The sequence below is a fragment of the Cygnus atratus genome, chromosome Z (assembly GCF_013377495.2).
Source record: "Cygnus atratus isolate AKBS03 ecotype Queensland, Australia chromosome Z, CAtr_DNAZoo_HiC_assembly, whole genome shotgun sequence".
Classification (NCBI taxonomy): domain Eukaryota; kingdom Metazoa; phylum Chordata; class Aves; order Anseriformes; family Anatidae; genus Cygnus; species Cygnus atratus.
This window is the reverse complement of record NC_066396.1, coordinates 82,547,326-83,639,346: the sequence shown is the minus strand read 5'-3', so window position 1 is coordinate 83,639,346 and position 1,092,021 is coordinate 82,547,326. Positions and strand designations below refer to the sequence as shown.

The window sequence follows — 1,092,021 nt, the reverse complement described above, 5'->3', positions numbered from 1 at the left end:
TAATTATTCCTTCACAGCATCTCCACTTGTTATGTGCAAGTGAGCAAACTCACGGATGCCTGCCAAGATTTTATATGGCACTGGTAGTTCTGCACAGGACTGATCAGAAACAGTTAAAAGAGGTGATGGATAGCCCAGACATATGGTTTGTTCGATGTATCTTAGCTGGAGCAAGAGCAGGCAGCTCCATCAGGAACACGGGTTCTTTACTGCAACAATGTGTAATGTAAACAAGTGTTTAAAAAACCCTGGTTTTATGTTTTCAACAGTCATTGAGATATGCATTATATGGGCACATTTACATTAAAATCAAGGTATTGGAAGACTAAAATTGGAATTCAGAATCACAGATTCATGTTTCCCTACCATATCCAAACAAAGGGCTGCAGTTAATGTTAAATGCCTATGAACAAAAAGGTGCTCAAATTTCTGTGAGGATCTGATGATTTTTTTTACCAAGTATATGTATAATATTAACGTAACTTGCATAATAGTAGTGCTGCAAGTTTACTAGTCATTCAACAAATTTACAAATGAAATACATAATCTCACATATAATTGGATATTAATCTGTGACAGTTTAAAAAAGGTACAGAAATCAGTATAAAAAACAGACAAACAAGTCTTAGCCAACACTTAGCCTCTTTCCTCCTCTTCTTCTGGTTGACCAAGAAACTCTTCTCACAAGTTCTCTTTCTGTTCTCTTCTTCCAAAAGCCAGAATATCGCTTTCTTATGGCCATTGCAGGATTTACTTTTTTTTTTTTTTTTCCCCCCCACTGGATGCATGTAGTCCCACCCTGCTCTCACACACTAACAGTAACAAGGATGGACAATGTACATTTCATTTCTTCTACTGCTTTTGTTCACAAAATGTTTGGTATATGGAAATTGGAACTTTCAGTTACAGACATCCTATCTGTTGATACGGGCAAATAGTTCGCACTGTAAAGTAATCCTTGCATTGTAAAGCAATATTTCAAACTTTTATTACTGAAAAATGAGTATTTATTTTTGTATATTTGATGCCCATATGTTTGTACACATCATAAATGTTCTCTTTTACCATATAAATTCTATGGCCTCTGTTCATTTAGTTTGTCTTGAAGATTTCCCGCTGGACTCCATCCCTCTGCTGAATGGGAATTTGCTTTGCACAGACAGAAGTCTTAAACCCTTACACCAACCAAAATAACTATTAATTCCATAGTCTCCCTTGAGTTTTATTGTTTCACAAAATGCTAATCTGGTCTTTAATTAAAAAAAAAAAAAGGAAATTAATTTTCAATAATCATCGGAACTGAATTTGGTTGATAGGCACAAATGCTTTTTATTTATTCAGTGGTTTGAAGCACATTACACTGAAATAGAGAAAATTGCAAAGCTTCAGCAGAATGCATCACATTGTCAATGAAAAAAAGTGTATGTTGTAAGCTTCATCACATAAGACTATTCCACTGCCATGTGTTAAGTCCTTTCTTTCTAGCACAGCCACTTTCTGGTGCGGAAACCAAACAGTGCAGTCAGTTTTGGGAATCAGCAGAGATGCCAGGCAAGTAAGATAAGACCACCATATTCCCCAAATACTTCTAGCCATTGAATGGGAAACAGTTTGGGAATGCATGTTTCAAGCCATTGATTTGTTTCAGTATAAATACAGCTTTCACTAAATTGCAGGCATTTCTTTGGGTTGAATATAGATATGAACTGTACAAGGTTATGACTCTAAAGTGAGGTCCAAAAGGAAGTACGATGAGCGAGGCGTTACCCTAATGAATGTCAAACATTGCAACTATGCAGGAGTGGCTAACCTGCAGTTCATTTGTCTGCTAGTTTTGTCTAAAAAGACCTTTACTGAGATGAATTATATTCTCTCAAGTGTAAAGTAAATTATACAATTATAGCAAATGTATGTCTTTGATGTTTCTGATCTTTTATAATCCTAGAGGAACTTTGCTGAATGCTGTTATTTGTACATATCAAAATGACCATAGTCTCAGATTCTCGAATCATAGGCTTTGATTACTTTATAACTAGAAACTACTCATAAGGAAGTCTGAGAGCACCATGTAACCTGAGATGAAAAAATTCCATGTGTTTAGAGCTAAATTTTAAAGTATTTGTAGACTAATCAATATAAAACTATGCTAGTGAAATCAAATACATACCTTTTAAGCACAGTGCACATTTTCACCATGCAGAATTTAACAAACTGTTTTTATTTGTGCCAATGCCTTACCTTGCAAATCATAAAATCCATGTGAGAGTTTAAAGCTTTCATATACTTCCTGGGCATTTTCTATCTTAATCTCCATTTGCCATTGAAACAATGTTTTGGAGGGAGAGGAACTGACATTTAATTCCACTGTGGACACAGTGTTGCCATCTTTGTAAGAAAAAATACTCACCTCTAGATGAAATTCATCCTGAGGTTCTCTGTATTATAAGAGAGTTAACAGAGGAAGGGTTGTGAAAACCAGCAGATTTCTGAAAACACATCCTGTAAAACAAGTTGAAACGTTGTTTGCAATGGTTTGTAATGATGCGGTAAATCATTTCTGTGGCTGACTTGCCTTGGGCCATCCCAGGGTAACAAAGATAAGCTTTTAAGTGTCACCACATCATGATATATTTTGCCTCTTTTTCTATCTATTTTGTTTTATGTTTTCCTTTTCTCACCTGCCTATGCACAGATCTATATGCAATTACTGCTCAAGAAGCCCAAGACAGATGCAAGTATAGTTTATAACTAATCCAAAAGCAAAAACAAAACCAACAGAGGAATGTTTTGTATGTTGAATTTATAAATAGTGTATTTATACATATTATATATTTTTTATATCTATGGTATATTTATATATATATGTGTGTGTATGTATGTATGTGTGTCTGCCTTGCAATGATTTTGCACAATTCTGTGATATACTGCACTAGAACACTAACCACGAATCCCAGGTAAAATAAAAGACTAAGGACTGAATATGAAATAATAATCATTTACAGAAAAACAGCAGCGAAAGTTATAAGTAATTTACACTAACTTACATAACAGAATATTAACCTTGATACCCAATTTTGACAGAAATCTTAGAGAATCTCTAAGGCCATGCAGTGATCAGAAAAGGGAGAAAAACAGCTTTTCCACCTGCCTCTGCTCTGCGTTCATAAGGGACAGCCAGAGCCTGACCCCTTAGTTTGGTTTTGACTTGTAGCTACCAGTGGTAGCAGCAGTTCAAGGTGGCCCTGACTCTTTCAGCACCACAAAAGGTGATCATTTTTGTGACTGGCCCTTGGGGCCTTGCAGGAGCATGCTGGTAGGAGGGCAGCCCTGCATGCACTGCACACAAGAATATATATATATATATTCTTCCTACTATCATTTTGAAAACTCTTCCCCAGTGCTGTGATGGCTGGGAGCTGATGCTCATTCTTACTTATTTTCAGCAGCTGACTGCGAAACAAGATGTCAGTAATTGCAAAAGTAACTCCATAATGCTTCCCTCTGCACTTGTGGCAGGCTATATAAAATCCTTGGGCAAACAAGAAAATCCTGTTGAGAAGGAAGGAAATTATAATTTTGTGCTCTGTCTGTTCTTGTGAGTTGCAGCACACCTGTCCTTGCAGGGATGCTGCACCTGCCATGGCAGGTTGTGCATCCCACAGGCTTTCATCTGTTCACAAGCATTCCTGGGGAAGGGGAAGGCTTTTGCCTTTGCTATTGCTAAACAGAGGCTCAGGAGGAGTGAGGAAGGTCCAAGGTCACACAGGGTGCTTGTAGTGGATAAAGGCATTGACCCTGAATTTTGTTTATGCACAGCACTTTATATCACACCATATTTCTGTTCTGATTATCAAGCTTAAAAACAGGGTTATATCAACAACGAAGAAAAATGTTGTTATATAAGTTGCCCTCTCTGGCATGCAGACCGTGAGAAATCTGTCATTTTCATCTAAGTGTACACTCTTTCATACGGGCATAGTTATCTGTGCAAAATGAATTAATATGCAGACACAGTCATGCAAACATATACACATTTTACACACATGCACAAATAATCTATGTGTTACATTCTAGAGCAAGAAAAAACAAACAAACAAACCTTGTCAATTACATTTCTAATCACAGTTGCACGGTACTCCTGAAAACAGGAATGAAAGAAGACAATGCCACCTCTTAGGTGAGCACCACACTGCTGAATCACCTCCTGCTGGCTGTACTGGGGTTAGTGCATGTTGTCACGCATTTAACAGCCTTGTTACTGTCTGGTTTGTCTTGCATAAACTTGGATCTGGAAGTGAGATTAACATGCTACAAGCTGCATTAATATTAATCATCATGTCTCCAAAAGAGAGGTCTGCTTGCAGCGTGACATTCCTGAATCCGTTACGGCTATCTGACACGTTGCCATTACTGCCCTGCTCTGATGTTCGCTGGGTTGCATAGTTTAAGCTCTTCTTCACTGGAGACTCTACACTCTGTGCAGGACAGAATCTCTCCTGTCCCAGTCTTTTTTCTTCAGTTGTTACTATTCTTTGTGTCTTTCAAAAAAAAACAAAAACAAAAACAAAAAAAACACAGCTTCCAGTCAAAGCCACAGATAGGAAGTCAAAGTAAGTACAGGCTATTAAAACACATTTTATGGAAAACTGCAACAATGTTTTGCAGGATTTTTTTCCTGTTTCGAAAGTGTGGGAAACAAGAAACCGGTATTGGTCTGAACAGAAATATGGGTAACATGACAAATATTTCACAGGTGTATGCTGTTTTGAAGGTGGTAAACATCTTTCACAATAGGAAAAAAAAAAAGAGAGAGAGACAGAGAGAGAGAAAGGAAAAGGAAAAGGAAAAGGAAAAGGAAAAGGAAAAGGAAAAGGAAAAGGAAAAGGAAAAGGAAAAGAAAAAGAAAAAGAAAAAGAAAAAGAAAGAAAAAGAAAAAGAAAAAGAAAAAGAAAAAGAAAAAGAAAAAGAAAAAGAAAAAGAAAAAGAAAAAGAAAAAGAAAAAGAAAAAGAAAAAGAAAAAGAAAAAGAAAAAGAAAAAGAAAAAGAAAAAGAAAAAGAAAAAGAAAAAAGAAAGAAAGGGAAAGGGAAAGGGAAAGGGAAAGGGAAAGGGAAAGGGAAAGGGAAAGGGAAAGGGAAAGGGAAAGGGAAAGGAAAAGGAAAAGGAAAAGGAAAAGGAAAAGGAAAAGGAAAAGGAAAAGGAAAAGGAAAAGGAAAAGGAAAAGGAAGCACTAATGCTAAACACAATAAGAGATAAGTGAGCACCTGGAAATAGGACCATGGTGCTCAGTGCAGGGAAAAGAAGCCCTCACCTTTTGCTGCATCCCTAACCCTAGTTTTACTGTGTTTCAGTCACTAAAGAAGTCACTCCCCCCTTGGTAACTGATGGCAGATGTTCTGTAGCTGTAGAATAGCACAATAACAAACCACTGATTTCCTTGAGTGGCCAAGCAGTGGTGACTGGGCAACAGCCTCTGCAGCACGTTGCTGTAGGGTAGCCCTGCCTGCAGCGGCAACCCTTCCAGCTCACGCTCCTGAGAGCAAATGTGGCACTAACGGTGCTGGAGTGTGGAAAACTTCCTCACACAGTGCACCACTCCCTCTTGGGAGTACTTCTCCTTTCTAAGCCGTGCATTAGTTTCATGTTTGTGCTGCAATGTGCTGTGGGTGGCTGTGTCTTGCAGTGAGACCTGTTGCCGTGCATGCTCAGGACCAGACTTCACTACAGGAATGCAAAGGACTTGTTTTGCCATGAAACTGCTTAGTGCAGAAGTCCAGCATGAGTTAATTCCAGCTGATCTGCAAAACATTACAAAGGTAACAGAGCCCTGAACACATCACAGAACCACAAATCCACATTTTCTACCCAGAATAATGTGTTGCATCTCTGAGCCAGGCTGCAGGAGACCAGAAGCCCAGCTGTCCAAGGTGCCGCTGCGATTCCCTCCAGGTAGTGTCCATTCGGAAAGCTGCATGCAGATATTCGGATGCCCTTTGCTGCACAGCAGAGGCTGCCCCAAGCCTCCCGTGTGCATGTGACATGAGCTCCACTTGCAAATACACAGCAACTGCAGCAATGTGGTGGCTAGCACAGGCACAGGGTTTCTGATCTGAGACAGGCAGGAACTTATATTTTGTTCTCATCAATGCTGGCACATCTGGGACACAGATAGCCCCAGAGGCTGCAAAAAGAAAGCTGTTTCAATTAACTGCAGGGTAGAAGAGCAGTAAAATCTGAGCAAAGTACTCTGCTTGAGGAAATGCATTTGTTTGGTCTTGCACTACTTGAGATTACTTGGCCCAGGACAGCTGCACCCTGCCCAGCCTTGTTCTGCAGAAACCCGCCTGGCTGCCCCAGCCACCTCCCTGGCACAAGCGGTCCATTCCTGTGCCTTTTCCACACCCCAGGGTGCCCAGTTTACATGCCAATTTCCAGAGCAAGCAGCAGAGAAAACCCCTCGCAGCGGAGCTGTGCCAGACTGTGGGCTTGGGTTGGGAAGCAAATCTCTCCCTCAGCCTTGTGTCTGCTGGGTGGCAGAGTGAGAACTTCTCCACTGGCTTCATACCTCTGCTGTGATTCAGAGTCTGCAGATGTCGGGTGACAAATCTGCTCTGCTTTGTTCTTGTGAGGCAGTAGGCCAGCTGCAGAGCAGTGTAGGGGGTGGAGCAATAAGCTAGAGAATAACTGTGTGATTAGTAAATGTGGCAAAAACAATGGCCTCAAGTGAGAAAGTAAATGTTCCCTGCCATAAGACCCTTAAAACTGACAATAGTTTTGCACTTTAAAAAACAAACAAACATACTCTTTGAGTGCAAGTGCACACCTCCTATTCCAGGCTCCAGGGAAAATGGGAATTTTCCTCCACCACTTAAAATTTGGCATAACCAGAGGAAGTGCAGTCACTTTTGATTGCCAGGAACCTGCTTCAAAGCTTGCTGCAATAATGGTTTCCAACTGCCCCTGGTGAGTTTTAGATTAAGTTCAAAAAAACATTATTTCTGCAACAACAATGCTTTCAATGAGCTAGTTCCAGACATCAGCACAAGTAAATTTTCCAAGGGAGAAGGCCTCAGGTAGGTGAAGAAATGCAAGGAACAGTTTAAGTTAAGACATCCAAGTCCTGATAATCCCCCCTCCTTAGGGAATCAGGATGTTGGGAAACCCTAAGCAAAGCACAACAGCATGTTTGGGCAAGTTTGGGGCTGTTCTGCTTCCCACTCTCCTCCCAGCCACGTGCACCCAGACACACGAAAAGCCACCGGCTACACCACAGCTCATCCAGCAAATCCTCACCAGAGGTACCAGCTTTTATTGCTGTCACAATTGCAGCTAAGCCCCTTCTAGATTTTGCCATATAAACTTCACCGCAGTGCTTTTCTTCTGTTTTTGGATTATAGGGTGCTTAAAAATGTCCTAGAAGCAATGCAGGCCCTTCCAAGGTAGCGCACAGCTCTGTTAATGTTTGGCATATATGGGCTTGCTTTTCCTCATCCCCTAAATGGTTTGGAAATAGCCCCTGATTAGTAGCCTGGTCTCAGCCACTCCCAGTTGAAACCCACTAGGAATCAGAACAGGATAAACTAGTTGTCACGAAGTAGTTTGGTTAAATAATATTATTCAGTGCTTTTTTTTCTGATGTCATGATGCTATCTGGGAGTCTCAAGCACCCCCTTGTACTGAGAAATATTCAAAGATGGGAAGAATGATGGAATCTGAGATATTGCTGTAAGATCTACACAGTCCTTTCCAGTGCTTAAAATGGCTCCATATATCAGCTGCAAGATGACACTGTGTTTTGCTTGTCCCGTGGCACATTTGGCCTCAGCTCCTAGCTCCATCTCTTTAGGATGCCCCAGTCAGTGGGCAGGCTTTGATTTTTGCTGCCTCTTCTCTCGGGAACTCCCTTCTCCTCCCCTTGGGGCTGTGACTCATTTCCTTGTACTGCTCATCTCATCCTGTCTGCTGCCTGAGCTTATGGTTCATGTTCCCCTCCACAGCAGCAAAACTTAAAACTTGTTAGAAAAACAAGTGAAGCTATCACGTTGTAGGAAAATTTCTTTTTTTTTTTTTTTTCCCTTAGCCCACAGTCAGCCCTCTGTAAGTGCCTCAGTAAAGCTTCATAAACAGATTGGTAAATAAGGAAAGGTTGGGGAAAAATCCTGTTATATCCATACAATCACATTTAATGTTACTGTATTGTGAGCGTGCAAAGAGGCACCAGCGACAGTAACTCAAAAAGTAAAGTAGTCTCAAACTTCAATCTCCTGAAACGTTAGTATAGATTAAAACAAAGTGAAGGTGAAAAGTTGCCAGGTTTGCACTGCCACCTTCTGGGGACGGCATGACGAGAGGCACTTTTCCCAGAAACTAGCACTGAATTCGGTGCATTTTCCCGCCCTGTGCGAAGCTGTTTGCCTGCACGTGCGTCATACAGCAGAAGTTCGATCTTTATATTTTTCCAAGATATGCGATTCTTTCTTGCCAAGGAAACCGATCCTTTCTGTGTTTGACAGAGAGAAAATTTTAATTATTGTACCTGCTCTTCTTAAATTAGTTTGCACCCGTCACTCAGACACAGTTTGTGTCATTATTTATATCAATTTTAAGAAAAAAGACAATGAAAACTGAAGGGTAGGAATCTTAAAATTATGCTGTGTTATCTCCATTTAGCATAACTAAACACTGGCATCTGGCTTTCTACCACTATGGGGGAAAATAAGGATTTGAGGGTGGCTTTTTTTTTTTTTTTTTTTTTCTCCATCTATTTGAACATCTATTTGCCCGCTCATTAAGTGCCAATAAGTTTTTGTGCTTCTGTGAAAAGTTATGAGATCTTATTATATGCAAAGATGTGCACTCCTGGATACTGAGGCTGAAAGTAGAAGGAATGCCATGATTTTGTGCCTAAGGCACAGCACAGCAGTATTGTGAAAAGGAACAGCAGATAAAGACAAACTGGAAAGTCAGTGTTCAGGCCAAGCTCAAGTCATGAGGAGAGAGCACTACCTGTGCTAAAGATCTGCAGTCCTTGGAACCAAGAAACAACATCTGACTCTGTCAGATGCATCCCAATTACATACAGTTTTCAATTAACTTTTAATAGACAAAACATAGCAATGTAACAGTGATGATTCACACCACAGATGTGATCAGAAGTTAAACTGAAATATGAGCTTCCATGTTGTCGTTCAATGTGTGTGCTTTTAGAAAGATACTTCATAAAAGTCTCTTGTGCATTTGTGAATTTTTGTGCTGCCTGGGAGAAATATAACTTTTCAAATATAAAACAGGGCACTGTGTACCTCTTTCCTTTAGAAATAGTCCAGATGAATTGATCACACTTGCAGGGTGCCTCAGAAGTAAATAAATTAATAAATAAATAAATAAATAAATAAAATCTGACCAAAACCAGAAGAGTAGTTTCCAAGGTTGAAAACTCTTTTGAGAGGATGTTTTGTGCTAGCATATTTATCTGCAGGGCTCTAACTTCAGCACTGATTGCACTTGAAATTTGATGCAGAGGGAGGCACTTCTCCCAGTATACAAAAAAGACCATAAGAAAACAACTGAAATACCAGTAATGCGTAGCCCGTTTAATATTTTAAAATGCATTTAGTACTAATTATAAACAGGATGTGAACTGGCAAGAGAGAGATTCTGGCATAATCTGTTCGTTCAACCCATATTTTCTCCTGAAATGCTGAAAAAAACGTGTGCCATCTGATGAGGTCATGGGTTTGTTTACTCTTTTTCTTTCTTTTTCTTTTCTTCTTCTTCCCTTCTGTTTTCTCTCTTGTTCCCTCTATTTTTTTATTTTATTTTATTTTTATTTTTTCCCCAGGAAGGGCAAACAGCTAAAAACTAATCCATGGCCAGGAGATTCCTAAGTGCAGCTGTGTAGCTGTGTATGCACACTTATTTCACTCTGGACACAGTCCTGAGGAACCTGCTCTAGGCATCTCTGCTTGAGCCTGGGGTTGGACCTAGCCACCAACCTCAACCATTTTATGATTCTGTGATCCCTAATGTGATGCTTCCAGTTTCTCACAGGAGTGTGGCAAGAAAAAACTTTCAGGAAGAGGTGAACTTTGGAGTGAAGGAAATACTGAGCCTGCCAGGTAGTTCTGAAGAGTGAGACCAAGCTCTATCAAGTCTCAGAGGGCCCCAGGAAATCCTTGCTGTATTTATGCTTTTGTGATGCTCAGGTTTATCAAGCTGGTAAAGACAGGCACCACTCTTTCATGGCCAGGTGTTGGACAGGGAACAGATCATTTTAATGACTACGAGACAAGAGACCTCTGAAGAGAGCTCTGGGGGTGTTGGTTGATGCTCACCTGACCATGAGCTGGTAGTGTGCCCAGGTGGCCAAGAAGGCCAACAGCATCCTGGCTTGTATCAGGAATAGTGCATCCAGAAGGACCAGGGAGGTGATCATCCCCTTGTACTCAGCTCTGGTAAGGCTGCACCTCGAGTACTGTGTTCAGTTTTGGACCCCTCACTACAAGAAGGGCATCGAGGCCCTGGAGCGTGTCCAGAGAAGGGCTATGAAGGTGGGGAAGGGCCTGGAACACAAGTCCTGTGAGGAGCGGCTGAGGGCACTGGGGTGGTTTAGTTTGGAGAAGAGGAGGCTCAGGGGAGATGTTATTGCTCTCCACAGCTACCTGAAAGGAAGGTGTGGGGAGCTGGGGGTCAGCCTCTTCTCACAGGAATCTAGTGGTAGGGAATCACTATCCCTCTAGGGAATGGCCTTAAGTTGTGCCAGAGGAGGTTCAGGTGGAAAATTAGCAGAAATTTCTTGTCAGAAAGAGTAGTCAGACATTGGAACGGGTTGCCCAGGAACACCACCGTCTCTGGGAGTGTTCAAGGAAAGGTTGGACGTGGTGCTTAGGGACATGGTTTAGTGGGTGACATTGGTAGTAGGGTGATGGTTAGACAAGATGAACTTGAAGGTCTTTTCCAACCATAATGAATCTATGATTCCATGAAAACACACCTCCATCCCAAAAGCTACCCACCTCCAAGGTGTACCCATGCCTCACTGAGCTTGTACAATAAATTTTTCTATTCTATACCTTTAAAAGTAAAGCAAGAAAACTTCATACTAATAATAACAAGGTTGTGTATGACTAGAGTCACTCAAGCTCCACCTCATAGATAGAAGATGATATAAATAAGCTTAAGGGAGAGAGGATGTTAGGAAAGATGCCATCATATATGGGAAGATATCATTGCATAAGGTATCTTCTGACTTGCGCAATCGGTTGACGGGCTGATCCTCTCTTTCTCCCCATTGGGATGCCTTTGGGTAAGATTTGAACACTTGGTTATACCAAGTGCCCCTGCGGGAAACTTAGAAATCTCTATAGAGTCGCTTCATATATTTTAAACACATTTGTAGCCAGTCTGTGTTACTCATACTTTTGGTATTTGCATGTGCTTTGCAGACAGTGAATTTATCACTGGCAATCCAAAGAACCTGTGTACCTGTTGCTTTAATAAGTTGTACTACTCATAAAATATAACCGTGATAGTTCTCAGTGAACGCAATCAAACACTATAAATGTAGCTGTGGTAGTTCATGGAACGTTACTAGATTCAGGGTGTATTAGGATATTTGTGAATCCGTAAACGTGATAGTTCAGTACCCTGAACGTGACCGGATTATAAGAGTTAATTGGGCATCAACTCCATTTACTTAAACCTTTAATGCAAAAAGTCCCAATGGCTTTGGTCCTCCTCAGGACACCACTGGGCCCAAAAGTGGTGGTGGGGCTGTGGCAGGGCCCCAGAAAAGAGGGGCAGGCTCCCATGCCCCCCGCCAGCCTGCTGGCCTTGGCCATGGGGTAGGGCTGGCTTGACGCCAGCCCCAGGACATCGGACGGCAAGTCTTGGAGGACCCTGTGCAAAGGGCACAAGAGGCCAAGAGACAAGGACTGGAGCCTGAAGCAGCCTGCTGGAGATTCTCTGCTCCACTTGCAGCTGCCAGCAGGGCACTACCCTGCGAGGACTGAAAGCCTGCTGTGGCCTTTGGGAAATGGCCAGAATCATTTGGTAAGATGAGAAGGTCCCCAGCCACCCCAGGGAGGGGCCTAAGGCCCTCCGGCCTTTTCAGCTGGTTAGCCTTGGCAAAGGGTGGGCTTGGTGGCCTGCAAAGCTTGGAGCTAGGGGAGCAGAGGTGGCCATCGTCATTCCCCCTCTGTAGCCAGTGGAAGCAGCTGTAAGAAAGGGGCTGCAAAGTACCTTTGCAGGCAGTAGCAGTGTCAGTGCCCTGCCGCAAAGCCTCAGAGCCCCCTCCTGGTGTCCTTCCACCCGCAGAGGATTCTTTCCTCCTGCAGCCATCAGGCCAGAGGCATTTTGTGACTTGCAGGAGCCCCTCAGATGGCTCCACCTGGAGGGAAGCAAGGGATGAGGTAGGGCTCTTGTCCGCAGGAGTACATGGGGCCCACAGGCAGGTCTTGCTCCGTGCTCAGGGAACAGCCTGTCGCCAGCTCTCTGGGGTCAGGAAGGAATTTTCCCCGTGGCATACTGGCACAGTTCCCCAGGATTTTTTTGCCTTCCTCTGTAGCATGGAGCGCAGCCCCTTACCAGGGCTTTGGGTGGGCACTTTCCACTAGGCCACTGCCAGCTGCTCTTGCAGCACCCAGGTGCCAGCAGGAGCTGCCCCTTCCCAGCTGCCTATGCATCCAATAAAGACACAGTGCTCTACCTTGTCTGTTCTTCGCTGTTTCTGTATGTCCTGTGTCTGGGAGAGTAGGGATAGGACAACAAGTTAGGGCTTGAAACTAAAAACGGGTAGATTTATGTGGGCTAGAAAGAAGAACTCTGCTCTGAGGGGGGTGTGGTACCAGCAGAGGCTACCCAGAGAAGCTGTGGATGCTCTGTCCCTGTAAGTGCTCAGGTCCAGGCTGTGTGGGGCTTTGGGCAACCTGGTCTAGAGGCAGGTGTCCCTGCTGATGGCAGGAGTTTGGAACTCGGTGCTCTGTAATGTCCCTTCCAAACCAAACCTCTCCCTGATGCCTCCTCTGATTCTTGGATTCTCTAATTACGCAGTACTTTTCTCTCTGGACTATGTTTCAGAGCAGGAAATTTGGGTATTTTCCACCTAACCTGCCATTCTTGTACCTTCCTGAACATAAATTTCTGGTCCGCCCCAGAGAGAGCCCAGGCTGCAGGGTCTCAAGGACTATCTGGGTATATCTATTGATACTCACCCTTTAGGGCTGTTAATGATTGACAAGGGAGGACTGATGTCTGAGGAGTTCCTGGTGAACTACAACTAAGCTGGGGAAAAAGCTGCTACACCACGTCTCTCTCCAGCTGCTCTCTCTCTAAGATAAAATTTTTGACTCCTAGTCAGACTCAGATTCTTTACCGCGCTGTTCTTAGAATCTGCTGTGATCCATCCTTTCCCCAGGAGGCATTTCCAGGGGTACCTGCTTGAAGGCAGTACCTCCCTTTGTTAATGGGAGCAGTCCAGGTGAAGGAACGGTAACCTCCAGGCCTCGCGTGGCTCCTCAACCTGAGCAAGACTTAGGGCAATTGCAGGAGGAGAGCATACCCACTGTTGTACATGGAAGTCCAGTAATAATAAAAAAAAATTAGCTGTATTCCTTCAAGTGTGATTTGCTGCTCAGCTTGAGTGTTTGTCCAAATTTACTTGAAGCACTGGAAAACCCCCTCTGAACATGTTGTCCTTTCTGTCTGCATGTCTTGAGGTCTTTTGGGGTTACATTCCCCAGGGAATCCAATGTAATGCACTTGCAATGCAATAAGCAGAGCTTCTTTGTAGTTCTTTATCAATAGACTGGGGGAAAACTGGCCAGGATCTTCCTTCCCCAGGTAGGATTTTCAGGTAAACAGAGATAAACTGCATAACCTGCAGTGAAGGCATCATCAAAGTTTTTTTAGAAGCAAATAAGATTGCATACAGATACATTATTTGTCATCTAGTGCAAGCCAAGCCAAAACAAAACAAAACAAAAACAAAAACAAACAAGATACCACACAAAGCCTTAGTATTTTGTTCAGATGTTCTGTCAACAGTTGCAGACTGCTGCAGTCCTAACCTTCTTCAGCCTGACTGTTACAGGAGATGTGACAGAGACTGTATACATGACATAAGCACAAGTTCACATTAGAAAAAACCTGTAGAAAAATGTCTGCTTGATTTAGCAGAAAAATCTTCTTGTCCTAGCTTACTGTCAGATCTCTATGCTTCACCCACCTTTTCCATTTTTGGGACTTTTTCTGTTTGTTGGTACACAGGGAAACATCTACCCTGTGTTAATTATTGCACTTGCATCAATGCTCTGGAGTCAGCAGGTCCGGAGGAAGAGAAGCATGGGGAAGCACAGAATGAGAGACAGATGTGCACCAATTCCCAGCAGCTCTGGCCCTGGGGAAACTGGCAGCCAGGGCAGGAGAGAGCCAGCTGTGGCAAACCTGCCTTCATCCTGGGCAGTGCTCCCTGTATATTGCTGAGGATCTCTGTGATTTCAGCTAAAAGACATTCTGACAAGTTTCACCTACAGATTGGCATCCAACTGGATGGTGTGTCTTGCAGCCTGCAGAAATTGTGTGCTTGTGTGAGAAATGCAAGTTTTATGTTGTTTCCCATTCTCCCTTCTAACACAGCAATGTGTCCATCACCTGACCTCTCTGTACTCAGCATTAATTTCCATTAAAATGAAAATTAAACACATATTATGGAAAAATTTGTGTGTGAGACTAATCCACGTAGACTTTAATTTGACACATTGTAAATTTTCTCAGGCAAGACCAGGAAGACAGCATGTGATTAATCTAGTACGCAAATTTAAGCCTGTTAGCAATTCGTGCTATCAAATATGAATAAGACAGTGACAAAGCTGAGGTTTATTCCTGGGTGATATGGAGTAGTCCATCTCGGGACTACTCGCCTCAGGACGAGTCGCTGTCGGGCAGAGGGAGGCGACCTAGGAGTTGAGGAGGAATGGAGACAGGCCCCTGCTCGACCTCGCAGGCAACGCCCCCCCCCACCGGCCCCACAGGTGCCCTTACATAACAGATTTGAGGCCCTGGAGCTTGAGAGACCGGTGGGTGAGGACGAGGTAGAAAGTCTACCCAGGAGGATGCCTAGGGCGAGGAAGACAACTCCACGCCTCAAGACTGCCTCCACCAAGAAAGACAGAAGGGTGATCATTGTAGGTGACTCCCTTCTCAGGGGAACAGAGGGCCCTATTTGTCAACCTGACCCTACCCATAGGGAAGTCTGCTGCCTCCCTGGGGCCAGGGTCAGGGATGTTGCCAGAAAGCTTCCCAACCTGGTTCGCCCCTCTGACTACTACCCTCTTTTGATAGTCCAGGCTGGCAGTGATGATATTGAAGAGAGAAGCCTGAAGGCTATCAAACGGGACTTTAGGGGACTGGGACGTTTAGTGGATGGAGCGGGAGTACAGGTGGTGTTTTCGTCCATCCCTGCAGTGGCAGGGAGGGGTGCCGAGAGGACACGGAAAGCCCACCTGATTAACACGTGGCTCAGAGGCTGGTGCCAACACAGAAATTTTGGGTTTTTTGACCATGGGGCGCTTTACTCGGCACCTGGCCTGGTGACCGGAGACAGGTCCCTATCTCTAAGGGGAAAACAGATACTAGCTCAGGAGCTGGCAGGGCTCGTTGAGAAGGCTTTAAACTAGGAAAGAAGGGGGATGGGGCTGAAATTAGGCTTGTTGGAACTGTACCAGGGGGAACAATGGCAAAGCCGGGGAAGAAGGCAATGGCCCAACTGAAGTGCATCTACACTAATGCATGCAGCATGGGTAACAAACAAGAGGATCTGGAAGCCATCGTGCAGCAGGAAGGCTATGACTTGATTGCCATCACGGAAACGTGGTGGGACCACTCTCATGACTGGAGTGCTGCAATGTCTGGCTATAGGCTCTTCAGAAGGGACAGGCAGCACAGAAGGGGTGGTGGTGTAGCTCTCTATATTAGAGAGTGTTTTGATGTTGAGGAACTTGAGGCTGGGAATGATAAGGTTGAGTCTCTATGGGTTAGGATCAGAGAGAAGGCCAACAAGGCAAGCATCCTGGTGGGGGTCTGTTATAGACCACCGAACCAGGATGAGGAGATAGATGAGGAGTTCTATAGGCAGCTGGCAGAAGCCGCGAAATCATCAGCGCTTGTTCTCGTGGGGGACTTCAACTTCCCGGACATATCCTGGAAGCACAACACAGCCCAGAGAAAGCAGTCTAGGAGGTTTCTGGAGAGCGTGGAAGATAGCTTCCTGACGCAGCTGGTTAGAGAGCCTACCAGGGGAGGTGCCCCGCTAGACCTTCTGTTCACAAACAGTGACGGACTGGTGGGAGATGTGGTGGTCGAGAGCTGTCTTGGGCAGAGTGACCACGAAATGGTTCAGTTCTCTATTCTTGGCGAAGTCAGGAAGGGGACCAGTAAAACCGCTGTCTTGGACTTCCGGAGGGCTGACTTTGAGCTGTTCAGGATGCTGGTTGGCAGAGTCCCTTGGGAGGAGATTCTGAAGGGCAGAGGAGTCCAGGAAGGCTGGGCACTCTTCAAGAAGGAAATCTTAATGGCTCAGGAGCGGTCTGTCCCCACGTGCCCAAAGACGAGCCGGCGCGGAACTAGACCGGCCTGGCTGAACAGAGAGTTGTGGCTCGAGCTTAGGAGAAAAAGGAGGGTTTATAATCTTTGGAAAAGAGGGCGGGCTACTCAAGAGGACTATAAGGATGTTGCGAGGCTGTGCAGGGACAAAATTAGAAAGGCCAAAGCTCATCTGATGCTCAATCTGGCTACTGTCATTAAAGATAACAAAAAAAGTTTTTACAAATACATCAACACAAAAAGGAGGACTAAGGAGAATCTCCATCTTTTTCTGGATGTGGGGGGAAACTTAGTTACAAAAGATGAGGAAAAGGCTGAGGTACTCAATGCCTTCTTTGCCTCAGTCTTTAGCGGCAAGACCAGTTGTTCTCTGGATACCCGGTACCCTGAGCTGGTGGAAGGGGATGGGGAACAGGATGTGGCCCTCACTGTCCACGAGGAAATGGTTGGCAACCTGCTACAGCACTTGGATGTACGCAAGTCGATGGGGCTGGATGGGATCCACCCGAGGGTACTGATCGAACTGGCAGAGGAGCTGGCCAAGCCGCTTTCCATCATTTATCGGCAGTCCTGGCTATCAGGGGAGGTCCCAGTTGACTGGCGGCTAGCAAATGTGACGCCCATCTACAAGAAGGGCCGGAGGGTAGACCCGGGGAACTATAGGCCTGATAGTTTGACATCAGTGCCAGGGAAGCTCATGGAGCAGATTATCTTGAATGTCATCATGTGGCACTTGAAGGGCAAGCAGGCGATCAGGCCCAGTCAGCATGGGTTTATGAAAGGTAGGTCCTGCTTGACGAACCTGATCTCCTTCTATGACAAAGTGACGCGCTTGGTGGATGAGGGGAAGGCTGTGGATGTGATCTACTTTGACTTCAGTAAGGCTTTTGACACCGTTCCCCACAACATTCTCCTCAAGAAACTGGCTGCTCGTGGCTTGGACTGGTGTACGCTTTGTTGGGTTAAAAACTGGCTGGATGGCCGGGCCCAAAGAGTTGTGGTGAATGGAGCCAAATCCAGTTGGAGGCCGGTCACTAGTGGAGTCCCCCAGGGCTCAGTGCTGGGGCCAGTCCTCTTTAATATCTTTATCGATGATCTGGATGAGGGGATCGAGTGCACCCTCAGTAAGTTTGCAGATGATACCAAGTTAGGTGCGTGTGTCGATCTGCTCAAGGGAAGGAAGGCTCTGCAGGAGGGTCTGGACAGGCTGGACCGATGGGCTGAGGTCAACTGTATGAAGTTCAACAAGGCCAAGTGCCGGGTCCTGCACCTGGGGCGCAACAACCCCAAGCAGCGCTACAGGCTGGGAGATGAGTGGTTGGAAAGCTGCCTGGCCGAGAAGGACCTGGGAATACTGGTTGATAGGCAGCTGAATATGAGCCAGCAGTGTGCTCAGGTGGCCAAGAAGGCCAACAGCATCCTGGCTTGTATAAGAAGCAGTGTGGCCAGCAGGTCTATGGAAGTGATTGTGCCCCTGTACTCGGCTCTGGTGAGGCCGCACCTCGAGTACTGTGTTCAGTTTTGGGCCCCTCGCTACAAGAAGGACATGGACGTGCTCGAGAGAGTCCAGAGAAGGGCAACGAAGCTGGTGTGGGGTCTGGAGAACAAGTCTTATGAGGACCGGCTGAGGGAGCTGGGGTTGTTTAGCCTGGAGAAGAGGAGGCTCAGGGGAGACCTCATTGCTCTCTATAGGTACCTTAAAGGAGGCTGTAGAGAGGTGGGGGTTGGTCTATTCTCCCACATGCCTGGTGACAGGACGAGGGGGAATGGGCTAAAGTTGCGCCAGGGGAGGTGTAGGTTGGATATTAGGAAGAACTTCTTTACTGAAAGGGTTGTTAGGCATTGGAATGGGCTGCCCAGGGAAGTGGTTGAGTCACCATCCCTGGAGGTCTTTGAAAGACGTTTAGATGTAGTCCTTAGTGATATGGTTTAGTGGAGGTCTTGTTAGTGTTAGGACAGAGGTTGGACTAGATGATCTTGGAGGTCTCTTCCAACCTAGACGATTCTGTGATTCTGTGATTCTGTGATTCTGATCTCAGTCCTCGTAAGATATTCTGGGAGACAATGGCTCCAGCAAAGAAAAACTTTGAGAGGGGTTTTCAGAGGGAAACTAAAAGTTTACAGGGAGACTATTTAAAGGTGACATAGCTGCTGGGCAAGTCACTGCATCCTGTTCCTCTCACTCATGAAGGGAGAGAAGCAGGGCAAGAAAATATGTAGCTGTGCAGTTAACACGGATCTTTGCTGCCAGCCTGAAGGGAGGTGGATACTCTTGGAGAACCAGGGTCCAGTTAGCTTCTGCTTAGAAAAAAAAAAAAAAAAAGAGGGTAAAAGGAAAAATAGATTAAAGAGCTCATGGCTTTTTCCACTGCATTTTCCTTCTTCAGACAAAAATATTTCCTGAAGTTTTACCTCTTTTGTTTTTGCTTATGGACAGACGTTAGTTTTGAAATCTTTCCCACAAACACTTGAATCCCCACTGCTGCCACTGACACTCTGGCATAAAATATGGGTAATCTTGGGATCTTCATGCCCCTCTGAATTCTGTCACTCGCCAGTAGCACAGCTGTATCATTGCTGCACTCTGTCAGGGGTTGAAATTCCTGCCAGAAGTTCTGGGTCAATTTGTGCTGCTTCTCAGGGGCTCAGGGCTCTTCAGCCCTGTAGCAAAATGGGCTCAATGTGGGAAATTGAAGTGTACCAGAAAGGGTCCAACAGTGAAATACTGCATGATTTTCAGTCCAGGTAACTCAGAGTGATTTTACTTCTTTTACGCAGAGTGATTCTCTTTCACTAAGAGTAAGAAACATGGCATTTTTCATCCGCTGTTTGTTGGCACCAGTGGTGTTTCGCAGTCAGACCCAGTCTCACACACTTGATTTCCCCATCCTATACTGAAAGACTCCACATGAGTGCAATGGCAGTTTTTGTGGCCTTCAAACCAGTTATAAAAATCAATATTAAAAAAGAAAGCAAACATGACAATGTCAAACATATCCGTTGCTGAAGAGCCAGTAGCAAACATGGCTTAGAAATCCAACTTGGGGAAGGAACAGGCTCTTTGCTGCCTTGCTGGGAGAGACACAGGGGCTGCATTTGTAACAATAGATTCTGTAATGCTTACTGTGAAAAAATTCTGTGGGCTCTCATTGGCACTGTAACCTTTCTTCCTCTATTTTTAACCAAGTTCCAAAGGCTAAACAGTGTGTGTGAGGGAAAGAGAAAATGAACTCATCAGCTACGAATCAATCATTTTTCCTAGAGCTTCATCTGCATGCAGAAACAGACATTGGGTCAACAAAAGCTGGACACCCTACAGTGCTCAGCGGCTTCCAAAGGGGCTGGAGCATCTCCTTCCCTTGCCCGCCCTGTGCAAGCCCACACCATGGCTTTGGTTTGTAATAATGGTGGGTTGCTGACTGGCAGCCCCACCAGTGTTCATCTTTCCATTTTCTCCCCAAAGTGCTCACCTTGTAGCTATGGCAACTCGCTGCCTGGTGCGGGCAGACCCTGTGCTGGCTCTTGCCACCCGCTGTGAGCTTCAGCATCCCCTTGCAGGCTGCTGCTTGGTGCTGGTGCCCAGGCCATGGAGTAGGCAGAGAGGCTGGAGGAGATACCTGATTATGTCTGGGCATGGAAAAGGTGCCATTCTGCTCGGAATGGCGATTAGCAAAACTTGGTGTTGGTGCTGTCACACACAGCCTTCTGCCACAGTATGTATTCTGTCTCAATAAATCTCCCGTTAAGATGTATACGCTGGGGTGAAAAAGGGATTTAATCCTGCTTTAATATGCTTTCTTGCTGTCTTACTAGCCTACCTCACTGAAAATGCCATAATAATGGTTTCTTAAAGAAAATCATTAGTTAAGATTTTCTGTAGGTTCCTATTCATTTGCACATATAGCCAAAACATTTTCCTTTCATTACCTTGAATACATGCTGTCCTTCTAAAGATACTAGGGAACAAATTCACATGCTCTCCTTGCCCAGACAGCATTTTCTTTGGGCTGCATCTTTTTTGGGACCAGCTTCTGCAAGAAGACTTGAGATGACAGGTGGATGCCACAGGGGCATCTCATTGGAGCAGCCTGGTGAGAGGCATGGCTCCTTCCATCTCCAGCATGCACCTTCTTCAGTTCATCTCTTGCTACCTGAAAGCATCTCTGTAAGCAGGAGCTGTGGCTCCAGAAGTCTCTGGGGAGTCTCTGGGCTCCCTGGGGAGCCATTTTGGCTTTGCTGAAAGAGATATCGCTGCAGCCGCAGAGCGACAATTTCCAAAGGCTGGCTAAAAGTCTTCACGAGCATCTCAGATCTCCCAGGCCTCAGTGTCTGTAGCACTTTATGTCTATGTTCTTAAGTACCCACCTTTGGCAGGCATACCAAGCGTTTCTGTAGATATAATGACATTCCTGTCATTATAACAATTCTCCAGATTCACATATCCATTACTGCAGTCGAGATGGGAAAATGAGGCTGGACTGGCTGAAAAGGTGATGACACTGGTAACACAGAGTAATCCATAGAATAATTTTATATTATCCAAAGAGAGAGGTCTGTGGGCAGATTTTTGATGCTGCCATGTGGAGCAGAAGAGGCTCGTACTTTCTGCCATGGCTCTGTTTGTCTCTTGTGGAGGTGAACAAATGAACTGCATATATCTGTAGTTGTAGTGACCAGAGCCATGCAGTAGAGTGAAAATATTTTGTAACTATATCTCACCAGGAAATTAAGTTTAGTCTTGACTTTGTGTAGAATAATGTGGTTCTTAGAAAAATCAACAACCAAGATCCTTATCATATATTATCAGCAATTTCCTTTAGACTCCTAGACTTTCTGTGGCATTATTTCTATTTAGTGACCATAAAGAGATGTATCTGTTCACTGCTATGCAATAACAATAGGGAGGAAATGACCACCATTTATCCAGTGCAAATTTATTGATTCAATTTCATAAACCAGTTTTCAAAACTCGAAGTAAAACTGTCATTTTCCCTCAGATGAGTCTGAACTCAGTGGGTAAAAGCACTATGCCAACCAACATTTTTCCTTAATATAAAAATTGAATTATCTCCTAAAGCAAAATGTAACAAGGTGCCTATTTTGCAAACAGTTCAAAATAATTTAAATGGGACTATTTTCAAGCATTTTTTTCTTCGTGAATGAAACAGAAAACATCTGCAGTGAGGGAGAGCTATATATAGTGTCAGTACTAGGTGAAAACAACACGTTTGTACCACACAGGTTGTTCCCCCAGAATGACTATAACTCTGGCTGTCATCACAATTGCTCCTCATTGCACTTGCAAATGCATTGAAACTAAATTTACATTTATCTTGTGTGGAACCATTTGCATATAATGAAGAATCTGATTCATTCTGCTTGGTTTTTGTTTGTTTGTTTGTTTTCATGGTTACACCGGAAGCTCAAATGTCCTGCGAGTAAGACACACGGAATCTGATAGATGCATGGTAGCCGTACTGGATCATGGCTATATGCCAGTATTTTCAGTGTTTTTACCTTTCTTGGAATTTTTAACAATATCCTATTGTTAACACATGCTTCAGACTTTTATTGCAGCTATTTGTATGCTTAGAGAACAAGGAGTTGTTGATATACATATGTAAGAACTTTTGAGCACTTTTCCAGTGTTTGCATATTCTCCTGGAGAGAAGAACAGACAAACAAAAGCAAACAAGCCACTGATAAAGAAGGTCAAATTCCAAAATGAAAACTATTCTGCTGTGCAGATGGTTTATTCACCTTTCCAGCTCCTTACATATGCTACCTAGAAGAGTAACACATGGAGCAAGGGTGACACACTCTGATAATCTAGGAGAAATACAGGATTTTTATTTTTTCAGTTGGATGTTATCTCCTAGTAGGTCAGATTCATCACAGATCCACGATAAATGAATTTTTCTCATTGCGAGTTCAGGGCCAGGCAAATGTGCTCCTCCACGGTGTCTGTGACTATCCAGTGACATCATTTCATCAAGAACAAGCTGCTGGAGTCCCACAGGAAAATGAGGAGAGAATGAGCTGTCTGACACACAAGCTCTGTTCATCTCAACAAAACTATGTGCTCTCTTAGGGAACAAAAAAAGCAATTCTAAAATTTAAGAAAAAAAGTAAAAAAAAGTCACAGGTTAAATCCAGTAAAACAAGTTGCTCCATTATCCTATGAATTATTTTTCGGTAGTGTTGTGCCTTCTATTTGATTTTTTTTTATTGACTTACATTAAGATTGAAGCAAGATATCATGAGAGACATCTGGAGAAGATTCAGCCTTTTATATGTCAAAATGCCCTTCTGGACATCAAAACATACAGATAGGAGAGAAATTTAGCAGTACATTCTCTGGAACCTTATAAAATCATGAACCCTGAAATTTTTACTTTCAACTAATACCAGTTATAACGGCAACTGATAGCAGCTAGGAGATATACCTACCATGGATAGTTCGTATGGCTTTCTTTCTCTCAGTCTGTTGTCCTTCTCATATACCTAGACAAAAAACTCAAAACAGACTTTCAAAAGGGTTCAAAGGTCTTTCAGAAACCAGGCTAAAATAATGAGATAGAGTTTGCTTTATGAGAATAGTATTCAGAAAAATAAATGCACTTAGCAACAGTTAACATCTCAGACAAGATTTACCTGTTCTCTAGTGGTGCTTTGGGTTTTGGCTGCCTTTTAGACAAGGCTTAATCTTGCATTTCTGTCATATGTGAACTCTCTGCCAACAGCAGGTCATGAACTGCGGCTTCTGTGAAGGAAAGTTGTTGCTGTTAACCTGATAATTCAGAGTACAGACAGCCTATGCCATCCTCAAAGAGGACACACTACCAAAAGTAGGTGAGTAGTATCCTTGCTGAGGAAGAGCCTCCAAGGTGCTTGACAATGATGAAGTAGAGCTGCTCATCTCTCAGAAGCACACGAGTCTGACCTTCATCCTGGAACTACAGTTTAATGGCATTCCTTGATTTCTAACACTTGCAGTAATACAGGTGTTTCTGACAGAAAGAAAAAAAAAAGAAAAAAAAAAAAAGGGCATACCAATGTGGGAACTACTTCTCTTGCATAAACTAATTTTTGAGAGGTGTTGCTCAAATTAAGATGAGAAACCTCGTATCAGTTCTCATTATGCCTTCCTGTCAAAAGCAGAGGTTTTCCCATGTTATGTGACATTAACACCAATTGCATAAATACCTGCTGCATCTTTACTTTGCATCAGCTTTGCATTATTAACCACTACAGGTTTTATTGTGAAGCTTCATTTATCATTTGCATCCTACAGAAGCAACAAAACTAGAGAGCAAAGGAATTTCACCACTATATCTGCAAATGATCTGCATTTTTCAGGTATGGGGACTATAATCCAGAACAAATTTTATTCTGAAAATCTTTTCTGAGGAATCTCCACTGTTAATGGTACCTGTATCTCTTTCTGCACCAAGTATTTTATTGAACAATACCAGCTGATCTTACAATGTATATCCTTTCCAACTTCTCCACTTTTAAAATTTCCCTTTATATATTGATATTTTGAGTGGCTAATAACAAGCTATAATTTTTTTCCTGGATCTTTGCAAACACTCCAGCCTGTTGGTGGAAATACACCTATAACTATTCATGTGGGTTTGTGCTGGTGGTGTTGGTGGTGGTAGGAGGGGGTACATTGTTTGTTTTGTTTTGGTTTGGTTTGGTTTGATTTCATTTAGTTTTATATAAAAATGATATTTTGGAAGAGTGAAGCTATTACCTCCCTGCTGTCACATCTTTGGAAAGATGATCATTTTGCTAAGTAGGAGCAAGAATAATCTGTTCTACTCACCAGCCTATTTTAATCAGGGTGTACATTCTTGGCTTGTTAGCAGAACACCAACTGTCTTTCTGTAAGCTGCCACAGTGGTTTCTTCCCTAACCCTCTCCTGTAAAACACCGTGGGAGAGTTTCTAATTATATTGTCCAGCTACCCTGGAGGGTCTGTGGTGAGCAACCCTGTTTTGTGCATGTGAAAGGACGTGGCTGTTTCACAGTCATAGCAACAGCCTTGAATTCAGATGGGATGATGTGCAAACAGCAATTCTGTTAAAAATGGGCAGTTGTATTTACTTCCCTCCCATTATATCGGCAGCCAAACATCTGAAAATAATCAGGTGGATCAGAGGAATGTCAACAACTGGCACAGATGGTTTACACTCTCCGTACAGCCATAGTTGTAGTCAAACGCTAAGGGCCAGGCTCACCTGGGTGTGTAGCAGGCACAGTGCTACTGAGGGTCAGTAGGGATCACTGGCACCACAGGTGGACTTGGAGCAGACCAGTATACAGAGGTTTTGATCCTGCCATCTTGTGTGTGCGCACATGAGCACCCAGCAGTCCTGCTGGTTACAGTTGCATCCAGCCTTGACAAAAATGGCATGAAACGTGGTTTCTCCATACTGAACATAACATAGCAAGCCTGGTTCACTTCAGGAAAAGACTGGTTCAAAAAGGAAGTCCTGGCTTGACCAAGTCAACAAAATACTTTCTTGTGAACTTTGTGGAGACAGGGTTTCAAATCTATCTTTCATGCCACCGAGATGTTCCTTCCTGCACTGCCTATCATCTCTGCTGCCATTCTGTTAACATGCCTTTTGCACCAGTTTCATTTAAGAACTGTTTCTGTCTGTGCAGAAAATGTTTCTGTTCAATAATCCTGTTTCCTGATCTCTTACATGCTAGTGTGATTTTTATTGTCTTGAATCTCCCATGGTCTTCTGCAAAGCTGCAGTCAGATGTCTGCCTGTTTGTCCAACCCTATTCTGTGTTCTGTCAAGCTGCATACATCTAAAAAACATCTGTGGCCTTTTCTACCCTTTCCAGGTACAGTTCAGACAGAGCTATGCACTCTTAGAGAGTACAGTAAAATTGTACTTGTGCCATGAAAAAGCTGCGGCATCCTGGCTTGTATCAGGAATGGTGTAGACAGAAGGACCAGGGAGGTAATTGTCCCTTTGTACTCTGCTCTGGTGAGGCTGCACCTCGAATACTGTGTTCAGTTTTGGGCCCCTCACTACAAGAAGGACACCGAGGCCCCGGAGCATGTCCAGAGAAGGGCTATGAAGGTGGGGAAGGGCCTGGAACAAGTTCTTTGGGGAGTGGCTGAGGGCACTGGGGTTGTTTAGTCTGGAAAAGAGGAGGTTCAGGGCTTATTGCTCTCCACAACTGCCTGAAAGGAAGGTATGGGGAGGTTTGGGTTGGTCTCTTCTCACAGGTAATGAGTGATAGGACTGGAGGGAATGAGCTAAAGTTGCACCAGTGGAGGTTTAGGTTGGAAATTAGGAGACATTTCTTCTCAGAAAGAGTGGTCAGGCATTGGAACAGGTTGCCCAGGGAAGTGGCGGAGTCACCATCCCTGAGCATGTTCAAGGAAAGGTTGGACCTGGTGCTTAGTGACATGCTTTAATGGGTGACATTGGTAGTAGGGTGGTGGTTGGACCAGATGATCTTGAAGGTCTTTTCCAACCTTTATGATTCTATGATTCTTCTGGGACCAAATGGAAACTTGCTGTATAAGTGAAGGAAAACATATTAAGGGTGCAAGCAAATTTCTTTCTAGTCCAAACAGTGTTTCTTCACATGAAAACAACTTTGATCAGAGTCATTAACAAGCTAAACTACAGAAGAGCAGAAGAGACCTCACTGAATTAGTGCACAAATTAAAACTGACTAATTCAATCTGAGAACACATGTGCGCTGCCTCTGGGCATCACTGCAAGTGCAGTGCCTGTAGGCAACGCAGGAGCCCCCATGGGCTCCTCCTCAACTCCCTTGGCAGTGAAGGCTCCTTCCCTGCATTAGGACAGGGAAGCCCCTGCAAGGCAGGGCACAAACAGGAGGAGCACAGGGCAGAGGTCTGACTAGCAAAAGACTCCTCTTCACATCACGCAGATGAGTATTTGTTTGGCTCTAGTAAGCAATGCCAGGAGCACCTCTACTAGGGTGAATACCATTCATTCAGTATAAAAGCTACATACTCAGCAGCTGTGTGCAAGTTATTTGGTGTGCTGCCAGTGCAACATCACCAGGATTTGTGAGATCCAGATATGAGGAAAAGAGAAAGTGCTGGAAATTGATTGCCTATAAGGGTCTCTTGAACCAAAGCCAAAGCCTATCCACTTGCAAAAAGAAAGCATATAAGGCTCTCCAATCACCTGGTTTTAAGCCAAAACCTGAAAATCTGAAGTTAATTTTCTTTGCTAGTCTACCTATGACATTGTAATGGAACAGAAGCACTTTGCAAAAATGTCCCAGCACCATTTATTAAAACATTTTGCCCTTGAGCAGGCAAGTAACAGCAACATCTAGGGCCAAGATATAAATTACCCATGTTCCCAGCTGCCCCATGATATTTTATCATCCTTGCTTTAGCATCTGATTATGACGTTTGTGATTCCTTTTGTGTCGAGGCTATATAATATGCAAATTATCCAGGAAGTTTGTCATAAGAGCAGATGTCCACTGGTAGAAAGATAAGCATATCTAAATATTTTCTATCAGCTTTCTTCTTTATTCATTCCATTTAGGGGTGGTCTTATAAACCCATTCATGCATTCACAGCTGCAGCCATGCTTACCATGCTTATATGGACAATAGTTACAGCAGGAAGGAATAGAAACAGTGGGGAAACCTCTTGGTCTACCATCTGGACAGAAATGAATTTTCCAGAAGACAAGACTGCTCAGGCTTTATGGCTCCCTTCTTTCCTATCTTTGTCATGACTGCCAGAATTGCTAACCTTGTACAAAGCAGCATCTGCTGCAATGCTGGGTTGTGTGTGGTGGGACTCTGGGCTGACAGCATACACAAATTTGGAGGCATAATAATATTAATAAGAAAAAGAGATGCGGAAATACGTCAGTCATTCAACCCACTTAACACGGGGTTTGTAACATATGAATGATCTCAGGCAAAAACACTTCCATTACCTTGAAAACCCTGCATTGTCAGTTTGAGGCATAATTCCTTGTTTGCAGAGATAATGTCAATGATTGGAATAATCATCAGCCTGATCCAGCTGGAAAAGTAAACACTTTATTTTCATGCTAGATTCATGTTTGCTTAGCAGTAGCACCTGTGACACACTGAAGGATGAGCTAACACCCACAAAGTATTTCTGTTCCCACTTCTATTGTCCTTTGCAACGGAAGCTCTCACCTTTGTTTTTACTATAAATCCCTTGTAGGAGAGAGATCATCTGCAGTCCTGACTCAGACCATTAAAAGCATATTGAGAAATAACTTAGGTTTCCCAGAAGGCTAATTTACGTCAGCAAGCAGAAAGATAATCACAGTCATAAATCTTTGTCCATGTCTGTATCTCCTGATTGTTTCAAAAATATCAGGACAATACCTTCTATACCTTAACCGAATGCAGTAATTCAACTTGTTTTTCTTAACATCTGCAGTGCATAGTAGCTATGCCGCTAAAACCAGACTATTTTCCAGCATGCTGGAATTAAAAATGCTCTGTAAACTGTGCATGACTTTTTAACATTCATGAATCTCATAATTTTATTTTATTGATCAGTTCTTTCCAATAATTGGCAACAACCCGTGAGGAAATGAATGTTCTACATTGGGCAAATGGGAATTTCATTGGTGTAATACTGGGAAAACAAGAGACGTGCTTAGCAAGCTAAAACATTACTGTCCTTTACATTTGTCTGAGAGCAGTGTCACTGTCCTCCTGCCTGAATTTACCTGGGGGTTTCACGGGATTAAAAAATCTGTTCTATTTATTATTTAAAGGAAACGTAAGATATCCAGTAAACCCTCCATTGCTGTTAATACTAATGAAGGTAACCATGTACATACCTTAATTTCTATTCTTATTGATGAAAATTAAAACACATCAGGGTAGGGATTCTAAAGGTTTTCATTGCACCTTATTTTCTTAGGACTGGCAGTCAGCCTTAGCCTTCTCTGTTCCCAATCACCGTGCCTCCATTTCACACACATAACAATTAGGCACTCAGGGCACACAAGGCTCTCTGCTGGCCCTCCATGGCCAAGGCACAGCAATTCTTCTTGCTTTAGTGTAAGCAAACCTACTGTGAATAATCTGGTCAGTCAAGGCCATGTACTGAAGAAGAGCATTTGCCCTTGAGCCAGTTATAAAACACATGATCTAAGAAACATCAACAGAAGCAAAACTCAATAGCTGGGCAGGATCCACAGCCATACCTCTGCAATCCTACTACCAACTTACTTTCAGATCATGGGAGAAGAGAAACAAATTCATGTTTATGAAAGACAAATCTAGTCCTCAATGAAATAAAAATGATTTCATATAGAAATGGTTACTGGTTGGATGTGATGGCTCTGAATACATTACTGTGAGGGCAGCCAGCCTTCCTGGTGGGCCACATAGCAGACACTTTCAGATGGTCCCACAAGGCTGCCAAAGAATAGTCATGATAGCAAAGAAAAAAAAAAAAAAAAGGAATTCCAATATTGATTATGGCCTCTCATGACTCAGTATGCTTATGCCTGGTGATAGAGACTTATAATCCGAGGGCAGTTAAAGGAATTTTAATTGTCTACATTCAGCTGCTAAATCTTGCAAATATGTGATTTGGGTTCATAGCATTCTGCTTTGGGAAAATGCCTGCTTCTCTTGTATACTTGGTTAAAATTGATTAGTACAACAAAGTAGATTCTGCATCAGTTATTGGGTGTACATAATGAGATTGATTCACTTGTTTGATTTCCTGCTCACCAAGGAACTTTATGTTTGTTGAGTGTTACTGAATTTGTGTTCACCAGGAAAAAGAGGAGATTTAGATTTATTCTAATAAAATTTTGTATCAAGGCAAAATTAAACTGTAGAGAAGAATGAGTAATGCTTTAAAACATGGTGTTAATTTCAAGTGTACATATAGCAAAAGCACTTTAACAAAAAGCACAACTTGCCTTTCACTTTTCTTCATTTTATTTTCTCCAGAGTACAAAGTAAAAGAAATATATTGACCTCAGGTTTGTTTGTTTGTTTGTTTGTTTTGTTTGTTTTTAATAGTTCTAAATAGTTGGGAAAAAAAAATGTGTTCCTAGAAGTTTCTGAATTTTTTCACTTATGCCTCATGAGAAGTAGAAGTCTCAGTAGTCCATACTAAAATAACAAAAAAGTTACTAGGAAGAAAGCTATACCCTCTCCTAAAAGGAAAGTACAGGGTATATCTGGTAGCCATGCTGACAGAGAAAGCAGATCTTACATATTAGAAAAATGAAGCATTTCCCCCAAAATCTTAGAAACCCACAATATAGCAGATCATCTGAAAGCCTAGCAATAAAGTAGAATGACAAAGAGGTCTTTAAGAGGCGTAAAAAACCTCCGTACTCTAAAATATTTTGGCAAATAAAATTTATAATTCAGAAATAGAAAAGGGCTGCACAGAAAACAGTACAAAAGTCCACCATTGAACTTTGAAATTTGCAAGTATTCTAAGTAGTTTCATTTGGCAACCCGTCCCCAGGCTGTGTGTGTGTGCAGTACTAGACATGAGCCCTACATCAGCAATCCTTAGGCGAAAACAATATTCACAGGTGGGTTTTGGGGGGAGTCAAATCAAATACAACTTTGGCTTACAAGAGAAAAAAATTCCTTATTACATATCATGTGTGGAAACATATGTCTTGATCTTTTATTTTTTTGGGTAGCCAGGGAATGCAATGACCGTCTAAATGAACTACTTATTGATCATTCTCCTGGATATGGGGAATTACATCAATTTATTCTTTAAGAATAATGCTTTTTCTGACATTATATAACCACAACAGAGTGTCCTAAGCTTAACACTTTTTCCAATGTATTTAATCTTTATAATAACTTTGCGACTATGCATAGCTCTTCATAAATATTTAATCCAAATTATTCTGCAGACAAAAGCACCAGAGAAGAGTCAGAAAGTGACTCACAGTTTCTTAATCAGAGATGAGTGACTAGGCAGCTCTGATGTCGCAGTGGGAGCAGGTTATTGGTGTTGATTAAATCATCTGAGAATGAATCCCATCTGCAGTTGTGGGCCAAATCCTGGCTTGAGCAGGTGGCAAGCCATGCCGAGGCAGTGTGCACTGAGGATCTGCTGTTCTTCTGCGGCAAAATGCAGAATAACAGTGCTGTCCTTGGACATGGGGCTTTGTGATTATTAAAACTTTTCCCTCCAGAGCAACAGAAAAAAAAAATCAATTCTGGCACAGAAGAACAGCAAGAAGGTGTGATTTCTTTCTAGTGTTTAATTTGTACTATATAAATGCATGTATTTCAGAGCAACATGGATACAATAGGCCTTTATAATTGATGTATGGCTCTGTTAGACACTTTGCAGTAGATGCTCAAGCATTAGACAACCTAATTTGGGAAACCAAGTGCAATCTACAGATTTAAACTAGAATCCTCATCCATGCTGGACAGAGAGTGTGCTCATATCCATTCAGGAGACAGAAGTATTTTTAATTTAAAAAGCCTTGCGGGTTAGGAAAAAAAGTATTTCCTATGCTGTTGGATGAAGTTTTTGTAAGAAAACAAGAACAATTTCTGTAAAAGAAAATTGTATACTTTAAACTAGTACACATCACTCTAGCAGTAAAATAATGGTAAAAATAAGTAAGATTAATTTATTTCAGCTCTCGGGAGCTTTTATCATGATATTATGGATGGAAATAAGAAAGAAAAAGTGATCACATAAAAATCAGGTATTGCTCATTAAACACTGTGTGAGGTACAGCTGTTCCTGTGTTCTTCTGGTAGAATTTAATTGACTTTTTTTTTATGCTCACATTTTCTGGTTGTTTTTTTTTTTCATTGATTTGGTAGCCTACAGTAAATTCATCATATGTGTCTAATTGCAGGAAGGTTTTAAAATAACATCAAGCATTAGTCTTACCTTTTGATCTTACCTGGTTAAATGAGAGCGGATACACCAACAGCTCTGAGGATCCTGCAAGAAAAATTGGGGAAATAACATTTTTCTGAATTTGTGCAATGACATTTTCAGTGACAGCTCCTTTGTAGTCTAGGTCTCCGCCACTGCCTCCCAGCCTAGAGGAAGCCAGCTCATCCAGAGATTGGCTGTGCACATGGGTGTAAAAGGACCATTTTTATCCTGCTCTTTCTCTGGCTGCCCAAACATACAGACTCTGGTTTGTTCCTGCTGGGCAAAAAGTGGGCTGAGCTGCAGCTGGCATTAACCTACAGTGATGGTGCCTCCGCTTCTTCACTGACATCAACTGCGTTCATTCTTTTTCACACATGAAATCCATTTATTTACTTATTTATTTTTGTCTTGAGGTCTGGCTCTGCAAATGGCAGCAGGTCAGGAAGTGCTGCAGGAGATGGTCTGCTGCTGCAGTGACCGCCATCCATCCCTGTTCGAGGCTCTGTCTCATGAATCTTTGTTTAAAGTGGCTTTAAGAGGCTTTTGGCCATCTGAACTGCCACAGTTTATGAAAGTTTCTGCTGTGTGACACAATACAAGATTTTACTGAAAGAAATGGCAATGCAAAGGATAGCTGAAAAGCAACTAATCACCGTTATGTCAGTTTCACTGACTTATCCTTACTACATGACCCTTTCTTTTCTGGATATGTAGATATTCTCTACTTTATTTACTCTTTTGTTTTACGTTCTGTCTTCAAGCAAAAGTTTGAGCAACAGCCTTGGAAATGAATGCAGGTCACATGTACCTTACTAAATGAAACATATACTTCTATTTTGGGATAAACTACATTTTGAGTTGCAACACTGCCCTGGACACTGCCCTGGACTCCCCTGGCTGTTCAGTGACAGTTATTGCTACGAAATGCTTTCTCAGATCTTTCAGGACTGCAGGATCCTATCAATTATCAGGGAAAGTGCTGAAGTTTAAATTCAAAATTACTTTGCACTTACAGTTTAAATTAAATGTGTCTTCATTATGCTGAATGATACGCAAACAAGCCCCCGTAATTTCATATTAAAAATCTTTTTGTTTCTGCTTCTCCTTTTATAGAATAGTAGAATGGTTTGGATTGGAAGGAACCTTAACGATCACCTACTCTAACCCTCCTGGCATGGGCAGGGACACCTCCCACTAGAAATTTATTTTATTCATGCCTACCATCACTTGTCCTGCATCTGAATCAAGAGATAACCACGTTCAGTGGCAAATATTTGATATGTCCCCTGCGAGATCTGCTGCATGCAGCTTGGCGTGATGCAAATGCTGAACAAGGTGTGCCCAGGGCTCCAGGTGAACAGAGCAGGCAGTTCTGCCTTGGTGGTTCCTACACTTCACAGAAAGGCTCCCCGCATGCCAGCTTTTGACAGTAGGCTGCTCTGAAATGAGTCCAATGCTTGCAGCTGCTGGAGGGCCAGGTCTGTCATCCCTGCATTAGTGCCACTGATAAAATCAGCTGAGCAGTACATGGGAGATGCTTCACCACGATGGTCTTGCTGTGCAAACAGCAACCAGCAGGTAGGAGGGAGCGACCACTGGTTTCTGATTGCGCTCCATTAGCAATAAGAGCCTCACCAGACTCTTCTGGTAATGATGCAGCCCTGCACTTCTATGGCACTATTTACCTGAAAATCCTCCAGCATTTTAAGGAGGAAGCCTCTTATGTTAGGCTTACAGTGTTTCTGTTGAGTTAAGCTTACTGGTAGCCCTTCCCCTCTCCCCCCTTTATTTTTTTTCAGCCCCACTGGACCACTAACGAGCTTTTATCTCCCCACCAAAACATGTCTAAAAACGTGGTGTTATGATTTATGCATGTAACAAATACATTACGACCCTGCCATTAATATTTATGACTAATGTGTCTTCAGGCTACCATAACAACTCATATGGTGCATAAGGAGAAGTGGAAACCCTTCAACATGAAGTAATCCTTCCTGTTTTATATCTACTAAAACCCTCGTTTAGATCAATGCTGTAGTTTCACCAAGACTTGTAATATACTGCTGTGTAACCTTGATGAAATTGCCACAGAAATCAAAAGAACATTATTAGTTTGGGATGTACAGAAAATATAAACATTTAATTTTTCTGTAGGCAAAGGAAACTGAGTGGCAAAAAAAAAAAAAAAAAAAAAAAAAAAAAAAAACATGATTGCCTGAGCTGTTTTACCAGCCAAATTTGTGGCAACTTTGAAGGCAGATCAGTGCATTAGCTTCTGCACAGAGGGTTACTGACACCAGGACCAGGAAGGATGGGAGGTCTGCATCCCATCTGTGAAATTCATGGTTGGTGCTGTAAGGTAAAGTGGAAGCCCCGACAGGGCAGGTGGAGTTGGACAGGTGACTTTGCTCCTGTGTGGCCTGAAACCTGAAAGAGCCTTTCTTACACAGAAGACATGACATCCTTCTTGTCCACCCACGTTTTGCTTCTGTCCAAGGCACTGACGTGGCTTTTATTGTCGCTCGGCAAAGAACGCTATGTGTTTCTCTGCCTCACACGTACACAGGTTTCCAAAACTCTGCAAGATCCAAAGCAAGAAAGTACAATATAAAGGCACAATAGTGCTGTTTTATTCCCTGTGTCATACTAAAGGGGAAAAAAGGCATTATAAATTGCTGCAGGCAGAAGAGAAGACTGTTGTGTTCAATGCTAGTTTTATGATGCTGAGGTGAAGTTAATATGACTCACTCCTATAACTTACATGGGCATGACACAGACTTTTGACATTTAATATTTTCTTTTTTACTTACCAAAAGTTATAATTACCTCTTGAAAGCTTGGATCCACTTTCTTTTCCTAACATTTAGTCCCTTTATGCTTGGCATTTTGCCACTTTTCCAATGTACGTATTCCACCTGGGTACTTTTCTGGCCCTTAGTGCTGTAGTAGCTAAGTGCTTACAGGATTTATAGATTTTATTTCATTGGTATCTCGTATTGTACGTGGCAATTAGAGACCCATGAGTCATTGCACCAGGTCACAGTCACACAGACGTTGTATGGCACAACAAGGAACAGGACCAGTTTAGGTGTACATTGTATTTCAGTTATGGGATCTGGTCTGCGCTTAAGCTCAAATTCCTTTTTAATCTGGACTGTTTGGAAAGAAATGATGTTTAAGAGGTCTGAAAAATAGGGTGGAGGAGAAAAGCCAGGCTGACTTTATGCATAAAGTGAATCCCATCCAGTGTCTATTGCTGGCTAACTTTTCTAAGCAGGATGTTGTGTCTTAAAAACAATACTACCTAATTCTCTTATAATGGCCAGTTCAAACAAATTGAAGTGCAAGTTAAAAAAATATTTTTCACTCCCCCCCCCCTTTTTTTTTTTTTACTTTACCTTGCTTTTTAGAAAAACCTGTATGAAAAATATTTGTATTTAAACATATATATATTATGTTTAGTCTTTCCATGAAGATTCAACCTTTCTGAGCCCAGAGTTATTTTTCTACTGCCTGTTTTGAGAGATGAAAGGTATCTTTACCAGGCCAGAACATCTAGCTGCTGCTGTCTTTCACAAGGTAATAGTAAAAAAAAAAGGCAACTGAAGAGGATAGCTACTTTTTACTGCACACAGAAATACAAAATATTTCATTTGTCTTGTCAGCCTTGAAGACTAAGCAATCCAACAAGAAAATATTACTGGTCATGAGGCAGTGCTTGATCAGCAACAAATCACATGTATGTAGCTCATGCCTGGACTGTGTATTGCCCTAAATAATTGCTAAACTTCATTTCTTAATCTCTTGAGGAAGGGGTGTTCTCACCGAGAGAAATGCATCTTGTGTACCTATCAAGCCAGTTTCATTTCCTTCTTAAGAGTCTTGCCCTCTGTGCTGTTTCTATTGTTAGACATGGACTGGAAAGACAGACGTAGACAGGACAGCCATTTGCAGCTGCTGGAGGAATCCTTGGCCCACACCAGCAGCAGCAGTAAGGGGTCTCTGAGAACTTCAGTTTTTATTTTTCTAAAAAAGTAGGTGCAGGTGGGTGGGAATAATGCAGAGCACCCACTGGGCTCTGGCAAGGAGCTGTCGAGTGCTGCACTAGGAGCAGATGTGTGCTTATAGCTGCTCTGCAAAGACACTGAACATGCTGTGCATACACTGATGCTTTTGCAGTCCAGGCAAGGATGGAATTAATAAATGATGAAGAAGCAAATTTCAGGTGCATCCCGGTGGGCAAAATCTGCAAGATGGACAGCTTGTGAGATGGACTTGGGCAAACTGGTTCAATTTTCTGCGCCTCTTGATCCAAGAATGGTAGAAAAAATAAATAAAATGGAGTTCTTTTGCAATAAGCGTTGTAATAACCATTACTAGTGATATCTTGCTACAAAATGCTCTATGAGAAGCATGGTGTATTGCTATCTACAGTCCTTTTTATTTTATTTTATTTTTTTTCACCTAGGACATTCTCCATAATTTTGCATGCCAAATAATTTTGCCTAATTTAAAGCTTTTCCTCATTGTGTATAAAATTATTATTTTAAAACGCTTCTTTCCTTTCAACAGGGTATTAGAGTGCTGTGTGCATCAAGGATATTATTGACATATTCAGTGAGATATTTTTAGCCTAGTGGAAAAAAATAAAATCTTGAGAAAGGTCAGTTCTTTCATTGTGCTAATTAAATTGCTTTGGAAGGAGATTATATCACGATGGTGACCAGCAAGCTAGCCAGAACAAACACCATTCTGTAGTAGGTAGCTTTTGTGACCATGTTGGTGTAAGAATGGCTGCAGAGATAGGCAAATATGCTAATAGATTGCCCGTGAGTCATTCAACGGATTTCTTTGATGTTTTCATTTCACAAATGTAGGGAAAACAGCCGTATCTCTCAAAAAGAGATCTTTTTCATCCAGTTTCTATTACATTTCTTGTTAACTAAGTGCAGCATTGTATATGTCCTTTTTTAGTAACAGAATGTAGTGTTAAATGGAAGCCTGCATGGTGATGCCTGTTAATCACAGTCATCAACAAGTCTGAATTTAAGGAATGTATGTCTCTATTGCAACTTTTGAAACATGAGGATACTCTGAACAAATCAGGAGGTGCAAAGCAAACAAACTAATGCAGAGCTACCACAAGGTGGGGTTAGGTCATTTACGATCTGACCAGTCCACAGGGTGAGTTAGTAGTCATGTCAGTCTTCACTTTCTTCTCTGAATCCTCTACACTTCTCTAATATGTATTTTCTCTTTACAAAATTGTCTCCTTTGTTAGAAAGGAGAATTCTGTTCATCCACCTTCTTATTCTGTGTCCACCGATGATTATTGCAACACCCGTCCTCCAGTCCTGTTTTCTGGGCTGCGTGCTGCGTACGCCAGCACAAGCCTCTGCTCTCTGATTTCTGACTGGGGAGAGATGAGCAACTAATTTTTCCAAAAGCTTCTGCCGATCCCCTACAGAGCGCTTTGGTAGTTTAGCAAAGACATTGGCTGCTAAAAACAAGTTTGGTTGCTGCTTAATTAATGGTGTAAGGACTGTGTAATCCACTCAACCAGGTGACTGTTACATTCAGATCACTCTAAATACGTCTGAACACTTCTCTGAGCAGACAGCACAAGTTGTCAAGGATATGTGTCTTGCGGTAGGGGAATTTGACCTCTTGCATGAGACTCTCACTGCCTTTTGAGACCCAGATTTTAATAAATATCTGCACAAAGCAAGTTGTTAACTCTAAACTAAGTTATTGCTTTAAATACAGCAACTAAGAAGATGAAATTGAGGGAGGCTAGCCTGCGTATAACGTACCCAATGACAGTTCCCAGAGTGGGTGTGATGAACCCAGGAACAAATGATTTTGTAGGAAAAGACCAAGAGTCGAGTCCAGGTGCCAAATTCAGGGACCTAGAAAAAAGAGGCTGTGGTTGCAGATCCAAAAGGGATTGGCTGGGATTTCATTTGGGAAGATCAGATTTATGATCTTACATTACTTGTGAAATATTGAAAATACCATCTTTAAATTCAAATTAATTGCCAAAGTCTGGTGTCAGTTTTCAGACTTGCTGAAAATGTATCTTCACCCACCTGGACACAGACGTGTAGGAGGTTTCTAAAGGAAATCTCTATGGATGAGCTGTCCCTGCCGCAGACCATGGGGTCCTGCTCCCAGCATCACATGCCAGTGATGACTGGCCACTCCAGGGTGTCTTCCCAAAGGTGTCTTGGTTGGGTGTGCAGAATGGCAGCCCAGCATTTCTAAGAACATTTTACAGCAGCTATAATTACATGGTAAAGCATAAACTAACAAGCTGCATCTACTCAGTATTAAGGATTAATGATCTGAGCTTTTAGTACTTACTTCCCCACAGGGTAGCAAATTCACCAAAATCATGCTTCAATAAATGCAAGAAGTGTGATACATAGCGTATGTAGAATGTATGTATAGAAAGAAGGTTCTTATCCTTCTTGTCCCACTATCTGACACAGGACATGGCTTAAATGGTCTGTAGCTTCAACCACCTGAGCCAAAACTAAGATACAGATTTACTGACCATTGTGATACAAACCTTACTGTGTGCTCCCCAGGGGCATTTATTCCCCTCTTTTATGCTGTCCTCACCACCTCTCTCTCACCATCCACCTCATCTTTTTCTTATGGGTGACACAGTGTTTCCTGTACACCTGAGCCCCATCACAAAATGGGCTCCCCACCTATGCTTCCCTGTTGACGCTGCTCTGTCATGCTTTTTTTGGCAAAGCTGTAGTGTTTCTCATACCTTGGACTTTGACCATCTGTCTGTGCTTGGGCCTTGCTTCTGAATTATAAAAGACTGGGATGTGCTGTGGTCCTGTCTGCCTACTGCTTTGATCTCTTTGGCGTACACCTGGTGCTCGTGGATGGACCGCAGGCTCCTCGCAAGCTCCCTGGTTCCAGTTGGCTGGGACTTGGTTGGCCAGTCTGCTTCAGTTTGTCCTTGTGTGCTGGTTTTTGAGCCTTGGTAAACTGGTAAAAATTAAATAAAAAAATAATAAATTTATCAGAGTGTGGGTTGTTATAAAAAACAGCTTCCAGCTTTTTGGAGCTTCTGGTAGAATCACGTCTTTCCCATCACGTCTCTGGCTAGGCAGTGCTTGCTTTGATGCTGGCTCAGTTCACCGCTGTGATGAATCAGAGTGGAAGGAGATTCTGCCCCCTCATTGAGGTGGACTTCAGTCTAAAGAGACTTGCCACTTCAAAGTGAGCCCCAATCTCTGCTTTGGGTCACTTGAGCAGGACATTGACCAGCAACAGCAAATCCTCAGACACCCTGTAGCTCCTCAGCAAGCCTATGAGCTTGTAAAACACTTAAAAACAGGGTACAAATTCTGACCATGAATGTGAATGCACTTTTCAGCTAGGGTTTTGGTGTCTAGTTTTAGTGAAAGCTGCTTGAAAACACTGTTCTTCCTTACCTGTTTAGCTGCTACCTCAAGGAGTGTTTTTATTTGCATGCTGGCAGGACTGAAATGCTCCAGAGCTGCCCTGGTCCCCAGCTGCCAGAGTCCACCTGGCATCTAAACAAGCAGTGGGCTTCTCCTCTCCTGGAGACAAACCCAGCTGTCAGGCTCGCTCCCCAGTTAAGACATCTGTATTCTGAAAATAGGCTGAAGATTTCTTATTATGTTGTTTCTCTGGCTGTTTGTGTGAGTAGATCTTGTAGTCAGGCAACGCATGAACAGTTTGGCACGTATAATTTTCTCAATGTATTCAGATGTAGTGCCCTGGATACTAAGCATTGTGCTCTCATCAGTCGAAACATCTGATTGTGAATGTTATGTTGCTTTTTTTTTTTTCTCTTGGCAGTTGGGGTTATATGTAAATTGTGCACTTATGTGTACATTTCAAATATATTGGTGTTTTTTTAATAAATAAATAAATAAATTACTTAGCCAGACTTGCCACGAGACAGCTGGCCTGTCAAGTCAGACTACAAAGGGAAATGTGGGAGGGAGAGAAAAGGCAGCTCTGGACTGAAATGATAGTGTTACCTCTTGCCTGAAGGCCCAAAGAAATGTTGTCTGTGTGCCCTGCCCCAACAGCATTTGGAGCCAGAATATTCAAGCCATTTTCATCTCCTGGAAGACAGTGCCAAACCGCTATCACTGACATCGAGCTCTGTCAACCATCAGCAGCAATATTTGCACTGGACACCTTTGGCTCAGCCTTCTTCCAAGGCCCTAGCCTGCCATCCTTGTTTAGGGAAAGCCTCTTGCTGTCCCACTTGCACCTGCGGTTGTGCCGGTGTCATCGCAGGGAGAGCCCTGCGCGCTGCGGGCACCAGCAGCACAGGCTCTCGGTGCCTTTTGCCTTTGGGGTGGCTCTGCTCCCGTGGCTGTGTCCGGCTGTGGTTCTGCCTCACCACTCTCGGGAAACAGATGGAAATGCTGAGAAATGGAGCGTGTTTAGTATGCGGAAAGCTTCCCTTCTCCTCCTCCTCCTTCTTTTTTTTTTTATTATTATTATTTATTTTTTTTAATTGGAGAGCCAGAGAGAATTGTAACACTGAGAAGCTATTATGCCACAGCCTGTCAGCTGTAATGCTGGCAGGCGGGTGTCTGCAGGTTGTGCCTTCAGTTTGCTGATAGGAGCCTTGCACAAAGAATATCTTCAGTGTTAATCAGGCCCTCTGAACCAGCCTGCCATCTCAGGAGAAAGGAAACAAAATTCAAGCCGTGATTGCAAGCCTTCCAGCTCCTGCCAGGGAGCAAGGAGGATAGGAATCAAACCCTGGGGCTGATTTCTAATTAGGAAGACAATAAGACATTTGAAACAAGATAGCTGCAATTAGGATGAGAGGCACTACAGAGATCAAGAGAAATACTTCTTCATAAGAACAAGCTGGTGCTTCTCTCTACAGGAACATGTGGGGCGGGGAGGGGATGGGGGAAGGTAGCCTGCTTGAAATAGACTGGCTGTATAAATTGAACAGAAAACTCAGCAGAGAAAAATCTTCTCCACTAAGCTTGCAACTGATTTCAATGGAATCAGGGCTTCACTGAAAAAATAAATTAATATTACCAATCTGGCATCTTGGTTAGCAATACACTGTTGTTATTTTCCCCTTATCTTCATCTTGGGAACATCATATAAGACTACTCTTATATGAGGGAACCCTATTCCAGGGTTCATAGAGGAACACAGGGCTGCTGTGATATTTGAGAAAGATGAGACAATACGTAAAAATCCAGGCAACAAAAAATTTAGTGGTCCTTCAGCCAACTGTTCTCCCAGGTCAGCAGCCGAGCTGGACCATTCATGGCGATGGGGAGAAGCTGGCAGTGACTCCGTGTGATGCAGATGATTGCCATCACGGCCGGGTTGCTTCACTCCTACCTTTCTTCTCAAATAGCAGTCCACTAAACTTGGAAATAAAAAAGGGCTCAAAGTTCTGACCACTCACATGTTCTCATCTAGCAGTGGGGGAAGAGGACAAGCGCTAAATATTTAGTCATGGCAAATGACTAAATGATTTTCTTTGCCTCAGTCTTCACTGGCAAGACCCCCAGCCACATGGCCCAGGTTCCAGAAGGCAAAGACAGGGACTGGGAGAATGAAGAACTGCCCACTGTAAAAGAAGATAAGGCTGTAGACCAGCTAAGGAATTAGAAGGTGCACAAATCCATGGGATATCATGAGATACATCCATGGGTCCTGAGGAAATGGGCCACTGTCCTTTGTATTTGAGAAATCGTGGCAGTCTGGTGAAGTTTCCACCATCTGGAAGAGGAGAAGCATAGCCCCAAAGTTTCAAAAAGACACAGGGAACTACAGGCCAATCAGTCTCACATTTGCACCCAGCAAGATCATGGAGCAGATCCTCCTGGAAACTATTCTAAGGCACATGGAAAATAAGGAGGTGAGTGGTGACGGATAACATGGCTTCACTAAGGGCAGATTGCGCCTGGCAAATCTGGTGGCCTTCTACAGTGAGGTTAAAGAGCTGGTGGATAGGAGAAGAGCAACTGTCCTCTACCTGGATTTTTGCAAGGCATTTGACACGGTCCTGCACTATATCCATGTCTCTAAGTTGCAGATTAGGTGAGCTAGAAAGAAGAACCTCTCTACTCTGAGAGTGGTGAGGCCCAGGCCCAGGGTGCCCAGAGGAGCTGTGGCTGCCCCATCCCTGGCAGTGCCCAAGTCTGGGCTGGATGGGGCTGGGGGCAGCCTGGGCTGCTGGGAGGTGTCCCTGCCCATGGCAGTGTGTTGGGACTGTGTGGTCCGTAAGGTCCCTTCCAACCCAAACCATTCTGTGATTCTATGATTTCTTAAAAACAATCTTCCCTGTACAATCTTTCTCATGCCAAATAATCTTAGATACTTATTTCTCCTTTGAACAAAAAGACGTGATTTCCTTAGCTGCCACTGATGAGCCCAGAGAAGAGCAATCTTTGAGACTGTTCCCCAAGAAAACACAACAACAAAAAAAAGAATCAGAGCAGTATGTGATGGGATGGTTTTGTGGAGACAGGAGAGAGAGCCATGCAGAGCAAAAGAGGCTGATCATATTTGCAAAGGGTATTTAACTCCCAACAAGCTAAACTTAATTCCAGTGACAGCTGAAAACATTAAGCATCTTCCAGGATGATGGTGTCTATCCACAGGTAAAATCATGCTTTCTGGGGAGCACACTCCAGAGAGTATCATTAGAAAGGGAGATAAAAAAGGTTACCAAAATAAAATAAATACTTGTTTCATCTTGAAAATGTAGATAGTGTTTACTAAACCCTCTTCTCTGAAAGAGACCATTATGGATTGCCCATTTTTCTAAGCTGTTTCTCATCTCCCCATTTTCTTTTTCTTCTGTCTTCTGTTGTCTGTGGTGTATTTGAATAGGACTCTGAAGATTTATTTAAGCAAACTATAGACAAAGACATTTCAACCACAAGAACGTGTTTCCACTTAGATTCCTACTGATCCAGTTGCTTTGGTTTTGTATTTTGCCACTTGAATCTTTCTGTTTAGTAACACTTCCACCCAAGACTGATATTAGTGTTCTTTCTAGATGAAGTTATCCCAAAGAATTTTGCATTTTTTTATCTCTTTAGTTTTTTTTGTTTGTTTGTTTGTTTTTAACAACAGCAAGAGGTTTCTCTGTATTTTTTTTATATAACTGCCATGAAGTCCTGTTGCTAAGCAGGAAACAAAATCAATATAGAAGGCAAGCCATACCAGCTCACCTTTGAATTGCTGTACACTTTTCACTTTTCTCTTTTCATTTAACAGTTTTCTTCAGTTAATTTCTGATATGACCTTGTGACTAGTCTTTTGTATTTCAACATATTTCTAGATCGCAGGTCACCTCAACAGGAGAGGCACTTGGCTCTCCAGAAAACTTGTGAGGAAGCAGGCTGGTTTGTTCAAACAGGGCAAATTCCTCTCTGGCCTTTCTTGTTTCTGACTAAAACACTTAACTCGGGCTTGGATTAGGTCAATGAAGAATAAATGTAAATCTAACCATTCTTGGAGTGAAATCAAAATGCCCACGTGTTGCTTTGACCAACTTAGCCAAAGCAGCACCAGGCTGCGGATAGGCGAGGCTTGTGCCTGCCCTCTGCTCCTCCTCAGGGCAGCCTTCAGATGCCTGTGCTATCTAACCGTATTGCCGAGCGACATTAAGCCACACAGACTGCTTCTGGATGCTTTCAAAGGCTACCTGTCTAATAGGTCAAATGCTGATTTATATCAAATGAATAGCTGGAAAGGTACTGCAGTGTGAGTTACTAGAACAGCACTCGCAGCTGGAAAAGAGTTTTAGAACATTCTTTGAGCTGAGGGTCTGCTATGATAAAGCAATGGCATTTCAAAGCACATTAATCACCCGTGACCAAAGGGACAGTGGGGGCCAGCAGGGCACGGGGACGGCACCAGGAAAGGGGAGGGAAGGCAGCAGCACGCACGGGGCTGTGCCAGCTCTGGTTTGAATCACACCGAGACTTTTTCTGCTGTATATCCAATCTATTTTATTGTTCTTTATTTCACCACCTGCAGGAACCCTGCTAGAGGCGCCGGGGGGGCGGCCTCTTGCAGGGCTGGGGAGAGTCTTGGGCACTGCCCGCGCGGGTGCGCTTCCTGGGGCGCCGGGACCCCCGAGTCGAGCGGTGAGGAGTGGAGGGGCTGCGCCTGCAGGCCCGGGCAGAGGGACCTGCTGCTGCCTCCTGCCCCAGCTCTTCACGGGGCTCTTCCTGCTCCCTGGGGCTGTCTGCAGCTGGGACTTCGCCAGGACCCCCAGGCTGGAGCATGCTGGATGTGCCGGGGATCTCCTCCGTGTCAGGGTCTGCAGAGCTGCTGGAGGGCGCGGGGCTGGTACTGAAGGCTCCCTGTGCTGGAGCAGCGTGCCCAGAAGCAGCTGCAGGTCTGGCCTCCTGAGCCCTGGCAGCGCGGCTGCTCTCGAGGCCCAGCAGCCTCCGTGCCTCCTGGCCGCAGAGACCCACGATGGTGCCGACGAGCCCGTCGATGAGCGGCACGGTGAGGGGCCCCAAGCCGGGCTGTGTGTGATGAATCATGGCGTCCCTGTCCAGCCCCATCACACACAGGGAGTGCAGGAGGAAGCTCTCTGCAGCTCTCGCCTGCCACCAGCGTGTCCCATAGATGGCTGAGAGCTCCCGGCGAAGCCAGGGCAGCACAGGGTTGAGGATGTCCCTGCGCTCCCTGAACAGCATGGCCCAGTCCTCGGGCAGGAGGCCGCCCACAGCAGCCCGGCTATCGGGCTCCGCAACCCTCTCCTCGGCTGGCACAGAGGACGGAGCCAGCGCTGCAGGGCTGTGGGGGGCGGTGGCGCTGCCTGCCTGGAAGCCAATAGGTACGGGCACTGCGGGAGGGGAGACGATGCATTCTAGGTAGTCTTCCTCTCCGCGCACGGAAACCTTGATGGTCCTCATGCCCGTCCTGCAGAGTGGGCAGCTCGCCTTCAGTTTTGCCCAGCGCTGGATGCAGCCCAGGCAGAACTGGTGGTTACATGGTGTCGCGTACGCCACGTCCTTTCGCCCCTCGCGGCAGACGGGACACGTCCACGCCTCCTCTGTGGCCATGATCTTCACGCTAAGGTGCGCTGGGGAGAGCTGATGGTGATGAGCTGCTCCCCTGCACCGGCACTGCAGAAGCAGGTATCGCGCACCCTGCGAGGAAGAGAGAAGGTCACTGGCTGTGCCCCGGCCCCTCGGCAGGAAAGCCCCCAGCCCCAGCCCCACGGCTGGGTCGTCCCATGCCCCCCGCGGGCCGCCCCGGGGCACGTGTCCCCACACAGCTCACCTGCGCTGCTGCAAGTGCTCCTCACAGGGCCCCGGCTGCCTGAGCCAGGCAGGGCCGGGGAAACACAGGCACTGGCTGCGGGGACGGGCACTGAGAACAGCTGCCGACGGCCCCACAGCACAGCTCCACCAAATCCTTGCTCGGCGCTCCAAGCCTCGCACAAACGCTCAGCAGGAATCCAGGCACGAGCCAGGCTGGGGCAGGCTCTGCCGGCGCCCCAATATGAGCAGCGAGGGCCGTGAGGTCACAGTCCGTTGCTGGGTGACCTCAGAGCCCATCGCTGGGTGAAGTCACAACCTGCTGCGTTGTCCAGGCCCGCAGCGCTCAGCCCAGCAGGGCCATGGCCAGCGCCAGCACCGTGCCTCTGCATGCCCACTGGCTCTGCCACAAAGCTGCTGCCTACTCCCTCCCCTCACCTTTTGTCTTCTGCTCCATGTTGGTGCCTCCCAGCAGCCACCAAGGCCTCAAAACACCATCTGAACTTCCAAAAAAATTTTCCAGAGTTTCAGGACACAACAGACACGGTCCTTTCTGACTCAGAAAAAACCCTATGTTGGTCAAATAAAAGAAAACTGTACATACAGGGCATATTAACAAGCGTCAGGTAGGGATGCCTACTATTGCAATTACAAGTAAAAATGCTTCTTCTCTGAGATCCTCTGTACTTATCCAGCAATTAACACAGCTGAGGTTTTTGGATTATACACTGCTTGGATAGGAGTTATATCATCCTCCATGGCCAGCAGTATATATTGTGTGCCAGAAACAACTCGCCTGATTAAGTGAATAAAACAAGGGATTATACATGGAAGAAACATTAATGCAATGATTACACAGAAAAGATAAAACACGTTTGATCCAGGGCCACAACGGGAGCTGAGAAAACCCGTTGAATTCCCAGCCTTTCCACATTTGTGTAGGCATGTGGACCCATTTTCGCATTTCTTTTATTTGTTTCACTACTTTTTCATTGTCATCAATTTGCAAATGACAGTTGGACTCGTTTAATTTTCCACATACCCCTCCTTATTCAGCCAACAAGTAATCTAGGACCACGTGATGTTGGAAAATTGCATTCCTCGTTCGGTTGGATTGATCAGCCAAGAGATAAAGAGCTGCAGCGATCTGATTAGAAATTATTTCTAAAACAGCCTGCAATCTAATTACATGATTTACATTCTAAGTTGGTTCTCTTGCCCTGTAAACCCATTCAGTGGGGTTTCATGTTGTCGGGCCATAATGCTGTATAATTCTTTCCGGAAGCCATTTGTCTTTTCTCCATTTCTGGGAGCTGCCTCTGATGATGGAGGTACCAATTGATGGTTTTCCCCTAATTAAATCACCATATACTCTGATTCCCAGGGTCTTGTCTTGGGGTTGGAACAGCAGAAAAAATAATGGTCTACTACACCCTACGTATCAACCCCCTGAGCAATTTGGAGGCAACTGTCGGTTTGCTTGCTGTCCCCAGAGCCAGTAATGTCCTTTGAAGTCCCAAGTGCCATTTGGAAAGGGGCTGGGCCAGGTCTCATTATCTCTTGGTGATCATAATGCAGAGCTTTCTCTATACCTCCAGGCCCTCCTAGGATATGGACCTCCATGTTCATACCATCGTAACAGTAGGCACGTTTCCAAGCTCCAGTGCTCTCTTCCAAGTACAGCTGTATCCCGATCACATTCCCCTGCTGATAGACTCTTTGGTCTTTGACCAAAATTCCTTGAAGAAGGTCCCGGTACCATTCTGATGTTGCCGTGCCCATTGGAAATTTCTCATCACACGTCTCTCATCAGTGGTATTATCTCCACGGCACCTACAACTTGTACTAACCCCTACAGGGAGGCAACCTCTCTCATTCGAGTCGTTACACTTAATCCAAGTGCCGTTTGTGTGATGGACATGGGTGGCGTTCCACTTATTGGAATCACTTTTCAGACTATAGTCTCTGAGGAAACAGTCTTCCGGGGGACAGCATCTAATTACAAACACTTTTCCTACAAACAGTCCGTCCTTGCTAGTTCAATTTAGATTTTAGTAATCCCCTTTCTCTGGGAAATGAATTCGCCAAGGATGAGCTTTGGACTTCCAGAACTCCACCCCATTCTGTACCTCACTTTTGTTGCTAATTCACCACTAGGGCTGGACAGGTTTAGTGGTCCGGGGCCATCCTTCAAACCCTTTTGGTCCACCACACACCCAACGATTGCTTTACTGCCTCAGCATTGCATGCAGGGATCAAAAACTGATCCCTGCAGGCACTCTAGGACCAGCAGATGTCCAAAGAGGAATGGGCTGTGCTGTTGGGGCATGTGGGGAGAGTGCATTCTTTAAACGGACAGGAAAACTACTCCCATGTCACATGCGTCAGGATTACTGAACTGAGCACGTAACCTGAGCCCAGTTATATGACTTTTTAATATTAAATGCCAGGGGGTGAGTACAAGTTATCTGAAGAACTATTTCTTTTACGAATTATGAGAATAACACCTTAAATCTCACTGTAAAATTTATTCTCATCCTGTATTTGAGGGAAGCCACCAAAGAAGGAGAAGGATACATTCTGGCGTGACATTCCTGTCTCAGAATTGGAGAGACATGGATTTGATGGATGAACCACTCAGCAGGTAAGGAATTGGCTGGATGGTCATGCTCAAAAAGTTGTGGTCAACAGTGCAATGTCCAGGTGGAAATCAGTGATGAGTGGTGTTCCTCAGGGGTCAGTATTGGGACCAGAACTATTTAACATCTTTGTCAGTGACATGGACAGTGAGATTGAATGCACTCTCACCAAGTTTGCTGATGACACCAAGCTGTGAGGCACAGTTGACATGCTGGAGGGAAGGGATGCCATCCAGAGGGACCTGGGCAGGCCTGAGAGGTGGGCCTGTGTGAACCTCATGAGGTTCAACAAGGCCAAGTGCAAGGTCCTGCATCTGGGCTGGGGCAATCCCAAGCACAAAAACAGGCTGGGCAGAGAATGGATTGAGAGCAGCCCTGAGGAGAAGGACCACGGGGGTGGAGGTTGATGAGAAGCTCACCATGAGCCATCAATGTGTGCTTGCAGCTCAGAAAGCCACCTGTAACCTGGGCTGCATCAAAAGCAGTGTTGGCAGCAGGGCAAGGGAGGGGATTGTCCCCCTCTGCTCTGCTCTCATGAGACCCCACCTGGAGCCTCGCATTCAGCTCTGGGGCCCCCAACACAAGGAGGACACAGAAGTATTAGAATGAGTCCAGAGGAGGCCATGAAGATGATCAAAGAACTGGAGAACCTATGAACCTTCTATGGAGACAGGCTGAGGGAGTTGGGGTTGTTCAGCCTGGAGAGGAGAAGGCTCTGAGGAGACCTTACAGTGGACTTCCAGTGCCTCAAGGGGGCTACAGGAAGGCTGGGGAGGGACTCTGCGGCGGGGGGAGTAGGGATAGACCAATGGTTAAGGGCTTGAAACTAAAAGTGGGTAGATTAGGTGATCTAGAAAGAAGAACTTCTCTACTCTGAGGCACCAGCACAGGCTGCCCCGAGGAGCTGTGGCTGCCCCATCCCTGGCAGTGCCCAAGTCTGGGCTGGATGGGGCTGGGGGCAGCCTGGGCTGCTGGGAGGTGTCCCTGCCCATGGCAGTGTGTTGGGACTGTGTCGTCCGTAAGGTCCCTTCCAATCCAAACCATTCTGTGATTCTATGATTTCTTAAGAACAATCTTCCCTGTACGATCTTTCTCATGCCAAATAATCTTAGATACTTATTTCTCCTTTGGACAAAAAGACATGTGATTTCCTTAGCTGCCACTGATGAGCCCAGAGAAGAGCAATCTTTGAGACTGTTCCCCAAGAAAACACAACAACAAAAAAAAGAATCAGAGCAGTATGTGATGGGATGGTTTTGTGGAGACAGGAGAGAGAGCCATGCAGAGCAAAAGAGGCTGATCATATTTGCAAAGGGTATTTAACTCCCAACAAGCTAAACTTAATTCCAGTGACAGCTGAAAACATTAAGCATTTTCCAGGATGATGGTGTCTATCCACAAGTAAAATCATGCTTTCTGGGGAGCACACTCCAGAGAGTATCATTAGAAAGGGAGATAAAAAAGGTTACCAAAATAAAATAAATACTTGTTTCATCTTGAAAATGTAGATAGTGTTTACTAAACCCTCTTCTCTGAAAGAGACCATTATGGATTGCCCATTTTTCTAAGCTGTTTCTCATCTCCCCATTTTCTTTTTCTTCTGTCTTCTGTTGTCTGTGGTGTATTTGAATAGGACTCTGAAGATTTATTTAAGCAAACTATAGACAAAGACATTTCAACCACAAGAACGTGTTTCCACTTAGATTCCTACTGATCCAGTTGCTTTGGTTTTGTATTTTGCCACTTGAATCTTCCTGTTTAGTAACACTTCCACCTAAAACTGATATTAGTGTTCTTTCTAGATGAAGTTATCCCAAAGAATTTTGCATTTTTTTATCTCTTTAGTTTTTGTTTGTTTGTTTGTTTGTTTTTAACAACAGCAAGAGGTTTCTCTGTATTTTTTTTATATAACTGCCATGAAGTCCTGTTGCTAAGCAGGAAACAAAATCAATATAGAAGGCAAGCCATACCAGCTCACCTTTGAAATGATGTACACTTTTCACTTTTTTTCTAAACTCTTTTCATTTAACAGTTTTCTTCAGTTAATTTCTGATATGACCTTGTGACTAGTATTTTGTATTTCAACATTTTGTCTTTCTATACTGTAACACATAAAATATCATGCTATTTGAATAAAAGGTGCTATTGTGGTGAAAATACTAAGACAGCCTCCAATATTAAGTGAGCACTTCTGAATGAAGTAGGATGAATTTAATGTAGAGATTTCTTTCACTATCTGCCAGTACGTGTATGGGTCTTTCTCTTCCACTCAAATCACAAAAATGAAACCTTTTTTTTTTGAGATCTGCTAACATCCAGATGACATCACTGACTCCTCTCTGGCAGCAAGGTGAGCCACTTGAACTTCCCAGCACAGAGAAGTGCCTGCTCCCAGGCAGCCCCAAGGTGCAGCTGGTTTATGGAAGGGGAGTATAGTGTGTGGTCTCTCTTGCCACCCTCTGTCAGCTTTTTAAACATATTTCCATTCACCCGTTAAGTGGGGATGTGCTGTTTCCCCATTTACAGGTATGCAGCAGTGACCTGGGCAGACTATAGCCCTCTCAGATGCACAGGCACAGTTCAGGAGCAGGAACCAAAGGGACATGTTCACACTGTGCTCAGAAAACCTGTTGAAAAGGGATGTAACAACTGCTCGTGGTTAGGGATGGGATGATCAGATGGCACTGAACAGCAACATGTGTGCCTGCATGGGTCATATTTACCCACAGAACTCTGCACTGCACTCTAAATTGTAGACCCTGTTTTAAACGACCTGCCAAAATTCATAGTCAAAAGGCTAACTACATGGTCTAGCGCAGCCAATGGCATGACCAGAAGAGTCAAATGCATCCCAGTGCCTGGGATGGTGCCTGTGTGGCTGTGGTGGTTGCTCTCAGCAGCACCAGAAGGAGGTACCATAATGGAGCAATGTTCCTATCTGGTATGCACATCCAGGCTCTGAACTGTGGAGTACTCGTGCTGTTGTGCCTGTGTGCCCCGGTTGTGTTAAGGTCTGGAATAGCCCATCCGAACAGAAACAGCCCCACTCTTCCCACTCCATAGTGTGGACAACTATTCTGCTAAACCTCCTCTGCACTGCTGTCTGCCAAATCTGCACAGAACTTAACAGCCTTACTTCTTAAAGCTGGAAACTCCTCTTGACAAAAAAAGAAAATTCAAAAATATTCCATTCTACTCAGCATCCTGAATACCCAGGATAGAAATAAGTATCTCGTGATTGAGCAGATATAGCACAGCTTTTGCAGGATTAAAAGGATGATTAATTCATACACATTATACTTAAAAGTTATTTTGGAGAAAGCATGAGCAATATATGCCTGGAAATTCCCAATTAGATTCAAGAGTATGCTGGAGTGAGTAAGCACACACCCACTGAAACAGATGTTTGTTTGCACTGTCGCAGTGCGTGTATCACCTACCCAACTGACTTCAGAGATGTGAGGGGGTGGGTACAAGATGCTGCTGAATTCAAAGTGACCATATCGTTTGTTTTACTATTACACTTCTCAGAATGAACAGTTCTTGGAGAAAATTTCAAAACAAAATTCAGGCAAGAGAGAGAAGACAACCCTTAAGCCATCTCCCTGAGCAGAGGATTCTGGTCTGACACCTTTCTCTGAGATAAAAAGAAAAAGCTTCTGATTATCCCCAACAGCAGGGTATAGTGTTAGAGACATTCAGGCAGCTGAGCAGGGTGTCAGCCACCTGGCGTTTTTCTAATGAGCTCTATGGGACTCTTTGCACTGCTGCTTTATCAGCTTGGAGATGTCTCTGCTGAAATTCCGCAGCCTTGTTGTCTTTCTGCTGCTTACTTCCCCTTCTAGTTTTTGGGGCACTTGTGCAGCTCATTTGTGCTCCCTTCCCTTCCCTTCCCTTCCCTTCCCTTCCCTTCCCTTCCCTTCCCTTCCCTTCCCTTCCCTTCCCTTCCCTTCCCTTCCCTTCCCTTCCCTTCCCTTCCCTTCCCTTCCCTTCCCTTCCCTTCCCTTCCCTTCCCTTCCCTTCCCTTCCCTTCCCTTCCCTTCCCTTCCCTTCCCTTCCCGTCCCTTCCCGTCCCTTCCCGTCCCTTCCCTTCCTTTCCCTTCAAAATTTAAAACTTTACCAGGTTGCTTCCTTCTACAAAAATCAGTCCTGTTCCCAGAGTAATAAATGTTTACAGACAGGCAGATTGGGAGCTTATTTATCTTTGTGATGCTCATCAAGCACTCACATGTCAATGCCAAATTTGCAGATGTCCTGGTTTCAGTTAGGACAGAGTTAATTTTCCTCCTAGTAGATGGCAGGGTGCTATGTTTTGGATTAGGATGAGAAGAGCGCTGATAACATGCTGATGTTTTAATTGTTGTAGAGCAGTGCTTACACCAAGCCAAGGACTTTTCAGCTTCTCGCTCTGTCCTGCTAGCGAGCAGGCTGGGGGTGCAGCAGGAGCTGGGAGGGGACAGACCCAGGACAGCTGACCCAAACTGGCCAAAGGGGCATTCCATACCATCTGACGTCATGCTGAACAATATATAGGGGTGGCTAGCCGGGGGGGGGGGGGGGGCCAGCTGCTCGGGGATAGGCTGGGCATTGGTCAACGGGTGGTGAGCAATTGCATTGTGCAACACTTGTGTCATACACATTATTATTAGTAATACTATTATCATTATTATTATTATTATTATTATTGTTATTATTATTTTCCTGTCTTAATAAACTGTCTCTATCTCAACTCACAGGCTTCACTTTCCCATTTCTCTCCCCCATCCCAGAGAGGGAGGGGGGAGGGTGAGCGAACGGCTATGTGGTGTTTGGCTGTGGCCGGGTTAAACCACAACACAGAGATTGGTATCATGTCCCATTCTCTGTCTGTCTGTGTGTCCAAACACCTTCTCAACAGTGGTAAAAGGCAGAAAGACAGTGGTGAGAGAGTTGTCAATACCCATTTCTGAAAGGAGATTCCTACCTCTCCTTTTGACTTAGGCAAAAAATTAAATGGGACTAAGAGAAGTAAACCAGAAAGCTGCCCTGCAGATGTGGGGATAAGAAGTCTCGCAGTGCTGTACAGGTTAAAATAAATAAATAAATAAATAAAAGAATTCAGACCTGAGATTCCAACATCATTCTCAAAACCAGTCTGTCACCAACTAAATCTCAAAAAAATTATAAAAAAAGGCAAAAAAAATCATGAATCTAAATAACCCTAAGAAAATAGACACATGTTCTGATTTTACAGATGCAAAGAAAATCATGAGAAGAAATTCCAATTAAGTACTGTGACACTCTCGCATGATTTCCTTAGGGAGAATGATAAGTTGAAAGATCTAGCATTAATACGCAGTATGATTCATCAGCTTACTCTTTACAATAAAGATCCAGAATTGCTATTCATTCTTATGAACAGGGAGAGATAGGGAGATCTTGTGACTTGCCAAAGATCATGTAGCAAGATGGACAATGTGTAGGCATCCCAAAATTTGGGCCTTGGTTCTATCTAGACAATGAGTTAAAATGAAAAGTCAGAGTGGTTTGCATTCCTCTTACCCATTTTAAGTCAGCTTTCAAGCACTGAAATAGCTTACTTAAATTGTTCTTATTGTTTCCTCTTAAAGCAAACTATCTCTGCCCTCCAACAGGAGGACAAGGTGGATGAGATATAAACTGATAAGGACAGTCACCATTGTTGAGAGCTTTTAAATCTCATTCTCCACAGTGCACTTTGCCAACACTGAACAAAAGTGAACATATGTCTGTGAAACAGCAGCAGTAAATTCCATCTGGGGTTTGGAAAAAAGGATTGGTACCTACTAAAAGTGTTAAGGGACAATTTTGTTTGCAGAAAGGCATGGACATGTCATTAGCATAAATTCCACCACTCCATTGCATTTACCCTGAGGTTCACTTCTGATTGAGGTAAATAATTGGCAAAGACCTTGCAAACCTTGCTGTTGCAGTTTTAGGCATTGTGGCTTGCTATCCATCTGCCCTGGTCTCCCTGTCACAGAGCTGGCACCAGGGAATGTGTACTGCTCCAGGGCCAGGCTGAACGTCTTGGATTAAATGTCCAGTAAAATTGTGTCTCAATGAAATGCTGGACTTTGCATGTACATGGACAAGAATCCCTGTAAATTTCCCCTGCTGATTATGCAGTCAAAGCCATGGAGAAGAGGCAGGATAACATGTTCTAAGTCTATTAATATATCTTACTGCTACGGCTCTTTGTAAAGGGAGAGCGAGTCAGAGATCCAGCTTTTGAGACGACCGTGATAACCTAGGTCACTAAAGCTCGTTCTTCCTTGTGTCACAATAAACAGATGCACACCAGAACCACAGAAAATAGATGTCTGGTTGCATACATAGGCTATTAATATAGAGATTGCTTTGCCAAAACACCAGTTCAGTTTTGATCCTATTTAAGTACATGTCCATTGTAACGTATAGGATCCTTTAAAAGTCTTCTTTAAGCTGTAATGAAGGCAAGAGAAAAAATGTTTTACAGAGGTTGCCTCATCTCTGTCTTTGATCATGTAGGCATCATTTCATGGAAAAAGATGAGTGTAGTTTTGGTTTGTTCTTCTAAATGTGTATGTGCCCTAAACAAAGGAAAATGGTAATCTAAAACCAGGGAAATTTGCAATTGTGTCACTTCGATAGCAGTCATGCTCTTTTATTTCTCGGGTGGCCTCAGGAGCAGCTGCTTGTATGGGTCTACGCTCCAGAGGAGAGAACAGGGACACCTGAGCCAGACCCCCCCCGCCTAGCTTCTGGGGGACGTGGCTGGCTCCAGGTGCAGCAGGGAGGTGGGCAGGTTTTGAGGGGGGTGTGTGGTCCTTCACCTCGCTGAGCTGTGCTCGTTTCTCATTTCTGGGCTATGCTGCAGGGGCTGCCATGGAGTTATTTGTTACTCATTACCAGCGTTGGTGTTGTGGGGATAGGTCAATTCCATGTTAGAGGTCTCCTGCAGTTCCTTCTTGAGGCAGTTGCGTAATTGCCATCCTGTTTTGTATCTGCTGCACTCCTCTAACAAAAGGAGGTGCTTGACCCCACTCTTTGTTTCTCATTTTAAACTTCCCATTGTGCTCTCTCTGAGCTGTTCTCCTATTTCTTCTTTTTCTCTTTCCTTTGATCTGAAACAGATAAGAATCAAGATTGCACTCTGGCTCTTTCTGAGAGGACTCAACACTTCTATATTTATAAGAGCTTGAAAACAACACAGAAGTAGGAAAGAAGATAAAAAAATGTGAAGAAGCAGAACCCCTTAAGGCAAGATTTATATGTCAAAACACTTGTTGGCTGCTTGTTCTGAGGCTTTCAATTTAAACAATATATGAAAGGCAGTGGCCTGAATCTTTCCAGTTGAAATTTTAGGGAGATCAAGGAAAGTGCCATGGCTGTTGCTGAACTGTGTGCTCATGATGCTCTTTTTGAATTTATTTTTAGAGTTGGAAACCTCTTCTCTTCTATGATACTCAGCATTGTTGCACCAGGAAGACTGTCAGAAGGAATTTAGCTTATATGCTCCCTTTTTCTGTGACCCTAACTTCTACAGCTCTTAGCTCTGTTTGGCATTTCCAGCAAAACCTTCTTATCCAGATTGTCTTAATTTTTTTATTTGCATTGATGCCACTCATACAATTTCAGAAAAATATGATAATTAGTGCTGCTTGTAAGTAACTTTTAGGGAAATGTCAGCTGCTCTGCACTCAGCATATGCTGAAGCAGTATTCTTCAGATGCTTGAAATTTCATCTCCAGATTCCTGTGGATGAACAGGTCACTTCAAAGCTCTATTATGAATGAAAGTGGCATTAGAAAATTACAGATGCCAGCTAACTTCAGAATGTGTTAGGTGTGAAAAATAAAATTACTACTGAAGGGAATAAGAAAAGTGAAGTGAGACTTCTGATTAAAAAAAAAAAAGGGTTAGTGGAGCATATCTCCTAACAATATTTTGGAAATAATTTATTTATAAAAAATTTTGGTAACAGAAGCTATCATCTCATTTCTCATGACACCTCCCAGCAGCCCAGGCTGCCCCCAGCCCCATCCAGCCTGGCCTCGGGCACTGCCAGGGATGGGGCAGCCACAGCGCCTCTGGGCACCCTGGGCCTGGGCCTCACCCTCCATCAGAGTAGAGGGGTTCTTCTTTCTAGCTCACCTAATCTCCAACTTAGAGGCATGGATATAGTGCAGAACCGTGTCAAATGCCTTGCAAAAATCCAGGTAGAGGACAGTTGCTCTTCCCCTATCCACCAGCTCTGTAACCTCACTGTAGAAGGCCACCAGATTTGTCAGGTATGATCTGCCAAAAACATCAGCTGTGTCAATTGCTGGATAAGTACAGAAGATCTCAGAGAAGAAGCATTTTTAACTTGCGATTGCAGTGGTAGGCGTCCCTACTCGACGCTTCTTAGTATGCCCTGTATGTACAGTTTTGTTTTATTTGACCACCATAGTTTTTTGTTTGGTTGGTTTTTGTTTTTTGAGCCAGAAGGGCCCGTGATTTTGTAGCATCCTCTTCTTGGTGATTCTATAACTGCTTGTTTTTCATGGCCACCGTCCTTGTTTTGGGACTGTGGGATCTTCCCCTGTGCCCTTATCTGTGTAACGTACCCCCCACTGTTATGACTGTGCAATCACTCCTGAATACGCAAGGTTAGTGGAGTTTTCCATTGCAAACACATAACACTAATTCCTACAATTCCCCCCTCTTCTTTTCTTACTCCTATGGCTGTTTTTGCACCTCTTCACATCCCCCACACTCGAGGTTTTCCAACATTAAGGCACAATATTTTTCTTCTGATGTCAAGGGGGATGACAGATACGCAGTGCTGATATTACTACAATACTAACAAATCATTGCTTGAGCCAGTCCCACCCTGGCAACCACGAGGTAAAGGTGTGAGGTCACCTGCTGGAGTGCTGTCCCACAATATACAAAAAACATATATGTGGAGAGGAAATTGTTTGTTGTGTCTTGAAACTTTGGAAACTCTTTTTGGAAGTTCAGATGGTGTTTTGGACTGGACAGTGGGAGGTACGAGGGCACCTGCTGGAGCACTGGCAAGACAGGGCCCAGGCCAGGGTGGCTGCTGGGAAGCGTCAACACAGAGCAGAAGACAAAAGGTGAGGGGAGGGAGTAGGCAGCAGCTTTGTGGCAGAGCCAGTGGGCATGCAGAGGCACGGTGCTGGCGCTGGCCATGGCCCTGCTGGGCTGAGCGCTGCGGGCCTGGACAACGCAGCAGGTTGTGACTTCACCCAGCGATGGGCTCTGAGGTCACCCAGCAACGGACTGTGACCTCACGGCCCTCGCTGCTCATCTTGGGGCGCCGGCAGAGCCTGCCCCAGCCTGGCTCGTGCCTGGATTCCTGCTGAGCGTTTGTGCGAGGCTTGGAGCGCCGAGCAAGGATTTGTTGGAGCTGTGCTGTGGGGCCGTCGGCAGCTGTTCTCAGTGCCCGTCCCCGCAGCCAGTGCCTGTGTTTCCCCGGCCCTGCCTGGCTCAGGCAGCCGGGGCCCTGTGAGGAGCACTTGCAGCAGCGCAGGTGAGCTGTGTGGGGACACGTGCCCCGGGGCGGCCCGCGGGGGGCATGGGACGACCCAGCCGTGGGGCTGGGGCTGGGGGCTTTCCTGCCGAGGGGCCGGGGCACAGCCAGTGACCTTCTCTCTTCCTCGCAGGGTGCGCGATACCTGCTTCTGCAGTGCCGGTGCAGGGGAGCAGCTCATCACCATCAGCTCTCCCCAGCGCACCTTGGCGTGAAGATCATGGCCACAGAGGAGGCGTGGACGTGTCCCGTCTGCCGGGAGGGGCGAAAGGACGTGGCGTACGCGACACCATGTAACCACCAGTTCTGCCTGGGCTGCATCCAGCGCTGGGCAAAACTGAAGGCGAGCTGCCCACTCTGCAGGACGGGCATGAGGACCATCAAGGTTTCCGTGCGGGGAGAGGAAGACTACCTAGAATGCATCGTCTCCCCTCCCGCAGTGCCCGTACCTATTGGCTTCCAGGCAGGCAGCGCCACCGCCCCCCACAGCCCTGCAGCGCTGGCTCCGTCCTCTGTGCCAGCCGAGGAGAGGGTTGCGGAGCCCGATAGCCGGGCTGCTGTGGGCGGCCTCCTGCCCGAGGACTGGGCCATGCTGTTCAGGGAGCGCAGGGACATCCTCAACCCTGTGCTGCCCTGGCTTCGCCGGGAGCTCTCAGCCATCTATGGGACACACTGGTGGCAGGCGAGAGCTGCAGAGAGCTTCCTCCTGCACTCCCTGTGTGTGATGGGGCTGGACAGGGACGCCATGATTCATCACACACAGCCCGGCTTGGGGCCCCTCACCGTGCCGCTCATCGACGGGCTCGTCGGCACCATCGTGGGTCTCTGCGGCCAGGAGGCATGGAGGCTGCTGGGCCTCGAGAGCAGCCGCGCTGCCAGGGCGCAGGAGGCCAGACCTGCAGCTGCTTCTGGGCACGCTGCTCCAGCACAGGGAGCCTTCAGTACCAGCCCCGCGCCCTCCAGCAGCTCTGCAGACCCTGACACGGAGGAGATCCCCGGCACATCCAGCATGCTCCAGCCTGGGGGTCCTGGCGAAGTCCCAGCTGCAGACAGCCCCAGGGAGCAGGAAGAGCCCCGTGAAGAGCTGGGGCAGGAGGCAGCAGCAGGTCCCTCTGCCCGGGCCTGCAGGCGCAGCCCCTCCACTCCTCACCGCTCGACTCGGGGGTCCCGGCGCCCCAGGAAGCGCACCCGCACGGGCAGTGCCCAAGACTCTCCCCAGCCCTGCAAGAGGCCGCCCCCCCGGCGCCTCTAGCAGGGCTCCTGCGGGTGGTGTAATAAAGAACAATAAAATAGATTGGATATACCACAGAAAAAGTCTCGGTGTGATTCAAACCAGAGCTGGCACAGCCCCGTGCGTGCTGCTGCCTTCCCTCCCCTTTCCTGGTGCCGTCCCCGTGCCCTGCTGGCCCCCACTGTCCCTTTGGTCATGGGTGATTAATGCACTTTGAAATGCCATTGCTTTATCATAGCAGAACCTCAGCTCAAAGAATGTTCTAAAACTCTTTTCCAGCTGCGAGTGCTGTTCTAGTAACTCACACTGCAGTACCTTTCCAGCTATTCATTTGATATAAATCAGCATTTGACCTATTAGACAGGTAGCCTTTGAAAGCATCCAGAAGCAGTCTGTGTGGCTTAATGTCGCTCGGCAATACGGTTAGATAGCACAGGCATCTGAAGGCTGCCCTGAGGAGGAGCAGAGGGCAGGCACAAGCCTCGCCTATCTGCAGTCTGGTGCTGCTTTGGCTAAGTTGGTCAAAGCAACACGTGGGCATTTTGATTTCACTCCAAGAATGGTTAGATTTACATTTATTCTTCATTGACCTAATCTAAGCCCGAGTTAAGTGTTTTAGTCAGAAACAAGAAAGGCCAGAGAGGAATTTCCCTGTTTGAACAAACCAGCCTGATTCTTTGCAAGTTTTCTGGAGAGCCAAGTGCCTCTCCTGTTAGGGTGACCTCGGGCACTGGCGTGGCCTCCACAGGACAGTCAGGTGCGAAGACAAGCGGGGCTGGCATCAGGGCCTGGGTGGGTGGGACACACAGCGATGTGGTGGGATCAAAGTGGTGAGAGTGGCTTGCTTCCACACCCCTGGCATTCAGCTGCTCCATGTTAATAACAAACAGGCGTGAGCAGGTAGGTAATGGGCACTGCCCTCCCTCTCTGGAATAGCTGGCCATGTAACAGCAGCTCTTACTTGCTGCCGAAACATCGTAGGAAGTGTGTCTAAAAGATATCTTATTTTCCCTTTTTTGGGTACACTCTGGGCCTAGTACTGATTTTGACAAGAAGAACTTGTAAGTTAGTTTCTCATAGTTCATTTCAGTGAGACTAGCTTTTCTCACACACGAAAACTTTTTTGAATTTTTAACCTAAAATCATTGCTTGTTGTCACTTATTGATACTTACTCAAATGTCATATATGAAATAGCTTACAAATTAAGTTACCAAGAGAGAAGAAACTGATAGGCCTTTTCTCTATTTAGCTTCTAAATCCTGAATGTGCTTTAATCAGCTTACCTATGTATTTGTTCTCTTATCTCATGCTTTCATGCTCTTTTCTTTCCTGTCTTTTCCCTTTTACAGCACATTTGAAATGGAACATGAAGAACCCTGTATAACAGCCATTTTAAATTAATTAATCAATGTAGTTAGTCTTCCAACAAGACTTCTACAGAACTGGCCCCTTTAAATTACATGTGCAGTGAAAATAATGATTTAGAGTTCTCAGCAATGTTTTTATCAACACTAAATATTATTTATACTGTTATCAAAACATCTCAACAACGTATGAATGTGTTGGCCTTCACTTAGGGATTTATTGCAGATCTTGCAAGTGAGGACAATTAAGTCCCTTACTGGAAGTAAAACATCGTTAAAAGTATACCTCCCCCAAAAGTAGAATTTAAAAATGAAGGGATTTATATCCATTTAGGTGAAATTAATAAAATATTTTCCTAAAATATTTCCCTTTTTCTGATCATCTCTGTTATCTGGATTACTAACAGGGTATGAACTTGCAACTGCTTCTTTCTATTGCCAGAAGAATAATTTGGGGTTTTCTTTGTCTCTTTCAAATATTCATATTATTGCTGTTTTTCTGGGCTTTTCTGTGTCTCCTACAGGTCTGCCTGTGCATTTTCCAGGCTTTTTGCTTGGATTAGTTAGAGACATAGAGTAAACAAAATTAGCCAGGTTTCTACAAATGGACGGTTGTTCACCAACTGCTTCCTGCTTGCATAAGTGCACGCAGCAGGTAATGTGTGGTGTCATTAGTCCCCTGTTTAACTGCACGTATGGCTGGGAGGGCATGTTTGCATTTCATTTGAACAGATATGATTAGCTGTTCTCAGTGTTCGTCTGCAGTAAAACTGAAAATGTGTCATGCGCTATTACCCAAGCAAATGTAATGCCCCCAAAATAAACATGCCCCACTAGTTTGCAGGCAGTAATTGAAGGAAAAACAGGTGTTTCTCATATTCTTTGTGATTGCCTACCAATATGGCTTCTTTTATGTTATCCTTCAATTACTTTGTAGCATTGGCTTCTGCAGAAAAAGAAATAGTGTTACCGAAAAAGAGTGTGGTTCAAGAGTATTCTTTGGTCTAGAGCCAAGTTGAATACGAGTGGCACAGCCCTCTTTAGTATTTAAATAATTAAGCTACACCAGCTACCACATCCACTTTGGCCATCAAACTGTGTTTCCAGCAATTGTCATTTTCAAATATGGTCCTCTGACTTAGCAAGTTAAAGCTAAATATAACACAAAATGCCACTGAATGTTGTTAAACTCCTCAGATTGGATCTTTCAAATATTCAATAGAATAATATGGACACTTGCATGATGGATTGTTTTTATACTTTACAGCCTGAAGTTTTATTTTGCAGAACTGTTCAGCTCCCAATAGCTGTCTGAGGTCTAGTGATCTTGCAGCATTAACAACAGACAGGATTTTCTAATGAGATGCAGGTAGAAATACCAGCAGCCACTTTCTACAGAACGCATTTTACAAGGGATTGTTCTTCTAGGTTAATGCACTTGAATGAGAAACAGAAGGAGGTAGAAGGCATTGTTCCTAACGGATGATATCACAGAGCAGTTCCTCAGCGGTCAGGGTGAAAGTCAGAGGAATTCTGCAAATTTGGCAGCAAGCCTGGCCCTGGAGCCACTCAATGGCAGCCTGAAAAGCCACTCTTAGATGACGAAAGCTTGTAATACATGGAGCAGTCAAAACACTTTAACTCAAATTGGGATGATCTTTGATCCTTATGCATTAACCTCTTCCCTCCAAACAAGCGTCTCTGCATTTGCATCACGATTTCCGTCAGAACAAGGCTTGCTGTGGACAGCCCACTGTTTGGGCTGTTGGTCACTGTAGGTCTCTCTAGTAGTGAGCTGTGGTCCTGTATTTCATTCTCAACTCAGCAGCAGAATGCAGAGAAGCAGAAACACCTTCAGGACATGTTCCTCCTGTTTCTTAAACATGACTTTTCTAACTTACTGCATTGAAGGTTTACAGTTTACCCATGAAGAACTACTAATATTTTAACCTAGTTAAGTTTACATGTTGAAAGAAAATTATATAAGTAGCCAAAATCTCCAAGAATACTAGAATGGCTGAGGTTGGCAATGCCCTCTGGGTCTATCTGGTCCCACCCCTGCTCCAGCAGGGCCACCCACAGCACGGTGCTCAGCACCACGTCCAGGAGGCTTTTGAAGATCTCCAAGGAGACTCCACAACCTCTCTGGGCAGCCTGTGCCACTGCTCCATCACCTGCACAGCACAGAAGTGCTGCCTGGTGTTCAGGGGGAACCTCCTGCGCTCCAGTTTGTGCCCTCTGCCTCTCGTCCTGGCACTGGACACCACTCAGAAGACCCTGGCTCCGTCCTCTTTGCACCCTCCATTCAGGTACACATGAATATGATCGCCCCAGAGCCTTCTCTTCTTCAGGCTGAACAGCCCCAGCTCTCTCAGCCTTTCCTCACAGAAGAGGTGCTTCAGCCCACTGAGCATTTTGGTTGCCCTACATCGGACTCTCTCCAGTATGTCCATGTCTCTTATGTACTGGGGAGACCAGAACAGGTCCCAGCACTTGAGGTGCAGCCTCTCCTGCACTGAGCAGAGGAACAGGATAGCCTCCCTTGATCTGCTGGCAATTTCATTGCCTACTGCAGCCCAGCGCACCATCAGCCTTCTGTGCTGCACATTGCTGGCTTGTGTTCAGCTTGGTGTCCACCAGGAACGCAGGTCATTTTCTGCCAGGCTGCTCTCCAGCTGGGTGGCTCCCAGCATGTCGTCGTTCTTAGCTTCATCCTGCAAAATCAAATGGGTCAGCTTTGTGAAGTGACATCAGAAATGACTTTGCTTTCTGGCTTTATCATGTAACTGATTCAAAATGAAAAGTGATTGCATAACACCATCCTTCATCAAAAATATTCTTTTGAAATATTAAGATGATAAAATGATGCAGTTCCCCTGAAGCTTCATGATTATCACTTTTTCTGCAGAAAAAATAGAAAACTAAAGGTGTTTTACCCACCTTTAGCTTTCATTATGGTCTGTTCCTTTTTATCTTTGTTATTTAATTATTTGTCTCACCAAGAAAGACAATTGCTCCTCTTCTACAAGGTGCACAAAAATGGAGGCTACATCTTTATCTCTTTAAAGTTTCCCAGGGTGCTTTCGTTTCATTGACAGCTTTCTCACTTCATGAGTTTCAGGGCTTCATGCCTGTGCTTCATACCTTGTAATAAGTATATTTCTTTGGATACTAGTTGCCATTCAGAGATGGTGAAGATTTTGAGCTTTCCAACCTTACCCCGTGGGGCAGAATCTGCCTGTCTGCATGGTTCTGACTGATCTCTCATGTCGAAAATTTGATTGGGTGGATTTGTTGCCACTGTGAAAAGGGTAAAGCCAAGCAGTACTGTCTGGAACAGAGAGAGCAAATCCCACATCTGCCCAGCCCCTGCTCCTCCAGTTTCCAGCACTAGCCCTTTCTCCCCAGCATGTGCTGCAGCAAATGCAAATGGGTGTCCTGAATGATGCCACGACAGTTAAGCAGCAAGCTGGGCTCAAAAACATGGTCTTGAAGCTTGAATATGAACTACCAGTTTTAAATATTTCAGCCCTACTAACAAGCAAGGGAATAGGATGTTGTGTGTAAGCGCTTGGCTTTTCAAAACCAGTCTGTCTCCCTTTTTTGTGCATGTATATTTGAAGGATCAGAAATCTGAGTACAAAAAATACAGCTATAACTTAAAACTTATACAAGCATCTTGACAAGGAGGAAGAAAAACAAAAAAACAGTTAAGTTCCTAGGCACAAGAGAGTTGAAACAGTATCTGTGGTTATAATGGGGCTAACTTTTCATGTGGGGTGTATGAGGACACTTCCAATAACACCTTCTCCAAACACCCTGGAGGAAGCTACAAAACCTCAATGGAAGTTCTTCAAAATATCCCTGTGAGGTAAGTGTGCTGAAGGGGAGGAATCTGGAACATAAACAGATGAAGATTTGTATTTATAATTGCTGAAGCAATTCAAGACTTCAGAACACTTGCCTTTGGGTCCTGCTTTTGAGTTAATTTACACTGCTGTCATATAATTAAAAATAAAAATAAAAATAGAATAACTGCTGATTTACACTCATGTTATATGAAAATCAGGACTGGGGGGATTTATTGCTTGTCCTTCAACTGATAGGTACAACTCTTCATGGACTAGCATAATACAGACATTGTATCTTTGCTCAGGTGAACGTTTTGCACTTGGGCCATAACAAGACACTTCCAGTTGGGAAATTTAATGATTCCCGATCAAATATCACACACTAAAAACAAACCCAAACATTTCTTTACCAACCTTTCTCCACAAGAAGAAGAAAAATCCTCCTCAGAACCTATTTCCCCTAGTTAGGAGGAAGTCTGTGTTGAATACCATACTAAACTGAAGTTATACAGTAGAAATCATCTTTTTATAGTTGGTCTTGTGTTTGCTTCTGAGCTTACACTTAGGCAGAATACCACTAGGTGCACTAAATAAATCTTTCACTGATAAACAACAAATGTGAAGTGCTTATGGACCATGAAACAATTATCATTGACTCCACCTGATGCTGCTGAGCAAGCTGTTCTTTTCCATTGTGCTATTATTAGATGGGAATGCAGTGGGTTGGACAGCATCCTTCATTAACGGATAGGATAACCAAGTTTGTATAGCGCATAGATCATTTTCTACCAGAGCTCAGGACCTTGTACACAGGCCATCTAACTGAAATCCTGAACAAAATGTTATCCCCATAAATAAACACATTGGAATAAACTAAGACTTTAGAAAACAGAATGGAGATCTGCAAGACAGTCTTATGGATGTAAATGTTCTACGCACCTCTTAAGACTTGGGAATATAAACTGTCACTATACATATATATGTCTTTTGTTTCATTTCTGCATGGAGATGTTTCTGCAGAGTTGCTCAATACCGAATGTAAAATGTAAACCAAAGTACAATCTCCATGACATGAATTGAGAGGTAAAAAGCCGTTTGTGTTCTGAGCAGAACAGTACTGATAAAACCAACAGAGGAAAAATCTGCATGGACCCAGAAACTGTTTGCCGAAACAACCACATTGAAAGGAAACCTCAGAAACACAGTGCTAAAAATGGAACAGAGGGATCTTTAAGGCATCTGTCCAGGAAAGTGAAGAAAATACATTTTTGGCAGTAAACACTGAAGAAATCATTCATCGAATACAATAAATTAAATAGAACAGAAAACACACCCTAGCCCCTGGCTTGCCTTTGACAAGCCCTGGAGTGTCCTCACCATGTCTCTGAAAGTTAGCATTGGTGAATATCAGGATAGTGTTGTAGTGTCATTTTATTGCTAGCTAGGTTGTATACTGATATTCATCAAAATATTACAGGTGCTTCTGGTATACCTAAGACACTCATCCTTCTCCCCCCTCCCTCGATCCATTCAAACTCTTGTTCTTTTGAGCCCCTGTAAATGTAATGCCCAATACTTGAGCTGCAATGGTAACAACCCCCTGATGACTATGGGAACACAGGAGTCCTCACAAGGCTCTCGGATCTGTACCTGTCCTGGTACAACGATTTCCAAGGCTGAGTTTTCATCTATTTCCTCAAATGCTGGCTTTCTACAATTGCCATATTTTCCACTCCTCATTGCTTTACATTTATGTTTTCCATCATCTTCCTATGTTAAAAGCTAATGAAGAGTAGGCAGGCATGTTGGCCACACTATAACAAAGAGAGAGCACAACACTGACATTTAAAATGTCCAGTTTAAAAGCTGGAATAAGGAAGCATTTAAATAGAGTTAACTATAAACTGAAACTGCTAAAAGGTTCAGTTTCAGAGGTAGAAGCAAGAACATTCAGGGAATACTAGGAAATCTTTAGAGAACTTTTCTGACATGAGGAGAGAAAAGACAACGAGAGGGCAGTAGGAAAGATAAATAAAACAGAAGGATCTGGGTAGTCACCCATGGAAAATGAAATTACAGAATTAAATGAGTATTTAGCAAAGCCCGGAATTTGCCGAGAAACAGCAACACGAAGACCTCCGGGTGCGACAAAAAGTTTGGTTAATAATTATTTTCGAGCGATAGCATTTTGGGGTGAGGGCACCTGCTACGTCAGGGCAGCGGGCAGCAGCGCCCGGCTGGAGGTGTCGGGCGACGGTGCGCGTTAATCAGGCGTTACCGCGCGGCGGGTCCGGCTAATTAGTTAACTGAAAGAAGAAAAAGGATGAGAAATGTTTTATACTCCCAGCTTGCACCGACGCCGCGGCTCCTCCCAGCGACACCCGAGGGCCCGGCGGAGGGGTGTCGCCGACGGGGGACGGCGCGACCTTCGCTCCCACCACCCCGGGGGCGAGCCGCGGGGGCGAGCCGCGGGCACGGTGCGCGGGCACGACGCCGGCAGCGGCCCCGCGCCCCTCGCCTCCCTCCGCGGGAGGGGGCGGGAGCCCCGACGGAGCCGCCCGCCCCCCGCCCTCCCCCCGGGGAAGCACCCTCCCGGCCCGGGGGCCAGGTAGACTTTGACGTCAGGATGTCTGTCGTCGTTTTGACGTGCAAAACGCTCATTTCCATTCCGGAGACCGAGGGGTCTGGGCGGCCGCGCGGAGCCGGGCAGCCGCGCAGCACCGATCCGTGCCGCGCCGAGCCGAGCCGTGCCAAGCCGTGCCGATCCGAGCCGTGCCAAGCCGTGCCGATCCGAGCCGACCCGAGCCCCGCCGCCCCTCCTAGGCGCTCGCCTAGCAACGCCGGCCCGCTGCGGCCATGGACGGGCTCCGTTGGTGCGGGCGCTGCGCGGCCCTGGCGCTGCTGGCCGCCTGCTGCCTGCCCCGCGGCGGCGGCGCCGGGCGGCAATTCCTCAACGAGTGGGCGGCCGAGGTCCCGGCGGGCCCCGACGCCGCCAGGGACATCGCCGAGGAGCTGGGCTACGACCTCGTGGGGCAGGTACGGGCGGCGGAGCGGGCGCGGGGCGCGCATCCCATGCGCACACATCCCTTTGCATGCACACGCACCCCTTTACCCCGTACACACACTCGCAACCCTTTACCCCGTACAGACACCCCTTTACCCCATACACACCCCTTAACCCCATACACACACACACGCACCCTTTTACCCTGTACACACCCCCATACCCCTTTACCCCATACACACACCGCCTTTACCCCATTTCGGGGAGTTGCCCCGCCGAAGACCCCCGACCCGCGCACGGAGCGGGGCTGCGGGCGGCTCCCCCGCCCCACCCCAGCACGAGGGGCTCCGGGCGCGGGGCTCCTTGCCCCCACCCCCCGTCGCTTGTATTTTTTTTTTTGGGATGCCGTGACGTCAGCGTTGTCAGGGATGAGTAACCGCGTAGAGGTGGCGGCTCCGTCCCGGCGCCGGGCGGGGGTCCGCAGGCAGCGTCTGTTCCCACCGCGGCATCCCGGGGCCGGCTGCGAGCGGGGGGGGTGGCGCCGGCGACCCCCTCCCCAACTCCCCTCCTCGCCCCGTCCTCGCCCCCTCCTCGCCCACTCGTGGCCCCTCGCCGTGCTCACCCCTGTGGCGGTCGCGCCCTCCGCACGGCCGGCTCCGGGCGAGACCCCCGGTCCGGGCTCCCCAAGCCCTCGGTTCCCCGGTGCCGACCGCAAGCAGTCCCCGCGGAGTGAAGGGCACCGGGGCTGGCCCGGCCCCTGCGCGCTGCCAGCCAAAATGCCCGCGGGGTGCCAGCTCCAAGCGCCGCGACCCCTCGTCAGATCCCCGAGGCACAAAGCCCCCGGGCACAGCAAAGGGGCCAAAATCGGGGAATGCGGCTAAATGCATAACCTGACCTCCGGCCGGGACGTGGCTCTGCCAGGACACTTCTGTTTGCTCCGGTTGCTGCTACAGGAGTAGCGCTACTTTGCTGAGTACTGTCGTAGTAATGAGTGCGATTTAACGAGGTTAAATGAAATGATTCCCCCCAACCCTTCCAGTAGCATGCAGGCTGTGACAAGCACTTCTTACTTGAAGAGTGTTCCAGTTCAGATTAACATATTTAAACGTAGTTTCTTGCTCTTTGATTTCAAGCAGAAAACATTCCATCAGGTTGTGACTGTTGATATTTGTTTGCAGTAGGGAGATACCTCTCCGTACTTACAGCACACCTCTGTCTTATAGATTGGATCACTCAAAAATCACTACCTATTCAGACATAAAAGCCATCCTAGACGATCTCGAAGAAGTGCCATTCATATCACTAAAAGACTTTCTGATGATGAGCGGGTGAGTGTTACATTTTTTTTTTATGCACTCTGTTTATTCTGACTGCTTATTGATTGCCAGCCTCCTAACGAGGTCACAGGCAGACTTTGCTCGTTTTGCAAGTCTAATGTATTCAGCCATCCATACTTGTGTTGAATAATACTTTATTATTCCGTCATTAACAGGCAGACTCTGACCCTCTCTTACCATATTTCTTGCAAGTGCTTTCCAAATTAAGATTTAAAATATGCAGCATTGCAGAGGTTTGGAATTTCATATGTCGATGTGTTGCTGGTGAAAACATAAATGATGAACAACAGAGCTCGATTCAAAGCAAAAATCCATAGATGCAATAAGTTTAATCAGGCCATGTGTATGCGATTGCCATGGAAATTAGGTTCCATTTAAAGTGATTCAATATTACCAAAAAAAAACAAAAGACTGAGGTTTTGCTAGATTTATCTTTTCCATGGCAAGCGAAGACCCCCGCCTAAGGGATTCATCACATGACCTAGACTTGCAGTCTTTTGGTACGCTGGGATCCCCCAGAAATCAGGGATGGGCACCGTTCAGAGCCATGGGTTATACAGTCTAATGCACAATCCTGTAGCGAGGCAGACTCTCCATTTATTTGACTTTACTTGGGAGAGAAGGATCCGTATTTGTAAACATACTGAGGAAATGTGGTGGGCGGCAAATTTAAGGAACAGAGCAGAATGCTGTCAGCCCCTCTTAAAAACAGCATCTGACACACATCAGAATGATGACATTTGAATTTCAAATCAGCATTATTGCAGCAGCAGTCCAAAACGTCAAGTAACTTCATTGTGAAAGCCAGCGTTTTGTCATGTAAGGATGAATCACTTGAGAAGAAGTAATTGGTTATCTGAGTGAAGTTTTTGGATGCAAATGTCAGTTAGGAGGAAACATTTTATGAAGAATTAAAGGAGGGGGTGAGACAGTGTATTTGTTTTACATGTTCTGTTTCAAAACTGTCCATTCCTGTCTGTCTCCTTGCAAGCATCAGATTAGCAGTTGAAGTCTTCTGGGTGAAATCTTTCTAAACTGGGGATGCTCAAAGCCACAGCTTTAGTGTAAAAACCACCACAAATAAAGGTTCCATGCTATATTTTATGTCCATACCTACGTTCTGATGCTGTCATAGTACAGCGTTCAGGAACAGAGATCTGGCTGCAGTTCCTCACTTTTCTCTCCCTCCCTCTCTGGGGACAGCAACAGGACCTGAGGGAACAGCATGGAGCTGGGACAGGGGAGGGTCAGGCTGGGTGTTAGGGAAAGGTTCTGCACCCAGAGGTGGTCGGGCACTGGGACAGGCTGCCCAGGGACGTGGTCATGGCATCAAGCCTGATGGAGTTTAAGAAGAGTTTGGACAACGCTCTCAGACACATGGTCTGGTTTTTGGGTGGTCCTGCGTAGACCCAGGAGTTGGACTCTGATCCTTGCGGGTCCCTTCCAACCTGGGATATTCTGTGATTCTTTTTTGTACTTAATACATCAAATGTCTGTTACACGGGAAAACACGACCATGTTTAATATACCAAATTCTTGTGTCATGAGCAGAGTGGAAGTCAGTGCATTACATGCATTACCACTAAACATTACCGCATACTCATGTACTTAGACCCCCAAACCAGCTTCAAAGTGCTGCAGGTGATTTGCTAAATCTGCTCCAATTTTCCTTTTATTTACCCTCTAGTATGCAAATTAACTATGTGAATGAACGAGGTGTAATTATGTCATTAGGTAAGTATATAAACACGAGGCAATCATGTAATGCTTTGTGGTTAAGCATGGACCTCTACTTCGAAGAGCTAATTCTGTTAAGCAACAGCCTATTTAAAAGGGTTTAAATTCATTCTTATAAAAAAGGAAAGAGAAGAGAATCCTGCCTTGGTTTGTGTATTGCCTTGATGAATTTTACAATATGTTAGCCATGAAAGTTGGGGCAAAACTTGGCTCTACTCTGAATATTTATCTCCTTCCTGTGGCTGTCCAAGTGTTTGTAGTAAAATGCGTAACGCCTGTGAATATTTTGAAAGGACACAAATATTTGGCTCCCCAACGTCTTCCAGTATTTGCACTAGCTTCCAAGTCCACTTTCTTGCAAGGGACCTGAATCAAAATCATTTCCAGTGCTTTGTAGATCTGGCATAGGGCCTTCAGCTTTTGCTGTAGATGGATAGCATGAACCTTACCCAGCTGCTGAGTGACAAATATTTGGCTTGTATGTCTGACATATGTGCTTTGTAGTTTCAGCTCATTTCCCTCAGAGCAGTTGTCCGCATCAGAAAACAACAAGCATGGAAACTGTCAATTCTTAATTACCATTGGGTGATGCAGAGGCCAAGCTTTGCTGTGGGCAGGGAAGAGAATCATGGTAATTGCTCTAACCTGTGCAGAAGTATATATGGCCTTGCCTATCAGTAGTGCAGTTTAAAACACTCGTACTTCATGGGTATATTCATCTCCTGAGACTAATCGTGCTTTGTAGGGGTTTCAGTACTAAGTACGAAGCAAAGTGAGCTGCATTAGCTTTCAGTATATGCGCTTGCTGTAGCTTCCATCTTTAAGGGTTAATGTTCTTGCAGTGAATTTTCATTGTTCTCCTTAGAAAAGATGTATTTTAATCAAATCAGTACATTTCTTTATTATAATAATTTCTAACTCACTCTTATGATTTTTTCATATATGGTTATATGTGTAAGGACCATAAGGTCATCAAACGACAGTAGGGAAAAGTACTAAAGTCTGTTCAGATGCATAAAGCAAAAGGTTTAAATCCCAGGCATTCTTAAATGGATTCTTAGAATGTCCTTAAAGCAGGACCTTGGCAACCTCCTGAATCTGAGCTTTCTTTGCCTGTTTGGAAATTGGGATGAAAAGCAACACCTTGGTCTGTGTCAGAGTGACTGCCCAGGTGCCTGCAGCACCATTTTTTTTCCCATTTCCAAAAGGAGCACACAGCACAGATGGGTGTCACACAGCAGAGTCAGGATTGGATTTGAAGTGGATTTAATAAAGCATTCAAAGGACCAAGGGTGGGAAATATTGTTAAAACATAACCCTGTGACTTAGGGAATGCTGTGTTTGTGCACAAATGCCAGGCATTTCAGTGTACAGATGCATTAGCAAAACACACTGAAGCATTTTGGCTCTCAGTAGCCTCAAGTGGAATTATGCCAGTGAGGAATTTAGTCCAATATTCCTGGTTTACTAACAGATCACACTTCAAAAGACCGGTGGGAAGGAGACTTGAAGGTCCATCTGGGCTATGAGTAACATCATCGTTATGACTGCTAGTCAGAGATAAAGCCAGAGATAATCTTTCTTCTTTTCTTGCAACTCGAAGTATAAATCAATAGGCATTAAAATGAAAGTATGAAAAAGAAGCAAAGTGTAGTTTTGTTTGTTTCAGTAAACATCACTACTTAAATAACCTTCTAACCATACTACACATTTGATACAGAAGTCTGCATTGTGTGGCATTCACAGGATTTCCACTGTTAACTTGTACTTTACATGAACTAATTGTATGGCATAGTGATTTCACTGAATCCTCTTTCCTAAAGTACACCGTAGTACGGAATAAATAATCCTCCTCTCTGCATCAAATGTTGTTCGTCTAGCCCTAGGCATGAAAGTCTAGCTGGGTGAGGAAAACCCTTGTCCTCTAGGCTAATGAGTCCCAATGTATACTGGCTTACATATCACATTTTTACAAATAATTTTAGGTGTCATGGGCAGAGCAGCAATACGAGAAAAAGCGAACTAAGCGTGCCACCATGACAGACTCAGCAGAGAATCTTTTCAATGATCCTATGTGGAATCAGCAGTGGTATCTGGTAAGAATTTGTCTCATTGTGGGACCAGGGAAGATGAATTTTGCTTGTAGTATCAGCTGTACTATTCTACTAGTATCACAGCGATTGCACTGGAGGGAAAAAATGAAGAGTCCCTCTCATTAGCATAGGTTATAAAAATCTCTGTGCATAATATTTCCAGGCAACCGTATGTCTTTTGTGATGTGTAGTTCATGCAGAGATTCCAAAAACTTATCTAGGCTGCTGCTCAAGCTGGGGGGTGATATTAGAACATGGTACAATAGATAATACCTACCTGTATTATAACTTTAAAATATTTACTGTCAACATGTAAGAATTCCTTTAACATGTCTGAAGCTGGCCATGTGTTTCTTCATTAAAATTGGTACTGTGGAGTGCATACTCCAGAAGAACATAAAAGCATATGCACGCATACAGCAGTCGCCTTTGGCGTCTCGGCCTAGGGTGCAAGTAGAAGAGATTCTTTACAGCTCACATGTTGAAAACCTCAAGGAAAAGAAGTTTCCTAACCTCTCTAGTTTTCGCCTGAATATGACAAGACAGAAATACAGTTCATCACCTACGTTTCAGCTGTATTTCCACCATGCATCTAGGTTTACCTTCAGTCTAGATGTCATGGATTTCCCTCAGAAGACGAGTGGGATTAAAAATGGTATAACAAGAAAAATGGTCAAGTACAAACATGATCCTAGTGGCTAGAGATACTTCCTTTTCTTCAGTTCAGCTTAGAGAAAGCAGACCAAACTGTAGGCTGTTTGTACAATGCTTTTGCTTCTCTTTCCTTTTAGTTAGAAAAAGTAAATTGCAAAACACATAGGATAAAATATTTCCACAAAAATTCCTACAGATTATTTGTCAACATAAAAATAGTTATCTTTGAGAATTTAACATTTCTTTGAAGCTGTGTGTGTATATGCTTGTTTGCCTGCTTTCAGTAGGAAGCACAAAATATCTAAGGTCTCTGCTTTGGACAAATACATAAACACACAGTTCAGAAAAAAAGTGTTTTTGTTTTTTTTTTTTGGTGTGTGTGTATGAAAAAAGCAGTGCCATGTTCTCCAGAAGACGCTGTTCCTCTTTCCACCTTCCTGTGATTTTTCACTCCTTTTGCCTCCAGTTTACACACATGAGAAACAGAAAACATGATGCTTACTCTTGTTTCCAATGCACATTGATTATATATATTTTTAATTGAATATACGTGTGTTAGACAGTTTCTTCCAAAATGTTATCCTTGCCTTGTAGCAAATAACCTATTATCTGATTTAGTGTCAATGGTTTTTAACTTTTGTTCAGTGTGTCTTCACAAATCACCAAAAAAAATTGTAATGGATTCTAGAAAACGAAGCTGGAAACCTCAAAACCTTCCTGATCTGCAGCAGTCAGAAAAGAAAGCAAAAAGTGAAATAAATGTTATTCCTATAACACACTTCTGTACCTAATCCTCATATGCTGTCTGACATTCTTTTGGAAACAAATAAGTGAAAAACCTGTGATCAACTAATGTAATTATGCACTGAGAAACACAAAATGCTGAGGTTTATATCTCTGTTTTTATGGGGTAGTAAGCAAGGATTCTAAATTAGATGTATGTGCTGCATATTTAATATTAGAGAGGAAAAATGACCCACTTAGAACTTACTTTTCAAAGAACTTGCTGTGGAAGAGAAGGCTATAAATGACTCATACTTCCAGTTGATTTACCACAGGAAAAGTAATGAGGGTAGCAAACAGAAAGTTGTGATTCAGCACAGTTGTTCCTAGCCAAACAACTACCTTAATTGTTTTAGCCATTAATTGTTCTGTTCTGGCTAAGTTGAACGTCAAAGGAGAAAACAAGTTTGGAGAAAACACAGCGTACTGTACTGTGGGCTACTTACTGTCTTGGCTCCTCAAAAGGTGAAAATAACAGACATTAGTAGGTCTGGTTATTAACTCAGCTTTGCAAGGTTCATTGGTACGTTCCTACCCCTCTTGTATTTATTTCTGTTGTCTAGCTCTAATAAATCAAAGATGGTCCTTATTCAGAGGTGGTTTTCTGGAAACATCAAGTGATGGGGGAAATCTTTCAGCGCTACAACTATTTGAACAAATTCATTTTTGTTATATGTTTGCAAAGTTTGAGAGAAATATACTAATTCAGGCTGGGATGATTTAGAGCATTTCTAAAATGTGACTTTGGATCTGTGTGGTATAAATGGATACGAAATACTGACACATTTGTAATCCTTTCTGTCCCTCAGCAAGATACAAGGATAACTCCATCCCTTCCCAAACTGGATCTCCATGTTATTCCTGTATGGCAAAAAGGGATTACAGGCAAGGGTGTTGTCATCACAGTATTAGATGATGGCTTGGAGTGGAATCACACTGACATCTACACTAACTATGTAAGTTTGTGCATTATATTGCTGTGGAATAAATTAATCAGTTGTAAATTTCATATACAGACACATTGTCTGTTCCATAAGGCAGCTCCTACATTGCAGAGTCTGAACTATTTGCCTCAGACCTAATTTGGAACCTGGTCTATGTCACAGGAAGTTGAACGTTACTTAGCAAAGATAATTTATTATTATTTTTTTTTAATCTCAGTGGATTTAGTTCCCAGGCATGTTTGTATACCATGGTTTAATGCTGAATTATTAAAGCTCCCTGAAAAATTTATGGAATTGTGAACGCCTGTCAAATTCTATGCACTTGATTGCTGTCAACATGAGGCACACCAAATCAATAAATACCGACTCTAGAACCCATTTTGTTGCACATTTAAAAATGCATTTCCTAGTTGTCCCAATTATTTCTGTTCTTTTAAATGTAGGACCCAAAGGCAAGTTATGATTTCAATGACAACGATCACGATCCCTTTCCTAGATATGACCCAACAAACGAAAACAAGTGAGTAGCCTCCCAATTGTGTGAAGAGAGTAAAATAGTACTCTATTACTTCGTGTGTTACAACATGCAAATGAGGAAATATCCATGTCCCCTATGGTAATTATGTATGAAAGGAAAAATTTGTGTCACAAAACCACAGAAAGGTTGAGGTTGGAAGGGACCTCAGGAGCTCTTCTGGCCCAAACCCCTGCTTAAGCAGGGCCACCCAGAGCAGGGTGCACAGGACTATGTCCAGAGGGCTTCTGAATATCGCCAAGGAGGAGACTTCACAGCCTCTCTGGGCAGCCTGCACCAGTGTTCAGGTAAGCCTCCCAGTAAAAAAAGTGTTTCCCGGTGTTCATGCAGAATCTCCTGTGTTTTCATTGGCAGAAACACTTTCACAGACACTGGATATTAGGGAAATTAAATTTTGACGTCTTCAGTTTCTCCATATCTTAGTATGTGTAAAGTCTGACACATTTCTGTAAGCTGAATGGAACAATCTGTCCATGTCACCATATACATTTGTAGAACAATACCTACCTAAGCAAATTTTAAGTTCTCTGCTTTGCCCTGGGAATTTTAGAAGAATGCATCTGCTGTGAAGGGCTCTGAAACAGCCTGTTTCTTAGAGAAACCTACCAACCTACCAAAAAAAAAGATCCCTTTAGACCAACTTTTTTATTTAAGGACACTGTATTCTGGTTTTGGCAGTACCTTCTGGACCAATACAATATTTTGGACAAACGTTTTCTAGCTCAGTACAGATAAGCAAAGGTGAAACAATGCTTCTGACCTCCTCCTCTGATATTGCTGTGACACTGGAGGAGGCTACATTCCTTTTCTGGAAAATCTTTCTGTCTCTTCTGAGGAAAAAGGTGTCTGGAAACGTTATATAGACCAGATTTGGCCTGGACATCTTCAAAGTGGAAACACAGGAAGTCTCAAAAGGCTCGAACACAGACAACCAGCCGGTTTGCTTAGTGGACTTGTGTGTCTTGGAAGGAGTGGGGAATTTTCCCCAATGCCCTCTCTAGAGCTGTCAGTCAGGTACTCAGTGGAACATCAGGACAGATCTGTCACACCTGGGAGTATTCATGTAGTTCAGTGAGGGATTTTGTCTGGCACAAGAGAAGAGAGTGGACCTCTTTAAAAGCTGGTGCACAGAAGTCAATTTCTTAAACCAATTAGGATGTCAGTACTCAATAAATACACAGGAAGATACTGATGCACTGGTTCCCTATTGTCTATCAAACCATATGGCAGCATTCATAACATAAATCAGTGGGGGGGGGGGGGGGGGAAACACAACAGTCAATCAACAGATAAATATCCCATGAATAAGACATTTGAAAAATGACATTTCTACTTTACTACAGCATTATTTAAGAGCAAAAGTCCATTATCCTCTTGTTCTGATGACATTATCTCTTAAATTTACCTGTATTATTTCTAATCTTTATTAATAAATAAATGGAATTCAGCCCAGAAGCATTAAAACACTTCATTGAATAACAATCTATAGTATTAAATAATACAACTCTTCTACAATTACAGTTACTTGAAGGTTTTCTTTATTGAAGAGTAAAGAATCACCCATGGCAAAAAAAATTGCATAAAAAGTAGCTAGTTACAAGAAAAATTCAGCAATGATGAAGATACTTTAAAGGCTAACTTTCTGAAATCCTAATAAAGGCAATCATTAAAAAAAAGAATATCTGAATGTGTGATTACAGAAAGACTCGTTTGCATTTCTTTCTGAAGAAGTTTAGTAGCTTATTAGCCTTATAATTTTACACTACTCTGTAAAATACAGATGCACTCTGCTAAAATACAGATAACGGATAGTTTTATGGACCTCAGTGTGGCTTGGATTAGGTATTTACCATCTCATCTTGATGATCATTTGATCACTAAATAGGTAAAATTACATTGACTGAAGCCTAAGGGAAACAAGTATTTTTGTGTCACGTAGATACAACTCAGAATTATTCAACAGCTGCATTACATTCAGTTCAAGACATCCACCAAATCCAGAAAGTCACTGATGAGTCTTTGTGTACATTACACAGAATTGTGTAGGTTATGAGACATCATTTATTCTTACTGTATTTATTCAGGCATGGAACACGGTGTGCAGGAGAAATTGCAATGCAAGCCAACAATAGAAAATGTGGAGTTGGAGTAGCCTACAATTCCAAAGTTGGAGGTAAGAGAATGAAGATAGCTAGATGTCTGATGTGAAGGAAAACTAGAAAAATTCTGTGAAATGCTGAATGTTTTCAGATACCATTAATCTGAAGTATAAATTACTGTTCCTTCACAGGAATCATCACTCTTGCAGTATTAGTCTACGAAATCCTGACTGGCCACAGGGCAGAGTGATAGATTTTTGTGACATCATTTCTTAAATGCCATCATGTTCTCTGGAATTTGTCACTTGAATATAAGTAGATGGTGTAATACGTAACAACAAAGTAATAATATAGGTTAATAATAATCTATTTTGTACACAGAAATCTTTTAAGGAATGATGGATTCACTTGTTGTAGCTGGTTATCTTGGAAGGAGATGGCATGGAGGAGGAGAGGGGATTGAGCAGATTAGAAGAGAGAATATCCAAATTAATCCATTAGAAGTTTATGAAATAGTTATGATCAAAGTATTAGTTGCAAATGGTTATTTAGCTCACAGGAAGATACTTGTTGCAGTCTAGTTTTTCCATTACTTCTTTTTTCCTTTTAAACAAAAGGATGATGAGTGGCAGTTGACACCCATAACTGCCATTCCCACCATTTTGGTCTTACGTTTGTAGGTTCCCATTTACTCTACTCAGCTGTCATAGATGTCAGCTTTGCAGTCTGCCTTTGCCATAATGCATTATGCTGTCATGCTCTGTTTAAATAAAATATCTCGCTCATGAGATGAAGATGCCAAATTTTCAAAGCAGGGCAAAATGGATGAAGCTGCAATGATGTCTGAATTCCTGCTGTGCCCATGTTTTAAGGCACTTGCATCTATAGAGAAGGTTCTTCCACAGATTTCATTTGCAAATGCAAACTAGAAATCTGTACTGTGTGACTTGTCTAGAAAAGGAAAATAACAGGAGGAAAAGCAATCCAGTGCTTCAGATTACCCAGAAAGCTCCTAATAACTGGGTGGCAGATAAGAAAAATATACATGAGTTGAAATAAATTGTAAGCCAGTATATATGGCCAGCATGATTGAGATAGGGGTGTAACAAAAACATGTCCAAAGAGCAACGGAAAATAGGAGAATTCATCAAAAGATTTAGCTAAATTTGGTCTGGGTAGACACTGGAAGAGTTTTTTTTACGTACAAAGCTATGTAGGATTCATTTCTCCACAGACATTCTTTCTTTTTTTTCTTCCTTTTTTTTTTTTTTTTTAAATCCTTGGAATGATGCATTACACACTTCTGTTTGACATTAGTTCAGGGTGACTTCTTTAAGCGGCTGTTTGCTTGCATCAGTTGCCATACTGGATAAATCCAGTGGTCCATAGCCAATGCATTCTCTCTGATAGTCAGCAATATATGCTTTGAGAAAGACGGAAAGAAACCCTGACATTTGGAATATGCTGTTCTCTGACCTTCAACATTAGAGACTGGTTTAACTTTGCCTTGAAGTAAAACATTCAATTCAAAATTTTTCATTTTCCATGAAAATAGTAACTTTAATAATCTCGAGCATTTCTATTAGTATATTAATGTCTGGCCCTGTTCTGAAATCTGTGTAAATCTTTTCAACAGCTTGTGGCCATGAATCCCACAGGCCATCCCTATGTGCTGTGTGAAACAAATACTTCTTAATGTCAATTTTAAAAGTGACACCTTTCAGTTTCATTTAACATTAACCTCTTGTTTCGTATAGAGCTAAGAAATGTGTGTATTTATCACCTTTGGAGTAAAGCAGAGTGTGTATATCTTTGTGCATATCTAACCGCTGCACTATGCTACGATATTTCTCTGGTGCTGCCATGGAAATCAAATGATTAAGAAGTTCCATTTCACAAAGGACTGGGCTGAGAGTTCCCACATAGTGATGTGCTGCTAAAAATAGCCTTCTGCCATGCAGATACATGTATGTGTCTGAAATTACCTTGGGCTTTGCCTGCTTTTGAATTTGTGGGACTGATGATGAGAGAAAGCATGTGGAAGAATTTATGCAAGAGCAGATAATTGGAATCTGCTTAGGGAAATATCACTGCAGTCATCAAATCCCCAAGTTGACTTAAACACGCAGTATTTTTGGAGGTCATAAAGACATGACAGTATTGGTGGTTTTTGTTTGTTTGTTTGTTTGTTTGTTTTCTACTGAGCTGTTTTTTTATCAATGCATTGCCAGTGTGCATGTTTTCTTCCTCACTACATTATTTATCAGTGGAATTGGCTTTGTCTTCTTGTTTGGGAAATGTCTCTCTGCATTTCCAGTATCTCATGATATGTTACAACCCAGTGTCCAGAGTGTTGCAGTCATTTCCACACAGGCAGATCTTTGCTTACAGCACACATGTATGACAGAAACTCACAATTCTGAGCTAGTTGAAAAAGGAATATTCAAAATGTTATGAGTTTAAGCCTATTCAGGGCAAGAGGTGTTTGTAGAACCTGATGCACAGGATGCACCTTGATTCTTTTCCCAGCTTTATGAGTGATAGTGGAGTACCAGTGGTTGAACAGATTAATTCCTTTGTCTCTTTTTTGCCACTAATTAATATGAAATAATAAAGCTCAGCTTTCTTTCAGAGGTGTGAAGAGTCTTAGAGGGCAGCCATTTGGGGAAAGAATTACGCCCTTTCTCCTGCTTAACTATAAAAAAGAATAAAACAGAGAGCTGCAAGGGGAAGGTGTTTTTTTTTCTTTTTTTTTTCCTTTCTTTTTTTTTTTTCTTTTTGTATAGCACTGTCACATTCTTCCTGGCATGCTTTGGAAATACCCCCATGTTGTGGAAAATGCCAGAAAATCAGTCCTCACAATTCACCAGCTGCCAGTAACGGTGCAGCTGCTGTCATACAAACTTGCCAAGTTTGGGAGAACCCTGACATTTTCATCGCTTGAAAACACAGGCTGAATCCCGACTGCACTAACCGTTACATTACTGCTCTTGCTGGGAGAGCCATGCCGTAGCAGGGGTTTCTGTCCTCACGCAGCGCCGGATGGTGGTAGCAATCCCACTGCAGAGCTAGGGGCTTGCAGAGCAGGGGGGCCAGTGCAGGCGAGCCACTGCCTGCCACTGAATTTTAAGTACCACTGTGATTAGGCTTGATCTGGAGAAGATTAGATAATGCAGTTGCTAATAAAACATTAATGGCTAGATATCACTAGCATCCCTGGATTTCTCACAGTAGGAAGAATACGGTAGTAAAGCAACAGTGAACGTTTTTTGTGGTGAAGACTGAAGAGCTTGTGAAATAGCATCACAAAGACAGCAAAATGGCTTAATGACAGAGAGGACAGTGCTTTAGTCAGAACAGTCAGAATTACATCTTTGAACTAAAACTCTTAAAAATAATGTTGACAAAACCTATTTAATTTTAGTGATATGATAGCAATTTGAGAAAAGAATTCTGTTATGGTTTTAAAAGAAGAAGAAGAAGGTCATTACAATGAGAAAGCTCATTGTAATGAAAAGAAAGCAGGAACAGTAAACAGAACATCATCTTCCTGGTCTTCTGCAAAAAACAGAGAAAGAGGTAAATAAGGTGCAACCAAATTTTAGGATTTATTATTTTTTTAATGTTTGTAGAGAGCACAGAGCTCTACAAATAAAGGGTAAGTGTAGTATTTTACACTGACATTAACTGTCCTGAGTATTATTCAAATGAACAGCAGTAGTCTGTAGTACAATATTTATAGATTAATTTTGCTATAAAATTTACAATCAGGTAACAAAGATGAAGAAGAGGAAACAGACAGTAAATACAGTCTGCTTGTTTTTCTCTGTTAAGGTATACGTATGCTGGATGGAATAGTCACTGATGCTATTGAAGCCAGTTCAATTGGTTTCAATCCAGAACACGTGGATATTTACAGTGCAAGCTGGGGACCTAATGATGATGGTAAAACTGTTGAGGGACCTGGGAGACTGGCACAGAAGGCTTTTGAGTATGGGATAAAACAGGTATGATACTTAAGAAAAAAATGCAATGAAATGTGGCAGAGAACAGGATTTTAAAATAGTTCATATCAGGCAGGAAATGAAAATGGTTTGCACTCTATTCATTTAAACATATTTAAAAAGGAAAAAAGATATTTTAATAGTACTGGTCAGAGAAATTACTAGCTAGAACAGGACTTTTAAAAAAGCATTATTAGAGCCTAAGCTGGTTTTAGCTGCTATTCTCTACAGATAAGCTTTCTTTTTCTGTTGCTACTTTAGCTGCCTTTGTCTTGCCCTACCCCCACTCTTCTCTGCTGCTTGTTTTGCACTGAACAGTAATTGGATTTCTGCACTGAAAGCCTATAAAAATTTAATACAAAATTTCTGCTTTGTGAATATTTTGCTGTGTGAAATAACTATGCATTTTAGCACCCTGTGGATGGGCTTGTATTGTGTTTATAAATTGGTGCATATCATGATCCAATTAAATTCAAGATAGTAAAAATGCATGATGAAGAGTATTGGAAACAGTGGTTTTACAGTTCTGTTTTACGTTATCCTCTTTTGATCTCGTTGGATGATCAGTAGCGTACAAAGAGAAAGCTGCTGGGGATGTATTAAAAAGCTGCTCTTGCTATTGCCAGTGAAAAGATATCTAAAGAAGGACAGGTACTAATACAGAGAGGAAGTCTGTATTAGTCAGAGACAAGAAAGGAGAGAAAGAGAGAAAGCTTGAAGGACAGGAGCAAACCAAGGGAGGGTATTGAAAATAGAGCAGTTAACATTAGCAGATAAGGGAGAAGAAGAAAGGAGTCTGACAACTGACAAGCATACTCTGAGGGAAGAATGGAGGCTGGGAGGGATGGGTTGGTGATAAACAGGGATCTAAGTCCATAGGTAGGCAGTTAGTGAAAAGAGATAATTAAAGGCAATAATTAGGAACCAAAGTTCGGTGGTCATACTCTGAAAAATCAGGTTATTTTGTGAAGAATGTACCTGTTTTTACAACTTGTTTTATTTACTGAGGGGAACAAATTTACCCACGAATTTGTCAGGCTCCCTTATGCATGGATCTGGATGCTCTCCATCCCTTTTAGTCAGTCAGTGATGGAGCTGCCAATGAGTCTCATCCCTGACTCGTTTATTGCTGGTCCAGTAAAACACTTTAAGCATATGCTTAGCCTTAAGCATCTGAGAGGCGTTGGTAGCACTCCAAGAGAAATCAAATCATCTGTTTACATATACCATTGCTTTTCTGGACTGCAGCCTTTATTTTCAAAAGAAGATATTATCTCATTTTCTGTAATTCACGTGGGTTGTCCTTCCCATTTTAGCAATTGTATCTCAAAGAGTACAGCCTATTTTTCTGTTTTCTTTATTTCTAATGTTTTAAGTGCTGCAAATGTTGCTTAGGCCATGCATGAATAACTTTAAATCTTATCTGAGGGGTGAGGGTGATAAAAACCTGTATTTCAACTGCAGTTTCCAGTGAATATACATATATTAATAATGAATAAAAAATGAACTTTTGCTTTTGACATGAAACATATTTTCTCCTCTGAAGGATGAGCACAGCTGAAGGCTGAATAGCTGCTATACACTTCCTCTGTGATAGCTGTGATGGTTTACGTGTTGCTGCAGCATTCTCTTGTCAGCTGTCAGCATCAGTTGTTAGCTGCTGCTACCTCATTACTCTCTGGGGGCCAGAGCAGGGAATGAAAATGGTTATGTCCTGAGCCTGCTGGTGCTGGCCCACAGATTTGTAAGAGAAGGGAGGCTTTTCAACCAGATGTGCTTACTGTTGCTGTTTTTCAGCGAGTGCCACCAGTGAAAGGCTTCATTACAAAAAAAGAAATTGGTGGAAAAGTCATATTGTGTACATCATTTATACCGTTTACCATACCTCTGTGATTACAAGAAATGCAGGTGAAATAACTCCTGATGAACTAGCTATTTCTTTAAATTAAAAAAAAAAAAAAGGCGTTTTTCCTAGAAGTGTTCAGGACTGAAACACTGTTATTTGGGAAAACTGTCCTGCTGATCATAGACTCTGTTTTTAACACTAAAACCTATTTTAAAGAAACTTACTGTCCATGGACAGTAAATGTAGACTAGTCAAGCTAAAAGATACAAACAAGCTAAAAGATTGTACTATAGGGTCTGAGGTAGAAAACCACGAGTAGCTGTTTTCTTCTGTCTCTGTCTTCTATGGTGGAAAATTATCCTTTTGTACCTGAAAATATTTGACGTATTAGGCTTTCATGTTGGGGGGAGAGGAGGGGACAGGAGGAGTTGCTAAGAATATATTACAAAATCTCTTTTATAACCACCCGTTTCATTTCCTCTAGGGCCGAAATGGAAAAGGCTCCATTTTTGTATGGGCTTCTGGGAATGGAGGTCGTCAGGGTGACAACTGTGACTGTGATGGTTACACTGATAGTATCTACACTATCTCCATTAGCAGTGCTTCTCAGCAAGGCCTTTCTCCCTGGTATGCAGAGAAGTGCTCTTCAACTCTGGCCACAGCATACAGCAGTGGGGATTATACTGACCAAAGAATTGTAGGTTGTTTTTACCAGATTCAGAACAAAACATAGAAATGTGTTATATATGCAAATAACAAGTGAGAGCTCTTAAACGCTTAGTTTTGACCACCTGTTTTACATGTGTTTTGCATGCTTAGTGCTTTCATTTTGAAACAGTGAGGGATTTGTACTCCAGGATGTGGTTGTATTCTCAGAACATCTACTGTAGAGCAATGGCTAAACAATATCGTTGTATCAAAGAAATTAAATCCACACACTTGAAATCTTCTGATATCTGTGTATGATGGAGGCCTCTCGATGGAGATGGTCCCATTCTTCATGAGGAGAGATTGAGACTATAAGCAAAAAGCTTGTGGAGTTAGTGTACCCATATCAGTCAGCACCTCTGGTATACATTGTCACTCCAACACTTACCTTTTGTAAGATTTTTAGCCCCTCAGTTTCCACTGGTGACAGCAACAATGATGGTTTGAAACCTGTGAAAGATACTCAGCAAGTGGACAGATCAGTCTGTGTCTTCGTTAATGGTGCAAGAAATAACTTATACTAAAGAACTTTGCTGTGATAAAATAATGTTGAAGGACCTATAATTTCTGTTCAGCTCTGGTTGATGGTAATTTTACAGTAAACTACATGGATGGGGATTAAAACAATGTCATTCCAAATTAGCTATGGATCAGTACTTCCTAGCTGACTAGTCTTCATAGCCGAGATGTGAAGGTCTTGGTGTTGCCTCTTTGCATATCTAGAGATTTGTGGACAGATGAGTTTGGTATTTAATTGCCAAATAAAGCGTGTTTCATTGCAAATTATAGTTCTTCTGCTGAAGAGGGAGCAGAACACTAATACTAATCCTATGAGTAATTTTCCAGCAAGCAGTAATTTTAAATGTTCTAGGCCCAACACAATGATCTGTTTTTATGATTCACCAGTAAGCCTGAAACACTTATTGTGAAACCTTAGAATAAAATAAGATATTCAGTGTGGGAGTATTTTGTTCCAACACAAAGCATTTTGATACAAAAATTATAGTTGAAGTAAAAAGAGAGGATTGAAATATGAACAGATTTAAACATCGATCACTTTGCTGGTGAGGAATGTATTAATACGCACCAAGTAAAGGATACGTAGTTATGTTTGTGAGCATGGATTGACTGTATTTACAACTGTTTATTCATGCAATCTTAATATTTTCAGACAATTTTTTGTTGTTTTTCTGTCAGACAAGTGCTGATCTTCACAACGAGTGTACAGAGACTCACACTGGGACCTCTGCGTCTGCACCACTGGCAGCAGGAATTTTTGCTCTGGCTCTGGAGGCAAAGTAAGATGTCACAAAATTACTGTTGAAACTCCTCTTCTTCAGCCGCCCCACTATCTTCCCTCAAACATTGCCTCAAACATTGCCTTCCTGAAAGTTACACCATCTCATGCTGCTGCTCCACTTTTTGTCAGTCGGACTTGCTCAGCCTGATGACAGAAATAAGCAGCTACTTGCCTCAACACCTTCCTAGCAAGTCAGAACCAACGCAAATAAAACGTGATGACCAAGTAATTTTAGTCCATTTAGTGCGCTGGCAACAATTGTTTGCCCAGCCGGTCAATTGCGCTTAAAGGCAGTGAGGGTGTGCTTCTGTCAAGAGAGCGTAATTTGAAGACAATAGGTTGCGGGAGTTTAAGTGAAGTGCTTAGTCAATTTGCAGAACCTTTCCTGCCGGTGATGAGACATAAAATGGAAGGTACCGAAGCTCAGCTTTCAGAGCAGGCAGGGAGCAGGCAGGTTCACACCCTGCAGGGCTGGTAGCCAGAACTATGACTTAGAGGTGGAGGTGAAGAACAGGGCAGGACAAGACAATGTTGGCACATTGTTGACAAGACAATGGCCTTTTCACTTAGACATGGTGTAGGCTTAGCACTTGAATGGTGTGTGTTCGACTCCCTATTCTATTGCATACTCCTTTAATGACATAAGCCAAGGGCCATATTTTAAAGGGTAGAGTTAATCACAGATGACTCAAATGCCCGGTGAATTTTCAAAGTTCCCACCAGTTTCCATAAGGACTGGTGGGAAATACTATTTTTGCTAGATAAATTTAAATGCCTAAATAGTTTGGACTCTGATCTTGCTAGATATCAGTTCTTCATTTACATAGCAATCCTGTTTACCTGAAGAAGTATTGGAAGAATACGCATGCAATGTGCTCTATATTTTAAAATAATAGGGTACCATGTACATTTAAAACACTTTCTGTTGCAAACTAATATTGCAAACTAAAGAGAAATATGATAGATAGTCTCGAAACAATTAACCGGGCACATTTTCTCAACAGTCCAAATCTAACATGGAGGGATATGCAGCACCTGGTAGTCTGGACCTCAGAATATGATCCACTGGCTGGCAATCCAGGATGGAAAAAGAATGGAGCGGGACTGATGGTAAACAGCCGATTTGGGTTTGGACTACTCAATGCCAATGCGTTGGTGGATTTAGCTGATCCCAAAAGATGGAAAGGTGTACCAGAAAAGAGAGAGTGTATTGTGAAGGACAAAAGCTTTGAACCAAGGTAAGAATGTGTGTTAGTAGTAGCTAGGTTTACATCTATTTTAGTAATACCTGAAGAATAGTATTGTGCATGGATCGCTCGAAAGCAGACTAAGAGATTTCTTTTGATTCATTTGGTTTTGTCCTACTGTATTCCCCCAGGGACAGACAAGCAGCATTTGCTTGCTTGCTATTTTTTAGTGTAAGACTGATGAACATTGCTAGCATGAACTCTCACAAAAATGAGATTATCTCTGCTTTTACAGACAATGCGTGTATGAACGATACTGTGAAACTGAACCTGATCAGATAAGAATGTTTAGGCTGCTATCAGCAGATGAGCAAAAAGATGCCAAAGTTTTTCAGAGATTTTTTTTAAAGGAACATCTGTAGTAGTCTTAGCAACTCTTCTCCTGTGACATGCATAGGGTATGTTGAAATCAGGGTGGTATACTAAGCTTTAGTCACATCCATAGCACTGCTCTTACGAAACCCGTGTTTCAAAGGTTCACTGAAAAGAGTTACAAGCCATATTCACAAGTGTTCATAGTACAGTGAGCCTAAACTGAGCTCAACATACAAGCTTTAATCACAAATCACTAACCTGATTAATGAGTAAGGATATCTAGAATGTTTTTGTCTCTACTTGTTCATTTGTGTGTTTGTTCTTTAGAATAAATACAGATATTTCAAAGATAGAAATTATACCATGTGAGTGCACTAAAAGTCTGTCTGTAAAAACATATTATGGTGTTTTGGAGTGTCACTGCTTGGTAACCTTACAATTTATGCTGTTTTACTGTCAATTTGTTTTTATGAGCCCTCTCCTTTCCATCGAGTGTTGATCTAGTTCTGGTATATGCAATACTTGCTGCTTATGTATTTTTATTGCAGTCTTCTGTGTGACATAATAAAAACAAAGATCCCAATATTTTGAGTTCTGAATGATTTCTGTGGAGATTTAGATACCCTATTCATTAGATCATTTAGATACCTTTCTCATTAGAAGTAATGGAAATTGTGCAGAGAAAACTATGCATGAGCATGTATGGAGGATGTAAACCTTTTTTTCTAGAGATGGCATTAATCACAAAAGATAAAAAGCACTATGCCTGATGCAATGTTTTAACTTTATGATAACAGCTCTATTGCATATTTCTATGAGGAAGCTAAGTCTAAGTCTGATAGAGTCATGTGATGTAGCTGACTGCAAAGACTTTTTTTTTGTAGTCTCTGTGGAACAGTGAAGTGCTGACAGAAACTCAATTACCCAGACTTGCTTGCTTCCAGGGTGGGTTGCACAACTGTAACTTCTACAGTGCACACAACTTGATCCACTTCAGTATTTTCTGTACATTCAGAACTCCCAGGGTTTTCATGGGGACATTCAAAAAAAATTTTTTTTTCCTTACTTCTTTTCCCATCATTCTTAAATGATTGTTATTGTCTCTACGCTTCACATAATGATCCAGAATCTAAAGCTTCTGTCAATAATATTTACTGTAATTTTGCCAGATTATTAAGAGCAAATGAGGAAGTCATCATTGAAATTCCCACAAAAGCCTGTGAGGGTCAAGAAAACTCAATTGCATCCCTGGAGCATGTGCAGCTTGAGGCAACTATTGAATATTCCCGTAGAGGTGATCTTCATGTCACCCTGGTGTCTCCATCAGGTATGGGAAGCTAAGACATCCTTAGTTTCTGTCGCTGTAGTGTGTAACATTTCATTAAAACTACTTGTATGTTTCTCAGTGGATTAAAAAATAGTTAAGTACATCATTGGACAAATCTAGGCACAACCAACAGGTGAATGTGAGGACATTCTGAATGTGAAGCATCCTGGGAACGAGAACTAGTTCTTTGAATGCCTTTTTCATTCTTCTTGCATTTTGGATTATTTTTGTAAGAAGATGTTTACTTCAGAAATGAAGGCACTGTTTCTAATGTGTCGCATTCTAGCACCAGGACCTGTGAAAACTGAGAGTTCCTGGAGGTATCAAATTGTAATGCTTATCAGCCTTCCTGTGATTTAATGACCTAATGGAAAACTCAAGAAATCTGACTCCCTAGATTTCACCTGTTTCCCCATTGGTGAATGTAAAAAAAAGTCTGTATTTGGCACCATAATTCAACTATAATAGGTATGCTACAACATAGCAAGTGATCTTGACAGTGCCCTGAAATAAGGAGAACGAAAAGAAAGAAGAAAGAGTATAAATAACTTTGTAGAGAGTAAGATCTTCTGTCAGATCTGCCGATATTATTAAAAAGCAAAACAAAACAAAACACAGATAAACTTTCAGATTTGAATTTAAACATTGCTCTAACCTAATTTACTGATATTAAAGCGTAATCTAAGAATTTGCATATAATAAACTACTAATGCCTTGTTGATGTGATCGTTGCATGACCTCACTTCAAAGCAGGCTTAGATACTGTACATACAGTATTCTTCCAAAGCCTACCTGGTCTGGGATTCGTTTTAACCCTATCATTAATTCTTCATTTTCTGAGTTTAGCTTTTGTCCTATGGGACCAATGTTGCTGTAATCTGTTTTACCCTTGATTGTTGGTGGTGTTTTCTAATTTAATTCCATCTTTGATAAGTTTTGGGTTGGGACCATATAGATGGACTGTCTTGAGGCATTTCATGGAGCTCTTTCTACTTTTACAGAGATATTTTCCTCCCTCTATTGCTAAAACATAGGAAGCCTGGCTTCATCTCAGTAAAACACCCCTTTTTGAAAGACCGATGGCAGTAATTTGTTCCTCATCTGCATATGTATATCTGTGGGTTTAGTTGAGGTAGCAATAGTCAAGTATTGCTGCCCCCACAATACCACCATGTTGCTATTATGACTGAACTATCCTTTAGTTATTGCTGCTGTTGTTTTTTTTTTTTTTTTTTTACTTTCCTGTAAAACATTCCTACTAAATATATGTCATCCCTTTTCTTTATTTACAGTGTTACCTTTAAAGGTATTTATAGCTTGCGATCAGTCTCCCTGGGGCTTCTCTTGTTCCATATTACATAAATTTAGCTTCCATGCTCTCTCCTTATATGCAAATAAACATAAAAAAGCTTCTGTGCTGCATTAGAGTCTCTTCTGCTGCAGAAATGCTTTTTGAACTGTAGCATTTTGTAATAATAATAACAATACAAATAGTTTTTGCCCTGTTGGAGTTCTGGGCTGTAACATTTTACATTCACTCCCCCCCAAAAAATACAATGATGAATTCAGGATAAGGCTTTGGTTTTCAATTCTGTGTGAGCTGGTTTTGATAAAGCACCCGGTGACCAGAGATAGCATGTTTCCCATTCCCCAAGCCATGGCTAAATGCTGTTTTTCCAGGTTACCTTTGCACTACATTGTTTGCAAACCAAGCTAAGTGACAAACAGAAGCGTACACATATGAACACTCACTGCTGTTGATCTTGCACTAACACAGGGACCAGCACTGTCTTACTGGCTGAGAGAGAGAGAGATAAATCTCCCAATGGCTTTAAGAACTGGGACTTCATGTCTGTTCACACATGGGGAGAGAATCCAACAGGCACCTGGGTATTAAGAATTACTGATGTGGTAAGTATGTTTGTTAAGTTTGAGAGCTAACACAGAATATGATTGCTAGCCACTATCAAGTATGTTGAATAGTGAATCTTCTCATTAAGGAAGCTACAGCAAGAGTTTATTTAAATGGAGCATCCATCTGGATTGAAGATTAAAGACTGGCTCATCTGAAGAAAAAGCATAAAAAAAAAGATAAAGTCAGATTTTCTTGTTCTAACATGAATGCAAAGCACTGCACACATTCCACTGACATGTACCTGTCAAAAGGAGTTTCATGCCTATGTTTTTCTCACATCATATGTCACTGAAAGAAGTCACTTCTTAATATAATTTTTTTGTGATTCATGAAGTATGTAATCAAATTTACATATGATTAACTGCAAATTAGGTTTTTTTTTCTGCAGAAAAGAGCACATGACAGACGATAGTCTCCTCTTGGTACATGTGCATAATTTTCATTAACTCAAACCCCTTGGAATTAATGAATTTCTGGTGACCTTATAGAGCTATTCTGATATATATCTTTCCCTAACCTCTTTCTCAGAGTAATTACCACTGAACAACCTTTAAGAATTAAAGCCAAGAAATCTACAGATATAAAATAAATAAGTTTACTAAAAGCACTTGGGAGTATGGATTGCGACAGTGAGACAGAAGAAATCTGTTTGAGAGGCAACTGAAAAATCATTCTCTTCAGAGTGAGAGTGATCAGGCTCAGTCATCTCTGGAGAATTTCATTGAAGCTGTCTGTTAATCAGCTTGTCATTAAGGATCAGATCCTGCAAGAAACCGAGTGCTTCCTACCAGACACTGAGTCTCCAACCCTTACTGGCCTTGAATTGTAATCAGGAGGATGATGCTGAATACTGAGCAGATGGACAAGGCAGTTGAAGTAAATATTATTATCAACAGTGTAGTGTTAATACTGTAGGCTTATAGATAACCCCATGGTTACAGATATCCTGCTCTTAGTAACTAAAATAATGCCTTTTTTCTATTATTTTTTGGGGGGGAAGGAAGGAAGCTAAGAAGGGCATTACGTATGTAACTATCTTTTAGTTTTCATTGTCAAGATAGCAGTTCCTGAGATCTACAATAAACCAAGTTTTTGTCTGCAAGAAACAATGGATTTTTTCCTTAGTTTATAGGGTTTTGTGATTCCAGAAATAGGTTTTCACATTAGTGCCTTCACCTGAAATCAGGGATTGGCATGCAGAGTTACTGATAATTTAGTTGCCACATAAATTACATATGTAAACTTTGGCATAAACTTAGTAAGGAGCTTCAGCAGCCCTCTTCAGTCAATAAACGACCACGCAAAAATTCTGGAAGAATCTTTGGAAAAATAAAGTTTCACTGTCCTCTGTACCCTTCTCTTCCACTTTCTTCTATTTAAATACCATTGACAAAACTAATGGACAAAACATTTGTAGCTCACCTCCACAGACTGTGTTTTAGATGGCTATTGTACACTACCACAGAATATTATTCCAAACTACTGTTTCAATGGTAACTCTTGTGAGAAAATTGCAAAGGAATGGCTTAGTGATCTAATACCAATAACACAAACTTATACTTCAGTAATTTTGTGTCGTGTTTTGAAATTCCATCGATGATTACATGATCAATTAATAATTACATTACCTCAAAATATGAATACTTGGAGTAGTCAAGCCATTGCATTAAATCCCACCTTCTGATATGTTCTGTCTCTAATGTATTAGTCTTTTGGTGCTTACAAATCATGCTCTAAATTTAGATATTGAAAGCTTTATTGTTTATTTTACTGAATTCTCTCTGCTTTTAGAGCAAGTGTCCTCTGTTTTTTCTTCTTATATCCTGAGAACCTATGCTAATGCCGTGCTTGTCCTTTAGTCCAGAAGAATACAAAATGAAGGAAGGATTGTAAATTGGAAATTGATTTTGCATGGCACTACTACCCAGCCTGAACATATGAAGCAGCCACGTGTATACACATCCTACAATGCTGTGCAAAATGACAGAAGAGGAGTGGAGAAGATGACAGACCTCATAGAGGTAGCGGCACAGTAATTGTTTTCTGTATGTATTTTTAAATTTGTAGGAGCATTCTGGCTTTTTCCCTAATAAGAAGACACATACTTGTTCTGTATTCATTTCCTCTAGCCCCTGAACACTTGTGAGTTTTGCAAGTGTTCTAATTTTCTCAGAGTCAGCAACTGATATTTTTATTAGTCTCTGTTTTCATGTGCCAACACCTAACAGTTTTAGGATTGAAAGAAAGTATTGATACTAACTCTATGAACTCAACAGCTAATGCAGTTGAGTGGTACAAGGAGGGAGGAATGCACCACTGACAGACACACTAAATTCATGTAATTCTAGTGAGAACAAGTGTTCAATCCCAAAGGAGCCTGCTGGAGTGCTTCAAGGGAGTTTGGAAGCAGGTTTGTAACAAAGAAGCATCACAAAAGTGAGGAACTCACTGATTGAGATAGTTCAGTTAAACGGACCTGTTGCTGCCAGCTCCTTTTTCATCCTTTCCTTACCTTTAATTAGAGTGCTGTATGGAAAACAAATGTATTCTAGGCTCCCAAGAATAGCAGCTATTTTCTGGATGCTCATGATGATAATATTGTATATTTTCAAAATGCTTGATTATGTTATTGTCTTCAGCATACTTAATCACATCACATCTATTCATCTCCCCATCAGGTAATTAGGATGTCTGTAAATAATAGAGAGACTAACCTTCTTCAGCAAGGTTACAGAGGAGAATATTGAGGGAGACATAATTATGGTTTTCACATGCATAAAATTAAGTGTCCACAGTTGTGGCAGCTATGTGCAGTAAAATAAAGTTGGAAGAAAATAAAATTGGATTCAGGAGGTGCTATAGGAGAAGGTTGGTAGACACATACTAAAAAACAGCTCAAGTTCCTTTAGAAAGACAGACCCAGTGTAAATGAGGACGATATGCAGCCATATATTGCTGCATGGGAGGCATAACAGTGTTGAAATGAGGTTGTGCCTCAGCAATTTCTCTGTACATCTGTATTTGGCAATAGTCTTCCAGAGTTTGCTAAGATACATGTCATGTCCATGGGTTAGCCGTACATTACTCATCATTTCCCAGGTAAAATGATTACTACAGAGCAGGTAATCCAGAGGCATTAGTTCAGTCCTTTCCACAAGGGTATGTGGCACATTCAGAGTTGCCATCGCCACTGCAGGTGCTTGCTCCAGACAGCTGAGGAGCTGTCTCCCACAGTACAACCAGGAGTATTTGTGAGACTGGGACAAATCTTGCTGTAAAATGACAAGTTGTATCCTGCTGCTGTGGGATCTGAATTTGTAACTTCCAAAGTTATCTTCCTGAGTTATCTTATCCTAAGTTAACTTCCTAATCTTCCTAAGGGAGATTTCATACTATATGCAATGCAGTCTGTTTGAATATGAATAATGACAGTCTGAAGGAATAATGACAGTCTGCTTTGGAATAAAATGATCTAGTTCTTTTCTAGATGTTAGTGGCTCCTAAGTGAAAAAAATTATATCTACACACACATACATGAAAATCACTAATCAGAGCAAATCTGAATCCAGACAGTTTTGCTTTGACACTTAACCTCTCTTATGCCAATCTGCATTCTAGGACCACACCACACAGGAGAACCTGAGTGAAAAAAACAAAGTCACAGAAGATACTAGTAGTAACAGTGACAAAGCAGAAGATAAAATCCCATCAGAGGCTATGCTACACTTACTGCAAAGTGCTTTTAGCAGACAGATGGCTGAGAAGCGACTGCCAAAGAAGACTGCAAGTGAGAAGTTAAATATTCCATTTGAACATTTCTATCAGGCCCTCGAAAAATTAAACAAGCCCTCCCAGCTAAAAGACTCAGAAGAAAGCCTGTACAGTGACTACGTTGATCTTTTTTACAATGCCAAACCATACAAGCATAGAGATGATAGACTGCTGCAAGCCTTGGTTGATATCATAAATGAAGGAAACTAAACTATAGGGTATGGCGCTGAGTTGGAAATATTCATTCTCCCCACCCCACCTCCATTTTTATTTTTTTTCAGAAGTCTATTGTATGCTCTAGTTGTGTAATTGCTGCTTTGATTGCTTCATATTTAACACAAATATCAAGGAAGGAAAAAAACAGGTGTGGGAGGATAAGGCAGTAAACTCGTGCTTTTTAGTAATAGCTTTTTTCAAAGACTTTCTACATTACCATCAGAGTAGATTTGCCCCCTCAGGCATGAAATGCAACAGTATTCCCCTGAAAATACTAATGCTCTATTTTAAACAATTTTCACGTTACTTATTCTTCCACCCTATTTCCTTAGCATGAAGTAGGATTCAAAACCTGAATTACTAAGCAGTTTTGAACTGAACTGCCAAAGCTTTGGGGATATACTCTCATCCCTGGAATTGTAATGAATAGTGTAGTCTTTCTTATATTTGGCATTTATTCAAGATTTAATACTTGCAGCAAGTACCTCTTCCCTCACAGTTGTTTTTATTTTTTATTTCATTTTTTGTTCCTTTTCCAAACAACAATGCACTCTTACCCTTCTGTTCTCCTGCAAAGGAGCAGCTGGGAAACTGGAATTGGATTGGAGCATCAGTGAACACTGATGAGGTTATTAATGATTTAGACTACAGACAGACATACTCTAACGTAAAAGAGCTCCAAACAACACATTCCAGACCATGGGGATTCTCACCACCGAACTTAAACTGCCTAAATGAAGTGCCTGAATTATGAGCTTAGTTTTTCTAGGCTGTATGTAGCTAATGAAGACAGATAGCACTTAAGAGCACTTGACTAGTTTTTGCACTGGTTCTGAATTACCTGCTGGAGTACTCATTTATTTTTATTGACTGGATGAACTTTGGGGAAACAACCTCTTACCTTTGGAGCCTCGGTTAGATTTCTAAAGTTGAGTAATATAAATGCCTCCTAAGATGTCTACATCTGCAGCAATCAGGGCAACAAAGCTAGGATCATTTTGCCCCTTCCTTAAACTGTGACCAAAGCAGTGTAGAAAGGGAAATTATACCAGCAGAGAACATCTAATGAGTGCATTTTGGAGTATCTGTGGTGAATTGTAACATTTCCCAAATATCTAGGAAGGTAAGGCAAAATGAATGGGGGGGAGGGGGAAGGAGGTGTATGAATGAAAAAATACCCAGGAGAAGGGAGTCAGAAATGGAGGAAAAAACTGCATGGGTTGTGAAGGAGGGAGAGGAAAAGAAGGAAGGGGAAAGTGAAAGAGGAGGAAACGGAGTAGCTTCGGAGAGCAGGAAGGGCAGGTTGCTGCCTACCTTTAGCAGTCATAAGAGACTAAAGATGAAAAGTGAGATGACAGAGAAGAATGCAACATGGTGAGAACATGGTGAGACCCTTTCAGAATATAATAAAAGTAGTGAAGGGAGAAGCAGTGTGGCCAGAAAGGTCTATCACCCTATCCCAAGTGGAAAAAATTATACATGGTATCATATACAGTAGAATGATATGAATGGCATCATATGGCATCTAATGACAGTTTTCCACACATACCTCTTTAAAGTTGGAGTCAAGATTGACTTATTGTTTTGCTGTTCATAATTAAAAACAAACAAACAAAAACAGCAATGCATGGCTGGGTGCTCAGAAATAGGAGAGATCTACTACAAGGAAATGAAGTGTCTCATTGCAGTGCTAAAGATAATCCAAGCAAGTGCTGACTAGGTTTTACTTTTCTCCCTCTTTCTCATCTACCGTTCAAATGTAGAAATGTAGAAATGTAGACTAGACATTTTCCAGACATTCTAGAAAAAAATGTTCCTTCTTCACTGTCTATTCCTTAAAATGATCCAACTTTCTCTTAAAAAAGAAATTGAACATTTTGTTCATAATTCATCAGTTTGGATAGAGATTTTTCAAACTTCACACTAAATTCTGTAATTTCTGCTTGAAGGCAACTTTGAAAATTATCTTACCAAACTTAAGATTTAAAAATCTTTGCATATTCATTTGATTTTAGTAGGTTCATGTCTACCTGGGGCTCAGTCTGTGTTTTTGCCAGCTTTAGATAGATATGGCTTAGTTGATTTGAAAAATTCTTCCATATTTATACTCCATGCTACAACAATAACAACTGCAAGAGTGAATGTCTCTTAAACTTAAACTGCTTGCTCTCTGCTAAGAAATTTACTTAGAACAAGAAGTGAAAAAAAAAAGTTACTGAAATTAGAAAACATTTTTTTTTATGTTGTCCCTTCAACACACAAGCTTTCTGGCAATACATAACTACTGAACAAGCAGAATGTTAAATTGCTGCTACTGGAGCAGTTAGTGAGAGCACTAACTTATTTCCACTAAAATGTAATTGTCAGAATTGGGAGTTTGTCTCTACAATAAATATTCCCATTTGGTGAGAAAGGACCACTGTTAGTCCTGTGCAGTGAAATTCAGGGGCTGGTTCTGTCAGATAGTGGTGGTTTTTGCCAGTTGTCAATCCAGTACGTTAAAGTGAGGAAAGTACTACAAACACTCAAATCAGCCTTTGAAAGAAGTTTTCAGATATAGATGGGTGGAATACATAGGACTTTGTTTTAAGATCGGTTCCTATGTTGTAGCCAAAGTTTCATAAGAGGACAACTTTAAAGTCTCTCTTTTGAATGTTTCCAACCCAGAGTAGACTGTACAGGAGTAAATTAAATTATTTTTATTGTTAGTCTTTCCTTGGTGCCTGTGTGGGTTCTGTGAAAAATGTAAAAGGAAAATAATGTTTTCTCTCAGAATTTTAAATTATATTTTCTTTACAGGTATTTATAATGTAGCAAAGATTTTACTGAACAGACAGAATTTTAAAAGGTATAATAAATTATATTGAAGAACCAGATTTTTCTTGGGGAAGAGACAATTTCATCCAATAAAGGTATTTTTTAAAAGGCATGTTCCAACAGCAACTGCAATATGTATGTGATGTGATGTTAAAATTTGTCTACTAGTAGCATAATACAGTGTGTTAGCAGAGCTCAGATTGTGTGGTCTTAACATTTGTAAAGAAAACAATAAGATAATGTCAAACCACTGCCTTAAAACAACAGGGAAATACAGTTTAGAATTGAAAGCAAGAGCTTGAGAAAGTAATGAGGGGCTGGGTGAAGAAAATGTGCAATTATTGAATAAGAAGAACCGCAAAGGATTTCTCCACAAGGAGGAACACTGCACCTTGCACAACTGCAGCTGAAGTGAGGTTTGCTGCTGACAGCAGTGGTATCAGTGTTTGTCTCCCTGGGCCTGAAACACAGAATTGTGCATGTTTCACATACAGACGTGTCTGAAGCACTACAATGACATAGCAGAGAAGAATCAGTCATGGGGGCAAATTAAATATACAGGTCTTCATTTTCTTGCATCGAAGTCTTACTAGCTAAAAATGCCATTTTTTCCCCACTGCTCACATTTCAACACAATAAAAAAGAAGCCCCCATGTGCTGGCAGTGCCTGTGGAGAATGGCATTTCAGGGGGAGATGTTAGCTGCTCCACACCACATTGTGCCTCCTGCTCTGTCTGCCCCTCTGTGCCCCGCAGTGGGTGCTCGTGGTCCAGGGACGAGCCATGCCATGTTCAGCATGCAGGTCTGTGGGGACCACCTGGCCTCTGTGCACAGCCTGCAGTGTTGGGTGGGCTGCTCTGGTCAATGATGATGCCCAGAGAGATGAAGCCACCCCTGCAAAACCCCCTTCTCCCTCTGTTAAGTGTGGTGCCAGGGAGAACACTGCGCAGAGAGGGATGAGTCTCTGCCTCCCAAAGCCTTACCCTCATAGGGACTTAGGAATCGTTCTTATACTCGCACTGAGTTCACTTCTCAAGTCTTGGGTAACTACTGCTTGCCAAGCAAAACCTGATTTTTCTGGATTGTCAAAGTACTACTTGTGCTTTCAATAATCTATGTTTGCATAGCAGAAATATTTTTAGTAAATGTGAACAGAAAATACATTTGTAAGGTAGCATTAAAGAATCATGGAATCATAGAATATCCTGAGTTGGAAGGGACCCACAAGGATCATCGAGTCCAACTCCTGGGTCTCCAAATGACCACCCAAAAAGTCAGACCATGTTTCTGAGAGTGTTGACGAAATGCTTCTCAAACTCTGGCAGGCTCGGTGCCATGACCACTGCCCTGGGGAGCCTGTTCCAGTGCCCGACCAACTCTTAGTGAAAACAAAGAAATCTAAAGCCTATATTCATGTAATATTAACCTATTTCCACACTAAACAATGTGTTTTCTCTTAATTTGGCTTGATTTTTAAATGTCATGTTGCATTTGAACTTTCCAATGTTAGCTGTTTTGAGTTACCAAAGCAGGTATGTCACAGCCCCAAACTCAGAGAATAAGGAGTCAAAGACTGCATCCTCTTTCTTACTTCTCCTGAAGTCATTTGAAAACAATCATAAGCATTTTCAGTGTAAATAAAACTATTTTAAAAGAGAAAAGGCTTCTTTACAAATATATTACTGACTTTGGAATTATGTTAATATTAGAAAAGATTGGATATAGTCTATTTATGAAAAGAATATAATCATAGGAAGGGGAAACATCTGAACACTGCTGTTGAGCTATTACACATCTTACATACAGAACTAATCCTGCAGGAGTGACAGCCATGTTTATCATCACAGTAGCAGAATGATCAGTGCTGTACCTGCAAAAGCAAACTGACCTCTACCACTGCACTTTTTCAAACGTTACAAACTCAAGGGAAGTTGGCTTCCAATTAGTTCAGTTCTGAAAACAGCTATAGTTTAAAACTTACAGGGGAAAAAAAAAAAAAACACCTTTCTGCTCATTATTAGGCAACACCACTTTTGTGTTCCTGCAGATATATAGAATGTCTGCACAGCCTGAAACCTTTCTATTTGATCAAATCCTTTCTTTCACAAAGTCTATTTCTAAAGCTCCCACCACAGAGGCATTTTAGAAGGGGACAACTCTACAAATAAGCTTTTTGCTCTGAATCAGTTACTCAGCTAGCTAGCATTGCTGACTGCAGACTGAAAAGGTTCAAACTCCAACTCTGCTAGGCACTAATAGAAATCATTTCAGTAAATATTTTTCTAGTTAATGACACAAACACTCATTAAAAATATTGTTACTCTCATTGCTATTTATGGAGATAATATAACCAGAAAGAACAAGAAATTTTGCTTCCAACAACACAGTAAATGCACAGTGGAAAATAATATGTCAAATACATTCCACGTTTCATGAAGATACCAGAGAAAAATAAATAGGTAATATCTGAATATGGGTAGTTATCAGGAAAATATATCTTACCGGTTATATCGTTTCAGCTATTTGACTACTCCAATCAAACTTAGCTGAGCTATATATTTCTTTCTGATATCGTATTCTTTCCCCAAAACAAATGAATTGGTTGCTGATATATGTACCGTTTTGTTTGAGTATGCCTGTGTTATCAGTCAGTGTTTCAAATCAAAAACATGCAGCATAATGTAGTGCCATATATTCTGATAAGGAAATGAACTTAGAGCTAAGGACGTGCAGCTTTGCATATGCTGATCCGTGAAGTGCTCATGTGAAATGGAGCTATAAAGGTTAGACAAATAGCAAAGTCATATGTCAGCTCCATTAGACGTAGTGAATTAGTCGTACATTTAAGAATAGCTACAGTGCAATGCAGAGCATCGCAAACATCCAGGAAGTAAAGGCAATGTTCAATACCATGGTTCGATAGGTAACTCAGTTACGTGCATGAAAATTCACAGTCTGTAGGGGACATATTAAAAACTGGGCATCTAGGAAAAAATATGTAGCTACCAGTTTTTCTTCCTTTACCCTGTATTTCAGTTACTCTGCCCCAACCTTGAATGAAACTTGTCCGAAAATACCTGTAGATATTACTCTGCCTCAACCTTGAATGAAACTTGTCTGAAAATACCTATAGATACTGAAAACACCTTTTAACCAGTGACTACATCAGACTCTGAAATCAATGCAATTCATTGCTTTTTCCTTTCCATGATAAATTTTTATTTTTATTATGTGAAATACCTGTTCACATGGTTGTGTGTAAGCACTTATTAGTGGCAGAACAGAAATTCTTAGCAGAAACAGGAAGAAAGACAAAGATGCAGATTGCAAATGCTAGAACAGAGCTTAAAGTTAAACTTCTACTCAGATTTTGCGTCGAAGTAGTATTAAGTAGGCTCCTTTTGACAGTGGCAGAGGAGGAAGGAAGACTGAGTTATCTGATGATCCTTTTAAAAGCTGGAGTACAGTTTTCCAGAGAATCCTGTATTCCTGTATTTGCACTGAAAGAAAAATAAACCTAGTCTTATGCAAAAAAATAGACATAATGGTATAGGGAGTTTTGAACAATTCAGACAGTTAAGTAATACTGGCTTTGAAAGACAATAGGTAAGTATTGTGTCAAGTGCTATAAAAGATGGATTTTCATAGAATCAGAGAACATTTTGGGCTGGAGTGGACCTTAAAGCCCACCCAGTTCCAACCCCCCTACCATGGGCAGGGACACCTCCCACCAGCCCAGGCTGCCCCCAGCCCCATCCAGCCTGGCCTTGGGCACTGCCAGGGATGGGGCAGCCACAGCTCCTCTGGGCAGCCTGGGCCTGGGCCTCACTGCCCTGAGTAGAGAGGTTCTTCTTTCTAGCTGACCTAAATCTACCCACTTTTAGATTAAAGTCATTACTCCTTGTCCCATCACTACACCCCCTGACACAGGGTCCCTCCCCAGCTTTCCTGTAGTCCCCTTGAGGCACTGGCAGGTTGCTGTGAGGTCTCCTCGGGGCCTTCTCTTCTCCAGACTGAACAATCCCAGCTCCCTCAGCCTGTCTCCACAGGAGAGACACTGCAGCCCTCTGTTCATCCTCATGGCCTCCTCTGGACTCATGCTAACACTTCTGTGTCCTTGTGGAGGGGCCCCAGAGCTGAGCGCAGGGCTCCACGTGGGGCATCACAAGAGCAGAGCAGAGGGGAACAATCCCCTCCCTCGCCCTACTGGCCACACTGCTGTTGGTGCAGCTCAGGGTATGGGTGGCTTTCTGAGCTGCAAGCACACATTGCCAGCTCATGTCGAGCTTCTCATCAACCAGAACCCCCAGGTCCTTCTCCTCAGGACTGCTCTCAGTCCATTCTCTGCCCAGCCTGTATTTGTGCGTGGGATTGCTCTAATTCAGATGCAGGACTTTGCACTTGGCCTTGTTGAACCTCATGAGGTTCACACAGGCCCACCTCTCAGGCCTGCCCAGGTCCCTCTGGATGGCATCCCTTCCCTCCAGCGTGTCAACTGCACCTCACAGCTTGTGCCATTGGCAAACATGGTGAGAGTGCACCCAGTCCACTGTGCATGTTCATGACAAAGATGTTAAACAGTGCCGGTCCCAATACTGACCCCTGGGAACACCACTCGTCACTGGTCTCCACCTGGATATTTAGCCAAGGACAGCAACTCTTCGAGCGTGACCCTCCAGCCAATACTTTACCCAATGAGTGGTCCATCTGTCAAATCTATGTCTCTCCAATTTAGAGACAAGGATATCATGGCGTACATTGTCAAATGCCTTGCAAAAATCCAGGCAGATCATAGAGTCATAGCACTTGACAATAAATAAATAAATAAATAAATAAATTGTACATGATTTCTTTCTTTAGCTGGTCTTGAACCTGATCTTCTCCTACACTGGGTGGTTCTTCATTTTCCCAATCCCTACCTTTGCCTTCTGAGACTTGAACTATGTGGTTGGAGCTCTTATCAGTGAAGACTGACGCTAAAAAGTTGTTGAGTACCTCAGCCTTAGCTATATCCCAGGTAACCAGGTCTCCCGTTTCCGTTAGCAAAAGGATCACTTTTCCCTTGTTTTACTTTTACCACTGTCCCACTGGTGTACCTATAGGAGCCTTTCTTGCCCTTGATGTCCCTTTCCAGATTTAATTCTGTCAGTGCTTTGGCTTTGCCCAATTTATCCCTGGCTGCTCACACAGTGTGTCTGTATCCCTCTCAGGCTACCTGTCCTTGCTTCCACCCACTGTAGGCCTCCTTTTTCTGCTTGAGTTTGGCCAGGGGCTCCTTGTTCCTCCATGGAGGCCTCCTGGTGTTTTTGCCCGACTTCCTCTATGTTGGGATGCATCGCTCCTGAGTGTGGAGGAGGTGATCCTTGAATATCAACCAGCTTTCTTGGGCTTTTCTTCCCTCCAGGGCTTTGTCCGAGAGCAGATCCCTGAAGAGAGCGCAGTCTGCTCTCCCAAAGTCCAGGGTAGCAAGCTTGTTGTGCTCCCGTCCTCCCTCCTTGCTTCCCTCAATATCCTAAACTGCACCATTTCATGATTACTGCTGCCAAGGCTGCCCTTGATTTTCTCATTCCCCACCTTGTTGGTGAGAATGAAGTCCAGCATAACACCTCTCCGCTGTCACTTGGAGAAGGACGTTATAGGACATAGAGGGCTACAGACTCTCCCCTTCCTGTCCTTCCTAAAGAGCCTGTGTCCTTCCATCCTAACGCTCCAGTCATGGGACGCATCCCACCATGCTATATATGCATATATAATGCCATACGTAATGCCATACATAATGCAATACATAATGCCAGTGCCAAAGCCCTGCAGGTGTGTGTATAGCTCTAACTCGTGTTTATTCCCCATGCTGCGTGTGTTCGCATAGAGACATTTGAGTTGGGCCCCTGATGAAGCTGACTTACTGGCTGCAGTGGCTGGACTTCCTTTGCACTGCTCTTCAGATGCTCTCCTGCTGACCCATGACCCTTCTCCAGGCTCTGGGCATCTGTCACTGACACTGGCATCAAGCTGGGAGGGGCGGGTTGGATTGAGGTTCCCCTCCCTTGGCAACTCCAGTTTAAAGCCCACTTCACCAACTTGGCAAGCCCATGGCTGAAGATGTACTTGCCTTTCTCTGACAGGTGGACCCCCTCAGTCCCCAGCAGACCAGGTTTCTCGACGTGAGTCCCATGGTCTAAGTAGCCAAACCCCTGCCTGTGGCACCCATCTGTTGATTTGCCAGATTCAACTGGCCCTTTCAATTCCCTTTCTATCAATTTTATGTATCTTATGAAGACACTGCAGTGAAAAATCCTTCAAGGCTTTTAAAACTGAAATAGTTTAGGGAAAGTTATTCATAGTACTCTGAGTATTCTTTTAGATTTCCTCCAAAACCTAATAGAAATAGCCTCCTTTAGAGCTTCTGTAAGAGTAAACTCTGAATCACACCACAGAGCCAACTGTCTTGCGAGTATGTAAGCAGCTCAATTCTGATTCACAGGCCTAATTCAGGCACTGCAGTTACACATCTAAACTTAGACATGGTGAATGTTGTTCTCATCTCTCTCCATCTTTTGCTCCCAAGTCTGGTACTGGGTCGTGCTGAGCACATCTCAGTGCATCTGCTCAGCACTTTTGAAAAGCTAGGCTGAAGCTCTGCCAGACTGAGCATCCGTTCAGACAACAGGGCTCTCCAATCCAGTGACAGCTACAGAAAATGTTACAAGGATCTCAGATTTCAGCCGAATGTTTTTCTCTATAAATACCCTATGTGACACTCAGACTCGAGTAAAATTTATGGGGGGAAGACAATGGCCTTTCATGTCTTCAGTTTAGAAACTCATTTAAATACATGTTGCAGGTGATGTAAAACCATTGAGGAAATGCTAAATCTTGCTCACTTCCTTAAATCACTTTCCTGTCCTGCGTTAACATATACATAGGATTAAGCACTTGATTGAGCGCTTGGCTGAATCCAAAAGGATTGCTCCTCCAGGGTCCCTTTGCATGGAGCAAGGGGATGTGATTTTAAAATTCTGCTTAGTTATCGCAAATGTCTGCTTGCAATTCTATATTGAGTGTCGTGAGTCATGCCTGGATTTCCATACAGCATGCAACTGAGTTGCACGAGTTGCTTGCGTTGCAGTGTACTGTGTCTCAAACTAATATGGTGAATCACTTTCCATTAGGAAAGTGCATGTGGGTCCTTCTTTGTCAAAGAAATTGCATTGACAAAGCCCCAGGCAAGGCCTGTGTACTTGGACGTTTTACTTCTATGCAGATCAATTTCATGGTGCTACTAAATATTTCAGGTGTTTGGAAATTTAGAACCTATGTGACCTCAGCATTCTTATGAAGTTGAGAGAATTCCATCCCTTTAAGAAGAAGCTAGTTCATAATGTATTACAATAATTAATTAGTTTCATTTTACAATGCAGTTCAAATGCGTCGGGGCTGAAGAACTGTCTGAAGACAGACACTGTTACTTACTTAAACATAAATGTTTAATGACTCCACTGTCTTTATAGGCTTGTTCCAAATGTTCTTACGTACATGAGAAATGAAGTCATCTGAAAATAACTTGAGTCAGGTGTTATCCCACAGCAAGGGAAAGGAAGAGAAAAGAAAGTGATGGTAGATTGAAAACAGACCCAGACAGGAAAGAGTGAATTTTGTGCTTTTCTATTCTCTTTATTCAAGCAATTTTCAATTGCATTACCCTGGCTTAAAGGGACAAATTATAAAGATCTTTCTGCTGCTCATGCTGATGAGTCAGATTTGGTTTGTTTTGTAACAAAATTCATTGCTTTCTTGATCTCTCATATCTCCCTTTCCTCCCAGAATTCCAATTATAAAATCAAAAGGACAGCATTTCCAGCTATTCAGGGTTCATCAGCTCTGCAGTTTGTGTTACTCATCTCAGTTCCTTGATTTCATGCCTGTAATTTCATACCAACTGAGGGTCTAAGTCATTACCCATTTTCAGGAACACTCATCAACATTTTCTTACCTTTAGAGATGCTCGGTATTTACTTCTCTCAGCAAGGCTAATGGCAGGTGTGTCAGCTTTACATGTTGCACTGTTCAAAAGGCCTATACACACCTATCTGAAGCATGACCACAACACACTATTCTTAAAAAGTGTGTTGACGGAGGAGTGTGTCATGGCTTAAAATTTAAAAGCAGACACAAGGAAGTAGGGGCCCAACTTCCTTCACCTTTCAGTGGCACCTGGGTGCCTAAATGCCTTGGGATTTTTTTTTCAAACTCCACCCCATATTGCATTTCTCTAGAACAAAATATCCCTGCACAGATTGTGAAGTGTGGCTAGGGGATTATGCACTAATATGAGCATAATTGTTTTTCTGTTAACGCAAGGATGATGCTCAGCCTGCAAATATCTTCTATTTGCCTACTTTTGCAGCATGCAGAGTCATACAATTAGTTTCTTTGTGTGGGTGGAAGTGCATGAAGAAGAGATTTAATTTACTGCATTGCACCTTGCACATAAAAAAACCCTGATGTTTAGCTCTCCCTGTCTCCCCACAGGGACCAATCAGCTTGTCCTTTCCAGAGTCACAAATGGAACTGATCTGTTCATACTCCTCATTTTCATTAGGCAGTACTGTTGTCACGCAGTCTGTTCAAAGAACCAAATCAAGGAAAAGAGTTAACAAAGTGTTAGGTTTCATAACTTTAAATAAGAACCATCTTTTCACTTCAGGGAGGAATCCTCCTTGACCTCAAGCTTCCAGCAGCTGATTTAAGGTAATTTTTCCATTAGAGGCTACCTCTGTGGCACTAATCACACGAAGTACAAGAACCTGGAAAAGCTTGGATAACCTGTGAAACCTGAAGTGATTCTTGTGGTGTTAACAGAATCAGGCTGGTATTTTAAATGGGTCCAGCCACAGGCCCAGCCCTGTCCAGCCTAAAGCCTTCTGCCCAGACAAAAATGATTTCTTTCTGCTGATCTCCATCCTACCCTCTATGATAAAACAGCTGAGATTTCACCTGTGCTGGACAGTGTTTTTATGGTATGGCATTTCCAGGTGCACTTATTGTTATGAAACAGCGATTCTGTCAGTATGGTTTATACTGATTCCTCAAAAAGAACAAATTATACAACAAAAGCCTTTGATTTAGAGGTCTATGTTTTCACCAAGACATTTTAGCATCTCAAACATTTCTCATCTCTTATACATTTAAACAGAAATGTTGTGTTTTGGATGCTAGTACATTTTTTGATGCAGTAAACATAATTGCAAAAATCAGCATCTCATGCAGTAACTCCCATTGCTGTCAATCGGATTTACACATTGTGTGGAAGCTTTGCAGATCCCATAACATGTGGGAATTTATTGATTTCAGAGGAAGACCCTCATGGGTACCAAAGCAGATACCAGATGGTAACCAGCCTGAACTAAGGGCATCCTTAGAACTGGAAAACTACAAATTAGCCAAGAACTGTGAGAAGTAAAACAGAACTACCCAACTATCCACCCTGAAGATAATTACTTGTGATAGTGGCCATTCTCCTCTAGAATCATTGGATCATATATAAACGTACATGTATCTATACATAAAACAATACAAACTTTATAAATTTAAGCATCACTAACTTCTCTCATGGGTGGCATTGGTTTTCCTTCAGGGACAGTGCTTTACACTTGATTTTAGACAACACCTGGAGAGCAGAGTGCTGCGGCTCCCTTTTTCTACCAGCCATCTTAGGTCTTAATTCTTTCGAGTCTGCAGATGGCCAGGAGAAAGATGAGCACTACTAGCACTTCAACTAGCTGGAAAAGTAATGCAGGAGAGCCAAGATCACCTTTTGTTTACCCTGCAAGAGGGGAAGGCTGAGTCATCTTCATACACATCTCATGCTTAGTACCTTGCTGTGCCATCTGTGTGACCACTGCTCAAAAAACTTCCGATTCTGGGTTATTCTTAACATGCTGTAACTATTATTGTCAACAAACGGGTCGCTTAGAAGCCCCTCAACCAGGTTATGATGTGTCTGTGATATTTTTAGGTTTAGCTAATATGTGAATCCATGGCAGTTATTTCCTGTGCTTAATAACACTCTGGGTTCATCAGGATAAATACAGTGTGATGAAGATAAAGATGTATTGTGTGAGACAGCTGGCAGATATGTAGCACAGTACAGTCCCTCGTCAAGTGGATTGCGGTCAGAAGCAAAATGCAGCAAGATGAAGGGTGAAGGGAAGATATGGGTGTCAGAAATCAGTGGGATGTTTTGGCATAGATTTCTCTGTGCAGATAGGTCCCAGTCAGCCTGGCAATAGTCACAACAATCACAACTCGCCGTGTCTGGCTCATTAACCAACAGCTGTTCTTTACAATTTGGAGTGGCAAAGACCACATCTGTGATTATGGCATTCACATTTGGTGCTCTTGTCATGATCCTTCACGTGCAAAGAAAATGTTTTTCTTTTCTGAAGAATCACAGTCAGCCCAAGGAACCTCATTGACCAAAATGGTTTGCTTTCTTCTGCCCTGAACAGAGAGCCTCCATGGTTTGCAGGGAGCTGCTCCTGGTCCCTGGATGCTGCTCAGCACCTTCCTCTGTACAGCTGCTTGATGCTCAGGACAGGTGGAAGAACAGATAACCCACTCTGGTGTCCAGATCCGGAGAGGTGCTCACCTCCTAGCGAAGGGGCAGGGTTGCTCAGGTACTGCCTTCTCTCCATGGAAGGAGTGACAAGGGACACATGGGAACAGCTGCAGGTTCCTGATGACCTGTAAGCAGCACTTCTTGCAAACATTGTGCAGGGCCCATTGCTGTGCTCTGGTCAAAGTGGCTCCAGCGTGCCCTGCAGGCAGAGTGGGAAGGAGAAGCAGGAGAAGGCAGCACAGCATGGCATTTGCTTCCCCAGAGCTCAATGGAGCTGTAGCTTTGCCCCCAGCCAGGTGCCCATGAGGACGTGGCTTGAGCAGAGTCCTGGACTTGACATCAGTGCTGGAGAAGCTCTGCCATGGCCGGTCTGCCTGATGACAGGGGCTCAGCCTGCTCCACACAGAGGAAGCCAGGAGAGGGTCGGGCTCCTTGCTGGCACTGTCCCACACCTCCTGATTGCCACTGTGCAGCACATGAGCCCGCCTAGAGATGAGCTGTGGGACAGGCAGCTGTTAGATGTGTATCTCCGGCATTGCAAAGAACCCTCTGCACCGAGGTATTCTTCCTTGGCCAGGGTGTATGGAGGAATTACCTCTCTGCATTGCCTATTTTTTTCCTGCCAACATCAATGAATTATTTTCTATAGGCTTCAGTTTCATTTCTGCATGTTTCTTGTTGAGTTAAAAAGTTCCCCGTGGGTTTTCTGCCTTCTTTTCTGAGATTCTAAGAATTTTATGTCTTTTTGCAGGTGAATGGGCATGAGGAACATCTGCTGAGGTACTCCTTTCACATTGCTGTATTGCTATGACCCCGCTGAAATTAAGAGCTGAGTCAGTTTAGGTGGGCATATGAAAAATGAACTTGTGATACACCCTAATTATCTAATAATGCTGTCAGGAAGAAATTACTGAATTTGCCTAGATTTATTTTTTTCTTTACATTTTTTACAAGGGGGATAACACTAATAAAATGGGATAGCAACATCTAATTCTTGTTTCAGCTCAAATTCTGGCCCTGCTGAACCAGCAAATTGCCCATGATGTCTCAGATGCTCTGTGCCTGCAGTCTGCTCTTCCCAGTGCAGTCCTGTGTGTTTGTGGGTGCTGCTCGGTGGCATTTTCAAAACCACTCATCCAGTAGGGTTTTACAGGGCTGTGATGGAGAGCTGCAGGATGTGCTGCAGCACACAGAGAGGAAATACATCTTAGCTGAAATCCACAGCTCCTCAAAGGATTTAACATGCCCTGTTTCATAACAGCAGCTAAGGCAATGCTCGCAAGGCATCTGAAGGCATTTACTATGCCTTTTGCACTACTGGAGCTCTATAGTCAGACTCTAAGCACCTGTAATTGCTTATAAATTCCCCTTCCATTCCATATGGCTCCACCTTTCCGAGCTCAGACATATTATAAGTCTTACCTGCATAAGGCTGATTACTTTCAAGTAGGTATTAATGTTGCATTATTACCCTCTCATTGACTACATGAGATTTTATAGGGTTTTGCCTTAATTAGAATTCACTGAAATTGCTCTTGCTTTCTGGAACATAGGAATTTCCATGCACGGTACAGCCCAAATCATTTGGAAAGATTCACACTGCATTTTGCTAGGCTGGCAGCCGAGGCTGTGATTTCAGCCCTCCAGGCTGCACTTCGCCTTTCTAAACCTGCTCTGATGTCAGTGGCAGCCCGGGCTGTGCCAAGCAGCAGCAGCAGCCCAGCTGCAGCAGTGCCAGGCTTCCCCCAGGACCAGTCTGTGCGTCCTTCCCTCCCACCTCCATCGCTCCTCTGCGCACTCCGGTAGCAGCGGGGATGCGAGGGATGGATCCGGCGGTGGTGGCGGGGTGCCCAGTGTGCTGCCCGCCTGCTGCTGACCTCGCTTTGCCCTTGCCCAAGTGACATTTCCTCTGGCTTTGGTTTTCTCACGTTTCTCTTTATTAGATTTATTTCCCGCACACGTGCTTTGTGGCTTTTGTTCTTTTCTGCCCGTGATTCCGACGTCTGCTTCTCCGCATCAATTTGCAGCTCTCACCAGTGCTTACTAATCCTCCCAGGTATCAACCCTCATTACACGCCATTTGATTCTTCTTCTGCATCATTAATGAGGATGTTAAACGGAACAAGTCCTGACACCTACACCTTTGCTATTGTATTGAAGAAACCCTCCCCGGTTTGCTATATTGTCACTTATAATTCTGTTTATGGTCTTTCAGCCAACTTTAAAATGAGAGTGTTCCTTCCAAGCCCGATTTACATTAATTTATCAAACAGAAATTTCATTAGTATGACAAGTGTTTTACTGCAGTCCAAATCTGGTTGTTTTTAGCTCTCTTCCAACCTTGCCCTCTAGTGCTTATTTGGTGATTCTTGCAAAATAAGAAAATCAATAATATTGTCAGGCAACACTTGTTTCTCGCTGCTCGGGGGGGTTTGGCTGTCTGAATTACTGGTGGTACAAATCACGGAGCAAAATCTGTGTTTCATTTCTGTGCTGAGATTCAGCCAGTCTTTCCGGTGACAAAGACTATCAGGTACAACCTATTATTGCCTAACCACAGCCTGGCACAGGTGTAATATTTTCACAGCTGCATGGCAGTAGAGGACAGCATGCATCTTGAACGGCTGTTCATTTCTCAGTGCATTCAGCTGCAAACCCTAAAACATGTCCCTTGCCATCCAGGTCCTCTCCTTTGCTGCTGTACCCGTGACCAGCAGATGTAGCTGCTGTGGGCAGGGTACCCATCATCTTCCTCCCTCTCCAGAAGAACACCAGACTTCCCAGGCACAGATGTCTCTACCACCACCTTGTGTATTTAGATTAGGATCACTTCATGCTTTATTTTCAGGTTAGTTAAGGTTTTCATTCTGCAGTCAGCATGCCGTAAATCCTGAGTAACCTGGGTAACATGGAGCTCTCGTGCTATTTGGACTTGAGGTCAGAGCCCTTCTCTCCACCGAGACTGTATTGCTTCTCTGCTCCTGTGAGAACAGGCTGTGGGTTTGAAAGGAGAGGGGGTCTCCCAGGGTTCCCCCAGTGCTGAGCACTGTCCCTTTTCTTCTGCACTGCACAAGAGCCGAGCATTGCCTCTCCCCATCCTGCTCCTTGCATCCAGTGGTTTACCCAGGCAGGGTGTGCTGCGCGTCCACCTCGGCTTTGTCCAGCTTTGTGTGACTGTGGTGTTGGTGGTGGCTGTTCCTGCTGAGTCATGCAGGGCTGCTTTCATTGGGTTTCATCCAGCGTTGTAATCAGCACTTAATAACTAACATGGTTTCTGAGTGGAAAGTGACTTGAATAATGTTTGTTTTGTGTTGTGGTGCGTGAAAACAGTGATGTCTTTTTTTACAGCCAGCAAGATAAAATGTGCTCAACTCTTATTTTCCTAGTTAACAAGAAGACCAAGTAAAATTAAAAGGCTGGCAGGTGCCTTCCTATTTAGCATGCTTATAAACCACACAGTGTGTTCAGACTGCCTTGAAACTCACTGAGCTTGTTAAAATGTAAAAATTGTACGAAATAATTGGACAATTACCTGTATTGAGAACATCCTTCATTTTAGCACTAGAAAATTACACCCTTTACTGAGAAGGTAATTTTGATAAAAATCAACACTTCGGGATAAGAATTTATTAAACAAGTAAAGGTTGATTATCACTACTCAATAAAAGCTTGAAATAATCAATGGTAAAGTAGCAATAACATGAAAACCTCTTGCTAATTTTATTTACCAAATCATCTTATCTGTTGATGTAATAATTACATCATGCAAGTTCAACAGTAGTGCCTATTCTGTCACCAGTTAAATAGCTAAAAAAGCAATATTACTGTGAAGAATTACAATGTATATTTTTTTAATTTTCCTATCTTCTTGTGACCTTTGGAAGGGATTTCTCTGTAGCATTGCCTGTTTTTCCTCAGCTCTTTGAGATATTTTGTTCCTAGTTAAAACCTGACCTTGCAATGAGGATGACAGTCTTCTTGCCATTAGCTACATGAACTGTTCTTCCTGATTTCCACAGGTGCAGGACTGTCATAACCCATTTAATTAATCCATAACTCTCTAAGACCAACAAGCCTCCAGACAGATGAAACTTTTTTCTCTTTTTGTTCAGCTGCACTGATCCATTTCTAAGAACATGCTCTTTAAATTCCCGTATCACATTATAGTAAAACATACTTAAACTTGCAGGCTGGGGTCTTAGAGGCTTTTTTTTTTGGCATTACTTTGTAAAAAATCAAAAGCAAATTAAATTTGTTTCAATACCATAATTCCATATTTACTTGCAAATAGTTTATAGTTGTGCTGGGTTTTCAGATCATTTAACAGTTTGGACTGGCACTTACAATAAAACTGTATTTGCATGAGAAAGAGGAAAATTTTGATAGGATAATGGGGTATGAAGGAACTACTCTGTGTGTTCCATTCACAGCGTGCTCATCCTGTGAGCAGGATTTTACAATTGGCAAAAGGTTTTGTCCCTGGTTGTCTTAACACACAAAGTAAACACTTCCTTTTATAGGATCAAAACTTTTGTTTAATGGGCTAATATGGCAGGTATGAAGATGGTACTAATGACTTCTTACCTCAGCCCTGTAGTCCATTCTTCCTGAACAGGTAATCTCTTCAACTATTATTAGATTATTTTCTCAAAACTTCATGTTGGTATATTTAAAACAGGTTCATAAGTAAGGATAGTCAGGAGTTTAAGGTTTAGCTTTTAGTTGTTGTGGTGGTTTTGTTTTGTTTTTTACTTTATGGAGTAAAGTAAAAAAATGCCGTTATGAAAACCAAATGCAAACAACCAGGAACAAACAACCAGAAAATTGATAGCCACTGTTTTATACAAAATGCATGAGATTTTGTTTCCACAGGAAGACCTAGTCATTGGTCCATGAATTGGCATTAACAGGTCTGTAGCAGCTCACCTTTAGGCTGGAGATCAGCGATGACATGGCATGAATATCACAGTGAATACATTCTTCAAAAAACTATGCCAAGAAAAAAAAAAAAAGCATGTCAGGAAAAGAATATCTTTTTCCAGAGGGCTGTGCTGCCTACATCCTGTAGGAAAAATAATGATTGGTTTTGTTCTTAGTTAGCTAGTAGGAGGAAAAATCCTTGTGAAAACAAGGTAGCTATACATTGGACTAATTAGGGCTGGATCCTAGGAATCTGCATGTTGACATGCTCAGCAGTTTACTCTTCATCAACCAGCTCCCAAGGCAGAAATCACACAGAAATCACAGCTTTGGATGAGACACAGGAGGAGAATGAGGGCAGGGAGGTGAGATGTCTCAGAGTCATCATGCTGAGCAGAAAATCACGGGGAGGGTTCATCTGTAGATCCTGCCATCTGGGAGCAAAGCCACTTAATCCTGGTCTAGAGGGAGGTGTCCAATGTTGGCCAGAAACTCTGGGATTTGGCATCAAGAAATTCCCAGACCAGAGTACAAGCCCTCCTGGCAAAACACAAGTTAATTCAAAGCAATAAGTAAAGCACCCCCCGAAGATCAGGCAACCTCCTGCCCTGTCATTAGGCTCGCAGCCCAGAACTGCTGCTGTTCCTGCCATGCTCTTATGGTCACCCGAGTGGAACACATCTGGGGGTCCCAATGCACAGGCTGAGCAGCAGGAGGGCCTGTAACAGACCCTGGCCCCTGCCCACTGACCCGTGCTGCATTGGACGCGGCGAGCAGGATGAGAGCTAACGTCTACATGGCCTGATGCTGCACAGCCACAGAGGGCAGCACGCCTTCCTCCTCACAGGCAGAGCGGGCTGCCTGCATTTTTGGCAGCCAGAGAGGGAGCCAGGAGTTGCAGGGCTACCCAGGACCTGGCTCTGAGGGGAGGGCGAGACCCCCTGCTGGGGGGTCAGCTGCACCCTCTGGCTTGCAACACGGACATGGACCTGAGTAGAAAGCCCGATCTGTGGAACTGTTTGTGTTAGAGTGCACATTAATATATAACTTCAACAACCTGCTCCATGAATGAACCACCTTGGGGGAAGCTCAGCCCTGCAGTGGAGAGGGGTCGAGCCTGCGCTTCCCCTAGTGCTGTTTGCCCAGCTCCCCCAACAACACCCTTGGTTGTACTTGCAGGCATGAAATCTCCATCACGGCTGCAGGTCTCAGTCCTTGGCTTCATTCATAGTCAGCAACTGGAAAAGATGCTTTTCTGCCTCCTGACCTCACCTGTGTGCGACCACCTGCATTACTTAGAAGTTGCTTACCGGTACTGACATTCAAGGGATTTTTTTCTGTTATAAACACACAATGTAGCTGTTTAATTAGAAAATGTTTGTTCTGTCTTAATCTTGAGATACATACCTTATGTAATGCAGGATACAAGTATAAGCATAAGAGATACAGGGATCTTTTGGGCTCATGCTTTTATATTTCGCCTTCTGTATTTGATTTCTGACTGAGCCAAGTTTCAGTGGTGTTTTTTAAGCACTTAGGTAAGTTTTGTGGTCATGCCCTCAGTAACTCCAGGAGGTCAGAGAAACAAGTTTCCAGTGCTTTGCTTCATGAAATACTCGATCTGACAGCTGCTGTACTGGGTAAGCTTCCTCCGCTAGGCTACATGAACATCTCCTGATGAGTAAAACCATAAGAGCTCCACGTGGCTGTCCAGCAAAATGCAGTGCACCAAGGGCCAGCAGTGGATGAAGCTGGTCTCTGAGGATCAGCAATGCAGGAGTGCACCCATGCAGCTGGTGGGCTTCAATGGAGCTGCCAGGTACAATTCTGCAGCTATGAGCCAAACCCAAGAGCAAAGACACTGGGGTCAGGGATGATGGAGTCCAAATGTCTGCCATGAGAGATGACTGGATTTGGGGTAACTGGTGGGCAGTGAGGCTGTCTGGGCCATGAGGCAGGACTCATGGCGAGAGCTGAGGCACTGGTCGGAAAGGGGAGTTCATCAGCTGGGACAAGGAGCCGAGGTGGGAAAGGTCTTGTCCAGAGGGCAAAGCCTGCCTTTCTGCAGAGGCTGCAGTAAATTTTAATGTTTCTCAGCCATTGAAAATGGAAGCAAATTGGCACCCAAATTAACAAGCTCTGGTGGGAATGTTACCCTGATGAGGCACCATGTACTAGATGAGGCGCTGAGGCACCATGTACTAGAACTCTGCTTCCCTTCAGTGAGTCACTGCTCTCATAACAGGAGGTCAAAGCCAGATGACGAAAACACAGTTCCTGTTTTAGCTGAAGGAGTCACTCATCAAAAAGCAATAGGAAAATCATCACTCTGGTCCAAACAGCAGCAGAGGAATTTAGGTACATCTAAATGGGCAGCGAGTCAGAGTGCAGGCCACTGCAACAAGCAGAGGTCCTGCTTCGACACGTCCCCAGCATGAACCCCATCTATCGCCGTGCCAAGGAGTGGGGTCTGTGTGTGTTTGGGTGCTGGTGCTGTGCAGGACAGTGGTTTGCCACTGCATTGCAAACAAACTTCAGTCAAACTAGCTCCTACTTTGATGCTATCTCTAGTTACCAGAAGGAAAAAGCAATGAGCTAAGAGTTGAGGATCTTGCTTCTGTGGTGGTTTACCGAGAAATATGTTGCTTTAGTAGCAACCTATGCCTAAAATGCTGCTGTTCGGGGTACAGCCTGTTGGGGTGGAGCATCTGAGCCAAAACTCCCCTGGGTCTGGGCTCAGTGTGCGTACACAGACCCCTGTCCAAACTGAGCCGCTCTCAAAGCCCCTCTGCCAGGGGCAGTAAGAAAAAAAATCACAAGTAGCGCATCTGACTCAGGCAGGGCTGAGTCTTAAAGGCTGAGCAGGGACAGAGAGCACTCGTAATACTGCTCTCGAAAACACTTGAATTTTTATGTAACTGTCAGTAAGAAAGGTACCTTTTTTGCCTGCCTCAGGTGACACCAGAACTGCTTCTATTGACCATATGAGAAAAACAAGCAAAAATCTCCTGAACAAACAGTCCCTTTTAAGGGTGGGTAAGATTACCCTAATTGCTATTTTTTTTCCTTTCTTCTAAAGTTACCATAACCTCTTTGTGCCAGAACTGAAGGAAAGATGTTTAAATTCCTCCCACAGTTACAGAAAAAAAGGTTAGTTGAAACTACTTCAAAAATTTCAAAGAAACACTTAGAATTCTTAAACATGGTTCTGCCCCTGTCAATTGCCAATAACTGTCATTATCTACCACCTGACTTTGCTTATAATCTCTGCCATCTGGAGCTCTCAATGTGAGAGTCAAGTGAAGCTGACCTAACGTGGTTTGTTCATAAGTATGCCCTATTTTCCTAATAAGAAAACTTGTTCTTTCTTTCGTACTAAGAGGTTCTGTGCTTGAACAGGAGAGCAAACAGCTATAAGATAAAGTCAGAGAAACAGATAGAAAAGAAAAATCACAAGATGACTCTTTAAATAAGCACTCATTTCATAAGAAAAATGGACTACTGAGCCGTAGTTCAGCAGTCCTGTGCCAGGAAAGAGCAATAAATGAGTGTCATGCAAGACGTAGTGTCCTAACAGGGCTCATCTTAATGTTTGGAGCTCCACCTCGTGGACATTAGCCACCAGCAGTGGTCACTGGCCTGGGATGCTGAGATCTGTCAGACCTCTCAGGTAAATCTGGAGCCTAACCAGGTTGTCAGAGACATGGGTGCTTTTCCTTGATCTTCTTACTGTTGTTTTTTAAAGCAGATCAATGTAGTGCAGACGCTATTAAATCCGTCTTAACTATCCACATAAGAGATACTGGTAGACCTACTTCACAGAATCACAGAATCACCTAGGTTGGAAGAGACCTCCAAGATCACCCAGTCCAACCTCTGACCTAACACTAACAAGTCCTCCACGAAACCATACCACTAAGCTCTACATCTAAACTTCTTTTAAAGACCTCCAGAGATAGTGACTCAAACACTTCCCTGGGCAGAATAAGGGTTCAAATCCCCTCAAGCAAAGGAACAACCCAACAGTACAGACGGGATTCCTTCCACAGTCTCTCTGACTTAGTTGTCACAGAAAGGCTTGTCTGTTAATTCTTTCTGCTCTGGCATGACACAGCTGGACTAAAAATGATTGCTTTGTTTAATTAAAATAGTTAATATACAAGAATTTGTCATCTTTATGAAGAGATACTTCTCAGGTCCTTCAAAATGCATGTTCATCAGCCTGAGGTCTTTTAAAGATGTTCAGTGTTAACAAGTCAGCCATGGAACACGCTCCAGTATACACATCACAGTGTTGTAATATATGCTAGTATAATCTACAGCATCATGCTTCAGAGGACAAGGTCATTGTAAGGAGTGAGGTAGTCTCCACCAGCTGTGTGTGCAGCAGTGAGCATGGGGGAAGAAGTCAGCAGTAGGCCGTCAGATGAACCCAGCCTATGATGATAATGAGCATCTTCTGCTGTCCATCTTGTGGAGCATGGGCAATCCTGGCACAGCTGTCTGCATCTTTGCTAACAGCCAACGTTGGTGGCCACTGGGAAGTAGCACTGGGGAGATACTGGGAAGCTTTGCCACTGGAAATGGCTGGGAAGCTAAAGAAGAATGTTTATGGTGTTGGTGCTCCTCAAGGTGAGGAGAGAACACCTGCAAAAAGAGTGCATGTATGTGCTGTGTTTGCACCAGGAAATGTGGGAAGTGTGACAGTGGAAATCTGTAGAAAATAAGGAATCTTTTGGTGAAATGAAATATAAATATCTGAGTAGATATTCAAGACAGAAACACAAAACTAGTGGTGAGTGATGTTGACTTTGGGGCTCTGTGGCTGCAGTGAAGAAACCCTGCACTGGAGACAATATATCATTTAGTCCTCTGGACAGGTGAGTACTCATTGTTAAGGCACAGTCAAGCTAAACTTGTCATAGTGCTTTTACAGAACCTTTAAACTGAACCATAATAAATATTTAGAGAAAGAAAAAGGAAAATATCCCTCCTCCTAGAGCACAGTCAAGGATACAGAAGCTAAGATTTTAATAAGAGATAATGAATTCATGGCAAGTGCATAGGACAGATCTGGCTTGCAATTTCTGGCTGCTGTTCCCTGCCTTTCAGACAACAGTTTTTGGAGAAGATGCTGGAGCAAAGTTCACACACAAAAGCCATTGTGCTCTCTGAAAACCAAGATCTTGTTTTGCCATGTCCTTGACTCTACCAACCAAGCACTAGATAAAACCTTCGTTGAAGCCACCTGGACACTTTCCAAGATGCTCTCCACAATCAACTGATACAAGAATATCCAGTTAAATGCCCTATCTGAATGCCCCCCAGGTTTGGTAGCCCTGAGCTGCACTTTCCAAGGTCTGCAGAGCTGATGGTCCCTGCATGGAGCCCCAGAGTGCAGTACATCCAGATTACAGCTGTCAGCTTTGCTCAGTCAGTTATACTGCAACCTTTCTCCTGAAAACAAAACAAAACAAAACAAAGCAAAAAAGAGGAAAAAAATGCTACAAGGTGCTAGAGCTGGAAAAGACATTCAAATGTCACAGGGCACTTTGTCTCACTGACTTTTCTCCATTGGAAATTGCAATGATGGATGTGCAAAATCCTCTGTGAAGGGGACAATTCTTAACAGCCCTGTTCACAGCCACAGAAGGTAGTGGGTGAGTTGGCTTGCCATACAGGGAGCTGATGAACCAGTCCACCTTGCTGGTTTCTGTGAGGTTTTCATGGTCTGGATGTGATCTCTGCTTCAACTCCATTGAGTCAGCTGGGCAGGGAGACTATCTGTACCTGACAGCTGCAATAGCAGAGGCCATGAACTCAACTGAAACAAAACCTGGTGCTGATAAGCAAGCTCCAGAACGAACTGGTGCAGCAGCACGCTGTGGCTGACGTGTAGAAACCCCAGATACATGTCCATCATTCACTGACTTTTTAACTTCAATCTTATGCTCAGTATTTATTCACACGGTCAGTGAGGGATGCCTGCCATCTCTAAGTGACGCTGTTGATCTGAATCAAATGCCTATTGCAGCCCAAATGCTCTAGAGGGCATCCTGCTCTCAGAATACCTTGACATTTGTCCCGTCTGTGAGAGCTGGCTGACTGGCAGACTCCTCATTTAACATGTCACTTCTTCATTCGCGTTGTGTGGGGAGATTCACCACTGCTGAGACAGCATTAGTCCTTCCTCTTGAAAGATTTCAGCTCCTGTTGGGCAACCTAAAAACAGACTATTACAGCAAAAGCTGTATTTGCACTTATGATTTTTATCTCTAAAGCAGATTTAGCTTTAGTTCAAAGTGTGTCAAGGCACTGCAAGGGCCAGCCACAAAGCAGAGCAGCAGGGGAGCAGCCAGGGGCAGCCCCAGACCCGGGCATCAGGCATCTGTCTGGGGATGGAGGTGGTCTGGAGATGGGCCAGGGCATCAGTCTGCTGGTGAGGATCAGGATCAGGCCCAGGGAAGGGAGTTGGTGTTACGGCAAAAGGAGATGAGGATGACTGAAGTAGATATCAGCACTGATTGTATAGCTAAAAGCAAGTAGGAAAAGTGGTACATAAACCTTAAGTTCCATGTTGTGTAAGTATCCTATAGACCAGATTTTTTTTTTAACACATATAAACATTTTCTTGATATCAATCTTGTTAATAGAGTTTGCTAGGAGTTTTCCTGTTTGTTTGCTTGTTCATTTTCATGTAAGTAGCCTCAGTTCAGGCTAGCAGCATTTACTTCTATGATGTCCTTAAAGCAGAGATTTCTGTATGAGCAGGGTTTATCAAAGTTCAATTGAAAAATGAAATGTTGGCTTCTTCACTGTTCAGCAGACCTTCTTCTCTTTAGACAACCTCCGCCTCCCACCCCCCATTTTCTGTTCCTACCTGGAAGCACTAACAGGTTTTAGTACAGTGCCATCATGAAGACAAGTAATTTCATTACAAGTAGTCTGTGCAGTTTCTCTCTGATATAGATATGAGTTTTGCTTTCTGCATGTCACAGAAGGTAATGAGGAGGTGAAGAGGTGTTCTCTTGTTTCTAAATTTCAGAGGAGCAAGATATCCAGGGAGTAAAATAAGCTTCCAGCTAGTACCAGGTTTATTCAGACAAATGTCTTAAATCAGAACATTTGAAAGTTTGAGAGTGGGATTATCGATTGAAAAAGAAACATATTATGAAAACTTCTCTGATATTAGTGGAGACCTTTTCTTTAATTTTTCCCATAGTTGAGCCATCGACTCGTAAAGCTGCCATTTTCAATTGATTCTTTAAGTACTCACATCAGGTGCTTTGTTAATCATAGCTATGTTCTGACACCATTAAAAGCTGCTTTCCTTGTCTTCAATGCAATTTGAAGTGATGCAGTGGTTACCTTGGGCTGAATATTCTTTTTAGTTCCTCTCACTTATTCCCTGAAGAGTTTATTTCTTTCTCTGGTAACATCTGAAAAAACAATAATGAACAGGAGAGAGGTACAGTGGTTAGATGTAATGCCAGGTCAGTCAAATAGCAGATGAAACTCACTGAGTCTTGAGAGATATTGGACTTTACAGTGTAAGAGCTTCTTAACACAGGAAGAGGAACAGAGCACTGGATGGTGCTTTTACCTCTCAGAAAATTACAGTAAAGCTTCCAAGTTTCATAGAAAAAGGATGCAGGTTGAAAATCTATTTTTCCTCCTCAGCTATCGGGATTGAAGAGCTGCCTAGGGAGAAAGGAAGTGCTCCAAAGGAAAGAAACAGAAAGAGGAGATGGAAGAGGGGATCCCAGAAAAGCTCATGCATCTCCAAATGATAGATGGCAAGATTTGTAGTTCTGATAGACTTCCTTTTCTTTGAAAGTTTCTTGTTCCATGCCCAGTGGCCCATGCAGGGAGTGTGCCCCAGGGAGCACAACACACAAGGCTCTGGGTGAGCTGTCACGACACTCGTCATCGCCTAACTCCCATTAACAAGAACTCAGGTCAAATAAGCACTCACTAAACCTCCAGAAAAGGACTTTTACCAGGGTGGGGGACAAAGTCTGGCAGGGTAGAAGGCCACCTAAGTGCCAGTCCCCTGCCCCGACCCTCCAAGGAAACTTCCTTCCCCAGCAGTGTGCCCATCACCCTGCTCAGGTAATGTTTGGTTGGCCTCAGTCCTGTGAAAGCTTGCACAGTGCCAAGGGACATAATTCAGGAGGTCTGTATTTGGCCTTTGCATTGTGGTTCATGGCTGGCAGCAAGGAATTCAGGTTCAATCAGGTCAGTGGAGTATTAGCATTTTTGTGCTAAGAGACGGTTTTATTACTTGTAGTTAGGTAACAGCTGGATATTTGCTCGCACTTGTTGACTGTCGGGAAGAGATGAGGCCTGGAGGCAAAGCCAAGTGAAATGAATAACAGGCAAATGCGAATTCGACTATTTATCCACAAAGCATGGGTTTCATCTCGAGGCTTATCACTTAAAGTTTAAACAGTGCCTATAAATACAGTGAAGCTAGAATCCATAGTACTGTTGTGTTTAAAACCAATTTGCTGGGAGGGATTCATATCATTTGCTGGGCAAGACAAAGCTTTAAAGTGACTTTGATTTTTTCTTGGAATAGCAGAACAGAAGCTCAGCAATGATCAATAATTAAGAATTTCCTAGACACTAGGGGAATATGAAATGCAAAATTCCAAGTCAGCAATACTCAGGTCTGGGAAGAGCCACAAGGACAGACAAGGCTGTGCTGGGGAAGATGCTGGCCATATCAGCAGCAGAGAAGAGTTTTGGGTGTCATGGTGGAAGTATCACAGTATGCTGCTGTCGAGACAAGGGACACTGTGATCCTTAGCAGTATAGACTGAGGAAAGACAAAAATACAGTGGATAAGCGGTTTTGCTCCTATATATGGCATATGTTAGACTCAGCACCTGTCGGTTGTGTGTGCAGATGCAAAAGTCACCAAAACTGTTTTGTGTGCTGGTGGAGGTGGGTGATGGATGAAGTGGGGGTCAGCTGAGCTGCAGGAGGGTGAGGCTGTGTCAGCAGCTGCAGGCACATGAGGGTCTGTGCCTGCATGCTGAACTTGTGCCCATAGCTCACCCACACGTTGGCCGGAGCTTAGTGGAAGAGAGAATTTGTCTGCCCCTGAAACTCAGCAGTGTTCCTGAGTTCTGCTCAGTGTGATAATGGCTTGTCAGGGAGAAGATAAACAGGTGCCTCAAGTATAAACAGAAAGTATTGATGCAGGAGGAAAACAGCTGTCCTGAAGGATTCTTTAATGTGATGAACAGAAAAATAACATGAGGCTACATGTTCTAGACAGATAAATGATGAGGCAAAGAATCACAGAAATAAAACGTCCAGAAGATGAGGTATTCCGCTGAAGTCCTCAAGTAAAGCTGAGATCTCTCTCTCTTTTTTTTTCTTTTTTTTTCTTTTTTTTTCTTTTTTTGGAAGACAAGTAACTCAGAATAAATATACAATATACTTCTCTCCCTCAGCAGAGGAGTAACTGGATGCAACACGGCAACATGAAAGTCAGACCAGATAACCTCATTCTCCTTTACCTTTGAGCTGGATGAGTGCATTAATCCAGCAGTAATCCAAGTAACATCAGAATCCCTGGGAAAAGGAAACCTAACCCTGGCCAGGCAGAACTCAGGATGGTAACCCTCAGTTCAGCTTTTTCTTCCACGCTTTGACAAACAACACACAGAAGCACTAAGCCTGTTATACTGGAAAGTCACCCCATAGGTCAGATAATAGGCAGCTGTATGAAGAACTCTGGGGGAAGATAGTGATCTTGTTTGTATCTGTATAGGAGTGCAGAAAAGTTGCAGGTGCTGAACTATCCAACAGGAAACAAAGCTCATGCATGGGCGGAGAAGGATCACATATGTCGAGATCCCAGCACAACTGCCATGTCCCTTAGCCAGATGCAGTTACAGGAAGGTTAATAAGCTCCTGCAAGACGCATGTGAGCAGCCAAGCAGAGAAGACTTTCAGAGCTGCATTTACTGAAAAAGTTATAACACATTTAATTTTCTAATATCTTGGAGAATTCATTTCTAAAAAAGACAAATTTTCTAATGACAGGGTAAATTTCAAATGCGGCTCTTGCTTCCTTTCAACATCAAAGTCAATCAAGCAAGAGATGCAAATCTGTGGGCAACCTGGCTATGTCAGTTCTGGGGCTCATGAAACTACTTTTTATCTTCAAACAAATTTCACCTAACACACAATGTATTATGTGGGTGGGGATATATTGTAGCAAAGTACTTATCCCTTTAAGAAAAAGGAATTTGCGCTGAGCCTTTCCATTGTTTTTTTTTTTATGAAGATTTTAAAGCAAATAGTTTTGAGAGAGGGATTTTCTTCACTATATTCGCCCAAGTGCATGAACGGTTCTCTGCAGTGACCTGTGAGCAGATGTGTCTTCCTAGCAGAAGCGCCCAGCAGAAGTCTTGGGTCAGCAGGTATTCAGGGTACATCTATAACTTGAAGCCCGAGTAAAATTAGTGAACAGGTTCCAGATCTGACGTAAATCCAGGTGGGTTTGGCAAAGACAGTGGGTCATAATCCAGGTGGAGAGGGCTTCCTGGGCACTTACAGTGACTAAGAGGAGGTTTCTGAGGGTTTTGTGGGCAAGGAACCCTGTGAGATGCCAGAGCTTGAACATAAAATTTCCAGGAGCTCCAGTTTTTGTTTTCAAAACTGATTTAGGCACGTTTTGACGGTTTGGAGTTCATTTTCATACTCAGCTCACATTCCTACCACCCCCTTTAGTACCAACAATAACTCTTTTGACTCTGAATTTGGTTGTATACAACTGGAGTCTGACTTTCTCCAGTTTCAAAGTAGGATGACCACCACCATTGCACCTCATCGACATTAACTGATTTTGTAAGTGTTTTCCTAATTTTGCAACTGTGGAGCTGAGAGAGCTTCACCCTGTTCTTAAATTGATTCATTCAGGAGAAAAGTCCTTCACTTAAGTGCTTCTTTGTTATTCTTTGTCTGACTGGCTTCTTGTGAAGAGGAAAATAGAAAGCTGAACATTGTAAGTTTTGTAGCCTGTGAACTTGTGAATTTTTTTTACAAACAGTTTACGAACTGTGTCATAAAACGGCCATGAATCCTTACATTTTAACATGGTCTGATCTCAGTGGGTCTTTAAAACCAGAGCAATAACTTCTAACAGGAAAAGTCTCAGAGGCAAAGTGCTAATATGGACCTGCTGTTGCCATGAGTGCTTCCTCTGCAGTAGCAAGGAGATTGGGCGATGTCACTTTCTCCTTCTCTCTCAATGCTCCTGCTCCTCTGCTCCTCCTGTTTCCTGGGGCAGCAGCTGCATGAGGCTTGACATTTCCTGGACTTTACACCCCCTCCTTGCAGGGCATCTGTGAGGAAGCAGAGAGCCTTGCAGTAAGACTTCCTGATGGTCAGAGAGAGAAATGGGTGCGTCCAGTGGGCTGCAAAGCAGAGTGTCAGCACCAGCATGGAAAGCAATCCCTCAGCTTTCTCCAGAGGCTCACAGAGCTGGCCTGACTGCACCCTGCAATGTGCATGCAAAATCCACAGTGACACCAGCCAGGCTGGCGTGCGCCTGCTGAGGACCTCCTCCAGCTCCACTGATCTGCATCCCATTCAGCATCAGCCCTATGGGCTCCGTGGCATGCCTCGTATCAGTCTCCAGGCATTGCACTGTGGCAGGAGCATCCTTTTTGTCCATACCTTATTTCAGGTGCCTCACTTGCATGTGCTCCTGTAGGAATTTGGCATTCGGTTCAGGGGTGACTGGATGCTAACACAATGAAGCTCTACACTCTGTCCTCTATCTTTTATTTCGGCTTTCCCACTCCACTTCAGTTTACATTACAGAATTACTTCCATTCCAGACTGTACCAGCAACTTTTCTGAAACTAGTTATGAACCAAATAACAACAACAACAATGAAAATGCGTCCTCAAGAAGATGGACTCTAACCAGCTTCAAATATTGCAATGAAAGTAAGCCATGTTCCATTAGGTGGAAATGCAGACAGTAACACTTTTACCAGCTTTGGTGTAAGTACAACACCAGCTTCCATCTGTAGATAGAAAACCAAATGCATAATAACTTCATTGGTGTCCAGCACTTGACCACATATACCCCAGTCTTCAGCGAAAACCATGTGAAATAATGTAAGGAGCAAGAAGAAGAAAATAAAGAGAAACTTAAGTTTGTGGCCTTGCAAGTGTTATTTTTAAAGACTGCACTTGTACACCTAAAATGTCTGTATTACAAGCAGCCGTGATTTATTATGTTAACAGTGTATTCTCTGTCTTCTTTTCTGGAGGATTTTTGCTTTGCAATCAGTTTTACAGGTCTATAGCCAGTCTGCATTATTGCTAGTCTGCTTTGACTGCACAAAACACTGGTTCCAGAAGAGACAGTGCACTATATACTGCCCATAAAGAGTAATGCAGATAACGCACAAGTATCAATAAGCTTCTCTCTATGTGTATAATAGTTCCTTATTATAATCACAGAATCATCTAGGTTAGAAAAGACCATCAAGACTAAGCCAGGTCTCCTACTGCCACATCCACACCCCTCTTAAACACCCCTCGTGACAGGGACTCCACCACTTCCCTGGGCAGCCTGTTGTAGTGACCACCCACTCCGTGAAGAAATTCTTCTTAACACCCGACCCAAATCTTCCCTTGCACCACTTGAGACCGTTTCTGTGCAGGGAAATTACTGTTTTGCAAGGTATCTTCATATGTCTTCTGGTTAGAGCAAAGGTCCTTTGAGAGGGGGAAGAGCACAGAGACATGACTTAATTCCTGCTCCCGCCTGCTATCATTCAAACCAGCTCATCTCTTTTAGTGTTAATATTAGAAGGCAGAGTAACAGCCAGCAGCCTGAAAGCGCCGCCTTGAATGAATCCTGCTGAGGACAAGCCTAATTACACAGTGTTTAAACTGGAGTCACAGCATCCTGCCAATATCAGGGCTCCTAAACTTGCTGACAGCAGGATTTTAGTTTTTAATATCCCTTCTGTAGACATGGCCCCTGAATCCTGGATATGTTATTACTCCTAACATGGCACACATTCTGGTGTCATCTCATTAGGATAAATCATTTCAACTATTACAAATTATGTTCCTAACATATATTTTTTTTAAAGTTTCTTATTAAGGAAACTTTCTAGCTTTTAAAGACATCAGTGGATAGTTAAATACTTGGTAAAGCAATTTCAATGCAGCCACTTTTTCTTTTAACCCCTAAACAAAGAATAAAATTAATGCAATGCCAAAGCAGTCATTGATACAGTTAATTGTAGGGTAATATAAATAGTAAACTGGTGATATTTTTTTTCTCTTTATCTTATCTTATAGATAAATATATCTATATCTATATAGATATAGATATGGATGTGGGTATACATATATAGATGTACAGATGTTTTCTGAATTTGTATTTAGTGCCACATTCTTTAATAATAGCCACATGACATAGTAGATGTAACTACAATTTGTTTTCACTTGGGCTGCATCTCTTTTCTCAAGAAAAGTGATTTTAAAATAAAGTAGGAGGCAAACAAAACTTGTTTGACTGCACCTTTCAAAACTGCAGCAATGATGTTCATCTGCAGATCATTCTGATTCAGTTGAATTAGTAGGTGTAAATGCAATTTCATATGAAAACAAATTTATCAGGATCGTTTCCAGCCTGTCATCCAGCTCTCGTCCTGAGCTCTAACACTGGAGCAGGCATTGCAGCTGACTTCCAGTGCTCCCCAGGCAATACCAAGCTTGCTATAGGTCATGCAGAGAAAAGATTTACTGCATGGCATTGCTCCAGGATCCTTTAATCTCCTGTAGCTTTTATTTGAATCTGTCTGCTCCAGGCAATTTCCAAATTCTGCATTCTTGATCTAACGATCCTTTAATGACAAGTAAGTGTGTTTTCACAGGCCTTTGCATGTGGACGCTCTCTTGCAAGCAGACAGAGATGCTGCTGTAATGCTGAAGAGCTGATGTCCCTGCAATGTGGGAGAGAGAAGTGCAGCATCCCTGCCCACGTTCATCACTGTAGAGTTAGGCAGCTCATTTACAGATAACTGCGGTGGGTGGTTTTAGGAGCTACCTTTTCTGTTTGCTCCGAGGTGGAGACCCTCACAGCCAAAAGGGTCAGCATAATGCTTCCAACAGCCAGACATTTCTTTATGATCACATCTGACCTAAACACACAGCTCATTCATTCTATATGATTTAGTTGAACTGTAAAAGCCCCTGAATGAAGACTCTCTATGCAGTTTAACCCTCTTTATCAGTTTAGTTTGTATCACTACTTTCTGTTTACAAGTACAAGCCAAACTCTCCTGGCCAATTTTAGCCTAAACATGTATGTATTCACACTGAAATTTATATTTTTTGACTAAATAAATTTAGTTTTTAACAACAAAGTAAAGCTTCATGACCCTTTTAATCATCTCTGGCAATGCCAAACAAACAGATTGAGGACCATGTTCTTAAGTCTTGATTGAGTTTAATTAGCATTAAAACAATCTAAAGGAATGCAAATTGGAATACCTTTTTTTTTCTTCTCCTTCTTTTTTTTTTTTTTTTTTTTTTTCCCATTCTGTCATGTTGCATGTCTGGTTTAGCTGAGTTTGCTGTTTGCTGCCTGCTCTTCAGGGATTTGATCTTTCAGCAGTTTCATCTAAACAGCTTTCTCTTTCCCAAGAGTTCAATAAAATCCTTCTCCATGGGGAACAGGAATCAATAGGGTCTTCAAGGAAACAAAACAAAGAAGTGACCATGAAATGAATTTTCTGCATGGACATCTGACACATCTGAGGAGCCATCTGGCATTGAGTCTGCACCTAAAGCTATTTGATGGGGATGGTGGTGAAATGAAGCTAGAAATCCTGTAATTTATATTCACAAACCTAATCCAACCATTAGTTCCTTTGAGTAGCAGCGTGAGAGTGACATTCAGCCTATTTAAAATACCTTCTTTGGCCAACTCTGAGAACAGGCAAAATTAGCATTCATGTCTCTTTGTTACTGGTGACTCCTGTAAGGCACCAGCAATCCTCCCCCAGTGCAGCAAAGGGAGAGAAGGGCAGGAAATTAAATCTACCTCAAAAAAAAAAAAAAAAAAAAAAGTACAAAAATGTCCCCAGGCAGAGGATTGAAAAGTCAACACAGCTTTGAATGGCTCCTTCAAAAGCAATTTTCAGTTGCTTCAAAACTACAAAGTAACTATGTTGCCTTCCCCCACCCAGGTGGTCTGTGGAACAGTAATATACAGCAATTCATGAGATTCGCCATTTGTTGCTAGAACAATTGTAAAGCTGTGTGTAAACATGCTTACTGTGCAGAAACGCAGTGCTACAGCTAGTCTGCGCATGGCAATTACACTGCCTCCATTGCAGAGGAGTCAGTTACAGTTTCAAAATTCAGTCTCATAAATGCAAAGGTTGAACAAAACTAAAACTTCAGCCATCACACGCCATGAAGTGGGGATTAAAATTGCATGAATGATGGCTGAAGAGCTGTAGCTGGACCCTTGGATATAATGTCAAGTACCAGCATGGTCCTAGAACTCCCAAAATGTCCCAAATCTTTGCATTCCTCAAAGCATGATTTCCCATCCTAGCACATCCCAGTAGAGGGATGTCCACCAGTTAGGTAAATTTTAGTTTTTCAGGGCCCTCAGGTAGAGTCATGGGTGGATTCCCTTCCCATCTCTGACAGAGATTTTTTTTTGTGACCCTTGGTAAATAGGGAACTGCTGGATCTAAGCTGTCACCATTCATTAAAAAAAAAAAAAGAAAAGGGAGAGAGAACACCTTTTAATCCTTTAAATACTCAGCTCATGTTCATTAATACTAGCAGGTCATCACAGAATGTACAGACTGCCACAGAATGCCTTGTAAGTGCTGGGCAACAAGTATTTGTGTGTGCATGCTAGCTAATGAGTACTGCTACTTGTTAAAAGCCTGACTTTGAGCTTCATTTTCTCCTTCCCTAACTTTGATTTATAATAACAAGCAGGAACTTCAGGTCCAAATCCTGGCAACTAAAGCACTTTTTTAGTTGCTTGTTGTCATTCATCCTTAAATTTATGCTCTGGGTGACACTAAAGCTCTGCCTTTAGTTGGATATAATTGACAAAGTATTTGCCGCTTTATTAGCAGGTTTGTGCAACAAACAGGATGGAAATGCAAAAAAAGTAAAATCAAAGAATGTGCACGAATGTACGAGCTATCCTATTTACTTATTAGCCTCAGTAGAATTAATTCCGTGGCAGTCATGCAAGAGGCTCAGTTGTATCCTTGCACCAAGATTGCAGAAACAGACTTTCTCCAAGTAACTAAAAGAAGAGCGTACATTCAAGGAGCAATTACTATTTACGGATGACAGACTTTTGTTATTATTATTATTATTTTAATTGCTACCCCGTGCTGCGTCCATGTTAAATACTTGTTTGTATAAGGGGGGTGAAAATAGTGTGCATGATGCCACGCAGACACTAAGGTGCTGAGAAGAGATAAAAAACTGTTTCTTCTTGTAACTAAATCCTAACCTATAAGGGTTTTCTATTCTATTTTCTACAGACCAAACTAGATCTATAGGATAATGTATACAGCGCTTCTCTTTTCTGTGAGTTGTTCTACATGTTTCATCCTGTATTAACACCAGCTACTACCTTTATTAGAGGGAAGATAGCAATCAGTGATACTCAACACGTGCTTGCCCAGACTTCTGTGGTGTAGAAGCCTGATCTTATGAGATTCTGGGTATATTTTGGATTACTCCCACTAGCCTTGTAGCAGGTGATCTTATTTTGCTGACTTTAACGCTCTTTACAGCATGGAGTAAAATGGAGTAGGATAAAATTATAAGAATTAACAAAAGGTTTTGGTTGATCTTCCAAACCTAAAAACTATGGTTTCATGTAAGCTTTGGATGAATTTTAGGAGAAAGATCTGTGTTGCAAATTGCTGCATTTTGTTTATACTAAGATCTTAGAACAGTTGTTGTAGCCACAGAATTCTTGTAGAGTATTTCTAACAACTGATGTCATTTTATTATTATTTTTGTCAACATCTCTCTCTAAATGTGTAACTGTGTACAACTTTCTGTTCATTTAGTGTATTCTTGGGTCTGAATTACTGCATGGGGATGTGAAACAAATTGCACAGAACCAGCTTGAAGCTTTTGTGGCTCTTCCTATAAGGCCTTTAGGAAGAGGGCTTCTTCTCCAAACCCTCTTGTTTCAGAGGCCAAGCTATCACTGAACCATGAAGCACGGCGGTGGCACTCCAGTTTCTATTTCTTGCTCTTCCTATGACTTGCTCACAATGCTGGCCTAATTGTGACTCTAAGTTGAACTTATTTATGATGTGGTCCTGCTGAAATATACAGTCCATTTGACACTCAGTGCCTCAGTTTCCCCAGCTGGAAAAATAATTACCATCTCTCTCAGCTCCCAAATGTTCATTATTGTAATTCTGGTTATAATGACAGGCTCCACAGAAGAACAAAGGGGGGAAATACTTAGCTCTGCAAATAAGTCTTCATGCACTTGTCTCACAGTAACATACTCTAGAGCTCTACTGGCCTTCACTGTACAAGAGTGTCTAAATGGTTTAATTTTTTTTGTTCCCAACATGCAAAGTGATAGCCTGAAAGACTGCACTCATGCAAATACAGTTCTGCTTGTCATGATTGTAGGACAGACACTGTGCTGGCTTGCTCTTATCCCCATCATAAATATCTTCCAGTATTACATATGCTTGAAAGACCTATCCCTGTATGTGTCAGTCCGCTTGATCTGGTTATAAGCTTTTGTGGCTCTTCCTAAAAGATCTTCACAGATTTTTTAATTTCTGGAGTGAAGTGACTATTTGTCTGCTGAAAGAGGAATGGCAGGAGGTGAGAAGAGAGCAGTTCCCTCCGTGTAACTTCACTGCTTCAGATGTGGCTGGGGGTCCGTCAGCGTGGTTTGGTGTAACAAAAAAAAAAAAAAAAAGCTGTTTGTGCTTTGGGCCAAGTTCATCACTGGAGGAAGGAAAAGGCAAGAGCTTGAAGCTTGGTGCAGAGGTAGGTGCTGCTTCCTGAGGGGACCTTGACTGCAAAGCACTGAAGCGATTGCTCACCTCTCCCAACACCCTACAGCTACACCCGTGCTCTGCAGTAACTCTGCACCAAAGGACACCCCAGACAGAGGCCCAAGCACAATTCAGCTATTTTTGGTTGCTTATGCCTGCCTATACAGCCCATGGAAACAAACAATGTACATGCTATACATTTAAATTCAAGTTGGTTGAATTGTTTTGTGATTAACAAAATGGCTTTGTATGCTTCTGGCAGGGCTTTCCGAAAAACGTCTGTAGGCCTTTCAGCACACAGTACGTGCCTTTAGAAGAGGCAGATAGCATTCTAGCTCTGGGCATGGTCCTCGATGATGCAGTGCCTTCAGTCGATACAGTGCCCGACACTGGTGCAGGAAGATGAAATGAACAGAAACACACTTAAATTGGACACATCACTTCTGTGTGGGTGGGTCTCACTTTTATTCACCCTGTATGAAGTTACTAATCCTTCCTGTATTATTAAATTGTATATTTTGCAAATAGGCCAAATAAATATCTTACAACCCCCCTAATAATAAATAATATTAAGTGCATATTTTTTCTTCTGTAGGGTAAAAATGGATGCTGACTTACCCACACTTGCCAGAGACAGAAGCAAGGCTCTTAGAGGATTGTATGATGGAGGAAGCTTCTCATGGCCCTTCTCTTTAGACTGTAAATCAAAAATGAATAAATAACAGCAAGATGTTAGCCAGGTAGAGCTCGGTCATCCCAGCCCAATTATTTTCCAAGTGTCTTCCCAGAGTATCTGAACTCACAACAAATACCAAGGAATTTCACCCCAGTTCTGCAACATGCAGAAGGCAATAAGAAACATCCCGATTCATAGACAGGGAAGCTAAGTCAGTGAGACAGCAAATAATGTGGTAGACTGAATATGTGGTATGTTTCAGAGCTGACACCAGAGCATCAATTTCCCTTGTACCGGTCACACAATCACTCTTCCTCTTGAGCCTTGACCTACTGAGGAAGGGACATCCCACCCTGATGCCTAAGGAGGCCACCTCTTTGATGGACATGGGATGGGCAGTCCTTCTTCCAGAAGCTTTTTCTGTTTTTGTAAATTTGGAAATAGTGCCTTACCGATGCAGTAGTTTTTTCCTCTCACCTGGAATGGGGGCTTTCGAGTTTCCAAAACCAGATACCACCCAGCGATAATGCAGACCTCATTATTTATCCATATACAAAGTGAATGCTCAGCTGGTGTGCCTTAGACAAGGAGTTCTGGTGAATTTTGCAGGTTTGGTTTATTTGATTAGTTATTTATTTATTTTCTTCTTGATGTTTTGTAACCAAAGAAAAGAACAACTGTATTTTCCTTGAGAGAAGAAAGAGTTTAGCTTGGACTGATTCTGTGAAGAAAGCAAGTTACAAAGGAGAACTTGATGAAAAGAAGCATTCTTGCAGCTCCAGCATGTAAAACATGCCTAAGTTAATGGTAAGTCTTTCATTTTCACCTTGCTCAATTCATTATGCAAATAAGAGAATTTCTAAGGACTGCGATCTATTGTATCTATCTTTTTGTTTGAATAAATTGAATGAGAAGAAGGGATTTAACATTTTATTTTTCTGGGCACTGAAGATCTCTCCAGCAAAAGTACTAAATATCTTGTGATTAAATTAGCTGATTTTTTTACTTGTGTTTTTCTTTTGTTGGCATTTTTATGTAAACATTTTGGCAATCTAATAATCTATTGTGGAGATGTTTTCTTTTCTTTCTCCCTCTTCTCCCCATTTTTTTTTCCTACCTAAAGATGTCAAGAACAAGACTGGAAAATATGAGGAGAGGTGTTTTTAAGAAAGTGGTTTTCAAGGAAATCTCCTAAGAATTTACTATTTAAATTTTATTTTTTTTAAAGGTAACTTCGGTGATATGGAGCTTAAAAGAAAAAAATATGGAGTAAGTTAGGATTCCTTTTCCTATGTATATTTAGATGTTTAGATTTTCTATTTTGAAGAAAAATGAGTGATGAGAACAATTAGAACTAAGATGCTGAGAGCTGAAAAATTGTGAAAGAACAACATAAGAAATATTTTAAATTCATTTATTTTGTGGAAATGTTTTCAACATCTATTTAGCTCCACTGAGCATGATGAAGAAAGGATTTCTTTAAAAAACTTGTAAATTAAAAGGCTCATATTCTTAAATAGAGGTTCAAAATAATGTCTCCAAGAAATCTTCGAGATATTAACCTTGCACTCAGTATATATATATATATATATATATATATATATATATATATATATTTTTTTAACAGAAAGACATATTTATTTATTGGCATATAAGTGTAAATGCTATGTGTTATTTCTTAATATGATTTCTGATTATTTCTTTCACCAACCTAATACTGATTGTAATCTGATCTTTCTTCCAGATGTTGGTGATGGAGTTTGGAAAGGTTTTGAACAAAACTTGAAACTACCACCCTGTGTTCTGGATTTTAACTTTTATTCTCCTCTTCATTTCAGTGTAAGGATATAGTATTTAGACTTTCATTTCATACCATAATCAACTGCATTGAGATACTTCATTTCCATCAAATCACTATTAGATGGCCTTCCCCCTGCTTCCTACTTGAGAGTCCCAGCACAGGTATTGTGTTAGCATGGCACACATTTCTTCCTATGAACTAATTCCCAGGGTGATTACTTCTTTCATGCCACCTAGAAAGGCATGTGAATCCTACTCGTTCCTGTGAGGGAGGGAATGAGGCAATGCCTCCGCTAGCTGTGTTGCTTGGAAAGGACCGTAACATTGCAGAGTGCGGTCTGATTTCGAAATGATGTGAAGTTTTTGAATCCGAATTGCTCCAACTTCTGCACTGAATTGCTGAGTTCTGGTTTATGTAGAATAGTGATGTAAAGAAAAAGCAGATGGGGATTTTCCAAACAGAAAACTACATGTAAAGTTAGATAATTTTTTCCACCAAAGCTGTCAGTTTAGAGCAGTTTGCTTCCAAGTCAGAAATCTCATGACTGGCCATGACCCGGTTTTGAACTTTTTTTTTTTTCCCATATCTGTACTATCCAACATAAATGCTAGTATCCACGAGCTTATGCATTGATTTCTAGCAGATGTAACTTTTCTTCTGTGCACATTCTCATACAAGTCACTTGCACAAATAATAGTGAACCACACAGGGCCATGAGGCAGTAGCTGTAGAATTTGTGTTTGGTTTGTATTGTCAAAAATTCAAATGAAGATTGGCTTCTTGAGGATAAGTGGGTTTTGTTGCTGTTCATGTTGATAAACAATATATATTATCTGGCAGTTTCCTTAGAGTAAAAAATAGATATATTGATACACAGAAAATGGATGCCTATTAAAACAACACATATGTTGCTGATAACATTTTGACCCCAAGATATAAAAATGGTGTGCATTGCCTTATGAATTTTACAGGGATATGCTTATACTACACAAAAAAAGGATATTTCTCTCTTATTTTTTCCTTTTACCTTGTCAGTCATAAGCAAGAGAGATAACTACCCTTTGAAAAGACATGAGTCTCACCAGCCAGGTGGGTCTCACAGTGGAGAGGTGGGTCTCACCATTAAACTCCAGTGTGGGTGTCAGCAACACTCACAGGAAATGAAAAGGAAAGAACATGTTTTACTGTGGCAAACTTCCCAAATGAAAAAATTTAATATCTAGATTTTGTAAGTATTTTTGGAAATAAATACTGCTGACTTAAATCTAAATGCCATAAATTAATTTACTAAGGATCTGGGAGTTCAATCAAACTGTTGTGTAAGCAAAATATTATATGTTGCAACACGTTTTCCATGATCAGCAAATAACATCAACACTTGTTACTAAAGACTGTCACGTATTAGTATTCGGTAAACCATAACATGGTCAAATTCCCAAAGCAAGATAAAAATCTGAAAATATTGACATTTTTAATGTTCGTACTATCTTAAGATAAAAACACAAATTATTTCAGAAGACTAATCACAAAATGAGGAAAAACGTGCAAGAAAGCCACCAGAGCACTTAGAGCATTGCAGCACTCAAGGCAAAAAAGGCTCTGTTTTCACTCTGTGTGGAAAGTAGTGGAATGCAGAGATACAGACAGTTCTGCATAGAACATAAAGTATTTCCGTCATGAAAAGGTACAGAAAGGAGATCTAAAGAAACCGCTGGACTTCTAGTAGCTCATATGAGGTGTAGAAAGCTCAACTCATGTGAAGAATTCCTATAAGAGCGTCTCCTAATCTGCTCTTGTGAATTTTATTTATAGACTGTCATAAAAGAGTCAGGGGCAACATTTGAGCAATGTGTGTGTTCACAGGCCTAGAATTTGCACTAAAACAATTTTTATTTAGAAATCAAATAGGGGCTTTCCCACAGACCATACCGAGGCCACACATTGCACAACGCTTGCCAGCAGACATCAGTGATGCATCACACATTCTGCCTCTGCAGTTCTCCAAAACTCTTTACAAGTAAGCCATTCATCCTCTATGCTATTAAAAAAATAATAAAAATAGATAAATAAATAAAAAAGATTGATGGGTTAGAGAAGATGCTTACGCTTACTTGGTCCCTTCCCAGCAACTTGTCTATGCCCCATATACACAATTTACTACTGAATTATTGCTCTGCAGTGTTCTTCAGCTATGTCTGCATACAAACTGTCCTCTGATAAACCAGGGAGAGACTATCCAGCACATCTCCCCTTCTCCAAAATCAGCTGTGCATGTGCTTTCAGTACTCGCTAGATGTAATACGGTGGGGAAAGTTTCCTTGTGTTTCTCTGAGATGGAAAGCACAGGCAGTCACTGCAGGAGAGCTAATATACTGGGAGTTTACAGTTTATACTGCGTTTTAGCGGTTAGTTTGCATTGCCTTTCATTCCAGAAGACTGGATTTAGTTTAAACCCATTGCAAAGCAGATTGAATAAAATGGGAATAAGGCAGAATCATAGAGTCATAGAGTCATAGAATCATTAAGGTTGTAAAAGACCTCCAACATCATTTGGTCCAACCACCCCCCTAACACCAGTATCATGTAGATTAAGGTATCCAGAGACAGCAGTTGAATCATTTTCCAAGGACATACAAGTACTTCAACTTCAGCTGCCCTGCAGTGCGTGCCCTGGGCCCCATCCCAGCCCTCCTAAAAAAGTGTACCATTTTCAGTACTTTGCATTATCTGATGTGATGATATTCTCACTTGCACATAACTTGTGAATGTGTTACCTAGCTGCACCAGAACACACTAGGCTGAAATAAGCCCACGTCAAACAGGTTAAGGCCATGAGCTTTCTTACATAAAATCTTCTAGAAAGCCTGTGTTCTGTGGAAGCAATTAAACTGCTGTAAATGTATTACCCGAAGTACTTCATTATACAGAGTGAGCATAAAGAGAGAGAAAGCAAAACACACAATAGCATAACAAGGGAAGTTTTGATTATGACGGGTCTGGCATCTTATTACTTTTCATTATTAGCTTTGTAGAATATTGCTTAACTTAAAATGCTTTACAAATTTTAAAAAGCATACACATGAGAATGTGCCCCTGGCAGACACTACACCAGTTTCATCACTGCATATTAGAAATAGGAAAGAAGAAAATGAGCGCTGTATCAGTGGTTCATGTTTCTTTTTTTTTTTCCTTCTCCATCAGTATTCTGATTACGCAGCCAACAGGATGCATTTCCACGAGGCACTTTGCGTTTATCAATATTAATTGTAGCTGCGCAGAGGAGAATGCCATGCTGGCATTAGCAGCTGTTTTCCACATCATTAGCTGTGTTATCGGCCCGTGCTCAGAACTCTAGCTGCACCTTGATCAGTCTGTGACTAATATTTGCTCTTTAGCAAGGCATCTGTTTTTAATGAAACTTTAAAGGCAATTAGTGAGTCAGTGTGTCATTGCATTGGCTTTGCACATCTGAAGAGGAGTTAAAAATCTTGCCTATGGTGTAGTAAATGAAAAGGGTTTAATGGTCCCAGAACAGCCATCAATTACCTCTATTATCCCATGAATTATCTCTTGCAAATTTCTTTGCAAGTTTAGTGATCTGGTTCCTTAAAAAAAAAAAAAAAAAAAAAAAAAAAAAAAAAAAACAACGCAGACGAGAACATTTTCCAGGCAGCAACATCTGCTTCAGGATCGGCTCCTGTAGCGGCGTGCTGCAGCACGCCCCGTCACAGCATGCAGCTTATCAGAGCTGCTGCAAGGCTTTCAGGCAGGCTCAGCGGCAGTGCGAGAGGATTAGGAAAGGTGGTAGATCAGCATGACCTGCCTCTCACCTGAGAAACTAAAATGTCAGAAAATGTTTTGGTGCAGTAGGTGTTGTTTTCAGGCAGACCAGTAGTGTCTTCTGTTCTTCCTCTACACAGACATAAGTTGCCCATAGGGAAAATGGACATATATGGATGTGTGAGATCACAGAATTAATTCGGGGCCTGGCCTTTTGGTGTGTATCTTGCAGTGCCAGATTTAGCCATTTCAAGTGGAAATGAATACCTCTAGAAAACTAAACATTCATATGTCTATCCCATATGTATAGGTTCAGTGTGAGTATTGCAAGCACTGGAAGTGAAACTGCATAGAAATCTATTCATTTCCGTGCGACAGTCCTTGCAGGAATATTACGATATCTCATATGATTATCCCTCTTTCAGAAAACCTGTTTGGGTTTCCAAATATGCCATTTCTTCCTTTTTTTTTTTTTTTTTTTCCAGGAACGCTGGGGAAAAAGAAGGGGTAATTATTTTGGATCCCTAGCACTTCAGTGGGAGATAAGAGAACTGTGCTTCTGACGTAGAAATCCCTTATTAGCACCATTTGCTTGTGTGCTTTTTGAAAAGATATTTCAGAAAAGCAAATCAGATACAAACCTGCACTTTTAACTAAAACTCCTTTTTCTAGGTTTTGACTTTTCTCTCTTGCACTATCACTGTTGTAATGCTGCTAGAGAAGTGATATAATATAATGTAATACAATACAAGAAATGATAATTAAGAGTCTGCATTTCCAACACAAGCCAAAAAAAAAAAAAAAGACTACTTAGATTTTCTTTATAAAAAGAGAGAAGGGCACTGATCCAATTATTCCTATTCTCCTTTTTTTTTTTTTTTTTTTTTTTAGTGTAGTTTTGAGTTGTTGCCAACAGGAAATGGAGTGGCTGTGAATCTTGTTCTCCAGCTGTGCAAAATGCAGACTTGTCACCAATTTCTAGCTCTTTCTGGTTTGTCAAAATGGAATCTGTGGAATTATTAGGAATTATTAGAGGAAAAAAAATTACTGTTGTTACACATGGAGGCACGCATGCAGGCAACATTCTGAGACACATATTTGTTGTTCTCCTTCTAGCTAAGCTTTTGTTTTGACTTTCCAAGTCACAATACTCCCACATAGAGCAGGATTAGCATAAAAAACTTATTGTTAGCAAGCCTGGAGAATGCCACACAGAACTGTGTGAGCACATTTAATAATTTTCAGTATGAATTCAGCCAGGGTTATTTCAGAAGTGATTTAAATCAGGAGCCAAGTTGCACACAGAGTTCACGCAGTACAGCAAAGTGATTCATCTGACAAGGTAATTTTTTTGCGGGGGTTGTGGTGGGGCTGTTATTCAACCAGCTGCCCCATGAAACAACCACAATTATTAACAAGGGGAAGACACAGAGGTAGAAACATGAAGCTGAGGGATAGAAAAGGATGTTATTTGCTTAGTCTGGTCCTGGCACCGGGCATGGGCAAGCACGCCATAACCTGGTGACTTTCGACTAATGTGGAGTGCTCTCGGCAGCAGTAACAGCTTGTACCCGAGCAGAGAGGCACAGGAACTGTACAAGCCAGGCTGCACACCGAACAATTGCATAATGATGGCCCAGTGCATCCAACAAGTTACTAGGGCACACGTGGTCTGCTTTTTTCTATCCCTTCACATGTTCTGAAATTGCACATAGCCTTTTAAAGAACACCTGTATGCTACCGCGTGTGAGGTACTTACAAATGGAGGGTACAGAATGAAAACACTGTGAGTATGTATTGGAGCAAGAGGAATATGGCACAGAAATCAAAGTAATAAAAATTAACACAAAAATATCAGAAGAATGACAAAATAAAAATAACAACCATGAAAACAAAGCAAAATAAAATTGACTCTTTGATTTTAAAGAGTCAGTTTGACTCTTTGATTTTAAAAAGCATGCTTTCCTTGCTGATTCCACCCAGAATATATCAATAATATCTTGGCACAGGAAAACATCTAAGAGCAGGGTTGCACGTGAGGCCGTGCTGAAGCGTCACTCTGCACAGGGCAAGGTGTAAACACATGAATTAATGCTTCCCTGCTCCGGGGTCTGGCATCATGCTCTGACTGCACTCGACCACCCCGATCCAGTTCTCTGTCAAAAACCTATACAAAAATGCAAAGCCCACGCTGCAGGGCTGATGTTCTGAGATGTTCAAGAGTGGTCTGCAAGGACAGATGAGATGGCCACCCATGATGGAGTATTCTGTGATGGCAGTGGTGTGCCGCACAACAACCCTGTGCTGAACTCTGCCTCACCAGGACGGTTTACTCAAAATTTTGGGATGGGGAGAGAGCAGCTCCTGATTGCTTTACCGAAGCTGCTGGAGCATCCACCAGGCTGCAGACGGAACACCACCATGCCTCCAGCCTGCTCGTGCAGGTCTCCTCGCTCTGTGAGCCCCTCTGTTGGCTGCAGCAAGCCGGGCGTCTTGATGCGCTTGGACACAAAGTGACAGGGAAATTGCTCCAGATAAATACCTAGCCCTCTTCTCTCTACATGCCCAAGCTCAGTCAAGGATCAGGCCCTTAAGGTTTTAAATCTCACCTGTCTTTTACATTTTTAGTTTCCACGTGTTTCTGGGATGCTCAGTCCCAACCAGATGTGATCTGTTGCAGCACTGCACCGAAAGCTGCTGTCTCTGGTATGTGGAGCTTGGTCTTCCCAGCTCAGGTCTCCTGAACAAAGCGTTGTCCTCCACAAACTCTCAGAAGCAAAAAGCCAGGTGTCACGGTCAACGTGTTGTGTGAAAAACAAGCATTCCTCCCTATCTTTGCTTTTCCTTTCTTTCCTTGAAAATATGAATTCTTTTGTGTATCTTCTCCTATCACATTTTCCAGCGGACTTCTTTGAAATTATGAGGGCAAATAAAAAATATTCAGGATAGAAAGAATATATATATATATACTTACCTAATCACATTAATCCAGAATATACATATACATATATGTGTGTGTGTGTGTGTGTATATATATATATATATATATATATAAAATGAGTTTAGAAATAAAACTTACAGAGTTGGTGACAGCCTTGGTTTTATAAGGCCCATGCCATTGTAGTCCTTTTGTTCTGATACAGAGCAAACCACAACATACTAAGAAAATTACCCTGTTACAAATACTATCTCCAGGCAAGTAAAAGACAGGACAGATGGAAAGTGACTGTGCTAAAGTCTCTCAGCAGCTCTCTCAGATGGAAAAAGAAGCCAAGTATCCCGATACCCGGGCCTCTGCCTTCCCACAGCACCACAGCAGATCACCACAATGCCCTTCATCAAAGAGATCTTTAGTTTTTATTTAGAAGAGGCTAGCTGTCTCCCCAAGGCTTGGTTTGGTTGGGTTTGGTTTCCCACACTTCGCAGGGTGATAAACGTCACTTCTCCAGCTTGCTAAACTCTGGAGTTTGTGCTGCCATGCTGGGCTATTGCTCCAAGATGTCCTGAGGTGCCTTGCCTATGTACAGCCCTTCTGTTTGCCTTTAAAAAAGGTATGAGAAAACAAAGAAAAATACTAATTTTTGAAGGTGCAAGATGTATGTATGCAGCCATGGTTCTTGAGCATTGTGTCTGCATTTCCTGTGCAAAGCGCGTGCAGGAGGTGTGGGCAGAGCACAGCCTGCTTGCCGTAGGTCACATCAGCACCCAAAAACCCGTGTACAGAGAAGCCGAAATAGGAGAAAGGGGACGGCAGTCTGGTGCCCTGGCAGACAAAACTACGCCAACACCAGTGACCACAGGCAGGACTCGGGACGTCTGTTGAGAGCAGGGCTGGAAGGCGACGGCAGACGGTGAGTCTGCTGGGCAAAGCCCCCGCTGCACCCGCTGGGGTGCTGAGTCGTGCTCTGCTGGGGAGGGTTTGCTGAGTCACCGTGCTGCTGCTGCGCTGCGATGTGCTGCACGGGGCTCCACCTCTGACGGCTTTTTTTGGTCTTTTTTTTTTTTTTTCTTTCTCTCACTTCTGCTCCAAAGTCAAGTCATTCCCTAGGCAGAACAGCTGGTGTTGCACCATCACCATACAGCGTCACTGCACCTCTCCTGTTGGCTGCTCACCAGCACATCAGGGGCAGAGAGCTGCTGAAGGCGAGACCTGGGTCCCATGTCACGCAGCACAAGGTCAGGGAGGGTGTCTGTGTCATACATACCTGGCTTCTAACTCAGGGCTTCACAAAAGCTCCAGCCATCAGAGACCAGAGATACCGTGCCGGAAATCAGAAGTGCTCTCCCCTCGCCTACAACACCAAGCCAGAGCCCAGGCTGAACTAGGAGGGATGTGCCTGGAGGGGGGCTACAGCTCCTCTGCCTCTGCAGTGCCCACACCTCCGTTGCACATTGGCAAGTTGGCCAAGGATCAAGCTCCCCTCGCCAAGTGCAGCATTGCAGCGGAGCATATCTCCATCCAGAGGAGTGACCTTCGATTCCCAGGGGTCTTTGTCTTAATGAGGACTGTGCATGGAGGCAGCTGAAGCCAACTATAATCTCCTCTTTCAATACAGCATGCAAATGGAAATAAAGCTAGTAGAATAGCACATAAAATGGTGTTTTATGTTTCTTGTCATGCTACAGGTGCTTTACATGGCTGCAGCACTCACATTTAGTTAATATTTTTCAGCAGACGTACATCAGCCTATTTAGTTCAATATGCTGGCACCCATCCCTGAGGTGGTGACCCATGCATGAGAGGCATTGCCTCCCACCGCCAGTCCCTGCAGCTACTCAGACTAACCTACCTGAGCATCTAAGCTGCACCGTTCCCTCAGGCACTAATATTTATGACCCTATGCCATTTATAGAAGTCTTTTCAAAAGGAGCCACCTGGGAAACCCACAATGCCAGGAATTCTGCAGTGGTGATTTAAAGGAGGTATGCAACCAGCACCAGAAAACAAGTTCAAAACTGGAATATGAAGGGAATTTATGGTAAATTTATGGAGGAATGTTGCAACTGGAAGAGCTGAGAGATAAAAAAATGCTTTTCCACCTCTACCAGTGGTGTTTGCATTCAAGTGTTGCAGCAGGATAGTAAAGGAGAGGAAGGGAGAAATCTATGGCCAAATTCTCCTTTGAACTTCAGGATGCTATCTGCTATAACATTCCTCTCTGTGTGTTCATCATGTGAGCTGTGATGGCATCAATCAACCAAAAGGAGAATATTTCTGTGTGCTGGAGCTCTGTGGCCAACACTGTCAAGCTGCTCGACTCACTGCTGGTTTGTTTTCAGCCAGTGCAAGTAGCTGCCCCCAAACAGATCCAGAGCAGCTCGTTGGCCCAGGGTGGGAGCTTTGCTTCTGCTGGTGTCATGGCCTGGGAACTGTCCTCTCTGTTTTAATTTAAAGATAAGGATGCCATCGTCAGGTCCACTTTATTGCTACTTTACGTGCTTTGCTGGGGAGGTGTTTTTAAACACTAGTAATGTCAGTACTTTGGAAAACACTTCTTTGACTATTCTGCGTATAATAATCCTCTGCTTCTCTGACCCAATAGATGGTTTCAGTGAAAACTTCAAAAAATAGAGCAGTAACCAGAAATTGCCTGCTTGCAGGCCATAGCCCCCACCCACAATATATCGTTATCAAATACGGAACAGCTGGCCCAAGATAAGAGCCACTTTCTCCTTTTAAAACCACAACTAGTCTGATACAACCAGAATCATAATCCGCATGGTGGCTCCACAAAGATACTTGTTTGACCTTTTTAAACTTTCCTTATTATCAACAGCATGCACCTCTGTGTTTTCATTCCCTTCTCCTTGAGACAATGAATATTCACTAAATGCTTCATCAGCAGCTGTCAGATCACACGAGTACATTAGAATAACAATAGGCAATGGGGAGAAAAACAACACTGCAGTCTCAGAAAGGCATAGGCAATGCTAGTCATCCTGATGCTGGGAGGGAATCTTATATGATATGGTTTATAGGAGTATCTCCCAGAAATAAATGCTTCACAAGGAAAATAAGAACTTGCCTTTAGTAAATGGAACCACAGCTTATTACATTTTTCTTTTTGGAACTTTGGCTTAACCAAGATGTTCTGAGCCTGAGTATTCCCCTGATGACCATGGGCATAAGGGACGTGCAAAACCCTCTGGGATCAGACCCTGTGTTTCACAGCAGGAAAGTGCCATCAGAACTGGAAAATTCAGCCTATTGTTCATATAGGCTCAGAAATATGCTGCTTGAAGGAGTTAGCATTTCATTTCCGTACCAACCCTGGACTTTGCATTTTTGTTGGCTGGAATAAAGCTGCCATTAACATGGCTCTGTGTTTCTCTACTAACAACTGCTGCTTTGGTGTTTTAGTGTAGATAGTGGGTCATTGTTAAATCGCACTAATTGCTTGATTATGAAAGCAAACATTCTTAAAATAAAAGCTGCCAAGGCTTTAACTTTGTTCTCTGTTTGCCTAAGATCTTTTTGTTTGAATATGCTTTCCTCTGCAAAAAGCAACGCATGTTTGCCAAGAGCTGAGGTAGAGAACACCATTTGTTCTTTCCATTAGTTTTACACATTGTTGTCTGTTTTCATAAAGTGTACATGGCAGGTAGTCTCCAGCCAATTAGTAATATTGAGCATTTGTATGTGACCACTTTCTAAGCTCTATGACACACACTACAGTCTGACAATATACTTCTGAAAGGCACTGTCTTGTCTACTGACTGCCTCAACCACAAAGACTGGAAAAAAAAAAGATCATTATGTTAAAGCCAACCCAATTTATTCCGCAGTCAGAGCTTTTAAAGCAGCTGGATCACCTAAGGATAACTAGTGCAGTCCCTAACCAAGAGTAACTTGTCTAAACTTAAATCAATATTAAGCTTCACAGGGGCTTTGTTCAAGAATTATATCTTTTGACCTGGTTTAGTCTTTGTTTTGACCTTAACCAGCCAACCTGACCATGCTAAACTCTCCTAAATTGAGCCACGTGTGAAGAAGTTTGTCTTCTTCCTGGCACGAAATACCAGCTGTTGCAACAGTCCTTCTTTAGATGCCTGTTTTTTCCATTACATGTAAAGTAAATGGTGGTATCTTTGAGTACACACACAATTTCTTCCTCATGTGCTGAACAAATACTGCTTTTAAGGGATCGAGAAGCAAGGATCCTGAGCTGCTGTTTTTCTCCTCTGCATGTCCTGTGTCAGAGAATACAGTAGGAAAAAAAGTCCTCTTTTAAATAACAGCTTAAGGTGACATAGGCTTGATGTCTTTATGGGCATACTGAGGATAAAACAGCAATATGAGAAACCTTGATACAACCTCCCAGCTGAAAAGAAGTACCTACAGCTTACATGCAGAACGTATTAAGCTGTGAATGCTAAATGGGCACACCAGGAAATAACCCCTTACCCACCCAGTGCACAGAGCAGTTCCACTGTGAATGGTGGGCAGTTGTGAATGTCTGCAGATGCTGCTGCTTCTGCAAGAGTGCCAGTCCTACCAGGGCTTCTCCTGCTTCATGCTGGCCAGCTTTAGACACACTGGACCTCCTCCAGACATTGAAAACTCACTACATCAGGATGTCCTGTACAGCAGAGTGGGTCTGCAGCTCAGCTTTCTCATGTTTCACGTTCAGATGATTTTTTTACCTGACTTTTACTTGAAGCTTTAGCTCTCACAAGTCAGATACCTAGCTGCTCTGGTCATTGACAACACTCACATTCTGAACTGCGTTCTACAAAACAGCCCAAAAGAGCGAGAGAAAAAAATAGTTTTAAAGGATAGTGCACAAATGAGTAACCATGTTGTTCAAGGATCTCAGCACAAGCCAGTTAAGCCATATATTTGGTGTGGGACAGTGAGACTTTTGCTTAATGATAGACAACTGGAAGAGTTTGGGGGACCCCACAAGAGGATGCGCTCAGGATGTACAAGCTCCTTGGCAGGATCTTGGTACTTTTATTTGAGTTTGGCCAGCAGTAACCAATACGCTGAATCCAAAGCAGTCTAGCTGAACAGAAGCTCACCAAATGCAGGGAGACATCCTGCACACCCTGTGGTCCTTGCTGTCACTTCTGGAGTCATCCCAGAGGTAGACTACTGCTACATGCCTCCTGGCTGATGCTGAGGTTTGGGCACTAACCTGTGATCCCTGCAGATTACCCACAGCTAGTGCTGCCGGGAGGGTGAGCCCATCCTCCCTCCTGATGCGCTGGGCTGGGCAGGTGGGAGGAGGAGGGAAGAGAAAGAAAAGCATCGGGATTGTTTGTGGCTTCTTTCCTGGTGTCTACCCACTGCCCTGGAAAAGAGGCACTTTGTGAGTGCCAGGCTTAGGAAGGAATGAAAGGGCAAAAGATTGGAACAGTGTCCTGTATTTCATGATTCCCCTCAGCAAACAGGGTCTCTACAGACCAGGGTTTCCCACAGGATGGACCACCCAAGACCTGTCACCATAGCCATCTGCCCCTGAGAAGACATCTCCTCCTCCTCGCTTTCCTCCCCAAGACAAGCAGCCCAGGCTGTCCTGCAACAGAATTTACACTTCTTTAAGTACCAGCAAGAATTGTAAGCAACTTCGAGGTCATTTTTTGCCTCAGGAATGAATAAATAAATGAAGATGCTTAACATAATTAATGCGGCCTCAAGCCAACACAAATATTAGAAGGGAGTTGCAAACCCACAAAGCCACAAAGTGTGGGCGGCGTGAGCCTTTCAGCTCTACCCTCGCTGCAAAGCCCTCTCTGCTCATGCTGGGCCATTTCTACACCTGCTATTTTTTGACAGCTCTCCTTTATCTATAGGCTTTTGGAAATCGCTGTTTTGTGCTCCACTCCAGGTTTTCCATTCCCTTTGCAATGGCTCCCTCCTCTCTGAGACAAAGCAAGCTGAAGCAAACTGCCTTCAAAGCAGCAGGGAGCAAGCCATTTGATTGCAGCAGGAAGCATGCCATAATTTCACATACATCTCCCAGGTGTGATCCATCAAAAACATTTACAACGGTAGAAGTAGACACTCACGTGTGTATAGAAGTAGCACAGTACTCATTCTTTTCCTCCAAATGTTAAATAATGTCCCCCTGGTACAATGTAAAATACAGTTCTTACCCCAAGTGTATGTTGCATGATGATGTAAATTATCTAAGTGTTTATTTTCAAAGATCAATGTCTTTACACCGATGAAAAGCCTTTAGGAGGCAAGTTGGTAGCAATACAGATGTGCCTTTGAACTATTTTGGCTTGTCTATATAGTGAAGCTTTGAAGCCAAAATTGGTTTTTCCAATTGTCTTGTTTATTCATTATTAGCATAATACTTACTTAGGCATTAGCTATTAAAGGCTCACTGATATTTTAAAGTATTATTTTTGAAATCTGTTTAATAACTTTTTTTTTTCCTATAAATACCCAGAAGATTTATTTGGGATTTAGGGTGCCATGTCAGGCAATTCAAGCAAGAGAAGAAAATGACAACCTTTTTTAATGATTTAATAGTCAATTTTTATTCCCTCTTCAGGAATTGGAGGTGTTAGGTACCTGGAGGGACTATTTCATTACCTGAAATCATTCACTAGATAGCCTATAATGCAGGTGTCTGGAAGTCGCATTACCTGCGTATGAGGGACCTGCAAAAGCGGAGGCATGCACGGACGAATACAATCTTCCACTCAGCAGAGAAAATCTCCTGCTTCTGAAGCATTTGCTCATGCTTTGCACAGGAAGAAATGACTTACTTTCTTATGCAAACAACACTTCGGGATCAGTCCCTAAAGTGCACTGGTTGTAGCCATCATGAAATTTTTGATAAATGAAGAAAAAATGGGATTTGGATAGCAAATGATTTTAGCCTGATATTTGTCCACATATTTTGGGTCTGAAACTCTGTGTTTTACTTGGCTTTATCCTAGAACTACATCCATTTTGGGAGAAGTAGGTAATATTGAGAGAAAAAAAAAAAAAAGATTTTTGATGGATGAATTATTTGGGAGTAATGGTATTTATATATATTTAATTTTTATCACCATCTTACACTCTTTGTATAAAACTAGAAGAGTTTCATTCTTTTTTTACTGTACATCCTCACTGTGTAAACCTAGTACTCAGCAGGCTGAGGGCAGCTTATTACAATTCTAATGCTATAGCAACCATAACAAAAACAATTATTTCCTGGGGACTGCTGCAGTTCAGGGGCTGAACCTGTAGAAAAGGCAAATAAGGTGGTACTCTTTATGTTGTTCTGTATTTCAAAACCAAGAGATTTGGTTTGCAAACAAAGGAACAATAAATGCTAGAAGTAAACACCTTTTAAAGTAATTGATAAATAAACTATGATGCATATGACCAGAATTTATCAATCAAGAAAAAAATCTGCTAAAAGAAGTAAAATATTATATGTTTAATATCAATTTAGCATTTATATTATGATAAAAACATGCAGATGACACAAATCCTGAAAGGCATGAAGACAGGATTTACCTAAGTTTAGGCTGATGCTCCTGATGTTGGGTTTCTAATCCCTGTGCTAAAACATGGGTTACTCTTTTCTGTCAGAAAAAAAGAGGCCTCACTAAATGTGTGAGCCGGTCTGAATTGCAGCCATTCATTCTTTTTTAAAACGTTGTTACTTTCACTTTCAAAACTATCATATGAACCAGACATTTAAGTGGTTTGTTGATAAAACTCCCATTCAACCAAGGCTGCCAAAGAGCTTACGTGGGTCATTCCATATCATAGCACTGAAATCCCGCCTCATAAAAAGTTTTCATATCTTTTGATTTCCATCTTCATAATCCTGGATGCTGTTTATTTTGCCTAAATGAATAATGCATTACAACTTTAGCTACAAAAAAGCCTACAAGATGCCCACCTACAAAAATGCACAAGTTTAACATTACGTGTGAGAGAAGTCTGGCAAAAGCTCATGCTGTGCAGAAGAGCATATCAACTTAAACTAGTGTGTTAACAGCAACAAATAAAGACAGCAGTTTTATGTAGCCAGCAACTGCTCAGGTCCTCTATGACTGTGAATACACATCTATTCTTCCACACACAAGTCAAAATAAATAAATAAATAAATAAACAAACAAACAAATAAATAAATAAATATCTAGCAAGCTTTTCTTTGTATTGCCTTCCCCTAATCCTACCCTTTATCTTCTTAAACCTGCTGCATCATGCCTGAGCTTTGGGTCAGGAGTGCATTTTGCAGTTGTTCAGTGAAGGGGTGGTACGTGCTGGGTGTTGCCTGGATAAAGATACTCATGGATTTTTTTTTTTTTTCTGTCTTCTCCAGCATTTGGAGTTGAGTGAAAGGACTGTGGCCCCGTGTGTCATCCAGGCAAGGTGTCCTGAGTGGGGCAGCTCCCTCCCTTCCCTGCCAACTTGCTGGGATGAGATTCTGCTGGTTGAGAACCCACACCATGCTGTACATATTCCAGCAGGGACCGATGGAGATGGTCCAGTGCCACCCTTGACCAAGGCAGGGCTGCCTCCAGCAGCTTGCTTCAGGCCATGGCCATCAGCGTTTGAATGTCTCTGAAGGTGGAGATTTGCCTTCCTGCCTTGGGCTGACCTCTGGGCTGCCAGCAGCCAGAGCACTGAGTAAGCCAGGGTGATGCCCACCACAAACACATAGGCTTTTCTTACTGCTGGCAGGTCCTGTGAAGAACTGACATCAGGGATCCCTCTGTCCATGCAGGAATATGGTTTGGCAAGAGCCTGGGGGTGGATACAGCAGCTACCAGGCAATTTGAGGATTGTTGCCTGACCAGGTGGCTGTCCTTACTAAACCCTATAGGTAGGGATATAAGCTGCGAGGTGCCTTGAGTGATCCTTCCTCCATGGTCTTTCATTTTATGTTCCTCATCTCGAGAAAATCGTGAGCCAGCTGAAGAGGCCCCACAATAAAACCACAATCACTGTCAGAAATCTAGAAAACATGACTTACAAGGAAAAGACTGGAAGAAACAGGACAGCGCAGCCTGGAGAAAAGAGGAGGGGAAGACAGATGGTTAAAAGTGTCCAAAATCTCAAGGACTGTTGCAAAGGAGAGGACAGCAATTTGTTTCCTCCATCTGAGGTGAATAGGGTGAGAAGCAGTGAATTTAAGGAACAGGGAGATTCAGGTTAAACATTAGAAAAAGCCTTCCAGCAGCAAGGCATGCTGTGAGATCTCTTCAAGAGCAGGTCGGACAGGACTGACATGTTTTGCTGATCCTGCTACCTGCTGCAAGTCCCCTTTCAACCTGGGAGCTCTCCTATTTCCCCAGATGAGAGACGTCCCTGCAGTAGGAATACATCAGGTTCATTATTCCTCATCCAGGACATGTAATCAGGCATTGATAAGGGTGCATGGGGACACCCACCACATGTACAGCAGGGGGTTGTGCAGACCTGACCAAGCAGCCACGGCCACCACGGTGTGCCAGCACCTGCGTCTATACTGGAGGCAATACAAAGAAAAACCTCATCCCCTGGCCACTTTTCCTGCTTCATCTATCAATATCCCAGTCAGTTAGGAGCAAGCAGCTTTAATGATTTTGCTCAATTTGCTTAAAACAATAAATTAATTTCTTGATATCTAGTCAAATAAATTATTCAGCCTAATTTTCATTTCTACTGTGAGTAGCCCTGAATTATTTTTATCAAGTTGCTGATTAACCTGTTTTAACTGTTGCAGAAGATGCTTTGAAGTGACTTATGTGATTATCTTTTTAGAGAACCATTGGTCTAGCACTATATTTGTCAAATACTGTGTGGTAAACTTTAACGCAAGTAAGGAGAAAGATTCCTTTAAGACTTTTGTGTTTTATTATCACTTATAGTGCAAAGTGTGTGGAAGAAAGCATCTGAGAAGTTAGTTTTTTTGTCTGCAAGTTTTACTGAAGAGCCTATGAAATACTGTAACTCTGGACTCAAGACTGTTTTCCAATTTTCTATTAGGTTTGTATTGATTTTTTCTCTTTTCATTTGCTATTTGCAAGTCCTCTGATGTTTGCTTCTTATATAAGCAGTGTTCTCTTTAAAAAGGAAAAAGAAAAAAAAAGAAAGAAAAACTACACACGAAAAAACATTGTATTCTCTTTCTCTCAAGCAACAATTTAGATAAAGGCCAAGCAAGCATACCAAAGGAAAAGGGGAATGTTCTAACACAGCTTGACTGCCATTGTAAATGAGTGCAGGTGTACTTCAGAAATAAGGACAAAGAATTTTCCACCATCTGTTGCATATGTTAAAAAAAAAAAAAAAAAAAAGCCCACAAGAGTTTAAATCAGTATATTATGGAAAATAACATGCACATCGCTGTTATCCCAGGTAATTAAAAATATATTGATGTGAATGCACACTCATATGGCTCTTTGACACCTACTTGTTTCAAGTAGGGGTTCATACTTACATACTTGAATCTTCACATACATATTCTTACATATTAGAATTTTGTAAACTCTCTCTTGAGCATAAGCCTGGTTTAATTAATGTGTGAAAACACACCTGAACAGAAAAATGGTGCATAAGTACTTTATACCGCATTCCATCAATTTCGTACACTTTGCTATATTAAGATATGTTAACAAACAGGTTGATGCCTGATATTATGAGCTTATAACTGTGCAATGTGGTTATTAAAATGCTTATTATGAAGAAGGCATTTTGAATCGTGTGTGGAGTATCATCCTTTAGTACTTTTGTTAGGGAGTGATAGGGAATGTACTCTAAGGGAGTCGAAGCAACCTGAGCCATCCTAGAAACTACCCCAGCCTTTTCCTCTGATTCCGTGTATTTGGCTGACCACCCCCTATCATTCTTTACTAATCTCCTTCCTGCAAACTCCTCAGGGAACATTCAGTCCTCTTCAGCAGAGAAGTGTGATTATTGTTATTCACAGGCTTGAAAAGGAAGAATAAAAGGAATGTTACAGACTGTTAGGGCTCAGAAGGTAACTCTTTTCTTTCCAGAGCAGAAAGCTCTCTGACACCCGCCACCCTGCTTTTTGCCTGAAGGCAATAAAACAAAATGGATGTTTACTGGCACATCAACAGTAACGTTTGTATACGTGTACAGTATTAATGTTATATTCAGAATACATAGTTCTGTGAAGTGCTTTATGGCAAACTCTAAGAAGGGTATGTCAATCCATAGTTACAATGCCTAAAATTCAGCAATGTCCCATGTCATGAAACAGCCACTAATTAGCAGCGGGAAGAAACCACTTTTAGGGGATGCTTTTTCCCACAACAGTCTTTGTGTAAATTCTTGCACCTTCTGAGGGGCTCCTTTGGGTGCAGGGGCAGGGACAGGGTGCACTCCTGGGTGCCCTCTCCAGCCTGCCCTGGTGGCAGCTCTCCCTCTCTCAGGGTCTCCTAAACCCAACTCAATCGCTTTGATGCCTCACAGTATTGAATTATAATGCATTTACCATGAGACGAGCAGCTTTTAAAAACTGTCAGGGTTCTTTTAACCCCACTTATCCAGGTTTAAGAGAGACTACAAATCCTGCACAGATGCATTGGTGTGATAAAAAACACAGGAGAGAGCAACCTCCTTAAATATAACATTGCAATGAGTTCTGATGAAACAGAAAAATAAAATGGGAGTACGCCAACATATACAAAACCAGTTAACATATGCAGGAAAAATATTTAATATTTGTTCAAAACTTTTGATGCTATCCATAGGCAGTAGAATTCTGGATGTGATCACAAAACTTCAAAAATGGAAAGAAACACATGCATCCTAATTTTTAGCACAGGTTACAAGTTCACTTCATCATAGGCAAAATTACTCTAATCATTGTCAGCATAGGATGACAGGATGAAAAAAGGGCAGAGGCATGGCTTCATTCAAAAACTTTGGAAGTCAAGGGGATGTTTTTAATGATTAGCGTAGCCTGCCAGCTAAAGGTGATGTGTTGCCTTGTCAACGGCTATGTAATTTCCTGGAACTGTGCGAAACTGTTCAGGAGATGAACTAGGGTTTGGAAATACTCAGACATGCATTGCTACTCATGTCATGTTGTCTTGAAAGTGACTTAGGAGAATGGGAATAAGAGTGTTGCCTTGTCTAGCCCAATAATCACATGTGATACTCATTACTATTTTTCTTACCGTAGCCCATATGCAAGGAACTTTACCCTGATTTTTCCAGAGAGGACCACAATGCCATTAAACCCTTGCCCCAAATAATTTAAAGTCAAAACTCCCACATGTTAAAACAAGCATTATTTCTAAAAGAGGTGTAATGAACATATTTGCCGTCAGCTGTATTTGAAAATATTTCTCTTTCATTTTGAATGGTTTCATTCACGTATGCCAGTAGCAAAACCACAAAAATCATTTTTATCTGAGCTTTCAGAAATAGAGTTTTTGTCTTTTCCTGGAGATCCATGAGGGGTTATGTTATCACCTTGTGTGTGCCTCTGAGAATCAGTTGGAGAAAATAGTGAGGAAGAAATGTTTGGTGGGGCACTGCACAATTTTATGCAATTTTAGTGAAATTTTACATACCTGTTGGAGTTGATGGTGTTTTGGAGTGAAGGCTTGGGTCAGCAGGCCTCTAGCAACATCAAAAGCAAACTGCAGCTCATTTAAGTGCCCAAAAGGGTTTCAGACTAGCCTGTCTGTGCCCAAGTGCAGCACGCACGGGTGGGCTGCCCAGGAGATCCATAAACCCCAGGGGCCACTAGCACATGGAGAGGGGTGGGCTTGGCAGCCGCTGTCCTCACCTGGGCCCTGTGCTCAGCAAAAGGTCTGGTTGTGTCCACAGCTGTGCTCCTGGCTACTGGCAAGACTGGTCAGCTAGTGCTTTTGTCAATTCTAATTAGATTTCTTCCATTTTTTGATAGTATTGCTTTCAATAATTTTTACTCCAAACCTGAAAAAAAAGAAATGTTGCCAGAACTGCAAATTGAAAACAACAAAGAAAACCTCTACCTGTATTAGGTCCACACCTAGAAGAGATTGTGTAAAGTAGCTGATTAAGGGAAAGGGTTTTTCAAAGGGTATTTCCCCGGTATTCACTTTTCAGTTTGTCAATGACTAGCAGTATTCAACAAACTCTTCATGTGGCTAAGTCACACAATTAAATTATTATTACTGAATCTGTACAAACAGAAGCTAGATGCTCAAATGTCTTTGCCACAAGGTCAGAGTGTTACCAACTCAGTGACACTTTCCCGAGTACTCTGGTTCCTGTTATAATCTCCCCTCGTTATGTTTTACTCATCACGTGGAAGTTGTGGTAGGCTTTTATGCCCTTTAGCAGTGAATTCTGAGAAGCCTGTAAGCCAAGGAAGTGTAGGGCTCTGGTCTTCCAGGTAACTGTCAGATGTAGAAGAAAAGAGGTCAGTTTTCCAGACCCCCCTCTAGTCATACACATTATTTTCTTTGGGGCTTATTACTGGGTAGCATAGTAATAAATTTGGCTGTGAAAAGGCAAAGACAAGAGCTGTTATTTAAAAAAACAGACTCTAAACCACAGAAAAATCAAACCCAGCAAGGACTGAAGCTGCAACTGAACAACTCTTATAGAAAAGCATTCTCTTCGTGTTATATAAAATGACAGAAAAAACTGCAGAGAAACACTCGTGATGAATACATGGGTGAGTGATTGTTTGTGGAACATTTCAGAGGTTTGGTAATAGGCCTGGAGCTTTGCATGCCCATATCCCCAGGTAAAACCTATTTTAAAACTGACTGCCAGGGAAAGGGGGTTTTGGCATCTGTGAAGTAAGATGGTGATAGTCATCCCTTCTTAACAAAAAACATGCATATATCTAAGAACAAAATGTTGTAAGTAGGTAAACTGTAAGCCTTTTTCTCCTTCCTCTCCTTCCACAACCTGTCTTCCCCTCCTAGAGCCAAGATTGTCAGATTTGGAAGAGAAACTTTCTGCAGGCAATAGCCTCTTTTGGAAATGTGCTGTAATTGTGTGTCACGTGGCAGTGCAGGCCAAGAAAGTATTCAGGGTCTGGTCTGGAGAATATGGAAGTCACCGGAAGAATCCTACTGATTTTAAGCAGCATACTGTCAAAGCCTCAGCGAGACAGAGTCTACAGATAGAGTGGTGCTGTCAGGCCAGCTGGCTCTTTTCCAGAAGTTGAAATCCTCAGAGCACTGGTATAACAGCAGCAGAAATAGAATAAATAGCAGAACTATTTGTTTGACAAGGACAGGCATTATGAAAGAATTCAAGTCAATATCGTTTTGAAAGCTGGATGTTGCTACAACAGACTATTGGCACAGCAAGTTCCCACTGTGCACTTAATACTAACTTATCATCTTCTATCTCATACGCATTTCGGCATGACATCACATGTGTTGTTTTCTGAAAACAAGTTTGAATTTTCTACTATGCAATTGCAACACTGAGCTGAGATCGGTCTCTCTATCAATGCCCATTTCTCAGACAAGAAAATGGTGTCTATGATGTGAAGTACATCTATACTTTTCACAGAATCACAGAATCGTCTAGGTTGGAAGAGACCTCCAAGATCACCCAGTCCAACCTCTGACCTAACAGTAACAAGTCCTCCACTAAACCATATCACTAAGCTCTACATCTAAACGTCTTTTAAAGACCTCCAGGGATGGTGACTCAACCACTTCCTTGGGCAGCCTATTCCAATGCCTAACAACCCTTTCAGTAAAGACGTTCTTCCTAATATCCAACCTAAACCTCTCCTGGCGCAACTTTAGCCCATTCCCCCTCGTCCTGTCACCAGGCATGTGGGAGAATAGACCAACCCCCACCTCGCTACACACTCCTTTAAGGTATCTATAGAGTGCGATAAGGTCGCCCCTGAGCCTCCTCTTCTCCAGACTGAACAATCCCAGCTCCCTCAGCCACTCCTCACAAGACTTGTTCTCCAGACCCCTCGCCAGCTTTGTTGCCTTTCTTTTTTGTAACAGAAAATAAAATATACACCTGTTCTCTCATGCTACAAAACAGGAGTCATTATTCCAGAGACAATTACCAGCCCGTGGGTCATACACATTCACCGGAGCAGTGTGAGGTGGTTCTCAGTCACCAATAAGCATATTTAAATGGAGCCTAGAGCGTGCACTTCATACCACTATGAGTTGACCAAGGCTTTGAAAGATAAAATCCAAACTAAATCAGGTATTTCACTGTAAAAGCAGAGCTAATCTGAGCACCTGCATTCTTTGCACGTATTGATCTCAGCAATTTCCTGTGTCTCTCTTTCAACGTCACTTAACTTCTCCTCTGTTGCAGTCACTGTGTTTTCTCTGACAAGAGAGAGAAGAGAAGGAGAAAGTAATCAGAAAAGATGAGAAGTTAATGCAATGTTTCAGAAAGTGTTTTAGAAGCTTTAGGGTTCATTTCCTTCTCTGTCTGGGACAACCTAGGAAGATGGTCATAAAGTACTAGAAGAGTCAATTATGTTGAAAGAGTTAGACTGTTCTATAGATGCCTGTTGCACAATTGTAATTGTACGATATTAGATGGTGGGTGTAGAGTTAGGTTCTTGTCATTTTATGTTTACTGGTTTGTGCTGTCTCCATTACCAACTGTAATCTCAACAGAACTTGGAACTGGTTCAACTTGTCCAGTCTGGGGACCACTGAATCTTAAGCAATGCAAAGTGCAAAATTTTTCATGCATAAGTTGCTAAAAGCATCTGTTATCTTCACACTGTTTTCTAACTCACTTTGCCCGCTCACCTTCTGTACATCTTGTAGAAATGCTCAAAGGCTTTTACATGTTTATAAACAAAAATCTTAAAACCACTTTTCTGTAACTTTGCCTGACTTAAGATTGCAGTGTAAATTATCTTACACATATTTCTCAGGAGCTCTGCAAAATGTTGGTGTGATGGACATACATGTGGGCATATCCAAGTCAGCTCTACTTTTGTTAGTATGGGAAAGAATAGCAATGAAAGTCACACAAAAGACAACTGTAGTGTGTGCCCCAGACAGGCACATTGTTCATTGCTCTGTTTTGATGACAATGTTCAACTGTATTTGTCTGGACAAGAGAAGATGCCATGCTGCAATTTCATCACCATTGGCCATGCAAACACAGCTTCAGATAATGCAGTGGATAAGGGTGACTCTTATAAAATTCACCAAAGCCCTTCCATTAAAGCTTTACAGGAATCTAGGAAAACACTTTGCAGGCCAGCACGGGACCATCTTTGTGTTCTCTGAAGCCTTCTCAATGATGGAATTTTAAAACACGTCCTTTAGTAGATGTAAAGACAGAATTATCATTCCACTTAGGAAGAAATGGAAAGCAAAACTTTATCTGTCTAAAATATTAGCAGGCAAAATGGTTATTTTAACTCTGGCATGGTTAGTATAGGTAGCTAGCTAAGCGAGGTACAATACTTTGGCAATGACACTGCAGTGAAAGTCATTTCTGTCTCGCCTGTTTAATATTTTATACCGACTCATTTAATGCTCACGTATACCTATTAGTATTTTTTTTTTCCATTTTGCATCCTACTAAGTCAGAAGGAACCAAAACATTGCTTGTGTTAACTGACAACGCTCACTTTTAAGCCACATCAACTAATAGATGTAATAGATACAGTCTTTTGGGTACTAACCATTTAAAAATATGGTGACTGAAGATATTTCTGAATGAGTCCAAGCACTTCTCTTTGTGAAACAAGGAGTAGCTATGTCACGAGCACTGAGTCTGTTATTGAAACACATTTTTGCCTGGTTGTGTCAGGAGATCCGAGGCGTCCCTGCTCCGCTGTGGGGAGGAGCACACTCAGCTCCATCGCATCTCTGTTGAGGCTAGAGAAAAGCTTGGCAACAAAGCCTTCCAAAAGGGACGTCTCCAGTTGTGTCATACCTCTTCTACATGAAATGCTCCTCTTGGATGTCTGCCATGGGTTAACCCTATGGGTGGGCAGCTGAGCCCCACAGAGCTGCTGCTTTCCCCCTCCACACAGCAGGATGGGGGCAAGAATAGAAGGGGTCAAAGTGAGAAAAACAGTGGGTTGAGATAAAAACAGCTTAATAGGTAAAGGAAAAGCTGTGTGCATGAGCAAAGAAAAAGAGGGAATTCCTTCACTCCTTCCCATCAGCAGGCAGATGTTCGGCCATTTCCAGGAGAGCAAGGCTCATCACACCTAATGGGGACCTGGGCAGACAATGCCATAACTCAGAACATCCCCCAGTCCTCCTGCTTTCCTCTTGAAAGCAGGCACAGGATTTTACTTCTGGTATAAGTGCAGGGTGAAATACCTTGGGGCAGAAAACATTGCTTTTACCCCCCCTAACTTTTTAGCCTTACTGAGCTGGAAAAAAGGAACGGAAAAAAGAGATGCCTGGAAGGGGACAAGAGCCTTCCAATACAGCGATACAAAGCTAACACTCAAAACAAGGTATCTGCATGTATCTGATGTATCTGCATCCCGTAACAAGGATCTGCAGTGAGACTCAAACAGAGAGAGCCAACTATAACATGACACGTGCACTGCCCAGGGGACACGTTGCTTCTCTCAGTCTGTGCCTGCCTCAGGTGGTGTCTCTGGCTGCCTGGAAACAACGCTCTCCTTTCGGGCCATCCTATGAAAATTCCTCTTGGAATTCCAGGTCCCCAGATGGCCTTTGTCCTTTCCAAAAACTGCCCGTGCCCTAGCACTACCTGCTGCCCTGGGACAGAATTGGAGGTCAGCCCCTTCCTGGCTGCCTGTGCATGGGGAGGAGGGCCCAGCACGTTCAGAGGTTTTGCAAGAAGAGATGTGTATCTTAGGACTATCGCTTCAGCCTTTAGTTTAGGCACAAAGGGACAGAGATATTCCAGTGACTGAGCATCCATCTGCCCCAACATTTTCCAGGGCTGTGTTGCTAGAAAGCAGAATAATGAGAAAAACAGGAGAACTGGATAACTTGACTTTTTTAACTACCATCTCTGCCATACGTAAATATAGTAGTACAAGTCCTTTTCTGCTTGCTTTTCTTTTAATTTGAAAGAATTAGTGACAAAACAAAACAGAAAACAGATATAGTGGCATTAGTCATGATATTTTTTATTTCTTTTAATTTTGAAATCCTACAACAAAACACAGTGATTTTGCTTCTTGTACTCATTGTTCATAGATTTTTATGAGATAATGTGGACAAATAATTTTCTATTTCTGGGTTACTTATGAAGTATTTATTTTAATCACTTTTTATTTCCTTATTATCAACTATTCAATACACTTTACTGCTTCTGTTCTCTTACTTAACAACTGATAATGTTTAGGCAAAAAAGATAGCATGTTGCTCTTTTCCCATCTGCATCACAATGAATTAATTTGTGAGATGTACATGTATTACTCTCTGAAAAGTTTAATATAGTTTCCTAAAATACTTGAGAATTAAGCTAGTAGGTAATTTTCCTGTCCTGAAGAAAGTGCAGATTCTTTCAAAAAAATTGCAGAAACATAACAACTTCAGGAAGACCTGTTTTGGGGAGAGGTCATTCGATACAAGTGTTTTGTACATTTTGGGAAGAGAAGGAGGGAAAAAAGGTTCCCTGAAATAATCAGTAACTTGTTAGGAGGGCATTCATTTGGGGCGTGGGAGGATCAGGTCTGAGTGGCTGCACTCCCTCATTAAGAAGAAATTTTCTTTGTGATTCCAGGCAAGATGGAGACACCAAACAACTTATAAGAGATCATTAACTGTGTGTTTGTCATTTTCTGGGTGCCCAAACTGAGATAATTAATAAACATCTTTCCCAGCCTCTTCTGTCATCCTGTGAAGCACTCATCTCTAGCAATGTGAGCTTTATACATAAATCAAGTAGGAAAAAAAATAAAAATTAGCAAATCACACAGTGAAAGCTTATATCATAACGCAATGCCATTTTCTCATGCTCCTCAAAAAAATGAAAACAGGATTTACTTAATGGTGTCATAGAAGTTAAGCAGCTTTCCCAGGAGAAAATCACCCACCTGTGTGTTTAATACCATCTACAATACTAACAGCATTGGTGATATTTCCTTTTACATGATGACTTATACCATTGAACTCATTTTCAAACACAGGAGTTTTAAAGTGAATTCTTAAATTCATATCTATTCAGACACAAACTAGTATATCAAATTAAATATAAAGTCTGGTCTGAAAAAGTAACCGTCAGCCTCTACTTCTTTTGTAAATTTTCATTGTCATTCATGAGGAGCATGTGTGACATGGAACTTGTCTTTTATATGAATATTAGGTATGTTCAACACATGAACTTAACTATGGCCACCGTTTTCTCTGTATTTAAAAGGAAGATGGGGATTCTCATGAGAAAAAGTGTTTACCCCTGAAGTAAAGGACAGACTGTTTAGAAATACAGCTGAGAATCTTTTAATTAAAGAGTTTCCCCAATATGGAATGATTTCAACAAAAACAGTGAGAATCTTTTCCATCTCTTAAGGACCTGGCAAACCAGAAATAGTACAGGTGTGTATGTTACACACATTTATAACCAGGATTCTTCATATATGACTTCTTTTAACTGACAACCATTTTTTCAGAAAATACAATGTGCAGTGTAATCTCTATTTTAATGCAGTGTTCAGATCTATAATGGGGGGTGGGGGGGAGAAAAAATGAAAAAAAAGAAAGAAAAAAAAGGAAAAGGGAAAAAGGGAAAAAGGAAAAGGGAAAAAGGAAAAAGGAAAAAGGGAAAAAAGAAAAAAGAAAGAAAGAAAAGAAAACCACACAGAAGGGTGGGAAATTCAGAAATGAGCTGTCTTGATAACAAAAACCAGCCCACACTGTGCGTATGTAGGAGGTACAAGTCAAGGGACAGGAGCAGAGGACCTTTTTTGCACTAGATCCATTTGCACTGCATCTCAAGTGAACTCCCGAGTGTGCCTTTGAATCCATTGAATGTATTTCAAGTCAAGCACATCTAGCTTGCTGGAGATGTGCTGAAAACACATTGCTGTTTATTTTTTAGATTTTCATGCCTTCTGCAGGTGCCAGAAAATAATTTAATTTTCCCTTCTCCTTGTTTACTGCTTTGTCTCCCTCCCTCTCGAGGGCAGGGGGTTCTCCTCAGGGGGAGGTGCAGTGATGCTCCCAGTCAGCGTGTGCACCCAAGCAACCAGCACTGCTCGACAGCCGCACTGTCTGAAATGAGCATCTGCTCCCTGCATGCTGGGTGAGGGGAGGCTGGACACGGGCAGCCCCCTTTGCAGGTGTGTAACGCAGCAGGCTGCATCACCATGGGGAACGTAACTTACACTCACCTGGCTGACTTCACCAGATTTTCACTCTTGCTTTCTGAAATGGTCAGAGATCTTGATTTGACAGCAGTCTTCACCGCTTATTTTGAGCACAGTTTGCTGTTCCAATGGATACTGAACAAAAGCAGAGCTGTCATAGCAACTGAACAATTCATTTCACTTGACCCATTTAAAATTTGAAATGACTTGTTTAAATACATCCTGACAGTCCTGTCAACCTACTAAAGTGTCGTACACTTTCGATACCTATCGAGCAATAGCTATCTTAGAGACATTAAAGGAAGGTAGATGTAGGCACAGTGAGACACAGTTAGGGTGACTGTGAGACTGATGAATGGGCTTTTAACTTCTTTGCAGCACAAAAGTGTCAGATGATAGTGCAAAACCCTCCTGGTTCCTTAATTGGCCAGCTGACATAACGAGAATTTGGCTAGTACATATTCTGTGTTTTCCTTGTTGTGGCAGTGTTTTCTCAGATGAAGATGCTCCATTTGCTTCTTAGCCTTCTCTTCTGAGTATTGGTGCATCATTAGCAGTAGCTTTTCAGAGGACAGGTGAAAAACGGAAATTAATGTATTATGCAGTTTCTCCCAGCTTGCTGTAGGATCTCTTCATTGCTACTGAGTAACTTAACAATGATAAGGTGTTACTCCCCCATTTAAGCTACAAATTGTTAATCTTATTAATCTTCGCAGGGCTGGTTGTAGAGACAACCACAGTAACACTGGATGGAAAACAAGTGTATTCTACCAAGCCAGAATACATGTCAAGTTGTACTCTTCTGCTCCTTGTCATCTTACTTCACGTGGCAATTTTTGTCGTCTTGGAAAAGTACATTAGGAGTCTTGTACTACTCATCTTTTCTTTTAGACTTCATTTTGTGGGATCTTAACTTACCTGCTTCCAGAAGAGTATCCTCAAAGAAAGCCACCCGTGCCCGGGGCTGCACCAACAGCAGCATGGCCAACAGGGCAAGGGAGGGGATTGCCCCCCTCTGCTCTGCTCTCGAGAGACCCCACCTGGAGCCCTCCGCTCAGCTCTGCGGCCCACAGCACAAGGAAGACACAGATTTGTTGGAGTGAGTCCAGAGGAGGCCACAGAGATGATCAAGGTTTGGAGCACCTCTCCTATGGAGCCAGACTGAGGGAGTTGGGGTTGTTCAGCCTGGAGAAGAGAAGGATCCTGCAGTGGCCTTCCCATGTCTAAAGAGGGCTACAGGAAAACTGGGGAGGTTTCTTCAGTGATGACTGCTGAAGGTTTTGGCAGAAGCTCAGGACTGCTGTCTGTGATTATTTCTTGTGGGTGCCAGCCACTGGCCACCAGCAGACATCCTGCACAGTGCAGGCATCCTGATTAGTTTCACAGAGAGCCTCCACTGGCTCTAGGCACTACTGCTTTAGGACCCTCATTTTCATGCTTTTTTAGCCTGTAGATCACAAAAAACCTTCTGCTGGTACCAAGGATCCTTCCACATCAACCTAAAGTAATTGAGAACAGCCTTTCTTACTTAGTCGTGTTTTACACATCCATTGAAAGTAGCCCATCAGTTTAGAAAAAAAAATATCTTTTGCACCTTGTCTATTTTTTTTTGATTGTGATTTGTGAATGGCATTTGGTAAGTGGTTGCCAGATCTGAAAGTAAGAGATGACTGCTTGTCATGTGCTCATGTGCTCCTTCCTGATTCCTAGGGATGCAGATGGTCCACACCTGTCTCAGAGATGGGACTTCCCAGCACCATCTTCACCACTTCTTCCCAATGCACACATTAGTCCTCTGGTGAGGCGTGGTCTCTGATGAGACCAGAGAGGGAAGCAGAGACTCCTGGAGATTTGTTTGCAGAGGTGTGTGAGCCAACACAGACGTGAGGTGGGAACATCTCACTGCAGTTCCTTTTCCTGTGCCCTCTCGGCTCCCAGGACGCTGCTCAGGGCAGTTGCCTCTCTGCAAGGCCAGCCTCATCCGGGTTTAGTGTTTTCCGAACCACAAGTTGCTTCGTGCAGCCTGCAGGCACTCACAAATCTGTGCTGATTGAGCTTTGCAGGTTGCTTTCCCCAGGAAATAAAGGCACCTCGTCATTTGAAGAACAAGCTTAGTTTGCTCAGACACCCCACGAGACCACTGCCGTGTTGCAAAAGTGCAGTGAGGCCACTCTGTGCAGGTGTGTGACTGCCTGCAGAGCTGTGGGCATGTCCCCCCAGCATGAGCCCCATCAGCAGCCCCAGCTGCTGCTGGCTCCCCAGGACATAGGCAGGAGGAAGCACCAGCAAAAGCTAGTGGTTTTTTATCTGTAAGGTGTAAGCTGTACTTCTCATTCCAAAAAAACTCTACCTCCTCTGTTTTACTAGCCTTAAATATAAGGATATAAGGGGACACCATTTGTAGGGGTGCAACCCCAGGGTACCAAACATCCTGCTCCCCACCAGCAGTGTGGGAGGGCTGTTTTGTACCCTCCATCAAAAAAATAAAAAAAAATAAAAAATAAAATTAAAAATCCCCAGTTCAGTCCAGTCAGTACAGATTTAACCCTAGTCCTCCCTGATCCAAACCTCTGAGTGTTTTTTCCCATTATCTTTATCTTCTTTTTTTTTTTTTTTTTTTTTTTTTTTTCAGTAGCAGCTGAAAAGCAGCTTTTTTCACTTTTTTTTCAACTGGACTGGAGAAGAAATTTAGTTCAGTCCCTCCTCACCTCTGCCTTCTCTGTGCATGGACTCAGAGCTTCTCAGGCAGGCAGAGAGTGCTTGTTCCCAAAGGTTATGAAGCGTGGATCTGGAATATAGCACATAGTGCTAGTGCAGGCTAAGAACAATGAGCTATTTTCCAAATGGGATGTCTCTTGTGTCAAGCAGTGAAGTGATTAATTAAGAATTGCGTTCATTTCTCGTTTTCAAAGTAGGGCGGGTATGCATTGTACTCGAAGTGTTTAAGTTTCAAATGTTGTATACATAATCTCATTCAGGTCCCTGCAGCTCTCCATATCATAAATCTAAGAGGCAGGCTTTGTTTTAAGGTTGTGAGAAGGATTTTGAAATCTCAAAATTAAGAACAGCAAGGGCAATAGAAGATAGGTACAGAGAGCCACAAAAACATAATAGTTGAGCAGTCTGTATTTCCTGCATTCCATCATAATCATCTGAACTCAGTCTAAGAGAAAATATATATATATATCTATCCTTTCAGAAAAAAATTACTATTTTTTTTCCAAAGAGCTTCAAATTCTTGTATGGTGTTTACTGAGTCTGTCTCAATGACATAAAGGAGAGCTTTCGTGTTTCAGAAATAATGCAAAAATAATTTCACTTACTTTTTTAAACAGTGTTTTCCTCCAGACTTATGGTTTAATTTTAGACTGTTGCTGAAACTGAACAACAAAGTATTAAAGCTACTCTGCTTCCTTTGTTTCCCCACTCTCTTGTACTAGAGGTGAAATCTTGATTTTACCCACACAAGTGACAAGAGAATGTGGTTTGTCCTACAACAAGTGATTCTCTCCACTTCCTTCAGTGTAACTCACTTGGGTTACACTTGCAGATGTTCAGATTCAACCTACAATAAATGGAGAGATGTTGGGAGGGAAAATCGGTGTACGTGAATTAGGTTCAAACAGCTTTAGTTAATATTCCCTTGAAAGTTTATCACATACCAAAATTATCTTTTCTTCTTAGAAAAAGTACTTGCTGCTTTCACAAGGAAACACTATTACAATTCCAGTTCTGCTAATAAAGGATGGCACAAAGACAGAAGAATGAAAGAATGCCAATACCAAGTTTTCTGAAGCCAAGCAGATGCAACACTTCAGGGGGCCGAAATTATTTTCTTGACAATTACATCTCTGATAGGCCAAGGATGGGGTGAAACAGCAAGACTTCAACACTGTCGTATGACTAATGGTTTTGTCTGAGGATCTCACACATGGCTCACTTGGAGGCAGACCACAGGCTGCTGTGATAGAGCCTGTCAAATATTTTCACTGCAGTAGCCAAAATGTAAGCCACGGTTACTTAAAAGATGGTTTAGTAACAAAAGGAGGCATGCAGATGTTACTTATCACAGATTAATGTATTTTCTGCCTTGCTTAACTCCTTTGACGCTTGTGTACAGTGGTGTAAAACAAGTACTTCCAGGCTTAATTATGAGGAAGGATGCATACTTGGTGGTAGGACAGAGAGAACCCAGCTATGCCTGAGCCTCACCTCACTATCTGCAGATGGGGCAGGTCTTAAAGGACCCTCCGCATCCCTGTTTCAATGCATAGTCCTGCAGCCTGTACTTCTGAAAGGGTCCGCTGTGGGGCAGGGGCACGAGTCTGAAGCTCACAGCGCCTCTCATCTTCCATTGCTTTTGATGGAAATCATCAAATGAATGCTCACAAACCACACACACTGAGGGGAAGGAGATTTTGTACCACGTCCTCGGAGCGGGCTCACAGCTGCAGACCATCTTCAGCCCCATGCTGGCTGGCGAGAACAGCTGTCTTAAAAATGCTCACATGGAGCCAAATCACAGCGTAGTTTTGCAATGGGCAGATAGGCCAAGCCCAGATGAAACGAGCCCTGGAGTGCAGGGTCAGTTCTGCTCCAAGCCAGCTGCTGGGAGAGCTGCAGCACCCTGCCAGGGCACCTCTCTGGGGCACGAAAGCCACCAGCATGGGCAGGAGTGGGTTCAGGGGCATCAGTGGGAGGTGGTACAAGAAATGGTGTGGGCACACCTGAACTTGAACCCTGCAGAAGTGACAGACCAGCACCGAGGTTCGGATGTCTCCACACTTGCAAGCTTTTCCTGTTTCAAAGGTAAAAACCCAGAGTCCCCTTGGAGAAAATCAGCTGAAGTACATTTCCCAGGCTTGCCCTGGGGCTGGTGACAATTGCTGTCTTTCTGCCCATCCTCAGGCTCCTGGCCAAAGCCTTCCTCCCCGTGATCTGTCACTTCAACAAGGAGCTGACTGTGGAGGACAGCCGGGTGGGTGACCCGACATCCCCCCAGCTGCTGTTCTTCTGGGGAGTGCAGACATTCAGCTGTGTTCAAAGTATATTTTATTAATCCCCGTGGAGGCTGCTTGGATTACAAATGATGACGAATATGATTTGGATCCTTTACAGTCTTAGAAGCACTGCTTTATGAATGAGAATTAAAATTAGATTCTTTGATATTTCTTCTGCATGATGACACACTTGTTTTTTATTATTAATCTTGCCTCTGGTTGTTTATTTTGTGGGTTCAGTGAGTCTGACATCTCTGACACAGTGTCACTGCTTGTAGGTACTGGAGGTAAGTTGCTCATCAGGCAGCTCCACCTCTAACCTTTCTTTGTTTCCTCTCAAAAGAAGTGCCAAGGAAGGTGCACAATTAAGTGTTGGCTGAGTAATTTACTTTGAGAGATCAGTTCAACTAAATAAAGAATAAAAATGTGCACAGATTTATGCCTGAGAGGAAGACATGCTGAAGAGTTGCTAAGCCCTGCTTATATCTAATTTGAACTCACTACCAAAGTGTGCACCATTCTGGCATAAGATTTATTCTTGTAATTTCTGGTCCAAAGGCCTGCCTAGATAAAACCTGGAGGTACTTTTGACTGTCTCCAGCTAACATTTCTTCATGCAAGTTCCCAGTTGTGTCCACTTGCAATGGCTGTAGTGGTGAGGACCATAACACCCCCAAACTTTTTACTGGAGACAGCACAGGTTGTTTCCTTCTCCTAAAGGGATTGTTTCAGTCCTTCCCTATAAACTGAGTGGGTCAGTTCTCTCCTGAAATGTCCTTTTGCTAAGGTGTGCTGATCAACTATTTAATATGAGCAGCACATACAATGTCTATAGCACTGACTGTGAGAATGCACATGGAAAAGAAACCTCAATACATCCAAAACATGTAATGGCGTGATGGGAAAAAGATGAAGAGATGTCTCCTCACCATTTCATTTTGAAATGAACAGCAAAAAAATTCTCTGCAGACTGGCAGTAACACAATACTTTATCTCTTTTTATGGCTGGAAATCTGCTGACCTATCCCTTTTTTGCACAGTGAACACTCAGCAGAGGTGCCACCTGCTCAGCAGGTTCAGAGGTCCAGATCAGATAAATCTACCAGCTCAGATGCTTGTCAATAACTTGTCCAAATTTAGCAACACCATTTAGATTAAAAAAAAAAAAGAAGAAGAAAAAGAAAGAAAAAAAGCAGGAGGAACGCCTGTGAGAACAAGTTCTTCAGCAAATTTCCAGCAGTTGCCAGTTGCAGACAAGTCGGGGCACCCATGAAATAAAGCACGGTCTAACAATCAAACGAGAGGGCCAGCATTCAATACCACTGTGTTATATATATTTGTCACAGAACTGCTTGCTTGCCTGCAATTCATGGACCTGTGCAAAGCCCTGCCCTGCCCTGGCGTCTCCTAACGTGGTGACTAAGGAACGTAAATAAAAAGGCTGCTGAGACTATGCAGGTCTGACACAGGCCAGGCCCACAGGATGGCCTCACCCTGGGCCTGTGACGGTGAGGTCGAGGGCTCCAAGTTGTGCTGCACCAGCCTGCCCACACACCACTGGGTTCCTCCCATTCCCCATGTACTTCTGCCGTGGTCAGGCACAGCCTGGGAGGAGCCCCCTGAAAAGAGTTCATCCAGGTGTTATTCCCAGCCAGGTTAGGGATGGAGGTGTTACCTCCAGATACTGAATTTTCTGAATCAAGCAAGCTCAGATAGATAGGGGAAAATAACCAAATAAAAGCCAAGAAGAAACAAGCATGCCCGCATACCAGGTTCAGCTGCAAAGCCTCTCCCTGACGGGACTGGAGCACACCTCTGATGGATGGGTCCTGTCCTCTCCTCTGACAAAGGATGGAAATGGACCTGAGGCAAGAAAAATCCCTACGCGCCTGTCTGCCAGCAGCCTGCAAACATGTGTGCTCCTGTTAGAGAGCACTGTGCTGAAATACAAACCACAGCAGCCATCTCCATGCATTGCACAGCCCGCAACACCACGCACAGCCCTGACCCTACAGAAAGCAACCCGGGGCCGTGCTTGACGCAGGGCTGCCTGGATAATTTAAACAAGCACTGTGCACCATCAGCTTCTGTGCTTTAGCTGACTCACGTCTATATAAACATCAGGCAAACAAAATGATTTCTGCCTCATGGGGACAAGCAGGCGCCGGTGGGCTTGACACACAACACGTGGGGAAGGCATCACAAGAAGGCATCACAGGCACGCAGACGTGTACATCTATGTCCCTGCTCCTCATCAGGGGAAGCCCTGTGTTCCCTATCATTAGACACTTGTTTAAGCCTGAGCATATCTTTGTTTCCCTTGTGGGAAGGAAACACCCGTGAGCGGGGAATAACCGTTAGAGCAGAGCTCACCTGCTAAAAAATGAGACTTCACGTCCAGTGCTCCGTCCAGTGCTCCATGAATAAAAGTGGGCAACATGTGAACTGCAGCCTAAGCCGTGCTCTGGTGGTTTTTGCTGTGCACACTGCTGGTATGTGCGATGGTCCAGCGCACAGAGCTGAGATCAGAACAACGTGCTGGAAGCTGCACCTTGCCTATGTGCACCCTTGCCTCAAAGAGCTCATTAGTTTCATAAGCAGAAGAGTACATGTATTTGACAGGCAGATGATTGAGAGACACAGATATCAAAATACTTGTACAGGATCAGGGTGGGCATCGAGCGATGTGCCCATCTGATGAGTCTAAATCAGCACTTGTGCTGCTCCTGTCTCTCCTCCCGTGCAGTCTGGTCCCATCTCGAGCACAGTAGGAGGCTTTCTACTATGCACAACATGCGCAGCTGCACCTCTGCAAAATTTCTGTCAGCTGATCACAGCAGGCCATAGCCTTTAGAAATGCTGCTAACTGTATGCAAGCATTCAGATGTACACTGTGAAGAGAAAACGCAGCAGGCAAGGCAGCATGCTGCTGGAGGCAAAGTGTGCACCATTTCTGAAGCAGAGCTAGAAGGTAATCCAGCCACCAGCTGGGTCTGGAGGAGGATTCCCACTCTTCCCAGTGACTTCAGCAAGAGTGAGACAGGGCTCAAAGGCAAGTAGGAAGAGAAATTTATCATATTTAAACTGTTCAAGAGAGGAGGTAGAAGAATTGCTCTGCTCTTCTCTCTCCTCTTGGGAATTTTCTCAGCTGTTACATGAAGAAATAGTGAAAGTTCCTGTCTTGCTTTCAAGCAAGCCCAAGATTCCTATCAAAAATTCTGCATGTTCCTGTCCCACAAATGCTGCTGACAAACCAATCCCAGCATCAGTTATAAGGACAGCAGTCTTCCTGGGTGGTTCCTGCCATGCTGTTCCTTGCACCCTTAGAAGCAGCTAACGCTAGGTCATAAACCGAGACAGGAGACTGAATTTAGCAGATTATTGCTTTATCCATCCTAGAAGTTCCTGTGTTCCTCTGCAGACAACCTGTGGACATGCCAAATAGAACTCAATGCACATTGCAGGTGTCCAGCTATACAAGGCAGTTAGGTTGGTCTGCTGACCAGCAGCATGGTCCTGACCGCTCAGACCCCTACGAGCATTTCAGCCACCCAACTCGTCCACCAGCTGATACTGCATGGACTGTGACCAGCACAGCACATGCATGACGCTCTGCTTAATATAACCTTGTTAACACTCAGCTCCAACATCAGCTGCCACCATTTGTTACTGAAAAGACAAGAAAGAAAACACCAACAGGCATACATATGTGCAGAGGAGATAGAGGAGAGAGTAGGCTTGGGCAGGGGAAGAAATATGTTTGTATGTATACACGTATTACTCTCCTAACTAAGGTAGGAAGAGGGACAAGGAGATGGAGAAGGACGTGTCTTGCAGCTCCTTGTTTGGAGAACAAGATCCTGAAATACTGCCACAGAGTTATAGGAGTCCTGAGCCTGAGACACCACCTTTTATCACCTCTCCCTGCCTGCTGGTTGTTTTCTGGTGTACCACACACAGGACAACGCAGGGACAAGACTGTCACACTCTGCGAGATGTCTTTCGATAAGCACAAAAATGACTCCTTCAGGTTCCTATTAAACTTGGCTGCAGCTCTTGCTCTTCCTATCAGACTGTGCAGACAGGCAGAAGAAGAGGAAAGTCGATATTCCTAAGCTCTTGGGAAACTGGTTCCTCCTAGATGATTTATTTTCCCAAGATTTCAGTAGGGCACAAGGAGATTCTTTAGTAGGAAGGGAAGCAGCTTTGGAAGGAGCAACTTGAAGCCAGCATGCTCTAGCTGTTTCTGCGTTCATTTGCAAATGGCTTAAAAAAAAAAAAAAAAAAGGCATTCTTTTTCTGCCATACAAATGCGAGAGCAATTACAATTATTTTTATTTTAAGAACTGTAATACTCCCAGAACATTGATCTGCACCAGCAATCTATTTCCATGTTCATCTCAGCTTAAAAAATTGGTGCTGTTGACAAGACATTGTGTCAGGTGTGTTACTACCAATCCAGATGTGACTTCAAATAACAAATTAATTAAAAAATATTTTGAGCTAAATACTTACTCAAGAAAAGTAGGAGCAGTTGGTGGTATCTGTTCTTCCCAGAAGACTTGTTGCAGGTGTTTATGTCACTGGATACAAAGTGCTCCCAGGGTTTTGAGTCCAACTGCACTCCTTACCACAGACCAAGCTGATGCCCATGCATGGGTTAGAAGCCCACGTGTTAAACCCTGGCTTAAACTCTCTGGAAGACAATCATCCTCAGTGTGAATGTTATTGTTCAGGAGCCACAGATCGTTATTTCACAACAACAATGACAAATGTAACACTCAGCATAGAAGTACTGACACCTAAATCAAGGTCAAAGCAGATGGCAGGGTGATTTCCAAGCAGCTTGCTCTTGCCAGGTGAACAGTGGTATGCATCGCAACCCACCTTCTTTAACTTATTTTTCATCTGCATATTTCCCCACTCTTGCACATTTTGTTCTCCCTGGCCAGTGCTGTTGCTTACAGATGTAACACCAGCTAGCTTATCCTTGCTTTCCTGATGGCTCTTCTGCAGAGGAAACCAAGATAATTGTTAAGGAAAGCCCAGAAGCCAACACGAGGGCGCAAGGACGTATTTCTTCAAGGAGTACTGCTTTATCTCAGGGTCACTTCCCAGAGGGCCACAGCTCCAGGAGCTCACATGTAGGACTGCTGTTACAAGCTATGCATTCTGATCAGATCCTGAGTGATGGCTTCAGATGAGGAAGAGGACAGTCAGAGGACATCTGGACAGAGGTTCAGGTGGAGAGAGGGCAGAGGATACCTGGTCAGAGGTCGCTTGGACACCTGGCTGGGGATGGCCCTGCAGAAGCAGTAGGGTGTGTGGGCCACAGCTGCTTGCAGGCTCTCTCTCCATGGCACCCCAGAAGCAGGACGGTCTGGATGTGTGCCCTGTGAGCCCTGTGCTCTCCAGAAAGGTGCTGCCACCACAGCACTGCCGTCGGCCCTGAACCCAGAGCCATGGAGGTTTGCTCCCACAGCTGCGCTGTGTGTGCAGCTTTTTCTGACCAGCTTTAAAACCACAGAGCTGCTTTATTGATCTGCATGTCATTTCCAGCTCACCAGCATTTCATGGCTGTCAAGCAGAGCGTGAAGCATGGTGTGAAGAAGTTTGAGGTTTTCTTTCATGCTTCAATGATCAGTCTCGTACAAGTGGTAATAATGCACAAATACTAACTTTCAGGAAACAAGTGAGATAGGATGGGCCCTGTGTCAAACGCTTTTTGATTTTTGGTCTTCTATGTTTCCAGATAAAAACCTGTCCTCTTAGGATGATGAAGAGACTTTTTTTTTTTTTTTTTCAGCCAACTACTCTTAAAGCTGTGTGTGGAGGCTAAATCTTCCTTGGTTCCTGTTCTTTATGCATTTTTGAAGTTTTACAGCATTTGTGGCACAGTCTCCTGACTTTGAACTGGAGGGCACTGGAGCTTCACATCTTGCTCAGTCTTGCATGATCTTCAACCAACAGAGTAGTATTCTGTGGTGGCAGAACCTTCTAGCAAACACCCTGAAGTGGGTACTCCCAGAATATACTGCTATGCCCCTCAAAGACTGACTGTGCTTCTATTCTTTTTATGAAAACACCAGAAATAGTATTTTATTACTTACAAAAAAGAGGAAGCTACCACTGCTCCACAAGGCAAAGGTGGAACCATTTTGCCACCTTTTATGACTTTATGTCAGAATCAGCTATTAAAAGCCCCAAGTCTGGTGAGGTTTAGATGTCAGCTGTATTTTGATGTGTACTAGCAAGTACCCAAGAGCCTGCCCCTGAAATTACAATCATTCCTATATTCTCACAAGTGTTTAGGCTTCCAAATAAGTTCATTTCTAAGGGAATTAAAAGTAAATATATAGGTAAATGAATACCCCATATGGAAAAACAACCAAGTTGAGGAAAACCCATTTAACAACCAAGTCAGCGAACATTTGGGACAACTTTGGAGGCTGTGGGAAGATGTTGGGAAGTCGCTGATTCTAGGCAGAAGCCCAGAAATAAAATCTGCTATGTTCAGGGGAGGCCATATTCACCATCCCCAGGGGTTGGTGCTGGGTCCCAACCTCTTTAATATCTTTATTGATGATTTGGATGAGGGAATTGAGTGCACCTTCAGTAAGTTTGCAGATGACACCAATTTGGGGGGAAGTGTCGATCTGCTGGAGGGTAGGAAGGCCCTGCAGAGGAACCTGGACAGGTTGGGTTGATGTGCAGAGGCCAAGGGGATGAGGTTCAACATGGCTAAGTGCCGGGTCCTGCACTTGGGGCACAACAACCCCATGCAGCGCTACAGACTGGGGGCAGAGTGGCTGGAAAGCTGTGCAGAGGAGAAGGATCTGGGGGTGTTGGTCGATGCTTGCCTGAACATGAGCTGGCAGTGTGCCCAGGTAGCCAAGAAGGCCAACGGCATCCTGGCTTGTATCAGGAATAGTGCAGCCAGCAGGAGCAGGGAGGTGATCGTCCCCCTGTACTCAGTTCTGGTGAGGCTGCACCTCAAGTACTGCATTCAGCTTTGGGCCCCTCACTACAAGAAGGACATCGAGGCCCTGGAGCGTGTCCAGAGCAGGGCTACGAAGCTGGTGAAGGGCCTGGAACACAAGTCCTGTGAGGAGCGGCTAAGGGAGCTGGGGTTGTTTAGTCTGGAGAAGAGAAGGCTCAGCGGAGACCTTATGGCTCGCTACAACTACCTGAAAGGAAGGTGTGGGGAGGTGGGAGTCAGCCTCTTCTCACAGATAACTAGTGATAGGGCTAGAGGGAATGGCCTCAAGTTGTGCCAGGGGAGGTTCAGGTTGGAAATGAGGAGACATTTCTTCTCAGAAAGAGCAGTCAGGCATTGGGACGGGTTGCCCAGGGAGGTGGTGGGGTCACTGTCCATGGGGGTGTTCAAGGAATGGTTGGATGTGGTGTGTAGGGACATGGTTTAGTGGGTTATAGTGCTGGTAGGTGGATGGTTGGACCAGATGATCTCGAAGGTCTTTTCCAAGCCTAATGATTCTATGATTCAGAAGAGCCATGATATCCTACAGCACAGCTCATCTTGAGTGACAGTTTCACCATCCCAGCTCACCCTCTGGAGAGCCATTGTCCATGTCCTGCCAGTAGCAGGATGCATCTCCTTTGTGGGACCTCACTGGATGCAGCTCCTCATGGAGGCAGCCCCAGGAGCTGCACAGTGCCCAGGACATACAGCCACTTGACAGGGCAAGTGTGCCTTTTGGACACAAGGTGTAAATTAGCTTGTGGTCTAAGCACAAAGGAAAGACCCACCGCAGCTTTCTGCAGGATACCTTTGCTCATCGAACTGCTTTAAGTCAGACGTGATATTTCATAAGAAGTGATGAATAAGTGCTTTCTTTGCAAAAAATCAATGAAAGGGCAACATTTGGACATGCAGCTTCCCTCTGGCAGTGGCCAAAGAGCACTCTTCAACTGGGGGAAGTGTCAAGAACAATGAAATAAAACATTCTCTTGAAAAAAGAGTGGCATAATGCCACTAACTTTGGACTATTCTCAGCAATGTTTTGCAGATTCTGTGCCCATCCTGTAAGTACTACCATCCCCCAAAATTTAAGCTGATGTGACAAAGAAATTCCAGAGCAAGCACTGGCACTTGTTGACTGCTCTTGCTGAAAGCAACTGTCTTTGCAGCAGGGTGAGCACCTGAATCTGAGGGTCCTCTCCTTGCTGGAGCCCTTTCCTCGGCATGCTGAGGAGTGACTGCACGTCGTAACCAGCTCCGAATAATTATTTCAAAAGGAATATTATTTTGAGGCTAAGTATTTAAATCAGTAATATTTTTTTTTGTAATCTTGCTTATTCGGTTCTGTGGAAGTCAACCCAAAGTGGAGTTTCACTTTGGCAGCACTAAATCCACAATCTGCCAGTTTGGGCTTTGGCAAGAGTTCATGGCCAGTTGCAAAATATTAAAAAAACAAGCTGTTCTCTCTGTCACATATTCTGCATGCAATAAACTTAACAATTTAATGGCATTTCTATGAGAATTGTTTTTGTTTAAAAAAAAACACAACAACTTCAGAGACAAAACATGTCTGAGAGTGACAAGGGATAAACAGGAACTTTGCAGAAAAAATGCAGAGTGCAACAGAGTTACTACAGAGCTGAGGAGTGCTTTATAATTTTTGGAAAAAAAAATAAATAAAACAATAAAAAAATGTTGCCAGCAGCTGAATTTTTGGAAGATTAAAAAGAATGATCATACCCCTCAATTGCTCTCTTCTTGATCCTCATACTCATTTGGAGGAAAACGACGGACAAGACAGCGCATGTGAGGTCATTTCTTTTTCATCACAGCAACCAGCAGGGCAAGGAGGGCATGGACAAGGTTTCTGTCCTTGCAGTCCCAGGCAGCTCCGTGTAGGAGAGAGGACCTGATGGACCACCTTGCACCTCGCCAAGAGAGCATCGATGGCCCTGACGGAGCTGAGCAAGGCCGGTGGGCATGCAGAGGCAGATGTGAGACCTGCAGGGGCTGGGTTAATGCAGTGAGTGCTGGACTGAGCCCACCTCCGGCCAGAAGGTGTTATTCATGCTCCCTCTGTGGCTTATTTTCTCCAGACAGACAAACAGAGTTGTTGTTAGTGTTTTGAGATAAGAAGGCGACGTCTCTTATCACTGTACAAGCTCCATTGTGAGCTGCAGTCTTGGATAAACTGGAACAATGTAAGGAAAAAAATAACAGCAGAAGAGGTTTCTGCTGCCTAAGAGCTATCCAAGTAATTGTATGATTATTTCTGAGTGAATACACCAGAAAAGGTTTGAGGCTATGTATGAACAGGCAATACCCTACAGAGAACACCCTGTCCTCCCTCCAAAACTGTTTGAACATTTTGCATTAATTCCACCTTAGCTTTTTCTGCCTTCTTGAAAAACAAAATGTGTTGCAACAGAGTCCACTAACGTGGCAAAAGGAGAGAATGGGAGCAGTTGTTTTCTGCTTTCATGTATCACAACATTTCTGCTGAATTCCAAAGAGCAAATTGAAATTGCACATCTTTCTAATGCATCTCATAAGTAATACTTTTTCAAGTAATATAAAACATGCAGCGTTAAAATAAGTGAGTATACAAAAAGCAAGTTTTTATGAAGCCATCATACTGTGGTGGGAAAGGAAAGGAAAGGCAGCAGACAGATTGGAGCATGCCCTGCAATTCCTTTGGCCTGCATATTGCAGAACAGGAGAGCACTTTTCAAAGCGTTTGTTGCAGCAGTCAGGCTCCCTCCAAGAGGAGGTGGGCAGAGCAGGGGCGAGCTGTCCCAAGTCCCTCGCTGCAGCATGGGTCCTGTCCCATGCTGCCAGGATGGGGGCTTCCTCCTCGGGCACCTGCCAGCCCAGCCATGGTCAGCTGCCGAAACAAGCCCCATGATACAGACTTGACATTTTCTCCTTATTCCACTCCTGACAGCTCTCCAATGACAACATGCATTTCAGGCTGTGCTAACACCATTTTTATGTGGTTCACTGAAAAGCTGCGGAATTGTGCTTATGACACATTTATCATCAGTGCCTTGAAACACCTCATCAGAGGGGTTATTGCAGCAACAGCTGCGAAGAAGCCCAGATTTGGACTTGTGTCTAAGAGAGCCACTGGAACAAAAGGACACCTAATCCTTGCTGGGCAAAGGAGCTCTTGCAGCAGGAAAGAAAGTTTCGCAGTTACAAATACAAAGCATGTGCACTTCACTTCTCCTAACCAGTGAGTGGGAGCTCCTGGAAGAGATGGATATCTTTCTGAGCAGAATTTAAATTACTGTGGCTGTGTATTTTCCCTCAGATCCTTGTTCTTGCTTCAGTTGCACACTCGCTAACAAATGATGAAACCCCATTGGTAAATCTGCTGCAGGCATGTAACACTAATAGCTCGCAGGCATTTTTTACATTGTAGGAGTTTCAGCTGCACTGACTCATGCCTCATGCAGTTCAGTGTCCAGACCAAATAAATTTGAAACGTTCAGTGGTGCAGGCTCAGCCAAAAGAAAAAAAAAAAAAAAAGAGAGAGAGAGAAGAAAAAAAGAGAGAAGAAAAAAATGTCTGAAGTATTGTAGTGGATGAAAGCAGCAGAAAGTTTAAAACAATTTTAGAGGAAAGCGTAATCTCACTAAGCCTATGTAACTCACAGAGAAGGCAAACCAGCATCACCATTGTCCTTGCAGATCCCTGGTGTTTTACCAGCTGTGCTTTTGAGGAGTACAGATGACGGCTGTGCAGTGTTGCCTGCAGTGCTGGCAGAGTGCAAACTTCTGGTAGGTGAGGACCAGAGTCCTGTGTGCCCTCATGCCCAAACTTCAATGAAAGGAGTTGACAGCCTCAAATTATTATTATTTTTTTTTTCAGATGCCCAAGAGGGAACCAAGGCTGGAGGCTCAGTGGTAGGGCAGTATCCATCCCTTGCGCATGACCAGCACTGCCACAGGATGTGGACCTGGACACGGGTCCATCAGATGGGTTTCTGCCATCAGAGGAGTGATAACAGTTTATCACACAGTGCTAGGACCCTAGGATGGGCAAGGGATCTCAATCAGAGGCCCCTTGGCAGCAGGTCCCATGGACAATGTTGAGGAGGAAGGTGATACAACACCAGAACTTCTGGCTGTGCTCTATAGATGCCCAGGAAGGATTACCGACTTATTAAATAGATGTTTTCTATATACCTTGCATTACACATGTAAAAAGACTGAGCCACATGGCTGGGCACATGTACAGCCTGTACATTTGTGTGCTCCCCTCACTGCTTTCCCCATGCTTTGCCCCTCATTTCTTACCGCTTTACTTCATTTCCAGTGATGCCCCACTACCCTGCCTGGCTCCTGCAGGGCCAGCACAGGAACAGGCTGCCAGAGCACAGCCAGGAAAAATACTCTTAAACTCTGATACCTCTGCAGCAAACGTCGCACAGCAGGGCTGCGTTCCTCTGCGGGACTGCTGAATCCCCTCCAGCTACGGCTGGTTGGTTTCAGCTTTTAAAAGCTGCATTTTCACTTCCTCAAACCAGAGAAACTTTTGCATAGCCTGCTCTTTAGTTATTTTCTTAGGAAAATCATTGTTACCAGCTTCTTTTCAGCCTGCGACTGTTTGTTATTGATAGCTTCAGTAGGCATGGCGACTTCCCGGCATCCCGTGGTAGCCTCACAATCCTTCAGACCCCCAGCTTCCTTTTTCACCTATTTTTAAACTGGCTGGCTCACAGTTAGGGGAAGAACTCAGCAGGAGCTTTAATAAACATTTATGAGCATAAAATATTTTCCCATCTGTCCGCACACCACCTTCAGGGTGTGCATGCCACCATCAGCAGCTCAGGCACGCCACAGAAGATCTGGTTCTCTCCCATTTTGCGCTTTCTGTGGGTATTTGATCAGCAAGCGTGGAGTCTGACACTTCTTTTGGGGAGCTGCTGCCTCCTTGTTCCCACACCTGTGCTCCCATCTTACCTGTGTCAGTGCAGCCAGGTGCATGGTCATGCAATTAGCTGATTGAGACTAAAAATTATGCTTTTACCAGTGACCTGACCTAATTACTTGACCTATTCCGACATGCAGCCCATGAGCAATTGAGGCAGCAAAGCTGAAATGCTGGCACGGGGCAGGAACAACCAAAAGGAGAAGGGTGAAGGAGGAAAGCATCTCTTTACACCGATTCTCTGCATAAAGAAACACTCCTCCACATGTGAGCAGAGCCATTTTGATGCAGCCACATCACCCTGAGGGTGAAGAGGTGTAAATGAGAGCACGCCTTCTGTGTGTGCATTATGTGGCTCTGTGCATCGAGAGGCTCCTGGTGCCACAACTACTGTGGACAGGAGCACACCAGGGTTAGGTGAGGGATAAGCTGATGCAAAGCAGTGCTGTGGCGGCTTCTCCTCTACATGCTCTTGCAGGGCAATGCTCCCTGGTGGGAAGAGGGGATGCACGGCCTTGTAAGTAGTGGCAGGTGGAGGAGAGTGCCATGGCAGCTGCTGGAGCAGCTAACTAAGTGGGAACTAGCACCCCAACTTTTGTGTCAGCCTCCCGTTCCCCTGGCCATATCCCAGTGGAGCATCAGACAGTGCAGCTTATGGGTATCTCTGCTCTTGGAGTTCATTTCAGGATGTGGCAGTGTATGGAAGTAAAGTAGAATAACTGCATCAAATCGATCCCATGGGCTCTTCTTAGTTCCCACAGAAGTGCAGCTGGCATCGCTCACAGAAATGCCTTGAGGTGGTTTGCAGCAGGGCGTTCTTTTCTCAAATCAGAATACTAAAGCCATTGCTTTTCTAAATTGTTATGCAAACTTTTTGTGTGTGTGTGAAATAACGTAAGCTTCAGGAGCTGCCATGGTTTCCAAACCTGTGAGCACACTGCAACATCACTGTGCAAAAGCTGAGTGAATCAGAACCGCCTGATAGCTGTCCAAGAATGTTTAGAGGAAAGGAAGAATGAGAATGGATCTAGCCCCACAAATCTGTACTCTTCCCTGGTTCCGTATCAGCTGACTATAAATTGAGCGAGGCACTGAAAAAGTTAAGGGACTGCTGAAGGTTAAGGTAGACATAACCCATAAACCTTTGGATGCAACAGTGGTTAAACTTGAAATTCAAGACAGCTTTCGTTTTGTCTGTGGGTGACCACAGCTCTCATTTCAGCTTTCTTTAAGCAGATAGCTAAACAAACACTCTCTCCCTTTTAGCTATTTAAAATCAACAGTTTAATTGCTGTTCAGCCATATCTGCTAATTCCGCTGAGAAGCAGCACAAAGTTTTGTTCAGACATGCTGTTTACATTGCTTCCCAGCTAGAAGGTAGAAAAAACTTTTAAAATATCTAGCCCATGTGCTAATTAAGAGCAAACAATCATCAAGAAGCCAGTGTTTAAATGCAAGCCTCACAGTGACATAATCACAGATAACGAATCTGCTGTTACAGAAAGACAGCATTTTCAGCATATCCTTTCCCTGCTAAGAACCTCGTGTCCTGCACTTCTGCTCTTTGAATTTAAAAGGTGATGGGAATAGACTTCGCTGCAATTATGTCATGGGTTTCTTGGGAATAAGTTGTTAAATATCTTATATTCTTTGTTTAAAGAGTGGCTCTTCTACACCCTTCAATAGCAACTGTTCAAGATGTGTTCCACACTTAGCAAAAGCATGTAAATAGAAACAAACAGCCCAAAATCAAAACCTAAACTGAAGTGGGAGCACGTTCTGATGGTAAGCAACAAGACTCCTCTGGATGGTTAATCTTTTTTCATGCGGGACTCACTTTCACCAGAAAAATCACCTCCCTTAGGAGAAGTGCATTAATGCGCTTTTGATTGCAGCCTGTCATTCAGAGCAGAAATGGGCAGGGGATTTAATTGATCTTGGCTAAACTCTACCTGCAGATTTTGTCACAGCCTGCTAATTAGTAAAGTCCATGATCGTTATCTGCCGCTTCGGCTTCACCCAGGGATTTACCTCTGTCTGAGTCATGACATTTGATGCTAATTAGCACCAGGCCACCCATTCATTTTGGCACCCGCTGGAGCTTGAGGTGACCCGTGTGCCACTGTCCCTGCAGCAGCAGTGGGCTCCAGCCAGGCAGGGGCAGCACACATGGGTGTGTGCCTGCTCCAAGGCACGCATGGGACTCCCAGCACCTGCGGACACCCCAGGCACACACCAGGGCAGTGACCCCCGAAGGCAGCCAGCCTTCAGCTGCACGCGATGCCAGACGGCCCCTTCCGGTCATAAATATGTCTCAGTTAAAATGTAATTTAGAGGATAGTTTAAAATGGATGAATGTACTTCAGGCCACCTAGTTAATGTGTGAGCGATCTCTTTGTTTCTCAAGCTTTCTGCCTGTGAGCCTGTATGTAGCACTTCGTCTCCAAGCGTGTCTCCACTGTCCCAGTTTCACAGCTCAGTTCTGTCTGCCAGGCAGTGAAACAAACTGCAAAAGTATCATGGCCACAAATCTCATTTACTCCTGCAAAGCATATTCATCTTATCACAACAGTGTCTGATGTATCACTGTATCTACCTGTGTCCTTGTGCCATGAAATAAAGTTCTGATGTTACAGCGGCTGCACTGAAAAGAAAAATGTGCGACATTCCATACAGTGCTTCTGGAGGATTTGATATAAATCCCTGACTGGGCCAGCTTTGGGAATTTTCTTGAGCCAACTGACCAAGAAATTGGCATCAGAAAGTCAGTAGAATTAGTAGACTCATATGGGCCTGGCCAGCAAGCCTTTGGCTTTAGAAGCTGTTTACTGAGTGTGCTTCCCTGTAGTCAGAGAAATTAACTGCAAAAGTTTGTCCCTACTCACAGTGAAAATTGCCTTTTAGTTTTCCCTCAGTCTTTGCTAATAAAGCTCGGTCAGTAACTGCAGAGCTGCAGGGGAATGTCTTCGTGGTGTCTGCAAGTCCAATGCAAATCGGAGAAAGAAGTAACAGTTTCAGACTGGGATTCACAGAGCCCTCAGAGAATACGTGGAGCTTCTGATGCACATGGCATTTCCACAGATACTCCTATCTGGGACAACAGAGTGATTTCTTAAAATTGCAACACATGTACTTAGTACAACATCTCTTTTGGTGTGTACAAATACTTGAATTCAAACTGGTATTTACCCATATTGTGGGAAAAAACATACCATCACGGGAAAAAACTATGGTACCTGCTTGCAAAAAACAACCTGATACTTAGAATCACTTGGTAATTAGAGTAATCTGTCCTCAGAGCTTGGCTGTGGTATTGCAGCTAGCTGTACACACGGGGCTCACCTACAGGATGTGTGGCCATGTGTTTAAACCAGATGTCTGAAGTGGAAATGCCCCGCTGCCTAGCTCCACCAACAGCTCTAGCCCAGAAGGGAGGGTGACGGTAACCTGGCCTCCTGTCTGAAGCCCTGTCTCAGCTTTCAGACCACCTTGTCATTTCTCATCACTGGTTTTAATAACGTACCCTAACTTTCAAATGTTATAATTCAGGCTGTGTATGTTTACCATGGTTGCTGGACTTGTAATCTCCTGTCAGAGCAACAGATCCTGCTGTGATAGCAAATGAAAAAGGTTTCCAGTGATATCGCTGAGAATCTTCACATATTCAGATATTGCAGACATCAGAGAAAAGCTACCTGTTTCTTCAGGTTGGTGGCTGAAGTGCCACAGCATCTATTTAGTTTAACCTATAAATATTAGGGCTACTCTTGTTCTCTGTGTCATTGTAGCATGAAAAAATAAAAATCTAGTCCATAAGGCTGGAACACTTGTTTTTTTTGGTGTAATAACATTCTTGCGAGATTAAGTCAGAGGGTTTTGTTTTGTTTTGTTTGTTGTTTTTCTTGTTTTTGTTTGTTTTGTTTTTTACTCTATTCAAGGTATGTTTCACAAATTTTACAAAATGCAGTGACCAAGGCCAAACGTAGAAATTAACATGGATAGAAGAACAGAGCATGAGGTTTCCTTGCATTGTCTTTAGTGGAGCACATATGGCTTAAACTGTGGAGTCTGAACTCCTCACCCACAATTGTAGCAGCTGCTTTAGAAAATAACAAGTGCAATATGAATGCAAAATGCAGCATGAAAATCTGAGCCCAGATTTATTTTTAATATCTGGTCTTTTTTTTGTGCTTTTTTTTTTTTGTGTGTGTGTGTTCTTACAGTTCAAGTTTTCAAGTTGACCCAAAAGAAGATGTGAGGTTTTTTACTCTCTCCTCATTTCCAGATTCATCACAGCTAACATAAAGCCATTTGTTCTTTTGCCAACAATACCAATTAGCTTAAATGGCTCCTTTGCCTCCTAGACACTGACATGGATGAATTTACAGGCCATGATCCCCTCACACTTCACATTGTGCTCAGCTAACCCAGCGATGGTTTCTCTCATAAGGTACCCACTCTGCTTCACAGAAGTAGTTGTCATTCTACACTTGCCCTTTCCATGCATCTTTTCCAACGTGACATTTTTGTCCTTTTATCTTTGTCAACCATATTTGTGGTCCCGTTATTAACCAGCTTAATGTGTAATGCTTTTTATTATGCCTGTATTTCAAAGTACCACAAGCCGGCATTTCATTTAGGTCAAAATAGATTAGACCAATTGCAAATCTTTTACCATAAACATGCACGTTTCTATCAATGAAGGCTGACAAATAAGTCTGGAGCAATCAACCTGAGATTGAAACTATGCTGCTTATATCATTTTTCATTTAATTCCATGCCTTACTACTCTTTCCCTCTATTTTTCTTCTAGGGTCCAGTGTACAGCTGGGACAGTGTGACTGCAGCTGCTTGGATAACTGGACAGAAGCACTGTTTTTGCAGTCACAACACACTGCAGCACGGCTTACTGGTCCTGCACCTTTCTGTGCTAAGCCCTCCAGTGGCCTGGAGACTGGGGGGGGATGAGTATACTGCAATCTTTAACTTCCAGCATCGGCATGGAGATCTTTTTATGCACTTTTTGGATATGTATGAGGTCACAAGCCTTCTCATCCTCCAATTATTTGTATATATTCAGACAAAACAGACAAGGCTTGAGTCTCCAGCTTAAGAACTTAAGCTAAGGAGCCAAATTCACAAATATTTTAATGTCGTCTTAGCAAAACAAGTATGGCTTTTTAGCTCTTTCTTTTCTTTTATTGTTCTTATTACCCCCACATTTACTGAATCTGCAGGCTCAGTAGGGACTGAACAGTAGGGACCAATGGTATCTGACTCTGCTGAAGGTGCACTCTGTTATTGATATGAGTACCCATCACTGGAGACATCATCACTACATGGCCCTGTTGCTTCAGTTTTCCTGCAGCACCACAAGGTTCCTTCATCCTTTTTTTAAAAATCTCACTTTTTTCTTATTTTTTTTCCAACAAATAACATTGTTACATAGTTAACTTTTGAGGAAGGTTTTGCATATTTAAAAGCATAGCTGAATATTTTAAGTCTAGAAACAGGTCCAGACACAATTCTCGTATCTGACTATTCGGAAACTTAGAGTCATCTGAGGTTCAAACAACATTTTTCAAGTCTGTTTAAATTACCACAGAGAGCTGGGCAATATTCCTAAAAAATGTTTTTTCAAATGTAGGGTAAGATGATGATTATATGCATTATAAAAAATATAGCATAAAAGAATAGTGTTATTTAACACAGAGGTGAACATTCAGCATGCAAACCAACATTTAGAAACGCTAAACAAAACTGGCCAATAGTGCAGGCATTGCTACAGTTCGAGCCTTGACCATGGGATGTGCTCAGGCAAGTCTGATTTCTTCACCAGTATTTGTATGAATGGATTTGAAGGGAGAAAAAAAAAATAAAAAATTGAAAATAAGATGCTTTCCATTGGCGGGGGTTGGGGGGGGGGAGACACCATTTGCAATGAAAAAGAAAATATTGCAATTTAAATTAGTTGAATTTGAAACAGTGCCATCATGAGTCACCCTAAGTACAGCCTCATGTCTATTGATCCTAGTCTCTCGGGCAGAGTCCCTAATGTGTCTACCTTGCCTATAATATACTATGATCTTACTGCAGGAAATTTGGAAGCCCTTGGCCTGGTACATCAGGGCAGCTAGCTCCACCTAAAAATGGAGACGATGTATCTAGGAGCATATATCAAACCAAAATACTTCGAGGGCTGTGTATTCTGTGCTTTTTCCAGACTGTTGAAAAAAAAATAACTAGTATTTCCCCTGGACAAGTCAATTTTGATGGAAAACTTTCAATTAGATCTTCTCTGAGGATAACATTTCTCTTACAACATCTAAGTCTGGATTCCAACAAAATAACTAAAGCCTCAGCTTAAGAATATCATTTGCCTCACAGAAAAACACTGCAGACAAGTGTTAGTACTCAGCCCTGACAGATTCTGAGAAACTCTCCCGCCTCCTTCCAGACAAGGAAATGCAAAACTAATAAAGACAGTAAGCCACCAGCAAACAGAATAATCCTGACCCTAACTTAGTGGTTACTGTACTAACAAAAGTCAAGGAAAAAACAAGCCTCCTAAGCAGGAATAACACTGGTGAAGCATTCCTTCCATGGACTAGAACATGGTGGCTTCCAAGTATTGCAGCTTTTATTGTTGTAATTTTTCTCCTCTGCGTGAGGATCCTTCCCCACCCTTATATGCAAATACACGATTATAAGATTGTTTTAATATTTATTCAGGCTTTCCTAGTAGTGTTCGTGTACAAGACCAGCACCATCTGAGGCCAGAAGGTGCCCAGGGAGCCACACAATCACACAAACCACCATCAGAGCATCCTGGTTCACAGACCTTTGTGTTGATTAGACCATAAAAATATACAACATATGACAGTAATTGATTAAAAATTGTGTCCAAGCTTGACTTAACTCTCCACACCTGTACTAGAAGTGCTTGTTACGGCAAACCAGCATCAGCTGAGTGCTTAATAAAGTGACGTATTAGAACGAAGCCACCTATGCCATATTAAAGACCAACCAATTTTGTACATGAATAATCCAATGTTTTATCTTCCCAGCTTGCATACGACATACCACGCAGCTATGGCAGAATTACTGTGCAGCAAAGGCCTCCTGGTGACAATGTGGCTCAGCCAAACCACTGTTCCCGTGTTATCAAGGCACATGAAAAAGCAAAAAGGGACAAATAGGAGGTTCTCTTACCAACAAGTCCTACCAATTCCTTTTGAAGCCTTCAGATTTTGCTGATAAACCTGTTCTTCTACCTCATCATCTCCAAGGCTCAGCACAGCTCACATGCACAGGAAGGGCAAGGCATTTTGATCATACAGTTCTTGGGAAAGTCCTGCCCATCAGTAAGGGTGTAGAGTCCCCTTATTTACAGCAAAATTTTAAGTTAAAGGTGCCTGAGATTATGGTGCAGAGAGCACAGGTGAGCATCTGCTTAATCTTTGAATGATGGGTTTGAATAAGGCAGCACACACCTCATACATTAATAAAATAAAATAAAATAACATAACATAACATAACAAAACATAATAAAATAAAATAAAATAAAATAAAATAAAATAAAATAAAATAAAATAAAATAAAATAAAATAAAATAAGTTTAGGACCCCACCTTAAAACCTTAAAGGTTAAAATCTTAGAAAGAGAAAACAGAATGACTGGGCTGAGCATACACATACACAACACTTCTGAGGCTTCGGTGCTCACATACGTTTTCATGTGTATAAGTTAATATGAAAAGATGCCCTTATTGGAGCCCAGACTCTTGATAAGCAGTGAAAAAAATGCAGTTTTTCTATGGCAAAAAGGCTGGCTAGGATGGAGAAAAAAATCTTAAAAAGAGTACCATCTTATGAAGTAATTGGTAGAAACTCCACTAACCCACTCTCCACTTGCTGGCCATCACAGAAAGAACTAGATGGGGCTGCAGATGTAGAACATCCCCAGAGATGGTCAATAAAAGTCAGTTAGATAACAGGAAAAAGACCTTCATTTGCTGTTTTAACCTCACCTTTACTTTCTAGCACAAACAAATTATTTGGAGAAAATTTGAGAAAGAATAATGAGGAGAAAAATCCAGAGTTATTTTTTATTTGCAGACCTCACCATTTGCCAGCTGGGGTGTGAAAGCCATGGGGCAGCTCTCGGATCTGCCCTACCCTTGCCCCGAGCAATTCAGCAACAAAAGGCAGGACCAAAACTGGTGTTCTTCAGAGATTTAAGGTGGAAAATAAGACAAGAATCCTTTTGAAAATTATATAGCACTGAAAAGGAAAAGAGGAGAGTTAAGCCTTAGCAGGATAGTGGAGAGGGGCCGCTGGCACCCCTCCGAGCCCTGCCTGCCTGTAGGCCAAGAAGCAGCAGCAGGGCCAGCCTGGTGTAACCCAAGCCCTTCTTCAGCCAACGCAGGCGCTCTTACCTCCATAGAAGACCACACCAAGGAAATAGACAGGTTTAAATGCATATCTTGGCAATGCAGAACAAACTTTCCCAGGCAGCCAGCAATAGACGCTCCATTCCCATTTTCAAGCTTTTCTTCTTGGTGGCTGAAAACACAGGCTCTGTTCTCTGTCACTCAGGAGACTCATGGTATGGCCACCAGGCTCTGGAGACGTAGATACCACTTCAAGCAGATAGTCTTTTCCTGCTGTGGTCACATATAATATATATAAGACAAGCTTTCAAAAAATTCATCGCAAGTGTGTGCAGGTGGTTTCTGCTAAGACAGGAAAAGCACTTAAAAATTAATAAACAATATAAGTCAGAGCTTTCCAGAGGCAGGCAGGCATTCTCATCTGAACACATACGATGTGACAGTCCAAATGCCACCGCACAGCTATCTGTGCGACCTGCCCCAACAGAAGCGACCACACAGTAATGAAAGCACAAGCAGAAGGATTAACACAAACCAAAAAAAAAACCTTTCAGTTAGCCCAATGAGAACATGAGAAGTACTACGTGCCGTTATGTTTCCCAGTTTTCTTCTAGCATGGGAACCACCCTGGATCCTTCGCTGAGTGTGAACGTGCTGATGACCCACCAGCACCGCTGGGATGTTCCCCCTCCACCAGCATCTCCCCAGTGCTGCGGTGCCAGATGCCACAGACAGGTAAGCGGGCGGACAGAGACAAGGAAAGTCATTAATCTTTGGTCCTGGCTGCTGCAAATTCCCAGGCTGGTGTTTCGCAGTGATCAAATGGCATCTAGCTGCTATATTTTTTCAGCTGGCAAACCAGCGCGGCAGACTAACACCAGCTTGCCAGCTCAAGACAAGTCCCACGTTCCACTTTACAGGATCAGCAGGAAGCCCAATGTTAGTCTTTAGGATCTGTTGTTTTGTTGGGTGGTGGAAGAGAGCCTAACACCACAATTGGCCTGAAAAATCAAAATTAACTTTGAATAGCTTATGTGCTTGTCAGAAGCTGAAAACCAGACATAAATTCCTCTAGCAGCTTCTGACAGTTTCAGCCAAAAAAATAAAGGTGGGTGCAAAGGAATAAAAAAAGTTCATTTGCACCGAGTGTGAACCACAGCGATTTTTGTTTTTCCTTTCTCTCCCCATCCCTCACCGCCATCCCCACAAGGTTTCTGGGATCTCAGATACACATCATTGTAGCCAACTACTGCTCCCACCCTGTCGCTCTGTCCAAGAGCTGATCTTACAGCCTCAGAAACAAGACCATGGAAGGATGGGCTGGGATACCTGGTTCCAGCACAACACAAAAAATTCTTACAACTCTTACAGGCTTTTAAAAGAGACATAAAGATAGAGGCTTTGCTGTTGCTGGGGCAGGGCGGCAATGGCAGCACCAGGCGCAGCTCTTTGTGAACCTGTGTGTGGTGCCGACACACTCAGGTGTGTAAAGATCCAGGCAAGAATTGACATCAACACAAACATCCCCTCAGCAAGGCCGTCACCAGTTTCCTTGCTGAAAGGCATAAACATACAAATAATGTTACTTCTTTGACTTAGAAATGATTTCTTCCCATGTGCTGTTGTCTGTTTTTTTATCAGCCTGCAACACAATGCTCGCTACCTCTTGTGCACGCTGTGACACAAACTGAATGAAGATTTCTGAAGTGTGAGTCTTAACAGCAGCTATGTATACTGCAACCTAAACCCTCATGAGCAGCTGGAATAAATTCCTGTACACGGTATGTTTTACAAAGTTGATCTGAAAAATGTTTTAAAGCAACACAAGCCTTTATAATACAAATCAAAACCTTAGCAGAGCTAGCAGGCTGTCCAAGATAATATCTTAAACTCCTTCCAAATGAACCATAAATCACAGTTATCATGAAGAATCAGACTAGCACAATGGGAATAATTGCAAAAGCCATACTGTTTCATTAAAAGTGTAAAAAGTCAGGTGTTTTTTTTTGTCTTTTTTTTGTGTTTTTTTTTTTTTCATTCAGAGGCTGGAATTCCATCTTTAGCTCTGTGTCTCCAATTTGCAGCACGAATGAAATATGTGGTATGTGAGATTGCCTGCTGTTTGGAGACTACTGAAATCTCTAGGCAAAACAAAGTGAGTTAATCTTAATTCCCTGTTTCCTGGCTTTTGTTGATCTAGAATAATCTGCTGAAATTATTTTAGCAAGCTTTTTGTGTACATTTTCTTTATTTTTTTTTTCAGTTTTAATTTCTAAAACACATTCTAAACCAACGTTGCTGACGAATAAGCCCTAACATGCTCCCTTTAGCCCTGAAGTACAGTTTACTTGAACACCTAACTTTTCTGCACCACTAAATATTTCAATTAATTTTCTCTTGCTTTGCCACGCTGCCTGCTCCTCCAAATGCCAAAGCTACTTGTGATGTGTGGGTTTGCTCTGCACGGAGGGCTGCAGACCCCACTCACACACCCACAGCCCACGCACACCATCCGCAGGGTGACTTTTAAAGGGGTGCGGCACCTGATGGCACCGAGACAGACAGACGGACAGACAGACAGACGGACAGACAGACAGACAGACAGATGTCTGTCTCGGCGTGTCCGAGCAGAGGGCAGCCTCTCAAGGGCTGCACCCACCTGGGTGCCCGAATCCACAGCACTGTGGACATCAGCCCCCACTTCACATCGGCCCCGTTGAGGAACTTCCTGAATTGCTCATCACAGCTAACTTCATGGGAGAAGTAGCAGCACAGTTGCAAAATATTTTGCTATCCTTCCCATTCAAAGAAAAAATAAGTTATTACATCTTGCATTTAGGGAGCAAAAATCACAAGCGATGGTCCATCACCTGTTGGAAGACTGTTAGTTCCATAATCCCTCAGCCTAGAGATGCTAATGCAACAGCCCTCAGCTATCTCCAGTAGTAAGCCATAAAAATTCTCCCATAACTCAAACCATGCCCTAATAATGTGACATGTTACTGGACAGCATGCTGGACTGGCCACTGGGAAAACTGGCTTTGTCTGTCAGCTCTGCCACAGATATTTGGGCAACATTTTTTGGAAGTCCTTCGCCTCTCTACGCCTGAGTCTGCCCTTGATGGCAATGCAAATTGAAGCACTGTTATCTTTTGATCTGGCAATCAAATGTGTTGAAACAACAGCAGTAAATTGTGTGAATTTCTCCCATACAAGGGACTGAAGCTTTGAAGTCTAACCCTGACCACTTAACTGGCAATGATGTTAACTGTTTCACAGCTCAACTTAATTCCAGAACAAGTATGCATTTGTTGGTGCTAGACGCACCTGAGTAAACAAGCTGCTCTTTTTGTTCGAAAACGTACAAATACATGGTTGCATGTTTTAGTCCAGGCCATGGGGAAAACACAGATAAAAGGGTTGTAAATTGAGGTATTCACTACACATCTCTCTAAAGAGATTCCAGAATTCAGGATTCAAATCACAGTATGGTTTGGGTTGGAAGGGACCTTAAAGCCCACCCAGTGCCACCCCCTGCCATGGGCAGGGCCCCCTGCCCCCAGCCCAGGCTGCCCCCAGCCCCATCCAGCCTGGCCTTGGGCACTGCCAGGGATGGGGCAGCCACAGCTCCTCTGGGCAGCCTGGGCCTGGGCCTCACTGCCCTCTGAGGAAAAAAGTTCTTCCTTCTAGCTCACCTAAATCTACCTGCTTTTAGTATCAAGCCATTCCCCCTTGTCCTATCCCTACACCCCCGGACACTGAGTCCCTCTCCAGCTCTCCTGTAACCCCCTTTAGGCACTGGAAAGTTGCTATAATGTCTCCTCAGAGTACAATCTCTTCTCTAAGCCCACTAATCCCAACTTTCTCAGCCTGTCTTCACAAGAGAGTTGTTCCAGCCCCCAGGGGCTCCTCTCAACCCCTCTGAAAGATCTGTGTCTCTCTTCATTCAAGATTCAAGAAATGTGTTGAGCATTGTAGGTTACTGTGGGTTTGTCCACACATGGCTTAGTGGGGCAGAACAGACAGATTCCTCTTCTGCATGGAGCAGATGAGTCGAGTGGCTGTGCTCCAGCTCCTAACAGGAGATAATGACATTTCCTATGATGTATATACATTCAGAAGTATTGCCATTTTGCTTCACTGCTCATTTCCACGCCTGGTAACTAATGTGTTATTTGAATTTACATAAAACATTAATAAATTAAAGCCTTAACTTTCAGCCTACTAGCTGGAACATAATTAACTAGTCTATAATTTTATGAAGCAATCTGTAATCTAGAGGCCAAAATTGAAAGAAAGATTTTGTCAAACGCTCATATGTTTTCAGGCTCAAACAAAGGCTCATCCTACAAATAATCGCGCATTTATTTAATTTTAATATACATCCTGTAAGCTCACTTGAAGAGCATTCACAAAAAACTGTGGAAGCTATCTAATTATATCTTCATGAAGGTTAAGACTACTGTTTGGGTCATGCTTCTCACCTTTGTTGGTTTTCACCATGCAACACTGTTTAAACCAGCAGTTGAGCTTGGGGCCTGCTGTCAACAGGATTTAATATGGATGTTGAATGGTTTTCTGATTTGTTTCTGATTTGTTTCCCATCCTCCCAGGTAAGTACACCCGGAGGAGCCCCTTGCTCCCTTCACATGCTCACATTTCATTTATCATCTGCTACTGAAGATTTCCAAGGAACAGCCCTTTTGACTTCAGCTATGGTTATGCATCAGATCCCAAAAGGAGGACTTTACAGTTGAAAGGTTCATAATCATACTTCTTGATATTATTTCCTCTGTTTGCAAATGACAGCCATCTTTTTAATTGAGCCTATATTTATTGTTATCATGATTTCACAATGTACTGAATGCTCTCTCTTTCTTACGGAAGAAAGGTTCCATTATGCCAAAGAGTTTAGTCATTAAAAATACTAATAAATAGTTGGCAATTTTGAGAGTCTGATTGAATTTTCTAGAGAAAGACCACTGTCCTCATTAAAAAGATTTCCAAGTATTGCTGGATCACTTTGCACTTCAACCCTACCCTGACAGAATTTTGCTGCAAATAATCCTACAAAGACCAAGCCAAATGAAAGAAATTTCCTACAGCTGCAAAATCCAATAGTAACCATCTGCAAGTACTGCAAGCAGTGAAATGGGTTGCTCTTCAGAGGTGGGCTAGCAAGAATCTAACTTTATTGTCATCACAGCTGCATTTGAGGTTGTTTTTTTTACTGGCAGAGACACCGAGGTGTTTCCAGAGGTTTGCTTAGAAACCCAGACATAGACGTAGGCACTTGGGCTCCATGCAGCTGATTACAGTCCAAACTGGGTCAAGCCATGAGATCAGCAGGTACTGTTGTGCAAAGCACACTTCGGCTGTGGGAGGGAAGTGAGGCAGCAGCAACAGCTCGTTTCACCACCAGCTGAAATCACCAGGAGACCCAGGTGCACCGTCAGCACAGTTCCAGCATGGAGCAGGAACTGATTTTGTCTCTGTTTTGTGAGCTGCTCCCTCATAAAAGCAGATTTCCAGAGTGCATCATCGGTGTCTTGTGGCTTGCAACCCTGCACAAAAACCCAGTGCAAACTGTAAGGATGGTGTTCCAAAATGACTGTCGCTCTTTGGCTGCAGTCAGCCATTTGCCAGACTTTCTCATACAACCTCTGAAACTGGTTGCACCAGCTCTTTTACGGGCATCTCGCAGAGTGACCAGCTGAAAAGATAATCATTGTCTACCGGCTTGGTTCCAAATGCGCGCCTCTGGGCAGCAACTGTGAAGTTTGGGGCTTCTTTGCTGTTCGGCCCCCATTGATGCAATAGTTGTCAGCGATTACCTGGACATGGGCTTGCCAGAGCGTCACAGAAGGCTTTGGCTGATAAGCTGCTCTGATTCGGCAAGTGTATTTTACCCAGATGCTGCCCTCTCTGCAATCAATGTAGGACGTGCACGTTGCTGTCTCTATAACACTTACCATAACTTCGTCATGAAAATGTACCTGTCCCTATTTTTAGGCTTACTAAGCTCCCACAGATTCTCAGACTGATTATTTTGTATACAAAGATCCACAGGATTCTGCAAAAGCACTTGTGTTGGACTGCAAATGCATTAAGCCGGGAAGCTCATGTTTGTGGCACAGAGTAACAACATAAGGAAGAGAAGTGGAGAGACTTCATGGAAAAGCACAAATCCTCAATACAGTCGGTACTGACTTCATTTTAAGTGTCATGGTTAGTGTTGTTTGTAGGCTTCTTTCTGTGGCTGGGATTTGTCAGTTTCCTCAGTCCAGCCTCAGTAAGGACTATTAGTAGAAGGCTTGGATGCCTTTTTCTGCGCAGCCTCCTGTTGCATATTCTATTCCTTCTGCTTTTGATTGCACCAGCAATCATTTTCCTGCACAGTTACCCAACTCAGCTTCCTGATATAAGCGAAAACTAGTATTTTGGCAAAGGTTTGTTTCAGCAGCATTGGTGCACTGGTCTGTATGATCCCATGGTTGCACTGCCACTGAAGCAGGAGCAATGTGCTGTTCCAGGGAGGGGAGCACCAGCAGTGCTGTGGCTGATCTAACCACAGCAGTGCGTTTCCCTTAAAAGAACCAGATGGAAGTGGCTGAAGAACAGATGGTGACTGATAATTCATATTTCCACCACGTTTTTCAGGGAAAACTTAGGTAAATACATATAGATTCTGTTGCTGTGCACAACACTGACAGCATGGGGGCTGCATATGTGTCGTCATTCTGGTGACTAAGAACATGAGACAAATAGCTGTAGGAGAACTGAGCCATGTGAAAGGTGGAGGTGGGGACAAGAGCACCCAAGTAGCACCACAGGTGCCCCTGGCCATCACGAAGCTGGTTGGCAGGTGACAGAAGCTCCATGCCCTCAGAGGTGGGGAAACTGCATTTCTGCCACTGCAGTATTTGGACAAGGTCTGCACTGCAGCCAGCAAGGAGGCATAGCCACGCCAGGTTCGTCACAAGAACAGAGGGGACACCAGAGCTGAGCATCCTCGCAGGGCTCGTCCCCATGGAGGAGCAACCATGCAGTACTAAGGGAGGAGGCTGCATTATGGGGACTTTATGTGGTGCTAGGAGCACTGTCGTGCTACTCAGAGGGAAAAATAAGTATAGAAAAGATAAATAAATTAAGAAAAATACCATTTCCTGGAGTCTGAATGCTTGCCTCCCCTGGACAATGGGCTGGAAGGAGATTTGTCACACATCTGCAGGCACTGAGGGGATGGCTGAGCAACCCATAAACGGACTGTTCTACACAAGAAACTTTTAAATTGGAAAATGAGGCCGTGAATGCCTGGAGGAAGCACTGAGATCTGCAGGGGGAACCCCCCCAGGAATTACAGCTTTCTTTGCAAGGATCCCTTCAGGACAGAGCCTCATGTCCCCTACAAGCCAGGTGTCCTTGAAAGGTGAAGACATTAATTTTATCTTGTCAGTGAAGTTTTTGGTCCAGAGAAAGAGCTACAGGGTCCTTCTGGTTAACACCAAGAAGCTAATTAGATTTGCTCCTAACTTAATGAAATCCCGAGCAAACTCATTAAGGATTTTGATGACAATAAGTGACTTAGAGAAATGCTAATGAGTTGCCACAGGGACCTACTATGAAAGTGAAGCTGTAAGATTTATTCCATGGGTGTCCTGGAAATAGACGCATATGTGTGTATACATGGTGGGTCTTAAGAAAGAGCCTGCAAGATTGGCATTTCCATAGGAGGCCTTTCCATGCAAGCGGTTCCCAAGTTTGGGAACAGTGTCAGTCTGATGAAGATATACTTCAGGATACTAAAGCAGGGCTAGCAGAATGTCTCTGTGTCATTTGCTATTAATTTTTCTTTATGGTTCACTTCGGCGTTTGGACAGCACGGCCGCTCCTGCGGCGCTGCAGCAGGGCAGCCAGCAGTGCCGGCCACAGGGCAACCCACGAGGGATGCCAGCTGCCATGGCAGAGGGTTCCTGCTCCTCCTTTTGCGGGATCCCGAGCAGAAAAAAGCTCGTGGATGTATGGGTCCTTCCTTGGGACGAAAGCAGCCCCTGCCCCCAGCACAGGCACCTCTGCAGTGAGGTTCTGCAGGAATAACACTGCCAGCAGGGCCCTTTGTGGAGGTTGGCACCCTCTTCGTGATCACCTCATGGCACCCAGAGAACTAATTAGTAATTAATCCTAGGCTGGACTTCACAGTCGGTGGCTTTCTACCAATGAAACTACTCTCAGGAATGATAATTCACTCAGAAAAAGGTTTTCTGGGTTAGGGATAAATTAATTAGTCAGTGCACAACACAGTTAATCCCAAGCTCTCGTTCTCCAGTTTAGTAAGGCAGATATTTTATAATAATCATATTTTCGCGTGTGCAGCATAACTTCCATTAGAGCAATTCAAGGCACTACAAAGGCAGGTAAATGATTATTATGTGCCAAGAAATTATGTTCTCTGTAAGTCACTGCCAAAAGCAAGAACAAAGTTCCACTGTCTTGGCTTTTATATACTCGCATGACTGTGGTATGCACCAGCTCCCCATCATAAGTCAGTTTTCCTTCATATGAAGCACCCTTGAAACTCTAGCCCCAAGTCTGGTATTGGGATTTTGTATGCATTCATCATGAAATTAAATTGGTTTTGACTCTGCTTCAGTCATAAAGCATTCTTATGCTGGGTCAGGGCTGGGAGGAGAAAGGATCAGACAGAGCCAAGACAGCTGGCTTTGTTTTATTTTGCCTCGTCCTAAGGGTCCTTAGAATGACATCTGCATTCCTCCGCAGTCATCAGCTGCTTCTCCAGCAATTTAACTGGAATCAGAATTTCACCCCTAACACCAGAGGATAAAGTTGTTGGTATATGACAACTTTTCCTTTCTTGATCATTTCTGAGTGCATTTATTTATTTATAATCCAACACAGTGTAATCAACTGTCTAATGCTGTAGATCACTTGCAGTACCTGATTTTTCCAACAAAACTTCTGTCTTCATTTCAAATGTATAACACAAATTTAAAGTCTGGAAACTAATGTGGAAGGCAAACATTCCAAGTCATACTTAACTGTTCTGGGTGAATGAATAAGCTTTACAGAGCAAATGTAAACAAGAACCAACTGAACATAAATAAGCTGGTTTCAGCAGTTCCAGCCTATGTCTAAATTTAAACTACCCTTCTACAAAGTAGAAAAGCTTCAAGCTTACAATTAAAAGAAGACAAAAAAAAAAAAAAAAAAAAAAAAAAAAGAAAAAGAAAAGGGGAGCGGGGGAGGAACAGAGAAGAAAAGTTGCTTTAAAACACAAGAAAGAAAGAAAAAAGAGAAAAAAGTAATATTTTTAAAAGTGCTATGTAAAATAGGAAGGGGTGACTAGCCAACAATTACCCAATGGTATAAACAATAGCAAAGTGGGATGTACAATTCTAATTGTCAAAATTACAGTAACTGTGGTATTTTGACAGAGCTGAGGGCGTCTGAATGGTGACTATTTCTAGCAAGTAGGGTAAACAAATATTGTTCCTACAGCAGTAACTGCTACTTTGTAAGAAACCGAGAGCTGCACGTCCCTATTTCAAGAACTGTATCTAACCATCTGGGACAATTTTATTTTTAAGAGTGATGCAGGGAAAGAGGAAAAAAAAACCACAAATGTCTTGCTACATACCGAGTTACATATAAATTACAGACTGCAAGTCTCAGAGAAATTATAGTCAGGAAAAACATGCTTCTAATTGGCTTAATGATTCTCCAGCATAACATAGACATATAAGACATGCATCATATGGCAAAAAGGTCGTGGTTCTATTTATGGAATGAAATTACAATAAGGACTCAACAATGTGTTTTAACAAGGAGTAAGTTTAGCTGCTGAACTCTTCCATAAGCAAGCACAAGGCTGGTATGTTTAGAATTAAGCAAAAGTGGTGCAGAGTGAAAAAAAATCCTTCGGAATTTTTTTTCTTTCTATATTTTATTTAAGCAATGAAACTAAAGTTACTTGACTTGAGATATGATAAAAAGTGGTATTAAAAGAGATTCCAGGGGATCTGGAAGCTGTTAGTGATTCCATGCTCTCAAAATGAAGAGAAAAAAATGAAAATCAGGTAGCCTTCTTATGAGAAAAAAAGTTTTACTTCTTACAGTGCATTATCACAGTACTGTTTTCCCAGTTTTGGGAAAATTACCCAATTACAGACTCCTTTCATCTCTAAAAACCAAAAGCAAAGAGTGGAAAGCAAAAGTTATGTATATTTTCTTCTAATAACATTTCGCTTGTACGTGGCTATTTCCAGAAAGTGTAATCACAAAGAGTTCATTCATGAGAGAAACCACGAATATTACAGATTATTACTCATATTTGTAAAGTGAATGGAAACCAGAGTTTAGGTCTGTCTCCTCTACTGCTTTTCACAGGATAGCAAGACTGCTTCTGACTTAATTTTATGTCTATTTTTAAGTCTGGAAGCGCTAGACAGAATCAAAGACACTGGGAAGACGACTGGAGCCTTGTCATAGGTTCATATAGTCATAGGGATTTCATATGGGTTTACAGCATTTCATCATGGGAGGGAGGTGCTGGTGGTCCGGTGTGAGCCTCCCTAGAACGGGACTTAATATTTCACAGCTTGGTAAACTGCTGCAAACCTCTAGGACTGTGTCCACCATTTATCCAAACAGCAATTAACGTACTAAATCAAATCAATTCCCACTGGAGCTCAGTGCCCGAGGGAGCTCTTCTTGCCACGGGTGGGAGGCTCAAGCTTCTAGCCTCCCTCAACCAGGGTCAGCTGCTCGTGGAGGCATTCAGACAGGGTATGGAGACCGTGAAGAAAAGCATCAAGCTGCAACATCTTCCCAGTAAAAACACCTCCGTGTTTCACCAAGGGTAACACCTGATGCCTGTGTGACTGACAAGGAAAATGAACGAGGCTGGGAGAGAAACAGTGTGGCAAAATTAAGAGTACCAGATGAATTAAACTACGTTCTTAGGGCAAAGAGAGAATATCGGACAACATTTCTACTTTATATGTACATGACTTTAGTTTACCATTTGTCCTGCAAACAGTTGCATTCAGACTGAGCTATCAACAGAACTGGCCTCCTGGAATCAGGGCCTAAAATACAGAAGAGTAAAGTAAAACAGAGCAGCAGCAACAACAACAAATTCCCACGAACTACCATCTCATTCTACTCAACTTTTTGAACATTAATATTAACTTAAATCATAATGTCTTCCTGTCTCAACCCTACACAAAACAAATTCCCCTCTGTCTACTATTTAGCTGTAATTTGGTAACAAATCACTAGATAATTTCAGGCAACTCCACAAATCTGTTCTTTTGCATCTGAAGCTACTCCTAATCAAAATTACAAGATTTGCTTCAAAAATGTCAAATTGCCTTGACATGATTACGTTAGTATATAATTGATTACAGAAGTGTATAATGTCTGATTGGTTTTCCGATTTCTTCATCCAAATCTTGGTTACCTTAGCAACCCCACGTTATCCAGCAGAATTTAAAACATATCACGGCTGTGGGACTTCCGCTACAACAAAGAGGGCACTGAATGCAGTAGGTGTTTTATACTTTTCGTGCAACATTGTTTGTATATAAGACAGTGTTTAACCAACTAATTCTTTGTCTGGATTGTTTCATTATTTCCTTTAAGATGAAGTTTATTTCTTAAAGTCTATTTCTTATAGTCTATATTTCTTATAGTCTTATTTCCATATTTCTTATAGTCTTTATTTCTTATAGTTTATTTCTTATAGTCTATTTCCTTTAAGATTAAGTTTCACTCAGCCAGTGAGTAGCAGCAAAAACAATCCATGAACCACAAATTTTGGCAAGTCCAACATGTAGCATCACACAGATTGACATGGAAGCTCTACAGATGACTGGGAATGCACAGGAATTGTGTGTTTGGAGGCTGTGTGTTATGGGCTGTGGTGCTAACAAAGGACGGGAAGGCATCACTTTTTGCTAGTGATGAGCAACCCCGTGTAGGGTCTTCAGGGAATACAGTGATAGCTAGGAAAACACAGGTTGTATAGAACGTAATGTGGCATAGCTTGTATGGCAGATGGCATTTTTATGAGTGGAATGCAAGAAATAGACAAGTGGTGAAGGAGATTAGAAAGTCAACACTGCAAATCAATCCAACTGAAATATTGAACTTTAAGGCAACACATTGGGACTCTTGTAGCTATATTACTACCGAAGACTACCAAAATCTAAGCAATCACTTCTTATGTACCTGTAAAGATTTTGTTCCCACTGTCTGTGGAAGTATATTTTTAACCCGTATAATGAGGAAATGGAGACTTTTCTTGACAGACCACAAAATATGCCCACATCATTCACCACTCCTCCAGCAGCATGAATTATCGCTGCAGCCTCCACTGCTCTGTAAACTACAAAGAGCTTGGAGAACATTAAAGAAGGAGCAAGCAATGCAAGTGGCTGCTTTTTTAACAGTAATTGGCTGTTTCTCCCAAACACTGGCCATATTAATTTTTGAAGCATGTTCATTAGAGTAAGTGCAAGCCAAAAGAACTTCAGGAATCCTGTTTATCCAAGCAGGCCACATATTTCAGTGGGTTTTGAATTTGATGTCATCACATAGCCATGAAAAACAAATTACAAAAACTATTAGAAGGAGAAGAAGAAAAAAAAAGAAGAACAAGAAGCAAGGCAGCAAATGTTGCTGGTGATACAGGGAGCACAACAGAAGCAATTTCCAATACTTGTCTGGTTTTTGTCCCACATTCCCCCAGACTCGGCTGTTATGATTACACCCCACAGTAGGAGTGTGCAGCCTTGAACCCATTGATCTGTGGTTGCAGCAGCTATCACTACCAGACTGAGGAAGGACAACCCAAAAAAAAACACAAGCTGGGCCTTCGAGCTCTGACCTTGCTGGAGGAGGCGAGCAGCAGACATCCACCTCTGCCCCACTTCTCAACACCAGGCAAAACCTTACCTGCTTTCGGCAACGGCATCACTGCAACTACGGCCATATCCCCACCACCTGTCAAGGAAAACAAGTGCCGTAGTAGCACGGGAGCTGAAATGCCATATGCCTTAGCCCTGCTGCTAACGCTTGCTCGTTAATTGTGTGCGCGCATAAATGTGCCACAGCGCTGAAACACTGAAAAGTGTTTTGGCTCATTTCAGTGCTGGATGAAACATAGGAAAAGCACTAGAAGGAATGAAAATAGCCTGCTTTTATCTGTCATTTCCCCTTGGTTGTTATATTTTCTGTGAGCATAATTGTGCACCTCTGAATCACATCTGTTTTTTTCCATATCCCCCCCCGTCCTGCAACCCTTCCGCAGATGCCAGCCTGTTACACCTCGATATGCAGTGGATGAATTACTCTGTTGCTCAGCTACCAAGCTTCTTATTTTACTGCTCCTTTCTCCAAACAGCTCTTCTAGAGTAAAACAGTCCATGGGAGAGGAAATAATATACAAAGCGAGCAGCATAATCACCTCCTTTCCTTCATACATCCTCCTTTTCCACTTCAAACAACAACAAAACGTAAGCGAACCTTGCCTGCATGTATTGGCCTCTATTTACGAAAAGCAACCATCAGAAAGAAACAGTAGTTATGCTTTTGAAAATGAAATTAGATTTCTCACCCCGTCACATTCAAAATGCAGTTTGAAATAAATAGTTATCAGATGATCTAGAAACTGCAGAAATCTTAAAGCTCATCTGAACATGGAATTGGCACTTTAAACAAGTGGGAAAAAAAAAATGCCTCCATCCATATCTCCCTGTGCCAGTGGAAGAAATTATTTCACTTATCATCCGCCACTAAAGCAGTTTGGGCCAATGCTTCTTAATTCATGTTTGCAAGATAAGCTGAAACAATTTGCTGTGAAGGAAAACCTCTGTCATTAGCCTGGAGGTGTCAATTTACAAAGCTGCACCAGTTTAAGCAGCTCAGCACACAGTCACACCTCTAATTACGCAGGTGCAGCTTCATGCACTGGCAGGACCACAGCTTCTTCCCTATATAGGGAAGCTGTAAAGACCCCAAAACCTGCAGCGCAGTGAATGTGAGGCTGTTGACTTAACTGGGCCACACACAGGGTTTTCTTCTGGGGACTGTTTTTGAGAATAGGGCTGTTGGGAAGCTGACAGAAAAGCCTTGGAGCCGTGACCTGGGGCAGGCTGCTCTGTTCTCAGATCTCTGAGGAAGCCATGACCGGTGCCCCCTCAAACCTACCAAACCAAACCAAACCTCTGCCAACCAAATACTAAAGCGGAAGGAAAACGAACGAGCAGTCCCTGAAGGGCCGGGATGTCACGCTGTTCTTCCTTCTGCCTCCTGAACGCCTGTACGGGCCCCACAGTCCCCTCAGTGAGGGACGCCTTGGGCACAGCTCCGGGACCAGCTCCGCGCTGCGCAGGCCCTGCAGTGCTGCTGGCTGTGTGATGGCGCGTGGTGCTGAGGGATGTCCACGCACCTGAGAGCCTGTCCCGCATACACGGGCAGCCTCAGTGTTGGCGGGAACGTACCTGTACCTGTACCCGTACAGCCCACGGGGCTGCTGCGGACATCCCCGAACAAGGAGCAGCCGCGTGGATAGAGCCGGGCATTATAGGGTCAGGGGCTGCACTGCCATTGGATTTCTCATTATTACTTTACATTGTTTGCTCTGCGTGGCCAGGAAACAATCCGCAGTATAAATGGAAGCTAAAGGGCGTATGCGTGAAGAACGAGGGTGGCAGAAGGGGGTTGCGAGGCATAAATCTCTGAGAGGTACAGTGGTACAGCGTGGGGCAGACGGGACTGCGTGACAAGTGGGGAATGAAAAAAAGATGTAGTAAATAGCAACAGTAAATTTACGAATAGTATATTAAACTGAAACAGTGAACAGCAATAGTAAATTTACTAACGGTGTATTAAACACACACAGCAAATAGCAATAGTAACTTTACAAACGGCATATTAAACACGAATAGTAAGTACCAACAGAGAGTTTACAAACAGCAAAATAAGCACAAACGAAGGCGCATTTCCAGGCGACACATTACAGACACACAGCACCACCGCCCCCCCGCACCCGGCCGCCCCCCCGCCCGTGACGTCACGCGCCCGGCGACCGGTGACGTCAGACACGTCCCTGGCCCAGTGGGCGTGGCCGGGGCGGGAGGGGGGCGTGCCGGGGCGTGACGTCACGGCGCCGGCGATGGCGGCGGCGGGCGGCGGCGGCGGCGGGCCCGGTCCCGGCATTAGGGGCGCGGGCGGGCGGCGCACGGGCGGGCGGCGCGGCGCGTAAGATGGCGGCGCTGCGGGAGGGCGGCCGCTACGCCGTGCGCTGCGGCCGGGCGGCGGGCAACGTGACGGTGCTGCACGTCAAGCTCACCGAGACCGCCGTGCGCGCGCTCGAGAGCTACCAGGGCCGGCAGGTGAGCCGGGGCCGGCGGGCGGGGGCCGGGAGCGGGGCGAGCCCCCGGGCACGGAGCCCCCGGCCGGGGCTCGGCGTCCGTCCCTGGGCTTCCTCCCGGCTCGGCTTGGGTCGCTCAAGCTCGCTTGGGCTCGCTTTATCTTGTCTTGTTTCGCTGCGGGCTTTTTGCTCCGTTTTATTCCATTTTACTTTACTTTACCGTATTTTATTTTACTGTACTCTATTTTATTTTACTTTGCTGTATTTTATATTGCTCTGTTTTATCGCTTACTCTACCTCACCTACCCTGCCTTACTCTATTTTATTTTACTTTCCTTTACCGTATCTTACTTTACTAATGTTTTACCTTGCCTTACTCTGTTTTACCCATTTTTTTCCCCCAAAGCGCTCCCTTGCATCAGCCCTTCCTTGACACAGCAGCAGCCCCCCAGGGCTCGCTAGGCAGTGCTGGCCGCTGCCAGCCTGTCCCCTCCGCGCACAGCTTTCGTCCTAGTTTTCCCCCTTTTCCCCCACGGCACAGGCTTCCTGAAGCCTCCCCCTGCGCCCAGTGGGCACCTATGGGTGCCAGGCGGTGTCAGGCAGGTGCCGCACGCCTCCCGCACTGGAGGGGACCCCCGGACCCACCGCCCCGGCGCTCAGCCCCTCGCGGGGGGAGCAGGACAGAGCCAGGCGCTCGGGGTGCTGCGGCGCGTGGTGAGGGGGGAGCTTCCTCGCTGCAGGTAGCGCGTCTGGGAAGGCTGATTAATTATTTCTAATTTGTGAAACAGCGCTGGTAAATTATTTACCTGATTTTTTTTTTTTCTGAAGCAGAATCAACCTCCAACTTAGTATAATTTTCCAGCAAATTTTAGCAAATGCCTAATCCTCACGATGTTGTGAACTGAATAAAGAACTATTTATAGCGATTATGATCAGGAAAAAAACTGAAATGCTTCCTGTTTCACTATTTCTTCATCTCTCTAACTTTAGTAAATGGAACTCCAACTCTTCCTGCAGATCTGCGTTCCCTAATTTGATCCTGTAGGAGTCAGTACATGCCATTGGAATAGTGGCAACTGAAAGAATAGCAGACCAGAAAACTTTGAGCTTCAATATTGCAGACTCTGGAGTTTCTGCCTTTAAAAATGGCCATCTTCTAAACTAGCAAGCCAAATCGCACTATTCCACACTTTGCACTCACCCTTCATGTGACACTGCTGGGGAGGTGGTCCTCAGACTTACCTTATTTGAGATGCTTTTTATTTTTTTTTAATATTTAATAGCAATATCTATGTTGGGCAGAGGGAATGAGGAAGAGAAAAGAAGTTACCAGCCTCTGTTGTCTCTATTTTAAAGAGGTCAGCTTGTGAATTTCGAGTGCACATGTCCCTCCATTGCCCCAGGAGGGCAGAACTATGGTCTGTAGCTGGCAATACTGTTCCTCTCTCTAGCTTTGTGCTGGGTTGTATCCCTGACCTGTTTCACTTCTTACCATGCAACTGGAAAAGTTGTAGCAAAGGCTTAAAATCAGTGTTGCTGAGAACTTGAGAAAGTTATTAAGTGAATGCAGGGAAGCTGACCTATAGCTCTGTAATCGCCTCTGCTCTGTGCAGAAGAATCTTATCTGTGTAACACAAGTAATATCTCAAACAGCATGTAGATGTGCAGAATCATGATAACCCTCAAATGACCTACTTAGCCATCACTTGTAGAACTTAGGCAGGCTGTGTATGCTTAATTGCTTAACACTCAAATTTAAATAGTTTCTGTAAAGGCTGGAGCACTTACTCTGTCTTGCTTTCTTTGCTGAAGATTTTCTTAGCTTGCATAACAATCAGCTCTTAAATTCTTGAATTCAGCTTCCCCTTCCACTCCACGTGCAGAATTGGGATTGTGTCTGCAGCAGACCAGCTCTGTGTAGCTTTTTGTAGGTGAGGGCAGGTCCTGGTTCCCTGCTCACCTTTGTGCTTCCTGACGCATGGAGTGGGCTGGATGCAGGTGGTGCAGGACGTTCTTCTTATTTGGGTTTGCCTCACTAGTGCTGATCAGCATGGCTTAAAGCACTTGAGCATCATCTACGGTGGTATCAATATAAAGGATGACCACTTATTTTTTTAACCAAGTTCTGCTCAGCTACCTGATTAGATGAGCTCAAGTTATATAGCATGCAGGTCTACCCTCCATGCAGAAACTAGCCCAGCAAAATCACTTTTTGATGGCTTTGCTGGAAGGTTGGATTACCATGTGAAGATCAGAAGCAGTGTAAGAGAACAGGTGAAGAAGGAACAGAATGCACAATGGAGCCTCTCACTGTTTGACGACAGCACGTAATATCACTCTCGTTGCTGGTGGCCTCTCCTAATCTGCCAGCTGCTCGTGAAGCAGGCTAGGGAACACTGCTCTGAGCAGTCCCTGCAGGGCAATGGGGACTGTAGTGTCTTCAGCCGATAGAGCTTTTAGCAGAACAAAAATATGTCTGCAGTAATGTCCCAGCTGTGGTTCTCCAGGTGAAAGGAACTGTAAATCTCGAAGTTGTTCTGAATGCTGTTAAAGCATTTTTTTTTCTGGCCTCTAAAATCTCAGCCTCCTAAACCCAGGGATAATTCTGGCTCTTAGGAATCTGTCTCGCATCTAAGTGTTTATTCTTTGAATAATCATTTGGACGTTCCAGCTGCAGAGGTTGTAGAGTCAATAAGCATATGAAATGCGTGCTTATCTGATGTTCCCCCCACTCGGAGCAATTGAAGTGGTGTCATGGGAGTCTGCTGTATTTCACTTACCAGGGTTGAAATTCCCTGTGACTCATGTCTGCCTCAAACAGCTAGGGTTTGGGCTGGGGGTTAGGAAACTTTCTGTTGCAAGGCTTCATCTTCTTAGAGATCTGCAGGAGTGAGGATGCGCTTCTCCTTGTAGATGGGGCAAATATCTTTGGTGTTGGTTTTTGCTTGTCTGTCAGTCAGATTGAAGGTGGACTTAGCGTGAGTCTCATCCAGGCTGCAGTTTGCATGTGCCAGCAGCTGTGCTGCAGTTAGATTCAGGCTGTGTTGGTGGTGGCTGCCCCCAGTGGTGCAGCTGGGGTGCTAATGGGATCGGGGGGACTGACCTGGAGCCGGATCTCTGGAGGCGGAATGGGAGACTGCAAGACCTAGGAAAAGAGAAAATCAAAATGGGAGCTGTGGTCGATTGGTAAGGATGGAGAAAACTGGGGACAAGAATTAATAGGAGCTCTGAGTAGGGAGCTGGGGCTGAGGTCTGCTGGTTCTTGTCCCTTAAATCTCAAAGGGAAAGGGAAGAGGATGGGGGTGAAGTGAGCTGGCAGCGAACCAAAGCGTGACTGTGAGAGGTTAAGGGAAGAAACTCTAAATCCTGTTGGGAGTGGGAGTGTGCGGAAGAGTCTGGCGCCTGCAGTGGAGCTGGGAATGCCCCTGGTCATTCCCTCCTGCTGTTGCCGAAAAAGTAAAAATCTGCTACTGATACTCTTGCTACCAGAGTGCAAGCTGCAGGAGAGCTCCCTGGAAAAGAGGGGATATGCCTAACTGAGGTCTCTGTTTTTGTCTCTAAGTTGCCCACTTAGATACACTGAGTGCTGATGATACATTCAGTATTTGTTTTGGTTTGATTTCTTCAAATCTAAGATTGTATCTCTCTTAAGATGATGCACTTGATAATGCAGAGTTAATTGATTTAAGCAATACAAGTATTCATAATAAATGTATTTTCATCATTGGTTGATTGCAGGGTTTTTTTCCCCTGGTTTCTTATGGTAGCAAGAACTGGGTGATCTTACTCTGCATGTTTTTGCTGTGTCATCAAGTTGTGAGTCTGATTTGGGACAAATCTCTTAGTGGCGGGGAAAAAAAATCGTAATCCCTACAATTTCTATGGATGAGTAGAAGAGAGAGACCACGTAACAGCTGAGTTAAGAACACAGTGGCAGCAAGGGCTTGTGCCTCCATTGCAGACAACTGGCTCCACATGGTAGGGAGAGAATGGAGATAACCTGGTCTGTTAAATCGGTGCCACCCCAGCTCATACCTCAGCCTCAGTTGGATGTGTGCTGCGCTGCTGCCCTGTTGGCTGGCTGGAAAATACTGCTGTCTTTTGGCAAGTGTGTAAGCCAGCTCTGCTGCTAAAGAAAACCAGAAGCCCTTCTTGCTGTCCTTGTCCTTTGCTTGGCTCCCCTTCCTGCGCAGGCTTCGTGGTGTTGGTGCAAGGACTCATGTCGTCAGCGGGAAACCAAACTGGGTAGAAGGGCAGCTGCTGTGCCGAGCGTGAGCAGTGCTGTAGCCAAACCGGCGCATCTACTCTCAGATGAAAGAAATGCATTTTTTTCCCCCTTCCATTCCTATTGCTGCACTATCTTCCTACACAATCCATGTCTCTAATGCACAGGACAGACTGCTCTGGATAAATCAGAGATCTGGTATGAAGGTGACTAGGATGCATATCCTGTTTCAGGTGTCAGAAGATTGTGGTTGATGAGACATGGGACTGCAGGAAAAACTTAGGGCAGTTAAATGCTGTCTGAACGAACGAGATTGTTCCTGCTATAGAGTTGATTTAAGGCTAGCGCCTTGCTGGCACCCAGTGCATCTACTCAGTGAAGACAAAGTGGAGCTGAATATCTGCAGTGAAATTGAGATGACTTGAGCTGATCTGAGGTTTCGTGGCCCCTGAAACGAGGAAAAAAAAATCCAAATCCGTTTCTTTTCATTCGGAAAAACTACCCGTTTAACTTTTTTTTCCCCATAGTGTCTTGTTCTGGGTTAGTGAGCTGAGTTTATGGAAGAGATCCACAAGTGCTGGAGGGAACAGATTCCTGGGAAGAGAAAGCAGGGAAGAGGAAGGAAACCTTCCTGTTTCAGGAGCCATGAGCTCTGCAACAGTAGATGGCCATGTAGCTAGAATAGAACTTTATTTTCCAAGACAACTAATTGGATCTGTTTGCCAGCTTCCCTAGGAAGGGCAGTTCCATTTTGTGAGCCAGTACATCCACTGCTTTACTTGTGCTGGGGCTGCTTCTGCCTAAGCCTGGGGGTGCTGCACTGGCCATGAGCACCCAGGAGAGGTGCTGAGCTGAGGAATCTCTCTCTTGCTGAAACCAAGATGGTTCGTTCCCCCTGCAAATCTGCAGGCTCCTTCTGCTCGTCTTGCCCCAGCGTGGTTCTGGTTACAGCACCGGGCAGTGGAAGCGCTGGCTTGGGCAGCAGGCTCTGCTCAGGCTGGTGTGTACTGTAAGCTGGTCTGTTGCTGTGAAAGAAGCCAGGAGCTATCGGTGTCAGTTGAATCTGAACCAGGATTTTTCACATATGACACGCTGAACTACCATATAATGCTGACTGTAATCTTTCCTGTATGTTAGTGTTAATAAAACAACAGCCCCCTATGGCAAATACGAGGATAAATGCACTGGTACTTGAGAAGTACTCTTGATATGACTATGGGTGCTGTGTCTCTGTTTTTTTGTAGTAACCAAGTCCTTACTGTATGTTATTATGTCATGTGTCAGCTTTCGTCAGCATTTTACGTTCTTCTGCCTACTAAATACTCTCCAGGTCATGTGAAGATGTGTATTTAAAGCAAACTACAACAACAAAAAAAACATAATCTCACCATGTAAATTTAAGAGTAATCAGGGTGGGTATGCCAAAGGAGTCTAAGTTAAGGTTGCATATCCATATCCGTGCATTAAAATGGCTTTGCCAACTCACAGCATGATTGTTTCAATATATTAAATGCTTGGAGATGAGAGTTAGCTCTCTTAACTTCATTAAAAGGAAGCCTAGCTGGCTACTTCAGTTTATCGATCCTTGTAGTAGTTGGGAAGTGTGACGTGACAGATCTGATGCCTGGAATGTGTAGGTAAGGAATAATCCTCAGTGGCAGTGAAACTGTGTAATACTATAATAGACTTTTTCAGGCCCTACAGTCTTTTCTGTCCAAATACTTTTTCTTCTCTTGTGAGGAGACCTCTGATTCCTCAGTCTAAGCTATGCTGATGTATAGCCATGCTGTGAATTAACAAGTAAATTTTTACAGGCTCAGTGGGCAGTTGTAAGCCCTGAGGTAGGAGAGAGAAGCTGCTGAAGGATTGTGGAGCGGAGAAGGGAAAATCCTTAGGCTGACACTGTCATCCTGCAACTATATCATGTCCTAGCCTTTCTGCATGGTAACTCTTTTAAAATCATCAAAATGTATACAAAGCTATTACACATCACAATCTCTAATGTGTTGATATAATTGCATCTTCTGTTCACTGTAAGTCAACATGCCTGAAAAACACTAGATAATTAACCTTGTATACAAGGGTGGTGCCGTATAAATATCCGAGTTATTTGCCAAGCACCATATGTGTGCGCAGATCTTGTGTCTTGCAAGCAGACATAGTCCCTGCCCAAAAACTATTAAGCAAAACTGCAAACCTGGAGAAAATAAGATGGGTAGCTCTCAAATTTTTCACGCCCCCCCCACCCCATTTAGAGATTTATGATCTGATTGAAGCAGCTCTAGGTATTTTTTTTAACCAGTTCTTTGTAGGAGAATTTATCTTAATTTTTTTCAGATGGAAATAGTGACATGTGGCTGAAGCTGTAGCTCTTTTTTTAACTGAGCTGATGTTTGATTATTACTACTTCACTGAGGCAATGTGCACATCGCTTCAGCTGTTTTGGGTACTGACAGTTTCTCCAGGATCGCTTGCTTTGATGACTGTGGTGGGATTCTGGGCCTGCCCCCTGGACTCAGGACCATGAGGTTTCTAGGACTACACTCTGAGAAATTTGGGCTGGACTGGCCAAATAGACAAATAGAGGTGTGCTGATTTCATGGGCAGGGAGCAGGAGGAGAAACTGATGCTGAGGAGCTCCAGAAAGATGTCATTATTCTTCACTGGTGGCAAAAAAAAAAAAAAGAAAAAAAAAAAAGGTGCCATATGATTTCCCCCTAACTAATGAAGAGAGAAAGTAAACTGTGCATGGTATTAGGCTTAAAATGGGCAGCTGCAACTACAGAAGGAGATCTTGGAGTTGTCCTTTTCAGTCCTCTGAAATCAAAGTGCATTAGCAGCCAGGAAACCCAGCAGAAAGTTGGGCGTTGTCTGGGAGGGCATATAGAGCGGTGCAGAGGTGTCCCTGAGCTGCTGTTTAAAGCTCTTGGGCACCCATGTTTCAAGTCCCCTGTAAGAATTTGATCTCTGCATTTGCAGAAGGATGTGAGGGAGGAGAGCTGGCCTCTGCTCTTCCTCTGGAGTGATCAAGGGAGTGTAGTAGTGGCCTACGCCCTCCTGAGAGTCCAGAAAGGCTGGGGCTTCATTTTGGAGCGAAAGATAAGGGGCTGAAGCTTGAGAAATGGTAGGTAATGTGAAGGTAGAGCTGATAATGCTCATATCATGCAGTGCCAGAACAAGAGGGCACTTGATAAAACTGGTAGATAAAATTAAAGCCAGTGAGTCCGTTCACCTGGAGGATGGTGAACTTCTCTGCCTTGCTGTCAGAGGAGACTGGAGGCAGACAGTATCAGCAGGTTCATAAAAGGATTAGGCAAATTCATGGACAGCAAGTGCATAAACGGATTTAAAAAGTACTAATTGGGGATGTGCCCTCTAATGTAGGTGGGTGTGAGGAAGTACGAGGTGGATGGCACAGGAAAGAGGCAGGGCCCCTGTGCTCCCTACAGAGAGCATGCTGCTGTGCTTTCTCCAACGATTTGTATTCCTTGCTGAAATACAGAGGAGATTGAGTAACTTTGGGGTACAGGACATGAAATAAAGTGAATGATGACTTGGCAAGAGATGAGAAGTAGAAAAGCCATTTGTCTGGTCCTACAACTGTGCCTGGTGTGAGCTTGCTGTGGGGCTTGTGCCGAGATGTTTGTTCAAGCGTCAGGCTCGTCGGCAGCAGAAGGTTTGGCTGCAAGGCCGTCTCGTTCCCTGCTCCCCACCAGGGTAGTCTGGTGCTCCAGATAACGTGCCACTGAGGACGTGAGAGCCTTCTGATACTCTGCTAAATTTAGATTCTCAGTGGTATTTTCTCTCACTGAAGTAGAGCAGGTTTCTGGCTAAGCCAGCGCACTTTCTCTGGATCCGAAACTAGCTGATGTTGAGCTCTGTGAGCCTGTGTAAGAAGGTGACGTCTGTTGCGTTTGCCTGCGTGACCACTGCATTGCCATGTCTGACTCAGCGTGTGGGGAAGTGCTCTCATACGTCACTTTCTGTGTGGAACACAATTTCCTTCCAGAAAGCTGACGCCTGGGACATAAGTCAGGATTTATAGCAGTGTCAGACTTCATATATGTACCCCCATTGCATTTTTAAATGAGTTTATTTGTACATGCTGGACAAGCAGATCCATTCATAATTCGACTTGTCTGGCTTCTGGCACTTTCCAGCTTTGACTTGCAAGATCTGTAGAGCAAACTAGTTCTTAGCAATCCATTTAAAGGCTTAAGTTTGTATGTGTTGCGGGCTGCTATGCAACTTGAGGTGCTGTGTAAGCCTCCTGTCATGAACAGTAAGCACAGACGTTGTTAAAGAGCTGGGGGTGAAGTTATGAGGTGGCCTGCACCCGTGTTGGCTTGTCGCTGCTGGCAGGGTGGTGCCTGGCTCTTTGCTGTGCACGCCTGACTCCTGCCTCTGCTGCCGCCTGGCACGAGCAGGTTCAGTTCATCACCAAACTCGGGAATCTGCTGCTGGATGAGCGTGGTGAATTTTATTGTGAGAAGTGAGACAAGTGCAAGGGAGGGAGGAGGAACCTGTGGCTGGAAGCAGGAGGGGACAGGAGTTGGGCCTAGCTTGCTTTTCCAGTGATGCCGAGCTGTGTCGTCTGCTGACACAGCTTTGTGATCCTGAATGGCACCTCAATTTGCAGTCTATAAGCACTTGCTTTTCTGGAGCAAAATGTTTATTAATGAGAATTTCATCCTTTGGTGCAGCTCTTTCAGTGTAAGCGTTTGCAGGAGGCTGACTATCTCACTGTAAAATCCTATGGACAAAGCCTAGTAAGTCAAGCCAGTCAGCACAGAGGCCATATGTTGTTCTGTCCAGCGGCATAATTTCAGGATTCAGTAAAGCTGAGCACAGTCAGCACTGCTGCTGAAATGGGATATTCTTATCAGCGTGCTCCTGCTGGCAGTGGTGTTTTCGCTGTTGTGCGGTGAGCTATGTCAAGGAATAGATCTGGCCAGAACCTAGCCTGTGACAAAGAAAAGTTGTTTTCAACTAACAGTCTCCTTGGCCCCCTGCCCCAAAACATCTGCAAGTCCTCATGGACTGTGGTGCAGGATGCTTCCATCCTTGCATCCTGTTCAGGAGCAGGCTGCACTTACTGACGTGAAATTATAGAGACAAGTGAGAGGTGGCTACTATTATTTCTGGCCCTGTTGCATATGTCTCTTGGTAGATTCCTTGCTGAAGGAATGAGGATTGTGTGGGGGAGACCTAAATTACTTGGCTTGGTTATGTTCAATCTCTTCTAATTTCTGCAGTGAAATCTACCTCATTAGCTGAGCTGAAGAGTGGAAAAGCACCAAAGGGTGCCCAGCACTCAAGAACATGTAAAAATGGTATCATCAAACAAAGGCTCTTCAGAAACTAAGCACATCCAAAACTGTAAGCGACCAGGATGTGAAGGCAGAGTTTGGGACGGGGGGAAAAAGCACTCCTTTTGGAACTGTTTTCATGCATAGGGGAAAGTTCTATCAATATCAGCAATACTACTCAACAATTCAGAGCATTAATTTTCTTGCCCACCCCTTTACCCCATGATAGCCAGGCATCCTTGCCGAGCGTGATAAAACATCCACTCTAAAGCTTCTTGGTGCCATGCGGAAGACCACTGGCAGGAGCCCTGGGCATGCGTGTGTGGAGGCACTGAGCCATGGTATGGCCACTGAGAAGGAGGCTGGTTGTCAACGGATCCACTGTGTGTTCTTTGTGCAGAAAAATACGTTCTGCAGGTGCAGGGAGACTTGCACTTTGCTTACATTTTACTTGTTTTCTTTTTCTTGCAGGATCTTATTTCTTCTCAACCTTCAATTCAGTTTCAAGGACTCCAAGGGGTGAGTATTTTGTACTTCTGTTATATCAGGAAAACAAATCCAGCATAGATTATCTACTATTAGTTACTTAAAAAAAGCATTCTACAGGTATTTTCAAGATACATTTAACACCACGTTTCATTTTATTTACTGAAGAATTTTAGTTAAAAGTGGAAAAGAGTCATGCTATTGGCATACCTATTTTTTTTTTGTCTTTTATCACCTGCTAGCCTAAATTTGAAAGGAAAGGGTGAAACTTGTAAGTCATCAACTAAGCAGTGTAGGTGTAATATTGCAAAACTGACTTGGAGTGTTTGGTTTCAAGGTATAAAGCAGATGTATAATTTTTGGGGGTGAGAGGGTTGTTTTTAATAACATGGACTATTGGTGGTTCTTGTACCTTTTTTGAAACTAATATAGAGTGGAATATTTCAAGCCTGTTGATAGAGTTGAAGGAAAAAGAATGAGGAAATGTAGCCTAAAGGGCATATGTCCTGTTAAGCAGTCAGCAAGTGCAAATTGGAGAGCTAAAGCTGAATATAAAATTAAATGCAGGTTGTGATCTGTGAGTATCTTAAGATACTAGGTTTAATATTTGAACTTCAAGGGGTTGTGAAAGACTCATTGTGAAAGACCAACATGGATTGTGCCTCTTAACCTTGCTTCAGATCATGTAATTGATTCAGTTTTCTATCTACACATGCAGTGCTTGTGTGGATACACCAAGGAAGGGATGAGAGAAGGATGGGTAAAGCCTTTATTCTGATGTAAAGTAGTAATCCTGCTCAAAGTATTTGAAACTACAGTCTCGGTCCAGCGTAAGTTGGGCCGAGTGGCAATTGGAATCAGTGTAAGGGATGTGGTTCTGCTGGCAGGGTCACCTTTCCCTCACATAGCCCACAGAGTCTGCCCAAATCATAGAATGAGGGGGTGGTTTGGGTTGGAAGGGACCTTGTAGAGCACCCAGGTCCAACTCCTCTGACACAGGCAAGGATGCTTCCCACCAGCCCAGGCTGCCCCCAGCCCCATCCAGCCTGTGTCCTTCTTATGCTGGGAGCCCCAGAGCTGAGCACAGGGCTCTAGGTGGGGCCTCACGAGAGCAGAGCAGAGGGGGGCAATCCCCTCCCTCGCCCTGCTGGCCACGCTGCTGTTGGTGCAGCCCAGGGTATGGTTGGCTTTCTGAGCTGCAAGCGCACATTGCTGGCTCATGTCGAGCCATCAACCATTGCTCACAAGCAGGGAGGCAGTGGAGAGAAATGCAGCACCATCCCCTTTTGGCACTCCACTGCATTTTTTCCTGTGTTCCTGTGTGTGACCACGTAACTGTTCAGCAGAGTGTGTTTTGTTCTTGTTTACAAAACCTGGAGAAAGTTATGGTTTTGCTTAGTTCAAAATAAGTTCTGGGGTTATAAATAATTAACCTAACTATTGGCGCAAAGTTTAGAAAGTGGTACGCTGCAAAACAAAACTTACCAGTGCACTTTATCTAGCCTGCACTCTCTCTTTCTCTGCAAAAGTTCATGTCCTTATTTCTCCCGTGTTCTTTAGTAACAGCCTTACAGGAGCCCTATATGCAGTTTTAGATACTACTAGGCTGGAGGAGATCTTGTTTCTCATCTGTGAAGATCTGTTTGTTGTTGTTGCTGTTGTGGTGCACCAGGCACCTACATCACCACCATATGTGATGTACATACATCCCCACAGCAGCACTCCGTATTCTGCTATATGTCAGTGCAGCAAAGCATTGCGGAAGCCCAGGACAACACTGAAAGCAGGAGGGGATGCTGGAGTTACGTATAGGATGTCCGTATGGTTTGTTAACTGATGCTGACAACCTGTGCCAGCAGTGTGAGCACATGGGGTCTGGGCTGGGGTGGTATAGGGGTGCCCACGCTCCTTTGCCAGGAAACTGGGGCTGCAGGGATTAATGCTCCCGTGTTTTCCTTCCTTGTTTTTTTCTCAGCTCCTGCTGCAGTGTGGTGATGCTGCATCCCTCCGCTGTCTGCTGTAGGTCAGGGCCAGGGAGGGATGGAGGCTCTCCATGTCCTATTCTCTTCCCACTTCTCCTCCTGCTTCTGCCAGGTAGAAAACAGGAGGGGAGGACACTGCCAGCCACCCATGAGTGTAGGATGCTGTGGGGTCAGGCAGAAACAGAAAAACCTGTTCTTCTGTCCACCTCCATGGTTGCACGCGTACATATGAACTCATATACATGTTTAACAAAAATGCATGATTCACAGAACACTGTAGTTGCCCCAGCTCCCTGAATCCTCTTTCAGGAGAGAGGCAACACAGCTGTCTGTAACTTGGTACCCTATCAGCGTGGGTTTAAGTCACTACAAAACAATTGCTTTATCAGTTACCAAACGTCTAACAGTGCAAAAACACTTCTGAAGATGGCTAAAGAGCCGAGTGTTACTGAGTTACAATGGCATCATCTTTGTTTCTCTAGAACAGTTAACCTGGGCCAGCAAGTTTTGATTGTAGAACTCGACAGCAAGGTCTGTTCCCACACTCCAGGAGATGGAAACGTCTGACAGGACTTTGCTGTGTGCTACAGAAGCAAAAATCTCCTATGGTGCTTCTCAGATCTACGCCTAATTAGGGAAATGCAAACTAAGGAACTTACTCCAGGACATTCTTAGCTCCTAAGTATCTAAAGTAGGGGCAGTATTTTAAATTCGTTAATGGAGATGATGAGACTCCTTTTCGTGTATATTTTGAGTGCTTCCAGAAGTTGCGGAGTTGCAGGCCAGGCCACCCTGAGAGGCGTTTTCCTTCCTAGAGCATGATCCTCAGTGCCCATACACCACACAGCATCACCTTGGACATTTGTGGAAATTGGCAACTGCGTAGATCCAGGATACAATGCTGGATTTGTCCTAAAAATCTGTTTTCTGAAGTGCTTCATCTCTAGTTGCAGGCATCCTACTCGCCTTCTTCCATGGGTAATGGGAAGGGCTCAAGTGGCGAAACAAGGAGTGCTCTGGCTTGGGGTGTCTGGAACCATGTTAGGTGAAGGAGTTGAGAAGCTGGGGCTTGGACAGGAGCCTTAGGTTGGAAGGGGCAAGGTAGGAGCTTTTAGGTTGTGTGTATGTTCTAACAGGGAGCTCGGATTTCTGCCAGAGCAAGCTTAGCTTTTTTCTGTTGTAAGGTGGTGTTGCCCTGAGGGCGTCTGAAAAGCATTGGATGTGTATTGGCCGTCTCAGAGGTGCCCTAGAAAATCTGTGGACACAGTAAGACGGTGTACATTTGAAACAATAATAAATCACCTGTGCATGCTGTGTAATTCGCCTCTAGACACTTTTAGTACAATAACCACTGAAACAGTGTTCGTACAGTTTGCACCGAGCTAAGACTGTCATTGATAAAATATACATGAGTGTCGAAATGAACACACCAGAGCACAAATCAGCCCCTGAGGAGGACTTTCCTCCTGGAGCATCTCACCCCTGAACTGTCTGGACCATAATGTGTGGTACTCTGAGTTAAGTGGAGAATGCAGAGGGGAAGGCAAGACGTGGGTCATTCTGATGGCAGAGATTAGCTTTCAGGAAATACTTTGTAATTAAACATTTTGGTTTACGTGTTGTCAGTCTGGGTAATGTAGAAGCTATGTTGTTCTATATGCAATATCCCTGGGGAATTCCAGTAGTGCCAACTGACTTTTCACTGTGATGCAGTAGGGATAAGTTTAAAAACAAAAGAAAATACAACTCTGCTGTTTCTAGTCCAGTATACAGTCCACATTAAGCTTTAAACAGGCATGCCTTGCTCATGTGGTTTCACTCCTGCATCTTTAACTTTCTCTGCCATGTCTTGTAACGTGCTAATTTGCCTCTTAGACACAAAATTTGTGGCAAGCACACTGTATAAAAAACTGACAGCTTGCCCAGTTTCTTGCAGCAGTGCACGTGCCTTCAGCGCGTCTGTGCTTCAGCTTCTGTCTGCTGAGGGGTAGGCACAGCGATGCTTGTCCTTTCCCACGGAGTTTACAAAACCAGTTGTCCGGTTTGGGGAGCTGAGCAGTATGCTGAAGTTGGCTTGTAACTGGATCAACTGCTTCATATGCTCTGCAGAGTAAAATTATTTTTTTTCTGTGGAGCTCAGTCCTTTAGCTTATAGCATTAGTGGCTCTTGAGAAATTAATGCCTTTGTCTGAAAAGACCTGATTATGTTCATTCATATATCTTTCTAGACTAACATTTTCAGTGTTTTTGTCAAACGATACTTTATTTCATATGTATCCCTGCCACTCTGATGATTTCCAGAAGACTTAATAATAAGGGAAATACTCTTGCTGTGGTATCATCTAACTAAACCAAAGCACTCCTTTCCATCTAAATGCTGAAGTGCTGCTCAGCTCCCAGTCTGCTTGTTGTGTTTTACAGCGAGCAAGAGACACCAGCTAGGTCTCTGAGAATGTCCGGGGTACAACTTTTGGGGACCGATGCATCCAGTTAATGAACCAACCTCTAGCTGTGCAAGAGCCTTTGTTTTGGTGGGAGCGGGACCGTGTGTGGAAACAACAGTGCTAAACTTTGGGGTGGGAAGAGAGGGATGCATTTTTTGGGGAAGCTACAGGCAGCCAGATGCAGAACAGGATTAGTATAACATGCAGCAAAAATAATGCTGTTTTCGTCACCTTCTTGGAAATTTAAGTTGGAAACAAAACAGCTGTGCAGTGTCTGCTAAAAATTTACCAAAAGGTATCTTAGACCTGTTTAGTTTCAACTATCCATTGCAGTTTAAAATGAATCTTTTATACTCTTCTGTATGTTGCAGGAATTGTGGTTTATTCTTTTGCATAAAAACACGTTTCTAAAAACAATATAAAATGCCTGCTCTTCTACAAGTTTTTACAGTGTATTACTTCTGTGGTGTCCTTACAGATGAGTCAGCGTGGTGGTACTCTTACTTGCTTGTTTTTCCCTGAAATGTGTCCTCTGGCCCTAGTCTGGGGACAGTAGTTACCTGCCTTGGTGTTTGGTCCTGTGCAAACTTTTGGTCCTCTCTCCAACTGTAATTACTTTGTGTTATCCCCCTTCACACTGCTTGTCCACCTTGCCCTGGCCAAGAAAGCCCAAAATGTGTCAGTGAGTGCTTGTTACTGCTCTTTCCTGCAGAACTGCCTCCTATTGTACTGCTAGCCAGAAGCATATATCCTTCTGGGAAGAGATGCGCGGCTGTCAGAGGGGAGGAAGGGCTGTAGGCATCCCTGTCAACAGCACAGAAAGGTCACAGAGCTAAAGCGTGCCGTTCCACAGCTGCAGCACTCTGCCAGCAGCCCGCGGTGGTTTGCAGTCCCCCATTGGAGGAGAACTATCCCGTAGCTGGTTGGTGTCATGATCTGTCTGGGTGAAAACAGCACTGTCCGTAGTGCCGAGACCTGTACAGGCAAACTGCAGGCACCTTGGGGAGTGAACACTATGCTTTTAGAAAAAAGGCCAGAGCATTGGGAAGGAAGAGAGTAGACAAGGCTGAAACTAGAAGGAAGTTTTCTCCCTGTAGGTTACTCCATTGTCTACAGATCAGTGTAATTGGTGAAATGCATTTCAAATGGAGCGTTTTTACAAATTTTATGTAGTAAGACACTTAAATTTGTTTGCAAGGCAGCCATGCCTAATTAAGTTATTTGAGAGAGGCTTAGGCATCTTAATCTCCCTTTAGAAAGGGGCATTGATCAGGGATGTTCTCTAGTCTGGCTCTAACAAAGGAGGAGGATGAGGTTTGGTCCTTGAAGGACACAGCATTTGGCAAAAAGAAGGATTCTGAATATTAAAACAAAAGCAATAGAAGCCAATGCTAAAATAGTTTTCATGTTTAGGAGGAGTTTTTGAGGCTTCAACATTGTCAAGCAGGTTTCTGGAATGCCTTCGTCTCCTTGGAGGTTCAGGCTGGACACCTGTATTAACACAATTGAACGAGCAATGTTGTCAGTGTGGGGCAGGGATGCCTGGGCAAAAGCTGCTGTAGTCAAGAGCCAGACAATGCCATAGCAAAATCCATCCCTTGCGGGATTTGTAAAACAGGAATTGTTACAGTCTAGAAGAGCATCCCTGCTGAACAGAAGCGCATCACCGCATGTGCCGCCTCCCAGCAAATGAAGTGTCAGTCAAGAAGAGCTGTGGGTAACTTTCAGCTGGGCGGGCAGCTAAGGAAATGCATTTACCCAAATGCACTACCTGTCACACAGAGTAGGAACCTGGCTTCTGCAGCCGCTGCTCGTTGAATGCCACGACCCTGTCGTGGATCTGGGAGAGGCTCTCGGGCTGAGCTGAGCGTGGGTGCGTGGGACAGGGAGCACATCTCAGTCCAGGCTCGTGGGCTGCAAAACGTTACCGTGAAAGTAGGTGATGACTTGGGGGAGCAGAGCTGGTCAGAGTGGTCGGGTTGGGATGGTTTTGAGAAGGAACAGAGGGAAGAGGGGACTTGAACATCTGCTGAGCAGCGGCATCCAAAAATAGAGGCGCTGCGAATGCCCTCAACCAGTATGACATGATGCCGGCTGTGGGAGAACAAGAGGGAGAGAGTGGGTAGATGTATTCAGGAGCAAATGAGATGAAATGAGTCAGGCTTGGAGAGCACAATATGCCTGCCCGGAATTCAGGGTACTCTCAAGTGTGCGGCATTGTCAGGAATGATGCAAAAGAGGACTGAAATTAAGAAAAGCTATGAGCTAAAAAAATTTGCAGTCCTTTTTGGAAAGAGGGAGCCTGCGCAGGAGTGTTCAGAGAAAGTTCTGAAAACTGCTCTTACATTAGAGACCCAATGAGGATGATGTCTCGGAGCGAGAGAGGATAATGATAGATCCAGAAATCAATTATGAAGAGGAAGGGATTAAAGTCAAGGGTATGAGTTGTTCTAGTGGATGTCCTCTATTACTAAACCCATTGAATGGTACGAAGTTGCAAGCCAATTTGAGGGCACAGACATTTTAAAATAATTTTTTAAAGTAGGCTGCAGAGGGTCAAGAGCTCTTGACACTGGTGTTGAGTGCTCCAGCCTGGTAGGCGATGACAGTGGGGCCGGGATGGCGCACACAAGCCTCCCCAGGTACACTTGAGACCAGTGTGGGGATGCGTGAGATTTTGCAGATGTGGGCTTTGAGCTCCAGCAGTGGGGTAAAGGAAGGAGATGGAAACAGGGTGTCCGCTGTGTGCCACAGAGCGCCCTTCTGGTGACAGCCGTCTGCATGGCTTTTTTCAGGTCACGCAGGCTAGTGGGTTGACATTGTCAGAGTTGGCTTTGATTCCTGATTTTTGTCTCTTGGACACGGAAGCTTATTTTCATTTTAGAAGACTTAAAAGTGCTCTTTACCTCCCTTTTTGCTTCCAAACTGCTTGCATCAAGAAAGCCTCAACACTTTACGATAAAATCTCAAATTTCAGCAGCGTAACAATGTTGGGAATAAACCTCTACAGAATGTCTGTTCTTCCATTTTTGTTTTCTCTGTCCCGTGCTGAAAGTGTGAGGGGTGTTGTTTTGTTTTCATTTTAAGAGAGCCCTGTACCAACTCAGATCTTCCTTACTGGAATTTCCTCTAGCATATCCAAGCTGGCATCTTGGTAACTCCCACTGTGTAGAGATGAATAGGTTTGGTCTTACTGTTTTATGCACTACTGTACTTAGCGGCACTTCTCTTTGCCCTCTGATGCAGCAGTTGTTTTGTGTTGTAGCTACTGATGCTCTAGGAAAGGAAGGCCCTTCTGCAAGTTCTGTTGCTGCAGTGGGGTGGTTCATAAAGCTAGCCTAGAAGAAAACTTTTGTTTTTATCTGTCTGTAGGTTTCTGCAGGGCTGTGTCTCTGCATCTGTGCAGGACTAGCACAGGTACGATACCAGGGCTGTCCCAAGGGAGGCAGGAGGAATGTGTGATGGTGGGGCTGTGCTTCTCGGTGACAGCACATTTATCTGGCTTCTCATCATTATAAGAGTACACCTTACTGCATTAAATGGGCACGAACAGTGTTACAGTCTTTCCTCATATGAATATCCTAAGAGATCACATCAGCACTGGAGGTTCAGGCACCAGTAACAATCTTTATTTTCTTTCCTTTTGGTGATAGAACCAAGGCATCTGATGTGTTCAGGTTAGGTGCAATGCCCCCCGTGACTTGTCCATGCTGCAGTACTTGAAAGCACTAGCATAACTCATTTGAAAAATCTATGAGTGAGAGAAATTCTGTGAGATAATTAAATTTGTCTGTGAATTGTATGCTAACAGATGAAATAATTTTCTTTATGTAAACTTAGTGCGGGGCACTAAGTAGTACACTTTCCTGTAGCTGCCATCAGTTAAGAATGATCTGCTCAGCCACTCCTGTCTCTTCAGTGTGGATCTAGAAAAGGATCTAGAAAACTGAGGCTTTTTGCATCTCTGTTAGCCTAGAGAGATGAGTTTGACGCTAATACTTAGACTTCTATGTGCTTCTGTTGAAGTAATACAAATTCTGTAGGCTAAACAAGAAATTACTCGGTTCCCAGAACTGGGTAATAATTCTTTTGTGATGGCTTATGGCCACCTTTTTTCACGTGTTACCTTCCACAAAGCCTGTTAATCATTGCATTCATTAAAGACTTTTTCTTCTTTAACCAGGAAGAATGGGGGTGATGGCACAGGTGATAAAACGGTGTGAGGAGACAGCTCCGAAGTAAAGCAGAATGGAAGCATGAGAAGGGAAGGGTTTGAAACATACAGCTGATCATTAGAGAGCAGGAAAATTCAGTCAAACCTGGTGGGAAAAACTATTAAGTATTGGCCTCCCTATACAGAAGCTGCATAAGGGCCCAGAGCGTCTCCTGTACGGGGAGAGGCTGAAAGACCTGAGTCCATTCAGCCTGGAGAAGAGAAGGCTGAGAGAGGATCTGATCAATGTTTATAAATATCTAAAGTACGGGAGGCAAATGGACGGGCCCAAGCTCCTTTCAGTGGTGTGCAGCCATGGGACAAGGGGTAATAGCCAAAAAAAACCACAATGTTCCACACAAACACAGGTAAAACCTATTTACAGTGAGGGTGACAGAGTGCTGGAGCAGACTGCCCAGAGGTTGTGGAGCCTCCTTCTCTGGAGATACTCAAGACCTGCCTGAGGGCTTTCCTGCCCAACCTATTGTAGGGAACCTGCTTTTAGCAGGGGGCTGGACTTGATGATCTCCAGAGATTCCTTCCAACCCCTGCAATTCTGTGATGTTAGCTTCTTGTTTTCCTGCAGTGTCTGCATGCTCCCAGTGTTGTCTACTGGCCATGCAGGAGAAGCAACGTGTGGGTGAAACTCTTAGCGTCACGGGTGTGCTGGGAATTTTAGGCAGGAATAGGTGTTATGCAGGAAAGGATTTATAAAGCATAAGTTACCTTCTGAAATAGACCAGTGCTGGTCTTAGCTACATCCACAACTGATAAATAGTCTATGAGAGAGCAGCTGAGGCAACTTTTAAGCCAGACCTGAGCTGGATGTCAGCCAGAAATGAGCCGGTGCCTTAAGGCTGTGCAGGGTGTTGAGGTTTAACCAGGCAGGCAGCTGAGCACCACGCAGCTACTTGCTTGCTCCCCAGCAGTGGGATGGGGGTGAGAACTGTGGGGGGGGAGTAAAATTTGTGGGCTGAGATGAAGACAGTTTAATAGGAAAGAAAAATAGTTTTTCCTATTAAACTGTCTATTCTTTCCTAAAGAACTGGGAGGGGGAATAAATACACAAAACAAGAGGTGCACAATGCAATTGCTCATCACCAGCCAAGCAATGCCCAACCAGACCCCGAGCAGCAGCAGCCCCCTGGCCAGCCCTCACATATAATCATCCCGCACAATGCCCCATGGTACGGGACATCCCTCTGGCAGCTGGGGGCAGCTGTCCTGGCTCTGTCCTCCCCAGCCCCTCGCTGGCAGAGCAGTGTGAGAAGCTGGGAAGTCGTTGGCTTAGTGCAAGCACTGCTCTGCAACAGCTAAAGATCGGTGTGTTACCAGCATTGTTCTCATCTTAAATACAAAACACTGCACCAGACCATCCACCAGGAGGAAAATTAACTCTATCCCAGCCAAAACCAGGACACAGGGACGTGAGTTGTGTGCTAGATGTGAAATGACATGTGGGAGAAATGGAGTAGTGTTATCGTAGCTGGCTGTATTGATGCACCGTCTGGTTGTGGAGATGTTCTGCACAATGGGCTTCCCATGTGAAATAGGGAAAGGTGTGTGAACGAGGATAAATGTGCTTGGGTGCATGAGAAATCTGCTAGGAGAAAAATGATTCTCTGTCTTCACGTGCTGGTACGTATCCTGGGAAGTATACAGACTACAGACATGGCAATTCAGATGAGTTTGTTAACATGCCTGAAACTGGGGCAATGTTCGGGGGAAGACACATGGTTCATTTCACTAGGTTAGTGCCTAAGTGAGGGGGAGAAGTTGTTTTGAACAGCGCTCGTATGCACCTGTTTTCAAGGTGACCTTGTTTCCTTGTCTAGACACAACCAGAGTGATTCTTTGGTTAAGGTGTGCATATATGCAGCTTCTCTTCAGGGCTTTCTCATCGTCTTTCATTGCTCCATCTGTCTGTCTGCTGGCAGGGATAAACTAGGTCTGCAGCAAGGACTTACCCCCTTCTAGGGGAAGAGCACAGATCAGCTATGAGTAATGCATTGTGCCAGGGTGGGTGTTTGCTGTTAGAAATACTCTTCTTTGCCGTGGGAGGATATAGCAAATTGCCTTCAAGGTGGTGCCTGCCACCTACAAGCTGGGAGGCTCTGTATGTGTGGAAGGTGGAATACAAATATAAAGCAGCTTTTCTGAATAAAAGCACTAACAACTGGCTTGCAGTGCAGCTTCCTGATATGAATAAAAGTTTATTTTCTGTCACGGATTAATGCAGTTGCAATATGTGCTTTATTAATAAAGGATCCTTGACCTGCTTCTACAAGTATAGCTCAAATAGGAAAAACAAACTTGTGGCTACTCTGCTTATCGGAAGCTGAATGCAGTATCTTAATTCTGATTAAACCAAAAAGTCTTGAACAGCCTATTGAAATTTTCAGAACTATATGGTATAAATTTATAGTGTAAAAGCTGGCTGGTTTGTTCAAAACAGGGGGCTTATTTGCAGAAACTGATGAGTCAAACTAATTTAAAGTGTTATTTTGTCTTGCAAGATACAGAAGGAAATGGCAAATATGCCAACAGCAATAAAACTTGATCTTAAGCATTTGGGGTGACAGTAGTTTTTGAAAACCTAGAAGTTGTCAGCAAGTTAATGGAGTAATTGCAGAAGCAGCAGCAATCTCTGAAGAGCCGGAAAGAGGATCAAGAGAGGCAGCTCCTGTGTGCAGGGCTCAGGCCACTGTGCTGCAGTTCGAGCTGCTGCTTCCTCTTGCAGTTTTTGTGTTTGCACGTTTTCTGTGGAGCTGCTCCTGCAGCTGGCTGGTCCCCATGTTTCTGCTCTAAAATGAGGTTCCTTGCACAGCTGCTTTTGAATGGCAGCATGCTCCCATTTTCAGAGTCGCTGTCCTGTTTTTTAAGACTACTTTGACTCCATCCTCATGTATTTTGTCCCTGCCAGCTTTGTATTACCTGCAGATTCAATACTTATACTTTGTTCTGTTTCCTAAATTTTTGGGCTTTCACTTTTGAAGCATAATATGGAAAATCGGCTTATCTGATTTATTTGCATTTAATGTAACTTAAAATGCATTTTTTTTCCCTCAGAGCTTTTTCAAAGTTTATTGAACTGGCTTATCTGAAATACAACAGACTTTCTGTAGTAATTTCCCTTGTTTAAGGGACAAAGCTTTTGACTTTGTGGATACTCTGAATGAGTCCTTTTCAGAGGCTGCTAAAGCATCTGCTGGGTCCTTCAGTTTCCTGGATTCAGCTGCAAATAGTAAGAAACACGGCATTGAACTGAATTAGCAGCCCCTCTCACCACTAACTGTTGTTCTGAGTTCTTTGAAAATGCCTCCTATTTGTAACTAGTAAGAACTTCTTAAGGAAAACGACAAAAATGAGAGCTTTATATCCGCTGCATTACAAATTCAATAATTTTGGAACTGAAGATGAAACAATTTTTTATTCTCAGATTAGTTGCACTGCCATTTTTTGAAATATCCAAGCACAGAAGTATTCTCCCACAATGCTTAATTCCTCTATCTTAACTCAGGGCATGCCTGAGGAGTGATCACCTAGTTCTTGCAAAGTTTTTGAAAAACCTATTTTGAAAATGTGAGGATGAAAGTTAACTTCTAGGTCTTTTACTTTCTGGTGAGAAGACACCTGTCACAGTGGTGTTGGCAGCTGGTTCCCTCATCATCATTGGTGCCTTTCTTACAAAGCTGGGCAGGATGGGGAGCTGCAGGAAGCCTTGATAAGTTCAGGATGTGTATTTAATTTTGCTCAAATGGTAAAACATTTTTGGTGATCAGCCTGTTATGTTTCTGCCTGCAAGGAGGCAGATTTGTATGTTTCTCCATACCTTGTCAATGTCTTTTTTCATTAGGAGAAATAAGGCTTCACTGAAGGGAGTGGAAGAGCAACAAACAGTGTTTTTAAACGTACTCTTAGGCCAACTTCCATCTTCACATTATCACATCAAAACATTTGACTGTTCTATGACTTAATATCCACAGTAATTCATCCAGCCTTTTAAAGAAAAATATTCTGGTTATAGATATTATTAATTGTTAAGGCGATTGCATGGATATACATTCTTTCAGCTGATCAACATAAAAATAAGATCCCCAAAGCTTCGAGAATTAATTGAAAGCATACACAGCAACAATTATCTACTTCAATATGTGTGGTTGTATTTCTTGACTGGCAGCCTTAGATTGATATTTGCTGTTTTTCCAGAAACTACATCGGGCTACAAAACATCCTCTTCTTCGATGGGTTGAATCCTCAGTCTGCTGCTTACAGTCCTATCAATTCCATGCATACACACCTGCTGTATATATTGTAAAATCATTAAGCTGAAACTGTTCAATCAGTGGTGGTTAGTTTTAGAGAATGTAGGTGAATCTTAGTGTCACTGGCATCCCTGTGATCTTTTCAGACTGATGGTTACATCTCTAGTAACCTTTGTAATAGCTGAAAGGTAAGGTAGCACGCATGACCCATGATGATGGATCTGGTAACTTACTGTATTTTTATTCTTATTGCAAATGCATAAATTGCTCTTTTAAGAATACAGCTACTTGAGGCTTAAGTAAAAGAATAATGTTCGGGTAAATTGTCCTTCTCCTTATCCAGCAATTCGCCGCGAGCTGTTGCTAAACTCTCCCAATGTTAATGATTAAAATATAAATACTATTGGAGTCTTCTAGTTTTATATTAGTACTTTGTGCAAAATGACATTGATTTTTACAAAGACTAGCCAAATTCACAAGCAAAATGATAAGAGAAAGATTTAAGACTGTCGAATATCACTTCTAAATACCTTTTCTTGTCACTTTACTTAATATTCCATTAAAAATTCAAGCAAATTTCAGAACAGCTTTTTAGACATTATGCAGCCTAATTTTACCCTCAGAACAAAGTATTTGGATGGCTGGTCTTTTTTTGTGCTTCAGGGTTTTGTTTGTAAAGCAGCACATTTTTCAAATGTGCTTATGCCAATAAACATTTTAGTGATTCCTCACACTTATATTTTTCAGCTCTGGTACAGTGCGTCACATCCTGTGCTAAGTGATTAGCTCAGCCAAGGAAATCAAGTTTTATTATATCTGACTGAGTTTACCAACAACTATTTACATTTCGTATTTATACAAATGTTCTAGAACTGAGCAAAAGAGCTTTTAGTGTCTGTTGGAGTTGAAATTCACCTTTGATATCCGTAGAAGTTTTACAATTCATGTGTCGCTGTTTCTTGTAGCTGAATGCTGTATGTGCTTCGTGAGGACCAGGTAAATCACAGAGCTGGGCTGTGCACATTGCTTTGCTCTGTTGAGTTAGCCGAGCTTCAGCCTGTTTGGCTGTGCTCAGGCACTTGCATTTAAAGCTAAGTACATGCGTAGTAATTCCACTTAATTGGAAAGGACTACTTGCTGCTTGTATGCCTTGCTGAATTAGGTGCCAAACGACTGACTGTAGCTTTTCTGGTACAGTTACAACAGCAGCACATAGCCTGTGCTACTTTTGGAGGGAGAATTATGCCAGATCAGACTTTCTAGTGATGTCACTGACGTCATACTAAAATTTTTGAAATGCGTTTTCTCATTGAGAAGTAAATCCTATGAAGACTCTTATGACTGTAGCTAATCACAAGCAAAGGAGTGTAGATTGAAGTCTTTACATAAACTTTTTTTTTTCCTTTTAGCTTGTTAAAATTCCCAAAGTTGATCTCCCAAATGAAGTGCATACATTTAACTTCTACTTGTCAAATGTTGGCAAAGATAACCCTCAGGGAAGCTTTGACTGTGTCCAGCAAACTGTCTCAAGGTAAGTTTTACTTAACATTTTCTTTCATGGCAAATTTAAGTAGATTCTGTGGCTTTGAGCATATAGTAAAAACCTTTAACAGAGGCACGCTCTTAGTGATGAGCTGCAGTAAAAAAAAAAAGATTTCTAGCAGTAGCATGATTTTTTGCTCATTATAAATACTTGCTTTTACATAGAATTCTTTAGGTCTTGCTTTTAAAAAGAGTAGCCTTTTGAGTGCTTTCTCACCCCTTAGAGCTATTTTTAAAAGCATTTGGAGTTCAGTATCATCCAAGCTAGACCAGGTCCATTCTCCAACCATATGTAAATATGATTATAGCTGGCAGCCTGCTAGGAGGCCAGCCATGATGGATAGTTGTCTTATTTTAAGAACCACATAACTCAGTGACCTACCCGTAGCTGCATGACCACCACATTTCAGAACCCAAATGTAATACAGCAGCGCCTTGTCCTGGTTCGTTTGAGTCAAAGTGAACAGTGTTAGGGTCTAGCTAACAGCCCAGCAAGCACCGTGTTCTCACACCAGGCTAGCCTCAGGCCCTAGAAGAAGGCATTCAGTGTGGTGCTGGTGGGGTCGGTGGTGCAGAACCACTGCCTGTCCCCACGCATTCGTAGGAAGCTGCCGGCAGAGCCTGTGCTGAGCTGGGAAGCTGATAGCAGACAGCCCTGTGTGCATCTCCGAAAGGGGCTGATCCTGTTCTGGTCGCAGAAAGGCTTCTGCACTCACCTTGGAAATTGGGGTTTGTCTAGGTGGAGAATTTACCAGCAGTATGAACATGAGCTGACTGAATAGCGCTCTGCCTAGCAGGAGATCTCCGAACATTTTCACTTACTGTGCTAGTTCTCTCCTACTGCAGTGCAGCCTTTCTGTGAACTCATGCAGCTGGTAGGACTGCTGAGAGCTGAATGCTTCAGTGGCAGACCTGGGGTGCCTGGGGTGGTGCCTTTTGGTGGATTTCCCCCCCTCCCCCATTTAGGCTGTGTCTGAAAGGGGCCAGACAGTGGCTGAGGCTGGCACAAAGTAAGCAGCAGGGGTGAGTCCTGCTTCCTCTCCCCTCTTCTGTCCGATAAAAGTTCTGTGTGCCTGGTGCGCTGAGGCTGCTGCCAGCTCCTGATTAGAAAACCTGCAAGTGGCCTTCAAGAGGGCCATTGTGGAAGACAGCTCATGCTCCTGATAGAAATTGCTTCGGGGTCCTCGTGCAGGCAAGCCTAATGTGTAGCGGTCCTCAAGGCTGACTCAAGTGTTTCACTGAGCATCTCTGTGGCCCCTTTGTTCGGGAAGGAGCAGCTTCTGTTAAATTGAACTGAAATTCATTTTATAGGAAAGATTAAATTTAAGCTGCTTTAGGTCTGAATAACATGCCTAAGTAGTTTTAATGTGGTTCTGCCAATCTATTTTGAAAGGTTGTTTGAATTAGGTTTTGTGAGTTCTTTTGTAGTCAGCTCTCAGTTAGTTGGAGTATTTTATGTAGAATCATTTAAAAATAATACAGAAGGGACCTTCTGCTCAAGGCAGGTCTGGCTTCAAAACTTGCTCAAATTCAGAAAATCTGTAGTCCGAGGAGGGGAATTGCATGGTGTCTTGGTCAGTGCTTAGCTGCTCCCATAGTATAAGCCTTTTCTCTGAGGTCTAAGCTGTGCCCCATCTCTTTGTCTTTGGAATATTTTGGGGCGAGCTGCTATGGGAGCTGTTCCGTGCAGATGACTTGCCCAGTGGGGCCCTTTCTCTTCTTGAACTTTGTGTGGCTGCTGCAGTCCTGGGAAGTGACAGCAAGCCACATGCACTGGGCAGCGCACGATGCTTCGGTGCTCATGCTGATCCTTCTTAGATCGCTGAGTCCCTGTGATGGATAAAGGAAATGTGCAATGGGTAGAGCTTGCGCTCTGGACGGCAAGAACAATCTCTTTCTGTTGTACGTGTGCTGTTTTTGGGAGCAAGAAATAATTCCAATAGCTCTGGGCTCCAGTTGGACGAAACTGTAGCTGTATTATTCTGAAACAGTTTTCAGTGGCTTGGCTTTGTCCAGTCTTGTGACTGTCAGAAACGACCTGGTAAGCTAAGAAGCTAGATGCTGAATGTTGCTCAACCTCTCTTTTTGGAACCTTAACTGGGGTGTTTTAGGGTTGTTCAAAGTGTTTCGGGCTAGGTTAGTCTGTCGGCCTCTTTCTGGTCAGAATGAGTGCTCTGCTGCACAAAATACTTGTTCACAGCAGTAGTCACTAAGGTTAAATTAAGTTTTTGTTAGGCCATGGACATGCTCATCTGGATGAGCGTGAGTGCATTTAAACTGATCCAGGGGAAACAAGAAGACGGTTCTAGGGAAACGCTGCTCTTCGCCTATTTTGCAACTTCTGCCAGCAGCTCCGTCAGTGAGCCTGCTGCCGATGTCTGCAGCCAGTACAAACACAAGGCACTTGCATCTCAGAGGACCGGGCCCCTTCAGAAACCTGATGCCCATCTGAGCTTTACTGAGCATGCCTGCCCTCCCATTTGTTCTGTTGTGCAGGGCTTTGTTTTAAGTGTCCCTTATAAAATACAAATCCTCAGAGTTAAACCAACAGCACTGCTCATTGCTGTCAAATACACGGGGTCGGCAAAAAAGGAGGAGAACCTCGGAAGGAAGCAGTTTGGGGTGGCAGCTAGCATACAGGCTTTGAGGGGAGGTCTGGCTTTGCTTTCTTGAACCTCAGGGACACTTGGGCAGTCACGAGCAAGGTGTTGGACTTGGGCAGGCAGAGGAAGCTGGCGACTTTCAAATTTGTGCTTAACTAGGTGCTGAGCATTACTCAGAAGGCCTGCAAGGCATAATGTGCACGTAGCTTTTAAGATGCCCGTGTAACTACTTCAGCTCACATAGTAATTTGAGTACTTTGCTGTCGTTTTTAGTACAGCCACTCATACTATCGTGAGTTTGCCCCTCAAATGTGGTTATATGAGAACATTGTGATTATATTGACAGGTAACATGGATAAAATTTGGGTGTTGGGTGTGCAGAGATTATTTGAAACATGTATCAGCTAGCTGTCAGAAGTGAAAAACATTTTTCTCTGCCTGTTAACACAGGTTTTTAAGTTTCTAATACAACCATACTTCTGGACTTGAAATAGTGCTTGGGCTCATTTTTTTTCAATGTTTTTGTAGTTCTGGAGCCTTGCAACTGAGTTGCCTGGGATTTGTACAGAATAAAATTACAGTATGTGCAACAAATGATTCCTATCAGATGACCAGAGAGCGCATGACCCAAGCAGAAGAGGAATCACGCAATCGAAGTGCAAAGGTTATTAAGCCTGGTGGACCATATTTAGGTATGGTTGTATTTTGTTTTCTACTAGATGTCTGTAAGTTTTCCAATTCAGTAACTATTTCTTTTGGCATGCTGTTGGCAAGTCTTAGTTCTAGGTGGCTCGCTCTCACATCACAGATTTAAAATCTCCTGTTGCTGCATTCAGAAGTTAGCTTTTTATTTTTAACCTCCCAAAAACCTGCCAGCCTTTCCTTCCTTGTTCCCATATTGCTGGGCTGGTTGAAATTTTGACTGTTGATCTGAGGGTTTTTAACTTCCCATGCACTTACATTCTCTGTTTTAGTAACTAACGTTTTTGTTTTGTAACAGCAATCTTGAATATCTAAATACTGCACTAAACCATCACCTGAATTTGTAACATAAAAAAAGCAACACTGCGGAAGCCTCTTGTACAAATTCATAAGCTTACTTTGGAAAAAATTGCTTTTCACACATGCTGATGCTATTTAGATTTAATTTATTTTGTCTTCACCATGATTGAGCAACTGTTACCATAAGACTGTTTTTCCATTAAAAAAAAAAAAAACCTCTCAAGTCAAATAATGTTGGCATCTGCCTGTGGATTTTGTAGTTGTGCACAGAACAAAAAGCTCTCAGGTGGCACTGTGTGTTACTGCACTGCACTGAGCACAGTTTCCCCAAGAAGAGTGAAGACGATTGACTCCTGTGCCTGCAGAGCGTTCCTAGAAGTGCAAAACGAAGCACTGGCAGCCTGCCACGCTGTGGGTGTCGGGCAGGGCACGGGTTCCCACTGGGACAGGGGCGCGCCGGGTGGGTTGTCCATACTGCAGGGTGAGAGCTGCAACACCTTCTGCTTGGAGAAGCACCTGTTCTACCTGCACATCATCCGTGTGACTCTGGCTGCTTAAACAGACCCCGAGCGAACGCTTTAAGTTAAGTAAATGGGGCCTGAGGATGGGCAGCAGCAGAATGACAGGGTTTGGGGGTGCTCCTGTTTCAGGCTGGCACAGGTGAAGCCCAGGTAGGACAGGCTGGGTGCTGCTAGAGCAGTGAGGGTGGCTTTCAGCACGCTGCATACAGTACAGCTAGGGAGCTGGGGTTGTCACTCATGGTAATGGGTGGTTATGTTTCTGGCTGATTGTTTTTAAGTGATTCAGAGATGTGACTTAAGCAGGTGCTTGTCTGAATGCAACTTCCACTATCTGCTGTGCTAGGAGGCACGCATCTAAATTGGTTTTACCTTGTCACAACACTTGTAATGCATTCAGTAGACAACTGGCAAGTTCATGCTGCTCTGAAAATGTAACCACGTGCGTTTGTGTGGTTAGGTTTGTTATTGACAACCAAAAGGGCAAAGTCCAAGGGCAGAAAGATCATAAAGGTTTGGCCTGCACTGGAAATACATTTTTACAGTTCCTGGGGATAGCAGTAATAAGCACAGCTATGTACTGGTCTCTCCCCTGTGACTCCAGAAATTTCTTGAATTCCAAGCATGTCTGATGGAGGAGAGGTGGAGCTTCAGATGTTCTGACACATACTCATTAGCCTCCCTCATGTACCAAACATGACTTGTTAGCTTCAGAAAAATGCCTCACATCCTTTGGTGGATCACAACATTTTTTACTACAATAATTTTATGTTTTATATTTTCTCTCTGTTCTATAGCAGGTGTTATTTGAAAACTGAGTAGAGAAGTTCAGGGCTTTTTCTGGAAAGCTCAGATCCAGGTTGGGCGCTGTTACTTTTACATTCTGGATGCACTGTTTGCAAGCACTCGCGTTGTTCCTCCAGTTGAGAAACGTGCCTCTTTGTAGTTTGATCCAAAATGCTGAGCAGGCTTTCTCTTTAAACTTCTCTGGCATGGTCCCAAGAACTGTTAGGTTCTTGATATATTGTTTTCTGCCAAACTTGGTGACATGCATATTGGCTTACATAATAAGAGGGGGGGAAGATTTCTGTTTAGAATGAGTAACTCAGGTGATGAACACCAAGTGCTGGTAGTTTCTTTAATCAGTGGTGCAATTGTTTCTCTAGACTTGTCTTCCTAGGCACTCTTCAGAGCTTAAGCTATAAAACTGAAAAAATAATAAAAGCAGCACCTATATAAATAAATCTATAAATTTTCCTATGACTCATTTACCTGATTTTTATTGTATTGAATAATATTTTAATTCTGAACCTGGTGCATCTTTACTCTCTGAATATACCAGTAGATCTTAAAATGCTAAGTAAATACATTTTTTGAAATCTCTTTAAAATCAATTTCCTTGGCTACTTTGAAACATCCCTGGTAACACTTTTTTTCGTTTTATCCTTAATTTAGGGAAAAAGAGTACAGATCAGAAAAGCACCACAAAGTGTTCCAGATGCTGCGCCTGAGAGGAAGAGGTCGACACCCATAAACCCAGCAAATACAATACGGAAGACTCATGCAAACAATACTGTTTCTCAGCGACCGTACAGGGACAGGGTGATTCACTTACTGGCACTGAAGGCTTACAAGAAACCAGAGTTACTTGCTCGCTTGCAGAGAGATGGTGTCAACCAGAAGGACAAGAATTCCCTTGCAGCTATTCTGCAGCAGGTCAGATTATGGTTGCCAGCATTTTTTTCCTCCTGCTGTTCTTTTAATCATGATTTAGGGATACGTTACTCCCATATTTAAATGAGAAAAATAATAAACACCTTAAATAATCTTCTCATCATTTAAGTGTTTCAAAAGGCACTATGGAGGGTGCTCAAAATGCAAGCCAAGGTGATGGAAGGAAAGACTGAAAGATCTGGGGGGTAGTTTTGTTTTTCTAGGATGGCAGGCAGCAATTCACTTTTTTTAGCTTTGTTGCTACTACTGCCTTTTTTCCCTGTGCTTCTATGTTGCTTGGGCTGCTGAACCAGCTAATTGAGAGTAACGGACTTTACTTTCTCTCAGTTGCTTGAAATAGATCATCATAGTACTTAATATTTGTTGTGATGAGTTTATGGGGAGAAGTCAGTAATCAAGTAGGTTAGTGTTTCATGTGCATGTAGTTGGTGGCCTGTACATAGTATGTTGGCTCCTCTTGTGGCCTGTTAGAACTGCTGTCCGTTGAGGGGTGTCTCAGCCATCAGTAAATGGGAAAGGTAGTGGTCCTCATTGGAGCAAAGGTTTTCTTTGCTATCATATGAATTCTGCTTTTATCATTCTTGCAGGCTTTTTTCTTATGCAGTAGCTTTTCCAGTGCTCCTCTGAGTTAAGTTCTGCTTGTGTTTCTTCATCATGTTCATCAAAATCACCAGTAAGCCTACAGTGTTTTACAAGGTGAAACTTGTAAATTCTGTGGTCAAGAGTGACACATTTTCTACTCAAACAGTTCAGAGAAGGCTCATTAGGATATAATAATACGCAGTGGATGCTGACTTTATTTTTTTAATACTACTGGTGCCCATAGACTGTGACTGAGTTATGCAAAGTGTAAGCTAGGAGCATTTTCTGTCTATCTAGGATAGTTTTGAAAACTACTACAGTGAGGAAAGTTTAATATTTATGCAGTTTTGGTTGTTCCTACACTGAATTTTAAACACTGGTTGCTCAAATACGTAAAGTATTGTTGCTTTGTTTGCCCAAAGCAGTGGTAGTTTTTCACCTTGAAGATGTGCAATTTAACAAAAGCTGCATTCTTACATACGAATTTAAATAGTTAATTTTATATTTTAAGTTGATTTTAAAAGTCCAGAAGCTCAGCTCTCTAGACTTAAAAAAAAAAAAAAAAAAAAAAAAAAAGTTCTGCTATCCCATTATTTTTGGCAACATTTACAAGAGACTTTTAGAGTCTCTTTCCTATATGTAGTGTGAATTGCCTGAAGGTACTAGTTTGCATTCAAAAATGATCATCTTAGCAGCACTACGCCATGAAAAACCTTGCTCAAATTTTTCTTATCTTTGTAATCAGTTTTAGAGGAATCTAATATCTGGAGCCTAAACTTGCTAAGATCTAACATTCACAGATTTCATTCTCTGAGAATATAGCTTTAATTCAATTTTTAACAAATGGTTTAGTTTCTGGGTGTCTTGGATACTTTTACTTATTTTTAAGCAGGGGACACTCGAACACAGACACAAATTAGTAGTATTTATTTATAGTGTATTAAAGAATAAAAAAAATAAACTTAGGTCTGAGAATATATCAAAGTACATCAGAAAATAAAGCATGCTTAATCCACTAACACATTTAAATCCTTTTTCTTTGAGCATCAGCATTTACGTATTTTAGTGAACACCGGGCTGAAGAAAATAGTGAAAGCTGCAGAAACTGGTGATGGTTTTTCACAGAGCGATTGAACATTTTGTATCAGGCAAATGGACCAATGCTGTTTCTCTTTGATGTTTTCTCAGAAATTTGGAGCAGGTGTCAGAGGAGGAAGTCTGAAACAGCAATTTGGGTGGCAGTGGTCCTGAAGTTTTGCTAGTTAACTTGAACTTTTTGAGTATACTTTGCGTTTTTCTTAGGGAAGATATCTTAACACCTTATTTGCAGGGGGCACGTGACTTTCTCGCGACAGTGACTTGCTGTGATGAATCACGTGCCTGCAAGAGGAAGAGTACATCTGTACATCTCTCCTTTAGCACTAAATCTTGGTTTTAAAATAGAACTTGTTAGATATGTTACCACATACCACAACTGTTACCACAGTTACCTTTTTTCATCTGTAAGCCTTTTGTGTGGCAGAATAATCCATCTTTGTAGTAAAAGAAAAAGTGCGGTTATCCTGTAAGCCTCTTCAACAGAAAGCTGTAGTTCCTTGCAGCGCAGTCACTGGGGAAAAGAAACGCCATTCTGTTTACCAGGCAAGTGATGACACACAAGCTGCTCTTGCTCGTGCTGCGGTCGTTGAGGTGGTGATGGAGATGCTTGCCCAGGAACAGCCGTGCTCCGCAACTGCAGTGCAGTGGTGTCAGACACAGGAACAGCCTGTGTCCTCCTGAAGTGGAACAGCTCTGAATCTGCACCTGGGGATGTGCGTTCTCTGCTCCTTAACAGAAAACAATATTACAAATCAGGCCTGTCCACATACTGTACCAGTGAAGACTGGGCAGTTTTGACACAGCTTGCCGTGGTTCTTAGTGCTGTATTAAATTCAAACAGGGTTATGTGGCGCAGAGAGATTTTCATGAGCATGTTTCATGTATCCAAAATTGACCATGTTTTTGAGGATCAGACACAGACACAGATTTCTAGGTTGGAAGAGACCTCAAGATCATCGAGTCCAACCTCCGACCTAACACTAAGTACTCCACTAAACCATATCGCTAAGCTCTACATCTAAACGTCTTTTAAAGACCTCCAGGGATGGTGACTCCACCACCTCCCTGGGCAGCCTGTTCCAATGCTTAATAACCCTTTCGGTAAAGAAGTACTTCCTAACATCCAACCTAAAACTCCCCTGTCGCAACTTTCGCCCATTCCCCCTCGTCCTGTCACCAGGAACGTGGGAGAACAGACCAACCCCCACCTCGCTACAGCCTCCTTTAAGGTAACTGTAGAGAGCGATAAGGTCGCCCCTGAGCCTCCTCTTCTCCAGGCTGAACAAGCCCAGCTCCCTCAGCCGCTCCTCGTAAGACTTGTTCTCCAGACCCCTCACCAGCTTGGTCGCCCTTCTCTGGACTCGCGTGCTCATTACATGAGATCGGTGCTCATTACATGAGAACGACTTTGATCTTCACCTCTAAAACCTAGAAGACTCGTGCTTGATTTTGTTTTCAGTGATGATTTAGCTCTGCTGTACTACTGTGGTTTGTGTTTAAGTATAATGAACTTTTCTTTTATTAACGTCTGCCTGTAGGTAGCCAACTTGAATCCCAAGGATAACTCTTACACTCTGAAGGATTATGTATTTAAAGACATTCAAAAAGACTGGCCTGGATACAATGAAGTTGATAAACAGTCATTGGAATTAATACTTTCTAGGTAAGTTCAGTCTCTAGGGGAAGGAAAATAAGTTTTAGAAACTTTAATCTGGGAAATGAGGAGTGTGTGCTTTCCCAGTGATGAAACAATTATGGCATGGATGTGTTTGCCTTGTAACCTGAAATATGGGTAAATCTTACAGAAGAGTAAATTCATCGCAGAATACCACCAGCACCAGTCATTTGGAATCTCCTGTAACTTCTAATAAAGATGCTGCATCAGCTTCTCCTTCCCAGGTATTTTGTAGCTTTTTAACATTATTTACAATGTATTATGATTTAACTGGCTTTTATGTTGGAGTAAAAGCTGTAATGCAAAGCACTAGTATTGTCTTTATCATATGAAAAACTGAAGCACTTATTTCTACTTGGGCAATTACATTTTTTTTAAGATGGTTGCACTGTCAAAGACTTTAAACCTTATGCTCACATAGCTCACGAGCTGCTATGTTTATTAAAATCTTCAGGGAAAAAAACAGTTTCTGAATACACGTTATCTTGTAAATAAGCCTAGATCTCACAGAAGCTATCCATGTAGTGTTTGAATAGTTGAGGCATCAGCCTAGCATGTCGTTGTCAATAGCATGTTGACCTTGCAGGAGCTAAGCTTGCCTGTAGAGGCTGAACTTCTTGGCTACCCATTATTGTTACAGTCGCATACTTTCTGATTAAATACTTAATAATTTTGTATTGACACACAACTTGGTTATCTTGGTGTGTGGGAAGGTCTTCTGAAAATCATACATACATTGTTTATATATATTTGTATAAATATTTGTTACACAATTGCATGCATTTGGGGTTCTTTGTGGTATGGTACTTACAATACATCAAACCCGCACGAACATCCTTGTGCTGCTCTTTAAATATAATGCTCAGAAAAGTCTAGAATAAGGACAAATTACAATAGCGATCTACTGTTTGAGGGAATGTTTTTCTTCTTCCTGGCATCGTTTAAATACTTGTTGTGGTTCAGGGTAAAGGGCAGGTCTGGATCAGCGGGAGGTACATCAGCCTTCTCCCAGCCTTTTCAAACTTAACATACTTACGTCCTGTTTCTCTAAAAAGTAAAACAGGACAATACAAACTCTTTAGAAAGTGCTTAAAAAAAACTCCATACAAAACACATCGCTTTATGGAAAAGCGCAACTCTTTTTGTGACTGAAACTGCATGTTAGTAAGTGCAATCAAAACTTGAAGGAATTTGGTTACGTGAGCTTGTGTGTGCATAACGATAAATGGGAGAGGACTTGAAGTCTCTCTTGGTTAAGATATTTTAGTGCTGCTCAGAGCTGCCGTGGTCAGCCAGGAGGTGTGGCAGCTGCAGGAGACCCTCGGCCTCAGTGCACGGGGACCTGACCTCCTCATCTGGCTGCAGCCTTCTACAGCCTTAGCTGTAGGCTTGGACGAAGTCTTGCAAAGCCGTAAGATTAAAAGCTAAGTGTAAACAAGCTACGTGTTTAGCTGCATCAATTTCTTGCTTGGCAGTCGTTGTTTTAGGTGTGGGATGCGTGTTCAAGATCTGCCTGTTCTGAGATGCTTTTGTCTGGACCGGCAGCAAAACTGAATTCTGATAACCCATTTTATTTTTCAGAAACGCCTCTTGGATTCTGATTTCATCGACCCCCTGATGAACAAGAAGCCGAGGATCTCTCACCTCACCAACCGAGTCCAGCCGTCCTTTGGCACCCAACCTCCTGGCCCCAGCGAGAAGGCAGCCCCGGCCCCACCACCGGCAGCCCCGGCCCCACCACCAGCTGCCGCGGCGCCCGCCCCACTGCCCCTGCCCGCCGCGCACCTGCCTGCCTCCAACCCACCCCAGACCGCCAGCTCCAGTTCCCCCACCACCCCTGAGGGGCGCGGGACCCAAGATCTGCCCGTAGACAGCATCAGCCAAAACAGCAGTAGCATCTTTGAGGACCAGCAAGAAAAATATACCTCTCGGACTCCCTCAGGAACCCCAGCGCCTGCTGACGGTCCGTTGGAGCATCATACCGTGCCGGCAGGCGAGAACGGCACGGCATTGTACAAAAAATCCAAGAAGAAGGCCAAAAAGCATAAGGAGAAGGACCAAATCAAAAAGCAGGACACTAGGAGTGCAGGCGAAAAGGAGAAGGACCTTAGAAAAGAAGAAACTGCCAAGCTGAAAAACGCCTCCAGTTTGGAGTCAGGTGAAGGTATCCATACACTGCTTTTCGTAAACATTACATGGGTAACTGTTGTGAAAAGGTGCTGGTAAAAACGGGGTCTGGAAAGGTGAACGGTCTGTTTCCTTCACTTGCTCTATATTAGGTCCCTTCCCGTTAACCCGAACTTATGATCATGAATTAGGAAATCATATTTTTTTGTCCACCATTGCATTACACTTTATCTTTTAGCTTTAAAAAAAAGAAAAGCCCCAAAACAGATGCTGAGGTTGTTCTGCTGGAACCTTACCTAAAGTTAGGCATATTTTTAAGAATTCTCACTCTGCATTACTGAAATGGTTAGAACAAAGAAATATTATATGGATTCCTGTTGAACTGTAACCCTTTAAAAGGAAGGGCTAGGTGCTAGAAAAACACAATAATTTTTTTAACTTGAATTCCATGAAACTGACAGTTCATTGAAATTTACTTTACTTTTTTAATCAGCAGGTTTTAAAGCCTGTGCTCTAATAACATATGATTAGAGAAGCTTGTCACATGTACGTATTGCATACTATTTACTGAAATACGTATTTACTGAAAGACATGGATCAGAAATAAATGTATTTAATCAGGTATTACAAGACAAAGTTCAAGGTACTCTACCTTTTGTTGGGTTGTCTAAAACCTATGTAAACTGGAAAATGGTTTACTAGAATTTTGGTTTGAACAGTGCTGTAAGCTCTTCTCCATTTTAGCCACAGAACCTACTACTTCAGCAAATTAGAAGTCGGGTTTGGCCCTTGCCTATCGCAGCCCAAAGGAATCTTCAGAGCATGCAGGGTGCTCCTCTGAAGGATTGTGTGTGTAGATAAGTGTGCTTTGAGACAGTCTTTTCACATTTACCCTGGACATACTGCCCAGTTGCCCACGTGTGACATGGAATTGCCTTGAAAATAATTCATGCTTGACTTTACAGACATGTGAACATCTTTCTTCAGGTACCAGAAACATAATTCTGAATGACTAGGGAAGTAAGGATCCATATTAACCTTCAAGTTGATGGTTATGTTGAAACTTTCAGATGGGTCTAGCCATTTAAACAAATAATGCTTGAGCTTTTGGAAGTGAAATGCTCACAGCCAAATTGCTCACAGAAATAGTATTTTATATGCTGAGGTTATTAATATTACTGTTTGCATTTTTCTCAAATTTTTTTCTTATACTATTTTTTACCACACTTCCTGCTTATACCCTGTGATAATTTTAATATTAAAACTAATCCAGTAGAACCCATGTAAGTTGTCTTTTCCTGTGACTTTGTTCAGATAGCTTACAGCTTGGTAAAAATGGCTGAGCTTTGGCAGAAATACTGTACTTAAACAGCAGTGATGTAAGATAGTGAATACCATAAAGGATTGTATGTTTTTTAAGCTTCCCAACAAACCCCAAATGAAGAGAAGGCAGATTACAAAGATACTGAACCTTACTTTCTGTTCCAGCTATTTTTCTTATTTGTCAAAAAGACAAATGTGTCTTGAAACATTTCTTTGAAAAGAAGTACTGGAGGTTGAATGTGCTATGTTTTCACAATGCCATCTAAAAGAGCAAAAGAGCAATTTACAAGTGCAAATAACTTTCAACCCTGGTATTGCCACGTTAATTGATGAACAAGTCTTTGTTGCAGGTTACTGAAGCCTGAATGCCAGTAACCCATATACAATGCTCTTGACTTTCCTGTCTAGAAGAGTGCTGAAATTTAATCCAACTTTGGATATCCAAAATGGGTAGGGAAGGAGGGACAAAAACGTGGCATGAAAAGAACTTCAGCTTTCTGCTCTCTTTACTGCCATCCTTAGAAGCCTGGATGTTGGTATATATCAAACTCTGTTCTATTGTGCGACTACATCTGTTGCTGCCTAATTTGAATTGCTGTGCAGATGCTACATCACGTCTTGAAATAAGAAAAGTTGACCTCTGAGTAATAGTTTGGTCATGCAGACCCTGTGGAATAAAGTAGCCATGCCCTTTTTGTAAACTCCGGGGCTGCCTACTGTGGAGAAGGTCGTGTGAGCACTATTATTAACGCGTAGAGCTTATTGCCAGTAATTCACTGTGAGAATAAAACCCTAAAGGATTTTTTTTCCAGTCCATCAGGTTGGTACTGTTTAGCTCTATTAAAAAGCTGTTTATCATGAGCATCAAAATTCTGCTTTTCCACAGGAGTTAAAGAAAATTCCACTGCCTCCACAGATCCTCCTTCATCGACAAGTGAACTACCAGACTATTTCATGTGAGTAAAATAATAGTAGAGTCATACCACTTACAGGTGATTTTTCAACTACTTCAGTAAAAACTCTAGTTTAGCTACAAAACTGAAAAATTACCAAAATGTAATTTTACAGTAATGACAAATTCCTTTAAAATGACAATTTCCTCTAAAGGAACATGCGATTACTCTAAAATTACATTTTGATTTAAGTCAACCAGCTGCCCTATTTGCATACCTGTAAGTTTCGAAATGTAAGGCTGTCCCTTAACTGTTTTGAGGGGGAAGAAGTATTAAGAACAATTTTAATATGGTTTAGCAGACTAAAAAAAAAATATAATAATTTCACTCTTCCTGAAGACCAAAATGAAAAGGCATATGAACATGTGCTGCTTTCTGTTTAGGAGTGAGGCAATCCAGAAGGAAGTTTGAATGCTAAATTACTCAGTACGTGAAGTTTGAACATGTTTCCTGTATTTTCACTACTTAGGACATCTAAAGTACATCTAAGCTGGGAAGGTGGGGAGGGAAAACTAGCAAATTTAAAGTCCAGCATTGCAAAGTAAATTGTATACACACACCAACAAATGCGAACTAGCAGAATTAACTATCAAAGTTATTGCTTAAGCTTACATGTAAATGACCACTGATTATTTGGAAGCTACAGCAAAATATCCAATTTCACCACAAAATTATAAAACGGGGGTCTAGAGATGGTCAAGAAACCTCCATTCAAATTCAAATTCTAGCTTCTTAATTATGACTACAAAAAAAAAGTACGAAGTCGCTAAACTTGTATATGAAATGTTGGGTATCTGCAATGATTGGGGTACTGCAGTCTTTACAAATGAAGAAAGACTTCCCAATTGAGTTTACTTTTAGCTCCGTAGCAGATTGTCACGTCAGATGCCCAAAAATTAAAATTTACTTGCTATATAGTGAAAATTTTTGTACCTCATTGCAATAAGAAGTACTGAAGAACTTGCTTTGAAATGGCATAATAGCAGAATCAGTAGGTCGCCTAAATGCTTTATTAAAATATTAAAAATAATTTTCTATAAGAGGATTATTCTTTACATTGTAACACAGAAATAGCTTCTGCATATTTGATGCAGTGATGCATTGTGGGCAGTCTGAGGGTAGCTCTGGCACTGTGGGGCAGCAGTTTAATGCTTCCTGTGCTGGACTGAGAATTCAAACACTTAGCCAGCTAGGAGGGGGGTGTCCTTATAGATCTGTTGAGAATAGAGAAGGCCCTGTGGAGCAGGTGAGGGTAGGTGTTTGTCTTGGCCGCAGTGATGAGGAATTAGTTGCTTAAAATTTTTGATATAAGCAGAAAAAGGTCAGCAGAGTTGCCAGCCTGGATTATAGGAGAGCAAACTTTAAACTACTCAGGGAACTAGTCAGCAGCATCCCTGGAAATCAGCTCTAGAGGGTTTAGGAGTCCATCAGAGCTGGTTGCTTTTGAAGAACCACCTTTTAAAAGCCCAGTTGCAGGCAATCCCGGTGTGTGGCAAGTCAAACAAGTGGGGCAGAAAACCAATCTGGCTGAACAGGGAGCTCCTTGAACGAGGGCAGAAAAAGAAAATACATGTCCTCTGTAAACAAAGTCAGGCTTCACAGGGAGAGTGGAGAGCAGCAGCTCACATCTGCAGGGAGAAAACAAGAAAAGCCAAAGCTTGACTTGAATTGACACTTGCCATTCAGTTAGTCCTGAAGTGGTCAGGCAGTGGGACTTAATGGTCTCTGAATTCTGTTCTGTTCTTTCCAAACACATCCAGTCACATCGTTACACCAGTCCTGAGTCCGCTGATCATTCTCTGTTATTGCCAGGCACAGCAGGACAGGTGTGAGCCTTAGGTTTGCTCCAGTCCTTTGTTGTTGTCTCCCTGAGACCTTGCTCTTTTCTGGAATTGAAGTTTCTCAAAACAGCACTTCTGGTGTTTTGTCATATAATCAGCTTGTTGCTCCTAGTACATCCTGCAGAAGTGCCCAGGTCTGTGTTTGCAGCTCTAGGCAGGCACAAAGCAATCAGTTCCTAGCTTCTAGGAGAACAGTTAAGTCTTTCCTCGCAGAGGAGGTAAAGAAGGGCAGAGTGCAGCAGTTAATCCTTTCCTCACAACGTCTGTCTGATACTATGAAATGGCTTTGGTGTACACTTATACACACGCTTGTTTTTTTCCATTAGAAAATACATAGCTATAGTCTCGTATGAGCAACGCCAGAGTTACAAGGATGACTTCAATGCCGAGTATGATGAATACAGGAATTTGCATGCTCGGATGGAGAATATCACCAGGAGATTCATGAAGCTTGATGCACAAAGGAAACAGCTTTCTCCAGGGTCTAAGGAATATCAGGTAAATAAAAAAATAAAAAATAAAAAAATAAAAAAAAATAAAAATATTAAATAGTAATAAAAGGTAATAGGTAAATAAAAAAAAATAAAAAACCACACACGTTTGTTTCTCTTTTCTCTCATCTCTTCCAAAAGTCCACATTCTCAGCACAGGCAGATGCTTCAGCATAGTAATCCATTAAATTGTATTGACAAGGTTTTAAAAGTTCAGTATTCAGGAGAGACCAAGTGACTGGTCGTATAGCTGGAGTTACCGGATCGGCAGTGGCTTTGCTAACTGCCCCACAGTGTCCCAGTGACATGCTGCTACATTGATGAGGGAGAAGCACAAAAATACAGAGAACAGCAGCTATAATCCCTGGGCTTTGCTGACCAGCTGTTTTCTGTTATTTGAAGGAATATGTATTTAACTACATGTACGTAAAAGGACCTACAGCGACAAACATATTCAGCTTCTAGGTGGTTGGCCCAAACCCTAGTTGAAAGTTTTAGCAAAGAAGGGTACTAAAAACACAGCATTCCAGTTTTTGAGCCTGGGATGACATTATTTGGACATGCAAATTTCAGCTGTTCAGTACCAGTATTCTTTAATTCTGTGTGTATGCTGAGGGTTCTTGGTAGTATCAGGCTACCTTTTATAAGCTTTTTTGACAGATTGCAAATGTATTTGTGAGTAGGAGGAGTGTTTTAAAATAGTTGGTACTGCTCGGTCAGACAAATGAGAGAAACCTTGCAGAACTCACATACGTGGTCTGACTCCGTGTGGACAAGCTCTTGACTTTTGTAGCTTCACAAAACCCTGGAAGGAGTTGTGTAGTCCTTAATTGAAGACTCCACCCAACTGAGCTGTCTGTGAACACAAGTATTTTCCAGTGGCATGAATGACTTCACAAAGGGAATCTTCAAACACATTCTCTTCTTGTTGCTTATTTACAGGTTTAATTGCAGATCTGGGCTGTTTCCTAGGTTTGTTGGTCTGGTTGGTTTTTTGCAGTACAGGGGAGGGATGGCTCTTGGATAAGAAAATATCTTGAATAAAACCGCATTTTTACTGCTTTACGTAGTTGCATTTTCTAATAGCAGTGAAAAGTTCTTCATTATTGTCTTTGCTTTTTTTTCTTGAAGATCCTTCACGAGGAAGTCCTAGAAGAGTATCGAAAGATACAACAGGTATGTATAACAAGGTCTGTGGGAGTTAGAAATTGCTGAGATTGGCTTGAGGCCATTTTTAAGCAAAGGATGTGAAATACTAAACTCAGAAATATTTTCATGCCCTAATTTTCTTTTTATATTTGCAGTCTAGTCCCAACTACCATGAAGAGAAATATAGATGTGAATATCTACATAACAAGCTGTCTCATATTAAAAGACTTATAGGTGAATTTGACCAACGGCAAGCAGAGTCATGGCACTAGTCTTCTGCTTGGACCAGAACATGTGAATGAACAGAAGCTTATTTATTTAAAGTTCCAGATGAGTTGCTCTAAGATTCTAAGAGGCTAGAACTTTTGCATTACAAAAGTTTCAGTATTAGTATACTTGAGTTGACTACTTCTGTTGTTGTTGGTGTTGCTTATATGCATATTTGAAGCTGCTTTTTCTGGTCCCTTCTTTTCTTCAAGACTTACGTTTGTCCATTGAAATCCATCTTATTAGTAGGTGCTGGGATCCCAGCACAACATCTACTATGAAGTTGTGCACATTTTAAGAAAATATTGTAGCAAACTGAAGTACTTTTGGATAAATATAAGGCTATTTTTCTGACCTTTCTTGTTAATGCAAACTCTTTGCCTTAAATGGTAGAAGGTTTAGAAATTTGCACAAAAAAATTAAAAAAAAAATCACATTGTTTTGGAGGGTTAAAGAGGCATGTATATAAGTGCTATATACAGCCCATACTTGTTACAACAGAAACTCATCACTGCAACTCAAACCCCCATTGCAATGGTTGCCTTAAGGTGTTTGCTTGTGTGTATTTAGTGTAGTTAAATTATTAGCTACACTGCTTCCCACTTCGCTGCAGCACCTGGGAAGCACTACGTGGCCTACCAGTGTCTGAAAGTGTGTGCCTGTACTGTGTGCGTGCAAGAATGTGTGGGTGTGAGCATGCGTGATGGGGAATAAAAATTAAAAAAAAAAAAAAAGCTGCTACTCTAAGTAGGCCAAACGCTCAGGTTAAAACAACTGACGAGTGTTGCTGTAGGTTTTTTCCTATAAAATTGCTACTTCTATTATGGAAGATGAAAACATTTTCATTTCAATAGTTCGCCAGCTTTATTAATGTTGGGAAAATTGATACTTTACAAAAATTAAACAGATATATAGTTTTGGGGCAAGAATATAAGATTAAGCATGTAGGTTACCTATTTATATACTGCTATAAAGTATTTTTTGAAGAGAGATATGCAAAGAAGCTATTGCCTACATGAAATGTATATTTAAAGATTTTTGTCCTGGGTGCCAGGAATGTAACAAACAGATGTATTTAACTATGAAATACTGTGATCACCAAACAGCACAAACTTTCATTTCATGCAGTTTTTGGTTTATTTTGATTTAAACTATTGCTTGCTTTGTCATGTGAAAACACAGGTTATCTGGTCAAAATAGAGCAAAATCTTTGTTTTATTGTTTTTGTCTTTTCAAAATGCTGCCAATTGAAAAGGGAAGCATTATGTTTACAAATCTGGTTTTGGAATATTTGCCAAAATTGTGGTAGTATCTTCAATAAACTTTATCTCCAGCATAAAAAATAAATAAATAAAAATGTTGTGTGTCACTGTAAACCAGAAAATGTTTGATATTTGTCAGAAAATATGCATTCAGGTAAATGGGGATATGAATTTTTGCCTTAAATTTGTGGGTTCAGATACCTTCCATTTGTGAAGATGAAATAGTGTGCAAGAGGCATCCTCCCTTCTCTTGCATGAACACTATACTTCTGTTACGTATTTTGAGACCAAGTTGGCTCTGAGTCCCTTGGCTTATACTGCACATTTCAAATGGCAAAGTGAAGGGGAGACCTCTTGCTTCCCGTCAAGAGCTGCATTCCTCTGGGCCCAAAGATGGAGCTTGATCTTGAGCATGCACACAGCAGTGCCCAGGTCTGAGTGCAGGGGCTGCTAACTGCACTGTAGCTGCACCGGATGGCTCCATTTCAACCCAGAAACAAAGCAACTGCTCAGATTAAAGTAAGGGGAAGCTTCTGGTATCGGGACCCACCCTGGCAGTGCTCTTTATATAAACTGTATGCACAGATCTGACTTTAGCCGCCACTGTGGTACGTGCAGTGCTGCTCTACAGCTGTGTTGTTACCATTTGTAGTGCTACCACTGTGTAACTGAGACCCAGTGTCGTTAACTATTTTTTCTCCTTTTATGAGAAAAAGATTGATCTGTATTTGCATGCATCTTCTGGTTTACAGCCTGTGTATCTGTTGCTGGGGATTAATGTACTTGAGAGGTCCACCGTGTATAATCATGAGACCTGACAAGCTACTGTAAAGACCTTAATTGAAGGTTTTGCCCATTTGCATTGAGCATTTCTTAAGCCTTGCAAGTATACCCAACAGCCTATGCAGATTTACAGCACTGTTTTGCAATACATATCTCTTGTTTCCCTTGAGCTGTTGTTCCTGTTCGTCAGATACAGAGAACCCACTGAAGCTGGGCCTGTGACTGTATTGCCTGTCCCATGCAAGTGTCCAGCTCGTTCTGAGGAACAAGCACTGCAGATGGTGTCATCCTGGCTGGGGTTACAGCAAGCCCAGAGCAAACAGTTGATGTAGAGAAGGGGCAGCTGTATGTGCTCCTGCTTGGAAGCTGGATCTCACCGCAGCTTGAAAAAACGTGTAGTCAAGAGGGAGGCATCAGCCTGTCCAGATGACTGAAAAAAATCCGAGGACGACTGTGTTCCAGTCTTGCTATGGTTTGGGGGAGGGAATCTATGCCCAAAGAAAACTGTCTCAAAACAGTATCTCCAAACTATCACAGGAAGCAGATCACTGTTGACTGCTTCCGAGCCTTCATTTGACCTTGTCAGTCACCAAAAAGTAATAATAAAATATTTTGCAAGTGTTTTGTGAAACACATGGGTAAGTCATAGAGGCAAAGTTGCTTCAACAGGTTTTAAACAGAATTCAGGTTAAGGTGTCGATATTGTAACTTTGCTCATATGTTAGTTTTTTTAAAATAGTGATGTTACAACCAGTCTTTCTGGATATGTAAATGTTGATTCATGTGAAGATCTATGGCTGCTTTGAAGTATGATTCTTTTCATAAGTTTTGCTTCCCTCTGTTTGTGTACCTGAGGGGAGAGGGATGTGGGCAGCAATTCCATAGCTGCCTTCTGGGCAAGGATGTAGAATTGTCCAAGGGAGGACAGCATCTGGGAACATGAAGGCTTACAGCAGGGCTGTGAATCCCCCTTGCTGAATTGGAGAGTATTCTAAAACTTTTTCAATCGTTTCTGTACCAACTGTATTAAAACTGTACATGAAAGACCCTGGGGCGTTCTGTCAATGAACACTTGAGCCATTGTTGCCCCTCTGTTCTGCATCAACTTAGGTTCAATAAAATGTTGACTTTGCAACACTGAGGTGTGGGCCTGTCCTTGTCTGGGGGTGGCTCTCCTGGGGTGTGGGTGGCCCGTCACCTTGCCACCATGTCCTGCTGCTGAGGGGCATGGAAGTGAGAAAAATGGTGGTGGAGAGCAGGAGCTGCATTGTGCCAGCCTCAACTGAGCGCACTGCTCCAGTTGTCTTCTGCTTCTAGCTAGTCTCTTTTCTTTCACCCAAGCTTAACATCTGGCCTCTTTCTCTTCCCTTTCCTCAGCTGGAGATGACCCTTGATCCTTATTTTGTGATGCTGAGAGCAATTCCTAACCTGAAAGAGCAAAATGTTCACATGCCGAATTGCAGTGGCTGTTATTCCTACTCCTGTCTCTGCTTCTGCATTACAAAGCACAGTACACCATCCTCACAAAACACTCGTGTCCAGAAAAACAGAGCATCTGGAAAACTGTCAAAGGCCACAGGGCTTTTTTCCCAGCACTGCATGGCCACAGGTGAGGTGGCAGCGTTCTCCCAGGTCTCCTCACTGTTGGCTGAATTTCAGGCTCTAGAGCTTGCTTGCCTGTTGGTCAGTAACTGTTAGTACTGGATGCTTGTGTTGCTCCCCACAGGTAATTGTTGGTTACAAATGCAAAACTGATGCATAAATGAAGGGTTTAGAAGCAGATATCTTTACTCTGGCTCACGTTTCACTGTGCCCTTAAACTGCTTTATGAATGTGTAAATTCTGCACGTGTAGTAGTCCTGTGCATTTCTGGCTGTCATTTTGACACCGAACCAAAAACAAGACAACACCCCTCCAGAAACCACACACTCTTTGAAACCCTAAAACCTAAACACTTCTGAAGTTCTCGCTTTGAAAAGTTACCAACCCAGTAAGTTACATTTACCGTGTGTAAAAGCTTAAATTTTGATGACACATACAGACGTAGTCATGTTTTCCATGCGGATGGAGCCTTATGCAGGAGGACCTCTGATGCAGTGGTAAGCCTAGGAGCATCACCAGGGCTGTGCCTTGGCTTGGCACTCAGTAATGCATCGGGGAGCTGGGATTCGTGCTCTGGATCTGTCACTGATGGGATGCTGAGCTGGGGCCTGCGGATCAGTTGGCATCAGCTTTAAGATGCTGAAGGCATCTCCGTTAATAACCCTGACACCAGGTTAAAAATGCAATGTTAAGAAAAGATGAAATTGCTCTCTGGGCATCATACTGCAGGTGTCAGCACCTCTCTGACCCACACCGACCCCAGCCGGGGTGCTCCGAGGTGCAGAGCAGAGCTTTCCCCGCAGAGTGTGGTCAGGGTGTGCGTGTCGCACGTTGGGCTGGCAGAAAAGCAGTGGATTTTCTGGCAGCTTGATAAACACAGCCTGTGCCAGCTCCGGCTTTCTTTGGTGCTCCAACTGCCTCAATTCATTGCTTGGAGAATAATTGTAGTGTCAGAAAACAGCTAGATCGTAAGACACTGATAAGGCCTTCATCACAGGAAGCAGCATGTACGTACGTAAAAAGACACCACGGTCTTTATAAATATCTCATGTACGAAATTGAGCTTCTCTGCCTTGCACAGATAATTGGGCTGCCATGGTTCAGCCTCTTTCAGCTATTTTTGCTAGTTACCTGAGCATGACTGGATGTTTAAAAGAATCGATGTGATTGCTGGTTACACACACTGCCTGCAGCCAGCACTCCAGCCTTCATCCTGAACAAAGACCGCTGACAACTTTGTGTGTTCGTCTTCACCTCGACTTCCCTAGGTAAATGTCCAGATTGCATGAAAAGTCTTTCCGATTAAGAAGCACCTGGCCTTCTTCCCCCAGTCACAAACCCCAAACCCAGGCAGATCCACCTTCCCCGTGCTGCTCGCACATGGTGGAGTCCCCCGGTGTGCATGAAGCTGAGTCCCAAGCCCCCTGCAAGCCCCTGGCAGTGCCGAGGTGCACCCAGACCAGCAGCCTGCCGGTTTCTCAGCAGGGATGGGGTGAGGTTAACAGACCCTACACACTTTCCCTGGCCTTTGCAGCAGGGTATGGGGAGAAGAGGAGGGTCTCTATGTTTTAGGAATGTGTTTTCCTCCACTACTATGCCTGAGCCTCCTCCTCCTTTCTAAACACTTTAGCCATGTGCACAGGCTAAGAACACCTTGAAGACAACGAAGTGCATGCTTTTAACATACCCGTTTTATTAGTAACAATATTGGATACTACACACACCTGGAAAAAAAGCCCAGAGAACATCTCTTCACAGGAGAGCCAAAAATGCTGATACAGACCAGAAAAAAATAACTACAAGCCTGTAAAACTTTGACCAGAAGCCTGTCTTTCAGCCCAAAAAAAGGACAGCAAACACTATGCCACTTGCCCTCTGCTATCAGCCCTTCCCCTGCTACCATTGCTGTGACACAGGCACGAACCAGCCCCGGGCAGCACTGATGGCTGCAGCACACAGCTGGCTCAGTACCATGCCGCAGCCTCCAAACCAAGGCTACCTCCCTCCGAAGCATCCTGTCACCTGCAAGACTTCTGACCATCCATCCAGCTCTTCCCACAGGAAACCACTTGCAGCCGCACATTTTTGTCAGAACGCAGTCAAAATTTCACCATGCAGGCTTTTAGGGAAAAGAAGGTGAGCAGGTTCTCATGGGATTACAGGTGTGACAGCAAAGATAAAATAAAGCAGACTTAACAGGATCCTGGGCTGAAATGCCACTCACTCTCAGAACAAGTGGAAAAGGCTGACAGGCAAAGAAAAATGCAGTGAGACTGGTGTTGATAAAGCTCCTCTGGATCCAGGGCAGTGCCAGAACAGCATAGGATGAGAAGGGCACAGCAGGGGGCTGGAGACTGCTGGCGGTCCTGCAGCTCAGCAGAAAAGGGACAAAGGGCTTCCGAAGAAGCAAGAGGAAGGTGGCCCCTGGAATATCTTGCAGCATTGTAAGCAGCAAATACAGGTAATGCAGAAAATTGTGGAGCATTGTGCACTGAGTTGTCCTTCCTAGCTTCTTGTAACGTTGACTCGTGAACAATGGCATGGTGTGGGCAAACAATGGCAGTGTTTCAGAGCACATGCTGTGTTTTTCCAGCAAAAGCACCCAGGAAAGGCCAACAGTGGCATCCAGACCTGTACTTCCTGACTCGGGAGCTTTGTGCACACCCCAGGTCACCATCGTCGCACTGCCTGAGCAGCCTGCTGCTCACGTCCCACGCTCACCACTGCCACACCACTGCACACAGCTAATGAGCAGGGCGTTGCAGGCACCTGCTCCCATGCGTGATATGTTCGACTGCTCATATCAGGCACACGCTGTTGCCAGAGCCACTCTCCTGCTGGGGTTGTGAAATTCTTTCATGTTTGCCAAGCCAGAATGAGACCAAAGTATTGTGCAGTCACCGGTCGCCCAATAAGACATTCAGCATCCATGCCAGAGATCTGAGCTGTGGGAATCTTCATGGTATAAAATAAGGGAAACAGAGGAGCTACAGAGAGAGAAACACCAAAGTGTAGGATGTTGACCTCCAAAGCCTTGAGTAAGGCAGCACTCCGCAGAGGATCCCCGTCACGGCACCAGAAAGTGGCACGCAGGACAGGCCCCTGATAGCACCAGCCTACATGAACAGAGGAGAGCACCCACAGGAGATGCTCAGGCTCAGACATCTAAGGAGGTGCCTATTTGCTTACAGGATGCCACTAACAGTGGCACGGGGCGCTGCCCAGTGTTGTTCTCTTCCCATAAAAGCCTTGCTCTAGGGGGCAAGCAGACCAAGGCTGTCTCATCTCCCTTTCGTGGGAAACCCTCTGCAAGCTGTGTACAGGGCATCCAACGCACCAACACTCACAGGACACCGGCCGAAAAGCACAAGAGAAGCTGCCACCTCCATGTTGTGACACAGGGAAGCGAGGCGGCCCCGAGGAGCCAGCGATGCCTCTCTGGGAGCTCCTCGCTCAGCACATCCCAGCGAAGAGGCCAGGAGCCACATGGGTGTGGGGAGCAGACATCTCCTCATCTTTTATCTCGGTCTTTCTGAAAGGCTTGGAGTCCTGCTGGCAAGTGCTGTGGGCAAGCAGGCTGATTACTGCATGGAAGATCTCCATCCTCAGCCACTATCAGCCAGCATCTTGCATAAACAGGTTCTTCAGATTATCTGAAAAGATGCACAGTCCTTCTATTTGGTGCAGTTGCCCATGAGCAGAGTATCACAAGTGCCTTCCAGAAACACAGCATTTTTTCTTCAGTTTTAGCGAACTGCTGTTGACAAAAAGGAATTTTTACTGACCATCAGTTCACATTTTAAATAACCAGTTTACTCAGAATCTACTCTTCTGTTTTTCCTGATGCTCTCCTAAACCACCTCTTATATCAGTGTCAAAAGCACACCTAACATAGGGTATATTTGCTTTCTTTTTTTTTTGTGGCTACAGGTGTTTCCTCCTCTTTTCTCTTTTTTTCCTACTTCCACTACAAACCAAAAAATTGCACTAACAACATAAAAAAAAGTAATGTGTCCTTGCTGTTTGCAAGCATTTTAGCTGAAATGCTGCTGAGAGAAAAGTTAAAACAGGAGGACAGTGATCCCGATAGCCAATACCACACTTGTATGTGATTCAAAGAGGGCTTATGTTGATTGTCTTTTGCTGCAACCAGCTGGAAGTCTGCTTGTTCATTGATCTCCTTGTGACCACATTAATTAATAGAATTAGCTGAGGGCCAGAATTAGAGGCCACGGTTGTGATGAAGCACACAGAGACGTGCTTTTACACTGTGAATTTTCTCTGGTTGACAAAACAACACACCTCTGTTGTTGGGTGTTTCTGCTATGAAGGCATCTTGAGATAGAGCAACCAGGAAGCAGACCGAGAGCACCGGTCCTTTCTGGCCAGGGCTCTGGATCTCTCCAGGCCCCGTCTCCTGAGGACGCCCATGTGCTTCAGGCTGAGGTGTAACTGGAAGAGCGATGTCTGAACAAAAAAATGCACAGAAGTTTCCTGGACTGGCCAACAAAAGCTAGCAGCCCTCCTTCCCATGGGGCCACGACCTGCATGTCGACAGCTCACGCTCGTGTTCTGGGGCAGAAAAAGCTGTTTTATGTAAACTCCGAGAGGGGCCCCCAGCTGCACCTGCCACCAGCAGCCTTCTCAGTAATGATGTTCCTCGGAGCAAGTGCACACCGGGGTGTTTGTTTTCCTCCTGGGCCTGGCAGCTGAGGGAAGGTACAGGTTGTGTTCACACTGCTTTCAATAGTGACTATCTCTGATTCCCTCACAGTCTTATATGGGGTATTGCCACGAGAAATAATCTCAGGAGCAACTACAAGAGTCACAAGGATATGCCTGCCACGGACAGCGAACAGGATCGTGTGACAGGAAGAGGCATTCCTGAGTACGTACATGATTTTATTTAAACCTGATCCCCTCCATCCCCAACTAATTATGGAAAACATGAAATTGGATTTTTCTTCCCTAATATTTCAAAGAAATATAGGGTGTTTTTTCTTCCTAAAGAGAAGCTCCATCTATCTTTCCAGGTTGATTTTATAGGATTTCTTCATTAACTCATTAAGTCCCCACAGTAGTGTTGATAACAAAGCATTAATAATTACATTTTGGGCATAATTACACGTGGGCAGTAATCCACAGACCTTCTGAGCACCTTTATGCAAGATGCCTCTTCCCAATGTCTTTTCTCCTCTGGTTTCCACACTTGTGCTTTCTGAAGGGGAATTAGTTACAAGTGTCCCCCTCCCCTCCAGAGGGCGTCACTTTCAAAAATTATTTTCTTCTTACAAATCACCTGGGGCATTCACAGCACTGATACCATCTGTGCTGACAGCGTTGTCAGCTGCTGACTTCAGCAGAGCAAACTCATGCCCTGCTGCATTTCAGAGGGAAAACCTGGTGGGAAGGAAAAAAAAAAAATTCCTTCAGCAGCAGGAAAAAAATTAATCAGATCATTCATCCCTCTTAGATGCCCCAGTGATAACCAGCCACAAAAGATGAACCTGTAGGAAGTTGGACTTCATTAATTCTGGTACCCACACAGCCAAATTTTTCAACCCAAATTGCCTGATATGGTCAAAAGTGGCTAACAATGCTTTTCCTTCCTTCCCTCCTACCTCAGCTGTAGAAGACAAATAATGAAAAAGAAGTTGTGAGAAGGTACTTTCGATGGCATACCAGGGAGAATCCAGGCATCTACTCAGAGAGACACCCTCTATCACGGAGCCCCTGACACTGTTAGACTCCCTTTTCCCTCCGCAACAAAACCTCCAGCTCGCTGTAGTATCTATCACAGGGCATTCGAGCAGATGTCAAGGTTCTTTCCTCACTGGATGAAGCACTTTGAGAAGCACACAGCAAGGGATGAGAATACCAGAGGAGAAAGGAGATGAGAGCAATGAAACAAAGATGGTCACAAGAAGACTTCTAAAAAGTCACAGCCCCTGCTGCCATGAGTGGAAGCGGGTTAGCTTGCCTTTCTGAGCCACATTGCCAAAAACTGGCAGGCTCCCTGCTAGGATTTACCCTTTTCCTGTGTTTGCTCAGTGCAGCCAGGCACAGGGTTGCATGTTTTACCAGGGTACAGTGGCAAACTACCATAAGGATACTTACAGCTGTTCGTAATGGGGGACGAGCTGAGCACTGCCTATCAAAAGGTTCAGTTTTCCCCAGGTGTCCCAAAGCTCAGCCTGCTCCTACCCGAAGACCCACGGGCAGGACCAGCCTTGTGTCAGGACCCTGTGGCGTGTTCAGGCTGTGGCTGAGCCGGGCGTGTTACAAATCACACCGAGGTGAGGACAAAAACACCTTCAGCAGAAAATGTGATGCATTTTTCTAGATCCTATAAGCAGCCCAGGCCCATTTTGGCCCGGATGGGTAGCCAGCTCAGGCACACCACACGAAGCAGCGGCCCCGTCCCTTTGCACAAGGCCATTCCTGCCAAGCACGGGTGCGCGAGCACCTGGCCTCTTCGCTTTGCCCACACAGAGCAGGATCCTGCTTCTGTCTGACCACGCTGGGGCTGCCTTTTGCCCGTAGCAGGGGTAAAGTTTCTCCTTTTCAAAAGGGGGAGCTGGACCCACAGCCCTGGGATCTCGGGGTCTGTGTGGAAGCTGCCTCAGGCCTACCCACGGAAAGCTCCCTCCCAGACCACAGATGTTGTGAGGCGGTGACCCAGCACTTGCTGGAAGGGACTGCCAGACCTTTTCAGAGGCGTAACGTTGTGTAAAGAAAGCAGGCCAGGCTGCCTCAGAGAGGGACAACACGGTTTGTTGGTTGGAGGTCAAGAGCTGAATTTCTTTCTGTCTCCCTGGGCTCCGTGTGCTCGGATCTCAAAGCTGTGTGGCAGCTTTGCTGTGTCGCACCCAGGCACAGGGAGCACAGATCCCCAGCTGCCCGCTGCGCACAGCAAGGTCCACTGCCAGCAACTGCTGGGACTGAAAATAGAAAAAGTAGAAATAAAAAAAAAAAAAAGAAAATAGAAAATTAAATAATGGCCACCTGGGGAACTGCGAGTGCAACTGTCTTGCATGAAAATCCTGGGCCTTAGAAAATCTTTGGCAAAATCTTGGGGAAAAAAAAAATCCTAATGAGACACAAACCAGGGTGCATACCGTGGAAACAGCTCAGCATATGGAAGTGGCTGGGGAGGAAGGAGCAGCAAAAAGAGCATCCTCAGGTAGTTTGGCAGGGTGCTTTTTCCATGATTATTTATCATTATTTATCCCTGTCAACAGCTCCTGAACAGAAAAGTCACATTGATAAATATTTGCACACCTTGCTCTGCCTCCCTCGCATCATGACCTAACAGCACTTCCCGGCGTGATGCAGCTCCGCCGTAAACAAAGGGGAAGAGCTGAATCACCTAATAAATTAATTGCGCTTGGTTCTCGTAATCAGAAAACTCTTCCTGTTTGTGCATGAACAAACCAGATAGCTATGCCACCCGTGGCAGGAGCACTTCAAATCGTTGCAGCACAACATGCCAGCTTTAGGAAGGTGCTCCAGCCCTAGCAATGCAGGCGGCAATGGGCTGCACACAACCACCTTTGCCCTTCTGTTTTGCCACTTACAGCTTACACGCTGCTTGAGAGGAGATATGGAACTACCCAATGGTCCTGTAAATTCCCAATGGCTTCAAGTATGAAGCAGACTTTGATAAAGTAAAAAGCACATTGCCTCTCATGTTTTCTGGGGTACAAACTTTGGAAGAGCCTTTACACAGTGTAAGAGGAGAATTTCAGGGGCACTGGTCCTTATTTCTTCTTTCTGAGCCACCTGCTACTGTGTGCATTAAACGAATTAGACACTTTGGTTTTCTACACCTTCACTGAAATGTAAACTCACCCGTACAAAACACACTGCTCAACCCTTGCCTTCTCTGCTACCTCACACCTCACCCCCAGTCTTGTGTGTCTGCAAAAAGTCAGATTACTACTGGGAGTACCTGGCAAAGTGTAAATCCAAAGGACAACTCATTTTAAAGATTATTTTAGAAGTTCCACGGCAATTTTAGGCACAGATTCATTCTGAAAACAAGAAATAAACCCGGACTGGAATTTTCTGCTTCCACCTCCTGCAAAGAGCAGAACCAGATCCCTCGGGGGCTGAGTCAGGAGGTGAGGGCTGGCCCAGAGGGAGACGAGCCCCCCAACGCCCCCCAGCACCCCTCGGGGCAGCGGAGACCGGTGAGCCTGGGGAAAGCAGGGCTTCGCTTCTTCACTTTTCAGGAACGCCAGGAGGAAGCAGGGGAGGAACACGGACACACGCTGTGGCAATTGCTGGCAGCAACCAGCCCCAAGGCGCCTGCAAACCAGGAGCTTTGGCGCACGGAAGGCTGGAAAGCCCATTTGTAATTAGCCACTGGGTTATTGTCCCTTGTGCAATTATGAGTACCCTGCTGCTCAAGGATGATTGCAGATCGAGTCCCAGATCTCGGTGACTATTTACATGAACATCTGCTGCAAAACCAAACTGAGGCCAGGCTGATGTCCTCCGTGCAGGCTGCCAAGGGGTATTGTCTACCATGTCAGACTGTGGACATGTCCACCAACTGGGGCAAGCAGTAATGTAATTAAGTCCCTTCAACCTTCATCATTTATTGTACAAAATATTTTTTTTCCTGCTGATTCCAGCCAAGAGTGAAAGGTAGGCGCAGCCACTGATCGTGCCCCATAATTATCTCCATGTTAAAGATGTTTATTGCTGTGATACTGTGACACAGCATCTCTTTACATCAGTTCCAGACTTTACGCAACAGTGCAGTCTGAAATGCTTCTAATTTCTGTGTGTGCAAAACGCTTGTCACCCTAGTAAGGTACAGCATTTTCCTTCTGATACATTTAAAAATAAGTCATTTTCTCTGTAATACTAGAAGCACTACAAGAGAAGCCCTCTGTAATAACCAAACAACAACAACAACCAAACAACAACAAAATAAATAAATAAGGAAAGAAAGAAAGACACACAAAAAAAGGTGAGACAGAAATCCTCAGTGTGACTATCTCTAGTATATACGGCATGTTTTCTTCTTCCCTTTTGAGGATGCAAAATCATTTTAAAGTAGGACACCCTGTGCCTCATTGCTGTTAAGGACTATTACACTTAAAAACAAAGAGCACAAACATCAAAAGGCACAGTCCAGGGAAGGATTCTCATCCAACTTCAGCACAAAGGATTTCCCAGGTGTGACTTTGGGTGGACAAAGCTTCCTCTCCATGTGAACAGCAGCCCTCTGCAGGCAGCGTGGAGGCTGGGAGGCAGTACACTGTGCTGGGGATGGGGATGTGAGCAGCACCCCAGCTTTCACGCCCCATGAGGGGCAGGGTGCATTTGACATGCTGAAGGAGCCCCTTCCACTAGCATCGCACCCTGGTTCGACAGGAGGACAAGAGCAACCTGAAGTTGTGGAATCGTAGAATGATCTAGGTTGGAAAAGGACTTCAAGATCATCAGGTTTACTGAGTCCCACCACCAACCATGTCCCTTAGTGCCACGTCCACACGTCTCTTAAATAGCTGCAGGGACTGGGACTCCACCACTTAACTGGGCAGCCTGTTTAAATCCTTGACCACGGCCTGCATGGAGAAAATCTTCCTAATGCCTGACCCAAGCCTCCCCAGCACCATTTGAGACTGTTATGTCCCTATCACATCCCCACTTCACTGTGACTTTCTTCTGTCATTAGGAAACCTGAATTACTGAACCTCTCTCACCACCCCTGGGCTCCCAGCCCAGCTCTCACAGCCCAAATGTTTGCCTCAGGTTTTTATGGGTGGGTTCAGGCACATGGTGCTGGTAGCTCCTTGCACCCAAGCCAGCAACTTCCAACAGTCTCACTGCCTTTTAGAACACCCAACCTGTGAAGCCAGTTTGGGGAATTTTTGTTTTTAGAGAGCAAGGGGGAAGCCTTCAGGGGCATGGGAAGAAGCTGCTGGAGGAAGCAAAGGCTGAGCTCTGAGTAACTTGTGCTGTTCAGCAGGAGAGGGTGGGACACCTTGTTGCACAAGGACAGGCTGTCTCTCCAGGGACGGCTTCCCCAAAACCATGGTTTGCTTCCTTCTCCTCCCCACTGATAATGTCTCAGACACAGCTCATTCCTGAAACTGAGATTAAAGTTAAAAAAAAAAAAAAAAAAAAAAATAAAAGGAAAGGTCACAGTCTGTATGCAGAAAGCCTGCTGTGAGCAACGCAGCAATGACGCAATGGGATCTCTCTGACATGTACAGCAGATTTTGCTGGTCTTGGCTGTTTTCCTGATGCCCCACTGAGCTCTGGGGCACGTCCCTTTGGGACGTGCAGCTGTGGGCAAGGTGGGCATGAGGGACAGGAGGGGCAGGAGCACAGCTTCAGTGCAGCTGGGAGCTGAGCACTGGGCCCATGAGAGGTGGGACCTGAGGGTGCTGCGCTGTGACCACCTCATGGCCACTGGCCTAGGGCACCCCTGCAGACCTCTCTCCCATTGCAGGAAAACACAAAAATTCTGCAAAAGCTCCATTTTGGCAAAGTTCAGACTACCTGAGGAGACAGTGAAATGAATTGGCATCTATGTCCACTGAGTTTTCATGAGTGAGATCTAACCTCCTCATTTCTGTTTGGGAAGGGGCAACAGCCACCTCACAGACCTCACGTCTCCCCTCTGCAGGAGGCGCCAGGAATGCCCATCTGCGTCCCATCCCACCACAGCACCACCTTCTGCTCAGAGGTTTGAGTATCTGGGGGGAGGCCCAAACACTTCCCCCTTGAACCATTCTTCTGGTGTTTCAATAATGAAGAACCAGAAACAAACAAACAAAGAAGCAAAACGAACAAAGAACCATCAAAAACAAATCCAGGAAAAAAAAAAAAAAAAAAGGAAACCCGTAGAAAGGAAAATGGCATTTCACATCTAGTTATTTGGTATTTGGGGTGTTTGATGATTTTCCAAACTGCTCTACTTGTTTAACACATTCAGGAATACATTTGTATGTAAGGATCATTTTTAGCTCTGATGTCCCAGCTGCAACTATAAACTGTGGAAGACAGACTGCTGTGAAAACAACTTGACTATGCCCAGAACAAGGTACGAGGGGACCACGTCTCCTTGCTTCTTCTCAGAAAACACCGGGGTAAGCAAGGTAGCTCTTCACGACAGAAAATAAATAAATAAATAAATAAATAAAAGTTAAACGATCATTCAGCAAGAATACTCAGAAACTTATATTCATAATAGCATTATGTATAAATGTGGCACCCTCAGATACAAAGATCTGGATAAAGATTGTGTATAAATGTGACACAAATACAAAATTGAGATTTATTGAGATTTATTGGCAGAGAAGTAAAAATAAATACTCGTATGTGTATTTCTTTTCTCTTTCTCACAGCATTTTCCTTCCTCCCACCATGCTCAATTCAATTTTCCTTTTACAAAATTTATGGCCCTGATTCTTATTCCACACTGAAACAGCTGGCCCCATGATTGATGTGTATCAACAGCAGCAAAAGGAAAATCTGTGGATGCAAAATGTCTGCAAGGTAACATAGCGACAGAGGCTCACAGAGCACGCTGACATACTGCTGAGCAGTAGCATTTTCACTAGGAAATTGCTTTGAATTTTCTAATAGAATTACAAAAGCAAGAGGAAATATACTAAATTCCAGTGCGTTGGTAGTCCAGCATGATAAATGACTCCAAGCACTTCTCAGCTGTAATAGTATTCAATTAAACAGATACTCCATCACCCAGGGAACATTATTACACTTAGGGAAACATAAAGACGGGAAATGTAATTCACAAGACAAACACGGACTAGGAACAGAAGACGGGAAATTACTAACCAAAGCCAAGCAAAGCAGGAGGTGCCTGACCAAAATGATTCCCAATGCCCCTACACTGAAACTCATGTACGTACACAAAAGATGAATTTGGTGTGCTCTCTTTAACAGTGTAGCCAAACAAAAACACTGCCTTTTGCCCAATAAGCAAATATGAACACAAAGGGCTTATATATATATATATATGTATACATGTATATATATACATATGTATGAGGATTACTCACCATAAATTATGAAACTACTCTGCACAAACAAAGCAAACCTTCAAGTGCATTGGAAGGAAGGCCTTTTATCTGGTGTCAAGAGGGCAGAGTTTGGGGATGTCCAGAGGATTACTTGTGTATTCTGTAATAAATGCCCTTAACCTTGCTGCATCTCAGTTTGGGTTTTCTGATAGAAACTCACAGAGCCACTGCAAATGCTATTAAATAACTCTATATAAATATAACACCTAAATGATACAAATTCTCCCAATTTTCATGATGATGCTTAACACATGTAAGATCAATGAAAATATCTAACATTATTACTAGAAAGAGTTTATTTCTTTAAAAATACAAATCATGCTTTTAACCACCCTATGCCAGGATATGTTAAATTCCTTCAGATAATAATTCTTCAAAGGGACAGGACCAAACCAGCACGCCTTTTGCTTCACATACCAGCCTTGTTACTCAGCACTTAAGAGCAGCTGCACAGGAAAACAAGAACAGGTTGGGCATGTGCCCACTTTTTCTTTTTTCTTTTTCTTTTTCTTTTTCTTTTTCTTTTTCTTTTTCTTTTTCTTTTTCTTTTTCTTTTTCTTTTTCTTTTTCTTTTTCTTTTTCTTTTTCTTTTTCTTTTTCTTTTTCTTTTTCTTTCTTTTTCTTTCTTTTTCTTTTTCTTTTTCTTTCTTTTTTTTCTTTTTCTTTTTCTTTTTCTTCTTCTTCTTCTTCTTCTTCTTCTTTTTCTTTTTCTTTTTTTTCTTTTTCTTTTTCTTTTTCCTTCTTTTTCTTTTCTTTTTCTTTTCCTTTTCCTTTTTCTTTTCCTTTTCCTCTTCCTTTTTCTCTTCTTTTTCTTTTTCTTTTCTTTTTTCCTTTTTCTTTCTTTTGCTTTCTCTCTTTCCTTCTTTTTCCTATTTCTTTTTGCCTTTTCTTTCTTTTTCTTTCTCTTTCTCTCTTCCTTTCTGTTTCTCCATTTCTTTTTCTTCCTTTCTTTTTCTTTTTCTTTCTTTCTCTTTCTTTCTTTCTTTCTTTCTTTCTTTCTTTCTTTCTTTCTTTCTTTCTTTCTTTCTTTCTTTCTTTCTTTCTTTCTTTCTTTCTTTCTTTCTTTCTTTCTTTCTTTCTTTCTTTCTTTCTTTCTTTCTTTCTTTCTTTCTTCTCCCTTCCTTCCGTCCCACCCCGAGGCCGGCCGTACGGGGACACCCCGCGGCGCGCTGCTGCCTCCCGGCGGAGGCTGCGCGGGGCGAGGCCGCGGCCTCCCTCGGCACGAGGCACAGCCCCGCGGCGGCTCCTCGCCCAGCCCAGGCCGTGGGGCACAGCGAGAGGAGCCCCCGCGCCCTGCCGCCGGCTCGAGTCCTCCAGGGGAGCGGGGGGACCCAGAAACCTTTCAGATTTAGCCGTTCCTCGGCCTCCTTCTTAAAAAATTGGTTGCTGGGGCTTTCGTGAGGGATGCAGAAGGCTCTTGTACGGAAAAAACATTCTAATATTTGTGCAGAGCAAATGCACAAGTATTTTTTGTGCTTTTTTTTTTAGGAAATGGACAGCTACACAAAGTTATTCAAATTATTGTTATTCTCTACTATATCCAATTCAAGGACAAAACTGTGCGTAAGGATTGGGCTAATACTTAAAGGAATCAAAACTAACCTAGCCACCCAGCATTAATGTCTGGCCAGGACATGGTATTCCAGCAGGAAACATGAGGGTGCAGGTGCAAAACCCTGTATCTCTTTCAAAGCACAAGGCCAGGTTTGATTTGATTTTCAGTTGTCCTTGCTGGCCCAGAACTGTAAATTTTGCCATTTTGCGTGTTGTGTGATCTTTTCCATCTGCAGCCTCACATAACAATCTATACAGCGTCTTAAACACCCCTGCTGGGGTGGTGCCAGTCAGCGCAATCACAAAGAACTGAAGCATTAACGAGGGCACTTCCGAGACCCCCGGGATAAGAGACTGAAAGAGGTCAGCAGGAAAGGAGGTGAAGTCCTAGCAGAAGGCTATGACCAGCTCGGCGGCTCCACTGGCACGTGGTCCCAAGGCTTCTCTCCATCCCCTGATGTGAGTGGGAGCAATGCACCCGCTTACACTGTGATCGTACTTAAGTCTCACGTAGAAATATGCTGAGACTCAACTCGCCTGACCCAGACATTCTTCTCTCGGTGGAGAAGAGGCAGCCACGGGCTCCTAGGTAGTTGTAGCTTGAATGCAGGCAATAGTTTTCTGGCATCTACCCTCCATTTCTACTGCATCCCATAGGATCCAACTCCATCAGTCACACCAGACCATAGCCACATTCATCTGCATGAAAAGGAGCTAAAACAGCCACCCTGACTGGGTGACCCCTAATATTCACTATCAACAGGTATCAGGAGGGACACAGGAGGCAAGACAGTCAGCAAATGCTGTAAGAGGTGCATGGCATCCCCAAGGTCCCCCCATGCCTTTTCCTCAGCCACCACTGTCCCCCTAACCGCAAGAGACCCTCCTGATCCTGGCAGAAACACAGAACTTACTGCATTTCCCACATCTGAGCAATTGTTGCACTGTATTTCTGGAAGAACAATAATAATTAAAAAATCTGTTTCTAACCGGAGGAAGAGAGAGTCTGAGGACAGCTGTGTCCATGCTGTCCCTGTGTAAAGTGGCAGAAATACTACACTCCTGACTAAAAGGTATGTTTTCATTGATATACACAGCTATTTACACCTGCCACATCAGTGGGATGTCCACATAATGGTAATTTTTCTGCCAACTGTTTATCAAAGAAGCCAGGACAAAAAAAGAGCTGCAAAGCACGGGGCCTACCTGGATTTCTAATGCATTACTTTCAACTACACAAGATTTCCCAAACGCTTCATATTCATCTACTGCCAATCACCACAAACCACATTTCCCTCAAAATCTTAGGAAGCTTAACCTTTTATCCTGCAAATAGAACAGTGCAGGAAAACATGAGGAGTTGTGCCTTCTCCTAATCTCCTAAACGATTCAAATCAGTGTGCTGTCCTGAAACAACTCCTACAGATATGCAGATTGTCTCTCCGTGTGGGCCCTGTGTTCAGCTGGGATCCCAGATGTGCTCTCCCCTTTGGTGTAAAGCCAACTTTAAGGGAAACAATTTTGGAACCGTGGCAGCATTACTGGTTTTGGACAATCATTGATCCCTGACTGGCTGCTAAAAATAGCTTCCCTCTGCACACGCGGCTGTTTCGCTGGAATTGGCTGAGTTCGCTGGAATTTGCAAAATCCATTTTCCCTGCACTATTTCCCCACCTATCTTCCCCAGCTTGAGATTGTAACTCTCCTTCTGCTGGGAGGAAAATAAAAACGTTTCTTACCATCATCACCCATTCTGTGCCTTCCGTCAGGCGGAAAGGGCTTAGGAAGACCAATGCTTTGTTCATGTTTTACAGGGTATTTGGGTATTGCTTTGCTCAGCGGTGCAAGGTGGAGCTGTTTGGGCCCATTTTCAGGGCTGACCTGGAGTAACACCAGGCCAGCGGTGCAGGACCTAAATCCCCAAAGCTTTTTGCGTCCGTCTTGACCTGCCATAAAATACTGACTGAGTAGCACCCAAGCCTCCCGTTCCCACTCCGATTTTACTCTTCCTACATTAACGGCCTGTAAGACTTCTTAAGTTCAGTCACAGTTCTCTGTGCACAGGGTAAAAACCCAGGCTATCAGCCCTCCCATTCAGCTACAAAAGACTCCAAATTTCATCCATTTCACTAAAAACAGAAGTTAAAAATTAATCATTCTCATACACAGAAATATGTGTGGACATTTTTACGCAACCTGATAGAAATGTTTAGCTATTAGGTTTCCAGAGTTACTTTCATGCCTCTGAACTGTATGTAAATATTCAATATGCCAGCCTGCCACTTGGAAATATAGACTGCGATCTAAATGTGTGTGGGCACCATGTACGAGGAAGAACAAACATTTTACTGCAAACATACCTATATAAATATTAAACTGAATGTAAATTTTCAGTTCAGATGTTCTCAGTCTGGAGATAACTTGCACATATTTCATTTTTAAATGATTCATAAAAAGGCTTACCAGATTCATAATCTGGTAGTTACCAGAAAATAATATTATGGACACTTTTCAAGCTTGTATAGGATCAAGACTCAGGCATATATCTATATGCCTGAGTGCCATTAATATTTTTACACACTTCATTGCACAGGACTAACACTACACTTATCCTTCCCTTTTTCCTTACATTAGTGATGCATTTTTAGCCGTTCTCACAGCAGAGGTTTTCCCTAAAGGAAGTGTACCTAAACATTTTTAGATTTTCCCAGGCGAATATCTAACATTAGTGAGCTTTTCTGGGATTTTCACACTTTCATTGCAGTAACATCCAGAATAAGTAAGTGCTGTCGAACCTGGGTGGCACTGGAAAAGTGAGAGATTATCCTTTCACAACCCCATCAATTACAGGCCCTTGGCACACCCAGTGAAGCCTGTGTTTATCACAGAACTTATAGCTCCAGGACACAGGGCACCAAATAACCCCACAAGTAACGATCGCAATCCACACCCCATGGTGTGGATTGAAATATCTTAAACCAACATCCACAGGTTTTGCTCAGGAACTTAATGCAGCCGTCATACAATGTGTTCAGGAAAGTGCAGCCTTGCAGACCGACACCACGCATGTAGCATCACAACCAGAACCTTTTACAGGAGGAACTCTCCTGCACCCTGACCTTCTCTGCTGTGCCTACAGACTATAAATCTGGTGAAGAGCAGCTCAAACCTCTCTCCCTTCTGTATTTCAGGTCTCTCTTCCTTGTGGACTAATAGCCCTATCATATTTCTTCAACTCCATGCCTATCTGATGTTATTTAGTAGTCATCACAGCAGGCAGACCTGCAGAACATTATTCAGGGGAGTTTTTTAACCCTAAAGGTGCCTGTACTTTGAGTAAAGCCTTCCCAGGGCAATCCACAAAGAACGAGGTGCCACCCTGTAATTTGGAAATACAGACGATGATTTAAAGCTGTGTGGGCACCACTCACAAGGAAGAACAAACCTTTTAGTGACTTATAATTCTTATTTTATTGTTGTAAGGCTCCACACTGCAGGATTTACACGTGAATCCGGAGGATCAGAGCTTCAGTTAACCCCATGTTAACCGTGGCATTTGGTTCTTCAGGTTTAGTAGCATTTTTCTCCTTGTTCATGTAGTTTGCACCTGGTGTTGTCAAGCATCCAGCCAGGATCCACGTGCCTTTCCTACGTATGAAAACTAAACAAATAACACAATAAGTAATGATAATGACAGCAGTGTTGTCTGGAAGGTGAGGAAATCTCTCGAGGGGAAGAATCCCAAGCCAGGTGTAGCTGGATGCCCCAAAGTGGCACCAGGAGCTGGCCTCTGCATCAGCCAGGGGACTGTGCCCCAACGGGCATCACAAAACCTCCAGGTAGGCTGGCTGGGCTTTTCCTAGGTTTCCTTTGAGGATATTTTTAAAGGATGATAAAAAGGGCTGAGTTTTAAGACTTCTCTTCTCATACCCAGACCTGAGCAAATTGCAGGAAATCTTCCTTTGGCGATCTTATCACTGTGGATGAACTGAACACTGGGAGTGTTCAGCCCCAGGCTCAGTAAAACAGTCTCCCAGGAGCTTTTTGTCACACTGAGTCTAACCACACATCTTTTTGACAGGTACAGGGGAGTGGGATTTTAGCCAGTCCTGGGCTGCCACATAAGCAGAGAGCAGCCAGGAACTGTAGGGTTTGGGGTGTCTCCCAAAGGGTGGCTGGATCTCACCATGCTGTCCCCCAGGCTCCAGCAAAGATATTATCAGAGCTCCCAAAAAATGACCAAGCAAGTATCTTCTGTCAAAACAGGCTTCAAAAATGCCTCAAGCATCCACCATGCTTTCCTAAAACCCATCAACTTTTAAATCTATTAATCTGGTATATGCAGTCCACAAACACACACATATATAGTGCCTAATTTTGCTGTAGCTTCAAGGTGAGAGATCAGGTACTTAACCAGGTGAAGGCTATCATGAAGGCTGAGGCACACGTACCAGATAAAATAATTTGGGAAGAGCAGTGGGTCTCAGAAGTCTTCTGTTTTCTTATTACTAGGAAAGTCAACTGAAAGCTGAAAGCAGGAGAAGTTAATCTAGAGATTTTATGTGGTGTACCAAGCACACAACCGATGCCTGGCAAGCATGGTGTGCCAGATGTGGCATGGTGTACAAAGAGGATACAGAGCCTGATTTTTCCTTTCTCAGCTCTGAACAAGAGTGGGTAGAGCTCAGAATACACATTTTTTCTGTACACAATAGTGCATTTTTCCCTCTACAATGCTGATGATACAGCAAACAGAATTTGGGAAGCTGTGTTTTGGGTAGGGGAAGAGCTCTCATGTCTACCTATCCTGTACAAGGTTGATTGACAGAAAAAAAAAGAAAAAAGTAGAATGGACCTGGTGCTACTTTTTCCCCTCACACTCATGAAAATAACAAGTTGAATTTATCTATTCTCTTGTTCTTTTAAGCCTTGATGTTTTAAATAGCTAAAATGTGCACAGGGTGCTTACACTCAGTGAGTGGCCAAGTTACTGCAGGGGATTTCCTACATGTGCAGATCAGTTCTGGGCCCCCCAGTACAAGAGAGAGATGGGCATACTGGAGAGAGTCCATGAAGGGCCCTGAAGGTGGGAAGGGACCACTGCATCTCTCATGCAAGGAGGCCATCCAGCCTGGCAAAGAGAGGCTCAGGCAGGTCTCACCCACGTGTTTAGCACCAGATGGGGGATGAAGGCAGGGCCAGGCTCTTCCCAGCGGTGAGCGGTGCCATGACCAGAGGCAATGTGGACAGACTGAAATGCAGGAGGCTCCATTTAATTGGAAGGAGGAAAACATTTTGTTTTTTATTTCTGGAGACATCCAAGCCCTGATGGACACAAGGCTGAGCAACCTGCTCAAGGTGAACTGCCCCGGGCAGGGTCTGGCAGGGCGGTCCGCAGAGGTTCCTGCCGACCCCAGCCACTCTGTCATTCCCTGCAAATTAAATGTGTGGGAAGTGCTGGGGGCTCAGAGGTTTAGTTCAAGAAACAGTGAAGCATCAGGCTGAGCAGTAAGGACTATTATGCCTGATCTGACTTAGAGCAAGACCTTTATCTTTTGCATCATAGGTTTTCTCAGCTAGAGAGGTGGGAAAAATCATCCAGGGAGCTGAATGTTGGAGGACTGCCCAGTGTCTTTGCCCCGTGCCTTCCGCGAGGCAGAATCCCCCTCCAACAGCACGGGGAAATGAAAAGTTGCAGCTTTGTGCGGGGGGCAGGTGGTGTAGGACGCCCTCTGCCTGGAGGACCGATCCTGCGGTGCCGGGCACGGCCGTGCCCCAGACGAGTTCCTCCCTGCAGGTGAGATGGTGCCCCCCACGGGCAAATCCAGCCCCCCGAGGGATTTCAGTCTTAGCACTTTTCCCTGTGCCAGGCGTATAAAACCACACTACTTGTTTCGTGCAATGTGTGTTGAATTGTGCTGAGGCAGTTAGTAGCTTCCCCAAGATGATTTTTCAGCAGTGGTCTGCTAAAATAACATTTGGGGACTTTTTTTCAGTTCTGGAGCTGGTTCTTCAAACACTTCCAGTTCTCTCTTCATGTCTGGGGTAAAACACAGACACTTTGAAAACTGAAGCAAGTCTGACAAGTCATCAAGGAATTTTGGGAACTGCAGGCGGGGAATCCCACCCATTATGGAAAGTTTGCAGGTAAAAATACATACACACAAAATCTTTTTTTTTTTTTAGCTTGTAGAATAGGAAGTCTGCATAGCAAAACTATCTGCAGTTTTCCTGTTGTCTGTGCAACTCAGGGTGAGTGCTGTGTCATGCAGCGTATGAGGTGAGAGGCAGGAAAGGCACAACAAAACCCGTGAAATAGGAGAAAGGCAATGGAGAAAACGCAGCTTCAGCAAGAACATTTATTAATGAGAAACTACTGCAGACCTTGTACATGCATAAAACAGCACTTGATACTTCTCCGCCTGCTTTTACTCCACTAGGTATCTCACCAGCTTGTGGCTTCTGGCAAAATATATAGAAAGTGGAAGTATTGTTGCTTTAAAGCATGTGATTGGGTCTGTAAGAGATTACATCCTCCTGGGGAGGAGTTTTCCAGGAGGAAGGCACGGTGCAGCCCATAAATATCTGGGACTGGGACTGCTGCTGTCCCACTTGCTGCGAGTGTGCTGCTGAGGGGCACTGCTCCTGCTCCTGCCCAGCAACATGGTTGATGCCTTTGTGAAGAGCAAAATCCGAGATGACAAAGTCACCCTTTTCATAAAGGGATCCTGCCCTTACTGCAGGAATGCAGTGGCATTGCTCCAGAAATTTAACTTTCTGCCAGGACACCTGGAGGTGGTGGACATCACCGGGATGGACGACATGCAGGACTACTTCCAGCAAACGACAGGGCAGCGAACCGTAAGTGTTGGCTCTCCTGTTGCAGAATTTTGTCTCCTGTGCCAGCTGGCAGCCGGGCCCGCTGCTGCGGAGGGTGAGGCAAGGTCTCCTCACTGGGTACTTCCCAGTGAGACTGGCCAGGTCGTGGGGAGAAGCACCACCCCACCCCACCCCACCCTATCCTACCCCGTTTTTTTAAATCGCTCACCTCCTGCCCCGACTGCTGTGCTGCTGCTCTCCAGCAGTGCTGCCCCGCAGCCCACTCCCCCTGTGGACCTCCACCCTGTGCTGCCTGGGGCTGCAAGACCCCCAGGAACACCTTGTGCCTCCTTCACATCCACCTGCCATTGCAGCATGGGAAAACCTGACACTTGCTCTGGCTGCAGAAGGACTTGTGCAGGGAGCACCCACACATTTTGGGAACTGTGACCCGAATACCTCCAGTGATTGTGCTCTGAATCTGCCTGAGTCCGCACGGTGCACTTGCAGAGGAGGGAGAGCCACAAGTTTGTCGGAAATTGGGCAACTGTTTTCCCCTCTGATGTCAAGCAGAAAAAACATTTCAAATTGACTCATTTTTGCCAGCAGTAGAGTAGGCACTGTGCTTGCAAAATGTAGTGGCCACTTATTCAGAAGCTTAATTAAATAATTAGATTTGTATGAGGGAGCAACGTTACGTGCTTGGATTGCACAAGTAACTTCCTCAGAAACACTGCCACGCAGATCGGGCAGTTCATGCCCCAGTGTTAGCCCCACCTTTGTGTAACCAACACACCTTCTTCTCCTCCCCAGTGCCTTTCTGCCAGCAACAGCCCGGGCTACTCCTCACAAGTCACACAGGCCCATGCGAAGCACCTCGCTCGGCTTCTTCGGAAGGGCACACGACACCCAAGCATCCTACAGCTCACCCTCGGGGCTGCTGGAGCACCCTGGTGCACTTTTTCTATGCTGACTGCCAATAAATATCTTGAATGTTTCTTCCCACAGCCCCAGCCTGCTGTAGCACTTGAACCATCGGACCTTTTGGAGTGTAGTTAATATTTCATCCCTGTATCCTCTGCCTTTTGTGAGCTGTGTGAGACACTGCCATGTGCTGGTGGCGGTCCCTGCAGACCTCAGGAAACCTCATGGCCTTACACCTGGGCTCAGACACAGCCCCGGCATTGAGTGGTGCTGGAAATGGCAACACCACCATAAAAGCAGAAGTGTTTTCCCAGCAGCAAGGGAATCTAGGAGGGAGAGGATGGATATCTTAGTGAAGCCACATATTGAAAGCAGCAGATGATTTCACAGCAGGAGAGGAACTGACAGCATGAGTAGCAAGAGAAGCCACACACAGGAAGTGGAAGCAAATTCCCTGGCTGATAAGGCATGGTGTGAGGTTTGACAGCGAGAGAAGTCAGCTGCTCAAAGCAGAAAGCAAATTCACAGCATGGGAGGGATGGAGAGAGAGGGTTTGCTCACGTTGTGCTTTGCCGAGTGAGGATGGGGGTGTCAGGCCCGGGTCACAGAGTAAAGCTTGTCTTGTCTGGTGCTGCAGGTTAGAATCAGAATCAGGGAGTGGTTTGGGTTGGAAGGGACCTGACAGAAAGTTCTGTAATTGTTCCTGGCCTTCAGGAGAACCTTTTTTTTTCTTCCCTTAAATTTGACACTGGGCTGGCTGCCCATCCCTCTCACTCGGGTGACAATCATCAGACAGTTGTCCCTCTGCCGGCACAGCCTTGAGGAACTTGCTGGCTGCTGCAGGCAGGGAGGCAGCCCCAGTGCATGCTCTGCAGGTCTGCAGGCTCTGCACCGTGCACCGCGAGGAGAGATGCTCAGTCTGCATGGAACGGAGACACAAGGCTTGCTGAAAAGGGAACAGCAGGGGTGGGGGAAGAACAGGGACATTTTGTAAATCGTGGTCCCTTTATCATGAAGTCTGCTTTCCCGACAAGTCCTCTCCCTGCTCTGCTCTTTTAGTGATCCAGTCGTTGCCCTCTTTACTGATTAATCTGTATCGCTGTTTCTGTCCAGGTCCCTCGTGTGTTTATTGGGAGAACCTGCATTGGAGGATTTTCTGATCTGCAGAATTTGTATCAGGAGCTCCCCGGTACGCTACAGAAGATTGGTGCCCTGCAGTAGCTGAAGGGTAGGTAGCAGGGAGGGCTCTTTGGACAACAGCAATGCTTTCCAGTGCCATAGACGGAATTTGAGTATAGCTGTGAGCAATCCAGCACAGGCATCCATGGCAAGAGCAATGCTGGACTGTATACCTGGGTAATGTGCACACTGCAGCCTTGCAGAGGACAAGGTACAGCTAATATCAATACACAGCCCCAGGCCTGTGCCCTTTGGCTTCCCTTGTGAAAGGCTTACTGATCAGCAGGTCAGCTGTGGCTACAGGACTAAAGATGTTGCAGGACAGTCTCCTGCCTAAAATCCTGAACGGAGTTTCTCTTTGATTATCTTTTTTTGGAAATTAGGAAATTATTGAAGCTAATTTGTTTTCCCTTTCCCTTTCCCTTTTTATTACTAAAGCATGACTTGATGGAGCAGTACTGTGTCCTGTTACATGACAGTGAAGTGCCCATTCCCTTCTGGTATTCCTAGCTGCAGCATATGCTTTGTTTGACAGCACGCATTTCAGTTGCTAGCCTTTGCCTAGGACCTAACCAAAAATGATTTTCCCAGGGACAGAAGGGAGGCCCTTTTGTTCTCTTTTGGCCCCACCAACAGTCCTGCATATCCTTGTTCACCCATGTCCTACTAATATAGCATTAGAAGCTGTCTTTGTTGTCCATTGACATCCCTTGCAAGTCACATTTTGAAGTGAGGACTGGCTTTCCTAGCATCATTCCTACATGCCTGGGCAATGTTTCCAAATTCCTCCTTTCTAACTCATCCCTGCTTCCAGCTCCCTGTGCTGCCCGTTCACACTAGGGCCCTGCTGCGAGCTGCTTGTTCAGCCAGGCTGCTCTCCTGCTGTACCTACCCGCTCCCTGGAGCACCGGGCTTTGGGCTGGCCACTTCTGTACTCAGGAGGCTAGGGGACAGGGGAGTAGGGCCTACCATCTGTGCCTGTGGGGTGCACAGAACGGTGGAGAGGACACCGAGCAGTAGCAGCAGGTGAAGAACTGGAGCAAATACTGCAGTGGACTGTCCCCGGTCCTCAGCTGCACAAAGGAGCTCATGCAGGAGGCAGCAGCGTGGCTGGGAACCCCGACCCCTCTCAAGTGCAACATGGAAGAAAAAGTCAGCCAGATGAGAGTTGTGCCCTTTAATAAGCCCCAGGCACTTGACTTTCTAGAGAAGAGGGGACGGAGGTGCACAAGTAGCCAGCTCTGCTGGAGGCCAGGTCCAGCTTCAGCGAGCAGTGCGGGACACTACGGTGCTAGGCACTGTGCAACAAGAGCACACCCGTCTCCTGCTCTAAAGGGTGCTGGTGAGATGGGCACAAAACCCTGCCTGTTGCTGCTGCTCGTTAAGCATCCCTTAACAACCTGTTGTAGCATGCACCCAGAGGGAGATTTAACCTAGGATCTGCTTATCCACAAGTTAAGATGCAACTAACTGTAAAAACGGACAAGGGTGTGTTTGTGGGTGTGGGTGCACACAACTCCAATACTGTGCTGTCTGCACAATAAATAGTGCCTGATCATTACAGCACCCTGAATTAAGCTTAAAAGTGGGCATGTCTTCTCAGAAAGAGCAGTCAGGCATTGGGACGGGTTGCCCAGGGAGGTGGTGGAGTCACCATCCCTGGGGGTGTTAAGGAAAGGTTGGACATGGTGATAAAGACAACGTTTAGTGGGTGATATCAGTCATAGGGGTATGGTTGGACCAGATGATCTTGGAGGTCTTTTCCAACCTTTATGATTCTATGTTTCTATGTGGCTGAATTCCTTGCTTGATGAAGTTAGAAGTGCTCATTTCCCTCACTTGGATGAAACCTGTTGGTTTGGTGTGATGATTTTTAGCAAAGAAGACTGGAGTTAGGTATATGTGTATGAAATACATATAACCTGTGTATTGTACACAAAGTGTGTGTATGTACAGACATGGACTTATGTATATGACTTAAATTTATACATATGTATACACACACTTAAATCTGTACTTAAAAGGTCTCCAAAGTCTGTTCCATACAGGTGTTTGTTTATAAAGTAATCTCTCACTGGAGTGATCTCTACCATTTATGTCCACTATTTCTGCTTCCAGGACAAAGATGACCACGAACTGTGACCTCCCCATCTTAACATGTGCACTTCTTGGAGCAGATTCCTTCCAGCTGCTCTCTGTGGGATCAAATACATCTTTTTAGGGGAATGCAACATCTTTTCATTTCATTTATATGTGCTTCAGCGTGTCACATCTCTTCATCCTTTCTGTAGTTACAGAAAGAAGTCCAGAATGTGAAACAAATCAGCCTAATAAAATACACTTGCACTAAATGGCTCTGCTCACCATTGTGTTTCTTTTCTTACATAGATCGTACACTCATTCTAAGTGCCTCTTTTCTCTCTACAATCTTTTTCTATCTGTCTCTCCCAGAGGACCTTCTTGAAATCCTCAGCACTTTCCATGCCTTGTAAAACATGTCATTAAAATGGATCAAGCTGGAGCTGCACAGAGTAACACCGGCTTGCTGTAATGCAGCCCCGAAAGCAAGCACTTGCAGCCTGTAAATACTGGCCCTTGCCTTATGACCCATCATCCTTCAGCTGATGTCTCATGGTAGGGTCATGAAGGCTGGAGCAGCCTTTTTTTCTGTAAATGTTTTGTTACAACACAGCTGCTGGCAAGAAGGGTTATGGATTCTTCATTTCTGGCTGTAATCTAAGAGCTGCTTTGAACAGAAAATGCCTGGGGCTGTCGGACAAATCCTTGATTGAGGAGGCTGCTAACTGAAGAATACTGCACTGTGACAGCACTGGTCAAATTAAGACTCCAACTAAATAGTGTTGTGCAGGGAAACCAGACTTATGGGAAATGGATCGTGCAGCTACTACCAGACAAAAAAAAAAAAAAAAAAAAAAAAAAAAAGAGCCTCTCTAAAATCTTGGCATTAAAATAACAAAATTTTGTTTCCAAAATAGAAAGTTTAAAGATTGCTTTATCTTGTATTTAGTTGATGAAGAGGCAAAATAAATAAATAAGTAAGTAAGTAAGTAAATAAATAAAAGCCTTCTAAATTCTTCCCACTTTTATTTCTCTCATCTTTTAGGCTCTGCTTTGTCTGCTGAGCAGACAAAGACCTAACGTGAAGAATCTAGAACAATTCTGGGGCCACCATGTCAGCATGGCCCCAGCGGTCACATCCTTGACAAAGCTTCATCCTGAGCACAGCCTCTCACCCTGTGGTGAGCTCTCATGAGACAGCACGAGCTTGTCCTCACAGCCACCAGCTCAGCAAGAAGCCATGCAACCTGTCCTCGCTGTAAAATTTCCTAGGTGAGCCAGCTCTGGTTGCTGACCTTCAATAAACTCATCAGAAGAGAAAGAGAAGATATCACGGACTTTTTTCCATGCTTGGGAAGCAAAGGAAAAGACAAAAACTTAATTCTGGGCAAGTTTAAATCCATAACTTCTTGGCAGAAGAGCAATCATATTTCATAGAATGATAAGATCATGGAATAATGGAGTGGTTTGGGTTGGAAGGGACCTTAAAGCCCACCCAGTGCCACCCCCTGCCACGGGCAGGGACACCTCCCACCAGCCCAGGCTGCCCCCAGCCCCATCCAGCCTGGCCTTGGGCACTACCAGGGGTGGGGGAGCCCCAGCTCCTCAGGGCAGCCTGTGCTGGTGCCTCACCCCCCTCAGAGTAGAGAAGTTTTTCTTTCTAGCTCACCTAATCTCCAACTTAGAGACATGGATATAGTGCAGGACAATGTCAAATGCCTTGCAAAAATCCAGGTAGAGGACAGTTGCTCTTCCTCTATCCACCAGTGCTGTAACCCCATTGTAGAAGGCCACCAGATTTGTCAGACGTGATCTGCCAAAAACCTCAGCTGTATTAATTGCTGGATAAGTACAGAGGATCTCAGAGAAGAAGCATTTTTATTTGCGATAGCAATGGTGGGTGTCCCTACCCAACGCTTGTTAATATGCCCTGTATGTACAGTTTTGTTTTATTTGACCAATGTAGGGTTTTTACACTCAGAAAGGCCCGTGTCTGTTGTATCTTGAAACTTTGGAAACTCTTTTTGGAAGTTCAGTTGGTGTTTTGGAATGGACAGTGAGAAGTACGAGGGCACCTGCTGGAGCACTGGCAAGACAGATCCCAGGCCAGGGTGGCTCCTGGGAAGCATCAACACAGAGCAGAAGACAAAAGGTGAGGGGAGGGAGTAGGCAGCAGCTTCGTGGCAGAGCCAGTGGGCATGCAGAGGCACGGTGCTGGCGCTGGCCATGGCCCTGCTGGGCTGAGCGCTGCGGGCCTGGACAACGCAGCAGGTTGTGACTTCACCCAGCGATGGGCTCTGAGGTCACCCAGCAACGGACTGTGACCTCACGGCCCTCGCTGCTCATATTGGGGCGCCGGCAGAGCCTGCCCCAGCCTGGCTCGTGCCTGGATTCCTGCTGAGCGTTTGTGCGAGGCTTGGAGCGCCGAGCAAGGATTTGTTGGAGCTGTGCTGTGGGGCCGTCGGCAGCTGTTCTCAGTGCCCGTCCCCGCAGCCAGTGCCTGTGTTTCCCCGGCCCTGCCTGGCTCAGGCAGCCGGGGCCCTGTGAGGAGCACTTGCAGCAGCGCAGGTGAGCTGTGTGGGGACACGTGCCCCGGGGCGGCCCGCGGGGGGCATGGGACGACCCAGCCGTGGGGCTGGGGCTGGGGGCTTTCCTGCCGAGGGGCCGGGGCACAGCCAGTGACCTTCTCTCTTCCTCGCAGGGTGCGCGATACCTGCTTCTGCAGTGCCGGTGCAGGGGAGCAGCTCATCACCATCAGCTCTCCCCAGCGCACCTTAGCGTGAAGATCATGGCCACAGAGGAGGCGTGGACGTGTCCCGTCTGCCGGGAGGGGCGAAAGGACGTGGCGTACGCAACACCATGTAACCACCAGTTCTGCCTGGGCTGCATCCAGCGCTGGGCAAAACTGAAGGCGAGCTGCCCACTCTGCAGGACGGGCATGAGGACCATCAAGGTTTCCGTGCGGGGAGAGGAAGACTACCTAGAATGCATCGTCTCCCCTCCCGCAGTGCCCGTACCTATTGGCTTCCAGGCAGGCAGCGCCACCGCCCCCCACAGCCCTGCAGCGCTGGCTCCGTCCTCTGTGCCAGCCGAGGAGAGGGTTGCGGAGCCCGATAGCCGGGCTGCTGTGGGCGGCCTCCTGCCCGAGGACTGGGCCATGCTGTTCAGGGAGCGCAGGGACATCCTCAACCCTGTGCTGCCCTGGCTTCGCCGGGAGCTCTCAGCCATCTATGGGACACGCTGGTGGCAGGCGAGAGCTGCAGAGAGCTTCCTCCTGCACTCCCTGTGTGTGATGGGGCTGGACAGGGACGCCATGATTCATCACACACAGCCCGGCTTGGGGCCCCTCACCGTGCCGCTCATCGACGGGCTCGTCGGCACCATCGTGGGTCTCTGCGGCCAGGAGGCACGGAGGCTGCTGGGCCTCGAGAGCAGCCGCGCTGCCAGGGCGCAGGAGGCCAGACCTGCAGCTGCTTCTGGGCACGCTGCTCCAGCGCAGGGAGCCTTCAGTACCAGCCCTGCGCCCTCCAGCAGCTCTGCAGACCCTGACACGGAGGAGATCCCCGGCACATCCAGCATGCTCCAGCCTGGGGGTCCTGGCGAAGTCCCAGCTGCAGACAGCCCCAGGGAGCAGGAAGAGCCCCGTGAAGAGCTGGGGCAGGAGGCAGCAGCAGGTCCCTCTGCCCGGGCCTGCAGGCGCAGCCCCTCCACTCCTCACCGCTCGACTCGGGGGTCCCGGCGCCCCAGGAAGCGCACCCACGCGGGCAGTGCCCAAGACTCTCCCCAGCCCTGCAAGAGGCCGCCCCCCCGGCACCTCTAGCAGGGTTCCTGCGGGTGGTGTAATAAAGAACAATAAAATAGATTGGATATACAGCAGAAAAAGTCTCGGTGTGATTCAAACCAGAGCTGGCACAGCCCCGTGCATGCTGCTGCCTTCCCTCCCTTTTCCTGGTGCCGTCCCCGTGCCCTGCTGGCCCCCACTGTCCCTTTGGTCACGGGTGATTAATGTGCTTTGAAATGCCATCGCTTTATCATAGCAGACCCTCAGCTCAAAGAATGTTCTAAAACTCTTCCAGCTGCGAGTGCTGTTCTAGTAACTCACACTGCAGTACCTTTCCAGCTATTCATTTGACATAAATCAGCATTTGACCTATTAGACAGGTAGCCTTTGAAAGCATCCAGAAGCAGTCTGTGTGGCTTAATGTCGCTCGGCAATACGGTTAGATAGCACAGGCATCTGAAGGCTGCCCTGAGGAGGAGCAGAGGGCAGGCACAAGCCTCGCCTATCCACAGCCTGGTGCTGCTTTGGCTAAGTTGGTCAAAGCAACACGTGGGCATTTTGATTTCACTCCAAGAATGGTTAGATTTAGATTTATTCTTCATTGACCTAATCCAAGCCCGAGTTAAGTGTTTTAGTCAGAAACAAGAAAGGCCAGAGAGGAATTTGCCCTGTTTGAACAAACCAGCCTGCTTCCTCACAAGTTTTCTGGAGAGCCAAGTGCCTCTCCTGTTGAGGTGACCTGCGATCTAGAAATATGTTGAAATACAAAATACTAGTCACAAGGTCATATCAGAAATTAACTGAAGAAAACTGTTAAATGAAAAGAGAAAAGTGAAAAGTGTACAGCAATTCAAAGGTGAGCTGGTATGGCTTGCCTTCTATATTGATTTTGTTTCCTGCTTCGCAACAGGACTTCATGGCAGTTATATAAAAAAAATACAGAGAAACCTCTTGCTGTTGTAGAAAACAAAACAAAACAAAACCTAAAGAGGTAAAAAAAATGCAAAATTCTTTGGGATAACTTCATCTAGAAAGAACACTAATATCAGTCTTAGGTGGAAGTGTTACTAAACAGAAAGATTCAAGTGGCTAAATACAAAACCAAAGCACCTGGATCGGTAGGAATCTAAGTGGAAACACATTGTTGTGGTTGAAATGTCTTTGTCTATAGTTTGTTTAAGTAAACCTTCATACAGAGTCCAGTTCAAATACATCACAGACAACAAAAGACAGAAGGAAAAGAAGATGGGGAGATGGGAAACAGCTTAGAAAAATGGGCAATCCATAATGGTCTCTTTCAGAGAAGAGGGTTTAGTAAACATTATCTACATTTTCAGGATGAAACAAGTGTTTATTTTATTTTGGTAACCTTTTTTATCTCCCTTTCTAATGATACTCTCTGGAGTGTGCTCCCCAGAAAGCATGATTTTACCTGTGGATAGACACCATCATCCTGGAAGCTGCTTAATGAGCCATGCTCTGCATGGCTCTCTCTCCTGTCTCGACAAAACCATCCCATCATGTTCTGCTCTGCTTGTTTTGTTTTTTGTTGTGTTTTCCTGGGGAACAGTCTCAAAGATTGCTCTTCTCTGGACTCATCAGTGGCAGCTAAGGAAATCACGTCTTTTGTCCAAAGGAGAAATAAATATCTAAGATTATTTGGCATGAGAAAGATCGTACAGGGAAGATTGTTCTTAAGAAATCATAGAACGGTTTGGGTTGGAAGAGACCTTATAGACCACCCACTTCCAACCCCCCTTCCATGGGCAGGGACACCTCCCAGCAGCCCAGGCTGCCCCCAGCCCCATCCAGCCTGGCCTTGGGCACTGCCAGGGATGGGGCAGCCCCAGCTCCTCGGGGCAGCCTGTGCTGGTGCCTCAGAGTAGAGAAGTTCTTCTTTCTAGATCACCTAATCTACCCACTTTTAGTTTCAAGCCTTTAACCATTGTCCTATCCCTACTCCCCCTGACGTAGAGTCCCTCCCCAGCCTTCCTGTAGCCCCCTTGAGGCACTGGCAGGCTGCTGTGAGGTCTCCCTGGAGCTTTCTCCAGGCTGAACAGCCCCAGTTCCCTCAGCCTGTCTTTGTAAGAGAAGTGCTCCAGCCCTCTGATTCAGAGTGGAACTTGAACAGCTTAAGATGACTTATGCAAGTTTGTGCACATTTGTTCAGCAAACTTTAATATTCTCCCAAGCAACGAATAGTCCGTGAACATGAGAAGTTCAACACAGACATTTCCTAGATTACATGACAGTTTTGTTTTTTAGAAGTGTGCTCATATTCACTGTTCCCAGTCCTTTTATGCAGCTAGAATTTCCATTGGATGAAAAGTTTAAAACCTAATAACAGAGTTTAGATCTATTATCATCCTCTGTGTCATACACAACGTAATGGAAGCAGCTGTAGGAATTTTTTCTCTGTGTTCACACACGTCCACAGGTACGTCAGAGCCACTGCTGGAGGGTGCATTTTACAGAATCATAGGTGATGGTCAATTGCAAATGCTGCTGCTGAGGGCAGCTGCTGAAAAGGTGTTAAAGTTACAGCTATGATTTCCTATTTTTAGTGCTTGAGAAAGTCGCATTGCTTCCCTTCTTGCTTAACACTTCTGAGGAGAGTTATTTTGGGGCACATTTGCAGTAGTGAAATTACATGCTGTAAATTGAGTACTTTGGTACTGATGGACATCAGCAAAGAGCATTTGGTCAACAATGGCACCTTCTGTGTTTTTTGATTGGTCTTGTTTTTTTATTTTTTATTTTTTAATTTAAAAACTAGGAAAGAACAGAGCTTATTCATGCAGCTCTGTAACCACATCATTATTGCAAGCTGAACTGTGAGAGGAATTCAGAAATAGCTAAATATAGAATTTGAGCAATTTTACCTCCCCCAAAGCTCCCCAGTGGTGGTGCACAGCAACACGCTGCCTAATGCCCAGCTCTTCTTTTCAAGAAAAGCATGTTCAAAATGATCAATGAAGAGATGAAATAGGACGACTCATCTGAATAATCAGATGGATATTAACAGTTTCTGGCTAAGACACCCATCCACCTTCCGAGAACCACAGGGTTCGACTTGGACACAATTCTGGTTTTCACCATTTTTACATGTAATTAACAAATTCACACTGATAGGATTCACGTTATCAGCTGGGGTTTCTCAGAGGAGCTGGAATGTGAGGTTTACTCAGGTGCACGACAAATGCACACAGATTATGTTAAGCTGTAACTGTCAAAACATCCATCTGTCTTTCCTGGATATTCAGTCAGTTTCTAGAGCATTTATTGCAAATGGGGCAACCAAGACATTAATCAGAATTCCTAATAGACAGGAAAGAACAAAACAGTGGTGAATGTGCAGATAAAACTAAACATAAATCTGCACTTGTTTCATCCTCTTTCCAGAAAGGTCAAAGATACATTTAAGTAGTTTGCCAGATCTTAGGATGCATTATCTGATATGGATTTCATGCTAGGATTAGAGTGTGTTGAGACATATACCTATTTTAAAACCTTTTGCTGTACTATATAGGCAAAACTCCTAACATAACAAATAAGGTAGAGAGGGAAAGCTGAACTACGATTTTTAAAGAAGTTCTTGAAATTTTGCAAAGTTCAAATGCAAAGCTGAAACAGCACTTCAAATGATAAAAGTATGCAGAGAATATAAGCCAGGAAAGGAGAATGTCATGACATGAATTGCAGGGTGTGGAGAGTTTTGTGTTAAACCTACCAAATGGGTGTATTCAAACCTGCAGAGCTGTTGGAAAAGTACAGTCTCTCCCATTTTCCAGGCCCATCTATCTCCATTTTACAAGAAATCCTAAAAAATCAACTAGCAGGGCATGCTAAGTGTCAGAAAACCAACCGCAATCCTTGCTGGAGCAGCTGGGGCAGACCACCACTGGAGGGCAGAGGTGCCCAGTGACCACCCAGATGCCTCCCGTGAGTGCCGGTCAGCACAGTGCCCACCCGAGCAAAACGTCCCACCAGCAACCTGTCCGAGGAGATTACACGGGACATGGTGCTATTTTGCCCGTGGTGCAGGGCTCCAGTCATCGTTTTCCTTGTTGTGCGGTGCCCTGCTGTACTTCGTGGTAAGCAAATACGTGCTGCACCGACATCAGCCTTCCTCACTGGCTGGAAAAGCATGACATATTGCTGCTAGTTCTCTCTTATAATTAGTCAGCTTCGTCTTGCCTCATTATCTGTGAATAATAAGCATTGTTGGGAGCTGACAAGACACAGATTAGCTGTTCTTTGCTGCATCACCAACAAGAAAAACTATTTGAAGTACCTTACACATTTCTTCTACCCTTTGTATGATTCAATGAAGACTTTGCCTGGGCTTGTTAAAGGACAGCTAACAACCCAGATGACAACGCGGTTCTAATTTCAGATATGAATAAGCAGCTAAATCCCCTTCGTTTGACACAGGACCATTCACTAAAATTTTCAGACTTTTTCATCTCGCAACCATGTGAAGAAAGCAAAAAATGTTAAAATGCCATCGAATGCAGCGCATCTTAATTTAAGGTCTGGGGATACATTGCGGTACAAATAATTCCATATCTGTTCCCTCACTTATCACATTGCACATAAATGATAAGTTAATAAGCTACAAAAATACTTCCACTGTAATGCTCAAATATTCTAATACAAATGGGAAAATAACCACAAGGCCAACTAGAGAAAATCTGTTTATTTTGTAACAAAAAAATTAAATATTAAATCTAATAACATGTACATTTAATCACAGTATGTTAAAAGAAAAAACATAGGAAATGGTGAGTTCCAGTACATGCCTAATAAAATAACTTCTCTTCCTTCTAATTATTATTTTTTTATTTTTATTTTTTTGAAAACAAATGCACCAAGACCTATAGCAGAGATTCTTAACTATAATAAGGACTATAATACGGAAAACTGTTAGTGCAGAAACTTTCCATGTTAGTCTCTGTAGAGCTCCGTGCTAGCTTGGAAGAAGCCTACACATGTACCAATACAGCAAGAATGATACGGTGCAAGCTCTTACTCAACAAATTGTCTTCTAAAAGTGGATTTTTAGACTTAGCTCTAATGAGGGACTCTGAAGTCAAATTTCCACTTAAATGTCAGTCCAAAAATGTCGTACCAAACCCTCTAAAACCTGCTAAGCTCCTGCCTAAGTACCCAAATTCACCATCTGCCCCCTCCTTTGAGCCCAAGGTGCCCGATGCTCTTGGAGTCAGGAGATGCTGGGACCTGTGCAAGCCCCATGGCTTGGCACCATGACGTTTGGGTCTCCCCACCAGGGGCACTGGGGGCTCTCTGCTGCCCTGGGGGCTATGTAAGAAATGTAGGTTTGAATCCCATCAGACCAAGGCCACCACTGGTTCTCCGGACTCTATTTAGAGGCAAATCCTAATTCTCACAGAGCAAAAATGCTCTTGTGGGCGGTTATGAGAACTGAAAACTGGATCTGTCAACAATACATTAAACCGTTTTTCAGAACGTGGCAAGTCTGTTTTAAAGTGAAGTGGATGTTGCTAGCAAGATAACTCTGTGCATTGCGAGTGGATGTTACTAGCAAGATAACTCTATGTAAAACATCTGAAAGAGTACATTTCCTACTCTAGCACATAAATTTTCCTCCTCCCACATTTTACTCTTTTCAAAGCCACTAGTTTGAATAATTCTTTTCAGCTTCTTCATAATTTTTACTTTATACTATAGCAAAGATCCTAACATGTTATGCAAAGTTATTCACAAATATCAAACTCAGTAGTGCCTTAATTCCTGACTATCCATGATCTATATGTTCCTACAGGTATCAAAATACTAAAAAAATTTGCCGACAGCAACTAACCAAGCATCATGACCTACTCTCAGTTGTATTTTAGAATGTTAAACTATCAGGTTTAAAAATAGCTTTAAGATAAATACATTTCTACAGAAAATCATCATACGGAATAAAAATAAGAATTTATAATTACACTTCTTCTAAGAATTTAAATTTATCAGATGCTCTATGTCTGCAAAGTTAGCATATCTCCACCTGATACAGGTGGCATTATGGGGATACTCTATAAGATGAAAAACTGTTTTAATGTCTGAAGAGTAATATGCAGTATATGTATGAATACATAATAAATACTTTCACACTGCCTGGCTTCTCAGTATAAAATGTGTAATTAACACTGACCGTAACACATAATACCAAAATATTTCTCTTGGTTGGATACAAAGTTCATATTTCCATTAAGCCTATTTTAAATGTCTATAAAACATTTACATAAAGTTAAAATAGCATTTTGTTATATCTTATCTACTTACGTTATCGGCAACATATTATCTTTTAACAGAAAAAAAAAACTGGGAAAGCTTTCAAGACATTGAAAATTTAGGACTGCATGCAACACAAACATTCACACAACTTTTGTCTCAGTTTTGTACAAGAAGTCCATGTGAGGCATATAAACCTATCTTCTGTCAGTGGCGACTGACGGAAGCACATTTGTGACCAAGCATGTCTCAGCTACCCAGGAAAGCTATGGTTCAGCTGTGTGCTCATTTTTGCTCATGGCTTTATTGTCCAAGAAAATGTAAGTTCTACTCTTACCTATTAATCTATGCCTAGAATTTCTATTTTCTACTAAAATGATACCATAATTTTAGGGAGGAAAAAACTTCTTTAAACTTCAATTCAATACATACTACTTTTCTAATCATTTTTCTTTGCTATTTTCAGTTTTATTTAGTGATCTTGAAAAAGTGATTTAATGTTCTGCATTTCTAACTGCTTATATGCAACACGTCGATTGTTATATTTCATCTTTAAAGAACTTTAAGATCTCCAGTTGACAAGTTAAAAATAAAAATGATTTACCATTCTTATCTAATATAAAACTAACTTTAGAATTTTGAGCCTGCAGCAGCCAGCGGAGTCATAATTTCTCTCTCTTTTATTTTATTTTTTTGTCCCAGAATAGGACAAAAAAAAAAAAACCTCTGCAAAATATCACCAGAAAAAAAAATGATTCTAGGAATATAAAAAAACAATTTACCTATGAAATTTTATTGAAATATAAAAATAATCCATATAAGCAAAAAGATTCATCTCCAGTAATTTGCAGTTCCATCTTCCTCAGGTTTAGTTAATTTCCAAGTACTTTTGAGATAATCTGCTGTGAAAGTTAGAGAAACACTAAATATTTTTTTCAGTGTCCTTTTTTGGTCTTTCTGGGCTCAGAAAACACATAACAAAATTAAAGGCAGCTGGCAACCCAGAATTGAAATAAAAGTACAAGAAGACTGATAACGAAGAGTTTACCTCCTTGCTAAGATTTCACTTAGAGAAACTATCCTCTGACAGGTACCCTCAACATAAATGTTGTGTTAATTCTGTCATTAGTATTAATACATACATATAACTTAATGGCAAGAGAAATGAATAATTTTGGCCTCTGACCTGAAGAATATTTTTAAAGACTGTCTGCTATTGAAGGGTCATCCTATGCATAGCATTCAGGATTTACCTCCTATATCTGAGAAAGAATCCATGCATTCAGAAAATACAATCAGATTTCTATCATACATAGTAGCTTATGAACACACTGTGATAATCCCATTTTAAACTGACTCCCCACTGGAGAGGGTCAAGCTGAACATCGCATTACAACAGATGATGTTCCTCATAGGACCAGTGTACCTAGCTGTAGGCCACCTCCCTCCACCATCAGGACATCAATTTCAAACATTGATGCTATCAGCTACCACTGGGGACTTCTGACTATGAGACCCACTTTTCCCAAAAAAAGTCACTACTGCCAGTGAGTTTTCTCCCACAAAACATTTGAATGACTGTTGGCTCCCTGCCTATAAGAGTTCCACTGAAAAGAAAAACAAATCTGAAGCAGAAAATGAATGCTTACTAAAATATGAATTAAGCTTACCCTTTATTTTGCAAACCAATAAATGCTGCAGTAAATTTTTGTGTTTTGAGATATTTAAAGAATGTAAGAGTTGGCTTCCTAGCTTCCTTTCTCTGCTACTGTACTCTTATTGTATACAGACTTGGAAAAAAAGATTTTTTTTCAACAACTTTACAGCTGAAAATAACCATGAAAACCACTAAAAATAAACAATAAAGAACTTAAAAGGGGGAACAGATGTCAGTCATGACATGGCCTGGTTTAATTCCCATGAACGTGAAATCCTTATGCTTGAAATAATTATTCATGATACAGTTCTTACAGCTTTAAGGAAGAAGGTAGAATCATTTATTATCAAAGCAAATAACTTTAGTAAGTGCACTATAGTATTGCATACAATGTTCTAGGGAACATCAGTGTTTATTTTTTGCTGTTAATATGACTTTTATGCTCCATATAATCCCCACTCAGAGATTTCCCAGTCAAGCTGCACTTCGACTGTGTCCAGTCTCCTTACATTACTGCGCAATGACATTTCTGAGAGTGGATGTAATTCCTGTATTCGGCAAGTTGCTTCAGGTACATGTTGGATGGCCATCTGTGCATCTCTACAAAATTGCGCTCCTCCACTAAACAAAGCAATAAATGAATTAAATGTAATATACGTACACATATGAGTGTACAGGCTGCACCAAGTTTCTTAAAATTGGTTTAAAAACATCACGGATATAAATACAATATAAAAAGTAAAGTTGGAATGAATGACTGCATACATTTTGTCTAGATCTTAGTCTAGTACCCATGATACAAAACTTTGCACATGACATTCCATGTTAATAAGTCAGCAGTAAATATGTTACTTAATAAAATGGATACAACACTCATTCAGAGAGCAGAGAGATCATCCTAAAGATGGATACTCTTTATTCTTAGAAGACAAACTAAACTGCAAGAGCTTTTCCATACCATAACATTGCAAGAGAGGGTATTTCAATCCTTATGCCAATTGTTTATTTTGAGATTACAAAAAGCAAGGTAAAGAGGGCAACTAAGAATTTATCAAGATTTTTGTCTTTTATGCCATGTTTTCTGTCACTGACAATATAAAATCACATAACAGATACTAGTCACGTTGCTTAGGTGAATTTGCTTTGCCTTTGCAGAACAATGCCTTTTCACCCCTGAAGCCCACCCCTATAGCTCCTGGATTGCCCTGCAGCAGCAGCTGCCCAGCCAGGCAGGACAGAGACCCAAGCACAGCAGGTACCCGAAGAGCAGCAAGGCCAGGCAAGTTATGTTGGTAATGGGCAACGGGCAGCGCCTTTCATTTGTCTTCAGCAAAATGCAGAGCTGCTTTTGACGATTTCAAGGTTTCAGCTGTAGGAAAGCAACTAGAAATCAGCTACTCCGCGGTCAATTGTTCTTGAAACCGGAGGTGATGCTACATTGTGATGTTCTGAACAATACAGGTCAACTACCAGTAACTGCTGCTTTCTGAGGAGTGAGCTCCCCACCAGAGCTGTACCTGTGAGAGCACTTGTGCCCTGGCAGGTCAGAACAAGACATTTTCACCCGATCCACCTGTATTTACTTTTGCACTTTTCTTTCTTTCCCCCACCTTGCCCAGTACAAGTTCAACGGAGCGGAGCGTGTCAATCCCTCAACAAATCATATGGTAGAGACTGGGAGGAAACAGAACAGCAAAGGGCAGACTACCAAACCTCAAAGAATACCAGTCTGGCACCCTTTTCCCTTGAGTGAATATGAGTGCTTTCCACCAGGGGCTCGCCCCAAAACTGGGTGTCCATCACTGCTGAGATTTCAGACACCTCGTCAAACAGCCAACAGCCGCATCGGCCCCGGGTGCTTCACGAGGGATGAGGGCACAGAGGACACTCCAGGTGATAGCACAGCAAACATCTGGTGTGGTAATATCGTACAGCTTATCCCTGAGCTACTCGGGCACTGTCAGAGCATGTCCTGACCGTTAGCAGAAGTCTCCTAAGTTTCACTTGCACAAGTCTCACAGCAGGCTTGTACACAGACTGACATCCACCTGTGTAACTGCAGATGCAGGCAGAAGCACACTTACAACTTCCCACAGCAGAAAAACATCACTTAATAAACAAATTTCTTAGAAATTCTGCATCCATACAGGTAAAGTAAGATATCTCCTGCTGACATTGACAGTGAGAAGCAGCATCAGACCTTAAAGCTTTAGCATAGCTATCCGGAGCTCAGCCTCTTGACGGAGCTCTTGCAGCACTAAGAAATAATTTATGGTGAGTGTGAAGAGACCTGCTGTGCTCAAGGAAAGTGGACTACCTCAGGGGCTGCCTGTGAAAGCCTGAGTCTCAGACGGTGTCCTGAATGCGGTGGTAGCACCCTTCCAGACAGGAGGAGAAGCTCAGGAAGGCTGAAGCCCCGCAGCAAGGGAGGTTCAGACATGCACACTCTGCCACCCCAACCAGCAGGAAGGAGAGCAAACCAAGCCTGCTGAGGATGAACCCCCAGGTGGATGACACCCACCAGCACAGGTGTCCTGCTCCCAGACATGATCCATCTCTGCCTGCACAAAATGGGTCTTTCGAAGGTGGGCGGATGGCCCGATGGAGGACAAAGTCCACGTTCAAACAAAGCAGTGAGGACCCAGCCCTCCTTCCTTTGTTCATAACAATCACAAGTCATCTGTCATCACACATACAGATACAAGCCATACAAATGAGGAAATAAGACTTTTAAACAATTTAGGGCCAAAGAGAGCTTCAGTGCACTAAGAAGAATTCCCTTCTGAAGACACTAACCCCCTACAAACAGCCTGAATATGATCCCCAGGCCTAAGAGCTGCACCTGCCAAGACCACCTTCACCTGAGTGACAAACAGTCCCATAGGCAACAGAGAAAACTTTCTGGAATTACATGTCAGGAAACAAATATAGTCAGGGTTGCAAAATTAATCTCAATTCCCTGGAAGAACCTGGATTTAATTACTTGAAAGGATGTTAGTTAGCTACTTGATTTCAAAAGATCTGCTGGAGAGTACGACAGGAGTCCTATTTTCCACCGACAAAAATCCCCACCCTTAAACAGCAGGTACTGGAAGTGACTCATTACAAACCAAACAAACTTACAGGCATAAGCGTGTGCAAGGGCTGAGATGTGATGACCACATTGCCCTCGTCAGTTCAGCTCTGGGTAGGACCAGCTGTGCTAATCATCAGCACAGGGATCAAAGACAAGGGTGTGGGGTGCTGGCTGTGCTGCCCTCCATGTGCCTCGTGCTTGTTCCACACCAGGGTGGTGAACCAAAAGGGTCCCACAGGCTTCAGATTGCTCTAGATTATACAGCTAGAGAAGTCCTAATCTTCCTATGCAGAAGTAGCATTCTTCAACATCACACTTCTAATCTAAAAAGAACGGAAAAACATTTATTTTTTTCAAAATAATTGTTAAGGGCTACCTGAAAGATCTTGAAATTCAGGCTTTTGACTGAAGATGAGGTAGTTAGTGGCGATAAAATGAAGAAGCCAAGTTGAAAGGCAATTGGAATTGTGAAACTGCAAGAAGAAAGGAGATACAAGCAACGCTTTTAATACTACCAGGTCTAAAAGTATAGGAGAAAAACAACCACACCTTCCATGCCAAAATATATGAGATTGCCACTGTCAACATAGCAGCATATTAGATGAATTTTTTACAGGAGGAGATAAAAGAGTCACTTGCAGAAATACTTAAACAGATGTTGACCCTTGAATGAATGATAAATCTGCCCTCTTCAAGCTGTGTGACCTAATCCATGGGTCTTTTGGTCATGAATCTTGAAACTTTTGGCTTCTGCATATTAGCAGAACTTCAGAAAAAGTCATAAAGGAGCATCCTCTGCCTCCTCTGTGCCTCAGTGAGTGGGGTACTCTCATAGCTCCTGTGGCTGGAGCCCCCTGGGGGACAGAAGTAAATCTGGATGTGTGAGAAGTTCACCATCCGTCCTGGTTGCAGCTGGGTCGATTTTGAAACAGCAGCAAAGCCCACTAGCATAACATGCAGAGCTGAAAATCCAGTGAGACATTTCAGGTGCTGACAGTGAAGGAAATGCCATGGAAATCCCTACTAGTTTTCTGAAATATTGGCACAAAAGGAGAATAACTTTTAAAAAACAATTTTTAAAAAATGCAGTTGAGAAGATGTATTATTAATAACACGTACATCATTACATGCATTCACAAAGACAGAAAGCCTGTAAGTATATAAACTGGTGTCCTATCTCCTGTGGCAACTCAGAAACAGGAGGAGGGCAGCTATGTCGCTTCTTTTACTAATCGTAACATTTCAGAATTGAGTTCACCTTTAAAGAAAAAAATGTTTCATTACTGTAAATCAACAGGCTGCTTCTTTATGTACCTCCCAATATATAATAAATGTAATTTGCCTTATTCTCTTTTTATGATCATGGCATTTTGCTCTCTCTTCTTTCTCCATAAAATCCTTCTTTGGATTTTGTCACAGAGATTTTCTGTGACAGTTAGATATAATACAATTTTCTTTTTGACTAAAAAAGGAGGTACTGCATCTTCAGTTGCCTTAAACACACCTTTTTGGCAGGAATAACAATAAAGCTGAATTACTGCAGTGTGTCATTGATGAAGAAAATTGCACAAAATATGATATGACTGTACTTTCTGCAATAAAAGGTTGATGAAGGCCTTATTTGAGCCACCCTTGTGCCACTAAAAATCTTTAAGCACCAGATTATATCAATGCTTATCCTTGAAAGTGAAATTATTAAGATCTTAAAAATCATAAGTTAGGATTAAAAAAAAAAAAATCCACTCTAACTATGGTGACCATATACATTCTTCTTTAATTTATAAAATTCATACCTTAGCTTTTTTGAGCAAGCTAACAATACTGAGACTTGTCGTCGCCAGTTCTCTACTAGGCATGCTCTGAAGCTGTGTGATAATGTACAGCTCACAGATATGCTGGAGTCTCATTACTTGGTACATCTCTGCACAGATCAAGAGGGACATAGCTTGGAGAATACTAGCTGAAAAACAACAGAATGTCAGTTACAAGTACTATACTTTTTTGAGAAGATGCTCAAAGCTGCTTTTCACAGAATGATCTTTCAAACATTTAATGCTGAACACAAAATCAAGATGCTGTTACCTTTTATCTTTCTTTATTATTATTATTATTATGTTTTCTATATCACTTTCTTTTTCCTGATAAACTATTTAATTACCAAAAAAAAAGTAGTTAGTAAATTTTTAGAAGGCAAGTGTAATAAACTGTAATCAGTATCCCATATCTTGAAGATGCTAAGTCAAATGCTACTGATCTCTTTAAATTGAATGATGAACAATAACAGGATTTAGCTTTCTAACTTCTCTTTTGAAAAAGAACATCTGTAATACTTGTAAGAGTAAATACAATGAAAAGGCCAAAGAAGGGAGCTTTTGAAGGGAGCTTTTTTTTTTTTTTAAATGTGATATAGAGGTTAAATATTTAAACCAATGGACAGTGAAATATTAGAAGGATTGAGAAGAGAAAAGTAAAAAAAATAACAACAAAGTAGAATTATTTAAGAACAACAAAAAAACAAAATTAAGTATAACACCATAATTCATTCTATGAAAGGAAGATTATCTGTATATAAATCACATTTCATTTTTGCGACTGCTTTTTTTCTCATTAAAAAAGACAAAAGATAAGAAGCAAAGAATATTTTAGTTCTTTTTTTCTTGACAAACACTCCAATGTACATGTACATTAGGAGGGCTTTATACACAAATAAGATAGTGTATATACATAAGGTATTCTTGCAGTTTAATTTTAGTTACATTAAGCTTAGCAAAATGTAAGCCAACCAAAATGACAATTTTGAAATAAAACGCTGAAGTAAGATTCAAAGCAATACTCCTTAGATGCAGAAAGAAAATGGCAAATGCTGTAGTGGACCAGAAATAAAATTTTACTTTTAGTCTTGCTATATAAGCATAAAACTACTACAGCATTTTATTAGTGATAATCACTCTATTTGCATATTGATTTTACTTGAATAAGATGGATTTCTTTTTTTTAGTGCAAGATATTAACAATTTTTCTTTCTTGAGAAATTGTAGAGAAAAATACTGGCATTTTCTGACTAAATAAATGCTGCTACATTGCTCCCTATCCCTTCATTCTCAGTGTGGAAAAATATGTGTATTTTTAAATATTCTTACCTGGACAGCAGGAGTCGGTATAGAGATATTCTAGAAAGGAGAGGAAAGTGTCTTTGGAAACCCCATACACTGGAACCAGAATACTATTTGCTTCTAGATAATTACCATTAAACATAGCTGCCATTACCTCACAGCGAGCTACCAGAACTGCTCTGTGTGCTGGTACAGTTGCACCTGCAGGACGCAAGAGAAAAATTGATGATGAATTTATATACACAGTAAGATCTTAATGTTAAAGCTTACATTATCTTGGAATGCTTACACGTCACTTAGCATGATTAAAAGCAATTTTAGAGTGTTTAAAATTAACAATAGCCAATAGATAAGTAATACTGAACAGATACGCACGTGCATGCAGTTGTAGATTTGGGTACTGATTAAGAGGTTCAATCACACTATGAGTTTTTACACAAACATAATGGGCTCCCATGGTGCCAAAGCATGTTTGTAAGCTAGAAAACTTAGAGCAACTTTCAGTATTCAAGGATTAGTTTCAGAATAAAAATCTGTGTGCCTGAAAAAGACTAGAGCCCTCGTTTCCCTTAGTAATTACTAAATTGTAATAAAATTATCGTGGTTGATGAATTAGGAAAAAAATTGTGGAAGATTCAGCAACCATTAAAAATAGGTCCACATTTTGTTAGTGGATAAGTATGTGTTTTTTTTAAATACAGGTTGACTCATTTGCTGGTAACTTTTGTTCTGTGTAATACACAGTGGCGGTATGGTCTCACCAGCTTCCCACAGGGCCTCTCTCACGAATGGGATACTGAGCTGAATTGTTTGTGTCGTTAAACTCAACATGAGGATTTTGTTCTCATTTTCAAAGATTTTTTTGTTTTTACTGCATATTAAACAGAACATCTAGAAAGAATCTGCTTGTCCACGCGTGCTTATTTTTGAGGGATTAATGTTTCATATTTGGCTCAGAGACTTAAAGCTAAAATAATTAAACAATTGTCTAACCCTAAAAGGCCATTTCTGTATGAAGGGTGGGTGTGGACAAATTGCGAAAATCATTAGCATTTAAAAACAATCTCATTCTTATTCTCACAAAAGTATGCAACTTTTTTTTTTATTCTTTTTTGTTTTTAAGGGTGAAGGCATTTCATTTCCAGAACAAGTCATGAATGCTACTCCAGAATATTGTGCATCTGAGTACATTGTTCACAGACAAAAGGAGAGCTGGCTGAGCATGGACACTGCCCTAAAGCATCCATACAGACAAGCTGAGCAAAAAACTGCTTTCCACCATGACAGGAAAGTGTATACATTTACTTAGTTCTGACTTCCATGCGGATGCACTGGAAAATACAGTCACCTCCCCTTTCCATTATTCTTTCAGGGAGGATAATTGCTGGAGACGCGGTGGAGCAGAGGTGCTGTACCTTGTATTGTGAAGATGACATCCGCCAGGACAGGCGTATTAAAGAACAGCCTGAGAGAAGTATTGTACAACTGTTTTATCTGGTGAGAGCTGCCATCCCTCAAATTGTTTAGCTGCAAAATAAACTATTAATAAAAATCTGACAAGTATAGCTGGCCACAGAATAAATGACTACAAGACATGATTTATGGGGGGAGACTAAGCAGCAGCCTGTCGCTCTCAGCATTATGTTTTCCTGCTAATCCCACCCAATGGCATCCCCTGCATCTGCAACTCCGCAAACCTCCATATCTTTCCAGTCCCTGTTCCAATTCATTTCTAGCCCTCATGCTTTTGAAGAAACGTGAAATAGAAGTAGCCTGACATCATGATGAAAGCCCCAAACGAAAACAAACAAACAACCCTCCCCCCAACAAATAAACAAACAAACAAAAAACAGCAGCTCAGGCTTATTACATTAAAAGCTTTCCAGACTTTTAAAATCCAACCCTACTTAGCTAGTTTAGCTGTGGACATGTGTGACTGGCAAGCTACGACTGAGAAATCAGAAGCTTAAAACACTAGGTAACTTTTTGATCTGTACATTATGCTATCTCAAGATGGTGCAAGATGATTTCCCATTTACACATCACAGAAATATTTTATGCAAGTGCTGTAGTATCAGGGAATCTATAAGCACTACGTGTAAATGGCTGTTAAAACTAATTCTATACTGTAAATTTTTATTGACACAAGTAATGTGACATAGATAACATTTTACTGTGAAGCCAATTACTGAATTACATACATTAAGCAATAGACAGATTTCCACATCACATCATTTATAAGGGAAATCAACTCTCCCAATCTCGTCCAGAAGCATAACTTTTGGCACATTTTCAGGAGAGCAAAGCTTTCCTGGGCAGCCTCTATTACATGAGAATTAGGAACACAATCATATTGTTAGACAACGTGTGAAGCTGTAAATATGAGTAATCCTGTTATGAGACCTGCTTATGTGCTTTCTACTGATTACATTCATCCAGCACAGTACATCAGCATCTCTGTCTTTCTAAACACAGAGATAAATAGGTAAACGTATATGAAAAACCTACTGACAAAACAGTAAAAGAAAACATAAGCTAAAACAAATATAGAACAAAGCTGACTATGAAATCTTGTCTATAGAAGAATTTTCTAAGAACGTAAGTAACTAATACTACCAGTTACCCCAAGAGGGTTAGGTGTACCTTCCCTGGAGTTTTCAGGATACATTTAACTTTCTCAAGCACATGTTCAGTTTTTTCAGAATCCTTCAACTTCTTTTTTATATCCTCTTCTAGTCGTTCCCACTGGCAAGCACCTGTCACAAAACCAGGCAAAGTTGGCTTATAAATAGTTAAGGCCCAGGACTCATCAGGCAGAGAAAAGTTGTTATCAATACCAAACACATCCTGCAGAAATTATATTTTTGGCCAAGATGTGCTCAGAAATTGGAAGACGTGGTTCTGCTACAATCAAGCTTTCATGGTAAGCTGGAGATGGCTTTTACAACGATGCGACCAGGCACAGACAGCATGGGTTAGGCAGCACTCTTGCTTTCAGAATGAATTTCTGTGATTCCCCTCAGCTCAACCATTATGTATTGAAAGTACATATTCGGAAAAAAATATGGAATGCTTCGCTATTTATTAGGATTCTATAGCGTCTGATGAACCAGCGTCACTGTTTGCATTGGTTTGTAGGTGTCTGAACCAGAAAAGCTCCATGCCCAGTTATGCTCTGAATACCGGTAACTGAAAACAGAGCGAGGTTTGCAGTGGAACTTCTTTCTTTCTTGTTTTCAGAGTCAAAACCACAATACGCTCTTAAGTCTCTCAATAGTTTTCTTTCAAAAACTAAAACTGTTGGACAGAGATAAAAAAAGCGTTTCTTGTGATGACCTGTGAAGGCTCATAGTTAGTTGGCTTAGGCACAGATTCTGGCCCCAACTGTCAAAAATTTCTTTATGGTAAAGAAATAATATACATTATTGCCAAATTGTAAATGCAGATCAGGTGACAGTAGCCAGATTGGAAAAAACAAAACAAAACAACAACAACAAAAAAAACAACACAAAACCACACTTTATCCTCAAACACTTTCCTGGGGTAAGCCTCAAAGACAAGAGGCACTTTTTGGGTATCTCCCATCTGTGATCCACAGGGCCCTGCAGCAGGGAAGGTCCAGAGACAGAAAAAAGCTCAGGATAAAGAACAGGTCAGCACTGCCCTCACAGCACTCTGCTTCACCGAAGGTGGAAAGAGCACTCAGAAGCTGAAAGGGCGTCGAGCATCTGCAGCTCTAACAGCTCCTGCATAAGGACAGTAAGTGCCTGTAATCTTGTGAGCATGATGCCATGGTCCTAACGGGCTGAAATGATGACACTGTCTCATGGCCTGATCTCTTCTCAGCCTATGCCTTAAAAGTCTTCAGAAGTCATTGCCATTGCCCAAATGTACCGAACTGTGCAAAGACTTAAGGCAATTCCCTTCAGGTTGTGAGCTGTGACGTCGAGCAGAGTTTCACCCACCTCGGTCCAAAGCTGCTCACCCCTTTGGTTCCCATAAACAAAAATAAAAAAATACACAGACATCAGCAAATGCTAATGGTAAATTAACAACTCAAACAGATAAAGACACTGTACTTATCTTTCATGTGTTGAAATTCCAAGTATTATCCTCTACTCATGCCACCAATCAATAAAATAATGAATCTATTCACACCAAAAAACAACTGCATCTGTTCTCCATGCTCAACACTCTGTTTGAAAGCACTAATGGGGAGATTTTCCAGGTTGAAAGCTGAATGAGCCTCCCTTGTATCTTTGTAAGCCTGTACTCATGTCTCAGTCACTGAGGAAAAATCCTTTCCATGTGTTAAGCAGGTATGGATCTACATACATCGACTAAGCTTCCTTATACATAGACACAGACACAGACACAGATTTCTAGGTTGGAAGAGACCTCAAGATCATCGAGTCCAACCTCCGACCTAACACTAAGTACTCCACTAAACCATATCGCTAAGCTCTACATCTAAACGTCTTTTAAAGACCTCCAGGGATGGTGACTCCACCACCTCCCTGGGCAGCACATTCCAATGCCTAACAACCCTTTCGGTAAAGAAGTTCTTCCTAACATCCAACCTAAAACTCCCCTGTCGCAACTTTCGCCCATTCCCCCTCGTCCTGTCACCAGGCACGTGGGAGAACAGACCAACCCCCACCTCACTACAGCTTCCTTTAAGGTAACTGTAGAGAGCGATAAGGTCGCCCCTGAGCCTCCTCTTCTCCGGGCTGAACAAGCCCAGCTCCCTCAGCCGCTCCTCGTAAGACTTGTTCTCCAGACCCCTCACCAGCTTGGTCGCCCTTCTGAAGTAGAGTTCTAACAGAACTCTAGAGTTCTAACAATATAATTATTTAGGTCTTTTTTATTACCATTAACATCAGAATGCATCACTAAAAAGCCTGCTAACTCTTTCCACAGATAAAAAAATCTATATTCTTATGTACTGACAGCTTGCAGAATATTTTATAAAGGATAACAGGTACCTCTGGAAAAAAAAAAGAAAAAAAGAAAAAAAAAGAAAAAAAAAGAATTCTCTTTCATCTGACTATTCCTAAGCAATATTTTTAAAGATAAAAAAATATTAGTTCCATTTTAATAAATAGCTAGGGTTAATTTTGTTTAGATGAGATCACTGCCTTGATTTCATTAGCAGCAAAGCATATGCAATATACAGAAGTTCTCTGCACCAAAACCAGACGCCACTACTTTCTTTTGAACAGCACCATATCCAGAAGAGAAAGAGCATGTAAGATTTACTTCTGTAACACTGCATTCTCTTCAATGTGTTTGGAGCATGCGGACATTTAAAGTACTTTCAAAGGCTGAACCCTGCAGCTGTCATGAGTTCTATATTTTGTTGGCAAAGCTTTGAAACATCACTGATCTTAGCTTATGGCTGTAGATAAGTAAAATATCATGCTGAATAGATCTGGAGTGACAGACAATTTAATTTTTAATGGAAATATGCGGAGGGCTTCTCTCCCACAGGCGTTGCTCCTCGGAGCCAAGCAGGTGTAGCGATGTGGCACAGAGCGTGCACACCAAACGCAGCCTAAGGATGGCCCTTGCTTTAGCGCACGTGCTCCCAAGCAAGACGTGTGCTGCGGCAAAAATAGGCAGCCAGGTACCTGAGTAGATGAAGTGCAGGATGTCCAACAGACAGGAGCAGAAGACAGAGTCCTTAACAATCACCCTGGCTGGGGGGCTGGGTTCTGTGGCGCCGCAAGGAACCAGCAGCCTGGCCCCAGTGTCTACCGCAAAGAGGCTCTGTGCTGTCCGCACGATGGAGGAGTCGTGGATGTCCGCAGGGCTCTTCACGTTGAAGAGCAGCATGAAGACCTGGCTCACGGAGCACAGGATGACCTTGTGAGCCTCCATCACCTTGCTGAAGTCTTCTGAGTAAAAGGCCACGTCCGCACACTGGCAGCAGAACAGCAAGTTGTGCATGTCAGAGTCATAATGCGAGGCCTCGCCTTTTAAGATCGGCAATTTTTCTGCAAAAGTTAAGGAGCTGGTCTGTAAAATTGAAGCAGTTATTAACTGTAGAACACTTATTTTCCCAGAAATCTGATCAAATCAAGGACAGCTTTTGGAAAAAAAAAAAAAGATAATATTTGATGCTGTTTGCATACGCCTAGTGAAATACTCCTAAAATGGAAATATTTAGTAGACCTTGTTTAGCAAAGCATGTCTCTACCAACTTACAAAACCTTTTAAGGCACTTACGACTGAAATAAATCTTGGCTGTGAGTCCCAAAGCTACAGGATCCGAGTGCATTTTCTAGTACATGCAAGACAAGACAGCTACATATTTAGAAGCAAAATCTTTTCAATAATCCTTTCTCTGGATATGTGCATCCAATGCTTGGAAATCACATGCAGGAGGAACTCAAGTATTTTTCCTTGTTTTATTTAAGGCAAATAGAAATATTACTTGTTGATATTGTAGAACAATAAAGCATTATGTAATGACTTCCTTTTATAATTTGTATGTTAATCTTTTACATAAATCTTTTATTAGTTTGTACACCGGCCTTTTTTCATCAAGTGCACCAGAAAATGACTCTTATTATTTGTGTCTGAAATAAATTAGAAGCCCATTGCTTTGTTACATGTTGCTACACAATTAGTGGTAGTTTAATTAGTATAGGGAGAAGAGACAATGCAACCACAGCATCATAACCAGTATAGCTGATGACTGATAGCATCGTTCAGAACAATTATGACAAAGCATTAATTGCATAAAGAACACCACACACATAGCAGACAATACAGCAGAGACCAGACATCAGCGAGCACCTGGCTGTTCAAGCTGAGGGGGTTGCACTCGATGGCACTTCTGGGTCTTTTTTCTTTTCTTCATTTTTTCAGATGACTTCTGATTCAAACTTTGGATCATAAAATATTCCAGCTAAAATATGAAATGCAATTTAACAAATCCTATTAATTTAAGAACAATCTAGCCATGAAACTAAGGACAATGAGTGGACCTGACATGCTGGACTGAAGTTACTGCCATTAGGAAGGGCCACCCAGGTTATCACAGTCCTGGCACTTCCTTATCAGGAGAAGATACCAAAGGTGGTTGAAATCAGCATAATTTAAAAGACTATTTATTCACATGGTGATGGTTATTTCTCTTGTGTTTCAACTTCTCAAAAATGACAGGCACAAAGATATTCAGTTTATCATCTTTACTAGATGCTAATTACACAATTACAGAGAAGAATAAGACTCAGTGTCTAATGATCAGGTGCTAGTGATGGAAACAACAAACCCTATACGAGCTCTTCAGCTTACAATGCTATAGTGCCTTCTGGAGAAGCCATGTTAAAATATGACCTGTGTGAGCACAGTGTTTTACTACAAGAGACAGCAAGCATGCTCACTGCAATAAAAATGTACCTCAGGTGAAATGATCCATTTAAAAAGAGCAAAGAGGCATAAACGGTGGTATGGTTCTAGGTAATGGATGTGTTAAACACTTTTAGCACCCAATGCATTCCAGTAGCATGCACAGTGCTTTATGAAAACTAGAAGAATATTCTGCTTGGATGAGATGTGAGGATTCCTTGGTTTTAGTTGGGAATGAATGGATCCAATAAAAACTGGCTAACTTGTGCCAGATATTTCAAGTTGCTATCAAATCCCATGGAAGCACACTGCATTTATACGTCAGGGACAACTGTCAAACCATGTGAAATTACTGGGCTAAAGGAACTACATTTTTTTCTTCAAATCCAAATGCTACCAGGGAAGTAAATAAAAGGTTCAAAAAAAACCTGAGCTTAAAATGTCTCATAAGGTTGAAAATTAAATGCAAATGTGAAACCATTTTATGGAGAAGTCTGAAAGACTGTGGTTTGAAACTGTTCTGTGGACCTCCCTGCATTCAGGAGAGAGGAAAAATAAAATGCTAATTAAAGGTGAAATATTTTTAACAAGCTTTTGAGCTTCTGCCTTGTTTGACTTTACTGCAACTGACCCCAGGTTCTGCTCAGGATTACTGACAGTGCCATGACTGTTTGCTGAGAGACCACAAGAATATGCTAAAAAATCTGTCACTTTAGCAATCTTATTGTCCTCATTTTATGAGCACTGCAACAGAGGGATTGAGCAATTACAGTAAAACTTAAAAAAGAGATGAGAACATGACAGAATAACAGTTGGAAGGGACCTGTGGAGGTCACCCGCTCAAACCACCAGCTCCAAGCAGGTCTCCTCTTTCAAACCCACACATCTGGTTGTCAAAGGTGCCTTGTCGAGCTGGGGTCTATCACACTCGAGCAGGAAAAAAGCACCAGAAGGGTATGGGGAGTCCCTGCAGCATGCACCACGGCTTCCCTCGTTTCTCCAGGAGGCAGTTACAGCTGGCCCGTCAGGCCCATTAGGCCTATCAGGCCCACACCACGCCACGCTGGGAGCCCTGCGGCCCCTCACTTACCACACCCCCAAAATACTTCTGGATATAGAAGTCGTTAAGAGTGTGCAGCTCAAGGTAAGTAGCTCCGAACTCCTTAGCAAGCTGGAGCCCCTCGGAGGTGGTAACACAGCTCCCACGGTCCGAGGTGCATAGCGGGCAGGTACAGGGCACTGCGGAGAAAACAGGGGTGCGTGTAAGGCATTTTGGTCCAACCACCTGGACTACTCGTCTCCCTAAACAGTTGTAAGGATGTTCTGCTCAGAAAATAAAAAACAGTCAAACACAGCAATTTTCTGGTAAGAAATCTGTAATCACAGTGACATGAACAATTTCTTGCAGTCCGTTCAAAATACCAGCTACTATGCAAAACTCAGTTTATCCTACACTAGCATTACTTTAAATACCATTTGGATTCTATTTAAATTCAATTCAAGGCAGAAAAGTTGAGCAGGACTTTCAGGACGCTGGTTTGGGGTTGGCACGTGCTGTGCCAGCCTGCAGGCCTCACCACGGGTTGCTGCCACCCTCCAGCCTGTCGCACTGCGGCCTCTCGGTGCACTCCAGACACGGAAAGGAAAAATTTCCACCAACAGTCCTGGCTGCTATGAGCACACACATACAGTAGAGTATGATTTATTTTCAGGTTTTACATAAATCTTTATGCCAAAGTAGCTATTTTTGAAGATTGTGCTGTTTAACTGATAAAAATCTGTTAGCCACCCGCGCTCAACTTTGTTTAACTCCAGCAAGAACTGCCTGCAAAAACACGCTCCCAGATACGCCGCACATGCTCTACACTTGTTCCCACTGCTCTGTCCCATGGGCAACGTGTGTTAACATCGCCGTTTTTATTTCTGTTGGCAGCAGCACTTGCTACTACAAAGGATTAAAATCTTAGTAATGAGTATGAGCAAGCCACTGGGCCTGCGCATACCTCCCCCAAACAAAGGGGCTCAGTGCGAGCCCCAGTGGCCAGGTCGCGCCCCAGGCTGCGGCTGAGAGCCCTGGCCTCTCCCCTGGCCTCTCCCAAGGGGAGGCAGGCAGAGGGAGGCTGGGGAAGAACAACGCCAGCAGCGGGGTCTGGCCAGCAGTGCCGTGCTTCCGACAGCAAGCGCAGGGAAGGGAAAGAAACGGGGAAGCCCAGCATTAGTTCAACGGGACCTTACCTCTAGAACGGCAGATTTATTGCTTTTTTGTAGATCACAGCTTAAAAGTATTTTATTGCTGTTAGTGACTTACTAAAGGAAATAAAACAAAACAAAACAAAATAAAACAAAATAAAATAAAACAAAATAAAATGGGAAAGAAGGGAAAGGGAAAGTAGGGAAAGATTTAACTCTTATAGAGTTCTTTAACAATCCCACCTCAATCGCTGAGTAAAATGGTACATAAATAGATGCTGGCAAAACTAAGCATTATGTCCACAGAAGATATAAATAAATATTAAGCAATATGACATATATTTCACAAAGTAAATTACTATAGATATGTTCATAAATCATATCCCTTACTCTTAGCCAGAGAGATGCTCATAAACATTGCTTTTAGTCAAACTCATAAAGTAAAACCAAGTCACAAGTTTGGTACTCATTGTCTTGGAAAGAAAACATGTAAGAAAATCAGACCCCATGACTAAGCAGACTGTATGAAAACCAGCAAAAGCACAATGCAAAACACCTGGAAATCGAGAATGAAGTTTGTGTGGTTATTCTGTCAGTATCTGTGCTATTTTTTTTCCACTTTACTTCAGGATATAAGCAGACAAAAGCTACCCATGTCTACCCAAACTGTAAACATCTCACCAGCGCTGCCCCAGTCTGCTGTGGGACACCGAGGTGTCAATCCACACCTGTGTGACTGTGGTTTCCTTAAGTGTGAAACAGCAGCACCTCCCTGCTAGCTACACATCCAGGGTACAGTCAGTGTGCTCTGCCCTTATTGTGGGCCTCCTGCTCAGCCAGTGTGGTACCAAAGGGCTGTGTCTCTGCTCCTCTGACAACACCCTAGAGGATGCAGAGGATTTTTCCACCACCTCAGCAGTGGCTGCAGGCTGATGTGCTGAGTTTTAATGCTGGAGATATGTGGTACCTGCAATAGGGCTAGAGAGAGCTCACAACTACAGAGCTCGTCTCGTACACTCAAATTTATCTCTCTTTAATCCTAAACACTAGATTTAATCCCCACCTCTGACGACTCCACAAGAAGAGTCATTGAAGAGGTCAAAGCAGGATAGGATGCCAGTTGTCGTTGGGGTTAATTAACCATAAGGGTTCTTGCCCACATGCCAGCCTACAGAACCACAATACATGAGCACATTACCATCATTCTGACAGATTAATTGTTCTGTTAGCAACCTGGAAAAACAATCAGCTTCTACTGAAATTACTACATGTCTAACTTCCAAGTGGCATTTTAACTATTGCTTCAGAAGATCGGATACTTACAGTTTTTTCTTGCACCAATAGCAGAAATTATTACTGGAATTGAACAGTGGTTTAATGCCTTTTTTATCATTGGGACATAACTGTCTTTTATTTCTTGAAACAAAGTCTTGTCGTTGACAGAGTATTTAATCACAATAATATCAGCTCCTCCAATAAGACTGCGAGAGGTGTACCAGTCGCTGTCAAATATATCCTAAACAGGAAAAAAAAAAAAAAAGTCAAGAATCTCTTGTCTATAAATGAAAAGATGAACTATTCAATATAATTTAATGCAAAAGCTACAGGAGTGCTTTTAACTGATAGTCTAATATCTCATTTGAAGACATGCAACAAAGACCAGAATTGATGCTCTGTAATTCTGTTGTTTGCAAAACAAGTTATTCAGATAGTATTTATCTAGGGATATAATTTGCATGAAGAAACATTACTGTTTAAAATACTTAACTTTCAGATGTTTCTATTAAGGAAATAAAAGAAACTTCAGTGGTAAAAATTTGTAGCAATTCATGTAAAACCATTAATTAAAATAATATTTTAGGTAGAGGGTTACACAGAACAATACTATGTACTTATGAACCTTTAGATACAGCTTTCATCATTTGAGTGTAATTTTTATCTGCTTCACAAAAGCTTCTGAGCAAAAACAAGTGCTGATGTCTTCAGTACAAGGACTTATGTTACATAACTAACCTTCCTTTTTCAATTTCTCATTCAATTTCTCAATACTCTGGGCTGTAAAAGTAAGATTTACACTCTAAAATTATTTTGTACCCAATTAAATCACAACTGTGCTGCATCTACACATAATATTAGTTATTACTCATATAGTCATTTGCATGGCATCTCCAATTTCAGAATTTCTGCTTTACCAAACAGTAGCTCAGAAATAGCAATGGCTTTTGCACAACTGCTCAATTGAAAACTCTTGACAGAAATCTGGAAATTTTCCAGAGAACTAAAAATCAATTTAAAAATCTAAAATAGTATGACCTTTCAGAACAGTACTATACAGCATGAAGCAAAACTAACAGAAAATCTGATCTTGAGAAAAAAAAAATGGAAACGAGCAATGATGAAATGCAGAAGACGTGGAAGAGAGGAGGAATGGACATAAAAGAAGAGACAAAAGAACAGGACTCAAAGTTTGGGTTGGGTGAGGGGAAATCAGTGGGATCACTCCAAGAGAATCATTGTTTCAAATCTGTGCTGAATGAGCTGCAGTACTCTTAAGTACAAGAGGTAGTATGAACTTGCTGGAAGTCTATCAATTGGCAAATATTTGCCTAGACTGTCAGCGCACATCCTACACAATTCAGAGCTTTTCTCTACACATAATTAAGCTGAGAAATAAACTCGAAGCTTAATAGACATTCCCATTAATTTCTTTAGTAGGTGTCCTTGTTCTGGAATAAGAGAACCATAGACAATTAACAAGTTATAAAGAATAGCTATAGTATAATGATTCACTGTGCTGACATGAGCTTTAAAAGTGTTGCTATTGGTGGATTTTTCTTAAATCAACTGTTAGAGATTGTTATAATCCCAGGCTAAGGAAAACTTTCACCATGGTTTAACAAAATTCTGCTCTATTCTATTCTATTCTGTTCCGTTCTGTTCCATTCTAAAATAACTTGGCTGTGCTAATCCAGCTTTGTATCAGCTTCAATCCTGATTCAGTTCACAGAATGGTTTGGGTTGGAAGGGACCTTAAAGCCCACCCAGTGCCACCCCCTGCCATGGGCAGGGACACCTCCCAGCAGCCCAGGCTGCCCCCAGCCCCATCCAGCCTGGCCTTGGGCACTGCCAGGGATGGGGCAGCCACAGCTCCTCTGGGCAGCCTGGGCCTGGGCCTCACTGCCCTCTGAGGGAAAAATTTCCTCCTTATAGCTAATTTAAATCTACCCTCTTTCAATTGATGATGGTTAGCTTCCTTACATGACTATTTCATAGTGTAGTCTCATCAAAGGGCTCAAACTATGTGTTTCAGCTTCTGTCTGCCTCCCGGTTCACAACGAATAGATACCTATTTCCCCTAGAAACTGCAGAGTGTTCTAGAACCTCTTGTTTGACATTTAACCCACGCCTTTTTCTCACAGGCTACTCCCAGGCACCCGCAAAACCTCGAACATCAGCCAAGCCAAACCAAAAACATTCAAATCAGTAGCCAGAACGCACTTGCTTCATAGTGAATACATAAAGTTTACATAGTAACACAAGTTTAGTACCTGCAGCAGTAAGACTACCAGGTACAGTGCTTCGAGACAGCCAGCTAGATGGGCATTCACAGCACCTCATCATCACACTGCCAGGAAAAAATCAAGAACATTCAAGGGGCAGCTCTAATACTTTTCAGCTGATGAAAATCTCAGCATAAACATTTTGGTAGGGTTGCATACGTTTACCACATGAAAGGTTTAATGAAAAATAAAATTCAATCCAAAATAAATACGTTTAGTTGTCGTATGAGAGAAGATGGAAAGCATGCCCATTGCTTTGCAATTTCCTTCTGTCTGCTTGTGTTCAAACTCAGCCCAGGTTTGCACATTTCTATCACTAAGATCTTGGGGATCAATAACACCACCGGCAACTACAGCAAGGGTGCACAATTATACAAAAACTCTGCAACAAGCGAATGCATTCATAATAAAAAATATTTGTGGAAACATCATACTGGATGTAATATGTAATATTTACATGTTTTCACATGTCTGTATATGGTTTGTACAGCTGCCTCCATTATAGAGCTAAACCTCCAATGCACTTTGACACCATTTCATGTCACACAGAAAGATTTTGGAAAGATTGAAGAGGTTTTGGTGAATATGAATTCAGCATGGCCCAAGGAAGAACCATCTCTAACCCTAGCACTTAACTGGGCATCAGCCCTGCCGGCAGCTCTGGACACAACACAATCTAACACACAGGGACACACTGCTCCAGCCTCAGCTCTCATCCCAGCTCTCCAAAGAGAGCATCATCCAGTAAAAGACCATCCTGGAACACCCTCCAAGACCTAACCCCAACTAGTGGCATCTCTAGGGCTCTTCCCATTGATGAGAATCTCATCAGTCCACTTTGTAGAAGACTTGTGTTTGACTGCAAACTTGTGCAGGTCACACAACAGTGGTGAAGAGGTCAGTATGGTACAGCAAGAAAATACATATGCTTTTCCTGTTGAAAATGATACTAAAAAGAAAAACGTTATTTTTGACATCAAAACAACAATGACAAGAAAGCTTAATCATTAGCTTATAGGTAATGCACTAGGTGCCCTTTTTGTACCCTGCCACATCTCCAGCTCTGCAGGTGTGTGGAAACCTGGTGAAACCCTTACTGAAAACAACTGCACGGGTGCATAAATACACGTCTTTGTTGAACTGCTAGGGAAAAAAGTCTTATGGGCTCTCAGAGCAGGCTGCAGCAGGTTCTTAGGTGTGCACAGCTGCATCTTGCAGCAGGTTTGTGGGAGTCTGCGGTTTCCTCCACTAACCCCTGCCACCACTGTGTGTCTCTGCTAATCCTAAAAAGGATTTTGGCAATGTTGACAGAGTTGTGGGGATGGAGTGCACCTTCCCAGGATGAGATCCTGTGTGGAGCATATCAAAGAAGCTAGAACAATGCTGGATGCACCAACCCAAAGCATCACAACAACCCATCTGTATTACCCTCCTGCAGTTTCCCTAAGCTCTCCCACACACCCAAAGTCCGTTCTTCAGGATGGATGTTACTTTTACAAACACAGAGCAAAAAGACATGTTCCCAGAGGTCTCGTGGCAATTATTTTCATTTTGCATCAAAGGTAGAGTAGACCATTCAGATTACTGCTCCCATGGTGGGAAAATTCTTCAAAAACATCTCTGACAAAATGTTGCTCTCCCAATACATCACTGAGACAGAGCATCTCTGGCGCCTTAGCCATGTTAAGCACTCCTTGATTATCGCTTTTAGGAAAGTTTTCCTACAGAAATGGCAGAAGAATTCACTCAGATGATGGACAACTGTTCAGATGCAGGAATGACCTCAATTCCAGGCTCCATCTATGACATTCGCATAGCAGCATCATGCTTCCTGCTCTTGGCACGGTCCACTTCCCAAGACAGCCACTGACAAAAGGAGTAAGTGCATAGCTAGTGTTATGATAATATGACCTTTTTAGTTATAATCATAGTTCTGTTGCTGTTCCTCTCAGGACTTCCAAGAAAAGAAGCTGTATTCTCCCCTTACCTGTCTCTGCTATGTACCTCTCTCATAAGGTACCCTTTCCACTAGTAAATCGTACTTGTCAAGCAGCAAAGTCAAAAACCAAGCCTTCATGGGAAACGAAGATGTGATTTTCCTACGGACCATCACATGGGCCCCTTAGAGGACAATAGCTGCTTTGTCAAAAAACAATGTATGAATGCCTTTAGGGAACCAGCAGCGCCCCCCTGCCCGCCGAGCCCAGCACCCTCCCTACTGCAGCACCAGCACCAGCAGGACCAAGCGCTCGGTGCTGGCGCAGGGCAGCCCAGCTCCCTCTGAGCACCCCAGCACGCGCTGGGTGCACCATGGCTGTCGGGAGGATCGCCCTGGGGCAGGATCTGTCCCAGGACTTGGTCCCCATAACCTCTGTGACGCGCCAGGACCACAGCCAGCAGGTGACTCTGCAGGTGTCAGCTGCACGGCTAGCGACAGACCCGAGCTCAGCGAAGTCACAAAGTTCACGAAGTTCACACCACAGCCTGGAATGCCACTGCTGCTTTCCACTCAGGGACTTCCAAAACAGCTTCAACTGATTGAGCCTATCCCTGTTCCCCACCAGCCCACCAAAAAAAAGAGAAAACACAAAGACTAGCATTGCTCTGTGTGGTTCTCTCACAAAATAATGCACGAATATTTGTAAAAAGCAAAAATAAAGACCACAGCAATGAAAAATAACTTACCAGTATACAATCACATATTATAAACTGACAACTAATTCAAGGAATTAGTATAGTTGGTGGAGTAAAACAAAAAAAAAAAAAGTGTCAGAAAAATGTGATTAGATTCATGGAAAGAGACTGTGGAAAAGCAGAAGTTCTTAAAAAAATATCACTGAAGACCTTTTCAAAACTGCAGTTGATATATTTGAGCACCATCGATCCCCACGAAGGTCTGCAGCTCAGCTGTAGGTCGGCAGACACAAAAAAAGCGCATCCTACTGCGCTTTTGATGATGCCCTGTGAGAGCATCATCAAGCACAAGGCACTCCTCAGCCTCCAGCTGCTCTTTTTTTGACATACTTGCTACTAGGAACATGATGTTGTCAGAGATCCTTCAGAAACTGGACAGACTATAAATATGGGGGAAACAACAAATTTCTGGAGGTATTGTTCCCTAGGAAAAAAAGCAACGACAGGTGGCTTATGGAGGGAAAAAAAAATAAAAAAGAGAGTAAGACCCCGGCCTAGGACTGAATCACTCTAATATCCATACAGCACTGCTCAAGGCGAGAGAGGAAAGTACAGCAGAGGTAACACAGCTAGGTGGTAGACTCACAGTGCCATTCGTCCTGCCATTTATTTTCCAACATCACAATTAAATGAATCAAAATATGAATTGCTGTTTCTATGCTATGCTTCATTCTGAAGTTGAAGATGTACTGGCCATCAGATATTACAGACTTGGTCTGCACTTTTTCTGCAGTTTTTACCTGTACACATGCAGAAGAACAACAAAATTCAGCATAAAGTGACTGAAGTTACAAAGTGCACACAAGCCAATAAAATGGCAACTCACTTCCCAGGACTGTCAAATCTGATACAGTCATAGCTTGCCAGATAAAGGAACCTTTTCTAGAGCAAACCTTAAACTTCTCTTGCAAATTACTCCTTTCAAGTCACTAGCTCCCATACTCAGTTGTAGGAAAAAAAAAAAAAAAAGTTAGAAAAAGTGTGACTTACTAGCTCAGTATGCTTTATGAGATCACAACTTGAGCATGCATTAGCAACCAAGTGCACATTGAAGTCACAAGGTGTAACTTGGATGTTAGCACACTTCTGTTTTCCCTGGTTCTTCATACCTCCTCTCATGTCAGGTCTGGTTTTTTTTTTGTCAAAGTGCGTTCCAGCCATGTGAACCACCAGGGAATTGGTCCTGTGTATCTGTCCCCTGCACGTGGCAGGTATCAGCATGCAGCTCCCCAAACACAGCGTGGGACACAGCAGGCCACAGTGATAAATACACAGGGTTTGCTGCATGAAGGTCGGTGTGGTTTCGGAAACAGCGGCACTTCGCTCCCAGATTTCAACAAGAATGCTCCACCGCTATCTCCAAAGCCCCGCGTCACCCGCCTGGCTGATGGACATCCTCCCCAGGGCCCACACCGCTCCCCTGCACCCTGCAGCTGCCACCAGCAGAGAGATCTCACAGCACTCGGCTGCTCCTCTTAAAGCTGGTAGTGATGACTCCATCCTCATCATTTCCAGAGCACAGCAACATCAAAGACCATAGTACCCAGCACAGGCAGTGAACACGCTTACAGCCCTGGTATAGAGCAAACACCTTGGGCTGGAAATGGCATTCCTCAGGATCTGTCTGTACCACTGGACAAATTGTTCGTATGGGCAGCATTGCCCAAAAACAGCTCGAACTTGCTCAGCAGTCTGGTGGCCACCTCCAGCCACCAAATACCAGGACCCCAGGGTAGCGTTGATGCCACTGCACAGAAGGATGCCACTGCAGCGGTGTTCATCATGCAGACCAGACTTTTCACATTTCTCCAGCCCATCACGGCAAAAGCACGTTGGGAGCTGCTGGAAAACCCTGACACAACCTGTTCAGAGAGACTTAGGGAATGCAGCAAGGTGTTGAGGGTTCAGCCAAACCCACCCGAGCGGCTGACCCCCTCCTGCAGACAGAAGACACTGGCCAGGACACGTGCACTAAGACAGCAAACACACCCTGTGCCATGATCTGTCTCACAACAGCGCCCACCCGTGCCATGGGACCCAGGTAAATTTGCCCCCATGGTGCCGGCACATCACGACAGCTGAAGGGAGGCGTGCACGGGGCGAAGAGCAGCCTGCCACCCTGCAGCAACCAGTGTGCTCACTTGCCAGGCTTATGTGCAGCGCTGGCTTGCTTTGATCGTGTGGGTTTGATCTAGATAAGATACAAACCGTAGCTGAAATGGAAGTTATGCTTAGATGAAACAATGCAAAGCCCACTACGCCACTGCCTCTAGGATTCAGTACCCTGCATGAAATATGAATCCTTTCCCGTGAGGAATATGATACATTAGCGACAACCACACTTGAGGCACCTCCAGTCATTGTTTTGAGCTGTAACGTGGTATTTCCCTGGGCTAGCAAAGAATAGTCCTGCAAGGACCACAACGACCTAACAAACCTCAAGAATGCAGCCTACCAACAACAGTCCTGTCCTGCTTCCTCCTAGCAAGCAGCCAGCTTCACTCTGAACAAAAAACCTTCCGAGGAGTCCAGTCCAACTCTCCGAGATGCCTTCTGCTGAGCAAAAAATGCTCATTGTTCCTCATTATTCCCAGTAATAGGCCCTCTGCCTCCTTTAGCTGAGAATGGGAACAACAAGAGGCCAATGCTAAAAAACATAATGCCATAGACAATAACAAGATAGTCTTTCAAGGCCAAAAGTTATAAGGGGTCCAGAAATGAAGAGTCTTGTTCTCTACAAGGTCAAATGGACATAAAACAACGTAAGAACATGAAAAATGCATCTCTAATCTAGGTCTGCACACTTTTCTCCTCCTACCATTCTCCAGCTATCGCTGCCTGCCTTCCAACCCCCCTTGCCAAGCTCCAGTCCTTTGAACCATCCTTTGAAGTCCTACAGCTTTAATTTACATTCAGTGGCTTCTACTCATTGCTGTGCGCCAATGAATTGAACAAAGTACACACGCAGATGAAATGCAGATTTAAAGATTTAAAAAAAAGTCAGACATCCCATTAAAAAAAAAAAAAAGGAAAAGCAGTGAGAAATAGAGAACAGAATGATAGCTAAATTGGATGATGAAGTCTAAAGATTACAGGCTCCTGATCATGTATTGCTGCACTGGTAGGATTAAAAAAAAAAAAAAAAAAAAAGCTTTCCATTACAGGGCTGCAAAAATCACTGTCAGGATAAAATTATTAAGTTCAAACCAATTACTGTCTCAGAGTTTTATTTTGTTAAAGCTTTTTTTTTTTTTTTGGAAGGCAGTCAGGTGTTATTAAATATGTCTTATTCTAAAGTGTCAGTGTCATTTCTTGCATAATCAAAAATAATTAACCTGCTCGTACTCCTAATTAAGTTATCCCACCCGTTAGCAAAAGTTCCAGCAACACGGTAGAGTGTCAGGACCCTCATTATTTACTTTCCGATATGAGAAATCACGTTAGGACGTGATAATCCATCACAGCAGAAGTAAAAGGACTTTATACAGCGCGTTTAGCCAGAGGACAGATAACAGAACCTGTCATTTCTCGGAGCCGGACGACTGATTGCCTTTCAGCCTCACAGAGAAAAAAAATTCTCTGCGGGGCTGCTGCATTGTTTCTGACATTTTGAGATTTGCTTTCGGGTATTCTGCGCTACGCCTTGCGTCACAGCGCCAGCACAAGTGCTCCCGTTTGTCTTTCATCGGCCGGGACACCCATGCAGACCGCAGCACGGCATCGCCTTCCCGGGGAGACCCGCGGGCAGAGCGGAGACCTCCCCGGCGGGACGCCCCGCGGGATGCCGCGCGCTTCAGGGCGACGACACCCGAAGGTGGGGGGGGGGGGGGGGGGGGGGGGGGGGGGGGCCGTACCCATCGCGGACACTCGTGGACCTCCAGCGGCACGCCGCCCAGGATGCGCGCCCGGAGCCGGCTGGGCGCGGGGCTGCCCAGCTCGGCCACCAGGCCGCTGCCCCGCAGGTAGCTCCGCACCAGCCCCGGCTGCCCCGCGCTGCCCGCCGCCGCCTCCCGCTCCGTGCCCAGCGCCACGATGCTCACCGACCTGCAACGGCACCGCGCGTCCACACCTGCGCCGACATCGCCCGGCATCACCCCCGGCACCGCCCCGGTACCCCCCGGCAACCCCACTGGCCCCCCTGATCCCCCCCGGCACCCCCCGGACCCCCCCCCCCGGCATCTCCCCGGGTACCCCCCGGACCCCCCCCGGCCCCGCGTCGGCCCCTACATGCTCCCGGCTCCGCCTCCCTCCCTCCCGCACTACGTCACGGGCACCGCACGCTGACGTCACGCCCAGCACGCGGCGGGGGGGCGAGGTGAGGGCCCCGCGCATGCGGCTGCGGGAGCGGGTCCGGGGCTGTGGCGGGGCCCGAGGGGGAGGGCGGGGTGGTCGGCAGGGAGCGCTGCTTCCTCCGCTTCTTAGCGCAGGTTTTTAGCCTAAAATGGAAGATGACAACGCAAAGTGCCCTCTCGTCCTGTCCCGAAGGGGCTGCGGGAGGGCTGGGGAGGGTCTCTGTGTCGGGGGTGTAGGGATAGGGCAAGGGGTGAGGGCTGGAAACTAAAGGTGGGGAGATTTAGATTAGGTATAGGGAAGAAATTTTTCTCTCTGAGGGTGGTGAGGCACCAGCACAGGCTGCCCCGAGGAGCTGTGGCTGCCCCATCCCTGGCAGTGCCCAAGGCCAGGCTGGATGGGGCTGGGGGCAGCCTGGGCTGCTGGGAGGTGTCCCTGCCCATGGCAGGGGGTGGCACTGGGTGGGCTTTAAGGTCCCTTCCAACCCAAACCATTCTGTGGTTCTTCTCACTCCTTCCTCAAACCACTTGGGAAAGGAAAAGAAAAAGAAAAAAAAAGAAAAAGAAAAAGAGAAGAGAAGAGAAAGAGAAAGGGAAAGAGAAAGAGAAAGGGAAAGAGAAAGAGAAAGGGAAAGAGAAAGAGAAAGAGAAGAGAAAGAGAAGAGAGAAGAGGAGAGGAGAGGAGGAGAGGAGAGAGAGAAAAGAAAAGGAGGAAGAAAACGAAAAGGAAAGAAAAGAGGAAAAAAGAAAAGGAAAGAAAAAAGAAAAGGAAAGAAAAGAAGAAAAGGAATACGACTTAAATTTTACATGGTAGAAAACTCCATGGACTGAGAATTTGCTTGACATCTCCACCTCAGATGCATTCTGCAAGTTATGTGGGCAAGTGAAAGCAATAAAAGATTGCCTAACTGAAAGAAGAGGATTATAAAGGATTGCTTGACTGTTCCCTGTTTGGCAGTCTGGAAGCTGAATATCCTATGATCAGCAAACACTTCAGCCAGCAGGCGTTTGCTGCTGCTGCAGACACACAAAGACAAAATTGCAGAAAAGAGAGCGCGTGTTTGACAAGACTCAGAAAACAATAGCATATTTGATCTTGTGCATTTTAGACTGGGATGTTATTATTCTATTTCAAATTATTTCTGTTGAAGCTTTGCAGTGAATACCTCAGAAAAAGCAATGAAGACAAATATGCAGTCTTTCCCAACAAAAGGGCAATGATATTTTCCATGGCAAGGAGATAAGCACAGCCAAGTCAAGGGGGAAGACTTTTTCCTTCTGGAGGCTGTAGTCTCACTTGCACAGTTCAAGACATGACCAACTGTCCCATATTTTCACATCAGTGGAATGATTTAATGCATTTGGATTCAGCGTTGTCCTATTCATTAGCTGATTCTGCACACTGCCCGGAGCTTCTGCTCACTTTTTAGCAGCTTTCAGTACGTGACAAACTACGTTGTTCTCAGAGAGGTAAATTTCCATTTTTTTTTTCCCCCAAAGAACATAGAAAGTGACTCCAGGTAACAGCAATCTTTTTTGGTTAATGGGGGTGTGTTGCAAAATACAAACTTTGTCAGCCCTGATTTCATTGGTGCCCATCCACGCTGCTGTACAGTCTGGCAGCCGAGATTCTTACACAGACAAAGCACAAACCAACAAAAGGAGTTTTTCTGTTGCTGTAGCCATCTGCTAAATCCAAGCCAACAAAAGCAGCCTGTATGTGGGAAAGCAAGGAATGAATGGTGGGGCAGTGTTAAGGACTATGAATATTTTTCAGTACAACTATGCCAGAAAAAAAATATAATTGTGGAGTTGCTCTGGCTTGGAAGCACACAAATACTTGTGCAGCAATGCCAGTTGTATCGATGGCACAACCACCCCCTGCCAGAGCCTGCTGCCCCTCCAGCCCTCGGCCTCGCAGTGCGACAGGCAGCACGAATCCCAGAACATTGCGTTGCATCCACCTCCATAAGTGATGCAATGCCGTGACCTTTGAAAAATCGCCTTCCATGCAAATCACCTTTGAAAAACTCATTGTGCTTTTATAAAGGTGATTTATGCCTCCACTTTTACGTCTACTACATTTACAGGCTTGTAAACATCACTCATAACTCCCTCAGCCATCCCCTCTCCAAAATGAAGGGTCAAATGAAGGCGGCTCTTCAGCCCCTTCAGTCTCCTGATCATTTCATCTCGTGGTTATCTACTCCAGAGATCATCTCCCACTCCTTCAGTTGTGTGGGTTCCTTCTGGAGTTTCTCAGCATTCAGCATCTGACCACCTGTAAGAGGTTTAAGTATCACCTGCAGACTTGGAGGTTTCACAGGTCCCCAGTGAACATCAATCATCAAGGACAACCCGAGGCTTCTGTTCTGACCTGGGGAATTCCCGTCCTTGCAAGCATGCAAGGTTTGACTGGAAAAGTCTCTGAGCAATTTGATGCAATTTGACCTGCTCGGAGAAGGAGGTTGGTTAGATGACCTCCAGGAGGTCACTTCCTACCTGAATTATTATTATTATTATTATTACTGACTCTTTGGATCTTCTTCTTCCTGAAGACTGACCACTAAGCCCTGTCCTTCACTTCCTCTTCTTACACCAGCTTTCAATCCAAAACCAAATCTCTCATCCAATCTTGTGGTAACTTAGTTTCTTTACAACATTTAATAAGCTTTACAAAAAGCTTCTCAAAGGCTTTTTGAAAACGCAGGAGGATTATTGTACTCGCACAACTCTCTTTATCCACATACTTTCTGCCCTTCCTCCAAATTCCGGTGACGCAGGACTTCCCTCCACAGAAGCCACTCCTTCCAAGCAGACACTGTTTGTCCATGTGTCCCTTCATCATTTTTGTTACAGACTCTCTCATCTTTTCAGGAATGAAGGCCGGTCCCATTGATTCCACATTCCCCGGAGCCCCTCTCAAGCAGTTTTTGCCTGCCAGGCCCACAGCATGGGGCCACCTGTAAAGATTTAGCACAAGCCTCAGACCCCAGGTCGGGGGGTTCCTGTCTGAGTTTCTGAGGAATGGTCTAGCAAATATTATCTAGTACTTATTAATGTCTAGCTACTTATTAGTGTCTACTCTATCTATTTGGTCTAGTGCTGCTATATCAAAACAAGAAACGTAACATCAGCCCCATACTGAATCCAAGGTGTGAAGGGAGTTGAAAATGATCTAATAGGAGGAGAAGGAGAAGTAAAAAGGCCTCTTTCTAAATTTAAACCAGATCCAGTTTATAGTATTTATAGCAGAAGAGAGCTGCGAAAGCCACTACTGAGTTGTGAAAACCTGCTAACATGGTGTGGGTAAGCAGTGGACTATTGGAAGCCAGCTCTGCTGCTGCAGGAGTCCAGACTGCCCTCCTGGGTCGTTGACTTCAACAGTAAAAGACTCCAGTTCCCAAGTCACAAGGAGGAGCCTCATCACCACGGTGCCTGCATGCCTGCAACCTGCAGCACCGTTCTAAAATTCAGAGATGAAGGGCCGAAACAACACTAAAATGCTGCACAATAAAACACCCCCATGTAGCAAATGCCGTAGAGCCGCACCATGTAATTCTCCTGTCTTCGTTTAACAAGAGTTACTGATTGCATTAGCACGCCTATCAAAGAATAAATAAATAAATAAATAGTTTGCACATTATTGTTGTTTCAGAAAACAAGCCTCCCAGGTAGACACAGACCACCCCTACACACACAGGAGCAGTGTGCCCACCCTGTACCACCTGCCCACTTCCCCTGCAGCCCCCCATGCCCTCACGCTGGGGTTCTCCCATCCAAGACTGGTCTGTGGGGAGAGGTGGGCATGGGGGAACACGGACGGAGCAGGTGCTGGCCACCAGGGAGCTGGGGAAGCTCTCCCCAGCACGTCCCTGCTGTGCAGGTGGCCCCGTCCACAGGGCACTCGGAGGGGCATGGGACCACCTCACTAGAAGATGCTGCTGTAGGTTGGGGGCAGGGAAGAGATGGCATACCCTGAGTGTATCTTGAAACTTCTGGGCTATTTTAATCCACTTTATGATCCCCTGGATAAGCACTTAAGACCGAGTGACCCAGCACATGAATTGTACAGGGAGACGTGCCTCAAGGTTATTTAATGTGCTCTGCCCTATGCTTGTGCACAGTTTTGTTCATTACATGAGTAAAGATTCTAGTTTTGGTCACTAAAAATACACTATATGGGTGCAGATAACATTCATGACATCAAGTGAATGAAGAGTTAATGTGAGTTTTAAGAAAATAAAATTAAGGAAGAATGATTAGAGCTGTATATATAAATAGCCACCATAAAGCCTATGCGTAACAGAATTATTTATTCACCTATGAGTGTCAAAAGTTCATAATGACTCATAAATGAAACCTCATTGGGAGTAGGCTTTCTGTTTAAAGTTACCTTTAAATTATTTTTATACAACTGCACTTCTCCAGAATTAAAAGAAACAGTAGATTATTAATTAGCTGTCCTTATGTGGATATTAAACAACTTTCAGGTCATTACTGGATGGGCATTTTCATGTTTAAAAATTTGGTTCTGGTTTCTCCTGCACTTTTAGACTACTTATTCCGAAACTGGAGCACTCTCTTGAGGAGTATTTGGCTGCTCAGGAACCTTTGCTGAATGCTAAACTGTATATTTGCTGTGAGAAATGGCACACGATGAAAGAGTAGAAATGAAAACGTCTTTATAAGTGGATTTACTTTGATGAGCAGAAGCCAATGAATGACTATTTTCCTGCCTCAAATCCTGGATATACAGTGTGCAGTCCAAGAAGTGTTCCTGCTTTGGCTGTTGTCTCCATAGTTGTGTTAATTAAGTCTCAGTACTGAGCAGCCTATTTTTACAAAACTAATAGCAATTTAGTATCTTCAAGGCTTTTCTTCCTTTGGTTGACTGTAGTCAAAGTTTACTGCTAAAGGCAGATAGAGGGGCAGATATGGACAATGTTACTCTCTAAGCGTTACTTCTGCTGAAAATCAGGCTAGCAATATACATTTAATTTGAAATGCATATCTGCATAAATAAATCACCACTGAAATCACTAAAGAGGACCAGGTCAAAGTTGGTATGGTTTCAAGTAAAAAGTTTTCAAGTAAAAGCTGACATTTCTGAATGCCAGCTCTGCAAACTGAAAATAAAAACTTGACTTGATCCATAAATCAGTATAGTGCTTTTATTTTTTACTTTCTCTAAGTAGAGGTAAATACAAGTAACACAACTTACCTTTGTTGCTGGTCTAGAGGTTGCACAGATGTAAATTGACTGATTAGAACCTGACATTTTGTCATAACTAGCTTCAGTGTCTATTGCGTTATTAATTGTACCGTAGTTGCAAGGAAAACAAGGCCAAAGGACTGGACTGGTCAACATGAAAGAAGCAATCAAATTTCATTAGCTCTGAAGCTCTAAATTTTTCATATTGAAGAAAAACAAACAACAACTCTAACAGCAACATGAACAAAGGGAGAAGATCGAGAAGAGGAATTTTCTTATATTATAGTAATACACTGTTCTTGTGTGCAAAACTCAAGTTGCATATCAGATCTGTTTTCTACCTTCTAAGATATACCAAACACTGGAATCAATAATTTGTATTAACTTGCTTTTTTATTGCTGGTATTTTCTTATTCAAAGCTGTGGTGCTTTTCTAATGAAAGTATACACACTATAAATATCACTTTCCTACCCTTCTAGTAACCTCATAGCAAAGCCATATGCTTTGTTAATTTAAAAGAATGTTATTTTGTCTGAATTTCATAAATCCTTTATCCTTCTTTCTTAATGTTACCTTTTCTCTACTAAATTTAAAAAAAAAAGAAGAAAGAAAAAAAAGTACTGTTTTCATAAACCATCTTCATAGCCCATTAAGTAAAAACTGTGCTCTGCACCTCTCCTGAAAATCAGTTTCCGAGAGATGAAGCATCACTTTGCAATTTAAAACTGAAGATTAAAACAGCATATGATACATAGCATCGATTTGTTATGTCAAAGGACCTATTTTTGCCTTATTTTCTATTTGGAGTCACTGGATAAAGCTCCAAATAATCAAGATGTTCTGATATTCCTACAATCTAAGGAAGAGATACTACTAAATAATAATAAGAAGAAGAAACACTAGCAAAAGGTAACATTTGCAGCATGTATTTGACATGTTTATGTCTTCTCTGAAAACATTTACAAGGAAAAATAGATTCAGGCTTCTTCTGCATCAAAAGATATGATGGTTCTTGGTGGTGATTTTTTTTTCACTTTTGTTTTCTTCTTATTTGTTATATTTGAATCGTCAGTAATATTCACTTAGTTCTCTACAGTAAAGAGTCTTAAATTACATCAGGATTTTCAATTACATATTTGGCAGTAACTTAAGCTACAGCCTGGATTGTAGATTTGTATCTACAGAAATCTTGCCAGAGTTGCCTAACAATGCTTCTCCATATAACAAAAATAGGAAAGCAAAGGGCATGATGTCTGAAAAAAAACAAGCAGTGCAAAATGCTTGGGAGCAAGGTGAAAATGGAAAACAAGTAATAAAGAAGTCTGTATGCAGTGATATTTGCAGTTTGTACTTCATAACAAAAGTGAAAAATAAACAAACAACAACAAAACCACTCCTGCTTGAAGTCCAGAAGTGAGAACAGGAAAATTTAAAAGAAAAAAAATATATATAAATGGAAGTTATTTGAAAAGCTTCAGTCTTTAAGAATATTTTACTTTCTCTCTGTATCAGTCAAAACATTTGTACTAATTTAAAACTGTGCTGTCAGCAAAGAGATGTTTTAGTAGATAGAGTATTTTATATAGCATATTTCTAGAGATTCCTAGATGGGATTTAATTAACTTAGTTTTAATCTTTTAGACAGGTAGATAGATAGATAGATCGATCGATCGATCGATCGATCGATCCGTGGTTTAATATATGTTTCTCTGCTAGAGAATTGTTTTAACATCCAGTCCTTTTATGAGTTTAATTCCTGACCAAGAGAATCTTGCAACAACTAGTCAGTGAGAGCAACAAATCTGATAATGTCATCAATAACATTTCTAAACTTTCTAAAAATTAGTTAGCCTGATATAGACTACATAGACCTCAGGCAGTGTGAGAGCAGGTTCTTCAGAAGTCTTATCTACCTTCGTCCAACTTCTGTGTTGTAGTATGGGGCATATATGGTAAATGCCTATCCATTAGGTATGTCGCAGTAAAAACTTCTCTTCATAAGCTGCAGAATTTCTAAACTAAGTGAAGTGTTTATATGCTGATATTTGAGACATTTTTTAGTGATGAGTAATGGTTTGATGATCATTTTACAGTGCTCTCTCATCACTAAAGTGATGAGAAACCATTCTATGGTTTTGATGTTTTGAATTCTGTTGATAGTATTCTGCACCCATCTCAAATCATGACTCACCATTTATTTTAAAAAAGAAACAGATCATTTACCTGAATTTGCACTTTCATACTTGACCACTGCAGACAGGAAAACCTCAAAAACATAAAAACATCCAAGTGTAGGATGCTATCTTTCAACTCACACATCAGATTACTTTTATTAACAGCCTGGAAAAGCTCTAACTTCTTATGAAAAAGCTTTATGAAAAGCTTTTAAACATGGATGAGCAGAAAATGTTTGACCCACACCTATGCTTATGAAGCAGGGGGCATGAGCATTTGCTAAATGAAGAGGGAAACAAAGTGTAGCAGAACTGAGACATAAAACTGATGAATGTTCCACATATTGTAGGTGACTGCAAATGCAAGCTGCCTTTGGTTAGCTCCATGCCAATGAAGTCTTAGAAATTTTACCAGTGCTACCTAATTCTCTGTGTTTGAAATCCTCCTGAATTTCACTGTAATTGGAAGGGGGTAGCTGGATCTCAGTCCTTGCTGTGGCAAATAAGTTGTAGAAGGTGTTTTAAAACTCCATGTTCTTTCCTGCTGGCTGCTTTATGACTGCACAGAAATTTTGAAGCTGTGTTTTATGAAGTATGAATTTTACCAAAGAAGCATCAGAATGCTTATTCCCTTATTCCTTAGAAAATACTAAATTGCCAAGCTTTTAGTTCTTTGCCCTCTGTCTCATTTCACTTTCCATGTGCATTTTGTTGGCAAGACTTACTTTCATTTATCAATAAAAGAAATTCTTTCCAGTTGCCTATAAAATTTGGACCCATTTTTAACATTTTGAGACACTTAACTGAGAAACGATGTCAGTTTCTGTACGGATCTCCATTTAATGGTTCTTTTTATGATGCTATGTGAGGATTAGAATGAAGTCATCTCTGCCTGCACAGAATATGATGAACTGCCATCACAGCAAAAAAGCAGTGATGCATGAGAAAAAAATAAATAAATAAAAAAAGAAAGGAATAGAGTAAAGATTGATGAGATAGTAAGATCGCTTCAAAATCATCACTTTAGAAGGTAGGAAAACTGGCGTAAAAGATTGAGAGATTGTTAAAATCAAGTTCATAAAGTTATTTCTTAATAGAATATTAATGGAGGATGGTTTGAGGATACACCAATTCATATTTACTTTTGTAATTTTAAGATACTATCTTTAAAGTAGCAAAATAAATAACATGTTTACAACGTTATTTTTTTTCTGATCTCAACCAGCAGAAGTTTTGCTTTTCCTCTTTTTTTTTTTTTTTTTTTTTTTGTGATAAGCCACTCATACTGGATGTGCTTTTAACTGAAGCAGATGCTCACAGGTAATCTAGGATAAAGGCATGCCCAAACAGTGATACACTTTGAAAAATCCTTTTCTTTCACAAACTGGTTCTTAATAAACACTACAGCTTAAAGAGAAAAACAGCGCAGAATAGATTATTTATCTCTCTTAGCCAGATGCCCACATGGAATGAAAATAGAAGATTTGTGTCTTTTCAGAAGATCTATTCAGAAGTCTGTTTGACTTCTATTAATTAAAAAAAGTTTACATTTTTTGCCTTTATGTCAAATTAAAAGTTTGTTTTAATTTGTTGCCTTCATATGGAGGGGAGGAGGAAAAGACTTCATGTTAGGAAAATTGCCAAGAGGAGGGATTACAGAGATGTATGTTCCCATTACATAGTCTTGGCTCTCAGAACTGGACATCTAAATTAGACACCTAAATGAACAACACATATCTGAGACTAAACAAGTAAATCTTGTTGATGTCAGCTGAAAATTCTTGCTCACGAAATTAAAGAATGTAAGATGACAAATATCAGTTTATTTTGGTACAAGTAATGAGGATGCTCAAAATTATAAAGGTATTTTATTAATCTAGTATACTGAAAGAAAATACTAGAATGTAAAAATACCTTCCTAGCTGTTTTAGCTTCAGTATTCTGTTTTAACAAATTTAAAGAAAATTGATGAGTTATACTGCAGTGTAACTAACGAAATTCAAATTCTCATACCTTCAGACAGATTCTGCATTCTTACTTTTTTTTAGGTAAGTTATTTCAGTTCCAATTCTTTACAGTGAAACATCTTGTGCATCTAGAGGTGAACTTATGCTTGACTTCTTTCTTGATACCAGAAAATAAAACATAATACTATTTCAACTATTAAGACAATATGAAGTCCTGCAGCTAATCTCAACGGGACAATAGTATCAGATGACTTTGGAAGTGGAAATTGCATCAGACACCTGGTTACACTATAATGCAAACAGTTAGTTAAAAGAAGTACAAGAATATCTTAGATGACTGAATATACTTTAAATTACGTTTGATGTTTTAGAAGGAAGCCCACTTAGGTAACAGTGTAAATGACAGCAAAAATTTGCTTCTAAACTCCAGATAATTAAACATAATGGCAAAATGAACATTAAAATACAATAATGAACATTATTACTGGGAGATAGAAATGGAAAAGTTAGTTATAAAAAAGGAAGCACCAGTAGACTGTTGTTAAAATGATACCTCTGTTTTAAATGGAGCTTGTGCTTTTATTTCTTTTTTATTTATTTTCAACTGTAATTTAAGCTTTCCCAGTCCTAGTAGAATCATCTAATGCAAATGTGTCTGGTTTGTTTATTTATTTATTTATTTTTGCTACACTATCTTTTATCTTCATAACTCTACACTTTTAAGTAACTTTTTTTACAATTAAAATTGAATTAAATAGAATATGTAAATAAATTTAGGCAAGTCACTTGAAAAAAATTCTAATGGGCAATAACTGACTGCACATTTCTCCATTTCTTGACCCCCTGTGTCATTATTCATCCGAGTACAAAGTGGTTACTAGAAATCAACACTGAAGAAAGATGTCATTTCACATAAAAGATCTGTATGTTCTTATGTACTCAGAAAAACAACAACAACAACAATAAAAACAACAACAAAAAACACCACAGGTTCTCAGTACGTCAGTTTAGATATGGGACTTTACCTAAAGTTAACATACACTGTTTATGTTAATTTTTGACTCATTTGCCAGGAATAATGGTGATCATTATGATTTGATCCTGCTAGAAAATTGTGATAAGCTTTTCAATAAAAACTTCCATATTATAGTGTTACAGTTTGAGACATACACAGAGCAATTAAGGTAAAACAAAGCTCAATTTAACACATAAAAAGCAAACTACAGGACATCAGGTCTTTCATCCTGTAAAACAGTATACGTGCTCAAGTATTCATTTACCTTGCCTTCAACTTGACTTTTTATCAGCAAGCACCAACTAGCAAGCAGTATGTGATTCCTAAGTCTTGCCATAAGGATGTTCTGTAAAAATCTTAGTCCTCTTGCTGCAGAAGTTTTGCCCCTAACTTCAAGGCTGCCATGGTTAGGTGTTTTGTACAAAGTTGGTATGGAACACTACTACTATGCTCCATAATGCCAGAGACAATGAGCTGTGCATATTAATACGATGGAATATGAAAATAGTTAAGATTGTGCTTCACAGCCAAATGAAGGCATGAGAACAAGAAAGCATTAGTAAGTTATGCCCTCATAAAAAGGCACTTATTTTAATCTGCTACATTACTCGTAAATTTTAAGGGTTAGGTTTATGTGTTAGAACCTGGATTTTCAAACTCTTTAAAGGATCAGTATGTGAATGAAACAGTTATCTTGCAGTTTCCTCATTTGTTATACACCATGCATTATGGCCTAGCAGCTAGAGCTTTGTTGACAGAAATGTATGTGTATGTATGTATGTTTGTGTATTAGGCATATGTATGTATAACCATGTATCTTATGGTACCTCCTCTTAATCTGAAGAAAAGAAAGCCATCTTCTGAGACTAAAGTAGTAAACCAGGTACCATGAAGTGTTCTACAAAGATCCCGGCTCAGCTGAGTAAGCAGCGTGCCTGACTTTCAGAAGGATGCAGCTGCAGTTAATGCTCAGAAGCGTGTGCTCTGAAATTTCGCTGGTTTAAAAAAGATCTTGCAAAGAATGAGTACTGCTTGTTTTGGAAACTCAGTTCCTCCACTTTGAAATTAACCACCTTAAGCTGGTTGGCTGCCTGGCATGCTGCCACCTATTGTTCCATATTGCTGGCTGAAAAGAAACTCGGAGATGGGTGGTGTGTGAAAGACCTTGGTATTGACTTTGTTCGTGGTATTCACTCTTTACTAATAATTATATTGTTCCTGATGCATAGAAATGAAGCTGCAGAAGCCTGTTTTACGTTAAATACTAGGAGTTTGTCAAGGGTTCCAGGCTGATGCTGTAGGAATTCAACTGGAATGCATCTGACTAAATAAGCACCCTAATATTCTCACTGTCAGTCTTCCCACCTACAAAAAAATGCTTGAAAAAGGGAACTAGAGGGACCAGAGAGAACACTGTCCTCTCCAATGATCTACCTGGTAACTAATTACCCAGCAACCCTCCAGCAGGTCCATTAGCAATTACAGCAGGAACCATGTGAATGTAAACTTTTCACCAATTTATGGATTTCAATGGTAGGCAGTGCTTGGTCTGTGAAGGCACATACATTCCCCCCAGGGTGCTGACTACACTGCGCAGGGGGGAATGCTGAAGAGCCAGGTGCAAGGCAAGCCCAGCAGCTTTCTGGCAACCAGCCTTGTGCATGCAAGAGGTCACTAAAAATGTCATTGCTTAAGTAATGGAAAAGCTAATCATTACAGTGAAAGATCATAAACTGCTGCCCTTTGGGAAAGGCAGCAACTACGTGTTGTTTTCTTTATCAAAATCTCAGGAGAGGGATTTAGGACAGCTCTTGCTTTGTCTCTTTTGAACATAAAAGAAGAAAATAGGTTTATTTTGTTTGGCTTGAAGGACCTTTTGATTCTTTCTTGTTTCCATTTTGTAATGAGGAGATAGAGGAACACTGGGTAAATGCCAAAATGACACTTTGTATTATTTTGTTTCCTTTTCAATACTTACACTTTTTTTTTTTCCCTAAAGGAATACTCATCCAGACCAAAATTAAGCAACATTCAAAATGTCAATTTCTGTTTCAGTTGCACAGCTATAAAATATGGATAGCACTATTCACCGAGGAATTGACAGCTAAAATTTGAAAAATGCAGAATTATTATTGCAGACAAGTTTGATACATGGAAAAGCTTAATTGTCCAGATTAACAACCTCATAACCAAATCTTCACTAATTAAATATATGTGCTGTATGAAAATGCTAAAACGTCAATGAATTGTGAGAAATGCAAACAGTTACCTGATTTTTTATTTTTATTTATTTTTCTCTCTGGGATCATACAGTGGACAAAACAATTGCTACTTCAAATGTTAAGTAGATAAGAGATGTACCATGTTGCTGTAATGATCCCTTAATGGATAAGTTAATAATTCACCTGAGTTTAGACAACTCATCTTGTTTAGAAAACAAGAGTTAGGAGCAGCTGAGGAGACTGGGGTGTTTAGTCTGGAGAAGAGGAGGCTGAGGGGAGACCTCATTGCACTCTACAACTTCCTGCAAGGAGGCTGCAGCGCGGAGGCAGTCGGTCACTTTTCTCAGGTGACAAGAGATAGGCCGTGAGGCAAGGGTCTCAATTTGGGGCAGGTTGTGCTTGGGTCTGGTATTAGGAAAAATTTCTTCATGGAGGGTGTGGTCGAGCGTTGGAACAGCCTGCCCAGGTAAGTGATGGAGTCCCAGTCCCTGCAGCTATTTAAAAGATGCGTGAACATGGCACTAAGGTACATGGTTTAGTGATGGGGACTCAGTAGGCCGGGTGGATGGCCGCACTTGATGATCTTGAAGGCCTTTTCCAATCTTGAAGGCCTTTTCCAACCTAGATCATTCTAGAACCCTGTGAGTGACAGGGTTTAAGAAGGTACCTGTATCTGAGGAGGGAAGGGACATTACTGCAGATACAACACGCCCATGAAACTTAATGTCTTACTATGTGGGGAACTGGTAGACTTCCTGGACAAGGATCTGTAGTCCTGAACCCAAACCTTCTCTGTCGTACCCATTCTTGCACATTACTGTTGTGTTTATGAGATTCTGAACTGTGTCCAAGGTACTTCACTTTACATCATCTTACTAATGGTCATGGGCACATGAGGCAAAGTTCGAGGAATAGTAAAACAGAAACAGCCAAATGAGGCAAAATTATTGACTTACTGTATTTTACTGTTATGACTGTTCTCAAAAACAATTTTTCCATTCTGGACTTAAATTATTAAAAAATACATTCTATCCACCATTCATTGAAAAGACATAAAAAAAAAAAAAAGCTACCCCATCACCAATCTTCTTGGCAAATCCCTTTTTTGATTCTTTTTGGATCCAACACTATCCCTCTGTGCTTTTCGTCTACCTCAGAGGAGAACTGTGTAAGATTTATTAATTGGATTTGCTTTAGTATGTTGGAATACCATTTGTCCCTTAGGACAAGAAGCCAGGCTTCTACATAACAACTGAAAATATATGAGAAATTAAATTTCCTGTGAAAAACTAAAAGTTGTTTAAGTTATTTGCATGAAAAGCAGTAACATACAAGAACCACCTCCTTCCCCTTTCCTAGATAGAATACGAATATAAAGTTAAAAAAAAAATCTGTATGCAAAGCAGGTAATACATGGAGAAATGGAAATCCCTCAGCCTGCATAATCCACCAGTAAGTGCAGGAATTTGTCAGGTTATCCTGAAAGAAAAGGTTTGGGCTAGGAGGAAGGTATCGGAGGGAATAAGAGTATCCTTACAAATCAGCAAAGAAGAATCTTATAAAAGACATTCACAGAAATAGATAACTGCTGTCAAAGCTCACATTGTCCAAGTTACAGAAGTGAAACCCAGTGTGATTAGAGATAAAGACAGAGAAGTACACATTTTTAATTTTTTAATTACCAGTATTTTTTCTCTATTGTTAAAATATCTCTAATATGTATGTCCTTACATTGATCAGCAATCAGTTATTTAAAAAGCAACAGAAAGAAATAAAAAAGAATCGAATATTACATTATTTTAGTTAACATCAGGCATTGTTTCAGCTTAGCACCTGCTAGAGTGTCTAAACTGGCAATGAAAACTCATACAAACACCTGCATCTCGTAACAGATAGTGAGCTTCAGGTTTTCTTTGCATGCTGAGTCTCATTAAAAATATGGTGAGCGGTGCAAGGTGACACAGCCTCCTGGGGTGTGCGCTGCATCTCGAGCATCTACAGCTTTTTAACTTCAGATGCAGGTGGCTTTCTCCTGGGTGCTGAGACTGCAGTGCTAGGAACACTGGGAGATGTACAACCAGGATGGGGAAGGCAACCACTGCACTGCTCCTCTGTGCTTTTCTGGGCCAAACTGCAGCTGTAAAAGTATGTCATTTTCCCTGCAGCAATTTGCACTAAATAAGCATGCTGTTTTTTCAGGATGTTCAGAATACACTATGGTAAAAATACACTTCTTACTCTAACGCAGAGAGAATGTACCTATGTGTCTTGAATATTACCAGCAAGCAAGGCAGAAGTAATAACTTCTATTAAACAATATATATATATATATGTGTGTGCATATATAAAGCATCGCACTCCCTGATGCCTCTCATACTCTTTATCCCCTCACCCTGAGTGCAGTGCCATTTTAACCACTGGCTGAGCTGACTGAACTTGCTGACCCAGCAGAAAACCATTTGCTGTTTTTTTGCCAAGGACCCTCACTGGTACCATAGCTAGGGGTGGATCAGAGACCTCACCCCACCAGCTGCTCAGTCTCCCCCTCCTTTTTGCCTCGGCCACTCTGTCCCTCACACTGACTCCAGTCTTCACTGAAACCTTGGCACTGAGAGCAAAAGGCGATCTCGGCACACGTCCCCTTTTCCTACACAAAACAAAAGGCTCAGGCACCTCTTCATCAATATTATTTCCATTCCCTGCCTCCAATAACCTTCAAAAACACTTACCAAGCCAAGTGGGAGGGCAGATGGGATGCTTGGGAACTGGTGAGAGCTGACTCTTTAAACCTATGTCTCTACGATATCAGAGCTAACAACATGAATTACTTTTCCTGAACAGAGCAGAAACTACAGCTGTAAACTTGAGAGTGCATTTCATTCCAAAACTGAGCACGAAAAGAGGGAACTGTGCAATGCTATTAAAAGGGCTTTGGCAGTGAAAACGGTTTTAAAATTGTTGTTCCTCCTAGACATTTTTCTTGTGTGTTCTCCAGTCCTGCAAAGACTGCTCTCACCAGTGTATGCACTTCACGAGCTGCACTTAATTAAGGAGTACATTCATAAGCTTCTTAATCCTAACTTTACTATCAATTATTACATTGAAAAAGTACCTTATTTAATGTACAGTGCCAAATGAAGTCAACAGGACATGACATAACAAGGTATTACATGTAGAAAGGAAAACTTAAGCCACCTATCCTTACAGGTACTACTGTCTAATTAAGGTTTATGGTACATCAGGTTGAGGCTCAAGCTACTATGACTGCTGTCATAGTAGTGTGAACATCAAAACCCTGCTTTTTCAAAAAGATGGATCCATGATAGAATAAATATAACTTGTTTATTCCATTCAAGCTGCTTTTGAAAGTAGCTTACAGAGCTGGAGCATCTCACAGAGTCGTCATGAAAATTTTCAAGCCAAAGCACAAAATATATTTCTCTTTTCTTTGTGAGACAGATTAATGATAGGAAATTAATGCAGGCCTGCACTTTTAAACAATGCTCAGGAAAGACTGTGAGCTACTTGCTGTTGCATCTGAACATTTAATTTAAGGTCTATGCATTCTTAGTCTTTGTTAATACCATAAATGTTGTTATCATTAATATCACCATAATTTCTTTCTACTGGAAAAAAAAATGTAAAAATAATATCTAAGCAATCACATGAGTCAGTGAAAGTGTATCTGAAGGTCTTAACATATTTTTCTTTTACCTGATGTGTGTCTTTCAATAGTACATGATACCAATGCTTAAGTTTCATCACAGGTGAAACTAGTTGGGTGAAAATGAAGGAAAGGGAAGAAAAATTCTGTCCCCTCTTAATGTGGCCAAGCCAGTGTACAGTGATGTATCTTCTGTGTCCTTTGGCATAGCAGCTGTATCGCTTTACCACCAACCTCACCTTCCTACTACCTACACTTCAAGAAGAGTAAGAAGAGAAGTTTATGTGTTCCTTTAAAACAGAAAGAAGAAAACACGCATACACACAAAAACCCAACAACAAATACAACAACAAGAACAAGAACAACAGAACCAACACCGAAGAACTGGTCAGTAAATAACAGCAGTTTCTAGCAGTTGATCAACTCTGATTCATCTGACAGAAGGCAAGCATTTACATCTGATCTAGTCAGCACAGCCTGATTTAATGGTCAGTGAGAGGAGGAGGAAGAACATATCTCAGTGCTGCACTCCTTCTAAAACACAAAACTAAAACAGGTCAGATCAACAGCACCTTGAAGGTGCTCCCCTATTGACCACGTGAACAACATAAGGAGAAATGACCAGAAGCAGATGGCTAAGTTTAAATAGGATGAATCCATCACACCGTGACATAAATGAGAATGTGTTCTGCTTTTTTCATTGTGATCAATCAGGCACAGATGTCTTTCTTTGACAGTTCTCTACACCTCCCTAATTTTAAATACATTGACATGAACAATGATGTTGACACAGACCTCCTTATCCTCCCCATACATTAAAAGCAAGATAACCTACTGCACACGAGAGAAACTTACAGCAAAGACCAAATAGCTTGAAACTGAACCCATGTAAGACAGAACTTCTGCAAACAGCCAACAAATCAACAGAAAACACATGCTGAAAAATTACAGGCAGGTTGCAGTCACATTACTAGACAGACTGACAGGTCAGGAGTCTGGGGCTGATGTTAACCTTCATGCAGTATTCCTGTAACTGAAGAGAAGGTCTCTGGGCTCTGTGCTCTGGGTGGGAAAATCCACCGTGTCCCAGAACACAGACTGCCCTTCATGCAACACAACGCAGGGTGTCCTGGGAGCAGGGTTATCAGGGCAGATCTAATGTTATACAAGGAACTCAAATGCAGAAACCTAACTTTTGCCTCTAAATAAAAAGCATACCCTTTATAGTGAATATATAATGATGTTACTTAAAATAAATAAAAACAAACAAACAAGAACTATGAGTAAGTTTTTTTATTTATTTATTTTTTTACCTGACAGTTTCTTTCTCATCCAACAACAGAATCAGGAAGAATAAGTTACACATGACAAATATACATCACATTATTTGATGAACTACCAGAAGAGTTCAATGAGGAGTAGGAGAATAAATGCTACTATGGCATCTGGTAGCAATACACAAATGGGCATAAAAAAGCACATTAAAATATTCTCAAGTGTTGTACTTCTCCTTGTGAAAATGTAGCCCTTTGGATTTATAAACATCCACAGATTGCTCAGATATCTAAAACGTTAAAATTTTCTCTGTCATTTGTACAGAAGGCATAAACTGTTAAATATATAAACATAACCTTTACACCAGACTATTTACCTTAAACAATGTTTCATAAATGTTTCATAAGTAATAATATATTATACTATATCCCCTCTTGAAAATTAAAATAATTCTAGCAATACAGAATTTATAAGATATAAAGTATGATATGCACTCTGCTGTAAGTAAGTCCTTTTGAAATTCAAGAGAAAAAAAAAATCAATGGCGCAGGCCTAGTCATATCCCCAACTAAGTAGAGCTTCTTATCTTACTAATTTCTACATTATTGAATGCATAATATAAACATCAGAATTTAATCTGAAAACAGTCTTTACAGCCATGTTACTTTTTCATTTAATGATTCTTCATAGGGACGTTCACCAGCATTTTGCTTTCTAGCCACAATTTACTCTGCTGCCTGTGAGTTGCTCTTTTTTTTCACAGCTAAATCACCATTATTTTTGTACTTGTCAGCAAAATAATCAGAGTCAAAGCTTACAGACAAATCTGGAGGACTCACATAAACGTTGCCATTGTTTACTGTAACTTTGTGAATCCTTTGTTTTACTCCTTTTGACTGCCACCGAGGTGTTGGTGATGGCTCCAAAGGGTTTATTCCTTCATATAATCCTTCTCCTGTTTCCAAAGTAATTACATACTTATGCCAAGGACAAACAATACATGGTTGACCATCGATATCCTGAAAAGAGGAAAAAATAAAGAAAAATTAAGTAATCATATTCTGACTCTTCTCCTTTAAGAATCTCCAGGCTAAAAAATATGTCTGGTGATTCAGCTGCATGTCTGTTGTGGCAGGAACAAAAATTCCTGCTCCTAAGAGCACCATATTACAGTAGCAAACTGGACCAGCCATCTGTGTGGTGCTGGAGCCCTTTACACAACAGTGAACAACACCAGGTTTTCCTTGCAACTTTTGTAATACAGCTGCTAACCATAATATTCTACCATTATGGGATGCATCCACACAGCAAAGGGAATCAGATTCTCACTCTATTTCTCATCTCACCATTTCAGTCTCCCAAGATTAAAACAACAACAACAACAAAAAAACTATGCCAAAAAAACATAATAATAATGTAAAAAGTGTGATAGGAAGCATTATTTTTACTTAAATATCCATTTCTTTCAATGTTATATTCAGTCAAAAGTGTTCAGAGAAAATGCATTTGAGATTTCAAAAGACTCTATGCACATGCATATTACTTTGCTTACATACCTCTATTTCTCCAAGATTTAAAGGGCCTCCTTCATCTGAAACATGGCAGAATAAAATATTAGTTCATTCAGCATATGTTATGCTTAATTGTAGCAACATTAAGACCGAACGAGCAAATATCTTACGGTAGCAGCGAGAGTCCAAAGCATGAAATTTCCCTTCATGGTAGAAAACAACAACTTCTCTGCCATTGACTTTGGCAGTTATTCTTTGGGAGTTTTTTATGTCATCTTCTTTTCCAACTAGTACAAGACCATCTGGCTCCATTTCAACTGTTCCCTTGCTTGAGCTATGCAAAACCACATCCTTAAAACACACAAAAAATAATTCAAAAAGGCAGCTTATGAAGCAGTCCATGTTTGGATTTCTACATCTGGAATGGATGTCCCAGTCCCAGAGAAAGCCACAGCTCATTTAACACATGAAAGGAAAGGAACAGAAGTTTTAGCAAAAGATTAACAATATGCACATGAAGCAAAGCACAGGAGTTTGGTGATAATGTTTCACCAACATGTTCACTACCAGAAGCAGAACTGTGAACACCAACTGTTGCAAACCTCATACCTGAGGCTGAGACAAGATAAATTCCAAATCATTGCTTATTTACTCTACACTTTAGTCACTATCTCCCCTAATGCAAACAAATCCAGTGACGCTGATTTTAAAATATTTAATTATTTAGCTATGCAATCAGTAAGCTGTAGCATTTACAAGTAAATCTAATACTCTTTAAATAATACAATGGCTAGAAATACAAACCTATCTATGTTGACAAAAAAGTAAAAATATCATCTGCAAAAGGAAGAAAACAAAAACAAACAGTTTATTTGAGAAGCTATAATAAAATGGGCTTTTTAGCAGATGTGTTCTGCCTTTCCCTTTTTCTCTTTACGTATTTCAGATGTCTAAGAGCATCTCCCTCTCTCAGCAGAGGACATGAGGCAGTTTTCCTCTTTTGTCACAAAACCTTTCCTCCTATTAAATTTGCTTACAATTAGCTACTGTGTTCCAGTCACCTCAGAAGTCCTAGTGCCACAATATTACCCTCAATTCCACAGAAGATCAGTCTAAAAAAAGCCGTTGCACACACTGAGAACAAAGAGGAACCACATACATACAGATTCCAGTTGCAAAGAGGTTTAAGAGCTGCTAAGAGCAGTGCAACTTATCAGGCACGCAGCAAGCTGTACGGTACCTTAGATCCACACCAGATTACAACAGAGATGAGAAAGCAGATGAAGAAATGAATGCTCAGAATAATGAGGTCCAACATTGTCTCTCTTCAGTGTTCCTATCACAACTAGGCCTGCTTTGTTCGCATAGGTAACAGCATTTATCAAAGTGCTTCTTTACATAAAAACGTAAGCCAGTGGGACTGGCCCCAATAGCACAAAAAGGCAGGCTTTATGAAGGCTCAGCATGGCAGAGGAGAGCTCTGCGAGGACTGATAAGGAGTGGGGATGAGCTGGGGCTGTCCTGATAACAGAAGATCAGAGCTCAGAGTTCCTCTTGCTGCATTTCCCCTTATAAGCAATGCTCCACCACTGCCTGCTCCAAGTGGGACACATCAAACTGAAACCCTGCGCAGAAGTCACGTTTTATGTCACGTAGTGTGTTCTGTGTGTACGCAGCCTCAGCAACTGCATGTTTCCTAATAACCGCTATGCTGGGAAGACTGGTATAAATAACAGTGTGGCACTTGCAAGGCCAGTTATTATTTGCTTTGTGCATAATGAAATACAACTACCAATTCGTTGCATTCCAGTCACAGGAATTTCTACCAAGTCTTTCCTGGAAAGAGAAATATCACAGTTGTCAGACTCACAGGAGCATCCAATAAGGCATTCACATTTATCTTATTTTCTTTAGAAAACGGTGTGTAGCAACTTAACCATGTGAACTAGAATAGGATATTCTCAATTTTTACTATCAGGATTTTTTGGGGCTGACTGCATATAAACTTCCCAAACTGACCAAAACCTTAAAATTCAGGTGCATGTAGTTAAGCACACTCTTGTGAGGACACTTATAAAAATACACACATGGACACACACTTATACATAAACACGCACATATATATCCATGTCCAGACCTGTATTAAAGTAACACATAGTAGTTCATTTAGTGGTGACATTTCTACAGCCATCCTGGATTTCAAACACAAAAAACAGCCAGCCAAAAAAGTGGGAAACTTGTCTCAGAGTGCCAGCATCTTGTAGACCCTATGCTAAATGCCCAGAGTCAGTAATCGGCAGCCAACTGCTCTGCTCCACAGGCCGGCTCAGACGTAAACCCCTCCGTGCTTATCTGCAGCCACCTGTGGACCAGGGACTGCCTGGTGGGACTGAGCCCTCGGGGCAGTGTACAGCCGGTGATGCAGTACAGAGCTTGCTAAACACGTGGTGACAGACAATTTTCTCCCCTCTGAAAAGCCACGCAGAAAAGGCCTCTGCAGCTCGACCCACTCAGAAGCCTTCCGTTGGCCATGAAGCGGGGACGTGCCTGCAGAGCACCGACAGAAGGTGGCAGATTTCAGCCTAAAGCACACAGAAAGCCTGCGTGGAGGCAGCTTCTTGCCTACAGGAGCCTGCCTGGCCTGTGTCCCCTGGCCTGATCCCAGCCCCAGGCCTAGCTGCAGGGCGGTGTGCCAGCCAGCAGGACTGCAGCTCCTGGCAGCGCCCCGAGTGTGACGCTGGCTTCTCGCTGGGCCCCATGCCAGCACTCAGAGGGCTGGCTGAGGCGTTCAGGGGAATAACGCTGTCTCTGGGATCAACAAGCTTGTGGGTACAGGAAGGATGCACCTCATAATCCAGCAGTTTAATCATAGACTCATGGGATCAGAGAATGGTTGGGGTTGGAGGGGACCTTAAAGCCCACCCAGTTCCAACCTCCTGCCATGGGCAGGGACATCTTCCACTAGATCAGGTTGCCCAGGGCCCCATCCAACCCAGTCTAGCATTAATGAGTTAGGGATTGACACCCCATCAGAAAAACAACTGGGCTCCAGTAAGGAGATAAAATTCCTAGTAATCAGGTGGCTAGGAGCAAGTTAAAAGTACCCTGGGATGTCCTAGTGGACATTTGCGACCTGCCCAACCCAGCAGCAGACAGCAGGTGCATGGGGATTCGGGAGGTTCTGGTGCAGTAGCTCAAACCTGCACAACATGCTAAAGACATCAGTACAGCAGGAGTGGTGTGACCAGGCTGGAGAGGCTCTCAGCAGCTTAAAGAAGTAACGGCCTATGAGTTGTTAGGACCCCTACACGCTTGAGACCCCTTTGCACTGCCAGTAATGGTAGGGGATTCAGGAACATGGTGGGGACTGTCGCAGCAGGCAAGTCAGGGTCAAGGAGAATGGCCCATACAGTGCAGTTCAAAGTCACGGCAGGCAGCACACGGTATTTGAAAAGTGCTGCTTAGGGCATATCTAGCCTTAATGGATACAGAGAACCTCACCCACAACAGGAATGAACATTTAAAACTACCCCTCTCTATGAAAGCCCACCCCTTCCTGCTGGTTGGTGCACAAATGTCCATGCAGACATGAGCTTTACCCCAGGGCAGAGGGTAAGGGAAGTCTGAAAGAAGGGAAACTCACTGAAGATGTCCAGGAGATTGGGATGCCTCCACAACCCTGGGAGGATCCTAACTCTCCAATACAGGAAGCCCCCAAATTTAATACTTAGCAACACAAGAGAGTGTCGTTCACAGATAAGTGGCTGGAACACATGCTGCCATATCAGTCAAGGATTGAAAAGTCCTATCACATGAACTGAGGGATCTGCTCAATTAGTCGAGTTGCAAGCTGTTTAAATGGCTCTGGAAGCAGAAGCTAAGGTTATTTACAGCAATTCCTGCGAAGCCTGGTCAGGAGCCACTGAAGAAATGGAAGAAAAATAATTGGCAAGTTAATAACTGAGATGTTTGGGGGAAAGGAATATGGCAACAAATACTGAAGCATGCGGAAATCAGACCCACTGCAACGGGAGATGTGGATCAGAGGAATTCTGATCCGGTGCATGTCTGGAATAACAAAGCTGATAAGCATGCCAGGGATATGCCCCTCATAGAGGGATTTTTCTGGAGCTCTGAGCACTGACCATGGGACACTGGAGAATATGATGTGTTTAAACCAGCTAGTAGATGAGGTTGGCCTAGTAGCTGGATTAATGCTAAATACATAACTAGGAACTCTGATTTCTGCAAAATAAATAAATAAATAGATAAAATGAAAAAGCACATAGCAGGACAATTAAATGCCAATTTACCTGAAGGAAAAGGATTATGGGAAGTGTGGCAAATAAATTATGTAGGCCCTTAGTCTGGAACATCTGTAGGGTAGATTTAACATGTTAACTGGAGTAGGAGTCATAAGTGGAATAGAATCATAGAATCATGAAAAGAGGAAAAGACCTCTATGAACATCAAGTTAGGCAGACAACAGGATTCGCTACTGTTGCAGGTCTGGATTGCTGGTTTCCCACCTTACCATTACCACTAGAAATGCTAGATAATGGTTTTCCCTTCAAGAACAAATAAGATTGGTGTAAACAACGAGGGGTTAAACAGACTTTCTACTTACTTCACCATCCTCCAAGCAATGGATGTTAGAAGGGTGGGATGGTTTATTAGAAAAACAAGTAAGGAGAATGGAAACACTACAATGGGGACAGACACTGTGGCCAGCAGTCCATGCCCTAAACAATCAGCAAACCTCCGTGGGAAGTCCAAAAGGCAAAGCTTTTGACCTAAGATACTTGTGAGGGCCAGAAGGTTCCAAAACTTGATTAACCAGACTTTATAGAGCTGGAGATCAAGTCTGGATTAAGCATCCCTGTAAAGGGAAGGTGTGCGTAACATTATTGGAACCTCAAATGGGAAATATTTAGGAAGCTGTGACCACTGAGGGACCATCACTCTACATACCTGAGAAGTGGATTCTGCCCTGGGCATAAAAATTGTACAATTGTAATCTTCCTGGCTTGGGCCCAATACCCAAGACCTGTCTCTTTGTTTTGTTTTCCAGGTTCATGAACTCTATGTGGGAACACTCCCAAGTGCCTACACTGTACTGGACTGCACCTAAGGCATTATTATTTTTTCGTAATAATTTCACTTTTCTTTGTATTTATAATTTTACATGTGTCTTGCTTTTAGAACAGAAGAACCCTCAACTTATACTATCTCTTTTTGTTAATATGAAATATTTATTTTAAAATTTAAAATCTTTTGCTTGTATTATCTTGAATCAAGAAAATTGTCTATTTTACAGTTATATGTGTCTTTCTGCTGTTTCCTGTAACAAAAGCAGGCTGGAAGGAAAAAATATTAAATTGTCATAGAATCATTGAATCATAGAATGGTTTGGGTTGGAAGGAACCTTACAGACCACCCAGTTCCAAGCCCCTGCCATGACAGGAACACCTCCCACCAGACCAGGTTGCTCAATGCCTGGCCTTGAGCTCCTCAAATGCTGGTTATGTACCCACTTACCCTCTCAAGGAGTGACAGGATTACCTCTCTTAGGTGTCCCACTGGAAGCACCTCCTAACACTTCTCAGAGAGAGAATTCGACCAGTTGATGCATAGGCTTCCTGTGAAGCCCTGAATGTGCCCACTATGTGTTGCTGACTTTCTCCATACTCACATTCCCAGTAGACTAAATGCCTCAACTTGCTTGAATGTTTCAAGGAAAGGACAGGAGCTAGGAAAGGAATACATGTGTGAAAAAATGCTCAGTTGTGTGTGGAACTCCAGTATTATGCATGTCACTAAAGACACTTGGTCCAGATGGGAATATGCATTTAAATTTTCTCTTGTGTTATACTGCAAATTATTCGATACCTTATAATAAAATTAAGGACTGCTCACCCCCAAATCACCATCCTTGTCATATGCTGCTGAAAGGTACAGTGAATTTGCAGGATTGAGTAATCAATTGTGCTTATAAGAGCCTGTCATTAGACAGCACAGACACCTACCTGTACAGTGGGATGGTTACTTACCCATTCAGAAGTACATTATACTCTATGGCAGGGGCTGGCCCGTTATTTACCCAGGCACATTCAATCTCCAAACCCTCTAGTGGAAAGATCAAAACACGTATGGAAAGTATCTTGAATCCTATTTTTGAATCTCAGTGTAATTGTACTTGAATCTGCCATCACAAATCAATGGGCAATGCCACCACCAATGCAGTTTTGGTCTTGCAAGAAGAGGTATCAGGAATATCAAAAGTAGTGCTCCAAAATCAGATGGCATTGGATATGCCATCTCTCAAGGTAGTGTGTATGTACTGATAAATACAACCCGCTGTAATTATGCTGCTCAATCTGGTCATATCTCCATTGACATTTCTGTTACAAGAGAATATTTAAAAACCTCCCATGAAATGGGAGAAAACAGACAGAACGCAGACATATGGGGACAGTTACTTGATGTTGGAGGTTGGTTCAGGAGTATTCTGAGGCCAATTTTGAACTGGATCATTTTGGTCTTACTGGTGATACAGTTTATACATTAGCAAAACTGTCTTTATGTCATCCGACATTGAGCTGCAAACACATATTACTAACCACCAACAAACCTTTGGCAATGCATAGCATAGAAGCTGCAGGTTTTTGAAGATAATAACCCTTGAACATGTGCATGTGTGATGGTGTCAAGGGGTGGAGTGACAGGTGCTGCACATGCAAGAGTTGGATGTCATAGACCACCAAGAAGGAGCTACTGAAGGGGCAGAATTCCTGGGTATGGCATGGCTTGGTTCACAGCATGGAGTAGGCTGGCCAAAGACCTACCATGGCAAGCTGCAGCCCCATGGCCTCCTCCACCCTGTGAGTCTCTGGTGACACCATACACTCACACAAGCAGAGATAAAGGGAATGAAGGAATGTAAGTGTTGAATAAACACAAGGACAAGGAGGTGCAAGACAGCACCTGGAGCATGAGCTGGGCAGAGCTCATGACCAGAGTGGCATTTAGTTGGTTTGAGAGGACTGAGCATGGGGCTAAGTGAAGGTCTAAAAGAAGGAACCCCCTACTAGCTGTGGTGCCAACAGCCAGGGAAGGCAAGATTCAACCCAGCACATCTTGAGCATGGTGAGAACACTCCAGGGAAACCTGAACTGGAGGGGAAGCTCAGGGGACATGGGTGAGAGTGATAATGCATGCATCTGTGTTGCTTGCAGAAAGGCCTTAAAGAATCGGCCAGCTGTATCTACCTGTGTAGCTGCAGTAGAGAAGAACTAAGTAAACTTTTTTTTCCCCCTCCCTGTTCTTACATTTCCCATGAGTAATCGTTTAATTAATCCTAGAATCAGAAAGTAATCGCAGACACCCCTCTACTGGTGTGTCAGTCACAGTCTGCTTTCGTGGGAAGTTTTTCAGTTCTTAAGGTCTGCTGCAGTATGCATACATTTGTGCTCTCAGTAATGTTACCAACATGTGCAATGAGGAAGGTCAGTTTAGGGCATGGCTCCTTCCTACTTGTGCAGGGCCTCACTGGGTCTTCAGCCAGGGCTTTTTCTTGATTATTTTAGGTTACAAACCAGCACTATTTCAGTGACACAGCATTTGAGGCTCCTTATATCCACACTCTGTCACTGGCCGTCACCAACCTATCCAACAATATTGAGCATTTTTTTTCCTATATGTTTCTCTCTTTTCTATGGGTATCTTGTCTTGTTTCAAAAAATGTCTCCTGGTAGGTATTTGTGTTGAACCACATTTACTTGTAAAGGTACCAGATTCTGACAGGTAGTGGCAGCAGCTGAAACTCAAGCTTCCTCTAATGAAGTTAGACTTAATGTGACTTTTCCTAGAAAAAGACATCATTCTGAAAACAGGTACTTTGTATGGTATTTTTACAAAACATCATTACAATAATTCCTGTTAACTTGTAATTACTGTTGATGGCAAAGAGTTATTATAAAGGTTGTAAAGCTGGAAGGATGGTACGTAAATGGGACTGAACTTTGTTCACTGAAAGAAAAAAAGAAAAAAAAAAGAACAGCAAATCACCACCCAGCATGCAGAAAAGAAGGGCTGTAAAGAGTGTCAAGGGGGCATTTGGTCGAGCTCTCTTACCTAGCACAGGATCACACGTACCTTGCCCATTCTTGACAAGTATTTTCAACTTACTTGTAATAAATTCCAGTGTCAGTTTCGATAGCCTCTCTAGACAGTCTGTTTTTATGTTTAACCGCCCTTATATTATTTTTTCCCCAAATACCACATCAGAACAGCCATGCCTGAAAAACAAAGGCATCTTTTTCTATTCTTGGTGACAGCAGTTTGTTGTGCTTTTAAGTGAGCCCTATTATTATCTGGGGACGTATCAAGGCTTCTCTGAAGTCTGAAACAAACCTAGCATGACTCACAGTCCCTTGCTTATATTATATACCTTTGAATGCTCTCATCTGGTTACATCTTTCTTAAAATACAAAGCCACAAACTGGGGATATCTTGAGGATTCACTAGTATTAAGAAGAATAAAATAATTACCTTGTGTCTTGTATATAACACTGTTTTAAATCATCCAAGAATGTCCTTTGTTTCTTTTGTCATCACGTTATACTGCTGATTCTTACTACGCTCCTTGTTCATTCCACTCTTTTTTTTTTGTTCCTGAAAAAATTGCACCCTAGACAGGTTGCAACCTAGACAACACCTAGTTTATCTAGAATCTATTTCTACACCTTGCTTAAAAAGAAATAATAAACATGTCATTGCCTACTTGCATGCATTTTTTCTCACTGATTAGGCAAGCTATCCTGACAAAGAAGACAGATGATTATTTTCATGACTTGATGGCATATCCAACATTGGCAGCCTCCTACCTCTGCAGTGTCTTCTAGGAACTTGTAGTTAAAAAAATAATACCCATTGTTATTCTTCAGAACACTGGTACCTCACCCGCTTTCTTTTGTTTGTTTGTTTGTTTGTTTTCAGGATTTCATGATGCTCTGTTGACCTGAGTTAATCTGAAAACATGCTTGACTGCATTGTTATTCCAGCCCTTCTTCTCCCTTTCACTCCCCAGTTTCTCTTTATTTATTACCAATATTATACCTTATTATCTCTATTTTTATGTATCTATCTTCTTTACATTGTACAACTTGTTTAGAGCGATTGAAAAAGGTGTTTTTCCAGTGAGTTTGCCACGCTTGCATGTTGCAAACATCATTTGATTTGTTGTAGTAATGCAGATGCATTAGCATAATTAAGACAGCAAAGCTGAATATGACCAATTGCAAATATATCTATTTTATAGTTAAATTAGTTCAGTTCTCCACCAAAACAGGCAGATTGTTTATCGCAAATTGAGGCAGTTAAGTATTAGGGGGCTTTTGCCTTCTTTCTTTCTAAAAACTTGTGGAAGACAAAGTTTTGCTTTTAACAAATAAATAAGTGTTTCCTGGTTAAATAAGCTTTTCAAGAAGACCAAATACAAAAATAAATACTTGACTGTCACAGAATACCAGAATGGTTGAGGTTAGCAGCCCTTCTCCCTGCTAAAGAAGGGCCACCTACAGCAGGTTGCCCAGCACCATGTCCTAGACTGGATAGGCCAACTTGGGATCTGACCACAATCCTCACCACATTACATGCCACAGAATAACTCAGAGATCATCCCTACCTACTGAAATTCTACTTCAGGTTTGTGAGCTAACACATTACTGGGTTTCCCTCAATTATCTGGGAAGCTGCCCCTATGAACTGGACTCTTCTGCAGTCTGTTATTCAGCAAGTTGTTGCAAGGATTTAAGGTAGGAACTTTGTTTTTCCATTTCACACATTAATACAAACTGCGTTTTTGTTAGCCTAACAGTTACAAATAAGTGCATCTTTATAGGCTTTCATCTTCAGAGAAATGTAACACTGTGTTCACAGAATTGACAGAACACAATTTTCCCTAGTGATACAGTTAAACATTAAAGAAAGCACTGACAAAAAAAAAAAAAGTTCACTATCATTTTATTTTGCTGTGTTCTGTACAATTTATTTCATTCCGTCCAGAACTCTGGAAAGTGATCAATTTATTTATTATTTTCCTTGTTCAATGAGCCTTCATAGGGACATTTTTACATTTTTTCCCTGTACTTATGCAGCTGGTTTATAATAGAATGCTAAGATGTATTTTTTGTTGAAATGATTTCATCGCTATCTGAATTCATTTTTGCAAGAATTGCAAAGGCACATGCTACAGGGTTTAAAGGTTTATTTGAACTTAATATATACCTAATAATAGTGTAGTAAGCAGTTTACAAAATGCATGTAGAGTACTTAACCATCAGAAAATACTTTTTTTGTCATTTTATTATTAATATTTTCTTTAACAAGCTTACTGTTACTGCTGAATATTGCATTAAAAATTCCAGAGGGCATTTAGGTATGAACTATAGTATCATCCTCAATTGCTACTATAGCTGCAACAACCATGCTTGAAAATAAGCACGTGTAAGTGCTGCTATGAGGGTATTCTTCATTAAGCAAAAGTTAAGACTTACTAGCTAAATCTTATCTCCTTCCAAAACTGCTTTGCTTTTTGTCACATTCCTGGTAAAATGACAAATAGTATTTTTATGTTAATTTTTTCTGCAAGCTTCAACAGCATCTCCTCTGTATACATTTCATATTCCAGTTTTGCACATTAAAACATTTACCTGCAGAATCTAACTCCATAATGGGGAATCTACTCAATCAGTTTTCACTGTATGTTGTGCAAATAGCATTACCCCTTTTCACAGAACAGCTGTAGTAACAAGTTTGGTCTGAGGGTCTTATTATTTTTTTTCCCCCTTTAATTTCCAACAGTGACCAAAGGCCAAATTCCTCTTCATAGGAAACATGTTCAATGCGTAGCCTATGCATATAGTGAAATTATTTTGAACAGTGAAGCATGATAAGTTCAGATCCAAAAGCCAGAGATTAGAAGGCTGATCCTCAAAGGATGGAGATTCAATGATGTACAAATAGCGAATGCTGAAAATATTAAGTACTTGAATAAACTGCATTTATGTCCAGACCAGTACTGGTTGATATCTTTTTGATGAAATTTGAACCTCTATGGCATCTCCAAACTGGATGACTGAGATTTTATTATGAGCTTAAAGTTCACCTTGATGGAAAACCGGCTCTAGCACATTTCTCTGTGACTGGAATCCCACCATACTAGGTACTATAATCTAATCAGTCTGTCCTTAGAAATGCAAATTCCTGTTAAGTTCTGACACTTAATACTTGGCATTTCAGCAACCAGCTAAACATTCCATACACATAATCAATACTTACGTGCTATCCTTCCTATGAATACTTAAGCGATATGGAATTATAACACGTAGAACCTAAATCTGTTGTGCTGGCTAGTTATATAAAATGTTTTTGGTTTTTTAACAAAAACCAGTAATTCTCTGAGCATCTTTGCTTTAAATAGGTTGTATAAGATAGCAGTTCTAACACTTGAAACACAACAGAATATCACAAATGTAGAATGTTTCCACATCATCAGTCATAAGAAATCTGCATTGTTTTTATTTATTTATGTATTTATTTTATTAATTCTCTCTGACTCAGCCACTCGTCAATTGCGTTCTCATATTTTTTTGGTTCCTTTAACCAGTCTTGATGCCATCTAAGGTTGGCAATAACAGCGGAGTAATTCTGGCCCAAACTTTGTTTCCAGCTGATAAACTGTTTTTTGTTATAGTCCTGAACATAAGAAGAAACCTTTGGGTAGTTTACTACAGAGCGAAGTATTTTGTCCAAGGAATTTACAATTACTGGGAATTTTACAGCAACATTTGTCAGCTCATCTGGATCAGCAGAAAGGTCTGGAACAAACAAAAAGGCAGTTAAGAGCCAACGTGCATTTAAGTAAGTTTATCAATCAGTTAGGACACAAGAGTTGTAACATACCGAACAGTTGTGGAAGTACTGAATGGCCATCTGAGTACGCGATATACTTCCATTTATCAGTTCGAAGCATGTATGTGGAAGCATTCACATTGCACCCATGGAACTCACTCAACACCCACGAGGGCCGAGGCCCTCTGGGTGACACTTCATCTTCAGCCTTTCCCTGTAGCAGCGGTATAAGAGAATATCCACTGATGTTCTGTGGGACAGGAATTCCTGCTATATCTAAGCAAAGATACATATAATCAAGACACTACTGCAGTTAAAACAATATAGAAAACAATTCTTCACTAGCTTTTACCGCCAGAAGTACAGTTTTATCTATTGCCCTACATTTTCTCAAGCAATTGTAGCATGCATGTGATGCTTCTTAAATAAAGAGTTTTGCAGACTGCTTTGAAAAGAACAGTTTTCTGATCAGCAGCCTAAAAGATCGTAGATAAAGCCTGGAATGGTGACTTCACCTAATATATAATTCCAAAGAGATCTTGTGTGATTTGTCACACGAAAACTGTTTGAAAATACACTCTTATAAGCACCTTCTATTTATTTGTAAGTAATTTGATGCAAGTCCTTTTCATTTGTTTCTCTGCTCCGTAAAGGATATTTCCATATCCAAGAAGATAAGAATGGATATGGATTATCACATTTTATTACGCTTGCTCAAATCAATTGTACCTTTCCTACACAAACACCTTTATTAAGTTTCTTCCACATGACACTTCATAAAGGAAATTCCTTTGATAAGATAATGAAGCTGCCATCCTTTCAGATAAAATCACATCTCTGGATGCATTTACATTGTAATTTCTATAGTGAATTATTAGATATGCATGCTAGCAAGGATTATTCAGATCTAAACTATGTCTGATTGGTTTGTATCTCATAATACATTTTTAAACAAATAATCCCAAATAAAATCATTCTCTGTAATTGTGAGAATGATGGTAAGAGTAATAAAGAACAACACCAACTCCTTTACTCAGTTTTAATATGCTCTTCTTGCATTTTGTATTAAGTCCGTACCTATGCTTCCCACATAAATTGTTACCTCCTGTTGTGTTTACTACAATGTTTCACAAAGTGGAGACATCATTCTGTCTATAATGCATATATACAATAATAATTAAGTGAAAAAAAATAATTTGAAGTGACTTAACTCACCAAGCATAGTAGGATATATATCCACAAGAGACACCATGTTTGATATTTGCTGCTGTTCTTTGATGCCTGGCCCCATAACTAAAAGAGGAACATGGGAACTTCCTTCATACATGCTCATTTTGTAGAACTGCCGGTGCTCCATAGCAAGTTCTCCATGATCAGAAGTGAATATAACAATTGTTTCTTTAAGAAGCCCAGTATCTCTCAGAGCTGAAATAATCTCACCTGCAACAAGAAAAAGGTATTCAGAAAGATACATTCAAAATATTCCTTTAAACTCCTGTATCGGCAGAGTGGCACACAAACCCTGAGTAATCCTATTCAAAGGCTTGGGAAATCCTCCCTCTGCCACAGAAGGCTGAGCCCAAAGCATGCATCCCAGAACAATATACAGTATTATATTGTAGTAAATTAGTTGCAGCAGTCTGCTTCCCAATGAAGCCTGGAGGGCACTGAACAACAACCATAAAAATTATGAAGGGCAGAGATGCACCACAGGATGAGGTGCATTTTTGCTACTATAACTAATAATAGTTATTGCAACAGAAGCAAAACACAGCACCAGAAGCTCTAACACTATGTCTAGAGCGGACTCCTCACAGTATCCACCTTACACGTAACCATGGGTGTCTTTTCTTCCTGTGCTTATGTCCCACAGGGACCCCTTACACAGACATTTGTTCAAGGAAGACAAGGCCGAGGTCAATGAAATCAGTAACTAAGCAAAGCATCTGCATACCTTTAACATTAAAACACTAACATAATTCTTGACTAAACAGAATAGTTAAAAACTTAAATTACTGCATTAAACCCCAGTGCAGTTACTTAGCAACACCCTTATTTCCTAACGTCCCCACTGATCTCTTTTATTTTATAAAATGTGGAAGAATAATTCTATGCCTTTTAAATTAATCATTCTAAAATTGCAAAAAGATTAGATTATTTATTCATGAATTTCAAATTAGAATGCAAGAAAATTCTTGTTCTTTCACTGCCGCTTTTAAAATTAAGAATTAGAATACCCTAAATGAAGTCCATTTTGCATTATAATTTTTATGCATGTAGACCTTATCACAGATTAGGAAGTATTCTGATTGCTTAATTAATTTTCTTCTTCTTCATTTTCAATAATATGCTGCTAAGGAAGACTTCAAAGGTAGCTTCATTGTTTAAGCCATGGCTAGTTGTTATCATTGTATCTATGCATTTGAAATCAATCTCCAGGGGAACTGCTTCTGCTCCCAAATTTCTGTTCCTTTGCAGCTTTGCTTTGCTGATCTTTCCTCTTTGCACCTATTTCTATTTTTCAGTTATTACCTAATGAAAAAATATTTAATTCCTCTGATGCATGTCAAACAAAGCTTTACTGTACTTACTTAGCTTTTATCTACTCTTTGATAGTTTATCCTAGTATTTTTCAGAGTGAATTCACTTTGCAATTGCCTTAAAAGCTATCCAGTTATTCATCATACAGGTTGATTAAGCAACATCTATGTGACTTACTCCTAGGTCTGAATTGTGTGGCTTTGTTTTGTTTTTCCAAAAGACCAGCCCTAACTGCATTTTCTTTTAAATTTCTTAAGAAAAAATCAGAATAAGAAAACCCACTGTGTTATGAAACTTTACGTACCAAGCATAGCATCTGTCTCTGCACACATAGCATAATAAAATGCTCTAATATTTTTCACTTCTTGCTTTGTAAACTGTCCTGTGCAATTCTTGGTGTAGGACGAATAATAGTCTACTGGATGCATCTCTGAAAGAGAAGACCACTTGGGAATTTTAATAGCTTCATACATTACCTAAAAATAAAGAGGATATTGACATTACTTTAGCAACTGAATTAAACAAATTTAAAAAGAAAAAAAAAAACATTTAAATTAAAACTTCTAGCATAATTTCACAGTTCTCAGTTTGTGGTCCAGGAGACAACAGCTGTCTATCTGTTACGTGGTGCTGCTACTTTCTCCATAGTTCCCCTCTGTTTCCACAGGTATTAAGTCATTTACTTATAAAAGAGAGCTATAAAAATCAGCTAGAAACTAAGGAAAGAAGCCAGAAATATGTGCTTTTCTAGCTGATATCTTTTTAAACAGGAAGTGATAGTGTGGAACAATTTTCTAAATCTGTAATCTAGAGGAATTACGGAAGGATTGGCATAGTGTCTCGTTAAGTGTAAAATACCTCTAAACCATATGTATGTATGGGTGTCATGTGTGTCTATAAAGCAATACAGAAGTACTTAGTCTGGGAAGGTCTACAGAAAACTGGACGACAAGTCCATGTCGATAAAAATATTTCAACGTTAGTCCAATTTTCTAACACATTTCTATTTATTTCTACAAATGTTAAGCCATTTAGTTATAAAGAAGCACAAAATCAGTTTGGAGCTAAAAGTAGGAGCCAATCAATTACTACAATGCTAGATCTGCATATTCAGACTGGCATTCTCACAGATTTTGTATGCTTAAGCATGAGCCTTAGTGCCTGAAAGTTTGACACATACATTTGCCTAGGCAGTCACACTTGTAAGCATGCTCCTAAGCAAGTGCTGCATTTACCAAAGTTAATTACTTCTGTATCACAGATTTAAAACACAAATTACCATAAAGCAGAGAACTATAGTCTCAGTATGGAAAAAATAAGTTTATTAAGCAATAAAAACACATGCTGTTCTCATTTACGTCTGAAAATCTTCTCTAATAATCAGAGCTGAGGCCTAGATTATGATGGTGAAGAAGCAAGTTTCAATAAGCAAGCAGATCAAAGACACTAGGATTTGCACCATAAGGAACTAAGAACCTCAGAAGTTTCAAGACATGTACAAAAGAGTATATTTTACAGTGTGCAGCATAATACAAAAAAAAAGCTCACTACTTTTTCCTGTATTTCAATGACTGTAATTACTGTAGGAAAAGTAGTTATTTCATGAGGTCTAATAATATTAATTGCTAACATGATTTGCACTGCACTGACAGATACACTGATTGAATTTATAAACCTAATACAGATGAAGTGATTTCATGGATCCCCAACTCTATCTGCTTCATGCCAATGAGAAAGCTGTCATTTCACATGTCAGAACTCAGGAGAAAGAGCCGTCGACACTCTGGTCCAGCAGCTATTGACATAGCTCCCCCTTCTGACTTTACTACCTATCTCATGCACCCTGTAAAACAGATTTTCACCCAAATGAGGGAAAGATAGCACCACCTCCTGTTCACAGGGTGATAGCCAATTTCACTATCCCTGAGAAATGAGATGAGAGCATACTTTGTGCAGTAGACAATACAGAATAATCTATTCAGTGCTCAGATGGAGATTCTTGTGTTACGGAGTCATTGTGGTCTGAAATTCTGCAGTCCTCAGGTAACCAAAACGAAGTTGGACCTAGAAGTATTACATCCCTCATTTATTGGTGCAGACTTCAGAATACCGATGCCAGCTGAACACAATTTGATTTTGCCCAAAGGTGTGGTATTGACAACTAGCAAGTGGCTGGACAACCATGTGCATAGCATGCCTCTCCCTGTCATATATCACACCATTGACAGTCAGTGCTATTACAGCTGTATGTTCCAAAACCTACAAAGTTCTGCCTCCCACAACAGCCAATATTCTCTCCTGAGTTATCCAGGAGACATATGAAGTCATCTTAACAGCCAGTAAAACAAGAGTTAAAGTGTTCAAAACGTAGTGATAATACCCAGCTTTGTAACAGTCAAAACAGACATATCAAAACCTAAGCTTCCTTTGGACCTACAGAAAATAGGTGGCAAGAAGAAATCATGGAAGATAAAATAATAACAGACAACTGCTTCAGTCATCTTCCCATCACTGAGGATCCTTGCCTACATAAAGTCACATTTTAGACTCCTCAAATGGTATTTATTAGCTGTATGAGATATAATGGAAGCAAAAACTTTCCATCCCCATGATTCATCAGAAGACTGAATCCTTTTGTACAAGATTAGAACCTACTTTAAGAATTCATAGTCATAATCTCTATGTCTGCCCGTCATAACTTGTAACTAGAAAAGATGCCACATGCCCCGAAAAAGAGCCAGCTAGTGCAAATTACAGTGGACCATCTGCTCAGCAGCACAGGGTTTCATAAACATACCATGCTGATACTCCATTCTGTACTAGCTCCGCAGTACGCATGTAATTTAATTCACATTCTTCATCTACACACTCAAATTTCCTCACAAGATTGATCTTTTGTCATTTTCACAGTCTGCTTTTGCCATGGCCAAAACAAATACATTCCAGAAGAATCAGGAAATAGTCAGTAGGTGGTAGCATGTGGTTCACATAACCGAACACAAATACACAGTCGGTGAAAGGACCTCAACAAACTATGGAGTTTAAATAGTCTAACTGGATTAAGTTTGCAAAAATGTGTTTGAGATGTTATAAATTTGAGATGTTATGCTGTGACATGAAAGAAGATACATACCACCACTTGATGTGATACAAGGTATATAACACCACTTTCCAAGAAATGTCTGTTGTAGCAATTAGCACCTAGGAAGTTTCCCTAATATCTAAACTGGATCTTGCTTTTTCACAGGAAGGATTGTGTTTTTTTTTTTCCCCTGCTCTTCCTTTCCCCATAAACTTCTCAGCATTCTTAATAAAGAATATCTATTATAGATATTAGACCGATATCTACCAATGTCACTCAACCTTAATTTGTATATCTCTTTTTCTAAGTCTTTGTATTTTTGTTGCACCTAAACAAATTTTGCATCTCCCCAGTAGAAAAGGCAAAATTCAGTTATATGAACTGCATCTGTTTTTTTCTGAAGCAAGAATAAAGTCCTTTAAAACGTGACTCTCACTTCTTCAGCTGAAGGAACTCCTAATGCCTTTAAGCAGTGGAAGCTGTTGTAACCCATTTATAGATTTATGATAGGTAAGGGCACCTGGGGACTACATGAGAGAGAAAAAAATATTTACTCTGTCTTTATGATGGAGTGCTATCTGCTCACTCTGCACATACAGACATAGCAGGACATTTTGGGACACTAAAAACAAATGATGCTACAGTATGTTGTGGTTTAGCCCGGCTGGCAGCCAAACACCACACAGCCGTTCGCTCACCCTCCCACTCCCTCTCCGGGATGGGGGAGAGAAACGGGAAAGTGAAGCCTGTGAGTTGAGATAAAGACAGTTTATTAAGACAGGGAAAAGAATAACAATAACAACAACAATAATAATAATAATAATAATAGTATTAATAGTAATAATGTGTACGAAATAAGTGATGCACAATGCAATTGCTCACCACCCGTTGACCGATGCCCAGCCTATCCCCGAGCAGCCGCCCCCCCACCCCGGCTAGCCACCCCTATATATTGTTCAGCATGACGTCAGATGGTATGGAATACCCCTTTGGCCAGTTTGGGTCAGCTGTCCTGGGTCTGTCCCCTCCCAGCTCCTGCTGCGCCCCCAGCCTGCTCGCTAGCAGGACAGAGCGAGAAGCTGAAAAGTCCTTGGCTTGGTGTAAGCACTGCTCTACAACAATTAAAACATCAGCATGTTATCAGCGCTCTTCTCATCCTAATCCAAAACATAGCACCCTGCCAGCTACTAGGAGGAAAATTAACTCTGTCCTACCTGAAACCAGGACACAGTAGCATTGAAAGCAGCTAAGAGAAAAGAGACTTCTGCTCAGAAAATCTCTCACTAAAACTTAGGTCTCATTATATCAATTTAATGTGTTTCTAGCCATTGAACTCCAAATTTCTAACAGTTAGCAGTTTATAACAGTTAGCAATTTAAAACAGGTAGTGGTGATAACTGCTAACAAACCTTTTCCTTTCCTACAACAGAACAAAATTCTTTTCTTCTATTTGCTTAATCTTAAATCATAAGGCTAACATCTCATCCAAGTACTATTTACTGTGTACTGAACTATCAAAACTGTGTCTGATCTGAAAACTTACAAGTAATAAAATACTTAAATTCCATCTTCACATACCTTTTCAAGCCAATAGGGAGATGTTAAAAATGTAGAGGAACCAAAATTTTCTCCTGCATAAGGTGATGGATAGGGATGTGGTAAATTTAGTCCCAAATAAAGAGCAAATGGCTGAGTAAGGTTAACGGCCTCTTCCCGTATCCAAGCCACTGCTTTGTCAGTATTCCGCCAATCTGCTTCCATCACTCTCACGTGCCTCCTATCGCCAGTAAGATTTACCACAGGTCTCCCTTCTTGCCGTAGCAGGAAGTCAACATCCCTAGTCCAGGCCTCCACACGGTTACTGAAAATACATACACAAGACACATACTCGGTGGTAACTGCTTTCTTCATTTTTCTTCCAAGTCAAAAGAATTTAGAACTCCCGATGAACTTCTCCTACATTTGTAGCTGTAATCTACCTGTAATTTCTACATAAAGGAGAATTGTTATAAACTTAATCTACAGCTATCGCATATCTATTTTATGCTCATAGCTTTACTCATTCTTTGCTGCTTCCGAAACTTTTTTCTGTTTTATTATAACTTCATGTCAGAATGGTTCTTCTTACCACATCTACACAATAACGTTTAGAAATAGCATCTCTACCTTGTTGACCCTGTTCCATATTCTACTATGGATTCATATTTATCTATCTGTCTTATATTCACATTTATCTATCTATTTATCTAACTATTTATCTGGTAAACAGGGCCTTGGAATTTTGTTATTTAAAAAAACTTAAGACACAGCCTTCAAAAAAAAACATCTCCAGTGTTTGTGATGGTAGCTTTAGTATACAAGTATTATCAAATATGTTTCTCTGTTTTGGTTTTCCTATGCTGATACTATATATACAATCAACACAAGAAGTCTTAAAGCAATAAAATATGAAATAACCATTCACTTTTAGCAAAGCCACAATCTTGACATTCACCTTCCAGCTAAAAGAAACAGACAAAATGAGATATGCTTATGGCTGCATAAAATTACAGGACAGACCTCTACTAGGTTCCTAACACAATTTCTTTCAAATAAAAGCTCCTACCATTTCAGTCAGAGACAGAAACCACTTGCCAGGCTATTCATTCCTGTCTATGTCATACCGGGAGCATCTCTCTGATTACCTCACTGAATGATGTCCAGAAGTGTAATCCAGTTTCCCATACTTCTGTGTCTGGTAGCCATGCTTCTGCATGAGATCCATCCATGTTACATAATCTGGATCTAGACCTTTGAAGTTATTCCAAGACTCTGTTAAATGAGTGAAAAGACCGCTCCACATAGCTGGGGAACAAATGAGATACGGTTTGTGAAGAGTAAGTAGTACTTCCTGTCTAAAACTAAGTTGAATATACTTCAGAATGGATCCATCTTTTCATTATTTTAAAGGCAAAAAGTTCACATTAAGAATCAGAAAAATGGCATTTTATATTCCCCACTCAAGTGGATCACATTTTTGTCATCATTATGAGCAACAATTATTAAAATAATCCCTAGAATCACAGATAAAGGTCCCACCTTTCCATGCACTATAAAGTCAGTAAGTCAAGCTTTTCTGTAAATCAGGAAAAAATCCACAGCATTGCAGATCCTGATGAAACATGCACACGTGCTCCAAAGCATTACCTCCCCTCACTTCAATTAGATTTTAGTGTTAAAGTATGTTTGTGAAGAGAATTAGAGTCTTTTACTTTTTTAAAAACTAAATGCCTCAGTTTTATCCTTTCCATATATTCTACTTCACTACCAGCTGTAGAAACAAAGCAAGATTATTAATGAAGTGGTCAAAAACAAACGAAACCAAGGAAAGGTTGAGAAGGAATTACAATAAACATTTTTATTATCCAGTCCCTGTTTCTTTGCAGCCTGTCATCTTCCCAATGGTACTTTAAAGTCAAAGGTGAATCCAAAAGCAGAACTAAACTCTTCTGTACACAGTGGAAAAGCCAGTAACACTAGAAAATGCTAACACCATACCATGGTGGTACCCCTACTCTCCCCACCGACAGCGATGCCTCAGATCACCCCCAGCTCCTCCCTTCCCTTCTAGTATTGTCTCTGACTCCTCCACGATGGATGCACCCTCAGTTCCTACTGGTTAAACAAGAGATGCCTTGCTGGTTCACAGCTACACCTGTCTGCTGCACTTAGGATAGGCTGCTTCCTCCAATTCATGTATGACAGAAAGGGGGATCTCACCTTCAGCTATAGATGAAATTTCATTTACATCACCACCGGAGGATCTTTGCAACAACTGAGAAGGCTAGGAACACTTTAAGATGTAACCTTTTATTCAAGAATACAGCTTCCTTCTAACTTTCCAAGTTCTAAACTCTGCAAATGTGAAGATGCACATGGGACACTCATAACCGTGAGTAAAGATGAATACTTAAGTATATAAAGACACTGAAGGATGCACTATGTATTTAACACAGTGTTTAGAATAAGTGTAATCTGGAGGCAAGGCTAGCAGCAACCAATGTATTCAACTGGTTTTATTTAGTATTTTTTCCTGAAGTAGGCAAGAGATTTATTGCATTTGTACAGGAAGGGACAAGAGTAGCTCTGAATGCAGTTTCAACACTGCAGCACACAAACTGACAATTTATTTACAAATCCTCAAGATTTTTAAAAGTTACTGATGCTTCAGTGAAATTTGGAAAAAGACCTGGAACCTTGGACGTAATTTCACAAAAAATAAAAAAAAGAAAAGAAAAAAAGAGAGAGAACAAAAACCTGAAAGGAAGAAGCGTGAGCCACGGAAAAGAGAAATGGATGGAACATCAGAATACTGTAGGAACTTCAGACACAAATCAAAAATAGATTGGTTTTACTGAAAAAAAAAGCGAAAGCCCACAAATTTAAGCCTTTGAAGTTTCTAATAATTACTGTATGTTTAAATTGACGTGTGCAAGTATTTATCATTTTCTTTAATCTGATGTTTTGCTTGGTCTTACCTGCACGGGATGGACAACAAATTGGAGAATTGGTATAAGCATTGAGAAAGACAGTGCCATGTCTTTTCATAAAGTTTATGAAAGGCAATTCCACAGTCTGATTTCCTGGATAAAATGTCAAACGTCCATCCTGCAATGAAACAGACAAAAACATTACGTAAACACCGTTATCCCAAATTATTGTCAGCAACTGTTCTTAACTTGTGATCTTGAAATCGAAATCTTGAAACACTGCTGATTCTACTCAGGTATGGAAAATAAGGAATTGAGAAGCTCTTGTTAGATCAATATAAAATGGATTACTCAAAAAAAAAAAAAAAAAGCCATGCATAAGACAACTGCAATTCTTCATAAAACTACCTCCTTTCTATTGCTCAACACATTCTAAGCTCCAATTCTTCCAGAGTTATTTCTCCCTCAGGGTCCTAACATGAAGCACTCTACAGGATAAGGTAAAAGATGAAAAGGAGTTGGTCAGAATACTGATGCAGACTTGTGCAATGACTGGTTTTGAACCAGCCGTATTTTGAACTAGCCTCCTTTGGCAGAATGGGGTCTTGGTAGCTGCTGGAGTCAGCAGGCATCATTGTATGACATTAAGTATGGAATTGCACTGTGAGTTTTACTGTAATTCTTCTGTTTCAGATGAGAAAAGGATTGTTTAGTGAGATACTACGTCTTCAACAGAAAACATTTAACTGAACAACCATTTTGTTCCTGCTGACTCATAATCAAAAATCACCAGATATGGCCAACAAGGGAGATATGGCCATCAAAGGAGTTGCTGTCTTTTATTACTGAATGGGTACTTTTATTCAAGTAAGCAAACTGCCGTGATTGCTTCACTGGAGCTGCTGCACAAAAACAGATGGAGACCTCTGACCACCTACTTCAAAACACAAAGAACGCGTACAGTCTCCAGGAATGCAAGATCAATGCCTTACTTCATATGAAATCTCACCTTTCAAACAGTTTTAAGTTTAAAATGGGTATAAACACTCTTCCGGCATCTGTGTCACAGTGAAAACTCGAAAGGATAAGAGAAAATGCTTTAACTTAGAACAAAACAGGTAGATGGATGTAAGAGTTCCAAGAAAAACCGTTGTTTTCTATTTTTGAAGATGGCGTTTGTTTTGAAAATAACTACTGGAAACAAACGTATATATTTTCCTATATGAAGCATTAAGCAAACTTACATAGAAACAATACTTTCTTTCTGTCTTCAGATTTTCATTAGAGTTCAAAGAACAGAGATCAGACAATGTAAGACTTATTATTATCTATTTCAAACTGTGCTGTTTCTGCATGTTAGCAGATATATTTTTTAATTTTTGACTACAGTTTCACTAACGTCATTGTTTTGAATAGTATGTGGGAGAAAAAAAAATCAGCAAAAAAAGTGAGAACAAGCCTCAAGAATTTAGTCTGTGTTCTACTGCTTCCAGGATTCCCCAGGGTAAGCACTGATCATCCATGTGAAAATTTACAAAGAATTAAGACAAAGAAATAAGACAAATGGTAAGGCTGCAATCTGCAATATCACAGAACTCTGGGCGGAGAGCAGTCTTCAGAGAGTACGTGATTGATCTCTCACCCATCAGCAAGATATTCATAAGGCCCTCCAGTGAAGATGTTTGAACAGCTGGAGCTAACAGTCTTTTCTTTGATAGTGGACAGGAAGGTGACATGTCTATTCTATGAAAGAAATACATTTCTTCAGCAGGCTGAGAAGATGAAAGCTCTACAGCTCTTTTCTGGAAAACCATTCTCTAATGTTTCTGTAGCACTTGTGGATTTTGAAGTACCTGAAGTAGTACAATCATTCTGAGTTACACAGGGAAGCACATTTCATCCAGGAACTCGAGCTGCACCGCATGAAGAGTGAGGAGATGGCTGCCGGTCATCACTCTGTTCATCTCAAGTAGCAATTCAGGAGCTGAATTACCTACAGCTGCTATGTTCCACCAGCAAGCCTCATAAGCACAGTGCTTGATGTGACACCTAACAGCAAAAAGCTGGCTGCTCAAGCGACTGGTCACTCCCTTGGAGGCCAAACATGGTCCTGAACTACCAAGACGAGAATTTTTGTCATGCTTGGCAAAACAAGCGTGGATTTCGTAGACAGCAGTATCCATCACAAAGGTAGGCATAATTTAAAATTAAATCCTGTACTTTTTCACAGCTTGCAGGACACACGCTTTTCTTTCAGAAAAAAAATGTTGGTTTCAAATTCATCCAACTCTGCCTTGTGCTGCACTAGAAATGTGATCAAAAAGGTTAACGTATTTCTGCTTTCAGACCTATCTCATAAAGACTTACACAAAACAATGACTATTTAACATTTTCGTCTTTGTACACACTAAGCGGGTACATATTGTGAAACAGATACCTTTCACAAACAGCACCTTCTTAACTGTTTTTGTAGGAAATATCACAGAAAAACGTCTGTCTTTTTGCTTTTCCTTCTTCCAGGGGTACCTCACTAATTCCTCAAAGTCAGTTACGAGAATCTTCCCCTTGACAGGACGATATACTTAGATTTGTCTATAGCTTCAGCATCTGAAGAGAAAAAGGCCACTGACAAACTCCCTAAATGTTAAATTTGACATTTTCTTGGTAAATAATAGGTTCAGTAAAAGCTGAAAACTTGGAGAAAAAATTTCATCTACAAAAAACACATTATTTTTGAATATTAAGAGAGCTGATGTTCTCACAATAATAACAAGAAGCAAAATATAATCAGGGGAACTAAACTGAATATGGAGCTATTGCATTATCTTTGAAATCACAACAAACAAGTGTTTTAACAAGGGTTTTAAGGACAGATAACACGTTTTATAAATACTTAGGAAGAATTTGTCCCACAAATGACAGACAACATGTAAAACGTCAAGAACTCTGAACTATGCAATCAAGTGGTGTATTTTGAGATGACTGGGAGTCAAATGTTGGTTTCTCAACAGGGAATGATAAGGGATCAGATATTAAAAGTCCTTGAAAGTAAAGCCATGGAGCTTATATTTGATTTACAAGAAAGCATAGATCAGATGAGACACAGAAACCAAGGTTTTCCTCAAAGTAAAACTGTGATAAAAACTTTCCCAGTATTCTGGACAGACAGATAGAAGCATTGTGAGAAAAGGCAAAAAAAAAAAAAAAAGTGCTGTCTTTAGCTAGGAACATATTCTGTACAAGGAAATATATTCTGTGTTTGTAAATGAAATAAAATAAAAAAAAAAATCTTCTACCCCTCCGGGAGTTAAAACAAATGTATCGGTAACTCGGTGTAATAAAGCCTTCAGAAAGTTATAAGAACATACCTAACGGTTCCTTTGTCCTTTTAACTGTAGAAACTCACTTGACAAGTTTATATTATTTGTTATGCCTAATAAAAGTCTGCGTAAGTCAATATATGACGCCCAACACTTTATCTCAGTCATTTCATGTATGTCTACAAATTCTCCATCCCATCTGTTGTGAGACCTAAAGTCCTTCAGATTTCCAATGGTACAGGGTCCAGTGACCTTCATCTCCTTTCTGCTTTTCAAGTCAGAGGGAAAGCATTTATTTAACTTATCAGGCCTACTCTGCTATTGAGAAATATCAACTCTGACAAGAAGAACACGTATGAAAATAATGAAAAACAAATAATCAGCCTGAAAATAAAAGAAAGTACATCCTGATGATAGAAGGCCAAGTGACCACATCTGCTGACCAACTGGTTTGTCCTGGACAAACGAGGAAAGACAGTAACATGCCATAGGGTTAGTACTACGCAGAGATGTCATGACATGTATAACTTAAGCAAAAGTTAGTTGTTAAATGTGACCGGCAATTAAATGTATCATGAATATGTGCATGAATACATTACTATGTCTGACTGCATAAGTTTGTGCAAAAATAGCTCTACAAAGTGCTTACATAGTTGTGAGTGATTGGTGAATAAAAAGCTATAAAACATCTATATAACAATGTTTTTGGGGGGTGCTTTCTTTTCTGGGAGAGTTGCCAGTAAAATTCTGACTCAGCTGATGACTCTGTTGCCACCTTAAATGAATATGAACAAGATGAACATGAGCTGGCAGTGCGCCCTGGTGGCCAAGAAGACCCATGGCATCCTGGCTTGTATCAGGAATACTGAAGCCAGCAGGAGCAGGGAGGTGACTGTCCCCCAGCACTCAGCTTTGGTGAGGCCGCACCTCGAGTGCTGTGTTCGGCCCCTCACTACAAGAAGGGCATCGAGGCCCTGGAGCGTGTCCAGGGAACGGCTACGAAGCTGGTGAAGGGCCTGGAACACAAGTCCTGTGAGGAGCGGCTGAGGGCACTGGGGGTGTTTGGTCTGGAGAAGAGGAGGCTCAGGGGAGACCTCATTGCTCTCCACAGCTACCTGAAAGGAAGGTGTGGGGAGCTGGGGGTCGGCCTCTCCTCACAGATGACTGGTGATAGGACTAGAGGGAATGGCCTCAAGTTGTGCCAGGGGAGGCTGAGGCTGGAAATTAGGAGACATTTCTTCACTGAGAGGGCTGTGGGGCATTGGGACGGGCTGCTCAGGGAGCTGGCTGGGCCGCCACCCCGGAGGCATTCAGATGCGGTGCATGGGGACGTGGCTTAGCACGAGTCCAAGCGGGAGCCTGAGGCTGGACGTGACGGTGCCGGAGGCCTTCTCCAACCAGCACGGCTGCGTGACCCCACTGTGTGACCCCTATTTCTGCAGCGCCGCCCCCGAGAACCGAGGCAACCATTCCCACCGCCCCACCTCGCAGCCCTGCCTGTACCGCCGGGGGGCTCGGCAGCGACCTCTCCTCCCGCTCACGGCCGCCCAGCCCTCACCTCAGCACCCCCCGCACCCTGAGCGCGCTACCGGGACACGGTACTACAGCGGCCCCGCAGCGGTACCGCAGCGGCCCCGGGCACGCACTCACCAGCGAGTCGCAGGCCACCAGCACCACGCTGTGCCGCGGCCGGCGCCCCGAGGCGGCGGGCCGCGGCCTGGCAGCCGCCCAAGGCACGGCGGCTGCGAGCAGCAGCGTCAGCCCGGCCCAGAGCAGGGCCCCCCCGGCCCCGCCGCCCCGCATGGCCGCGGAACGGGCCGGCGACGCCCAGCTGGGCCCGGCTGGGCGGACTACATCTCCCAGCGTGCCCCGGGCTCGCCGCCGGAGGCGGGCGCAATGGCGGCCGAGCGGAACGCGTCCCCGCGGTGGCGTCACGGGGGGAGTGCGCCTGCGCGGTTGCGGCTCTGAGGGGAGGTGAGGGGGCTGAGGGGTGGTAAGATGGCGGCCGAGGGGACGCGGGGGGGTTGGGGGCGACACGCGAACCGCCCGTGGGAGGTCTGGGCTCGGCGGGCCGGGCGGGTGCAGAGCCAGGCCTCGCCGGGCCGGACCGGACCGGGCCGAGCCGAGCCGAGCCGAGCCGAGCCGCGCCGCGCCGGCGCTTCGGGCTGAGTTTGTCTTCTCTCCGCAGGCGGAGATGGAGCCCGGGCTCGGGAGGTGCGCGGGGCGCTGGGTCTGCGGTGACTGAGAAGCCTGAGGAGCCTGAGGAGCCTGTGCCCGCTCGGAAGGACAGCGTTTGTCTTCGGCAGCTGGTAAAACGCGTGCGTTTGGGGGTTTTAAAAATCATATATATATATATATATATATATTTAGATTCTGAGGGAATCTTAGACATCAGCCATCTTCCTTCACTCCTTCGCTATTAGTTTCTCCCTAAGCCCTTATTCCCTTCTTCAACTTTAGCTCTTCAGCTTCTAAAAGCTGCTCTGTCATGTTTCCAGCGTACTTCTTTGGCCGCACCATCAGAGTCATTCCTCAGCCACGTCCCATTTTGCCAGTTTTGATTATGATGTTTTAAAGTTTTGTTTTAGGCAAAATATTTAACGTGAAACAACAGTGTATGATTATCGCAGACATCACAAACGTGAACATCTCTTATGCTTGTACTTTAATGCTTCCATGCAGCTGTAGTTATTGGCGGATCAGTCATTTATGTCAGAAGGCAGACCACACCTGAGTGTTGGTGTCCTGCTGAGCATCGTCCCGATATACACACAAAAATGAAACTCTGATCTCAGGAACCCCTTCAGAACATGTCTAGTGCTCGCTGTTTAGTAATTCCTGCTTTAAGAGAAACTGTATGCAGTGTCTTTCATGTGCTGATATTCTAGAACTCTGTGGTAACTGTCATACAACAACTCTCATCCCATTGAAGATTATCCCAGAATGAAATTCAGGGTAAGGCTTAGGATAAGTACTATGTATCATTTAACTGTTTGGAACATAGACTTAGTCCTGCGTTAGGACTAAGCTTGACCAATTGATCTTAACTATATTACTTGTTTCAGCAAGTTTTAGGGAATTATCATTCAATGTGCATTTTTGGCATGTTGCAGTAACTAAAGTGTTCAGGATGCTTTCTTTATGCTATTACAGTAGGACATTAGCAATGTTCTGAGTTCTGTTTGTATGGTTGGACTTGATGACCTTAAAGATCTTTTCCAACCTAAATTATTTTACAATTCTTCTATACTAACTAAGTATGTGTTGGTTTTATTTAGCAGCCACAATGTCAAATAAGGAGGTGAAAGCAGCATTAAAGAGTGCTAGAGAAGCCATAAGAAATAAAGAATATAAGGAAGCCTTAAAACATTGCAAGGTAAATTATTTACTTGGAAAGTAGTGATTTCTGTACTTTTTGTTTGCTGTTCCCATAAACCTAGAACTGTGTAGTTATGTGGAGTGTGGTGTACCTCACAGATGTAATAGTTAAGATTAATCGCACAGCTTAATTTCTATTCCACTCTCCTTTTGCCTTTGCTTACGTATGGAAATAAGAACATTAAGTCTAGAATGCTGGCATTCAAAATTAGTTTCTAACCCCCCACTTCAACAGGAAAGTTTTAATTGTAGAGCTGCAGATATGCTTACTGGCAAAACAGTTCCAATGTGAAGCATTTTGTGGCATAAAAATCTCAAGTTATTAATCTTAACCTTTCCCTAAAAATGAGTTAACTTTTAATATTATAAAGAAGATTTCACCAAACCTTAATGAGAAAACTTAGTGCATGAATCTGTAAGATGCATTGCATTCATCCTTTTCACCTAAAATTGCATGTTTCTAGGCAGTCTTAAAGCAAGAAAAAAATAACTACAATGCCTGGGTATTTATTGGCCTGGCAGCTGCTGAGCTAGAACAGCCTGATCAGGCCAAAGGAGCATATAAGAAGGCTATTGAACTTGAACCAAACCAGCTGCTGGCGTGGCAGGTAAGTGTATGCCCAGATTCACGTTTTCTTTCCATGAGAAGTATTCCTGTGGAGCTAAGCATGGGAACAAAGCTGAGTTAAGACTTACGTTGAATTTTCTTCAGGCGTTAAGTTGTACGGAGCTTTTCAGTAGCAGAAGTTAATGTTATGTATGTCCAAACTAAAGCCATGGGTGGTTGCGTTTGTGTAGCAGCATGCATTTTAGTTCCATAGTACTTAACTGTATTTCTTCTCTGGACAAGATAGCAGTGAAATGTGCTAGGAAGAACATGAACTGAAGGACATACAGTAAATTTGTCTGTGCTCAGAATTGCCATGCTCATAGCTTAACAAACATTTGAGAGTTCTTCTCTCATATAAAATAACATGTTTTATCTAGAAACTTTTTTTTCCAGCATCCAGCATGAAATGGATTGTTATTAATTTTTGATGTTACTTAAAAAATAACAACATACATTTAAAATAGATGTGTACTGCTGGTGTTGTGACATCCTAAGAGTATATGGTTATAGCATACAGTTGAGTTATTTGGAAACTTGTGAAGCATAAGGTTGCACAATAGGTCTCTCACAGATGTCAGCATCCGATATTTTTTAATGTAGTAAGGTTTGTTGAGTTTTCAATATAAATAGCTTTTTAAAGCATAAATACTGGTGCCTGATTTCAAGGTATATTGAAATTTCCACAGCCATCAGATTCTGGCTTTCTGTTATCATACAAGGTGGTATGGTACTTAGATATAAAGCTTCTGTCTTGTGAGGTGCTATTTGTCTAGATTTATATATACTCTAGTTTGCAGACAAGATTATGTAACATCTACAAGTTTCAAATAGTTGTATTAGTTAATAAAGCGAGGAAAGCTATTTTAAAATAGATATGGAAATATCAATGTAGATTCTGCTCAGAGATTACTGCATTAACATGTGAAGGCAATGTATTTTTTTAGGCGGAACTTGCAATGTGAATTTAAGTCATAACTGCAGACAACGAATGTTACTTATTTTCTGATCTTATTTTTTTAAAGGGATTGGCAAATTTATATGAGAAATCCAGCCAAACAGATGTCAAAGGAGACTTAGCAGATGTTTATAAAAAGCTCTTGGAACTCTATGGAAGGTAAAGAATACTGTACCATAATTCAGTCTAAGGTTTTTAGCTCAGTAAAGTTCAGTAAATGCCATAGCTGATATGATTGCCAGGATAGATTGCCAATTGGTTTTTTTAAGCCACTGGATAAGCGCAGGTTACCTGCATTATACAGGTACAAAAAAGCTATGTTATTTCTGTCCCTTTTAATAGAGCAAAAACTTTTGGAATAGTTGTAGTTGAGGTTAGCATTTCAGAACATTCTTATATTGGCCTTTGTCGTCTGTCTAACCTCACCGCCTTGAAGCATTTAGCTCTGATGGTACCAAGCCTTTATTAATAAGGGGACTTAATTTTCCCTCCTTTACAGGGAAGGTACCTCAGGCACCTCATACAGATACAGTTCTAAACAAAAGTAACTCTCAGCTGTCAGTGTAGCGGACTGGAGGGTTGCATTTGTTTCCTTAATCTGAAAGCAGATCAAACAGAAAAGCCCAATCCCTTAAAGAAATTGTTTACTCAGTTACAGCAGCAATTTTTAAGGTAATCCGCAATGTTCTAAATATTTTTTTGTTAACTGAATTACAACTTTATTTGTCAGAATTTGAAAACTGTATTGCTGTTTTATGGAAAGCTTAGCTTGTTTGATTTTCTTCTTTCCAGTGGAGACAAGCAGAAATGGTGTGATGTATGTAACAAGCTTGTGGAACTATATCATCAAGAAAAGAAATATTTAGAGGTAGGTGACTAATGTTATTTCTCTGTTCTGATCAAAAGGAAATTTCTTGCTAGAATTAACTAGTCTTCATCAAGGAATCCATAGGAGTTTTGGGCCACAGATCACTTGAAATCTCCTTTTGGATCACAGCTAGGCAGCACAGATTTTTAACTATATTCTTTTTTTTTCCTCCCTCTGCATAACAGAATTGGATGGGATCTGTTAAACTGATAAAACTTGACAAAAATGTTAGTGTATAGGCTGGAAGGGTACAACATAATTCTTCTGTTTGATTTCTAGAAGTCCAGCATGATACCAAATGCACATTTACCCACAGCATGTGAGAGGAACTTACCCTTTCCCTAGTTTGGCCAGTTCTCAGTACCTGATTAGCTCTTCACTGATGGGATGATCTTTTCCTAGGCTGTTTCATGCCAGTGGGTGAGGTGGAATTTACATAAACAACCGAAGCCTATGGATTAGGTACCACATTTTATGAGCAACAATAAGGACGTGAAAATCCGCTCTGGTGCACCACAAGCTTTAGCCCTCCTTGCGCTCCTAAAGACCCTGTCAGCATGAGCACTGCAGGGATGGCTCTTGTCAGGTTACCACCAGGTGCAGCTGTTAAACACCTGTACGGTTCAACAGTAGCTTTATCTACAGTCTAGTGTTATTACAGAATACTTTTGCTGCTACTCTGTTCACTTTTGTGGTGTGTGCTTATACACGACACCATCTTCCCCCTTTTCCTCTGACAATGGGAAATGAGAGATTTTACTTCTCTCTTAGCATCAGGCTGAAGACTGTTTGTTAGCCTCAAAGCTTCTTTGCATAGCACTTTCTGAAACTAAATTTAGTGATAAGTTTAATTTGTGGTTTCCTTCCTATGTTAGGCCTGAGCATCCTTTTTATTCTTAGTCTTGCTGAGTTTTCCACGCTGTAATTTCAGCACATATTGCTACTGTTCCTGTATTTCTGTTTGTAGTGCTGTAGATCTGACGGATATTCTGTTTGTTCTTCAGAGTTTGTAGGAGGACTGTTTGTCTGGTTTTTCTGTTGTTTCCTCAAGGAACCAGAGTCAGAATTCATGCTCTTGGTACCACCTTTAAGTAACTTGGAAGGTAGACAAGTCCCCATGCAATGTTTTGGGAGGTGTTACTGCTTTTGTCAGAAGGCAGGTAAATCTGGGTAGTTACTTTAAACATTACTCTGTTGTCTACCCTAGCACGCTAGGAAGCAAGCTCCTGCCTTGCTCCTAGTCAGGATCTGCTAGTTCATTTTTGTCTAATTCTGTTCGCAGTGTACTGCCTGCCAGCGTGTGTTGTGGATAATGTAGGAAGGGCTTCACCAACACCCTTATTTCGAGGTGTACTGTTATTCTTTAACTTAAGGCTTACTTAATGTAGCCAGTTATGTATACTGTTCTCGTTTTGTGTTATAATTTAGTGTTCACTTACCCTCCTACAATGTCTCTAACTCTCTATATTGAAAGCATTCATTTTTCTCCATGTGGTCCTTAATTACTCAGTCTGGCTGGCACTGGGCTTTCTGTCCAATAACAAGGCAGGTCAGGATAGCTTTAAATCTTCCGTTTAAATTTTTCAAAAAATGATGCAAGCATTTCTTTGCAATAGTGTGTTATGCAAATGTAAGTAGGTATAGAAATGGAAGTACTCTAGTAATATAGCGGTTTAGTTTAAATTAGGTTATCTTTTAACTGTTTGAAAGAATGTCATTGTCTTGTACAGCAGTGTGCCATTTTAAGAGAGGAAAGTGAAATGCGTGTTTCTTGGAGTTGACAGTACTTGAAAATTTTGTTGAATTTAAAGAGTTACAGCATAGTTTGTTTCCTATTGACAGGTGGCTGAAACATGGCAGAAACTAATAACTATAAAACGGGAGGAAGGTGCAGAAAAAGCAGACCTTCATCAGCTTTGGAAAAGGATGATCCAGTTATTGGCAGACGGTGCACAGAACCAGGACAATAAGACTCTGCAAATGGTAATGTTTTCCCATTTCCATTCATCATCAGATGCATATATATACACAGAGCAGCCAGATTCAAATTAAACCTTAAAAAAGTACCCATCGTGTGACTTTTTCTTATTAGTGTTCAGTGGTACCCAGCTTCTCAGGAAAAAGGTAGGTGAGTGCACCATCTGACAGAAACAGTGAAACTTCAGAGGAATCAGGCATCTAAACCCAAACAGTTGTCCTGGAGCTTTGTCATTAACTGCCTCCTAAGTTCTGTGGGAGACCAGGTTTCCCCTGTAACCTGGTGATGTATTATTCTGCCCCTGCATGTTACAAGAAGTGTCAGTGTATTAACACACCTGAACAGAATAGCTTCTTGCATATTTGAAAGTTCTGATAGAGTCTAGAGTATAGGAATTCTCCAAAACAAGTGACTCCTTCCCATCCCCTCCTGCAAACTGGAAGAGGTTGCTTTGTGCTGTTTTTCCATTTCTTCATACCTAGTGCTCATCTTAGGTGTCAATGTTTGGGTTCCAAATTTCCTTTCTCCTGCAAATTTTAAGCTTTTGTGTTTTAGGAGAATGTCAAAGTTCTTTGGAGCATTACAGAAAGATCATGAGTTATACTGATTCTGTGCTCTCTATGGCCAAAGTTAATTTTATTTTATCTGTTTTATTCGTTCTTGCAAGATGAACCTCCTTCGCAAGGAAGGGTGGAAATTTCTTTTCACCAGTCTGGTTGATAGTAATGGTCCAGAAAGGTAGCAAATACGTGTTCAAGTACTTTGACAGAGGGAAACTGAATCTAGATCCATTAGTTCTGAGAAGGCAAATGCTCTGCCTTAAGGGCTATTATAAAAAAGAGGTGCTGAAGTCAGTACTTGCTGTCTGGTTTTTTTGTTTTGTGTGTGGGGTGGAGTAGGAGGTGAGCAGGGGTACAGTGGTACATAAAGATTAGGAATGGATTTCATCTGCAAATCTACAATTTACTGCAGTTCTGAACCTGTAAGGTTGTGGTATTGAAGGCTATTCATCATTTCGGGTGTGGGAAACATTATATAAAATTTAATAGTGGGAGAGGGGAAGAGTGTCAAGAAATTAAGGACTTGAGGTTTCTTCAGAGCTTGGGGGAAGGGCTGACAAATAGTAACCTTGGTTTTGTTGTGCCAAGTCCTTCCTCGAATTGGAATTGGGCACAAGGAAGAATCTGTACTCCCACAAATTTTGCATTCCTTGTACTTCTTTTATAAAACTTTTTTCTTGTTTTGGAAAACTAATGTGCTTTGGGTCCTTTACGAGTTGATAAAGGACCCAAGGAATATCAAGGACACCAGGATAAGGAATTTTCTTTGTCATTTTCCTCTGCTTTTGGTACTAGGATAAATTTAAGGAGTAGGGTCCAGGTTTAAGTATGCACTTAACTAGGATGGTAACGTTTTCTTAGAGTCATTGTTTGCTGTACTCCTAATTATTTCTTATTTCAGCTTTTGAATGCATTTGAGGAGGCAGTGAACTCTGCTGACCCTGTTCCCAGTGAAGACCACCAAAATCTTTACAAAGACTTTATTCAGTGCCTGTCAAAGGTAAGGTATTGTTAGTCTGTCTTCTTCAGTGAGTCATAGAATCATAGCACGGCTCGGGTTGGAAGGGACCTTAAAGATCATCTAACTCCAACCCCCGTGCCATAGGCAGGAATGCCACCCACTAGATCATGTTGCCCAAAGCCCCATCCAGCCTGGCCTTGGGCACTGCCAGGGATGGGGCAGCCACAACTTCTCTGGGCAACCTGTGCTGGTTGCCTCACTACCCTTAAAGTGAAGAATTTTCTCTTTATGTCTAGTCTGAATCTCTCCTCTTTTAGTTTAAGACCATTCCCCCTTATCCTATCATTATCTACCCAAGTAAAGAGTCCTTCTCCATCTTTTTTATAAGGCCCCTTTTTTATAAGGCCCCCAGAGCCTTCTCTTCTCCAAGCTGAACATCCCCAGCTCTCTCAGCCTTTCTTCATAGGAGAGGTGCTCCAGCCCCTTAATCAACTTTATGGCCTTCCTCTGGACCTGCTCTTAACAGCTCCACATCTTTATTGTTCTGGGGGCCCCAAACCTGGATTCAATACTCCAAGTGGGGCCTCACAAGGGCAGAAAAGAGGAGGACAATCATCTCCCTCCCCTGCTGGTCACACTTCTTTTGATGCAGCCCAGGACACAGTTGACCTTACGGGCTGCAAGCACACACTGCTGGCTCACATTGAGCTTTTTGTCCACCAGAACCCCCAAGTCCTTCTCTGCAGAGCTGCTCTCAATGAGTTCTTCTCCCAGTCTGTGCTTACGTCTGGGATTGCCCTGACCCAGGTGCAGCACTCTGCACTTGGACTTGTTGAACCTCATTGGGTTCACTTGGGCCCACCTCTCTAGCTTGTCCAGGTCCCTTTGGAAGGCATCTCTTCTGTCTTTGCTATCAACTGCACCGCTCAGCTTGGTGTCGTCTGCAAACTTGCTGAAGGTGCACGTGATCCCACTGTCTACATGGACCAATCCTGTATGATAATTCACACAAATAGCTCTTTGTTTTCTTTTCCTTACAAGTTTCCTCATGAAACAACTAAGTTGGAAAAGGCCTGTGATGACATGATGGCTTTATATCCTACTGTGAGCTATCCTTTGGAAGTACTTTGCTTGCACTTTATTGAGTCAGGTGAGTAGAATGGGTTTAGACACTTTGAGGGGCTTAAAATATTTCTTTTTGTAATTGATTTTGTGACAGTCTTTTTGACAAGTTTTTACCCTTCACACCTAAATACAAGCATGCTGTTTACTTTGTCATGTTTTACTGCTCTGGAAGTGAAAAGTGTTCACTTGTACGCTGTTGTGGTTTAACCTGGCAGGCAGTGAAGCACCATGCATTCATTACCTCACTCCCCACCAGTGGGATGGGGGCGAGAAATGGATAAAACTCGTTGGATGAGACAAAACAGTTTAATAAGAAAAGGAAGGAAATAAATAAAAGAATACACGAAGTGATGCACAATGCTCACCAGTAGCCAACTGGTGCTCAGCCAGTCTGAAACAAGGCAGCTCCCCTGGCCAGTTTAACTGTTTAACCCAGTTTTACTGTTCAGCGTGACTCTGTATGGTTTGGGATATTTGTTCAGCAAGTTCAGGCCAGCTGTCCTGGCTGCGTCCCAACCTAGCTCCTTGTGTACCCCCAGCCCCTCACTGGCAGGGCGGTGTGAGAAGCTGAAAAGTCCTTGGCTTGGTGTAAGCACTGCTCAGCAGCAACAACAACATTGGTGTGTTATCAGGATTATTCTCATCCTAAGTCCAAAACACAGCACTGTACCAACAACTATGAAGGAAATTAACTGCATCCCAGCTGAAACTAAGACATATGCTTTATAATTACTTGGTTTTGTAACAGAATGATAACTGTAAATGGGAAAAAAGAAAGAAAAAAGTCTAACTCTTGCAATGTATTTGCCTTACAAAAGTCAAAAACAGCTTTTCCAGATAAATGAATCTAAGCTTTGCATTCAGTATGAAGCCTGAAATTCATAGGCACTAAGCCTAGAGGAGTGAATGGAGAAGCTAACTAGTGCTCTAAGGTTGAGGCTATGTGTAGGTTACTCTTCAGCAATAAAATCCTTCCTGCCTAAAAAGAAAGATTTGTGAAATTGTTAGCAAGAATGTCTGGTGAATAGAGAATACATAGAACTGTTCAGATATTTGTTCTTGGTAGAGAAAAATGATCTTTGAGCATAAAATTATGGTGTCTTCAGTATTGCAAGGATCTGAAACTGCAATTGCTATAATCAGTAGTTTTGTGAACAATGTTGCTTTAATGTTAGACATCTCAGCATTTTCAAAGATTACTAAATTTTGGCCTCTCCTTTGATTAAAGCATCAGAAGTTGAAGTTAGCTACTTCAAAATGTGTTTTTTTAAAACAAGGAAGAGAATCAGGAAAAAGAACCCTCTCATTTATATAACAAGAAATAACTTTAGGCTTACGTAGAAGAATGCCTTTTCCAATTTTGAAGGTACACTTCATGGAAAAACAAGAAAAAATTTCATTTTAACTTGAAAGTGTGAAGACAAACAAGGCCTGAACTTACAATTCCACATGAGAATGCTTCATAGTTGGGAGAAATATGCAGAGACTAATTTCCAGAGGGGCATCTTGTTGTTGTAGTCCCTAGATACTGATGCTCTGACAACATCCCACCATCATCTTGGGGTGGGAAGGATGCTTAGGTTTTAGTAAGGCTCTTTGTTTACATATGAGTCATTCCAACCATATCATACTGCTTGATGCCCCAAATTTGTGGGCTTGTAACTTAGTTGCAATATTAGTAAATTTTACCAAATTTGAATCAAAGGCATCCTGTATCTTAAATGAGTCCATAATTTAAAGCAAAACAAAACAGAAAAACAGTTCAAAGACTGTTGCTTAAGTTATGAAGTTTACAAGTTAACTTTGTCAATAAAATGTAATGCTGACACACTAAGTTATGTGGTTTCACAGCAAGACTGTTTCAGCAAGCCCATCATAACAAATGTGTAGTTACACAGGCCTACTCTGGAAGGAAATTATTTTGATTTATTTTTGGTAGATTTTGACATTCACCTCAGCTTAGATGAAAAGCATATGAACAAATTAGTTCCTATTAATAAAGGAAGCATACCTGTAATCGTTTAATATGAGTTGTTAAAGAATTCAGATTTCAGATTGGCAGCTTATTTTGTTTGGCGATACTGAGTATATTGATAACTACTTGATTTTTATTTATTTATATATAGGGAGTATAAGCATATAGTATAATTGGAAAAAATGTTTAGTGAATAAACTCATTACCTTGAGCTTAAAGGATAAGTGTCGTATAAGTATATATGTTTATGTAAATAATTTTAGTTTTCTTGTTGCATTTTTAAATCTACAGCTCAAGAAAGTGTCTTTTTTTTTCTGAAACTAGGTGTTGTGTCAGAAGAGGCCCTGCACTATTTTTCTAAGCTTTTGGAGATGGACTCAAGTAGTGGTCCAGGCATCATTGGTTTTGGTATAAAATGCCTCCAAGAAAAGAAATATGAGGAGGCTGTTAAGAGTCTTACTGAAGGTAAATGTATAATGTGAGGTGTAGGTACTCTGTCTTGACAGCAGCTACAATTAATGTTTTGGGTATCTTAGACTTTTGTATTACTTTGCCAGTTCTATTGCAAGTAGTAGAAAGACCAGCTAGCTTTTAAAATAATACTCAATGCTTTGTCTGTTTGAAGGATATTTTTTTAAAAATCTCTTTAAGTATAACATGTCTGAAGGTCTAAGCAATAAAGCTATGCTGTGATACCCTGCATTCCTTTCACCTGGGGTTAGAATAAGACTGTTTCTTTAATTTAGATTTTGGAATATGCTATGTCACAGCAGCATACCCATGCTGAAATAAGGTGACTTGCCCAAATAATGAATTAGAAATTTCAATTGCTTAAGAGGAAAGTCCTCCATGGAACAAATTCCTCTCTTAAATGGCAGTTTGACGTTTTGATAAAACATATATGCGATTAAGGAATGCAATTGAAATTTGCTTATATTGCTGAACTACTCTCTCCCAAAACATATTATCAGTTTTTTACTTCTAGATGTAATACTCATAAAGGGGAGAATACCAAGAGCCTTGCACTCTGCATCAGCAGAAATGTTTGGAGTTGGAAATAATGTCTTTCCTAGTAAGCCAAGTGTTTACATTTTAGGCTCTGAAACTTCAAGGAATTATTTAATAGTAATATATTTCTCAGAAGAATCAAATTCTGTTTTATGACTGAATCTCTAATTAAGGCAAGTTTCTCAGGAAGTTCCAGTGAAATGCTTTTGCGGTCTTTTTTTCTTTTTGCTGTCTTGAAGTTCTGTAGCTGTTCTATAGAGCCAGCCTTTTCTGGTCTCTAAGGAAAATTTTATAAAGCAGTCTACAGGCTGTTGGTGTTAATTTATGATCAAACTGAAGGACTTTTTGCTTTCTGAAACAAAAGTGCACCTTAATCCAATGTTGTATATTTCCTCACATTTTCCCCTTTTTCTCTTTTATATATATAACATTATAGGCAAAAGTAAGCCTAAGAGAGGTTTACATCCTCCGTAGTCTTTCCCTTACAGTTTGGAGGTATCTAAGGTAATTTTTTCTTTGAGTCTTAGTTTAAACTAACTGTAAGTCTTTTGCAGATTGTTCGATGTTAGTGTTTTGATGGTGGTGTACGGCAATACAGCATCTGTCAGCCACAGCATCTTTGCAGCCCTAAGCAATGTTTTTTTTTTTTGCTTAAACTTTCTTTTACTAGGTTTGAAGAAGGCTAGCCAGTGTCTGGGAGCATGGCATTATTTGGCAGAGGCACAGATAAAGATTCACAAGCACAGGAATGCTGTTCTGTCCTGTAATCAAGGTAACTGCCTGCTAATTGAAAGGGCATCTGCAGTGTTACACCTCTTTATGCAGTCTAGTCAATGTGGCCTTTGCACAGTAGGTCTGTGTTGGCAGCAGCCGTACTCCTTTGCATTTCTCAGTCTCACTGCTTGCGCTGGGGTCTCTTGCTGCTTTTGGTTTATGACAGCTGAAAATCACCTTGTGCGGCTTAGTCTCAGGAAGAGAGGAAATATTTGGTTAATGAGAACCAGAAAGCTGTCTCGTGGTTAGTATTTAGATGTTTTGCGCATTTTCATATACTCCTTCAGCTGGTGATTGACCAAGTCAGCCAAACAGCAGTTAACTGCCAGGGACTACAGAGGTGGGTGAAACACAGTGGACTTCATCAGAATCTCACCTTTTCAGTCTTTATATAAAGAGTAAAAAGTTAAAGTGCAGAAGAATGTTGGATAGTACAGCTGCATCTTGAGAAACATTACTTTGAGTGCAACTCTTCATCTGTGCTAGCTGGGAATGAGGGCAGTTGTTACGATCTAGTGATACATATCTAATCTGAACAGAACCATTATTTGATGGTTATAAATGAAGGCGCATCCAAAGCAGACTTCTTCTGACAGGGACTAATATAACAAAAAACTACTCAGGAAAGACTCAGAGAGATAAAAGTAATCAGACTTGGCTAAACAGTCACAGGAAATTATTAGAAGTAAGGGGAATACTTCAAATGGTGAAGTAGTTGCCATTGAAGAAGATACAAAAGGGCTATAAAGATGGGTAGAGGAAATGTGAGAACAGAACGAAGTAGGTCAAAAGAGTTCAGGAAACGTATTGCAGACAGAATGAACATGAGGCAATTATTTTCCCATCTGTTTTCACTGTGTAAGAGCTCAGGGAGACTTCTACACCATGACCCTTTTTTCAGGGGTCTCATCAAAGAACTTGTGATTATAGCATTGATAGAAGTTACTATAAACCAAAACAGGAAAAATGAGCATTACGAAACTAAGAGATACTGACCTAGGAATTGAACAGGGCACATTAAGATGAAATTGCTGAAGTTTAACTGTTAAATCATAGAAGCACAACATGGTTTGGGTTGGAGGGGACCTCACAGAGCACACAATTCCAACCCTCCTGCCATGGGCAGGGACACCTCCCCCTAGATCAGGCTGCCCAAAGCCCCACCCAGCCTGGCCTTGGGCGCTTCCAGGGATGGGGCATCCACAGCTCCTCTGGGCAACCTGTGCCAGTGCCTCAACCCCCTCAGAGAAGAGAAGTTTTTCCTAATATCTAATCTAAACCTACCGTCTTTAAGTTTCAAGCCATAACCCCTTTTCCTACTACTAAGCTAACTGATGAAGATTCTCTTTATAGTGGTATGTAATCACTTGCTTAAACTGTCTTTGCACCCAAATACTTAGACATAGTTAGTGTGACTCCAACTTACAGGAAGGATTGTAGGAAAGATCTGAAAAACCACAGGCAAGTCTAATGTTTAATGGTGAAACTACTTGAAAACTGAAAGAAGAGAGTAATGGAGTTAATGTAGAAAAAATGAATTCTATGGGAATAGACAGCATGGCTTCAATAAAGTGAAATTGTTTTCACGTGGCTCTTCATTGGAGAGATTCATAGAGAGATTAAAATAATTTATTGCCAACAGAGTAGAGCAGTGAGAATTAAAAGCAAACTAAAACCACTTCCCCCTTCACCCACCCTCTTCTACCTCCCCCCGCAGAGCAGTGCAGGGGAACAGGGAATGGGGGCTGTGGTCAGTCCCTGATGCTTCGTCTCCGCCACTCCCTCAGTCTCCGCTCCCTCACGGTCCATCTCTGCCCCTGCTCCACGTGGGGTCCCTCCCATGGGATGCCGTCCTTCCCGAACTGAGCCTGCGGGGGCTGCCCACAGGCAGCAGCTCTTCAGGAACTGCTCCCACACGGCTCCGTACCACGGGGTCCATCCATCCCCCAGGAGCAAACTGCTCCAGCACAGGTCCCCCACGGGTGGGCGGCAGCTCCCCCCAGACCCCCTGCTCCTGCTGCGGGGGCTCCTCTCCACGGGCTGCAGCTCCGGCCCGGGGCCTGCTCCTGCGGGGGCTCTCCATGGGCCGCAGCCTCCTCCAGGCCACATCCACCTGCTCCAGCGGGGGCTCGTCCACAGGTTGCAGCGTGGAGATCTGCTCCAGGTGGGACCCATGGGCTGCAGGGGGACAGCCTGCTCCACCAGGGGCCTCTCCACAGGCCGCAGGGGAACTGCTGCTGCCTGCCTGGAGCACCTCCTGCCCTCCTGCTGCACTCACCTGGGGGGCTGCAGGGCTGCTTCTCGTTCCTTGTTCTCCCAGCTGCTGTAGCACAGCAGTTTTTTTCCCTTCCTTAACTCTGCTCTCCCAGAGCCCAACCAGCGTCACTCACGGCCCAGCTCTGGCCAGCGGCGGGTCCCTTTTGGAGCAGATGGAGCTGGCTCTGATCTGACATGGGGCAGCTGCTGGGCTCTGCTCACAGAGGCCGCCCCCTCATTACCAAAACCTTGCCACATAAACCCACTACACTGATAAAATTCCATAGTCATAAAAGCGAAGTCATGCAGTTGTTAGAAGAAACATTCTCATGAAGCTATCCTATAGTCTTACTGCAGTAAAACACAGAAAGGTATTCATTTTGTATGAAGAAAGTGGGACTGTTTCTTTTCCCCTTCTGTGCTTTACAGGAGAACTTCAAAGTCAGGAATTACAGTGAAGGGAATGTTTAGTGAAACAGCACCAACAGGCAGTTGCATGAAGAACTTGGGCAGTGTGGTGAATTCTTTGTGCAGTTTTAGTACCCACCCACTCTCTAAGAGAAGAGATGATTTTGAAATCCATGAAGTTACAAATTACTTGGAAAATAAGTAAAGATCATATGCTTTCTTCTTCCATGCAAGATCTAGTTAGTAACAAATGAAACTAAAGGCTGTCAGGCTCAGAACAAACAAAGGAGGCTTTGTTTTTTATGACAAAGTATAAGTTAAGGTATTGAGCCTTGCTAAAAGATGCTGTGGATACTGAAAATTTCCTTGAGTCCAGAACTGGGAGAGAAATCTAGGGAAGCACTGCTCTGTGCTCGGCCTGTTTTTATGTTTTTCCTGTACATCTGCAGCTAGAGGCAGGATGCTAGGACAGACTGACTCTATCAGGTCAGACAGAAGATTGTCATGTGTGCAAGTAGAGATAACTGACTAGTTGAGAAAGTATTTGTCTTTGGAGAATACTGAAACTCAACAGAGATTCTCTGAGGTGAGATTATACTGTCTATTGAAGAAGTAACCAATACTGCTTACAATAGTATCGAGCTAGCTTTGCACATGTACAGAGTTAAATCCTTGATTTAATAGCAATATTTTTCCCCTTCTGACACTGAAGTATAGAACAACAAATTTGGTTAGTGAAAGGTCATTGTTTTCTCAGAGCATGGATCAGGAAAATATAGCATTCCAATTATTAGGCTAGCATCTAGGAGACAGTTTCTTACGTGTCTGACATCACCTTTCTAAAATTGATCAAACTTTTGAACTTGGCATAGGTAGAGATTTTATGTAATAGCTTCTTCAACACAGGAGAGTACAGTCTAATAATTAGCTTTATTAAGTGGTGTTCTTTGTAGTTCCTTTTTTATTTCCATTTGATTACACTTCTGTCTTGTCAACAGCTCTCAAGAATCTTGGAAGTCCTGAGAGTCCTACTCTTCAGCAGAAGAAGGACCGTATTCTTCAGTTGAAAGCAGAGGCTTTGATTAAAATAGGTGATGCCGATGCTGCAGAAGAAGCCATTAATGCACTTGAGCAGGTATTTTCATTGACTAAAATGTAGTTTAAGGAAAAAAAAAATGCTCTCATCTTTATGCACTAAAAATTCAAGCTGTGTATTTTTCCCCTTGGCTCGTTTTTGTATTCTGTATGGTTTAGACAGCTCCTACCAACAGTGGTATAATTAAAACTTGCCTTGCTCCCTTGCTTTTAGGCTTTGCTATGACTTCTTTTAAGTCACAATTCTAATTTTAAAAGCCGTTGCTCTTCACCTTATCTGGTCTTGCTTAGTGAAGCTGGGTTCTTGCTAGTTCTGAGGCTATTGTTCATCTTTATTTGAATTACGGTTATAATCCTACACCCTCTGTCCTCAATTCACTAGTTATTACACGTAAACACATTTCTTTAAGATTGAATGGTGAAGCTTTAAGTGGAAATTGCTTCCCCTCTGTTATGCATCACAGTTTCATGTATACTACTTTTTTACTGTTTAAACTTCTGTAGATTTCTCCTTTCTGTTTACAGTCTGCCACCTCTTCAGCAAAATTCTATCTAAGGCTCCTCAAGGGTGGTCTCCTCTCAATGTTTTCTTGTCTTCATGTAGAGTACCTGGTTTTGACACCTTTGATTTCTTAGTGTGTGAAAAGAATAACTTGTTTGTATCTATTACCTGATCTTCTAGATTGTGGGCGCAAGCAGCGATCCAGTGGTTTTAGCTTTCAGAGGTCGGGCTTATCTAAACAAAGGTTTAGTGGATCAAGCTTCAAAGGTTAGTGCTCTATAGTCCTTACTGTAAGCTAAGTAGAACTCTTATTTTCATAAAGAAATGACTAGGGAAGGATGACATATTTTTGCAGATTTCACAAGAGCTTCTGTTGTCACACCCTGATCTGGCTGAGGCCCATGCTCTTGAGGGTTTCATCCATTATTCTCAAAAGAAGTATGAACAGGCAGAAAGAAGGTAAACCTTTTTTTCTTTTTTTTAACAGGGAAATGTGGGGGAAAATAGAATATAATGTTGTTCAGCTTCTGAGGGTTTGCTTGGTCTAATCTGTTCTGTTTATTTAGTTTTCAAAACGCCATTGAAAGAAGGGCTGGAACTGCAGAATATCATCAGTACCTGGGGCTCACCTATTGGTTCATGAGTGATGAGACAAAAAAAGACAAAGGAAAAACACTCACTCACTTCTTGAAGGTAAAAGCTTCTTTAACTATTCGTGTAGATTAGCATTTTCCTATATGGGAAATGAAATACAGAAATTATTCTTGACTGGAATTAGACACTTGAATATTCTGTTTGTTACTATTTACAGGCCTCCAGAGCCTGTAAACCACATTCAGCTGTGAAGAAATGCATCAAAGGGAGCTGTGCAATTACTTAGAATCTCCCTGTTTTTGTTTTCTTCTGTTCACCTAAATCTTGACGTCTTTGGTGTAGCCAAAAGTAGTAGTGGTTCTCTCAATCCCCTTTCCTTGAGGGCTGTTAAGTTGAGGCCTATAGGTGAACAGTGTAGAACTTTGAAGACATTTTGAAATGTACAGGGCGAAACATTTGAAAATGTAGAGGAGGGGGGAAAAAAAGGAAGGGGGGAGGGGAAAAAGAGAATGGTGTTAAAGTTTCAGTGTGTATCCACGGGAGTAAGCCTGCAAAGCCCAGCTAGTTTATATGCTTTTCCTGATCGTTTGTTTTTTGCTGGTTGTGGCTTTTTCCCTGCACATAGATAAGAATGTAATCCAAAAGATTGTCTGGCATCATTACTGAGAATTTAGAGGTTACAAAATAGGAATCTAGATACTGTAAAGTCACTATAAGTTAATAGCAGGTATGGGCAACTCATATCATCGCCTACTGTTTACAATTCATTAGCAGCAGAGTATAGTGGGCAATGAATTTGAAGTGGACAACAGTCTTAATTCTAAATTATTTTATATGAGCTTTTTTTTATTATTGTCATAGCTGTTGTTATGCTGCTTGGGGGCTGTGGTTTCTTAAGTATAAACAAATCTGCCAAATGTGCTTAAAAAGGGAACTCAAACTTTAGAAAATGCTGGAGTTAACTGTGATATGATATGGTATGACTATGAGTATAATGACTGAAACTGAGTGGAATATGAAAATGATGGGATGCAGTATGCAATTGTTTGTTCCCAACACATCTAGCTTGTTAGTACTCATGGCACAAAACATTTTGTACAGAAGGTTTGTGGCAGATTCTTCAAATATTTAAAGCTCAAGTAATCTTTTAAATACTCAGATGTATCACAGAAGATGCTTAAATAAGTTGATAAGCAGAGATTGTACAAGTAGTTATCACTGGACCTGCCCATTTGTTAATCCTTCAAAAGGTGCTCTTATATTGTGTTCATATTTCTTTATAGGCTGCAAAATTGGACAGCTACTTGGGAAGTGTCTTTTGTTATTTAGGTAACTACTACAGAGACATTGCTGGAGACAAAAGTAGAGCTCGTGGTTGCTATAAAAAGGCTTTTGAACTGGATGGAACTGATGAAGAGTCTGGAACAGCAGCTGTAGACTTAAGTGTGGAACTTGGAGACATGGTATTGCATACTCAGGGCCTTGGCTAATGGGTGTCTTGCTTTTCTGTTAATCCTGCTCTTTGAGCAACCACTTCAGGTTTCTTCAGTATTTGAGAATAAGATCTCAAAAAAACCAGATGTTCTGTCATTGCTTAGCAGTTTTCATAGCTGGCTCTGCTTCAACTCTGTGCTTCAATTCCGATTTAAACCTATCTGGGGAGAAAGGTGGGGGAAGCAAGCATAACGTTGTAGTCATCACATATGTGATTCAGATGTGAGGATTTTTTTCGGTAGGTTACATGAAGAGAAAGTAAGTTTTCTCTTCATATTTAACTTGTGCCATTTCTTTTTCCATCCTCCCCCTTGCTCCTTTCAGAAAAAGCATACAAAGTCATCAGAACATTTTAAACAAATATTTCTTACATAGCATTGTGTAAAAAGTTCTTAGTCTGATATTACAGCAAGAAAGCAGCCCACACTTTGACAGACTATTGGAATATCTAGAGAAACAGACTGAGTATCTGACTTATTGCAAAGACGTGTAACCTTATCTGGTTAAAAAATCAAGTCGCCTATTTGCGAAGGCATATACATAAGAAATAATCACATCTTCAGATGTGATAATTTCCTCCTTTACTCTGCCACTCAGCCTGCCAGCTTTAAAAAGCCCATGTAATGTTTCTTCATTACAGTAACTAACAAGTTAGACAGTTTAATGGTTTGCTGGATTTGGGAGTATTCTTCTTAAACAATAACTTTCTTCTTTAGATACAGCTGTTTACTAATGTGGCATTTTTGGTGCTTTGTTAGGATACCGCTCTGTCAATCTTGAATGAAGTAACTGGAAAAGCAAATGCTGGTACAGTAAAATGGGCCTGGCTTCATCGTGGACTTTACTACCTCAGAACTGGTCAGCCGTCACAAGCAGTGGCTGAGTAAGATAACTCGTGGTTGTTTTAAACTGTTTTCTGTAAATCGCTGTAAAACAGTCTTTGATCTTCATGATTTTTGAAATTAAGTTAGCTAATCACAAGATGGCCTGTACTAAACAGTGGGAAATGGGTCTGAGCAAGCTGCATCTATCTCCAGTTCTGGAATTAGCACAATGCAGTCTTATGATAGCAGTGATCCATGCTAACAAGCCTAGTGACAGGCTTGTCGTAGACACGATAGCACTGAATAATGAGCCAAAATTAGGTACAATGCCTAAACTTTTATAATGTGTTCTATGAAGATTAAAACACTATTATGCAATTTCTAAAAGTTCTGTATAATTGTGTGGTTGTGTTCTGATAGTATATAATGCAAGGAAATAATTTGTTTTTGTTAACTTGTATCAGATTTGATTTAAATAAGTTAAATCTTGATATCTTCAGTTTGCAGGCAGCTCTCAGGGCTGATCCAAAGGATTCCAACTGCTGGGAGTCTCTAGGGGAGGCTTACTTTGGCAGAGGTAGCTATGCAACGGCTCTAAAAGCCTTCAAGAAGGCCAGTGAACTGAACCCAGAGCTTGTATACAGCATTTACAGAGCTGCAGCAGTTGAGCAAATTCTAGGCAAATATGAAAATGCTATAGCTACCTATCAAGAAATCTTAGAGAAGACTGAAGAGTATGTGCCTGCGTTGAAAGGTAATGTGTCTGAATCTGAAAATTTTAGGTCTTTTCCCCTCTAGTGCTTGAATCTCATGAAGAGGCTCTGATGTAGTTAGGTCTGCCTACATAAAGGATAGTATTGCTTGTGTAGAATGCTGTGATTCACATGTATGAAAGACAGTGTGTAATAGTTTGTAAACATACAAAGACCGTTAAACCACGATGCACAGAAGCGATTATTACTGTTGCAAGTAGGTAAAAAAAGGTAACTATTCCTATGTAACTACCAAGCCAAATGGGTAAAGGCATTGAAAATTTTTGTAGTGGATGCCAGCTGATGATGCTCAGCTTCACCTAAGCAGTCAAATACTGTGTATGGCTGAACGGGCAGTGGAGTTGGGCTTCTGTGTCAAAAAGGTGGACTATATTTATTTTCTGCTGATGCTCCTCCTGACTGTTTGTTTCTCACCTTTTGTGTTAACCCTGGTGATTCTGACCCGTGTGAGCTTCTTCAACTGATTAAAAATAGTAGTGAGGTATCCAGAGAGGTCTCACAAGTGTTAGATGTGGCAGTCGGTAGGTTTCTGTAGTATGTAGTTGGGAACGGAGTAGAATGGTAGAGCATGGAGTCCTGGTGATAGTGAAAGTGAACTGTTGTTCTCAGGTTATATAACATGGGGAGTATATAAAATTTTGATAGCCAATTAATAACTGTTTTGTTCACGTTCTCAATGCCTCTTAGTCTTCAGGCATTCTCACCCTATACGTCCATCTGAAATCAAGCTTTTTGCTGCTTGGTGTTGGTATGAATTTTTAAGTTAGTGTTCCTTGTGTAAAAGGCCTTTGATGTTTGGGTGAGTGTAAGCTGATACACAAAATATACACAAGTGTACTTGTCTACAGTTTGGATCAAAAAATTAACAGTTTCTGAATTGAGCTGTTAGAAGCGTAGTCTTAAGGCAGACAAGAGAATATACTGATGTTGCTTGAATGCGTCTTTTCTGTGCATTTTTTATTTGTGTTGTTGAATAATAAGTTTATTCACCTCTGCTCCTGCATATCTCTTCATTTATAACTTCAGGGAATAAAATCAGTTTTGCTTTTAGATTGCAGCTTCTTGACAGCTGAAGAGCTTATGTCCTTGGGACTTCTGTGTGGTCAAAACAAATACTTAGTGAGGGCACAATAAGAATCTCACAGAATGGCTGCATCTGGTTCATATGGTCTGCGTTTGTCACGATGTTATTGATGTTAATTGTTTGTCAAAATCTGCAAAGAGAGATGGTACCTACTTTGATTATTAGTTTGATATAAATAGAGGGGACTAAAGCATGAGGAACGTAGGTTCAGAACTGTGAAAAAAATACTGAGAATTAATGAGGCTCAAATCCAGTGACTTATTGCCAGACAGAATCACTGCAGATATGAGCAGTGTAAAGAATATAATTCAGGCAGTATCTTGCTGTTTCTGAAATAATAAAAATGGTGGTATTAGATGCGGTTTCTTTAATTGCATTTATTTCCATATGAAGTAAATTCTTAAATAGGATTAAATCATTGTGGTTTCACCCAGTTCTAAAAAAAACTTCCCATTTTTCGTACCTTGATATTATTTCTTCTTTTTGTATTCGGCAATGATTTGATAATGTTTTTGACTAAAGTGTGAACTGAATATAGCTGTATTTGTCAGACTTGCCAGTGCAGAGCACCTCTCACGTGAGTGCTCTAGTTAATTCTTGAAAACAAACCCAAAGTTTCAATGCTATATTTTTTTATAATTACACAAGTTTATTTTAATATTCAGATTATTCTACAGTTCATGCTATTGAGGAAGGGGTAAAAGCAAAGTCTCTCTTGTGAGCCACAGAGTGAGTTTGGTTGTGGATCTTTTTGATTAGGCATAGTATATGTAGGGCATAAAGCATAACATGGAGCAGTCTTTCTTCATACCACCCCACCTCCTTTATCAAGCAGTAACATGGAAGCATCTGTTTTCATAGAGGATATTTTGTCTTTCTTTCAGGACTTGGTGAGTGCTATCTCATGCTGGCAAAATCAGCCCTTGATAAGTATCTTGATAGGAAGGCTGTGGATTACATAGAGCAGGCTCTTGAATTTTTTACAAGGTTAGTACTAAACATTCTGTTATTTTATTTCCGCTGGGCTTGTGGTTTGAAGAAGTTAAGTGTTTGAGGACTTCCAGTTACACTAAATCAAGTGGACTGGGCTTCTAATGTAGAAGAAAGTGTTTAGTGAAAATGGTTTGAATAATGCATTGTGGACTTAAGCTGCCGGAGTGAATGGTAATTAGTTTTCTTTTTTTGTGTTTAAAGATACAGAGTCCTTTGATTATAACACAAGTGTGAAGTCGCACACAGTTCACTCCAGCTGTCATCCTGTGTATATGGGTAGAAGGAAGGAAACTTCTACCAAAAATGGTGGATGAGAGGCAGTTGTAGCTTACCTTCCACAATCTTACTGTTTTGCTTATCAGACAGAATGCTTTAGAGGCCCAAATTGAACCTTGGGATAATTGTTGGTATAGGAGAAGGTCCGCCAGGTTTCTGCGGATGTCTCATGTCTTGCAATATAAATGATAGTGTTCTGAAATGCAAAAGTTAGTGTTGTCAGCTGATGTTTTGACAGATAACAGGTAATTTTCAGAACAGACTCTTAGTCTCCACAAAATTGGAATACGTTAGCATTTTGTACTTTCTCTTTTTATGATTATTTCTAGCTTTTTAAAACTACAGATTGAGTAGCAAGAAAACAGAATAATAAAAAAAAAATAAAGCAGTCCATCGATTAATTAGAGTTTGTGCCACTATTCAAAGCAGTGAACTTTCTTTCAGGAAAGAGTATTGCAGTGTCTGAACAGATATTTTGTGGGTTTTCTTAAATATCAATTTACAGGGCAACAAAGCACCGTCCTGATATATCTTCCCTTTGGAAACTGCTTGGAGATACCTGTACTAGTGTGCATGTTATTTCACCAGCCAAAGTGAATGTTCAGGTTCTAGGATTGCTTCTGGGTAGAAACGAAGGCAAACAGATGCTGAAGAAAAATGAGCTGCTCAGACTGGGAGGAAGGTAATAAATTCTTTTTTTAATGTCAAGTTCTTCTACATATCTGTGCACACTATAGTCTCAAATGTTCTAGACTATATTATTTCTAGAAAATGAAACAAATGCTGATCTTTATCACCTGGATATTTAGTGAAGATTAATGAGGAGGTAAAGAAGGTCTCATGCTTCTTTCAAATTATACCACTCATTTCAGGGTATGATCCCTGGATTGCCTCAGTGGCTCTCAACACTTAATTTAGGACCTGCTCTTCTCCTTGGTTCTGTCTCCAGAGCACAGCTATATCCTGTCTGTCATTCAACAAATTGTACTACTTTAAACAGAGTGGTTGCAGTAGTAGTTAGCCCATTCTCCCAGGATTATTAAAGTCCAAGATAATACTGTAAGCTTTATGTCTGTATTTTTTTGGACAAAACTGTCATCAATTTGAGCCCTAGTTATGGGATCTAAATTACATTGGAAGACGCAACTCCTTTTTCCTGGCCCTGGAAGCTCATGATAATAGAGCTAGAAATAACAGAAATACTTAAAGTTTTCTTGTAGCCTCTTCTGTGGCTTCTTACGAGCTTTGTGCAGCTGGATGCGTTAGTTAAGACAGTCTGGAAATGTACCTCCTTAGAAAATCTCAACAATGATATGTGTAGTCAAAATACTTCCTAGGGAAAGTCTGATTAACTCTGAAAATGGCTGATGTTTGTTTTAATTAAAAATGTGCATATTGCACCTGACATAACTTTGCTATATTGCACATCTGTAGTTTCACTAGTGGTGGGTAATACAGACCAGGATGGATTCTGTGAAGATAGCTGTCTGAATGAAGATTAGTTGTCATAGGATTTCCGTTCTTGTCTGGTTTTGTTTGTATTTATGCATATTTGTTTGGTTTGGGTTTTTAAGCACTCGAGTGTTTTTCAGTTTTCTGTTCTTCATGTTAGGGAGGCTCGGAATAATACTTGTGTGATTCATGTTTCCGTAGGTGTTACGGCAGAGCTTTAAAATTGATGCCTTTGCCTAACATATGGTGTGATCTTGGAATAAATTATTATCGACAAGCAGAGCACCTCACAGCAGTGGATGCTGACATGAATGAGATCAGTGAATTGCTAGAGAAATCTTTACAGGTACCGCCTGTTTTTCTGTTGCATTCTTTAAAGTTTAAATCAACTTTGGTGTTTCTCTGCCTCACCTCTCTGTCCTCAATAAAACCTAAATCTCCGGATAAGTTAAGTGCATAAAATCTTAATTTGTGATAATATAGTAATTCAGTTCACATTTGATTTTCTTCCAGTGTCTCAAAAAAGCTGTGAGGCTTGACAGCAAAAATCATCTTTATTGGAATGCACTTGGTGTAGTTGCTTCCTGTAGTGGTAAGTCTTCAGTGAGACCCCTAGCTGCATAATATTCTAAATTAGAAGGCAACTTGACTAATGGTGTTTATGAAATTCAGTTAGATGTAGCTCTCCTTTTTTTTCCCCCCAGCTATTGGGAATTATGCTCTTGCTCAACATTCGTTCATCAAATCTGTTCAAGCTGAGCAAATCGTAAGTGCTGTAGGCAGCTGCCATCTGTTTCAAGTGGGCATTTGAAACTTTTCTTCCCCTGATGCTGTGTCATTTTTTTTAGAATATAGCAATAACACATCGGTTTTAACTTGTATTTGTTCTCCCTAGAATGTTGTTGCCTGGACCAACTTGGGGGTTTTGTATCTAGCAACTGGAAACATTGAGGTACATTTTTTTTTCCCATTTCTCAAATGCAGTTTCCCTTTCCACTTTTTTTTTTTTTTTAGGGGAGTATAGTAGAGTGAGAGTATGGGCTAACAGTGGAGAGCGTACCTCTCAGATTCAAAAAACGTACTTGCATTGAATGAAATAAAATCAGCATCTTTCTTGAGTCACAGGAATTAAGTATTTGTTCTGGAGTGGATACAGTTAAGTGAACTTACTCTAAATTGCTGAAGTTTCTCTCCAAATGCGTAAGTGGAATAGCAACTGTTCAGAAGGACTGAGAAGGACTGAATCAAACCAACTCACAGCAAGTTTGACTGGGAACTCTTTTAGTCACAAACTGAAACTTTGAGTTTCTGAGTTTCCTGTAGGTAGCTACTTTCTGCTCATTAATATGGTACATGACTTGCCATAGTTCTGTATAACCTTTAGAGCTTCTCTGAATAAAAATTGGAATACCTGTTAAGTGAAGTCCAGGCTTTTCATGCACCTAAAACTACATGCTATCCTATTTGCTGGTCAGAATTTCAGCAATTTAATTTAGTTTCTGTAATGTGATGGTCAAGCTTTATTTTTAGTAAAAAATAATTTAATAGTACAAACTCCTTACTGCTAAGACTACTCAGGCTAGGACTTTGTTCACCTTGTGCCACATTAAGGGAAGAACAATGAACATGTGCAATCTTGAGGGAAAATTATGACTTGTGGATGGTAATCAGTTTAACAATTTTCAGAATGTGTCAAACTGTTTACATGAAAGAAATGCAAATTCCAAAATCTGGATCCTCTCAAAGGCTGATTTTAAGATAATAATTGTTCCAACAGTTAATCTAGCTTCTTCCTCAGAACAAGGAGGAGGAGTTGTATTTGGAAGGGAGAGGAACTTTGATCTCGTAAATATTTTTGATTTTATATTTTACTTTTGAGAAGACTAAATTGCTTTATTTTTGTGGGTGATATGTTGTTCTGTATAGCACAGTAGATATTTTTTAGTAGTGACCTAATTTCATTCATGAAAATCTCTTTTAATACTACTGCATGTTAACTATGAATACTCAAAAGTGATCTGTCACCATGCCAGACAGTTGAATAGCATCATTATCTTTGGTTCTGCAGCAAGCTCATGAAGCCTTCAAGGTAGCCCAGTCTCTGGAGCCCTCTTACCTACTGTGTTGGATTGGGCAGGTAAGATGTGAAAAAATCTTAACTGTGTGCCAAAACCAGTTGTTAGTGCAAGAGAGGTTTTACACTCCATCCTAAGAATTGGCACTTAAGCATGTTCTCATAGGATTTTAAGCACAGGGAGCAGCTGCTTCCCCTGGGGGTGGGTGGGACCCCTTGCTTCTGTATTGGTATATAATGGAAGCTACATTAATCATGTATCTTTATATACATGTTTTTGTGGCTAATGTAATTGTGAGTTGTATAAGAAATTATCTATTAAAAAAAAAATCATTTTTGTGCTCTGAAGTTTATTATTAAGTGTTCGTAACACTTAAAGTACCGTCTTTGTAAGATGCTAGCTATTTTGGCTTCTGCTGTATGACTATCTCATTAAATGGCACTGTTTAGCGCACTTCTCAGTGCCCCCCTTTCTATCATCGCTGTTAAAAACAGTAAGTCTCTAATGTACCTGGTGCAAAAGCAGCTCTTACATCCTGGGAGGTGCCTTCCTCCACCTACCACTGCGGATTGGATATGCTCCCACTGGTATCTAGGCCATCTGTGAATAGTAGAAGTACTCATGACTCATTTGTGATTGCTGTAGGTGCACTCAATAATCCCATGCTGTTGACCTGCTAATAATATCTAGTTGAAACCGGATTCTAAGGAAGGACTAGTGACATCATGTCAAAATTCAGCTCCCGTCATATGTTGTTATAAGTGGAACTAACATGCACAAGGATGTCTTTGTCTTGAAAAATGTAAAGTAGCTGCCTGACACCTTAAGTGTCAAGGGCTGATGCAGCGGAGACTGCTTATGCCCTCTTTGTAGTGTTCATTTTATTCTTAGTATTAGGGAATGGTTTGGGTTGGAAGGGATCTTAAAGCTCATTTAGTTCCAGCTCCCTGCTGTGGTCAGGGACACTTCTCACTAGACCAGGTTTCCCAGAGCCCCATCAAACCTGGCCTTAAAAACTTCCAAGGATGGTGCATCAGCAGCTTCTCTGGGAAACCCAGTCCAGTGCATCACCACTCTGATTAAAGAATTTCTTCCTTACATCTAATTTAAATCTACCTTCTTTTAGTTTCATGCCATTACCCTTTGTCTTATCCCTACACCCCCTGACACAGAGTCCCTCCCCAGCTTTCCTGTAGACCTCTTTAGGTACTGGCAGGCTGCTGTAAGCTCTCCCTGGAGCCTTCTCTTCTCCAGGCTGAACAACCCCTACTCTCTCAGTCTCTCTTCGTAGGAGAGGTGCTCCAGCCCTTTGGTTGTTGCCATGGCCTCCTCTGGGCCCTCTTCAACAGGTACACGTCCTTATCCTGGGGCCCTAGAGCTGGATGCAGTATTTCAGGTGGAGTCTCAAGAGAGCAGCGTAGAATTTCTTTGAGAGCATGAGAACATAAATTATTTTCATGTTAATTACCTAAGATGTGCCTGAAGTAATGTGTGCTGAGCCTCTTGTCAATGTCATAATTTTTAAAGTACCTGACCACAGGAACCTTTGCTTCTCTGTAGGCTCTTATTGCGGAAACGGTTGGCAGCTATGATACTATGGATCTCTTCAGGCATACAACTGAACTTAGTATGCATGTAAGTGTAACAGTTATACTGTATTGAAGATTCTTCATATCTAATCTCTCTAGTTAGGTGATGTATTTTTTAAAGAAATAGGTGTCTTTAATGATGGGACAGCTAGAGTTCCAAATGGGATTGTCTGACTTCCATGTTGGTGTGCCTGGCCTGTGCTGGCACTGAATGGCAAGCAGTTATTTTGTTAAGTGCTTTAGTCCCAGTGGTCCAAGAACTCTGCTCTGTAAGTTGTGAAAAAAAATACCTTGATGTTGCACAGAACTGGACAGAGATCAAAGGCATAAATTGGAGACATAAACAGGAAAGAGCGAGGATACTGCCAGTACCCTGGGTTCTAAGAAAGTGGAAGACTTTACATTCTCTTAGCCTTTTCTCATTTGTCATCCCTCCAGTATGTCATAAGTGATACGTAAATATGAGAGTTCTTTAATTGTCCAAAGGACAATTTTTTGTTTGCAGCAATCCGGTTTAGTGTTTTATTCTACTGCTTAACAGTTATGCAGACCTTTAGCCAAGATTGTGTTAAAACAAAGAATTATTATGGTCTTTAAGAATTTATGTGTTACTTAAGCAGGTTCGATGACTCTCAATTTGTGTGTTTTTTATTTCCTGAGACTGAGGGAGCAAAAGGCTATGCCCACTGGGTTTGTTCAACGCTGCAGGATAAAGGCAACAGAAATACTGAGGTATATCTGTACAACATTGTTCAAATGAATGCTATTCCAGCAGCTCAGGTGGTCATGACCAAATATACAGGTAGGTAACTTAGATGCCTCTCGGAATTGGTAAGCCTGACTAAAAGATGCGTTAAATGTCTACTTCTGTACAAGGTCTGGCAGAGAGTGATTTGGCTGGACTAGGCTTTTGTATTGTAAATTAAGCAGACAAAGTGGGGTTAATTGGTTACTTATTAATGCACTGGAACAAAATAGGTATGAGTTCTATCATTCCACCAGACTTCGTTTCAGAAACTGAGCACAGTGAGGACCTTGTTATACTTGCCATCAGGTGTCTGGTTATCTGACTTCACTTGAGTATATCTGTATGTCTGTGCAGATAGCTGCTAGCTTTTCTGCCCATGTGCCATACGTTAGGCTGTTTCTGGATACTGTAAAACTTTATAACCTGAAGCACACAATAGTGTTAAACTTCAGTAAGAGACAGAAGACTTTCTTGGGTTTGGTTTCAAGCCAGCGTGGCCTCCATGTTGTGGTGAGCGTGTGTATATTTAGCCCAGGAGGTGGATAGAGCAAGTGTGGATTTTCTTTAATCTGCATCTCTTACTGTAAATATATCCTTGGACTAAATATATCCACTGCTGATATTTTTAGAGCTACAAACTAAGTTACAAGCACTTAAAATGAGGTAAGTGTGAGAAGGCATTTGTAAAATCCCTAAGCAAATTTCAGTAAAGGCCTATGTTCCCCTTTCTGGTCTAGGGGAAAAGCATTAGGATTGAGATGGCAGCTAATAACTTCAGCTACTGACAAGCCTTTCAACATTGTAGTAGTGAAAATAAATAAAATAAACCATAAGGTTCTACTACTATCTTACTGAAGTCAGTACAAGCTGAGTAATTTAATATTTCATTACCAAAAAAAAAGACACCACAAACCAAAACAAAACACTGTGGGCTGAAAAAAAATATATATTGGGCACATCAATACTGTGTCATAAGAGTTGAAACACTTTTGAGCTAGCCTGATGTCATGTTGTGGTCTTAGTATCTCTTCTTTATTTCCTTGCAGCTTGTCAAATAATTCCAGTGAGCAACTGACAGAAGCACTTGGCAAAGTGCTTTTTATATATATATGTGTACTGTTACATCAATATAGCAGTGTTTTTTCTAATACTTTTCACAGCTCTTTCTGATTACATTCTACTATATTGTCTATACTGATTTTCTAGAAAGAAATCCAGATGATGCATCTGCTTTCACAATGCTTGGTTACTTGAATGAGTATATGGATCTAAAAAGGCAGGCAAAAGATGCTTATGAGAGGTGAGTTATACATACTGGAATGTTTACTGATAGAAGCTCCTTGTCCTCTTTTTCTGTGAAGGTTTTTCTTTTCTTGCAGTAAAACTTATTTTCAATAACTCAACAGTACATTTCAACTAACTGTACTGTAAGGGGGATGTGGGGATGTTCTTATATCAAGTTTGGAAATGTAGAACACAAATAACAAGGAGAAGTAAAGTCATTCCAAGGCTGAGTGTCTTACTAGAACATTTAGCTAATTCGATGTATGGCATCTCTTTTTTTTTTTCTTTTTGTCTCTATTCTATACTGATTAATGTCAGGGCTTTTTTTCTTTTCAAATGGTAGAGGAGGGTGGCGAAAGAAGCCACGTTTGGAGAGCATGCTTGGTGATGCATTAAACTTTGTAAGATTGGCTCTGTGTTTTCTGTGCTTATGTGTAAGAAGATTTCTGTGTAAAACACTTGTCCATTCTGCTCTGAAAACTAACGTCAGAATACTTGTGTTATAGTCCCATGATAACTACTCTTAATTGTGGTTATTTTAAGGGCCGCTTCATTACTGAAAAACTCTGAGGATACTGAGAAATATAATATAGCTATGCAAAACTATGGCAGATCACTGTGGTAAGTGTTTGTTGACGTACTTATCCCAGCCCCTAGCTTCAGCTTTGGATGTAGTGAATGCAGTGGTGAAAAACTTGTGTGATGCCAAATGGTGGAAGGTCGACAGAGAAAATAATTTATTAAACATCATTCTTAATTTTAGACCAGTCTGACTGAACTCTTTATGTGCTCCAGAAATGGGTACGATATCAAAACCAAATGAAAGGAATTGCTTTACCTCTTGGCAGTTTATAACATATCAGTGATTCCCCTGCACTCAATTTGATCCTTAAAAAAAGTCTAAACAATGTAGCTGTACAGTCTCCAGGGTAAATTGTTTTTTTTAGGATCTCCACACTCTGGATTCAGGTATGCTTAGTTTGAATAAGATAGCTGCTTTAAGATTTATTAGAAGTCCTTTCTACCTGCCCTTTGAATTTGTATTCACTTGTATGACCTGAAGCATGCGTGGTTAGGATGTTCTATGCACGTGACCTTTCTGCTGCTGACCCTTTCTGCTGCAACCCTCCACACAATTGAGTTCCCTTAATGGAATCACAGAATCATTAAGGTTGGAAAAGACCTCATGATTCGCTTTGAGTTCTGATGGAAGGCAGGGCACCAGGTTTAACAGATGAAGACTTTCAAACTGTTCTTTGATGCGAGATGGCTCAAGTTTTGCTTATTAGATTTTGTCAATGCTATAGGGAAACTTAATGTATTCTTAATTTTCTGTGCATGTAACTGGAATACCTAGGCTGTGATAATGCAATAATTCATTCTTAAATTTCAGAGAAGATTTCTGAAGCAGCTCTTTGGTTTTCCGTAGTCTCAGATCCACACTGTATGCATGGTGATTCCTGTGTGCAACTTACACAACACTAACAGTTCAGTAACTAATAACTAGTTCTAATAATATATTCCTGCATAATTTCTTCCATACTGGCCTTAGAACAAGAATTCTATATCTATTTGTGTATGTACACTTGCCTGTGTGTGCATGTGCATGCTTTGATTTGATTTCTCATTTTTTCACCTTTGCGGTTTTCCTACTCTCCCTCCCTATTCCTTTGTGCTGACAGTTAAGCTACATCTTTACATATAGCTATCCTGCACATTTTCCCCACCAACAATTTTTCATGCAACAGGTAGTTGGAGAGAGTAACTGCTGTAACAGGAGGAGGGTAAGAAATATTGCACGTTCTTGTCCTAGTCCTGCAGTTTTCCAGGTGTGTGCTTAGAACTGCTGTTGAAAACAGGATACTCAGCTGCATGGACAGCTTTTCTGGATTATAACAGCTCTTGCTACATCCTTCATACTAATGATAGTTTTTTTTTTTTTTTTCCTTCACAGTGCCATTGGTGAATGTGATAAAGCCATTGAGGTTTATACATCAATACCTCTAACTGATTTTGATGGCATTGTGGGGATAGCATTAGCCTACTTCAAGAAAGGACTCTTACAAGAAAGTATTAACGGTAAACATCTGCCTAAGTCAAAGCACTATAGGGCATTTCTTAGAATGAATCTTACCAAAGTTTATTCATCTAACCAACCTAGCTGTAGTTGAGATTATTTCACTCTTTCAGTCCCAATGTATAAGTACAAATTCTGTAGCTATTTTAATCATTTAGCTGTTGAGTGCCAGAGCTATTCAAATGTACTAAGGAAAACTACATTTTTATAACTGTTTAATTCTTGTCCAGTAACCTCTTGTGCTCTTAGCTTCTCTCACTGTCATGAAATGGCTTTCCTGGGAAAATCAGTTCTGGGTAGGAGATTAATGTGGTGTACAAAACACTTTGCCTTTAGGAATAAATGTAAGGGCCATATTGTCATGTTCTACACTGCCGAGATGTGAGACTTCACAAAAAGGTGTACTGAATTATCAGTGCAGAAGTGTAAGCATTCACAGTAGAGCAGCCAGCTCAGCATTTTAAAGAACTATGTTTTTGATTGGAGTTGTCTGCCCATCTCAAATACTATTTCATAAATATACTGTCATAAGGGAATCTTTAAACTGCACTCATTAAGTCTTTTTGTAGATATCCCTGCACTGCTTCTCAGATTTATTTCCATTTGCTGCATATTAAACAGGTTGTAAACAACCCTGGCACTTTCCAACCTATGGTTGCTTTATAATGTAATAGTTGTGTGTTCTGCAATATGATGTGAGGCATGGAAATGTAGTGAACCTGAAACCAAAGTGCCTTGTGTGTATGTATTAATATCGTGCCTTTCCAGAGGCTTTATGAGCAAGGTATTTTTTTCCCTTCTTCTTCAATTCTAAGTCTTTTTTCTTTTTTAACCAGCCTATGAGAGAGCATTGTCTGTTGCCGAGTCTGAACAAGATAAAGCACATATCCTGACTGCCTTGGCAATAATAGAGTATAAGCGGAACAAAGTGGATGCTGCAAAGACACTACTGTTTAAATGGTGAGTGGAGGGAATAACAATCAGTATATGATGCTTTATTGTAATGCTAAAACCGAAAAGTCACTTTTGTTGGGGGCCTCAGGTTCGACTCCTGTCAACAGAGAATTCCAGTAATGGCTGTACAGTCGCCATCTTGCCAGAAGACTCATGAAGTTACTGAAATAGTGAAGATTCATGACTACACTAAAGCCTGAGTAACTGATGAGTTAGCGAACTAATTAGCTAGGGAGCTGGTACATCCTATTAATCACTGCAGAGTTCTATTTTTGTCCTTGACATCGACAGTGAGAATTTCCTAAATGATGGTAGTCATTTGTTTAAAATAATAATAAAAAAGTAGTAAATGCTTTAGAAAAGTAACACTACAGTGAATACGTTCAGATCTAAATCTGAAGCACAATGGTGCAGAGTTATACAGTGGATTTTAATACGAAGAAAAGAGAACTGTACATTCTAATCATAGGTCTTTGTTAATGGGAATTTGTGCAGGGGAACTTGAAGGGCCTAAGTAGGGCACTGAGGAAGAAGATTCCTTTTTCCTCTTTCCTCATGGACAGCTTAGCACAGAGATTTTGGTAATGAGTATGTCTCTGTAGCTGGTGTGATAGAGTAACTCTTCTTACTCATGGGAGAGCTATACCCTTCCACTAGCTGACGTGCTTGATGTTGGCTATTCAAGGTTGCATGTAACAGCTGGTGGGATTTCTTTTTTGCCAGGGACTGAAAACAAAATATAGAATAGGATGTTCACATTCTTGTGTATCTTTCAAATGCAGAAATTATGTAAGATTATGTAAGATTATGTAAGATAATATGTAAATTATGTAAGATTAATTATTAGTTAAAGATTATTTATCTAAGGATTATTATTTATAAAAATGATTCTAAAAAAGCTTGGTTAGGAACCTTATTGTAGTCACCTGATAAGTGAAAGTAGGCAGCATTTCATTCTGCAGTTGTGTATAGGACATGACAATTAAGTAACTCCAAATTACTGTTGCCATGCCCTCTTTTTTTTTTTGCCTCCTTCTAATTTGTATTGTCATTTGTTGAATTCCTTTGTTGTAAGAATAACTTCAATTAGTACATTAGTTAACATCTTTGATTTTGGTTGTTTGTAATGAGCTCTCTGTATTATGCAAAGTCAAAGTTCAGGGGATTAATTCGAGTTGAGAGTTCTCCACCTATACTGTATAATTTGCAGAAAAAAGTCATTCACTGTGGCTAGTAGGTCTCCAATAAAGATGGGAGTACTGTTGAGATGAGGTTAAACTCTCATAATGAACAGAATAGCATAACTTAGTACTGATACTAAAACTAATCGATGGTGGAAAGCATGCTCGAAGTACACTGAGTTGGAAGAAACCTTGACGTAAACAAGGTTTAATTTCTCAGAACAGCCAAATTGAAAGAGCAGTTCTATGCAGCAGGCTCATTTCTGCCTTTTTCCTTCCTGGATTTCTGTTGCAAAGTTGGAAACAGGCACACTGCAGCTCACTTATGACATGAGTTAGAAGTACAGCTGTCTTCAGGAAAAGTAAATAGGTTTCAGTGTTAGACATTCTTTTGCCATTCCTTTTATGGGTGCTACTGAAGGATAGCTAATATGTTGGAGCCTTGCCAAGTAGTTATAACTACTGAGTGTAGCGTACTACCTGAAATGGCACACAACCACTTTCTGTATCTTGATATCTCAAATTTACTGATCTAGCTTGTTCCAGCATCTCATAGTGTTAATTCAGCATATCATAGGTGATATATGGGAGCAAGAGGACTCAAAGCCATCAAGTACTGTAGTATTGACAGTAAGTTTAATTTCTGCTCCAAAATAATGTCTCCTTTCCCTCTGATTCAACAGCTCATTAAAGGAACCTAGTACGGAAAGTCTGAAGGTTTTGTGCACGCTAGGACTGGTAAAGCAGGACGTTACACTTGCGACAGCAGCCTTAAAAGAATTACTGAAGCACGAGAAAGGAAAAGATGGGATTTATGAGAGGTGCCTTATTGCATCTGTTGTTTATGCATTACAAGGTAGAAATGTGGCAGTCCAGAGAGAAGTCTCAAAAGCAATACATAGGTATGTATTTTGTTAATATTTAGATTGCCTTGTAAATGTGTTTCTTTATTGATATTGATTAGTAATCAAAACTCTTTTGCAGCGTTTTTCTCTTATTAAAGAATTTTTTTCAAACATGAAAGTGGCTCATTTAAGATTGTAGAATCAGCAGACAGAAGTTTGCTTTATTCTGCCTGACTTAAGGTATCAAGTGGCAAAAACTTCATGGCTTGTATGTTTTTTTTCTGTGTTTTGTTTTGGTGGCTTCTTTGGTAGTTACATCAGTTCACTATGCTATAAAAGCATTCTTCATCTTGCTTACCAGAACTTTCAACTAAGAAAATCTTTAGGGCTTTTATTTAATATTTAACAGCAGCTGAAGCAGTTCATTCCCTTAAGTAGAAGTCTGAGTTTAAAAGTGTTTTGAGTAACGTAGGCATTACAGGAAGGGGGAATTTTAATTATTGCCTTTAAACAAGTCACACCTTACACTCTATCCAGGTGATTTCATAAGTTATGCTTCAAACAATGTTTTTCCCCAAAACTGCTGTTAAAATTCCTTGTTCCTCAGACTATGAAGACCAAACCTGTAGTCTTCGAGTTTGCCCATTTTCTTCCCATGAATATTAATATACATATTATACACTTTATTTCTTTAGCCAGTACTATAATACCAGTGTTGTTTCTTTGTTTTAAATTACTAGACACATCTATTTACAACTGCACTTAGTCTTCTTTCTAAAAACAAAAGATCTACTTGGTATTTACAGCAGCTGCCTACAAAGTCACAGAAGACCGGATTCATTTTCAAACCAGAAAAATCTAATATGCTTGGGTTTTTTTCTTTTTTTTTTTTCCCAGTAACCCTGATAATCCTGCTCTTTGGTCTCTTTTGTCTCGACTAGTTCCACTGTATACGTTACAGAAGGCAAAAGTAAGTGCATTGTAGTGCACTGTAATAAGTCTGTACTGTTTATAACCTGGGTGTACTACATATTGTTTCTTAACTGAAGAAAAAAGCAGAAACACACCATGCTTCAGTCACATGCATTCACTAGTTAACATGAAAACTTTAAATATAAATACATTTTGATCAATGCACAGGTACACCCTTAACAAATTACTTATCCATTTGTGTCCTTAATGGCGTAGTGAACCTTTATCTTCTTGAAATAGACTAAATCTGCTAGAAGTATTTCATCAAGAAAAGATTGTACTTAATGTATTTAATTTATATAAAAGGATTTTTATATATGTATACAATATACATTTTAAAGAAAGGTGTTATATATGTTGAATTTGGTTACTGTACTCAACTTTACTTATTTCATTACCCAGTATTTCTTTGCTGCTTCTGTACTTACTGGTAGCTCTTCTCCAAATAAACATTCGTTCCCTTAATGTATGTCAAATATCTAAAAAGAAATAGCACCTGAAAACAAATCCCTATCTATATGAAACTTTAATTTACAAACACAAGTTGTGGATAAGTTCTGATCTTGAATATCTCTTCATAATTCTCTACAAAGACATTTGTCTGTAGGAAAGGAAAATATTTCATTATGCAAACTTTATATTTCTGATTAATACAGACAAAAAGATCTTGCCTTACAGATATTGTAATGTTTCTTAACCATATAACCTTTTTTTTTTTTTTTAATCTTGCAGGGTGGAGCCGTGGCAGGAAACATTGCACATGCACTTGATTCAAGCTATGGGAAGGTTTGTCTCTCTTAAAATGCAGACTTTATAATTCCATTATACAATCCTAAAATGAACTCCATCTGATCACTTACATGTAGTGTTAAGTCACTCTTATGTTGTATTTTATAGGAAGTCCTACTAAATGTTGCAGTTAATCAGCTGGCAGCAGGATGTCACATGTTAAAAGATCAGAGGGAAAATCCTCTGAAAAATATTCAGAAGGCAATCCACCTCTGTCCAGGTGACTGTGTTCTCAAATATGCTAGTGATTTTTTTACTAATCAGAAACAAAATTGTTGTGCTAACAAAGTATTTGCTTTTCTTGGGTCGTTCTGTTATTTTGTTTTGCCTGTGTATGTTTTGGGGAGAACGCCTTGAATGGAAATTTTAACTATCATTGCAAGTTTAGGCTTGGTGATTTCAACCAGATGGGGAAGAATCCCTGAGTTTCATGGCTTGTTCTGAAAACATGAGCAATTTGTTACTTTCTCAGCAGGAGAAGAGATAAGTATTATTTTGTACGTAAGAAAAAAGAAAAACACTTGTTCCCTCAGGGTCAGTATGCCACACCAAGCAGCGGAGACTTACTCATCTATCTTGTGAATTAGGACTGGAAATTTTCTATTACAGTATGCTTGTTATAAACTATAGGCAGCTGTTCACCTATTTCTAAATGGTGATCGTCATTAAATGTATAGTGTAAATCTGGTAGGGTTTTTAAGGGCTTTAAAAAGTAAGTCTTGAAAACGAAGTACTAAACCATTGTTTGTTCTGCATTATTTTTGCTTGGCTGCATCAGGTCAGTGTGGTTGAAAGTGAAAAAAAATTTACTTACTTTCCCCCAGATACACACAAGACTGACTGCTATTCATAAGCAGTATAGTTTACATTCTGCTTTATTAGATTGTCAAGCTGTCTTTTATTTTCTTGACAAACAAAAAACTATGTTTGGACTGAAAATTTTCATAGCTGAAATTTTTAATTGAGCTCTGTCTGATTCAGGACAGAGACCAGACTCTTACAGTTATAGGTGTTCTTGACTGGACTAATTCAAGCTAATGCTGAGCTTGATTTAGCTGACACTAGAAGTAGGCACCTATCTGTGATCACCGTAACTTGCATGCTGCTGCTTGAACTAGAATGAGCCGGTGTGACTGGAAGCTGTGGATGGCATCTTGGGATTTTTTCTGTCTCTCTTATGTGGTACTAAATGATAGTCAAGGTTAGTCTGTGTCACTGGAATTAAACACACCAGTGTCCATGTGAAAAATACATTTATTGGCTTTAGAAACGGCATTTTTACCTTAAGATTTGAAGAAGTTTACTTGTTAGAGGCAAACACTTGTCTGCTGCCTTGGGCTGAGCTGATGTGTGTGTCTGATTGGATTACTTGCCTTGCTCTTGTTACCTTTATTTACTGTACGTAGTTCCATTGATGGCTATGTTTTTATGCTTAAATGAACTACCAGACTATTTAGAATGGGCACGAGTTGCCTTTAACCGTTATTTTCTCCTAGATAACCCTGCTGCATGGGCAGTGCTAATGGCAGCCTGTCATGCTGAGAACACTGTTGTCTGTCTAAACAACACTCAGCCAAAGCGAACAGGTCTAGAGATGACACTTGTATCTACAATTTCAGCCAAAAGTAAGATACAAAACTTTTTAATTAAAAAAAAAAAAGAAAAGAAATATAATTGAAGTGTTCTAAGCTTGCAATACTATCCTAAATTTCAGAAGCGTGCATATACAATGTGAATTGCATAGTAGTAATTTGAGTTGCAACTGTATTTTTTCCCATAAAAATACTAAATCCTAATGTAGAGCTAGCATTAATTAATTAATTGTAGCTTGCATTTCCATCCAGAGCCTCAAATGTGTGTGTTTGTTTTTTAAATAGTACTTCTGAACTCTGAGGTGCATATTACAGCAAAGGAACACTGTTCACAAGAAAAGGCTGAAGTTACAATGAGCTTTGTAACTTTTCCAGTAGAGTGATAACCTCAGTTAATAGGCCTGCCTTGCTTAATATCCATAGCATTTTGAAAACTGGAATTAAATCAATTATTTTCAAACCACTAACTCAAAGGGTGGATTTGTTGTTCCATCGTCTTGCTTTCAATTTTATCATCTCTTAATGTTCCTACTAATGAAGGAAGTGATGTCAGACCAATACTCCTAGAAATTCTCCCTTACTAGGTCAATATCCCTTACATGTGACATGGTAGGGCACTATAGAGTGTACAATAACTCAGTTTAGTGTTTTATGTGCTTTTGCAGCTGGAGAAAATAACCTTCCACGTAATTATATCCAGACTCTTGAAGATTGGTCTCTATGTCAAGCTATCACCAGTCTAGAGGAGACTGGTAGAATCTCAGAAGCTGAAGCACTTTGTACCAAGGTATGACAGCAGCATACTGGCAAAATGTGAAAAGAGTTGTATAGAAATCATTGCATGATGAATGTATTCGGTGATGAAACTTGTTCTGCCCTTCCTGCCTTTAAATACTAACTTAGAGTTAAGCAAAGCAGTAGAGAAATTCAAGACAAGAAATCCAATCAGGAGACTTTCAGGGGACTTAACTGTCTTCTGATCTGTGGTTAAGTTACATTGGTAGTCAATTTCAGATCCACAAGTGGACGCCGCAAGTTTAATTATTAAAAGGAAAAATCTTGAGGCAACACAATTGGAGAAGGGGACTGTTGTGTTAACAGCCTTCAAGTGTGTATATAAGAAGTTTGCAAAAGTTTAACAAAATAATAATTGGACTCAGCAGCAGACATCCTTGACTTTCACTTAGAAAAATGGCTAATCCCTTGCAGATGTGTTCCTTGCTTACAGCACTTCTATACTGGTGGGGAAGGGAGTTAATTCCTAAAAATGAGATTCAGTGAACATGCTGGGGTTTTTAAGAGACAGGAAAGTATTTTCCCCTAAATGTGCTTGGGGTGGAGGTGTTTTCCTCTTCTGCACATCATGTATACGGACCTTGCTTATATTAAAAAGGGTTGGATATTGCCACAAATACTACATGGTATCTGGGGAAGGAATAGGAAGAGATTATAGTGATTTTTGCTGATTTTTGTTAGTTAACTAATTTAGGGAAAAGAGAGTCAGTGCTTGCAGTTTCTGTAGGAACCAGAGTAAGACTCTCTGGTATCATTAGCTCTCACTGAGTGTTTTGGATCTTAGGTTTCCAGAAGGGGATATAACTGGGAATGACGAGTCTGGCACTGCACTCTGAATTTGAGACAGGCAACTTAATTCCACACTTGCTGTTGGGTAGAAAAATTGAAGCAAATACTACCAGCTTCTACTTTGTTTCATAAAGTCTCTGCAATCTGGGCATTCTTCAAAGATGGAACTTGTTAAGGCAGGAAATGTTTAGTAAAGTGCTTCTGTTCCAATGAGAATAAAGAACCCTATCTGGGAGAACCAAAACCGAACAAAAAATTGAACATTCTTGAGGTCACTTCAGTCGTGGGATAGACTTTTTCCCCCATCAGCCCAAAACTTGTAGTGATTGTCAAGCCAAACTGGAGCTGGAGGTCTGCCACTTATCTGTCTATCTTTCAGAAACCTCTAATAGTAAGACAGGTGCAAAATTTAGATTTCAAATGTATTTTAAGGGGAAAAGGAAAATAAGTTCCTATTCCCATGTGTCAATTCCTGGAACACTTCTTTCTGCAGAGTAGAGGAAAATGCCATCTTGCAAGGATCTTGAGAATGTTTTCAATGCTCTTTTCTGTAAAAGACTCACATGGCAAAAAAGAAAGTATCTTCTGATATTTGTAATTGATCATTCTGATTCCATTTGGTTTTAGGGTTTAAAGAGCTGTCCTGAGCACCCAGCTCTATTTTTGCTTTTGAGACAAGTTCAGTGTAAGCAGCTGTTGCAAACTCACAAAGAGCTTCCAGATACCATCCTGGAGGAGCTTCGCAAAACAGTCATGACCAGTTCTTCAGTTGCAGCCTGGCAAGTAAGTGTGTATTGTCTCCCTGATTTTGGTATGCTGCTTGTTACAGTGAGCTCTGAGAGTATCCATGATAAGTGTGTGAGAGTTTGTTTCACTGTTTGCTTTTTCTTTGTCCACTGACAGTAAGTAACAAAGAAAATAGCTAGTATTCAGTTCTTTATAAGGCTGTATCTTTGTTAATTTTCTCTAATAGTTGAAATAATGACAAGTGTTAGAAAGAACAAGCAGACATGGGGGCAGAATTAAAAACCTAGAGGTTAAGCACCTGACACCTGTGTCTTTGGGGTCATATGACTTAGCAATGTGAGAAAACAGTAAAATATTTCATAGCCTGTAAGAGTAGATGGAGGTAAATTGTTTGCACTTCTTTATTCTCGCTTGAGTTCCATAATTTTCTGACATCAAGTGTCACCGTACTTTCAAGTCATTTGAGACTGGGAGGAATAGGAATCACTCACAGGAACAGTGTTTGCTCACTTCCTTTCGTGGAATTGCAGGAGGTCATTTTTAGTTAATATGAAGGTGCTGTACCTTAGTTCATATGCTGCTTCTATGAGACAATCTGAGGAGACTCTGACACATGCCAAAAGGTCTTCCGGGCAATGCAATATATTTGTGTATATATATGTGTGTATATATATTTTTTTCTAACTGTTGCTGTTGATTACAGTTACTCTCTTCCTTCACTGATATTAGGAGCATGTTTAGCAAAATTCCATGAACTTTCAGAGGTTTTCATGTAGATGCAGGAAGTACGGTGCTCCCTCTGCCTATTAAACACGCAAAACCTTCTTACCAGAAAGTTTCACTAAAGGTGATTTCAATCCTAGAAGAAGAGACCAAGGCTGCTATAGAGATCATTATGTCCCTTGTCACAAGGCTGCAGGTCATCTTCCCTTCTGGAACATAAGAGTAGCATTTGTGGAAAGGTGCTTTTTTTGATATGTTTTCCTTAGACTTGTAAGACTTTGTCTTCCTGAACTGCAGAACTCATTCAGATGGGATTTGTAAAATACATGGTTATGTAAGACACGATTATGTTCTCTATTATTTTAGTAATAATATTGAAAATGGAGTTCTTCAGGCATCTCTTGCATAGCGAAGTATTGTCTTGCGTATAAGCAGGGAAAGGAAGTGAACTAAACATGTATGTGGTTTTTGTTTTGTTTTGTTTTAATCCAGGTCATAGAATACATAAAATACATCTGGATAAGATCTTTTCAGTCTTCAATTAAAGAAAATATTTCTCAGGGCTAGGACAGAGTTCTCAAGAAGCTTGCCTGACTGCTACAGCTGCTCCTAGTGGATAGCTATGCTTTCATGTTTTCTGGCTCTAGACTTCCTAAGAGTTTGATAAATGTTTTGTCGTACTCAAAAGTATACATCGCAATGTCCTACAGTTTTACTAAATTAGAGTGGCCATTAGCCTAGATTTTTGCTTAAGTTTTTGGTATATGTCTAAATGGTTGTTCTGGGATTTAGGAGAGCTGCTGAACTACTGTTCTGATGGCTGTTCTTCTGCTGTGGCTTACCAGGGAGAGAGTGAAAAAGCTGGTCTTGCATGTCTGCCATGGTGCACTTGCATGAGCGTTCTCTTCTCCTTCATATCTTGTGTTCTAGCTATCTTCAGCTGCGAAGCAGTGAGCCCAAGGAAAGGTTTTAGGGGGAAGGTGGAGCACCCTGTTACTTAACACTTAGCACCTGCTTTATTTAACAGAGTCATCCTGCAGCTTGATGGCAAAGGTTCATAATCTCACTAGTGCTAATAAGAAGGGACACACTAGAAAATCTTTGTTGACAAATGACTTCTGTGCATCAGAAAGGGTTAAGAATTTTTCCCCTTTTTATACTAGGCAGTCATCAGCTAGCAGAAGTCCTTTACTTAAAAGCAGGAGAATTCTCTCTTCAAAAAAGAAGTTGCTTTGGTTGCTTGGTTATCCAGCAAATAATACTTCTAAATGTGCCTTATGCATTTTGATGTATATTATGCGTATGTCAGGGATTTGCAAACTTGTGGCTGTCTCTCCTTGGAAAAATATGACATGGTTATGCAATTAACGAGGGAGAAGTTAGAATCTTTTTCCTTCTATTTGTGAGTGAATCCAGAGCTGGTGAAGCTCACAGGAGCGTGAAACTCTGCACACAGGTCCTATTTCCTACTTTCTTTGTCCCATGTAGTGCCTCCAGGATGACTGCGGTAGGCACAGAAGCTGTGTAGTGCAAGTTGTACACCCCTTATCTGAGCTCAGACTCACATTCTAATATCTTTCATGTTCCTGAAATTACTCAGTTGTGCTGGAATCTCTGTTAACCTCTACAGAATTTTTAGAAACAAGTGAGGCACAACACAATTCTCTTTTTCTCTTTTACCCTTTCTAGATTTTCACAAAGCCAGTCAAGTTATTTGTTCATCTGTGAGCAATCTCCAGATGAAGACAGCTATCAGTTGGACATAGATGTCTGGCATAAGTTACTATAGTGAGATGTACTGCTGGCTCTGCAATCAGGAAACTACATTTTCCTGCAGGATAGTGTGCAGTATGTTGGAATGAGGGTGGGGTGAGTGGTGGTGTTTTAGCTAATGCTATAGTGTGGCACTCTTAAAAAAAAAAAAAAAAAAAAAAAAAAAAAACAAAAAAAACACAAAACTAAATTGTATAAATTGTATTGCCTAATGGGATGCATGTTTTGTTGGCTCCTTAAATGATTTTTTGTCTGTTTATTTTCAGTGGCTGGCAAAAGTATATCAGTCCCAAGGAATGATGGTTGGAGCAGAGATGTGTTACAGAAAGAGTCTGCAGTTGGCGTCACAGCAGGGCAGCTGGAGTGGGAAGTTATCCAGTCTGCTCAGGCTGGCTATGCTAGCACTGGAAATCTGCATGGTAGGATAATTAAAATTATATAACTGCATGATGTAACAGGAGTTGATGTAATGTTGGGCTTCTGTAGTCTTTAAATGAAACTCCTGTTTAAATGACTTTGCATTTTATGAGTGACAACTTGACTAAAGAATAAAATAAAACTTCAAGGGGCAGTGGGCTGTTTATAGAGTGTTCCTTTGTAAGAGAGGTTGCTGTGAAATAATCAAGTAGAATCACTTGGTACGTAAGAGGCTAACTTGTTCAATAAGGCTTAGTACTCTAATAGATTCAGTTCTATCATCAAAATTGCCATACCCTTCAAATCTCTGTCTTAATGCTCAGATAACTAGCTTTAATAAATGTTTTTGTTTTTTTTTTTTTTAATAAATGCTCTTCCTGTACTGGTGCCTGGTGCTCGGTGGTCATTTCTAGATATGGTGCCTTGCCTTGAAGTATAAAGACAATCTAAGGGAAGTGTACCTTGCGATATAAAGAAAATTGTTCTACTTATCCTTGCACCGATGGGCCAGGTGAACATAAGTCAATTCCTTGGAGAGTGTCCATTCTCTTTAGGCATTGTCACTCTAGAAACTTGCAGTGTACTGTCAGATTTCTTTCAAACTGGTATAACAGGTAGATACCGTTGTGATCTTGGCTAATGCTTTCTGATGTATTTTAACAGATAATTAAGCTAACAGCCTTATCCAAAATCAGGCAAAGGTACCCCATAGCACCCTGAGTGCTTATATAAAAGACAGGCACCTTTACTGAGGATAAACCTGCAAAGCTGATGCTTCTGGTGGGAAAAGAGAATCCCCATCAGAGTAGACAAATTCCTTTCTCACAAACCATCTGCTTCAAAAGCAGAATTTGTCAGGTGACGAAATTTTTTCTTACCGTGATTTTTCTGCCCTTTTTCTAGTATACTGTTTCCTATTTCCTAAATCTCCCAAATATCTGCGTAGGTCACAAGGTACTCTTTAATTGAATTAACACTACTTCTTCAGATATTGGCCTAAATTGCATGATACTATATGACTTTATTTAAAAATGTAATTAGAGTGAAACTGATCATCTCATCTCTACTTTTGCATGAGCAGAGCAGTTGATGCATGGATTCCTATTAGGCCCCTCTAATCTGCACTGGCTTAATGAAATGTGCAAGAGCCTGGTCAAAACCTAGGCACCCCTTCAAGCACAGCAGTATGAATTCTATCCGGTCAATAGTAAGGTTTTCTTAAGCCAAAAGATACAGTAACTTTCTCAATAGTTGCTTTATTAGGTAATTCCCATCTTGGAGCTGTTTTTTACTTCTAGTAAAACATGTTATGTTCTCCAGTCTTCTCTGGGAATGAATTCTACATTCTAACATAGTTTATTTAACGGGATGAAGGTTTACAAGATGAAGAGCAAACAAAGGGTTTGTGATTGAAACAGTCATTACTAACACATGTATATAAAAACAAAACAACAGAAAGATTCTTCATATAAATAAGCAAGTGGAATGTAGGTTTGTCCAAGACAACTTAATTTGACTTTTCCAGGCTCTTCTAATCAGTGTTTTTATGAAGTTTCGTACTAACTTGCCAAACATTTTATGTAACTCAGAACGATTTGATTTAAACCTTGTCTGTAGAGGGCTGCAAACAAACACTGACTTATATTACACACTACAATGAAGCACTTTCTCTCTTTTTTTTTTTTTTTTTTTTTTTTTTTTTTTTTAAATCATAGGCTAATGTCCCAAATGAGCATTGGCCATCCTTGGTTCAAGAGGCTACAACTGAGGCTTTGAAACTCTCATCCTGCCCCTTGGCATCTCTCCTGCAAGCACTACTGCAGTATAATCGCAAAATGGGAGCAAGGTATTTGTGATCTGTTAAGCTTAAATGGAATACACTGTCTAGAAGTATAAGTGGTCGTTATGCCTAGATCTAACTCCAAGACCTAAAAGAAAATTGAAAACGTGAATTAATTCTTGAAGTGACTTTAAAAGGGAGAGCGGAGGGAGGGAGTATAGTAGTGTGGGGAACTGAAAGCAGCAGAATCTTCCTTCTCTTCTCAAAAAACTGTAGATGACCTTCACACAAAGAGAAAAACAGGTCTAAGCTTTTTTTAATAGCGTTTAATCCGAATAAATTAATCAGAAGAACTATAAAGTCCTCTAAGATCTTGTTAAATAGCATGGCAGATAGAGATATCACTATGCTATCACTATTGCTGGGATCCATTTTGCTTTCATTTAAGTCTAAGTCAAGGTTCCTGTCCATTTCTGAACAGACAGGTGCTCATTTTCCCATTGAGGAATGGGAGGAAGACTGAGGTTTGAAGTGGAGACATTGAATCCCCTACTTTATGAGCCTGGCTATTAAGTCAAGGTTTTTCTTACAGATTTCTTGGTTAAGCTATGGAAAACTGGAAAATTCTAGATGTTTTTCATAGATAATTCTAATGAACTAGATTCTCCAGGCTCTGAGATGTCTTACTTTCTCTGAGCTTTTAAGAAGGTAACAGTCTAATGTGATTGTTACAGTTGTTGTTTATAATAAAATTGGGCTGGAAACTTGTATAGTCAATTAAAATCCATTGTATTTTAATTTCAAATATTCACTTAGTTGAACAATTGATTAGATCTTGTGATATATCTATGAGGCAATATGTTTCAAAATCCTGTAACAAGAAATTCATCTTAACTACAAATAACAAAACAGAAACAGATGTAACCTCTAATCAGTCTGTTAAATCACATCGTAATGATATAAAGGACAACGTTTGATATAAAGGACAGAATTCTCAAAACAAAAACCAAATCTGATTGCGTACCACTGAGTGAATACTGTATCCTTAAACTTAACTGCAAGTTTTTGCCACATTTCTAATAATGTGATGAATTTAGAAAACATCTTTTTTAGCTACAAGCTGGCAGTTTTAGAAGGTAGTATCAGCCAAATAAGGCTTAAAACTCTTTGTGGTACTCTGTAAGAAAAAAAAAAAAAAAAATCCATCTCCTGCAATTTCACATCTTGCCCCTGTGTTTTACAGGAACTGTAGTATGTTTTGAAAGTGCCTGGATTAAATGTTTGTGTATAATATTAAATTTCATTGGGATTATTAAGACTCATCATAATAGCTGCTTCTCACAGGAGCATCTATCTTCCAAAAGATCTGTTCTGTAGCTCTTAAACAAGAGAGTGTCTGCTGTACTGAAGTCATTTTCAGCAGATACTGAAATCAGAAGTTTTGCTGAGTTCACAGAGACAGCATGTTTATCTTGTTACTGTAGCAGTTATAAAATCTGCTATTTCAGTTTAGTTCAGGTTAGTCACTAGTTAAAGCACTATCCTGAATGTAATTTATTAAATATAATAACCGTGGCAGTATTCCTTAGCATTCCAGCTGAAAACTGGCTTTCCAGATGCAACTACATAGCAAACAAAGGAACACACAACTTAGCTTCCTCTCTTTTTTGGGTGGTGTGGGTACAAGGACCTTCCCTTACATAACTTCTGGTTATTGTTGCTTACCGTCGGATATTGGTGTGTTACATGCAATCTAGTCAGTGAAATTTGCAGTTGATTTGGATTGTGTTTTGATTGTGCTTCCAGGGAGACTCGTCGAATGTTGGAAAGAGTGGTCTACCAACCAGGGAATCCAGAATCCATAGTGTCAGTGGCACGCTGGTACCTCCTGCAGCATCTGTATGCCAAAGATGATTATGAATTAATAGATGTAAGACAGTCCATTTCATATAGAAATTCAATCAATTCCCGTTGAGTATTGTGCTTTTAGCTTGTAAGTGGGGTAGAGAGAAGCTAGGGAAGTGGTGGCTCTCCTGTGCTACAGGTTGCAGTGTTTAGGAATTCCATGCTGACGAAACACAGCTCAATTTGTATTCAGTTTGCTTGAAAAGTCTTCTCTTCCTCCCTGCAATACTAATGAAAAACAAACAGTAAAATCTCTCTCTAAACCAAATTAGAAAGTTCTACGAGTGACTCCTCAGTAGATATGAGGACCATTTTAACAGAATTTTACCTGAATGTGATAATGCAATCAGGAATGTTAATTTCCTCTAGCCCATCTGGTATGCCTTAACCCAAAAGATCTGAGCAGTAGCAGGCTATACTTTCTGTACTTACAATTTTTATTATATCTGTGATAGTACCTTTTTTTTTTGCTCATAGTAAATGGTACATTATTTTTTATTCAGAGTGCTCTGCAAATTGATTTGGTCAAATTCACAAATTTGCAAAGTGATGTAAAAGGAGGTGGTTAAATTTGGCTTGTAATTGGAGTCACTTTGCTTACTCAAACTCAGAACATTCTCTTAGTAATCTGAACACTCCTTCCACTGTGATGATGGGCTCTTTTGTTCTGGATAACAGTGAAATGTTGAATCATTAACAAGATCAAACATTAAGTAGGCTTGGCATTGGTAAAAATCCATACACAGACACAGAGCTTCATTTAAAAAATAAATAAATAAATAATTCTTGTGTTGGGTTGATCCTGATATGATCTCCTTATACTTGCTTCTGCAAAGTCATCTGTACTCTCTACCAGTGAGTAAAATACAAATAATGACTAGAGTTAATATTTACTTGATTCTACTTAATGTTTATCATTTTAAATATGTATAATGTAACTAGATTACAAGAGAAGTGCCAGAAGCTTATAAAGATCTGTGAACGTTACGCTGTCAGGGGAGATATTTTAACTAGTAGAAAAGTTTGCAAATATGACGTGGAAAGTAAATGGTAAAAGGTTAAATTTAAGAGGCAAAGGGAAACCTTGGCAGTTTTATTTAAGTAGGTGCACAGAAAGCTTCTTTTTGACAAATTTAGATTTATACTAATGCTCTAGCAGGGAACAAGTGTGCATTGGCAGGGAGATGGGTCTCAACCAGCTCTGCTTGTTTCATTGCCAGCAGGGAACTTACCAAACTCACTTTCAGCCTCAAGTAACAAATGATGCTACTGTAGTGCATTGCAAGTCACTACATGTTTAGCGGGTGACTAGAGAGTGGATTGGTTTTTTTGTTTGTTTTTAAATGAATAATGTTTTAAGCAAGCTGATGTGTAATGTTCATGTTTCCTATCTGGACTTAAGGGTTACTTAAATCTCTCAGGGAAGCTAGGTAGCAGAAATTAAAATGTATTTGAGATTTCCAGTAAAATATATCAACACTAAACTTACAAATTTCTCAAATTTTCATTGTTTGATTTCCTTGTAGGTACTTGTAGAAAATGCCAAAGCTAATGGAGATGTTAGAGCTCTGGAACTAAACAAGAAATTGTCATCAAGTGCCTAGTATGTACTATCTGAAGTGGAAAATCTTCTACTCAAGCAACTTAAACAGGCCATCCTTCAGGAGTATATGTGGTTTGGGCTTTTTTATTTGTTTGTATCTGGTTTTGTTACTTGTTGCCTCAGCTGCAGCTTTATCCTTAGTTTCACTTTTTCTTGAACTCAAGATTTTTGTTATTTTTTATTTTTTTGACATGGGTCTCACCATAAAATACATTTGGCTTGAAGGGAAAACCCTGAATTTTGTTTTTGTTTCCTTCCTCACTAAAATGTCAGTACTGCTTGCAATGGGGTCTACTTGTTTTCTATTTACCCCTTGGCCACACACAAAGAAGTACAATATTAACTGCATTGGCAGTGGTGCAAGGTTGTAAAGGTTTCTACTTTTTCTTTTTTTGTGGAACGGAGTGTCACTAGCTAATTAACAGCAAACTTCTCTTCCCTCACAAGTATTATGAAACATACAGAAATTTAAAATGCCTCTATTCCTTCAATATATTTTGTTTTGATGTCAAGACCCAAATCCACTTGGAATTTGACATATGGTGTCCGTTTATATGCTTTTTTTTATGTTTTTTGTTAGCTAACCTTAATTGCAGCAGTGTATCCTTGACTGCAGGCTTCAGTAAATGCTCTCATCAAGAAAAGCTTGTGATCATCAGGGACAGGGTCGTATTTATAACTGTGTGTAACAGGCTCTATTTATGTCTTGTTAATTCTGCTGCTGGCTGCTTAATAGGATGAATCATGACAGTGGTTCTTAATACGTGATGTTATTTTGCCTTGATGTACATCAAAATAAAAAAAAAAATAAAGCAGTGATTCTAATCTGTTAGTGTTACCATTAGGAATTTTCAAGCTGTTGACAAGAGAGTCACGATAGCTGTCCATTCCTGGTTTATAATTTGTGTGACATGTCTAGAAAAGTCTTAGAATGGTGAATATCCCATATTAGAGGAGAGCAGACACTTCCAAGACATGCAGCGTGCTGCTGCAATAGTGGGATTAGATTGAATTCACAGCTGGTTTCACTACTACTTGCATCTGGCTTAAAGAAAGTGGGATGCTGAGCTGGGGTGAGGGATGACTGAGGCCCCCACCCAGAACATCTTGGCTACCACTCAGGCGCAGTGATGCATGGAAAGGAGGCGGGAGCCACAGGCTTGCCACTGTCATTTTTAAGCCAGAAAACTAAGCTCAGTAGGCTGGATTTTCTACTCTGGAGGTGAGCTCTCTGAATGGCAAGAATCCCTCCTCGTCTCCCACACTTTCGTTCTCCCACCCATCTCATTGCAAAATACCTTACTCTAAAAAGATTTTTTTGATAAATTTAGATTGTGGTTGCCTTCACAGCCTACTCACATAGTCTAGAATTATCATTAACTGCGAATATTAAAAGGGAATGTTGGAAAAGCCAGACTCGTGACTCTCAAAACTGGCTGTAACTTTTTTTTAGCTCTCTGCTATTAATAGCCTTAAGGGTTACAGCCTGTAGTTCATATCCCTGTGTATGGTTTTGGTATTTATGCCTCCTACTGTAGTGGTGGGAGAGCCATCATATCCAGCCTGATGACAGTGCGGTAAGTGGCTGCGTTCCCTTGTTTTTAATGCGTTAGACAGAAATGCTTCCACTTGAGCCTATGCTCAGCACCAACTCTTTCTAACACCTAGGAGAACAAAAAACAGCAGGCCAGAGAAACTGGCTTAAGTAACCATCAACTGAGTATTCTGTGTATTTAAAATAAGAAGAAGAAAAAAAATCAGTGTTTTCTTTCTTCAGAAGACCATGAAGTCAATAACTTTTGCAGTGATCAATGATGAACTCTTTGAACAAGAAAATTAAACAGCCCAAAAGCATATTACATGCCCTGTAGGAAAAAAACAGCACATATCTCTACCACCTACTCAGTGAAAAGCATTCAGGGAACTTGAGTTTAAAATTAAGTTTCTGTAAAACCAAACAATATGAGGTAAAAATCTTGCTCTCCTCAATAATGTGCAGCCTCTACAAAATCAGTACTCATAGAAGGCGTGCTGTACCACTGAAAAAATGGGTGAATGCATGGGGGTTGAGACAGCCCCATATTTTATACTATTGTAGAGCTCAGCTTTAGAATTCAAAGTACTATACAAAGGCACATAAGCATTGTTGAAATGAAGAACTGAGAGCTGGTTATGAATTTCACTGACTGGAACGCCATACATTTGGCTGCTACTAATGTAAAGGAAAAAAAACCATACCCGAATTATACTTTGTTTTATTATGTTGTCTTATGCTGAAGGCAGAATGGAATGAGATCTACTGAATCTCAAGGTAGAACTTCTGATTACGTCAGTTATGAAGAATTTTGTATGCTTACATTTCTTTTTACATAAATGTGAGAGAAAAAAGCTTGCTTCTGAGAGTTTTGCTTACTTGGGTCACTCATTTGTTTCATTCTCTGTACTTCTTTTGCTAATTTGGATTTCTTTTCAACTCTTGAGTTTCTCTTAAAATGGTATTGTGAAGTACAGTGGGTAATTACATTAATTTAAAGTAGTCTTGCCTAACCTGAGAGTTTTAACACAGCCACAGATGTTTACTTCTGTCTTTCAGATAGTTTTGTGTGATAGGAAAGTTTTGCTTTGATGAGCATCTTTCATATCTAAGAACACTTAATCAATTTAATATGTAAACATAAAACTGGAGAACTGTTTTAAAGATGCACAAATGCAACTTTACAATGAAAAGTTGCATCCACAGTCTTGCAGTCCAGTTGAATGTGGTCATGGATGTCTGGAATTTAGCTATCCTTTTCTCCCAATTAATTTGCTATCTATTGAATTCACAGCTGACAGTTGAATAACTTTTTACTGTTCTCAGGGATCATTCTGAGTTTGGTCACAGTAAGCTGTAATAAGTACTGAGATAATTCCTTTACGTCACTCAAACAATAGCAATGCTCTGAATATATATTCCCGTATGAACTTAATTTATAAGTGCACCCCCAAGTCCTTCTAGTAGAATCACATAATTCGGTATTTAGGTAAAGCAACATTTGATTGTGGCATATTCCCACATGAAGGAATAGGTAATTAGGAAACGTGCATTAATAGTTCTGTCCTTTTGTCTGTTCCAGGGTTAGACTCCGAAGGTTGTCTTTTTTTTTTGTTGTTGTTGTTTTTTTTGTGTGTGTGTGTGTTTTGGTTTTTTTCTGGGTGATTTTTGACACCACTTGCTTTCAGAAACACATTCATCAGTAACCTTGCATTTCCTCCTTTTGCTGCTGCTCAGCAGCCAATGTACATGGTGTGGAGGCAATACACCAAGCCACACCGACTGCTGCTTCTCTGGCAGACAAGTACACGGGTGAAAAATTGCAAGAGTGGCTAGAACAAAGTCGAGGATGGTTGTGAGGCTGCCCTGTACCAAATGTCTTGCTGTGCTGTGACTGCATTGAAAGACTTTAAGACCCCATACATAGTCTACAGTGAAGGCAAAGCACCCTTTAATGGACAGAATATGAAGTGACACTAAAATATGAATTCACAATAGCTCAATCTGCTGCTTATTATTAGGAGTTTGATGTTGCTGATTTCCTACTGCATGTAGAAAATGTGACAAATGCAGATCAACCCAAAACTCTGCTCAGAAAAGTCTGGCCTCAGTGAAAATGCAGAAATATTGTGACTTTGGTTGCTGGTTTGTGTGTTTGTTCGCTTTGTTTTTTCAAGAAGGGATCATTTTCCAGGATTTTTTAGTTACTGGAGAAACTTTTAACACACCAAAGTTTCTCCCAGCAGGGGCGAACATGATTAATTGCTGAAGTAGAGTTCCCTACTGACTGCATCAATTCAGTTTCAGAAACCATGCTGTGCAGGTTTGGCTTCTTAAGAGAAGCCACCTGGAATCTGTGGTTTTGAGAAGCCTCTTTTTCTGTAGAGCAAGAAGCACAAGAGCCTTGAGAAAGGAGGTTATCTCAGTCTTCTTCAGTTTTCTTCTCTTAGAGACGGATGGTGTTAGGCCTTCGGGAAACAAATGTTACAGTGCAAAAATTCATTTTTCTATTGCAGTTGCACCATGACTGCCTTATTTCGCTTCCTTGCTAAAGAACTCCTACTAGCCTCTGTTGGGAAATTACACTGGTATGTTCCTTCTGCTCTACTCCCATTTTTTTTCCTTATTTACAGATTTCTTTTCTTGTGTTTTTGTTTTTGCTTGGTTTTTAAGTAAAGCAAAATTCATGATGTCAGTTACATTTTTGAGTACTATACTACTAACCACCACTTCATTTAGTAAAACAGAAGAGATGAGAAATAAGCCTTCTTAATAATGCATCTGCTAACAATTAACTTGCATTTTAACACACTTGTACCTGATTTATTAGCTACTTTTAATGATCCAGTAAGTTCTTAGAGTCAGTCCAAGTCATGCATCAGTACATATTCTGATGCCACGTTTCAGGATGTTATTACTACCTACACACTGGAGCTGGAGGAATGTGCTAGGGCTGATTTTAGTGTTTACACCAATCTAAAACCAATATAGCTTATGGCAGGACTGGGCTAACACTGCTTAGGGACTGAGTAGTACGTTTCTTAAAGTCTTTTAAACAGCATGAATAGCAGAATTCTAAAGTCAATCCTTAAAAAATCATGTACTTTTTATTGTGAAATTGATATGAAATGACTGTTAGTTTTACAGAGCTGTTATTTTTGTGTCTGCGCAATGTGATAAGTCACAAGAACACCCTGCAGGGACAGGGGAAAACAAAGGTGGGTGTGTCTAAAGACTGCTTCTTTTAATCCAGCTATGCTTCTCACTGGAGAGAGCACCTGCAAGTGTTGATAAGGATTTGCTTTTGGAGTTCATTCTTGTGGGAGGTCACTTGCTTTGTATCTTCGAGTGTCTTTCTGAATCTTCTTTTTTTCAAGCTTCAGCTTTGTGTTCTGTATTTGTTTGAGCAGCTCCAGAGACTCATGAATAGATTGAAATCCTGGTAGAAGAATAGGAACAATTAATTAAATAGCTTGTGCCAAGCACTGATTTTTATTTTATTTATGTATTTGAGTTTGCAGTCCTTATTTTGAATCAGACACTTCCGTCAATGTGCTTGGTAGCAGTGCCTTTAAGTACAGGTATGTATGAGTGACCACATTTCTGCAGCACCCTTGGAGTCTGCAGACTGGGTTTAGGTGCTTGCCCAGCACATCTTACCCATCTTGTCCATCTTACAGTCTCACAGCTTGTAGCCAGCTGTGCAATTTCTGCTGGCCTGGCATCTTACTGAGAGAAACTCAGCATCTGCAATCAGATAACCAGCTGATATGTCGAAGGCAATAAAATGGCAAGGTGACCAATTTCAGGAAAACAGACATAGGCACGGCTGATCTGCAGTCTGCCCACCTGCAGGTAGCAACGTTTGTGCCATGGATCTCCAAGAGTTGTAGCCACTATGAATAAAAATTATGTTTCATCTGAGATGGGCACTGTTTTTTCATACACAGCTGGGAGAGTGGGAGCTTAGCTTCACTTGCAATGTGTGCTTTGTATATAGCTATAGAAAAGAAATGGGAGTGTGCAGACTGTTTTTTTCTAAAAACAGAAGTACAGAGCACTTGTATTGAGCCATAGTACAATTAAACATTGTTGGTAAAGAATGGAAAATTAAGCTGTTGTTAGATAGCTGTTTCCATTTTGCAGTAACTTTCAAGTTACAACACAGTAATGCTTTGCATTTGTCCAGCATGTCATATAGGTGTTTACTTCTTAGCAAGAAAACTGACTAACAGTGGATTAAAATTAATTCTTGTCCTCTTTTTTTTTTAAAGTGCTTATAGTAACATGATAGTTCATTACTTTTTTTTTGGAACACTTGTTTATCATGGATTAATTTTGACACTGCTACACACTAGATAGCGTTCAATGAAATCACTGCATAGGTTTAGAATTTTATAAATTCTGAGCATGTCTGATTTCCAAGATGCTGATCTGTGCTAAAGCCCAAGAAGCTGTTGAGGCCATTTATAAACTGCTTCTGTGCCCTTCATGCTGCTCTGCACCTCTTCAGAGGCCTTTTCTTCCCCTTTTGGGGGATCAACCCCTGCTAGACTGCTGTGGGAAGGAGGAATCCTCGGACTTGAGTTTAGGGCAAATAAGGCCAAAGTTCTGTGTAAACAGATCTCTTCTGTGGCCGATTTCTACAGGCAAGAGTCTGAAGTTAAGAACTCTTGCTAACACACCAGAATATTATATTCTCAAATTTCTTATCCACAGCATTCTTTGGGATGCTGTCTTGTGCTTACTGGGGTGAACTTGGGCAGTCAATCCTTCCTGTGCCAAGCTCCACAAAGACCTCAAGGCTTGGTTTGTTACAGCTTTGGAGCCAGGCTCGTAGGTGGGCTGCGGAAAATGAAGGAATTGGAACTGAACGGAGGAGCTGGGGTCCTAGATCACAGACAGCTCTGGAGATGAGAACCAGATGCTTGAGTTTCAAGTGAGAACACGTAAGATGTGAAGCACTTGTGTAATGACTTTCAGCCATCTGTTCCCTTGGAGAGATGGGCTGAGTGATTTTTCGGATAACCTGACATTTCCATTTTGTTTCCATTATCAGCTGCAAGTAGATGGTATTGCAATGGACTGAGTGACGCAGGGTAATTTATGGCAGGCAGAATCGTCCTTTTGAAAGCCTTGTGCTTTGTGCCAGGTAAAGGACTTCTAATTGCTGCTGAAGGTTGAACAGCCAGAATCAGCTCAGATTGGTACAGTGCTCATGTTCTCAGAATTACGTTTGAGATGACTGTACCTATAAGAAGCAGCCACCGTGCACTTAGCAGTGTTATCCAAATGCTTCCCCGTTCATTTGTGTAAAGTGTGGCCCATGGAGGGTATTTGTTACATATCCAGGGGCCTCTTCCTCCAGCTATTGTTAGCTGAGAGTGGGGCGTAAAGGATGGAAATGATAGAGACCACCAAACACATTCACGGGAGCAGGACCTGTGGGAGAAGGCGAGACTTGCACCTCCCAACTAAGGTTAGTGACCCCATGAGTGGAAGAAATAAGTACTCTAAAATATTTGGAAAGCAGGTTGTGAAATTGTCTTTTAAGTGTTCTTGCCATCAGACCCCTAGGAAAAGAAAGCAGCCATGTGTGAATGTCGTGCTGGCTGCTGGCGCTGCAGGTAGGCTGACCCAGACACGTAGAAATGACACCTCGTTAATTGGGGCTCAGGAGAGAGAAAGTCCTGTTAAGGTCTTTCTCCCTTTACTGGAAAGTATTTTCTGTAGCAGTAAGTTACTGTACAAATTTATTTAAAAAATGAACTACATTAAAGACCATTCTCACCTGATCTGTATTCATTTTGGATTTCCTCAAGCTCCTTCCAGATCTGTCTTTCAAATCTGGTGATTCTTGTGTGCAGGTTGTTTTCATCACTTCTCATCTGGTTCAACTGTTGTTTGTATTTCTCTGGTTTCTCTGTTTGTTCTAGCTTTAGTGACAGAAGCAGAAGCTTTTCCTCTATTTTCTTTTCTGCCGCTTCCTTTAAATGCATAGAACAAGTTCACGGTAAGACGCTTTAAGTATGCCCACCATTAACCTGACACCTGGCATCCTTGAATTCAGTCAGTTTTGCTGCTTCATCCCAAGAGTAACAGCACTGCAGGAGTGCAGGTGAGTTCTGATACCCCGGAGGGAACGTCAGTCCTCTCCTCCCCAACAAACTGGAACTGGGGAACAGGCTGGGCCAGGACAGAGGTGATTTTATTATTTATTCATTTATTTTAAATCCAGGGATGCACTTCGCAGCACCAGACTGGGGGTTCAGACGAGCCATTTCAGGTTGCTTTCAGGCACTAAGCTCTGACGCCAGTTTCCCAGGCTGGAGGCACATACCCTGCTCAGACACCTGGAGTAAGGAGAGCGAGCCCCAAGCAGCTGGCTCAGGAGGTGACCAGCAGTCCTCTCCCTTTGGAGCCCAGCATGGCTCTTGAAGGCCACTGCACCTCCCCAGAGACAAGCTGATACTTGAGCTGTGCAGTTGCCCACCCCTTTCCTGCCCATCAAGTTGCACTGAGTCCTCTGGCCAACTCCTGATTTGACCATCACTGGTCAAAACGGTCAAAACCCTCGGGTCTTCTGTGGCCCTTGTGGCTCAGAGACTCCTGTAGGCCCAGGGCAATGCCAGGCTCTGCCTCTCAGGGAAGATATCTGCAAACCTGGCAGGCTTGTTAGAACCTGAACAGGGCTTAGGGTGGTGCTGAAAACATACTCTGAGCACCCAGGGGCTGAGCTGTGTTTTTTTCAGGGAGGAGATGCCCAGAAGACCACTGGCTGCTCCACAGCACTGCATTCACACAACAGTAAATGCTCTACTTATTATTCAGTCTGTCAGGAGGTGGTTTTGAGAGCTTTAAGTCCTCTTAACACCACGTTGCTTGGCACTATGGTCTCCCAGAGGAAAGAGTAACCATGTATAATGGGTGTGTTTTATCAAAAGCAATCACAAAAACTGTATTGGTGGAGGAAGTGGATTCTACCAGTAGCTGTGAGACAGTGCCTGAAAGGTCAGAAACATTTCGAGTATGTGCCTGCACCAAGTGTTGGTTGTATGGAGTACTAGACATCATCAAGCAGAATAAATGGAGATTAAAGTTCAAGGGTGTTTTAGTTCTCTTTTGCTTCTCGATGTGGTCTTTGATCAGCAATCTTAATCCTGGCACTGAGACATGGTGGTCATATTTTAATCAGTTTTGAACTCTGAAGCTAAGCGAACTGCATATATCAAAGGAGGGAAAGGTTTTAAAGCTGTGGAGGAATTAATTAAAAGGCATTGGTCCTGTGCCAAGCACTAACTGCTGCTGTGGAATCCAAACTCACTGCATTTTAATATACCAACTGCAGTATGGCGATGGGGTGTCTCTATTTAAAACCAGGCAGAATTTGCATAGAAGATCCCTTACTATTCTCAGCTTGTCAATGAATGGAAAGCCTGATGTTCAGTGGTGGCACTGATGCTCATTCTGAGGCAGGAAACCACCGCTATGGGGTACATTGGTATTACATGAATGTGAAGAGTCACCATAACCAAGGAAAAGTGCATTTCCCAGGTTGCTGGGAGTTTTATCAGAGATACTAAAAAGCCACTTGGACAAGCCCCAAGCCCTGCCTTTGCTACTGGCCCTGTTTGAGAGAGGAGTTGAACCTCATGGTTTCCTGATACCCCTTTGAAATAAATTATTCCTCAACTACATGATTTCCATAGTTCATCATTTTGCTGGCCATGTCCTGAGGCACCAGGGCAATTCCATTTTTTCCACTTGATCTCATTTCTTCTGTGTGTGATTCGGTTTTGTTGGGATCAAGGTTTTGGGAGAGGTGCTTCGTGCTCTCCATCTTGGGAGCCCCATGAGCCAGCACCATGCCCAGGAGATGGTGTGGAGGAAAGCCTTACCAGCCTGTCCTTCATCGCATTCAGCAGCTGGTGCCTGTGCTGGGCTTGGTCTTCAGAGCGTGTCAGCTGCGCTTCTGTCCACTTCTGCTGATGCTGCATCTGATCTTTGAAGTCACTTAGAATGCTTGTCAACCTGAAATTATATATATATTTTTTTTTTAGCAATGAAACCTTTAGCAAGGTTTAGTCAGTAATATGGGGGAGTCTTGAGTCATTTGAGTAAATTAAGTTACTCCAAACCTCCTCGGTAGTTTCCCAAGAAGGCCTAAGCTCAATTATTTTATTAATCCTTAACTTGGAGGTTGTGCATACATGCCAAAATGTGATTTCTCCAGTGCGGTCTAATTTAGGAAAATACCCAAGGTCTGAAAAATGTTTCCAACTTGAATGATCTTTATTTGAACTTGATGAAGAAACTACACTATCCCACTGGACACCAGCTGTGTAGCTGAGCATCAGGGTGAGCAGCCAAACCCCTTGTGGTTTGAAAATCAAGTTCATAAGGATCAAAGAAGTTTGTGAGTAAAAGTTTACAAATACAGTGCGGTCGCCTTTGAACCAGCAGCTGGACAGAAATGTGAAGGCCCCCCCAGCGCAGGCGGCACCTGGAGACATGGCAGGCCAGAGAGACCAACAAATGTCACTTGGACCAAATATACAAACTCTCAGGCTAGAGAACTGTATGTTTTAGACTTTGCTTTTCTCATGCTGCTGCTTGTAATTTATAACATGAGCCATGACAAAACATGAATTTAGGTCCAAGTTTAGTCACAGATCTAAATTTTCATGCTTATGCAGGTGACCTGAGTTCACAGAAAAAAATAATGTGGTTGTATTAATTTCTAACACATACTTTCATGCAAACTGTGACCACTTGAAATTTACTTGGGCTGAATTACAGATCAACTGCTTGGCAACACTGTAGAAACCAACAGTAAAGAGCAGGATTTTATAACCAGACTTCATGCTTAAAGTATTTGTAATACTTAATAGCACTTTTCAAAAGGGTGTTACAGTGAAATAGTTTTTTTATACCAAGGGATTGATAACAATTTTGCATCAGTCTAATGAAGTGATAATTACCATCAGCAGCCAGTGTAAATGTGCGAAACAAATTAATGATAACAGAATTTCCCTAAGTGATACGTGTCTGCAGTTTGTTTGCTATGGATAGTGTCTTACCAAGATCATGTACACAAACAGCTGTTAGGCCAGTTTATTACTCATTTTAATAATTCTAAGTTTTTTTTTTTTTTTTTAACAATAGAAATTTGAAATATTGATTTTGTCATTTATATTATATTTATATATATCACTTTACTTCCTGGAGTACTAGCCTTTGTTTTTGAGAAAATAAAATGATACTGTGATATGATGCTGGTGATATAGACCACTGTTCGATCTATGTAGTTTATGGTGGGTAGGAGAGGTACAATGAGCCTTCCTCAGACCTAACAGAGTGAGCCACCCGGCTGGAATAGTACAAGTTGCCATCTGAACCCTGCTTTGGAGAGGGCTGGTAGGGATGGAGTTAGGGCTCTGTTGAAGCCACTACTACCTGCTCTGAGGTTATTGACAGCAAACTTGAGGTCAGTAAGCAAGCTGATAATTGCAAGAGTTGTAGTTCTGCTCAACCAGTGGATCAGGCAATAACAGGGCTGGTACCTCGTCAGATAGACCTTTCGTGTAGTTAATCATAGATTTTCATCCTTGAGGCATAAAATGAGGTACGATGATGCTGTTTTTGTTAGCATTATTAAAAAAATGTGATCAATATCATTTTAATGGTTAAAGTGGAGTTAAGCATGTATGACTATTGATGGTCAGCTTTGTTCAAAGGTTCAAAATGAAATTCTGTGTGGGGAGTAATATATGCAGTTGGCATGTGACTTTGCTCTGCATGCTCTGAACTTGGGAAAGAAGGAATTAAAAGGATTTAAACTTAAAAATTAATTATTTGAGAGCAGTGTTTAGGCAAGTTGGAAAGCGTGGCAAAAACGTGATGGTTAAGCAGCACCCCGTTTTGCTCCACTGGAACGCTTCTTAAATTGCCATCCCTCCCACGTGGAGCTCACACAACTACATCTCAGGGGAGCGAGAGAGACCGCAGATTTGCCATAGTCTCTGGTCCAGCAAATCCCTGAAATATTAATAAGGGGATGTTTGTGGGTATTTAGTAAGAGCATACTCCAGCAGTGCTACAATAAATTTTCATGCATGAGACTAAATCTATTGACGAGCGAGCTGGCTTTGTACAGCTATTCCTAAGATAACTGGCCTGGAGAGATAAGCATCCAGTCCCCTGATGGCGAAGGTCCACATTACCTAGGGAGTCCTGAAACACTTTAAAAATTCATCAGGTTTTCAATAGCAGTATCAGTTTGCACTTCCACAATACAACTGCCAGACTGCAAAAACTGGTTGGGGACAGCTGCGTGTCAGTTGAAGAGGCAACTCCGGGCTTCAAAGCTGATCTAAACATGCCAGCTTGTAAGTGGAAGCTCCAGTCTGTTCCAGCAAAAGAGGTTAAATTTAATTTCAGCTCTTTAAAAAGTAAGCATAAATCTGGTAGAGTTTTAAGGGTGCAATATTGGAGAAGACAGACATATTTCCCAAAGAGCATGCTATTTTAATTAAATATGATATTAACTGGAATAGAATCTCAGCATTTTGATAAATAAGCCTTTTGGATTTCACGTTAAAAGATAGACTGCCAGTACATCTCAGGGCCTTGAAAGCCATCCCTTTCAAGCTTCCTATTTCTGTTGACAGTTTCAGTAATCTCTAATTAACTTTTGAGAAACTCAGCATTTACTTCAATTCAGTTTTCCAGTTTCCTCCTTTTCTGGCATTGTTCCCTTTTTCTTTCCGTCTTATTTTGTTTTTATTTCCCATTCCTCTCACTTTGTCTTGATTCTCATTCTCTGTTCTCCATCACTCTGTAATTCTTCTTTTTTTATTTCCCCACTTTAATTCATTCCCCATTTTAGCTGTTATTTCCCCATTGATCCCTATTTCTTTTCCTGTCCTCTTGACAGGAACATTTTTGTGTTTAAAGCTCTAGCATATTTTTAACTCTGAATGCAGTTCAGATAAATCATCATTCAAATACCTCAACATTTTAAGGAGTGGGTCTGTTCCCTCTGAAATACTGTTATTGCAGTATTATTATAATTAGATTTTCACCTACTTGTGCTGGTTCTGCTTTTGAATGCTGGGCTGTTCTGCATTGTTCTGAATATGGATGCTGCATACTTTCATTCATTGCATCCCTCAATGGAGCTCCCTCCTCTCTAAAACTCATCAAGTTTAAAATGACACTCTAAAAGTACTTTTGCAGCTAGAATAGGAGAAATATCCCTCATAAGAAAGAAACAGTAAATTACAAATCCAAGGGCACATGAAGCTGTGCAGCTGCTTCAGCCCTTGGCTCCATCCCTGGCTTGTCCCTGCCACCTCCCTCCGTCAGCAGAACCCCCGCCCCTGGCTGCTCTCTCAGAAATGGGCAGACTGAGCAAATGCATTAAGAAAATGTCTTCTGCACATTAGGTAAGTCACAAATTAGCCGCAATTATAATGGTAAATAGCGTCTTTGTATTTGGTGCCTTTCTTTTAAGCGTGGAAAGGTAATTGGTTTCATACCTTTCTTCTTACAAGGTGGCATTTAGTGCCTCATTGTAACAATTAGCTTGCAAGACAATGTACTTTCATTATGTATTTTCATTATTTTATAGCATAGATGTTCATTAACCTTCTCTTAGTGTTTTGAATGGATGTTAATTAATGGTTTGTTTTGCTGTTTCATAGCAACCTGTTCATCATACTAAAGAATCCAGGGTGAATTATCATAATGAAAAACCCTCCATCACCTACTTGAAATCCAGAAGTTGCAATTTGTGATGTTGATCTCCCTGGACTGTCTTTAAATTTGAGCTTTGATCAGAGTTGGAAGTCTCCATCTTGCCTAACAGCTGCGTTACCTAATGAGAGTTCAACAGAGAATACCTTTATGAGCCAGACTATAAGCACTTATATTTAAATATGTATTATGATTGCAAGAGTGGAAAAAAACCAACCAACCAAACAAACAAACAAACAAACAAAAAAAAAAAACAGCTAACATGAAGAGCTCTGAACTCTCTCACAAATAATTACACTCAGCAAAGACAGACTTGAGCTCAAAGTCACCAAAGCTGCAAGACCAACCGAAGTCAAAGTCTTTGTGGAGACAGGCTTTGCAATTAAATTCAGGGATATTCACTTATTTATTGTTTCTGCACATTTGTCTCCAACATTAATTGGGCTCCTTCTCACCCGGAGCAGAGAAGGGAGGAGAATCAGCATCTGTGGGTGACACAGAGGCCGTGCCCACTATGTAAAGGGACGCTGGATGCACAGATGTTTTTGGAAGGTGTAGGGCAGAGTGATGCAGGAGGCTGGGATCCACCAGAAACCCATTTCTTGCATGCCCTCACCCTCCATGAGCTTCAGCAGCATAGCCTGGGCCAAGGCACTTGCTGCCGCATGCAGATGCTTGATCCCAAAGGGCAGTCTGACCTGACGGGCTTATGACTCAGCCTGCCTTTCCCCAATTTATTAATAATTTAGAGGGGATGCTAAATCCCAGCGGTGTTCCTCAGTGATTTTACACTAAATGAGGCCAGAAAACACCCTGGTGAGAAGATGCCCTCCACTCTTTGGTAGCTGTGGCACATCCATGTCAAAAGATTGCCACCAAAGACTCATTACGCTGTCTTGGTACCTTATTTCTTTGCAACAGAATATGGCTCTTTTTCAGTTCTTTCCTTTGCTTCTGTCCTGCAGTCACATGAGAATAACTTTTCCCACTTCACCTGTGAAAGCATCATGCCTCGTGTCTATGCTGCTTTGTGTACCATTGCACATGACTCTGACATGCACATGCTTCATTCCCCATTCCCAGGAAAGAAGAACATTTTTACATGTATTCAGGGAGACAGATGTCCAAATAGTGTCTTATATTAGAATTCCAGGTAAAATACTTTCATTTAAACTGTCACGGGCATTTTTCCTTGTAGAATAGGATGCATGGATAGGCAAGGTACAAAATGACTGGAACTTGTCTTGTGCAGCAGAAGATGAAGTCAAAATATGATAATGACTTTACACTGGATACCAAGTGCATGAGACTCTGAATGTCCCATACCTGCTCCCAGGCTCAGTCCCAGTGGGCACAGACAACATTTAGTTTGGGGCAGGAGCAGAAGAGTGTGTCATGCTGCATGCTCAGAAAGCCAAACTTCCCAGTGAAGTTGGACTCTTGTGAGATTTTATTGCTAATGCTCCTGATTCTGTCAGAGGATCTAAAACTGCTACTGGGTGCAGAGAACCTGTCACAAGAAGAGACCAGTTCAGAGGAATTGTATGCAGTAACAACTGTTATTTGTTGTTGGCTTATGCTTTCTATGGAGAAAAAAATAAAAAATAAAAAAAATTCAGCGTTGTATTTTCAAAAGCTTCTGTGATACTGCCAACATTCACATGGAATTGGAGATGCTGTTAGATGCCTTCCTGCCACCACCTTAAAACTGAAGGAAAACCAACTGAACTTTCCAGGTGCACTTAAAACAGAGTTGTGCTTTTTTTCAAGGGTCTTGTAAATTATGTTGAGAAACTGTAAAGGGTCATTAATAATCTGAGTATCCCAAGTCCTATAATATTTGTATTATCTGTTATTAGTCTACATCTATTAAAAAGGCTACTTAATTTGTATTTTAAAAAAATAATAATCCTGTCATATAAACACTGTATCCATTGTTAATGTTGGTCAGCAGAGGAGGAGAGGAAGCTCTCTATATACCAATAGTCACCACTCCTCAGGTATTTCACTGTGGGCTTCTGCACTCACCATCTTCTCAAAGCCACTCACAGAATACTTGAGGGTAGAGTGAAGGCTGTAAATCTCCTTATCGATCTTCTGGACCTCACGCCTGATAATGCTGATGTCTCCTGATAGCTTTGCAATACTTGCCTCACATCTGTAATCAGAGACAAGAGATCTGCATGGAGACACGTGAGAACAGGCAGTGTTGGGGAAGATCAGTTTTGGAGCCACTACAGGCAAAAACGTTTCTGTTTTATAGGAAGCATTTGTCACTTTGTATTTAAACTCCTCCAGGTGCATTCACCAAAATATCTTGTCACATGTGAAGTGGACAAATAAAGGATTTGAGAGTGACAGCATTGGTTAATAACCAAGTGACTAAAATTCAATGATCTTCCCTTTTCAGCTTCTGTCTTCATTGCACCTGTACACATTGCATATGTACAATGTATACATATATATTTACATATATACTTTTTTTTTTTTTCCACAGGAGGAAGATTATTTTTGTTAGCTTATTTGTAAATATTCACATAACATTGTAAAAATATTCAAATTGAGCAAGAAGATGCAGTCTTGTGCTTCTGCACCACTCCTCTGGGAGAAGAGGAGTGACAGAGGCCCCCCCTGCACATCTGCCCCCCAGGAGCAAGCTCCAGTGTGAGCAGCATTAAAAACAAGATTATGTCAACAAATATCCTAATCGATTCAGTGTGTGCACTACATGAAGCGCTGCACCTCTTAACATTAAAAAAAAAAAAAAAAAAAAAAAAAAAGGAATAGAAATTGAATAACAAAAACAACTAAGTTTTAAAATGCCAGAAAAATTATCCTCCAAAGAGGATAATTCACAGAATAAAGCCAGTGCTGTTGACAGGTAAAGGATGTCAAGAGAAATTGTGGCAGTTCAAATAAGACCAGCTTTCTGTCATTTCCTGATGATGCTGAGATATTGTGATACTTCTACAGTGCCTTCACATCAAGCAAATCGAAGAAGCTTCTGCAGACAACAGAGGCTTTGTACACGCACAGACGGAACGAGGCTGCCCTGGAGGTGCAGTGTGGGATTAATGTGCCGGGGTCGGAGCAGCGGGGACCCTGTTGGAGGTGTGGCCACCAGACCTCATCTCCCTATGCACTGTGTCCGTGCTGTGCGTGGCATAGCTCTGTGCCTTGCTGTGGTTTGGTGGATTGAGTCCTGCAGTGAATGGGGTTCCCTGGGACTTGCTTAAATCCTGCTCTAATCCATGGTTCATGTCGGAGATGTGCAGCAGCTTGCAGTGAGGTCCCTGTTTTCCAGGCACAGAAATGGAAGCTGGGAAGTGTGCGAGGAGGAGCTGGACAGATTGGGAAAGGTGTAGAAAAGTGCTCCTATGAGATTTGCATACAAATTAAAAAGAATAAAGTCTTAAAAGCCTCTAATGGTTGTACCAAAGGATTTAATTATAGGCAGGAATACAGCTGCCTGCTATAGATTCAAGGAGCTTTACTCTTCACAGTCATGGAAGGAGCAGTATATGTTGGAGTATTTTATTTGGCAAAGTATTGCGTATTCTGAAGGGTCAACTAACTTCATGGGAACGCACCAATCTAGCAGTAAGCTGGACTTTTCCTTTGAGCAACAGAAAAGTCCACAAGAAACAGGAAGTATAATGTAAATGTCTGTGTAAAATGCAATGTTTATTCAGTCATTTGTTGGTGAGACTGAAGAGAGGAGCCAGTGTTCCAGTGTTTTTAAGCAGTCAATATTTATAAGAAGTGGTGCTTTCTTTTTTCAGCTGATTACCTTATTTTTGTTGCTCTAATACATGATCCCATTCCCAAAGGAATTATTGTTTCAATATATTTTACGAATTTAAACACAAATAAAAAATATAGCTGGTGTGAGATGTTAGCTGATGATGTTGAAGGCTGTTTTTTTCAGTCACAGCTATTTGACACATCAGTCTTTACATGGTGTAGAAATGTAGTCAGAATGTCTCAGAGTCAATGGACAACTGCCCTAGTATTTGGCAAGAGGTCTTTGTCTGCCTTTCAGGGAAAGACAGAGAGGGAGAAAAGAGTCACACTAATTGAATTATAAGAGCTAATCCACATTAATCCTTTACATGTGGCAGAAAACGGGGAAGAATCATCTGCCATGAGAAAGAGCATCGGTCCACCAAGCTTTATTTCATCCCAGATACTCTTAGATTAAGGTTAGGCTGCAAATCAATAGGAAAACAGTCATGGCAAGTTTGCATTGGGAAGATTTCTATTAATTCAAAAAATGTGAAATATGCACCTTATGTCTCCAGCCACTCTGGGATCTACTTGCTATACACAGAAATTGCTTATCCTGACTGAAGATCGAAGAAACATGAAGAACCCACATGTACCATATAAACATAAATGAAACCTTAAGACTTAGCTTCCATACTAAAAAGATGATGATGCTGTTGATTTCATGCTAATCTTAACACGTGGTTCCATCTGTGCCTTTTGGGATCCTGCCCCACACCAAGCAGTAGTCCAAAACCGGTGCCCACATAGCAGCAGCTCCTGTCCTGTGGTGAGGGCTGCATGCAGACAGGAAGGGCCAAGGAAGGCAGCTCATGGAGGGCGATGCTGTGGGTCCCCAGAGGAGATCCACCTCCTTGTTATTCTGCTTGGATTTTTTATTTGTGCAAGTGGAAGTGGGCCAACCTTTTTTTTTTTTTTTTTTTTCCTCCAGATTTTTTTTTCATTTTTTTTTCCTGCTCTCCGTTCATGTGTTTGTTTTTTCTGCTGCAGGCCAGTGATCCAGCACAGAAAATGGGAGTGAGCCTCAGTGCACCTGGCAAGAGCAATAGGGAAATGCTGGGAAAGAGTAGTGAGATACATCACTCACTGAATATTACGACTGTGCCGAAAGCATATCATCTGCCTGCCCATCCGAATCTGAGAACAGCAAGAGAAAGAAAATCTTACAGGATCTCCTCCTACTTCCTTCCAATGCTAATCAGCCACAAGGTTAAAAAAAACATATTTTTTAAAAATTTTTTTTCCTGCCAACTGTGGATGTATTGGCTTCAGCTTCTAGTTTTGGATTCTTGAGACTTTCTTCATCAGTTTTGGAGTCCTTCAGCACCCTATGATTTTTTTCTCTTTCTCCCAGTAGCTATACATGGAAATGAAGACATCTCTGGATTTCGTTTTTAGAAACTATACATAGATGTGTACTTCTGTTGGCTAGAAATTTTGCTCATCCCACCAACATTCCTGGTTCTTCTTTACACCACATCAAGTTTTTACTTCAGAAAGAGAAGCCTGGACCCAGCACAGTATTCTAGTACCAATCTCTGTGCCAAGCACAGAGCTATCAAAATCTCCCTATTGATCTCTGGTCCAAGACCATATTCCTGGCATTTCTGATACTGCATCATTGTGAGAACTCACAGTCAGTTATATACCTACCACATTCCCCAAACTTTTCAGGGAGCATTCAGGAGTGGAGCACTCCCTCAATGGGTTTATAAAACACATTTTTTATAAACCAGCCGCCATGGTCCCTAATCCAGGAAATTCTCTGATAACTGATGATTTGGTGTTATCTACAAATATCAGCAGTAGTGATTTTATATGAAAAGCATGTCACTGGCCTCTGGAGAAACAAACAAACAAACATTAGAAACATGCTGGTTCAAGGGGCTTTCTTCCTTAAAGGCAACTTTTTCCAATATATTAGTTTAGAGAGCTCCTAACCCATGTATTCCCTTGACGTGACACAGCAGAGTTTTGTTTTCTCATTGTTTTAATCATATTATTTAAATGCCCCATGGAAGTCCACCTTCAAAGGAAGAAATCAAGTTTGCTCACAAAGCCCCACGTTCCAAGAGAGGAAGTGAAGAACCCTACACCACATCCTAGTGAAACAACAGGAAGTCTTCAACTACAACAACTGAAGTCTAGCCAGACTGGGGAAGGATAAATTCTACACAGTGTTAAGTGTGTGATGAAGAATGAGACAGGACAACATAGTTATTTTCCCTCCCGGGCTTGATAATTTTACTAACATGGAGAGTGCACAGCACAGATCTGGCCCTAAAATGGAGATATAATATGAGTGCAAAGTACATTCATGCCTGCTCTGAACTTACTTTGCAGAAGCTGACTAACAGAGATGAAAAAGGGGGCTGTTGTTTATTCCTTACCTTACCACTCTTCCACGCAGGTCTCCAAGACTCTGGATGTATTTATGGTCCAGGTTTTGAACAGCAAAATTAGTTTGCACTGTGGCACCATCCCTTGTTCTTATTTGCCTCTCCAAAACCTGTAAATTCAAGATCTTTAATGCACTATGGGTTTTCTACATTAGTTTTTTATTTACCTATTTTTTAAATAAGGGTCAGACATGAAACAGAGTGTCAAACAGAGCACTCCCACCCATGCCACAGATGCGCAAATGCTCCCCTGAGAGATGCGCTCTCCTCCCTGACGCTCCTCATTCGGCTTGCCTGAGGAAACATCCCCAAACACACTGTCCAGCACAGAACAGTGCCTATAGGACATTGGCCTGCTGTAAAAAACACTGAAAACACACCCGTCTAGCCCCAAATGTGCACACAGGCCAGCTGCTGCTCAGTGTCTCATCCAGGCCTGTCTTGCGGCCTGGTGTCAGATTTACTGCACAGCGATAAAGCCTGGTCTGAAGGCAGAAGGAGCGACCGCCCTGAAGGATCTGTGTGTGCCACAAGAACTAACTTTAGACGGCCTTTGTGAGCTACCATCACCTTCTTCAGGCAGAAAGCTGAGGGAGTGAGCAATGCTCCAAATGCCCTGGTTTTACCTCTCGGGTCGAGAGGAGAGGCCTGGAGCTCACGTTTTGGCGTAGCACAGCAGCCTGCTGCTCACAGCAGAGCTGCCACCCCACATCCTACCATCACGTCCAGTCAGAGGATCATGAACACCAAATTCATTAAGGTTGTGGCCATTTTCCACTAATTACTTTGATGCAGCAGCAGCGTCTTCCAGCTGTGGCAGAGGGATGCGTTTCCCCATCTTCAGCTTCACTCCTATGGCAGCAGCATGCCAGAGTCTTCCCCAGAGCAGAATATCATTTTCTGAAGGATATTCTTCCTGCTTTCAGGAAGACTTGGAGTATGCCAGTCACGTTTCCTGTTGGATCCCCTTGTTTTTTTACAATGCTTGAGAAATGGTCATTGCTCAACCGCTCTAATTTGCTATATGCCAGGAGCAGTTCTCCCAAATTGTACTGAACCTCTGGTGGCTTTGACTGACAGGTCTCACCGTGCTGCTTTCTGTGCTTTACACTCAACAGATCCTCACAGCCTCACAACAAATCTTCACATACAAAGCAAACACACACCTGAGATTAGGACCTAAAGAAGAGTGATTTACAACCAAGGAAAATGATTAGACTTAGAAAGCTGATGGCATCTTGGGTGATTTTCTCATAAAACAGTCCTGATCTCAGGTGAGCCAAGATTTCATATTTGATAAGACAAATGCACTACATTTCAAATAGTTCTGCAAGTACATGAAAAACAAAATTTTGAATTTACTGGCATTTGGAGGACATTTAACACTTCAAAGGATAAAAAAAATCTCTTGAGAAGTCTATTTCATTATATTTTTGTCCTGTACACCTTTGTCCAAGAAGAAAAGCCAAAAAGTGTTGGTAAATTTCATATATAAATTTGTCAAATAACAACAAATAATCAAAGATCTTTAGTCAGAATAAATAAACAAATAAATAAATAAATCATCCCATGCATTTCCAGTACAGAATTGTGAGTCAGTTCGAAGTGTGACCTGATCCTTCACCTCAGTTTTAACTGAGCTTTGTGAAAAGTTTCAACATCTGATTTTGTTTGCATACATAATTTATGTAAAGTAGAACATCTAGAAAACTAAGTAAAATGAAATTTGAGCCTTCATATTATATGTTAGATGAAAATGTAGTTTACTCATTTCTCTTGAATTCAATCGCCCACACTCAGACAAAACAGAAAGCAAATGGAATCTGAACCTTTCTGTTAGAAGAAAGCAACCCCAAAACTCATTAATCTGCTCATTATTTTGCTTTACTTTCCAATTATGTTTTTTTATTTTCCCTACTCCCCTACCTTCTGTTTTCACCACGAACTGTAAGTGCCACTGTGTGAAAAAAAATCAGAATTTCCCTAAAACACAGTGCTCATGTTAACGACTTTTCTGCCCATGAAGCCAGCATTAGAGATGAGCAGAAGCTAGCATTTTCCCTAGCATTAGCAGGGGAATTGTCCTCAGCATGTGTTACCTCTATGTCCTGGCTGAGCTTCTGAACCATGCCTGCAATGGTCTGGACGTGGTTTTCCAACAGCTGCCGGGCAGCAGTCTCCCTGTGCTGATAACCCGAGCTCTCCTGGAGGTACGAGACGATGTTGTCCTTGACTCGGAAGACCTGGTGGAGGAGGAAGGCTGTGGTCCTCTCCTGGCTGGAGAGCCGCTCCTCCAGCCGCCACGTCTTGTCTCCGGGGCCAGGAGCAGGGGACACGTCTCTCCTGCGAACACCAGAAACCCCATGTTTGGCAGCTTTTATGTAAAAAACATACAGCCCAAGGACCTGGATTCATTTTTTTTCAGTGAGGACAGTGGCACAGCCTTCATAAAGCTAGATTAGAAGAGAAAGTTCCTGGTGAGAAGTTAGTGGCTGGGATATGTTGTGCAAGGTAGGGGAAGGAAGGTTGACTGAGAGGTCCCATGAGCTTGAGGATTCACAGTGCTTCCATAGCATATCATCATTGAGATCCTCATTTTAACCTCTTCTTCCTCCATTTTAAACTAAGGCAAAAACGAACACAACCAGTGGCTACCCTTGGAAGCAGCCCGGCAGACTCAGCTGGAGCAGAGCAGTCTCCAAAACGTGCGCCGGCCGGGAGCGGGCAGGCAGAGCTTGCACCAAGTGCCTGGGTTTTGTTTTCCCTTGCATTGCTGACACCTACCCGCTGGAAAGAAGTCTGCATGCCTAATGGTTTTCTTGCAGCTATCTGCTCCCCATCCACCCACCAGAACCCAGGGGAATGAGTCCTGGGCTCAAATATACCCAGTGAAACTGCATATAAATATAGAAGAGAGGGGGAGAGGAAGGATGTTGCGTGGATCTGGAACTGGCAGGCACAGAATGAAGCTTCATGCAGATAGGAACAGTCTGGAGCCTGAGGGAAACTTGAGCCACTGGCTACTCCTGTGTAAAAAGCCAGAGAAATTTAATTACTGTAGAACCTCAGGTTTGCATGTTATACAGAAAGTGAAGTTTGTTTTATGTCTAAATTTAACCCAATGGTATATTTTTTATGCTTTCAATGTTGTGTGAAATACTCCTATCTCATAAAATTTAGCTAAAACCCTTAGCTTAATGATAAAGAAAAAATACCCAGTTAGCCAGCTGGGAAAGAAATCACAGAATCAGAGGATGGTTTGGGTTGGAAGGGACCTCACAGAGCTCATAGATCGCACACCCACACACACACCCCCCCACGCACCCCCACACCCACACACAAACACACACACACACCCGCCACTGGAATAATCCTACAGATTTTCTGTTGATCACTGCTTTTAGACTGACATAAATAAAAATTCCAATGTAAAAGTAATCTTTAAAAGGGAAGGGGAAAAGAGTTCACCTGCCTTACTCAATCAATAAACAAAATGCAAAGATGACAGTTTAATGACTGAAGTGTGCCCAAGGATACTCTGCAAAATATTTTACAGCCATATGGGCTGCAATGATGCTCTGCAGCTGGCTTATGTCTCTGTGTACCAGGAGCTGCTTTACATTTGTCTGCACAATTAAGACTTTAAAATACACATAACCATTGGCAACCATGAAGCACAAAACAGATCTAAACACTTAACTTATATCTCCTCTTGATAAAAGCTCTAAAAAACAAAATGTCCAGTTGAAGCTGTGTGTGTTCTCTTCTACTATGACAGCAGAAGTCACTGGGTGAAAATAAAAAGTGTACATAAGCTGTTTTTCCCTTCGTTTTTGAAAAGTATCATGTTTGTTACAAAACGTCAAAGGGAAAGGGAAAGGGAAAGGGAAAGGGAAAGGGAAAGGGAAAGGGAAAGGGAAAGGGAAAGGGAAAGGGAAAGGGAAAGGGAAAGGGAAAGGGAAAGGGAAAGGGAAAGGGAAAGGGAAAGGGAAAGGGAAAGGGTCGCTCTGTCCCACCCCAAGCAGGCTGGCACCAGCTTCAAGTGCTTCTGTCATCTGGGTGCACAGGGGCAGCTATGTCATGTCACCATCCATAAATACCTTCCTTGTTGTTATGAGACTTCAACCATCATATGTCATCGCATGATTCAAATGCTCGTACACATAACAAGGGCAATAAAACACCCTCAATGCTCTGTCAGTGTGGCCAGATTGACCAGAGATTTAGATCCATAATTTACAAAAGTTAACTTCTGCTAAGAACTTTGTTGGCCTTGTAACTTAAAATTTTTAGCTCTGCTTTTGTTTTGCTTTAGTAGAGCTAGCATGGATTTAGGAGGCCCAAGGCACTTTGATTTATTAACGATCTCCCTCAGGAGAGCTGTGTGCTGTAAAGGAGCCCTCTGAGCTACTGCTCCGAACATATCAATTATTATTATCAATCCTAATTAACACCTGAGTGGAGAAGCCAAGGTTCTCAGATCCCAAGGACTGCATACCCTAGAAGTACTTGCACCGGTTGCTCCCACAGGTGTCAGGACACTTTCTGCAGGCAGAGAACATCCCCTGGAGCTAAGGAAAAAGGACAGTATTGCACTTTAGGTGAAGCGCGAAAGCATAAGGCTAGTGGCCGTAAGCACCCAGGTATTGCCAGCAGTGGCAATTATTTGCAGCTCTACATGTCTACTGATTCTCTTGCTGGAAATTCTGATCTCTAAGCCACCTCAAATCTGTCTGAAATGTCCAAGGAATTCAAAAATTATTAAAGGAAGGAAGACAGGCTGGGAGGTGGAGCAACTTCTCATCCTTCATTTTTATCAGAAAGCAAAGGCAGTGCAGAGGCACTTTTTTTTAGGCACATCAGGAAGGAAATTATTCAAGTAAGGCAAATACTTCTCCATGCTATATTTCCTGGATTTTCTTTGTTTCTTCTTGTTACTACTGAGAGTATTAAGAAAAAATAAATAAAGGAGAGTATTGTGCTGCTAGCATAAATTCATTGTTTTTTTAGTGAGACAATGAACATTACCTAACAGACTTGTCTGATGGCACAGCTGCAGATTTAACTCTGGGAAGCCAAGTTTAAGCCAGTGGCCTTCAGAGTGAAAGAGGAAGCAAGAAAATACCATGAAAATTCAGAGGAGGAACATTATAAATGTGACATCATGGGCAGTTAATCAATTTGCCATTGCTTAAAGTAATCTCCTCAGTTCTGGAAAAAAAAAATATAAAAAAAAATCAATCTGCCACAATGGCACTTCATGGCCGCAACTCATCAACATGCGCCTTCAAGTCACATGAACCTGCAACGTTCTTGGTAGGAGCCAATCCATCCTCATTTCTCTCACATTCATCAGAGAGCTACGAAGGCTGTGGCTCAGAGAGAATTGACACTTTCTGTCTGACAGGGGCTTCGGAGAAAATATGTCTGGATCTGAACAAAAAATCCACAGTGAGTGCATCCTCCCCAGCGAGCCAAAATGCAGCATGATGCTAGCCGATGGAAGGGGAGCCTCAGGACAGGAATGAGGAAGCAAAGGCGTTCTGCACAGCTGAAAAATGGCTCCTTTCCAACTGGGGTTGTTGCATGCAGGCGGGTATTTCATAAATTATCTCTTCTGTTTGGCTTTTGGAAACCGGTATCCAAGCAGGAGTTTCAATAATAGCTGATGGGCTCTTTGCCATTGGCCATGAATCCTGAAAATTTTCACCTGCTGAGGGTAAGAGCAGCATGTACTTTTGGTTTAGGTCACTCTGCCCTCCGTGCGGTGTCACAGGGACCCCTTCCCTCCCACCAACCCAGCAGTGCATTTTTCCATCCCCTCTGACAATCAGGGATAGTACCTGTTGTGCAAAACCTCTGCTAGAAAACACCAAGGCCAGATTTAAGAACTGTCTGAAACACACAATAAATCTGGCCAGACATAACTCTTTTTTTTTTTTTCTGAGACTTTTTTTAACACAGCTCTTGAAAGAGCCTTCCAAAGCCTGCAGAAATTTACTGTGTAACATCACAAATTATATGCAGCTGCTGTTGCAGTACACTGATCTGAATCTTTACTAGTTCCCTGCTAGCTCAGTTAATATAAACATTTCCCATTCTTCTGCATGGGAGAAAATTTATATGCCAAAAAGCTCAATGCTGGTCCTGTGTCTCTGAGTGTCTGTCTTCTCCTACCAGCAGGAATTAGCCACAGCATCTTCTGTGCTTGCAGCGGCTCCAGACAGAGTCCAGTGGCAGGGAGCCCAGTGAGCTGTGCGATCCCACTGCCCTGAGATGGATGACCTGATGGAAGAGTCATTAAAGCTAATAGCTTACAGCATCATGCATTGGCCAAGCAAGGAGGAAGAAAAAAAAAAATGTGTCAAAATCTTAAGAATAATTCTTACCAGCTTTATGTCCCACATTTTGAGATATGGGCTTGTGTTATTTCTTATGCAGAAGCCACATGGTGCCAAACAAAGAGAGGATGTGTCAGTCTAACCACAACTGATCCCTGCTCTCTGGGGACAATGACAGGACCCGAGGGCACGGCATGGAGCTGGGACAGGGGAGGGTCAGGTTGAGTGTTAGGGAAAGGTTCTGTACCCAGAGGCTACTCCCAGCCACTTCCAGCCAGGAGCAGAGCAGGGCCTGGAGGCGGGCAGGATGGGCAGCTCAGAAAGGAGCACTGCTTCAGGACAGGGACTGAAACCCATCTGTAGCCACAAGGGTGTGGAGAGGCTGCTGCCATCCCTAACCACAATGTGGAGCTCCAGGGGAGCCTCAGAGGTCCTGAGGAAGCACATTACTAGGCTGCAGAGGCTGATAATACTCAGCACGAATCACTCAGCTCTTAATAGCAGTTGTCTTCCTTGCCATCAGCTGCCTGACACAAATGCTCTTCTGCGCTGAGCGGCACTCCTTCCCACACTCCTTCCCTGCGCAAGGCAGTGTGGCCTCGTATTTCATAATTATGGTGTGAAAACCAAGGTTACCCTGCAAGGGACTCTAACCTGGGAGTCAATGAACACTGCGAGATGGTGAGTTGAATTTATTTGTGTTGTCCTCTGAGTAACCTGCTGAACGAAATGATCGGTGATGTGACTCATCTCCTGGTATCTCTATAAGTATGGATGTAATTAGTGATGTATGTCCCAGAATGCTGAATTTAAGGTCCCTCTTCTAAAATTATTATCCCTTGTAGCTACAGACAAGCTGAGGACAAATTTGTCAAGTAGTTTATTTTTAATTATTATATATTTATAAACCCCATGAATTATTATATGATTTGTATTTTATGTATTACAGAGCACTTACCTCATTGCTACTGTAGATCAAATAAATCATTGTTAAACCTTCTGCACGAAGAGAAATGAGACTATAAAACAGGCATGTAATTGCATAGCTGTTGAATAGGCAGCCTCTTAAATAACCAACGTGCAACCGAGATGCCTACAATTCCTCACAAAATAAAAAGTACAGCGAAATAATGTGGAATGTATTATTATGAAGGCAGCTCAATGTGGCTATAATTTGGGTAACGCACACGGCTGTACTGATGGCTTTCCAGCTCACAAGGCTGTAGCACTAGCAGACGGGTTGCAGCAGCAGCAGAGCAAAGGTGTGAGACCCCCCCAGGGAACCCATCCACCCCTCACCATAGTGCTCCCAAAGGCTTCTGGCCACCCCAAAATACGACTGGTGGCTCTGGGGTCAGTCACCAGCTCCTCAACATTGCTTCTCGAGAGGCACTGTCTGGGAAACAGGGAGAAGAGGCTGCGGGCAAAGGGTGGGCAGCCAGAAATGCAGGTGAGTGTGAAGTATTTGATGAAATTAACCCCAGGCATGTTCCTCGGCAAAGCCAATAACGAATGTTTTGCAGAACATCACCAGCAATGATTTGTCAGCATTGCCTAATTGCTTCTGTCAGGAATGAAATAATCCTGATGCTCTTATTAGCAGTTCCTTGATAACATCTGTTGGACAGGAGGTTTTTAAGCCATGACAAAGATCTAAGGAGTTCAGCAAATGGCTCCTTCAGACCACTGCTGTGCCCAGATCTGTCTCCTGAATATTTATGTAAACCAGGCTGAAACAACAGCTGCTTTTTCCCATATCCGAGACAGCGGTCAGGCTGTCAAGCCTCATGGAGCTCCGTGTGGACTTGTTGAGCGTGCTGCCCGGCACTGTTCAGTGCACACTATGTAGCAGCAGGGAAAGCTAGCATTAGTGGGTACTTTCTGGGAAAATCACCCACGTTGTGACCAATGCCATGGGGCTGAAAGCTGTGCTCTGGCCGTGCAGGTAGCGGTGTGGTGGTGTGGTGCTTCCCATGGCCCAGCAAAGCTAGTGGGAGGACACAGAGGATGTTGGGGGTAGCACTCTGTAAGACCGTGTGGTGCTCCACTTTCTGCAGGCAGCACAGGTGCTGGAGATGTGCTGGACGTGAGCATCCAGATGGGAGGATTCAGCTCTGCCTCCTCGGCTGCTCTCTGGGTTCATTCCTTAGCTTGATTACTTCAGCCTCCCTGGGTTGTAAAACCCCGAGGGCTTTCATCTGGCTGGACTTTCCATACGACATGTGTCATCAAGTAGTCTTCCAGGAGCTAAACGTAGGACACAACTTTCAGGAGTCGGTCCCGACCTACATTTTGGCATGGGATCAAATCTCAAAAGCTGGAGCCAGAACCTTGCCTCTCCACACAGGCAAAATCTGACTGTTAGTGGTTCCCCTCATGGTCTTATCACCACAGCAGGCTGGTGACACATACATACATAACTCTCTAGAAGTAAAGATATCAAATGGATACACGGCATTTCAAAACCTTAAGTCCTTTGGGAAAAATTGGTCTGCAATATGGTGCAGTACGTGGATTCAGCTAGCACAAAACTCTGTAACTGCAAGTACTTTCCCCATTTTTCAGTCTTGTTTGCAAAGGCAAAGGTAGAAATATAACTAATATTTGCAAGCACTTTGACTGGCTGGCTCTGCCAGTCAGAAGAAGCTGCATGGCTCTGCCTGATCTTGAGGACGGCATAGTTTGCAAATACTTTGAATCACCTCCTCTAAGAAATGTGACTGCAGGTCTTATTTTCTGTGTCACAACTGCACTCACAAATCCCCTTCCCATCACCCAGCTGCGACAGTTTTAGCACTGAGTGAGAGATGCTTGCAGAAAGGTCTGCGTTTAGCGCTCTGCAGGACATCTCTCTTCCCTCGTGGAGCATCCTCCTGGGTGCTCTGAAGGCAGAGACTCCCTTACTCTGGCTGCAGGCATGCTCAGAAGGTACAGACGTGCTCAGAGGAGCCACCAAATCTTTGAAAAGCCTCTCAAAATGAAGATGCAAATAAGGATAACCAAAAAGGATAGGCAAAGCAAAGGCTCAGAGTATGTTTAGTGTCTGGATTTGGGCAATCATGTACAGAGAGCACCAGGAGATGTTCGTGCCATGGGCTGGCATACCAGCTGCTCTGCACCTCTGCCCACCTCCTGGAGCACCAAGACCTTCCTTTGGCCAAAGGCTGGCGCTCAAGTGGCGGGTTCAGCAGTTTTGGGTGGGCTTTCAGCAGGCCCACGACCCATTCTGGACATTTCTCAGAGCAGGACACTGTTTGTGTTGATGTTTTTTCCTAAGCCTTAATGAGCACTGCCCAACCCACTGTTGTGTGGAACTGGGGCTGATTTCCCATGGAAATTTCAAATCCAGTAGAAAAAAACTTTGCTTTTGGCTGGCTGAGGACGCCAGCAGGGATGATCACCCAGCGAGGAACAAGTGCAGCTTTCCAGGCAGTACCCATTGTGAAAATAAACAGAGAGGCCCCTGCATCCCAGGGCTGCCAATCCAGCTGAAACATTTGCTTTTGAAGAGCACCAGTGGAAGGTTTTATTAGGCAGTGTAAACATGGCAAAACATGCTGGCTGACATCCAGTAAGTCACGTCAAAGAGGAGAATGTCCAGACTGGCAAAGCTGATAAATAATCATAGCCAAAAATCACATATACCGGGAAGAAATCTCGTTCTCAGAGATGCAGACACAACCTTCTCAAAATCACCATGCTTGCATTGGTGTTATCAAAACCAACATTTTGGTCCAAAAATGTCTAACAGTGTTGTCGATACTGTAACAACTTATATAACTGTATAATAAGAGTTAGATTGAATAATAAACATTTTCCCGATGTTGCTAATGAGAAATCCAAGCAAATAACAGTAACATACTCTGTCTATCTGTAGGGCACTATTTGCGCTGTGTCATGAATTATGAATGCATAAATTAAGGTTGATAGCGTGCACTGTTACAGCTTCATATGAAAAGAAGTTGTAAAAGGCTTCTGTAATTCTGAAGTCTGAGTCAGTACTGCATGTGTAGTACCTGCTTAGGCAGCAGCACTTTAGTGTGCAAGTTCTCACTTCCAAAAAGGGTTTTAAATGTACAGACACCCACAGAGCTGCAGAGTGGGTCTTCCTGCATACATACACAGCAGCACCGAGTTCTCCCCTCTGGCAGCAGCGACCAAGAGTCTCAGGAAAAGCATTGACTGAACACTACTGAGGGATCACCCTGTAGGATGAAACTGGTATTTTTTTCTCCCTTTTTCTTTTGAAGCTTCACAGTTGGTCATACAAATCCTAATCCCGCATGGCAGACTTCCAGCAGCAATGGCCAAGGAAACCAGAGTGCTACAAACACCCAAACACCCAAATGCCTCCGAACAACCTCCCCCGACAGCCAGCAGCCGGTTTGCAACTTCACGGGGCAGCTCAGGAGAGCAGAAAGCAAACCACAGACAGGCCCGCCACCACGTCCTCAGGGCACCTGTCCCCTGGGAGTGGGCAGAGTGCTCTACACTGAAATTAGACCTGTATGGCGCACAAACTTGCCTGCGTAGCATGTTGCTGCTGGGCAGAGGGGTCAGCAGCTCCCTCCCGGCCGGCGGTGGCTGTGCTGTGTTTGCCCTTGTCTCCAGGAAACCCCGGTTCCTGTTCCGAGGAGGCGGCGAGCTGAGGGTTGGCAGCTGGGTGTTTCCTGTATGCCCACCCACATCCCCCTGTTCGAGCGACGGTCTCTTGGTCTTGCCCAGGAAGCGTGGTGGGGCTGAGGGGCTGCAGCTCTCCAGCCTGGTGGGAGAGGAGCCACAGCGGGGCACGCTGGTGGTGAATCCTCCCGTGCTGTCCTCCCACCCTGCCCCTCCACGGGGGGCTTGGCCCCATTTCTGTCAGTCCTTGTGGCTCTGTCTGAGGCCTCTGGTAAGTGCTGTGTTTGACCTCTGCCCAGGAAAACTCCGTTGGAGTGGGGTGTCCTTCGAGGGAAACACGTGAGTCATTTCTCCAAGTGAAACATGCGACCACAGGTGAATGATTTGAGTGACTCAGGGAGCACGCTGGCACAACTGCAGATAGCTTCCCTAAAGAAACATCACAGAGGGCTCTGCAAGATGCCACAGGCACCTCTGCCAGCGACATTTCTGTTCTGCCGGTCATCGTGGTGCCAAAAGCATGCCCACCATCACCTGCATTTCCAGGTGGGCCAGGGAAATGCAGGCCACAGCCAGCGTGAGTGAGGTGGGTGTCCAAGAACCAGAAAAGGCTGCTGTTTCTGTGTGAAGTGTTGCACGTGGCGATGCTGGTGGGGTGTAAGGGACAGGCTGTGCATACACGGCTCCTTGTAAGCACCAGGAGGTGCAGGGCAAGATTAGGTGCAAACAGGGCTCAGCATCGGTGATTGGATTTGACAGCCCTCTGTATCAGTGAAATCATCTGGTGTTTCGCTTGTGTTACGCAGCGTGGATGTGCAGGGTACAACACAGAACGGATCATGTCAAGGTGCAAAACACAAAACGCAGTCCTCTCCTTTTTGCTGATGCTTCTGCAAATAGAAAATGACTGAGATTTTTTACAAACATATGTCAAAAGCAAGTGCTGAATATGTAAGAGGCTAAAAGGCCCTTAAGGAAATATCTCTGTGCATAGGCAGTATTTTAGCCTGAGAACACAGACTACAAATGAATTTAAGTCCTTCTGTGACACTGCAAAGAATCATGCAGCGCCAGCTGGGTGGCTCCAGCAGGGCAGCCAAAACAACTTCACAGCTCCTGAAAGGCTGGCATCCCTCCGCAGCTCTGCTCCAACCCACGAAATCAGCTTGCCGGGATGTCTGGAGGCTTCCTCACACTGAATTCGGGAAGAGGCGAGGGTCCTATCTCACTGCACACGTTGTGGGAAAGGCAGTGTGAAAAAGCATCCTCTTCGCTGAAATAAAACCGTGCTGTGACTCCGCCAGGGCAGTTTCATAGCACCTGTTTCTGCCCAGAGGAAATTAATGGCATTTTGCCTTTAATTTGGATACAAGGAAACAAAATCCGAAATCAACCACAACCAATTAATCACTTCAAATCTGTCCTGTCCTGTCTCTATGGTGCTCCTTTCTTCCATACAAAATATACCCTTCTAGAACACCCAGAGGAAGAACTCCATACACCCTGTATCAGTTGCTGATGGAAAGGAACAGCTAGAGGTGAGGATATTGCTTGTTTTACCAACCAAACAGAAGGATTGCTATTATTACAAACCTCGGTTCATTGAATACCAGAGCTTGTGAACAGAAAATATGACAGAAAACTGAATTAATTGCCAGAGAAAAGAAAGAAAGAGAGAAAGAGAGAAAGAAAGAGAGAAAGAGAGAAAGAGAGAAAAAGAGAAAGAAAGAGAGAAAGAGAGAAAGAGTGAAAGAGAGAAAGAAGAAAAGAAAGGAAGAAAGGAAGAAAGGAAGAAAGGAAGGAAGGAAGGAAGAAAGGAAGGAAGGAAGGAAAGAAGGAAGGATGGAAGAAAGAAAGAAAGAAAGAAAGGAACATCATGTTTAAAAGAAGGATTTAAAATGCACGTTTCCAGAATCTCTGTGCACCTCTACAGTTAACAGGAGGTTCAATCCACTTCTCAGGCAGGAAATACTTAAGTATATAATAGGCCCCTTTCACAGTGACAACACCTTGCAGAAGTGTAAGAAATAATGGCCAGCAGATGTGGTTGACATGAGAAACATGTGAATTGACAGTGAGATGTGGTTGACGTGAGAAAGACCCTTAGAGCAATCATCTCAAAAACTAAGAGCCAGAGCAGAAGCTCTCAATTTCAGCCAGTGGCTTACTCTTAATTTCTTAACACACTTAATTTCTTTCTTTGACTATCAGAAAAGGAGGAATTTTATTTTATTTTATTTTATTTTTTGTTCCTGGTTCTCTACATGTGGAATAAATCTGAGCTTTATTGCCAACCCAACTATATCTTGGTGACAAAGCAAACAAAGAAAGAAGCAAACAAACAAAAAACACCATAAAGAGTACTGAACACAGAAAACTATCCAAAATATTATAAATATATACATATATATATATTTTTTTGAGGAGAATAGAGGAGAAGGAGTAACTGAAAATAGTTGTAAAATACAGCAATAGCTTATTGGCAATATTGTTTTCTGAATTTTTGTCAGGGAATGACCTTGATAAGTATTAGGTGATCCGGAAACATCTGAGCTTTCTGGAATGTGCCCTTACCTTGTGACTCTGAATGGATCCCGTGGCTTTGGAGAACATTCGCCACAGCATACAGAGAGAAGTGATGATCAGGAAATCCTGACTGCCTGAACAAAATAAAAAAATTGAAGTAAGTTATTATGATAAGAAATTATCTTATTTATAGAGCTGGTCTCTCTTTCATGCCAAAGTTTTAATTGCTCAAATCAAGTGGTGGAAAATCTTTTCCTAAGCAAAAGAACTGAGAAAAGAAATGAATCACAAAGATATTAAACTGAAAAGACGGTAAGTTACACTGGAAAATGTAGATAAACATCTTCCTTATGTTACTTCTAAAAAGTTGCATTAAGAGCTTAAATATACCATTCACATGAGTTATTGTAATACATGTAATATATTGTAAAAATGAAGAAAAATCCAAACTCTTGCTGGATTCCATAAGCAGATTTTTATAGCCCTTCGCAAGAGGTGAAGGAATGTAACAAATACCACCGAGGACTTACTTTAAATTTACATGCATTGGAAAACATTTAAATTCTGCAGTGTTAAACTATCAATATCCTGATATTAGGATAAATACTATTGAAATAAGATAAATCAGTCTATTCTAAAGCAGGCAGGATAAAAGACAAAGGGGTAGAGTCCTTGATATCTTAATTTAGCTACTGAAACACGCAGTTTTTGGACACCTGGCTGGCACAGTGGCACCCAAACTGCTGGGCTGGGCAGGTAGCTCTCCATGCTCCCTACACACCATCCTGCGGTGCCAACCTCTAAAAGATGGAATTAGAGATCACTGCAAGTGTCAGCACTTATGGAGCTGGTGCAGTGCACTGTCTCACAGCATAACCCTCCACTGAGGCATTCAGGGCTTTTTGAAGGTCTTGCCTTCAGTCCTTTGCTGTGTCTGAGGCACTTCTGCTCACGCCTTCCCAGTTGGTGGGAAGGAGCAGCAGGGCGATCACAGCTTGCCACTGCTAGTTTCAGCGGCGCTGGGTGACACTAAAGCTGGCAGATCGTTTTGTGAAGGACTGCCCCCAGGTTTGGGCTTGTTGTCACTCCATGGAGAGCGTGAGGGACGGGCTCCCTGTGCCTGGCACTGCCCCGCAGCAGCACAGACATCGCTCCCTCACAGCACGACGTGGAGATGAAGGCTGATCGTGGTGCGTGTGACAGGCTGTGTTTTCAGACAGATGGACTCCCACGGATCGTGTACCTTGAGGAGCTCTCGGGGGGCCTGGCAGAGCTGTGCAATCACCATGTGCTTGTGAAGGCAGCCCTGCGCGCCCAGCACGGCAGGCGCGGCACGATATATTTAGTTTGGGGATGAACAGATGGGCTGTTTGCTCTGCGCTCGGACGTGCTGGGTTCCCGCGATGGGAAAAGAAGGCATGTCTTGTCTAGACGGGGTTTAAATGGGGGCAGGGAGGATTCTCCTGAAAGAGCTGCTTGGCTTTTCCCATTCCATATTTTCACTGGTGGCATATTTCTCACAGAAAGGTAGGCTGCTCTTAAATCAGGCTTTTGGATGTTTTCTGTTGACTGCAACTTTTCTCAATCATATCATTGTGTTCTGTATAATTAGATAGTCTACTGCCATGTATGACATCCTTGCATCTTTTTTTCTACTCTTTCCAGTAATTTGGACTTCCTTCATTATGTTATTCTATGCTGTTTTTCTCAGTATGTGAACTATGTGCAATTCCTTCACTGTAGATGGTTCAATACTCCATAAGGTCAGTAAGAAGCCCAAAAGTATGGTTAGTACAGCTAACTTGGAGGTGGAAGCGAGTTTTGTGCCAAATGTGACACAAAGAAGAGAATGCTGCAGAAAGGTATGGAAGGATCGACTTAAAATTGATGGCTAGTTTAATTTTGTGACTTTTTTATCACATCTCTGCACAGGAGTAGCTAGCCATCAGACAAGAAGAAAGAAAGAAAGAGGCAAGAGTGGTATAGAAGAGAAGAGGGACTTTTGGTGGCAACTGTGGTGGGGCTGGTCTAGGATCCATCATCTGTTTCAGCCCCAAACACCCCAAAGCCATCAGGAGCCACCAACACCAGTGGTGGCAGTGGTGATAAGGATCCTGGAGAAGCCCTTGGGAGGAAAGATCAGGGAGAATCACTCACATGAGAATCATTAGCATGCAGCTTGTGATCACTTAAGAGATTGGGGTGGGAGCTACAGAAACTTACAGATCCTCTTTTTTTTTTTTTTTTTTTAAATCAAATGTACTACTTACATCAGAATACCATCAGGCTTTCAGCTGTTCCAAAGGAAGAGACTGCTTTTGGCTTCAGCAAGAAGCGGACCATTACTGCAGACCTGCTTTATGAACTCAAACTTAATTATTTTTTTCACGTTCTGAATGCAATTAAAATAATTGCTGTTTTTATCTCAGTGTAAAATATGGTAATTCTTGCTTCTGTAAGCAAAAACCAAGACAGTCTCTTATAATTGAATGTGCTGAGCTAAAAAGATTTATGTACCAAAAATACAAATATGGAGTGTGTCAGTGGGAGCAAAGATGATACCATAGCAGATTGTAAATGTGCACATATAGTCAAACGGTGTAAAATGCAAAATCTTGGCATGTTAAGCACTTAATAATCCAGGTCACTGTATGTTAAAACCTTTACAAGACAAAGATAGCATGATAATACCAATATTCTCACGCACAAGATTATAGGTTTACTGTGATGTGCTGTTTTACTGTTTTTTATTTGTCAAATGACTAGACTGTTATTCCAATTCAATTTTATGGCTTCCTATCTGAAGGGTATTAGCTCCGCATAAGTAGGATATGTTGCTTCAATTGTCTTTGAAGGACATATGGTCATGATATTTTTCAATGATGAACACTACAGGAGTATTTATTAAATTCAGTGAATTAAACTAAATACAGATATAACTGTTTTATCCCATGATTAAATTATGTACAGACTTATACTGCATATAAAATGTAGTAAAGCCCAGGTTTAACTACACACAGTATAATGTAACAAGCAATTCAAATTTAATTTTGCTAATGCTTCTCTTTATTTAGTAGGATTAACATGCACTTTGTAAGCAACTTAAGCCACCTGACTTCATAACTTTTTATTTATTTATTTGTCACCTACCTGACTCCTCTGAAGGGATAGCTTGCCTGAGGTAGGTTACATGTTATTGTCAGGGAAATATCTTTATGCTTTTGCATTAATGCAACCTGTACCTATATAGCACAGAATTTCCTTGGACTCCGGTCTTTTGCAAATATCAGTAATTTATTCTACTCTGTTTCTCTGAGTATATTTTTTCACCTCTTGACTTTTTTTCACCATAAAGGTGTTGTAAACTCTCCTTCGAAATATAAAAGACGAGCAAGACCTGTTTCTTTATAGAATGAGAAGGACTGCAAATGTTTAAATTTTTTTTTAGAAATATGAAATTACTAAGTAATTAATTAAGGTTCCACCTATTTTTAGCATTTTTATTCTAATGACAGGATAATTTTTGAAAGATAATATTGCAAAACAACTTTTGGGAAAGATCTTAAACAAAAAAAAAGAAGAAGAGCATGTATATTTTGGGGTATGTGACAAGCCACTAGAGCACCTACAGTCTTCAGTTGCTCTCTGGTCAACAGTCTTGGGTCTGAAGTAAGCGGGAAGAAAAATAATTTCTGCACCATGAGCTCTCGGAAGCGAAATCTCTTCTGATTGTCATTTGAGACAAAGAGATTGACAAAGAAAATACATTTTGTAGAAAGAAAACTAAACGTGTTTATATTTTTTAGTCTCACTTCAATTTGGATTCTTTCTAAGTTTGCTCTTCCAGCAGCACAGGCTGCTGTTTCTGCATTTCTTTTCTTACAGAAATGGTTTCACTTTCCTAGCTTCATATATCTCTTAAAAAAAAAAAAAAAGATGAAAGCTGCTCAGTATTAGCAGCTGTAATGCTGATGACATAGAAAAAAACATAGCTGCCAACTTGGGTTACTCCTACAAGAATAACTACTGCAGCTATTCCTGGGATCGCATGTGTGCAGCAGGGAGGATATATTTGGTAGAGTGCCACAAAAGACCTCATGACAGATAAATTCACACATCATCAGTGGAAGCACTCTGTCATGAGTATATTAGAATTGCATTTAAGATGTAATAAAGGTGTTATCCCACATTAGTGATGCAGTAATGTTGTTTAACAGACTGTTTAAAACCCAAAAACTATTCGAATATGCTATTTTGTTGCCAGTCCTACAAGCTTAACTATTCCAGCAGAATATTTTAGCAATGATTTATCAATCTTTATTTGCATGAGTATGATCAACACTGAACATATCAGCCTGAAGGTCTGAAAATTATCAAAGCAGTTAAGCATATAACAGGAATGTCCTAGAAGCTCTAAAATAAGCCACCTTTCCCATGGTCCCCATTCCTGTACAAAATTGCTTGCTGTTCCAGTCTCCCCTCAGCAGTGGAAGATGCTCTTTGTAATGCCACCGTGCAGAGGAGTTTGGGTCCCTTTCACAAAACCTGGTCCCTCACCACCTCTGCCGGGTCCTCGCGGCTCGTGGTGGCCAGGGAGAGCACAGCAGGACTGGACGAGTGCTCAGCAGACACCCCTGGCGATGAGAGAGGGAGGGATGTGAGACCCTGGCAGGGTGAGGATATCTTTCCTTCAAGGTGATGCCTGTGTGTTTTAGCTAAGATGCTGTTTACTTCAACAGCTGAGTATTTTAGCCCTACTGTTTAGTGTGGGACTGGTGTCTCGATTATTTTAGAAACGTGTGGCTTACAGTGATGGAGGCAAGATTGGCTTAAGGGTGATCCCCTCTTTGGTCAAAACTCATCTTTATCTCCATTATTTCTTGGAGAAATTCAGTGGAAGCATGAGGCAGCTGAATATAAACTCCAATGACAAATGACTGTCTTGAGAGCCATGGAGAAGAGCAATTAACACAATTTAAAGGTTGGAATAATAAAAGTATGAAAATGTCTCCACAGAATGAGAGAAAGGACATGGAGTCATGTTCCTCTGAAGTGTCTCGAGACACAAAACATCTTAAAATGAAAGAGCCCTTTTTGATTAGTGGAAAAACAGCAGGACTTGGCTCAGAGAAAACTATCTTGCAATGCAATTGAAGAAAGCAATTTGGCTGAGAGCTGAGGGTAAAAATCAAATATACTTGGCTCAAATATTTTTCAGTCAAAAAATATAGAATGTTTTGTTGCCAATAGAGTAAAACAAATTTGATGAAAACTGGCACAGAGTACAGGATGAAAAAGAGCTCAAAGAAAGATGAAAGACAGTCGAACTTAGGAGCATTGCCTAGACCTCAGCAACGTGAAAAGAGTGAAAGCTGCCAAAGTAAAGGGGAACTTGCCCATTGTCATCATGCTGGATGGAAACAGAAGCAAAAGGACCTCTAAAACCCATTCCTGCTCCTGATAAATAAAATACCTGAGTTAGACATGGGTATTTTTTAGACGGGGGTATCAAACTTATCAGCCTTTCTCACACCTCAGTAATGGCAGAGACTTTTAGGAGACACCTCTGAGTGTGTTGATTTCACACCTTTCTCCCACTTACAGTTCGCTTCTTTTGGCTGAACGTGGTGACACCTAACAAGCATTACAATATTACAAGTAATATTGCCCAGAGGAAGGAAAAGTTGTTGCGAAAATCGTACAAGGCTTTGCTGCACTGCACGTACAAATACTGCTCCAGAAAACCTTGTCTTTTTAAACTGATTTCTATTGAAATTAGTGAAATGCTCTGTAGATGTAAATTAATATTGTCTGTTATACTAAAACTATACCTAAGTGTATATGATACACAGTATAACAATAGTGATATTTAATTCTTCTAATGACATGATATTTCTATTACTTTGAACAGTTAAGTGCCATTTGATGACAGATCATCAGCTTACAAAGATCAGAAGGACATATGTATTAAAATTTTTATAGTCAATTCAGACAGAAGTGTTTATTACTAATCCTCTCTGCTCTTTTTTTAGACATTACTAGTAAATATCTCTCCGACACATTTTCCATAAATGTGAAGAAGTTTGTCGAGGATTCCTTCATACTTTTGAAGGCCACTGTTCTGCTGTCCCGTTCCATCTGTTCTTTTTTTCCTTTTTTTTCTTTTTTTTTCTTTTTTTTTCTTTTTTTCTTTTCATGAGGTCAAATTAGACATAGCCAAAGGGAGTCAGAAGCTTCCTCTGCTGTTCAGGAAGAACAGATGTATTCCCATCACAGCTCCTCTGACCTTACTTTTCACTTAAGCAGTGCTGGGACAGCTGGAGTAGCCTTAGTTCCTGACGCAGAGTACAACAGAGAGAGAGAGACATTATTTTTTCCTACCTGATAGTGACTTCCCAAAGCTATGATAACGGCAAACATTTTTATTTTTTAAACCAAATATTGATGTATTCCAGGCATGAAATGACTCATAATGCCCTTTTTATTATTTTAGCACTTCTTTGTCATTAGAGCAATATTTTATATAGGGGATTTGTAAAAGATTGGATTTGCTCTTTTTATGGCTTCTTTATGCAGTTGCCAGCCACACAGTGTCAGACAGTGGTCCACACATTTATACAGATGCTGAATATGATTATGTTTCTGTATGTAACAAGATGGTGAGTACTACTGTGCATATTCACTAGGGAAAACAGTTCCTGCATCAAAATGTCATTTATCATATTATTAATTCAGATGAATGCTTGAAGATGTCTAAAAAGGTTTCATCAGCTGCAAGAAGAGAGAAGGCACAGAAAAGCTCATGAGAAATTCCTCCAGAATATTGCTACTTATATTGTCCTCCAGCTTGGCTTAACCCTGAAGTGCAGGCTGACCTGAATTCAGCTAAGAGAAATGTCATTTTGACTTAGTCCAAACAGATGTCATCCTGCCTGCTACCCACTTCCAGCTGGGCTGCGCAGTGTGGAGGTCTGGGTGGGTGGCATGTTATGTAAGGAAGTAGGTAGTCCCCTGAGAATTCTAATTACATGAGCTGGGAAATGGTGGTAATGATGGATGTTGACAGTGGGTTTTCTCAGCATGTGACAGTCCACCTTTATGAAGCGATCCAAAGCTGCCGCCTTGTCCACACATATTGCTGCTGGTCTGCACTGGGTGTTGCTTACTAATATACAGAATTGCCTCCTTTTACAATATGAAGTACTCACATAATATTTCTCATAAAATGCTGCCAGTTTCCCAACAGACAGAGCCATCAACTTCTGGACAAAATAACAGTTAGCAATATTTTGTGATTACTCATTGTTTTCCACCTGACTCTGAAGAATTGGATTAGTTAAGCCTTTTGACATCCAAATGAAGTAAGTGCTACGTTAATAAAAACATGGATGGCACTGGAAAACCTACTGTACATCCAAGAACCCATATTTTAACAGAACAAAATGCAGGTCAGCTTCCTGGTACATTAATGAAACCAAATAAGAAACGGATCTGTATACCAGATTGATACAGTGCTCGAAGTGAAAGGCAGATAAATGCATTTTATGGGCTCTATTCCACAGTCATTTTCCATTGGAAATCCATACCAATAACAAGAGCAAGCTAGAATGAGCTACCATAAGCCTCAGAACAAATATGAAGAATATGGGCTTTTAAATCCACTTATGGTTCTATTTTTTTTTTTTGTGAAACTAATTGATCTGTCTTTCATAATTTAGAAATAAAAATGATGCATGTCACAGAGAGTACGAATTTTACAAGGCATCATTTTATTCTTTGTGCTTACATTTATGAGGGAATGACTGTCCCTGCAATAGGTGGACTAATTAGTCTTGCAGACTATCAGATGAGGGTCATGACAGAGTAGAAGCACTTAAGTATCCCAATCCTTGTGACCAGGGATAGAGTATCTTATCTTTATTTATTTGTATTGCAACTCTCCTAAACAGTTTTCAGGCCAGCTGAACAACCTGCCAAATGAATTTCTCAGGGAGGAAAGACGCCATTTTCCTCAGTTGTTTTAGGTTGGTAGTAATGCAATGGAGTAACAAACCCAAAACATCTGATGTGGAAGATGCTATATACTTAAGGCCCTATGCTGTGACAGCATTAGCAAGAATACACAATCAACCTGTACTGCAGCACCAAGAAAGGAGAAGCAACCAACATGGAGTGTTCCTGTGTCCTGCAGGTACTTTGGGGCTTCACGAAGATGCTGTTGGATAGATGGGGTATTTGGGGGGCATATGTACATGATTTTCTTCACAAACACGGACTTTAGAAATTTGATTGCTCTTAACCTCTGAACTGGGACTGCCATGACATTCGGGGCATCCAGGTTGTTGGAGGTGGAGCAGGGGCTCCTCAACCCTGAGAGCTACCTTGCAGATCTCTGCAGCTTGAGTTTCTTGGTGCAAGGTCACTTTCTTTTTCTATTTTTCTAAAATTCTTCTGGATCTTTTCTGTATTTGCTCATGTGTAGTTGAATGTCTCAAGGTCAAATAATTGGGCATGCATACTATGATATACCTCTGCATACCATTATGTGTATGTCAACCACCCTTCCAGAGTGCAAAGTCTAAAAAATGAACATTGCAGTATTTGCATGTGATCCTCACTTGTAGTTACTCATACATGTATTTTAGATACAGTTGGATGTTTTCTTAACAATTTTGTTTCATGCACTATCGTCTCCATTTCAGGAATGCCTGAATCAGATTTCCAGCAATATTCAGTCACTTATTAGTCCTTCTTATTTGTTCACACTAATTTCATTGGAAAAACTTTTTTTTATTATTTATGTGTAATTAACAAAATAACTAGGTATTGTCAGTACTTCTTTGAAGAAAAATTTGTATATACAGATCACTACAAATGAGAAATCATTAAACCTGATTCTTTACTTGATACTAATGACTAGGATTCTCATGGACACTTTCAAATCCAAAGAAAAAATAAGCAAGGAAAAATAACACATTCTGTCACAAGGAAGAAACAAATGAAATATCTTTTGGAAACTTGTCTTTAATTATCTATGTAAAATAAGTGAGCAAGGAAATGTGCAAGTGTTGCTTAGGTGGATTTTACTTTTTTAATTTTCATCATCATATTCCCCACAGTGTTCTAACACATCGAACTTCCTAAATCTGCCAGTCACAGTTAAAATTTGGTATGACAGACTTTGGGAGTGGATCCGAAAGGATTTTTTATTTCACTTGAAATGAAAAGGCAAAGACAACTGGAAAAAGCAAACAAGTCAAAAGAAGAGTGAATGAATAAGATGAAACAACATCAAGAAAGGAACACACAGGGAAAGGCAGAGAGCAATCACAGTGCTTGAAGAGATTAGTGGCTGTGAAATGATGGAGAAGGCACAAGGCTGCCCCTCAGCCACAAGGACTGTCCTGCACCTCCCACCCTGTGCCCTGGGGTTATTTTTAACACTGGTTTTTAGGTAATTTCATTCTATTCTTATGGAAAAGAAGAGAAGCAAGGTGCATCTTCAGCCCTAATTCTCATGTGTGCTTTGTGCTGCGAGTGAAGAATTTCTTCCTCACGTCACACCTAATCTAAATCTCCCCTCCACTTGTTCAAAGCCATTATTCCTGGTCCCATGGCTACACTCCCTAATAGAGTCTCTCTCCAGCTTTCTTCTAGGCCACTTTTATGGGTAAGGTTAGGTGGCAAAAATGCAGGACCTAGCAGATTGCAGCCTTATCTACCTTGTTCCACATGTTCCACATGACATTTTCCAGCTCAGGCTCTAGCCTCTGATCAGTGTAACATAGAATCATAGAAATATTAAGGTTGGAAAAGACCTCCAAGATCATCTGGTCCAACCACCACCCTCCTAGCAATGTCACCCACTAAACCATGTCCCTACGCACGGTCCAACCTTTCCTTGAACAACCCAAGGGACGGTGACTCCACCACCTCCCTGGGCAACCTGTCCCAATACCTGACCGCTCTTCCTGAGAAGAAATGTCTCCTAATTTACAACCTAAGACTCCCCTGGTGCATCTTTAGGCCATTCCCTCTAGTCTTATCACTAGTTATCTGCAAGAAGAGGCCGACCCCCAGCTCCCCACACTTTTCTTTCAGGAAATTTTGGAAAGCAATAAGGTCTCCCCTGAGCCTCCTCTTCTCCAGACTAAACAACCCCAGCTCCCTCAGCCGCTCCTCACAGGACTTGTGCTCCAGGCCCTTCACCCGCTTCATAGCCCTTCTCTGGACATGCTCCAGGTTCTCTGTGGTCCTTGCTCAGTTGCTTGTTTCATGCAGTTAATACCACAAGTGGCCTTACCCAAAAAACAAATCTGAGTTTTTTTTTTTTTTCTTTTCCTGAGATTATTTGTATTACAGATATTATAGACAAGCAGACTATCCTGCACAACAATATATTTTTTCCTTCTCACTCATTGGTTTTCATTGCAAAATTTTGCCTTTCCAACTGAAGTTTGCTGATCATAACTTTTGCCTAGAAAGATATTTCTTGAAATATTTTATCCAAATAAGAGGTCAGAAGACAAGGGTTGGGATTACTTATTTTGCTGATTAATTACCCATAAGAATTTAACTCCTCAATAGCTTTACAAGTGAAGTAACTTTTATGTTCTGCAGAAAAGGACTTTATTGGCCTTGAACTATAAGACTGCTGCCAGACTAGAGGTATAGTTGACCTCCTCCTTGCGGGCTACCCCCAGTCCTTCAGTATTGTCCTCCCAGGATCAAGAAAATGAGTGAAGTGTTCTGGCATCCCCTCATGACCTCTGAGTCAATAGGCAATAAACTTGAGAGCCAAATTATTTCTCATTTACAATACTCTGGCTGTATCTCATGCAGGACAAATCTTGGCAGCACCATCTTTACATCTTTGTTTCTTTTGCTGAAAAGATATCATAATAAAATATAGGGAAAAATTACGTGTATTTAATAGTTTTATTTGCCATATATCAGCTCTACAGAGATTCTCATCCCGTTTACTTCCAAAGGCTGTAAGAATCCTGAAGTTCTGAAGCAGTAAAGGGTTTTGGTTTTGTACGTGCTGTGTTTAAATACCTAAAATCTCTGAGGAAAATGTCAGGCAGGGCTGCCTTTATTCATTCTGTCATATTGTAAAAATATTGTGCCGCTTCCAGTGAACAACCAGAGGCAGCCCTGAGTTACTGCAGCAGCAATGCGCCCCAGCCATCCCCCGCCATGCATCCACCCAGCCCAGTGATGCTTCACGGTTTAGTGGATGTCAGCGGGACAGAATTCATCAGCAATGCCTGTGCACCGCTTTCTGATATTTTATAGTATTTCCAGAATTATCCAGCTAGAAGTTAATTTTTTAATAATAAGATTTTTTTTCATATTTATCTTCATTTTCACAAGCAGTCTGTTTCATATTTATTCACAGCTGTAAAAATCCTTCCCTCTTATTTGTATATGAAACAACCTATAGTTACTACAACAGTTGCTTAAACATAGAGAAAGTACTTTGTTTTTGTCTTTTATTGGTTACTTTTTGTACAAAACAAGGTTTGCACTGTCTGACTATGGGCCATCTGTGATCATGAGATGGGTAAGATGCAGTCTTCCTGAAGGAAAGGAAAACGTCAGGGAAAACAGGTGCTGAATAATTGCAGGTGTGCCTGGCCTTGGCTAAGACAAAACTGGGGGCTAACAACTCTTTTTGGGAGCGATTACTTACAGTTACCTGCGTGTTATGAAAGAAGCTCACGTCAGAACTGAACAAGGAAAAACAATGCGCACACTTTTCATGTTAGACTGCCTGGGTATAACAAAGGTATCAACTCTATTGCTCGCAGGCCACTTCCATGCCACAGATCAGCTTCCAGAACAGCTTTGCTTGGTGGGAAAATGCCAAAAGTCATGCCTAATCTCAGTGAGCAGGTAACAAGGGTTTGAGAGTAATGGTTATGATTTCTCAGGGTGAACAGAAGTTAATTTGTTGTGATTTGCTGTGGTTTGAAAGGACTTGTGTTAGCTTCATGCTGCCAAAAAAGGGAATTCCCTGGTCATAAGGACACAGATTCTTTCCAGCATATAACCTGAAGAACAGGTACTAAATACAACATAATTTTAACATTCAGGGGTATTGAATACTGAAAAAAATACATTTCAAGTGAACCGTATAAATAATCAAACCCCAGCTGATAAACAGATGGCTAATGGGATTAATAACAGGCAGCAAAGTCTCCCCTTTCTATTGAGAAGTCATTTTAGAAAGTGCAGGAACTCAGAGAAATTAAGATTGCCATTGCCTGAACCACAGAAATTTGGTCCTTCAGCAGTGGCTTCATTTTTCAGACTTGTACTTTTTGGCCCCAATTCTCAATGTGGCCTATAATTTGGAAATTTAAACACAAAAATAATTGCATGTGAAGTTAAAGTGTGTGCAAATATTAGTTGGTAGACATCTGGTCTGAGATTTTCAATGCTCAATTCAAACTGTAAAAAATATTAAAATATCCAAGTTTCATATATTTCTGTAGAGGTTGTCATGTGTACGCAGGTAATTAGATAACGAGTTACTACCACTTGCATCTGTCATCTAAAAATGCAAAAGAGTACCCTGAAAATATGACATTGTGCTCACAGCTCTGAAAATCTGTCTGCTGATGAACACTACACTCGCCATCTGGCTTCTGCACTGTAGATGACTTTGCAAGCCCTGAAAAATCAGTATTGCTTGGGCTTGTGCTGGATCTCATGCACCAGATGGCACTTCCACTGAACTTGGCTCTCAAGTAGCTGGCCACAAACTGCTGTGCATTTTATCCGTGTTGTAATAATGTTTGTCATTTAGAGAAACTCGAGTTTACCTGCACAGTTCCTTTCTCCCTCTTGATATGCCAAAGTTCTCTCTGTCATGCACATTGAATACACGTGCACTTACAAACTTTGAAAAAGCTGCCATCAAGAAATATGCCATAAAAGCAAATGAAAAAATCAAGCCTATAAACATGTTAGTCATAAATTTCATATTGAAGTTACAAATGAAGAGAAGAGAAAAAGAAAACAAGGTCAAAAAATATTAGGTAATATTAAAAATGAGGGAAACATCTATCATTTTTTAAGTGTCTTTGACCACTAAAAGTATACTGAAAGTATAATCAGTTGTTTTAAACTTCATATGGTCTAAATTAGAGTTAGGGAATACAAACACCAGCCAAAGGAAAAACCTAGCATTGATTTGGTCCAGCAGGATTGTAAAACCTTGGCTTTCTAGGATTCTAGGTAATTATTGGGAATCATTTTCAGGTTGTTGTTGTCTATATCAGTTTCCCTTTATGAGAAACTCTAAGTGCATTTTATGTTGGCTATTTTGCATTGTCTGTAAAATGACAGATGCAGGCAGTAGCAGTTAGATATTTAATTACCAATCTGCACATCTGAGTTCTGTCAGGATAATACAGACCTTTAATCAATCAAAGCAGAATGAACATAGGAATATATTTTTAAATCCGTCCCCACAGAATTTACATCTCCATCAGGTGTTTTATTTCTGTCTGCTACCACGTGCTGTGTCCCCAGTGAGTACTGTGGATATAGACTGTTGGACATATCCAACACAAGCAAACAAATTCCATCACATTAAGTATCTGTAACTCAAGAGAGGAATAGGCAAGCTTGTGGAATATCATACTAAATGGCACTCAGGGCAAAAGCAGCTACCCGTGGCTGCAGTTCTTTTTCCCATGGTAGCTCTGGTGTTTTAGACATACCTTGATTTTATACTACCTACTCCTACAAATGCACTCTGGAAATTATCTGGTCTCTTCCTTCTTTCCCTGTCCTTTCAATTTCTTATTATCATATTACCATAGATGCTGTGCGTTACTTTCTAGTCTTGTTGCTCTCCACCCCTTTCCACTGCATTCTGCCTCACAAACACTGACAGTTCTGTTTCTTCTTCCATTTTCTCTTCCTCATCTAGAGTCAGTGAAGACTAATGCCATCTGAGCTACTCTCTTAAATCCCATCCGACTGAATCTCAAATTCAGGCAAAAGGCATTTGCCTAATTCTTAGTGCGTTGTAATAGGATTTTTTTCTTTTAAATCTTTTATTAAAAAAAAAAAAACACACAAATCACTTCTTGAGATGATTATCTGTCAACCCCATGCTAATTCAGAAAGTGTCTCCTCCTTTCTTTTTTTTTTTTGTCTGTTAAATGTTCCTGAAGGAGCAATGAGCAATGTCCAAAGACAACATAGAGGAACAGCCAATGATGAATAAAGTCACTCTTTTTCATCTTTCTTGTGATGAAAAGTGGGCTGTCTCTGACTTTGTTTCAAATAGTGATAAAACAATCTTTAGACCATAATGTTTCTCGTATTGTTGATTCGTGTAGGCTAGTTTTGAAATGCAGAACTTGATGATTTTCAGTGTCATGCCTGTAATCCCCCAAATAATAATTCATCAATAGTCAATTCAGGAATAATCAACAATCAATATTCATCTAAGCATACAGTTTAGCTGTGGAGTTGACAGCATGCGTTGCCCTAAACATATTTCTCACCTTTGCATAAGTAACTCCTAGATAAGGCTATGTCAGATTTCTGTGAGGACTGTGACTCTGAAAAATAATTGATTTATTGGTGAAATATATATGTTTATCTGCTATCTTTTCTAATCTCTTTATCTAATCTTATATTTAAAGGAAAAAAGAATAAAAAGAAAGTATTTTTCTTCTACTCTGGAGCACCAAGATGCTGTCATGTTTCAGACAAGTAAATATGACTCTTTTTAAAGCCATTCATATATTATTAGAATAGTCAAATGAAATACTGTCATGGCTTACACAAAAAATCATTAAGGAAACGTGATGAAAACCTTCATATCCAACCTCAGACATTTAATGAGTCAGTAACTGTTCTCCTTTTTCAGATCAAATGCCATCCACATGGAGACAGAGAAATATAAATTATAGGGAAACTTCAAAATGAGAAAGATCCAACATAAGAAAGCTTATTCAAATGCCAAAATACAAAGGCAAAAAATCCAAAATGATCAAGTCCCACAGCAGACAAAAACTCCAAAAATCATACCATAGTCATTTTAAAGGAACCCAAAACATAGTTTTGTATCAATTACTTCCCAAAGAAAACAAACAAACAAACAAACACAAACAACAAGATAAAAACATTGTTAGTACTTAAATTTACTTATGATCTTAATACAGATCTTAATTGCAGTTTTACTAAATACACTTTTTTCCATTGGAATATATTGGAGTATTTATTCATTTTTAGTTGCATTTCTGTTCTTGTGGATGCTTATTGACAATATTACTTCCAATTTTACCTTGTCCAAGCTATAACAGCAAGAAACATGTAGCAGCAAGCTGAATAATCACTGGGTTCCCAGAAGGCAGGCTCATGGAATGCATTTTAGCAGGTTCAGAATATGCAGAAGTGTGACCTAAGCAAAGAGTAGAAGCAGCACCATCCTGTCACACCGGCACACACCACCAAAGGTTTGTCTGCCTGAACTTGTTGCTGTCTGAACTCCCAACACGCTGTTCGTCATCAGGTATGTTCTGCACTGCGTTAGCTCCCCTCTGAATGCCCTGCAGCAGCTGAGGAAGCAGCTTCATTGCCTCACAACTTGTCATATTCCTGGCTAGAGCTGGGGGGACCCAGGGGTGAGGGAGTAGGTAAAAAAATGTGATAGAAGGACCATGGGGGGCAGGCATGAGGGGATGGAAGTGCTCCGAAATCCTCCATCACAACCTACAAGTGTTCACTGAGAAACAAAGAGGCTGAGCTCCCCCAGTACTGGTGTATGTGAAGGGAAGGGAGAGCTGCTCAGGACTTTATCTCAGGACTAAGGGCTCTGACTTCTGCTGGCATTCAGCCACAGTGTTAGCACAGCTGGGGGAGACGGCTTTCTGGTTACTGCTTGGGAGCTAAGGAAAGGGATGAGGATATACCATTTATTTTCTCTGGTCTCAGAGAAAAGACAGGCTCAGAGCTATTTCTCCCTTCCTCCTCCTGAAGTCCCTGGTTATGTGGTAGTAGGGGAGCACTGTGGTTGCAGGGCACCAGTCAATATGATGGCCACAAAGATTTAGCTAGTGGCAATAGGTTTTCCCTTCCTGGCCCCATTTGCAGAAGTGCTTTAAGTTTTGGTTAATTTAGTCACAAGGAAAGTGGATCACGGATGCAGCACAAAGAGGAGCAGCAGATGGCCTTGTAGTTAGCATGATTATCCCCAATGTAGGTGATTAGCAGCTCCGAAATATGCAAAGAGCATGGAGAGCAGAAAAGGAGGAAGCAAACTCAGAAACTGTACTCAGTGGAGTCTCTGTAGCTGTGGGGTGGCCAGTATGAGAGTGGCACCAGTAGCTCCCAGTGAGGTGGAGGTTGTTTTGGGAACCAGAACAAAAGGCAAACAGACAAAGCTCACAGAAGTGGATGCTCAGATGTACATACTACTAATGACAGCTATAAATACAGGTCCTCATACTGAGGAGGACTTTGGAGGCTGGTAAAGATTGTTATAGCTCTGGAGCATCAGAGACAAATATTGGAACCTCAGGGCTGTGTTGAAAATTTCATTTTTCTAGAACTGCTGAAAAGGACCAAAAGCAAATTGTCAATAGTGTAGCTCAAAGCATGGGCACACAAAGCCTGGAAGGCGGCTGTTGAATAAAATTGCAACTGAAAGGATACATCAGAACTAAACTTTATATTAGAGTACAGTTACATGGTTACAGAAAACTCTTTTGGTTCTCAGTGCAACCAGAAAATAAATTTAAAAAAATTATTGAGACAGCCAAATTGAAAAAAAAAAAAAAAAAAAAGTACAGAGACAGTCGAGTATCCTTTTATTTAGGTAACTTGATAGGCAGTTATATGAAAAAGACCGAATTTACAGACAACCCAGGCACTAAAACTCCCAGTAAAAAATAAGAATCAAGCATTTTTTAACTTCACACCAAATATCTTTCTATGTCCTTAGACAACAAAAACAAACAGCTTAAAAAATATGACCCAGAGGAAAACTCAGGCAGCTGTATACAGCCAGATTTATAGTTTGCGCAAGCAGTATAACACAGCTACTAAACTCAATCTTGCTCCAAGAAGTTCAAGATATGTCCACAACAGTAGAAATACAGAGAACAATTTTTTTAGAACAAAGGTTTTGCAAATGAAGGGGGAAAATATGTGGAATACTAATTGCTGTGTTAGGAAACACTGGATAGCCTTGAAGAAGTAATAAGGTAACTTGGGGAAAAAAATAATGAAGAAAACCAAAACAGTAATTAAACATTTGATGAAATATGGAGCAGGAAGTTAGATAGTTAGATAGACAAAGAAAGTGCAGGGCAAGTATACTGTCAGATCATACTGTGTTCAGACTGAAATGTAATAAAGAAAAACACATTAGAAGGCTAGGACAGACGTGTGCTTAAGATTGATGCAATTGTGTCTCAGACTGGTACTCCAAAAGTCCAACAGTCATGAAGTATTGCTAATTACTTAAAATGCACTGCTTGACTAGGCTTATATAAAGTATAACATAAGACCCAACAAAAAGATCTGGAGACTGGAACACAAAGTATTTACATTCTGTGCCAGAAATCACTGTGGTCTGTGGAGGAATTCATTCAGGAAAAGACAATCTGTAAAATAGATGTAAGTCATATGTTCAAAACCAGTGATAGTATGAGTTTATATAGATTTCCCTTATTAACAATAATTTGATAATAGAAGGGAATTAAATAAACTATTTGTATGAGAAATTATAGTGAAAGGAACTTGACATTTTGGTGACTGAAATAACAGAAAAAGGCAGTATGATTCATATTATATATATATATATACACATATTTATGTGTAAGCTCCAAATGATTTTTCAGTCAGCCTTCTTCTTTTCCATTCCTCCTAATGCTGGTGTTACAGGATGGAGGAGGAAACAGAGGAGACAACATGAGTCTTCCACAACCCCTGCTTTCAAATGGGCTTGTAATTGCTCATTGAGTTGCAGAACCACAGTGACATTTCAGGTATTGAGAAGCAGTTCTAAACCTGAGTAATATTAACCTTGGGGAAAAAAAATAGAACAACAACAACAAGAACAACAACAAAAACCACAAATCTCGTGTCCTCTCAAGATATTGAGAGGTTACAAAACATGAAGGCTGTTTGGAGGGGAGATGGCTTTAAGCAGAGTTGACCTGCAAATAAGTAAAACTCTAAGAGAGAAAAATAATCATTAGACTCTCTAAAGTTGTTCAAAAGTAGTTGATGTAGGTGATGTGTGTTGACTATAAAGACCAGTAAATTTTGAGGGTGTTGTGGTATTTGGAATGCTAATTTATGAGCATGGGAGTGTTCCCCATATAACTACACAGGGTTAACAGACAACGTCTGGAAGAACACGCAGGAATTGAAGAAAGGGCTAACCACTGGTGATGCTTCAGCAGAGACTTGACAGCTGTCAAGAACTACTGCCAGGAAAGGTTCACTCTGAAAATCTGAGATGCTTAACATTCACATGAACCTACAGAGACGCTTTCTGGACCAGCAAAATGCAGTAAAAGTACAGAAGAATGAAAAAGAATAAAACTGTTGTAAGAAGATTTAAAAGGCACCACGTTAAGGCTAAGGAACCAGGCAGGCTCTGAAGGATGAGATGCTTAGCAACAGGAGAAGCTATAACAGGATGAATATAGAGGGTATCTGCCATATTAAAACTGATTTTTTATTTTATTTTGTTTCTAATGCTAAAATAAATGTTTTCTGGTTCTAAGAAGACTCAGTGTCTAATAAAGAAGCCTGAACATCATACCTGCAGAGAAACAGAAGCTATGGAGACACAGGTCCCAGCCTAAGGGAGAATTGTGCAATTTCACTGAAGGCTAGGAAAAGCCTAAAAGCATCCCTCTTAAAAAGTGCTCTCAGAGAGACTGGGAAGGGCAAGGAGCTGAACCACTAACCCTTGCTGATGCTGAAGGCGCACTAGAACCTGTACTAAAGAAAACATTGAGGAGAACTTGAAAACTGTCAGTGTTTGCCCATTGCTCTAACAGATAATGAAGTTGGAATTTTGTGATGAGAAAAAACTCTTGGATCAATCAGCAAAGATAACTGTAACTGTCAGTATGACTATTATTTGTCAGTCCTAAGCACTGATGAGTTTCACAATACAGGAATAAAAAAATGAGGCTGGAGCTGAGATGCATCACAGAACAAAAAGGAAAAACTGATGAACTCATTCTGTTGTGCAAAAATACTTGTCATGCAAGCAAATAAAGATAAGTAGTGGAAGAGGCCAAATAGCTAACCTAATACCACCAATTACTGAAGATCCTACAAGCTTTTAAGTATATATATAATGTATATAACATACTTTTAAAAAATATTATATTATTATCTCTATATATTTGTTCATGTTAAAAAAACAGCACAGGTACAGTATGAAGCAGGCAGGTAGTAGATGGTACTTTGAAAAGCTAGTATTAAATGTAGACATGCTTGTTAATATTTGCACATTAACTGGAGAAAACCTGAAGTTGTCAGCCAACAAATATAGAAGAAAATAGGGGCTGCATAAAATTTCTAAATTAATATTACAATTTAACACTAGCACTAATACAATTTGGTACTAACAATAATTACCAAAAAGTGAGCCAGAACTCACTAAAAAAAGAGTTTTGTATTCAGTGGTGGAGACTTGAAGGGGAAAAAGCCTGCTAACAGCAGAGAGATTGCTCTGCTCAGTCCTATAGGAGGGGTGACATGCTTCTACCCATTTGCAAGGCCATCTTGTTGGACCTCTCTCTGCTGTGGGATTTCCCTCCCAGACGGGTATACGGTCTGATCACATGGCTGGGAGTGCTGTGCATGTTTTACGGTGCATCACTGTGGCTTTGCACCAACATGTGCCTCTGCCCCTGCCTTCCCTGGCCACACAGGTTGTTGGAGGAACCATGTCAAGTGTAAACAGCAGTGATTAAAGAAATAGCTAAGTAACATTAGCAGAAGGCCAGCAAGCAGTATTCTTGAAATATTAGAGACAAAGATACATATAGAAGGAATGGAAATCAATCTCCAGTAAATTGACTCAGCTTCTCATAACATCCTATAATACTCACAGTACTTTGCTAATATAGAAAACATTTTGAAGCTTGCAATGCCATACAGTAATGGCTGAATCTGTATTTTAATTGCTACACCCAAAAAACTCAATAGCTGGTTAAAAATATTCAAAACTGCAGTAAAGAGATGAAAAATTTTCCAGTTCTTAGCTGTGATTGGCTTTGTGAGATGCTATGTTACGTCAAATTAGAAGGGCCATATGTAGTAGGAGCATACTTGTATAAAATCCAGGAAGAAATGTACTCTTTACTGTGTATTCTTGGGTGAAGAGAGGACTTGTAGTACTGCCTATAGCTAAGGTTGCCTGAAGTTTCAAATCATATCACATGGTTTCAATGTTTTTTAAATTTTATTTATTTGTTTTAATTTCAAAGCCTTTATTTTGGCTACAACTTTCCGCAGAGGATTTTTGTCTCATGCTGAATCCCAATTAGAAAGTTTCAGGTAAAAATACTTTTAGCCATGGCCTAAAATGAGTAAAACAATGTCGTTGCCTGCATAATACAAAAGGTCTTACAACAAGTTGTAGAGAAATTTAAATGACTACTGTTTGTCAGATATCACAGATATCACATGGCAAGACCTGAAATATGCCAGTGGGTTGTCTGTGTCCCAATGTTACTGTGAGAGAAAAACAAACAATAACAAACTTTCAAAGCTGTACTTAAGAAATGCATTATAGAAAAAAACTTTGTCATTTAAAATATCACTTAGATGAAAAAAGGAGACACAAATTCATAATAATTCACAGAGGAAACAAAGAAGATGACTAAATGGCAGCACTGAGCATGTGCAAATGAGGTTAAAATGCAGTTCCAGGATGAGAAAGACCAAAATCTTGTTCAGTCTTTGAGCCTAAGGCCATCTCCAGTCAAATATTGCCTCCGTAGCTGTCTTGTGTATATTTCACAATACGACCACCTTTGCTGCATTTTAGATTCCGAATAATGGGAGAAAAGAGGCTGTTTCAAAAGTAGGAGTTAACTGAGAACTTAGGTATATTTCCAAATGTAAATACATATGGGTAATGATGTGAATATCAGAATCTACAGGGTAACAATTTATTTTCCCAAGAAATAACCAAAAAAAAAAAAGAGAGAGAGAGATGTTTATTTAATCTAAACCAGTGGAGAGAGATTGATTTTGGAGCCAGTCATTAAAAGTGTTAGAAAATAGATTTTATAAAAATCACAGTGGTTAGCACTGAGTGCTACATTTGTTTTATCAGTTTAAATTAAACTGATTAGTGTAATGACATACATAGAGAGAGCAAATACAGTTCTGAGAAGATTGTAGTCACTTTCCTCACAAAATGTTCTTCCCTTTTTGACATTTATAATTGATATGTTGGGGAAAAAAAAAAAAAAAAGAAATCTCTACTATGAATCTCCTCAGTTTCAGAAACTCCATGTTTGAAATACCAGATCTCTCTTTTGTGTGTGTGCGTTTTGTTTTAGCTTATGGAACATCGTTGCAATGGGGTGTAAATAAATGTTTTCAGATACCCTTTTTTATTTCCAGGGCTAATAAAGGCTTATTTGTTCATTTGGAAAAGTGTCATTCCCCGCTGTTACAGGTGTTACAACCATATTCTTTTTAAATGTTGAGATTTCCATCTGAATGTTGCTTGATGTCTTGCTGTGATCTTTCTGCCAGGTTCAGATTCAACTTTAATAAATGAATGTAGCTCAGAGAATTCAGTGTGCAGAATGACTCATTTTATTATAGAACTGTTTATGGTGACTTGATTTGAATTAATGCTAGAACAATCCCACTCTGCCTGTTAGAGTGCTGCCATATACTGCCTCCTGGTCCCAGCTCCACTTTGCCCCCAGGAAAATGGGCATTTCTGCAACTAAACAGCCTAAGCTACTTTGACTTTTTTCTGTTATATGCAAATCCACTCTCTGTTTGGATAAAATGGACGTGACTTCAACAGGTTTGGAAACTGTGACATAATGACACAATTTTAATGTTAGGAGAGATAATGCTGGGTCTGGTGGCAGCCAAATCAAGAGGCTTGCCTGCACAGTATTTGGGAACACTCAGTGCAGAGGTTGTAGCCATGCAGCAAGAGCTGGACTGCAAATGCCAGGCTGCTGCACGGCGCCTTGTACCCATTTCTCCTTCCAGCCAGTGACTTCCAGGCAACATCGCGCTTACCAGATCAGCTGATGTAGGAATAATGCTTACACAAGTAACAAACTTCCCATATTTCCTGTATTTGAGACAGTTTGATCACCGGTGAAAAAGAGTGCCATTTAAAGGCATATTAAGCTGAGGCTGTTTCAGTATTTTGGTGAATAAGCAGTTATTTTAAACAAAATGTTGTATTCTTTCTATAGCTATTGTCTTTCTGAAAAGAATATTTACTTTTCCATGCCTTCACAGAAATTACAATCTATTTGAAAACCTGCTTATTTTACAGCTGCTTGACTCTAATGTGAAAATAAAAAGAGTAAAAGACAAGGCAGATAGAAGTATTCAAATGCTTTTCTAAATAGGCGTTTTTTCCCTCCCCAAGCATAGGCACAGAACCAAATTTATCTTTACTTTTACTTGATTCCTGCTTTTTGAGCCAATCCTTCTTTTCACAGGAAAGTAAGCCATATAACGAGGTTCCATTTCAGCACGTTTCCGTGTGGTACCTACCACATCAGACAGATATTGCACATTAAGTTACAAAGGCCAAGAAAACATCTGTTTTCTCCTGTTTCTGTTTGGCAAAAGTCGTATAGTCAAATGCCTGGCTGCAACCTTCTTTGGGAAAGCTGAATCAGAATACAGTTGCCCTAATCACCAGCTGGTATGACGAAGTGACTTGGATTGAAATGCAATGCAAAATCCAGACAAAGGTATGGCTCACTTTATGCAATAAATATTTATTTACTTCAATTTGTTTTGAAATCATCCCACTGCTGTTACTTTAATTAAAACAAGAAACTTCAGACAGCATTCAGCATCCAAAATGGAGTGATGGAGCCACTGGTCTGGCGCACTGTGCTGAGGAAACAGACAATATAATTATTTACAACTGTCTGCTTTTTAGAAAAAGCGTAAGTCAAGATAAACTGATTTTTTTTTCCCGCTGCATACTTACAGGAAACAGTGAGGCTGAGCTATAAATCCGCGTGTACAGCTACAGAAGGGCAGATGTGCCTTGAGACACCTTCGGAGGCAAACCCAGTGCTTTCTGTAGCACCCACTGTGCTGGCAGGAGCAATTTTAGGCACACCTTTCCCCACCATCGTGCCCACAAAGTGACTCCGGCAAGCGGACGGCCTGCACCCTGCCACCTCTCAGGGAAGGTGGGTGCCCTGTGCCCCCTCCCCAAAAATTGCCCTGGTGGGCACCTCCCCACAGCACTGCCCGTGGAAACCCCTCTCCCAGAGGAGGTTTTTAATTTTTTAATTTTTTTTTCCTTGCCCCATGGAAACCCCTCTCTCCCAGACGTGCTTTTTATTTTTATTTTTTTTATTTTTTCCCCCTTCTCCTCCCCCCCCTACCCCAGTCTAAATAAAGATGCCGCTGCTTATTTTTATTTTTTATTTATTTTATTTCTCCCGCTCCCGGGAGCTGCCTGCGGGTAAAATGCAGCATCACGGCGCTGCCGGGCAGAGCACGCTGCCCTCCGCGCGGCTGTGCTCAACGCAAAAGTACACACAGATATATATATATATATATATATATATATATATAAAGAAAAGAAATCGGCGTGGAGGGGGGGCAGGCTAAGCCCACTGTGTCCTCGCAGCATATATAGGCGAGCCCGGCGGTAACTTTGGCTGCCTCCTGCCTTCGCTGCGGGGCAGGGGCTGGTGCGGGGGCCGTCGGTGGCTGTTGGTGGCAGTGTTGGTGGTGGCAGTGTTGGTGGTGGCCGTGTTGTTGGTGGTGGCAGTGGTGGCAGCAGCGGCGGCAGCAGCAGCAGCAGCAGCAGCAGCAGCAGGCGGCGCCGCTCCGTCCCGGCCCGCCGGGGGCTGAGGGCGCCGGGCCGGCCGGGCTGTGCCGCCGGGGCCACCGCCGGAGGACGATGGAGCCGGGCAAGGAGGGTAAGCCCGGCGAGGCCGAGCCGGCCGCGTCCTTCCAGGCCCGGCTGTGGCGGAACCTGCAGCTGGGGGGCAAGCGCCGCACTGCGGAGCCCCCGGCCCCGCCGAGCGCCAAGGGGGAGCCGGCGGCCGCGGGGCGCTGGGGGGGCCTCAGGCGGCGGCGGCAGGCGCTGGACCGCGTCTTCTCGTCCTCCCAGCCCAACCTGTGCTGCTCGGCCGCCGAGCCCCCCGAGCAGGGCGGCGAGGCCGGCTCCGCCCTGCGCCGCCCGCCCGAGCACCGGCTGCCCCCCGGCAAGGCCCCGCCGGCCGCCCGCTCGACCCCCGCCGCCCCCTCCGCCCGGCCGGGGGGCGACCAGGGGCCGGGGGGCGGCCCCGAGCCGTGCCGGCGTCCCGGGGCGCACCTGTCCCACCAGAAGAGCTCCTCGCTGCCCAGCACCGCCTGCTTGGAGCAGCTGCTGCAGGGCTCGCCCTCCGCCGGCACCAGGAACCAGGCGGTGAGTCCCTCGGGTGGGGCACGGCGGGGGCACCGGGACCCCTGGCACTGAGGGGCGGACTGGGGTGGGTGGCGGGGTCGGGGCGCGGGGGGACAGGGCTGCGCCAGGGCTGACCTCCTCCCCTGTCCCCTGCTTCCTCTGCCTGTCACTTTCTATTTTTTTCCCGGGTCAGCCCAAAGTCTGTGTCTCGGCAGTACAAGAGGGACTTGTAGAGGGGTCCAGCACGGAGCGACGAAGGTGATTAAGGGATTGGAGCATCTGTCCTGTGAGGAAAGACTGAGGCTTGTTTAGCCTAGAGGGGACCGAGGGGGGATCTTACCAACCTCTACAAACACGTGAGGGGACAGTGTAAAGAGGATGAGGCCAAACTCTCATCGGTAGTGGCTAGTGATAGGACGAGGGGTAACGGGTATAAATTGAACCACAGGAGCTTTCATCGCCATGTGAGGAGGAAGAACTCTTTGGTTCGGGTGACAGAGCTCTGGGACAGGCTGCCCAGAGAGGTTGTGGGGTCTCCTTTGGAGATACTCAACACCCACCTGCATGCCATCCTGTGTGACATGCTCCTGCTGGGCAGGGGTTTGGACCAGATCATCTCTGGAGGTCCCTTCCAACCTTGGCCATTCTGTGGTTCAGCAGCCCCGCTGTCACACACCTAATAAATGACAGTAATTAGCCTATCCGTGCACTGCCGCTGCTGCACGTCACTGGCACAGAGTCCCCTCAGTGCCCAGGGAGGGGCAGCAGCTCCAGTGGGTGTCACGTTGGGGTGAGGTGACGAACCCAAGGTTGGTAGGACTGCAACAAACCTGCCTTCAGGCCTGCCGTCTGTCCTGTCCTGCCACCACTCTGTCTGTCCCCTCAACGCCCAAACCCCAAAACACTGTGGGCTGTCGGCGTGGCATCGGCCTGACTGCACTGGCGAGGCGGGCTTTGCTCCTCAGCAGCCCTTATATTTCTGACCACGCTCACAAAAGTGTATGGCACATTTCAAGCTGATGTCTTTGGGTTTGGGTTGCGGGAATTACGGGATTTTTACTCTTCTGGGTATTACAGGGCATTTTAAAGGCTACCACACCTAGCAGTCAATAAATATGAAAAGCGTCTTTACTTTTTTTCAGTGCTGTTACACTGTTGCATTCAGCAAAGAAACAGACTGTTTATTTACAAAACATGTCAATTGTTATTTACTTGCAATGGAATCACTCTCATTTTGAGCAAGGTACAGTCACAACATTTGGAAAGAACGCTGCTAATCCAAACAAAGTGGTACCCAAGCTTTCCAACAGTTGTCTTTAATGAGCAGGATTATGGCCAATTTCTCCAGGCAATTTCTAGCATTAACTCGGGCTGTGCCTGCATATCAAAACTGCTGTTTTTGATGTTAAGTAAAGCTTTTCATGTCCCTGGCTTGTTGGTGGAGCTTAGAGCCGCTGATCGTGATGTTTATTCCGAAGAGATGATTTGAAGCAGCTGTTTTGTGGTCCCGTACTCAGCACGTCCTCTGTCCTTCTCATCGCTGGACGTAGAGTCTCACTCAGGTTATTTAACCTGGTTTAATCCACCATCTTCATTGGGCTATAGGATGGGAGGGGGAACACAACTCGAAATATAAAGCGCTGCTGGACGCTCTCCATTGGTGTCTGGTACTCCTCAGAAGTCTGTGCGCAGCAAGTAACGAATTCTGTGACTGTTTCGGGTTTCCAGTTCAGTGTATTTCAGGAGTGAGGTCTCGTATGCTTCTGTGCTGTACTCACAGTTCAGTAAGGTTCCTGCCCAACTTTGGTCTTGGCTGATGAAATCAATACTAATAAAGTTCTGTATGATTTAAGTATCTTATTTCATCAGCAATCAGGTGAGAAAATGTTGCATTCAAATTAAATTAGATGGATATCCACAATGATCCAGAAATTGAACAGTTGTGATCCTCAGTATGAAGCAGGCAGCAGCATTTCCTTGCATCTGTATTCCAGTCAAATCTCGAATAAATTTTAAAGCAAGGTTTAAATCTAGCAGTATCTTAGTGTGTTTTTTCTTTTTTTTTTCTTTCTAAGTATTTTTAACATAGTCATATGGAAAGGCAGTATTTTGAAGAATGGAATTAAATGAGGCTCCTTCAGGCTTTGTACATGTTTATTCTGTTGATTTTCTTTTCTTCAGTAACTATGTACTAGATATTTTGAGGAAGGAAAATGCTTCCTCGATGGGGGAAAATACTGCAGCTGTAATCAGTGAAAAGGATCATGAGTTAGTGTGGTGAATGGGAAGACTTGCATGTTAGGTTGCATTACTATGTGCAGATTTAATCTTGGGATTGTAATTCTTGGCACAGTCACACCATTTAAAAATAATTTGATCTAAGTACAAAGTCTAAACTCTGCGCTATAGTGAGATCACAGTGAACATGGACAATATAGCAAATGCTTTGCTTTTTTGGCATTGGATGAAGTTTCCTTTTCAGTGAATAGGACTAGCACTGTGCTTCAAGAAGACGGACTCTCAAGCATGGAGTCTTCAGCAAAGAACTATTACAGTTGAGCACTGAATCCTGACCTGGTTCTCCTCGGAAGACTGAGCGCCTCACGAAGCTGCCCTTGGATTGCTTTGGGGAGAGGTGGACTCTACAACCACTCTGCAGGAAACTCAGGTTTCTTTCACAGGGTAGGCAGAATGTAAATGCTGTTTACATTATTGTAAACATACATTACAAATAAATCTGTGCGTGATAAAACATCATCCTTCTTCCTGCTTCAGAAGGCTGTGCAACACGTTGCTTGGCCAAACCTTTCCTGAACCTGGACGTGGCATCCGTCCTCCTTCATCCATCTGGGAGATGCACACCTGAGGGAGCCACAGGTGGTGGTGGCTCTGTGGAGGTTTCATGGGCAGGAGATGCCAGCAGCCCTCAGGGGGTTCTGCAGCTCCACAGGGGCTTCGGACGTGCCCAGCACTGTCTGTGCCAGTGTGGCTTTTCTCCTGACTGTGCGCAGAGCTGCATGCCACCTGCAGCTTGTCGTAATCAGATAGCAAAAAAACCCTGGAGGGTGGAAATACCGCCATTTCTGAATGTTTGCAGTCAGAAGAAAGCCACAAGTGTTTCATCATCCTGATCAGAGAACACGGGTGTGGGCAAGTGTCATCTCGAATCAGCAGTGAATGTTAGCAGCATTCCCAGCTGGAAGAGTTCCCTGGCCTTGGCCGTGAGAAGTGCTGTGTGCCGCTTCCCCGGCAGGTTTGCAGGATAGTGACCTGGGAGTCACAGGTTGATCCATGAAGCTGAAGGGGGGTGCGGCTTTCCTCTCTGCCTGTCTAAGGAGATGAGGGAGGGCTGCAGGGTGCCTGCAGTGGAGGGGAGGGGGCAAGGATGGGACTGCAGCTCTGCCTCTGGATGCGTAGCCATAAGAAAGCAAGCTTCATTAGTTCTGCTGCATGCAGAACCATTTGTTTAATTAAGATGGCATCCTTCAGACTTACAGTTATAGGACTTAAGGGCCAAAAAATGGTTGTTAAGTTATATAATGCAGCATAGTGCAAGGGAGAGATGAGGCAGTGAGAAAAAACCTGGAGGGATGTTTCCAGACAGCCTGTCTGTCTGACTCTCCGTAATATATAAATAGTTAGTAACAGAGTTGGTGTAAAAGGGGGAACTTGGCGGCACCTGGGAGGGAACTGCAGAAATGGGAGAGCGTAGCGTAGGGTCAGGTGAAGGAAGGTTGCACATTCAGGTTAAGAAGCACAGCATCGTACTGAGGTGTCTGGAAGATGAAAACAGAAGCGGTGGTTAAATAGAAATAAGGGCAGAGATGACTGTGAGGGAGCCAGAAGAGAGCAGAACTCTGAACTGGGTGTGGAAGGGGATGCGGGCCAGCGAAAAGCTGAGAGGCAGCGCTTCTCTCTCTACCAGAATACGTCTACACCTGGCAGAGCGCCATTGGGGTCAATGCAGTTACATTAGCAAAACTCTCGCCTTGTTGGGTCTAGTTTGTGTATCTTACGGGTCATCTTCCTGTAATTGATCCAGCCAGGGAAGGTGAAAGAACAAAGTAGAAGGTAGAGGCAAAAGACGTCGGAGAAAATCTACACAGATAATGCTACACAAGAATCTTAATTGCTACTTTGGATTTCTAAGAAATTGCACTGGGGAAGGAGGGTGACGAGGAAAACCAAACACTTATGATGTGCAAGGGTTACCTTTTTTCTGAGATAATGTTCATACAAAAGAAGACGGGTTGGAGACAGTTCATTTGCGCAGATATTTAGAGCTTGATTTGAGGGTGACAGTCTTCTGAGAATAAAAGGGCAAAATTCTGGGCAACAGGAAAAAGCTTTCTTTTGGGAATCTGGCCACCGACACGTAGGGAAGCAGTAGATGAGTGAATTTTAAAGCTGGGCCGGAAGAGCCTTGAGCTCATTAATAGAAATTAAATAAAAGCAGAAATAGCAAGCAGGGAGGAAAAGTTGTTGCTAAAGTTCATTTCTTTCTTAAGAAAGGCTGTTGCTGTTTCTCCGGGCTGTTTGCTTCTCCACGAGTTTAACTACATATCCAGTTCTATCAAGGCATGTTGTGCATTGCCCTGTTTCCTCGTTGTATTGATTTCTGGTAAACTGTTTACCTCCGAGTGACTGGAGATGCACAAGTCTGTTTTCTGTTGTGTTGGACTCTGGCCCGTCTGTTAACTTGCAGTACATTAATACAATGTGTGTATATTGCTAACATGAAAATCAAGCGATAGCACAACAAAATTGTATTTAATTATATCCTCTGCTTAACTAACTGAAGATTCTCTCCAGAGTTTTCAAAGTGAACTGCAACTTTTCTCAAAGTTGGCCAGTTAGCATTTCTTCTCATGTAAAGTACTTAGGACAGGTATTTTAAAGTGAAGTAGTAGCAGCTGTAGATTTACCGTTCATCTGTGACCTCGTTCAAGGTTTAGTTTCTCTCTTTTTTTGCTTTTTTTTCCTGCCATGTTTTTACTGGTTGTATGTAAAGCTCTCTATAATAAAATAATGGCACTGAGAATAATGGATGGATGGTACATAGGAATTGCAACAGCCATTACACTAAAGGAACCCCCAAAATACTAATTTTCTCCCCAGTGACTCTGCTGTAAGGTAGTAACTTTTGCTGTAGGATTCGTAACTACTTTAACTGGATTTCAGATGAGTGTCAAAGCTCTGCTACTTCAGTGTATTTCATAAATTATGTAAAGACGTTGAACTTGCTACATATGAAAAGCCAAACACCTAAATTCAGCCATATTACTAAAGTTTTGCTCAAGAAATGCTGAAAAGTGTTTTTTTCTCTTCTGTGGTGCTGGACACAGAAAATTATTAGACAGCAGTAAGACTGACCATCGGTTGCTATATTGATGCAAAGAGAAGCACTTTTTAGTGTTTTAGAAAACACGGCTAAAGCAGTTTTAGAGCCGCCAGCATGTCATTCACATTCCTTCTCTGTAGGTAGTTCTAATTTAACTGTTTTGTTGTGATGTGGTGCTAACTTATTAATAGACTTAAGCGTCATCTTTATTTTTTGTCTTGGATGAATTGCTGGTCTTTGGCAAGATGACTGAGGACTCTGCATTGATCTGAAGACTGAGGTTTGGCCTTTCCTCTCTTGTTTTGTTATTGATCCTAGAGCTTTCTGATTATAAGTGTTATCTTCTAGGGAATTTTAAGAAGGTAGCTATAATGTAAACCTAAAGCTGTAAGTTTAAATGAGGAAAGAAATTGAAAAAAAAAGTTTTCTTCATACCTTGTAAAACAGGGAAAGATCCCTCAATCTTTACCTGTAGACTTAGTATATCTAATATATAAATTAAATCATGTTTAATTCAGTATGGAGTGTTCTTTAGAGTTGGTGTCTGTGCATGGAAGTAGCAGCGCACAGTCCATGTATTTCTGTACTGGTGAAATGATGACAAACCACACGAAGCGTACAGAAAAAGCCACCTGGAATCAGTGGATCCTCCACATGGGCCAGTCCAGGCACTCAACTTGGAATTTGTCTATGGCCCATCGATAAAGCCTGTTTGTTACCAGGTGATGTAATATTTTGAAATTATCAAAGTTAAGATTGTACAATTCTGATACCATAGCTGAAGGATTTTTTCCTAATATTCGCTAATTCTTTGTATTATTCAGCATCCTTTTGTTTTAGAAGTTATTAAATTTGTTGTACTATGAAGTAACTTCCCATGGATCTCAACTCTGAGTCTTGAAAGAACAGAATAAAAAAATGACAGACCTTATTAAAAATCCTAATTCCCGTGGCAGTACCTTTGGTTCAGCTTTCTGAAACGAACAAAAACTTGTCAGCTACTATAATGCACTCTAATGCTTCCCTCTGTGTCTTTGTCATAAAGCTACTTGGAGAAATTGGATGTCTTTGAAGAAAAGAGTTTTTAAGCTTTACGAAGAGAAAATAGCTTTTACTCTTTATCATGTTTTACACTTTATCAAGAGTAAAACCAATATTTTTTACTTCATTTATATTGGACGTCAAAGATATCAAATTATTAACTAATAGGTTAATAATTAAAATGTTTTTCTAATGTGTAGAAGTGGGACTACCCAACCTAACTAATGCAATATGATTTTCAACTTGTTTTAGTAAATAAATAAGTAAATTAGACTAAATATACTTAATGTTTTCTTTAGTTTCCCTGAAGGATGACTGAGAATCTTCTAGTGTTGCTCTGTCAACAAGTTCTTCCGTGGATGCTCATATTTGTTGCCAGTCATTAGCACTGGTAGCAGCCTGGTGATTACTTGGCATGTTATCTTTAGAAATGAGAGTATATGTTTAGAGCTTATTTATTTATTTATTTATTTTTCCATTGAGACCAGTTCTTGCTCTGGTGCCTTTAAGGCTCGGTGTCACTGATGCTAAATGCAGAATTTGTTGTGTTGTTGGATGTGGTTCAGTGTTTGTGTCCCTCTTGCTGCAGCAGGGGAAGCCTTTGGCTGCTAAGCTGGGCCGCAAGCCTTACAGCTTGGTGCCAGGCAATGGCTGCCGAGCTCTTAATCAACTGATTTGTTTTTTTTTTATTGTGGACCAGTGCCTTTTACCCTGGAAAATACAGGCTAACTAACACAAGAGAAGAGCGGGAGATCATGTGTAAATATTGCCACAGAGAGATCCCGTTGCAACGGTTCAGATCCCTAGTGAAGTTTTTCTAACCTGCACGTGCAGATTAAAAGAGCATTGTGGTTTTCTCTGGGAGCTGTAAATCCAATGTCAGTCCTGTCAGGAATAGTACATTTGGTGGTCTTGAGATGGGGGTAAAAAGACAGAAATCTCGACTGTTAAACTTTGGGATTCTGTTGTCGGAAGACCACATACTTCTTGTTTCCCAGATAGCAGAGAAATTCTGGAATAGGTGACAGGCTTTTACCAATTGTTGTGAAGTGGATTTATTATCTACTTACCCTTCTCCTGGTACTAATCTCCAGCTCCTCCTTTACTGAGATAAATATTACTTGCTTACAGACCTTGCAAAGACGAATAACTCATCTCTCCAGGACCATGCCATTTTTACCAGAAATGGGAAAAAAAAAATCAAAACATAGGTTTGAATTAATGGCATGCTTTTATGAAAGTGTGTTTTTTCACCAATACAATGCATGCCATGAATGCTGGACATTGTTGAGGCTGGGTTATGGCATAGCAGAACACACATCCAGAGGTTTTGCTGCCAATAGGAAGGGAGCTTTGACTGCTAGGACAGATTTGGATGGGCTTTCAAAACCTCCCTGGACTGTCTCTTCATTTTGATACTAGGAAGTGCAGAACTCTGTGAGTGGTGTTTACTCCATCCTTCAGCTTATATCCTCTGTAATGCTTGGCTATTCTTACTTGCAAGTTCTTATTTTTTGAAAAATACATTTTTTTTAGGTGAAACGCTCTCTATTTTTCCCACTTAAGCATTACCTTTGTCCTATTAAGATCACAAGTTGCTGTAAGAAATCCAGAACCAAGGTTCATTATCTCTGAATGAAATCTTGTTTTTCAAACTTTGTTGAATTATGCGTAAATCTTGTTCTTTAAATCCTCGTAGTTTTTCTCTATCCTTCCTCTGCTCATTTGAAAGGGCAGAGAAGAAGTAAATTTCTGTCCAGAGAAGCAAAGCAAATTCAGTCACTTGTTTAACTACTGGCACTGTCATGATACCTCACAAAACTGAGCATCAAACAGCTTTTGTAATGCTGCAGTGCTCAAACTTTGCTCTCCTCTCTGTCCTATTCTGGGGAAGTTCTGCACCGGTTTCTCAAGAAAAATCTCGTTCAGGAATGAGTCATGAAATGTGATGTCAGGCAGATTAGATGCTTTTTTGGAGAAAGGCTGAGTGCTGTTTACATAAGGTAGTTGGCTTGAGTCTGAACGCCAGGCGTGCCATGGGTAGGATGCTATTTGGCTTTGTTGTATTTGCTCTGTGGCATTCGCTTCTGCTGTGCTTGTGAGCAGGTGACCACGTTGGGCAAAGACAAATAATCCCGTGAAGGCTTGCAGACACCTGAACAAACCAGAATTAATGCACCTCATGTATATGTATTTTGCAGTTAAGCTATACAGTACCTTGAAACTAATGAATATCCTTAATATGTTCCCACCTTGTGCAAGCTGTTCCGTTTTGTGTCCTTTGTGTAAGAGATGTCTGTACCCATGAGATGCCTATTTGCTGCTTCAGCTGTGTTATTAATTCAGCAGCTAGGCTGCCCTGTAGCTAGTGATAAATATTTTATGGAGGTAGGTTTTAGAAAAATACCAACATCTTCTGAGTGTTGTAGAGGGGAGACAACCCAGACATTTTCTTGTAGCTTGCGTTTCGTTAAGGTAACTTATGCCATAGTTTATGTAGTAAGAGAAGAAAAGCTATAGTTGACACTTTGATTGGTGACTGCGGCCAGGTTCTCTTTCTAAGCCTTTCCTACCCAGTGCTGGAGTGCACTAACGAGGAAATGCTGAAATGAAGTTTGTCTGGGCTGGCTTTCTGTTTGCTGGCAGACCTGGTGCATGGGAGAGACGCTGAGACCTTTTCCAGAAACTAATTCTCACCCAGCTTGGACAGGACTTCATTTTCAGCCTGCGGCAGAGCTCCTATGCTCCGTCAGAAAACATAACTGCCTTCCAGGGTCTCTGGGATTCCCTTTAACCCCAGACCTTCAAAACTCCACTCTTTGTCTAAGCGTTGTCTCAGAAAGTTTGTCTGATTCTGTCTGGCAAATGGCTCTGAGCTCTTGGAGAGTGGGGTCCAAAAGCTTCCCAGCAGGAGGAAGCAAACGCTGACTTCCTAATGTTGTACCTGCTGGGCGAGGAATGATTATCAAATGAAACTTCATGCCCAGCAGAGAGAGCCTGTGAAGATCTAGAAGGCTGGATGAAAGGTAGAAAGAATTGTCAAGCTCTGTGAACTGAAGGTGAGAAATGGGGCTTTGGCATTTCATTTTAGGGATGTCCTTATCCCCTTGCAGCTAAAGGCTTACTGCTCTCTTTGGCACAGACTTTTATATTCTGTTAGAGTTGTAATTGCATTTTTAAATTTTGAACATTATTGATGGTGGTTTTGATTTTCTGGTTTACTGTAGTTGATCTAACATTAATATAAAAACTGTTATAATCTCAATGTCATAAGAACTGGCTTTTGCAACTTGGTTTTATGCCACATTTTTAGGGTAGTAACAGTACTGCCTCTGGGAATCAGCCAGAGTCCAGGAAATGTGATGGAATAAACGCATGTGCATAGTGTAGTCTGATACATTTAAAACAAACAAATAAAAAACCTACAGATTAAAAAAAAACACTCGGTTACAAGAATTGGGAATTTTAATCTTTGTCATGTTTATAAGATTTGTATCTAAGATTCAGCTAGGAAATGTAGTTCAATATGTAGGGTAACAGTTAATCTCTTGCAATTGCAGTGCTAAGGTTGGTGTTGCAATCTTTTCTGAGCGCCAGTGCCAAATAACAGTAGAAACACTCTAATCATCTCTGCAGTGGAGATACACATTTCTGAAATGATCTACAGAATTTTCCATTTAAACTTGTGTCTGCACAGTTTGGTGGGTTTTGTTCTGTGTAGTGTTTTTCTTGTGTGTTTTTTTTCTCCTCCTTTCACCTCCCAGCTGCAGCATGCGGATGCTTTGGTGGCCTGGCCTTCGGAGTAGCAGCGTGGTGGGTGGCTGAGGGGTTCTGTGTGGAGAAGACACTTTGGGTGTGAGGCTGTAGCAATATCAGGGCATATAGCACATTCCACGTAGAATTCCAGATGACGTGTTCGGTGTAGGTGCCTTAGAAAGGTTTGTTTCCATATGCTGAAAACGGGTTCCTCAGCTTTAGGAAGCTTTAAGTCATCTAACCTGGAATTTCCGTATGTCACAGATCTGTGGGAGAACTGAGTAACTTCCCTGTTTACAGGTACTTCCTTCTGTTAATCAACACTAGAAAATGAAGTAAGAATCATCCGTAAAATTCTGAAGTGATGGAAAAAGGAATGTTTGGAGTATCATGAAATATGCTGCGCTGTTTTTCCCAGTATAACCTTTTCTAGCACCATCTCAACATGCAAAGCACAGCTTTGTTTTCATTACAAAATATTTTTCCTGTTGCTTTCTACTTTTCCTTAACTCGTAAATTTGAGAAAATTCTGTTTCTTTCCCGTGAGTATAGAGTGCTAGGGAAAAAAAATATCAACAGTAATAAATTCACAGGGGGAGAGCTGTTTAGGGCCATTCAAGGTGTCCCCCCACCCCCAGATGGTGTATTGGAGGACAGCATGTGTCTGAAGCCCTGTTGAACAGCCTCAGACGTTCAGAAGCCGAACGTTAACTGCAGCTGTACAGCTTTCTGCTCTTTCTGTTGGTGCTCTGTCGTGCTGTTCCTCCAGACAAACATTAACCTCAGGCCTATCTGTAGCAACGTTTTGAATAATACGAGCTGTAGTTAGTCATGTATTGCCAGAAGCCTCTGTCAGTTGCAGAGTGGCAGGCTCATACTGAGTTTATTTTATCTTTTTAGCTAGTATTTTTAAATATGCCTGTTGTGGCAGGTAGACCTGCCATACTCTAGTTAAACTATTTACTAGCATTAAAAAAAAAAAAAAGTGAAAGCACACAGAAGCATGCTTAACAACTGTTCCAGCTTGTTTCTGCTTACACGTTTGTTTTGCTGCAGTGGTGAGCACAGGTGACACCTCTCAGGTGGTAGGTACATCTTATTATTTACAAACTTCACTGCTTAGAAAGGTAGCACCAGTACTGCCACTCACAAGGACCGGCCAGTGCAGCCTTAGCGCACCATCTGTACTGAAATTCAGCAACTTCTGACAAAATCCAGGTGCCAGCTACTTCGATTAGCGGAGGAGATGAGACTGTGAGTAGTGCACAAAGACCTCCCCCCTGTGAAAAATGTCTGGAAGCACCTGGAAGGGAAGGACCTGCAGTGAGCTGTCCAGACCAGCAGGCAGAGGGGCTGGGGGAGTTGGCAGTGTGTGAGCAGGGAGGTGAGGAGGGTGATGGGGAGGGGGAAAACCGAGATGCAGGGCCAAGATTTCTGCACAGCAGTGTATTTCGCTCGATTTCTGTGCAACAGAGGTGGCAAAAGAACAAAGGGTGTTGACATCACTTAGCCACAATTAATTATGGGTTGTCATTATACATGCGGAGATCTTGACACATGTATTTCCTTGACAGCTGCACTGGAGAATCCATAGCATGTGATACCCAGTAGGAACGGACCGTAGACTGATAGACAAAACATTGTGAAATGGACCAGTTATTCAAGACAAAGCTACTCAAAATCTTTACAAGTCCCTTCCTAAGGAAAAAGGCTGTCTGTCAGCCTCTTCCTCTGCCACTCCATCTGTTTTTAGCAAAGAGGAGTGATTTATTCCTCTTGGTTTATCGTGGTGTGATTGTTGTGATGCGTGTTGCTTTTGTTGGCGTTGAGATAGCTGACGAGTGATGGAGGAAAAAAGGGATGGGCAAGCACAGGTAGGAGTGTGAGTACCATCCCTAGGGTGCCAGGGGAGATGGCCAGTCGTGGACGGATGCTTTGGTCTGCAAGATTGCTGCCAGCTGTTGGGAAATTTGTTTTTAGCAGCACAGGTTTCATTTGGTTTCAGATTTGGTGAAAACAGTGCGCATCTGAGCCATGGAGGAGGGGGAAAGCAGGTGAAGTGTAGGGGAGTGCACAGGGATGTGCACAGAAGGTTTTGTGTTCGGCACAAGTCCCCTCTGCTCCACTCCCACAGCTGTGCCTCTCCGTCGGTGTCCTAGTCTGTGCTGAAGGTTTGCACGCTAAAGCTGGAAGCAAAATGAAGTCCCCTGCCAGATTTCAAATTTAGCCATTACCATCTGAATAGAATTGCAATGATGATGCAGTGCTGTAATGCATTAACAGCTCCTCCGTCTGTCTCCTTCTTGTATCCCTGCTACTAACGTTCAGTGTCACAGGCTATGGGTTTCCCTGTGTGCCCTGCCATACGTTTGCTTGGCAAGGCAGATCTGCAGTCTCAATTGTGAAACGTGTGTAGACCTCGTTTGCATGAGAGCATGGTGGCAAGTGGCATGGTGGTGCCATGCTGCAAAAGGGCTGTGCTGGTGCATCGCCACCGAGTTATTTGGGTACAGCCTTCAGAAGTCACCAGGTTGTTCCCTCTCGCCGCCAGGATCCACCTGCAGGCACCTTGTCCTTTGCAAGGCGCCTGGAAAGGAGCGAGGAGAGAGGTTTTCTGTCACTGCAGCAGCCTAGGGCATCCTGGCCGGGGCAGTCGTCATTTGATTTTGTGAGTCTGTTGGGGAATGGAGTGGCTCTCAGCTGTACCTGCTGCGTAATGAAGTCGATATTTCAGCACTTTGAGGTTTGGCAGGAAAAAAAGGCTAGCATCTTTTATCAACTGACTTTGTTAGGAGCAGGGCGATCTATGAGCCACAAGTTTATTTTTAAAATATGGAAAGGTTTGTTATCATGTTGCCGAGCATGAGGCTGAGGTACTAGAGACTTTCAGAGTATGGCTGCCGGACATTATACTTTTCCTCATTACTCAAAGAGAGGACTGAAATCTGAGAAGGCAGCAATGTAAGCACACTTTTTTTTTAAACAAAAAGTAATTGAAAAGTGAGTTATTTTTGACTAGTACAACATGAAGTTTTATATGCCATCTTCATTCTGAAGCATTTCAGAAGGGAGAAGTTTACCTATCTTGTGAAAATTGTGCAAAATACTTAATTTGTCTTGTGAATATATGGTTATATGGTGTACATGCTCGTCACCATACAGATGTCCCTGCACACAAGAAGCAATAACTACTGCACGGCTAGAATATTAATTTTCACAGAACCCAGGATTACTGCTTCATTCTCATTAACACATTCTACTTATTTATCTCAATTTGTTGCTCACTGGCAAGGTTATTGGATGTGAAATGCCAAGTGGAGGAATTATTTGTTGCATCACACAGCGTAATGGAAATCATAGGTTGTGCCTCCTGTGCACTGCACAGATGGGAACCTGCACTTGTACTTCATGGTTTGTCTTCAAATTTGATTTTAAAAAGTGGGGAAAAATGCAAAAGCACTGATGACAATTGCAAGCAAATAGCTGTGTTTCAGTTGTTTTGCAAGACTGAGGGCTTCTGGTGTTTGCAGTATTTCCGCATAAGAAAAGGAAGCAATCTAATGAAGTCGTCCTTTTAGGCTGTCAGAGGAACTGCTGTCCTAAATAGAGCTCAATGTCAACATAGCTGCGATTCGCAGCCCCCTGTGCTTTATTCTGCTTAGTCCAAGGGAAAACCCCTGTCATTCATCCTGAGCGGGACTCCGCTGCTTGCTGTAACTCACAGGAGAAGAATAAACTCGTGCTTGTTATTTATTCAGTTATTTATTTATTTGTTCTGTATCAGAAAGGGCCAACCTGCTATAACTAACACTTGCGTTTTATTTGTGCTGCTTGATTGCCGATAATGGAAAAAATGCCTCGAGGCCTAAGATGCATTAAAGTGTCACTTCATTCAAGATGACGCTGCAGCATCCGAAAGAAATAATTGAACAAAGTTACACACTTCTTTTTTTTTCTCCATGTATGGAAGTCATTCATCAGTTCATGAGCCATGTCTAGATGAAGTGCTAGGAAATGTGAAAGGCAAGATTATTACTGGACTAGCCACTATAAAAACACATGATGAGGAGTAACCTTTTGTGCTTCTTTTTGGCAGATGTCTAATACTGTTTCCTGCAGTGCAGCTGTCCTTACTGTAGAGGCTGGCCAGTCCAACTACTGCCTTAACAACTTGCAGCTAGATGCTGTGTCATCTCAGCTACTGGTGCCCGGATGACAATCTGTTTCATACTGGCAAACGTGAGAAAATAAACAGACAAACCCCAGCCTTATGTCTCCTCCCGCCCTTGCTAAAACCCCAACAGCTTTCTCTCTTCTAGAGGCTTATCATTTATAATATCTTACACCAAGAGGATAAAGGGGGAAAGGTTTTTTTTGTGACCCAAAATGGATGTTTTCTCATTGGACCATTCTGTGTAGAATATTTGTATTTCAGAGATTGACTTTTCTTCACAGGTCTCTTGCATTTGAATTGATATCAATTTAAGAACAGAGCTGTGTGTTCATCTGTGCTGATCTAGCAGTATTTTTCTTAAATAACTTCTGATACTTTTCAGTGATATCCTCTGAGAGACTTCTGTCCTTTCAAAATGCCAAGAGAAAGAGATTGACACGTAAGAAATGGCCCAATGCTCTCCAAGTCAAGCAGCTTTCCTGCCCACAGAGGAGCTTTCCAGACCAATCACTTTCAAAACATGGAGCTTGCTTGCTGAATGACCTAGTAATGACAGCATGAGATTAATGTGCTCTGCTTGTAAACACGAGGTTGTGCAGCATTTTGGGAAAAAATCTTTGTACATCCTGAGATACATGATTTGAACAGTAATAACATAACTGTTTTGTCAAGAATGTATTTTGATGTTCTTGAAATTGACATTTGAAAGAAAATACTCATGTATATTCTGACTGGTTCATTTACAGGAGAGAAATTTTCTGACAATTGGCATTTCAGTGTCTCGGTAGATCAGTAGATCCAATTAAAAAGCCTTTCTCAGAAGAACACAATTTCAGTTCTACCCTTCAAACAGAAAGGATCCATTTTTCGTATTACTACTGCCAAAGGGTGGTAAGGCACAAATGTGTAGTGGAATGAAAGTTTTTGTCCAGAGAAGTTGTCACAGCAGTCACAGGCAAACAGCAGAGGAGGACAGTGAGACAGTTAAAAGCAGATGAATAAACAGCCATCAGCTACTCTGTTCTGCAACTTCTGTTTCTAAGGAAGCTACTTAGAAACCGGCATGTGATATCTTATGTAAAACTATGATTAATTTGTTTCCTTGTCTGTCATTGAATGGGTGGAAAATATGCCAGACTTTTCCCTCAGAATGGGAAGGATACATCTTACCTACTGTTAAATGATGATGAACTTGTTGATATGTTCAAGGAAACTGGATTTTAATTTGGAGGAAAGCTCTTTTTTTTTCTCCAAGGTGCCTGTTTTTCAACGCTGGATTGTATAAAAGTGGTCTTCAACCAACGGTGTGCCGAATCCATCTCTTGGCTCAGGATATACTAATTCGTTATGCTTTCACATCTCCTTGCAGGTCCTGGATGCTTTCTCTAAGACCCATTTTTTGCCAGCAGTGTGAGTTAATCAATTTGAGCTGCTGCAAAATGAATCAGTTTCACTTAGTGACCACAAAATTGCTTGATCTAATGGAGGGGAAGAAAACCAGCCTTGAGAGAGATTGAGAGGGATCTCAGATGACCTCAGTCTGATGGTTAGGGCATTGAGGTGGGTGGCACTGGGTGTTTCTAAATCACAGCTCCCAGTTAGGCACAACAGGATTTACTCAAACTCATCGCAGCAACGTTGTAAGATGGTTCTGCTGCTGCGATATTGTATGTAGAGTGGGCATGTTGCCACCCTCTGGTTGCTTCCTCTGTGGCCCCGAAGGGGAGGTGCACACCGAGCGTTCCTGCCCCGTGGCCTTGCTCGGGGGCTCTGGGTGAGGAGATCCTTTCTGTACAAGTAATGCCAGATTCAGACAAGGGCCATGGTTCGCAGCAGCTCTGTGGTGTGATGTCTCTGGAAGGTGTTGCTAGCAGAAATTAAAATGCGGACGTGCACCTATATTTGGCTGGCATTTCACCAGAGATGCTGAGAGTCTTGGTGGTTCTGTCAGTCCTGTATATAAGTTCCTCCAAATTGAGCTGTGTGTCTCATGAAATTTCTTCAGTGATAGGTTTTAAGACATGACCTTGAGTGAAAAGGCTGTCAAGAATATTATATGATAAATGGGAGAATATATATATATATATATTTTCCTTTGGTTCAGTTGAGAATATTGCAGAAGGACTTGTGACACAAAGAGAAGGATTTGGTGGGACTATCAATAGCATCAAATTCCAGATTCCATAACACTCCAGTATAACAAAAGTGTAAGTGCCTATAGAGAGATGTGTGAGATGCACAGGTCACACCTGGTTTACACTGCCCCCTCACACAGGGATTTGCTTAGGCCTTGTCATCTTTTGTTTGTGTCAGGAATTTGAAATGACCCCATCCTATGAGAGAAAGACTTTCAAATACTTGACATCTGCAATCTTTCCTTAACTATTTCTCCTCACTTTTTGTGCTAAATAGCAATAAAAAACCCTTGTATTTCTGGCCCAATTCTAACAGGGTTTATTTTTGTAGTCTGCAGTGTTGCATGCGTTGCCTTTAGTATCCTATCACTTGCTTCTAAATAACTGTAGTCTGTTTTGGTGTGCTGCCCTGACATTAGTATCTGACATTTTCAATATAGTTTTTGTCATGCAGTCAATATTCCGCTAAACCAAAGGAGTCTGCATAGTTAACCATGTGTATTTTGGGAAAAAGGAGAACTTGGGAGTCTTAAAATTGAGGGCATAACATTTTTATGCGTAAAATGCTGTGAATTATTTGTAAAAATTAAACAGCCTTTCTCTTCCTTGTAATCTAGCAGCAGCATTAGCATGTGTTCAGGCAATACGCAAAGTTTATTCCAGAGCCTTTCCAGCCAGGAGCCTCCGTGCCTTTGATAACCTGGGATCCCTCTTGCTCCTGAGCACTAATATTCTGTTGTTCAGTCTCACTGATTCTCTTTCCTTGCCCCTCTTCTCCACCCACATGTGTTGGATTTTGTTTGCGTTCGGTAGGATTTGTCATCCTCTGCTTGTACTTTCTGAGTTGGTGCACATTACTTCAAGTGTGGGCTATCTGAATGAAAATATGGTAAGTGGTTGAAATGTTCACTTATATTTGATACTTGCTTAATATACACAATTAATATTTTTAGCGTTCTCCTCACCTCGTGTTTTACATCTGCTGAGGGGAGGAAAAAAAACGGAGGAAAGGTTGTGTTGACAGAGAAATGTTCTGCCCCCCTGTCGTCCTAGATTGTGAGACATGGAAATTGCAGACCTCCACTTTCAGAATGGCCTCATCCTGCAGCCGCTGTGCACCTGGAGATTCACTTCGGGTAAAAAACGCCTCCTGGTCTGCAGCTGTACAGAGACTTGATTTAGGTTGAGTTCTCTGTGCTTCTTACTTTTCCTCCTTGAGTGGTTGATCTAGACAGAAGAAACACAGATGAAATGGAGCAATATCATTTTAACAGGCAATTGGAGAAAAACTAATTAGCATTTTAATTGTTTTGAATTTTAAGTGGCTTCTGCTTATTCACCATGGGTTGAAGAACTCCCTTCTATGCCTGACCTGATTATATTAATTACTATTCTTAGTGTAGACTGCTTCTGTTACTTGGAATTAATTTTTGTGTAAGGTTAGATGCTCATCTGGTGTCAATGGGTGTACCTCTGTGAAATACAAGGCAGATAATCGGTGCACACCTGCTCAGGATTTGGCCCAGGTTTGGTGTAATTTGGTTGTGCTCTCAGGGTATGGGTACCATAAGCAGGGCTGATGCCTTAAATTCTGCAAGTCAGGAGTTACTACCCGAGGAGTCCCTTTGCAGCAGGCATTTAAACTCATTAAATGCGTCTTGGTTTGACTGCAGAGTTCTCCAGGGACAGATGGGCCTGCTGCATGCATGTCGGGAAGCATTGCGGTCTGAGCAGCCCTGGGGAATGTCTCTGCCTGATATGACTGGGGACCTAAAAAGAGCGTGGGTGCTGGAGTCAGAGGCAAGCTCCTGTGCAGGAAGAGATCAAAGACAGTGCGAATAAACATGGACCTATCACCTGGCAATTGGGAAGGTGGATGCTAATACTTCTCTAATTGGTTCTGTCTATTTTCTTTTTTTTCCCTAAGGCACGCTTAATATAGACTTAAGCAAGTTGAGAATTGTTTTTGGGGAGATTTTGGTTCAGTTGATTCTTTTTTTTTTTTTGTGGGATACTTAAATTTTTAGGAGCCTACAAAAAAAGTAAATGGAGACCGTGTTGAAAGAAAACTTTGATTGCAGGAAATAGCTGTCTTATCGTTTCAATATTGGTTTACAAGACAGGTGAAAGAATCTTCGTTTCATTTGTATGTGATGTTGTGTATGTTACACAAAATAAGGTGTTTTTATTTGTTTTACAACATCACTGAAGCGCTGTATTAAGAATTGATGCGTAGGTGTGATAGCAGATGCATACATAACCAATTAGTATTCAAAGCTATCATATAATTAGTCACAGGCTTCTCCATGCATGCTTATTCCTGTGTTAATGCTAGAGACTTGTCCACTTCATTTACTCAAAATTAAAATGTGTTCATTCAAAAAGAAAAAAGATATACTCCATCCAACTTTCAAAATTGTCATTATCACTTTTACAGTGAAAAGTGAGATCTAATTTGTAAAATTCCCCATAAACATGGGTAATTCTTGATGATTGTTCTTATAGATTTGATCAGGTTGTGATACGTGTGATGGTTATTATTATTTTTTCCTACGTGCATATTATCTAGAAGGTGACATTTTAAGTAACAAATCCAATACAGTTTAATTTTTGCCATCAAATGAACCTTGTGCTGTCATGGATGAATAGTTTTATTTTCTAAAGTATTTTGCTGAAGGCAACCTGTTTAACTTGTCATTTTAATGTGTTTTGGCTTGGTGTTTGTAAAAGGTTGATGTCTGTAATAAACCTTACATTTTCTTCCCTTCTGCTGCACTGGAAGTAGCACTTCCTTGTGGAAGGTTGTACATTTGGTTGAAGCATTTTTTTTTCCCTTTAATTATCCAGTTTCTCAAAGTTTTATATGTTTTTTGTATTAAATTTTATTGGAGAAAACATGTTGCTATTTGCATTATTTAGACTGAGATTGCTTCTCTTACCTATGTCATGAATAGCAGTGTTATGTCAGTTTCTGTTTTTTTTTTTTTTTTTTTTTTTTTTTTATGTGTGTGTGTATGTAGAACATAGTATTTTGCAGCACCAGCCAGCTTCTGGCAGAAAAACAGTAAAAGACCCCTGAATTTGTTGATTTATTGTTATTTCGAGAGTTGGTTAGGGTACCTCAGAAAACCCGTCTTCATGCCCTTGTAGTGCCTGAGGCCGCTGCCAGTAGCATGCAGCCCCACTGGTGCCCTGTAGTGCCCATTTCACGACGTTTGGTGGGATTTTCTGTGGATGAGGATGCATCCATGGCGATGTTGCTTGTCACTTTGGAGTGCCAGAACTGTGTGTGCGTAGGCTCAGGTGAGCAAGGAGGGCTCCTTTTCTGCTCCTGTTTTTGTCCAGCATGAGTGCCAGAAGCTCTCCTGCTCACCTCCCTCCGTGCCTGTGCTTTGTTCCCTCTGTGCTGAGGTCCTCTTTATGGTGCTGGGGGGATTCCTTGTCTGGTGAGCCCGAGGCGGAGGGGGAGATGGATTCAAGGAGATCTCCATCACACGCACGTTTTCCAAGAGGCACTCTTGCATCCTTGGCAGGCAGAATTTGGCCTGAAGAAACAGCCCTTATGTCGGTTGCTGCTGTTCAATTTTAACAGGGGAAAAGATCGCCCTGTTCTTGGTAAGAATTTGTGCTGCTGGTAATAATGCAGTACGCAGAGGAAGCCAAACTTCTTGGTGTGAGGGTTTTTCTGTAGGATTGGCAGGGATGAGGGGATTTAGCAGGAACTATTTACTATGGAAAACATTGAACAATAATAAATAATTCCATGATGCAATTTTTGTACAAAACGTAGAACTTTCAAGAGAAGTTTCAATTGGAAATACAGCCATGGATATCCATGGAAATTAGGAATAAAACTGATTTATGATGTGTTTACCTTTTGTCTTTGAGTTGGAGTACCTTTAAGTGAGAATTTTATACAGATAGAAGAGCAATAAATAGGGCAGACCAAAGCTACTATATACTGAGAAGCAGAAGGTATGTATCATAAGGTTCTTTTTGTCCTATAGTCTATGAGAATTCGTTCTGTAGGCTGCACACTTCAACTGTCTCAATAAATAGAATTCAAAATCGTTGCATTTTTAGGTCAGAGCTCAACTGCGGAGTTAGATTAATCTCCCTAATTTATTCCTTTGTGAACGTTCATTACAAAGCTTTAGGAAAAGGCTTTGACTTGTAAGGAAGAGATGAACTAAAAATATCGGAGATGTTCAATCTCTTGTAGATAACTTGCTCTAGGTAGGAGTTGTACAGATTTTTTTCTCCAATTCCATAATTACTTAAGCATCATGAATTTCATGTGGTTTCACTGTGCCTCCAGTTAAAATGTTCTTTTGTTCCTCAAAGCCTCAGAGTCCTGGGTTTTGAAGGAGTTCGGTGCTCTTCTGCAAATGTTTTTCCAGGCAGGTGTGCACGGGCTTTCCAGCTGGCTTCCTGGGTGTCAGTGCTGTCGATGAAGTCTTGTGGTGGATGATTTCTTTTCCCTTCCCTTCATTTAAAACTTGAACAGTGTATTTAAAACCAAACCAAAACAAAAACCTTTTTGTGGAAGTTAGAATGTCTGTTACATTATACAGACTCAACTGAAAACCAAAGTGAGGTAAGCTGTGTGCTGGAGTTGCAGAGGCACTGAAATTCTGTCTACCCACATATGTTGTTTCCTGTTTGTATCTAGTGGATAACTACCTATGTAACCATTTAAAATGCATAAATTTTTCATGTATTTTATTTACACTGATGATACTAAATACTGAATATGGCAATAATACGTCAGTAGAGTTTTGAGGAGAGGGGACTGTAAAAAAATTTTCATTATGAGTGATGAAATACTGAGCAGTATCAGATAAATGTTGCATATAACACTAAATATTGCAGAACTGTAAGACGTTCTTTTAAGATAACATTATATGGCTAACGTGGTGGTAACAGATTGTAGCAGATGAAATGAAAAATAAGTAAAACCTGTTTTTAAGGAGAACCTTTATTTTGAAGTACTTTAATTTCTGCAGGGAAGGTATTTTCAGACTACCTACCCCATTTATGCACAGAGACAGCAACTGACTCTGAAACCAGTAACCTTTTTACATTGGACCAAGAATATGATTGTATCAAAAAGCCACAAGTGTTGTGATACATCAAAAGAGAACTGATTTTATGTGCAGTACACCAAGCATACGCATGCAATGTTTGATAAATTTCAGAATGTTTAATGCCAAATTTAAAGAACATACCACATAGAAGTGCTGTTTTCTTCGTAGCATACACACTCTTTATTCCCAGTGACAGTGTGAAGCCTGTTCAGGCATGCAGTACTTTTTAAACAGGCGTGGGTCATGTAAGTTCTGACATCCATGTTTTAGCAATTCAGTGGGAGACCTGGTTTTGAGAAGTGTTCAGCACCTTGTATTACAAATGGAGCTGATAAGGGGCCTGAAGTTCGAAAAATCCAGCTCCTTGTTTAAGCTCTGAAGTACAGACAAGTCCACCTCAGGCATTCATTTGAAAAACACCAGTTCTCCTGTATAATTTGTAGTCATTGTTAGGCCGTATTTCTGCTGAAAAAAAAAAAAAAGGATTCTTGGAAAATCCTGTAGCTGATCCAACAGATGCTTTGCTGCCTTGCAATTTTAATCTGAAAAGATACATTGGCAGTTTGTGGTGCTAGCAGTGATTGCAGAGAGATTTTATATATAAACATGTATTTTTCTTTTAATGCAACTAGTGGTTTAATGAAAGAGCAAAACGGTAATGGAGAAAAATGAGGACTTTTCTCAACAGAAATTGGCTCACGTTCTTCAGATAATTGTAAGCTTTAGTCAGTTACTGGCAACCTTTGCGTCCTGTATGTGAAGGAAGACTCTGTTACATGGGAAATACCTTTGGAGCAGCTGCTCGAGCTGCCTATTAAAAACGTAGCATAGAAGAAGAGAAATCTGGTGGCAGGAGGGTGACACAGAACAGGGGATTGCAGAGTCACGTCCAGGACATGCAGCACCCCCTTGTGCACCTGGAGCTGCTGGCTTGCTATGGCCCCGGCGAGACTGGGTCTGTAAAGCATCACTTGCAGAGCTCCTTCTTGGAGCCAGCACCTAGGGAGGAGGATAGCACAGATAATAATAAAAAGGATAGCAAGGTAATCTTGCATCCCTTCACACGGGCCTCCCATTAGCCTGGGGTGCTGTCTGTGGGAGCTACAGGGCTTTTTTTTTTTTTTTTAAATCTCATAAGGCACTTGGCAGAAGAAGCCCACTCCATTACATGTCCCTGTGGCTGCACAAGAGGGATGCTAACATACCAGAGCCGGAGTTACCTTCGTGGCTATGGCCGGTGCGTGGGGCAGGGGTGTGTCCTCCCCATACCTTTCCTCCTGGCCTCCTCTGCAGCAGCAGGACCATGTGGGGAGTGTGCTCTTGTACTGCGTGGCATCACACATGGCGCGATTGCCCAGTGCTAAAGGTCTCACATTATGACGAGTGTTCCTTCAGAGCTGTCTGCATCTGCAGCGCCTCGGGGGATTATTTCAGAATGAAAAAGAGAACCCACGTTCAAAATCTTTGGGAGTTCCCGCTTTGCGCAATCCCTTCTGGCTGTTCCAAGGCCTGACGTGCTTTTTAAGCATTTTCTTTTGTTTACCACAGGGGCTGAACGGTTTCCTTCCTGCTCGCTGGTCAGAGTTGCCTTGCGGCACTGACTGCCCTAAGGTGGGACGTATTCTTCTGGACCACATCTGATTTTTGCATGGGAAGTTTTGAAAAGGGCCTCATGGGGAAGTGGGGTTGGGCAGGGGCTGGGTGTAGAAGAGGGAAAGGCAGAGAAGAAAAGAGCCAAAAGGAATTATTCTCGAGTTTCTTCCCTCTAGATTTGTTGGTATGTTCTCAGCTCTTCGCCCCTTCCCTGGGATGCCTGCCTACAGCAGAGTCTCTCAGTATGGGATCAGAAACTGATTTTTAGAAGAAATGAGATGGCACAGGCATCTCTGTGGGAGGCTAGAATAGATTTTTACATGGTTCTAGTAGTATGCTCTGATTAAAAAAGCCATAAGATAACTGAATCCTCATTACAGTTTTTAACTTTTTTTTTTTTTTTTTTTTTTGGGATACTATCCCCATTTTGGAGGAACCCATATCCAGATTCACAAAACTACCTCTGTTAACCCAGACTTCGGTCTTTGCCTCTCAGTTACTTCAGGCCTTCAGAATTCAAGTCCTGCTGTGTGATGTTGCTGTCACAGGATCAAGTGGATGGGACGATGATTCCTGCTTACCCTGGTGAATTCCTCATACCCAGGGCACCTCAGCCCTTAAGTCTGCATTGTAAGAGAAGTTTGCAGGTGAACAGGCAGCTGTATGTTCTGGCAGCTCCTGGTTTGCTGAGGCCTCTCCTTGAGCTGGAAATCAAGCTGTAAGTTAAAACTGCTTTGAGGAACAGCATGGCTGGTGTGGCTGGCCACAAGCTGTGAAGTTAACAAGTGGTGTGAAGCTATCTGCAAGTCCTTGGTCATCCTGACCCTGTAGCACATTCTGCGTGCCAGTCAGGACTTGGCCTTAAAATTTCCTTCACATGCAGAAGCCATTTTTGCATGAATTTGCATTTTTTGGGGGTGTTTTCTACATGGATGTTACTGGCCTGTGGTCTAGCCACTTTGTATGTGCATGCAGGGTAAGTTGTTAAAGACGTCCTGGGGAGCACACCTTTACAGTACTCATGGGTTGGGAATTGTCAGGTTCCTTACAAAAACGGAGCATACCTTCTTAGAAACATTACATAAACCGAGTCACAAAACTAGAGGTGCTTTTCAGAAGACCAGATGATTTGGATATAAAGATGATTACCTAGAAACATGCAGACCGAAAGTGTTGTTCTGTTAGGACGTAGATTTAGACTTACAATAACCACCGCACACATTGAGAGTGCTCAAAGAACTAACTTGGGGGGGTGTGGGCGGGGGGAGTAATCATGCACTGCTTGTGTAGTGCAATCTTGTGCAGCCATCCTAGGGCATTCAAGAATGACTCATGCTTTTTTTGAGTTGCAGGCTTAGAAACTGAGAGTAAAACAGATGTTTTGTTTTGGATGCGTTTTGAGGCTTTTTTTGGACTTTCAGGAAGCATTCATTTCTCCATTCTCATTTCATTTCAGAATCAAAAGCATTGCATTTTTTAATAAACATGTTTTTCTTAAATTAAAAAAAAAGACCCTTTTTAACCTAAGGTTTAATATTTCACTGTGGTGTATTGATTCTAGAAGCTCTGAAGAAACGCTGAGAATGTTATGAGACCTTTGCAATCATTAAATACACCAACATTAATGAAGGATTAGATCATACGGTGGTATAAAACTATTGCATATGATTATGTTATAAGTGTCTGAGAAAACCCAAGCCTGTTAGGTTCTGTATTTGTGTGGTTCTTGAGTTTTTTTTTTTCTTATTTGTTTGTTGCTTTGTATGTTGTTTTTTTGTTGTTGTTGTAATTCACTGTTAGCTGGTGGTTGGTTTATGTATGTTGGCTGATTTATCTTAAAGCATGAAATGACTTTTTTGGAAAGAGAACAGGAGGAAAACTAAACCTGAACTATTCACATTAAAGTAATTTATGAAAAGATTTATGGGGGAAAATGAAACAAATGTTCAACTTTTTTTTTTTTAAATAATGCAAAGATCACCCTGCAGCCATACATAACAATAATGTGAGCCACAAGGAAACACAAACCATAGAGGGATACATTTATTTATGCTATCCCAGCATTAAGGGAATTGTTGTACGGCTGTTTATTACATAGCCTGTATTTAATCTCTGTGCTGGCTGAGTTCCTTTAGTACTTAGCACTGTGCAGATAACACAAATAAATGTGTGGGCCTGTATACATATCATGTATAATGCTTCTTATCGTTGCACACTTAGTATATAGTCTACACATGCAGTGTAAATTGATGACTTGTACATATGTAGGCTCTGGTAAGCCAGAATAGTGGTCACCACAGAAATGAGAGCCCAGATTTTTGCTATAAGCCTTTAAGCTTCAGGATTTTTATTTATTTAAAAGTTTTTAATAACTGGTGTCATGCAAACCTTTCTTTAGGTCTGAATGGCTATCCGTTGCTTGGAGCCTTGTGGGTTGTTAGGATAGCTAATGGGTCTGGTGTTACTTGGATAAGACCCTGTTTGTTACTTTATAAAGGATCATAAACAACTCCCTGTGCCCCCTGGTTTTGCTGGACAAAGTAAGAGCATAACAGACAGTATCCTAGTTTATAATTTCAGGCTAGCCATGCTAGCCGTTACTCTTCCCAAAACTTTTTTGGCTGTCACCTTTTCTCTTTGTTTCTGTAATCTTGCTTCTGCCATAGACGTGCAACTCTGTGCAAATCAGTTCCCAGCTTCTATGTTTGTGTTCAACCTAGTCATGTGGCATTTGTCATCAGTCCCTAGAATTGTGTTTTTCACAGTTTTCACAGTTCTGGCTAACAAATATCTAACTGCTTTATCATTTAACCAGATTAAGCGTTGCTGTCTGCAACTTCACCAAGGCTTGTGCCTGCATGTAGATCATGCCCCATTGAGACCATGCGTCATTCAGCATGGCATTACCATATGCTTGGAAAGGCAGGGAATGCTCAGCAAAACAAGTACCCTAAAGAAAAAAAAAAAGCCTACTTCCATACATGGAAAAATCACAGTGAATTTACAAGCTGTTGGAAAATGCAGCCAGCGAGGTTACTAGAGCACATTTTATTTTACGCTTGCGATGGGCTGAGGATGTTTTCATGGGTCGGTTAATGTAGGTCAGCTAACAGCCACTTATTAAGCCACAGCAAGTCAAAAATACGTAGTTGTGTTGTCTGTGCATCTGTGAGAAGGGAGAGGGCAGAACTGCTGAGCTGGCAGCTTTGCCTCCTCATCTCGAGGAGGGAGGATGCTGGTTGGGCAGCGGGCAGCATGGAGCGGGAGGAGATCTCTGTGCCGTGCTTGCAGAGCAGCCTGCAGAATGGCTGCAGACCTTTTGTGGTGGAAATGGGTGTCCTCTGTACCTCAGAATACATCCACACAAAGTGCTGCCTCTGCTTTGTTATTACAGATGTCCGAATTAATGTCACGTCTGTGTAAGCAGGTGGTAAGAGGCTAGAGGCACCAGGAATAACTTGTTTTAATAGAGAAGTGGAGCTGCTTGCCTAAGTGGCTGATGTAAACTCCTTTCAATGTGCCCTTCACCTGGTTCCTTTCCTCCCCCTCACTCCCAACAACTGTTCAGAAACTTCATGCAATGAAAAATAATTGAATATTTTAGATATTAAAACCTTTAGAAACTACTCCATAGATGATGGTGTGCATTTAGGCCCAGGGCTGAATGCAGGAAATGCTGCCGTTTGTAGCGATCAGTTGTTTAGCTGAAGATTTTGGGGCTATCTCAAGCTTCCAAGGTGATGACTTTTCTGTTGTTGTTATTTTTGTGAGGTTGGTTGCAGCCATCATTTTATTTTTGAATGCCTTCATTTATTTTTCATCAGCTTTATCTTTACTGCTTGCTGAATATAAGAAGGGTTGGAAAAAGTTTTGGATGCAGTAAAGTGAAAACTGAATTTCTCAACCTACTTCATGTGGTCTCTTTTCTAGCCTTCAAAGACTCATTTTTTGGTGTATATTTTAGAGGTGTATTTCACCTAGTAAGTTCTAGCATGGTTTGAGAAAAGGCCTATGAGTATACTAGTTTGCATTGTGCCTGTGATACAAAGCTGTTTTGCTTTTTTGTGCAGACTCGTTCTGAACCACAAAGAAGTTGCAGGCAAGGAATGTTGTTTTTTAAAAATAAAAGTAAACCTTAAACTTTTCTTCAGACATAATAATGTAAAATTTCTGTAGCTATCTGTAGTGCCTGATACTGGGCTTCCTATATCTGTCGAGTCAAAATGTTTGTATTATTGTCTTCCTTTCAAGGTTAAGATGGTTTGCAGGCCCTCAGACATGAACAGATTTTTCACACAGTAGAAAAAGGATGATAATGCCATGTTTCTTATTTTAGTTGATACCAGCTGGCCATGAGCAATTTTTTGTGTGTATCCTAATTGAAACTAGCAAAATAGATATCTTAATGAACCAGGTCAGCTGGAGGAGCTGATTAGGTCATGTTGCTCTTTCTGGATTAAGCTGTTTGTTCGGTAAAATATGTGTTTTTGCCAGTGGTTTTGAGCAATGTTACCTGACCTGTAAATTCAGAGGTATTTTCACTTCAGGTTCACTAGTTAAAAGTCTGGAGGGGATGTTTTTTTCCATGTACTTTGCATATATATATATGTATAGTATGTGTATATATATATATATATATATATATATATATATATAGTGTGTGTGTGTATACCTTGCCTGTGTTTGCAGAGTAATGAAAATCGCCATGGGGCTGGCTGTAGTTGGTTGCTTTCTATAAATGCTGCTGCACTATTTCCAGCACTGGAAAATAATTGTCATGCTTTACAACGTGACAGTTGACTGTGACTGCTGTACTCTCCGCATTGGTACGTGGAGATCATGGAGGCTGTCCGTATTGTGTCCATGAGCACACCTTGTATGCTGCCCAGCTATTTTTGTCGTGGGTGGTGTGAGTCCAAGGGGCCAACTCTTGCTTCAGTCCGTCCATCCGTGGAAAAGCAGTAAGGTGTCTTGGTTAATTCTTACACTACTTTTTAGACACGGTAAGGTGGGAACTGGCCAAAATACCTTTTCTGTCTTAATCCAGACGGTGGATCTCTGGATCAGCAGAGCAGGGCATCGGGTGGTTTGGTTCTGCTGGGAGTTGGAGGTGCAGACACGGGTCGGTCAGCGTGGCTCGTCCAGGTGAGTCTGGAGGTGGCCATTACAGGGTGAAAACATCCATTTACTGTGATGCTGTTCAGTGCAAGCTCATGTTTGGGGTGGGAGAAAAGTCCTGCCTCCAAAAGGACCCTCCAAATGCTTGTGGGCATGGCTGTACGCCTGCTTATTCTGCAGTGGCAGTCGTGCTGCTGAACTGATTGCTGTGAGCTCTCCTATTGCTAGCTGTGCTCTGCACATCCCATGAAAGGTATGGGTGCAGAGCTCCTGCATTACTTCAGTCATAGCCTGCCACATCCGTGTCTCCAGATAAATGAGACCTGTGGGGACTGGGCTGCCTCTCTGCAGGTGCAGCCAGGGCTCGGCTGAGTGCTGGGACAGTACGTGTCCTGTAGGGACAAAAGGGGAGAAATTTCGGAGGCACAAAATCTAGGGCACCCTCTGGGAATGGCACGTCACAGGACTTGCCTTGTCACAAGTGTGGGACTGCCTTGGAGGGGGAACAGGATGCAGTAACCAGGGCAGCCTGACAACTGCAGAGCGCTGCTTTTCTGCTGAGGAAAAAAGCAGCGTTCAAACCAACTTTATAGCAGGGCGTTTGGCATCGTCTTTTAACTTGCTCGCTAGTTTCAAGTTCAAGCTGTAGCTCCTCACTTTCCTCCAGGCTTCCCAAGCACGTGGCACATTTCTGGGTGTCAGCGGGGAGCAGTGTGGGGTGCAGAGCTCCCCCTTCCCCTCTGAGCTGGGGCTCCTTGCTGGGGGGGAGGTTTCTGGGCTGACAGAGCACCCGCTGCTCACACACCACCGCTGCTGCTCCCAACGTGCCCTGGACCCTCGTGGTGTTCAGCAGGGGCAGATTGCAGGTGGTGCTTTGCAGCTGTGAGGGCACTCCATGGTACAAAATACATGGCAAAGCCCATGCTGAAAGTGCTGGCACTTGCTCACCTTAGCACACTTCTCTGGTGCAAAGCCGTCGCAAATAACCAGCTCAATTCCAATGGCAAGCAGGTGTTAGCAGCGCTAGCTTCGCTTGCCCTGGGAAGAAGACGGATGCAGTTATCGGATGCGGGAGAAAGTATCCAGCGGGCGGCTTGCCAGGGCCGAGCGAGCAGGAGTTGAGGATAAGAAGTCTGCTTCGCTGAGGAGTTGGTAGCGACGCATCCTTTTCCTGATAACTGCACGCTTCTGTGTGCGCTTGTTTAACTTTGCTTTTCCTCTCAGATTGCACCAGCTGCGTTAAATCCTAGGCACCTAGCTGTACAGATGTCGCCCATGTTTTGCTGTTTATTCCCCTCGCCTGTCTGGATGGGAACATTGTCCAGAGCAAGCTTAGTTAAAAAAAAAAAAAACAACAAACCAGCAGAATCCTTGAGAACCCTTCTGGCTTTGATAGACTGTAGTTTGAACATATCCCACCTGTTTGTAGTAGCCATAGCATGCCAAACCTGTATGGTCTGGATTTTCAAGTAATTCAGGCATTTCTGGCTGTACATGAGTTCTTTCTGTTCATTTCATTACAATTGCAAAGTTACAGGAACGGTGCTTATGAGTACATACTATTAACCAAGGCAGGAGACAAAAGTGGTTGTGATTTACTTTTTTTTTTAAATACTTTTTAACAAAGCAGCTGGTGCCGTTAAGAAAAGTTAGACATAGGTCTGCATGGTGCAAACCAGAAAAAAGCAACACCCTCAACCACAAAACCAGAAAATGCACTGCAAGCGTGTGAGTGAACCACCATAAGGAAGCTGAAGATACTGCTTATGAAATCCAGGTAGAAAGATACCTACGAAGCGAGGAGGGTTCTCTCCTGTCCACCTTCCAGTCGACTGAAGGTGGGAGCACTGCCAGAGCTGCCACCACTGCCTCCAGGCTTCTGTCACCTGTCTGTGCCCTGAGGGACAAGCAAAGGTGTGGATGGTGATGACAAAGTGCCAATGAGTGCCTTTTTTTGCAAGGATGAACCGCTTTTTGGAGGCCAGATTGTGGGGTTCAGCAGCTCCCTTTGGTCATGCCTTTGTTCTTCTCACCAAACGGCTTGGGCTCCTGTGCAAGATTTAGCCTTGTGGGAGGGGAGCACAGAGCAGGAATCCTACAGCAACACATGGTGACCTTTGCAAAACAAGCCAATGTTTATTAGTCAACATGGCTGCAGCACGTTCTGTTTTGGAGCCAGACATTAAAGAAAAAGTTTTGTCTGTGCTGGCAGCATTACCAGCATTACCTGGTGGGCACGGCCAGCATCTCGTCTGCCTCAGTATATATGGAGCAGCCGAATCCTCAGCAGCCAGAGACGTGTCTCATGAACTCTTTTCAGAGGCCCTTCTTTTACATAGGTCACAAGTGATGACTGGGCAGCCCTGTGTTAAATGATTAATGTAGAAGACTATCCAGCACATGCCAGCCTGGACCTGCTCTAGTGGGTGCTGCCCACAGCTCTTCTCGTCCACTGCCCCAGGGGAAGAATTTAACCCTTCTGTCACACAGCGCATCAGTGTGTGGGCATCCTGAGTCAGATACACGCTTCATAAACGTAATTCTGAAATTTCCACATTCAGCCTGGTTGTGTGTCAGCATTTGCCTACCGTTGAGCTCCATCTGGACAGCGAAGACTCTGCAGTTACTATTAATGACACTTATTTTCTTTTAGTATGGAAACTTGTAATTAGCACGATTTAGCTAAATACCTAGTTGATGATCTCAGTTGCATCGAGACTTGAGATTGGCTGATTGTGTGATCTGACTTTGGAAGTGAATTGGCATGCTGGTGTGCTCCCAGGAAAGCAAGAGATGTTCCTTGTTTAGGAAGAATATATTTTATTTTTTCCCCTTGTCCCCAGAAGACCAAAGGGGGATTGTATTTGTATTCTGGTGGATTCGGCAGTGGTTGCCCGGAGACAGCTGTTTGCCTGGATACTGCACCTCAGATGAAGGGTTGCTGGGCTCTTTTTGGCTGTAGGGACCTTGTGTGGTCAGGGAGCAGACCAAAGCGATGCTAATGTAGCTGTCTCTCATTGGAGCTTCACATAAGGCTGAAAAATTCTGCAGCAAAATTCTGGTTTGTAATATTAAAGAAAAAAAAAAATCTCTCTCTGCCAAAATTGGGTTAAAATCTCGCGTTCTGCTCTGGCAGTGCTGAGCACTGGCTGGTGTGGAACAGTTGCTCTCAGTTCTTCTCCTGGAGAGAGGAGTTCAAATGTTGTGGCATTGAGGGGAATTGCTCCCTTTGATTTGCAGAAAGGCAGTGCACGGAGGAGAGCTTCTCCTGGCTGTCCTTAAGAATTTGAAGGAGAAAGCTAAAAATAAGATAAATTCATAACAAAAAGGGAAAAATGAAAGAATTTCATAGCTTCACTTTAATTTCCACTGTGCTTGAGTAAGAAGCAGAAACCCACAGAACTGGCACCACCAATGAATGAGACAGCTAATTTGACACTGCGGGTTTATTTTGTGTTGTAGGACACCTAAATAAAGACACGAGATTGACTTCCCATATACCACAATCTATTCAAGATCTAGGTGCAAGAAATAAATGGAGGAGTTTATAGAGAAGTAAGACAATGGTTGCTTTTTATTGAAGTGTCAACAGGAAGAATATTTTTTTTTAAATCAAATAGTGCCCTGTAGTACTGGAAAGCAGATAAAATCAAAGACCAGAAAGTTCTGTCATACCCTCAGTGTTATGCATTATTAAATTTCTGGAGGAAATAGGAAAAAAAAAAAAAAAGAGAAGTCATGTACTTCAAAATAAATTCCTAAAAATAAGTGTGTGGTATGCTGATTGTCTTGTGAGCCCCAGAGGAAAAAATGATTTTAAATATCAGAGAGAGTAGGGTGGTGTTTTTTCTTTTCTTTCCCCAAGCATTTTCTTAAATGCTGGGAAGCAAAGTTATTACCAGTTGATGTTGCTGAATTATTTAGATCTGCAAACACAAGGAAAAACACCTATTCTTAGATTTTAAGTTGTTTGGCTATTATAAAATACTAAATAATTAAAAATTAAAAACAAAAACAAACGCAGTAGATTGAAACCCATCGAAAGCAAGAAGCCAGATATCACAGAGGCAGGAAAAAGTGTGTGCCCTAAAATTCAGTGTTACTTTAAATATGGTAACAATTCTGAACATACTCTCCCTCCATGCCTTAAATTCATAAAATCTGATACTGACATAACATTAAACCTGTTGGAAGAAATGAGCGATGTTTTGCATGTGTATATGAAAGCAAAGGATTTCAAACATGACTAGGCTTTTTGAATAAGATGTAAATTATTTTAGAACGTTGATATGCAAAATAATGTTTTCTTACTACTGATTTACTACTTTTTTTGAGCTCTAAAACAAATGGTAAAGATTTTTTGGATTCTTCCACTAATGTTTTAAAAACCAAAAAAACTAAAAACCCTCCACCTCCTCCACCAACCAAACCCACCACAGCTAACAACAAAAAGCAGGTATTCCATCTGTCCCCTGATACTTATGCTTTTAAAAGGCATTTGGGACCCTGAAGCCTGGGACATAAAGCTGACCAACAAAACCAGACACTCTTAAACTGGGAGTACCTGTCAGATTTCCAATACTGCTTCCCTTTGCCTAAATTTCTATTTATCTGCTCAGATCTATGTGAGTTGAGTCACTGTCTGTGAACACTTCTTCCAAATGAATGCCACTTAGGTCTGTGATCCTTGTGTTTTTGAAGCTTTAATAAATAAATATATATATATATATATATATGAAATGATATTTTTAAAATGCCCCCTGTGCAGCTTATTCAGAAGTTGTGGCAAGAGGTCCCAGTTCAGCAGATTTGACATCAGAGAGTACGCAAAAGTGCTTTACTGATCTGCCCTGTAGAGCTCAGTGTCCTCCCTTTAATGACGAGGTGGTGGCCGTGTGTATGCCTGTGCTGACAGAGCACTTGGCAAGGTGGAATTCTGGATCAGAAAATCAGAATTGTATTTGCCAAGGTTTCTTAACTGTCTGCATCTTTGCATTTGGGTGAGCTGCTCTGGAAATAAACACTTTGCTTCAGCCCAGCACTGCAGGTCGAATTTTGCTTTTTTGTCAGCTGAGAGAAGTGGAAATACAAACTGATTACCATGGATATGGTTGTTTATGAAGAGCTTTTTCAGGGGTGTTGTTCCCGGGCTATATTTTCTTTTTCTTATTATGTTTAATGTATGTTTCAGATACTGTAAAAAAAAAAAATAATTGCCGGGAACTTCTCACTGACTGTGAGACTGGGCTGCACCGTGTCCAGGCTCCGTCTCCACACTGGGTGGCTTGGCTCCCTGGCCAAGTCGAGCTTATTCGAAGGTCACAGCTGCTGTTGATCAGCCAGAACTTAACAAGAAGTCAGATCTCTACTCGGACCGCAAATGGCAGAGCTCGTTTGTGCTTTGGTCTCCAGAAAAACACTGCCTGAGCAGCGCTGGGTGTGTGTTTGTAAATTCCGATTCTGCAGGCTCCGGCTAATCTCGTTGTTTTGTCAAGCCTGCACGATAAAAAGCCTTCTCCCGGCTGCAAGTCTGACCATGGAGGGAAGAAGCTGCTTGCATGCCCCTTGTGTGAAGGTGTACGGACGCGTGCATGGGTCCAGAGGTGTCTGCGGGGCTCTGCAGAAACGTATGAAGAAGGGCTCCTTGATGAGAGCAGTAAGTGGTTGGAGTGGGTAAGCCAAAGGCAGCGCGACGTGCTTTGGGTCAGAGCCTGTGTGAGTGCCCTGCCTGCCCGGCATGGCATCGCTGGCTGCACGCTCTGCGAACGGGCTTAATTAGCAATTCCTTCCCTGCGGGCTGCCTTCCTTTGTCTTTCGGTCTCTTCTGTGCTCTTCCCATGGGGTGAGGAGTGGTGGTGCCTGTGTAGGTCCCAGGAGCACTGTAAGGCTTTTCCGGTAACAGAGAGGGGGGATGCCGAGGGTGGGCAGGGGGCTGATGGGCGTGCTGGGGAGCCTGGGCGCTGTCACTCCCCAAAATCACTCGAGCAAGTCGTACCTTTCTGCTCCCATTTCTGTGATAACAGTATGCCTTACTCATCGGTGTCATAGTGGTAGTGATGAGTTAATTGTTAACCACGGATTTCTCTATCAATTATCGCAGCTTCAGCAGTAAGATCTGGGCCTGGGCTAACTAGTGCGAGTATTTCTGCTTGTTCTCTTGGCAGCTCATCCAGCTGAAACTAAATTCAGCTCCCTCCTTGAGCTACCTGCTTTAATGCTAATGTGTGTTAAATCTCGGCCAGCTGCAGCCACGGAAAGGCAAAGCACACCTGCAGCGGAGATCGAGCCAAGATTAGGAGGCTTGATGCTGCTTTTGGAAAGCTGTATTTTCTTGTTTAAATAATACTGAACGCTGAACTTCGCAGTTATCTAAAATGCAGTGCACTAAAAATTTACTACGCCAGGTGCCTGGAGTGGAATAGTCTCACAATTATCATCTTCACTTAAATAAGGTAATTCCTCCACAGCAGAAGTTTAATTTCTGATTTTGACCTCAGGCTAGTCATAAAAATAAATGACTCCAGCACATACGTAATTTTAAGCATATAAGGTAGGAGCTACACAAATCTGTATTCTGGTGCCAAACAATAGCAGGGCCTCGTTTCTCCACTCCCAGAAGTATTTTTGATCCTACAGATCCGAAACACAGCAGGTGTATTCTGAATCTCTGTTAAATATATAATTAATGAAAATAGTGAATTTCATTGAATTTCCATAGTTGATGTATAGTCAGAAGGCAAATATTTTTATGCCTGTGCTGCTTCAGAGAAATTTTGATTCTGCATTTTTAACATTAATTTACAAGTAGTTTACATTAAACATAAACTCTATTTAGTATCTTTCAACAAATATGAATTGCTTTTCAGAAAGTGTGTGTGTTCAAATGTACAGCTTGTATTTCACATGTGTAATGACTTGAACTTTTTCAGACTTTTGTGAAACAGTGTACTTCTGTTTATTTCAAGAGTAATGCAGTGGTGGGATAAAAGCCTTTAAAATAATTCTTCAACAGAAGTTATTTACAAGACAAATTCTTCTAAAGAAACAGTAATATTCAGTTTTGGGAAGGAAGATAATCCTTCCATAATTTCTTATGGTGCAAGAATAACACAGACATGTATATACTCGTCTTTATGTTACTAATTTCTAAATAATCTGTCATATCACAGAATTAGTTTCTGAAAGCAGATCTGTTCCAGATGCTGCCGGTTCATTTATATTTATATTATATTGTAACATGCCAAAGATACAGTCAGGACGATATTTGACTTTTTAAGTGTCTTCTTTATCTGAGTTGACTGATTATATGATGCATTAGTTATCTCATAATTACACATATTTTGCAATTTCAAAAATTCTGTCAGACAGTTGGAAACAAGTAGAGCAAATGTTTGGCCAACTTCTAAGAATAAAGAACAAAATCTATGTGTTAGAAATTTAATATGCTTTGCTAGCAGTGATCCTACAGTTTCTGTATCTCTCATACTTAATTTTAAAGACTTTTTTCACAAGTTACAGGTTACGAATATTCTGTATGAAGCACCGCTCAGTCTCCCTTGCCAGATGTTTTGGTGATTAGTGACAATGGGTGACTACAGTACCCTGTTGCCTGTAGGGAGAGGCTTCGTTTCTCTTACATTTTGCTTGGGTTTGTTCATTAGGAATAGGTGTTAAAGTCTCTGCTGCTGTGAAATAGGCTGTAATGTATTCACCAGTGGATTTATGAGTACATCCATTCCATGCAAACTTGGCAGCTAGGCAAATTCTTTGAGAGGTTTCTGGCCTTTCCAGGTGTGCTTTTTTTTTTTTTTTTTCCCCCCTTGAAATCCTTATAGAAATATGCATATGTATTGGTATGTTTGCATGCAGGTGTGTGAATAAAGTCTATCTTCATTTGCATACTTCCCTGTTAAAACAGAATGAACTTGAAGGCTGTCTTCTCTCCAGTTATATGGCTCTGGAAGAGCCTACACTAAATCCTTTATCCTCTCGGTGATGCTTTCCGTGTTTGCGGTAGCTATTTTCTGTGCCACAGTCAAACTCTGAATCTGAATTTCATCCGTGCAATCAGCAATGGAAACCCTTTCTCAGGGAACCGAGGAGGAAGGTGTGCCACGAGCGAAACCATGAGAGCACTGAAATACCCCACCGTCCTTCTCTGCCTGTTTTGGTGATGCCTCTGTGCAACGTAGGTGGCTGTGCTCTGTCCATGTGTTGCATCTCTTCAGCCGTGGCCATGTGAGGGCATTACCTTAAGGATCCAGGACAGACTTGCAGCAAATGCTTGCTTTCCTTATCATCGCCTTACGTTAAGCAAGGGACGGGGAGAAGAGGTCAGCTTGCTGACTCTCAGAAACTGTGTGGATCTGGTAGGGAGAAACTATGTCAGGTAGGCAGGTTTTAAATCAGAGTGTGATTTGTCGAAATCAAAACTCGGCAGTTTTAGTACAGCAAGCAAACTCTGTGTTTATGTCTGGTAAGATACTTGCCAAGTGGGAAAATACTTGTACAGGCAAGATGCAACAGTAGTAGTGGTGGAGAATGTTTTCAGCTACCTCTTTACTTTTCTCTGTTGTTGGACATAAAAAATATTTTAGAGAGACAAGGGTCTGCTGGAAAGCTTACACACGTGAGTAAGTTGTTATTGTTTCAGTTGTATTTAATGGCATCATTTATATAATAATTTTGAAAGAAACTCTATTATATAAGTTACGCTTCTGCATCCTAATGATCTGTTTAACTAAACCTGCTAAAAGTCTTTGAGAGAAAATAGGTATTTAAGAGCAATTACAGAGCAATTCTATATTGCCTGTCACTTGATGATTATCACTACTAACATGGTGTACTCTCAATTGCTTTTTTGAAAGAGGGAAAATTATTTCCTGTATTATAACTGTAGTTCTTGAAAATATTTTGAACATGGTTTTTCAGGTAACCGTAAAGACACAAGTCAACAAATAGGCTGTTCTTTGTAACCGAGGAACAAAATATTAATATAACTCAGTAAACTGCAGCTGTAAGTCCTGTGGAAGAATATGGGACCGCCACTGGTATTTTAATCTAACCTCTATTCTGTTATTGACATCCTCTGCTTCTAGCAAGTGAAAACATGATTTTTTGTTTTGTTTTGTTTTTATTTATTTATTTTAATGGTAGTTACAATGGCATTTTATAAGTGAATGACAGTGCTTTTTACTGGTAATGGTTTGGTTTGGAACTGCCATACTGTAGCAGTACTTTAATAAGCACCAGTAATTAATTCTTACTGTCGTAAAGTTCTGTCTTGTCAAGTGCCAACAGTAAGCAGATGACAGAAGGCGTTGCCTAACAGGCCACTGAAATCTTCAGTGAGTGTAAGGCGGTGTGTACCTAAAAACCACTGCCAGCTAGCTGCATGTGCTACCTGGTTTCTTCTATGCAGACGAGTTGTTTGATACCCTGTAGTTGTGGGATTTCAGGTTCTGTGGGTATAAATGCTGACATTTTCTTATTTGTTCCTTATTTCTTTTTAAAAATGGAAATAATTATAAGAATATCTGAAAAAATATCTGATAGAAACCTGTCTGCAAAGTTGTCCTTGAAGTATTCTGATGAGAGTATTAGATAAATTCATATGGTTCATAAGAATGTACAAAAAGGTCTTTTGAACTAGTTAAAAGTACCTGAGGGATGAACAGATGAAAATCACTTGGTCCTTAAAATTTGCAAGCAAATTTCCTTCTACTTTTATGCTTATTCAACAAGAAGATTTTCTTTCCCTATATATTTCATTGGCTAGGGGAAGTAAGCACTGTTTCACATTTTAGGTTGTTACAAATGCTGTGCTTTGCCTTACATTTGTATAGATGCATGCATATTTGTATGTATCTGACTTGCTGAAATTTTTTAGAAACTCATGATGACCAGATTTAGTCAGTAGTGAACATGTACTTGTCTAGGTACCTACTGTGTTTCATTGCTTCAGACTCTGGTTTGGTTGTTTTTTGGTCTGCTATTTTAGTTTTTGGATTAATTTTTTTGGTTGGATGATATTTGGCGTCTTACTGTAATGTCAGTGGTCTTGTGTGGATGGCCCAGTCACTGGCTGCCGTGTTTTCTGAGCAAATGTTGTATGGGTAGCATCCAGTCTCATCGGTAGGCTAAAGAAATTCCAATTTACATTGTCTCTAATTTTCGTTTATGTCTGGTTATTTTCTTTGAGTCCTGCAGTCCTGACATGCTGCTCTATACCCTGGTACAAGTTTCACAACACTCAGTCCTCCATCCATGCTGAGATAATCAGGGTTTATTTTTGAAAAGAATGTGACTGGAGATGAGGTAAAAAGGGATTAATTCCAGAAACTCTTCCAGGGTTTGACAACTGCAGATTTTTACAAGATGTTGTAAAAATGGAGGTGCATGCTTATTTAGGTTTTAGCCTACCTTTTCTTGTTGGAGATTAAGATTTGTCAGCATTTCAATCTTAGTGTTTCTAGGGTATTTTTCCTCTCCTTTATGTTCTGTGTGCAGGAGGAGGCATTCTATTATTATTACTATTTTTTAGTAAGCATGTACAAGAAATACAAATGCAAACCTGTGAATATGACCCCCATGCACATTTCACACTGAGCACATGCTACCCCTTTGGGTAGTTGCAGGCCACTGCCCAAGTCTGGCTCACCTTTACTTGTGTGGAGGGAGCTGTAAATTTAATTATTCATAATCAACAGCTTTAGTGTGAGGTCTAGTTAGCTTTAGTCATTTGATGAATTATGAAAAATGCCAATTAGGGCAACTGTGTGCAAAGAACCGCAGTAGACTTTTTTTGAATGTGTCGAAATGTGTGTGCAACATGTAATGTTGGAGTTCATAATTTGGTATTGATGGCCTGTAACATTTTCTACTGTGACTGTAAGAACATTTTCTCATTAGAGATCATAACTAATATGAGGTTTGTAAGGCAACGTAGCTTGTTATAATTTTATTTTTGCCTGGGAGCAGAAGCTGGCCTAAATTATGTATGTTCAAGTGGCTGCTGAAACACAAAAATATAAATTGTTAAAGAGAAATCTATACGAGAATTAATGTTGGCGATGGCCAAATGTCGACACACAGTTCTTTTGGCATGTATTGTTATTCAAATGAGAATGAAAGAAACTTAGTGGCTTCCTATTACAAGTCTGGTATATTCAAGTACAGTAGATGCCAACCAAAGTCTGCAGCTGGTGCTTCTGTTGGCAGAGATCTAGTAGTATCGTTCAAGCATTTCAGGAAAGGAAGGGGTCTTTAATGCTTATGCCCGGGACATCTCTCAAAAATGCTGTTGAAATGTGTAATCTTGTAGTTCAAGGTTCAATCCTCTCCTTTTATATCTGCTGCATCAGGACGTACTTTGCAGAGCCATCTGCCACCTGCCCGCATGCGGCGTACCGAAGCAGCTCCGGACCAGCTTCATGAAGCGCTGCGATCAGGAGGAGGCCTGGGGTGACAGGTTTGGGGCCAGGGGAGGTGGGCAGCAGAGCCGTGATACCTTGCTTTGGGGCTGGTGATCCTGTGCTGGAGTGGGAGATTTAAGGCATAAGTCTAGCCTTTGTCTTCCGTGCCTGTGACAGCATTAGAGGGAGCTGATCTAATAGTGCACAATTATGTCTAAAGATTTTTTGAGGCACAGTATCATTAAAACTCACGTTAAAAATAGTCATGCACAAAAAATAGTTGTTTTCTAGCATCACTGAACAGAAATATTTCAACAGAAGTTATTGAGGGCATCCCATCGAAGGCTTTTCAACACTTTATTTAATGATTTAGAAATAAATACATTTGCTGTTAATGAAATTGGCAGACAACAGATTGTGGAAAGACGTAGATGACAGTTTGAGTGACTTCACACAGTAGCCTCAAAAAAAAACAAAACAAAACAACAACACTTCCCAAGTACAGTCAAAACTGGAACTTGTCTATACACTGAGGGGTGAGGAGTGCGGATCTCACCCCTACGAAAGTGGTATAGAAACCTGGAAAGGAGAAATTATAAAAGGGATCTAGAAGTTTTAGCAAGCAATTCAGGCAGAGCACCTAGTGTAACATCACAGCAAAATGAGCTGAAGTGGCATTAAGATTTATAAAACTGAAAATCGTGACTGCAAGGAGAGTTGGTTTTACTTCTGAGTGAGGCACAGCTGAGAAGGACATCAGAACATTGCGTGCAGCATCTGCGTTTTTAGGAACATGTTGAAAATTAGAGCCTTGGGTTGTCAGAAAAATGATTTGCAGGCTGAGGAAAATGTCAAACAGAGAAAACCTTAAAGTTCAATATGCTTAGCTTACCTAAAAGAAGGTGGAAAATGATTTTAATCCAGGAGTACCTCAGCAGAGCAAAGAGGTTATCTTCGGTAGATTTTTTCCTGGAGGACTACTCGTGGTGCGAGCAGGGGAAAGGGAGTCAGTGAGCAGGCGAGAGCCTGCTTGTGGAGCATTACATAAAACTAGGCACGTCAATCAAGTGGTAAAGAAAGATCTCTGCTTTTGGTTCTGGTTATGTAAGGCCTGAGAAGCTCATTTCTAACTTAACAGGGTGATTAGCTTTGAGAACGACTTGCCTAGGTGCACAGCAGGCTTGCCATCTCTTTGCATCTGGAAGATGTTTGTCTGAAGAGCCTGATGGGCATGGTGGCAGGCCAGAGTGCTTCAGAGTGATCACAACAGTCAGCATGGATCATTCCGTAGTCCTGCCAAGAACACACTCTGAAATCTGGGGGGTAAGTGAAAACTTGTGGAAACCTGAAAATATCTGAAAATATTTTTTTTTTTCCTGATATTTTGTATTTTCTAATGGTTACACCATGGAGCTTAGAGACTCAGACCACTCTCACTTGGTCTTTTTTCATGAGTTGTATATTATATTGTACATATTTCTCTCCAGGAAGCACACAGTATCCCTAAGCAAGTGTTAGTGGTCTTTTGAAAAGGCTTTCTTGTCTATACATTCCATTTTTCCTGACATTTCTGAAAAGAATTTACATGTAGCAGTGATAGGCTCGCATGACTTTTTTCATTGATGCCAGTGTGGCACTTTTGACTGATCTTCCTTAAATGAGCAGCCAGCATTTAATCATATAATTTGTACACCGAAGTCAGAAGTACTTTAAAGCAAAAGAATTTTTTCTGTACAGTAGACAAAATAGTTATTTAGAGCGATGGTTAAGTCATTCTGCATTTACAAGTATAAGAACTTGAATTATGAAATACATCAGTCTTTTTTTAATTTATTCATGTGTTTTTTTTGACATTGAGGTATTGCACCTGTGTTCAGAACCTCGCAGAACTGAGCTATAAGAGGATGAATTTCATGTTCTTGTAAATGGATTTGTTTACAATTTGTGTTCATAAATCCCTGAAACAAAGGCATGCTCAACTTCAGGGGAAACGCGCCTTCAGTAAGCACCTAATTACAGCTGTGGTTGTAGTGGAAGCATTCTTATCTTAACAAAACAAAGGAGTGTGGGAAAGAGTAAAGTGAATGTGTAACACTGAAATGACACTATTGCTTTTTGCAGAAGGTGAAACCAATTGGCATACAGAATGCCTGAGGGTAGTACATTTTGTAGGACAGAAATGCTGAAATGCCAGACTAGGAGGTACCACCTGAATGCAGCCCTTTGTATATGGCTTATGACCATGTTCTCTAACTACATTCAGGAGCAAAGGAGCTACCTGTAAAATGAGGAATGTTTTAGTGTTTAACAGGATGTGCAGAGTGGTTTGGCCAGAGAAACATTCAAGTAAATTTACATACTGTTGTGGTTAGAAAAAGTGTGAGAGTGTTCTCCTGTGTCTTCAAGCACGGAAGCATAGGCTCTGAAAACTGGCTATAACTCTGTTTTTATATTCAGAATCACACTCAGTATGCAAGTAATTTTTAAATTTACAAAAAAGGGGTTTGTCGTTAGTCAGCATCTTACTGCCTGTTGGTGTGTATAGGTAGCAGAGTCGAAGGAGGACGATCCATGTTGATGTGTGACAGAATGAGCGGTGTTCTACAAATACTGCTTCTTAAGAAGCATTTCAATCTGTGATTTACTGAATAATTTTATACGTATTAGTTTAATTTTGCCTTTCATTCCTGCATGTTTTACAAAGAAGAGGCAACAAGTTTGGTAGCTGAGTTATTTCAAGCAAAGCCTTGTTTTGTTGCTGAAGTCCTAACAGATGTGAGGAAGCAGAGCAACATCCTACGGAATTAGTAGGTTTGTTTGCTTGTTTTGTAAAGCTAAATAGTTAATAACAGGAACAGGTAAAAGCAAAATAAAGATATGCCAGAAAGCTCCATCTTCAGGTGTGACCTGTTGTCTTTTGTTCTACTTATGGTGTCCAATTTAGGCCTGATACTTTTGCTAGCATGGGGATTTTTTCTGGCTTGTACAAGGCATGTTTTTGAAGATGTTTGGGAATTCATCATAAAAAAAAATGAGCCAACTATAGACAGTTAGTGCTTTTGAAATGATCTCCTAACTGAATAGTTCCCTTCTGTGTCTCCCTGCCTGTGAATAGAAGCTATAGGACTTTGGAGACATCCATCCCATCTTTTTTTTCAGGAGTGGCTTCATCCGCTAGTAGATCCCTTTGTAAGGAACTCTAACAGGAGCCATTTTAGAATATGTTCCTGCAGTGGCCCTTGTCTGTTCTCTTCCAGTGTCTACCACCTGTAAAAATATAATGCGTGAGTTTCATACGGTTCCTTTGTTAGCCCTAATATTAGAGGATTTCACTGGGATTGGCATGACTGCTTTTGCCAGGTAAGGCAACCTGAACACTTTTCCACTAATTTCAGTCCACAGGTATTTTTGTAGTTAATCAAAATTTAAAGCAGTCTGTCCTACAGTTCCTTTCTGCTTTTTAAGAAAACGGAGCCGTGGTACAATACCTTTTAACTCTCAGTTTATGCCACGGCAGTTGCATACAACTGTAATTGCCTAAAATTTTCTTGAAGCACTCTAATTCCAAAACCAGTCTGTTTTATTTTGTGTCCTTCCTTCTGAAATGTAAGCAGACTTAAGAGACTTCCCATTGTTTGGCCTGGTGTATACTTGTTGTAAGTTAAACAATATAACAAATTCTAAGCATCTGTTTTGATATGTTTCTGCATTTTCTGGGCAGTAGCTATTCTGCTTTTCAACTTGCATTTAATTAATTTTATGCCTCTAGAGCAAAGGATTGAAAATAGCAATCCCAACCCTTTCCATGTCTTGCACAACTCATTAAACAGTTAACGGTAAATGTTTTTAAATTACTTTTAGTATGTGTGTCAAGCTCACATGAAATCATCTTTAAAATGTGTATGTGTGTAATGAACTTTGTCTATTCATAAACAAAAGCATCATGTATTCAAAATGAGTGGTATATTAAAAAAAAAAAAAAAAGCAGAGGTAATGCGCCCCTGTACATTTAAATGATATTTAAAAATTCACGTTCTCTCAGGAATTAGGTTTAACCGAATATTTGATAAAGGCTCCCCAGACTCATACAATGGACTGCTGTTCCTCTCCAGTCAGTTCCTTTCAGAGACAATGCAGACTGGGAGTCTAGCTTCTAAGAGCAAGTATGTTTGTTTTAATATTATATACTTGAAAGCAGAGAGTTGGAAGGGTTTATAAATGAATACCCTGATGTAATTCAGTGCTTGAGGAAGAAAAAGTCCCGAAGGAAACTGGACTGGGGACAGTTTTATTCCCTCTGTATAGAAGTGTGTACAACTAAGCTTAAATGGTTTCAAAGTTCAGCTCTGCTGAGTGCTGGCTGACACATTTCATTTAGTATATGTTGGTGTTTTGCCTCTAATCAATTCAGTTCTTACTCAGAGCTTTTGGAACAGCCGTTTGCCAGGTACAATATATTGATATTTTTTCTTCTTCCTTATGACAAAATCTTAGGTCCTTTTGTGGATTTCTGCATCACTGGAAGCTTTCTAAAAAATTAACAAATTAACTGTATGCTTGCTGCCCATTATTTACATCACAGGTGTTATGTATGCATTTCAGCATAGAACAATAGGAATCTAGAATTAAATACAAGTAGTTTGGATAACATATTAAAGAACATGTCTGTGAGGTGTCAGAATGTAAATATGAAAATGTGTCTTTGGCTATTGAGCCTTTTTATTCTTTTATAGAATTCCTATTCTTGGCTTAGTTAATGAGTATCACTTGAGTTGTAGTATTGCTGCTTGCAAGCTAGCCATCAAGTTACATGATGCTCTTCCCATCCTCCTAGGAAGAGTCTGCCTACCCAGAGGCCCACGGCTTCTGCCTTTCCCTCTGCAGTGGAGAGCAGAGGAGCAGCAGATGACAGCTGCCAACAACTTTCTGATGCACTCTGGGGAGGGGCTCAGATGTGCTAAAATGAAGGTGATGGAAGAGCTTAACTGGGACATGACACTGGTTCCCAGATGTCCTGAATAGTTATCGTGGTCAACCCTCAAAGCACCTTGCTGGAAAACTTGTCATTTGGGAATGATGAAAAGTTGATGATTCCTAGGACCACTAACCAGGTGAACCATTGGGAATGTAGGATGAATGTAGGTCTATTAATGTGGTGGTCAAAAATGTGTGCAATTTCTGTTCACTTGAATGCTAATGCATAATAATTGTTCTCAGTAGATTGAAAAAAGGAGCTGTACTTGTAGCCCTGCTGAATAATTTTAGTTACTCTTTCATCTCTTTTATTTACTCCTTCATCTCCTGCTGATCCCACGATTACAAATATATGTAGAGGGGAACCATACTGCTTTGCTGAATTAAAAAATACATATAGGCCTCTGCTTCTACAGGCATCATGTCTTTGTGCATGCTTGTATTTTGTCTGTAAGCCTTGCAAGCAGTCATTTCTATGTACATGGGACTGCAGTGATCTCCTCCCTGTTGCTAGCTCTGTCCTGTTTTCATAGTTTGCTTGAGCTTCTTTACATATTGAATCTGTTTTGGATCTAATTCTTGATGGGTCCAAATACAAACAGCTCTCAAGAATTTCCTCTTGTTCCCAGATGTCTTGGCTCTCTGACATACTCAAGCTCACACAGAAACTTTCCATGATGGCTAACCTGCCTCTCTCCTTAGAATGTGTGAAAGAATGGTTCATCCTTATATTACCGTGTGAACTCCCAGCAAACGCACTTAGTAATACAAATATTAAAATGCATAATTACAACAAAGCATTGTATACTGCCTGAGACATGCGGGAATACATTCCTAAAGCTGTGAGTACTCCCAGGAAATGTTTTAAAAATTCAGTTTTTGTGTTTATAACTTCTTAGTGTTATTTCAGGCTTGTTTTCTGGTAAGGTGTTTCACAAAAAACCACCCCAAACCAACAAACAAAAAAACATACACACTATTTAAGAGATGCAAAAAATGGGGGATACTGAATAGAAACCTATGTGAATTTTTTCAAGTATAGAAATCAACCTGACTAAAGGGGTTGCTTCAACTGCCACTGCTAATAAACTCTTTCAAAGGGAGATTTCCTATTCATCAGCAGCACTTGTGTTTCAGGAGATTACACCTTTCCAAACACTGCTTGGGGCAGGGGGGGTAAGAACATAATTAGCTGAAAGGCAGGAGAGCAGCAATTACTGACAGCGGGCCTGCATAAAAGTGATGGAATAGGAGAAATAGCAGGGCTCGTTACCAATGTTAAAAATATACACAGGCTTCCAGGGATGATTAAAAGTTATAGGGCTTAATATGCTAGTATTAACTTTACTAGAACTTCAAAGCTGGGGTACAGACAATTCTTTGGTCTGTCTGCTGTGTGTCTTTGTCGCTAAAGGAGGCATGAAAATGCATGTTTGAGCTAAGGATTTACTTCGTTAGGAAAAACATTACACAATTTTATCATGTTATGTTATTTTCTTAGAAAGTATGATTTTTACAGCACTGTATACTATTGCTCTCTAATGTTTTATTGTAAGAGTTGCTAAATATTTGTGGGAGCATGTCCTTAAATTACAGTTATTACAAGAAATGCATTGGTTTATTTTTTTAATCTAAATCAAGACTTTCAACTTTTCATTGTTCCTTGACAATATTACTGTTACATCAAAGCTGTTGTAAAGTTACAGTAGAGCAAAGTGCTAATTAATTTAGTTTATTTTTCATATACTAAAGATTGAAATAAGCTAGCAAAGGCCGAGACTTTTCTTACAATTTTGTGTTTTGCAGAAAGTTTCTGCTTCCGTTTCTGTCCTTTCCTGTTTGCTTTAAATGAGGAAAACATTTTGGGATCTGAGGCTTCTTAATCAGGAGTTTAAGATGAGAATGTGTCTCTTTTAGCATCAATTGCTGGTTACCTGTTACCTAGAAAAGCAGAGTTTTCTCAGAGGAAGAAGCTAATTCAGAAAGAAGAGAAAGGTACACATTTGCCTGATTTGTTTCTGCAAATCTATGTAGGGACTGATTGGTCCAAACACATAGATCACGTGTTTCTAATTAACTTGACTGATTGAGGTGGGGGTTACAGGTTCAGGTTCCTCAAATGCAGTTATTAAGGTCCGAGACCCTGGCTGCTCAGCAAACATCTTTATTGGCGAGGATGCTGCAGGGAGAGGAGGGAGGCAGCACTTCCTGCCGCTGCAGGGAGCTCGATGCCTTGCTTGCAGGGTTCCTGGAGCCATGGATGCCAAATCATGACAGGCACTGCTGTCCCATACCACTGGCTCAGGTTTCCAAATCTGTAGGAAGAGTTAAGCAATTGCCCTCCTGCATTAGCATCTACTGTTAGGTGTATTCCCGCTTAGCTGTCAGTTTATGTAAAGTCTCCTGAGGTGCTTAAATTTCACCTTCTGTTTTGGAGGTGAGACCTGAACTTGTGCAAGGCTGTGCATTCCCCAGGCTGTTGAGGGAAAAAATAGGCATTGCAGTGTTGTTTCAAGATTGACTTTGTTTCCCTTTTTTTTTTTTTTTTTTTTTTGACTCCCTCACTGTTGCTTCCCAGCACTCCCCACCCTGTTCCTTCAAGTACTTTCAAGGAGATGTCAGTCTTTGCAAGGATTGAGGCTTCTGCTTGTCTTCCTGTGCTTTTCTGCGGTAAGCACAAAAAAGACTTGCAAGAGTTTTGGGGGGGGGACAGAGGGACTTACTGCTGGGTATATACAGTGAGCAGAGCTCAGGTCCTAAAATTAGAGGGGGCTTCTCACAGTCAGGCTGCTTCCAGTGCAGGTTTGGGAATAAATAAACACATGGAGCAAGAGAAAGCCGTGAGCCTCTGTGTAGTGGCGCCGTGCTGCAGTGTGAGCTTCAGGATGGAGATGGCTCTCCATATGCTGTTCCTTTGCACGCCAGGCCCTGGTCCAGCCTGCATCCCGTGCCCCGCTGTGTCGAAGTCTGGCCGTCATCATTGCTGCAGAGTGGTTCCTCGTGCTTCTCGGTTTGTTGCTTCATCGCCTCCAAATAATCCCTGCTGAGCAGAGCTGACTGCTGCGTGTGTCGCGTCAAGCACAGCGGTTTGCATCCAGGACCGGAGGCAGCTGTGCTGCTGAGGTGGCATTGCTCAGCTCTGTGTAGCGTTTCAGAGCTGGAAGGAAAGAAACGTGTTCTAGGTTAGTTATCAGCTCTAGTCGCTTTGTAGTTAGACGATGAACTTCCAGAGCAGCCAGTCTAATGTACTGTAGATATTATATTTTAGTTACAATACTGTTGCTTTCATACAATGTGAAGTACTCTTAAGATTTTAGTTTTACCATAATATTTTTCACAGGACACTAAGATTAATTTAGCAAAAAAAATTAGCAAAAGAATGTATTCTTCAGTAAAATATTAACTTGTCTTGTAGGAATTAAGATATTTTATTGAAGACTTTGACTATGTAGATGCATCAAAAGTTTTCATTTTCAGGCACTGTAGACTTCATTAAGTGAAACCTATTGTTCAAAGGGAAATGAAGATAGAATGAATGTTACTGCTCTTCTGAATTTTCGTGTTTTAACGTAGAGAAGTATTTGGAGAAGGTGAGTTAATGGGGAAATATTTTGTAGGCACACAGGAGCATAGCTCATCGGGAAACTTCTGTTCACTGTAGAATAACTTTCAGCTATGGTGCTTGGAAGAAATTTTTAATTAGACTAATTATTGACAATGCCATTTAGGGAGGGTATCCAGCATAATGTGTCACTGTTATTCCATTGTTCCTAAACAATGATATTGCTCCAGGAAGGAGCAGTGGTTGCAGAGCTTATTCACTCAGCTGCACAAATAGCATTTAAATGAGGAGGAAGCTATATTTCTGGTGGACTCATCAGAGGTGGGTTAAAGACCTATTAGGAGGAAAGCTAACAGTGTGGTTAGAAATATAGAACAGTTTCTTCAGAGTTTATTTTGAGGGAAGTTAAAAACTGTCTCAACAGATGCATTTTAGAGTCATAAATATCCGCCCCCTGCGTTGAAAGCTGCAATACGCTTTCCTGCCTGGCATGGTTCTCTCCCTCATCAGGCTAAGGACTTGGTAGTTACTGAATAAATTCCATAAATTCTATTCTAGGCCTAGTCCAATGCATAGGAAGAAAGAAGGAATTACGATAAAACTACTTTTCAGGTGCTGTTTGACATTTTACTTAACACAGAAGCTGCAAAATTACTGCATTCCCTGAAAGAGAGTCTTAGAAATCAGTGAGAAATACGAGGAGCTGAGGTGTGCTAAACCAAAAGAAAGCTTATTAAGTGTATGAAAAGGACAATGAGCTGTGTTTCCGGAGAGCATGCTTTTTGATGATATTGGTGATTTACAATGTTCTGTCTTCTGGATGAGCAACCTGTTTGTCTAGCTGGTTTGTTCTACCTGTGAAAGTTTGAGGCTTTTCCTGGCAAGTTTCTATTCTATTCTTTTTATTAGCAGAAAAAAAAAAAAATACATAGTGAATCATTACTCCTCTCAGGGAGAGGAGGGAGACAATCCCAAATCTCTAAAAACAAACAAAATGTCAATGCTGCTCTGTCCATGCTTGTGGTTAGGCAGCCTCAGCATCCTTCTAGGTGGTGAGGAAAGGCTGAAGGTGACTTTTGCCCCCAAAAGGTGCCTGTTACGTGAGCATTAGTCCACTGGAAGAACAACCTACCACCTTCCCTCTCCAACCCACACACAGACACCAATGTGCAGGAACACATTCATCCCCAGAAAAAGTCAAAGCCTTTGCTGTTATGATTATCATTCTTGGCGTAACTAAAATATGAAAAAGGGTTGAAAATTCAGCCTGCTTTACTAGGGAAGAAGAACATTTGCTAGCCAACTTAGGCTTAGTACTTTGTTAGATATTCTTCAAGTAGTATTATTTGCTATATGCCATTTATTTATTTTTAATTTAAAAAACCAGTATATTGTATTCCTGGGTGCATCTGGAAAAGTACACTCTTCAAACATTTATCTGTTGTTGTAGGTCAACAGTCAGTTTTCTAACCTGTAGCACCTTCAGAGTAGCCCCTTTGGAGCCTTGCTAATGAGGAGGGGGGCACAACTGAAGACTCACGATTCTTTCTGGCCCCAGAGATCAGATAAGCCTGATTTATTTCAGGAATTAAATCATTCATAGAAACCAAAGTAATGGAGTAATGGGCACATACGATTTCTGTTAACACAGGTGTTGCAGCATTTTCTAAGAGCTATCAAATGTTACTGCACAATAATGAGTCTCCGCACTGTTATTGGCATTCTTGCTATCTCACTGCTACTGCCTCATTTAGGTAATGAAGTGTTTTGTGCAGTAGTTGGAATGCAATACTGTGTAAGCATTTAGTATTAGTTTTAAAGATGAAAACCTAGTATGTGGTCATAAATGTTTAATTTTTTACATATTAGGTTGTAAATTTCAATCTGAGTAAGTCACAGTTATTTATTTTTGAGGAACATAATATGTGAATGCATATATATACACATATTTCAAAAGCATATTATTCATTAGTAGTTGTGCATTAAGATGGCAATGTGATAAAATATGACATGTTATGCAACTATGTTGCTTTATAGTATGAAAAAATTGAAGGCATATTAATAATTTCAGTCACGCATTCAAAAATGAGTTATATTATCTTTAGATACAAAATCATGTGCTTTATTTCTTTGCTTCTTGTGGTATCATGACACACTCACTGAAGACAAACTAGGCAGTTTGTAATGAGTTGGGTGCTACTTTTCTGTATATGCTGTCCTTTTTCCATTGAAAAAGAAATGCAATTATTTGAGAAAATGAGAAATGAAGGTCAGAGAGAACAGTGGACAAGGTTAAAGTAGTTAAATGCTGACAAGAATAACATATAGGTCTTTCCTAGTCTTTCACATACTTCCTACAGGTCAATTGTTTCAGAAGCGTTCCACCTACAGAACATCACCTTCACGAATCACAGGCTTTCTGTGACAATAAAGTAACGCAGTGAAGAATCAGTTACTGATTGCCTATTGGATAATACTCATCAAGAAGTAAATTCAAACGAATAAATTTGAATGACCATTTTACTTTTACCCATCCTCGCCCTTGAGATTAACTTTGTATTTTAATGCTTTCAGGTTTTGTTTGTTTTGGTTTGTACTACTTTTTTTAACTATTGATGCTATGTCCTTGAAAATGTTTAAGAAATGGAACTGTCACATATAACATTTTACAATTACATAATATTAGAAGGATAAGAATAATACAAATTTTGTATTCTTTGTATTATTAGTTACTATGTGCTGTATTTTCTCTTTTTAAGAAAGCAGACATAACTAGGATCAGGATGTGTCAGAAGCTTTAGATATGGAATAGATGTATCCTGTGGCACATGTAGAACTGGAAGGTGTTATCTGACAAGAAACGGGCTATTTCTTATTCCATCATTGGATGACTCATTGTATGAATATGCTGTCCATCCTTGTAAATCACTACATGAAATACTATAGAAGAGCTTGTAGGTGCATCATAATGTTAACAGGCCTGTCTAGCAGTACTTGTCTACCTGCTCCTTGTTTTTTTTTTTTAGCCTGTTAGCTTCAGCTAACTTTCCTAGTTTTGTATTTTTTTGTTTTTGTTTTTAATTTCTTGGTATTACACAATGAATAATGCAACTTTGTTACGCTCTTGGCTATGCTAAGCTATTAAGTTTTATTGCAACTACAGATAATTAAATCAAATTCTCTGAAACATTATGAAGTAATTTCCTAGCATAACCAATGGCATGAGTTACAAAAGTTCTTACTACCAATTTAAAGGCTTATTTCTCTGAGTAGGCGACCTTACCTTGATTGAAAATTGCAGAAAATGTTTGCATTTCAGTTGACTTGCATTTTGTCTGGCAATCTACCAAGTTACTAGAAGGAGGTTGACCATGAATAAAGGATGTCATGAGTAAATAAGGTGTGGAAATTTCATAAATGCAGCTGTAGAACTCTGTTTGGGCCAGGTAGTTGCATTCCAGTATTATAAATTATATCAATGGTAATCATTTACAGCATGCTCCCAAGAGATACAAACCGTGCCATCTACTTTCACAAAAAAAGACCCTGTAGTCTCCAAAGTAGCATGGCTGCTGAATGCTTTCCAGCTTTCCCCTTCATTTCTGTTTTTCCCAGCAAAATCCTCAAATTATATCTCATATTTATCATAATCATAATTTCCTGTATTATTGTCTTGTTTCATAACATTAGGCCTGAAAGTTACTTACATGTTAGCTGTTACTCAGTTTTCCTGAATTCTGCATTCCTCTGCATAATTTAGATAGTGATTATTAAATTATTGTTTAAATTAATAATTTAGTATTAATATAATTGACACAGTCATATGTGTAACATCTCATTCATAGCTTATTTCTTGTAGCATAAATATATTTACTAGTTTTACCCATCTTTTAGTCCAACCTACAGCAGTTTAGACAGTGCAGTCATCATATGCTTGTCTTCCCTTATTCCTGGATTATAATTTTTTTAAATTATTATTTTCCAAAATGTTTCAAACTTCTTGGGAACTGCTTAGGAGGAGGACTGTGTTGCAATTTTGTTAGTGTTTCTATTTGTGTGTGTGTGTGCATTAAAGCACAATGCTGTGTCTTCTGCTGCCAGGAAGGGTGCTTCTCCAGGGAAAATTATTCATTTGCCTTGGGTGATGTTTGCAGTATCCAGCCACAGTGTGTGTCTATCCTTTAATGCTAAACAGGAGAAATACCAAATGTAGACAAAATGTTCGCTACAAAAAAAAAAAAAAAGGTGTTGAATCTGCTGCTCTTCACTAACATTAAGGAGTATATTCAGGTGAATGCAGTTCATGGAGAACATAAATACAGGCCCTGAATTAGCCTGGACTGTAGTTGAAAATAGCAGACGATAAACATGAAAGCTGTGTATGAGATGAACTGGTCTCTCTGTTTAGTCACTGACAAGTTTGGTGCTTAAATGGCTGCAAACGAATTACTTGCTTGTACTTTAAAGCATATGGAGCCTCTGCAACTTGAATAAGAAATTAGCACTTTAGAAATGTAGCATATTTTCAAAAACATGAAAGAATTTTACATCAAAATTGGCCATTTGCTACCAAGTCATAGAGTAAGGGTGACTGATGTTTTGCTTGAAATTTTAAGGGGGGGAACACAGAAGAGCAGTACTCCTAGATTCATTGTATTTGGCCAAAAAAAACCAACAAAATACAAAAAAAAACACAACACCTTCTGCATACATGAAAGTGAGATGGAGGTGTGCACACTGTAGGTATGCTGGGGTGGTTCTGGCTGTCCTGAAAACTGCACCTTTAGACTTGTTCAGGGCCACCAACTTCTCCACGGGTGATGCTGTGACTGTGGACAGAGCGCTGCCTCGCCACAAGACCTTGCCCATGCAGATGCCCTTTGTCCTCATCATGAAACTCGAGAGAACATTGTTGTGTGGGATTTATTCAAAACTACCTGGCAAACAATACATATTGTTAATCCCTCTTCTAGAACAGAATGTCTTTCCAGAATGGATACAGTTTAATCCTTTTAAAAGCAGAGTTATTCAGTGAGAACAGAGTGACAAGACAGCATCCCTCCATAGCTGTCCCATGAGCTATTCCTCTCTTTTGCTAAAACATTTTGCTGCCTGAGACCAGTCACCCCATCTCTTCCTGCCAATTACATCTTTTCCATAATTTTCCAGATCACTATGGGACGAAACAATATTGATACCTGAATTTCTCCAGAAGTTGTTTTCCTGCTGTGATTATATTATTGCTTTTATGTATTGCATACTTTAAATAATTACATTTCTCTGCTGAGTTATGGCACAAATGCTGCCGAGTTGGTTGTGTGCTTAATGTAAGTGTTGCTTCGTGGATTTGGCAATTTCTGTCATGGAGACTAGTCTCCTCTGTCATCTTTTCTATGCCATCTAAATGGTTAAAAAGTATTTCCAGCTGTCCACGTGCTTTTCCATTGGAGTCTCTTCTGGAGAAACTGGCTAAAGAGCTACACTCACAGATGCATTGTAAACCATTTCTTAAGTACTGTTTTATTTGTCAAGAGTGGTTTGTTAGAAAAGATTCTAGAATAGATTACCCATCTAAACTCAAATTCTTTATCTTTCTATTAATTTTTACTATAAATTCTACTGTAAATTTCATTTTACTGTAAATTATCAGACATATTAATCATGAGCTGCCCATGAATTTTCTGAGAGTTTCAAATGCAAATACACTCTCGAACCAGGTATTCTTGTGGTGGGGAAGGCTGGTCCCGAAGTTTGTGCCACGCTTCTTCACGAGGTGTACTGCCCAGCTCTTGGTCTTTTTCCACTTTCCTGCCAGTTTGGGAACAGGGAGCAGCAGACTGAATTCATGTTTCCCCTATTGGGGGATATACACATAGCATGTGGTTGAGGTCAGGATTCCTGCCAGAGTACATTATGTCTGTCTTCACGTTGTCTCCCATTACGTTCTTCTGAACAACTCAAAGTTACTCTTTCACCGAACATACATTTTGCTATTTCACACGGAGTACGTGCTTGATTGCATACTCTCTGAACTGAAGCTTAGCCTGTTTGCTAGATTGGACATCTTCACCTGTGAGGGTGAAATGAGAAAAACACAGGACCTTGCTGTGATGAGTTCCAGAATTTAGATTAGGACTTGAGTTAGTTATCCATTTTCATGGTAGGTGTATTTTTGTGCATGTTTTGTGCACTGCTCAAGGTTAACTGTCCTGTGATAAAGAGAAGCTGACGGTAATGCACAGTGCCAGGCGGAGCATCAGTACTGAAAGCCAGTGGCCTTTATGAGCTCTTTCACCTAGCAGTAATGAAAGAAATGGGTCTGACTTGATAAAGGATATTTTTCATTTCTACTTTTCTATGTTAATAACAGAGTTTATTAGAAAATTGACTGTGTTATATTGCTTCAGTTGAGGAGGAAGCCGTTAGATGCTCTTACAGATGAACTTCTTAAAGGCATGTGTGGAAATTCATTTCCAAATCTTTCCTTCCCATTGTGAGCAGCCTTTCTTGAGCTCAGTGAATGACTCCTTTATATTTTCTGTTTCCTGTATGGGTTTGTCCTGAAAATCTCAGCAAGTTATTTGGTTTAAGCAGAAGTAGAAGATCTGGAGAGTAAATAATTCAGGTAGGGACGTTTGAGGGAGTTCATATGGGGAATGAGGTAGAACAACTGCCTGTTTTTGATGGAGGAGAAAAGAGTTGGGCGAACGGCTAATATTCAGGATTTACTTTAACTTCTAACAAGTTTGTGTTGAGATTGTACAATGGATGTGTCTGTTTTCTGGTGGGAAATGAAATTAGGACAGAAAAATGAAGCAGGAAACCTTCATTGGAGAGAAAGCTGTTTTGGAGAGTGGAAAAAGGTGGTGAGTTTGGATGGAGACAGTCTGTGAAAAGCTTGAACAGGAGAGGAGTAGAAGCAGTTGTGGCAGCCCCGGAGGTTGATGTGAGTGAGCTGTGTGCCTTTGGGACTTGGACCTTGATAAATCAGTCGTTTAGGGAGGGCTCGCTTTTCCTGAGCGCAGCTCAAGAATCTGTGCTGGCTGAGCAGTTCTTGAACTACTGTCACAGAAGTGAAGAACTGAAAAACTGATGCTCTCTTCTGGGAGATGGGAACCGACATAAGATATCTATAAATGAGCACTTTTTTTTTTTTTCCCTTGCCTTGAGCTTGGGAGAAGTGTGTTTTTTTTTGTTGTTGTTGTTTTGTTTTGTTTTGTTTGCTGTGTTTGGTTTTCCTGAGTCAGTGGTCCTGTGCAGGAAGCCTTAGTATAAGTTTCAGTCACATACATGGTACTGAATGTGTTTCCTGTGTAGTGGTTCATGGCCTTTTTTATGTTGCATCACATCAATGAAACAATGAAGTATATATTCAAAGACAGAGAATGATGATTTTGAATTAATATGAGAAAGTTGGTCATATGAAGACTCCCAGAGCAAATACGTCTCTTTAAGGCATGTGAGATTACTTCGCAGAAAATGATTCTATGAAATTTGATAAGATGCACATTATTTAATAGTTGTGATTATTTCACAGATATAATAGTGCTGTGGGTTGTCTGTCCCCAGTATTGCAAGTGCTGGTCTTTATGTTCATTTTTCTAGGTGGTAAATCTGTGTTGGGTTTGTATAAATGACAAACAGTAGGTTTTGGAGTTTATGTGAGAATGAGAGAAAAATGAATTGGGTTCCCTTACACATCACTTCATGTTTGAAAGGTAATTTACGCCCCTTGAAGTCAGCCTTATAAAAAATGCAAGATAAAGCAGCCATCAAGAATAGGTAGGATGAAGGGCATAGTTGAATCCATAAAGGTAATGGAAGAATTTCTAGTGTAATCTTTCTGAACAGACAGATATAATTATGCACAGGGGCTCAAGAATGAGTTCAAGCCCAAATAAAATTGTGGTCTCTGAAGAACACCACCACATGGAAGCCCTCTCCACTGTCTTATGCCCTCTTCCTGGGAGAGGCTAGCATTTTCTGTTTAGTCTAAATTCCAAAGTAACTTGTTCTGTGTGTGTCTGGAGGTGTTCAGCTGAAAGATGAGTTCAGTTCTGGCCTGCCAGTTACAGTACCAAATGCACCTATCTTTCAGGCTTTGCAGTGTTGCTCGCATTTTCTGTCTTCCTCTTATAACTGAACAGCTTTCCTTTTGAGCTTATTCTTGTATTTTGTTGTACATTGGTGAGTCCTAAAGCAAGCATTTTGTTCCCAAGGACTGTGTGTAGGTGTGTTGAAATTTCTGTTTGAATCAAAGTATCCCAGAATTGTAACCATTGCCATTTAAATATTTATGGAAGAAATACCTTAAGTTTCATTCCAGTATATAATCCGGAGGATATACCCCTGCTGAAACAAAACAGATGTTTTTGGTGAGTTTTAAGCCAGATATTGAAGAAATTAATATCCTGTTACTGCTGTGCTGTCAGTATTCTTTATCTTCAACTTGAACTTGTCTCTCTGTATGATTCAATTTTTATTCTAGCTTGTCCTGTTATGCTGAGTACAAACTGTGCCAGATTGTCAATTTTGTAAGTGAATGCCTAATGAATATAAAACTGTACCTACTCTACCATGTGAATTTGATGGATTAGCAGTATAATTTACAAGGTAAGCTTATTTCTAAAGAAATATATACCGAATAAATGGGTTAGGGAGATTTCATATTTTTATTTTAAGTGTAATTCAATTTGTACTTTTGGAATAATCAGCAGTGAATATAAGAGATTTTTCTGACAGTCTTGCTTAAATAAGCCTTAGCCTTTTAACAAAGCTAATTCTTTTTTAAAAGCATCTAATATAATCAGAATTCTTAACAGGAAAATTAAACATGACGCATCTTTAAAAAGTTGTGGGTTTTCTTAATTCTTGTAATGTGTTGGTTGTTTTTGTTGACCTTTTCATGTTCAATTGTTGATGTGTATATCGTTGAAGTTGGTTAGAAAGGTATGGGCACTAAAGATGGAAGAAATAAATTTTACAGAAAATTACTCACTGTCATTTTCTGTGAGTGCTTTAAATAAGGTCTAAAATCAAATTGCTTGTTTTTGGAGTCTTTTTAGCCACCTGTATCTTTCCAAAAGAAAAGAATTCTGTATCCTGCAATGTTCTCTTTGTCAAAAATTGCACTAGGGTAGAATAATTAATTTAAAGAACCATAAACTTCAAATGTTCTTTTATTGTTTTAAATGTAGCAGTGATCTCAGCACAGTTTAACCAAACTGTAAAGTATGTCCATATAAAAATGCAGTAACACCATCACATTCTGAAATTAAGTTATGGTGAAGTTATTTGAACTTTTGAATATTCTAGCTGTTGATTCATGCTCTTGACTAAAAACCATTTGGGGGGTGTCAGTCAATTTTACTGATTAGTTTTTGTTAAATTAATGTCTTGTGCCTGATAAAAATTTGTAAGATTACTGTCATTTGTGGAGTACCGAGATCAAGTGCTACAGAAAATATGGAGCCACTGTAATTAGAGAGGCATTTGGTTCAGTGGTGCGCATTTTGTTTGAAGTGGGGCTCCTGTAATACCTTGTACTGAAGGCTATTGAATGTCATTCTCACATGAGGATTTTATATTTTTAGAGGCAGCTAATTAAGAGATGTGAAGATCTGAGCCTTGATGCTTCAATGAGTAATTACCTCCCCTTGATACTTATGTTATTTTAAGTTTGGCTCATAAAAAGAGCAATTTGTGGCTTTCAGCAGCAGCGCGGCTGTCCCTGGGGGCAGGGGCTAGAAGCTGTGCCCTGCCGCAGGAGCTGCTGCTGCTGTTGGTACCACGGGTGCCAAGGCACGTGTGTGCAGGTACCTTCAGGATAGCTTCGCCCAAGGGCTCAGCCCATCCCCAGCCCTGTGCAGGGCTCAGGTGGGTGCTGACCTCCTCCCCGGGTGCTCCCACTTCCTCTGGGTGTCACTGGGCTGGCTCTGGGCCTGGGGCTCGCCGCTCCGGGCAGTCCTGCGGCAGGCAGGTGGTCCTCTCAGCGGCATAGTGCTGCCGTGCCAGGGAGCAAGGAGGTGAGCATTCATGGTGCCATATGATACGGTTTGGCTGGAGAAAGACCAGGGGACCAAGGCATTACCCTTCCGTACACGCAGCCAGAGGCAGAAGGAAACCATTCTGACATCTGACAAAGCTTGTGGTTCCCCTTTGGGGCATCTACCTGAGCAGAGTGCATCTATTGTCCTGTTGGCAAATTTTGGACAATTTCCGAGATAACTTGCAGTTTAGTATTTTAATAATAATGCATTTAAACATGTTTCTGTAATTTAGGAAGTATGTAGGTAAGGGAGATAAATTCAAAATAAATTCATTACTGTATAGATTTTGTGTAGTGCTTTCTAACGTTGTAAGGGTAAAATATGGAAGCAAAGGACCATGCACGACTACCTTGGTTCATTCAGTGCTTAATTGCCTGCAGCAGGGTGTTCTGCTCCCTTACTCCTGTTGCATAGCTGAACACTTTTCTGTGTCCAGGCACAGCTTTTTTTTTTTTTTTTACAGTCTGTTCTTGTGGAATGCAGGTTGTAAATAACTTGTGTTGTAAAGAATTAATCATAAACATTATTATAGAATGAGGGAGTGGTTTGGGTTGGAAGGGACCTTGCAGAGCACCCAGTTCCAACCCCCCTGCCGTGGGCAGGGACACACGCAGGGCTCCAGGTAGGGTCTCAGAGCAGTGTAGAGGGGGAATTGTGAAATGCTACATTAAATTCATTTTAGATAACAATAAAAATAATACTGTGACTGGAAAGGAACAGAGAGTTGAGGGGAAAAAAAAAAAGCTGTACTTGAGAGGATTTAATAATAAAGTAGGACTGAAAGTATTTTAGTTTCATTGAACATAATTGTGAATGGTAATGACTTAATCGCTTTTAAGATGATTGTGCCAAAACACTTCAAGGAAATGCTCATGTAATTTGTACTTGAGGGTACTTAAATTTTCCGTCGGCATCTGAGGCATGTAACACGTGACTTTTTTCTGAGCATTTAAAAACAACTGTTGCAGGAGGGCACGTTCAGTGCCAGTGTCATTCATGACCCTTTGGGTACCTGGCAGCAAAACAACATGATGCAAAATTCTTGCTTCTTCAGTAAGTGCTTGCTGGGTTAAATGGGAATAATGCCACCAGTTTCTAATTTACTGTGTGCTTCTGCTTTAGATGTAGTAAGAGGCCTCAGCATAGGCCTCAGGCATCAGCAGTGACTGAGATTTTTAGGTGTGGCTGGAAACTTTCTCCTTTCCTCTCCTCAAAGTGAAAATTCATCTCTGAAGGGTGAAAGACTGCCCTGAACTGTAGGTTCACCTGCAGAGGTCTGTGGCAGTGCCTGCAGCTCGTCGTTTTATCAGCAGAGAATAGGTGGTTGCTGTAGCTTGGATTAGTTACAGACCTCAGTGAAATAGCTGGATGTCAACGCTTGTGTCTCAGTGAAGCAGAATTAACACTCTTGCATGACTTTTGAAATTTTCTTTACATTGTGCAGTGGTCTTCCATTGACCTCTCTGTACTTGACTCACAGGAACTTTTCCTGGTCGAAGCACAGTGACAGGAATTAAGTGATATATTAGGTCCTCCACGTATGTTTTGATGCTATTTGTTAAACTGACACTATACTTCAGCTGAAAATTTTATCTGAGCACTCTTGGTATCATGACTGATCACGCAATGTTTAGCCTTTGCTGGAATATCCAAGATCAGGACATTGGCTCCAGTGTCACCCCTCAGATGAGTGGAGAAAGTACAGAGTAGGTACAATGTGTGGGTGAAGCAAAGCAGTAATTGTGAATTCTGATGATCTCTCCTCATGGTTTTTCATAGGGACTTAAAATAACTGCATTAAATGCAGTGTGGGTAGAAAGAGAAGCATAGTAATGATTTAAGAGTTGCTTCATGAGAAGATTTTCTTCTGTTTAACAAGTTCAACGAGTGTTCTCTCTAGTGGGTACTGACAAGCACATATGAGTTAGCATTTGTTATCTGGTACAAGAAGCCCCTAGAGTTTCTTTCACTAAAATTTTAATCATAATTTCTTATCTTAGGTATATAGGAAAACTGTGGAGGAAATTTGGGGAATTTATGGAAAACTATTATAAACAGAAACAATTTTTTTTGTTCCCTAGTACATTTTTAACGTAAGATTGATAATTTACTACACTATATGTTCCTCCGCAGTGACAGAGTGATTTAAAGATTAATTCAGTTTAGCATATTTTTTCTGTTGTTAAGATTGTATGAAATCTATTACATCATATAGGAAAAAAGATTATTTAAAGCAATAATAAAAACAAATATTGTTCCCTTATATCATCGATTTCTTCTTTTTACCTGCTAGTTGGAGTCGAGAAGGCCCTGCAAAAGAGTACTTTATTCAGTCTTGTTTTGCAAGCTCTTCTAAAAGTCAAGGAAGCATCTCTATCAGTAGGAAGAAAGTAGGAAAACAAAAAACAAACAAACAAAAAACCAAAACACCAACATGAGAAAACTGAGCAGCTGCAGGTTAGAAATGTCTTGTCTGTTTGTGTCACTTTCATTCTTACGGCTTGAAAAATAGCTGGAAGACTGTCTGCCAGGATTTGAGGTACTTAACGGTGGTCTGAGCTAAGCACAGGGGAAATGAGTCTCCAGAAGCTTACTAGGTGATATTTTGGAGCTGAAACTGTAAGACAGAAATACAAATGAATTAACAAATTAACATGAATAACTTATCTACTGATTTGGGGGGCGGGGGGGGAGGAGTTAATGGAGCACAGAAATACGCTCTCTCTACTATGGCTAATTCTACAGTTTAGAGATGGAAAAGTCCTCTTTTAGGCTAGATTTAACAAGAAGAATTACAGTTGAGCAGATTATCAATAGCAATATATGTTTGGTTTTTTTTAAATAGCTCCCTTAAGTGCCACAAAGGAAGCAACAGATCTATTACAGTGACAAACCAATTTCGTTGGACACCAAGGCTGAGAACTATGTGTTGACCACTTGATCTGTATAGTATCAAGTGAATTATGTGTATATGTGCATGTATGCATGTGTTTTCATTTGCATAAGATAACACTTCTGTTTGCCTCAGAAGAGATTTTTGAGACTAGTGTGATGAATTTTTGATGCATAAGCTTATGGTTCTATTTGCATGTTCTCACTTGTTTTAATACAATGATTTTGTAAAATTGTGATCTACGTGCTTCTGGCATTTGGCTTTCTCCCTCTTAATTTTAGCTGCACATGGAGGAAATATCACCTAATAACAACCTGAACTGTCAAGTAGCCATTGTACATCCTTTTTTTGTGCTCCACACTTCAAAATATATCTGAGAATTGTTTGATTGACAAAGCATTCTGGTGATTTAAATGTTTTATATGGCAAGAGCATTTCAGTAGATAAATTTACACTTTAAGAATAAGATTCAGAGACCTAATACAATACAGTCTTCCCATAATATATCTGATTTTTTTTTTTAACTTGGGTTGACTGTTTTCAGACAAAAAGATAAAACTTTCGCTGCACTTCCTAATACATAGGAGGAAAAGCCTGGACTTCTTGAATAATGGAAGTAAGCATTAGGGATGCCAGAGAAAAAAAAAAAAGTACAATATTTTCCAAACTTACTAACACATTGTGTAAGTTTGAAAAGCATCATAAAAGTTTAGATTGTTGTAACATGTGACACATTTTCCTGCCAGACATCTGAGTCTCTTGGATAGCAGTCCAGAATTGTCGTTGCAGTGGTAGCCTCGGTAATGGCTTTTATTCCCTAAGAGGAAGTTGGTGTAGTGTGATAAATTAAGATTTCACTAATGCATAATAGCTTCTAATTGCTGAGGTAACAATTGTTTCTTAGCAGTCTACAGAACTAAATCGGTGCACACTTTCTGGGGGTATGATCTCTCATGAGGCTTAGCCAAGGAGACCCTCTCCTCGCCACGTGGACTGTGGCATCTGCTGATGTGTAATTTACTGCAGAGCTGGTCATTCACTGGCAGGGGATATCCAATGTCTGCGGCATACAAAGATGACTGAGTCCATGTAACCCCCACATCTCGTGAAACTAACAAATCTCTCTTGATACGTTAGCTGCTTTCATCCACGCAAAATGGAGTTGTGGAGTAATTCAGTGTGCTTTATTGAAGTTGTCTGTTGGGTGTATTGCTTCCATCTGTGAGGCAAACTTATGAATCTGTGTTAAGCTTCTGTTACCTTAAGCCAGTGAATAATTTTCAAAATGGTATACTCCTCTGCTCAAAAGTTTTATTTTTTTCTAATTCAAATGAAGTAAGAATACATAGGTAGTATAGGGACAGATATTAATCTTTTAAGCCCTAAGTATTTGTTGTTTAAAATAGATATAACTAGCAGAAAACAGAGGAAATTTATTGGAATTTATTAGAGGAACATTTATTGGAAATGTGTCATTATTTATGTGTGTGTGCATGTATATGTATTTATTTGAAATGATGATATATTTTAAAAGTATTGTAGTTAAAAGTATAATATAACTAATTTCTTAAGAAGAAATAATTGATGTTTTTCTGTGCACAGTAGTATTTCAATATTTACCTTTGAATATGAGTTCCAAGTTTTATCTTTGGCTGACAGACTAAGTAACACCGACACTAATTGAAGTGAGTCTGCATGCTATGAGAGTGGCACAAGATGGAACTAAAACAATTCACTTCAAAATCTTTTATTATTGATAGTTAATTATATTCCAGATGAAGAATAGACAACACGAGCAATTTGTTGAACAGCAGTTGGGAAACTGAGATGGATCTTGCCCCTTACCTCTGTAAAATGCAAAACTGCTGTTCTGTATAATGAAGTTGTGAGAATCTTCCAAAATTTGTCAGTGTCTTTCTCCACCTGCCCTTCTTGTACTTCAGATGCCCTTTAGAGGTACAACTCTGATCACTGCTGCTAGGCCTGAGGACTATTTTGGTGAGGGAGTGAGGCAAACCTGTTGGTGATTGTTACTGGGAACAGATGCTTCAACTGAACTATACTTCTGAAGTATATTTTGTATAGAGTCTTTCTGGCACTCATTTAGGATACTATGTTTTATCACTTTACTGAAAAGTGTACCAGATCATGAACAAACTTCTGAAATATGAAATGGAAGTTTTACTGTGTAGTGCAAAATTTCATCTTGAAGTAGGAAAGAGCACTCATATCTGGATGTTCAGATTAAAAGAAACAAACAAAAAAACTATTTAAACAGGTCAACAGGTTGTAATTGTTCTTCATTTATACTGTAACTTTGAATGTTCTGTCCAGTACATACAGGCATTTTACAAATACATAAAAATAGTAACTTTTCTCTGAACTAGGTGATAATGGATGTTATGGATAAAATTCATAATTTTTTCCTTTAATGCAGTCTTACTGTATAAAAGCCTGAAGAGTGACACCCTGAGAGGCTAGAAGAGGAGCAGTAATTAGTGAAGGAAGTGAAGGGTAGAACAAAAGCAAATAATAATCAAATGAGCTGAGGCTGCGGAGCCAGGCATTGTGTAGAACGTCTAAGTGACTGTATGAGCTTTTCTTGGTGAAGGTTGGTGACTGATGAAAGCTTAGGAAGAAGTCAACAATGAGGTATTGTCAGTGTAACAGCTTGTTCCTTTGGACAGAAGGCATCCTGCAACTGAGTATATTGTTGTTTTTGGTAAATTACTAGAAGATGTTTGTAGCATGTGGAGCTTTTTATGATCAGGGGCAGGCGCTGAGCTCTGCTCTCTGGGGACAGCGACAGGACCCAAGGGAACAGCATGGAGCTGGGACAGGGGAGGGTCAGGCTGGGTGTTAGGGACAGGTTCTGCACCCAGAGGTGGTCGGGCACTGGGACAGGCTCCCCAGGGAAGTGGTCATGGCACTGAGTCTGTTGGAGTTCAAGGAGCATTTGGACAACGCTCTCAGACACATGGTCTGATTTTTATTTTATTTTATTATTTTTGATGGTCCTTTGGGGACCCAGGAGTCCCTTGTGAGTCCCTTCCAACTTGGACATTCTATGATCTATTTCCCTTCATTTGCTAGAAGGCATGCGCTTGCTAGCAGTAGCAGTTAATTTTTTGTTTGCTCTCCTTACTGTGCCTTGACTGTCGCCCAACTGTCTATTTCTTGAAGTGCCAAAAAATAAAAATCATGCCAGACATTTCATAAAGGATCAACACCAACATTCTTATTTGTGTCCTGTGAAAACTTTGGAATCTAACACAATGGCTTCAGGCTTACAGGTTTACAGAGATTATGTTCAGTTTGTAGAGAAGAGATTTGACAGTGCACTCCCCTTTGGAAAATTACTGTATGCAGCAGATCAGTGCTTTATTTCTAACAAGACCTTAGAAAAAGTTAAGACGTGCCAGCTTTTCTCGTTCCCTCCTCGTTTCCCTTGCCTGGGAGGAGGAGAAAGCACCATCACCAGCAAGATCATAATCAGGCTTCCCTCATCTTTTGAGACAACAAGTACTACTTGTCATGGTAAAAATGACAACCAGTGTCATTTGAATACAGCAATTAATCAGTTAGAAAGCATTTGGCACACAATAGGAGACTAAACCATTAAGAAATGCATGGTGAGGTGTACGAGGAACGTGCTGAATACACACAGAGGAGAAGGACAGCTTGTTTGCTTTGGATTCAGACTGTTGGGTGGATGGGTGGATGTTACTGTGTGCTTTTTGCTCATCGGTGAAGTGTCTTCAAGTACATTCTGCATGTTTCAGTACGGAAACCTGCTTGCTGGTCTTCGGTGAGGCCAGCTGTGTGGTTGGCCAAAGCCGAGCGAGTTTGACCTTTGAGAGAAGATGAACAGACCTGAGAGCAGTTAATTGTGCCTGTGGGGGAGCAACCACATTTACGCTGACCTTGATTTCAAGTAGTGGCTAAGGTCTGCAGTGGGTGCCAATGCTGAGCACCCAACAAACGATATCATGGCAGTACTAAGGGTAATAGCATTAGACCTTACAGGCATAAGAGTCAGTGAGGCTTGAGAAAGCGACAGACCAGGAGAAAGGTCTGTCTCTCACTCTTTCTCTCTCTTTTTTTTTTCCCCTTACTGATGGGTTGCTTCTCTTAATCGGATTTTTTTTTTTTTCTGGAAGACTCCCTCATGTAGCAGAGGCTGCTGTGCATTGCAGAAGTTACAGCAATTCGTTAGTCTCCTGAGCTCCTTAACAAGGACAGGAAACCCCAGAACACATAACTTCCCCTTTCATTCACAAATCTACCACTATGTTAATGCTTTGTAGCTTACAGCTTATTTTATTCTGTACCTTAAGAACTGGACAACCCATTGTTTTCTTGGCGTGTAATTCGTTACTAACAGTGAAGGTAACAGCAAAATTCCTACTGTAATTGCTCAATTTGGTAATGCTTTACTGGAGAGCTACCTGCTTTGGTCGCATAAACATAGCGGAAAGATTTCCAGTAAAGCATTACTTAATTTAGCAGTGTCTGACCATGCCAGGGGTCACATAACATATCAAATATCAATCAACATATCAAAATATCAAAACATATCAACATATCAAAATCTACTCAAAGGCATGTTTGAAAACTGTTTTCTTTCATGCTGCTGTAAAAAAAGTGCCCTGTCATGGAGATCTGCCATTATATTGGTTATACACAAGTTCGTAACCGCTTTGACCTTGTAACAATCAAGGGTTTCTTGTCTCCTTCTATATGTTAGCACAGAATCCCAGACTGGTTGAGGTTGGAGGCACCACAGGAAGTCATCTGGTCCAACCCTCTGCTCAAGTAGGGACACCTAGAAAAGGTTGCCCAAACCATGTCCAGGAGGCTTTTGAAGCTCTCCAGGGAGGAGACTCCTCCACCTCTCAGGACAGCCTGTGCCAGGCCTTTGTCACCTGCACAGCACAGAAGTACTGCCTGGTGTTCAGGGGGAACCTCCTGTGCTCCAGTTTGTGCCCATTGCCTCTTTTCCTGTCACTGGGCACAACTGAGAAGAGCCTGGCTCTGTCCTCTTTACACCCTCCCTTCAGATGTTTATAGACATTGAGATCCTCCTCTTCACTGGGCTGAACAGCCGCAGCTCTCTCAACCTCACTTCTGTGGTGTCCACAAATTTACTGAGGGTACACTGTACCCCATTGTCCAGATCGTTAATGAAGATGTTAAATAGGATTGGACCCAGTACTCCCTGATGTGATCCTCTTCCACACAGGATCTTCCTTCTGCCCTCTGGGACCTCAGGTTCCCGAAGGCCAGTCTTGCTTGTGAAGACGGGCCAAGAAGGCATTCAGTACTTCAGCCTTTCCACTCGCCCGGGTAGCCAGGTCTCCTGTGCCCTTCAGGAGGGGGCCCTCATTTTCCCTACTCTTTCTTCTGTTGTTCATGTACCTGTAGAAGCCCTTCCCCTTCCCTTCCCTCCTAGTGATTTTATCTATGATGTCAAATTTCTGAGACCATAGTACAATATATCCCTCACAGAGGAAATTCCTTTTCTGCACTGGCATTGGATGCAGAGAGATTTTTCTTCTGCAGATTGTGACCGAAAACGTGAAGCTGTCCTTCTTTTTGAAAGAGTTTGCTTCTTGCAGGCCATTGAATCACGAGAAGGATATTTCTTAGACATGAAGCTATTGTTCTGTTTACACCTTAGTGCAGGTCTCAGTCAAACCATCCTGTGAAGTATAGCAAAGCTTGGCTGTTACGTTCTTGCATTTATTCAGATACTTTGCCTGACCTCTTCAGTAGGGTAGGGTGAAGTGATTCAGGGTTGGAAGTAGCAACTAAGATTGCTTAATGTCTTTGTTGTCATCAGGGCATAATGCCACTGTCTTCTCTTTCCTGCCTGTCACCACAACCTTGGAGTAAAGTCAAATTTCCTATCCAAGAAAATACTCAGCGTAATTTGGAATATAAACAAAATACCTCCTCCTGAATTGCTGTTTTCACTTTCACTAATGGCTGTATGGAGATGCCTAGGATTGTTTGTTACTTAGGAAGCATTCAGACAGCTGTTTCCTCTGCTTTATGAAGTGCAGCATGCACTGTCTGCGAGGTGTACGTACGGGTTTTGAATTCATTGCTCAGGCTTGAAAACAAAACAAATTGGGGATGACTCATTTCTGTATTTTGAATTGATAGCTTTTGTAAGGTATTTTTCGTAGATAAGGTGTCCTTCTGATGTGAGGGTTAAGTGACAGAACACTGAGAGGCATGACAGTTTGTGCACTGAGTAACGAGCGATCGCAGCGTGCCTTTCGGCAGTGATTTACTGCTGGGCACCTGCACTGCCGTCATGGTTCTCTTCCAAACAAATTCATTACGCAGGAAGAATGTGCAGAGATGGCAAATCCACTATAACTCTCTTGTATTTTTGTAAAATTGAGTACCTTATAAGCATCATCACTGTATTTTGCCTAGATATAATCAATAAAAATTCAACACTGTTAGTGTGCTTTTTGTTGTGCATCTCAGCAGTTACTGGTCAGACAGAGAGGTGGTTTTCATGACTGGGCGGTAGGAGCTCCAGCTAAAACAAGAAGTTTACTTTGATCTGCCAGCATCCTACCTGTGCTTGCCTTACATTACTTCCCATCATCCCCACGCTGCTGAAAATGTTGGAAATTTCACATTTGTATAATATTTGGGGAAGTACACTTACGTTTTGTGTTTGGAGTGATTCATGTACAGAAATGGCATTTTGTGTAAATAATAGAATCATAAAAAGAGTTAGGGAAAATTAATTTGGTCTTTAAATGATAGAAAATTCTAGGCAATCAAAATGATAGAAAATGCTCTAAGGAATAGATAAATAGTAGCAGTGCTCTGGATTTGGTCTAATTAACACTAGTAGAGCATTAACAAATATAACTATGAATTATCATAGTTCGTAGAAAATATTGTCAGTTGCAATATGTGTTTACTATAAGATTTATTTACTGAAAAATGTTAATTACTTTTGTAAAAATGTGTTAAGAAACACATCCATGTTTCTGTTGAATTCTTTATGAAAGTTACAGTGCCTATTAGTGGCTTTGACTGAAGAGCTCTCACTTCTTTTAAGTATTCCTAGCACCCTGTGACTTCTTGCACAGTTCTAGCTCTATTTTCTTCATTAAAAATTGCTATTCATTCACATCTCTCAACAGTGTCAAGTTTTATGTGGGGGCAAGTGATTTCTGTGAGAATGCCAAGTGCAATTTTGAAATGCCTGATTTAGTCACATTCCTGAATTACCCACCCTTGGTCACACTGTGTTATTCATAATTTGTTTTATTTCCCATTGTACCAAGTTAAATCTCATTCTGTAGAGGTCAGACTTCAAGTCAGAGTAAGCCAGAAAAAAGCGCAAGAGATGATGCATGATTCTCTTAGTCATTGACCAAAGTTGCATACTATCCAGAGGGTAATCTTGACTTCCAGTCTTCCCAGGACTGAAATTTAAAGAAGGCTGAAGGAGACAGATTAAAACGCAGAAGAGGGGGTGGGTTTGTAGAGCCACAGAACTCATCACCAACAGGTATTTGGGTTTCTCCTGTGTTAGCATAGAGAAAATGCCTGATTTGTTTTTTAAACAAAATCCTACCTTTGTCAGTGTAAATAAAGCTTTGTATTTGAACACAAAACAAACTGCCTGCACTGGCCCTTTCATATATTCTAAATCTTCTTTGCTAAATTATTTGGCTAATTAGAGCATGAGGGAAGATGAAAGCTAGGTATGAGGCAGTAATGTCATCTTTCCAAATAGAATCTTAAATTCTCTTTGAGAAAAGATGCCAATATGTGTGCTTGCATATTCAGACAACATTTTGTAAATATTTGGTATGGTGCTAACTTTTGGACTTAGGTAAGGAAAAAGGTTTCTACTTTTTCTTTCAGAGATTAAATGTTTGTACAAGCTGTATGCCTTCCTGCCTAAAAAGAAAAATGAAAGTGCAGCCTATTACAATGATGCTTTTCCAAGGTACTAGAAGAGATGATAATGGTTTGCACGCTCTATTCTCTTCCAGGAAATCTTCAGTGTTCCAGTGAATAAAAGTACAGTACCACGCAGTGACTGTTTTGAAAAGCACTGAAGCAACTATCTGGTGTGATGACATCTCCAGCAGTTTATCTTGAATATCTGTGTTTACAAAAAAGCTGTGAATCTGGTACAGATTTGGTAAAAAGCCTGGGGTAGTCTCATAAATACATTTTTATATCATTAGAAACAAGATCTCTTTTTCAGGTTTCCAGACTGGAAAATGACTATCCTAGCAAATCAAAGCTTTGCTAAGTCTGTTCAATTATTGAAACATCTTGGGTCCAGTCTTTCCCTGGAGCTCATGATAAATTCTGCTCTGATTGTTTGGAAAAAATCATTATGGGAATAAAGAAAAAGGCATACAGACAATCATGGAGAAGGTCTTTGAAAATAAAAATTATGCAAGCTACTAACATGAGAAGATGCTTCTTCCCTTGTTTAAGAGCAATACGTAGCACAGAAAATACATTTTAATGGTGCATTAGGTTTATATTTTGGCATTTAACATTTTTCATATTGTCCAGAAGGAATTATGTAGAAGTTCACTGAAAGGTGATAATGGACAAAAGATTAAGCTTTCTGATGCTGGAGCATCAGAACAGTAAATAGACAATACACACAGTCAGATTTCAAAAGCCTCTCAAGCACTTAAAGGTTTCTGATAATACTTAAAGCAAATTCCAGAAGTGCTTGGCCTGCTACCAGAAAGCACAGTCATGAGTTGTGCATTTAGGCTTCCTGTATAACACCAGTGGCCATGGTGAGGCATGTAGTACTACACTGCTGGTTAATACTAACATCTCATTACTGGTATTTTCTTGACGAGGGATTTCTCAAAAATTCTTAAATCAGCACCCTCTCACACTGAATATCTGTATTTTAGAGAGGTGCCCTTGGACTGGAGAGCCCAGCACTGCTTTTCAAAGTGGGTGTCTCAGCTCTTTGAAAAAAAGAGAGAATGCCAGTCCTTCCTTTGATCCACATCCAGAGGAAAAGTGTCCACTGTCTTCATACTTGCCTGCATATAGTACAGTGTTATTTATAATGTCCTCCCTTGGTTGAAGTTATGCTTTTGGAGGGAGATACTTTAATACAAAAGTTAAAATACGGTGCCAAATTGATACGGAGGAAGTATCTTTATGAATTTTGTATTACTTCTTTTAACGCCTTTTATGTCCTTCCTGTGTAGTGTCCGTGTGACAGCTTTCATCCTCTTTACTGTGGTTATTGCAAAAGAAAAGTCCTGAAGGTTAGCTGTAGCACTTTCAAGGTAATCGTGCCTTTGATGTATTGATGAAGACTGCTTTATAGTAAAGGGCAAAGTAAGCTATTTATAAAGTCAAGGGTTACAAACGGGCATCTTACCTTAGTGAGGTACCTGTTGTTGAGGCATTTGTTCAATCAGTTTGGGAAACATACTAGTCTTAAATTTATAAGCAATGTAATTAACCAGCATGGTGCTGCACAAGATGACCTACATGAGTCTATAAAGCTTCTCAGAAAAACTACTTTTAGTTGCTTTAGCATGTCTTAACCTGTTTTAGTTCAGTGTAGAGCTTCTTTCTTTCAGTACGGTGCTTTTGTAGCAGAAGTGACCTCTGTCATGCCACTCCGTGGGCCTTCTTATTTCACTGAATTTGGGATTTTGGCATAACTGAACATCTGTCATAACGCATGTTCAGTGCACATCTTAACTTTATCCTCAGCAGCAATATTTGTTATGCTTCAACTTTTTTTTTTTAAATTAGAATTGAAAACTAGAAAACAAGGACCTACACAATCAAAGAAACTACATGATGTACCTTTAAAGTTATACTTGAACAGACTGTACATTTTCAGTGCTTAAAATAAGGAGGTGTGAACCTCTCTTGTATCTCAAGAGAGTCTCCTTTTACCAGTTTATTGTCTTCAGCAATTACATTGCACCAGGATTACAAGTCTAAACTGAGGTGCTGCTGTTTTTCACAGAGCTTTATCTTAATTTCCACCATAAATTAGTAAGATGGTAGCTCCCTTGGATATATACCTGAATAACTGCTTATTTCACAATCCTTACTGTTTTTTTCAAATTAAGTTCAATTACTGACCTTTTAGATTTATTTATTTATTATTTTTTTGCTAAGTCATCTTTAATGGTTACTTTGATTATTAGAAAGAGAAAATCATTAACAGAATTGCAAGTATGCTTGTGGGTTTTCAGCATTTTTGCATCCCTTTGTTTTCTGAACTGATGTGAACACCGTCTTTGTGCATCAGATGCTGAAAGTTCAAACTGGATTATAAAGTGTTGATGCATTTCAAAATTAAAACTTTTAAAATGGAGAATCAATACTCTCCTAGACTGTTTATAGACCTATAACTTCTACTAGAAGGATGATTTCTTATTTGGGGAAATATAACTATACCAATAAATTCTAAATAAGTGCCTGTTTTCAGGGTTTATTCTTTACCAGGAGTTCCCATCCTGCATTTCAATAACTCTTTGTTGTGTATCTTCAGCTGTGCTTTTACTCAGCTGAGCTGGAAGATGTATTTTGCAGGTGATTAAAAAAAAAAAAAATTCAAGTAATGTACTTTTCAATATGGAATGAGTAAGGACTTAATCTGAGTTTGTATGCTGTGTGTTAGCTGTGCCCTGCACTTAACTTAAGAAGGACAAACTGGTGAAGCACACTGGCCCCAGCATCACCTCTTGGGGCACGCTGCTACGTACACTGCTGGCCCCCAGCTGGATTTTGTGTCGCTTACCGCACTGCTCTGAGCGCAGCAGCCTAACGCAGGCTCAGCCTACCTTTCTGTCTGCTTGCGAAGTCTGTACTTTGTCAGCTTGTGTGTGAGGATGTTATGGGAGATGGTGTTGAAAGCCTTGTTAATTTGAAGATAAGCAGCATCTGCTGCCCTCCCCTTATCCAGTAAGCCAGTCATCTCATCGTAGCAGACTATCAGGTTTATTTTGATGTTGTCATTTAGAACTTACTCTGAACACATGAAAATTATGTTAGTTTTTAGTTTTTTGTTGTTGGTGGTGTTTTTTGTTGTTGTTTTTGTTTTTTGAAGTGGTGGGAAGTGAAATGTCTTAGCTTCAATATCTATATGCTGTTGTTTCAATATCTGAGTAACATGGACCTCCAAAATTTTGTAAGAACAGTTACTTTTGAAGGAGCTCCTTGGAAACAGACATCTATCTTTTCACAACATATTGGCCACCAGATTTGTCAGGCGTGATCTGCCCTTAGTGAAGCCGTATTATCTGTCACCATCACCTCCTTATTTTCCATAGGCATTTAGCTTTCCTAACCCGATCCCTGGCTGCTTGGACAATGTCTGTATCCCTCCTAGGCTACCTGTGCTTGCTCTTACCCTCTGTATATTTTGTTATATATAACATAATCTTTATGTTACCATATAGTGTGCTGTCTAAAAAATACCTAAAAAAAAATAAATCTTTCTAATCTTTAAAGATTTACTGTCAGCTTCACTGCTGTGTGGGCTGTTGCCTCTTTACAGGTGAGTGAGTTTTCTGCAGCTGTTCAGTGAAGCCATGCTCTCTGCCTGGCATGCAGGCACAGGTCAGCGCTGATTTGCAGCAGGTTTTCCATCCCGTTATTGTGGTTTAACCCAGCAGGCAGCTCAGCACCACACAGCTGTTCGCTCACCCATTCCTCACCTCCCCCAGTGGGATGTGGCAGAGAGCTGGGGAAAAAAGTGAAAACCAATGGGTCAAGATAAAGGCAGTTTAATAGGACAGGAAAGGAAAGGAAAACAATAATAATAATGATATAAAGAACGTACAAAGCAAGTGATGCACAGTGCAACTCCTCACCATCATCTGACCGATGTCCAGCCAGACCCTGAGCAGCAGCAGCCCCCTGGCCAGCCCCCCCATATAATTGTCCCACATAATGCCCCATGGTATGGGACATCCCTCTTGCAGCTGGGGGCAGCTGTCCTGGTTCTGGCCCCCCCAACCCCTTGCTGGCAGAGCAGTGTGAGAAGCTGGAAAGTCCTTGGCTTAGTGCAAGCACTGCTCTGCAACAGCTAAAGATCTAAACATTGGTGTATTATCAGCATTGTTCTCATCCTAAATCCAAAACACTGCACCATACCAGCCACCAGAAGGAAAATCAACTCTGTCACAGCCAAAACTAGGATACCTTTGCACAACTCTCATTGTTCTAAATAATGTCTGTGTTTTCTACTTTAAAATACTGATTTAACAGCTTCTTTGATAGCCATGCCTCAGGCTATTCCTTTGTGGATTGTGTACTAGGAGAAGCATTTTTACTCCCTGTTTGCTAGTAGTGTAATAGTGCAAGTAATGGGTTGAATACCCATAACTTACTTCTTATAACTTACTTGGAGAGGTCTGTTTGGTAGATAGGATCTTTCCTGGGCAATCTGCTGATGATCTGGCAGACTTGCTGCTCTCTATCTGTAGAGAAGTCCCCTCTACCAGGGTTTGCTGTGAAGTTCTTGGAAGGACAGTTGTGGTCGCTGTGTTTGATTTTTTTTTTTTTTTTTTCTGGTTTGTATCAAGGGGTTCTTTGCCTCCACCAACCTTTTTTTTTTTTTTTTCTGATTTTGTATAATACAGAGGCAGGCATGAGAAGCCCTGTCTTTACGTTCTGGAAGATGAACTCTCTTGGTTAATTTTGGAGAAGCGTGCTTACAGGGAGCAGGACGACTCAAATAATTTCCAGGACTTCCGCATGTACAAGGAGTAACTGGTTTCAGTTTTCTTTCCAGCTGACTGCCTGCTTAGTGGTCTACAGGAATAAGGTTAGCGGCATAAATAATCAGTAAAATCGGTTGTTATTTATGGTATTTTTTCACGTTTTGGTAGGAGAATCAGTATCTGAGGAAAGTGTATTTGATTCCATCTGCAGAAATACTTCATGTGGGCAGATACAAGTAATAAATGTAGATGAAGAATGCTGTCACTAGGCAGAGGAAACACTCAGAGGCATTCGTCAAGTTACAGGGTAATTTGTATTAGTAGTTTTACAGAAATAAATCATTCCTACTAATTGCATCATAGTTTTGTTACCATTAGTTGACCGTCATCGTTAAAGGTTAAGGTTACTGTTCTGTTCCTCAATTACAAATGTAAAGTCTGCAAACAGTGAATAAAGGAAGAAGTCCTGGCCTCAGCAGCGTTTTCCATACTGAAACCTGAAAAACTGTTCCATGGCACACCGGGACCTCCACAGTGTTCGTGTGGTGCTAAATTAGCCTGTAGGAAGTTAAACATTTATCAGTAGTGACAGTATTGGCATTCAGTGAAATTAAAGAAAATCCTAGCACACTGTAAACTAATTTCTTCTTGAGTTGAAAGAAGTACATTGCTAGGCATATCAATATAGAATATGATATGCGTGCATCTTTCTAATCTTGTTACACTCTTACTATTACTGTCTTTTCCTGAGCTGAAAATGATTTTCCCCTTAGCTGTTGTTAGTATTGGTATAATATCTCATTAATTCTGTATTAATTTAAAATGCTAAATCAGGAAGAAAGATTGCAAAACTATTATGGATAGTGTTTTCCTTTTGAATGGTACAGCATGCTATCAAAAAGGTGACACTACTGAAGAAGCTGTAAAGTTCTCTGAAGAAAAATAACACCACAATCGTCTGTTCACTGAATTATGTTGTTCCACTGTTTCAGGTCAATGTACTCTATCACGTTTTATTCAGATGAATAGATCAGAGTGTAGTTAGTCAGTTCATTATTCCTCAATATGTCACATTGACACTGAAGAAACTTTTCAGATTGTTTCAAAAGCAAAGTCATCTAACCGTAATTTATAGATGTTCTTTAGAAAGTCTGTGTTTATTGACATACGAGCTTCAGTAGAAAACTCACATTTTAAAAACACTTTACTCAGTGTCACGGGTCTATTGTCTGATCTCTGATTTCTCATAGCAGACAGCTATGAGCCCTGTTTTGCCTTTCAAATAACTGATTTCTCATCCTCTGTTGTAGGGTTTCAAAAAACATATTTTCAAAATGTTTGTTAGCCTAACAATACATCATCATGTGCCTTTAGAAACTAAGGAGAGAGGTACATTCTGAAAACAACAACAACAAAAAAAAAGAGACAGGAAAAAAACAAAAAGCTTTTCTCCCACCATAATGGGAGACGCACACCACTGTAGAGTGGGGGCTTCGGCATAATACCTTTTCTTCCAAGCTGTCAGTTGAGCACTAAGCACAGTATTTCTCAGTCCATACTCGTTTCCTTTTCACCTCTGCTGGTTATCAGTGGCTCTGGGGGAAGCCCTTGGCATGAGCAGGTGGGAGAGTGGCTGTCAGGAGCGACCATGTGGTTCGTGGGGAGAGTTCAGGAGGCATCAGTCAAGAAGGGGATACCTGGGTCTAGATCCCCAGTGCAAGAGTGCACCTGATGGGAAACCTTGTCAACTCCTTCTCCCTGTTTTATCCACAACTTTAAGGGGCTCACTGGGGTGAGTCTCCATCAGCAACCTCCCTTGTGGTCTTGAGTAGCAAAGTGCTTTCTTTTGTCATCATCTGGAATGTCTCCTTAATCAGCTTTCAAGCCGCTTCTGCACACAGGTCTTTCCAGGTGGATTTTGACCGTACTAAGAACTTGTTTAGTATTTATTTTTTGTAGCAGGTGGAGTTTCTTGCTTTGAAGGCAGGAAGCAGTGATAAAGGACATGCATTTAACAAATGTACAGATTGAAATTTCTTCTTGCTTTCTGTAGACTTCTGTCCTCCATTGCTCGCTTTTCTTCTACATAAATAAGTGAGATTCTTTGGAAATTGCTGTTAAATGAGAATAAAAGCATATGTGCTACTTGCAAATGAATTCATTGTTCTCTGGCGCAGCAGCCAGGGAGATAACAGATGCTATTGTTCCTTTTGTGGACCTTCACATGGTAGTGTCTGAGTGCTCAACATCACCTGTAAAGTAAGGGAGAATTATTACTCTGCTTCCAGTAATCAAAAGCAAGGCATAGATCTAGTTAAATCACGTGAGCAAGGGCATATGCATGTATCTGAAGCCATGGAAGCTACACAAATCTTTATTTTAACAACAAAAACATCACTCTCTATCAATTCAAAATAAAACTTTGCTGTTTTAGGGAAAATTTCTCTTCCAGTAGAGAAAGGGGATACTTTACTCCTTATTAACTTGTTCTCCTAAGTTGCTTCAGGAGTCTGCCAAAATCTAGGTTGTCTTCAGCTCTTCACATGGAAGATTCCAGCAGTGTCATCTATGTGAACAAGTCATATGTCACGTGTAACATATATAATATTTTTTCATGCCATAGGGATGATGACTTTTTGGGGTTTCTTTTGCATGCATTTCCTATGTTTTCTGTTATTTTGGTATATTGCATCTGATCCAGGTCTATCAGAACCTGTAGTCACAGTCTTGTTCCTTGTGTGAGTGATTCTGGTGTTTACTCTTCTTTTCTTTAGGAATGACTTTTTTATGCCAAGAGAAATATTTAATTCCACCATTAAACTGAGTTAAAATTATGAAAATCGTGGAATGTTCTGACCTAGTCTAGTACCCAAGTTGGTTAGTATGTGGTTGACATGAAATAACTAATTCCACCATACTTTTTTTCTCCTTTGTAGCAAGGTGCTATTGAGGAACAAACTGGTATTTTTAATGTTTTTTTTCATTAGAACCAATAGTGATACATATTAGATCAGTTATTTCAATGTTCCTATCACACCGACAGCTTCATGAGAACACTTTTTATGTTTTTTATTTTTATGTTTGGCTGCAGGATGATACATACTTTCTGGCTATCCATAGAGTTTGAAACTAGTAGTTCACAGGCACACCACTAAATTTAAGTCTAAACTGACATAGTACAGGGTAAACTGCACCAGTGTGTGAGGGTGTCCCAGGCATCAAGGGGCTTCTCTGTGAAATGGGGAAGTCTAGGAAGAGAAAATCCACATTTCCAGGTTGTGCTCATTCATCGGCTGCTGTGGAATATTATGCTTAATGCAGGAGATCCAAAGCCTATAAAACTGAGATCACTTAAATCAAAAGCAATCTGATGTAGAAGAATTTTAAATCTATAGAGCTGACTACAAAATGTTGAAGACATATAAGGATTTTAAAGAGAGCCATTTCTCTTTGCATATTCAAGATTCAAGCTAAATTAAAGCAAGATTTTCTTCAGTGAGTGGAGATTAAAAAAATAAATTAAGTGCTGTGCTAAGGGTAGATAAGACTGGACAGACTCTAACATCATACAAATAATGATGTGTATCCAGTTGTGGAATATTTGCACTTAACTCACTTAAACTGAAGATATGTTGAAATTCTATTGAATAAGATCTACATTATTTTTATCTCAGCCTTTTTGTCTTCATTCCTTCTTTTTCAGCTTCTGATATTTCTGTAGTGGCCAAGAAGAAAAATTTTTGAAGTTTTATAAGAGATTAATAGCAGTTGTTATCTGAATAGTGTTTTTAAATCTGTTTAAATTAGTTAGAATCATGGAATCATTTAGGTTGGAAAAGACCTCTAAGACCATCAAGCCCAAACATTAATCTCGCACTGCCAAGTCTACCAGTAAGCCATGTCCCTAAGCACCACATCTGCATGTCTTCTGAAAACCTCCAGGGGTGGTGACTCAACCAGTTCCCAGGGCAGCCCGTTTCAATGCTGCACAACCCTTTCAGTGAAGAAATTATTCTTAATATCCAACCTAAACCTCCTGTGGCACAACGTGAGGCCATTCCCTCTGGTCCTATCACTAGCTACTTATGAGAAGAGGCAGACCCCCAGCTCCCCACACCTTTTTTTCAGGTAGCTGTGGAGAGCAATGAGGTCTGCCCTGAGCCTCCTCTTCTCCAGACCAAACAACCCCAGCTCCCTCAGCTGCTCCTCGTAAGACTTGTGTTCCAGGCCCTTCACCAGCTTCAGAGCCCTTCTCTGGACATGCTCCAGAGCCTTGATGTCTTTCCTGTAGTGTGGGGCCCAAAACTGAACACAGCACTGGAGGTGCGGCCTCACCAAAGCTGAGTACAGGGGGACAGTCGCCTCGCTGGTGCTGCTGGCTGAAGTATTTCTGGTACAAGCCAGGATGCCGTTGGCCTTCTTGACCACTTGGGCACACTGCTGGCTCATGTTCAGGTGAGCATCAACCAGCACCCCCAGATCCTTTTCCGCTGCACAGCTTTCCAGCCACTCTGCCCCAAGCCTGTAGCGCTGCATGGGGTTGTTGTGCCCCAAGTGCAGGACCTGGCACTTAGCCTCATACAGTTGGCCTCAGCCCATTGGTCTGGCCTATCCAGGTCCCTCTGCAGAGCCTTCCTTTGGAAGTGTCTTCAGAGTGAATATACTAGGGTAGAAAGTATGTATTTTATTTGACTTTCATAAAATTCGTATGTGTTCATGTAGTAAAACAAACATTTAAGTTTTGTATTTCTCCACTCAAGGCATTAATTGGCAAAATCAGGGTAGGGATTATCTAGGATCTAGTGTTCACAAGTTGAACTTTCGTGTGTGGTTCATGCCAGTGTTTAATGAATAAATGACAGCAACTTTCGTTTATACCACCTTCTGCGGCTGGGGGTGGGGGAGGAAGCATTTTCCAGTGTTTAAAGATGTGCAGATAGTTGAGTCATTTCCTCTGAATGTGTTGAAACATATTCACATATCAAGTCTTATCTTACTTTCACTCTGAGTAGCTGCAGTTCACAGCAGTAGTCAAGTGATATTTGCACAGAGCTGTTGCTACCAGCTGGAGGTGAGCAGTTTTACTGAGCAGTTATCAGCTCACAAGGCTAACTCCGCTTAGCAAGTATCTTTGTGAAGCAGGAGGTTTTTAACTCACTGCTGTAATACTATTTCAGATAGGTGAAAGCTGTGGGAACTTCTCCATTTGGACCTGATAAGGTAGGAATTTCGTTTCTTTATAAAGTATAACAGGTTCTGATTTATAATTATGTATATGCATCCTGTTTTAAAATGCAGGTAATTTAAAAGTCTATGTTGAAAATAATTAAATACATGCTTCTGATGAAATCTGCATGTCCAAAGTGAGTAATGCAAAATGGGGAAAAATGTTTATTCCATTAAGAGTATACAAAATCACACGGACAGAAGCATCAGTCACTTATAAGTGGACTAATGTTTGCAGCTGTTTAGAATATAGGAGGAAAACGCTACAGTTTCCTGTATCCAGTATCCTGTATCCTGAAATCACACAGTTTTTGTTCTTTCACTGAATGCTCCACGTTAACAGGAGAATCTATTTATTTACTGATGGATCAGGTAGTTTGAAGACTGTCAGTCTTCCTTTTAAGTTGCTCTCAGATACCTGCTGCATAGTGTGTGGATTTTTTGATGGATTTTATGGCTGTAACACACACTGTCATTCTTTAATGACAGCTGAAAATATTGAAATACCTAGGCAGTTCATGTTCAATTAAATCTAACTTTGTAAAACTGGAATCTTATTTTTAATATGTTTTTGCCATTTGTATTTACTAGACTAGTGTTATCTTCCTTACAGCGATCTCTTGAACTATGAGTAAAAGCACCAAGGAAGTTTCTCTTGGTAACTGCTTAGTGTTGTTTTAATGATAGCGGCACTATCAATTTACTTGTTTTAAAATGAATTCATAGTAATACAAATGTTGTGTTCTGATAATTACACTTTACAGAATTTAAAATATAACCTTGGCACATAATTTAAGCATAAAGCTACTTCTGTAAAGTAATGTGAGTTACTTAAAGTGTATGCATATTTAAATATATAATTAATTATTATTAATAATATGGACAATTAAATTCAGGATATTTTAGTATGGTTTTCTGTTGTGCAAATGTGGACAGCATATTTTTAAATAAAATGACTGATGGTTATTTTCTTTTGAGAGAATTATGCATATGGCATATACATTGACTTCAGGCATCTCTCATTTTGAAAGGGAGATGGCTAATTGTTCACAGATTCTTCTTTTGATATGGATGTGACACCTGTCTCTTGTTCCCTATTGAGTTATCCTTCACGTGCGGTGTTTGACATAACTTGCAGTGTAATTGTGCACTCTTCAGGCAAGTGAGAGGATTTTTGTGCTTGATATGGCAAGTTTCTCTAGAGATGATAGAAATGCTAGCTATCAGCAATTAGATTGGTACCGTATCTGCATGAGACTTTAGGAAAAATGAAAGCAGGCAAAAAAAAAAAAAAAAAAAGGAAATGCGGAAATGCAGACATTATTTTAATGCTCCAAAAAATGATGATTTTAGGAATGTAAGGTTATTTTGAACAGGAAAAACTGTGTGACTGTAATCTGTGTTTTTTTCAGTGTATTGTCCACCCCTTTAGAGGCTGATTTTGTTTCCCTGTTCACTTTGTGTGTGTATCACATGTTCATGAGTTGCCAAAATGTATTCAGACAGCCCATGTATCTTACCATAATCTTCTCAAAACCAAAATGGCTCAGGAGTATTCATTCTTCTGGCTTGTCCTGGGAACTGAGTAATTCTGCACAGATGAAAGGCAGATCTAATTCAATTCATGATGCTTTTCATTTCCTTGGCTTAAAGAAGCAGATTTTTTAATTTCTGAAAAAGATTATGCTCTTGGGATTTTTGAAAAAGGAAGGTAAATTTAAAGGTTTTGTGAAATAATTTAAAAGCAATTTATTCCTGGTCCAAAGGCATTGTGTAGACTAGAATTACAGTGATTGTGAATGTGACTGGTGAGTTTGAAAGTGAATCTGGTCTTTGAAAATCTGTGGCTTCATTGCTCTATTGGAAAAAGAAAATGCCATCAATGTCTGCTAGGAGGACTGTGTGCTTTGTACATAAATGGTCTCAGAAAATGGATATCCTCAAGCTGTAGTAGGTTTGTTGAATGAGCAATGCGACATGATCATGGAGTCTATTAAGAGGCAGGTTTTGTCCTTTTTTTTTTTTTTTCTGTTGTCTTTTTAGTTATGTGGTTAGGGGTTTGTTTGTTGTGTGTAACTGAGAACACCAACATCAGTGGTGCTTTTTACTTATTACTGTTTTTACTTAGGATCCATGGCATGTTATATGCTTATCAATGAAGCAGCTTCATGTTTATATGCTGATATATAATATATTGCTGTACCTTTGAAAATAATGTCTTGCTTTAAAGAAAAAGTCTGAAGTGGGTAGAGGGAAAGGTTTGATTTAAAATGAACATGGGCAGTGCAGAATAAATTCATGGCATGTGTGTACGCTTGTTTGAAGTGTTCAGTGCTCATGTGTATCTTGGACGTGCTCTGCTCCTAATAGGCAGAGAGGATGGTAGTTCCTAATGTCAACGGCAACACTGGTATACGAGTCCATTCACAAACATGCTTCAGAAAAGGTAGTTGAGGTCAGCATATGCTTTATTTGCTGTGGTATTTCAAAGCAATAGAGAAACACAGAATGGTTGAGGTTTGCTTTTGGAAGTAGCCCTTTTTAAAAATTCTTGTCCAGAGCAGGGTCATCTCGAGCAGGCTGACCAGGACTGTGTCCAGTCAGGTTTTGAGCATGCCCTTAACCTCTCTGGGCAGCCTGGTGTACTGTTTGACCGCCCTCATACAAAAGGTTTACAAAAGGCTTTTCTCAAAGTCTGCTGAGCAGAAGGGAAACAAGTGCTGAGGCACCTCTTGAAACTGGAAAAGCTGGTGAAAAAAATAACAGGGGGCATGGAAAACAGCCTTTACCTTTTTCTAGGGTTTTGTTTTGCACTTGAAATAGATTTTAAAGTGTTACTCTCTAATCAATTTATCATGGTCCTGTTTACATTTAGTATGTTTTTAAATTAACTTTCAGCTAGAGGTGATTGCTTTTGTAAACAGTTGTGAGAAATTCTGGTAACTGAAGACTGAAGCCATTAATCAGCTCCATGCACCTGTGGGATAAAATAGAGAGTTGGTAACTTTTTGCACATGAAGATGAACAATCTGATATAAAACTTGCTCTAGAAATTCTTGCATAATATTTGTTATATAAGAATTAATGAAGAGCAGTATCTATCTAATACTATCCCTAGAATTAAGAGCAAACCTTTCTCCTTTGTGATTCTAGATTTTTCTTATAAGCAATTTTTGCTCAATTTCCCTATAAAACAAAAAATGGATGAAGGGACAGCATAGGGAATGAGATTAGGGAGAGGAATGCTACAACAAATTATGGCAGACAGTTCATCAAATGATCACAGAATCGTAGAATGGCTCAGGTTGGAAGGGACCTTACAGATCATCCAACTCCAACCCCCTGCCATAGGCAGGGATGCCACCCACCAGACCAGGTTGGCCAAAGCCCCATCCAGCCTGGTCTTGAACACCTCCAGGGATGGGGCATCCGCAGCTCCTCTCAGCAGCCTAATTTACCAAATTGTCTTGAGTTTCATTGTTAACTCCTGTTCTAACAATCCTCCTCTAAGGTGTTAATGCATGTGGAAAAACTGCAGCGATGTACAGGTGGCTAGATCAAATGAAGTGTATCAGTAGTAGTGCAAAGAAAGCATCTCCTCTGGGAGTCCACTTAAATGGAGACAGCTCTAATTACTGGGAGTATCCTTTGGATTTCTAGCAAGCTGTCTGTTTGTGGAAGAAACTCAATTCATCCTCTGCTGTGTAGGCATGTGTCAGCTCTTTTGGACTGAAGAACTTCCTAGTCAGCCGTGATGGATGAGGCAGAACTGGACATACCACATCCTACGTTGATGCTGCATGAGTAGGCATAGTTCCCACCGTAAGCCAGATCCTTCTCCAGCTTGAATATAGCACTTCCTTTCTCCAAGTCCCTGACATCCCTTGTCCGTAAAAAATCGTAGTTAGCAAGCAGTTGATTTGCTTATTTCTTAATGCCCCAGTGCCTCCAGCTGCTCCTCATGACTTGTTCTCTAGACCCTTCACCAGCCTCATTGCCCTTCTTTGGACACCTTTGGTCTTCCATCACCTGCCTTCAGCAGAACAGCCCTGTTGGTACTTGGCTGAGGCTCTGTCATAAAACTTGAATCAACTCAGCTGGTGGGAATGCTTATCCCAATGGTACTGACTGGCACATTTGTTTTTTGCTTAATTTTCTGATTTAGCCATCCACATTTACTTTTCCCAGTTGTAATGATGCTGGCTTTATAGGCACTTAAAGATTAATTTCTCAGTTACTCTACTGATACTCTTATTTTACTCAAAGATGCTAAGACATATTTACCTTTGGAAAATTGTTCATTGTGATTTTTGTGATAATGGCATTATTTGCATTAAGAGAATTACATGTTTTCTGTTTTTTCTGGGTTGTTGGTGGTGGTTTTTTATGGTATGTGTTCACAAGACAATATGAACTGTTGTCTTGTGAAAAATGACAGTTGGTTATTGTTGTTTTCCCCATTCTAGAAAAACTTTCTTAAGATAATAGCTCATATATGCTTCCTTATTATTTATGTCAATTAGGAATAGTTTCCAGCACTTGTAAGGTTCTGCAAGTTCTTCAGCATCATTGTAAGATCAGACTAGGTTTACAAATTATTGATGAATCAGATCTGTATCTCTTCCTGATGGAGAGGGGAAACATCTTTCTGAAGAGTCAGTTCTTGAACTGTCCCCTTAAGAAATTCAGGGGTTTCAGCTGCTAATAACTCAGATTTTGTCATCTATCTCCAGATTACAAAGCTGTAGTAGGCCACATTATCTAATTGGACAAAATTAAAGTACCTTCTATGGCTAATGGAGGAAAATGGCTACACTGCTTCCCCAGTCAGCAGACAGACTTCTCTTCAAAAGCTGCCTGAGTTTAATTTTGTTTTCCTTGGCACTCGGCTAGTTAATTATGACAGTAGGGTGTTATTCTGGGTCTGGGCTTTGTCTTGTCATTCTCTGACACTTGCCAGAGACACACTGACTAATAGTGACGGGAAAGCACTTCTCCATTTTATCTGGCATTCGGTGATACCAGCTCCTAACCAAAGATGCACGCTGCAGACGACTTGTGCGCTATGGTGGATACTGCTGCTCATGGAGGAATTATTTTTACTTAGGAGATCAGTGAGACTTTGGTGGGGTTTGTCTTTTCTTCTGTTTGCAAAAGCATTTCTCCCCGTCTGATATTTGATAAATTAGTTCAAGATTCAGGTGGATTCTTGAGAGGATTGGTACTGTTCAGTCCCAATTTGATGGGATTTCACGAACTTTCTGAGGACTTCTGCAGAGATTGCTTTCTTGCTTTTTTCCTTTTACATCAGCCAATGGTGGAGCTAAAATGCGAACAGCATGTGAACAGCAATTTGGGTTGGACCCGAGGTCCCTTCCAACCTCTACAATTCTGTGATTCTGTGATTCTATGTCAGGTCTCTAAAAGATAGGCTTGATTTTTTTGCCTTAGGTATTGACTGGGCAGTGGTGGGATTTGCCATTAGAGGACAGGGCCTCGTCCTGTTCTCCAACCAAAGAGCACCACTGCTACTCTTCCTTGTAAACTGTATCCCACCCCACAGCTGGTTTCTCTCCTGGGAACTGTGAGTACTGAGTAGGATTGAGTTAATAAACAGTAGACCTATAGTAGTACTTCTGAGCTCGTTACAACTTCTCATCTTGCCACCTGGGTATCTGACTTGGTATGTGCTGTTTCTGTCTCCTCCAGCTACTTCTCTGGGCCACTAAATGCCATCACTGGAGCCTCCATCAAGCTCTTGGAAGGTCTGAGCAGTAAATCCATGCCTAAAATTTTGAAAAAATTCACCTTAGTGAAAGTACTGCAATCTGCTATCATGGACCAGAAATGCCATGTTGCAGTGTCAGTCATCATTCCCAGCGTAGAGTTCTGCGTTGTCGCTCATCAGTAACAAAAAAACAAACAAACAAACAAAAAAAAAACATAGCTATGACATACTTGGCCATTGCCATTTCTATTTCAGGAACACATTCTACTTTTTTTTTTTTCCCCCTATACTTACACAGTATTTAGACGAATCAAGACAAGTGGTGAGTATCTTAAAGTAGCATGGAACAGCTCCCAGCTTTGCCATAGGTAGGAAAAAAACCACAATGATGTAAAAAAAAATGTTAGACCTAGTAGTATTACAGATACTTTCTGTGTGGAAGACCAAATTTTTGTTGTGTTCAAAACTGGAAACCTTGAATTACTCCTCAACTGGAATTTTTCAGTCAGACTCAGGTTCTCAGTCTCCAAGATTTTCAACTATGGATATTTGTATATCTTTTGGTTCCTTGTAGAAAACATATTTGCCGTCATTTCTTTTCATCTTGTTCTTGTATCAGAGATTATGCAGTAATGTCTCTGCTGAGTTAAGGAGCTTGTGTGAAACATAGCTGTAAGATTGTGGTGGGAGTTTGGTAAAAATTTAAATCATGTGCATAAATATATCAGAAGTAATATCGACCTCTAATACATTCACAGGCCTTAGTAATGAGGTCTAAAAGTTGCATGTTTCAGCACTCGACTTCCTTCTCAGTATATTTTTTATTTCCATCTCATCTTTGCCACTCTTTGTTATGCTGCTTGTACTGGATTTTGGTTTAACTTTTTCTGGGCTTATGGGTTTACCTGTTGAAAGTAGGAAGCATTTTTGTGACCAGCACATATAAAAATTATTACAAATTATGAAAGAAAATGTATTTAAAGGAACGAGGAGAAGTAGAGAAGTAGAGAATCTTCTTCAGAGATTCTGAAACCTTCAGGAATGAAAAATCTATATCATTCAGTGTGGACTTCAATTTCCAGTTTTTGGAAGCATTTAATCTAGGTCAAGCCAAAGTGATCTCGATTAGAATTGCTGATAACAATTGCTGATAACAAATGTCCATCCAACTGCAGACTGGTGAATAATTTTTCTTATGCTACTATCTTGGTATTATGTGGCTCACTTCAGTACAGTTACTTGTTTGCTTGCAGCAAGAAAATATATTTCAGGTAAGGTGTGTTAAAATATATTTCAGGTAAGGTATGTTCTGATAGTACTGGTTTAATTGGGGAAGTTTTGTATTGGGAATGGATCAGTTCTTCCTGGTTTATAGCTTTTCTACTGAAAACCGAGTTATTTCTGGATGTCAGAAAATAACGTGGTTTTTTTTTGTGTGTTTTATTATATAAAACTCCAGGTAACTACATGCAGTCTGGAAAGCTTCTTTTTTAGTTAACTAGGCTTTCAGGCTTATATAAATAAGCGTCTGAATTTTATACGCTGTAAAGGAGAGACAATTTAGGTAATATATTTAGAAAATATTTTCCTCCAATACCCATCGAGCTTCCATTTATAACGGATGTTGCAATGGGTAAATGTTTTTTTGTTGCATTAGTTTTCTGAAATGGTAATTTGCAATGTCAGTTTTTGTATAAATTAGGACATGGGCTCAGTGCTGTGAAGGGATGCTTTGGTCGCGTTCAGGTATATGCACTTTGGCATACATGTTTTGCAGGCTTAGGGCTACTTTGGTTGAATGCTTTTTGTCATTTGCTGCTGAACAGCAAAAATTGTTTAATATAGAATAAAACAAAACTGCCACCTGTTTTCTACAAAAGATACCCACATTTCTAAATCACAAAGTAGAATGTTACCTTAAGCATTTTCTGTGACACAAATGATACTTTAAAGAGAAAGCAATAGGAGTACCCTAGCCTTTGTTATAATCTGATAGTTAGATGTCAAATCAGAAGTGTATTGATTTATCTAGCATATGTATTTAATTTATTCCTGATTTCCTCTGTAATATTATCTGAAATGGAATTATACACAACCCATCCCTGCCTTACATCTTTAGCAGTCAGCTTCTCCTGAAAAGTCACACGCAGTGGTAAGGGAAGCTTTTGTCCTTTGAAGTTGCAGGAAAGCTGCTGAGGAAGAACCTACTCTAGACATGCTATTTCCTGGCTTAATGAAAAACAATGAATAAGGTGTTAACAAACATGGTTCCACAGCAAACTGCTAAGTTGGAACAAATCACTTTTCTTGGAGAGGAAAACCTAAGTCTTAAACCAGCCGAAATTTCAGCAAAAAGAAGTCCTAGGAGCAGAGTGCTAGGAAAAAATAAAAGTCCTAGAAGCAGAGTGCTAGGAAAAAATAAGTAATGTTAAGGTCACTGAAGTGATATAGCAGTACTTATGAACTTGATCAAACTTGTAACTCAGCAGCTGAAATACCTAATATGGTACTTCTAACCACATGTTTTCTATAACGCAGTTTTGAATACGCGGTATATTAAAAAGTTTTAAAAAGCTTTAAAATTATTTATGCATTTATTTATTTATATGAATATGCATAAATTTATCAAAGCAGTACCAGACAAAGGAAGACAGTGGTAAAATTTATTTGGACTTTCCAAAAAACCTCTTCAACAACTCTTTACAAAGAGGTTGAGGCAATATACTTTGAAGGGTCAAAAAAGGAGTAAGAGCTGGAAAATGCTTGAAAAGTTTTTGGTCTAAAACTCCATGCTTGTAGTTTGTTGTACGAAGGTAAACTGTTGTGTCTGTTAGAAACATTGATAACCCCAGAAGGATTTGGCACAATTAAAGCAGTTTCTTTTCACAGAGCAGAGTCTAGATGTGAGCTTTTGATTTTTGGTATAACAAGGGAGGATGAAAGCCTTGGAGGGAGGGGAGCACAGCACATGGAACAGAGAAATGTGATGAAAAGAGGAAGGAAGCCATGGCTGCTTTATTCAAGCACAATGTACGGTCTTGGTGGAGGAGGGACTGTTCGTTTTTATTTTCTGCTTGCTTTACTATCTTAGTGTCTAGAAGTGATCCTGCAGAGGTAAAATTTTATTGTAGATTTCAGTGAATAAATGGTAGCAAACTGAGCAAACAGAATATGAAAGCAGATGGAAGAAGGAACAACTTGATCAAATCTCTTCTGATTGCTTTGTCTTTGTCTGTGTTTGGTTTCCTCTGCTGCCAGACAGGGCTACTGCTTCTTCTGAAACAAGTGATTTGAAGTGTACTTCTGAATACCGAAACTTTCAAAATGTTAATATGCTTACATCTTTTACTATTATTTGTTCATCTATTTGTTACAATTTCAGAAGGAAATCTTGCAAGCTGTTGAAAGTAATCAGTTTTATTTGAAAGCAACTGAAAGCAAATGCTCATTTACAGTATCAAAGAGCAACAATAGTACAGATGTCACAAAAAATACTCCAATTATTCTGTAGATATAAATGAGAGTACTGCTTCTTAATTCTTACGTGTTATTTTTAATCAACAGATTCAATAGCTGTTTCACATGTAGTCAAAAAGCTCAGGAAAGAGGAGGCCCAACGTTTTGTGCACTTCTATCTCTTACTTAACCACAATGTATTTCCTGACAATGTAAACTAGATAGTCACATGCAGAGTATACTGACATATGTAGAAGTGTGTGTGTGTGTGTGTGTATGAGATTAATGCTAAGTTAAAGTTTCTTCATTCTGCAGAAATAATCTTGAATTTATAGTTATTCATAATCAAGACATTTCAGACTAACATGTATCTGCTGTTGCCATTATGTGATAAAGAGCTTATATGCAAAATCTTTCACAGGTCATCTGTACATTTTATCCAATTCTAAATCTTTAAGAGCACAATTGAGGTTTTTTACGTCTGTTGTAAGTACTCATATCAAGCCAGTGGGAAACATCTGTTGTATGGCAAACTAACAAAGTAACCAGTCCCATCTGAAGCATGTATGTGGTCAATCAAAAACCATGTTATTTGCAGATATAAAATGCTACAATAATTTCTGCATGTTTCCAATTTAAAATAGCAGAATATTCTTTTATTTTGATATTGAAATGGGTTTGCCTTTTACACCTGTCTCATTATTAGGGAGCAGGGGAAGTAGATTGAATGAGATGAAATGGGGTGCACAACTCTTTTTCGCTCCCAAGTTCATCAGTTCTTCCTGGCTTGCCATCAGCCAAAACACTAGAATAAAAAGTGTTGCTAAGAGTGCGATGGTCACAATAACTCTAAATTAGATAGGTAAATACTCTCAGGGATATTAAAAATTGCTTATCACTTGATTTTATTATAATTGAAGCACAGCTAATTCCCACTAATTGCATAAGGAGTTGTCAGACACTTAGATATTCAGAATTTTCAAATCTCTTTCCTTACCTTATAAGCAGATGTTTCTAAAGCACTCTGTGTAGTTGAGCCAGAAGCTTTGGCAAAAGAAAATGATCTGAAAAAGTGAGGTTGAGCCAGGCAATAAGTGGGGTGGAAAACTCTGCTTATGCAATATTCAAGACATTGCTTCAAAATTTTTGGTATTTTTTTCAAAAGCTGTGGTGATGCTTCATGCCATGCTATCAAACCTGCAGCGTTGATGTCTCTTGCATCCACCATTCAGAACACTTTGATTTAATTTCATTTATTGTATGGACTATGAAAGGAATGCTATTTATTTCACCATCCCATCTCCTGACTAAGACCCCAGCATGTGGACAGTCAGTGCAGCCAGATTGCCAGTTTCTCTTCACTGCTTTTATACAACTCCAGTTACACTGCCCTTTTCCTTTGTCTACTGCAGGAAGTGTTTGCTTATGTCAAGCCATGGCTCTGGAAAATTGTAATTATTTGAAGACACTTCCTTTCCATGTCTTGCTTGGATGTCTGTGTTTACATTTTGATGCTGATGCGTTTGTTTATGTTGGGGAAAAAAAAAAAGTGCTTTTTGCTTATCTTATCACTGTATTCTGGCAGAATATTGAAATGAAACATCAAATGAACAGAGTTGTAACCTGTTGTTTAGATGACACAGATATAAGCTAGACTGAAGTAATATTCATATGCCTTCCTAAAATATACTTTTGTTTATAGGAAAATGTTATATTTGGGCTGTATGAATAAAGAATTTTTATCCTTTTTGGAAGGGGGAGTGTATTACAGCTGTAGGTTTTTTTTTTAAATATATATATATTGTTTAATATTTTCAGTTTTGGCACTGAACAAACAAAATCAGATTTTAAGATCTGTTCCTTTGAAGTGCTACTCAGTTTCTGCAGCAGAGAGTTCCTGAAATCTTCCATATCCCCTGAATATATGGAGTAAAGTCATGCTAATTGATAGATTTAAACTGTAGGACAGGAGCAATGCCATTAATTTCTTCGGTTTGCTTAAGTGAATAGCTTTGAAGAAGAATGTCGGTATTCATGGTGATGAAAAAGGCAATGGATAGTTTGCAGATGTTAGTAAACTCCAGGCTGTCAGCTTGGGACAGGTTGCTGCATTAACCTGAAAATTTGTTTTGTGCTTTGAAAGAATGTAGCACAACTAATGTTACTGATTCTTATCTCATAGCCATAAAGTGGTAGTCTGACTTCAAAAGATTTGGTCAGAAATTTGGTAATGCCATAGGGACTGTTATCAGTTTCACTGTGTTTTCCTGTTTCATAGTGTTTTTAATCAACTGTGAAAAATGATATGGTGTGTGAATGGTGGCAATTTTGGCCATCCTATTAGTTTCAAAGCATTATCATTTTTCTCACATGCTGGGGTGGAACTGCATCAGGAATGCTTCACACCGTGGAAGAATTCAACTTGCCATAAAACTAGACATCTTTTCCCTTTATAAATGGTGCAGCTATGTACCCAGTATGTACCTAGCAGTGAACTATCATACAGCCCTTCTACATGACCAACATCTGTTTGGCTGTAAAAAATAATTTGTTCATCTAGTTGTTAAACTGCTGTATCTGGAAAACACTGTGAGGTGTCCGTCATAGTACGGAAGACAGAGGTGCAACTACTTGCCTAACTTTTCAGTTTGGTCAGTCTCAAAGGGCTTAGCAGTGAACAGTTTTATGATACAACTAAAGCCAGAGTTTCCAGCTATTCTAGAGTTGTTTTGGAGAAAACTCAATATTTTTCCTTATTTCTCACAGAAATAAAGTGGGAGTTGCTACCGTAGTAAAAAACAAACAAACAAACCTTTAATTTCTTTCTTGATAACAGACTGCTTTTGCATGAGCTTAGGTGTCAGAAACATCTCATGGCATCAGAAGACTAATTTTTTATGCTGAGATGCACAGATTCTTTGTACTAGTAGTGACCCGTAACATGGCAGGGGCACAAGGGCACGTTCTTCCCCAGCTCCCCTTTGTCTCTTACGTCTCCAGAGTGGCAGATTGGCAGTAAACATCTAAACCCTGGAGCTGCTCTAACAGAGATCAAGCATTGTTTCATATTTCTATGCCAACAGCTTAGCTTCATGAATGTGCTTCATACACTGCATATTACTAACGATGTCTTTGATTTTCGGTCTTAAAATACAACACCAAGTGTTTTCCATTTGAAAGTCATCAGTTCTGCTGTTTGTTGATAGATGGTCTAATAGAGCGTCATTGTCCATGTGTGATAATATGACCCTATGACCATGGCCTTGCATGGTGTAGCCCTCTAATGGAAAAGGATTCAATTAACTTACACCTGAAAAACCAGCTAACTGGTGTTGGGCTCTCTCTTTCCTGACTTCATGCTCTTGAAATAGTCTTCTTTTAGATTTCAGATGATTTTGTACAATATGGAGATGGTTCTTAGGAAAGCAGGTCTTGAAAGGAGTGCCACTTTCAGGGGTCATCACAAGTGTGGCCAATGTGAGCTCCATGTTCTGTTCAGCTCAACTAAACATTGCATTTTCTGGGCATGTTAGGACATCTCTTGACATGTCATGAGTCAGCATGAGTTGTACATGCAGATTCTTTCTATTTAAGGGTTGACTGTTGAAAGTCTTACCATGGATGTCTCACTGAAAGTGAAAGCAGTTCATGGTGTTGCTCACATTGTTCAGTAAGAGAACTGCCCAGGGGAGTTTAGTATGATACCTATTTAACAAAAGAGTCCAACTGATGAACCGTATGGTCATCAAGACCTTTGTCCTGACCTTTTTCACATGGAGTGTTTACAAGCTGATCAGTGTCTTTGCCCTCTCTATCAAAATTCACTGTCTACAAGACTTTGTGCAAAATCAAAACTTTCTTTTAAAGCAATCTAATTCAGATGTTATGGGAAATTGTACAGTCTGGCAATTAAGTCATAATTTAGCTAAAGAGAATATTCTAAAATAAGATGATGACAGATCACTACTAAGGATTAATTCAAATGAATTAATTGTGGCATTGCCTTCCCACAGAAGTTTTTACTTATGCAAAACAGTGGTTAATTGCCTTTATGCTCTTTGTATGGGATCTCAATATTTTTCTTAAATATATAATAAAACAAGTATTTTCAGGTTCTTCTCTACATTTTAGACACTAAAAATAAAGGCATGACCTTACCTCGTCAGGCTTGGTGTCATCATCCATTAATAAACAACCGTGTGTCTCATAACAACCTCTAGTTGTGATTAAATTTTTATGGCTACAGAGAACATGTAGCCATGCTTGTTCTTGAAATGATTAGGTATAATGTGGAATTTAAGAAAATTTGTTTTTGAAACAAATGGTTACGGCAATTGTAGGATTTGATGTATTTGATGTACTGATGGCAGTTATAGGATCTGATGTATTTTCTCAAGTTTCTTGTCCAAGTATTTCTAACTTTAAGTTCATTACTGCAGAATGCACAAAGGTAGTTCTTGTTGTTTTACTAGTTGCCATTATAGTTGTTAAATTTTGAAATTTAAATTGTTGGTCAAAAATGATTCACTGACAGTTGGATATGTTATGTCAACCTCAGTTTTTACTTACATAATTCAAATGCTGCTTGTCTGATGCAGAAATACTGCTTTGACTTCCTAATAGTTAGGGGTAGTTAATATCTGTTGGTTTTATATCATTTGTGTAACTGTTTATGGCCTGCAGGCCTGTTACATTTCTTACCTAAGCATTTCTAGTCTTCTTGAGCAGCTCTCTGAATGAATAACTGATTAGAGTAAAAGTTAAAAAAGAAAGCAAAGTTCCATTGCAAGAAAAAAGGAAGGAAAGGTGAGAAAGGGAGAAGGAGAGGAACATGGAAATATTTATAGCATTAATTTTAATACAGAGTTTGTGTTGCCCCTAAGAAGGGAAGTGAGAGAGCGGCACCACAAGGAATAATCAGGGAGGGGACGGTGTATGTTGGCAGACATTGTGGTTCTTCTTGTATCTGCAGCCTCTTGAAGAAAGTCAAGAAAGGGGAAGGAAAATCTCAGTGTTCATCACTTTCTTTGGAAGTCACGTTTTATCTTACACAGCACCCTGATGAATGTCGGTGCCTGGGCTGAGCCTGAGGATCAGGCCAGTAAGATTTTTTTCCTTATTTCTGGCCACATTAGATACTGTGCATTGCAGAAGCGTGTTAAGGGAGGTGAAGAGCGATGGGAGTCCTCCAGCCGCTTGGGCCCAGCACTGCTCCTGCCCCTTGGCTGCGGCCCAGCCCTGTGCCCGGGGTCCTGGGGTCCCTGCCCAGGCTGGGGGATGTGGCTGCTGCTGTCCCCTCTGCAGGTTCAGCCGGTACCAGGCTGAGCACGTACCCCACGGACACACGGACCCTGACATGACCAGCCACAAAGGCTGCCCTGGTCAACAGCACTCACACGTGGAACTCTCGTGGAGATAGCCACAGGCTGCTGAGCCCCCAGCCTGCTCTCTGTCAGGTAGAGGCAGTTCACCAGTTCAGGTCTGCAGAGCTCTGCCCTTCCTGCACCCAGCCAGCCTGGGGCCCTTGGTCACACCTTACCAGCTGCAAGGTTCATCCTTCCTGCGTGAATGAAGGATGCAGTGCAGGTAGCTCATTAGCCTGCCCCTTCTGAGACCAGGGGCCTCCTTCTGGTGATGGCCTCCTGGCTTACATGTCCTCCGTCAGGTAACCCCACTGGGATAAACATGCCTCATTCTCACCTGCTCTTATAAAGAAGTGTGACTGGCCAGACGTGGTTCCCATCACTGCCTCCCTTTCTTGCTATCCCTCCTGCCTTGGAAGATTGTCCTTGACCAGGTACCCTTAGGGGAGCAGACTATCTCCTTCTACATACCCTTACAAAGCAGGGTGGAAATTCAGTTTTTGTTATTTTCAGCCTGCAGTCAGTAATTTTAAGAACGAAATAGACAGTGAGAGATACCCGGAGGAGTTAATCCATTAAAAGGAAGTGGTGGATGATTTCTGCTCTAGTCCTACAAGGTCTTTTGATAGTTTCAGGCATGCTTCAGCAGTTACTTTACAAAGACAAAAGATAATTTTTGAGAGATTTCAACATCTTCTCTCCCCAGTCAAAGCTCATCTAACCATTTTCTCTGAAGTGCAGTAGTTTTGAAGAATTTCATTTCTTTGGAACTGGTGAGCATCTTGCTATATGGTTTGGCTAGCACTGGATGTGTTGCAACAAAGGTTAATAAATTAGGCTCAGGTGTGACTCTGGAATAACAAGAGTAAAGCATATATTAAATTTTCTTTATTTTGTGATCTTCTTCATGCTTTATATTTATTAATACCTTAAAAAAAAAATAAGGTGGGTACTAGGAAGAGAAATAACAAAAGTTTCCTGTTGCAGTGGTGTAGGACTTAGTGTACATGTTCTCCAACGTATTTCTATTGTGCTGCTGCATTTTTTTTTCCTTACAGGGGAGCTATGATCTTATAACAAAGTATTAATGGCACTAGTCTTAGAAGACTTACATCCTAGCATGAGAATATCTAATGTCGGTGCTCTGTATATAATATGTGAAGCTGCTGTATATACTGTGTATGTATAATAGAAACAGCTATTCTAGTATTAAAATCAAATGTGATGTTCAAAGCATGAACTGTATAAATCTAGCAGGAAATATAATTTCTCTCCTTTGTCATCTGAGACAGCAGTGTGGTTACTATTCATATGCTCCAGAGAGTTCCTTTGCTTCTGACTTTGTTTACTTATTTATTTTTTAATTTCTCTTGATACAATTTGTACAAATAACTACTCTGAGAATCTTGTCTTTGCCCCTGAGTGCAGGCAGACCAAAAATGCATGTATTACAAATGAAGAGATACAACTACATTTATTGTCTTTAGGATATTTTTCACCAGTCTCCTTCATAACTGTGTTAAAATCGCATAATTTGCAAAGCACTATAACAGCCACCACAATTGTATCACATTTATGTTTAGTCGATGCCTAGATTACCACTGGTGAACAAATGCAGGGTTTAAGAGTACTGATAATTACTAGTTCAAACAGCACTGCAAGGTCCAGGTTCTTTTTTTCTTACTTATTCTGCTCTAGCAGACCAGGAATGAATGTGAATGTAGTTAAAAATGGAGGTTAACATAATAAATACAAGTATCAAAGAATCATTTTTCAAACATTTTCTTTAATTTACAAATTTAACCATTGAAAAGTCAAAAAGTTATTTAAAAAGGAAAAGGAACAAAAAAGGCATGCTAAGGAACTGCTGTGCTGAAGACAGGCTTGGGTTCTTTGGTGTTGGACTGTTAGTTCTAAGGTGAAGGAATGGGATACATTCTTGTCTTAATTCAATGGGATGATAATACCATAGAAAAATACACCTTACTGAAACTCTTTGTAACATTAGCTATTGTATTTTTATTTGTTTCTCCTCCAGAAAACAAGTTCAGTTGGAGCTAGTAATGCAGATTTTCCCTCTGAGGATCCCGGAATGTACCAGTTGGACATTACTTTAAGAAGAGGACAGAATTTAGCAGCAAGGGATCGTGGAGGTAAGTGCGTGCTGGTAAACACAGCCTTAATGTTGGGAAGTTTTCTGTCTGTTGGTTAAATTTAAATGAGATTATTAAAGTTTCACTTAACAATTAACGTTTGAATTTTGTGTTAGTTAAACTCTGTTTAAAACTATATAGAAGTTCTGTGACTCAAAAGCACACAGTAAAAGGAGCAAAGGCCCACTAAACCCACACAGGAAGAGAAATAATATTTAGCTAATATTGGTTTAATTGTACTATTAGCTAATTTACCTCCATTTTGAGGAAGTTTCAAACTAAGAAAGATTTAATTTAACTATGTAGGTTATTGCTGTCTTGTTCACTAGTTACTTACTTTGTTCCTTGACTGCTTAACATAAATAATGGATCTGTGTTTAAAGACAACAACTTTCTGTTTGATGTGTACAGGTGTTACCTGTTGGCCAATCTGCTGATCACATGTTGGCATTTTACAGTTTACACTGAGACATGTACCACACACAATTTCTGAAGGATATTTTGACCCACAGGAGCAAAGCTGGCTGTCTCAACGACTCTGTGCATGCAACTTTAAGTCTTATTTTAGGTTAGGTCAGCCAGTAATTCATTTCCAGACAGCTATTTAAGCCTGATAATTCTGACTAGCATATTGGACTTTTGTCAAAACATATTCCTTGTGAGAGAGAAAAAGCAATAGTAGGACTGCAACTAAAAAAAAAATAGTATTACACAGAGTCTTTCTGTGTCAACTTGATGAAGTTACTTGGCTGATTTCAGGTCTCAAATGCTCTCTGGTATTTCTCTGATATTTATGTCACCAAAACTGAAATTTCCATATTCTCACTATTGCAAGAATACATTTTTTATTTATATTCTTCCTCTAGATGTATTGATAGCCTATCAAGCTTTGCCAGACATTCATTAAAAATAAAGATACTCAAATGTTTTTGTTTGATGAGCTGGAGAGACATCCATATAACTTGCTCGGTTTCTGAATGATCTGTTGTAATTCAGTCATATCTGCCATTGGTATTATTTCTAAATGAGCAGAAATGTGATTATAAATGTGTAGGTTTGTTTGCAAGGAAAAAACTGTAGTTGCTTTTTCCATAATAGAGGAATCTAAAGTAAACAAAGGATGGGACATCTGTCTTCTGAGGTGAAATCCCAGGTTCTGAACTGCGTAGTGTTAGCAAGGCTCTGTAAGTGTGCCAGGAAGAAGAGCTTTCATTGCCATTTTGTGAACTGTAGAAAATCCTTCAGGTCGGGAGGGAGCACACCTGTAGCTCCCCACTACTTGCTTAGGCTTCAGATCTCAACTGGGCTTGGGCTTCCAAGAGTCTTTATTTCAGAAATTTAGAGGAAAATATAAAAACAGTACCTTGTTCAGGGCTCCTTTGTAAGGCCTTGCCTGACAATTCTGGTGGCCTTCTATGAAAACGGGTACAGGGAATAGGGGAAGAGCAACAGACATCATCCACCTAGACTTGTGCAAGCCATTTGACAATGTCCTGCACAACATCCTTGTCTCTAAATTGGAGAGACATGGATTTGATGGATGGACCACTCAGTGGGTAAGGAATTGGCTGGATGGTCGCACTCAAAGAGTTGTGGTCAACAGCTCAATGTCCAGGTGGAGATCAGTGATGAGTGGTGTTCCTCAGGGGTCAGTATTGGCACCGGCATTGTTTATCATTTTTTTCGGTGATATGGACAGTGGGATCAAGTGTGCCGTCAGCAAGTTTGCTGATGACACCAAGTTGTATGGTATGGTCAACATGCAAGAAGAAAGGGATGCCATTCAGAGGGACCTGTACAGGCCTGAGAGATGGGCCTGTGCAAACCTCATGGAGTTCAACAAGGCCAAGTGCAAGGTCCGCGGGCCAGGTCAATCCCAAGCACTAATGCAGGCTAGGTGGGGAGTGGATTGAGAGCAGCCCTGAGGAGAAGGACCTGGTGGTGGTGGTTGATGAGAACCTCACCATGAGCCAGCAATGTGTGCTTGCAGCCCAGAAGGCCATCCGTACCCTGGGCTGCACCAAAAGAAGCGTGGCCAGCAGGGCGAGGGAGGGGATTGTCCCCCTCTGCTCTGCTCTCATGAGACCCCACCTGGAGCACTGTGCTCAATGCTGGGGCCTCCAGCACAAGGAGGACACAGAAGTATTAGAACAAGTCCAGAGGAGGCCACAAGGATGATCAAAGGGGTTGGAGAACATCTTCTGTGGAGACAGGCTGAGGGAGCTGGGATTGTTCATCCTGGAGAAGAGAAGGCCCCGGTGAGACCTCACAGCAACCTCCAAGTACCTAAAGGGGGAGGCTACAGGAGAACTGGGGAGGGACCCTGTGTCAGGGCGTGTAGGGACAGGGTAAGGGGTAAAGGTTTCAAACTAAAAATTGGTATATTTAAATTAGATGTAATGAAGAAATTCATTGCTCTGAGGGTGGTGAGGCACCAGCACAGGCTTCCCCGAGGAGCTGGGGCTGCCCCATCCCTGGCAGTGCCCAAGGCCAGGCTGGATGGGGCTGGGGGCAGCCTGGGCTGGTGGGAGGTGTCCCTGCCCATGGCAGGGGGTGGCACTGGGTGGGCTTTAAGGTCCCTTCCAACCCAAACCATTCTGTGATTCTATGATCCCAAGCTAAAACCTGTCCATTCATGACTGAATGTCCTTGCTGCCATGTTCTGTGTTCCTGTTTGTTTTCTCTTTCTCGTGGTGTTACTCAGATTGAGGATATTGTGAGCAACTGCAGAACTGGAATGAAGGGAACTGCACAGGTGTTAAGCAAGCACTTGGAGGATTTAGATAGCTGCTGAGTGGAAAGTGCACAGAAAGGTGTTAAATTTGGAAAGTCATTTCTCTCTAAATCCTCTCTAGAGTGTAATACTTGATATCTTTTACTCATTTTTTCAAGAATTCCTGTGGTAGCACCAATGTTATTTCACTAAGAATGGGTATGTAAAACTGAATTCTTACTAGACGTTAGTCTGGGTGCAAGAGGAGATTCAGCAAGAAAAGTTCAGTTAGGGTATTGAAATGCACAGGGAAAAAAAATGAGCCCTGTTCTGAAGTTCTTTGTTCAAATTCTTTTTGCCTCTGAGAAGGACATCAGAGGGAAATAACTTATGTGCTTGTCACATTCGACACCTGTTTAAAGCCCCTGGTGGAGACAGAATACTGACTTCGCCCAGACCTTTGGTCTGAGCCAGTACCAGCATTTTTGTTGCATTGCCTGCATGCTGAAGCACTGCTTGTGTTAGGGGTTTTGAACCAGAAAGTGATTATGGGACAGTCTGTGGGAGGCACTGTGTAAGGATATATATCCAAATGCTAAATGGAGCTGCTAAGACAGATGTGTTGGATATTAAAATCAGAGGTTAGGAGATTTATCACAGGAGTGTCATAGAGAAGTCATTGGCTATAAGTCTGCAGCAGCCCAGTAAGTCTTCCCTCCAAAACTTTTTCCAGATGCCCTGGAAAAGCCCTCTGCTTAAAACCTGATAATTTTTTTTTTTTTCTGAATGCTGTGAATCTCACTCCAAAAGCATACTTGAACTACTGGTTTTAAACTTATATTTTTGTTCCTTAATTCTCAAACTGCAGTTTCACATATCTTTTTAGAAACCTGCTGCTGAACATATTGCAGTCTTGGAATTCAAATTTGAATTCTCCTTGCATGAATGTTCTGCACACTTTGTCTTACCCAAATTTATAAAAAGACAGCATAACATTCTCAGAGGAAAGGGAAAAGATTGCAGCTGTATTTATGTGGCTAGCAATGCCATCATTGCTCATGGCTAGTAGGTGATAAATAGCACGGTTGGTAGTCACAACAAAGGAAGAACAGAACATTCTTTCTTCATCAGAGGACCAACATCTTGCTGTTGTCTTCTCAGAGGGTTGAAAATAGGTCTTCATTATCACAAGCAATGTTTCTGTACCAGTGTGTGCAGTATGAGAGCAGGAAATGTAACTATTCTTTTTAACTCCTCAGCTTTGTAGGAAAACCTCTCTTCAATCTGATCAAGCTTTCCTTCCAATTATCGCTAAGTTGTGGTACCATGGTGACATCTCAGCTTTGCGATGAGACGGTTTACATTTTTCTTCTGGCAAAATCCTGTAGTGACCGCAAGGGTAGTTTTTAGAATTTGCTTTATTTAAACGCTTCCCAAAGTAAACTATATACTTAGTTAGATTTCATAATTTAGTTTCCAATCCTTTTTCCTATGAGGTCTGTTGAAAATCCTTGGTAATTTTGTAGTACTAACAAGATAACCTTACACCCTACATCTTTATGTTGCACCTTTTTTTTTTTTTTTGTAGTTTTGATTTCTCATTTCCTTTTTGTCATACAAAGTATTTGTGTAATATGTGTATTTTAAGACTTTTTTGCAAGAATTAAAATTTATAGTCTAAAAAAATCTTTGATTTTTTTGCTGGTCTCTCACTTCCATATAGGTTTTATGCAACTACTTCGTATCAGTAACATGCCTTTATGTTTTTTGTGCAATATTTTAAGCAAAAAAAAAACCCAAACAACTGGCTAAACAAGAAACAACAACAAAAAACCCTTGTGGTTGATTCATTTTTGTTTTAAGAGAGACTTACACTGAGATGTAAACTGAAATGTTGTAGCACAACTGGTGAAAAAGTGAATTACATTTTAGTCATTGGTATTCTACCATTCTCTTCAGTCCAAGAAACAATATCAAAATATTCTTTGAAATGTTCTAGATACCTTTTTTCTCACAGTCTTTTCTTGCTTCACTGGAGTCAGGAAGCCACTCCCTTTAGTGCTCATAGTGCACAAACTTGGGAAATAAATAGCACAGATTAATCCCACTAAGTCTTATGGTTTGTGTTGTGTCAGTAAACAGACTAGCTACATGATGAATTTGATCACTTCTGGTTTTAAAATTTATAAATTTTACCAGTACACATGAAAACTTATCTGTTCTTGCAAAATAGCAAGGGAAAGTTTTGAGTGTAAGTGAATCTTCATTTGGCTTTTTCACAATGATCGGGCGGTAGCTTATTTTGTGTGTGAAATCATCCAGGAAGAGTTCTTGAAAAGAGATGCTTGCAATGTCCTAAGGCCTTGGCCTCTAGTTGGATAATACCACCATACCTCTGTGTCTCTTTAAGACTATTCAACAGAGCTGCTTAAGACTTTGTAACAGGAGTGGAGTTTCTCAACTGCCTGGCTCTGGCACTGAAACCTGTACCTGAAATTTTAAGAAATAAAACAGAAATGGTGTGCAGTTTGTGCCTTAATGCAGTGCAAAGGCTGCCTTTCGATTTGATAAATTTAACGTTTTCAATATGAAATGTTTACCTCAGCAAGAAACTAGCTGTTTAAATTGAGCATAATTGGGAGAGATGACAGTCAAAACAAGGAAAAATCCATATAACTGCAATAATGCAAGAATATACACATAGAGCTTGTATTTTGGCTTGTGAATATCTCCATAACCATATACATTGTCAGGATGTGGAAGAGAAATAAATACCAACACAATAATAATAAGTAAAATAAGAGCAACCAGCCTTAAGATACAGCTGATTCCGTGCAACCATAAAACATTGAAAGCACACCTATGTGTAATTCAATGCACTTAAAATTATTGAAAAGACTTTTTATGTGAGCTTACCTACAGAGAATGTAATTTATGTTTGAATTGTGCATCACTATTGTAGGATATTGAAATTCAATCCTAAAATGTAGTGCATACAGGGTAATGATGCAGATCTACAAACTGGTCATCTCCACAGTTCGGGTAGATTGGGATTAGGGAATGAATTTTGCTTATTGTGAAATATAGCTAAGTCTGTTACAGGGTTGAGAATGATGGGAACGTGCCCGTGGAAAGGTGTGATGAGAGGGTAATGGCATAAATCAATACTGTAGCGCTTGTTGCATCTTCATGATGTGGGAAATAGTCACAGGGCCATAGCCAAAGAGAAAAGTTACTCAGAATATAACAGGGAGCCAGAAGCCAAATTGTTTTTAGAAGGTCTTTCAGATCAGTATTTTTGTGCTACTAAATGGAAACAATTTTCAAAGCGTCTTTTTAATTGTATTTCTATTTTAACATTTTTGTTGTGTCTGGAATTTTAGAGCTATTTAATACAAAGGAAATCAGATATAATTTGGTTTTGAATGGAAATCAAAGTTTATATTTAGTTTAAATGAGAATATGCAAGAGTGTTAGCTTATTTTAAGGTGTTTCAAAGGGATTATATTGTTTTATCTGAGTCACAATTATAGTTAATGCATTTTTTTAAGCTCTCCAGGAGATATGAATGTCTGGAACAGCTAATTTTTGAAAGCTTAGTTTCTTTACAACAGAGATACTGAGCATATGATGCTGAAACGAGATCACAGCTTGGCTTGCTTCTTACCCTGGAATTCTTGTAAATGTATGTAGATGTGTGGCAGCATTCATATTGTATAAAAACATTTACAGGATGTTTTATTTAAAGATACATGGTCATTAGATACACAGAGGTTTTTATTTGTATTTCAGTAAAGATGCCTAAAATTAAGGAAGAGCCTGCTGCAGTTTTGTGTCTCTTTTCTGTAGAGAGATGTTAGCTTGGTTAAAGAGAATTACAGCTGTGGTTTTATTTCTAACTGTCAACAGATACAGATCAGCATTGCCCACTATAAAATGCAGACTGGGAAAATACATTCCAGCTCTACCGTAGCCTTGCTGCTGCAGTTGTTTTTCTGTAGCAGTGTGGTGGACACACAGTGAGGCACCACCAAGGAGCTGCTTCTTGCTCTCAGGAGGCTGGTAGTGATGTGTTCACCTTACTGAGAGGTAGATCTCAGGCAGGATCCTGGTGGCAGTGGCTCATAGCTGATGGTGACTGAGGAATAATTGACATTCTGTGATGCAGAAGAGCAAGGAGGAAAGAGTGAAGTGCAAATCTGAGAAACGGGAGGGCAGCATACCCAGAAGGGCAGAGGTAAGCACCCATCTCATGTGTTGCAAGCAGCTTTGTCCTTCTGAGTAGAAGGTGCCAAAGTCCACAGAAGGATGGGCTTAGCTGTGTTGCTTTAGTTCCTTCTGATCTCCCATCGACATGGTGCCTGCTCTCACTGGCTGGTCCCTCACTACACTGGTTCACCACCATCAAGCAAACTCCTTAAGTGTCCATGCAGTGTTTTTCTACTAATATGGCTTTCTGTTTCTGCCATAGCCAGGCATTCTTATGCACTATAGGATATCCTCACTTGGAGGGTGATGGTATCCTACTGTCACTTTGAAAACTTCAGAAGAAACAGGTGCTCCTTTTTGTGTGGGGAGTTGAAAATAAGTCATCATTTTCACCCTGCACAGCTTTTTCTCCTTTGTATTTTGGTAAGCATCTGATCTGTGTTTCTCTTAACGTACTGTGGCCCTTGTTTTTATTTTTTCCCTCATTCCTCCATCACAAGAAGAAAGAAACATCTGAGGATACTGCACGGCAGCCTTATAAAAGGACTGCTAAATGCTGTGCCTTTAAGGGGGAGTCTTTTACAGTGGGAAGATGGACTGTCCAAGTCCAGTTCATGTCTCAAGTAAATTTGTGGGATTATTAAATAATTCGAGAACATGCCTTAACAGCCACTCCTTGGGATCTTACAATGAAAAATTTTACAATTCCAAAGCAAACTTAGTCTCAGTTCCTCTGGAGACAGCAACAGTTGCTGTGAATTTCCCTGTGGCAAGGTCTAGCCAAAGCTGCCTGTGAGTGTTGACTGTGTGCCACGCTAAGCAGAAACTGGCAAATAGGGGTATTTTTCAACCACCATTGTCTGTAGGCTCTTACACTTTGCCAGCTTCCTCACAACCCTACTAATTAGGCATCCAAATAAAATACTGAATTTTTGGAGCCTCAGAGTGCTTTGAGCCAGAATTTACATCTGTGAGTAGCAGCATATTTAATGCAGTGAAAATTTAAAAATAAAAATCCCCAAATGGAGTTTTATTTATGAGAGTTATGCAGATTACACAAAAATATTTGTTGATATGAGTGAGTGGATATTAAACAGATATTTATGAAAGACAAAAATAACTGTATAGGTTTTTTTTCAAACATATTTTGATGTTTGTTTAGGCACCCTGATTTGAAAATGTCAGTTTGCAGTACACTGGGCAAACTCATATGCTGCAAAGGTGAAGATGTATTAAGGTAGATTGTGGGCCAGGTAAGTTTACTGAATATTTGAAAATCACAAGCATATAACAAGAAGTACAGCAGGCTCCTTAATAATTCTAGGTACACTCTAGATTTTAGAATTACAGAATTTATTTCTGATTTTTACAATAAATTCTGTCTCTGTTGGAATTAATACTAGAATCTCTATGAATTTGAGTGGGCCAGAATTTCTTCTCCTGTAACAGTCTTGTGTATAATATAATATATGTATATATGTGTATATGTTCAATATGGTAGGATCCTATAAAAATGCAGTAGAAAGAAAACGGTAAAATTTTCCTTAATGTCTTTGGAGGAATGCTCTCAATAGATTGCTCACTTTTTCTAGAAAAGGCCATTTGAGCAGTTGTGTTTTAAAGTTAAAAAATAAAGGAACAGTTAACTAAGAACCTATAAGTACTTGTGCAGATGTGATCTTTGGGATGTATGTTTAGTATTTTGGTTACAGGTCAGTTTTAGAAGAACAGAAGTAAAGAATTTGAAGGAATACTAATGAAACCTGAAGTACTCATACAACATGTAACAAACAGTCAGTAAGAAATGATGCTACTAGGTACAGTGGTGTAAGTTGTGATGATACAATTTGAAGTATGATACAACTTGAGATTCAGAGGAGTCCAGCACTCTGAAAATATGTTCTCTAACATGTGAAGACAGCATTTTTTTTCAGTTTTGAGGTACCATTGGTCTTCTGGGCATGATCCTATGATACAGTATGAGAAAGAGCACAACTGACGTTTAAATTTGGTTGTAAAGCTTTTGTGCCTGAACACCATTAGCTGACACTGCTGTGATCACTTTGTTGCTGCTCTTAACTACCGGTACAGAATGCTTTTGGATTAGCTTGCCTGTTCACATCAATACAGAGAAAAGCAGTTGTTAGAACAGAATCCATCTGGTGTTAGTTGACTACTTACAGAATTTTGTTGTAATTAAAGGAAAAAAAAATTGGAATTTTCAGACTTACCTATTGCAGAGACAAACTGCTTCTCTTCCATAACCTAATGTTAATTTCTGTTGTACCTTTTCCTACCTGTGCTCCTGCTTTAATGCTATCTAAACCAGTATTTTGAACTGCAGCATATGTAATTTCCCTGGGTACATGCTCTAACCCATACAAAGTAAAGAAATCTGTTTTCTTTGTCTTGTCACCTTGTTATACCTTTTATTACCCACACTTTTATGAATAGCATTTCTAGTTGCAATAAGTTACTTCGCTTTTCATTATTCTCAAGAAGAAATCTTCAAATTGAGCAAATGCAATATATTCATCTCAACCTCTGCAGCCCTTTTGGACTGATTTCTCCACTGATGATGCAGAATGTTTAGGAAAGGAAGCAGTGCAGAATTATTAACAGGATAGGTTTTTTTTCATTGTTAGTTTCTAATCAGTTTGAGTTTGGGAGCTCATCTTAAAATCAGGGTTAAGATATTAGCTTATTTTCAATCAAAATATTTTGACTTCTGATGATGTTTTCTTCTATATTAACTTCCATTTGATTTGCTGCTGTCACATTTGTGGTAGTTCTCACTGTCCTAAGAAACGGGAGTTTTGCTAATAGGAGAGGTTAATGGGTCTACTGTAACTACTCCTTGTCTGACTGCTGTATACCAGTGATACTGTTACTTTCTTTTAAGACAGAGTTTGGTGATTAAGTGTTGCCACACGAGGAAGCCAGAATGCAGAAGATAGCAGTCCCAGCAAACACACCTTCTGCCTAAAAGCAGTAAAATGTCTGTCACTGAGACCTGGGAGGAAAAAAAACAATTATATGAGTGGAAACCTTGCATTCCTGAGGCTGTTTCTTATCTCTTCTGTATTTTCTCCTGTGTGATCTTATGGCTGTAAAATTCAGAGACGCTTATTTTCTGTCTAAAAATGATTTCAGCATTGACTGTGCTCAGAATTTGACTTAAAACTAGGAAATTCAAACCACTGTTTTTCTCTGTAGTATGGTCCTAAACAGACTGCAGAGAAACTCAGATTTATGAAAAGGACTTTCTGTATTTTTTTCTGAAATGAAATAAAGCTCTTGATCTCCTGATAGCCTTGTATATTTATTTGCTGCCAATCTCAAATAGGAAAGTGAATTGTGGGCATAAATTGAGTGGACAATCCAACCCTGAGTGAGTTGATTTAAACAGGTGGATATAGACAAAAGACAGACACAGAGAGATCTGCAATGAGTCCCACTTTTCATAGCAGTAGCATGGTGCAGAGGCTCTGGTGCGAGCTACATCAGGCACCACATGGCTAGCTGGTCAAGGGCTGCTCTGTGCTGGTGTGGCCTCACCTTCTGTTTTGTGTGTAGTTTGGGGCACCACAGCGTAAGAAGGGTGTCCAAAGGAGGGCTACAAATGGTGAAGGGTCTTGAGGGCAAGGTGTATGAGGAGCGGCTGAGGTCCCTTGGTTTGTTCAGCCCAGAGCAGAGCAGGCCGAGGGAAGGCCTCATGGTGGCCTGCAGCTCCCTCACGAGAGGAGCAGAGGGGCAGGTGCTGAGCTCTGCTCTCTGGGGACAGTAACAGGACCCGAGGGAATGGCATGGAGCTGGGACAGGGGAGGGTCAGGCTGGGTGTGAGGGAAAGATTCTGCACCCAGAGGGTGGTCGGGCACTGGGACAGGCTGCCCAGGGACGTGGTGATGGCACTGGGCCTGATGGAGTTCAAGAAGCATTTGGACAATGCTCTCAGAGAAGTGAATTGTTTCGGGGTGATCCTGTGTGGAGCCAGGTGTTGGACTTGATGATTCTTGTGTATCCCTTCCAACTTGGGTTATTCAGTGAGTCTATGACACATGGCATGAGATTGAAAAGGAAGGAAGAACTGAGTTGAAGCGAGGCTGATCACTTGGAAATAACAGATAATTATAGGTGTTATAAATGACTGAGTCCCAAATAGGACTGCAATCAAAGTTTACAATTTATTAAACGAATAGAGGCAAGCAAACAGCGCTGGGTGCGCCGGGAGTCTCTGCTCCACCAAGACGCACACCCGTTACGTAAGACGGCTGATTTTTTTATACTCCTAGGCTAATACATATTTATTACTACTTCTAAAAGAGGCAGGGTTATTATAATTGGTTTCCCGAATCCAAAGTCCTCCCAGGGGCGCCTGCTTATCAGTCTCTGGTAGTCTCTTGGGGGCTGCTCGGATGGGAGGCTCATATTCTTCCTCCTAGTCTGGTGGTCTCTTGGCCAGGTGTCAGAAGTTACTGCACGTCCGTGCAGAGTCAGCAGTTTTTCTCTAAAGAAATCCTTTTGTTCTCTTATCACCTAAACCCAGGCCTCAATGTTAACTCTTCAAATCCCTTAGTGGCACGAATTGCTGGACCATTCCTTACAATAGGTAATAGAGGAGCCCAGATTTTTGTTGGAGGCGAAGAGTTTCCTACTCGTCCAGTAGGAGCAGCAAGAGATAGCTATAGGATACAATGCGGTGTTTCCTACCAAGTTACCAGTATTCCAAGCCCTGAAGGCTTACTGAACTGGGTCTCACATTAATACCTCATCATTGACAAATATGTTGAAAGCACGTATAATGTGGCTCTGTCCTTGTTCAGGTTCTGCCTTGTAAATTATCATGGTCTGGAGGCATCATTTGGAACTTCTTCTTCTCAAAGAAGAAACCTGTAGTTCTCATACCATTTTTGTTAGTTCCAGAAATGATAAAAATAAATAACTTTTTTTTTTCCAAGACTGACAGAAGACTCTGTTAACACTAGAGATCTTTCACTTGGAAATGTCTATTTTTGGTTTAAGATCAGTACTGGGAATAAAACATGTTCTTTTTTTTTTATTATTATTTTTTAATTAATACCATGATGAATATAACAGGGAATTGTTTATCCAGCAACTGCATTCATTTAATGCTTCTCAAATCATTTCCCTTTCCTTCAGTTTCATTACCATATTTCTTATTCTTTAAGTATTGTAGGAACATGTTTATTATTCACTTTAATTTCACATGACAATGTGTTGTGTAGTTAAATGGATTTTTCCTTTGGTAGGTATGTGGAGTATAATGCTAGCATTGCGGATTAGAAAATGTACTTGTTTGTTGCTTGTATTTGTGGAGGCTAAGCTTTCATTCCTATTTAATAGCTTTTATTCTCAAAGAACATATGAATATTCATAAGAGGAGGAAAAGTGTGCATGCTCCTGGATACATCTCTAAATCATTTTATGACTGCAGGTGTTCAATGAGTAAGTCATCCCAAGTTGTAAACATCTGACTGAAGCTTTGAATCATTTTGTTCCTATAACCACGAAGTAACAGAGGTAAAGCAAGAGGACTTTGACGGTGCTAAAAATAAGGTTAAAAATAATAATAATAATAATAATAATAGGCTGTCCAGCCACATATAAACTGTCAGGCATAATATGTTACTAAAGTGGTATGGTTTAAATACTGTGCCACTGTAGTGCAATCAAAGATGCAGACATTTGTGTCAAAAATTGAGTGATGTTCCTATATGGACAATTGCAGTGGGAATTTGTACCAAGATCAAAAGACAGATTCTTCAGATCACATTACCTACTGGACAGGGAAGATGATGTACCACTTGAGTACTTTAAGTTACCCCAGGAGCCAAAATCCTCATGAAACCTGTTGTTAGTAATGCAGGTAAATTATTGCAGGTTGGTGGCAGCATCTTGACTTGGGACTTCCAGACCACTGTCCTCTGATTCATGTGGAAGAATCTGGTCTGTTAATTCAAAGTCATTACATGGCAATAAACACCTGTGTTTTTAAAGTGTCTAAAAGTGAATTGAAAGTCGTACTTTGTTTGCATGCTACTATGTCTATTGTGGTTTTTGTTTGTTTGTTTGTTTTGTTTCTCAGATGACCTTAAAAAAAGTAAGGAAATAACAACATTAATGTTTTTTAGCTAGAAAATTAGAATGTTGTTTTAAGGCAAGTTTCATATACTGTGTTTCTGTGAATGTTCCTTCACAGTGGAAGCTCTTCTTCACACGACTTTAGCAGGGATTGCCTGTGCCATGAGTATGAGTTTCAACTGAGGTATTAAATACACACTGTACCTTTTTGTTGTTGTTGTGCCTGACATATGTGAGCTGCATGCTGCTAGAGGCTTCTATTTTTGCTTTACCTAACATTTTTATTTTCCATAAAATAAAAATAAATAAGCTACAGCTGGGATCTGATCAGAGATCTGATTGTATTTCAGCGTTTATTTAATGTGTAGTAGCTATCCTCCCTGGGGAATAGGAAAAAAATCACTAATAAAGAGATTGTTGACTGTATTGTTACATTGACAAGGGCAAATCACATTTGTCTATTGCAACTATATAAAAAATACATATATTATTTCTGTTAAACTGGAAGTTATAATGCGTAAGACCTACAGTGAACTGTACACTTTAGAGAAAGCAAAGCAGATTTTTCTGTCTGTATGAGAAGAGGTGAAACCTCTGACTGATTTTGCAAAAGATGTCTGTCGTCACAAATAAATGATCATGCTCTAAACAATTTCAGGAATATTGTAATTTCAGTCATAAGCTTTTAGGAGTGGTATATGCTTTGGTCAGGGCATGTACTTCTGTTTACCCTGAGTAATTAGAATAATAATTCATGCTGTAAGGATCACATTTCTGTAACATACTTAAATTCTGTTTGAATGAATCTGACTTCAGCCATGCTTAAGATTAAATAAGTTTTCTTGAAATTAGGCTGACCTTTGAGTACTTGATCTTTGTCTATCCTGTGCTATGCCAGTCTGTTTTTATGATTCCTTCTATTTCACAAGCATAATTAGTATTTGTTTAGATGGGTATTTATTAAACAAATATGATTATCATGGGCAATACTGAAGTCTAGCAGTTAAGCTGCCTTTTTCATGAAGAAATGAGTCTTCAAAAGAAAGATAAAAAACTATGACTGCTATAACCAAGTTTTTTTTTTTTTTTTTTTAGATGGGCACTGAATAACTAAAATTTTGTATTCCCTATTGACTCCTGAGTAGAAGATCTCTGAATCTTGTAGGACTTGTGTGCTCACTGTAAATTTGTAATTGGCATCTTCATTCTTAGGATATTAATATTACATAAGTGCTTTTTAAAGTAATTATTGTCCTTCTTAGGTGAATTGGGTGGATAATTCTTTGTTAGGTGGACAGAAGGACAGAAACTAGCATTATTGATGGAAAAGCTGCATTTTTTAGTGTATGCAACAGTGTAAGTGAATAAGATGAATTACTATTTTTGTTTGTTACATTAATATAAAATAGCTTGTGGTAAATATTTTCCCTAGTTTTAGTAATAGAATAGGGGACTGTCAGTACTCCTGAGCAGACATATTCTTTATGTTTCTTTTTATGAGACTTTTCATATCACAATTTGGAAATATGAAATATGTAAAATACTAGAAACTGATGCACGTTTCGCTTGATATACTCAATTAACACATACTTGAGAGCCATCCTCCCAGTTTTTCTTCTACCTTGATTGTAAAAAAGAAAATGACTTGAGACTGAGAAACTTCATTATAGGGGAACAAAGTGAATGGAGTTGGAAAGAAAGAAAAAGAGTTCTTCAAGGAATGAATCAGGACCAAATGCTTGTATTAATAATTAAGCTTCTCAGGAACTGTGATGTCAAAGTTACTGTGCATCTATGTACTGGTATGAAGTTATCATGGTGTAAATAATTAACTTTTGTTAATTATTTATGCATCAGGACATAAGATTGGATTTTCTAAAATGGATTTATTTGCATAATGATTATTTGATGGTCAGATATGGGTAAAAATCTAGTGAAGTCCTTTATGTGATAGTCCTTGAAGTTAAGGAAAAGGCAAAACCTTTCACAGTGAAAGTGAAGAAAAGCTTGTATTTATGACCAGGGATGGTACACAGTCAATGGGTTCTACTTTTTTTTTTTTTGTGTAATGTCTCACTCATAGGCAGTGGAGGCTGAGTTGTCTGAACTACTGTGAAATGGAGCCTTATGAATTTAAGCAGACTGAAATTTCAGTTGGCTCATTCTCTATGGCACGCAGAAAATCTGTGGAATTTCAGGAGCTGCCTCATGAGACGTGCAGGTGTTCCTGTATGAAAACATCTGAAAGAGGGATGGGATTGGCCTTCAGGAGGAGTTGCAGTGAAGGTCATACCAATAGGTATTAGGACCCTGTCCTCATTTACCAACTCTAGTGTCACGCTTTTAGCCATTTGCTTTCTTTCTCTAAAAACCATAGGTAAAATGAAGTGATTCCAAGATTGTAATTAAAATTGAATAATAATAGAAACACATGACAGTGGTTTAATTATATTTCTGAGAATAAATTAATTAAGAATATGCCTTGACCTTATTTCATTATTTTTGCTTCCAGATATGTGCACATTGCCTTTTTTCTTGCAGTGTTGAAAATTTATTTTCTCCCATATTTATGGGAAGTTTATTGCTTTTTATCTTGTGCACATTCCCGCAATATTCCTCATGTGTGTTGTACAGGAGCAAGCTCTTTTTAATTAATGTGATTTCCAATTAATATTCTTTAAAGCTTGCATCTTTTCAAAGCACTAGGCTGAACTGGGTCTAAGTGTGCATTCAATCGCACATGTGTAATGAATCCAAAGGAGACTTTTGATTTGTATTAGGTGCTGGAGGGGATGCAACTTTTGTAACATTACCGCTTACATTACCTTAGTAGCTTAGTAGCTCTGTAGGCTGGGAAAAAATAAAATAAAATAGCAAAACACACTGCTGTGAAAAATTGTGACAGAAAAATTTCTGTCCATGTGGCTTATTTTGCAGCAGTGATTAACTGCCTGCTGGGAAGAACTTAATGAATTGTGTTATTTGCTTTTTCTCCTATGACTAAAGGAGAGAGGAGAGTAAGATTGTTTTTCAGATTTGTTCTGCTTTGCTTTCTTGACAGTTTAAAAAACAAGTATTTCACAGGAGAAAGTTAACTTTTTTAATATTGTCCAAAAGCAATAATTTGTAATCAGATTTTAAATTGCAGTGATGAGAATCTGAACTGTGCAGAAGCTTTTGATGGGCAGAGGCACTCTTCTCTTTCAGGAATGGGCTTGCAAATGGCTTTCTGTTCTGTTCTGAAAGTTATTCTGGACTGCGAGTGAAATGCAGTGGTGGAGAAATGAATGCCTGTTGTAGTTAAATAGCTTTAATTAAATCAGTTAATTCCCTTGTGTGATAAATTTACTTGGTAGCTCACCATTTGTCTAAAATGCATTTTTTTTTCTTCTTGATATATGAAGTATAAAAATATCTGTAGATGAAACAGCAGCTAAAAGTGCTGTTTTTCAGTATTGTTCATCTGCATTATAATATATTTATGTACAAGCATGAACACTTTTTGCCTACGTTTTCTGTTTTCAGTACAAGGTTTTAAAATCTGACTTTAGACTTTCAACGTCTGGTTCCCATATGCTCTAGATAAATCTTCAGCTGAGGTTTTTCGGAGAAGCTGTTTGACTTCTGCTCTCCTTGAGTCAAGTACAGAAATACTGTAGGTAAATATGGAGACCTTTGCCTCATCCTTCTCTCTCATTAGCACCAGTTAAGGGGGAGCAGTCTCAAGCTCATTACTTGGTCTCATGGTTACATTTACCCCTCTGTTCATTGCTGAATTTTCTTAGGTTAGCTTTTATCCCATTATATTAAATAAGATTTAATTAAGGAAAAGAATCTGGTCAACAAGAGGCCAAATATGTTGAAAGACCTGTTACAAAGCCTCAGAAACCAATTACGCTTATGTATAGAATTTATTGAGAATGTTTCCTTTCTGTGAGATATAACGTTGATTATTATTGTGGTGAAATTTGCCTATGAGGTGTTTTCTTTCTAATTACTCTCCTATGGTTCCTTCTGGAAAGCAGTTTAGTATACTTCTGAACACTTTGAAAACACTTTCTCCTGCAAAATGTTTTTATCTTTCTGTGTGTCCAAGATCTAATCTAAGCCCTAAACCTGCAAAGCTAAACTCATCTTGGGTGATGTCTAGGTAGAGAGAAGTGTTGGATTAAGGACAGTCAGCGCATCCGTACGTGTTAGTGTGTGGGTCCTGCAGGGCCAGAGGAGCCTTCTTCCACAAGATCAAGGAACAACCACTGTGGTGGTGGCAAATTTCTCCACTGAAATTCAGCAACATCTTTAGGTATCTGTTTGGCTAAGCCTCCTTAGCAAAGAGAGGCTGGCACCCTATGTGGAGAACCCTTATTGCCTTTACACGGGCAACGGTGCAGCTTCAGCAAAATATCAGTATCATAGAATCATAGATTCTATAGTTGCACAGTTTGGCTTTTTTGTAAGATTTTAAGCTCATGAGTGAAGGCACATTGTTTTGTTGTTAGCTGCTACAGGTAGAATAAACATTTGGGCTATCAGGCCTTGGTGTATCAGGTTCATTTGAATGGTTTGATAACAAGGAAAACGATTAAAAATCTGGGATTTGAGTAACAGGAATCCATGACTGGGTATCATTTTTTTTTGAGGTCCATTGTGAAGGCTTGTAGATTTTTACTGGGTTTGTGTGAGGTTAAGATCAAAAGTAAAATGATTTTAATAAAACGGCAAAGTTATACGTATGTAAATTGAACTGAGGTTGTTAATTAAAACACACATTATAATTTTATTATATGTTTAAAATCCTATTAGCATATGATTAATATTGTACCATTAATAATGCAGTATTAATATAATATTAATACAATATAATTATATTAATAATGAAATATTAATATTATGTGTTAATAGGGATCTATAATTGCTATGTATCTGAAAAAAATATTTTTATTGTTATAATACATACTAAAATTGGGACCCTGTGACACAGAGCTGTGCAGGAGGTCATTTGATCCTGTTCAGCAGAACTTTTTAGAGGGAATGGAGTTTTGACTTCTGCTGTGCCTTCTTTCATGCTCTGCTGCTCAGCACAAAATTCCAGGTACATTACAGAAAAACCTTTTGTTTCCCTGGCGGTGGGGTATTTAAAAAAGAATACTGGCTTGACACTTGGGCTCAGTGTGTGCTGTTCAAACACTACGCCTAGGGTTTTCCTTAACTCTGCAGGGCATTACTGAAGGATTGCATGACTGATGCGGTATTTTTTATTTGTTTTTAATTTTGTCTTTCTTTATATGCAAGCTGTAAAAAGTCTGATGATCTTTCTTCAAGGAATGTGAAAGGTCTGTGAAGGGCACAGAACTTCTATCTAATTGGTTCTAGTGAGCTCTTGGCTTTAAAGTGGATATGTGTCAAAGCAAGGTTCAAGCATCCATTTCACAATGTTACAAAGCCTGAGATTTTGCAATACATTGTAAATGGAAGTAACATTTGATATGCTTCACTACTAAATTTGTTGCATAAAAATGAATTAAAATTAAATTGTTTGACATCTGTGTCCTGAAATATTCATGAGCTATTTATCTCACAACACTTTTATATTAATTCCAAACATCAAGAGAATTTTGTGAAATTTGCAGAATAAAAAGAATTGGTTAAAGACCAGCTAATCTGCAGCTCAAGGCAGCAGTGAGGAAAATCACAGGGAGAATTATGGCTTGTGGGAGATATATGGCTCACATTCCTCTTGCTGATTTGTTGGTGTCCATATTCAAAGGATTCCACAGTATGAATTCAAATACATGATCTTTGCCTTACAAATAAATTGTCACCACTACTTACATAACTAAGGAAAAAGTGATTTGTGCTAGAGTAAACTTTTTGTGCCACTGAGAAACTGTCCCAGTAATGATAAAAGTGAATGAAGGCAGCCCTCTTACATGCGAGATCCCAGTTTCCACAGCTAGATTTTTGAAAGGGATATATAATTTTAGCTAAAGAGTACTGACATCTTGTGGCTGCATGAAACAGTGCAAAGAGCTGTAGTCGTGCCAGACTCAGAAGAGCACGTTGCAGTTTTAATAAAAGACAATCACTGCGTTTCCTTATGGATGTAAACACAAATGTCTGGAATATGAAACCCATTAATGGTGCGAAGAAAGACTGTTCCCTGTTTTAGCCCATGAAGATGTGATTTTGTTCATCTTAGATGTATTGTTGATTTTGAAATAAGCTTGAATCCATTAGACTCGAATAGTGTTAGGGCTGACAAACAGCTGGCAGAGAAGTAGAAAGATGAATGCCATCCGAAATTTTTCACTGAGATGAATTTCATGTCCATAAAAGTGAAATGTTACCAATTGGCATTTTAGGGAAAGTAATTAGTTTGAATTTTCTATCAAACCTTTTCCTTTCCTTTAAAGTCTTAACTATGTCTTTTGCAATCAAAATGCACAGTAAACGACTGGCAGCCTTCCTTTGGCCTGCCATGGAGGGCTGTGGTTTCATGAAGACTGGGGCTGGCACAAGCTGTGTGTCTCGTAGCTGTGTGGTTATCTTGAAGCAGGAGCCCACCCAGCTGTGAGCCACCTTTGTATCTCACACGGAGCAGTTCCCAGAACCTCTGCTGTCTGGTCTGGATGCAACTGACATTTGCTGGATGCAAGTGGCTGAGGCCTTGTGGCTCGCCATGTTCCTGTTCCTACCCCATGTTCGCCCCCTTTGCCACGCGCAGGTTTCTGGCTGAGGCATGGTGAGCAGAGTCAGATTGTTGGAAATAACATGACAGCATAATAATTTAGCAAATAGGCATGAGACCTGGTGTCAGGAGAAAGCAAATTCGTTTCAAGACAAAGCTGGTTTCAGTTGTTTGCGTTCACACTCACACCCATGTGCTCACAAAGGCCATGGGTTGTGCAAGGCCTTGTCCTGTGACCAGGGGGGAAGGGGATGCCAGCTGGCATGTCCTCATACCTCCCAGGCTCCCAGCAGTGGTGTGACCACTGTGTGTGGGTTTTGCACATGCCATTTGGTACCTTGTGGCAGCTGACGGTGATCTAACAGTCTGTGTGTGTCACCAGGTGTTTAGTTACTGTCTGTTGTCTCCCTGTCTGGGTGTCCTGAGGAGAAGATGCAGATGTTGGATGGACCGCTAACCTCTGTGGCCTCAGCACGTCCTGTTCTTGTAGCCCTCCTTCTGCCACTCATTTTTTTGATGCTTTTACACCCATGCCCCATCCATGGCCCATTCACGGCATTTTTAACATTTCTATTTCAGTTCTTTATGGGGTTACAGGTCTGGTCAGTCAACTGTTACTCATATCAGGGAGCTTAAGCCTGTGCTTGCCTGCTCTTACATGGTCGCTGCAGGGAGCACATGAACTCTGTGGCTTGAATTTAGGGTTAGTTTGCTCACCTTGACTGGTGTAGGAAGTCTTCATGGAAGAGGGAATCCTGGACACAATAAAGTCAATGAAGAGTTACACCGGTGATGTCCGTGGAGACAGGATTCACTCTTAACATCTGCCCATGCGTTTTCGGAGACTTAGTGTAATTAGATTAATGTATTACAGAAATTAATATTATAACCTATTTTTTCTGTTTACATTAACATAAGATCCTAGTCCTAATGAGTTCATTATTTTGTTAACTAAAGACTACAGCGGAAAAGCCAGTATTGAGTTTGGATTGCAAACAACAGAAAGTGATGCAAGTACCCATTCAATATCAGCACAGAGAATTAGCTGAGTAATGACACTGTGTAAAATAGATGGTGATGATAAAAAAGTAATTCTTTCCTCAGCTGATGTTTTTAATTTGACTATCAGTAAAAAATTACATTTTTATCTGTATTGTATTGAAAGGACATAATTAACAATATGTGTTTTGTTAACAGGAACCAGTGATCCATACGTCAAGTTCAAACTTGGAGGAAAAGAAGTATTTAGAAGTAAAACAATACACAAGAACCTCAATCCTGTATGGGAAGAAAAAACTTCCATTCTTATAGATAATCCAAGAGAACCTATATATGTAAAGGTATTTATGTCTGACAAATTACAACCAAAGAGTTATTGAAGGAAAGTACAGATTATAATTGCTGTAAAAGTTATTGTGAAGTACTGCATTATTTAAAAAAAATATTTTGGGGTGAAATTACTTAAATTAAATACACATAATAATAACATGAGAACTTCCCTTTTAAAGTTCAGTAGAGGCATTTTAGTTTATTTCAGGCTGTAATTATTTCATGCTTCTTACAGCATCCTTAAGAGAAGGTCACAGAAAGAAAACTGCACTGTATATTGATGGCATGCCATTTATGTGTAGAAACATTGTATAATTCTAACATGAAGCATAATCTATCCCATTAAAAGCAATTCTCTCCTGACATTAACTTCAGAATTAATCAACATATGTGCCTAATTCTCTCATTTTTTTCTTGTTCATGCCTGAACACAATGGGTTTGCTTATATGTTTTGTAATGCTTTGTGTGTTTTTTTTTTTTTCTCTTTACATTATAACTCGACTCAGTATATCACAGGTGAGGATGATTTTGTCATGACAGAGGCATCATCTGTGCCAAAATATCAGATAGCTTGAGTTTAAATCAAAGTGAGGCCAGCAATGCTCAGAGTTAATTGCAGCAGTGCCATTAATATTTCTTAGTTATCCTTATTAGAAAGGAAACATCCATCTGTGTATGCATTCCATGGAATGGAAAAGCACTTTTCTGGCCCGAATTGTTTACAGTGATCTGTTTCCAAATGGGATTCTTCATTTTGTAAAACAATGTAGATAGAAATTAAGTTCTAAAAATGTTACAGGAAATGTAGTTTTAGGGTTCTAATTAGAACATACATAGGATACTTTGAGAAAGGTTAGAAAATTAAGTCATACTTATAATGTAATTTGTCAGAATACTCAGTATCAGTGTTAATCTGAAATAGCTGACAAAAACTGTAACTGACATACAAAATTATAGAATTTTTTAGTAGATAAATGTCAGTTAAGCAGTCTTTGAGTATGGCTCTGTATTGTAAGTTTTATGTGTTCTGCTCAAATAATTATAATTCTTAATTGACACTTTCCTGCTCTTATTACTCTTAGGGATTTGTAAGGAATGAATACATGCCCAGTACTCTAAAACAGAGAAACAGATTCAAAGGGGGATGCTTATCACATAACTACCTATTTTGATTTGTTTATGCCAAATAGCAACCCTGCAGTAAAGTGACAAGGGAACAGCAGTATGCTTTTTTTTTCTTTTCTTTTCTAGAAAGTAGGTGTTAACAGGTATAATACCTATCTATCCATGTACGTACTAGGAAAACATTGTCTAAATATTGCAGTTTTTATAGCTCATTGAGATATTTTAAGACATGGCTAAATTATACTAACTCAACTGTAAAGGTCCATTGGACATTTTCATCTTTGTAATTTGTAGGGTGAGAAAGCAAATCTATTCTGCAAGAATAACAGAGATTTTATCATTCATTTTCCTTTCATGCTAGAATGAAAATGAGACAGAAAAAATATGGCAGTACCTGCTCAGGTAGATCAGTGGCTATAGTGGATTTATATACAAAAATGTATATTCAATCCTTTGTGTCTCACAGCAGTGCTGTAGCCACTAAACTGTTTATTTGTGGATGATGAGTAGCTTTAACTGCTGGAAAAAGAGTTTCTGTAATGCAATACTTGAAGTATTTATATCAAAATCAAATGCCTTGAGTCCAGGCCTCTCACTTCTCAGTTAAATGTTATCATTACTAGCTATTGATGAGTATCATTCTTACTTAGAGCTGAAGGTATGTTCTGGTCCTCAGAAATTCTCAAGACAATATTTAACAAGAAAATCTAACTTACCAAGAAAATTTGATTTTGAAAATTGACATTTTCCAGCTTTTGATTTCTGTAGTTTTATGTCATAACTTTTCTTTGTTGCCATACATCTTTTTGTTTTTTCCCTCCCAAAGCCATCCCTGAATGGTTTGTTATTCTTCCTTCTGACTTGAGAAAGTGTAATACATCTCAAATCATGATGCAACTCAATGTAATAGCCAGAGATTCTTGTCTGGATTTCAGTAAATTTCTCCAGGTACTTTCTCTTTGAGATAGAGAGCTAGTAGGCAGCATTCTCACAGTAGTACTAAGCGTCACTATTTTCTTACACATTCCTATTAAGTCATCAACTTAGATTATAATATTTCTAAAACTTAAAAGCTTATAAAATCTTCAAAAGCCAGACTAATACTGTTTTTTCATTCTGTTATATAATTATATATAATATATATATATTGTTAATATATATATATATTATACATATTATATTTATTATTTATTATTTATTATTTATTATTTATTATATTATACATATTATATATATTGTTTATATATATATTATATTATATATATAACAATATATATATTGTTATTGCTGTTAATAACCCACTTTACACAATCATACCACACCTTTCTTTCTAAACTTCATAAAGTTCATACGGGTGTTAATTCATGTCTAACAAATCAGTGATTCTCCTTGATTTAGTTTTTCTTTTGGTCTTCCTCTCTTTGTGCTTATGTTTATAAAAATGCTTTTCTCTTTGTGCAACAGGTGTTGTTTTCATATGCAGTCTATTAGCTGTACACGTCTGTGTCTGTACATTATGCATTCTGACTTTTAAATAAGGAGTTTCAAAATTTACTTTGTGGCCAGAAAGTTACATGATGCTTTCAATTATTTGTGATTTAACATGTGAGGAACACGTGGCTTAACTCTGGAAAAGGATTTTAAAGAACATGACGCAGCAAAATTTCAAAAAAATAAGATTTCTAATGCTGGAAAATGCTTTTATCCCCTGTGCATCATAGGTGTTCGACTATGACTTTGGACTTCAAGATGACTTTATTGGATCAGCATTTTTGGATCTCACTTCATTAGAATTAAACAGGTATGGCACAAACAAGCCTATGGAGTAATTCTGTAGGTTTGTCAATTTCATGTTTGTGGAATTGTAAAAAGAACCTTATGCTGAAAAGTAATAATGTAAACCTACATCACATAAAACTGGCAGAAGGAAAACAGTTTTAGGGAATTACTGTAACATTAACATTAATAATGTATTAACTGATCTTGCAGAAAATTTGTTACAGCATCTATAGAGAGAGAAGTTTTATAACCACTTTACTCTTGTTCTTATTTTATTTCTGTCCACAGTATTACCACCTACTGCTTATGTTTATTTTTCTTCTTTATTTTTTTTATTTATTTTTGAATCCATTACCGTTTTGGTTGATTTAATTACTTGAGCATGTGTAAGTACTTAACGTGGAGAAACAGCACTTAGTATTTATTTATGAGACTGCAGTACTTAAAGATATAAATAAGCTAAATTCATGACATCGTTTTCAAGTAGTTTCATATAAATGCAGATTTCTTTAATTGTAATGGTTCAGAAATGTAATTATCTGAAAACCTGCAATCAAAACAAATACACGTTTTTCTCTTGTAGGCAAACAGATGTTACTTTGAGTCTGAAGGATCCTCATTACCCAGACCATGATCTGGGAAGTATATTGTTATCAGTTCTGTTGGCTCCTAGAGAAGAACAGCGAGAAGCGGTAATTGCAAATATTTTTATAAGTGTCATCACTCTTATGACTCCTCTATGGTTAGATGACTTAAAGCACAAGAATAAACGATATATCGTGAGATTAATTTGATATTTCCAGGTCTTAGAACAATGCTGAGCAGTGTTTCAGGTATAGTTGAGCATACTTCATCTGGGTTGGATTCTCCCTGAGATGGTAGTGAGTGATTCAGACAGAACATAAACAGTCTGCAGTTTCAAATAAAGTAAGTTGCAGGTGTACAGTGGTGGTTAATATAGAAGAATATCAATGAACCATTGGTGAAGAATTTTGGACCCAGTGCTGCCATCTCCAGATAAGAATATTTGAATACTAATCCACACTGAAAAGAAAGAAACTCGAGGAAAAGTAGTATTTCTACTTTTGGGCTTTTAGTGATGAATTGTTACCTGATATTTTTCAATTTTATTAATAGATTTAAATTGATTTTTTTTTCTGGTTTTCTGTGTCTATTGTAATTCCTTCATCAATCTTAGTTTTCTAAGTTGTTTAGTTAGTGAATATGCTTTCTAGTTTTGTATTTAGATCCTGTTGTGACAAATTCTGTCTGCAGTTTGGATGTGTTTTGTTTTTAATTTTTCATCTGTTGGTTTTTGACTTAAATAGTGATAGTACATTTACAGTAGTAATACAAGAGATGAAATCTTCTACAGAGGTTGTAAAATAATCTGAATTCCTTTCACTTCAGAGACGGGAAAAGAAGTGTTAATCTGATGAAATTTTTCATTCATATTCTGTGTCTGTACTGCAAACAGGGATATGATCAACTTTATAGTTTTTGTAAAAGCATATACATTTCTGTAATGCTACAGGACACTGGTGTGACATAATCCTGTTACATACCTGACAAATATTGGTGTGTTGTGATACTCTTCTTTTTCCAACTTTTCCCCTAGTGCTAATTAAATAACCTAGTAACTCAGTAATTGGAACTATGTATTTGGTAATTGGTACAACAAAGGTGAGAGTTTTGAAAACAAGTTTCTCATCTCTTGATTTTCTTTATGACATTCTGTCAGAAATTACCAAGAATAATGGAAAATAGTAATAATGTACAGGGAGTTTATTTAAACTATATTTAAATTTATTTATTTTTAATTATATTATTCTTTCTTTAAGCTATACCTTTGTGCAGGCAACTCAGAACAGTTCCTTGCAAATTTTCAACTCAAAAGTGTTCATCATTTGACTTGAAAACATACTTGATTACATCATTGTTTTTATGTCTTTGAGTAAAAACAGCATTTCTGAGTCAGGTGACAATAGCCCTGTCATTCCAAGTGATTTTGGTATTATCATGCTGTAATCTTAAATCGTGAAGCACAGAATAAATGTGCTTTGGTGTGTGAAACCATTACATGGACAGTAGAAGTTTGTTTGATTTTTTCACCATACAGATAGGATACCTGCTGTGTCTTTCAGTCTTAAGGAAGAATATTATTTATTACACAAAGAGAGCTCATGAAAATCACGTTTGAAACAGTGAAATTAAGACACTACAGTGTGACATGTCTTTCATATGGGCATTTGTTCAGTGAATTTAGGAACTGAATGTGCCATAGACTTGCTAGACAGCAATTTTTCACATATCCAACTGACTGATGATAAGAGGAAAAACTGGTTTTGTGCTGTTATACATTTCATTGTTACCTTTCTATTTAGTAAGTTAATGGTTTTACTTTATCGGAACTGATCTTTGTTGTTGTTGTTGTTGTTGTTGTTCAAGCTGTTATTTTTTGGCACTTTATTCTAAAAATGCCCAAGATTGACAATGCCCTGATTCTTAATCTCGAGTTTTCTATTTATTATTAGAAATCAGTCTTGCCAAGATATGGAGCTCACAGCAGTCCTAACAAAGTTACAGTAAAATTAGAGAACTTATGTCACAGCGAAGGAAAGATGACCAATAAGCTTAATTCTGAATTAATGTATACAAATGTAGTATAGGTTCAGTAGGTCAGGCCACAATTACCTTTTATGGAGTTACCACATGTACTTGTATATTTGTTAATTAGATTTTATTTACTATCTAAGGAGTAAATATATTACAAAATATATCACTCAAATTGAATTGTCATCCTTGACTGTTTTTAAGAGGTCTTGTATAATAATGAGGATAATTTTTATTTGTTTATTTATTTATTTATTTATAAGTTTTATTGAGTTTAACTTTGTTGGGAGCAATAAATTTTCAAATGCTGTGCTAGATGATCAAAGCTAATTCTTGTCTGCTATAGAAACATGGCACTAACATAAAATAGTAATTAAGGAAAATCCTACAATCCCAACCTATATAGTGTTCCATTTGAATGATTACTGCTTCCCTTCTATTTGGTTATCTCTATATAGGTAATAATTCAAATAGTACCTGTTGAAACTTATAGATAGAAACATGTCAGGATCCTTAAATATGTTTTAACGATTGCTGCAGAGAAAGTGTGTCTTCACATCATAACCACTTTTTCCTAAGTCCTTCCAAATTTTCTTAAATGTTTTTGGTTTGATGTTCCTATATAACCTACGTTTCAAGCTTTATCTGTTCAATTGATGACAAAATGTATGAACAGTTTAAAGTTATATAAGTGGTATAAAATGGTTAAATTACAAAGCTGAAGAATTCTGAAATTAACGGGTAGCACTTACATGTATTTCATGTACTTAAAGTCCCATGTTCTTAAATTATAAGTGTGCCTTAGGATCATTTTTGGGGAAAGAAAAAGAATAGCTTCAACGGAAGATGTATTAGCTATCCTACATTGCTATAGCATAGAAGTAGCATTGTGTCTGACCTTATATTTTGGCAGCTCTGTACTCGTACTTCAAACATCAGTCCTCTGAACAATACTTGCTGTTTGTGACGTATTATTTGAGAATTTTTGCTGCAGATTAGACTTTCCAAGCAGATCATTTAGCTACCTGAATTGGAGCTACTGAGAGTGCTTTGGAGGTCTGGCATTGATGTGTACATAAGGTTGAGTCTTCTGACAATATGTTTTTTGTATCTAGGTAGAGGACAACTCTTAATAGCAAACCATTTTATTGGCATACCAAAATAGTGTAGGTACATATTACAAGAAGTGTCCTGTCATAGTGAGTAAGAACTATTGATACTGTTAGCACCTGTGCTGGTTGATAAGATATTCCAGTTGGAATTTCAGTGCACTAGTGGCAGAAAATTGGGGGCCTTATTGTGTATTGCTTCCTACCTATGAGGGGGAGCTATTACTGCAAATCATTTTAAAAAGAAGCAGGTACTATGAAATAGTAATAGTTGATCATGTTTTGGATGGAACTATCCTTTATGAAGCCTTGAGATGTGCAAAGAGATGTGAGAGATTTGGTATGGTACACAGATGAGCATTTTCTTCCTTCTTTCTGGAAGAAATTCTGACAAAATGCAAATTTTCAGTGTGCTGATAGATAAGATTTTCTTTCTAATTTATAGCTAAAAGGTCCGATTTCCTAAGATCAAAACAAATCTCATCTTTATATTCAGATAACTATTAAGAATATTAATATTTGCATATAACTATGTAAAATTATATTAATAACTGGAAGAGCTGAAAATTTATCACCAAATCTTGTTATACTGTCATAAGCAATGCTTAAGGAGTTTACAGTTTGTGTGCTTCCAGGAGAATAATGTTAGACATGGTTTCAATTTAAAACAGACTCCATATACTATATTCATAAATAAGAACACGTTTCATTTTTGTAGTCTGTTTTCTCAGGAAAAACATGCAGAAGTAGCCTGCAATTGTCTATGAGTATGGGCAACTGAACAAATTAACATTTCTAGCAAATCTTATATGGATCTTTGCCTTCGGTGTCCTAGTGCTTTTTCTGACAGCATAAAAATTGTAACTTTGCAAGTACTAATCTCATAATATAATGCCATTCAAATTATGTACCTGAATAGAGGTCTATTCTTCTGAGCATTGTTGAAAGGAAAAGTCAGATTTGTTCTGACTTTTGAACATTCATAAATTGTGAATCAAAATTGATGAATGAATTATTCTTATACACCACAGAAGTAAGAATGTTTTTAGTATTCATGAATACTAACACAATTGAGTTGCACTAGTTCCAATAATTCGTTTGCATTTGCTTTGTGCTGTTAACAGTACTTGTCCTTTACATTAATATTGCTGTTTGAATTACTTTGCTTTGATAGAACAGTTTAGTTAACTAGTGTAAACAAGGAAGACTTAAAATTAAAAAGTACACAAAAAGTATGTGTATACAAAAACATTAAAATCTATGAGCTCTACAAAAAAATACTTTTATCTCTACTTGTAAAAATATGTTTATGATGTAGTCTCTTCTACCTTTTCCTTAATTTCTCCTTTTGAAGAACGTAATTTTAAAAAGTCAGAACTAACAAAGAAGTGGATTTTCTCTTCAACATGCTTGAATAAAGCTTGTTTTGTTTCTTTAATTCTGACAGTATTTACCTTTAAATACCTGTACATTGTGCATGCCTGTGTGTCATTTATATTGCATGCATGCCAATCAAAAATGTGTACGAGATGTCTGCAAATTCTATGCTTGGTGTTGTAACCATTGGTGCCGTGGTGCATGTGACTGTTTTGGCTTTTTCTCTAGCAGAGTGCAGTGCACAGGTTTTGTCACTGGAGAACTTGCACAGTGTCTGTGAGTTCCTTGGAGCTGCACATCTCCTGTGTATTCTCTAGATCAGTCGCTTCCAGCCTAGGGCTTAAAAACAACTCTCGGCTACAGGGAATCAGAAAGTTGGGGACTTGGGGCCAGCAGAGCTTGAGCACTACTGTTTGGCAGCTGCCAATGGCTTGAGTAACATAGAGAATGGAAAAAAAAGGAAGCATATGAGTGTTACTTGGATATTGCTCTTTGGTGAGAATTAAATTACAGCATCTTTTTTTCCTTAAACAATTAATCCCAAATGATGATTTTTTTTTTTTTTTTGCTTTTGACTTTTTTGCTTTTGACTTTTTTTGCTTTTTTGTCAATAAAAATATTGACAATATGCTGTCAATTTGCTCACTGTCTTAAATCTTACAGTGTAAAACTGTCAATCTTACAGTGTAAGCTTGTTTTTGTCTTTTTAACTTTGCCAAAGGGATAATGATATATAATAGAAGAAAGAATGACAGAAGGGGAGTCAGGCATGGAGTATTTTTGTATCACATAGTTCCACATAGAGTAGACCATCCACCACAACCTGCCCCATGCTATGTATTTGTTTTATTGGCTTCGAAGGGTGGTTTTGATTGATTCAGCTTAACCTGCTGGAGCTGGTGATATTGCCAGTGCACTCAGCAAGTAAGTCACGTTTCTTTAGCTGCTGCACATACCTAACTCATCAAAGGTAGGTCGGTAGGAGGTGCAAAGGCAGGTCGGACAGGATGCAGGAATGTGGTTATACAAGAAACGAGGTGGGCCTTGAGCTGCTTGCTCCCCACGTGCCTCTCATTCTGCCCATAAGAATGAGTGAAGTGGCTTTCTCCAGCTTTGTAAAAAATTTAATATCTATGTATATTTAACAAGGCTACGGTACCATTAACTTAATGGCAGAGCTGTTAAGCTTTCTGACCATAGCAACTTAACAATTTTCCTCACCATCTTTTTTCTCCTCCCAACAAACTGCATCTATTGGAACCAAATTCTGAATATTTTACAAGTAGGGAAAACACGTATTTCTTCCTGGTGTTTTTTTTTTCTTTGTTCCCCCCCCACCCCCCCATTTAATACTTATTTCGTACTGAGTAAAACACTCGCATTTCAAAATTTATTTCAGTCTGAAGAACAAAGCATTTTTGCAATAGTTAATTAAAAAATAAGCATTGTACTTGTTTTTCCATGATCTAAAGAAAGTTTAAAGAGAAATTAATGGCCTTCAATTTATTCTTGCCCAGTATAAGCACAAGCTGGAAAATGTTGTTAAATTGCACAAACTAATTTCTCTGTATTTCCACAGAACTGCTTTAAGCAATAGTTGTGTTCACAGATAATTTGTCCACAGATAAATTATCCATCTTGACCTGTTTTAGTTACAATTAGGAATCTGTTTCTCTCGACACTATCCTCCAGCATGCTAGAGCAGTACCAAGGTTTTACAGATCACTTAAGTAGCAGGACACAGCTGCTGTGATTTGTTGTTTTGTTGGATTTTTTAGATTGAAGGTATGCACTTTTTTCTTGACCATATACTTAATTTTAGCCCATGTGTGTGATTATCAAAAAATAGAGCTATTTTTACTGCTGTGAAGCTAAATAGTAATGATAATCTTAAAATTTTTGTAATAGATGCATGTTGTCCAAGAATAGGGCATAGGGTTTATCTTTATGTGGCTATGCCTGTGAGCTAAACAGTAGTGTTCTGAAGAATTGGAGTACATTAATATTTATAAAACAATCATTCAAGGATCAGGAAAAATTGAATTCAGTATAAGTAATGGCAAATTACTTTTTTTTCCTTATCCAATTCTTTTTTCTCTTCTTTTTTTTTCTTAAAAAAAAAAGGAAAAAAATATATATATAAAAATCTTTTTAACATAATGCATTGTCTCCAGAAATAAGAAATTCATACCACCCAGAGAAGTATACCTGGGTGTGAACACTGCTGCTAGATGTCTGGATTTATTTTAGTTTTGTGTAGTTGTCGCTGGAGTGAGTGTATGTGTTGCTGCTTCAGTGGTAATGGTGGTTAAATGTGGATTGTCCCTGCGGAGAGACAGCTGGCCTCCTTTTCTGTATTTCAGAGAAAAGGTAATTAAAATGCTCTATTTTATTTTCAGACAATGCTAATGAGGAAGAGTTGGAAAAGATCAAGTAAGGTAAATTTTAGCATGTGGTCTTCTGGCATTTTTATTACAAGAACTTTGATGTTTACCAGACATGCCATGCAGGACTTGTGACACAAGATTTATCATCTTCCTAATTGTGTTTTAATGAAATTGTTTGTATTCTGTTAAATCAAAATCATGAAACAGCTGAGCTTTTAATGTAATTATTACATCATTCAAGTCTGTTGTAGCATTTTAGCTTGTCTTGGAAGTCATCTAGTAACTTCTGATAATGACGAGTAAAGGTGTTCTAACTCTTTTTCTGATAGCTTTAATATCTCATGCGTAAACTATTTCTTTTAACACGTGTTAATGTTTAAATAGAGCTCATGTCAGAGGGTAACTCATTTTCCTATTACTTACTATTATTGCCGTTTACAATGCTTGTGTGAAAAAAATGTTCAGAGTGGCGCTTCTCAAAGATAAATTTCTCTGACCACAGGACATGCACGTATAGCAAAGAACAACAGCCAGATTTTCCAAGAGCAGAGGAATCAGTCTTCACTTTATACAGCTCTTTAGATGCATCTCCAGGCAAATTCAGTATCTGACTTTTCTACTCCTAGGAGTTATGTGAGTGAGAAAAAGGGTCAGTGTATGTTCTTTTCCTCTAGGGAAAGGCTGGGAGATTCACTGTAGCAGAGTACATTCAGTCTTACCTTTTTCCAGTATGTGTTTTCAAAAACATAAATAAAACGTTCATAATTTCACAGCAGTTTTCTGGCTGCTCTTACTGAATGCTGTTATGCTGCTTTTCAGTTGAGTTGAGCCTTTTTTTTATCTTTGTAATTAGAAATAGTTTTATATGTGAAAGTTTAAATAGTTTTAAATCTGAAAGTCTTCATCTGCATTGGTAGATTTTTTTTTAAATATATTTTCATGTATAGGTGTTAAAATGAGAACAAATGAAATAGCTATAAAGGGTAATTTCACTTCATAAAATGATTTACTTTTCTAGCATACTGATGGACAAGGTCATAGGAGGTTATTGATAAACTGTGTTTTATGTACTGCTCACTTGAAAATATTTGCATGGTATTTTTAACCTTAAAAAAAAAAAAAAAAAGGAGCAGGGTTTATAATTCTTGGGCTCTGATTTGGGTTTTCACAAAGTTTGCTTCTGTGATACAGGAGGGTATGTAATCTGTGTTTCCTTTCTGAAATCTATGAAGCAAAGATAGTTGGTGGTGTGGTGGTGCATATTTTGCTTCTCGTATGGTTTGTGTAACGTTTCCCAAAATACATACATAAGTTGCTCAAACTTCTTCTACAGTTGTGAGATTGGCAAAGGGTCTGGCTGTTTTGCACCCTGCCAGCTAACTCCTCATGTGCTGAACGTATTGGAGGAGAGTTTGTAAAATCAGTTTAGGAAAAAATTGTCCCAAACTTCTTTTCAGTTTGACGCAAATGTGAGCTTTGATAATCCAGAATGAATGGCATGTCACGATAGCTGGCAATTCTTCAGAGCTGTTCACCTGAATTATTCACCTGTGTTTTCCTTTGTTATGTTCATTTGGTAACACTTAATTCAGTAGTCGCCATTTTTGAAAAGGGGAATATCAGAAGATTTAGCAAATAACAAGTGCATGAATTTAAATATTACATTTTTTTACATTTATCTCAGCTCAAGTCATACTTTTGCCTAAATTTGTAATACATGTATAATGTGTAATACGCATTGCTATGCATGTAATCCACAGACAGAAGTCTCCCAGTTAAGCCACAGAACTGTGTGATAAACTGTGCTGTTTTTTAATTGAAGTCATGTTTGTTTTAATCTGCTCATTTATCTTGTGGGACTCTTCTAGAATTCCAAATCCCTGAACTGTTTTTAGGAGAAAAAAATAAATAAATTAAAAACATTTTATTTGCAAGCAAATCTCTCCAAAAAACAGTTTCCTCAGGGGTGTGGAGTGACCAATATTAAATGAGATGTCATTTGCCCGTCTAAAAAATGTTGAGAGACAGGTGCTTAATGCTTTTAGATAATAAAGAAAGTTCCCTATTGGAGATCCTTCATCTTTGGGAAGTATTTGTATTACATTTATGAGAGTTGAGAAAAAAACAGAATTTAAAAATTTTTTTGAAATATCATTATAAATTTTCCATTTTTTTTTTTAGCTTTCTGAAGTCTTTAACATGGCACTTCTAGGAAATCAATCTGATTTTGTACATTATGGTAGTGTACATTACTTTTTTAAATTGATGTACTTTAAATCTAGATTTTCTATAATACACATAACTTGAATTTAAGACATTACAAATGCACACTGTTATCACATCACTATGTTGCAAACTGCTTAACTTGCTTGTTGAGGAGAGGAGAGGAGACGAAAACTATTTGTAGGGTCTGAATAGTCAGAGGCATTCATTTAAACCAAGTAGAGGGTTTTTTTAAGCTTCTTCTAGCTTTTTCAGAGGAAAAAATGAACAGCTTTAACCTCTGTCAATGGGTTTTCCTCTATGTGCATAGAACCTGATTTTTTTGGCTTTCTTGGTACTCCGTGTCGACCACACAGTTCTTTAGGGCAGATTTTCCTTTTTGTGTTAATTCTTCCCATAAAGATACAGACTTGTCTTTCTCTTTATGGAAGGACCTCCAGGGTTTCGACCTGCATCCTGGTCTCCCTGTTTTCTGTTTTCTGCTTTTTGCTATGTTTTTAAAACTTTAGGAAAAAATTAGTTCTGGCTTTTTATTTACTCGTTTCCCTCAGCACAGAGGCTTAATCAGTCACTGAGAAAAGGATATGGGAAGAGCCGATTAAAATGTTGGCAGCATAAAAATGAGTTAGGAATATACACGTATTACTCTCTTTCTTCTCATTTTATATTCTGTTCAGTACAGTGCTGTCAAACATAACAAAAAAGTTGCCTCTTTTATTAAGTACTTCCTTTCATTTTTCTCTTAGGTTCTAATGATGAAATTTAATTTCTTTTGTCATTTGCCTTTACTACCAAAATGTTTTTAAGATAAAACCTTACTGCTTCTAGCACTTCTATAATGTGGAGTGGTGTTTAACATTGAAATCAAAAGCATAAATTTGTGGTCAATCAAGCTGTAATTGTACTTCAATCAATATATGTTAGAGCAAATGTGTTTTCCAGTCAAAATTAAGTTTGTTTGTTTGTTTGTTTGTTTGTTGGTTGTTTTTCTTGGTTATAGCTGGGAAAGGAGAAGAGCTGATATGCTTAATTAAGGAAAAAAAAAAGTTGGGTATTTTATAGTTTTTACCTCCCAGTACAATGCACTGACTTTTCAAGTGGTTCTCCCCGCGAAGAGTTACAGGTTTTTTTTTTTATAAACATTGCTTGTTTTTTTAGAGATATCAGGTAATCCTACCTGCATTTGACAATTAATCATTTTCATTAACATAAGCAGAAACCTTTCTATGTGTTCTTCTTTCGAAGAACATTTCATGTTGTTTTGAGCAGACAGACTTTTCTGCAGAGAATCTGAAGGTACTGGTAAATTGGGCCCCTTTCTCACTGATGCTGTACAATTTGCTGTATGATTGCAGGAGGTTAATTCAGACGAGTGCAGGGGATAGTGGCATCAGGTAGTGTGGGGTGAAGGCAATAAAACATGAAGGAATGATCTTGGGAAGGTAATAAGAGGCCAACAGCAAGGCAGGTGGTTTTGGTGAACAGACTGAATCTCGCTTCCCAGATTTTCAGTTGCCTCGGACATTAAAAAACCTACTTGTGTGTACATTGGATGTGAAAAAAAGACAGGAAATAGGAGTAACAACCTGAAAAGTTGTCTTCCTGCCCTAATGTGTGAACAATGTAGCCAAACTGTGCTGACCTGTTTGTTTAATCTGTCCATAAAAATCTACAGTGATGGATATTATGCCACCATACTATCATTTCCATTATAATGCTGTTTTTTTTTTTTTTCCCTAGTGTCTGACAGTATCTCCTGTGATGCAAATTATGCTTATCTCTTCCCTTGACACAGATAGATATGTTTTGTCACAGTGATTTGGGCACAATTTACATACACATTTTAGAGTACCTCTGGGGAAAAAAAAAAGCTATCTTGAAAAAAATACATGTATATTTAATTTGAAGGAAAGTTTTGGGGTGTTCAGGTACTAAAGATGAAGAGTCTGTAGGAAGAAACAAAACAATGGTTTAGTCATTAAGGTTTTACTCTGTGTAGATAATATATTGGAAGGAATAGTGATAAGATGGGAGAAATTAACAAGACTGTTGATGGTTGACCACAGCCAGCACAAAGCCTTGATGCTGTGCAAACACTGTTCAGCAACAGGTAACACAATGGTGTGTCATCAACAATGTTTTAGGAACAAATCCAAAACACAGCACCTTCCAGGCTGCTGAGGGAAAACTGAATTCCATCCCAGCCAGACCCAGTATAAGCTCAAATGATGTTTTTTGGTCAGACTGATTTTCTAACAACCTTTGCTGGGTCTTGACTCACTGTTAGTTGTGGAGCATACAGGAAGCCTCTCTGAGAAAGACTGAAGGACAGGGACTGTACAGTTTCAGCTCAGAGTGCTCAGAACTATGTCCAACCTGATTTTGAACATTTCCAGTGATGGGGCATCCACAGCTTCTTTGGGTAACCTGTACCAGTGTCTCACCACTGTCTGCTCATCACCCGGCCTCTATCCATGTTTGGGATCGACCCAACCCATGTGCAGGACCTTGCACTTGGCCTTGTTGATCTTCATGAGGTTCACATGCACTCACCAAGTCTGTCAGGATCCCTCTGGATGTCATCCTTTCCCTTTAGCGTATCAGCTGCACCACCCAGCTTGCTGTCATCCACAGAGCTACAGAGCTGCTGGGTGAGGAAATCTGCAGGAAAAGATAAGATGTCACCCTCTCTTCGTTTAAAATTTCCATTTTGTTTCGTATTTTAGAACTGCAAATTCCAGAATGCACTAGAATGTATTAGTGCTATTAATTTATATTACTAACATGTGGCGAGCTCTTTCAGTGTGACTTCGATTAACTGAAATGAAAGCTCCATTCTTCCCAGAAATTAAGATACATTAGTCTGGGTTGCAACAGATTATATATAAACTAAGAGTAAAATTAGTTTTTCATCCTGAAGTCATGACTGTGAAACCGGTTTTGGTTAATTACAGTTGGAGATGAGTGCATTCACTGCCTAAGGCAAGTGAATTAAAGCAGTTTGTAGTTTGTGTTTAGATGACTGTTTTTGCTTTAATTCATCGTTACAATACTTTTTTCATATACCTTTTAAAACAAAATTATAACTTAGGAAAATTTGAAAAAAAAAGCTAAATGTAATGTGCTTTCAGCTCCTAACTGCTGACTGTTTTTAAATTTTATTTCAGGTGTTTTCCTAAAAATATGCATGTTCAGTAGCACTCACTAAAATGCCAAAAGCTATGGCCTTGTGTTTTCCTAAAAAGATGCATGTTCAGTAGCACTCACTAAAATGCCAAAAACTGTGGCCTTATTAACTGATACTTTTATGCCTAATTCAAAATATTTGCTTTATGTGACAGATTGGCCTTTTTCCTAGCATGAAAACCTGTATGAAGCATTTTTTCTATTTTAAAATTGAAACAAATGCGTTTCTGCTGGAACAAGATGCCTCTTGAGTAGAGAATAAAACTTGGAAATAGCAAATAATGGTTTAAGGATAACAAAGAAGCAGAAATATGGAGTAGTATGACATTGCTTAATTGAAGGAATTTGCAATCAACGTAGCATCTTTCAAACAAAGCTGTGTATAATTTTAGAATAGGAGGTAGAATTATTTTGAGATGGTTTATAAGAAATTCTTTTTTTAAGATTAAGAAAATATTAGCTTTTGTAAGCCATTGGGTTCTAGATGTCAGTTTATCAGGTGTAAATAGTGCTTGAAGGAAAACTGTTAAATAATGGAATAGAAGTAAAAAATGTCAGAATAGATACACCTGTCTGTTAGACGTCTGGCTATAAAAATTATGCAAATATTTGGTGAAGCTTATATTTGCATTATGGATACGTGAGTGGTAGCAGCTGTTATGGTTATCAATCAAAACAGCAGAGTAGTATTTCAGCAGGGGGGTCTGGGTTCAAGTTTCCACTTCCAAAAGCACAGGTAGTTTTCATCAAGTGTTAGTGGCCACCATGCTTCTTTGTGTCACATCCACTTTGGTGTTAGGACAGCGGAAAACAACATGATCATCAGGAGACCTGTTCACTTCTATGTATTGCCAACACAGGTCCCAAGAGGAATTGCTGGGAGGAGGAGAAGGGTGAAGGTTAGCATTATACCGGCACAGGCTCTCCAACAACTCCTGCCAGCACACCTTTTTCCTGTATAAATATTTCTGCCCTTTTCCAGAAAATATGAGGCCTAATTAGTGCTTTTACTCCTCTTAATAGAGTCACAACCTTCATCATATTACACATGAGCTGGCTCCAGTGTAAAACTACAGTGTGGCTTTCCTTGCGTTAGTTTAAGTAGCACGCACAATTGTTGGACTCTGGAAACCACAAAAATTCATGAAATGTTGCAAAAGTATCAGCTGTTATTTCAAATATTGCAGTGTCACCGGAAGATTGCTACAACAGTGACAATATAAAGTTGTCAGAGCAAACATCCTAGACCCGATTTAACATGGTGGTCATATTAAGAATATACGGGGTATAGAGCAGTGTAAACTTCTCAGGTTCTGAAAGGGTTAGATTAGCTTCTCCTGGAATGGAAATGTCCTCAATTATCAATTATTGTTGATCAGAAGTTAAGATAAATATTCTTTCATATTACAGTACTTATCAGAAGTAATCCATTTACAAAGCTTGTTGAGTAACAACGAGCAGAAATTACAAGGAATTGCCAGAGTCCCGCTGAAGGCCTTCTTAGTAGCTCAGTAGCTATCTGCTGATAAATTCTGCAAGGTGTTGTACTTTTTCTAATTTCTAACAGATGAAAAGCATTTTCTGTGCAGTTTTTTTACATCTGGCTGTCCCTTGATTTTTTGTCATGTAGGCAAGGTAGCATCTGTGTCTATTGACATTCTTAATATATATATATATATTTTTTCTTTAAATGCTTTATGCAAGCTGTGTACACATCCCAGAAACTGGGGAACTGGGGGAGAAGAATTCTGACTTTTTTCTGGAATTGGCAGCAGTCATTTACAGTGACGGCTTTGATTTGCTTTGCTGTATTTGTGTTTATTCTGTTCAGCCATGGAGTGAAGTATCATTCTTTGCTACACTCTTTCTTGATTGCATTTAATTTCAAGGTTCCAACCCAAAGTTAGTCTTTGTTTAGGTAATCTTTTGCAGGAAACATGGCTGCATCATTTATTTATCTGATTTTATGACTTTTTTGTTTAAATAAGTTTGTGGTAGGCACAACGTTCTAATCTGCCTGCAACAGCACCCAGAGGCACTCATTATTTTTGGGGTAGCTGTGCAGACATATCCATGACAGAAGGGAAAATGTTTTCATCCAACTAGGAAATCCTATTCGTATTAGGCAATAAAACACAGGAGGACTAATGGTTGTATTTAATTTCAGACAGTTTAGTAGTCTAGAGAGGTGAACAATAATTCACTGAAGAGTTATTTCTGAGAGGCAGTATATGGTAATTAGCTTACTTCATCTCTTAACTGCTGAACTGTTCTCAAGCAATAGATTTTGCATTCAAGGACACAGAGGAGGTGTGTGCCCTAGTGGTGTGTGTAGCAAGGAGATTTAGTAAAAGCAGATTCTGTTCACATGGGCACAAGCACATGCAAGTGAGAGAGGTGGTTCTTCGCACAGCATGAAGACTGGTCAGGTCAGGTATGGAGGGGACAGCTCATAAGGTTTCTCCAAGTAATTATGGGCTAGAGTTTCAAAGGTCACTTAGATATCCAGAGATAAATACTTAAAAGATTTTCAAAAGTGCTTAGTAAGGCTTCTCTTCTTTTGAAGAAAGTAATAACAAAGTTGTGTCGACTGATGCACTCATCCAGAACGTATTCTTGCAGTCTTGGCCCTCAGGAGCCCTGTCCACAGCTTCATAAAGGTCCACGCTGAATGTGGAACCTCAGCCCACAGTGACACCTTCCTTTAAGTCTCTGAGACATCGCTCTGCACTGTGTCCTGAGGAGAGCACCACGGCACGTCTGACCTTGGGAGTGCAGAACAGAGGCCCAGGACTTCCCAGTACCTAGATCTTTTTCTCAGCCTCGGTTGGTTTGTGACTCAAACCCATATGCCCACATACAGAATTTTAAGCCATGTGGTAAGATTGTCTTTCAGCTCCGCTGTTTATCTGGCAGACTATATTAATCATATCTAATAGGGGATACAGTTCCATTTTTGTGTCAGCAGGTTTTCTGCTGTTGGCATCCCTAGCCTTTCCGCTACCCTGAATATAGATAGAACAGGGGAAACACAATTAAAAGCTAATTTTATCAGATCAGAAAATGTTATTTTTGCATACTGCTTATGGTAGAAGTATTAAAGATATAAGATATGAAGAGATGTGTGTTTTTCTCTTGCAGGCAGCTATAAGCATCTTTTGACATGAAAGACTCCTTTTCAAAAATCTAATTTTTATTTTCTTTTGGGAAAATAAAATTTCACAGTATGCAACCTACATTTGTTTTTTGGTTGGTTGTTTATTTTGGTTGGTTGGTTGATTTTTGTTTTGTTTTTAATCACATTGATGCTGGTTAGCTGTGGCTTGAGAGCTTGTCCTTGCTTCTGTCAGAACTGTGACATTACACAGACAGTATGGCCAGTTACAGATGGAAGTATTCTGAAATATAACTTTACACCTACTCCCAGAGAAATTAAAAACTGTGCAGTTTCTTCAAGTTTTTATCTGTTTGTTGCAGAAGAGTGAAACCAGGATGCAATGTGCATCACCTACTTTGTTGGAAATAAGACAGCTAAGAACTAGTTTCAAGAAATATTTCTTCATAGGAGGAACTTGGAAAGAGTCATGCTGATGTCTTCATTTTACTCTCATGGTTTTACTTCTGGCATTGTGGGATGGATTACAGAAGGTTGCTTAGATACCTAAAAAAGTACCTAGAAATGATGCACCTGTCTCATCCTGTGAAACAAATGTCATAAGGAAAGAACTCTGTGATGTGAAATTAGTCTTATCTTCCATTATTTCATTTATTAGCTTTTGACAAATTTGACTTGAAATCTAGATATTCTCCTTAGCTTTAGTTCCCGCTAGCTGTAGCCCTTCTCTTTCAGTATGTCTTCCTTTTTCAGTTTGCTATTTAATGGATCTGTGTGTTGCCAATAAAGCCAGGGAGAGAAGAGCACAACCATGGTCCAAATTCCCTACCTCAGAGAAGCAGCAGCAACAAGCAGCACATACCAGTTTATTTCTAGCAGCCAGCTTCTTTTATTCCAGCAGATTGAAATTTGGGCTATAGCTTTGCTACCAGTCAACATGCCACTGGTATCTGATGAACATTTTGCGCATCATAAACTGTACGATCTGCCTCTGACCTGAAAGGGCTCTCTGAAGCAAAACAGGAATATTTGTTCTCAGGATTTCTTCTTGGTTCTTGTAAACTCCTATCTGACCCAGCTGTTCTACACTCTGTGGTGGATCATCTGGTCTTGCCTTGCCACCTCAAATGAAAATTACATTAGCTGATGAAACTCACTACTGCTCATAAAAAAAAATAATAAATCAGTGTGCTTTATATGGTGGCAGCTGCTCTAATGCAACAAGTTATTTTAAGAACTGTTGAACACAGGGAATTTAGGTCAAGTATATTCTCTAAATGATTCACTGCCTTGTTTGTGATTAGTTAGGTAAAGAGTTCTGAGTTATGCTTAAGTTTTACTTTAAGAGCTCCACAGCTGTAAATGCAAACTAATGCTAATTTTCCATGAAAATATTCTGGAATTCATTTGGATTCCCACTCAGTTCTTTAAAAAGCCCTTATGGGTTCTTTGCTGAAATGTCTCAATGAAACCACTGCTTCTGTGCCAGTAAGAACTCTTTTTCTAAGCATGCTTTGTCTCATTTTCTTGATTCCTTAACCTGCCTCTCATCACACTGTGTTCAGGGTGGAGTCAGTTTTGGTTAATACCATTCAGTCCTTCTTTTCCTCCAAACCTTCTAAGAAACCAAACAATTAGGAAATGCTACCACTTGTTCACAAGACAAGTTTTCAGAAGTGTTGACTGTATACTGCCAAACTAAGGGCATTATTGCTGAGGTAAAATTCATTACATTTAATAATTTTACCTTGATGTAAATGAAATCTCTTCTAACAACTAAGTTTCTGTCCTGTGTCCTAATTTTTGTAGGGTTTCTACTTTCTGGTGTCACACTGCTGCTTTATGTCACAGGTTAAGGTTACTCCACAGCTGAACTCCATAGTTCCTTGTTTGCCTTTGCAGTAACAATAATTTTTTGAGAAACTTCTCTGCAGTCAAATCCTTCACTACTGCAAGGTAGATCTTAACTAAACAGTGAAATATTTTGGCAGTAACCATATTCATTGGAACGAATAGTTATTAGAAATACATATCAATATGATACGCAACATACTGCTAAAAGCATGTTATTCGGGTTTACTCCCACACCAGTGAACCCAGTCCTTATGTATAACACTTCTCTCTGGAGTTTGGTGAGAGCAGATTGTAATTCAGTCATTATACTCCAGTGTACTTTTTGTAATCTTCTCTGGATAGTAAATAAAGTGAAATTCCTACCCTATGCATTTGCATGGTTATAACCATCCAGTTCTGTTTACCCTGCGAGACTCAAACCAAATTTGCACTGAAAACCCTTAAAAGAATGTGTAAGATCAGAGATGTGTAAGTGATGAAGCTAACAATGCAACAGCATTTTGTTGTATGGATGGTTCCTGAGCCCACAAAGCCTTTGCTGCTCTAACTACATTGCATAATAAAGAGAATGCAGCCTTGATATATTTACAGCCCAGTGTCCATGCAGACATGAGGTTTTTAGATCCCTAGGCAGAGTAGTTTGTAAGTTAAATATTGTATAGCTATCTAATGGTCTGATTTTAGATAAGGCAATTCTGAATGAATACAATTGCAGAATAAGAGGTGTCCTCCCACACACCTGAGATGTGTTTTCTATAACTGAAGAGTGCAAAAGTGGTATGTCAGTTCTCCCCACTCTTCCACCCCTAGCGGAGTTCATTGATGAATGCTGTGGCCATATGGTTTGTGGGTGTCTATGTGAACTTTTTTTCCCCAGAAGTTAGCAATTGAGAGGTCCACAAGTTTCTACACAGTTCAAATTAAAGGTTCAGCAAAGTCTCATCATGAAAATCTTCAACTAACGTGTTGGCACTTAATTCAATTCTCCATGCTGCTAACAGTTGTCAAGCACAGGAGTTTATTGCTTTATTTTTCTGTGGTCCACGCTTTTCGTGGTGGATTTGCAGTATTTTAATGGAGGTTTCATTTTCTTGCTGTTCTCTGTTTTAATGTTTGTTCAAGTTCATTCAGTCATATGCAACTCATATAACAGACTTAGCAACATTACAAATAAATGTTACGAGTTCGTTCTGCAGAGAGAAAAGTGAAGCAGGAAGAAAACAGATTTATTTTTTTTAAACATTTCCTTAAGCAGTATTAGTTGAGCTTCATTCTGCAAAAGCAGAACATGACATTACCTGCACATTAGTCACAATTTTCTCTCCAAGTAATTCTTTATAATGTAGTTTATATATGTACTGTCAAATAACTTTAAAATGGCTTAAGATGGTTGTTTACATTCATGATAATACAAAAATGAACATTAAAACACAGGAAATCTATGGATTTGTTTTAACTAAAACTATGTTTTTATTTCCCTGAAGTTTCAGACACAGAGCTTACGCCTCTCAGACCTGCACAGAAAATCTCAGCTATGGAGAGGGATAGTTAGCGTTACCTTGATAGAAGGTCATGAACTTAAGGCGATGGATGCAAACGGGCTAAGTGATCCTTATGTGAAGTTCCGTCTGGGGCATCAGAAGTACAAGAGCAAGGTAATTTTAGCTGTGGTCTGCGCTGCACATAGACTCTGTTTGAAATAGTTTCTTCCTGTTTGAGCTTTTTTTTTCGCTTGCATAATTACTTAAAAAATGCTGGGGATTTATTAGCTGTCAGAGCACCTGGATTTTTCTTCAAATGTTTTGTTGTATTTCATTATAAACCAAAATATAAATAAAATAAAGCCAGATAGTAAAAAAAAAAAAAAAAAAAAAAAGGCACTAAAAATGTAGGTGAGCAGGAGGCACACCATATCTTCCATACAGACTGTGTTGGCTTTTATTTCTCGCTCCTGGTTCATCATTGCAGGGGACAATTGTACAGCAATTGTGACAAGTAGATACCACATCTGTGCCTTTCTGGCTTGATGCAGGTAGACTTGCATCATTTGCATAGTGGTGTCCTCAAAGAGAGTTGTGTTTATGTTCTCATTTTGCTCATTGTGTCCTTGCAGCAAGTTTCGTTAAGTTTTTGTATATGCATGTGTTTAACATGCAAGGAGGATTGATCAGGGAGAAAATGATTGTAGAGAGCTGCTTAGTTTCCTTGCTATTATTTTCCTCATTCCTGTTGGTTTGAAAATTGCTGTTTGTGGAAGATACTGGGACCACTGATGACACACCTTCCTCTTTCCATGGCCATGACAGCCCTTGTGGTCTTTGAGCCAGAAGAAAGCAAAAGTCAGAAAGAGACCACAAGTGTCTGGGTGTCAACTTTGCAGACCTCAGAGCCAGCCTTAGGGCCTTCTGACCTGAAATTAGGTTTATGGAGGAAATGTTGATTCCCACAGGCTATTCATAAACTGTCTAGTTCTACTCAAAGCAATACTGGTGGTTATACTGGTGGTTTTTAAGTTTTTTTTTTTTTAATTATTATTATTTAGTTGCTGTCTTAATTTGAACAAGTGAATTGACTGATAATCTGAACACTTCGTCTGGAATCATGTAGGGTTTTTGGGTAAATATAAGTGTAAAAGGCTTTTTTTTTTTTTTTCAATGCTCCTTAACTACTGTGTATGATTTAGCTTTTGATAATGAAAAATGTGTCTTGGTATTACTAAAATTTCAGTGAAGAGAACTCTAGTGGGAATCCTAATTCAGACTGTAGTCTCTATCCCACATTTGAACTGGCTGTCAAGGAAGTCAATTCCAATTCTCCTCTATTTCCATTTCTGTAACTATGGTTTTTAAAATCACCCAGGAGATTAGTGACATTTTCCCTGTCATTATTTGGATTATGTAGATTGGAAGAAAATAATGTTTCCCTTTAAGTATTTACATGGGTGCTTTCCAATAACACATTTTGAGGCAAACAAAAAAGACACTGAAGAGATGCACTTCTTTTCAGACATCTCAGACAAAATCAGAAGATACACTTACCAGTTTGAAATACAGGAAAGATATTTTTCAGAGGTGTAATACTGAATGATCATTATTTATAATCACGTGTCTGTACTGGAACAAGGTGGAGAGTGATTTAGAGATTTATAGGAAAGTCAGAGGTCTTTTTGTAGCCTTTTAACAAACACGAGGGGAAAGCACATCGACTAATTGGCAGATCTTCTGTCTCAATATCCTGTACATACTGTTTGCCATAATCTCCATTTTATTTATTTTACTTTATTTTTTGTCTTCTGGGTAAAATGTGAAGCTGTAAATTCATCACATTACTACATTACCACATTACACACATCTGTTCTAGACCTGTCTTCACACAGGTATTCACTGTAAGGGAATTTATTTGTTCCTTTGATTGACTTTCAACATCTTTGTTGTATTACGACCAATGGAGTAACTGTTCTTTACTTTTTCTGTGATGTAGGTTGGAACATGCATAGCTGCTATGTGATTGATAGACTCCCCCCCCCCAAAAATGTATATATATATTTGACCATTTTAATCTCTTTTTATCCTTTGGCTTTGTGATAAGTAACTTCCAGTGCATAGTGTTGAGATTAAACATCTCTTAAATGGCATCAGGATCCATATGCAGCTGGGAGTCCCCATCAATGCCTGAAAATCATCTGAAAATCTATGTTTTTGTGTCCTCACACCCACTTCAGGGTCTGTATCTACCTACCTTTTCACCCCTTTTGTCACCCAGTTTTATGATAGTGTTACTTGGTTTGAAAAAATATTATTTTTTTTAAATCTGTGCATTTTCATGTACAAATCAAAATGAAGAAATCAAATCTCATGCTTTTAGGACTTAAACATTTTCGTAGCTTGTCTAGTCCTTAATCCTCTTTAATTTTTCCATTTTTTCAAGTCAGTGAAACACATCAACCCTGAAAGTAGAAATAGCTTCATAGGCAAGGTACTAGGACAGATGTGACCACTGTTTTACATTTTGATTTATATGCAAAGATTCTGTACTGCAGAGCATGTTCAGAAGTACATGGACTGAAGTATGTTGAAGTACTGAAAATGATTCAGAAAACTACTTCTATCTGAGCTGCAAAGGAAAGGAAGTAAATTACAGGGTTTTTTTGTTTGTTTGATTTCAATTATTTTTTTAAATTACATTTTTTCCCAGTATTGATGAAGCTGGGGAAAGAGGAGATGATCAAATTGTTTCTGTTTAAATACTCTTAGTCACCATCTACTTGTCATTTCAGGTGCTTTGTTTTTCTTTAGGCTGAGGTAATTTGTAGCTAACTGCCACTCAAGAGAGGGCATGATTATTCTACAAAAAAATGTATCCATTCCCAGGGTAAATCCTTTGTTCTGAAGGCTTTTGAAGGTGACAGGCTGCAAGATTTTGGAGGTTGATGAGGTGTCAAAGAAGCATGAACGAACTGACCAATAGTCTTTTTTAATTACTGTTTTTTAAATCCTCGGCCCTTGAGATACTCATACCTTAAAAATGCTTCCTGAACACAGACTCTAAAGATCAAATTTGAAATTCAAGAGAAAGTTTGCCTTCACAATGCAATATGACTTTCTTTTTGCTCTTTTCAGATTGTGCCAAAAACTTTGAATCCTCAGTGGAGGGAACAGTTTGACTTTCATCTCTATGAAGAACGAGGTGGAATTATTGATATTACCGTGTGGGACAAAGATGCTGGCAAAAAGGATGATTTTATTGGCAGGTTTGTGCAATTACAGCCTTCTAGTTCCCTGGGGATGGGAGCAGATGATTAAAATGAACCTTGCCGTTGAAACTATTTCTTAGGATCATTTGTTCTTGCCTTTCTTTTTTCAAAGGTGGGGGAGGATTTTTTACAAAGTAAGAGTATAATTTGCTGCGTTGGCATTATTCTTTACCTTGGTGGTGTAAAATAATTTGTGTTGACCAGTAGGTGGCAGCTTTTACCAATTGATAGGCTTAGTTTTTCCAAAATGAAAACCCCATGTTTAGAACTATAATCAAGATGCAGGAGGTTCCATGTGGCAACGCCCAGCATAATTCCCATGACTTGTAATAAAAATGTAATACCAAAATGAGGTTCTCATTTTTCAGTCTACTTGGTGAATGAAATGAGAGTATCCTGTGAAGGACTACTCACAGTTCAAGAAATGGTATAAATCTGTGTGACTGTGCTCCCTCTGACTGTCTCAGAAGATGATAGGTGTTTTCAGACATTTGCATTAGTTGTCTTGTGCTTGTAGATGCTGTACAAAGACAGTGCTTCTTTGAAAGCTGAAAAGTGTTTACATCATATTTTAATAGATATCCATACATTTACAATAAAAATAGTAATTAATCCTGTATACTTTGATTGTTAGAATATTGGTTATAGGTGTTTTCACTAGGACGTTGATACTATTAGGTAGTAGAATTGCTTTTTTGGGTAGCTAAAATTAGGAATGGAAATCCTCCAGACTGAGCTATGTGCTTCTGAAGTCCATGTTGTTATGTTTCTACTAACCTTTTCCTCTCTGCTTCTGTTTAAGTTAATGGCTTTCTTTAGATCAGTTGGATAATATTATGTGTTTATTTCCTACCAAGCGGGAATTCAGAATAGATGCAGAGTCTTTGGCAAGCAAACAGCCTTAGTATCAGACAAAAGCTTTTCAAAAGCATGCATGGTACAATTTTATTTTATACAATGAAACGTGGATGGAGTGATATGTTTATATTTGAAGTTCATATCGCTATCTTTTCCCTTTTTTGATTTCAGTCAGCACAAAGGGTAACAATGACTATTTTTCTGAAGTAACATAATCATTTGGACCTGTCTCAATATGTGGCAAACCTTTGGAAATCATTTCTATCTTCTGCTTAGCTTTAACCTTCTTATCCAAAACATGGTGGGTTTTGGAGTTCTGATTTAGGACTTTTCAGAACACAGACCTCAAAGCAATACTTACATTATTACTATTATCAGTAATTATAACATTAAGTTTAAAGTATTTTAAAGAGAACTGTATAAAATAAAGACATGGGTTTTGCTTCAGGGTGCTTGAAACCTAGATAAGAATGCAATAGAGATATTAGAGTAGAAGAAAAATGTGTAACTTCAGGCACATAAGCTATTTAGGTAGCTTTTCAGATATCTGAGAAAGTTATAATGTCTTAAGCTTGAGTATATTTCTTTTTAGTAACTAGAAGCTATCATGGAAGCAACAAGCGATTTCTACATTTTATTCAGGCCCATGAAATGTGGTAGTATGAGAAATCTTCTCTTGAAGAAAACATCTTGAAGCCTTTAGCATTTCTCCCTGAGAGTATCTTGTTTTGTTATTCACCCAAACAGATGTAATTCCTCTATAGCATGAATGCTAGAAAAGATGCTCCTCTGACAAAGCTCACCTGCAATGCTACTGCAGTATTGAACTGATTTCAACAAAATCAGTGGTACTTCTCCCAAAATCTCACTGCGCTTGATTTTTGTGACCTTTCTGCTATCAGCATGCTTATAATCCCTGTTCACTTTGTCCTTTCAGACACTCTCTCGTTTTCACCAGAGATGGTACCACATCTCTGGATAATGCAACCTTCAAACAAATTCTTCTCTGTGAAGATTTCCATGAAAATCTTTGTCATTTGTCAAACTCAATCTGAATACAAAAATAGGTCTTAATATTCACCTTCACTAATACTCTTCCAATCACTATGGATAAAAATCACCAGTACTTGACAGCTCTGCTTTACAGGGACCTCTCTTACCCAGTTTCTTATTTCAAGGCTGTCTCTGAAAGCTGTAAATGCTTTGGTACAGACACTACAGATTTGTTCTGTGTGTGTGCTGTGATAAATAGATATTAATTTTGTAAAGCAAGATCGAGTCTTAGTCCATGAGTAACGTCTGAGTAGGTCTCTCAAGGCACATAGAATAAACTGAGTGTTTTGGCTCGGGTTCCAGGAAAGGTCATCACGTAGGACAGAAACAAAAGACTTCCTTGTAGTGTTCTAGCACGTCTCAGTGATGGAGAATAATCAATTTCATCTTATTACGATCTTCCTACTTTCTTACACAATATTTGAGCAGTAGCTATTATACAGAAATAACTTTATTAAATGAAAACAATTTTTTTCTTGAGAAACTGCCCTGTCCGGCTAAAGTATGGTTAGGGAGAAGCCAGGCTTGTTTGAAGAGATCCTGCACATTGAGAGAAACAGCAGACTGAGTTAAGAAAACAGTATAAAAAAAGTCTAAGGAGCAGTTTTCATCTCTCATCTACAATGTATTTTTGTTGTTGTTTTGTTTTGTTTTGTTTTTGTCTATCACGTTCAACTGCTTGCAGAGCATGGGTGAAGGTCAGCAGAATTCCCTGTGCAAAATGCAGATGGGCAATCTGCTTTGCCGGGAAGTGTCCTTGTTAGAGCAACATCCCAAAAAACAGAGTTTCTAAAATAAACTGATTATGGGGATGGAGAGCAGGAGTTCCCCCACGACCTTGGTGTGGATGCGTGGTGGTGGGATGAGAGACGCGATGCCTACTGGGCAGCTGCAAGTCAGGGCTTCTGAGTGGAAGATTCACAGGACAAGCTCCAGGAACCGTGCAGAAAGTGGCACTGATAGTACCCTGGAATCGAGGTGTTCTTTCTATGTTAACTTCCATAACTTGCAAATTTCGTTCCAAAGCAGAATGTCATAATTTCTGCTGGAATTATATTTTGTGTCAGCTGCACCTCAGTGAAATAAAAGAACTGGGAAGTCATGAACACAGAATTCTGTGGGCCATGTATGCATTGTCATAATCATTAGTTTGGAGCACTGTGGAGAACCAGGATGAAGTCAGGAATATGGCAAAGTGGAGATGGCATGTGTGCTCAGCCTGTGAGGGCTTGGGTTTGCAATCTTTTTTTGGGGGCAGGAAGATGAAAGAAGGATGTAAGAGAAGGCTGGAGACATGGAAGTGAGATTCTGGCTTTGGGTCTGCGTGACAGGAGGATAGGAGTGGCTTGTAAGAAAAAGGAAAGTATTAAGAGGGTGAGAGTGACAGTGTGGTATCCTAATTCAGAGAAGGAGAAAGATATATCTGTCACAGAACTAGCATAAAGCTCTGTCTTCATCTTGGTACCCAGACACGTTTGGTGCGGTGATTCCCAAAGTGAGATGCTGACTGCTTTATTTCCATTCTTAACTTTGAGCCCTATGTGTTAGTCAAATTTGAGTTGCAACTATATGCACAATCCATGTGAGTATAAAGGATGTAGTGCATTATGAACTTTCATCTACGAATAACCCCCAAAAAAGGAAATCCTAGAACCACTTCAGTGTTTAATTTGAGATTTCAAAAGCCTGAAAAAAGACCTCACACAAAAGCTCTGAGAAAAATATATTTCTGATGATCTGCTGATTTGTATAAGGGAACACTGACAGATTCATGCAGCATGGAGTGAAGGATTAAATTCTGGCATTCTTCTGAAGATCATTCAAAGAAACAAACAAAAAAAGTCAAGAACCAAGGATGTGAGGTCTTGAAATGCCCTTTTTTTTTTTTTTTTGGAAAGCACCAGCACTTAAAGTCATTGGGGCAGCTTTCTTACATTCCAATGTGCATGTGAACTTGCAGTATTAGTCAATACTTCATCTGATAAGTAGAAATACGTAGGTATGTCTTGTATGGTGTTCTGTCTGAGTATGTTTAATGTTCACATGTTTTTGCTATGTGTAAATCATTTTCTTTCCATATTGAGTCATATGGCTACTGTGATTAAAACACATACTGTGATACATTTATGTAGGTAATTCTACGATCAAAATGAAGGTGAAATGATTTTTAATCTTCGTGTAATTATTTAACTTTCTTTTCATCTGTGTTTCTGAAGGCGATCCTGACTGTCACCTTTACGATAATCAGCTAATAAATCCTCATGATTGTTACAACCTCTATGCATAGCAGTAATCTGAACAAATTGGCTGCTGACAGCTGCAATAAATTGCCAAGAATGAGTGCTGTCAGAGAACAAGTTGTTTCTGTGAACATACAGGATAAGTAAATCCCATGTCATGCAGTTTTATTCAGCTGAAGTTATTTGCAACCCAGTACAGCAGGATTTATAGCATTATTTATTGGTATGAAAAATGCGTGTTTATCTTTAAAATGACATTAACTTTCACTCATATCTTATGCCAGGAAATTACTGTAGACTTCATCTAAATCTATTTTCATCAGTATTTATAGATGTTACTATCTTTATCAAACCTGATGCAAATGAAGAACAGCAGAAGACCTTCTGTATTTTATATTCATTAAAGCTATGTATTAACTATATCTGTAGAAAAGTGAGATATGTTCCATAATTTTCTGAACATTGTCATTAAAATTCAAACCGTTTTTTTGTGTTTGTGTATATGGGTACACACCTTATAATATTTATTTAATTTCGTCCTCTTAAAATGGATGTTGTGAATCCAGAGTTACAATACTGAAAATGAATCATTTTTTGATTTTTTTTTTCAACAGCTAATCGGCTATGTTTTTGTCTGTTTAATTTTTTCATCATAGTGAAGCTATAGAGGGTTTTTTGGGTGCACATAAACAGAAGCACAATGAGAGCTATACTGCTGCATTATTAATCTGAAAACAGAGTGATATACTGCTCAGAGTTCATACCGAAGTGGGATTTTTTATATAAAATATTTATGTCTTTTCAGTTTTATTTTTCCACCCAATTTATATAATTTCACTATGGCAGACTGAATATTATCAGCAGAGAACTTAGTTGTGCTGTTCAGCTGTGTATTGGTACTGCAGCGTGCACATAAAGTTAAGTGAAGGACACTAATGTGCTACTGTGAATATTGCTTTGTCATTTTTTTCTAAAGATGTGGAGACTGTAATTTATATTAAAATACTGACAACTTTCTTTTTTAAATACTGTTGCCCGACAAAGAAGCTTTGAATAGTAGGTGTCAATGTCTGTGTGCAGCCTCTGTATTGAAACTGGTGAATTTTTAAATTTCGCAGAATTCTATGGAGACAAAATGGATTTTTCTGGATTTGTAAATAGCACTTTATTATGGTGGTATTTCAGCTTTTTTTATTATTATTTTTTACATGGTTGTTTGAAAAAGTCTGCACGTTGCAGTAACTTTGGAGGCGAATTTATTTTCAAAGTTTAAATCTATTGTTTAATATTCTATTGTAGTGTGAGTTTTGATCTGTGTGCACATGTGAATTACACAGCAATTCTGTGTAAACACAGACAAGCACACAACCAACAGACTGTGTGTATAATAGTTTGTTGATTATACATGATGACTAAAGTTAAATCATTGCAGATGTATTTCTCTGTGTAAAATGAAGGTTTTGCCAGAAGCATTAACATCTAAAAATGTTTCTGTCAGGCCTGCCCTTGACAAATCCTGAGATGTGCTGAGCCATCTCCATTTGTGATTGTTTTTCAAAGGGTAAAATAGTGCATTTCAAAATCTGGCCATCAGGTATTCCACTCCTTACTTATTACTATCTCCGCACATTTTAGCTGCACGTAACAGTGCAGAGACATTGCTGTTCTGCTAAAAAGCAAGAAAGGGTCATCTTTGTCTTTAATGAAATCTTAATTAAATTTCTCTTACCAGTATTTTATTGCTCACAGTTTTTATTGACATTTGTTATTGCCATGTACTTTTGCAAAATTAGTAGTACTGGTGAACGTGTTAACTGAGATACAGAATGCTGCGCACAAACTGGCTATCTTTGTAGATCCTTCTTCTGGCCCTTAAGGTCCTGCATATGGAAATTTACATTACTGTATGAGGTAAGAGCTAAGAAATGAGAGGAAGGGAGAAGGAAAACTAAAATGGCTACCTAGATATGGGGCCCTGACTGTAAATATGAAGAAAATTAGTAGTGTTGATAAGGGTTTTTGAGAGTTTCTAGAAGACAGATTGGAGCCACGTGGAAGATCATGCAAAGTTGTTTGGACCAGCTAGTGAGGGGAGAACCAAGCAGGAAAAATCAATGTTTCTTAAAGCAAAAGAATGGTTTAGCAAAGGAAAGTGTGTTAATTTTGATGCGAAGAAATTACAGTGATGACAGTGCTAACACTGCGTGTCTGTAGTGCATGGCTGTGCTGTGAGGATGATATAGGACATAATAAAACATCCGCAAGTACTTCTTTTTGTCTACACAATTTCAAACGTAAATCTGTAGTGTTATGGCGAAGAGTTATGCTTAGAAAATGTTCATCTGTCATTCCAAAATCCATCAATGGGATTTTGTGGCACGGCCCATATTTTTTTTAGCAAGCCATAAATACTTGCCTGCATTCAGGTATAGCTTAGTGACCAGCGAGGTTGCCCTGTGCTTGGTGGGGCTCTCATATTTCCATTATCCAGACGGCTTACCGTTTCCTCGGGTCCTGCCGAGGTCTGCAGCCATCTGCAACCATCCTGGGGATCTCATCCAGCACCCCGAGCTCCCTGCCGTCGGTGTCCTACTTAGCTGAGGTGCCGCCTCCAGCTCCTTGGGGAACTTTCCTGGTTTTCAGTCTACCGCCTCTCTCCATCACCTATGACAAGCACAGCGTGGGGTCTGTAGTTTTATTTCTTTCTCATTATCTCTGTGCTAAAAATGCCACACTCTGGTTCCTCCAAGAACTTCATGTAACTGCAGTCCTGTCTTTTTGAGCCCTATCATTTTCTGTTGCTGCCTTGCAGAATTTCCGCTCTCCGTTTGTTTCCTGGTTTTACTGGAACATTTTACTCTGCTCATAAAGGCTACGGAGTCTCGCAAATTGTAGCAGTTCGTGCCTCGCTTCTTCTGATGTGTGGCCAGCTCAGTTCTAATTACAGAATTGCACAGTTTCCTCTCCTTGGCATCCTTTGGAGCAGCATAGACCTGGATCACAGTGGAGTTAAAAGGCTGTCTTTCTGAACAAGTCGTGACGATAATTAAGTTGCCTGGTTGTAGCCAAGTGGTGCTTTTCTGTCCCTATCACTTAGGATTGTGCCAATTCTCTTTTATGCTTTATTTTGTCATGTGAGAAAATGATCTCGCTATCTGCTGTCTCTCCCTTGCCTGGCCACCTGGCTTTTAAGAGGCCTTCTATATCATGTCGCTACCTTTGTATTTCATTCATTAGCAAGGATATTTCACCAGGGTGCCAAAGCGGTCTTACATTCCAGGTTCTGTTAGAACTAGAGAGGGAGGTGATTTTTGCCTCTTAGACCTGCTGATAATAAAATACTACATATAGTTCTGGTTTCCACACTTTTAAAAAGGATGCAGGAGAATTTCACTGGATCAGAAAAAGTTACAAAAAGTCATTTGAGGGCTGTAGGAGATGTGTTCCAAGGAAATATATAGGGAGCTGGTGGTGTTTAGCATATCAAAAGGAAGATCAGAAGAGATATGATTATGGTATATGAGTACCTTCACCTGAAGAAAATACAGGGTACCAATGGCTTTTTTAACATAGTAGAGAAAGGCATAAAAAGAACAAAAGCCAGATACGTTCAAATAAAAATAAATCAGAAATTCCTATTTCTAACATTTTGGGTAATTAACACACACTGAAGACATGTTCAGAGGAAGTGGTGCATTCCCCTTAAATCTTCAAATCCTCTTTCTGGGAGTTGCACCATGTCTCAGCTGCTACTTACCTATCACACTCCGGTGTGTGAGCTTGAGGCACTTACATGATTTTTTTCCTCCCTTCTCATGTCTCAAGGCCTGCAAATCCAGATCCACGTGGCGTCTGGTAATGTTCATGTGCAGAGCTGATGAGGAAGGTATTTGGGAAGATGTATCTCTGTTTCTGAACATGTCAGCTACCCAAGTGCATGTTTCAGTTGTCCCTTCCCAGCACTTTCAGCATTGTCATAGTTGTGCACTGAAGGGACCACATAACATGGGGCAGCGGTATAATGCAGAATACTCTAATTACCCTAAAAGCTAAAATTTACTGAAAGGTGATTTATAGTCATGCTTGAAAATCTGTCTGCAGAGGTAATGGCTATTTTTGCTATAGTTTCTTCATGCTGGCCTCATCACCAGAGGTAAAACTTTTCCTGTCACCAGCAGCATGTGATAATAATGTCATGAAGACTGAATTCTCCAAAAATTGGTATTATCTCCAGTTTTCAATGTGACTCCAGCTATATGCAACTTATGGTCTTCTGAAAATGTCTGTAATTTTTCATGGTCCTCAGTGGAGAATAAAAGACAAAAATTCCTACCACTGCCCTGCTTGTTCTGCAGCACTTTCTGGTAGCATTCAAGTTCACCTTCATCCTCAAACCATCTTTGTTCTCCATGGAAACACTTGTAGGTGACAAATGTGTCTAAAAGCACATCTTAACTGATGTAAAAGTGAGCTTTAAAGCTTGGAATACAGGTATGTGATCTTGGTTATGCACAACTTTGTATTTAGCATCTCCCATGCTTGTCTTGATTATAAATCATTGTCTTAAAATTTAATGTTCATCCTGAACTTTCCAACACTGTTAAATCTTGAAAAGTATTTTGTGAATTCTAGTTTTTGCAGGTAAATTGAATCAAAAAAGTTTTGTAGGTTTTCCTACTGGTGTTAGTTATTCTAGGATAAGATTACAGCTTAGACAATGTCTTACTGAAAACAAGCTTCCTTCATTGTTTTGCTCCCATGCAAAGATCTAGTGAGAACAAAAAACAGATCTAACAACAACAACAAATGTTGCAGGAAAATTTTTGTGTAAGAAAAACAAAGTTGATTTTTCCCCCCCCCCAGGAAAAACTCAACTATTAATGGAAAGATCACATTTTTTCTAGCAGTGTAAATTGGAATGTTTCTATTTGCTTTTTCCTTCATCTTTGGACTCCAGTGCATGTGCTGCCAATGCATTTGCCGTACGCCTAAAGCTCCATCCGCACTTCCTGTGAGTTTAGGTGCATGCAAGTTGTATCTCCTGCAAAGTGTCACCAGAGAGGGGATGTGGCACAGAATGAGCAATGTGCTTCATCTGACTTAGTAAGGACATTGGTGCTCTTAACTGGGATTTCCATAAAGCACAGTGGTGCCGTTCCTTGATGGAATAATCTCAGGTTTTTATCAAATTATCTGTGGGCCATTCTGAGAATATTTTTCTTGTAAAATGATTAGGCCTTCACTAGAAGTTGTTTCCAAGACACTTCCTACCTCTCTGTATGATATTAGGAAATAACTAGCTGGTGATTGTTCACAGAGATCTATCAAAAAGACACAGAGACATATTTCTTTGTAAGTCTCTCTTAAATATGGTGCTATTTCAAATATTTTTATACTTACAGGAAAAATGTACAGGTAAAATCAGATTTTCAATTTATTTTAGCCTAAATAAGAAATAACACATACTAATAGTTGCAGCACAAAGAGTGCTGTAACTTCGTGAACTCAAGGCATTGGAGCTTGTAGCTCTGACAGAAAACACTATAATTTTACAGTCACTACATTTTTATGATGCTTGTAGGTGTTTGGGTTTTTTGTTGGAGTGCAGGTAGCATTCGTTTTCTATTTTTGAGTGAGGGGTGGATTATTTCTGCATTACTTATATTGTAATGGCTTTCTGATTCTTTTACTTGCTCTTAAGAGAGTTTAAAACGGTCCTTCCAATGATTATTGGTTAAGGTTACAGAGATAGTTTATTTCAAAACAGATATTCCTCAAAAATATCTCTGCAAACAATCTAAGAATATTTAACACTAGAGGCATCTTAACCTACTCCTACTTTTAAACATTTGATCATAATATTTATTTATCTAAGGAGAGCATTATACTCCTCACCGTGGCCTAAACAAAAAATCTGACTGCCTATGTGCACGTGTGAAACTCAGATTGACTGTGAACCTACACTGACAGCAACAGCTTTTGTTTTTCCTTAATTTCATTTCTAACATCTTATCTTCCAAGAGTTCAAAATAAACGGTAAACATAAAACTCAGAGAGCTATGTCAGTTAGAAATTTTCTTATTGTAAAATAATTGAAACTTGTTACTATATGAGCTTTGCAGTAGTTTAATTTTGACAGCTACACAGACAGTAAATGTTTTTTAAAAAAATTAAAAGAAATTTTCCTGTAGCAAATCTAATCTGCCTGTGATTGCATAGTGCCTATTTTATGAGGATGCATTTATTCTGATAATTGGCTATTTCCTATCCTTAAATGCCTATTTATTCATGTCTGCCACCTTTTTCTCAGTTTATTGGCCCTGCGGTCACCACATTATCTTTCTCTTCAAAATCAATTGACATTTTATGAAAAGAGTTTGCTAGATGTTTAGCTTAGTGAGAGTGGCATATAGAACATGTGCTTGTCACATTAATAATCACTGTTAAAAGTAGACTATTTGTTGTTTAACTAAGTATGGAATGTATTCATACGCTTTACTTTGATATTGTTTTTGTTTTTATTCAGAGTAATGTATTGGCAAAACACTACTAAGAGATGCTATAAGTGGAAGTATTCCTAAAAGTGCTTTTTCACAGAAATTCCTGTACATTGAGAAATGGCATTACATGATCTTGAAGGTCTTTCCAACCTTATTGATTCTATGAGTTGATACAGGCATTGAATTTTTTATACGCATTCAGGGTTGCAATCTAGGAAAGTTGAAACTTGTGAAGTATACATGTTAAAATATTAATACTTCTAAGGTACGTACAGAGTACATATTTACTGACTGTAAGGTATGGTTTTAATTAAAAGTTTCTGGTCAGCTCCTTGTTAGCTTTCCTTCATAGTTCTATCTTTTATTTTTAAAGATGTTTCAACACTTGCAAAGGTATTTCTGCTGCCTAGCACGTATGGAGCCATTCTTCATTAGTTCAGTGTATGGTGTATCCCATGCAGCCAGGGTTATTCAGGGAGGGATCAAGCAGGGTGGATTGGCTTCAGCCACTATTTGTGCAGTTATAAGCAGTTCCCTGCTCATTACAACATGAGACATCTTGTTATATAAGGGCTTGTGGCATCAAATTTTATCCTGGCTGCTTGCATGAAGCTTTGACCCTGAGCCGTTCACAGCTAACTGCAAGAGAGCTGAGCCTTGGGTGGTGCTCAAGTTGTGCTTTTCTATGTTCAGTCATGTTGACTCCATCACAATTAAGTCCACACAGATTTATATTTTTTCTTTTTTGTTAGAGGGGACTTTTACTGTTGTTGGATGAATGGTATTGAAAACATCATATCAAAACTTACATTTTAAGATTTATACAAGAGGCAAAATTGAAAAGTAAAATTTGCATCTGAATATGATTTTTTTAAAATTCTCTTTGACTGGAACTCAATTAATGCATTTTAGACAACCTTGCTTCCTGTGTTTGTTTTTTTTTTTAATCAATATTTCTATTTATTCACATGCATAACAAGTTGCATCTTTGAAAAAACAGCTAACAAGCAAGCAGCATGGGCTGAAACTGAAGAGAAATCCTTTCAGAAGCTGGAAGGAATTCCTATGGATTTGTCTTTGTTTGTTTGTTTGTCCAGCTGAATGCCAGTAAGCCAGGCGTGCTGTTGCTTAATGTGAAGAAAACCGCAGGCTGATGAAAAATGTTTGTTTCTAGGTGCCAGGTCGACCTGTCAACCCTAAGTAAAGAGCAAACTCACAAGCTGGAGATGCCCCTGGGAAGGAGAGGGATACCTGGTGTTGCTGGTCACTCTGACAGCCTCAGCTGCAGTCACTATCTCTGACCTCTCTGTCAACTCCCTGGAGGACCCAAAGGAGCGGGAGGGAAATACTGAAGAGATATGTATGGAGTTCTCTTTTGCCCCTCTGTTTGCAAAATGGTTGTTATATGAATAATAAGTATTAGGGGAGAAAAGTCCAAATATATCTCTTACATCCTTATCACATTCAGCCTCTGGCAGTCATTTAAAACTAGTCATTAATATTATTGCAGCTAAAAACAAGTAGCATCAGGAAGGCTGCAAATCCTCTTTGTACAGTAAGGTATTTTTTACCTTAGTAATTGAGCTATTTCATTTGACTCCGTGACATAAAGAAGTTTGCCTTGCAGATCGTTTTTTACCAAGTGCGAGAAAACTAAGAAGTTATGTAGTGGCTGCACAGTTCTGGTGGTGTTTATGCCAACTGATTTGAAGTGCCAATAGTCTGGGGTTTTAAGCTTTGACTAAAGAGAAAGAAATTTTAACTGTACATAAGAGGCTGAAGTAGCATTTTATATCATCAAATAATTGTTTCAAATATTATTTCCATTTCAAAATATTCTGCAGCAAATTATTTTCATTTCCCAGCATCCTCACATTACACAGCATCTGTGCAATTTTATCAAAGCAACAGAGAGGGGAGCTCTTGACCTCCAGCATTTGTTAATGCCTGAATCACTAAAAGTAACTGTCTCACTACACACAGAGAAAGGAGGGAAAAAAAAAAAAAAAGCTATTTCCACTTAAAATTACAAAGCTTTTATTGTACAATGCTGCCAGGTGTTTTAGAAAGGCTTCTCTAGACACTCAGCATTAAACCAAGCTCTGACTAACAAAGAGCCGCTTAATTTTTTTTTAGATTTTAAATATTCGTATTCCATGACTGACATCCTTTCAATACAGAATTTAATAAAGATGTACCTTATCAGTTCTGTGCAGATAACGTGAAGTGCTGGTACTAATGCTGTACAGTATTCTTCAAACAGATTAGCAGTATGTGCGCTTCAGCAAATTTATTCTGGCTATCTCCCCTGAATCAGCTGTCTGCTAATGCTTGTACAACTCATACACCAATAGTGTTATCATAAACACAGTTTAATAGAGGTGACTTAGTGAGGCTAAACATAATATTCCTAAACCACTGAGAGCTAAGGTATTTTGCAAAATCTTTGAAAAATAATTACAATTAAGAGAATTATTTCACATTTAGGAAGCCACCAAGACAGCCTGTGGTTTGTCAGAATGGATCTTTATATAATAAATTTCTGGTGGATACGTTTTTGAGGTGACATACTTCTAGCTACCAAGTGTAAACAATACCACATTTCTATGATTATTTTGTGTGTGATGATAACGATGGGAGTTGAGTGATACTGATGGTTTTGATAATTTAGAAGCAGTATAGCAACATGTTGTGACTGTGTATTATTAATCAGTTTTCCTAATTCTCATTTTTTTTGAGATTTAGTCCCCAGTGTAAAGCATAATTATGTGGAATAAGATTGATCTATTTATTTCCATTGCTTAAATATTCATGGATTTGTGTCTTTTCTTGTACTTACATTAATGTATGCATTTGAAAAATATTTGTGTCTTTGGAAGATGTTCTTACTGCAGAAGTATGAGTTTCTCAATTATGTGTTTTTTGAAATTATAGAATCGATAGACCTTTTGAAAAATCCTACATTTTTTAAATTTAAATGACCTGTAGACAGCAGCAGAAAGAAATGGCAAGGATTAAGAAAATTCAAATAGTTTATTTTCACTGATGTTTGATTTATCTTTGGTATTCATATCTCTGCTTCAAAACTGATAGACAGAAGGACTCTGCAGTTACCAAGATGCACTCTTCCCATTCGTGGGCTGTATTTTGGACCTTATTTTTTGTGTTCTTAAAAAAATCCAGCTTCCATTTGAGAAATGTATTTTGCACCCTTTCCGCAGCCAAAAACAGTTAATGAGCTGACCTTGCCATCAGATCAAATAGCCTTGGAAATGACTCTATTACTGTCATTTAACCATTTGTAGCTGAACATCAGAGCCTTACAAATTAAACAGGCATTACTGTTTGAACCATTATTTACCACAATTGTCTGAAAAGATTAATTCCTTTTGGGGTGAGGAGGGGGCGCATTAATATGGTACAGACCAGAGAGATTGTATGACCTTTTCAGAACGGGTGTGCTGAACCTATGGTCCCCCTTGTCACAGTTTTTAAAAACCAGAGGAGCTAGTTTAGAGAAGAAGTTGTTAGCATTCCATTTTTATTATGACATTTCACAGTCATCCGATTTAATGTCCCTTGACCAGATTGTCCACCGTGAGACGATGGGCTTGAAATGGTTATTTAGAGCATTGATAAAAGGTGAGCAGTTCTAAGATGACAGCGAGTCATAAGGCTGGGTGGTGTGACATTAATTTCTCCATAACAGAGATGGAATAAGACGTCATGGTGACAAAGCTGTCAATCAGTACTGGCCCCTCAGTGTATCTCGATGCCATAGGATGGGGTATTGGCTTCTCCCATAATAGAGCTGAACTGAGATGCTCTCCGTGACAGCTGCTGCAGCCATACAGAAAATATATTATACAGCCTTTCATAAAAAAATAAAGAGGACTCATCTCCAGAGCATTTCAATCTTTTCCCATCTATGAGGGCTGAAAAGATTCACTGCAAATCACAGATTCCTCTGCTATGGAAATTTCAGGCTTCAGAAACCATAGGTTTTTGAGGCCTTCAACAATAATCATAAATAAGAAGACAATATAATCTGATAAATCATTACTTAAAGTTATGTGTTTAAATTAACGTATTAAAGTCCATTTGCTTCTCCCAGAGTCTGTGCAGTAGCGCTGTATACATTTCACTAGTCTCCACTGTCACGGGATGCACGTAATCTAAACTAGCTGACTTGCCGGAAACTAAAGTTCAAAAATAATTATTCTGTGGGATGTTAACAAAGGTAGCAAAGTGGAATACTGTACCAGTGCCTTTTTTGCAGAACATGCAATTTGCTGGGTGAAATTTGTGAGAGGGAAGGATGTACAGCATTGCAGAAAGGCAGCAGTTTTTTTTGTCCTGGTCTGTGTTTTGTCTGGTGTTTTATTTTGTTTTGTTTTTGCTTTGTTTTCTTTTTGAAAGCTAGGTGTTCGTTTCAGTCATCGTGAAACACGTAAAACGTGAAAACCTGTTGTTAAGTCCTTTCACTTTCATCATGGTATTAGAACAGAATTATCTCTGTTGCAGTACGAGCTCTGATAAGGAGCTTCCAAACCTCGATCATTATTGAAGTAAATGAGAGATGGTGCCAGCGTGGATTTGAATTATAACACTGCTATCTGTACCCCACCACCACCTCTGCCACTTTCAGCTTGCATGTAAGCACACAAGCAGAGGTTGAGTGTGTGCTGATTAAAGTTCACCGTCAGTACTTTTAAACCCTATTTCTCATTATAACCTATTAAAAACAAATAAAAATTATCACCATTTTCCTGTGATGACATACATGCATATTTGTAAGTACGTTGCACATGTGGTACTGCGCTTAACTGGGTTCCTCAGGTCAGGATACTAAGGACAAACCTTCACTGTAAACAATAAATAGTCAGTTGGGGCTTCTGAAATTAATATCAGATTGTGATCGGGCTGTTAGAATGCCTTATTGACAGAAAGAGGGAGATGTATATTATATGTCTAATGTTTGAAAGGATTTTATCTATGCATCAAATTTTTGCGACATTTAATATTGCATTTAAGCAGCAGCTGTGTGATTTTTAGATAAGTGTTGTTATTGTGGTTGTCCTTAATAGTCAGTTTTGACTTCATAATAAATTTCAGAATTGTTGACCTGGTGTTTACCTGGTGGTTTGCATATTCTAGAAATCTAGACATTATAATAAGCAGTAAAAAAGGTTTCACCTGCTAACATACCTTCACATACCTAATTAAAATATTAGAAATGGCCACGGGAACTATTCGCATTTTTTTCAGATGCTAAAATGTTTAGAAATAAATGTACCAGCTAGCATTTATGAACAGGACTTGCAAAAGTAACCCAAAATTAGGCCACATATGATTATAATTTAAAATGGATTTAAAATCTAATTTTAGTTTCCTCTTTTGGAGTTCTTCCCATAGGTTATGAGAAACTAAATGTTAACGTCGTATTTGCTATTAATTGATTGCAAAATCAAAATTGAATTCGATGTACCAGCATTTGAAGTTCTGCAACTTTTAAATTACGTTCAAAGTTGGAGCTTAAAATTTTGGCATACCATGCCTAGCTGCTACAATACCCCCAGTTTGTTACATTTGGTCATTTGAAAAAACAGAATGCAGCTTCCAAGCAGCTTATATAACTATGTAGGATGAGTAAATGCAATTGTTACTCTGCTTTTTAATTTTTCTTCCTTTTTAATATATATGTAGATACTGCAGAAAAACTGATGGTTAAAAAAAAAAGAAAGTAACCACTTTTTTTGCTGTGTAATTAAAATTATCTTCTCATTCATTTTTTTTCAATCTTTTATTGCCTGTGTTTATTATGAAAAAAAGTTTTAAATTGCTAGAATCCTCTTTTGATTGTTTTTGCTCATATTATTTGCTGCATATATGCTGCATACAGGCTTACATATAATGATCAAGACAATGAAATTGATACTGTCCTAAGTCACTGTTCAAAATATTCTTGGAGCCTTCAAAGGGAAAACATGAGCACAGATTTCACAAAAGTATTCAGGGAGATGAAATGTTTGTATTAATTTTGTTAATACATTGATGTAATTTACAATTGTGATGGAGAGTTGTTTATGTGCTATTAGGGGATTAAGTCAGTAGAATTAGCATATTTAATCATTTATATTTATAATTTTTCCTTTGTGTTTTTGATTGGTAAGTTAAAGTTGCAAAATACTGAAAGAAACACCAACAACTGCATGTTTTGCAGAAAATAATAATTAAAAGCGTGAATATGTTAGAATTACACTAACTTATATTTGGGAGAGGGAAGAAGCTACCAACATTGCTTTCATTTTGTCTTTTTTGCAATCTAGAATTGTATTTCTTATTATGGTTTTTTAGAGTCCAATGAGGATGTTCCATAACATGAAGGACGTGGGATTTCTTCAGGTGAAGGTCATCCGAGCAGAAGCATTGATGGCAGCTGATGTTACAGGCAAGGACTCATTTAGTTTCTGTGACAGTAAATAGTAATACTAGGCCTTTAAAAAGTGATGAAAAGATGGTTAAGTTTATCAAAATATTATTGCCTGCTTGCTTAGTCTCACCTTCTCATTAAAAAAATCCTCAGACATACAAACAACACTTTTGTAAGCAAGGCAGCAAGTCATTCTAATGCTAGTGGACTCCTATGTAGGTTATTTCCGAGCAAGGTGAAATACATATTTTGACTCCATCAGAGGTCCTGCAGAAAGTACTGTTTGAGATACTTACGCAAGATTTCTTTTTCTAATTTGGATTATTTTGTATATTTGTATCTATTAAAGCTGAGTTCAACAGACAAGGGAATGAAAGATGATAGATATAGATAGAACTTTAAATTTTTTGCCAAAAAATAATTGTTTGGCAACTGCCAGATACATAGCAAGGCTGCTTTTGGTTTCAGATATTTCAAACACATGTAAAGTTTCCTTTAAGTACTGCTTGTCTATTTAAAAAAGGAAATAAAATTTTTATATATTATTTTCTTTTTAAGTTATATAGGATGATTGGATAATTAACCTGTTTCTTTTCAAAACACAGGAAAAGTATCCCAGCCATACCGAATATATTTCTTCAGAAATATCCAAGTTAAGTCCTGAAAGTATAATCACCTTCATACTGCAAAGGTTAAATGGAGCAAAGCGAGCTTGTTCTATGTCAGAAATAACCATCTCTATAATTTTTTTTAAAGGCAAACTATCCTAATATAGCTGGTTTGAGTGCAGTTTGGATGTAAATATTTTACTACAACAGCAGATATAGATATATAGGATGATACTTTCTTTTTAATGGTTTTGTTCAAATTAGCATGAGTACCAGTATTTTTTTTTTCTTAGACAAGGTAACAGAGTAAACATTTAATTGCTGAAACTGATCTTCCAGTTTGCGGCGCACAAAATAACAGATTCTATTTTTGGGGAGCTTGGAGAAATGCTTCTAAAGATTCCTCACTCTGCTTTGACCTTATAATCCAATGTGGTCTGAACAGAGAGAGAGATTAAGTTATTCAGGGGCAAATGGGATAATTCAGTCCCTGACCTCGTTCAGTCTTCGACTTTTCCAGATCAACATGTCATTTGTGCTGGTTGAACAGATTTTTTGGAAATACATTTGATTCAATTAAAGATGTATAGAGCTACCAAAAATTTTCAGACATTGCATTTAGAATGACAGTCAGGAAGACTGGGAAGAACACACAATAACTTGCCATGTCCTTAGTATTTTGCTCACTAGCATTTGTACAGTATATATGCTTTTTTAAAAAGGCTGTGTATTCTAGATGTAACAGAAATCCATGCATATGTTGGATAGTAGTATTTGGTATTTTGAAAAGAGGACAATGGGTTCTTATTAATTTAATTTATGTGGGCATGTACAGATAATTTCAGATTAAACATTAAGTAGTAATATTTACAAGTAGGCATTTGTTGATTGTCAGTAAATCATGTCTGTAAAAATTACCCCCAAAAAATAAAATCCTTCACCTATGTTCAGCTGAGCAATACTTACTAGTCAGTTTAGAGAACACTGTCATCAGTAGTATAACTTGCGCAATTAAGGATTGCTTATGTGAATAAAAAACCCAGGAGTAGTTTGCTCTTCTTAATATACCATTCTTTTCACAGTTAATCTTTTGCCCTTCCCTGAGTCTGAAAGTAGCTGAAACACCTGTGTTGTACCTGTCTGATTTGCTGTTTCCTGTCTGTTGAACATATCCCATTTCACTTTCAGGAATCTTTTCATATGCAGTAATAAATCAAAATTTATTAGTTTGGACTGAATGGTTTTTTAAAATCCATAATATTCCATCATTAAACATAAGTATAGATGGAAAAAATTTCTGTAATCTTTTAAGTAGTCATCAGTCTTACTACACAGTTACAAAGATATTTTTTTTTCCTTTCAAAATGTGAAATTTTTCTTTTGTTACCATACATTCATTGAGAAGTATTGTAATACTGTATTAACTCTGTTTGAATAAAGAGCAATTGAGACTCCCGTTGAATGAATGAGTAAAAAGCACAAATTACTTTTTAATGAAACCCTCAGTTCTCCTCCTTTCCAGAGAGAAAGCCCATAGTCTTGTTCAGCTGAATACTACTACAGTAGATCACTTCAGTTAAGCCCCTAATAAACTGTTGATAGTTGAGGGTAGTTTTTTCTTCTGTGTTAACAGCCGAGTGTTGGACGCTGCACTTCAAATCATTAAGGTTAATACTGATTTTTAAACAGAGAGAGAGGAAAAAAATAGAAGGAAAAAGAGATTAAGGGTGATGGTTAAGCCTCACTTTACAACTCCAGATAACACACACATGCACTGAACAAGATGCCAAGGCAGACTGAAATTTCAGTGAAGCTGTGGGCAGGTGAGAAAATGGTCACTACCTACCTGAAAAGGGGGTGCTGTTGAATGTGCCATAACTTAGTTTGAACAATATCTGAGAAGGGGGGGGGGGGGGGGGGGGGGGGGGGGGGGGGGGGGGGGGGGGGGGGGGGGGGGGGGGGGGGGGGGGGGGGGGGGGGGGGGGGGGGGGGGGGGGGGGGGGGGGGGGGGGGGGGGGGGGGGGGGGGGGGGTGGTGGAAAATATTTATATTTTAATGTTGCCTTTATATTTTATATTTTAATATTGCCTAATGTTTGCCAAACAAGCAAACATCTATAATCTAAAAATGAAATTATTATTATTGACAATACAGTTTACATTTTCTTCTATTCAGCTAAAAAAGTTGTATTTTTCCCTCTCCCCCAGGTCTTTGCTCTCTTGTAGTTCTTCTGGAAGTCATCCAGCCTTTCTCAAGGTTCAGCTGCTTGCAGAGCACTGGAGTAGTTGCTTGTATGGCTATGATGAAGTCCTTTTAAATGAGGAAATATTCTGATAATGCAGTAAAATGTGAGGTATAATGGTTCATCATGTCAGTTTGATCTCTGAAATTAACACACATTCTGTTTACCCAAGCCACGGGATGTTTGGACAGCAATAGACCTTTCAAAAAGTGAAATAGTGTCAGTTAAAACAATAAGTAAATTTCTGCAAAAAGTTGTATATATGTAGGGCAAAAGGGAATAAGTAGGGTGAGGGACTGCTATTTTCACATGTTTGCCTCTCTTTTTGGGGGCATTATACTTTCATCCTTTTCCTGATAACCTGAAAATAAAATGTAAAACTCTGCCTTGTTATTGACGAGAAGGAAGCATTGTGGGAAAAAGATGTGCTACAGGTTTTATCAGCGTCAGCGCAAGTCCCATTATTTTCAGGAATAATAGTTAGCAACTCAGATTCATTAGCAGAGCAAAAATCTGAGCTCCTCGTGACAGTCTGCCTAGAAAACAGTTTTTTTTTGCTGTTTTTTGGGCTTTAATTAAGACAGTTGCTCGATTCTAGCCCCCTCGCCTGCCTCTCGCCCACCCCCACCCCACTTGCTGTGTCACAGACCGGCGATCAGACGCTTTCAGATGGTCCAGGCCCATGACTTTGACCTTCTGCGCGGTCCGGCGTTCCCTGGGGAACCGTTCAGCTCATGAGGTCTGATTTCACACTTCCAGGATGCCTCGGCTCTCTTAACAATGACAGGGAGACAAAGCCCTTTAGAGCGGGCCGGGGGACTTGTTTAAATTGGAAACTAGAGAGGAGTCAAGGAACAAGGTTACAGGCTACAGAATAGTGCTTTTTAATAAAGAGCTCACAGCTCTGGTTCAGCTCAAAGAGGGCTACCTCTGTACAATTAATTGAGACATTTATCTGGAGCAATTTAGGCCTCTACTTTCTCACAGAATTATGTGATAAATATCAGCTAAGAAGCAAATGAGATGTGCATGAAATGAATTTTTAACACTTTGATTACTGTGTCTCCAGTCTTCATTAGAAGTTAATTTATTTGTTGTTTCTGACCTCATTTTTAATCATTAATCATTTCTGCATTTTGGGGGGACTACTGAGGTTTCAGAACCTGGTATTTGAAATGCAAGCATAGAAAATGAGAGCTTTTTTTTTTGCTTTTTTTTTGCTTTTTAAGTTTTTATGTATGGCATTCAGCCTTTCTTTTCAGAAATTCCATGTTTTTTTTTTTTTGCATTAAAATATTTGAAAGTAGAATGAAAAACCAAGGTGGCTAGATGTGCAGAATGTAAACGAGTTTTCTAAAATCTGTTCTACTAAGATGTCTTAATACCTTTTGTGTGCAAAAATAGTCTTTGAAATTGTTTTTTTTCTCAAATGCTAGCAAATGTCAGAATGACATATACAAATGTTAAATCAAAAAGGTGTGGAAGTCTGTACACGTAAAATTAAAGGAATAAATTCAAAGGCCCTTTGGAATTAAGGTTCCAAAAGTAATTTGCTCTGTCAATTAGTGCACCCAGACTTCAATATACACTTGAATTATCTTCACAAAGTAATGAAAGCTATGGACACTATTCTCTGGTAGATAAAATCTCGCCTGATCCTGTCCGTTTATGGTTTACCTGAGACATCAGTCCAATATCATGTACTGCAAAACTTTTTCTTTCCTAATTAAAGTAGCAGTTTTAGGTTACTAATGGCAAAACTCAGATTTTCTTAAAAGACATTTTCAATTAACCGTAACATTTAGAATTGAAATATCCAATGAAATTATTTGTGATTATTACCATATTTTTTCTGTAAAATTCTGCTGAAATGAGTTTGAGCAAGGTTTTGGCACTGCGCTGAATCGCCTGGTAGTATGCCTTGAACATTCATGAAATCAGACCATTGCAACACTGCTGAAGAGGACTTATCATTTCCATTTTAAAGATGGAGAACTAAGAAAGGTTAACGGACTCAGCTAAGGCCCACTGAGCAAGTCCTTGTCAAAGCTGGCATTTGGTTTGGGTCCTGTGCTTAATCCATTAGATAAGGCAGCTTCTCATGCTATTGAGCCATTCCTTCTCGTGGCCAAAGGTCAGACTGACTGCTCTGTTGCAGGCAGCTGGCTGGCAGGGAGCTTGGAACAACATTAGTGACATTAGCGTCTGCATGAGTGGCACTGCCCCCCAGAGTCATGAACTGGCTGTCTTGTCTACCCAAAAAATAAAGGCATTTTTTGGTGGCGGGGACTTATGTCTGTAATGGACAGGCATGGCCAGCATTAGGGGAGAACCATAATAACCTATGAAATATTCAAACAATATTTCAGCTTTTATAACCAAGTTAAACTTGGATTAGTTTTATGAAATTGGTGTCTTATGAACTTGACTTTTAGAAGCAGAAATGGAACTGAAATCTACTATTGAATCTTGAAACTATCCAAAATGTCTTTAGTAGTCTTTCTGATTCTAGTTCAGTTTTGATACTGTAGTTTGAACAATACAAAAAATCATATAATGTTTAGTCTGGAATAAGACTTGTGGTCTACTTACAATCTAGCAAACACTGAAGTTGGGTTTCTAAATCAGCTGATAAAACTTTATGGACTGACCAGTAACAAGTAAATGTTAGATTCCTATCTACATTTAAACCTGCCACATGGTTATTTTTTTTTTTTTTTTCTTTTTTTTCTTTTTTTTTTTTTCTTTTTGAAAACAAAAAATGGAATTAGGAAATTGTTTCTGGATGTATACTGAATCAATGCATGGTTTTTTATAGCCACAGTAGAAACATCTCCATGGGGCTTTCACAGGGATCTAGCCCCATGCTATCTGCAGTCCCTTGTGAGTTAATTCTTATGTAGTGCATTAAGTTTTTTAGTTAAGAAAAGTTAAGATTTTTTTTTATTAAGATAAGTAAGATTTAAGTTAAGATTTTTGCTGGGAAGACAGTCTACAAAGAATAAAAAAAAACATTGGACAACTTTTGTTCCTCGGAGACTATTGAAGGGCATATCTGTTTAACTTCCCATAAATACGGATTATATTGTATTGCAATCTGACAGCTCTAACATTCAGGTAAAGTTCATAGTTATATATATAAAGATACTAGCATCTGAATTGTTTGCATCATTCCATCTGTTGTGAAGGAAGTGGTACTTTGGGAGCTGAATTTGGGGTGAAGTCCATGCTGTTGTCTTAGCAGAATTTGTTGCCCCCTAGACGTGACATCCTGGACAGGCTGTGGCTCACCTCAAGCCTTGAAGATGAGCTGTAGTGGCACATGGCTCTGAGATGGGTGCCCCACATAGATTTCTGTCAGGCCTAGGACATCAGTGCTTAAGAGTTCTACAAGTTACCTGGCATCTTTCATGCTTGCTGATGAGTTCCAGCATAACGAGTGAGCTGATCTAGGAATGCAGATATCCAGTGGTCTGCGAGTGGGTGAAATGGGCATTTCCTCAACTTTCCTAGATGCAGAACACAACAGAACTGTTAGGTAATGCGGTGCTGTAGCTACTTGAGAAAAAAAAAATCAGAAGATAAAATAATTTAGAGGTTAAGGTTTTGTTGTTTTGATTTTCTAAGTATTTTGAGAACCAATTCAAAATTGTCACTATTTAAGTCTTTTTAATGGTGAAAAAGAGCACTGTATGTACTTGCAGGAGCAGAAGAGTTGTTCCAGTCACCAGCATTCTGAACTCCATGTAATGAATCTGGTCTCCAAACTTACAAAGACTTTCTAGACCATGTAGGACTAAGAGCGTTGAAGCAAGTAACAACTAAGATCTCTTTAGTCCCAGATTAACCTCCCTTTTTTAAGCATTGCTGTAGAACTGGGCTTTTTGCTGGTGATTTTTTTTCAGTTCATTTTTAGGGGGGGGGGAGGGTTCCTTTTTTCATTAGGGCCAGTGGTAGTCCTGAAGAGACCAGGTGAGAGGTAAAAGACTTATTGTTTTAAATAATGCATTTATAGTGTGCCATATGAGGAATGCAATGCTGATTGAAGTAAAATTTTTTCACATAGATGAAAGCGAAGTAATCTCAGATTGCATTCCAGTCTTGCTGACTGTCTAAACATTACATGCAATATAGCATAGCACAAACAAGGATATTGCCAAAGTAGATGCAAATCTCTGTTTTAATGAATAAAGCGGGAGACTGCAAAAGATAGGAGTTCTTTATTACTTTAAAGCAAGAGCTTACATTTGAAGTAGAATATCTTCTAGGTGTAATTCTCAGATAGTATGGGCCTGTAATGACTAAAGAGGGAAAAAGGGTGAGAAAGATCCATCAAAAGAGACTTTTTTGATTTTTCTCTTCCGGACTACCACCAGTATTATTTAAATTTAGCACTTTATTTCCATCATTTTAGGAGCCCTTAGGACTTTACAAGTAGAGTCCAAAAAAAGCATGAACATTTTTACAGCAAGAAAGTGGATTAATGAGATTTGTTTGACTTCTTATTGAGGTTTACTGCAGGTTTGATTTCAGTTACTAGGAAGGTGTACTTCATTTTTTTTATTACCTACTTGTCTTACAAATTCCTTCAAACAGTGCCAAGCATAATAGTGATTAGTCCCACTGAGGTCATGGGATTACTCAAAATCATAGGTGCTGGTTTCAGTGGAGCTGGGGGCATGCTTTTTAATGTGTGAATGCCTTACGCAGAGGTGGTGGTCTTGCACAGCACGGAGCCCACACATTTAGGGCTATATTGGATGCAGTTTGTGGACGTCATCCTGATCGATAAATTTAAGTACCTCTAAAGGGATCAAATCAGAAGCTGGAGGCCTAAAAAGGCACAGAGCAGCCTCAGTAAACACAGAGGTTTGGGTAAAATTTCTTAACATATGACAGGTTATGACAGGTGGTAATATATGACAGTCATGATTCAGTTTGTAGTGAAAAGCGTACATGTGATGATGATATAATTTTTAGACTGTTGATGTAATTGAGCTTAGGCAGCACAAGTCTAACTGAAAGTTTTAAAGTGTACTTTTAGGACTGCTAGATGGATTATCAAATTTCTGACACACATGACTCTTTAATACTAAAATGAAAAAAAGTTTTTTTTTTTTTTTTCTTCTTAAATTGCCACTTGCATTAACTAGACAGAATTTGTCTGAGGTTGGCTTGGTTAGAGCATGTTTTACTTAAGGTAATGGTTTTGAAAGTACAGTGATGAATATATGTTGTAATTTCTTGGATTCCTTAGTCCTAGAGACTGAGGAGACATAAGATGCAGTCTTTTATATTTTAATGTTCTTTTAAGACTTTCATTAGGGAATGTTCCCATTACTTTAAACTTGCAATGCAGGAGGTTGCCATGGCTGTCAGTGAGAGGGTAAGATTGTAGTTGTTCTTTCTAATAATGAAAACTTGAAAAGATGACAGATGGATGTGAGTTTTCACTAAGTACTTGTATTACATTTCTCTGGCTTTTGTCTTTCTGGATCATGTTCACTTATTTGGGGGGAGGTATCCAAATAACATTTGCATGTACCATATGTTTAGCATTTCAGCTAAGAGTGTTCTTTCAGATACCCCGCTTACTTATGAGCATTTTAGCATACGGGAGTGCCCATAGGCGATGGTGAAGGGCCTTGCAGATGGGAACTTCATAGCCTCCTCATATGGTAAAAGCAGTGTGCCTTAGTAAGGATATTCATAGCAAGGAAACTTCTACTTGGGACCAATGTTTTGGCCTTCCTTTGTACCATTTCATAATATTTCCTTTTGTCAATATCTATCAAAACTCTTTTCAACTTATTTCAGTGGGCAGGGGAGAGACTTGAAAAGCTGAGCAGGAGAGGGGGTCTTTTTATTTCTAAAATAACCATTTGACTTTGGTTTTGATTGAGGACCTCTGTGATTAATGATACATATTATATATTGTTCTTAAATGGGATTTTATTCATATAAATGTATAAAGAGAGTCACTGAAAAGTGTGTGTCAACAGATGCAGGAAATAAATTAACCTATTAAATACCTCCCCTTTTTTTACAGACAGGACCTCTAGACACTCAAGAGGGGTAAGTTTTTTACTGTCTCTGTATACAATTAATAAGCACAAACCACATTTCCCTGTCATATGCAAATATGATTGATGATGTGTTTTTTTGAAAAAGGAGATAACACGTAGCTCACCTTTTGTGTCAGTTCTGCCTTGTTACTCTAACTATCTTGTTTTTATGATTATTTTTTTTCCAAATAGGTGGAAATCTAGAGAAGGTAAATAAATATGATTTTTTTGAAGTTTCCTACAACTATTTAGGCTTGTTATGAAGCAGGAAAACATCTTATATTTCTCTCTGGTGACTAATAAGTTAGTTTTTTTTACGTTTAATGGGAAAGATTCAGTGATACTCTTAATTTTCGAGAGAAGTAAATGTCTGTTCTAACTGTAATTTACATGCATTTAAACAATTATTCTTTATCATTAAAGTTAATAATATACACATTAACCTCTGATGTAGTCTGAATCAATATTGTAGTTTGGAAGATCTGAACCCCTGGACAGCTTTGTCTAAATATTGATTTCATTGTCATTTGTATAAGGTATGAAACAAATTACATGCCTCCCTAATATCAATTAATGTAGACTCATTGAGCTACTCAGTTTATGGCTTCTTATAATACATGACATAGCATGACGGAATTATTGAAGACACTTGAAATGCAATTGCATAGTGTGCTAGATTTGATTGTGGAAGGCCAAAGCCAACACTCTGTAACTTTTAAACACTTTGCCATCCAAAGAAAGTCCAGAGACATGAGTGCTCTACTCTCTAGTGTGCAGTTCAGTTGTTAATTTCTGACAAAGTTTTCTCGGGTTCTGGAAGTAGCAATTGTTTTCTTAGCTTTGTACTAATGTATTTTGTAGCCTTAAATGAAAAATAATACGTGCCCTTGTATGCTGTGCCAAAGGTGAAGGTAAGCAGGCACAGAAGTCAGCTGGGCTAGAAACTGCTGTCATTGTACAATGTTTAAATTTTGCCTTTAGCATACCTTTTTGTCTATGAGTTTCATTTTGAATTGGTAGGACAGCAAAATGATGACATGATTGTATTTTCCCTTCAGTTTCTGGATTTTTTTTGGTAGGTGAAAATAGGTAGGAGGGATCTCTCTTTTTGGCTACTGCTTTTTTCATTTTTTAAATATTAGTTAAATATTTTTTTCGCAATTTATCAGCTCTTTATTTGCAACCGTGTTCTCATCATTCCCCCTCATTTTTTTTTTTTTTTTTTGTTTTTTTTTTTGTTTTGTTTTCCTTTCCTTTATTTCTTTCCCTCTTTGGGAAGGTCCTTTTTTACATGGCTAAACTGTTATTTAAACATGAGACTCAGATGTCTTTTTTCTTTCTTCTCCTTTCCAAATACAAATCCTGGCTTTGTAGATATCTAAGAAAAAGCTTAGTGTAACTTGTACATCATCCCCCTAAATTTTAGTCTGGGTTTTTTTTTTCCTGTCTCTTTTTTTGGTAGCTGAACACAGCTCACCTTTACTCGTAAGCTGCCACATATTTAGGGGCACACACACATACTTTTTTACCCATTCCTCCTCTTTTTTAGGTTAAAAAAGAAAACAAACAAAAAATGTCTATATCTGTCCATCATTTTCCATTATCTACATATTACACTTTCAAAGCATCATCTTCATTTTTTTTATCTGTTGGTGGCTTTCACACTGGGGACCTTCTTGTAAATATGTGCAAAGCTACTTCATTGTGCATTAATGTTACAAAAAGCTCAACCACATTGAGCTTCTGCTTTGCTGAGACTTTTTTTCATTCCAGCTGATATTTTCTCATTGTTTAATTGTACTTGCCTATTTTCTCTTTTTTGTTAGGCTTTTATCTGAAACTGTCTTTAAGTCTTCCTTTATTTTGGGGGAAAGGATTTGTGCAGCTGAAACATGTAGAGCATAGTAATCTTTGGATAAGTTAATGGGTGCGATGTTATTACAAATAATATAGAGTAATACTTTTTAACATATAAAAAATGCTCTAATAATGTTATTTGTTTGCAGTCAACATAGTTTTTGGCACAATTAAGTAAAGCTTTAAAGCTTTTTTTTTTTTCTGAGACAGTCTTAGCTGTCTCAGAACAACCAGCTTGGCACCTGATTGCTTTGGCCCATACTGTTTTTGATGAAAAAAAAAAACTAATTTTTCCTTTTTTTTTTTTTTTTTTTTCTCCTTTCCTTTTGCCTTTACAAAAAAAAGAATATGTTTTTTACTGAAGAATCTTAATAGATTACAAGGATTTCAGTTTTTTATCATGCTTTCTTGAATAAAATGCAGACCACAGGACTTAGCTGAATTTCTTCATTGACTTAAAGTTTAGAAAAACAAACAATTTTGATTTTCTTTGCTCATGGTGTATTTTTCTCAGTTCATAAAATTTTCCAAATTCTCTCTTCATAGGTAAAAGTGACCCATTTTGTGTAGTTGAACTGAATAATGACAGACTGCTGACACATACCGTCTAAACAAGAACCTCAATCCAGAGTGGAACAAAATCTTCACATTGTAGGTGTTTTTTTTTTGTGAGTGTTCATGGTTATTTTTTTTTGTTTTTGTTTGTTCTTTTTTTTTTTTTTTTTTTTTTTTTTTTTCTTTTTTTTTTTTTTTTTTTTTTTTTTTTTTTTTTTTTTTTTTTTTTTTTTTTTTTTTTTTTTTTTTTTTTTTTTTTTTTTTTTTTTTTTTTTTTTTTTTTTTTTTTTTTTTTCTTTTTTTTTTTTTTTTTTTTTTTTTTCTTTTTTGTTATGCCATTGATCTTAAATCACAGTCTGATTTTAATCTTCTTATTTTTTCCTCTAAGTCTGTCACTCATATACTTGGCATCCGCAGCTTTCCTTACCCTGCAGTTGGCTCTCAGGAATGAACTCTGAACAAAAGAAAAAAACTCTCACAATAGTTGTACTTCCCATTAGCTTATTAAACATAGTTCCCATTTGTGTATCTGTACAAACATGCTAATTTCTTCATTATTTATTTTTAATTATCTACTAATAGAAATGATAACTAATCAACCTCCACTGCTCAACAGTGTTCTCTGCATAAGGAGTTTGCCTGCTTTTATACAGGACAAAAGACTAATCAGGAATCAAATAGAAAAACTCAAAAGACCTTCAAGGAAAGTTTTCACCTCTCTTACACACGTATCTGCATAGACTATTTTGCTTGTCCTCAAATGTGTTATTTATTTTGGACTAGCAATGCAGTTTCCTCTGGAGGCACGTATTTTTAGTGAAGCTGAAGTGCTTTGCTTGAATTCATATTTCCTGGATCAGCTGTTTGATCAAAGACGAGTTCTCTCAAACAATTTTGGTATTTTCTCTCTGCATAAGGAATGTGATTTTTTTCGCTTGAGAGTTTGCAATGTACAGCGACATTTGTTGTCCACGGTGGTGGAGTGTTTAATAGCTTGCAGGCAAAAAACAGAACTAGCTGAAAAACACGTCATTTCTTATTTCTTGTTCCTAAGTTGTCGTAATGACTGCTGTGTGTTTGTAATTAAGCAAGGATTTTAGAATTAAAGAGCTCATCTCTTTACAAGGATGCTCGTGTAGCTGATGATTGTTTCATTTACAAGCCTGCAGACAGCACAGTGTTTGCAGTAGGATTTGCTGCAGGGGTAGCAGTGTTCAGGGTGGCTGTGAGTCCTCAGCCCGCTGCTTGCCGTGGTAAATCCCCAGTGCTCCTCCGCGCTGGCTCTCCTTGCAGCTCACGCAGCGCAAATGCCAGGTAGGAAATTTAAAGCAACATCCTTCAGAAAACTTCTGCTGGCAAAGCCTTGCAGAGCACAGTTGCTGCAGCTCCTGGAGAGAGCTGGGGTTACATGGAGGGAAGCCTCATTTTCTTGGATTGTGTTCTCTGCTGTGGCTTGGAAAATATACACAGGTTTCTGGTTTTGCTAACCTCTTGCGCTTTTGTCCTTGGTAACTGCTGGTGTAGGTGACTTCTCTCCTCCATGTGTGCTTTTCCCTCTGTAGCAATATTAAAGACATCCACTCGGTGCTTGAAGTGACAGTTTATGATGAGGACCGCGATCGGAGTGCTGACTTTCTAGGCAAAGTTGCGATACCACTGCTGTCTGTAAGTTTCATTCACCTGACACACCAGTCTGTATTTTTCCTGCTGAAGGGGGGAGAATGAGAAAAAAAATAGAAGAAGAAGAAGGAAAAAAAAAAAAGATTTGCAGCTCTATGTCTGTCATTTCTCAACCAAGGTCTGTAATAAGAACACTAAAATTTTAACATACTCCATTCACGGCCATGTTGAATCCCATGATAGTTAATTTTTCCTGACAGACTCGGTCCTGGTAATGAACAGGTACTTGTCAGACTTGCCACAGTTGTTTTGGGTTCTCTGTCAGTTTCAGCAGCTGGGGGTCAGGGGTCACCGGGGGGGGTATTCAGCGGAGACCGCGAGACAGACGGCTGTCATGTCCTTTTCCTGCAGATTCAAAATGGTGAACAGAAAGCCTACGTCTTGAAAAACAAGCAGCTGACAGGGCCAACAAAGGGGGGTCATCTATCTTGAAATAGATGTGATTTTTAATGCTGTAAGTCTTAACTTTGGCTTTTTTGTACTGCTAAAGAGTTCAGTTTCATGAAAGCTTTTGTTCACGATTTGTAGAGAATTTCTGTCATTCCTCATTTTCTCTAAACCTTGATGTATACCACAGAATACTCTTCTGCCAATGCCTGGCACACCCACTCTTTTGTTGCTGCTGCTGCTTTTGCTGCTAATGCACGAAGCAGCAGCCCTTGCCTCTGTGTGCATCTGTGTGTCCTGGGCTTGGCAGCCGTGACTTTGAAACTTCATAATTTTTTGCAAATCGGAGCATGTGTTATTAGTAAGGAGCGAGTAAGCTTGAAATATTGACACACATTTTAATGCGTAGGTGAAAGCCAGCATACGAACCTTAATGCCCAAAGAACAGAAGTACATTGAAGAGGAAAACAGACTGTCTAAACAGGTAAAGAGTAAGGAAACACTAATCCTTTCCAAAAGCCTTAATATCGAGTGTGCACATCTAAATATCTGGTATCGCGCTGCTGAGGGTAAAGAATAACATTTTCATTACCTGTTTACAAAAGAATATGATAGGTAGAAAGAGACAGAAACAAAATACGTGGTTTTATTGTATCTCTTCTCTATAAACTGCAGCTTAATTTCCGTGAAATACGTGAGTAAGAACACAGTTGAAACCATCAGGTTCCACACATATCAGATTATAGTGCAGGTGCATGTAAACTAAGTCTTGCATAAATTTTTGCTGTTAACCTTGACCTGAAAGATCTCAATTTTTGTGTATGGTAGAGACTCTTTCAGCATTCTGTAGCCAAATTTTGAACAACTTCATGGAGTAAGGTTTGAATCTCAGGTGGAAGCAAACTAGACTCCTTATCACTTTTGAGAGCCGTCTGGGTAGGAAATGTGTGGACCCTATTTCTTCTTTCTTTTTTTTTCCTGATTATTTGCCACTGATAGTTTTAATAGTAAACACATCTTACTTTTTTCTGCATTTGAATTGCTTTTTTTTCAGTTTTTCATGTTACATGAATGATGTATTTTATATGGGGAGAACAGAGCTTTTGACTGAATTGTGGCAACAGGATTTTTTTGTTTGCAGTGAAAAGACAAAAGTCTTGAAACTGATTTTTATTTTGTAGAAAACTTCTGGCTTGTGTATAATTTATCTGCTGGATGAATTGTGAATGTGTTGTTTGATATATTTCATTAAAAAGAATATTTATTTCTTTACTCTTGGGAGTAAAGAGTTTACTAAACCTGCATTTTTCACTGTTATGCCAGCAAAGAAACAAGAAGGCCTTTTATTCAAGATTCATTCTTCTCCCCTCTTTGATAACCAAAAATGGCACTGTGCTTTCTGCAGATGGCAAGAGGAGTAAACTTTAAATATCCACTTGGTGGTTTGTTTTTCCTTTTAGGTTTTCTGGAATATCTGACCACAATACCACATGTAGAAAATAAAATAAAATAAAAATGAATCTTTACATATGACTAATGCAGTAGCATTTCAAACTATCCAGATGTTCTGGGAGAGAGCACGTCTTACCTACCCAGCACTTTATATGCCATTCAGTACAGAAATGGAATGATTCACTGTTCTGTTCTCTTCTTTGGTCAGGTGTATTGCCATTTTAGTGGATTTAAGGGTAATCTTCTGAATTAAACCTAGCCCTGTAATATTTCATCTTCATAGAGATGCAGTTAAAGTTACTTTGATAGATACATAAACCACACATGATGATCATGTGAAGTTGTTGCGAAGGAGGAGAATTGGATGTAAAGAATATGTTTGATCTTACAGCAGTGATTTTGCATGTCAAGGTAGCATCCTACAGCGTCTTCTTTTTAAGAAAGAACAGAATTTTCTAAGTAATTAAGAAAGGGGAAAGCCTTGCCTGTTTAATAAAACTCTGATATTTTAATAACAAAATCATTCGTGACATTTCTCAAGTGGCTTTTAAAAATAGATCTCCAGTTGTCACAAAGTCGTGCGAGTGAACACAACAATTTCTATATAGTTTAGAACTAAATTCAGCAAATGACAATGATACATTTAGATAAATTGTCTGTCTTCCAAGTCTCTAATTTTAAAATACTATTCTCTGTCTGTGAGATAGAGCTTAAGCTAGACAGTTTACCATGATATTTTTTCTCAATCTTTACCCAAATTAACAATGAGAATATTATAAACATGAACCTCTTCTGAAGCACTTGAGGTTTTGAAATATTTTCATTCTTTCACCTTTTTACCAGCTGCTGTTGAGAAACTTCATCCGCATGAAACGTTGTGTCATGGTGCTCATAAATGCCGCCTACTACATTAACAGTTGCTTTGACTGGGATTCACCCCCAAGAAGTCTTGCTGCTTTTTTGGTATGATCTTCTTTATATTACTGTTAATCACCTTTGTGTTGAAGACCAAGAGATGATACAATCTTGATGTAGGCGTTCCTGAATTCTTTTCATTTAAAGTTTCATTTAAAACTATGAGGATATCACAAATCATTTTTATTCACATTTTTTTAAAAGTACAGAATTGTAAAATGTCACAAAAACAATATGATCTTTTAAAAATATTTATAATTGTACAAATAGAAGTATGTGATATGACGGTACAGTTGGTAAAGTATGGATGATACATATTCAGCTTCTCACACGTTACTTCTGTTAATTTGCTTGTTCCCCTTGTATAATGTTTATATTTTTATAATTTGCTTTTATTGTTTAATACAGATGCTTTTACATATCAGAAGCATAATATTATTGTTATTTTGTCTTCTGCATACTGATATGCTACACCTGTAACTTCTGTAGAAGTACAAACTCTGGACCCAAGTAGTTGCTTGATTACTAAGAATTAATATCCTTGGCTAGATTAAAGACAAACAAACAAACAAAAAAACAACCAACCAACCAAGCAAACAAAAAACTTTAAAATCATTAGTGCAAACAAACCTTTTAAACATCAAGCTCTGATCATAGCTCAGTTTTTAGTAAATTTGGTTTTAATAATTTAAATAAAACTAATATGACTTCATATACATTACCATCATTAATATTAACCTCTGTGCTCATAGTAAATTTGGAAAATTCCAAGCTTTATCACAGATTGTGTTTCTCAGATGAATGTCTTTTGATTTTAATGTTCAAAACTGTATAAGCTACAAATGAGACCAGAGTTCCTGTTTGTTTGGTTTTTGCGTATGGGAGTTGCACGAGGAGTTAAAATGTATGCATGGTTACACTTTCTGGAACATCCAGATTAATGAAATTGGCCGAAATACTGAATTTAGGAACTTCTTCATCAGAGATGTGAACAGAGAATGTTTCTGATGTTGCTTTGAATAATTATAGTGAAAGTGTGGTGATGCTGCTACTAGCTTAGGTGCCTGCAGCTTGGGTCTCTGGAACTTGGAGAAATCAAACTAGGCATTGGAGCAGCAAAACAGGATACTTTGGAGTATACTTAGCTTAGGATGACCAAAATTTCATTGGAAAATGCGTTGTCTACATAAAACTCATACGCTTATGCTGCTATTACTGCTCCAGTTTGTAAATATTCATCACTCCAAGAGCATTTTTAAAATGCATTTGGAAACCACCTGTAGAAGAAAAGAGAAGTGGAATGACATGCTGTTATTTGTGGCAAATTAAATTATTTGTTTCTCTTGGTGCACTGCTGTGGCCATGGAAGAAGATGTGTTGCTATTAAATCATTGTGGTTTCTGATCATAGAACACATTCAGTGTGATAGAGAGTAGCTGGAAATGCATAGGCACAGAATTTGAGTGGAGTGGGCTGTAGTGAGTGTACTTTATTATTGTAGTTATAGAGTGTTGCAGTAGAATTTTGTTCCTGATTATATGTATATAAAAAGCTATTTGTGTTGTTGTTATTGTTGTTGTTGTTTATTATTTAGTTTTCTTTTAGTATTTATTTCGCTGTGTGGTAGTAGAGGATATATTATTGTCAGTGTCAGTACTGTGGCTTCATCAATATGTTCCTGATCTGCATCCAGAAGTTTTATCTGTGCTTCTCAAGCTGATGTTATTCTGTCCAAAGATCACATCATCCCTCTGTTGTACAAAACATCCATAGCATATTTTTTATTAGCTAAGATGTAGCTGCATGAACTTCTGTCATGGTTGTAAAGCTTGGATTTAGCTGGTTTCTGGAGTTTCAGAGGTATTATGGGTCCTGAAAAATCTTGTATCTTTCATGGGAGTGATTCACTTTCACATGTAGTACTGAGTTGTGCTTGCACACAGATTATGCTGCAATTCAGTAGGTTTTATAAAAAAGTTGTACATATCATTTTCATCACTTCGCTATTATATAAATCGTATCTTCTCTTGAAGTTGTCTCCCAGAGGTTAGAGAATGTCACAGTGAAATGTCAGTCCCAGAAAGGAGATGAGAAATAGGCCATTCTGTAGGTTTCCAGCTCTGTAGGCAGACTAATAAATAATGTACTAGAAGTAAACTTTTAAACTAACCATTTCTTCCTTCTTGTTGGATTTGAAGGCATACATTGACAGATGATATCACAACAGAGACTTACATCCATTTCCCATAAGTTAAATATGTGAGCGTTGATTTTTCAGACCTCATATTGCCCCAGATTCTTAGAGTGACACTTACAGACACCCTTTTCTCATACCGTACCCCACGTCTTTGCTTTCCAGGGGGGCCCCTGCTACACAAGACCACATGAGAAGAAATTCTGGTTGACTAGCTCAGTTTTCACAAATATAATGGGTTAGTTATAATCAGAGAGAAGTCCTGGAAAGTCAGACTGCTCTTGGAAAATGACAGAAAGCCTTGATTAATATGGTGACTCTATAATAAGCTACAGTTGTCTGCTTTATGCTCTTTGCACACTGAAGTGTTCACTGCAGTTTCTTTTAAAATCATTCTTCTTGGAGAGTCACAATGTTAGCAGGAAACACTAAAAGTGCTGGTTATTTATACTCCAGAACTTACACATCTCAAACTTTTAAATTATTTGAGACGTTTTTAAAAAGGAAATGCTTTCTGAGAGCTTTATCATGGTGCTCCTTATTCATCCTTTCTCAAAGCTATCTGAAAGTACCAGCTCAACAACTGGTGCTTCACAAACTGTACTTAGAAGCACAGAGACCTAGAAGCTAAGTTTTCAACATTCTGGATTATGCATTTCCTGGTTTTAGCAGTTATTTTACCTGTTTCTGTTGTACTTCATAAGCTCATTGCCTTCACTAGGGAGTTTGCCTGAATGACTTAAAGTTTAGTCTTTTTTTTTTTCTTTTTTTTTTTTTTTTCCCTTTTGTGTGCCTCAGTCATTCACAGTAGAAGAATAATTGCTATCTGGATGTAATTTTTTTTAAAATGTTGGTGATGATCTTATTGTGACATGATATTAAGCTGTTTTGTTTTGTGGGTTGTTATGCAGTTGTTTTTTCATTTGTTTGTTTTTTCCACATATGCAAAGATATTTGCAAACAGCTCATGAAATATAGGTTGATCTGGCCAGAGTGATGTGACTTCCGATTTGAACTACTGTGTTTTATATTCTTTCCTCCTTCTTTCTGTCCTGTTAAATAGAGGAAATGCATAGCAACAAAGTTAAGGTTTCAGTGCAAAGGAGCTTTTACTCTGTCACACATAGACCTGTTTTGTCTCCAAGATAATTAAGAATGTCACCTCTTTGCACTTACCCTTCTTAAGCACCTAAATACAGTGTAAAAGAACAGAATACGTGCAGAGAGCCTTTGCTGTAAATTCACCTGATTTGCTGGATTTAATGCAGATTTCTAGATTAGTTGAGCAGTTAATTTTTGTATATCTTTTATTCCATAATTAATATAGTTTACTTCAGGCAGAAGAACTGTATTAGAGGATGCAAAAGTTGTTTTGTTTTGTTCTTTGTTTTGTTCTTTCCTCTTCGGATTAATCTACTGTGGGCACTGAATTGTCTGCTAAATTGGGCCTAATTTCCAGCAGTTTCTTGACCAGACATTTGTGTTCTTGCAGATGTCAGTGGGTGCAGTGTAGGGGGAAAAAGTGTACTCTTTTTTTTTTTTTTTTTTCCAGTACTGTCATTTCTCACTGTAATGAGCACAAAAATAATTGGACAACTGAGCTATCAGTAAAAGGACACACTTCAACATGAGTCAATGAATTATTTTACGGGACAAACTTTAATCTTTAAATGTGATTGTAGATAATTTGTGCTACCATCTGTCCATTTGGAATTCCTTTAGCCTTTTCAGTCGTTATACAGTAAGTGCTGCTGTGTTTAACATTAACATTTGATATTTTACACATTTAATTTCTGTACTGCTGCGTGGTCCTTGGGGAGCTTCGCTCTAGTGCTACATGAGAGAGACAAAGTATTGATCAGTTAACATTTCAGCTACATTTATGTATGTCGCAAAATTAATGAAAATGCCAGACAAAAATGTCAGAGTGCACAAAAAGGTAGAATTTAAATTTGGTAGTTTAATGAAAAGTTTAAGATGTGCATTATCAAAAATGTCCCCTTGCCTTTAAAGTACAATTCATAACTGAGTAACTAAAAGGAACCACATATTTTACTTAGAGGAACATTGAACATGAAATATGAGGGAATATATAATCTTCAAAGTATTTGATATCCCAAAATGGCCTCAGTAAAGCACTTTAATTGCCTGCTTGAACATTTAACTGTTACTCATAAAATAAACTTGTTTCCTTTCTAATTTGGAAGCAGAGTATCCTCACCTGATCCCACACATACTTTTCAGTATGTCCTCAAATTAATGTTCTGCTCTCTTTGAACATGCCCTTACATTCTTATTCCTCTGAATCTTTCAATACATGTGCATGCGTGCACACAGAAAATATTCTTCTCTTTTAGGCTTTGAAATATTGATAAAGTGGTGCACCCTGCATCCAAGTCATTTATCAGGCCTAACTCACCTTCTCTTTGTCTTCTAATGTTACACAATTAATGTGTGTAAATGACATAATAGTATCCCTAGCCTTTGATTAAGTGTTAGCTCTCTTGCACACACACTGTTTAATTGCAGTGGTGTCATGCTAATTAGCTGAAACTGTGACGGAAATAGAAGAAAAAAAGAACTGGTCAGTGGCAGGAAATGAGACAGTAAAATAATTTTGTCTACTTGCTTAGCTTTTCCCTATTAAAAAGGGAAATTCTCACTACGATGCATTTCAGAAGCAGCTTTCACTAAATGCTAAAGGACAAAGATTATATTTTGGAGAAACTTGAGATGGTACCATCAGGAGGTGGGAATGCATTTGTGTTAATTATAAAATATTTTTCTTTTTTTTCACACTGTTATTTTGGGATAATCAGAATTTAGGAGATATGTTAAAGAACTCACGGATTTTACCCTAGTTGATATCATTTTGGGGGATCTGACATATAAACACCATCAAATTGCCTTTTACTAAACCCGATGAAGTGTGGTTCATTGGATTGTCTTTGCCACCTGTTGTCTAGAATTAGAAATTGGGTGAAGTTCTGGTAAGGTAGTTGCAAAACCTCTTACATCCTAAAAAAGCCTTTCCAAAAACTCCTGTTGGTGTCAAAACTGCCAGTTCTCAGAAGAGGTACCTCTTTGCAGAGGTAAAGTGACATGGTAGCAGCAAGGCCAGGTACAAGATTCTTTTTCAGTGCAGGGCACACACATGTACAAGAGCCTTTCAGCTTTTCATCAGGTCTGTCCCTACCAAAAGGAAAGAGAATAAGGTATACTAGACTGCTGCCATTCTGTTTTTCCAGAATTACAGCAAACAGAAAGAAAAGCAATCTAAATCATGTTTCCTCTTTCCTGATTTTCTATGCACCAGCAGAACTGTGTGAGACTGATGCAAAAATACAGTGGGATTTGAGCTTTCTGCAGCAAAAGTGTGCATGTCAGTTTTTGGAAAATGGGATAGGAAAGAAACATGTCATTAACCTATGCGTATTCCACAATGTGATGACTTCTGGGATGCAGTGTGTTTGGCATATAGTATGCTTGCAAGCCTGATACAAGGAAGGATTGGGCAATATTCATGTGTTTAATAATTTCCTCTAGTATTTTATATTGTTTTAAAAATTAACTTTCATTTTACTTCCTTTGTAGAGTGAATACATGCCTACTAAATCAGTTTAGCAGTGTGATTCGTTGCCTGAGTGCAGACTTGATGCCGTTGTAGGCAGCCTAGTGTTTCCTGTGTGCCGTCCAGCTGCTGTTCCAGGAGGGCATGTCTCTGTGTCACATCTGTGATCGCCATCTGAGTGACTGGGATACCCACCCCAGAGCAACTTAAGCGGCACTATCTCTACCTTTAGGCATGTAAATTGCTCCCATAGCTGTTTGTTTCATCTGCATATCTGCTTTGGGTACTTACCTAGCTTCCATTGTGAGTTCTTTGGGATCTTGAAGTATTTAGTCTCAAAAGCACCTGTGTACTGTATGGAAATTCTTCCCTTATTTAGCATGAGTAATTGAGGTGAAGAGCCTTTATGGTTTCTCAAACTGGAAACAACAGACAAGAGCATTGCTATTACGGCTGGGCATTCCCTTATCTACCAGAGGTTTCTTCCCACTTATTTTCCTTGTCTCACTACTTAGAAAACTGTCAGTTTTGCACTGAAAGTATTTGCCTATTAAAGCTTTCAAAGTGCTGATAAAACCAGATACACAAAAAGGTCTGATGCACCAAAATATGATTTGTCAGAAATTAAGAAAAATGATTAGTTAAAATCCTATATTTAGTGTGTCCAAAAAGTTTACAAGATGAGTCTAAATTTCCTCTTCAGGCAGCAATGTGAGCAAAAGAATAGATAGCCAAATCACATGATTTACAATCTTGGGTCTGGAGTGAGTTCCATACAGCAATACCCTGAAATGATGTTGCTGTCACAAAAGACTATGACAGGTTTTGAATATGCAAAATTAAAAGTAGGGAAGAATTAAATGTATAGTTTTGTTAAAATTAATGCTAAATAAAAACGTATGGATATCAGTACAATATTAGTACTGTGCTGTAGACAAAATGCTGACAATGTCAGAAAAAAAAGAGCCTAGTACAATTTTTGATAGATGGATTAGGAAATTTTAACTTTATTTTAATATTTTATACATATGAAAGTGCTGCATCATATCTGAGAAAAGAGATTTTTTTTCAGACAAACTACCTCAGAAATAAATGTAGACAATTTTCTTACTGCCCTTTGCCCGCGCAGGGGGGAGAAGGGAGGACAAACAAAGGTTTATATTACCAGTGTTCTCTCCTTCCTCTGAGGACAATTGAGAATGTACAGAATTGAATGCATTTTTATTTTATTCCCTGTGGGAATATTACTTTATATATAATAATATATATATAATATTTTATTTTATTCCCTGTGGGAATACAAGAAGACCAACCATTTTCTAGCATTAATGGATAACATACAGCTTCTAATTGACCATGCATTAATGAGTGACCATGGGTGACGGAGCACTGGAATAAGTTTCCCAGAGTGGTTGTATCCTTGGAGATCTTAAAAAAACACCTGGACATGGTCCTGGGCACCCTGCTCTTGCTGACCCTGCTTGAGCAGGGCAGTGGAGCAGATGGACCCAGAGGTCCCTTCCAACCTCATTCTGTCATTCTGTTATGCCCAGCCTCCTTTGCCTCTACCTGCTGAAGATAAGTGAGGTAACAACCACGCATGGCTCTGGAGTCTCTATTGTTGAGAGCAGCCTGTAGGTGCCCCCAGGCTGTCTGATGTTGCTGGGGCTCTCTCTGCTTGGGGTTACTAAAAGAGTGAGTTGCAGGATGGTTGCAGCTAACCCAGCATGGCTGTGTGACCAGAGAGGAGTTGCACAGCAAGCAATCATCATGTATTCTTGTCAGCACTTTAATCCTGAGTGTTCAGCACTCTTCTGCATACAAATAAATAAAGTTAAATAAATACATAAAGAGCACCAAAATCTAGCTCTTAAAAAAGTTCATATAGCGTGGATATTATATTTGGATAATTATTTAGTAGCAGTGTTCAAAGGACAAAGTAGTTGTGTACCTTAGCATTAGGTTCCCAGAGTTGTTGTTTCACAGCCGTTGGATAACATTTTGGCCATTTAAACTTTCATTAAGTAGTATACATGGGTGAATTATGACATACCTCAACTTTTTCATCATCTTTATGTTATGAGTCATGTAAGAACCAGATTAGATTAGATTAGATATTTGGAAGAAATTTTTTCCTCAGAGGGCAGTGAGGCCCAGGCCCAGGCTGCCCAGAGGAGCTGGGGCTGCCCCATCCCTGGCAGTGCCCAAGGCCAGGCTGGATGGGACTGGGGGCAGCCTGGGCTGGTGGGAGGTGTCCGTGCACATGGCAGGGAGGTTGGTTTTAAGGTCCCTTCCAACCCAAACCATTCTGTGATTCTATGATAATCAACACATTTGAAATCACATTATAAAGAGATTTAATTTTTATTTTAGCAGCAGTATTACAGTTGTTTGCCTTGGAGTGAAAGAAGTATGGGCAGCATTGGCTTTACAGGACCTTTCAATAATTAAAATAATATAATTTAACATTTTATGAAATGTTTCAGTGTAGTAAAAAGTCAATAACCGGGTATATTGTATGCTATTGAGAAAAGCCCAAGTGAGGAAAACTAAATCCAGAAGCAGTGTTTCAAAGGTTGCATGCAGGAGGGTTAGGAAAACAGCTTGTTCAGAAGTGAAGCTACCAGTTTCTTTCTAATGATCCTTAAAACATCCTCTGTGTGTTTATGCATTAGTTGCTTGCTTAGTAAGTATGTAGATCATAGGTGATATATAAGCATCTGTGCCTGGATGGAAGAATTAAAAAAAAAAAAAAAAAAAAAAGTAATTTTCAGTATGCTCAATTTTACTGGAGTAAAAACATGTAATGTTTTCAAATCTTGTAATGTTTCAAATATACATAATTAAAAGGTTTGTCCTACTTATATTGTCTAACATGTAATTTTATAATTTTAATTTTGATTGCAAAAACTGAAATCCATGCCAGAAACTGAAATCCAGACCATTAATCAAAAAAAAAAAAAGGCATAAAAAATAATTTGTTTCTACTAGTGGTGCACCTGCTGTATGACTAACAGTAATTGGTCTTCTTGGTTTGTAAATAGAGCCCCAAAAGAAAAACACCCTTAAGTAAGCATTGCAGAAGTTACCCACAAAGTTTTGCAGCATGTTCCTAAAATGGGGACAACCTGACACGCACAGATTTACCCTACATTTTGGCAAAAGAGCGATGTTGCATGCTTCCCACTCCAAAATCGGTAGGTTTGGGAGGGAAGAGGTTGAAAGTTTGCTTCCCTCTGGGCGGGGAGGGGGGCAGGAGGGCGGTGATGGGTAGTGCTGCTCGTGGTGTGTCATGTCCAGAACTAGCAGGCCTGGCATGGAGAAGGAATGGTTAATCTGTTTCCCTCAGGACAGTAAGAAATCGAAGTGCAACAAGTCATGTGGGAGCCATTCTTTCCAAGCCTCAGACCTGCCTCAGGCCTGTTGTGTGGTGTCTTGGGGTGACTCTGGCAGCTGATCAGCTCTCTTGGCCTCTCTCGGGCTGGAAATGGGACACGTCCTCGTGCTGTTCCCCTTCATTGTGCCTTGAGCTCCTGTAAGATTCGTCTAGGAAAGTCCTACAAACCATCTGGGCAGCTGTTCCTGAAGTGGGAAAACTCCTGATTTGCACAATTATGGGAACTGCAAACAGAGTGGGCAAAAGCAGTAGTGTCAGACATTGCCCTTTTCTTGGACAACGTGTGTGTACAGAGTAGGCCATCTTGAAATTTCAAGTGGGTAAACCATTGAAGCACGGTGTAACAGGAGAATACTTAAGAAGTTTTGAAGTGGTGGATTTTTTTTTTTTTTCATTTTTCACCTCAATCAGACACAAGCACATTATTAACATAACCCTTATTTTACAGTTTGGTCAGGTTAAACATTGTTTCCATGCGGGGTGCTTTCCATACCCAAAGAGCTAGCATTAAATCAATTTATTTTGGAAAGCCCTCTCTGGACCTTTACACGTAGTTCTTCCCCTTCCCCTGGTGCTGGCCCAAGGCAACAGCTGCACTCCTTAGTGACAAGGCATCACTGAGCAGCATAGTCTAGGCAGAATGTGCATTTAGGTTTCTTAATTACAGGTCGAACTGATGGTTACAAAGTTGTGAGGAAAGTCCTGCTGTAGCCTTAGCTGTGTTACTGGTAAAGGTTAGGTGTTAGTAATGGCCTATTTTGCACATTAACTTCTTTTTCTGGTCGCAGCAATGAGTAAACAAAACTGCCTTGGTCCTTTCAATTAGGTATTTTTGCAGGAAACAATATTGTCCAGGTAGTTTTTAAATACATGAAATGCTCTTTCAGACTGTGGGGAAAACACTACGTTTTTACCAAGTGTCGTACTTAGGTGATTTAGCTTCTTCTGGAAAGCAGAATTCCAGTTGACCTTGAAGTAAAAAATCTATAAACTTCAATAGACGCTTGTTTGATATAAACAATTCCTTTTTTTTTTTTTTTTAGTATTCAACATTCAGAAGAAAAATAGTAGGTGTTGATATCCCAAAATCTGCTTATAGTTTTGCACTAAACAAGGAAGCACAGCAAAAGTATCATTTATTTTGGTTTCACTGGTAGATTTTATTTATTCCAGAATAAGCATTAACACTTACTCATTAGAGATAACTAACTTTGTGATCAGAATCGTTACTGAAGAGGAAAAGAGATTAATAGCTCTAAACGAAATGGTTGCACTTGATACTCAATAGACTTGCAACCGCATGGCAGATCTTGAATTTGTAAGTTTCCATGAATAACATCAGCAGAATTACTACTGTAGCTCTGAAGTTAAAAGACACAAACTGCTTTCCAGGGACACAAGTAGTGTAAGAAAGAATCCACTAATCTGCAAAAGAAAAAAAAAAGGCATAATTTAGTCTTGAGATTGACCACTGCTCTCACAACTATTGTTAGCACCGCAAAGTTATCTGCTAAAACTGGTATTATGCAATTGGAACTTCTTGGGCAATTAGTGTGCAGCACTGACTGAATACAAGACATGATTTTCTCTCCACAGCCGTATAGTTGCTGTGATTAGACGAGCCTGTATTCCAATTCTAATTGACTAGCCTCCGTAAGTAGACACTGCTCATTAATGAACACAGACAGATGCTTCCTAACCCCATTAAAAAAAATAGAAAGCTACCAAAGAGATGTGCTTAAAAAGGAATAAAATTAATTCTGTTTTGATATACTGAGTATGTATTTTGCATTCATTGTTACAGGCAGTGGCACTGTATGCTTGGGAAAGTTCTGATTAAAAAGACTCAACACCACTGCCCATATAAATGCATATCTTTGATTCTCTACCCTCAGTATGTCTCCTCTGAGTAAAACTTGAGGGATAAACACATTAAGCTGATGGTAAATCTCTACTTTAGTAGTAGCTCTGGCAGTACCAATGCAGGAGTTTCTGCTCTTTACTTATATTTCTTCTTAGTCTTTGAGTATGTGAATGTGTGATGTCAGCTTTGTTTGAAACATTCCTTTCTGAACTATTCTCATCCTAATAAAGTCAGCTTGTATAATGTTCCTGTTCTTTCTCTGTCCCTCATGAGGTCTGTTTCTTTTTGGTGTTTCTTTCATTTTATAAGGTGAGGGCAAATCTCTTCCTTATTGCAGACCAGAAAGCACAGGTGCACACATTTGGAACTCTATTTTACAATGACAAATTCTTCAATTTGCAGGCAAAATGTATTTTTTATAATTAAAAGCAGTGAATTCCTTTGAAGATGAGTGGTCAGTACTGTAAAGTCTACTGTTAATGATTATTTAAGCTTTTTTTTTTTTTAATGAAGGAAGAACAATTATACTCTGATTGGTACACAGTGTTTTTTTTGCTGTTTTTCCTCTAAGAATCTCTAGTTCTAGCAGATGCTGTATTACTTTAATGTGACTGAAGTTAAAACTAGATATTTTTAATATTTGCTGCCATCTTAATTATTACTTGCTAAAAGCATGACTGTTAGCAGAGGGATTATGAGTTAATAAAAATGTCATAGTATTAGTATATAAAACAATATAATTTTCCCAAGATAATGATTAACAGTGTAAGGCCATATTAAGAACGTTCAAAGCCTATTCCGTAAATGTGCTTGATTTTCATCTTTTAGGAACAGTAGCATAATATTGTAATATGTAAACACAGAAATATAAACAGAGAAATATTTTGGAGGAATTTTATTTTCAAGAAGAGGTGACTAATGAAAACTCTTCTGAGCTTGTTGAGCTCTGTTTTTGCATAATGTCACTACGTTCCTAGCATTACAACTTGAAATCAATCTGAAGAGTGTTTTTAATGCTGTGTATTAATTTGCCAGTGTGACTCATATCAGTGTGAAACATATCAAAAATTATTTATTCATCACAGTCTATTAGCTAAAGCATTCGTAAGATAACTTCAGTTCACTGGCAGGCTGTCAGTATGTAGGTATTCCTTTCACATCCAGAACTGTTTTGTATGGAGGTTAGTTTTCTAACTTTTTAAGACATTTTTGCTTTGTTCCCCAGCTGCGTCAGGTTTTTATTAGGTATCTCAGTTCCATCGGTACGAAATTATCCGTAAATTATCGATGCGCTTGAGCGTCCTCCTTCGCTTGCTCAGAGCTGAAGCCCCCAGGGGAGCTCGCTGAAGTTACCTACCACAGCAGTCGCTGCCCGCCAGGGTCAGGTGCCCCCTCACCGCCCTACCTGAGCACCTGCAAGCTGAGCCCGTCCCATTCAGAGCTCTAAGAACAGGCCCATTGTCACTGCAAGAATCGCTTGTTTCCGAGGGAAAATTATTCCAGTGCTGCTTCTGAATGAATGACAAGGCTGTTGTTACTCCAGGGATATTAGGCCTCACTGCTTTTCTGAGAAAACAAATTTGCTGTAACTTTATCTGTAATTTAGTACTGGATGGGCGCAAATAGGATCTACACGGTATAGAATGCGAGGCAGAAATAAGAGTTTGTTAAAGCCATGAAAGAAACGTGTAACCATTATATTTCCAAAAGCGGCATTATCAGTCATAGGTATAAAGGAAAAAAATTCATTATGATCTTTGCGTTAGCCATCTGTTTTGACTTTACTTTAAAAGTACAATTGGAAGAGTGAGGTTTCTGTCTATACGGTGAATATGGCGAAAATTACAAGTTCCTGAAAGTAAATGCATACTTTGCCTTAACCAACAGAATGATTACAGTATAGACTACTCAACTCTTCTTTTTTGCAAGATCCGTTATTTTTCCTTTTCTCTCAGTAAACTTAGAAGAGCCTTGTTATTCTCAAGTTCCACTTTCTCAAAAACATAATGTCAGTGTTTAAATAAAATTTCACTTTTATTGGCTGATTCTTGCTTGTCAACATCCGTTGAACAATCAAGTGTTCAACACTGGAAGTGATAATATTAATTGTTTAAAGCCTTTGTCCTGTACACTCAGGAACACAGCCCTTCCAAGCAGTGCTGGTAAAGCTGATCCACGCCAGCCAGGGTATTTTATTCCATCGGAGTTCACTTTCACGGTTGTGCACTTATTCACTGCTTTACGTCCTGATTAGGTGGCAAATGTGCAAACTGCTTTCTTCATATTCTTTCTCTCTCTCCTTTTTTCCATTTTCTTTTTTAACAGAAAAAAAAAAATCCAGTTGTAGGAGTTTGATCTTACTGATTAGCAAAGTTAAAGCTAAGAACTTAATGTGGTTTCTAATCAGCTGGCAGCTGTCATTAGTGAGTGACAATGTAGTTAATCCCCCCTCGACACTCAGCCCTGCTCCCAAATGCAGAAAAAGCCACCTCCAGGCACACTCCCAACCCAAGCTGAGAGCAGGCAGTGAATATCTGACCCCAGGATCTGAACCTGGGAATCTCTGGTTGGTATGCTTCATTGCCTCTGGATCACTGCACTCGCCCTTCTGCTCCTTTGCTTAGAATCTCTAATATGCCTAATTTAAATTAAATTATTTTAATTAAATCATTCAACTGATTCTCACAGTGCAAGATAGTTAGGAATTCTAGCTGACAGTGTTTAAAATCAGGTGTCTTGACCAAACCGATGTTAGTCAGCCAGAGATAAGTGCAGATTCTGGCACAGGCAAAGCAAAAGTTACGTGTGAAAAGACAGTCACAGATTAAACTGGAACTAAGAGTCATGTCAGTTATTCCTATAAACATATCACAGCAGCTGCATTCCTTCTGGTATTTTCTTTTTTTCCTTGACGTTGTGCCACACGTGCTGGTCTCACAATTTGCAGAGAAGGGAAAAGGCTGAGCAGGCTGCACAGGGAGTTTGTGATTTCTGGATGGAGATAAAGCTCATCTTGTTTTAGCTCCTGATTTGAGCAATCTTGTCATTTGCCAGTCAAAGAATGTTGTAATGAATTGTCTGCTGCATCACCAGTCAGGGTTTTTCATAGGTAACCCCGCAACAGCTGATGACACGGCACTGTCGTACTCCTGGGCTGGTATTTATTTTATTTTCTGTGGACACCCCCTTTTCTCTAATTTCTCCTATTAAAAAGACCTAAACATTCCTTATTCCTAAGTTTTACAGAGCAATGCAAACCCCAGACCCTGAAGAGTTTTAATGCATGTGGAGTACTTCAAAAGCAGCTGCCTGTGCTCTATAAGTAGTTATGGACTAATTAAATTCCATTGTCTGCCTGGCAGTGACAAATATGGCACTTCTTTGAGACCACTCTGAGGTCTGGATGCTCGAAGAGACACTCGTGTGCAACCCCAAAGTGCAGGACTACCTAGTTGCTCTGTGATGGATCTAGTCTGTGCTGACTTTTGATTTTTAGGACTGATAGTTGAAAAGAAAATATAAATTGGTTAAAAAATGACAGATTATTTCTGGTGGCGTTTTCAGTGTTCACCTTTATGATAGATGCATTTTTTTTAAGTTAATGCAGTTTAAAAATCATTTTAAGTTTTCCAACACGAAGAAAAGAAATGAGATATTGGATTCGCAAACAAAAGCTTTATTGGTTTATGACAAGTAATCCATCTTTTTGCATTAGTGTAGCATTCTACTCCAGATTATTTTTCATAATTGATAATTTGTGAGTCATATATTTGTTATCTATTCTTTTATGGGTTTCTAAATAGTGAATGATGTCAAAGGTCATTGAGCTTTCATAAAGGAAATGTTTTTATTTTATTTCTTAAGTTTTGATTGGTGTTCTGAAGAACTTTGTAAACGTCTCAGGGAAAAGTACAAAGAAAAAAGTGACAGCAGTTTTCCTGATAGAAAATTTGTGCAACATAATGTTACAGCAATTTGAAGAAGTAGTTAATGTTAAGACACACATGAAGAACCAGAGCCAGATAGAAATGTTTTACCAGTTACTTTACATTAAAAGTCAGTTACAATTTATATAATAGTCCTTAAGCTTTAGAAGTTAGAAATATGTGCATTGCGCCTGTGTACAGCAAAATTAAGAACGGTATTATTTGTATGTGACTGATTCATTTTGATTTTTCCTTATCAGAAATATTTTTTTTTACAATAACCAACAGACCATTGCTTTCTTTCCACCATGAAATGGAGTCAGGAGGGAGCGGAGGGGTGTTTCAGTCATGTGTCATCCCCTTTTTTTGGAGGAATTTAATATTGGTTGTGGATTAAGAATATCTGGTGAGGAAAAAATAAATGTATCTTTGCATGTAAAATAATAGAAGGTGCACCAAAATGACATTATATGTTGATACAGTAGTTTGTCCCAGACAAGTAATTAATAAAAAAAATTTGAGCATATGATATAAAATTTAGTTAGCCTAATGAGACAACTCGTAGGAACTTTTCCCTTTATTAATTTTTCTCTAGCAACCCATGAACATTACCACTAACTGTGCTCACAGAGCTTTCTGATGCAATTAAAAATTGGGAGAACTGAATAAAATATGAATAAGTTCAATCAGTGGGAAAGGCAACTTAAAATAATTTGTGGATAACTGTATAGGAGGCATAAAGTATTTTTAAATGAATTAAATATTAATTTCAGAGCAAATTTGTTATGAATATACTATTACAGACTATGTGGTTCTCTCTTCAACATTCATTAAAATGTCCTGTGAGCAGTTTAATTATACTGAGACATTTCTATTAAAAAAAAAAAGATTCAGGATTATCCTCATAATTAAAGTAGAATAGCGCTCATTTAATTGTGATGTAATCATACTAATATATATATATAATGTTATTAAAATAATGTAAACAAGTTTTTTCCCAATTTATTGAAATGAGAAAAGAATATCTGATGGTTTTCAGTACAACTATCCTTGAACTTTCATCCGAAAATCATCAACAATTGAATATTTTGTAAAATTTTTTGAACTTCAAATCAGTAACAATATTAGTAGGATCAATATTTTTTCCCCTAAGATATATTTTAGTTGCCTGAGAATAAAGCAAGTTACATATCGTTGATGAATACTTTTCATTTCATACTATAGCTTACATCAGTACATTGGTTTTTTTTCTGAAACTGTTGTATTTTTTTTAACCGAACCCTCTATCATGTTTTTTTTTTTTTTAAATGCAGTTTCTAGCCAAACTGGAAGTACTTAATAATGTATCCTAACTATTTCAGACGCATACTTTAATCTAGACGCTCCGATCAACTGGGACTGTAAAATAAAGCAGTTTTCCAGTTCATCAGATAATTAATTTTGAATACAATAATTATTTGATACAAATAGAAACTATCTTGATGTTTAATCCCTGAAAAGTATTATGGATTTGGACAAAACATCTCAAAAAAAAAAACAACATCATTTTCAAATAACCCTTTTCATAGCATTGCAGTGATACTAAAATGTATCTAATTGTACTTGTGACAGGGTGATGTCCTTTTGTCACTATGGATATGAAATGATAGTCTTTAACAGAAGCTCTGCGTTCTGTATCTAAAAGGAAAATATTCTCGGTTATTACTGTGTTATGTAATATAACATGCATTTAATAATCTTTTCTTACTGTTTTTATACAACTTGGGAAAACGTTCAAAAAAAAAAAGGAAGGAGAGAAAGAAAGAAAGGAAGGATGTCACAATTTTTTTAAAAGCAGGACGTACTTTTGGACTGTATGGCTTTCCTGATTCTCAGACGATCATGAATGCAAGACAGCGCTGCTGCTGCTACAGTTACGATTATCTATTAGATGTATACTGCAGCGGTGTCTGCAGAATACTGGGCACATCGCAGGGCCGCTGGTCTGTACATTTAACAGTCCTCTGAGCCTGTGCCATTAAATGTGTATCATTAAGTTCAATTCAGATCAGAAATGCTTTCCCAGGAGTAAATTTACACATATGCATAAGGTATTTGCTTTATTTCACCTGCAAAGGAAAATGTATGTGTAAGTGATGCACAGAAGAAAAAACATGCACTTAGGTTAATGAAGTTTTCCAAGCATCTCTTTGTTATGTTGAAAATACTGTAAATACTGCTGTATTTAGACTATTGTAAGTAATTCTCAAGACACTTGTGCTGTATTGAATGGAGCATTGATTATACAAGAGATATAGGAGAATAGTAAATTTAAGATGGTACAAATACGTCTTGTCCAGCAACTTAATGTATTTGCAAGACCAAGCACTGAATCCTAATGTTTGAATAGTTACGGCCAAAATTATTTTTCAGAAAAGGTGTCTGAAATGTGTGTTAGAAGGGTATAGGTTTTATGTAATTTTTGTCAATTAAAAAAAGCCTATTTTTTGTGATAGTAAAAATGATTTAAATCTAGATAGAAAAATATTAGCAGCATTGTAAGGCTTAAATTGGGTTTACTGAAATCTTCAGGTGTAAAGATGTAAAGAACTTCCATATGTTCCCTGGCCTGAAATGAAGATGGGTTTAATTTAGTGAGAATGCCAGTGCTGTGCTATTTTCTCATAAAAGTAGGCTTTTTTTTTTTTTTTTTCTTATCTTCCCTGAATGTTATTATCCACTCAGACCTGTAGGTAGCACCCTTGCATCACACAAAAAATAACTGCCTTTTCTTGAGACACAATTACTATTTAGGTCGGGAAGTCTTTACTTGTGCAGACCTCTAAATGTAGCAAGTATTATTTGCATAATTTCCAGACTTTGATGACAATCTGTGATCTTAAAACAGTAGCCTAAAGATTATGCATTAAGTTGTTTGGCCTTATGATTCACTTCTCTCTTAAGACATATCCCTTTTTTCTGTGGGACTGGTAGAGGGAAGGCACAACAGGCACTCTAATGAGGAGTCATGGAGGTACAACACTCTCTCGTAATTATTAGTTTTAGCTTACTGTCCATCCGGTATTAATACATTTGCATAGGTCTACAGTTCTGTTAAACATTTTCTTCTCTGTTCTGCAAAATACTCGACATGATCTCTTTTAGCCCTTTGGTGAGGAAAGCTCCGAGGCTGTGAACAAACTCCAAGGCGCCGCATTCACTCTCCTTGCCGTGGGCCTGATCCGGCGCTAGCGCAGGTCAGCGGCTCTCCATGGCCCGGTGATGCCAGAGCTGCGGGGCAGGACACACTGCCCTGCTGAGGACGTGTCCACTCACCCTTGTTGCTCTTACTGCTTTTCAACTTCTGAAATACACACTACCAAAAAAATAAAGTAAAATAAAATAAAAATAAAAGTAGTATAGGTTTTACTTTTAAAGCCAGGGTTGTTCAGATAGAAAACTGTTCTGCAAATTATCTTTAGATTTTAACCTTTTTTTCCCCTCCAGTATGTGCTGCATAATATCACTGCTTCCATTTCCAGAACCCAGCAATAGCATGCCATCTCTTAAAATGAGAGTTGATTCTCCTTTGGAGTTGCTCTTCTGTCACTTAACACAGGATGTTTTTAGGTTTATTATTTTCTTCCTAAGAGGCCATGCCAAAGAAGATCTGTGTATCACCATAAGCAGTGGTCACGGTATACTGAATATAGCTGTTGACATTTTCTCTATTATACTAAGATTGTGCTTAATTTTACTGGGATTCAGTAAGCCGTGTTTAAAAAAATCATACCCGGCTCCTGTTAATGTACACACTTAGTGTTTTGTCCTTGCAGTGCTGAACTGAGAAGGGAATACCAGACATTCGAGACAACCTCCTTGTGAACAAACCGATTTTGAATCGTATTGTCTGAATGTTTGATTGCGAGTTAGAATGGGCAAAGTGAGGTGCAGGCAGGAGGGAACCAACCTTTGACTAACTGCAGCAGCCAAAAAAAGACAAATGAGGACAGTCAGCACAGGGGTTTTCAGCCTCTCCTCTCCTTGCTAGAATAGGAGGCATTTTTGTCATAAAGCACAGATTAAGTTCCTGCACAAACTGAGCCACCCTTTGAGTCTGCTTCCTTTGTAGAATACGAACCACCTCATCTTTAAAATTGTTAAAGGAATCCAGGCATTAAAAAAAGAATGACACGAGAGTATTTTTTATTGGTTATTTTGCCTGGGGACGTGCAGCATGGTTACCAAGAAAAGCTGACTTTTTTTTTTTTTTTTAAGGTCTTGCTTCAATTTGTCGTGCCAGTGACCATGTTAGAAAGGCATCTGCTGTTCGTAGCAAATGTTCGTATCTTAGCTGGTGAGGCAGGGGAGTCATTTTCCAGCATGGGGGTCCCTCAGGGAAGCAGGAAGCCCAGGAGGAGGAGCTCATCACAACTGGCTGCTGTGAAACAGAAGCTTTTACTCCTAGGGAGGAGAAGGAAAAAACAGTGGTGTGAAGAAAGGAAGCTCCTCCATCAACACATTAAAAAAAAATCATTTTAGCAACATTTTATGTTTTAAGTCTCACATTACATCCTCACACCAATGCTTTTTTTTTTTTTTTTCATGCCAGATATTTCATATGCAGGTCATACATAGGTATCAATTTGTGAAGCAAGAAAAAAGCTGTCTACAGACCTGGCTGGTAGTTTTTCTTTGTATATTACATTCTCTGTATTTCTGTTCTCAGTGTGTGGAAAAAATAAGGCTACACAAAACATGACAGGAAACCATTTAACTGCTTGTCTGGAGGATATGCTGTAAGTTATCTTTTTTAACTTTTCATAGTTAGATAGGACTAGGTAAAAATCTGCTGGGGTCTCTGGCAGAAAGATTACAGAGAAATACAGTTATATGCCACTACGGTAGATTCCTCTAAACTTAAAAGAAAATGTCCATTCGGAGAATAAAGCAATATTTCATAATAAGCATATGCTAAAACTGCTATAGTACTTTTTTTTTCTTCCCCATTTTCTCCTCTTGCTTCTTTGAAGCCCACTAGTTGTTTTTTCAATTATTATTCAAAATAGTACTTTGCTATCATTTTGCATGGGGGTATTACAGTGATATAAAACCTGTGTCTTACAGATATTATGAACAATATCTTAAGAAAAGTAAGCATTTTTAATGTTTGATGTTCTGTCCTATGATGACATTCAAGCAATTAGATCAAACTCTTTTTCAGAAAAGGGCAGGCTCAGTCCATATGAATGTGTTTGCTTGAAATATTCCTTCTCTTGGGGAAGAATATCTTCTATTATCAGGAAGGTCTACTGAGCAAAGGACCAGCGATTTGTCACTGTCAAGACACAAGATCAAATTTTCAAAGGAAATAACTGGAATGCAATCACAAGCTTTCACGAAGCAGACACTGAGTATTGTGGTCCTACTTTTAATGTATTTTTCTTTTTGAAATCTGACACGGATAAACATTATTGAAGTACTATTTTAGGGGATTACGAGTATTACTTTGTTGTACAATGGGAAAAACCCGAGGCTGGATTCTGTTCTTTTTAGGCTAGTTTTACATCGGGATTTTTACTTTATTAAGTTTTCCAGTTGTTTACACCATTTTTAGATCAACTTTCGGATATTTTGTTGCAGGGACCAGTATGCTGGGGCAGAGTGCTGATAACTTCATTCTTTTAGGAGGGAAAGGATGACGTTTTATAGCAATGACATGTTCATTCAGTTTGAATTGGCATTGATGGGATCTGGAATTCACCGCTCCTAGATTTTTAACACTGGAAGGACTACGGCTCGGTTAGCACTGTTATGTGCATTGCTGTCATTTTTATAGTACTTTCCTGACTAGGAAAGGGTTTATTCTTTGCCAGTGTTGGGAAGCTTTTGTCTGAATTTGTAGTGTAGTCATGTAAGATTTAGGAGAGGAGGACTGAAGAGAATTACAGACAGCTCCTTGTGATTTGAAGGCTCTGATTTTAGTATGACACTATTTTAAAGTGGCATGGAAATGCTGCTCTGTTTTTGGCTTTCCGAAATAGCTGTACCCTTTTAGGTTATTCATGCCTCCATAAAAGGAAGGTCACCAGATCTTTTTGCTCATTTTAGTGAGAAATATATTAACTAACAGCCCTCAGACTAAAATACCCAGCTGTTTAAAAAGCAGCAAACACTGTTGTTTGGAAACCTTTCAGTACTTAAAGGTTACTATAAGCTGATCCATGAAAGACCTTTCTTACACCATTTCTATCCTATTTCCCCTTAGTCTTTGGTGTTTGTGAAGAACTTACAATTAGTCTTGGTGGTGCCAAGATGCAATCCTAGCAAAAAAATCTTAAAATTATCTTCTTTTTTTCTAAGTGAGTTCTTCATACACAAATCAATAAAGTTTAAGCGTTATGGGTTTTAAATCTTTTGCCAGTTACTTACTGAACTTTTTCTAATCTGAAGTCTTCAAAGGAAAACCAATGAACAATAGTACAATGTTATAACTTGTCCTTTTACTTGCAGACCAGAGCAATCATTCTACCCTGAGATGAAGTGTAAATCCTCCTGTTACCTCTCTTCTACTGGGAAGATCAAAAGGACCTACCAGTAAAAAGCTCAGTTTAGTTTCTCCTACTGCTGAGATGAAAAACTAATAGTCTGGCTTCATCCTGGTTACCCATAACAAACTCTACTTTTGTCCCCACATTTTTGTCTGTAACTGACCCAACGATGAGGCATCATTCATTCTGTTGCCCATATTCTCTTCCCAGAACATATATGATAAATATGCTGGACTAAAGCAAAATGGCTAGTGTTTCCCACTGGCTGCTGTTAGACCTTCAGAGGCACTTAGCAAATACAAAAGAGTAGTCACCTTACTGTTATAAAAGATGCCTGCTTGCTGCTGTAGCAGTTTGGCAAAATAATGTAAATGCAGTGGGAAATATGTATTGCTCGGGCATTGTCTAAACACTGACACTGTTATCTCTGTCTTTAGCTGGGTGCTGGCTGTTCGTGACCATCCGGAAAGATCCCTTTCCAGAACAGAAGTTGCATGCCTATGGCCTGCATATGTTTAGGTGTCTGGTATTTAGGGACAGAGTTTCACAACTTTTGCTGGTTAATTCTAATAGAGATCTTATGATTTATCCAGCACTTCTCAAAAGTTATAGCTCCATCTGTGGATTTTAAGGCTTCATTTTTCTGAACCCTGAAATTGTAACATTTTGGACATTGGGAATTAATGTTCAGTTTGGGAGTTACACATCTGTACTGGAAGATACCCATTTTAATGAATGAGGGTTGCCAGTATCTAGATTTTATTCACATTCTCATACAGTCTTGTTCCCCTCTGTCCTTAGCACAAACGCAAGTGGCACTCCCACGTTTGTTGGGGTGTCAGTAGCGTGCAACTGACCTGGGCAACGCAATGTGCAAAAGGCTGAGCACACTGCACAAGCACTTTGGGCTCTACCTTGGTTTTCCTTGGATACTTCTCTGGCCCCTCTTTATTTCCTTGGCTTTCATTCTCACTTTAAACCTTTTGTGGGCAGGTGAGCACTCTTCATCTGGCTTTGTTTTCAGTCATATCTTTTTTACTACTCTCCAGCTGTACCTGCGAACTGCCCATGAAATAACTTCAGTTAAGTTTGCTGGCCAGCGAAGAAGTGTAAGATCTTTGGAATGTTTTCAGTTACTGTTTAAAGGTGGTAAAGATGCTCAATAACACTTGTACCTGTGAACTCTTGGAGATGTGCTTTCATGTCCTAATTTTGATATGGTATTTTGTTACCTCCTTCATGCATGTGTTAAGAATGTAAATGTTATGAAATGGCCCCACGCTTGTCTCCTGGCAAGAAAATTGCAAGAAAAAGAGGATTGGGGTGGGGGAAAAGACAAGGAAAGGAGAAAGAAATATTTCACTTTCTTATCCAAGGTGATTTCAGGTCTAGTTGTTTCCACATATTGGTTATATAATTTTTTAAAAATAAAATTATATCCAATGTAATATTTAACTGTTTTCTACCTGAATTTTAAGATGGAGCAATTTTTACTTCAACAGCCAGTATTGCTATTAAAATATACACTTTTAACATGGCTATAGCTATAAAGAAAACAAAATCTTAATTGTAACTTGGAGGAGAGAGTGTTGGAATTTACTTTGTGAAAATCAGGTTTAAAATGGAGGGCACTGTACCTTTTGGGTATTTAGTGTAACAGTAGCAATAATGTGTTTACATTGTCTTGTTATTCACTAGAAAGCTAAGCCATCAAATGAATCTGAGCTTGTTTATTTCACAGCTACTTTAATTTTATCTTTTTTTCCCCCTCTCTGTCTAAATGTTTAAATAGACCTTTTCTTTCTAAATCTATTTAAGCAATGCAAAACCTAAATCAATCCTAAGTGGCAACCACTTCTCACAGTGCTGTGTGTGGCTGTGTGTTAATTAGCTGAAATAGATTATCCCCTGGTGTGTGGCGTAGTGTTTGTGGTAACTTTTAGTGTGCATAGTTTGCAGTGAATTTCATGTTTATTTTCATGTACTGAGGCAAATTCTCAGTATGTCTTCAAATTATCTCCTTGGGGGTGTTTTTTCCTGAGCTAATCCTGACAGACTCTTCCTGCCAGATATGCCCGTCATCAAGAACAGGAGAACACTGCACATGCAGGAACCTCGGTGCTTGGGGCTGTATGCAAATTTAATGCCCAGCTCATTTCTGTTTCTCTTACATGGATGACAGACATTTTAACAATAAGTTTCACATTTCCCCATGGAAATCCCATTGTATTACTGTATGTATATGAGTGCATACATACATTTCCTTTGTATATGTGTTTGAATATGATATCAGGAACACCTGTGCTTGTAAATATGTTTTATGCCCTTTTTGTGTATTTACATACAGATAAAATATGTGTAAGAAAGCTGGTGTCAAGAATGCAGTCGTCAAACAGCTCTTTATCAGAGATGTAGCTAGATCCCAGGGAGACTTATCAGATACTAAAAAATAGATAGGGTGGAAAATGTGATAAACAAGAAATTGACACTGAAAATAATTCTACAGCATTTGGGGGTTTCCTGCCTTCATATGGTAGCGAGAAGCAAGAGCATAGAAAATAAGCTTTTGTTTTCTGATGTTTGAAGCGGGCACAGTCAGAGCAAATGATATTCCAACAATTGCAAATAGAGCTTTCTCCAGATATGTCACAATCTTCATGACTGAAATGAATTCTCACTGGTGCTATAGTTTTTGGAAGAGCTGGAAGTTGCTGAAGAACTACTAAATTATTATTTTTTCTGCATTTTAAAGGCAGTAACCAAAATGTAAGCACTTTGACACCAAAATTTATATGTAGACACTGAAATAGGTGATTTGATCGGCAGAGGTGCAGCAAACCCATGTCCCTCTCTTCTTCCTGTGTGTGTGCTTCCATCTGTACGCACACAGACATGCACGTATGTATGCAGTGCATGCATTTTTTGAAAGGAATTACAGGAGGAAATTCTTACATCCTTGTCCCATACTGAATGTGGGACACATGCCTATTCCTCTATCTCTGTGAAATCAATGTATTTGAATGTTGAGCTGTATGTTTAAATTCAGATAGCTCAAAAGTGCTTTTCAGAAGAATTTTTAAATGGAGATTGCAGAAATATGGAGGGAGATTTTAAAGAGTTTTTAAGACAGAGACTTCATATAGAAAGTATTTTCTTTTTTCTTTGGAATTCAAATTTTGGTGAGATTTTTTTTTTCCTCTGGAATTCCTGGTCTACATATATGGCAAAGTTGTGTTTCTACACCTTTCCTTCTTCGTTTCTACTCATCTTAGTTCGTGTTGGTTTGGGGGACTTAAAAAGCCATCATTACCACCGTATTACTTTTTACTTAAGAGTATTATTAGAAAACATGTACTGCTTTTCTTTTCTTCTTGAGGTGGGAATGACAATTTCATAGTGGTGGTTGCAGTGCAGAAGAAAAAAAAAAAAACAACAAAAAAAACACCCACCTACTAAGTATTCAAAAATTGCCATCACAGCTTGAGAATAAGTTCTGTAAAACTAATACTAATATATTCAAGTATAAAAATATACTTTAGAAGTAATTCAACCAATTGTCTTTCTTTTTATTCTTAGAAATGAAATTGTTATTCATATGGAGACATATAGCTAAGCCTATGTGTAGATATAGTTAGGAAATATAAGAACTTGTTTTCCTCTACCTCCTTGTACTACCTGCTCTGAAGTTATATTAAAGAAAATTAAAGAAAATACCTCATAATTGAAGTTCATTCAACATAACATATTATATCCCATCAATTTTAATGTTATTTCACAAATAAAGAACACTATGTAGTAGTACTGAATAGTATGAAATAAAGTGACAGGAATGAAAGAAGTGATATAATTATCTGGTGGGGTTTTGACACTGTCTTTATTTTTGTAATTGCATGGGTTGATTAGTGTTGAAACATAAGGAGTACATACAACTTTCCAGAACGTCTGTTGATTTGGTATGTTCTTATACTTATTTGTGTTACTTCTCTCTTTTTTTTTTTTTAACCTCATTATTATGTCGCCCTTTGTTTCAGATTGTATTTGTTCTGTTGCTTTCTTTATCTTTTATCGTGCTCTGTAACAACATGCTACACCGCTAGTTCTCAAACCGTGATTTGTAGTCACTTCCCATAGCAAGTACTTCCCAGGTATAAATCCATATTTAAAGTGTATATGTTTAAAAGTTTGATGATAAGGGTGTGTGGTAGTCTGGAAGAAATTGCAGTAACTCAAAATAGCCTATCATTTCAGAAGCTCGAGAAGCAGTGCTCTAGGCAGTACAAACTCACTGGGGTTTAGCCATGTCTCACGTGACTGGAAGGTAAGCTGAATAACGCACGCATGGCATGCTGCCTCACCCTTACGTGGCCTTCTTCATAGACAGAACAAGTCTGTGTCCCTCTAAAGCAGAAATAAAAGAGGTTATCCACATTCTGAGGGGACATGGGGAGGCTTTGGAGAACATGGCAGTGACTTCCATGGTCCATCTAGTGCAACAGCCTTCTTACAAGTTCTGTGGGGTAAGGATTTCATACTCCGCTATTACTGCCAGATCAGGATTGTGCCTTGGGACTTAGCCTACCACCTTCTTTGTTTTTTTTGTTCACCCTTGTTGTGATCAGGACAGGTCAGTACAATGCAGTGTCTTTTTTCCTGAAAGCTGTACTGCTAATTAACATCATAATTTTCCATTAAATGTGGAAAAGCACTGGTGGGAAATTTCAGGTAGGAAAGCAGTATAAGCAAACCTAGAAGGGTATGGGAAAAAAACAAAACAAAACAAAACTTCCTTCATTGTTTCTATACTTCACTGATATCTCTTTATTGTTAAATTATTTGCACCCACTATAGAAAAGTTCATTTCAGTGGACCTTGATATTACATATAGTATGTTACATGCAAATATTTAAAGAATGATATAAAAGTGTACTAGGCAGTAATTAAATAGAGTTTTAAGAAACTCAAGCAGTTTTTGGACTGTTATCCACTGTAGGGTTAAAGGATAATCAGATTTCCAGAAGTTTGTTGCCTCCAGTGTGATAAAAAGCTTTTACTGGTCAATTAAGATGGTAAAATGCTGAACATTTGTCACTAAATTTGGAATGTCATCTGTGCCTACCCAAATCTGTATAGTCTTTTTCTTGATGTTTTCATGCAAGGTTTGGAAATGAACAACCACTTAACTGTGGTGCAACATGAAAACAAGAGCCCCATGGCTTTTTAATACACTCTGAAATCATATAGGAAAAAATAAGCAAATGAATTAATAAATAAAGGAAGCTGTAATACAGCAAAAGGAATACAACCTAAAAAGGGTAAGATAGTCTTGTCTGTAAAATTGGAGGAGATGAGAGAAAGATGCCTTGCAAACTCTGTAAGAATATTTTCAAATGGAAAGCACCGGTTTTCTAATTTCCCACTGTTCCCAGCTGACATGGGGGGCAGGCCTTTAACTGCCTGCCAGTGCTTTCTTCTGTTCATTTATTAGTGAATGTAATGTGCCTGCATGAAGGTGAGGTAGTAAAGAAAAACCATATATAAAATGCAGCTAGCTCTGCTGGTGGCATGGCTCTCTTGAGTCATAGAAGGTTGTGACAAATAATGATGTGAGTGAAGCTGTGATGGATGTTAGACACGCAGGGTAAAGAGCAGCCCCTGCCCAGATTGCATGCAACTTTTCTCCATAAGGGATTAACCTATACAAAACATATATCCCCCTCCAGGCTTACATTACACCACTAACTGCTCCTAGGGCCTCCTACCTCCTACCTGCTATTTCTATGCTGTCTTGGACCTGAGGCTCATAAAAAGCATAAGCTTTTCTGTCTATGGGACCCATGCAATCTAGACAAAAGCATGGGAAGCACAAAAATTATTTTGTAGTATTTTCTGAGTAACTCTGTACATTTATTTTGGACAATGTATGTCTTTGATTTTTCATTGCTTTGCACCATATATAGCCATGTACAACATGAGGGCAAAAACATTTCTCATCAGAAAGGAGGATGTTACCCTCTGCTCTGCCATTTGTGCTGCCAGTGGATTTGAGAAAATGGCAAAATAAGGTTCAGAACAAGGAGACTAAACATCTTCCCTTTCACTTCAGTGTCATCTCCAATTTCACAAAGCACCAGACTCGTTGCTACCTTCGAGTTTGTTTTACCCTTATGAATGGAAAGCCAATGCACCGCAAAGTATCCTGGCACTGCAAGATTTTTTTTTAAATTAATAAAGTAGCTTGAAAGCTGTTTTCCTTTCAACAGGAGCAAGTGGTATGCATCATTTAACCCGGGCAGAACAAGTACAAAGTAGTAGACAGAGCTTTTCTATTTCATCACATTTCTTAATGAAGAGAGGTTAATGATCAAATGAGGTACCAAACAATGAAACCTCATGCCAACAATGATATTGCTAAATGCTGTATGTGGCCCAAAGGACCTATGTAAAAGGTGTAAAAATGGAATTAAAAAATATGTGGAGGAAAGATTACTGTGCTATGTGAATATGTAGTTTTATCTGTGTGTGCATGCATGTAAAATTATGCATACACATAATGTATATATATCTCTTTATTTGGAACTCATTCATTACAGTTTCTAATTGGCGTATATTATTTTTGGTGCCGTGAGAGGTAACTTCCAGCTATTGTGATTTCCACCTTGCTGGTATTTCAAAGAAACCTAGCAAAAGGAATTGTGGAATCTGACAACAATATATCTTTACTAGTTTAATTCCACTAAGAGTTACCACAAACCCAAGAAGAAGCTGCATTGTTTTAAGATATGAAGAGAAACTGTAAGAAGGGACTCTAGGTAGTTTGTTCTATTTTGGACGAACAGTGCAGCTGTGAAACTGTTAATGAAGAAGACAGCTTTTGTGATTATCTTAGATCTCCGCAGAGACTTTTTCCAATAACTCAGATCCTGTTCTCGTTATACACCCAAATTCCTTCTTTCTGCCTGATATTTATTGTAGGTTATTTCAGTAGTACTGTCTGCTGTTAAGATCTGTCATTAATCTCCTCAGCTGCATTTGACTTTGTCGGTCTTCAAATTCTAGCATTGAAGCTTTTCCTTGGGCCAATATAGTAATGTCATTTATTTTTGTTCTGAAGTAGAAAAAAATTATGTTTATGCTCATCTTAAAATATTGCAACGATTCTGAGGATATATTCCTATATTTTTAAACTTTACAAGACTTCCTAAGAAGGGGTTGACTTGAGTGTTTTGCACGTTGACTTCTGCCTGTACTCCAACGCATTATGGCCAGCACTTGAGAACTGCCCTGTGTGTTAGGAGACAGTAGTTAAACGTGTCAGTTCGGCTACCATCTTCTCCCACACACTCGTTTCTTCTGCTTGCCTCCCCCATACTCAGTCCTGGTTCTTCAGAGCCAGCATGATGGGCAGACGCATACAGGAGCTGAGAGCTAGACAATCCTGATTTGAATCCTGATTTGAGTCTAGGAGGTGTTCTGGAGGGAAGCAGGGAGTGAATGGAAAGGCATCTGATTAGGAAGGGTGGGATAGGAGACAGTTTAGGATTCTGCTGAGCATCCTGACAATGTGGGAGGAGCAGGAGGAAGAAAAGAGAGTGCAGTTAATGAGGTGAGACCCAGCAGTGAAGGGCGAGCCCAATTTCCTTGCAGCAGGAGTTAGGTAGAGGCAGAAAATAAGAGGATGAAATGGGAAGTATATCAGTCAGAGCTGCTCTGATGAGAGAGCTCAATAGATGGGTAGAGGGGTCTACACGTGCCAGAATACTGTTTCCTGGACAATATGTAGCTGAATTCTTGTATCTTGCAAATAGCCATGATGAGCGTCAGCAAAATGTTCAGCCTGCTTTCATACACTGTTGTGAAGACAGCAACCAAGCACTGCTATTACATTGAGCATCAGTTCAATTACTAAAAGTGTGCTGCAGCTCTGAAAAGTCCAGACCTGAACATAAACCATCAGCTTACTTCAACACAACAGGTCAGTCACACAGTACTTTACAGAATGTCTAAAATCCTAGCTGAAACTACCCCCGTCTTCCTGTCCCAGATGTCAGCAAAACCCTATGTGGGAGCTGAGAGCTGGGGAAGGAAGAATGATACCAGAAGGAAGGTGACCTGCTCAAACCTCGAACCTGCTTCCTTGTATATGTATAAAATACGCAAAAAGTCAGTAACTACACCATACATTTTTCAGTTTCTTCAATTATAAGAGTCACAAGATCAAACCTTAGTCTGAGGTTTTCAAGGTCGTTACTATATTGGCATTCCAGCAATGCAGAAGTAAATAGGGAAGTGAGATTTTTCACTACTGTGTAAATCAACTAAACATTAGTGAGTTTGTGTTTGAAAGACAAAATATACTCCTTTTAACCTATGGACAACTTCTTGTTGTATTTCAAAGACACGTTAAAATTAATAAATGCATTAGAGCTTATTTTAATATAGGGAGAAAATCCTTTAGAATGGGAAGTGTTAGGCAACAATTATGGGAGTTTCTGTAATAACTTTCAGCCATTTTGGTTTGGCCAAAAGATTCTGAGACTGAATAGACTGTTAAGGTATAGAAACCATGCATTTATAATTGCAAGTCTTAAGTTGTGTTCCCTTACATGTATGAAATGTCTAATTTCAGAATTTGTTCCTGTCAGTTTTGGTCTGCTTGGTATGTGTAGCACGTTAAAATATATATATATATATATATATATATATATATATATCAGTTCTTGTTTTGAAACTGGTGTTCTCATTGCTGTGTTACTCTGAAAAGAAAAAAAAATAATTCAGAGTGTAATAGTGTAGCAATGACTATTAAGAATGACAACAGCATTCTGTAGATAGCGATGAAATACTCTGCATTCCTCTATTCACCTTTTAAGGGAGTGCTTTGAAATGAGCATCTGTAAAATATAGTATTCTTCAATGGTTAGTACACATTATTGATGATGATGATGGCTCAATAAATGCTTTTTTTTTTTTGGAGCTGTGGAACATTTCTATGTTAAAGTACAGCTAACCATGTTGGAGTGGCAGGCGTCTGAATACATGAAATGTAATGTTACTGAAACAATGAACTACTAAAAGATGAGGTATATTCTATGAAATGTCATATATTTGGAGGGCACAACCACACTTCCTGCAAGCTCCTACAGCATGGAGAGAGATGATTTTAAAAAGAAAGACAGCTTGGACTGCAGCATATTCTGGCTGGAAAAAGTAACTATAAAAACAATAGGAAAGTTGCCAGGGCACACCTCTCTGTGCTATGTATGATTTAATGTAGTTTGTGGAAATACAAATATAATTAAATTTATTATACAGAAACAATTGTAAGGGCATGTTTCATTTTTTTAATAGCATGAAAATATATTTTTCCCTGCAGAAGCATTACTTCAACAAAAGCAGCAGGAAACAGTTTTCCACTTAGGATCATAAAAAAGAAAATCTTGTTTTGTTGAATGTGTTTGTCTTGACAAATTCCCTTATAGGTTATGGATTAAAAATTTCATTTCTCAATACAACTAACAATAGAGAAACTTAAAACTCAGATGCTAAAATCACATGCACACACAAATGTTAGTAGGCTAGCCTGCTTAATTATGAAGTGTATTTCAGAGTATGCTTTTTATTTCTTTTAGGTGGGTTGTGCCCTACCTAGCATTCTGGTGTCCATAGAGCTTGCTGTTTTTGCAGTGAACTTCTGAATATTTTCCACCTTGGTTTTTCTTTCAGTCTTGTTGTTTCTGTTTTTTTCCAGCATCTTATATGAATGGTTACCTACCTGTAGCCAGAATGTGAGTTTTTTCTGTCATTCCCTAACAAAATGACATTCTTTTTCTTTTGCAAGTCTACATTCTTTAGCTTCATGCAGCACCTCTGGTTTCTCAGAGAGGCATTCTGTTTCAAAAATAGATATACACCTCCTCTGTTAGCTTCCCCACAACAGAGGGTAACATGTCGGATTTGCACTTGCCTTAGTTAAGAGGGGCAGCTCAGTGGGCATTGAGAGAAACTTTTCACAAGACTGAAAGTGCACCAGCCATTGTTAGGTGCGACCAGCATATTTCTTAACCAAGTATCTGACTCCATTTCTTGTAAAGGATACCTACTCTTGCAGCAAATGCTGTATGGATCTGCTGTCAGTCTTCAAATGCACCTGAATAGAGCTTTGCACACCAGAGAAGTTTAGCAAAGGCATAGAGAAGTAAAATCAGGCAAACAGTGACTGATATATCAGTAATCTTACTTTAAATATTTTTTATTTATTCCAGTCATGACTGATTCTACCAAGTCATAAAGGGATAGTTACGGCTATCTTTGCACTCATCTGTGCTGTTTCCAATAGAGTCTCAATTTGAAAATGTATATAAGATATCTTTTATTTAATCAACTGCATTCTAAATACTGTGGCATTTATCTCACTGAAATATTTCATGTTCATGCTGTTTATGCTAATAGCAGGTATCGTTGTTTTACTTATAGTGCCTTTTTTCCACTTTTACCTAGAAGGATGTGAACATGCTTCAGCTTTCTTGAGGTCTGCTACAGTCTTCTAAAGAACACTGCCAGTTAAAAATGAACTGAGTTTTATTTCGCATTTTGCTTCTAGAAAGCATTGCAGGATGTAATTATAGCTATCCTACCAGGGAACTAAAAATAGTCACATCTCTCAGTGGCCTTGGCCCAGGGACAATCTTCTTACTACAGAATTCAGGTTGTTCAAACACCTGGAGCTACCTTGCTCTCCTGTCTAAACTAGTATTCTCTGCTGACTTCTCATTTCTGCAATCTACAATCTTACTTTGCACAAGAAAGTTTAGGGGCTTGGTAAACACTGAAGGAAAATATATACCTAGTATCACTTCTAGACATCCCTAGCATCTAAATAAGTGTAAGCAGATCATTTGGGATGGAAGGAGGGAATACTAGGTGGTGCCTGTGGGGAAAGAGTGAAGCACGGTAAAGAAATGAGAAGTCAGTAATATCACCCCTGGATTAATATGAGAGTTGCAAATAGAAATAGGCACACTTTGGTAGAGATGCTAAACATAACTCTGCAAGCTTTTTCAGAACTGAAGTTGGAGGGAAGTCTAGCAATCAGTGAAGGAGAAAATTAGAAAATTACAAGACAAACTGAGAGATGAAGTTACAGAAAGTGGCAAGGTAGTTGAAATGTATTATTATTCATTAAAATGTGTTTACAGTGAAGTAAGTTAAAAGGTAGAAAGGCATTCTCTTACATTCTGTGAATGACTTGCAGGTTAAGCCATAGGAACTTATAGAAAGCTGGACAATCAAAGGCAAAGAAATTTTAGGCTTTTCATAGTATCATAGAATCACAGAATATCCCAAGTTGGAAGGGACCCACAAAGATCACCGAGTCCAACTCCTGGGTCTACACAGGACCACCCTAAAAACCAGACACTGTGTCTGGGAGTGCTGTCTAAATGTTTCTTGAACTCCAGCAGGCTCAGTGCCATGACCACATCCCCAGGCAGCCCCTCTTTTAGTGCCCGACCACCCTCTGGGTGCAGAACCTTTCCCTAACACCTGGCCTGACCCTCCCCTGTCCCAGCTCCATGCCATTCCCTCGGGTCCTATCGCTGTCCCCAGAGAGCAGAGCTCAGCACCTGCCCCTCCGCTGCCCTGCAGGCTGCCATGAGGCTTCCCCTCAGCCTGCTCTGCTCTGGGCTAACCAAACCCAGGGACCTCAGCTGCTCCTCATACACCTTCCCCTGCAGACCCTTCACTGTCTTTTTTGCTCTTTGTTTTTATTTATTTATTCTTTACAGTTAAACTCAACCAATATTCCAGACATGGTAGAACAAGAAAACAAAACCAGTCATCAGTCGCAAGTGTGAACATCAACCCGAAAGGCTCGCTAAAGTGGATTGATTGATTCATTCATTGATTGCTCACTAAAGCCAACATTAGGCCAAGTTACTTGCCTTCAAGTGATAGTTGATGGCAAGTAGAACCTTTCAAAACAGTTCCTAATACATAAAAAAGATTTTAAGGAAATCACTAGGGAAATTTGAATTTGTCTACGTGTATTAGTGCTCTATTGAACGGATGTTCTTAGAATTTTGAAAAGTAGCGATGCTGTCTTTTGGTGATTCTTCTGTCACCCTATTCTGTGGTGGCTCCACACCTCTTCCAAACAAAAATTGTAGATCAGACTGTTTATAAGAACAGAAAGGAAACAGAAGAAGCAGAAATATTGCTTTATTCTACCTTACTTTCAGCTCTGCGTGAAGGGACAGATTCAGCAAGGGCAGTGTGACCAGTTGACATCTCTAGGACATCAGAGAAACCATTATGTTGATGCAGCTATTTCCAAATAGTGGTGGAAGAAAATTTATAGGATTTAGCCTTAACTGAAAGTTTAAACCATAGTGTCCTCAATATAGTAAGGGCAGTATAGTTCCCGTCTGTGAAATGAGACTTCAAAAACAGCTTGTGGAAGTCTCTCTGCTCTTTTATGGAATCCAGTATCTCTGTTTGTTCCAAACATGAATATGGTTATCAAAACATAAATCAGTATTTTTTTGCATTTTATTAATGGAAATCACAGTATGCCTCTTAACCAGGTAACTTCAGTCTTGATTCTCATACAACTTAAATTGTTTTGCTGTCCCTATAGGTTTTCCTACAACCAAAAGGCTTACTCCTTCAGTGTCTAGACTTCTAATGGCCCATTTATTTCAGTGGTGATTAGTTATGAATGAGTGGTGGGGAGGGGTTGTTTAGTTTCTCTCTGGTACCAGTAGAAATGAGCACAGAAAAGCCATTTGTGAAGTGTAAGTAGCTCACATTCAGCTGGTAACTTTTTAAACTATGTGACCTATTTTTCTCCGGAAAAAAAAAAAAAAAAACCTACAAGTCTTTATTTTCCAATACTTGGGTAATGATGACTTTTATGCTCTATTACACTTTTTATAGTGTTTGTCTTAAAATGCTGAATGATTTTCTTTCATCTGCAATTATATAAATAGCTGTAATTATCAAATATGATCCATGTTGTGATTTTACACCTTTCATAAAGTCAGCACTTCGGATTTTGCTTCTAAAGTGACACATACATTTACATTTTCAACTGTCCCACCCTCAGAGCAGTGCAATTGTAACGGAGCAGAATTCTGCTAGGTTCCAAATTTTCGTGTAAAGGAATATGAACATAGTTTTGCAGTAGAGATTTGTGTGTTCAGAAAAGTCTAAAATTATGTGAAATGTACGTTTTAGAAATGTCTTCCAGCGTGTGACACTTCCGACCGAAATGACATGTTTATTTCTGTAACTGTTAGGCAACTTTTAAGGAATTTTAAAGTTAGGAACAACGGGATTGATTTCCAATGGAAAAATCATATGCAACAGGGGGAGGACTAAATGCATCCTTTTTAAAAGCTCATGGTAAAATTGGACACTTTGAATTGTAAAGAGGCTTGAGCTTTACAGCTGGTTGTCACCCCTCTCAGCAGAACTGTGCTAAAAAGTATAAGTCAGCCTAAGAGTTCTATATTAGAGCAAAGTGAAATCAATCTGAGGACAGGCATTAAAAGCACTTTTTTGCTTAGAAAATAATGTCTGTAACAGTGTTCATGGTAATGTTGCTAAAACAAAGACATGGGTCATTCAGTAAACAATTAGGTTTTGTTCAGAAAATGTAGTATTAAAATGGGACCAAGGCTCAATGAACCATTCTCAGACGTGCCTTTGATCTAATGTATCCTAGTAGGGCGTTTGTTACTTGATACCAGGTATTATTGCTCATAGAGAAAATAGTATTGATTTCTCTGAGTTTGTCTGCATTTTAAAAGTCTTGAGACAACAAATCTGTGTTGAACTGCCCTGACAGCAACAATAGGCAGTGTGATATGAGAATGGTCTCAGTGAGCCATATTTCCCTCTTCTAATTTTAACCTGACTACTAAATCTGCAGTTTTAATAATGCAGCTCAGAAGCTGTTAAATGAAGGAGAAGAAATGACCCAAGAGATACCACATTTTGTAAATATTTACAGATTTTTTTTTCCTTTTTTATTTCCACCTAACTTTTGCTATATGAAACTGAAAACAGTGACATGAATTTTACATTACTAATTCATATGCTGTTTAAAACAGTGCTGTATTCATGCTCTGGGGTTCACTTTCTTGGAATTGTCAGCATTCTTGGAGCAAAGCCTTAGCACTTTCATCTATGGCTTCTGCAAAAAGATGTGAAATGTCAGTTACAAGTTGTAAGAAAAAAAAATAAATGAAAAATTTCAAGCTTCTACCTAGAAGGTTTTACTGGTGCTGGCAATCTTGTAAAGACAGGCAGTTTACATTATGATGTGATTGGATGTTAGTATGAAGGTTCTTCAGAGGAAATAAGTCTATCTAGATACAGTTGTGTTTCAAAACATCCTGGCTGGTATGAGGCACATTAAGTGAGTCATATCTAATTGTCAGACTTGCTTCCTTAATAAATAGCATTGCACCACACTAAGGTGAAAGAATGAAGGTGTAATAGAACCATGGATTTGTTGTACAGGTTATCATGGAAATACCATTACCAGAAATCTCTGCCTGGTAGGAAATGGAAATTCTTTTGCTCTTTTCTTGTAGATCATGGGACCAAAGTATTCTAACAAGAGCTGTCCTAAATACACCAAAAGCCTCACCAAGACTGATGTTAAAATAATACTTCAGTCTATTAAGTTTATATAAATTTTTATGTGTTCCCATGTTTTAGCCATTTTCAAGTTGACCTGTGCCTATCTAAAGAAATGGAGTAACAGATAGTGTAGTTTAGATTCAAATCTTTCAGAGTCCACTGCTACCTGACACTCAGGTAACTGGATCTGAAATTGCAAGAGTGCTGAAAAAAAATGTTGGAGGATGCTTTATATTATGTTCAAAAGACATATTTCTTCCAGACTTACCTCAACAAGGGCTCTACGTTCTAAATGGACTTCCATATATATTTACATTAATAGCGGTGTGTTTGGGATCTGATACAGCTAAAGGACATATTTCAGTTTTAGTTTGTTAAATAGAAGTGCCGTAGAAGAAGAGAGGAGCCATCATCCTCAGAGGTAGCAGACCAATTTTTGTAATGGAAGAGGCTGCTGACTCTCCAAAGTGCAATGAAAATTATTTTTTAAGTGTTTTACAGTATAAACACCATGCAGGATTTTGCTGGAGCCTTTAAACCTGCAGTACTTAATAGAAAGTCTGTACCATGAAGATATGTAGGTTATCTTTTATTCTTCCTAGTCTTCTGAGAATACATACAAGGGACAAAACCTCAGGAAATACAATTGTCCTTTTAAGCTTAAAGGGTAAATGGATGATCTTACGATTAGAGCACACTGTTTGGAGTTGCAGACGGAGGCTCTGTTTGCAATGGTGCCAAAACTCTGTTCAGCCAACTTTTAAATTTCCAGGATAATCAGGAGTTGGGTAAAGCATATAGTGCACAGATATAGATAATACATAAATAAGGCTGTAAGAATCCTCTTTAAAAACGAACAGAGAAAGCTGTAACTCGGAGAGGAGGCTGTGGTATGAGTGACATGCACTGCGTGACACGGCGGTGACGGAAATGTCCGTATCTCACCCTACTGCTGAACACATTACAGCCTCTGACTCCGGGTGCTGTGAATACAGATTTCAGAGGTTCCCGTGTCAGCCTGGGACTCGCGAGGTGACTCATCCTCTTCGACTTCCAGTCCCCAGTCACTGCAGCAACAAGCCCTGAAAGCTTAGAGGCTGGCGTGCTGTCAAGGCCCCTTTACTCTTTTGCCGCAAGGTAATCCAGATATCAAGGTTGTTGAAAGGTTCCGGAAAGCTCCCTACATGTCAGCTGGAAGCATCCTTTGCTCAGCTGTGTGACTTTATTGAAAGCAGGCATTTCTGTGAAGTAAGCGTTTCCTAATTTTTGTCAGAAAGTTCTCACACAGCTGTACTTGCAGCCCTCCTCCTTCAGCTGTACGCTGTTCCCTGCTGCACCTGAAGATGTGGGTCAGTGTCTCCTGTCTGGGGTGCTCCCTTTTTTGTATGCTGTTTTCTGCTGGTAGTCAGATAGAAGGAAATGGAAAAATAAAAAGAGCTGGGAAAGACAAGGGTTAATGCTGTGAAGTCTGTGGGTGCAAACAGGGTTCTGTTAAAAATGAAATGAAATGGGGTGGAGGTAGATAAAAAGAAATCTGAAATAATTGTTCTGTAGAATATGGCCTTTCCACATACGCAGAAATCTTTCTCTTCACTTCTGTCTGAAGAGAGAGTCAAATAGAGGATCTCATCTCTTAATTAGAAAGAAAAATACTCATCAAACACATCTCATCACTGGAAAGCTAATGATCCACAGCTGCTAGTCTGAAAGGGCAGGCTTTTTTTCTGAACAGTAGGAAGTGTTAATCATTTTGGATGAGATTTCTTTTTAAAATATACTGTAGTTTGCAAAAGAATAGGATATTCAATACTCCAACTTAAATTATTTTTTGAAGTGTTGTACACGAGGGATAGTGTCATGTGTCTCCCTGAACGATCATTTAATGCATGTGTCTCTCACTAAGAGTATCAACTGATGTGATGTTGTAAATGGCCAGTTCATGCCTGTGACTCTGAAAATCTTGATCTCATGGGGGAGAAGAAAAAGTCCTCCCTTATAGCCTTCTGTGTAGGAGATGGCAGCTATATTAAACTGTAACCTTTGAGACTCCCACTCCTCCCTTAAAATAGTTGGCTTGTTTCAGTAGTGATGAGGATCCTTTTTTTAAACAAGTTAAAGCCATTATTTCTTTGGAAGAGGGCAAACTAGATAGAGTCCATATTCCACTGGATGCTTCATAGGCATACGCAAGTCCCAGACCTGCCCTTTTATCCTTGTTCCATAGCCTTTCTAGACTTTTTTTTTTTGGTCCTTTATTTGTTTAATGGATGGATATGTAAGTTTTCTTCCCCTTCATGGATGAAAAGAAGAGAATAGCTTCACACATACCACTTCTTCCCTCTCCCCCTGTCTATGAGGTCCTTTGTGTGTAATAACTGAGCCCCTGGATTTTCTTGCTGTTTTTCACTAGATTTTGGGGTTGTTCATTTTTACTGAAAAGTTCTATCTCCTGTTGGGAATCTGCTTGTTTTCTCCCTTGTGTGTTTCTGTGAGTGCATTTTTGTTCTGGGGAAGATAGTGAGGCCATTTCACTTGCAGTGCCATCACTGTGCTGGTCTCATGCAGCATACATCTCATTTGTGTTGCAAATATAGAGATCCTGTTTTCCCAGTGGCTGGCTGAGACAGGTGCCTGAAAGGAGGAACTAGTTGAAATTCAGCCACACTAGATGGAAATGAAGCTGGCAGGTCAGCAAAATCATCTAAAGGAGATGGCAGGTGTAATATCCACATTGTGGAAAAGATATGTCCATACAAGTCATAAAGAGGTAATATCTTAGCATAATATCTTATTAGCCTACAAATTACAGTATTTTAAGGAATTAATAGCGTTAAGGATCATTTGGCACTTAGAAATTTCTGGTGATGTGTATTTGAATGGGAACTCATTGACGTCCTGGAGTACAGGTTATGTGATGACCATGTTCCACAGTCTCTTGTCAGGTCAGTATCTCCTGAGACCATCTGGGTTACTAGCTTCATTTCTCAGCAGCCAGGATATTACAGAAAGATTTCCTTTCCATCTTTTTAACCAAAGTTGGGATGGGAACATAAGGAGGACTGTATGCATTGCCATTTCTCAACTGGTAATCTCTGGGGTCTGTTTTACTGGTAGTTGGATACTGTCTGCTGACTTCCAAAGCTCCCTCCAACATGTATGCATTGACTCAGGGCCTTTCTGAGGTTAATGGGTGCAAGAACTTTTTGCTTTTCTTTTAAGATGTGAATTCTGTTTTTAAGTTGGCCATATCAAATTTACTGCATCAAGTTCCTGCAGATCATGCTCTCAAAAGGGTAGTTAGCAAGCTCGTGGAGAAACTCAAAATCTGTGAGCTGTTGTTTGCTTCTTATTCATTACCATTCCTAACAGATTTCCTTTTAAACTAAACAACCTAAAAAAGATGGTTTTCTTTCAAATGAAATATTAACTGTTACGAGTGCCAATATCCTCTTACATATGTCGCACTCAGTGCTTTTTCAGTTCTTTCAGTGTTTATCATGTTTGTCTTGCAGTCTCCCAGGACTTCTGTATGCATAGCATTCAGTGATAGGGGTGTGAGGTAGCTTAGTTGATCTTGAGATAGGAGATGACTTAAAGATTTTTTTTTCCTTTATGTGGAAGCTTGTATTTGGTAAGAAGATTTTGTTTTAAATTGAAACAGAAACCCAGCAGAAGACTATTAAAATGCCCATTTTCTTTTTACTCAAGTTTATATACGTCTTGGTGACTGATATGGCAAAATAAGCCACTTTTTAGTTTTCCTGGTTACTGGCATTGTCTTAGGTTTGCAAGTTATGTGACACAGCACCTTGATTAATTTTAGTTGGTAGTGAAAATACAAACATTCCAGAGCTTAACTATTTGGATGACAATGGCTTAGCAAGATATCTGAAGCTTAATTGTAAGCTGGAGTAAATAGCATGATTTGCTATAACACTTCCATTTGTGGTTTTGGCCATATTAGGAGAAAACAAACTCAGGTTATGGTTTGAGCTGGCTAAAACAAAGGGGGTTTTGTTCCTAAGGAAAATGGGGTGTAAAACTGGTTTTAGTTTGACCCCATCTATACCCAAATATCTTTACTTCTTTCTTGCAAACCAATTATTCCAATGCTTGAACCAGCAGGGAAAGGTATCTAGCTGAATGTGTCTCTGCCAGACAGCTGCAGCATCTGACAAAAGTTTAGGACTTCCAGGCTCCAAAAAAGTCATCACTATACCGATTCTCAGGAGCGACAGATCTGGAGCTGAAGTCCACCTTACGAAGCATGTCACAGCTCTGTGGTGTACGGAGCTGTGTGCTGGAGGTGGGTTTCTGCGGGGATCCCAGTTCCCTTGTACACTCATGGAAGCTTGCATCTCTGGGAGATGTTGCCCACCACGCTCCTGCCAGCCCCTTCAGCAAATGGAAGTTGTTGTAGGGGTGGACTTTGGCAGCTGCTCAACACCCCTTTCAATCCCATTTTCTAATATTCTGAGGTCATTACTGTTTCACTGTGTTTTCACTAAAATACTTGCATGCTATTTGCTTGTTACTGTGATTTTTTGTGGATTTTCTGTACAAAGGAATTTTTCACATTTAATTACTTCTGTTTGTGTGACATCACTACAACATTATTAGGTTCTTTCTTTTGAACAGCAAATTAACTTTTTGAAATAACCAACTGTATTACATTGTGATCTAATTTTTATGCCATTTTGCGTTATTTTGTCCACATAAGCATTATTTTATGAGAAAACAATTAACATTCCGTCTTAGGCTATCCTGTATCAACTTTCGTAGAATCATAGAATTTTCCTTTGCAAAAGATAAGGTACAAGACAGTGAAAAGATTAGCAGTTGTTTTGCACGGGTAAGTGGCTACTCAGTGAAGTGGTTTAACAAGTTGCCTGCCTAAGGATAGGTGATTTACTTTAGAATGGTTTTAATTTGTTGCTCTTAACTGTGCACAAGAATTTAATGTAATGCTGAGTTGAATCACTTTTTTTTTCCTGCTCTGTCTTCTAGCTTTTTCTTTTTGTGGTCTGGAACTTTGAGCTCTACATGATACCACTGGCTTTGTTGTTGCTGTTGGCATGGAACTACTTCTTGATCATATCGGGGAAAGATAACAGGCAACATGATACAGTAAGTCTTCTCTGCTTCAAGCACATACATGTCCTTCCCTTTCCCTTTCCCTTTCCCTTTCCCTTTCCCTTTCCCTTTCCCTTTCCCTTTCCCTTTCCCTTTCCCTTTCCCTTTCCCTTTCCCTTTCCCTTTCCCTTTCCCTTTCCCTTTCCCTTTCCCTTTCCCTTTCCCTTTCCCTTTCCCTTTCCCTTTCCCTTTCCCTTTCCCTTCCCCTTTCCCTTCCCCTTCCCCTTCCCCTTCCCCTCCCCCTCCCCCTCCCCCTCCCCCTCCCCCTCCCCCTCCCCCTCCCCCTCCCCCTCCCCCTCCCCCTCCCCCTCCCCCTCCCCCTCCCCCTCCCCCTCCCCCTCCCCATTCCCCTTCCCCTTCCCCTTCCCCTTCCCTCCCCCTTTTCTTTCCCTTTCTTTTCTTTCCCTTTCTTTCCCTTTCCCTTTCCCTTTCCCTTTCCCTTTCCCTTTCCCTTTCCCTTTCCCTTTCCCTTTCCCTTTCCCTTTCCCTTTCCCTTTCCCTTTCCCTTTCCCTTTCCCTTTCCCTTTCCCTTTCCCTTTCCCTTTCCCTCTCCTCTCCTCTCCTCTCCTCTCCTCTCCTCTCCTCTCCTCTCCTCTCCTCTCCTCTCCTCTCCTCTCCTCTCCTCTCCTCTCCTCTCCTCTCCTCTCCTCTCCTCTCCTCTCCTCTCCTCTCCTCTCCTCTCCTCTCCTCTCCTCTCCTCTCGTTTTCCCTTGCTTTGCTTTCCCTTGCTTTGCTTTCCCTTGCTTTGCTTCCCCTTTCCCCTTTCCTCCCTTTCCCCCTTTTCCCTTCCCTTCCCTTCCCTTCCCTTCCCTTCCCTTCCCTTCCCTTCCCTTCCCTTCCCTTCCCTTCCCTTCCCTTCCCTTCCCTTCCCTTCCCTTCCCTTCCCTTCCCTTCCCTTCCCTTCCCTTCCCTTCCCTTCCCTTCCCTTCCCTTCCCTTCCCTTCCCTTCCCTTCCCTTCCCTTCCCTCCTCGAAAATATTTCAGTTTGGAAAACTCAATGGACAGTTTCCCCACCTGCAATTTAATTTTTCTCCAGGTGGCCAAAAAATATGCCCATTTTTGTGGAAAATATCTTTTAAAAATATAGAATGTACTATCCTCAGAATAGGGTTTGTGTGGGAGCAGAGATGAGAGGCTTATAGGTCAGGAGAAGCCAAATTCTTTGAAATTGGTTGTGTGAGACTATGTCCTTATGTTGCATTTTTTCTTTCACATACTGAAGTTAAAGGTTAAAATGATTCTAAATTGTTAACAGTTTCAGAATGTATCACATTTTATTGGATTTCACAGTTTATCATTTGTATGTTACCATTCATTGAGCTTAGTATAAGCATTTTCTTCTCTTCATCTAATCCTATTATTTAATTAAATGCATGTATCTGGGATGTAAAGTAGCAAATATTTACTAATAACTGATATTAATTGATTTAAAAAAAGCATAGTTTGGATTTTCAGGAGCACATATCAAAAGTCGAAGTTGTTTTCTGTGCAGTGCAAATTTTGTAGTATCCAGGCAGCTTAAGGATTTTGCTGAGCTGTATCAATTTAATATTCATTTCAGTACTCACTCCCTAAAAGCAGTGTGCTGTCTAGGACACTACGATATGGATGGATAGCTAGATGGATGAAAAAAAAAGAAAGGGTTGTGTGATTGGTCTTAGAGGACAGTGTTTAATTAGTTGTACTCTATCTGGAGGTTGGTAACAAGTGGAGTACCACAGCATACAAGGACCTGTCCCATTTGTTGTTGTCTTCAGTGACCTGTAGGAGGTGACAGACTGCACTCCCATCAAGTTTTTTGGTGACACCAGGGCGGTGAGACTAGTTGATACACCAGATGTGCCAGTCAGAGACCTAGGCATGCTGGTGGAATGACCAATAGCTACCTCATGAAATTCAAGAAGGAAAAATGTGAAGTCTTGCTCTTTGGGTGGAATAATACCTTGCCATGGTACAGGCTGGAGACTGATTGTCTGGGAAGCAGCTCTCCTGAGCTGGACCTGTGTGTCTCAGTAGACAGCAAGGTAAGCATGAGCCAGCACCGTGACCTGTTGGCAAAAAGGGCCACCAGCATCATGGGCTGCATTAACAGTGGACTGAAGGAGCAATTAACCTCCTCTGCACAGCGCTTGCTAGGCTGCATCTGGAATACTGCCCACTTTTGGACACCCCAGTTCAAGAAAGATGTTGATTAATGCGAGTGAGTTCACTGGAGGGCTGGAAAGATGGTGAGGGTGCTTAAGCACTCACCGTAAGGCAAAGCAGAGAGAAGTGGGCTCAGAGGTTGCAGGTGACCCAAACAGCTGCCTTCCACTACCTACAAGGAGGATATCAAGAAGTTGGAGCTAGGTATTTCATGCTGATACATGGTTGGGAGAGCAAGAGGCATACATTGAAACGAACAAATAAAAATTATCTTTTTTTGCCATGAGGATAGTTAAGCAGTGGAAGAGGTTACTCAGGGAGGCACTGCTGTCTCTGTTGGAAGTTTTCAGGTCCTGACAGGCTAAAGCTGTGAGCAACTTGATCTGACCTCACGGTCAACCTTGCTTTGGCCCGGAGGTTGGATTAAACACTTTTTCAGGTTCCTTCCAGCCTGAACGATCCTATGACCTTAGTGTGACCAGAAGAACTGATACAGCCCTGATCCTGGCACTGATATTACTTGTCTGCATCAGTAAGACTGTTAGACTTCAAAGGGTCATCTAAAATTAAAGGTGGGGATGGTAGAGATACTCCCTAATCGCAAAGATTGTTACAAGTATAGAAAAAGCCTAAGATCAAGATTTAAGAGATGCATTTTGTAAACCACAGCCCTTAGTCTCCTGCTGCCTTTAATGCTTAAAGCTTCTCAACCTGTAGATTTTATGAGTAACTGAAATCCCTTGTGAAAGGAGAGATTTGCTTGTAAGCTGCAATACACTTAATTTCTCTCTGAAATAACACCTACCTGTGAAGATTAAGTGGGTCATGTAACTTTGCCACCAAAATAATGAAGCTATTGATGGGTTCTGTTCAGGACACCAAGTGATGCTCTGAAAATGTTCCTCTTGCTGAGATTGCTTCAGACCAAGCCACACAGTTCATGTTAACCAGTCAGTTTCTTCCTAAATATTTCATATCTGTGCTATTAATTACTACTTTTTATTTATTACAAGTAAGGTGGGACCTCATTTTTACTGAATTGAGCTTGGTTATCATCATGGTGAGCATCTGTCTTCTATGAAGTGATCTACTAACTTACTGAATGTCTTTCTAATTAACTCACAAATCTTCAGTAATATCACAAGCCCTTAGCTCAGGTCATTAGCACAGTATCATTAGATTAGGAGTCATTTAAATATTTCTGGTTTCCTATGCAGAGTGTAAATATTAACTAAATTAATTAAGCAGTGTTTCCTAGTGGCTAGAGAATGCTTCAGGATTCAGATGATCTGGCTTCTGTTTCCAGGTCTCCAGAGATTTTTTGTGTGCCTCAGTGAAAACAATGACTACTTATCTTAGAAATATTATCTATCTTTAGAAGTTACTTTGGAATCCTCAAGTTAACGATAATGCAAAAAGATAAATCTATTTGCTGTTTCCGTCTTACTGAATTAACACTAGATAAGTGTAATTAAATATTGTTTGTACATTATACTTTTGGGCCTTGAAAAGGAGCTCAGAAGAATTTTTTCCCATTGTAGCATCCCTACAAAAACAATTATCAAATGTCTCATTAGTACAAGTATTACAGACTGCACTTCACTGCAAATCAATGAAATGATTCACTAAGTTTCTGTCCACATCTGAGTGTTAGTATGATTATTCTGCCACTTACTCCAATTCTAACAAGTTCAATGCACAAATCCTTTCTTGAATTAATTGTGCAATGAGAATGGGGCAAGGGTGAGCCCCAGGTGTATCTACAAGTAGGATATAAGTCTATTGGAAAGTCCAGTGGAGAGGTGAAGCTGCATAGTTGGTATTATTGCTTTCATGGATTTAGGTGGCCTTTCTTTGCATGACTGATCATCACTGTTGTTTTAATCAAATGCTGGCACAAACTTCAGAAGAAGCATTGGAGTCCATATCACTTATACATTTAGGTCAAGGTTAGTTGTGTTTCTGAAAAGCATGCTTTCATCGAATACAAACTCTTGCATTAAATGTTGGGGTAACTGGAGAGGTTTCATGGTCTCACAGAAGGAAGTGTAAGAGTGGGCTATATGTAGATTTAGTGGACAGTTCTCTGAGTGAGTGTGAGAATTCAGGACTGATCTAAAATGAATGAACTTTTGGTATTGAGTCATGTGGTAGGAACTAAAAATCACAGAATAAATATTTTCTCCAGGTATTAAACAAGGAAAAAACACTAAGAAGGCATTCTTAATGCTTTCTTCTGAATTTTGCAGTAACATTTTTGCCTGAAGCTTACCTAACTTCTGTCCCCAAGGATATTTCTTGATTTAAGGAAATACCATCCATATTCTTGCACTTCCTTATAGTCCTCCTCCTAAGTATCTGACCTCGTGAAATAATTTATTTTTAGCATGACTGCAGTTCTGATCTTAAACAATCCCTACGGAAACACAAGATGAGAACTGAGTGGATCTTACTGCTTTCTGTGTGTGCGTGTGCTTTTTTTTTTTTCTTCCCAGTGTCTTTTTCACATCCTCTGAGGGAGAGGAGAGGTATCAACTGCTGCCACTTTCCCATCCCTGCTGCCCGCTGCTCCTTGTCATCTGTGCTGTGGGAAGCAGCCCTTCCTGTCAGCTGCTGACGAGGTGTTGCCGTTACATATTGCCAGCCCTGTGCATGTTACAGGTACAGGGTAGCCAAGCATGGCACAGTGACAGACCGCCTGGGCTGCTCAGGGAGAACAAGGGTAGAGGGAGAGCAAAGGACTGGGTTATTCCTCAGACACCTTAATTCTTTGGGAAACCCATATCGCTTTGCAATAGATGAGCAACCAGAAAAGTTCGTCCTCCACACAGCTGTAATTGAAAGACTTATATCCAAACTAGCAGAAGGCATGCTGTGGTTTAAAGCTTCTCTTCATTCATTTTTAGAAACTGCTAAATATTTTGATGTACAAAAAAATCTCTCCTTTATAGATCACTGAGAAGAGCAGCATTGCTGTCTGGGACCTTATTTTTTTCATTTCTATTTCCAAGCAATAGTCGTAGTTATTAGAACTTCATGAAGCTGGTGGAAAAAAAAAATATTTTCTGCTTTTCTAATTCAGGCACTGTTCTGATTGTCTGCTGGATCTGCCTAACTTAAGGAGTGGTCAGATAATCCCTCAAAGTGATTAAAATTGTTCCCACTCTCCAGCTTCTATTGTCCCCTTCCCTGAGATGAAGTAGTTGATTGTGTAGTTGGAACACGTATTGCAAATGAAGCCTGGTTTGCATAAGTTACCAACTAAAATGTTTGGTATTTTTTTCAGTTAGGACAAACTGTGACAGTTTCTCAGCCGTTGGGCAGGCATGTTGGATCTGTTCTGATGACACTCCAAGCTCCTTTTTTTCCTTCACTAAGTAGGTTACATGGAGCCCAGGTGGTTTTCCCTTTGATCCTGCCATAAAGGAGGAAGGGCTGCAGGAGGAGTCCAGATCTGGCAGGCCAACATCCAACTGCACAGGCGTTACCAACAACAGGGACTTGGTTTTCACAACCAAGGGGTCCTCTTTGAGGACTGAGGGGTGCTGGGAAGAGACAAGAGCCACCTCACCAAGTTGGGCAAAACCACTTTTCCCAGAAGGTGGCCTACCTGGTGAGGAGAGCATTAAACTTGAAATGATGGGGAAAGGTGCAGTTGCATGCATGCAAGATCACAGAGGCATGGTGGGACAGACCTCATGACTGGCATGCAGTGGATGGATGCTGGCTTTGTAGTCATGACAGGCTGAGAACTTCAGCAAAGGGAAGATGAAGAAATTGGAGGAGAAGCTGAGTGAGCCTGTTCAGCCTAGAGAAGAGGACACCCAAAGGGATCTTAACAATGTGGATAAGTCCCTGATGGGCAGGGAAGAAGGATCCAGGTTCTTCTCAGCAGTGACCAGTGACAGAACTGGTGTCAGTGGGAACAAACTGAAATACGATATTCCGTCTGAGCACAAGAAAAACACTTTTATTATAAGGGTAGTCAAACACTGGACCAGGTTGCCCAGAGAGGTTGTGGAATATTCATCCTTGGAGGTACCCTTGGACACGGTCCTGAGCAACCTGCTCTTAGGTGGCACTGCTTGAGTGGGGAGGTTGGACCAGATGACCTCAAGAGGTCCTTGCTGACCTCATCCATTCTATGATTCTCTGACTGATGTTTCTAATCCTGTTCTCCTTTTGCTCTATTATTTGTTAGTTTTTTTCCTAAGCAATTTAAAATTTAATAAGAAGAATAATGCACATGCCTGGAGTTACCTATGAATGTTCTTCTGCCATATACACCCCTATGGAGAAGAGGTTTAATCACTTCAGTTCACATCCTGCATTTATAGTTAACACTTAGAGCCTTAAAGGAAATATTAAACAGCTAATTTCCTCTTCAAGTTTCAAGTTGCACATGTCATTGCATAGAAAATGATGGTGAGCAGCTGGGAGTTAATGTGCCATACACAAATTCTTATGAATCTGTATAATAGAGTATATACACATATTATTAATCTTGTAAGAGTGATATAAAATGGTACAATACATCTTTTAATTTCACTGGAGATTTTTTGCAAAATAGGCTTTGATGACTTATGTTGCCAGAGTATATGTTTCTATTAAAAGTTAAAGATGTACTCATTTAGGATGAACTTTTTAAAATGGAAGAAAAATAATTTCTGTAAAAGATAACATTTCATTTTGAGATTTTGACCAGTTTGTGTGGGTTCTTTTTATATAGTCCTCCAAAGTGATAGCAAGAGGATTTTTCTCTGATCTTAAATAGACTTTACAGGATATATGGGTTTTATATGGTAATTTATTTTAAGGTTATGATGTATACTCTAATTTTATTTTATTTTTTAATTGTGAGTGTTCTGGAAATTACCGCATGAAGAAAAACAAAAGGTGGAAATAGGTAGAAGGATGCTTGTATCCATCTCACTGGATTCCCTCTTTCCACAAGAAAGTGGTGAGGGTGGATGAGCTTGAGTTAGTAGTGTCACAGTCAGTTCAGCTACAGCTAGAACAGTACAGTCCAAATCATTTTGTCGTGGGGACAAGTCAGCAGTGGGCCAGAGCCTTTGGTGAATTTGGGGCTACTCCTGTTTGGCCAGAGAGCAGTACTTTGCTATACAAACAAACTCCACCAGGAAAGGGCCTGACTCCAGGCACCTGTTCCCTGCTGGTGTGAAAGCTGTGTTACCACAAGCAAATAATGAGGTAGTGACTTGGTTTTTCTGCGTTTGTACACATTATGGTCTTAAAGCCTGAAAGAATGACTCCATAAAGCTCTTTAGTTAAACGGAATTTCTGCAGACTAATGGAGGACAAACACCAAGTGATTCAGATCCATTGCACGTGCAGTATTGAGGTCTTTGTGCTTGGAGTCCAGTGCCTCTTCTCTTGGGGAGTCAGCAGGGATTTCTAGCTGAGGACTAAATTTTTGCTATGAATTTGTGGCAAAGATAAATGTTATTGTCCCTGTATTCTAGCTAGCTTGAGTTCAGAGGATGTCATTTACACGAGATGATACAAAAGAGGGCTGTCAGGTTGGCAATTACATCTTGGCTTCTCGTTTTGACTCTACTTTGCTGAGAAGTTTTGCCTCCGATATGATAGCAACAGCAGCAGCCACAAAATCTCCAGAGTTTGAGGGCTGGTGAGATAAACAGAGTTATGCATAGAAAAATATCTGTGCAAAACTAGTTTAAGTCGTTGACACCTCTAATAGGAAAAACAGTTGTTTTTCTGAAATGGTTTTCAACATTATGCAGAAGGGGTTTCACCTTATGTTTGCTAACTGCTGCTAACTAGCCAAATGTACTCTGTACCTGGAAATAGAAAGTGACGCTTGTTCTGTTTCTGCTTGAGGCAGATGGCAATCAGCACATCACTCTGAGCAGTGCTGCGACGTCCACGAGTTTTTCTTAAACCAAGCAGCCTCCCTTACCATTGCCAAATTAATCGGAACTGCAAACCTGCTCTCTGTTACCATCACTAAAAGAAGTTAGAAAGGCTTTTGTAAATAGGTCATCATCTGTCTATGCGTGCAGTCTGGATGCTATCAGAGCACAAAGACCACAAGCAACACGTGCCTGAATATTAAGTAGTCTGCTGTCTTCATGCAGCTGTTTGTTCTTTCTATATGATCCATATGGATCAGGGAAGAAAAAGAAACGATAGCCCCACTATGGGACAGAGGCTTTTTTAATAAATCATAAAAGAAACATGAAAATGTCAGCTTAATCAAGCATTTAAATTTTATTAATCAAGCCTAATTTTTATGAGTGCAAATAATCGCTGAAGCTGGACAAATTTGCTCTAGATTGCATCAGAAACATAATTTTAATATTTAATGGCCTGCTGAATTTAAATGGAGAATTATCTTTATGAAACATGCTCTTCATAATTTGCCATTAAATGAGAAATGAACAAATCAACATAAATCTTACATAAAGGTTATTTAACTAAATGTTGGTACTATAAATATTTTAAATGCGTTATGCACTAATTTAACAGTCACAGAGTACACTATATAAAGATATAAGTTGGGCAGGAAGCATTTCTCTCCTGCAGCATAACAGGATATGATACTGCAGTTGGCTGTCTGTGCTACGGCTAAACAAGACTGTCCACGCTGCAAGTATGATCCTTGCATCAGGGGTTTTCATACAATATTAGAGTATGAAATAACCCCTTGCTAAAACTTTACATGGCTGTTCTCATACCAGTAGCATTTACAAAAAACAAACGCACTACAGAATTGGAATATTTTGGCTTCCTTTGGTCACTTCAAGACAAAACACCAAAATCTAGCCCTAGATATTTCCAGCATTAAAAAATATATATTTTTTTCTTCCAGTCATAAATCAGTCATCTGTTAATTTAGATTTTGCCACACTTTTTCAATTATAACCTTGCAATATTATTGGCATCTAAGAGAAAATTGAAGTTCACTGCACATAGATACATTTTTTTCTACGAGACTGTTTTAATGATTTTTTCTTTTGCATTTGCATCAAGATTTACATGGCAACAAGACTGACTTGACAACTTATCGCAGCTATTATAAATAATCAATATTTTATAAACTTAACATCAGTTTAGTTTGCATTGAAAATTCCCATAGTCATGTGAATTTTTTATTTAGCTTCAGTTTGTTTTCATTTTCCTTAGGAACATTTTAGTTCAGTTTAGACTTTAATAACTTTGGAACTGTAGTACAGTGCTAATATATTAATCGAAATGTATCAATATATTTTTTTCATTTTACTGAAGTTGCATTAATTTATATTATATACATTGTCACATAAAATTAATAACAGATTTTTTTCCTACCGAAAAGCTTCTCAACTCAAAATTATAATGTAATAGATTGTGTCACACTCACAAGCTTAGATTTATGTGGATAAGCACTGTTTTGTAAGAGTAGGGTATCTGGTGCTACTAGAATCCTAAAATTACTTGAAGAGCATTAGTAATAATGAAAAGCACCGTTGTCTCTTCATACTGTTATTAATACAATAAGCTATTTTATTATGGAGAACTCTCAGAAAATTTTGTGAAGCTGCTTTTTTAGTAGCCCTGTATAGCAAACTTATCGTTGATATTTAGCCATGCAAACAATGGTTTGGTTTTTTTTGGTTGTTTCGCTGAGCTGAAAATGAAGCATTCTAAAACCAGAAATATGACATTTTCAAGTGCACAGTACATGCTGAAGCCTTTAGATGGAGACATACTTCAAATAAACACCTAATATTCAGTTCACAGTGTATTGTGTAAATACTAGAAAGAGCTAAAATAGGGAACCAAATATTGAAAAAAAAATAGAGAGAAGATGGCCTTCTACTTATGCCATTTTGTATAAAAAATGACGTATTCTTAACTGTTTTAGCAACTGAATATTGAGGGCATATAAAGCTGACAGCAGGAGAAAGGTTACATGTTCTTATAAACTGTATTTACTGCCTATGCATGTTGCCAAGAAATTTATTATACTGCAAATAAAAATTCTGTTGTTGACATTACAGAACTACATGTAATCAGCAGCATGCATCAAAAAGCATCTGATAGCCATATTAAAGTCTCATTTCCTATTAAGAATCAGACTAAATTACAACATGAGCACTTCCCAGAATAAGCTAACAAAATGCATTCTGTAAGAAGAAATAATTGTATTTGAGTGTCTCTGTAAAAATCAGGAAGTATTTTAGCAGCAAAGTACTAATGCTTTTCTTTTTAGTCTGCTGTCTTCTGTACTGCAATATATTCAACCTTACTGGCAAGCTTATCACACTAATTATTATTACATCTAGTGGTTCAGTTATCTTGATGATTACTGCAGATGAAATACCCCAAGGTCAAAACATTAATAGTATAAATCAGGATCAGTTGTATTCCAGATATACCACAGTACTAAATCAGAATCTGTTAATTTGATTTTTATTTTTCTTATAAATGCAGTATGAAAGGGTAGACATTTTAATTAAGCTGTATCTCTTGCAAAGTTTCTCCTTAACAATTCAGTGAAAGTAGCAGACATCATGTTGTGAAAATGACTACAAAAACACAGCTACAGTGGGCTTACTGATGATGAGTGCCTTTGCTTCAACTTTGAAATTACCTGAAATAGCCTAAATCATTTTACACATCATTGTTAATCCATACACATTGCATAATTTTATCTTGCATTTTACACACAAACACCGTGAATTGAGTGACAGGCAAACGTATGGTACAGTCTACATTTAGACAATATGGATTACATGAAATCCAAACTGTCCTGAGCAGTACAATTCTGACTGCACCCTTTGTGTATCTAAAATGTATTTAATTCTGAACCAAATATCATTCCCTTATATTTTGTCTTCTGAAAGTACCTTCTTCTGTACCTTTATGTGAAAGTCAAAATGTCTGCAGATATTTTGACACTGTAGCATATGATACAGCATAAATTGTTTTCTTTTGTTTTTCACTTAAGACCACCTATGTTTGAAGGACTAAACCAAGTAAGACACAAGCAAATCTAGAGAAGCACTGATGCAATGGGTTGTTGTGTACTTTACATCAAAAAGAAAAAAAAAAAAAAAAAGCTACTAAGGTAACAGACATCAAGCAAACCTGCAATCTGGTAGTGCCACTCCTTTTATTTTTTCTTTACTTTGCATATTAGTGCAAAGCGAGTATCTGGTACTGATATCATATAAAGTCATCAAAGTTTCTCTGGGCAGGAGTTTCTGTTGGATTTGCCAAAGAAATTAGAACAAAAAACAATTCATGAAGTAACCTGCGCTATGCATGTTTTGTATGAGAAACAGCAGGCTGACACTAAGAGAGAAGGGCTTTTAAAAGTGGTGTTAAGTTTCAATGTGCCATTTTTCCATGAACCACTTAGATTCAGGATGAATTGTAAAGTTCTCTACAATCACTGATTTTTGATTCAAGATGCTTGTAAATAATTACAATTTAAGCATACTTTGCAGGTGTTAATATTAGAAGTTGCAATTAAATATTTTTTCAGAAGTCCTATACTGGTTTTAGATCACTAGATCATTTTTAGGATAAATGCAGCTTGCAATTAATTAACTTACTAAGAAGACAGCATTCTAGTCCACAAGTATTTGGGTTTTGTCTATGATGCAAATACAGTGGTTGTGCTTTCTTTTGGTAATCTTACTTGACCTAACTACACATAGATGCTTTGACAGAACAAGCGCTTCAATAATCTTGTATGAATTATGAATTGCACATTATTTATAGACAAAGTTCTTTTGCCTCAAAGAGGGTAGGAATGGGTCAGTAGCAATGTCAGTTTGTGGTAATTAGTCTGTACGCTCTTCCTGATTAATACATTTTTAACAGGGCTATTTTGCACAGAAAGGATCTTATTTTGCAACATTTGAACAACATCTGCTGACTGTTTAGCTGTGAAGTAGCTGACATGCCATATTTGAGGATGTCTACGTGTGTTTTTTAAAATGTCATCTGTATTAGTATTACATTCAAGGAACAGTACCAAGAATCAGGTTCTTTCAAGACCTTCTACCAGTATGCGGCATATAAGTCTGTGACAAGTGACATTACAGAAGGTCATGTCACTTTTAACTGCTTGCATTAGATCTTTCTGATTTCCCCAGTGCCCTTCCTTTGTTTGATTAATACTACTTGATTTCAAGCAAGCTATCGGAAGGCATAATTTAGAGTGAGTGTTCTAGGGGCAATCTAAGATTTTTGCCATAGAACTTTTAATAAAATAACTCTAATGTTTCATTTTATCTTCATATGCTTTTTCCTGTTCTCCCTCTCTCTCCCTCTACCTCCTTTCCCTTCTCCTCCCTCTCCCCATTATATCTCCCTAAGGTATAATGGTTGACATAGAGATTTGAATAACTACTATGTTGCTTCAAACCCAGGCAGCGCATACGCGCTTTATTTGAATGGCAACGAAGCACTATCAAAGGGGAAAAAAAATTCCAAAATGGATTTTTTTTCTACAGTATTTTTAGTACGATGTTAAACTGAAATCTGTTGCTGAGATTCACTGAATATATCTTGAAAAGCTTTACTTTGTTCTGCAAAAATAGGTTGTACTTCAGTATACAGCTTGTGTTAAGCTTCAGCATACCAATTATTCATATATCATGCGATTATGAAGAATCTGTTTTCCTTTTTTTAATTTCTGTCAAAGTTCTGAAAACACTCGAATTTGGTGCTGTAATAAATTGTATTATTGTGTCCATATTGTCTGAACATTCGTGGTATTTTTTAACTCTTCCTTTTGAATTTCAAGAAAAGTGAGAGCATGGACTATGCTTCATATTCTTTAAAGAATAATTCCTGCATCTTGGGCATGTGAACACTTTTACTACATTTTATTTTGCTACACTAATTGAATTGTTTCCTTTCCAGACAATTCAATACTCTAAAGCTCAATGTAATTGATGGTATGACTAACCTAGAACAAGAGCACAGATTGGTAGTGGCTTTTGAATTAAAAAATGGAATGGAGGAGATGGAAATATGGGATCAGGGGATTTCAAAGGACTTTTTATGTCCTTTGAACAAGCTAACATTTTGCTACTCTATAGAAGCTTGTAAAGTAGTTTGAGATCATTAGATGAGGAAGAAAAAAAAGAAAAAGTGAATTTGAAGTATTATTATTCAGATAATTTAGAATGGGTATTGTCATGTAAGTGATTTCAGTGAGGTGCCATCATTTGCAACAATTTTAGAGGTTTCCAATTCAGCTAATTGTCTCCAAGCTAACTTTAGCACTAAAGTGAGATAGGCATTCCACTGTTCAATCCTGTCAAGACAAGGAATTTCTGGATGTACATAAAAGAGATCTTTAAGTGTCTGGGGAATATTAATGTTGAAAAGTAAGAGACCTAGTGAGTTTAGTCAGCTCCAGGCGTAGGCAGTATCTGAGTCAACAGATTTAGGTTTATACCTTGGGCTTTAGTCACCTAATGATGTAATTACAGACCTTTTTGTGTGTGGCAAAACTGATTTAAGAGAGTTTCCATCTCATTGCAGCCCTTAACAGCTTGTTTTCATCCTCTCCTCAGTTCACCAATTCCTCTGTAGAGCTGATGCAAGCAAATCTGGAGCCACTCTATAAACTGGGTCACTAAAACCATCCACATTAGAAGTCTTAGGGTGGATTTTCTTTAAGAACTGGATCATTCCAATGATGTAGTTACAGCTGAGCTCCACAAGCACTTGGAACTGCATAGGGAAGATGAGAGTGAGCTACCCTGAGAGGAGAGGAACAAGTAGTTGATGCAGGTTTGTGAGAAACTGAAGATGTCTTTGCTTCCACAGAAAGGTCTATGAAACTGTGTCCTCAGGCACCTCCAAGTTGGATCCATAAAATGGAGCACTGAACTAAGCAGGAGCTAACAAGCGTTTCAAAAATATGTTCTCAACACTTCCATCTCTCCATGCTAAAGGATTCAACTAGCCTATCACCATCTTGAACATTTTGGTCCTTGTCTCTGATCCTCCTTCTTTAAGAAATAGAGCAGAGCTGACCCAGAGGGGGAACAGAGGAGAGGCTGGTGGGGGGGTTTCTTTTTCACAGCAAGTGTCTGAAGCCCAGGTGTGGTTCCTCTGGCCTCTGTGTGTTCTCATCTGCCTCTGCCTTTCTGTGAAGGCTGGCCTCAGGTCAGAGGCTGCAGACAATCCAGCCAGTCAGGCCCTTCCTGTTGAAACTGCTCTGCTTTGCAGAAAAAAAAAAAAATGAAGAGGGGTTGTTCATTAGTTGCTCAGGTTATGTTACTTACATGTGCCATTGGACATGCTTACTCTTTACTGTTCTCTGTGTTTCTAGTATTGCTTTTGATTCTAAGCTCCAGAACACAGTAGCCAGTAGATATGATTGGAGGCTCCCTCCCCTCCAAACTCCCACAGATGTTATTGGAAGTGGTTTGGGAATGGATTCAAATGAGGATGAGCATCTGAAATTGGAAATGTTGTGACCTGTGCAGCTGATGTAGGCAGAGTAGTTTGCTGTGGGTGCATGTTATATCGATGTTATGCATTATTTACATTTTGCCTAGGCCCTTGGAGCATTATTACCTGGGATCTTCTTGATGGTTGAGCTAACCCATTCCTGAATTTCGCCCTTGAATCATGTTAAAGTCCTTCAGTTCTTAGACATGGATTTCAAGCAGATGTGTTTGGGGACTGATGTCTGTTGCAGCTGTGTTTGGGGACTAATGCTGAGGCTGTAATTTGAATGTGTTGTCCTAAATGACAAGTACACTTAAGCCATTTGCGACTTGGGCTATATAACAAAGTAAACTATCATTTCATATGGTGGCAAATCTGTAACATAGGCCAAAGTACTAATGTTTCATACTGATGTGTTTTTTTCCTTCTCTTGACCTTTTTTTCTGTGTGTTTTATAATGCATAATACATGGTTTTTGTTAGGCATCTATATGACACTGGGCTAGGTGGATCTTTGCTGAGCTTCGTTATGGCTGTTCCTATATTACAATAAGTATTTACTTATAAATAACAACATAAGTTGCCACATCTTTCCTCATATAAGTGGGTACCAGTTTATTTCAATTCTGTCAACAGAGAATTTTCTCCCATCAGGTAGGCTGAAGAGTTAATCACAGTGTTATGAGAGAGGGATTGTGACTTTATATCATAGAATCATAGAATGGGTTGGGTTGGGTTTTGAGACTGATTCAGCCACAGCCCATCTTCAGAAAGTCATTTCATTGCTCTGTAAACTGGATTTAATAGTGGTTCATTTCATGCTCATGCTGTGATTAATAAATTATTAATATTTGTAAAATTAGTTGAATGAGCGTATATATTTCATAGTGTTAGACTGAAAAGATTATTTAAATGGAAAAATACATGTGTACATGTGGCAGCTACAGTTAACAATGAATGTGAGGAAAGTTAGATGCACAGATTGTATAAAATCACTATTAGAAACATAGTGCTAATGCTAATAGAGCATATGGTATGTGTCACTGTTGTAGATCGTAAGAGACAAGCTAATATGAATTTATTCCCAGCTTTTTATTCTTCAAAAATATCTTGATGTATGCTATAAATTTTATTTTAAATGTTGCATGTTTCTCTAGGTAACACTAAATTTAAAGCAAGAGTGTGTGTGTTCTGTATAGCCACCAGTGGAGCTGACAAAGGATTCCTTTAGTTAAAACTATCACACATTGAATTTTGAACTACCTTTTAAATACTTAAATTGTCAAGCAAGCATTTTGTACAGGAAGGGTTTTCAGTATATAATTCCCTAATGTAGGTCAATTACAGCTATAACACTTTCCAAAATTTGAATCTCTAGATCAAGAGTTTTTTCCTGGTTGTACATTTCATTTTCCTTCTGTGCATTTATTTCAAATGTTAATAAAGTTTTCATCTACAAAAGGTTTAGAATTGACAGAACAAAACTCTTCCTTTTTAAATCATGACAACTACTACTGTTTCTGTCTGCAGGTAGTGGAGGACATGCTAGAGGACGAGGAAGAAGAGGATGACAGAGATGACAAGGTAATTATCTTTCCTAGCACTTGGGTACCTGGGGATGGGAGAATTTAGACATGACACTGTTTTTACGGACAGTTAAAAAAGGAGTTGAAGTGTTTTAGTCCAGAAAATTGGACAGAGCTGTTTATCATCCTAACAATGCTACTGTGTGTTGCAGGAAAGGATAGAGGACTATAAATCCTGCTTTTTTTTTTTTTTTTTTCTTTCTTGGTCCGGAGCTGGGTCAAATATTTTTTCTGCCAGGAACAAAAATAATTCAGCTTGTCTGGAACTTGATAGCTCTTGTGAAGATAACTGCAGTGACAACTGTTTTTGAAGGACAAAAATTTGTCCTGTCTTGAGTATTACAAATAGGGCTGCACTTTAGGGGGAAAATGGTGTAAAAATAGCAACTCCATACTGGTTAAAGATGGGATATTGACATCTATAATTTTCAAAGAATTACTTGGTAGAAGAATGGCTGAAATGTTTCGCACTCTGTATGACATTTAAATAATCACAATTCTCATAGGCATCCATTTGATTTGAAGTTGGTGTAGTGGCCCAGCAAGGCAGGAAACTATTGCAGATGATTCAGCTATTGGAGGAAACTGGTTCACTTTGGAGGCTGCTGGTTGGGTTGAGGATTGCAACCACAGTAAATAACAGCTCGTTTCCACATCTTATTGAGCCAAGCTATGGGACTGTTTGGATTGGTAGTCCCCCAGGGAGAGGGAAAAACCGGAGAAAAGAAATTAGAATGACCTTGCATTGCTGAAGCAATGGCTAGTGCTGGCAGGACACCTTTCTGGTGAGACAAGTACAGTGCAGACAGTCCTGTTGTTTCTGGTATTTTGATACCAGTGAGATGGTATTAGTGAAAGAAAAGGAAAAAGAAAAGCTAAAAAAAAGAAAGATAATTTTACAAGAACTGTATGTTAAAATACAGATGATTTTGACCTTCACAGATGTTCACACACTTCTCTTGTAGTAAAGCAGTGATTTTTTTTTTCTTTCTTTCTTTTTCTTTTTTTTTTTTTTTGAGAGGAGAAAAACAGAGTATCTTAATTTATGCCCTTGACCTTTGTTTCTAGTTGAGATGTACAGTTATATACCACTGTAAGAATTCATATGCTGGCAGCAGCATTTGAAATGTCAGAAAATTCACTGTGATTAGTTAATCCCCTGAATGATTATTTTTCTGTTAGCTAACACCTAAGATCTGAGAGATGATAAAAAAGGAGTATTTTCCTCATTCTGTTGCCAGCTCAAACATTTTACAATTGACAGAAAGATGTTATGTGAAATTCTTCTATACATCACTTAAATCGTTAGCTACATCATTTCAGAATTGGCAAACACTGTAGTAACAAAACCTTCTTTTACAAAACACATAGGTGATGGTTTTTAACACTAAATGATATGAGCATGCACTTCTGGCAATAAAATATATGATTTATTGCAAAGGTCAGCCATGTAGCTGTGAAGAGCTTGTATTTTAACTCAACGTGCTGGCTTTGAATCATCATTTCTCTTCTGATAAACACTGATCTGCCATCCATTTGAGGCCATTTTCTCCTGTTTGTTCCTGCTTTATTATTAGAGCTGGTGCAAAAGTATCATCCCAGTAGTATGTGTGCTCCTGGATATTTTAAATAACTGTGATTAGTTCACGAAGAACAATGCTTGGCTGCTTGTAGTTTAAGTCAGACACTGTAGTGTTTTTGGAGATTGCTAAACAAACTCCTTAAAAAGGGAAGATGAAGGTGGGGGGCAAGCCCACTCTCCCCGGCACCCCTCACCCAGTTCCGTAGCTGTTAACAGATGCCAGGCAGATGAACCTAGTTAGAAATATCGCTCTAGGTTTCGATGTTGTGATCTAATATTTAGCTTTCTCAAATTGACAATAGAGTTCATATATTTTTCTAGATATAGTTACCAATATTGAATAAAAGTAAGTACTTACATTGCCACGTGCATTAAGTGAGCCCCTCTATTGAATATTTAAGACCTGTCTTTCTGTATAGAAGGTGTCTAGGATTGTCTGTATAATTTCAAAGCTGCTTCCATTACTGCAAACATTTTGAGTTCTCATAATTGAATATGCTGTTTGAACTGAAAAGAAAATTATGATTCTTAAAAATATGTGGACTACCATGTATATTCAATAGCCCTCAAAGCAGGCACTGGGCTAAACTGCAAAACATAAGTGCTTCTCTAGGACTGAACTTTTTGTTGTTGGAAGTGCAGTAGGGTGTTTTTTCCTTTGTGGTGCACTCAGACGTACTCTGTTTATTACTGCAGGTCCTGTTACATCCTTTTGTCAAAATGGAAGGAGTGCAGTTTCATATTATTCTAATTCACATATATGTTTTCCTAAAGCTGTGTGCAAAATGAAGTTTTGTGAGAAAACATATACACATTTTTAACACCAGCTGGTAGTGACCTCTGGCTTTTATTATTTCTCTGTTTTCTCATGTGGTAAAATAGAAAAGTCAGGTAAATGGGTCTTCTTATGTGATAAAAGTAAAAAGATTAATAAATGTGCCAAAGCCTTGCTTTAATTGAAACTGAAGCATATGTTGCAAGCATGTAAAATATGTCCCAGATGTTTGACCATGGCTAGTGTCTTTGCTCTCCGTGATTACCGCAAGGCAGCTATTAGTCCTGTAACCTTTGGACTTAACGGTAAATGGGGTATTACATGGCACAGAACTGGAGCACCTGTTTTCCATTCAGCAAAGACCCCTGGCAGGCTCTACCTAAGCCTATCCATATGTTTTCACTTAGCGGATTGTTGGGCGATTATGAAAAGTGTCTTTCTTCAGAGCCAGCTTAGATATTAGTCACTTACTTGCAGGGAAAGGGCAACTCCTGGGCTACTTGATGAGGTCCGTGTGGGCGCGCGCTGATGTAGGTTGTGGGATGCGTGATGGAGGGTTGTGGCCCAACACCCCCACGTCGCAGGGCTACAGAGGTAATAAGCTGAGGATGATAAGGACTCAAGTGCAGGTAATTAGTTAAAGTTGGGCATTTTATCAATAGTGGTGTGTGCGTTACTGAGAGGAGTTTGACAAGGTAGACTTACACAACATATTTGCCTCTAATATTCTGGATTATTATTTTTTTATTTTATTTTACCCTCTGCTGCAATTGAAGTAAACAGGAGTGTCAATTTAAGGTCACAGGATGTTTGTTTTTTTTTTGTTTTTTGTTTTTTAACTGGAGAATATAAACTTTCATCTTCAGTTGCAATATGACTAATAAAAAAATGGCAAGTATGCTTCTTGCTATATCAATTGCAAAGTAGTGTTTAACAGTTCAATACTTTTTTTTCTAATTTTGTTTCTTTGCCATGTTACCTATTTAAGAACTGAGATGAGTTTGGCTCAGACATTTGTCCTTAGTTTAATACTAGTTTTTCAAAGAACTAGCACTGGATTCTGCATCCCATATGTTCTATACTGATTACTAAATCTATGCCAACCAAAGATTTACAGTTTAATCTGATTTCTCTCTCTCTTCATTTTTTGGCTCCCTTCCAAACACTGGCTTACACACTATCTTAGCAAATAAGGGTCAGTTAAATTACATGAAGTCAAGTTATCAACAAGCTATCAAAAGGGTTTTTACACGGTTATGTAACGATGATATAGTGGTCAATATGCATAATCTACGTATGTAATAAAGATTTTAGTTTGTCATCTAAAAAGTCCAGGTACACTTTTCACGTAGCTTTATTCTTTGAACAAGTTCCACATAGATTTCAGATATTTGCAGAGAATTTCAGCTCAGCCATTCCGTTCAGCCATTTTGTGGGAAGCACTCAGCATGCCAAAGAATTGGGCTAGTGAGTAACACCACTATCACAGACTGAAGAGGAAGAAGACACATGGTATGAGCACTATTCTATTTTATTATTATTTTTTCTATTAACAGTAACAATATTTTAATAATACAAAAGATTCCAATCATTTGTACTCTTTGACGATTCTCTCTCCAGGCTTTGTACTTTCAAAAAAAATCTATGCAGTTCTCATTCAATGTTAGTATGTTTCAAGATAACTAAAAGGTCTTATAATGAAGGATAGTTGAATCAAATTAAAACATTTTAAAGCTTTTAATAATCTTTGCCAAGAGGTACCAACTTTGTTTTCAGGCCAAGACAAGTTTGTAACCTGTCTCAATAGCCTGTCCTGCCTTTTTTTCCAAGAGTGTATCATGAGGAGGAGAAAAGATAAACTCAATACAGTGTATACTTTTATATTCTATAGAAGAGAAGCTTGTAATCTATTGTAGTGGCAGTTGATTCCTATAAAATAAATGGTGGGAAAACAAGAAAGAAATAGGCAGTCAGTGGAGTAAAAAGAGAACGTTCCAGAATGTTGCAAATAGGCACACAAGTTCAGCTGTAGCTTGGTTCCACCATTAGAAAGCTACATTCACTAACATTTAAATATCAGCTGTAAATAATAAAATTTAAACAGCTTCCATTTAAACTGTAGCTGCACATGAAACTGTTGTCCCCTAAAAACTTAGCTAGATTGTCACTACTTATGAAACAAACCTACAATAGAGTACTCAGGAATAATAAGTAGCTGCAGGAAAAGTCAAGCAGTTGGTTTCGCCTCAGTTTAGTTATTCAGAGAGGGGCAGTTGTAAGGGTCATGAGGTTTACGTCGTAAGTGTACCTACTAGGAGGGGTGAAGGGGTAGACTGCTTCAGGCCAGGAACTGAAACGTCAGCCTATGCTGTTTTATGATCTTTGGATCAACCCATTCTCAGTCGTGGAGCTAATTCTGCCTGGATGGACCTTGCATCATGTGGGCATTTTGCACAGTCACTTCCTTAACCTTCAATTTCGTAATTTCATCCCTCTCAGGACTAGGGCACCAAAGGGGCTCTGTGATCAAAGCAGGCACCTTTGAGAACAGATAACCAAGAGATTTTCATCTTGCAGGATCAGGCTTCTTTACCCCAGTGCAGTCAAAATCAGTGTAATAAAACAAATATTAGTGAGATCAGTATCTCACTAATATTAGTAAGATCTTCAGTGACACTTGTCTTTAAAGTCTGGCACCTTAAAGGTGTGTGAGATTGTCTCTGGAGGACTGTGGGTCTATACACTGTTGAACAAATTACACTCCTCCATGTATATGATTTTTTTCACCTGTGACTAATGTAGTGTGGGTAATGTTCTTCATTTATTAAGTAATCCAAGTATAATTCAATAAATTATTAAATTAAATGAAGAATATGTCTTAATTATGTTAGCTGTTTCAGAATATGACATAATTTTGCCCTACATTTTCCCTCTACCCTTAGTATTACTTCTCAACATAACCAAGCTGAATGACATTGTTTGAGACTAAGCAGAGGTCTGTTTTTTACCAAGCTCCTCAAAAAGTGGCTGTATAAAATGAGATGTAGTAAAAGCATCTGTATGGTCTTCTCAGTGACTCAGGGGAGAGGAATGATAAGTGTTAAAGGAAAAGACCAAAAGCTTTTACTGCTGGGTTCTCACTGAAACCTTAACATGCATGCAGGTCACTTGGCTCCTCAGCTCTGAAGGCATTCATTTGTTATGTGGCTTCAGAAGCAGGGAGAATGGACCGTTTCTCGTTCTCTAACAGATTTTCTAGATTTTCTTTAATGTAGTTGCACACAGACTCATGAGATCAGGGTTCTGTTTAAGCCACTGTCATATACTGCCTTCAACAGTAAGCAAGCCCCTCTATCCCGTGAGTATTTGTCAGCCACCCAAATATTTCTTTAGGTTTATTTGTAACTTCCCATTTTATCCTTCTGAAGAGCAGCCCAAAACACCTCTTTTAGAGATTTTTTTGGGGCTTGTCCCACAGCAAAATGTAGAACCCATGATACAGAACAGGTCTTCATTCAAGTTGCACAGAAAGCAGAGGTGGCAATGGATAAGGCACAACTTTGGAGGCCGGGTAGAAGAGTGAGGTGGTTTCAGATGCACTAGCGTGAGGTTGAGTGAGTGCTGCACGGACCCAGTCCCTGTTGGTGAGATGTGTGGCAGACACAGCGCACATGAACGTGAGTGAAGGAGTGGCAGAAGATGATGTGGGTGAGGACGATGCCCAGTAATGTGGCTCTCTGCAGCAAGTGATGGTCTGGTTTTCAGCTGAGGTTTGCTGCTGAGGCCAGCAGCACAGCACAACTGAAAGTCTTTCTTTAAAGCTAGGTAGGTGCTTTCTGCTTCACTGAAATGCTTGTAAGAAAACGTGCAATGTGAACTACAAGCATTTCACAGGACAGTTGATCAGGTATTGCTGTGCTTTATGCAGACAGATACAGGAATAAGGGAAAATAAATTGCAGTTTCTTGCAAACTATGTATATATTTTGTGTGCAGCTTGAAATATCAATGTGTCAGTAGATTTTATATTGTTTAGTTAATGCTGATGTGTGGATCAGTGAAGAACTTGCTGGATAGGCCATCCAGAAAATGTAATCCTGACAAAATGAAGCAGGCACCCTTGCCCCAAAGAATTTAAGTGCAAAAGCTGCTCCCAGATGAACGTGGTGTGGAATCAGCATCGGCAATGTGCAGCGGCATCCACAAAGACAGAGTGCACTGTGGCAGAGGGCAGTGTCTGCTGCCACTCAGGTTTCATTTGCAGCTCATTAACAGCTAAATTGGGTGTAAATAAAGCTTGTGGACAAATAGTACATATAATTGGCTTTGTTCTACTTCTTTTTAGGTCTGTAGATATCAATCTTATGCATTTACTGATCGCTACTGTAAAAGATGCAAAGGTGTGGCAGTTTAGCGGGGAATCTAAATGAACTGCTGTGATCATCAATTTCAGAAAAATTCAGCTATGCTTCCATTCAGAAAGGGGTAACTTTTTCCATCCATCCCAGCAGATGTTTGTGGACATACAGCTCCTAACTGACAGAGACTTCAGATGTCTAGAGACTTTGCTACGGGCTTTTTGCTACCAGGTACCTTCTGCTCCACTGCCCTGCAGTATACTTGCCTTTTGGAGAGTTCAAATTATATTTGAATACTTCTGCAGAGAAGACAGCTTCTCCATGGCAGAAAGAGGCTTCTGCCTATTCCTCCATCCTGCATCCCTTCCTAGTTTCTGCTGGGATGGCAGTTCCATCTTTGCTGATTTGTTTCTGTAGCTTCTTGGTTTTGGTGTCTTTTGGGAACTGGTATATGAAATGCACCACATTTTCAAATGCTCACACTCCAGAATGATGAAGTTTACAGGCCAATTATTTAAACACAGGAACTTTCCAGTAAAACAGCTCTGTAGATTTCAACATACAAGTGAAGGGAAGAATGTATTGCTTTTCAGTGTGGAAAAAATACATATTTCTGTTACTATCTACCTCCCTGTACCATGGCTAGCAGAGTCTTGAAAATAGCCAGGCAGACAGGTGACTGTAATGTGAAGGATGAGGCTTTCCTAATTTCTGCAAAACCATATCCCTGTTTGGATAGTTTATGAGGCTTGGTGGGAGGTCTGAGATGGGGAAGAGGCAGCAGTTTGCCAGCCCTAAGCAGAAATCTGCAGATTTGCTCCGTTTGTGAATTCCCTTGTGCATTCCCACAGAGGGAATGAGCCCGCATCCTTCAGGTGGGGCCGGGACCTACCATGGCTGCTCCTGCTCAGTGTGGGCTCCTGCCAGGTCTGGACTGCATTTCCTTTGGGTTTACTGGCTTTTCTGCTGAGTCCCACACTGGGGGCACAGACACCACCCATGAACCTAGTGGGAACAGCTCTGAGTGGAGGAGCCTGCAGGAGGTGGAACAGGCAGAAGGAGACGGGGATGCAGAGACAAAAAAACAAACAAACATAGAGACAACCTAGGGAATGGATTGGCACCAGGTGGGCAGGCATGCGGCAAGGAGGAGCCCAGGGGGAGCAGAGGCTGGCTGAGCATCCATGCGGGCATGTGCAGAGCTAACCTCAAATCTCATAGGTGTCGGTTTTGGAAGCCAGCTTCACCTCCTCAGTAGCACTTTGGTTGTAGCCTTTGGTGCACCATCTAGATAGACCAGAAAATTAGAATTTATGGCATATGGAAAAGCAATAAACAGTTGTATTACCACTCTTGCTTAGTATTAAGTGTGGCTTAAGGACTGGGGTGGTATCTGTGTTATCTGCGTGATCAGCAAATGTATGTTTGACTGGTTTGGGAACAGATGAGGTAATACGATAGGTTAAAATACAGCTGTAGCAGTCTGATAATGCAATGTTTTTTATTGATTGTCTAACTGAGTAACTACACTGGGTATTTGGTTTGCTTGTCACAGTGCTTAATGCCTGGGGTAGTTGAGCAAGTTACTTTTCCACCCAGTTGACCTCAAAGTCCCACAGTCTTTCAATCAAACTCCTCAGATTTCACAAGCTGGCAATTCCTTTCCTTTTCTAATGGGCTATAGTAAAGAAAATGTGTCACCTTTTGCACCATGTAATACTAAATCAGATCAGAATTCATGCACAATTATGTCAGTGGAAATCTAATATTACAGACTTGCTTATCTCGAGATAGCACATGGAAAAATAAACTTGCACAACTGACAGACTTACTTGATTCTACAGATAGGTTATTTGTAAGTAATTGAGCTGAAGAATGTATGTGGATTATTTTCATACATTTCAAAAAGCATATAAGAAAAACGGGTAATAAATATTTAAGTATTGTTTCTTTCCTCTTCCCTTTTCTCCTATTTCCTTTCCCTTTTTATCTTTTGTTAGTCTGCTTGAGTGCTAAAGTAACAAAGTCTGGGATGGGAAAAATAGGTTTTATGTTAGCAGACTGTTTTTGTTCTGAAGGCAAACAAGTTTAGAAAAGCAAAATGGACACCACTCATTTATGTAATGTAACAGGTACCTAATGGCATCTAAGTAACACAGAGGTCTGAGAAAAAAGCATTCTGTTGAAAAAGTATTGCTTTCTGTTTTTCTTTAACAGTGTGAAAAAGTCAAAACACTGTTGCTAATCTGAGGCTTTCTTGCAATCAGAAATAGTTATTTAAGATCAATTGCTCAGTAGATGTGCTTTTTTGGTATTTTACACTAAAAAATATTGCAGTTCCTCCTACCTTCAGCATACACAGCCATGGTTTGATACTTCCTTAATGTATTGTATAAGCTATAATTTAAATTTAAGTATGGAACAGGTCTATTGGTTTTTAATTACTCTTTGGTTGAAAATTTAAATATCAGTAGGGATAGAATAGGTAGGAATCTTTCGGAATACCTTCTTTGCTGCTGAGTAAGAGGCTGATTTCTGATTGGATTTTTTTTTAACTTTTCGGGGAATTTGAAATACGTGTGTTATGTGTGGGTGCACCAAAACATCTTCTTGCCTATTCTGTGAAGTGCCTGGTCTGCTCTCCTTTCCACTCTCAAAAAACAAATGCTGAATGAATATTTTAGATCAATATGTAGCATATAGTGAAGATCAAGAAACAGTTTACTCAGCTGTTTTCTGAAGTATAATGTACTCCCATGCATTTTGATAGAGGAATGGTTTGCATAGCAATAGTTGTGGTTTCTGGACAGTCTATTAAAAAGTAAGATTTTGTAGTCTGTTCAGGGAAAGCTTAAAGCTGCATTATCAAAAATTACATTACATAAGATTATAGCCCAAGAGTCAGTTTGTTGCTACATAAATTTTAAAAACATTTGTTATCCTGTGTAATCTTTCTCACCCGTCTTCTCGAGGATATATTGATTCAGAAGAAAATGTGTTCCCAAGCACCATGAGTTTTTTTTAAGTTTTATGCTGAATTTTGAAGTTTTGGTGCATAAACATGGAAATGGCATTTCCTGCAAGTGCTGAAGTTTTCTTTTTCCCCAGTGGAATGTTGTCTGTTTATTTGAAAATGGACTAAAAGTGTTCAGATGACAGCTGCATACTGTCCTTTTGTTGGTTTGCTTTCTAAACCAATACCTGCAGACCATGGAGAGGAGCTGCAGTGACTTACCAACAGCTGTATTCAAACAAGACTACAGGTGCTTTTCAAAATAATCTGACCAGGAATGTAATTACTGGTGCTTGAGGGAAGAAACACAAGACACCAAGCAAATGAGGTCACTTTAAGGTATGAAATGCCATTGTTTTGGAGGCATCCTATTGCAGGAGTTGGGAGCTTACCTCCAAGAAGAGGCCGCTGGAAGCTCCTTGTCCTTAAGACTGGTTGTTTTTGAAAGGAAAACAGAACTGGCTGGACTAGGGCTGTGTTTTCATCTGATGCTAGTCAGACTTCAGGGACTGTTTATTCGTGGACCGTAGTCCCCAAAAGCCTCAGACAAAATTCCCACAAAATAGTAACCTACCTGCAAATGTTAGTGCACTCATGTTGCTCACAAATCTCGGTCATGCAGGGTGGGTTCCGAGCCAGCAGATTCAAGGGCAGCACTTCTCATTGCTGAAGCCTTCACCAAAATGTCAGTGACAAACCTCTTTGCTAGTAATCAAGCTGTATGAGACAGCGTCTATTGATCTAGGTAAAGAACAGTGCAATCCATTCCTGGGAGCCTGGTGGAAGTTACAGAATATTTTGGATTTTCCAAATTGCTGTCTCCAAATTGCTATTTTGAAAAGGAGCTCAGATGTTGTTTCAGATAGGCATAACCTGTCCAGTTCGAAGAAATACCATTTCTTACAACAAATGGTGTAATGTTACAAAAGCATTATAATGCAAGGAAAGGTGCCACATTTTAAAAGATATGATATGTAGAACATAGTTAAATATTTTTCCAGATAACCAAAACAGAACACTTCTAAAGGCAGAAAGTAATTATTGAACCCTAGAAGTTTGGCTTTGGTTTTTGATTGTGGTTTTGTTGTTGTTGGTTGGTTGGTTTGTTCTTGTTGTTGGTTAGTTGCCAACTGCATTGGCTTTTTAAATTAATTTTCCTACCTGTACACTGTTTATATTATATTCTTAAGACAGTGCTTTTTTTTTTTTCCTCCCAACCCACACCAACCCCCCCATAGCCTCACATTTTTGCCTGTAATACATGTTTTGATGCCAGCCATTCAAATCCCTAATTGAGACATTGGAATATTTATTTTCCCTAGACTTTGTTGTGAAAGGAGAAAGTTTTAATATTGCGCTTCCAGATCATTAACAGGTGTTACTGGAAGTACCTCAAATGCATAGGAATGCTTTACAGAGCTTTTTTTTCTCTATTCTGATTTTAATAGTGAGACATTAAGAGTGTGGTTTCAGATTTTTAGCATTCAGAAGTCTGTACATGTGTCCTGAAATGGAGAGGAGAAAGAAAGGTCTTTCTCTTTTTCTTTCTTTAAATATTTCTTCTCCTACCTACATCCTATGCATTGGCTAAGCATAGTGCCAAACCCCGGGGGATTAAGCCTGTGAATGCTGTCAGTTGTCAGACATATTAATAGTTCTAGAAAATTACTATTTGATAAGGAGCAGGACCATGGAGTAACACTTTAAGAAAATATGGGTCAACTGCATCAAGAGAAAACATACAGGGAAGGCAGAAAATAAAGAAAAAGGCTGTATACTCCAATGTGTTTCACCTATATATGTGAGCACAATGACTGAAGAATTTGAGAGCAAATTGTCTGTAGAGCTCTGTATTCAAAGAGCATTTTAAAAGTATAGCTATGATTTGGGTAAATCATGTGTCTAAGATAATAAGCACACAGCAGCTTAGAATTTGTGGCCAACTGAATTCAATTCAGTGCATAAGGGATTATTTTTGCCCCACAAATTCACAAAGCAGGTTGAAGTTCAAAAAACCGAAGTGATCTTTGTTCACAAATTGTTTGGGTGAAAAAACAACAGAAACATCTAGTCTGTGTAATTTCATGAGACTTCTTGAAGATCCGAGGTTAAAACAAACTTTTACTGAAAAAAAAAATAATAAAAAAAATTGACAAAACTAGATTAGGAAAATCTATTAGGACTTCTTTATGGAAAGAGGTAAGGAGAGCAAAAAGGGGACAAATTCATCAGCTAAAAGGCATAATGGGAATAAGAAATTCCAGAACTTGAACAGTGAAGAAGAGAATGCCAGGGAGACAATGTATCTGTAGTGCACGAGGAGGGAAATAGAACAAAATGTTTAAAATCTATCTGCTATTGGACATACTTTAAAAATGTTTTCAGCTATGTAGAACAGAAAAACATAACAGTTAAAAAGGAAACATGATGCATTTTTAACGACTGATTTGGGGGATACTTGGAAGTGATGCTTAGACTGGCAAGAAAATTATAAGATCTTCCTGTTCTAATGACATTTGTTTTCCAAAATTCATGGCAAACTAAGAGAGTCCTGAAAGAGTGGAGAGAAGTGCATTATATTTACCTTTTTTAAAACTGAAGAGGGGATTGATCACGACTATTTTTGTTCTCTGTAAATGGACTTAAAGAAAAAGTGTCCAAACTTAGATTTATTCTCAAATTTGCACAAAGAAACTCAGAGAACTTCATGATGAACCCTTGGGACCACTGACATCAGTGAGCATCACCTGTGCTGTTGTGTGCTGCCCACCGTAACATTTTTTTTTTTTTTTAAATTTAAAAGCCCCAAATGATTTAGAGATCATGAGATTTACCACTCATGTTTTCTCTCCCAGTCACCACTATCAGATTATGATAACAATGTGTACTCTCATTTGAAAGCATGTGATGATTATTTTTGATCAAAATAGTCCCCAAAGTCAGTACCAGGATTTGGACATCCAGGTTGGTTTCTGTATCCCCTGTCAGTTTCCCAGGAACCTAAAGAGGGTTGGAGGGGTTAGTTTTCACAATCTGATCATTTAGAAGATATATTCAGAAAATATTAATGAAGAACATTCAGAAAATGCAGTATTATCTTTTGCAAAGGTACTAAAAGGTAAAACGAAAGAGCCTGAAATCAGTAGGATCAGAGTAAAGTAAAGCTCCACGTTCTTATTTTAAGATTCTTTTTTTTTTAATCTTTTTTTTAATAAGGTTGTTTACAAGGGCAATGTCTGTGATGGCTTCCCTGGAGTCAAAAACCATGTATTTCCTCAAAGATGAAACTAAACAGTAGAAATACTGTTGCTGTTATGCTCTACTAATATCCTGCTTTGCTTTCTCCATCATTTATAGAGAGAGGTTAGCGCTCCAACACACCTCTGCTACCTCGATATGCAGAGTTATTCCTTCCCTTTGGAGATGTTGATACCATCCAGTCATCATACCTGTCTTATGGGCCACTATCAATGGCTTTTCTTCAGAGTTGTATCCTAGCCAAAGCATGTAAGGGCAATCATGGTTTACAGAGACCTGGCATGAGATTATAAAGTCAGCTATATTAGCCAGGTTACATTCTGTTGGCACTTTGAAAGGCTTTTGACTTCCACCGTCTTTATTTTCTTCCTTCTCCCTCCCCTTCTCAATGTACAATTCTTCCTGCACTCAAGGAGGAAATTGGAAGAGTACTTAGATATGCTAAATTACCTCCAGTATAAACTATCTATAATTTGCAGCATTTAGTTATCACTGTTGTTTTACAGATTTAGATCTCTCTTTATACCATTTAAATGGTGGCTGAGCTTTTTTTAAATGTTTATTGAAAGTAACATTTGTAATAACAGTATGGAAAAATGGAAGTGTGAATGGGATTGAAACATTCTGTTTCACAGTGTCACAGAGTGGTGGAGGCTGGAAGGGACCTCCAGAGATCATCTGGTCCAGCCCCTGCCCAGCAGGATCACCTGGAGCACCTTGTGCTGGATGGCACCCAGGCAGGTCTGGAGTATCTGCGGAGAAAGAGACTCCACAACCTCTCTGGGCTGCCTGTTCCAGTGCTCTGTCACCTTCACAGTAAAGAGTTTTTTCCTCATAAAAATCTAATGGCTTCCTAATAGTATTTCAGATGAATAATTTGGATCTTTCCCTTAATGATGTAAATCATTTCCAATTGCAATACTTCTGTTTTTCTCCATAATATTAGAGAAGATGGGGAGGGGGAAGCACAACGCTGTGACTGGATTCGGCAAACAGCACTGATGCCACATAGATGGAATACAAAGAATCTGGAAATAAAATGACCATGTGGAAGACAGTATTAAGTAATAGCCTCTTGCTGTCGAGCAGATCTCTGCCCTTTTGAAGCCAGGACTGGATGCAATGACACAGTGCTCTACAAAATGGTGCCCTCGTGCTCAGCGGGGCATTTGGGCATTTGCAAATGCAGCCGAGAACACAGCATGTCAAGAGCTGAGGAAGGTCAGTAGCACCCATGTGTGAAAGGTAGAAAATAATGGTAATAACCAGCCTTGAAGAAGGTGGCTGCCTCTTTATACTACTTTTCTGAGAGAGAGTGCCCAATTTACACCGGTTTAACGAGGCTTGCTTTGTTACCTAACATGCTCTGAGGTAATTGTTAATGTAGTATTTAGTGCTTTTTTATGTTCTTTATCCACCCTCTGTGATGCAGCTAATGGGTTTTCTGGCCCTGCTTCAGGGTGGGCTCCTCCTCTAGGGACATGGGGTCCCACCAGGCCCTGCGCTGATGGGTCCCCATGCCCCTTCCTAGGGCAAAAAACAAAAAAAAAGTCTTGATAACGGTGGTTGGTATTATTAATATTAATTATTAATATTACTGATACTGCCACTTATTAATATTAATACCATTAATAATAAAGAGCTTGATCCATCTCCCTGCAGTGGGGAGCAATCTCAAACAAAGCCCTGGAAGCGTGCCGAAACAGGTTGTGCCACCTCCAGTCGACACGGGAACTTCCTTAAATTCCCTTTGCATTAATATAACACCATGGGGCATTTCCCAGGTGCTTCCAGGTGCTGCAGAGAAATGCTTTGCACTGCCACACACTGTTTTCGAATAAGCCTTGTTAGTGAATTCCTTCCCTTCTTCTCCCCCAAAGCACAACATTAATGTTTTCCACCGAACAGGAATCAAAAGCAGTAAATTCAATAAAAAGAGAATTAAATTTCTGGTCTGAGGCTATGTGGGACCTGTGAGCTCAGAAATGCCAGCTTCTCCAAAGCTGAGAGTTGCAGTGAAAGGGAAGCTCCATTCCTCAGCACAAGGAAGAATTTCCCACCAAATTTTGGGGCACTGACTGGCAGGACCTGATTTCTAAGCTGTTCTGTCATGGAAATTACAAGTAAGCAAACTCTAAGAAAATTGCTGTTGTGTTTTTATAGGCAGAGCAAAGGTTCTCAGGTGATTTACAGCTTGAGATCATGTTGAAGATATTCTGATTTCCCCACCTCCCTGAGAAAGCTAGTGATCTTAAATATTTGTTCTCGTACATGCTGTTGTACAACCATGTAATAAAAATTAATCTATTTCAAAGCATGTGTTGGCAGACTTCAAGAGAAGGAAACATAAAATAGCTGTTAGGACATTACTATTGGTGTAAGTGAATAATGTTACAACCATAAGCATGCCATTCATTCTCTTAAATTCAATCTTCGTAACTAGAAAAAACATGATAAAATGAAGTGTTTATTTTTCTGGGATGAGGATGGTTAGCCAAAAGTGTATTTATTTATTTATTTATTTGTTTATTTATTTATTTATTTATTTATTTATTCCTTTTAGAAGAAATCAGCTCTGTAGCTGGAAAGCATTTATGTGACCTCTTTGTTCAGAAAGGCTTTGGAAGTTCCGTTTTCACTGTTTGGAGAAGTTGAAAAATCAGGAGAGTTTTTATTGTTGTTGTTCACATCTGTGCAAACCCTTTTAGAAATGAGTGGACTTTATTTCTCAGTATTTTTTCTAGTGTACAATATGAGCACTTCCGTGATTCTGTCCATTGATTTCTTGTTTTTCTACTACTACTTTGACAGCTTTTAACAAAGATGCAATATCTCAACTAATAAACAGCAAAGATTTCAGCTTATGTTCTATATCCTTAGTTTTCATAGTGACTTTATTCTGTCTCGAAGTCTTCTTGTTTGAGTTCTGTGAGAGATTTTAACTGTGTTGTGTTTCTGTCTGAAATGACGGGTAGTTGTTCTATGCACTATTCTGATAACCTTTTTCACAGGAAAATTTCTATATGCCTGATTCCTCCATTAGTTTTATTAATCTCTTCATATTAATAATGTTCTGGCAGTGATCTCCACCACTGAGTTTTGCATGGTATGAATAGAAGAATTCACTTTTACCAGTTTTACCTCTGCTGCCTTTCCAGTTGGTGGAATATTTCTCACTAGTGCCTTATGAGAGTAATTAGGAGCCCCTATTAGCTTTCTCTAAACCGTTCATTCTTTTGAATATCTTGATTATGTTCATTCATCTTCTGTGTAAATTAAAATGTCCTAGTGCTTTCTGTTGCTCATTATCTTACTTTTCTTTGCAGATTTTTTATGATTTCAATAGCTCCTGTCTGCATTTATTTCTGGATCAGCTTTTTTATTTTTTTTTTTAACTTGAATTCAGTTCTTCAGATGAAATTATCTCATCAGGTTATATGATGTTATTACGTAAAATTAAACCACCAGTGTTAGGCATACATTTAACCTGGTTATATTCCTCAGAAATTTGACATCACCTCCTTTAGTAATTCTGTCACCTATAAATTTGGTGGTTCAACCTTCTTTCTTTTTCATGTGGATTAATAAATACATTAAATAACATCAACTCTAGTATCAAATTTTATGATAGCTCACTATTAATCTTCTGAAATGTCTGCTCTTTTACCTCTTTCTCCTGGCTTGGTTATTTTAATACCCTTTCTCTTTCAGGAGCAGTGTAAGAGGTTTTTTTGAGAACAGTGTAAATTATCATTCACTTTTCCAGTATTGTTTGGACTGGTTTTACATTCTAAAATGTTTCAATAACTCAGTCACAAATAATTTAAAAATTCCAGACAACTCTTCGCATGGTACTTTAAAAACCAGTCTGTGTGGGGGCCTTGAATTTAAGCCCTACTCCTAATTTCTTGCATCTGTATTCTTTGTGGAGGAGCCTGCAGAGGTTTCCCATAAGGATTGTGGCAGAGGCTCTGCTTCAAATCAAGCACGTTGGTTATAGGAGGTTATAGAACAAATCAACAAAACGAACAATAACAAATTATTGGGGGCTGGATGGCGTTTACCCACAGGCTCTGAAGAGACCTGCGGTGAAAGAGCTGCGCCACTAACAGCGGTGTGAGTGCCCAACATCCACGTGGGTGCAGACCGAGAGGCTCGTGGAGGGAAAGGCCATTAGGAGTTATTGGGAAGAAGGATCCATCCTGTTGCACTGGAAGCTGCTAAACCTCCGTTCTCCAAATGCCTGGAAAACATTCTGGGAATCTCAGTGTCTGCTTGCTCTCCACCTCCTTTTTTCTGCAGTTCTCCGCTGCTGAACGCTCTGCAGCAGAGTGCACGAGCAGTCCTTCCATGTGTTTAATAGCAAACAACCCCAGCATAGTCTGGGTTTTCCTAAGTATAATCCCATACAAATGTGGCCCGGTACAAAAAGCTGTTTTAATCCAGTGCAGGTGCTTACTGCGGTATATTTGCTAACTGTTACGCGACAAAGTCTAGATATCTGAAGTGCCTGTCTGCTTAATTTCAAGGTGTCAGGCTGGAGTACTGTAGAGATTTTTTCGGGAGGAGTGATACCTGCTCTCTGCCTTTTTTTCTTTGGAAAATGTGTGAATACAGTCTATCCTCTCAGCCAGTCATTGCGACGATGATAAAAATTTCACAACCCTTCTCCCTGTTTACTTAGTATTGCTGTGCCCCAGATATGACAATGTGTGCAGATCTGGGAGAAATAATGAAATCTATGGAAAGCAGGCACACAGGAGAAAAAAGGCATTATACGATGGCAGCTTTATTCCCTGCTGTTGTTGGACTGCAAATGGATACCAAGTTTGCAACTGAGGCTGAAAAGCATTTTAACTTTGTTTACTAGACAATAAATAATACAGAAACTGTTTGCTGAAAGTTGAAGATGAGAGCTGCTGTTGAATTCTTGCACTCTGGCTGGTGGTTGCTTCTTTAGTGAGTTGTCCTCAAATAAGCGATGAGTTGGTGGTGATTTTTTTTTTTTTTTAAGTTCTAATTTGTCTCCTCTGCTGAAAAGGAGGACTATAGTATATTCTAAAGAGGCTGCGCCATCTCAGAGATCATGCAGTAACACAGTCAGATGGCAGTGGCAGAATTGGGGAAGCAGGAGATGATGGTATGGCACTCATATCCATCTGTGGGCAGCTGGTGGCAGCAAAGCTTTGAAGCTGTTTGAAGCTGGTGACATCCTACATGGATCTCTGGCATTTGTGGAAATGCCAGGAAGGGAGCAGGGATCTGGGAGGGAAGAGAGGCTGGAGACTGACTACAATTTACTGTTTTCTCTCCTGAACGTAAACTCGTGTTGCAAAGGGTCCAATTCCAAGAGGGGTCATCATGCTTTGGATGCCAACTCTTCCTTCAGCCTTTCAAGTGCTAAATGCTGTTGGGTGCCCCTTTTGCTCATTCCTAGAATCTTGTCTTATACATTGATTTGCTTAATGCCCAAAATCCGCTCTGAAATGTTAAACTTCAACAATTTGTTAGTTTATTGTCAGGCTTGCTACTCCCTGCTGGTTTCCTAGCCCTCCTGCTCCTAGCATTTGTATATCTGTGGATCTTGCCACTTTTAGGTTTTCAAATACCACAGTAGGCAGGTTAGGAGATGATGAGAAAACAAGTGGTGTGGAGAAATGCACGTGACATGGTGATTGGTTGAAGTACATTGTTTGTTTATTTCTCCAGAAAATCACATAAATTCCATTAAACACCTATTTTTCATCTTCTCTATTTAAGACATCTCAACTATTTTTTCCTGCTCTGTTTGTAGGATTTAATATAAATAGTATCATTTGTGATCCACTGTACTTTGTATGTCATGAGTACTCAGTGGGCAAGTTAATATTGCCTGAAGACTGGCAAAATTCTGTGCTTTAGGCCATTTATTTTTTTCAGTTACCATTCCAACATTACATTAATCATCTGGATTTTGTATTTAATTTTAACAATAGTTTGTTTTCTTTTTTCCTTCTAGGGCATCCCCATTAATTATCATTTCAGCTGATGAAGTTTCATTATTTATTTCTCAAAAGTAAACTCACCTGAGGTGACTGAGGACAAGCTGATAGCTTTTTCTACAAGGTCTTTTATTGTAGAGTAACTGCTGTATACATACAGTACACAGTCAAAGTTTTTGCTTTAAATACGGATGTTTGTTTTACTGAAAAAACTGGACATTTGTGTAAATATTTGCCTTTGAGTAACTCTTTTTTCTTCCTGCTATTCTACTCTGCAGTACAATATCAGAACATGAAAGCCTCCAGAACGTGAACACCTCTAAGTTTTCAGTCAAAGTATAATTTACTGTGGTCCAGAATAAATATGTGCTTTTTTTTTCCTTCTGAGACATTATGTATGCTGGAGCTTATTTAAAATGAATGTAGAACAGACTATGGTAGTGGTAAGACATTAAAATAACATTGTTACAAATTACCCTACATTGCGATTCTGCATATTCATGGACCCACCCCATCTTCATTAGATGGCTGAGCTTTAGATCTTTTCCAAACTTCCAGCAGTTTCTAATAAACAAGGAGGGACTCTTTTTTTCCATTTCAATGAAATGAGCAGATACTGAGAAAACCAGCAGTGGACCCTTTTCAGGCTTTTCCCTGGATTTTTTCCCAATTCCCGGTTCACATATCACTCCTTGCCCACTGTACACTCTTTAATTCTTTTTATATTGTTTTGCTTCAAATGCCAAACTGTTTTTCTACAGTGTAATTTTCCAAAAGCACAGTTTGAACTTTTATCCAGGAGAATTATATAAAAAATGTTTTTGAAAGTCTTTCTTCAATTTATTAATATTTGATAGACTTCTTGAATAACTGCAGCTACCATTTGAAATGTGCGTGTGTATGTATATGCACTATCTTTGGAACATTATTTAATCTTTTTTGCTCTAGGCAGGATTTTTTTGGAGCTGAAATAGCAGGACTCATGACATGATGATGATACTGTGCTTTTTGGTTTTGAGTGTTTGTAGTTCTTTCAGTCATCATCTTGGTCACTACTTTGGAATTGAATCCCAAACTACTTCCAAGACAATTTGCTTTAAACATTCAAATCCTGTGAATAATGTTGCCCAGATCACATATATTACTATTTTCATCTTGATTGCTGCAGATTTGTGTTTTGAATGAAAGATTTCAGGCAACCTACACTTTCTGGCTTACATGAGCACTAGGCCTAATGTTCTTGTTGTCCAGATCAAGTTCTTTAGGAAAGAAATTTCTTTTAGGAAAGAAATTTTGTCTAATCATTGAGCAGTCAACAGCCATCAAGTATTTCAGATTTTAGGGCTTGATCTTCAGCTGGTGTAAATTGTCAGGGTTTGGTTGACCTCAGGATAGAGATAGCAAAATGCAGGTGCTGAGAATCTGGCCTGATATTTTCAAGTCTTGGAGCAAGTTACTCTTCACAAATAGTGTCCCTAGCAAAACAGTTTCTTTTGCCTTATTTCGTAACAAGTTCAGTTAAATTGCTGGAATCCAAAGCTGTCTTAAACATTTGACTGATTATTCCAATAGTGCACTGTTTGGGCAGCAAGTACCAATGGTGAAGGCATGCCTTTAGTCCTCTGCTCAGCAGTCTGCTTGGCCAGGCCCAGGCAATTTAACGTTAAAACTATGTATGCATATTTGGGTATGGAAACTTCAGAAGAAACCCCTTTTGATTTCCATAAAACAAAACATCAGAAGTCCATGGCATGACCATTTTGAAATTCGAAGTGTTTTTTTATGTGTTTGATCTAAACATGTTGGTAATAACTGTAAGCATAGAAAGAAAAGGTTAGAGCAAACAGTCTGTTTAAAGAGGATCTGGAAATTTTAGCTTAGTAAACAAAAGAGAGAGTAATACTCCTCTAACCAGTCTTTAGCAACGTGCAGTTACGTGTCTAAACTAAGGTAGTGGCATAGGAGGAGGATACAGGAAGACAATATTCCTCCTGAGAAGAATGGAGTAAGACTGACACTTTTAGAGAATAGTTCATATTAGTCCTAAAACAGAAAACTGAGGCTGGAATGCTGAATTCTTTTAGATCAATATTTGATTCCTGTTTCTTTTCTGTGCTTCAGCTAGTTCTTGTGGTGACAGTTAATATGTTGATGGTGACATCTTTGAGGTTACCTTCTGTAGTCCTGCATTGGAGATGCAGGTCTTCTGGCAGTAGAAGCAATTACAGCTGCTATCTCTTGGGCTTGCCAGGTCTGGACAATAATTAAGTGTAAAATCATTATCTCTGTTTGTTTAGGGGAATGACTTATGTAAGAATTACAAGATCATCATATGCTATCAACACAGGACTGGGAAGCTTCCAGAGGCAGTGAAGTAAATCTAAATGCATACTTTGGTGCTGAGACAGTGTCCTAACTCAGAGTGGAGGTGATCTTGTAAAGCTAGCCTTTTTCCTCTGCCTAAGAACATGTTTATTGTTATCATAATCTTTTCAAGGAGAAAATGAAAATTATGTTCTATATACAGTAAAACATCATATTAAGCTTTACATCTGCTACATTCAAACCAATGTATTTCAGAACTGTAAATGAAATTTTAAATGACTGTAACTTCAGCAGAACTCCATAATCTTTTATATCAGTGAGTGAGAGTGGTATAGACATGTGTTGAAAGATAAATTTTGATGTTACTTTAAACTTTCAAAACAGAGCACCATATTATTTTGATGATGCACTCATGTTGGCAATGAGCGGACAACGAAATGTGTGAGTCTAATTTAGATGAGTATCTCAAAAGTTCAGATGTTTCACTAATCACAGTCCTTCACCGTTCACTTTCTGATTTCTCTGTTTCTCTCCTCCTAACCTGAGTTAAGAATTTTTACAGTAGCAGGTATGACATGTTTCCGAACACCTTCTTTTCAGGCTCTGAATAGTGGGGCTATTCTTACTGAAAGTAACTCTTTCTTTCAACAGATCTACCAAACTCCTTCCTTACCTTTTAAAGATTATGTGAGCTTTGAGCTTTTACTTATCTGAGCTTTGAGCTTTCACTTATTTGAGCTTTGGGCTTTTACTTTTGATTTGTTGTCCTTCACATCACAAATAGACCAGACCTTGAAGAATTGCATTAATGAACACACACTGTTAATTGCAATTGCATTCAGCATAGATAGAGGGTAAATGCTGGTAGAATCTCTGGAATTTAAAATCCAGCGGTAGAGTCATGCTCAAAGTTTGTTTGTTAGTAGAACTTCAGGACTGTATTCTATCTAAATTAGCTATTGCAATCAGCTGATGGACAATACAGCAAGATTCCTGCTTTATCCTCTGCTGAGTGGCATTGGTGTGACTGGATACAAGAGGAATGCTAACGAGACCACTGCCAACCTCCAGTATAGTTCTGTCTTGCATGAAGTAAGAAACTCTCTTGTTTAAATATACTAGAATAGATTAAAGGCGAAAACAAGAGGCAGCCGAGGGAAAAATTCCAGGATTTTCAAAGTTGAATTTAAAGCAAATGCATCTGGTGGATTCCAATCATCTCAATGCTTAATCCCACAGTCTGGGATTCTTAATTATTTAAGCCTCCTACCAAAACAATGTCAAGAAAGTTACACCATTATTTGGCATGACTTTTTGCCTCTGAATGTATCACCATGAACAAACAAGCTTCCATCCTTTTAAAGTAGTATGTTTGCTTAGACTATGTATGAAATGAATATCTAAAAATGCTTACTATTAGCCAAAAAGGTACTGTGCAATGAAAATTTAAGTGTTTGTTTCCTTGCACTAGATGGCCCTTCAGTGACACGGCATGTCACTCCCCTAATGGGCTCTATTGTGTTCATGTTCCTATTTTATTTGGAGTGTTACCTTCACTGTACTGAAATGTGCAGTGAAGGAAAGATCAGGAAGGAGCTGCATTGAGCAATACCATGCAACTTAACAGGAGAAAGAGAAAATAAATAGTATTGGCCAGAAAATTTTCCTTTGAACTATATAGGAATTGCCATTAAAGTTCTTCTCTACTTCACAGAAACATCTAGCACCATTTTTTCCCTAGAATTATTATTACTATTCTTGACTTCTTTTTTCTGATTTTATGTTATAGCACTGCAGTAGTTCATTATATTAAAAAAAAAAATCCTAATTCTTTATATAGGTCGTAGTGCCAAAAAGTCACAGAAGGTTCAAAATGATTTTTATCAACTCTCACTGTATGTTTGAGGAAGAACAGATTGTTGTAATATTCATGCTCACAGGCATGGTGTCTTCATAAACAGTGAATCGTCAGTGTTTTTGTCCACATGTTTATATGATTTCTATTGTGCCTACTTTCTGCTGTTTTAAATATTGAATGCTCAGTAGGCAATAACATTTTATTGCTTCTTTCTTTAATAATCATGACCACAAATATCATTTCTTTCTGTAAAACACTAACCATTTAATAATGATGTGGTTTTCTCTGTATTTTAGAAATCCTCATCCTGATTTCCACTTGGGCATCAGCAATTATTTTCAGTCCTGTTCTGCATACACTGTTCTCTGTGATAGAATGCACACATAAAGACCCATGTTAGCAAGTAGATTTCAGAGATGAAGTTTTAGGATTTGTAAGCAACTGATTGGTTTTTTTAAATGCAGTCACTGAATGTGCTTTGCCAGGTAAAAAAAAGACAAAAATGAATTCCAGTTTAAAAAATCAGTTCTGATTCTGTAATGTAACCCTGAGATTTGATGTCCATGTTAAGTTGTGCGAGCTCTGTGAGAAAGCCTGGTCCACCTGTTCCCTTTCAGGATGATATGAGTAATATCCAGGTGTTTTTATTTATTGTTGATGATGCTAAGGGTAGAACACGTGCCGGTACCTGTCTGTCTGGCATGCAGTCAGTCACTATTTAAAATAATTAAAAGTCTAGGACCTGAAGAGTTATGAGATGGTTTCATGGAAGGGTGGGATCTTATAAATCATTAAGCTCACCCTGAAAGGTTTTAATCTCTTCAAGAGTCTTCCCAGAAGTGACGAGACCAAATGGTTATGGTACTCCACAGATGGCACCCTTCAAGAGGGAAGAGTGGTTGAAACAACCTGACCCTTTCAGTTCATTACAGACATAATGGAGGAGGCCAGTTTCAGATCACCCAGTGTGCCTTTCCAGGTTCTCTAGATCATGCAGCTTTACCTCACGATCTCACTTCCAAAGTCAGCCTGAATGTAACAGTATCATCATGGTTGTCTGACCTCTTTCCGTTTCCCTGAGAAAAAGGTAAAACAATTACTTACCTGCGTATCCATCACCAGGTCCTGAAGCCTGAAGATAGGGGTTCGGAAGACCTGGAGGAGATCAAAAGCCTCCAGAGCTGGATTAGTGTAGTCCTTCTGTCTTCTTCTTAGTGACCTTCCCAGAAAGCAGAGGTTAGAGACTAGGAGGTAATTGGTGAGGCCATTAATCCCCAGAGACATGTTTTTGAGCAGCAGCCAGGCAATAGGATGGTATTCAACAGCCACTGTCTGCGTGCCCTCTCTGAGAGGTACTAATGAATCCTGCCAGTAAAGGGGAAATGCATTTCCTACCGATATGTCTGGGTCTACTCTGCTGGTCTCCAAAAGGAGGTCTCCACAGGTATTACACCCCGGCACATGGCCGAGACTTGTGCTGGGGGATGACACGTGTGACTACAGATGGCGATGCTCTACTCTGGAGGACAGCTGTTAGTTGTAATAATCTGCAGCGGTTCCTCATGGAAGAGTTCTTCCCCTATTAAAGTAACAGAGAGCTATGGGTTTGCTACTAAAGCCAAGGAATGGTAAGGGTGATTCCTCACCGACCTCACTGTCACTGATGATTTTGTAGCCGCAGGTAGTAGCACACGGAAAGAGCAGTGCATATGTCTTGTTGTGGTCAAGTGACAAGATCAACAACAACAACATCTTCTTACAGCTTACCCGGTATATACTGTGGCTCTCAGGCAGAGATGGGGTGGTGTCCTTTCTGTGTTTCCATCACAAGTTAGCCAGGCTTTGTCTCATCAATTTTGCTTTGCAAAGAATTTATCATACTCACTTGCACAGCAAGGGGTATTTATGGAAGAGCCTTCTGGAGTCTCTGTCTTTTCCAGACAGCATCTCCTTGAAGTCTCAAAATTTACTCATATTCTTGATAAAATGCTCCTATGATTCTTGTTTTTAAGACCCGTCTCTTTCCCTCCAACATAGTTATTAATAGGACAGTTACCTACCATAAGCAATTTGGAGCCTTATTCTCTATATTAAAAATGTCTCCTTTCACTTAAAGCTCTTTCTTTTTCACTACTTTAATTCCATTAACTTCAGCAAAGTTTACTTTTGAGTCTGGCTTATTTATTCTTCTGCTTTCCCTGTCTTTTGAAATGTTTGTTTTGTAAATGCACTTCAACCTAGAGGACAGAGAGGTTTAGGGTTGGAGATATAATCCTTTCTTAAATCACCCTATTTTATCTCATGGGATCAGAAGCGTAGCCCACTAAATAAAGAGATTCAGACAACATGGTTTGTATTCAGGTTTTGAAGTGAATTAGCCCCACAAAGTCTAGAGGAAACCATTTACTTCGTTTTCACCAAATGAAAAATACAGTTATAGCTGAAAATTGTGTACAAGAATTAAGTATAATTATTGGCCAAGCACTATATCAATCTGTAATCTACAGTTCACTATGAAGTAGGAGGAGGACATGGTTTCGATAGTTGGGTTCATTCCCTTTTGTAAATTCAAGTCAGACATTCAGCATCAATTTGACATTGCTTTCACAGTTTACGCTTAAACCCATCCCCTAGCAAACATCTTGCTTTTCAGATACCTTAAGCCTTCTGCAAGCAAACAAATCATGGAAATTAAATAGTAATAAAGCTGTTGATAGCTTTGTATAATAAATTTTATCTACTATTTAAATGGCAATTATTTCCAGAAACTTGGCAATTGTAGCCATACAAATGATGAAATTGATTCCAGTCACAGCCCATCTTTCTTTGGAAAGGAAATACCAGTAGTGTTTGAAAAATGGATTATTAAGAGCCTTGGTTTGCTCAAGGTGGCTCATATGTTGTATTTGCTAACACAGCATCTTGCTGGAAGAAAATAAATGCAGCTTTTCCCTAGCCCAGATTATTTTCTCCACAAATCTTTGGAGCAGGAAATAAAAAACATCTAATAGTTCTGAAGCATGTGGAATTAGTTTAAGAAAAGCTGGGCCCTGATCCTTCTGACCGCCTCCACTTTCCTGTGGTGTTTTGTCTATTCCTGCCTCAGAATATGTCAACAAATTTTCTTTAAGTTCAGAAGATACAGGGAGGGTGGAAAGAGTGATTCTTTTTCTGTCTCTTTCTGTCTCTTTTTTTTTTTCCTTTTCTTTGTATGTGTGTGTGTTTGTTTTAAAGTGATGATTTAAAGCAGATGTATTTTCAAAAAAGGTACAAGTTTGTCTTGTAAAATATTTGTAAAGAAAAATAGCCTCAGGACCTCTTAAAGTAAACCCTGTTGAGTTCTATAGATACTAGAAAAAGGTACTAGAAAAAAAGGTACTAGAAAAAGGTACTATAGATACTAGAAAAAAGGTACTAGAAAAAGGTACTAGAAAAAGGTACTATTTTTGTTACATTAACATAATTCTTTTCTCACACAATTTGATTATAAGTCAAGATAACTTTATAGAGAGGACTGAATCTAAACTGGAGAGACAAAGCTGATACGTATTTAAAAAGCAGACAAATATCTGTGATTTCTGTATGGCTTATTGCTTACGTTTGCTGTACTAGAAAACAGATTATTCATATTGCTCCAGTACTGGAAGTATGTTTTACATGAATGAATAGAAGAGATATCTCTTTCCTGATAAGAAATGAAATGCACTGGATATATGCTGCACCTCCTTGGAAGCTGTATACCTGAGGACAATAATGTTCTCACTGCCAAGGCTTCAAGGATGTCATAAATACTACAGAAATTATATCAAAAATAACTCAGTGTTGCTGTACAGCACTGGATGTGGTTGCTATTGGTGGCTGTGATTATGGTCATCCACAAAAACATTTCTTTGTGGTGTAAATAATTATTACTCTTAACTGAGAACATAAGGCTTCTCATGTTGCTTGAGAAACTGACTTTTCTCTTGTCTCTGAGTTGTTTTGTTTTCTTAAATTACACTCCGTCACTGTAAGTAGTTTTGCCATCCCTGTCTGTCTCTCTCTCTCTCATGATTGTTTATTTTTTGACAATCTGTATTTTGTAGATAAATTCTTTCAACATCTTTACAAGAAATCTTGACAAAATAGTTGCAGAACCACTGTCACTAGAATAACTTCAGATGAGTTAATGATAAATTATGTTTTCCTCATCCAAACTGGTTTATAAAAACAGCAAAAAATGACAACAGAATAAGTGAACCAACAGACTGGCTGCTAGTTAAGCATCAGAAAAAGAAAAATGAAATGCAACCTATGCTCATTTCTTAGGTACTGGACTTTGGAGTCAATTACAGAGAACAATGTAGTATGTGAGTTTTGGTGGCAAAATGCTAAGCAACTATTTTATCAAATATTTTGCTGCCTTTTGCAAGTCTTGAAATATTTTTCATTACATTTCTTATTTTGAGAAAACACTAATTAAATTTGAACTAGATAGTGTAATATGTCATCGATCCATTGGAAATGTTGAACATACATTTTTGACTTTCCATGTAGCCCAGGAAAAAATAAAAAATTGTCAATTTTGTCTGTGGGGCCTAATTTTAAGCCCATCTAATTCTAATTTTGTGAGAGTACATTTGGCTTTGTGTGGACTTGATGCTACAGCCTGCCAGGGTTTAGAGATAGAAAGCTTTCTGGGGAGAAAGAACAGACTGTCAGAGCAGGAGGAGGCCCGGGTGAGGGATGGTCCATGGAGGGCATTGATGTGCCGCGCAGCACCTTGTTGGTGTCATCCACACCACCGATAGATAGATGGTTCTTCTAGGAGGCAAAGTCTGCTCGAGTTGGCAAACAGGAGGACAACATTTGCTGTTGGCAAATCTGTCAAAGACTACAGTAAACATCTTAATGAGGGTGGGAACTTTTGGGAAACAAATGGTCACTCTGTTTTTGGAAAAAACACATTTTTAAGGGAAAAAAAAAGAATATTGGTGTTAAAGAAAAGAGAAATTATGGTTAGGCTTTTATATTTCTGTAAATTGATGGCTTTAAATCTGATAGCATGTTGAAAACCGAATAAGTAAGGAGATAATCAAATGGCTTCCTAGAACAATGCCTCTCCTGCATCTTTCGTGCATTGTTTGTGGCTGCCATTTTATTAGCTTCTTGAGCCATGGACTGCACTGACTGTACGGTAAAGGTCGGAGCTTTGTCTCCATACATTTCACTAACTGGAATATTAATACAGAGAAAAGGGGGAGAGAGAAGCATGCTCGCTGTCCAAGCAGAATGGCGGGCAGTGTGGACGCACAATCGTGGCTTGTCTGGCGCTGCCATGCACGTGGTGGGAACCAGGCCTCAGACCAGGGCGTGCGAGCCTCTGGTTCTCCACGCAGAGCTGTTACCCAGCTGGCACACGCATCAGCGAGATAACAGGCATCCTGAGAAACTGCTTTATTCCACCTCCTGGCTCTTGCTGCGTGAGAGGCTGCACAACGTAGGTAGTCAGCACCCTCAACACGTTTATAAACTGGAGGCCTGGGTTACTGAAATGCATATTTAGAAACTGATGCAACAACAAACAAAACCGTGTGGTGCTAAGTATGTATACAACATCTATTTTTGATATACACTGTTCAAAGGACAAAGGGATAAATCTGTAACACATGCACTTTTAAAACTTAATGGATGGATGCATGTCATGCTTCCTACAGCCAGATATTTTTTATATACAATTACATTTTTTTTTTTTTTAGGACAGTGAAAAAAAGGGATTTATGAATAAACTGTATGCCATCCAGGAGGTGTGTGTTAGTGTCCAGAACGTCCTTGATGAAGTGGCTTCCTTTGGAGAAAGGGTAAAGAAGTAAGTGCTGTTGTGGGTGCTGTATTGCTCTCTAGCACTGTTCATATTTCTTCCAAGCTAAGGAGCAAAGTGTTAGACCCCTTACCCTGTCCCCTTTTATTTTTTTTTTATTTATTTTTTTGTGGGAGATTCCAGTTTTGGCCAATCTGTTGTTAAAACTCATCTTAATTTGCTTTGTTCTGTGGCAGCCCTGAGTTAATAACAATCCAGTCGTGTTAATTTTGGAATTTAGAAATGTATTAATTGTGGAAAAAAAATCAGAAGTAAGGCACTGAAGTGAAACAGAAAGAGAATCTTACTGTAAATCCTAACAGTAGTTATTTAAAAGTACTAATAAAAATGCAGTTTTGAGAAAGGAAATAAGCACAGCTGAATCAGGGTATCAGAATTTAAGGACATATGTATGTTCAGTTGTGGGAAGTGTTCTATTTATGTAAGTTAGCAAAACCTTTCCTCCTGGATTATATGTAATTTATAACAATTTATACGTGATATGTAAGAATTGCCAACAAATTTAGACCTTAAGCAAGAGAGGTTTTGAGATTTATGACAGGAAGTTTGGTGTATTTTTGGCATGGTCACTGAGCAGCAGTCTAAGGATTTTTATTTGAGATCAGAAGGGTTCCAGAAATGCTGTCAGCTGAGAAGCAGGGACAGAATTGACTTGGCTTTCTGCCCTCCAAAAGCTGAGAGCAAAGCCTTGCAAGATGAAAAGTTGGGAGCAGAGCATTCACAACCTCCTTTCCACTGTGGGCAGGAAGGGTATGCAGAAAGGTGACCTGCAAGTCGTACAGAGTTAGAAAACCTTCACAGGAGACTTTGCTATAAAGTTTCTGCCGATGCGCTCAGCATGTCTTAACGGAAAGTTAAAGCTGTGTGTTCCTGCTTGTTTTGGGTATGCTCTACGAGCACAAGGCAACCTTTTTTTTTTTTCCTTCCTTTTTTTTCCACTGCTTCGTGTAACGTGCCGTGCCTTGGTGTTCCCAATTATGAGACCACAGCTCGTGCAAAAGGATATGGCCCTAAAATAAATAATGTGTGTTTTAAGAGGATTTTAGAAAATTGATACATTGGGTGGAGGTCAGCCTGCAGGGAACATAAGAGTCACCTCTCCTCGTGTTCTGCGTGCTTTTTTTAATCTATCAGCAATGGCAAACATATCAGGATCAGGACAAAGAGGAGGTTGCCACTGATGTGTTTAAGAGCAAAAGCTCTAATGGGAAAACCTGGGAAGCATTCCCATGGGGACACTTCCAAACAGGCCGCATTCACAGCAGCAAAGGCAGATGTAAGCACATTATATTGCACAAGTTTTCCAGACAAGTAAAATGAGCCTCTGTGAAAGAAGTCTTTTATCAAAAGGCTGCTTAGGGAAGTTGCCTTGATGATTAAGTTTCTTGAATCATGCACTTTGGAAGTGTGGTTTGTTCTATTATATACCAGATGAGAGGAACAGAATTTTCTAAGCAGAGTGAGACCGAATCTTCCTATAAATCTTTGTAATTTGTTCCTAAAACTATAATGGGAAACCTTACTGAATGCTGTGCTAACACAGCACATAAGGAGGTTTGCTAAGTGAGGAGCCAGTGTTCCCACACATGGTGTGTCTGTGATCCATTGCACAAAGCCGAGTCACAGGAACATGAGCAGACCCTCAACCTTCTGTTCATCCCAAATGCATGCAGAAGAGGGGAAAAGAGCAGGTGTCCCCTGAGGAGAAAGGGAGTGATCCTACACCAAGTGACACTACATAATGTTCACTCTGGAGACATGTCAAAATTGCCAGGGAGAAAAGAAGACAAATAAACACAGGAAGCCAGAGCTCATTATGAAAAATATGGCTAGCAATTCAGATAATTGCAATTATTCAGCCAGAGAAGCCAAAATAATGTAATCACACTGATTGGGCATATAGTTAGTGGTAATACTTTGAAGAGTATCATCAAGCTACTTAGAGCCAAAGCCACATTTTCCTTCTGGATAAATGTCATGCTACACCTTTGACATGGTGGTGCCTTCAAGAAATGATCCCACTTAGCCCAGCTCCCTTTCACTGGTGATCCTGTGGGACACATGTATTAATTGGCCATCTGGTCTTTCTCTCTTCCTTGCTTGCAGAGGTTGGAGGGCCACAGCATGGCTGTTTCAAGACTCATTAGCTTTCACCTCCTCCCTGTCCATACCTCAACCTCTGTAAAATGAGGTGATCAGCAGTTTTTTATCACACCATAGAGTTTTGGACCCTTATTAAGGACATTTTTAATATGGGGCTTTTTTGTAAAGTGCCCTGAAACTCTGATGGGATCCCAGAAGTCTTCTTCCTTTATTTGTAAAAAATACACATTTGATTTGATTTTATCTGGAACGATCAAGCTTTTTTCTTTAGCTTTTCCTGTAATGTACTTTATCTTATGCCACTCCCTCATATTTACTTTTTTACCTTCCTTCCTTTTTCTCCTTCCTCATTTTCCCACTCAGAGTAGGTGTTTTTGTCTTTCTTTTGTCCCCTGCTGTATTATCCCTGGTTTTAGGACCAATTGTTCTGTCCCCTCCTTTTCCCTAACGCTTTACCTACCCCTATTCTGGTCAGGGAAAAATGAGTGGAAGATGAGCATCTGTGCTGCCTGCACCAGTACATTTGCAGAGACAGAAAAGGTTTGTTTTGTCCAAAGCTGAAACAGAGGGCAGGCACTGAAATTTTCATAAAGCTGAGTAATGATTCCTCTGGAAGATGGGTGCAGCTGGGCCAGGGAGAGGTGCCATCCAGTGGGGAAGTGGGTGACACCAGGACCTCCTTTTATTTTCATAGCATCATCGAATGGCTCGGGTTGGAAGGGACCTTAAAGGTCATATAACTCCAACCCCCTGCCATAGGCAGGGGGGCCACACACTAGATCAGGTTTGCCAGGGCCCCCGCCAACTTGGCCTCGTACACCTCCAGGGATGGGGCATCCAGGTCCAAACCCTGCTCTCCCTGGTATCCAGCGCCCATGCATTCATTTGTAGTTTCAGTTCATTGTCATTGATGGAAACTGGCACTCCTCCCCCTTCCTGCCCACTATTTGTTCTTTTATTGACTATGCTGGGTGACCAATGCTCTGACTTTTATTAATTTTTCACTTAGCACATTCAACTGGACTGTTCCATTCTTGAGCTGGCTGGCAATAGTTGCCCTCTGTGTGTTCACAATCATCCTGTATTTCATTCCACTGAGATACATTGTCCTTGTCTGGGGTAAGTAAAGCCTTTTTTTAACTGTCTGTGCCACTTAGAAAAAAATGTTTTTAAGGGATGAATTATCTTGTCAGTACTTTTCTGTATTTATGATCATGAAGCTGCTCCATGATGGAAACAGACAGGTTAGTTAAAAATCACAACTGCGTAAAGATTTAGGCCCACCTGCAAAATGCATTTTTCTTGACTGGCATTCTAGACTTCATCATACTATAAACATGTAGCCATGAGGATTGTTCATATATCAAAGTGTAGCTTTGTCTAGATATTACTCTGATTTATTTTCACCACTTATACACAAACAGAGGCATTTCAAACTATATAGTGCATTTAGGACAGTATGCCTTTTTTACTGCAGTACTTTATCTTGTGAAAGTGTATGTAAACGTAGCAACAAGAAACCTGTTTAAAGGGTCACCTTTAGTCTGACAGAAAGGTGCATGTGCTATCTGGCCAGTTGATAATGAACAGAAACTGAGGGGCTGGGGCAGGGGACTCAGGTGAAGGGAGGGGCACTGTGATTGGGCCAAGCTCTCATTACTTGTCCTTATATTTATTCTTTATACTGATTTTAAACAGTACCATTACCTCGTCTGTTGTAAATAATGCTCTAAGTCTGCATTTGTTCATTTTTTGTACATCTTACATCACCAGCAGCTGTACCCTTACTCAGTCATGTAAACCTGTGAAGAGTTAAATCCTTTCTGAAGAAAATAATCATGCCTTTGTAAAAAAAAACAAACTTTTGAATATTCAGGACACAACATAAAATCATTGTACTGACTTTGAAGATTATGCTTATAATATATCAGTTAGAATTGTTACTATTCATACAGTCTTTACAAATCAGTGCATCAGAACATATAAAATTGAGAAGGATCGATAATGAAGATTTGAACAAAACAAAATACGGAACTGAAAGAAGCGAGTAAATGGGCTTAGTGTTAAGAATTGCCTCAGAATTTCATTAATTTCCCACAAACCCAACATCACTTGGGTGCAACCCAAACTCCTAGTTTATTCCCCAAATTGCATGGTTCCTTGCACAGACAAGATGGTAGGTCTTCTGTTTAAAGAACTTGGTCTATGTCCTTGTTCGGCAGTTTCTTGGACAGATCTTGTACACTCAATTTCATACATTCGCTTGATTTCATGCAAGAAATTAAGCTTAAAATACCTCTCCAAGACCCACAAAAGTATTAAGTCTGCATTGTTGTCTGAAAGGCTATACTGACACCTATCCCTGGCAATACCTTGGGAGGTACTACACTTACCCACAAATGTAAGTTCATGTCTCTGTCTCAGGTAAGGCAGAGCCTTGACTTCCAAACTTGAGTCCATGCCTCCCAAACCATGGATGAATAGCGTAATCACTGTTTTAGATGCACCTTGCCCTCTTTCCCTCTTTCTCTTTCATTTCCACCTCTCACAAGTTACCTAGTCATACAACTTCAAGAACCTTTGGCTCATTAGAGGTTACAGCTTCATGTTTTTCATATTCATTTCAGTTTAGGCAACTTCTTGTTCAGCATATGTGTGGAGATACCTTCATTAGGTACCTATTTCCCTTGCATCATGATGGGAGACGGGAGAGGTACTGCATAGCTGTTGTTCCAGAACCCAGACCTCCTTGGGGATGTAATGCGTTAGTGCAGAGCCATGTCATGCTGCATGAAGGGAGCCGCTCTCCTTTCAAAAAGGTCTCATTCCAAACAAATGCCTGTTTTCTCCATTATTTTGTGTTTCTAGCCTCCCCTGTGTATATATGTTTCTTCATCCCATGCGTATATCCTGCACTTAAAAGGAACGATTGCTGTGGTTTGACTTTCCACAGGGAACTGGGCCACTCTGTGGTGGCATCTGCCCATTTCATTCTTTGGGGAGGTGTGTGTTTTCTTTTGTTTTGTTCTTTTAATGAAAATTCCTCCATACTGTGGCTGGGCTTATGTATAGTTGTCTTTCTTCTGTGCATCCACAGGGGCTGCCCGTTTTGGCCTGCCCTGGTGAGAAATCCTCAGTTCTTTGCCTCCTGTCTCTGTTTCTCCCTTGGCAGACGGTTGGTCCTCGAACTTGTGCTGCATTAGCTACAATGGAGCAGGAACCACCTCTGCGCTCTAATCCCATTCATAGCAGTGCACGGTCCTGGCAGCTGCTACAGCTGTTTATATGAGAGAATATAAAGAAAATAACTTCAAACTGAAAAATTTCAAGCTTTTAGAAAAGATCTAATCCCCTTGTTGTATTTTACTTCTCCTGTAGCATCCTGGCTCATCTGTTCTGCTCTTCACTTTTCTCAAGCCCTGACTGTGATTTATTCATGCATTTGCTTTCACAGGGAGGCTGGCTCTTTTCAGTATGAGTAACAAGTGATAAGGCAAGGCCAAACCAAGTCCAGAATTCACCAGTGGGTGGTCTAGTGGCCACGTGCAATAGACAGTGGGGTAGACCTCGGACTTCTCAGTAGTTTGCTGATGGAAAGGATCTTCTTCAACAAACGTCTCTGAATCCCACATATTATTTAACAATACTTATTGTTTAATCTAGTGATAAAAGGATTTTGGTGATCTCCTGTCTTCACCAAATTGCTGAGAATTCATTCAGTGGGCGCCCCTGGCTGTTACCAAGCCTGCTGCTAGTGCGCCGTGTCCTGAAGTTTAATGTCCTTGCTAAAGCTTTCTGAAAGGCCTAGGCACCAAAGACTTCTTGGAAGATAAACGGGATTATCTTATCTCTGATAGCTTTCATAAATTACACAGAGCAGTACATTTTCAAATGCTGTCCCAGCTTTCTGCTGCTCAAATGAGAATCTGTGCAGTTTGTACCATTCCTGGCCATGATTTAGGTGTGTGATCCGAGAGCCCACACACAAGATTCTTACATGAAAAGTGCATGAATACGAGCTGGTATGCCATGGTATGTAAACAAGTTTAAGTTAAAAGCCTGCTTTTAGCTTAGTTTGGGGAGGATTTTCTTGGTGCTTTTGAACGCTAATTGTCAATCGGCACTGTAAGGCTATGAGGTCTGGAAGAACCATTGTGTCCATTGGATGTGCCGTTGGATCATCTCTATCTGTCATTTGCAGACAGAGGCTTGTGAAATCTCTTCCTTAAGCCTTCACATGATGAACTGCTTCCCACCTGATTCACCATCCATAGTATTAGAAAGTTATTCCTTGCATCTAGCCTGAGTCTTCTATCCTGGTAGTAAGCCCTCTGTTACTTGTCCTATCACCACAGAGACAGGGTACACATTATTCCTCTCATTCTTCCATCTTCCGCGTAATAACCATGGTTTCTGTTGTAAGGGGAGTTCTCAGTCAAATTTGTTTTAAAGACAGTATTAGAGGAATTAAGTATGTCACTTTACCTTGAATCACAGGGAACCACAACAGCAGATAATGGCTTTTAGAGCTTTATGGTTCATGCATTAATTAGTTAATGCTACTGTCAGACTTTGAAATTGATCCCAAGATCTTTCTCAGTACTTTGTCATTAAATATATACGCTGTTTTTAAAAAATGGTGAAAGTAACATTTGAATGCTCACTTTTGCAGGCATCAATAAATTTACGAAGAAGCTTCGAAGTCCATATGCAATTGATAACAACGAGCTGCTTGACTTCCTGTCCAGAGTTCCTTCAGATGTGCAAGTGGTGTGTATATTTTTAGGTGTTCATACAGTTGTTAATTTAATATATGGCATCATCATTTTCTGTTTATTTTTTTTTATTTATTTTTTTTTAAACTGATTGTTTTGATTTGACCTTCACTTTCTTTGGCACAAAAAATAAATTGAAACTCAAGCTGGGGATAGTCCGTGAACCTTAAGGAGTCTGTGGTACTTTGTCCAGTGAGGAGTTAATTACTACCTCAGTTATACTTAATGGGAAATCAATAAAAAGACAAGTATCTGGGAGATGGTAGTAGGTGCTAGAGCTTGTGTTAAGCAGCCTCCAGGCTGTGTAATGTGAATCTCATTGGGATGAGGCACTGCAAGTTTTTTTTTGTTGGAAATGTTGCTCCCTGAGGCCACTAGGAAATGCAGAGAGGCAAAAGAAGGGTCAAATGTTGGAGGAGTGGCACATGGGCAGAGTCACCAGCAGGCAGCTTTGCTCAGTGTCCCAAGTACTTCACAGCCTGTTTTTTCTAAAGTGAAAATTTTTGGCTACAATTCAACCGTGACCATAAAATTCTTTAAAAGTGAGCTAGTTATGAATTATAAGCTTTTATAGTGCAGTACACAACCCCTTGTGAAGGTGCAAGCATTAGGATATGTTGGGCACATAAATCATCTCCAGTATCATGAAGATTATATGCTTTCCATATTTCTAGGTAACAATTTCAGTTCAGAGCTGGCTTGAATGGGAGGTACATGTGCACATGTCCAATCTGAATCTGGCCCCCTCTGTGGTAGGCCTTTGAAAATAAGTATGTTTTTAGGAAAAAGACTGCAAAGAATATTCATCCAAAACATTAAAGGTGATACTCTTTATTTTCTGTTACATCTCACAGGGGTAAAAAAAAAAAAAGAAGGTAACCTTCTTAAAGATTACGTCAGTACAGTGTTTTATCTCCTGGCAGGATTTTCCTAATGGTATTTTTTCTTCTTACTTTAGGTCTGTCATTCTGTTGTTGATTCACAGCTGTAGAAGCCATATAGATTGCAGGGGGATAGTTTTCATTTTTCTGTTTTCTTTTGCCTTGAAAAAAACAAACAAACAACAAAAAAAACCAGAAATCTTTCTTGCTTGCTTTTTCTTGCTGGTGGCCACCTGACCAGTTTCTGAACATTGTGTTTAAACAGGTGCAATATCATGAACTGAAACAAGATCCCAGTCACAGCCCAAGCAAGAGGAAGAAAAACAATCCTGGCTAGCCAGCTTCATGTATCGAAGAAACTAGCATCTGCTGGGGGAAGATAAAAGGAGAAGCCTACACCCTAAGCAGCATTTCCTTTCTCTAAGCTTTTTATTTATTTTGCCTTTTTATCTAATGGGGAGAATTTGTAAATACTGTATAAAGGCGTTTCTCACTGAATATATACTTAGCACTGTAAAGACACATTTGATGAAGGTTTCGAGTAGGGCTTTTGCTGATTGAAAGGCTTGTTAGAAATAGTGTAACACGTTAAAGAAATCAAAGTAGAATGGTAAATACGCACTGCTACTCAATGGTCAGAGATATCTCAAATATTCAAATCATGACGATTAAATCTACAAAAGGTGTAAATTTAAATCTGACTCAAAAATTCTGTAAAATTTTATTTGTGAACCTTAATATTTTTATCCAGTAAGTCACCATTACAATTTTCTATGTTTTATACATCTCAGCAGAAATACAATGTAGTGAAACCTACTGCACTTAAGTTTTAGCAAATTTTTTGAACTCTAGACTGTGGTGTTAACTCCTGGTGCAACGTATTCCTGTGCAGTAGGGCTGCTTGTAAGTTAAAGAGAAACACCAAATGCAGATGTCTTTCTGGAGCTCCCAAAAGAACTTCCTGCCATTTTTATCATTCCATTATAAGACCTGAAAATCTCTGTCTCTCTCAAAATACTGCCAGGTTTGTAATTGATTGCCTGATTTTTTTATATGTACCAGTGATCTTCATTTGTACTACATAGTTTAGTGAATTAGGTCCATAGTTCTGCTGTAATGGAAATACTATCAAACTAACTCCATATCGCTTTGGGTGTCATGCTATGAACGCCTTTTGTGCACATAACTATTTTAATAGAGAAATCTTGCAGAAAATGTTTTTGCTTTCAAATCACAAGGTCATACTTATATGCTTTATGATATAACACATTACCTGTTACCAATGTGAAATGTAGTGTAGAGGAGAAAATGCAGTTGTGGTTAAACTGATATACCAGTTTTATCTCCTTAGCTAATAATGTAGTCAGTTCTTCTGATAACAACTGTGCCCTACTGCATGGAAACTGCATTATTTTATAAATTGAACAAAACTTAGAGTAGGAAGGTTTACATTTCAGAGGTTTTAGTGGCCACTTCATAACGAGTGCTTGGGGATATATTCTGATACCTGCTTGTAGACTTTCACGCTCAGGTCCCCACGTAATGAGCAGAGAATTCATTCCTAGGGGACTACCTGTGCACAGCTCTTAGCCGTAGCTCCCAGTGACTTTAAAGGGGATTTTTGCCCAGGTGAGAGCTGCAGAACTCCATCCTCGAGAGGAGTTCTTCCTGTTGTTCTCTGTGGGTTACCTCTCATTGGTTGCAATTGCTGATAAAGTTATATTGCACTACTCTAACAATACTTTTTGAAAAGACTATTTAGAAATACTTTGCAAGCAAATGTATATATATTTCTCTAAAGAATTCTACATTAGCTGCATTGCTCATGAAAGATCATTCTGACTTTGTTTATTTTACAGAAATGTTGATGGCCAGTTTCTGATATAATAGTTATTTTGATCTTGTTATTTGTATGTTTGAAAGAATGCCACTCAAGTAACTGTTCTGTAGAAAGTCTTAGGCCTAAATATGCTCTTGTTACATCATGATTTTTAATGAATTATTTTGCGAAGCTTACTTAACCACCTTTTCGTTATATGTTGCCCAAAGAGCAGCATACTATTGATGAAGAAAGATTCACTGATGAGCCTTTTTTGTTAAAAAACTAAACAAAGAAGCAAAAAAAAATTTCTGCTTGACAAAGTGAGAATATTTGGTGCCAGTTGTCACTTCTGCAAAGTTCTTTGATACATTGCAAGCCTTGTATTTTCTTGATATTACCCTTCATTCTGTGTGCAATCTCCTGTTGTGTTTTTTTTGTTTTGTTTTGTTTTTTTTGTTTAGTTTACTCTGTACTCAATTTCAAGTGTCCTCTTTGGTGGTAATGTCTTGACTTATACACAATTACTGCATTAAACACAGTTTTAAGCATCTCTGTACTAATAGTAGGAAGCATCTTTTTTTGAAGTCCTACAGTATCATTTTCCGTGATTGGCATGAAGGACAAGTGAATGAAAGCACTGTATTTCTTTGCGCAGGATTTCAGTGTTTTAAGCTCAAAAATATGCAAGTGCAGGGGCAGGGGAAGGAGGCCATAAGTTTGTTGAAACTGGTTAAGCTTCTGTTAATGCCTCAACCTTTTAAAGCTGATCTCACTGGAAATGCAATGCACAGAAGTAGGACTGACTCAGAACACACTTTCATTAACTGAGGTTTCTCCTTGCCAAAATAGAACATTATAAAACTATGTTTTAAAATAATTTAATTTGTCTGAGCCCCTTTTCAATATTTAAGCTAATCTCTGTGGGAGAGGCCTCTTCAGAGATTTGATCCTGCCTTATACTGTAAATATTTCAATGTATCTTCAATTTCCAGTTTGTCTCTAAAGTCAACTTCTAACCTTGTGTGGTAACCTTCTAACTTATAACCCTCTAATTTGTCTGGTATTATTCCTAAATAACTTGTCCGTGTGTAAACAATCAGGATTGAACAATGTCTTTCATTATCTTGAAATTCTTTCTGCTCTAGGGAGAGAAAGTTTAACAGCTTCATTTGGGTCCACACTTCAAGCAGGTGTCAGAACACTTGGTGTCCACTGGAGACTATTTGTCTGAGGTTCTAGTTCCATTTCTGCTGCTACCTCAGAGTACAGTTGGAAGATGCAATTAAAACAATAGTGGGACACTGAGAAATTCATTAAGAAGGCCACATATATGCTAATGTGTGCTTTAGCATCAAGAGGAAGAGCCGTTGGACCTGACGGCAATGCGCTAACGTATTTCATTCCAGGGTAGCCCAGGAGTACGAAGCAAGAAAAGAAAAGAAAAATTTATTCTCTAGTCAGCATTAGACCACGTACCAGCGGCTCAAAGCGTGTTGAGACATTTGCAGCTCGCTCCCCAGCAGCAAGAGATCCCTACCTGCAGGAGAAGGGCGCGTTCCACCTACACCTCCTTTCCATGTTCAGCTGCAGGAGTTGTGCTGGCAGCCAGACGCAGGCTTCTTTACATTTCTGAGCCTGCTTCTCTTTTGAGGACAAACTTTTTCCTCCCAACAGGGCTAATTTCCAGATTGCTGTGCAGCTGCTTCTATTAAAGCTGCTAATCTCCCACCCCCACCTAAATTGCAAATTTTCAGTAACTACCTCTTCCTTTGGAATTTTTCTGAAATCTCGCAGAGGTGAACAACCAAAGATTTTTAAGACATACACAGTTGCAATTATAGGTGTTTTTCAGTGTGAAGCACTGGATTTCCATTGCTTTGTGCCTAATTAGAGTACAGCATAAAAGGAATGTATCTTCTGACACTTAAAGGAGAAATTCAAGTACTCCCAAATAAAATGCAATCTTTAGATGTCAACTGAGAAAAAGTGAAGGCTTTAAAAGAACAAACTACTCTCCACTCGGTCACTTGCACCTCGTTGAAAGCATCATGCAATTGGCTGATCAGTGGAGAGGGAAGCAGAAGGACTGAGGGTGAGGATGATGTGCATTTAGGCCCAGAGTCATTCATAAAGGGCTAACCTCCAGGTGGTGCTCTCCCTCTGCTCTTGGTGGGAAAAGAAAAGATCCTTCCCTTCCTACCAGAAAAGTAATTCATCTGCCCTAAACAGCCTTTATCTCTCCATATTTCTCCACATTTAAAATATGGTGAACTGCTTCAGTTGGCTAGGCTTAGTCTTTGTTGCAAATACTACATCTCATCCCTTGACAGCAGCCTCTCTCTCAGGGAAGAAAAGAAAAAAAAAAAAGAAAAAAAAAAGTTGTAACACAGCTGCTGCCAGCCATAGAAGATGTGAACAAGTGTAGGTCAGGTCATCTGACTGGGGGGTTAGATACTTTTTGCTGCAACAGGCATTAGAAGGTTTTCACCCCTTTCGTGTCAAAGTAATCAATCAAGAGAAGGCATGTTTCTCACAAACTAAAAATTTTAGATCTTAATTAAATTAAAAATCTATGAGCTATCACTGTGAAGAAAAAAAAAAGGAAAAGAAAAGAAAAGAAAAAAGGAAAGGAAAGGAAAGGAAAGGAAAGGAAAGGAAAGGAAAGGATTAAGGATGAAGGGAAGGGAAGGGAAAAATCTTAACTATCCACTTAACTATCCATTGCACAGGAAACATTGTACTTCCGGAGCATAATTTCTTTTTTTCTTAGCAAGAATTTTATGCTCAAGGAATGCCAGATTTAGCCATGGAACAGGACAATTTCCAATTCTATTGAATCTTGAGAGTCCAACTCAAATTACTGAGAGTTTGAAATTGACTTTTTTTTTTTTTACTAAGGGGGACCAAAAAATACATGCAGCCATGTTTTTTCTTCTCATCAGTCTCAGTGCTGAATTAAATTTAAATGTCAAAAGCTTTTTTTTTATGCTTCAGATTGCACAATATAAAAGCCTGAAATCCTTAGCTATGATTCATACAATAATAAAGAATTTTTTCATTTTAATATAATCAAAGGTAACACTCAAAATGGCTTTTCTTGCTCAGCTTTTGATTAAATTACAGTAGGTGATTAAAGGAAAAGCCACAATGTTGATCATTGATATCTTTTTGATTAAAGAGTGAAGATTAATATTTTCTGGAGTCATTTAATAAGTTGATATTGCCTGACCTTCTGTACCCTGACATAAAGACACATTCCTACAAAGTTTACTTTGCATAATTGTTCATTATTACACATGATCTTTTTTAGGAATGTCAAAAAAAAAAAAAAGCCTTTTAGAGCCACAACTGATGCAGTAAGATCCCCAGTCAAAAGTAGCAAAGAAAGTGCAGACACATTGCATGATTATGCAAAAACATGATCAAATTAATAGGGAGTGATAAGCATGGAGCAGCTGCGAGGAAGAGAACAAGAGCTGGAATTCAGCATCATCCCCTCTTCAGCTACTGCGTCATCACAATTGCCGCAAGTATCGGGACTTTGAAAAGAAAATGAAAATATCAAATAAATGCCGTATGGCATCATTGCTAGATACTACTGGAAGAGGGGAGGAGAGCCATTTAACTAACCTGCAGCATGGGCACCGCTGCCAGCTGGAGACTTCCAGCCGTCGCACCTGATGCTGGCCCCACTGCGGTCTGCACTGCCGAGCCCCTGCCACTGAATGAGGCACTGGGAAATCCCTTCAAGGGATCTCTGGTTCCAGTTCTGCTCCTACCACGTTGTATTACTGACCTCGTTAATTAATGGCTTGGTGCACTGGACGTTCCTCTCATTTGCATGTTTCCACCCCCTAAGCCAGCCTGCTCAGTGTGCATCTGTGCTTGAGTTATGACACAAAGGAAGATTTTTCTCTGCCTCCTGAACAAATACGGTAACAAAAGCAAAAAATATTCTCCTTTCCCCCAGGATGGACACGTAACAAGCTCGACAAGCAGTCACACTCGAAGCGGGAGGAGCCGTTGCTCACAGGCACAAGATAATGGCTTGATCAGAAGTAATGGGCCTAGAGACTAAAGCAATTCCTTCTCTCAGCTACATTTCTGTTCTTCCAGCTGAGGCCCTGTACAGGCATGTATTGAAGGAGGGGAAGAAGTAGGGATGGCCCTGGATTATTAAAAGCATTACTGGTAAACTAAATGGCTAGGAAGTATAACTTTAATTGTTGCAGATTTCTTTAAAGACTGGGATTCATTTAAAGGATGGAACTCTACCTGCAATATGTGTGTAAATATAAGTGCCTCACTTAGAAGAAAGTTCAATGACAGGAATTTGCTGTGGCAGTATACAAATCTGGAAAGAATGGGAGACATCTTGGGAAAGAGCTGGGAGAAGAATTATGGTGGAACCAGCCTTCCTGCTGTCCTTCCCTTCACAACACAGCCACGGCATTCCCCCTGGCACCCTTAAGAGCCCCACATCCCAAAGCTGTGGTTACATCCACACCTTCCTTTCCAGCTACCACATGGCTTTTAGTCTCTTCTTAAGGTCAGATGTTGCTGCCTGCATGCTGTGGAGTTGGTCCCATGCCTGCTGGTGCCAAGGCCCACTCCTTCCCGTCTTCCTAGAGACCCTGGCCAACAGAGTCTGGACAGCCAAGCTCAAGGCTACTGCACCTTACCTCTTCTGCTTGATTTCCTGGCACTTCTGATAGTACCCGTTACACCTTACTGGGGACTGCCACTCTCTGCCATGTCATGTTCTCCTGCTGCTTCTCCTCATTTTGCTTTTTGTTCTTGGTAGGCTTCTCCTTTCTTTTCCCACCCAGAAATTCTCTTTGTCTTATTCATCCTCTTATAGGCCTAATTCCTAGGCAATATGTTCACAAAACTTCACCTCCCTCTTCTTGGTACCCTGCATCCAGACTCTGTCCGCTCCCCACACCACATCAGAGTTAGGCCCGGCCTTCAGGTTGGCTGTGAGCTGTTTGGAGTCTGTGGGCTGGTGGTCACAGGTTGGTCTTTTCAGAGCACTTAGACCTCTCTGAAATGCAAAAGCAATTAAAGTCAGTGGTGCTGTTGACTGTGACATGTGGCAGATCCTGGGTGGAAACTCAACAGGAACAAGGTCCTGCCTGTACGGCACGAGAGCTGAAGGACAGGGGACTTAGGAGGATCAGGCCACACACTCTTCTCACAGTGACCCCGCTGTCTGTAGCAGGATTTTTTGTTTCAATGCTCCAATCTAGCCTCTTCTTCCTGCTGCTCAGTGTGTTTTTACTGTTGTGGTGGGCGTCAGTGGGTTGTGAAATGTTTTGAAATTGTTTCCTATGAAAGTCAGTCTGGAAATGAAGAATATGAGATAAGAAAATCCACATTTAAAGGAAGCAAATCTCCTCTGGGAGTTGCATAACCATTCTATATTATATATATTTGTATATATATGCATCTTACTGTCTACTACTTGATTCTGAAATGTCTGAGTTTACAGTCTTGCTCCATTCCAGTTAGATTTGTACCTCTGTATGACTTCAAAATCAAATCACAATGGGCATTTGACTTTGGAAAATAAATTGACAGAAACCCTGTAGTTTGTGAAGAGTTGTGTTTAAAGTAGGTAACTGCAGCAAAGTATGGGTTGGAAGAAGATGCTTTAAGGAATTCTTAATGGTGGAGAACTAGTTTTCATTGTGCACTTTGCTGTTCTCAGTTAAGTCCGGAGGTTTACGATTAAATACAGTCCTATGATTTTTACAGCTTGGCCTCTTTCTCTGCAGCACAATGCAGAAGCTGCACTTTGACCAGACACTCTGCAGAACAAACAGTGGCATTTTAAAAAGAAATGAATTTTTGAAGTAGTTGACACTTACACTTGATGCCAGAACTGTCAAATGCCAGGAAGTTTAAAGCCAGGGCTTCTGTTTACCTTTTGATTTAAGTTGTGACAAAGCAAAGGGAGAGGTGAAGAGAGGATCTGGAGTCACGCCGTGAGTTTGCACCAGCCTGTCACTGGTAAGAAATTGGGCTCACATATTATTGAGGATACAGAGAGCTGGGAGCTTGATGTGTGCAGTCTCTAGAGCTGCAGATGCTTGGCACAGCTGACAGTAGCTGAGATTAGAAGATCAGGGTTATAACAAAGGAGCCATTAGGTGCACACTTACCTTTCTGTGAAGGGGCTTATATAATGTCTGCCCTGCTGCCCTGTCTCCAGCTGGTGCATTAGCTCATTGTTTTTGTGAGCGCTAATTTAAATGACCTACTTTAAAAATGAAAATGGCAACAGTGCCCAGGAGGGACAAACTCTCAGCCCTAATTCTGAATTTCGTGTGTTTTCTCCTTCTCAGCCTAAATATTAAACCCTCTTTTTGCTTTCAGTACGCAGTTGGGGAAATGTGACAGACACCACTGTAGCTATTTGACAAGTTCCTAGCTTTTAGAAATACCAGTTCCTACGCTGATATTTTGTTTTCATTCATTTGCACACACCCCTACAGAGCGCACATTCAGCTCAGTGCTGAACAGTACAGATTCCCCTGGCATTGTGCACCCATGTAACAGGGAAAGTCCATGCATTCTCTCACCGAGTAACTAAATTCTGTGGTGAAAAATATATGCAAATTCTCATATTATTTCCAAATAATGTGCTTTAAAAATCATTTCTCATTCCTACAGTCAGTATTGAAAAACATTTGACAATTTGTCTTTTAATTTCAGCCCTGTTCACCCTTCTACCACAGATAGACATTTAGCCATGGAATGAAGAGCTAGAGACATCAAGTGTGTGTGGACTTCATATAATATACACTGTTGTTAAATGAGGGGAAAAAATAAAATAAAAAACGCAAATCAGTTTGTTAAGCAATGGAATGAAGCTAAACTGAAGGTGGGCAGGTAGGAGTGCTCTTGGCACTCCTGGCTGGAACTTTAAATAGGAATCTGAGTAACGTGGATTTAGCAGGTGACAGCACCGCTAAAGGCCTTGCAAAACTTCTGTAGACAGCATATGAGGTGTTCAGAAACAAGTGTCTTTTGAACGGTGGAAGGAGAAGGCTTAAAAACCTGCAAGGTTCAGGTTCAGAGCAGATCTGAAAGTATCCTCGCGCTGAGCCCCACATCCAACATCCTAACACGGGGTCATGCAGAAGAGCAGGTGGCATCTTCCAGACGTTCCGCCTGTCACAAGGAACATGGATGGGAAAGGCAGTCGAACATGACAGCACTTCAGAAATGAAGACCAATCCTCCATATGGATGGATGAAATTCTTAAAATTTCTCACAAACTGTAAAGGCTTTTTCTGGGCCATCTTTCCAGTCAATAAAAATCCGACTGCCCTAGCAGAGGCAGGAAGCAGCTGCCCAGTGGGATGTTCGCTAAGGCCCTGAAAGCTTTGCAAAAGTTGGTGTAGAGAAGATGTCCTCTACGTGCAGCATGCAAAGGCCAGCGGCTGTCAGGCTGCCGGAGGGCAGCTGCAGAGGTTTGGAGCTGTGCTGATGACAACCGTAGCTTGGATAACTTGAAGCAGACCCTGTGTGCAACTCCTTGGCTTGGCTGTAGTGGGCATTGCACTTCCCAAGCTGGAGAGGCCTCAGTGGCCTCAAATGCACACTGTACACTTCCTAGCAGTATGATGTGGCCAACGTGAGGCTATCCAGATGGGAGAGGAGACGTGGCTAACTACAGCAATGACCCTCTGTCAGCTTGCTGCAGAAATTGGTCCAGGGCCACTGGTGTGGGAGACAGCAGGGGCAGGAGATAGCCTGCAGCCTCGAGGGTGATGCTTCTGGAGGGCAACAGGAAGAGATCTAACTAAAACCGGTAAATTGTTGTTTGCTTTTCACATGGATATTGCAGAGACATTGGTCTCGTCTTCATGTGCACCCCTGCAGGAGAAAAGAGAACAAATGTTTCATCCCCTTGAGAAGGTGCTCTGGCTTGTAGAGGCTTCTGGGAGAGTGTACAGTTTTGAAAGATATGTGTAATACTCATTCTGCTTTCTGAAACGAATCTTCCACATAGGCATCCACTTTGGGGAAATACATGGAAACCAGGGATAATTCCATCTCTCTAACTCTGAGTAAGCAGACAGGATTAAAGTGTGCAGCGACCTCATACATCCCACTTGGCTGCCAGGAGGAACGCATCAGTTCTTCATGCCAGCTGCAGACAGTTCCCTTTTGGTTTCCCTTGTGGCTTCATTCCAATCTGGAGGAACCTTGCTCTCCCTGTGCTGCTATACAGAAACCTGGAGAGACCTGAGAGTTTTTCCTTGGATCTGGCATCTGCTAGAAACCCAATGTGTTCATATTCATCTGGTGTTTTCCAGATCTGCACAGGCTAAGGAAAACACAAAAACTGTATTTCAGTTTATAAAAGGGAAACCTTTGAAATGGCACCCCTTTTGCCTGTTTGTAGCCTGTCTTGCAAAGCAGCAGTTTTCATTTTTTCACCTTCGGCAGGCTGGGACAGCATCCTCCAGGAGCCCAGCAGCCTGACATTGGACTGATGGCTAGCACTCCGTATAGACAAATGAGATGGTAATACCATATCAAATAAAATGTGTCATAAACCTGGTATAAATGTGGCGCAACATGCATTTGAAAGGATTTTTCTGGATTTATCACAAAAAAAAAAATTAAAAATCAAAACAACCAAACATTTATTTAATCATGTTGGTGAAGTCGCTATAAATATAGCTACGCTAGAGCCTTTGATAGCTGTACCCGTTGTTTAATCTTATCAGTTTCCTCCCTGATTTTTTTTGTGTGGAGTTTGCAAAGGCCCATCAGGGAACAACTAATTCTTCATGTTCTATGAACACTCCTGAAGTCAGAAGGGGTTGATAGAGAAGATATGTTATCATCAGTCCACATGGTATCCATATGAAGTTCAATCTTCAGTAGTTCAAGAGCCATTACAGATAGCATGTCCCCCACACAGAGAGGGTGTGCTTTGAAAAGCTAAAAGTGATGCTTGGATGACCACCTCAAACTGCCAGATCGTATTTGTTCTCAGAGCAGAATTTCAACAGACATGCACGTATTGGGGTAGATAGCACAACATCCTCTAAAGAAAATAAGAGAGGGAGCATTAATGAGAAATATGCCAAGTTTTAAGACTAAATTGGCAAGTGAGGTAAACAAAAATCAGCAAGATAAGCTATTTAGTCTGCAGTTTTATGATTATTCTTTTTAAATACAGATCTCCTTAGATTAGTTTGTTTTTTTATTTTTCAAATTAGCTATGCCTTCCCTGAATTATCAAAAGCACCATTGGTTACAAATGATTTGGTGTATGGATAATTATATTAAGAGCCACTACTTCTTATTTTAAAGTACAAGAGCAAAGTGATTTAGGTGTACTGGCAGCTAAACAAGAATGAGGCCTTCTTTACATGAGTCTGATGAAAAATGGTGACATTTAGCAAATGTATACAGGCTCATTTAGGTAAGACAAGAATTAGATTAATCAGACTTCAGCTGTGTGCAAGTGACAAGCCACAATGGGCAAACTTCCCTGTGTCAGCACTCTCAACAATTTCTATAAGCTGACTGTTTGGTCTTCCACTGTTTTATTTTCACTTCTCCTATGTTCAAGATTAATGACAATTTTCCAGCTTAAATAAGATAGCTCTCCTGAAAGATTAATGAAACCTGTATTGAAAGAATACTTTCTTAACCGGACCTGAGTTTTGCACTGCTTCTACTTCTTTCTCTTTCCTTGCCTTGTGCCAGCAGCCTCTAGTAATACCTGGTGTTGTTAGCAACCAATAAATAGTCTGATTTACCTTATAGTGTATATTATCATCAGAGTTGGGCAGGTAGAGGTATTTTTTTTTAAATTTCTGATTATTTTTTGCTGAAATCGGAACATGCTCTCCAACACCTGGTTCACAGATGCCTGTGCAGAAAGTGTTACTGAAGCTCTGCAGCTTTGCCATTTCATCTGTTCTGCACAAGGCTCCCTGCCCATCTGCAGGACAAATTCTGTTAAATAGTCCTTAGCTTATCCCCCTCCTTTTTTTTTTTTTTTTTCAATAACATTTTTTTTTCTGCATTTCTAGAAAAATATGCTACCTAAAATATGCTACAAGTTTCTCTTGATATCCTGACTTAAAATAACTCAGACAAACCAGAGTCTGTATTTTTTTCAAACAGATCTTTACATTTTGTTGATAAATCAGGTACATTTGCAATATCTTCATCTAAATATGACAGCAGAGATGAATATTTGGCAAAGTGTAATTTTTAGATCATTTTCCTAAAGAAGCATCATTTCATATACTGGTAAATATGATAAATTTATGAACTTGTAGGGATCTTTATATATTACATTTTGATGATTAATACAGTATAGAATTATTTGTGTTTAACAGATTAAAAAATCAGTTATCTATCTGACAAATTTTGAACAGTATTCAGTGGGGAATAATAACTGAAGTTTTTCATGGTGTTCCTCTGGGGTTGGCACTTAGACTGGTATATTATTTCACCAATGGAGTAAATACACAGTCATTCATATTTACATCTGCATGTGGCACAAGACATGAAGAAATGCCTACTCACACAGATTGATCTGTTCAGTCACTAAATTGGATTCCCTGTTGAAAAAAAAAAGTCTTACTGCAGCCAGCTCAAGCTGAATGTGGGGCCGCACGACGAAAGCCATGCCTTCCCGACACTAAAATGCAGATGACTCTGGCTTTACCAGGCACTCTTGACCACAAGGGAGCATGGCGTGATGCCCAGCATGGTCCTTGAATGTGCTAGCACAAGGCAGAGGGCTGATATTAACACTGCACGGGGCATTTGTGGAACTGCCCCTTATGAATGCAGGGACTGAGCAACTCAGGTGGTGCAGGAAAGAGCTTCAGAACTGTCCAGAGTTAGGTATTTTAAAGAAAGGAGCCCTGGCACTGAGCTTTCAATAACACCTTCCAATAACAAACTTTCAATAGTTATCGAAGCCCCAGCTATACTTAAACTGTGTGAGCTAAGCCTTGCTCATAAAACAACAAAACAACAGCAAAAGTCCGAGCCAGTGCTTAGTATGCTGCCTTTAGTAATTTATTTGCTAAACGGTACCATTCCGAAATCAATAAACACCCAGGAAAAGTGTCTTTACAGGTACCAACAGGCTGCACACAGATTGTTGTGCTTCATGTCCAGCAATGGCAGTGTTGTGAAACAAAGGATACGTGTCAGAGAAAATACACAACTGAAGTTTGGCTTCATGTAACTTCTTTTTGGCCGCTTTTTAGGCTTGAGCATCAACTTTGCATCCCATTACAACTCCTGCCTGCACATCACAGTGTGCTTTACCTTCTCTTTTCCTCCTACCAAGTATTGTGCTGCCACCGACCACTGTTTGCTCATCAGGGCAGCACTTGGTGCATGTACGTGTAAAAGTGACATTTTCCAACGGCATGCTGAAGGTGGAGAAAACTGAAGAACTTGCTAAAGGCCTGGGTTGGTTCAGGATGAAGATGTAAGCACTTGTGAAGTGCTTTGGCTTGTGAAACATGGGCACGCAGAGAAGATGGGAAGCGGGACATGTTGGCTGGTGTTGTTTGTTCTTGTAACTAAACTGGGAAGTGGGAAATACCCTGCATACCAATCAGGATTTTAAAAAGCAGAAATATCCTACATACCTACATTTGCTAAATTCTGGATGTTTCATTTTGTAATGTTAATAATCATTGAGAACATTTCTACAATATGTTGGAGAGAGGACTCAAACTAGTTCAAATAGGAAAGAAGGACTTATAAATGACAGATGTGTTTTTTTATTTTTTATTTTTCCCAACTACACGACATAATAGCAAATAACTGTACAGAATAACTTGGATTAAGCAGAGAATCCCTCTATCAGACCAAAACAAAGCTTTTCTTGCTTTCATTTCTGTCATTAATGTACTATAATAGGAATAGGTATGAGTATTGTGAAACATTTGCTTTTTCAGATCCATCAGAATTCTTTTCCCGTGGTTTTCTGAGTCACAATTATTTTAAGTTCCCGATTACCTACCGAATTCATAATTAAAGAAAACTTTAATATTGCTGACATATTTTGCATTCCTTACAAAGTAATTGCATAGCATTTCTTTCATCACGCCCTGCAACAGGGAATACTGAAGTTTGTTGTTAGTTCATCTTACACAAACAAAGGCTTTTTGGGTGTTGCTTTTTTACTTTTACTGGAGAAAAATCAAAAGGGCACAAACAGAAACAAATCCAATATGAGCTGACCCTTTATTCTATTAGGGTAGGCTGTTCTGCATGTATATATGAAAATAATAATCAGTCATTAATAAACACTGAACATTTGTAATGAAGATCTGGTTCCAAGACCAAACCAGTCTGAGCATCTTCAGTAGATTAATTGCTGTGAGATCATATATCTCAGCTGCAGAAAGGCTAAATGGAAGTTTTAATGTGCTGCAAGCCAGCTGCATCAATGTAACTTATTCCCTCTAGTCAAGCAACATCAATTTCAGAAGCAGCTATTATCCACACCCTTTCTTTTAAGGTTCCTTTTTTTAATATTATAAATTGCTACTACAGAAGAATTGGAAACGTTGCTAATTAGTACCTTCCTTTTGAAGGCTAAGATTTTGAATTATTCTTGATCTTTTACTGAATCCATTAGAAAAAAAAAAAAAAAAGAAAGAAAAAAGGATCAGTTGTCCTCATTCTAAGGCAGCATTTCCTTCTCTTCCCTGGAAAGGGGAAGAGAGAAACCTCCTTTGGAAGCGTATCTTCTCAGGCCTAGTCTTAAACCATTTTGTTACTCAATCTCTACCAAGATGCATGTCAAGAAGAATGGTCATTCCTATATAAATGTGCAGAAAGAGTTCTCCAAAATATGCATCTCTTTGAGATCCCCAACCTCAAGCAGCACAATTATACAGTTCAGCTGCTGCAGGAGCTTTGATACCTTTAAAGAACAGCACAGGATTTTCTCTTTTTCTTAATTAATTAAAAGGACCATCTGATAGAATATGTAGCACGCAATCCCAAATTAGGTTAGAGGATTAGTTTAGAGGATTTATCATGTGTAGTTCGCATGTATTCATAGAATGGAGAACAAAATTCTCATATTAAATGGGCTGTAATTTTTAAGGAGATCCATGCTTAGTGTCAGAATCTGATGCCCAGTACATACTTAAACTGCCTTGTCTAATCCTTAGTAAATTCCCCTGCCAACATAGCTAGATTTGTACCACTACTTCCACCAGCATCTTTAGTGGAGGGAATCCCAGGCATGTTACCAAGACCATATTATGCATTATCAGCGTACTGGATTTATCAAACCCCTGCGAACCAGCCTGAGTTAGCGCAGAGCCAGTGATACCAAAAGTTACGCTGAAGGTGCATTTGGCCTTCCACAGCACCACTGGCCTGGGAAGCAGAAGGATGTCCTGATGGTTTTACAGCTCCAGTCAGTGATACCAACTGGAGTCCTGTATAAAGCCTGAGTACCTCAGCCAGTCTCCTTGGCGTAGTCACTGCACAAACTAATATGACCATGAGTACCATGGTGCATCTTTGTGTGACATTTTCTAACAAACTAGCAAAAACTCGGGAAATGACAGTATACCAATTCTGAAATCAGAAGGTATACCTACCTTACGTTCTTAATTTTGCAAGATGTAATTTCCAAAATGTAATTTCAATTTTTACAAGACAAAGATAAGCAAGATAAAAATGGAGAGAATAAATTTCTTTTTCCCTATGTTCTTCTTTACTGACAGGTAGAATATCAGTTTTATTAAAAGACAAGAAAATACGTAGGTACACACTTTTAAAAAGGAAAAACTGTTTGTTGCAGTATCCAACTCACTTTAACAGCAGAGGCTCTACCTTTGGAAACCAAAGTGAGCTATGGCATGAGACTGCTGATAAAGATTACCAGGCCAGAAAAAGCAAAGTTTTACTTAGTGCAAATGATACAGCACCTTCCTGAGGTGGTCACAGGCATCCAGAGCTGTCTGACAACTAGAAGGCAATGCTAGATAAATTTTGCCTGAAAAAAAATGCACTGAATGAATACATCTGATTTCCAGGTTCGACTAGAGGAAAGTATTGATGTCATGGGTGATAAAAACATGTAGGGCTGTGAAATTTGTACTTCTTAGTTGCCAGAAAAACTGTTAGCCAACTATCAATGGCCAGCCATCAAGATTTAACTAATAGTAACTGGTTTTGGAAGCTACCAGTTAAAAGGATTTAAGTAAAGAGCAGATTTGCCTCTACCATAGTTTCCAGAGTTGCTAATAAAGCCTTCATCTGTTCTCCTGGAAAAAGAAATATGTTTGTAGATATCTCTTGAAGAAACTGTGGTAGCTTTTTTAAAGTTTCTAGCTCTCTAAAGTACATATCTACTAACCAATCTGCAGAAAATGTACTTTGCATCTTATAGTAATCATGAGCCCTTACTGGAAGTCTGCTTGAACAAGCTACCTCTCTGAGAGTTGAAGTAAAGGGTGAAAACAGATTATAAACTGAACAAAAATTTAGCAGCATCTTGTTAAATAAAATCAACCACAGTTCTCTTTGCTGACTGCTGTAATCTTGTTCAGTGCGTTCATAGAATCTTTCAATTTTCTCTTCTGGATGAACAATGTTCAAAAGTTCTTGTTTTACTGGTAGGGACTGAACATAATCCAGTGGCAATTTTCCATTGGAGTCCCTCTGCTGTAGAAGGACTGGTCCTGCAAGAAAAATACAAACATTAATAATATTGGCATGTTCCAGCTGGCAGCTGAGCAAGATTTTTTTTTTTTGCCAGAAACTAGGAGTCTGTTTAAACTCATTTTTATTATGTTGGTACAACTGATGAGCTAGACATTTGCAACCAGAGAAGGGCAACGAAGCTGGTGAGGGGTCTGGAGAACAAGTCTTACGAGGAGAGGCTGAGGGAGCTGGGATTGTTCAGCCTAGAGAAGAGGAGGCTCAGGGGCAACCTTATCGCACTCTACAGGTAACTTAAAGGAGGCTGTACTGAGGTGGTGGTTGGTCTATTCTCCCACGGGCCTGGTGGCAGGACGAGGGGGAATGGACTAAAGTTGCGCCAGGGGAGGTTTAGGTTGGATGTTAGGAAGAACTTCTTTACTGAAAGGGTTGTTAGGCATTGGAATGGGCTGCCCAGGGAAGTGGTTGAGTCACCATCCCTGGAGGTCTTTAAAAGACATTTAGATGTTGAACTTAGTGATATGGTTTAGTGGAGGACTTGTTAGTGTTAGGTCAGAGGTTGGACTAGATGATCTTGGAGGTCTCTTCCAACCTAGATGATTCTGTGATTCTGAAAACAATTGAGAACATGCAGAGAGAACATTTGTAACAGTTTTGCTATGTTGAAAGTGAAGGATTATTATACAGAAATGTGAAAGAAATTCAAATGTACCTTACCCTAAAATTTCAAGTAGCAATATATGTAATATGTAAAAAATTAGTGTTATTACCGATGTACAATTTCACTAAGAAATTTACAGGCTGGGTTATTTACTGAAACTGTCTCAAAATTAAAGGCAATTTATTATGACGGTCTTTATTTTACCTTTTTGGATGGTGTGACTAACCTTGTCCTAAGCTATGCATCAAGATAAACTACTGAGGTAGGAATCCTAGTCTTCCTCAAATGAGCTAGAAAATATAGTCTTAGCAGATCGCTGCAAAAAACAATTAGTATAATAATTGGATTTAAAGTAATTAAGTGGGACATGGTTTTCTTATTCAGAGAATAAGAAAATAATATTTCTTTTCATACTACATTCTTTCAATATTTCCTGTTTATTAGTACAATGGAGCTATTAATATTTAAACAGTTTACAGATGTCCTGATAAGTTTAAGAAAGGCAACACTAGTAAGAAAAAAATGAAGAAGGATGAAACACTACAGGTGGTGTTTTTCAAAGGTGAGAACAACATAAATCTTCACTTGTAAATTTGGGTTACTATGCAAAAGAAATGATGCAATTTCATAACTTTAGTATGTTTTCAGAAATATATTTTAATTACAAAAGATTACTCATTGCATGACTTTACCATTATTAGAGCTTCTAACTTCCCTGTGATTGAAGCTATATTGTTTTACTCCCTCACTGACTACGTAAAATAATTAAGTTCTGCAAGCTGAGGACCTTTTTGCAGAAAGGGAAGAAGTTATTGCAGAGCTGTACTCTAAGTTATTGAGCAGAGTAAATCCAGACTGAATGGGTAACACATTTTCTACCATAGTCTTGTCAGCTACTTGACAGGCCAAAACCCGGAGTGTGACAAAGGCAAAGATAAGGGCACATGCAGCCTTATAGTTGCCAGAAAACTTTGATGAATGCAAGTGCAAGTAGAGCTCTTCCCGTAGGACAACAGGATCATCCACTACCTATTCTTCACAACAGCCGAGGAAAAATGCACATCTATCAGTGCAATGCCATTTCCAATTGAGGAGCTGGGCTTACTACATTATTGGCTATTGCATCACTTAGACCGATGGAGGTGAGCCCAGGTATTGGCTTGGCATGTCAGATGTGTGGTTCAGTAGATATATAAAACACCTGGGAGCCCAAGAACTGAAGCTCAGCAAACACAGAGAGGTGAAACTGCAAAGGAATGAATGTATAGATCATGAGCTGGTGCTTGTACAACAGACAGAGACAGCCTTTAGGGGGCAGGAGAAGACTGTAAATACACAGGGTCTTATGCCAAGAACGAAGTAAAATTTTTGTTTCTCTAGCTTGATTAAGTAATAGGCCATCTAAATACAGTGCATTCTTTTACCTTAAGGCTACAAGCAGAATGATTTTTATTGAAAAAATCTGGACTCAGCATATAACACAGAGATTAAATTGACACTGTAGGTCAAGAGTAAGGTTATCGCAAATACCCATTTTAGTAAATAAATTAAAAGAAAGAAGAGTTGATATCCAGGATCATTCTTTGCTGTTGTTTTGTTTTAAAAAGCATGTTAAGTTAATTATGTTGATACGGGGTATTTCAACACAAGATACAAGTTCCCTGTCACTTAAAAAACATATTGTTCAAAACATTTATCATGTGTCTGCCTAAGGGGCAATGTATCTTTTTTTAGAAACTAAGGCGCCCCTCCCACTATTATCCCTAAACAGCAGTTATCACAATTACAATATAGATTCCTTTCTTAAACTAATTACCAAGCTAATTGTGTTCTTCAAAGACCATCACATTAATTTTCATAAATGCTGAACAAATTTAAATTGAAATACATGATTATATAGAGATTTACTGATCTATTTTCGCATTACAGTAAAAATAGATCAAAACAAAAGAAAACCCTTAGCTTTACTTGGTGAATAGGTAATCTTTATCTTTGTTAATTAGTTTGGAGGATATAGTTACAATGCATATGGTGTAAAATGCAGAATAAAAACATTATCATATTGGAAACAAAAGTGAAAATCCTGGCTAATTTCATATTCAGCTGATCAAGATAAGTGTGAGAACAGTAATATTTTTATTGTGACCAAAACAGCTTGGCTTAAAAATGTTTTGAAGTAAATATTTTATAATAAAATTTTATTTTATGCAACCATTAATAAAAGCACCACAAACTTCATATGGACTCAGAACAGGATAATTTCCCTAAACCAGTTTAGCACATATATGCACTCACCCCCATGCTGAAGTAGCAGCTTGCCAATTTCTACGTGTCCATTTGACAGTGCATCATGCAAAGGAGTCACCCCGTCCACTTGACTGAGCAGGTCTACCTCTGGACAACGTTGCAAAATTTCATGGACACACACTGTGCTGCCATGGTTACAGGCTTCATGCAAAGGCGTCCAGCCAGCATAGTCTGAATTATAAATCAAGGGAAGTTTTAAAACAGCAGAAGTAGTACTAAAATGCTAATAATGTAATTCATTAGACAGCAAAACAGTTGACTTTTTAGCATTCATTATGGTGACAGTGGCAACTTGTGATTTCAAAATAAGAACTTCTATTGAAAAACATCTGATAAAAAAATCGCATTTTTAAAAATTGATACAAAATGTGATGTTAAAGCACATTTCATTTAAAATAACCTTTCAGCAATGTTTGCTATGAAGTCCTGATTTTGTTAGTTAGAATAGTAAAGGCAGTTTTCATAGCATAAATATAAACTTCATTACCAAAAGGATGTTTAACAGTTCCTTATCTGGCTTAATTTCTTAGTTCTGTAGAGAAAATGAATAACTTACCTTTAACATTAATGTCTATTCCAGGGGAAGAGAGAAGCTGAATCAATCTCTCCACTTTGTTTCTTATGCAAGCTTCATGCAGGGCTGTCTCTCCTACCATAAAAAATTAATAGATTACACTAGACTAGGCAAGATAGCAACTAAAGAAAATAATCAAAGTGCCTGGAACTAGGAGACCTGGCTATATGCCAGAAAATTCAATAATGAGTAAGATTTTCCTTTATCCTGTTTAACCATCTTTTAAGAAAATTCAAAAAAAAAAAACCCACAGCGCTTCTGTTCCACCAGAGATCCAGCAATGAAATTGTATTGCAAATGGTTTAACACAGGAATTATCTCCCCCCAGTTCAAGGTTTAAAGCTTCAATCACACTATAAAAGCACCAAGTGATCACAGAACACCAAAAATACTGGGTTTTGAAGCAATAAAACTTTAGAGTGCAGTTGCCCTCCCTTAAATTTATTCATGAACCTACGTTAAAATGTATGGTTCTTTTTACACAGCATTTATAGCTTAATTCAAATGAATGTTTCTGGCTAAGCACGAGTGCCTCTACACACTCAAGTATAATTCAGAACTTCAAATCCGTTAACAGATGGTTTGCTGTTTCTCAATAGGCTGTCTGACTTGGCTACAGTAGCAAGGGAAGGGGGAAAAGAGGGAGAAATAAATGAAGGGGTCCTAATAATAATAGTAATAGTAATAATAATAATAATAATAATAATAATAATAACAAAAAAGAAAATCCTCTGAAAAAAAAATACCAAGCCTTGGTATCATGTAAAACTGAAGTGTGAAAAATTGAACAGCAAGCAACTGAGAACTGCTGCTTATATGTAAAGACACCATTAGTCTCTGCATGATAAAAACTTCAGACCCATTCTGAACACTGTTTTGCTTTCAAGTAAATGATTAGGTTTGAACAAGAGCCAGAGAAAAATCTTGATGCCAGGTGAAAGATGATGCAACAAACATCTTAGAAATGAAGAATATCTCTGGCTAAATCTCTTCAGCGTTTGCGATAAGATTAACATAGCGTATTTTGTTATATTAATACCTTCACTATGTAAATCTGTCAGCTCCATACTCATTCTTTCAACAGTAGATACTACTTACAATTTTGGCAGGGAAAGAATAGAAAAAAAAAGCATTTTTTCCTGTAGTCCTTCAGCTCACTTTTCTTTGTAGAAGTCAGCATGTAATAATTCACATCAATTTTACTTGCAAAAGCAATAAAGAGAAAGTGAACCAATTTTAAAAATGCATGGTCTGGCTCTGTTACTGAAGCTCTCTTAAATCCCAAAAGAGGGTGAGTTTTTTTTTTCTTTGTCCTTCAGTGTTTGTGATACAATTCTGATTATAATTTTTTGAACAATCCTAGGTTCTATTTGCTAGTTTTTCCTAAGCCTTCCCTTGGGTGTCATGATTAATAGTTGTGTTTTAAGTGATATAGGTAAATTTCTGATGATGAAGATAATAAAAAGTAGTTCCAGTGAGTAATTCTGTTGAGGTAAAGCCTCATGTAAAGTACAATTTATTGCATTTGTGTAATACGTAGGAACTGAATGAATTACTGCAGTGCTGTTTTATTCCTTAGGTACTTGGGTTCCAGTATAGCTAAGACAAAAGCCAAATGCCTTTCATAGTCTGGGCTGAATGCCTGGAAGAAAACAGTCCATATGCTTAACACAGCTATGTAACATAGCATACTCCTCAGTCTTTGTTCACAAAATGTCTAGGACTGAAAGAGATGAAGACTGAATTATACTTTCAAATCAGAAGACGTTGATCCTACCAAGCACAGGTTGAGGTGGATTAGCAAAGTAAGGCGGGCAAGCCTGGAATGAGCTCACACAAGCTGTACACTGTATTTAATATCTGGGAGGGGGAGGGGAATGAAGAAGGCAGCTTTATTCCACCATATATACAATTCCTCCTCTCAAACAGACATTGAAAAAAAGAAATGTGAACCATAAGAAAATAATTCTTGGGCATAAGCCATCATTTTAGTTGAGCATTCATAAGGTCAAGATTTTTAAACCTGAAACTGCCGATTCTAACCATATAAAGTTCTTAACATAAATTAGATACATAGAATACCTTTAACATTTCTCCTGTAAAAATGCGCTTCTTCAGCTAAAATGTAGCAATTCTCTTTGGTGTCTGAAGCCCCAACTTTCCCCCTTGCTCTACGCGTCCTTGTACAGCACTTACTAAATACTAAGTCACTGAAAAGAGAGCAAAGGAGACACATCTAAAATCACTCTTTTATTTTTTTGGATAGAGTGTATGTACTTAACAACTTTAAAATGTGTATAGGTATTGTACTTAGATCTACGAATTTCAGAGTTATTTCTAAAATGTCTTAACTATGTAATTTATATGTCATTTAATTATAACTGTATTTAAAACAGCAACAAAATTAAATTACCCACAATTAAACTTTTTTAAAAGGTAATTCTGTGAATTGTTCAACTTCTCTATGTATCCTTTATTTTTAATATTGGGAAAATATTACTACATCAGTCTGCATGTATGCAGAGATGGAGGATGGGGAGAAAAGAGAACCCCACACCAGAGGTGTTACAGGTTTAAAATGGAGACTTCTGCCAGTTGTAGTAATTTGTAGACAACAAAACAGGTCATATAAAGTTCAAGAAATGTGTCAGGTCAGAAGCTGTCCCCCAAAGCAGAATAAAACTGGTGATGTTATAGGTATTACTTACGGTAGATCAGGCAGCACTTTGACTTGGTTCTGCTTATCACCATTTAGTATCTGTAATGCCCTTTGAGACTCAGGGCATGGCCAATGCCCTGTTTTCTTTTTCTTTGCTTTATGTATCTTTCTTGTCTCACACATCCCTAACTCTCTCAAGGCAGGCAAATAGGAACAGACCTGTTGCAAAAGTAACATTTTCAGTGAGTTTGTGTAAAGTAAATTAAAAGTCTTTTTTCTGTTCTTGCACTTCATGTACAAGCAGTCACTCACCACCCACAGGGTACTGCATCTCAGTTTTTTAAAATATGGTCCCTAAGTGATGTTTGCATATATACGTTGTTTAAAGTCAGCTCTGCGATCTTTATTTTAATATTGTTGTAATTCACAACAACTCATACGCTAGCCTCAGAGGTGAGTGAGATATGTCTGAGCCAGGAGGTGGGATTTTTTTTTTTTCTGTAGCCGAGAACATTTTCATCTCTTTAACTGGATATAAGTGGACTAAGAAAAGCTAATTGATTCTCACTTACTTAATGGAAGTATTTACAAGCTTTCTTCCCCCAGCTCAGGGAGCAACTTAGCAAAGAAATACTCCCCTCTTTCATCCCTTCTAAGCTAAAGGTTGGAATAAGCCTTTGGACATTGTGAAAGCAATAAGCTAGTCAGTTAGCTCTTAAGTGTTCTTTCATTATTGGGATAGCATTGTAGGTATTTTGGCTCGTTTCTGGCAATACAGAGCTTCCAACCCACATCTGACCCTCTTTTCAAAAAGTCATGCGAGATTTTGCAGTTTGGCAAAAGCATAGTCCAGTGAGGGGACTCACTGAATGATTACAGTCATTATATCTGATCAAAGAATATTAAAGAAGGCTTTGAGTATGTAAACACATCGCTGAAGATTATGCAAGCAGCGTGCAATGAAGGGACTCACTGTACAGTTACTTGCAGAGAGTCGGAGAGCACTACTTGAACCCATAGGAAAGCCTAGCTGATAAATGCTGTATGAGAAGAGCAAGCAAAATTGGAACATGGTCAGTATTTATTGTATGGAACAAGAAAGAAAGAATGCTAAGGAAAGCCATAGAAACCCATGAACTTTTATTCAGGCTCTACTAACATTTTTTAAAGTTCTTGCAGAGAGTGATCAGTAGTCATGGCAATACTAAAAATAGTGATTGCTGCTACATATGTGTTGGCAACATACGTTAAATATTAGATCTAGTAGGTTTATTTTTGAAATTCTGTCAGTCTTTTGTTCAAGCTCTCTTTAAACACAATGTAATAATAAACAATGATCTCTGTTCACAATAAATTTCTGTAAAGTTTGAGAAAACTTATGTATGGAAAAAATTATTAAGTTTGACTTTGTTTTTCTTTAACTCTACCTGTCAACTTTAGGTCATAACACTTAAGAATTCCATATTCTGGTTAGACTTTAGCATAGAAGTTACTGAAATGTGGCTCTAAGTTAGGTCATGTCATTACTGCGTGATCTTCCTGATGTGTGTGTATCCTGACAGTGACTGTGGTTTTGAGAATTTCATTATGTATTTCCTCATCAGCTATCACAGTTTGTGATTTGAAGGCAAGAGAAGGTTTGCAAGTAGGAGAAAGCTTTTGAGAGGAGAAATTCATAGGAAGATGCTGTGGTTCAGAATCATAAAATCTTGTATCTAACAAATGCTTGGACACAGTAGAATAATAGACCGTTGCCTCTTCAAAAATCTGAAGGAAAACATATCCACAGAAAACCATGCAGTATTTTGCATTTTCCTTAATTACAGACATAATATTGCAAAAAAGTATTCATATCAAAGATTATTTTAAAAAGCTTTCCTTTTGAGTTTCCATGTTGGCTGCATGTAAACAGATTAATTAACTCGAAGAGGTGTTACCAATTCTCTGGTAAGAAAAACTTCACTATTGTTTTGAACCTTGCTCTCAGGCAGATAGAAATATAAATGCAGTACAGTTACTACAGGTGGAAGAGCATACATGCAATGACCAAGACCTTACACCACAAAAGAAAGATATTTTCCAAGACTTTCGCGAATCTAATTATTTGTTAAATACTTAAGTATCCTAGGCTATTAAAGAGTGTAAGAGTTACTTACTATTTTCTGAAGAGAAAGAGGTTCTGTAGAAATAGTTACATTCCTCTGTAAACACAGTTTTTTAAAAACTGCTTCTGCCACAAACATTTGAAGCCAGAGGGATGGTATGGTACAAATGAACATTTGTAAATCATGTATTGAAAAATCTGGATAAAAACAAAGGGAAGAAAAAGAGCTCTACTATTGCAGTTACTGTAAGTTATTCTCTATTAGAATTACTAAAATAGTCATATTAAAAAGATTTTATCCATCATCTGATAACAACACCAGCTTCTTAGACAATGATCATCAAACTTTAGAAGGCAAAGCACCACTTCTTACAATATTAAACACTTTTAAAAATGCTCTGAATACAACCTTATAAATTATAAGCTCTAGATTGATTTTGAGAATGAAATTATTTATTTGATGAAATTATGCAAGTGATCACCTTTAAAATTTCATGTGACATAATACAAACACAATTTAGGTTATATGTATGTAACACAAACAAAGAAATCTGATTAAGTAATGCAGGGGGGACCTACAAATTCTACATGTGACCTTAAGCAAATTCCAATACTATTCAGATGTACCTGTCTTCAGGCTTAGCTCTGGCCTACCTCATTGTTTTTATTTGTTTGTTTGGGGTTTTGTTTGTTTGTTTTCTTTTGTATTTGTTTTTAGAGGAGATGGAATGGATGATTTTTCTTAAGGTTATACTTGCATTTTGATTCTAGCAGTAGAATTTCATCAAAATAGCACCTGAAAAAAGTGGAAAGCAAGGTCTGCCAAGGTCTTTACTGTACTGAGGTAGTATTCTGCTCTGCTGAGAAATGCTCACACAGTAACTGATATACAGACACAATCAAAACAAGAATAACATTTAAGTACAGATGTCTTCTACTCCAAGACTGACAGAATCTTAGGAAAATTCTGTTATGGTTTTTCACACTTTAAGTCCTGTGGACTGAAGTGAGCTCCAGTGATAACCAATTAGTCAAATAATCTTTATTCTTTACAACCAGACTATGAATGTTATTCCTGTGAATGGTCTGAACGGATGAAGAAGCATATAAAAATTATTATAAAAAGAAAATCCTTTGGAGAGGTAGCAGGAGATACTAAAAGCTCCACTGACGTAAATACTACAAAGTTCCAACTTTTTTTTTGGTTTGTTTGTTGTTGTGTTTTTTTAAATCTGAGGCAGGTTATAATGGTTCTGATCATTCACTTTCCATAGGAAAGACCAAGACCAGAGTCGAACTATTTGACTAGAGACATAGATTTCAGTGTTTTTTTTTTTGTTTGTTTGTTTGTTCACGACAGCTCTTCTCAAGTGTCCAGGTGGGAGAAAGCAACAGCACTTCAAATGAAGTCTAACCAACACCTTTCTCTACAGAAAATTATGATTGAATATGACTGAAACTGGGATATACTTAGAGGTATAAAAGCTGAGGTAGTTTTCCCATGATTCTATAACAAAAAAAAAATAAAATGGTGGGAATGAAGTTTCAATACGAAATTAAAAATATTCAGTCTTTTCTTGAGATTATTTTTTCGGTCCAGTTGAGTTCCTCATCCTCAATTGCAGAAACAACCAATAATACAGCTGATGTTGAATGGCAATGGTCCGAGCCATAACATTTCTCTTTATCTAGTATATTAGTTGAAGAGGAACAATAGATATATGATACTCATAGGAGCAGTTTAATCCCACCCTACCCCATTAATTTCCTTTAAATCTAAGGATTTGGAATGAGACATTGCAATGTTTCCATCTGATGTCTGTAAGGACCAAAATTTCAGGGTAGCTTTTGGACTTACTGCTGAAATGCCTATAAGAAATAAGATCAAGTCTGTTGAGTGAAAGGTCTCATCTGAAAATTGGTCTGAGCAAAGGTGTCCCGAATTGCCTCTCTGAAGTTATGGCTTATTATGATATGCTTACACTTCCTCCTAAACTGACAAGAGAACTGCAAAGATTTTATTTCCTCTTCACACTCTTTAATCTTGCTTTCACATTAATACCTATAGAGATTTATTTAAAAGGATTTTAATAGGAAAGCTCTCTCCATTTGGTCTTTGCTTGGAACAGACATACACATGCACATGCACACACACAGAGTAAAACAGTTTCCTGCATACACATCACACCGTAAGACAGCATGGCTGCAAAAGAAGGTAAAACATAACTTGAATGTAAACTGAGAATTTTAATTTAGGACTTCTTTGGTATATCTGATTAAAAGACTGAGAAGCATTTCAAACACTCACCGTCACAAGCAATGGCAACGTATTGTGCTAAATCATCAGCTATTTGACAAAACACATTTCGGTCCATAAGTAAACCTGAGATGATCCAATACTCCACTACAGTTCCAAGAATTGCCTTTAATAGAGCAGCTATTTCACATCTGAAAGCCTACAGGGAGAAAAAAAAAAGTATCTATAGACCTGTATTGTGTAGTAAATTCACACTGAAAATGTACCAGTAATAATACCAGAGAACATCTTCAGATAAAAGGCATATCAGTTCTTCACTGGTGTTTCTCTCTCTGATTAAAAACAAACTGTTGCAGCCAGGTCAACAAAATTAATTATGCCATTAATGCCATACCAGTTGAGATATGGCATTAGAGAACTACGAATTATTTGGAAACATACTTTCTAGAACACCATGCAAAATATGATCAAAGATTACAAGTACAAAGTAATTTATTTTCAAAATAGGTTTTGTTTAACTGTAAAATTTCTAGTATTGCATTTTTGCTAGTTAACCTTGTGTTTATTTAATAATTACAGGGCTCTTAGCCTCCTTGCTCTGCTCGGTTTCACAGTTCCTAAAGGTACCATCATGAAACTAAAGCCCCCAGTGTGATTAACCACATACATATGTGCCAAAAGGTGGGTAAGGTCGTAAGGTGCTACTCTATTGCACATAAAAAACTTAGGCAGTATGTGGGATCAGGAAACTTTCTTCTGCTATTAAACTTCCAAAAAGACCAGCAGCCGCATTTTTAGAATGAACAGAAGTAAGGTCACTAGCCTTAGCTTTTTCTCCCCTGAACCTGCAGGAAAAATAAGGATACACAGATAAGAAAGCAAAGCATATTTTCTTGAGGAGTTATTAAGATGACGTGTAGCTAGACAACTTGTCATCCAGGAGGTACTGTTACATTAACATATGTATTCATCCATACTAGCACTTCACCTCACCATTATAGGTTCGGTAGCATGCTGTTTCTGGTGTCCAAGTTAGTATGTGCAAAGGATAGTCAGATCTGTCTACACAACACCTTTCTCCAATATTTTGTGCCATGAGTCTGAAATACGACATTCCTCCAACCACATGGTCAACCACACCAAATTCACAGATTTGTATGTCAGTTTTGAATGTGAAAATTAGAAAAATACATGCAACATAGTAAGAATACATGAAGCTAATTTGACAAAATTAGCAGAGTCTAAGTAGAGCCTACCTAAGGCTCTACTAGAGAATCACTACAGTTACACTAGAGCTCCTGCTGATACACTGCATTCCGGTGAACAAGAATGCATACTTCAAAACACACAATTTTGGATAAGAGGGAAATTGAATCAAATATGTACTTGTTGGTAAGCTTGAGACTTTAAAGAGTTACTTAAAGGAAACAGAACTTTTCTTTTTTTAGTTGTGCACCACAATCAGTGGTTTGTCTGATAGTCCTTTGAGAACAAAATACATGCAGGGTTGGTTTAAAATAATTTAATACAATTCCCTCAGGAGCTGGAAAGCACCAAAGACCAAAGCAGTTTGAGCTTCATCAATAAATCAGACAGACATATATGAGAACAACAGAGACTGTGACACAGATGAGATTTATTATAAAAATACTACAAAATCATCTGCAGAAAACCTACATACATACTGCCCATACAGTTAACAGACTTTCTTGTCATTCAAAAGAAAAGGAATAAACAGAACTACAAATAAACATTGTGTGGGGAGGTGAGGTAATCTCCGTCACTGAAAGCTTTTAAGATCTGGTTAGACAAAATCTGTCAGGAATGTGATCTTTGAGACAGCTTCCTGCCCTAATTCCTTTTTTTCTGTTCAGCTCTGCTTGATTTGTTTTGCCCCTTGCTTTACTGTATCCTAATACATTATTTTAGATGAAATGTGAGATCTCATATGGAAAAAAAAATGGAACACTAGTATGGCAGGTCAACAACATGATTTTTTTTTTTCTGCCAATATTTAAATATTTTCAAGATATATTACTCTGTATCTTCTCAGAATTCAGGAATAAAAATTGAAGAACTAATTCAAAACATCCCAAATGTATTTGAATTTCCTTAGTTATGCATACCTCTTCGTCATTGGATCTCAAAGCAAAATACTGGGTGAATACTTTAATCCTGTCAATAGCTGTTAAAAAAAATAAATTACAGAAATGCATCGAGTAAGCTGATTTTTAACCGAAGTAAGTGACAGGATCAAGGAAGTACAGATGTAGACTGAGGTAAATGCAGATGTAAAGCACAAGTATTTACATCGTTTTTTCTTGTTTCTAAACCACAAGGTTGTATTACTTCAGCTGTGATAATTTGTGGAGAAGATGGGAGACACGACACAGACAGGACAGGACAGGAAATGGAAATGAGTGTTAATACTGCAAGTATAAATGATGTTCCACAAAGCCAGATATACAGTTCCAAAGTAAATCTGACTGGTGGTACATTAGCTGCAGCTACCTTTGCTAGTTAAGTATATCTGCGCTCCGAGAAACACAACCCAGGTAACACCAACTGGTACAGGCTTAGTTGGCATTCTGATAACAGTACAAACCAAGAGCTTTCTCATCATGAAATAAATAGTTCAATGTTACAAATGAGGGGATAATGCTCTAATTTACTTAAAGCATAATCTGTTTTAAGAATATTGAAATATTAACTTATTAACAATATTTTTATTTTCAACCACAGAAAAATACATAGTCATGAAAACATATGTGTACAATATTAAATAGGAAAAAGAAGCTAGCATTTCCAACTGACATGGGAATGTTACCATGTATGCCAAAGCATCATTGTGCAAATAAATAGCTCCTGCTTTCAAACTCATGAGACTACATCCTCTAAATCAATCCTAAAGAAAAGTCTTTTGCAGCTTTACAACTGTAGTGCTGGTTTAAAGCTGCAGATTTCCTGTAATTTAGTTGAGATTTTTAATGACCAACCTAACATAAAGGGAAAAAAATAAAAAGCTTCAGCAGCAATATTTTTAAAATATAAGCATAATTCTTACAAAGCTAAGTGATCTCTGTATGCAAATCAGTAACAAAGTAAATTCACAGCAGCCCGCTGATTTTCTGTACACATACAAAAGCAATATTCAGAACATTACATGAAAACTCTTATTCCTGAATATGAACTAACAGCTTACCCATACAAATGACTTAAGTTCCTATACTATTACCAAAGGCAATTTCGCATTATGTAAAAATACTTCTAAATGAGAGGTCACCATCATTTAGATAAATTATGTGGCTATTGGTCACTGGAACACAAGCCTTCAATCAATGAAAATTGAGAATATTCAGAAACCACTGATTTTGGCCCTACCACTTATTCTTCAACCTTTAACCAGCCTTGAACCTGACTTAGTTTTGTTTCTTTATAAATCAGTGAATGAGAACATGACTTTTGTAGGTGCATTAAGAAACTATTCAAGTATCTCTCTTTTCCCCGCAAATGCGTATTTTTAAAATTCCTGCAAATAATGTACTACTACAAAATGTAGTATTTCAAATCACATTGAAAAGTTTCTTAAAGGACTACAGTATTACTTATGATGCCAAAGTGGGTCTGGTTGGCAAAGATTTTTCATTTTATTCACAGAAGCCTGTATGGTGCTACGCTTTGAATTTGTTCCTAAACCAGTGTTAATGACACACCAATGTGTTACCCGTTGCTGAACACTGCTGGAACCTGCAAGTTGCTGAACTTGCAAGTAGACTGGGGGTGCTAATTGGGAAAATGTGAAAGCCTGGATGCCTACTTGCTGGGGGTGCACAAGAGCCTGGGGGGGGGATGCAGCCAGGACAGCTGACCCCAGACGACCAAAGCAATAGCCCATACCATACGATGTTGTCCTCAACAAAAAAAGCTGAGGAGGGCGAAGAAGGAGGAAGGGGGACATTTGGAGCTGTGGCATTTGTCTTGCCAAGTAACCACTATGTGTTCCAAAGTCCTGCTTTCCAGGAAGCTGCTAAACATCTGCCTAACAATGAGAAATAGTGAATGAGCTTATATTCCTTTGGTTGTGTGCACAGCTTTGCTTCACTTACTAAACTGTCTTTATCCCTACTCACAAGTTTTATTGCTCTTGCTCTTCTAATTCTCTCTCCCATCCTGCAAAGGGGGGACTGTGTGAGTGGCTGAGTGGGGGCTTACCTGCCAGCTGAGGTCAACCCACTACACCATGCTTAGCTAATTAAATAAGATCCAATTAAGTATTTTTTTTCAAAACTCTCTTACTGGTTGTTAGAGTTGAGAATCAATGCTATCTCAGAAAAAGCACTGAAGTGAACAAAGGCTGTTGACTGTGTTAGCATATAAAGGACAACGGGTGACTGTTAGCTTAGCAAACCCAGTTCCTTCATTGCTGTTTCATTTAATGCTTTCAGGAGTCAAGAACAGTCCTCCAGTGACAGAAGTTTTAGTACTCATAAAAGTTCTCATTGGAAAGCTCTTAAGTCACAGGAAAATTCATTTTAACTTTCTTACTTTGAATTAGAGTTATTTTAGAGATGCTTTTTAGAGTTCTTTTCTATAAGGTATAATGTTTTCTATATACCTTCTGTGCCTTCTTTCTATACCTTCTATAAGGTATAATGTTTTCTATAAGCTATAATGTTTTCAGAGTACTTTATACAGTACTCTGAAAACTGTCTAAAACATACTTCCAAGAAAGTTTTGGGGAGTAATAGAAAGACATTCAATTCTACAAATTTATACCATACTGTAATGATACTTGAAACATTGAAGAAAGCACACTAGAAATATGAAAGACAATGCAAATAAAAATTGGAATGAATCCCTTTTACATTCCTTTGTCAAGCTGTGTATTACAGCCTTAAAAAAAAAAGAAAGAAAAAAAAAAGCAGCAGCAGAGATGACAAGTGTTCTGGTTCTCTTAGTGAGGCAGTATCATCGTGAAAAGATGCCCGAACTGAATGGCTACTCAGTGTTACAAATAATACATGTTTGTTCCTTTGTAAATTTTAAAGTTAATTTAACAGCTCTGTTTCAAGGAACCTTGTGAGTTTCTGCATCAATCCTATTTACTTTTGAAGTATGACACGCATAGAATCATTCCCATGATTCTATGATTTTAGCCATATATTCCATATTGATTCCAGAGATGAAGAGATGGAAAAAAAAGTCTGTGTTCTTTGGCAGTGCATTTTAAACTACAAGAATACTTTTATTCCAACAGGATGTTGCAGTAGATTAACACAGTGATGAGTGAGGGCATTCGATTTCCTGTCACTAATTTTATTACAGTACTTTTATGATAAATTCCAACACAAGAAAGTAAATGCACCTGTATATGTAATGACAGTCACCCACATATGTAACCATAGTCTTTGTAGCCCTTCATTCTTTATTTTTCTTTGTTCCTGATACAGGTTACAATGGGCCTGAAAAGTGAACCACCTTCAGAGTATTTACTCCAAGAAAACCAGCAACTCTCATGCAGAATTTCAGCCTGGAGGTTCTCACTTCAGATACTACAACTGTTTCCTGCTTGCTCTTTTTACACACTCATGTATATCTATATATGTTTACATATATGTATTAAGTATTTTTTGCAAAAAAAACCCCTAGATGACGGGGAATATATACAGATACTTTCCCTCTCCTCTATTGCTGATTGTTGCAATCTCTTTGAATCACATAAAAAGAGATGCTTCTCATCAAATTCTGAATAGCTAAAAAAAAAAAGAAATTAAAAAAAAAATCACTTTTACTGCTTAGAAATGAATCTGTTTGATATGCCTCAAAAAGAATTTCATTAAATTATTTCTCTGCTTTTATTCACAGATATTTTCACAGAACAATTGCATGGAAGTTTACTATATCACAATCGGCATGTTTGCGTCTTTCCATGATCTCATACCTTTATGTAAGCAGGCAGACATGGTCACCCCTTTACACTGTGCAAAAAAAAACCCACTTAATTTTCTCTGCCTATATGGATAGAAAGATTGCCTGAGCCATTCCTTTAATTTTGGTTTCTGAGTGGCCTTACATGTATATTGAGAATGTGCTGCCTCTTAAGTAAGCAGTTTTTAAAAAACAAAACTGGTAACAATGAATCATACCCTTAAACAGAGATGGGGGAAAAATTGCACCCAATATGCTCTATTTAATGGCATATGTTTTTATGTATGCATCTCCAGAATAATTAAAAAAAAAAAAGAAGAAGAAAAGAAAACACAGTTCTGTCTGCATAGCTGGGGAGGATCTGCTCTTTTGGCTCCTTTGACCTTTTCAGCTATGTCATGGAATTCTAAAGGGAGTCTCTGAATATAAGAAAAATCATTATTTCAAGTTCTAAACAAAACTGAGAGTGCAGAAAGCAATAATGATGAGTTTTGTATGTAAAAATACAGTATTTTGTTTTAGAGATTATTTTTGCCAAAAAATGCAAAGGAAAAAAATGCATTATAAAAATATGAAGCTAAAGGATAAGGCAGTAGGAAAGAACATACAACACTACAGATATTATCAGGCAACAGAATAGAGGAGCTGCTTTTTAGGCTAGAAATCTGCAAGGACATTGCACAATAATTATAGTGCATAAAATCAAAATGTAAGCACAATAGGCATTTTGGCTTTGTGCTGAAAGGACAATATTTTTGTATTGTATTTAAACATATATGAAAACTATGAAAAAATAAAATCTAAACAAGAGGTAGGTCTATCTTTTATGTTGTGTTTTAGTCTTCCTTTATTTTTCATACATGTACTACACTCTGCCACAAGTGATTATTCTGCTTATGCAAAGAGCAGTTTATGATAAAGGTATGGCTTACAGTACAGGAACTGGTCAAAAGAAGGCATAGTAGGAAAAAAAAAAAAAAGATGTCTACACTTAAACTGCACACTCAACACCAGGAAACATATGAAAGCAATCTCATTTTCCAAAGAATCAGAATGGCCACTGAAATCAACTGAATGTGAGCCTGCTTGGTGCTCAGGACCTTTGAAAAGGTAGGTTGTTTAAATATAAATATGGGTATAGAAGCCTAATTTTAGGCACTTTTTAAATATCTTGACCAAGGATAAAAGGCAGCACTGTTTCAGAATATCTGTCTTTGATAGTCCTCAAAAAAGGTAGGAGGTCTGGCTAGGTAAGATGAGTGAAACTCTCATTATGTTTAATCTTTCTGCTTTCTTAACATAATGAAGAACTAGTAGCTATTATATTGAAAGTGCTTTTTTCTCTGGAATACTTGATTTTCTATTGTTGTTCTGTTATTGTAATGAAAAAGTGAATGAAGTACCTATTTATTCTGTGCTTTCACAATAATTTAAAAGAGAATGCAGAGACAGCAGTAAGTTTGTATTTTATGTGAGAATCAAGAAGTCAAAGATGTTTTACAAGGCCTCTAGCTTCTGAAAAGAAAGAGGTGGTATAGAGGACACTCAGTATCTTTCAGGTCAATGTCCTGCTGGTCAGCAGGTCACAGAACAGCAATTAAGTTGCCTTCAATTCCATTTTTATGAAAAGATCTAGGGAAGATACCAAATGAAAGTAAAAGACTTGGGAAGAAAATGGGGCATTTAATAAAATAAAATAATGTTTATCTGTAGAAAACAATAAAAAATTGTTTTCTTAGCTCTCTCCTTCCAATGCTGCCTGAATACAATCACTGTAAAAGAAGATAATCATCTCTTTTGTTACACCTTATTGTTTGACAGGATGTGTTAAGCTTGTGTCCCTAATGACTACAGTAATACCTGCTGGTAAGGGCATATGAACATCTGAATGTAGCCAACAAGCTACTCATGACTCGTTTCTTCTCTACAGATCAATATGAGAATCTTATGGATCAATTCATTTCCTTTAGTGGAGCAAAAACCAGCATGCTTCACAACAAAAGGCAGATATAACAAGCAGCTGTGATACTTACATATAATTCCTCACAAAGGAATGAACAAAAAAAGTCTTTTAAAAAATATGTCAGTCTTCATTATTTTAAAGCATAAAATTCATACTCACATCATTTGTTCTGTTCAATTCTCTATGGGAAAGTATGACCCAATCTGCTAGAATATTTATGTGTTTGGTGAAAAGCACTGAGGTTTCGCTTCCCAACCAAAAGGTTTTCAGAAGAACCGTTTGTGGCATTACTTGCTGGTGCTGTGAATTGGTCTCTTCAACCAAACTGAAAAAAAGAAGCAAGTGAAAAAACCTAAATCTTTATGCCACTTTGATTACTATAGTTACTAGACAGAAACCTTATCTTCTGTCAAAACATACAAAGGTTTGGCAATTTTTAAGTATGGAAAGATCAGACACAATTTCTGATGAATAATAAGTAAAATAATGATGACTATTACAGTCAAACTGAAGGAATTCTAATACTGTGCTAATATATAAAGGCTGCCAGAGCAAAACCAAGACTTTTTTTTTTTATATTTCATAAACTGAGGAAAGATAATTATCTCCCTAGTGAAAGGTAACATTTAATTGATTTTTTTTTAAATCAGTATGTTCAAAATACTGCTTGTCTAACTTATGGAATAGATATGGAAACATTGCAAAGCTAAAAATGTAGCTTTACGAGCAAAATTCAATGCTTACTGAAACTTGTAATATAGTGAAATAATAAGGCTGTGAAAAGTTAGTGGTCTTAAGGCACAATTAGGAAAAAACAATACCAATTACAATAAATAAACTGAGGACTAAGAAATACAAAAAAAAAATGTTAAGTAATACCATCTCTGTGAAACAGAATATTATTACAGACATACAAAAATCAGGATACAACCTGCTGTAGATACAAAAATGCATGTGAAATTGTGAAAAAGTAATAAAAGTGTTATCCTATAAAACCCACCTTTTTGTCAGAAACTCTACTTCAGCTTTTACTAAATCAAAGAAAAACTTCAATAATGTTTTGTGAACTATCCTCTGTTCATCTGCTTTTCCTGAACCTGGGACTGCATGACAAACGGTTTTGCAATAAAGGCAAGACCTGAAAAATAAACACCAAAAAATCCACTTGTATGACGGAAATGATAGTCTGATTTATTGGCAAAGAAGGCAGCTTTGACTTCAGATAATTTTGACGAGGAAATACCTTGCTCCCCAGCAACATTTATCATTTTAAAGCCAAACTTTCTGGTTTTAAAGCCACAGTTTCTCCAAAAACTTAACATGTTTGTAACTGGGGCCTTGTTTTGTAGATGAAAATAGTGCAAACAAAATCCTTTAACCACGTTTTCTGTATTTTTCTGTCTCAACTGATTTACTGTACAGTTACTGATTTTAACAGAACTTCCTGCAAATCCTTTAATTACATGGCAGTCTTGCAGTATTTCATAGACTTAACATCCACCTTATAAACAGTTCAGAAACAATTCATAAAGTTACTTGACAGGAATACAGTTTTTGATCAAATCTAGTGCTTGTCTGACATGATGGAGATAATTTTGAACTAATGTGTGCAAAATTTTTCTTGCTAGAATTTTTACTATTAGAAAGAACATGCACATACACACAACAAAATAACAGATATACAACTGCCAGGCATCCATAGTCTGCCAAAACGTACTAAAAGATAAAATATTTTACATATTTTCTCATATTTAAATTCTTTTCCATTACAATGGCACAATGACATGTTCCTAATCAAAATTGTTACACGTCCAATTATGGTGATTCCAATACAGCAATTCAATGCCCTTGAAGTCTATATACATAGTTACCATGATCTACATTTACACACTTCTAATCACAGTTGTACCAAACTATTTAAATATTACTTAAGATTTTATGACAGTAATAAGAAGTGCTGTTTTTGTTCCAACTGCATGAAGAATTCATTTCTGTTGATGTAAGTTACAAAGAATGAGTTCGTAAGCTAAAGCATCGACAAACTTGCCAAACAGCTATATAAACTGAGTCCTGTATTTGTACATGTATAGGAAGTTTATGATTAAAATCAAAATAGAACATGAAGCTTCATGCTTGCTAAGATAAGACCGGGCTTTGCCTCATAACTGCAGATATATTTGTGTATGTACATATATACATACACATCAGAACAGCAATAATACATAATCGCAATTTTGAGAAGTTTAAAACAAGAAATCATTCTTCAAAAAACGAGAACAAACATGTCTTTCTTCTCCTTTCCAAGATACACTTCTACCTGTGAGCTAACACATACTGAAACATAGCAGAAGTCCAAATCTCAGTTACAATTCTAGACCTTCACATACAGTTAACCTGTTCTGGTGAAGATGTGACTTCAGTATAACAGCATTACAAGCCTCCTTCCCCCTCCCCAGGTTTGGGGTAACTTTTTATCTGGAATAACTATTGCATCTAATACAACATTAAATTTTTTTACCTTACAAGCATCTCTATAAAGGACCATGTGCCTTTCTTACAGATAGGACACTGAAGAAAATCCAAGTAATATCTTAATGTAGATGGGGATTTCCAAGGAGGATCAAGTTGGAGAACAAGGTACAAAACATGATGAAACTTAGCAAGAAATACTGCATCAGTATTTCCCTGTAATAAAATAAGAAAAAAATATTAGCTATACACTGGCCAAGTATACATGATTCAATCTCACATGACCAAAATGAAAATTAAATTAAATTACATCAGTAAAGTAACAAGCCATTTAATGCATAACTAGAAGCAGAAAAAAATCAGAATTTACAAACAAACAAACATAAAGACAATTAAAAACAATTGTTCCACTGTGGTATTCCAGTTGAATAAATCACTGCTTAGAACAAACCTTCTTTTCTATTGAGCTTTCTATCTGTAGCCTACAAAGTTAAAAAAAAACATGTTGCACAAGGGCTATTTCTACAAGCAATGAAAAAACTCTAGGTTGGTTCTTTCACAATATTTAGACTCCTACATTCATAGTTTTTGTAAATTAATAATAATATTAAAAAAAGTATTATTTCCTTTTCAGGTTGCAGTAATGCTAAGACATTGATGAACATGAAGGGTTAATGCATCACCTAAAACTGTAAGCATACTGTCAGAAGAAAAGATAATATTTCTTGCTTTAATATTTATAACACTTTATAATACTTTTATATATATATATATATATATATATACACACACACATACACTTTATAATACTTTTATAATACTTTAGCCTTCAGCTCTTACCAACAGGACATGTTCTAGAAGAGAATGAAAAAAATGCACAGGAGGTATAGAGTACTTCTGAACAGCCACAAGTTCTGAGATTACATCAGGTAATAAATGCTCTTCGACTAATCCTTCAAATATGTGCCAAGTAACGCTGGACAGGTCGGTATTTTTAATCTAAAAATGAGAATATCTTCATAAGTAAAAGAGCAGCTTATGAGCAAACTTACAAACCCAATACAGAACAAGAACTAACATGAAATCTTTAAGTAAAATGTTGGCAATATAGTAAAATAGAAGAACGTTACAAATTACAACAGAAAGGTTACTCATTGCCTGATCCAATGAGCTTCTGCCATATAGAATGGAAATACCTTCACCTTACAGCTTATGGCTTTCATTAACAAGAAAGTGCCTTACAGAGTGTGCCTACCTCCTAGGACTATCTGAATGCATTCACCCTTTTAAAAAACAAATTACAGTTCACACACTCCTTAGCTTGTCTATAATTTATTCTGAAAAGGTATGCACAGGAATAAGTGTTAATGCTTCTAAATGTGTAGAGTACATTCCACAACATTATGACTGGAGCAGTAAGATAATTAGTATCAGCAAACAGCTAACAAAAATTGAACAAAAATGTAAAATCACAAAATACATCATTTATAAACTTTATAAAACTACAAAGCATGTAACAGTTTTACCTCCCTAGTGCTGCTCCTACTACCATGACATGTCAAAGAAGCAGCTAATGCTACAGATAGTACAGGTATTGATCCCAGTGGACTTCAAAGCTCTGAAGATCTTCTTAATGGCACAAGACTTCCTTCTTATTCTGTGCCACGCATGACAGTGAAACACTTAATTTTTCAAGCTTTCAGAGGGCCTGGAAGAATCTATAATGGCTTTCCTGGAATGCTGTATCTGCCCTGTCATTTCCCTGTTATCGTCTGTACTCTCAGCTTTCAAAAACATTATTTCCACTGACTAACAATATCAAAGAGGGGGTATCGAAGATCTCAGCTACATTGCTATTTACGTCTTTCCTCTAGTCCAACACAAAGCTAAGATGCATAAGCCAGTTGCAACCATACTGCTGTTAGCTTCTGTTTTGATATCCAGCTATTTTGTTTAACTGTATAGCCTGAGGTTCTGGTAAACTCAAGGAAACTGGGATAGGGAGCCACAACTGAAAGAAGCGGAGTCAAAAAGAGTAGATCACTGAGTTGATAGAAGTTAAACAATTATGTATATTTCTTATTGCTTTAGTCCCTTAACACCTGGTAGACTTTACCAACTCTGCCAAGAAACTTGGCTCCTAATGCATAGTAGACAAAGCAACATGAGACAGTCTACCAATTGTTTCAAAATGATTTTAACTAAAATTAACACAGTCTTCAAGTCCAATTGTGGTTTGAGGTCATGGAGTATACTGCTATTAGCAAGAATTCCCAAAAATGTTTTAGAAATAAACAAAAATGTTAAGAGCTCAGATCAAACCTGAAAACAACAACTACAAAAACTTCTGAAAGAAATGACAATCATTGTTAAATCACAGCTAAGGTCTAAGTGAATGAGCTCCATCTTAGCAGTATTTAGTTTCTCAGCAAATGTTACATTTCTGAGATCCCTAAGGCACGCCATTGCTATATTAACAATAAATAAAGATGCTCATCTAGACAATTTTCTTTTAATCAAATCTTTGTGCATCTGGCATTTGCAACTCACATTTATTTCAATTTTCTCATTTATATATGCACTATTAAAATCTTCACTTTATTTCCTTTGGAAATAATAGTTGCATTCATACTTTTCTAATGCTAATTATATGCAAACAGTACATCTAAGGAGCAATCATAAACTGTTTAATGGCAGTCAAAGAACAACTCTGTTTTCTAGATTTAAAATGTGCAAAGATGACAGTATATTGTGCAGGGACAAGCAGATCACTACTGGCCCTCATCTGGTGATCGTACCAGCACATCTTTCTGTATTGTGACAGAAACTTATGTTTCTTTAAAATACTGGTACTAGACGAAACAGACATCATCCATGCATTATTTGAAAAGTACACTCAACAACTGTCCTGGTTTCAGTTAGGACAGAGTTAATTTTCCTCCTAGTAGCTGGTAGGGTGCTATGTTTTGGATTAGGATGAGAAGAGCGCTGATAACATGCTGATGTTTTAATTGTTGTAGAGCAGTGCTTACACCAAGCCAAGGACTTTTCAGCTTCTCGCTCTGTCCTGCTAGCGGGCAGGCTGGGGGTGCAGCAGGAGCTGGGAGGGGACAGACCCAGGACAGCTGACCCAAACTGGCCAAAGGGGTATTCCATACCATCTGACGTCATGCTGAACAATATATAGGGGTGGCTAGCCGGGGTGGGGGGGGGGCCAGCTGCTCGGGGATAGGCTGGGCATCGGTCAACGGGTGGTGAGCAATTGCATTGTGCATCACTTGTTTCGTACACATTATTAGTAGTAGTACTACTATCATTGTTATTATTATTATTATTGTTATTATTATTTTCCTGTCTTAATAAACTGTCTTTATCTCAACTCACAGGCTTCACTTTCCCGTTTCTCTCCCCCATCCCAGAGAGGGAGGCGGGAGGGTGAGTGAACGGCTGTTTAGCTGCCGGCTGGGTTAAACCACAACAACAACAACAGAAAAAAACAGTTTTGGGAGACTGTGAGAGGCCTTTTGCATTACTTTCAGGGCAGGAAGGAAGAGGAGAACAGGTTTTCATCTTTTTTGGAAGGGATAAGGAAGGATGGCAGAAAACCAATATAGTGGACTTTCTGCAGAATCCTGAGACACCTTTTGTAATGAGGGCCTTCAATAAGCTGTGTACAAAACTGTGCTGGCTGGCATTCTGGCTGATAAGGAACTAGCATTTTCCTATGAAGCGCTGCTAGTAGAAGCATTAAAACTTTGAGCAGAAACAAATGAAAATGAAGGTCCATAGAAAAGAAGTTGTGTTTTACGTAACAAAATGCAGAAAAGACAATTTACTTCCCCTAGACTAATAGAAATACTTATTGGAGCCATATTGGAGCTGTGTTTAACAGCCATAAATATACTGCCTATAAAAGAAACATATCAAATGCAAAGGCTAGCAACAGATATTCCACAAAGCAATAAAAGATGGTGGCAGGTCATATTATAGAAAATAACTAAAATTGTGTTCAAAAATTCCAAATTTAAAGTTATATCATTATTAACAGTACCAGGTAACAATTTGTTATCAAAAGTGTTAAGAAACCTGAAGTTTTATTTCCCCATAAATTCACTAACCAAAACATGACTATTACAGTGTAGGACAATGACAAAGGCATATTGGTGCTTATGTTTAAAAATATTTTTCTTTTCCTCTATTATATCAATACAAAGGAAACAGATAAAAATGTAATTCTCTGAAGACTGGGACCTCACTTATACACCAACTAACTGTTTACTTAGTATGGGTCACAAAAATGAGTCTTCAGACACAGAAGAAATATACGAAGGTAACACATATGCTTTAAGAGTTTCCCATTTTAACATTTTAAATAATAAAAGTTACCATATAAGGTACAGTAGCTCATAGCTAATACGTAAAATGCTTTTTAATTACTGAGATGTAACATTTCAACAAACATATTTAAATAATTTATTCTTAGTGTTAATTAGAAAAGGGAAAAAACTGGAAGTATTTTTTTACTTAAGAGACTTTACAACAAAGACTTAATTGGTGCTGACCTGTACCTGATTTATGGCATGCATTTGTCTTAATGGGAAGAAAAATGAGTCAAAGTAGTTATGAGAATAGGACTGGAAAATATGATTTATCCTACTTGTAATCCATACTTCAGTACACTCTGAAACATGGATGATGATGCTTAAAGCTTATGCTGAAGTACTGCTTCTTTCTACGGTGAGACAATCTAGCTAAAGTCTGTCTCTACTAGCAAAAACATGAGAACTGCAAAAAGCAGAGTATATCTTTTCTACTTTACTATTGCAAAAATACAGTGTTTGAATAGTTTATGACACTAAATCACACATCTCTTCTGCTTTTCTTAGGTGATTAACAGTGCTCTCTTAGCCAGTAGTATTAAAGGGTTTCTTCATAACAAGAGGGCAGTACTGGAAGCATCATAACAATGAACAAATTCACTAGTATCGGAATGATGTTCTTTAACTTTTCAATAATTTTATTAGACTTTTGGATAATGTATTTTAAAATATTTATTCAATAGCTCATTTCACAATAGAAGTATATTTACTTGACGGCATAAAAAAAATCCATAAATGGAACATGATCTCTTTGCAAGAATCCTTACCTTTGGATTGCATTTATTCAACTGGTCTTTATGAGCAGATTTGTGTTTAGCAGTCTTAAAAAAAAAACAAAAAAAACCTGTCTATAAATACTGTATTAATTTTTTTTATTTTAAACACAGTAAAAACAAAACATTAAACATAGCAATCTATTTGTAGTTCTTTTTAATATTTAGATGGCAAAATTAGGAAATAAGGGATTAATGACCTGAGAGGAAAATAATATGTGCTTTTTTTCTCCTCAGTTTTCCTGTTATTTTCTGCTTCTTTTTCTTGCACTTGTTATGTAATGACAGTTTGATTAGATTTGATCCACTTAATCATTAAAATGTATTAGTGCTTTCAGCTTTTCTATGGCAAAATGGAAACTCTGGATACTCCTTGCAAGTTGCTTGTAATGTGATGACAGTAGGTGCAAAAATGTATTACTATTACTGTTACATTTAGTTACCAAGTATTATGAGCTTAATAATATATTTTATCAGATAAAGTCGTTAGGCTTACAATTACTCTATCTGCACATAACTACATAGTAGTTTGAGGGAAAGACAATCTAGTAAGAAGTGCTACTGTTATATAGTTACTCTGGCTTTGGCTTGGATAGAGTTCCTTTTCTTCAGAGTAGCTCATGGTGTGCTGTGATGGATTTGTGACCAAAACAGTGTTACCCGCAAACAGTACTCACACCAAAGCTTTAGCTCTTGCCAAGCAGTGCTGGTACATTTGTCAAGGCCAGTTCCTCACACTACCCAGCCAGTCAGCAGGCTGGGAGGACGCAGCCAGGACAGCTGACCCCAGAGATGGTCCATACCATACGACATTGTACTCAGCAGGAAAAACTGGGGGAAATGATTCTATGACAGTCATGGCATTTGTCTGCCCAAGTCCCCGTTAGGCATGACGAGCCCTGCTTGCCTGGAAATAGCTGAGCATCTGCCTGCTCATGGGAGCTTATTTTGCTTTGCTTGTGCCCACAGCTCTCGCTTTACTTATTAAACAGTTTTTATCTCAACCCACCAGTTTTCTTGCCTCTGATTCTCTCCCCAGTCCTGCTGTGGGGAGGAAGGGAGCTGTGTGGGGTTCAGCTGCCTACTATGGTTAACCTGCAATAGTCCTATACATGAGACGGTAAAGATAGATTTATTTTTTAACGGTCTAGAGGTTATGGTCTTGTTAAAATGTCACTGATGGAGCATTTGATGGTGTATGGGTTTAAGCAGCATTAGTCTTCAGATTGCCAGTCTTGAGTTTAAACATTTTGTACATTAAGCATTTGAACTGTTTTGTTACTAGGAGCTTATATTGATACATATAGTGGACCTTAATTTGCAGTTACAGAATCAAGAGTGCTGTATGTAAGTGAGCTACTACAAGGATACTTACACAGTATCACCTGCATCAGTGTAACATACAGTGATAATACACACTGTAATTAATTGCTTTTTCTAGAAATGAAACGCTGTTTTTAATTACTAATATACCAAATTTATCAGGATTAGATATGTGACAGCATTAAAACAAAGGAGTGCTTCTTGCTCCAGTTTTTATTTGTGACAACAACAAAAAAAAAACTTTCATATCAATCAACAAAATTTTTGCTTGCTCTAGGATATGGCTAATCTTAAAAATGTGTTAGCGTAATTTAGCTAGATAACAGGGAAGTCATAGAATGATTGTAATCCAATATGACACTGTGTTGAACAATATTAGCTATTACTGATGTCACATATTACACCAAGGTTTCAAACAGCCTACTATGTCTTTCATACACCTATGACTATCAATTACCACTACTAAGTTGTATTTTGGCTAATGGCAGATGTAGCAAATATAAGATTATTAAACATTGCAGGCTAAAAAGGCACTACTACTACTATAAAAGAAGTTAAAATATCTAGTTAAGTAGATTCAGTATCCATAATAAAAGTTACATTAAATTATACATATTTTACATTTTATGCTGAGAAAGCATTAACTAATTGTTACTTACCTCGGCAAAATACATGTGTTTTATCACAGCATTTTTCAGTTCAACAAGCTTCACGTTAGACTCATTTTGGTCAGTTTCTTGTGCAGGCAGGAAATGGTTCATTTGGGTAACTTCAATATTTTGCATTTCCTTCTGTGCAGAGCAAAAAAAACACATTATGTTTAAACTTATAATGATGCTGTAAAACACCTTTTATGTCCTGAAATCTTTCCATACATTATATTGTAAATACATGTGTGCACATGCATGCTTATTCAATTTTTCAAGGGTCTACAGCATGTGGCAAATAAACATCTGTGGAAATAGAACACTGAAGTTGCAGGCAGCTATAGCATGAGAACTGCCAATATAAGTTTTCCCAGTTATTTTCCTAATTGACTTTAACTCTGTCCCAATCTCTGTTGTTGAAACAAGAGCTGTGTTAAGACAACAGATTCTCTTTTTGGACTTTTCAAAAACAAAAAGCAAAGCCCACACCTTTCCAATTAGTTGAAAATGTAGTAAGTTTTTTTTTTAATACAGGTTTTCATCAGTTTGACTATGATCATTATGGCCACTACAATGAAATCCTTTCAGTTCTTGCCTTTAAGGGTGCACTAAGCTAGTTAAAATTTAGAAGTGTTTTTTTATCTACACAGACTAACACTAAAATATCTTTGTTTTAGGCTGCATTGAGTTTACATGACAAGGTTTTGGTAGTGGGGGTGGGAGAGCTGCAGGTGTGGCCACTGTGAGTACAGACAGACCAGAAGCTGCCCCATTTTAGAGAAGAGCCAGTTTCAGACAGCTTCAAAAGGAGCTCTCTGCTGACCGAAACTGAGCCCCCAGATATAGTGTATTTAAGAAACAGTAAAGACACTTGCAGAAGCTGCAAGAGTGAGAAATGAGTGAGAAGCAGCCCTGCAGTCCCCAAGGTCAGTGCAGAAGGAGGGCAGGAGGTGCTCCAGGTACAGAGCAGAAGTTCCCCTGTGGCCTGTGGAGGAGCCCCCAGTTGAGCAGTCCATTCCTGAAGGCTTGAACAAAAGGCAGGGCCCACAGTGGAGCAGCTCGTGAAGGAGCATTCCCGTGAGAGGTGTGAGGAAGAAGCAGCAGCAGAGACGACACGTTAGGACTGGCCACAACCCCCATGCTGCTCCTGGAGGAGCAGAAGACAGAAGAGTGGGGAATGAAGATGAACATGGGAAGAAGAGTTGAGTGGGGTGAAGGTGTTTTTCATATTGTTCTTTGTTTCTCACTATTCAACTCTGTTATTAATTAGTAATAAATAAGTCTTTCCCAAATCAAGTCTGCTTGTGACAGGAATTGGCGTGTCAAGTACTTTTGGTAACTTGAAAACGGCTCTAAATAGTTTTTGGTGAGCCAAAGATGAATGTGAACTCAAGCCCTGCTTTAATGCATTAACTAGTCTTTACTTTTAGTGCCACTCTCTGCACATTAGTTTCAACATGCTTCTAAAAATACTTAATATTCAGATAATTTATAGTGCCATCTTGGTAAAATTTTGTTTAAGTATGAGGATAGCTCCCTAAAATCATGCATGTGGCTTTTACACCTTGAACCAGTAAAAATGACAGCTTATAGTTTCAAATTATTTATGACACTCCCACAAAGTGTTTTAACAGCAGAGTTACGAGGTTGATATTATATGAATAGATATCGAAATACAAAAACGAAGCAAAGTGTTGGTTCAAAAAAATCAAGAGAGAACAGTCTGAAAGCCTATGACTACACGCAGTTTCACTTTTAAAAATGAATATAATGCGGTTTTGCTTAATTCAGGATCTGATTTGGGTACTAAACCATAGGACACGTGTGTGTAGGGGAAAAAGAAGTAGCAGTCAAATAGCAGGACTACAGATTTACAAAATTGGAACTTTCGAAGTCCTAATGAAATGTGTACCAAGTACTTCTAGAAGCAAGAGAAAAGAGCATGTTCATAACATTTTTTGATAAAGCCTAATGCATGTTAACAGGTGTTGTGCCTATGTTTTACTCTTGTCCTTTTGAAAGACAGAGTCTTGGCAGTTTTCTGACTTCTTTAGATGCATTTAAATAGAAACTGGTGCTCTCGTGCCCTCTGAAGTGAGTTACTTTAGTGAAATCTAGAAAAAAGGATGTTTGTAAGTTAATGAATTGGTTAAGATGGAACACTTATCACACTTGGGATGAATTCAGGGTTCATGGAGATCAGTAAGAGCTGAGATAGTCATAAATACTTGACTCTCATTCCTCTATTAAACATAAATTTCCCTAAACAAGTTTCATTAAGAGAGTATGCACTAGACCAAGATCCCACGCTGATGTGTTTTAATCAGCATGTAAACACTAAGATCTTTCAACTCCTTTTTTGCCCTTTTGTAACACCTTTATCAATCATTAAAATGAGGAGAGCAAAACACTTTGATCTGAAGAATTTAAAAGATTTCCAGAAGAAGCAGATACTGCCTAATAAACCCACTGTTAGCTCTACAAGTTTGCAAAGGCAGCATTTTTTATTTAGCAGTTGATTAAAATCATCCCTCAATCTGAGGAACTACAAGTCTAAAGGAATTCTTTTGAGTCCTTCAAGTAATTCCAGGATAAAATACTAAGAAGTTTTATATAGTGTATCTGACTCTCCCGCTTGGTAAACTCTATCTCCTGAGAGATTCAAATGTATGACACCCCTTGTTGCATCTTAGGTGTGACCTAAATAATAAAGGACTCAATTTTTTCACCTGAAAAAACAGAAGAGGTAGAAATTGGAATTTTGAGAGTACACAATTTCATAAACACATTCTATGAAAAACAAAGGAGTTTTTTCTGTTCTTGCTTGTGCACACTATTTTTTATATTTCACCTTTTACTTTAATTAAATAATAAATGTTTTCGCCAAAATAAGTGCTTTCCCCAGAATCTCAAGGCTTTCTGCCAGTATTTAGGATATATAGCAATTTGCACAACTTTTTTTTTGCAACTGCACAAGCTCCTAGCCAGTCCACCAGGATATCGTTCTCTACCTAAGATGATGAACAACTGAATACACCGTATATCAAATATATTCCCATAATTAATTTTTCACAGTTGACTGGCGTGAGTTTCCTTTTCTTTTTTTTTTTTAAGCATAAAGTACTGTTGATTTGTCCGAATTGAAGTGTATCACTGAACAGATACTTCTGTAAGACCCAATATCCAAATTAGGTAAAGCTTTGACCAGACTGAGACACAGCCATACTGTTTATACAGTTAAAAGTAGAGTTAGAGAGTTAAATCCCTCTCTATTCTACTCTTTCTACACAGTTTTGGTGAAAGTACACGGGATATGAAGCTGCAAAAGCTAAAGAAGCAGTTACATTTTCATTTGGTGAATTTTAATCACCCACTTTCATATCTAAATTTCAAATCGAATAAATCTGTCCACTTCTGCCATAGACACTGTTGAAAAAACAGTAATTGAGTAGTCCTTCACTAATGACAAGCAATGGTAAATTGATCCTTTGCAAAGTTTCTTTAAAATCTAAAATCTGGTCTTTCTGTAGCCATTGTTAGTCTTCTACTCAATTATTATGAAGTTAACAGACAATGTTGACACCACTGCTACTTTCATCAGTCTCTGAATTGTGCATGCCTCAGTTAAGAAATAATCCCTGGATTTAAATGCTCCAAACTGGAGGGGAAAAAAAAGACTCATGTTCCAGAATGGAAAGAATGACTGCTGTAAAGACTGTGGGTCATGGCCTCAAACCATACAGGATCACTTATCAATATGGTCTGTAAAAAAAAAATATCAGTCATGGTAAACAAAGGACTACGAATCATGAGGTATCCCTCTCTCTCTCTCTCTCTCTCTCTCTCTCTGTGGACACAGTAAAGAAAAAAAAAATCTAGTTCTAGTGAGTTCTGCACGTGCAAGAAAAAAAAGTCACTGAACGGTGGCATATCCACTCATAGTTCAGATGAAAAGGAATGACTGAATTATGCTGTTTTTCTTGCTTTATTTTGTCTTTTCACGACTGTGATTTTAACTCATTCTGACCTAATTTTGGAGCTGAATGTCAAACCTCACACTCCCAACAATCTGATGTTGCACTGGATGCTTCACCTGGCTCTGTCATTCCAACAAAACACTGTCTCTCTGGAAAGATGACTTCAGTATGGCTTCTCCCTTCAAACGAAGTACCTCAGCTTATAGCTAGGTCTTCATGTCTTAGTGGATCTGCTGGTGTACTGTCTCATGTTCTAGTAAAATTAGCAGAAGAAAACTTTTATGGGGACTTTTGAAAATCCTGTTCTACTGACCAAAAAATATAGAGCTGTGTATTCTCAAGAATGTAGGACTTTAGACTAGTAAAAGAGAAAGGAAGTTTTCTCATGACTGGCAACAGGTTTTCTCATACAGAAAATGGCAAAACTGAATTTATCATTGCACATGTGAAGATATGATTTGAATCATTAGTATTTTCTGAAACGCAGACAATTATATGGTTCCCCTACTACTGATTCCATAGATGAGGCTGACATAAATGTATACTGTTGGTATACAAGACATGCTTAACAAATCCTCTTGGCATGCTACTCTGTTCTCATACGCTTCCTTACAGAATCCTTTAGTTTAAATTGATTTTATTTAACTTTCTCTGTCCTCAAGTGTGGAAAGATCTCTGTAGTAATGGGGAGTTAATGCTTAGACAGCAGTTCATACACCTATTTTAGGAATGATAATTCTTGCAGCATCAGTCTCAGTACATTGATTGAAAAGGAAATATAGGTGAGAAACTTACGTAAGATTCCTAGTGCAGGAATAGTTTGAGTGAATTTCCTCTGCCCAATATAGAGTCCCCTCTGAGAATTTGTATGGCAACCACCAATTCTTCCCAGCCATGAAGGACTATGAGCAAACTTATTTCTGAGTTAAGAATCTGAATCTTTTTACCAGACTGTAATGTCATGAATAGAAAGGTAGAATAATTGAGGTTAGTTGAGAAAAGAGGTAACTAAATTGATTATGAAGCATGAGGATACCATTAAAATATATTTTAATGGCATATGCTAAACCCAGAAAAAAAAAACATCTACACATATATATAGACAGACAGATAAACACACAGATCATAGAATCATAGAATCGCAAGGGTTGGAAATGACCTCCAAGATCAACTGGTCCAACCATGATATACACACACACTTGAAATTGTGACCAAAATAAAGAGAATAAAAATTAGTATTTTTCTTGGTAATTTATGAATAACTTTCTAAACTGTTTATTTGATGGTCAGCTATACTGAAACTTTCTCCTGAAGTCTAATTCCTTTTTTCACTATTAATAGCACAAAGCAGGAGCTGAGAAGGAACATACAGAGCAAGAAGAAGATGTATGCTTCTTTGGTGCCACTTCTACTGGTTTGAATCAAAACACTGCTTTGAGAAAGACAATTTTTCTGTTACAGAATCACAGACTGGTTACAGTTGGAGGTACCTCTGGAGATCATCTGGTTCAACTCCTTGCTCAAGCAAGGGCACCCACAGCAGGGTGGCTTTTGACAGGCCCAGGTGGCTTTTGAAGATCTCCAAGGAGGACACTCCACCACCTCCCTGGTCAACCTGTGCCACTGTGCTGTGCAGGTGACAGAGCAGAAGTGCTTCCTGGTGTTTGGGGGGAACCTCCTGTGCTCCAGTTTGTGCCCACTGCCTCTTGTCCTGGCACTGGGCACCACTGAAAAGAACCTGGCTCCATCCTCTTTGTACACCCCCTGCTCCTGGTACTTATACACGTTGAAGAGATCTTCCGTAAACCTTCTCTTCTCTAGGATAAACAGTCCCAGTACAAGAAAGCTGTATTACTTCTAATCAAAGTTCAAAATATTCAGGGTGATCGTATCCATCTCTATTATTAATGCTGCATCATACACAGTAATCAGTAAGCCTGACATAAATTGTTAACAACAAAAATGAAAAATTAATTTTATGTATGTTTTTTAAATTTACTTACCTCCAAAAGGTAATCTCCTATATATTGCAAAGGGTAGCACTGATCTTCAGAGAAACATTTTTCATTTTGCGTATGAAAAAATTTATTATGGACGAATATATGAGTAATATCACTCCCCATATTTTGGGATGAACATATGGTTGCCTTTCCAGCTTGCAGAACTCTAAACAAACATATTTGGAAATATTTATTTACTGTGTTATATTCATACTGCTAAAAGTTACGTTAACGTTCACAAACTACAGGTAAGAGAGTGCAGACATATGACATTGCCCAGCCTTCATTAGGAGGATAAAAGGGTGCTTAATAGCCTTGAGAAAAGGAAGGAACACACTTAGCAAGACTGGTCTTTATGAACTGCAGACAGGTATTTGGTGATGCAGCTTGCAGCCCCGCTCCATGATCAACCAGACAAATTTCACTCCTTTCTTGCCTCTGCATCTGTGGTACACCCAGATCTGAGAAGTACTGCTAACTAACCGGAATTTCAACAGAGTAGGACAGTATGTTCTCCTGCAAGGAATTTACATTGATGGATAGCTCTGAAATAAAGTCAGGGGCTGCTTGCTTTTACTGTTTTAGACAAAAATTTTACTTTTAATACTCTGTTATGATACAATGTATGCTTTAACCACCGAACCCAAATGTGTAGGGAGGAAAAACAAAAAGTAGTCTCAGAATTCCTACAGTTGAGTTTTTCTTTTCCTTTGTTTTTGTTACAGTATATATTAATTGTTACAGTACAAATCAGGTCTTCAGAACTATAAGAAACTGTTGCCCACGTGTGACCAAAAAAAAAGTAAGAAGAAAAAGGTCAAAGTGCAGCCTAGATCCTTTAAGCCATAGCTCACCACTGGCTCAGGTCACCCAACCAAATGAAATGATTCTGGCTACCATTTGTATGTAACATACACAAACTAAAGCAGTACTCTGAACAAGCAAAAATCTCCGTACCTTGTCTCACGAAGAATGTTTCTGTTTACTTAAGATACTAACATATAATAATGCATATTATATTTAACACTATACTAAAAGAAATCTAAAAAGGCAGTGATGTCAAAGATTAAAAGAATTGCAAAATGTAGGAAAGTATGTTAATGAAAATGATTCAGAGTTTGAAGAGCCAGCAGTTGTTATGGACCAAATTAACTGGGATGGAAGAAGAAAGATGTGTTCAACCATACCGTAAGTGTTCTGTTGCTCATTATTTAAACTTTAAGACATATCCTCCTACCTTATAACAGACATCATTCGTTTATCACCTTCCTTAACAGCGAGGACAACTTTCCATCTGTGGAAGGCCCCTGGTGCACTAGACTGTGTCAGTTCTTTGCGCCATCTTTTAGGTGCTGATTGCATTTGAGGTGAATAATGGGTGTCTTTTTCAATTTTATATCCCCATTCGTACGTTGTTTCATCAAGCCATCTGCCACTTTCGGCACTATTAATTATGTACTCCTTAGTTAGTATCCACTTTCCTAAAAAGCAAATGAACTGTCAACCACAAAAGATTTTTTTGTGCAGACAAATGGCAATCAGCTGAAGATCTACTATAAAATTAACTTCAACCTTTCTTGTGCAAATAAAAGCTGGAATTATAAGTACCATTTTAAAAACTTCTTCCTACTACAAGAGTTCTCATCTTCACAGTTTAAAAATGAGAAACCTCACAATACCACTGAAAATGATCATTTTGTTTTCTTTTAATGATCAAGTACCTTTTTACCCTTCCCAGATAAATCATGTGACTCTCTCCTCAAAAATCTGCAAATGGAAGTCTCCAGCTTCCCAGATTTTGTTTTTTACAACTTGCAAAGAATCTTGCTTAACCCTCTGTTTTCAAGAGCAGTTGAAACTTTTAAAAATGTACCTAAAGAGATATGAGGTGCATTTGGTGTACTTGTATGTAATAATGCTGTCAAAGCACATTTGCTAGTTGTCTTCTTTTGTTTGATTTTTGCTTTTGCTAAGGGCTTAATTTAGTGAACTGAGGCAATATTTTACCTCCGGTAATTAAAAAGATGGATGAAGTTTTTAGCACGTGAGCTGTTTCTTTTATATATTCTTGGTATTACTTACATTGCAAGTACAGTGAATACCAATGTGAAGGGGATTTGGTTTTAGACTTTTGTCTTTCCCCTTTCTTTTTTTCACAACCTTTTCCTCTCCTCCTCTGGCTCCACCTCCTCTGCCTCTCCTCTTTCATCTTCTGCATGTATGCTTCTGATACTGTAAGTAATGATCTTTCCCTTTTTTTCCTCTGTCTCTCTCTTCTTACAGGTTCAGGTCAAGAGCTGTGGTTAGTACCCTGCTCCGGTATTGAAACACTACCTACTGTAAGATACTGTAAGAGAAATTGACTTGAATTGTGTGAACCTAATTGGCTTCACAAAACAGCAGGGTTGACTGGCAAAATGTCTCAGTGCAGGAGCACAAATGGTATTTCTATATAACCCAGTGTAGGTACCAGTAGACTTCTGATGAAATAGGTGTGTTGTACACAACTTGTATGTTAGAAAAATCACTTTTATTTTGAAGTTTCCATCTCAAAATATCTGTCAGCTAGTGAGTCCATGAAGACTGGCATTCACTTCTATTGAGTTCTAAATGCGTTTAAATATGATCTCTTGTACTTAGGAAAAAATGCATTAGGAATGAACATACTCCGTCTGCCACCAAGGGCAATGATTATGCAAAAACAGTGCCTTTTTCAAAATTAAGTTCTAGATGGTTTTGGGGAAGGTTTGAAAACATAGAAATATGAGAGTTTTGCATTGCCTTGTGGACAGTATGTATATTGTTTCCACTCAGTTCAAAAGAAATATATGCAGTTGTTTTAAATCTCCAAAAGTAAAATAAATAAATAAAATTTGATATCTAAAGTACCTAAGATTTAAAATGAAATACTACACCACAAATATGATTCTAAATATACCATATATTAATATTGTTTCTCTCATGGCACCTTTCATTCTACTTCCTTTTTGATATGAGTTTGATCAGAATTTTTAGATCCATTCAAGTAATCATTAATGCATATACTGAAATTCTAGCAGTGACAGATGATTGAAAATACCTGCTAACGTGAGTCTAAAATAAGATCACTAATTTTACAGGTATACCCACAATTAAATTTATCTATTTCTGTCTCTCAAATTCAAGATTCAAGATCCACCCCAAAACTTGCTTCAAACATTTGTTATAACACAGTACGGGGAAAAATAAGGCATCATATTTAAATAGTTAATTGATGAGGACAGCAACATCTTGTAACTCTACAATATTTTCTAAACTCATTATACAATGATCACAGGTAATTTCTCTTAAAACTAATCTTAAAATATGTAAATACGTAATTCTTGTTCTAAAAGCATTTTAGTTGCTCCAGTACAGAATTCTAGCATCCAAACTTAGGTGAGAGAAGAACAAGAGGAAAGACCAGAGGCTCACTTCGTAAAATGTCAGTGGCAATAGCCCAGAATTTTGTCATGCTGCATAAACAGAAACTTAGAAACAGTGATCCTTAACAACGACTGTTACAGCAAATTTGGTGTCAAAAACCAGCTCACTAACTACAGGTGTCCATACTCTATCCAATCCCTCTTCAAGTGAGCCATACATAAGCACCTGTATCATTTGGATATGACCTCCCGATACAACTGATATATACCAAAAGTTTTTGTTTAGAAACAAATGCATATCAAATGAAAGAAGATGGCAGGAATATCCCTTAGGCACTTACCAAAGCAAAAAACAAGTAAATCTAAACTTGAACACAGTACTTTGACAAAAATCAAGGATATTTGAACAAGCAGAAGGTGGTTTTGTAAGACAGTCCATTCATGAAATTAAAACGGTTAACTAGAAGCCTTCAAGGGCTCCTTTCTAGTTCTGTTAAGATTCTTTGAAATTTTACAGCAAATTCACTCACCTGCAGCACAGGCAGCTAAGAACTTTTCACTCTTGCAAAGCTTTTTCGCTATAAGATGTGTACAATTTCTGTATTTCTAATAAAAACACAAACAAAATACACAGCGTTATCACTGAAAACATTTTAACTTTCTTGGCTACTTATACACAACTCTAAATTACTACAAAGTCCTTGGTTTTAAGAGTTGCACTTTTTTCTTTCCTGCTTTAAACCGTCACGTGTTTTAACGAACAGTACCTTATTATCAAAGAAAACACAGTCCAGTTTGAACAGCAACTCAACTAGTGCTTTCTTCTCTCTTTTTCTAAACCCAGTTAATTGGATTCTCCGTTTCAGGCCACTGCTCGCCATCTGTGAAAAGAAAAACAAGCGAAAAGGAAACACAAAACACATTATGAAACGCTGCCTGGCAGATTTCCGAGGAAAAAAAAAAAAAAAAAAAAAAAACAGAAAAGAAAAGAAAAGAAAAAAAAAAGGTGGGGAAACACAACGCCAGGAGCCTCGTTACCCGGCGGCCACCCACCGCCCGGAGAGCACCACACAGCCCGCCGCCACCGCAGCCCCGAGCACCCCCGGCACGCCAGGGCCCCCACAGACAAGGGAAAGGCGAAGGAAAGGCGAGGAAAAGCCTCTTCTTCTTCCTCCTCCTCCTCACAGGAGGCCCCTCGCGACTCCCGCCCGCGCCCCACGTACGCCTGGCGGGAGGGCTGCGGCCGCCATTTCGCGCCCCGCTCCTGGCCGGGCCCTGCCCCGGCCGCTCCCCGGCGCCGTGGCCGCCTCCTCCCGCTCCGCCTCCGGATGTGGCGGCGGGGCCGTTCCGGGCCGTTGTCACCGACGCTCGGCGGTCGCCTTGGGGTTGCGGGCGCGGAGTCGAGCGGGACTTGGGGGCGCTCGGCCGGGTAAGTGGTCCCGGTGGGGCTGCCCCCTGGCTGAGGAGCCCTCCCCGGGGCTCCCCGGGGTGCGGGTGAGGCCCGCGGCGGGCTGGCGGAGCGCAGCTGGGCGCTGCGCACTTCTACGGCTCCCCGGGCGGCGGCAGCGCCGCCACGATCCGAGGGAGGAGGAGATGATGATGATGATGGTGGTGGTGGTGGTGGTCTTCTCTCGGGCCGAGTGTACCGCGAGGGATGGGGACAGCGGGGTCGTGAGGCGAAAGGGAGGGCTGGGAAACAAACCGGCGCCGCCTCGGAGGCTCGGACGTGCCTTTTGGCTCTGAAAATCACAACTTTTGTTGCTCAGCAGACAGCAGCAAGAGCAGACGGCGATTTCGTAGGGGCGTGAGGTGGCACCTTGCTTAGCAGAGGACACCGGCGGAGGAGCTGAGCAGACCGCGGTGTAGGTCCGGGCTGAAGTGCCCCCTACCTGGAGCAGTGCCCTAGGGATTGCCCATCCTATGGGGCCTTTTCTGCACCCCCAGAAACTTCCCGGGTTCCACAGGGTGAAGGCTGACCCCCGGGGTGGCTGGGGACCGCTACAGATGGGTGTCAAGGACACTTATTTTGGATGAGAGGATTGCTGCCCTAGTGATCCAGTTGGCACCAATTCGCTATTATGGAATTTAGTGATTTTTTTTTTTTCATTACCAAGCTACCTAAAAATTTAAAAAAAACATTCAGACTGTACATCAACCATGCAATTTAGAAACTTAGAAATACTAGGATGACAGTTGTTTGTGAAACTTTGTTTTGGTCCCTTCCACATATGAGGAGTGACTTCACTTGATTCCTTGTGTCACCTTCACGCACAGAATGGATCACACATGATAAATAGTTTAGTGTTTTATAATGAATAAAATAGGCTTTGTAGGATACTTTATTTTTATGTCTACGGTTGGAAAATAGAAGGCATGTATCCTGAGTCAAGAACCTTGAGTTGCCTCCTTAGAGAACTGAATGCTACTCTCTGCCCATAAAAATTCATATGTGATAGTGGACAAGTTGCTTTGTACTCATTGAGGTAGCTGTTCTCTTTTTCTTTTTCTTTTTCTTTTTCTTTTTCTTTTTCTTTTTCTTTTTCTTTTTCTTTTTCTTTTTGATATGTAAACTGAGATGTGTATGTCAAAACTTTCACAAATGTTATGTTTTTGTCACTACAGTTTAGGTCAACAGAAGGAACACTTTGAACTCATTAGTGCTCTAAAACATAAATATTCTAGTGGGAAAACACCACCACCACCACCCCAAAGAAAAAGCACAACCACCATGAACACACAAAAAATTTTAGATTTAGACATCTAAAATGTGTCTGCATATTGGACACTTGGTTCTAATCCTGTCAGTTTCCCAGCTATCAACATGGAAAAATAGATCTGTCTGTCCTCATGAGTCTTCTGTTGCTTTTTATAAAGTATTCAGGTACTCCAGTGATTTAATGAACAAGATGGTGAGAAATTTATTTGGAATCCCAAGCAATGTTTTGATTTCATGCTTCACATAAGACATGGAGCCACTCACTGAATAATTACCTAAAATGAAAAATGTTTATCCTGTCTGTAGGCTCTTTACTATAAAGTAACGCAAAAACTGTAACCACTTTTGAAGGAAAAGCAAAAGTAGATTTAGGTTGCTACTCTTACTGCTTACTGAAGTTTTTTCCTAACTTGTTTCCTTAACATTGCAGTTATATTTTTGTACTCCAGTATGGTGAAGCAACGATCAACTACCTCTGTCATTAGTTTTTATATAGTTGGCACGGAAAAGTCTTTTAACATCTACAAGGATATTCAGGATCAAATGGCTTTATTTATTGCTTGCATTACTTAATAGACAATGAAAATTAGTTGCACATTACATTTTCTGTTTTGTACCTATTTCACCTTTATACCGTCACTACTGAGTTGTCAGTGCTGTAAAGGAATTCATATTAATTCTCATAATTGGAGTGCAGGAAATCCAAAATGTGCTTGTTTTGCAATACGTAATCTAAGGTTTAGACTACACTTAATTTATTGTCTATAAATATTATATTTATTTGATAGTCAAAAATTTCTCTAATTTAAAAACTGGAAAAGAAAGAAATACAACTGTTCATAAGAGTAATTAATTTGGGGTTTGTTTACTCTGGTAAAGCTGAAGTAAATAGTGTTTGGATTAATATATTTTAAAGCTAACAGTTGAATTGTTATGATTACTAACAATTATTTAGTGCTGATTATTACTTAGCTAATAGTAACTGATAGTTTTATGCCACAGTGCTCTTAACAGACTAGAGAAGTCTTCAACGTTTAACACTAACTTTCAGCTCAGAATACTGTGAACTAACTACTAGTGAGGAAGTTACATGCTTATATGCTGTTATCTTTGAGAATTGTTTTTTTTCTTGTCTGTGGCATGTGAAATATATGTAATCAAAACTGAAACCTCAAACACTTAAATTACATTGCTATTGCAGTGTAGCTTTAACATGGTAAGAATATTTCTGTTACCTTCGTTTTGGTGATGTCTGCTAAGTTTGGGTTTCATTTATGCTCTCCATTTTTTTTTTGTAATAAGACTAAAATGTTTTCTTCTTCTTCTGTTCTTGCAGTGATCTCATTACAGTAAATATTTTTCATCTCATTATGATTTTTTTTTCTAATTTACAAGAGAGAAGATGAGTTCTCAAAAAACTATGGGTAGTTTAATTGGAACATTTTCCAGCACCTCTCAGTTTCTTTGTGCTAGCAAAGATGGTTTATTTCTGCAGTATTATACACTATATTTAATCTGTTGGTCTCTGTGTTTGAAATAGATATCTACATTTCATGATTTACATGGCTACACAGTCTACTTCACTTAAAAGATTTCCTTTGCTCTTTCACAGAAAGGATTTACTTGCAGTATTTCAGGCACCCATCTCTTCAGACTTTCTCTCTGCTTCTTTTTAGTTTTATTTCCTAGAGACACAAAAAGAAAAAAAAAAAGAGAGGGAAATTTATTTTTCAATCCACTCTTCTAACTTTCTGCCCAAAACTTTTTTTTTTTTTTTTTTTTGTGGCAGCTTAGGGCTTGGGATCCTTTTTGTCCCACATTAGCCTTTTGACTTTCTATGTGGAAAATGATAACTGATTTCTTGCAGTAACGGTGATTGGGATACAAATCACACACAGACACACAGAATTGTAGGGGTTGGAAGGGACCTCGAAAGATCATCGGGTCCAAACCCCTGCCAAAGCAGGTTCCTTACAGCAGGCTGCCCAGGTAGGCATCCAGATGGGCCTTGAATATCTCCAGAGAAGGAGACCCCACAACCTCCCTGGGCAGCCTGTCCCAGTGCTCCGTCACCCTCACCGGGAAGAAGTTCTTTCGCATGTTGGTGTGGAACTTCCTGTGCTCCATCTTGTGGCCATTGCCCCTTGTCCTGTCCCACAAACCGCTGAAAAGAGGTTGGCCAAATCCCTCCGTCTCCCACACTTCAGGTATTTATAAACATAAATAAGATCCTCCCTCAGTCTTCTTTTCTCCAGGCTGAACAGACCCAGGTCTCTCAGCCTTTCCTCATAGGGCAGATGCTTCAGGCCCCATGTCATCTTTGTGGCCCTCCGCTGGCCTCTTTCCAGGAGATCCCTGTCTTCTTTGTACCGGGGAGCCCAGAACTGGACACAGTACTGGTGAGGCCTGACCAGGGCAGAGCAGAGGGGCAGGATCACCTCCCTTGACCTGCTGGCCACGCTCCTTTTAATGCACGCCAGGATCCCATTGGCCCTCTAGGCCACAAATCATGCATTCATGCATAGGTATCTTTTTCTGTTGTGAAGTGTGATCTGGCAGATTATCTTATCATTATGATTACAATTATCATTATGATTATGATTATCTTATCATTATGATTATTAAGATTATATCTTATCATACTTTTCGTTATGTACGTGTGGTGGTTTCACACTGATGACTAGCTGAGCTTCACAACGTCACTCTCTCATCCTTCCTCCTCTGAAGGACAGGGGGAGAAGATACGATGAAAAAATTGCTCATGGGTTGAGATTAGGACAGGGAGATGGCTCACCAACTAGAGTCATGGGGCTCTCCGTGGGCCGCAGCCTCCTCCAGGCCACATCCACCTGCTCCACCTGGGGCTCCTCCACGGGCTGCAGGGGAACTGCTGCTGTGTGCCTCGATCACCTTCTGCCCTCCTGCTGCACTCACCTGGGGGGCTGCAGGGCTGCTTCTCACTCGGTTCTCCCTGCTCACGGAGGCTGCCCGTGCAGCCCCCCCACTACCTAAACCTTGCCATGTAAACCAAATACAGTACATAAAATATTATCCATCATATGAAAAGCTTTACTGCTTGAATGATTAACAACTGCACACTTTAAAACAGGATTTCTTAGAGGTATTTTTTTCTGTTGCCTCAACTCTGTCTAAGATTTCATCTGCTAATCTTTGACGTTGGCTCTCTCTGCTCGTGTACATACATGTATATACTCATCTAAGCAGTATCATTGGACAAAACAAAAGTCAAAATGGGTGAATTTTGGTCAAATGCTTAGTAATCACGGCTTTTTAAATGCAACCAGAAGCTACACTGAAAAGTCTATCATAAAAACTAAAACAGTATGAAGTGTCTCCACACTGCCTTCATGTGGAGAAAAATCTTGTTTTGTGGCCTCTTCTAAATCTATTTTCTAAGTCTATCCTTAGTATGAAGCACTCACTGGCTTTGTCCTAATGGTGAAGGAAAAAAAATATTTTTTTTTTTTCCTAGAGTTATAAAGGATTACTAGAATTAAAAGTAATATGAACATAATATAAACCTACAGACGCTATTTCTTATTGATAATAATTCTTCTGTAAATGTACTTAAAGTTTCTTTCATGTGCTGGTGAATATGGGAATGGCATAATGCGCATTGTGAAAATTGTTGCTTTTCTTCAAGCTGTACTGTAAACTCAGTTATCAAAAGTTTGTATTTATATGCAAAATCAACTTTTATGGTCTTTTCAGGAGGCATCATTTGTATTTCTTTCATGTAACCATTTTACTTACGCAAATCATTTCTTTTATTCTGATTATTGTAAGCTCAGCCTATCTTACGTCTTTGCATTCATCTACCCTTCTGCCAGTTCACATCCCATTAATGTGTGTCACTGAATCAAAGCTGAGGGACAAATGTAGATAGGACATCACAAAGTTCCACAAATTGTTCAGTAACTCTTCTGTATATGATGCTAAGCTATACGCTTTGTATTTGGTCACTTATTATGGAATTAGTGAAATGCACTTCATTAGTGCACTTCAATCATTCATGACTTGGAGTTTTTTTTGATTGTTTTAAAGTAGAGATGGTGGGATGGTTTGGTTTTGCATTTAATACTTTTGTACTACACAAAATTTGAATTTCTTTTCATTGCCTTACGTTAGCTAGTCCATTGCTGCTTGGACCTTTTTTCTTAATCAGTATACCAGTCTTCTGCCCTGACCTACATCCACCATTCCTGCCTGGCATACTTAGTCGACCTACTTCCCCCACTGACCTTCTAATATTTTCACCTGTGTCGGAGATCTGTTCTGAAATGGTCAGCAACTTTTTGTTCATTGAGGTCCTTTCACCATTTTTCTTTTGAGAATCTGCATAATCCCATTCAGATCATATGTGTTGATTTTGTGTGTGTTTTAAAGTATTTTTTTTGTCTTTGGTGTATTATTCTTTCCTAAGTAACTCCTGTCAGAATGGCGAGTGTGTAATGGTAGCTGTAATTATATTTTTTTCATAGTAATTGCATGTTTTTAAAAAGCAGTGTATATACTCAGAATGTTCAGATATGAAAAATGGCTTCTTTTCTGCAATAAAAACAGAACAAAATAGATTTATGTCTTATCAGGCTTTTGGAAGGCATGCAACGGCATCGTTGATGCCCTGGCTCAATGTTATTAGAAAAGCAATTTAGGCATGTGGGGTAACGTGTACTTTATACCTTCTCTGCTGTTTGCTCTACTTGAGGTGAGCACAGGGGGTATGCAAAAGATGTAGATGTCTGTGAATGAAAGAAGAAAAGAAGAATACTAAAAAGAAGTTAGGTAAAAATATGACATGAATTAGAGTAGGGAAGACAATGAAGGTACAACAGGAAGAAGGCTAATATCAAAACAACCTCCAGTTTGTTAGCACTGTAGCTATACATTTCATCAATATGTAACTGGAAGATCATATAATATGGTGAAATGCAAATATCAGACATATATTTGGAACTGAAAGTAATTCCCCCCCCCGGTGAGGTTTAAAGAGTATTGTAGAGTTTCTTTCTAATGGCTTAGTTGCCCTGTAAGTTAATCTGAGAGCATTGTCATCAGGAGATATTGCTGATAACTGTTGTATTTCTTACAGCTTTATTTGTCATCCATCCCTAAGAAATCCAAGGCACTGACAAAGGGAAGCTTCCTCAGTGTATCTTTAGTGTCTTAAAAATGCTGTAGTAAATTAATGTGTTCATTGGTGGTTTTTTATTTTATCAGCAATCATTGTCTATTAGACTTAAGAAGCAGACAGCATTTGCCAAAAAATCGATCCAAAACGAACTGTCAGTATGTTGGAAATAAGTATGTTGTATTACTGTAAAAACCTATTGCCATAAGAAAGGGTGTATCCTTTCAGGTAGGCTTTGAGTGTTTGGTAGTCAGGCTCATTTCAATGCAAAATATGCTGAACATCTATCTTTTTTTTTTTTTCACTGTTTTTTGTGAAGAATTCATTTGGAGGAACAAGAAGTTTTGGTTAATGGCTGACTGTTTGCCATCACGCTTGTGGGCTTGGAAGTGAAAAGTGGAGTGTTGTTATTGAGAAGATTACTGTTTGATTCTATGAGCCTTTGGTGTACCCAGAAACAAGACATAAGTCTTTGTCCCATCCAGAGATACTGCTCTATGTTGTGAGTGACATGTACACTTATCTAAAGAGTCAACAATATCCTGTTCTGATCTGTAGTCTCAGGAGCTTTTTGAAAATTGGAGAGGTCCTCCAAATCGCTTCCTGAAAATAATCTAAGGATTGCAGAAAAGGCAGCTAGACCTTTTGCAGAGGGAGTGCTTTGACAGTCCCTTATGCACAGAATAAAAGACGTCCTTTGAAGCAATGACATAGATAAGGTCTCCTCCTCTTTTCTTCCACTTTCTCAGTGAAGCAATGACATTTATTAGTGCAGAAGATTTTTGCTTTTAGTGGTTTCTCCCATCTGGAGTGCCAGTATTGACAGAAGGGCACTGAGGTTAGCATCATCCCTTGCAACATGATTGCTCATAAAAATCATCATTAAGGGCTGAAGTACCAGCAGAGCTGAAATCACGGGCTGGGAACAGACTGTCTTTTCAAGAAATGTTGGGGGGCATGAAAGCTTCCTTTGGGAATGTGTTATGAGCTCTTCTGTATAAGCATAACTCTTTAAGGATGGTACCCCTGCTGCTGCTGCTTCTCCTCCTTTCCTGCCTCCCCATTCCCAGCAACATCCTCAAAGATCTATCAGGCAGTTACACTGCCAGATGAGAATGGAAGTTAGATATCCAAAGTCCTAATTCCAAGGTGTTAAGAGGTAAACAGAAGCCTCCTTCTGCAGGATCTGAGAAATGACTTCACAAGAAAAGTTGCTAGTAGCAACAGTCAATAGAATATGGATCTTTTGTGTAATGAGAATGTTGTAAGTGAAATGATTTTGAATTCAGCTCACTAAGGGATTCTGGGGGCCAGTGGCCTTTGAGATGCCTCTCCCTGAGTGGAGGTACCACTGTACGTATGCGCGTCTGCAGCTGACTCTTCCCATGTTTCAGTGGGGGGAACACTTCACCAAATATGACTGTTCCCCTCACGGGATGGTAAAGTTGGTGTGGTAGGAGAGGAAACAAAATTAAAAAGGAGCAGCATGAGGAATAATGGGGAAGACCGGTTACGAGAAGTGCATATGTAGCATATTGGACGTACATGATCCAAGTCTTCTGAGGTAAATGGTAAATGCTGATTGAAATGTGGTGAATTAATCTGTCATCTTCTAGTTTAAACTTTTGGAGTTGCTTGCAGAAACTGATTTGCTGCAATTCATGGAGGCATAAAATAGGCCTAGGTAAATTATATTTAGAAGTGTTTCCATATTTAACGTATTCATATGCCAGATTTCTCTAAGCAAAATGTACATCTCTTAAATGTTCAGGGTACATCTTATATTGGAATGAAATTGTCTTTGAAAGAGACAATATGGAATTAATCTGAGACACCGTATCTAGTTAAAAATGCGTATGTGTACATATGTCTATATAAAAATATATAGGATGATATTATGGGCCGTGTATGGGCTTTTCTTGAACAAAGCAAAATTCTTTACTAATCCATCCAACTCATTAGAAAGTATTTGTTCAGTACTGACATACTGAAGTATGATTATATATTCCATGCAAATTTTCCTATAAATATTTTTTGAATGTGTAGTATTAGGCCACTTTATAAGTAAGGAACTAAAAGAAAAGTTATTTACAAAAAGAGTCTTTCCTTTCCTTTCCTTTCCTTTCCTTTCCGTTCCGTTCCGTTCCGTTCCATTTCCCTGTATACAATGTACTTTAGAATCTTTCTAAATACATGATTAGTGGAATTTAACCATAACCATAGTCTAGATAGTCTTCAAAAGCATTCTTTTTTACTTTTATCGATTTGTTGAAGCTCCTGCACTGTGTTTTGGGTTCTGAAGTCCACATTGATGGAAGAGTTTCATTTGTTCTGGGATGAGGAGAAAAATGCCCATGTTTCATAGGCACTGATATTCTAAAATGGAGTTTGATCATTTTTTGACTGATTATATGTTTTATCTGTTGGAAAGCTTTTCAAGGATTTCTCCACTCTGATGGGCCACTCTTCAAATCTGAGCTTAAATTTATTGAAACTCTTCTGTAGCCTCTGGTTCTTGTAGCAGTATTGGTCTTTTCCTCAAAGTCTGAGTAATATGGTTAATAATTCTCCCCTTTAGAACAAGTGTGTCAGCTAGCTGTCAGCCCTGCGATGTGCCTGATCTCCTACTCTCTTGCAGGGTTCAATTCAATATCAAATTCAAGTCATCTGAATGGCAATGCCAAAGACTGCCAGAATGTTACTCTGTTCTACTTTGTAATTTCCTCTTCATTTTTAAATTTTATGTTTGATAACACAGAATCTCTTTATACATTGTTGCTTAATTTTAGTTCTCATTAGTTAATATAGGTGAAATAATCAGTGTGAATGTTTCTGCTTACAATTTTAGTTATAGCAAATACGCTTATTTAACTTGTCCAAACATGTTGAAGGTATTGAATTTTAAGGCAAAAACATTCACAGTCTGAAAAGGGAACACTGACAAGTTCAGTCAAAAGGGAAAAGAAGAATAATTTATAAAAAGAACTGTAGATAATGATGCCAACCAGTTGTTTTAAAGTGCATCTACCCCACCTTTAATGAATTAGATTTGTCAACAGCATATGTTTTATGCACCACTTCTAATGAAGTGGCATACCAGCACTACAGTGTACTTTGAGGTTTATTCCATCAAAGCTTTTTGCTGTCGTAAAGTAGACCTTTTTAAATAATAGATACTAAAAACTACATTTAAATAACATTAAGGTTGTGACACAAACACCAAATGACAAACTTCAGGCAATTCAAAGGTAGGGCTGACAACTTGTCATTAACTTGCATTGTTGCTTTTTAAAAAAGAAGCATGATTGCATGATTTAAGGATTGAATGTCGGACTAACTTTATATTTCTTGGCTTTTGTGGGCTGGAGTTACAACCTTGCTGTCATTTTTGATACATTTTTTTGCATAGCCACTGCTTTCAGAAAAGTAGTAAAAGCAGTGCAGAAAGTACAGGCTTTGTTGGCTTTGTTGTTCATTTAAAACACAGATCTGAAAGTATTGGTCCAAGAATAGGGGCTATCTGATTGTCAGACTTTTGAGCAGTTCTTTCGAACTTCCTTCCTCTTTGCTGATTCTTCTACAGAACTCCTGGGAAGTGGTTACAGGAGCTATAGTACTGGGGTGCTGTGCTAAAACCCCTGCAAATGTCAATAGATTCCAATCTCTTCCCACCTAAAGAAGCAGTTTGACACAAACAAGTAAACAAAAAGAGTACTGAATGAAGTAAGAATTTAATACATGTTGAAAGCCTTGAAAATAGATTCTTTTAATTGCTTGAAATATTGTAAAACAAAAACAGGTGGACAGGATATTTCCTTTTATTTCCTACATATGTTTTCCCATTTTGTTGCTGTTAAGCAAAATGGAACTTTATATTTTGGCATGCCTATGTAAACAAGATCCTTTCTATTCCTCTGTAGAGATGATTTCTCAAGGTCTGTGAATCAACTTCATGTTCAACTATTGTAGTTTTGTTGATAAGGTCCACACTGCTGCCAAGTGGGCAGCATCTCACTGCAGTCCCCTATGCCGTGCCACCATCACAGCTGCCTGGTAACTGGGGTTTGCAGATAGTAAGGGGGTGATACAGAAGTATCAGGTAAGGTAAGTATATTGTAAGGTATTTTTGCTGAGCTAGCTTTTAGCTACCTTATTTCATTCATTGCATTAGTATTCACAAACACTAGCAAAAGCAGCAGCCAATCTGTAGTTCTTATAATACAATATTCACTTCAGACTTCCATCTTTTTTGTATTTGTTATCTAAATTGATTTTTCTATGAGTCGGTGACCACAGGATAGATTATTCTCAATGAAGCCTTTCTGTGAAGTTCAGAAACAATGACTGAGCTATGTGGTCCTTACCTAAACATTTCTAATACTTGCCATGTGTTATTTTGTTTCATTCTGTGGCTTTCTAGTTTCCCATTGGCACAGATCTTCTCTTTATTGCTTTTCTGCTTTTGGAATAACAAAATGAAGTACTATGCTAATGACGTGGTTTGTGTAATACATATCAATAGAAATGGAGGTTTACAAAGTTATTAGCTTTTTTAACATTTTGATCTCAGATTATTATTTATTAGTTGGAATTAAGCATATGGTCTTATTGAGTGAGCAATTTTACACAATACTTAGGCCCTTAGGATTTTTATTTGTAAAAGTAGTGGTTCTTCAAATATTACTTATTGATCATTTTATTACTTTCTTTTTACACAGAACCACTGAAAAAACAGTTAATTGAACATTATGCATGGTCTCTGAAAATCAAAGAAGATTTCAGTTACAGAGAGAACATACTGAAGGTATGCATATATGTAAATTGTACATTTATATCTTCTGAAATTGACTTGCTATAAACTATGAATGCTTAAAAAGCTTTAACTGTATAATGAGATGAGACCTATTCAAAGGAAAGTGCTTATGGGTTCTAATCAAGAATATATATGAATTTTTATTGATTGAAGAAAACATAAGAGATGCTACATTTATATTTAAGTTTTTTAAAAGTTCTAGGCAAGCTTTGTTCATATCAGCAATTTTATAAATTCTTCTCTCTTTACGCCAGATAAAAAAAATGACTAGATGTTCTTTAAGAATTATATAGGTATGAATTTCAGCTGCATGCTAGTGTAATTTTGGAAGAAATCTGAATAAAGTATCTCTTTCTTTGTAGTTAGGAATATATGGCTATTTTAGAAGTTGAGACCATTGTTTTTGAAAATATTATTTTTTAGCATTTCCTTAGGTGCACCAGTCCAAAATATTTATTTTATTTGGAGCAGAACGCAGTCTGTTCCATAATATACAGAAAAATCTAATCTAAAACCTCTCTTGACCCTATGAAAAGGGTTAAGAAAGGTGACCCTAGTTATCTGAACACAAGTTATCTGAATCTCTTTCCTCTGTGAAATAAATCTATTTATCTTTGCTCTTTTTGAATGCATTGTCATTAATGCATATCATCACAAAATTATAACTTAAATAAGAATGTGTAATCATTCCAAGATGTCATTTTGGGAGCTATATTGTCTAGTAGTACAGATGAAGAATTGGATTATTGGTGGTACGAATAGTAGGCTATACAATGTTTCTGAGTCTTACCATGCCATTTGACTGGGAGCATGTGAGTTATGTCAGGTTATGCAGATACAAGGGGTGGTGAGGAATACAGCAGACTTGATTCTTTTCATATTATCAACTTATCCCTGGAGCACACTGGTATGATAAAAAATGGAAGAAAACAAAAGACTCTAGTCTGGTTTGGTATTAAAAATGAAATAATTAATTCAATGCCATTCTGTGACATATACTTTAAAAACAAGAGATTTTTGATTCTCTTGTTTGGAAAAAACTTACAGTTTCTGAATGGTGTTCAGCTCCAAAGATTAGAATGAGTCAGGATATTGTAATGTCATTTATTACCAGCTCATCTAAGAAAAAAATGTTGTTTCAGTAAATGCTCTTTCCCTTTCCTATCCCTGAACTCTTTCTTTGTTACTCAGAATTCATGCAATTAAATACTTTTGTCACTGGATGCTTTGTTTGTCGTTGTAACATCCACCACGCTTTTTTTTTTTTTGGTGTTGCATAAGTGAAGAAAATCTTCAGCTGGGACCACCTGTTCTTGGCTGGCTCAAAACAAACATAATTTGTCTTGCAGATTAATGGAATAGAGTTGATACTCCAAGGTTCGCTATTGAACTCATATAAAAATAGATTTGGTTACAACTTATACTTTAGAAGGATATTCTGGTAGAGTTGTCACTACACTCAGTTTTAGGCAGTCAAATTACAAAAATTATAGATAGAACCATAATAATTTGATTGTTTTCAACTTGAACCTTCTATCCTTCTATGGCTTTTGTTTAAATTTATTTACAAAAGTATTAAAATGCTATAAAAGTTAAGAAGAAATTTGCTGGAATGTTAATGTGACCCTAGAAAAAATGTTACTCATTTTTGATTTAGTCTGTGTATTGCCTGTCTTTTTCTCTCTAGAAACTTTAAATATAATGTTCCTTTAAGAAAAAAAAAAAAATAAAAACAGCTTTTTAGTTTTTAGTCTGTTATTGTTCTGAAGGAAAAGATTTATTTCATGTGATAGGTAAGTAGTGCACATTGTTTACACTGTAGTTCCACTTCTCCGCTGGATACACAACTCATTTGAGTCATGTAATTATGTAAGAAATAACACAGTGCATGGTGTTCCCTTGTAAGATATTTATGAACACTTGCCCTCTTAATCATGAAACCAAAGGCTAAGTGCTTTCTGCACTAGAGAATTTCATGTAATGTCCTTACAGTATTTGTTTAAGATGATAGGAAGGAGGAACCCCTTTCTGCATCACAAAGGAGCCAGTTGTCTTTCCTTATTGCATAATAATATATGGTCTAGTCCGGTTCCAAAGGAAGATTTATTTTCCACTGTGTGAATGCATTTTGTTATGATTCCCAACACAGTTGTCTACATCAGGTTTTTAAATGAAATTATTGATACAACATCTTTACAGAAGAGATGGTAGAACCTATTAGGGTTCTCTGTTAATCATCTTAAATCATACCCACATGGCATTTCCTTAGCATATACTGACTAACACTACAGAGGCAGTTGAACTTCGGCACAAAGTACAAGATATTTCTTTCATGAGCTACCAGGTTGAAGACTCTTAGTTGCCCTATGATCAGGAACTTCAGGCTACGGTGTAGGAGCATCACTTACAAAATCCTTGAGAAGAAAGAAGCTCGTTTCATTATAACTACTTATTTATTTTCCTTTCTTCTCCAGTGGCAATGCAAAGGCATTATGGATAAATGTTCTTTAAAAATGCCACTTTCTTCTGCACTTTTGTTGCTTTTGTAGCATCACAGCTGTGACTTGCACTTTCTCTATAGAAATAAAGATGCAACAGCTGATAACTTTAATTTATCAAGTGAGACAGAACTCGTTAGAAGATATGATAGAAAGGATGCTCTGGGAAGATAAAGGTTTCCTCTGATCAAGCAGTTGACAAAAAAAGATCAGTTCTATATGGCTTCTAAATTACATAAGAATTTCCTTTCTTTAAAAATAAAAATAAAAATCTGGCTTCCTTCTTAGTTATAGAACTGCAAGTCAGTAAGGCATAAGGTTTATTTTTGTACGATAATTTTGATTACGATTAACTAGGTCAATATACCAGTCAATATTTGTACGTTAATATACTGTTCTACAGATGTCTTTCTTACCTCTTACTGCCAGTGTGCGATAGTGCATACATCCTAAATGATAAATAATTTTGTACTTTAGTGCAGAAAGCTAGCTAATAATCAGTTATGAGTTCTGGTCTGAATTCAAAGTGGCAGTTAACCAGAAGTAAAGACATATTCAAGACTAAACACTTCATTTAAAAAGACTAATTTATTTTTTTTCCTCCTTTAAGATGCTTCGATAGCAATCTTGTGACGTTTTCTGTGATAAAAGATAATGCAGGTCCAATCTGATACAGACCTAACATGGTAGAATCACTCTACTGCCGAGTAACAAAATTGTGCTTTTGCTAGCCATCCTAAAGGAGCAAAATGCAATAAGTTTTTAAAACTCTTATTCTTCACTGGGAAGGAAAGCAAAATAAGAAGGCAAAGAGGAAGATGTCCTACCATGAACATGAGTGATCACAGACACCCAGTTGTCAGCTCAAACTACTAACGCTAAAACTCTCCTGTGTTAGTAGAAAGCATAACTGCCTTGCTGTGAAACTTGAGACACCATCTAGGCATATACCTCTGCATTTCTTAAACTGATTTTATGAATCTGTCAAAGATGGTCTTTTACTGCCTTGGTATATTCCAATTAGTTACCAGCTAATGTTTTAAAGCACCTTTCTTAGTCTTAAATTAGGCTTGCATATGAGAAAAGCAATTTGAGGTATTAAAACAAATATCTAACATGAGGCTTTTGATGGGAAGCATCTTGGTTATTGTATTTTTTGTTTTTTATAGCTGATAACACTTCAAAACCTGATTGCAACTTTGAATGAGTCAAAATACTAAGAAGCAATAGACTTCCACATGATTAGGGAGACTGCTGTGTCTATGTGAAGAAAATATATTAAAATGTATTATGCTTTGATTAATCCACATAAACTTCAAGTACAATCCTAATTATACAATACTGTGCCTCATCTGAAAAATCAATTACTTTTAAACTGATATATGTGAAGCAGTGAGTAATGTTATCAACCTCAACTTTGAAGACAAGCCAACAGAGAGGAAAATGATTACAGATCACATCCTTTTGCAGAAGCTTATTTGCCTTGAACATATTTCCTGTTGTCAAATGCTAACCTTTCTTAGACTGTCACTGATGTAGTTGAATATAAAGTTGTTTTCCTTGAAAGTCTGGTTTATATTACATTCTAACAGCAACCATTTGGTCAATTGTAGAAAAGTAAAATGATCTTGAAAGAGATCCTATGAGATCTACTGAATTAAAATATTGTCTATAATTTTTTTAATGCAGTTTATTGTTAGTTTATGACATGCAATTGTCACCTTTTGCATGAAGTTTTTTCTTTTATTTGAAAGTGCTGGCTTCTTTAAACACAATTACAGTTGTTGGTTTGCTAATCCTGTGAGTCAATCTACGCTAAACAAGAAGCTCATATGAAACCCTTGGCAGCTTCAGTGAAAATTAAAAAGCATGCTTTACTGTAGAGATTGTCAAGAGTGGAAATAATATTTGTCCAGTCGGACAGCTTGCTTTTGTAGTCGCTAAATGAAAGTTGAGATTCTGTCTCTTCCTTGAAAGCTTCTATGTCAAGAAGGCAATTTGGACTGTTTGTGGTTTGACAGGGATTATTAAAATCAGATGAAGTGAAGGGAAGGAAGTGTGCGAAAGCAAAATTGACAGTGACACTCTCTATTATTTGCAGCTTGGATCATGATGACTATGTTGATACGATAGATTCTAAATGTTAGGTTCACTGTTGGGATATGTTAAGCAGCAAATACAGTTAAATGCAGTTATAGATGATTTTTCTGACTTTAACACAAAGCCATTCAGCACTTGTTTTCTTTGGGGAATTTTGGGGCGGGGAGGCGTGGGGAATGCGTAGAGCACGTAGCAGAAAAAGAGACTAGAGGGGCAAATGGAAAGAAAAAGGGGGTGGTACCAGAGAGAATTTAATTTTTTCCTTTGTGATTTGATTTAGGCAACAACACACTATCCTTCCTTTGAGTTCATACAGCTTGCTGATATACTTGAGAGGGAATAAAACTGAGGACTAAGAATTGATAGAACACGTCATAAGATTTATTTTCTGGTCCCTGGAATTTTGGTAGGAATTTTCTTAGCATTTGTAGTTTTGCATAAAGCAAGCTCAAGTCTTAAAGACTGCTGTTTCATATCAATTTTTCATGACTTGCATCATGCATGTTGTTTTAAATAGTGATCTTTTCTGCCACTTCAAGATAAATAATTTAAAAACTTAAATTATTGCAATATTCATATAGCTGAATTTTTAATTGCTGAAGATACATTAGCTGCACACTGTATGCATCTTTTAGTGTCTAGTGAACATACAATGTATTATTTAATTTTAATCCTTTGTTTTATCTCTAGGTTATATTGGTAAACTTTTAATTTTTGAGCAGGCAAGTCAGTGCAAAAATAAAACATCTGATTACTCAAGTTTCAAGGTTGCTCTCATTTCTATGTGGTTTACTTTCTGTTTTCCAGTGTGAGAACTTTGTGAAAAATTCAGTTTTGGGCCAGTATTCAGTGTAGAGTCTTACCGATTTCACAGGAAATTAGAGAACTGAAAGGAAAACAGGTGACACATAAAAGCCTTTACTGTTATTTAACACAGCCATAGCTTCATATCTTTCAAACAACTTTGTGGCTAAAAATGCGATGTTTGAACAGTTAAACCATGCCAGTATAACAAGGCCTGTCTCTCATCTTCACCTATCTTCACAGTGTAGTGAAGCATATTAGCATTCGGAGTGATTCATCTCCCAGAACAAAAGGGGTTAGAGAGCAGAGTGACTGAGGGAAAGGAGGTTACAGAGATTTGTTTGCAGACTTTCAAAATAAAGACTGCCATGAGATCAGAGGGTGCTGTGGAACACTAAGTGGGGACACTGGTAAAGGAGGTGCTCCTATAAAGGAGCACACGGAACTTGTAACTGAGAGAAGAGTGAAAAACCCTGGTGTAGGCTAGAGGAGAGAATGTGAGTCACAAACAACCACCCTGACACCCACCCTGAAACAGAGGAAGATTGAAAATGTGTGCATAGGGCAATCTTGGAGGGAAGTAGAAGGTATAGCAGTGAGTAACTCCTGTGCAAGACACGAAATGTGTGGTTCTGCAGTTGCAGAAGCCTGTACTTGAACTATCAAAAAGTTAGGTTAGCATTACAGTTTTCTTTTTTGATGGGCATACTACCTACCCGCCTTAGATACACCCTCATTTCTGATTGATGCTAGGCATAGCAAAAGACAGTCCTTCAGCTGAAGATCTCAAAACCTGAACAGGACAAAGGAAAGGGAGAGGAGGAAAAGACTGTTCCTGTTTTAATCAAATCTAAAGAATAGGAATACATAATTAACCCAACTCCTGTGCTATATATGAAGTATGTAGCTGAACTAGGAATTGAACTATGCTCTCTAGAGAATAACACTTGCAACTGAATATTTGTGTGCATATATTCATGATTTAGGGAACTAGAGATTTCTGTGTTGGTAGTATAGAAGGCCAATGAATCAGGCAAGTTTCACGCTTTACTGTTTTGACATTGATAAACAATACATGTAGTTCTTAATTGTTATCAATCATTATCACACAAGATTAAAACAGTCCGTAAGAGGTTTGTCCTAAATTGACTGTCAGTTTACAATATCACAGAGCTGATACAGCATAGCTACCATTGATGGCTTAAACAAATTACAGAATACCTAATTAGAAGAACAATCAAAATCCAGGCTCCAGGTTTTGTGGAAGTACTACTCTACGTTAGTTAGAACAGGGGGGAAAGCTGCCCTTCCTAAATGTGCAGCTTTAGCATGTTACTCAGCCAAATGCTCATAGTTTGGAATGTGTCATGATTCTGTTGGACTCCATCTCTGTCTCCTGTTCTCTCGTATTCCTCAGAGGGGCAGTTAATTGGATCAAGCTACATTTTCTCATGTCTGTCTGTGGAATTATTTTGACGGCCCATGAGTGAGAAATAACAAACTCACAACTTAGCATTTCAGTAATTACGGTGCTTCAACTACAAAAGGTGAGATAGTTGTTCAGAGATTGAGAACATAGTAGACAAGAGCAGATGCTGCTGGCATAAAGTGCCTTAATTTGTTTGCTTGGTTCCAGAGTGAATTTCAGATCCATCACAGAATCCCAGAATAGTTTGGGTTGGAAGGGACCTTACAGTGCACCCAGTTCCAACCCCTGCCATGGGGGGACACCTCCCACCAGACCAGGTTGGACAAGGCCCCCTGCAGCCTGGCCTTGAACACCTCCAGGGATGGGGCAGCCACAGCTTCTCTGGGCTGCCTGTTCCAGTGCCTCACTACCCTCAGAGCAGGGAAGTTCTTCCTAATATCTAATCTAAATCTCCCCTCTCTCAGTTTAAAGCTCTTACCCCTTGTCCTGTCCCTAAAACCCCTGACAAAGAGTCCCTCCCCAGCTTTCCCATAGACCCCTTTAGGTACTGGAAAGCCTCTATAAGGGCTTCCTGGAGCCTTCTCTTCTCCAGGCTGAACAACCCCAGTTCCCTCAGCCTCTACTCAATAGAATCAGAATGTTTTGAGTTGGAAGGGACCTCTAAAGATCATCTACGAGATTCCTTGTTGCTTGTTCATGTTAGTCTATAATAGCTGTACTGAGTTTTATTCTTAATGTAAACAACACAAATGCACCTCACAATTTATGCAATGTGTTATTTTTAGTTCAAATGTAATACATGTGTTTATGTTTTGGCATAATTTAACATTTCATTTCCTGCTGAAGTGCGTAGTTCATTTGTCAGCTGAGACACCTTTCCATGTATAATCCATTTTTAGTGCAGGACTTTCAGTTGTGGGAAAGGAGTCTGTTTATTTTTTTAAAAAAGGAAATCACAATGTAGTGCTAGTATTTGTGAAATAAAGGTCAGCAAAGACTTTGGTGAGCCTCTACACTGGCCATGCTGAGCAGAATCTAGCACACAGAGTGATTAGAAACACTTTTTCTTGATTTCTAAGGGCTACTCTTGGTTTCTGTCAGCATTTTGCATGATGGAGTGATTTGATACTCTGTGGTGGCTTTTGTTTCCAGAAACACCAGCACTAGAAACCAATGCTTTATTACTATTTCATATGACATATCATATATTTGAGTGAAGTAATGTGTTCAACTCCTGCCTCCTTGTGATACCAGCTGTTAAAAGCTTGCTGAAGTAGAACTGGAAAAAAAGTAACATAAGCAGATAATTTTTTTTGAAAGTGAAGGCATTATATAAAATAAGCATTTTCAGTACTTTTAAAACTTGTTGGTAGGCTATCAAAAATAAAATAAATTTCCACATTTCATAAGTCAAGTAAATGAAATTGAGCAACAATTATGTGACTAACATCAGCATTTTGTGGTTTTCTCTCCTAAATATCATCGTACCATCATAATTATTTTTATACCAGGGATGATCTGCCACTTATTTGTGTAGCAGGGACTTCCATTTGTGTCATAAGGATGGTGAGAAAAGACAGAGACCTACAGATTGCTTTGAACTGAGATTTGAAACACAGAGAAACTCTAAAAATGAATTATCTGAAAAATGATTCCTGTGTTGACTCATTAAGTTATATTCATCTGCAGTTCAAGGAACTGCTTGTAAATCAGTATAAATAACATCCAGATTATCTAATTGCATCTTATTGACACGTTATGCGAGACAGAATGGCATATATTTTATGGTACCTGTTCTGTTAACCAGTATAAGAATACAAGCATAGTGACTAACCTTAATATTTGGAAGGGATCATGAGTAGAAGCCTGAAACTAGGGGTGGTGTAAGTGAAATCTGAGAAATAAATCTTTAAAAGTACTGTCAAAATAAACAGCATACTTTTAAAGTAAGACAACAATGAATATCTTGTATTAAGAAATACTGTTGATTCAAATGAGAGTAGAGTTTATTGTCAGTGAATGGACTTAACTTCCAGAGAGGGGAAGTCCTTTGGCCTTTAACGCAGACAAATCCTGAGTTTCTTTGTTTTCCTTGCTTACACCAATAGTGCAGGTTCTCATGACATTTAATGGCTTGTTTTGTGAAGGAGTTGAATATTTTCTCTACAAATACTTCCTGTTTGACAAATCTTTTATTTCATCTTGATTGCAGTGACAAAGTGAACTTTATGCAAGCTTAACAAAAAGAATAGTACAATCTGTGCTTAATTCATATTTGGAGCTGGGAGGTTAAATAGACAAGGAGCTTGGGTTTCTAAATAAGGTAGGCATTAGTAGTTTGTTAAGAGCTGTCTTTTCTACTTCTGTGTATCTTTAGCTAAACTTTTCCATCCTTGTTCATGTTCTTGAGAGTATTCAGTTTTAGAAAGAGACTTACTACCGTATTTTCCAAAACTGAATAAGCCTACTGAGTAAGTGGGTTTTAAAAGCTTTCAAACTGGTCTGTGGTCCAGGAAGGCATGAAATGGAATGTGGAATCACAACTGTCTTTGTTCTTTAAATAGTGGATTCTGTTATATCTGACTGAATAAAAGAATACATGATTTTTTTTTGAAAAATCTTGAGATTCAGAAGTGATCTCTGGGTCATACAGCAGCTATTCCAAATTACGAATGCTAGCTTGATGTTTGGGAGGTAACAAATAGCCTTTTCAAACCACTTACCAACATCTTTTTTGACCACCTCCTCTTTTGTAGGTACTATCTAATATAGAATAGTTGTATTCCTTCTGCATTTGTTGTGCTGCTTAGCAAAGTCTGGTGACTTACTTTTACTGTATATGTGTTCTCAAACAGAAGTAGACTTTTCTCTTCAGAAATGTGAATCAAAATAAGAAAGAAGTTTGCTCACTTAAGCTTGGAAATACTTAAAACTTTTTTTTTTTTAATTACACAACGAAGTCTGTAAAAAAGCACAGTAGTTTCTTGAACAGAATTTACTGGTTTGTTAAAAACTCCCCCAACACAGTATTTTCTTCTAGTCACCTGTTTGATCTGATTAGAACACAAACATAACACAGATTATCTTTATGAAATCATCCAAAAAAGCTATCTGTGCTGCAAAATTTGTTTTCAGATCTTTAAACACTTCAAGAAGTGCTTTGTAGTGTGTACTTGTAAGAAAGTATTTGTGAACTATTTGTTTGCTTTGTTTAATAACCTTTATGAAAACTATGTAAAAGTTCTTTTGCTTTATTCTTATATCCTCCCTAGTATTGTACACCTGTTTCACAATGAATGCACTTTGAGCATTCAGAAGTCCAGCACAGAAAAATCTGACAGCAATTTCTTATGATGATAATTCCCATACTTTTTATGTTTCATGCCATGGCAACCATAGATTGTTGTCCTACTTATCTGTATTTGGCTAATGCACAAGTCTAAGCAATAGTGTTTTGTGGTACATAAGAATAAAATGCTATGCATGAAAACTGAGCTTTTGGGGATTGGCCTGCCTGTTTAGCTTGCTATATTCAGTGGAGTTGCAGCTGGATGTGAGTAACACTGCCAGTGACAAACATGGTATAATTTAAAAGACTCCATAACCCTTAGGAATGCCAGCATCTAGTATATATGGATAGCTCTGTTAGTATGGCAACATCTCCAGTGCAGACGCATTCTGCAGAGGAGCGGGGGGATCAAGTCCACTCGAGGCACCTGAGGGAGCAGCCAGGCCCTGGCAGCCCTTGCGAGGGAGGCTGACAAGGCGTGCACAGAGCCAGCAGCGGCAGCGGCATGCCATTTACATCGGGCGTTGCCACCATTTTGCAGCCACTCGCTGAGGCAGCCACCCCCTGATGGTAAAAAAGCAGGCCCTAGGAGCGCTGCCGCCCAGGAGCACCACGACCAGGACAGGCTTGCAGTTAGCACAGGCAGGTTGCGCAGGGAGGATCCTCTCCTCCCTTTCCCACCTCCCTTTCTCTTCCTTTCCTCTCCTTTGGGAACTCTGCCTCTTATAATTTACCATGGTGGGCACTTGAGGCAGCGGCCTGGCCGAGGCAGCAACCCAAACGGAGGGGACACGGCCTCTCTGGGCTCATGTGGGCACCCAGGTGGATCCCCTGAGGGGTGAAGTTGCAGTCCAGACTGGTGACTGTGGGGAGCTCCAGAATCTGGAGGCCCCCCAGGGCCCTGAGGGAAGAGAGGGCTGTCATAGGTGCAGGTGTGCCCTGCTCAAGGAACTGCTTGAGCAGATGGCTGGGCTGCAGTGAGAAATCAGCAGCCTGAGGGGCTCCTGGGAGCCTCTGAGGGAGACAGATAGGTGTGAACCTGCCCCTACTGAAGCCCACCAGCCCCTTCCTAAGTCCCTGCAAAGGGTAGTAGCTGATCCAGCTGCTTACCTGAAGGACAGAGAGCTTGACAGCCCATGAGAGGAAAGGGGCTGGACCCTTGTCTCTGCTCGAAGCAGAAGGAGGTGTCTGCCCCCAACACCCATGGTGCCACCAACCCCCACGGTGTCCCTGGGTAATAGATTTGAGGCTGTTGGGCAGGAAAGGGGTGAGGGTCTGGAGAGTCATTGGAACCCAGGCCTTGAGAAGCACATCGAGGTTGAGGGCAGTAGCAAGCATAGGGAGCGGGGCGGCCAGCTGGGGCACTGCATCCAAACCAGTGCCACAAAAGAAGGGCGTAGAGTCTTAGTAACTGGGGACTCCTTGCTGGGAGGCACCGAGGCTTCCACTTGCCATCCAGATAACTTCTCCAGAGAGGTGTGCTGTCTTCCTGAAGCATGTGTCAGAGACGTTAGGAAGGCTCTGCCACAGCTCATTAAACTGGAAGACTACTATCCTCTTATCATCATTCAGGCTGGGTGCCAGGATGCTGCGATGAGTAAAGTGAGTAACATTAAAAAGGGCTTTGCATCCCTGGGAAGGATGTTGAAGGGATTGGGGGTGCAGGTAGTGTTCTCCTCTGTCTTCCTGATGGGTAACCGGGACCCAGAAAGAAAGAGGAGAACCGCGCAGGTAAATGACTGGCTGAGGGGGTGGTGTCTAGACCAAGGCTTCGGGTATTTTGATCTTGGGCAGGCCTTTGAGAAGCTGGGTATGTGGGCTTCTGATGGACTCCGACTCAGCAAGTGGGGCACAAGTCTGTTGGGGAGCAAGCTTTTTGGACTGATTACCAGGGCTTTAAACTAGGTTCAACAGGGGAAGAGAGGGGAATTAGATGTGAAAGAGAAGGGCTGGGGGATGTTTTCGCTGCTGTCACTGTTGAAGATAGGGAAAAACCTCTGAGTTGTCCCATAGGATCTTCTGAGGGCTCCTCAGAGAAGGTAATGTTGCCGATTCCCCTGTCCGGAATCTTCTTGCGTCCCTCTAGGGGTAACTGCTCCTGCTGCTTCCCTAAAGTGCCTGTATACCAATGTGCATAGCATGGGAAATAAACAGGATGAGCTGGAGATCTGTGTACGGTCACAGGGCCACGATCTCATTGCAATCACAGAGATGTGGTAGGACAGCTCACATGACTGGAAGGCTGTCATGGGGAGGTATGTCCTCTTTAGGAAAGACAGGCTGGGGAAGCGAGGGGGAGGAGTTGTCCTTTATGTGAGAGAGCAATTAGAATGTACCCAGGTCCACCTGGGGGAGGGTGAAGAACGAGTGGAGAGCTTGTGGGTGAGAATTAAGGGGTGGGCTGTTATGGGTGACACTGTTTTGGGGGTGTCCTACAGCTCACCTGATCAGGAGGAGGAAGTTGATGAGGCCTTCTACAAGCAGCTGGAAGTAGCCTTGCAATCCCGGATGCTGGTTCTCATGGGGGACTTTAATCATGCAGACATCTGTTGGGTAACCAACTCAGCCAGGCACGCACAGTCCAAACAGTTCCTACAATGCATTGCAGATAATTTTCTGAGGCAGGTGGTGGAAGAGCTGATGAGGAAGGGGGTGCTTCTGGACCTTGTTCTTACCAACAGGGATGGACTTGTTAGGGATATGAAGGATGGGGGCAGCTTTGGATGCAGCAATCATGAGGTGGTGGAGTTCAAGACAGAACTTGGTAGAAGAAGTAAGGCAAAAAGTAGGATTGCTACCCTGGACTTTCGGAGAGCCAACTTTGACCTCTTTGGGACTTACTTGCGGGTATCTCATGGTCTAGTTTGCTATAAGGTAAGGGTGCTTGTGAGAGCTGGGCAACATTTAAACAGCACTTTTTCCAAGCTCAGGATCGGTGCATCCCTAAGAGTAGGAAGTCGGGGAAGGGGGGCAGGAGACCTGCATGGATAAGCAAGAACCTCATCGACAAGATCAAAAGGAAAAAGAATGTCTACGAAATGTAGAAAAAAGGCCTGTCCCCTTGGGAGGAGTATAGGAGTGTTGTCAAGGCTTGCAGGGATGAGATGAGGAAGGCTAAAGCCCACCTGGAGATGAAACTGGCAAAGGAGATAAAGGATAATAAGAAGGGTTTCTTTAAGTATGTAAGCAGTAAAAGGAAGGCTAGGGATAATGTGGGTCCCCTGCTGAACAAGGGGGGTGTCATAGTAACGGGGGATGCTGAGAAGGGGGACATACCGACTGCCTTCTTTGCTTTGGTCTTTGCTTCAGAGACTCCTCCTCGGGACTCCTGGACCATGGAGGGAGGAGAGAGAGTCTGGGAAATGGAGGGCTCCCCTCTGGTTGAGGAGGGAGTGGTTCGAGAGCATCTGAGTGGGATCAACGCACACAAATCCATGGGTCCTGATGGGATGCATCCACATGTGCTGAGAGAGCTGGCAGAGGTGATCGCCGAACCACTCTCTTAACATCTTTGACAAGTCTTGGAGAACAGGAGAGGTGCCTGACGACTGGAGGATAGCCAGTGTCAATCCAGTTTTCAAAAAGGGCAAGAAGGAGGATCTGGGAAACTACAGGCCGGTCAGTATCACCTCTGTCCCTGGAAAGGTGTTGGCTTGTTCTGGATGCCATCTGCAAGCAATAGGAAGAGAAGAAGGTCATGAGGGGTAGTCAGCACAGATTCACCAAGGGGAAATCATGCTCGACCAACCTCATAGCCTTCTATGATGGCATCACCAGCTGGGTACATGGGGGAAGAACAGTGGATGTCATCTACCTTGACTTCAGCAAGGCTTTTGATACTGCCTCCCACGACATCCTGCTAACCAAGCTGTGAAAGTGAGGGATAGATTTGTGGACAGTAAGGTGGGTTGGGAATTGGCTGACTGGCCGAGCTCAGAGGGTGGTGATCGGCAGCGCAGAGTCCAGCTGGAGACCTGTGACTAGCAGTGTTCCCCAGGGGCCGGTGCTGGGTCCGGTCGTGTTCAACATCTTCATTGACGACTTTGATGAGGGAATAGTGTCCACCCTCAGCAAGTACGCCGATGATACAAAGCTGGGAGGAGTGGCCCACATGCCAGAAGGCTGTGCTGCCATTCAGTGAGACCTGGACAGGCTGGAGGGCTGTGCAGTAAGAAACCAAATGAGGTTTAACAAGAGTAAGTGTAGAGTCCTGCTCCTGGGAAGGAACAACCGGATGTATCAGTACAGGCTGGGGGATGACCTGCTGGAGGGGAGCTCTGCGGAGAAGGACCTGGGGGTCCTGGTGGATGACAGGTTGACCGTGAGCCAGCAGTGTGTCATGGTGGCCAAGAAGGCCAATGGGATCCTGGCGTGCATAAAAAGGAGCGTGGCCAGCAGGTCAAGGGAGGTGATCCTGCCCCTTTACTCTGCCCTGGTCAGGCCTCACCAGTACTGTGTCCAGTTCTGGGCTCCCCGGTACAAAGAAGACAGGGATCTCCTGGAAAGAGGCCAGCGGAGGGCCACAAAGATGACACGGGGCCTGAAGCATCTGCCCTATGAGGAAAGGCTGAGAGACCTGGGTCTGTTCAGCCTGGAGAAAAGAAGACTGAGGGAGGATCTTATTTATGTTTATAAATACCTGAAGTGTGGGAGACGGAGGGATTTGGCCAACCTCTTTTCAGTGGTTTGTGGGACAGGACAAGGGGCAATGGCCACAAGATGGAAGTTCTGGCCACAGGAAGTTCTGGCCACAGGAAGTTCTGCACCAACACGTGAAAGAACTTCTTCCCAGTGAGGGTGACGGAGCACTGGGACAGGCTGCCCAGGGAGGTTGTGGGGTCTCCTTGGAAAACTTATTTTGAAAGATACGTCTAAGCTGAGGTATAAACAGTGTATTTAATAACCATCTTTTGAAGTCAAAATTAAAAAAATACTGGTCTGTTTTGGTAACAAACTATTCATGAGCTAAACTAACAAATAGTGCAATCTAACTCTTCTGTTATTCTTAAGAACTTATCTGCATGCCAAGTCATTTGGCAAGCTTTAGAAATGTAGCATGATTGTTTCATTTTCAGCACATGGAAAATGAGTAGCAACTTTTGTCATAGAACTACAAGTTTTGATTCTGATAATTTATCCAAGCTTGTGTGGGATTTTCTGTAAGGAAGAATGTGTTGTCCTTAATCAGATGACCCTTTCTATTTTTTTTGTGTTATTTATTGTTTGTCGTCCAGCATCAGTGATGACTAAGGTAGTCATTCTTTACTCAACACCATTTTTATTAAGCAAACCAGCTTTAATTTTTGATCATCTGATGAAAGTGGCAGAATTCTTGTGGGAGAGACTTGGGGGGCAATACTTTGCAAATAGCATTATTAAAGGCATTATCTCTTCCCTCTCATACTATATGTATTCGTATTTAGGCCATTGTGCACCTGGCAGTGTTTCATTTCTTCTCAGTTATCTGAAGCAGTGAAACTGTTCTCAACCACGTCATAGGCATGAGAGTTTCATGTTTTATGCAGTTTTGGTACTTTGTTTTCTCATTATTTTCAAGAGGAATCTGCACATATCTTCATATAGTTTTCTTGAATTTTGTTGTTATTTTTTCCTTTCTCTCCATCTGTTTCTGAATAACTTCTCATGGAACATGCAATCTGCAAAGTAACTTCTGAGACCTTGATCAGAAACACAGATGGAGAAGAAGGTGACATAATTTTTTTCTGGGCAACCATCTCAAGGTGGCCCTGCCTGAGCAGGGAAATTGGGCCAGATGACATCCACAGGTCCTTTCCAACCTCAATCATTCTGTGATTCTATGGTTCAATGGAGGACCACCTTTCTGACTAGTATATAGTGTGGCATACACTTAGGTTCTTATTGTGGGTGAGGTTTCAAAACTACCTGACAAAGATGAACCTCTGGATTTAATAATACTCTGTGTCCTGAAATCCCGCCTTGGGATTTTGCTCTGGCATGGTCCACATCCCTTCTGTCACCTGACCATTCTGAATCCACTAGCTGACATTTTCCAGAGGGGTTTGATGGCAGGAAATGTCTTTCATGATTGTTTCAAAGCACTGTCTTGACTGTGCTGAGGTGTCCCCAGCTCCACTGGTCATCCATATTGCTTTGGAGTACAGTTTGTTAACACAGAACTTACAGCTCAGGTTACTCATGCATCCAAACAAGTCAAAGGACTGCAGATGGCCTCTCATTGTTTCCCTTGGTACTAAAAAGAGAGTGGTCAGTCAAGCTCTTCTGGGTGTGGCAGAGTTTAGATAGACATCGGTGCTGAAAACCATTTCTAACATACTTTGTGTAAATGGTGCCAGAGTGGCTCAGAATCTCCATCAGGTTGCATTTTCTGCTTCTGTTGGGGTATTTTCTTTTTAAAACTCCAGAAGTGATTCATCTGCCAAAAAAAAAAAAAAAAAAGCGTCCTATGCGCAATTCAGTTGTCCCAGGACAATGCATTTATTTTCCTGCAGTTGGACAGCAGCGAGCCTTTTAGACCTGTGTCCTCATTTTTTTTGGTAAGGTAGTTTCCAGGTGCTTTATCTAGATGTCCCTGCAGTCCCTGGCTAGCAGATGCTTTCACCGTAAGTACAAGCCACAATGTCTTCATTTCTTACTCACACCTCCATCCAGTTACTTTTTGCAAAAAGTGTCTGGAGACTTTCTTACTTCCCCTGCTTCCTAAAATCTCCACCTAGCACAAATCAAAACCACTGTTATCTACGCAGAATGTGTTAGCTGTAGTCACCGAATGCTAGAGTCAGGATCCCACTGTGTATCATATTATGCTCCTTCTAGGAGGACTGATGCTTTTCATACATCTTTGTGAAGTAGCTACCTCATCCTTTTCTTGGCATTTAAGGACATAGGGTCATCACTTTCCACGTGTTCCAGCATCACAGTACAACTGCATCTTTACTGAGGAATGCTTAATACTGTAATGTTTTGCCTCTTATATTTGGTTACAAATTCTGAGTAAGTTCAGCAGAGTCGTTTACAGTGATTTTCTTTTATATTTGTTTAATTATGTTCCTGAAACTTAGAGGAACTTAATTTTCTCTGAGGCTTTTCTACACCTTTGCAAAACCTGTCTGAGATTGGTGAGAGGGTGAGCCTGGGACAATGGTGAGAGAGACAGATACACAGACATAATGGTTGCATAAGCTCAATTTTCTTTGGAAACTAGTCTGAAAAGCAGGAACACAAAAAAGGTTGAAGAAGAAGGATAGGATGAGAAAGCAATTAATGTATTAAATAGAAAAGAGTTTAGTACATTAAAAAAAAAAAAGGAGCAGGAAATAGCCTTTTTTCACCTGCATTCCACATATATGTGTGCTAAGAAAGAAAGAGCTACGGACAGTGAGGAGGAAGACGTTATAGGTCAGATATCATTGTTGTCATTTATGCTACAGTGAAAAGCCTTTTTCTGAAAGAAAAGTGAAACAGATGTCTTTATGATTATTTAGTCTGGCTTTGTCCACTGTCCTCTTACAGTTTGTACATAACAAAATATTGTCAGCTGAAAGTACTTTGTCTGTGTCTCTCCTGGGCTTCATTGTGAATTTGGTGACTTACTTGAAGTAAGAGCAGCATAGGTTTCTTATGAATTCAAAGATGGGAATTGCATCTTTAAGACAAATGTGATTTAATTTATTGGCTGCTCTGAAGGTTTGGATGAGAAAGTGACTAAGAAGCTTGGTGTTTCCATGGCATAATCCTAAATATTGAGCATGGGGAAAGCAAATAGATGCATTTCCTTCAAAAATGACTTTATCTTGGAAGCTTGAAGATGCCTAACATTCTAGACCATGTGTGTTACAGTATACATACTCCGGTGTGTAAACGATAAAAGAAAGTAGAGTGTCATTACTTTATTTATCTATTTATTTATTTTTAAGGGAAAGAGAAGCTTAATGGCTTTATGAAGCTGAAAATCATAGATGAATAGGAAGCAGTTGTGAATTCATTACCCTTACTTGTATATTCAGCATTAAGCAGCACGGCATGAAACCTTTGCACGTCATGTCAACGAAAATTAATTCAAAGTTTTGATTTAAGAAATGAAAGAAGGACAAAAAAAAGAAACAACAAGGACAGTTAATGGACACCTCGTGTCCTGTTGTCAGTAAAACCTTTTGCATGATTGTGTGTAGAATTTATTAAGAAGCTTTGATAATAGTTTTTGGGAAAAAAATAATCCATGATATCCCTACTGCCAAGCAAGCCCCTAAGATCATCTCTATAAACTTGGACCCACCTAAGAGACATCTCTATGGAGTGTTCCTGTATTTCATTTTTATAAAATTGGCATTTTTCAAACTCTTTTAAACTTTTAAATTGAGAAGTAACGGAAGAAAATAGAATGTCCAGGAGTGAAGGGACTGAAATGCAGCCTACCTTTCAAAAGCCGTAGTCACAGACTTTTTTTGTAGTCCTTTTTAAATATAATAGTTTCATTGGAAGGCTATTCCCTGTTAACATTCTAACAACTCTGTATCTGATCTACCGAACTGTAAGACCTCAAAGGTCTTGAAATTTCTTTGCTTTAAATACCATTGTCCTCAAAGAGTATTGCGCCAGGATGAAGGATTTTCCAATAAACAAGAGGAGAAAAGATTTCTGGGGTAAGTTTAGAAATATCTAGTATGTATTTGCAAGGTTTTTAATTGAAAATGGTATGTTAGGTTCTTTACCAGTGTGTTAAAAGGTTAGTTCTGTAGGTACATTTCTTTTAAAACACTAATGACAAGCAAGATTGAAAGGCTATAGCAGGTTTATTTGAGAGTATAGTTCTGAGGGATTTGGGGTTTTATGAAGTATTACCTCTTCTTTCTTTCTTTGTACATGACAGAAAGTGAGAAAGCTCACATATTATCCCTAAATAGCATCTCGTATTGCCATAGGTGGAAATACAATTCTGCAATAGACGCACCATTAGTCTCACATATAGGAGATTTCTTACCTTTTTGTCCTTCAGGAAAAACAAACAAGCAAACAAACTGCAATGCCACTCAGTGTTTCTGGGTAAACTATTCGTATCAGATATTTTCTCATACTATCATGCAAAATTTAGTCAGTAATTATGATCCTGAGCAATAGGTGTGGAAAATAAATGAAATACCATGTACTAGTTTGAAGTTATTCTAATTATTGTGTGTTTTCTTGGCAAATACCATTAATTAAAAAAAAAAAAAAGGATGATAAGAAAACATACATAGAAGGTATTTGTACCTAGATTTCTAAGAATCCCTTGTCTACGCATTAGTGATTACTTTAGTCTACTGATCAGTAATTATTTTTGTAATTGAAAATAATTTTTGAAACACTCATCATTCATAAAGCATATGCATTTGACAATGAGATTGATGCAGCTTTAATCACAGTGGCAGGAGGATTTTGTGCTGCGTCTCCGTGCATATGGCAATAGCAGAAAAGTGGACTATTGAATTTTTTGGGAAAGGCCTTAAACCATTTCTGAAGAAAAAAACATTACACCAAGTTTATTCCTTTATTTTTAAACTTATTACATATATTAGAACTACAGTCATGAAAATGAATTACATGAGGAGAGGCATCTTGCAGCCTTCTTTATCTTTACTAATGGATAGCTTGTTGATAGAAGTTGAATCTTCAATATTGTACACGGTGGGACTCCAGCTATGGGGTACCCAGCTGGGAGATGCTATAAGACCATTCCACTGAAGAGCTACTCAGAAGATGGCCGTTTCTTCTTTTCTGAAGGTTATGAAATCATGTTATGCTTTATCACTTTTTTCTGACATAACTCCTCAGGAGTTTCTTTGCAACTCCAGATGGCATGTTCCTCTTTTGAATCCACTGCTTTTGACCATTGGTGTTTGATTAAGTTTATGTAAATGAGGATTATCTCTATGTCTTTGAGCATCTCTTACCAGTCCTGAGTAGAAGGAAATCTAAGAAAGCAGTGCTGATTCCTTTGCTTTGTATTCTCAGCAACTCGCTGTGAGAATCCCAAAGAATGCAGGTGAGGTGGTAAGGAGAACTCATAGATCTTAGTTTTAAATTCTTGCACATACAGAATTCTAGAAAACAGCACAAAGCTTCATAGGTTGAAGAACCCACAAATAACAGCATACCACATTTGTCAGAAATGCACATTAACTGATTCTTAGAATAGGAAGATTTCTACAAGAGCTACATATCTAGTCTGTTTTCAAGGCTTTAGGCGGTAATGATCATTTTATGGCTGGTGTAACTGCATTAGATTGGAGAACTGCAATCTAATATTACTGCTTTAGATACAAGCCAAAGTGAGGACTGTGTTTCTTCAGTTCCACTTAGTGGAATATATCTTATTCCCACTTTTGGGGAATTTGCTGTCTTTTATAAGGGCAGAGTTGTAGGAAGAACGTGCCCGATATAGTTGCAAATTTAATTATAGATACTGAGAATATTTCTTTGAAGAATGCAGGGGAAAATGTGTTATACGTATGGTGAGTAATAACTAAAGAATATAAAATTAACATTTAAATATAAAATGTCTTCAGGGGGAACATTATAAAATGTTTTTACTAAAACTTGTGTCAAAGTTATTCGTGGCATTCCAAATATTATTTAAATACTACCCTCATGAAGACTATTTTTGGTATGCATTCTATATATATATATATTTTTTTTTTTCTGGAACTAGATGGTATTATTTTTGTAAAAGCTGTGTATGTTTCAGGAAAGCCTGGGAAATGGGTGAATATGATGGGCAATTGGAAAATTTAAATTGGGATCTTCTGTACCTGACCGTTAACAGAACCAAAAAAGGGTTGTGTTATTTTATAGAAGGAAATTTTAATTTCTTTACTTTCTTTTAGCAGTCTTTGTTTTAGACAGTGATACAATTTTTGAAAGGATTTTTCCCATGGAAGGTTGGGTAAAAAGCTTTTACTGTATCAGAGGAGAGCTCTAGAAATTACGATGTTTGAATGTATTTCTTGTGTAAACCCTATGTGGTTTCCAAAAAACTTTAAATATTCAGAGATGCAGAGGGTGGAACAGTAGGAATTTCACAATGAATATTATCTCAAGCCACTGCCATCCCTATCTCTGCCTGCTGTGTGATTGCAGATGACATCTTATGTGTAGTAAAGCATCTGGGAACAGTTGTGCAACTAAATACAGATAAGGGAAATCATTGTTAAGATGATGCTTTGGAATATAAGCTCAGTGATGAAAAATCTTGTCAATTCTCTCATCCCCTCTAGTTTCACGGAGATGTTAGAGCAATAAAAAGATATCACCTGTAAGATAAGAAGCAGTATCAAAAAAAAAAAAAAAGATTTGGCTAGCTCTGTGCGTATACAGTGCTGCACTTTGAAATGTCTGCGTTTACAAATCACTGGTACATTGACATCCTCTTTTTAAATTAATGTTAACAGTAATAATTTTATTTTATTTTCCTGGATATGTGTGGGATGAGATCACTAGGTGTAAAATCACGTAACATGAAAGTAAGCTTTCAAATATTTAGATTGTCAGTAACAGTCCAGAAAGTTTGATTACCATGGTGCTTAGGTTGCATTTAGACAAAGAATTTTGTGCTGAAGTTCAGGGTATTATATTTTGAAAAAAAAATTGCTAAATGGGTATGGGTATTGTGTAGTAGTTTCTAAATCTTTTATATGTGTAAATTATTACTTAAATTCAAAATATAACTAGTTATTTAAAAGGTATCTTGAAAAATACTAAGGATAGCATTTAAATTACTTGGAAAAAAAGTGTCTTATACAGGAGCTAAAATAATAGATGGACATTAACTGAATGAAATTCATGACAGGTCTTGATTTCTTGTTTAACTCTTGACTGACTTTTTAAAGACCAAATGGCAGAGTTGTAGAATAATTAGATTCAGCTTACACAAATCTTGGTTTAAAAATCACTGTTTTTAATAGAGCAATAGCAGCCTACCAATTTGTTGTTGTTGTTGTTTTTGTTGTTGTTTTTTGTTTGTTTGCTTTTTTTTTCTTTCCACTGAAGGGGTTTGTCTATACATGAGTGCTGGTTGCGGTAAACAACCGAAGTTATGATATAATCAAAATATTTTTTCCATAGTAAACCACAAAGGTAAATTGTCATAACCAAATTGAAGACTTCTTTTTCTTATCCTTCCACTATTAAACACAAACTTGGTATTTAATTCTCTATCTTTGTCAAACTACTTATGTTAAAATTATTTGAAATTCATTTAATTAGGATTGTTAATTTTCAGTCTGCTTAAATAAATGTGTTAAATATTGTGTCATGTTCTGGCCTTACCAGCATAGCAATACAGGGAATTAAGACCTTTTGTCAAAGTATGCATCATATACTTGGTGTGACAGCCCATAAATAGTTGGTTCCATTACATATCTGCCAGTGCTTAAGTAGTAGATTGTGCTAAGGTTGACATTATTTCATACACACTAGTGTGTGTAGAGAAGCCTACCTCTGGATTTTATTGAAACCTTAATGGTTGGTTTTGTCTTCTTTCTGAAGACCCACTGTTCAATTGGCTCAGCTGGATGCTCAAAGGCAGTGGGCTAGTCTCTCTTCGGATCTTTGTTTTGTGAAATGGTGTACTTCCTAAAACCTCTTAGTTTAAGTAGAGGTTGCATAAATGTATTCAAGGTTTCTTGTGAAAACACAAAAAGGTTTAAAGTTTACTTGGAGGATCAACAGAGTGTGACCAAACACCATGTCTGCCTTTACACTTAGTGCTTCAGTTCTGCTCTGATTTTTTTCAATACATAGGTACTATTTTTATTTTTTTCTCAAAAGGGCCTAAAGGACTGTCCTGGTTTCAGTTAGGACAGAGTTAATTTTCCTCCTAGTAGCTGGTAGGGTGCTATGTTTTGGATTAGAATGAGAAGAGCGCTGATAACATGCTGATGTTTTAATTGTTGTAGAGCAGTGCTTACACCAAGCCAAGGACTTTTCAGCTTCTCGCTCTGTCCTGCCAGCGGGCAGGCTGGGGGTGCAGCAGGAGCTGGGAGGGGACAGACCCAGGACAGCTGACCCAAACTGGCCAAAGGGGTATTCCATACCATCTGACGTCATGCTGAACAATATATAGGGGTGGCTAGCCGGGGTGGGGGGCCGGCTGCTCGGGGATAGGCTGGGCATTGGTCAACGGGTGGTGAGCAATTGCATTGTGCATCACTTATTTTGTACACATTATTACTATTAATACTATTATTATTGTTATTGTTATTGTTATTGTTATTGTTATTATTTTTCCTGTCTTAATAAACTGTCTTTATCTCAACTCACAGACTTCACTTTCCCGTTTCTCTCCCCCATCCCGGAGAGGGAGGGGGGAGGGTGAGCGAACGGCTGTTTAGCCAGAAATTCCTTCAAATTTCCATGTCAATTTTCAACTGTTAATGTTAGGATTGTTAGGGGTGCCGTATTGTTACAGTGAAGTTAAATCATGTTCATACTAAAAATACAAATATTTAAGTATTAAATTTAAAATTAGAGGTGGGTTAAAATAAAAGACCTGAAGCTATTTCTTGTTGAGCTGCACTGTACATAGGTTACCTTTCCTGAGTAGCTACCAAATGAGAGTGACAGTTACGTCATTTAAATGGTGATTGGTGGCCCTCTAATATATTTTAAAAAGAACTGTAGCTCTTACAGGTGAGCTACATGTGAATCCAGTTCTGTAAGATCGATTGCCTTGGAACACATAATATTTCCCTGTAATAGTTAATACAGAACCTATAGAATGATCCTATTTATGCAGCATAAGAGCTATTGTTAAGTTAATTACATTTGCAGAAGCAGTGCATTATTGAATCTAAAATACTTTGAAAGAATTAGGAATATGAAAGACAATTTTTCCCCCCGTAACATTACAAATAATAAAAATGTGAAGACACAGGTTATTCTCTTAACAAAAATCACTTTTCCACCATCTCAGGAGGGCTTTGCCATACTGGCTGTCAGGGAGCAGCCACGACTCCCCTAGGAGAGGGGGACAGAAGGGGATAACCCCAGCGGTGGAGCAGGTGGTGGTCTGCTTCAGCTGTGCCCACCAGGGCACCCAAGGAACAGTGGAGTCCCTGCTCGGTCTGAATCAGTTTATGTCTCGAGGTACTTACGCGTTCCTTCTGCAACATTTTTACTTTGCTTTTTGCTTCTTCTTGTGATAGTCTTGTATTACAGAAATATTTAGATTTTTATATGAAGGAGTTGCTGATGACCTTGTAAAACAGTATTTGGAAATTGGTTAATCAAATGCTTCTTTTTTCCCCATAAACCAAGACTGAGAAAAATAATTACCTTGTTTTGACAAGTGAACTGGGAAAGTATGACTTAGAAGCCTTACAGAAATGCATACGTGAAAACTAGGCTGTCGTGTTTACAAGGTGATTTTTTTTCATATGATGAATTTTTTAAACAGTAAGTGGTCTGTAAACTGTACTGGTATTTTTCTGTGAAACACAAGCTTAGTTTGGCTGCCATGAAAGGAAAAAAATAAAGAACAAATATTAAATTTTGATTGCACAGCTATTTTATGAAAACTTTGAATCATTCAAATGCGTGGGTTTTTTCATTATATGTATCTATTATACAGTACATTTTACAACAGTCTTTGACTGTTCTGGAAGAGTAATTCAATAAAAGATGGGTTTCATTTATAGGTGTTGAATAGAGTTAGTGTCACATTCTGTATAAACTCCGAAGTAATTCTTAAGAGAAAAGGGAATGGATTTGTGTGACCATGTCTGAATATAAATAGTATCATATACAAGTAAACAACTTTATTTTCAGTATTCATTTTATCTCTATTTCATAAAGCACTATTTAATCTTTTTGCATTTGTTGAGCAACTTGGTTGGCCCACTGTTTTTTGCCAGAGTGGCAGACTGAAGTTTTTCAGCATTTGGGAGAGTGCTTTTTAACTTCTACTTTTAATTACAGTGTCTTTAATTACAGCAACATCTGTTAAGATACTTTGAGTCTTATGTTCAAAGACCGATCCTCCTTCGATGTATTACATGATGCATTTGGTTTACATCCAGACCTTTTAACCAGAAGGGTGACTGAGTTTCAGCTACATTCCAAAATGTTGAGAAGTCTTGGAATTGTTATTTATGAAGGGGTATTCTTTAGCTTCTGAGAATTTAAGAATATTATATAATAAATATTTCATAGCTCTATGTGTTTTATACTGTTCATTCAGATGTGCAAGAAACAAGGCTCTACAGGACCTTCAGGCTTTAACTTTTCTTTTTGAAAGACCAAAGCCAGAATCAGTGGTGACACTTCTGCTCAAGAAATGGGCAGTTTTGCTATTTATAATTTTGTATTCATATTTGACCAAATGTACCATCTTGATCTTCGGTCTTAATGTGATGTGTATTTTGGAGCACGTGTTTGTAGAATGTTCACTTAGAATCCATCAGTTTGTTTTAGAGTAGTGATGCTAGGTAAATTCCCCAAAATGTGACTAGAAGAATTTCCTTGGGGGAAAAAAAAAAAGGAAAGAAAAAAAAAAAAGGAACTTATCTACCAGCAGCAACAGGGGTTAAAAAGTGGTATTCATGCCATCACTATTAAGATTCACATACGAACTGGGAAGCTTTCTGCTCAGTTAAGGGTTCAGTCCTTTAGAGATCTTGATATTAAGTACGAAGAAACAGTATTTGAGGAAAAAGTGTCAGTCTTGATAGGTTTGCATTTGAATACTGGCAGAGTAGGCACTTGTGATCTCTTTTTCAATAAGGTTTGGTGATGCAGCAAGCATATTTTTTAGTGAAAATATAGTGAGTCACTATCCAAAAGATAATATGAACCACAATCACAGTGGTAATTGTATGGTGTTTTTCATAACCTAAATTAGGCTTACAGTGTAAATAAAGCTAATTCTGATCATTCAAGATTTCATTGTTTGGAAAATTACATATGCATTTTGTCATTTCTATTATTACAGTTTGTAGTCTAAAATATTAAAATAATCTTGTTTGGCCAACATAGTGCTTGTTTCATAAACTTTTATTGCTTGTAAGAAAAATGGTGAATGTTTAATTCATCATAATTTGTTGCTCAAATATTGCGCATATCTGAATAATAACATCTGTGCCTCAAGTTACTGCTGGAATATGAATAGTATTAATAAACAGTAGACATTAAATAGGCTAGTTATTAAGAACTTTCCAATTTTAAGTAATTTTTTCTTTAATTTTAGTCCTAAGTCATCACTAGTTGTAAAATCAATTTCATTATTTCTCAAAAAATAGCAGCACTCTGCTTGTGCTTTGCTTATGATGTAGAGACTCCTGGGATTTAGTGTCTTATTTTGTTTGAGTAGACCAGTGGATTTCACTTAGGTTTTGGCAAAATAGGTATCAAGTAAGTCACTGAGAAAGACATCTCAAAAGCTTGATGTCTCTTGTTTTCAGGTACATTGAAGTGTTTTGATCTGAATTTTTTTAGAATCTAGTTAGCTGTGATGATGTGCTTCCATTCCAGAAAACAAAGTTACTACTCCAATTGAGATAAAATAACTGTTTGTTTAAAAATGAAAAATGCAAGATATGAAATTTATATCTTTTTTACAGGTATACTTCTCTATAGAACTGTACTCAGAAGCAGGCAAAAGGTTTGCTATTCAATGCTGGTTTTATAATTTCCTACACAAATGCTGCCAGTATGCATTTCATTATTTCAATATCTTATAAATGTTGATACTTACAGTCTGATTTTTTCCTTTTTTAACTATTTTTGTGTATTTATGTTGTATTTTACAGATTGTGAATATGGAGTGGGGAGGAGAGTATTCTCTCGATTCTTCCAATTTAGACTGTTTGTTAAATGTCCTTCCTGGAGAATCAGAGTTTCAACAAGTCCTTAATGATATTGATGAAAAAATAAAGAAGAATTCTTCCAGGTAAAGAGAGTTTTATTTGTATTCAAAATGTTAGTGAAAGTCATTACGTTCAGGAAGAAATACACCTTTTGTCTTCTTTCTTTTCTAGCTGTAGGTTAAAATTCTCATTATTTCCATAGTAATTCACCGTTACTGCTTGAGCATTTAACACATTTTAATGGCATTTAATATTTGTGCTCTGGTGTTTCTCTGCATGGTACTTTTAACATATTGAATCATCTTAATGTTGGGAATTATTGTAGTAGTTGTGATAGCGGAAGAAAAAAAACATATATTTCCATTGCAGTTGTATTTTCTATAGCTAAAAGAATTTTTGTTCACTAAGAGCTGCAGAATTGTACAAAAAAGTAAAATTTGAACCCATGGTGTCCTTAAACAGTTCTAATGAGAGTAGATAGAGCAAGTTAGTACAAATATTTCTTATAAAATTATTTTACCTATTTCAATTACATTTATGCTGCAATACCAGATTTTCTAACTAGAATTTGGTTTGCAATTTATTTCATTTTCCATGTCTTTTCTACATACTAGTTCACAAAAATCAATGCTTTAGAAACTGCGAAGTACTGAAAAAGTTCTTTGTTGATGCCCACTTTCTGCATGAGTATAGGAAAATCACTTAAAGGTATTGTGCCTTTCTACTTTGAAAAGTGATGGTGCATTTTGTGGCTAAGCTCTTTTGGTACTTTAAAAATACGTTCTGAAGTATTTTAAATATTGTGAAAGATGCTCTTATGCAAATAGATTAAGTATCCTTTATACATTCAGAGATATAGCAAGAACCATCATCTTGTGTTAAATTTTGACAATGTTTGCGTTTAGATAGAAAAGCATGTTGTAGAGTCATGACTTCAAAGAATGCCCTTCATGACATTCGGTTTTTGATCATGTAATTGTAATGAAGGCCACATTTGTGAGAGGTCTTTGTCTGCTACCAAACAGCTTCCTGAATAATGGAGATAAATCTTTGCTATACATCGCTGAAAACTGATTTAGGTCATCTCTGAATTACTGTTATATTCGCTACGCCAAGCTGAGAATTTTTTTAGGTTTATTGTTATTAACATTATCAATATCTCACTTTTCAAAATTTTGCTTAAAATCTTAGTGATTACAGACATTTTGATAGTAGCTACCCAAAGGTAACAATGTTACTGAAGATCTGGGAAATATGTTTTGAGTTGTGGACCACTGCACAGTGCAATTTCATATTACAATTTTCCAGCTGTTGATGGTAGTGAAATGCTGACACTTACTTACTTTGTTTGATGTCATAAAATAGTCAAAGATGCGTTTGGTGTATGGTGTTACGTGTCTGGGAAAAATAGCACCAGCATATTTAACAAATGTGTAAACCAGATATTGTCACCTCTTCAGCTACCAAATAGCACTGATTTTGTCATTGTTATGCAGAGTCTACATAAGGATTAGAATGATTATTGTCAAAATGAACACATGCCTTACTACTGTTTTTGTTTGTGTTTTTTAATATGTGTCAAATCTGTACTGCTGGCTAAGAAATCTTTTGGCTGTGGGAGAAGAGGCCAGCTGACTGCTCCTTTTAATAGTACCATCAGTGAACTTTTTATGTTACATTTTACATTAACATCATCACAGTGGAACTATATGCATTTTTAAGAACGCCCCTCTCATAGTTTCAGTCCTACAAATTAGATGGGCCTTTGCTTCTAAGTTTTGTAAGATCCAAAGGTTTTAAGTTCTGCAAGGTCTTCAGGGAGAGGAGGAAATTTGATTAGGGTGTGGTAGCACAGCAACACGTGTCAGGAAAAGCTTTGCATTTCTGTTGAATTGACACTTAAGCTAGTTTTTCAACTCATTTTCTCAGGGAAAGTCAGAAAACCCTGTTGCTACCAGGTGATATTTTGCTCCTGTAATACGTCAGTTTCAGAAATCGAGAGGAGTTTAAAAGAAGATGGACAGCAGCTGATGTGACTTTTAAATTAAAAACAGTCCTTTATTGCTAATATATTAGAGGCAGCATGGAATGAAATCATTTTCAAGTTACCATTGATCTTTGTAAGTGGTATGATAAGAGCAGCTCTATGTGCTACAGTGATACAATTGGAATACAATCTATTTTTCATCAGATAGATTTATGATTTTATTATACCACAGAGAATAAACATAATAGTATACAGCATATATATATTTTTAAAAATGTAACATTGTGTAAAAAATTATGATCCAAAAGTGTGTAAATCACTTGAATGCTCATTTATTGCCTTCCAACTGAATAGCTTTTATAAAATCGTGTGACACAACAAATCAGATATGCTTTCCAGCTCTTGAATTACTTTCTGTGTTTTTGAATTGTACCAATTCTATTTGACACTATAACAAAGGAAAAAAAAAAGGCATCTGTGGGAAATTGTTTTATTTCTAAGTATTAAGGCAATAAGTGGTTCATTCATTCATTCACTATTATATAACAGAGCTCTTATTGCACTTGAATGTAAACTTTATTTTTACAGTAGTTTACAGAGGGAGGTGAATATGAACTTTCAAAGCCATTGTCATTGCTGCCCAGTTTTAAGTGCAGTGGTAGTGTCAGGTTATTCTAAAACATGAAGCTGTATTCATAATTTCATTAGGACTGCTATTTGTCTCCAGTATTTCCCCTCACATTTGCTTTGACTTTCGTTGTTTCTCAAAGCTGAATTGCTGGATTTTTTGTCTTCTAGTATGGACGCCTAAGAGTTCATAACAGCTAATTTATGAGTAATTCACAGAACTAAACTTTTGACTGGTATTTACTACTACTAAGCAGAAAATAAGGCATAGGGTTTGAAAGCAAGGCAAGTTTGCGTAGCTTAAATATGATTGCAAGCTTTGTAGGCTCTTTAGCAGTTGATGATTTGTGTGTGTGTGCATAGACGTGCATGTGCGTGCACGTGCACTGTTGTCACTTCAGTGGGTGGTTGACTGCTTTTTAGTGGCAATAAAGTGCCAACAGATGCTATGAGGCTGTAGGACATCGTGAGGTATTCTAGGTCTTCTTCAGCAGGAGAATTACTCAGACTTCAGCAAAATTATTTACTAATAATTATATTTCTGTGATACACTGGAGACCATATCTTTCTAGGGCTTTTTACAGAGGCTTAATTTGACTTCAGTCTGATAAACTTCAAGCTGACCCTCTGTCTAATTAACAGTAAATCAGTCATCTGGGATTTTGTTGAAGGTATTTTTTCAAGGGCTCCAGTGAGGTCAAGACTAATAAGTACTTATAGCATTGCATCTTGTCTCATAACTGTTCATATAAATTATAATCAGGACTTGAGTAAGTCCTTATAATCAGGACAGAATGCTTAACTTGCAGACTTCAGGATTATTTGGAAAGTGCCTTAACCAGGATGCTAGTATGACACTTTCCAGTTCTCTTGGATGTTGTTTACAACTTTGCTGATGTGCATAGAAATACTTCCCACCATTAACACTTCACAGCAAAGGAACAGGAGTTTCAGACAAGGTATTAAGCACTGCTGTCTCATTACATTTTTCTGTATCAGAATTACAGTATGCAAGGGCTCATGTATTTTTAAATCGAGATGTGCTGCAAGGGTTATCTTTCTCTCTATTTTTATTTTTTATTTTATTTTGAAGAAAACTGTGGCTTGTTCCTTTCTGGAATTTTCAGGTAGGAGCTATACCTCACTTGCTTCTTATTCAAAAGAATTGGCAAAGTCTTGGAATCTCCATCCAAAATCCCAAGTAGCGGTTGAATATTCACAAGAATTTTAACTACAGCCAACACGACAGGAAAAACGTTGGTAATGGACACTTGGATTTAATATTCATCCAAAAAAAAAAAAAAAAAAAGAAAACCCTGATACTTGTATTTGTAATCTGCTTGCTCTACAAGTGCTCTACATTTATATAGTATTTAACAGAGAATTTAGCTCTTATTGAGATACTGGAACAATGTTACTAAAATCCTTGTGAAAAGTTTCTGTCTAACCACTGCCCTATTGTAATTTGTAGGAAGGAGTAATTGAACTACAAAGAGGATATAATTTTATTCCTTTTCAGCTTGTGTTGTCTCCGCGCGTGGTCCCTGAGTTTGAGATAGCTGCTTCTTTCTTGATAGCTTTCTCTCTAGAAAATGTACGAGGAAAATGCATGTGGGAATTACACTGCTAAAAGTTTATTTCAAAGATCTCTTACTCTCAAAGTATATGGCAGGTCCTCTCACACAGATTTCCAAATGGTATGATTGATATTACATGAAATGCCCTGTAAGCTAGCAGTCAAACTTTTCCAGGAATATAAATGATGATCGCAAACTAATACACAGTTAGTGCTTCTGCCTTCAGAAGACAGTGGAAACAATTATTTCATTAATGTTAAAATAACCTGTCTGTTCTTAATAAAAGACATGTTAACATTCTAACAGCAGATCTGGATGCATATAAGGCTCTTAAGCACAAGTAACATGAGGTTTAAAGATTACTTCAGTTTATAGCTTAGCAGTTTAAATTTAAGCAATCTTATTGTCATTTTATGGCTGTTCCATATTCTATGTGAAATAATTTGTGCTCTTTAGGAATTAAAAGGAGTTAAAAGATCATCCTTCAACTTAGTTGTAGTCATCTTAAGCAATGGAGAATGATGCATGGAGACAGCAACCCTCATTTTGATGCTATGTTTTTCAAAATGTTGTATCAGCGTGGCAGTTCATACACTACCAGTTCCATTACAGTACTTGGTTTGTAACTGACCAGTCCCTCAGTTTGTCTGTTGATGCAGTCATGCCAAAAGCAGTCTCTCCATATGGTTAGGTTATTCCTAAAAACGGTTATTAACTTAATAGGAGTTCTCAAGTGAAGACTGTCTCTGTACAGTGTGAATACTTACAAATGGTACTCCAGAAAAGCACTCTTAATGTGGACACAGGTAACGTAACAGAATTTAGCTTAATTTGTAAAAATTAAAACAACAACAAAAAAAACACCCTCAGTTGTAAGAAGGAGAAGCTATTTCAGTGAAATCACATTTTCACTGGCATAATGGCATGTCGGTAATTCTAACTGCAAACATTAATGCGCTCATGGAGGCTCAAGATATTCCTCAAGGGGAACTGAAGGTATCTTTCTTGAAAAATAAGTCAATTTCACAAAAATCCATAACTTTCAGATTGCTTTGCTACAGAGTTAGGTTATTTTTTTTCATTTACTTTTATACTGCACTCTGTATTTAGTAGTTTGGTGGCTGTTTTGTGGTGTTTTTTTTTTCTTTTCTTTTTGTGTATGAACAGTTCCATAGCATTCATGGAAGAAAAACTAATTGAGGCCTTTTAAATGCTAAGACACAATCTGGTTTAAATCCGTATGTCACAAACTGCTGAAGATGATGAAAATATTCTGAGAAATATTAACTTCTTTTTTTTTCTGGTATGCTTTGTTTTAATTTTTCTTTGACATCTCCAAGTGACCACTGCCAGACACATGCAGAAATTCTGACTGACCGTGCAGAGCTATTCTAATGTAGTACCAACAGGCTGAATTCCAACAGAAGAATTAAGTACTTTCTGGTTAGTTCCAGCAATGTCCAGCATTTAAAACATGAATTGGATTCCTTTCCTTATCGGTAAGGTTAAGTGTTTCATAGGATATTTAAAAAACAAAACAAAACAAAACAAAAAAACATATGGAACAAAGACCCAGTTAACAGTGGTAAACAGGAAAAAAACATTAAATACAGAGTTACATCTGATTTCCCTGTTGTCCTCCAGATCCTGTCTGCCTGATTCAGATGGGGTTGCACACAGACATGGCTGTATTTTTTCCATTGACCACACATGTTTTTAAGACAACTTATTGTCCTGTCGTTGCATGCAGAGTGTCCATTGATATCGTCTGGATTGATGCCTCAGTTTGTTCAAAAAACTGAGCTTGTTTACTGCAATGAATTTACTAAAATATAATTTCATTTAACCTTTACTGAAAAAGGATTACTTGGGAAAAAAATGAATATAGCCTTTTAAATAGCTGTTTGTGATTGTACTTGTTTGTGATTGTAAGAATATAATTCATTACATACCTTAAGCATATTTTTGACATCAAGATCATATATTTTGTTTAGAGCTTTTGAAACTTCAGCAAACTTGGAAAACAGACTCTTTTCTACACAAAGACAAAATTATAAAGTTTTATATACTGTAAGGATAATTATAATTTGGAGGAAGTCTTTTATTTAAAAAGCTGCTTTCTAAACTCAGAGGATGCACATAAAGAGTGTTTTTTTCAGAGGTAACTGAAAACCTAAATATTCTATTTAATAATTTAATTAATATAAAGGAGTAATCTTATATAATAGTATATGTTGACAAAAATCATAAAAGTGAGAAATAACAATGTTTTTGATATCGTGTTTAACTACAGTCTGTTGTAAGTAAACAGTATGAAAACATTTTATTCAATGGAAAACAGTTTTAGTACAAATAACACTTTTACCTTACTGAGATAAAAGGATTAAACAAAATTAATAGAATTATCATGGTTTGTACCTACATGGAGGTCCACTGAAATGTATCCTCCTAATCCCCTTATCAGTGCTGGGACAAATAACTAAAATATCTGTTCCTGTGAAGGCTGTGGCTTGTCTGTGGTTTGTGTTTTATTGACTGGCACACAAATTCAGATGTTGAAGATGAATGTGAAAGCTGGTTCCTAATTGAAGCAGACTGGCAGAGGCTAAGAGCAGTAGTCCCTTTTACAATGCCCAGTGCTGTTATCAGTTGGGTATGACTGAATGAGGCACATCAACACACCACAATAAAAGCCGTAGGGTGTGTTCCAGGAGTCAAGGTGTATGAACAAGGCATTTTGTTTCATACTCCAAAGAACAGGTTTCACAAGTTAAAAAGTTGCATGCCAATCTTTTGTCAAGTTTAGAATCAGCATTCATGGCTGGGCTGTCCCACCAGGAGCCTGACTGGGCCACAGGCAGAGAAAGATTGTTTTTCAGTGGAAGTCCTTTGTGCTCCTGATAAGGTCCTGTGACAATGAGCAGATACTTGTTTCAGTGCACATCATTCTGAGCTCACTGATGCTCAGAAAAGTCTTGAAAAGACTTCCGCTTCAATTTTATGGAGAGTGGTGTGCAGACTACCCCTGTATTCATAATATTTTAGAAGTTTTAATATATTTTTCCATTCGTTCTACTTACTGAATTAGGTTCTTGAAGATAATGCAGCTGTAAAATGCAGTGTCTTCATGTCAGTAAAATACACTTTGACTGGTTTATCATGCCTTTTAAGCATGAAACTAATATATCCATAATTGTTATTGAATACAATTAAATATAGGAAGATAAGCTGTTCAAAATGACCCATGTATTTTTAAGTTTAAAAGTAAGTAAACTTAAAGTAAGTAACTTTCTTAAGTAAGTTTTATAGTCATCCTTGTTTTGGAAACATTGTATGTATTTTTTTTTTCCCTTTCAAAATGTTATAGGCACTCTGCACTTAAGTTACAGTACAGAGTTGTCCTTACATTCAGTGTTTACCATTGATACATTTTACTTTTGCAGCTTGTTATTTTCTATGACTATTTTAAAGAAACAAAAGGCACAAAATGATATTTATCATCACTGATATGTCTTCATGGCATTCTCAGAACAAAATACATTATATTTGTTGTAGGCTACTTACAAATAAAAGGAAAACCCAGTCTGTGGTTTATCTTAGCACATAATTTGGTGTGATCATTTGCTTTTTATTTTCCATTGATTTTCTAAAATGTCAATTCGAATTAACAGACTTTGTTGCCAAAGGTATGGATCATAGTGATTCATTTTATCGTTATTGATCAGAATGAGACAACTAGAAGGAGTTTAGGGTACATTGCATAATATCTGTAAAAGAATAAAATGCAAATCACTCAGTAAAGGAGAAAATCCAGTAGAAACAAACAAACAAACAAACAAAAACAAATAAATACTTCTTTCACAGTACCATAGGCACCATCGAATGACAAAATGTAGTCAGTGGGCGATAAGCAAAATGGCTTTTCATCATCAGTTTCACCACTTGCTACAAATTCGCATGGGTTAGTAGTGTTAGAGATTTGTTATTTCTTCATAGTTAAAGCAGATTACATGTTTTATAAACATTTATTAAATTAATCTTTCTGTACGGAGGAGTTATGCAGAAAAAAATACCCATACTGTACTCGAGGCTACTAATTTAGAAAGTTACATTGCATGTGTTTTGGAAAAGCAGAGGTCTTTAAGCCGGTATTTTTGTCACTACTTGTAATACACTTTACCTTGTTACACACTTTGATACTCAGTTTCTTTTCTTTCCTCTCCTCCTGCCCTCATTTTCTCCTCTTCTCCTCTTTTCTAATCTTCTTGTCTACTTTGCCAAACATATTAGTTTCTAAATGTTAGAGAGCAGGTAAAGAAAAACAAACATACTTCATCTATATAAAACAAAGAGACAGTACAGTAGGCTTTCTTGTTGTTTGGCTGATGTCATGAAAATAGAGACTAACATGATCAAAAGTATCAGCCACTGAAGTATCTGTAAAGAGCTAGCTGGGTGTCATCTAGTCCTTTAACTCCACTAACAGAAAGAACTAAACTTTAACTTGCATCAAACCTTACATCCTTTATCAGCTCTAAGAACATTAAACAATTTAACAAATATACTCCAGAATAAAATTCAAGTAATAGTGAGAATTGCTTAGCATTGCCATAAACCAAAATTTGGTCTTTGTTTCTATTAAACCTAGGTCCACCTAGGTTTAACAAATAGTCAATACTATTTTATTAATGGAAACCAGATAAAACATTAAGCATCGCTTTTAAGATAAGTAGTTACAAAATAGTGAAAAGGTGTTTTTGTAGGAAATGATGTGGAGGTAGACTGTTTCTGGATTTTTATTTTCTGTTCTTTTCATGTAGGTGCCAAATAGAAACACCAACAGAAATGAAACCTGTTTCGATAATCAGCTGTTCTTGTGATTTTTGCCACTGGAATCACAGTAATTACCATGTCAACTACACATGATTTCACAAATAGGGGTGTTAAGGAGTGGATCAGCTCCTTGAAAACAAACTTTCTTTCAGATATTCTAATAACAAAAAACAGGAAATAAAAGATCTGCTTTCTCAGCAAAAGTGACTAAAATTCTTTTCAGCTTTTTCTGTGGTATGTCAATCAGTCTTTAAGAAGTTGTTAATATCTTATGTATTGTAAAGCAACTGCTGATTGCTAAAGGAACAGAATGACACATTCACCTTTATATATGGTAGTTAATTCAGCTTATATTATCTTCCTTAGCTAATTAAACACCAAGGACCAGCTCTTAAGGTGAGCAATATCTTATTCACCAACTGCTTTACTGGAAAGTACAAGATTGTGTGAGAACTTTTTCAAATACATTATAATATTAATGCTGGAAATTCAGGCCTTATTTAGCGAGAGTAATTTAATTTATGAAGAAGAAGGACAAGTGTTACAATAATTTGAAGTAGTTTTTGTTTTTGAAAAATGGGATATATAAAATAATTTTATTTCCAAGTCGTGAAAAAATCCTTTTTTTTTTTTTCTTTATAGCATGGAACAGTGTCTTAAAGACCTGCAATCAGAAGTAAATGAAATATGTACTGATGAAATACTGCAAAGCACGAATGACTGCCTTCAGTGGCTAAACAACTGCAATTTTATTTCTCTCAGACCTTCATCTACACCACATGGAGAGCTGATGGAGTTCCTCAGGACTCTGGTAAAAATTGTTTACTACAGAGTTTAATGTTTGGGAAAGTTGGTTATATGATGCTTATGTTTGTTTTTGTTTGTTTGTTTGTTTGTTTGTTTGTTTTTCTTTTCCTGTTAGGTTTATTTCAGTCTCCACTACTGTGAATATAGTTCAGAAAACTTAACATAAAGCTTAGTCCTGATTTTATGTCTGCAGCAGGGCTTTATGTTTCCTTTTGATCATGTCCTAACTAGACAAACTTGGGTCTAAAAAAATTTGCTGATACTTCCACATGTTCAGCATCACCAATACTGTTTTATAAACATTTGAAGGTGAAAACATATGAAGTTACTGTCTACACACAGTCTGTTAATTTTAATTCTTTCTCTTCACTTTTATCAGTATGAATATAACCCATCTAATACAGATTATTGTGCTTAATGTGTTGTTTAAGCATTAACTTCATATCTACTTTTTCCTAAATCAGCATGTGGGAGCTACATCCATTTTTCTTGCAAGTTGTGTAACTGGACCTAACCAGAAGTCACATTTCACTTTGGTGAAAAAAGATGTGATTTTTACCCCAAATTTTCCTGAAAAGTTAGCATTAGAATAAATACGTGGAAGTAGAATTCTGGAAAATTGAGTTGTCTAAATAAGTGAAGGATAATACCTTAGTAAATGGCAGCCTTCAACTTCGTATAGAAACTACATACATGTTTGTTTATATAACATACATATATACAGGTATCAACACAAATAAATATAGACTTTGTCCAGTGAATTATTCTGGGTTACTTCTTTGTCATGATTTTGTTATTGGATGTGAACATCGTTAGGATAAGATATCCCATATTGGCAGAAGAAATCTGGTTACAAGAAGTGGAGTTTTTTCTCCTTTGGGACTTCTCCTGGCTAAAGCTCAAGCTTCATCAAATCACCTTTTTATTTATTTATTATTCTTTTTGATGGGTTGTGTTTTTTGTTTTGTTGGTTTTGTTTTTGTTTTTGATTTATAAAACTGGTTGTTGATCTTTCAGTCATACTTGAATCCACTGAATTACATGACTGATAGCTCTGGTTAATTTAAGATATGTCAAATGATGAAGTCATTTCTAGGAAGACCAGGTCTTTAATGTTCACGTGGTGAGGAAGTGATTTAATCCCTTTCTTACATGGGTGATCAGTATGCATGTTGCTGTTAATAATCATGCTGCTCAAGGATGTCAGACTGATACTTGTCAGACTTGATCTAGACAGAATGGGAGAATCCCAGAAAATACGGATTTACAAGTTGTTTGATACTCCTCTTAGTCCAGTTATATCCTTACTTAACACCCTCAGAAGAGGGAATGGTGATGATGGCTTACTTACCCGTGTCCGTTGCCTGTGCTCTTCCTTCTGCCGGGTCAATTTAAGCCATATACCTGAACACCAGGTGGCGGCATTTGTTTGGCAAACTCCAAAATATCCCCATCTCTGGAACACTTTGGGTGTATCTTATGCAAAACGTGCTTTCTAGCTCTCAGCTTCCCAAGAGTCTACAGACTTCATGACAGTCTGGCTGTGGGCTGTAGAGGCTAGTTAAGCCTTGGGAGCAGCTCCCTGGGAGGCTGCTAAACAGACAGTGAAGGGTGAGAAGCCTCAAAACCTTAATGCTGCACAGCTTATCAGGAGAACGAACGCCTATGGAGCTTGGGAACTTGGACAAAACTGTTTTCAGGCTCGTGGCTTCTCAGATAAACCAGCCTATTGCCTTGATGAGACTACAGATGAAATGTGCATCTGCACTAGCACCGTTGGTCCATCTGTAGGAAATTATACTCATCCTTAGCTCCATAAACACATGTGTATTAAACTGTTTTCAGTTGTATTCAGCATTAATGAGATTACTACAGTCTGACCTTTCTTAACTGTGTATTTCTATCCATTGAATTAATTACTCAGTTGACTTAATTAAAAGCTTGCAAGTGACAAGTTAAATATCATACAATATATCTTCAATAAAATTAACCTTCTTTCCACCCCAGGACATTTGTTACTATACCTCATTATGTATATTTATTTTGTTAGCGATTTCACTTATCTCTTAAGCTTCTGGAACAAATTTTAAAAAATAAATAAATAATGCAATGTGGTATTCTCAAGCATTTATAAACTCTCATGGAAATACTGAGAGGTTCTTCATGAACCCTAAAAGACTTCAGTTATGTGAAATCTCATCATTCTGTGTACTATTCTGTAGTTTTAAATACTTAAAAGCTGAACCTGTACACGAACACATCTTCATTAAATTCTCTACGACCTAAACTAATGGCAAATCTCTTTTAAGAAAACCTTAACAATATTGGATGTAGTCTATAGCAGGCAGTAGTCTAGTTGATAGAATGCAAGTCTTTTTTTGTGTACTGTTATCACTGACTTTCTGTGCTCATAAGAGAACTTTTCACACTTCTCTAAAACCTTTAGACACTAATTTGGATCTTTTTCTCTTGAATAGTTTTGTCACCATCTTTTGAAGTATTTCTTAAAGATAAACTTTCAAATAGAAAAGCCTATGTCAATACAGGCAGTGTTCAAAGAGACTTGATGATACTGTGTTTTCAGACCTTCGCTGTTCACCTCAGGGACTTTTTTTGAGGAACACTAAGTCTAAGATGGCAACTGCAAACTCCCTATTTTTTTATGTTTTAGTCTAAGTTGCAAAGCATTTGAAACTATAAAAATTCTTACTGGCTTTCATGAATAAAAATGTTTTTGTTTAACCTTAAAAAACAGCATACGGATTTGCTTGGAAGACATTTTGGATTCATCATCTAAAGGCATGAGTTACAATCACTGGTTTGACAGCTTCTCTTGTTCTGTTTATTTCAGAATATAATCATTGAGCATACTTCATAAAAAAAATAACCTTTAAATTCATAAGTCTACCTGTGGGCACTTGACTTTCCAGCTACTCTAACTATGCTAGCAGCAGTTAGTGACTAGAGTCTCAGTTTACCAGCTCAACACGTTCTCTTTGCATCCACAACACTTCATAGAATGCTTTAGTAGACAATAAAAGGAAATCGAAACAGCTTTACATATATGCATATAAATTTCTACTATTTAAGATATTAACAAGTTCCACATATTTCTATAACATGCATGTTTTTATAGGAAGATACTTGACTGATAATTTCCTTTATTGTTCTGTCTACAACATATGTTTCCTGCTAGTAAGTACAAAATTTCATAGGGAGCTCCCTGAAATAAAGATGTGAAGTGGAAGAAAAATAGCTAGATAGTCAATTTTTAAGACTTTCCTGTATGGAAGGTAATTGTGCTCTCTGTCTTTTGTTCAGAATTACCTACTGTGGTAAAAGTTTTTTATTTTTCTTAATGGAACACTCCAAAATAAAGGGCAGTAGGTAGGTTAAAATGTTGCTTTCTACCATAATAATGCAACAGTTTTTAATCATTAAGAAAAAATACAAGGAGTTCTGATAGTGAAAAATTGCTGTGACTGAATAGCATGCAAAAAAGTCACACTGAAAAGTTTGTCAAAAAATTTGTCTTTTTTATATTTCTTAAATTATCTATTGATAAAAGAGTGCTACACTAGAAAGAACAAACTTTTTTTTTTATTTCAAAATTATCGAAGTACTACCATACTCAAATAAGACTCATTTCTCTGTCTTCCATAATGAGAAAAGAACTAAAACTGATTATTTCCTGTAAATAGTTTAGTTTAACTAAATCAGTAGTTCTGAGTGTAGAAGGTTTCTGAAAGTTGCCTTACCAGCCTTGCATTATAGGTTGGAGAGACCCAAATAAAGGACATGAGAGGAAAGATCTATACTTATGCAATTTGCCACAACACTTTCTATGTTGGAAGACCTTGGAGAGAATTGATGGGAGGTGAGGGAGCAAGCAAGAGGGTCTCCCCTTATTCCCCTCCTATCCTTATTCACTTCAGACTTGCCCTCTTGATTCCTGAAACCCAGAGAATCAAACGTGCAACCAATTTCTCTCATTTTTTTTGCGACTGTGATGGCAAATTCTGTAGTTGTCTCTCATGCAGCTGGAAGACTGAGAGTAGGTCTGTTCAATACAACTTTGATGAGCCTAGGGCTGCAGGCAAAGCCAACCTGCAACAGGAAAAATGTTGAGAGTGTGGGAAATGGGTTTATAGTGGGCAAGATTTTTTCTCCAAGACAGGAAATAGATTTAGGAATCCACTGACCAAGGGACTTCTGGGCCTGCCTTCTACTAATATATTGGACACGGCTTCTTCATCGAAGTGATTCCTCAAGCATATCAAAGAAAGCTGCAGAGTGCTGTTTACATTTATGTCATTGTTAGCCAAGTAGAAGGCATCGAGGTGTGACAAGAACCTTTTATTTGCTGGTTGGCATCTTGGGTTTGAAGTAGTTCTAAGATCAGAGATCCTGTCTCTGAAACAAGAGGGAGGCTTTTCAGATGCAATGAAGTCTGTACATGTATCCATGTGGCTTCATGGATCTTCTGTTTACTGTCTTCCTTCTTCCTCAATCCATGTAGCTGAGATGTATTTTGAGGCTCCCATACTGTTAATATATCAGTCTGCATCTGGATTTGACAGGATACACAGATTCTTACCCTTTTGCCCTATTTGATCTAAGCCCATTGTTCAATTCGTAAGTTTTTATTTGTACTTCTTTAAGGCAGTTCTGGGCAGATTATTTTATGCATAGAATAGCCTTTCTCACAGTTGCCTGTTGAACCAGAACACAGAGGGCAACAGAGGTTTATTTTATAAATCCCTGTCTTGGTTTTATGAGCAAAACCTCCTACTATCCTTGTAAATGTTAGTTTCATACAATTTTCTTTCCAAGATGTGTGTGTGGACCCGAACAAACAGTCTCTATTGCCTGCCAAGGCTTATCTAATGAGCTGTGTTTTTTCTAGGCTTTCCTTTGAATTGTGGGGTAGGACTGATTGACAAAATGGGTTGAGGATGTAAGAAAGATGGGAAGAAGAATGTAAAGTCACTGGAGTAGGTAGACAAAGGGATGGATAGGAGCATAAATTCATTGGAAAACAGCCTTTGTTATTTCTGTTGTTTATAGAGCAATTTGTTTCATTTTCTCATTTGCTGGTAAGATAATTGGCATTGGAAATAATTGGTATTCTAGCACAAAGCTGTTAATTTTATTAACCAAAGTTAACAAAAAATTTCTAAAATACTGTCTGATTAATTTTTGTTAGCAAAGCTTGCTGAAAAATGAGCAAAATCAAGAAGAAATGATACTTCAGTTCCTTCTGGATCTCTCTAGTCAGTGTGGTGTCTCATTTCCCTGTACTCCAAGCGGGACGTCTTTTGAGTTTACATCTTCCATTCATGCCATTGAGGATGATTCAACTATGGACATGAAATCTCTCTGGGATGATGTGAGATTGCATCTTCGACGATTTTTAGTAAATAAACTGCAAAGTCAAGAAGAAACAAATACTAATGCTTCGCAGCAACAAATACAGTTTAAAACTCAGTGCATACAGCAACTTTTGTTTCTTTACCCTGAATCAGAAGTCTTAACAAGGTATCAAAACATGCAGAATAAACTGGTTAGTGATCTTCTACAGAACTGTATTTTGTCTGGCTCTGGTGAAACAAATTTTGATAAAGTCGTTCATGGCTACCAAAGTTCAATACCTACATTATGCACAATGATAAAAGAAGATTTCTATGTATTAAGTGGAACTATTGACCCTTCTTCATCATTGAAGTTTATTAATGAAACTTATCTGGATACCATCACTGAAGAAATAACAGTTCTTCTTGAAAGACTTTGCGAGCTGCAGTTCAAAGAAAATGCTCTGCATATAGTTAAGGCAAACAAGATTTCAAAGAAGCATAGAGGAACAGTTCATGCTGTGGGTTAGTAGACTTATTTTATGTTCATTGTAATTAGATATTATTTTAATTATATGACCTTTTTTTTTCAGTACACCTGGTTATTTTGTCTGAAGAGAGAGGCCAGAGGTTATTAATTACAGGTTTATGTTTTAAATGCATTATTGCTATTGAGTTATAGACTACGTCAGTCAGAATTGTGATAAAAAATGGTTTTAAAGTAATGGAAATTATCTTATGGTTATTTATGTAGAAATCCCTTTATACTTCACTGTATAACATTGTCATGTCTTAATCTTTTTTTTTTTTTAATGCAACTTATTTCAACTACTGAAATATACAGTGGAATAAGAACTATTTCATCCAGACTTTAAAAAACATAAGGTCTTTAAGCTCTTCAATCTTTTCCCTACAATTTTTATTTTGATTGCTAGAAATTTTCTGACCATGAAGTAGACAGATTCATACACTAGAGGTGACCCAAAAAGATTACTATGCAGATCTTAATTCTCAAAAAGCAAACAAACAAACAAAAAACATTTAGGCTTTCTATTCCTGTGAATATACTATTAGTTATAGTTAATTCTACCTGGTCATTTCTTCTTGTTCTAAGGAATTTAAAGCAGTAAATTAATCTGTTATCAATGTATTACATCTATCCATTTTTTTTTTTTTTTTTTTTTTTTTTTACTCTTGGTGATTCATGACAAGCCAATCTGCAAAGGGAGTAATCAGAGCTTTGCAAAAAAGTGACACAGCAGGGAAACTTTCATAACATAATTGTACATAGGTAGGTTAATGTAATTTATTGCCTACTAATGACAAACCAGAGCAGAGAGAACTAAAAGCAAACTAAGAACACCTGCATGGGCTCCCTGCAGGGAGCAGCTCTTCAAGAACTGCTCCCACACAGCTCCGTCCCACAGGGTCCATCCATCCCCCAGGAGCAAACTGCTCCAGCACGGGTCCCCCACAGGCGGCAGCTCCCCCCAGACCCCCTGCTCCTGCGTGGGCTCCTCTCCACGGGCTGCAGCTCTGGCCCGGGGCCTGCTCCTGCGGGGGCTCTCCATGGGCCGCAGCTTCCTCCAGGCCACATCCACCTGCTCCACCGGGGGCTCCTCTACGGGGGGGCTGCAGCGTGGAGATCTGCTCCAGGTGGGACCCATTGCTGCGTGCTTGGAGCACCTCCTGCCACACTCAGCTGGGGGGCTGCAGGGCTGGTTCTCATTCCTTGCTCTCCCAGCTGCTGTAGCACAGAAGATTTTTTCCCCTTTCTTCAATCTGCTCTCTCAGAGGCCCAACCAGAGTCGCTCACGGCCCAGCTCTGGGCAGCAGGGGGTCCCTTTTGGAGCAGCTGGAGCTGGCTCCTCTCTGACATGGGGCAGCTGCTGGGCTCTGCTCACAGAGGCCGCCCCTGCAGCCCCTCTGCTACCAAAACTTTGCCGTGAAAACCCAACACAGGGAGGTGATGATCTGTTAGGTCTACTCAGAAGAAAATTACACTCGTGAGTTTTAAAATCAATCTACATGCTAATCTAAGTCAACTAGAAATTCCACTGGAAGAAACACGGAAATAACTTTTCAACAGGAACTGAAATATGGAGGAACACATGAAAGAAAAAGTAAAAGAAGAGGTAAGCAGACAAATAATGTGAAAAGATGACAAGTTCAAGATAAAGCTGATGTAATTAGTGGAATGGAGTGTTGGTGGGAAACGAGAAGTAGCGTCAGTGTAAATCTCAGTTATGCAATAAATGACTAGAAGAGTATCTTTGAGTTATACGTGGGGTTATGAGTCAGGAAAGGGTTTCACTGCCAAAAAATGACTGGTGGGTAACCAGTGATGGGAGAGTGATTGGGGTTCTTTATCAGGGATTATGGTGATAGGACACAGGGTAATGGCTTTAAACTGAAAAAGGGTAAATTTAGATTAGATATTAGGAAGAACATCTCTACTCTGAGGGGGGTGAGGTCCTGGCACAGGTTGCCCTGAGAAGTTGTGGCTGCCCCATCCCTGGCAGTGCCCAAGGCCAGGCTGGATGGGGCTGGGGGCAGCCTGGGCTGGTGGGAGGTGTCCCTGCCTGTGGTAGGGAGTCATGACTGGGTTGACTTTAAGGTCCCTTCCAACACAAACCTTTCTGTGATTCTATGAAACCTAGAAGTCTGTGACTTAATCTTTCTTTCACACTCAAAACATCTTAAAACTGCTCTAGTTATCTCCATTTTACATCTAAGACATGGACGTTAAAGTGACCATAAGGGTGACTCTCTAAAAAGACACGCATTAACAGCTTCAGTATTATGTGAAGGAGGATTACAGTCCTTAAGTCAGTGCACAGCTTTATTGTAAATTTAAAAGGACAGAGAAAATGAAAATACACAATGTAAGTCTTGGGAACTGCTAGCGACTTTTAAAACATTTGCTACAATTAAAGCAGGTCTCCAAGGAATGTGTAGCATGGTTTAGTGGTGGATTTTTGTACTAGGTTAAGGGCTGGACTAGATGATCTCAGAGGTCTCTTCCAACCTTAATAATTCTATGAATTCTAAAAAATTCTAGAATTCTATGAATTCTAAAAACTACCTGTATTTCATGAATTCCACACAAGATTTTTATTTTGGTTAAAATATTTTAAATGTCAGATTTTCAGGTGCAGTATCTGACCCCTTAGCACCCTGTGCTGGCTTTGGCTGGGATTCTGGATTTCCTTCAGAGTAGCTCGTGGAGTGCTATAATGGATTTGTGACCAAAACAGTGCTGAGCACACACTGAGGTTTCGGCTCTTGCCAAGCAGTGCTGGCACATTTGTCAAGGCCTCTGCGGTTTCTCATGCTGCCCTGTCAACCAGCAGGCTGGGAGGACACAGCCAGGACGGGTGACCCCAGCTGACCACAGCAATGTTCCATACCATATGACATTGTGCTCAGCAGGGAAAGCTGGGGGATATGATTCTGTGATTCTGTGACAGCTAGCGTCATGGCATTTGTCTGTCCAAGTCCCCGTTAGGCATGATAAGTCCTGCTTGCCTGGAAATGGCTGAACATCTGCCTGTCGATGGGATGGAGGGAACAAGTTCCTTCTGCTTTGCTCATGTGCACAGCTTTCGCTTTACCTATTAAGCTGTCTTTATCTCAACCCACCAGTTTTCTCACTTTGGCCCCTCTGATTGTCACCCCCATCCTGCCGTGTGGAGGGAGGGAACAGCAGCTCTGTGAGGCTCAGTTGCTCACCAGCGTCAATCACAATACAGCCATAAAATGTGTTTAGAAGGGTTGTTTCTTAATATCATTTAATCTTCAAAATGTCGTCTTAGCGGCTGTCATGTTCATTTCTTCATCTGTTGACCATATAGTATTTCCTAGTATTGTACTTCAAGAGGTTGGCATGGAGGAATGCATTGATTCACCTGCATTCTCTCACTAGTTTTCTGCAGAATCAGCCAAACTAGTGACAACAGTTTAGTCAACAGGATAGAGTAAGGGGTCAGAGTTATGAAGTTATACAGGATTTTTATTATTTTTTTTAAATCTGATTTAATTTTCAAGCCATGTCTATTTTGTTGGAATTATTAATCAAATGAAGTAAAATTTATACTTGTATCATTACTGAAGCAATTATTATTAAGTAGGTAACTGAATGTGAGCTTGTATGTGAAGAGTCTTTTCTGGTAAGAGACTTCTCTCTTCCAAATGTTTGACTGTACCAGATTTATACTACGCTAAGTCAGAAAAAGGCATTTTCCCCTTGGAATTAAAGTGTTCACAAGTCTGTTTATACTGAAAGAAATATTTTGGAAAAAAACTTACAGAATAACTGTTTTGTGAGGTTTATAACTGTAGACAAGTTAATACTGTCAAGTGGCTTTTCCTGCTTGGAACTCTTATTAAACACTGATTAGGTCCAGGATACCTTTTGCTGGCCTTACACAGTCAAGAGTGGAATTCTGTGTTTATACATAGCTTAAGTTAAAAGACAACTTCTAATAGGTTGGCTTGACATTGATACCCAGTTTGCTGAGTATCAAAAAATAAAAAAATAAAAAAAATAGCAAAGCCAAACATACTGGAGCTTGAATGGAAGGGGAAGGATATTTGTTTTTGTTCTCCTAGCTGAAAGAAAGCTCTACCAATGTGTTTCTTATTTTTTGATGCATGTTGTCTCTGCCCTCTGGGAACCACCAAACCAGCACATTTCAAAACGGCAAAATAATTTAATCTAGAGCATTCAATGGGTACTGTTATCCCACAAGTGAAAAAAAAAAAGCTTGTGTTTACTTAGTCCACCCCCAGGGAATTTTTTTTTTTCCTAAAAACTACTGTAATTGATCCTCCTGTATAGGAGAGAAAAGAAAATAACAGAAAACAGTAAAAGAACCAGAACCTCAGAAAACTTTATGTAGATGACCTACTTCTGTCTGGAATATAAAGACAGCCTATAACAGTCTTTAACAGCGTTATAAATCTTCAAAATTTTTCATGTATAACAATCTATTTAGGAAGTAAGGAATTAATGCTTTTTCTTTCATGTTCTATTAGAAGAGTTATTTGTTAACTACTGTAATGAAATCATATCTGTTTATCAGGACTGAGGGTAAGAACGCTCTGAGAGACAAGCTTGCAAATTGCTATGTGAAAAGAGGCAAATTCTTTGGAACTTGATACCTTTGATTGCCAACTGTAGTGGATGTAGCTCGTGTTATGTTCTAACTTCATCCTGTTACTAGGTAAATCAGTGCCTCTTAATATCTTTAACCATGTAGAATTCAGCCATTCTTAGCTGGGCTGCATTAGTAATAGATTTTTATCTAGCATGGGCCCCCCTTGGTGGTGTGTGTACCCTCTGCACAACATCAGTGTTCTGAATTTCTTAAAATAATATCCAAGGATGGTTCCCCTTTTCCTGCCCCCAAATATATATATAGATATATATTTTGCTTGTATTTCTATCATATTAATTGTATGTTTCTTTCAGAAACTTACATACTGTTAAGTATTTAAAAAAAAAAGTTATGTATTTGTTAACATAATTAGCACGTAATGAATCATCCAGACAGCTGGTTTTTAGCTAATCTTCTGTGATTTTTTGCTTCATTTTCCATTTTGGTTCATTACTTGCAGTAAGTCTGTTAAATGTGGATTGTATTTCTACCTTTTGAACTTCGTTGTGTTCCTTTGTTTACAAAAATATTAAGCTAGTTTAATCAGGCTTTCGTGAGCTATCTTAATCCTTCATCTCTTTTTAGATGAAAAAACAGCTACTCTTACAAGTGATAAGACATCAGCCAAAGAAACTTTAAAACTGTGACATTATACACATTTTATGTATTAGTGGAAGGTTTTCTTTGGTTTTATTTATATAGTTTATTTTTTTTTAATGCACATGCAGAGAGAGAGAGAAAATACTTAATGTGGATTAATTAGCCTACTTTTTAATTTCCTATGGTTAAAACTAAATAAAGTATAGAGCTTTGGGTTTTCTTTTATTTTGACTTGTTCAAATTCATTCACTTATTATTTTAATTTTGTAGTAAACTTGCCAGAGACCCTTAAAATGAATAGGAACCATAATATAATAGCACTTACCCCTAGGAAATACCTTTCTATACTTAAATAATTAATAACTTTAAAACCCTAAATGAGATTTTTTTTTAATGTAAAACAATACGTAGCATGGTTTTCAAAATCAGTATCTGCTTATTTCTATGAAAATATTCTTGAAAAGTGAAGGTAAACTAAGGTGATGAAGATAGGCCTACATATGTTTTTAGCTACAAAGTAATTAAATCACTTTCACTGAAGTGTTTTAATATTCCTTTTTACCCCAATATTACCAACATTGTACTTGTGTCCAGCAGGCCTCCTTTCTCTTTTCTCTCGTTTCTTTCTCCAAAATACAACCAACTTGATACTATTATAAAGATATATTCAAGTATCATTTTCTTGAATATATTGAGTAGATAGATTCAAAGTGTGCTTTCAATTATGATGTTTTTAATTTGTTACATTTAAATATCCGTGAGCTGCTAAGGAAAATAATTGTGATTATGGAACAAAACATAAATATGGTGTATTATCTGAACTTGAGTAGAAGTACTGACTGTTGTTTAGAGGAGCTGCATTTGCGTAGTAGAGATGTGAACAAGAAGAGAAACAGGCTTTGGAGTAACCTCTTTCCATAAAGATCCTTTGGGGGAATTAAATAAAAGGACTTGGTAAGGACAGTTTATTTTGAGGTCACTTGTTCTTAGACATTCCCAGCAATTTGCTTTCCAGCTAAGTTGAAATACAAATTTTGAGGTTTGCACCTTTAACTTAAAGAAATTTCATTTCTCCTCTACATTCATGTCCGCATGGCTTTATTTCCACTACTTTATCATTTCCTCCCTTTGAAATGAAGAACCTTAGTTACAGATTTTCTTTTATCCTTCCACTTAATTTAAATTCAGTTCGTTTGTGATCTCTTGAGCCATGATTATTGCCTACAACCAATCTTATATGATCTTCATCGTATCTATCAAAAATAAGCCTGAAATAGCATTGATACATGCTGGTTAAGTGGCTGCATGATGAAAAAAAATATATCAGTTCATGTCTGGGAATAATTAGGACTCAATAACTTTAGTGTAATTTATTCAACATTTATATATGGAAATTAAAGAATCCCAGACTTGGTTTCATGTAACTAATATTTATGCCTTTGCACTTTTGTTGAGATTCTGTCCAGATTACAATCTATAGTAGATAATCTACAATATTAGCATTGTAGGACAATTGATTTCAGAAAGATTGTTTTCTTATGTGTAGTCAATTGATGAAATCTTGCTTTTAAGAAGTCTTAGGATGAAGGGAAAATGTATAGTGGTCACTTGCCTTACTACTGTTCTCTCCCAGAAGATCCTGTTGCATCTTTCTGATGTGCTGGTAAAGCACACTAATATAAAGGAGCCCATATGGATTACAGATTAGAGTGTCCCATTTGAGATCCCACCTCAATAGTTCCAGCCCATTATATATCCCAGATCCTTGCATTAACGCAAGCAAGTTTTCAGTTATATCTATAATTTATTACTAAAGGTGAAATGCTTTATATATATATATATATATATATATATATATATATACACATATTAAAAAATAATAATAATTTAATTGTAGAAATTTACGATTGTGGAATTTTCCAAAAATTCTAATGCCAAGGTCCTACACCAGAGAATGGTGTAGGGCAGAGAATGGTCTGGGCAGAGAATGGATTGAGAGCAGCCCTGAGGAGAAGGACCTGGGGGTGGTGGTTGATGAGAAGCTCACCAGGAGCCAGCAATGTGCGCTTGCAGGACGGAAAGCCACTCGTACCCTGGGCTGCGCCAACAGCAGTGTGGGCAGCAGGGCGAGGGAGGGGATTGTCCCCCTCTGCTCTGCTCTCGTGAGGCCCCACATGGAGCCCTGTGCTCAGCTCTGGGGTCCCCAGCACAAGGAGGCCATGGAAATATTAAAATGAGTCCAGAGGAGGTCCACAAGGATGATCAAGGGCTGGAGCACCTCTCCAGCCAGGCAGAAGGAGCTGGAGTTGTTCAGCCTGGACAAGAGAAGGCCCTGGGGAGACCTCACAGTGGCCTGTCAGTGCCTAAAGGGGGCTGCAGGAAAGCTGGGGAGGGACTCTTTGTCAGGAGGTGTAGGGATAGGACACAGGGGAATGGCTTTAAACCCCCAAAAAGGTAGGTTTAGATTAGACACTAGGAATAGGCTTTTTACTCAGTGCTGCCCAGAGGAGCTGTGGCTGCCCCATCCCTGGCAGTGCCCAAGGCCAGGCTGGATGGGGCTGGGGACAGCCTGGGCTGGTGGGAGGTGTCCCTGCCCATGGCAGGGGGTGGCACTGGGTAGGCTTTAAGGTCCCTTCTAACCCAAACCATTCTGTGATTCTATGAAATTTATTTAAAGACATTTTCGTAAATTTAAGCCTTAAATTATTTGAAGACCTACATGTATACCATAGCAACCCTTAGATATTGTGAAGACAAAAATACAGGTAATAGAAACCGTAACTTCAACCTTCTTGCTTCCTTGTATTTCCTTTTTTTTTTTTTTTAACAGTAGACCCACCATAAACTGCACATCCCTTCTCATGGGCATTCATTTTCTATTTCTGCATGACAAAAGTATCTGATGTACTTCAATTATATTTCTGCCTCCTTGACATCTCATTTTCTCTTCTATTTTTGCTGTTTCTGTCACTGCAGAGTGCCTGGTAATGCAGCTTTTATAGGAGCAGGCTATAGGGGGCCTGTATAAAGCAATAGATGGGACAATTGCTGATGAGGAATGGTACATGTATGTAAATAGGCTTTACAGCTAGTGACTCCTTGAACTCCACTCTATATGGTGATATGCCACAGTCTTCCCAATGTTCTACACAGATGGAATGAAAAAACTTGGAGTTTCCATTAGTGAAAGACAGGGAAGAAATATGGATCAATTAAAACCGTAGTACTTCTATGTTATGTGTATATAGCCTTCACAGAAAACGTGAAGAGGACATCACAGTGAAAATTACATAAATCCTACATATGGAATGAGTAAAAATCCAGATGTCTTCTTTAGTTTTTTTACATTAAAAATGCAGAGATCCCTAATTTTGTATCATAAGTCAATCAGTACTGAGATATTCAACAGGTTAAATTCCCACCTACTAAAAAAATATTGAGCAGACAGTGTGGGTAGGGATATATAATAGGGAGTTAGAGTAGAAAAACAATGGACATACAGATATGATGCAGATTTCTGCAGTTGCCTTTGTTCCTTGGGAAACCTATAAAATTTTGACAGCCAAAACAATATCCTATTACTCAGGGGAAACAAAATAAATGTCTTCGCATTTAATCTAGGAAATAATGTGTTTCATAGCCTCTTTGTCACATATTATTTATGTCTTATCCTTGCAAGTATTGTACTTGATTTCTACTGCACAATTATATTAAATGGAAATATGAGTAGAGCTGAGGAGAAAATAAAACCATCTGTTTGAACATAGAGAGTAGAAGTTTTAATAAGAAAGAGGTACTCTTTTAAAGGCCGCATGAGCATAATACCGTAGGACCACAAATGTGTTTCTAGTGGGAGAATGACATTTTTGTAAAGATTACAAAAGCATTAAGCTTGTTACTTTTTAAGCTTATAGTAGGGGGTAAGATAACAGTATCTAAGTTACTGAAATGTCAATTGAACTGACAGAATTTCAAAGCTGGTAGCGTGCCTGAATACCGTCCTTTTTAGAGCAGTTGGTTGAAATTACTTATTAAGCTCATAATGTGAAAACTGACAGTGAAATCTCATTATTGATCCACTGTCATATTGAAAAGATGCCCATTCTGGGATTTTATTGGCATATTGTTTATTTACCAAGATAAGTAAGCACTAACTTTGCTTTCAAAGTTATATATTACTAAATCGGAAATAGTTGATGGGTTTTTGGGGTCATATTTTTAGAGGCTATTGTGTCCTAATGAAGTTATGTCACTTCATCTTTGCCAACAGGAGCTTGAATCTGTTTACTGAATTCTGTAGAAGTTCAAAGGGACATAATTCCAGTTTATTTTTTAATTCCATTGTATAATAATGGAATAAATAAATAAATTGAATAAATAAATAAGGGACATAATTCAATTTTATTTTATTTTTAATTGTTATTATTATTATCTTATTTCTTTATTTTTTTGCTTTCAAAATGTCCACAATTAGCAAACACCAACTAATCATCTTCCTTTTTGCTTCTTCAGCACACCTGGGTGTTCTTCCTCAGCATGAAGTGAGCATTTAACTCACTATGGCCTCTAATTATTGTATTCTCCTCCTAAGCTTAAAAGATGAAAGCGATTTACTCTCCAGTATGATGTTTTGTGAATGGTCAGGGGTCAATCTGAGATTTATATACTGTAGTATTCTATTTAATTATAAGTGACAAAATTTGAGAATTACTAATCTAGGCTTTCTTTTACTTCAGAATATATGGCTGTGTGAAGAAAAATGTGTAGAACCATGGCAGATAAGAGAAGACTTCAAAAATGTCTTCTAAAGAGACTAAAGAGGCTCCTGCATTACTGATTGAAAAGAAAGTTATTACAGGAGACTTTTCAACACGTATTTCCACCATCATGTAAGCACAAGTTAATTAGACAGTCCTGGCTGTGATTTTTTGTCAGGACAGAGAACCTATACTGTCACAAAATGTGTATTCAGAGAGAAAGTTTAACTTTAAGGGGCAAAATTATTTTAGCCATAATAGGTTGTTTTGCAGGAAAATACATCTATTTAAACTGAAGATGTGTTATATCCAAGGGATGGATGTTCTGTGCTAACTTAGAACACAAACCTATTTTTCATGGTCACTGAGGCTTAGAAATTAAAAAAGCTCCACTATTTTCAATCAAGGGGATGCTGTATTTACTGAGTTTGTTGTTGTTGTTGTTGTTTGTGAATTTTTTTGTTTCTTTTGATAAATCTTTTGGTCATTTTATAGTTTGTGTCTCTACATTTGCAATGCAGATATCCCTGTCTTGTCTGAACTAGAGAGAATAAGCGTTGTTATAACTCAATCCAACATCTGAGTTTGAAATTTAACATTTGGTGCCCTCTCACCATTTTAGTACCTCATTTTTAGTACCCCTAACCACTGGGGGCTCTCTGGAGCTGATTCAGTTAAAAGGAGTTATATAAAGAGCTCATATACATAAAGAGGTGTTTTAATAGTATAGTATCAATGAGGAGGAACCAATATGTGCACATTTACGCTAATTTATGACTAATTCTATATTTGTAACATGGAAAATGTTCTATCCTTTCTACAAAATATTTATTAAAAGGTTATGAATTTCCGAAGATGTTTCTCTAGAAGTTTGGAAATGGCAATGTCTGCTGTTTTTCTTTTTTTTGTGTGCCTAAACTTCTTTCTGATTTTTATATTCTTTGTAAAGTATTTGTGAGAACTTTGTGGTGATTTTGCCTAAATAGGGTTTTGAAATATCAAGAGGTAGGAAGCAGAAATACGAGTATCGACTCCAGCTTTATGAGTAATTTTCTGAGTGTTTTCTCCTATTAGAACAAAAGCTGTCACTATCTGCCTCTGTTATATCTTGGAAATCCCAAGGAGTAAAAGAAGCAAAAGTGACAGAAGTACTTTAATCTATTATTTAGGGAAATACATAATATCAAGTGTAGACTACACAAAGGAATGATGAACGCTTGATAGAAATTTGTGATTGGTTGAAAGTTCCTAGCAATCTAATTTTAATAGAGTGGATCTGTTGTAATGAACCGATCTGTGTGAAACCCAAGCATTCTGCTGTGAATGTAAGTACAGAGGATAGAAAAATAAGCTAGCAGACATTTTTATATTTGCAGATATTTAAGAAACCTAAGTCAGTTAAAAATAAATATGTTAATTACAGTGATTTCAAATAAAAATTACAGTTGTTTTTATCATCTAAGTGTTTTAAATGGCTTACAGGGGAACACACACAAGTCCTATCAAAGTTAGCATTCTTTTTATAAAGTTTGACATACCTGGCAGTACATAATTCTCTTCCAGCAAAGACTGAAGAAAATCAACTTCTTACAATTCTTCAGGAACTCTTCTCTTTCAAAATAGGTACCATCTCCAGTTTGCTACAGGCTCCCCAGTATGCTTTCTTTTACACTTTTCTTTGTTGTTTCCTGTGTGTGTGAAGACTTGAGGGAGTGCAGTAACTCCCTCAGCCCACTATGTAGGCAACAGCAATTAAAAAATAATAATAATTGTGTAGAGTCAGTTTCTGGCATTGGTAAGGCCAGAATGTGGTTTCAGTCCTACTGAGAAATGTTACAAGGAATAACATTTTGCCATAGGATAATTCCTGCAATTTTCTGAAGAGAACTGTTTACCTTTCGTCAGTACTTCAGAAGAAATTGTCAGTTATAGAATAACATCTAAAAAAGTCACAAATACAAATGCAAATGTAGCCTATCTGCAAGTTTTCTTGCTTTTAACTAAGGAGAAATTTAAAGGATTTCTGCTATTTCATTACTCTGATAATTATAATTATCAGAAAATGATTGGATACCACCTGCTAAATTCCTTAAAAGGACCCATCAATAATTAGTTTTAATTCATAGACTAATTAATTGGTTTACTTTTGAATTCTTTACAATGTGATTGTGTACCAGAAATTGCAGTGTATGATCAGGATGTGTTCTAATTTGTTAGAAAATACATGTATTTTGGAAAATTAAGGAGCACATTGTAGTTTCAGATCAAGCTGAGATAGGTGTCTATGTGTAAAGTTTTTTTGTTAGTTATTATTACAGGGCACTTCATCCTCAGAGCACTTGAGGAATTCTCTATAATTTGTTCAACAGCAAAATAGCTGTATGCTGTCAAGGAATCAGATTGGTGAGATGGTTTGCTTAAGACTATTACATAAACTTAGCGTCAGAGCATGATCAGTTCATTGTTCTTGCTCTCCAGCCTGTGTTTCCAGCACTGGTCTATCCTTTTGTCATTTGATCGGTGAACATGATCAGAAGTGAAGATTTAATTTTGACAGACGTATACACTCCTTGTTAACAAAGGACTTAGGTTTTTGCTAGATAGCATCTAGCAACCTGATGTTGGAATCAACCTTCACGATGAGGTGAAAACTGGTTTCATTTAACTGGGAAGACATTATGGAGTAGATTTGATTAAAATTTCATGTATAGTGAATCTCCTTCAAAAGATTAGTGTAGTCTTCACAGAGGTTGTTTAATAGCTGGCAGTGACATCTCTCTTCCTATGACAGACACCCTTTCTTGATTAAATATATGCAAATTTATACATGCTTACCATGTTTATACATAAGTTGAAATCCCGTACTTCACTGCATTTTTTGACAAGTGCACAGTGTGGATGTACAGTATAAGCGTTTACAAAAGCCATAAGTTAACGGCGATGTCTGATACCAAAATGTTTTCTACCTTCAGATCTGCGACCATTTAAAAAAAGGGGAGGAGGAGGGGGACACAACACAGAGCCAACATGTAATCTGTTTGCATGAGCTTTTTTATCAACGTCCCATGGCACCTGTAGGTTTCACTGGCACTAAAAAGGAGCTGCAAAGTAAGACAGGTGTTTAAAAAAACCTTAAACAGGCTGATAACAGTTTGCATCCCTGTGGTTTCCTTTGCTGCACTGATAATTCTTTATGGGTCTGTCAGTTTCAATCAGCAGAGAGTACATGTGATCAGTATATCTGATAAACTTGTCAATGCCTTTTTAAAGCAGGATTCCCTGACCTATTCTATTCAGCTCTCCTCCCCCCTCCCCTTTTTCATCATTTCAAGTAGAACCTTGATAAGACAGAGATATGTCACAGGCAGCTGTGTATAGCTAGCTCAGCTACAACTAATTTGTGCAGGAAAAAATTAAATCAGGAGGTAAATTATTTCATGATTGCTCATTCCCAACAGAGTTGGGCATCATTCTGAAGAAAATATCAAATAATTGGTTTCAGGCCATGTCAGACACATGCAATTCCCTTCACTAATGGCTATGTGAGGTAGCACTAGGCCTCAGGGGTCACCAAAGAACTGAAAATAGCTTAGTGCCAGGCACAGCAATAGAGAGACAGAGCACATAGGAAATGAAGTGGCAATAAGTGCAATCTATAGGGGAAATGTGCTTCACTTGGAGTTTAATATATTGGCTTAGAATCTGGCAGTAAGCCATGCAACAATTGTTTACCTTTTTGTCAGCATCTGCATCTGTTCTGTTTTGTAAACGGCACTTAACTTTCAGTCAGTAAATGCTGGAATCAATAACAACTGTTAAGGGATTTCCTTTCTTTTTTTCATATTCCATAACAAATGCACACTACAAACAATGTTTGCCTTAGATTAACAAGGAACAGACATTAACAGGGTCAAAGGGATTTGTTGGGGAACATTTTATAGCTTCTTGGGTTTGCAGTAATCGTATCTGTGTGATTTGAATGTATCTTGTAACCTATCCAAATTAAACTGTTAAAAAAATGCTAGCATGCCGTAATGAAGATGATTTTTTTATAATTATCTTAAGTACTGTGTATAGAAAACTGCTGGCACTGTTTGTAATAATTTAGGTCTGTGTAGTACTGTGTATTACATCTGCTATGCAGAAATATTAAGTTGCCTTTTACAGTATGAGGAAATTAGTGATTATATCCAGCAATACTAATTATTTAAACCTAGCAGTTACATTAAAAATCATATATCAACATGCAGCTTAAGAAGAGAAAACTGTGAGCAGATGTCCATAAAAATTGAATATATCATTAGTAAATGCAAGTGAAATAATAGTACAGTTTATATACAAGCTCTGTCTAGGAGTTACTGTGTGCAGATGAATGCTGTCATAAATGCAAGATTGCTACAATAGTTATAGCATCACTTAAAAGTTAATATTGCTGAGAGGTGAGGAACACATTATTGCTAATGGAATTTATGTATGCAACTCCCTGTGCACAGCTTTGAAAATTTACCCCTTGAAATATCCCTTTACATGGTGACTACCAGTAGTTGAGTTTCTCTTGCTTTATTAGGCTATTTCTTTTCAAATCTTAACAAAATGTTATTTCCATTTATGGAATGACTCTATTATTTGCATGCAGTTGTCGTTAGATTTTAAGTTTAATATTACAGGTTTTCTTTTTGATTTTCTTCCTCATATATTGTTACTGGATGAAATCCTTGACATCACTTTCTTGTGTCCCTAGAAGAACAATATTGTAGATCTATCTTATATGAAATTAAGCCTTATAAATGGGGGCAGGGGAATGATATTTAATGTTTTGGGAAGGTATTTTATAGTAAAATTGATTAAAAGCACTTTAAACCCTTGGTTCCTGCTGAGGGAGAAATCCCCACTGTAATCACTAAAGAAGGCAGTCATCAGGTTGCTTTCCAAGGATTCCATTGTGAGTCTCAGAAGCAGTTTAGCCATGTGTCTCTGTACACTGAATAGTAAGGCTAATTAATCTGAGAGCAGCACTGTCGTAGGGTAGCTATTCTTGAACATCCACAGCCAGCTCGCCTATGATGCAGGGATTTTGGTACCACACTTTACTGTGTCACATCCCTGGATGACTTCAAATGACCAGAATTAGCCATTCCATTTTTTGAGATTTTGTGAATGCCTAAGTTAAAAAATATAACATGCCAGGCCCAAAAAATACAAAATCACAAAAGTTACTTTAAGGTTATAGGATTCATTCATATGCATATTTTCATATGCCTTTGAGATTTTAAATGCTTCCAAGTAATAACCAAGGAAATTGGAACACACTTTATTTAATGGTTTCAAGAGCTGCAGCTTTGAGGAGCGCACCACTTTTGAAACTTTCTATAAGTTAGCAGGTGTACCCAGATCATTAAGATCTAGAACAGCCTTATTTCTGATGATTCTTCATTTTTAGAGACAAGGGCATATCTTTTCAAGTGGTAACGTAAAGGCAGAAATCTTGCCACTGATTTTAAGTATTTAGGAGAAGGTTAGATATTATGATCAAATACTTTATTGAAAGTGTGTCTTTTATTCTATGTTTCTTGGAAAATATTTTCGTTAACTTATTTGCTGGCTTAGAATTCACATGGGCACTTCTAAACTTAATCACCAGTAAAGTAAAATTTTCTGGTACAATGCTTTTTTTTTTTTTTTTTTTTTTTTTTTTTAATTCCAAAGAGCTCCCAAGTAGTCACATTATTTAGCGGAAAATATATTTCATTATATACAAATAAGAGAGAGAAGTCTGAAATTCATTGTTGAAGACATATTGCACCCACACTGAATTTAACCTTGAAGTTTGAATGACGTGCTGATTTTTAGGGTGTCTCTTGTATTGCTTGGTTCTTTATTTTCTTCATATTTTCTATTGATAAGGGCAATTTCTTTCTGTAGTAACTTCTGTATGTTTTCTATAAGAATTAATTTTGAGCAGAATTAGCCTCTACAGTGTATTTAATTTACCTTTTTAGAAGATAAATTATTAATTTATTATTAATTAATTTAATAATTAATTATTATTAATTTAACTATCTGATAGCATTGCAAAGTTGTCCCCAATTTCACTAGTATTGTGTATGTGTCTCTTTGTATAGTATTGATAGCATGTATTTCACTAGTCCGCATTCTGGATAGGCATATTCATTAGTTTTTGCCATAAAAGAAAGTGGAAGATACTTAGGGAAGGACGAGAAGGTGATAAACAGCTAGAACAGCTTCCATATAAGGAAAAAATAGGCAAGCTAGGATTCTTCACTTTGAAAACAAAAACTGCAAGAAGGTAGGTGAGTATAGATATCTATAAAATGATGGGATACATTAAAAGAAGAAACAGATATCAGATATAGACTGGGCGATGAGACGCTGGAGAGCAGCCCCGCAGAGAGGGATCTGGGGGTTGTGGTTGACAGCAAGTTGAATATGAGCCAGCAGTGTGCCCTGGCAGCCAGGAGGGCCGACCGTATCCTGGGGTGCATCAAGCACGGCATTGCTAGTCGGTCGAGGGAAGTGATTGTCCCGCTCTACTCTGCGCTGGTGCGGCCTCACCTCGAGTACTGTGTGCAGTTCTGGGCACCACAGTACAAAAAGGACATTAAACTGTTGGAGAGTGTCCAGAGAAGGTCTACAAAGATGGTGAAGGGCCTAGAGGGGAAGACGTATGAGGAGCGGCTGAGGTCACTTGGCCTGTTCAGCCTGGAGAAGAGGAGTCTGAGGGGAGACCTCATCGCAGTCTACAACTTCCTCGCGAGGGGGAGTGGAGAGGCAGGCGACCTATTCTCCGTTATCACCAGTGACAGGACCTGCGGGAACGGTGTTAAGCTGAGGCAGGGGAAGTTTAGGCTGGACATCAGGAAGAGGTTCTTCACCGAGAGGGTGGTTGCACACTGGAACAGGCTCCCCAGTGAAGTAGTCACTGCACCAACCCTGTCAGGATTTAAGAAGCGATTGGACTGTGCACTTAGTCACATGGTCTGAATTTTTGGGCAGACCTGTGTGGTGCCAGGAGTTGGACTTGATGATCCTTATGGGTCCCTTCCAACTTGGGATAGTCTGTGATTCTATGATATCAGTAGTTGACTGATTCTTAAAATAAGTTGGCATCAGATGGAACTAGCAGATGAAATATTCAAGCAAAGTGACACATTTCTTAATTACACTCTGAGAACCTTGGATTCTAAGGAAGGAGGGAGAAAAGCAGGAAACTGTGGGATGACCACTGCAAGAATTTCAGGGTTTGAGTGACTATGCAAGTAGGTGCTGGGTGGAAGATGACCCATAACCTGGTTTACAGTGGATCTTCTGTCCTAATTTACACTAAGAAAACTCATCTAGGCTTAGCACATTTGAAAATGCAAGTGAAAAGGGTTTCTGCGTGGATGGTAGGACTGTTTTGGCTAAAATTTACCTAAGAACCTGGATTAACAGTCTGGTATAGAATGCAGGACCTGTGGATTTCATGTTAAGATGATAGAATCAAGATGCTGAAACACTTCCAGGAGAATTGCAAGAACTAAAGAATTCCAGGTGAATAATAGCCAAAGATGGAACAGGAGTTTACATGGTTTCAGTTCGTAATTTGTCTCAAAGAGAAAACATTTAAAGCATTCTTTAATTTTTGTTAACTGTTCTTCAAGAGAAAATGACATTTCTGAGCTAATACAGGCCATTTAAAAAAAATAAAACTAGATTTGTGCTTTATTGTTGATGTAAGTCTATCATACCTGAAGGCTATCTTAATTTGGAGGATGTTGTACCTGGCTTATTCTGCTTGTTACCTGCATTTTCACCTTGTCTGCTATCAGACTTTTTTTTTTCTAGAATAGTTTTTATTCCTTATGGGTGTGGTATCGTTGCCTTCACTCAGGGCCTCTTTTCATCTATGTAATATCTGATAGGTTACAGCCTTATCTCATCCTTGGACCTGCCTGCGTTTGAGGTTTTCCTGTTGCTTTGGAAAGGACTCTGCATCTGCTAATTTTTTGATGTCACCAGGCCTGGATGAGGTCTGAACGGAAACTCAAAACCTAGTGTAGTCCGTCTCTAACCTCTAGTTTAGCAGGATGGTTGATCACCTAAGTCAGATTGCTTATTCCTATCTGCTGAAGAAAAATAATCTACATCTGTACAGGTGCAATCAGCCAAATGGTCTCTGACAAAGACAAACTTTGCACTTACCTGGCACTCTCATAATCCTGCACAATTTGAAAGACATTTTTTATTAGTCTTACTTTCTTTCTTTCTTCTTTTTTTTTCTTTTTCCTTTTTTTTTTTTTTTTTTTTCAGCAAAGCTCTCTGAAAGTCAGCTTTTTCTCAGATGGCAGGCTTCTGATGTCTGTCACTCAGTGGTTGGGGTGGTGAATCAGCATGCCTGAAAAAATAAATTACTCTTTATGCACCCTTTGCCTATATGTGAGAGGAAGTCAAGAGTACAGATTTTCTAAACGTAGACGTATCAAGAGGATGAACCTTATGAGCTTATTCCTTTGATTCCTTCCACTTTTCTATTGTGAACCATCAAGCTTTATTTACTCGGTCCAAATAAAAGTAGTGCAAGCTGTATTTAATTCAAGTAAAATCTTTGTCTTTCTCCCTGCCCCAGAAAAGGCCATCATCTATGTAGCAGAAGCCTTAAGTGCATTATTTCCTTCCTCTTCTCAGAGTAATTATGTTATCGTTGGTGGATGTGAAGCAGAAATTATGTTTTCCAGAAATGACCTCTTCTTCTATGGCTTTACCTTGAAAACTGAGGCTCCTTCAGGGCTGTGCACAAAACCCTGGGTGTATTGGTGGGCTTTGTTGTCCTGACCAACCTCTTCTGGGACCTCTGCTGCAGCCTCTCCATGATCCCTATTTCAGCTGAGGTCTGGGCCTTCAATCCCTGCCAGAACTACATCACAGGTGTCCTGTCCAGCTCCACCACATCTGAGCCTGTGACTTGCCATGGACCCACCTGATTGAGATTTCTTGGCTTGCACTTGGACCTGCCTTAATGCTATGGTCCTGCCTGATGATCACCGGACTGTGTTTGAGCCTCGGTTACACTCACCAGACATCCTGACTCCTGGCTTGGCCTGAGACTTGTGTCATTACCATGAACTTGGCTGATGATCTGGACTCTTGGTTTTAACCTGACTATCATCTCAGGTCTGCCCTGTGTGCCCTGCATAGAGACTGCAGAACAGGGTCCTGCCTGGTGAGGAACATGAACTCGTGGCCATGTTTCATGCTCCACTCTTTGTTCCTAAGAAAGCAGCCAGCCTTTGCTGTTCCTTAACATTGTGCTTGCATTGGATCTTCTTTATTATTTTTGTGTGTGTGTGTGTGTGCCTGAGAATTAGCTTATCTTACAGGCTTAGTAATCTTCCGCTGGCACATTCAGTCTCCAGAGCAGTTCACAGAATCAGGGAAGGGACCTCAGGAGCTCATCTGGCCTAACCCCTGCTCCAGCAGGGCAGGTTGTCCAGACCATGTCCAGGAGGCTTTTGAAGATCTCCAAGGAGGAGACTCCACCACCTCTCTGGGCGGCCTGTGCCACTGTTCCATCACCTGCACAGTACAGAAGTGCTGCCTGATGCTCAGGGGGAACCTCCTGTGCTCCAGTTTGTGCCCACTGCCCCTTGTCCTGGCACTGGGCACCACTGAGAAGCACCTGGTCCATCCTCTCTTCACCTTCCTGTCAAGTATTAGACTGATGAAATCCCCCGAGCCCCCTCTTCAGTTCAGAAATCTTCAGTATAGGCAATGGTTTTGCACAAGAGCATTTTTGTGATTCTTGTTCTGCATGGAATGAAGCCTGAGGCCATGCTCAGGAGCTCAGAGCATTTTCTTCTCCATATTTGTTTTGCTTCTGACTTCGCCACTATGGAGCAATATTGGCAAAATTGGCTCACTGTAACACTGACATTGGTTATATGATCCACTTTGCTTCTTTGTAGCCTCTGAACCAGTCTTTCTGTCCCTTTTGAGAAATTCTCCTCTCAAGGTAGTGCCTCAACAAGAAGCCCACATGTCCTGTTGTTAGGAGAGCTCCATGGATGTCCTATTGACATAAGCCTGTAGCTAAAGATGCTACTGCAGCTGTTTCCTTGTAAAAGGGCTTACATGAATTAAACTCAGAAATGCAGAAACAATCATATTCAGAAGAATGAGAGTAGCGAACACTGCAGGCTGTTCAGGAAGGAAGCTGAGATCAGCTTCAAGTGCTTCCAATCCCCTTGTGCATGGTTCTTTGTGAATTGGCTAGGATGCTGTCAACAGCTTTATACCATCTTCATCACAGATGGATGTCACTCTTTCTGAATTGTGTGAGTTCTCTGACCTCTTTGTATAACATCAGAAATGGGGAAAAAAAAAGGACTATGATGTGTGCGTTCTCTATATAAAATAAGCATCTCATTCAAGCAGCCTGTTCAGCAAAGCAGAATCTTGCCATCATCGTTTTGAAACTTCACAGAGCCTGCAATGTATGTAAAATCTTTCAGTCAAGCTTTAGATATGCAGGTGTGTGCACACTATTTGCCATGATGCGCTAAATGTGTGAGTTGTCATTTCTGGGAGAATAAAACTGTGGACATGGAATTGACCATATGTGAAAGGCAATTTACTTCTAGTGGTTTCCCCTGACCAGCTCTTCCAAATTGTTGTGGATGAGCAAAGCAAATTGATGTTCAAGCTAACTTCTTTGGAGTAGCCAACAACACATTTTTGTTATCCAAATCCACAAGAAATAGCACCAGTCTTACATAAGAGTTTGTCTGTGTTTGGCACACTTCTGCTTTTGCTGCCCTAGGGACTACACTGTCTAACAAAGACCCATGGCTTCTGTATACATAAAACGAGGTGGAACAGAGTCTTACAGTGGTAGTTCTCGTTAAGACAGGTGGTTACTTCAAAGATTACTACCCTGAGTCAGCAGCATTATAAACTATGTGATCTGTGCAGAATAACACATAACTATGTCAGCTGTGCAAGTCCTGCTGGAGGACCTGCCATTACTGGACCAGCATTATTACCATCAGTTGTGGTAGGTTGCCAGGTTCAGCTGTACATCAGCACGATTTCTGCTGAATGCTAATGTAAGAGTATGTGGCTTGACCCAGCTGTAGCATTGTAACAAAGAACTGGTGCAAATGATGCACTAATCTTTGTCACATCTGCATCTCTGGTATACTCTGATGTCAAATATTAAGTCATATTACATTTTCTTTGACAAAACAGAGCCTGACACAGGGTGAAAGAAGATTTAAGAATGATATGATATGGAACTGTCTTTAAATCCCATATAGAAATTATTTATTTAGTTAGTTGTTTATTTATAGCTTTCCAGAGAAGTCTTAGGTTCTGGGTCATGTGAATCATCACAGCCCAAGGGTTCTCTGGCTTCGGCGAAGCTTCAGCTTTGGCAAAGAATGATTCTTCAGCCTGTTTTCCTAGTGTCAGCAATTCTAGGAAAAACGTTTCTTACATGGTGGTCTAATCTTTCCCTTCTGTTTTCTAATGCTTTTATCTTGACCATCTTCTGGTCAAGGTATCTCCTGAAGCTGAAGGAATCAAGACTCCTGGGTTGATGAAGGTTTGCATATCACTTTTTGTTGAAATGGATCACCATTTTCTCACTCCCCATATTTATAGGTTTCTGATGAATATCAAGCTAATTAGTCTATTTAGAGGGATTTCAGCTTCATGTTTCAGGCCTTCATGACTGCAACACTTAAACCCTTAATCTCTTACCTGCTTTGTTTGTATCTTTTTTATCAAAACCAGAATTTCTGCTATGCTTACCTCAAATTTCTTCTTAATTTTGTATGAAAGTTTGATAGTATCATAGAATATCCCAAGTCAGAAGGAATTCACAAGGATCATCAAGCCCAACTCCTGGCTCCACACAGCGCCACCCAAAAACCAGACCCTATGTCTGAGAGCGTTGTCCAAATGCTTCTTGAACTCTGTCAGCTCGGTGCTGTGACCACGTCCCTGGGGAGCCTGTCCCAGTGCCTGACCACCTCTGGGTGCAGAACCTTTCCCTAACACCCAGCCTGACCCTCCCCTGTCCCAGCTCCATGCCATTCCCTCGAGTTTTGTCACCGTCCCCAGAGAGCAGAGCTCAGCGCCTGCCCCTCTGCTCCTCTCGTGAGGGAGCTGCAGGCCGCCATGAGGCCTCCCCTCAGCCTCCTCTTCAGGATGTTTCTAGAACATACATAGTATTAAATAGTAAAACCTTGTTTGGAAGATTATGAAAGTGTTCATTTGCATATACATGCTTATCACATATTGAAGTATTCTCTCAAATTATTAATGACATCGTAAAAGAGGGACCTTTGTACTTAGTATCTTCTGCTTCCAGCTGAAATATATATGACATTTAATATATGACTAATCACTGAAAGTAAAAAAATAACTTCTCACTTCTCTCTGAGTTTGGTTATATATTTTAAAGTTAATATTACTGTGGTATACCTTTGGCTTCTAGGTCCACTTACTTTCAGTCTAATGAGGACGATAGTTTGGGGGCAGTCAAATAATTGGAAGGTTCCTTTGTTCCCGGGGAGAGGGGACAGGAGCTTCCCAATGTTTTCAAATCACAGGAGACAGAACTAATGTTCCATTGATTTTTATGATGTGATTCATGGTTCTCACTTCTTGCGTCTGTTATTTCTGTCTGTCTGTAGACTCAGGCAGTCATTTCCTATCAGTTAAACTCAGTTTATGTTATCAACCTTTCAGGCAAAGGAGAATTCTCTGAATAGCAGAATATCTTTCGGGGGGGATTTAGACTTGAAATTGGAAATCAAGTGCTGCAGATATTATTTACTCCTTATTCATAGAGGCAAGGCACCAGCAGAGGCAATTATCTATAGCAGTTTCTTTTGGCATTCTTAGAAATGCAGGGGACTAACATGAATACATCTGTTTGGAACTTTGAGGAAATTCAGATGTGGATGCAAAACTCACAGTTCAATCTCTAAGGCTGCAAAACAAGAATAACAAATTAGGGAATTTTTATTCAGAGCTCAGCTCTGCTACTTAGATCTATGTCTATTTAAAAGTGATTTGTGAATACCAAAAACAAACAAACAAACAAAACAAAACAAAAACTAGGAACTTTGAGGGAAAAGGGTGGTACTGAGTACTTTCAGAGCTTCTCTTTCAGATTACTCTGGCTCTCACTCTGACAATGTCTACGTAAACCATTCTGCTGATGTTACATCTGCAACTGAACTCCATAGGAACATGATATCATTTCACTACAATTTGCATTGAAGTGCATTTAAAGAAGTTACAAAAAAAAATAAAGACGTGGTTTGGTAATACAGAATTGGAAACAACTCACTATATTTTATAGTCTGACTGTGCTCAAAGCAGAGTTCCCTAGATTACGTGACATGACTATATGTTACGATTACAGGTGTTAACCTTTCAAAATAATATGTTCAGTTTCTTCTTTTAAATACCAGATGCTTATAGATATAATACTTGCTGATATTTGTTCACTGACAGTCTCGCTTGTTTTCAAACCCCACGTATTTAAACTTGTGGAGTGTTAGATTGATGTTTCTTTTCACTCAAATGTCATATTCATCAACGGTATTGTGCTAGCAGATTGTTAAACAGACAAGGTGACTTGCAGAGTGACAGTGTAATGATGTGATGTCCCAAACCATTAAAATATAGTAATGATGTGTGGTTTTTTTTTTCATTTTGTTCTATTAGTTTTTGTAACATAGTGTGTTTTTTTTTGTTTTGTTTTCTGTAAACTGCAAGTGAGATGGTTTCTGAGTAGATCTGTTGCTTGAAAAAATGCTAGTTAATGAATAACAAAACCTGGAGTTAAGTTGTACCTTCCCAGAGAGTTGAGAAATGCCAATGACTTGGGAAGAACTAATAATGAGAAACTTTATAATCAGAAAAAGATAAATTATGCTATGGCAAAAGAATGAAATTACTTGATGCACTATACTTTTCTACATAATCAGTTCTGTAGGATCATTTTTGAAGAAAAAGTAAGTTATTTTATGATTTTGCTTGAACAGCCTCCCAGGAATACCACAAAAAAGGAAGGAATTTCTGTTTAACGTTGTATCAACTCAAGTGTCTTTCTCAACTCATCAAACTCTTTTTATTAATGGAAGAAAAAATTGAAGAACTCTCCACAGAAATTTTGTTGGTGCCTTTATTTACTGAGAAGAATAAGAATGTTGAAGGTAATGAATGCTTTTCCTTATTTATTGATTTTATCTGGTGCAAAAGGATAATTTTATATGATTTTCAACATTACTTACGTAATTTATGCCATCATATTATAGAAGCACGTGTATTAGTATATCCACTAAAAGTCTTTTTTGATATACACAGATTTACATTTCAATGAAATGATTTGTAGAAAAGAACTGATGGTTGTGTATTAAGATGTGATGTACAGTTGTTATTGATGAACCATCAAACACTGTAACATTGTGACTCTTATTGAATTTCTTATAAATACCTTATATTTCCTATAGGACAAAATATTATATGAAGTCTGCATTACTTGAAACTGTGACTATTTCTGTAGTTGCCCTTGAAATCTGCTTCTTTTTTTTTCTTTCAAGAGAGAAAAACAGACTTACACATCAGTTTTATTGATCTTAATATGATCAAATAAATGTTTTAGTATGCAGACTTGCTTTCACCAATAGTTCCCACAAACGCTTACTATTATGTACTATGTTTAGGTGTCAGTAGCTGTTTTTATAAAAGAAGGCTCTACAAGAGAATATAAAATGTTTCACTATCAAGCCTGATGCTCGTATTTACTTTTGATTCCAAGCTTGCTCTGTTTTTCGTCTAATAGAATTCTTGTCAGATGAGGACAACCTAAAATCATGAAAATTCAGGTGAATAACACTTTTTAGCACAGTATGCTGAAAAATGTTCTTCTACACTGCTGCTTCTGCCAGTGGAGAGATTCCAGGTCACCAGAGAACAAGTGGTTTCAAGAGCTTTGATTACATTGCAGGAAAGGATCAGACCAGAAATGAGGCCAGGCTGCTTAGGGAGAAAGGACAGGTAGAGTCAAATATTTGGTATCTCTGTAGTCAAGCTGCAGGCTGAGAAGCAAGGTGTTTTGGGAACGTGGTCTCAGAATACTGAATTGGTGAAAACTGGAAAAAAGAAAAAAGATGAAAAGAGTTCAGAGGCACACGTTGTTGATAGATTCTTCATCTGAAATACTGACACTCTGAAATAAAGAAATGCAGGTCAGACTATGTATTCTTAGAATTTACATCAAAGCTCAAATAAAATTTGTATTCAACTTCCATTTTTACTATTGGTTTCAATGTATTTCAGATTCCTTTAATCTCTCAGTTTTACTAGTTCTCAAGAAGTGGTAAGCTATTATACATCATGTTTTATGTTTTATGGCCTTGATCCTACAAAAGTGTTATAGTAAACTTCTCATAGGGTTAATGAGGAGGTTAGGGTACATATTCAGTAAGGATAATTTCAGATGTTCTTTTTATTTGTGTTTTCTGAGAAGAAAACTTTAAAAATTTGAAAAATTCTTAAATGGGCAATTGACTTGTCATGTTTAGCTAATGACATGATCTTCAGTAATTCAGAGAACTTAATTAATTATTTCAATGTTAACAAGAAATATTTTACTTTTCAGAAAATGTAGTAAGGATTTTATCCTGAGGCATTTCTTCAAGCTGAATAGCATTCAGAAATGTTCCTCAAAAGTGCATTCAGCCTTCTTTTTGGAGAAATACTTTTTTACAGTAATCATGTCTATAGTAAGCAGGTTCCTAAATGGCATCTCTACTTACCAAATCTGAAAGGGGAATATGATTAGATCAGGTTATAGGAAGTGGTCTTCTGGTTAGAAGGCCTGTTCTAAAGAAAACATACGATTACTCTTACTCTGAGACACAGGGGAAGGCAGAGGTAGATCTTCTACAGGTGATGTTCATGAAGTCATCAGACATATCTTTTTTTTTTTTTTTCCCCCAATGTTACTGTTCTGATCAGGTGGTTTTATTCACAAAACTTTGTTCAGTTATATTTGTTCAGTTATATCAGTTTCTGAAGACTATGTGAAGAGAAGACTTGGCCAGACAAATAAAGAAAAAAGTCTTGACTAAAGGAAGGGTTTATTACAGTTATTTTCACTTCATATTGTTAGAAATATAAGTTGTAGTGATGAAGTGAAAGCTGATTTGATGTGGGAGAATGACAGCTATGTTTTCAGTAGTTCCAGGTTTTGTTCAGTACCAAAAGGGCTTTAAGATTTTTTCTGTAGCTGTCTTACATTAGGCTGATAATCTTTTTTTTTTTTTTTCAGTGATGAAGGCTGACTTTTGATAAGAACAACTTATTAGAAACCTTGATTTGTTTTCATCAGAATACATTGTAATATGTGAATATAAAATATGATGGTCATCTTCTCTACTTATTTAAAAGCTTTATCACAAGAAATCTTGTTTAATTTAAAAATATATGGTGCAAATCTGTCCAAAGCAGCTTTAAATTGACTCAGGTACAAGTATCGGGTATACAGTGCAGCACAGGCTGCAGAACTAGCCTAAGAAGCAGAGCAAATTAGCCCAGATTGGACTGTGTGCTGCTGTTAATAGACAGCTACCCTTACTGTCTCTCACTGGTTTAAAGCTAGGTTGGGTGAATGCAAACTCGCCTGCAGTCACTGCAATGTAGGCATTTCTGAAATATTAGTGCTCTGCAAGTAGTACTGGTGGTAAATTAAGAGAAGCTGGCCAATTCACAAAGGGTAGGCTAATATCCAAGTGAACTAAAGTTTGCCAGACATCACATAGACTTGAACCTTGCACTTGCTTCCTTTTCTTTCTGGTTGCTTTTAGTATTGAGAGGAGCCTTTTAATCTTTGTAATTCATGCAGAGATGCAACAAAAATAATGTATTTTCATATGCTTATGCCAAGTGTTGAGTTTATTTGTATAGCTGTTTCAATGGCAGTTTTAGTTGATTTTTGTTCAGTGTATCCCATAGTACTTCAATCTTGATATATAGAACGTGTAAAGTTCCATCAGAGACAAAGTGGTTCTTTGGACAGTTCATCTTTTTAAATTTTATTTTTTTTTGTCCCAAAGATGGCATCTGAGTTTTATCTAAATCAGACAGTTTCTTGGCCCTCGTTTTTCCCTAAACCCAGCAATGACAAAGAGCAATGGCTGCATAAATTGGATGTAAGAAGAACACTTAGGGTTTATCACAGAAGAATCAAAGATTTCATATCTTCTGACAGATTGTTTGTACTCTTAGGGGGTCTTAAGAGGGGTCAAATGGCTTCTAAGAGTTCCTTAGCTAGATGGTTAAGGGATTGTATTAGGGAGGCGTATGTAGTTAAGGGTAAAGAGGCTCCCAGGGTTTGTAAAGCTCATTACACTAGGACTATAGCTGCTTCTTGGGCGGAGAGGTCGAAGGCTTCCACATTGGAAATTTGCAAGGTGGCCACCTGGGCTTCTCTTCATACTTTTTCATTGCATTATCGCTTGGATGTAGTCTCTTCTGCGGATTCTGCTTTTGGTAGGAGGTTGCTTGTGAACCAAAAAAAAGAACAGTGAAGAAAAGAAAGACATGTAGTTCACAGTTCTAGCTGGCAACAAGACAAGTTTCTTTGCAGTGTGCACAATGGAATCCTATGAAGACCAATTTAGGCGGTTGAAAATAGATGTTAGAGGGAAGTACTGCCTACCAGTGTTCTCTGATGGTAACCCCATGTCAGACAATAGCACCAAAGGAAACAGTGAACCAGAGTGAACTCTGTAGGGAGATGGATGTAGAGAGATTTTTTTAGGTGGTACGGATAGTTCTCTGAGTTCAGTTGGAGAGTTCTATATCTGACATCTTCTGGAATATATTCAGAATACTCATTTTCCCAAATTGTTTTACATAGATGGAAAAAAATCTGTGAATTGCATTTTCCACTCTAACTTTTTTTCAGTAGTCTCCATCTAGTCCTTCCAGATTTTATTTTTTGACTTTTCTTTATCGGACCTAAGTTTTGTACATGATTTCTAATTATATTTTCATTATCTAAACACAATTAAAAATTAAAAAAGCAGTTTAAGTACTCATTTCATCTCTTATCAGTGTAGTGTTCAATTTTTCTCTTAAATAAAATGAGAAAAAGTTCATGAAAAGTTCTCACGATAATGGAAATTATGACGGAACTCTGTCCCATCCCTGAACTTTAGTGTGGCATCTGGACAAGGCTAACACTCTGTCTTTCTGAGGAAAAGTATCTGTATTTTTCTAACTGTTACAGAACTTTTGTTCTCAGTGTTTTGTATCCTTACTTCCTGTACTACAAGCAATAGGTTTCAGAAAATGGAAGGAGTAACCACCTTCTATTTTTTCTTGAAGAGACATTCAACCATTTCTTCTGCAGGTATCTCATCATGCCTACTGTGATGAGATAGTCTAGTTCTTTATTTACGTTCAGTTGAATTCCCTGAGATGTTCTGACCCATCTAGTACATGCAGCATCACAGGAGCTGTTCTCTTTGAAGGAACCTGGAACATTAAGCTGCAGTCAAAGGTTAAGCAGAAGATCTTGGTTTAGGTTCATGCCAAATTGCATTTCTTCCCATCTTTAAGGTAGATTTCTCTTCCCTCTGGCTTTTCAGAAACCTCTTGTTGAGACTTTTAAGAAATCAAAAACATCTAACGTACTTTCATCTGTGCCTCACTTTTTTTTTTTTTTTTTTTTTTTTTCATTCCAGTGGGAAAGGTGAACTTTGGACAGATCAGATAATGAGTACCAAGAAAAGCTTTTTCCAGTGGAGCTCTTTGAAAACACTGTAGGCAAAGTTGTCAAGCCCTTAGGTTTACAAGCTTTGCCTCAGGGGACCTGGAAGACTTGCAAAGGTCTTTCCTTCACAGCATAAGAAGAAATCATTTACTCTATACCCATTTCTGGAAAGTGTAATAACAGGAGTGCAGAATCAAATTTGTGGGGTACATCCTCCTGATATACTTTGAAGTTATAAAGATTCAAAAAAGAAAGGTGTGATTTTTGCTTTGCTTTTGAAGCAAAATGTTCAAGTAGCTTCTTTAAGAAATACGTAATTATCAGCAGATCAATCTAAAGTGAAGATGGAATTTACATCAGAAAGGATTTGATTTCAGGTGTACATTTTCAGTATATGTTTTATTACAGTTTGCTGAGTAAATATACTGAGTATAGAACAAAAAAATAGTAAGTCCATTATTGAAGAAAGGAATTAGGAGGCTCTGTTATTGAAGAAAGGAAGTAGGAGGCTTTTTAATCTACCACATGTAAAATATGTTTTGCTTCTTTTCTGTATTTGTATTCGGGGGGAATGGTATTTCCCTGTTCTTGAAGACGTATTGTTTCCAATAAAGTTTCAATAAAAATTCTAGATGAGCCTACCGAATCCAACTAGCTGTTCTGGTGGCACTTACTTACCTTATTTACAGTTACTGAGCAGTCATAAAAAGGTTTCCTCAAGGTTTACCTACTCTATCCTGATGTTAGATGAAGTAACTCTGACAGTTCTTTAGATCCTAAATGTTATGGAAAAAAAATGGGAAGCTTCAGAATTCTGTAAAAAATTAATTTAATAAATCTTTTTAAAGGGAAGGAATATATATATATATATATATGAACAATGCACAAAGTCTCACTGTCATAATCTTTACGAAAATATAATGATACTGAATTGGACAAAAAATGAAATACGTTGAAGGCAGTGGGGACATAGGCAACAATATTTGCTTTCAAGAGAAGACCTATCCCATACAAATTTTAAGCATGAAAAGTTGGCTAAAAAAGTATTGATTTTAAGTAAAACACTTGATAAAATCTTCTTTTGAATATCTGCTATCAAAATGATTCTAACTGCCTGCCTGAGATACTAAAGTAACACAGATTGTGAGCAATTTATCAAGTTTGTAGATTGTAAGTTTCAAGAAAGATACAGCAAGGATTTGTGGTTGATTCGGTTTTCTATAGCGATGAAGAACATCAGTTTTAAGCATGGAGGTATAGAATATACCCTTGAAAGGGAGCAAGTATGGAAAAAAAAAACGATTCTTCTACATCTTCTGCTCCTTTGTGACATTTGTATCGTGCTTTTTCTGCAAATTCTCTAACAGCCATATGAGTATGACGACACATATTTATGTCCTTACACATAAATGGAATTTGAAGTTTGAAATTTTGGAGAAGAGAAGCCTCAAAGAATTTGTATAGAAAATGATAACTGTCTAGGTAGGGATGCTTCCTCCTACCCATTGTCTGAGTTCCTGTCTGCAAAGGGAACTAATTTGGGCTGAGTAGCTTCACTACAGCAGCTTGCAGTTACTATAGTACCATCCTTTTGGACAAAGCTGCACTTTTATTTCCCAGGGGAGTTTGCAAGACGGTCAGAAGAGAAGTGAAGAAGAAGAAGGACAGGAAGGGAGTAATTTTAGGTGGATCTCTGTAGAAACAATTTTCCAGGGGAAGGCTTTGCTAGCATCTAAAGTGCCTAGGCTTTGGGGAGGTTGCAGCTAGTGTGCAGTGATCAATAAAAGGTGTGAGGGAGACCCTGCTGGCTGGAGGTTAAAATGAACACGGTGAAAGCCAAGTTTACCTAGATGAGATTTGGGGAAACCAAAAATTTGGAGAAAGTGGGGTAACAGTGAAAGGTAGAAGTCTGAAATGTTTTATATGTGTGTGAGCACACATGCACATGTGTATATATGTGTATGTATGTATATACAAATAAAAGACAAGAGTGCTCAGGCTGTTAGTTAGAAAAGGAAGTGGGGAAGTCTAGTAAGAGCCTATTGATTTAAAAAATGAAGAAACATTTAAAATGACTAATGCTGAGGGGAGGATCATTTGGCTCTGTGCCTCTGGTCCTGGAGATCCAAATCTGCCATCAGCTAAATACTTGTCTTAGCTTTGAGTTCTGGATAACTTTGGAGAGCAATTCTACAAATAAACAAGGATTATAGGTTAAGTACTAATGTTTTTCTTTAAAGTGTTGATAAAAAATATTAATAGCTGATCTAAAATTGTGCTCACTGTTAGAATGGGTCCTGCACGTGGGGCGCAACAACCCCGAGCAGCGCTACAGGCTGGGAGATGAGTGGTTGGAAAGCTGCCTGGCCGAGAAGGACCTGGGAATACTGGTTGATAGTCGGCTGAATATGAGCCAGCAGTGTGCTCAGGTGGCCAAGAAGGCCAACAGCATCCTGGCCTGTATAAGAAGCAGCGTGGCCAGCAGGTCTAGGGAAGTGATTGTGCCCCTGTACTCGGCTCTGGTGAGGCCGCACCTTGAGTACTGTGTTCAGTTTTGGGCCCCTCGCTACAAGAAGGACATGGAGGTGCTCAAGAGAGTCCAGAGAAGGGCGACAAGGCTGGTGTGGGGTCTGGAGAACAAGTCTTACGAGGACCGGCTGAGGGAGCTGGGGTTGTTCAGCCTGGAGAAGAGGAGGCTCAGGGGAGACCTCATCGCTCTCTATAGGTACCTTAAAGGAGGCTGTAGCGAGGTGGGGGTTGGTCTGTTCTCCCACGTGCCTGGTGACAGGACGAGGGGGAATGGGCTCAAGTTGCGCCAGGGGAGGTGTAGGTTGGATATTAGGAAGAACTTCTTTACTGAAAGGGTTGTTAGGCATTGGAATTGGCTGCCCAGGGAAGTGGTTGAGTCGCCATCCCTGGAGGTCTTTAAAAGACGTTTAGATGTAGTCCTTAGTGATATGGTTTAGTGGAGGTCTTGTTAGTGTTAGGTCAGAGGTTGGACTAGATGATCTTGGAGGTCTCTTCCAACCTAGACGATTCTGTGATTCTGTGATTCTGTAATAGAAGATATATCTATAAAAAAGATGAATTGCCAGGAAAAGCAAGGAAAATTTCAGGCAGAAAGTACAGAATAAATATGAGCAAAAATATCCAGTGAGTTCTCTTTTTCATTCTGAAGTAACTTCTAAAGAAATGTATAAGAAACTTCATCATAACATGTGTTAGCACAAATCAAAATAAGTACTGTGTTTATGGTGCTGTCTGCAACACCATACTTTGAATGATCAGAGAGCTAGGTTATCTGGTTAGTCTCTTCTTTTTTTATATTCTACCAATTTATCTTTTATTTTTCAGAGCTCAAATCTTTTTTGTTTTGTTTTGTTTTGTTTTCCTGATCTGTTTTGTATGAAAACAGTTCCTGGGAAAAAAAATAATAATAACAACAACAATAATAAAAAACTTGAAGCTTTAGAATGCTGTATGGGCATATGAAAAGTGGAATGCTCATTTTCAGAGGTTGAATTGTTTAGGAGAAAAGTAAGATCTACTCTAGGTAAATGAAATCCCATATATATCCACATACTGTATATCTGATAGAAATAGGAAAGCTCTTTAGACCTTGCCTGTGTGTGCTACTAGTATCTTCAGGTGACTGAAGACATTTAAGTTTATGTGTAAGAGATAGTATTTAATAATACGTGACAGCACTCAATCATTTAAAACTTCTTGGTTTTAATTTCAAATCAGTTATATTAAATTAAGAATGTCTACACCTGTGTTGTTTGCCAGCTTTATGCTAGGACACGGATTTTAAAAATATTAGGTTGTTTGGTTTGTTTTTCATATTCTTTTTGATACACTGATGGAAATGATGTCTACCCCAGATGTTGGCTTGTCCCTGTCAAACCAGGCAATATTTCCATTACTTCAAGATTTATGAGTGAGCTTTGTACCAGCCCATCTCAAGGAGCTTCACCTGTTCTTTTTCCTGTAGCCATTATTTTATTTATAATAACTGTATTAATTAAATGTCTTTTTATTCTTACCATATTGGCATTTCCAAACAAGTGAAAACTATAAAAATACATTAGTGTGCAATTCATTTAATTTACTGAACAAAGAATACAAATTAATTTCTACACAGCTGTTCTAACATTATCTGTTCTCCCTAGGAATAGATGACTGTGCAATCAGTATAAAAATGAATTAATGACAAAAGAAACTGTATTTTACACATTATATGTGTGTATGTATAAAATATGAATACAATGGAATGTGGATTTCATCATGTTATATAAAAGGAGCTGTGTATAACCTGAATTTGACTTTATCATAACATTAGTATTCCACTACATCTTGTTGATTTTTTTTTTTATGCTTCATATTGATATATCAGAAGGTGTTGTAGCCTGCTGACTTTTCTACAGAATTAATCTTAACTTTGATCCCCTTTATCATACTGTGCAGGAGTTCTGAAGAAAGCTAGTGGGGAGCTTTTAATAGGAGAAACTAGAGCAAATGAAACCAATGTGCTTCCTGAACAGTTACTTCATGTAAAAGAGGTGAGTATGAAACGTCTTGCAGCACTTTGTGGGGGATTTTCTTTTGTCTGTGTCTCCAGTGCTGCCTGACACCATATTCATTATAAACACCTATTGCCAGAGTTTCATTATTTAGCTACTGTAATTAATTTGAGGTGCAAACTCTCAACTAAGATGGAGTAAAATCTTAGGGCACTCATAAAGAATTGGTTGGTTTTGTTAAGGTTGAGCAATAATAGAATGGATTTAGCATTAGAAATATAAGATACTTCATAACCAAACAGTAAAAACATGCTAAAATATGATAGCTTTTATTCAATATTAAATACATTGTAAAATAAAGAAGAATCTTAAAAAAATCTATCAAGTTCTAAGCACTTGATCGTCATGCTTCCTGTAGGGATACCTACACACATGATGATCAGTTTCTTTGATGTCAACAAAGTACTGTGTAGTAAGTGGTGTTCTTTGTAGAAGGTACATACAAGATTAAATTTTAATAGTCGTTTACTACTAAACAAATTTTTACTGTTGATTTTATGGGACCTAAATGCTCTAACAAGTCTGATATTGTGTAGTGGTGGAATTTAATTTCCTAATGGCTGAGTTTTAATGCTGAAATGGCTTTTTGAAATGTGCTTTTAATCCGTTTGTGGGGCAGATGTTCCTGTATCTTACAGATTACAAAGAACATTTTCTGAAGATTGAGCTGTACTTGACCCAAGATCACAGGGAAAATAAATAAATAAATAAAAATGAAAAAGAGACATTACAAACAGGGGAATTACAGAAATGGGTATCTGGGTAGGCTGTCTCTGTGCTCTCTGGAGTTGAGTATTGGGGCTCGGGAAGGGGCATGGAAGGAGAAGGCAGCTTCTAAATTGGAGTAAAGCTGGAAGTGCAAGCCCCTTTGTTTTGTAGCCTTTCATTGTCTTTCAGTTTAATTTTGTAACTACAGCTTGTTAGGAACACTTCTCTTTTCTCCTACAATGTCCTCATAGTGGGGATCTTTACACTACATCTTACACCACTGAAATATTTCTCTTACAGTGGTGCAATTCTCAGTTGGTCACTTCCGGTAAGCATGACGTCAGCTGTAAGTTACATGAACCATGCAAACCAAGAATAGTGGAAAAGTAACTACATCCCACTGTGTCTTCTGTGCAACTGTAACACTTCAGATAACTTCAGAAGTCTCTGTCTAGAGAAGACAGGGAATGAATATAAACCAAAGTAAAATCCAGCTTTGGCTAAAAACTAGAGATGTCCATTTAAACATTTTGATCTCTGCTACATCTACCTCTAAAGAGTGAAATCCAGTGTAGCTGTGTTAAAACCACCTTCTCTAACTTCTTTATTATTAATATTCATGGTTAGTAGTTTCTGATTATTACCTTGCCAAAAAAAAATATAATACAGAATTATCACATGGTATCCATTGCTGGATTACTTGTTAAACTATTGATAAAGGTTATAACTGTATTTGGCTTTGTTAAATGTGTATGAAAGATGATATATAATTTAGAGATGCATGGGTTATAAAAAACAGTTGTGTTTAATCAAGGGGTTTTATATATTCATTTTCTTAAAACCTTGATGACAAATTTAATATTGTTATTCACTTGTTCATTTTTGTTGAGTGCATATATTGCTTTTAATATGATTTCAAGGTTTGTGTGCTATATTTTAAGGTATTCAAATTAATTTCAAAAGATTATAGTGTCCTTTAATGTCATTTAGTTATGGACATTTAAGTAAATTTCAGACAGTAACAATAGTAACATTCAATACTGAATTTGTGTTGATTTAATAAAACTATGTATTTCAGCCTACTTTACTGAATTTTGGTTGGAGAAATGCGTTTAAAGACCTGTCTTCTTCTGTGGCTCACTATATAACAATAGCAATTGAGGATTTTTCAACTAAAATTCTTCAACATGAGCAGAAAGAACAGTCTTCAGCTGCAGGCTATGCAATGAGTCTTGTAAACAACCAGCAAATGAGGGAGTCCTGCAGAGCAGTCCAACCGGAGGAGCAACCAAAACGAATTGCTAAGGCAGGTATCAAAAGATCTGAAGTTTGAGGAGACACAGAATGCCAAGGCTGTTTGCCATCTACACTTTGAAGTACTTACAGTACCATTAATATTCTATATCTTATATAAATGGAATTAAGAAGAAAGTGAGAAGCATTACAACATGAGGCTGAGCAGAGCTTTATACAATAGCCCGAAGTCTATACTTGAAAGAATTAACTTTTAAATTTTGCTGGCATTATTGTTTTCATCCAAAAAGTTCTAAAAAATTCTGATTAGTGTCTGCTCTGTTACCAAGTTGTTCGATGGGAACATGCTGAAAGCTTTGAAGCATAACTATGAAGGGATTTCCTGTATTTAAATCCTTAGACATGCCATTTAACTAATCAGCATAACCAATACTGTGGCCACATTAGAGTTCTTTGAATTGACATAAAGGTCGTTTATGGCAATTAATTACATAGTTTGTCTAAGGGAATATTTGTTTGCAAGTTTTTGAATTTAGTGAGATTTGCAACTGTTCCAGAAAATTTGGAATGCTGTTAATATTTGCTTAAAGTAACACAAACTTTGGGGAAATATTTTTAGGGAGCTCAGTATATGAACTTACTAACAGATGACAAGTTTTCTTTCATATTCAGTATTCAGAAATGGATATTTTTCAGAATAAATTAGTTTAGAAAATAATCTTATTTATGGTTTTATTTTTTTTTAATTTTCTCAATATATATTTTGCAGCTTTAAAGCAAGAAGGAATGAAGTAATAATTCATTTACTGTAGATAAATGTTACTGCCCTGTACAACAGAATGAAATGTTTGTAAAGCTTATTCAATATATTTATGCTCTATGCCAATTTCATTATTCAAGAATCTGACCCTAGTGTGTATAAATTAAACAATGCTGTCAGAATACAAATAACTTGATGCCATGTTTATTTCTCCCAGTTTTGTTCTGACATCATGGAAGAACTTGACACATTGCTTCCATTGGCTCTGGCATGCAGAGATGATTCTCTTCAGGAAATTAGAGCAAACTTTATAGAGGCCTGCAGCAAAGTAGCAACAGCTGTCCTGGCAAGACTAGAGGAGAAAAGCAAAGACGTTCCCTCCAAGGCTCCTCTACAAAACTTGTATGCTGCTCTTTCCACAGCGATCTATGTCTTTCAGCATTTTACGATGTATAGCAATTTAATGAGAGAAAACAGCAAAAAGTGAGTCCCTTTTACATGTAATAATTTAATTTAAATGTAAATAATATAGGACTTCACTTCATTTTAGTGATGCAGCATGATGATAGTTTTCCAAATTGCATCGTATTTTTTAGCACAAACACTACATGTACTATTTATGGAAAGACCTGACTCAAAGCTGTTGATAATCTAAAACAGCCATTACAAAACAAATTATTTATGTGTAAGATTTGCATTTGATTTGCAGATCAATTTTTTTTTCTTTTTTTTTATGAAGCTTGAATCACTGGCATTGTCCAGAGAGCTGAAAGTACTCTGTTATCATATCAATAGAAGGCTACAGCCTTAATTTTCTTTTCTGGCGTTTGCAATAGCTGAATTTGCTTAAAATCAAATTTGGCACATAGCAATCCAAGAGAACTTTATTAACATACACTTCTGCAGTTTTTCCTTATACCATCTTTGTTCAGAAATGTGAACAAATATATCCAATCTATGTTTAGAATTTATTTTTCGTTCATGCATTTTCATTTCAATGAAAATTGCATTTTCACTTCAATTTTCATTGAAAATTAGGAAAGATGAGAAGCAGTAAAGTCTAAGACAGTATTTGACCTGGAAGGTAATATAATTACATTAGCTGTGCTTTTAGGATTTATTTTTTTTTGGCTTAGGATACTAGGAATATCTTTATTGGTCCATGTGTTTTGGCCATATGTGATTTAAAATTAGAAACTAGGCCTTTTGAGGGGAGCACCTGAACTACAACAATTTTGAAGGAATGTATTATTCCTAAAGGGTTATATACACTGTGCAGCTACTTTCCCTCTGATGATTTTAACCCTCTGCTACATGAAGTGTGCCTTTACGAAGGGGAATCCTGAGTCAAAATATGGCTCAATCATTCTACTTACATGTATTCTGAAATGTTTCCCCAGAATACCTACCTAACAGAAACAATCTCCAGACTCTGTGTTTGTTTTCTTTATCACATTTAATGTTGGTGTATTTGTGCTTCAACACAGAATCTCCCAGTAACTGAATGACAAATGCACTCATCTCAGAAAAATAGCTTAAAGTAATATATTTTCAAGTGACTTGGTTAAATGAGAATTTATAGAAGAGTAGATATACTTAAAGAACTTGTGAAACAAAGACCAGATTTTTTCAAAAGTGAATGTTGCGTTCAGACTCCAGGACTGAAAGGAAATGAATGATTGATTCCTAATAATCAAAAGCATTTGCAGTACTGGGGATTGTTACCTCCTACTGCATGGCCTTTCAATCTTTACTTCTTTGATCATTCTCTCTGAACAGACCCCTGTTCCTATTGCCTGTCCAACAATATCAGGAATTCATCAACGTTCTCCAGTTTCAAGTTACGAACTACTGCGTCAGAGTTTGTGCTACAAGCATTTTACAGGATGCTGAGAGCCACCATTGGGATGACAACAAAGCTTTTTATGAGGTGTGAAGTTAAGTTTACTATTCCTACTTCTTACAGAATGTGTTTTAGTGGTTGCCAGCTCTCTGACTAATTAGAAGCATAAGATCAGCCTAATTTTACATAAAGATTGTTGGAATTAATTGTTTTGAAATATCTGGTTTTGCAGGCAAATGTCTGTGGAAATGATATAAGAAAAAGTAGTAATTTATAGGTGATATAAGTAATTAAAATAGAGATTTTATCTTGTTTGCCTAATAAAATACTGTGTGCCAGGTTCAAGATGCCTTATGGAACTCAGTAAAAAGGTCACTGTCATTTTAACTCTTCTTCTTGCAGAAAGTGTGACATATAAAATTGAAAGACAGATATTTTAAAAATCTTAAATCTGATTAAATATTCTTTGATGTTTATTTTCAATTAATTTTTTTTTTTTTTTTTACCTTTTGTGAGTGAGGTATGTAACAAGGAAAGATGGTCAATATAGTTATCTTCAGCATTCAGCTATATATTTTTGAAATAACTGGTGGCATTTCACCTGCATTTTGTAGTTGTGGGTGTGCTCTTAAACTACAGTCCTAATGATTCTAAGAAAAAAACACTAAGGTCAAGTGAATATATTATTATAATTTACTGATTGCTTTTCCTCTTCCAAGTAGAAGATATTATAGACGTATACTACTTTAAATTTTTTCACATAATTTAAGGATGAAGTGGAAGTATAATAACTGTGATCTCCTGAAGACAAAGTCTTGCCCTTCCTTATTTCATTTACTGTATGAGAGAATTGGGGGAGTTTTGTTAAATGTTTTCTGTAGTTCTTACATGAGAGAAAAAACTCTGTGATATATGTGTTCTACAAATGTAGCATGTAAAGCTGCTGAGTCAGTGACAAAAGTCTGTACTAGTGATTAAACAGGCCTTAATATAAGTAATGGCATCAAAATGGCATTCCTTAAAGATAAGGATATAAACACTTTCCTTTTCTTTGAATGTGAGCCCAGATATACTGGTTTGATGAGAAAGTAATAAATTGAGTGGCTTTTGGCAACTGATGTAGATCTGGTCTTAATTGGTTGTAGTTCCTATGGTGCTGTGTCTGTTTATTGCTGACCCAATAAACCCCACAGGACAGTTATTAACAATGGAGAAAACCTAATTGTCACAAATAGCAATCTCAACAAAAAAAAGAGTATTAATTAGCTAAATAATTTTATCAGTACCAATCAAAACTGACATGTAGGAAGAGAGGAGGAAAGCTGGTGTTTTGGCTCTGTGTACTTGCAGGGCTTGAGGTCAGAAACATGTAACTTTATATCATCACCCTGCTCTTTTTCCTAAGGAGAAAGATCTCCTAAGAATGCCACCAGGAAGAATGATGCTGAGCAACTGTTGACTTCTGTGTTGGTCTTGTAGGCATCCTGAGCAGAACAGGATAGCTTAATACCTATTGTTTGTTATATAAGCTTCTAGCTGTGAAAGATTGCTCCTTCCAATGTATAAACTCAGCAGCAAGCGTGAGGTTCTTCCTCTTAAGTCAGACTGGAGAGACGCTTGTGCCGTTGTCCAAGGCAGTGGCTCATGGGCCTTGTTGCCTTCTCAGTGTATCCTTTGCTGTAAACAGCATCATGATCTTGTTACTTTAAGAGGAAGCTGCACTTGGCTCTGTACTTCTGCTTATCTCATGAGTAGCCTAGCTCTTGAATACAGTTTACCTCAGGCCCCTCATTACCCTTTCTTTTCTGTCCCACAGTTTTCAATATTACATTATGACTATAAAAAAATTCAGTAATCATTTGTAAAGCCTGAATGCAATTTCATAAAGGAAAAAAAAAAAAAAAAACATTTCTATGTTCTCCTACTAACATTTCTCCTTCTCACTGCATAAGTAGGGGAGAAGGAAAGAGGAAGAAACCATTCTTCCCTCAGTCTTGTATAGCATGCTTATAAACAAGCTAAATGGCTACCCTACATTTCAGCAATCACATGGGCTTATTCTTCCTTTTCCCTGATAATACAGGGCATTCAAATGATATTAAAGAATGTGATGGCCTTCCCTCCCGTTCCCAACTAGTCATTAATGCTACAATGGCTAATAGAACTGCTTGACTTACCTGATTTGTAAATCATCCTGAAAGAAGAGAAAACCACTGAGAGAAAGACAAAGGGAAAGGAGGAAGGGGAGGCAGTGTCTGTGTTTGATTATACAGAGCTGCAGTTTCCATATCCAAGTCTGTATTTATTTGTACAACAGTAACATCTGAGGAGAAGAACATTGGTAGCGAATGGTTATTACAATCTATAAAACAAAGCATTGATTCTTTTCTACATTTTTAAAATAAGAATAATGTCTTTTTAAATATATTTGCACTCTTATAACCATTTCAGTACCAGATCATTTGTCCTCATTCTGACATGCACCTAGTGCATTAAGCAGTAACTGGAATTAAAAGCAAAGCCAAAAGAACCATTATAATTAGAGACTAAACATGTAGATTCTAATCACTGTGAGGTGACAGTGATTTTATCGTATATTTTTTAAAAAGTTAAGAAGTGATTTTGAAAGATATATATAGTGATTTTGTGGTAATGTGAGATCTGAACTGAGCATACAGCACTTAGTCTAAGCTGCCAGGGAAACTCTCTGGGTTCAGTATCTCTTTGATGGAGTGCACTGAACACCCGCTGTGCCACTGGGCCAGCTCTCCAAATTATATTTTGGAACGAAGCTTTTAGTGTAACAGACATCTGCTGTAGCTTTAGGAACGTATGTTTTCTAATAGACAAAGAATAAAGAATTGTCTGTTCAAAGATAATATTTGAACATGGCTTATGTAATAAAGCACAGCTGCTTGTTTCCTGATATATAAGCCAAATAAAAGCTCACATCTGTGTGTTATACAAAGTCTGCAAAAATAGCAGATGTTTACCAGTGGAATTGTCTAGAAATGACAACAAACAGGTCAGAAAAGGGGAATGAAGCCCATTTAAATCTTCAGTGAAACTCTGTTCCTTCTGCAGTGGTGGTACAATGTTATAAAAAAGTTTTATTCAATTTACCACCTTAAATTAAATAAAGCAAAGAAAATTAAGTAATTCATGTTTATAGTTAAAAAATAAAACTAGCTGACATTCAGTTACTTATTAAAAATAAATACCCTACATCATTAAGTTCAGTTAGAATTATAAATCTGGTTGTTACGTGTTCATGTTTTTTTGCAATTTTTTAGATTTAGTTTTGTATGTCAAAGGTATGATGAAAATGAATTAGTTTCCATTAGGGATTCAGACTAATTATTTTATAGCTGCTATGTTTATTCTATACAAGTAGAAAAGTTTTTGCAAAGTATGGGAAGTGTTAGTAAAATGTCTGTAAGATGAGGTTAGGGCTTTTTTTTTTTTTCTGGATAAATTCTACTGAAATATATCTCAAGAGTAGTCATTATATCTAAGAAATCCACACTTACGTAAATGTATTATTAAGTTTTGAGTTATGCAAACTTATGAAGTTATGAGTAGAGTTATGAATTAAACTAGTACTTTCTTATAATGATGTTTCATTATATCCTGTGATAATTTTTAAAGATGGTTTCACATAAGAAAAACGGGAAATTATTTTAATCTGACTTCTGTATGTTCTGATCCATTTTTGATCAATATAAGATCCTGTTTTACCTGTGTGAAAAGACATGTCTAAGGCTTAACTGTGCCAAGTATCAGGAAGACTGCTTTTGTTGGATCATGCTTGAACCTGTTCTAAAATGCCACTGGCTCTGCATGTGAAGAAAACTAGGCATATAATTTACCTTTGAAACTTGCCTGTATTACATTTTTCTTTTCTGTATTAGTGAAAATGGGAAAATTGGTAGTTTTGATGATTTTTCTTTCTTTTTCTTTTTCTTCTTCTTCTTTTTTCTCCCCCTTAATGAGATGTTAGAGATGCCTATGTCAGTCATAAATTTAATGAGTAGGGCAGTGGTCACAAGTTAGGTACTTCAGTACTTTGTCATAATTTGCTGCTTTTTAATATAAATTACACTTCAAATATAATGGCAGAGAAACATGGAATAATGACAACTTCCAACAATCTGCTTACATGGTGTAGTTAAAAAGAAGCCAGATTATTTTCTTTAGGGACGAATGTCTATCAAACTCTTACAGTGTTTTAAAAATCATGGGTTTGTTTTCTATATCTGATAATGCAGAAATATTTAAAAAATCTTAAAATATTTCTCAACTGCATTGGAATGTGGGAGGTGAAGTTTCAGGACTTTTTTTTTTTTTTTGATTCAGCTTCATTCTAGTGCTATTTTCTGAATAGGTCTTAGTTGAAATATTTGAATTTGAATTAAAATTTGTTCTTCTTAAATATATTATGAATTGACTACTATGATTTTGACTGTTTTATATTTTTCTCTGGTTTTGGAGTGGTTTTGTATAGATAATGAAATATTAATAGCAATTTTCCGTTCCAGAAAATATTTTGTTAAAATCCGTTGCCATTATCAGATGAAAATATATGTGTATAAATTCTGGACCTCTTATTAATAGTTTAATTGCTCAATGTTTGTTTGTTTGTTTGTTTCCCCTATTCTTACTGTACCCTCACTATGCATAACCAAAGGTTTGTAATCATGGCTATATTATGGCATAATTATGAATGTGGGGAAATACACAAACTTAAGTAATTTAAGTAACTATTTTCTATTGAGGATAAAGAAACTGGTGTATCAAATTCATACGACTATTCTAGTGCCTATAGAATATGTTTTTTAACTGGACTTACAACACTATAGGTGTTGAGAGTAGGTTAGTTAAGGATATAGAAGGGTAAATGCATGTGGTTTAGTTTGGTGGCAGAATTCTAGTTTTGTGACTGAAATGGAGCAAGTGTTTCTTTGCTAATAAAGATGTTTCACATCTTGTCAAGGACCATTTTTTGATCATCATGTGCCTGAAATTCTTCAGCTATTTCCTTTCAGGTTGAATTAATTAGACTCGCAGAAACTGAATTGACATTTTGGAAGGTGTTTTTCTATTATTTACTGTGTGGTGGTTTTGCTAGGGGGAAAGATGCTCATTCTCTGTCCAGATGTGGCATTACTTCTGCTGTGCTCTTCATCATGACCTATGGACCATTCTACCTCCCAAGTTAGCCCAGGAGATTCTTACCGATGTTCTAGAGCAATCTTTAGCCGTGCTGTCCTCCAGATATATGCAGGCCTGTCCCAGTTACAAGAGAACCCCACAAATCAGGTAACAGTTTTATATTTAACGTATACTTTTTATGGGTAAAATACATAAATCTTAGTTTTCTGCTATACATTGCTCTAGTTCAAGTTAAATGTTAATATACACGGGGGGGTATAAACAAAACATATTTTCAGGATCATTTTAATTCAATATATTTTTTTATATTTAGGTATATTTGGTAGTTGTATACTGAAGAAGGCAGAATCAAATAAGTATTTATGAAATTGTGATATAAACTGCTTGACATTTTGAAAGTTTCATGATGAAGAGTGGATCGAGGAGTGGTGCTGCAACCAAAAAATGTGAAAAGAATTGGCATCCTAAAAATCAAACCATTTATCCATGAAGAAAACTCCATGCATTCTATTTTTTTCATACACCTTTTCAAGTGAAAGACCTACTGGGTCACATCAAAATATTTACCAGAATGAAGATAGCAGTGCAGAAGGCTGTTCCTTCTCCTGTCATTTTAGGAAAGAGAAAGTTGAAAGTTCTCCTTGTTGGGATTCTTTTTTCCCAGAGGCTCTTTTTAATAAATATTAAAACAGGTGTTTCAAGGTGGAAGTTCATCCTATCTCTGTCCTTTCACTTTTTATCCAGTGTTTTGTTTGATTGAATAAATCAGTGTATTTGTCATCCTGCTCTTTGCTACTCTTCTTTACTACATGAATATATGTGTCTGTGTTTAAATGTTGAAAGTGATATACTCCATGGTAGCCATGTGAGTGAAAAACTAAAGAGGTTGTCATTTGTAGGAGATGGAAGACACTCAGCAGAGATGTTCTATGTGATTAGTGAGCTAAGCATTATGTGCTGCCTTCATAAGTTTTATTGTGAAGAGGAAGACAGTGTCATGGAAGGTTTAAGTAATTTGTACAAGCTCACGTTCTTGATATAGCTGGGGAAGAAAACACAACCTGTTATTCAGGGTATTCCAATGTCTACATGCTTTATTTCTGCCTTAATTTCAGTTCTAGGTCTTTCTTTATTTTCAGGTATAGAGAAGATAGTTTCATGCAAATTTTGGGGAAAATTTGCTGGAAAAAAAAATATATCTCAGATATATAAGAATGTGTATTGACACAGTATTCCTTAAATGTAGAAATAATCGTTAGAGTCAAACTAGTGAACAAAACTGAACTTTTTGCATTGCCTTTTTTGAAGATAAGTTGTTTTGCATAAGGTAATTCATGAATTTATCACTAAATGAATTGAGTTATCCAGTCATATGCAAATGAAAAAGCAGTTTATAATGAGTATTATTTAATACATTTTATCACTGGTTTTCTTTATATATTTATATATATATATACACACACATATACTACTGTGCTTTGGAGGCTTCTTTTCTCTCAATGGTTCTTGAGATGTTAGAAATCTATAATATTGTCAAATCCCTGTTCACATCTGGTTGCATAGGTTTTCCAAAAATAAGAGGAATCTTTAAAATGCAGATGATCATATATTTACCCATCAGCTTTTAGGCACTTAGGTGCTTCTTGAAGTCCTGCTTCATGCCTGCCATATATTTTGTGTTATCCGTCTATTTACTATCTCTTGTATGTCAGCATCCTCTTGTGAAATTTTGTTGTTGTAGTTTGGGTTTTTGCTATTGTTTAGGCCAATTACCCATGATACTCTGCTATTCAATATCAAAGTAACTGATTACTGACTCAGAAATGTTCCGCATCATAATGTGTTGCCTGGCAGTTGAAGCTCTGCAAACTGAAGATTTAGTTCACTTGTCATTAATTTTTTCCTCTAGTAGAATTTGAAAATAGTATATACAATCTAATATTATGTTATCATAAGGAAAACTAAATTAAGTTTATCTGGATGTAGTGTGGAAGGTAAGTTGTTCCCATCTAGTGGCATGGTCCTTTTAAAGAGGACATTTCCGTATTTTGCTAGTCTTCTGTTGAGTAGTGTCAGTAACAGCTTTTCTGTGACAGAGCTGCACATTTGCACCATAATAGCTTCAGAATTTCTACAGTAGGGACTGATGAAAGATGAAATTTCAAGTCAATGCTATAATTTAGGTATTTTTTGCTGTTAGAGGAGAACTCTTTAATTGAAATTTACCACTATCCTAATGTCCTATGTAATACTATTTTCCCTTTTTCTTTCCTACAGAATAGATATTGTAGCAATTTTGATGTCCACTGAAAACATGCTGTGGTCAGTTTGCAGTTCAGTACAGGAATTTCTGAATCCACATGAAGACAGAGATCTCAAGATCTATAAAATACATACCCACTGCAATAATCTGCTCTCTGTGCTAGCTATTTTAACTTCACCACTGAAGAATTTGTATGAGTGAGTATGAAATAAACATTCAATTTGATATAAAATAGGGTATTGAACTTACACTGATGTATTCTCAAGATGAATAGTTGTGCTGAAATACAAATGCAATGCACATTGTTGAAACAATTTGATAACCTTTGAAAGTTTCTTGATTTGGTCTTGAACACATCTTTATGATCTTGCTTAAAGACCAATAATGTCTACTGGGACTTCATTAGCTTTGGATTAACCTCTTCAATGTTCAATAGAATGTTCTGCTGTCATCCCATAATAATTCTATGAGTACTAGAATTTAAAGATAATTTACTGAAATTATTATCTGGTTACATGACCAGCAAGTGTTAGCATTTTTTAATTTTTTTTTTAAGAGAAAGAGTACAAAACTCCCATCTTTATAAAAATTATGTCTTCAGAAGTCACTAATGCAAACTAAAAGAGACCATTACTTGCACTGAAGTTAGATCTGAGTCTTCAATTGTTTTTGGTGCTAAAAATTCAGAAGTAAATTCTTTTGTAAGAGAAAATACAAAGAGAAATCTCAAATTTGTATATTAGAAAATGAAAAAAGTCAAAACCTATTCAACTGTTTTTTATTTTATTATTCTAAATAAGAATATTCTTAGTAATACTAGTGCTACAAAGAGGAAGATGGAGTCCTTCGTGTAAGTTTCTTTAACTACATATTTATTGCCATATGTGGTCTCATTTCAATATTTATGGGATTAGTGGAACATGCAAAAGTGGATTGTAACTGGGTATGTGATCTTATATAACTCAAGCTTATGTAGATACCAATTAAGAGGGTGCCTCATGAACAAACTAAGTAATTCTGCTGTGGCAAAACTAAGGTGGGCAGCAATGGACATTGTGGTAGCTGTAACTGCTTCTACTGTCAGTTTTAGCATGTCACCTTTCCTTTGTGAAAGCACTTAGATCTATGGACTAAAATAAGTATTCTGTCCCTTTTAGCTATTCCAGTCTCCTCCACTAATCAATGTTGTTTACAGATTTATGTATACCTGGAATGATAAAAAAAATGTGTGCTAACCTCAGAACTCACTGAATTCCAGTGTAAAGTACCAATGGAGAGGGTGAAAGTATTTTGTATTTTATGTAAAATCATAGAATCATAGAATATCCTGAATTGGAAGGGTTCCACAAGGATCATAAAGTCCAAATCCTGGGTCCGAACAGGACCACCCCAAAATCAGACTATATGTATGTCTGAGAATGCTACAGATTTACTACGTGGTCATATAGATTTCATACTTATGCATTTAAGTTTCAGGATACTAATTTGGTTTTCTAAATATCAAAAACTTGCCATGTACAGGATGTAGCATTTTTACAAAGTCCTCTGCAAATTGCAAACAAAACTGACGAATTTTGCTTAAGAAGAATATAAAAAATGTCATATTTTGTTATATGTTTATAAACATAACATTAAAACTGAAAATCATTGTTAGAGAGATGATGCATGGTTTTTCTCTGAGTTCAAAGGAATACATTTTATGAACTGTGTATTCAGCACTTTTGTTTTCAAAACCCTATGAGACTCTATATCAAAACAGTTCTTTTATACTGCATGTTTCATTACAACCAATATTTGTCAGGTAACCTAACCCACTAATTATATTTCAGATTACAAAGAAAAGACAGGTTTACCAGATTAGTTTCTCAAATGACTATATCCAATTGGTAGTGCTTTCATATACCAAATTTTATGTTGAATTTCTAGGTTCGTTAGTTACTGAGCTATATGTAGTTCATCACATTAACAATCTATCAATAACAAATTTAGAGGGTATGCATGATTTTAAAGGAATATTAATCCTTCATCAGTTCTCTTTGGAATTACAGCTGTATAATCAAAATTTCCATCTGTTATGTTCATTCTATACCTTGGAAAACTTCGGTAAAATTAACTAGAAGTGAAGTAAAGATTTTGCTATTAAATCTATCATGCTCTCTATTTGTACCACAAGATTTCCCTGCAGGGGATAGTTTTAAATTAAACTTTAGACTGCTTAAGAAAGTCCTGTGTAATCATAAAAGTGTTGATGACAGACCATTGTGTTTCAGGAGTTCACTAATAATAGTACTGGCTGATTTCCAGCTTACTAGAGATGTGGCATTGGCTGTTACTTCAAGGGAATTAGAATTATTCAAGAATCTTTATTATGTAGTTCAAATGCAGCAAAAATAATAGGGGTGCTGAAAAATTAATAATATACTTAATTTAAATGAACTGATTCTGGCAGATGGTTTCTCTTTCCTAATTCTCAGATCAGACCTTGTGCTTCCTGCTGTCACTTAGTGTCTTTTCTGTATGAAAAGTGTGCAAGATTCACCTGTGAATCTTGGGCCATCATCAGTTTTTAGCCCTCACTCTTTTTTATGTTTCATTTTTCTCCACCCTTGTCTGGCTTTTCTGAAGTGACTTCAGTATAGTCACAGAATCACAGAATGCTTGGGATGGAAGGGTCCTACCATGCTACGGGGTGGGACACCTTAAGCTAAGTCATGTTAATCAAAGCTCCATCCACCCTGGCCTTGAGCACTTCTAGTAAGTAAAGATCAAGACCTAAATTGGGAGGACCCATTGACTTCCATGGGAGTAGAGAGGCCTTGCAAAGAGAACTTGAGCCCAACCTGCCAGCCGATTGTTCAATTATGTATTTGTCTAGCTGTGTGCTGAACGTTTGTCCAGAAGAATACATGTGAGAGATGGTATTGAAAGCTGTGCTGAAATCCAAAAGATAACATCTATTGGCTTCCCTTGGTCGAGTAGATGGGTAACTTTGTCGTTAAAGGAAATTAAGTTAGTTGAGCACAATGGTACCACTTGTGAACCGGTGTTGGCTATCAGCAATATGCATTGTCTTTCAAATGTTTTTTCAGTAACTCCCAGAATGATCTTTAGTTTTATCAGGCATTGAAGTGAGATTGCCAGGCCTGTAACTTCCAGGGTCTTCATTCTTGCCCTTCTTGAAAACTGGGGCAATATTTGCCATCTTCTTGTCAAGTGGGACCTCTCCATATTCCCAAGATCCTTAAAAAATAATTAAGAGAGGTCTCACAATGACATCATCCACTTCTTTCATCTGGCTTAACTGGTGTCAAGTAGATGAAGAGAATTACGGTCTTTAGTTTGCTTGCCGTACTCCTCCTAATGCAGCCCGGTGTATGGTTTGTGCTATTTTTAATAAGACTGCACAGTAGCCTCATATTCAACACTGTACAGGCCATAAAACCCAGGTTCTTCTGTAAGGCTGGTAATCAGTTCCCAGCCTAGGTTATTATTGTTCTGTTGCTGGAGCACTTTACCTCATCATTACATTAGTAAAGGTGCACTTTAACTCTGTGAACAGGAACCTCCTGGACTGCTTCCTCAGGGCTGTGTTGTATTTCCAGCATACGTCTGGAAAGTTAAAGTCCCCCATGAGAACAAGTGCTGGTGATAGCGACACTTCTGCCAGCTGCTTGTAGAATGTGTTATATATTATTACATATATTATATTCCTTAGTCTTCTGTGCTGAGTAGGAGATCACAATCTTTCTTTTAGTGAAGATCATAAAGAGTAAGGTGGATGCAGCTTTTCATGATTTTGTAGTACAAATTATTATGTCTTGTTTTTTCAAAATCAGAAATCAGGCCAATGACTTGAATTCTGAGAGAAGAATTTAGAGATTCTGTTGGTAAAATTGCTGTCTATTGGGTAAAAATTTAAAAAACTGAAAATATTTCCCTTAACCTTATGAGTCACTTGTTAGTCCTGTTTCTTGCCTATAAAGAGCTAAATTCTTCAAAGTCTACAAGGAAATACCATTAGGATACGTCTTGTTGGCATTTCATTATTTCACACCTGCACTGGTGTTTACCAGATCAATTCTCACCTTGTCATACTGTACAGAAGAATAAAACTCCTGTAACTTGGAATCTTGCTGTGGTATTAAATACTTTCACAGATGCTATCCACTGCTTTGAGACTATAAGCAGCTGCTTTAACATATCTTGTAGACAAAACAAATTTTCTACTACCTATTATTACACTTCTGTCAGAAGAGTAGTTGATTTAAACAGTCTGGCAGAGGGTTGGTTTTGCCTTATGTTCTGGTAAGAATTACATAACGAGCAGTGGACACTGAGTACTGCTGGCACCATTTTATTATCATTACACACTTCACGTTTTATAGTATTTGAAGGTAGTAAAATTTAAATAATTTTTTAAACCATCACATTTTCTCCATGTCAGTTTCAAAATTTGCAAAGAGGTTTTGCTCTAAGCCTTAGAGGCCAAATGTATGCCCTGTGCTTGTCATCAGGAGACAGCTAAGAGACCATATTTAACAACCTGCATTAGCCTGAAGTCTCTAAAAGAGTTCATACACTATCCATAGACAAGATGTGGTCTTTTTTTTTTCTTTCTTTCTTTTTTTTTTTCTTTGATAGCCACCCAATCTGTATCTATCATTCTTTCTTGTAGGAAGTTGGTCCTTTGCTATATTAAGAGAAATATTTCAGGGGATGAGAGGCAATAACATTTTTTTTCTTGAATTTTCTCAGACTGTTGAAGTTACCGTTTTTAAAATAATTATTTTTCTGTTTAAGTACTCCCTTTATTTACATTATGATCTCAGCTTTAATTTTTCATGAATTCACAAAGAGTACAAATTTACAATATGCTTACCATTCTGCTCAGATATTGCTTACTTAAGATCATTCTAAAAGTCTGTAATACATTGTTTCTACTAGCTTTGTTTGATCAGTAATTTCCAAATAAATCTCCCTGTCTTTTGGAGGAGTTCAGAAGCTCTACACCTGTCTTCCTTAAGCAGAGTGTAATTTTCTTTCATCTGCAGTCATATAGGCAAACAGTGACCCTATAGACATTGTAGCTGTACTTCTAAATTACAGATATACAACTGTGAAAAAAAGTTTAAAAGTAATTTTAAATAATAAAATGACAAAACACAAATACTGTCAATGCCACTGTGATACAGCACCCTATAAGAAAAAGGAAATCTTATATTTTAGGTAAGGAAATCTTCGAGACTGTATTCCAATTGGTTTCCGTTCTATCTCCAGTTTTAAGTGTTTAAATATACTCTCACTGTTTCTATGTTGTGACAGTGACTTTTTTATGCCATATAAAAAGATTCTCCTGTCCTGAGAAAAACCTCATCTTTCTTCCTTATATATTTTAAATATCCTTCACCTCTTACTGCAACAGAAAGAATTCTTACTGAAAATTGGGAATAAAACTGAGTCTCTCCAGAAAGTAAAGCAAATATACTAAAATGCCAGTTCTAGAGCCCAGAACTGGCATTTTTAAAGGTAATTACCTTTCTTGCATATGCTGTGTTAAAGAGTAAAGAAGCTTGGCAAGACCTAAACCCACTTGCATCTCAACTTGTCCTCAGATATCAGAGGGGCTGGGGGTGGCTGGGCTTGGATTCTGAGTGTGTCCAATTCAGCACTAAAGTCCAGTCACATCCAATATACCAAATTACCACAATCACGAACACACAAATAATACAATACACCTTCAGTTTAGCAGATTAACAACTGGTGTACTTTACTGAAGCTACAGGAGGACAGGTTCTTTTGGATTGCTGGTGACAAAGATGCTGTCTGCAAAGCATGTGCAAATACCAAGAATATAACTAACACAACCAGCTACATACAAGTTAGCTTATGAAACAACTCTATAGAGAATGTTAGGTTTCTTGGGGAAGCACTAGGTATAACCAAGGGTTCAAGTCTGACCAAGTAGGCATCCCTGTGGGGGGGAAGAGAGATACAGCCCGTGAGTCCACCCCAAAAGTCAGTGATGTCCTCCTGACGTGTCTGCGATGTTGCCTTACAACATTAAACAACTTTAAAAACCATCTAACATTTTTCCTCTCTTGAGCCTTTTTTTTCACTATGTTCCTGCTTTTAGGTGGAGCTTGAATTGCTCTTTGTTATGATTGGTATAAAATTGTCTTGCTTTTGCTTTAAAGTTACAGGCTCAGAGAAATTCAGAGCACGTGCTCATTGAGGTGTGGTTGCACCTTGGAGGCACGCAGCCTTTGGGATGGAGGTGTATTTTGTCATTGTAATGAACTTATAATGAATAAAGTTCACCAGAGGACATAATTTTGTGATCAGTTTGGCTCAGGGTTGTGTATGCAGTCTGTCAGTCCCGTAGTACCATCAGGCTCCCCATCCCTGCAGTGATAGCACAGAGCTTGGTTGTGGTGTCTTCACTCCGCTCCACTCTCTGTGCTATTTCTCTTAGACTCCACACACCAAGCTCCCCTGATGTTCCCAATGTTTAAGGCTGCAGGTTATGTTGCCAGGGGGACTGTTGTGGAACAGACTCCTTGCGTATCTACCACTTCTCACCCTGAAAATATCCTCAATGTTGAACCTTCTCTTAAGATGTGGACATACCTTTAGTTTCAATAAGTCACCTCCACCAATTGTTCCACAACGTAACTTGGAAAATTCCAGCCATGATACATAAAGAAACAAGCTTTAGAGAAGGCAAGTTAGTAAAATGAACCATTCACAGCCAAGTAAGTCAAAAAGTGAGTTGCAAGAAGAGTGATAATTGATAATGATTAATGGAGGATGGATGTAAGGGATTACATCCCTTCTGCAGAAATTGCACTTATTGTAAATGAGAGTAAAAAAAGATGAGACCAAGGGACATCCATTTCTATCACAGTTTATTTCATTGTAGTTGCTACAGAGTTGTACAAATACTAGTATATTTATTAATTTTTATTCTTGTATTTAATAATTCTTAAATAATAATTTAAGTCAAGTATTAATTCTGTCCTTACAATTACATATGTGTTTTTATAATCAAATAACATCAGTAACAAATAAGAATAGTTAATTTTTGTTATCAGTTCACTGAACGATTTTTGCCTCTCACAGCCTTTACATAAGAGAAGTAACGGAGGAGGAGTGACATAAAACTAGCTTATCTGATTCTTCAGCAGTCCTTATTTAAAAAAAAAAAAACAGCAGATATTTCCACCACTATTCTATCTATATCTTACAAGCCAGTGAAGGAGATCTAAGTCTTTTGATTCATTTTTTTCCAGTTCCATCCAAAGTCTATGTCTCTTTGGATGTTAATGCAAAAGATAACCGTTATAATTTCAAAATATATTTTACTTATGTTTATGATACTGATATATTGATAATATGATGCATGTATTGTGCAAAAACAAAAGAGCAATAGAAATAAATGGCTGAAGAGCAATTTGCTTATTCAATGTATTTTAAAATATAGTTTGAAAACCTGCTATATGAGACTAAATATATGAAGACAATTGCTTTAACTGTACTGAAAGTGCTAGATACTGAGCTACAAATAGTGAAAGCAAATAAAATGAGAATGACATTTGTAGCATCAAATAAGATCAATAAATTTGCAGTTACATATATGCACACATATGTAGTGCTAGATATCATAAGGGATTCTCCATCTTCTATTGATATATATATTTGTATTATTGATTCAGAAGGATTTTCAGTGTCCCATGTGATTCAGAAGTTTTTCTCCTTTCTTCTCTCTTCTTCTCTCTTCTCTCTTCTTCTCTCTTCTCTCTTCTCTTTTCTCTTCTCTTTTCAGGACATTTCTGAACAATTCTGGAGAACATCTTCCTCAAGTTATTTCCAAAGACTTTTATCACCCATTACACTGGTTATTTTGCATACCATCATCCTTTCCTTCCTTACTGAAGTGAGTAACAAAAGTTGATTTTAATAAAACTACCAGATAGTCAACATTAATCAAATAGTTTGGAAAAGATTATATCTGGATACATGTCTAATTAATATTCTGATGAAACAATATAGAAGCATTTTTGAATATTCGTTACAGATTCCCCTAGTCTTCAAAGTTAAGAATTTATAAGAAAGGTCACATTGAAAGCAGTGTACTGTGTAGTTTTTTGCCCGTATATTCATTATGTTTGATATTTGAATTGTATTTAAGGTTTTCTTGCTTTAATTAGAGTATATAGCTCTTGACAATAATGTAGTTCAGCACAGGTGCAGTTCTCAAAGACTTATAATTAAAGGGGAGATAAAGAATGTATGTCTTTCTGTTTCTGATTGCTGGTTAAAAAAGGGTCTGATATATAAATAACACATCAAGTGTATGCTGCTTGATCGTAGTTGATTTTGGGGAGATTACTGCATGATTAGAGGCAAAAGCTTAATTTCTTTTTCTGTGTCACTGCATATAATGACAAGTTACATATGAGACATATGCTACCAGCTGTGCTGTCATTCCCTTTCTAATTTTGAACCTGAAGCACTCCCACACCGGCGTAGATCCTCTCCTAACCCCTTCACCTCCTCCTCCTCTTCAAAAGTTATTTCCCAAGAGATTTTCACTTTCCATTTTTATGAAAAGCTGTTTTTGTGAGTTGTTTTTATATTTTCTGAGAAAGTATTTTTATTTTTTAGGGAAGTATGTTATCACTTAAGAGGTGACCTGTTGAAGTCCAACATGCTGTCAGTTTTTGACCTCCTACCCTGTATCTTCCTAATCACAGTATCTTCCCTATGATTTTACCCCAAACTGTGCAGAACATTCTGTATTCTTTCCACCCCTCACCCCTAATTTCATGTCAGCAGTAGTTAGGTCCTTTCCTGGTGCCTCTAATAACACAATAGATGCTGTGACAGAGTCAAAGTTGTGTGATTGGCCTACTGAAATGCCACAGAATGAATTACCTATTGAATTCAGATTTTGTGCTTTTCTCTGCTCAAAGTAGTCATTTAAGTTTTTCTAAAGCTTGAAGGATAATATGTATGTGGGATCTCTACCTCTGAATCAAATTTCATTGAAATTCGTCAATGGTTTTGTAAGTTGCACATGGATGGAAAGAAAGGAGACGAAAGGGGGGGTATAAGAGAGGGAATGACTACATGATCACTTGAAAATGCATGTATTCTATTTCTGAGAAAAATTATCCTTCATTAAGGACTCACAGGAGAAAAAAAGCCATTTTTCTGATCCCCTAGTCCAAGGCTAGTATTCAGAATTTAAATTATGGTGTGAACTCTGAATTTTGGAAGATGACTTCATAAGTGAGTCCACTTTGCAGCATAAAAGTATCTAAAGGAAATGTTGATACTATTTCAGTCTTAAAGAGTTCTCTTTTCTGAGGTGGAATTATGATTTTGTAGATGCCGTTTGGGGCAGATTTATTTTGAATAAATAGTAAAAAACTTTTCCAGACCTATTTTCTCTGGATGAAAGGTGAGAAAGCATACATCTCCCCAGCCAATGAAGTATCTTCTCTGCTTTTTGTTTTTTGTTTTTGTTTTGTTTTTTTTTTCTGGGAAAATGAGAAGTCCAAAAGGAAGGACAACTCTGAAAACATATTGTTAGTGTGCCTGTGTAATAATAGTCTATGCATATGTACTGTCTTTGTGATAATGAGTGAACTATGTTGGTAAAATACTTAATGTCTTCTTTTAACAGCACACGTTTCAGGCGCTCAGATAAAAAAGGAAAAAAGAAAAAAGAAAATTATGTTAAGTAATTTTGAGGAACATGTTCTGAGGTGTTATAAGTTTGTAATTGGTTTTACACTGTATATTTTTGATATGGAAGTTTTTCTTTCTTGAAATACTGCATTTAGAATAATAACAAGACACATTATGTTTGCATATTGCAGAAAACTGTTAATTAGAGGATCCTACTTTTTCCTTGATTGTTTTATGCTTTTTCTTTCCATAGCTAATAAATATACATATTAATTGGCTGTACCAAAATTGAAAGCAGAGGCCATTGTACAGCTCCCAGCTGTGGGCACCTAGTTTTTAAGTGGATTTTGAAGACTCTAGTCTGTCATAAATATAAATATTAAGTATTTGCTCTTTCTAACCTAGATATTTCAGGAGAAAGTTCTCCTAGAAATAATTTTGTTTACAATTGTTATTTTTTTTTTACAGATTCACTACTTAACCAGGTTTTCTACATTAGTTCTCATATTTATATGGTTACAGTGTGTTTTATCTATCTGACTTCAACTTTCCTTATAAAATGTTGAATTTATCATTTGAGGTTTTCTTTTTTTTTCCCCACTTTGTATAGTTGGTTATCAAAATAAATAATTACTGATTATAATTTATATTACAGTTCCTTTAGTGGTAATTGTGATTCATTCTTTGCTTCATTTGGGGTTCGTAATCATACCCTTTGCAAATGAGTTCTTTTTTTTTTTTTTCTTCTACTGTACAAAACTGAACATTTATATGTGTGATATTTATATGTACTTCACCTTTTGTCACTTTTTATGAGGCTAGTCTTATTTTCACTAGTACTGAGCTACGAGGATGGGAGAACATATGCCTCTCCATATGCACATTACAAAACTTCTCAGTGCATTTATTGGTGCTAGTTTCATGGCTGTAGGGAATGTCTGCTATATTTTATTTTTCCTCTAAGTGAGTCACACCATTGTACATTTCAATTTGCAAGAGGCTCGAGGAGCCAAGAACGGGTGTATATCACAACATGATAACTTCCCATCTGGTCAATGACAGACAAGTTTTATTTCAACTCAAATATTCTAAAAATGGCATTTATTTCTGAATTCATTTAAAATATTATCCTTCATTAATCTAATTGACCAAACTTGTCCCTTTCCTCATATTTTGAAGGCAGTGACTGACCTTATTAGACTTCATAACATGTGGCATTCAAGGAAGAAGATAAATAACGTGAAACTGGCCCATATAATTTAACTAAATTTGTGAAATATTGAGTTTAGTCACAGCCAGAGTACCAAGTCTGGTGTGAATATAGTAATTGTATGAATTTAAACATGTATTACAAACAACTAATTAGTTCTTAAAACACATTGGAGTTCATGTACGTATGAATCTTGAAAGTGTAGACAGTAATACTGCTAAGAATGCAAACCCTAAAGTATGCTTATAATGTGTGTTTAAATATAGAAAAATTATTTTGGCTGCAAGTTCTATCAAGATTTAAATGCATATGTATATATATTTCTGACAAATATTATTAGAATCCAATATGTACTTATGTGCAAAAACATCATTGTCGAGACAGTGCTACATTGTCAAGGATTATAAATGATGTACGAGATAAAAATCAAAAAAGATGTACATGAGTTTTCATGGCAAGTATGTTGCTTAGCTACTCAGAGGTATTGGCTTTACTGTTAAAATCCCAAAGGCCAAAGTGTGTAAAATCCCCCTTTACTATTGGCTATTAAATAGCCCCCTTGGCTATTGCAGTATTAACTGCAAAGTTTTGGCATAATAGTGTGCTAGAAAGGTCCTGCAGGAAAGTGGTGTTGTGGAAGTTTGGTTTTCTTAGGTTGCCTCAAGGTTGCCCTGCAAGATCTGTGGCATCCTGGTAATTTCTGGTAATGGAAGCATACAGATGAGAGACTAAACCAGAGAAGCACGTCAACCGGCATTTTCATTTCCAGGTTTTAGTTTTATACACTATCTATGTAGTAACCTTGAATGAACAGCGAAGATTTTGTGCAGTCATCTCTTTTCATGCATACATACAAGCTGAGTTGGGTGGTGGCACACTTGGACTGCTCAGATGGTCACGGAAATGTGCAACATAGAATGAAAACATTTCAGTTTTGTCCCAATAGCTGCACATAAATGGCACATAAAGTAAATGTGCAGGTGCCTATTAATTCTTTTCTAGTATGGCAGGAGAACATAGATCCTGATGAAGAAGGCTTTAACTGATGCTGACAGTGTTTGTGTACTAGCGGAAAATGTTTGTGCTTGCATAGTTTATGCATCCAGGCATATGTAGTTTTTATAACTGGTAGGTGTAAAATTTATGTGCATAAGAGTTTGCATATGCAGTGCATAAACTTTCAAAGTTAGCAACTATTGTTGTATAAACTTGCAACCAAAATGAATAAATAGAATAGCTAAACATGTCAGAATTTAATTTCAAAAACCCTCAAAATCTTGTCTAAATGTAAAATTAATGTATATGCCAGTTAATAAGGGAAAATTAGGCTTTCAAGGAAAATTTTACTGCCAAACCAATTTTGAAAACTTCATTTTTAAAATGTCTGAAATAAGAAAATAATAGATTAAAAAAAATCTGAGGAGCACAGGAAGTGATTCCCCACTTTGCCACCAGCAACAGACTTAACCTGTGTAGTTACCCTGTAGTTCCTGCAGAACTTGCAGAACAGTGCATGCTTTCTGGTCCCAGGATTTGTCCAGGAAACATCAAAAGGGTGTTTGAAAAGAAAAAGATGTTACGAGGGTGGCTGTGAAGCATTCCAGATGCGCTGCTCTCTCAGAGGCAGCAGACCAGCCAGGAGGGGAAAGGATGAGAACTTCAGTCCTGAGGAGGCTGCTTGCTGAACTCATAAAACATTTGGTGAAGGTGAAATAAAAATCCACGATCATTTTAATTGCTCCAGTATGAGTCTAATGGTTGGTGTTAGGACATTGGCTGAGCTCAGAGGGAGCCCTAGAATATTTCTGTTTGGAAACCTAAACTTCTGGAGAACATGGAACAGCAAGCAGAAAACTACAATCTCCTTGAAAGCTTTCTCACATCTCTGTGCTGGCAATGCAGTCCAACCAGTCTAATACTTCAGGTGAATTTTTCATTATGTGTAAGAATTGTTCAGCCTAATGCAGAATCCTGCAGACCCTTTGAGTATTCCCTCTTTTTATTTATTTATTTATTTAAAGTAACAGTTTCATATCCTTCATTTAGGACAGTTCAGAGCTCTTACTAAACAATTAACATGATAGTAAATGAAAGAATAATAGCCTGAAATTTATTCAAGCACAAGAATACTCCTTTTTGCCTGGTAGAACAAGGCTATACATGGTTCCGTGAAAAAGATAAGTGAAGTTGATTTGTATCAGTTATAACTTTGGCAGACTACCAAATGTTAATTTGCTTTTAGCTAGTTGAGATTAAATGTAATTCCTTCCCTGAGCTGCCTTAAAGTAAGCAAGCATGAAAGAATTTTCAGAGTAATCTGGGAGGAATTGACATTTAAGGGAGTTAGCATTACATCCACACTTTAAGGATATTAATTTCATAGATAAATTAACTGCATTATTCTGTCTTTATCTTGCATTTTGAAAGGAGTCCATCAGCAGGAGAAATGGAAGCCCAGGGTCAACTGAAACTGCTCTTATCCCAGCCACATTGTAATTTGCACTTGCTTTTGGAAACCTTGCTACATCATGATTGTCTCTTAGTGAGAATTTTACTGAGAAGTTCAAGTAAGTACTTACGCTGTTGATCCTTTTAAGAATATCAGTGAGAAATACAAATTCATTTTTAACTACTTAAATACTTTGGGATATCAGTTATCAGTAGGACAGTTCTTGAGTGAGTAAAGAAAAAGAAAGGTTCATTGCTTTTTTAATGATTTTTTTTTTCAGTCAGTCTGAGTATTCATAGCTTCAAAGCAGGCTACAATTTGATAAAGTAGGCTGATATCTTAAATGCAAAGGAGTCTAAATGACTCTGAACTTAACAGTGCATTGATACCACAACTGCTTTACATAGATTTTTAAAGGTGTGGAACTGAAAGATTACTTTCAAAATTATGTTTCTTCACTGAAAAGCTTCTTAGAGGTTTTGTTTATGTTATTACATGTTTATCACTGTAGGTATTCTGGAAGTACATTTATGTTCTCCCTCTTCTTAATACTGTCATTAATGTCGTTATGAAAGTGGGGCAAATAAAAGAATGGTTTTATGAGGTTTTCTTTTAATTCTGCTAACATTGTATTTGAAGCAACAAATTCTCTCACATCTTTCCTTTTAACAGCTTTTGCATCGAATGATCAGATTGTTGAAAAGTTGGTGGAATAATCACGCGTTTGCCATAATTTTGCAGCAATATTGAATGAGTGTCTATCAGTTTTTACCTCTGTTTAGCAAAAACATTCTCTCTACTTATCAAACATGATATTAGATCACATAGTATTAAATATAACGTAATTAATTATTTAGTTAATTCAGTTAATTTAATTTTGTCATTTTAAAGTGGTCTAACATTAGTTGGGGATACAACATTGTTTCCACTTCTGTCATGCATCTTATTGAGAACTGCACTGCATTCACTTACCTACTCAAATATGTGTCATCATTTACAAAGATTGACAAATGCTTGATCAGGATCATATTCTTACTCTAGCACTATCCAGTACTGAATTTTAGTAGGTGCTTAAATTATCACAAGGATGAACTGACAGAATATGTTTTCATCTATTGACTGACCAACCTCTCGAGCTTAAGGGAAATATATGCTACTATGAGTTAGAAAATGTGCTATTTACACAGAATTTATTAATGTAATTACAGTATTGCTTTGAATAAACTTTCAGTTTACATAAAGTTGAAACCCATAATGATGCATATCTTCTAAATTTCAATGAGGTTTTAATTATATAATGGTAAAGTTATTGTAATCTTTATTCCTTCTCCTATACATCCACTTTACTGGTGTTAGATAAGCTAAAATTTTTGATAGTGTGAGCTGTTATATAGTACAAGATAGTACAAGAAAGGATGGACTAATAAGTTATACCTTAGTAATGACAGTTCAGGTTTCTTTTGTTTAGTATGATAAAAAACTTCCAGAATTATGTACTCATCAAGAGTAAACTTTAGCAATGTGCAATTTTATGCATAAAAAGAGATAAAAACAGTAGTTTTTGAGTGATTTGCCCTGCCAAAAAAAAATATATATATATGTATATATATATCAGTAACCTTTAACTAGATTATAAGAATTCTTTGAATAGGAAGGGCCTTTTCACATTTTTCTTGATTTTACACAGAGGGTTTCTTTCTCCTTCTATAAACTGTACCAATATGATTACTTTTTTTTTTTTTGTGTACTATAGGTATACTTCAGGATATTCTTAGTAGGCATCATACAAACACATTTAATTTTATTCCTATTGTTCTCATATAGTTGTACCATGGTAAGGGTCAGAATTAACACATTTTCCTCATTATAATAGGAAGTACTGTTGGGATTTACAGAGTTGTCTCAGAGTATTTTAGAGGATGTGTGTATGCGTGATTTAGTGTTGCTAAATATTGTAAGAAGATTATCATATTTGATGAAGCTACTGAAACCCCATGTTATGCACATATAAGCTCTATGAACAGGTGAAAAGTTTTGTACTTTTGATACTTTATGTGTAACATGATATATGAAATGTACATAGAAATAGAAAGCTCCTCAAATCTAAAATTGACACACCAAACATATGGAAAGCAATAAATCAGGATACTCAAAACTGAACCACTTATGTGTCTCCAGTGAACATTGCCATTGGAGAAAATGGACCTATTTTTCCAACTACTTTTTTTTTTTGCAAAAATAACTGGAAAATTGGATTTAGATATTGGACCTCTGTAAGTTAAAGTTTAAGTTTACTTAAAGTTAAAACTACAAGTTTAACTACAAGTTTAAATAAACTAGGTATGTTGAAATACTCTTAATTACAGTGTGATGTATGCCCAGAACTGGTTTTCAATGTACAGCATTCTGAATTTTTTTAGGACATATTTTTGAGTCAGTTAAGGGTCTATGTGCCTTTGCTGTGCCTTTGCAGGGAGAAATAATGAATATCTGATACTGTTTTAATTTTCTGACAAAATATTTGGTTTTGCAATTTTCTTGGGGGATTTTTTTTAACGAGAATTGCTTTGTCACCCATGGATATGAAACAGAAATGGATTATTTTGACAAGTAACAAATAATAGAGGAATAAAGAAAATGGTGCTTGTGTGATATGAGTTATCGAATCTAGCAGATGCTGATATAAAAAAGGGAAAGGTGAAAGAGAACTCTGAGAATTCTGCTACACTTTCTCTAAATGCATAGCATGCCAGCAGAACAATCTGTGAGTTCTTGTTTGAGAGCCTTTATTTCCAGGAACCATGAGTTATCCTTCACATAGTAAAGCAAAATGCAGTAGCTGTATTGAACTACACCTTCCCAGCACAGGATTAATACCGACAGGCAACCACTCGGTCAACCTTACCGTTTACCAATAGCAGATAAGAAAGTCACTGAGAAATCATCAACATGGTACATCCAAGGGCTTCAAGCAGTCCTCGGGCCTCACACATACTTTTGTTTAAGAAGAGATAGTACCAGCAAATTCATGAAAATGAAATGAAATCCTGTTAAAAATTCTTATTTCTTATAATGAATATGTGAGACTCCAGTTGATACACAGATTTAATTTCATTTTATACATACAACTCTAAAAGTGAATACTGGCATGTGGGGATAAACTGGAAGAAAACTGCTTTCACAGCAGGACAGGGCCATTGGCAGTTTAACCTAATGCTTTTGGTTTGCACAATATATTGTTTGAGAGACTAATGGAAATGGGTATTGTATAACCTGTACAGTTAAAACCTAGATGATATCCTGGTCTTCACTAAAACTGAAATATTAACTGATAGTGACATTTGCTAATACTCTTGTGGTAAGTTAAGGCTACAAATCTGAAAATGGACCCAAAGAAATGTGAACTGCTTCAAAATGAGATAATTTACTTTGCACACACAAGTGGGGCAGGGAGGGGAGGATTTCCACCGAGAAAGTAAAATTATGTGGTGCAGCCAACTCCCTAGACACTAATAGATATGAAGATTTTTCTCAGACTGTGCTTTTATAAACCAATTTCTTTGAAGAGAAATGACTTGATAATATATATGTGGAATGGAAAGATATTATATTTTTTTTTGCCCACTCCAATTCATTGCCCTTTGTGAAGCAGCTCTTTAACTGCTACAATGCATTTTGCAGCATTTTCATGTAAATGACACTGATTTATTGTAAGTTGTTCTAGGTGAAGAGTAAAAGGTAGTAATTTTACCAGCTGACCTTACTTAGGAATCAGGCAACTTTTAGTAAGAGCAACGAGTTGTTACAAAAGAAAATGTATGTTCCCTAAAGGAACTTCTTGCATTGGCTTAATCTGTATAACAACTGAAAACTTCTGTTTCGAGTACTTGAATGTAGTTGTACATCCTTGCAATAACTGCTTGGATTTAATAGTCCTCAGACAAAACCTAATGAGCAACTGGAAAAAATACTAGTCCCATGGTTCCACCACAAATAGATCTGGCGAAATGTAATCACACTAATTTTTTGACAAAACTTGTGGATTAGTCTGCATTACACTGTCCTCATTAGGAGAGCACCAGAATGTTTTTTAGAGGAGCTGATATGCTTGTGCAGAGATATCTCTCTCCTCCAAATACTTTTGGACTATCCAGTATGAGGATAAATAGAGGCTTGTGAGAATAGAGTCCAGAACTCCTAAAAGGTTTCTTAGCTTATTCATAATTGCAAACTGTATCATGGCAGCCTAACATTAAAAGATTAGAAAATTATTTTAAAGGTATGTCTGCTACAAATACCTGTCTGACCAGTAATTTTTTGTGGATACTGTACTTGAAAAAACAATGAGGCTAAACAGTAGTAGGGTATACTGGGATGAAGTAGTCCTAGCTGGAAGATCAATGGAAAAGGGATCTTAATCAGATAGCCTTTTTCTTTTGTTGACTTTCCAGTGATAAGCTAAAGAAAACGGCAAAGAGATTTTATGGGAGTTTCTGAAAGTATTAAATAAGAGTTTCCATTTGGACTGTAATAAAGCCCTGTCAAAAGTCACACACCTTCTCTTGATAAAATGTGAAGATACTCTCTGTGATATATCTATGCATGCCTCTGTGCCTTTGAGATATGGTCATATGGTTAATTTTTCAAAGTGGAGACCTGATCAGTTCCTGTAGGAATCTCTGGGTACATTAGAGCTCCAGGCAAAATACTTAAGAGGGTGACCTGTACAGTATCAATCCCCAAAACAGTAATACAAAGAATGTAACATGGCCGTAGGACTAAATTCAATAATACCTCATCATACTTTAGCAACAATTTCAGCATTCTGTCCTCTCTACAATCAAGGTTTGAGATGTTATGATAGTGATGATTTTTCCATTTGACACACACAAGATTTCACACAAGCTATTAATTCGGACAATCCTAAGTGGAAACTTCTTCCCAGATAGTTGGAAAGAAACTATTGTTTCCTTCTGTGAAGCTATGTTCAGGGAGAAAATGCTGTAAAAGAAGCTGAACAAGTGTAAAATAGTATGAGATTGGTGAGGTATGAATATGCAGCCACAGAAGTAGTTTGCTACTGTGATAATAATTTACAAACAAATAATAAAAAGTTTGTTACAGTCTTTTTTGGTCTTGTGTTTTGCGTTTTACTTGTCACAAGCTTAGGATTCATTGGATTCTTAGGTAGCAGCTAATATGGAGGATGTTATGATTTTTATTTTACCAAACTCAAACGGGTAGGATTAAGATCTGCATTTCATTCAGAATAGAAGTCATATGATTTAAAATTTATTTTTGGAATAAAAACCTAAAATAATAGACTTTCAGCTGAAATGAAGTTATATATAAATGTACAAGAGATTCTAACAGTCAAGGCTGACTGGAGAATGACTGCATTGGAAGAGTGCAAGTCTATGAGAGACAAGTAAAGTCATCTGCCAGAGCAGAAAAAAAAAGTCATTCACAGAGGAGGCACTGAGAGTATAGTGCAAAGAAACAAGCAGTACAGAATGCTTGCTGAACGATATTTCTGTATTTGTTCTATAAACAAATAAAATATTTTTGCATTCTTTGTATTTTCTTCAGCTGCTGTTATTTAAACTATAAAGAAAAGAGAAGTATTATCTTGGCAAATAAAAGAGCCGTATCAGGAATAACTTATTCTATCATCAGTTTCTCTTGTTGACTGAAAGAGCATGAAGAAATTTGAATTTTGACTACCTCTTTTCATCAAAAAATACAGCGTAACTGTTCCTAGCTTGTCTATTTGCTAGGATTCAATAGGGAAAGAGAAGTCTACAGTCAAAAACTGCAGATTTTCTAAATTCAGTAAGATTCATTTCATAGCTAAACCAGTAGCAGAAAAGATCTTGATAAGTGTGATCATGTCAGCAAGTTACTGGGAGGTATTTCTATCAGTAAGAAAGATATATGGATAAATTATACTTGTATGTCTGCCTCTTGGAAAATATGTCCTTAAAATACATTGTACTATCCTTGGAGGTTAAGTGCATTATTTTGTCATAAGAAGAATGATTCCTTGTGACCGGTTAAAACATAGGTGTTATTCACTAAGTACATGACATTCTTGTAAAGGTATTTATTAATAATACTATATTAAATTTTATTTATTTTGGCATTCTCTGTGCATTTGGAATATTTTACTATATGGGAATAACCAATAGAAGATTGTATTTAACAGGTACATAAGATAAGTGTATAACCATATTTATGTATGGATATAAGTACCACTAAAAGGGAAAAAGAACCATCTCCTCTGAGCTACCAATGGGAGCTTTAGATTGCCTTTACAGATTAGCTTTTGATATACAAATGTGGTGAGTGAAAAAAAAAATAGAGAGAGAGGGAAGCATCAGTGGGCAGTAAATATTATGCCTATCATATAAATGCTGTTCTTATGTGATGATTAACAAGAAGACTGCATTGGAGTTCACAGTAAGATGAATATTTAATGTTATGACAGGTGAGCTAATAAACGTTTAAAAAAAATCTAAGGTAAGAGAAATCTACATATCTTTCTGTAGACTCTACTTCATAATATTTAACCAGCTGTACCGATCAATTAGATAAACCTTTAAACCAGCTGACATTATTCTGTCAATTTCTAAGTCAGAAAACTCAAGGATGCCACATTTCATCTTGAGCTTTGAAGGGTCAGATTTTCTTACAATAAGGGCAACATTTACTTCAGGGTAAAACAAGAAAAAACAGATGAAAGCATGCATATCTTCTAATGCTTAGCCTTGGAATGGTTTCCCAGTGGATTCCTAGATTTTTACTTCAAAACATGATATTATTAACCAGTTGTAAGAAGATACATGTATAACTTCCCCCTCCCGCCAAATTCTTTTATACTTCTTTCCATTTACCTGAATTTATTGATATCACCAAATTAATTAGAAAAGTTAAGAAGCTGTATCTTGAACTTTCCATGCGGCACTACCATAGAGCAAATATAGCTTTAATTTCAAGTCACAAGCTCCTTTAAACAAAGCAATTTCTCATCATGTTCTGCAAAGACAGTTTAAGTAGTATCTATTTTTTTAAAATTTAGAAAACTTAGTAATTAGATTTAGAATTAATTAGAAATTTAATTTTAGAATTAGTCAGAATTAATTTTAGAATTAATTAGAAATTTAATTAGAAATTAGATTTAGAAAAATCTAGATTTTTCTCAGAAAACCTTAGAATTTGATTAAATTAATTAAAAAACTACTTTGAGTAAATATAATGAAAGTTCAATTCAAATTTTTGTCCTATGTTTTGAGTACTTCTGGATTTTTCTTTTTGAACTGCTTTTTCTGTTTTCTCAGTTCTTTCCTTGTCATATCTATATTAGACAACATATCACTGGTTTGTGCGAATTAGAGGAATCCATGTGACTTAGGAGCATCTGGCATTGAAAGATGTCTTAGCGCAGTATGCCAGCTCACTCAACTCATAGGTAAAAAAGCTGACTAAACTAAAAATTTAATGGACAATCTGTCTCTGGCCTTGTAGGGTAGAGGGGAGAAAGAGAGCTTGTTGGTTATGAAATGATTGGTCCTATTCTTCAGATTTCTTCATCCTATGGGCTGTTACTATTAGGTTTCACTACAAAATCTGTATGGTTTACAATAATATGTGAATTAGATTGCAGGAATTCGGAGGAGATTAAAATGAGATTCTTGAAGTTTACAACGTTCTCAACTCATTCACAGAGCTGGTTGGAAAACTGTAGTTATCCTCTGTGGTAGATTTTGAAGGCTGGTTGAACCACTATGAAGAATAAGCCTAGAAACTGTGTCTTTTTTATCTTTCTCCTGCACAGGTTGCTAAAGATAGGGCCAGCCAAACTGGCATAAAACAATGACATTTTCAAACATAAATCTATCTAAATCAGTCTTATAGAAACTTTCAGTTTTGCAAACTATACATTTGAATGAAAAGTGTTTAATTGGTTCTCGTTATGGTCATTTATTAGGATCATTAACATCAAACATCAAACATTAGGATCATTAACATCTGGATATCCCAGACATATGTTAAGAATCATCTCTAACGTCAGCACGAGTCAAAGCCATAGAAATGTTTAAACACATCTTTATCCTTCAGCTGGAAGAATGTTTTTAAATTATGAAAAGCATTTAGAAATATATGTTTTATAACCTGTTACTGCTCCAATCTATGAAAATCACTAGTTAACTTTAAAAACATATGAGTTTATATCTTAGAATGGCTCAGATTTTGTTTCAGAGAACTGATTTCTTCTCAGTTTCATCTTATGCTGAAAAACAAATCTAAGTCAGTTTGGGGAGTATGCAGCAGCTACTTCATTTTATTTTATATAACCAAATCAATTTCTATAATTTCAAGGCTAATATATTGTTGAGACGAGCTAAGCAGTAATAATTTTTGACTGTGACTCTATGGAAATAGTCCAACTTAATTCTGATTAATATTTAGTGAATAATTGAATTCCAGTTATATACTAAGGTGTTGTGTTTTTTTGTTGTTGTTGTTTTGTTTGTTTGTTTTTTAATTAAATAGCCATATTCCATAGTGTGTTTTTTTTTTCTTAATGGCTACATATAATTCAGAAGGACAGTCAAATGCCGTTATACAGGGGAGATAAGATTTCAGTATCTATAAGTATTAGTATTGTTTAAAATATTTTTCAGATAAAGTTTTCTTGCTTTCGTTTTATTGTTGTTGTTTCTTTGTTTATACTATCTGTTTCTATGACTTGAATTACTTGGAAATTGTTAACAATGGTTTTATTTATTTTGAAGGAAGTGAAGTATTGAATTGCGATGAACGAAGTTCCCTCTCAGAACAGATAAATAAAAAAGAGCCTACTATGATTGAAACAATCTTCACAGTATTATCTCACTGCATTTTGTCACCTAAATCACTAGGAATTGCTTTTGAGACCTACATGGAAAAAGAGCACTTGTGGGATTACTTATACAGCATGACAGGTATTTAGTTTATTAGAAAGTGTTTTAAATCTGATGTTAAACCTTGTCAGTTTTCAGACATGTAGTGCATATTATTTTTGCTCTAATAAATCTGATTGAATGATTGTATGTTTCTTCAAAATTATACTATAAATTATTCTCAGCGATCAGGTCACTGTAGGAACGGTAGAAATTTTGGAGAAAAGAGAGGTTACAGAACAGTATGATGGACCAGGATCTCCTTAAGTGTCTGTCTTACCAGCAGGCTGGCAGCAGATACTGTCTGTAGGTCCTTACCAACACAAGATCTTTGTCCCTGTGCATTTAATAACTCCATTTAAAAGTGAGAATCAACTGAAGGGGAGTGGAAGAAGAAAAGGAAGGACTACTGTTGAGGCATGCCTAGTCTGATGGGCATTTAGACTCTGCTGCCAAAAGGCAGACAGACTCCTAATTTTCCATGAAGAGGGAGATTTGCCCTCATGATTGTAGCAACTCATGGTGCCCCCAAGGAAAAGCCGTATTCAACTAGAAAAGAGAGCTGAAGTTTAGAAGGATGGTATTGCAAATGATGGCTAAAAAGAAAAGGAAGTAAGAAAACAGGAGAAGGAAGGTAACAGAAATAACAATATCACAAAACAAAAAATAATGGTGGTGAAAGAGCTCAGGTATTCCTCTGAAAAAATGGGATTACAAAAAGTGGAAATCTGAGCCTTAAGAGGAAGAAAAAGATAGAAATATTGTGAGGAAGCTTTGAGAAAGACCCTGCAGAGAAGAAGAAAACTTAGACCAGAAAAAGCATAGACAAGCAAAAGTTAGGGCAAAGGACCTTAGTGGGAAGCATGTCAAAAAATATCTCTGATATGTCCTGCAGCACTCTGCCTGACAACTGCTGCTCCATTGCAATGGAGAAACTGCAGTTCTCTGTGGTGTTAAGAATGTGGAGAAGATTGATACTTGTTGTAATGTCAATAACTGTATTTAAGGTGTTCCATTTTCAACACGCAATCTCTGATAACATGCTATGTCTCTGTTGATGACTATTATTTTTATGCATTTTTGTTGCCAAAGTATCCTTTCTCCTTTGCTGTTCTCTAATAAAACAGTTTGGTTAGCTAAGAAATGCCACTGTATTAATACTTGCAAGACAAGGAAGTAATAAAAAATAGGTATATCTGCTTGACTCATTAATGTCTAGCAAGTAATTAAGTGTACTCCAAATAAAAAGGAAAATATTAATTAGATTAAATTCTGAGAAAAAATCCTGATGGAGAAGCGATGAAGAAGAGGAAAAAAATGAAATTGTATTTTCTGTCAGTACTGTATTAAGATGGTACAAGATGCTACATTGTTTTGCTTTATACTATTTCTTTAATTTGTAACAGGCTGATAGATGTAAGGTATTTTGAATCATAATGTTGTTACTTTTCTTTCCATAAGAATTCTGAAACACTTCTTTCTGAAACAGATTTGAACAAATGACTGTACACTCACTGAATATTTAATAATTCTTTCTTCTGAAGTTTCCAGTTGTGGCGAGTTGGAGCCAGAGGTTATCAAATGCTTGAAGCTGACTTTGATTAATTCAGTCAAGGGTATAGTGAAGCAGATAATTTCTTTGATGAATTCGTGGGAGGCAACAGAAAACTATGGAACATATCAGCACAAGCAAATAGTTCCTGAAAGTTTACTGAAAACAGTTCCAAAGGAATGGAATTATACACCTCGGGAAATGAAGAGAAAGGAGTCTGGGAAATGTGGGTGACATTTATACTCTCACATAAATTTGTCTATGGGCTTGTTAACCCTTTAATGTGTACATATTAAAATTAAATAGTTAGACTTCATGAGTGTTGCCATTTAACCTTAAGGAAAACAGATTCCAAACATCCTGTTGATTGTTTTTTGTTTGATTGTTTTGTTGTTGTTTTATTGTTGTTGTTTTATTTTGGTTTGGTTTGTTTTTTTGGGGGGGAGGCTGTTTGCTTTGTTGTTTGATGGTTTGTTTGTTTTTTAAGTGTTTAGCACTAAAATTCAGCTTGTTTGTTTATTTTTTACTTAGGGCTTATACCCTTGCATACACCAACAAGCTTTTTAAAATAATCAGTATGGTAGTACTGATAATAATGGTACCATTTAAATTATTTATTTATTTATTTATTTTAGCATCTGGCAGTTGTAAGGAGGGATCCAAGGTAGTGTAAAGCATAATATCTCTGCTCTTGCCTTAATGGCTATAGCTTCGTAGTTATCAACTTTTCAATCTGGACAGTTTAAATTTAGTTATATAGTGTTGACTGAAATTATACCAATTTTTTCATCTCAACTTCACAGCACAACAATTTATTCTTGCATAGCACTAAAACTGGTGTTGAATTCCGTGGTGCTTGACTATTGAAAAATTGACTAAAGAAAGAGAAATAATGTATATAACAGGATATATTTCGAAGGTGATAGGATGTAAAGATACTTTCATAAGTGCCTAAGCCCTCCATCATTTCAAAAGGCTAACTTGTGGAATTTCACCAAAAATTTATTGCCACCTGATTATTTTCAATACAATACAAATCACTGTAGTATATTTTTCCATAAAGTTTTGGAAATGTAGATTGTGGGAAATCCTGCTTCAGAGTTCTGGGCCATCAGTCTATTCTTTCCATATATCTTTTCTTCAGCATCTTGATGCACATTTTGCAGCAGTGTTCTCACTGAGTCTCATGGCATTCTAACTGTAACAAATGAACTTTACTCCAGAACTCCAGAACTTCTATGACTATTTCAGACTGGTCTGATAAGCCTGGTCTGATATGACTAGATGAGAAGTAAGGCTTAGATCTGTGAGCAAGTCTGCCTTTTTTTTTTCTTTTTTTTTTTTTTTTAATCAGTTGAGACTAAAAGTGGAAGGGATGAAAGGTTTTCTTGGTTTGTTTGCTTTTTGTTTTCTTTTTCTTGTCGTTTTTGTTTGTTGTTGTTGTTCTTAGTCCAAGGTTGAATCTGCATTCTAGCTTACCTTTTGGTTCATTTGTTTCATTTTAGATATGCCTTTGGTTTTTCAACAGCATATTTTCTGTAGTTGCTTTTATGCTTATTGTTAATATCTGTAGTCCTTAAAATGGTGTGCTATGTATTGTGTGCTTCTTTTATGAAAGCTGATAAACTGAAATTTTGTAGGCTTGAATATAAAAAAGGAATGATAGAAAACAAGATTATGAATATATGCAATGTCCTGAGCCATTCAGTACAATGCTTATCTCTTGAAAAAATATTGCACTACAGTTTTGAAGGCAACTTTTTTACCATTCAGAATACCTGGGCGTTCTTAATTTGTTCTGTAATAACTGTGCACAGCAAGTTTAATTGTTAACAGAGTCACAGTGTAAATTTTATATTTTGTAGGTTCTCTAATTCGTGTTATTGTTTAGATTTTGGGGGATTTATACAGAGGAAGCATAATACAAGTCAAGCTACAGTGTTGAGTACTTATGCTCTTTACCCATTTTCAGTACAAAAGAAAGTTAGAAATTATCATACAACATTCAGAAGCTTGCTGTGATAGAACTAGAATGTTAATGTTAATCATATCTTCTTTTCTTTTTTTAAGGCTTCACGAGGCTTGCAGCTCAGGCAGTATCTATTGTAATCAGCAAGTTACCTACAGTGATTGCATGTTTGCCTCCCCCAATTAAGTACTTCTATTTTCTGGCTGAGAGAAAAATGTCAAGAAACTTTGCTGAATTGAAGAAAGCTGGTCTGCTTGTCTGGAACTTGATTGTAATTATATGTCGGATATTTGAGGATGGAAATACTGCAGAACTTTTAACAGGTGCAACACTTGACAGATGGAGCAAAGAAAAACTCAGTTTAATTCGTGTGTGCTTAGAAAGTATTATGGGAAAACAGAAAAGTGGTCCTAAACAAGTGACCCAGAAGGTTATACAGAGCATTGAACAGCAAAGACCAAACTGGATCGAAAGCCAGTTGCTGAAGGCAAGAAAATTGAGCACAGACTGGTAAGAATGTAGTACTTTTCAAATGCGATTGTTTATTCTTTATTTTACTGAATTAATTATATGTTTATGGCTGTTTTTCAACTAAAAAAATGTTTAGATAATCAACGATATTATGTTATATGAAATAGACTTGTTCTTAATATTGATGGCGTCCTAGTATGTTTTTGCAAGTGAATTGCATGTCTGAAACAGTTGTTTCAAAAGTCTTTTTATGGTGCTTAGAATGTTTCATATTTTGTTTCATATTTTTGCATATATTCATGATGATCCAAAAAGGTGGATAATTTAGTCAGTATATCTTTCAGAACATGAACGTGTACATGAACAGGGCACCGGAATGCATTTATAAATGAGTTTTGCTATAGTGATTAAATTAAGAGGGACTATAAAAGGCTTTCCATGTTCATCTGAGATTAAAAAGTAAGTAACTTTTAAAACATAACTAACCCTGGGGGCAAGTAGGATATATCAAAACAGGACAAGAAAGTACCCTGCTGTGCCTTTCTGAGGAAATACCAACTTTCCCTGCAGATTTGACATTTAGGTGCAAGTTTTTAAATCGTTATAATGATATTTCAAGAAGTTCTGTACATGTCAACATGTTCGTAGTCCTGTTTTAATGTTGAAGTTGTGTTCCACTCTGTAAAAACACTATTTGTCAACTTCCCAATATTAGATTTATTGGAGTGACAGGACTCAATGAACTAAACAGTTGGCTACACTGAAAGTAAGGGTGGTTTGTTTTTTTTTTTTTATTTTATTTTTTTCATGTGTTTGTGTGGTTTTATTTCCATGAATATTCTTGGACGTTCCAGTCATTACCATCCTTACAGTAATTATCAGCATAAATAAATAATGTAGTGATTGTAGATAGGACTCACTGCTATTAATGAAGAGGCTTTCATGCAGCACTTTAAGGCACAGGATCTTGTTCCTACAAGTAGTCAGGCAGCAAGAGTAGTATTAAATGGCAATAGTGTCACACAAATGCTTGTTGACATTGACCTTTGTGATCTTTTACATTTCCATTTAATACTAATTTACAAGCTCTAATCAAGTGATTAAAGGATTGAATCCAGATGCCAGCCACTGAAACAATCATGGAACAGCAGAACCAAAAAACTATGATGCACAAAATGTATAGATACTTAATAGGATAGTGTCATAATAGAATTTCTAATTTACCAATAGAACAGGTGTTTTTAAAAATAATATAAATGCAGTGTAAGACAAATATTGCAATACTATCTAAGAGCTAAAGCTTTAGTATTTGCAAGTCTGCTGAAGGTGAGAATTTTAAAGTATTATCAATTTTCTAACATATCAGAAAAATGCAAAATATATTATCCATAACAGGTATCAGACTGTGGAAAAATGTTTTCTGTATGTCTGTAGTGTCTTCCAAATTGAGAACCAGTTTGTGATCAGGGTTCCTAACAGTAAGCTTAAGAAACTAGAGAATGCATTACTTAACTCTCCAAGTGAGTAGATATATGACGCAGCTAGGAAACTGTTTCCTAACTTCAGTGGGATTTCTACAGTAGGATTGTAGAATAAATGTTATTTTTCTATTTTGTATACACGTATCAACAGTCAATTACTGGGAGAAAAATGTATTTATTAGGTAGCTGAGATATGCAGTGTAGAGATAAAATATCGTTATAAATGTGAATTGTAAAACTAATATATTAAAGCTGAAATTGAAATGTTTAAACTAGGTAATGGTGGCATAACCACTAAACTAAAGGCAGATTTTTTCAAGGACACTACTGTGTTGTTTATGTGATTTGTTTGAAATCAGAATGGTTATATTCAGTGTAAAAATACATTCTATATAACCTTTTATAATTCAATCATTTAGTGGGCAAATTTATGCATGTGCATTTTTATGTATATTCATACATGTTTATAGACTTTTAATATATACAGTGTGTGGAAGAAAAATAAAAACAATAAAATCCAAAAACGTATGTGTGATTCACAGACCCAGTTGTGGAAAACAACTTTGATGTGCACCAGACTTTTATAAGCAGGTCTTGCATGATTTTATGTTACATTATTGTTATCAGGAATTGGCTTCACAAAAAGTGTGAATATTATATAGGTTATTGCATTATGGCATACAAATTCAACTTAGTTTTTAGGGAAAAACAATTGCAGTGAAAGATTGTTGTATGCATTGCCTGTCTTGTGTACTGCCTGAAAACATTACTATTCATTAAAATAACCTTCACTTTATAGTAGCACCAGAGCTGTAAACAGTCACATTAGGTTCTGAAAGAGCACGCTGCCCAGAAAGAAAAGAAATGTCTGTCTTTGGAAAGTAATTTGTCGAGTTGAAGATTATTGTTTTTCATCATGGTGACCCTGACTTGGCTGGCTGGGTGCATATACAGATTAAGATGAATGCAGTTATTCCTTGGCTGAGGTCTGCCTCTTTCAGGGTACATTCTTCCTAATGACATGATTGATAGGCAGTCCCAAATCCAGGGAGGAACTCATTAATCATAGCACTGACTGAATCCAATCATCTGCTTCACCTGCATACTGACGGACAGGAAAGGATACAATTTGGGTGCTGACACTGATACACTCCTTTGTCAGAGGTCCTCAACTTTTTCAATGTCAATCGCTGAGAAGTTTGACAAGAAATTCAGGTTATATCTATATGTGACTTTGAAGCATCAGCCTTAAGTGTGCTTTAAGTTTAAAGATCAATGTCTTTGAAGTTTGTGTGTAAAATACACCATAATAACAGAGTATCCCTTACTTCCATTCAGCAAAGAACAAAATTATAGTTTATATTTTGAAACTATTTGCTCTGTAGGAAGTTCTGAAACTGCATGTGGAAGCAATATCAGCTTTAATGTCCAGCAGCTGTGCAGCATTTAAGTGAGCCTTCAGGTCAAGCAGCAACTTTCAGCAGAACTAACTTGGTAATCATGGCACATTTTCAACAGTAAACTGCAACTTACAAATACTTTGGTATTATCAGCTGTATTTTTTCACTTCTAATAAGTAAAATATCGGGGGCAGGCGGGGGGGGTGTTGTTTGTTTTAGTCGGAGTACTTATTTTGTAGACTTTAATCAAAATAAAGATTGGAGAATGCGTAATATTTTCGGTTGGTCTTTCAAGTTCTTGACATGTCTGGATACCAACATACATTTGTGTTGCAGCTCAAAAATTGGAGGGAAGAATTATCTTTAGTACTTTTTTTTTTTCTTAATACTTTGCCAGTCTACAATATTAAGCAACTACAGAGCTGGTAACTTATGTTTTTATCCGGAGAGCAGTCTAATAATGGTCAGAGTTCTGAATGTCCATTTTTTTGAGGCTTTCAGCCTGTCACCTTCATTTTTTTTTCTTCTCCTTTTTTAGCAGTTGGACACTAACATTATTAAGAAAGAAAAAAAGGAAAAGTACAGGGCAAAAAGTGCAACAAGTGGCAAATAGGTACCTTTGAAATGGTTACCAGCATACCAGTGGAAGGAAAAAGACTTCATTTTAAAATTTCTAACCTATACTTAGAGTAATGGCTACCTTTCTGACATGTTAATTAGGCTTTAATATGTGCAGCGACAGGCAAAGAAAAATGTACAAAAGATCGAATGCAAATGCTACTGGGAATGGCGAAGATACTTCTCTAGTGGAAAAGAAAATAAAAAAATATTTGCTCCTTGTATATCCTTACAGTAAAGAATGTTTTAAGTTTTCGGTCTTCCTGTAAAATCGGTAAAATTTGTGTAATACTAAAATGTTATCTTTAATAGTCATTTAATTGTTTAGCATTTTATAGTGTGAAGGTTTCAGAAATGTATACATTTGTGCTGTGCAAGCCAAATGTTTAAGGATTTTTACTTGCTTTTATCTGACTTTGTGTTAATATTTTGATTTCTAGTAGTTTAAGAATATTTTTCAATTTTCCATGTTCCAGTGGCTCGGTTGCAGTGGAAGGTGCACCGTTAGAGGAAGAAGGCATTGCACTTGGATTCACTGAGCAGAAAATAAACATGATGGTCCTGGATATCTGCCACAAGCCAGGTGGCAGCGAGTACCTGAGGCAAATTTATCACATCATCCAGCTCAATGAGGTAGGGAAACGGCCTTTTTACCGAGCAATTAGGTGTGTACTGGCCTGAGGCAGCGTCTGCTGGCAGCTAAGGGTTAGTCAAGGAGGTGATAATGCTTCTTAAAGTCAATATGAAATCCTATATTGTATTGTAATAGAATCCATTCAGTTCAGGCTTTTCTGCATTTGTACAGAAGAGATTACTTTATGGGGAAACAATGTATATTTTATTTATGTACTTAAACTGTATTATGGCACATAAACTTCCTTTAGATTTATATTGTAGACCATAGATACATCTTAGGAGCTTAAGCACAGTTTAAAAAAGGAAAAAAAAAAAAAAAAAAGACACCACAATGGCAAGGCTATTGAAAAATTGACTGTTACAGGAAGTAAAATTAAATGTGGTAAATCAATTCTTCTGATTTAAAAAACAAACAAACAAACCCCATCGCTGTACTGAGGAAGTAAATGCATCCAAATGCAAATCTTACTTAATCTAGATAACTGTTTAGTTAAAGTGCTTTTTAAATTACAGTAAACAAATTCACATTTGTTTGCTGCACATGGAATTTCAGTAAGGTAAAAGAATTATATCATTATTTCTAAGGCTGTACTAAATTGCTGCAAGTTACCAAAAGCATTCTTATTTTATACACTGAAGTAAACGCAGGTTTGCTTAAATTGTATGATAACACAGACCTACACAGCTTAATTAAGAAAGTTCTGTTTATTAGCTTTAATTACTAAATTACTATTCCTTGAATGCATAAGCAGGTGCTGTTAAGATCATTGAAAGTATACTGAAGTGTTTATAATTAAATGCAAAATAATGCAAATATAGGCACAGGCCAAGATTTTGCTTAGAAAAAAAAATGATAGCAAAAAACAATTAGGCAGCAATATGAAGGCAATAAAGAACAGCTTCATACAGGCAGTTTGCTTCTGAAAATCAGATCAACTGTTTAGTTCCTAAGTACAGGCTTACAAGCAACCTTTATGCATCTGCATTTGGCACTTTTAGAAGCAATGTAAGCATGTATGTAGAGATGGCAACCTAATATTAATACAATACAGAATCTTTTCAAGTTTCATCTCAAACAATTAAATGGTTCAGGAAGTGAAGTGAAAATTATTACTGTAATACAGTTCAAACAAAACCTTTTCACCTGGAGCACTTTCAGGATTACTCTTAGTATAATGAACTGAAGAAAAGATGATGAGCAAGACCTCCTAAAATAGCATATAATGCAGTAGCTAGGGCAGTCACCTAAGGGACTGTATATGCAGGCTCAACTCTTTATTCTTCTTGGTTTAGACCAGGAAATTGAATGTGTATCCAAACTAAATGCCCAAACCGCTAGACCATTAGCTACCAGCATGGAACTTTGTCGTTTTCCCTTGATGGAGTTATTTCGCTTTGTAGAAATTGCTGTAAAAATCCATTCTGTAAATTCTAGGGTCAGAAATAGAGTTGTATTCTAGCTGAAGGGGTAGAATGCCCATATCAGGTTCTGGAGACCCTGATTCAAGATCTCACTCCTATGAGTATTCAGTTATTTATACAAAGTGGAGCAGCTCTGATAGGATGTAAGAGGCTGAGAGAATTAGGTGGAAGAGGGACTTCAGCCTGTCTTTCCACATCCCAGGTGTCTCTCCTTGAATTTGTGCGGATAGTATGAGCTTCATTAAAAATAGAACATTTCTCAGTGGAGAAAACCTGTCTTGTTTAAGAAAGAAAAAAATAATAATAATAAAATCATGACCAGCTTGACTGCACAGAAGGACTTATGAACATTACTTCAACTTGGCTTTGAAACCATTACAAAACATTTTAATGCTTAGTGTGGTATAATGATAATGCATTTTTCAATATTATTTTTCATAATTTAGGTGTGGTTTTTTTTGGTAGTCAGGCACATTAAACAGACGATTTCTGTTCGAAGGTCCATGCGTTTCTTTGTAGGCTCCTTGGACTGTCAAGGGGTCACATTCTTAAAATTAGTTTGGAGATCTTTATGCTACAGTGATTAATAACTGCATGTGAATAGAGAAAAAAATGATGAGATGGAAAACTTTGGTTCTCAATAATTTTCCTAAGAAAGTCAGGGGAAAAGGGATATAGATTCTTAGAAGCTGTGTTTGGAAACAGAGCTACAATGTGATAAAGACAGACAATTACAGATAATGTAGAACTCAGAACAGTCAACAGTCCTTCATGTATTTATCAGGAAGAATAATTATTTTAAGAGTAATTTTCACTAATTGCTACCAAAGAGAAACCAACTCTCCTGAGCTGTCAAGCTCACAAATCCTCTGTCTGCTTTGTTTCATGCCCAGTCATTGGTAGTAAAGATATAGCTCACATGTTTACAGTCATGATTTCTCTGCTATTTATTAACACATTTCTGAAACATTACCCTTTCTGGCTCTACAAAATGTACCATACTAAAGGAGTCCTCAAAGTAATACATTTATCATTGTTGATCAAGTCTCTGTGTCAAAGCATAAATCCACAGTATTCCAAAGACAGGAAAACTCCTGTATTGGGAATTGAGCTGTATACCACTTCCAATGTTCAAAACCCTAGCAAGCATGGACAGTGAGTTCCAATATATCTTCTGAAAAACCAACAGATTCTGTTTCTTCTGGAGCTGAGAAGCCCAGATGGTTGGGTTGCTTTAGGGCTATCTACAGGTTTTGAGAAAATCTGTGCATGTAAGGTACTACATTAAAAAAAAAAATTGGTACATTTGTAGAAATATCTCTTAAATAAACCCCTTACTATGACTTTAAAATCTTTGCTATGGCATGGAGTAATTAATGAATGGAGAAAAAGGAGAGGGGAGGGGGGAAAAAAAAACACAATGTTTTTGGAGGCTGAGAAAATATAGGTAGAAGACTTATGGTATGTTTTGACAGCTGTATTACACTGTTGGTTTAAACTGAAAAAGCAATGAGTTCTACTTAAGAAAAAAAATCCTTAAAAAAAAAATACACTAGGATGATTTTGTGATTGTTCAAGCAGTCCTGTCTACAGGTTGCAGCCAATTGTCAGTCCTACTCTTTCTCTTCCTTTTGTGTTTTCCCACTCTTAGGGCCTCCTTTGCACTAGTACTAGAAATCGTGTGGCTTGCTTATCTGGCTGAAACCTTTCTTTTTTCTGGCTGATTTCACAACATATGCTAGTGCCAACACAAGGAAGAAACAACTACAATCTATGCGGATTGGGAGGAAATTCATGCCTTTCAGGCCAGACCACAGTTGGATCAGTTTAAAGTGATGGTGAAATTATTGTTTTAGAAAGACCAACTTAGAAGTGCAGTGTCATGTAATGTAGTTTACACAGTCCTTCACTTGAGTCTGATTTTTTTTTTTTATTAACTCAATATTACTGCAAAGTAAGAGGAACACTTGTATCCACCCATCTTAATGAAGACTCACCTTGAGTGAGCTCAATGTTTTGGCAATCCTATTATTATGGACTTCATTTTAATAACAATAAACAGTTTAATCACAATAGTCCTTCCAGCAAATAGATCTGTAAGTGTTTCATTATCTAGCTCTTCGTAAAATGGTTCTATTTAATCAAAACACTTTATTGGCATGCAATGATGATTTATTTACATAGTAGTTTAAGAAGTGAAAACAGAAAAGATTGTGGCCAAAATAATCATGTGTCTGTTACACTATAGTTTCTAAAATTGCCATGTAAATCACGAATGAGTTGTAGGCTTCAAACGCTTAAATAATTAAAAATAGTTTTGAAGAGTGGTAGAGTATTTATTTCCTGTGTTTAAACAACAGATTTTATAGTCATGTAGTGACTATGTAATGCTGCCTAAAAAACAAATATGCCTGCATACTTTATCATATAAAAGAGATGATATACATTAGAGCAGTTCATAGAAAACATCTGTTTTTCACTACCACATAGACCTACCTAATATCTTAAATAAGAACTGTTAAACATCACTGATGATAAATTCAAAACAGTATCTGATTACAATATTGGATTATTCTGATTTGCTTCAGTTTGATATTCCTAGGAGTTATTTATTGTTGTAGGATGATATTACTCTTGAAAAGGTCTCTATTTTGAGTGAGATTTCTTATTTTCCCCTTTAGCATAAGGAAACACACAGTAAAGTTATGCCTGAAATTTGGGAAATTTCAGTTAGAAGGCTAGGTGGCATGTAATTCTTTTTTTTTTTTCTTTTTCTTTTTTCTCTCCTTAAAAGGAATATTTGAAAGAGCAGCTGTCTTGTAAGAATTACTCTGAAGAGAGTGTTACCTCCAATCAATGCCTGCCTTTGACACTGAAGGGCAGAGAAGAGCAGGCTGTCTTCAATCCTTTCCAGGTGTACAGCCAATCTTGTGCAAAAGTGTTCAATCAGGTTTGTGAAAATCTGAAACCTTGGTTATAGTATAATTTTTACTTGTCAATCTTATTATGATCATGATAATGACAGAGACTGAAATTATGAAAAAGGAATTAATTACATGAGTTCACTTTTGATGAAGTGCAAAGGAATATTATTACTCAAGATTTTAATGAGGGCACTCTCTACAATATCATGGTGTTCAAAAAGCCATTATTGTCCTTTTCTTTTATCAGAATTATTGCATATAAGAACAATTTGCATTTAGTTAGACTTTCTGTGTTAGTTCAGTACAGTGAAGGAAAACCTATTAGTACCAATGACATGTATTACATCTGTGTAATGGTAGATGAGGCTAGTCTTAGTCCTTTGAAAAATCATGGCAAATCTCCAAGCGCATATTTAGAGTCTTACCTGATGAGTCTTTCACAGAAATGTTGAATAGTAATGTAAAGTTTGGAAATACAGAGAAGTGAGAGTAAGTGCTGGAGCGGGGAGAAATGAAGCATGCATTTCTGTGTCACTTTCCTGGTATCATAACAAATATATAGAATATACCTACTTGCATAAACCTATACCAGGGACCCACATGACTAATTCATTTCACAAAATGAATTGTATTTGATTGGACTTGGACACCTAAAAAATCTTACACCATGGTTTCTCAAGACTTCTTAACCCATTGTCTACAGTTTTGATTCTTCCCCTACAATTTCAAACATTTAAAAAGGAATGGCATTAAAGTTGCATGAAATTCACTTTACAGACTTTTGATTGAAAGACACTATTTTTCAGTACAGCTTTGTTTTTAATTTGGATCATCTGCATTCTCAATTATGAACATTTTGGTCTATTTCACCAGTTGTATTGCTGTAAAATATACCCGTTTTTCTTCTTTTTTTTTCTACTTGTTTAATCAATACTTAATCATTGTCATGTTATAATCAAAGTGCTAATGTCCCGAAAAAGGAGATTAATATCAATTTCACGTGGCTTCTCATTCCAGAAAACATGTTTTAAAGTGTCTTTTTTCCTTCCACTGGTCTCTTTATGTATATCCTCACTTGGCAGAACCTAAGGAGGTACAGATTCAATTTGAAATGCAGAAAATAGTTCACATGCCTCAAATCATTAATAGTATAGTAGAATAAGACCTTCAAGTAGTGACAACTCAGGGCAGAATTCTTCTACTATATGATGGGTTTGTAGTGCTCTATTAATCAACAGATGACAATGGATAGTTCATATTAAATCACTTTGTATTTTGTAAACTTTTGGCATAAAGTCTATTATCAGAATGTGGAAAAATATCTTAGAATTAAGAAAAAAAACAGTAGATCACAAAAGGGGGGTTGGACCCGATGATCTTTCGAGGTCCCTTCCAACCCCTACAATTCTGTGATTCTGTGAAAGCTAAAAGTATCTTGTGCCACCCCTGTTGTTCATAATGACAGACATATTTCCTGAACTTAATGATATTATTAAAGATTTCTCCCCTTCAATACAAATTACACTTTTATTTAGTGGTGTGGGACGTGCTATTTATTAAATAGTGGTCAGTGTAGTTCAGTGTCTGGTCTTTTGCAGACCGTTGCTAATCTAGAAGACTGTCAGAAGATGCCAGAGCACTGCCAAGGAACAATTATTCTTCTTATGGAATACATCTTTTTCTTACGTTCATTCTTAGTAGTTGGCAACTGCCATGAATCTGAAGAGTTTATAATCCATGATTAATTTTTTGATTTTTCTTTAAATCTAATGTAGCCAGATGTGTTTTCAATACAGGAACTAACATTTGTTTCTTAATAAATTCTAAGTCAAAATAAGCCCATTGTGATCCTGGTTTCACATTGTTTTACTGATGAGTTAATTTTGTATTGTATTTAAAAACTTCTCTGTAAGAAGGGCTAAACGAATAGACAATACTGCTTATTGAGTCCTGCAAGCTGACCAGTGAATGTTTGTATTATACTATGCTATATTATAACTGTAGACATGTTCTTAGCTTCCTCAGTAGAGGATTGTTTAAATGGAATTATTTCAAAAGCTTTCTGAAAGATAAGTTATAGCAAACATATCATATATTGCTTTTTGATCAGTTTTTGCAATACATTAGGGTGGTTTATTTTTCTGTTCTGTTTTGCTAATTCATCCCCACTGTACCATCTTTGGCAAGTTACCTAATTATAATTTCTATGAGTTTTACTGCTCCTGAAACAAAGGCCACCAAACTGCTATTTTGAGGTCAACTGTATGATTTTTGTTAAAGATATGTAATGTTTTTTACCTTCTAACCCTCAGTTCAGTAGATGATTCTATGAAGTATGTCACTTCTGTTAACAATTCAACTATTTCATTCTTACATTCCTGCAAAAATCTTGAATAATCACCATCTGGTCCTAGTAACTTGTTGCTCTTGATTTTATCAATTTGTCCTGACACCTCAGTCTCTGCCAGTGCTGCTGCTCTATTGTCTAATAAGATTAAGTCCAGGCTGTACAATGTCTCAACAGTATCAATGAAGAAAAATATTTAATAAATATAAATATATATATATATAACTATTTATTTTCCCTTTCCTGAATTATGGAGGTATTTTGTGTGTGTAGTTGTTGTTGTTGCTTTCTTTTTTTTTCCTTTTTTTTTTTTTTCCACAGAATTGATCAGCCTGGTGGACTGAATTTTATCTGTTAGACTAATAAATTTTCCTAGTTGCCACTACTGGCAGTTCAGCTTCTCCTTTTTATCTTGCTTGATTTTACAAGTATTTCCTCTGTATTTACTAATTTCTAATTCATTGCAGAGTATTGAACAGTTGCCTGTTTTCTCCTCTGTATTCTCCCACTGTTCTTTCAGTGGAATCTTTTCCTTATTTCTTGTTTATCAGATGTTCACTGATTCTTTTTCTTTGTTTACTTTCCACTTTTACTTTCTTATTCCTTCTTTAGCTTCTCCTAATCTCCCTTTCTGACTCTGTATTTCACGTTTCTTTTTATATGTTAAGTGCATCCCAGAGATGACAATTAGTAAGAAAATGAAAAGAAGGAAGGGAATAACTAAAGGTGGAAGGAAAGGGAGGGACTACCTGGAAGGGATTGCACTGATTCTGCTCTCCCAGAACAACCAAGTGCTGTCTGTAAGAAGAAAAATATACACTGCATGACACACTTCAGTCTTCCTATTTAGCTATATTTCCATTGTTATGACTAATTCCATCTTTTTTTTTTAACTGAGTGGTATTTTAGTGTTACAATAATATTTTTAATGATTCCTTCCCAAGAATGTTGAATTGTAATCACTACTTGACCAGTACTGACAATGAAAATTACTATTACGCAGCAGTTACTATTTTACAAACATAAGAATGTGGTGCATGGTCTTTTGTCTGCCCACCCTTATTTTATGTTGCTTTTACTTATTAAATAAGCAGCATGGAGTTGTATTACTTCATATTGTCCAGCCTTACTGCTGTTTATAATAACCATCTGGTGACTGGAGTGCCTTACAAAAACATAAACAAGTAAACCATCACTCCAATTAAGATACAGGTTACATCTTGAATTCCAACTATGCTAAGATTTTCATGACAAACTTTTTGCTGATGGCAGAAAATAAAGATTTGTTACATAAGAAGTTGGCAATTATTTTGTTTTCCAAACAAAGAGTCAAGCTCTCAGACAAAGTGGTTGGGCAGAATGCCATTAACAGTTGGAAGAATAACGGTTCAAAAATTGATTTATCTTTTTATAAATAATGGTTACATTCCCAAATGGATTTATAAATTAATTGCTGTCGTATTGGAATAAAAACCTTCTCCTGTGGACATGATTGATATCGTCTGTCTAAGTCCTTGTTCTAGACCCCCCTCCTTCTTGCTTAGTATATCACAGCTGGAGCTTTAATTTACTGATGATATTAACACTGATTAATAACTAACAATAGCTTCTTGCCATGTATCAACAGTCAACCATTACTGAATGGAACTGGGATTGGTCAAATTTCCTGCCAAATTATTTGGGACTGAAGCAGATGACCTTCAGGGTGCTGCTGGCACACAGGTAAAGGGTTCTGGCAATTAACTGCACTTTCCACTTGTCTGCCTTACTTTAAAATGGTCAGTGAATATATAATTTTCTGGTGAACTTTATAAAATAAATTATAGATTTATTTTTAAATATGCAGTTTTAAAATTGAGTTACTTACTGTCTTTGTGTATTTGATTCATACAAAGATGAATTCCTGTTTTGAAGACATAGTTATTTCTGGCTTAGACATGAATCTATGTTGATATTGCCCATAAACTGTGCTTTGAAAAGAAATGAGTAATTGTTAACTTTGCTAGAGCTATACAGCCAACGGAGATTTCAGCACAGAACTTTGGGGATGTTTGTTCAAATTGTAATGAGTCTTAAATTCATCTGGGGGCATGAAAAGTATAGCTAGAAATATGAAGTATTTCTTTAATAGGTTTTAACTAATGAAACTTATTTTAATAGTGTTTTACTTCTAAAATTTATATCTGTTTACCATCTAAGGAGATATTAAATTGAGGTTATACTTGTTAAATTCAGAAAGAGCAATTTTTAAAGTTCAGAAAATTACAGGTGGAAAAAATGGGTGTATTTTATAGAATACCTGTTACATAGCCTTGTAAGAACTGGAAAACATATGTTGTGAACCAAAAGGTTTAATGCTCCCTTCATAATTCTGAATCCTCATAAGGGTAATATCTATTATGGTTGTATCACTTGCCTTTTAAAGTGAATTGTTTTTCTATTTAGAAACTGGTGATGATTTCAAAAGTATATTACTTGCATGTCAAAAATACTTGTTTTTGTCACATTCTTAATTTATCACTAGAAATTAATGTTCTACACACTTAACTGCGCCCTCATTTTATATATAAAATACTCTTGCAGTTTATTTCCATTCATCTTAATTTTGCTATGATGAATTTTTCTCTTACTTGAATTGTTATTTTCCAAAATTTTAATACAATTGCACAGAAAGTTATGCTGGCAAAAATGTGCTCTCCATTTCTCCAGTCAGTTCTTCTCCTGATGTCCTCTATTACCCAGAACCAAGCAGAATATGGGATTATGTGGAGACCTTGGTCTGTACCAGTAGTGCCATTTTTCTGTTAAATGGCAGAGACAATTCAGCACTACTTTTTTTATTTGATAGTTCTCCTGCTGATTAGTAACTCCTGTCCTTCATTTAAAAATGAATTAGTTTGTCCTTTTAAAAGAGAATTTAATAGACAGTCTTAGACTCAAGATGGTTCTGATACTTCCCTTTGTGTTGATGTCATCAACACGAGCCAAATGGAGTAGAGAGAACTGTTTTGCAGAGGGAACATTTTTCTGTGGTCACTTCTTCTCCAATGTCTTTAAACGCATTTCATTTTCCTTTTGATCCCTGTACAAAGTTTAGAAAGAAGTCATGTGTATACTTTCTCTGTCCTTCTCTGTATTACGTTTTTATCACATCATCTATTGCTTCTCTTTTTTTCCCTCCAATAACTGCCCTAATTTTTGTCATCCTTCCTAATTTGAAAATGTCTCCATTCACTGCCCTTCTACGTGATATGAAAATTCTCATCTTGAAGTGACATTATGCAAGACATTAATGATTATCTAATGGATTTATTATTCAAACCTCTCCTCTCTATTTTACAGACCAACAGATCACCTAAACCCATTGTGAGCGTTAAGCAGAATTGCTAATCCTAATATCTCCCACAGTGACCAGCATCTCCAACCCAGCTTATCCTTATGTGACTCAAATTTTAGCCTAGATAAAGTATTTCTGTTCATGTTTTCAGCTAGCTAGACCAATTCTTGCTGGTCTGGTGGTTACTCTAGCAAGCTTTACAATGACTCAAGTAAGCCCTATCTTTACATGATGCTTCATGCTTCTTCATAAATCTGAGCCTTACTTGTGCTTAGGTCTTAATCATGTACTCACTTAGTGTGATCCTTATTTTGACCTCCTGCTTACGTTGCCCTCCTCCATTGTGTTTTTACTATTTGCCTCCTAAGATGCAGTCAACAAAACCAAGGGCAGAAACTTAAGAGTACAAGCACTCATTTCTTTAACACACGCTAAAGCTTTCTCTTACCAGTTACTTCTGTGCAGATAAAAATATTTTTACCTGTTCTATTGAATATTTTACCTGTTCTATTCTACCTTTATATTGAGGTCTATTTATTTTTATATTTAAAGAAAAATACTGTCTGATGTATATGAAGCAAAATAGGTATGTTCTGCTTTCACTTTTCTGGGGGAAAAAAAAAGTTTTAAAATGCTTAGGGGACTTATTTACAAGGGAAATGCTCCTCTAACCTAGTTAATGACTGAGTTAGGTGGGAGCGGGTTATGGGAGCATTGTCCCAGAGCCAGCAAGTGGTAGGCAAATTAATTGGTTGGTGGTTAGGGGAAAGTAAAAGACTGGTTAAAACAGAATGAATTGTTGTATACTGCTCACTGTTGGCTACACATGAGTGCATGAATCTATTGCACCCATTCCTATGACCTTCAAAGTAAGTGTTCAGAAGATCTTAAATGACAGGTGTATATTGTTAATTATATCATCTTATTTCAAGGTTATCGAATATAGCAGGCTGTCAAAAATAGCTTATTTGAATTGAGCAATAAGCAGAAACAGAAAAAAATAATGTTCATACATATTTACAGTTCATACCTTTAGAAACTATTTAAAAATCTATCAGAAAGACATATAGATTACTTCATTTCCTTCCTGGTTTTATTTGTTATTCTTTTTATATATAAAGAGTTCTAGCTGCAAAACCAAAAAACATACTTTTCAATTACACTTAAAATAATACCTTTTAATAAGTTAGCCCATTAACAGTCAGCTAATTTAAAGTACTAGATTTACTCAAGTTTTCAAAAATGTCTCAAGTAGTTTCACAGAGATACATGTTGCTTTTCCAAATCTTCTTGGCACTCAGCTGAACATTCTTAGATATTTTCATGATCAAATGGGAGATCCTTGCCTCTAACGTGTATCAAGACAAGAAGACTGTGTGCTTTTAGTTACTGTTTAATTGACGGCTATCACAACTTTTAATGACCCTTCCGTTCACAAAGGAAATAATATTATTGCCTGGCTAAGTCATTATCTAGGAACTGTGCAGAATGTTGGTCAGACAGTTAAGACGATAGTTGATACAATCCCTCTGTAGATAATGCAACATTTGAACATACTTCAGTGACTGTGCTGGGTTGGCCTTGGCCAATAACTAGGCATCCATGCAGCCACTTGGTTACACCCTGCAGAAGGATGGGGCAAGAATCAGAGGGGCCAAAATGAGAAAAACTCTCCCATCTCCTCTACCCGAGCGGCGCAGGGGAGCAGGGAATGGGGGCTGTGGTGAGTCCCTAACGTTTCATCTCCGCCGCTCCTTCACAGTCCCTCTCTGCCCTTGCTCCACGTGGGGTCCCTCCCATGGGATGCCGTCCTTCCCGAACTGAGCCTGTGGGGGCTGCCCACAGGCAACAGTTCTTCTGGAACTGCTCCCACACAGCTCCGTACCACGGGGTCCATCCATCCCCCAGGAGCAAACTGCTCCAGCATGGGTCACCCACAGGCAGCAGCTCCCCCCAGACCCCCTGCTCCTGCGTGGGCTCCTCTCCACGGGCTGCAGCTCTGGCCCGGGGCCTGCTCCTGCGGGGGCTCTCCATGGGCCGCAGCCTCCTCCAGGCCACATCCACCTGCTCCAGCGGGGGCTCCTCCACGGGCTGCAGAATGGAGATCTGCTCCGTGTGGGACCCATGGGCTGCAGGGGGACAGCCTGCTCCACCAGGGGCCTCTCCACAGGCCGCAGGGGAACTGCTGCTGCCTGCCTGGAGCACCTCCTGCCCTCCTGCTGCACTCACCTGGGGGGCTGCAGGGCTGCTTCTCACTGGTTTCTGACTCCTCTCTCCCAGCTGCTGTAGCATAGGAGGATTTTTTTTCCCTTCCTTAACTCTGCTCTCCCAGAGCCCAACCAGCATCACTCATGGCCCAGCTCTGGGCAGCAGGTGGTCCCTTTTGGAGCAGCTGGAGCTGGCTCCTCTCTGACATGGGGCAGCTGCTGGGCTCTGCTCACAGAGGCTGCCCCTGCAGTTTCCTTCCCCTCTGGCCAAAACCTTGCCAGGTAAGCCTAAGACAAACGATGTCCAGAAATGTGTTTCTTTGAGAAACATTCTAACTGCCCAGCAACTTTTCAAAGTAGAGTAGAAAACCTGGAATTGTTTATATATTGACTTTAGGGAAATTATCATAAACTAATAAATTTGTTTTCTACTAGAATTAGGTAAAATATGCATGCTAAATATGCACAAACACCCACATTCTTATACCTTCAGAATTCTTCTTAACATAGATTCACAGAATCACCTAGGTTGGAAGAGACCTCCAAGATCATCTAGTTCAACCTCTGACCTAACACTAACAAGTCCTCCACTAAACCATATCACTAAGCTCTACATCTAAATGTCTTTTAAAGACCTCCAGGGATGGTGACTCAACCACTTCCTTGGGCAGCCAATTCCAATGCCTAACAACCCTTTCAGTAAAGAAGTTCTTCCTAATATCCAACCTAAACCTCCCCTGGTGCAACTTTAGCCCATTCCCCCTCGTCCTGTCACCAGGCACGTGGGAGAACAGACCAATCCCCACCTCGCTACAGCCTCCTTTAAGGTACCTGTAGGGTGCGATAAGGTCACGGCTGAGTCTCCTCTTCTCCAGGCTGAACAATCCAAGCTCCCTCAGCCTCTCCTCGTAAGACTTGTTCTCCAGACCCCTCACCAGCTTTGTTGCCCTTCTCTGGACTCTCTTGAGTACCTCCATGTCCTTCTTGTAGCGAGGGGCCCAAAACTGAACACAGTACTCGAGGTGCGGCCTCACCAGAGCCAAGGATAGGGGGACAATCACTTCCCTAGCCCTGCTGGTCACACTGTTTCTTATGCAAGCCAGGATGCTGTTGGCCTTATTCTGTCAGATAAATTACTGGGCTGGCACTGTTTACGTGTGAAACTGTTGTTTAGGAAGGCAAAGACTATCCTTGGCACTAGGGTGCAATACTAATATAAAGAAAATCCTTTCATGCTGTCGAAGTTGATCTTGTACATAGTGTCTCTATTTTAAATCCTTTTGACTATACTTGGTAAGAACCATCTACTCACCTTTTATGAACTAATCTGTTAATATAGTTATGGCATTTCCATTCAAGCACTAGTTAGGTGATTTTTTTTATTATTATTTTTTTTTTACCGTTGGTTATGCTTAATAAAACTGAAATTAAGTAAAAAAAAAAATCTTGTTTCGAATTTCGAGTGATTGCAGGGCAAAATCTGCATAACTCTTGTATATTCTAGTGGATACACAGACACCATCTGTTGAGAATGGTAGCCATATGGTGAACTATTTATAGAAAATGTTTATATTCATTGTGTTGTTGATTATCTAGATATCCAGAAAATGCTCTTTTAAAATCCAGTTTATAAACACATGGAAAAATGTATTATGTAGTTTTGAAATTGAAAAGAATGTCAGCAAACTGCATGCACTTTGTTGCTTGTGGAGGATTTTTATGCAAATGTACACAAGCCCAAGTCTGAGAAATGAAGATACCATACATATGAAAAGGTAGCAAGTTCTTTGACAATTTTCTTTGTAGTAGAAACAAATAGTGGAAGAGGAGTTACGGGCATGATGCCAAGATAGAGGCCATATCTGCATGGCAGAGCATGCCAGTGTTATGTCTAGTGTGCTTTTGCATGTATTAGTCAAGCCTTCTTCTAAACTGCAGATGCTCCTAGACCTTTTGTATCCACACTGCCAGATATTGGAAATCAATATTGTTGTTAAAGCTACATGTCAACTATTAATGATGTGTTGGTGGAGAAATGTGATGCCATTAATACTGCACTAATTACCACCTGCTTGGTGAGACTATAATGGATGCCCTTATGATGTATATGTGAACAGGCTTTCTAACATACATGGGAGGCTAGCAAATATGGTATCCCACTGTTACCAAATCAAAAGAAACAGGTGAAAGGTGTTAATTCATCGCTGCACATCTCTTGGTTGGCCACAGAGTAAGGTTTAGATCCTGGTGCTGGATCGAAAAAGGAGTAAAAAAAGAGTTCCTTGGATTTTTGGATAGGCAAGGACTCTTTTCCATAAATAAGCTGGTCAATGAGAAGTTGTATGTCAGATCCATCAACATAAGAATTATCCTCCTTCTGCTTATCTTCCTCTGATACGGCTAATGAAACTACACTCTGATCTCAAAGGATCTGTCAAAAACAGCTTAGTTTCCTGCCTGGCAGATTTAAAGTATTGGTGACAGAATGTATATTGCTAAGCAAAAGGAAAGATGATACTCTGTAAATATTATCTGAATGCCACTTCAGCCATTATTATGGATACAACTTTAGCACAAATTGCACAGGAAAGTGAGGTGAAAGGTGAGACTTCCCATATGTAGTATGTTTCAGACTTTTCTGGTTGTTAGCAGTCTATCTCTCCTGCAGACATGTTGATGAATCCTATGAATAAAATAATATTCTCCAACAACTGATGCTAAAAAGGAAAGGACTGATGTATCCCAGTTAATGTGAGCTCCTTTTTAGTACTTGGAAATTCTTTATGATGAGGCTTTACATGGGATGTGGAAGTATGTACTTAGCAGCTCTTCCTGAAGTAACAGCTATAAAATTGCTTCAATAAGGTTTTGTTCCAACTTGGTGCTTTCAGTTGCTCAAAATCTGCCTATAGAAGAAGAAGAAGAAAAAAAAAAAAGATATTGGCTATGTTTGCATTAAAAAGTATAGAAAGCATTGCCTTCTGGCTATTTTGGCCTGTGACTGAAAAAGCATTTTGCTAATGTTGTCCCACTGTATCTTGCTTTCCCCATCAAAATTAGGTAGTATTTGTCCATGTTTGTATGTTCTTTGATATGTTTTGATGGAAAAAATAAGTAAATGTAACGCATTAATGGTAATAATGCATATATTCATTTAGTGTTAGAATTCATGTTTCATCAGTTTCTTTTAAAGTGTACATCTTTATAACTAGATATTTTTGTATACTGCAATCACAAATGATTATTTGGAAGTGTGACACTTTGACATTTTATGCCACTATCTAATTAACCTGGTGACTGGCATCCCATGACCTGGCTGACTTTTCTTAAAAATAGATGTATCCTTTCATCTGCAAACAATTTGCCTTCCTTTCAACTCTGTCTTGCATCCTGTTGCTAAGTAAGGATTCTTAAGTGGAGAAAATCATGTTTGACGTCTTATCTGTTCTTCTTTCTCTTTCTGAGTCTTTCTGATCCAAGTTTTCACTCTTAGCAATTGTAAGTGTCTACAAAAGCTCTAAATGCATATTAATGCACTCTGAGTACTGATTACCCTAACTATACATGGTACTAAGCTACTCATTTCATCTATAGGCTTTCTCACTATACCCACAAAGGAAGAGGCTACAAGACACAAGCCAACAAACTAAAAGTCTGTTTTGCCCACCAACCCATTGTTTCTTTCTTCTGCTTCTGTTAGATCAGGGATTTTCAGCAAGGTGCTAGTAATACAGAATAATTTGGTTTCCATACAGGGAATCTAAATTTCTTTGCAAGCTGTAATGAGTTGAGACATGTAAATCCCCTGAAAGGTAGATGGGGAAGTAGTAATATCAAAGTTAAACAGATGGAAAATCTAGTTCTGCAGTTACCTTTTAAGTTTTCTTCAACATTGTAAAATAAGTCCGTAGCAAATCCAAGAGTAGAAACTAGCTGTTGTAAGTAAATTTTAAGATGCAAAAGCTAAAAAAGCAACAGTCCCAGTTGGCAACAAAGGACAGGTGTCTCACCTTTACTTATCTAAGCAATTTCTTGTAAATATAATTTGAATTACCTTGCAGTCTTCTTAGGAAGTGGTGGGCTGGTTAGTGTGCTGAAGGGGTTGGGGAACAAATGTTGCTTTCTCTTGACCTTGAGACATTTGCTGTCCATACTACAAATCAACTAGCAAGGACTGGTAGGTGCTACTGTGATGACAGACTTTTCGTAGTTATAACTCCTCCTTCTCTACGTTCTACCCTCTCTCCCAGAGCAACAGCTTTCCCACAGTTTTTTGGCTTTCTCACATGGCCTTGCTGGATGCACTTCCATTATCCTGCCTGGATTACCCTGGTTAAACAGCTAACTGCTTAAGAAAGGATGAGAAGTCCCAAAGATCTAATTGCCTCTCCTCCAGTACCAGTTGACAAAGTAAATCTTCCCCAGAAATTTTTCTGATCATGATGCAATTAAATACTAAGAGTTGGGCAATTTCACATGTGCTATTAATAGGCACTGTGACTTATGTAGTCACCTTAAAATCTGCATAGGCACTGTGATTTGGGGCTTTCTGAACTAACATGCTGACTGATGATCTGGCCCAGAAAAACTGGTGGCAGTTGTTGGTGGTGGTGTGGTTTGTTTGTTTTTCCACTATAAACATCTTTCTGGGATCTAACAAAAAAATTTGTCTTTGTAAAGATTGGGAAACCATTATGCATCCTGCATCATGTAGCAAAGAGGGAATTCAGAATTGTCATTCTAATAGTTGACACTGGAAAATGTCATTGAAGAAAGCTTTTTTATGTTAGTCTTTAGATTGACAGGTTATGACAAAACTGCATTCATGTTGCTTGAATACATCTTTTGTCTAGTTTTACATGCTTTTTGACTTGTCTAGAAAATGACATATTGAGGTTTTCATTAGTCTTAACCAGGTGTGATTTTCTTTATAGAAGATACCTTGGTAGGACTACAGTGGAAGGCGAATAAACCAGTGAAGCTTAGAAAGGCCATGGCCCTTCTTCGGATGGTAGTGATGACTTGAAAGACTCATTAATCAACAACCAAGTCACAGGTGTGATGGCTTTCCTGCAAAGTGCCAACAGACTGTGAAAGTCACATCCAACACATGAAACTGTTAAACTAGACACATCTATAAACATTCTTAAACTTTGTTCTTCCCCTTTTAGTTGAAAAAACACAACCCTGCAATGTTTTAATTATTGACTTTTAAAAATTTAAAAAAATAAATAAATCTCTTTTGCAAGGGACACTTTTTGTTTAAAACAAAAGGAAAAACAGGCACTGTTTTAGTTGTTGCCCATTTTAATATGATAAGTTCAGTTAAGCACACAGTTTTGATTTGCAATTATAAGTTTATATGGTTGTTGTGCATTTTAAATGTGAACAAAAGCTTCAACAGGAAAAATTAATACAGAGACTTTATGCTTATAAATGAAAGACCATTTTCTTCATGATTTTCCACTCCATTCTTCTAGTACAAAAAATATCTGGAACAAAAACTTTGTTATTCTGTAGTGCTGTACTGTAGACAGAAAGTCCTAAAGTCCTAAAATGTTTAGAGGATAGGATTTAGAATCTCTTATTTAATCAACTAGTCCTGGATTTTCACCTGCACTCATGGGAGAAAAACATAATAAGAAGCTAAAGAATAAAATATCTGTACACTTTTTCCACATCATTCTTCCTTAAACTCTGTGGATCCCCTGGAATTAAGGAAAGTCTAGTAAGAGGTCTTATAGCGCCCCATTAATTTTTCTCCCCCAGATTATCCTTAAATTGAAATACTCTGTGTAGATAAAAAATTAATTTTACTCTGTCAAAGAGCAATGAATATGAATTTGCTTGGACTTGCTAATTCTGTGGTCTCCCTAATTCTCATTTTTTTTCCAAATATGGATGCTCAGGATACTAAAAATATTTCTTTACAATCTGAAGCAGATGAGAAGGTGTCCCACCTTTAAAAAAAGCAAAAAAAAAAAAAATCTGGTCTTGAATTTCATACGTGAAATTAACTTTACTTTGCAGTCCATGTTCTCCACTTCTTATGTCTGGATCACCAGTTGTAAAGTTATTTTGGTCTAATTCTGTTTAAATCAATGGAACTGAATAAAGTGTAATGCTTGCAGGTTCAGCAACAGCACAACGCACACAAAAGACAAAACAATGGTAATGCATATATTGATGAAGTAATAAGGTATTATAATAGTGATATATCAAAATCATATCTGCTTTGTCTTTACAAGGCTCTGTAAACAGATCTTAGACTGTATCTGTCTTTAAGATATATCTGTAACAGATCTTATTTGATTACTCAACACAGTGCTACTCTATGTTGTTGGAGAACTTGTTAAACTACGTAATACTGTCATGTCACGTCACCCATTTTAGAAAGAACTGTTGTAATTTCATTCTAATGGTAGTATATTTTAAAACAGATTTTGCTGCTGGGACCCGGGAAAATTTTATTTTGTTCCAAATTTGACCAAAGATTATTGCCTGTATTTGTGCCCATTAACTTCCCGTTGTTGCTTTAACTCAGTAATTAAACACTCCCTCAAAAAACACCCTTCAGAATAATACAGAAATGATTCCTTTAACTATATTAATAAAGATGGTGACAGCTGATTTTAAATGCAACCAAACTCTTCCCACTAAAGTGTTAATGAAATTATCAATAAAAAAGTATAATGATTTCTCTTGGGATAATTACATGGGTAATTTAACAGCACATTTGGATAAAAACTGAAAGCATTTGTATGATATATAGTTAAACCTCAGTAAATGGTATATAGAAAATCAAAAGCTTTCTTATTGTCTTTCAAGTACAAAAGAAATCTTTAAAAATGTTAAGTAGTAGCACCTCTTTAAAAGTAAGTTTTCTTTCATTTCCTTCATGTTTTCAACATCACATTATTTATTGTTTCATATGGAATGACTGTCAGATCATTCTATAGAAATAGCATTTAATGTACTTAGTCTCAGAATAAGATGCATAAAGCCAATTGGCTGTTCTGTTGCATAGTTCATGGTGGATAAATGGGTGTTGCGTAAAAAAAAATTGGATGCAGTATTTTCAGATTTTTAGCAATAAACAGGAACAGCATTTGAATGCTAAATATATGACTTTGGAAAAGAAATATGTGGCAATACTGTATTTGAAAAGAAAGAAGCCACAATTTCTAATGTGAGATGATTTTTTTTTCTCATTAATACAGAAATACAATATTCAAGATCTTTCTTGATCTTGGTTTTCAGATGATGTGACTGCCCCATATGCAGAGGTCAAGCTATTCTTGCAGATGTTCTTTAGTTCCTATTTCTTTGTGAGAAAAGGAATTCTTCTCTGGGATGTCTCTGCAGCACCTACTGCAATCCACAGATGGAAAGTAGTTCTCTAGTAGGCCAGACCCCGTTTATTTACTGCTTTTGTGAGGTCATAGACAGCACCTTAAGCTCATCTGGAGACCAAGGGGCTTTTGTGGTAATCACAGATTGTCTGATATGCATACACTCAGTTCATTAGGTGAACTGATGCTTGCTCAAGTGTCGATTTTCTAATTGTTTTGTATTATAGCCACGAGCTGGAATGTGTTCATCAGCTCGCTTTTTCCACAACACCAATGAGGTTTCAGAGAAACAAGCAGAAGCTCCCTATACGGAATAAGTCATAAATATGACTCAGACTAAGAACAGGCTCATTATTTTTAGACCCAGCCCCATCTACACACAAAATTAGTTGAAGCATCAACCTACATTAAACAAAGACAAGCAAAAGATGCAAGATCATACATCTTTCAAATATAAATAGCCAGTGCCAACAGCAAATCTGTCTTTCTTGCTGATCACCTCCAAAAAATTCCATGTATGCACTGAAGATTATCAATAACAGAATGACATTGTATGGGACCCCAAACTTGAGACCTCTCTAGGAAAAGGAGTAATTACAACTGCTGTCAGACACCAAAAAATTAAAAGCACTCTTGAAAATGGAACTAGTAGACTTATAAAGAAAAGTTCTGTTCACTTTTGCCAATGTCTGCAAACAGCTTAACAGTATACCAATTACTTAATATAGGTGACAGATGCAGCAGTAATTCCCCTGGACATTTGTTCCTATGTGTCACAAAGAGATCATTGACCTATTTCTGTGTAAACTTTCAAACCCAAATTGTCATGGATCAAGGTGACCTGTGACATTAAGACATTTTGAAATTTGGCTTAAAGATCATTCTCCAATACTGTGCCCAAACCAGAATGACTTAATACTAACCAGTCTCAGTTAGCCAGCTTCAGGCCATAACTTTCTGAACAAGAAAAAATCAATGACAATCAGTTGGTAAAGGGTACCTATTCCTTTTTTCTTACCAACCACAAAAAGCAGTGGGTGTAGAACAAGATTTGTGTGACTATTTTCATAGTTCTAATGTCTTCACTGTTGTTAAACATTTCTAACAGAAAATTAACAGATTATGAGGTGCTTATTCCCTCAAGACTATGCCTTAATTTATTTTGTAGCAGTGTAAAGGAATTGCTCTAATGCTTTTAGAAATATAAACATTGTCAAATTGTTGTTTACTTTATTGATTCTTACTTCAGTGATGACTGAGTTACCTTTGTGGAAACTATTCTCCTTATACCATGATCTTCTAAGTCTTTCATCAGTTTAATTCTTTTTGCCAGTGGTTTCCAAGCCCTATTTAAAAAAAAAAAAATATCTTATTCTTTAAAAAACAAAACCAAACAAAAACAATAAAATCTATTAGTCTCTTTATCTCTAAAAATTATGTTAGACTCATAGAATCATAGAATACTGTGAGCTGGATATTCTGTAATACTTTATGATAACAAGGGTTATCAAGTCCAACTCCTGGCTTCTCACAGCACCACCCAAAAAATCAAACCCTACGTCTGAGAGCATTGTCCAAAGTTTTCTAAAATTCTGGCAGGCTTGGTGCCATGACCACGTCCCTGGGCAGCCTGTCCAATTCCCCAACCACCTCTGGGTGCAGAACCTTTCCCTACCACCCAGCCTGACCCTCCCCTGTCCCAGCTCCATGCCGTTCCCTCGGGTCCTGTCGCTGTCCCCAGAGAGCAGAGCTCAGCGCCTGCCCCTCCGCTCCCCTTGTGAGGGAGCTGCAGGCTGCCATGAGGCTTCCCCTCAGCCTGCTCTGCTCTGGGCTGAACAAACCCAGGGACCTCAGCCACTCCTCATACATCTTGCCCTCCAGACCCTTCACCATCTTTGTTGCCCGTCTTTGGACTCTCTCAAATAGTTTTATGTCCTTCTTATCTTGTGGTAACCAAAACTGCACACAGTACTTGAGGTAAGGCCATACTAGTGCAGAGCAGAGTGGGACAGTTCATTCCCTCAACCAGCTGGCAGTGCTGTGCCTGATGCACCCCAGGATATGGTTGACCCTTTTGGCGGGGCACACTGTTAACTCATGTTCAACTGCTGTCAACCAGAATTGCAAATCTCTTTCTGCAGGGCTGCTCTGCAGCATCTCATGCCCAAGTCTGTGCATGTATCTGGGATTGCTCCATCCCAGGTGAAAAAGCCAGCCCTTGCCCTTATTAAACTTCATATTGTTGGTGACTGTCCAGCACTCTAATTTGTAACGATCTCTCTGCAAGGCCTCTCTACTCTCAGGGGAGTCAACAGGTCATCCTAACTTAGTATGATCTTCAAACTTAGTGTGCATTTGAGTCCTGCATCCAAGTCATTTAGAAAAATGTTGCAGTGAACTGGCCCCCAAAACAGAGTCCTGGGGAACCCCACTAGTGACTGACCACCAGCCTGATGTAACCCCATTTGCTATAACCCTTTGAGACTGACCCATCAGCCAACTTCTCACCCATTCTATTGGGTACTTGTCTGGCTGTATGTTGGACATTTTGTCCAGAAGGATACTGTGAGGCGAGTACTGAAAGCTGTGCTGAAATCCAAAGAGATCACATCTACTGTATTCCCTTGGTCAACTAGATATGTAATCTTGTCATAAAAGGTAATTAAGCTAGTTAAGCAGGATTTTCCCCTCAGGAATCCCAGCTGGCTATGACCAATGACTATGTTGTCAAGTCCAGCCTTTCAAGGGAAAAGGGAGCCTGGATGAAATTACCTATCAACCTGTGCAGTTGCATCTTGAAAACCTCTAGTGGGATTTGACCACATCTCTGGTGAGGTTGTTCCAGTGACTGATCTCTGTGTTAAAAATTTCTTATGTATATGAAGATGAAACCTCACCTGGTGCAACCTTTTACCCCTTGTCTTCTCCATGTGGCTACTTGTGAAGAGAGAACCTCTGTCCTCTTTGTAGGTGCCCCGTAAGTATGCGAATAATGTGATGGGGTGTCCCCTGAGCCTTCTTTTCCCCAGTATGAAAAGACCTAACTCCTTCAGTCCTTCAGACAGATTCTGCAGTCCTCTGTTCAACTTCATGGGCCTCCTCTGGACCCTCTCCAATCCCACAATGGGTTTGAAGCCAGCCACGTGGATCCTAGTGTCTTCTGACAATATAGGCTTTTGATGGTAACCACTTTCACCTACTGATATTAAGATTGATATATTTTTTCCTCTTGCAGTGGGTGTAATTGCATGAAAGTACAATACCCATTGCTAGTTCTCATCTCCTTTAATTTTAATTTCAGCTTCTTGTATATAATTCAGTTAGACTATCAACAACTTTTCCTGTTCGTTCTGTACAACTGATTCTTCCACAAAATAACTCCTGAAAGTGTTGATATTTTATTTGCAGACTTTTTACCACAATGTTATTGGACCATTTTACATGAAAATACCTAAAATCGTTCTAAGTAGCATCCTTGTAGATTTTGTTTCTTCCTCAGTCCGAGTCTTTTATACATTCAGTATCCTTCTTGGTAAGTCTGGATTTGTCATGATAGCCCTAGGAATGTATGCATGTATTCTAAAAGTCTAGAATGTCTGTGCATACAGCTTTAACAAGAATGGTTTTGGTTGTGGAATTTATTAGTTTTATCACTCTATATTCATCTTTGCAATATAATCAGTCCATGTAGTGTATGTATATGTGAGTATTCCACCTCCCATCAATATGCATGATTCCATTATGATTCTTCAGTATTTTTAATATCAGTGGAGTCTCCTTTTTTCTTCTCTGAGTATGTATAGATATTTGTTGAACATGGAGAGCTGGCTGCTTTGGTTTTCAATTCTATTTTTATATTACTCCTGAATTTTACATTGCTGACTCTACAGTCCCTACCATCCTTAAATGTATTTTTCTTCTTTTTGTGTCAACAGTCTCATCTACAGTGATTTGGAGAGAATTTTTTCTTTTTTCTAATGGCCTTTTCATGACGTTTTGTACTGTCTTTTGTTAACTTTGTGAAATTTATTTTTTCATTTTTATCTGTCTTTGCTGTCACAGGCAGAATTTTCCTACATGGGTATTAATGAATGATTAATCTTCTTATTCCATACTAAAACATAATCCTGAAACAGCTTATCCATATCCTTAATCTAATGAGTTGTCTCTGTGAGTTCAATACAATAACTTGAATTCAACATGTTAATCTAGATTGCGTGTTTGCAGTTCTGGGGCTTGAAGAGGAGACTACTTAGAATTAGCAGGGTTTTTTTGGCCATCTATTCATCTTGTGGTTGCCTTTCTGTCGTCTGCAAACAACTGTTTGCCTGCGCCACAGTATTTGGTCTGTATCTTGTCCACATAAGTACCCTAAAAATAGATGCCGCAGTAATTTTAATTCAAAATTGAATGATAGCTTCTGTGGGGGCCTAGTGGATATTTTGATTGTTCAGTGCTCTTCTGTTCTGTAAAAAAAGTGAGTTATATAGCAAATTATACCATCAGACTATCCATTAATCTAGTCAGTCCCATGCACAGTTTTGAGATATGATTTCTTCAAACTGATTCAGTTATAATTTATTAGACATTATTCTTCAATGTCAGCAACACGTGCTACATATCTGTTCATGTGAGGACTAACATATGCCCATACAAGATTCTGTGTTACAAGCTCCAGAACAGTAAAGTATTAAAGGGGGTATTTGCCATGAGTAAATATTAAAATAAATGTTCTGTTGACTTTTAAAAATAAAAAACACAGCACATTTAATATTACACATTTAATCTTTTGGTTACTATATCATCTGTTGTTCTGGAATGCTAATTATTAGAACAAATGAAAATTTGAGTTTAAACAGCATATTAGTTCTTCCCAGTGGACTAAGAATTAGTAGAGATTTCATATAGTGGATGTCAAATATTCCTGTGGTTAATGTAAGGAAGGAATTAGAATGATTTTTTCTTACTGCACTGAAAAAAACTTGGGAAAAGGGATGAAGAATTGAAGCTCATTCTTCTGTTGCTTAAAATACTGTTTATTGCAATGATAAACAAAAGACTGAAACATGTAGAACAAACTTTGGTATAACTAACTTAATTTTAAAAGAGCTGGGGAGTTATAGAGAGTGTACACCCTGTGAACTGGTTATGTTTTTCTTTAATGACATTTTCTCGGCATCAGACAAAAACATAAAAATGAAGCTTTTTTATCTTCTGCAGCAAACTTGTCAAGTTCTCAGTGGCATCTTTTAATTGTGAAAGCCAAAGGTATACTTCAACTCTCCTATGTTAAGCATTTATATCAAGATCTTTGGATGCTTATTTTTCTCTGTAGTTTTAAATGTGTGGGAGCATTTGATCAGTATCCTTTTTATATTCAGAATGAGCCAGCTTCTGTCTCAAAAGTGTCTTATTGTCATGATGTCACTGCATCTCAAGATTTGTGACCTTTTGCTCCATATGGATTCATGGTAGACCACGTTGTGTTTTTGCAGACTAGATTGCTTTTGTCCCCCCGCTAGGGGGTATCAAAGCCTTTTGGACTAAAGTTTTACATACTAGTAAGTTTGCAAATAAATAAATAAATGAAATAAAAATAATATACTAAAATAACCCAACAACAACTGAAAGCACCCAACAAGGAAACAAACCTAAAGTTTATGTATAATAAGGACCGCCAGATGTCGCAAAGGCATCATTGATCAACTGTTTTTTTATCCAAAATGTGGCACTTATATGAGGAATAGTAGTATTGTGTTTGAGAGTTGCAGAGGCCATAACAGGTCAGTGAAATGTCCTTCAAACATTTGATTTTTACGTTTGAGAATAGGCCAAGATGAAAAGATAACCACATATCTGACATTGACGTTACTACCATTTAGACAACCGATGCAATTGCCTTAGTGAGTGAGATCAATCAGACCTTTATTACTTTGAAAACCACATAAAAGATTTTTTTTTCTTTAAAAATGAAGGTTCTGAACCTCATCAGATCACCAACTTCTAAATGTAAAATTATTAAAATATGTATATAAATTTTTATTTTCTCCCTATTCTTTTAAAAGTTGAGTACTACAGGAAACATTAAAAAGAATAAGAAGTAGTCTTGAAAGAATTTGAGCTGAGTTGAACAGTATGCATAAATTGGCAGTTTAACAAGTAGAACTGGAAACAAGCATTTGATGATTGATTTTTTATTGAGACAGAATGAGAATGATAGTGGATAACGTGATTTTCCTTATTGAGAGAAAATATAGTGTTTTTCAACATGTCGTCAGTATGAATGGAAGCCCTGTCAAAAAAACTGAGCAACACATAATATCTTTTAAAAGGTAAATTAACATAAGTATATCACTTAGTTTATGGATCAAATTTTACACTTGTCAGTTTTATTCATAATGTCATAAAGTTTATATTGTAAAGATAGTGTTATTACCTTTGTTATGTCCTGGAAAAGCCTAACATTAACTGAGTTCATTGTAGAATTTAAAGTATATTCAGCTAAAGAAATGCCAGTGCAGAAAATTAAGTCCAAAATATGTATTCATGTGCAGATCTTAGTCAAATCCCTAGTAATTTTAAGTGTTTGAAATACATTATTCAACAAGTAACCTGCTGTATGTTTGCGTTTAATGGGCTCTGCTTGAGTATACAGAAGCTGTCAAGATAAAATATGGAACATGCATCATTCTAATTCAATTATGATTCTTCTTAAAAAATAAAATAAATGTGTGTCCATGTGGGTTAATGTTGTACGTGGAAATGTGCAGTCTTTATTGCTATTATTGGATTTGAATTTGTTTTGTATGATTCCTGATAATTTCTCTGTTGCTCAGGTATATCTATATACATGCCACATACACAACATGAAAATATAAAAAATATTTTTAATCGAATGTTGAAGATGTTCAAAATGTTAATTGAATTTACACTGAATGCGTGTATGTATTTGCACATACAGGCATTTGTGCTTCCCCGTGTAGCACATTTTAAAAAAAAAAAGTGATATAGTTATGCATATACGTACATGCCTAATTGTTATTAAGAAGGTTAAATAGGCCCCGGACATTCTTGTAGCTTCAAATATAATGCTTGTTGAGAACTGATGTGTGGAAGCAAGCACACCTTCATCTCTAATTATGATTTCCTTGACATTTGTTTCTATAATTGCGATGACTGTAGAGTTCTTGACTTAATAGGCAGGATGTAGTTGCATTATATTCCACAGACTAAATTCTTTAACTCCATCTTTGAAATCTTCACAGAACAGTTGTGGGGTTTTTTTTGGTCATGGGTTTATAAATGGAGATGGGTTTTTATATACACAAGTTTGTGTACTACGCTTATGAGTTACACACATATGGAATACTTTGTGTTTTGTTCTAAGACTTTATGTATATTTAACCTTTAATTTAACTAGCAGGTTGTAAGATTTCCATAAAAAATAGATGAGCTTTGAACTCAGTGAATGTTATTGGTGTAGCACAATCAATCATTTCTAAAGGTTAATGGTGTTAAAAACAATGAGAACATATGTCTTATTTTTAATACTGTTATATTAGTAAAATTATTTAGCACAGATAAGGAATTTGTATCCTGTCCTTTGTGTTAAAATGGGATTTACAGTTTTGAATAGCAGATTATGGATTTTATTATCAAAGTTGAAGAAAGAAAAAGACAAATAAGTATTTATATAAACTTTCTTACTATGAATAAGATAATTGGTGATATGCTAGCTATGGCATTTCTCTAGAGCTAAATTAATCTGGAAAGTATTACAATCTTTTTGAAATGTTTTTACTTTTCTCTGTCCTGTTCTGCTATCTTTTAATAAAATATGACTTATATAGGTGTTATCCTAATTACATCATATACGCAATTTCTGAATGAAATAAAAAGTCAGTATTTGAATGACAGTGTGGTGGGGGGCACAGGATTTCAAATGGTAAAAACCTGCTGAGGTAACAAAGACCGAATTTATCCCTATGTTGCATAGCTTCCTGATCATATCTTTAAACCTGATAGTAACAAAGAATATTTATTTGTTGCCAAGCTATTGTAGGATTTATTCCTGAACTCAAATCCCAATTATCAAGAAAATTGCATCCTCTTTATCTCACAGAAGGGTATACTGCATCATAGCATATTTGGTTATTTGGTACTATAATATTGTTACCTTGCTTGAAACACATGGTCTCTCTTGATATACAAGAAAAAAACTGAATCCATTTCAATAAATTAATAGGGATGAGAATCCCAATCCATCGTTCTTTTCAGAGGTTCACATACATTGTAATGAAATGCATTAGGAGTTTTCTTCACTTGAAATCCAAATGAGACCCATTTTGGCTCACACCCTTGACAGTCTCTTTTATAAGCACTGCTGTCTCCTGTTCATGTGTGGGCTTAGTAAAATGCTTCCTTTGTAAGATGCACAGAGACAATATAATGCCATGAAAGACGAAGGTGTCAAAACACAAAGTTAGAGGCAATCTAATCAATGCCTCCTGATTTAGCCTTTGAAGGCTCTCTTCATTAAAACTCTTTAATTGTGAGGCTTATCTTGAGGTAGAGCTGTTACTTAATATTTTTCAGTGTCATTCTTTGGACAGTCATTTGTACCTTTTAAATGTAATTTCAATATTCATTGTTTAGTAAATTGGATGCCTTGTTAGCAATAGTGGTGGTATGAATGACTTGCATTCAAGTGATTGAAGGTAATAGTGTATAAATGGTTGGTTCTCTCCTCTTGAAGTTTAATGTGTTTTATTTCTCTGTATGTCATTATAAAATATATGTTTTTCATTATGGGTCTTTTTATTTTTATGTATAGGAATGCAGGTTAGAATATTTAAAATTATGAATAGAAAGACTGCTATCTGAATTTTTTTGAACTTTAAAAATTAATTGCATTCAATACAAACATTGTGAACTCTATGTAACTGGTGAAAAATGTGATCTCAGATTATATTATTCTTCACAAAATTCTGAAAAGATACAAGGTGAAAAATGATGGGATACAGGCCTTTACTTCACAACTGATCGTAAAGTTGGTAGTGGTTGCTAGAAAGCAACTTCTTGAAAGTGGTTGAAAACAAAGTGTATCCGAAAGCACATAATTTGGAAAATGCTTTTAAAAGAAATAGTTACTTTCCATCTGAAAACTGCCAACATAAAAATAAATGAATGCCTACTATACAAGTCATCTTTTGTTCATGAGCCAGATGACATATTTTGTTTTTAAAAAAATCCCTATATATGTATAGTTTCTGTGTGTGTGGTGAATTGTAGTACCATGTGTATGTGCATGCATGGCATGTATGTTATATATCAGTAAATGCATTTTCATATTATAGTATTTGCTCATAGCCTTATTAAAAATATGAAAGATTTACTGGAAAATAAAAATTGCATATTTTTACAATCTCTCATAAAACTACATCTATTTAATATCTGAAATATCTGGGAAGTTAAAACATCTGATGTTTCCATCATAATTATTAATAATAGAAATAATTTTAACATGTAAAAAAGCAAAAAGACTATAAAATTTATTTGTAGAAGTCCTTGAAAATGGAAAAAGAATTGAGGCAACTTTGACCTGATTTTTAAATGACTAGTGTGGTGAGTACAGCTGCTCTAGCTTAGTAATTATTTGTGATAGGTTGTTTTTGAGTCCCATATGTATAGGAGCTCCAGGCCCAACTACCTCATTTGCTGGCACACAAACTGATTCTTCCAGGTGCTGAAAATTAAATTTTAATATATTATTTAAATATTAAGAGAATTACAGTTTCAGTAATTTTACTGCTACAGCTGGAGTGCAAAGTGTGGCTATGCACTATAGAGGTGGTTGCATAGTCTACCAGAAAGAAAATTCCCATTGGTTTTAAATACTTTCAAGGAAGTAAATGTTTGATACAAAGATAAGAACATATATTTGTTATACAGTGTGTTTTTAAAATTGTGAGGCTCTTGAGCTATTTATAGAGTAAGATTTTGAAATGTTACATTGCAATTTATATGAATTCATATTACAACATGGAGACAATTTTAAGAAGTATTAATGAAAAACTTAGTTATCCCTCTGCTGAGTAAGACAAGGGTTCCAGAAAGCTGCCAAACAGATGGTTAACCTAAAGCATGTATTTAATTATGTTGATACGAAGTTAATATATTTTCTGGATTAAAGTTCAAGCATGCGACTTTAGTGCATTTAATCGCATGCATAAATGCTTTGCTGAATTGGGGATCTTAACCCTATTTCAGGGTTTAAGAAAAGTGTTTAGAGCTTACTGTCTGGTTTACACCATTTTTTTTACCTTGAAAACATTTAGAAAGGCTATCATAAAAAGGTAAGGCAAGTTTTAGGTTATTTATGAAGATATAATTGCACAGAACTGACAATACCATGCAATGAAATATATTTTTAATTTCAAGATTTTTTTCTGATTCTTATCCCTTGTATTTCATCATTTCAGCATACTTTTAACTACTCTAGGAATGATCAGCAAGGTTCAGATTCAAATGTGGATTTAGCAGGCTTATAATGTACTTCTGATGGGTTTTTGTTTGTTTGCTTTTGTTTTGTTTTCTTTGTTTTCTTGCCTATTTTAAAACATTATTACTGAATGTGAATCTTCTAAAAAAAAAACAACACTGCTATTCTACATGGATTAGCAGCTAACAGGCTGAAAATCTAAGGATATTATCTCCCGTAGTTTTGTGGTCTTTTAATAAATATTACAATCCAGAATCTTTTTACTATGACATCAAAGAATTAAATAATTAATTGATTAATTGATTTTCAGTATGCATCAGTAGAAATCAGTGGCTCATTGGAATAACTTCAGGCTTGTACAATCTTCTATCTTACCCAGTGAACTTTTAATTTTATGTGCTGTCAGCAATCTACACTCAGTGTCATTCAATTTCTTTCCTAACTGCCCAAATTCAGGTTTGAATTTAAGTTCTCCACTGATAACTTTTTGTAAAAAAATTCTGTAAAATTCTTTCCTTTTTTTTTTTTTTTACTACTTTATATTGATTCATTTTAATAGTGAATGGATCTTTTATTCCATTGTAACAAGATCATCACCCCAGCTCTTGTCCCAAGTCTACCTCACTAAATCCATTAATGTTTGGATTAGATCATTTTTCTGAAAATAAGAGGCTGTATAGACTTAGCACAAGGTCTTGCTTAAGGCAAAAGTTATAGCAAGTTTTAAAACACATTCTAATCTTCACAAAATCATTTTGGAAAGAAGTAAATTGCCATGCTTTTATCTTAATTATGGAGTTGTATTTCACGATGAGTAGTTCACAGTTCTTATAACAGTAAGAATCTTCTACTATTTTTAATAGTTATGGAATTTCTTCAGTTTGAAATCTCAAGATGGAACTGATTTAAAACAAAACACCAATATAAAATTACACAAATTAAGTCCAGAAAACAGAATTGTCGCCACATGCCCTATAATGTTATACTAGCTATTAATCTGAATTTCTCCATCTAGCCACTGTCTTACATATTTTTCAAATGCCGTCCTGTGTTTTATACATGCTGTTTTTATTTTTACTTTTACTATGATTGAAATGTTTTTGCATATGCTAAATTAAAACATAGATATGTTTGGTTTACAATAAATAGCCTTAATTAATTAAGCGGCAGTATTTCTCATAGGTTACGTAAAGACTTCTGTTAATACAGAATCAGTCTCTACTCTTCCATCCTATTTGAAATAACTTTCAAGCATAATGAACTATTGTTGTAAATAGTTAACAATGTATTTTTGAATAGTTCTTTCGGCTACCATAAAGTATTTCTTCCTCCTACTGAGAGATTCATATTCTTGTAAAGGAGGAGTACGTGATTCAGTTTTACAATATATATATCTATACAGTATATATTTTCATTAAATAAGTTTTGATCTCATGTTGCAATTCGGATGTGTTAATAATATCACTGTTGGATTCTGTACCATGACAAAATAAATTTACCTGATTTCAAGATTAGACTGTTAAGGGCACGATGGTGTTTATAACAAGGCCTGAGGGGATGTGGACCCCTTTGTGTTACCTGATGGGTCATTCCCTGGTACTGTGTTTGAGAATTCTCACTTGTCCGCACACCTCTCTGGTTGTCTCCAGCCCTCGTGATAGCTCTGATCACTATCCAGTCAGATGGCTGTGCCCTGCAATTTGATGAACCCTGCTAATGAAGATAAAATCGATTACATTTTCTCTCGCATGTTGTTAACTATTATTAATGTTTACATTGACTAGAAATTAGTTGTCTTATTGGGTTCTCTCTTATAAGTGATGCATGGAAAGATAGCTATGTCAGCTATTGCCTCATGCTGCTTGATGTTGTGGAAAATACTTTTCTGCTGAGGTAAAGCAAACTCTATTTTATTAAAAATACAGAATCTATATTCAAAACTATCAACAGACTATGTATTTCTACGTATAGCAGTAAAAAAGATAAAATTCACTATTATAAAAAGTATAATGCTAGAAACTTCTCAAACAAGCACCACTTTATTAAATTGAAACAAAGTAATTTATAGTGTCATTTCCATCCCTTTTTAAGGCAATAAAGTAAAAAAATAACTACATTAGGAATCTGTCTTGAGAACTGAAAATGCATTATATAAGCAAATCCAGAGCCTAGTTTTGTAATCTCACCATTAGAAGACAGCAGACTGGTAAAGCAGAATGCTCTGCTCTTAAACGGACTTTCACAATGGCCTAGGACATTGTTTTCCCTTGATTTAAAGGAGCCATTCCCAGATACAAAGCATGAACCTAATGAAAACAATGACAAAATTTAAATAAGGCCATGATTTAGTCTTGGGTGACAAATTTTTACATTTGGAGGATGGTAGCAAAATTCTTTAATGCTGTAGTGCACATTTAAAATGTACGAAATTCTTTGCATGGAACATAAACAAAGAGTGACAATTAAGAAAAATATGAACAGTTTTCTCTTACTTACTTTCTCTTACAGCAGCATCCTGAGAATATAAATCCATACATAAGACTCAGACTTAATATGGTGGAAGAGGATTCTTAATTTTTTCTTCTCATTGTTACTCATTTTGTGTGATTATGACCCTGAAACTTCTTAAAACTATCCTCCCCTTACAAGGACTGCAGATATGCTGTAGATTTCAAGTGAAGTACTTAAAACATAACCTAATTTCTCAGGGAATTGTCAAATTTTAACATTTAACTGATTTTTCCTGAATGCTGAGATATAAGGGATTGACCCTTCAAGATGGAACACGTCTAATTGGAAGTAGCATAAAAGATGATAATATCAATGGATTTCAATGTAGTATAATTATATGTTGAAGCAGAACTCTGAAACTCTATTACTGCACATTGACAGGCAGTATCTGAAAAGCCAAAGTCAGGAAGCTAATTTCCAGGGAAAATAATAGTAGACAGATTAATACAAAATATGTATTTTAATTACAAATCATCATAGCCTAATCATCAGGCCTTCTCTCTCCTCTTTTTTCACTGCTAGATATTTTCATTGTTTCCATCTATTTCAAATGAGATTTTAGTAAGAACTAAAATCTTGGCATTCTCAGATCGTAAGGGCCTACAAAACTTATGTTCAACATCTCTCGTTTTTTCATGCTCAGTAATTAAAAATGGCTATGGGCATTCTTTATCCTTTGAGATTTACCAACTGTTATAGCATTTGTAGAGTGATTTCTTCACCTGCTTTTATATGGAATAACCAAATATCGGAGCAGCTTGAAGTACTTTAAAAAAAAAAAAAAGTTTACCTCTAGGCTTCTCATCTTCAGCACATAGAAGACGATATCGCTATTCTACCATTCAATTAATTTTGAAATCCTAAGAACAAAAGTCATTAATAAGTCTTTTGTCATGGATAAAAAAAGAGAGATTCCTTTTTAGTATTTGTATGTCATCATGCCAGACCTAGAAAATTAGCCTAATTTATTATTTAAAACACTGGTGGGATTCCTAATTGCATTCATCATTAGATATGACACGTTTAGAACTGAGAACCATATCCAGTGAGAATTTTCCAGTTTGAATTTTGAAATAAAAATATTTTTCAAGAGATCCCTAGCTATTGCTTGTTACTATGGCAACAGCCCTATTTGTCTGAGAGCTCTGCCCGCTGCCAATGAGAGCGCGAGCAGCGTCAACTAAACATACGAATACATCAAAGACAAATTCATATGCTCAATCTGATCAGCTCAATTAATGTAAGAACAGAAGCTGAAGGGGGTTAAAAGAGGGCATCCATTCAGGATAGATGAAGCCCCTTTTAGCAGAATATATATGCCGGCCTTTTGGGGGAGGAATTTAGCACACTGTCAAAAACATTATCAGAAAAGGAAAGTACTAGGCCTCCTACACCTAACAGATATGAAGCTGTCAGACAAAGAATAGCACTATTCATTAAATGACACTTATTTTCTCCCACTTTACAAGAATACAGTGAACAAAACAAGCAGGGGAGCAGCTGAGAGAGACACTTTTTTCTTTTCCTAGTGATGACAGACATGCAGCAATTATGGTGATAACTAAGGAATACTAAACAAGAAGCCAGGCTCCATTCTGTTTATCACCTAAAATTTTATGTTACTAAATTTGCATGCGACTCTTGTTTTGTTTTATTATTTATGTCTAGGACAAATTAGATCTTTTTGTTTTTAACATGGTGCTTTCAGTTTGGTGAAGAATGCTGCTAAACTATACACATTCTCTTGTGTTTCTTGCTAAATGGCCATATCAGGTTGAAGTGCTTTTGAAGTAAGAGAGTTTCAAAGCACAACAAAACTGCTGTTATTGGGGGGGGGGGGGGTGCAAGTCGGGGGGAGAAGGAGCATTAGTGTAATGACTGGGATTGTGTATTAGGTCTGCCATGCATTAGTTACGAGACAGTGAAAACTTTTGCTAATTTTGCCTTGACTTTCAAAATTTGGTAGGGATTTATGACTTATTTTTATTATTATTTATGCAGTCATAGAAAGTTTTAGGTGTTACATACATAAGTTGGTGCGTTTTGCAGCAGGTGGAAGTGAGAGGGAAGTCCCACAAGGTTGCTAGCTTTTAAGAATCTTACACTTAAGCCATGATGATCTGATTTAAAGCCTATTATCAATAGTCTGCTACTTTTATCTGCATGATCATGGCCTGATTGATACTGACTTTGTAGCCATGTACTCCATAATACGCTGTCAGGGAATGCTGACAGCTGCAATGAAAGAACAATAAATGTGGGGCAGCAGTAATGTAAAGGTCCAGCCGGGCTGTATGAAAACTGATAGCTACGATATTGGCTCCTATGTTACCACACATAGCAGTCCCTTTGAGGATTTCTTGGTGAGTGAATTAAAATGGTCTCTTGATACGTAGAAGGAGGGTGGGGGGAAGGCCTTCCCTTAAAAAAAACCTGCAGATTTCTGAAACCTTGTATTAAAGTCTATGTGTAGACATAAACCTACTTAAATATACATATATATATATGTGTATATATATATACATAAAATATCAAGAAACACTCCTTCCCTGAAAAAGGATGGAACAAAAATTGCTGCAGGTATTTATATACTGGTATACATCAGTACATAATATGACCAAATTTAATATGATAGTTTAAGCTTGTTTGTAGTACATCTTTTTCTAGTACTCCAGCTAAGTTTTTGAGGATTTTCCTTGATAGTTACATGTGTTAATTATAATGCAATGAGAAATTTACAGTTTACAATATAATTAAATTCACATGTCCTTGTCTTATAACTGTTGTTCTAAGACAATTCATAATGACTTGAACCAGGCATTGATTTTACCTGGAGCCTGTGGCAAACTGAGTTCAGTGCTTTTTATTTCATCTTGTAAACAAGCATAGATGTATGTCTATTAAACAAAATAAGCTAGTAGAATGAAAATAAACTAAATCTAAATTCAAAATGGAATATCCTGTTTCAGTGATTTTGGTTTGTAACATTTTTGTGGTGTCAGAGACTTCAAAAAACTGTAGGCCAAACAACAATATCTGTCTTGTCAAGGAACTGGAAGAGTGTGTTTTCTTGCATTCTCTGCCCTCCTTACCGAATAAATAATACCCAGGTGTCGCATAAGTAAATAAAAGCAAGTACTTGCATTTTTGTTTATTGTTTTATTGGTTAAAAAGATGTACCAGCACTCCAGTGAGTTTAAATCCCATTTTTGTGAAACATAAAAAATAGATTCCTGGCCTCAAAGAACTCATAGTTGCTGTCATAATTATGTATTCTGACAAGGATTGTGTAAAAGAACCACAGTTCTTTAGAGATATAGTTATTTTAATATCTTTTTGCTCTAGTTAGGCTTTAAAAAGCATCTCTTTAAAAAAAAAAAAAGAGTTTTGTAATTTCTTACTGATGGTGCTAGTAAATCTGTCCATCTGTGAAAGAAAAAAGACCTTTGTTCATGTGCTGTCCTTGATATCAGTCCTCACCTTGATAGTGTATAGAATCAATGTCCCTTTTGCTGTTACTAAGTTCTAACATCCCTCTACATTTTCATGTTCAATAAACTCAGAGATGAATTCACGAAGTACTTGCCAATCTGCACTGACTCCTTGCGTGAACTCTTCTAGTTTGCTTGGATTTATTTGTTTTGTTTTGTTTTTGTTTTCTCTAGCAATCTTGCACTTAGTGTGCACTGGAGAAAATATGCATATTTAATGTTATTGTGGGATAGTTTGTCTGCTGCTGTTGACGTCCTGAGTTTATGACACACTACTTTCTAGTGTAGAGAAAGTCAGAGTTGTGACTTTATGGAAATCTTCATTATAAACATCGTAAAGTATAGGACTTGCAGTATAATGGTATATAGTATTTACGTACTGGTGGCATGTAAAGATTCCTTATGTGATAGTGTGCAAGAAGTCCAAAGGAAGAATTAGAATATAGAGTATTTCCAAGAATACCTACAAATACATAGTCTGCTGATCAATGAAACCATAAGGCCAACTCCCTCTACCCTCAATCATGAAATTGGGTTCTTTGTCTATAGCGTGATTAGTTGAATAAGGAAGGCAAATGAAATCATTTAACTTAAATGCTGCAATGGTGGTCTTTCTTATACATTCAGATAATCAGTATGCAGCATTCAACTTTCTAAAACAATAAGCTGCTTTTATATCACTATCATTTGGAAAAGTATATGCTCCTGCTAACTCTTACCTTTTCTGTAGGTATGGGTTAAAATGTCTTAACTCCATAATTTTAAAAAATAAAAAGGAAAAAAATAATCAGTTCTAGCCTGATACCTTGCACAATATGCCTGGAATCAGCCTGAAGCAAATTTTAACATTCACATTATAACCCTCTGAAAGTAGGGATGTATAATGGGAACACTGACAGACCCTGAATGACACTTAGGTTGACAGACAGTAGCACCACTAGGCACTCATAATTAGACCTTTTGTGCGCTTGCAGTTAGCTAAAAAATGCTCCCTAGTTTATTAGAAAAACTATTTCAAAATTAATCATCAAAAGGTAAGTTGTGTACTGATGATGGAAATAAAAAGAAATGTAAAAAAAATGTTCTTACTTTTGAATTCATTGTGACAACATCTTTTACAATTTTATTTAAAGATACCCAATTAACTAACGAATTTGTTCAAAAATATCCACCTGACAAAACTCATCAGTATAATGAATTTACTTTGTGGAACATGGCCTTTACTTTTTTTCATGAATAGATGATATTCATTATAGATTATTGTGGAGTTTATTGTATGCTGTACCAAATGATTAGTTACTGAAATACATGTGCATAGCTTTTACATAACTAGTTAAGATACTGTGGGCTTCTTTAACTTCCTGAATATTTCCGAGTTTGGACAAGTTTGCAATGAAATGCATATTAAGTGAAACTATGAGATAAGGTATTTTGTACATAGCACTATGAATCCATAATGCTGTTGTATTCTTAAAAATAAAAAAGCTTCTATAATATCTTAATTTTCATTACTCTTATTCCAGAACAAAAATTCAGACCATGATAATCTGCATTTGGATAGGAAGAAGAGACAAAGTTTCTAATTTTACTGCTCATGTTGTTTTTTTATAGGGTTCACAATTGTAAAGAGACAGTTAAAATGTTATCTGAAAATAACAAGTCAAAGAGAAATCAGTGCTTTGAATTTCTGTATTGTGCAGAATGAATTAAGTAAAAATTTGGTTTTGTAGAATGATCAAAATTAATAATAGGGCAAGAAAGTAATTTGTTACATATAAGATGCAATGATATAAACTTATTGCACACTGGAGGTCACCCTTGCTACTCCAAATTTTTTTATGTTTTTGTAAAAAAAAAATGCAGCTTGTATCTTTTACTGTGCACACTGAGCTTTTTAAAATAACTTTAAGCAATAAAACAAGTATATGCTTAAGATTTTGTTAACTCCTTAATTGGTTAAGCGGTATGCGTTATAGGTATAGACCTTCGGAAAAAGTTTTCAGTGTGTGTATTTATCTTCAGTCCCACGGGGATTCTGTATCTGCATTGAAACCTCTGCTAGTGGCAATTGCTTTTATCACTCCCTAGGAAAGCTAGTTTAAATCTAGTAGTGGCATATCTAGCTAAATTGCCATTACTTGGCTAGATTACCGTGAAGACCCACCCATAGCTGTATAGAAGTATTAAATTACCATCAAAATAACTGTTATGTCCTTAGATACGTATAATTAAATGTTTTATTCAGTTGATGAGCAAAGTGCAAGTTTTACACTTGATTAGCATAAGAACAGAGCTGAAAGGTCTTGAGAAATCCATCCACTGTAGCCATAGGAGTCTCAAAGGAGATTTTTAAAATGAAATCAATATCCTTACATTTTCATTCTTTTCCATGTCAGAAATCTTTCTGATACATCGGGATGCAAATGTTCTCCAGTTTGCAGCCAGGGTCTTAAGCTGAGAACCTATATTCTACATGAGTTGGAAAAAAAATTAATATATTATTTTCATCACTCATATGGGAGATGGGTTTATCACTCCTGGAAAAAACTAAATTCATGGAGTGTCCAGGTTGCTTATTTCTAACAAATCCAATGCAAATATTTGCTACTACAGCATTGTATATTACCATCCATTATGGGAGATACAATAGTTAATGAACACTAATTGAGAAAGCCCAATAAAACTTTGTGAAATGTTTTGGTGCTGCCTCACTTTGGAGAGTGAGACACACACATGCAGGCTAAGACAAAGTTAGATTCCTCCACAATCCAACTGTGCAAGCTGTTAGCTGAAAGTGTGTAGTACAATATGGGAAAACCTGCCTGGCCATACAAACATAGGAATTCATGTGCATCAGTACCGATATCTCGTCTCTAGCAGAATCACATTCCAGTGGCTGACAGCTGTGATAAATTTTGTGATTAACTGTGATTTAACCATTGTGAGGTTTGGGATTATAACCTAGGTTCAGAAGCTTGCTGGACTGTCCTCATGACCAGGAGTAACTGTCTTTGTTCCAGGAGCCATCTGCGGCTCTATGAGTTCTGTGTTTTGATATTTGAAATTAGTTCTGCCAGGGAAAAATATTTATCATGGTAAAAGATATATTGGAAATATATGCTTGTGTATTGGAAAATGTATTTTACTGGAAACTCTTGTGGTTGTTTAATAGAGCCATCTGAGTCAAGTGTTGGTTTCTTCGTTGCTTGTTGCCTTCCCCTAAACATCAGCTTAGGCTGGAAACTCTCTGAGAAGTAGCTGGTGCTTTCTTGTCCAAGTGATTTAGCAGCTCCCCCAGTGCCTGTTAGGTGATAGCTGCTATGAGTAGTGTGTAGCACCATTCCACTCGGGGGTTTTAAAGTGTCAGAGAGAGCAGATGATAGTTTCTGTTGACTTTTCTGAGTCCCTGGGAGAACTAGCCAAGAACAAAATACTCCCTGGTTCCTTCTTACTCTCAAACCCCTGAAAGATCTTTTCTCATGCTGTTCAGGAAGAGTGGAAAACTAGGATTCTACCAGTGCTACCCATCAGCATTCGCTAGACTGTAATCCAAATTTGAAAAAATACATACCCTCAAAGAACTTCTAGTGCAAACAAGACATGTCTTATAAATTAATGTACAATAAAGGCAGTCATTTGTCTTTCCTAGCATGTTAGCTCAGGATCCTGTGGACTTTCCAGCTGGAGATATTTAATCACTCCACACCTGTCATCCAGACTTTTCATGCTGCTCTCCATGATGCTTCCACTTTTCAATAGAGTCTGTGTGAAGGGACACGTAAGAGCTGTATATCCCAGTTTGATGCTCTTCCTTAATGCAGGGTAAATCCTAGATGGGATCTTACTATTCACCTTCACTGGGAGGCCTAAACTGAGAAAATGAGGCCAAAGGTTCAAATAGACCCAAAGTATTGATTTACTCTTTATTTGAAATAGAGGAAACAATTACTTCAAACCACTCTGCTTAAAAATCTACATAGGAATGGAGAATCTAAAGTGTTAGTATGTTGGGTAATTCTTATAGCAGTAAAGATCTACCTGATGTCCAATGCCTCTTCTTTGTCTTTCAAACTATATTTTATATCACTTGCAAAAATGACATTTCTGGCATACTGTCCTACTTTTTATGGTTTCTGAAGTGATTATTTGATGGTTTCAATTGTATTTTCTTATCAAAGTGCTTTTCTCTACCATATTCAGATAGTGTTTTACTAGTTAGTTGTTGACGATACTTAGGGATAGCAGTGCTGAACACTAAAGAGTATGATTGGTGTAATAGTAGCAAATCTGAACCCTTACTGAGCTTCAAGTCCCACCTCCATACCTGGGACCCTATAGCCACCAGCATCCGGTGGGAAGGCCATCACTGCTAGACAGGACAATGACAAACAGCATAAACTCAGGAAAAACATGCAACCAGCTCTCCTTAATGTATTTAGCCAGGAACTAAAAGTAGACAAAACCTGTAGCTGTAGCAGGAACCACAAGCATGCAATAAAATGATTTTAAGACTTTTAATACCATAACCTCTGTTTGCCTGCACGCAAGATAAGGAACATGTTGTTCCTTTATTTTTTTCTTTTTTCTTCTTCTTTTTTTTTTTTTCTTTTACATTCTTCTAACCCACCATAAATCACTGTTACTCTTCAGTAAAATACGAATTTCTTTTGCAGGACAAAACTGGTCCTGATTTGTAGCTGACATGCTACTGTAAAACACTGTAAACATGATTGCAGTAACAAGGTAAAATCTTACTATGAATTTATTCTGTTGGGATGGAACAATGAAGTCACAATTCTGAAAGAGGCCTGTAAATGTTATGTAATATTATCATCATCAATTAGTAAAAGATGCCTTTCCAGTAGCTTCAGCTGAGCAGATAATGAAGAGGTGGAAGGTGGGAGGAGAATTTGTCATTGACTGAGAAACAGGAATGCACTCCTTCCCAGCAGTTCCCCAAACAAGGACTTTCTTTTATATTCTGGCAGCAAGCCAATATGAGCAAGTCAGGCTTTCCAGCTGCCAATTAAAGCAGTCCAGTCCATTTCCTTGCCAAAATGAAGTAGTGGCCCAGTAAAATTATTCACAGTTTCTTTGGGAGAGTGCTAGTGCATTGAGAATGATTTTGTTTCTTAAACCTACAGGAAAAAAACAAAACAAACAAACAAACAAAAAACTTAATGAATTATAAAAGTGAGATTGCATGGGATTTGTATAAATGTGATATCCCAGTGGATGAATGTAAATAAACCAGTAGAAAAAATGTTAATCTGTAATTTCTTTAAAACCATGTATGTGTTAAGATCACAAAGTCATACTAAAAACAAAATGAATTGTGCAACAAACAAACAAAGAAACAGACCCATCTAATTACATTGCTTTCAAGACATACATTAGAGCTGTATTCTCCCAAGAGACAACAGATATACATAATTAGTAAAAAATTAAAGAAGTGAAAGGACCAGTAGTATGTCCATAGTATTGGAAAATAAGTTAGAATTTAGTTGGTTTAGATTTCCAGAAAAAATGGAAAGACGAAATACAGAATCTTAGTATTCCATGATATATGAGTTGATCTCTCATATTAAGAAAGCTTCTGAGATGCTTATCATGCCTTTGTAAACGGGACTTAAGTGACAGCAAAAAATGATCGTAAAATCAAAATATCGCGGAATGTCTATAATGGTTGGAAGGAACCTTAAAGACCATCTAATTCCAACCCCCCTGGCATGAGCAGGGACACCTCCCACCAGATGTGGTTGTTCAAAAACTCATAGTTCAGTTCAATATTGGGTCTAAGTTTTTATGGTAGTGTCAAAAAATTAAAACTTAAAGGGATGATACATGTTTCTTATGGTACATGTCACTTAAAGATTCATAGCACATATAAAATCCATGGATGACATCAAGTCCACACATTTAGTTAGTCTGAATTCTTCCTTCTAATGAAGATGAAAAATCCTTAGCCAATATTGGAGTTATTTCCAGTCTTTATAGCAGATAAATTCCTCAGTGTTAAATTGTTATAAGTAAAGATGCTAATTCCCTTATAACAGAATGGAGCTAGTCAATGAATTTATCATGGGAAAAACTCTAGTAATAAGTAGCAAGTGTTGAAATACTTTGGATAATTTTTTTTTGAACAAAGAAGCTTGTAAGGGAGAGGTAGCAAGAATGGTTAATAATGAAGGAAGTGGATTTAATTACTACCCAGTCTGTGTGGTGACCTATATGTTATTTGGCAGGAGAGTGGACACATGAAAATATGAAGAAATTAAGCAAGAATGTAATCCTATTGTCATTCAAACCAACTAATTGCATCAAATGAATCAAAAATGCTTAATATTTTATACTGCTAATTTTATTCAATATGCAAATAAACCAATTGTGCAGTCTATTACAGGTAACATTTAGGTTAATCTGGCTCTAAATTTTACAGAGCACGTGTTATCAGAACTTGAGGGTTTCTTTCATTTTTCACAATATTTTACTTTTTATCCAGAACATCAGGACTGACTGCAAACCAAAAATATGTAAAATTAAGAAAAAGTTAAGGCAGTACATTTTAGGATATAAAGTTATATGTTTTCGGTCTTTTATGAAGCAGTTTTTTCTTACTGTGAGTAACTCTAGTGTAAAGTAAAACCTTCTGTTCCAGATACCTGATTACTAAATATCCTGATTATCTGAAGCTTCTCTTTGGAAACCTTCCTTATTTTTGACAAGTTGTGTTTTTTTGTTTGTTTTTGTTTTTTGTTTTTTTTCTGTTGTTTTTTTTCTTCTAAATTCCAATTGTGGAAACGTAATTTCCTAGTAAAGGTAGGCCTTTATCTGAAACTTAATGAGATTCAAGTTCTGTATGTATAAGCTGAGGATCATGGATTTGAAGCCCAAAGCAGAAAGTTTTTGTACACTATCAGTTTGTGAAGCTAGAAAGTTTCTTTCTTCTCTCATTCTCTCATTCAACACGTGTGCATTGGAATACCTAAATATTTTTAATGTTCTTGTCATTTTGTTGGTTTTTTTGTTTGTTTATTTGTTTTAAAACATACTAGGCTCTGTACGTCTAGCAAGAGCAAGAAATATGTACAAGTAAATGTAGTTTTTTACCTACAGAAGTGTATATAGGTATACAAATTAATCATAAAGATACAGTATCACAGAAGTGAACATTATTCTTGGAGTGATGGGATTTCTGATGATTTGTAGCCACTGTGGGAAGGCATTTCATAGTCTCAGACTATCCCCAAGAAGGCTTTTTTCCCTTTTGTGAGAGTTTCTTTAGGTCAGAAGACTACTGTCTAGCTTTAGTCAGTCTTTTAGGTGAGCAGCTGACATCCTTTTAATATTTGAACAGACTTTGAACATTATTTAAACTCTAGGGGAAGCCACAGTGGAAAGTGGAGATGTTCAGAGGTAAGAATACCCTAGCTATGAATTCTAATGCTAAGAATGCACATTTTGTTAAGGAAAAAATGCACTATACTAGCAAGTTTTTAGAATGGAAATGTTGTGTCCAATTATTACAGATAGCCTCACTAAGAAGTACATGTAATGAGGCTAGGACATCACTCATTCAGCCATTTTTGGATAACGGTGTTCTGACCTCATGGCTGACCCTCCTTTGAGTAGGAGGTTGGACTAAAGACCTCCTGAAGTCCCTTCCAACCTGAATTTTCCTATGATCTTTTGATCATCCACCAGGATTGGAAGAAGTTTCCTAGCAACAAGAAATTGAAGGCATTAGTAATGGATGAAACTTAGTGTCAGGGAAAAATCCAAGAGTACTTCTAATCCATGAATTGAATTGACCAATATTATGTATTTCTCCCTTAAAGCAAAGGAAACTGTACCTTTGTTGGGAACCGTTAGAAATGCTTTCTTTCTGCTTATCTGTCTTGCTTTTCATTCCCCATCACACAGCTCTCTCTCTCTACTTCTGATCTGATTTTACCCATTGACTAGTAGGTGATATTGATATAGCTGTAGGTAGTGATTGATACATAGCAGTGTAGTATCATCGATATACTGCTGATTCTTCGTTGTGTGATATTTCTTCCTAATCATTTAGTGGGTGCTTGAAGAAACGAAAAGAAAGTTGTAGGACTTAGTATACTGTCTAGAAATAGAGTGAGGCACATTGAGGAATGACTCACTGCATTTGAGCAAGTTAACTGGGAATTCTCTCATGAAGAGTTAGCCATTATTTAGAGTCAATAGTATTACAAATTATGGCAATAGCATTAATGCTGTGGAGACATCCAAAGATTGGAATGAATGTCAACCACTATCCACTGGCAGAGAAAATTACACAGCACTGCCACTCTCAGTTCCATATTCTGCACAACTTTCAACAAGTCTTTAACATCTTTTAATAAATACACTTGTTTTGACCTTTCAATAAGTTTTGAAAGAATTTATTTGAAAAAGAGAAAGTTAATGGTGAGCAAAAGTTAACAAGAATTAATGTAATCTCAGAGTATTTTTGCCGAAGTTTCATTCTGACATTCCCTCATTTTTGAAAGAAAAAGGGAAGGTTTTTCCTGAAGCACTATGTTCACTGTTCCAGTCTGTACTGACAATTGATATTTATTGCTCAGATGCAAAGCAGAAAGGCACTACTGAGATTCACATATTTTGGACTGAAGCCCTTTTGTTGCACAATACTACTTGAAGAGTGAATATAATGAATTGTGAAAAAGTTAGATAGTTAAAAAATTTTTTTTTTTGAGTAGTCTTCCTCAATACATTTCTATTACTCTACATAGAACAGAATAGTAGTTTCATGTAATGGTAGATGTTTGGCTCTGGCACAAGTTGAAGTTTCTCATGATTGATAGAAAACATTTTCTGAATAACTCCTTGAGATAGACCTTGCCAGATGCAATGGAGGCAGATAAAAAAAATAATCTTGGCCTATAATGAAGCTTCAGCATAACCTTTGAGAAAATGATTGCATGCTAGCTTTTATGTTCTGCTATTTGTGCACAAATTTACCACATTTTCTCTTCAATGCAGAATATCAGTAAATCAAAAATATAAGTGCCTGCTATGTGCGAGGTGGTTAATAAAGCGATGGTTGAGGCCAGTGTACAAGAATAACTTACTCAGTAGATTCTTGCTCTTTAGTTTATCGGCTTAATGCTATTTTTCTCTGTCAGGCAGAAGAATGTGTTGGAATTGGGGAATTTTGGTCAAGTCAAAATTGTTAATTGATTTTCTTGTCATGGAGGATGATAATCTTTGGCCACTGTTTAGTATGACAATGAACGGTTTAAAAGATTGGCTTGATTGTAACATCCTGAATCTTGGTCTCTTCAGTAAGCATTTGATCCAGAGTTTGATTGTTTGCTTCATTTGAATCAGAAGTTATTACAGAAAGTCATAAGACACCAAGAAGGCAGTAAGAATGCAGTTGTATAAAATTCTTGAGAGGTACTGTTCATCAGCAAAACTAGGCAGCTACTTGGCACTGGTGTTCTGAGTAATATTGACCTCTCATGGCTAAATATATATGTATTTGATCAATGCTTTACTGTTTGAATATACAAGATGCTTGCTTTAATAAAAAAGGACAGCATGTGAAAGTATTTGGATAGTGTATAAGATGTTGGAAGTGCTTCTTCTTCTTCTTTTCTTTTTTTTTTTTTTAATTTTATGGCAATAGTTTACATAAAAATATTTGATGCAGTCTCACTGCAGCAATTTTAACTGAGTTACCTCAGTGTGAGATCAGAGTTTGTGAGTCCCTCTTAGCCACGTGAAGGTATACAGTAATTTCTTAAATAACTAGCCCAGTTTCTGTTCTTGTTTTTCTTATATGATTGTTCTCATTTTCATAAATATTGAAGTTGGGTTTTTTTTGTATTCAAAACAACAAAAGATTCATGGCTATATCCCTGAAAAGGTTTTGTTGCAACTTCTTTAGTAGAAGTATTCTCTATTATACTTAATATAAACTGTAAATCTATTTTGAAACAGTGGAATATGGTTGATTATACATACAAAGGAAACAATATTTCCAGCTTTAGCTGAATAATTTATTTATTTTTTTGTGCACAAAAGTCTCATATACCTGCCTGCATTTTTTGCTTGAGTGGGATTAAAAAAAAAAAAAATCTGTGTTGACCCTCCCACAAACTTTCCTACATGGCTACAGATTCATTGATTTCAAATGTGCATCTATAGTGCAAATGTTGGAGGGTAAGCAGCAATATCTTTAGAATCAATGAGAACAAGTCAGAAAAAAAAAAAAAATTAATAATGTGCAGTGGCTCAGCTCCACTTTTCCTTGCTAATAGCACTGGCTTATGGTCTGTGTGGAAGATGTGACAGTGGCGGCATATTTTCTCTTCCATTTTATATATCTGGTTCACAGATCTTTGTTTTTATGTTGTATATTTGATAGCGATACTAGTAACAGTATTAATATGTTTAATATTAACATGATCAAATGCATGATCTTAATGTGACACCAGATTTCTTGTATGTTTAGATCTTGGGTTCAGATTCATTTCAAATGCAAGGTCATGTAAAAAGGAATTGTTAGCTTTCTTGTCTAATCCTTGTCCGATTTTCTTTAGCTGATCGTTTTTTTCCTGATGTTTCTGTGACTGTAGTGGTGCAAGGCTCAGACATTTTGAGGCAGTCAGAATATGTTTTCTCTCAGCCTGTCTTGGCAAATGTTTGTTTCTTACCCCAAAGCATATTGTTTTCTTCCTTGTCATGCCCCTTTTACTTTGTGAAAGATATGAAAACATGTTACTTCTCAACAGGAAGCAATGACTATATTATACATATAAAGATGGATATGTAGCAAATATTCATAGAAGACAGCTGCAAGCTAAAAGATGTTACTCTCAGATCAAAAGTTTCTTGATTACATCACCGTAACCAAAAGATCAAAGATAATGTGATTTAATTTGATCACTGAGTCATCCAAATAAACATGGAGCTCTATTGGCAGTTTTTCTGATGTGGCAGATTGCAGTTCGTATTTAATCAGGAAAAGTATTTTAAAATAATGCCCTTAATAACATTTTAAAGTGTTAAAATAATCTCTGTAGTTTCCTAGGGTTTGATGGAGTTTAACCATTGGCATAATGATGTTTTACTGAGACTGTTCCTAAGATATTTGCAAGCACCTCGCTGCAGGGTGTAGGTGTGGTGAGTCACCCATTCAGCACACAGTTCCCTTTCATTCATTCCCACGTTGTAGCCTCCCTGATTTTGCATAACCTATGCAGCGTTCTGTTGTCAATCACTCTCATTTTTGTACAGTAAACTCTCTGGCTCTCTTTTGATTTGAATGAATGGTGCCATTCATTCACATCATACTTTTCTGCAGACGCCATTCAAAAGCAAGGAACAAGCAGTTGGCTTTTAATGTGCAAAGGCTGTAAGAATTGTAAGGCATTGCAGTCAAAGGATGTGATATGTACACAAACCAGATAGGAAGTGAAGAAGGGAGAAGGCTAGCTGGTTTCACCTCTGCTACCACAGGCCTATCAGCTAGCAGCAATGGGTTTTTCACCTGGGAGCACAAAACAGAAGGCAAAGCCAGCGTGATCAATACTTACCTGTCACTGTCACGTCATGCTCCTCTATAAGGGTAAGCAATCTTGATGTTTTTTGAATTTCAAGCATTCAAAAGTTAAGAAAACATTGCCCTATCAATTTGTATGTTTTATTTTTTGATTTCTTCTGGAAGAAACAAAGATTTAATTTTTACTTCAGGTAATTTTCTGAAATCTTAGGTACTGTCATACATAACACTACAGGTGTTACCATATACAGCTGTGCTCAGCACAGCTCGGATTCAGGCACAACTTTGAAGTCCTTTAGGGAAATACGGAGAGAAATTCTCCAGCAAAGGAAATTCAAAATGAGAAGTGAGAGACTCGTGTGGGTACACTGGTAAAGGGTTGTGGGAAGGCAAGAACCTATCACAGCCTGTGACAGGAAGAGTAAGCGAGAGTTTCTGGATGCTGTGGCCTGGAAAGGAAAGAGGCCTAGCACAATATAAAGGATCAGAATGTAAAGGATCAGAATGTAAATATCCCTACCAAACCGAGAAACTCACTGACTGTTGATCCCACAGGGTTCATTGGTTGAAGTACCCTTCCTAAAGTCTACAAGCAAAAAATCTCTGCATCGCCTGCTATGGTGATATATTATCTGCTAGCTGATAGGAAGATCTTTGTGATTTGCTAATGCCTTTTCTGATGCCTTCTTAATGATCATTATCATTTTCTACCTTATTCCTTTATTGAAACTTATCATTATTGAAACTCATTGCTTATTGAAACATTGGATAATATATACATATATGTATATATTTCCTGTTCTCCTCTCTGGTTGGCTATATTTTTTAATCCTTGTGATTCTTTAAAACTACCTAAACCTGATCTCTGTTATATTTGAGTACTGTGATTAAACAAAATTGAAAATGTTGGGAATGTATCTTTTTCAATTTCCATATGTGTATTATACTATTAATTGAAGGGTTTACCAAAACTATTGATGCCTATTAATCAATGAAATAGTTTCTTCCACTTCCTTAGTGGTCTAATTGTATAATGTGGCTTTTAGAAATTAACAGCATATAGTGGTTCTTGTCTGTATGAAGTTTCTAAGGAAAATTCTAAATAAAGATATAGATAGATAAAGACAGTTTTCATATCTAGTTAAACATAGCTAAATAAATTCATAATCCAAATTAATGTATCAACAGCTTGTGTTGTGTATCAACAGCAGTTAAGTAGAAGGCTTTCCAGTAAGTCCAACTCTTTTAGTTTCAGTTTCTCCCAACAACATATCCCAGCACAGCTGGATGGAACAAAGAACGGAAGAACCTTGGTTGCACTAAAGGAGGTTTGGGTGCCATGAGGAAAGTCTATGTAATGGCCTTAACGTGGTGATGTTTTATGACACTTCAGTACGGCAATACAAATAGCGAAGCACCTAAAGTTAAGGAAGTCACCTAAAGTTAAGGAAGTCACCTGAAGTGAAGACTGGAAACTCATGTTTCTGGATGATCACTGAAAATGACAAAGTTAAAAAAATAATAAGTCAAAGTAAATCAGAAAGCTAAGTTTTTTAATGTAATTGTATTACTATATGCTGGTTAACCTGTCTCTGAGGATACTTACACTTGAAAATTCATATTTTTATCTCTTTTCAGTTGCTCAGCAGCAAATTCATAATTTACATGGTAAAGTCTATAAAGCAGGAATTTTCTGGGTAATGATATTGCATTAACAATTTTTTCAGTGATCTTGAAATTCATTTTTCTTTTTTATTAAATGAAAAAAACAGTAATAGTTCTCAACATTAACAAACACTTTCTTTTTAAGTGGAAATTAAATTAAATTATGGGATTTTTTCACCTATGTGCCATTATAAATTTTTTTTTTTTATGTTTCTTTTTGTTTTAAAATACTGTTTTAATCAAATATATATATATACATATATATACTCCTTGTATTTTGCTATGCAGTGTCTAAACTGTAGACTTTGATACATCATTTAGCAATTGTCAACAAAACAATGGATTTAATATTCTTTGTTTAAAAATATTCATATCTGTTGTTGAATAAGACAGTCTATTCAATCTTATAAATATCATATTTAATAAAGAACAATCCACAGCAAAGAGAAGAAATGTCTTTATCCATAAGCAACCAGATGAGAAATGGATTTTTATTCAGTCAAATCCTTTTAGTCAATGAAACAGCACTTTCATGCATACTGCACTCAAGTGATAATTAATATAGTCTAATTCCAGACATGATGCCTGAATTGATGTACTGTCATCAATACCCCATGTTAAAATCAAACCTTGACAGGGACTTAACACCCTGGAACAGGTCATCATATGATAATACTCTTTTTTCCTTTCAGTATTTGTCTTCAACCAAGCAAAGTATTACAAGATGGGGGGAAAAAGAGGGAAATAATTACAAATGAAGAGTGACGCAGGCTGTGAATAGAACATATGTTAGGCTAGGCAGAGGCTTCAGTGAATTATATCATTTCATGATGAAGTGGCAGTGGGGCTGAACGGACCTATTTTAAACCTTGATGTATTTTATCTCTACTGTATTTGGACTGTCATCTTTGGAGAAAGACTTTGTGTAATTGAGAGTCAGCTCCAATCTGCATGACCTGAGCATGAAGTGTAAGCCAGATGAACAGTGTTATGGAAGAAAGGGAAGCATCTAATAAGGTATAAATGGGTAATAGCCTTTATGCCCCAGGCATTTAAACGCGTTTGTGAAATATGATGTTTAATAGTATTAATTTCATGGTACAATTAATAATATAAACAAAGTTTTAAAATATTTTAAAAATTATTTGGTTTTATTTATTTATTTATTTTGTTTTAATAAAATCTACAGATTTACAGTTGAGACGTCCTTTTTCACATGAAGCATACAATTACAACAGAATCAATTTTTCCTGACATCGTGTTTATGATTATAGTGTGTTTTTGTTCTTGAATACAAGGTTCATCTTCATAGGCTGATATGGTTATTTGTTAATTTTGAGGAGAATTTGATTTTATGATGTCCTTGTCTGTAATGTCAGAAATACCTATATCTCTAAACAAGCCCTCAGGAAGTCTGTATTTGTGTGTATATATATATATATATATATTTTTTTTTTTTTCTTTCAGTGTTGTAAAAGTATGTAATTTTAAGAAAGGTAATTTTCTTACTTTTTAGTTATTGCTCCTTGAGAAGTTGGTATAGTGGTAGCGTGTGATACATACACATCCATAAACAGTGATTACTTGGGACGAATTTGTGGTAATTCTAATGAGACATTAAGAAGGCTTCCAAGAGGTCTTGCTTTTTGATGTAAAATAACGTGAATGCCACATAGAATGTCCAACGCAACTCAAGGAGCATACTACATACATCTATTCATTTGAATTTAACTGTATCCCCTTTTGCTTGGTTCTGTCATTAGAAAGGTTGTTCAGACAATTCATCTGTGGGGGTGGAATAATAGTTTATTGTTCCTGCCATGGATAAGAACAAGTGATAGCTTCTGTATGCAAGCTATTTGTCCTATACAAAACATTTTCTTGTTAGGTCAATGTAGTTATATAGGATTCAAACAAGCATTTTACAGTTTCTTTTGCTTCCTGTGCATAAGTAGCCAATGATTTCACTGTTAGAATAAATGTTAAACACTTCTCTCGTGTTAAAAAGAGATAGTCAGAAGAAACAGAAAAAAAGTAGTAATAATAACCCAGGATATAAACCTTTATACTGGAGAGTGCTCTCATCTGTTAGCCAGATTCACGGTGACCAGTGCCTGCATGTAGACCACCTTCATTGCCCAACAAGTTCCATGTGGGACAGGACAGGTCTGCCCGCATAGCTGTGACAATGGAACCAGGACCACAGAGGTTTTGGAATAAATTCTTTGTCCTCAGAACCTGTGCATAAAAAAATGGGTTATTGCGCAAATTCTTATACCTTCCCTTCTTCTCAGAAAAATGCTTTCCTCCATTTGGATTGGAGGTCTTAATAAAATTATTATTATTATTATTATTATTATTATTATTATTGTAGTACAGACTCTTTAACATGATAAAGTATTTTACTTAAACAGTCTGTTATATCATCCAAAAACGTCAGTGTGATCATACTGTATTTTCTTTATTCTTGTTTTTTGCATTTTTTTATTAAGTTCCCATCATTTTCCTCATAATGTCCTGAGCTCTGTACAACTGATTTCTCCTGTGGTCTGTAGATACTGTGTCCACGTCATTACACAATGTTCATTATGAATAAGTGATTTCTTGTGAATAAAATGACATGGCACAAGAAGACTAACATCTTCACATTGTCTTATAGGGATAAGCTGCATATTGATCTAGCTTGGGTCCAAACAGGTGACTTGATTCCAGCATGTGCAGGTGAGCCAGGCTATAAAATTAAGCAGATGTAATGAGAAGGAGCTTGCTTGAAAACAGACCAGAAAGTTTAAAGTTAACAGCAGAAATGAAATCTGAGAAATATTGGTATGTGTCAATCAGACATTAAAGCTTTTTTTTTTTCATCAGTTCATTCAGCCTTGTGTACTAGTGTATACTAGTGTACTGTGCACTTGTACCTCAATTTCCTTCATGTGGCTCAGCCTTTTGACTCTTTTACTGTGCAGCTTTGCACTTTTTACTACTATGTTAAGATATTGTATAGCAGACTTGAATAGCTTTTTACTGACTTTAAAATAAACGTGTGTACACACACATGCATACACATGCATATTTAAAGAGAAAAACTCATAAAAACGACCTATGTTACCAAACACCAAATGTGTTGCTTTTGAACTGTATCTCCTTACATGATTCCACTGTGATCACTCATTTGAATCTGATACTCCTCTTGCAAACCAGAAAATAAGATGATTTCTGATGAGGAGAAAAGCGTAACATTAGCAGAGTACAAAATATATGGAGATTTGGCAAATGAAGAATGCAATTTTGATTTAAAACAGCAATAAACTTTTGTCTCTATAGAGTTGGGAATCTTTCAAAACTACTGTTTACCAGTAGAAAGGGAAGAAAATAACATCAATAAAATGATTAAAGTAGAAAGAAGACTTGTTCACAAGTAAACTCAGGGTAATGTAGCAATATAATTTGATCACATTTATGAAAATTTGTTTTGAAATTTCAGAATGAAATGTCGATTCAAAATTTCTGCTGGTAAAACTTGCTACCTTTTTTCTATTTACATGAAAGATTTCTGGTTGACGTTTCCCTTTGCACGTTCTGCTTTGGGCTTTTCTCATGTCCATACTGTGGATGACACATACATGACACATACTGTGTCCACCCAGGTTCCCTCCTTTTTCCTCTCTTACCTGGCAAATTTCATGTGCGTGCTTTTGATGCCCCTGTCATCTCCACCCAGACCTGACTCTGGTCAGTGTGTTCTCAAATTCATTGTCATTCTGCAGTCAGAGTTGACAATTTTACTTAGGCAATAGGTTTCTAGAATTATTATTATTATTATTAGTAGTAGTAGTAGTAAGTAATAGTAGTAGTAATACTAGGCATTACTAAGTAGTAGTAATACTAGGCATTGTGATCGACTAGGCTTTAAAATCCATAAAGAGTTCACAGAAGTGATAACTGCAAAACAAAGTTGTCTGAGTTGCGGGGCAGCCTATGAACTGTTGCTTGTCACACTGAAGCTGTCGTCTTCGTGAAAACTATTGTGCATTTCAGAGTGATTTGGACAAGCGCTTATTTGGGTTCAGTTGCTATGAAGAGAAGATAATATCAACTTCAAAATATAGTAAAACATTACAATACTGATATTTCTCGTCTGTTTTTTGGCCTTTTCGGCCTTGTAGCAATAAGGCAATAACCCTAGTTAATGAGTTACACAGTCAGAATGAGCAGTATATATTTTTGACCTATTAAGTATTAACTCAGATTTCACTTTTTTTTTTTTTCTTCCAAACATACATTTAATATAAAAATATGTTTGAGAAAATGCATAATGGTGGGTACATGGTGAGTCTAAGCTGAAAATTAGGTGTTCATTTTACCTGTCTGCACATCAGTTTGTGATATTCCCTGTGAGTTTCACACTGAAGAGTGGTAGAAGTTTGACAGTCAGTGGCAGGCAGATTAGCAGTAGTGCTATTGTCTGTCTAGAAATACACACAGCTCATTGATTTAGAACAAAACATTTAGAGTAAATAAAAACCACTTCTCTCTACCTAAAATTTGGGGGGAAAATGTAAACAATAGAAATGCAGAAAACTGATTTTTTTACTGGAGAATAGTGTACAAATGAACTGTGCTTGTAAATGTTCTGTATGTTATTTTGATGGCTGGAGCTTTATATCTGTTTTTTACATACTCCGTCAAGATTTGTAAACTTTAGATGTTTCGATTGTATTATTAATATTACTAATAATTATGAAATTAGCCAAGAGGCAAGTGAAAGCTTTTTAGTATGCATATTTTATGTTCTAGATGTGGGTGACTCTTATCAACTTCAAAATTTTAGCATTAGTAATTGAGAAATGTGTATGTTTTACTTGTATTTTTACAGATACGTAGCTTTTAGCATAACAAATCTTAGAGAAGTTCAGTATTTTGAAAGACCTTGCTTATAATATTTATCTGCATTAAAAAAGGTTATTGCAGCAAAGTTGTGAAAAGGTCCTTGAATTTTCATTGTTTGAATTTTTAAAGCTTGTGTTCAAGCTTGTATATACCACATTCTTTCTAATTTTATTTTTTTAAGGGATATAATGATTTTAAAATCATAAGAGAATTCTAGGAGCTAGAAGCAAAAGTGTCCACACTATCAATAAAACTACCAATGTGGTACATATATAAATAAGTGCAAGCTGTACCTCTGCTTACAAAGTACAAAAATAATTTTTACAAAGTTAGGTAATAAAAGGTGCCGCATTGAAAATAAACAGAGAGAACTTTTTTTTTTTTTTTTTTTTTTTTTCTGTAGAAAAAGTAAAATCTGAATATAAAACATCAAGGAAAAATATTTTCAAAGGAACAAATAGCACCTGGATCGATAATCTATATCTTTCCCTTCTGCCATTAATATATATATATATATATATAAATATTTTTTTCTTGTTTTTAATGTCCAATTTTCTTTAAGTGGACACTGTTGTACACACATCAGCCAATGAATAAACACAAAAGAATAATTAAACATTAACATTTGTTCTCAAATCGAATCTGCTCAGTTTGGCTACAAACTAGGAAGCAGAAATAAATAGTAAGAACAGAAAATTCTTTTGGGGATTGACCCAATCATGAGGACGATCAACTTCTATCACAGTTCTTTCCAGAAACATTTTTATTTTACACATTTTCTTTTCCTGAGCAATTATATTTGTTGCAGCTATCATAGAGAAATACCTTCTTTTCATTTATACTTCTATTTTTCCTGTTTTCTTTTTGCAAAGCTGCTTTTTTGCACATACTCCTTTTGCACTAATGGAATATAAGAGACTGTTCTGTACTTGCTTTGTTTATAACAGGATTCCCCTTCCAGATTCCAGTACCGTAGAGCAGCTGGAAGCATTTAGTGGCCGTCTGTACCGGTACTCCCATCTTTTTAGCATTAAAATTAATTTTCCTCATCTTGGCATATAAAGAACCCAAGTGTGCCCCTTACCTCATTACCTGAAATTTTACAGTGACACCAACAGCAGGGGATGTGGTGGAGCAGCTTTTTGGATATCAGAAGTAGAAGCTCTGGGAGTATTAACTTGAATAGACACTGCAGTTCTTGTAGCCTTTAATAGGTTCTTCCTTCGTGACTGCTGATGGCTGAAGCAACGTAGATGGATATCATCCAGGTTTTTCTGTCAGTCTGATAGCTTGTGATTTTTGTGCCTAGGTAGGAGAAGAACTAAGCAGACATCTGAAGAGTATACGTGGTACTCTTTAGTAATCATCGGTCCTGCTGACAGTGGTAGAGGAGGCTAAATAACTGAGCATGTTTATGTGTAGTGCGGTGTAGTGACACAAGGTAAAAATGAAAGCATTTTGTTGACTGTCTTTGCTGCTATTGCAGTAACGCTTATTTTGCTCACGAATGTTAATTTTCAGTTTGGAGAACATGTTTGTTTCCATAAAATCAGTATTCCTGAACATCATATCTTATCATATCATATCAGTCTTATGATATCATATCATATCAGTCAGTGTTTTGACACAAAAGGATTATGGATGTTCACATAAATATGGAAGAGGGAAGTTGGATCTCGGGTGGATGCCATCATGCAATGATACAAAGGGGCTCAAGCAGGGGAAGTTCTGGATATTCTTGGGAACAAGAGTAATGGGCACCCGGCCTTCGTTGTGATGACAGTGGGAGATGTGTGCTTAAGGCATCTCAGGTTCCTGTAGCTGGCCCTTTTTCATATTTTTGTGGAACTGGACAAGACTATATTTATGTTACATTTTCACCTGTTCAGTGTGTATATTTCACTTCAGACAACTGTTTCAAAGCCACAAATTCACATTAATTGTTTCATTTGCATTCCTATGATTTCATATTATTTTATGGCATTAGCTATTTTCAGGTAAATATGATTATTTTTATTACGTTTTATTTGTTTTCTTTAATTTTCAATAAGCTTTCCTAATTTTGAATTATGAACAAGACCTCTAGAAAATCCCAGATCTTTTAAACATACAGGTGAAATTTTCCTTGAATTCCAGACAATGGAATAATCTTTTGAGAGCACTAACATAAAGCTACTAAAAAGACTAAATCAATTTTGAATTAGAACTTGGAAAAGAGATGCTTGCAGGTATTGTTTCAAGTAAGAAGTCAAAAGATGAAAAGAAAGCCCTAAAAAGATAAAGAAGGGAAGACAATATTCTGAAAAATTTAAAAGGGGATGTAGAGAAAAAAAAAAAAAAAAACATACTAAGGATAAAAAGGATAAGAGCATGACAGGAAAGCCACAGTGGAAAGAAAATTGCAGACTAAACAATCATGCAACAAAGTGCATATCTTCACTTGCCAAATCAGTGTCAGTGTGATCCTTCCTCAGGCTCTTCTGCCATGCCCTACCTCCAAGCTGGTACTTTTTTTCTCAGGCTCACATGTTAGTGTGCCTTGTGGTAGTTATGTGAAATTTCCTTTTGTAATTCCCTCTGGAAAAGGAAAAAACAAACAACAACAACAAAAAACCAGCTGTGGTTAGTTCAATACTTAAAACCCTATTGTCTGTCATATAGTCACTGTAGATGAAGGAATAGATTTAGGAACTGAAGAATTACACTGATGCTGAAAATTAAACTTACTCGATCTGGGATCAAATCTTAGCATCATTGATATGAGTAGCTGTTTTGCTGTTGACTTCACTGGTGTTGGGATTCATGTCTTTAAGTACCTCAGAAGAAACTGTGAACTGATAATTATTTTTATGAGCTCATGTAACTTTAAGGAAAGAATGCTTTACATAGATTTATAGTTCTAAGTATATATTAAGTTTATGTTTAAGTATATATTAAAATCTATTTGTAAAATATTGCTTTGTAATATTTGGAGATATTACCCTTGCAAGCAGTCATAAAAATGCAATCTTTTATTGCTAATATATACATAAAAAACTGTGGAGCTGTTTGAAAATGTTAGGCCATTTTGAGCTATTCTGTTAGGTGGAGATCCTAAATTTGTTGAGAAGTTTAACATCAAGAGATATGGCTGCCTCTACAGTAGGTTCATATGTTAGAGAAATGGTTTCTTTGAACAGGAGAAACAGAGAGACAGAGACAGAGACAGCTTTCTTTGAGAAAGCAATATTAAAAGTAAAAAAAAAAAAAAAAGAATTAAGGAACTTAGTGCTTTAGTTGATTACAGAATTGTAAAATTGTTCAGTACAATGGTGTTCAGATTTGAGTAGTGCAAAGATTAAAATTGAAATATGTGTCTTAGTTGCATTTGCTATGAAGTAAGCTCAAAATGTGTGGGATAAAAAGGGAACAGAAATAATTTCATCCTTTGAAAGGAATTCAGTCCTGAAAACAACGTGTATTTTTTTATTATAATTTTTTTTCTTATTATATCTAAGTACCTTCATTAAAATCATTTAATCTACCCACCCAATTAAAAATAAACATTTGAAGAGTAAAGTTCTGTTTTCAGTACATGACACTGTATTTTCCTTGGTTCAGCTGATAATTTTACAACCATCCATAATATGCAAGAGTTGCAAAAAAACACAGTTTAATATTGCTGGAAGGACTTACAATGATATTTTTTCAGGAAAAACATGGAAGCTTCTATTTCACTTTTAGCATATTCAATGATTATCAATTGGGGGAGGAAAAAAATATACAGATCATTAAATTGAAAAATAAATGACAGTCTCTGTCCTGTGAATGGTATCCAACTGACTCAAGTATTTGCAGAAGTAAGATGTTATGACAGAGCAGCCGTTATCATGCAGTTCAACATTATTTTATATTTTTTGAATGAAACCACAGACTATTTGGAAAATGGAGAAGTCTTAATTGATTTTTATGCATAAAATACAGGCTTTTCCTACTCATTTTAGATTTCTGCACTGGTTATGTATTTTAAATAAATTCCATTGAATTGGATAGTAATGTTTTATTAAAAATTGCTTGTTTACCTCACAGCTACTATTACAGAAAGCCCTCTCTAATATCAGATATGGGGGCCTTGTCTCTAGTTCTCTCATTCACACCTGCTTTGTCTGTCATTAGTAATAAAACTCAATCAAAATTGATGGCCAATATGAAGGCTATTCTTTCAGAATAAAAAAGAGCAATAAAATGAAATGAAAGAATAACACAGATACCAATATGATGATGTGACTCAGAAAGTCTGTGAACTTAATTTCACTATTAGTGTCTTCTTTTTCCCTTACTCAAATTCCTCAGCTCCTCTTCTAATCCACCTGTCATGTGGCTGGCATTGTAAACATATTTAGATGTCAGATTACCACTGAAATACCTTAATGCTGTTAGAAGTATGCATCAAGTTATCTGTGACAGAAATAGTGTCTTACTACAGCGCTCAAACTTGAGCAAAAGCTTCTGGATAATATTTCTATGCAAATAAATAGTTACAATAAATAAAGCTGTTGAATGTTTATTACATGATATATATTTTTTTAAGTCAAACAGTATTATCAGAGATCTCATTTAGTGGATCACTTTAAAATAACACATTTTCATTCCAAATAAATTGATATTATATGATCATATACAATTCTAGATATACGGTAGTAGGCAGAACTGTGAAATAAAGAAACCTTGTCCAAGTTTTCTTTCAAGTATCTCTCCTGTGTTCTGTTGAAATTAGACTTCTATACATCGATATGTATTTAATAAGAATATTTCATTTTTTTCTGGTGCATTTCCAGAGCTCTAGCATGCAGTGAAGGTTTTATAGTCAGTGTGCAGTGCAGCAGATGTCATTCCATTTGCCTAAGTCCTGCTGACATTTGGAGTTGTGGATTAATTGAGCTACCAAATGAAATTTAATTAAAATTAAATACAGACTTGGCCATTGTATCTGTTCATTTTTTACACTCTAGTGTGTACATTTGCAGTCAGCGCCATAGTTAATTTGTTTAATCAGGATGCTATGTGGGAGAAGCTGCACTTTGTTTTAAGCTAAAATCGTGGCAGATGCCAAGTGGAGCATCCTTTCTATAATTTCATGTGATACAAGTTATGTAAATGATGCTACTGATGTGCCTCGAAATAACCTAAAGAGTGCAGATTATTAAATTTGTGAAGTTACTGAAAAAGACAAGACTATATTAAAGGTGCGGTTTTGTTTGTATTTTTGTTAACGTAAAGATATTTTTTAAACTAATGTTTTAGGTACCATGAAGATTTATTTAGAGTATCAGGAAATACACTGGAAGTGAAAGATGTACAAAAGTATATTTTTTTCTTTCATAAAATGCCACTGTCAAAATCAGTTTAGCCTTGAGATAGACTTGCAATGGAAATGTCAACAGAAGGCATTAAAAAATGCCAGTACTCAATTGCAAGATTTTTTTTCCTAATAATTAAGAAGGTGTATATGTGGGAAGCATTCACTTTTTTTTTTCTTTTTTTTTTTTTTCTCCCAGACCGTATTAATAGGTAGCAAATACTAGGTAAAGTAGAAGTAACACTGGAGGGAATATTTATGGATTCTGTCTTTATGCATTTAATTTGGGTCCATCTGGAAACACTTACTTCTGCTCCTTTATATGTAGGTAGCTACTAATTTTAGGTATTCTGACTCAATCTAAATTAGATGCCTAAAGCAGCCAAAGTAGATGGTGTGAATACCTCTCCACGCATTAAAATAAAGGTGATATTAGTAGATGCCATTCTGAGTATTACATAATAAACTTAGTGACACAATGCTATTGTAAAAATTGAGGACACAAAAGTCTCTTATTTATAGTTTACTGAATGAACAGACTTTCTAAAAAAATGCAGTTTTTAAACATTGTCCATCATTACTACAATGAAAATCGTTCAGCTGTAACATGCCTTTCCAAGGCCAGTAAGAGCTCTCAGCCTCTTTGAGGTACTGTCTAAAGGCAGGACCAGTAAAACCTGGTCCAGCACCTTTGTGATGTGACCTAGACCTTAGTTGCCTTGAAAAATCATGTGACAACACTCATAAGAACGTAGTAATGGCAACCCGGGACAGGACAGAATTCATCTGGCCAAATTTCCCATCTCACAGCAAGAAAGTGGATATTGCAAAGGAGCAATTGGGTGAGAAACACAGGATATCCAGGCTTCCCGTGTAGCCTGAGATATTCCTGAGATATTCACTCAGTTCTCATGTTTTTCTTTAAACAGGGGAAGTATCTTTATCTAACAGGTAGTGAAGGATTTCTCTTCCATGAACTTGTGCATTCTCCACTTGAGTCCACATAACTTTATACATCCACGGCACTGTATAACTTAACTGCATGTTGCATGAAGAACCCCCTCTTGTTGCTTGTTTTTGACCTGTTGATGTTCTCTGCATTTTGGTCTACCAGTTCCTGTGTTGGAATGGATGGTTTACAATGGATTCCTCATCTCTAATTCCATGTTGTGTAAGGTTTTGTAGTCTTCTGTTGTAACCTGCCCTGCCATCTGTTTTCCAGATAGAAGTAATCTCACCTATTTTTGTACCTTGTTCAGTTATTCTGTATCTTTATTTATTTTATTTTTTTAAGTTGGGATGGAGCAGTGGAGGAACCAGAAATGCATACGGTAGTCAAGATGGCTGAGCAAGCCACGGATTCCTGTCTATTGCAAAGTATAGTGCTCTTTTCCTGTTAAATCCAAATGATTACATCCCAAGGCTGCTTTTTTTTTTTTTTTTTTTTTTTTTTTAAGTTAGTTTCTACTCATCATTGAACTTCCATTTTCCCAGAACTATTTAAGGCCTCAAGATATTATGCATGTAATTATCAGCCATCTTAATGTCCATTAGTTCAGTTTCATACGGGCTTGCTTGATGTTTGCACTATCAGTTTCTGATTTTACCACTTGGCATTGTGTTGCATTATTAGCAAACTTTGTCATCTCACAGCTCACTCAGCATTTTCTCATCATTTATAAATATGTTTAAACACTGTGGATCCTTTTTGAGTTTCTCTGGGTTGCACCATACAAACTGACCATCTATCCTTACCCGTTTTCTATGTTTTAACTAGATTTATCCATGTCATGACTTTTTTTTTTTTTTTTTTTTTTTCCTACCAAGACTGCTCAGTTTCTCTGAAAGGTTTTGGTGAAAGAAATTGTCAGGAGCTTTTGAAAACACAAGCAAACTGTATTGAACAGATCTTCTTTACAAACCTGACTGGTGATACATTTGTCATACATGGCTTCCATTTACAAGTGTGGTCTGATTTGTACCTCGTTCCTGGTATAGCAATTTATTTCTCTCTACACAAATCTTCTTCTTTATTTTAGTATCCACTAACTTGCCTTATACATTCTTGAGGCTTACCAGTTTGAAGATATTCAAAAATAGGTGGCACGTTTGCCACATTCCAGTCCTTAGTTGTCACAGTGGTTGTAAGTGGTATGTTGCACACTACAATTAGTGGTTCAGCTATTACTTTCCTGAGTTCCTTTAAAACTAGAGGGCAAATGCCATTCGGTCCTGGCAATCCCTACTTATCTTTATTTTTCTGTTTGTCCCATACTGTTTTCTACTGACATTCAGTATGAGATATATATTCTGCTGAGACCTTTATAAAGAAAGATTGAGTTGTAGGCACCAAACAACAAAAAATAAACCTCTGACACTTGCATACTGATGGTCTTCTCACTCTATGAACAATTAAGCAGACATCCTGTTCCTGATGTGTTTGAAAGCATATTATCTAAGCTTTTAATGCCTTGTGTGAGTTGTTACTCGCTCTCCTCTGGGCTGTCTCACTGTGTTTTTATAACTAAACTACCACAGTTTATGAGATTATCTCTTTTGAACTTTCAGAATGAAACCTTCTTGTTTTTAGTAACTTCCATTTTCCTCCTGTCTGATTTAGGTTAAATTCTTTTTGCCGTATCTGTTCTCTGACCTGACCTTTTGTTTTCTGCATCCACTAGCGTGTCCCTTGACTTTCCACTGCCTGCAAGGATTTAGTTGTCTTGACTGTCTCTCTCTGGCATATAAGGTTTTCCTTCTTCATATGTAGCAAAACTATAGCGTTTCTGAAGTTCAGCACAACTTTTGAACTGAGGCACAGTTATAGAGTATTTTGGGGGGTTGCTTAAGAATGTTGAATTTAACTGCATTATAGCTACTCTTGGAGAGTAGACTTTTGGTAATAACATTTCAAATCAAGTCTGTTCTGCTCAAAACCAAGTCAAAGGTTGTTTTTTCTCTCATGGGCCACTAAACAGACTGCCTCATCAATCAATTGCTGAGCATGTCTACAAATTTAGTCATATCATCAGGTCATAAAGTGATATTTTTCCAATCCACGGCATGAGAGAGTAACCCGAGTCTCACATTAGTGTTGCATCCTTGCTGTCTGCCCTCCCTCAGCATATCACAGGCAGTATCACCAGTTCTGGTCGGGCAGTCACTAACATCGTTCCAGTGCTATGTTTTTCCCATTTATGTCTTGAATTTCGATCTTTAGAGGATCTATCTTTCTTCAGACAGCTACAGTTGACATCAAGTGTGTTTGGTTTCTGTAAATAGATCGAGACAGTATCCCAGCTAACCTGAATTCTCAGCATCCCTCTGAAGCTGTGTAACTGCACTATCTGTAAGAGTAGATGTATTCTGGAGCTTAATTCTGTATAATATCACTTTCCTGTCCTCAGCTGTAATCAGTTTGACTTCGTTTGTTGCTTGTATTTCTTTCTTACAGCTCTACAGCAACAAACAGGAACATGGCACTTTGCAGACTAGAACGAACAATGATTCTGAAAGGCTGTTCCCAGCTTTGGCATGTGCAGCCAAATTCATAAAATGTCCCACATATAATTAGGTAATAAAAAGCATTTAAAAAGCATTAGACAGGCTTAAATGTGGCTTTCCTATCCACATGGTAAGAAAGGGATTAGCCAAGGACTTAATGTCCTACTGATGCTATTAAAATTCTGTTGATACACATTTTGATACTATATGAGCTAAAAACTAGAAAGGTAGCTGGAGTGAGGAAAGTCCTATTTTGTGGAGTACCTGAGAGAAAGAATGAAGAAGTAAAAAGATGTTACTTCAAGTTTAGGAGAACCAGAAGCCCAGTAATTTAGAAGGTGACTTTGGACTAAAAAAAAGGTTAGTTTGTGTCTGTTGAAGAAACTGGCATCATGATTACTGGGCACATCACTGCATGAGAGAGTCTTGTTACAGTGAGATGTGTACTAAAATTTGTTCTTTCTGTTAGTTATGGACATGGAAAAGAATAATTTGATGAGGGTAAAAATGGCATATGTCAGGACTAGATAAGATCTGGATGGAAAAAAAAAGAAAAAAAGAAATAACAGGAATTATTTAGAATGTGCTGGAATAGCAAAGCTGGGTAGTCACCAAGTTGACAGAATGGTGGGTTTGAGAACAGGGAAAGATTTCTTGTAGGGGACAGTAAGATTTTAAGCCTAAGTTCAGGCAAATGGAGAGGAGGCCCAAAAAAAAGGAAGATACGCAAGGGGGATGTTTTTCCAGGCAGTGGTCTAAACTGAGTGTGAGGAATGAGGGGAGGAGCAAAGGAAGGATATTGAGGGTAATAAACTTTTAAATTAGTTGTGCAACTTTAAGAACAAGAAGGTGAAAGATGTGAAGAGACAAGACTTTGCAGATACAGGCTGAAGATACCAGAGAAGACCATTCAGTAGTAGAAAAGGCATGTGAGAAGATCGTTGTGGCAGCATAGGTAGGAGAGACTCTGGAGAAGAATAAGCAGATCACAGACAGGAAAATGAGAGTAGGAAGAATATAGTGGATATATTTATGGGTGATGTTACGAAAAAGTTATATAGCTTAATAGATGCAAAAATACATAACAGGAATATTTCAGATTTTGAGTGGAATTGTCAGAGGGGAAGGCTAGTGATCCACCATGACAAAGACCCTGTATTCAGCCAGAGCCACTATCATGTGGCTTTGAGAAAGAGAGACACTGAGGGACAATCTGATTTTAGGGGAAGCTTCTTTCTGGATATACAGACGGGTTCATTTAAATCCTTAAGCACAGTAGTCCTGTGTAGCATATTTTATACTTTGTATTTCAATTACAGCTGTTTTATTCATGTGATATCTATTTTAAAATTTTACTGTTCTATTAGCCTCCGTTATCTTCTGACCTTGAGCTTCATAGTAGCCACTGACAGATTTTCTTTCTAAAGTTATAAACAGCCAGTTGAAGTCATTGTATGACTTTTTATTCACGAAGTGAGTTGTATTTACAACTGTTACTCTGTCACAGTCTGCAAAGTTTTCCCTGAACTTATATTTAAATCTTTTTTAACTTCAGGATTGAAGTCATCTGCTAATACTGAGCAGGTAGCCAGTAATTCGCCATGGTTTCATTCTTCAGTCACGTTCATTTAGGAGCAAAACTGATCTTTCCTCATTGTAAGCTTACAAATATAATGGGTGTTTAAACAAGCTTTATACTGTTTCATCTGTAAGCCAAATTTATTTTACCATCCGTTTTTGGTGTTTACAGCTTTCGTATATATGGGAGCATTACTCAGCATGACAGAGCCTCTTGTCCTGCCTTTACCCTGGTTCATGTTGCTGCAGGAAGTCTATAGATGCACTCTTACACTGAAAATTGGAAACTGTGATAATAGGAGACAGAAAATGTCCTGCTCTTAGTCCAATTAGAAATTAATAATTTGCATGTATTATATCCCTTTGTCTAAGTGATATAGAGTCTAATACCTCTGACATTTGCTGCAGAAATTGCTCTGTGGGGTTCTCTGCTTCACATAATTTGGACTTGCCCCAAGATTATTTAATTACGGAAAAGAAATTTGTGCTGTCATTGAAACATTGTTGGAGATTTCAAGTGGAACCAACATATGCTAAGCCTATATAAATTATTAAACCAGATTTAACTTATACTTTTTCCTTTTACATATTGCGGGTGGCCATGTGCATAGTGTAGAGGATGTAGTCGGAGCAACTACGCCCATTCTATAGTAGCTACTGTATAAACAGAAATAGTTCTGATTAGTTTGTTTTCGAGACAATAAATTCTCAAAAGACAAAAATATGGAATTTCAGAGCAGCCTCCTGAAATACGCAATTGCACTGGTAGTCTTGAATTTCTCTAAGATGGGCTTCTAAGGATGTAGTCGTGTCAAGAGATTTTGTCAGGTGAACGCTATGGGAACATTTTTCCTCTATTATTCAGATTGTGCTGTTGGGCTTTAAAGTCATGTACAAAGTCATGTACTATCAGAATTGTTTTCATCAGTCTTGAGAACTGTTGCTGCAATATATTTTATTTTCTGGTTGTTTTCTTTCTTTTTTTTTTCTTTTTTCTATTTTTTTTCTTGTTCTTTACCACAACATTATGTAATTCATAAATTATCCTGGGAAATTGACAGGCTTTTGTTTTCTGTCTAATAAGTGTTTTAGTTTGGTGACCTCTGATCATTAGGCTGAATATTTCAGAGAAGAAGAGAATGAGAGTCTGTGAGAAATGCCATTCTTTGATGCCTTTGATGAAGAGATGCTTCATGGAGTCAGTGTGACACACAGCATGGGTGTAATCCTTGACTACAGGCTGACTTTGAACCATCATGTGCCAGCTGTGGTCAACTCTGCATTTTTTAAGGGTGCTTTGGGGATGGACTTTTAATGATGTAAAGATTGTTGCAGGATTGCAGACTATATTCCATCTAGTAGCCATAAGGCACAGCTTTATAATTACACAGCTGCATTATCATTGCAAGTGCTGTAAACTGTACTGATGACTGAGTAAGGGCAAAGACAATCAATAGGTTTATAGTGGTATTCTTACAGGAATCCCTGAGAGTAGAAATATGTTACTGTTTTAATTGACTCACACATTACTAGGAGGCTTTTTGAACAAGGTGTGTCAGATATAAGTTATCTCAACATCACGAGAAATTAGTGTAAGTATTTCTGACCATTTGCAAGGTGATAAGATTTTTTTTATTCTTTTAGGAATGCTAAATGCCAGATATTTAAGGAAGTGAATGTGTTTTTTGTTTGTTTTTAAGAAAATGATCATTTGACATTGACATGTAGTCTTAAGAAGGAAGAGGTAGTAAAGAGATAACTTTTGGAATTTCTAACATACACAAAAAATTTTGGCTGTGTAGCTTGGTTTAAATGAAGTTGGGCTCTCAAAATCCATAACAACAATGACACGTATTCACAGTTTGAGTCAGGTCCCACAAAGTCATGAATTTATCTAGAGATAATGTTAACTTATGTTGTTTGTTGTTGTTGTTGTTTTTTCTCTTTAGTTTGGGTGATGATTTTTAAGTCTTCAGATGTGTGGTTTTTCCTGTTACTTTAAAATTTTCCTTTAAGAAAAGTGGAAACAATTTTTGTTCATTTTGGTAGGATGAACTATCTCAAGACTTGACAAATAATTATAAAAACAAATAATGTTATACCACCTCTTCTAGGGGATGGGTAAAAATCAAATATTTTCATTTGTCCCTTATGTTTTTTAAGTGATATCTGGTCCTGCAGATGGGGGTGAAAACAAGAAAAGGCTTGCTTGTCTTCACCTCTTCTTTTTAGAAAACCATTTTGACTAATTGAACTATTGGTTCATAATGTTATCACATGTAATTCTGCAGGCTGTATGATGATCCTCTGTCACCCCCCAAAAAATGATGGGGGATATATGGGGTAATGTGTGTTCATTCATGTTAAAGCATTGACACAGAACCATTTCTTGAGTTTAGTCTCAAGGACCAGCTGAGAATCTTTCTCCAGGCATGTCTATGCTACAGACTACAAGATAGCAAAAATAGTGTAGAGATATTATAAATGTGGTACCTTAGGTACTAGAAGCTTAAGCAGTCTGGAGCTCCCCACAGGCTAATTTCCCTTCCTGAAACAAAGTAAATTAGCCTGCATGAAGCTTGTGCTGCGGAGAGTAGAGTGCGTCTGGTATCCAAGCTAGTTCGTTTAAAAATAGCTTTGGAAACTTGCTGTTCTTTGCAGGCTGACATGTGGGCATGTGTTCATTGTCCGGCTGGGACTGGGGCATGCATGGAACTGAAATAGTTAAAGGTCACAAGGTACTCTGCCCAACCCTAATTTTAGAAAGTTTAAATGGTCAATGTAAAATGTATGTGAATATAAACTTAACCTTCCTCTCAAAGATAATGTATATAAGTTTATTAACAAAGGTTTTTTCCTAAATATTTATTTATTAACATTAAAATTAAATGTCCAATTAGCTCTAAATCCATTGTTTGTTATTACAAACATTTACAAGGACTATTTGCTTTCACATGCTGGTGTTTTGGTAGATGTTGGTATCATGTTACTTTCTGCTGGGATTAGGAGTTTTATTTTCAACTGAACTGCCAAACTTGTGATAGTAAAAAACCCACCAACCTTAATCTGGGAGTCTAACACATTGATGTAACAGTTTTTGTCAAAAATGTTATTCATAAGACAAAAGATGCACTGAATATGTGTTATTTTCAAGTTAGAAATAGAAATGCAATGTGGTTTATAGAAACTAGGGTTTTTCATAGTGATGGCATAAGAAATGTTACCATTTTCCACTACTGTATGACAACTTCGAAAAATCCTTATCGGGTGACTTTCTGTTACTTTCTCTGAAATACTTTTTTGAAAACATCCAAAGGTCTGTGAAAGTGTGAATCCATCTATCTACTCCACTGTGGAAACCTTGCTTTGCTATAACTAACGCAACGAAAGCAAGGATATTACAAATGCATCCCTCCATTTCAGAAGAGTGATTAGAGTAAGCAAGCATGAGTATCAAATTTATTTTGCTTTTCTTCTTGGATATTTTGTTTCTAGAAGTGAAAGTGTTTTGGTGATTTGGAGTACACAGTCTTGAGTAACTTCTAATCTGAAATGAAGATATCCAAAACTATTTTAGAAAGATTTTAGAACCTCTCTAACTCTCTGCAGTTATGAAGACTTGCTGTATTTCTGAGCTATAACAAGGAGATTTTTGTAAAATGTTCTTCATAGTAGAACTTGTTTTATGTAAGAAACACACTTAAAAAGCTAATTTCTTTTCTCCTTTCTGCTCTGCAATCCACAAAGTGTGATTAATAATAGATTTAAATTTGCTAAGTGCATTTACTCCTTTGTGCCATCATAAAGAGAATCTATTACTGTAAAATTGAGGCTTAGTTCCAAATTGCGCCATTATGAAGTTTTCTTCCAGCAATGTTTTGTCTCTAATACACTTCCCTCATTGTAATTCTATTGCAAACCTGATGTCTAGCATCAAGTCTCACAATAATTATTTTAAATTGCTACTAGGAACAGTAGTCCTGGTGGGATATATTACTACCATTCTAACAAGATGAATTTCAATGCACTTGTAACCATATTATAGTGTATTATGAAAGAAAGAAAATCTTTGAGTTGTAGGTAGGCAAGCAGATTCAGAATACTAAAAAATGATTTTTATCAACTTCTTAGCACCTTATGTGCCACTTTTACATTATTAATTTAAATTAGCAGTAATTATATATTAATATGTGTTGTGATCTATCTTTATATAGCACTTCTGAGTAAAACTTAGAGGTGACATAAGGTGGAGCTTCATAAATGGAGTTGTTACTTTGCTGAAACATACTACTGGACTCAAAGCCTGGAAGTTGTCTGAACTTGTGCTAAGGCTAAGTAAAAACTGAAAAGGAATGTAAACCAAATGAGTGCACGGTAAATATTCATTTCAAAACAACAGAGCTCCACCCCTGCCATGAAGTTCTGTGTCTCTGCTTCATAACCAGGTAACAGGCTGGCTCCTGAATTCATCCCGCTTAGCCTAGGAACTTAAAAGTAGGTCTCTGACAGCCATTTTAAAATGGGAACCCAGCTGATGTAAAACCTGTACGAGTGCAGTAAAACACTGTTTTGTACATTTATTATGTTGTGCAATCCTAGAACTAAGTGCTTCTCCTGTAATTAAATGATAAACTGCAATCATTTTCACACAAATATTCAACATAATTCTGGTTATAAACAGATGAATCTGTCATATTTTAACCCAAAATGAACCCTTACAAAGTACTCAGAAGTGGCTAAAATTGCAAACTTCCCCAACTTCATATTTAGAAAATTTGTAACTGAAAGTTAAGCAAGATTAAAATAACGTTCCTGGGCAAACAAGAGGCAAACTTTTACATCATACTGTCTTATAAAAGCGTCAAAATGCTTGTCATTAGTACACGTGTGTTAGCAACACGAAAAAATTGGGAAAGATGCATGATAACATTCAACATGGGAACATGTGCTGAGGTCTCATGTTCTTAATGTCCTTTGCAAGAGAACTCAAACTGCAATATAGCATGTGGTGGAAAATCAACAGTAGCTCTTTACCTTTTGTTTTGAAGTGGGTGGGTCTCACATTCTCAAAGTGGTCTTGACACCTGAATCGAGGGAAGAAGCATGCTATCTGCATATATTCAATTGGCTACTCATTCAGTTTGAGGGTGGTCATATCAGGTGCAGTACTACCCTAAGTGGTGTCATACACAGATACTGCTATAAAAGTCATGCCACGCATTCTTGTTTTTGGGAAAAAAAAAAGAAAAAAAAGAAAAAAAAAAGTATGTGTAAAGGAATAAATTATTTGAGATAGAAAGTGCCTTGAGTCTGCTAGCCTGTTTCCTTCAACTGCTCACGTCTCTTCATAAACATTTTATAATACCTTCTTCTCTCCCCCTCCCATTTCTGAATTCCAGTAGTGTCTGTGAATTTTGGAAAGAATCTTCAATCCAGAAGCATGTGTTGATGTTGTTTCTCTCAGCATGAGACTTGGAAAAAAGTGTGTTGCCTTCTAACTACCAATTAATTTTCACAGCACTGTTGATTTAAAACACTGGTGTAAAGAACTACAGACAATTTTAGATTTTTTCTACAGGACAGATTCTTATGTTTTCTTATACATGTTTCCACTGTTACTTTAATTTCTTGAATCCTACACTCCCTTGTGTGTTTGAAGTACAACACTTCTGTATTTTTGTATTTCTGTTCCTGTACATGCAAGCTCATAGTTACCATACCCAGGTTATTCATACACATCCAGAAAGTTAAAAAAATGAGTTTGCAACTTAATTGCATATCCTCTATAAGATCACAAATAAAGATATATAAAAATATATAAATATCTTCTATAAGTTCACAAATCAAGTTTAAAAAGGCATTTAGGCAAAATGTACAGAACTGTCCAAAGAGACCACATTTTCACATTCAGCTGTTGCCAGCTGACTGATGTGTTAAGGGTGCTGCAGACCTTGACTATCATTTGGTAAATTTGACTAGAAGAGAGCTCAGATCCCCCAAAGTGATGGCCTCTCATCCACTGAGAAGTAGAGTTAAAGAAGCAAACATTTGTGTTGGATGAAGGCTGAAGTACTTAGCACCTTGCAGAGCTGATGCCAGAAACTGAGAAGTGAATTGCCAATAACTACATCACTGCCACTGCTGCTGCCCCATTGAAAATAAATGTGCAATTTTACTTTTGTGCATTGCCAGCTTGGAATGCAGAAATTAATTTTGTTTGTTTAGAAAAAGTACAGAATGAGTGCAAGAGAGTGTCATAAATGCACATCATGCAGCTCCACTAGTATGCCTCAGCCCATTATAAAAGTATAACTTTTCAATGTATGTGACAGTAGTTCAATATTCATATTATTTCTACCTATTTTTTTTTTAATCTGCTTGAACTCTTGGTAGAAGCATTAGCAATGGCTTTTGACAACAACTTACACACAGCCCTGGTTCTTCAGTTGTGATGACTTTTACCCGCTTTGCTCCAAGTCAAGCAAGCAACTTTGCTTTGTTTCCCCCTACCAGTTCTGAGTACTATAAAAAACAATTCAGCTACCATCCATTAGGTGTCATTTTGATTAAGACTACTATTAATAATAAGAAAGGTATATTCCACAGCACATTTCTTTATGCAGCAGAGGCTGTTGCAGAGAGAGAAACAGAATTTCATCCCAGGCCCTCTGAGTGTTAATAACGTAAAACTGAAGATGCATAGTGCTACTAAAAACACTCTTAAGTGCTAAATAAAAAATTCTGTCAGAGTGAGCCCATAACTTCACCTCATGGGATTGATCACATCCTTCGGCTTAAAATATGAAGTGATCCTTAATGAGAAATTGAAATTAGCTTGGAAATTTCTAGTAATTCTTCTTTGAACTTAGGAAAAGATTAATTCATTTGCTAGTTCAAGAAGTAAGGCAAGAATATGTTCTGTTGAAATATTTTAATAGTACTTAACTTGCCAACACTAGATGGCAAGAGACATATTCTATTTAATGTTAAGAAAATACTACGTGAATTTACCAATATGTGTATCAACTCCAGACTTCAAGGGTGTTGAATGGATTATTGTCCAGAGCTAGATAAATTTGAATTCTGCAGAGCTGAAATGTTGGAAATTAGCTGCATGATGTATGAACCCAAATAATAATGTTCCTGACGTAGGAAAAAGTGATGGAAATTAAACATCTAGTTATGCACAGTGTGTCTGCACAATGTGCTGCATGCACCGTATGTGTTAGAATTTCTTCTCAGTTCTTTTTTTAATCTTTTATTCATAGCATTGCAGGTGATGAAAAATTTATGCCTTGAGTCTGGCATTGAAATTAAATGCAAAATGAAAACAGAAGCAGTTTATACTGACAGCTTAAATATCTTTATCTAACATACGGTTGCACTATAAAAATCACTGGGTGACTTTTAAAATCTCCCACGTGAAAAAATGCAAACATTGCACAATAAAGGATAAAGTTAGGACTCTGTATATTAACAGAAAAGTTTCCTTCATTATTATTCACTTCTAATTTTTCAGAATTGTTTCAGAATGTCAGGTGATCATGAATACAAATTCCTACACAGTCTAGCTAGTGACAGTATTACATGACATACGGAAAACAACTGATTTTTTGCATTATATTTTATGAAGATTTCTATACTTGCCTATCTTTAAATTGAGTATAAGGCATACATCTTGTACTTCCATATCGCTAGAGTAAAAGGTTAATTATCCTGGTGAATCAGTTGCTGAATTCCCATGATCATAGTGCATGTATTCTGTAATAAAAGCAAGATTACTAAGAAACATACATATATTTTTAAAGTAACAATCCATAGCACAGCACACTTATGAAATAGTTTTTTAAAAAGCAGTTTTTATTTTATCAAATTCAGCCATGAATGAACTATTTTTTTTGAGTTACTCAGTTGTTGCTGGTGGTGGTTTTTTTTTTTTTGGTTGGATTTTTGTGTGTGTGGTTGGTTTTTTGTTTTGTTTTGTTTTGTTTTGTTTTTGTGATGTATACCTGCAATGATGTTTTGTTGTTGTTGCTACCTTCAATGTTTATGTCATGCTATGTTGCTAACTATAATTTTAAAATTAAAATTAATAACAAGAAAATAATTGCTATGAACTTTTGTGACCAGTGCATTACTGTCTCATGAGATTGATGTATTAAGAAAAATATTTGTGGTTTTTTTTTAACATTTTAATATCTAAAATGTGAAATGTAGAAGTCTATTTGCAGTCACGTAGAAAACCAACAGTAAAATATCAATTACATGTTTATATGTAGAAGTCTGTTCTACAGTGCTTACCAGATTTATGTCCAGTTTCTGATTTGTGGCTTTTTACAGTGCCTTATATAAATGTTAGTGTGTATAATTATGCAGATAATTTTATACAATATTAATTGTGTTAAGAGTGTACTGAAAGTCTGTTTAATTCAGTAATTCATTTGCATTTTAATGATTCTAACAGCATAAGGTTACAGAGTAAAATTGAAACATCTCGATGACTGTTACTGTAGTGTGAAAAGAGTTGAAGCTCTTATTTTGCACTCTTAAATCTATTTAATATATCAATGTGTGTATTCAATAAGTTACCAAAATCTGCTGAAATATATCTCAAGGTCCATTGTATAACAAAGGCTTTTAAAAACATTTTGGAATTTGATATCTATAGCATTTGATTGCTGATTTTAATATGTTCACTACAAGCTGAATGCACTTGAGCAGGTAATTCTGGTAGTGATGTTAGACTGAATTTATCAAATGCACTTGAGGAAAGACACTGAGATACCTTTTCAGTAGAAGGAATGAATGTGAGAAACAAATACTTGTTTATTTTTTAATCAGATCTTTTAAAGACATAAGATGCAGTCTAGTTTTTTTGTTTTGTTTTGTTTTGTTTTGTTTTTCCTACAGAAATGAATGTCCTAGCTTTTACAAATGCAGGCAATAACGTATTCTGTTGATCTGTATCAATAGATTTTAAGTTAGCTATGTAACATTTCTCTTATTTCTTTTATCATACACAGATTTGGTATCAGCATGAATAAATCTAAATTGTTTGCTTCTTTCTTCCTAATTCCTGAAGCAATGTAAAAGCCTAGAGAGGTTTGAAGTGACAGGATTACAAGCAGTCTTTTGCATACATGGCCTTTAGGGATGAGCGGCTACCTTGCATCTAATAAACAAGAAAGTGAATTCGTTGAATAATGAATTAAGTGGCATAAGTTGTGATAACAAGGAGCAAATGTAACTTCAGACGAATGGTATTTGCTTTGTATGGGGTTATCTGAGAGGGCTGATGCTTCGCCAAGGGATATCAAAAAAAGGCTCATTATATTAAGGTGTTCTTTCACAGAACACAGCCTAAAATGATCTTGCAATTTTTTCATTTGCTGAGCTCCTTTGTGTGCTTCTATCAAACCAGCTGTCTCCACCAGGGGGATAACTGGGATTCTTTTAGGCCACTGAGTTTTGTTTATAATGAAAATTCCTAGTGAGTTTTAGATGGGTCACCCAACAGTTAAATAGAGATGTCTAATTGGTTGATCCATATTAGGGTCAGCAGCTGGTTACAGAATAAAAGCTCACAGTGCCTCACTTGCACAGTTCTGAACCAAATTAAATTATTAATCTACTCTTTGCTTCAGTGTTGCTTCACAGGGATCCCTAACCTGCCATACTGAATAAAGCAGAACTACTACTTTACATTTTCATTATGATGAATTATATTTTAAATTGCAAATACATTCCCATTTAGTTCACACAGACTATCATATCTGATATCTCAAATTTATTCAGACAGCTAGTGTTTATGTTTATTTCAATAATTCTAGGTATTAAATGGACCTGGAAAGTCAAAGGCATACAGTTACTTTAACTTAAGTATTGGAACAGTCGGAATATGACAGTCTGAAAAAAAAATGAAAGGAAAATGCTCATTTTCTTCAACTGATATATATATATATATTTTAATTGAGAATGATTTTGTGTGTTGCAATGAGCTATAAGTTAATTCACAATTAAACACAATTTTCTTTGTAGTAGCAGTGAGGAAGAAGGTCTCTTGCCTTTTCTGTCTTCATATTTTTATTGCAATTTTGTGTTATTTCATTAGTTAAAGCTTACATGCATAATGTATTAGAGTACACTTTTAGCAAATTGTTACTTACGAAGAGAGCTGTATGGTCTCAAACAAAACTTGCATTTTTTTAACAATTACATTTTATAATTCCCAAAAAGAAATAGCTGATGAATCAGTCTCTGCATTGTTGTTCATTCTAGTACAGTAAAGAAGATTATAACATGAATTATATTTTGTGAAATAGTGGCAAGAAATATCCTGCTAAATACTTTTTCATTAGTTTTTAAAGATACCTACTGCTAGTGCCCAGCTGATTAAGTGGGCTTGGCAGTAGATCCTGTTGCCTGTAAAAAAATGCGTACTGATGTGTCCTGTCTGTAGGAATACTGTTGCCGGTCTTGTTTTTAATTTCAATAGAAAGAGGTTTCAATCTTTAATGTCATATTAAATACAGCATATAACTTCCTGAGAAAGGGACCTGTGAAGGAGATAACAAAAATGAGTTGTTGATTAAGTTGTACCTTGAAATTTGGTCAGCTATTCTAATGATTCTTTACTGAGACTTAAACTGATGGCTGGTTCCAGTGATGCTATCAAACAAGCAGCATTAGTCCTCTTGCGCCAATATGTGAGTTATGTAGCATTGCAGTGGTCACAACAGGAATGCACTATTTCAGTTTACACCTAAACGAGGTTTTAGTAGCCATTTTTTATGCAATGTGTCTCCAGACATAGGGAATCCTTTGGTTATGAAATGGCTTTGCTGACAGTTTCAAATAAAATTGCAGTGGAGCTCATGGATGCCAAGTTTTAAACTTCCTTGATGTTGATGAGGTTGGCTTTTTTTTTTTTTTTAATGATGATCTAATCTTTTGTTCTTTTTGTTTCTTTTTCAAGTTAGTTAAGTCTAGAGGAGAATCATGACCATGTGAAATAAATGTTAAGGACAGTGTCAGATGGAGTACAAAGAAAAGGGGAGAAAAATGTGAAGCACTCGTGTACATTCCTCAGTTCTTTCTATATTAGCAATATTAATTTAGAAGGAGAATTTAGACTTCTTAAATAAAAGTTAAAAGTGAGGTTGGTGTCAAAAATAAATTAGGGTATGTAAAAATAATAGGCTAGAAAATAAAGCAGTAATATTATTACTGAAGCTTGTTCTCATTTTGAGTGTTATTTTCCATGCTGGATGCCCTTCTCACAATGGACGTGGCAGACTGGAGAAAGCTCAGATAGGGTGGTGCATGGTTAGGAAGTTTACACTGTACCTGAAAACAGTACACACTTGAAATAGGTGTGATGAGGACACCTATGTGCTAATGTACAGAGGATGTACTTGGAGCTTTTTGTACAGAGGATGAACTTGGAGTGTTTGCTGTTACAGGAGGACGTAAGGGAAATAGAAAGATGGTAAACTCATAGCTGATATAAAATGTATTTTCTTACAACACATAACTAGTGTAAAGGTAATTGCTATACATTTATTTTAGTAAGCAAGATAAATCTGGCAAGAATAGAAAGCTTTTTACTTCAGAACCGTGCATTTTATTGGTAGTGATAAGTAGCCTTGTGCTGTCTTCTAAGTAGTAATGATTGGAAGAAGTATTGTGTGGAAGGGGATGATGATGCACTTGGTTTTATGTACCTGCCTTCTAGATTTTCCTTTTCAAACAGTTCCAAAGAAAAGTATTTGCAAAATACTTTCTTGTACTTTCTAAAGTATGTTCATGCAGAGAGTAGGCTTTGCACACTGTCAGTCTTCCCTGGTTGACTAGCTCAGTGTCCTCTCCATACCCCTTACTATCCCTTTTCTGCACCTCTCCAAAACTGTAAATCATAATTCCTTTAATTTCTGCAAATTATTGTATATATTTCATACATATAATTTAGGTATTTTATCTTTCTAATCTCAAAATGGTATTTTTTATACCATCCATATTCTAAACTATTTTAAATTAGCTTTAATTGTCACTAATAGTTGCATTGCCACAGCAGCACACAGATTAGGGTTGCTGTACCGTGTGGAGTTTCACCAGTAATTTTTTTTTTTATATCTTGCTAAGGTCCAGTACAATATAGCTGTGTTTTTGTTGATACTTATGCTATCAGTTGGAAACCTAGTTCTAAGATTATGTGTATCGTCATAACTCTTGTCTTCAGCATAAAACTACCCTAACTTTTGGATGAAGAAAAGTGGGGGTTTGCTCTTGTTTGCTAGCTTCTCCTTGATAAGGACAAGTTTAAAATAATAAGAAAAAAAATGATCGATGCTAGATAGGTATACCAAATAATCTGTTATCTGTATCATATTTTAAAAGTAAACTTTAATATAGAAACAGTTGTGAATGTAATATTGCTAAATTCAATATAACTATTTTTTAATGTCATATGAGGTATTGGGCAAAAAGCTCTGTTTGCATGTATTTGAAAATTTTAATATAATTTTTAAGTGCCTGCTTACTAAGAATGACTACGTGGTGGCAATGGTGAAAAAATACAATGCTGGTAGAAGTCGGTGGTGTATTCTGATCCCTTCTCTAGTTATGAGTACCATAATATATAAAACCTAGAATACTCAATATGGATTAAAAGGAGACACAGAGCTATGTAATGTTTACTTGCACTGTTTTTTAATTTCACTGAATTGTCAGACTTTTTAGGTATGGGATTTTGGATAGTTTTTTAATGAAAATGAGTAGAATGATCCAGTCAGAATCAGAGTTTCCAAAGAGTAGATTTGTCATAACTGGGGGTTCTGAGAAATGAAATGTATTTGTATTCTTATACTTAAAAGTACTACAAAACTTAGTCTTTCAGATCTGTGATGATCTATAATTAAATATTTTTTGTCAACACTGAGAAATAATACCTACATTTTTCCAAAAAAGTAGATTTCGAAGAATTTAATCTAGAAATAATTCAAGCATGGTTCAGTATCTAGCATCGCTGTTTGAGCTGATCTTTGCATTTTGCCTTAAATTTAAAAATTTCTTTTTCTTCATATTTTCAAAATTGTATTTCAATCTCATGCGTACCAACTGCAAATGTTCACATTCAGCATAAAAATCTACTCCACAGAGAAGAGAGATAAGAGGCATTTCAAACCACAGTCCATCTAAGGTGTAGGAGCAGCTCAAATAAGATTACATTATGGCTAAACTGACCTAAGATAAAACATTTGGATTTAGTCAAAATAATGGAAAGAAACAGGTTTTATTTTTGTTGTGTTCTTCACTTTAGAAGTCAGAAGTTTCAGTGAAAAACTAATTTTACTCTGAAGGTCTTAAGCGAGTTAAGCTCCATTTTCCATCAAGATAATTTTCAAAATGAAACTATGAAGTTCCATGTCAGCTCTACTCAGTAATGATGGTTAATGTTATCAGTGTTTTTCATTTTGATCAACGAATGTAATTTTTAACTTGCTGTTCATTTCAATGATATTTTTCTAAGTAGCTCTTTGTGACATTTTGAGAGAAATTTGGAGTGTATCCATGATTATAAGTGTAACAGTGTTATCAAAGTAGACAGATCTTGTACTACTGAATACCCGTAGGTGTGTTCTGAAAGCAAGTTACTCATAAAGATGCTGTTATCTGAGACACTTCATTCTCAAAAAGTTGGTGCTAATTAGAAAGGCTGGTATTCGTTTCCCCTCGTGGCCAAGAAAACAGCTCAAAATAAAATATTTAAAGTCAAAATAAAACATAAAACATTTCGTTGCCTTCTATGATGGCATCACCTTTGCCTTCTATGATGGCTGGGTAGATGGGGGGAGAGCAGTGGATGTCATCTACCTTGACTTCAGCAAGGCTTTCGATACTGTCTCCCATGACATCCTGCTAGCAAAGCTGAGAAAGTGTGGGATAGAGGAGTGGACAGTTAGGTGGGTTGAGAACTGGCTGACTGGCCCAGCTCAGAGGGTGGTGTTCAGCGGTGCAGAGTCTGGCTGGAGACCTGTGACTAGCGGAGTTCCCCAGGGGTCGGTGCTGGGTCCTGGTCTTGTTCAACATCTTCGTCGATGACCTTGATGAGGGAATAGTGTCTGCCCTCAGCAAGAACCCCGATGACACAAAGCTGGGAGGAGTGGCTGACATGCCAGAAGGCTGTGGTGCCATTCAGCGAGACTTGGACCAGCTGGAGAGATGGGCAGGAAGAAACCAAATGAGGTTTAATAAGAGCAAGTGTAGAGTCCTGCTCCTGGGAAGGAACAACCGGACGTATCAGTACAGGCTGGGGAGGAGCTCTGAGGAGAAGGACCTGGGGGTCCTGGTGGACGACAGGTTGACCGTGAGCCAGCAGTGTGCCCTCGTGGCCTGGAGGGCCAATGGGATCCTGGCATGCATTAAAAGGAGCATGGCCAGCAGGTCAAGGGAGGTGATCCTGCCCCTCTGCTCTGCCCTGGTCAGGCCTCACCTGGAGTACTGTGTCCAGTTCTGGGCTCCCCGGTACAAAAAAGACAGGGATCTCCTGGAGAGAGTCCAGCAGAGGGCCACAAAGATGATACGGGGCCTGGAGCATCTTCCCTATGAAGAAAGGCTGAGGGACCTGGGTCTGTTCAACCTGGAGAAAAGAAGACTGAGAGGGGATCTCATCAATGTGTATAAATACCTGAGGTGTGGGAGACAGAGGGATTTGGCCAACCTCTTTTCGGTGGTTTGTGGGGATAGGACAAGGGGTAATGGCCACAAGGTGGAGCACAGAAAGTTCCGCACCAACATGGGAAAGAACTTCTTCACGGTGAGGGTGACGGAGCACTGGGACAGGCTGCCCAGGGAAGTTGTGGAGTCTCCTTCTCTGGAGATATTCAAGGCCTGTCTGGATGCCTACCTGGGCAGCCTGCTCTAAGGAACCTGCTTTGGCAGTGGGGTTGGACCTGATGATCTTTCGAGGTCCCTTCCAACCCCTTCAATTCTGTGATTCTGTGATAAAAGCATGAGTATAGGAATGCAGACCTTCGCCTTGAGTTGACTAAAATAGGGTTCCAGAGACTTGTGACTCTGACTCAGTGCAACCTGCAGTATTAATAGGCATGTTGGCTCTTAATGAAAAGAACTCAAAAGTTCCAATGTGAAGCATAGAATGTTTGTCTTCCTTATTTTTGAGTAGAATTTCTTCTTTACTGAAAGACAAATTTTGCTTCCTGACATTTCCCCAACACATATTTTGACTTGCCATAAATCTAGTTGTTTGGCCAGATTTTTAAAAAGTAACTTTTGTTTTGTTTCTCTCATTGTTACTACAGTCACGAATGTTAATTTCATAGCCAAAATTTTCTTTTTATCTTTTATATCATGTGGAACATCTGAGAAGGGGTTCTTTAGAGTTTTCTTGGGAATTGCTTTCCATACCAGCTTTGAAGAGTGAAAGATTAGGATGAAAATGGATGTAAACCCTGACCATTGAGGGAATGTCCTTCCATGTGTGCTCTGTATGAATATCTCAGAAAGGAATTTGTCTGTCTAAAGTTTTGGCAGGAGTGTGGTGACTGTTTTATCATAAAGCACTACTCAGATTTACCAATTCATGATAGTTTTTTTTCCTGAATCTATTAGTTATCTTGATTTTCTTGATATATCTTGATTAGTTATCTAGATTTCCACGCCACCCCCCCCCCCAGAAATGCATAGATTTAACTTAAAAGTAACACATTACTATAAGATACTCTTAAAATGAAATTTTAAAAAAATTTAATGTCTTCTGGCCTTGTGATTCCACAAATATTTTCAAACACAAGCTTGTTGATACTAACTCTGCTTGGCATAATACTTTAAACAAGACCATTCTACCATACTGAAACAAACAGATTAGTAACAAGAACTTTCTTTCAGTTTGGGAACTGGAAGCATTTTAGATTTTTTAATTTTTTTTTAACATTAACACCACTCCTTTATTCATAATTAATTTAATTCCTTGGAGAGTCTAAAACTTAACTAAAAATTAAAGCTATGGAAAGATATAATTTGCCACTATTTAATTTTGCTTAGTTTTTGAAAAAAAAAATGGTAATAATAGTTCCTGTCTAAGAATTTTGAAAGTGTTCTTTAGCAGCATCCCAGCCCTTTAGCTCTGCAGGTAGGTTTGGGAAAACCTCAGTTTTCTGTTGTATTTCATCTTTCAGCCTCAGAAAATTCCATTGAAACCTTATGATGGATAACCCTTCTTTATTTTCATATAAACATACTCGAAATGTTAAAATGTAAATTTGCAGTATCTGCATGGAAAGTTTGGTGATCTCAAATGCTCCTTTATAATATATATGCATGCTAGATTTTAAGTAGTTCATTGTAATTCTGTGGCTACTATCAAGTGTGCTGTATATTTTCTCAGCCTGTATAAGAAACCATCAAGCTAAATGTGCTTTATTACATGTTTATCTGCCATCAGCTTCTTTGGTAAGTGTTTACCTCTTGCATAGTTTCATAAATGTCTTGAGACTTGGGCAGATAATAGCACTCTACACTTTTGGTCTCCTCATCCCCAGCCCAAATGCTAAAGCAGGCTTATTGGCTGCCGTAAAGGAGATGACAACAGCATTGTCATCTGGGAGTTTCTGCCACTGTATGGACCCCTCAATTTTGCCTTGCCTGCCTCTTACCAATAGCTCAGTAGTGATTTATACTTCTTCCTTAACTTTAGTTCAGCACATTTTTCTGAACTGCAGAATAAAAGCAAAGAAGATGTAACCATTTCCTTCCTTCAAATGCACATCTAGATAACATTCCATGACAAGCAGTTTCCACTACGATTAGGTTTAAAAAAAATAACAATAATAATAATAATAATAATAACCTTTTTACCAAAGTCAGGTATACGCCTTTCTTTGGGAGTGGGAAAAGAAAAAAAAAAAAGAAGAAAAAAAAAAAAAAGCAAGATTAGATCTGAAAGACGTTTGCCATAGGAATCCATCTTAGGAAGTTTTGAGTAACATGGAGTAATGCAATTTCACCTTTCACCTTAAAAGAAAGCTAAATCTTGCCTGGTGTTTCAATAGGTTGATAATGCTAAGGATTATTATTCTCCTTATTTTCTCATGTGACAGAAGGTAACTGGAAGTCCAGTGGACATTAAATGAAAAAAATAGGTACATTTCAAGCATTCAGATAGGTCTAGTAGTCATAGAATCGCAGAATGGTTTGGGTTGGAGGGGACCTTAAAGCCCACCCAGTTCCAACCCCCTGCCATGGGCAGGGACACCTCCCACCAGCCTAGCCTGCCCCCAGCCCCATCCAGCCTGGCCTTGGGTGCTGTCAAGGATGCAGCAGCCACAGCTCCTCTGGGCAATCTGTTCCAATGACTCATCACCCTCTGAAGGAAGAATTTCTTCCTTATATCTACTCTCTTTCTACCCTCTTTTAGGTTAAAACCATCACCCCTTGCCCTATCCCTACACCCCCTGACACAGAGTCCCTCCCCAGCTTTCCTGCAGCCCCCTTTAGGCACTGGCAGGCCGCTGTGAGGTCTACCCAGGGCCTCCTCTTCTCCAGGCTGAACAACCTCAAACTAGTCATAATTAATAACTGTTTAAGCAAGCAAACAAATACACTGGCTCTTCAATCAAACCAGAGAAACTCTTACTAGAATGAGAATTATTCTTTGACATATCCAAAGTGGAGAAGCAGTGTTTCTGCTGCAATTTTCTTTCTATTGTAATGATTGATTTCTGACACTAGTTTTTAAAACCTTTGACATGAAGCAACCAATTTCTTCTGTTTAAATTATTTTGTATCTTTTATTATAATAATAGTTGCTCTCACCAATCACGGGAAAAATTATTCCTTAATTTGCTAGAGAACAGAATGATTTTGTCAGGAGTTAAGTCACAGGGAGGTTTATATTATGTTTCCTGGTTGGAACCGGTAAGGTTTTTCTGAAAAATTTCTGAGATCTCTCTACACTGTTTCACTTAGAACTGATCAAGAGAGCTAAATCAGACATGGACCTGACAGTAATTTCACAAAAAAATTCACAGATTACAATGAGCATATCTCTGAAAGAAGATCAAGAAATATTAGAATATATATATTCTTTATCAATTCTGACAGTACAGTCTTAGAGTTATTAAAAGTCAAAGAACTGAGCAGATGTCTAGCAATGCTGAATTATACAGTCTGAATAACTTTTATAACTAGCAGATCCAGTGCAATCTTTTCTTGACTGTTAAATGTCTGTCAATAAATCCTGATGCTTAATATCAAGTGGTTAACAGAGCCAGCTGTGTACTGCTCATACATAATAGAAATAAAAAGACTGAAGATTAACATACCAGGTAAATTTATCCACATTACTGAAATTCTATGTATAATTGGCTTTACTGTATTTTTAGTGAATATTCTGGAGATCAGCCCTTGGTCAAATATGTTGGAACAATGACTGCAAAATACCTTTGCTAAAATACCCTTCTGCCTTTTATTTATTTATTTATTTATTTATTTATTTATTTATTTATTTATTTTATTTTTTTAACCAATTGGAGACTTAATAAGAGCAAGAACATAACTGTTTTAGTAATCTTATAATACTCCTGGCCATACTTTTACTTTCATGTAATTGTATTAGTTGATATAGAAATGTGTGGGTATAATTTTTTGTGATGTCAAAATGTTTAACAGACATTGCAAGTTTTGTCCAGGATTTCATGAATAACCTTCTTTCTTGATATAATTTTTAGATACTAGGAAATGTTTGCAGCTTTCTACCTGCATTTTAAAGTTCAGAACTTGACACTTAAAGATATATGGCTAGCAGATGAGTTTACAAAATAAGTGTAAGCTATAGCAAATATAGAAGCTTTTTACTGCACTAAAAAATAGACAAATTTGGCTTACACTAAGCTCTTCATGTCTGCTGCCGTGATTGCAAGGCTCCAGGCATGAGTGATGATTACCTAGAATAGAATAGAAGAGTCATTTCTGTTAGTATTACTGCAGGGAAAAAAAAAAAAAGGCCAAACAAACCAGAAACCCCTGATAGGAATCCAAGACATGACTCAACTGGTGCCAAATATTGGTCCCAAACTGGTGGTGTATTACTGACTTTTTTTTTTTTAAAGTTCAGACAAAATCGCATGCATATATCAGAGCAATAGATGGACCTGAAGAGTTTGCCAAGGAAGATATTAAAGTTTTAATCTAGAGAGGAAAACTAAAGGCTGGATTTAACAGAAGTTGGGTATATTCCACAAACCAGCTGTTCAAATTACATGGTATCTTACCAACTGATCTGTATAATAGATGAAACTAACACAAGTAACCACATGTAGAAGCTATGAATTCAAGTTATTCTATTTTAATTTATAAAATAAAACATTATTACGGTATATTTATATTAAACAATCCAGAGACAAGGCATTGGACCATAAAGGCATATGAGCAGTAAGTACGAAATTGCAGTGACTATTGCTGTTGATAGTGCATTAGTAGGCAAAGTAGGCAGATTAATTTACTTACGGTAAGCTAAGTGCATTCTTGGCTCGTAAAGGGAAATCATTTGCTCACTTAAGCCAGATATCTGACTTTTGATGGCAAATGTCACTGCCTGGATTTCCCTTTGACAGTTTGGCAACCCCACACCCCTGTTATAGTATCCACTTATTTGTCTTGTTTTCAGCCAGATTAATCCATTCTGTTTTGACAAGAAGACTGATGGGTAATTGATAACTGTGATAGACACAAACAGAAGAGTTGGATGCTGAATAATTCAGCACTTTTCAGTATCAATAAGAGAACAGGTTGAAGAATTTGTGTCTCTATTTACACTTAAACTAAACTAAGTCAGCCCAGACATTTATGCTGCCAGTCTATCAGAAAACCAAACAGTGTACATTCGGTTTCCACCCGACAAAATGTTTTATAAGCTTGTAACAATATGTGTGAAGCTGCCAGAATAATAAATAGGTACAGCAGCCCATGCATGCTAATGTTATGTTGTAAGCAGTTTTGTTGACAAGTGCTAATACTTCTTTCATACTATCATCAAAAGCAGCTAATACAACAGCCATTATTTGTTGGCTTTCCAAGCAAGACATGATGGATTGTGACCTTAATATGGGTTAGCCAAGTTTTGAAAGTTAAACAACTTGCAATAAATCATGGAATTATTACAATGCAGTTTAATTGGTTAAGGACTGTTTATTTCCTAAACAGGGTGAAAAATTTCTGTTTCGGCACTTTTAATTTGCAAAGTGCATTTTCATTATGAATGGCAGTTTAATATTCTGCTCTTTTGTCATGCAAAATATGCAACACACAGGCAATCTATTAATTGGACAAAAATGCATTGCAAGCGTAAATTATCCTTTATATCATCACTTGTGAGCTTTTACATCTATTAAATGCATTAAATGGAACATAGTTAAAGGTTTTACAACTTGGAGGTTAGTTCTGAAATCTAAGTCAAGCTTCAAGATAATTTTAATGACCTTTATTTCTAGCAAAGTAAAGTAATTAATTAGTTGTAAATATACAGGACAATTTAAGCTATTATATTATTCTTAAAAAAAAATAGATACACTGATTCTATTGAATAAAAAGTCATTGAATATGTAGCACTTTATATTATTGTATTTCTTTTGTAAAAATAGAGTTTTTTTCTGCCTCCTTTGTTGTCTTTCTCCAAACAAAAATGCCAAATATTACAAAATTAATTTATACAAAGTGACTCAGTCAGAAACAGAAATTGCAGTAGATTTCTAAACTTTGCAGCATTTGGAACTGTATTTTATACATTAATGCTCATTTTGGTCATAATGGTCAAAATGTCAGCTAGAATAGCACACCTTTACAAACCTGAGAACCTTCTTCTAGTATCGCTGAAACATTCTAGAATGACAAGCTTTTTTAACAGTCCAAGAATACAGCTTTTTGATGATTTAATATTGTTAAAATATGAAATTGAAAATACAGTGGAGACCACAAGGCACCTCAGTGGCACACGTTATTTCTATGAGAAAAGCTAAGGGGATAAATTGCCTGGCTAGACATTTTAACAGAAAAGTTAAAAAGGTTCCTAGCATATGAATAGAGAAAAATACATAGAATATCTAGAATTAGCTATTATCTAAAATTATTTTCAGTAAGCAATAGTTGAACATGGTTCATGACATGAAAAAGCAAAATATTTTCAGTTACTGCACCCTACTGAATACAGCTTCTTTAACAATTTATTGGTAGCCTAGAAGTTCAGCTTAGAGAGTACAATTATTAACAATTTCTAGTTGTGCGGTAACTTTCTTCTAAAAGGAGCCAAAATATCTCAGAGCATAGTCTTAACCTTTGATAAATGGTGGTGATTCTCTCCTCTTCCACACCCACCACTTGGAATCAGGATCTGGCTTGTGTGGGCAAATCAGCATAAAAGAAATGTACAGATCATTGTAAGTGCTCGAGAATGAACGTTGCTAACACAGAAAGATGTGCCTTCTGTTTGGCACATTACTTACCAAGGCAAGAACAAGTTAAATAACAGGCTTATGGAAAAATAAATAATATCAAGTGACAAACGGCATGTAGAGAGTGTCATCCACCAATAACAGGTAATGCGCTTCAAGTGATGATGGGCTGATAGGGCAATTCAGGTTGGAAGGGACCTTCTTCTTGGCAACTACGAGGTATGAAGAGGTAGCTCACGACTTTCTGGTCTTGAAAACCCGTACAGATGGAGGCTGCACAACCTCTCTGTTTCTAATGACCACAATATAGCATTACCTCTTGCTGTGAAAACTAAAGGGCATCTAGACATTGACTCCAGAATTTTGCTTTCAACCACACTGGTTATATGTCATCTACCTTTGCAATAAAAGAAAATATAGTGCAGTAATCTGCAGTGCAGATTTCAAATACTGCATAAGGAAGTTGTCCATAAATTTAAGTCAGCAGCCAGTGAGAATATGGTATTCTGATATTTATTTTTATTTTATTTTATTTTATTTTATTTTTTATTTTCAGTTTTCATTGATTCCTACTGGTCTTTCAGAAGTCTGTAAAGTCTTAGGATCATTACTGGACTCAAATACATGAGAGACCACCATTCATCCACCCATATGGAACTGATTTCATGTTATCGTTCATCTATTTGTTTCACTTCAAATGCAGCATTTTAACTATACCAAAGAGAATTGTTTCTGTTCCACTTTGTTATGCTAACTAAACTGATAATTGCATCCATCAGGTGAACACTTGGATTATTTACCATTTAATGTTATGAGCAGGTAACTTGTACTGTAATGTTCCTTTCCTTAAAAATAAACTGTGATTTTTCCTGTCATGTAGTGCAAGATACTTAGCAAAATCTACAGCTGTTCAGGGAAGAGGTATCAAACCTTCTTTTTTTTTTTTTTTCTTCTCATTCTATTAGTTTGCTCATGCCTTTTCCATATAACTGCTAGCCAACATGAAGAACTCATTGATGGATGCAGTAGCCATGGATATTCCTGAGACAATGCACAGTCAGATGGGTTTGGCTCTCTGTCTCCTTTGCCTTTATCACTAATTGAGAGGAAGCGACAAGGTGGAGTGAATTTACTTGATGGGCCACAGCTTCTGGGATTGTTCAGCTATGCAAGAACAATAGTTCAGAACTAGTGGAATTAGCATTGCCAATGGAATACGAGGTGAATGAAGACAGATTTGTTAAAGTGTGTGAAGTTTTTTCACAGGAGCTGTGGTGTCAGAAACTCAGTGTGAGGTTTCCTTGTCATCTTTACTAGCTGGAAATTTACCTCCCTTGGTTGCTAGCAGCTGATAGCTATGATTTGGTAGATTTAAATATAAATCAAGTAAAGATGTTCATTATATCGTGAAAAATTTGGATATGCTATCAAAGATTGTTGTGGCAAATACAAAGTGGTGGTGGTTTGAGCAGGCAAGTAATTTTATGTTCAGCAAAATAATCTTTAAAAGGAGATCCTAGAAAATGTTGAGTATATTTATGCTTATAAAACATATATTTTTTTATATTTGTATCTACTTGTATATAACTCCAGTATTTTAATTCCTCGTGTTTTAAAAGATTCAGTTTTAAACTTCAACTCTCTTTGAAACACTGGTCTTCCTTGTAGTTAATAGCATCTGAGTAGAGAGTTTTACTTGTTATACTCTGAAAGGGCCAAACCTTTACCTGGTCTGTTCCAGTATCTTTGCTTGTTCTTGGGTCATAACCAAACCCTTTGCCTGTTAATTTTCTGCTCCCCTGCCAAACTCATTTACCATTGGACAATACCTCGCTCTCAGTTTCAGTATTCATCTGTCTCTCCACAAGGCATTGAATGACTACTCAAGCCTGAAAAAACATCTCTGGAGAGACATTTTCAGGTAGCTGAAAATTAGCAATAGCATTTCTACCTGTGGCTATGAAAGACAGTGTGAGAATTAATGATTGTCTGATAGCAAAGAAGAGCTGGTTAAGAAGTTGTCTGGTTTGCCTCCCTGACCACTGCTGGCTGTTGAACCTGTACAGCAGTTCTTTTAACAGGTAGCAGCAGAGCAAAAAGTACCCTTGTGAGGTCTATTTACTAGGGATATTGCTAATCACATGCAATGATTTGTTACAGGTCTGAACATGTGATTCTACTGACATTTCTTTCACTAAGGAGACCACCACTTCGGAGGGTCTGTTCCTCCCCAGATCTGTGCTTCTGTGCTGTTTTGTGGGTGCAGTTCATGTCAGTGCTATTACAGACTTCTTCATGAAACTCCTGGGTTAATAATCTCCTTGTAAAAACAGAAAAACAAAACAAACAAACAAACAAAAAAAAACAGCCAAACAGAAAACCAAAGCCTAAATACCAAATGAATCACAGAAAACTCACAGGACTTTATCAGTGTTAAAAGTCAAATCCACATTACTGATAGACATTATAATACGGCACATGATGTTAAATATTTTCCCCATTAAAAAATGTAAGACCTCCTCCATAAGCTTCTCTTTCTTTGATTATAGGTTGGTTGGTTGTTTTTTGGTTAGTTTTTGCGTTTGTGGTTTTCTTTTGGAAATTGTGTGGTGTCTTTATCAGCTTGGTGATTTTTTTTAGTTGCTGGCAGCTTTTGCGAGGGGGTAGAAAAGAACAAATGGGTACATTTCCTCTGTTTTTCTTACTTAGCTCTGGTATGTTCCTTAGGGATTTTTGAGGAGTTTTCTTCTTTCAGCATTGGGAGATTAATCTGATTTCAAGAGAAAGCTTTCTTATCTTGTGACTACTGAAGAAGCCGAAGATTCCTATTGATTCAAGGGCCTAAGCAAAACGGGAGTCAAGAGCAGGGAAGCTGGAGAAACCAAAGGGTATAGCAAACAGAAAGATAAGGTTGAAATATTTTTCAGAGGCAAAAAACTCCTGGACATACAGTCTACAGGATGTGCAGATTTCAGTGCTGGAGAAAGATCAAGTAGAACAATCAGGAGTAAGAATTTTGGGTGTGAAAGTAGGAGTTTATGGCACAGGAGGCAATATTATACAGAAATGCCACCTCAGCCTGGTACCGAGATGAATAGCATAGAGCCACCAGCTTTTGTATTTCTGGGGTTTGTTTATCAGCTGGTCAAGATCATTGCCTAGCGTCCAGCAGTACTGACTGCAGGCAGACGGTGGGCTGCAGAGCTTGCTTTCCAGGAAGGATCCAATATAAGCTGACAGCAATAGTTCAGGAAGATCTCGTCTTGGAGCTTTGTCCTTGGGGACATATGGCATTGCTTCTTTTCTTTGATTCATCGGTGACAGAGGCGCTCTTGTTCATTTTCTTATCACAGTAAGTGATTCTGATAAAGAACACAGAAAACAGTTTGGTGAATTCCAGAGCTTCTGAAGGGGTTCAGTCAGGCATTTTGTGGGGGCACAGATGTGGGGGACACAGATGTTACAAAGAGAGGCTCACTAGGAGGCAGTGGTGTCTATGGTATAGTAACGGAAGAGTTGCAGATGCTGTGTAGATAAGAATGAGCCATAAAGCTAAAGTGAACAAACTTCACAAAGTGATTTTTTGCCTGTTCTTCAGTAGTTATCTCTAACAAAAGAAGCAAAACAACTTAGTTTAAAATATGCTGCATATATATGGCATCTTGTGGGAAAGTTATGTATAGTTACCAAGAATCTTTCACTGTAAAAAGCTAGAACAAGCATTTGGGGGGCTGGAGGAAAGATACGAAGCTCTGCAACTCACAGAAAGAAGTAGCAGATAATTAAATACAGGAAGTTTATGAAATTGTGAAACAAGTCCTCTTACTTGGGTACCATAAAGAAATACTCTACTAAGGTACTAAAGATATACTAGATTTTTCTGACAACTTAGGGTGAGATTTGAAGGCAGGCATAGGTACCTTTTCTGTGTGTATAATTATGGGAGCATATTTCTAAGAATATGGGGATTGCAAGCACTAGCTTTTATCTGTGATTCAGAATTATGAGGAAAATGTTATACTGTTACTACCATGGTAATTACTGAAGGTAGCTTTTTGTATCTTTTCCTATTATTATTATTATTATTGTTGTTGTTGTTGTTGTTGTTATGGGGGGGGGGTGCTAGGTTCTTGCATGAATGAAGAAATTACTTCTTAGGCCTTTGTAGCATAAAGGTGAAGTTTAAAACAGTTTTGTTGCAGTGTGGCTGGTCTCTCAAATTCAAATGACGTGTTTCTGCAATGAAAAAGAATAAAAAGTTCTGTTTGCTCCGACAGAAAGATATGGCAAATTCTGTTTTGTAACATGTTCTTATATGTCTAAGTAATATTTTATACACTAGATAACCTAGGTACATAGAGCAACACAGAATAAAACCAGGCACAGGCTTACTTGAAATTTGTAACAAGAGACTGACTGTTTTTTATAATATATTACCTATCTTGAAAATGTGTAGGACTGACTTATCACTGTGCTTTATTGTGCAGCCATAAATAAACTGAACTTTCAGGAGCTTTCTGACTAGATAATAATATAGGCTGTTTTTCTTACGTATCTTTTGTTAATGCAGTACTTTGTTTTGTTGTATGTACTTATGAGTGTGTAATTTTATGTGGTCACATTTAGGCTTGGTCAATGATACTATAACTATAAACTCCACTTAACACTTTCAGAAAACCAAGTTGTGGCTCCTTGAATTTTGTTGTCATGGAACTGTACTGACAAGTTACTAGCAGTGTTTTTTCTATGACATCATTTTTATAGAGAAAAAAATGGTTAAAAAAAAAAAAAAGAAATGAGCTTGACTTCCATTGAAGCCGTAGAGTTCTCGAAGTTCATCCATACAGTAATGCTGTTCCATATATTACTAAAATTTGGATCTTCATGACTAATTTGATCTCCTTTGAGAGACATAGGTTAAATGAAATGTAAAACAAGCAGAAATACAATATCAGAAATGCCTCAAAGCATGCTGCTTCTGGATTATGGAACTGATGTGATAAAATATTCAATCTGTCAAAAAATCAGTTAGAAAGTTATTTTACTAAATGCAACATGATACAGTTTTGTAGTTTACAACTTCTGCTTTATATATACTTTTTTTTTTTTTTTAAACAGTTTTCAACAGATTTAGCCTTGGTCATGCAAATTATACTGTTTTGCCATGTAAAATCCAGAAATAACATGCAGGAATGTAGCATGCAATTGGTTGTCAAAGCAAAGTTAGTTATGCTTAATTTCACCTCTTGATACGAGTGAATCATAGAATCATAGAATCACAGATTGGTTTGGGTCGGAAGGGACCTTAAAGCCCACCCAGTGCCACCCCCTGCCATGGGCAGGGACACCTCCCAGCAGCCCAGGCTGCCCCCAGCCCCATCCAGCCTGGCCTTGGGCACTGCCAGGGATGGGGTAGCCCCAGCTCCTCTGGACAACCTGTACCAGTGTCTCACAACCCACTGAAGGAAGAATTACCTCCTGCCATATAATCTAAGTCTACCCTCTTTTAGTTTAAAACCATTCCCCTTTGTCCTATCATTTTTTACCTGAGTAAAGAGTCGTTCTCCATCTTTTTTATAAGTCCACTTTGAGTACTGAAATGCCACAAAGAGGTCTCCCCAGAGCCTTCTCTTCTCCAGGCTGAACATCCCCAGCTCTCTCAGCCTTTCTCCATGGGAGAGGTGCTCCAGCCCCTTGATCATATTCATTGCCCTCCCCTGGACCCGCTCTAACAGCCCCACATCCTTCTTGTGCTGGGTGCCCCAGACCTGGACGCAGAACTACAAGTGGGGCCTCACAAGGGCAGAGCAGAGGAGCACAATCACCTTCTTCCACCTGCTGGCCACTCCTCTGTTGATGCAGCCCAGGACACAGTTGACATTCTGGGCTGCAAGCACGCACTGCTGGCTCATGTTGAGCTTTTTGTCCACCAGAACCCCCAAGTCCTTCTCTGCAGGGCTGCTCTCCATGAGTTCTTCTCCCAGTCTGGACTCCTGTACAGGACTGCCCTGAACCAGCTGCAGCACCTTGCACTTGGACTTGTTGAGCCTCATTAGCTTCATGTAGGCCCACTTCTCCAGCCTGTCCAGGTCCCTTTGGACGGCATCTCTTCCTTCTGTTGTATCAACTGCACCGCACAGCTTGGTGTCATCTGCAAACTTGCTGAGGGTATGCTTGATCCCACTATGTCATTGATAAAGATATTAAACAGCAGTGGTCCCAGGACAGACCCCTGAGGGACACCACATGTCACCAGCCTCCACCTGGACATGGAGCCATTGACCACCACTCGCTGGGTGCAGCCTTCAAGCCAATTCATTGTCCACATTGTCACAATCAATCCCTTCCCTAACATAGAAGGCAACACCCCCCTCCCATCTCTCCCTGCCTTTCTCTTCTGAAGAGCTTGTAGCCCTCTGTTCCAATGTTACTGCTGTGTGATTTGTCCCACCATGCTTCCGTGATAGCAATCAGGTCATAGTTTTCTAACTGCACCATGGTTTCCAACTCCTCCTGCTTGTTTCCCACGCTGTGTGCACTAGTGTAGAGGCACTTCAGCAGGGCTATGGGCTGCATCACCTTTTTACAGGGTGTTTCCCCAATTCCTTTGGGACAGTTCAATGGTATTTCCCCATTTCTTCCTGAAATATTGGTGTTTCCAGGTTCTTTTCTGTCACTGAGATGTAGAGTGACAGAACCCTGCTGAATCTAGTTTAAAGCCTTGCTAATAAGCCCAGCCAGCTTGCTGCCCAGAACACTCTTGCCCCACCTGGTCAGGTGCACCCTGTCAGATGTCAATATGCCCAGTCTCTCGAAAGTGTGTCCGAGATTGCAGAACCCAAATCCCTCCAGCCACACAGCCAGTTCACCTGATCTGTTTGTCTTCTTCTTCTTGGGTCCCAGTCTCCAACTGGGAGTATAGAGGAGAACACTACCTGTGCTCCTGATCCCTTCAGCATCTTTCCATGGGACGTAAAGTCCTTTTTGATATTTTGTAGTCTCCTTCTTGAAGCCTCATTTGGCCCTACGGGAAAGAGTAGGAATAAGTGGTAGTCCTCTGGCTTTGCCAGGCTTGGTTGCTCCTTCATGATATCACAGATGCAGGTCCCTGGTATGCAACAAATCTCTCTAGTGAAATTGTCTGGATGGCAAATGGGTGGTGAGACCCTTGCAAATTTAGAGATGACTGTGCACTGTAGTAGGGTAAAAAATTTCAGCCAATCATTTAATTACTAAAATCTGCAGGACAGCTCCTGAAATTTTTGACTATTTTTAGTTAGCATTTATCTGATGAACTCAGTCATGAAAAACAGGAGTATTTGTATTGCACGTCAGCTGAGAACTGGCTGCAGTCATCAACTGGACCAGCCAACTGAAGGAATTTTGGTCTGTTCACCAGTTCATTCTTAGAGGTCAGAGAATCACAATGGAGAGATGAAATAACTGTTCTGATTTACCAGTTGCACTTCAAAATGCAAACAGAGTGACACACAGCTTCATGTAAGGTGTGGCTGTATTACATCATTATGTTTATGCCTACCATGAATAAGCAAAGCTACAGTTGAGTAAGATTTGATCAGACCTTACACAGAGGGGACTCCTGGTTCTTGCACTGTTTCTAAGGTCTCAGGATATTCCTTGCTGCTGTCAGAGCCTTCTTTTGCACAGAGAAACATTCTAGCCTGGTCACTAGCAGGAATTAAATACACTGATCCTATGCAGGACACCATATGCATGGAAATGTGCTGCTGTACATCAACAAATAATTTGTCCATGTCTTTGATATTAAGAAAGTCCTTACTGCTATAGAAAGATTGTAGTGCTATTTTAAGAAAGTGAAGTAGACATTCTTTTATTGCAAAAATTTGCATTTGGGAATATTTTATTTGCATCTTACATTTTAGAAGTGCCATGGCAAGAAATGGGTTTGATTTTGAAAAAGAATCACTTTGAATAATTAACCATGAATTACTCTAATTAGAAGAAAATAATTATAGGTTGGACATAGCTGCTTCAAATGAGATGTATGGAGTTAGTGACTATTGGAAAAATAATGCCACCTGATAGAAGCTGAAATAAATCTAAAAAAGAACTTTTTCTTAGAATCAGGATTTAACTATGGTATTTTAAAATGTCTCCAATTTAAAACATGCAAATTTCTTCTAGACAGAATTATTAGTAGGGCTATATTGTTGAATTACAAAATCCTCAGTGTAATAATTAAAGAAGGTAGTTTTACCCTTTAAAGAAACTTTTATCCTTTAAAAGAATTGTGATTAACTCTTGTCTTTATATCTGAGCTCTTGCTCAGAACTGGGAATGCTATAGGTACTCTTGATTGATCTTTCTTCTTAAAACCAAGACAGTTTTACAATTAAGTGTTACACAGCACCGTTATATAAAATAGTTTGTATTACATGTATAGACACACTTGCAACAACAACATAGTTGTCTTCAATTTCAAGTGTAATGTATTCAACATCCATGCAGCATTAAATTTCATTACCTACAGATGACTAATTTAATAGATTCATTTAAAATCATACTTAAGAAAACATACATAGACTGGATAGTCACATAGATTGCATACTGTTCTTCAGTGTGATTATTGCATGCCTGTAAATAAACTCTTTTATTTCTTAAAATCTTACGAAGAAGGATGACCTTTTTAACACAATGAAAGATTAACCAATCTGTTTCTACATAAGCAAGTTTCTCTAGACCACCATGCCAGCACCAATGCATCCTCTCTGATGAATTTTACTGATGTATATTCATTGTAAGATATTTCTGTACACTGGCTATGATATTTGCCAGTTATGCATTGCTGAAGTCCAGGAACAGAAACAAAATTTTTCTTAAATATTTATTCTTATTATAATTAACATGCTACTTCTACAGATTATACTGATATTTTGATGCAAGTTTCCATCATTTATTTTCTTCATAATCATCAGTTTAATCACCCCTTTTCTTTCTTGCCGTAAATAGCATGCTTTAGAAAAACTTAGTACTTGCTTATATCCACAGACAGGTGAATGAAAATTGCAACAAGTGTAGTAAAACACACAGAAATAGTAACCTTTGCCATTAGAGAAGCTAAGCTGATGGCCTCCCTCTACAACTCAAAGCCCAAAAGTATGTCTTGATGGAGATTGATCATGGTTTTTTGGTGTTAAAAAACGTGGCTTGATCTTGAGAAAGTGGTGTTGAGCATCTTATAGAAGATCACTAAGAATTTCTAAATTCAATAGTACTTTCTAAATGTACAGGCTGTTGAGTTTTTTTTGGGTTGTGTTTTTTTTTGTTTGTTTGTTTTTGGTTGTTTTTTTTTCAGATTTTATTGGTTTATATATATTCTATTCTACTTTAGCAACATCTTACCTGATTAGTATTTAGCCATGCTTCACCAGTTTTTTACCCAGCTTGTCATAAATAAGCACTTTTTATAATGTAGGTATTAATATATTGCCATTTCATCTCAAGATTTAATAGCTTTAATTCTTACTTGATCTAGATGCCTAAAAATCATGACTGACTTTAAGCAAATCAAAGCTATCATGAAGATATAAAGTAAAACTAAGGATGATGTGGAAGATTCAGACTTTTAATGAACAGTATAATCAGATCACTCGTATAAGGTCTTCCACCTTTGCAGAGTGAATAAATGTGTCTGTTCTACTTCTCTAGAAATGTAACTTTAAAAAAAGAATGAAAAAAAAAACTCCTTTCAGAATCTAATTGCCAAAATGTGTTTACAAAAAAAAAAGGCAATGAAAAATGGGATATTTAATTATGATTTTAAATGATTGAAATTCCAGTGCACCTGTTTAATCAAAAGAAAATAATATATGCGCAGTAGTCTTTTTTTCTATTATGCTTCTGATGACAATAGCAGGGTATTGAGAAATTATAATGGGAAAAGTAATATCTAACACTGTGTTTTGTTATGTCAAGAAATAGAATAACTATTGATATTGGATAATTTTTACAAAATTCTGCTGTATTAAGCTATAAGTCTCTACTTCAGCTTTATCTGATTACCATCTAAGTTAAATGCTCACCCAAATATGTAATTAGATATATGGTATATCCCTGATATACCCCTTAACAAACATTTATTATCTTCAGATGTATACATCCATATAGATTATTCCAAAGGTGTTACCAATGTACACCAGCAATTTCTGCCTACAACAGAGGAGAGCCTCAGTTATGTGATCCAGTACATTTTCTTGCATATAACGACACCTTCATTCTGTGAACAGCAAGGACCATGCTGTTGCTGGATCATGGCTGTACAGTGAATAGAGTTGCTGCGTGAACAACTTCTGCAATACCAGAGTTGAAATGTGTGCATGGGCAGGCTGATACAGAGAGCAGAAGGATCCTAGCAGTAGAATGACTTACTGAATTGTTCTAGTCTTGCCTCATAGACAGAGTTTGTGCAGTATGCAGACCAAGTTACTTGGGCTGGAGAATCACAGAATCATAGAATGGCTTAGGTTGGAATTCTTGGCATCCCTGACCTCTAGTTCTTTATTTTATTCCTACAATTCTGCAACAGACTATGTATCTGTACATATATCCTACATATATGCAAAATAATTACCTCCTGTGTTACAGGTTTATATTTATTTATTTATTTATTTATTTTTATATTTAAAGTGGTTATGGTCCCAAGCAGCAGCTGAGTATATTGAAATTTAAATAATTGATTTTTGTTTCTTTGTACATGTATTCTTGTGGCTGGATCTGTAGCCTGCACATGTTCAGCTCACTCCAAGGAGTGATAATTTTTTCTGGAGCTCACTTTTTCTGCTCAGGCAGCTCACGAGGTTTGTTATGGACCTGAGTCATGTCCCTAATCTATTATACATTTAACATGTAGGTGTCTGTAGGGCCAGGTACAAATATCTTATCAGACATCAGGTCCTTTCACACACCTAGCATCCATTCATTACTCTATTTCCATGGCATAAAAGGTGGGAAAGTGCTACAGCAGTGTGAGGATGGCAGTTTGATGGAGGTATGATCCATAAGGGTCTGCTGATGGGTTGTAGACTGACAGCGCTGTTTTAATTAAAATGGTAAATATATTGTAACTGTATTGCAAAGATATAACTGTCACCCGAATTGCGATTTTTAGAAGGAAAAAAAAAAATCTTTGAAATATCTCAGGTAGCAACTGGGTAAGTATGTCATTTGTGTATCAATTTCCCCCTTAGAATTCCACATGCTCAATTAGCACAACTTGATATTTCAACGGAAGCCTTCAATATCCACCTATTACAGTTTAGGTGACTTGTTGCAAATACACATCTAATAGTTTGAAGAACATCTCTCATTTTGTCTAATGCACCTTTATTGAATGAAATTAAGTGCCTTTTCTACTAAGATGAACAGGAGACATTTCTCCCTCTTTTCTTAGTACTATAGTGGTCAGTCTTTTACAGAAACTGTTTCAAATGTAAAATAACATCTTGCTATATAAAATAACGTTTTGCAAATGTAAAATAACGTCATGTTATTTATGTACTGCAGATTAGAACAGATAATCTGGGGGTCTTTCTACTGCGATCTAGAGGTATCTGTCACGGAGAACATCCTAGCAGTGCTTTTGCCCGTATGTTTAAAACAGTCATCTTCTGACCTACAGTGTCTGAATTTCACAAGCCAAATTAATATCATCTGTTTGAACCATTTCATTCCATTTCTATGGCCTAAGAAAAATGAAGGGACTTTTAAAAGCTCATGTGTTGTGTTACACTGTTCATTCGAAGAGGTCAGCTACAACTTCTTATTGTATTCAGAGGAAAAATGCTAAGCTGCCACTTCGACATTTTTGCAGTCATGTCCCTTCCTTTGATACTTACGTGTCTGAGAACATTACAGCTGTGAAAACAAATTTAAATAAACTCTTTTTACTGTTCCATGTAGTTTATCTCTTCAGATTAAAGATTTGTGATCTAGCCAGGGTTGTTTTTCTCACTCATATTTTTGCACTTTAACATTATGATACGTGAATGCTGCAACCTTACTCCTGGTATTAGAATGAACAAATAAATGTTAGAACTGAACAAGTCTTGACTGTCAAATACAAGCCTCTCTAGCATTCATGGCTAATGGTCTAATCATTGGTGCAAAACATTGAAATAATTTGCTTTCCCTGCTTGTTTTTACTGGCCAGGATGCATAGGGAAGTAGTGTGCTCAGTCATAATCATGCTCCACAAAGGCTGGAAATGTTCCCTTTACACTTCCAATCATTAGGCCAGCCGAAGTGAAGACAAGCCCATTGACAAGTGAGAATGGCAATAATTTATTTTCTATTGATGGTTTGTGGCAAATCATGTTTGGAGGAGCGGCTGCATACTGTGGGGCTACATGAAGAAAGACTGCGATGGGCCTAGATGAAGATCTTCACAGCTCGTTTAGTCCAAATGTAGCCACCTGGGTGGTGAATTGGTTCAACCTACCAGCCCAGGCATTCCCACACAAAATTAGATCACTTACAGGAAAACCATATAGGGCTTCCTTTGAGACATTAATCAAGGGGGTTGAGCTGTCAAAACACGGATTTCAAAATTAAGAAACAGAAGGAGGATTAAAATGCAGCAACATCAGAGATTTAAGTATATAATTTCTGTCGTGCAATTCCAGGTAGGGAAAAGAGCTTGGAGAAGAATGGCGAACTTTTAACGGGTTAAGTGAAATATTAAGGGTGCTTTCAGGAGGGTAGATTTTTACAGGAGTTAATTAGTAAAAGCCGCATGAGGATTTATTTAAGCTTAGGCACACCCCCTTCAACTTTCAGCTGACAGGTCAAATTAATTTATGTGCTTCCTACCAGTGCATAAAACAGTTCATATCTTATTTAAATTTACTTTTTTCCAAGGCCCACTGATGTGCTTAGCTTCTGACATCTCATGCTGTTTCAAAATACAGACAGATATTTTATTTTGCAGAATACGAAAAGCCTGCCCCATTTATATTATCAACTCTATTTATATTTTATTTCTATTAAAAAAAATAATAAAGAAATATTGAGACCTGATTCTAAGGGTTTCGCATACATTTTGCTTTTTTTTTTTTTAATGTGATTTTTGTTTCCTAAGAGATTCTGCTGTCTGTACTTAAAGTCAGATATCCTCTTATGCAGTGATCCATGAATCCTCTGAATGGAAGCATCCTGACCTGACCAGCTAAGAACCACTTCAGATGTTGTGGGGGATTGCATTTTCTTCTCATATTGTCCATTACCCTGGAGGGCAGAAAGTGGGGAGAAATAACCAGAGGGGCAAATTTCCTTTTATCCTCAGAAAACCTGCAAAGTAGACATCTCTCCTGCCTGGCATGTGCTGGACCAAAATTTCCCACAGTAACTCCTTCATTTGCCTCCCACATCCCCCTCACTGTTAACCTGGAGAAGTAAAGAACCTGCATTTTGTGCATGAGGGGCAAAAGGACAATACCTCTAAAACGCTTCAGAAACTAGAAAACGAGGAGGACCTGTTACCACAAATATTGTCCTGCTCTATGTCACCCACTTGCTGATGTCCATCAAAGCAGGTGTCCCTGTATGCAGACATAGGCACTGAAAATTCAAGGTTAAAGCTGTGCCAAACACATGGAAGATAATATGTGCTTATATAAGTGTGGATTGAATATATAAGTGGCAGAATTAAGGTTTTCCTGTGTCACACATTAAAAAAAATGTTCTATTTCATCTAATAAGACAGTATTTTTTTTATTAACTCGCAGTAAGCCTAAGACTCATATCTTGTAATATGGTTTAAGTGATCTCAGAATTTAATCAGCAAATGCGTATTTCCCTATCTAAATGTCTATTATTTGTATTTATTTCTCTTCTAAACATCTTAAACTATTACTTATTTAAGAAAACTCAAAACAAAGGGAGCAGAACTAGAATTATTACGTCTTTTCAGTAATCTGGAAGTTTCTGTTTGTACATTGCATGAGGAGACATTAAAAAAATTAAAGTGTTTTGCTGGCTTATTATTGTAACATGTACAATACAGAAGTAAATATGTAGCATCTAATGTGCCTGGTAATCTGTGAGAAGAGCTAATTTTTTCACTGCATCTTTTATGGTGTCACATTTTCTCTATATGGATATCTCCTGTTCTCCGTTAATTGTATCACACTGTGCTCAGAAGCACACTGAAAATACGATGTTTAAAGTTTAAAACTATAACATTATCTTTCGATATACAGACATACCACATCATAAAATACATTTTCTTTTATACTATTTAATGTATTTTTTTTCAGATTTACTCTGATTTTGTTTTAGATTTGTGCAGCTAATGTAGTAGTATGAATAGAGTGTATGATTGCAACTTGAGCTGTATACTTCCTACATGTTGCATTAATATTGGAAAAATAATAATGAATTTTTCTAAATAATTCATTATACTAGGTACTGGAAATTTTTATTTTTTTATTTGGTATTATTTTTTTTCCTCTAAGGTAACATGACAAGATAACTGTCTTGCATAAAAAACAAGATCATCACTCCTTTTCACTGCCTATCAACCAGTTTGTGCTTAACCAAGCATTTATTTATTAGTTCTTAATGGTAAGGTCTACAAGGTTACTACACCTGAGAGAAAAATCTGTAAGACAGACTTTCTAATTAATCACTGGGAGGGTTCAAGAAGGTCTTGTTATTTCTGTGTACAGTAGAATTTATGTAGTCTATTACAAGTGTAGATTGTTAAAACTGCAGCTCATTTTCCTTTCTTTAGATCTGTAGTTCTTTTTGTACAAAACTGTATCATTCTGCTTCATAAAGACACACATAAGAAGGTGCGTGTATAGACACATCTGACTTGTTGCCTGTTTGCCTCTTGAGCATTCAGAAAAAAAGACCCATAAAAAAGAAAAGGAGAAGGAAAATGAAGACCATCAACGGTGGCAATTTCAAGCATGGACAGACAGAAAGGGAAAAAATGACAAAGTAGATATCCTTTATGAAAACAACAATCGTGTAGTTTGCAAACAGTGAAATAATGAAATCCTGCAAAATAATTCAAGATAGCAGTTACTGTTTATATTTGCTTGTTTTATCTTAAATGACAGAATCCATTGAACATGACTGTTTAAGGAGATCTACTAGACTGTGTCCTTCTTTCCACTTCGGGTGGACAGAGCTCTTGCTGCTAGAATATGGGCACTCCGGAGTGAGAAAGGCTGGAGAGAACTTTTAACCTCTCACAATATTCACATGCTGAGATTCCTTATTAAAAAACAAACAAACACTATTTTTGAAATCAAGCAGGAAGGTTATGAAAATGAATCTCTTCATACCATCATTCCCACAGCTGAAGTACTGCCAAATGCTGAAGAAGCTCATCTGGCTCCATGAAGAACAGAGAAGACAGAGGAAACAGCACTTTAGTCACTGTTACTGTAGCAGAGTAAAACTGCCCAGACCAATCTTTATGACTGCCCCGAGGACCTGTGGCTGCCCCATCCCTGGCGGTGCCCAAGGCCAGGCTGGATGGGGCTGGGGGCAGCCTGGGCTGGTGGGAGGTGTCCCTGCTCATGGTAGGTCCTTTCCAACCCAAACCACTCCCTGATACTATGATCGTGCTGTCTCTTTATTCTTTATTTCTAAGGAAACAAATTGTAGCTAACAGAGTAAGTAAGAAAATGAAAACCAAAAGAAAAATGGAGCTTAATTACTATTTCTTTCCGTAACTTTAATGAAAACCAATGTGTACATTTTAGAAGTCTGTGAACTTTGGCTCACAGGAATCTTTTCGCACGTTGGTTTCCCCATCTATTAAATAAATTTCCCTGTGTGGATATCTTGAGAATAATACGTACAATATTCAGGCAAATGCATTTTTGTGCCAGTAGAAATTTCTATACAGAAAGCTGAAGAACTGTTGCTCATGTTCTTAGAAGGAAAAAGCTTTCAGTACCTCCATTGGATCCCCTTCATTTGAGCTACTAAAATACGTAGTTTTTTTTTTTTTTTCATCATGTATTCATAGATCAGTGCAGCATTTCCCTTATCCACCTACAAATCTTTTTCTTTCTTTTGTGCTAGTATGTTACTCTTCTTTTGCTATCTAATCTTATGTTTTCTTCCTATGCCTCTGGAGCTCGCCCACTGGGCTACTATTTTTGAACTTCAATCTCTCGAAGAAGTTCTTCTTGCAAAAGGATGTCCTTGCTTCTTCTGCAGGTGATGTTTCTACAGGGAGAAGCAGCATGGAAGCTTGTCCTTATTTACACTTGAGGTTTCCTCTGTTTCATTAAATTGCAGCAGGGAGCATTTGTACTCCTTACAGCTTCCACGATGGATTTCCACACCCTTAGGGAAGGCCACATCTTGAATCTCTGTGAAATATATAGAGAAATGGCCTCTCTTCAACTCAGAAGAATATCCCATAGCTGCCTATTGACTCGTTTGCTAGAACTGGATCTGCAATTTAAGAAAGTTTGATAACTAATCATTCTATGTAGTTCAACAAAGTTTGTAAATAGGTGGGGATAGGTATACATATTATTGAGGGTGGTCAAACAGTGGAGCATGTTGCCCAAAGATATTGCAGATTCCCCATCCACGCAAGTGTTCAAGACTTGACTGGATGCTGTCCTGAGCAACCTGACCTCGTTCAGCCTGTTCTGAGTTGGGGGGTGGACTAGAGGCCCCTTCACACCTTGGTTACAATTCCATGTTTCTTACATTATTTTATAGTAGACAATTTTACATGCAGGGAATTCCAGGCAGTAAGATAATACTTTTTTGAAGGTGTATATTTCACTTATATATTAACAATAGATAAGCAAATCATTGTTCCTTGCCAAGGATACTTAATGTAACCAGCTCTACCTAAGGTATGCAGGTTTATATGCAAAAAGACATTATAAGTAAATATAAATCCATAAGGGTGGGTAATTTATCATAATCTACAATTTAGTTATGCAGAAGACTACTTGTAAAATTTAGATCTCCTGTGATTTAAGATTAAGATGGAGAATTTTCATCTCCGCAGGACAGTGATACAGATTTATTCTGAAATATACAATCTGAAATATAAAACATTTTCAATCTTCTTATATACTGTGAAATTAATACTCTTATATTCATTTGAGCCATAGTTTTCATCTTTGTCACTTTGCATTTGATGGATATAATCAGATTAAAAAACTTGGAAACATTCATTCTCAGAGGACTTGATTTTATACAGAAAATAGGTCAAGTACGGTCATATAAAGGATATTTTAATATATTTTAATATTACCTCTTTTTCATAATCCTGAATTATTAGTTGAATAGTAATTCACACTTAACAGTTTTTGAAAGTCAGATGGAAATAATAGCCCAATTAGTATATCAGGTGTGCTTGTTTAGCAAGTCATGTTAAGGCTTTACGGTTGTTAAGAATGGCTAATTGACATTCAGTTCAGCGTCTTAATAAGGATAAAAAGGAAAACTAATTGACACAAAAGCATAAAACATGCTCCCTCAGAATATCTAAGTTTGGAACAGGATGAATTATAGGGTGTTATAGGTACTATTTGTAATGAGGAGATATTCTTTGTACTTAAACATTTACAGGTAATATCCATACTTTTGGTTACACTTGGGCATTTTATTTGTCAGAGTGCTGGCAGGCTGTGTATTTGTGAGGCAGAAACGCTCCTTTATTGTACTGACTGGGTAAACCAATGGTTTTAAGGACTGACAGCTTCATCCAGCCATCAGATCATTTTCTCACTTCTTTTTGGTAAGATGTACTCTCCTCTTCTAATGTTTGGCTGTGTTTCATTTCCTCAGAGGCCCTTTTTTTTTAGTTGCATTGAACATCAAAACAAAACAAAACAAGACAAAACAAAAAAACTGCTCCAGAAGGTGAAGCTGGCCCTTCCATCAACTTTCCATTCACATGAATACTCTGTGGTTCGCTCTCTCTCTCTCTCTCTGTATGTATTTCTTTTTACATATGGCCATTTTTATTTCCTATTGTCTTATTTAGTTACTCTTGTTTATGTTGAAAAATAACTTTATTCTTTTGTAGTTATTGACCTGCCATTTTTCTTTGAACATAGACACTTATAATAAAAACATAGCCTTTGTGGATTTAAAACTATAATTTCAACTCTAAATTTTCCTTAGTAAATATTAGTATCAACAAAACATAAGTGAATATCTAGACCAACAGACTGTAGAGATATGTTCAACCAACTACTAGTATGTAATCGAAGTGTACTAGCAGAATATTTAAACTTGAGTTTTTGAAGTCACCAATACTATTTGCATGTTTAACAACCTTTAAAACTAGTCAGTATTGAACATCAAAATAAATTTGAAAAAGTCTCAGCTTAGGTTTCAATGCCATCTTTCTTTTTTTCCCTGCATTTGTTGGGATCGGTGGACAGTGAATAGCAGTGAATAGTTCATTCCCTGGGAGGGAAGGATTGCATGTGATCTGGAACAGTTTTAACCTACTGGTCCTGGCTGAAGGCTGAGGTCTTGCAAAAATCCACCTGTCTGGTCCTCAACGTAGGACAATAAAGTGCTTTAGCAGACAATTAGTCTCACACTGGAGAGATGCCACTGACAGGATCAAAAGGGGTGATACTATCAGTAAGGTTGAGAAAGAGCAATGCTGTTGATAAAATGCTGTTAAAATAATGCTGTTGATAAAACTAAGAAGCAGTAAAGCCGTTCACAATCAAAAGCGGGAATCTGATGTAAATCCTCAAAGATGTGACCTGAAAGAAGGGGACCTGGGAAAGCCTCTGTCCGAGTACTGATGGTCCATCCCAGTGCCCTGTCCTTGGCTGGCCAACAGGCTCCATCGTTGGCAGCTGAAATCATAGAGGCATACATGTGAGTAGATGCTTGTGCTTCAGACTGGTTTTGACTAATAAGAACGCAGTTGCTCTTCGCCTTCTAATAGAGTCACTTTACTAATGTATAAGGTAATGTTAACCATAAGAGCCACTTGCATTAGTTGTTACATTGGAAAGTTACTTTCCAGAAAAAAAAAATAAGGGAAGAAAAAAAAGAAAAAAAAAAGAAAAAAAAATGTGTACTATAATAATATTTGGCATGTGAAATTTCATGAGGTGTGATTATTTTTGGACAAGTTTGGGCTAGAGATGGACACAGCACAGCAAACTTCAGTTTTAACTGAAAGGCAACTGCTGGGGCCCCATCATTAAGTTTGAATTCTTACAAAAACTTCAATTAATTGGATTTTTTCACCAGAACTTTTTGTTTGATTTAAAGTACCATGTAGATTCGTTATAGAAACTTCATTTAAATATGGATTTAATTAGAAATGTTTTATAATTTTAATGAGTCTTAAAAGTCTTTTGATGAGCAGTCAGTGTAATTATGGTATTTAAAATGATTGGATAAATGCATACTTTATAATTTACCTTCCTCGCAACTGTGTTTTCATGCTGGTTATTTTTAACATGAAGAATTGTTTCATTTTGTGTCAGTTTATCCTCCTCTTCCTACCGCAAAATGTTTTATCTCTGCAATAAAATTAAATATGCATGATACTAGTAGTATTGGATAATATTGTAATAGCACAGTTAAAAATCAATCTAAGAGATGAAAATTATTTTCATTTTGTTAAAGAAGTGACTAAATTGATAATTTGTTATCCAGAAGTAAATTACAGACTAGCTTTGTCCTATATGTGTTGTCTCTTTTGTGTTTGAGGAAATTACCTGCAAAATTACTGCAGAAGACATGTTACACTAGGTATTGTGCTATCAGCAATCTGCTTCACTACCACAACATAAAGAAAGAGAGAGGCTCAGCAAATTTAGGAAAATTAGGAGGTTATAGAACTAACAGTTAAAAGGAAAAAAGAAAAAAAAAAAGATGGAAAAGATGGGGGGGATTTTTAATTCATTGTGTGCTTGATCACACAACCTACATGAAGACCACTAACTGTCGGGTGCTGAGTCTTCCAATTCATTGTTCAGAAACATTAGCTCCAGCATGTCTAATATGCTGTTGTTACATTCTTGTTGTTTGTGGTTTTTTTTTTCCTTTTTTTTTTTTTGATATGTGTTTGGATATGTTTTAATTAAGAACACTGAGCTCACAGTAAGTTGAGTCTTTAGTACAGAATAGATAAGCTAATATTAGAGTGCAGAGAAGTACTCTAAGCTAATATAAAGAAAGCAGAGAACAGGAATTTTACATATTGTTTCTCAGGACTGCAATACCTGTTTGCAAATCAGTCAAATCTGTTCTGCTAGAATGCTCCAGGAGGGCTGCATTTCCCTGTGGCCCTCCTGGGATACAGATCTTTGTATTTACTTACTGAGCGAGTATTGCAGGGAGAAAATACTTGAATATAATGTAACATGCATCAACAATTCTCACTCCCTGATTATTCCCTGATTTGGTCTCCTTTGTCTTGTAGATTGTGAGGTAGCCATGCCTGCTTAGCGCAAAGATTTAGAATTTAGCTCAGAAAAGACTAAAAGAAGGGTAAACGTGTAATGATACTTACTTGAAATAGTCGCCCACATCCAGCAAATTGGGCTGTATGTGGATCTGCGTGTGGGTTTCTGTGTTGCAGCATTAGCCAGGAGTTAATAAAAACTCCTCCTTCACAAAAGTTCATCTTCCATGGTGCCTGTCTCTCCTGGTCTTCTAATAAATTTTCTATGTGGATTTTAGGGTGTGCATCCTTAGTGAGAAAATAAAATTCAAGGTGGAGAATGAATTCTATCCAAAAACCATTTGTTCTTTGTATTCATCTTTTTTTTTTTTTTTTTTTTTAAGGGAGAGGTCAGTCTTTTTGACAAAAGAGTATATTCGTCTGTGTTTTACAGTACTGCAGTTGGGTTTTAAACATGCTCTAGTTTACCTGCAGCTGAGAAGCAGTATAGGGATGTTAAAAGGTTAGTAATAAGGTAAGAGTGTGTTGGCATTTATTCAACTGAGATGAGAATGAGTGTAAGATAACAATGAGCCAACAATGTAGTTTTGTGATTGACCTATCAAAAGGTTCTTATGCTCATAAAAATTTAACGTAGGCTACGAGTACTTCATCTCTGCCTCTGAAGTGACTTAGTCGTGATTTAAAATGTCTTAGTCATGATTTTAATGTTGTAAGTAGACGGATAAAGCATACGTTTACATGGTGCCCACTTCTACCTTCAAAGCATGGTTTCAGCCATGTCTATGGCTGCTCCAGATTCTTCAGAAACAGAAATTGCTGCTTGGGATGAAATAGAAATTCCAAGTGCCAGCTGCAGCAGACACTACGTTTTATGATCATAAAGCTCCTTGTAATTTCCAAATCTATCATTCTTATTAAAAATACTGAATAATTAAAACTATTTCAATGTATTTTCAACAACTTATTCTTTCAATATTTTATCCTAGAATAAAGTTCACATGATGCTCCACAAATATGTAGTGAGAATGCTGTTTGCCTTGAGCAGAAATATGGAGAAAATTAGAATTTCAAAAAGGAGAGAAACATTGCACTGACTTTGGCTTCATGGTCTCATTTATTGTAATATCCATCATTTCTTTATTTCTTTGGCAGCTCTTTATGCAGGAATTGTTCTTTTTCTGAAAGCACTGAACTTTGTGCTGATTTCTGATTTTTAGAAATAAAAACTGCATTACCAGGAGCTCAAATATGGTAATAAATTATTATATTTTTTAACTCTTCACTACCTCAAATCCATCCTAATCAGGGTAGATCAAATGCTATTGCTTAGCATCATGTTCTGTGAAATGTGTAAGCAGCTGCAGAGAAGTTAATAGGCTACAAAATCCTGCTTCAAATGCTGAAAATGGCATTAATTTATAGGCATTTTGCCAGATACTGTAGGCTCCACCTGTATCTGTCTTTTGGAGATCTTCCAGACCTTCCTATATGGAAGCGCATTATTTGGGTCATATATAGATTTTATTGGCTTGATTTCAATATACTTAGTCAATAAAGGAGAGGAAATGGTATTTATGTCAGAGATTTCAAACCTGTTCCCATCCCGCATCAAGATGAAATACAAACCTTTTGGAGTTCATCCTGCACACACACAAAGCCAGGAGCCTGGCAGTTAGGGATTTCACCAGCACATGGGAGACCCCTCCTCTGTCACTCTCTCATGTCTCCTGCATGTGATTTGAATCAGAAAGATACAGACTGTCCCACGGTGGCAGTTCCTTTCTCTTGTGCTAAGGAATTAATAAAATCCTCATAGAATCACAGTGTTGCAGCCCGACAGAGTGCTGCACATCTTTGCCTTGTTCTCCCCACATCCCTGACCGAGGGAGCAGGGTGGGGGTGTGAGCTCTGTTTGCCTTTGCCACGAGTTGCAATGGCCAAACCACTACACTCTCGGAATGTAGGAGAGATATTTTCTTGATTTCTAGATGTTAAATGTGTTTTCCCTTTAAATGATGGCACACGTGTAAAAAATATCTACCAAATCTCAGTTTTCTGGGTCGGCAAAAATTGTAAACATAGCTGTTCAATTCAATTAAAATCTGCACGTCCAAAGCAAGACTTTGCACGGTGGTATTGCTTTCCTGCATATCCTTTTCTTCATCCATCTCCTCCTTGCTTTGTGACTTCCCCTTCTTTTTAGTTAGTCAATCAGATGTAAAACTGCCTTTCTGCTTTATCTGTTAAACAATATCTCCCTTAGCTTATGTACCTTAGAAAACAATGACAGCCAGGAGAAAGTTTGGCGAGTCACTTGCCAAATATTCTTCTCACTAGCCTGATAGGAAATTAATTAAATGTTCACTGGAGCAAGTACAAAATCGAGTACGAAATCAATATTAGATACATTGTGTTCAGATCAGCTAAGTTTCATCATACTATATTCATGTGTAGTTGTGTTTTTTTGTTTCTTGTTTCTTGTTTTTTGTCTTTGTATCACAAAGTTTTGGGTACTCCAACTCTAACAGAGTAATGAAAAATTATGTAATAGACCTATTCCTTTACTATTTCTGCTAAGTACAGCAAAATCCTTCAATCACTGCTTGCATTAATAAAACCAACATTATAATTTAAATTATTGTACTGGATGAATTTGAAAACTACAGCCTCATAATCTTTAAAACAATATTTGCACTGTAGCATTTGACTTTCCAAAGAATGGAGGAGTAGAAGAAAGCTACCGTAAATATGAGGTCTATTAAGACATTTCAGCATGTAGCATTACTGTTTAATCAACCCCCTATTTAGCTAGTATTCTAAAGATGTGTATTGAAATATAGTAAATGCTATTTACAATTAAAATATTTCCAGGTGCATGCATATTGAGTAAATCAATTAATCTACATGAGAGTTTAAAATATATTTAATACATAGCTTTATGAAGTAACTTTCTATAGATGCTTTCCTTAAGATCAGTTTCATGTTTGAGAGGCTGGCATGCTGTTCTGCAGAGTCACCAGTCTTTGTAATGGAGCAAAACCACGTGATATTTGTTGTTGTTTATTCATCTTTTCCCAATTAACAACAGCTTAAGTAGTGGACCTGAGCTAAGCAGAGAACAAAGAGAGAACACAGTTTACCTTTTTCAGGAATACTATTAGGGAATTTCTTCTAGTTTTCTCCCTTGCTTGGGTTTCAAGATGTTGGTCTGCAAGATTTCCATAATTTTCAGTCCTCTTTTCCCTCACCTTTCTCTTAGCATTTGTGGCAGTGTTTTCCAGATACGATTTTCCCATTTCTGGATGCAAATATTAGTTACACTGGTAAAAGCAATATTATCTTGTATGACACATGGAGTGAACTGAGGAAAATAGAAAGATTTTCAGTTCCAAACATGAAAAAAAAGTCTGTCTGTCTTTATTTCGTTCTCTCTTTATTTAGTATGAACCTTTCTGTAAAGGGCTGCAATACTCCAATGAAAGAGGAGCCAAACTGCTAAGAATGAAGCATACTGTGGACAGAGATCCTGTTTATCTAACTTTATCTCCTTGTCTGTATTTGTTTATTCACCTGTTTTCTAGTCTGTAATTGATTTGTTACGTTATGTAGATTTATATCTGTGGATTATGTTAGTCTTCTATGAGATGGTATCTCTGCATGTATTGGTTGTTGCTTTTTCAGTCTAGCCTTGGTAGTCCTCAGAGAGCATGAGAAAAGGTTGTAAAACCAGTTACTAAGTTTTGAAAATAAAATAAGAAGCAGCTGCTAGGCTTCCGGGCTTGTTGAATTCATTTTTTTTTTCTGTATCTAACAATGGAAACCAGCCAATTTATTCTGGCCTTTCCATCTCCTATTTTGTTTTATTTTTGGCATATCTCAATCTCTAACATTAAAGAGTTCATTCTGACTCAGTATTAGCCCTTAATGATTATGTCCTTTAGTGCACAATTTCCATACAGTTGCCTTCCAAAAAAAGTACTACAGACCTGGAAAAGAAATTGTAGATTTTATTATATTAGACATCTATTTTCTATAGGAAAAGAAACACAGGCACTAGTCACATGCTGTTCTTTATTGGAGGACCACATTTGCCCTGCCAGTTTCAGACAGGGAAATGAAGTACTCATGTACACTAGAGATACCTGATTTGGGCACGTTTACTTCAGTATTTCAGCTATTACAAAAGGCTATTACAAAAACTGTAATCACTTCGATTTTTCTATGCAAGGACAGGTTTGCATGGATAAAATAATGCGAAGGAAACTTGCTTCCTTTCCTCAGGGTACAAGTTACTTCTGAGAAGTGATGCTTATTCTTATGGGCTGATCCAAGTCCTTGGGAGCAGAAGGGAGCTTTCCTTCACTAGTAAGAGCGTTTGACCAAGATCCATGCTAAAACAGCAGAACAGTGCTGTTGTCTGGTTGAGGGAATTGTCCCATACCTAAGCTGTGAGCTGGGCAGAAGGATGGGACACCCAAGGAACCCCATCTGCTGTGCCATCATGCCGGAGACACTCTCCTCACTGACTACATGTTCCCAAGGGGTCCAGCCTAAAAAGATGGAGAGAACTACACAAAAACAGATAGTCCTTCCAGAAAATCACCTACCAGGACTAAAAAAAGTGCATTCTAGTGTATATTGAAACATGTATAGGTGTCTTTTTACTACTAGTGAAAGATAACTATTTTACTTGTATATGGGTATTGGGATTATATTCCTGTAACATGCCTTTGCTTGTGTACCATCTTGTGATATTCTTTATTGGATTTTTGTCAGCATTTTCCATAAGGCACTCTATACTTTTAAGATAGCATATAAATGTACTATATCCAAACATAACTCAAACTGCAAGCTGAAGATTTAGAATATGTAAAAATGTGAAAATTAAGGCCCTCTGAACGATTCAAAGTCTGCCCTCTTAGCTGCAGGTATGGCCTTCTGAGCTTGGGCCAGTACCACGCGAACATGACTATGTTCTTTCCAGCTCATTCAGTGCTGTCTCTGGCATTTATCTACAACACTTTCTCATGCCATGTAGAAATATCATATGATACCATCTTTAGTTACATGAACTAGTCAGCACTAGTTGCAGCTGCAGCATGCTTGAGGGGGGACAACTGTGCCATATGGGACAGCACTAATGACGGGGCTAATGTTTCCTTTGGTAAGGCTGCCTGCTAGGATTCCTATAGGTGTGAAGGAGATGTGGTGTTTGTGTGCCGTCTGGGGTTGTTCCACACGGTATGGGGAAATACAATGAAACGAAGAGAAGCTGAGAGAGGTAGGACTACTCAGCCGGGAGAAGAGAAGGCTCCGGGGGGTCTTACTCATGTGTGAGTGAATACATCTCCCCTGATGAGGGGAGCTGAGGTGAGGGTCTCTTCTCAGTAGTGCCCAGTCGGAGGACCAAAGGCAACAGGCACTTACAGGAAATTCTGTGCAAACATAAGAAAAACACTTTTGTTCACTCAAAAGGTGGTCAAAGTCTAGACCACATTGCCCAGAGAAGTTGTGGAGTCTCTGTCCTTGGAGATGCTCCAACCCCTGTGGGACATGGCCCTGAGCAACCTGCTCCAGGTGACCCTGCTCTAGATGAGCACCAGGTACTGGGATGGGGCAGGCCTGGTCCTCATGGGAGACTGGGGGGTTCTGGCTAGGAGCTGGGCAGGAGTGATTTTTCTTTGCTACAAGCGTGAAAGGACATAACATTTGCTTAAATTTGAATAAAACCTTTTGGTACCAGTACAAGTCGGCTTCCTGGCTCCCCTAAGTGTTCTGCTTAGATTGCACATTTTTTCTGCAAGTCGTGAACTGAGTGGAATTCTTTTAAAAGGGAGGAAATTAATATTACTTAATTCAATATCTTAAGAAAAGTCGGGGATTATATTACTCCCACAATAATCCATGTTTTCAAAATATTCATCTTTTTATGCTATCATAGTAGCCCCTTCTTAACAACGGGAGGAAGTTTTTTGTTGTCAAAATATGATTTTTATTTTTTTTATTCCTATGCCACAAACCTGTCAAATTATCAAATATAATTTCTCATCAGATATATTATGTATTTGTATTTATGGAACATACATATGCCACAGTAACCACACTTGAAAGCTTAATCCTCTAAAGTATTTACATTGGGTTTTCAATATTCATTATGGAAAGCCTCTGTAAATTGAAATAAAAGGGGGAGGGGTAAAGAGAGGGAACAAAAAGTGCATGATTTGAAAGGCAGAATATTTTTAGTAGATCACAGAACCGTAGAATCACATAGGTTGAAAAAGACCTCTAACGTCATCTAGTCCAGCCTTTAACCTAGCACTGCCAAGTCCACCACTAAACCAGGTCACTAAGCTCTACGTGAGCTTTGGTTCCCAAGCTCTATCATGTAATTATATGCAGGTAAACCATATATTTACTTAATAGAAATGTTGCCAGCACTGTGATCATAACATACTTCCTTTGGTGAATTTGCGCCTCTTTATTTCCTTGAAAAATAATTACCAAGTTACAAAGATTATACAGAATGCAAAATCCTTTAAATATTCACATTCTAGCACTTTGCTTATCCATAGTGTTATTGAGCCCATTTTTCCATAAAATCTGCCATCTTGAATGTCTGCATCATTAGTCTGCTATGCTTACGCATCACTCTCACGTGAGTATATGTATGTGCACATGTATTTGATATTTTGTGTGCATTTGCACAATCAAGGATACAAATGTTCTTACTTAATTCAGAGACTCATATAAGCAACTCAATACATGCACTAGAGTTTCTTGGGATGGTCTAAAGTAGAAATAAAAGAATGGGGAGACAACACAACCTGTAGGCGATAAGCATATGTGATCATACCACCGTTATTTCTGTGAATGTCATTACAGGAATTTATCTTTTGTGAATAAACTTTGCTTAGGACTCCAAGAAGTTTGTTTCATTTTGTTTTTAACTTAGTAAAAAGCAACAGCGAAAAATCAAAATGCTTTCTTTTGAATAAAAACATTTTATACATATTTGGTTACTGGGAAAGATGAAAATATCAGATTAGGTTAAAAAATATTTGAAAATTTGGGGAAATCAAAAATACATTCCAAATTCAGATATAATTTTGAATAAAAACCTACATCGTGTACTTATAAAATGTTGAAACCAAATGTGCCGATGTTGGATTTAAATTTATATAGCTCTTAATTAAAATATTTGACAATGAACAGGTCATCTAAAACCTGCTCTGTCTTTAAAAAGCTTTCAGCCAATTTTTTCACCAATTAGGACAAGTATAATTTATTATTAAACAACAAATGAGAGTGGCAAGCACCCTCCCTAATGCTGCCAACACAGGGAATGTGCTCACGTTCACTTCATCACTCAAAAGCATTATAGTTCTACAATCCTGCTGACCTATGCATATTTCTATAAGTCTTTTATTCTTCATGGTATTACAGAATCTAATTCACTCCCAAATGCACTTAAATGCAGTAGCAAGTCCCTCTTTCAGAAGACACATATTCCATGAGTAAGAGAGAAGTTATGGAAAGCCAGCTGGCCAAGGTCCAGGACAAAACAAGTGTTATGGGAATTCAGGTGCCTTAGTCCAAGTGGAGTATTTGTGGACTGAAGCAGTGTGGAAGAACACTATTAGAAATGTATGATTTCTCTTCTCCGTTTCTTATTTTAGGTGTTATACATACTATGCTTTCTACCGTGCTATGAATTTGAAAGAAAAAGGTTAAATTAAAAAAAAGACATAAGAGAAAGCTGCATCCTGTTGCAATATGTTCCCTCACTCTGCAACTCATGGCTTGGTGTCTGTGAGGCTTGATTCACCATCTTTCAAAGATAAGAGACAGCAACCAACATTAACAGGAAGGTTGGCTAAACACTGCCTCTTCTGTCCAATTCCAGCAGGAAAGCTCACAAAATTTTTGCTGTGTGCCTTCCCCTGTCCTAGACAACATTCTTCGTAGCTGTGTTCTTGCCTTGAAAAATGATCTTTCGTTATTTCATTCCAACACTTGTGAAGTTTGTATTTCATAGAAATAGAGAATCAGAGAATCATAGAATGGTTTGTACTGAAATTTTCAGGTTTGATTTAATTACGAATATGGTGAAGGACAATTATTTTCACATACATTTTCATGAAAGCAGTGTAAGTTTCCTCTACAGTTGTATATTGTTTATTTCAGATTAAGAAAGACAGGAACTTGTTTGCATTAGGTAGACACAGAGACCTTGTCCCAGTTGGTGTGATTTCAGTGTGAATATCACTACTAAAATCTTAACATTCACAGCATTGTTTCTCTGGGTCTTGTTCAATAGTATAGTAGCTGTGTATGATGATGGCTGTCCTCCTCCCTGTATTTTTATTGTCCTTCAGGGAAGTACATGTGTAGTAGAAGTATTCAATTACTACACAAATGACTGAAGCAAGGCAGACACCCTTTGAACTGTTAAAATTTAAGGAGTTTAAATGTTATTACAGTGTTAAAAATATTTTCACCAAATTAGAAACTGGAAGATTTCTCAGGACTTGAGATTAAGAACAAACAGTGGATTTAGACATCTTTCTAATATAGACATAAAATGCATTTCATGGGCTATGATTTCTCATGCTGTAAAAGGCGTATTTTCAGCTGAAATAGGAAGTGAAAGCTACAGAGATGTATATTTGTCTAATACTTAAAAGTGGCAAACAAGATACCAGCTGCTGAGATTCCTCATCTCACAATGCAATATAACATGATAGACATTGATAAAACAATTGTTTCACAGCCTGCAGGACCATACTCCACAACTGTCTTTCACAAACTGAGGGAAGCAAAAATATAATTCATTAAAATGCTCCATGAGCAAGAGATAATATTTCTTTCTTCAAGAGTGAGATTTCTCTACCCTTTGCAGCTTATTGTAGGGAATGGGGCTGACTTTACTGACATTATTCCAATGTATTTAAAGGCAAAAGGGTGTTTTTTTTGTTTTTTTTTTTTTAGTTAAAACAAAGAATTGCATATAAATTTAAATTTAAATGCATAAATTTGTCATTCAAAATATCAAGAACTATCCAAAACTACCAGACTCCACACGTTTTCCATGTCAGGTGCAAACGTTTGGGTGTAACCTAGCACAGAGATAATGGTTGTTTCATCCAAAGGTGACTAAAATCTCACCAAAATTCATGAAGCTCCAGCATACGTCTGAGAACAGGATGTGTGCTGGTGTTTTACAATTAGTGTGGAGGTTGCAAAAGGCAAAAATGAAACACCAAAACACCGCCTCTGCTTCATGCTTGCTTTTTTGCTTGCCTCTTTCTCTGTCGATGGCCAGCAAAAAAAAAAAAAAAAAAAACGGTCATCTTGTCTTCATCAAGCAGCTAATAAATTTTTTTGTAATTATATTCTACAAAGAGCAAACATAGGGACAAATATGAGGACTTCTTTTGGAGAAAGTACAATTAATCATTTCACTTCCACTCAAGTTTAAAAGGGAAGTACTTGCTCATGAAAAATGTTCTTTAAAAAAAGAGGGACACCGGGGCCAACAGAGCTGGGAGGGCTGCACAGCTGCAAGTGCATCGCACGATGACAGAATGTGCCACAGCTGGCAGCCCATATGAGGGATAAGTCCCCTGCAGAAAATCTGCACCTATGAAACAATGGGATGAATTTCATTTCAGTTTCACAAAATTGTATTGATTAGTTGTTTATGCACAAATTATGGCTTTCTTTTGCCTCGTTCAGTTTATAGTGTTATTTATAAATAAATTCATTCAGACGGAAGTTTGAAAATTACAGCAGAACAGCTTACTGAAGAAAATGAAGATGAATATGTGGAAAATATTTTCATGAACATTACATGAAACAACTCTTAAATCACATAAACATAAGAAGGAATGGAATTTAAGTTTAAGCATATCTTTTTATTCTTTTCCCACCCTTGACTTATTTTCTTGCACAGTACTTGGCAAAAAGAGACCTTTTCTGCTTTTACTGATGGTTTTTATCAAAATTATTCTTGAAAATAGTGTAACTGTAAAGCTTTCCAGTGCTAATTCAACAAAATATAGAGAAACTTAAGAGCTTGTGGTACTCTAGGCCTGAATATTTACCCACATTATGCTGTCTGAATGGCACTGTCTGTCTCTACTTTAGATTGGATGTGAATTATTTCCTCTTCTTAGCTCAACATCAAATGTATTGCTATTTTTTGATACATAGCAATTATTATATATGGCTATTATTATTCAGTAGGAAATGCATATTTTCAGCTATCTAATGTACAGTTAATGTTTCATCATTTACCAGCTTCCCTACAAGAGGACCTGAGATACCAGCTTTACCATAGGAGATAACAATGGTGCCAGTATAGCAAGCATATATTTTAGTTCCAGTGGCTGTGCTTTCTATTTTTTTTCCTTCCAGTAAGTGCAGTATGTTGTAAGGTTTATCAAGTCCTTATTAAGAGCTGCAATTATTAAGAAATGCAACAGATGTCAAAATACTACATAAGCACTATTATGAATACACAAGATACCACTATAGAATGTTTATATTAGGGTGACCCTTTTTGCAAACTGTTCACTTTTTATACATTGTTTTGTATAAGCTTTAAAAAGGGCATGGTTAGTATCTCAAATAGAACCAGTAAGGTGATTTTTCAAGTTCAAAATACATCTGAATTTCATAGCATTCTTACATTTCATACCAACTTTGTTAATATTTACTCTTCCCTGTTATTTTCTGCATAATTTTCACTCAAATCTTTACACATTTGCTATAAATAATGAACTGTAATAAACACTTAGTAACTAATAAAAGAGTATGCATTAAAGTAAACTTCTCAATGAAAAGGAGACTTATCAATGAAAAGGAAACTTCTTAATGAAACTTCTTCAAAAGTGGCAATCTTCAGCAGGTAAAATCTGTGCCATTTCTGGCTATCCCTGTAGAGATATGACTGTGTATGTTTTATTTCTGATTTAGAATGTTTCTTCTTTGCTATCAACTGCATATATTTCCCTTTGGTCTGTAACAGGCACCTAAGCATAGTATGTAGTCACTACATTTTTTTAAAAAGTGACTCCATGGGATTATAAGTACAATCTACAAAATATATGTAAATATATTTTACAATATGTAATTGTATCATGATGTCTTAAATCTAGCCCTGCTAAAATGTCATGCATGGTTTTTAAAAGATCCCTGAAAAAATATTTTCCTCTGCATCTTTGCAAACAAATTTAATGATTCTTTAGCTTTTATCACTCAGTATAGTGGAGAGACAGACATATCACGGAACATATTCCTGTATGCCTGTTTATCTAAATGGATGTATTGATGCTAATTATGAGCAAGGATAGCACATTGATACCTTGCGAAGAAAAGCTGAGCTGGAATAGTTGAACCTTCCTAGGGTACTGAATTCTCCTCCCCTTGCCCTCTGTTAGCTTAAGGATGCACAAGCCAAGACTTCCTCTCTTGCCTCATTTATGAGGGGAAACAGAAGCCCTCCCAAGGCTAGGTATCCTTTTCCACCTCATGATCTAAGGTCTAGGGGACCAGCTTCAGTGATTCCTGTTATTTATCTGTGCTGAAGTGTTTTGCTGCATCTGTCTGAAAAATATTCTGTTAGCTTTTCTTCCCTTGTTCAGCTTTATGGAATATGGAGAGGAACAGCATGCAGAGGAAAGTTTTTAACAATTCTCTTCAGGTGCATACAATATGTCATCTGCAGTATTTGGTGTTTCAGTGTATTTGCAAAAATATTTCAAATGTTTAATTCTGTGTACACTAGTGGTAATGGCCTGAAAACTTCAATTTCTACCCTAAGGTTTACAAAGGTGTTGGCATCTTATTCTAAACACATTTTCTTTTAAATATGACGAATATAATGAAAGTTTGTTTTAGTACATATCTGGACACTCTGACTGATATTATTATGGTTATATGGACTGTAGCTATATATAAGCAAAATGGTGATATGATGGATTGGCTCAAATAATTTCAGTACCCTTTTGGAATCCTGATTTAATGTTATCTTTCAAGATATGGCCAGAGAAAAATAAAATGTACGCCAGCTATGTATTTGGAAATTTTCTCTAAGGGCTATGTTACTAATAACTTGAAATAACAGAGATGTACAGATTGGCTGTTCAATTGATGAAGCTTGTATTTTGAAAGTAATTCATGATGGTAATGTCATTTGCATTCACATTGCTTGAACTGGCTAACTGGATTTGTACCAATTGCTATTGCCAAAACAGTTGTCACACATTTTAGAGATGCTAGTAAAAACATGTTCCATTTTGGACCAATTTTAAAAGAGTACATGTTGACTCTTTCTGTGTTTGAACACAGACACCTGAATATTCATCCGATTCAGAACAGCAAAGAAATGCTATGGCCCTCTTGCTTGCTGTCCAGTAGTCTTTTACAAACCAACACTCTCCCCAGACTTTAAGCGTAGGAGTGGAACAATTTCAAAATTCCATGAGAGACCAGGTGTGTGCCAAGCTCATTTCATAGATCTTTAATTCATGGATACTGTTAAGCAAATGCATAGAAGACATTCTTATCCTCATTGGACCTGCTTAAATGCTTTAAAAATAGACTACTTTTTGATAAAATGGTAATGTAATGTATTAGTAATAACTTTTCATAAAGTGAACACTAAAGAATGTCCAAACTGGATGACATTGAAGATTTTTACCAACACTAACGCTTAAGATTCAATGAAATGTGCTGACAACTATGAAGTCACTATCTTTAAAAGGAATCTGCTGATTTATTGTTAAGCTTCCATTAGCAAAGACTGCTAGATTTCTGTGCATTATTCCTCCAGCAATAACTGTTTTGAATGCATTCCATTTAGCATTTTCAGTTGTCTTCCTTCTAAGCAAACAACTCCTCCACCTAAAAATACGCAACAAATCATATTAATTAAAATAAGCCTATTCGACTGGTAAAGTGGTGTTTCAGAATGACTCTGAGGGCCATAAATTCAAATTAAAGCTTGCACTTCTTTTGCCAAGGTTTAAAGAGACTCGTCAGTGCATTAGCAAAAGGAGAAAGAGGAAACCAGTCACCTGGTTTTATAGCATTCATCTGGGATGCTTGCACATGTAACTGTGCTAAGGGCGCATATAGCCAGATGTTATACATATACCTTAAACAGGGAATGAAGCAGACAGCCACAACAACAACAACAATTTACTGTTTTGTATGTTTCAATGGTGTTGGCTGATGCAGTGAGGGTGGTGAGGGGGGAACACAACAGCAATGAATTGGTAACAAATTTGGTATGAGCTTTCTTTTCTGAAAACTGGTTTAAAACACATAATAAAGTTAATTAAAAGTTATTTCTCTTTCAGATGGGAGATGAAAGAAGGTGCAGATCTGGAAGACGAGGAGAAAGTTATGGTGGAACACTTAAAAAATGTTTATTTGACACAAAGCACTCCTACCTCAGAGGATAAAGAAGAATAATTACCTTGACAGGTTTCGGGTAGCACCTTTTTCTGAATTCAACATGATTAACTTAATGGCTTAGTTATAACTGACAGGAGTAGAAATCTCAGGAATATATATCTTGAGTAGGAGTTTTAAACTAAAGAATGTTCCCCTGTTATTGTCTAGTCACCCCATCCAAGCAGCAGTTGTTAACACATGCATAAGACAAGCAACAATATATGGAAATGTCAATGTCACAAAACAAGGAAAGAGTTTCTTGATACTGTGGAGGCTTAAACCTGAACGACAAACCAAGAGCTGCTTTAAAATTATAAAACTCACAATGGCATCTAAAAATAAGGCAATTTTGGACACATTCTAAGCAAACACCAGTGATGTGTTGGCATCTACCATTCGGTACCTGGCTGGTGTCGGAGCAGAGCTCAAGGACCTCTTCTTTCTCTTGGTGCTTGTGTTCTGCTTAGTGCTGGCACTAAACCACACAAAAGGGGTGGCAAAGGATGGGTTTGGGCCACAGGTCTGGAGTCCTTGTTGAGTCGCTCTGGGATGGGTACAGCTGGCCATTATTCCCAAGCAAAAACGCACCACATTATTGCCCTCACAAAGTCCGGACTTGGTGTCCAGCGGGTTATGGCTTCAAAGACTGATCATAGTGAAACCTGCTGGCAGCATTCAAGGTTTTGAGATGGATCTTTTCATTTTTAAAAATATATATATTCTTAGCCAGTGATCAAAGGACTATCTTAACAGTGAACTGAGAATAGAAAGTATATAGAAGCCTATATTTATTTCTGATAAATATAGTAAAATTTCATTTTCAAAGTAAGCCCTGTCTAATACACAGATTTCCCAAATACTGTTTTTTGTTGTTGCTGTTTCCAGTTAGAGATCTTGCTCATAGATTAAAAATACCTATTGAGTTAGGCAAGAGCCTACTTTGACAATAATTTTTATACAGAGGTTGTGGTTAGTATTTCCATAGTTCTCTAAAAATAATCCATCATTTTTCTATTTGCTTCTTGCATTGGAAGTCCAAGGTAACTATCTCCTCTGCCTGATGATGGATTCTGGCGAGATCTTGGTAAGGCTGTAATCTGAGCTGCAGTTTTGCCTATTCCCAGTGCATCTTCTCACAGATGCTATTATGGACACAACTCAGACCACTTGAATAGGAAGGGAGGCATATTTTTTTCCTAAGATTTCAGCAGCAGCATGGGTAATCCTAAAAGTAATGCTGCCATAGGGTCTAATCTGAAACGCAGTTTTTCCTCCTCTTAATTGCTCTTTTTTTTATCATGTATATAAAATATTTGACCATTTAAAATGAAAATGGGGACTGCTGCTTCTTACAAATCTCCAAAGATCTTGTTACAACACTGCATCAACAAAAGGGATATGTGGCACTGGTACTTCACAAACGCTAAAAATATTATTTAAAAAATAAAACTGACTTTTTCCTCTACCAGTGATATTGTCATTTCGGAATATAAAGAAGTGATGAAGTGTAAAAACAGTTTTTCTTTTCTTTGTATTTCACCTTTAAAGATTAGTTGTGGTTTTAAGGCTTAAAAAATGGCTACAGGGATTGCCTATTATGGCAGGTGCAGTATTCTGACACGAGGCATACATGCTCCAAGCCATACTAATACTGTGTCTGGGCTTGTGGAAGTTGGAGTTAGAATATACTTTCCTGTTTTAGCAAAATCTATTGTACATAATTAAATTTTTGTGTAGTCATGTAAAGCAAATTTCTGTCTACGTGGTGGAACTGACTGAAATACAGTTTGTGAAAAAGCTCTGCTTCTGGGAAACCCTTATTATGAATACGATAAACTTTGCAAGTGAAATAAGCTAACCCTCACTTGCTCTGAAATGGGTGTGCCCATATGTGGGGTGATTCCAAACTGGTTATGATGCTTTAAATTCACAACACACCTGGTTCTGGAATAATCTATAAACAGTCATGTTAAAAAAAATCATCTTTATGCCCCTTCCTCCCTTTTCTCCCAGCCAAATTAATTCAGCAGTAACCCAGTGGGTTAAGAAAGACAATTTTTTCTTTCTTAGCAGTATATTTATAATCTTTACCAGTGTGAAACTGAGAAGCTAGAATAACTAGCCTGAATAAAAGCTGTACCTTTGCACAATGCTTTATTTGGATGTTTTCCTTATCCAAACCTATATGTATGTATATATGTCTTTTAGAGTCTGAATGAAGGATAACGTGTTTGAAGTTGAACCTGTCCCTCAGTGAGAAATAGCAGGGCTTGGTTTGTTTGCAGTGTAGTGATCCTATTAACTGACCTTCAGGGTATAAAAGAAATATCATCATGGCACCATCACTTATGCTGAACACATGCTTTTGTAACAGTCACATTTGTTCAAAGAAATTACAGTAATAATAAGAGTCGTACTACTAAGATTGCTAAACATACCATTATTTTATCAAGACTGCTTACTTTAAACTTAAACCCTTAATTGAAGAAAAATGAAAGACACTTGGAAGAGCTGATTATTTTTACATTGTAAGGTGTATAAAATCAGGAGTGCTTGTATAACAGATTTCTACATTCTTTGGCACTTTAAAAATAAATAATAGTTCTATATTCTTAGACAAAGTTCTTCTGATTCAATAATTGACTTAAGATTGCTTTAATTCTGGAGAGCAATAGGTTCACAATGCCACAGTGTTCTGCTTTTGTATTTTAAGTACTGTCTCTTTCTCAGTACTTGTTGACCCAAGAATGTCTCACGTTTACATTTAGTCTTAATAAATTAAGGCAATGACGGCCAGATTTGCTGGCTGCAATACTGTCCCTGTGTTGCATGACTAGTGCAGTCTGACCACATTAAATGCTCCTGAAAGAGAGTCAAAAATCAGGATAAAAATCTATTATGTACAGCAGACCTTTCCGGATGGGCAAAAACTGGCCTTGTTGGCTCAGCACGTAGCTTAAAACGAAATTATTATACTTACACAAGTGAATTGGATCAGATAACACAACTTAAGTACTTAAGGATTGACATTAGAGCTGACACCTAATTCTCATTTAATATTTTAGTATGCTAAGCTCTCTTTACTAAACTGTGGCTAAAATGAGAGACTTTGTGGCAAGGAATGCCTGTAATTATGTTTGTTCAATATCAAGTTCAGGGTGCTCCAAGTCTTAGCATCTTGGTACTTTTGAAAGGCAGTCAATGAAATTAGAAGCAGGGCAAAACTGAGATAGCATTAACAGTAAAGACACTCCAGGAAGACAGACGAGAGAGAGAGAATTTTGGAAAATGACAGACACTGAGACATACCCCTGCCTTTTAGTGACTGCTGGCCTGACAAACAGTCTCCCATAGATCACACTTTATTTTGGCAGAGGGCTTTTGTAAAGACCACAGGCAACAAAGCTGTTTGTTCTAGAAATACGCATGATGGTGAATGGATGTTCTCTAATTCATCTCCACATCCTCACAGCAGTGCAAGATAGGCATAAGGCCTGGCTTCTTCTAATTAGTCTCCTCACACAGAAATATTCCATCTTCCTCTCAGATGGGAGGTCTTAGCAAAATAGTACTGAATCTTATCTACAGAAAGATATCAATTATATGCTGACATAAAACTATTTTATGGAACTCCTTAAAAATACATGCAATCATTCGTAGTGAAAGACAGAATTCAAACTTACAAGGCACTAATTGAAAGACTGAGCAATTAGACTTATAGCCTTATGCTTGAAACAAGAGAGTAACTTGATGGCAGTGGGAAGACTTCTAAGCAAGAATATAGATCTCAAGTGGGTCTTGGCCGATGGGAAGCTGCTTCCCTGCAGTAACCATCTGTGTGGTAAGCAGTGGCATGAGTGGAAGCAGCAGCTCTAAAACAGTTAAATGTAAGGCCCAGGAATTGGACAAGTGTGAGCTTGGTTTTCCCTCTATCAATGGACCACAAGACTTGGGCAGTAGACTAAACTGACTGGTGTTATAAGGCAGGTAGTAGGGGAAATGCATATAAGGTCTTGAGTAGTTTGGGTGTCAAGTTTGCCTTGTAATACCCACCACTAAAATGCTTCATCTGAACCAGATGCTTCATCACTACCTTTCTCTGTAGCAAAAGCATCTGAGCACAGTTTACATCAAATGAAACAACTCCACAAAGCCGACAAAACAAAAACAAAACAAAACAAAACAAAACAAAATCAAAAAAGCATGGAAACACGCAAACAAGTAAAAGTAAATCCAAATCCTTTTCTGTTTTTCCTCAAACAGTTTTTCTGTACCAACAGTCTCAAGAAGAACTGGCAATTGCCAAGTATTAATGACATAAAGTGGTCTTCTGTATTAAGATTGTATATAGACAACTATCCCTAGCTGAGAAGGAGACATTTAAATCATGGCTAGAGCAAATTTGATGACTACCAGTTTGGGCCTTTTAGATCCACGGAAACTTCAGCTGCTGATAGATTGCAACCACCTCTGGGACTCATAAAATGATCTAGGTTGGAAAAGGCCTTCAAGATCATCAAGCCCGACCATCCACCTGGCCTACCAAGTTCCACCACCAAACCACATCCCTTAGTGCCACATCCACACGTCTCTTAAATTCCTGCAGGGATGGGGACTCCACCACTTCGCTGGGCAACCCGTTCCAGTGCTTGACCACATGAAGAAATTCTTCATAATACCCAACCCAAGCACAACCTGCCACAACTTGATACCCCTTCCTCACATCCTATCACATGAGAAGAGAGACCTCTTTAAAACTTTCCCAATAAATAAATACATTAATTAAAATGACTGTTGTAGAGCAAGCTTTCACTCGTAGAAAACACCTGATGCATGGTTATCAATGCACCGGAGCGTGTTCTTTAAGATAACTGTTAATGACATGTTCATACATACTTTGTCCCTTGATGAATTCACTAGAGGACAGATATATGGTTACACAAGCAACTGTGGGGAGTTTTTAATCGCATAATATCCAAGTACTTTACTTTTTGTCCCATAATCTCTTTTTTCCTATGTAAAAAGTTCTATTTACGTGATACTTGGTCTCCATGAGGAAATAACACTTCGTGTGTTATCTTGGCTCTATTTTGTTCTCCACCTCAATGACCTTCAAGCATCCTTGAAAAACTTACTGCTTAATGTTTGATATAATTTAGAGCATAGGTGCAGTTCACACTGTTGTACCTGGACAAATAATTCATTTTCTAAATTAACTGTCACAGAGACCTAAAGCAGAGTAAGTCCTATCTGGGTAATTATTTGAGGTTTGGGGCTGTCTGAACACTCCTCCTGCTCTTAATGGTCCACATGCATTTCATAATCTATGCTTTTCGATTGTTCTAAGCTACCTGCAGTACCTGGGATAATGGGAGCTATTTGTATACTTTATTTTTTGATTTTCATTTGTTTGTTTGTTTTAACTAAAACTAATGTGTTCTAACCTAGGTTTTGTGTCCTTGAAGTTCTCTGAACTTTAAATTTATGTTTGGAAATCCATAACTCACCTGTTTTCCCAACTGTCAAACACCTACTTACAAACCAATGTAGCTTATGCCTGCTCAAACCTGATATACCGTCTTAGGGAACGAACAATTTAATAAATGTAAAATTCAAACTGACCACCTGCAATATTATCATACAAGAAATGTGGTAATCGTCTTCACTTGGAGTGTCACCTCTCTGTATATTTCCGAAATAGCACCATTATGGAATTGTTTACTTATGTTCTGTACACTTTGTTGATATCTTCGATTCTATATAATAAACATTACTTAAATGGTTTTTTTTATGTAGATTAAGATTATTCTTTCCCTCTAGAGAATGGAATGAAGATTTGGGAGGTAAGAGGTTGAAACAGCAGGTGGTGTATGGACAAGCAAAGAGATTGCTTTCTACAGTAAGCCAGATGTGGCTTCGGGAATGAAACAATCTTGGCAGAAACCCTACGTGCAGGTATGTATTAACTTCAGGAAACTGATGTCTCAATGTGTGCTATGAAGTGTTTCTTCAGAGGCAAACAGATCAGGTCCATTCAAACAGCAACAAATTTCCAGTTTCTAGCTCCCCTGTTGCAGTCAAGGCCCCCAGATTTCGTAAATGTCCATCTACTTTTTTAATGGACAGATTGATGGAGGTAGCTGGATTAATGCAACATAAATGTATTGCATGATTCATCTGCCCCCCTCTTCTCTCCAGACAGACAACTAACCAGAACAAGGTAGACTATTTATTTCCAACACCTATCCAGGGACCTGGTCAACAGTACTGAGCAAGATTGTACTTGTACCAGCATTTGCTATCAGATCACAGTACTTCTAAAGCCATGAATCAGAGAATGTTTTAATTTTTCATGTTTTGAAAAGTACAGTGTATCCCTGGTACAGTTCTTGAATTTCTGTACCAAAAGTAGCCAATGACCCTTTGCCTTGCCTTGGCTTGCCTTGCCTTCCCATCCCAACCCATCCCATCCCATCCCATCCCATCCCATCCCATCCCATCCCATCCCATCCCATCCCATCCCATCCCATCCCATCCCATCCCTTCTCCAGTTTTGGCCAAGATGTCAGTTTTATGACATCTCCTGATGTTTCCAGATGAGATTATGACCATGTCTTACTCAGCACTGTACAAAATGCATACAAATCTGTACAGTGTGTACAGGTGAGATACCAAAAGTAATTCTCCACACACAGCAGTGAAACACTGGTTAAAGCTTCTGCATTTTACCACTAACATTCCTTGATATTTGGGCTGATCTCCAATCTTACAAGCATGAAGGTGAGACACATTGCTTTGTAAGAGTTTTTTGTTTGTTTGCTTGTTTTGTTTTTGTTTAAAGAGCAGGAGAGGAAGGAGAAGGGATTGTTTGCTTATTCTGCTTACACTGGTTTTTTTTTAATTCTATTACCTTTGTTGCTGGTTTGGTTTCTTTCCATATTTATGAGTTCAGTCTTTAAAAAGTGTTTATCATGGCAATAGGCACTATAGAAACTAATCCAATCTAGATATTTCTACTAAAATGGTCTATTATTAACATGATTTCTTAGTTCACCTTTGTCAGATCTCTCCCTGATATCCACAGTATTCCTTCTTTGAAGTGGGAACAACAGAAAAAATCTGGTATCATGCTGTGCATTTTTAGGGATCTCATTTTTCCAACTTGAGTGCCAAAAGGTGCACTTAAACTACACAACAGAAAAGGCACATGTATTTGCTTTTCCACTTTATATGTACACAAATTGTTTAGATGACAGTTGTTGTACTTTTTTTTTTTTAAAGTTATATAATACCCTGGAGCAGTCATCTGCTCTAACATGTATTATTTATTTAAAAATCATGTGTGGAGCTAAGGGATTGATAGTTTGGAGCAGAAAAAAAATATAGGCATACTAAGCACCTTCTTGCAAAAATAAATCATGCGGTCATGTATTAAGGTCTAATATTTCAAAATTCAAAGCACAATTAAGTTGTTTGCACATGTAACAGCAGTGAAATAACTTTGTGAAGTTTACATCATAAGCCCATATAACTACAGAGTAAATAGAACACAGGCCATAAAGTTCTGTCAATAGAGTTGCTTTCAATCTCTGTTTCATTCCACCAAAACTTTTCATATCAGTCTGGCATTTTTTGAACAACTATATACAGGACCAAAGAACTAGGAGTGGGAACTTGAAATATAGATCATATATATTTAATTTTTACAACAAATGCAAAAGCAATAAGTGAAAAACAAAGACATAACAGACTGTAAAAATTCTCGAGAACATATAATGAAGAGTGAATGTCATGACAGATTTATGTATGTTTGAGTTTCAGCAAAACTGCTGAAGACAAATTTGAGAGTATTTGTGTATCATATTTCTGGCACAATAGCAGGAACCAAAATAAATTATCCAGGAATAAGACATAAGAAACAGATTCAGGGTATAAACAACAAGCAGAATAAGAATGTTGAATTAAAGAAAGAGAACTTTCAGGCCAAAAGGAAGAGATGTTTTTCAGCACTCAAGAACAATGTTGGTTTTTCACGAGTTTTCACTATTTCACAGTAATTTTTTTTAAAGTTTCTAATTTAATTCTTGTGAAAAGTGTTTCTCAAAAGATAACACATCATATTTCTCAGGAAAATTAACATATTTTTATTTTTCATGAAATGCATTCTCTATTTATATGCTGTGCAGAGTACACAAAAATTCCATCGATGTCAGGCCACAAGAATGAATGAGCAGAAACTACAGAGGGAATTCTAGAGAGAGATTTTCTTTTCTTCCATCATCTTTTCTCTTGGGCTTAGTTTCAGCAGGAATTAATGTGTCCCAGAAGACACAGGATAACTCTCCCAGACCCATGCATCCTAGAGCTTCCTATTCTTACATGCAACTGCTAGATGACAAAGCCAGGCTTTATTTATTTATTTATTTTAATCTCTGGAAATGGCAGCTGTCATTGGTTTAAAAAATACTCATTTTTCCTATTACAAAAAAAAATTGTGTGTTTTCCAGATCTGTAGTCTGACAAGAGCTGGAAGGAAGTTGCTCAGTAGTGATTCCTCTTGTGCAAAGAAATTCCTCTCCTTCAAACAGTATGTTGTAATTTTAACAGTGTGTGCAACAATAGGTGGTCAGTAGGACAGAGCAGAGGTATAATGTGATTCTCCTCTACCTTAGTACCCTTTACACCCTTGTGTCCCAGCAAATGATTCCTAAACTGGATTGCATTCTTCAATTTCAGTATTCAGTACAAAGCTCAAGTGGTACAAACAAACCACTTTACGTTTATTATAAATGTAAATCAGACCCACGTAAGATAAAAGTGATCAGTCTTAACATACTTGGGTGCCCTTGTTGCTAACCAGGCTTGTGCAGTTTATAGTGCTCTTAACCTACAATTTTCTCACAGAGGACTAAAGATGTTAATACTTCACATTATCAGATGCTGAAAGAAGAAATGTAGGCATGTCTGAAGAAACAGCTATGGTATTCTACCAGCACTGAACCACAGGAGCATTTAACAACTGCTTATGAAAGTTGCATTGCAGGATAGCTATTAAAGTCAGACATCCTACTTGCTACAATCATCTATCAGCTGCTTCTAAAATCCTGCCCACCTTCTGTGTGTCATCTGGAGGAGATAAAGTTTTAATTGTGAGCGGGTGGTATAAAAAAAATAGAAAAAAAGACAAGGCGCCTTCTGTCATTCCAAATTTCTTGTCCTGTCTTGCTTTATGTTTCAGTGTCTTCGTGCCAGCGGGAGGTTTGCAGGCTGCTTTTAAGAAGGCAAAAAATATAAATAAAATCAATAGAAACATAAAAATCGAGGATGACAAAGAACATACCATAAAGAATGTATTGCAGAGAATGAGAAGAAAAAATACTGCATTTTGCTGTTTTATCCCTTTTATGCTTTGACTTGCTTAATCTAAGTTTCAAATAATTCCTAGTTTCCTTGGTATCTATTATGAAATTCCCTCTTCATCTGTTTAGTATGCATTTATATTTATCATCTTAACAGCTTCTTCCCTGTTTCTACTAAGCTACAGTACTGAACAATAGAAACTCATGTTTGGGGGTTCAAAGTGGTTTCATTCATAATATTTTCATTCAGCTTTTCCGTTCAATTTTTTGAGTTGATGAGACTTGACATTTTTTTTTTTTCAGCCATTTGAAATAAGCCTTGTTAAAGCAGTATTTATGTTACTGTAATAAGAACTGTCTTCAGACCATGATCACTTGTCACAGACACTACAAATATTTGGTTCCCCTGGTGTGCTCCTCTTTAGATATGATGATGAAGTCTTAAAATAACTTCTCCCATGTTCAGTGCAATTCTTTTGAGTTACATTTTTGCCTCAAAGTTAAAGAAAAAAAAAGTATTTTCCTACTGACAGCGCTAAAAATTTCATGCTCTGTCATGCAGACTGCAGCCCTCAGTGAGAACAGCTATTCCCATCTCCGCTGAAGACAGACACTGGCACAGACACTCACCCAGGTTGGTGGCTCCTTCACCAGTCGTCTGGCCTGCTTGTCTCACTGTCCCAGGGCATCCCAGGCCCCTTGCTTCCAAGTCATTATTAGTTTAGTGGCCAGGTTTTTCAGTCTCCAGGTCTTGTTCCCAAGTTTGATTTTTTTTCCCCTCTGTGCTGTTTTCAGTGCAGTGTCATTGTTAATTTCATATGACTAGCAGTTGACAATTTTTTCCTCTTTGAAACTCCCTCGCTTTCTTTCAAATTAAATTTCCTAATTGTTTCATGGGTAAGGAATGGGTAAGGAATAAAGCCTGTGTCCTTTATTTTATTATTTATATTTTAGAGGGGAAAAGCAAAGGCGTGGAAAACGTAAGGACTCCTTTACAGATCAAATCCAGATGAACATGTATGATGGATGTCTAGCTCATCCCAGAAAAAAAAAAAAAAGAAAAAAAAAAGTGAAATGCCTCTCTGCTGCAGATCTGTGACCATCTGCTATTATTTGACTTAGCCATAATGGCAAAGACACAGAAATGAGGTCTCAAGAGGTCTTCAGGAAATCTTAATAGAGATTCCTTTAATCTTAATACAGACCCCTTTTTTCCTCATTTACCGTAACTAATGAGTTTATAGCAAAAGTGTACTGTTCCTTCAGCGACTGATTTTGCACTTTATACTGTTAAATTTCCTCCCATTTCTCTCATTGTAGTCAAGAAGATCATTACTCATAATACCTTTCAACTTAGTGTCACCTGCAAATTTCTTGGGTGCATCACAAATTCTGATTTCTATCTTATTAATGAGTATATTGCACATATTATGTCCAAAAACTTATCACAGTCCCTAAGGAGTGCTCCTACTCATTTATCTCCTACCTGATAACTGCCTTTCAGCTTAGGCTTCTCTTGTCTCCTTGTCAGCCATTACAATTCTGGTTATTCTGACTTATCATCACCCCCACCTTCAGTAATGTTCCCCATAGGGAATTGTATCAGGGGCTTGATGGGATTCATCCCAGGCTGCTGCAAGCGCTGGCTGATGTCATCACGAGGTCTCTCTTAATTTTCTTTCAATGGTCTTGGGAATATGGAGAGGTCCCAGACGACTGGAAGCTGGCAAGTGTTGCCCCAGTTTTCAAGAAGGGCAAGAAAGAAGACCCTGGGAATAACAGACCCGTCAGTCTCAATTGGTAAAGTTATGGAGAAGTCTGTTCTGGGAGTTACTGAAAAATCTGAAAGACAATGCAGTCATTGGTCATAGCCAACACCGGTTCATGAAGGAAAACTTCTGCCTAAGTAACTTAATTTCATTTTATGACTAGGTTACCCATCTAGTTGACCAAGGGAAGACAGTAGATGTCCTCTGACAGTAAATGCAATCTTTTTGGATTTTAGCAAAGCTTTCAATACTGTTTCTCACAGTAGTCTTCTGGACAAACAACGCATAGCTAGACAAATACATAATATGGTGCGTGAACAATTGGCTGATGGGTCAGGATCACAGGATCATAGTAAATGGAATTACATCAGGCTAGCAGCCAGTCACTAGTGGGGTTCCACAGGGCTCAATTTTCTGGGCCAGTTCTCTTCAGTGTTTTTATAAATGATGAAGGACTTGATGAAAGACTCAAATGCATACCAAATATGCTTTTGGATGATACTAAATTAGCATGAGCTGTTGACTCCCCAAAGTGTAAAGAGGCCTTGCAGAGAGATCTTGACAAATGAGAGGGCTGGGCAATCACTAACCACATGAAATTTAAACAAGGTGCTGTATTCAGCACCTGAATCATGGCAACCCTGAATACATGTACAGGCTGGGGACAAGTGGCTGGAGAGCAGCTTCATGGAAAGGGACCTGGGGATTCTGGTTGATGGCAAGTTGAACGGCGAGTCAGCAGTGTGCCCTGGCAGCCAAACGGGCCAACCGCATCCTGGGGCACGTCAAGCACAGTACTGCTGGCTGGTTGATGGAGGTGATGTCCTGCTCTGCTCTGCACTGGTGTGGCCTCATCTCAAGTACTGTGTGCAGCTTTGGGTGCCACAATATATGAAGGACATAAAACTATTAGAGAGTGTCCAAAAGAGGACTATGAAGATAGTGAAGGGTCTGGAGGGCAAGACGTGTGAGGAGTGGCTGAGGTCCCTGGGTTTGCTCAGCTCAGAGCAGAGCAGGCCGAGGGAAGGCCTCATGGCGGCCTGCAGCTCCCTCACGAGAGGAGCAGAGGGGCAGGCGCTGAGCTCTGCTCTCTGGGGACAGTGACAGGACCCGAGGGAATGGCAAAGAGCTGGGACAGGGGAGGGTCAGGCTGGGTGGTAGGGAAAGGTTCTGCACCCAGAGGTGGTCGGGCACTGGGACAGGCTGCCCGGGGCTGTGGTCAGGGCACTGAGCCTAATGGCGTTTGAGATGCATTTGTACAATATTCTTAGACATAGGGTATGATTTTTGGGTGGTGGTGTGTGGAGCCAGGAGTTGAAGTTGATGACCTTTGTGGTTCCCTTCCAACTTGTGATATTCTATTATTTAGGAGTCTACAGTATAATGCCTTCTGCATGGAGAAGAGAATGATTTCTCTTATTCCTTCCGTGGGTGTCGGAGTCATTGAGGCTTCCTGCTTTCCATCAGAATAAGAACAGAGCTGGGAGCAACCTGTATGACAAATGTTGTACCTTCTCCCACACAGACCTGGCCCAGTCCTAGCTCACGGTACTTTGCCTGGGTACTGTGGGCTAACAAGGGTGGAACCACCTACGTCGTGGTTATCCTTGGGAGAGGAACAGCTCACAGCCTTCTGCTCTGGACATAACCATTGGAGGTAGCAGCCTCCACACACCATTTGCATAAATTTCAGCAATTTGACCAAACCTGGATAGATTTTTAACAGAACAAGGAAAACACCCTGATGAAATGCAACTAGACACAGGTCCTCTGGCTACACCCTAGTGAACATGCCGGAGCTGCTCACGGAGTTCTGCAGCATTTTGGGGCAGACCCTGACGAATTTGTGGGGAGGGTGCCTCAGACACATCACACAAATATTTTGGTGTATGTCATTTTAGTGACCTCAATGTTCCGTTGTCTTATTGACTCCGAATGTTTTGGTGTGTTTTTATTTTTAGTTGACCCCGATCGTTTTGTTGTTTTTACTTCATTGACCCGAATGCCTTGGCGTGCGTCTCGGTGCGTCACTGCCCGCCGCCAGCACCCGGCCCGCTGCCGCCCCGCGGCCTCCCCGCCCTGCCGCCCCGCTTCCGGCTTCCCCGCCGCGCCCCCTCCCCGAGCGCTGACGTCACGGCGGCGGACCCCGGAAGCGGAGCGGAGCGGAGGGGGGGAGGTGCCGGCCCCGCCCCGCCGTGTCCGGGCGGCAGGTACGTGCGGCGGGACGGCACCGCGCGGGGGCGGGGGTAGCTGGGTGGTTCGGCTCGGCCCGGCCCGGCCCGGCCCGGCCCCGCCGCCGGTGCAGCCCCCACGGTCCGGGAGGCCGCGCCGCCGAGAGGGGGCCGTGCGGGCGGCGGAGGGGTGCGGGTGTCCGTCCGTCCGTCCGTCCGGTCTGTCTGTCTGTCCGTCTGTCTGTCCGTCCGTCTGTCCGTCTGTCCGGCCGGCCCCTCACACACAGCCCTCCGGCCCCGCCATAACGGCCGGGCTGCCCCGGTCCCGGTGCAGGAGGAGTGGCACGGCCCCCGCGGAGGGGTCGGGGCTTCTCTTCGGTCCTTCCATTTCCTCATTTTATTTTTGTTTTGTTACTTTATTCATTTTATTTGCTCCTTTTATTTTATTATCTGCTGCATTTTATTTGTTCATTTTATGTATGTGCTCGTTTATTTGCTCATTTTATTTATTTTATTATTTGCTCATTTTATTATTTGCTTATTTTATTTTAATATTCATTGCATTTGCTCTTTTATTTTATTTACTCATTATTTTATTCACTTTATTTACTCATTCTTTTTATTTTAATTATTTTATTTGCTCATTTCATTCATTTTATTTACTAATCCCATCTTAATTATTTTTTATTTTCTTTATTTTCTTTTACTGTGTAATTAACTTTATTTCTCCCAGCACACACCATCGTCACAGCTCCTCACATTCCCTTCACCTTACTTATCCTATTACTTTACCCACTTAGTTGCACCCCCCCCCCCCCAGACGTGGTGCTCGCCACGCATTGCCTGGCAGTCATGGTGTGAACGTGGTGCCCCCTGAGCCGGGCAGAGTTCGGCTCTCCTCAGGTCGGAGCTCCTCTTTGGATGGCAGTTCCTCGTGGTACAGCAGCTTAGAAAGCCTCACAAAATAAGGGGCGTTTCTGAGTTGCCCAGGCCTAAGCACAGGGAGGTAACTTGTAAATGACTGCTGGGTTTTAGCTTGGCAGGTAGGCAACTCAGAATTTGTTCTTCTAAACGACCAGTTGTTGCTCATCAGCCCTTCCTTTCAACAAGCACAGTGCCCTTTGGAGAACCGTTGGCTTCTTTCCTTTCCTCTGGTCCCGACAAACTGCTGCCTGCCTTCAGGACGGTTCTCCTTTATCTCTGCTGTGGCTCGGGCCCAGCTGTGCAGTCTCACGTTAGCCCGCTTAGCAAATCTTCAAAAAAACGTAAAATTGCGGTATTTCTGCTTGGTGTTTTTCACTGTGGCAGCAAGTTGCGGTGAGCAGGTAGGAGGCCTTGGACAGGGCTCCTGGCAAAAAAAGTGTTGGGAAAGCAACAGCAGCTGCAAGGATGGCTGCAGGTCCGTGGTCGCACCTGGAAAGTGATTTGGTAGCACAGCAGAGGGTACAATGGTGACATTATCTGCCCTCAAAGAAGCACAAATAGCAAAAAGGCGTGTTTAGTAAGCACTGGCATTGTCTTGGTGTCGTTAAAGGAGTTTGGCTGGAAGATGGTGGCATCATGTTGTGCCACCTGTGGTAAAGCTGCCTGGTGATGGCACTTTGGTTAGAGAATGGCAGCTGGATGTTAAAATTAGGTATTTCATAATCATGCAAGGAAAGGTAAAAACACTGTTATGGAGGGAGAACTAAAACCTTAGCAGCTGAAGGCACATAGAAGATGAGAGGGTATCACCAAGTGATACCAACATAAAGTAGAACAAGCACGTCTGTACATGGCACTCTGCATTTGGAAGTCAGCAGTTGTGAGTGTTTTACATTAAGTCATTTCACCTTCTTTCCCCCCAGACTAATTGCTTCGTGCTTCTGGGACGGGATGGGTGGCATCAGCAGGCCGGCTGGAGATGGAGCAGGGTGTCCCCGTGTGCCACCCGTGGCTGTATCTTATCCTGTGCCCTCCACAGCCTTCCCCCGTGGAAAGGTGGTGGGCCAACGCCAGTGTAACATTTACAGCATTTTCATTGACCTGAGGCTTTTTGCCCAAAATAGTTTAGCTGATGCTGGTGGGTGAGGTGAAGACATCCATCAGGCCTGGGGTGCTGAGCAGCTGGAGGCGGACAGGGGCATCATCATTTTAGAAGCATGGTGCATGCTCACGCTCAGACTGCCTTACTGAAACACCTGCCATTATTGGAGCTTTGTCGACGGTGTCTGGATTTTGTCTGTTCTCTTTGTGTTCCTTTTCAGTGGTGGTAGCCAGTTATGACTGTATGTTAATCTGTTAGTTGACTTTTTAGTGAGTTGTCACTTATAGTTAGCTCACGTTTGGGGGAGCTTCTTGTAATTACTCAGTGGGGAATTATCTGTTGTTTTGTTTTGTTTTTTTTTTTCTTTTAAGTTCACAACCTTACTTTTTTTCCCCTGGAGACTCAGCTCTGACTTTGGAGGTTTTGTCCGTTCCAGGCTCTATAGAAAAAGTTCTGAATGCGACTCTGTTGCTGGTACTTTGAATCTGACCCACTGTTCCTTTGGGGAACAATGTGCTATGGTGACTGAGGAGTTTTTCACATTTACAATAGATTCCTGGAATTCTTTGAAGTAAAGCATACATACAAAGAATGAATGCATATCTTCTTTTTAATTTTTTTCCACTCGCTTACTGAAACAAATTGGTTAGCAGCGAGCATGAAAACATCTGCTTATGAAATTTAATGCTGCCCTATGAATTTTTTTTTTGTGTGTGTGTGTGCCTTTTCTCTTTGCAAGTGTGATTGTGCATCTGTCTACTTGGTCTGTAGGTCAGTTTCACAGATTTGCACTGAGTGGAACTCTTGAAGTACAAGTTAATGGCTATTTTGTATGGATGTTGTTCAGTATTTTAAGCGTTGCAGTTAGGGTGTGCATCACATATATATGCTCATTTTATTTTTGAGTGGAAGACTCTGGAGTGAGGACTCTGATAAGTTAATATTTAGCTAATCACGGTGTCCCATCCACTCTTCTTGTAATGGGACTGAATTGTGTCGGACGGTGAAAAGACACAGCATTCAATTTTGTGCGATCCTTGACCTTTCTGCTCAGCTCCCCATCAGATAATTATTAGTGCCAGTTTTCGTCGTGGTTCTTGTTTTATGGCTGACTGCTCCTAGGAATTAATCTGGGACCTCCAAGTCATTTCACTCCCTCCATGCTCACACCACAGGGTGCCCGGGGTGTGGTTTTGCAGCCCGTTCAGGGCAGGTTATGTCCCCTCTGCTGCTGAAAGGGGCGGCACTCATTTCTGCCTGGTTCCTTGTGGTGGTCTGAGGGATCGTGAGCCAGGTCAGGAAACGGATCCAGCTAATGCACAGCTGCAGAAGTACAATGCTGCCTTCCCAGTCGCATCAGCCAGCTTGCAAGCACTGGCGAATGCCTTCAGAAGATGAAGGATGTGGCAATGGAGATACTGGGATGAGGAGAAGGGACAGACTGCCTCCCCTGGGGGTGAAGTCTTATCTCAGGTGGGATTCAGATGATCATGAACCTGCAGCCCACGCTACTTTGTACTTGAGCCGACAGCGGATGAAACTATCGTTACCATTTTCCCGACCAGTCTGCTCTCGCAAGTTAATTGCTAACAATACTTCTGGTGCGAACGGTGTCCCACTGGAGGGCTGGTGCCGTCATTACCTATACCTAGCTGCTCTTATTCCTGTTGTGCCCTGGGGAGGGTTTCAGCCATACCAACCTCCTGCCGATGGAACCTCTCTATGACTCCAGTTGGTACTCTCTTGAGCTGGTATCCTAAAGAGAAAAGGTGAACCACATAGAGTTAGTCCAGCTGATTTTAGGTGTTTCTTCATTACAGCTACTTTGGTTTCTAAGCCTTGTGGCTTCCCAGTGCTTGGCAGAAACTGGAGGGGAGCAGTCTGTGTCCAGCCTGCTGTGTAGACATTGGAGTGTTGGAAGTACTGATCTTTAATAGTTACACGAAATAGGTGTTGTTTTGAAAGCTGCGGTATTATCTGAATAAGTATGTTTAGTACAGGAGTAAATTTACAAAACTTTACTGTAAGCAAATAGGTTTGTTTTCTCAGGCTGGTAAAGGAAAAAAAATCTTTATCACATGCCTAGAGGGAGACATGCTGCTTCAAATCGAAGTTGCCTGTGCACACTGTCTGTTGGACTGCAATGAGCAATTCTGGTGCTGACTGGAAGCAGGTCAGTACCTGAAGCACCAGTGATACTGAGTGTTAAAGTGTTTGTGTTTCTTGATGCTCGTGTGTTTAAGGTTAGACTTGCCACGTTACGCTGTTCAGGTTTTTGCAATTTTTTTTGTCATTATCAGTTGTTCATAAGGAGGTTTGCCTGTTTACTGCCAATTTCAGGTCAAGGTTTGAGGTAAAAAGTTTTTAGAGAGGGACAGACTGAAAAAAAGTTTTGGACTGTTTTGAAAAAGTTCTTGATTACTGTAACTATCCCTAGGCATCTCTGAGATGTAGATAAGAAATATGAAATTTAATAGGAAGATGGCTTTGGAAATTGTGAGCTATTTCCCAAGGCAGCTAGTCTGTATTTGTCTGAATGTTAAGCTTCATAAAGTTGCCATTTTCCATTTGCTATTGAATCTTTTAAGATATTTGTTTTGAATTCTCCAGACATTTCAGCTGCTATGTACATACGTATGTAGTCTGCTGGCCTACTCGGCTGTCTTCACCGTGTCAGCTTTACGCAGCACGCACGGTGAGGGCTGCTGGTGGGACGTAGGAAACATGGGTTCTACTGTTCTTCGTCATCCCTTAGCTGGAGTGCATTGTGTGTTGCGGGAAGGCATAGTGGACCTCGTTGTTTTGCCTCTGCTACATGCTGGGAGTTAGCCGTTGTGTTGTACTTAGCAGCTGTTGTGTAACCTCTGTGCTCGAAGGAGAACTGTCCCCCCCCCCTTTTTTTTTTTTTAGTAATAACTACTTGTCTGAGAAGATGGACAAGGCGATTCAGATCGATCACGTCAGTACGCCAAGCTAACTGTTATGTCAAAGACCAAGTCCAAGAGATAATGCAGTGGTTGTAGTTTCTTTTAAAGTCCTGCAAGGCTGGCTTCATAAAGCCTTGAAAACCACCTTTGAGTGAATGTCATATTTATGCATTATCATATATTCTGTGCAAATCTAAGTCTCCTTGTTTAACTGAAGAACATGCTAACGCATTTCTTTGCTTTCTTCTTTCTTGTCCTAAGTACAAGTATAGGCAAACAACCTTGAAAGCATCTAGCTTTTTTTTTCTTTTTTTTTTTTCCAACTAATGAGCATGTAATTCATCTGGCAGAATGTGTGTGTTACAAATCCATCCCAAGAAACACGATATTGAGTAAGAGGAGCAGATTAAAGTAGAAACTGGCACCACGGTCAAAACCAAAATTTGAGATACTTTTAAAAGGAGATGCATGTACAAGGAAGACTTGGTAGCGAAAGTGGCACTGATGAACCATGCTGTATCACGGCTTTAAGGAAATACGGTGAAATGAGGATAAGTAGTGTGCTCATGTGCATGCTTGTCTCTCTTGAAGAACACTAGTCTGCGGAGTGAGACAGCATCTCTCCACTGAAGCATGTTATCAAATCTCAAGAAATAAAATGTGAGTTACTGGGAATTGTGTATGTATATAGTGGTAACTTCCAGCCTGTAACACTGCATTAATGTAGCTGTCCACGTCCAACCCAATGAGAAGATTTCAGAGTAAGCAGAATCATCAAAATCAGCAAATATTGCAAACGCCTTTGATACATAGTAGTCAATGAGTCAAAAGTTCATGTAGGCTTCTTGATACTTTTCTTCAAATGTTTGCATTTTGGAACAAGAGAATGTGAAATTTACAAGGAGTTGTTGCTTGTCAAAGTGATGGAACCCCTCTTTTGCTTTGCCTGCCTGTGTTCCTTTCCTATCCGTGTTGGCAAATCAGGCTGGAAAAAGTTCTCAGGCAGCAGCTGTGTGCTCCTGCCTTGTTGTGTCCTGTTGCCTCAGTTGTACCAGGTAACGAACCAAATCTGGGAATCAGTAAGTTAAAATATAATGCTAAAAAAAATACACTGCAATGCACAGGCTCACCATGCATTGCTGCCAATGGTTCTGTCAGCACAGCTGAGGGGGTAGCACGGGTAGGGGCTGGGACCTCTTAAGTCGTTTTGCAAAACTGTGTTTGGGAATATGTCCTTTGATTCCAAGACCTAGGGGCAGGAACTGTCTTTGTTCTGTATTTGTTCTCTGTGACACAGTGGAGTACTTGTTATCTGTCTGGATGAAGACCAACACTGCTTTCCCTTGGGTTGGATTTAACATTTCTCAGCATAAGAAATTGTCCTCAATTTCTAGAAATTTCAAGCATGTTCTGATAATGGCAGCACGAAAGCTCCAGGTTAGCTCATTTGGCCTTATGTCCACTGTGATAATGAAACTTTATTTCCAGCAAGATGCAGTAGATGCCTGACTACCATGCTAAGTGAGAGTTTGTATCTGTAGCAAACCCCGGCTAGTGTCCTCACTTGTACTTTATTTCCTAAGACGTGATTTTCAGTTGTCAGTGACTCAGAAGCAGACAATGACGTTTTTGGCATGCAGTGCCATATGATCTCCATTTTTGCTCTTACTAAATAGGTTATATGTCTTGGTTTCTAGCATTACATTCATGTGAATCATCCCACCAGCTTTGCAAATACCAGATAGGTTGAATGTAAGTTCCTGAAGGAGCGCTTTAAGATCTTGTTCACTATTTTGCCAACATCATTCTGTGGGCAAATTATTTTTTTTTTTTTGACTTTTCATACTTTGTTCTGGTAGTCAGAAAAATGACAATAAAGCCCTAAGGAGCAACTAATTGTGAGAGGACCGCACCAAAATAACAAGAAGTTTGAGCTATTGCCTGTGTGGGGTAGTTGGTCTGGGGAAGGGAGCTGAGCCTGGGAAGGATGGAATTATGTTGAGATGGGAAATCTATTTCCTTAATGAGACCAACCCATACCTGCATTTTCCTGGTGTGAGAGAGAAAATGCTGGTGCTTTTCTATCAGAGGGAAACTGGAGTTTTCAAAGACAGCAGTGCATTCCTGTGAGAAGCTCAGATTTTGCCAGCTCAGTGATGCCCATAAGAAACATTCAAAGGAACGTTTTGTTTAACAAATTCTTGACAATCGTGATCTTCAGAGAGTACTATTGACGAGCATATAAGAAAGCTTTATGTATGTATGTGGCAGCATTAAAGTATCTGGCTTTCCAGAAGAGGAGCATGGTGCGGTTAACATAGTATTTTTGTTGAGTCTGTTTGTTCTAAACTTCACTTTTCGTAGCAGTATGGAATAGCAGATAAATATATTTTAATGTTTTACTTTATGGGAAGTGCTGGTAGACATAGCAAAAGCAAATTTACCATGAGTGTGGTCGACGTGGTAATGGGGCCTGGAGAGGTAGTGGAATTGCCATCCTTGAAAATGTTCACAACTTGACTGGTCGGTGCAAAGGAGATGATGAGCCCTGCTTTCAGGAGGAGCTTGGACACCTCCAAGGTCTCTTCCAGTGCACGTGATTGTGTGGAACGGCGCCTCTGTGTTTTGGAAATCAAACACGGTACGTGGCAAGGTCTGCTGTGGTGTCAGGTAGGGAAGGTGTCAACTTCGGTGTGTACAAATCTCCAACGATTCGAGTGGGACAAAACATTTTGGAGGAGCTGGGTGTGTGGAGGGTCCTTAGGGGCTTTAATCACTCCCATGCCCATTCTGTAATGACAGCGTGAAGGGAGCCAGTGATGAGTGGGCAGGAGGAGGTCTGGAAGGAGTTGTGGAGTTGGCCATCCGTTGCATCCCGTTCCAGTGCTCTTGCACTGGAAGGGCAAACAAGGACAGTTCAGGAAGGAAGGGAGTGGAGTGCTGCTAGGAGCATGCAGGGTGAAATGAGGCCAAGTGGGACTTGGAGATTGTGCGGGAAATGGGAAGTAGTGATTGAGAGGCACTTAAATACGGGGGAGGAAGAACTTAGGTTAGGAGAAACATTAAGGCCATGCTTGCAGCTCAAGAGAGGAAGGTCAAACAAAAAAATGAATAGCTGCTTTCTAAATGAACACCTTCATTCCAGGCACAGACAAAGGGAGAAGTGCAGTGGAAAAAAACAAATGCGATTATGCCTTCACTTTGCTAATGACTTGGATGATGATGGCATAGAGAGTAACTTTATTAATTTAACAGAGAGTACCAGGCTGGGAGAGGATTCAAGTTCTGTGAAAAGTAACTTTAGAATTTCAAATGGCTTAGAAAAAATAGAGAAACAAAGTGAAAGAAATAATGCGGTTTGAAAGGACAAATGCAAAGAACTGTGCTTAGGCTAGATAGTTCCCTATATAAACATAAAATACCAGTAATTACAGAAAAAAATAATTCCAGATTTTTAGGTGAATCATAGTCTGAACATGAGTCAGTAACGTTGTGCTGTTGCAAGGAGGGTAATCATTTTTCTGGGACATATAGTCAGAAGGGATGTTTAAACGTGTTACGTGGTAATTTCATTGTGCACATTGCTTGGACTTGTTCAGTCTGGGCCGTTCCATTTAAGAAACACTTTGGTCCACAGGAGGTTCTTCCAGGGAAAAGCAACAATAATTTTTCAGACTAGAGGAGATTGAGAAAGACACAACAGCTGTCTCCAGGTATGGGAGGGGTTGCTAGAAAGAGGAAGGGCAGAACTTCCAAACTGCCTATAGGCCTAGAAGTAAAGGTCTGTGACAAAAGACGTGGAAGTTTGGAAGAATCCTCACCTGAAAAGGGTAGTTTGGCATCAGAATAGATTTCTGTTTAAAGCCAAAATACTGCCGCTGTGTCAAACACAGTAGTTTAATTGCAATCACTAACGCTGGGGATGTGGTTTCTCTGTAGGTGCTGGAAAGTGCGTGCTGCCACCCATCTTTTAAGGCGAGGGGATCTTAAACTTCCCCGGCAGAGGTCCTCTTGCCTCCTAGTCGTCAGCTTTCAGGCACAGCAGGGGGAGCAGAGCAAAAGGCAGGAGGTCTGGCAGGTTCTGTGTTTGTCTGTCGAGGCTCAGGATGAGGTTCAGGCATGAGCTTAACCAGCAACATGAACGTAACTTCAGGAAAGCTCTGGGGTATTCATCATGGGTATTTTTAAAAGGAATTTAGTTAGGGCCATGCTGGATGTCTGATTAGGTGTAGATGATGCTGACTTTGAGAAGTAGGAGAGAATGAGATGTTGTCTTTCCTATTTTGACTTTCTCCACATTGTTTTTTGTATAATACTGGAGTTTAGGGCTTGGGAGCTTAACTAAGTGTGGGTAAACAACCTTAATTTTGATATTTCCTGATACCTGTGGAATTGACAGTGTCTTTGAGTAGTGGAGGCATACATATTTATAATATGCTATCAGATATGGAAAGACAATATGGACCTTTTTTAAGGCTCTGTGCATCTACAAGGTGATTTTAACCAGCTGGAAGGTGTTTTAATGCACTTAGGAGAATGATTGCCAACAGAATGAGTAATATACAGCATTGTCAGCTTTCACAGATTTGTCATGGCTGTGGCCCTGGTGGTTTTGACAGTTTCTTGATGATAAATTTTGTCTGTTTCACAGAAATTGAAGAATTAGAATCAGAAATAAATGCTTAGGAACACAAAAGTGAAACCCCTGAGACCACAAGCTCTAATTCTTGCTCATGCACAGACTGCTTGTAATGATTTTCTCATCCCTTGTTAAAGGCTGTTCATTGCTATTGTGGGAGGTAACTAACATATGTATAAGGGCGTATACGTAAACACATACACATACTTTTTGAACAAACTTTTGCACTTTTTCATTTATTGTGCACTTTTATTTTTTCTCTCCTAAAGGTGACAGAGTGGTTGGTAGTGGCAGGGACTTCTGGGGCTTGCCTCGCGCATCCCCTGTGCCCTTAGTAGTGCCACCGTGTTCAGTGGTTTTGATAATCTCCAAGTAACCTCTCTGGGCAGCCTGTTCTAGTGTTAGACCACCCTTAGAATAAGGTTTTTGTTATGTTTGGGTGGAATTTGCTAGAGTCCAGTTTGTGCCCACTGCGTGTTGCCCTCTGACGGGACACCACTGGGAGCAGTCTGCCTCAGTGGTCTTCAATTCTATCAGTCAGGCATTGAAGAGGCACCGATGAGACAGACCAGTTCCTCCTCACCCCATGCCCCAACTTGTCTCTTCTCCAGGCTGAACAGTCCCAGCTCTCTCTGCCTCTTCCCAGGTGTCAGATGCTCCACGCTTGAGGGGAAAAAAAAGTGAAAGATCGTGGGTTGAGATAAAGACAGTTTAATAGGACAGAAAAAGAAGGGAAATAATAATGATAATAATAATAATAGAATGTACAAAGCAAGTGATGCACAGTGCAACTCCTCACCATCATCTGACCGATGTCCAGCCAGAGCCCGAGCAGCAACAGCCCCCTGGCCAGCCCCCACATATAATTGTACCACGCGATGCCCCATGGTATCTCTCTGGCAGCTGGGGGCAGCTGTCCTGGCTCTGTCCCCCCGCAGACCCTTGCTGGCAGGGCGGTGTGAGAAGCTGGGAAGTCCTTGGCTTAGTGCAAGCACTGCCCTGCAACAGCTCAAGATCGGTGTGTTATATTATCAGCATTGTTCTTATTCTAAATACAAAATACTGCACCGTACCAGCTGTCACAAGGAAGATTAACTCGATCTTAGTTAAAACCACGACGCTGCTGTATTGAGATTGGTTTTACAGCACTGGAGTTCTAATTTCAAATCAATTTGGAAGAGGAGTTTGTGCTCTGTAAGTTTTTTACGTGCTTCTAAAGTTCTGATCTGTCCTCTGTCCCTTCCCCGCTTTTTTTGATATTTATCAGATATTTTGTGTTACCTTCCAGGTTTGTTCCAAGTAAGCTTAATTTAGATAAAGAAAATGTATCTTTTGTCAAGCATTGCTGATCTCATACTAACTCATTTTTATTGTGAAATTACTTTTCATCTGATTTCCCCTCAGTTTTCTTTTTTCTTTTTGGATTCTTTTTCATATTTGGAGTAAAATTTTGTTACAAAGCATGTAAAGTTTGAAAATTTAGTTTTCTCTAAGATTTTGTTTCTCTTTCTTTTACCCCCCTTCTCCAACACAAGGAATTTAGAACAAAAGATTTTTGCCTCTATATTATTTCATATGTCCACGTGGCTGCAACTGGATTGTTTCTTCTGCTTTCACTTAAGGATAGGTTAAAAATAAATAAAAGATTGGAGGTATGATGGTTACATTATTATTTCATTCTTGCAACCTATTTGTTGTGCTGTAAGTTTTCCTTACAAGTTTGTATTGCCCTGTGCTTACACCGTCAACCTGACCTCAATGGTCTGTATAGTTTTTACTTCATTTTTAAATGAAATCTTGTTTACATAAAAATACTCTTAAGGGTAATACTATTCTAATATCCAGCAGATTTTCTTGAAATTCATGAGTTGTGAGAAAGTGTTTGTATTGTCTGTAATGTGTTTTTTCAGAAGTCTCTTGTTACCTTGTTACACTGGATGAGGCTGGTGCTGTTTTGTGTTTTTCCGTGTCACACCATATAATGTATTTCTGTCTCTTGCATTAATTTCCATGTAGTCTTGGGAAGCAATGCGGTCAGCTGCTGTAAAGGTGAACATAAAAATAAGTATACTAACACACACAGGCTTTAGTACATTTGTTTTTTTATGATTCTTTTTATGTTTAGGTATTCTCATTCTGATTTTAAAGTGACATAAAGGTAGAATAGTGCAATGGATTGATCACCCTTGTCCTGTAATTACTGTACTTTATCAATAAGCTCTGTTGTAGCTGTTACATTTTTCATCTACCACAGTATTCAAATCAATAAGTTGTATTTAACAGCAGTATTCCTTCTGAAAATGCATCTAATCACAGTCAGTTAAGCACTGAAGAGTCCTCTACTTCCTGTGACACTTCGTTTTCTTGGTTAGTTATTGTAATTTGTGAGAGTGATTATTTATTAAGTTGACCCAAAGAATGATGAAGGAGGTGTTAAAGGAAGTCCCTTGTCCATTGTTATTCATTTTAAATAATACTTGGTATGATAAAGAAATCCCAGAAGATGATAAAAGTGCTGATGGTATGTCAGTACTTGAGAGAAGAGGGTGGGTTAATACAGATAATAATAGACCATGCTGTCACAATGTATGTAAAATAATGGAATACTAATGGAAAATTGTATTAATAAATAATTAAATGACAGAATGAACTCTTTGTTGATTCAGATTATGAGTTTGCTTGATTGCAGTTACTGTTCCAGTATTATAGATTTAATGTTATGTAAACTGACTACTTTAAAATAAATCTACTTCAAGACTGCGTAGTGTAAATAAAATAGCTACTTCATGAGGTACTTAATCCCTTCTTGAAAAAGTAACAGTCTTCAGGAGTTGTGGTCTTCAGTAAATACTGCGTAGGAATATTTAGGAATTCACTAAGTATTCTTGGGAAATAACATTAAATCATCACTAGTCAAATGTTTCCAACCCAAGATTGGTTAAATGTTAAATAGGAGAGAATTTATTTAGCATTATCCCAGTTATTTGGTAAGTTAGGTCTGCAGCCTGAAGAAAAAAAAAAAGGCAAGTCAGATTGTGAAACAAAGAAATCAGGAGAAACGAGAAGCCACCACTCTAGCAGTGTTTGTCCTATGGAGTTTGGCTTGCATAAAGTTGTCAACTGGGATTTAAGAAATATATGGAAACACTGGAACTGGAAAAAAATTACTTCGAGTTAGAATAAAAATTTCATACAAGACTCCTAAACTTGCATCTAGTCAAGTAAGGGGAAAATTAGAGAGGGAAACCTTAACAGACTAGTGACTTAACATAGTGACTAGTGACTGAAGCCAGAGTAATTGAGACTGGAAACAAAACCTGAAAGATGTGACTAACCTTTGAAACTACCACTGGAAGCTGTGGAATCTTCAGCACTTAATAAATTAAAATTGAGACTGAATGCCTTTCTGAAGGCATGCTGTAGTTAAACACAAGTGGTTGGTCTCAGGGTTTGATAGCTGTAGGAAGGCAAGGCCTGTGGTAACCAGGACGCAATCCTGGCATGAAGCTCTGGGCCTTCCAAGCAAGAACTGTGAATTTCTAGTGATGATTTTCATCAAGATGAGCCGTATCCGTGGTTGCTCTTCCTGCTCATCTGCTGCTTTTGTCTGCACACCTTTGAGTGTGGTAGTACTTGGTTGAGTTCTGCTATATCGTTCTGCAGCCACAAATGCTAAGGTAGGCCTCCTAAGGAGGGCTTCGACTGATTGGAGATGTAGTTTTTTCCACAAAATACATAAATAATTTTACGAGGTTGGTTTGGAGAAGTTGGTGAAGTTCCTTTAGCTCCTGTGTGGGATGGTTACTGTTAAGTCAAGAATTGCCTAACAGTTAAGAGAGAAACCCATGAAGGTGTGCACTGACAAAGGTATGAACCGCAAACAGCTGTGCAGGCTGGCCGGGATGTAGCTCTGCTAAAAAGGAGCTGGAGGTCCTGTTGGACAGCAGTCTGAAGAGGCAAACTTTTTCATAAGGGTGCTTAGCGAGATGGGAAATTTCATCTGGGTATAAGGAAAAGAAAATGTGCTGAAAACACTGAACATTGAAATAAGTTCCCAAGAGGAGTGGTGGAGTCTCCCTGACTGGAAATACTGAAGGCTGGTCATGGCAGCACCCTGGGTTACCTAATGGGTAGGCCCAGCTTGCAGCAGAAGGCTGGACCAGATGACCTCCGGAGATCTTTTCCAGCCTAGACTGCTCTACGATGCCATGGCAGCAGTCTTTACTTTGGGCAGATAAAGGAGGGTTGGGGATAAGACAGTAGCAGAGCTCTCTAGAGTTGTCTGATTCTAATTACTGAATTGAGCAATTAGTGGAACCTTTTTGTGAATGTTTCTGAAATTCATACAAAAGAAATGTTTACTTGCCTTTATATATATATATATCTTGGTCCTTTTTATTATTTTGGAATAAAAAGGGAAAGAAAATTTATTGATGTTAAAACAAGACTCAGAGTGATACAGTCAGAATTTTGAGTTGAAGTTGGTGGTCTTAAATTACGAGCTACAAGAGTAATGAATTTATGTTACTCACATTGTTTTTATACACTATAATGTGGTGCAGCTTTGCAGAACCAAATTTGTGGACTGCATTTGTTTTACAAGGCTATTCGAGTTGCTTGTCAGATAGTTGAAATGAAGCAGTGCTACTCGGTTTGGTTGGCCAGATAACATGTGCTGCCTCTAAGGTAGAGGGACAGACCAAAGAAATTTGAGATGCTGTAATCATAAAGCTGAGAGAAATGATAAAATTGAAGAGAAAGGTGTCTCATATTGGGGGATGCTGTGGGCAGAGCTGTAGGGCAGATCCATTGAGGCAGACACTACTGCAAAGAAGGTATGTACACTATGGGAATTTGGGGTATTGACATTTGATTTTGATGGTAAACTGATGACTTCAGTAGCACCCCATGCTCATTTCAGTTGTGTGTGATTTGATACTGAATAGCTTCCATCTCTATTAGGTATTTCTGTGTCATCAGAGCACCTGTGTTATATGCAGAGTAGTCAGACTGGGTGGTGATATTCATTCTTTTCATGTACATGTTCTGGTAGGAGTTGGAGGAAAGAAGTATTTCACAGAAAGGAAGGTGCACCTCTCACCTTTCCTTAGCTCCTTTTTGTGCACCTCAGCATGGAGTCTTCAGTAGGATTAAAAATAGTTTGCTGTGTGCTAGGATCTGGACTACAGTCAGTTCTGTATTCATTGCATTTTCAGCCTCTCAGTCTGTCATCTTTTCAGGAGTCTTCAATTAATGGCAGGCAGCACTTCTGAAAGTCAAGATATTACTTAAGAGCAAAGGGAGAGAGGAAAAAAAAAGCGATTTTAAAGTACTAGACACATATGCGTATGTCTAGGCAGCTTTTCATGGTAGCCAAAACAGAAATCATTTCCTGTTAATTTTCCAATCTCTCTCTCTTCATCTGTGGCTGTCCTGCAAATTACTTTGGTGTCTTTATTAAGAGAGTCTTTGAGTTTTTCTGTGTTTGGAGGCCTTTTCCTCTCCCAGCTGACCCATGGGATTGCTTGAGAGAAGCTGACATTAGAAAAAAGATTAAAAATTCTGACTTTGTCCTGTAACTACTTAGTATGTACAGAGATGAGGCTATTGAAAGTCAGTGTTCTCCACCACATCTTTCAAGCCAGAATCCTGTTAAAACCAACAGTGTAGTGCAGTCATCTTAAAAATTCATCCAAACGTGTTTTTTTTAATAAACTATCACAGGGCAATTATGAAGTAATATTGTGCCAATATTACTTATCCTTGCAATGTACACTGTGAGAAAATAAGATTCTGTAATTAAAGACCATTTCACACACAAATGTTTGCCAGATTAGTGTTTCTTCGATGTTTCTTTTTGTCCTCGTCACTTGATAAGTACTCCTGTGCAACAGTGGAGCAACACAATATGAATCTTTTACTGAATATAATATTATTACATACAACGTAGGCTTTTTTTTTCAGGTTTTACTTGAAAGATATTAGTTTTTCATAAACTTTGTTTCCTTGAATTTTCCCTGTCATCTGCTGTGTATGGAGGATTCTTAGTGGCATTTTTGAGGAAGATGATGGTGAAAGGTACAGTGAAATTAATGCCCTACTCATCTTGGGTGCTGAGCTTGGAAAACCTACAGAACTTTCTTCAGAGTTCTTAAAATGGGAATCCAGCAGTCCAGAGTTCTGAGGACTGAAGCAAATTGCTCAGGTTGAATGCCCTGAAAATGGGAAAAGTGCAAACCAGGTTACCTGAGAACATTTTGTTTTATAGGAATCGAGTAAATCTCGTAAGAACACCTGCAAATTCATCCTCTGAGCAGGGTTCTCTTCTGCAACATTCTCCTGCCTTCACGGCAGGGTTGTTTTTTCTGTCCCCAGAGTTACTTGCCTGACTCACTGGGTAGTACCCATCTGCCTCACCACAGGAGGTAGGGTTCTCGATGCACTTAAAGTATTGATAATACACATTCTTGAGAGAATATTGCATTAAGCATTCAAAGATGCTGCTGCTGCAGAAGAGTTCCTGGATGGTCATTTTGAATCTTCTCATTTGGTTGGTAAGGCCATCAGGTAAACCTCTCAGAGGCTGTGTTTAGGTTGTACTGTCTGCTTTTGTATTCTTATAGCATGTTTATTATTTGATCATGTCTACAGGCATTTATTTCTGAAGGTCATTTCCAGCATTTCAAGTCTGTTAAGCTACAACAATTAAAATTTCAGTATGTGGAATTGTGTTGACTCTGCCCTGTGTAAACAACCTAGTTGCTGATGAGGTGGGGGCACTAATGAAAACAGCTCACAGTCCTCTGCTCTTTGAGCTTAAGGGGTAAATAACATCAGAAGGTAGCTGCTGTGCAAATAAATCAACTGTTCTTGCTGTCTGTGGTCTTGTACTTTATCAGCAAGTTCCACCACCGTTTGGTACAGTGCAAAGATGTACTGAGATTCAGGGATTTTGGGACCCTTGCCAATTTCTGTGTACTCCAGGGGTAAAAGATCCTGCTCTCCCAGCATTTGTTACACAGCTCCCATGCGTTTTCCCTCTGTCTTTTTGCAGCTGTATGGAGCATGCTCTAGGCAAATAGGTAAATTTTCTGGAAATTCTGATAAGTCTTAATAAGTCTGTAATAAATGTGTGCAAAAAGCAGTTTTTACTTAAGCAGATCTGGGCAAGCTCTAAGGGGAACAGGAAGAGGCACATGCTGCATGATAAGCTGATCCTCTGGCAAAGTTTCTAATAATCTCTGCAACATGGAGATGTTAGAGCTGCTCATTAACAGCAGAACTGCATGGAAGATCCTACCTGTGAACCTTCTTTGTGTACTAGATATAGACATTTTAGCTGAACTTACTCAAAACAGACTGAAAATAATTGTCTTTCAGAGCTGAAGGTTGGCAAACCTAAGTGTAAGTAAATAAGGTCTTTAATAATGAAGGAAAGTGAAGTATAACCTTACCTGAAGCAGTTGTTACTGATGTTATCTGTAGTGTCCTAAAAATAGGAATAGATAAAATATAGTTAGACAAAAACAAACCAAAACAAAAAAGTCAACCAACCAAATAAACAACAACAACAACAAAAGTTATGTTTCTTGTGCTTTATCTGAGCCAATGCAGAAAATGGTCTAATAGCCAAAACTGTCTCCCAGCCATGTATCTGAAGAAAGTCTAGCTCTGAGTCATCAAACACATTGCACAAGCCTCATGCACGCTTGTTCCTAGCGTGCTTGGTATGTCAGTTTACAAAGAACTAGACTGTAATTCAACTGTATTTTAATAAAGCATTGTAACCACAGTATTCTGATGACTCATGTTTGGATTATGTCCAGATAAAAGTGATGGAGTTGTTTGCTTGAAAATACCCACATGTTTTCTTCTATGTTGCACTTGCGGTGGGTTAGCGTTACATCTTTTTATGGCCTTTGTTTGGAATTTTTGTACCAGATAACATTGACTTAATTTCAGTTAATGTATAATGCTAATGTATAGCAAAATCATATACTAATGTTTTTTTGCCACGTTTCTACTTGGATTTGCATAACGAGGAATAATTAAAGCCTGTAAAAATCTGTGTATGTGTGCACTTGTTTCAGAGTCAGAATATACAATAGGGTGTCTAATTTAAAGACTAACACGATCAAGCACTATCCAGGTCCAGATCAGCTCTGTAGTCCAAACTTCCAGTACCACTTTACAAACAAAATCATAAAATATGTATGCATACTATCTTAAGTGTGCAGATGTCTGTTTTCTTTGTTTTTAAATTTTTGACCATTTGTTTGTGAATCCACCAGTCCAACTGTATTCAAAAGGGTCTGGTGAAAATGCAGCCTTGTGAAGCCGCAGTATTTCTGATGACAAATTATTGGGCATTGATGTTGAAGCGACACAGAATACGCATAGTATGTCTAGTGACAGAATATTTAAAGTTTGCATGGGAAACCAAGATACATACAAATTAATGTAAGTTCCCTTGGAAATAAACTTATTTAAGTATTCCTTGGGTGAAATAGTAAATTGTTTTTTAGGATGTGTGCTTGGCATAGCTACAAACAACCAAAGAAGAGATGTTTTATGAAGAATCTGTAAGTAATTGCATAGAAGAACATTCAAAATGATCTGTATTTATTATGGGGCAACTGATGAAGGACATTTGTGAATTATGTGAAGTGCTGAATGTATGGAGTTCAAGATGACTGGGGCTTAAAACTGATTCCTAGAGTAAACTGCAATTCCTGCTTTCGCCTGTAAGCAAGTATTCAGGGAGATTTATGTGTACTTACATTCCCAGTGTTTGTTTCTGGACCATCAGACTCTAGTTCATTCAATATCTGTTTGTAAAAGAAAGGAACTCCAACCCTCTCATCTAATTTCTTCTGTTTCTCATTTAGCAAATATCAGTGAGGGTTTTAGCAGAGTGCTGTGTTCACACAAACAATACTTAAAATACTGTGTGCTTGTTTCATCCTCATTCTAATATCAAGTCCTCCCTCCAGTGGCTGCTGTAACAGTTTTTTACATTGTCAAAAAGAACTGGAAATTCTGTCTCAGAGCTAAATTCAGATTTAATTATTTATTTATATTTGATGCTTCTAGCTTTGTGAGTGAACCTCTAAGTTATCAATTCTTTCCTCAGTGGCTAGGTCTACGTCAGTTAAAGGAACTCAGGTACACATTCTAGGGGCAAAAACGCCAGAAATTCTTGGTCACTGCATTGATTTATCTGATTAGGAAAAGGGGATTAATTTATCAAGGTAAATCTGTTCAGATAAATGTTGTATTTCTCACCTTGGATAATAAGAAATCTTCAAGCACCTACATGTCATTTGTAGCTGCATTAACTTAACTATACTCAATCACGAATTTTCAATTTTTTTTGTAGGGAGGATTACCTAATTTGTCTGACAAGAATAATTTTCATCTGGCCTATCAGAAATCGCTATGATTGTCACTCTCTATCACTTTTAATAATTTGAACTTGAGTGGGTTTGTTTGTTTCCTAAGGTGATTAGGTAGAATGTACGTGTTTTTACTCTGGAAACATACAAACTGATGATGGGCAAGATTTTCTAGTTGGTGATCTTCTGTCAGTGAACTATATGGAAGCATCCAAGAAAAATCTTTCATAAAATCCATGTGTGAGTGGTTTTAATATATACATCGAGTATGCTTTGTGCCAGTAAGAAGATTTTTTTCTTATTTATATTGATTAATTCTGTTATTGGGGCTAATGTGATTAAAGTGTTAGTGAAAAAGAAGTCCATCTTAACTCAATCATGCTGAGTTGCATCATTATTTTAAAAAGTGCATGGTCTAAGTAAAGGTTGCATGGTGGAGTTGTGTTTTGTGGAGAGACTTTTGACAGTGTGCTGTCGTTTTGCAGCACCTTAGTCTGAACCACCTTCTGCAAAGGAAGGTGTCAAAGTCAACCCTAGCCCAAACTCGTAGAATGTAGAAGACAGTTAACTGTCTTGAACAAATAATAATAACACAAATAATAATAATGATAAAAATAAATAAAAATAAAAAATATATATCTCCTTAGTTAATAACTATCAGCCCCTTACATTTTATTTTTTTCTTAATCTGTAGGAAAATGTTTCATGTAATAGGTTTTCTTTAAAGAAAATAGACAATAATCCCCCCATCTTTGTCATTCTGTTTTTTTTGTTTGTTTGTTTGTTTTTCTTGCTGTACTTACAGTGAACTACCATTACTTAAACAATTTTGAGGTTCTTTCTTACAGTTGCTACTCTTAGGGAACCAGTAGTACAGCAGATAAATCCTGCTGCTCTTTGTTTGAAAGTTGCAAGTTGCTACCGAGATGCAGTTCATGCAGACTCATCCATGATAAAGTGTAAAACAAATTGATAATGACTGACAGATGAAACAAAGAACTAAAAAGATAAAGTGAAAAAAAACTCAATGCATAGAAGTCTTTTAATTGAAAAGGAAGAAGCAGTGATTGTGGTATGGTAGTTTGCTCCGTTGGTGTCAGATTAAAGATGAAAGAGACTGCAGACTTGAATGTCTGGGTTGCCTTCTGTGCAATAGGAAAAAATTTACACATATATTTTGCATATAAATTCTCACCTTGAACATATTGAGGTTTGTTCTATGCCTGGACAATTGCGCTATAAATTTCAATGCAGATAATGTATTGTAGAGATCACAGTGGTTTAAAAATACATACTCCATGTAGTTTTACTAAAACTGAGGACTGTATAGTACAGTGTGAACAACTCGATTTACTTCATTGAAAAAGAAAAATCCGTAGAGATTGTGAATGTTCTGTTGCTTATTTGTGGTTTTGCTTGTATTTTCTACTATGGACTTTAAAAAGTGTGTGGCTTCTCCAAAATGCTTAAAGTTTACTGATCCTATGTCAGAGTTGCAAAAAAGGAGTATTGATTAGATAAATGTTCCTTCAGGATTAAGAAGTTAATATTCATTCTTGTGAATCTCTGACCAAGTATGATAGAGGAATTTTTGTCACACTATGTTGTGAAACTTCCTAATCTAAGATAGCATGATAAGACTTTGTCCAGTATAAGTTTTGAATAAGAGAAAGTCAATTTTAATTCTACATTATAGAGTACGATTTTATAATATTCAGGGAAGTTTTGCTTTCAAAACAAGTTCTGTTGTTTTATATGCAGTCTGTTTACGTATATGTGGTAGCAAATCAGATCTCTTGAAGCAGAAGTCAGTAAATTTGTTAATTGCTAACTTGTTGATTTTCAGATTGTCCTTTGATGACAAATGCACATTTACTTTACTATTTTAATTCTGCTGACAGTTTGGGTAAGGATGGCTCAGCTCCAGCAAGGAGGCCCGGATGAAAAAGAGAAGACTACTGCATTAAAGGGTATGAATTCTTCTGCCTTCTTTTTACATATATAGACTCTTCAGAAACAGTTATTAATATTAAGGAAAGGAAAACACTTTTATCTAACTATGGGTTAGATTCTGGGAGCTGCAAAACTGGGTAAGACTATAAGTCTATCTATGTAGTGCTTTTTGTCTAGTGGTGTCCATTATCAATAGTTTCATAAGATGGTTCAAAAAATAATGATCTGTGGTATAGAGTAACAGAGTAAGAAATCCATTAATTTTATAATTTTCATAATTATCCTTTGAAGAAGTTGACTGGTGCTTTTGTGTTCTTATTTACCGAGGGGTATACTTTAATTTTTATGCTATTTATGTTTCAGAATTTTGTATCCATATTATAGCTTTAAAAAATCTCTTTAGCTGTAGAATGTTAGCAGTGAAAACATTTTCAAGACATTGATTTCCGTATTGATTTCATAGAGTTTTCTTTGAATTGTATGTTTAGAAAACTAATTGTGCCTAAGTGACTTAGTGCAGTAAATATCTTTAGGGAAAAAAATGCATAAATGACATTTTTTAGAGAATGTTTTTCAGATTTAGAAGTACACGGAGTTGATTAGAGTTGCAGGTAAGCTAACCAAACACTGGATTTAAAGTGCTTGCATCAGACACTTACTCTCTAAATTGTCTTTCAGAAGAGAAAAAAGAATAGAAAGAACCTTGCAACTCCAATGTAAAAATTGTATTTCTACAAATTTATTATTAGAAATGTATCTTTTATCATACAGAGATGGTAGATTGTGCTCCTCCAGTTAAAATTGTGTATTTCGGAAAGGTTTGGTGAAAACCTATGTGGTGGTGTGTTGTTTTTTTTAAATCTTGTTGTACTAATTCTGTCAAATTAATTTATGTTGAGGAAATCATACTTCACGTTTGGAAAAGTAAACCTTCCATTGTATAGTTGGCATTAATTTGATTGTTATCAAGGGCTAGTACCCAAGAAGTATTCCACATAATTAAAACTTTGTGGGAGACTGTGATTTTCTTCATGTGATCTGGTGAACTCCTGTTAAGCTCTCAAAAGACCCCTGCAAATCACTCAAATTTGGTCTCTCTTGAATCAAATTTGAGCTCTCTTGAATCAATCTGTAATTGAGTTTGGGAGTCAAAGATCTTTTGCAAGAATGGTGGATCAGATCTCAAAAGAACTTCAAATTTTTCTGAGAACACTTTAGCTAGTTTTTACTTGAAAAATTGCACAGCAAGAAAGTGGCTGGTGAGGTGGTTGGAGCACAGGCTGATTGCAGTCTTACTGAGTGACTCTGATTGAAGATATAAATCATCAGACTTTAAATTCTGAAGATAAAGCTTCATGTACTCCATATAGTATTGCCCTTGCTACTCACGAGATGGGTCTTTTTATTATATAGTAACTGACACTTCTGTGTAAACACATTTCCTAATAGGTCACAGTAAGAAGACATGAAAATTTTGGTGCAGTTAAATTCTAGAGGAGTTGTGACGGCAGTCTCTTCACTGAGGAGAGATAAAGTGTTAACGACTGTTTTTACTACCTTTATATTATGAAAATACAGAGGGAGAAATGGCATACTTTTTGTGTCCTGCTGCCAAAAACTTCTTTGACAAAGTTCTTTTCTTCTCTGTCATTCTGTTATTTGGTTGAGAACCAAAGCAACTTGCCCAGAATTTTCAAAGGACAATACACAAGACCAAGCATGAATTGTTTATGTATATGGCTTGTCATGGATTATTAAGCAGATTTGATGAAAAAGAGAGCTATGGTCAAAAGAACCACATTTAGAAATCTCCTCGTCAACATCCAGTTGTCAAATAGCTAGTTAGATAATCACAGAGGCGCTCAGGTATCACAACATCAGTTGGAGAGATACGGAGATTCAATGTCCGTGCAAGACCGCCTTAGGTCACTTAGGGAAGGATAAGCTGGAGATAGCCATGGGCAGATCACCTGAAGACAGTTGCCTATTTGTTATTTTATAATACAACAGTGTTGAAGCTGATTTTCAGTACATTTTAAACACTGTAGAAATTTCAGAGGATAAATGTACTAATACAAGGCTTAGATAACATTGTCATTGTCCACAAGACTAATGAAAAAATCATAGAATATCCTGAACTGGAAGGGACCCACAAGGATCATCAAGTCCACTGATGATACAAAGCCTATTTAAATAATTATTTTAAATAGTTAAAGGATGAAAGTGTAGTTAATGTCAAACTAGGCAAGTGTAAAAAAACAAAAACTTTTCAAACTGTTGCATTTCATTTGAGATGCAATTGTACAATTGTACAATGTCAATGTAGAACTTCTAAACTGAGTATTTGTGTGGTCTTTAAATTCATTCGTGAGGAAGTAGGAAATATATCTCAGTGATATCCTGCTCAATCATTTTGTGATATGTTGTTAATCATCATATTTTGATAACCAGAAACTATGTTAAAAGGATAGCATTAGGTTGTGTGGGTGATGAGCAACGAGAAGAGAGATGATTGTACAGTATTATTTTTGTATTCAGTAATAGTTTAGTAATTAGAAGTAAGCAAAATAAGTTCCTATATGCTTGCCTCTGGTTAAATGTAATTCCTTAAATTTAGGATTGAAATATGCAGACTGCACTTACTTATTTTAGTGTGCTTTCATTAATGAATACAGGCTGTACCAGGATATACCATCTTAGAAAACAGGTAGTCTGAAAAGTATCATGTCTTGCTATGAAATGGATAGTAGTTTTCTCTGCCTTGCGAATTATTAAAGGATGGTGGTTAAGGGAAGAGTTCAGATAGCTCAGTCTGTTCGGGCATCAAAGGGAGGGTTAAGGAGTGTTGTGATCACAGCTGGTAAATGGCTGTGAGACAACGTGCATTTGATAATATGAGCTCCTCAGGCAGGCAAACAAGAATGTATCAATGTATCAATGACTTGATATTGAAGCTAGATAAATTCATGTTAAAAACATGATGCGTGCTAGAAACCAGAGACAAATTTCTGACATTAGTGGTAATGAATCATTGAAACAAATCACTATGTCTTTGACAGTGTCTGTTTCTGGACATTTTTTGATCAACGTTAGAGATAAATAGGCAAATAAATAAATATGCTGAAGATAAGGCACAGCTATTGAATCTAGAGCAAGATTTCCAGTAATGAAGTCCTATGTTTAGTATTACGTAGGTTGTCCTTCTGCCTTTAAGATCTAAAAATCTGAACAAACACATTTTGTCAGTGATTATGGTGAAATAAAAAAGACATAGCATGCATTATGTAATTTTTTTTCCCCTTTTTAGATTTATTGTCTAGAATAGACTTGGATGAACTGATGAAAAAAGATGAGCCACCACTTGAATTTCCTGATACTCTGGAAGGATTTGAGTACATATTTAATGAAAGTAAGTTGTATATGCTTTGTAAATGATATACATAGAACTATGTTGAAGGGTTATCAGAAGTTTAATTATACCTTCTAAATCCATATTAGAATTTCATACTTTTCTTTTAAGAATAAATATTTAAGCCTTAGTGTAACAGCCTTGTAAATCTAGCTAAGTAATAATTTTTTTGATTTCATAAAACTGTCAAAAAAATCCGTTGTTTAATACAACACTGTAGGTTTGGGGTTGTACCGTGTGCATTTCATGGCTTCCAGTTTTCTGTTGTGGAAGTGCTGGTAGAAAAATTCTGAAAGTAATTTCTGTAGCATTGGCATTAAAAAGTAAAATTAAAGAGTGGTCACTCATTCAAGAAACATTTTATTTACTGATGGATTTTTATAGATACAAAAGGCATAGTAATTTATTTATTTAATAATTTTTGCCAGCTCTTTCATTAATACCAGTTGGAAGACACCTCTGTAGTATTTATTTTGATGAAAGGATGAGCAGTGTGATAGACTGGCTCTTCAGGTGTAGGTCAAGGTTCTGCATTACAGCTAAATGTGTAATAACTACAAGTCAGGCCAGCTAGCTGAATCTGTATGTTTAATGAATAGCAGTATTTATAATTTCCAGTGCATACATTCAAAAATCCAGCTGAGAAATAAGTCTCTGAGCTAAAGTAATACCAGACTCCAGGAAAGGGCTCTTTCAAGATTGTTTGAAACCTGTAGGACAAATGGGGACGTTTACAATTCTACTTCTTTGCAGTGCCTGTTCTGTGAACAGAGGAACTTTAGTTTCTAAATCTGCCTTTCTTACATCTTCCACTTTTAAAGAAAAAAAAAAAAGAGCTTTCCTTTAAATGATAGTCATTTATGCAACACTTAGCTTTTTAATACCCTGATGGCTTTCACAGGAAGGTACTTAGAGACTAAAAGTGTCATGAAAGTGATGCTCTTTCTTTGATGGGAGGGGTTCAGCTCTGTCACTTTTCAGCTCCTTATTTTTAGATCTGCACAGTGTCTACTGTCTTCCTTACTGACTTCAGAGTTAATGGTTCATATGTGGTTGGTAAAAAGAGCTGAAATTTTGGGGAATGATGTGTTAGAATGATGTTACTGAATATTCCATCACTAACTTCACAGGCTGAGTGATTTCCAGAGAATGTAGCAAACCTATTACATACATTGCTGGTCAGTATGCTGCCAGAGGTCTTTATTTTGCTTTGTACATTTAATTCACATGTTTGCTCCTATACTCTTAAGTCATAATCACACTTCTTTTTATGATGGAAAAATAAGGAGGATTTTTATGAGATTCAAAGAATTATGAGAAGACATAAGAGCACCGGCAAGAAAAAAAAAAAACAGGTGTTTGATCCAACTTATTAAGGAGACTACACCTTAATGACCTTAATGTACGCTGAACAGTATACTTGAAAAGTAAACATCTGAAAATGAGCAGCTGAGTGAAGAGTTAATGAAAATATAAAAAGGATATTTGTACCTGAGAAAAGGGTGTGAAGTCAGGGAGCATGGAAAATGCACTGGACATCAGGTGAGATTGGTCTGGAAAAAAAATACCAAATAAGCGGATTTATACACAGAAGGAGTAGAGATATCAGCTGTTAAATGTCTCATTTAAAATATCAACAATCAGAATTTAGAGATTCTGAAAAATTGTGAACTGATTTAGCAATTTTTTACAATTCAAAAGGAAACATTTTGTTTTTAAATCTTACTTTCATCATGAAGGCCTTTCAGCTTTCTAGCTGAAAATGATTTGTCTGATTTACTGCAATTTTATGATTCTCTGAGATAATAACTTGTGTTTTTTCTAATAAGCTGAAATATTACTGGCCAGATAACTTTTTTTTTTTTTCTGCAGTTTGCTTCCTGTTTAGTTGACATTTTATTCTTGATATTTTAACCCAGCCCAAGTCTTCATCTGTGGTTGGATTTGCTACTAGCCTTTTGCTATAAGCAAGGAAAGTTACACTGGAACCTCACAGTCAGTAGTGGTTTTGCTTTGATTACGCATTTTGCTTTATTCTGCTCTTACAATCTCGGTGTGTCCAGACTAAGAGCTCTTACTTGATTGCACTGTGTTAGGATGTTAGGAGTTGAGATATTTACCTGAAACATAGACATGTTTGGTGGTTATGTCTTTGTTTGTTTGTTTGTTTTGTTTTTTAAAATTAACCAGGAATGTTTTACAGAATATGCTAATCTTGAAAATAAACGTTTCCTTTCCTTCCAGCCCCCATTCCAGATTTCTTTGGAAACGCAGTTGGTTTTGAAGTAGGGGATTTGTAGGTACAATCTGATCACCTCATTGACATAGCAGAGAAATATTTGATCTGTAAATGTTTACATTTCACTGTTAATCCGTAGCAGTTGAGACAAATGTTTCTTGCAAAGCAGTTTGGTGTTTGATACCCGCATGTAATTTTACTGTCATCACTTGTGTTTAGCTCAGTCTAGCAGTACATACCATTCGAGGAGATTGCATTTTGTTGTTACGCTACAATTGTTTTCATTCAAAAGTACTGTAACCGAAAAAGGAGAGGGAGTTCATAATAGCCCAATTTTTAGATGTTAGACTTCTTTCACAATTTTCAGCAGTACAGTGTATCTTATTTTTAATGAGGAAATACTCTAAAATGTAGTGATTTTGTTTCTTTTACAGAAGGACAATTAAGACATGCAAAAACTGGGGAGCCGTTTGTTTTTAATTATCGTGAAGATTTGCATAGATGGAACCAAAAGCGCTATGAAGCTCTTGGAGAGGTATGTAAATTGTGCGGATGCATGCATGCATATTTGTATTGTTGTGCTGTTTTTTTTATTATATTTCTTTATAGAATGATACATTTAATTATAAATATTTTAAGAAATATTTAGTGAGGCTGCAGTTTAAAATAGAACATAAATGTGATTAATCAAATCAGAAGTCATTATATAGTGCAGTTATTTCTTTAACTTTCTTCTCCTGGAGGTGAGGAAGCTCACCCTCAAAGAAATGGGTGCAAAGCAGGGGCGTTTTACTTTCTAGCTAAAGATGAGTATGTTGGCTGGTCTTCTCACATTTCTAGGAGATACTTGAAGCCACTCTATTAAGAAGAGATATCAAGCTTGATTAATTAACCGGATATTTGTTGATTAACTAAATCTTTGGATGCTACTGGTATTTTACTGGGCTTTCTGTAGATGTGCTGTGGATATAGTAGGTGCAGAAGCGACCAAGTAGTTCCTCTTCTGTCTGAAAATGACTATAATTTCATTGCCATTATTTTTGTAATATTTTAGGAGTTGGAGTACTGATTTGAGATTGAAGGCATCTGATCTCAGTCAATGCCAAATAGTGTGTGCTTAGGACTTCGTTGCACTGCCATAACCTCTGTGCCCAACAGGAAAAACAGTCTCAGCATGCTGACCTCTTAAGGTGGCAATGCTGCTCACATCACTGTGGCTTTTGGAGGCCTATGAAAGGGGATGCACAGTTCTGTGCACAAAATAGTTTTTTTTTCTAAAAAACTAGATAACGTTGCCCTGTGGTTTCTGTTTCAAAACATTATGGCTTGTCATTCAAGAACTGCCTTTGCCCCATGGCTTGTCTGCTTTCATCAGTGTTATTATTTTAGTAAGGATTAAACTCATTTATTCCCTGCTTACTCTTTCTGTTACATTTGGACATGTATTAGATGTTTTGTTTTTTAAACTTTCTTATATACTAAGGAGCAAAAAAAAGAATGTAAATACCTGAAATGACAGCCAATTCTGCACTGTTGTAAAGTAAATAGTATAAAACACCTTGATTAAGTTTCTTGGATGGATGAGTAAGGATATACTTAAATTTATGTAGTTTCTCATGCTGCCAAGAGAGTATTCATTAAAACTGAAGAAATAATTAAAGGGCCTCTTCTAGTTGTACCAGGACAGTCTCCCAGAACTTATGGAGGCACTGAGCATGCTGGCTGAAAAAGGTAGTGTATGGCAGAAGTCTCTGATTAAGTAAAATGAATAAATAGCATGCCATTTTCTCCTTAACTATTGTAGCAGGGTGAAGTATGGTCCAAAAATTCCTGTCGGTGTCAGTTTGGACACTGCCAGGCTGAGTGAAGTGGAATTAAGTTAAGTGGAGAGGAGTACATCTGAAGAGGAAGAAAAGATGGGTGATTCGCACATGTACAGGGTAATGCCACAAAGCTTTGAAGTGCCTGTTTTTACACATATAAACCCCCATTTAAATGCACATACTCTTCTCTGTTCTGTTACAAAGGAATAATTTTTGAGAATAATTTTTCAAATAAGCCACATTCTTAGGTAAATCATAGTGAGTTTTCAGTGGTGCAGATTTTATTTTATTGTTCAGGTAGTGTGAAAAGCTACTACAGTCCAGACTGCTGTGTTTGTGAACAGATAGGTAACTTGGATTGGTGTCTGTCTCCCACTTGCTTGCTGCGGCTCCTGTGATGGAGGCAGCCTTACTGTTTGGGATGAAAAGCCATTGCTGACCCTGCCAAGCGTCTTCCAAGTGGTGATCTGGTGCTCTCTGGCTAACTCCGCCCCTCCATTTCCTGGACTCTGTGCTGCATATGCTGGAGCTGTCCAGCTGTTAATCATTGCTATGTCCTGCCAGAGCCTTATTTATGGGTATAGAAGAACCTTACTTTTTACTTTCTTCTCCTCTGCCTCATTCCTTGGAGACCTGTGACATGGGAGGAGATGACGGGGGCTACGTCTGTGGCTTCTCACATCCTTTCACCTCAACGTTATGGTTTCCTAAACTAGGGAATGTGCTACTGCCAAATCTGTTGTGTTGTCTGAGTTACTTGATATACCCTTCTTCCAACAGGAGACAGATTGGCTCCTATTCCACGTGCAGACATTTGTGTGTGCCTGTATTGTTCAAGTATTGCTATTTTGCAAATAAATGAATCGAACAAAATGCATCTATAAAGATATATTAATATGTGGTCTAATGTGCTGCCACACCTCTTCTTAGGCATTTGGAAACATCATCAGATTCCTGCTTCTGAATAGTGAGTGCCACAGTTTCAACCCACAATAACAGAAATGGCTTTTAGTGATTTTTGGTCAGCCAGGAGGTGGGGTACGTTTACAGAGTGGGTGCCATAACACCTGTGATCTGTCTCATTCATTTTCATTTACATTAGTTACAGTCGTTCTGTGTGTTCAGGTTTGAATGGTCTGTGAAAATACACATTGTTTATATTGGTAGGTAAAAGATAAGAAAGATTTGAGGTCAGTATTCTGACAGAGGGTGAATTGTTCCAAGTTGTTTATTTGGTTTGTGGTTTTAGGGGAATAAAAACTCAATGTATTTCGGTCTGTTGTCTCTGCTGTGTGCTTGATACTACACAGTTCTTCCAACAAGCTGCAAATGTACAAACACTTCTGCTTTTGGCACACTGAGTGTTTCTATAGTTATCTGAGAACACGGGATGCTGATGGACAAGACCCATGGCTGGGCAGCAGTCTGTCATTCATTCCCACAGCTAAAACTTTCTCCTGTGCCGTAGATTGTTGGGTATGTAGATGTTGAATAGTACTGAACAAGAAATTTACCCTCTGATTAGCAGTTTTGTGGTCTAGGCAAGATGTGTTTAGCAAACTGGTACCTTAAGAAGCAGCAGTTCATATAATTCATAAGGTGATATAGTAAAATGTGACCTTAGGGCTTTGCTTTGAAACATCATCCTCTGGCTTTAGGAGTTCTCTCTTATGTATTTCTGGCTCAACATTTATGTAGCTGAACATACAGTGAGATGATAAAGTAGGTAGACTTCAGTCAAAGCATTTTATATATTCATTTTTCATATGTGTTGAAAATACACTCATATTTCATAAATTCATTGGGCATAAATTTCGTATTTATTTTTCATGTTATTTATATTAATAAACAATGTGGCCACTGTTTCTATACTTAGTTCAGTCATTGTATGCTGGCTTTCTGATTTTTAAGGGGATTTACGTACTCTGCTCAAGGCAGTTTTTTTATTGTACATACACATTGTGGACTGCTTTTATTGCGTTCTACTCATTTAAGGAGTGGATATAGTTCCCGGCCTTATGTTGCAGCATCATTCTCTCTTTCTTGGAGCATTAATAAATTTCCATTTGGTAATCTCTGATTTCTTGCTGTTAAAAGTCATGAATACACTATCTGTGATGTACTGCCATTACTCTGGCTGTATGGAAATTGATTCTTCACAAATTACAATGGTTCGTCAACATCTCCACTTCTTACGTCTCTTTATTCTTCATTCATTGATCTGTTATTTCAGGCACACAATTTGTTCTGCAGCCTCTTGATACGTGCTTCTAAAAGACAATTTAGTGAGCTGTTCATAATTTTCTGATTCTGGTTCAGTCACTGCTATTGCAGCATTGAATTTTGTGGAGAGGCCTCTCCATTTGCTTTTTAAAAATTAAAATGGCAACAGAAGTGCACAGAACATGGTGCTGCAGCTGCTTCTAACTGCCGATTAATCCATGTGGCAAGTTTGAAGTAGGATTGAGAACAGTTTTGTGACAACAGTTCAGTTGTTCAGACATACTGCTCCAGTTCAAGGTTGAAATATATATATTTTTTAATTTGCTCAGTCCTGGAGATTTGGATTCTGGATGAGACTCCAGATTAGACCTGCATGAAGCAAGTCTCCTTGCATGTTAACTAGATCTATTTACTGTTTGTACTGTACTTGCAATTGATATTAGGGCTACCGAAGTCACCAATTGTCAGACCCTGCTTGAGCATGACATCAAAATTAGCTGGAATTATAAAAGAAATACTACTGAAGTCTATTGCTGGGGTGTCACCTAGCATTTTGCCAATCATACAGATGGTGTTGATAACAAGATTTCACTTCAGAAATATTATGTGGACGTTCTCCTTTCAGCCTTGCAGTTGCCAGAGTATCCCAAGCACCAAGAGACTGTTTATCTGTCTGTGTGTCTGCTAGGTGATTGTAATTTGGAGATGGCTTAAAGACTATGTAACATGTGCAGATGTTTTTGTGTCATCACTAATGAAGAGACTTTTGTCTGTACTGACATTTTGTACCCATGTCTTTCAGTAAGTCAAAAAGAATTTGTAATTATGTAGATTATGATATAGACCATGCTATGATGCCTCTGCTGTGGTCCTATTCAAGGACTAGTATATGCCATAATTGCTGGCTGTCTGACCTGCCGAGGCATATAAGCAGATAGCAGATGAATTGCGGTTATTTTTTTTACATTTATAGCACCACAGCACAGGAAAATACCTTATTTTTACATAGAGCTGGTATGGAAAGCAAATGAATAGAACACCTAAGTCAGAAATTCCGTATGTGTTTCATGTATGATAACTTACAGTTAATTTTGCATTTGTCAGGGAAATGCTGTCCCACCAGATAGGCTGCTTTAAAGTACATGCATAATTCTAGGTCCAGCTAATCATAAAGTAGGTTAACCATCAAGGTTAATATTTGTGTGGGGAAAAAATAAGTAAGTAAAATTTTGACGATGACAACCCATAATTATGATCACAAGGAAGTAAAATGTGATTTATTTATTTTTTTTAATACAGATCTCTGTTAAGTTAAAGAACAGCTTGGTCTCAACATAATTTAAAAACCAAGCTTTCACCTGCTACTAATTTCCTCCTTGGTTGCAAAGAGCATTATTTGTTTGGATGACTGAGAGAAAGAAGCTATTTACATAGCACAAATGAAAGCATAGAGCAGCAGAAGAGGACATGTAAGTTAATGAAGAAGGAAGCATTAAGTAGTCTGCATTTGAAAGGGTAGCTTCTTACATGAATAACCCAAAATCTGATGATAGGCTGCACGTGCACCTGATAGTACTTAAGGTCCAATCTTGCAGCCGAAGCTCATGTGAATAAACTCAATAGGTCTGATCTTGTGAATAAGGGCTGCAGGATCAAGTTCCAAATAAAATTTGCAGATGATTAGTAGAAATCCTTACACTCTAGTTTCAGTTTCTTTACACAGATAGTTTATCACTAAAGATCCCAGATTTTCTCTGACTAGTGAGACTTTAATATTATGTGCTGCATACCGTGGATTAAGCAAAATTAGGTTTGTGTACTTAACTTAGTATTACGTATTTCCTGTTAGTTTAGTCAGTGCTAGGAGGAATTTGTCTTTCTGAGAGGATAAAATAAATTAATAGTGATGTAATATGTAAGCTGTTTCATGTGCATTTGCTTTCTTGGGGTGCTTGCTTGACTAGAGCTGTTGAAGAGGTTGCTGTCTTCAAAAAGATTTGATGCCAAATACTTAACAGGTGTCTGTCGAGCGTGTGTGAACTCAGTTCTTTCAGTTGTATGCGTTACAATCAAGTAAAGGTAAACTTTTACAGGGAAAGGAAAAACCCTCACTGAGGAGCTAACACAAACTCTTGCTAACTTCAGATCCTGTTTCAAAAGCAGAGTGAAAGCATCTAATTGAAATTAAGTGTTTTTCCTTATCCTTACTTATGAAAATGGTAAAATCACATTTTGGATGGTTTCCTTTGCAAGCAATTTGACAGTGTTGTTTCTGTGCATGTCATGTCCTGTCTGCTAATGAATATTGCAGAAGGTTTTTACTTTAGCAAAATTTTATGGTGGAGTAAATGTCACAAAAATATTTAGAATTGTTCAATTTGGGCAAAAATACCAGAGCAGAAGAGAGAGACTGGGCAAATTCTTTAAAGTAAGGTATGGTGTGATCTCATTTCTTAGTAGGCACAGAGGAATCCACATAGAATAGATAGCTTTTGAATGAACCAGGTAGAGAAAGAGTTTAGATGACACCTTTTACATTTTGGACATCAGGGTCAATTATAAATGCAGTTCTTTAGGAATCCATGCCTTATTGGTTTCAGGCTTCTTCATTACTACCTTGCTAACTTTAAATCTGTGACAGACAAGTGTGAAACAGAAACATGATACAGAACAGTTTAAGCAAACTGAATAACACTAAAAGCACCTAAAATGGGACAGGATATTGAATTTCTCCCTAATGGTAGTTCCTGAGCCGTAAGTAATTATACATTTCAGTAAAGTTCCAGTCCTCTCACTCATTTCCAAACCAGTGCCTTTGATAACAGAAAGAAAATGCTAGTACAGGCAGTACACACAAAAAAAAATCTTTTATGTGTAGTGTCTTTATAATTCTAGAAAGATTTCAGTTTTTTACAATCTGTTTATCTTCAGCATTGCTTTTTGGTGAGTGAAGTAGATGGACAGACAGTTTAGCAAGCATTGAAGACTGCTTGATGGTACCTAAGGAAATTTAAATTTAAATATGAATCTTTGAATCTTTGTTGCATGCAAGATATTCATTTGCATATGCTAAATCTGCTTTCAATATCTGCTGTTTGTGAAGACTTTTTACTGGAATGATTATGTCAGATGTGCTTCAGTGAACTCTTCTAGTTTGTAGGCAGCAATTGGCAGTAGGTTGGTTCATCACAGTAACATGACAGTACTCGAAAGGTTCAGAGATAGTTTCATAATTATTGTTAGCATGATTTTTGAAAGAAATGATGAGCATCTCATAAACCCAGATGGGAATTTGTTACATTGTTGATAAATGTGTTGATAAATGTGTTTTACATTTTTAAATTGATAAACAGTGAAAAGCAGAGAAGATACAATAAGGCAGATGGTTGTTTATAAAGCACTTGCAAGTTGCTGCAATTCAAAGAATGGTACTAATTGTTAAAAAGAAGACAAAAATTGGAGTAGGGGGAGTGTTTCAATGAGTTAATCATGAGCTTTTTAAAAATAAAACCTTCAGCAGCTTTAGTTCAATTAGAACCATTCTTGCCATCCTGGTCTTATATGCAAAAGTTTAGACTGCCAGTCCTTAACAAACTTTTGTACCAACCATTTTCCTGTAGCTGAAATTGAAAATACAAATAATCCACCTTCTTTTTTTTTCTAAATCCATCCATTCTGTTCTTTCTGTTTTCTTGAAAACATCTATTGCACAGCAAAATTAAATTGAATTATCATTTGTCTCATTAATCACTCCTGCTTCAAAACAGGAACAGAGCAGTGAACTCCAGAGTCAGTAGAGAGTTCATAGCAAGAAAGCGGTATTGGCTTATTTTTTTGTTAAAGGAGTGTTGAAAAAATCATTTTTTGGCAACTTGGGGGAGACTAGAAAAACATGTTTAAGTGGTCCTAGGCAGAGTACAGATCAGTATACTTGGATGAAATCGGTTGATTCATTTTTGTCTTGTGCATGTTCAGTTCTTGTTTTCCACCAGTAGTATTAAAAGTTTCTATTGAAGATAAAGTATTTTCATACTGTTTCACAAGGAGATTCTTGAAAACCAGAGATACGGAGATTACTGCCTTCATCAAGAAACTCTTTTAAAATATGTTTATTAGTTAAAGAACTCTGTAAGAGTCAGTTTTTTTTTCACAGGATTTTCATCCTCTCCAAGAAAGAATTTAACGCTTCCTCTGTCTTCAACAATAGACCTATATCTTTAAGTTTTCTGGCAATATTTTGATTAAAATTCAGCAGAATAGTGGTATTTTTTAATAAAGCTGTATCAGCTGTGTCAGTCCTTAATAGGAATAATTTGAAAGGAAAAAAATTCAATTATAAATCAATAGAGCGTTGTATTTCTGTATATGCAAACAACCTAAAATTACTTTAAGATGCTCCAGCTGCTCAATTCATTAACTCAATCACAACTGAATTTTGCTATCTATTATCTTCTGTTGATCTCTGCAGCAGAAATATTCAGTTAAAGTGCCTGAAGCTGTTAGATGCAGTTAGTTAGTACTATTAGGAAAGATCAGTACAATAGGTTGGTTACTTAGGATTTTGAGAGATTTAATATCTAGTTACATCTTAACTCATTCACAGTCCTGTCTGTAACAATTTGAGAAAGTGTCATGTTCGTGCACAAATAGTGTCAATATTTGTTGCATTCAGGGGTAACAGATTTGCCTCTTGAGCTTTTTGAGGGGTTGCACCTTTTAAACCTTCCCGTGTATCTGCCAGATCCTTCAGTTTGCCTCTTACAAACCCCATTGTGAGGTTTGCTTGTTTTCTTTTCTTTTGCTTTTCTGTTGTGAGCATGGTCTTTTCAGACACACGATGAGTTTATTCAAATAAATGTAGTATGTGAAATTTCTTTCGTTCCTTTTTTTTTTTTTTTTAATTTTACTGCAATAAATTTCCTTTGCTTCCATATTTTTGATGGTTGGACTTGATGATCTTGGAGGTGTTTTCCAACCTAGGTGACTCTATGACTCTATATTTTAATGTGATGCTTCCATTCTATGTTTAGCTTAGCACAATAACTAGAAGTGCTGCTGTGACACATTGGAGTAGCAGTTCTCTGTTGGAGAAAAGGTATCAGGAGGAAGAGATCTACTGCTGAACTTGGACAGAAGCTCAATTTTTAGTACATCTTTTTAAAGATGTTTCTCCCTTACTTCCTCTTTTTCCTGATCTGGTGGTTGAGTGGTATGTTAGTAATAAAATATGAAAGATCTTTGAGGAGAAAAAAGATAAATTTTTCTCTTTTGATTGAATTTACTGTGGAGAGATGCATTTGTTTTTGCCTCCTTTCCAGCAGTGTAAATTATATAGATATTTTGGTAAATTTACATTCTTTCACTGTAGATCTGACATCCTGTAAGGCAGGATGGAGAAAATATGTAAAAACCAAGCAATCTTTATAAAAAGAATAATAGTTTAGAACTCAGGGTGGTTAAAATTCTGAAATAAATTTTTACACATTGTTTTTAATTTCTAGATTCAGGAATTCAGCTTCTGTTCCCAGTATATATGCCTCTAAGTGGTTGGTTGTTTTTTTTTTAAATAAAGCCTGTCATGTATCCGTCCCATTCTTAATGCATGTGACATTCTTCATACAAGTCTAAATGTATAACATGCATTTGTAAGTGTTTTTGTTAAGGTATATAACCTGAACTTATGTTTAGACGTGATTCATGTTCCTTCTTTAGGCATGTAGTGTCATCACATGCTGGTAAGAATTTTGGTGCAGCAGACCTTAGTGCTGAAGTAAGAGGGGAAAATATTAAATGCAATGAAAGGGGGGCTGTCTACTGTAAACTGCAGTTCTGTGAGACACCATTTTGGATGTAGTACGTACCTTTGATTCTATGAAGTTGATTAGGAAAATATTTTTTTAAAAACAAACTTAAAATGAAAAATGGAGGATAAAAATTTTATTTTCATACAACATTGTTACAGTAGGCATGAAGGAAGTGTTGTATTAGTTGGTTGTGCCATCTGAAGGTAATGATATAACTGAAAGAAGGAAATTAATCAAAGTTTATGAAGATAGTATGAAGGCAGAAAGTTCAAGCAAAAGAAAAAAAATTAAGACAGGTAATCAATAAATTTTTAAAATAAAGTACTTGGAAAGTGCTAAGTATTCTTACTGCTGAATACTGCTAATATACTTCTTATACAGAATAATGCTAAGTATTTTTATTAGGGCTTTGGTAGTTACTCAGCTTCCTCTGTGATGGTAAATGTATCAAGATTTTTTTTTTTCTTTAAAGTTTATGCCAACTTTTCTAAAAAATGTTTTCATTTTTACCATTTTTTGCTGCAAAACAACTTTTTATCCTGCCTTACTTGATATTGTGGAAATGCACATCAAATCTCTTAAGCGAACATTCCTGTTATTGCTGAGTGAGAGAGGTTTATAACTCCAAGTTTTAAAACAAATGCTGTACTGTGTGCTAGTTAAAAATGTATATGAAAGTGCAGGCAGCAATGGAGGTGGGGAATAGTGCTAAAATAGCTGTCAGCATAAATAGAAATGATGAAACGCTAGGGTAGGAATTGTTTTTGTTGAAGCAGAATGAAGTGTCAAAGATGTCAGGACAGAATGCTGATAGCTGCACAAGTTTTTTGTGTTGGGATGTTTTGGGGTTGTTTTTTTTCAGCTTAAAACTTCATAGATCTTTCATGGATTCACAGAGGGAGTTTTTTTTTTTTTTTTTTTTTTTCTTCCTGAAAGGGCATGATTTTCACAGGAGTCAAACTTCACTGGAAAACAGTATACCCCTCATACCCAATGCTTGAGAGATGCACTCTGAACTCCTTTAATGTCTGTACATACCATATACATGTGTATGTATGTATACATTTGCTGATATTCCTGTGAAAGCAACAACCATCAAAGCATTTGTAAAAAGTGTGTGGCCAGAATATAATATAAGTGGCAACAATGTAACAGAACACAGGAGTCCTTTTCCATGTTTCCATTCCAGATATCCATGGGGGCAAAAGCCTGCAAGAATTTACCTTGTGGTTTAACCCATTAATATGGAATGGGACAATGTCTTTTTACTGTTAACTTCTTTATGAGTCTTAAGAGAGAGATCTTTCTGAGGGATGAGGAAACCTACTAGGTTCATCTTTAGAGTGGAGGTGTACTCTGTCTCCAATCAGTTAAAAATTATGCATTCTAGAATTGAGGACAATTAAATTTAAGACTTTTATGTCTTTTTTTTTTCTGAAAACCAGTAGTTTACATTCTTACAGATAATATTCCAAAAGGAGTTACACCAGCAAACAGAGAGCTCAGTGTCTCTAACTTGTGGGGAAACCATTCAGTTGTAAAGGTGGTACTGATACTTTGGGCAAATGTACTGCTGGTACTGATTGTTGTCTTAGAATGACAGAATAGTTTTGGTTCCACACGTGGGGATTCTGTGGTCAGCTCCCCAGGACAAAACAAGAGTAACTTGAAACTTAATTCAGGTTGACCAATTAAAAAAAAATGCAGACTGATTTTAAGCAGGAACACCCTAACCTCTTCATATTCTGGTGGTGGAGTTCCTGATGGAAAGCTCCAAACTGGAACAGTTCAGCCTTAGAGACGTGAAAGCTTGGGAGGATCTCATCAATATCTATAAATACCTAAAGGGAGGATACAGAGAGGATGAAGTCAGGCTCTTTTCAGTGCAACAGGACATGGGGCAGTGGGCACAGACTGGAACACGGTAGGTTCCCCCCTGAACACCAGGCAGCACTTCTGTGCTGGGTGGGTGATGGACACTGGCACAGGCTTCCCAGAGAGTTGGTGGAGTCTTCCTGGAGATCTTCAAAAGCTTCCTGGACATGTGACTGGGTATCTGGCTGAAGGTGGCCCTGCTGGACTGGAGGGGGCATTGGACCAGAAGACCTCTAGAGGGCCCTGCTAACCTCAGCCACTCTAGGATTCTGTGGAAGGATGAAGTTTGCTTCTGTAAGGTGTGAGAAAAACTGCTAGGCTGTGAAGCAGACTTGAAGGGAGAAAATGTGCTCATGTCCATATTTTGTAAGGCAGTCAGATGTAATGATTCACTGAGATTTTGTTGAGTGCAATGTCAAAACCAATGGCAACTTTGAAAGGAGCACCACAAAACTTAACACAACTGTTGAACATGTTGTTCAGTAAGGGTAGTGCATGTCAGACTGTCACCATCAGAATATGACATAACTCAAAGAAAAAAAAAAGCGGTTGGCATTATAGACACTGTGGTTCTGTCAAGTGCTGATGTTAGGATTCTAATAGCAAAGAAAACAGCTTGTTTGGTAGCATGAGGTTGTACCCATAGCTCAGCCAGGAGCAGAGCTCTAGTTTATCCTGTTTCAGGATAAAAACCTCTTTTCACTTAATTATTTTTGGAATGTCAGAGATCATTGGAAGCTGCTAGGCACCATGTAAGGATTGATGATGGAGTGAGAAGTCTAATCAGTACTTGCTGATGTCAACGTAATTCATGGTGATGCATAATATGCAAAAATATTTCCAAATTTTTATGGTTTTAGGTAGATAAAATTCAAATAAGTTTCAGAGCAGATGCATGGAAATCGGCTTGTGGAAATGATCAAGGTATTGAGTTGCAAGTGTAAGGATTCACAAGCTTGATCAGTTCTACATCAGTAAGCTAAAACTGGAAAGTAATAAAATACATGATTCATATTTCCTTCTGGAACAAGCTTTTCTTTATATAGATATGGTATGATTGGATAATTCCAAGGTAAATCTGAAAGGTAATGTTTGTTGATCACTCTGTAACAAAAAATAGTTCTCAGTTCCAGGTCTATCCAAAAATTTAAAAATATCTATTCTTCTACTGCTGTTTAGAAAGATCAGATCTTTGGTGAATTGCTTGCTGTAATCTTGTATCCTCTATTACCAGAAACCAAGGATATTGTCAAATAGATCAGAAATCAGAATTCACTTTGCTGCAGTGTTAAATGACCTACTATTAATTTCTGACATACAAATAGCCTGTAACCCCAGAGATAATATGAGTAATGTGAACAGAAATGAGGTGAATTATAAGGTAAGTACAAGTGGGAAGTGAAGGTTGATGCACATTTTTAGTAGCTTTCCATGAAGAAGTTTTTGAACAGGCTATATCCAGTAACAGAATGGGTTCTAACTAATATTGTACTAATGTAATCTGGGGCAGATTTCTCACAATCAGGAATGCATGCATTCTTTATCCTTCATTACAACTCATAATTTTAGGAATATTGTGTTGGCAAAATAAGGCACATCAGCCAACATCACGAATAGGAGGAGAAGCCACAATATTCATTTCCCATCAGCCTGGCCAAAAACACAGTATTTGGCTGACTATCAAAAGGAGCAGCAGTAATTGTTTCCAGTATCAGTGGAAGCATTTTGCTATTTAAAAAAAAAAAAAAAAAAGGAACAGGAACAACAGCAACAAAGCTTCCATTTCATTAACCCAAAAAAAGGCTTGGTCTCTGCCATCAATTAGGGGACAAAAATGGGATTCTCATGGCAAGCTGTAGGTTGTTGTCTGCGGGTGCCTTGCTGCTGCTCGTGAATTGCTGCTGCAGCTGCCAGCAGCTCCCACTGCCTCTGCAGTAGCTGTTTGCCCTCTGCAGGCCCCGATCCCCCTGAGTACAGCTGCACTCTGCAAGAGCAACTTCCAAGCTTGCATCACAAGTGCAGTAGAATTGGCTGTGGTTTGTGTAGTGGGTAGTGCCCAGGAGCTCAACCAGAGTCGGGTCACTTTGTGAGCACTGGCAAAATGATAGTCCCAGGCTTACAACTTACTCTTCTAGTTTGTAGAAGAGAGAGGCAGAAAAAGAAAAGTGTGGAGCACAAGATTATAGGCAAGTTGCAGATGGCAGTGCAGTGACTTGTCACTTGTCACCTTGCTTCCTGCCAGACCCTGCAGTGACTTGCTGGTCTCCAACACTAAGCACAGGCTGTGTGCTGGTGAGCTGCTCATGCATCCTCTGTGTGGATTAGGCCGTGAGCAGAACAGCGGGAGCACCCATCATCAGTCTGTGTGTCCATTTTTTCCTGGGAACAGAAAGATGGTGTTTGTCCAGGTTATTGACTGGCAGTAGCAGTGGCGATGAAGATGCTCAGACAGTATGTGATCGCAGGTCTTTGTGTTGTATAAAGTCATTAATATGTTTTTGTATTTGGTGGAGTACATTGTCAGTGCAGATTCTCTGCTCTGTTCTCAAGATAGAGATAATTGTACCAAATTCACTTGCCATGAAATAAGTTGCTTTTAGGCAAAAATCTCTCTGAATCCTAAGCTTCCTTCCCTCTCACCTTTTCATTTCACTCTCTTGACTTTTGCTTGTGTTCACTCTATTTTATCTCATATACAATAAGTTTAAAATGACTTTCATGTGTTTATTTTCTAATACTCTTTCACTGAACGCAGAACTGTTCAGGCTGGTGACTGTGGTATAAGAAAGTAAACACAAACATGCTATTTACTATAAATGATGTCCATTTTCTTTATGTCTATGTAAGAAAATTGTCTACTTATTTCTATGTAATATTACAAAAATTACAAAAAGTGGATGTTAGGAAAGATTTGCTTTTCATACAATATTTCTGGTGTCATTGTTCAATAGGAATTGTCTTTGTTTCTGTATTAGGTATATGTGGCAAGGTTTTGGTAGTGGGGGGCTGCAGGGCAGCCTCTGTGAGCAGAGCCCAGCAGCTGCCCCATGTCAGAGAGGAGCCAGCTCCAGCTGCTCCAAAAGGGACCCGCTGCTGGCCAGAGCTGGGCCATGAGTGATGCTGGTTGGGCTCTGGGAAAGCAGAGTTAAGGAAGGGAAAAAAACTGCTGTGCTACAGCGGCTGGGAGAACAAGGAACGAGAAGCAGCCCTGCAGCCCCCCAGGTGAGTGCAGCAGGAGGGCAGGAGGTGCTCCAGGCACACAGCAGCAGTTCCCCTGCGGCCTGTGGAGAGGCCCCTGGTGGAGCAGGCAGTCCCCCTGCACCCATGGGTCCCACCTGGAGCAGATCTCCACGCTGCAGCCCGTGGAGGAGGAGCCCCCGGTGGAGCAGGTGGATGTGGCCTGGAGCAGGATGGGTCATCTACAGCTTCTGTGGGCAGCCTGTTCCTGTGCCCCACCACCATCACAGTAAAGATTTTTTTCCTTAAATATAATCTAAATCTCCCTATATGTAATACATATCCCTATATTATATCTAATCTAAATCTCCTACCAGTCTTCTTGTTCTATTAGACCCCCTTATGCTGAGTCAGCTTTGTCTGTGATGGTAGTTGGTGAGCAATCTCCCTGTCCTTTTCTCAAACCATGGGCATTTTTTTCGTATTTTCTTCCCCTGTCATTTTGAGGAGGGAGAGTGAAAGCAACATGGTGGTGTTGGGCTACCGATTGTTAACTGTAACACCTCAGCTTCCTACCTGGTAAGTTTCGTGGCCAGCACATTGAGGGAGGTGATTGTCCCCCTCTGCTCTGCCCTTGTAAGGCCTCACCTGGAGTGCTGCATCCAGGTCTGGGGCACCCAGCACCAGAAGGATGTGGGGCTATTAGAGTAGATCCAGAGGAGGGCCACAAAGATGATCAGAGGTCTGGAGCACCTCTCCTATGAAGAAATACTGAGAGAGTTGGGGATGTTCAGCCTGAAGAAGAGAAGGCTCCAGGGTGATCTCACTGCAGCCTTTCGGTACTTAAAGTGGGCTTATGAGAAAGATGGAGAGCAACTTTTTGCTTGGGCAGATAATGATAAGACAATGGGGAATGGTTTTAAACTTGAAGAGGGGAGATTTAGATTAGGTGTTAGGAGGAAATTCTTCCTTCAGGGTGTGGTGAGGCACTGGAAAAGGCTGCCCAGAGAAGCTGTGGATGCCCCGTCCCTGGAGGTGTTCAAAGTCAGGTTGGACAAGGCCCTGAGCAACCTGATGTAGTGGGTGGCGTCCCTGCCCATAGCAGGGGGTTTGGAACTGGATGACGTTCCTTCCAACCTGAGCCATTCTGTGATTCTATGAAGTTTGTTACTCAACTGTTGAATTGAATATTAGTGGGATGAACCGCTTACCTATTCAAGCATGTGTGTTCTTTCCTGCATCCCTCCCCTCCAAAAGAGCAAAAGATCTCATCACGCAAACTTTTATTGGGAACTTGACAAACACCAGTATAAACGTGGACCGATCCTGAGCACAATATTTATAAATGGATATTAGAACAATCTTTTACACTGTGTTTTCTTACTGTTTGTTTCACAGCTTCATAGAAATAACTGATGCAGTGGACATGCAAAGTGTTGCTGGTTTAACACAAAATTGTGGAGACGCAACCTCATTGCTCTCCCCCCTCCCTGAGGAAGGGAAGTGCAGAAGGAGGTGCTAGTCCCTTGTAACCAACGACAGGACGTATGGGAATGGCACCAGGGGAGGCTCAGACTGGACATCAGGAAATATTTCTTTACCGTGAGGGTGGACAAACACTGGAACAGGCTTCCTAGGGAGGTGATTGATGACCCGTGCTTGTCAGCGTTCAAGAGGAATGTGTACAGTACCCTCAGTAACGTGCTTTAACATTCAGTTAGCCCTGAAGTGTTCGGGCGGTTGGACTTGGTGGTCTTTGAAGGTCACTTCCAATGCAATTCTTCTATTCCATACACTTTTATGTGTAATTGGACTGTCTTTTGGTCGTTGGACTGAGGAAGATATGATTTTTTCCCAAATGAAGTATAATTCATTAAAACAGGTAAAATTAATTAAAATAGAGTAAATTGTGCTGTACAGAGCTCCAATATTAGCTGTTTTTCCTCTTGTCCCAGTATTTGTGCCCATGTAGTTTAATGAGAAGTAGTATACTGATGTGCTGTCTTTGAAAATGGACTGAAAATGGACATTCTGCATAACTGACTACGTGAGTTCTTCAGTCATAATTCAATAGGGAGGAAGGATCAACTCTGCTTTTTGGACATCACCAAGGTTAATATGAGCAATTACCAATACCCTCAATACTTCCTGCTATAATAAGTAGTAGTGTGGGCTATGAAGTTTATTTTACAAACCTTCTTTACCAACAATGTTTCATCTTTATAGGATTTTTTTAAAAATAAAGTAGAAAAAGCACTTAAATTATCCTCTCCAAGTTTGATTTAATAGAGACATTTTGAGTGATAATTTATTTCATTATTACATTAAATGGTTTCTTTTTTTTATGTAAGAGTGAAAGCACAAAGTTTT

At 39.4% G+C, this 1,092,021-nt stretch overlaps 13 protein-coding genes and 1 long non-coding RNA gene across 43 annotated transcripts in view; 8 read left to right on the top strand and 6 right to left on the bottom strand.

Moving 5' to 3' along the window:
• Nucleotides 1–43,555: 43,555 nt before the first annotated feature.
• LOC118258693 (uncharacterized) lies at nucleotides 43,556–45,319 on the bottom strand. Its single transcript, XM_050716551.1, has 2 exons — nucleotides 45,224–45,319; nucleotides 43,556–44,674 (listed from the first exon to the last, which is right to left on the bottom strand). Exon 2 carries the CDS (start codon nucleotides 44,585–44,587, stop codon nucleotides 43,556–43,558), a length of 1,032 nt encoding a protein of 343 aa, XP_050572508.1. The 5' UTR covers nucleotides 44,588–44,674; nucleotides 45,224–45,319.
• Nucleotides 45,320–66,068: 20,749 nt separating this feature from the next.
• PCSK1 (proprotein convertase subtilisin/kexin type 1) lies at nucleotides 66,069–96,253 on the top strand. 2 transcript variants are annotated; one of them, XM_035567640.1, is made up of 14 exons: nucleotides 66,069–66,445; nucleotides 67,637–67,741; nucleotides 71,473–71,583; nucleotides 73,827–73,973; nucleotides 74,405–74,481; nucleotides 76,581–76,669; nucleotides 80,430–80,602; nucleotides 82,930–83,142; nucleotides 84,351–84,451; nucleotides 85,458–85,691; nucleotides 87,185–87,342; nucleotides 89,120–89,253; nucleotides 91,117–91,278; nucleotides 92,876–96,253. In XM_035567640.1, exons 1-14 carry the CDS (start codon nucleotides 66,266–66,268, stop codon nucleotides 93,236–93,238), a joined length of 2,247 nt encoding a protein of 748 aa, XP_035423533.1. In that variant the 5' UTR covers nucleotides 66,069–66,265; the 3' UTR covers nucleotides 93,239–96,253. The 2 variants fall into 2 exon arrangements, with proteins under 2 accessions (XP_035423533.1, XP_050572195.1); XM_050716238.1 differs by lacking the exons at nucleotides 66,069–66,445; nucleotides 67,637–67,741 and adding an exon at nucleotides 70,049–70,118 and having other exon boundaries at nucleotides 92,876–96,172.
• A 103,408-nt stretch (nucleotides 96,254–199,661) lies between these two features.
• Nucleotides 199,662–242,369, top strand: ELL2 (elongation factor for RNA polymerase II 2). The gene is made up of 12 exons (XM_050716420.1): nucleotides 199,662–199,828; nucleotides 209,812–209,859; nucleotides 224,140–224,261; nucleotides 227,404–227,568; nucleotides 229,853–230,111; nucleotides 233,348–233,472; nucleotides 233,615–233,708; nucleotides 235,066–235,648; nucleotides 237,821–237,890; nucleotides 240,055–240,226; nucleotides 241,351–241,395; nucleotides 241,524–242,369. The coding sequence occupies exons 1-12, from the start codon at nucleotides 199,700–199,702 to the stop codon at nucleotides 241,638–241,640; spliced, it is 1,929 nt and encodes a 642-aa protein (XP_050572377.1). The 5' UTR covers nucleotides 199,662–199,699; the 3' UTR covers nucleotides 241,641–242,369.
• Nucleotides 242,370–265,567: 23,198 nt separating this feature from the next.
• On the top strand, nucleotides 265,568–267,868 carry GLRX (glutaredoxin). The gene is made up of 2 exons (XM_050716550.1): nucleotides 265,568–265,765; nucleotides 267,761–267,868. Exons 1-2 carry the CDS (start codon nucleotides 265,568–265,570, stop codon nucleotides 267,866–267,868), a joined length of 306 nt encoding a protein of 101 aa, XP_050572507.1.
• A 14,241-nt stretch (nucleotides 267,869–282,109) lies between these two features.
• Nucleotides 282,110–307,684, bottom strand: RHOBTB3 (Rho related BTB domain containing 3). The gene is made up of 12 exons (XM_035567635.1): nucleotides 307,448–307,684; nucleotides 298,663–298,855; nucleotides 296,572–296,574; nucleotides 296,240–296,388; nucleotides 294,595–294,706; nucleotides 293,424–293,789; nucleotides 290,437–290,549; nucleotides 289,209–289,320; nucleotides 287,821–287,994; nucleotides 286,474–286,640; nucleotides 285,057–285,153; nucleotides 282,110–282,225 (listed from the first exon to the last, which is right to left on the bottom strand). Exons 1-12 carry the CDS (start codon nucleotides 307,682–307,684, stop codon nucleotides 282,110–282,112), a joined length of 1,839 nt encoding a protein of 612 aa, XP_035423528.1.
• A 17,767-nt stretch (nucleotides 307,685–325,451) lies between these two features.
• Nucleotides 325,452–328,326, bottom strand: RFESD (Rieske Fe-S domain containing). The gene is made up of 4 exons (XM_035567626.1): nucleotides 328,167–328,326; nucleotides 327,097–327,277; nucleotides 326,972–327,006; nucleotides 325,452–326,434 (listed from the first exon to the last, which is right to left on the bottom strand). Exons 1-4 carry the CDS (start codon nucleotides 328,242–328,244, stop codon nucleotides 326,141–326,143), a joined length of 588 nt encoding a protein of 195 aa, XP_035423519.1. The 5' UTR covers nucleotides 328,245–328,326; the 3' UTR covers nucleotides 325,452–326,140.
• Nucleotides 328,327–337,176: 8,850 nt separating this feature from the next.
• ARSK (arylsulfatase family member K) lies at nucleotides 337,177–354,116 on the bottom strand. Its single transcript, XM_035567651.1, has 8 exons — nucleotides 353,902–354,116; nucleotides 348,980–349,109; nucleotides 347,147–347,306; nucleotides 346,041–346,323; nucleotides 341,685–341,856; nucleotides 340,055–340,279; nucleotides 338,891–339,115; nucleotides 337,177–338,805 (listed from the first exon to the last, which is right to left on the bottom strand). Exons 1-8 carry the CDS (start codon nucleotides 354,052–354,054, stop codon nucleotides 338,522–338,524), a joined length of 1,632 nt encoding a protein of 543 aa, XP_035423544.1. The 5' UTR covers nucleotides 354,055–354,116; the 3' UTR covers nucleotides 337,177–338,521.
• Nucleotides 353,647–403,657, top strand: SKIC3 (SKI3 subunit of superkiller complex). 9 transcript variants are annotated; one of them, XM_050716523.1, is made up of 43 exons: nucleotides 354,112–354,225; nucleotides 354,440–354,560; nucleotides 355,140–355,206; nucleotides 355,530–355,627; nucleotides 356,094–356,237; nucleotides 357,262–357,353; nucleotides 357,987–358,062; nucleotides 359,905–360,045; nucleotides 361,502–361,600; nucleotides 362,603–362,711; nucleotides 364,986–365,126; nucleotides 366,340–366,441; nucleotides 370,106–370,242; nucleotides 370,885–370,971; nucleotides 371,060–371,163; nucleotides 371,271–371,397; nucleotides 372,582–372,761; nucleotides 373,551–373,675; nucleotides 374,117–374,370; nucleotides 376,358–376,460; nucleotides 377,248–377,424; nucleotides 378,396–378,540; nucleotides 378,708–378,786; nucleotides 378,899–378,960; nucleotides 379,090–379,146; nucleotides 380,263–380,331; nucleotides 381,830–381,904; nucleotides 382,519–382,660; nucleotides 383,813–383,906; nucleotides 384,434–384,511; nucleotides 385,845–385,969; nucleotides 386,804–386,927; nucleotides 388,786–389,004; nucleotides 389,845–389,917; nucleotides 390,652–390,705; nucleotides 390,817–390,928; nucleotides 392,205–392,333; nucleotides 392,966–393,087; nucleotides 394,512–394,667; nucleotides 397,394–397,546; nucleotides 399,260–399,390; nucleotides 401,131–401,254; nucleotides 402,756–403,657. In XM_050716523.1, exons 4-43 carry the CDS (start codon nucleotides 355,538–355,540, stop codon nucleotides 402,831–402,833), a joined length of 4,689 nt encoding a protein of 1,562 aa, XP_050572480.1. In that variant the 5' UTR covers nucleotides 354,112–354,225; nucleotides 354,440–354,560; nucleotides 355,140–355,206; nucleotides 355,530–355,537; the 3' UTR covers nucleotides 402,834–403,657. The 9 variants fall into 9 exon arrangements, with proteins under 9 accessions (XP_035423538.1, XP_035423541.1, XP_050572480.1 ...); XM_050716522.1 differs by having other exon boundaries at nucleotides 354,440–354,569; XM_050716524.1 differs by having other exon boundaries at nucleotides 354,161–354,244.
• Nucleotides 403,658–407,677: 4,020 nt separating this feature from the next.
• On the bottom strand, nucleotides 407,678–433,774 carry FAM81B (family with sequence similarity 81 member B). Its single transcript, XM_050716549.1, has 8 exons — nucleotides 433,171–433,774; nucleotides 424,408–424,682; nucleotides 422,300–422,418; nucleotides 418,152–418,281; nucleotides 416,138–416,244; nucleotides 412,265–412,397; nucleotides 410,158–410,353; nucleotides 407,678–407,805 (listed from the first exon to the last, which is right to left on the bottom strand). The coding sequence occupies exons 1-8, from the start codon at nucleotides 433,772–433,774 to the stop codon at nucleotides 407,678–407,680; spliced, it is 1,692 nt and encodes a 563-aa protein (XP_050572506.1).
• Nucleotides 433,775–539,387: 105,613 nt separating this feature from the next.
• Nucleotides 539,388–730,980, top strand: MCTP1 (multiple C2 and transmembrane domain containing 1). Its single transcript, XM_050716521.1, is given in 25 exon segments — nucleotides 539,388–539,511; nucleotides 556,103–556,217; nucleotides 577,127–577,269; nucleotides 580,106–580,185; nucleotides 580,747–580,855; nucleotides 587,662–587,700; nucleotides 599,512–599,682; nucleotides 602,647–602,777; nucleotides 614,606–614,665; nucleotides 614,667–614,772; nucleotides 614,774–614,791; nucleotides 619,789–619,882; nucleotides 631,183–631,244; nucleotides 631,247–631,287; nucleotides 632,754–632,856; nucleotides 633,223–633,285; nucleotides 633,287–633,325; nucleotides 633,668–633,742; nucleotides 635,554–635,673; nucleotides 676,761–676,880; nucleotides 693,005–693,058; nucleotides 721,948–722,057; nucleotides 725,182–725,291; nucleotides 728,845–728,942; nucleotides 730,094–730,980. Coding segments are annotated over 24 exon segments (2,079 nt in total). The 5' UTR covers nucleotides 539,388–539,511; nucleotides 556,103–556,156; the 3' UTR covers nucleotides 730,166–730,980.
• On the top strand, nucleotides 562,975–566,311 carry LOC118258680 (uncharacterized). The gene is made up of 3 exons (XR_004781865.2): nucleotides 562,975–563,167; nucleotides 564,302–564,392; nucleotides 566,042–566,311. It is a non-coding gene; the product is annotated as an uncharacterized LOC118258680 (long non-coding RNA).
• Nucleotides 730,981–743,429: 12,449 nt separating the features above from the next.
• Nucleotides 743,430–785,086, bottom strand: SLF1 (SMC5-SMC6 complex localization factor 1). 2 transcript variants are annotated; one of them, XM_035568049.2, is made up of 18 exons: nucleotides 784,993–785,086; nucleotides 784,537–784,650; nucleotides 784,300–784,375; nucleotides 781,603–781,846; nucleotides 780,369–780,531; nucleotides 774,401–774,532; nucleotides 772,413–772,466; nucleotides 768,107–768,265; nucleotides 767,316–767,482; nucleotides 765,798–765,935; nucleotides 764,957–765,122; nucleotides 756,958–757,105; nucleotides 754,702–754,847; nucleotides 752,595–752,764; nucleotides 751,969–752,096; nucleotides 749,869–749,961; nucleotides 749,301–749,483; nucleotides 743,430–746,364 (listed from the first exon to the last, which is right to left on the bottom strand). In XM_035568049.2, the coding sequence occupies exons 1-18, from the start codon at nucleotides 785,017–785,019 to the stop codon at nucleotides 745,880–745,882; spliced, it is 2,793 nt and encodes a 930-aa protein (XP_035423942.1). In that variant the 5' UTR covers nucleotides 785,020–785,086; the 3' UTR covers nucleotides 743,430–745,879. The 2 variants fall into 2 exon arrangements, with proteins under 2 accessions (XP_035423942.1, XP_035423943.1); XM_035568050.2 differs by lacking the exon at nucleotides 772,413–772,466.
• Nucleotides 785,087–785,090: 4 nt separating this feature from the next.
• Nucleotides 785,091–1,040,817, top strand: KIAA0825 (KIAA0825 ortholog). Of its 7 annotated transcripts, XM_035568040.2 has the most exons (22): nucleotides 785,097–785,198; nucleotides 796,356–796,441; nucleotides 823,352–823,491; nucleotides 833,075–833,243; nucleotides 838,446–839,115; nucleotides 863,164–863,334; nucleotides 872,370–872,464; nucleotides 874,272–874,499; nucleotides 875,425–875,690; nucleotides 876,987–877,137; nucleotides 882,179–882,369; nucleotides 884,500–884,682; nucleotides 892,308–892,418; nucleotides 897,816–897,955; nucleotides 906,633–906,821; nucleotides 908,324–908,557; nucleotides 910,402–910,810; nucleotides 914,747–914,903; nucleotides 919,123–919,278; nucleotides 923,227–923,321; nucleotides 1,034,766–1,034,892; nucleotides 1,040,683–1,040,817. In XM_035568040.2, exons 3-21 carry the CDS (start codon nucleotides 823,361–823,363, stop codon nucleotides 1,034,878–1,034,880), a joined length of 3,861 nt encoding a protein of 1,286 aa, XP_035423933.1. In that variant the 5' UTR covers nucleotides 785,097–785,198; nucleotides 796,356–796,441; nucleotides 823,352–823,360; the 3' UTR covers nucleotides 1,034,881–1,034,892; nucleotides 1,040,683–1,040,817. The 7 variants fall into 7 exon arrangements, with proteins under 7 accessions (XP_050572090.1, XP_035423941.1, XP_035423933.1 ...); XM_050716133.1 differs by lacking the exons at nucleotides 892,308–892,418; nucleotides 1,040,683–1,040,817 and adding an exon at nucleotides 820,519–820,691 and having other exon boundaries at nucleotides 785,091–785,198; nucleotides 1,034,766–1,037,612; XM_035568047.2 differs by lacking the exon at nucleotides 1,040,683–1,040,817 and having other exon boundaries at nucleotides 1,034,766–1,039,020.
• A 7,263-nt stretch (nucleotides 1,040,818–1,048,080) lies between these two features.
• FAM172A (family with sequence similarity 172 member A) overlaps nucleotides 1,048,081–1,092,021 on the top strand; it is a 258,669-nt gene continuing 214,728 nt past the window's right edge. For 3 of the 14 annotated variants that reach the window (XM_035568052.2, XM_050716215.1, XM_035568064.2), the window contains exons 1-4: nucleotides 1,048,081–1,048,200; nucleotides 1,069,050–1,069,118; nucleotides 1,072,409–1,072,510; nucleotides 1,075,184–1,075,284. In XM_035568052.2, coding sequence (XP_035423945.1) covers nucleotides 1,069,061–1,069,118; nucleotides 1,072,409–1,072,510; nucleotides 1,075,184–1,075,284 — 261 coding nt within the window. In that variant the 5' untranslated portion in view covers nucleotides 1,048,081–1,048,200; nucleotides 1,069,050–1,069,060. Of the gene's footprint in view, nucleotides 1,048,201–1,066,278; nucleotides 1,066,336–1,068,994; nucleotides 1,069,119–1,072,408; nucleotides 1,072,511–1,075,183; nucleotides 1,075,285–1,092,021 lie in introns of all 14 variants that reach the window. The other 11 variants (XM_035568058.2, XM_035568059.2, XM_035568060.2 and 8 more) reach the window with 7 other exon arrangements.

Excerpts from the sequence above, each read along its gene's own strand:
- LOC118258693 (XM_050716551.1), bottom strand. The coding sequence starts at position 44,587 with ATGGCCACAGAGGAGGCGTGGACGTGTCCCGTCTGCCGCGAGGGGCGA.
- PCSK1 (XM_035567640.1), top strand. The coding sequence starts at position 66,266 with ATGGACGGGCTCCGTTGGTGCGGGCGCTGCGCGGCCCTGGCGCTGCTG. Across the intron at positions 71,584-73,826 it reads GGAATCAGCAGTGGTATCTG|CAAGATACAAGGATAACTCC; the intron begins GTAAGAATTTGT and ends TCTGTCCCTCAG. Across the intron at positions 84,452-85,457 it reads GCTCTGGCTCTGGAGGCAAA|TCCAAATCTAACATGGAGGG; the intron begins GTAAGATGTCAC and ends TTTTCTCAACAG.
- ELL2 (XM_050716420.1), top strand. The coding sequence starts at position 199,700 with ATGGCGGCGCTGCGGGAGGGCGGCCGCTACGCCGTGCGCTGCGGCCGG. Across the intron at positions 224,262-227,403 it reads GTCCAGCAAACTGTCTCAAG|TTCTGGAGCCTTGCAACTGA; the intron begins GTAAGTTTTACT and ends ATGTTTTTGTAG. Across the intron at positions 230,112-233,347 it reads TTGCAGCTATTCTGCAGCAG|GTAGCCAACTTGAATCCCAA; the intron begins GTCAGATTATGG and ends GTCTGCCTGTAG.
- GLRX (XM_050716550.1), top strand. The coding sequence starts at position 265,568 with ATGGTTGATGCCTTTGTGAAGAGCAAAATCCGAGATGACAAAGTCACC. Across the intron at positions 265,766-267,760 it reads AAACGACAGGGCAGCGAACC|GTCCCTCGTGTGTTTATTGG; the intron begins GTAAGTGTTGGC and ends GTTTCTGTCCAG.
- RHOBTB3 (XM_035567635.1), bottom strand. The coding sequence starts at position 307,684 with ATGCCGGGCGATGTCGGCGCAGGTGTGGACGCGCGGTGCCGTTGCAGG. Across the intron at positions 298,856-307,447 it reads TCCACGAGTGTCCGCGATGG|GATATATTTGACAGCGACTG; the intron begins GTACGGCCCCCC and ends TTTCCTGTTTAG. Across the intron at positions 289,321-290,436 it reads TCCTGAAAACTCCAGGGAAG|CTAAACAATTTGAGGGATGG; the intron begins GTACACCTAACC and ends TTTATTTTGCAG.
- RFESD (XM_035567626.1), bottom strand. The coding sequence starts at position 328,244 with ATGTTGGACCTCATTATTCTGAGCATTCATTTCTTCATCTGCTTTCTC. Across the intron at positions 327,278-328,166 it reads TAATCTGGTGTGGATCTAAG|GATGTGGTTTTGCATAGCTC; the intron begins GTACCGTACAGC and ends GTGTGTTTTAAG. Across the intron at positions 327,007-327,096 it reads TTTGGACTCTCGCTGCTACC|ATGAAGGAGGCCCTTTAAAT; the intron begins GTAAGATATTTG and ends GCCATGTTTCAG.
- ARSK (XM_035567651.1), bottom strand. The coding sequence starts at position 354,054 with ATGCGGGGCGGCGGGGCCGGGGGGGCCCTGCTCTGGGCCGGGCTGACG. Across the intron at positions 347,307-348,979 it reads TTGTTGTCCATCCCGTGCAG|CTATGTGGAGCGGTCTTTTC; the intron begins GTAAGACCAAGC and ends TTTGTTCCCCAG. Across the intron at positions 338,806-338,890 it reads AGTACTTCCACAACTGTTCG|ACCTTTCTGCTGATCCAGAT; the intron begins GTATGTTACAAC and ends TGTTTGTTCCAG.
- SKIC3 (XM_035567645.2), top strand. The coding sequence starts at position 355,538 with ATGTCAAATAAGGAGGTGAAAGCAGCATTAAAGAGTGCTAGAGAAGCC. Across the intron at positions 373,676-374,116 it reads CCGTCACAAGCAGTGGCTGA|TTTGCAGGCAGCTCTCAGGG; the intron begins GTAAGATAACTC and ends TGATATCTTCAG. Across the intron at positions 389,005-389,844 it reads GTCTCAAAAGCAATACATAG|TAACCCTGATAATCCTGCTC; the intron begins GTATGTATTTTG and ends TTTTTTTCCCAG.
- FAM81B (XM_050716549.1), bottom strand. The coding sequence starts at position 433,774 with ATGACCGGCAGAACAGAAATGTCGCTGGCAGAGGTGCCTGTGGCATCT. Across the intron at positions 422,419-424,407 it reads AGCTCAGCCAGGACATAGAG|GTTTTGGAGAGGCAAATAAG; the intron begins GTAACACATGCT and ends TTGAATTTACAG. Across the intron at positions 410,354-412,264 it reads ATGCGATGAAGGACAGGCTG|GAAGCGGCAGAAAAGAAAAT; the intron begins GTAAGGCTTTCC and ends ATGCATTTAAAG.
- SLF1 (XM_035568049.2), bottom strand. The coding sequence starts at position 785,019 with ATGGCGGCCGCAGCCCTCCCGCCAGGC. Across the intron at positions 767,483-768,106 it reads TTCTAGAACATGTCCTGTTG|GGAAATACTGATGCAGTATT; the intron begins GTAAGAGCTGAA and ends ATTTTATTACAG. Across the intron at positions 746,365-749,300 it reads GCTGCTACTTCAGCATGGGG|GACCAGTCCTTCTACAGCAG; the intron begins GTGAGTGCATAT and ends TTTTTCTTGCAG.
- KIAA0825 (XM_035568040.2), top strand. The coding sequence starts at position 823,361 with ATGGAGTGGGGAGGAGAGTATTCTCTCGATTCTTCCAATTTAGACTGT. Across the intron at positions 877,138-882,178 it reads ACAACAAAGCTTTTTATGAG|GGGGAAAGATGCTCATTCTC; the intron begins GTGTGAAGTTAA and ends TGGTTTTGCTAG. Across the intron at positions 914,904-919,122 it reads ACATCATCCAGCTCAATGAG|GAATATTTGAAAGAGCAGCT; the intron begins GTAGGGAAACGG and ends TCTCCTTAAAAG.